The 965,942-nt window shown below is 42.2% G+C and overlaps 14 protein-coding genes, 3 long non-coding RNA genes, 2 other non-coding genes and 1 pseudogene across 49 annotated transcripts; 9 read left to right on the top strand and 11 right to left on the bottom strand.

Annotated features, from left to right (window-relative positions):
- Positions 1–12,025: 12,025 nt before the first annotated feature.
- Trnak-cuu (transfer RNA lysine (anticodon CUU)) lies at positions 12,026–12,098 on the bottom strand. Its single transcript has one exon. It is a non-coding gene; the product is annotated as a tRNA-Lys (tRNA).
- A 38,544-nt stretch (positions 12,099–50,642) lies between these two features.
- On the bottom strand, positions 50,643–178,165 carry Phtf2 (putative homeodomain transcription factor 2). 4 transcript variants are annotated; one of them, XM_060374030.1, is made up of 18 exons: positions 178,014–178,165; positions 143,828–143,907; positions 109,486–109,542; positions 97,612–97,681; positions 96,276–96,434; positions 93,121–93,286; positions 91,835–91,999; positions 85,025–85,211; positions 80,503–80,658; positions 73,781–73,999; positions 66,818–66,946; positions 65,125–65,397; positions 64,724–64,855; positions 62,240–62,326; positions 57,555–57,710; positions 55,926–56,021; positions 53,571–53,696; positions 50,643–52,976 (listed from the first exon to the last, which is right to left on the bottom strand). In XM_060374030.1, the coding sequence occupies exons 2-18, from the start codon at positions 143,870–143,872 to the stop codon at positions 52,956–52,958; spliced, it is 2,244 nt and encodes a 747-aa protein (XP_060230013.1). In that variant the 5' UTR covers positions 143,873–143,907; positions 178,014–178,165; the 3' UTR covers positions 50,643–52,955. The 4 variants fall into 4 exon arrangements, with proteins under 4 accessions (XP_060230013.1, XP_060230014.1, XP_060230015.1 ...); XM_060374031.1 differs by lacking the exon at positions 55,926–56,021 and having other exon boundaries at positions 178,014–178,159; XM_060374032.1 differs by lacking the exon at positions 73,781–73,999 and having other exon boundaries at positions 178,014–178,159.
- A 310-nt stretch (positions 178,166–178,475) lies between these two features.
- Positions 178,476–183,029, top strand: Tmem60 (transmembrane protein 60). Of its 3 annotated transcripts, none has more exons than XM_021650487.1 (2): positions 178,476–178,678; positions 182,341–183,029. In XM_021650487.1, exon 2 carries the CDS (start codon positions 182,391–182,393, stop codon positions 182,790–182,792), a length of 402 nt encoding a protein of 133 aa, XP_021506162.1. In that variant the 5' UTR covers positions 178,476–178,678; positions 182,341–182,390; the 3' UTR covers positions 182,793–183,029. The 3 variants fall into 3 exon arrangements, with proteins under 3 accessions (XP_021506162.1, XP_021506163.1, XP_021506164.1); XM_021650488.2 differs by having other exon boundaries at positions 178,477–178,564; XM_021650489.2 differs by lacking the exon at positions 178,476–178,678 and adding an exon at positions 178,697–179,114.
- Positions 183,030–189,662: 6,633 nt separating this feature from the next.
- Positions 189,663–242,754, bottom strand: Rsbn1l (round spermatid basic protein 1 like). Its single transcript, XM_021650494.2, has 8 exons — positions 242,167–242,754; positions 221,504–221,620; positions 211,913–212,553; positions 200,967–201,104; positions 198,561–198,703; positions 195,370–195,537; positions 193,483–193,591; positions 189,663–193,402 (listed from the first exon to the last, which is right to left on the bottom strand). The coding sequence occupies exons 1-8, from the start codon at positions 242,714–242,716 to the stop codon at positions 192,761–192,763; spliced, it is 2,508 nt and encodes an 835-aa protein (XP_021506169.1). The 5' UTR covers positions 242,717–242,754; the 3' UTR covers positions 189,663–192,760.
- Positions 242,755–274,414: 31,660 nt separating this feature from the next.
- Ptpn12 (protein tyrosine phosphatase non-receptor type 12) lies at positions 274,415–339,213 on the bottom strand. 3 transcript variants are annotated; one of them, XM_021650492.2, is made up of 19 exons: positions 339,018–339,134; positions 322,508–322,623; positions 315,861–315,969; positions 308,568–308,644; positions 306,546–306,641; positions 303,939–303,977; positions 302,147–302,218; positions 300,092–300,151; positions 298,029–298,171; positions 293,333–293,399; positions 291,440–291,517; positions 291,247–291,342; positions 290,256–290,341; positions 286,460–287,421; positions 283,318–283,386; positions 282,840–282,907; positions 281,305–281,335; positions 278,332–278,433; positions 274,415–275,273 (listed from the first exon to the last, which is right to left on the bottom strand). In XM_021650492.2, the coding sequence occupies exons 2-19, from the start codon at positions 322,532–322,534 to the stop codon at positions 275,212–275,214; spliced, it is 2,244 nt and encodes a 747-aa protein (XP_021506167.2). In that variant the 5' UTR covers positions 322,535–322,623; positions 339,018–339,134; the 3' UTR covers positions 274,415–275,211. The 3 variants fall into 3 exon arrangements, with proteins under 3 accessions (XP_021506167.2, XP_021506166.2, XP_060229938.1); XM_021650491.2 differs by lacking the exon at positions 322,508–322,623 and having other exon boundaries at positions 339,018–339,213; XM_060373955.1 differs by lacking the exons at positions 315,861–315,969; positions 322,508–322,623 and having other exon boundaries at positions 339,018–339,169.
- A 27,228-nt stretch (positions 339,214–366,441) lies between these two features.
- Positions 366,442–366,566, bottom strand: LOC132649824 (small nucleolar RNA SNORA40). Its single transcript, XR_009588330.1, has one exon. It is a non-coding gene; the product is annotated as a small nucleolar RNA SNORA40 (small nucleolar RNA).
- A 7,792-nt stretch (positions 366,567–374,358) lies between these two features.
- LOC110556630 (neuroepithelial cell-transforming gene 1 protein-like) lies at positions 374,359–377,582 on the top strand (annotated as a pseudogene).
- An 18,211-nt stretch (positions 377,583–395,793) lies between these two features.
- Positions 395,794–422,757, top strand: LOC132649718 (uncharacterized). Of its 12 annotated transcripts, none has more exons than XR_009588219.1 (8): positions 395,804–396,213; positions 397,234–397,404; positions 398,391–398,489; positions 398,997–399,188; positions 403,058–403,264; positions 414,163–414,353; positions 415,185–415,399; positions 422,569–422,757. It is a non-coding gene; the product is annotated as an uncharacterized LOC132649718 (long non-coding RNA). The 12 variants fall into 12 exon arrangements; XR_009588222.1 differs by having other exon boundaries at positions 398,994–399,188; XR_009588220.1 differs by lacking the exon at positions 398,391–398,489 and adding an exon at positions 398,243–398,312 and having other exon boundaries at positions 395,805–396,213.
- LOC132649719 (uncharacterized) lies at positions 421,249–426,683 on the bottom strand. Its single transcript, XR_009588225.1, has 2 exons — positions 426,601–426,683; positions 421,249–425,730 (listed from the first exon to the last, which is right to left on the bottom strand). It is a non-coding gene; the product is annotated as an uncharacterized LOC132649719 (long non-coding RNA).
- Positions 426,684–426,768: 85 nt separating this feature from the next.
- On the top strand, positions 426,769–509,364 carry Gsap (gamma-secretase activating protein). 7 transcript variants are annotated; one of them, XM_060373943.1, is made up of 31 exons: positions 426,769–426,969; positions 433,827–433,903; positions 434,859–434,915; positions 441,451–441,520; positions 442,001–442,054; positions 447,590–447,678; positions 451,309–451,375; positions 452,469–452,515; positions 456,434–456,538; positions 456,998–457,057; positions 458,203–458,246; positions 459,586–459,671; positions 466,349–466,426; positions 467,802–467,879; positions 472,686–472,778; positions 472,907–473,124; positions 475,673–475,742; positions 476,279–476,361; positions 480,800–480,853; positions 490,789–490,917; positions 491,674–491,732; positions 492,322–492,353; positions 494,257–494,318; positions 496,323–496,418; positions 500,967–501,037; positions 501,470–501,564; positions 505,443–505,562; positions 506,298–506,359; positions 507,553–507,678; positions 507,807–507,906; positions 508,250–509,364. In XM_060373943.1, the coding sequence occupies exons 1-31, from the start codon at positions 426,873–426,875 to the stop codon at positions 508,339–508,341; spliced, it is 2,571 nt and encodes an 856-aa protein (XP_060229926.1). In that variant the 5' UTR covers positions 426,769–426,872; the 3' UTR covers positions 508,342–509,364. The 7 variants fall into 7 exon arrangements, with proteins under 7 accessions (XP_060229926.1, XP_060229927.1, XP_060229928.1 ...); XM_060373944.1 differs by lacking the exon at positions 456,998–457,057; XM_060373945.1 differs by lacking the exon at positions 496,323–496,418.
- A 1,654-nt stretch (positions 509,365–511,018) lies between these two features.
- On the bottom strand, positions 511,019–624,105 carry Ccdc146 (coiled-coil domain containing 146). Its single transcript, XM_021650484.2, has 19 exons — positions 623,987–624,105; positions 607,849–608,030; positions 553,955–554,037; positions 551,430–551,639; positions 541,014–541,071; positions 538,388–538,564; positions 536,817–536,890; positions 535,325–535,552; positions 534,103–534,289; positions 524,872–524,967; positions 523,925–524,095; positions 520,845–520,933; positions 520,588–520,752; positions 518,417–518,641; positions 516,836–517,064; positions 514,882–515,010; positions 514,254–514,391; positions 511,975–512,223; positions 511,019–511,514 (listed from the first exon to the last, which is right to left on the bottom strand). Exons 2-19 carry the CDS (start codon positions 608,017–608,019, stop codon positions 511,311–511,313), a joined length of 2,883 nt encoding a protein of 960 aa, XP_021506159.1. The 5' UTR covers positions 608,020–608,030; positions 623,987–624,105; the 3' UTR covers positions 511,019–511,310.
- Fgl2 (fibrinogen like 2) lies at positions 582,916–588,031 on the top strand. Its single transcript, XM_021650486.2, has 2 exons — positions 582,916–583,557; positions 585,284–588,031. The coding sequence occupies exons 1-2, from the start codon at positions 582,975–582,977 to the stop codon at positions 585,988–585,990; spliced, it is 1,290 nt and encodes a 429-aa protein (XP_021506161.1). The 5' UTR covers positions 582,916–582,974; the 3' UTR covers positions 585,991–588,031.
- Positions 624,106–624,396: 291 nt separating the features above from the next.
- On the top strand, positions 624,397–663,682 carry Fam185a (family with sequence similarity 185 member A). Of its 2 annotated transcripts, XM_021650495.2 has the most exons (8): positions 624,398–624,942; positions 627,838–627,947; positions 630,459–630,551; positions 635,282–635,420; positions 645,852–645,893; positions 649,750–649,845; positions 653,259–653,393; positions 661,746–663,682. In XM_021650495.2, the coding sequence occupies exons 1-8, from the start codon at positions 624,543–624,545 to the stop codon at positions 661,856–661,858; spliced, it is 1,128 nt and encodes a 375-aa protein (XP_021506170.1). In that variant the 5' UTR covers positions 624,398–624,542; the 3' UTR covers positions 661,859–663,682. The 2 variants fall into 2 exon arrangements, with proteins under 2 accessions (XP_060229935.1, XP_021506170.1); XM_060373952.1 differs by lacking the exon at positions 630,459–630,551 and having other exon boundaries at positions 624,397–624,942.
- A 295-nt stretch (positions 663,683–663,977) lies between these two features.
- On the bottom strand, positions 663,978–859,500 carry Fbxl13 (F-box and leucine rich repeat protein 13). Its single transcript, XM_060373954.1, has 21 exons — positions 859,366–859,500; positions 847,550–847,653; positions 847,055–847,145; positions 830,182–830,249; positions 829,007–829,161; positions 824,972–825,081; positions 821,930–822,088; positions 796,276–796,371; positions 792,608–792,737; positions 760,336–760,388; positions 754,864–754,964; positions 743,649–743,778; positions 715,415–715,513; positions 714,793–714,910; positions 714,536–714,698; positions 713,641–713,760; positions 712,353–712,479; positions 687,764–687,847; positions 675,370–675,504; positions 669,866–670,029; positions 663,978–665,822 (listed from the first exon to the last, which is right to left on the bottom strand). The coding sequence occupies exons 1-21, from the start codon at positions 859,438–859,440 to the stop codon at positions 665,606–665,608; spliced, it is 2,499 nt and encodes an 832-aa protein (XP_060229937.1). The 5' UTR covers positions 859,441–859,500; the 3' UTR covers positions 663,978–665,605.
- Positions 743,570–777,387, top strand: Lrrc17 (leucine rich repeat containing 17). 2 transcript variants are annotated; one of them, XM_060373950.1, is made up of 4 exons: positions 743,570–743,708; positions 763,834–764,757; positions 772,763–772,918; positions 776,614–777,387. In XM_060373950.1, exons 2-4 carry the CDS (start codon positions 763,968–763,970, stop codon positions 777,009–777,011), a joined length of 1,344 nt encoding a protein of 447 aa, XP_060229933.1. In that variant the 5' UTR covers positions 743,570–743,708; positions 763,834–763,967; the 3' UTR covers positions 777,012–777,387. The 2 variants fall into 2 exon arrangements, with proteins under 2 accessions (XP_060229933.1, XP_021484102.2); XM_021628427.2 differs by lacking the exon at positions 743,570–743,708 and adding an exon at positions 751,017–751,100.
- Positions 859,501–859,731: 231 nt separating the features above from the next.
- Armc10 (armadillo repeat containing 10) lies at positions 859,732–873,890 on the top strand. Its single transcript, XM_060373953.1, has 6 exons — positions 859,732–860,019; positions 863,028–863,176; positions 864,380–864,514; positions 866,906–867,082; positions 871,825–871,896; positions 872,626–873,890. The coding sequence occupies exons 1-6, from the start codon at positions 859,887–859,889 to the stop codon at positions 872,878–872,880; spliced, it is 921 nt and encodes a 306-aa protein (XP_060229936.1). The 5' UTR covers positions 859,732–859,886; the 3' UTR covers positions 872,881–873,890.
- A 307-nt stretch (positions 873,891–874,197) lies between these two features.
- On the bottom strand, positions 874,198–908,287 carry Napepld (N-acyl phosphatidylethanolamine phospholipase D). 4 transcript variants are annotated; one of them, XM_021629048.2, is made up of 5 exons: positions 908,051–908,287; positions 892,484–892,793; positions 884,864–885,510; positions 882,220–882,334; positions 874,198–876,537 (listed from the first exon to the last, which is right to left on the bottom strand). In XM_021629048.2, the coding sequence occupies exons 2-5, from the start codon at positions 892,775–892,777 to the stop codon at positions 876,403–876,405; spliced, it is 1,191 nt and encodes a 396-aa protein (XP_021484723.1). In that variant the 5' UTR covers positions 892,778–892,793; positions 908,051–908,287; the 3' UTR covers positions 874,198–876,402. The 4 variants fall into 4 exon arrangements, with proteins under 4 accessions (XP_021484723.1, XP_021484724.1, XP_060229934.1 ...); XM_021629049.2 differs by having other exon boundaries at positions 908,100–908,240; XM_060373951.1 differs by lacking the exon at positions 908,051–908,287 and adding an exon at positions 907,868–907,982.
- Positions 908,288–919,440: 11,153 nt separating this feature from the next.
- LOC132649712 (uncharacterized) lies at positions 919,441–933,161 on the bottom strand. Its single transcript, XR_009588207.1, has 2 exons — positions 933,071–933,161; positions 919,441–919,590 (listed from the first exon to the last, which is right to left on the bottom strand). It is a non-coding gene; the product is annotated as an uncharacterized LOC132649712 (long non-coding RNA).
- Positions 932,495–945,224, top strand: Pmpcb (peptidase, mitochondrial processing subunit beta). The gene is made up of 13 exons (XM_060373935.1): positions 932,495–932,653; positions 933,825–933,965; positions 935,090–935,176; positions 935,490–935,619; positions 937,274–937,472; positions 937,889–937,968; positions 940,435–940,547; positions 941,754–941,897; positions 942,928–943,088; positions 944,492–944,577; positions 944,690–944,778; positions 944,905–944,980; positions 945,061–945,224. Exons 1-13 carry the CDS (start codon positions 932,555–932,557, stop codon positions 945,123–945,125), a joined length of 1,470 nt encoding a protein of 489 aa, XP_060229918.1. The 5' UTR covers positions 932,495–932,554; the 3' UTR covers positions 945,126–945,224.
- Positions 945,225–945,345: 121 nt separating this feature from the next.
- On the bottom strand, positions 945,346–965,606 carry Dnajc2 (DnaJ heat shock protein family (Hsp40) member C2). 2 transcript variants are annotated; one of them, XM_060373933.1, is made up of 17 exons: positions 965,342–965,606; positions 963,132–963,322; positions 961,845–961,920; positions 959,600–959,698; positions 957,840–957,981; positions 956,470–956,550; positions 955,215–955,280; positions 953,409–953,500; positions 953,010–953,131; positions 951,698–951,847; positions 949,578–949,666; positions 949,314–949,383; positions 947,582–947,766; positions 946,606–946,706; positions 946,387–946,494; positions 945,822–945,976; positions 945,346–945,479 (listed from the first exon to the last, which is right to left on the bottom strand). In XM_060373933.1, exons 1-17 carry the CDS (start codon positions 965,403–965,405, stop codon positions 945,405–945,407), a joined length of 1,866 nt encoding a protein of 621 aa, XP_060229916.1. In that variant the 5' UTR covers positions 965,406–965,606; the 3' UTR covers positions 945,346–945,404. The 2 variants fall into 2 exon arrangements, with proteins under 2 accessions (XP_060229916.1, XP_060229917.1); XM_060373934.1 differs by having other exon boundaries at positions 963,132–963,233; positions 965,342–965,605.
- Between the last annotated feature and the right edge of the window lie 336 nt (positions 965,607–965,942).

Below are 965,942 nucleotides of genomic sequence, written 5' to 3'. Positions count from 1 at the left end.
GGGCAGCCCTGGTGTGGGTGGAAAGAGAAAACGGTGCCGACCCGGGCACGGAAGCCCGCAGCTGACCTGGAAAGGCTGCTGGAGGCTTGGCTGAGCAGAAGGCTCTCTGCCAGCAGCCAGCCCACCGTTCCTGCAGGCGGGCAGGTTTGCTGAAATTCAGTTGCCTGAAGCTTGTGTTATTTGGAAGTTTATGTTCTTAGTAAATTCTCCCCAACTGCGTAAGCGCATGTCCCAACTTTATCTTTTCCACACTTGTTTTGTTTTGTTTTGTTGGGTTTTTGTTTGTTCATTTGTTGTTTGTTTGTTTGTTTGTTTGTGGCAAACTCAGCAAAATAACCAAATGGCATGCCTGTTGCAGGTCTAGGTTGAACAGTCTCCTTCAAGAAATGTAGCCCCAGACAGGGTGTTCATAAACCGCAAGAGTCCGCACCAAGTCTTAAAACGAGGGTGCTCTGTCCAACTATAGGTTCAGGGGCTCATCTGCTCCGTGCAGGGCCCTAATTAAATATGTCGTGATCATGATTATTATTCATAATAATAGCTGCGGCTGTAAACATTTGTGCATAAACAGTAGAGTAACACCCTAGAATTAGACAGAACTCTTGCTGGGCATTCTGGAACACGTTACCCAGGAGACGCCATCGTCAGGGACTCGGCAGAAGCTCAGTTCTGTGTCACCGCCGCTGAGGGTTAACGGTAAGTTGCAGGGAGAGCCGAACCGTTCTGAGGGACTCTGGGGGTTTGATGGAGTCTCTCCACCACCATCCACGCCTCCTCAGGGCTGGGGGCGGGGAGGGACGGGGGGAGAGTACTCTTAGAAAACGGCATCTCCAAACGACTTTGACCTCCCCCAAATGGAAATGCATCTCCTCAAACTGGGAAGATAGGATGGTTCCGTAGGAGGAAGTACCTCACAAGCTGGGCAGTCATGGAACGCGCGGTGAGACTCCGGAAGACTGTCTTCCACGTGTGTTCTCGTGGCACCAGTGCACCTGTGAGGCGGCACCTGCACTACCGAGGCACCCGAGCTCCTGTGTACCCGTGCGCCGTGGCACCCACACACCCAAATTCATATACATCCATCATATGCAATGATGATGATGATGATGATGAAGTTTAATGGATTCCTTAAAACCCTCACAAAATGTGTCCATCCATGTGGAAGACTGAAAGAGGCCTTTGTGATTTCATCCTATCTAAGAGGCCTTCACACTCCAGGAACACACACCCCGGGAAGGGCAAAGTTTGTAGGCAATGCCCAGGGCAGAAAGTACTCACAGTCCATTTCACCAAATTCAGCTCCACTCTCCCACATTTCCTGCTTCTGCTTGGTCTCTGGCAGGCTCCGAATCAATACCACTGTATCACTGCATGGTGTGAATACTTCTAGGGAGCTGCAAAGAGGTGGCTGAAGGACACAACCCTTACCGGGTAACACCAAACTGGCAAAGCCAAGCATAGCAGCAGGTGTGTCCCCCTCCTTCATCCAGGAGCCCATCCTTCAGGTTAAGAATTAGGAAGCACACTTACAGTGAATTCTAAAATCAAGCCAGGCTTTATTTTGTAAGTGTGACTTGGCCAAATCAGTCCTTTTCTGTGGAATAAATCATTTGGTTGATTAGCTCGATCACAAAGCCTGGCTTTAATGGACAATTAAACTGTGTGGGAGAACTTTTCCATAAAGGAAGGGTTTCAAATACGCGAGCAGGAATGTAAAATGAAAATGTATTTAAAGTGTCCATGCAAGAAGAAATACCACCTTTGTAACATTAGAACTTACATGATTAAGAAAACAGGAAGAGGGCTTTGGCTTTATAGCTTAATAATAGGTAAAGGCGTTGGCCACCAAGCCTGAGTTTAATTTCTGGAGGCTAAATAGTGCTGACTTTGGAACACAGGTTGTCTACTGGCCTCCCTAGCATGTTCCCCTCCGTACATTAAAAAAATTTTTAAGTAAATACACATATTAGCTTGGGATTGTAGCTCAGCTGCATGTAAAGTGGTCACCATGCATGCACAAAACTCATAAGCTACACGAAACCATCCCAAAAAAATTACAGGTGTTAAATTAAAAATGAAATCAGATCTAGAATTATTTCCAGACTACATGCTGACAAACATCGCTTATAGATAAACCTCCTTCATTTAGTCCATGTGGTGGTTGAAATAGGTATGGCCCACATAGACTCATGTTTGAATGCTTGGCCATAGAGAGTGGCAATTTTAGGATGTGTGGCCTCTTTGGAGTAGGTGTGGCCTTGTTGGAGGAAGTGCGTCACTGTGGGGGTGGGCTTGGAGGTCTCCTATGTTCAAGCTTTGCCCAGGGTGGAACGCAGTCTCCTCCTTGCTGCCTGAGGATCAAGAAGTAGAAATCCCAGCTCCTTTTCCAGCACCATGTCTGCCTGGATGCTTCCCATCATGATGATAGTGGACTGAAACTGTAAGCTAGTTCTGATTAAATGTTTTCTTTTATAAGAGTTTCCGTGGTCATGGTGTCTCTGAACAGCAACAAAACCCTCACTAAGACAGTACATAAAAAGAATTTTTTTTAAGTTGTTGAAAATGTTACAGGTAACAGAATCCAGACTGTATTCTCAATCTGTCTATGATCTGGGTGGGAGACCAAGGTATTGGAAACATGACAATCAGAATGCAGATTTCTTCTACTGGGTAATTGGAATTTTTGCTGAGTTTTAAGGAACAGTGGATTTTAAGAGGCAGGAAGGTATAAAAACAGCTTAAGCAAAGCCATGGAGTTAGGAAATTTAGAGGAATGTTGGGGAGATAAGAAGTAGATATTTTTGACTGGGAGAATATGGGAGTGAGCAAAAGTAGAGATTAAGTACATAACAATAAAACACCATGCTGAGCGTAAGCAGCAGAAAAGGCAAAATCAGCACGGGACCTGCAAATCAGTCCCAGCCATGTTATCCAGACATCCATTGGTGAAGATGACAAACTGGGTGAAAACGGCTTCACATCAGTCCAGATGAAGATAAAAAGACCTGAGCACGTGGAACAGATGGGGAGAGCCCTTTGGACTCTGAAGATGGAAGACAAGCAGACCTTGGATTTAATGATGCTCAGCAGTAGGGAGTTACTGTAGACTCAAATCTTGAGAACTGGTGGAAGATCTGTCTGAGCTATCACTGAGATTTTTGGCACACAGAGACCATCGGGTAAGGAAGCAGGAGTGTGGTGAGCGTGGGCCCTGTCAGTTCAGAGGGAAGGCGGGACAGAAACTAAAGGCTGTGATCAGTCAGTGCAGAAGCAGTGGTTTCCCTGCTTTCAGCTCAGAAGCTGACAGAAAGAAGGGGACAGACAGGAAATATGAATATAAGAAGCCTCAGGGCAAATGGAGGGAAGGAAAGAAGGAAGGAAGGAAGGGAGGAAGGAAGGAAGGAAGGAAGGAAGGAAGGAAGGAAGGAAGGAAGGAAGGAAGGAAGGAAGACAGGCTCCCACAGAGGTGCGGTGATGTGCAAGAAGGCATTTTTCTCCCAAGACAGTAAAACCTAACAGATTTGGAGAAACACTAGGACAAGGAGAGAAACAATTAGATTAAAGGAGTTCGTGTCAAATGCCTTCTATTTCATCACCTAGCAGAAATTTGCTTGTAGATTATAGTTGCGACACAAGAGATGAGAAAAGAATGAGAGGCGTTTCCTGGAAGTCTTAATCAAGAGAAAAAAACAAATACAAGCAAGAGAACAATACAAGAATGAGGGCCTTTCGGGAGCTTAGTTGTAGACAGAGCTACAAGTCAATCCCAGGTCTGCCTTAGGACAAAGCTTGGCATTTCCTAAATGCTCCATACACAGCTACCGAGTAAATGAATGTGCTTTGAAAACAGCTTCCTGCGAGCAGAAAGCAATTGAAAGCTGCCGTTTATCTGCAAGGTTTCAGGAGCAGAAGATGCCCTCCTTGGGACGCCTTGGTGCTGCTCTTCACCTGTGCAGAACTGGCCCCATCCCAGGGCCACGAGCCAGGTATGTGACAGGCAGCTTTGCCTGGCATTAGAATGACTGAGTTATTGTTCTGGATATTTATAGCAACTGAACCCTTCCAGCAGGACATGGTGAATATTTCCGTTTTGTCCTCACACTATGTAAAACAAGAACAGAAAATATTCTTCCAGACATGGAAAAGCTGTGTACCTCGAAATGAGCCAAGGCCACACAGCTACAGAAGAGCACAACACATATTTGGCCTCTGAATGTGAGGCCAAGGAGAAGAAGGGCTAATGGAGGAAGAAGCCTGAGCACTGGGCAGGAAGGGAGGGAAAGGAGGTGAAGATGAAACCCTCCAGGAATGGGTGAGGTTTGTGGGCAGGTTGTAGGGACCCACAGAAAAACTACTTAGAAGGGAACATAGCCAGAGAGATCCCAGCTGGTGTAGTTCCGAACATGAGGGCCTTCTAAAGTCACATGATAAAAGTGGCCCTTCACTGAAGAGTGAAATGAATTAATGAAAGCCCCCTGCGCCTAAAAGTATCTTCAAATGTCTGTCTTTAGGCAATGGCCACACAGAGCAAAGCGAATCTGCTGAGGTGCTGAGGGGTGGGGGGTGGGGGGGAGTTTTGCCCTAAGCACATTAAGACATAAGCCAGCAAAGCTCAGGGCTTTAAAAGGCAGGCACTACCAGAAAGAAAGAAAAAAAAAAAAAGTGAGCCAGGTCATTCTCCCAGTCCTTAACAAGATATCGGCATGGTGGCACGTGCCTTAAACAGAATAGAAAGATTTCCATCTAGAGAGAGAAGCAGCGCTTCAAGAGGCGCCACTGTACGCCACAGCTACCCATCGGCCGTTTTTAAAGAGGCAAAGAAAGGGCGTGTTTAGTCCCTACTTCTGGGTCACTTAAGAAAACTTCAGTTTTTGCTTTGGCAGCTGGGTTTCCAACCCCAAGGTGTCCCTAAAGCCCCTCAAAGCAACGTGGCAACCAGAGCTGCTGTAAGACAAGATGGAGGACACGCAGTTTCTCACATCTGTGCACACCAGACAGACCCACGTGGACAGACATGCAGATCAGTGTGCATACACCTAGGGACTCTGTTTTCAATGTTCATGACCAACTAGCAGACATCCTCACTTTTAAAGCAGGCATGCGTGTAGCCATCTTTCAGGCTGAGAACAACTGAGGGTACATTACTTGAACCTGATAGAGTAAATAGCTCACAGGTACATCTACCAGTACTTAGCATTAGGAGTGGAAAAGCACATAAACTCTGTCAGTAGCACCCGGAATGCCCACAGACTCTGTTGTGTTAGGTGTCTGTGGGGACTGGAACTCCAGACGTGAGCTACTCCAAGCAGGTTGCTGGTTTCACAGGTACCAAGAGGCAGAAATGAGCCGTATCAGGGAGGCCTCAGGTGAGGGAAGGGGCCACAGAGTGCTCCTAGGGATGGAACCTGGGCTTTGCTGAATGTGAGGGGTGCAAGGAACCCCCACAGCACCCCCCATAGTAAAGAGGCCCGCAGAGTCCAGGCCTGGTGAATCCAGACTAACCAAAGACTGTCCTGACTTGAGGCTGAACACTACAGTCTGGCAAACCTTTAACTCTGGATGACTTAGTCACCCAGAGGGAACAGACGGAACCTGCAAGGCATACTTGAGGGGACTTCAGCAGAAGCCAGTCACCCAGGGTGCCAGCAACCAGACATAGCGTGCTGGCATGAAGTTGGGAGCCATAGAGCACAGATTAACAGGCCTTGCCCAGGACTTGGGCCTCCAATCAGAAGGCATCAAGAGGCTGCTGCTGATGTTTTGTGGTGAGAGGGAAAGAGAAAAGGGGAGGGGGATAAAAGGACAATGGAGAACGTCATGCACAGTTTTTGTTTTGTTTGGGCGGGGAGGGGGGGATTGGGAGGGTTGGTTTGGTTTGGTTCCTTTTTCTAAGGCACAATCTCTCACTAGCCTGAAACTGGCCAGGAAGGCCAAGCTAGCAGGGCAGGGACCTGCCTATCCCTGATTTCTCAGCTCTGGGATCACAAGCAGACGCCACCACACCTAGTTTCACTGATGGCTTTTATTTAGGCAGAAGGATGGAATGCGATGCACATTTCTCGTAGAAAACATTTCAGCCACCAAATGGAGGCATCAAAGCAGACTCATGCCTCGCGGTGATGTCTCCTACTCCTTGCCTCTCCCCCTTCAGCTTCAATCCCTCCTCTGCTTCCTCTCCAGCCACTGCGCTCAGCTTCCCAGTTGAAGCACCCTCACAGTGACAGACCTGAGCTCAGCCATCTTGAGTTGTTTGTCTTAGAAGTTGCCAAGCCTCTCTGGGAAGGCTCAGCTAGATTCTCTATGCCCCATGTGGTAGCACAAACTCTTTAGCCAAGTGTTGAGTTAGCACACTGGCTTATTCTTACTTGATAGGTTATTGGCCCTTGGCCCTTTGCTCCAAGACCTGATGCATATATCTCTGGACTTAGCAATGCCTAGCTCAGTGAATATTTGCTAAAGACTGGTACTTTCTTTTTTTTTAATTGGTCTCCCCTCTAAATCCAATGCAGTCGCCCTTTGGTATGGATGACTTTCTTTATGTCAGTGGCCCTCTCTGGTGAGAGTGGCAGATTGTCTTTTTCTCTCCAGTTTGCAGCTGTGTCTACAAAAGTCTGGCACAGGAGCCCGGTGTTCTTTGAGCACCACTTGAGAGGAGAGCTAGTTTCTGGGGCCCATCCTGGTGCTTTTTCCAAAGCAAGCCCCACAGCTATTTCCCCTGGATTTTTCTTGCTTGTGTGCAGGCTCAGTCTCGTCCTTGGAGCCAGGAGGACCCTGAGAAGACTTGGCCTCAGCTCTGTTTCAGGAAGTCAAGACCAGGGCCAGAGTGATGGTGACAGGCCTTACTCTAGCCTTCCTTCCTCAAACCCCAGAGAGAGACTTTTGACTAATATCCTTGGCTACATTCTAGCACATTGGGTCCAGCTGCTTAGGATACTCAGATGTGCTTGGCCAGCAGACTGTAAATGTTTGCTGAAAGTGTGCAATAGTTTCCTGCCAGCTTAGAGCCTATTTTCCCTCTGCCTCTCTGTTGCAACAGCCTTTCCTCCAGAATGCACGCACACACACACACACACACACACACACACACACACCCCTCATTTGATTTCCTTCCCATGTTCCTGAGTTCCTGTAACTTATGGCAAAAGGCTCTGAGTGGAAACACTTTCGGGTAAGCCATTCTGGGCAGCTTCTGCCCTACAACCTATACCAAAACCTGATGCTCAGACCTTTGGCTGAGTCACTCAGGTCAAGACCCAAGAGCTTACAGTCCGTCCTCTCTCGACTCTTCCACCAGAAGGAACACATTACTCATGACACAGACATAAATTCACTATTTTTCATCTTTTTGCTACTGTTGTTAAGTAACTTTAAAAAAAAAGATTTGTACCTGGTGTGATCTCACACCTTAAATCCCAGAACTTAAGAGGCAAAGGCAGGTGGATATCTATCTGTAAGTTCAAGGGCGGCCTGGTCTGTAGAGTGAGTTTCAGGCCAGTCAAAGCTGCACCATGAGGTCCTATCTTAAAAAAAAAAAAAGTGAGTGTGTGCATCATGTCTGTGTATGAGTGCAAGTACTCACTCCTGTGCCAAGAGACCAAGAAAGGACACCAAGAGTCCTCCTCTATCACTCTTCACTCGTGCCTCCCTCAAGCCAGGGCTCATGTTCTCTCCGCTAGGCAGCAGGTGCTCCTTCAACGCTCAGACCTCAGGTTATAAGAGTGCAAGAAATGGCCTGCTTGTTATCTGCATGCCAGGGATCCAAACCCTGGCTTTTGTGGTGGCATGGCAAATACTCTGAACTGCTGAGCCATCCTCTCCCTGGTCTCTTGTTTTAATCTTGAGTCAACAAATACAAAATGAGACTGTTTGCCCCTACGCAGCATGGGGCAAGGGCTAGGTGAGTTTTAGGGTATAATTAGGTACAGGTCTTTTAAAACATAAAGCAGTGGCCTCAAGACTCAGGCGCACATGTTAAGGGGTGGAGGGATGATTCTGTCTTCAGTCACCTGGCCATGAGGCTTAAAAAATGATAGTGAGGTATCCAAATAATCATCTTATGACAAAAGAGTCACCTACCACCTGCCCCTAAAGCTTATTTCTCACCCAGGGGACAGGCCAAGAGCATTCCTCCACCTAGATGAAGTCTCGTGTTCCATTATTATTATTATTATTATTATTATTATTATTATTATTATTATAGAATATCTGAGCACCAGCAGCCCTGTTAACCACTAGGAACTTGTTAGGAGTGAGAAATTCCAGGTCCCGGTCATACCTGCTGGGTCAGAGCTGTGTCTGAGAGGCTCCCCAGGGCAGAGACTCGAATAGAAAAAGCCTTGCGAAGCAGGCCCCTAGAACTTCAGGGTCCATGCCTCCAGAAGAGCATAGAATTGGTACAGTGCCTTTCACATGCCACTGAAAAGTGGTCACATGACCCAGTGATTATGGGACCCTGAGAGAGCTTTGAAATGTCTGGCACAGTCTGGCAGCTACCACTCCAAAATATAGAATTGGAAGATAGGCTTTGACAGACAAATGCACATTTCTGACCCAACTGATAGACACAGAGATGTTTCTGACGTAAGAATATTCTATATTTTTTCATTACAAGAAAGAATATCTCATTTTCCCTAGAAACTGCCTCAGAGGGAGTTTTTTTCCAGTTTCCCTTGTAAAGCTGTTGCTAAATATCTTGACATTCTGACCTGGTGATGTTTTCCCATGATGCATCATATCCATTCAGTTTCTACTTCTCAGTCTCCCCGTTCCCCAATAACCTCATCTTCTGAACAAAACCAACGCATTTGACCACGCATCAACAAGCATTTTCTATAAAATGTTGGGAAAAAAATATGGCTTTTCAGGCCATGATGCCTCTGTCACTCATTCTACAGCCACAGGAGAAATACAGGTGAGTTCATATCACACAAATGTGGTATGAGAAAATGCAACTCTTTATTAAGCATTTACTAAGTACTTAATGTCTGACCCAGTGAAAACAGAAACTTCACAAGGACAGGAATCATTCATCTCTCTTTCCTTGCTCTGGTCTTTGAACATGATAGCATTAACTGACACGCTTGAAATGAAAGGATGTTACACGAACGTTGGGTAAGGGGAAAGGCTGCCAGAGATGTAACAGACTTCCTGAGGTCCATCCTGGCAGAAGATCCACAGTATCAGAGAAGCTGTGATCAGCCTAAGGCAAAAGAAAGTGATCCACAACACCATCAACCTTCATAATCTGGTCCAGGAAGAGCCATCACTAACAAGAAACTATGAGGGCCTGTCCCCAGTGGGCAGGTGACCCCATGGGACATACTTCCTCAAAAGCAGATTGGCAAGTCTACAGCAGGGAGAGGAAAAGTCTGTGTGTACAGAAAGGTATGAAAGCAGGGACCTATCATAGAGAACTGTCAAGGCCCAGCTCTAATTGTGGAGGCCCCTGAACGAGTGCCGAAGCTGAAAAGATTGCATAGAGGAGAAAGCTTGGTCACCACACGAAGCAGTTAGAAATAATGAAGACATTAGCATTTCACTGACACAAGCTGTGTGCACACAGCTATTATGTACACACACACACACACGCTGTCATGTTTCCTCCTCAAAGCAACCTGTGTTGTCATGACACTCTCTTTCCAGCTCTAAAACTGCCTTTGTGGAGTCAGACTTCCTCTTACACTCACTACAGAGGCAACAAGGAATTTCTTTGGGGTGAGGTAATTTGGGGGCGGGTATTTCCCTGTGCCTGCCAGCATGCCCAGAGACATTCCTGATCTCCAGCCACCAGTTACAACAAGCAAAACTGTCTCCAAACATGGTACAGAAGGAAGAGGCAAAGGAATGAAGGAAGAGGACAGAGAAATGACAAACATACAGACAATAATAGCACAGAACAGAGTCCAGAAATAACAATCACACATACACGGCCAACAACTTTCAGCAGACACAATGGCAATTCAGTGGAGGAAGTAAAGTCCTTCAACATTTGAGAACCATGTGTAAGAAAAAAAAATACATCTTCATTTACATCTTGTACTACACACACATTTAGCTTAAAATGGATCATGGGGTCATTTAGATTGGCTCTGCAGGGAAAGGCGTTTGTCATCAATCCTGACTACTGGAGTTGCGGCCCTGGGACACACACAGAGGAAGAGAACTGACTCAGACCTCTGATCTCCACATGTTGGCTGTGCCACCCACTTCTCTCTGTGTCTGTTTCCCTCCTTCCCTCCTCCCTCTTTCCCTCCCTTCCTTTTCTCCCTTTCCCTGCTCTGTCTTATAGGTGACTGTCATAGACTTACCCTATGAAACTGAAAGCCCCTCATAAACTCTTTCTTCTCTATGTTCCCTTGGTCATGGTACTTAGCACAGCAATGCGAAAACCACTGAGACCCCACACTCAAACCCATAAAATAAGTAAGATGTGATTTTTAAAAGATTTAATAAATTTTTGACCAAAATTTAAAACCTAAATATTTGGTAAGTTGAACGTAAAAATTTATATCTCTGATCTTCAAAAGACAACAAAAAGGAAAAAAATTAGGCAAAAAAAAAAAAAATACAAACATACGATAAAAGCCTGATACCTGAATGTTTGTTTAGTTGGTTAGTTTTTTTGGTTTTGGATTTCTCTGTGCAGTCTTGGCTCTCCTAGACTTGCTTTGCAGACCTCAAATTCACAGAGATCTGCCTGCCTCTGCCTCCTCAAGTGCTGGGATAACAGATGTGCACCATCACACCCAGACCAAATGTATTTTTTAAGTCTGAAATTTCAGTAAGAAAAATAACTCCATTTTTATGTGCAAAAGGATATTAATAATTAGGGAGAGCCAGATGAAGAAAGCTATTTTTTTTATCATCTAGAATGGCCCCACTTTTGAAATTGATATGAGTTACTGATCAAAATGCAGCATGGCATAACCAGCTAGGAAAATGGTTTGGCCATTTCTTACAAAGCTAAAATATGTTTACCTAGCAACCTCACTCTAAGGTACCAACTCAAGAGAAATTAATACATTTCATACATCCATATGGAAACCTGTACATGAAGGTTTTTACTGATTTGACCTCCATTTTCCAAGAACTGTAAATGATTCAAATATTCTTGTGAATTCACAGACAACTTTCAGAAAGTCTGTAAGACAGGATACTACTCACCAAAAAAAAGGAACACATTGATACTCAAGCGACATGATATCTTACATACTTCTCTATTCCTGTGAAAAGACAACACAGCCAAGGCCACTTATAAAAGAAAGCGTTTAATTACGGACTTGCTTACAGCTTCGAAGAGTGAGTCCATGGCCATCATGGTGGGCCACATGAGAACAGGCAAACAGGCCTGACAATGGAGCACTAGCTGAGGGCTTACATCTGGTCCATGAGCACAAGGCAGAGGTCTACCTGGAAATGGCATGGCCTCTTTCAGCCTTAAAGCTTGTCCCCAGGGACACATCTCTGCGATGGAAGTTTTGGTTTCTTTGCAAACTCAGTTATGTCACGTAAATATGTTCTTGTTTTAATCCCAAGTGTGGGATTTTAGTTGGGCTCTAGTTTGTCGACAGCTGGTAATTGTCACATGCCGGGTGTGATCTTTGCCAGCTGGGGACAGTGCTCCATGTGCAAATGTAAGAAAGCACTTAGACCAGTAAAAGGACAAGCAGGCCCTGTGCTACTACCTTCTGAGCATATAAATTGGGAGCCGAGAAAGAGATGGTGAGGTGTGTGGTGTTGGCCTGCGAGGCCGAAGAGGCAGACGATGTGGCGGTTTGGAGCAGACAGACAGAGAGAAATGCTTCAAGGAACAGACAGTGGTTTGAAAGAGACTGCTGGCTGAGTTTGCTGCTGACCGAGTGGAGCCCTAATAGGACCCATCGACTCTAAACAGCCAGGAGAAGTAAAGGGGCACTCTCTCCCCACTAAGTTTCTCTCTCCTATGTAGAGTTGGGAGGTTAGAAAGAAGGTTGAGGCCTAAACACCCCAAATAAAGTAAAGTTTTTAAAATGAGCTCCACAGGTGGTGCCCAACGTGGGGCTCGAACCCATAACCCCGAGATTAAGAGTCTCATGTTCTACCAACTGAGCTAGCCAGGCATTTTAACTTCTGAGATTTCTTGCTATGGCTTGTCCAGTGGTATTGGCATGATGCTCCTGAGAGGCAATACCAGTTGTCTCTCTTAGCCATTCAGCTATTGGGGCTGCTCGTGCTTTTAACGGTCTAAGTGTTCTCTCACATTCAGTCTTTGCAACGCCTGTCTGGTCTCAGGGTCTAGTATGGCTCTATTTAGAGCTGAACCCAATCTCTGTGAGAAATCAGAGAAGGCTTCTCAAGGACCTTGAATTACCTTAGTAAGTGAGGTGGTTGTTTTACCAAGCTCCTCAGCCATGTCCCAAGCTGTTCACGCTGCAACACGACATTGTTCGATTACCACATCATCAGAACAGACGTGTTCTCGTAAGTCAGCATAACGCTCTTCACCAAGCAACTGATCTTTAACAGCGTTTATCCTTCTTGTTATATTTCGTTGTCCTGTTTTTGTGGCTTCATTCCTCCACCACAATAACCGCTGTAACTGCTGACCAGCTCCTAGCGCAGCTGATACCAACCCTTTCCAGTCTTGGGGAATAAGTCTATTTTTCGTAGCCCAGTTACTTAACATTCGCTTAACAATTTTTTTATTATTCCATACTGTACAATAGCTTTTCTGAAATGCCTTAGAGCTAGCATGTCTAATGGACACCGTGTCGTCTCATTGAAAAGCCTCACCACCATCATTAGCAGGCATGTGTTATACAAAGACTAGGATTGCTGATGCTGCCTGCATAGCTACAGGCAATTTCTCTGGTGCAGCACTTGACTCCAGAGCCCTTTTTGGCCAGTGTGGCTTCCCATTCTTTCTGATGCCCTGCCCCACAAAGGTGCTCTAAACACCTGACGCACGGAGCAGTGTGGGGCAGCAAGAACGGGGAAAGACCTGTTTTTAGTTACTAGGTCTGAACACTTTTCTTCTCCCTTCATTTGCTTCCCAGGTGCTCCCATCTTTACCCCCAAACTCTCTTGTTGTACTAGTAACTCTGCAATGCTTTCCAAAACTATAGAATTGAGTGACACTTTGGTTTTTGTATCTTATCAGTCATTCTTCCAATCTTTTTTTAAAAATGGAATACAGGAAGATGACAAAGCAAAACCAGAAAATTCCTTCTGGGAGCACCTCGGGAGAGAACCCGGCAGCAGCCGCTGCTATAAACCTTTTACTGACATCTTGAAACAGCACATTGACTCCTTCAAAACTTGCCATCTCCTGTACAGCACCAGAAACCATGTTCCCCATTATTCCTAAGCCACATCTGGGTGTCACTTGTTGGCCCTTTTTATCCTACCAACCATGCTGGGCACCACCTGTAGTGCTCATTTTTGAAACTCTACTTATTTGGAGTTTTCAGGCCTCAACTTTCTTTCCAACCTCCCAACCCTACATAGGAGAGAGAAAGTGGGGAGAGAGGGTCCCTTTACTCTTAGTTGTTTAGGGTCAATGGGTTCTTTTAGGGCTCAACACCAATCTCAGTCAACAGCAAACTCAGCCAGCAGTCTCTTTCAAACCACTGTGCCTTGAAGCATTTCTCTCTGTCTGTCTGCTCCAAACTGCCACATTGTCTCTCTCTCTGGTCTCTCCAAACTGCTACACACCACACCTTCTCTTTTTCAGCTCTCAATTTATATCCTCAGAGTCCTAGACCACGCCCTTTTCTGTGCCACAGCAGCTGGCAAAGATCACTCCCCACAGGAGACAATTAACAACTGTTAACAAACTTTAGCACAACTAAAATCCCATACTTGGGATTAAAACAAAAGCATATTTACATAACATAACTAAGTTTACAAAGAAACCAAAACTTCCCTTTCATACCTCCTCTAAGAAGGCCACACCTCCTAATCCTTCCCAAACAGTTCCACCCACTGAGGATCAAGCATTCAAATACATAGGAGCCTAAGGGGGTTATTTTCATGGAAACCCCCACACATGGATTAATATCAACTCCGTTTACACTAAGTGAAAGATATCTGGATAAAAGCCACGTAATATAATTCTATTTATATGATACTCTATAGATATAATAGGGAAAACAAACTAAAGAGAAAGTTAAAAAATATTATTGATGGCTTAAGGCTGCAGGTAGGGAAAGATCACAAAGTAGACTGAGAGAGTTTCCTGGGCAGCAAAACTGGCTTCTACCTTGACTGTGACGGTGGCTTTGCGTTTGTCAAAACATATAGAGCTGTAAACTTATGAAGATGAATTATACTTCAAGCAACTATATAGAAAAAAAACTTCAAACAGAAAGAGATCATTTATGATTATAATTCTAAGCCTTCCATGTCATGCCTCCCTCCCATTCATTCTCTACATACACCGCTTATCTCTTTACACATACACACACACACACACACACACACCATACACACACATGCATGCACGCACACACCCCTGCCTAGTTTTCCCCTTGCCTTCATTACAGCCCAGCTATGTTCCTCTTCTAGGGGTAATTTCTTTTATCTTTGCATACATTACCCTCCTTTAGATGCCTGTCTGGCTTTCTCCTTTATTCTTGTTCTCCTGGCTTATGTTGCAGGATTATTTCCAGCAATAAACACAGTTTTATTGCAGAAGGAAATAAGCAAACCGATACATTAACCTGCCCTATTTTTCTCCAGAAGAAAATTGGGAAGGCGTTATGTATCTGTCAATGCAGATGTATCCACGGAAACGTTACAGATTCGTCTTCCTGCTCTTTGTGGCTCTGGGCCATCAAGTGTACTGATGGAGGGCACAGAGATAGTGGAAGTCACCGGAAAGATGGCAAACCTCCAGCTAAAGGGCAAAGGGAGACATCAACTATATCGTCAAAAATCCAGTCTACTCACCTGGGCCAACTTAAGGCCCTGTGCACCAAGGGAAAATTTCCTTCGCTAATGACTCTGTGCTTATGACTGGACCTAGGGAACTTAACAGACTCATTCATTCTGCTGGGGAAGGGATTGCATTTAACTTTTCCCTGGGATTTAAATCTCTTCCTCTCTGTAGAGTCCTATACTATGGGACATCATAAAATTTACATTCCTAATTCAAGTCAAATATGAACCTACATCTTATAAGATACCAAAACTACTTCTCATACGGGTCTCTTTTTCAAGCTACTCTTCAGGGGGAGGTGACGAAAGATAATAGCCACTGAGTTCATGTCCCTGTTCCTCTTAATTATGTAAATTGTGTGTGTGTGTGTGTGTGTGAGTGTGCTCGCGCACACATGAGTTTACATGCTCCCCGTGTGTGCAGAAGCCCTCGGAGGCCAGAAGAGGCTGGCAAAGCCACAGGAGTTACAGGTGGTTACGAGCACTAGAGGGGTGCTGGGGACTGAACCCGGGTCTTCTACATGATCAGTGAGTACTCTTCAACATGAAGCCTCCTCTCTACCCCTTGACTAGCATTTTCAAAACACATGTCACATGCCGGGAATGGTGGCACACGCCTTTAATCCCAGTACTCAGGGAGGCAGAGACAGTTCTCTGTGAGCTCAAGGCCAGCCTGGTCTGCAAATGGGGTCTGGAACAACCATGATACACAGAGAAGCCCTGTCCAGGGGGTTTGAGGAGGGAACATTTCACACCAGGTCTGAGTATATACAACGAATTGTTTCCCACAATAGTATCTATTCTCTCATAGATCCTAATCTATGAGATTATCTTTCATAGATCCCAGTCACATTTCAGTTTTGAAATTTGTCCAGGACCACTGTCCAAACCAAGAAAACACCCCCATGCAGATGGAAGCTCTTGGCTGGCAAGCTTCCCCCAGGGTCAGATGACTATGCACTTGACATCATTCTTCCTGGCGATCATGATGCCCCTCCTCTTCCGAGCTATGCGGAAAGCAGAACCACCTGCCTTAGCAGCTAGACAAGCTAGGGCAGTGAGTCAGCTTGAGGAGACAGTCACCCCACTCTTCTACTGTAGAGCACCACCAAGGCCCAAGGCCTTCCATCATTGCTGCGCATAAGTGCGTCTCTATTTCTTACAACTAATTTTTAATCATGGGCATGTCTCTAAGTCACCAGCATTTGGCTCTTGAATCTCTGATCACAAAGTGTTAAAAAAAAAAAAAAAAGACATTAGCCACCTTATGTGGCTCCAAATGACACAACTTGTGAAGCTAATGAAAAATTATGGGAAAGCACTTTCTCATATAGCACAAACTAATCAGGAAGTACAGACAAGCTGATGTTGATGAAGTGCCATTAACTTATGGCATAAAATGCCACCTGCGGGTAAATCTGGGTCTAATTGCCTCTGCAAGTAGTTTCCTATTTATCTGGATGTGCAATGAATCCTAAGAGTGGCAGAGACAAAGATGTTGTAGCTTCAAAACTGGCTCCATTCTAAAGTGCTTCTGCCCTTCTGTAAGCCGTAGCTCAGGAGCATTCAAATTCCCTTCTGAAATGTTAGCTCCATGCAGCCAGAGGGAGCAGTGGTCTGGCACCTTGCTCTTGTCTGCCAAGCCCAGCAGTAAAATGCCAGGGTGAGGAAGCAGGGATTCTGCAAGACAAAGAAGTCAGAAGTGTATGGAGGCTGTCACATTTCTTCTGCTTTGTGTTTTCCACCCCCTCTCCTTTCCTTTGTTCTTGTCTATTCTGACTCTCTTCCTCAGGTTTCTGTTTAAGCCTCCCCACCCTGTGTCAGCCTGGTAGGATGTCTGCATTCGGGCATTTCTCTGCTAAGGTAGCAACATCCAGGCATCCTGTGGGAGCAACAGAAAAGCTCCCATGTGGGAAACTACAGAACAACTGTCCTGGGATCAGGGGACTGTGTGTTAAAATGAGAGAGACACGGGACACTTTAACTCGATACAGTCTTACAACAGAAACTAAAGTCTAGTGAATCCCCCTTTGCACGGCATCCCACTGCGACCTTTATAAATGGTTTCTTTTCCTCATTTTAACTATCCAGATTGTGTGTGTGTGTGTGTGTGTGTGTGTGTGTGTGTGTGTGTGTGTGTATTGTTGTTGTTGTTGTTTCCGAAAGTAACTACAGTCAGAATGTGTCCTCTGGAATTCATGGATTAGAAACTTAATTCTGAATGCAACAAGGTTTGCAGGGCTGAAGGATACAGTTGAGTGGTACAGCACTTGCCTAGCATGCACAAAGACCCTGGGTTCAGTCTCTAGCACAAATGGGGAAGGAGAGAGATAGGAAGAGAGTGGTTTGGTTTGTTTTGTTTTTGTCACCCCTTCTGTCTTGGGAAAAAGCAGTCTGATGGCCTCTTGCCTCAGCCTTCTGCCCTATGGAGGCACATAAAGAACTGAAGCTGCAATCCCTGTCCAGAAAGGCAAAGAGGATGGACATCAGAAGAAGGAGAAAACAGGGAACCAGTCAGGAGCCTGACACAGAAGACCTCTGAAAGGCTCTACCCTGAAGACTATCAAAGCAGATGCTGAGACTTATAGCCAACCTTTGGGCAGAGTACAGGGAATCTTATGAAAGAAGTAGAAAACAGTAAGATCTGGAAAGGCTAGGAAGTCCACAAGGAGAGCAACAGAACCAAAAAAATCTGAGCATGGGGGTCTTTCCTGAGACTGATACTCCAACCAAGGACCATGCATGGAGATAACCTAGAACCCCTGCATAGATGTAGCCCATGGCAGTTCAGTGTCCAAGTGGGCTTCATAGTAATAGGAACAGGAACTGTCTCTGACATGAACTGATTGGCCTGCTCTTTAATCACCTCCCCCTGAGGGGTGAGCAGCATTACCAGGCTACAGAAGAAGACAATGCAGCTACTCCTGATGAGACCTAATTGACTAGGATCAGAAGGAAGGAAAAGAAGACCTTCCCTATCAGGTCTTCTTTGGGGAGGGGCATGCATGCAGAGGAGGGAGGAAGGGAGGTATTGGAACGGGAGGAGGGAGGGAACCACAGGGGTGATACAAAGTGAATAAAGTGTAATTAATAAAGAATTAAAAACAAAACAAAAAAAAAAAAAGAACTGAAGCTGTACTTTCTAGCCTCTAGGCCTGCACTTTATACATTACCCAGCATAGAAGTTCCAAACAGATTAGGAAATCTGCATCTTAAAGCATATCCTACAGTTCAAGTGATTTTTACTCATAAATGCCTCAAATGTGTGTTTTCTTATATGAACAACTCTGTCAAGACATTACTGAGAAACCCAAGAATTAAAAATTAGTTTTTTGGGTATTGGTTTAAAGTTTAAAGCATAAGCCTGAACAAAAATGGTGGAGACATGTCGAGTCATCTGTGGGGAAGAACCAGCCTTACTGCATTCCTTTACTGCCCACTAAAGATACAGTTGCTAGGAAACCGGCCCAGATTGCCCCTCTCCCCTAGGATAGCCAAACAAGGGAAGTAAGACCTTCAATGGTTTGGGGGCCTTCTTACAGCCAATCAGATCAAAATGCAACATCCCCTTTTGTGTTTCAACCAATTGAGCTTGCCAGGCAGGAATTTCCCTGCTTTGGGCGCCCTAGGAAGGACTAGAGTCTTTAAATCAACCACCTACCCTGAGTACAAGGTTTTCAGCTCTTAACCACTGTGGTGGTGAGGGTGTGAGCCCAAGCTATAGCTCGTAATAAAGAGATCCTCATGTGTTTTGCAATGGACCCAACTCATGGTAGTCCCTTGGGGGGGGTCTCACGATCTAGGCATAACAACTTCCAGCCTTGGAAAATAGGCCTTCCTGGGAATATTCCAAAGACTCTTCATGAGGACCTGCTCTGAAGACATTACCGAAGTTTATTAGAGCTAGAAATTAAAAAGAAAGCAGACAAAGCAATGAGCTAACCCAAGATTACCCTTCAGAAGAACAGTGCTAGGAGATGACACTTCAAAGGGGGAACAAGCCCCAGAGCCTGCAAGGACCTGCATTAGAAAAGACAGCCGCTGTATGAACACAGGCCTGAAGAGAATGACTTCAAACCCCCTGAACAAAGCCAACTTGTGATGCTTCCAAGTTTCCAGAGGGGTTAGCCAGAAGTTCCACAGCACATGATTTAGCCTGGCCTAGGCTAGTGAGGGGATGTGGAGCTAGGAACTGGGTAAAGCCATAAACTTACAAAGAGGAGGGGCTGGGTTTTTGGGAGGGTGTTGTTTTTGGTTTTTTGTTTGTTGTTTGTTTGTTTTGGGATTTGTCTGCTCTGTCAGTCTGGTTGGGGGAGTCTGTCCCTTCTTTGTAGTACGGGGATGTGACCTGATTTTTGGGAGAAAGAGAAAAGCAGCCAGAGGATCTGTGACTTAGCGATTACAGTACACAGTCCCTTTATACAAATCCACAATGAAAGTCCTTCACAATGTCACCACACACTGAAACCTGAATGCCTATTCAGTTTTTTCTTTGAATGGGATATGCCAGGTTCTTCATCGATTAATCTGCGGCAGCCCATCACTCTTGTCTAAGCTCAATGACATGAAGTTTGGATTAATGCCAGTTCTGATTCTAACATTCCACACCCTTTATTCCTTTTACTTTCTTGTCTTTTTTTTTAAATTTTGAGTTGTCATATTGCGTCTTTATATCTGTGGAGGCAGAAGTACACAAGTGAATGTTTTAGAACTAGTTCTCTGAAAAATTACACATGTACAAATTTATTGTAAATTTTGTAGCTATAAATGATGGTCTACAAATAATAGTGAAAAAAAAAATAGTAAGATATGCACTTTTTACCTTAAAATCCCATAATATTATCACAAAGGTGACCCCTGATCACTACAAACTTTATCAATAGGTTTTTTTCTTCTTTTTTTATTGCAAGTTCACAGACCAGGGCCTCCAAACAATTTGGATCAGCAGCAACTACACAACTATAATCCCAGTGCATAGGAGATGATGGTAGAAGGACAATGAATTTGAGGCCAACCTGTGCTGTGTAATTAGACCCTGACTTAAAATAAACAGAAAGCTTGGTAGACTCAAGAAGGCCTTTCTCACATGGAAACAGCCAACACATATGTGAGAACTTGCTCAATATCACAAATCATCAGAAAAAAACAAATCAAAGCCACTTTGCTACAGCTGAAATAATAGAAAGACTAAAGATTGTAGGTAGCACATACCTGTAATCGCAGCTGAGGCAGAAAATTGAGAATGTTATGACACCCTGCCCTGTGTATTAAGACCCCCCAATTCGGAAAGCTAAAATGATGACAACACAATAGGCTGGGACCTCCCACATCAACCCTTAATTAAAACAAACACACATCACAGACATGTCCACTGCTCACTGTGATGGAGCCAGTTCCTCCTCCTAAGTGACTCCAGTTTGTGTCAAGTTCACAAAAACTAACAAGTACAATTGACCCATTGTTAACCTGACACACAAACACATCACTATTAAACCATGATTTTTTCTTTCTTGCTTGTTTATCCTCAAGATTTCATGGCAACCTCACAATGTAAAACACAGTATAACTTTAAAATTCCCACAGCCTAAAAAACTCACTTTTCCAGTTCAAAGTCTTTCTATGCATTCCTGTAAACAAACAAACAAACAAACAAACAAAAATCAGAACCAAAAGCCGCCACTGTAAATAGCTCCATGACTGATGTCTGAGACTCACTTATTATCTTCTGAACTCCAAAGGATTTATGGAACCCTACCTCTTCAGCTCTGCCAAATGGCAGAGCATACGGCTTGTCTAGCAAGCTCAGGCTGGCCATTCGACTCCTACCACTACCCTTGGTGGGCACCCAACGGTCCTGGCATCTCTAATATACTATGGCCTCCACAGCACATTAGCCAACAACCTCTCATGGTGCCAAACCTCAGCTGCTCTCCACGATCCCTTCAATTCTTCAATGCCAGTGCCATGTGGGAGACTCTTACATATCACCAAGGCTGGCCTCCACCTTGAGATGAAGCTGTAGCACCCTCTGAACCATAGCTTCTAGGTGCTGACCCTGAAGAAATACTTCCCAGGAAACTAGTTCACCTCCATGATGTTGGTCTCTTCCTAATCCTAGCTGGGTTTTCAACCCAACTAGCCAGCATTTACTCTCCAGGGAAGGCAAAGATTTCATTTCAGTGGTGCTGGTCTCAGGCCCAGCTGCCCAGAAACCATAGATTCCTTATCTAAAGTATAATTCCAATGGTCACAATAATCTTCAAGAGACTCTTAAACTTCCCTCTGAAATGTTATAAGCCAGGCCTCCATTGTCTATCTGCATTGCTTGCAGCATTATATTTGGAGTTCCCATATCAGATCATTAGTCCCTTAGCACCCAGAGCACCCAAAATCCTCCACATCTTCTCACAAAACACCCCAAGCCATAAAAGCCACGTGGTCATGGCCACCATGACAAGATTCCATGGTAAACGTTTATGTTCTGGTTTGCTTTTCTGTTGCTATGATTAAACATTGCCCCAAAGAGGCTAACATTGGGCAGGAAACAGTCCTATATTGGGACAAGGTACAGGCCCATACTGAGGGAAGCCAGGACAAGAGTCAGGACAAAAGCCAGGACAGAAGCTCAATGCCAGAACCTGGAGGAAAAACAGAGGCAGAGACCTTGGAATTACTGGTGACTACTCGCTTTCTCTTCTCGGCTTGCTCAGCTCCCTTTCTTTTCCAGCCGGGACCCCCTGCCCAGGAGCTGTACCACCCAGAGTGAGCTGGGTCTTCCAATATTGATCACTAAGCAAGAAACCAGCCCCCCCCCCCCCCCGCCACATGTCCGCAGGCCAGTCTGATGGAGGCAGGTGGTCAACCAAGGTGCCTTCTTTCCCAGGGGACTCTGCTTTGTGTCAAGCTGAGAAAAACTAACCAGCACAAACCACATTGGCTGGCAAGATAGAGAAAATGTGGTATATTACAAAATGGGATATTATGCCATTATTAAAAGGTTGTAATGCTATCATATGTTGCAACAAGTGTGCAAGTGGAGAACACTACGTTAACTGAAATAAACCAAGAACCCAAAGACAAGTGCTTCATGATCTCACTTAAATGTGGAGAACACACACACACACACACACACACACACACACACACACACAGAGGCAGGCAGAGAAAAAGACAGACAGACAGACAGACAGAGACCCATAAAGAGACAGAGATAAATTAGCACTCATAGAAGAGAGCAGTAGAGTAGCGGCAGGGAGGAGAGCCGGGTGGTGAGCGGAGGCAACGTTATAGTTAGATGTGGAAAGGTTCTTGTCTGCTCCTGCACAGCTTTCTCTTCTTCAGGATCCTTCCTGAACAGGCTTGGAAGGATCCGGGATGCTCTCATGTTAATGTATTAGTGTTGAGGAGCCATGTGCGCTCACCCTGATTAAATATGACCCACGACATACCCATGGATGGAGACTTTACATGGCGCCCATTAAAAAGGCATGTTTTACATCAATAAGAATTAATTTGATAATCAGAAAAAACAAATTTAGTAATTTTATCAGTGAAATAATTTCATCTCTCAGAATAATTTTCATCTATCAGTAAAAAGCATATTTAAAAGAATATACAATAAATCTATTAGAAGATCAGAAAGGTGAAGGGTTGGGGAGGTGGATGGCTCAGCCAGTAACGTGCTTATTGCACTGAGTTTGCTTTCTAGCATGTGCCCGTAACCCTATCGCAGGGCAGAGAAAGGGTGGAGACAGGCAGCCCACACAACTGGTGAGCTCTGGGTTCAGGGAAATACCCTAGCTCAAAAATAGTGTGGTGGAAAGTAAAAAGCAAAAACACTTAAAGCTGACTTCTGGTCTCTGCATGAATGTGCCCACATGTGCCCACACATCTACACACACAGGGCGGGGTCAGGGGGAGAAAGGAGAAGGAGGTCACAAAGGTGAGATAAGAAGCCATAAGCTATGCGTTGGAAAAATAAAACAAGGCAAGTTTCCCAAGGGCAAGTTATTTGTTTGGGGTGGCTTTTTGTTGCTATAAACAAATACCAGAGTGAGAGGTTTATAAAGTTTATTTGATCTGTGGTCCGGGAAGTCACAGAGCTCGGCAGGATATCTAGCACTGGATGAGAGCTTTGCTGCTGAGTCACACAATGAGAGAGAACCTGTGGTTAGAAAACTAAGAATCTGTTAATTTCTCAAAGACTGTTGAGAGCTCGGCCAGTCCCAGGCTTCCTTCGAGGCCCCAGTGAAAGGACGAAAGAAAAACAGTTCTGTGTCCTTGCTCAAGAGCAGACTTGGCAAGGCCAGTCTGGTGCTGAGACTAGGGCCTTGAAGGAGTTAAGATTTGGTTCCTGGAAATTGACTTTTCCTCCAAAAGACACTGGAGTTATCAGCCCCAAGGCTCCCGTGTGCTTGGTATATGATCTTCATATACCTGGTGTTCGCTCTGTGCAACGTTGCTTGATTAGTTTCCTGGTGGCTTCATGCCATTGCAGGAGACTGATTGCCCTGTCCCATAGCTTCCCTGGAAATAGTACATAAGCAGCTGTGCTTAGTACTAAGCTTGCTTGGGGTAAGACATAGCTTCTCTCAGACCCTTCGACCGCAAACCTTATCGTCTCTGTCATGTTTTCTTATCTTTTGATCATCTTAGGACCCTGTCACTGAAGAAGGACCAGCTGGTCTGGGTCAGAAGACAAACTATTCCTTAATATTCTACCAATCCATTACAAATCCATCCACAGAGCCAGGTGCGGTAGCACATGCCTGTAATCCTAGCACTTGGGGAGGCAGAAGCAGGTGGATCTCCGTGAATTCAAGGCCAGCCTGATCTACAAAGCCATGGATACACAGAGAAACCTTGCTTTGAAAAACAAAAAACAAACAAACAGAAACAAGACAAAACAAAAACAAATCCATCCATAGCCCTCAAAACTTGTTACCCCTTAAAGGCCTCACCTAGCCCCTATCTTAATACCCACCTCTCAGTGAGAAAGAGATATAACACGTATTTTTAAAATTATATTTTTGAGATTATAAAATATCATTACCCCCTTCCCTTTCCTCCTTCCAACCTTTCCCATGTGCCCACCCTCGCTCTTTTTCAAATTCATGACTTTTTGTACCTTCTTTATTATTATTTTATTATCATTATTTTACATGCTGACCACAGTTTCCCTTCCCTCCTCTGCCCCTTATCCCTCCCCCTTCCGCTCCTCCTCCTTTCCCTTCAGAAGAGGGCGGGCTTGACAGACATGGCTCAAACACGTCATATCAAGTTGCAATAAAACTAGGCACGTCTGCTCGTATTAAGGCTGGACGAGGCAGCTCAGGAGGAGGAAAGGGGTTCCAAAAGCAGGCGAAAGCGTCAGGGATGGCCTCCACTCCCACTGTGAGGAGTCCCACAAGAACACCTAGCTACACAACCATAACATATGTGCAGAGGGCCTAGGGCAGCCCCATATGGGCTCCGTGGCATCAGTTCGGTCTCTATGGGCCCCTATGAGTCCTGGTTAGTTGATTCTGCGGGTTTTGTTGTGGTGTCCTTGACCCCTCAGGCTCTTACTATCCCAGTGCTCTCTCTCTCCATCCTTCCCCAACCTGATCGCTCCTGTTCCCATCCACACTCCACTGCCCACCCCAACCCCCATCCACCCACAGCGTTTTTTTTTTAATTGTTGCTACACGTGTGTAATCCTAAATATATAAATACAATCTCCTCAGACCATATGATCTTACTTGTATTATAATTTAAGGGCTGACCATTGGTATATTCTTCTTGGGGAAGATTGTTTCTCCTCCCTGCATTCCTTGACTGCCTGCAGTTCTTAGTTTAGGGTTGAGACCCTCATGAACATCCCCCCTTCCGTATCAGCACATTTATTGGTGTCATCTTTGTTCAGGTCATGCTTAGGCAGCCATGCCGCTGAGACTTCATGGTGTAGCTCCTCTGCTCTTTCTAGGACACATAATCTCACAACAAACTTCCTGTGGCTCTTACAAGTATGATGGTACTCTAAATTTAGCCAACTGCTCGGGGCTAGTATAGTCATGGATGCTGGAGAAAAACCTAAAACACCACCTAAATAAACCAGCATAATCCCTAACTGTATTCCAGATATTTGCCCTTGTATCCACAGATTAAGTGCAATCTTCACCCCTCATCAAGGAGACTTCTCTTTGCAACAGATGAAGACCATCACAGAAAAAGACAACCAATCAAAGTTCAAAGCTGTGAAGTTCATTCCCAACTGATTCATTTACAGCACAACTTCTTTATCTAAGGCTCGGGAAAGATTGTGAGAGCCAGAGGACCCGGGAGTTAACATGACTTTTGGTGGAGACGTTTGGGGTTATTCAAAGGAGGATCATCTATCTCCTCTTGGTTTCTATCTCCCCAGGCACCTGTAAACTGCCCCCAAGCTCAGTTAGATAGGCAGATAAATGCGCCAGCCACCAGCCCAAGTAAAGACCTCCTCCTAGTGAAGACAGAATATTCTGAGGGTTCCTAATCCATGGCCTGTCACAGACTCTCTCCTTCACCCCAAGGGCTTTGATTAGTTTGATTAGAACGATGAAGTCCACGCATGTGGACACTGAAGTTTCCTGCAGCAGCACACAGCTGTAAGAGGATGGGAGCAGGCAGAGAGAGGATAACAATGTGGCCCACCCTACAGGCTCCAGGAACTTGGGACACATCTCTGCGTTTATTGTCCCCATCTGTGCAAATCAGAAGGTTGAGCCAGATAATTTTCAAGGACCATTATAGCCCTTAATTATCCCTTGATTTGCTCTCCATTAAATATGCACCAGATGCATTTAATGCTATGTTATATTTTCCAGCCATACTCAACTCTTCTCTGTGTCCACAGCCTTATAACTTGCCACATACACAGTCTGTTCATTTACTCACAAAGCACGGTAGCAATATCCCCTCTCATGGCCTTATATTCCGGTAGTACCCTCCTAAGACCTCTCATATGACCAGATCTTGGAGGAAAAACAAAACAAAAAGCAACCCTTTGCATTTGTTCAGTCCTCTTTCTTGCCTCATCCAGTGAGTTCAGGTATTTCTTGCCTATGGGGCTGGCTCAGACTGTAGGACCTCCACTCCGGGGACCCAGTAGACCTTTATCTGCCTGGATTTGGAAGCCAACCCCTACTGACAGCACACTAATAAGAGCCCAAATGACCTTTTAGCAGCCAAATTAAATGGGCACTGTCACCACAACTCTACCTGATTTAAGGGATGTTTGGGATGTGATTCATCACAGCATGGCCCTTCCCTAACTGTCCACACTCAGCTTCCAAGAATCTGTGCTCCGGCAGCTGGTGGTATATTCTCGTTCACGCTGCCCTCTTGACAGGTTTAGTGCCCATCATTTTCATGCAGAAAGCACCCCAAAGCCTAATGCTCCCACTTATTCTCTTTTACTTTTTGCCTCTCACGCACAAAGTCAGCCACCAGTTTCGCTAGAATGGGAGTTGAGAAACAGCTGGCCTCCTGCTGCCTGGCTCGGGATTCCCTATCCAGTCCTCCACCATGTGGGGCACAGTGCTCAGGCAGATCCCTAGTAATCTTAACATCTGAAGTCCGGGGCCAGGATGCCTGCTGCCTATCCTACTGTCCTAAATGTCTTCTCTAGACCTGCCCCGCCCCTCTCTTCTTGAGCATGTTTGCAGAGTTCTCAACGACTGTTCTCTTTTGTAATCAACTTCAAAACCCTGAACCTCTGTACCCCAAACATCAGCATAACTGGAGCCATTGCAGTAACAGGGCCAAGAACTGCCCTCATGAGGCTTGATGTTCAGCTGGTTAGCTGATAAGTCCTAGTTATTTCCAATGGCCTAGAGGAAAGATCCTTTTTACTGTTCTAAATAAGGAGACAGGGCTCTGGGTTTTGTGGGAAGATGGCAGAGCACAAGACATCTATCTGCAGGTGCACAGCATGACAGAGGCAGGCTGTTCTGGAACCAGAGAGCTCCAGGAGCCTCCACTTAAGGTAGAGTCAGCAGCTCTTCCCAGCATCCCTCTTCTCCATGAAACCTGGAAGGTTATTTCTAGAAGCCTGGTTGATAGGGCATTTCTTCAAATTCTCCTGAGTTAATAAACTACTTCCCTTAAATGTTTCTGTGCATGAAGTAACTAGTATGAGTTCTGTCTTCTGTAACTAAGAAACCAGTCCTGAACCTACTCACAGCTGTCTGCCACATGTCAGAAGAAATCGGGGCCAGCATTAGAGTGCTGGCAAAATAATAATTAATAAAATAAAAGGTGGTAAGAAGTAGGAGTTGTTTAAGGATGTGACCCCTAGCAGAACAACCATGCCCCAGGAGACAGCCACATATAATATAAAGGTAGAACAAACTGGCCTCAGTGGGTTAAAAAAACGAAACAAGAGGAGATAAAGTTGGGATGGGGCAGAGATGAATTCAGAAAGAGTTGGAGCTGGAAGCGTGCATAAGATCAAAACACATTGTATGCAAATATGAGATTATCTAAAAATTCATAAAAATTTCATGTTTATATTTTTAAAAATAAAAGCAGGAGAGGAGGCAAGGTAAAGAGAAATTGAATAGGGCATACAAGAAACAGGCTGCGTCGATTCTACCAATAAACAGTAAGCAAAACAAAAACAATGGCAAAATATTCTGGAGTAATAGCCATGGAGTAATATATTACCTTTTAAGGTAACATTCTCTATTACACTGAGCATATTAACTATACAAAGCTGAAGCCTCCGTCCTTCTCAGGGAAAGCGTCCATTAACTTTATTCACATACTCCTCAGAAGGACAGTGTGTTTTTTTTTTCTTTTTGTTTTCATGTGTCTTCAAGTAACTGCAGGTGTTCTATGATCAGCACTAATGATGGAATCTACCACACTGCCACTCACAGACCAGTTAATCAACATTGTCACACAAACAGAGGACTCTTGTGGCTGTCTCCTCTATACACCCAAGGGCCCATCTGTCCAATAGAGTTACTATTGCTGCAGTGAAGAGCCACGACCAAAGCAACTTGGGGAGGAAAGGGTATATTCGGCTTACACTTCCACATCACTGTTCACTGAAGGAAGTCAGGCCAGGAAAACAAACAGGGCAGGAACCTGGAGGCAGGAGCTGATGCAGAGGCCATGCAGAGTGCTTCTTAATGGCTTGCTCCTCATAGCAGGCCCAGCCTGGTTTCTTACAGAACCCAGGACCACTAGCCCAGTGAGTTTCCACCTATAATTAATTGGCTGGGTCCTCTCCCAAGCAATAAATAAGAAATGGCTTGCCCAATTTACAGAGGCCAATCTGACAGAGGCAGTCTCCCTATTGAGGTTCTCTCCTCTCCCATGACCCCAGCTCGTGTCAACTTGACATAAAACTCGGCAGCACACCATCTTAACTTGCAAGTTCCTGTGCTTTCCCTGCAGATACAACGCACAGCCTCTGTTTCAGAGGCTCCAGTCACACTTCTCTGCCGGGATGGAATCTCAGATGAGGGCCTCACCCCCTCCCATCCCTGCTCTCCTGTGAGTGAATGTATAACAGGCCTGCTCCTGGGAGGGACGTCTGAGTGTTATTCACAGTTACTTGAATTTCAAGATGGCAACAACCATGTCATGCCTGGAGGGCACTATGCTACAACCACTGCCTAGGGAGACTGTCTCAAAGAAAAGAAATTCAAAGAATTGTCTAAATTTCATAACACGAAATCCTGACAGGAGAAGATTGGTTTCTTCCCCGGACCACTCTGCCTCCTCCACTACCTCCCTCGCCCCACATTCAGAAACAAAGCCATTTCGGCAGATTCAACTCTCGGGCATAAAGTAAAGAACAGGGTTCCCCAGCTTTTACCTTGGGTATGGCCATGTAACGGATCAGTTTTTTAATGTCAGTTTCCTGATTGGCTTAGCCCCTCACCCGTGGGCTAGTTCCTCAAGGTCATTGGTAAGGAAGGGCACTGGCGGCTGCAGGTGGGTTAACACAAGCGCTGCTGAAAGTTGCCTGCCCGTCACTTCTCCCGAGTCCTCTGTGTGGAATTACGATGAGAAAGCCTTTCAGCGGCGGTGGGAGTGTGCGCACTCAGAGCAAAGCAGCAGACTTCGGAGCGTTGGGAGTGTCCTGCGTCTGACCTTACCTGACCTACTCCAGCTAATGGAGCCCTTCAAATGTCACTCTGTCAGCGGTCCCCTGACGCCTACCGCCTTTAATCACACGGAGTACTAGGAGACTTGATGATCAAAGTCATGAACAAGGCGAGGGAGCTGAAACAGCAGGAGAATTATGGCCTCTAAAATGACTTGAGACTTTAAACCTGGCTATGGAAACAACTGCTCAATCTTTTAAAGATCAAGCAATCCAAAGAAAAAGAAAGGGTTGTGATTTCTCCCCCATTAGCAGGGCGAGCGCAGGAAACTGTAGCCTGCTGACCCGCAGGCATGTCAAGGGGGTCAGGGTTGACGTGTTTGGTGGGTGCTCCCTATCGGGATGACAAAGGCAGCGTTTCAAGCATCCCACAATGACATCTCAAAGATGAGTGAGTCCATCTTCTTCCCTCTATGGTCCAGTTGGGGTTATCATCACCCGTGGTCTGTGCTCCTTTCTGCATCCTAACATCTCTTCCATAGGTAATCTATATTAAAGGGCAACCAGGCAGATAGTGTCAGTGATCTACGGTCAAGGTCCTGGGTGCTCAGGCTCTCCAGTGGGGAGGGGCAGGGTTTCCATGATGAAAGTCACTAGAGAGGGTGTAGGAGGCACAGAGGGTGAACCTAACAGCAAACCCTCCCATTGCTGAAGCCAGGTCTATCTTCAGGAGCAGAGGAATACACTTATAGGAGTTCAAGGACACAAAAGAAACCAGGGTTTCCCTGCCTAGAACTTCTTATTAAAAAAACAAGCAAGGAAGCAAACAAACGGAAACCCAATTCTGTTCTCTACTCAAGGGCCTCCACTGTGTGGCCTTGACTGACTCATCTCATCCTATTCCAATAGTCAGTCTTCCTTCCTCCCATTCTCTCTCTCTCTCTCTCTTTCTCTCTCTCTCTCTCACCACTATAATCTCCCAAATATTTTTTTTCTTTCTAAATAGCATCCCCATGTTCGCTTTCACCCCATCACTCATGTGTTTTCTTCATGCCAACAGGAAGCAATATTTAGCTTTGAGACCCAGATCAAAAGGCTGAAGACCTTTCAAAAATCATTAAAAAAAAAAAAAAAAAGAAGAAGAAGAGCCATCATGAAGGTCCTCACCTGCTGAAGAAGCTGGTGAACTACTATCCCTCAGGCACAAAAAGTAACACCACTAACAGCCCCCTCCATTCCTAGCCCAGAGAAGTGAGAGATCATAACAAATGAGCAAAGGAACGAACGAAGAAAGGAAAGTGGGGAGTTCACATTCTGTCTTCTTAGCTCCGAAGACTATAAAGACTTACTCTTATGGGGTAAGGAGATGGCGTGGCAGGTAAAGGACCTTGCCTGCAGGCCTGATGGCCAGTATGGTGGCAGAGAGAACCAGCTCCTTAGAGTTACCTCCAGCGTCCATGGCACCCTCACACCTACACTGAGTGTGTACCATTAGACACACACACACAGTATATTTTAGAAAAAAACTATCTCTTTGTTTCATTGAGAAGGAGTCTCGCTACGTAGCCCAGAATGCCCTCAAATTCTTCCTCTCCTGCCTAAGCCTCCTGACATGCCTCACTCTACCTGGCTAGAGATAAGTTTTCACAATGACAACTGTAGCCTAGATGTGGCTCGGAATGATGCCGACAGACCAGAGGAAGACATAAAAATGTGAAGCGCATTTGTCCTCCACTCTAAACACAGCTAACTTCGTTACTGCTCTTCTTTCTCCCTTTCTTTCCAATGATGAAATAAACCCCAGTCCAGCAAATGGCAAATTTCTGTTTTAAAAATGTCCCTGGATTTTATTAATTCACTTTCTTATACATAATTCAAAGGGGGATTTTATTTCAGTGCTTTATTGTGCCTTTTAGTTATTATTCCTTCCAGAAATAGTCCTTTGTATATATTAGGTCTAAAGCTCCATTAAAGGTTTATGGTTTCTCTTTCTCTCCCTCCCTCCCTCCCTCCTCTCTCTCTCTCTCTCTCTCTCTCTCTCTCTCTCTCTCTGTGTGTGTGTGTGTGTGTGTGTGTGTGTGTGTTTGTGTAAGTAACTTCATTTTCTTAAGACTGCTCTGTAGGAATTAGTTTGAGGGATTACTCTGTAGTGTAGTCAATTTACAGGACAATGTGGATGCTATTACTGAGTCAGGGGTGGGATGAGGGAGGAAATGTAGACACCCCAGAAAGAAGCTCATCTTGGGAAAGATCTTGCTTCAGCCCAAAGTCCTGACAGCAGAGAAAATGGCCTGATTCTGAACCTATGGTGCTGGACTTGGGTGTCAGGACTAGAGTCCCAGTGCCAAATAAGCATAAATTTTTATTAATTAATTCAATTTACATCTCAGTCATAAGACCCTCCCTCATCTCCTCTCAGTCTTCCTCTCCTTCTTGCATCCCCTCTCCCCTATGTTTCAGAATAGGGGAGCCCTCCTATTGAGACACCCCAGTTCATCTGTTCACTTGAGGACTGAGTTCATCTTCCTCCCCTGTGGCCTTTGATCACTTCCCATCAATGGGAAGTGATAAAAAAGCAGGCAACATAGTCCATGTCAGAGATATCCCCCACTCTCCAAACTAGTGGGTCCACATGAAGCCTAAGATGCCCATTGAACTTATCTTCTTGGGGTCTATGCAATGATTTATCCTGTACTATATTACTAAAACCTGCTGATAAGAAAGCATATACTATATGTGTCTTTCTGGGTCTGTGTTACCTCATTTAGGATAGTCTTTTCTAGTTCCATCCATTTGTCTGCAAATTTTGTGATTTCCTTGTTTTTAATGGCTGAGTAGCATTCCATTGTGTAAATGTACCACAGTTTCTTTATCCATTCTTCTGTTGAGGCATGTCTAGTTTGTTTCAAGATTCTGGCTATTATGAATAAAGCTGCTATGAACATGGTTGAGCAAATGTCCTAGCTGTATGGTGGAGCATCTTTAAGGCATATGCCCAGGAGTAGTATAGCTAGGTCTTGAGGTAGCACTATTCCCAGTTTTCTAAGAAAGTGCCAGATTGGTTTCCAAAGTGGTTGTACAAGTTTAATTCTCACCAGCAATGGAGGAAGGCTCCCCTTTCTCCATATCCTCTCCAGCATTTACTGTCTCTTGAGTTTTTGATCTTAGCCATTCTGATTGGTGTAAGATGGAATCTCACTGATGACTAAAGACGTTGAGAATTTCTTTAAAAGAAGATCCATTCTACCCAAACCCTGTGATGTAGGACATTGTTAGTGCTGGGGCTTGTGGGAGTCTCACTGGCTTTTGAGATTCAGCACCAAAGCCCCTAACAGGGGAGGCCACCGAGAGAGAGGCCTTCACCTGTCTCTCAACTTCCTGGCTACCTCCTACCAAATTTGGATTAATAATTATTAATTAATAATTAATAATAGTGCAACTGGTAGCTCCCCACATTTCTGTGGAGCAGACATAACACACAGATAAGACTTGTTGTAAGGGGCTGGCGAGATGGCTCAGTGGTTAAGAGCACTGGCTGCTCTTCCAGAGGACCCGGGTTTAATTCCCGGCACCCACAGGGAAGATCACACCTATCTGTAGTTCCAGTTCCAGGGGATCCAACACCCCCATACAGACATACATGCGGGCAAAACACATAAAATGCACATAAAATTAAAAAAAATACTTGTTCTAAGAAGCATCTAATTGCAATGGGAGTGACTCACAGGCTATCAGAGAGCATGGCTCCTCCTAAGCCACCACTCCTATTCCACCCTAGGTGTCCCCACGGTCCACCTGATCCAACAGCACTGACAGTTCAAGCAACTCCAGCACCGCTCTGCAAAGCCTGGAGCTTGAGACTGGGCTCTAACGCCAGAAATCTTTGGCACCATAATGCGCTTACAATCTACTCTTCTTCCGCAGGCTACGCCCATTGCTCCTCTGTTACCTCTGGCTAGGCCACTGCTGCTGCCTCCTAGAATGAAGGAAGCAGGCTTCCTAAGAGCAAGCTACCCTGTGACACCTGACAAAAGGCGTCAAATCAGGCTCTTCTCAGAGGGATGCTGTAGCCTCAGGCTCCTCTTGCATGGTCACTGGCTGTGAATCCATCTGAACGTGGTGACATTAAAACATAATGGCGTTCCTATCCTTGAAACAGGAGCCCAGCTTTTCTCCCGACAGGTTTCCTCCGCCATCCTCCTTACCACAGGTCTCTCTTCACTTCGGCTAGGAAAAGTCTTTTGCTAAAACGGCTCTGCCTGTTCTACTCCGTATTCTATAACTGTCTGGGGTGAGCAGATCAGTACCAGCTTAAATGCAGAGCCCTTCTTCGACTAACTAAATAAAACATGCGATAAATCCGGCGTCCTCCCTCAGACTTGTCAAGAACAAGAGCTCAAAAAAGAAGGGATGGGGCAAAGTGGCACCTGATCTACCCATCCTTTGCCGGCTGTAAGACCAGGTGGGGCTACTTTCTAAGGCTTCACTCGATCTGCCTAATGGAGGAAGCTATTCTTAACTTCAAGAAGCTAGCTCTGCTTCGCTTCTGCTAAAGAAGAAAGTGCTGCAAAGATGAGAGGCTTCGGCGATGAATGGCTACGTTGGTGGAGCCTAAAGTGGAGCCTATTTTAACTGTGAGTGATGCACTCCAGCCTGTCAACTAACAGGTTTAAATATTCATGAGAAGGGGGAGACATGAGGACATTAGAGTGGGCTGGTCCAACTGAGGACATACCATCCTCCGCTGAAAACCACTCTCTGTCTCACACGTGCCGTCTCCCAGTCAACAGCAGTGTTCTTTCTCAGAACACTCAGCAGTGATGTGTTCTATAATGAGGGCGTCTCAGAGGCATTCAAAGACCAACTTGTAAGCTGAGTGATTTCTGACTGGAGGGTGGCCTAGGCTGCTCTCATTTCCTCATCTTGACTTTGCAGGGTATGACGAAGGGGCGGAACACTTGCCTGGTATGCTGGAGGCCCTGGGTCCAAACACCATATTCGGGAAAACAGGCAGATTAGCCATCGTGTCTATGATGTAATTTAAAGATCATGAGCTCTTCATTTTCTTTGACTCACTCCATGGTGGCCCGCTGTACGCTTAGCTACTGATAACCTTGGATGTACCAAGGCTTCTGTTTTCCTCAAACATGTGCTTTAGTAAAGACACAAAAAGATTAGATGAGTGTACCTTTCTCAAAGCTAGTCTTACTAGCTTTTACTGGACCAAAGAGAAGTAAAATGTAGCAGTCACACTCACGAGGGAAAAACTGCTGCTGGCTTGGTAGGCTCCATAGGGTTCCCTCTCCTCCCCTGGGAAGAGCACACAGAACACTTGAATGTCACAGCTCATTATGCTGATGTCTCACTTTGTTAGTACTTCCTATGACTAAGTGTGCTTCAGTCTCCCAAGGTGATGAAGTCATCAAGAGATGGTGCCAACTGGCTTTAGCTTACATGCTGTACCTCCAAGACAATGTTCTGGAGTGAACAATACCTACTCACAGGCCCAATGGGAACCCAACAAACAAGTTTTGAGTCTGATACACATATCTATGCTCTATTCCTTTGTACAGGTCATAAGCCACTTAATGATGGGGACACATTCTGAAACCATATCATCGGACTATTTTTTCCATTGTCAGATGTCCTAATGTGGGCTTACCCAAATTAAGGCAGCTAGGAGAGCTGGACATGGTTGCACATGTTTGCAATCCTAGCACTTAGAAGGCTTAGATGGGTGGCTGAGAGGTTTGATGCCAGCCTGGGCTACATGGTGATAGACCATATCTCAAAAGCAGAAAGTTAACTATGGTTTGAGGGAGGCAATGAAATCTTAAGGAGCTACATTGGTCATATTCACAGGTGGCTCATCAATGAAAGAACTGCCATTATGTGACATTTGATTATGTGGTTTATGACATAATTATAACAACCATCATTCATTAAGCAATTTCTACTGCTAACACCCCACCCACCCACATTTAATATCTTATAACTTTTCTAATAAGCTCTCCACTTTCATAATGAGAAAATGAACTCTTGGGGCAGAAAAGGGGCTTTCCTTAAGGGTTGGAGTACAGCCTTGGTGCTACATTGAAGGCCCACGCGTGTCCTGCTCCGGGGTCTGTGGCCAGCATGGGCAAGCAAAAGTTTTAACAGATTTCTACTATGACTATTCTAGCGGAAGAAGGCTGTAAGTCACACAGAGCAGTTCCCAGGACCTGAGTCAGAGGACTTAGCTTGTGCTGACAGCCCTCTTCTCACAAGCACCCGTCCACAGGGCCTTCCTCTTGCTGGACCCCCAGTCAAATCTGCCAGCTGGGCCTGCAACTGCCAGTAAACAAGTTCTGTTGGCCTTGGTGAGCAGGCAGGAGGGGGAAGATGACAGCTTGGTGATAAAGGGTTGACTTCCAAAGCAGGGGCACAGAAGACCAATGAGTTCGTGGCTCCCTCTGGCTCCCTCTCCCCGCTCACATGGCTCCCTCTCCCCCACCGCTCACTCCTCACTCCCAGATGGGAGTGGGTGAGAGACCTCATTTCTACTCATTCTAAACCCATGGAAATCAGAGACCTAAACTTAAAACTCTGGAATGCACCCTTGGGCTCCTCATCAGAGCCTCGGAGTGCTCATGCACAAATCACCCCCACAGGAACCTCTTCCTCTGAGTCAGAACACAGTCAGATTATCCAGAACCTGATTCAAGCCAAGGCGTTTTCGGGTGACTAGCCATCCCTGTTCAGTTGGTGTGACCTTCCTGAGCATAAATTGATACACGCCAAGAACTTTTACAAGTCGGTGTTCATGTGACATTTTAAAAATCTCTATCATGCTGTATCATCAGTTGACGGTTTCCCTGTGTAAACCACGCTAACCTCGGAATGGGGGTCGTCCTCCCTGTGCCACCTGAGAGCTAAGACTTCACGAGACACAACGTTCACATTAAACGTTATCTTTGTGGTGAAGGTGGGATGAGCTTAGTGCAGAAAACTGGAACAATAGGAAAGAGGGGAACAAAGGCAATTCAATGTGTGGGCTTTGGTCTCTGGAGCGAACTGCCAACTTTTGTTGTCTCTCTCTCTCTCTCTTGTGGCCCTCCCATTTATTGGCACATGATGAATGAACACGACAGTCTCTCCTTGTTGAACCATGACCTTGCTCTGGATCTATAGGTGGTGCAGAGGCACACAATTTAATTCTAAATGCAAATCTCTTGGCTTGAATCTTCTAGGACATAATAGCTACTTGGCTTTTCATTCTGGTAATGCCGACTTAAACCCAACACACAGGTGACAAGCTGCTGTCTGAAACAGTGACTGAAATGACAACAGACACTACTTCTCTGCATAAGCAGATTTCAGACTCCGCATTTGTATGCTGTACTTTTGGAAGAGACAAAAAGAAGAATGAGCCCCACGTGAATTAGCAGAGCGAGCATTTCAGGAGGTTGCTACTTACAAAAGAGCAGGACATGCCTTGCATGCTGGGTACTTCCAGCTCGGTGAGCAGAGCCTTCACTCTGTACTCCTAAGGAGGCTGGATGTGATTGCTTAACTGAAGATTAAACCCCCTAAAAATCCCACAGGAAACCACTCTCTTTGCGTTTTTAGCTGTCTGTAGTCTTTTCCTGTCAGCTCCGAAGCCACATCTCTGTTCTACCTCGGGGTTACAGGGAAGCCAGGCAGGAAAGATGGAGAACTGAAGAGAAGCTGGAGAGTGATGGCAGCAATTGGCAACCCTGGAGGGAGAGCGCTCGGTTCTGTTCTGTTTGTTCTTGCCATAGCAAAAGCTGGTGGGGACTGAGAATGAAAACGAGATTTTAGCCTTGCAGATGAAATATCTGAAAGGTAATAGAAAAAGATTAAACTGTTCCTAAGGAGCGATTTGGGAAACTCAGAAGGAAACATCAGACTGAACAATGCTGTACCAGCCTGGTGGTCCTAACTCCAAAATCTCAGGACGTCACAGGCGTTGTGCTCTGACTTCTTCCAGGTACAGGTCGCAGTCCTCATGGCATGTTACGCTTTTGCCCCTTTCCCTCCAGTTTTGAGGGACAGTAAATTCCACGTCCTCCTCTGCACACTCCCTACCGAAGGGCTAGACCTTGACACTGTCTAGCTCATCTTGGTGTTCCCTGACCATGGCTGAGACCATTGCTTCAGAGAATAAACACAAGCTCCCGTGCCTGGCTCCAGCCAGAGTCTCAAAAGGATTGGACTTGTGTATGCTGGAAAGAGTGTATGTTCCACCTCTGAGAACGGGAGCGCAAATGCCCACATGAGCTTGAGGCCTATTTTATTTGAGGGGAGAGGGACATGTTTTGCAGATGAATGGGGAAAACTTGGCTGAGAACAGAACAGAGCCCCTGAATGGAGTAGACAGAAGCTAGAAAAGGGAAGGGACACCAGCGTTCACACTCTGGTCCAGTTACAGCAGAGCCAGGGCCAGCCTGGACCAGCTTTCCAACACACGACTCAACATGCTCGCTTCTGGGTTCTGTGTTTACACTAATGAGGCCCAGATTCCTTTTATTTGGAAGCAAAGACCTGGGGTGTTTTTCCTGACTCCCATTTTAGAAAAGTGAAGAAACTAAATTCCAGAGGGGAGCTGGCCCAGATGAAATATTGAGGCAAGAGGAAGTCCAGGTTCTTCAAACTCTGGTGTTAAAGCAACCAGTAGAACGATAACAACCACAGGAAACACGGCTGGACGTCCCTTTGCTGAGCCACCCAGACCTGCAGCCTTAGAGCATCTTTCCCATCACATAAAGGGCCAGACTTTGATATGGCTTCTGGTTTCCAGACTCCTAAATTATCTTCCTCCAAACCTCACTGTGCCTTCATTTTTCATTTTGATTTCTTTTTTTTTCTTAAATAAAAATATTTTTAGTATTGATTACCTCAAAGATCCCAAAGGCAAAAAGTTATAACTATGGCTCATGAGTATCCATACAGCAGTGGGAACATTAGGATGTGGTGGTACTCTGTATATCCCGAGAGCCAATGACTGCTTAGCTTTTGCTATGTCTGTATGTCCTCCTCCTCTCTGACTATCTGTCTTGCTTTTTATATTTGTGAGTATTTCCAGTGCCAAGGTAACCCAGCCTTGCAGCTCACACAGCCAAACAGAGACCAGTTTTTCTTAAGAGTTTTGGTCTCCAGACACATTTTTCTACTCTAAAATAAATAAATTAATAATTAAATTTAATAAAAAAAAAACTGTGTGTGTGTGTGTGTGTGTATATGTGTGTGTATATGTGTGTGTATGTGTGTGTATGTGTGTGTGTACATAAAGGCCAGACAGGGATGTTATGTATCTTCTTTAATTATGCTTCTCTATTTTTTTATTTTTTCATTAATTACACTTCATTCACTTTGTATCCCCCCTGTAGCTCCCTCCTCCCTCCCCTCCCAATCCTTCCCTTCCTCCTCCTTCTCCATGCATGCCCCTCCCCAAGTCCACTGATAGGGAGGTCTTCTTTTCCTTCCTTCTGATCCTAGTCTATTAGGTCTCTCAGTGGCTGCATTGTCTTCCTTTGTGGCCTGGTAAGGCTGCTCCCCCCTCAGGGATTGGTGATCAAAGAGCAGGCCAATCAGTTCATGTCAGAGGCAGTCTTCGTTCCCATTACTATGGAACCCACCTGGAGACTAAACTGCCATGGGCTATATCTGTGCAGGGGTTCTAGGTTATCTCCATGCATGCTACTTGGTTGGAGTATCAGTCTCAGGGAAGACCCTTGTGCTCAGATTTTTTGGTTCTGTTGCTCTCCTTGTGGAGCTCCTGTCCTCTCCAGATCTTACTATTTCCCACTTCTTTCATAAGATTCCATGCACTCTGCCCAACAGTTGGCCATAAGTCTCAGCATCTGTTTTGATACCCTGCAAGGTAGAGCCTTTCAGAGGCCCTCTGTGGCAGGTTCCTAACTTGTTTCCTGTTTTCTCCTTCTTCTGATGTCCATCCTCTTTGCCTTTCAGGATGGGAATTGAGTATTTTAGCCAGTCCTCCCTCTTGATTAGTTTCTTTAGATGTACAGATTTTAGTAGTTTTATCCTATATTATATGTCTATATGAGTGAGTATATACTGTGTGTCTTTTTGCTTCTGGGATAGCTCACTCGGGATGATCTTTTCCAGTCCCCACCATTTACCTGCAAATTTCATGATTTCCTTGTTTTTTGTTTTGTTTTGTTTTGTTTTATTACTGAGTAGTATTCCATTGTGTAGATGTACCATAGTTTCTGTATCCATTCCTCAGTTGAGGGGCATCTGGGTTGTTTCCAGCTTCTGGCTATTACAAATAAAGCTGCTACAAACATGGTTGAGCAAATGTCCTTATTGTGTACTTAAGCCTCTTCTGGATATATGCCTAGGAGTGGTAGAGCTGGATCTTGAGGAAGTGCTATTCCTAGTTGTCTGAGAAAGCGCCAGATTGATTTCCAGAGTGGTTGTACAAGTTTACATTCCCACCAGCAGTGGAGGAGGGTTCCCCTTTTTCCACAACCTCTCCAGCATGTGTTGTCACTGAAGTTTTTTATCTTGGCCATTCTGATGGATGTAAGGTGAAATCTCAGGGTTGTTTTGATTTGCATTTCCCTGATGGCTAATGAGGTTGAGCATTTCTTTAAGTGTTCTCTGCCATTCAGTATTCCTCTGCAGAGAATTCTCTGTTTAGCTCTGTTCCCCATTTTTTCAATTGGATTATTTGATTTGTTGCTTTTCAACTTTAGTTCTTTATGTATACTGGATACTAGCCTTCTATCAGATAGAGGGTTGGTGAAGATTCTTTCCCAATCTGTAGGCATTCATTTTGTTTTGATGACAGTGTCCTTTGCTTTGCAGAAGCTTTTCAGTTTCATGAGGTCCCATTTATTCATTATTGCTCTTAGAGCTTCAAGTGTTTTGCTTTGGTGTTCTGTTCAGGAAGTTGTCTCCTGTGCCAATGAGTTCAAGGCTCTTCCCCATTTTTTCTTCTAACCGATTTAATGTGTCTGGTTTTATGTTGAGGTCTTTGATCCACTTGGACTTTAGTTTTGTGCAGGGTAATAAGTATGGATCTATTTGCATTTTTCTACATGTAGACATCCAGTTAGACCAGCACCATTGTTGAAGATGATGACTCACTTAGTTAGGGTTACACCAAGGTACTTTATGTCATTTGTGGCTATTGTGAAGGGTGTTGTTTCCCTAATTTCTTTCTCGGCCCTTTTGTCTTTTGTATACAGGAGGGCTACTGATTTTTTTTTTTTTAGTTAATTTTGTATCTATCCACGTTGCTGAAGGTGTTTATCAGCTGTAGGAGTTCCCTGGTAGAATTTTGGGGGTTACTCAGGTATACTATCATATCATCTGCAAACAGTGATAATTTGACTTCTTCCATTCCAATTTCTATCCCCTTAATTGCCTTCAATTGTCTTATTGCTCTAGCAAGGACTTCCAGAACTATGTTGAAGAGATATGGAGAGAGTGGGCAGCCTTGCCTTGTCCCTGATTTCAATGGGATTGCTTTAAGTTTCTCTCCATTCAGTTTGATGTTGGCTATAGGCTTGCTTTATATTGCCTTTTCTGTTTAGATATGTGCCTGATTATTCCTGATCTCTCCAATATTTTAAACATGAATGGTTGTTGGATTTTGTCAAATGCTTTTTCAGCATCTAGGGAGATTATCATGTGGTTTTTTTCTTTCAGTTTGTTTATATGGTGGATTACATTGATGGATTTCTGTATATTGAATCACCCCTGCATACCTGGGATGAAGCCTACTTGGTCATAGTAGATGATATCTTTGATGTGTTCTTGTATTCGGTTTGCAAGTATTTTGTTGAGTATTTTTGCATCAATGTTCATAAGGGAGATTGGCCTGAAATTCTTTTTGTTGGGTCTTTGTGAGGTTTAGGTACCAAGGTGACTGTAGCTTCATAGAATGAATTTGGTAGTGTTCCTTCTGTTTCTATTTTGTGGAATAGTTTGAAGAGAACTGGAGTTAGCTCTTCTTTGAAGGTCTGGTAGAATTCTGCGCTGTAACCATCTGGTCCTGGGCTTTTTTTGGATGGGAGACTTTTGATGACCGCTTCTATTTCCTTAGGGGATATAAGACTACTTAATTGATTTACCTGGTCTTGATTCAGCATTGGTAAGTGGAATCTATCAAGAAAATTGTCCATTTCATTTAGATGTTCAAATTTTGTGGCATATAGACTTTTGAAGTAAGTCCTAATGATTGTTTGGATTTCCTCAGTTTCTGTTGTTATGTCCCCCTTTTCGTTTCTGCTTTTGTTGATTTGGATAGTGTCTCTTTGCCTTTTAGTTAGTTTGGCTAAGGGTTTGTTGATCTTGTTGATTTTCTCAAAGAACCAATTCTTGGTTTCTTGATTCTTTGAATTGTTTTATTTGTTTATAATTTATTGATTTCAGCTCTGAGTTTGATTATTTCCAGCCATCTACTCCTCTTTGGTGTGTCTGCTTCTTTTTATTCTAGGGCTTTTATGTCTGCCATTAAGTTGCTTGCATGAGATGTTTCAAATTTTTTCTTGAAGGCACTTAGTGCTATGAACTTTCCTCTTAGCACTGCTTTCATCGTGTCCCATAAGTTTGGGTATGTTGTGTCTTCATTTTCATTGAATTCTAGGAATACTTTAATTTCTTTCTTTATTTCTTCCCTGACCCAACTGTCATTGAGTAGCAAGTTGTTCAGTTTCCATGTTTGTGTAGGCTTTTTGTTATTTCTGTTGCCGTTGAGATTCAGCTTTAGTCCATGGTGGTCAGATAGGCTACATGGAATTATTTCAATCTTCTTGTATCTGTTGATATTTGTTTTGTGACCATCTATACGGTCTATTTTGGAGAGGTTCCATGAGATGCTGAAAAGAAGGTAAATTCTTTTGTGTTAGGGTGAAAGGTTCTGTAGATGTCTGTTAAGTCCATTTGATTCATGACCTCTGTTAGAGTCATTGTTTCTTTGCTTAGTTTCTGTTTTGTTGACCTATCCTTTGTTGAGAGTGGTGTGTTGAAGTCTCCCACTATTAATGTGTGGGGATCTATGTGTGGTTTCAGTTTTATTATTGTTTCTTTTACAAATGTGGGTGCTCTTATATTTGGGGCATAAATGTTCAGAATTGTGGTGTCTTCTTGGTGGAGTTTTCCTTTGATGAGTATGAAATGACCTTCCCCATCTCTTTTGATTAATTTTGGTTGAAAATCTATTTTATTAGATATTAGAATAGCTACTCCTGCTTGCTTCTTGGGTCCATTTGCTTGGAAAACTGTCTTCCAGCCCTTTACTCTCAGGTAATGTCTTTGTGACTTAGGTGTGTTTCTTGTATGCAACAGATTGTTGGATCTTGTTTATGCATCCATTCTGTTAGTCTGTGTCTTTTTATTGGAGAGTTGAGTCCATTGATGTTAAGGAAGACTAATGAGCAGTGGCTGTTAGATGCTTTGATTTTGCTGTTGGCTATGGTAGTGTGTTTGTGTGCTTGGCTAATTTTAGTTTTGCTGTAGTGAGGTTATTTGTTTCCTGTGTTTTTCTGAATGTAGGTAGTTTTCCTGGGTTTTATTTTTCCTTCTAGTATCTTCTGTAATGCTGGATTTGTGGGTAGACATTTGAATTTGTTTTTGTCATTGAATATTTTGTTTTCTCCATCTATAATGACTGAGAGTTTTGCTGGATATATTAGCCTGGGCTGACATCTGTGTTCTCTTAGGGTCTGCATTATATCTGTCTAGGCCCTACTTGCTTTCATAGTCTCTGTTGAGAAGTCAGGTGTGATTCTGATGAGTTTGCCATTATATGTTACTTGGCCTTTTTCCCTCGAAGCTTTTAGTATTTTTGATTTGTTCTGTACACTTACTGTTATGTGGAGAGAGGATTTTCTTTTCTGGTCTAATTTATTAGGTGTTTTGTAGGCCTCTTGTATTCTTATAGGCCTCTCCTTTAAGTTGGGAAAATTTTCTTCTATGATTTTGTTGAAGATATTTTCTGGGCCTTGGAGGAGGGAATCTTCTTTTTCCTCTATTCCCATTATTCTTAGGTTTTGTCTTTTCATGTTGTCTTAGATTTCTTGGATGGTCTGAGTCAGGAATTTTTTGGATTTAACATTTCTTCCATTGTATCTTCTACACCTGAGATTCTTTCTTTCATCTCTTGTAGTCTGTTGGTTATGCTTACCTCTGTAGTTCCTGTTTTCTTCCCTAAATTCTTCCTCTCCATGACTTCCTCCATTTGTGTTTTCTTTACTTTTTCTAATTCTATCTTCAAATCTTGAGTTGTTTTGTTTATTTCCTTCACCTCTCTGATTGTATTTTCCTGTTTTTCTTTTAGTTCCTTCAACTGTTTGCTTGAACATTCCTCTGTTTCTTTTATTTCTTTCAGTGATTTAATTATTTCTTCTCTGAAGGCCACAAACCATTTGGCTGCATCTTCCAGTATTTCTTCACGGATGGCCATAATCTGCATGATTTTATCTTCCTCTAATTCTTTACATATTTTATTTGTTTCCTCTATTATCCTCTTCATCAGCGTAGATGTAAGGTCATCTTCTTGAATTTCAATTATGCTGGGGTGTCCAGGGCTGCTCGCCCCTGGATGGCTGGCTTCTGGAGATGCCATATTGCTCTACCTTTTGTTGGTTGAGCTTTTACGCTGACCTCTACCCACTGGGCTATTTTAGGTGTTGGCTGTTAGTTTCTGGTGCTTCCTGGAATCCTGGGGTAGGGACAATCCCCTTGGCGGGAAGATGACTTTTCCTGCAGGAGGCCTCCTCTGCTTTGGGTATGGTCACTGTATGGCCAGTGTTTCTCAGGAATTGCCACTGCTCACCTCAGGTGTATGGACCTGAGTGGTAGCTGTGGTCTTTGTTAGTCAAGGGGGGGCTCTCCTCTCACCCGTAAAAATCCTCGAGACAGCTGCCCCGCTGCTGGGTTTCTTGTTCTGAATTTAGTGAGCTGCTGCTGTTGTTACACTGTTTTCCAGGTACAGCCCTCTTGAAGAACCTGCTGATTCCCTAGCTGTGGGGTTTTCTCCCAACAGGGAAACTCAGTCTGGTACACTGGGGCACACAGTTCTGTCTGGGAAGGTGAGTCGAGCACCCAGCAAGTCTCTGGGCCAGAGTCTGAGTGTTCTGCTCTGGGCTGGAGACCATGCGCCCCAATCTGGGCTGGTAGCTGTGAGCCCCCTTCTGGGCCAGAGGCTGTGCACTCCTCTCTGGGCTGGCAACTGAGGTCTCCGCTCTGGTCCGGAGGTTGGGTGCCTCACTCTGGACAGGAGGCTGTGTGTCCAGGTCCGGGATAGTGGCTGGAGGTGCCTCGGGAGGCTGTGTGCTCTGATCTGGGTGGCTGTGTGTCTGCCGGTCCCCAGGACCTTTTCCAGGGATTGACTGGGTGACCTGAGGTCGGTCCCAATTGATTTCCACACCGTAGGATTTCCTCTCACCTGGCAATCACAAACGCTGGTGTTTTAGGTCCCAGAGTTCAGTCTCTTGGTCCCTGTGCCAACACTACTGTCCTGCTCCTCAGACACAGTGTCCTCCCAGTGCCGCCATCTTGTTTCTCCTATACTTCTCTATTTTAGGAGACAGAGTCACTCACTGATTGGCTAATTGGCTGGCTGAAAAGCTCCATCAATCTGTCTCTGTTACCTATTCATTTTACATCCTAGTCATAGCCCCCCCTCCCTGTTTCCCCTTTCCCTACCTCCTCTACTCTTCAGAGAAGGGGAGTCCCCACCCCACCCACCGCATATCAAGTTGCATCAGAACTGAGCACAGCTGAAACTACAAGCCTGGGCTAGTTCATTTGACTCTGGTGTCAGGGACCTGAACACAGGTCCTCACGCTTATGTGGCCAGTACTTTGAGAGCTGAGCCATCCCCACCCAGCCCACAAAAATTAACAAAGGAAATCAAGGAGCTTGTGTAGGCTATTTTTAATCAATATTTACCATGCTTAAAATTAATCCAAGAAAATATTTAAAGATTTAGTTATAGTGATGAGACCCCAGCTACCTGTTTATATAAATATTTTTATGAAAACAATGTTTTCCAAAACAAAAACAACCAAATGGCTTGAGTGGAATTATTTTAAATTTTTGCAAATTCGGTAAATATATTGCTTAGTAGAAGCAGGTGGGGATCTCTGCCTGTGGGTGAAGTCCTGAGTGGAAGACACAGCTACAGCAAGGAGCCTACAGCCTTGGCAGAGAGGTATGGCAAAGCCTTCCTCCAAAAGAGTGCCAATGTTGACAGTGTGTGCAGAAAGCGGCCACCATGGCTTTCCTCCCCCAGACACTTACCCCCTGAAGCCTGCTTCCTACAGAGATGGCCACCGCCTCCTTGATCCAGCTGTATACCATAAGCCCTGCTCCTTGCTGAGCTGCCAGTTAATAGCCCTGCCTCTCTGTTCAATTTTGGGCTGGGGTTCCTCCAGCCAGAGGGCCTGCTGATCCTAGAGATCCCTAATCCTTTCCTACCTGTACCCTCTAGTTCTTCCTAGAGGCTCAGAGGCCATGTACAAATTAGAGCAGAATTGCATACAACTGGTTGGGAGGGCCGGCTGGATAATCAGGAGAGGGTCTGTTACCCTCCCGGCTCCCCCATCCAAGGAGGGAGCATGGTTAGGCAGCTGTGATGGTCTTTGGGGAGTAGGCCCAACTGAACCTGAAGATGGTGGCGTGGGTTACCTTCTTCCACACAGTGGAGCTCCTAATCTAAGTCCCTAAGCACCACTATTCTCACCCAGCAATGAATAGAAAGCAGGAGACCGGATCACACAAAGTCTGCATTTCCAAGCAAAATGGAAGAAAATACAGCTAAAAATAGAATACTGAACTTAGATCTCAAGGAAAGCACAGACTGGCCACTGCGTTTGAAAATCAGTCTGCTTTACCAGAAAGTACTTTCCCTAGTGCCAAAGTTGGGAGAAATAAAAATTCCTTTACATACATAACTGATCAAAACTTGCAGGATTTGACTGAGATTAAAACACAACCGCCAGACTCTTGAAAATCTGTCAAGAATATTAATACACAACTGTAGACAGTCACTTAGTTGAGTGAGAGTTGGACTTAACATTGAAGACAAAAGAAAAGCAAGCCAAGCAGTTAGACGTTAGATCAGATGTTGGATGGCATCAAAAAGAAGGAAGGACAGTATCATCTGCTCTTTCTGCAGATGGCACAGGCAGCAACTACACTCACCGCCACAGGAGGGGAAGTACGCTGAGAGCTAATTAGAAAGGAAAAAGGCTTGGGGTCGAATAGCCATTAGCCGGAGGCCTTTTCAGATTAAATTCACTTGGCTTACTCTGGGTGGTAAGGGTGTGCTGAATGTGCCGATAAACGGACGTACCTGGCGTGGGACACAGGTCCAGGCTATAACAGTTTAAGACCACCTCCAAGGATGGACTAGCACAGCTTACCAACTTTCCATTCACCACTTTCTGGCGTTTCTCTCTTCTCCTCTCTCACCACCTCCTCCTTTCTGCTTTATGACTTAACTCACAGCTCCCCTCTATCTTTGCCTTCTCGGCCTCTGCCTGGTGATGCTGTGCTCTGCAGAAAGAGCACCCGCTTTGGCTGCAAGTCGCCACCAGGGCAACTGGGTAGTGTTCGCGCTGGCCTGTCCCATAGCACATCATATGCAAAGGCGGGCGGCGTTGAGACCAGGCACCAACCACCAGCCCACTCAGCTAAGACTGGGAGGAAACCGGCGCAGGCTGGCAAAGCTTGGGAACTACAGAAACAAGGTCCTTTGGGATAAGAGCAGAGGGTGGGCAAGCTCACGTCACCCACCCAACCCTCAGACGCAACCTCTCCACCCCACCCCTGACTCACCGGAAATCTAAATGGTTCATCAGCTTGGAAAAGAAGGCGGCTAACGGTGAGGCCAGGAGGAAGACGGGGTGGTCATGCAGAGGTGAGCATGGACAGCGTGGGCCCCATACAGCAGTGTCCCTCTCAGCAGCTGAAGCAGGAGGAGAATGACAGGATTACCTTCTGAAAGGTATTCCATTTTCCAGGAGAGTCGCAGGGGAAATGGCAACAGTTAAAGACGGACAGAGGAGATCTGAAGGCGGTTTAGGAGAGCTGGAAGGACCACCGCATGAACGTGAGACCAAAGGGCAGAAACAGCGTTGCCGAATATGAGACTAAGGTCCCGGGGATATCTTGATAAGCGCATGGGTGTAAAGTCAATCCCTGTGTGCCCCAGCGATGCAGGTTAGGCAGAATGAGCACCGCGAGGTGGAGGACTGAGAGCACCCAGGAGGCAAAGACAGTTCTCAACCTGTGGGTGTCGACCCCTTTGGGGTGCGTCACCTATCAGATATCCTGCATACTGGATATTTATAACAGTAGCAGTAGTTCTTAACAGTAGCAAAATCAATTACAAAGTAGCAATGGAATAATTTTCTGGTTGAGGGTCGCCACAACCTGAGGAACTGAACTAAAAGGCCACAGTGCTGGGAAGGTTGGCTGCTCTAGGGTGTTGTTATAATAGCCCCAGGGTCAGGGCTAAGAGAGTCTGGCCAAAGTGTTTGTGATTGGCTGTTATATGCAGACCTACTAGGATCCAGAGACGAAGCCTGTATCTTTTTATGCCCTTGCATTTCCTTAGTGTGATACACACACAAACACGCACAAACTTCAGAGGACAATTTGTAGAATCCCCCTTCCTTCCACGTGGGTCCCAGGAATTGGTCGCAAGAGCCTTAACCTTAATGAACCATCTCAGCAGCCCAGGGTAACTTTTCCCCCGCCCCTATTTTAAAAAATTAATTTTCGGCTGTCAAAGAAATGGGTTTTGTGTGATATTTTTGTGTGTATGCATATATTTAAAATGTGTTCTTACTCAGCTTCCTCTTGCTGGTCCCGTTCTCCCCAGTCTTCCCTCCTGCTCTCAGGAGCTATAACCACCCTGCCTTAGATTTCTTCCTACATTCTCACAATCCCCTTTTAACTTTCACGTCCTATAGTGCATATTAAATATACATATTTAAACCTAGATTTCACACAACAGGAAGCAGCAGCATTTGAGTTATTTTTGCTTAATTTCAAGTTTCAGCCTCAAAAAGAAAAGCATTTCAATGCTGGTTTCTTGTAAAAGACTCATCTCCATCATATAGATGGGGCACGGCTTTAATTGGCAGGGTCTTCTGATATCACAACACTAATGGATTATCTTGGTATTTTTGTTAATTGACCCCAGGACACTGCTTCCTTGTCTTGTTGCAAAGGGGGAAGAGTGTCTCTATGCCACCATCATTTTATCAACTCCTGTGCTAAGTATTCAGCTTGTGTTCTCGCAAACTCTTCTAAGAGGCCTCCAAAGTCAGGTATTCTCATCCATATCCGAGAGCTGAGAAAGCCAGAGCCCGGGGAATGTAGTGAAGGAAGGGATGAACTAGAGTATGCACATGTATGCACAAAGGTGTCATAATAAACCCACAATGAGAGGCTTGTTGCGGAAAATTAAAAAATGACTAATGTTTATTATTACATGCCTGTAATTACTGCAGTGGTTTTATTTAACCCACTATCAAACAAAAGACACGGGACACCTGACAGACTTTTAGATAAGCCTTATTTCACCTGGGGCTGGGCTACCTTGCTGCCACCCAGCCCAACATCTCGGGCTGTTCACCCAATCATTCCCATCTGGGCTCCTTCTCCTCCAGTATAAACCGCTGCACCTGCTTTCCACCTGGGCCGCTTCTCTCCACACTGCTCCTTCTCCTGGCCCACATGGCTCTTTACCTATTCGCTTCCTTCTCATGCCCTACCGCTCTCCTTCCCGTGATCCTTCTGTCCTCCTCGAAGTGCTCGAACCTTCACCACGCCTGCCTAACTTCTGCCCTGCCCAGGTGTGTAGGCAACTTATTTAGCCAATCGGATAATCCTGGAACATGCCTTACAAAACATGGTACAGAAGATGGCTCAGCATACTGTAACAATTACTGCCATGGCGGGGCGGTAGCCAGATTTCAGGGCACTGAATTCAGCACCTGAAAACATGGTGTGCGAGACCCTCCACCAACGGGGGCCCCGTGTTCTTGTCCGCAGCGTAGACAGTCAAATAGCACTGTGGCAAGGCCTGCTGACACTGGTTAGTTTACACACCAGGGATACAGGCAGGTAGTTTTTCAGTTGCTTTGTTTTTCCTAGAGTATCTTCCTATGATTAAGTGTTTTGATCAAGTCAAGGAGTGAGCAATGTTACACACCCCAACACAAATGACACCTGCAATGAGAACATGGAACCTGTGGGTTCTGTCATTACCCATGCAACCTTGAACAAGCTTAACCTATTTTTGTGGCCTGTTAATTTGTCTAATGAGGCTTTTGCATGAGGCAGTGTGTAAGGGCCTTTGACTCAAGTCATTCATCTACTCCTTACAGAAACCAAGCCACAATCACACATGAGCTTACAGCTTCCAATTCCACTTCATGTTCTACAGACATAAGTAGCCTGGAAGGGAACTGACGGACCTTAGAGATAATATATGCATGCATTCCATCATTTGATGGAGCTCCCGTAATGTTTGTAACTGCAGAATTCAGAGATTCCTGGGATCCCAGGGAAGTGGACGGTCCTGGAAGGCGGGTGTGTCCCACAAAAGGCCACTGCTCCTCCACCCTTGGCACCTCTCCATCGTCGTCACTCTTCCTAATATCCTTTTTGAAAAACTTCCCTGAATTCCAGGAAGTGCTTAAGCAAACGAAGTAAAACCAAAGAAAAGCAGTGCTGGAGTCTGTTTCTCAGAAGCAGATACCCTACTAAGAGCTTGGCTTGGCTCTGCAGTGGCAGGAATATCATATGGCCGTGCTTCCAACCTGTGGAATCGCACTATTCTGGGGATTGTGTCAGACGGAGTTGGTGACATTCTTGGTTGGTGGCTGACAGAGAACGTGAGGGACTGTTCGTTGACGGCTATGTGAAAGTAGAAGAAACTCTATGCTTTCTTTTTTTTTTTTTTCAATGCAGTTTATTCAGGAACCTTGAACAATCCTCGGACCCTGGGGAAAGCCAGCCCACAGCTTAAATAGCCTCTGGGTAGCTCTATCTTTCTTACGCCAAACAGCCTCCTAGATTCCCTAGAAAGCAAATATCACACTCCTATAGGCTAAGCACTTTTGGATTCTTTGTAGGATGGCAGGAGAAAGACTGGGAATTTAATAAAGTAATGAGAGGGGTACTGCTATTCCTGAAATCTCAAAGGAGATTCATTAAAAGAGCCAGTTCTGAGCGTAAGTTGGAACACACTTGGCTACTCCTGATTAACTTGAGCCCCATGGACACTTGTGTCAATTAAGTAACACATATTTGAATGCTTAACCAGCTTGTTGGTCATAATCTTTCAGCGTGATTCATGTGGCAAAACAGTGTGTTTAAAACTATCACTGTCCTGCTACTGAACTTCAGCATCCCAGGCCATGGTCAGTGTTCTCTGTTCCAGTACAGGGGCAAGCGTTACTCATGTATAAGAATCCTCGTGTATGTACTGTTACCCTATCACGTTACCAGGACTTGAACAAAATCCAGGGTGTGGAGAGACAGTTAAAACTTTATTTTCACTGCCCCTTGTCTAAAGGGTTTAACTGGGGCTCATGCTCCAGTAAACACAAACTCAACTCATACATATAACTGGAAACAACACACATACAAGTCAGTCATAGAATGTTTTATTTTAAACTTGCTGTTCAAACTTTCAAAAACAACACGCAGCAAAGAAACAGCACACAACATCTGCCATAATTCTACCGCTGGATTGCTTTTTCTCTATAATGTGGTATGTTACAATTTCAACTCTTACATTCATGGTGCTCTTCAAGGCAGGGATGTCGACTTACTACTTTGAAGTGGTTCTGTTAACATTAGGAAACGGCTTACAACATCTTTCTTTCAGTACTCTACTACTGCCCACGTTAAAGCACAGTCAACACGTCATGTTGACAGGTTTACTATACAATCATCTCCAAACTCTATGTCAAACAGAACTAACCTAATGCAAGCATTTTCCTAGGTCTGTATACTTCGCTACCTTTCTCAAAAATATTTCCATTCTGAAATAAGTTTTTGTAAGATACGATAATCTCATCTTTTTATTCCTAACAGAACTCATGCTGTACTTTTTTATTCTCAAAATATATTTGATATACTCTGTGCAAAATGTTAAGTTCTGTATAGGTATGTACCTTATTTTGAAAAAGTTTATAAAATATAGTGCCTAAAAACAACCTCAACATTAGACAACAGGAAGAAACACCAGACAAAGCCTAATTCTTCACATGAGAAACTAAGTATGTTCTTAAAGCTCCAGTAATACATTCCTTGAAAATACTCAGAATGCACTTTGGTCATTATTGGACATATTAGAACACAGGCAAACGGAACACAATGCTGTCTGCTGTTTCCTGTACAAAGAGCACTCTACAGTGAGGCTTAACTGAGGCTGGTCAGAGGAATGGGAAGAGCAGCACTGTACCACAAGGCTTTGTTCTCTGCACATTCCTGATTTTAAGAGTGATTTGGGAATTAAAACTGTACCAATCAAAGAAATTATTTACAATTAATTATTTTAAAGTCCCTAATATATTCTAAAAATATGAATATGACTTTGCACCAAGAAAATTCTAGATTGTTTCAAATAAATTCTTTGTTTGAGGAACCAAATGCTTAGCTTAAATAAAAATAACAACAAAAAAAAAAATCACAAAAACATTTTTAAAACACTACTGATTGTACGAATGTAACAACTTAGAATCAAGGCCAAATGCAGGAACTCTCATATCTGCCCTATTTACCAACAGGAAACATGGCAAGCTCCCACTGGACACTTGACAAGTTACTGAAGGAGAGAGAAGCTACGTTTCCATGTTAAAAGCATCTAAAAATAGCCCTTATGTAATGGAGCTAGGGGAGGGGGTGCACCAGATTAAATTTGGAGGCTAGAACTGGGAGGCGGAAGCTGTCTTTTTGGAAAATTTGGAAATTTTGTAACTAGCAATCAGAGAAATGTTTTGTTGGTTCTTAACTTTATTCTCGAGCTTACCTTGAGTGTGGTAGGAACAGCATACGCTATAGTGTACCATGGGAAATTCTCGTGAGTAAACGTTAACGCACTTTAGTAACAGCAGTAGGCACTTCACTTGTGAGAGGAGGCTAGACCTCCCTCAGAAGGATACCATATTATGCCCGAGTACACTGTAACATATCCCACATAAAGATATACATCAAGAGAAACCATTTTAAAAAGTGCACATTTTGAGCATGCACAGTTGGAGCTGTGCAAACAGCTCAGTGTTTTAAATAAATACATTTATTACTAATTAATTTTATCAAAATATTTTACAGTATGGTAACCATTTACAATTATTGCTCCATTAAGAGTTTTATAATCAAAGAGCACTTGTTGACCTGTTACATAATACCATGTAGTAATACTGAAGGGTGCTTCAACTGCAGCTTAATCAGGTTAGATCCCAGTACTGTTCTCTCAAGAGTGATCCTGAGCGGATCGTGGTTTACCAAAGAAAATGCTGTGTTTAGTTGAGTCCAATGCACTATTTCAGAGTTGAAGTTTTCCTCAAGTAAGGCAAGTTCACGGCATTGATGAAGAAACAGTGATTAGCAATGGCTTCTATTGTCACAATTTGTCTGTCAATTATTTGTGAACAATTACCAGGATCTCAGGTATCTGGATCAGTTTTGTCACCCTTTCAACAACTAAGAACTTCAATGCTTAAAACAGACTAAAACAAATGTTTAAAAAAAATAAAGAAAAGAAACACACACGTACAACAAAACAAAACAAAAAAACAGTGAACAAATAAAATAAATATAAGAATTGCACAATACAGTCTGATGTAAACACTTCATTCCCAGCAGGCTCCTGGAGCAGGGCCAGTGGCTGCTTCCGGACTGCTTCATCAGCTCTCATGTTCTGGCAAACAGGCTACATCTTCATTTCTCTCAACTGTCATGATTTAATCTTCCACAGCTAGAGACAACAATTACAAGTCATGATCATTATTAATACAGAAATTAAGTCCTACTACACAGTACCCTTCAGCTCCACTCACAGGCTCAGAATGACATGTTTTAGCTCCTTCATCCTTCTCTGCTTAAGAACCCATCTGAAGCACAGGGGTGAAAGGCAGATTTCTCTTGTTTGCTTTTATTGCGAAATGTCAATATGCATCTACTACCTGTTTAATATGCTCTTTCTACTCCTCACTAACATTTATTTGTACATGTATTGGAGGATGTATCCGCTGCTATATAAATAATACATTTCTGGCCAACAAAAGAATACGGCATTTGTTCTTGTTACTGAATCATTAGAATCAGTTTCAATTAATGAGGAAAAATAAATACTTCCTCTTAGCCTAGAGGAGTCCTATATATAATAAATTCTGCTCCAGATTAGAAGTTCTACTAATATGAGACTCCATGATATATAAAATCCCTGAAGTTAAATGGGAAGCCACTGGTACTAACCGTATACAAACTTGTCAAAATGAACCCATTATGCATGCGAAATCTCAAGAGTAACAGGGTTAAAGAAAACAAAAGAAAGCTTGCAAGCTTTAACCTTCAAGTTAAATCCAAGTAAGTCGCTGATGACCCCAGAAACAGCCGACAGGATGACAACCTGGGTGATGTTGTACAGCAGCGGGTTCATTGTGAGTCCATACAACCTAAAGGGACTGTCCAATTCCTAGCAGAGGAGAGAAAACATTAGCCTCAGATGCCAGAAGAATTTCCAGTCAAACTAAATCTTCAATGTGCAAGAAAGAGTTAAAAAATCACTATTCAAAAGTTATAAATTATGGATTCTTTTTAGAAAGGTTAAACATATCTAGACTTAAAATAAGTAAATTTTAATAGTAGTTTTAATTTTTTTTTCAAGAAAAATGACTTCCTTTAAAATAATTTTATAAATTTGTAGTTCTAATTCTTGTTACAAATAAACACCTAGTAAAGTCCTGGCCTACTAGCTGACAGAATATGTTTAGGAATAAGAGCTGGAATAGGAGCTAAAAGAGAACACTATTCAGGCTGGAGAGATGGCTCAGCCTTTAAAGGCCAGGCTCACAACCAAAAATATAAGAGGACACTACTCTTGTAGAATTATTAGTATTATTAGCCAAGTCTTCTGATAATATGTGCATGTGAATAAAAATTCTTATTTGAGTCAACTCATCTCTTCAAACATACAGTTAACTGGTAAACTGGATGATTCAAATGTTAAAAGGTCTGTTACATACCAGGCACTATGCTGGCTCTAGGAAGGTCAAGTTCAGCCCTAGAACTGGAAGGCTTACAGTTTAGCAAGCATGCAAATAATTTAAAAAATGAGGCCTCCACCAGAGACAAGCAGACATGGCTTACAAAGAGCAGGGCTTGAGGAAGGCATTCCTGAAAGCCAGAGCAGGAGAGGGCGCTATGGGCTGCTGAGCACTGTTAGAGCCCAAACACAAGTGAGTCACTGACCCAAAGAGCTGGCTTCTCCTTAGGCGGACCTGACCATAAACAGACACTAGAGGAACGTAAGCCAGGGCAGTAATGCATGAAAAGGGTCCCTGGGCTGACAATGTGGAAGATAGCGAGCAGTAAGCAAAAATGTTTTCAAGCTCTGTGCCAGATTCTCAAGTAAGAGACAGGAGTCTCACGGAAGCAGTACTGACAGGGGCTGGGCTAGAGCAACTTAGTTGAATCATGGCCTTGTGAATTACTGGCCATGGAAAGTGAGAGAAAAGGTACAATTCACATTAAGGCCCAAATTCTCAATTGTATCAAAACAGATCAATTATTGTGCCATGTGCTTTACTCTTATGACTGTCTCTACTTTACAGTATCTCAGCCTTATAGTCCCTGCTGCCTGCCACAGGGCCTGGTACCCTGAAGACACCCAATATAAAGAATAAACAGAAAACCATTAATTCATGGTATCTTTTTAGAAAAAAAAAAAAGTGTGTTGTTTGTACTCTCTTGCTTATTTAAACCTATCATCTTCCTCAAGACTCTTTTAAAGAAATTTTAAACAGAATGCAGTTAATAATTACCTATCTCCTTATCCCTCTACCTACCTCCTCTGAATCTTTTTGATGTTCAATTTCCTGTGAGGTACAGCCTACCCTCAACCAATACTTTTGTTGACAGAGGGCTAACCCTATCACTGAGTCGCAACTCACTTCACAGCATTCCCTGAAAACTTAAAATTCTTAGTAGTATGCTCAATTAGTTATAGAAATTGAGATTCTTAAATATGCTTTTATCTTGACAAAGAAAAGCAATACCATAAAGCAGTGGTGAAAATATCCTTTTGCACTGTCCCCAGAGAGCCAAGCATGTTGCCTGTAATCTCAGCACTCAGGAGACTGAGACAGGAAGTCTCCTTGGGCAACAGTTATATGAGCCAACCAGAGCTACATAGCAAGGCCCTGCTGCAACATTAATAAACTTTTTCCTAATTCTCAAGGACATTATAACATCAAACATGCTTCTACAGTCTTTGATTTATCACAAATGATTTTTAATTAAATATTTACTAACGATCTCTACATATAACAATGACAATGTATCACTGCTTTTTAAGCTGCCCTGGGGAAAGCAGAAGACTACTCTATGAAGTACAAAGTGAACAACTTCTGAGCTAATGTCTAATACTCTTTTGTAAAATGTTATCTAGTATTCTAGGTGAAACTGATTTTAAAAAACACATCTATAATAATCTCAATATTGGTAAATGTCTTAACACACCTTTAAAATAAGTTATATGGATTATTTGAGCAATGAAAAATGAAACAAAACTGCATAGATGTGCTCAGATGTAATTTGAAAGCAACTTAGGTAATGATGACGACTAGGTACAAAGCAGAATCTACAGAGACTAGATACAATTTCAGAACAGCACATTCCTCAACAATTTCAACTCTTTTCTTACCTTCAATAGTTTAGTAGCCAGTTTTAAAACATTATTCACAAGTGTCAGTTCCTCCTTTTTGTTAGGTTTCTTCTCCATTTTCAAGTAGAGGTTTATCTTTTATGTAAAAAAGCCGCGTAGGCAAAATCATTTAAAATGATAACATATATGCTTTTCTGTTATGGAGTTGGGGACTGAACCCAGGGCCTCATGCATTCTATACAGTCATTTGCCAATGAGTTATATCCCCAGCCCACAAATACACATTCTTAAAAAGATCTGAAAGACAGTCACCAAAATATTAATAGTGGTTCTTTGGGTGTTAATATTACAAATGATTTAAATATTTATGCGTTCTTATATATCCCAGATATTATAATAAACTTATTTTATAATAAGAAAACTTAAAAGGTTAAATACTATTATTCAGGGCCAGATCAACTTAGAAAATAAATTATAACAGAATAAACTCAACAAATTGGTTCATATTTTTAAAAAATTATGAGTTATTAAAATATTTACATAGCTTTATCATCAAGTCCCTTATAAGTACTTCTGGGATGCCCACCTGGGTCAGTCCCTTCTTTGAGAAGGCTCTACCTCCACACCACTATCACACTGCGCTCACCCACTTGTTCCCCTTCCCACTTTGCTCTGGAGCCACAACCCCAACCGGAACCCAGGAGTCAGCAGCCTGTGGACTGGACTAACTAACAATGTATCTAACAGAAGTTCTAGGTGCTATAAGATCAAGGGCAGAAGTCATTATGAAAGCAAACCCATAAACACACATGGTAGTGAGTCTACAGGGAGAACTGACGGGAGGTGCAGAAGGCCAAGAAGCCATCAGCCTCACAGTAAAGTTAAGGAAGTGGCTGACCTGTCCAATTCCATGAGCCCCAATGCCTGTTAGAGATGACTGTCTTTACTGGCAGCTCTCCTCTTCCATCTAATCAAGACTATTTAACTACTGGCTATTTAAAATATGAGCTCATCCTAACTAAAACATTCAGACAAGCTCATTAGCACACATTTCTTTTGTACAATTCTTAGGAAATAGCAAGAGAAAATATTTAGAAAATTCATATAAAATAAAATCAATTATCAAAATTCCTATGCTTTACTCTAGCTGTTGAATAAAAATTTAAACTCATTCTAATGTGGTTCTGTTACACTGTAAAGCTATCATATCCCAGTAATGATTTAAAATCTATCATTTTTTATAAATACTAGTTTTTTCCTGCCAAATGAAAATGGAACATAAAAACAGATTAGGTTTGAAATTTGAATCAAGGCAGAAACACTGAAAAAAAAAAAAGGTTTGTGTACTATCAAAATTTAAGTTTAGCTTCCCAGCACAAATAAAAATATAGTCCTGAAAAATATGAAATAAGCAAAAATGATTTAAGTTAGTATGTACATGGACTGTCAGATGGGAAAGGTGTTTTATGCCAAGACTGATGGTCTGAGTTGGATCCCTGAAATATATGTGATAGAACAGAGCTGAGTCTTATAGGTTGTCCTCCCTCTGTGTCCCTCTGTCTGTCTCCATCTCCCCTAACCCCCTTTCCATCACACCCGTCGCAGCACACGCACGCGCGCCCCTGGACCGCGCTCTACAGAGACTAACCTATGGCGTGAGAACCTCACCTGTTCCGTAAGTAGTATGGAGGTATTGCTGTACTTCTTGCTTGTCTCTGATCCGAGAGTCACAAACCTCAGGAGAAACAGTGTCAAGGAGATGCACCAGATCACCAGCTCCCAGTTGTAGTGACAGTCAAGGAAGATCTCATGCACGTGGAGCAGCTGGACAGGCGTGAGGAAAGAGAGGGAAGACGCAGTGTGAGGAGTTCATTCCAAAACAAATGCCACTTTATACGGATTGCTCATAAATGTAGCACTGTTTTAAAACCCTAGTTATCATGAAATGTTTATGCATATCAGGAGTATAGAGAACATAACCAATACCTACAGGTTCTATCAGTTTTATCGAATATTAATCTTATAGTATTTACTTCAGATTAAAGCTTCCAATTCAGTTAAAACTTCACATTTTCTTTGTTCCTTGTTTCTGAACCAACACTCCACTCTACTCCAAGGTAAATTTTGTGTTTACCTTTTCCAGGAAGGCCTTTACTAATTTAGAAAAACTATTCGTCCTATGGTTCCATTTCTCCTTTCCTAGGACTGGGGACACAACACACCCAGAGCTCTGTGCAGGCTAGGCGAGTGCTCTGCCGCTCTCTCACAAGGCCGCGTCACCAACCTTCAGCATTCATCTTTAAGCCAGTGTACCACATTATCCAATTTACGTTTCCTTGTATTTATTTGTTTGCTTGCTTATCTATTCTCCCCAAGGGAGGAGAGGAGACACACGCACATGCCACATTGCATACACTGTGATGACAGAACAACCTCAGGAATCAGTTATCTCCATCCACTGTGTTGCTTCTGGGAACTGAACCCAGATCACTAGGCTCGGAAGCGAGCACCCTTGCCCACTGGGCCATCTTGCCAGCTCCAGTTTGTTTCCAAGACTTAGCAGTGTTGAAGCTTTCAACTTTGAATTAGTTCATTTTAACTCCTATAATTATCTTGGTCTGCTCCAACAACTAGTTATTTATGTTACTGCCAATTTCTTCATCACCAACTTGTAGCAACTGTCTTGTATCTGTGACCTGGTCCACAAATGCAAGGCTTCCTGTAGGTCTTAATATGTAGGGGTAAAATACTAGCTTATGGGTAATCATATCTTCAACTTTGTAAGACGGTACACATTTATCTCCTAACAGTGGTACTGTTGTATACTCAGCCATGTATCAAATTCTGTCTGCCCTCATTTTTGTTTACACTCATCCTCGTGGGCATAAAATGTACTCTCATTACTTTAATCTTGGGCACAGTGGCACATGCCTATAATCCCAGCACTGGGGAGGCAGAGGCAGACGGATCTCTGTGGGTTCAACACCAGCCAGGTCTACAAGGTGAGACCAGGACAGTCAAAGCTACACAGAGAAACTCTGTCTTGGAAAAAGAAAAAGAAGAAGAAAAAAAAAAATAGATTTGTAGCATTCCTATTGAAGTCATGTTTGCCAGTGTTTCCCCATATTCTATTTGCAGCCCACACATTTGTGATTGAACTTAAAAACTTTTAGTTTATACTTCAATCTTTATTCTACCTAGAAGTTATTTTCAAGTACGAAATACTTTAAATTTACTGCAGTCTCATTTTCCTGCCTTATCAAGTAAGCCTTCTTGGATCGTCTATGATGCCACTGTATCACCTATGTAGGGTTGCAGAACTCATGCTTCATTTGCTGTTGCCCTCCGCTTCTCTATCAATGGCACAGTCTTCTTGTACCTTGGACATGATTCCATATCTCTATCTAGTCAGGCAACTTTGTCCCTCAAAGGTCTGTGCTGTTCTTGGCTTTGTGCTTCCTGATGAATTTTAGAAAGCTAACCAAAACTTAAAAAACAACAAAATAGTATTCTGTTTAACTGCATGTGAGTGCAATACCAACCATTCTCTGAGAACTGAAGATGGTCAATGGTCAGTGTACATATAGAAAGTATCACAGTAAAGCCCATTATTTTGTAAAATTAATAAATATAATAAAAAATAAAAATCCATATTTAGAAGAGTCTCTGCTAAAAAATTAGTTTGTTTTCTGCAACTATTGAGATAACTGCATGTTTTCTGTTTTACAAATGAAGTTTGCAAATTTAACAAACCATAGGCATGAAGTTACAGTAATGAACTTTCTGAAGTTGAAGATCCCTGAATTGAAGAGTTTGTCCTTTTCTTGTTCTCTCTGGTTCTGCTATCAAGGTTATACTACAACATGAGCTAAGAAGGTGCTGGGGAGATGGTAAAATGCTTGTCATGAAAGCATGAGGATTTCATTTCTCCTGGAATCCATATAAACATTTGGGAGCTGTGGTAACCCCTGTAATTGAGAATTCATATTTCCCAATTGTGCCACTAAAGTGGCTTAATACCACTTTACTGAAATGTAAGTTCTTTAAAGTTTTTTTTTTAAGGTATAAATTTCCTTGTTGCTGTCTGCTTGCCTTGAGAATATTGTAGCTAGGTATTGTGGTCTGTGTCATTTGTTATTAGCTGGGTATTAGTTTTTGGTTTTTTGAGACAGTCCTACTAGCCTCGAACTCTAAATCTTTTTGCCTCGCTTCCCAAGTGCAGGCCTGTACTAGCATACCCTGCCTAGCTGCTAACTATTTTGTGGCCCAGTGCACAGGAAAGTTTTACAAACTGTCCTTGTACATTAAAAGAATTTCATCAGTTCTGAAGGATTCAGTCTCAGTGTCTGCAAATACTGAGTTCTGTCCTTTCTTCCTAGAATTCCTGTCAGACATTTGATCAGTCACCACACATCTCAATATCCATTCTGTACTTCCTATCTCTATCTATCCTAGATTGTAGGCAATTCGTTCAGTATCCCAGTTCACTAAATGTAAGTTTTAATCCTTGTTTGTTTGTTTTTTCATTTCTCTGAGACACTATTGGTTCTTGTTAAAAACCTCTGTTCTTTTCTCACAGTGTTCTTTAATCATTTCAAGCAAACTTGGTTTCTATCTGCTTAGTCTATTATCTGACAGTTAGCAAACTAATCCTGCTGTTTCTGATCTGTTGACTCGTTAAATTTTTCTTCATGTTTTTGAGTCTGTGTAAATTCTGTCAGGTCTAAACTAAAGTCATCCCCTCGGGCAGTGTTGGTTTACTTCTGCTATGTATCCAAGGGCTAAGGACCACTTTGTATATTAAATTCTTGACATGGGAATTTTAAAATGAGATATGTAATGCCAAACTGAACCCTAACCCTGTGGTAAGGGCAGCCTTATAATTATATATTCTTAGGAGGGAAATTTTTCCTGTCTTTGTCATCCAGAGTAAGACATGGGTTTCTTGCTTCTGCCTGTTTGACAGCCACATGGTTTTACTTACCTACCTTTAATCAAGGCTGCAGGCTTGAGGGCTCCAACTTTATAGTATATTTACAGAGAGATGCTGCTCCTAAACAATTCCTAAACTCATGTGGTCATAAAGTTAGGAAAACTAGGACTGACAAGTCACCTCACTCTCTTACCCAAGATTATCACAGGATGGATGCATATACATAATTGCTCTAGTTTTTAAGCTTTCTCTTAATTTTTGATGCCTTATTGTCTTGTGAATTCATATATACTTATATATTAAGAATATTCACATATACATGTATGTACATAATATATACAAGCCAACCCCAACCATTAGCATTATTGGGGTTTCAAAGGAGAATTATTAAGTATATCTGAGGTGGATGTTTATAGTTTGTGATTGTTAAATACAGAACCACGGAGAATTCTTTTCAAAGATGTCGAGGTCAAATCACAGTAATGGTTCACAGTTAAGAATTTCATATCTCTAGGAGATAAGAACAAATACACAGATTCTAGACAGAAATTACTCACTGTAGATTAATTAAAAAGGCATTTGAGTATAAGCTTATATGTATGAAAGAGAAGAATAAAATGCAATTTCTTATCCTACATTAAAAAAAGTTACACAACATGTTTTCAAATCTGTCTGGGGGGCTCGGGTGGGAGTTCAGTGGTTAAGAGAGCTTACTGTTCTTGCAAAGGACAGAGGTTTAGTCCCCAATACCTATACGGTGACTCGCAAATGTGTAGAACTCTAGTTCCATGGCATACAATGCCTCTCTAATGTCCATGGCCAGCAAGAACCAACATAGCGCACATACCAACGTGCAGGCCAAACACTCATACACATAAAATAAAAATAAATAAATCTTAAAAAAACCTGTCTAAAATAATAAAAGTGTTACATACACACAATGGAATTTTATTTACCTGTGAAGAAAAATCATATCTGCAGGAAAATATATGGATTTTAAAATATATTAAACAAAGTGACTCAATCCTAAAAAAAGATATGCAGGTTCTCCCTCATACGTGGCTCAAAGCCTGTATTATACACATGTGTGTATGTGCGTGCAAATGTGGACAAAACCTAAAAAATAGAAAGAAGACCAAAATAGAATAGACAATAAGGAAGAATGAGAAGGGGGTACACAAAAGGACAAATGAGACGTGAAAGAATAAAAGAGACTAGAGTGGGCAGAGAGGGTTTAGGTGGGAAGTTCAGTAGTAAGCAGTAAGGAGCCAAGGAGGCAAAGAATCAAAACATACTTCGTTAAAAAGAAGAATGATATCTAATACCTTGTGGATTAATTGAAAATAATTGAAAACTATTTTTAGAAATTGTATATTTATCTAATGATGGTTGAATTTCTATATGTAACAAGTTAACTCACCTGAGCACAACAGATAAATACAACTGAGATTGTCAGTAAGAAAGCAGATGAAACAATGACATCAACCGATCTCTGAGGACCACGGCGCTAGGGGGAAAAACAGAGAACACTTTTAACTACATTTACTAAATAGTAGATCATTTTCATGCAGGTGTTACGGGTTAGACTCAAATTATAATGCTGAAAATATATCTAACTTGTCTGATGAATTGTAAAGTGTTAATATTTTCTTATAATTTTACAATACTATAAATGCAGTGCCTGCACAGCATAGATTCATTAGTGTAACTTTTTGTTCAACACTATAATCATTTATTCAACAATTGTTTCTTGAGTACCTGCTCAAAACTAAGCACTGTGCTAGGTTTTAGAAACACATCAGGAAACAAAACTTGTAAAACCTCTCCCTTCACAGGACCAGCAGGAGAGTGAAACATTAAACTCTTATGCACAGACATGTGTGATAAGCTGCACTGAGCACTATGAAGGGAAGGAATACACCAAGTGCTCTGAGATCAATGTCAGAGAGATTAATTTAGATTTGGGGATTAGCAGTGTGTGCCTAGGAAGAGCTTCCTAAGAAAGTGGTACTTACATGATCTATGGAACAAAAACAAGATGGCATATAGCACTGTTGTAGACAGAAAAAAGCATAAAGCAGGGAGGATTACAGTGCTTTTACAGAACTAACACAGTCCAAAGGCTGAGAGAGGAGAATGTTTTACACTGAGCAAGAGAGACAGGTAGAAGAGTAATGCCTAGATCATCAGCAGCCAGAACATATTAAGGTTTTGTAACAGAACTTCAGAAAGGTGTAAGAATCATATGATCAAATCTCAGTTTTTAAAAATCTCTCTCACAGCAGGCTGAAGACAGTAACAAAGGGAAGAATTGTTAATGGTGGAAACCCAGTTAAAAAGCAGCTTTAAAGCAGATGCTGAGATTCATAACCAAACCTTGGGCAGAGTGCAGAGAATTATATGAAAGAAGGGGGAGTTAGTAAGACTTGGAGAGGACAGGAGCTCCACAAGGACCAAATATATCTGGGCACAGGGGTCTTTTCTGAGACTGATTCTCCAACCAAGGATCACGTATGGATATAACCTAGAACCCCTGCTCGGATGGAGCCCATGGCAGCTCAGTATCCAAATGGGTACCCTAGTAAGGGGAGCAGGGACTGTCTCTGACATGAACTCAGTGACTGGCTCTTTGACCTCCCGACCCCTAAGGGAGGAACAGCCTTGATAGGCCACAGAGGAGGACATTGCAGCCAGTCCTGAAGAGACCTGATAAGCTAAGGTCAGATGGAAGGAGAGGAGGACCTCCCTTATCAGTGGACTTAGAGAGGGGCAGGGAGGAGATGAGGAAGGGAGGGTGGAATTAAGTAGGAATGAGGGAGTGGGCTACAGCTGGGATACAAAGTAAATAAACTGTAATTAATATAAAAAAAAACCAAAAACTGTTGATAAGAAAAAAAAAGCAGCTTTAGTAGGCCAATGTAGATGACTAATGGTTTCAATTTGGGTGGTGGACATGGAAATACAGAAACATGAACAGACTGAAGCTATATTCTGCAAGCAGAAAGGATGGTGATCAGTGAAAGAGTGAATGTCAGAAACTAAGAAGTTTGCAAGGATAATTCTAGTTCTAATTAAGAATGTATGGAACATGATTAACATTAAATAAATGTTTTCTGAATAAAATCAGCAATGTATAAAAAACATAATACCTACTTCGGGTTGGAAATACAAGAAGATTTTAAATGGTTATCATTAAACCAAGCAAAAAAGACCATACACATCAACCATAAAACATAAATATAACAGTGAGAAAAGAAATGTCAGTTTGTAGCATTTCCTAGTATACACTGAGTCAAACTTGAATTTAACAAGTCAAACTGATAAACAGAACAATAAAAAAAATCTTAAATGTTAAGAGAAAATAATCATTCTTTTCCTACTTTTTCATTGTTACTTCAAAATAAAAAAAGTACTAAAGAGCTAGGTCAGTGGGACAACTTTCAATATCATTTCAGTTTCCAGAAATATCCTTGAACTTGCCTGAATATTCCATATATAATAAAACCTACTGCTGTTTACAATAAAAACAAAATCCCCAGGATAAAAGGTATTATTAAAATTAATTCAAGTGTTTGCCTTCTCCTAGGGTCTAGAGTTTTCATACTTTACTTCCACAAACTGCAAGATTATTTAAAAGATCAAATGAAGGAGCAGCATGTGAAGACAGAACTATATAAAAAGTAGTAGGTCTCACTGGTTACAGATTCCTCAAGATTGGTTTTTAAGTAGTGGGCTCCCTCTGCTGGCTTGTGAAAACTATTCTAGGAAGAAACAAAATTCTTAATCCAGCCTTTGAATGAGAAATTGCTGACTATAATAACTCCCCACCCCACATATAGACAAGAAAATTGGAACTACTGGGAAAGACGGTATGTTAATAGAGCATTTATCAAAAGCATTCTACCTTAAGATAGGAGCGGAGAGACAGCCACATTTTTATATTCTGTACTTTCTTCAACCGGAAATGAGGAACCTCAGATTTCCGAGCTCTCCTTGCAGATGTCAAATGCCCAAAGAGTTTTGCAAAGAGTAATCGCTAAAAAAAGATTAAGATGAAGAATTTTGCATAAAAACAATCAGCAAAACATTAATTGTTATGACTTAGTACAAAAGAGAAGCAAAAATAATTACATCAAAGTGTTTAGTGAAATACTAAAATACTTAGAGAGTACTTTTTTAAAAATTCTTTATTCACTTTATTCACTTTGTATCCCCCCTGTGGTTCCCTCCCTCCTCCTGTCCCAATCCCTTATAGAATACTTTTGAGGGCTATGAAAAAGGTAAACTAATATTCTACACACTCACTTGTTTATATGTTCTTTCTGCTACACATAGCAAAAAAAAGAAGATCCATACAAGAGATACACGAACCACAAAACTTATTAGGACCATAGAAAGAACCATGAAATCTTCGTTAGAACCAAATGCAATCACATAAAGCTCTGAGGCAGAATGGGCTGTGAGCTGCTCCAAGTCTGTGGCTTGGGACAGTCGGAAAACAAAAGGAGTTAAGCCCAGGATAAGGGAGATGGCATTTCCAAATATCTGGTATCCTATGCCTGGTACATGGTTGTTTACCTGAGAAAGAGAGACAGAGGAGAGGAAAGGAAAGGAAAGTGTACATACATTAAATTTAAAGTAAAACACATTCCTGTGGAACTTTATATTTTATAATAGGATTTTAATTTTTTAATACTTTATAAAATGAGCCTATTACATTTTAACTATAAGGGTAAGATCACATGCTAAATTAAACCCAATTCGTTCAAGAAAAGATGCAGGAGCTATTGATGACTTAGCAGATAAAGATGCCCGCCATCAAAGCCTGAGAACCTGAGTATGACCCCCAGGACTCCCACAGTGGGGGAGAATTGCTTCTGAACTCCACAAGCACAATATGATACATGCATCCTGGTCCCCAAATAATTAAACAAAAATGTAATTTTAAAAAGTCATAACTACTTAATAAATCTTTAACTTGTAGTTTTCTTCTGAATTAAGTATGTAAATAAACGCCTCCCTAAAAACTGTAAATAAAATATAAAGGGAGAAATTAAATAGGAGGAGAAAAGGATATTAAAAAGTGAAAGATGGGAAAAACAAGTTTTTAATATGCTAGATTGGCAAAGCTGAATTATCACAGAGCTCACATTTAAACTCACACCCTAAGTAACTCTGATGAAGTTATCCTGCAGCTCTCAGATGGTTAAGCTACAGAGCACCACTCATTACAAGTCCCCAAGTTCCCTGGCTGATTGGCTTTAAATGTTCACAGTGAGAACTATGATATGAAGCCTGTCAATCTCTAGATGCAGCTATTTTAATTCCTGTCCTACACAAAATATGACAAAAGCTCTGGCTATCTAGAGAAATCAGGAAAAAAAAAAAAACCTTGAAAGTAGTAATAAACAAAAAAATTTCAATAAAAACTGAAACAAATACCAAATCCATAGTATTTGTATTAAACTTCAACCACTGAAGAGTTTGACCACTGAACACACTATTCATTATGTCTAAGCAAGTAAGCACAATACAAATGTCCTGCTTAAGTTTTTGATGCTAGTAAATTCACACACGCACACACACACACACACACACACAATCTACACTGTGGCATCTATTCCAAGTCAATAGAAATGTTCAGACTAGAGTGGAGTCCAAAGAGATAACTTATTGAAACACTTGCTACATAGGCCTGATGATCTAAGTTTGATCCTCAGAATGTGAAGGTGGAAGAACAGACACCACACAGCTGTCCTCTGTCCTCACAATTAAGTTGTGACACACACATACCTCACACCCTACTGTCTGTTCAAAGGATAAAGGGGCCTGTTGGCAAATCACCATTTAAGATGAAGCCAAAAAAAAAACAAAGGTAACAATTTCCAGAGTGAAAAAAGAGAAGTGAATAGATTATTAACATTTAGGTAAATCAGTTCATATACTGATAGCCACTAAACTTACCCTTTACCAGAAAGAGCAAAGTTTGAGAACTCACCCTGTTCATTATCATCCCACTGATTTCAAGTACAGACATGTCTGCTTTCTTACAATCATTGCCTTCCCATACTATAGCACTGATTTTTTCTAATCCTGGGTGGGAACTATGTAGCCAGGGCAAATGACTCTACAAAAAAAGAGAATTGAACACATTCATCACATTTCACAAATAAAAGTGTCTACAAAACTATGCATAGTTGTATGTGTATATATAGTTGTAACGATACTAAATAAAAATTGGTAAATATATACTTTATAAATGGAACAAATTTATCTGTACATTAGCCATTTCTACGTACATACAATTTTATCTACATTAAAACCTCAATTTAAAATTAGTTATCTATTAAACAGATGACATAAGAAATTATGCAGTTATAAAATGTAGAACTTAACAAATATCATTTAAATATACATCAAAATATGTTGGCAAAAGTACTTGTCAACTAGTCTATCTAAAGCTAAAATACTTGAATGCCATATTGTATTCTGATAACTGTCCAGCTCATGGTCATTCAATACAAAATATGATAGCTGAGATCTTAAGCTCTTTGAAAAACTACAGGATTCAGTCTCATCCTGGAAGAGATTTTCTCTCATTTGCCTTTATTAAAAGATATAGTTATTTTTATAGAATTTTAAAACAGCGTTTCTGGAGAGGATTAATTATGCCTTTTTTCCCAGGTACAGCAAACATTGTAAGAACTCACATAAAGAATTACAAGTATTCTCTCAAATAAATACATTATCCTTCTATGTTTTAAGAAATAATAAAAGTTAAAAAATTGAAAACTTTAGTATGAAGCATCAAATGTTTAAGTTTTGCTGTTTGTTTTGAATATATGATTAAATGAACAGAATTAGAAAACAGGACAGTTGGGCTTCAGGTAACAACAAAATCAATGAAACACTTTAACGGCAAAATATAATGATATGGAGAATAACCCTAAGACATTGGGGCTGGAAAAAAACTAAATTGTTTATATTACAGCATTTCTAACTCACATGAATTTCAAGGATTGATATATTTCCCACATTTATATAAAGGATATATTTGGCATTTATAGTAACCTGAGGAATATGATCAATACATTGTTGGTATTTAATATTAAAAAATGTTTCCATAAATTTAAGAAATGTAATTTTTCATATGGGGGGAATAAAGGTGCACCAATAAAGTTCAATTGAAGTTGTCTAACAAGTCAATAACATATAAAAAAGAAGAGAAAAACTTTTATCTTTTCTGAACATTTTTATCTTTTCTCAACATTTTCATGGTCTTGAGATACAGTTCACTAATTGAGGGGCTTGCAGGCTTTGAAATATTATTAACTGTCAACTTATTTCAAGTGATATTTCATAACTTCTTGACAAAAATGTATGCTAGAATAGAAAAAGTTTTGTATCAAAATATGTATCAAATGTTTTCTGAAAATTTGATAAATCTTGAAATATACTAGAATCAAAACATTCCTGCAAAGAGCAAGAGATGTTGCTTAGAGGCCTGTACCTGTCCAATGTGCAGTACACAAGGCCCCAAGTTTCAATCTTATTCTCTGAAGGCTGGGAATGCTCATGGGGGCCTAAAATGTATAAAGAGTAGAAAAGCTGAAACACAGGAGTGTCCTAGAGGCTTAGCTAGTGTCAGTAGTTTTTTTACAGATGTGTCTAGAGGTTTGTCTCCTAGGTGATTCCATAGCCTGTAGGGTGACAATTAACACTAGCCAGTACCATGTGCTAAGTCTAGGAGGCAACAAATTTTAACCAAGTAATAACAGAGTTCAAGTCTCACTGTGTAACAGAAATTACAGGTCTGCTCAATTACACAAAGAAAATGTTATACAATGGAGGCAAATCTAGAGACAGAATAAGAAATCAACTTCTTTGCTGTCCTCAAAGTACTTTTTTCATTACTTTTGCAAACATCTGACTTCATTTTCTTACAGACAAAAGGCAAGAGAGAAGATGGCTATTAGAACTGGTCAATTTAGAGATGGTCCAAAGAACCTTGTATCTCTTTATGTATATGTGTTTTTGTAAAATATATATGGGAAAGCAGTTTTGTTTAAACATATACAGCAAGTAGAGAGCAAAATCACAGAAACCTAAGAGCACGTGATCACAGTTTTAACTTCATCCTATGGCACTGCAGCATGACGCCCCTCAACAGCCGTGCTGATGTCATTCAGAGTATGGGTCATGTGTGGCCTGTTTAGGTTGGACACACTGAAGATCTTAGGTTTTCAAGCTGAAGTTTAAATATTGTTTTCATTATTATTATTATCTTCATCCATATCTATAGTGCTTTGCTTTTATCTTCATTCAAAATGGAAACATTAAATTATGTTTTAGCTCACATAAATCTGTTTACCACAGGTGTTTTCCACATATGAGAATGAGGTCATTAAAATCCTGCTGTACCTACTAGAAAATAGTATCACTTGAATATGTCTTTTTATTTTGTTATATACCTAGTCACAATTGGGAGAGAAAATCCTTTTCTATGAAATGTTTGTTACTATTTACAAATATAACAAAACTATGTATTTGGCAATATTCTGACAAGAACATGCCAATCCAAATGTTCAATGTTTTTTCCCAAGGAGAATTCTACATCTTGATGGTAAACAGAAAATAGTCTTGCAAAAACCTAACACAGACCTACAACCAGACAAGAAAACAACCTGGTAGTTTTTGTGCTAAAGGAAATTAGTTTCTACTTCCTGACAACTAGTAAGTCTGAAAAACTGAGCCTGGTGGAAGCCTGAAAATACGAAATTGTGTAAAAAAAAAGAACCTTTAATCACAAACCAATACTAATCAATATAAGTGTAGGATATCACAATTGGATATGCAGGGTAGAGTGCTAAGAGGTGTTTATCTCATAGAAAGACAGAAGGATGGCATTAAACACACAGGACCAAATTACTAGACAATTTCATAAATAACTTTCCTAAGAGGCATATTTTTAAATGTATTTTCTTCAGGTATTCACCAAGCTAGTATTTAGTAAGTAAATACTACGTACCAAGGAGCAAGTGAAACAAAAATACAACAAAAATCACACAGCCCATGCATCTATGCTGTTTATGGAATTACAGGGAAGACGGTTTGCAGGTATTTCTCGTTACTCCAATCCATTTATTAAACTCAGCGGCTGGGATGAGTATGTATGTGCCTCACCCAACATCGCAGTCTAACGGATTGCTCATTGCTGTTTTCATTTCCTCAGACGCAGGGACCCTTAGCTACTCCCATGGCCATACCCTGGATTACTTCAGCTCTGAAATGAGTCACTGTCAGCCACCTCCCATCTGATCAGGCCACTAAGACCATCAAACCTAAAGCACTGGTTCCCTTAAACATGATCACCCTTCGATTAATCAGCCTTCTTTGGGTGACCTGCCATGTGGATACCACAGAACCACTATTGCATGCATCGCTTTCTCTGGCTCTTGTCCCTGCTTAGAAGAGCAAGCCTCCCGGCCTCAGAACACAAGCCACTCCCTCCCCTCTGCTATCCCAGAGCTTCTCCCTGCCAGTAACTTCAGATTTTGTCCTTTATGAGTCTTTTCATTTCCCCCTACTAGCTTCCTCATATGTACATAAATGTGCTCAATATCGTATATATTTAAAATAAAGTTTTCAGCTCAATTTCTCATCTGATACTTCATCTTCTCCACACCTCTGTGCTGTGCTCCTTAAACATTACTCATTCATCCTCTTCAACACCTCACCTGGAGCTTTCTTTCTGCTGTCATTTTACACTGGGCCTGAAGCCAAAACCAATGGGTATATTTTAAAGTGAAACATTTCCTTCAGCTGCTCAGGAAGTTAGCTTTACCATATTTAGCTTTCTTCTCAATGTGTTGAAGCAAAACATGTCAGGTGAACTGAGAGATTATTTTGTTTACGTCTCTGATTAATCAGCAAGTTCTATAAATGTAAATTTCACGCTTGTTATTCCCTTGAATGTTTTTACAGCCCAACTGCATAAGCTTTTGTTCACAAATACACAACAGTTTTTTATGTTTTCATTTTTTCCGTGAATGGTACTAAACAGTTCTTCAAATTGCTTTTACTCAAAAAAACAAAGCAACTTATATTTCAACTTATAAATGAAATTTTATATTCATAAAACTTACCCAAGTTGACATGTGGGTAAATTTAATTTTACTGCCGTAAACTGCTTATTCAAGCTTTAACTTGTTAGTTTTAAGGCTATTGTGCTGGCCATCACTGTAACAAAATACCCGGGAGAAAGCAGCTCAAGAGAGGGCTTATTCTGGCTCACAGAACTTTAGTTGAGGTAGTGTATTCCGACAGGAAGAACACAATTACAGGGTGTCTTGGTCTGTGGCATCGATGAGGAAACAGAAAAGGGGAAATGCCAACCCTGAACTGGCTTTGGTTTTCCTTTTTATTCAGTCAGGGATCCTAGATCATGGGATGGTGCCACCTATATTTAGGGTAGTTCTTCCCTCTTCAGATTAATATGCACACAAACACACTCAAAGGTGTGTTTTCTAGGTGACTCTAAATCCTGTTAAGTTGACAATGAAGAATAATCATCACAGCTATGCTATCTTTATTTTTAAGACAGGGTTTCTCTGTGTAAACCAGTCTATCCTGATCGGGCTGGCCTAAAACTCAGCGAGATATGCCTGACTCTGACTCCTGAGTGCTGTGATTAAAGCCTTTCACCACCACCACCTGGCTTAACTTTTTATTATCATATACAGTGTGATGAACATTTATGTGTCCATCTTTGAAAATGTCACTGAAGTTGGATGAGAGGATACTATATTATGCATTCACATTTATCAGATAACGACAGGCTACTCCAAAGCAGTTGTACAAATTTATATCAACATATTGTTTAATGCTTTCCTTTTTCAAATTCTTGCCAATACTGATAATTTCTCAAAATGTTTATTTATTTGTTTATTTCTTTATTTGAATGTCCTGGAATTCACTCTGTCGACCAGGCTGGCCTGTAACTCAGAGATCCACCTGCTTCTGCCCTCTAAGTGCTGGGATTAAAGGCGTGCACCACCACACCTGGCCTTTTAAATGTTTTTGAAATCTGATTCTGTTCAGTGGTATCTCATTGCTCTGAACTGCATTTGGCTGACCACTGCAAAACTGGCCATATTAGTACACTACTTATCTCCACTCATATACCTGTCCCCATAAGTTACCTCTTCAGATCCTTGTATTTTTCTATTGAGTCCTCTCTCCCCCTTTCCTCTTTTGTTCTCTCTTTCCCTCCTCCACTCATTCTGTCCGGTCTTTCTGTAGGTATGTGGGGGGCAGGAGGGAGTGACCTATGTAGAGGTCAGAAGTCAACCTCCGGTGTCATTGCTCAGGTACTATCCACCTTATTTTAAGAGAACAGCTCTCTTACTTGCCTTGAGCTTGCCCATCAGGCTAGGCTGGCAGGCTAGCCAGTGCCAGGATCATTCTGTCTCTGCATACTCGTAGAAGAAAGGGTACCACCATAGCCTTTTGTTGATATACTGTTCTTGTGGAATGTGTACAGTTTACCCCTGTTCATTCAAATGCTGATTTCTCTATCTCACTATCTGGTTTCAATCTGGACATTGCATTGTGATGCTTATTCTAAACATCACCTGCCTCAAGTTTGTGTAAACATGCCATCATTTGTTCTCTGTAATTGTCAATAAAGCAACCAGCCAGTGCTGCAATGGAGAGAATAGGGCAGGACATCCTGGTCCAGAGGGGAGGAAAAGAAAGCAAGTGAGAGGAGGGGAGCAGAGTTGAGGACAGGACTTGGAATGAGGAGGAGAGATGAATTGGACCTAAGTTATGACTAAAAGCAAGTATAATATTGGAAAATCTGAGTGGGAGGAAACTATGCAGGCTTGAAGGCTTAGGATAGAATAACTATTGCCAGCATTGTGCTCTAGATTAATTAAGTAAATCCTAGTCTCTGTGTGACGGTTTGGGTATACAGCTGGTTTAGGAATAACCACTGTTTAACTAAAAGATAAATCGATAATAAATACTAATAATCAACAACACCCTTTCTTTTTTTAAATACAGGTTCTGAGAATTGAGCTTAGGTCCTTGTACTTATTCAGGAAGCACTACTTTGCCTGAGCTTTCCCTAGCCAGGGTAAAGATTTTTAAATGTCCATCAGGTGTCTGGACTGGTGAGTGCATAGATGGAGATGCCTTTCATCAATGCCATTCTCAGTATAGTGAGAGAAGGTTTATAAGATGAGAATTTTGTTAAAGTTAGGGCACTGAAGGATATTAAAAGGTTTCAATGCAGTATCTGACTCAACTGCACTTTTCGGCACCTTAAATGTGATTAATCTAAAATGGGATACCCATTAAGGGTTCAGACTAAAGTTTGTAGGCTTAATAGAAAAAATGCCGTCTATACCATTTCTATTTTCACATAAATTATATAATAAAGGAATAATACGTTGAACATATTTGGTTAAAAAATGGTATAGGTATTTCCACCTTTTAGAAGAGTTTTTATTGCAGCTAACGAAAAATATAAACTTACATTCATGACTTCATTACGTTTCTATTGGATAATGTGACTATGGGTGTCAATTAATACAAATTTGATACTAAGGAGACACAGATTTTGAATCATTATCTTAAATCCAGAATTTAGGCCATAGTGCACATGAATCTGAACAGGACAAAAAGACTTATGCATCTAAAACAAAAAACTGGCCCACGGAACTCCATCTGCTAACTCAGGGATATATGTGTGAAAGACGAGAGACACAACCACAACATAAACACCAAGACTTTATTGCCTAATGGAACCGGACCACAGGCCATCTTTAAAAAAAAAAAACAAACCTTATAAGTATTAAATAAATGAATGTAAACTCTTTTGTCACCTCTGTAACGTCTGTGTGTACATCACAGGAGCCTATCTAGAGCCCCACACCGCCCGACACTGTACACTGACCTGATGGAAAGGGTCGTCTCTATATTCTTTTTTCACACAGGGATTAATCTGAGGACTCCCCACGTCTGTCTCACTGGTACATGATGAACGGCATTCTGCACAGTGTAACAAGTCTTCCCACAGTACATCTTCAGTTTCAGATTCTGGCCTTGTACTCTCAGAATCCTGTCTGGAACTTGAACAGCGAGAGCTGCAACTAGTACCCGACTTAGGGGCATCCTGAAATCAAGATATTCTTTGACATTAATACAATTTATGTATTCTTTCCAACTCAAAGGATTTTTATCAGAACCATATATTGCTACTTTTCCTGAGACAACAAACATACTGCCACAGGACAGTGGAAGAGACAGCAAAACATTAAAAATACAAACCAACTTTTAAGGACTAACACAATGATGCCCCCTCATCATTTGATTTTATATTTTAGGTCAGATGTTACTTGGCATGCAAAAGGTATGGTCATTTCCTCTTAAAATTCATGTGAAGGTCAGAATTCAAGTAAGCAGTGCTCCACGTTCAGATAACATAGACCTTCGGTGTTTCCTGTTTAAACCAAGGGCCTCCAGCACTCTACCATGGACCAGTAGCCTCAACCCTGGGTTTGCTGAACTATTGTTTACCTATGTAGCTCAGGCTGCCTTTGGGTCTGCAATACAGCCCAGGTTAGCTTCAAAAATACAACTTACCTGCCTACATTTCATGAGTATTGAGATTAGAGATGTGTGCCAGCAGGCCCAACTTATTTCAATGAAGCTATTTTTACATATATATAGTAAATATAGTAAACACAGTATATATATATATATATATATATGTAAAAACAGGTTTCATCTACTTATTGCCTTTCTCAATGCTTAAACATGATGCTTAAAATCAAGAAGACAACTATTTTCTTGTGTTCTCAAGGCAATCTATGGTACACAGGTAGAACGCTAAATTGCACAGTAAAGGGACCTAAGAATACACTTCTCATGATTTTTTACAGTATTTTATACTACTGGTACTCTCAAGGCCTGACATCTGGTAGTCCCATAAATCTGGATCATCTTCAGATTTATTACATATCCAAGAAGTCAACCAAGTAACTTTTTGTGTGTTATTCTTTTCTTTTCTCTTCTTTCCCCCTTTTCCTCCTCTTTTTCTTCCTTCCTTTCTTTTCTCTATCCTTCCCTTCCTTCCTAAAATGAGTCAGGGTCTCACATAGCCCAGGCTGGCCTGGAACTCCTATGTCCCTACTGCCTCAGCCTCCCAAGTACTAGCATCAACATGCCCAGCAACAGGCAATTTCTAATCGACTGATTTTTATCCTCACTTTTAATTTATAAAATAAACATGATTAAAACTAATTTAATGTAAAAAATAGTTTACTGAATAAAGACAAGGCTGTCCTTATAACTAGGCTCAAATTTTGGATTTGTTATTTGTTGCCCTCTACCTCTAAGATCGAAAGATGGTTCAGTAGTTAAGTGCTCTTCCAGAGGACTTGGGTTCGATTTTCACCACCTTCATATTATGTCACAACAGTCTGAAGCTCCTGTTTCAGGGCATGTGTCACCCTTTTCTGGCCTCCACAAGCACACAAGTGGTACACATTCATACACTCAGGGAAAACACCCATACAGATCAAACAAAAATTAAAAATCAGACTTTATTATTCAGACCTTTGTAAAATGACACATACCTGAAAGTCCTCTCCTTCTTTACAGATTAACTTTTCTAAAGTAAAACTGTTCTTTTACTCCTCTAACCATAATCTTCCACCCTGGCTTCTAATATTCCTAGATAAAGTTCAAATTCCCTTAGCCAGCATAGTTTGTGACCACAGCTTTTTCTCTAATGGAACTGGATTGCTCCCCGACTCTTAAACACAGCTAGGTCTTTGGCACACTGCACTTTGATTACCGTTTTACAGCTTAGCATTAAGCTAGCCTTTCTTTAGAGAGATGTCGAAAATTAAGTGACTACTACAGTTTATGTACCTTAATGCTGTCTATTGAAAATAATCACTTACATTCATCAGACAACAGAATTTTTAGTTTGCCTTCCAAATCAATAATTCTCTCTTAGCTGTCTATGCAATAGTGTCACACTCTTGGACCACAAAAGACAGAAATCAACATTACTTTTTTGTTTGTTATCCTTACTACAGATAATAAAATACTTTGAGTTGTAACACACTATTTATGACCTATTAAATGTAGACCTACCATGAATCAATATTTAATATATTGATACCTATTTGTGGAAGGGAAGACGTGTAAGAGTTAATTTGTCTAAAGAAATGAACAGAAAAATGAGGTTAGCATAGCAGAAACTACCTGCTGGCTAGTTTTCAGAGTACCATAAAGTACTATGTAGTCTGCTACAGAAGCATCAAGGTCTTATCCAAGTGAGGAACCCTGCACGCTACAAGGCAAGATGGTCCGATAGTGGCGTAGCTCTTAGTGGAGTAAGTAACTGCTCTGAAGCCTCCACAAAGGGAGACCATGCTTGCTACTATGAAACTGGTCAAAAGCCCGTAGGCCCCGGGGGAAAATCTACTACTGTTGTTTTGCTAAATGCTCAGATTGTCAAAAGGCTTTCTAAATATTTATGTTCATACTCATAGATTAGAGTGGCTTTTAACCCTAGCCAAAGAAGTGTTTTATAACTGACAGTGAATACAGAGGCTCCTATTAGACAAAGTGCTGAGAATAAGTGACTGCTGACTGCCGTCCTAAATGGGATGTCTATGTCAACCCTAACCTCAAGGATAAGGGAATATCAGAGAAGAGAGGGGGAAAGAATGCAGAGGCTAAAAAATTAGGAAGAGGGCTGCGAGAAGCTGTCATCTAGACATGACCTGACTGTTGCACTCATGAACTCAAAAGCAGTTACGGCTCACCTTTACCATACCAAGCTGAGGGAACATTCTAGCATGGATGGGGGAAGCTCACAAGGCCCCAGCCCTAACTAAGGAACTCTATTAGTTCATGATGGCTGCTAGGGAGGGGCGTGGTGTGTCCTCTTCAAGCCTGTGCTTCAGTGAATGACCCATACAGGTATGGACAGGCATCATTAGATTCTGAGGATTTTATTGGTTTTGTATTTTAAGGGACATGCAGGTAAGAAAAAGACATGATTGATAAAGGGGTCTAGTTGAAGGTGGAAAAGGTAGGGTGGATATGATCGAGATAAATTACATACATACATACATACATACATACATACATAAAGTTGTCAAAGAATAAATTAAAAAATATTCTAAACAACAGAATATAAAATGCAGACAGCACGAAACCCAGTCTGTTTTAAAAAATATATTCCAAAAATATTTCAGATAAATGTCACTAAAAATACTCAGAGCCCAGTTTTCATAAGAGTTTTTTGTTTTTGTTTTTAATAAGAGGTATCCCTCCATCCGCCAGCTTTGGCTGTCCTAGAGCTGGCTTTATAGTCCAGGCTGGCCTCAAACTTAGAGGGATCTGCCTGCATCTGTCTCTTGAGTGCAGAGATTAAAGGTGTGCCTCCCCATGCTCCACTCTTGTGAAAGTTTCACTAAGTAGCAGGGCACAGAAATTATTTTCAGTAATTTAAAATGTTAAGTTGCTTCTTTACGGTTATCAAAAATTTATTTTATTTGTGTCAGTGTTTTGCCTGCATGCATGTCTATGTACCATGTGCATGCCTGTTGCGTGCAGATCAGAAGGATCAAATCCCCTGGAACTGGAGTTATAGATAGATGGTTGTGAGCCACCATGCGGGATATTAGGAATCAAACTTGGGTCCTCTGGAAGAACAGCCAATGTTCTAACTGCTGAGCCAACCCTCTGGCCCACATCAAATATTTAATAAAGGTAGTTTATTATCTAATATTAAGTTCTAACATAGATTTGCTAATCACATATTAAAATTAAATGACAAATTAAGAGGTATGATTTTTAATTAAAACTAATAGGTGGGTTTATGAGTAAAGAAGCATTTATAATTCTAACTGCAGACTGCCAAAAATATCTTACAATTATTACTTTACAAATATAAACTCCAAAATAACTGTCTACTGTCTTTACATTTAAAACTAAATTGTATCTAAAGACTGTTTAGTCTAAAAATAAAAATAAATAATATAGTAATTAGAAAAGAAATAGTTCAATCTAACCCTGGGTGTTGAAAAGAGTTTTGCCTCCCTAAAGGTACAGATGCATAAACTAGGCCTCAAAAAAATTAAAAAAAAAAAAGAAGTGCCCAAAGTTAAATAGTGGGATTCCAAACCCATAGTTTATTATGATTTCTCTCACATGCTTTCTTCATTTGATGACATGCTAATCTACTACAATAGATGGACAAATTAACAAAAAAAGAGAGAGAATGAAATAGACATATTGGAGGAAACAGGATATATTCTGTCTTCTAGTCAACCAAGTAAGTCTACCAGTCTCTTCCTCAACAGGAGAACCTGAAGAAGCCAGCACATACAGTGCACAGTGGAAAACAGCAAAGCACATGGCGTGCGAGTCAACACAAGGATGACAAGGCCCCCACATTATCTCAGGTGCCCCTAAACTATTTCCTCCAACCTTTACACACTTCTCTCAGTTAACAGTTAAGATTAGTTTATAAAGAGATAGTAAATTCGAACTGTTTTATATTGGACTTCTGGGTCATCTAAAACTACTCTCATATCTCTGATAGATTTGTCATTTGTGTATTTCCTACAACATAAACTGGAATCTAATCTTTTCTTCAAGTGTTGGTTGGTCTGTTTATATTATAAATAAAAGTGCAGACAATCCTGCACATCTGCCTTAACTGCTGCTTCTAAAGCAATGGTTCTTACCCTTCCTAATGCTGCGACCCTTTATAGCTTATGTTGTGGTGATCCCCAACCATAAAATTATTTCATTGCTACTGCAGAACTATAACTGTGCTACTGTCATGTCTTTATGATAATATGTGATATGCAACCCCCAAAGGGGTCACAACCCAGAGGTTGAGAACCACTCTTCTCAAGGTTCGCTCTTTTAGGACATGCCCTTTAAAGTTGGCTCTGTTTCTAGCGTCACATCTGGGGGAGCTGAATGCAACTGTTTAAACATCATTTGTTTTAAAGTCTTTGTGAAAGAAGATTTCATTTTTATGTAACACTCATTAATTATCAATGTTACATATAGGTTAAAATGTCTTTTTTAAGATGTATTTTTATTTCATGTGTATGAGTGTTTTCCCATGTATGTATAAATACACTGTGTGTACACAGCCCAAGGAGTTCAGAAGAAGTTGTGCAACCCCCTAGAACTGGGGTTAGGATGGTTGTGAACCACCATACATGGTGCTGTGATCTGAACCTGGGGTCTCCACAGGAGCAACAAACACTCAGCCATTGAGTCATTTCTCCAGCTCCAGTTAAAATGTTTCTTAAGCAATTATTTCTTTTAAAATCTATGTTTAGAAAGATAATGCTCTGCTTTTTAAAATCTCAATAGTTGAAGTACTATTTTGCAAAGAGCAAAGAACACATAAACAAAAATCCCTCCAAGGTCAAATATACTTATGTAAGAGAGGCATCAAAGAGCGCTCTACCTTCCTTCAGTGTCAATAAACTTCTCACTACATAAAGATCTTGATTTCCCAGGCTTGGTTATTTGCTTTAAAAACAGAATATGGGTGGCAAAGCAGTAAGCTGGTGTGTCATCGCAGTGTCGGTCTAATGCAGTCCTTGAAAGAAAGAGAGACAACTACAGCCCACCAGACAGGTAAGAGAGGCCTGTGTGACCCCTGGCAGCCTGAAGCTACCCAGTCTACCACAGCATAACGCTTGATTTTTTGCATAAGTTTAACACAAAATCATCCAGGAAAAAAAAAAAAAACCAAAAATCTGTACATTTGAAGACTACCGGGCAGGGTTAGCTAAAAAGTGACAAAGGGGTAGATTTTTGGAGCCAGACAATGAAATTTTTGTCCATAAAAAGTGAACATTAAATACAATCAAATTATTTTTCTATCTAAATAGTTTTAAGCTCTAGAGATGTCAGAGAGTTGGGGAAAGATCTGAGAAAGCCAATATACAAACAAACAGACAAACAAATTTATAAAAAAGAAAAAAATGGAATCAACAAGGAAAATTACTGAATGTTGTAGTATGGAGAGAAATTACTTGGAAAATACGTTCACTATAATGAAACTGAGTTCACTGCAACGACTGGCAGATTTTCTCAGTTGGTAAGGGCTCCTGACGGCAAGCCTGACAGTATCTGGACAGCTTGAGTTAGATCCCTGGAACTCACCTGGTGGAGAGATAAGCAACGCCCACAAGTTGTTCCCTGACTCCCCCCCACACGGCGGGGGACAGCCCCTCCAACCAGCAAACAAGTAAACAACACTACAGTAAAGAACCACCTAAGGGGAGGAATCTTCATAGACGCTGCAAGAAATGAATGTGCACGAATGGTAACTGATCAGTGCTACACCATCCATCCATCAGGACTGTAAAACAAAGCTGGGTGTGGTGGTGCACCTTGAATCCCAGCACTCAGGAGTCAGGGGCAGGTGAATCTGAGTTGGAGCTAACCTGGTCATTGAGTTCCAGGATAGTCAGCAGAAATACATAATGAGACCCTGTCTCAAAAATAGTAAAAATAAAAAGGATTGTAAAACAATAGATATTAGTAATGGTGGGAAATATTTCAATAAGAGCTGTTGCAGGTAATATATGTTCATGTAAGTAAGGCGAAACTGTGTACCTCATTTGCATAATGCTTTTTATAGTGATGGGGCTTTCTGTTTCGAAGACTGCTTTCGGAAGTTCTGTCCACATGACAGCGTAGTGAGTACCCCGTTTCAGGACCTTCCTCGCTGGATACTTCATCAGAGACATTTGTCATCTTTCTTTGGGTATCCTAGTTGGAAGCAGACAAAGACAACTGTAAGCAACTTCTGATTGAACTTAGAGCTTTAAGATGGCAATCTCTAACAATTATACAAATACACGTATACATATATACCTTCAAAATATCTTCAATTGTATAAAGAAACTGATCAGGACTACCTCATTTTCAGCAAAAATGTCTTAAAGTTACTGATTATACTCTTCAATATGCATTTTCTTTTTAAAAGATAATTCAAGTGATTTATAAAATATTATTCTGTAGTATTGTTCAGAAAAGGATCTGAAACACCTCAGAGAATTAAGAAATATGAATAAGACACAAATATAACAGAGGCCATTTGAAAGAAGCTGGAAGACATGAGGGAAAAAAGTGTAATATTTTATCAAGCTAAATGGTCATCTGTTACAGGAGCCTTCGCTGATTTAGTAATAGTAAGGGTAATAGTAATAGTAAAAGTTTAGTAATAGTAATAGTAAGGGACAGCAAGAAATGAATAGTTTTATGTGTGTGCATAGCTGATGCGTCACAGGTTGACTGTAAGAGACGCCCATGTTTTAGACATTCTGAAACTGACTCAAGAAATATAAGCTGTACTGACATGTTCTTTTCATATAACTCAGTAGGTAGTATGGACCTGAAAATGTATTCAGAAGATGTGTGAAAGATATGACACATATTTTGCTCATAGTATCAGACAGCTAATACTTGAGCATTAGATTACAGCCAGACTAAACTGTAGACTCATTATTCACAGCTGATATTACAAAATATAAGTACATTCACTATTTTAAAAAGTAAGGAAAATCTTTGCATCTCCTTCAATACAAAAATGCCCATGCTCATATTTCTAAATGCAACACTTGACCACATTTTTAAAAATTAGTAGGCAAATTAGTGTGTTTCCTTATGGCACTTCATACAAACTCACTTTTGGTGATGCCCCTCTCTCATCCTCCCGTCAGCTCTCTCCGCGCTCTCTCCTTGTACCCTTCCATGAACAACATACCTGTCCACTTTCACTTATCACTTATCTTTTTAAAGATGTATTTATTTTATACAGTGTTCTGCCTGCATCTCCACCAGCACACCAGAAGAGAACAGACCAGACCTCATCATAGATGGTTGTGAGCTGCCATGTGGTTGCTGGGAATTGAACTTAGAACCTCTGGGAGAGCAGCCAGTGCTCTTAACCTCTGAGCCATCTCGCCAGCCCCCCGCATTATATATCTTACACCCCTCCCATAAAGTTTTTTTCCCCTTTCATACAGCGCTTTCTACCCAGAGTCATGCCTTCATAAACATACAAATACAAAAAGTAGAAGCTAGGATTCACATAAAAGAAGACATATGCAGCATTTTGTCTTTTTGAACCTGGGTTACCTCATTTAAGTCATCTCCATTCAGTTCTACCAATTTTCCTGCGGATTTCATCTTTCTTCACAGCTGACTAAATTTCCACAGTATGTACCATCTTTCCATTATTCATTCATCTGTTCATGCACATCTGGGCTAAAGCCATTTCCTTGTTATCGTGCACAGAACAGCAATAAACATGGTTGAGTAAGTTATCTCTGTGGGATACACAGTCCTTTCCGCATGTGCTCGGGAGTTGAAGACCTGGGTTACATGCTAATTCTGATTTTAATTGATAAACTTCCACACTGACTTTCATAATGGCTGTCCCGGCTGCCCCGGCTGCCCCAGTTTATACTCTCACCTGAAGGGAATAAGGATTCTTCTTTCCTCATATCCTCATTAGCATCTGTTGTCATTTCTTTTCTTGATACCCATTGCTGCCAGGCAACAGGTAAGTTTTTAAAAGTATCCCTAATGACTACAGATATTGCATACTTTCAGAACTATTTCCTGCTCTTTGTATTCCTTCTTTTGAGACTTTCTATCCATTTCTTTGACCCATGGACTGAATGGTAGTTTGGGCTGGTTTTGTTCTTGGTGGGGGCCAGATTTTTGCAATTCTTTATATATTCCAGATTGTAACGTATTATCTAAAGAAGAGCTGGCAAAGTTTCCACCTCTTCTGTGGGCCCTTTGTTTACTGTTTTTACTGTGCAAAAGCTTTTTAACTATATGTGTTCTCATTTGTCAATTCTTACAGCTATTTCCTGAGCTTCTTGGGTTCTAATCAAAAAGTTCTTGCCTATACCTATATCCTGAAGTATTTTCCCCTGGTAGTTTCAGTTTTTAATATTAATTTAAACAGTCTAAACTGACTTTTGAATAGGGTGAAAGATACAAACCAAACTTCACTCTTAGGAAGGCAAATATCCACTTTTCCCATAAGTATTTGTTGACAAGACTGTTTTCCAATGCATGTTTCTGACAACTTTCTCAAAAATGAGGCAACCAGAGCTAGTGAAATGACCTGCAATTAAGAGCACTTGTTGCTCTTGCAGAAAAGCCAGGTTCATCTTCCAGGACCCTCAGGGTGGCTCACAGCATCTATAACTAATTCCAGGGGATCCGATACTTTTTCCTGACCTCTAAGGGCACCGGGCACATGTATTGTATATATACAATATATATATACAATATATATATATACAATACAGCACAAGCAAATAAGTTATACACACAAAATAAATTGTACACATAAAATAAACAAATCTTTTTTAAAAAGTTTAATGAGGTGTCTGTGTCTATACTTGTGAGGGTTCATTTGTAAGTCTTCTGTTAGGTTCCACATGTCCACTTTTGTGGAAGCAGCCTGCTGGATTTTTCACTACAGCTATATGATATAGTTTGAGATCAGTTAAGGCCGTGGTCTTCTGCTTAGGATTGCTTTGTCTATCCATGGTCTTTTGCATTCCCTATGAATTTTAGGACCTCCTCCATATATACCAAATTCTATGAAGCATTTCACTCGAGTTTTAATGAGTACTGCATTAAATACAGATTATTTTGGTAGTCTAGCCATTTCAATATTCAATGCTGTCGCTTCAGAAGCATGAAAAGCTCTTCCCATTGGCTCGTGTCTTCTTCAGCTTCTTTTTAGGCTACCTTAAGTTTTCACTGTAAAAACTATTGTGAGTGGGATATTCTTTCTAATATCTTTCTCAGCAAGATTGTCATTAGTGTATGTAAAAGTTACTGACTTCTGTATATTAATTTTGTATTCTGCAATTTAGTAAAAGTATTTATCAAATCTAAAAGTTTTCTGTTTGGAGTCCATGATTTTAAAAACAAACTCATGCAATCTAAAAGAAGGATAAGTGTAACTTTCCCTTTCCAACTTTAATCCTTCTTGTATCTTTTTCCTGTCTTACTCCTATAGCTCAGACTTAAAGCACTACACTGAGTAACAGTGGAGTGGGCACCCTTGTCTCATTACAATAATATGCTTCCACAAACTAGGAAAAAACACCTAAGATCTATAGGGAACCAAAAAGACCCTGAATAGCGATCCTGAACAAAACCAACAAAGACTTCACCGAAGTGCCAGTCACATACATGGAGTCTGCTGCAACCTTAACTAATTACTTACAGAGAAGTGGATTATTGTTCAGTCCATTAAAACAACAAAACTGTCATTTGAAGCAACAGACAGGCTGGGCAGAGGAAGAGACTGAAGTATTAGTTCCCATAGTCTCAGAAGAGAAGGAGGGGGTGAAGAGAGGGCAGCTGAGAAACACAGAGTACAAGTGGACAGCAGGAATAGCTTTATTTCTGTAATTGTGGTTCACAAATTATTGCACATTGCAAAGCAGAAAGTAAAAACGGTTTTTTAATATTCCCAACATGTAATAAACATTTGTAGCTAATAGGCCAATTACTTTGTCTGATCTCTCTACGTCTTAAGTACTTGTATACAAGTGCTAAAATATTACACTGTGCCCTATAAATAATATAACTACTATATCAATCAAAACTTTTTAATTTAAAGAACTATTTTTAGATCATATACAAACTAAAATTGTTTTCAGATCATATTGAAAACATTTGGTTTTCAGCTGTTAAAACCAAAAGTAATAAATGTAGAGAAAATAAGATATTTTCTTACAGAGTAAAAGTCAGTGCCTCATTCAGTTTAGAGTATAACTTAGGTACTTAGCTTAGTGCAAATTCTGATATGCACATGAAAGTTTAGAAGAAGAGATATGGTTTATAAACACCACCATAAATATAAGTTGCTTCAACATTCTGGAAAGAAATCAAACCATAGATCAATTCAGAATGTACCAAGTTACACTTGCCATCATGTTTAACCACATCTACCTGGTTTTTAGTGTCATCACTATTATTTATGAACGTCCACGGAATTAATTCTAGAACGCATTTAACTCGAGAGCAACTATTCTACCTAAATCTCTCCATGTTAGCACATATAAGGTCAAACAAACTCTAAAGCAACACTGACTTTGGCAAGAACATTCCTTGGAGTCCGAGTGGCCCATGCTGTGTCTTCTGGTCGAATAGTTTCACACGGAGGGTCGTGGCCTTGTACTCCATCCTCACTGCTTTTTACAGTCTTTTTCCCATCAAGGGATACATAGCCATTGTCAGTCTCAGTTGACTTATCAAGTGAATTCTTTGCTTTCTTTGACCTAAAAACAAGAATGTATAAAAATATTTTATGTGGACTTAGCTCATTCTGTACAGGTTGATAGAAATTTAAATCTGGTATTGACAACATAAAGCAGTATTTTTCACATTTAAATGGCTACCTTTATATTTTACAGTATATGAGAAACAGTATGACCATTCAAATAAAATGCTACTTCAACTTATAGTACGTTTTGAGGTACTATGAATACCAATTCACAAAGAGAATTTACTAATTTACTCAGTAACTCTTAGCACAAATCACCTGACCTGTGGAAAATGTCCAGAAGAAAAAAATTTGCTCAATTTTTTAGGGCTAACATATTTTAAGCTTTTATTTTTAAAATATTATCTTTGTAGTCTCATCAGATAAGTTATAAGCAGGGACTTAATACTATCCTAGATATTTTACCTTTAGTATACATAAGTTCTTTGATAAGTTTCTTTTAATATACAACAGAAACATAAAACACTTTATAGCACAAAAATACATGGAAACAGGAAAACTTAATCAATAAGGTTATAAATCTGACAAAAGTAAAATTGGAGGACATACAATTAAGAAGTAACTTCTTCCTCAAGATCCAGCTATACCACTCCAAGGCATATATCCAAAATATGCTCAAGTACACAACAAGGACATTTGCTCAACCATGTTCATCACAGCTTTATTCATAAGAGCCAGAACTTGGAAACAACCCAGATGTTCTTCAATTGAGGAAAGAATACAGAAATTGTGGTATATTTACACAATGGCATACTACTCAGCAATTAAAAACAAGAAAATCATAAAATTTGCAGGTAAATGATGGGAACTAGATAAGATTATCCTGAGTGAGGTATCCCAGAAACAGAAAGACAAACATGGTACATACTCACTTATAAATGGATAGTAGACATATTATAGGATAATCATACTAAAATCTGTACACCTAAAGAAGCTAAGCAAGAAGGAGGACCCTGGGGAAGATGCTCAATCTTCATTCAGAAAGGCAAACAGGATAGACTTCGGAAGAGGGAAAGGGCAGGGAACAGGACAGGAGCCATAATTTTTTCACCCATTCCTCAACTGAGGGACATCTGGGTTGTTTCCAGCTTCTGGCTATTACGAATAAAGCTGCTACTATGGTTGAGCAAATGTCCTTGTTGTATACTTGAGCATCTTTTGGATCTATGCCTAGGAGTGGTATAGCTGGATCTTGAGGTAGCATTATTCCTAACTGTCTGATAAAGTACTAAATTGATTTCCAAAGTGGTTGTACAAGTTTACATTCCCACCAGCAATGGAAGAGGGTTTCCCTTCCTCCACATCCTCTCCAGCATGTGTTGTCACTTGAGTTTTTTATCTTAGCCATTCTGATGCATGTAAGGTGAAATCTCAGGGTCGTTTTGATTTACATTTCTCTGATGACTAAGGACTTTGAACATTTCTTTAAGTGTTTCTTTGCTGTTTAATATTCCTCTACTGAGAATTCTCTGTTTAGGTCTGCACCCCATTTTTTAAATTGGATTACTTGATTTGTTGCTGTTTAGCTTCTTTAGTTCTTTATATTTTCTAGATATTAGCCCTCTGTCAGATATAGGATTGGTGAAGATCCTTTCCCAATCTGTAGGCTGTCAATTTGTTCTGATGACAGCGTCCTTTGCAGGTTTTCAGTTTCATGAGTTCCCATTTATTGATTGTTGCTCTTAGAGCCTGTGCTGTTGGTATTCTGTTCAGGAAGTTGTCTCCTGTGCCAATGAGTTCAAGGCTCTTTCCCACTTTGTCTTCTAACAGGTTTAGTGTATCTGGTTTTATGTTGAGGTCTTTCATCATACAATGGAAAGAAGATAGCATGTTCAACAAATGGTGCTGGTCTAACTGGGTGTCTACATGTAGAAAAATACAAACAGATCCATACTTATTACTCTGCACAAAACTAAAGTTCAAGTGGATCAAAGACCTCAACGTAGACAGTGTTTTCAGTAAATTCTCTTCTAAACTTTAGTGATTCAGTTCTATGGGAATCTGCTTAAGAACTAAGCAGAAGGTGGTCAAAAAGACACATAGGATCTAATGAAAAAAAAAGAGACTGAGTGGGACAGGCTACAAAAGGAAATGGACAGAGCAGGTGGGTGGCAGCAATGGGCAGGATAAAGAATCTACTCAGACACTGGGTGTTCAAAATAGCCATAATACCTGTATGGGAATTCAATTTTAAAAATTAATTTAATTAAAATTAAATTTCAAAATTAATTTGAAAATTTAACAATTAAATGGAGACTTAAGACTCACCTATTCTAAATGCTGACTTTGGAATCAAGAAATAACCTAAAGAGGTTACAGGTGAAATACCACAGCCAGTTTGAAGACAATCCCAACACAAAATAGTCCCTAAATGAGAGACAATTTATGTTCTTCACAGGACTTTTAACTGCCCCTCTTTTTAGAATCTGTCTATTATGATTTCTTGTACAATTTTGTCAAAACACAGAAAGTTTTTGTCTTATACAAAGAGGCCTGTCTTTTTCCTGTCTGTTCTTCTCCCACAGAACTAACAGAAACAAGCAGACCACATTCCCATATACCCTATACAGTTCAAATACTTTATACTCAGAACACATTTCCAAAGAGTTGCAAGACTTGGGAGTCCAATCTCCTAATGTTTTCCTTCTGAGTGATTCCAGTGACATGAAAAATCCTAGAGAAATGAGCCTCTGATTAAAGATAACCAAAGAGTAGCAAGAAAATAAGTTATGGTAGATAGGGGGAATGGGAAAAACATAAAAAAAAAAATCAAGGAAGAGCGCAAAGGTACCTTGTTACCTTCTTTGCCTAGAAAAAAAAATATAATCAACAATTCCCTTTACTTCTCTTTAACACCATGTAATATGCAGATGTAGAGTTTTGAAAAGTGAAGTACCTTGAAATCCAAATAAACTCACAGTATGTTGGAGAGGTATTCATGAAAGGCTCATGGAAATTTGACTGGATCAAGAAGGGAAAGAGAAGATAATAAAGTAAAAGACAACTGGAAAGTAGGTACATGAATCAGAGAGAAAAGCAAGGTAAGTGTATGAGAAGACAGAAAACTCTAAGAGCAGCAAGCAAATAAGATCACAGGTCTGGAGCCCAGTATGCAAGGAGACACAGTGGCTAAAAGCAAGCAGAGTGGAACGGAACTCCACTGGAGCCTAGTGATGATCTTCCAGTCAAAATGGTTTTTCTAAGATGGAGTGGGTAAAGATTATATGAAAACAGGGATAGTGATTACCAACAGAGCTCACTCCATAAAATACCTTCCTCCCTCTATGCTACCACCTCATCTCTGACTTGCTTATGCTCAGATTTCTGGGAAGCCGTAGAAGAGAGGGAACAGGACTGGAGCCTACCACAGATGTCCTCTAAGACTCCATCTAGCAGGGGATCAAAGCAGATGAAGAGACTCACAGCCAGAGTTTGGGCAGAGCACTTGGCACTTTGTTGAGTTTGAGATGTTCTTTTTTTTTTTTTCTAAGTTTATTATTTTATTCGTTTATGTATTTATTACAATATATTCACTTTGTATCCTGGCTATAGCTCTCTCCATCTTGCTCCCAGTCCCACTCTACTTCCCTCTTCTCTCCGTGTCCCTTCCCTATTCCACTGATAGGGGAGGACCTCCTCCCCTTCTATCTGACTCTATCAAGTCTCATCAGGGCTGGCTTCCTCTTCCTCTGTGGCCAGGAAAGGCTGCACCGCCCCCCCCCCCCAGGGAGAGGTGATCAAAGAGCCGGTCACTGAGTTCATGTCAGAGATAGCCCCTTTCACCCTTACTAGGGAACCCACTTGGAAACTGAATAGGAAGTCTAGGTCCTCTCCGTGCATGGTCCTTAGTTGGAGTATTGGTCTCTGCAGGGCTCCCTGGGCCCAGGGTTTTTGTTTGTTTTCCTTTTTTTTTGCTCTGTTGGTCTCCTTGTGCAATTCCTGTCCCTTCCAGGTCTTTCTATCTCCCTCTTCTTTCACAAGGTTTCCTGCACTCTGCCCAAAGTTTGGCTGAGTCTCAGTATCCCCGCCCATACCCTAATGGGTAGATCTTTCAGAGGCTCCCTGTGAAAGGATCCTGTCCTGTTCCTTGTCTTCTCCTACTTTCATTGTCTATATCAAGAATATATAAAGAACTCAAGAAGTTAAACACAAACAAACCAAGTAATCCAATTAAAAAATGGGGTACAGAGCTTAACAGAGAATTCTCAACAGAGGAATTCAAATGGCAGAGAAACACTTAAAGAAATGTTCAATGTCCTTAGTCTTAAGGGAAATGCAAATCAAAACGACCTACCTCACACCCATCAGAATGGCTAAGATAAAAAACTCAAGGGATGATGCATGCTGGAGAGGATGTGGAGAAAGGGGAACCCTCCTCCATTGCTGGTGGGGATGTAAACTTGTACAACCACTTTGGAAATCAAACTGGAGCCTTCTCAGAAAATTAGGAATAGTGCTACCTCAAGATCCTGCCATACCACTCCTGGGCATATATCCGAAAAACGCTAAACCATACAACAAGGACATTTGCTCAACTATGTTCATAGCAGCATTATTCATAATAGCCAAAATCTGAAAACAACCTAGATGTCCCTCAACTGAAGAATGGATGCAGAAATTGTGGTACATTTACACAATGAAATAGTACTCAGCAATAAAAAAACAAGGAAATCATACAATTTGCAGGCAAATAGTGGGAACTAGAAAAGATTATCCTGAGTGAGGTAACCCAGAAGCAGAAAGACACACATGGTATATACTCACTTATAAGTGAATCTTAGCCATTTAATATAGGATAAACATACTAAAATCTATAGCCCTAAAGAAGCTAACCAACAAAGAAGACCCCAGGGAAACCTCACTCAGATGAGCTGTTCTATTTTAAGAATGAAATGTATTTAGACATATGACTAAAATAACCTTTTATTCTAACCTCTAGAAAACCATGCTACCACTCACAGAAGTTATCCACTGTGCTTTTATGTACTCTTCCATCAGCTACATAACTCAGATACCTAAGTAGTAAGAGCCAAGCTTTTTTCCACTTATCACCAGAAGAACTGTAAGTCTCAGTTGCTATTTCAGTACTAAGCATGTAGTCACTTATCAAAGCTTCAAAGAACAGGGCACTAAGACTTCAGAATTCAGCACTGAACTTCTAAAATTAGTACTTCTCTGAGGATCTGTTTGTACCTAATATTTAAAATAGTTTCATTCATAAGCTGGCCAGCCAAACCATAAATCAGACAGCTGAAAATGGTTCATGTTTTAAGCTACTTATAATGTTACAGTTGTCATAATTACAGAGTCAGTCCTAAGGGAGTTGGACACTACAGTATCAATGCCTGGCAGTTGTAGCCATTTTCAGGCTATGGACCAGCAGAAGGAAAACTGAAGTCTGGGTCTCATTTGAGTGGACAAAAACACTAAATGCTGTCCATAATATAACAATATCAACCAAACAACTAAATGATTCCCTGAAAGCTAAATATTTGTTATTTATAACTGCTCATCTGAAAGTCTTCGGAAACACTTAAACTGACTTTTCAGTAATTAAACTTCTACATCTTCTGAAGGAAAACTCTTTTAAAATAACAAAGCAAGCAAACAACAAAAACAAGAGCTTTTTTAGACGAGATAGAATTCAGTCCACGTTAAAAACAGAAATAAAAACAAATCATTTTAAGGGAAAAACATACAATTGGATTAAATGCCATGTTACTGCTGATTATCAAAATCAGAAGTTAATTATAAAATCATTTCTAAAAAATTATAAACAGTAAAAATAAACGGAGTATACATTTGCTTAATACATGGTAAACTTTATCATAATAGCTCATAAATACAAATGGATGAAAATTTTAGAAAGTAGTTAGCAAAAGCTAGTTCAGTTGTTAGCAAAATGATAGAAAAGTTATTTTTTAAAAAATACAGTATGTCTTTTCTTGATTTATTAACTCCCTCAAATATATCCAATATTAATCGATAGTTTTTTTAACTAGTTTTCTAGTTTATGCTATGCCTTATATAAACCAATACCATTAACTCTTAACTGTTTGAGCTAAGTATTCAAAGTATTAATAACATAATACTTTGAACTAGGTTTAATTTACTTTTGAAGTCAGCTATAAATATTTTCTCCTACTTGGTTAATATTCATTGATGATACAAACTATACAAAAACACAATGAACAAATGAAGAACTTTAGACTGTAGTACATAGTTTATTCACTTAACTCACAGTGCTTATTTCAAGTTAAAGTAGATGTAAAAGAAAAAAGCAGAAATAGTCACATGCTGTATTAATTCTGACGTACAATACTAATAAATGCAATGAACTAATTAATAGAGTAAAATAATACTAGAAAAAAATTTTAGAACATCAAGAAATCTTCACCATACTTTGCTAGGGTATACTCATTTCCACACAGATAAACCTATTTAGATATAATCCCACATAAACTTCATACTCCTTCTCCTTAAACTGTAACCCTCTATCAAAATAAAATATGTAATCAGACTGTAATATCGAAAGTCATTAATATTCATTTTCTAGACAAATATCAGAAAAGGAATAGAGCATCTTTATGCCATATGAAGCCTTGAAAAAATACAAACCCTGATAAAAAGAAAGCAGCATGCCAGAAATCTCTGAAGACAGCGCCAACACTGTAAGAGGGGCCCGCACTGTGGCTCTGCACAGCCCCCTCCTGTGTGTTATCTGTGGTGCTAGAGCCATCTCCTTCCCTGTGTACTTCCAAATGGGCTGCTTTTCTTAATTTCCTTAAGGAGAAAAGATTAACAGTGGGAAGTACTTTAAAATCACATTCAAAAATTCACAGAACACAGAAGCTTATTGACATACAATAAAATTCAAATGTACTAGACAGAAGTTGAACCATGTATTACACCGCATATTCAATTTCAATAAATAGAAGGATATTGCTCCTTGCTCATACTCACACTAGTCGTCAATGCACATACTATTATATGGGTCATACTGGAAAGATACTTACAAAGCATTCCTTCCCTATGTAATTGTTACTTCTCTGTAGATGAAGAAAACTTTACATTGGAGAGAATTATAAACTAATTAATAAGCAGAGTTATTTACCTAATGTAAATATTATCTTCCAAAAATGAAATGGACTTGGAATCTCAATACTCCTAACTACAAATATCACAATGTCTTAGCAATAATATTCAAAAGAAATACTGTTCCATAGCATTTTAAAATGGAACCGCTCGTGCTCGGGGCCAGGGAGGAGACTTGCTATGTTAGCCCAGCAGCAGGACTATTTAACAGCTTCGAATGACATTTACTAAACAGCTTTTTATTTTCTCAGCTCTATTTTAAAGAATCTTAGAAACCGAGATCTTTCTAAGTAGCAGAACTTAATTTATTTCATGTAACATCTACTTCCTATTTTGGTACTGCTAGCTGGAAGTGAACTTCAAGAAAAACAAACAAACAAACTTCTACAGCAAGAACAAACCCCACAGACATGTGGCACCCAAGTGGCCCATAAACAGCTACAGAAAACTCATCACCTGGTGACTGGTTTTGGAGTTTCGGGTTTAATCAGAAAGAGCAACTGTGCACAATAACACTATCCTCTAGGAAGCTAAGAGCAATTAAGAACAATTCCAAGGACTGCAGAGATGGTTTGGTGGTTAAAAGCACTTGGTGCTCTTGAAAAGGACAGAGGCTCAGTTCCCAGAACCACATAATACCGCAGCTCACAACCACCTGCAACTTCACTTCCAGGGCATCTAACACACTTCTGGTCTCTGTGGGCACTCGCATATATGGGCAGATGCACGCATGCACACACACACACAAGTAAACATCCATACTGAAATAATGAATATCTACAAAAAGATCACTTTTTGACAAGCAGTACCTCCTTCTTTTCCCTCCCGTGCTTAGAGGAGGTTTGGGTGTTCTTGTTGAAACAATCTGGCAATGCACAGTTCCCAAAAGCAACATCAGCCATATTGGCCCAATCACTTCAGTTAGAGGTATGCTATGTGGGCTAGGAGCAGAACAGAATAATACTATTGCAGCAACTACAAATGGAGAGAAAAAATATATATATTTAGTTATAGATCTATAGTCACTTTTTCAAAACTTTAAAAATTGTTCTTATAATACTTCTTACTAAACTCTTTTCCAAAATTTAAAATGTTACTCCATGTTGCCAGGTGTGGCCATACACACCTTTGATCCCAGCACTTAGTGGCCAGAAGCAGCTTGATCAGGACAGGCTGTTCTACACAGTAAGCTCCAGGTCAGCCAGGGAAACAGAGAGCTACTATCTCACATCCACTACCACCACCACCACCACCACTCCATATAAGCTCTTCAGACTCTCATTATTTGCTGTTGCCTAACCATGATATTTAGTAATATATCCTTGGAACAAGAGGAGACACGACTAACATACACTCACTCAGCTTTGTAATGAAGATTGTATGGATTCAAACCCAAGGTAACTTCTTGTTAGATCACAATAAAATAATTCACAGTAATTTCAAGTACATTTATTCTGTTACATATAGTAAGGAAGTCTTTTAGTAAGTGTTTAATAAGGCTACAAAAGGCTTGTTAGTTCAAGTTTTGGGCCCCTGGGATGGGAGCTTGTGTATCTCAGTCCAGCCAGAACCTAAGCAGACAAAGATGGCCTTGGAGTCTCTCTCCTTCTAAGTCTCCTGCCTCTGCTTCCCGAGTGCTGGAATACAAGAGTGGACCACTGTAGCCAGTTTTATGTGGTACTGGGAGCTAGCCCAGAACTCGACAGATGCTGACTTCTATTCTCAATGCTAAGTCTCCAGACCCGTTACTTACGATTTTGAAAACAAATATACTTTTACATATTTCCCAGCAAAGTCACTAACCACTCATCAATGCTAGTCAGTACAAGGTACAGAAGACAGCTTGTTTTCACTCCCTCCATTTCTTAGACTGTCTACACATAAAACCTTTACAGACTGATGTCCTGAAACACGTTTATTTCTTCTACTTTAGGTACAGATGTAACCATAGTTTGACATAATACTAGTAGCTCTAGGCAGAAGCTGTTTTTTTTTTCCTGTTTTGTTTTGTTTAAAGATATTTTCATGAGTTTAAACAAAAGTCAAAATTAGCCCTTCTTCCTTTGTTATTGAGACCAAGTCTCATTAAGTAGCCCGGGCTATCCTGGAACTCATGGCAATCCTCGCCCTTCCTAGCATGAGAACTGCACTAAAAAACCACCACATATGCTTTAATCAAAATTTCCTTTAGAAATTAAATCTGGCACTTGGAAAAAGAAACATTCTCTTCCTTAGGTCATAAATACAAAGGATTATGGAAGCATAAAGTAAGAAGAAATCATGGAGGGTTCCTCCCAGCTTCTTCACAGAAAGACCTAACAAGAAAGAGTGGGAGTAACAAGGAAAGCCGGGTTCACAACAATAGTCAAGACACTGCTTGGACGTCCAGATCCAACCAAGCTTAATCTTTGAACTAAGAGTATTTAGCTCTGTTTTCAAGATAATAATAATAGGTCTTTGTTCATTTTTTGATCATAGTAATATGATTATGTAATGTGAATATTCTGAAAAAAGCCTTTACATGCATTCACGGGCAAATGTCACGATGGGCATAATTTAACAAAATAAAGTGAATATTTATTTTAACAAACATATTTTCCTTAGTCAGAATTGTATGGCATAGGGCTAGAGATATGGTTCAGTTAACAGATAAAGGTGTATCTGTATGTCATGGGTACAAAGGCTTTTATCTAATTCCGCCTCCCCTCCCCTTTCCTGCTCCTATTCCCCTATTCCTTATACAGAGTGTATGTGGGGTCAGAGACAACTTTGGGTTGTTGGTTTGCTCCCTCTGCCACAGTACCATACAGGTCCTAAGGATCAACCAGAGCCCCGTGATCTACTGGGCCATTTCACCAGACCTCAAACATTTACTATCAAAGTACCTCATTTGTAACAGCAGCAGTAACCTGCTGCTCCATTCAGGAGAACAGGCTGGGTTCCCAGCACCCACATGGACACCCACAACCATCTCAATCTCCAGGTCTAGGGGTCTAACACCCTCATCTGGCTTCTGTGGCATCAAGTATGCATTTGGTGCACATCCATGCAAGCAAAACAATCATACACATAAATCATTTTAGAAAATCGAAAGACCTACATAATACTTGCTGAAACTATAGAAATGTCATACAATGCACTTTAACAGAAAGACTGTAATAGAATGCTGGGAGGCAACACAATAGATTTGTGGCTATGGAGTCAGAATGCTTAGACTTGACTGATGGTGACTTCATGTTATGTGACACTATTCTATAGGAGAAGTGAGATCTGAGAGCCTCAGGATTTTCAAGTGCCATGTCCAGATAGCAAAACATAATACTTTTCTATTCTCCTGGGTGACTGTAGACATTAAACAGGAATCCGAGAAGGCACTTAAAGGAGTGTGTGGTATAAATATTAGTTCTAATACAACATAAGGATAGATCAGATCACAGCAGTAAAGACAGAAAATACTTTATACAGAAAAAAACTAAATTGCAGAAGTGGTACTAAAAATAATAAACAAATAAAAGCAAGTGCCAGGCAGGATGCCCTCCAGCAATAAGCTTAACCCAGAAAGCCAAAACTGCATTCCAAGGTCAGCATGTGCTACAGAAAGAAGATAAGGGTGTATCTGTGTGTCATGGGTACAAAGGCTTTTATCTAATTCCGCCTCCCCTCCCCTTTCCTGCTCCTATTCCCCTATTCCTTATACAGAGTGTATGTGGGGTCAGAGACAACTTTGGGTTGTTGGTTTGCTCCCTCTGCCACAGTACCATACAGGTCCTAAGGATCAACCAGAGCCCCGTGATCTACTGGGCCATTTCACCAGACCTCAAACACTTACTATCAAAGTACCTCATTTGTAACAGCAGCAGTTACTTCAGCACAGTATCAGTACATGTTTAGAACAAAGTCTTGATCATAAAAATAGAGCATTCTGGGAGTTAAAAGCATATACATTTCCATTACTTAGTTTTACCTTGAAGAAGATAGAGGACAAGAAGCCAGGAAAAGATGACCTTCGATGTTACTTGTAACCACCACCGGAAGAAAAAGGGGAAAAATACAACTCGAACAATCCCTTTTCTAGTCAGAGAAGTCCAGGGACTTTCAGGCTTTGCCTTAGCAAATGCAGACCCTGAGGAAAAAAGTTAAACATAATGACAGACTTACCTTTTCTTTAACTCCCTACAAAAATCAATTCAATGTTTGGAAAACAACAAGTGGCATATAATTTTATTACGTGCTATGACTGTGAAATAATTAACATGGAATAGCAGTCATTTTCAAAAGCAATCTTATTCACTCAGATATCACACTCAACATACACCTTAAAAGAGATTTTTTCAGCTGAAATAATAGGATTTCTCCCACATATTTCATAAAAACAGGACTTATTTTTAGCTCATTAGGAATTTATTCAGTAAGTCAGGGAGATGGCTCACTGTGTAAAGCTGAGAACTGGAGTTCTGATCCTGGCATCCACACAAAAGCCTGGCAATGAGGGGCCAAGCTTATAATCCCAGCACTCTGAAACTGAACACACACATGGGATATTTGGGGGCAAATGAGCCAAATCAGCAAGTTCTAGGCCAGTGTTTCTCAACCTGTGGACTGTGACCCCTTTGGACTCACAAAATTACACAGTAGCTATATACAAGAGCAAAATGACAGTTATGGCATAGCAACGAATATAATAGTATGGTCAACACAACATGAGGAACTGTATAGTCACAGCATTAGGAAGGTTGAGAACCACTGTTCTAGGCTAACAAACTGAAAAACAGTCCAGGAAGACACCAGAGGTTAACCTCCAGCCTCTAAATGCACACATCTCCAGCACTCAAGAGGCAGAGGTGGGTGACTCTTGTTGAATTTAAGGCCAGCATGATCTGCACAGTTGGGCTCTATACCAGACAGGACTAATAAGTGTGACCTTGGTTTTTTATGCTTTGTATTCATTCATTCATTCATTCATTCATTCATTCACTCACCTATTTGTTTTAAGTGCTAGGATCATAGCCATCTGCCACAACACCCAGCTATAATTTAAATTTAATATTAGGTTTAATATTAAATTTAATATTAAATATTAATATTACAGTTTGCTGTGCAAACAAGAACTGTTATTCTTCTATACTATTCCTTGAAATTGTATTTCAATGAAGAAGAACAAGTTGGTGTTTCTACTGTCTCTCATGTATGCTATTCCTGTCTTCGTGTGTTTCTATGAAGGTTCATATCTGAACTATTTTGAATTGTTTCTTCAGAATCAGTGTTTATTGGCATTACACATTTACCTTTCCAGGACTCACCTCTCACAAGATCAACATCTATGAGGTCTGGTTTCACATGTGCTGTTTTCTTTGGTTTATTCCTTAACCCCTGTAATATATTAAAAGCAGTATTGGAATTCTATATATATTTTTGTTTAAATCCAAAACAGAAAAAAAAAAGAAAAAAAGGAACAAACTTGTAAGGGTTTCAATTTAAAACAAAATCTTGAAGTAACATATTAAGAACAAAAATATATTAAAGATTTGTTACAAATGGAATATAATTACAGCATTCTAATGATCTTTATTATTTTTCCATGAGGAATGTTTAGGGAATATATATAACATGCAAAGCCTGTTTATTACAGACAGTTAACTTCCAAATCAAAGGCTGTCATACATCAAGCAACATCAGCGTACAGCCTATGTCCTGCGTGATCTAGAAGACCGTTGGTCTTAGACTGCCATTACTGCTCCTGAGTGAGGAGTAGTGGACCCAAAGGCTTTCAAGACGTGATGCTGGTTGTTGCTGAGAATAAGACAGGGATACCTTTTTCTCAGCACATACTCAGCATGTAGGGTGATACCAGCAGAGCCCTTGAGAGGAAGATGAATGTATCTCTAGACTGCCTACCACTGACCCTAATGTCACCTCATCACCTCAGAACTTAAATATGATCACCAACAGGGCTCATGGAAAACAGCTGCATAAACTGCATTAATTTAAAACTGAAATTACTAGATTTTAATTAACACCAACTTTCTGTTATCACTGCAGAGTGCAAGTTAAAAATTAGTGTGGAGAACAAAAGTATGGGAAAAATAAATTCCACTGAATTAAGAACAGTACAAGCTTAGACAAAAGTCCTCAGGAACAAAGAGCTGAGAGATGACACAAGAGTGTAAAGGACTGTTAAATTGTTTGTTCAGTTATGCAAGCAATTGTGCAGTGGTCCCACCAGGTGACAATGGCCCCTGTATTAAGAACTGTTTGCATATAAAACAAGCAAGAGAACAGCACAAGTCTGCATTAACTAACATGTCTAAACCAAAGTACACCCTGAGTTAAGATACAGTCACCCTTTGAACCCTTCATATGCTCTGTCCACTGCAGGTTGTGAACTACCCCAAAATACAAAAAGAAACAAAGAAGGCTCTGTGTCAACTATATAGTAGCAGTATTTTTTATACAGTTGACCCTTATGTTTTCAAATTCTGTAATTACAAATTCATTCACTACTATTTATACTCTACACATATTTTCTGTCTGCTTTTATCCTCATGCACCTTTGCACCTTTGACATGTGCAAAGTGGCAATAACAAGAAGCAAAAACAAAAACCCACAAGTTTCTTAAATGGCCTAACACATATTCCCAAGTCAGGCTCTACAAAGCAGCACTCCGCCTTCCGGGCTCAGCACTCACTGATATAAACAACCATCCTTCTTACAGACTATGTAGTGTTGCTTTCCACATTTTTGTGCTTTTGTTGATCCCACTGTATAAAGTGATCGAAGCACAAGGTTCAGTGTCAATCTGAAGCATCATTTACTGTTGTAAATCTACGTTTTTTTTTCAGTATCATTTTAAGAACTAAAAGTCCTTATTAGAAAAACAGTAAGTTGTCTTTTTTTTCCCCACATGGGCATTCTCATATAAGTGGATGATTCGTCTCCTAGTTTGTATCTTATGATTTGATTTTGAACTCTTGTAGCTCCACACAACTGCCAGTTTCGATTTAAAAAATCCACCTTGAGCCTATGTGGTTGCCAAGTGTCTGCAGGCTGGAATGTCCCGGAGGGAATGTGTCAGGTAATGTATGCTTAGGCATGAGCTACAGGTGTTCACATTAAATAAAGTATGTTTGTTCGTAGACAGGTTCTCATGTACCTAAGCTGGCCTTAATTTGCTACATAATCAAGGCTGATCTTTATTGATCCTCCTGTCCTTAGCAACTCCAGTGCTAGAATGGCATAAGTAGTGTCTTTAAGAGAAAGATATATAACAGTATGCAATAGTTATTACATACTAATTAATAGTGTTGTGACCAAAGGCCCATAAGACCCACTAGCAGCAATGGTTCAGTGTTCACACATTCAGTCTTCATGATGACTACCTAGACAGTATGATGATGATGATGATGATGATGATAATGATGATGATGAACCGTATCTATACTTCATTTTCATTTTAATGTTACTATAGAGCAGTCGGAGATTATACATATTCTCAACATTTTCCAAACTGCAACAGTAATTCTAAAACTGCACGTATGAATAAAATTTAATAACAAAGCACCAGTTTAATTTGTACAAAGTTTACAAAGGGATTTTTATCTTTATTAGTATAAAAATTTGACATTACACATTTTCACTAACTTCTTTCAGAACTATTTCTTTACCAGTTTGATAACAATCTTATGTCAAACTGAAGCATCATTTACTGTTATAAATCTACAATTTTTTCAGTATCATTTTAAGAACTAAAAGTCCTTATTAGAAAAACAATAAGTTGTCTTTTTTCCCCACATGGTTATTCTTATTTTTACAGGTGGATGATTCATCTCCTGGTTTATATCCTACGATTTGATTTTGAACTCTACTGTAGAACCACACAACAACTACCAATTTCGATAAAAAAAATCCACCTTGCGCCTATGTGGTGGCACACTTTTAATCTCAACAGTTAGAAGTGAGGCGAGTGATTTTTTAGATTCTTAGTCTATAAGAATATGTAAAGGGTTTTCTTAATTAAAAACTTTCACCAAAGAATCAATAATTTTAGTCACAGAAATGAAAGATACTATCACCAAGGCATGAGTATTCCTAAAATGATTCTAATTAAGTGGACATTATAAAATGGAAAGTTTAAATTGACTTGGATTAAACTGCATTTATATAAACTAACATGGCTTTGCATACTAACTGGAACTGTGGACCTTCAAACACAAATTGTAGCAAGTGAAAGCTGAGGGATGCTCAGTGTTAGGAACGCCTGCCTGGCGTGTGAGAGGCCTGAGTGAGGAGAGCAGTGGCGTGTGAGAGGCCTGAGTGAGGAGAGCAGGCAGAAAACCATGCTTTAAGAAAGCAGAATGAGGTGAATCCCAGAGGGCAGCAACCAGCACACACCCTTTCTGAGAGGCCAAGGATTTGAAACTCTGAAACTGCTGAGTGGAGGGGCAACTGAAGCCAGAAAATCAACGTTTTGGCTTCCTGAAAGAGAGGGGACATCATAGGAACGGAAGAACATTTAGATTCAGGTCTCTGGGAACGGAGAGGGGTACTTCCCTTGTTTGGGCCTTCCTCCTGGGGGGGGGGAGACACACAGCGCCAGTGACGACACTGAGCACAGAACTCACTGCCTGGGGACCCTGACAGCAGAGGCAGGGCTCCTACCTCCTCAGCCAGGGCTGCCAGCTGTACCCGCCCACCGAGTACCCACCTGCTGAGTCCCAGATCCACGGTACAATCCTTCCCGGGTCCCACGCCTGCCAGCAACAAGTACAGGCTCCCCAAGGCCTTCCAGCTAGTGACTGCATGGGTCACCCAATCCCTCAGTGGCAGCTAGCCAGCTGTATGGCCACCAAAGTCCAGCAGACTTGCCAAACCACCCAGGTATACCAGGCACCAGGCCACCGAGATCTGTGGACCACTTTTGTGGCTCCCCAGGACTTCCCAGCAGGCACCTGGACACTCTAGTTCTGCAGCCGCAGCTGGACTCCCTAGTTCAACAGCTGCAGCACCACTGAGCTGACTGAGCTCAACCCGCCACATTTGACAAAGCAGGTCCAAACCGGCCAGTAGAGAACAGGAGGAACCCCTGTGCTTTCCCATTTGACCTGCTAGAGAGTGATACACCCTCAAATGCCTACAGAGCCTCAGATCCAAGGTGCTTCTAAGCAACCAGCCAGACATCAGATCCCTCCCCCCACGCATCCACTGTGGGAAACAGAAGCCCCTGCTCTTTGGATCTACCAGTGGAGTTTAGGTAAATAACTCCTGGAGCTCAGTTAAGAGATGATTACCAGTAGCCTGTAGGCCACTGATGTACTCAGGGAATTTGTGCCCTCCACCATCACACAAGCGCTTGTGATACCTTTAACGCCTGTGACCCGTTCAGTGCCTGTAAGGCACCCCTCACTCACACTGAAGGCCTCTACATTCTCTAGCACCCTGTCCCTCAGGGCACACTTCCACACACATGCGCACGCTTGCTCACATTTGTCCTTCTGCGCCCGCGGACTTTCTTCCCACAGGTACAGCTGAAACACCAACACACATGCTGAAACCACTGGACCTCATTCTCCAGACACCAGAGAAAGACAGTACCAATCTGATCTGCAGAATCCAGGAACAAACAGTGAAGGTTACAGATAAGCAAATGGACAGAGGTTGGCATAAGAACACATCCAATAAAAATCAGGACATCATGGCTTCACCAGCAATCCCCAAATTAATGAATACTCCAATTCATCAGAAACACAGGAAAATGACTTTAAAGCCATGCTTATCCAGTTATTAGAGGCACATAAAGAGGAAACAGACAAATCTCTCAAAGAAATAGCCATACAGACAGTTAAAGAGGAAACAAACAAATCTCCCAAATAATTGGCCACCCAGTGGAGGCAAACAAAGAGACAATGAACAAAGTTCTCAAGAAACACGGGCAAATTTAGGCAAACAAATGGAGGCGCAGATAGAGGCACAATTAGTGGCATATAGGGAGGAAACAAACAACAACAACAACAACAACAAATAGAGACCATCATAGAGAGATAGGAATCCTCTTTCAAACAGATGAAGGAAATGATGCAAGTCATGAAAACAGAATTAGAATCAGTAAAGAAAACACAAACTGAGAAAACCCTGGAGCTGGAAAAGAGCAATAACCACAAAGTTAAGCATCACCAATGGAATACAAGAGATGGAAGAGAGAATCTGTGGTGCTGAAGATACCTCGCAGAAATTGATACTACTCTCAAAGACAAAGTAAAATCGGAAAAGTCCTAAACACAAAACATCCAAGAAATCAAGGATGCCATGAAAAGGCAAAAATCTATGAATAATAGGAATTGATGAAAAAGAAGATTCCAGGCTCCAAGGTCCAGAAAATATTTTCAAGATAGAAGAAAAATTTCCCAACCTAAAGAAAGTGATGTCCATAAATATACAGGAGGCCTACAGAACACCAAATAGGCTAGACCAGAAAAGAAACTCCTCAATTCACATCATAGTCAAAGCACTAAATCTACAGAACAAAGAAAAGATATTAAAAGCAGCAAGGGAAAAAGGCCAAGTAACATATAAAGGTAGACCTATAAGAACCACACCAGACTTCTCATCAGAAACTATGAAAACCAGAAGGGCCTGGGCAGATGTCATGCAGACTTTAAGGGACCACAGATGGCAACCCAGACTACTATACCCTGCAAAGCTTTCAATCAACATAGATGGAGAAAACAAAATATTCCATGACAGAACTAAATTTAAGCAACATCTACACAGCAAACCAGCCCTACAGAAGATACTAGAAGGAAAATGCCAATCCAACGAAAACAACTATACCTAAGAAAACATAGGACACAGATAATTTCCCAACAAAAATTAAAAGAAAAAAAGCAATAAATTACAGTAAGACCACCAACTCCACTCCTTAGATGCCGAAAAAGCATTTGACAAAATTTAACACCCATTCATGTTTAAAGTCTTAGAGAGATCAGGGATACAAGGCACATACGTAAACATAATAAAGGCAATATACAGCAAGCCAATAGCCAACATCAAACTCAATGGAGAGAAACTTAAATCAATCCCACTGAAATCAGGGACAAGGCAAGGCTGCCCACTCTCTCCATATCTCTTTAACACAGTTCTTGAAGTCCTAGCTAGAGCAATAAGATGAGTAAGAGAGATCAAGGGGATACAAATCAGAAAGGAAGAAGTCAAAGTTTCACTATTCGCAGATGATATGACAGTATACCTGAGTGACCCCAAAAATTCAACCAGAGGACTCCTTCAGCTGATAAACACCTTCAGCAAAGTGGCTAGATACAAAAATCAACTCAAAAAAAAAAATCAGAAGCCCTCCTGTATACCCAAGAAAACTGGACTGAGAAAGAAATCAGGGAAACAACATCCTTCACAATAGCCACTAATAACATAAAGTACGTTGGGGTAATTCTAACCAAGCATGTGAAAGACCTATTCGAAAAAAATTTAAAGTCTCTGAAGAAAGAAATTGAAGAAGATATCAAAAGATGGAAAGATCTCCCGTGCTCGGAGATCGGTAGGATTAACACAGTGAAAATGGCCATGCTGCCGAAAACAATCTACAGATTCAATGCAATTCCCATCAAAATACCAACACAATTCTTCACAGACCTTGAAAGAAAAGTTCTCAACTTCATATGGAGAAACAAAAAAACCCAGAATTATCAAAACGATCCTGTAAAACAACAGATCATCTGGAGGTATCTCCATCCCTGATCTCAAGCTGTACTACAGAGCTATAGTAACAAAAACTGCATGGTTATGGCATAGAAACAGAAAGATGGATCAATGGAACTGAATAGAAGACCCAGAAATAAACCCACATGCCTATGAGTACTTGAATTTTTACAAAGAAGCCAAACCATTCAATGGAAAAAAGACAGCATCTTCAACAAATGGTGCTGGTCCAACTGGATGTCTATATGCAGAAAAAAAATGAAAATAGATCCATATTGATCACCCTGCACAAAACTAAATTCCAATTGGTTCAAAGACCTGAACATAAAACCAGATACACTAAATCGGTTAGAAGAAAAAGTGGGGAAGTGCCTTGAACTCACTGGCACAGGAGACAACTTCCTGAACAGAACACTAACACCAACAATCAATAAATGGGACCTCATGAAACTGTAAAGCTTCTGTAAAGCAAAGGACACTGTCATCAGAACAAAACAATAGCCTACAGCCTGGGAAAGGATCTTCACCAACCCTCTATCTGACAGAGGGCTGATATCCAGAATATACAAAGAAATAAAGAAGTTAAAAGGCAATAATTCAAGAAATCCAATTTAAAAATTAGGTACAGAGCTAAACAGAGAATTCACTGTAGAAGAATATAGAATAGCAAAGAAACACTTAAAGAGATGCTCAACATCCTTAGCCATCAGAGAGATGCAAATCAAAATGACCCTTAGATTTTACCTTACACCCATCAGAATGGCTAAGATCAAAAACTCAAGTGATAACACATGCTGGAGAGGTTGTGGAGAAAAGGGAACCCTCCTCCATTGCTGGTGGGAATGTAAACTTGTACAACCACTTTGGAAATCAATCTGGCGCTTTCTCAGACAATCAGGAATATTGCTTCCTTAAGATCCAGCTATATACCACTTCTAGGCATATATCCAAAAGAGGCTCAAATACACAGTAAGGACATCTGTTCAACCATGTTTGTAGCAGCTTTATTTGTAATTGCCAGAACCTGGAAACAACCCAGATGTCCATCAACTGAGGAACAGATACAGAAATTGTGGTACTTTTACACAATGGAATACTACTCAGCAATCAAAAACAAGGAAATCATGAATTTTGCAGGAAAATGGTGGGATCTAGAAAAGATCATCTTGAGTGAGGTATCCTAGGAGCAGAAAGACACGCACAGTATATACTCACTTATAAGTGGGTACTAGACCTATAAGATAGGATAAACATACCAAAATCTATACATCTAAAGAAGATAAACAAGAAAGAGGACCCAGGGTAAGATGATCGATCCTCACTTACAAAGACAAACAGGATAGACATTGCAAGTAGGAGCAAACAAGTAATAGGACAGAAGCCTGCCGCAGAGGGCCTCTGAAAGATTCTACCTAGCAGTGTACCAAAGCAGATGCTGAGACTCACAAGCAAACCTTTGGCAGAGTGCAGAGAATGATATGAAAGAAGGGGGAGTTAGTATGACCTGGAGAGAACAGAAGCTCCATAAGGACCAAATATATCTGGGCCCAGGGGTCTTGTCTGAGACTGATTCTCCAAGGACCACGTATGGATATAACCTAGAACCCCTACTCAGATGTAGCCCATGGTAGCTCAGCATCCAAGTGGGTATCCTAGTAAGGGGAACAGGGACTATTTCTGACATGAACTCAATGGCTGGCTCTTTGACTCCCTCCCCCTCTCCCCCGATGGAGGAGCAGCCTTGCTAGGCCACAGAGGACATTGCAGCCAGTCCTGAAGATACCTGATAAGCTAGGGTCAGATGGAAAGGGAGGAGGACCTCCCCTAACAGTGGACTTGGAAAGGAGCAAGAAGGAGATGAGGGAGGGAGGGTAGGATTGGGAGGAAATGAGGGAGGGGGCTACAGCTGGAATACAAAGTAAATAACCTGTGATTAATATAAAAAAATTAAATATTATTTTAAAAAAAGCAGAATGAAGTACTCACTCATGAACAAAATAAAAAGTACGGAGAGGGAGAACATTTGTAACTTTTTGTTTCTTTGTTTTGGTTTTTTTGAAACAGGGTTTCTCTGTGTAGCCCTAGCAGTCCTGGACTTGCTTTGTAGACCCAGGCAGCCTTGAACTCACAGAGACCCGCCTGTCTCTGCTTCCCAAGTGCTTGGATTAAAGGTGTGCACCATCACACCCGACTCTACACTTATAACTTAATACTCAATAATCAAAGGCATGCTTTAGTATGAAACTGACAATAAGTTCCTATAATGCAACAACTCTGGTAGCAGAAAGTTTTGTAAGCTCCAAATTTTTTGAGCTCGAAGTACATAGATAATGACATAAAAACTGAACAGGGCCATTTTAAATTACAATGTTCTTCTGTTCAGTGATCTCGACTTGTGTATAAAAATGCTATCAGATTTACGTTCTATCAAGGACACTAATACCGTTTCACTTCCAAAGCCTATGCTCCTCTGTAAATGACTTCATAAACATTTTGGTGCGGCTCTAGAAGTCTGCTAGGTACTAAGAGAGAGAAAAAAGTCATACATTAACTTTTGTTGGAATGGTTTCTTTTGTGTTACACAAAAACTGTACATAGTTATGAGGCACTATGGGATATCTTGATGTGTATACTGTATAATGTTTAAATCATGGTAAACAGACTTGTCATTTATTTATTATTAGAATATTCAAATCCTTTCATCTAGATTTTAAAAATATACTGTCCGTTGCTGTTATTTATAGTCAAGATTATGTGCAGTAATGTACCTGAATGTTAATTTATTTTCCTTATCACTCCCGGCCCAGTCTGTAAAATCCTTTCAACTATACTTTCAACCTCCAAGTAATCAACAATTTAGGTTCACTGTGATGAACCTGAGCAGTTCTTGTCTTTTTGTAGAGGCTCACATATTTTCATGTATAGTTCCCTCATTAGTGGAACTGTTTGGGAAGGATTAGATGTGACTAATACGGCCTTGTTAGAGGAGGTGTGTCACTACAGTAGGCTTTAAAGTTTCAAACACCCAAGTTAGACACAGTCTCCCCCACTCACCCTCCCTCTCTCTGCCTGCTGCCATCAGATGAGGATATAAACTCTTAGCTACAGCACCATGCCTACCTGCCTGCCTGCCTGCGACCATGCTCCCTGCCATGATTATCATGGACTAACCCTCTGAAACTATAAAAGTTTCCAATTAAGTGATTCCTTTTATAAGTTGCCTTGGTCATGGTGTTTCATCACAGCCATAGAACACTAATTGTTGGAGACTGAGATTTCCATTTCCTAGCTATTATGAATAGTCCAGTAATAAGAATGTAGACGTGGATATTTCCTTGACTTTATTTCCTCTGGATTTGTAACCCTGAATAGAACAGCTAGATAATTTGATAACTTCATTTTTAATTTGCTGTAATTAATTTTTAATTTGCCATACTAATTTACATTGCTAATGGTGTGTGACAGGGTTCTATTTTCTCCACAGCCTTCTCTGAACTTTTGTTTTTAACATTCGTATATTCCCAAATTGAGAAACTGTAGTTCTGTAGTTCCTTATTCATTTGCCCATTCCAGCTCTTCTCTTCTTCCTCTTCTTCTCTGTTTTGTTTTCAATATTGATTTTAATGTTGTACGTATGGGTGTTTCTCCTGCAGTGTGAGTCTGTGGAGCATGTACTTAAAAGGCCCGTGAAAGGCAGAAGAGCTCCACTCCCTGCACTCCCTGGAACTGGAGTGTGCGGGGATCAAACCTGAGCCCTCTGGGCAGCCAGATCTCGTAAACGCTCAGTCATCTCTCAGGTCCCTCTACTTTCAGCTCTTCTTGACCCATCACCAGAGTGTCTGCTGATGAAATTCCTATCTTCTCTTCTTTCCTCTCGTACTCATTAAATACTAGCATTTCTCAATGTCTGTTCTGGGTCTTTTTTTTTTTTTTCATAATTCAAGAGAAGTCTATTTACTTACAGATTGTCTCTATATAATATGTAAAAATTTGTGTACATGTAATACTATATACAGCAACATACACATATCTATACACACACAAATGTTACTCACTAAGGACTCAAAAGATATTTCTTAAGCAACTTTAAATCTCTTCCAATATTTACTATTATACTTATCATTGCCTTAAGGGATTTATAAAAATGTAATTTTAATTTTCTGCTTAAAATCCTTCAATGTCTTCTCAACTGGTTATGGCTAAAACCTGGGGTTTGTATTTTTCTTTCTAGCTTTACTGCTAATCATCATTATCATCTTCCTCAATCGAATTGCCAAATCAAATTCTCAAGGTTTCCTCACTCAGTTTCCTCTCCCTCCCTTCCTTCCTATGTATTTTCATATGCCCTTCATCTGTCTGGTATGTCTTCCCTATGTTACTGTCCTGCATGTGTCTTTCACAAGCTGTTTTGTCTGCATAATCTTTCTTAACTTCCTTGCACAGCTTCTTTCTATATTACCCTAGGGGACTGAGCATGTGCCTATCTTTCCATTGCTTTTTATATCACTTATAATAACACACCTGACTTTAAAACTATAGTTTATCTTTCTGTCCTCATGACCTTTAATCTTATTTTTAAATATGTCAGAACTTGCAAAATGATTTATTAATTCATAAAAACTTTAAAAAGTAAAATTATTAAATATCAAAGAATTATATCCTTTTTCACACGTGATACAGTCTAAACAGTAGCAAATCTTTTAAGCAGATCTTTAAGTAAATATAGATTATTTTAACCTAACATAGGTATGTCCATACTAAAGAGAAGATGGCAAGTGGTCACAACACTCTGTTGGCCCAGGTTAAATCTAGCTCGTGCAAGAACGTACTGATTAGTATCTAAGCAACTGAAAAGAAATAAGATTATTACCAAAGAGTGCTGAGAAACAACACATCTAGTTTTAAAACTGTTTTTCATGCTGGCAAGATAGCCTCTGAGAATACCCTATCAGAATAGGACAAGTACCCACAGGCTCAAGAGGAAGGTGTCCACTACAAAAGCACTTGAACTGATATTCTACTCTCCTAGATCGCTTTAAAATCCAACAGCTCTCTTTGCACCCAAGTCACTCTGTTAGTAGCACCAAAAAGCAGATTTCTATTAGCAAAGCAGCATTTGCACAGAATCACTCAGTTGAATCATCCTGAAACACTTACCAGCTTAATAAACTGTACAGAGCAATGACAGCATCAAAGGGGAGGAAAAGCAAACTAGAAGTATAAGGTGACAAGTGAAAGGGAGAAAGCTGGCAAGAAAATAATCATTAGAAATAAAATGTAGAAAGAACGGAAGGTGCTACAAAATAAAACAGAAGATTGAAAGGTAAGACTATGAAATGATAGATTTATCTCTTAGAAGATCAAATAAAATAATATTGACTAATGTATTAAGAATAAATGGAATGGCAAAGTGACTGATAATTTATAGAACTGTTTCAGAATAAATAAAATAAAACAAAGTTGTTACCTTGATTTCTCGTTGTTCAACAGACTTTTCCCATATTTGTTGATCATAGGCTCCAATCTATGAAGAAAGACAATACTGTGTTAAATGAACACGATAGCATCAGCTCTCCAAAGCTACTCAGTGTTTGCTGAATAGATTTGGTTCTCCCAACAGATGTCAGAGATCAATGTTGTGTGGCTGTGGTTCTCAACAAATTGCTTACAGAATGACTAGTATTAGCATTATCTTTGCAACTTGTTAGAGAATGAAAACTTGCAGGTTCACAGTAGGATTACTGGATCAGAAATATGGGAGTGAAGTTCAAAACCCTAAGATAATAGTGAACTTTGAAAACCATGCCCTAGAGGATCCTTCAGTTTAAATAAATGAAATTAACACAGTGCTAGTGTAGTCAAAGAGAAATCCTCCCAAATGACAAATGCACAACATGCAGATCACAAAGTTGTGTCTTGAGACAGGCCTCACTCTGTGGCCTAACTGGCCTCAAATTCACTGCAACCCTAACTCGGCACCCTGAGTTGTGAGAGTACAGATGTGAGCCTCCACACCGTAAAGTTTAAATGGGTAAATAATCTGGTGAAATAGGTGAAAATACGGAGAAAGAAACAAGAAGCAAAGTACAGCTCATTGTCTTTTACTGTTAGACGGAAAGTTCTTTGAACCCCACTTGGAGCAAGGAATAGTAATTACACCTTTCTTTGGTGTTCTTATTCAGGTTATTTGCTTAGCTCTTACTGTCTTTAGTTTCCACTTAATTCCTTGCATCCAAAACATGCAGGCAAAACATCCATACTCATAAAATAAAACAATGTAACCATTCCAAGACATGAAATATTTTGGTGAAACAATAACCTAAACTACTATAGAGCTGCATAGTAATATGTTTAAAGGATTGTTTTCATATGTAAAAAAATGCCTAAGATCTCTTTTAGGGAACCTTGTTTTATTTCAAGGTGACTCAAGTACAGACATGGAAATACCTTTTCAACAACGCTAAAATTAAAGAAAATAAGACCAGTGCCTACGCAAATGTGTTCACTACTCTGCCATAAGTTAACATCACCAATAGCCCCAGAACATGTACTTGAGAACATGTAAGAAGCCCTGTAAAGTGCAGTGTCTAAAAGTAGGTGCTTTCTGAAGACTTGGATATTCTGTAAAAGCAACATGAAACCCTAAGAAAACCATTGGTGGGAGATTACTTCTATACAAACTCAGGATAAAATGGATTGTTTACTGGAGAAACTTTTATTCAAAGACTGATGGGAGAGTAATGGCAGTTTCCACTATAATACAATGCCTTATGGAGTCTTAGGACCATGGATCAGGAACAACTTGCAGAGCTCAGCAGCTAACCTAAAAACAACTCAACAGGCTTCTTGGCTTCTACATTACCACTGACATAGAAAAACCTGGGAGGTTTGCTAAGTCAAACTCGACAACTATTTCTTTTTATATTTCTGCTATAAAAAATTAAATGGCATGGTCAAGTTCAACTACAGTTCTCCATCAAAAATCAGGGCGATATGAACTATATCACTGTTTCAATGTCATACAAAACCTAAAGACAACTCAACTGCAATGCTCACCCGAGTAGACAAGAAATCTTATTTAGAAAGCATATCTTCAACTAGAAAAAACTTGGTACTTCTGACTGTAATCTCATCTACTTCTTCACTGGTCCTCTTTGCTTCCACTCAATGCCTACAATAAGTGGAATTTGGAGCAGACAAATATAAAAACGAAATGAGTCTTTGTTTCTCAAGTATCGGTAAAGGGCTGTTAAGCTGTTCTAGAGACGGCGACCACGCTGTTATAAGCCATGATGTTTCAAGAAGGAAATGAATTATTTTCTTTTTTATTTTAATTTTTTATATTAATTATAGTTTACTCACTTTGTATCCCAGCACCCCCTTCCTCATTTCCTGCCACTCTCACCCAAGCTCCCATACCCCTTTCAAGTCCCCTGATAGGGGAGGTCCTCCTCCCCTTCCATCTGATCCTAGCCTATCAGGTCTCATCAGGACTGGCTGCATTGTTTTCCTATGTGGCCTGGTAAGGCTGCCTCCCCCATCAGGGAGAGGTGATGAAAGAACCAGCCACTGAGTTCATGTCAGAGACAGTCCCTGTTTCCCTTACTAGGGCACACTCTTGGAGACTGAGCTGCCATGGGCTACATCTATGCAGGCATTCTAGGTTATCTCCATGCATGGTCTTGGTTGGAATATCAGTCTCAGAAAAGAACCCTGTGCCCAGATTTTTTGGTTCCGTTGCTCTTCTTGTAGAGCTCCCGTCCCATATAATATAGGATAAATATCCTAAAATTTGTACACCTTAAAGAAGCTAAGCAAGAAGGAAGACACTGGGTAAGATGATAAATCCTCTACCCCAGAAAGGTATCAAAGGAGATGCTGAGACTAATAGCCAAACTTTGGGCAGAGTGCAGGGAATCTTATGAAACAAGGGGGAGAAGGAAATGCATTATCTTCACATTATGAAATCTTCTGAAATGCAAATTCACACTTGTAGCCAATATTTTTTTCTAGTGTCTATTACTGTAAGTCTTTTCACTCCCGGTGCCCACAAAAGCATTTTGCCCTCTGCAACTTTATCCTTCATCTAACACTTGATACCTTCAACAACAGGTCTAGCAATCCTCTCCTTTGCAATACTCGTCACAGTGAAAGCAAAGGTCGCTCTATATCCTTGTCCTACAAGTCTCCACTCCTATTCCCTGTGAACACCACCACTCCCAGAAATGCACACAGACACTCACTACCTCGAACAAGACTGAACCCATGAAATACAAAACTTCCTCTTTGGGGTTCTCTATCTCTAGCGTATTCTCACCTGACTTATTTTCCCTTTCCTCTTATTTTTTATGAACAAATGTTGAGTTACTCAGGTGAAAATTAAGAAAAACAAGGGTACAGCATCATCCTTAAATCAATACAAAAATAAAAAGAAACTGAGACAAAGAATTTATAATAACAAAAAGACTAAGATTTAAGTGATTATTCTTGAGACACTTCCTGACCTACCAAATCTTGCAGCTAACATACTAACATATAAACTCACTGTAAGTATATGCGCAGATACAAAGGAAACAGGAACTATTAACAGTTACCATCCCTAACACCCACAAAAAGAATAGCACTTTTCCTTGCTGTTTTATACCAACACTGTATTTACTCCAAACACTGCATATAGTTCAGTTCTCAAACCCAAATCCAGTAGAATTCAAAGTAATATGAACCAATCATCTAAAAAAATGAAATGTGTTTCACATCTATCACTGAATAATAACAAGAATCGATTCCCTTTTAGTGTGATTCTCAAGCTTAGTATTTTTCATACACAATATAAACAAACTACAGAAGAGGGATATGAAAAAGACAGAGAGGGAGAGGAGGAAAGACTGGGAATTCAAGATATAAAAAAGAGAAGACCAACAGATAGAAAGACTGGCTATCAGCTCTGGCTCCTACAGAACAATTTAAAATAAATGATGGTATCAGACACACAAGTGTTAAAATGATTAGATGATGAAATAGAAAACAGGCACCACTCTAGGAAATTCTAGGAAAGTGTCCCTGAAAAACAAACTGAAAAGCTACTTGTAGGAGCGGAAGTTCAGAAGATCAGCAGCTCGGACATCAAAAGGCTAAAGAGACAGCACTGAGCTTATAAAAGGTAGCTGTCCACTGTGTAACTACACTGGATACTTAGATAAAAGACTAAACGTTCATAAATGTACTTAAGAAAGGTAAAAGGCCCAGATGTACAACTTTTAACCACCTAACTCCTTTAATGAACAGACTAAAGTACCACACACTAAAAACCTTTTTTCCCTAATACTACTATGCTCTTATTTTTCTGAATCTCATTTAAGAAATTTTGAAAATCAAAGTTTTCACTCTCATAAATACCAAATGTTATTACAAATAATAATAATAATAATAATAATAATAATAATAGAGCTCAAATTCCTTCCTGGATTGTACTCCTTGACAAATATCAAACAATTATGTGCCTTTATTTGCAAGAATGTTTCCACCAAATGCTTGACAAGAACATCTCAAAGACAAGTGAAATATTCAACAGTGTCTTGAGGGACTGGAGAGATGGCTTCCTGAACTCAGAACTTGAGTTCAACTCCTGGGTCCCTAAAATGCAGCATGTACTGCCATAATGATGTTTATGTAACTTTAATAAAACAAAAAAGGAGTTTTTTTTACAACACGAAGTTAAAACACAAAACAATGGATGTCAGAAGAAAATATTAAAACAACAAGCTGAGACCCATAGCCAAACTTTGGGCAGAGTGCAGGGAATCTTAGGAAAGAAGCAGGAGATGAAAGACCTGGAGGGGACAGGAGTTCCACAAGGAGAGCAACAGAGCCAAAAAATATGGGCACAAGGGTATTTTCTGAGACTGATACTCCAACCAAGGACCATATGAAGGTAACCTAGAACCCCTGCACAGATACAGCCCATGGCAGCTCAGTCTCCAAGTAGGTTTCCTAGTAAGGGGAACAAGGACTATCTCTGACTGGTGGCTGGCTCTTTGATCACCTCCCCTGAGGGGGAAACAGCCTTACCAGGTCATAGAGGAGACAATACAGCCAGTCCTGATGAGACCTGATAGGCTAGGATAAGATGGAAGGGGAGGAGCACCTCCCCTATCAGTGGACTGGGGGAGGGGCATGGGAGGCAAAGAGGGAGGAAGAGTAGGATTGGGAGGGGATAAGGGAGATACAAAATGAATAAATTATAATTCAATATAACAGCTGGGATACAAAATGAATAAATTATAATTAATTTTAAAAAATAGAAAAATTTAAAAAATAAAATTATAAAAACAACAACAAAAGAAATCAATGAAGAAAAGCTGTAATGCCACAAATTGTGTTGTCCATATAGACATCCTAAAATTGCTACAACTACTTCTATTCCTATTTGTAAAGCACACAGAGGAAATATTTAGTGGACGCTTACAGTCACTGGAATTGAGGACCTTCAGATAAATCTCTACTCAGAATAAAAAGAATCTAGTTATTCTGGCTTTTAAAAAATGTTTTGCTCCAAAGTAAAAGTTTCCAAAACTCTGAAGATCAAATAGGTTTTCACAATGTTTTATTTATAACTATTGCCTCTCAGACAAATCTAAGAATATCAGAGTTATGCTTCCATTTGCAAAGGAATCAATGTCGGACATTCAGGTGACTTCAGTGATGAATACTAAAGGAAAAGGTTTAACCATGTGGCATGATTCATTGTGAATGATAATGATGTCAGACCAAAAGGTGTGGCCTCAGGAAACCACACCTTTGCAGCTTCTAACTTGTCAATGAGTAGTAATTACAATGTTTGTTTTTAGCCAAATCTCTAATTCTTAATTCAATATTTAAAATTAAAAAAAAAAAACAGAATCATAAGTTTTCAACAGGATTATTAGAAATATTTCCCTAGGTTTAGTATGTAAAAGTACTTCCTGCCAAGCTTGATGACCTGGATTCTATCCCTGAAACCCACATGCTGGAGAGAACTGACTCCCACAAATTGTTCTCTAACCCACACAAACATATGGTAGTTCATATACACTCCCAATGTAAATAAACAAATAAATTGTAATTTTTGAGTATATAAATGTACCACAATTCCTGTATCCATTCCTCCGTTGAGGGGCATCTGGGTCGTTTGCAGCTTCTGGCTATTATGAATAAAGCTACTACAAACATGGTTGAGCAAATGTCCTTGTTGTATACTTGAGCATCCTTTGAATATACGTCTAGAAGTGGTATAGCTAGATCTTGAGGAAGCACTATTTCTAATTTTCTGAGAAAGCGCCAGAATGATTTCCAAAGTGGTTATACAAGTTTACATTCCCACCAGCAATGGAGGAGGGTTCCTTTTTCTCCACATTTTTCCCAGCATGTTTTGTCACTTTAGTTTTTCATCTTTGCCATTCTGATGTGTGCAAGGTGAAATCTCAGGGTCATTTTGATTTGCATTTCCCTGATGACTAAGGAAATTGAGCATTTTATTTTACTTTATTTATTTTATTAATTACAATGTATTCGCTTTGTAGCCCCCTCGTTTGGCCCCGCCCAATCCTACCCACCCTCCCTTTTCTTCTCCCATGCCCCTCCCCCGGTCTACTGATAGGGGAGGTCCTCCTCCCCTTCCATCTCACCCTAGCCTATAAGGTCTCATCAGCACTGTCTTCCTCTGTAGCCTGGTAAGGCAGCTTCCCCCTCAGGGGGAGGTGATCAAAGAGCCAGCACTGAGTTCATGTCAGAGAAGCCTTTGTTCCCTTTATTAGGGAACATTGGAATCTGAGCTGCCATGGGCTGTATCTGTGCAGGGGTTCTAGGTTCTGAGTATCCATCTCAGAAAAGATTCTTGTGCCCAGAGTTTTTGGCTCTGTTGCTCTCCTTGTGGAACTCCTGTCCTCTCCAGGGCTTTCACCTCCCCCTTCTTTATTAAGATTCCTGCACTCTGCCCAAAGTTTGGCTATGAGCCTCAGCATCTGCATTGATACACTGCTGGATAGAGTCTTTCAGAGGCCCTTTGTGGTAGAGCATTTCTTTAAGTGTTTCTCTGCCATTCTCTATTGTTTAGCTCTGTTCCCCATTTTTTAATTGAATAACTTGATTTGTTGCTTTTTAATTTCTTGATTTCTTTATATATTCTAGATATTATCCCTCTGTCAGATATATGATTGGTGAAGATCCTTTCCCAATATGTAGGCTGTCCTTTTGTTCTGATGACAGTGTGCTGTACAGAAGCTTTTCAGTTTCATCAGGTCCCATTTATTGTTTGTTGCTCTTAGAGCCTGTGCTCTTGGTGTTCTGTTCAGGAAGTTGTCTCCTGTACCAATGACTTCGCGGCTCTTCCCCACTTTTTCTTCTAACTGATTTAGTGTATCTGGTTTTATGTTCAGGTCTTTGATCCACTTGGACTTTAGTTTAGTGCAGGGTGATAAGTATGGATCTATTTGCATTTTTCTACATGTAGACATCCAGTTAGACCAGCACCATTTGTTGAAGATGCTGTCTTTTTTCCATGGTATGGTTTTGGCATCTTTGTCAAAACTCAGGTGTCCATAATTGTGTGGGTTTATTTCTGGGTCTTCTATTTGATTCCATTGATCTACCGTCAGTTTCTATGCTAATATCTGCAGTTTTTATTACTGTTGCTCTATAGTATAGGTTGAGATCAGGGATGGAGATACCTCCAGATCTTTTATTGTACATGACTATTTTAGCTATTCTGGGTTTCTTGTTATTCCATATGAAGTTGAGAATTTTTCTTTCCACATCTGTAAAGAATTGTATTGGTAATTTGATGGGAATTGCATTGAATCTGTAGATTGCTTTTGGAAGGATGGCCATTTTTACGTTAATCCTGCCAAGCCATGAGTATGGGAGATCTTTCCATCTTCTGATTTCTACTTTTTTTCTTTCTACAGAAGAGACTTGAAGGTTTTTTTCATACAAGTCTTTCACTTGCTTGGTTAGAATTACAGCAAGGTACTTTATGATTTTTGTGGCTATTGTGATGGGTGTTGTTTCCCTAATTTCTTTTTCAGCCCATTTGTCTTTTGTATACAGGAGGGGTACTTTTTTTTTTTTTTGAGTTAATTTTGTAACCAGTCACTTTGCTGAAGGTGTTTATCAGCTGCAAGAGTTTTGTGGTAGAATTTTTGGGTCACTCATGTACACTATCATATCATCTGCAAAAAGCAATACTCTGACTTCTTCCTTTCCAATGTGAATCCCTTTGATCTCCTTTAATTGTCTTATTGCTCTAGCAAGGACTTCAAGAACAATGTTGAAGAAATATGGAGAGAGTGGGCAGTCGGGATTGATTTAAGTTTCTCTCCATTTAGTTTGATGTTGGCTATAGGCTTGCTGTATATTGTCTTTACTATGTTCAGGTATGTGCCTTGTATCCCTGATCTCTCTAGGACTTTAAACATGAACAAGTGTTGGATTATATCAACTGCTTTTCCAGCATCTACGGAGATGAACATGTTTTTTTTTTTTTTTTCTTTTTTCTTTCAGTCTGTTTATATGGTGGGTTACATTGATGGATATTCTCAAGAACCACGCAGTGTCACACTGGGACTAAACAAAGTGGTTTTGAATATGATCTCAACTAAAGTACTGAGAATAGAAGAAACCAGGCAGTAGAGAAAGCAACTACAAATGATCAGTTTAATAAAGCCTCTGCTGGAAAACACGTTAGGGTTTTGGGTTTTGGCTTTTTTTGTAACATACATAGGAAAGACCTTTAAGAAATTTCACAAAACTGTCAAAAATTTAAATTTTGTACAGATGTGTAGTGTGGGACTGGGAGAGTACTATGTGTTCAGGAAGCCAAAGAAAACCTTCCTAACCCTGTAACAAACATGGTTACCACCTCAGAGGGAAAAGTAGCCATGAATGTCCTTCCCTGTAGTCCACTCAAGGTAGTTAAAGGACACATAGATATATACACATTTAAAAAAATAGAGAAGGTGAAATACTAAAACATGTCATTTGCTCAAGAAAACACCATTATTCCAGGTAAGATTCCTGTGCAAAAAAGATTCAACTGGCTCACATGGGAACAGGAGGGAACAGAGGGAAGGCAGCCTGACAGCCTGATGGATCAGGTGTGCACTGTGGGACAGGGAGAGCATTACGTGCTGAGGAAGCCAAAGAAAACCTTTTAACTCTGTAATAAAAACGGTTTCCACCTGAGAGGGAAAAGTAGCCATGAATGTCCTTCCCTGCTGTTCACTCAAGGTAGTGACACAAGCCGTGTCATTTCAAGTGCCACGTTAATGAAAAGCCACCAACTTTAATATGTAAGGACTTGAGTCTTAAATTTAAAGCTTAAAAATGTGTACCTAGTTGATTCCGTGTTATCTCTTTTACACCTAGGGAAAATCAGGTCACTAAGCATAAAGGACTTAAGTCCTTCTATATTCTGAAAGTGACTCCCACATACCAGGTCCATGTTATTTGATCCTGGATCCTCCCCTTGCCCACAAAGACCAAGGCAAGACACCTAACTCCAGGTGAGCCAAGCAGGTTGAATCTCCCTGACAAACGTTAAAGAAAAGTATGACTAACAGAAAGAAACACAATGTTACAAGCTCTCAAGAAATGTTTGTGTACACTCTGCTGTAACCAGGGTAATCTAGGCTCAGTTAGCCTTTCCTCCTAGAGTCTAGGCTGTCAGTGGTTGGCAGTTCCCATGTGTTGTGAAAAGTAGAAGCAAAGTACAGCAGTGTTTTTTCCTGGCCCAACTTTCAAGAGAGCATTGGTGTTAATGGAAACCAGCACCACCCTGCATAATTTACAAGCACTGTTTACTTTCCAGCTTGCTGGTGCACGGAGGATGTTCTCAGTGGCTTATTAATTAAAGTACTGTCCAATTAATAACCTTGCCTAAGAAGTCAACCAAGCAAAGATAATTTAACTTCCACTTTTCTACTTAAAACAACTTTGGATCATAAATTGTGAAGACCTGACTAGTTAGTAAGAAAGGATTTAGTATTCTATTAACAATAAGAAAGAAGTTCAAAAATATCTTGATCAAACAGAAGGTCAAAATATAACATAAAATCTAACAATCCTACCACATTAATTCTTGTAATGAAGTTTTTAAAGCCAAATTAACACTACTCAATTGCTGACCATTTAGATTTTTGAGAAATGATCAAATGTTATTTCAAATCCATAGAGTATAAATTGTTTAAATTATTAAAAATGGCCTTTAACCACAGAGGAGGATTTTGCAGCCAGTCCTGAAGATACCTGATAAAACAGGGTCAGATGAAAGGGTAGGAGGTCCTCTCCAATCAGTGTACTTGGAAAGGGGCAGGGAGGAGATGAGGGAGGGAGGAAGGGGTTGGGAGGGAATGAGAGAACAGGATACAGCCGGGATACAGAGTTAATAAAATGTAACAAATAATAATAAAAATAAAAATAAAAACAAAAAATGGCCTTTAAAAGCTATATAATATTTAAAAAATAAAGTTTGGTGTTAAAAACTAAAAAATGACTTTCCTGAGCTCTAAATAAGTGAACTAGAGTAAAAGAGCAAACTTTCCTTCATTTTTATTTTATCACTGAATACTGTTGTGCATATTTTTATAACAAATATATTGGTGAGGGGGAGCTCCAAAACACATGAATCTTATCACCCTACACGGTATAAGAAAAAGCATTCATGAACACTAGTGAAACTCTCTAAGCTTTGTACATAGTTAACAACATTAACCCAAATAACCCATCTGTAATTAACACTTCTAACACATTCAATAAAACAGCGATGCAACGCTGACATCTGGTCAGTATGACCACTTATGTCACGTATGAGCCATAAGGTGCTGATGGCACCAAACATCCCTGTTGCCTGGTGACCTTAGAGCCGCCACAGAGCAGCACACTCATCTCTCCCGTTTCTGGTGAAACCTTGTGAAAGAATAGCACGTGGACAGACAGCACTTTCTGCCTGATGAGTCACAGCGTTACTGCGCTCACTAAGATTTGTTTCGAGGGTACTGCAGGACAGTGCATCAGGTTGCCCAGCTACACAGGGAGGCCACTGGGTGATCTCTGCCATCTGTTTCGTATAGGTACGCTCTGACACTGACAAAAAGACACATTTCTGAGAAAGCATCCCTGCTACTAAGCAAAAAGGACAGGCTGTTTCACTTGAAATCACTGCTGGGCTGGGAGATATCCTTCTAAGCCTACCACAGTCAGGTCTGGGGATGGAATTCAGGTTGTTAGGCTTAGAAGGATATCTAAAAGTCAAAACATCTTGGAAACTATTCTTGTTTCCCTAGGATACACTTCTCCTTATTCTCTAGAATAAGAAGCCATCTGTATGCAGACATTTCATTAAGTACTTGTCATATAATTTTATTTAAAGAAATTTATTTGAAATATGACTACTTTTTACGAAGATGTTTAAATGAAAAAACAACTTACATGTTGTGGTTTGGACGTGTAGCTAAGAGCTTCCTGGGCTGGAAGCTTAGTCCCGGGTGTGGCAACCAAGTCTTGTTGAGAACCTCTGGGAACTAGGGCCCGGCAGGCGACACGCTCACTAGAGGCAAGGCCTCCCAAAGGGACGAGCCTATTTCTCACTAGACTGCAGACAGAGGAACACTGCAATAGCAAGACTGCCTCCTGAATCTGTGGCTTCTTGTCTTAGCACACTGCTCCTTCATACCAGCCATCCCACCGTGAGACCAGCAGTCAGGCTGCAACTGAGCCAGACAGCCTTACTCGAAATGAGTGGACGCAGGTGTCCTGCTCTTGCAGTTCTAGAACTGTGCACTGAATAAGCTTCTTTTAGCTACGTCACTCAGTCTTAGGTATTTTTGTGAAGAAATTAAACAACTGAACTAAGATAGATGCCCTAAAGCATATTCATTCATTCATTCATTCATTCATTCATTCATTCATAGTACACAATTCAACAGTTCTTACTAAGTGTATAGTTGTACAACCATTTCTGCATTCTAATTCAGAACAGTTTCATTACCATAAAAAGAAAGCTCATACTTACTTATAATCATTTCTACTCATTTCTATCTCTGGCAGAGACCACAAATTACTTCTTGTCTATAAATTTATATATTTGCCCCTCATTTGCATTTCATATTAGATATAAAATTACACAGCATAGGGTCTTAGTATTATGTTTTGAGAGTCATTCATGTAACATGTTGAGTACTTCGTTCTTCTGTATTGCCATTACAAAATTCTACTCTCCTAGAAGGTGCCACCTCTGAAACAAATAACAGTAATTTATAGCAAAAAAATTCAAACTATTTGTTTAGATAAAAAATTAATTAAATACAGCATCTACTTGAGAAATATTCACTTTAAGTGCTGAGATATTTTTAACCATATGCCCACTATTATTTTGTATTCACAATTACAAATTCATATCCAATTTTATTACTTTTGCATAGAAAAGATCATATGCCTTCCTGGAAGGTATTTCATGTATGGTAGAAAATAAAAAAGCCTCTCCAAATATCCAAAAGAGGCTCAAGTATATAATAAGGACATTTGCTCAACCATGTTTATAGCAGCTTTATTTGTAATAGCCAGAAGCTGGAAAAAAACCAGATGCCCCTCAACTGAAGAATGGATACAGAAATTGTGGTACATCTACACAATGGAATATTACTCAGCAATGAAAAACAAGGAAATCATGAAATTTGCAGGTAAATGGTGGGATCTGGAAAAGATCATCCTGAGTGAGCTATCCCAGAAGCAGAAAGACACACAGGATATATACTCACTCATATAGACATATAATATAGGATAAACCTACTAAAATCTGTACACCTAAAGAAACTAATCAAGAGGGAGGACTCTGGCTAAAATGCTCAATCCCCACTCCGAAAGACAAATAGGATGGACACCAGAAGAAGGAGAAAATAGGAAAAAAGTTAGGAACCTGCTACAGAGGGCTGCTGAAAGGCTCTGCCCTGCAGACTATCAAAGCAGATGCTGAGACTTATGGCCAAACTTTGGGCAGAATGCAGGGAATCTTATGAAAGAAGTAGGAAATAATAGTAAGATATGGAGAGGACAGGAGCTCCACAAGGAGAGCAACAGAACCAAAAAATTTGAGCACAGGGGTCTTTCCTGAGACTCATACTCCAACCATGCACCATCCATGGAGATAACCTAGAACCCCTGCACAGATGTAGCCCATGGCAGTTCAGTGTCCAAGTGGGTTACATAGTAATGGGAAGAGGGACTGCCTCTGACATAATCTGATTGGCCTCCTCTTTGATCCCCTCCCCCTGGGGAGGAACAGCCTTACCAGGCCACAGTAGAGGACAATGCAGCCACTTTTGATGAGAACTGATAGACTAAGATCAGAAAGGAGAGGAGAACCTCCCCTATCAGTGGACTTGGGGAGTGGCATGCATGCAGAAAGGGGGGGGAGGGTGGGATCGGGAGGGGAGGAGGGAGGGGCTTATGGGGGGATACAAAATGAATAAAGTGTAATTAATAAAAAATTAAAAATAAAATAAATAAATAAGCAAGCTTCTCCTAACATAACTGTGTATATTAATATTCTCTTAATTCACAGGACTTGCTCCCCAGCTTAACTGGCTTTAGAATCTGCTAACCCTGTACACTCCTTCAGCAGGAATTAATAAATTTAGTAAAATTAAAAGAGCACATGCACACAGGAACTGCACAGATGTTTTTACTGATTCAAGGTGTGAATTAAATATTTGCTTCATTATACCTTCTACCACCCAACACAGGTAGTATGAGGACATTTTTTAAAAAATGGAAACCTCATATATTTTTGCCAATTGATATCGATCAGATTTTTACTGTGACTTAGCAAAAAAAAAAAAAAAAGTTATAAGATCTCCCTTCACCCACAGCCTGATCCCATTGCTTCCATTTTTTATTTTACCTGAAAAGAATTACAGTTCAGATTTTACCTCACAGGACAGACTCAGAATCTTCAAGAAGCTACTACATAAGCCATACAGGTTAAGAGTCTCATCAGAACGTGTAAAGCCACAGGCATTTCAAACTAATATCCAAGGTAATTCATCAAAAGCAATACCTACATAAATTAGGTGAAAAAGATACCATTTTATTGATTCTGAATGGCTATGACAGAAAAAAAATAGACAACAACAAACGTAGTTGAAGATGTGGAGAGAAGGAGAGAAAAGGAAAGAAGAGAAAAGGAAAGAAAAGGGAAAATGTGTAGAGAATGAGAGTCCATGTATACATAAAATGAAGCAACAACTCTGAAAAAGTTTACCATTATGAAGCAGTAATTTCACTTCTAGTAATCTGCTCAAGAGAAATGAAATTTTATGACCACACAAAGGTATCTGCAAAGGTTAGTATATATCAACCTCATTCATAACTGTCAAAGAGACAATCTAAATGGCTAATTGTAAATGCTTAAGTAAAATGTACATTTAAACATGTAGACTATTTTGATGTTGTATGATTTAAAACTTTAACACACGCTACAGTTTATTGATACAATATTTGTTTTACTCTGTCTCCAATACACTCTGAGGAATTCTCTCTACTTAGAAATAAAAGCAATTAAAAAAAAAAACCTAGACTTACTATGTGTTCAATTTAAGATAATAGCTTAAGGAGATAAATCAGAAAGCCCATATTTATTTTTTAATGTTATATATATATATATATATATATTATATATTTTTAAAGCAAAGAAACTAAGCACCAATAAAGTGAGAGGACTTCAAATTCCTATCAGTGGACTAGGGGAGGGGCATAGGGAGAGAAGAGGGATGGAGAGTGGGCTTGGGAGGAGACAAGGGAGGGGGCCACAGCTGAGATACAAATTGAATAAATTGTAATAAATGATAATAATAATAGTGATAATAAAAGAAAAAAAGACCCAATCACACATCTATTACTTTCAACTCTGGGTTTTTTCATTCATTTAATACAGCTTTTTGAAGAAATTTCCCCCTTTAGAAGTTCTTTCAGCCAGGTGCAATGGTGCACACCTGAGATCCCAGCACTCAGGAAGACAGAGGCAGGTAGATCACTGTGAGTTTGAGCCAGTCCAGTCTACAAAGCAAGCCCAGGACGGCCAGAAGTCCACAGAAACCCTGTCTCTAAAAAACCCAAAGAGTTCTCTCCACTAATCTTTCTACTTAGAAATCATATAATAACAATGTCTGTATCAAGAGTTGTTTGAGAAATAATTTGTACAAATCCTGAGTTAAAGTGTTAATATTAACTAAGTTATTTAAACAAACATAACTTCCAAGGTACCCAAGGTGGGATTACAAGATTTCTAACTCTCAACTAACTACTGCAACCTGGACCAACTAAGACCTGCAGGAAAATATCAAAGCTTTGTTATTGGATACTAGGAACTCTGACTTGTAATTCTTCGCTAGCTAAAACAGCTAATGTTAGTAAGACATACTGAACATACTAACCCAGCCTTCACAACACTATGAAGTAGATAATAAGTTGTTATTTTTATACTGACGAAAACAGATTATCGAAAGTAGAAAATGGTAGAATATAGAAGCTCAAATACAGACAGGCTGACTGCAGTTGAACCCTCATCAGTATCCCTGACATCCTCAAACACACATACAACCACTCACTGTTCTTTTTCTTTGGCTCTGATCACCGACCTGTATGGGAAGGGTGGCATTAAATGCCTACTCATTTTCTGATACTTCTGCCTCTACTGATCCTCCATGGGCTTCCTTGCCAACAGGAAAATTAGATCTCGTAAAGCCAGTAAAAATATACAAAACCCTTCAAAAATTGATCTTAGCCCTAAAAAATGTGAAATAGTTTACATAATCTGAGGATAATCATAAAGATTAAATGTACTAATACATAGTTAGCATTAGTAACAAATACTTAAAAGCTCAATAGATGTTAAATATTATGTCATCCCAATGACTTATTGTTTCCTTTTCCTTTACATTGCAGAATAAGCAATGAATATAAATGCCTATTTGGATGCTTTTAATATTAGTCACATATTATTATTCCAGAATGAGACCTTGAATAAATTATGTGTGTAATTACAAAAACTAAAGCAACTCCCTTGCGTAAAGTTTTTTTAAGTTTACTAGAAGTAGCAAGGAAAGCTATTTCAGATTTTAAATGCCAAGGCTATTAACATATCTTGGTTATTTAAATAGTTTTATATATTTTAAAGAATACCTAACATATTATTGCTACTCACTCATCAGCAACTTTTTAAGAAATGAAGCCATGAAAAACATCTGAATTAACCAAAATTGTTTGGCTTCCTTCTAATTATTAACATTGGGTAAAATTAAACTAATGGAAAGTCTGCAGGATGCTTTAGTTCAGACCATCCCAAATTAGGAGTCTTAGTAGCCTAGATCACTTTTTGCATTGGTCAAGAAACAGTCTGCTGTGGCACTACAGTTTCTACCAAGGATTACTACAGGTAGGTCTACCACATTAAGACCTATTGCTACTGTAGGAGTAGAGAAACAGGGCAGAGGAGGTGAACTATTCATTAAAGTTCCTGTTTGATTTATAATGAGCCATTTACCTAGATAAAACTGTGCCTAAAGAACTAATCTTTATCCAGTATAATCAGGTGGCAAAAAATGAAGTCAAGATAAACTAAGAATTATTGCCTCTATCTGCCTCTTGGACACATTATTTGCACTGTTAAATCCTATATTCACTTACTTACCCTGTCTCACTCCATAGTTCACAAACTAGTTTGGCCTCAAATTCCTTTTCTTATAATGCTTTCTAAGTCAGACAGAGCACACTTGAGAAAATGTTACAACAGGTTGAAGTATTATGTTTGATACATTAAGTACCAATATTAAGAGAGATCGATTATACTGAAGTGGTAAGTGCTCTGATAAACCAAATGTCACCGTAACACAGAAGTAGAAGAGCAATTGATATTGTAAAAGGTATTCTCATCTAACTGTGAAATGAAGAAAGCTATGAACATCTCAAGATGATTATACTCAGAATGGTAAAAAGAAATCAGAATAAAGATCTCTCTGAAGATGTATGAAAGAAAGATATTTCTCATTTCAAATAGTTTCATCAAGAAATATAGTTTGATGTTACCAGGACCAAACAAAGGTGACTCAGAAGCCAACTCAAATAAGTTCCTATGGCAGGATGCAACAACCGTCAAGGACAATAATGCCAACAGAATGAAACAGCACACTGATTCAAAGGCCAAGAGTTCACAGTCATTAAGACAAATCAACACACTGTTTTTGTAAGCATGCTAGGTAATCGTTATGGCTAAAGAAGCTTCATTTCGTGCTATTTTAGGCATTCATCTTGGTACCCAACAGTTCTGACTCCAGCCTCTGGAAGGTAAGTTCCCAGTACCAGGACTCAGGGACCCCCACCCAGAACTGTACACAGTAACTATCTACTGACTGTGACACGACTAACTGCTTTTGTTGCTCACACAGATACCCAAGAGTTGATTTGAGTTGCCTTAACTACTTAACTTGGCACAACACAACAGTCTTTGCTTGCTTGCATAGATATTGAAGGTCTTCGTGTGGTTTCCCCTTTAAAAATCTTTCCCCATACCCTTCCTTCACAGTAATCTCAAATTTAGCTCAGTGACAGTTCATCTAGCTAGCAATTAATCAATAGATCGTAAATTGGACTGAGCCTATGGTCTTTTCCAGGGATCAACTCTGTAGCAGTAACAACTACTTTATAAAGTCTTTCTTTAAAAAAAAAGTCATGAGATTAAAAGCACTCCACTGCCCTGAGAAGTACACACACCCACACTTCTTTCTAGAGGCCTAGGAGTAGACACCTAGTGGCCAGGAGATTAGGAAAGACACCTTTTAGGGAAAGATAGGCTTCGCATTTTAAAGACCAAGTTGAATTAGTTATTTAAAAAAAAATAAAAAACAGAATGGGCAGCTTCAACACCAAATTGAAAACCCACACGGGCAGACTTCAATTAGGTATATTGACAGATGGCACTAAAATGCAAGAAAAGTTGAAGGCTTCGGCCATTCTATGTAATGAGACTATAACTAATCTAGATGAGCTTATCCCCCATAGCTGAGATGGTGAGCTACAATTGTCATAAAAATCCTTTCAGGAAGGGCCATCCCACAGGAGGCTGGGATATTAGAGAAAATGTAAAGGCTGAGACCCAGGATAAAGAAGGAACTGCTCCTGATGAGCAGATACTGATATTCACCAGTAAGCAATTACAGGTAATGTTTGTCTAAGGACTCAACGTATGACCCTTCTTTGAGACTTCTTGGTAGTGCTAAGAAGTTTTATACCACTCCCAAGAAGAGTATGCTTAAAAGAAAAGAGGTTAGTGCCCCCTCAATTACTGCAAAATAGAGAAAATGACAAAATGGTTCCCTTTTTTCCCCCGAGTACCCAAATGATCCAGGTGATGCTGGACTGTTGACAGGCAGTCACTTCACCAGAGTTCACTGTGAGAAGTGCTGTCTTACTCCAACAAACCAAGAAACAAGTATTTTGAGTGAATAAAAGACACTCATACATACACATATATGAATATATGTAAATCTACGTAGAATTACATCAGAAAAAGATTCCAAAAGCTTTTGGAAGAAATTTGGTTTTTACATCATATGTATGTTGAGGAACATTAAGCAGGTGAGGGACCAGGCCAAGTTTTTGCAAAAAAGCATCCTGGAGCAGGGCTGAAGAGAAACAACCAGGGCAGATGCGAGGAACATTCAGCAATTAAAGGGATGACAGAACAGTGACACATTTCGAGTAGACCTGTATGCCTTCCAGTGTAGTGCTTACCACAAAGAATAATAAATTTGTATCTGATGCCTCCATGCTTCAGAGCATACTGGAAAAAAAAAAAAAAAAAAAAGACTGTGCCTGACACATACATGCCTGTCATAAATGACATTTTAATAAAGATTAATATAAATACTACAGGGGTATTATTACTGTGAAGTTGTGTCTTGGTAATTAAATACTAAAAATTAAAGTCTACTGATAAAATAAAATACTGTATTTTAGCTACGTGGTAGCTAAAATTAAGGTAGCTTAATGACGCTACCTGGTAATTTCTCCCCTAGTTTTTCTACCAGTAAATAAAAACAAGACATACAAAAAGGTCAAAGCAGACAGAAACAAATGGTAATTAAAATGATACTTGCTACCTATTAATTTGAAAATTGGAAAAAAAAAGACATGTATTCTGGCTGTTCATAATTCTAAAAATAAAAGTAGTTTTAAAAGATCACCTCACAGTTTCTCTTCATATACCATCAAAATATAATTTTACTTTTGTGTGCTTTATCTTTTTTTCCATTTTTATGAATTATTATTACTTATTACAATTTATTCACTTTGTATCACAGCTGTGGCCCCCTCCCTCATCTCCTCCCAATCCCACCCTCCCTCCATCTTCTCCCCCAATGCCCCTCCCCTAGTCCAGTAACAGGGGAGGACCTCCTCCCCTTCTATCTGACCCTAGCCTGTCAGGTCTCACCATTTTGTTTTTTTAATTTGAAATAGTTAGCACAAAATTTATTAATTTAATCATGTTGTTTAAACACATGTGCCATTATAGTTTTCCATTTTTGTTCCCTTCTCCAATACACTACCCTCCTGTACCCAGCTCCTTTTCTTCTCCAGTTAGTCCCAACCGTGTTTTCTTATTACATGTATTCCCTCCCTTTCTAGTCCCCCAGCTCTCCTGAGATGGTTTCCTCTACTTTCTATTAATAGCTTTATAACCTATATACAAATATATAAATACATATTCACATAAAGACATAAAATGTATACATACATATGCACGTTTTAAAATCAAGGTTCTGATAATGTGGTATTGGTCTAAGTTTAACTGATTTCATTTAACATGATTTGCATACATTAATTTTCCTGCAAATGTCATGACTTTATTTTTCTTTCTGGCTGAATAAAAATCCAATTTGCATACATGCCATATTCTCTTTATTCATTTATCTGATCTCTATCTCTCTATTTTTCTCCCCTCCCTGCTCCTCTTCTTCCCCCATCCCCCGACAGTGTTTTTCTGTGTTGCTCTGGCTGTTCCAGAACTCATTCTGTAGAACAGGCCGGCCTCCGTTTCTCTGGGATTAAACGTGTGTACCACCATACCTGGCATATATCTGTTGTCTTTATCTATAATTCTGTCTCATCACAGAAGAAAAGATAACAAAACACAAGAAAGTAAACTTAAGAGAGATATTTCACTTCACTGGCAGGATAAAATATGCATTCTGTGTAAAGGTTCAAATAGGAAACTTTTAGCGTTAACTGTAAGTGTTTTATTCTGTTATTCGATCCTCAGTAGTGCATGAACTTATTTTATTTGAATAAATATCATGAATGAGTCCAGAAGCAATTTAGCATCTAAGTTACTCTGTTAAATAGCATTTATAGGTGTCATTTTTTTTTTAGGACTATAAAAATGGAGCAGTTTAACAACAGTGGTTTAATCTCTTTCTAGCCCTTTCAAAGTTGGCACACTGGCCTAATTTTAGGCTGTCAGCTGGTACTTTACCAAATTACTTCATCGTTATGTCTGTTAATATGGTGAAAGGTAACTGACTGCAGAACATTTGGAATTTAGATGGCAAATTCTCCAACCTTGAATAAAATGTTTTTTTTTTTCTGTTTATAAATGTTTTACATTTTTTTTATTAATTACCTTATTTACTTTGTATCCCCCCTCTAGTTCCCTCCTTCCTCCCCTCCCAATCCCTCTCTTCCTCCTCCTTCTCCACGCATGCCCCCCCCCAAGTCCACTGGTAGGGGAGGTCCTCCTCTCCTTCCTTCTGATCCTAGTCTGTTAGGTCTCATCAGGAGTGGCTGCATTGTCTTCCTCTGTGGCCTGGTAAGGTTGCTCCCCCCCCCCCAGGGGGAGGCGATCAAAGAGCAGGCCAATCAGTTCATGTCAGGGACAGTCCCTGATCCCATTACTATGGAACCCACTAGGAGACTGAACTGTCATGGGCTACATCTGTGCAGGGGTCCTGGGTTATCTCCATGCATACTATTTGGCTGGACTATCAGTCTCGGGGAAGACCCATGTGCCCAGATATTTTGGATCTGTTGCTCTCCTTGTAGAGATCCTGTCCCCTCCGGGTCTTACTAACTCCCACTTCTTTCATAAGATTCCCTGCAATCTCCTCAAAGTTTGGCCTCAAAGTTCTGGAGATGCCAAATTGCTCTGTCTTCTGTTAGGTGAGCTTTTACACTGACCTCTACCCATTGGGCTATTTTATGTGTTGGCTGTTAGTTTCTGGTGCTTCCTGGAATCCTGTTTTAATTCACTCATCAGAGAATTTGAAAAGTTCAAGAGTAGTTTTCTAGTATGTCACAGAAAATTTTTTTCCCAAAAACATACAACTACAAGCTTTACTTCACTGAGTAAGTTCAACTAATTCAATTCATACCATTTCTTGGCTCTTCTCTTTGTTTGGGTCTATATTCATTGAGTAAGTCCAATTCTATTTTCTTTGAGTCTGTATTTATTAAGTAGCTATAACTGTATTACAGTCAAACCATTTCTTGGGTCTTCTCATACCCATGAAAATAGCTATTTTGTTAGGCAACTCATGTAGTCAAATGGGTACTTCTTTTTAATAAAGTAACTATCGCCTAAAAAATCATGAGCAAATGATCGCTGCATGTCAAACAGTTATATACTACAGAGGTAGAAATTTCTCATTCTCAGATACTAAGATATTACAAAACAAAAACCTTAAAATACTAAATATTTAATTCCTTAAAAGTATAAGATTAAATAGTAAACTAGGGCTTATTGCAAAGTCACACCTGTTATCCTAGCACCGAGGAAACAAATGCAGAAAGACTGCAAGTTTGAGGCCATCCTGGACTATCATGTAAGTTCTAGACTGGGATGACCCTGTCTCAAAAACAAAACAAAACAATACCACCTTAAGCCTTTAATACTTCACATACTGTTGAATCCGAATATGATACCTCAAAGACTTTAAAAATAAAAATTTAAATCTATTAATATTTTCTGCTAACTCAGGAGCTTTAGGCTCTGGGCTAAAGCATATGACTGTCTGATTCTGGAAATGCTGCTGGATGGCAGCTCAGAAGGCTACTGTGGGGAACAGCTCAGGGTTTTATTTTTCCACTTTCTTTACCCATGAGAGTTGCTTTGTGCATCAAAGTACAGAAAAAAAAAATTCTGTAATTCATGATATAGCTGACAAAAAACTTCTGCAGTAGGCTTCTTAAAAGGCAAAAGGGCAAACTCCCTAATGTCTCTCTTTCTCTTTTTGTCTGTACAGGAATAACTTTTTGTTGTTGTTTGGATTTTGAGGTTTGTTTGCTTTATTTTGCTGTTGTTGATGATGATCTTTTAAGGGCAATGTGTCATTAGGCAGCCCAGGCTGGCCTTGAACTTTGTAGCCTAGAATGGCCTGGAACTCAAGGTATCCTCCTGTTTCAATACGCAGAGTGTTGAGATTATAGGCATATGCTACCACAACCAATACACATGTCCACTCTGAGTTAGTTCTTTAGTAAAAATACTCTAGCATAAGGTACCCTCAAATAGGAATATGACAGCCTCAGGCAAGACAGCAAGAGGAAAGAAAGGAAGACCATGGAAGGACCTGTCAGTAGAACCAATCCATGAAGCCCAGTTCCTTCAACCGGGGGTCAAGTAACTGAGTGTGAGCTACAGAACACTGGCAACAGCAAAAGGTTTCTGACTACACAACGACCAAAACTTAATTCAAAGTCAAACACATAATGAATCTAAGGCACTCCCTGCAGCACTCACACACAACTGCACGGCAGCCTCGGTTCCAAACACCTTCATGCAGTTTCCACTCTGTATGCTGTCCTGCCACCCCTAACTATTTGTGCTACGAACTGCAATGCTTTTACTGTACAAATCATTTTCTGGTCTTTCTGGAAACATGATATTATACTTTCTAAAAACAAAGTCTTTTGATATTTTTCTACCAACATCTCTCAGCATGTATCAAATTAGTTTACCTCTTGATTGTACTAGGTTAGAATGTTTGATTTTAAAAATGATCGTTTGAGTTGCTGACTAGAGTTCTATTTAAAAAGGAAAGTTAAGTGGTGTCTGGGAAAACAGTTCATTAAAGTACTTGCCTTGAAAGCACTGAGGCCCTGCACTGCATCCTCAGAATCCACATCTAACAGTTAGGCACAGCAGCACGTTAAAATCCCTGAAGCCGCCTAGTCAGCCAGTCTAGGCTACTTGGCAAGTTCCAAGGCAGTGAGGTAGACTGTCTCAAAAACAAACAAACAAACAAACAAAAACAAAAAACAACATTGGTGGACATACACACAAACACAAATTGCTAAATGAATTTCAACTTGAAATTAGTACAAAATAATACAACCACAGTAAAGGTCCAATACAAGAAAACTTATTAAGCTACACTATAGAAGTAAGATGAATAATCAGTACTTTACTGAGATAACATACTTTTCCTTCTCAGAATTCCCACCCACTAGCACAGCCTCTACAAGCAGCCTTGAGATTCAGCTTATTATAAGTATTATTTTATGTATATTTATTATGATAATAAATATACAAAGACAAGTTCTTGGGAGAAAATATTCTATGAAAGTATGGTTGGTTACTTCATCATCACTACTACCATCATCAGTACTGTTGTCAATGTCAATGTATATACGCACATACTTCAAACCAGACCTTAAAAAACAGCAACAACAACAACAACAAATGTGGGGACCTCCCAAAGACCCTCACATTAGAAGTCACCCTTTAAAACCTTTATAATTAAATGTGTGAATTACATAAGTCTTTTCAGAAGCCAACAGGATGGCCCAAAAGGTGCTTGCTGCTAAGACTGATGACCTGAATTTCATCTCCATGGAAGGAGAACCCTGACTCCTACAAAATGTCCCCTCTCCTCCACACCCATACCATGGCATATATCTCACCCCATGAAAATATAAATTAAAAAATGGGCTTTAAAAAAAATGCTCTCCAGAATGAGGTGGCAAATCTGACTTAGGTTTGTCCCCATGTTGTGACTGGGATTAGGCTCTCAACCTAGACCTGGAAGTGTACTGGTAGCCAGATACCTCAACGGCAAACTCCTGACCCTTATCTCTTGTTTTCCTTGTAAACTAATAAAGCTGAAACCCAAAGGCTAGAGATACCTAAATTGGTGAATGTGGATAAAAAAAATCAAAAATTTTGACAAAAATAGAGGGAAAAATACTAAGTGAAAGGCAAATATTATAACAACTACATTAACTAAACTATTTCTGCTAAGACAAATCTTATTTTTAAACAGTCATGACCAGTAACTGAAACAGACAATTTAGGTTTTAAAATGACACTTAATCATGACTTTGCCGTGTAAGCTGGAAAACGAACATCAACTCAATGTCCTAACTCTGGGTATTACAAGTCTGATACTTCAGAGCTCTCATTCACAAGTAAGGATCATTTTTAGCTTCATGATAGTCTTAATCCGTCTAAAAGGACTCCAGCAATTCTGGGACAGCAATTCCTCTGACATATTTAGCCAATAGGAAGTAGTCGTGACAACAGCGGAGGCCACCTTTACAGAAGGTGTAGCATACTTGGCACTACACTACCGGTTTATATATACTATCAATTAATCTATAAATACAAAAGATGATATCGCCACGCCTTTATATCCAGAAAGAGCAAAATTCAGAAAAGTTAGGCAACTTAGCCAAAACCATGCAAACATTCAAGGAAAGCTGTTATTGGTGCTCATTAAAATGTTTTTATTTAACTGGGTGGTCATGGCGCCAGCCTAACACTCAGGGAGGCAGAGGCAGGTAGATCTCCGTGAGTTCGAAGCCAGCGTGGTCTACAGAGTAAGCTCCAGGACAGCCAAGGCTACATAAGGAAACTATGTCTTGAAAAACAATAAAATAAATAAATAAATGTTTTATTGTAGTTATTATTATTTCAATATGCTTGCTTATATCCTAAAGAGAGAGAAAGAGAGGGTATAGAGTTGGGTGAGTTGTGAAGTGGGGAGGATCCAGGAGGAATTAGAGGAAAAACAAACATTTCAGAACATATTGCATTAAAAAAATGTATTTTGGGCCTGGAGAGATGGCTCAGTGGTTAAGAGCATCAGCTACTCTTCCAGAGGACCAGGGTTCAATTCCTAGGACCCCTATAGCAGCTACAACTGTCTGTAACTCCTGTTCCTGGGATGTGACACCCTCACACAGACACACATTCAGGCAAAACACCAATGTACATTAAACAAACAAAAAAAAATATCATTTTACCCATATGATGGCACACCTAGGCCAAAGAAGCAGATAGATTCCTGAGTTTGAGGCCAGGTCTGTAAGTCCCAGGACAGCCAGGGCTATACAGAGAAGCTGTCGAAATAAAACAAAACCAAACAATCTATTTTCAGTTAAAATAATATATCTGGGGGGAAAAGGGATATTCTGTCTTAACAGGTATCATCTTCAACAGTTGTGACTAAAAGGGACTAACAGCCAATAGTTTGGGGCTTTTTAAATCCTGAGTCATATTTTAAACAATCACCAAACTGGTATCTTCGGTGTAACTTTCTGAATGTTAGATTCCTTAAAAAATAACACATATAAACATATACAGCGTGTCAATGTGCGGTCAGCATTCTTTCTTGTACAAGTTAAAAATGTAATCTACACCAACTTCAACAAAAGACAAGCCTTCAGAGCACCTGTGTGGCTCAGCAGGCACAAGCACTTGTCTGGGAAGAAGGATAACCTGAGCTGGATATTGAAAACTCAGTAATAGTGGAAAGGGAGAACCAACTCCTGACGTTGTCCTCTGACCTCCACATATGCTCTGGAATGTGTACACAGGCACACACGCACACACATGCACACACACACACAATCCTCTTTTCTAAAAGGAGATTAGCTATCCTGATTAAATTGCTCAAAGGTCAAGGTGAGAAAATACCCGCGCATGGAGCATCATGTTGGCATGTGGTTTCTTCTTTCCTATTTTCTTGTTATATCCTATCAGAAGTTGACTGATAGTAGTTTTAATACTTATAAGCAGATATTAGCCATAGAATCTAGGAAAGCCATCTATAGACCTAAAATGCTAAACACTAAGGAGGACCCCAGGGAGGATGCTTAAATCTCATTCAGAACGGCAAACAGGATAGACACCAGAAGCAGAGGAAGAGAGGAAACAGGATGGGCGTCTACTATATAGGGTCCCCTCAAAGGCTCCACCCAACAGGGGATTGAAGCAGATGCTGAGACTCAGGGCCAAACTTTGGGCAGAGTACAGGGAGTCTTATGAAAGCAGAGAGGGTGGAATAGAGGGACTTGGAAGGGATAGGAGCCCCACAAGTAGACCAACAAAGCTAAACGATCTGAGCCCAGGGGTTCCTGCACAGACTGATGCACCAACGGAGGACCATGCGTGAGTAGGACCAAGACCCCTCCTCAGATGTGGCTGATTGGCAGCTCAGTCTCCATGTGAATCTCTGAGTGAGGGAATCAGGGGCTGCCTCTATCATGAACTCAGTTGACTGCTCTTCGGTCACTTGCCCCTGATGATGTCGCCTAACCAGGCCATAGAGGAAGAGGATCCAGGAAGTCCTGATGAGACTTAACAAGCTATGGGCAGATGACAATAGTGGAGAATTCCCCCTTTTTCAGTGAACTAGAGATTAGGGGATTGGGGGCAAGAGGGGGGATAGGTGGGACTGGGAAGAGTTTAGGGAGGGGGGCTTCAATCAGGATATATAATGAATAAATTGTGAAAAAAATTAAATTTAAATTTTAAAAAATGGGAAAATATCTAAATAGAAACACTTCATCAGCCCAATGCCAAAAATGGTTATTAGCAAGAAGTGGGATGGATGGAAAACAAAACAAACAAAAAAAAAACAAAAAAAAAAAACAACAACAACAACAGTGTTTGAGGACAGAAGATAGCCCAGAGGGTAAAGACCACTCCTGTTCAATCCCTGGCAACCACATGGTAAAAGGAAAGAACTGCTCCTCCTACAAGCGGCCCTCTGAGGCACGCAAAGGAAGTGTGCATGCACACACACTCGATCTCTCTCCCCATCTTTTCATATATAGTATGTATGTATACTGCTCACTCAACCACAGCATACTATAAAGCTATTTGTTTTTAATTAAAATAACATTTTTAAGATTGCTTTTATTTAAATTTTATGTGCTGAGTGTTTTGCCTGTGTGTGTGAGTATGTATGTATGTATGTATGTATGTATCTATCTATCTATCTATCTATCTATCTGTCTACCAACCACATGCCAGTGTAGTACCCACTGATGCCAGAAAACAGTGCTGGATCCCTGGCGCTGGAGTTAGCTGGTTGTGAGCTGGCATGTGGTTGCTGGGAATCACACCTGGCTGCTGCTCTGCAGAAGCAGAAAGTGCTCTTAGCCACTCAGCCATCTCTTCAGCCCCCTAGTTACGTTGAAAATTCAATGTATATTAAGAATATGGGCCAGGCGTAGGGGTGCACACCTGTAATCCCAGCACTCAGGGAGGCAGTGACAGGCAGGTCTCTCTGAGTTTGAGGTCAGCCTGGTCTACAATGTGAGTCCAGGACAGCCAAGGCCACACGGAGAAACCCTGTCTCAAAAGAAAAAAGAAATAAAGAAAACAAACAAACAAACAAGAACACAGAATGCTCACTTTTCTGTGGCTTAGTGGCTTTGGGCTTCTTCTGGAGAAAGCCAAACTCCATTTGAGTGAGTATGTGCATATCAAGATACACTTTCAGCTGCAAGGAACTAAACTATCCAACAGTGTGATTAGTAATTTTCAAAAATAACAATAAGGCAGCCGGAAGTGGCACCTCACGCCTTTAATCCCAGCACTTGGTAACACAGGAAGGCAGATATAAGTCAGTCTGATAGACACAGCAAGTTCCAGGCCTGTCAGGGCTGGAAGGTATCTCAATAAACAATAATAACAATATAAAATAAAAGGTAACTTGTCTTACAAAGAGAAGATCAAAAGTAGGATACTTTTAAGTCTGTAGCCTAAAAAGTACTGAAAAACCCACTTTCTCATCATCATTCAAATCAGCTATTCTTAATAGCAAATTCCTATGGAAACAAGGTCACCATAAAAAGTTATGACAACACAATTTTACTTAATGGAAATCAAAAGATATGAGACATCCTCCATTTCATTCACTTAGCTAGGCAAATCATTTTAAAGTACCTGGTACACAGAAAACATTTTGTGTGCTTTAATATTGCTGCTGTTGGTTTTCTTTTTAAGAAATGGAAACCTTTTCTTAGACTTCCTTCAGGTTCTATTAGACAAAATCGGGATACTTGCTCTGATCTAAACAGTCACTGGCAGGGAAATAGAATGCATCATCAGTTTGAAGTAACTGAGGTTTCCTCCCTGACTTTACCTATTCCTCCTCTTGTTTGTCTTGGGAATTTTTTTTTATACTTCTTTTATTTATTTTTGGACAGTTTCATTATATAGCCTTGGCTGGCCTGGAAGATCTGCCTTCTGCCTCTCAAGTGCTGGGATTAGACATATCTCACTATGCCCAGCAAAGTGATTTATTTTCAAAAGAGGATATAGGACTGGAGAGAAGGCTCAGTGGTTTCTTATTTTGTTGCTTTTGAAGAAGACCTAAATTCGGTTCTACCCACATGGTTCACAACTGCCTGTAACTTTAGTTCCAGGGGGACTGACACCCTCTTCTGACCTCTATGGGTACCAAGCACACACACAATACATATACATACATGTAGGCAAACATACACATAAAGTTAAAAATATATATTAAAAAGGAAAGAGAAGATAATGTTCGTTATAAATGTAAAGAGCTACCAAATCTGGCAGCTTATTAAGGGAGTGCATTGTGGTCTTAACACCCACTTTTTAAATACTATCAGAAAAGGTATTTTCTTTTATTTTATTTTTATTATTAGTTACATTTTATTAACTCTGTATCCCAGCTTTATCAGCTCCCTCATTCCCTCCCAAACCTCCCCTCCCTCCCTCCCTCATCTCCTCCCTGCCCCTTTCCAAGTCTACTGATTGGGGAGGACATCCTCTGTGTTGGGAAATTTTAAAAGCCAAGTTGAAGCTCTTACAACAGGGAGAAAAGTCTTGGATTGAAAGCCCAATGTATCCCAGCCCTCCATATGTCCTTTCTTCTCAGAGAAAAAGAAGAGTCTAGAAATGCGTCCAGCTTGGTCCCATAATATATATCGAATCTTCTGTGGTAAAAAGAACTGGTAGCTCTAGAGAAGCTGAAGAGAACGCAGCAGACACACACGGTGGCCTCTGGAGCTGGGTCCAGTCACTCCTCAGGAGCACTTCACTCCTCTGCATGTGTAAGCTGTGAAGACAATACACTAACCCCTCTTAAAAGATTTTGTGTTGGGTTCATCTTATGAAAATCCTGACACAAGAAAGATCCCACCCTCCAAAGGTGATCTCTTTGCAACAGCATCTCTTCAAGTAGAGCTGGGGGAAAGAACTGTTTGCTTATTTATTTTTTCTTATCCAACTCAGTATTACAGAATCAAGTTAGCTTTTGGGCACAAAATATGATAATATAAGGTTTATGTAAAAGATAAATCATAGCAATAATTTTGGGAACTGACAACAAACTTAATACTTCTTAATCATCTACATGACGTTATACAAATTAACCAATATGAAATGCCTTGTACCTGTACTTATATATACTCATGAAGACACTGATGCCTGTGCACATGTGCACATAGATGGCACATCTGCACACATCATGACTTAACTAAGGAAGCAGAGAATTTAAAGTTCCCAGATATTTATAATCAACATCAGTTCTCAATCAATCATGTTACTCAGGATAGTTCATTTAAGCTAATGAATGAATCCCACTCCTTGCTAACAATAAAAAGCCACAAAGCATTCATCTGGGGGATTGGAAAGATTGCTTAGCAGTTAAAAGTGTATACTGAGCTGCAGAAGAGCCAAGCTGGGTTACCAACACACACATCAAGTAACTCAAAACCACATAAAGGGGGTCCAATGAGCTTTTTTCAAGGCCTTCATAGTTACCACACGAGGAATACAGACAAGGACAAGAGCATGCACACACGAAAACACAGAGACACATACACACATAAAAATAAATATTCAAAACAACCACAAAATTTCAAGTATGCTTTATTGTTGGTCACTGTTCTTCCTAAAGTTTTTAATTCTCATAGATTAGCACTGTTTTCCTTCGCTATTACTTTAGGGGGTATTCATACATCAATCTTGTTTTATACATTTATCTCCTAAAGTGAACTTTATTTTCTCTAATTTCATCTGTATATTCATAGAACCTTATTATCAATAGATTTTTTAAGTAATATTTATTCTGTCTATTATCGTCAGGTTGATATTTAGGATTCATTCAGAAAAATAAATAAGTCTCCCACTTCAGACATAAGAAAGACAAATATGAAAGAATAGCTTTGTCTTAACAAACATTCAACCGTCCATTATTAACCTGCAACTGTCTGGTTTCTCTCCAATTATTATCTGTGTTGCATAAGCTGTTCCTTCAAGATAACCAAAAACTATTTTTAACAATTGGAACTTGCAAATTGTTCATGACTATGATGACTATAGAACATTAAATAAAGTTTAAAAAGCAGTCTGTAAAGAACTTTAAAAATACCAAAGTAGAGACAGGCCTGGTGGTACACGCCTTTAATCCCAGCACTTAGGAGGCAGAGGCAGGTAGATCTCTGTGAGTTCGAGGGCAGCCCTGTCTACAAAGCGAGTTCCAGAGCAGCCAGGGCTACACAGAAAAACCCTGTTTCAAAAAAGAAAAAAATAAAGTAAAAAGTATATTTAAAAAAATACCAAAGCAAACCATACATAGATAAGGATCCCTCACATATAATTTTATTCGTTTATCTGTAAACATTGATTATAGTTTAAAATGTTTTGTTTCATTTCCTTCTGGAAATTTCACATGTGATATTAGAGTAAAAGTTCAAAAGAGCTAAAGAGCTGAGTAATGGCCTTTGGAGCTAATCCATCTCTAGTACTTAAAAACATGAAAATGGCATCATTTTCCATGAGACAAGAGTAACTCTAAGGTAGTGGAACAAACAACCCTCCAAGGAAATGAGGAGGTTACTTGGAGTAGCAACAGGGTAAACTGAATCCTACTTAACAAGTCAGGAAAGCAAACTGTTGAAAAATTAATATGTTTAAGTTATATAATCTAGGACATATCCAGCACTGCAAAAGAAATGTGATATTTCATATGTAAAAATGTTATATACATTTTTCCCAAAAATTACATTCTTAGCTTTTGTCACTATTTCAGAGGAACTCATGATTGAAAATATGCTGAGAACCATAATCTGGTCAATCTTTTAAAAATTGGTAATTGGAGCTTAAAGGTAATTATTTACCTGTGCTCAAACAATCAGCAAGTATCAAGTTCTGAAGGTTTCTGAAGTATTATAAGCACTTCTAAAAGACTCTTTCAAAACCAAATCTGTCTGAAGGAAGACCTGTGAGGGGAACTTTGAAGCTATGTATTACAGCATGCAGCAGCACATGCAATTCTAAAAAAAAAAAAAAATCATTCCTAAAGAAGAAAAATAAAGAATGTGAATGACTGCAACACAAAAAAATTTCATTAGAGGCTTCAAAGAAGATTTTGAAAAATCAAGTCAAAAAACAAGTCATAACACTGGAAATATGACAAAAATATTATAGGGCCTTACCTTTAATCCCAGTACTTAGGAGGCAGAGGCAGGCAGATCTCTCTGAATTTCAGGATGGCACGGGCTACAAAGTGAGTTCCAGAACAGCCGGGGCTACACAGAGAAACTCTGTCTCGAAAAACAAAAAGAAACAAAAAATAAACCATATTATAGGGCACTGCTATAAATCTCTCTCTCTTATACACACACACACCTTTAAAACACAGCCATGTAAGTAATGAATACATTTAATCAGAACTTTCAGTCACTGATCAATAGTATAACACTTAGGGAGAGCTTATTAAAACACAAAACAAAAAGAAACCATTTATCATAATCATAAATCAACAAGTAACATTGCAATACAATGACCAAGGAAAGACAAGTAGACAATGTTACTTAAACAGTACTATTGCACTGTGTGATGTAAGACTCTATGTATTCAAGCACTGATTAGCAACTAAGGTGTCAACAATAGTGTTTTTTTATTTTTATTTTTTTAATATTAGTTACAGTTTATTACCTTTGTATCCCAGCTGTATACCTCTCTCTCATTCCCTCCTAATCCCACCCTCCCTCCCTCATCTCCTCTTTGCCCCTTTCCAAGTCCACTGATAGGGAAGGACATTCTCACCTTTCATCTGACCCTGGTCTATCAGATATCTTCAAGACTGGCTGCAAAGCCCACCTCTGTGGCCTAGCAGGGCTGCTCCTCCCTCCGTGTGTGTGTGCGTGTGTGCGTGTGTGTGTGTGTGTGTGTGTGTGTGTGTGTGTGTGTGTGTGTTTGTGTGTGTGTGTGTGTGTGAAAGAGCCAGCCATTGAGTTCATGTCAGAAATAGTCCCTGTTCCCCTTACTAGGGTACCCACTTGGATACTGAGCTACCATGGGCTACATCCGAGCAGGGGTTCTAGGTTATATCCATACATAGTCCTTGGTTGGAGAAACAGTCCCATAAAAGACCCCTGTGCCCAGATATATTTGGTCCTTGTGAAGTTCCTGTCCTCTCCAAGTAATACTAACTTCCCCTTCTTTCATATGATTTCCTGCACTCTGCCAAAGGTCTGGTTATGAGTCTCAGTATCTGCTTTGGTACACTGCTAGGTAGAGTCTTTCAGAGGCCCTAATTGTTCTGTTACTTGTTTTCTCCTACATCCAATACCCATCTCATTTGTCTTTCCAAGTGAGGATTGATCATCTTACCCCAGGTCCTCTTTCTTGTTTATCTTCTTTAAGTGTACAGATTTCAGTATATTTACAATATCTTATAGGTCTATATAAGTGAGTATATACCATGTGTGTCTTTCTCCTTCTGGGATACCTCACTCAAAATGATCTTTTCTAGGTCCCACCATCTGCCTGCAAATTTCATGCTTCCTTGTTTTTTTTTTAAGAAAAGTTTTATGAGAAGGCAAGCACAGCCACACAGATCCACAACATTGTCTCACAACTGCTTTTATACAACAATGGTAGAGCTGAGTAGCTGTAACAACAACTTTACAAACTTCAGAAACTAAAATACTTATTATCTAGTCCTTTATAGAAAAGGTTTGCCAATCTTAATTTAGAATACTGTACGACATTGCTTATCTAGATCCTATCCACGAAGGGCAGTATCTTCCAAAAGTAATGATGAAAACTAGTATCTCACACCTGGCATTTGCAATCCCTTTCCTGAAACTCCTATGAAAATGAAGACATAAAGGACTTTATTTTGAGAGCCAGTGAGCTATAAAGAATTAAAAATAGCTGTCTCTGGGGAACAGAAACTGAAGGATATAGGTATAGACAGAAAAAGGTACTATAGTGTTGGGGCTTTAATAATAAGCCTTAAAGCAGTAATTTCTGAAGGTATTCATGTAACTGAATATCAAAATGAGAGGGTGTCTCATTATATAGCTATGGCTGTCCTGGAACTCACTCTATAAACCAGGCTGGCAGAGAACTCACAGAGGTCTGCCTACCTCTGTTTCCCAAGTGCTGGGCTCAAAAGAGTGTACCAACACACCTGACTAAAAATATTTTTAGAAGGCAAATTTAGAAGGCAAGTACCTGTATCATGTGTGTGTGTGTTTGTGTTACTATGCATATACGGATTTATCATCTAGTTTTTTTATTTCCAGTTTCTTGGAGAATTTTATGTTTAAGCTGATTAGAACTTTAACAGGTAGCACTAATACAAAACCAGAGAAGATTGAATCAATTACATATCAATATCAATACTTCCAATTAAGAACTTCATGTAGAAAACATACTATATATCTGTGGGATATTTTACCAAGAATCAAATAACATATCCCCAAACAGACTATATTCTCAGATTTGGCCCATTTTTAAAACGTTTCAATTATCATATTACCAATTCAAAAAATTAAAACTTGCCTGGTTTCCTTTACACTGAAAAAGCTTAAATATGTAATTGTATTTTTAACAAAAGACTGAGGACTGAAACTGTGTTTTTAATAAAAAAGTGTTTTTAATGACTGAATATGTGGCTCAATGGTTGAATATTTGCCTCTTAAGCACAAAGCCATGTGCTCAATAATGGGTATTCACAGGTGTTAAAAGAAATGTCTTAATGTGTAACAACAACTATATTTTACCACAAACACGAAAAACAAAAATAAAAATTAAAAAAACTAAGGCTGTTAGACTTTTGACAAAAGCTAAGTTCTGATAATCTAGTAGTTTAAAAAAAGAAAGAAAAGAAAGCAACAAAACTTGGAATATTTTTGTAAATTCTACTGATATAAATAACCCTGGAGACTTGCCATAAATTATAACTGACAGTGATTAATCTAGCTACTTTAATATATTAGCGTAAAAATTAGAAGACAATGTTTTAGGCACCATTTTTCTAATTTGCTTAAAGATAATATAAGAACAAAGAAAATCACAATAATATAATCTTCCTCTTCCACTTAAAATCCCCAAAAATCTATCGAGTCTTTACTTTAGGCAATATCTGGCTTAAATTGATAGCAAAAAATATGCAGCAATTTATGCAATTCAAACGCTTTAAAAAAATGAACTTTGACAATCAACTCACCTTCTTTTGATACCAGACTATAGCATCTGTGACTTTGGACGCCATTTATTCCATTGAAATTACACATTCGTCATTTTAAGCTGTACAGAGAGAAAAACAGGTAAATGACTTCATTTCCACCATCTAGAAGGAGTCTAACAACATGCATACACAGCACTCTGCATATTTGCACAGTAAGTGGTGTATGACTATACTTAGATTACACCCTTCCTCATTCCAGTTTTAGCAGCAGGTTCTGTTAAGTAAACAAAAATCAGTTGTCATAATACAGAAGTTGTTTTTAGATGAATACAATATTTAATTATTCTTAGAAGTTAAAATTATCTAAGACAACTAAATTTTGTAAGTAAGTTTCAGGATTTTTCAGTTTTGGAAATTTCATCTTTATAATTAACATATAATAGAAACTAACTCATTCACAAAGTAACAAGTCAGTTTTTTTCTAGTTTCTATCAAGGAGCTATTGTCAATTACTGTTGCTAACAAATGGCTGAAAAAAATGACAATTTTAAACCATTTATTTTTATAAGATCAAATTAACGTCAAGACAAGCTCATTAAATGTTAAGCCAACATTAGGATTAATTACACAGAAATAATACTTATTAAAACATGTCAGATGTCACAGCTTCTAGGTATTGCAAAATCTACATCATTCTTATATTCAAATTCAATGTAAGACAGACAGTTCTTCAGCCCCACAAAGACTTCAGACTGACAACAGCTAACAGCAAGATACTTTTCTGGTCATAGAACAACACTGCTATAGACAGCATTTCTGATTCTGTTTTAAACAGCTTCTGGGCAGAGCATTCATTACAAATCAGCACCCTCAAAAACCACCCAGGAGCTCCAGGAAATCAAGGGGAGAAAAGCAACCACAATACATATCTGCAACTAAACATCACAACTGTTACATGCCATTCTTGGGAGCACGCAGCTTCTTGAACATGCCAGAATTCAAATATCATACAATTATTATCAAATTCAAGTGTGAGGTAAGAGCCTCTAGGATTTAAAGCAGAATTCACATAATGCCTGTATTCTTGATAGCCGCAGAAAAAAATTATTTTATTACCTTTACTAATGCATCAATGACTACCTTTTAACTGGCCAAATCCAGGCAAAGTACATTTCAAAATTACTGTAAAATCACCAAACACACAGAAAAGAGCACACTCACAAAAACCAGAGATCTGGATTCAAACCCTGGCTCCAACAGCCACTATCTTCTACTGGAGAAGACTCAAAAGCTCTTTTAAACTTTGGCTGCCTTCACTTATAAAGGCAGGAAGAATGCATGTGTCCACTCAGCCACTACAGTTTTTGTGACCAACAAATAATACTATAGAAGACAACAGATAGTACATGTCAATTACAATTAACCTTCCTATTTAAAAATTCAATCCAGTGAGAAAATAGTTATAGATTCTTTTAATGTGGGAAACAACTGAATACAGTAATACAATTAGTTAGGTTTTGCTGAAAACAAAAATAAAAAAATAGCTACCTGATTATCATAAGATTCCATTGTCAATTCTCAACTTCATATGTATTCAGAGATGTAGTTACCTCCTCTGAAGTCAGGTATAATTCTCTCTCACCACTGTGTTTGTTTTGTTTTTGTTACTGTTGTGACTGACTGACTGACTGATTGACTGACTGATTGACTGACTGACTGACTGACTGACTGACTGACTGATTGATTTAATGGAAGCCCCTTACTGACTTAAAATCTCCTGTTTGGGTTGTCTTGGAGGTCTGTGGGGTGATCAGTTCACTTTAAGCATATCTTTACTCAAGATTTTCCCAAATGATTCTGCTAAAGGTCTGTTTACAACATTACATCCCCAAGATGTCCGTTTTGTCAAGACAAATGTATACACTTTGCAAACTAATTATAACATCCCATCATATAAAGTACAATAAATGGTACAAAAATTAGAAAGCAAATTTACCCTCCTTCTTATTCTACCCAGCCTCTTATTTTAAAAAAACTCCAGATTATCAGTCCAAATAAGTATATATAAAAATGCGAACAGATTATAATGACCCAAACCATTAGGGAGTACTTATATGGTCACATGTAAATAATAATCCTGAGGGTCAGCAAGAGCCTCAGCCCCAAAGCATGACCAACTTTCGGTTCAAACCCTAGGACCCACATGATAGAAGGAAGAGAATGGAGTCTAGCAAGTTGTCCATTGATGCTTATGTGCACCACAGCATACACGCGGACGCCTGCGCATGCGCTCGCGCACACACACACGCGCGCACACACACACACACACACACACACACACACACGGCATACTGAATGAATGAATGAATGAATGAGAAGAATGGTATCTAAAAGACAAAAAGAAAATCTTGATAAAAATAACACTGTCTTCCTCAGAAGATGATCTGAAAGTTTTGTTCTTGTTTTAAGCTCTTTTGCATTTTAATTCACTCTTATTGCATGTGCACATGCGCACATGTATGTGCGGCAGGCTTCTCCTAACTTCTCTTGTGTTGTGGAGTAGAACTCAGGTCGCCAGACTTGCAAGGCAAGTACCTTCTTCACCTGCTTTGCCACCTCAGCAGCCCCAACACCGAAACTGACTTAGTGAGCAACACGTAGAAATAAATGTCAAATAGCCAGCAACTATTAGCTAAGTAATTATTCTGTAAATCTTAGATATATAGATCTACAAAATGAAACCTTAATTTCTGTTTAAAAAATCTCCTTTGGTAAGGCATATATGTTCTCTACAAACCCACTTTATAGTTTTCCACTGTCAATAACCTTTTGTGGGGCTCATTCCTGTTTTTAAAACAGGTTTTACAACATGCTGAGACAGATTTCTGAATCAGACACCTGACAAAGCACACTCACAAAAAATGAATTTCAAACAAGTAAAATTTAGCAAAAACAAAAAGACAACAAATTTCAAGTTACTAAATAAAATTAACATACAACAAATGATCCTGTAGGTAACTAAAGCTTCTCCAACTTTTATCCTGTAATAGTCCAAGCTTACAGACTTAAATCTCTATTGTAACTCAGGTTGAATAACCTGGTTAATAATAAATTATACGCTAGAGAAAGTACATGGGGGTAAAGGGAGATGAACAGACAGGGAGCATTAAGACTTACCGGGTTCCCTGAATAGAGAACCTGAACTTTTCTGTGTGGATGAGTCATACGTAAATGTTTGCGCCCATGTGTTCACATGCATGCCAGAGGCGAACACCACCTACCCTCCTTGATCTTTTCTCCCCTGTATTTTTCTTATTTATTGATTTTTTCTCTTTAAACCCTGATTCCAGGGCCCTCCCTCCTTCCATTCCAGTCCCAGCCTCACAGTCCTTTCCCCCATGCCACCCTCTTCTTTTTCTCAGAGAGGGGACAACTCCAACAGTATCAAACCAGCCTGGCACAAGTCACAGCAGGACTAAGCACATCCTCTCACACTGAAGCCTACAAAGAAACCCAGCCAGGGGAGAGGGATCCAGGGGCAGGCAACAGAGTCAGAGACAGCCCTCACTCCCATTGTTAGGGGACTCACATGTTGACCAAGCTGTTTACATGTTGGATTATGTTGATGGATTTTTCTATATTAAACCATCCCTGCATACCTCAGATGAAGCCTACTTGAACATGGTAGATGATGTTTTTGATCTGTTCTTGAATTCAGTTTGTGACTATGTAATTCAGTATTTTTGCATCAATGTTCATAAGGGAAACTACTCTGAAATTCTTTCTTTGTTGGGTCTTTTCGTGGTTCACCTATCAGTGTGACTGTGGCCTAATAGAATGACTTTAGTAATGTTCCTTATGTTTCTATCTTGTGGGAATAGTTCGCAGAGTATTGATATTAGCTCTTCTTTGAAGGTCTGGTAGAATTCTGCACTGAAACATAATGAAACTTTTAATGACTGCCTCGATATCCTTAGGGATTATAGGACTATTCAAATAGCTTACTTAATCTTGATTTAACTTCGGTAAGTGGTATCTATCAAGAAAGTTGTCCATTTCATTTACATTTCCAATTCTGTGAAGGACAGGTTTTTGAGTAAGACCAAATTATTCTCTGGATTTCCTCAGTGTCTATTATTATGTCTCCCTTTTTATTTCTGATTTTGTTAATTTGAATAATGTCTCTTTTGCCTTTTGGTTAGTTTGGCTAAAGGTTTTTCTACCTTGTTGATTTTCTCAAAGAACTAGCTCTTGCTTTTGTTGATTCTTTGTATTGTTCTCTTTGTTTCTACTTTATTGATTTTAGCCCTGAGTTTGATTGGGTATGTTTGCTTCTTTTTGTTCTAGAGCTTTCAGGTGACTTGACAGTATAAGCTCTTCTTTATTCTTAAAATTGCATGTCCTTCATTTTCATTGAATTTTCAGAACTCTTTAATTTACTTCCTCCCTGACACAGTAATTGAATTGTCCAGTTTCCACCAATTTTTGTAGGCTTTCTGTTGCTCCTGTTGCTGAAATCCAGCTTTAATCCATGGTGGTCTGATAGAATACAAGCAGTTATTTCAATTTTCTTGTATCTGTTGTGACCAACTTTGGAGAAGGTCCCATGAGGTGCCAAGAAGATATTTTCTATTGTGTTTGGGTAGAATGTTCTATAGATGTCTGTTAAATCCGTATGATTCATAACATCGGTTAGTTTCATTTTTTGTTTAGTTTTTGTCTCGATGACCTGTCCATTGGTGAGAGTAGGGTGTTGAAGTCTCCTACTATTAATGTGTGGTGTTTGACGTGTGACTTAGCATTAGTAACATTTCTTTTACAAATATGGGTGCACTTGCATTTGCAGCATAGTTTTTCAGAATTGAGGCATCATCTTGGTGGATTTTTCCTTTGATAAGTATAAAATGTCCTTCCCTGTCTCTTTTGATTAATTTTGGTTGAAGGTCTATTAAATATTAGAATAGCTACTGCAGCTTGCTTCTTGGGTCAGTTTGCTTGGAAAACCTTTGTCCATCCTTTTACTCTGAGGTAACGTTTATATATGTTGCTGTGTGTTTCTTGTATGCAGCAGGATGATGGCTCCTGATTTTGCATTTACTCTGTTAGCCTGTATCTTTTTATTGGGGAACTGAGTACATTGATGTTAAGAGATATAAATAGCCAATGACTGTTAGTTCCTGTTATTTTGATGTTGATAGTGATAATGTTTGTGTGTGCTTTCCTTTTGTTTTGCTGGTGTGCAATTATTTCTTTCCTGCGTTTTCTTGGATATAGTTAACCTCCTCGGGTTGGAGTTTTCCTTCCAGTATTTTCTGTACGGCTGGATCTGTGGATAGATAGTGTTTAAATTTGGATTTGTTTTAAAATATCTTGTTTTCTCCATCTATGGTAGTTCGGAGTTTTGCTGGGTACAGTAGTCTAGGTTGGCACCTGTGGTCTCTTTGAGGCTGCAAGACACCTATCTGTCTAGGCCCCTCTAGCTTTTAGAGTCTCTGTTGAGAAGCTGGGTGTAGTTCTGATAGGTATGCCTTTGTAAGTTACTCGGTCTTTTTTCCCCTTACAGCTTTTAATATTCTTTCTTTGTTCCATGGAATTAGTGTTTTGATTATCATATGGTGGGAGGACTTTCTCTTCTTGTCCAATCTATTTGGTGTTCTTGTATGTTTATAGGCATCTCTTTTTTAGATTAGGAAAATTTGCCTCTATGATTTAGTTGAAAATATTTTCTGGTCCTTAAAGCTAGTCATCTTCACCTTCTTCTATTCCTATTATTCTTAGGTTAGGTCTTCACAGTATCCCAGATTTCCTAGATGTTTTATGTCAGAAATTTTTTAGATTTAACATTTTCTTTGACTGTTGTATCAATTTCCTCTACCGTATCTTCTACAACTGAGATTCTCTCTTCCATCCCTTATATTCTCTGTTGGTGATGCTTGTGTCTGTTGTTCTTGTTCTCTAAGAAAGGATTTTCGTCTCTAGGATTCCCTTAGTTTGTGGGCCAAATGTTCCTGAGGAAGGACTCCTCAGGGAGTTAGACAGAGCCTTGGGCTGACAATGAAGCTCAGGGAAGAGCCTGCTGCTCACCTCTGGTAGCTATGCCTCGGGTGGACCTGAATGTCCCTGAGGGCCTGCAGGCCTCTCTGCCGGCTGTGCCCAGGTGGATCAGGCAAGTAGGGACTAGGCAGAGAGGGCTCCACCCTGAATGTTGCGAGGGGGAGGGGCACCCACTGCATTTCTTTTTAATACTGATTTAGCTTCATTTGAGTGCATGAGTGTTACCTGCACGTATATAGCATGAGTGCCTGATGTCCACTGAGGCCAGAAGAGGGTGTCAGATTATACAGAACTGCACTTTTTTTTTATATTAAAATAGAAACAGAAGGAATACTACCAAACTCATTCTATGAAGCCACAGTCATTTTGGTACCTAAACCTCACAAAGACCCAACAAAGAAAGAGAATTTCAGGCCAATTTCCCTTATGAACATTGATACAAAAATACTCAACAAAATACTTGCAAACCAAATACAAGAACACATCAAAGATCTCATCCACTATGACCAAGTAGGCTTCATCCCAGATATGCAGGGGTGGTTCAATACACAGAAATCCATCAATGTGATCCACCATATTAACAAACTAAAAGAAAAAAAAAACCCACATGATAATCTCCTTAGATGCTGAAAAAGCATTTGACAAAATCCAACATCCACTCATGTTTAAAGCATTGAAGAGATCAAGGATACAAGGCACATATCTAAACATAGAAAAGGCAATATACAGCAAGCCTATAGTCAACATCAAACTAAACGGAAAGAAACTTAAATCAATCCCACTGAAATCAGGGACAAGGCAAGGCTGCCCACTCTCTCCATATCTCTTCAACATAGTTCTGGAAGTCCTTGCTAGAGCAATAAGACAATTGAAGGAGGTCAAGGGGATACAAATCAGAAAGGAAGAAGTCAAAGTTTCACTATTTGCATATGATATGATAGTATACCTGAGTGACCCCAAAAATTCTACCAGGGAACTCCTACAGCTGATAAACACCTTCGGCAACGTGGATGGATACAAAATTAACTCAAAATACTCATTAGACCTCCTGTATACAAAAGACAAAAGGGCTGAGAAAGAAATTAGGGAAACAACACCCTTCACAATAGCCACAAATGACATAAAGTACCTTGGTGTGACCATAACCAAGCAAGTCAAAGACTTGTATGAAAAAAATTTCAAGTCTCTGAAGAAAGAATTAGAAGAAGATATCAGAAGATGGAAAGATCTCCCATGCTCATGGCTTGGCAGGATTAACATAGTAAAAATGGCCATCTTACCAAAAGCAACCTACAGATTCAATGTAATTCCCATCAAATTACCAACAAAATCCTTTACAGACCTGGAAAGAAAAATTCTCAACTTCATATGGAATAACAAGAAACCCAGAATTGCTAAAACAATCCTCTACAATAAAATATCTTCAGGAGGTATCTCCATCCCTGATCTCAAGTTGTACTATAGAGCAACAGTAATAAAAACTGCATGGTACTGGCATAGAAACAGAATGGTGGATCAATGAAACTGAATAGAAGACCCAGAAATAAACCCACACATTATGGACACCTGATTTTTGACAAAGATGCCAAAACCATACAATAGAAAAAAGATAGCATCTTCAACAAATGGTACTGGTCTAACTGGACGTCTACATGTAGAAAAATGCAAATAGATCCATACTTATCACCCTGCACAAAACTAAAGTCCAAGTGGATCAAAGACCTCAACATAAAACCAGACACATAAAGAAAAAGTGGGGAAGAGCCTTGAACTCATTGATACAGGAGACAACTTCCTGAACAGATCACCAACAGCACAGGCTCTAAGATAAGCAATCAATAAATGGGACCTCATGAAACTGAAAAGCTTCTGTAAAGCAAAGGACACTGTCATCAAAACAAAACGAATGCCTACAAACTGGGAAAGAATCTTCACCAACCCTCTATCTGACAGAGGGCTAGTATCCAGTATATATTAAGAACTAAAGAAGTTGAAAATCAAGTAATCCAATTAAAAAATGGGGAACAGAGCTAAACAGAGAATTCTCGATAGAGGAATATTTAATGGCAGAGAAACACTTAAAGAAATGCTCAACCTCATTAGCCATCAGGGAAATGCAAATCAAAAAGACCATGAGATTTCAACTTACACCCATCAGAATGGCCAAGATCAAAAACTTAAGTGACAACACATGCTGGAGAGGTTGTGGAGAAAGGGGAACCCTCCTCCACTGCAGGTGGGAATGTAAACTTGTACAACCACTCTGGAAATCAATCTGGTGCTTTCTCAGACAATTAGGAATGGCGCTTCCTCAAAATCCAGCTATACCACTTCTAGGCATATATCCAAAAGAGGCTCAAGTACACAATAAGGACATTTGCTCAACCATGTTTGTAGCAGCTTTATTTGTAATAGCCAGAAGCTGAAAACAAACCAGATGCCCCTCAACTGAAAAATGGATACAGAAATTGTGGTACATCTACACAATGGAATATTACTCAGCAATCAAAAACAAGGAAATCATGAAATTTGCAGGTAAATGGTGGGAACTGGAAAAGATCATCCTGAGTGAGGTATCCCAGAGACAGAAAGACACACACGGTATATACTCACTCATATAGACATATAATATAGGATAAAACTACTAAAATCTGTACACCTAAAGAAACTAATCAAGAAGGAGGACTCTGGCTAAAATACTCAATCCCCATCCCGAAAGGCAAAGAGGACATCAGAAGAAGAAGAAAACAGGAAACAAGTTAGGAGCCTGCCACAGAGGGCCTCTGAAAGGTTCTGCCCTGCAAGTTATCAAAGCAGATGCTGAGACTTATGGCCAACTGTTGGGCAGAGTGCATGGAATCTTATGAAAGAAGGGGGAAATAGTAAGATGTGGAGAGGACAGGGACTCCACAAGCAGAGGAACAGAACCAAAAAATCTGAGCACAGGGGTCTTTCCTGAGACTCATACTCCAACCAAGGACCATGCATGAAGATAACCTAGAACCCCTGCAGAGATGTAACCCATGGCAGTTCAGTGTCCAAGTGGGTTCCATAGTAATGGGAACAGGGACTGCCTCTGACATGAACTGATTGGCCTCCTCTTTGATCACTTCACCCTGATGGGGAAGCAGCCTTACCAGGCCACAGAGGAAGACAATGCAGCCACTCCTGATGAGATCTGATATACTGGGATCAGAAGGAAGGAGAGAAAGACCTCCTCTATCTGTGGACTTGGGGAGAGGCATGCGTGGAGAAGGGGGAGAGAAGGTAGGATTGGCAGGGGAGGAGGGAAGGGTGTATTGGGAAATACAAAGTGCATAAAGTGTAATTAATAAAATTTAAAATAAAAAATTATTTAAAAAAAAGAAAAGAAAGAAAACATCTCTATAGCCCCAGCTCTCCTAGACTATGTAGAACAGGCTGATTTCAAACTCACAGAGATCCACCTGCCTCTGTTTCCTGAGTGCTAAGATTAAAGGTGTGTGCCACAATACCCACGGAATTGCTAATCAGAGACATTTGTAAGCTGCCATATTGGTGCTGAGAACCAAACCTGGAACAAGTGCTCAGAAAGCAATCTCTTCAACCTCTCCACTTTTATTTTTGAGGCAGTGTCTCTCACTGAACCTGGCGCTCACCAACTGTCAAGGCTAACTGGCCAACCAGCTCCAAGAGTCCTGTCTCTGTTCCTCCAAACACTTGGGTTACAGGAATATTTCTCCACACGAGCATTAACGTGGGTGTTGCGGATCTGTTCTCTGCACCTCATGTTTGTGTGGCAAGTACATTACCATTTGAGCCATTTTTCTAGCCTGCTAAATCTTTTTTAAAGCAATCATCTACAAAAATGGATATTACAGTAAGAATAAAATATGATTTTATCTGTAGGTATGACATTTCAACTTTGCTATAGACAGTCTGAGTTAAATCTCTTTGTGACATAGGCTTAATCACCGTATGTATCAAAATACCTGAAAATCTTTTATTAATTAAATTTCCAGACTTACAGTGTCAAAGGTTAGCTTGCAGAAAGAAGGTGACTATGGAAGGGATAGTGAGTAAAGGGTGCCTTCATTCTCAATGTAATAATGACCATGTGGAATATTCTTAGTACAAATCTGTATGTTTTAAAAAGCCAGATTTTCAACTACTCCCTACACTTCAAATTACTTAATGAAATGGTATATATTACAATATATTTCCCTCATTATTCCTAAACCAGTTAATGTTCCAGCATGCCTCTCATTATGCTCAAAAATCAAATTATTCCCACCTGACCCTTTGCTTGTGCCTTTTATTCCGTTCAGTGTATTTCTCCATTCTCCAACTTCCCTTACTCCAAAACAAAGCCTTTTTAGGGAATGCTCACTTGAAACTAAAACATTGGAGTTGAACGTCTCTTTGTCCATACTAATGAGGAAGCATGACATTTAAATTGCAAACAACATAGCCATACAGGTCACTTGATTTAATGCAAACACTTGAGGAAAAAAAGAGGCCACATTCTTCCTTTGCATCTCACTGGGCATCTACTGATGCCACTACAGCAGAAGAAGTAGAGCTGGGGGGGGGGGAGCCAATGACTAAGCACTGGGAGGATTCTAGTTCAAACTACACTCAAACCAGTTTTTGAGTTCTCTCAACCTAAACTTTGCACCAGATCTAGCCCTATGTTCCACAAAACAAACGACTAAACAAAACAGGTCCAATTATGTATGAGTTTCTCAGAATTATTTTATTAACACAGCTAAAAATATTAGATTAATCTATTTTATATATGTGGAATTTAACATGGTACAAACTATTAGGTAAAATGTGTTTAGAGATAGTTTCTCCTCAGGCCCTGTGATTTCATTACTAGCTTTCTAACAACTGCTTATCACTCCTGTCTGGTTACAGAATACGACTCCTAACCAGGTAGGAGTGCATTTCAGCGTTTCCAACTCAGCTCTAACCCATTAAGCAGCCTTGCTGCACACAGTCCTCTCATCTGCTCTGAAGCTTCAACCATGCCATGCCTTCTACACATCTCTACCTCTGTGCCAAAATCACTATTTCCTCTTTCCAAAAACAGAACTTTATAAGGGGGCCTCCTAATTTCTCCATTCTCCTCACATTTCCTCCTCATCCTTCCTTCTAAAGCTTTGTTCTGTGTTTCTATTACACATATACTGTTTTGTATGTATTTAGCTGTACTTGTCTGCATATGACCCCATCCCCAGTTCTAAATCTGTTGAGGAAAGTCCAATGGGAACCATCCTAAAAAGCTCAGTGGTTCTCAACCTTTCCTTATGTTGTGACCCTTTAATACAGTTCCTCATGTTGTGGTGACCCCCAACCGTAAAATTATTTTGTTGCTACTTCATAACTGTAATTTTGTTATGAATCGTAATGTTAGTATCTGATATGCAGAATATTTATATGACTGCTGTGAAAGAGACCCCATACGGGTCACAACCCACAGTTTGAGAACCACAGTTACAGCTTTTTTTTTTTTTACTATATTAAACACTAAAGTTTATAAAGTAATCTAGAAGTTACCAAGCAAAGCACCATCACAAATGACTTTTAGGGCAAGAATCGAAACTCACTAACTCCTATGCCTCCCAATGTACACATAAACACACAGGCACACCTTTTCTTAACATTGAAAACAAGCAAAAATATAACAATCATGACTGATTCACTGACCTATCACTCAACCAACCAATAAAAATGACTTAAACCTCCTAAATCTAATCTAACTCCACTCCTAAATGCTAGATTTAAGTTACCTCTTCTTAAGAGGGTAACAAATGCTAAGGGTCAAATGAATTTCTTCATATTGATACTGAAACTAGGGAAAATAAATGAAATATACTCTGACAGAAGGAGCATGGTGTGAATAGAAGAAATCCATTAGTGTGGTCTATAAACTGTTACAATTTTATGAAAGTTTTTATGTTTTCATCTGGAGTGAAGATTTTTACATAGAAATGTTGAGAATAAGTACTACAGTCTAAGCTAAAAATTGCTTCAATTTTAGAATAGAAAATGAAATGGGGGAAAAAGTGATTTAAAAAACAACTATGCAGTCTCTATTTTGACAGTTCATAAAAGGATGCTTAATTTTTAAATTCCTGAATAGAACCAATGCACACAGTCAGAGTGCTTTCAAAGTGGAGAATAATCCCTAACCTTTCTTTTTCCTTTTTGTTTTCTCCTGGAACTTGCTTTGTAGACCAACCGGCCTTGAATTCACAGAGATCCACCTGCCTCTGCCTATGCTGGGATTAAAAGTGTTTGATCCCATTCCCCTGTTGTCGCTAAGATTTCTTAATAGCACAAAGTGTTTTTGCTACTGCAAGCTCATACTTGCCTACAAGTATGGTTTACACAGCAAGTTCCAGGACAAAAACAAAAAGAAAAAAAAGAAAAAGAAATCTAAGAACACACTCAAAAGCTGCAATCTGTTTTGAAAATGTGCGTATTAGTTATTTAGTGCGTGTGTACGTTGTGCGCATGTGCACCACCGGCACGCAGTTGTGCGCATGTGCACCACCGGCACGCAGTGCCAGAAGACCGCGCTGGAATCCCTGGAACTGTAGCTACGCACACCTGAGCCACCATGCGGTGCTGCGAGAAACTGCACCTCTCTAGTCCTCTCTCTAGCCCAAGAGTTGCAACCTTATTACTATTTAAAACTTCCCGATGGGCACAAGAAACCACTTTGTCCTTCAAAGTAACTTTTTATATTTCAAGGTTTCTTAATTTTGGCATGTTCTCAAAAAAAAAAAAACAACAAACAAACAACCCTACTAATCTCTTAGTGTCCTTTGCTGCATTTTGTTTTAAAATTCTAAGAAGTCCTACAAATACCAAATTATAGTGCATGCGATTAAGCATTTTGTGTTTTGATTGATGTGGTGTTTGAAAAACTCAATTATGAAATATGATCTACTTAAATGTTAACGAGCTTATTTACCCACAGGAAAGTTTTCTCCTCAACCAACCACACTTGATCCAAATACACATAAGATCTTATTGCCATGAACAGAAACATTAACTAAATAAACATTCCATGTGACTTATCCATACAGTCAACAGAACTTCAACTTTTCATTTAAATTTGATTTCATTTAGAGATTAGTATTTAATAATTATTATTAAGAATTACCACACATTATCATCAAAATGCCTCAATAAACAATCATGAGTAGTACATAGTATACTCAGATTTTCGTTAAGAAGATTAAAAGTGAGAGGGGTGTATGGTGTATCTAAGTGGATACAGTAGCTAGGAAGGGAAAGGTTCAGTCCTGTTAGGGTGACCGGACTTTAGAGACTGTTAAAGCTATGGTGTAACTAGGAAGTAAAACAAGGAGAGGAGAAGGATTGGGGCAGAAGCAGGAGTAAGAGAAGATGTGTACAAGATGTGGCTGTACAGTAAAGAATGTAAACAACAGTCTTGCAGACCTGAGAATATACAACACCAAACCCATCATGATACATCCATGCAAGAATAGAAATTAACAAGGGAGGAAGGAAAGAAGGTCTGAAGAAAGGAAGGGAAATGGATGATACGTACCTATGGAGGGAATTGCTTGTACAACTGTGCTGAACTGAAAAGTGGAACTCTCAGATTCCTGTGGCTCTAGCCTGCTCTGTGCGATGCTGTGTGGACAGAGGCACATGAGAGCCATCAGTCTCTGCAGTCCACTGCTCCTGGACTTCTGAATTACTTTATAGATACCTTGAACTTCTCTAAAATATAATTTTGCAATGTAGTCTCCTAAAGCTGGACTCCTGATCCTCAACCACCAGCCTCCTAACACTCCAGGCATAATTCATAGACTTAGCCCTTACCCCAGTCAGTACTATGTCTCTCCCACCCCTAATTTTATTGACTAATGTCTGAGGATGCTCCATGTTTATCCTCCAGCAGTTATTGAAGTCAAATGAAATCTCTATCATCAACTGTCTCGTGATAACCTCAGACAGCTATAGTCACTTTTACAATTAATACCCTACAAAGAGAATTCAGGTTATATCATATACCCTCCGCTCCTGAGCTGTATTTTCTCAATTATACACTCAACTTTACCATATCCCAGTGTCACATGAACATTACAAATACTTCAACTGAAAGAATGTAGATGATGTGGCGAGAAAAAAAAAAAAGGCCAAGCAAAGAAAACAGTGAATATGTAATTCTAACACAAACATGCAAAACCAAGATAACCTGATTCCTTCCAAAATTATTAATTCTATAGTAATGACGTCTAGTGAGGCTGAGTTACATATAATATCAGGCAGGAAACTCAAAATAATGATGTTAAGTACATTCAAAAAGTCCAAGAACAAAATGCACCTTGGTTGAGTCTCTTGCACATCTTACAAACAGCTGTATAAAATATAAAAAGATATGAAAGAAGAATTTACCAAAGAGGCATAAATACTGAAAAAAAAATCTGAAATGCTGTTAATGAAAAAGACAATAAAGAAAAAAACCTGGAAAGTCTAACAGAACATATCAAAGAAAGGATCAATATCTAAGTTTGAAGACAAGGTAGAACCAGATAAAGATAAAATTTTAAGGTACCAGTCCAAGACCTATGTGACACTCTGAAAAGAGCAAATCTATGTGTAAACATGGGAAAATCCACTTCTGAGGACATAAAAAGCATTTAAAAATAATTATAACAATAAACCTCTCATACTTAGTGAAAAAGATGCCAACCCACATAAAGGAAGCATTTAGTATACCAACAGAAAAGCCCAGAAAAGAATCTCCCTCACAATTTTATTGCAAACACACTAAGTATACAAAGCAAAAAGTATACTGAAGGCAGCAGGAGAGAAGCACCGTGTGACAACAGAAAATAATGCCAGCATGGAGCACTACTCCCAAAAAAAGCTGTGTGTCATAACGAAAGGAAAAATAAAACTTTCCACGACAAAAATAGACTAAGGGAATTTATGACCACTAAGCCAGCTCTACAGAACATACTTGAAGGAATCCTTCACACTGAGAAGGAAACCAAAACCATCCATGAAACCACAGGAAAGAATAAACCACACTAGATTAATAGTTAAGCAAGACGGGAAGAAGGAGAAAATATTACAAAATCAACAAAATGGCAGGAACCAATACATAACTTTCAATAATAACTCTAAACACTAGTGGTCTCAATTTCCCAATCAAAAGACATAGACTAGAGAACTGGATTAAAAAGCAGAAACCATCTATTTGCTGCCTCCAAAAAACACTCCTCATCACAAAAGAACAAACACTACCTTAGGATGAAAAAATGTAATACAAGCAAATAAACCTAAGAAACAGGTATTGCTGTGTAGTATCAGTAACAAAACAAGGGTGTCCAGTTTCTCCACTCTTATTCAGTGTAGTACTGGAAGTCACAGCTAGAACAAAAAAACCAATTATGCAAATAAAGGGATACAAACAGGAAAATAAGCAAAGGCATTTCTATTTGTAGACGACATGTTTCTACACAAAAAAGACCCTAACGACTCCACCAGAAAACTCTTAGAACTGATAAATTTCTCCAACATGGCAAGATACAAATTTAACACACATTCACACACGCACACGTGTGTACACACACACACACACACACACAAAACCTCAGACAACTGAAAAACTAAGGATGTATGAAAATCCACTACTTTGTAAGCTAATTTTAAAATAGTTTTTTAAAGGGGTTTGAACACAAGTACCCTGCACTGGTAGACAATGCTTTCCCCTAGAAGACATGAGTTATTACATTAAAATTTCAATGCCAGGCACGGGATACCTTCCTATGAATTAGTAATAGTAATAGTAATTAGGAAGTCCCACAGCCCTCTCACCCCAAACAACAAAAGCTACCGTCTATTTATTCTTAGTTGCTCACTAGATGATTCAATTGTTGAAGACACACGCTCTGGTTGTAAGATGGAGAAAAACTTCACAGCAGCATATATGTAGAGTTGCCTCACCACTCTTTAAAATGTTTCCAATGGAGGGTGCTCTCCTGAGAGGTAGTCATTCTGATAATCAAGAGGTTCTCAAAAACAACACTTACCTATGCCTAGACCATGTTTGTTTCTGTGCACGGATATGTATACCACAAACTTCATTATGGACTTTAAAATACTTTTCTATAATCCAAACACACATTAAAAATACAGAGAGAGGTAAAGTTTAAGTATAGCAATTCCTAAGGGTCACTGAATCCTGTACCCGGAGCCAGTCAGAAGGCTAGCCTGGCATTCCCCGTTTGGCTTCTACCCTTTATTTAGAATGTTGTTAAATATAGCACTGCTCTCTGACTTGCTGAAGTACAGTATTTCTATGCAGGGTCATCTCAAGAACTTCCCCTGACTATTCTGCTGCCTCTTTGCCTCTGAGAATCCTTACTGTTCCTTTTTGACTTCACATTTCTTTAGGCTCGTGGGACTGGAGCCTTTCCATACCCTGCACTTTTTGCTCATTACTTTTTGAACTGTTTAGCATAGAGTTGCAGATAGAGTCTTTGTCTGCTATTTCACTCCAGCGCTCTCCACCCAACCTTAATCTTTCTCAACCCCACACCATCTTCCCACATGCATTTGTTTTTTCCTTTTTCATTTGGTTTTACTGAAGGAAAATTCTGTGATCTTATCTAACATTTACCTAGAAAATCTTACATTTACGTTTGGGTTATTTTTTTCTTTCATTTTTGTTTTTGAGATAGGATCTGTGTACCAGGCTGTTCTCAAATTTACTATGCTTGTGAAGATGACCTTGAGTTTCTGATCTGCCTCCTGTTCCAGATGCCAGGATTACATGTGTGCACCACCACAACCAGTTGTGTGAGGTGAAGGGTCTTCCTAGAGCTGAGAGGTACCTTTCCAGCCCATCTGTGTTTACTTTTTATTTTTATTTTATTCGTGGGTGGAGGGTGGCAAAGGGGTGCGGTTCGAGACAGGATTTCTCTGTATAACAGAGCCCTGGCTGTCCTTGGACTCACAGAGAACCTACTGCCTCTGCCTTGCCAGTGCACCACACCAACTGGCTGGTATTCAATTTTTGGCATTTTCCCCCAATAAGTAAATTCAATCATTTCTGCTACTGACACAACTTAAAAAGTAAAGTATAAAAATTCTAAGACAGAATTATAGCTTAGCAGCAGCTGTACTTTTACTTCCGCTATTTCTTCCAGAAGGAAGTAAGTAAAAGACACATGGTTTCCACTCTTGCTTAAGTTCAAGAAACTCAACAGTAACTACAGGGCTGTAAATTAAGCTCGTGTGAAAATATTATATAACATTTCCGAAACCTCCAGGTATTTTTATTCTCCTCATTCCTGAGTACTCAATTTCTAAACAAGAAAACGCAGAGGATTTCCTATACCCTCTTTTCTGACTTCCAGCCTCTACCAGCTCTGTTTGACACCTGGGAACCAACCAGCAAACCTGAGTACCATCGCCTCCTCCTCATCCAACATTCACATGCCTTCCTGGCCTCCCTACCGCAGGACTAGCACACACATTTTCAATTCCAGGAATACTCAGCCTAGTTTCTTATTATTTCACCATTTTCAGCATAAAACAAACAAACAAACAACCCCTGATTTCATGTCTTTAAAATATCTAGTGAGTTCCCAGTGTCTAAAAGAGGAAGAAAAACGTTTGTGTGGCTACAAACATAAGGCTACAAACTGACCATTTACTGTAAAATCAGCACATCCCCCGACCTCCTCAGCTTCTGGCTCAAATGCATACCCTACACACATACACCGCGCACTTTCAGGCTTGCCTTCCAACACTAAGAGTTCATCTAATAGCTTTTTCCTCCCTCTCATGAAGTAATTGACAAATTACTTCAGAGTCTCCCCGGTGCAGATTACCCACTATAGGAAATTAACCTGTGAACACATGATCAATAATGTTCAAGAAACTGTATTATAATAAGAGTAATTTGTGTGAAAATATACGCATGTGTATGTGACAGTTTGATATGTTTATGTTGTGTCTGAGCACACACATGTGGGTATGCATGCCTGTGCATGTATGTAAAGAGGCCAGAGGACACAGGCTGTCCTGCTCTGTCATTCCCTGCGTTACTCCTGGAGAAAGGGTCTCTCACTGGACCCCAGGCTAGGCAGAGGCGAGGAAACCCCAGGGCTGGGTGGAGCTATAGGAGGAAACAGTGCAGCAGTCACACCAGCTTTGGTTGGTTTTCAATGCACTGGGATTTGGACCCGGGGCCCTCACTCTTACCCACCGAGATGGCTGAGATGGTTCAGAGGACAGAGTGCTTGCTGTGGGGTAAGCTGGGCTGGGGCTCATCTTTCCGCATAACTACCACCTGCGCTCATCAGATCTAACTGTTCAGTTACTAGTCAGAGTTCATTTTGCTCATCTTCTCTGTCCTTGTGTGTTTAGGATTCTGCTTTGATTTCTGCCAAGTTTTGTAAGGGAGTAAAGCCAAAAGGCCATGTTTAGTCTGCAATTTTTAATTCCTGAATGTTTGAAATATATAATCTTAAAATTACTCTTAAAACTTAGTCTATTCAATTCAAGAATAGTGAAGCTCTTTTTTTTTTTTTTTCCTTTTTTCTTTGTTTAGCCCCAGAACGGAAAAATGAACCCAGGGCTCAGGGAACTGAACTCCAGCCTTCCTTACTTTCCTGTAACAGGATCCAATAAACCTCAAAGTTGGAATGCACCAGAGTAGGTCTTCCAAATGGCTGGTAATGTAAATACATATTACCACACTCAGCTTCACAATTTCTTTTAAGAACAACATAATAATGAGGTTATGTAGCCAAGACTATACTCTCAATCTCTCTATATATATTCATATTCTACATTCATCTATCTCTCTCTCTCTCTCTCTCTCTCTCTCTCTCTCTCTCTCTCCCTCCCCATCCTTCCCTTCCCATCTCCCTCTCCCTCTCTATCTGTCTTTGCTTTTGTTTGTCTTCTGGTTTTTTGAGACAGTGTTTTTCTGTGTAGCCCTGGATGTCCTGGAACTCACTCTATTGAACAGGCCTTGAACTCACACAGATCTGCCTGCATCTGCCTCTGGAGTGCTGGGATTAAAAGTGTACACAGGCTAGAGAGATGGCTCACTGGGTAAAAGTGCTATCTGCTTTTCCAGAGGTCCTAAGTTCAATTCCCAGCAACCACATAATGGCTCACAACCATCTATACTGGGGTCTGATGGCCTCTTCCAGCTTGCACGTGTACATGAGGTCAGAGCACTTGTACATATAAAATAAATAAAATATATCTTTTTTAAGATAAATAAAATAAATCTGTTTGTAATAGCCGTGACAATAGTTAACTCAACATCCCTTTCTGAAAAATAAATGTATACTACACATAGCCCTCTACATACAGTTAACATTCACATTTAAGTATGTCCACAGGATGGACCTAGAAGTAATAATTCCTTAGTAGCAATAATATCTGTAGCACGCAAATATCTAAATCCATTTCGCATTCCTTAGAGAAATACTTGATTCCAGGCCCGGAACAGCCAGTACAAAGTGATTCAAGAATATCTTGCTGACTCAGAAAATAAGAAAATGTTCAAAGACTCATGGGAACACTGGTACATAAATTATCTATCAATGAGTCCATACTAATACTGAGTGAACAAATGGTTGAGTATCAAAGAGAAATTTTACTTTATTACAAGGTATCAGGTATAGGCAAGTTGTATCTGTAGTTAAAGAGGCTTGCCACCAAGCCTGGTAACTTGAGTTTGATCCCTGGGACTCACACAGTGAAAGAAAAGAATCAACTTCTCTGGGTTGTCCTCTGACCTCCACATGTACAGCACTTTACATTTTTAAGCTATTATGAAATGTTAATAAACATAAATCAGAGAATTAGAAAAAAATACCATTTGACAGGTTTTAAAAATAGTATGTTCATTACAAGAATAACTATTACTAAAATGAGTGGAGTAATAAAGTAATTATACAATCTCAAAATAATTCTAGAAAAGACACTGGTTGTAAAGAATAAAAGTAAAAAGAAAGGCTGTAAAGGTAGGAGAATGACATGCTGGAGGGGTGTCCAGTGAGAAGAGGAGAGAACTACCGGAGGTGGGTTTGACCAAGATACATGTATGAAACTGAAAGAATAAATAAAGGACAATAAAAAAAAAAAAAAACCCAAGAAGAAGAACAACAACAAGAACTAGTACTGGCTGTGGGAGACACACACCTGGAGTCTCTGTACTCTGCAGGCTAAGCTGGGGAATTTCCAGTTAGAGCACAGCTTGGGTTACTTAGTCAATCAGGCCACCGTGGGTACATAGTAGTAAGACCCTGTCTCCAAAAAATAACATAAAATACATAGTCAAACAAATATAAATAAATAAAAGTGACACTATACTGGAGAAGCCTGGAGAATTTCCTTAGCTAAATCAAAATTATCATTACAGCATTTGATTCCTCATATACTAAGAAAACAGTATCACGTCCGAGGTATTCCTGCCACAAGTAAGAAACCTGATTATAAACATGAAGAAAAATCAGCCAAACTAATATAAAAATTATTCTACAAAATCATTGGACTCAGTGTTTTAAAAATGTCAGTCATGAGACACAAACACAAGCCCAAGAGCCCACTCTGCTGTTTAAAGAAGACAGAGACAACTAAATGTGACATGATCCTGGACCTTCTTCTGCTCCACAGCACAGACTATGCTAATTAGTGAAATGTGAACATTTGCACATTAAATAACAGTAGTATAAAAATGTTAGTTTACAGATTTCGATCAACTTACGCATGTCATCTCTATAGAAGATCTTGGATGTCAGACTAACTAGAAAGACACACTTAGAATGCTCTAAAATAGTATGCACAGTACATAAATCAAGACCATAACTATATTAACATGCTAAAGTAATATAGAAAGATGCAAAATAGGATACCAAAAAATCAAAATGAGGGAAGAAATAAAATAAAAATGGTTTTCATATTAGTGTACTTTCTTGTTCTTTAGTTCATTTCTATTCTTTATGACCGTGCTAAGGTGCTATCATTTTAAAAACAGCTGGTTCTAATACAAAAATTGTTTTTATAAGCCTCAGCAAACACCAAAAAAAAAAAATTTTTAGCAGAAAAAAAAACAAAATAAGCAAGAACTCAAAACACTGTAGTAGGCTAAATCTCACAGCCATAAAGAAAGACAGGAAGACAGGAAGAGAAGCAAAGAAGGTGCTATAATAAAACTAGAAAAATCAGAGTGGTCTGGCTTTACCTATTAATTATGGGTGAAAATGGATTGAATCCTCCATGCATAAATACACAGAGTAACTAAATGATTAAAAAAAAAAAAAAGACCCAACTATATGCCTCCTCAAGGACCTCACCTCGCCTGCAAAGGGACAGACACTAAAGTGAAAGGCTGTAATAAGAGAGTCCATGCAAATGGAATCCTTAAAAAGTAGTAGAAGCCAGATGGGTTTTTTTATCCTGCTGAAATAGGTTTAAATGACTAGTAAAGGGAAGCTAAAGAGAGTAATGACAGAAGGGTCAATTCAGCAAGAAGCAACTCTGGTTCTAAGTATATAAAGCAAACAGCGATTGAATAGTAACTGACTGAAAGGGAGAAACAGACTTCAAAACAACAGGACCATAACAAGTGCTCACCAGCGGACAGGTAACATAGACAGAAGGTCAGTAAGGAAATAGCAAACTTAAATTAAGAACTAGACCCATGCATCTAAGAAACACCTGCCATCCAACAGCTGCCCATCCATATTCTCATTAGCAAATCAATATTCTCCGTAACAAATCAAATGTAGACCATAAAAGCCATTACATCAATTTTTTGAAAATTGGAATCAAAGGTAGCAAGACAGCTCAGAGTTAAGGCACTTGTGGCCAAGCATGAGAATTTGAGTTCAAACCCAGGAACCCATATACAGAGAACTGACTCTTGCAAGTTTTCTGACTGCATGTGCTCAACATGCCTGTATGCACATGCACACACACATAGAAACACACACAATTTTTAAGAAAGATATGAGTAAATGAGGATGTCATTGAAGAAGAAGGAAAATATATGTATCTGTCTATGTATAGACAGCACTTAGACAGAAAGTGAAATAGGGTCAAAGAAATGTACTAAGCTGAAATTAGAGTTCAGTGGTAGAGTAACCCAGCAGACACCATGCCCTGGGTTTAAAACACAGCACCTCAGGGAGCAAATTGTACTGTGGCTGGAGAGTGGCTTGGCAGGTAATAACATGTACCACATTTGCTGAGGACCAAGTTCAACTCTCAGCTTCCACATACAGCAGCTCACCATCATCTGTAACTCTAGCTCCAGAGGAACCTGTCCACACAGAGATATAGCAGATTAAAATAAAATCCTTTAAAAATCATATGAGAAGCCAGGTGGTGGTGATGGTGGCAGCACATACCTTTAATCCTAGTATTCATGAGGCAGAGGCAGGTGGAGCTCAAGTTCAAGGCCAGCATGATCTACAGAGTGAGTTCCAGGACAGCCAAAGCTACTCAGACAAACCCTCTCTCAAAAACAAACAAAAAGGGTACTGAATCTCTCCAAAGGAAGCTGATTCTTTAACTGTGTACTGTTTGTTTTTTCGTTTTGCAAGACAGGGTTTCTCTGTGATAACAACTCTGGCTGTCCTGGAGCTTGCTCTATAGACCAGGCTGGCCTTGAACTCATAGGCGATCTGCCTGACTCTGCCTCTGCCTCCTGGGTGCTGGAATTAAAGGCACGCAACAAACACATACACATACACACACACACACACACACCTCTCTCTGGCCAATATCAAGTTTTTTTCAAATGGGGTTTTTCTGTGTAACAGCCTTGGTTGTCCTGGTACTCAGAGATCTGCCTGCCTCTACCTACCAAGTGCCGGAATTAAAGGCAGGGGAGTGACACCACCCCCAGTGAACATATCCACTTTGAAAGAGAACTAGAGTGTGACGTTACATAACATGAAACATTTTTTTACTGAAACACTATACGTTATACACTAGCCAATATAAATAACCAGTGACAACGACAATAGCCAATCCATAAGGCAAAAAAGAACAAGTAAAACAAACAGCAAGATATTAGATTTAGGTCAAGTGTGGTGGCACATGCGTTTAGTCCCAGAGTTCTGGAAGCAAAGGCAAGAGCATCTCTGTGAGTTTCAGGTCAGCCAGGGCTACACAGTGAGACCCTGTCTCAATTAAAACAAAAACAACAAAAGGATGATAGACTTAAAACCAGTGATATTAACAATCACATTAAATGTAAATGGCCCAAATTAATTAGGAGATAATAAAGTGGATTTTAAAATGTAAGCCTGCCAGGCAAGGTTGCAGATGCACAAGGTTGTAATCCCAGCATTTGGGGAGGCAGAGACAGGCAGATTTCTGTGTATTTGAGGCTAGCCTAGCCCACAAAGTGAGGCCAGGACAGCCAAGGCTACACAGAGAAACCGTATCTCAGAAAAAAATTAAATAAATAAATAAATAAATATGTGCAAGCCATAGTTAAATGCTAATATCTGGAACTTTCTTAAACACATAGGTCTCTGGTGTGCTGGTGGGCTCAAAAGAAGCTGTGTCTCAAAAAAAAAAAAAAAAGGAGGTGGAAAGTTACTGAGAAAAACACCTGACAATGACCTCCACACACGTATACACAAAACACATACACATGTACCTATACATATATATATACGAATTAATTAAGTAAATCCTAAAAGTATAAACAATATACTATGCTAACAGTAATCAAAAGAAGCTCAAAGATAGATTAGATTTCAGAGCAAAGTATATCATCAGAAATAAGGAGGCAATTTTATTATATCTAATGAAGGACTCCAATTCACTGAGAGATCATAAAATCCCAAATATGAATGCATGCAGTAGCAGAACTTCTAAATGTATTAAGCAAAAACTGAATGAACTACTAGAAAATGCTATCAGTCCAGTGAGTAAAAGAATAAGCAGAGAGAAAAAAAAATCAAAGATATTAGAGGAAAAGAACAAGCAGAGAGAAAAAAAATCAAAGGAATTAAAGAGTTAATGCCATCAACCAACTTAACTTCACTGGCATTTACACAACACTCCACCCAGGATTCTGTCAAGAACATGTGAATCATTTAAGACAGAACCATGCCACTATGGTGGCGCACACTTTTTATCTCAGCGCTTGGGAAGAAGGTCAGGAGGGATACCACAAGTTCCTGACCAATCAGAGCTACAAAATGAGGTCATCTCAAAAAAAAAAAAAAAAAAAAAAACAAAATTAACCTACTTAAGTAGACAAACAGACCATACTGACGGCAATAAAAATAAGTCTTACTAAATTTAAAACGGGGCCAGCAAGATGATGAATCCACCAGAAACATGCTTGCCACCAAGCCTGACAACCCGAGTTTGATCCCAGGAAGTCATATGGTAGAAGGAGAAAACCAACCTACAAGTTGTCCTCTGACTTGAACACATAAGTCATAGCATGTGCTCAGTGCCCGTGTGACCATGCGGGCAGCCCACATGCATGCACATGCAAGCACAAACACAGACAACACACACAAAATAAACGAATATTAAAATGTTTAATAAAAAAGAAAACAAAGACATAAGTAACAAAATCTGTGGAGTCAAATCATCAAAACAGTATTTAGAGGGGCTAATGAAATGACAATTCTTAAAAAATGAAATAAATGGTCAATAAACATGAAGAAAGGCTCTATTTCACTAGCCACAAATCAACATTACAAATGCAAATCAAAACCACACTGACAGTCTACCCTGTTCCAATCTGAATGTCAGACAAGAAAACAAGTAACAACAAATGCTGGAAAGGCTGCAGACAAAAGGGACCCCCTGTCCAAGGCAGTGGGAATGTAAACTACTCTAGCCACTGTGAAGGTCAGGGCAGAGGCTTCATGAAAAAAATCAACAACAGATTTTCTAAGAGAGTCAGCTGTATCCCTCTCCTGGGTGTACTCCACAACAGGGCTCCAAGTCAATACGTCACACAGATCCTCGCACACCAACGTTTACTGCAGCGTCACTCACAACAGCTAATGGAGTCACCTTCGGTGTCCAGTAAAACGGATTCTACTAGAAAATGTGGCACATGTACATCACAGAACAAAGCTATGTCATCAGCTGGACACAGTCACACTAACACGTTAAGCCAACCAGAAAAACAAATGTTTTTTTTTTTTCTTATTGTGAGGTCAAGATCACACACACACACACCATGAAAGTAGAACTACTAGGGAGACAAAGGTACTAGCAGGAGGAGGGAGGGTAGCAGGAGGAGGAAGGGGAGAGAACAGGAAGATAGCAGAGCATGAGGTGAAAATATGCCCAGTATACAACATATACACACACGAATGTTCTAAAAGTAATTTTTATTTATTTTATTTTAGTTTTTAGTTTTTCATGTCAGGGTTTCTCTGTGTAATAGCCCTGGCCTCTCCCTCTTGAGTGCTGGGATTAAAGGTGTGTGACACCACACCCAATTTATAAAAGTAAATTTGCAAAAGCACCATTTAAGAGAGAATTTTATAGAACTAAACTTTTCTTTTTCAGGAGAATAAAGATTTCAAATGAGCGAAGTTTCCCCCTCAGGTAAATAAGCTGCTGATGGGAAACAATAACAACCCATAAATAATCAACAAGAAAATCAAAGGCTGGTCACTGACATTGTCAATAAAACAGATGAACCCTTGGCCAGATCTCACTGGGGGTTGGGGTGGGGAAGAAAAGGTCCCAGACTCAGGAATAAGAACAGGAACACCATGCCTGGCATGGGGCGCACACCCTTAACCCAGCACTCAGAAGGCAGAGGTAGGCGGATCTCTGTGAGTTCAAGGCTAGCCTGGCTACAAAGTGACACAGCAGGACAGCGGGCTAAACAGAGAAACCCAGGGAAGGGGGCAGGAGCATGACTCCATAATTTTGGTTTTGGGTTTTTTGTTTGTTTGTTTGTTTTTTGAGACAATCTTTCACTATGTAGTCCTGGCTGGCCTGAAACTCACTACATAAATGAAGCTGGCCATGAACTCACAGAAATAAGATATCAATGCTCAGTGAAGAAGAAATAAATATAATCAGCCTTTTGTCTACTAAAAAAAAAAAAATTTAACTTGTAGTTATAATTCTCTCTTGAAAGAAACCACCAGACCCAGATACATAATCACTCAAAATTGTTGAAACTTAAAGTACATGGAGAGATCCAGTATTTCTGTAACTTGTGAACACACATTTATATCATGTAATTATGACATAATAATGTTAGTAGTTTAAAAACAATGATGTGGAAGGCGATATTTGAAAAATTGATTACTATGAGGCTACATGAAAGATAAAGAAATGAACAAATGAACATGGAAGATGATGCAGGACTGAACCAAGTCAAGCAAGGGGGTTGGTTTGGCTCTTTTTTTCTCAATTGTGGGGACGGGGACAAGGCATGGTTGAAAGATAATCATTAGAGAGCATGACCAAATGTAGTTAATAATTAGACATGGAAGACATGGGAAGAAAAGTAAAGATACTCCACAATTCCTGGCTGGCACAACGAAAGAACCAGCAGGACAGGGAATACAAGAGGAAGACAGATTTGGAAAACAAGATAAATTTACCACAAATTTTACATCTGTATGTTCAGCACCCTAAAGAGTAGGCAAAGGATGTATGGCATAAACAGGAAATGCATACAGTTTAATTAGCCTTCTCTATTACCGGGATTCTTTGCAATTCAAGCCTTCTACAACTATATTACTAATGGCTTGCCACCAAGATTTGGAAGTAATGAATCTGTGTCCTATTCCCCAAGAAGAATCAGCATCCTGTATTGTGAACACGGTCCAAAGCCCATGGCTAGGTAGGTAACAGGCCCTAGGGGGTTCTGCTAAACGTTTATGTTGTCAAACTGCCTTCTAAATATTTTGTTTGTACACACAGAATAGTCCTCACTCTACTCTTCAACTGAGGGCATGAAGCTTCTCTCTGTGGTGGTCAGCACTTAAAGTTCTGGCCAAAGTATAGAGGAAAGTGACTGTTCAGTGTCCAGCCCTTAAGGGGACACCTATCTCAAACTCCGGAAATGTGGTACAAGAGGGGTCAGAAAACCTAAGTGTCAAGGATTGAGAAGAGCTCTGTCTTCTGGACACGGCATCACTATTACACTCACCTATTACACTCACAAACTCACCACAGCTCTGGTTACTGCATAGTATCAAGCGAACAATATGGGTCAACATTCCAGCAGGCACCACTAACTAGACTGGGCGGGCTAACAACAACAATGGGATATGATGGGGCACACAGCACAGGGGTGCTTGGAAGGAGGCAGTTGGGGTCGTACCAAGTTGTTAAAGAATAGAGTATCCTATCAAAAAAGATAAGAGTGGGGCTGGAGGGATGGCTCAGCACTGGCTGCTCTGCTAGATGCCCTAAGTTCAATTCCCAGCAACCACATGGTGGCTCACAACCATCACTTCCCTCTTCTGGTGTATAGGTGTACAGACAGGCAGAACACTGTATACATAATACATAAATCTTAAAAAAAAAAAAAAAGATAAGCGCTGCTGTGCTCTGAATAAGAACTTTCCCCATAGCTTTGTGTTTGGAACCCAGCTGACGGACGGTTTGGAAAGATTAGGAAGTATGGCTTCGCTGGAGGGGATGTCACTGGGGATGGGTTTGAGCTTTCAATAGCCCACGCCATTCCCAGGTAATTCTCTCTCTGCCTGGAACTGGAGGATGAGACGTAAGCTCTCAGGCCCAGCTTCAGCACCGTGCCTGCCTGCCTCCATGCTTCACACCAGGATGATCATGGACTAATCCTCTTGAAACTGTAGGGCCCCAATAAACGGTAGTTTACCCTGACTATGGGAACTTTTGGAAATGGACCAAGCACATTGTGCATTTTGATATGGCTAAAAGAGCATGGGAGCCAGGGAGTGGAATGTGGCGTTTTGAACGAGAATGGCCCCTGTAGGCTCATATGTTAAAATGCCCGGTCCCACGTCTGCGGTTTCAAAAGCCCAGACCATTTCCAGTCTCGTGTGCTCTTTCCCTCACTTTCCCTCCCTCCCCCATCCCCCACCCTCTGCCTCATGAGTAGCTCTCAACTACTGCTCCAGCTGCTGCCGCCCGTGCTCCCTGCCATGCTTGTCATGTACTGGCTCTCTGTAATTGTAAGCCCCAATAATCTCTTCCGTAAGTTGCCCTGGTCATGGTCCTTCATCACAGCAGTGGAAAAGTAACTAAGACAGCTCAGTGGGCAAAGCACTTGCCACACAAGCCTGACTTTCTAAGTTTGAGCCCTGGAACCCACGTAGGAGAGAACCAACTGCATGAAGTTGCCCTCTGGCCTGCACACACACTGTGACACAACCACACTCACATATCACATGCAGACATAGTAATGACATTTTAAAATTTTTAAATGAAATCATGAATGATTTGTCTCTAGTAAAGATTTTAAGAATAAGGGTCTAGGACATGGCTCAACTGGCACTTTTCCTGAAAGCATGGGGACTTGAGATCCCTCCCTGAAAGCCCAAGTAATGAAGCTCAGTGCGGTACACCTGTAATCCCCGCAGATCACTTGGGTGGTAAAGACGGGGGGCGGGGGCGGGGGGAACCAGCCAGGATAGCCAGAGCAGTAAGCCCCAAGGGCAGTGAAGATGGCGTGATTGAGGAAAACACCAATGCCAGCTTCAGGCCTAACTACACACAAGAACATGTGCATGTGCGCACACGTCCCACCACAAATGCGTGGAAACATACGGAATGGAAGTTTTGGTTTCCTTACAAACTCAGTTATGCTACATAAACATGCTTTTGTCTTAATCCCAGGTGTGGGATAGGGAGCTGCTTTAGACTGTCCCCAGCAGTGGGCTATTGCCTCCTGCAGGCTCTGAGGAGGGCGTGATCTTTGCCAGGGGCAGACAGTTTAATTCTGAGGACTCTGCACTGGGAATAAATGCCAGGGCCAGGAAAGAGATTGGGGAGCACTCCCCCAGGCTGCTCCTGGTTGCTGTTGTTGCAGTTTGAGGAGAAGAAGCTGGAAATATCCTGAAACAAAGACTGGGCTTCCCAAGGAACCCAAGGACCCTAACCAGCATGAAGCCGCTGAAGAGAATTAACCCCCTCTCCCCAGTAACCTCCCCCTCCTACCTGATGTTGGGAGATCAGAAGGGACTGGGTGGAGCATGGAGGTTCAGATGTAAGAAACCTGAATAAATAGATGAAAAAGTACACACCAACAGACACATCACACACAAACGGAAAAAATATTTTAGGAATAAGATGGAGATTTAAGGGAAAACAAATCCCTTTATCTATACCCTTTATTCACATTGCTGGGACTCAATTTCAGAGATTTTATGTTTTTGACATTAAGAATAGGAAAAATCCTATCAATTCTATACTAAAATGAGTCTGAACTCATTCTGTGTCCAGGGAAACAACTGAAAATATGAAATTTGCTCTCTATGTACGGACTGCGCCTGCAGTAGGGCTTTACTGACCTCTGCCCGTGAATGACTTAGAGCGCTGCTTCTTGAGTTGTTTCCCTGTCTGCCATGTTTTGATTTTTGTTACCTTTATCTGGGGCTTTCTATTTGCTTTTTGTTTTTACTTTGTTTCGTTTAGTTTTTGAGTCAGGATCGCCTCACTATGTAGCCCTGGCTGGCCCGGAACTCACTCCATAAACCAAGCTGGCCCCAAGCTCACGGAGATCTGCCAGCTTCTGTCTCCCGAGTGCTGGGATTAGAACTGTGTGCCACCGCATCCAGATGTTTCTTAGAGTTCAATATGGTAAAAAAAAAAAAAAAAAAAAAAAAAGCCAGCAATCAGCTACTGAGTAAGTCCTATACGCCAGCACTGTGTCAGGGCATCTAACACCTCACCTAAAATTTTTAGAGTTAAACAAGACAGGCATCTCTATTTTATGACTATACCAAACTTCAAAGAGGTTCAGTGGCCCAAAGTTGTCAAATCGGTGAATGGCAGAATTCACACCTAAAATTTAAGTCTGTGGAAGACTGAAAGTCTCGTGTGCATAACTTTCAAATATCTTCCATAAATTTCTGCTATCCTATTGTTTCAGATCCTATATTTAATGTTTTATTAATATTTTACTTGAGGTTTTATTAAGAGTTATCAACTCTTCAAATTTTCTGCAAATAAACTCCTAACAGTCCTTCTACTGTTTCTACGTCCAGAAAGCTGCATTCTTTTACTTCCTCTCATTAAATGTCAAATTTAATCATGTTATGATTATTATCAGGTAGCTCTCCAGCCACAGCCATTTCCTGCCCCAGTTCATGTTCACTACTCAGAAGTCAATCCAGCGTATTTACTTTCTTGTCAAGTGCTCATAAAAACTACCTGCTCTAGGAAGTAGTCAGCATTTTCATTTGCAAACTAAGCCCTATAATTTTTTTCTAGCCATTTGTATGGCACTAACAACCTGAACTGAAAATGCAGCTGTCCTAAATGTCATATTTTCATCTTAGTCATAGACCTCTGGTGACCAAGTGATGATTCAGTTTTATAAACCCAATGTATTTATAGTTCCATGCTACCCAGAGAAATAAAAGCATGGGACCTTTCTCTCAGTTTCAAGCGCAGTCACAATTTAAAACCTATATCAAGCTAGTTTTAGAAGAGTAGGCTGGCTGTGCTGGCACACACATTTAATCCCAGGAAAAGGAAGCAGAATCTGAGTTCAAAGCCAGTGGTCTATATAGAGAGTTCCAACCAGCCAAGGCTACATAATGAGAACCACTTAGAAAAAAAAAAAAAAGAAAAAGAAAAAAAGATAGAAAACCAATAAAGGAGTTTCTAACTAGGTAAAGAGATTAGGGACAACAAAAGCCACTTTAAGATTCCTATATAAAGATTGCCAAAATACAGTCCATAAAGTAAGTGCAAACACCTCTAGCAGGGTTTTGTTGGTCATCATTTATAGCTTAGAATGGAAAATCTCCATGAAAGGATGGAATGCCTGACTAACCAGACATGTTTAAAAATACCCTGAATAGGCACTTGGAAAATAAGTGCTGAAGGCTAAATGTTAGGTAACACTGTAACAACAGACAGACTGTATGTGGTATATTTGAATGTTTGGCCCCCTAGTGAGACACTGTTTCAGAAAAATTAGGGGGTGTGGCCTTGTTGGAGGAGTTGTGTCACTGGAGGGGTGAAAGCCCATTCATTTCCATTTTCTCTGTCTCTGTCCCTCTCTTCCTGCTTCACACTCAAGACGGAAGTTCTCAGCTACTATTTCATGGCCCTGCCTGGCTGCCTGATGCCAGGCTCCCCACCCACTGATGGTCATAGACTCTTAACCTACAGAACCATGAGCCCCAAATTAAGTGCTTTCTTTTATACGTTGCTTTGTTCATAGTGTTTTATCACAGCAACAAAAAAGTAACTACGATGGTTTAGTATCTAAGTTTGCAATTTCCAACCTTCAAAAGTATATATAAGCACACTGACCGGATACATCCCATGCAAATCAGCATTTATTGTTGGTATTCACAAGCAATTATACATAAAGCTACAATTCCCATTCTCTCCATCCACACTCCTGTTCTAAGATTGCATTCTCCTGTATGCAATATTTATGGAAACTACTTTTAAGCCACCAACGCTCTGAGGCAGCTCCTCCCTGGACCTCATTCTCTGAAAAAAATAAAATAAAAAGTATGTGCTCTTCTTTGTTCAGCGCTTATCATATGTTGATGCTTATGTGTTTTATTTAGTATCCACTTAGTTTCATCTATCCACTTAGAAGTCCTATCTTCTCTGCTAAACAAATAAAAAAACCGATGCTGGCATCACCTTCACAGTAGAAAAGAACAGGTATTCAACCTCCGCTGACAATAGTTTGTTTTTATGTGCACTGGTGTTTTGCCGGCATGCATGTCTGTGTGAGGGTGTCAGATCTAGACAGGTGTGAGGGGCCATCTGAGCACTGGGAATTGAATCTGGGGCCTCTGGAAGAGCAGCTAGTGCTCTTAACCCCTGAGCCATCTGCCTCTCCAGCTCCTTTGGGTTGCTTTTTATGGTTGCTGAGAAAAAGTCTCGCCATGTGTAAAACTTGGCTGTCCTACAAGTCAGATACACCACCACCCCCACCCCCCACCCACCTCTCCTCTCAAATGCTAGACAGAATTAAAGGTGTGCCCTACCACACCTGGTTCTGGGGTCCATTCTTTCAACTCTTCATCAAGTCAGCCAGATTCCACATATTCTGCCACAATGTTATAAGGTACTGTCCTCTGTTTAAATCTCTCTCCTCTTAAAGGGCTGACTGCTAAGAACAGTGAAAGTGACGGACTCCATCCCTATGTTTTCAGCTACACTCAACACTGCCTATTACACAGTGACCTGCAAGTGTTACAACAATGAGAACTTGGAATCGGCTTATCATTTCGCAACACTGCTCTCTATTATTCGCCTCTTTCCACCAAGTCTAAGCCGGCTGCACTGCAGTGGCAAAGCAGAACGCCTGGAAATGTAGTCCTTGTAATCAAATTGGTTATAAGTGAATCCACCAACTGTCTGCCACTGAAATCTTGAACCGTTGGTTAACTAAATCTTAGTTGTCAACTAGAAAATAATAATTACTCACTGGATTAAATGAGATAATACAAAAACAGTCCAACTAATTTCTGATCATCATTTTTTTCAACATATTAACATATTTTCTCAGTGAAGCCATATGCATTACAAATGCATATTATACATACAATTATAGGTAAAATGGACTGGCCAAAAAAGTTCCCACTTAAAACTTGTTCAGGGTCATCTTTGTTTTTAGGATCAACTTGTTCCGTGCCAACTTGGCCTTTAAAATATTTACTGAGTGCCCACACTGTTGACTGCCCTTGAAATGAATACATTTTCATGCTCTACTACAGTATCGGGTAAGAAAAAAATCAGAAGCCTCCCCACCTAACAGCTACACTGGCACTGTCTAACGCGTTCAATAGCGTCCCTGTGCCAGAGGCAGGCTATTTCCAAACTTCCGAAGGGGGAAAAATAAAAATAAAAAAATTCCTGGAACCACCTTGTCGTTTTCTGGTCCCAGACACGGCTCCATCTACCCAGACCTCGAGATTTCTTTCCTATGGCGTCTTGAGTCTGAGCCATAACTCACAGGAATGCCCGTTCCTTTCTCTTTTAATCTATAGCCTGCACACCCAGCTCAAGTTAAGACTTGAGCTAAAGTGCATGTAGAGGTCCAGTTTTGGAAAAAGGATTTACAAAAGCACCCAGCAAAGTCAAACCTAAGTTTATAATCAAACACCCAGAGGAAAAAAACGGCAAGAAACGCTTAGAAAGGTTTGATGAAAGCAATAAAAAAAAAAAATTACACACATAAAGTAACAACAAAGTAAGCAACATCTGCCTCCGACAAAACCACTGCATACCTGGTTTCATCAGTACCCAAGCATGTCAAGCCCTCACGGCGATCAATACATTGTTCCATATTGTACTCTCCCGGTCGCACACGCTCCCGCAGTGTGTGCCCCCCCCCCCCGCCGGTCATGTCAGGATAAAAATAAAACGGATAACAAAATCAGCCCTGAACTTTCGCACGGCGGCAGGGGGTTAGAAAGCACAATCGCCGAACAATACCGGAACGCTGGCTGTCAACACGAGGCAGCAACAAGGTGAAGAAGCATGCCCAAGGAGCGCGGCATTGTTTGCAGACCTGCCACAGCCCGCCAGGCCCGCGCGCCCAGGACTCGGGCAGCCGCCCCTCCGCGGGCGCCGTAGGATCGGCCGAGCCCGGGGCGCCGGGGCTGCGGGCGCCGCGCCACCGACCGCTAGCGGACCCCGCGCGGGCCCGGCCCGGGCCACCCGCCACCCCCGCGCGCCCTCCGCGGAGCGCGCGACCCCACGCCCGCGGAGCGCACAGCCCTGCGGCGGGAGGCCGGGCGCCGACGCCGCGCCGAGCGCCGGGCCGCAGCCGCCGCGCCCCGGCGACGGAGGGGGCCGCGGCCGAGCGGGGCCCGCGGGTGCCCGTGCCGAGGGGCGCCGCGGCGACCCCGCAGCCCGCGCCCCCACCCCGCCCGCCGCTCCGCCCGCCCGGTCTCCGCGCAGCCCCGGGACCGTGTCAGGGCGCGGCGACCTCCGCACGGCCCGCCGAGCGTGGAGCCGCGGCGCTTACCGTAGCCGCGCCGCTCGGAAGCGGCCAGGGGACGCGCAGACACTCGAAGGGGTAGCGCCGCCGCCGGAGCCCGAAGAGCTACAGCCCCGCCGCCGGCGGCGCGCTGCCTCCACCCTCGCGCCGCCGGCACCGCGCTCCGCCTCCCGGCCCGCCCCGCCCCTCGCTCCGCCTCCGCTCTGCACGGAGTCTGCGCCGCGGCCGGCAAGGCTCGGAGGCGGGGCGAGCGGGGCGAGAGGGGCGGGGTCGACGCCGGCGAGAGACGAAAACTGACTTGTCTGCCGACCTATAGGACTAAGGGGCGGGCCCCGTGGGCGTGTTTATTGCCACTCTCTTGTCGAACCAGAAAGGAGGACGGTCGGTTACTGGCGGCCAGATGGACCAATGACCAAGGAGAAGGGGGCCTATGACCGCCAATCGGCGTCCGCTTCGCTCTCCCGGATAGGCCGAGGAAGGCGGGAACAGCCCCGGATGTAGGCGGAGCCCTGAGGTGCGGAGGACCTCCGCTGCGACGGTTTGGAGAGGCGGAACTGATTCTTCTCCTTAGTTATCATGTGAGGAACTAAGAATTTAATGGGGGGAAAAGCGTGGGAGAGGGCTAGGATCCAAACTGGCGCATTTCCCGACCTCCGCCGCCGTCTCGGCTCTCCCGCCGGCCGCGGTACCAGGTGAGTCCGGAGCTCGGCCCTTGCACTCCCGGTGCCGCGGGCAGCCGGGTGCCTGGGTGACCCTCACTCCATCACGCTGCGGCCCCGCGAGGGCGCATCTTGCGAAACCCGCGTTAAGGTCCGCCGTGGGTGCGGAAGGTCAGGAGAGCGCGGCGAGGGCTCCGTGGGCCTTTGCCCACGAAGGTAGTCTAGCAGCATCCTGACGTTCCGGGGCACAGGAGCCCTCGAGGCAGCCAGGGCAGGCATCGAGGCCACTTAAGTTTAGACGAAATTGCGAGCTCGTTAAGCAGAGCTGTCTCTGGGTAAGGAGAGTTCCTTTACGAGAGTGTTGACGGTAGCAGAAGAAGAGAAACGGAATGGCCCGGGAAGGACCTTGGACGAGTTTGTCACCCAGGCCGCTAGATGCTGACGGTAGGAGAGGCCTGCAGATTTCCAGGTGGGAAGCAACCCTGACGGTTTCAACAAAGGATCCGGAACCGTACTGACCAAAAAAAAAAAAAAAAAAAAAACTACGTTCCGTGTACGAGAAATAGCCACCTAGAGTGGGAAATGTCTGTTGAGCAAATCTTATCCTTAGAGAGAAAGTGGTGGAAAAAAAAAAAAGCCAAAATTCTGTTAAAGCAATGAAGATGTTTTTGTAAAATTGGAATCTCACATCACCACTGTAGTTAAGTGTATGCAATCATTTAAACGTCAGTTAACTATCAGTGAGGTCGTCTTCTCCCTTGTTGAAAATATTTCCCTACAATTGAGTTTTGTTGCCACCCACAATTAGAAACGTGTAACCACAATAAGCTTAGGTCGTAAGCATTCTTTCACCTCTTGTCCTAAAATGTCTGTGGTCGTTGCAGACAATGCAGTGGTACTTGGTACTTTGTCACCGAAGGAAGAAAATAAAAGTGAAGTTTGTATTATCCTGTAGCATATAGGAAAGTTATGTTATAAGGGACTAAATGTTCACAAAACTTAGTAAAGTTTCTTTAAGTTGACCAAATCAGAGGTTGGAACTGAGCAAACAATTCACAGGATTAAAAACATAGTTAATTATGCACACTTCTCTACCTCTGTTTCCAAATTTAAACTCATTCCACTATATAAGGCTTCCAGCAAGGAAGGACCTGTAAAGAAAATTGCCTTCCGGGACTTAGCCCGATGAGAGCAGTTCTAATAATCATATATCCCCACCACACCCCCACCGGCCTGCCCACCTGCCTGCCTGTAGTCTTAGCAGAGTGGGTCAGCTAGCTTTTTTTAGTTCAAGGCCAGTCTGGTCTATATAGGCAAAGTTCTAGGCAAGCCGGAGCTACGTAGTGAGACTCTGTCTCCAAAGGAAAGAAAGCCTTCCTAAAAGCCAAAATCCTGCAATCCAAAGATTTGCAAACTAAACAAAATGCAAATAGATAGTCTAAGAAGAAAGGCCCTAGGACATCCAACTCTAACTACTGAACTCCAACAAAGTGTACTTTTTCCAAGATGGCCATCCTAGAGATGTGCAGAGTATATCAAGTACAGTTGAGCACACTGGCCTAGGGCAGTTGGTCTCTCTGTCCAGGTCTTCAGCTTTTCCTGTTTCTTCTTGCATCCCTTATCTTTTGTCTACCTCTACAGTTTCTGATCTTTCCCTTCCCCACTAGTGTGTGCTCATCTTCAATCTGTTGTTTGCCTGTGGCTTACTTTCCCCTGGGCTTTATCTTGGAGTCTACTTTCCTAAATATTTGTTCTTGGGATGGTAAGACGGTTCAGCAGGCAAATGCACTTTCACCAAGGCCGATGTACCTGAGTTCAGGACCTATATAGTGGATGGAGAGAACTAAATGTTCTACTTATTCCTCTCATAATCTTTTTTTTTTTTTAATAATTATGACCACTTTACTTGATTTTTTGGGTTTTTTTTTTTTTTTCCTCTTATAATCTTATTCCTATATTTCACTTTCACATGGCTCAAAGGACTAAAATGTTACTCGGCTATTTCCATTTCCTTACCTTCTTTTAACTACTTACTCAGCTGTGTGTTTCTGATTTCTGTTCGGCTTCTGATTTCTCAGGATAGCTAATGGTCAGAAGTATATCTTAGTTTCAATTAAAAAAAATCTTGGGGACTGGAGAGATGGCTCAGAAGTTAGGGAGCACTGGCTGCTCTTCCTAGAGGTCCTAAGTTCAATTCCCAGCAACCACATGGTGGCTCACAACCATCTCTTGATCTGGTGCCGTCTTCTGGTGTTTGGGTTTGCAGAACATTGTGAACATAATAAATAAATAAATCTTTAAAAAAAATCTTGAATTGTAAATCCATATGTGAAGATTAGATATAATACATATTTATACCTTAAGCTAAGATGTAAGTTAATGTGTTCTCAATTGAAAGGGGAAGTTTTTAAGAATTATCTTGCTGATGTTAGCATTGAAAAAAATTTGAGAAATTGAAAATATTCTGACAGGGGGTAAAGATAACCTAGAGTAACAGGCAAAAGTGAGGATCAGGTAAAGGAGAGGAGGCTCAGTGCTTTAAAAAGCTTGCTGTTCTTTCAGAGGACCTGAGTTCAGTTCTCACTACCTGTAATTCTAGCAGCAAGGACAGCAGGCAGGGATGCCAGATCATGTTCACATTCAGAATCTTAGCATTTGACATTTTCCTCTGGGCTCCATGGACAGTTGTACATATGGCACATACATGCAGGCATACATACGCATAAAAATAAAAAATGAATCTATTTTAAAATAGACGAGAAAACAATGATACAAATGTTACCTGCTAGTCATAGGATAATTAAACAGTAAGTGATGACAAAATGCTTAGTTTTTTAAGTGGTGTGCTTTAGCAAGAAAATACTTAAAAGAAACAAGGATTATATGAATGTGTAATTACCAATTGTTTCTCTGTTATTTAGCCCAGGAACACCTTTGCAGTCCTGATGTTCTAAGTTTATATTAGCCACTCCATCTTTACAAACCTCATGATGCTCCAGGCCTTGGCGGCTCACGCCTTTCCTTTAAGCCTATCATTCAGGAGGCAGAGGCAGGTGGATCTCTTTGAGTTTGAGGCCAGCCTGGTCTAAAGAGTGAGTTCCAGGACAGCCAGAGCTACACAGAGAAACCATGTCTCAAAAAACCAGTTTCCACTGCTTTGCCCTCAAGTGCTTTATTTTAGCAGCTCCTGAAATTAAATGAAGAACTCCAGGTTTGCAAGTATGCATAGAGCTTGAGAACATGCCTAGGTGGGATAAACCCATGCCCTGGATAGCACTCAGAAGGAACCAACTGCTCTTGAAGGAAGTTCCTGCTCGGTCTGCACTAAACATCTGAGAGCATTGTAGTCATGGACTACAAGAAATGGTGGCAGTGCTGCCTGCAAAGATTACTTCGCAGTTAAGAGCACCAGTCTGCTGCTGCCAAGGAATGGAGGGCAGTTCCCAGCACCCACTCTTGGGAGGCTCAGAACTGCTGGGAACTGTGCATCTGAGGACACCTGCTCTTGTGCCCACATGCATAAACACAATTCAGATGCATGCAGACATACAGAAATGGTGGTTGGCGATTGCTTCAAGAGGTTTTAAATGCTAGACTGTTTTCCAAATTAGGAAGTCTGAGAAGTGGGAGGCAGCCAACTTTACTAGGAATCAGTGATTTCTGCTATCAAATCCTGACCTTTTTTTCTTTTCTAGGGTGTATCTCCCTTACTTCATCCCTGAAACTGCCTCTCTAAACTGTTTAAATGAGAATGTCCTTGGCTCAGAGAGTACTCCTTACCTGGCTTTTCACATTACTCTTCCTGATCATGTTGGTGTTGAAACTGGATGAGAAGGCCCCTTGGAACTGGTTCCTCATATTTATTCCCGTCTGGATATTTGACACTATCCTTCTCGTCATGCTGATTGTGAAAATGGCTGGACGGTGTAAGTCTGGCTTTGACCCCCGGCATGGATCGCATAATATTAAAAAGAAAGCCTGGTACCTCATTGCAATGTTACTCAAGTTAGCCTTCTGCCTCGCACTGTGTGCTAAACTGGAACAGTTTACTACCATGAATCTTTCCTACGTCTTCATTCCTTTATGGGCCTTATTGGCTGGCGCTTTGACAGAACTTGGATATAATGTCTTTTTTGTGAGAGACTGACTTCCGAGTACATTGTCTCATTTCTGTTGCTGTTCAACAAGCTATTCAGCATTCTGATTCATTGGAAGTTTCAAGAATCACAGAGAACTGAGGGAAAATACCAGTGTAGTCTCAAAATACTATAAAACAGGATTGGTGAGGCATGAACTTGTAGCCAACCCAAAGCTCAATTATTCAGTATTTGAGTTATTGGTGTCTTTATTTTCCCTGTATAAATAAAGCTTGTTTCTGACCTTATTTTTCCACATGCCTCTTAACTTGTATGTGGTCAGGACTTGATGTAAATACAAAGCCTTTCGTTACATAACTGTGTGTGAGTTTACTGGACTGTAGTTCTGTATAACAAATATTTATGCTTGTAAATTATGGAAGAAAAAACTTGTATGGAAATGTTTTAAAGGATGCCACCTCAGTTCCCACTCAGAGTCTTAGTTTGGCATTTTTACATAGGATAGACTTACTTTAGACTATTCCTACTGCTTAGGATCAGAGAGCTGCCTATTACTGAAGTTAGGGGAACTTTTCCATTCTGTCAGGAACAGTTGTGCCCATTTGTCCTGGGAGTCTCTGACGTAGTGCCTCGTTCACTCTGAAGGTGTTCAGATTTTTATGTGGCTACCACAACAGGGTACTTCAGCAATACCAGTAAGATCCAGGTAGCAATACTTCGGAAAAATTTGGATCTGAAGCATTTCAAAACGTAAAAATAAAGAATTCTTTTGTTTTCCTTTTGTGTGTACTTGCATGAGTTCACGTGCACTTTGTGTGCGGCAGCTCATGGAGACCAGACGAGAGCCCAAGAGCCCCAGAGCCCCCAGAACTAGGGTGGGGAGGCTGACACTACCTGAGTACTAGAGTCAAACCTGGGCCTCTCTGTAAGAGCGGCAAGTGCTCAGAACTGCTCAACCTACAAGTACTTTAAATTTTCTCAGATTTTTTTTTTAATTGTGTGTGTGCACGAGTGGGCATGTACAGGAAAATGCAGGTGCTTGCAGAGCCAGAGATGTCAGATTTCCTGGAGCTGCAGTGTATAGATGCTTGCTTCAGGTCCTCTGAAGGAGCATTATCAGCTCTGACCCATTCAGCTCACTCTAGTCCTTATGAGATTTTGTCCTTTGTAGCTCTGACAGCAAACTCAAATGGCCATTTTGCTGTTTTAAAGGCTCTAAAATGGACAGAGAGTGTGCTGATGCATCCTCAGAGAGAGGTGCAGAATTTTGAGCTTGAGGTCAGCCTGCCTACAGAGACCCTATCTTAAGTCTCAACACAGATGATTGTTTTCTCACTACTGATAGAGAACCCTGTGTGTCGTGGATGCTGGTGTGTGCAGGTGTTTATGCATGTTTATTGGAGCCAGAGGTCAACACCTGTATTCCTAAGTTGCTGCCCATAGGTTGTTTCTGTTTTTTACAGGGTTTCTTTGTGTGGCCTTTGGCTGTCCTAGAACTAGCTTTGTAGACCAGGCTTGCCTCATAGAGATCCACCTGCCTCTGCCTCCCAAGTGCTGTAATCAAAAACTGTCGCCAGTTTTTGAGACATGATCTCTTAACAAACCGGGAGTATGCCAGTTGGAGAAACTGGTTGGCCAGCAAGTCCCCTGCAGCCAATACCTACTGTGTCCACCACACAAATGTCTAGCTTTTCCGTAGATGTTGGGTATCCAAACTTGGGTAATAACTCAGCAGCAAGCATGAATCCATTGAGTCATCTTCCAAGGCTCCCAGAAAATTATGTTAATAAATTTCTTCCTTTTAAATATAGATAACAAAAACAACCACACACCACAAAACAGCTTAAGTTATATTAGACTTTTGACACTGAAGAGTTGACCAAATAAAATCTAGTTACAAGCATCTCCCTGTCATGTAACTGGCCATGTAGTATTTGAGTATCTAAAAATAGCAGTCATAAAGATATTATTTGGATTCCAGGCCTGATGAGATAACTCCAAGTTTAATTGAGAGATCCAAACTCATCTCTGGAATATATGATTAAGTAAATGCAAATAAAGTTCTTGTAATAAGCCAGAGAATCATTTAGTTCAGATAAAATTGTTTAAGCAATGTCCTAACTATAAACTCTTCAAGAGGAAAAAAAAGGTAGTAAGTCCTTTCCCAGAACTATTTGAACAAGAAAGGGAAAGAAAGCTAAGAAATGTATGCAAAGGCAACACAATAACCCACCTGCTTACACATGAGGATAAAACAATTTTAGTGGCCTTCGAATGGTTCTCAGTGTAGAATTTTTCTCTTGCATGACATACTTAAGACAGCACAATAAATTAACATATGCCTCAATAAGAATTTCAATATTAAGTCATGAAAACCATTAAAAAGAAATAATGCTTACAGGTGGGAAGAAATAATATTACACGAAAAATGCCTTTCTGTGTTCCTTTTTATAGCGACTTCCTTTATAATACAGAAATATTTACTAATAAAATAGAGGTAACAAACATTAGAGCCATATTACTGAGGCCATATTTCTCAAGTTATGATAGACATGATAGATCTATAACTTATGGTTAGCACTTTAGTCTGAGCAAAATTTTTGTTATTTCTAAGAGCAATCACTAAGCAAACAACTTCATGAAGTGTTAGCAAGTTGTAATCTGTGAACATCTCTTTCCCCTCGCTAGCTCTATGAAACAAGAACAGCCCCTAATGGAGGGTTCTCAAGTGCCAAGGAGAGGTATGAGCTTGGAATAGGCGTGAGCATCTTTAACTCAGGTCACACAGTGTCCCAGGGTAGCTATGAACACATTCTAACACGTTTGTCAGTGACAGGGGCAGATTACAGTGTCAAAAGGTTGGACTGCTTACTGTTAAGTTTACCAGCCTTAAAAATTTGGCCTATTTTCCACTTCACTCTTTTACAGTTCAGCAAATAAGTAGAATTAATGTTAATAAACAGAGCTAATAGGGAAAGAAAAGTACATTTTCGTCCATAAGAGGGCAGGCACATCCCTAAGAAAAACAGGCATTTCTCTTTATTGAATGAAATGGTCAATCCCTTTAGCACCAACAAACTACCAAAGGAATTTAATATTGGTTTGTTATTCACAGAATAAGCACAAAATTGCAGTGTCTGTGGTGGGCAGGACAGAGAGGAATGCCAACTCATAATGGAAAAACTACACCCAAGGCAAATGAATAAAGTCATGGTTTCTGATGTACAGAAGAGTGGGACACTGGTGACAGAAGGGTAAAGTTTAAAAGAAAATGTACTTCATCAAACACTAGCTTTGTAACATTTTTTTCCTGAGCTCTTACACTAGTTATTTTGTTTGTTTGTCCTGTATTTGTTAGTCATATTGTATGTTACGGCAGTTTTCTACCACTACCTATCATCTATGTAATCACATCCACTGTCATTAGGCAGTCTGTGGCATGACTTTTGAAATGTCCATGCACTGCCAAACCTTCACCTCGACCTACCTTTCTTCTTCCATATGCCCATCCCTTGCCCCAAACTGGAGCCAAACATAAAGGAAATTGAAAGGCATTAGTGTGACCCAGTTTGTCTGTAAGCCAAGCAATGTGCTAAAACATCTGTCATGTTCTCTCATTTAACTTTCAACAATCAACAAAGTGGTATTGCCTTCTAAGTGCAGAGGTGAGAAATAGTGAGGCCAGTTTCTCAGGGTTGTAAAAGGCCATTTCCTTTAACATACTTGTTTTAAGCCGCAGCTATAGTTCTTCAAATGTGTACCCAATATCTCAGTGAAGTGGCTTTACAGGATTGACGAAAACTTTCACTTTCATGTGCATGCCCAACTCCTGAGACAGAATGGGTACTGGCAAAAAAGAAAAAAGTGCGCAGTTGTCATAATTAAGACTTAAAACTAGTTTAATTTTCCCGCAGATTACATTAAGGTGCTGCTTATATGATGCTATTTTAATCATTAGATGCAGTTAAAAATCTAATCCCCACCAGGCAGTGACAGTGCACCCATTTTAATCGCAGCACTCTGGAGGCAGAGGCAAGTGGATCTCTGAATTTAAGGTCTGCTAGACTATATACTGAGTTCCAGGACAGGCAGTGCTACGCAGAGAGACCCTGTGGTTGGAGGCGGACGGGATGGGTGGGTGGAGGACGTCTGAGGTTCATGCCAGCCTAGTCACATAGCAAAGCAATTACGTATGCCACGGCTACCTAATGAGACCCTGTCTCAAAAGGACGAGGGGAGGAGCCTTAATCTGTAATGATTTTCAGTATTCTCAGAGGAACTAGCTGCAAAGGTTGGGGGGGCAATGACTGTCTCACAAGCTTAACACATGAGCTCCTTTCTTCAAAACAGGGTCCTACATTTCAGTTCCTGCTTTAAATGTTCTACAGAGCACAAACTTGGGTTTCTCTGCAGGGCTTATGCAATTTCCTCAACTTTTCCATGGAAATCCTGGAATTATATACAGGAATTAAGTTTTTAAATTACAAAAACCTGCATCACTTGTTCCTCTGTTTCCTCAAACATTTATTGAATACAAAGTATACTATGTGAGATGTTGTGAGAGAGAAAAACAAGACTTTTTGTTTGTGGTTTAACAAGAGCCCAACATACATTACTAATACGTATGCCAAATCTGTGCTCTGAAGGCACAAGTAAGATTGCTCTGCACAAGCTTAGAGAGGCAACGTCAGTACAGAGGTGGCATTCTAAAGGAGTGCATTTCACTGTGCTGTGCTCCAGATAGTTCCTCAGCAAAGTACATGAAGGGCATGGCAAGAATAGTCAGCTCTCCATGGCCACAGGAGTTCCCTACCCACAGATCCAACCAAGTCTAGACTGAAAAGAAACGGGAAAACTGCACGCATCTGCTCTGAACATAGACTTACTATCCCTGAAAAGAAATTTTACATGGTGTTTACATTAACTATTATAAATAGCCTAGACGTGGTCTAAGGTATGTACAGAGGTTAGAGACAAATATTTATGTAGATTATCTACATAACATCTGAAGATCTAGGTACACAAAACAGGTCTCAGAACTAGTCCTCCAGGAATACCTTGAAATGCCTCTACACTATATATTTGGTGAGGCTGGAAACTGACATCAGATGGAAAATATTGTAATATTTGAGGCTGGGTAGAAGGAATATATCATAAAAGCTCTTCACTGCCATACTCAACTGTATGGCTGTTACCTTTAGAAGAAGAACCACCATGGAATATCTCTAAAGAGAAAAATTAAAATCCTCTTTAAAAATGGTTTATCTGGGTAAAAACAGAATAGCCTGGGATTGTGAAGGCAGAGGACTAGGGCGCCCCAGAAATTTTCAGGCTGCTGAAAGCGTCCACGTGGGACGTCCACCCGCTATGGCTACCACGCTATATGAACTAAAAACACTCCTGCAGTCATCTCATTAGGTAGGTGGGAAAACAAAAGTTGGTGTCCTGAGAGATGACAATGTAGGTGGAGGTGCCCCTAGAAAAGGGAGAAAAGGAGCAGCTGATGCCTGCGGTAAGAAGGGGGCACACAAACTAGATCTAGCCACCTGATGATTAAAATTTAAGTAAAAACCTGGCCACCTGAAAGTCCTGCAGCCAGAGATAACCTGAGGAATGGAGCTTGAAGACTAAAACAAAGCCTACCCAAACACTGGAAGCCCACCACCACTGCCACACAGAACAGATCTAGAGCCGTAAGAACAAAATGCTCAGTGCTGCAGGGTTAAACGAAAGCACCAAGTGTCACGATTGAACCGGCAGTAAATGGCAAAACCTTTGGGAATACCATCTCTGCTGAGGGATTAAGAGTGAGACATTATAGGCTGGAGTTAATACAGAAGAAGCAGGGCTCCCCCTTTCTGAGGACTAGGGGAGGGAGATAAGGGGGAAGAAGGGAGGGGCCTATGATGGGGATGTAAAGTGAATAAATTAAAAAATAAAATAGTGAGGATTAAAGAAAATGTACAGTGAAATGAGGAAAGATAAGGAAATTTAGGCATACATTTTCAAGAATTTATAAAAGTCCAACTCAAGAAAAAGGATGTTTCTAAAGACAACAGATGAGATGTTTCACATAATAATTTGTCTCAAGTTAAACATAATTTCAACATTCTGTGAGGACAGGGACAAAACTGTCCAAGTTAATTTTGGGATCACAGCTCTTATATTTTCACAATAATTGGAGGCAGATCATAGTGAAGAAACACACAAGTGACTGGAGAAATGGCTCCATGGCGAAGAGCAACTGTTGCTTTTCCAGAGGATTTAATTTGCTGCACCTACATAGCAGCTCACAACTGACTATAATTCTAGTCCTAGTGGGTCACACCAACAACCTTTAGGGGATAAAATGACTCTTTCATGGGGGTCTCCCAAAACCATCAGAAAATATGTTTACATTTTGACCCCTAACAATAGCAAAATTAGTCATGAAGTAGCAACAGAAGATATTATAGTTAGGGTCACCACAACATGAGGTGACCAACTATATTAAAGGGTTAGTTGCAGCATTACGGTTGAGAACCTCTGTCCTAGGGGATCCAAAGCCCTTTTCTGACTTCTCTGATCATTGTACACAAGAGATAGACAGAGATACAAGAGATGCACAGGTACACTGCAGGCAAAAGCCCATGTACATAAAGTAAAGCGTTCTTAAAAGAAACTAATACATTTTGCTTACAATATCTAGTTAACATAAATTTTACTTGCCTATGTATTTCTCTCAGCTTCGTCATATTCTTTAATTGGGTGTAAAGTCCTAGACAAGCTAGAAAGACAAGCTAAAATATATGACTACGCCCACCTGCACCTTGGTCCTTGCTGTTTCAAAAGACAGTGGATACAGACAGAAATAGGAACTTTCAAGGAGTCTGAGACTAAAATATGTCAAATTCAAGAAAATAATTACAAAACAGGTAAGATTGTGGTTATCAATCTTAGTATTTATTGAAAGGTGGAAGACAAGGAAAATAGCCTCTCAAATGCCAAAAACAAATCTGTACCTTGGCTAAATATAAATAATCGCTTTACATATCAATAAACTGTCCCTCCCTACCACCCCCACCAAAAAAAGCTGAAAGCAAGTTTACCAAACAATGCTAATTTATTATTTACAAAAAAAAAAAAACCCTTTACCTGCCATAGAACTGAATCTAGAAAAAAGTTCTTGAGTGCATTAATTAAATTCCTTAAACATTTAACCTAAAAATCTTTCCTATCCTCAATTTGCTATCCCTCCCATTTCGGAGACAAACATATTTCAAACACACCTATACAGAAATGCACACATACATACAATACACAGTGTTGTGCTAAACCAACCTGATCATTAAGGTCAACAGTTTCTCATAAGGAAGATAATCAATATATGGCTTTAAGTAAATTTGCAACTAAATATCAAAGTGTTTAATTCTTTTGATAGCTAACCTGAGTATGGGATATATACTACTTAGACAGCTAAGAGGATATAAATAAAATTTGAAAAAAAGAGGGAAAGAAGGCATATATATATATGTATATATATATATATATTTCAAATACCACTGAGGTATCTAAGTTTTTATGTAAAGGTCTATATATCACTTCATAACTTATATGACATTAACTTTATATAGCATATGACCTTATTAAAACTATATCTTGAGTGTTTTATTGTTCTGGTCCAAGATACTGGAAATAAAAACAAAACTGTTATATTCACATGGAGAGGAATGGGAGTGTACTAACTAGAAAATCATTACTATGTAATATTAAAATAGGAATTTGTGTAACAAAGGTAGTCAACAAGTTTCCAGATGGCATCTGAAGAGGATTTTTAAAAATAACCCGTAAGACCAGGGGCATAAGCATGATTCAAGTCTGTAAGGCTTTATCTTGGAATCTGAGCCTGGTGGTTCACACATACCTCACCTTCACAGAGATGTGTGCATCTGACAGAGCAACTACATCTTTATGGAGAGCTGTGCAACTATGGGTTACATAAAACTATACCTAAAAACAATAGCTATGCTGTTTCAGATATGCCTTCCTTTAAGTTAAAACTTAAGGCTCATATACTTTGGAGACACCCTAACAGCATTTTCTTACAGTATGACCTCAGTGTGTCTACATATATGTGACTGGAAGTCAAACATACTGTGATAAATGTATCACCGTCAATTTAAAAACTAAACTCTAACAATATCCCTTCCTATTTTTCAATACTTGTTTGTCAAGAATTTTTTGTTTCTCATCTTAATATGGTGAAGAACCCTAAATTTAGCTTAAAGCAGATAAAGTTAAGTACAGTGAACAACAGCTTGTTACATAGAAAACAAAACCTCTATTTACACTGTCATGATTTTTAACTTCTCTGTTTCCATGAAACTTCTGCCAGAGCAAAACGCCTGAGTTCCTCCTGGAAGCCACCAAGATTTCCTATTTTATTTGCCTATCTTCTAAATCAGGAGACAAGACCCTCACTGTTGCTGATGTTTATTTTTATCAGTTCTGGTAAAACATATTTTCCTAAGTAGTTTCTCACCAACTTAGAAGCATGAGCTTTGATAGCTCACCAAAACTGAGGTGAAAATGGAACCCACTGAAATGGAAATAGTGTTCTCCCAAAAGGCAAGGCAGGGAGAGACAACTGCAAGTCATCATCAAGGCAGGGCCCAGGATAAGACAACGAACAAAACGTGCACGATGATGAGAGCTCCTTCCGTCCACACACATCAGATACTTTAACTTTTAATGATGGAAGTGAAGCAGGCTGCAACTGTGCTGAAGTCCACAGGTGCACATTTCTTTACTCACCTTGCAGACACTGGCCAGCCTGTTCCCTACACAGTGAACTTCCTAGAGCGTCCTTACAGGAGGACGTACACCTTACATTTGCCTTGCAGACTGGGGAAGGGTCCTGAGAAAGATAAGCTGACAGTGTCTTGTTAGTTACATCTGTGCGGCAGCCAAGTCACTGTCATTGCCCTTATTTTAAAATTGTTTGTGATATGGAAAAATGTAGAAGAATACTTTTCGTTACTCATAATTAAATTTTCTGTATATCAGTTTTTTACTCAGCTATTATTAAACATACTGGTGCTTATTAGAAAATGTTCTAATCTTTTTACTTACATAACAAGGAAAATTCCACTAGGACGAAGGAATCTGGCCACATTAACTTCATTAATTACAAGGGTAAAAACCATCGACATAGTTTCTCCCAACTTTGAAAACTATTAATTATTTCCTTATTATTGAACATAAATACTTTAGAATGTATTCCAGGAAGTAGTACTAAGAATTTTTATATATTCACCAATTTAAGAAATTGTGCAAAACAATATACATATATACAATCCCAAGCACACGTGTGTATATACACACAAACACACACACAAAATATATGTATATGCTTTCAACTGAATCCTGGTTTTTTGAATGCTTGTACAGTATGGAAAATTTAAATATTTACGAGATTTGAACATGTACATTTTCCCTCCATTACCTCCCACATGTATATATTAATTAACAATTAAACTGAACTGTCAGTGTTTTCGCAAACTCAACAGAAAGCATTTATTATTATGAACCTTTATTAAATGGCTCACATTTCAATATAAATCACACTAAAAAGATTTTTTAAGCTATTTACACTACAGTGCTGACACATAATGGAAAAAAAAGTTGGTATAAATAAGCTCTATGGAAAAACCTTAAATTGTCAAAAAAAAGAATTCTGGCTCATATTACAAAAAATATATATTTATGTGATTTTTGTCAGCTCTATTCTAAAACCTAAAACTCCCAACTCAAATGACTTTCTGGAGACTCCTTTGTGTTTAAACCTGCAATGTTTACAGTGCATCTGGCCCTGGGTGCTGGATCCTTCACAGTTACGGACAGGCACTGAGGAATGGTACAAAGCTACATAAACTATATTTGTAACAGACTTGAGAGCAGTTCCTACACTTGCTTTCAGATTTCGCGAATCATTATTACGAATTATTTTTAAAAGGAATTTTAAATGCAATGTACAAATTTAGCACAAATTGTCATCACTCTTATCTTGATTTGAATATACAGAACTACGTTGGCTTGTATCAACAATATTAGTGACACTTCCAGGACACACTTCTTCCTTTATGTCTTTGTTGGTGTTTTCAAATTTAGAATCCGTATCAATCTGAAAATCCGAAAACTGAACATGATCCAACTTTGCCTTAACATTCTTGCCTTCTGTATTATTTGGTGTCCTAGTCTTTTCAGATATATTAACTTTCACAGGTTCTTCCTTGATTCTTATAGATGCAATAGGTTCATGTTTAATTTGTGGTAATTCATTTTTAGAATGAAGTTTGTCTGGAAACACAGAGTCTGATGAGGTTTGGTTCACAGCACAAATCACGTTCTCAGTGTGAGCTCCAAAAACTGATGACATGGGACCTGATGATATTATGTCTTTTTCGTGAGTAACTGTACTGTGACAAGTATCCTCCTCTTCGTGATATAATTTAAGTCGAACATGCCATGCCAGACTGCACACAGCGGAAACTGTCTTGAACTGATGGACAACATTCCTTGGAATAAAATAAATGTCATTATCATATAGCTGAATCCTGGCATAGCGAATGCCTTCTCTCCTCAGCTGATTAAGTTTTGCATCATCAACCCACTGGACACACTAAAAAACAGAAACAAGAATGCAGGTAAGTCTCTTGCACAACAAAATCGAATGAAAAATGGTAATTATTTAAGTTTTACCTGTGACAGTGGAGGCTCATGTAAATCTAGTTGCATTCGTTGAACTACTTCTAAGAAATCTTCTGCATGAAAACAAATTACATCTTTGGTTATTCGGGGTTGATCAGGCCTGTAAAGAAGGAGGGCAATAATAAAATCTTCCATTAATGTTTCATTCTCTAAGTCCATAATAAAGTCAAATAAAACTCTGCTATGCTTGCAGACAGGACGCCTAGCATAACTGTTTTGAGAGGCTTTATCCTATAGCTGATGAAAACAGATGCAGAGACCCACAGCTAGAAAATAGGACAACTTGGGGAGTTCTGTGGAAGAGTAGGCAGAAGGATTGAGGGAGCTGGAGCGGTCAGGGACAACACAAGAAGACCTACACAGTAAACTAACCTGGGCCAATAGGGGCTCAGAGACTGAAGAACCAACCACAGAGCATGGACTGGTCTACCCCTCCACACATGTATAGCAGATGGTGCAGCTGGGTCACCATGTGGTCCCCTAACAACAGGAGTAGGGCTGTCTCTGACTCTGTTGCCTGACTCTGGATCCCTTTCCCCTAGCTGGGCTGCCTTCTCAGGCCTCAGTGGGAGCGGATGCACTTAGTCCTGCTGGGACTAGGGTGCTAGGGTGGGTTGATACCCCTTGGGGGCCTCCCTTCTTTAAGAAGGAGGGAGAGAAAATGGGGAAGAGGGCATGCGGGTGGGACTGGGATCAGGCTGTGAAGTGATTAAATTAATAAATAAATGAAAAAAAAAATGGAACATAAAGCAGAGGGGGAAAAGAAGCTTCCTTAGTGTCGCTTAGTATCAGAAAACAGTGATGAAACATGGCTAAAAGCAATAGGTCTGCTGCACTATGAACTGCAAAATGAGCCTAACAGACTCTTACCCCATATAACTAGCATGGGAACTCTATACACACAGGAAGTAACTGGCACAGGGTTCTTACAATCACTCTTCTCCCTTCTTTAGTATGAAGAGATTAAAGAGCAGCAGTGGGCTTAAAGTAGCCAGCCTGCTCCGAGCACTCGGGCTAATTGCTGCGAGGCAGTTCTCGGCTGAGCAGACGCAGTGACAAACGCACTGTACTCTACTTGGTGTTACTGTATAAAGCAGGGCTACAATTTCTCTTCAATGAACAGTCAGCCTGCATTAGTCGTCCTTAAAAAGAACATTTCCTCATCTAGAAATTTCAAGTTATACTTTTCACAAATCCTTAAAAAACTACAATTGCATTTATTTATTTTACATATGAGTGCTTTCTATGAGGGGTACCGTGTACGCCAGAAGAGAGCATCAGACTCCAGGGTAGGTGGTTGTGAGCCACCATATGGTTGCTGGGAATTGAACTCAGAACCTTTGGAAGGACAGACAATGCTCTTAACCACTGAGCCATCTCTCCAGCTCTAAGCTACAATTTTTAAAAGCAATTTAAGAAACCAGGCATGGTGGTGTACACATTTAATCCCAGCACTCAGGAGGCAGAGGGAGGCAGATCTCTGTGAATTGGAGGGTACCCTGATCTACATAGTGAGGTCCAGGCCAGCCATACATAGTAATATCCTCAAAAATAATTACATTTAATTCAATTTTTAAAAAAGCAAAGAAAAAATAATAAATGACAGTGTGTGCAGAAACCTGGGTTCAAGCCCTAGTACAACCATCACCAACAAAAAAGCAATAGTGGGACCTGGAGCCACAGCTCAGCAGTTAAGAGCACTGGCTGGTCAATCCCCAGCACCCACATTTGACAGCTCACAACTGTCTGCTGCCCAGCTCCAGAGCATCAGATGCCTTCTAGCCTCAGCGGGAACTGCGCACATGTGGTATTCAGGTGAGATATTCATGCACATGAAATAATAACTAAATCTTTTTAAACATCAGGAGTTCTACATACCACTGTCCACAGTGCACAGCCTTCAGCACGCCAACAGCTGCTGTAGTCTGTCGCTCAAAGCCTTGTCCTATGTGATCTGCATGGGCTCTCGTCCTGTCTTCAAACAGCATCTCCCGGGGCTCACTGGTTCGAGGTAGATACTGAAGGTTTTTTATTTCATTGGTAGTTCTGTTTTAAGAAGTAATATGCATTTAAATACTGAGGCTTGCTTACTTATCAGACACTTCATAATCATAATTTCAGACAAAAGGAGAGGTTTGATTTTTAAAATGAATAAAGGCAAAGAAAAAATACACATATCAGTTCCCTATTCTGGGAAATACCTTTCACACAAGTGGCAGGTCCTTTGAACAGGACTGTGCACTTATTTAATGTAATACATACTTAAACATAACTTTTAATGTAATACATACTTAAACATAACTTTTAAATGAATTGTGACACGTTTTAGGCCAGTATATAGATATTGAGACTAGTAAAGAAGACTACAGTGACACAGATGAGGCTGCTTACTCTTAAGATTTCAAAGAAAGAGAAAATAAATTAGCAAGAAAAGGACCAAAACAAGGTGAGTAGGGGAGTTAACAACAACAAAAACATAGTCAGTGACTCTACAAAAGTTAGGCAGAAAGGCAGCCTGTAACTTTGCAAGACAGCCATCATGCACTGGCTCTCTTGTCCACTCGGCACCTTCTAGAATTTATAAACAGAGCCTGCTACCCACTATCCTCACACACTGCAGAGGTATCTCCAGTTAGTCTACAGAATAGGGAAGAAGGGAAACCAAGTCCGGCCAGAAGCGATCATTTTCCTCCTCTGTTGTTTGTTGTTGCTACTCCAGATTCCCCTCACAACTTGCCCCTCTCCTTATTGATCCTCCTGTGAGTCATTCACCAGCTCTAACTCTCCCCTCTCCTGCCTGCTGCTCTTTGTGCATCCCTGTACTCAGCTTACCAGGCTGTACATTCTTTTTTGCTCTGTGATTAATATTCTACCTGTGTCAGAAAGTTAGATCATGCTGTTGCGTCCTACAGAAGGCTAACAGACTCTGAGCTGACACCACATTCAAATCCCTCAATACACATACAGCATGCAGAACAGTTATTAGTTGGACAGAACATGCCATGAAAGCATCATGAAGTACATAGGAATTCCTCTAGGAACTAGTGGACCCTTGTAAATTTACATCTAAAAGTTTTGTGTCTACATTATTCTGGCAGTGGACTTTCTGATTAAACTTGTTTATGATCCCAAAACAAGCAGGGAGTAGTGCTGCATGCTCTGTCCTACACAGGCCCGTGCATATATCCACACACAGACATGTACCCAAACATAAACACATAATTTAAAATTTCTAAAGTAGCCAGGCAGTGGTGGTGCACGCCTTTGATCCCAGCACTTGGGAGGCAGAGGCAGATGGATCTCGGAATTCAAGACCAACTTGGATCTACAAAGCGAGTTCCAGGATAGCCAAGGCTACACACAGAGAAATCCTATTTTGAAAAACAAACAGAAACTTTTGTCTTAAAAAAAAAAAAAATAGAAAGAAAAGAAAAGAAAAGAAAAGAAAAGAAAAGAAAAGAAAAGAAAAGAAAAGAAAAGAAAAGAAAAGAAAAGAAAAAAAACTCTGGAAAACACAATGTTACAGTTGTTACCAAGTTAGAAATTTACTCATTGAAGCCATTATTTATCAAGCAATAGACGTTACGTAACAAGCCCAACAGAGTCCCTGCAGTCAAGAAACCTACCATTTACTCAGTGACATCTTGTCCTGTCTTGTTTGTTTTGGTTTAGATTTATTCACTTTATTTGCACAAACGTTTTGCCTGCATATAGATATATAGTACATCACATGTGTGTCTGGTGCCTTCAGAGTCAGAAGGGGATGTAGGGTCCCCTGGCACTAGATGGCTGTGAGCGCCATGTTGTTGCTGGGAATAGAAACTGGGTCTTCTACAAAGGTAATGAGTGACTGATCTTAGCTGCTGAGCCATCTCTCTAGACCCTGTTCTATTGTTTACAATAATCCATGTAACCATTAAGATCATTTTATTTATCTACAGAAAAAAGCCCAATCTTCCCTAGCACCACCAATTCTGTGACCACAAGTTAACTTGGTGTACATTTTCTAACTCTTTCTCCATGCACACACAGTCTTAAAAATATTTCTTAAGTAACTCTGAGAATGTCACACACATATAAAATGTATTTTGATCATATTCATCTCCTACTCCTTCCAGATCTACCCCCATGTTCCCGCCTCTTCCCAACTTTATGTCTTCATTTTTAATAACAAAATCCACTTTGTGCTGCCAGGAACCACAACCTTAAAAAAACAAAACAAAACAAAACTGGACTCTCCCCCCCGCAGAAGCCATCGGCTGTCAACAGTTCTTCAGTTAGAAGTCAAGGCTGATGACTCCCTGCCCCTCCACACTAGAATATTAACTGGTTTGATCTTGTGCTGGTCGTCGATGGGCAACCACAGTTGTTCTGGGTCATGAATGCAGCACTCTTGTATTTCCAGAAGCCACTCCTTCCTCGGGCTCCTCTCTGATCTCTGGTTCTTACAATGCTTCCTCCCCATCTTCCAACTCCTTGTAAAGGGGTGTTATTACTGTCCCATTTAAAGCCGAGCACTCCACTGACCCTTAGTCACTACACTCTGGCCAGTCATGAGTTTCTGTGTTAAGCACTGTCTAATATACAAAGAACACGTTGCTTTTTGAGCCAGTGTTTCTTTTGTAATGTTAAACTTACTATAGAAACTTCAAATTCATTCTCTACAGTGTTAGGAGTACAAGTCCAATTGAAATAAAAGCCCATCAAAAGGACTATCATTCTTCTCCAATCTGGAACACAGTGGAATTTCTGTTTCTCTTTGTGTTATTTCATGTCCTCCCACAGAGTGGGTTAGTTCTTAGTACAAGTTCTGAACACTTGTTAAATTTATTCCAAAACAATTTATTTCTCTGTCTGACATCTTTCCACACCTATCTGTAATTTACTCTCATATGCTTATTTCTCATGTCCCATTTACTGTGATATTTCATAATCAAGTATATTAGCATGTGGCCTATGTGGGGAATTTTGTTCCACTTATCCTGTAATTTTTTTTCTTCTACAATAGACACACACATACATACATACATACCAAGCCATCCTCACTAATAAAAATGTGTACAACAAACCTTTTCCTTTTGAAGGGTGACTTTGGCATATCAGCCACAGGGATCATTTGTTCTCCTGGACGCACCCACATGATGGGACCATCATCACTATCTTTCCGACTCTCTAATTTTAGACTAGATAGTGTTCCCCATGGCAATGTACACTAGAAACAAATAATTACATAAATTAATTACTTTCAAAATATATCTTCAAATACATACTGAAAATACTGCAAGGAGGTATATGTGGGTGAGGGTGGGAAAGAGAAGGGGGAAATAATGTAATTATATTATAATCTCTAAAGAAAAGATTAAAAGTTGACTTGTAAGCCAACAGATGGAACAGGTTGATAATTTTAAAAAAAAAATGTTCTCTTATTCTCCCTGTAAGAATCTTTACAATGTACTAATAAATTAAAAGCTACAATGAGACTAGGGGAAGAAAAAAAAGTCTCCCTCTTAAGCATTTGAAATGCATACTATATTAACATCTACCTATTTGTTCATATATTTAGCTTCAAAATGTTCTGCTTCAAACAGCAGAAAAACAATTATGCTCAGACTGTTCACCGACCCACCCTGCTAGAGCTGTGAGTCAATGTATTCATCATTTGTCATCTTTCTTTCTAACCACAATGGTAACATAATCTTGTTAAGTTGTCAAAATAATTAAGTGGGCTCTACAACAAACTTGAAAACAAAAAAAGAAAGAAACTACTAAGTAATATTTTTAATTTTTTGATGTTGTTAGTATTTGATTTCTGTACCATCAAAGAACTGAGTACAGACCGGACTTTGGTATTGTTATGTTGTTATTCTTTTTGGTTTTTCAGGACAGGGTTTCTTTGTATAGCCGTGACTGTCCTGGAATTCACTCTGTAGACCAAGCTTGTTTCAAACTCAGAGATCTGCCTGCCTGCCTCTGCCTCTGCCTCTGCCTCCTGAGTGCTAGGATTAAAAGCATGCACCACCACCATCCAGCAGCAGTTTCTTGAAAAGTATGCTTTGTGTTAAAGCGTAAACTAAAATAAACTTTAAAAAGTGAGGGAAAAAAATGGATGAAAGATGACAAGATAACTATGATGGATTGATGATGTTTTTAAGCAACCATAGGTAAAGTAACTAATTTCTCTATGAAAAATGCTTAAAATAAATTTCAATAATATGCTATAAAATATCACTTAATGATGATTATAATAAAAGTACTTGATATGACTAACTGAAAGAAAAAGAAAGTTTAAAAGTTATAAAGGAGGAGTACAAAGGAAAACAGAATACAGTGAAAGAACAAGCAAGCTCTATAAACATGTAGATGGAAAACCTGCCATGCAGAAGTGAGAACAAAGAAAGTCTATACGGTGAGTATTAGCCTCACATCCGCTGTGTACCATGGCCCTACAGTTCAGGGGAGGTTCACACTGATCTTTGAGTTACTGGTTATCTAATAATTACCTACCCCATTCAAAGACTTCTCTCAATGGGGTACCCCAGGTAACCCAAAGTAAGAATGCAGCAGCTTTTTCAAAACTAAAAGGGAGGGCCGTGGAGACAGCTCAGCAGGTAAGAGCTTGACACACAAAACTAGAGAGCTGAGTTTGATCCCCACAACTCATGCACACATGAGAGAAAAGACAAGACTCTAGATGGAAAAGCGGGGGGATTCCACAAAGTTGTCTTCTGACTGCCACACATACCTCATGGCACATACATTCCCTCCATCCCCCATGTACTAATAATAATAAGTAATTTTTAACTATATTAATGGAATTTTATTATAATTTTTATAGACTATCATGGGGTGTGAGTTCAATGTTTTATTCAACTATCCAATCCCTCAGGCCAGTTTTCCACAATGTCAAGGTACCACTCTTAAGGTATGTTAACAGGCCTTCTTCCTACACTTCTTAAATCCTCTGTGCTTAGCCCACAAAAACAAACAGGTGGCAGTAACAAGAAAGGCTGTGTTCTCCTTCACCTTTTAACTCTGTCATTACAAGGAATACATAACACAAAACTACTGTTTTCTTCCTTTCCCTCCTGATTTAAATAAATTTTAAAAAGAAAAATGAAGTCTGCTGGGCAGCGTGGCAAGGCACACCTGTAATCCCAGCACTCTCAGGAGGCAGAGGCAGGCGGATCTCTGTGAGGCTGAGGCCAGCCTGGTCTATAGAACAAATTCCAGCACACTCAGGGCTACAGAGAAACCCTGTCTCAAAAAATAATGGGAGGATGGGGGAAATGACAGACAGGGAATGAGAAGGGATAGGGCTACAACCAGGACTTAAAGTGTATAAAAAAAAAAAGAAAATATTTATATAAGGCAAAAAACCTAATAATAATAATAATAATTCTAAACAGTCATTCATCTGTATCAACTACAACCTGACAGTGATGCCCACAATTTAGAATGCCAAGATTTTCTCTTACTTTTAAAAATGGTGACTCCTCCAACATGTCAAGGAACTCAGGGAAGTAATCTCCCACTTCTTCATCCACTGCTCCCACCAAGCTTATCTGTCGCATGGGGCCAGCTCTGTAAGTACCATGAGAATATGTTCTTTTTACCTGAGCGACATGAATTAATTAAAAGTTAGACATGAAGTGTTTGTTACTGATGCTAACAATGAATTACATCATTTCAGACTACTAGAACATAATACAAGGCAAGAAAAAAAAAAAAAACAAAGGAAGCTTGTAAGAATATAAGAAATTTTAAAATAAGAAGAAAACTAATCAAGCCAGCTAATTTCCGTTTCTATTTCTGCACACTGCTCATTAAAAAGTCCAAAGAAAACACTGTATAGACATCTGGCGGCACCATGTCCTCATAGCAGAAGAGTTCATTATTTGATACATACTGTCACAATATTCAAGATGACACACCTTCATTTTTCTATCTTTTATTACAACTATCAAATTACCCAATTACGAGTGATTTCTATGTCAAAAGATCATTAACTAGGGGCTCACATTTCTATCATGAATTCTGATGAAATGGTTGAAATATAAAGTTGAAAATCCAATGCCACAAATTCACCTCTGCTATCAACCAGCTAGTTTCAGAGATCACATAAACTCCCTCCACTCTCATCTCATAACCCCAGACTGCAGAAAAGATGCATAATGCTCATTTATGTAAAGCACCTGTTAAACTGCGAGCCACCGTGTGACATCCAAACCTTCAAAACAAAGCAGCCTAAACCTTCTGGTTTACTTATACATGGATTTTCAAAGACATATTAAGTTTAATCCTCAGAGAACTAGGCTTTATTAATGTATGAACACTAGAAAAAGGTAGGTATTATTTTAAACTTCTTTTCAGAAGCAAACTTTAAACAAAATCCCAATGATCATTTTCTATTCTGAAGTAAGACTTTGTGGCCACCATATAGAGACGATGAACTGATCAGGTTGCCCAGGACCTACTTTAAAAGTAAGTCGTACAATGCAGGCAGGCAAGCCTAGATGGACAATTGTTTTGTCTCATTATAAACTCTACACAACGGCAGTGGCATAGTATCAACAAATGCAAAGTATCTAACTCCAACCCACATATTTTAGGGAACACAATAATAAATATTCTATTATACTAGAATAACTCTAAGACATCAGAATTTTATTTTTATCATAATCAATAAGCATGGATTCTTTAATTTTTTTATTAGAGTCAACATTAAGTTTGTTTACAAGTACTGCAAATTTAACTTTCTATTACCCATTAAAAATTCACTTCTCAGACTCATAAACCAAGTCCCAAGTCACAAAATACACAGATTATACCTCATTTTATAGTCAGGGTCTCGTCTTTTTCTGTCTCCTAAAAGGTCTTATTGTTCCTAAATCAGCAATTCTCAACTTGTGAGTCATAACCCTCTTCAGGGTCACATATCATATATCCTGCATATTGGATATATTATAATTCATAACAGTAGCAAAATAACAGTTATAGAGTAGCAACAAAATAATTTTATGGTTGGAGGTCACCATAACATGAGACCCCAACACTAGGAAGGTTGAGAACCACTGCCCTGTATGAACAAAACTAAAAGTTTAAACTTGACTTTCCAGCGCTCTCATTTAAATGCACTATCAGCACCACAGTAGGAAATGTGGTCAGGAGTGCGGTTCAGTCAGGCACGTTAACAAAGCTCAGGTTACCAACTGAACTCTAGAATACTACATCAGAATACTACACGAAACTCTGTTAAATGATTCTGCATCCCTGTCCTCGGTATGAGTCTGCACACGACAGCATTAGCTCAGAGACTATAATGAGGAATGGAGGGTACAGATCTGTGGAAGGGCCCTTGCTCGTTTCTAAAGTCCTGGTACTGACCCCCAAAAGAGGTGGAGAGGGGGGAGGGGAAGGAAGATAAAATAAAAAGTAAAAATCAATTTATATTTTAAGATATAAATTTTGCAAGGTTTTTGAAATATAACAAAGGGTATTTAGGGAGATAATAGTTCTATGTCATACAGGCAGATAAATCTCCTGTGCATACATTAATTTAAATCAGATATTTAAATTTCACCGAAGTCACTAATCAGTTCCAAACACCAATAAATCCTTGGTACCCATGTATAAACAAAATGACAAAAAAATACCAAAACATTATTAAGTTATGGAAAATGAGATGAATACATGTCTACTTTACTACCTAAGAATTAACAATGACCCATTAATGAAATATACATGGTTTATCATGAGAGGGAGAAAGTGGCCTTTGAGAAAGACTCTTCACTGAGGGAATTCTTCTGAAATAGTAAGCACAACTTGATATGAGCACTCATGAAGACATGTGTATGTCTAATACACTTTTAAAGCAAAATCAAATGAACTTTTTATGCTATATGCAGGAATTAAATACACACGCTAAGAAAACTGCCTAAAGTAAATTTAAGAGCTATTTAGGAGACAGGGGAAATGTAAGACTGAATTTATCAGTCAATGTAGCTAATATGTAAAAGAAGACACACTGTATTTGAAATAATTTCTCTAAAGTAAGAAGCTGCCTTTTACACCAGTATCATGTAACTGTTTTATATTCAAGTCAACTATTCTCATCCCCCTCCCCCATCAAAGAAAAAGAAAAAAAGGAGAAGGCGGGTCTGGTAGAACACATCTTTAATTCCAGCACTCAGGAGGCAGAAGCAGGCAGATCTCTAAGCATTTGATTATGGCTTGTTCTATATAGCAAGTTCCAGGACTATGTATCATTAATTGAGGGGAAAAAAAATCTCTTATCTGGAAAACCTCAAATCCTGACAACAGCTGTAACATATTTATTAAACTGTCAACCTATTACTTTTCTGATACATTAAAAATGTAACTATCTACTTCTAAGAAGTAAACATAGTGAATTATAAAGACTATCCATATAGTTCCTCTAGATTTGGGCAGGAGGTAATTAGCTAGATCTAAATATATATATTACACACACACACATAATAAAGACAAGCATGATACATATAGTCATATACTTTTTGCAAAAATCTGTATCTACAATGCTATCTACAAGACAAGTTAACAGAAGTACATGAAAAAATTTTCAACATCATTACTCATTCAAAAATACAAGTGAAATACAGGCTGTAGCTCAGCATGCAAATATGCAAACCTCCCTGGGTTGGCCCACACCCCCACACTGCATGAAACCAAGTACACTTACTTAATCTAAATTTTCCCTATAGTCTCTCCTCTCTTAAAAAACAAGACTATCATGGCTGCACTTTTACTGTTATCCTTTTATAGTCTCTATAATGTTTTTTAAAAAGAATGACAAACTATGAGAAATTCTGGTTAAGTAAAAAGATATTACTTACTCTTGAACTACAATTCTATTCACCACTCCTCATATAATCCTTAGATAGAAGAGCCATCCTTACAATACCCATATGACACAAAAATAAAACTGCAGCCATTCTAAAAGGAAATCACAAGCAAAAACAAACTCCTAAGACTTTATACTAGTTTGTGTTACATAGAAAGACTGCTCCAACAGGGCAAGCAAAGTGATAATGAGCGTTTTTAGAACATGAGAAAAATGACTTACATGAAACAACTTGTTATTTCCCAAAATATGTTCCTTGAAACTAGGTTTCTATAGTCAAATAAGTTTGAAAATTCCTTCTGCATTAGAGGTTCGTATGTATGCTAAATTTTTAACAAGGCTCAAAGCAAATAAACGTAACATATTTGGTCTAGAAATGCTCACGGTATTATTATTTCAAGACCTGTTTATCTTGTAATTTTATGCACCTAACAACATACCAAGACATTAAAAGCTCTTCTGAATAGCAACCCATAAAATACTTAAGAGACACACATTTAAATTTATGCATCAATTCAATTTGGAAGAAACAGAAATATAGGTTAAATGTCGGAGCTTAACGATGACAGAGTAAGGCAGAAGATATTTCTATCCTATAATTGCTCCTTTCAGATAAGAGTCTTTCATTTTTACCAAGTAGGTTATTCAACACATTATTTTTTACATCTACTTTTTTGTTTGTTTGTTTGTTTGTTTATTTATTTGGTTTGTGTACGTATGTTCATGAGAAGGAAAGACAGGATTTGGGGTAGGGATTAAAATGTGTGCAGATATGCCAAGGCACATAAAAATGTGCAGTGTGGAGGTCACAGGAACACTCCCAGGAGTTGATTCTCTCCTTCCAATATGTAAATTCCAGGGATTAAAATAAGCTCAGGTTATGCTTGGTGGCAAATGCTCCCTACCAAGCTATCTCCTAGGCCCCTGCTCATCACAGGCCCCTGCTCATCACAGGCCTCTGCTCATCACAGGCCCCTGCTCATCACAGGCCCCTGCTCATCACAGGCCTCTGCTCATCACAGGCCCCTGCTCATCACAGGCCCCTGCTCAACACAGACCTCTGCTTATCACATTCTTACTGATGCAATCTAACTACCACGTGACATAAAAGACATGCCATAAGAGGGAGCCACTTCTATGCCACACACGGCACATACTTTCAAACAGAACTATAAAGGATAGCATTTAAAGTGGGGGAGGGGAAGCCAGAGGTGGAATCAGTTGCCTCGCTCAATCATTCTTCACCTTAATTTCTGAGACATGGTCTGTCACAGAACCAGGGATTTGAAGTTTTGGCTAGACTGGCTTGCTGACAGACCTCAAGGATCCTGCTGTCCCTGCTTCCCCAGCATTGGGATTACAAAAGTAAGTGCTCTGCCACCTAGGTTTGAGGGTGCTAGAGACATCATCAAGTCCCATGCTTATACCAGCAGGCACTTTACAGAATGAGCTATCTCCTCAGCCCCCTTATTCATATCATTCTTAAAATACCCATAACTTCAATATAAATGTTATCACTATTCATTTTTAAATTAATAAGACAGAATAATATACTTTCCCAAATACAGCCTCTGGTACCTGCCTCTAACAGATTGGAGAGTTGTCTGTAGACACCTTATTGTACAACAGCATGCAAGCACTTCTTAACCCCCGCCCACTGTAATGTGGTTTTCTCACTGCCTGACCCTTACCCATCCTTCTTCCTCCAGTGTTCTTAGCCGCTAGTAACTACCATTCATTCTGTGCTCAGCCAAGACATCCAACTTTTCTAGGTTTCATGCATGTGCCTTGTGGGGTTGATCTGCCTGGCTTATTTCACCTAATGTAATGCTTTAATAAATGAGACTTTACTTTTTAATTACAGAATAGTAGTTCTGTATATACTACTGTATATACATAAAATAATATATCATGTATAATATTTCTTTATCCTCTCACTGGATGGTAAGACTGTTTCCATTTGATGGCTCTGTAAAACCTGCTATAATAAAGATCAGTATAGATGTCTCCTAGACTTGCTAATCTCATTTCCTTCAGGTATGCAACCAGCACTAGGACTGCTAGACCACAAGGTAGCTTTACTCTGACATACTTAAGGAATTGCCATCCCACATTCTATAATGGTTCCACTACTGTTTTCACCAATTGTACGCAGGCTTTTCTTTACTCTGTCTTCACTAGTACTTGTTGCCTTTTGTCTTTTCTATAATAGCTGTTCTATTTAAAAAAAAAAAAAAAAACCTTTAAATTAATTTACTTATTTATTTGAAGTGGAGGAGGAATGTGGCCCACAGCACACATATGTTGTGGAAATTCTTTCCTTCCCTTCGGGCAGCGATCAGGGGATCAATCCAAGTCATGTTGTCAGACTCTGTGACAGCAGTCTTTACTCACTAAGCCATCTCTCAGGCCCTGATCCACTCTAAATGGAATGAAATGGATCCACTGTGCCTTTGATATGTGTTTCCCTGGTGACTAGTAATAAAAAGAGGAATAGAACAGCAAAGCCCAGGAAGTGAGCCCACGTGCTGATCGGCTGACTTGCACACCAGGTAAAACTGCAGTGCTGGGGAGTGGGCATCTCTTCACCTCATGCTAAAGCTCCTGGATGCTTGCTGTTTTTTAAAACTATCAACCCTGCTTGAGTTTTGATTTCTTTTTAAGGACAGGGTTTCACTATACAGCACCTGCTAATCTCAACACCCATGATCTTCCTGCCTCAGCCTCCTGAGGGTCAGATCTCAAGCATGCTCCACCACACCTGTGTGAACCCCAATCTTTATCTCCTGCTATACAACCAATCTGAGATGAACCTTAGATACAAACATGCAAGAAAAAACAAGTTTCTAGAAGAAAACTCCAAAGAATATGTCATCATATTTGGGGCAGGCAAAGATTTTTAAACTAGGACACAAAATACATTAATTATAGTTGAGAAAAAGTTATACATTAGATTAAACTTAACTTTTAGTCATCAGAAACTATTATGAATGATAAATCAAGACACTGAGTGAGAAGTATTATTTGGCTGATCAAAAGGTCTGATCTGTAATACATATTTCTTGAAGTTACTAGTTAGGAAAAAAGCAAGTAAAATAATAATAAAGAGTAGAAAAGAAACTCTATGAAAGACGGTATTTAACTATACAATCATATATAATCATATGTAAAGAAGCCTGACACACTTAGTCATCAGAAAAATAAACAACAAAGAGATACTACTGCTGAGTCCCCACAGTGGTTAAATGAAAAAAAGAATACTAAGTATGACCACAAGTATAGTCTACATCGATACAAACTGGAACAAGAGTTTTGAAGAACCAGTCATTCATCTTTCAAAAGCCAAGTATCTGTGCTCCTTTTTATCCTGATAGTCAAATGGTAGGTATACTTTAACACAAACATGTGCACAGTAAGCACATGAACAAAAGTATTCACAGAGCCCCTGCTGTAATGACACCAAAGTAAAAACAACTCAAATGTCCACTTAGAGTAATCAGGACAAGTACGATACATACCAAGAATGGAATAATACCCAACAAGAAGAAAATGAGCATTGCTATCTACAAGATGCGTGTCACAAACATAATACTGTAAGAGAAGATGAAACAACTTACATGTACCATTAAACATGAGTTCAAAATGTGTAAAAAATTGTTTGAGTTTAGTATAATGGTTACCTGGGTGTTTGTGGGCTGGGGCTGGAGAAATGGCTTGATGGTTAAGAGCAATAATTGTTCTTCCAGAGGACCAGGGTTCAGTTCCCAGAACCCACGCGGCAGCTCATAGCCATGGCATGCAACTGCAGCTCCAGGGATCCAAAGCCCCTTCTGACTTCCTCTGGCTCTTCCACACATAGTACACATTCACACACTCTAGCATGCACATATACATAAGATAAGTATAAGTCTTATACTTAAGTTTTACATGAGTCTCGTAAAACTGTACATATTTATGTGCTGGGGTTCAGGGAGGTTGGCAGAGCAGTGCCAAAGAATGTTTTGAGAAAGACCTCTGGCTACTTGCAGCTTTGAACCTAATGGGTCTGTTCACTTTCTAAATATTCATCTCTAGTGTGTATGCTTTTCTGAGTACACAGGTGTAACTCCAGCAGTTAGGAGGTAGGGCAAGATCAGGAATTCAACTCCACCTTAGCTATAGGAGACTATGTGGGCCACCTTGGGCTTCATGAGTTCCTATTTCAAAAACAAACCACCACCAACAAAAACAGAACAGCTCTTACTGGGAGAACAAGAGACTAGAAATAGACCTGATCTCAGTATGTGTGCTCACTTTTTTTCTACAGTGTTATCTTTCAGAGTCCAGTTTCATTAACCTAGTGTGTAAGGACAAGCCCAAAGCTACCCTGAAGACAAGTCTCAAACATCTAGGCTTTTTTGTTTGATATAATTTCTTTGTTTTGATTTTTCCTAGGCTTTCCATAAAATGAAATAAATAAAAGAATCCAGTGTGTGGAAAATACCAATGAGCAATTTATTATATAATTTACTCCACACTAAACAAGTAAGAGGATCTTATAATAAAGGAGTACGGATTTGGCGAAGGCAGTTTCCTGAAAATCAAAAGTAGTCCTTGTAGAGGACAAGCTTGAACCAACAGATCGGAGCCACAGATGGCCATAGAGAAAAAGCGTGTGCCTAGAGTTTCCCTATGATGCGCCTGAAGAAGCCTGAAAAAACAGTGGGAACCAAGTTAAGCAGCTCCGTGAGGACCTGGGATGGACACTGACCCACTGACAACCCCAGTATCACATTTTACTTAATGGCTAAAGCAATGCTTTCATTTTGTAAATATACAAAAAAAGAAAACTTTATTTCTCAGCACACTTTATTTATTAATCGGGAGACACATGCTATGGGGCACGTTGGCTCTCTCCTTCCACCTAGGAGTCCCGAGTTCAGGCAGCCGGGCTTGGTAGTAAGTACTTTACCCACTGAGCAATCTCCTCAGCCACCACAAAATGCAATGTCTTACTGCTAACTGCAATTCCTAAATTCATTTTTAAAGTTAACGTTAAAATGCCATTATTACATATGGATGTTTATCACATTAAAAATTACTGAAACATGCTTGCATAGTATGACAACAAAACTATCTGTGATGCTGTGCAAATAACTTGAAGTCTAAGCATAGTATAAAACTTGTGATATAGCATGGTGACAGCAAGTCGCTTACAAATAATGACGACAGAAAAATCTAGCACTTCAAGGCTTTCTCCTCATGCTTCCATCATTGTTTCACTTCTCAGTATTTCTTCAAAGTCCCTTAAGTTTGGAGTACTCACATGTAATTTATCTTATTGCTAAAAATGCACTCAAGTATGCCGATATTTAACTACTCCAAAGTGTGAATAAAAGCATACTATAGTATGCTCACTGCATGCTCACTACATACAAACTGCTTAGCACAGAACCTGGGCCAGTCCTGACTCGGCCACTAAACTCAACACTCTCCCACAGTACCTGTGGTTCTATAAAGTGAGTTGGCTGGTGGTGGGTGTTCTACTGCTGCCTTAGCATTCTGAAAATATTTAAATTCCAGTTCTCAAACATGCTACATTAGGAATAATCCTCACACATATACACTAAATTTAAATTTGGTTGATCAAAAGGTCTGACCTGTAATATATATTTCTTGAAATTCCTAGTTAGGAAAAAAGCAAGCAAGTAAAGTAAAAACAGGTGAAAGAATGGAAAAGAAACTCCATAAAAGACAGTGTTTAACGATACAATCATATATAATCATATTCTCCAGGATACTGTACCCTGCAGAATACATACCAAACCTGCTATTGAGAATTGGGGTAGAAAATATATGTGGAACACATATTTAAGGCAGAGAACATATCTTGAATATCAACTGAAAGAATACACTAGGGCAAGGGGAAAAGCCCGGGATGAGGATTAGATTTTGTTCTATTCCTAGGAGTGCTGACAACCCTAAAATAAAACCATTTCTCTTTAGGCTATTAGCTAATCTTTCAGTAGGGAAAGACTGGGAGAGATATTCACTAAGATCTCCGCGAGACTTTCCCGTATCCTCCCCATAAACTTAAATGTTTTATCAGTTATTACTTCCTTCCAGAAAAAAATTTTAAAAACTTAAGAGTCGGGGGCTGGAGCGATGGCTCAGTGGTTAGGAGCACTGTCTGCTCTTCCAGAGGACATGGAATCAATTCACAGGACCCATACGTCTGTGACTCTAGTTCCAGGGTATCTGACACCCTCACTTGGCACTGCCTTTTAGATAGGCCCAACATTAACTTTTTAAAAGCCACAAACTCAAATTTGTCTCTGACCTCTAAAATAATGTTTTATTAAAAAAAAAAGAGTAGGAAACGGAAATCAGCTTAAAATGTTGTGGTAGTTTAAATGAGAACGGCTCCCTCTGTAGGCTCTAATCTGAATGTTTCCCAGTTAGTAGGCTGCTTAGGAAGAATTGAGAGGCATGAGCTTGCTGGAGAAGGTGTGTCCCTGGGAGGTTTCCAAAGCTCAGGCCAAGCCCTGTCTCTCTGTCTCCTGCTTGTGGAGACGATGTAAACTCTCAGCTGCTGCTCTCGCCCCATGCCTGCCTGCCCTTCACTACACTCATCTTGATGATCATGGGCGAACCCTCTAAAACTGTGCGCTTTTTAGATGTTGCCTTGGTGACGGTGACTCGTCACAGCAACACATGCACTAATGTTTTCACATAATGACATACTAAGTGGTGATTACTTTATACTATATTTCTACCAGCCAGCATGTGTTCAGCACCTACTTATTTGATGGACCCAGTGCTAAGCATTTACAGGGCAATTCAAAGACAATTATAAGCGATTTAGAGATTTAGGGCTTGAGGGGTTTTGTTTGTTTGTTTGTTCGTTTTGTTGAGAAAAGGTCTCTCTACATAGCCCTCGCTGTCCTGTAGACTAGGCTGATCTCAAACTCACAGCAATCCACCTGCCTCCGCCTCCCAGGTGCAAGAAACAAAAGCATGGGCTACCCAACCTTGTTGATTTACAGGTTTAAAAGCAACTATTTTTAAAACTGGAAACTGGTTAAATTAATTTCCCTTGGTTCAAGTGAAATCCTTGTCAGAAAAAAAGGAAAAGGGGCAGAATCAGTCAATCTTTATTAACTGATTTTAAATATAATAAAAAAGCAGAAATTGGGGGCTCAAGAGATGGCTCAGCGGCTAAGGACACTAGCTGCCCTTCCAGAGGACCTGGGTTCAATTCCCAGGACCCAGGTGGCAGCTCACTGCTGTCTGTAACTGCAGCTCCAGTTCCAATGCCTTCACACAGATACACACACAGGCAAAACGCCAATGTACATTAAAATAAGTAACTAAATACCTTTAAAGGAAAAAATTGAAATTTAAACTTGTAAATTCACATCAAGAAGTCCCTCCCAAATACTTTCACTGACGCTTACCATTTTACCTCAGACCTCCAGGGAAATTAAGATGAAAAACACAAGTCTATCTAAAATGTACAATTAAAGGCTATTTTAAAACAAAACAAAACTAAAAACCTCTTACCTGAGCATGAAAATTGGACATAGTCGTTGTCTCTATATCTTTCTTTCCCAATATCTCCATTTTCACTGGTGAATTGGGAAAATTATATGAAAAGTAGTCTAAAAAGTCAGGTAAATAAGTAGCTGCCCCGTGAACAATACCCATTACATAGAAAGCTGCAGAGCTTTCGTTTTCACTGAACACTAAGCCCACAAATTCTTCTGCAAATCTCTGCATCTCCACAGGAGACAGGCAGGAGAGCTCGCTACTGTAGGCATGGATGACTGACGCACCTCCATTAGGCTGTTGCTCAACGTGAATGAGCTGCTTGAACTCCAGAGCGTCCAACCGTTTAAGGTTATTCTGAACTCGTGGCTCCTTCAATGACACAAATGGAAAGTCACTGTTATTAGGAATTTTCGAATCACAGTTCTTGGTATCCAAATTTTTTCCAATGTAATCCTTTATGTTATCACTTAAGATGCCTTTGGTTTCTTGATCTTCAGCATCAGACAGAAATCCTGAACAGATGGTTTGAATAGATTTGCTATACATTTTTGGGCGCTTCCGTTTTTCATTCTCTTTGTGTTTCTTTTTCTTTTTCTTCTTTACTTTTTTAATTTGTAAGTCTTCTAGATTTGTTTTTGGTTTCTCCTTCCCACCTGTTGGGAAAAATTTTTTTTGAAACTCCATATTTTAATTACTTTAAAAAACACATGCTTTTAGGAACTGTTTTATCATAAGTTTACTTCTGACACTTCTGAAAATTCAGAGAATTTGTTTTCAATTCCAATTTTACTATGCCTTTCATTCTCTCTCATCCATTCTCTGCCTTTACATACAAACAGAGAGACAGTAGGCTCGGGACTGCTAAGCAGACAGCACACGCTGAGTGCTCACTCAATTAATGAGTGAGTCAAAGTTTCAGAAAGTGTAATCTTCAAACTGTAAAAAGCAGAAACTAAGAAAGAAGTACAAGCAATACCCTTCAGGTAGTTGTCATGGATATATCGTAAAGTTTATTTTATCTGAGGTTTTAAACAATCATGCCCAGATGCCAAGGAGACTGAAAATCACGAGGTCAGAAGTGTGTGTTCTGACACTGTGTTCGCATAAGCGTCAAAAGTGCAGAGCACATCAGTACCTCAGCGCCTCCTCCCTCCCTAGTAACTATCATATCACAGCCCAGAGTTCTGAGTCAGGAGCCAGCAGGGCGCCTACGAGGTGACAAAACTAGAACCCTCTCTCAAACACTAAGCTCCCATCATGCCCAGGTTGGAGGTAAAGAGAGAAAAGAGAAACATGAGAGGGAGACATTATAAGGTTATATCCTAAACCATTTCTGTGACCAAAGGCAACAGACCCTGGATCAAAAACCCAGAAATTCCAGGAATTAAAGACTATCTACCAGCCTGGTCTACAGAGTGAGTTCCAGGACATCCAGAGCTATACAAAAACCCTGTCTGGGAGATGGGGGAGACATGACAATGACTACTCTAATCTAATCTACATAGATTATTTAACTAGAGGACCTCTTTGTACACATAAGCACACACATCATTTACATACACACACAATAATTGTATTTTTCTGTTTTCTTAATATAGAAATAAGCAGACTATGAAAATATTATGTTTATTAGAAGAAAATACTAAATATTAAAAAGACAATAAAGCAACAGTTCAGAAAAAAAACATTGCTCTGTTCCATCCTTTTTGTTCTTGTTGTGTTGAATACTGGTGTTTTACCTGCATGTATGTCTATACCACATGCATGCCTGGTACCCTGGAAGGCCAGAATCAGATCCCCTAGAACTGGAGTCACAGGTGGTTGTGAGCCTCCATATGAGGTGCTGGGAATGAGATCCAGGTCCTCTGAAAGAGCGACCAGTGCTGTTAACCATGCCTCCAGGCCCCTTGAGGAGTTTTGTTGTTTTGATGGTCAACGCAAGATAACCTTGAACTCAAGCTGGTCCTCCTGACTCCGCCTCCAGGAACTGCAGTGCTGAGGTTACAGGCCTGAGCCATGACACTCACCACAAAGTGAGGAACTGTATGTATTAAAGAGTCACAGCATTAGAAGGTTGAGAACCACGGCTTTAAGTAATTCAACAAATTCTATCTAGATATGTACTTTCAAAACATCAGCTCAGGTAAGCTAAGCATCTTAAAAAACAACACTAGGAACTAAGCATGTTGCTCAGCTGGTACAAGTACCTGCCTCCAATACAAGAAGCACCTGGATCAGTTCCCAGCACTACATAAAAGCAGGCACGGTAGCACCTGACCTCAGAAGGTACAGAAGGATCTGTAAAGTCAAAGTCATCCTTGACTACATATTAAGTTCTAACCAACCTGGGATACATGAGTTATTGTCTCAAAATTAATAAATTACTCAAAAAAAGACAAAAATTAAAGAGCAAAACAGTAGAGTAACCAAACGAAAGACCAAAAAGTTTTAAGCAAAATCATATCAAATAAGAGAAAAAATATCAATAAGATTAAAACTATAACTTAAAGGGCATAGGGAATTTTTTATTTGTTTCTTGGCTTTTCCTTTTTTGGTTTTTCAAGACAGGGTTTCTCTGTATAGTCTTGACTGTCCTGGAACTTCCTTCTGTAGCCCAGGATGACCTGGAACTCAAGAGACCCACTTGCCTCTGCCTCTTGAGTGCTAGGATTGAAATTGTGTGTCACCACAGCTACCCTCCCCACACTCCAACAGGGCTGGAGCATTAAGTATCAATTGCAATCTCAAACTCCATAATGGAAACTGCATGTATATTACACAAATTAAATCATTTCAAAATAAACAAAACCACACTGTAGTAAAAATGTTTAGAATCCAAAGACTCACTCTATCAGAGTGCGCCAACCCCTGACACTATTTAGGATGCACTGCTAAGCTTTGCAGACAGAAGACTGTCAGAATTGTCCTCAGAGACGCTCTACCCAGCAGCGCTTCAAAACAGATGCTGAGACTCAAACATTGGTTGATGGCAGGAAGTCTCAGGGAACAGTGTGAGGAAAGAAAAAAAGACCCTGAAGGGATAGGAGCTCCACAAGAAAAAACAACAGCGCCAACTAACCAAGGCCCAGAGTAGCTTGCTGAGACTGAAGCATCAGCCAATGACCATGCACGAACTGGACCCACGCTCCCCACAAAGATGTAGCAGATGGGCAGCATAGGCTTCAAGAGGGTTCTCTAGTAAGAAAAGTGGGGACTGCATTAGACATGGACTCACTTGCCAGCTTTTAGATCACTTTCCCCTGGCAGACCTGCCTTGCCAGGCCACAGGGGAAGAGGACACATTCAGTCCTGATGCAACTTGATGACCTGGGGTAGATGGGAAAAGGAGCTTTTGAAGGGGTAGGGAGAGAGGGTATGACTGGGAGAGAAGGGGGGAGGGGCTACAAAGATGTAAAGTGAATAAAATAAATAAATGAGGGAGATTGGATGGCTCCTGAGCCTTAATCTGAGAGTCCAGGGTTCAGTTCCCTGCTGCCTTTAGAGGCAGCCCCTGAAGTTTAAGAGTGGCTCAGACTGTGGCTCAGAAGTCAAACAAAAGAGCATTAAAAAAAAAAAAAATGAATAAGAAAAAAGGTTTAGAATCTAATTATTTTGCATTTAAAATATAAAATATCCTGTAACCAAACCACGTTACTTTGAAGTAAAATACACAAGATTTAGTCTATTCCCTAGTGTTCAGGATGAACCAATAAAGTATTACCACAGCCAGCAATTTAAAAATACAAACTAATAAAGCAATGACAGACTGGTATGCTGGGCATCAAGGAGCTAAAAAATTAACTATTACAGTGAGTGCAGTGTGCAGAGGAGACGATGTACTGAGCTGCCTTAGGCTAGCCCTGGCCTGGCATTTGGAAACTTGAATGTTAAAGGCTCCTACAAACAATATGGCATTTGAGCACCTGTTTTCCTTCCTTCTGGAGGTCTAGAATTTGGTGCACAGTAGGCAGATGGTGTCGATGTACCTACCTTCAATAAAACCCTAAGTCACTCATGAGCTTCTCTGGTTCACAATCCTCTACAAATGCTGTCACAACTTACCGCTGCGCTAAGCACACCCTGTGTAACCCTGCTTAGAGAGGACTTTTAGAAACTTACATTTCATGCCCCACAGATTTTATTTTCCTTTGTATTCCTGCATAATGATAAATCACAACATAAGAACAGCCGCTATGCTGGGCCCTGCAAGTCTTCCCACCTCTTCACAGAACCTGAGTGTAGGCCTGGAAACCCCTGAAGAACAGAGGCAAAATGTGCTTTTACATTAAAGCAAACTGTGGAACTAACTAGTTTGCACTAGAAAGATTTTAAGAACATTATGTAATTGCCCATTCATTCTGTTTCTGCATATGCAATTCACTAGCTGTCTACATAGAAAATTCTAAAGAACCTTAAGCAAACATCATTTTCAATACCAATACTCTTGTCTTACAGTAAGAAATATTGAAGGTTCACATGAGTCTAAACCTATTATTCGTCTAACAAAACCCAATAATTCTAATATAATAAAAGCCCTTGAGACATACTCAGAACAGAAAACACAACTGCTGTCTAAGGAACAGACACCTCTCATTTATGTACAACTCAAAGAAAAAGGAGGCTGGAATGCAGACGAACAGGCAAGGGGACACACACACACTCCCACTCAGCTAAAGATTGAAGGAAGGCGGCAAACTGAAAGCAAAAGCAGCAGTAAGAACAGGGAAACACCAATACACATTCATCAAGAGAGAAAGAGATACAGACAAAAACGAAAACATGGAAACACAGAACAAGTACACAGGACAGTATGTATAGCAGGCATGGTGGTGGACACTAGTGATCCTGGTAACTCGGAACACTTAAAGCAAAAGGATCAACAGTTTGGGCCAGCAAGGGTTATAACAAACTCCAGGAAAGCCAGACAAGAAGAACTACCTAAAAGACAAATGAGGTGGGAGAGAAAAAAAGAAAGGAAGGAGACTGGGAGAGGTGAGGATGAAGGACAGAGTGAGGAAAAGAACAGTTAGGAGAGGGGATGGGGAAGGGGACCAGAGCATTGTTTGGGTGGCGAATCTTGACAAACTTGCTTTAAAGTTCACTGATACTAATTTCTACCACTACCCTCAGTATATCTTTCACACTAACGAGGTGAAAAATAATTTTACCCAAGAAAACTGAATCTTACTTCATACCTGATGTAAAAAAATAATAGATTCGACTCTACAACCACACAAAGAAACAGAAGCATCAACAGCTTCCTGCTTTCAATCAGCAATCTCTAGGAGGTAACTTTAGGTTCTGCATGGGTTAGGGTGGTGCAAGCATGAGTGGAGGCCAGAGGACAACCCTGAGTGCCACCCTCAGAACAATGTCCTCTAAGAAAAGGTCTCTTTAGAAGGGGAGGAGGATCTCCCCTATCAGTGGACTAGGGAGGAGCACAGGGGGAGAAGGAGGGAGGGTGGGATTAGGAGGAGATGAGGGAGGGGCCACAGATAGGATACAAAGTGAATAAATTGTAAATAATAATAATAATGACCTTAAAGTGCAAAGGAAGGGAAAAAAAGAAAAGAAAAAGAAAAGGTCTCTTATTAACCAGGAACTCACAAATGAGGCTAGACTGGCCAGAAAGGCCCAGGATTCCTCCTGTCTTGGCTTCCATAGCAATGGGATAGCAAGAGGGGATCAGAATGCCAATTTACTTTTACATGGGTTCTGGTAATCAAACTCAGGTCCTCATGCTTGGGGAGAGCACTTTACAACAGAACTATATCTTGTCCCCAGCAACTCTGATTTTTAGCAATGCAATGCTATCATCTTCCTGCCATGGTTTAATCTACCTGTGAGCTTTGGTATCTACCAATAACTTAGGACACCACTTTTAACCTATTATGCCTGCTCATGAGGAAAAGATCCTCAACATAATGATAAATTTTAAAGACACTAAACTTAAAACAGCATTTTCCTTATAGCTTAATTTTAATGAATTTTAATTTTACATCTTAAGTGTATAAGATGGCTTTGGTAGAAAAGAATAAGACCCACTAAGTTTATGTAATGCATTTGTTCCTTTAAACTACTAAAAGCAAATAATGCCATTCTGGAAAATAACAAGACTTTTTCTATTAAAATCTTTTCAGATGTATATAATTATGTATACTGCACACACACTTGTGTGTAGTCATATAAAACTTCATACGTTTTTTTACATTTTTCCTTTCTTTTTTTAAATGAGGGCTTTGCTATGTAGCCCAGGATAGCCTAGAACTCACTATCTTGTCCAAGCTGGCCCGGAACTTTTGATCCTCCTGCTTCAGTCTCCTGACTGGTAGGATTACAGTTACGAGCCACCATGCTCAGGTTCAACATGCACACACTCACTAATGAATCTAATCTGTTAAGACTTATTAACTTTATATATATGACTGCTTTGCCTGGGTTTATGTCTGTGCACACATGCATGCCTGGTGCCCAAGGAGGTCAGAACGTACTGGATCCCCGAGAACTACAATTACAGATAGCTGTGAGCTACCATGGTGGAACTGAACTCGGATCCTCTGAAAGAGCAGCACCCTGGTTAGTTAGGAAAAAAACCCACTTCAGTGACAATTTTAAGGAAAACTCAAAAGAAATGGGATTCAGGTAGAGTTAGGAACTTTTATGTTTTCAAGTCTCTGTATGTTATAGCTTCTAACATTATAGAAGAAACCTATACAGAGAAAATAAAGGATGTCAAAAAGAAAAATCCCAAAGCTACACAGAGAAACTGCCTAAAAAAAAAAAGAAAGAAAGAAAGAAAAGAAAAGAAAAGAAAAAGAAAAAAAGAGTATGTTGGCCCTCAGCAGGCTGACCATTGTGATTCTATCCCTGACCGTGCCCACACATGCTCAGCAGGTTGGTTCTCCTGGATAATGAAAACCAACACATGGTACTTGCAAAGGCAGGGGCACTTCCAATGACTCAGGCATTACTTGTGTGATTACCATAGTCTACGTCCTGAAGAAGGAGGATGGTTTTGACTTTGTTATTTTTTAATCCCCAAATTATTCTTTCAACCATGTTTGTAAGATTCATATCTGATTAAGTGAATGATACTCCATTTTTACCTCTATAATCTTCCGAGCAATATAAATTATTATTTACCTCCACTGCACAGTAATCATTTTCTTAAAAGTTCATAGTCATACTAAAGGTTACAAATTAATTTCTGGGCCTACTTTATTCTGTTTGTTTCATCATTAGTTTCACCTTTACTCAATTCAAAATGTGGACTAAATTTTCCATCTACTTCAAAGTCAAGATTAGTATTGTGTTTTTCTAGAAAATTCTCAATTCAGTAGAATATTTTTATGTATACAGTCTCTAGGAATCTAGTCATCAGTGCAGAACATATGAGCTTGAATATTCGGTGGCCAGGGACTGTTTCTCTAATGAGATCAATGTATATCACTGCACATTTAAATAGAGAACAAAACAACTATCTGACTATACAAGGGGGTGCAGCTGAGCAGACACGGGAGCATCAGTCACTAGCTGCTTCCCAGAACAACTGCAGCCACTCAAGTCCCACCTCAAAGGCGTGCGGTCTAACTCCCCTGCACAGTGAAAACAGAGAGGCAGCGATGGGGCTATATTCAGCTGATAGAATGCTTGCCTGCTTCAATCCCTGGTACCGTATACACGTGGCACGGCAGTGTACATCTGTCATCAGAGCACTTGGGAGATGAAGGCAAGCAGGTCAGAAGTTCAAGGTCATTTATACATATCCAGCTTGAGGCCCTGTCTTAAAAATACAACAACAGGGGACTGGGGAAATGGCTCAGTGATTAACAGCACTGGCTGCTCTTGCAGAACTCAGGACCTGAATTCAGTTCCCAGCATCCACATGGTGGTTCACAGCCTCCTGTAACTCCAGTTTCAGAGGATCACACACTTTATTGTGATCTCCACCAGCAGCAGGCACAGAAATGGTACACATTCATATACATGCAGGCAAAACATTCATATACACAAAAGAAAGTTTTTTAAAAATTTTTTGGAATAAAAAAAAAAGATTAAAAAAAAAAACAGCCATGCAAGGAGGCACACACATTTACTCCCAGCACTCCAGAGGCATAGTAAGGGCAGATCTATGACTTTTAGGCCTGTGGTCTAAAAGAGCTCCAGGCCAGCCATGGCTACATAATAACAGCCTGACTCAATTTAAAATATATATATATATATTTTAATAATTAATCAATTGCATTGAAAATAAATAAATGGATGGATGGATAGACAGATAGGATAGCTAGATAGACAGACAGATAGATAGACAGACAGAGCAGTTGCAAAATCACAGGGCAGAAGACACCGAACAAAAAGATTAAGAACATTAACTAAGAAGTTATCACCTAATTGGTGACCTATTTCCTTTAGGTGTAAAGAACATTATAGAAAAGAAAATTCTGGGGTTGGAGCACTGGCTCAGTGGTTAAGAACATTTGCTACTCTTCCAAAGAACCTGAGCTCAGTTCCCAGGACCCACACTGAACAGCTCACAACCACATGTAATTCCAGTTCCAGGAGACCTGATACCCTCTTCTGATCACTGAACATACTGCAGGCACAAGGTGAACACATGTACACTCGGGCATATACACATAAAATCAATAAATCTCTGAATATAAAGTCCTGACTTGTTGAAAAGTTTATTATATAAAGAAGCAAAGAATGCGTACAAATATGACAAAGAATGAAATGAAAATGGAGTCCAAGTTTACCATAAGTAATATAAATGATTGTATTTCATATCCGATATTGCAGGGTTTTCCCCCTTGTGAGTATGTTTATCCACACCCAAATTAATCTGAAATTAATCCAAGTCAAAAGGTTCTGCTCAGCAGCTGTCCAATTTAACAAAATGGCCAATGCCTTCAGCAGTCTAAACAGAACATCACTGACTCAGACCTTACTCGCTAAGTGAATTTGATATTGCTCTTATTTCTACTGTAACATAAATTCTGATTTTTTTGTAGGATTTTATGTTCCTGCCCAACATGCTACCCCAAAATTTTTCTCCCTACCCTTCTCCATGTACAAACAGTAACTGAACACAGTTTAACAGAGAAACAAGAAACAAAGAGGATATTTCGGGGTTCTCTTTTTAAATGGAAAAGGATACTTGTGAGCAGCAAGCGAACAACAGAATGAACAGCGCCCTTCTGGTTTAGCTCTGACTAGAGCACTCCCTCTCAGCCCTGCTCTAGCATCTGCAGGAAGAGCACCACACCACCATGCCAAAAGTTGCTTTAGCCTCTTATGTCAAATTATGTAAGTCTGCTTACACACTAATAACACAGACACCAAATTATTCCGTTTATCTAAAAACAATTTCTGTTTAGTGAAGCTTAACCACGAGAGCTTTAATAATTCATTAAATACATACTCCAGAGATGTTACAAGCAGATTAAAATGCCGTAGCACAAGATTTACTCTAGACTTTTACAACGCTCTTATTCTTAGCAAAAAGTCAGTGTCAGGTAACATTTCTTATCTTAATAGTTTGGCTAATAAATATACCAAACAGTATAAAATACATAAGAAGCTCACTGAATATAAACTTACTTTTCAGTAAAATCTTTACATCTCCATTTTCTTTCTTGATCTCACTCATTACTTTATGCTTCTTTTTCTCTCTCTCTTTTTCCTTTTCTTTCTCTTTAATTTTGTCTTTGATTTTATCTGAAAGACAAAGAATATTTTAAAATGTTAAAATATTTTTTTCTCCATGAACTTCAACTCAATTTCTAGAGGTGTAAGACATTAGAAAGCTGAGTGTGGGTACACACGCCTTTGACTCCAGCACCAAGGGAGGCAGAGGCAGGCAGAGGCAGGCAGATTCTGTGAGCTGGAGGCCCACCCAGTCTACAAAGCAAGTTCCAGGGTAGCCAAGGGCAGCATGGTGACACCTGGTCTCAAAAAATAAATAAACAAATAATAAACATAATAAATACAAAAATCATGTTGATTAGAAAAAAATGCCTTTTTCCCTGCAGCTTTATTTAAATTTCTTCTTTCAATGAACATGCACTATATACCAAAATGTGTATTTTTCACTCATTTCATGTCAACCAAAATATAGGACTAATTTCAAATCACATAAAATAATTGGCTATGTACAAACAGTACAGAATAAGTATTCTGGAAGTTATGAATCTGAAATTGAGCACATTCATACTGTTAACAAACTTCCAAACCTGAGAAACTGTGCTGGATACCATCCTCACAAGATTCTCATAGGAAGTAAACGAAGATATAAAATGACTACACAGAACTTAGAATACATTAAGACTAGATACTAGCTCCCTTATCCTATGTTTTAAGAACAAGATAACAAGGCTAGCTAGTGTAACTGTGGTAATAAATTATAGGGCATAACTCATTGACAGAGCTGGTCAGTGGTGACGCAAGCCTTTAATCTCAGCGTTCAGGAGGCAGATTCTCTGGGTTTGAGGTCAGCGCGGTCTACAGGTAAGTTCTAGCATAGCCAGGGCTACACAAAGAAACCCTGTCTTAAAAACAAACAAACAAACAAACAAACAAACAAACAAAAACCCTCATTGATCTATGTCCTAAAAATCCAAATGATTTATAAAGTGCATACTATCTTATTAATACTTGTTTTTTCAGTCAATGTCCTATGAATCCAGTCAAAGTTAAATATATGCAGAATAAAAACAAAGTAATATTGCCTTTGCTTTCAAGAGCTTATTACTATAACAGAGCTATACTGGAAACACACAACCTTGTACAACAGATTTTACATTGCATATGAACAGTGCAGATTTCCTTAAAAACTCCTTACTCTCTTTTCCTAAGCATTACCCTAATTCAGGCTATAATCAAGGTAGCTAGATGATGGTTTCAATCAGAACTTACTAGCAGAAATATAATGCCATTTGCAAAATTGCATTTTTCTGCAGCCACATTAAAAACATAATAAGCAACAGGTGAAATTATCTTAATAACATTTTCTTTAACCCAATAATACATATAAAACATTTCAACATGAAACTGATGTTTATAAATTACTGAAATACTTTACATTCACACCCCTCCCTATGTCTGTTTCCATGTGTAGTGAGTGTCTCTGTGTGTGTCTATGAGACTGTGGGAGGGGGTGGTGGTATATACCACAGGGTGATTGTGAAGGTCAGAAGACAGAAGTTCAAGGTTAGGCACTGCAAGCTTGATAACTAACAAGCTTTCAAAACCATAGTCTCAATTTTAACTTTTACATGTTGTCATTTCTCCAGCTCTTCATCAGGAAGGAATAATGATGGCAAGAAAACAGGGCCTTGGCATTGTTGATTTAACAGTGTTCCTGAAAAAACTAGCTCTTCACCAGTTTCAATTTATTTATTTTCATGACCAAGAATTTAGCCAATTGTAGTGGTGCATACCTTTAATCCCAGTACTCCGAAGGCAGCCAGACCTCTGAGTCTGAGACCACCCTGATCTAAATAGTGAATTCCAGATCAGCCAGCACTAGAGTGAGACCATGACACCATGATGCAAAAAAAAAAAACAACCAAAAAAAACCACTTTTATCCTTTACAGCGTAACCTAAAGCTTAGAATAAACTGTCAGACAGTTTATCTCATCGTAACTCTTAGAATAACATTAAGAATTATTCTACTGTAAGAACAACACACTGTTTGAAAAGTCAAACTTATCACAAGCACAATTTTATTTAAAAAGTGTTAAAAGGTATCAAGACAGTTACTGGCAAAAGAAAGCATCAGAAGAACAAAACTGGGTTCAGAAACAAACCAACCTTACAAGCAGTTGATTTTTGACAATGGAGCAAAAGTAATGGGGAAAGAACCTTTTCAACAAACAGCACAAGGGCTGGATAGTCACATTCAAAACAAAGGAGAAACCACTGAAACTGGTGGAAGACAGTACAGAAGATCTGCATGATATGGAGGTTGGTGATGCTGCACTAAGCTACAATGTGTCATAGAAATAAACTGATAAACTAGATTCATCAGTATTCTTCAAAAGACACTGTCAACAAAAAAGCCAGAATTTAAAATGGGTCAAAGGCTTCACAATAAAAAATGTACAAAAGACAAGTAAGCATGCAGGCAAAGTATGCTTCACGCCATGTGGCACTAGGACTACAAATGACAAGGTGTCACTATATAACTACTAAACTGGCCAAAACCCAGAACCCTGGCAGCATCACTAAGTGCTAGTAAGCATGGGGAACAGGAATTCTCACTCATTGCTAGCGGGAATGTAAAACACTACTCTGGAAGACAGAGGTGTTTTCTTATGATACCACACACACTTTTATAAGAATCGGTAAATTTCACTGCTTAGTTTTTAATCCAAAAGAGCTAAAATTCAGGTCCACACAACAACACATACTTGAATAGTTACACCAGGTTCATAACTACCCAAAATGGAAGGAAGCACCCAAGATATCCGTCAGTGGATGAATGTAAGGTCTGGCACATACACACAGTGGCATAGTCTTCAGCACTACAAGCAGAAGGCAGCTATCATGCCATGCAAAGACAGAGGAAAACTTACATGAGTATTACTAACTGTAATAAAACATTTAAAATACCACACTACATGACTCCAACAACACAATATTCCAGAAAAGCCTAGAGCTTGACAGCCAGCCATTCTAGCACACTCAGCAAGCCTTACAATCAGTGAGAAAACCTGTCTCCACAAAATGTTTAAAAAGTGAGAGCCACCCAGATGACTTAACTGCAAAGCACCTAACCACATGGAACCTACATAAGGGCAAAAAGTGAGAACAAAGCACCAAAGCTGTCCCCTTACACAGGCACTAGGGTGCACATGCACACACATTAACAAAATAATAGTGCTATAGTAGTGGTTACTGAGGGGACACCCAGGGCGACTTCTGGCCTCCACAAAAAACAAACAACAACACATGTTTTAAACAGAGGTAGAAACCAGGCAAAATCTTCCTGATATAGTATATGAAAACAGAGAGGCTAGCGTGTGTGTATGTGTGTGTGTGTGTGCGCGCGCGTGTATAAACACACGTCTGCATATATAAACATGCATACATCTACAGAGTCAGGTTTTAAAACAAAGGAAACTGTTTAAAATGTTATATATAATTATACATATTATATATAATAATATACACATAAATATATTTTTAAAAGAGTTGATTTCCAAGAGTCCTTTGCCAAACAGCAGCCTGATAATTTCAGTCACCCAAGAACGCAAAGAATGAACTCTGCTCAAGTAAATAAAAGAGTAAAAACAAAGGTAAAGTGAGGGGTGGAGGGGAGTGGTGATTTATGCCTTTAATCCCAGCACTCTGGAGGCTGAGGCAAACAGATCTCTGTGAGTTTAAAGCCAGCCTGGCCTACAAAGCGAGTAAAGCAGTTCCAGGATGGCTAGGGCTACAGGAGAAGCACTGTCTTGAGAAACAACAACAAAAGCAAAGTAAATAGAAGTAAAGGACATGCACACATGGCTTAGAAGATAGCCAGTTCATGTGCAGTACAAACAGGGTGACAGCACATCAAGACTTCCAAGAACAGGGTAGAAATAAAATAACAGGCAACTTAAGACATCATCAGTAAAGCCCTATAGAAGGAGCTGTCTAATCTGGATTAAATTGTATTTGTGAAATCATTATAAGCATTGTTTGTTTTTTTTTAACTAAGATATGGGAAACGATTAGAAGTAAGCCCAGCTAGGATGGTAAAGTGCTTCCTAGAATGCACAAAGCCCTGTATTCACATCCCAGCGTGGATAAACCACATGTGATGGCTCATGTCTGTAATCCCAGCACAGAGGTGGAGACAGGAGGATCACAGCTCCAAGATCACCCTATCCCATACCCTGACTCATTACCCACACATTTTAGTAAAAGGGAGTTCTTCTACAAGGTTCCCTAGTGGCTGCTAAGGTGGCTCAACATTAAGAGCATACTGCTCTTGCAGAGGACTAAAGTTCAAATCCCCAGCACCCACATGGTAGCTCACAGAAATCTGTAACCCCAGTTCCAGAGACTCCAACAGGTATGCATATGGTACATATAAATGCATACAGGGATAACATTCATACCCATACAGTAAATAAATAGATGTAAAAGAAAAAAACTAAAAGGCTCATTAGAATTTACTTAAGCAAAAGCATCATAAATTCAAATTGGAAGTCCTTATGAAATATTGAAAGAAAAAAAACTCCATTCTAAATCTTTCAGCTACTATACATTTTTGAAGCAAAATCTCAAATAAGCTTCATATTATCAGTTTTATCTATCCTGAATATAAGCCTGAAGTCAAACCATCATAATGCAGGTCACGAAATCAGCTGATCTGAGCAACCACACTGGTATATCCTTGTCCCTCCCATATCCAGCCAAGGATAATAAATTGCTGGAAATAGATCAGAGTGAGCAGGAAACAGAAGGAAAAGAAAATGGAGAAGCAGAAGGGACAGCAGATGTATGAAATGACAAGAAGATTTTTAAAAAGAAGTTAAAGGAGATGGAGGCAACTGTAAAAAGAACAGAACTCTGTAAGCGGTGATGGGGCAAAGAGAACGTCTCACAACCTCTCCTTAGCAAAGCTAAGCAAAGCTACTACCCCAACAAGTCACCACTTCTTCTGAGGACCTCTACAAAACACTGGCCTCTGCAACACTTCTCGCTGTGTTTCAGTGATACTGTAATATATAACCTAATACAATCCTACTGTGACATAAAGAAGCTGGAAACTTTACTTTCCTGGTCCTTTTAGAGTGAATTATAGAACATCACAGTTTCTTGTATGACTCAGTTTAACCAAATACTTGAAGTTTAAAAAGTTAGCAAAGATAAAGAGGCTAGACAAATATCTTTAAGTCAGTTACTGTTAACCTGGGCACACTTTAGGAATTTGTAAACTTTATTAAACAGACCTTATTCAAACATTATGTTGTTCCTTATTTAAATTTTCTAGAAGCCTGGTGTTGAACAGAGTTGGCAAAGTCACTGGTAGTCAGATGTCAATCTCTAAATCAGCTTCTGTTGATCTGAGTAGACCTTTAGGGCCTTAGGTCTCAAACCTGGGACAAACAGCTAACTAAGTGTTAGGTCTCAAACCTGGGACAAACAGCTAACTAAGCTGCTTATTAACATGTCAGAGCAGATGCTGGCTGACACATTCTCCCAACATCCCCCAGTCCCTACCTGTTATGGGTCCTCCTGGCTGGCATACCCTGCCCCTACCCTAAACTTCTCCAGCCCAGACACTGGGCAGGGCTGCCCTTCCCCTGCAGCTCTTCTTCCCTATGTAATTCAGCCATTTTGGTAGACAGCCCTTTTTACCATTTTCACTCTTGGCTCCTGGTCTCCTGTCTCTCCCTTAGATCTCCCTCTCCTCATATGGTCTGTTTCAGGGCCCCTTCCACTCTGGACTCTCACAGATGCCGCTGTCTGCCTCTGGCTATGCTCTCCCTCATATCTACAAATAATCTGCTGTTGTCTCTTTAGTCTAAAAGGAGATAAAATCATAAACAGAGGGCTCAGCAAGACGAAGACAGTTTATGGGTACTGCCTTGGTAGATTTATACCATGTGGTCATGTTAACTAAGATAGTGGCGCAGTCACTTGGCATGTACCCTTTAACCTTAGAACAGACGGCTGCTAATCATGTGGCTGTTATTTAAAAACCTAAAATTTTTTTGGCAGATTTATTTTTTAAACTAGAGTTGTATCCAAGTTACATATACAGTATATTTTAAACAAAAGGTAAATCACATAGTCAGTTCCAGTAACTTAATATTACCTGTGTATAAATTTTTAACTATAAGCTTTTTGTTATGTTTTAAGCCAAATTTTTGTTACAGATTATGGACTTTTATCCACACCAAATAAACTTAGATATTCTGAAATAGTTTACAGCATAGTTTTAAGAGATTTTCTTTTTTTTTTTTTTGAGACCCGAACACAGAAAAATCACAGAGAAAAAAATATTTTAAAAGTGGAAGTAGAAGACTCTTAGAGATGAGAGACTTTTGGAAGTATAGAGCAGAGCAAGTTTAGATAGAAGAGGTTTAGGGATCATTTGTTTGTGTAGCAGCAAAATTTGTTACCATATGAGAGATTCTGAAAATCAAAAGTGCCGATCTTTGGCCATTGAGTTATACTGAGGCCAAGCAGTTTGTAGTCCAAGGAGGAGGAGAAAAGGCTGTAAAACAAAACTGCTTCAGGAAAATCCCAAAAGTTCCAAGAGGGAGCAGAGACACAGAGCACAGTGCTGCAGGCAGTTGCAGACAGCTCCAAGGGAAAGGCTAGAGAAAGCAGTTTTGGGGAAGAGGCGGTAAATGTCCCACATGGGCATAGAGAGATAGCCAGATGGGTACTGCAGGCTAGAGCCAAGAAAGCAACACAAATGCCCAGGCAGGTACCTTAAGAGGGCACAGAAGGCTCTAAGAGCCAGAGACACACTTGTGGACAAGCAGTAGCAAGTGGAGGAAGAATCTTAAGACTCGGACTCTAGAATTTGGAATCAAATTTTGTGGGAGGCAAAAACCCAGCAGAAACAAATGATCCGTACATACCTTAGGAGAGTCAGATCAGCAGCTTGGTTCAGGGTGAACAAGTCCCTGGGAAGGAACTTCGTTTACACCACTCCCGGGGATATCCATACCAGATGAAAGAAAAAAGAAATAAGAGGACATGGCACTCCTAGGTATGGTGGAGATTTACTGTAGATATGAGGGAGAATACAGCAGAGACAGAGACATCTGGAGAGTACAGATGAATATGAGCAGAAGGCTGTGCTGAGCCATGTGAGAGAGGAGAGGAGAGAGGAAGAGCCGGGAACCAAGAAGCCAAAAGGTAAAAAGGAACAGCATAGCCCAAATGGCAGGATTCTATAGGAATCAAGAGTAGTTTAGGTAGGGAGTGGTGTATGCTGACCAGGATGACCGTGAACAGGTAAGAACTGAGGGATGCTGGGAGACCTGGCAACCAGTGTCCGTTCCGAAATGTTAACAGGCTTTCTGTCCCAGGTTTGAAGCCTAACAGTGTCTCTAATTGTTAAGATTTCTAAGCTCCTGTGCAGTTGCCTTTTCTTATTCATCTTTGTTATCTTTGTCTATAGTAATGTTATATACTTTTGCTAATTCACTCTCCAATTAATTTACAAAGTTTTCCACTTTGCATTCCCCTCTCCCTGTACCAAGCTCAGAGCAGGCAATACATCTGCACTTGTTTAATTCTTGAAAGATGTAAGCAAGACAAAATAGAGAAATATAACAGTATGTTTTTAAGATTCAGACTTAACCAGGCATGTGGTGCACACCTTTAATCCCAGCACTAACAAGGCAGAGGCAGGTGCATCTCTGTGAGTTTGAAGCCAACCTGGTAATATAGGGAGTTACAGGATGGTCGGGGTTACATAGTGAGGCCCTCTCTAAAACAAAGGTGGGAGAAAAGGGTAGGGAGTTCACATGTACAAGAAAATCTTTCCCCATGAAGAGATGGTTGTGACCTGATAGACACAGGGCAGACAGTATCTGAAATACCTGACTCTGACCCCCTCTTCTAGATGAGTTTGTTCACCCAAGCAGACACAATTTTCTAAAAGGGTAAAGGTTCCTTAAATAAGTAAAAACTGGTACATATTAAGACTGCTGAGCTGGGCTGTTATGGTGCACACACCTTTAATCCCAGCACTCAGGAGGCAGAGGCAGGTGGATCTCTGAGTTTGAGGCCAGCCTGTTGTACAGAGTGAGTTCCAGGACAGCCAGAGCTACACAGAGAAAGGGGGAGGGGGTGCAGGGGGGGGGTAGGAGAATGCTGAGACTGAAACATCTCGATCCATTCAAGTAAGCAAATAAGAACTTGTAAACTGCTGAACTGAGAGCCTCATGGAGCTTCTGTTACTTGCACTTACGAAATCCCAGGCTACACTGACCTCTGAAGATTCTTTCATTTCTATTATTCCATGATTCTTTTTCTTGATAAATGAGAAAAGTAACACCATTACTCTTACAGCACAACAACCGATACTGTGAACAGTCTCTTTGTTGCCTAGTATTCAAGAACAGGAGAGCTGGTGCTGGAGGGATCACTCAGAGGTTAGGACCACTTACTGCTCTTGCAGTGGGCCAAGGTCTAGTTCCCAGGACCCACAGGACAGCCCATGGCCCAGACCATTTCTAACTGCCGGTCCAGGGGATCCAATACCAGCTAGGAAATCCACAAACTCCAAGCATCCTTACCATACACGCCCATACCTGCAAACAAACACTCACCCACTACTTGGTTTATGTTAGCCTGACATAAATCTACACTATCTGGTAAGAGGGTATCTGAATTGAGGTAATGTCTCCATAAGACTGTCCTGTTGGCCACCTCTGGGACATTTTCTTAAATAAGAGAATGATGGGGCTGGAGAGCTGGCTCAGCATTTAAGAGCCTTGGCTATTCTTCCAAAGGTCCTGAGTTCAATTCCCAGGAACCACATGGTGGCTCAGAACCATCTATAGTGAGATCTGGTGCCCTCTTCTGGTATAAAGGCACACATGCAGCCAGAATGTATAAATAATAATTGAATAAAATTTTTAAAAAATGATGTGAGAGGGCCCAGCCACTGTAGGTAATGTGGCGCCTGGGCTGGTGGTCCCTGCCTGAGAAAACCATAAAAAATATGCAAGTAAGCAGCACTCTCCTCCTCCATGGCTTCTGTCTTGAGGTCCCGCCCTAGTTTCCTTCAATGATAGACTATACAGTGAACTATCAGCTAAAACAAACCATTTCCTTCCCTACGTTACTTCAGGTCAGGGTGTTCTACCACTACAGAAATAATGTTTTCTTCAAAACAGAAACCCTAAGACAAACACGTAAGATTTTATACATACATATATGATAGATAGATATGATAGATACAATAAAAACAAAGAAAAGGACAAAGCAAAACAGCAGCAGGGGCCTAGCTCAGTGGTTAAGAGCACTGGCTCCTTTTCCAGAAATCCTGAGTTCAATTCCCAGCACCCACATGGTGGGTCAAAACCATCTGTAATAGACACTGAGTCCTACTTCTGGTTCATGAAACAGAGAACTCACATATGTAAAATAAATAAATCAATCTTTTTTTTTTTTAAAGTACAACAGCAGGGGGGGAAGCAAACTTTTGAAAACAGGCCAGGTTGTTCAGATGCTAGGACTGTGAAACCTTAATGTACTGTCACATAGTGGAAGAAGCCCAGGCTCTACAGTTACACATATTCAACTTCAAATTGCAGCTCTAACAACCGATCCACAGACACAAACAAGTTATTTAACTGTTGTGCCTCATTATTCTCATCTGTAAGAGATAACGGCAATTGGCTTTTTAATTTTCATGAGGATTAAAGACAGCAAATGCTTTACTACCAACACTATACTTGATAACTACTTAAAAGTAATCAACAAATTCAGCTATTGTCACTAAGTTCTGACAGTACAATTGTTTGTTTGTTTTTAAGACAGGGTTTCTCCATGTAGCCCTGGCTGTTCTGGAGCTCACTCCATAAACCAGGCTGGCCTTGAACTGACAGATGGATGCACCTGTCTCTCCCTCCCCAGCGCTGGAATTAAGGCATGCACCACCACTCCCTGGCCAGACAGAATCTTACTAGGACAGTACCCCCATAACACAGCATAGCAACAATAATCACAGGAACAAAGAAAGTTTATTTTATTTTATTTTAGGTTTTCAGCCCAGATGAGGGAGTTGGATCCCCTAGAACCAGAGTTACCAACCACTGTGAACTGCCACACAGGTTCTGGGAATTGAACCTGTGCCCTTTGCAAGAGCAGTCAGTGCTTTTAACTAATGACCTATATCTCTAGTGCTCCAAAGTTTGTCTCTAAACAAGAGGTAAGAATACTTTTTCTGTTTTCAATACTCTAAAATACTAAGACATGAGACAGTAAGACACTGTATGTGATGTGCGGATTACAGAACCACTCTGATCACTGAGTCTTAAACATATGAAGAGGCTGTATATTCAATGTTATGTCCAGGTAATTACTGTGGCTAAGTTATACTTTACAAGGCAAACAACACAGTTCTTTCTGATTAATGATGACAACATAAATGAAAGAACCAAACTCTTGCTCTACAGTTTTTCAGACAAAACGTTTTGAGCCAGTGAAGATGTCTCATCAGCACATTAATATGCTTGTCCCCAAGCCTGACGACCTGAGCTCAGCTCAGTCTCTAAGTGCTACATGGTGGAGGAAGAGAAGACTCCTCTGCCCTACTCACATACAACGAAATAAATTGTAATGATTTTTTAAGCTGGGTGTGGTGGCACACATCTGTAATCCCAGCACTCAAAGGCAGAGGCAGGCAGATCTCTGTGAGTTCAAGACCAGCCTGGCATACATGCAGTTCTAGGCCAGTCAGGGTTATATAGTGAGACTTCATCTTTAAAAAAAAAAAAAAAAAAAAAAAAAAAAAGGCCAAACATTAGAAAATAGTAAGACTATTTTTTTCTATATACAGTATTTCGCCCAAACAAACAAGCAGGCTACATCCCACTCAGAACAGTCCAACAAAGAGATGGGGATCTGGTGTAGGCGAGGACTATCTTCAAGGACTTCCTAAAGCTCCTTCTAGCTGGGAGTGACATCAAGACCACTTCCTCACCATGCAGCCCATCGCGGCACCCGTGAAGAAGGAAGGAGCGCCACAGCCCGTGAGAGGGCAGCCCGACGCCTGCGGCAGCCCGAAGCCTGTGGGCAGCCCTGCTCTCAGCCCACTCAGCTGCTGTCTCACTGGACTTCTCAGATCCTTCTCTTAGAGCAAAAACACAGGTTAATGGGAACAGAGAGACAGGCAGACAGACAGTGAGCAAGCCCCAAAGGAAGACCCCGAAGGTAAACTATCCGTAATTACCTTCTCTTGGTAAAATGGCTCAACTGCACAAGCCTAACAATCTGATTTGTTTATCCTGAACCTCCATTGTTTGCCAGTAACACTTGCTGTCCCCCATGCATGTGCCCTCGAGCTGTTCCTCTTCCCCCCTTACATACACACACACACACACACACACACACACACACACACACGCACATGTGCACAGTAAGCTTTTTTTTTAATTGCATGCCTGCCTTCCCTTTCTTCCCTTCCTTTTGACAGATTTGCCTTGAACTCCTGATCATCTTGCCTCAGCTTCCCAAGTACCTGCAGGGATGTGCTACTGTAACTAGCTCAGAACTGCTTTTTAGTTACACAACTCCTCGGTTTCCCTCTACACTATCCAAAGAGCCCAGTCTCACTTGGTAGGCAGACAACAGGACCCAGGAACATGAGGGAGGTGCAGGGTACTTGGAACTGAGTCTCTTCCCTGCTGCTAGGAGGCAGCCTAGAGGGCCTAGAGTCTGTGGTGAATTATGCGTGTTCCTGTAGTGGGCATTGTCCTTGGTAACGGAAAGCTGGAGAGAGAAGCTTCCCCTTCCTTAAACATCTGAACAGGGAGTTTCCCGAAAGGCTATATCTGCCATCAGGCTGTAGAAAACGAATCTCAGCAGTCTCCTGGAATAGGGCCTACTACTGTGGGTCCACTCCTTTTGCAGGGCCCTCCTTCCCATCAACAAGTCAAAGCTTCTCAAGGATCAAGATGAAGGTGCTGGGCGTCTTGACCCAGTCCAGGAAGCTAATACCCGAGCTTACCTTCTTTAGCAGGACTATTTTCACAGGCACTTGGATACCACTGGGCAGCTCTTCCTGGCTGGAAATCCAATCCTTACCCACATGTTTGACAGCCACTGGCAAACTGCCCAATGCCTACATAGAGAAGAGCCAAAGCCACAGCTTGCAAACAGCTGGCAAAGCTGGTACTGTGACTTCAGTGACTTCCTCATTGCTGCACCTCTGTTAGGGGTGTGCAGGTCACCAAAAGGCAAGTCCGGGTTCTCGGCATAAGGACAGTGTAGAGACAGGCAGCACTAGGCCCAAGATGGTGCCAGCAGCTGTCGTTCAGGCTGTGGACAGAGGTGGGGCCAGCAGAGCCAGGCTGTGTTTAAAGCAGTCAGGTGAGCTCCTTAGGGAGCCCTTGAGGGCAGCGCTCAAGCGCCAGGCTCTTGTGGCTGTGGGGTGGCACCTACTAATGGAGCAGGTCTGCAAGACTGCCAGTACCTCTCTCCTGCATGACACACTTCACCAGGCCCTTTCCCTGAACTAGCAGTCTGAACATAGTATCACCTACAAAAACACAAAACAAAAGCCTGCCTTGTTAACACCCACAAAACGGAGTGTAGACTCCTTACACCGGAGAGACTGTAAGACTTTCAACTACCATGCATCTTACCTCCCAACCGAATACAAAAGCGCCAATCTCAGGGCTGGCGAGGTGGTTCGGCACATGTAGTCTGAATAAGAGCCAGCCTCCGTTAGCCTGGGTATTTGCAAACTTGGCCCCAGTTCCTGACACTGTTTGGGGAGGTGGTGCAACACCGCTGGAGGAATCCATCCCTGGGGGTGAGCTCTGAGTTCACAGCCTTGCTCTACTTCAGCTGGCTCTCTGTTTTGTGCTTATGGTTGAAGATGTGACTGCTCAGCGTCCCCCTCTTGCTGCCAGGCCGGCTGCCTGCTACCATGCTTCCTTGCCATGTTGGATTCTTATCCCTAGAGAACCATACACCAAAATAAACTCTTTCTTCCATAAGTTGTTTCTGGTCATGGTGTCTGATCACAGCAACAGAAACGTAACTGCCAGATGGTTAAGGTACTTGCTCCCAAGCCTAACAACCTTAGTTGTTCCGTCCCCCAGAACCACACGGTTGAAGGAGAAAACTGACTACAGACAGTTGTCTGTTGATCTCCAGGGGTACACCCTGGCACAGGCCCTCCACTTACAAAATAAATAATAAAAACTTATAAAGCATCTACCTCATCCAAATGTCGCTTGCTACTCACAGACCATTAAATATTCCACACACGTTCACTTTCCTCTCATATTTTTTTTAAAGTTTGTTTGGTTTTTTTGTTTTTGTTTTTGTTTTTTTTTTTTTTGCATGTGTGCATGTGTGACTGTTGGGGGGACAGGAGTTCCAGAAAGGGACACTGGATCCCCTGGAACTGGAGTCACAGCAATTTTAAGCTGCAATTTTGAGTACTGGGAATTGAACTTAGGTCTTCTTCAACAGTAGCAAGTGCTCTTAACCACTGAGCCATCTCTCAGCCTCCCTCACCCTCCTTTATATCATTTCCCCATGCCCATCCCCAAAAAGTCTTTCTCCATCATCTTCATTTACCTAAACCCAAACGGTCTTCCAAAGCCCAATTTCCTGATTGGCATTAAATCTCACAACATCATCTCTGGGTCTGTTTGAAGACCTAACAAAAAATTAATACAACTTACTTAGTAGTTTAGAAAAGAGTACCAGATCACATTATAGATGGTTGTGATCCACTATGTGGTTGCCAGGAATTGAACTCAAGACCTCTGGAAGAGCAGATAGTTTTTTAAGCACTGAGCCATCTCTCCAAGGAAGAACTTTTTATTTTTCAATATCCTATTTTAAAGACTTCCTCTATAAAGGCTTAATTGAAAGGCTTAATTCACCAAGGAAGGTAGAAAGTTGAGATTTATTACAATCAACTTAAAACCTCTAAAATACTTCTTTCAAAAATAAATAAAAAGCTAGCATAGGGCTGAAAGGTGACTCAGTAGGTAAAGGCGCTTTCTACCAAGCCCAACCACAAAGCTCAACCCCTGGGGCCTACATGGTGTGGGCCGGTTCCTTCCTGAAAGTTGTCTTCTGTCCTGCACACACGTGTTGTGGCACATGCACACATCTCCCTGTCATACACAAAAATGAGTAAATACTTTGTAAATAGTTTAAACAAAAGCTAGAACATGGTAATGGTTTACACTAATGCGTACATGCGTTCCAGACACCAGGAAGTCATTCATTGGTATATCACTGCTATGGAAACCAGGAAGTCACAGCTATCAGTGCGTTCAGTGAAGCTAAAAGGCTTCAACATATTAGATAGAAAAGGTTGGGATTTCTCATTTCTTAACAATATCTACAATCAGGGCTGGAGAGATGGCTCAGCAGTTAAGCTCCAGAGGAACCGGGGTTCAAATCCCAGCACCCACATGGCAGTTCACAACTGTGTAACTCCAAGATCTGACAATCTCACAATATATACATGCACACAAAACACCAATGTACATAAAAGTGAAAATAAATATTTTTTTTAAATAATACCTACAATGAAACCAAACAACAAACAAAAAAGAATGGAGCTAGAAAGATGGCTCAGTGGTTAAGAGCACTGGCTGCTTTTTCAGAGGACTCAGATTCAATTACCAGCACCCACATGGTGGCTCTTGGCTGTCTGTTAATTCCAGTTCCAGAGATCTACACCCTCTTCTGGCCTCTAGGAGCACCAGACACACACATGGTTCACAGACACACAAAAACACCTACACATATTAAATAAATAAACTTTGAGTGCATTAAGCCCCTACATTTTCATAAACAATGTCTACAAAATGTCAGGCCCAATCATTCCAGTAGCCACCTGTGGAAAAGGCAGCACCCCCACATAACAAATACATATGTGCTCTCAGCCATAGAGAAGACTCACGTCATCTACAGGAAAATGAAAACGTTACGTCAGTCTTAACAAGACAAATAAGATACACATGTGGTTCCTGGGTTTTAGGCATACACATGAAACTACAAGTGTAGGTATGACGCGAAAGTAAAAATAGAACTGAGAAGACTAGCTGAGAAATGGGAGGCTACAGAGCATAAGAGTGGCGTGTCCAACACACAACACACTTCTACAGAATCTCACAAGACTGTTTAAATACACGTGTGTATACACTCAAAAGATAAATACTTAACCAATGGCACACAAGAAAGGGACAAATCAGAGCAAAGCCGAAATTCAGTATCTCTTCTAGAAACAGACAATAAAAAGAGAAAGGAGTAACATAAAGACCACCTTTGGTGCAGTTAGGGACTACTGTAACTATAACCTGGAATATAAAGTATAAAACAGACAAAGGTAAAATGGTAACTGCTTTGCTATAACAGAACAGAGAAATGATGACAACCTTGTTTTCAGTACGAGGTTTGAACCTAGGGCCTTTTGTGCATGCCAGGGAAGCACTCGACCACGAAGGCATACCCCAGCTTGCTAAGGACAACCTTACATACTGTAAGAAAACCTACAAATGAAGGCAGCAGGAAAAGAGGACAGAGTACCCACACACTGGTAAGGAAAATGGAGGTGCAAATTCTCTAGCAAAATTTCAGTAAGACTGCTCCAGGCTCAGGCCTTCCCACAGAGACACGGGTGGGTTGAGAGGAAAACAGGGAAACTGGGTGAATTCCGGAAGCAAGGCCTGTGGCTTTCTTCCCTCAGCAAGCATTAGAACCCTGCCACCGACACTCAGCTTTGTGGGGCATTACCTCCAGCTGACTGCAGCGAGAGCCGGGGCTTCTAGGAGTGAGGAGTAGCAAGTCACAAATAGAGGAGTCAATCAGGTGAGACTAGGGCCTTCCATGAAGAAGCCCAGGTCTCCCTGCCTGCCCCCAAAAGAACGTGCGCCTAAGAAAGGCCTTGTGAAGTGCACTGTTGAGGAGGCAGACATCTGCAGAACTGCAGCATGTCGGGACACTGACCTCGGGCTTCCAGGATGTGAAGACATTAACTTCTGCACGCTAGGCCACCCAGGCTAGGATGCTTTGCTATGACAACCGCAGTGAGTAAGACACCATCCTGTCTAGACTCCGATCCAAATGAGACAAAAATGACGTTCAGTTTGAAGAGGCTTAGAGTGCCTAACCCAAAAAACACAGACCAGAGCGAGCCATGAGCTCAGTCAGTAAGGCCTGCCCTGCATGCTCAGGAGCTTTCAGTGAATCTTGGTAACTTTCTCTTAAGTATGAGAGAACTGCTAAAAATAACAGATTTGAGGACAGCCTCCAAATAAATGAGACCAAAACAAACAGGAAAAAAAGTTAGAGGAACCAAAAAGCAAGGCAGGAAACAGAACATTTCAAAGAAACTATAATTAGCATCCTTGAAGAAACAACAGAGATGCTGACCCCATTTTAAAATATATATATATCTTACAATACAGGAACAAAAACACAAGAGCTTATACTTTCTTTTTCACTTCAAAGCTGGAAATTTAAAAACCAGTGAAAGGGCTGAAATACCTCAAAATAGAATAGACAACTTTTTAGAGACCAATTTCTCTGAATATCAGCATCAGAAGGCAGACAATAACAGAACACCCTCTTCAAACTTTCCAGGGCAAACAGCTTGAGAAAAACCTCTCAACAGATAAACAGGCAAGTGTCGGGGTAAAAATAAAATCCAAAGAAGTACAGTTTCTACATAATCATTGCTAGTAGAAAAATGGAAAAGGAGAGTAAATAAAGACGTGGGGTCCAGAAAAAAGGAACACAACAGCAATGAAAGGACTTCCAGGATGTGAGTGAGCCCAGGGCCCATGCGGATGGCTTTATGCAGCAGGCCTTTAAGACCAAGCATCCGGACTAAATCAGGAAGACGTACAGAGGAGACTGTCATTTATCTGGAAGATTTACCAACACGGGAAATTTTACTAATTGCTGCTGGAGGGTAAAGGAAGGCTTTACGGGGCGGCACAAAATACAAATGATTATCCCAAAACACAATCTTTGTGAACTATTATCTCTCAGCAGTGCCAATCATGATGAAAACCAACCTCTAACACGGGGCTCACAGTGGGCACGACAGCTTGCTGCTCGGCCGTTCGGACTTGGGTTCAAATGCCCAGCACCTACGTGAAAAGCCAGGCAGGGCTGACTGTGACCCTTGCCCCAGCTTTGGGGGATAGATGGGTGGATCCCTAGAGTGCTAAGGCCCGACAGCTTAGCCAGAGACCTGTTTTCTGGTTCTGTGAGCCGTCCTATCACGATGCAGTAATGTAGAGAGCAATAAAGACGGAAGTCCTGCTCTGGCTCTGCATGGGCAATGCACCACACACGCACTACATGCAGACACAGAAAATTCACTCTTGAAGCATATGAAAGCACATGATACCTTCAGTCTATCTTTTCACCTTCCACTTTTTTTTTTTTTTTTAAGCAAAGAGTCTCACTAGGTAGCTCAGACTGGCCTAGGCCCCCAAATCCCCTGGCTCCCTAGCAAACGCTCAGATTACAGGCATGCATCATCATTGCCTAGCTCTATACTTTTCAAGTCACAATTTATTTTATGTTATGGAAAAACTTATTAGCTCATCTGGTTATTTTGTACCTTTAAAAATTCAGTCAGAAGGGGGGGGGACACGACACGCCTTTAGGCAAATGCAGGCACATCTCTGAGTTTGAGGCCAGCCTGGTCTAAAGAGTGAGTTCTAGCACAGAGAAACCCTGTCTAGATTGGGGGGGAAATCTATTCAGATATGGTGGCCCTTGTCTGCAATCTCAGCACTAAGCACTAAGCACTCCCTCCTAAGAGGAGGGAGATCACAGCTGGTTCAAGGCCAGCCTGAACTACACAACACTCTTTAATTTAAGCCCTCAAGAGTCCATATAACACCCACAACTATCAGCAGGCAGCCTTGGAGATTATAGGTGCCAACCACATCAGCTCTGTACTCAAGGCGCCTAGACTAGGAACTTTTCTGATCTGCTCACTTATCCCTAGCTGTGAAGGTGGGTTAGGACTGACCTACCTCTAACTTAACTGTGAGGTTAAGAAAATGAGTAACCATGCTTCAGACTCAACGTTCACTAAATGTTGTCTCAAAAACACATCTAGTTTATCTGAATGTTTTCCATTAGGTTGAGTGCCAGCGTAAAAGGGCTCTAGCCAAATGTGGCGCACACCTGTAATCCCAGCACTGAAAAGGCTGAGGCACAAGGAACACACGTGGAGGCCAGATTGTTCTACATGGTGAGTTAGCCAGAGCACAAAGGGACACCCTTTCTCAAAACAACATAACAAAAACAAACAACAAAAAAGCACTTCTAAGGATTTTTAAAATCCCTATGTAAATACAGGAGCAAATGTTTAGTAGAGATGCAGAACTGTGATTTATTTTTTTTTGGGGGGGGTAGCCATGGCTGTCCTGGAACTCGCTCTGTAAACTACCCTGGCCTTGAACTCAGAGATCCACCTGGTTCCATCTCCTAAATGCTGGATTAAAGGCCTGTGCCACCGCCACCAAGACTGCGGTGTTTTTCTGAAATGTCGTTCTGCCTGGTTTCTAGTACTAAGCCTGTTCAATCGATGCACTATGGGTAATCGAGGGTTAGTGAGCTAACACACCCAACTCAGAGGGTCACTTAAAAAGTATATACTTCAAACACTTGGTCACTCATTCACTAAGATTTGTTAAAAAAAAAAAAAAAGACAGAAAATAAACACTGTACTATAAACAGTACCTGTATACTTGCAACTGTACTAACAAAACAATGTATCTAAAATCTTGTTACTTTGCTATCACTTTTTTTTTTTTTCAGTTAAAGCAAAACCCAATTTCAGTTAAATTCAAAACTTTGGAGTCCACCAAAATACTGAACAGCTATCTTTTGCCTTGATTTTAATTTTTTATCAATAAAATAAGTGTTTCTGTCCAAAAAATGAAAATATTTAAAGTTGACAGTGACTACCTAGCCAGGTGTGGTGGCCCATGCCTCTAATCCCAGCACTCAGGGGGCAGGCAGATCCCTTGAGGCCAGCCTGGTCTACAGAGTGAGTTCCAGGACAGCCTGGGCTACACAGAGAAACCCTGTGTCTTAAAAACAAACAAACAAAAGGTCAACAATCTAATCATCCCACATAGGTCATGGGAAATATCTTTGCCACATCATAGCGTGTATCATTGCTTTTATTAAAAGTAAGCCATAGCCCTCAAAAGAAGGGGTTTAGGTTTGGGGATTACTACATTAATTTGGGGGGTACACTGATGTCACAGAGGGCCTTTGGCAATCAGCGGGCACCCTGTGGGGAACTGGTTCTCTCCATCTGTGGGTCCTGGGGATAGAACTCACGTGGTCATGCTACACAGCAAGTGCCTGAGCCACCTCAAATTCCCCAAAAGAAGAATTTTAAATGTCATTTAAGACTCTAAAAACTTAACTTAAACACCCATCTTACTACAATAGTCATATTCATACCACATGCCAGTACTATTTCTTAAAATACTTACTTCTTTTCACCGTTCACATCCTCTAACAATGTAATACCTACATTCACTTCTGCAGGGAATTCGTGAAAAGCAAATGAGCAGCCTACCCAAGTAAGAATGATTCCAAACTGCATAGGGACAGGCTCAGAGGCATTTTGTAACTTAAATTTTGTGTTTAATCACTGCTACACAGAGATTCACTAACCACCTATAACTCGGCGCAGAAGGAAAATGTAATTCATCTTCAAAATATTCCTAAGGCAACACTCTAAAAACCCTAGGACAGCGTTAGACTAGAGTAGGACCAGACCACTAACTTGGCTTAAATGTAGAAATCACACAGTTTCGTGTATTAGCACTCTTTTTTTAAATTGTGAAAAATAACCCCTCCTATTCAGATAATTTTTCAAGCTCTAAGATACCATTGGATCAGCAAGGCTGAAAGTGCTTGGCATTTCACCAGCATTCCAAAACAAAACAGAATACTTCACAACAATGTGTGACAGTGACAATGTATGTTTATATAACCTCGTGATCACAGAAAAATCTACTTTCCTACCCCTCCTCTCCGCACGTCCGAGCTCAACGTATCCACAGATTATTTAGAACGACCCCTTATCTTCAAGAAATACCGAAACCTATACTAGCTTGCATTACAGAAGAAAACTAGAATAGGACATTTAGGAATTTTTCCCTTTTTTTCTATGCGGAAGCACTTTGCAGCCCCTTGATCTGGACAAAAACAAAAAAACAAAAAATAAAAAACCGTCAAAACATCTGATTTTATCATTTGCTGCATGGGGTTGGGGGGAGATGGCTGCATGCTCCTGAAGGGTAGTATCTGAAACAGGACCACTCGGGAAACACTTCACGAATTCGGAAGGTGGGCACCTTAGGCGCCGCACACTCGGTGCCCCGCACGCGACCTCACCTCCCTCGTAGCTTCCAGCTTAAGCCAAAACACTCCGGCCACCCACATGGGGGGGGGGGGGTGGCGGGATTCTCCCCGCGCGCCCCGGGGCCGCCGCCTCCCGCTCGCTCCCCGCGGGCTGGCCCGCGCGGCCGCTCCCCTCCCCCGCGGCACCCACCTCGCGGCGGCGGCGGCGGCGGCTTCGCCTCCCCGTTCTCGTCGCGGGCGGCGGCGCCGCCGAGGCCGTGCCTCCGCTTCTCCTTGTCGCGCTTCTCCTTGGGTCTGCGCGGCTTGGCGGCGGCCGGCGGGAGCGGGACGCGGGGAGGCTGCGCGTGCAGCAGCGACGGGGCGACCAGCGGCTTGCGCGGCGGTGCCTGAGCCGGGCACGCGGGGGCCGACGAGGCGGCCGGGCTCGCGGGGAACGAGAAGCAGCTCCGGGGAGGGGCCGCGGCGGAGGCGGCGGCCAGAGCAGCGAAGCTCCAAGCCGCCGGGCTGCCGTAGCCCTGCGGCGACGGTGCGGCGGGCGGCTGCGGCGGCTGCTGCCGGCCGTTCCCGCCGCTGCCCCCTTCCCCGTTCACTCTCCGCGGCGCCTTCTTCTCCTCGGTCCGGACCTTCTTGGCGGACACGGGGCCCGGAGGCTCCCGCGAGGAAGGCTGCAGTTTGCCGAACGCCTCCTTCTCCGAGAGGACGGCCACGGGGCCGCGAGCTGGGTTCGGCGGCTCCGCCATTTTGCGCTCCTGTTGTATTTACTCTCCGACGCTCCCCGGCGCGGGGCACGGGGCGGGGCCCCCAGGTCTCGGCCGAGCCTCCATTGGACGAGCTAAGCTGAGGGATCCTTGAACTCACCAATCAGAGGCACGGGCCTAAGTCGGCGAGGTGGGATTACCAAGCGGGCCTCCGGAGAGGTCAGAGGTCTTTCGGCGCGGCGGATGGCAGGGTTGCGGTGAAGGGAGGGTCTTCCGACGGCCGCAGGAGCGCCCCGAAGTCAGGACCGAGGTAGCGCTGCCGTCCGCCCCAGGGACGTGGCCCTAGGTGTGCCGCTCTCTCTTTTTACCGTGGGGTGCCTGGGGTTCCTCTGCACGCTCTAAAAACCGGGTTCTGTCGTTGCCCATCCCGGAGAAAATTTGTGGAGGATCCGATTGATTGCAAGGGGTAAACTTGTGAAAAGGTGCCTTAATTTGAACCCAGGTCGTAAATGTTAGTGCTTTAACAGTTTCCTGCAGAGCTGGACCTTGGATCACTCCCGAGCGTGCAGATAACCTCCCCCCCCCCCGACGCGCGCGCGCACACACACACACTGTTTGAGCTTGAGTGCTAAAGGTTTTAATTCTCATTATGCCTTAAACTCGCCAGGAAAATTCCGTTAGCGGTGTTTACAAATGTTTTTAGATCCAGTTAGGTTTCTGTATGTGAGAGTTAGCGCTCTGAGAGTTGGCCAAGCATATGCTCTGACTTTTATCTGAAAAGAGAAGGAATTTGGAGGGGGAGGGGACGGGTTACAACATAGTTGAAGACTTAGACAAGAGCATGCCTCTAACTCTTAGATCTTGTTTAACATCAGAATGTCAGAGGGCTGGATGTAAAGATAACAGGTTGTCAAATTCATTCGCCCAAGAAATTATATGATTCCTAAGAGGAACGTTTCTGCAAACAGTTTAACAGTTAGCTTTCAGGAATATTCTACTGACCTCAGGAAATTGGAATAATTTGTTATCCATTTTTTTACTCCCATCCCACTTCCTTAGGACTTGATCAGAGGGACACATCAAATATTAATGTTGTTACAACTACATTTTTTAGTTTGGTTGGTTGGTGTGGCTTTTTGAGTCAGAGTCTCTTGGCTGTCCTGTAGACCAGGCTGGCCTCGAACTCACAAATACCTACCTGCCTCTGCCTTCACCTCCTCCCCCAGTGCTGGGATTAAAGGTACACACCACAGCACCCAACCTCAGTTTTTGGTTTTTAGAACAACTTGTTAATAAAAAGAATATCTCCTAAAGCCAGACCCAGAAAGAGAGATTTTGCGTGTTTTCTCTAATGTGTATAAAAGTAGAAGGGGAGATGGGAATAAGAAAGGTGATGAGGGGAAGAAAGTTATCTCATGTCCCCTCTCACCTGGGGAATGGCTATATATGGCATGAAAGCAGACAGGGACTATTTGGAGAAAGGAGAGGGGCCATCAACAGGAAGGGAATGAGAGAGGAGTGGAATGAATATGAGCAAACATGAATGTATACATGTATGAAAATGTCATAATGAAACTATAAATGATAAATAAAATAAAATGAAAAGTGTTTCTTTTACTTCTGTAGATTATCACAACAACCTTTAAGTTCTATGAACAGCATCAGTTGGCCTAATGATCTTTTTAAAATTCTTCTTTTTTGTTTGTTTGTTTGTTTTCTCTCTTTTGGAAAGCATTTGCTTGTGAAAAGGGAGAATGTGTCTAGGAAGGAATGACTACTTGATCTACTAAACAAATACACAACTCTATTTGTATGCATCTAAGCGTCAAAATACTCTTAGTTCCTAGCAGTGAGAGAGCAACAGCTGAAATGAGCTGGCAGTAGGAGAGAATAGGTTTACCTACTCAGCAGCCTGGTGATTCCAGGCCTCTCTCGAGAAACATCTCTGCTGCCTTAGGTGTTAAATGAGTGAAGCTTGACTGCATGGTTACTGTATCCCTTATCTGTCACTTTGAAGTTTTGCAAAACCACATTGAAACCATTGTAACTAAAATTTCTCACAGTCAGGCATAGTAGTGTCAAAGGCCTCAGCACTCGGGGAGGCAGAAGCAGGTGTATCGCTGTGAGTTCTAGGCCAGCCTGGTCTACAGAGTGAGTCTAGGACATCCAAAGCTACACAGAGAAACCGTCTCGAGAAACAACAACAACAATAATGGTACTAATAATTCCTCATCAGACATGGTGCTATATTGTGATCCCAGCATATGAAAGGTAAAGGCAGGAGGATCAGAAGTTCAGGGTGATCCTCAACCAACTACATAATGAGTTCAGGCCAACTGGGAGGCTACCTGTCTAAAAAAACTGAAGTAAAATAAGCTTTTAAATATTGTATTTTTATTGTATGTGTACCATTGTTTGCCTGCATGTATATGTGTACACCACATACATGTCTAGAGCCTATGCAAGCCAAAGGAAAGCATTGGATTCCCTGGAATTGGAGTTCAAATAACTTTTGTAACCTTTTTTTTTTTTTAACCAACTAATGTCCTGCCAGGAAATTTGTTCCACTCATCTCCTACATGAAACTTAGAAAATCTGATGGTAAGACTAAAGAGTACTGTCATGTGAGAAGTTATTATTTCTTGCCCCATACACTACTAACAGGCCTGTGCCTAAACTTTATGAATCTGAGCAAGAATATGGTGGTGGAGGCCCATGTACCCTTATAAATCAAAATAACACATGTAAAAGACTGGTGGTTTAAATAAGAATGTCGCCCACAGGCGTGTGTGTTTGAGAGCTTGGTCCTCAAACTATTTGGTAGTTAGAACTATTTGGGTAGGATTATAGGGCATGGCCTTGTTAGGTGTGTCATTGGGAGTGGGCTTTTCGGTTTCAAAAGCCCATGCCAGGCCCAGTCTCTCTTTACCTGCTGCCCTTAGGATCAGAAAGTAAAGCTCTCAGCTACTGCTCCAGCACCATGCTTGTCTGCTTCCTGTCACTATAATAGTGGACTAACCCTCAGAAACTGTAAGCAAGCCCCTAATTAAATACTTTCCTTTAAAAGGGTTGTCTTGGCCATGATACTCTTCACAGCCATAGAATAGCAACTAAGACAAATGGGCAAATCCACTTTCATACTGATCTGAAAGGCCAAGTTTAAATATAGGATTTTCACAGTCCTGAAAATGATTCTATGCATATACGTGATATGTTTAAAGTAAATTTGTAAGTTCATATACTGTGTTCCTGGAAATAGTAACATAATCAACACCTCAGAGTGTCCTAGAATCTGGGCAGGGTGGAAGATATGCAGGCTATGAGTAGACTTCTGACCTTCTGGTCTCCTTGCCCTCTGCAATATAGGAAAATGGCTGAGTAGACAGAGACATTTTAGCTGGAACTAAGAACAGCACTGTGCTTCATTATAACTGGTTCCAAGGATAATAGCCAGAAGAAGTCTGTCTCTGTATAACCAGCCATTTTTCTTCCAACTGTTTCATAACTAATACTCCTCTTGGCATAATCTTTTTTTTTTTTTTTTTTTTTTTTTTTGAGACAGGGTTTCTCTGTGTTGCTTTTGCTGTCCTGGACACTTTGTACAGTGGGCTGACCTCAAACTCAACAGCAGTCTGCTTGCCTCTGCCTCCCAGAGTGCTGGAATTACCACCACACCCAACAAAGATTTATTTATACAGCATTCTGTCTGTGCACCAGAAGACGGCAGCAGATCTCACTATAGATGGTTGTGAGCCACCATGTGGTTGCTGGGAATTGAACTCAGGACCTTTGGACGAGCAGCCAGTGTTCTTAACCTCTGAGCCATCTCCTCAGCCCAGCATAACATTTTTTTGTATGTATCTACATGTGCACAATACAGACGCCAGAGAACAACCTCAGCTGTTGGTCTTCGGGTGCCATCCACCTTTTTTTTTTTTTTAACTACTTGCCAAATAGGCTTTTTAAAAAACAATCAGCCAAGCCGTGAAGGCCTGCACCTTTAATTTCAGCACACAGGAGACAGAGGCAGGTGGATCTCTATGATTTTTTGATGACAGCCTGGTCTACAGTGAGTTCCAGGAGAGCCAAGGCTACACAGAGAAACCCTGTCTTTAAAAACCTAAAAAAAAAAAAAAAAAAACTTGGGCTCTGAGGAATTGAACTCAAGTCTGACTTCTTATAAGGTAAGTGTGCTACCAACTGAGCCATCCTCCAGACCTTGACATAATCTCTGTTCAAGGACTTAATCCACTCACCTCTGTCAGTGTCCACTAGGTACTTCATACCCATATGACATTTTTCTGATTTCCTGTATTCTAGTTCTGTTTTCCACTCTACAGAAAGAATATTCTTCAAAACTTAAGTCTGATCATGTCTCTCCCTTTCCTCAGACTTGTGAGTAGCTCCCATTGCTCTTAGGATAAGCAACAAAATGTACTGCTTACACAAGGCCAGGTGCTCCCAAGCTTCTGAGCGTCTCTGGTCTCCACCTCCACCCCCAGTAGGAGTGCAGAACCCACAGGTGTGCACTGCTGCAGCCAGCTTTGGGTGCCAGGCCTCCACACAGCAAATGCTCTCGCCACTGATCCGCCTCCCCAGCCTCCCGCTCTTGATATGACCCAGTGTTTCTGTTTCTGCCATGTCACTTTTGTAGCTTTGAACTATGTCTGTTTTATTTTCCTACAGTATCCAAGCAAAGGTCTACTTATCCTTTGGCCTTGGAGGAAACATCTCCCTAACACTATGTCCTGATCTGGCAGAGCAAGGTTGATCAACCCTTTGCACCATCAAGATTCCCCTTGGGATCATTTAGTATACTGCTCTTCTAGGTTTTGACCACATCAAGTATAGAAATGTGTTATTTATGTTTGTATGCATAGAATCTGGGGTAGTTACTGTGCTCTCTGTGACCAAATACCTGGCCAGAAGTAGCCTACAGGAGGAAGAATTTCTCTAGGTTCATGGTTTGACAAGATAGGGGACAGTGGGGGGTGTTGTAAGTCTACCATGGTGAGGAAATTATGGCCCTGGGAACATGAGGCCATTTGCTAATATCTGAAGAGACCAGGAAGGAGGGAATCTAAAACCAGAAATAAGGCTGGGCTACAACCTTCATGATCCACCCCCAGAGACCGCTTCCTCCAGAAGGTTTCACAACCTCCCAGAGCAGCACCGTCAGCTAGGGTCCATTTATTCAAACACGTGAGCATGAAAGGGACATTTTTCATCCGTACCATAGTATCCTTGTCAGCATCCTAATTCATTCTGTGCTACTACAACAAAGTTGCTGAGACTAACTAATTTTTATAGAATAGATTCATTCTCTTACAGTATGGGAGAGAACAAGGCAATGGCTGGGCTTTGGTTGTCTAGAAACTCTGTCTCTTTCATGAGACAAACATGTTGTTCATGTACAGTGGGACATGAACTGCTGTGTGAAACCTCTTTTATAAGGGCCTGAATTCCATTTACAAAGGGAGAGCCTCTGTGACCTCACTTCATATATATTGTATTAACCATTTTATCATCTGAATTTGGACAGCTGCACACAGATTGTAATAGTAGGTTTTTAATAGATAATAGAAAATAGTAAAAACTGTTAAACTGGGAGTACTTAGGAAGGCTACAACCCTGATGGACTCATCATAAGTTGAAAATACCGTTTGTAAGAAGTACATTCACTAGCATAGTAGCCATCATAACTCAGCAGCACAGCACAGTACACAGAGTATGGTTTCTCTCGTGGCTAACAGAACTGCTCACAGCCGCTGAGTGGTGTCACCAGTATAACACCGTGCTGGGTAGTTCTATGTCAACCTGACACAAGCTATAGTTCTCTGAGAGGGAAGAGCATCACTTAAGAAAATGCTTCTGTAAAATCAGGTTATAGGCAAGCCTGTACGGCATTTTCTTAATTAGTGATTGCTGGGGGAGGACCCAGGCCTTTGAGGGTGGTGCCAAACCTGGGCTGGTGGTCCTGGGTTCTGTGAGAAAGCAGGCTGAGCAAGCCAGTAAGCAGCACCCCTACAAGGTCTCTGCATAAACTCCAGCATCCAGGTTCCTGCCCTGTTTGAGTTCCTGTCTTTACTTCCTTCAGTGGTGAACTGTGATGTAAACCATTTCCTCCCCAACTAGTTTTTTAGTCATGGTGTTTCACTGCAGCAATAGAAATTCTAACAGCCAGGCATGGTGGTGCACACCACCAATCCCAGCACTCAGAAGGCAGAGGCAGGCAGATCACTGTGATTTTGAGGCCAGCCTGGTCTGCAAAGCAAGTCCAGGATAGTCAAGGCTACACAGAGAAATCCTGTCTCAAGGAAAAAGAGAGAAAGAAAGAAAGGAAGGGAGGGAAAAAAAGAGAAGGAAGGGAAGGAAAAGAAATCCTAAGGCCTACCAGGAAGATCAAAATTGAAATTTGAAGTATGGCTCTATTGAATGCATATTTCTTTGACACCGTAAAAATAATAAGTTGCAATAGCATAAACAGGAACCACCTGGACCTGTGTTATTTGCAGATTAATTTGCTTCTTGACTTTAGCTGATTGTTGTATGGAAAGAAAATGGTCCTGCTTGCTAGATATGAACTTCTTTAGTGTGAAATTTCCTAAGAAACTACCCAAGCCAAACAAAACATTAGAGTCGGATAAAATTCAGTCTACCAAGCTGACTTCTGATCTATAAGAGTGCCTTGGCCCTTAAGGTAGCTTGTGAGAGCTATGCTAATGTTTGAATTATTAGCCCTATTCTTGCTGATTGCTAAAATATACACCAAGCAAAGATAGCCAAACCTGCAGTCACTGTAAAGGTGCATGAGTGTGCTTAGGCCTGTACTCTGTACACTATCATCTGGTTTCTTTATATGTAATATACTTATTTTGTGAGGGGAGGGACCTCGGAATTAGAATAACAAGAGCCTGCCGAGAGCTGTCAGGTTGGCACTGCCACCAAGCCCAGTGACCCGCTGCTCCCTCCAACCTTCATAGTGGAAAGAGAAGACTGATCCCTGCATCTCCCCAACCTCCACACATATACCATGCCTGCACATGTGTGCGCACGTACGCGCACACACACACACATGTAATTATAAAACTAATTTAAAAACATGTTGGGCATATAAATGCGCCACCTTGAGAGCCATTGCACCAGGAGAAAGACACTTCTCACAGTTCTGTAACTTGTGCATAGAGCTGAATCGACATGCGTATTTACTGACGTTATTATATCTTTTATACCAGCTGTAACAGAGCTGTGGGCACAATGGAGACAGATTGAGACACAGTATTAGCAAACTGTTTGTGTGTGTGTGTATGTGTGTGGTATTTTTTTCTCTCTAAGGGGAATTTTTTTCTCTCTCTGGGCTCATTGGTTTTGTCCACATTCCTGACCCCCTTGGATGAAGAAAGTAATACTTTTCTCTAGACTCATTGAGTTCTGTGAAATCATATACTAACTCTAGGGACATTTTTTTCTTACACTTCCAACATGGACTTCCCAAAGACCTAACCCCCACGTTTTTAAAAAAAAAAAAAAAAAAATTATGCCAGGCATGAGGTACAACCCAAGAGGCCAAGCCAGTTGCATCTCTAGAAGTTCAAGATCAGCCTGATCTACACAGTGAGCTCTTCCAGGTCAGTCAGGCCTCTCCATATGGGGAAATGGGTGCCTTCATATCATGCACACATGGGAAATCAGAGGTCAGCTTGGAGGAGTCACGTCTCCCCACATGTATGTGGGCCTGGAAACTGAACTTGGGGCATTGGGCTTGTCTGCAGGTGCCTTTACCACTGAGCCACCTCACCAGGCCAGTGAGTTTTTATTTATGCAGGCACCCATGGAGGCCAGAAGAGGGCAACAGATCCCCTGAAACTGGATCTACATGAGGTTCTGAGCCATCCAGTGTGGTGCTGGGATCTCAACTCAGGTCCTCTGCAAGTACAGAAAGTGCTCTCGCCCACAGAGCCATTTCCCTGGCCCTGTGTGACTATTTTTAAAACATTTGCTAAGACAACGGAGGCAAATTTAGAAATAGCCATATAACCTTTGCTTCACCTTATAGTATCCAAAAGTAATGTTTTAAATAAATGAAGAGTAAGTGACACTGGGGGTCGATTATCTGTTGGTCTGTAGCTGCTGGTTTACTTGAGTATGTAATAGTATTTTACAGACTGCTGAAACAGTAAATGACAGAGGCCTTCTTGTCTACACAAGGCCTTTCTTCACCTCACATTATTCTTTTCCCTGGCCAATCCTGAAAATGCCTATAATGTCAACAAGCTGCTAACAACTCCCCAGTTTAATCTCTCAAAACCTGCTAGTCCCCTGTTTGTATCTTCACTTCCCAGCATCTAGCATAAATGTGTCTGTGGCAAAGTGCTGGTTTCCTGCTGAGTACCTGTGTCCTTAGTCTTTTCAACTTCCTGACTCCTTTCTATGGGTTGTATAATCCTCACTGAGGACAAAAAGAGTGCCCCCAACCTCCATTACTCCCAGGCCTGTGATGAACATCAAGGAACTCTTCCTATAAAGCTTTCAGGGAAGCTGCTGGGACCTAGGGGACCGGCCTTTGGGCTCCTCTCGCTTCCTGAAACTTAAGAGAAACTTAGGATTAGAAACTTATGGACCATAGTTTTCTTAATGTTTCAGATAATTCAGGTAACCTGAACTCTCATTTCTTCACCACTAATATTCTACAGTAAAGACAGCATAACCAGAATCAAATCTTAACCACAAACTTTCTTCCAGTTTGAATATGTACTTAAGCTTGGGAAGGAGAAAACAAGAGGAAAATAAAGGTGAGAAGTGTAGGTGAAGGATTAGCCACTGTCAAAAAGCTTCCATGGTGTGCCAGTAGCAACCACAAAGCAGGAAGCAGAAGGCACAGTCAGCCAAGCTGAGTGAGTGGGAACCACTCTGAAGTGTCTCTTTGGGGTTAAGTTTGCTACCAGGGTTTTTATATGAAAGGACATAATATCATTTTACCTATTTTAAGAAAAGGACCAGAAGCTGTTAAATTTGTGACAAAAGCCTCGGTCACTGAAAATCCCTGAAAAGAAAGTAAGCCATGTTTTCTAGTCAGTACTATAGGAAGAGGAATCTTAGTTTAGCAAAGATATGGTGCACAGAGGACAATATAGTACGACCTCAAAACCTACATGTAGCAAAGTATAAAGAAAAATCCTAGATTCAACAGAACAACTAGATTTAAGACCCAGCCCTGTGCTGGACAGTGGTGGTGAATGCCTTTAATCCCAGCACTTGGGAAGCAGAGGCAGGCTGATCTCTGTGAGTTCCAGGACAGCCTGGTCTACAGAGCGAGTTCCAAGACAGCTGAGACTACACAGAGAAACCCTGTTTCAAAAAAAAAAGACTCAGCCCGGTTCCCAGTTTGTGAATTTGCATCCCTGCATAGCCTTTACCTTGTCTTTGAGCAGAAAAACCCTGCCTCCAGGATCATCACTATAATGTCAACCACCCGCTGATCTCACTGTGGGAGGAGCGCTGCCTGCTGGGTGCCACATACCTGTGTCATCCGGGGCATTCTGCTTCATCTTAGTTTCAAAAGGTTTCCCAAGGCTGTTTGCTTGCTTGTTTTGAGATAGAGCAACACTAGTAGACCAGATTAACCTCAAAGATCACAGAGATCCTTCTGCTTATTCGAGATACTAGTTTTAGAGTGCATCTGTTGAAAAAAAAATTTTTTTTAATTCATCTGTTTTGAGTTTTTTAAACTATTTTCAAATTCTATCTTTTATTCAGTGTATGTGTGGGGAGATTTGTGCACATGTATACAGGTGCTTGATGAGGTGAGAAGACAGCATTGGATCCTCTGGACTGGAGTTACAAGCCTTTGTGACCCACCCAATTTGGATGCTGGGACTCAAACATGCACATGCTCTTGACTGCTGATCCGCCTCTCCAGTCCAAACCTTTGTTTCTATCTATCCTGAAATTTCTGTATTTTATGAAAACAGTATATTCATTATGTAACTTGTTAGCAGAATGAAAAGAATTGATGGGTTGGATAATGAAGATGTTCCTGCCCTTTGTCATAGAGCTTGGAGCTGCTTTCTAATAGTGGGATTGATTTACAAGGATCCACCCCCAACCTCTCTGATTCAGTTCCCTTTATGGTCACCACAGCAATCTGACCTACAGCCACGTGGTCCAGAATATAATGTCTCTGGCTTCACCAATGATGTTTCTCAGGAAGGGACTTCTCCTTTGCTGACATGACCAAGCTCACTCATTAAACTAAACACTACCTGTGCCACCTTTGGACTCTAATAGGTGCAAAACTTGTTTGTCCAGTTTAGCGCGTGTTTGGTTTTTCTCTCTTATCCATGACTTTTATTACTCTTAAGCTGATAAATATTTGGAGCTATGTGTGGCTTTATTTTGTTGTGTTTGTTTTGCTTCTTGAGACAGGGTCCTTTCCAGCTTTCCTGGAATTCCCTATATAGCTTAACTAAAGTTAAAGAAAGCACAAACAAACAGGACCCTATCTTGGAGTTGTCTGGTACCTGTCCTCTGAGTGCTCCAGTCTTGGTAGACCTGTTACTCCATTGCCCCAAGAAAGTCCAGGACCAGCCATACTCTGCCTCTGAAAACTTCAGACCATATTGACCCCTGCCCCCTCTCTTTTTCAGAAAGTCATTCTCTACCTGTTTTCCTTCCTCCAGAAATGTAATCTCAGTTGCAGACAGCCTCTGGGTTGTTCTTTTCAAGCTGATTTCATGTTGTTGTTGTTGTTGGTTGAGATAAGAATTGGATCCCAGGGGCTGGAGAGATAGCTCAGAGGTTAAGAACACTGGCTGTTCTTCCAGAGGTCATGAGTTCAATTCCCAGCACCCACATGGTAGCGCACAAACATCTAAAAAGTGAAATCTGGTGCCCTCCTCTGGAGCGCAAATGTACATGCAAACACACATTGTATACATAATAAGTAAATAAATCTTAAAAAAAGTCCCCGTACTATTAAGACTGTTTTGACCTAGACTGGCTGTCCAGTGGACTGGCGTGCAACACTGCACCCACTCAGGGTTTCTCTGCATAGCAGCCCTGGCTGTCCTGCAGCTCACCCTGTGGGCAAGGCTGGCCTCAGACTCCCAGAGATCTGCCTGCCTCGGCCCCCCTGCCCCCAGGGCCCCCGCCCCCAGTGCGGGATTAAGTGCGGGCACCACCATGCCCAGCCCTTACCGTTCTATGTGGTGCTGGCAGTGGCACCCAGACCACTGTGCACACCATGTAAGCGTTCTAACTGAGCTATACCCCTAGGCACCTTCTGTATTAAAGCGTGTTAATAGCATTCTATTACAGTCAAAACTGAGCCAGACACATAAACATATCAGCACATTTGGAAGTTAGAGGAAAGAAGCATCTTTGTTAAAAACCTTTAGTTATCCCACATGAAGACAAGTCCATTTGTCAATGTGTACTTTGATGCATGCGTTCAAAATATTCCTTGTGTGTTAAATGTGTCAATACAAAAACTACAGCTCTCATCTTAAGAAGAATAAGAGATAGTTTATTCTGGATCCATTTTGAGTGCCCATGTCCTGGGAACACAGATTTAGGTTACCCCAAATTCCATGTCCCATTGTAGAAGCAGTTTTATAGTTTTACAGAATAGAAAAAGCCATAAATCAAGATAAGTCTAAAATACACTGGTGACTACACCAGAGAGAAAGGTAGAGCTGTATGGGGGAAGCTTTTCTATAGGTTCAAGATGGTACTTGATGACATTCTTAGCATTTGTATTTGTGAAATCAAGAAGTCTGATAAGTTAATAGATTTTTTTAAAGTATTAGTCACAGGGTGTTAGTTCTGACTCAGAACTGGTAGGCTGTTCCAGTGGGCTAGAATTAGCGTAAAGATAAGGTAAGTCTGCTCTGGAGCTGCAACATTCCAATCTCCACAACACTGAAATTCTGATCACCCAATCAGTTTCCGCAGACACAATTTCTTTTCAGGAGTTTTCATTCCGAAATGTCTGTGAGGGTCTTAGCACCATGCTTTTTAGAAACTAAAGTTGAATAGGAAAGTTGCAGCTGGGTAAAAATAAATTTTAGTATATTTTCATTGAGTTCAATTGAAGCAGAGTTATGTACACATGTGTATGTATGTATGTATGTGTTATGGCAGAATGGGAGTGACAGAGAGGCGAAGTTGTTTAGCCTATATTCTTGCTCATTATGAGTAAAGTTCTGTTACTTTTAACCTGGGCCTGGAGCAGACCCATTCTACAGTTCTTGGACATGGCTCCGGTCTTTGTTCATTCACAGAATCTGCATTGCTATGCTGTGTTCCATCTTGCACTTAAGTCATGAGTGGGGCAGAGACTCAGCAGTGTCCCGCAGGCATCGATCAAGGCACCGGCAGTTTATTCACAGCAAACTGGAGGCTGGGGCAACATGGCCTCCAGTCTGGAATGGAGTCAATGGTCAAGCTCCATAGCTGATGGCAGGGATCAGAGTCAGAGCCTCAAAGGAGAAAGAAGCAAGGCATGTTTTCTCCTCACTTAAGTCAGTTCTTCTTCCTCCACCTTCTGGACCTCTCTGTTTTTGTCTTATCTCCTCCCAGGATCCTGATTTCCACCAGACTGCTCAGAAAGACCGGAAGCCTCATCTAGTCTATCTTCCTTGTATCTTACACATTTCGCTGCAGGGCACCCTTTGGAGGCCTGCAGCTCTTATCTCACATTTGTTTTCTGCTCTTTGGAGATGGAATCACCTTTTAGCTGTAACTTAGTCACCATCATTGGTCTTTTCTGAATTCACAGAGGTGTGTGGCCAATACTGTGGTCTAAATTTTAGAACATTTTCCCCTTCTATCTTAGTTACTGTTCCATTTCTGTGAAGAGACACATGACCAAGGCAACTCTTATAAAAGCAGTTAATTGGGGGCTTGCTTACAGTTTTAAAGGATTAGTCCATGATCATCCTAGAGGGAAGCAGACAAGCATGGCACTGGAGTGGTTGCTGATAGCTTTACATCCTGATTCACAGCCAGGGAGAGAAACTGGGCCTGCATGGGCTTCTGAACCCTCAAAGCCCACCCACAGTGACACAGCTTCTCCAGCAAAGGCCAACACCTAATCCTTCCCAAACAACTTCCACTCCCTGATGACTAAACATTCAAATATGAGCCTGTAGGGGCCATTCTCATTCAAACCCCATCATCCCCAAAGGAAATCATAATGCATGAGCCTTCACTCCCTGCTTCCTCCATGCCCCTGCCAGCCTCAGTGTGGACAATCACGTGATGCACTTTTTCTCTCTTTCCTGCTGGTATTGGGCAAGGGGAAAGACAAGTTTTGCCTGGGGGCTTCCGCCTCTGATGTTTGTGTGCTAGCCTCAAAATAGAAACTGAAACTCATTGCCCTTCTGAAGATTAAATAATCTTTCAGATTCCCATCTGATCTTCAAATGGTAGTATATTGTAATCATATGTAATATCTATGAATATATTCATACCTAAATTAGATCTTATTTGACTTTAATCTTATTTCTTATGAAGTAAGAACCCAGCACACATATACATATAAATACATATATACATATACATTTCTGCCTTACCGTGAACATTTCAAAGCTATCTTAATGATGACAACAGTAGTACATGCCTGTAATTTCGGCAGGTGGAAGGAGTTCAAGGCTAACCTAAGCCAAATAGCAGACTTGAACTCAACCAGTAAGAACAACAGAAACACAAGCAAAGCTGTTGTTTGAATTGACAGCGAATAATGTTACGCTCAAATCTTTTCTCCAATTTCTAGCTTTTTCAAATAACGTTCTCATACTTATATCTTGCTCATTTTACACAAATTATCAGAAATATTAGATATCTGAAAAAAAGATATAAATGAATAAAGGATAGAACAAATCAAGAATAATGACTTGGACAAACCCCTGTCCACAGAGAAAGCCACAGATAATGAGGATATGATTCTTGGACTCCAACAGGAACTCATGCAAGCCCTGAATACTCATAAACCAGGAGCAAAGCCCAGGACATAGCTCTGTGGTGGAGTACTTGCCTAGCATGTGTGAAAACCTGACTTTGATCCCCAATACTAAAAGCAAAACCAAATGAACAAACCAGGAGCCACAGCACCAAACAGTGAAAAATTCCCTCACACCTGCCATGGCCAACTGATGCACCCAGGTTTTCTTCTTCCTTCCTGTTGTGTCCTCTATACCATTCCTGGGTGTCCTACCTGACAAAGCCTCTTCTTCCCTTTCCCACCCAGTCCCCAATACTTCCCTCAAACCAGTGCTCTTCTGGACTTACTCATTGCTGTACCTGGTACTAAAGGCACAGAAAATGAGATCACTTCAAACAAACTTCTAAAAATCTGTTAAGGCTTAACTACTTCAAGAAGACAGAAGAAAGAAGAAACTGAGCCAAGAGCATCCAGGTCAAGCCCAAAGAATAACACGGAACTACTGTATTGTTTTTGTGCTGCTAAGAAGGAAACCCAGGCTTTTGCACAGAATGAGCACATAGAGTTCTCCCGGAGGTCCCATTCTAAACATGAGTGAGGTCAGTAGGACACAGGTGCCGGTGCAGACTTAAATGTGTTAGAAAAGGAGAAAGCCCAGCTGGCCCCAGGGTGCTGTGATAGCCTGAGGCAGATGAGTTGCTCTAGTCACTTGGGAGCCCTTTAGGTGAGACGCTGGTACACTCCAGGGTAGGAAAGAGATTCTGTGTGTGTGTGTTTTATGCTTGTGCATTCTATTTGTTTGGTATTTTTTGTTTTAATGGCTTTTGTTTGTTTTGACCCTTTTTGTTTTTTAAGAGAGAGACAGAACATGAAGTTGTGTGGGTTGGGAAGTGAGGAGTATCTTGGGGGGGGGGGAAGAATATAATAAAAATATTGTATGAAAAAATTATTTTCAAAAAAGATAAAAATAATACATAGAAAAAGAAATGGGGCTGGAGAAATGGCTCATCAGTTACAAGCACTGGCTGTTCTTTCAGAGGACCCAGGTTCAGTTCCCAGCACCCACATGGGAGCTCACACCTGTCTGTAACTCTAGTTCCAGAGATGCTGATACCTTCAGACAGACAAACATGGAGGCAAATTTCTTGTCCACAGTGTAAAGCTTGTCTTTGTACTACTCAGATGTTGATTTCTGTACCATCAGTGAGCTGAGTACTGACCCAGCTTTGTTTTTGGGGTTGTTTGTTTGCTTGTTTGTTTGTTTGATTTTTTAACAATTTATTCATTGTATATCCAAATTGTTAGCCCCCTCCTTCAACTCCTCCCAGTCCTACCTTCCCTCTCTTTTCCCCCATATCCCCTTCCCCTAGTCCACTGCCAACTGCCCTTAGTTTATCAAGTCTCATCGGGACTGCATGGATCTTCTTCCTCTGTGTACTAGCAAGGCACATCGCCAGGGAGCCAAGTGAGCAAAGAAGAGGCAACTGAGTTCATGACAGAGGCACCCCCTGGTCCCCTTACTCCAGAACCCACATGGAGACTGAGCTGCTTATTGGCTCCATCTGAGCAGGGGGTCTAGGTCCTCTCCATGCATAGTCTTTGGTTGATGTGTCCGTCTTGGAATAGAGGGAACAGGATGGGAGCCTACTATAGAGGGTCCTCTGAAAGGCTCCACCCAACAGAGGATCAAAGCAGATGCTGAGATTCACAGCCAAACTTTGGGCAGAGCGCAAGGAAGTCTTATAGAAGAAGAGGGATAGAAGGACCTAGAGGGGACAGGAGCTCCACAAGGAGACAACAAAGCTAAAATCCGAGCCCGGGGGTCCTGCAGACTTTGGTATTGTTACTCTTTTTTGTTGTTGTTTTGTTTGTTTTCAGTTTTTGGTTTTTTTGAGACAGAGTTTCTCTGTGTAGTGTTGCAGACCTGGAGGGCCTCAAACTCACAGAGAACCACCTGATTCTGCCTCCCTGAGTCTTGGATTACAGATATGCACTACTGAACCTGGCCTGGTATTGTTATTCTGGCTTATCATATTTTGTAAGAACACCCTCCAACACCTTCTGATTAGTTTAATAAAGAGCTGAATGGCCAATAGCTGAGGCAGGAGAGGAAAGGCAGGACTTCTAGGCAGATATAGGAACTCTGAGAAAGAATCAGGCATGGGGGATTTGCCAACCAGACTCAGAGGAAGAAGCAAGTAATTGTATACAGAAGAGGAAATGGGCCACATAGCAGAATATAGATTAGAATCAATGGATTAATTTAAGTTATAAGAACTAGTTGGGAACAAGCCTAAGCTAAGGCCAAGCTTTCATATTAATAAAAGTTTCATATCATTATTGGAAACTGGCAGTCTGAAAAAAGTCCTGTTACAGCAAAACACCAGTGGATATAAAATAAAAATCAATTAAAAGGAAAAAAATCAATCAATTTACATGACAGCCACACTTGCAGTGGCCCCGAAAACCAGTGTCCAGTGGGGAGTTGGAGAAGGGGGTGAATACAGGTAAAACACATTGTATGAAATTCTTTTTTAAGTAAGAAACTGAAGACTTCATTGGCTCCTTCCTCTAATGACCTTGTCAGAACATGTCTTGTTAAAGGGGAAAAAAGTCAAAACTAGAATCTGACAAAGCACGAAGCCCAGCTACCAGGAGAGGACCAACATGCGACCAGAGGCTTCACCAAAAATTCACCTCTCACCTGATTTTAATTTACAGTTGGTCTGAGGACTTATCAGAAGCATCTTCATTTTCTAAATTATTTCTGTCTCCTCAAATGTAAAATGAATGCAATTGTTTTGATAACACCCTGTGCAGACTTTCACATTATAACTGTAAGTTTCCAAAGTGCTTTTTCATTTAGGTTTCTGCCCTAACAGTCTGGGCTTCCCATTGCTGAATGTCATGGGTTTTCTATTTCCTCCTTAATCCCATAGTTTAACTTTGTATTTACCTTGAGCCTTAGACTTGGGAGGATTTTTTTTCACATACAGTTAAGGCATCTATTGTGCCGGAGTTTCTTGCATTTGACTGTACATGCCCAGTTCCTTGAGCAGTTCCTCAGAGCTCTAATTCCACAAGCCTTTAATCAGTGGCTGTTCTCTGAACCCTCTCCAAGTCTTCTTTTCTCTTTATGTAGTGTGGCATGTGAACTGAAAAATGCGGTTTGTTCCAACTGAAGCCTGCCCAATGCCAAATAAAGCAACAACAAGCACCTCCCTCCCCTTTCATACTCAGCCCAGCCCTGTGAGGCCTTCTGTCGCTGCAGCGATCTTCCAACCTAAGGCTGTTGGGTTTCTCGGATTGCTGTCTTAGCTGATGCTTTTACTTACTTGTTCAGGCAGTCCAGTATGTTGTTATCACTTCATTGTTCACTTCACAGAAACGACTTCTCATGCACGCCCATTCTTTAAGATTGCTCCATGACCTGTGCAAGCTGAGGGCCGTCTGATGAAAGCAAGCTGTATTTAGAAGCACATAAGGAACTGGCCAGACAATTGCCTCCCCCTAAGTCGGGGCTTCAGAGAGCAGCCCCTCACTGGTTTTGGAGGACCCTTTTATGGGGGAGGCTTATGTTTGCTAGAGAACAGGTGTTGAGATAATTGGCCGTTAGCACATGGACAGAAGGGTGGGGGGCCTCGGGTTCAAGGCTGCCAGCGGGGTAGAGAAGTGCAGGGGTACATCCCATGGAAGGGGAGCATCACAGATGTTAGGAGTTTGGCGGGACGATGGGATGGGCACATGTCATGGGGTACAGGTTGAGCACAGGTCAGAAAACAAGGTTTGCAGGGCCCATTAGGCTTGGGACAACACCTTGCCCCTGTAAGGTATGGAGACTTTTTAAAAATATTTTGTTTATTTATTGTATGTATATGAGTGTTCCATTTGCATGTGAAGAGGGCAGTAGAGGATACAAATGGTTGTGAGTGACCATGTGGTTTATGGGAATTGAGCCCAGGACCTCTGAAAAAGCAGACAGTGCTCTTAACCACTGAGCTATCTCTCCAGCCCTGGTATGGAGACTTAATAACAAGAGTATAACATCTGGCTTCTTTATCAGCTGTTTGGTTTCACAACTCCATGGACAACATTCAATATGAACTTAGTGCTGGAGTCTTGAGAACAGAGACTTAGGTGACCTGCAGTGCTACCATGTAGACACTGAGACAGGTTGGTTCAGATGCAAAGATTGCCAAAGGCTGCAGCCAACCAGGCTGTCTGAAGTATTTGTTTAGCAGTATCATTCCCAAAGGGCTGAGAGAGAAGCCAAGAAGGAAGAAAGACCCCCCCCAGCAGGTACTCAGGCATCTTCCTCAAACCACGGCTCAAATTCCTGCTTTCTGCAGGGTTCTTGGTGTTTGCCAATTTCTGGGTATCAGCCTCATTCTCCAGCCACCTGGAATTCCACTGACGCTGTTTCACTAATTCTTCACCAGCTGGGTTGGCTTAAACTAGGTTCCACAGCCTAGAAACTTAGGCTTAGGCGAAAGTTATTTTCTCACATAATTCCCATCTCAGAACAGTTCTCTAAGCCCTTCTTTGTTTTCTCTCTTCTGGGCCTGGGGATTGAGCCCAGGGCCTCGTGTGACCAGGGTATGCATTCTACTACTGAGCTATACTGGGGACCTAAATATCTACTTCAAGAATAAAATCAAAGATGATTTTACAGTTAATAATCTCTCTCTCCTCTCTTGTCGGCTGGTAGCAAGTGGTGGTTGCTTTTTGCCAGGTTGACACAAACATAAACATGTTTGGGAAGAAAAGCTTTTTTTTTTGAGACAAAGTTTCTCTGGGTTGCCCTGACTATCCTGAACTTGTAATCCAGGTTCACGGGACCCTCAGAGACCACCAGGAGACGACTCAATGCAAGAGCAAGAGAGCTTTATTACGAGAGCGATCGAACTCGGGACCCAAGGCTCACTGATGGAGCAGTAGAGAAGTGGGATCCTGAGCTCTGAGTGAACAGAATTTTTAAAGGGAAAGTCTGTGAGCAGGGGGTTTCCATGGCAGCAAGCAGGGGGGCACAAGCCTTGGTGTTACAGAATTGGGTGAAGTTTAGCAGGGCAGGGTGACTTTTTCTGAGGCACACAGTCACAATGGCTATTTTTCTAAACCATATCTGAAACATTGGGGAGAATTTTCCTACCCAATTCTCAACCGATTCCCATTGATTATTGCCAGTGAGATTGTCTCTATTTTCTATGAAGCGTTTATTCTGTATTATTTTGCTAAGAGAGTTAACTTTGTTCACTGTCAGGTGTACATTCTGTGATATTTCCTGGTACCTGAATTCAGTTCCCAGTCGAGATCTTTATTTCAAAATGGAGCTATAGTCAGGCTAACTTAAGCTCTTCAAACTCACTTTGTAAACCAGGCTGGTACTCACAGAGATCCACCTGCCTCTGTCTTCAGAGCACTCTGGGCACTCCTGAGTGCTGGGAGTAAAGGCTTGTGCCACCATGCCTGGTGGGAAGAAGGAATCTTAATTGGGAAAGTGCCTTCATACTTGGCCAGTAGACAAGTCTGTAGGATATTGTCTTGATTAATATTTGAGGGAGGCGGGGCCAGTCCCCTGTGAGTGGTGCCACCCCTACCTGAGCGGGTGGTCCTTTGTGGGGTAAAAGAAGCAAACTGAGCAAGCTAGAAGGCGCAAGCCAGTAAGCAGCCCTTCCATGGCCTGAGCTCCTGCCTTGGTTTCTGCCCTGACTTCCCTCAGTGATGGACTGTGTTGTGGAAAAGCAAGCCGAAATAAACACTTTTCTCCCTAAATTGCTTTTCTCCCTAAATTGTTTATCATAGCAATAAAAACCCTAATTCAGATATGGCACTAGTTTTTATTCGTGGTCAGCAAGGGCAGCAGTGGGGTAGAGGCAGGCAGATCACCTTGTGTTTGAGGGCAGCCTGGACCATACGAAGTTCCAAGCCAGCCAGGGCGACATAGTGAGATCCTGTCTCAACAACAAGCAAACAATTTCTCTACTCTGTTTCAGGAGTTCCACCTGCACAGGCTGTCGTGATATGATGCAATAGGAGAACAAGTAAATCTGAAATTAGTCTTTTTATTTTTTTACACTCTTACTACTTTATTTGAGAAGAATCTCCTGAATATTTCAGCACATCAATGGCATCAAGATTATATTATCTATATTCTACAGCAACTATCCTGTAACACACTTCATTTAATTGACACCATTGCAAGATAAGATGTTTTAAATAAATGAGAAACTGGTTTATCTATTAGACTGAGTCTTGCCATTGTTTTGTTTAAACTTTCATTTGAAACTTTCAAAATACACTGAAGAATTCTCTGCCTCTTAAACAGAGGTTACTGGTCACAGAAATTAGTCTTTCTTGCTATACACAGTAGAACAATACGAAAACTAACTTCTCATTCTCCTCTGGAGATGGAAAAAAAAAAGCCTACAAAAAACTCCTAATGGAAAACAAAAACAAAAACAAAAAAAACTCCTAATGGAGCTGAAGGAGTGGCTCAGTGGTTAATGGTACTTACAACTCTTGGTTTCGGGGTGGTCTCAGCACCCACATAGTGGCTCACAAATGTCTGTAACTTCAATCCCAGGAGATCTGACACAGTTCTAAAAAGCTTCCTTGGCTGACCCCAGAGGAGACCCAGGGCCTCTTCTCCGCTTTCCAGCCGCACACATAGGGATCGGGATGGTCCTTCCACGCAGCCCCACGTCCAGTGAGATCTTTTTGCTCTTGCTCTTATTGTACAGTTAAGGCTTTTCCCCCCTTTAGTACTGGGGTCTGAACCTAGAGAATCATACATGCAAAAAGTAAACGCTTTATCACTGCGCTAAAGCCCTAGCTAAGCCCCAGCCAAGTTATTTTGAGAAAATAAAAAGAGAGAGAGGGTGGGAGATGAGGACAATAAACAGAAAAGAAAACTTCCTACTAGAACGCTGAAGATGTCTTCTTGAGTTTGGAGAAAGGAGGTAACATTTTATACTCCATTTCCTTTTCGAATTTGATGCTACCTATCATGTTATGTAGCTGTCTCCAGCCCTACACGGCTCAGAACAGCTTAGTAGTCTGACTGGCGGCGACACTCAATGTGCCATCATTCTATTCTCATCCACTCATTGCTTTGGTAAGTGTGTGCTGAGCGCCGAGGTGTGCTGGACGGTCTTCTGTAAATGCTGGGGACAGTGATAAGCAGCTCCCCACGTTCACAGAGAGCAGCAGTCAGCCGTTAGCACTCGCTGGCGCTCTACACACCGATGAGGGTGGAGCTTTGCATATGGGGCGGTAGCCCAGGTCTGGGAAAACACTGCCCCCAAACCTCATCTTACAAGCCCCAACATTCAATGCATGTTATCAGCTCATTTCCACACATATAACACCCTGAGTTAGTTAGGCTTTCTGACCCAAATAATTAGATTGGGATTTGTGATGGCAAGAATCATTTGCTGCCAGTGATGTGGGTTCTCTTCTAGAATTAAACAGCTGTTTTAAAGAAGTGAGGGTGTCAATGTGAAAAACAGCTCTCACCCACCTCCCCCCCCCCCGAGAGGAGAGTTTATTCTGAAGCAAAATGTGAATGACCATGGTCCAGGATGACAAATTTAGGTTACCTCAAATCCCATGTTTAAAAAAAAAAAAACCTTTTGAGTGTGTGTGCACCTAAGTGTATACATGTGTGTCACATGCATGCAGTGTCTGAGCAGGTGAAAAGAGGCCTCAGATACCCTGGAACTGAAGTGAGGGATGGTGGTGAGTGACCACGTGAGCGCTGGGCGCTGAACCCAGGTCCTCTCCAAGAGCAGCCACCACTCTTAACCAGGATCATCCCGCCAAACCCACAAATTTCATGTTTTAATGAAGTAACGATTTTATAGTTTTTTTTTTTATAATAACAACCAAAGAAGTCAGATATCAAAAGATTTTCAAATATATTGATGGGAACAATATATTGTCTGAGCTGCTCCTCAGAGACACTCTCCGATGACTTTCGTAGCTTCAGGCTCAGCGGAAGTTACAAGCAGGCAAGGTCATACACAAGGGTAGACAATAAGTAAGTGGCTATTTAGAGGCGGAAGCCACCTGAGATTTTTTTTGTTTTTGTTTTTGGATTTTGGTTTTTGGTTCTTCGAGATAAAGTTTCTCTGTCTGGGTAGCATTGGCTGTCCTGGATTCACTGTAGAACAGGCCAGCCTTGAACTCACAGCCTTGTCTCTGCCTCCCCAAGTGCTGGGATCACAGGCCACTATGCCAGCCTCGCCTGAAGTTCTTGACTAGATCTGTAACATTCCAACCCCTCCTCAATCGTGAACGTGCTGAGCCGCTAGTCAGCCTTGTAGAATGTCCAGTGTCTCTTCGGGAACCTCAGTCCCAGGTGTGCTGATAAAAAGCTGCTTGTCTTGATGAAGCTCTGACCTGCTCTGACAGGCCAGACAACTGATTCTCTGGAGCGTTCTCGCCGCCAGGGACTTCCTAATACAGTTTATGGCCTTTTGACGCCCTCCAGTGGCCAAATGCTATTCCTGAAATTCTTTTCCTTATACTGTTCTAGTTGAGCCTTGTACAACACCTGGGTTAGAAGATGAAAAGGAGTGCAAAAGTGGTCAGACACGTGACAAAGTAAATACAACAGCTGCTAATGGTATAATTCAAAAAACTGATATATGGGTTGCTATGTGACTCAACTTTTATATTTTTGAACGACTGTATATTAAATGCTGAGCAAAAAGACCTCTGCTTTGGTAACACGAGCACAGCCTTGAGACCCAGCACCTGGGAAGCAGAGGCAGGCAGATCCCTGATTTGGGGGCCCGCCTGGTCTGCAGAGTGAGTACCAGGACAGCCAGGGCCATGCAGAGAAACCGCAAGCAAACAAACAAAAAACTAAAAAGATAAAAACAAAACAAAGATTAGTGAGACTGAAGAATTATGTCTCATATTCCATTATTAAAACTTTTCTTAAGACAGTATTTATCACATGATAAAATTGTCTTAATAAACATAAAATTATTTCTAAATGTTTGAAAAAGAGAAACATTTCTATGTTTTTTGGTTTTTTTGTTTTGTTTTGTTTTGTTTTTTTGAGACAGGGTTTCTTTGTGTAGCCCTGGCTATCCTGAAGCTCATTCAGTAGACCAGGCTGGCCTCCAACTCACAGATCCACTTCTATGCTTCTTTCTTTTTTTAATTTTTTTTTTTTTATGTGCACAGGTGTGAGGGTGTCAGACCACCTGGAACTGGAGTTACAGACAATTGTGAGCTGCCATGTGGGTGCTGGGTGTTGAACCCGGGTCCATTGGAAGAGCAGACAGTGCACTTAGCCACTGAGCCATCTCTCCAGCCCCCATGTTCTTTCTTGTAGGTTCAGATAATGAGAATCGCTCTGGTTGGGCTGTGCCCTGGAGTAGGGCATACCATATTGTGTAAAACTGCTATTTCGGATGTGCCTCGTCGCCTTTAAACTGCGTAGTGAGGATAGAGTATGACTCCACACCGGGCTGGATAAGTGAGTGAGTGGAGCCATCTGTCTGGCAGCACCCAGGTGCGACAGACACTCCTAGGAGTGGGAAGGGTCTCCATAGACATCGTCAGAATGAATTGAGACTGTAGGGATACACGAGTGCATGGAAGTCTTTCAGATAAGCCAGATCCACGAACTCCTCAGGCCCAGCAGACCAAGGAGGATGGCCTGAGATGACACAGGGGCTGAAGGCGCTTGCTGCCATGCCTCAAGAGCGGAGTTTGAACATTGGAGCTTACTTGCTGGAAGAAGAGGATTGATCCTCTCAAGTTGTCCTTCGATCTCTATATGTACTCCTTGGTGCATGTGTGAGAGAGCACAGATCACACACACAATGTGTGTATCCGGGACCAATAGCCTGAGAACGTCCAACTGCTCCTAGAGCTTCAACTTGACCTTCTCTCTGCCCTGATACGGTCTTCTGATACATTTGCAGTCTGGGCCTGATGACCATCTTTCCACCCATCCACCCACCCAGGCACCCACCTTCTCCAGGATCCTGTCCTTTTGCCTCTGCAAGCTGGACTCAGTGCTATACCTGCACTCTCTGAGCTGTGATCCGAAGCAGCGTGACCCAAAGCTGCAGTTTCCTTCCTAAAGCTTGGTTCTGGTTCTGCTTCATTATCTGTCAACACAGAGACTTTTGAGTCCCTGTGAGTTTTTCTGCTTTGCTTTCCCAGGCCTCTTTGAAACCCGATGCATCGCTATAGACACTTTATAACCTACATATTTAGATACGGATGTAAGTGTAGGTATTGTTACTGATCTACAAGTGGGTTAATGTTGGAGCAAAGGAACCTGTGTCGGGGCCAGGGAGATAGCTCAGTGGGTGGAAGATGCTTGCAACCAAGCCTGATCATCTGGGGGACCCATGTGGAAGAAGATAACTGACTCCCTCCCTTTCTCAAAAATATATGAGAAAGAAAGAAAAAGAGAGAGAGAAAGAAAGAGAGAGAGAGAGAGAAAGGAAGGAAGAAAAGAAGGAAGGAAAGAAGGAAGGAAGGAAGGAAGGAAGGAAAAGAAAGAAAGAAAGGAAGGAAGAAAAGAAAGAAAGAAAAAAGAAAGAAGGAAGGAAAGAAAGGAAACATGTTTACTTCAATCAAGGTTTCTGAGGAAACTCGAGGAGCTGGCATATTGCTACCATCAAAACCACTGCACCTTGTGAACTTCTTGTTATCCGGTAATCTCTGACATTGCGGAAGGCACAGCCGTGTCTGTGTATGCTTCCGACACATGACGGGAATGTAAAAGAATGTCTGAGTTCTCTTTTTGGACTGCCATCATGAAATTTGGTGGTTGTCATTTGTGCAAAGATTTTTATTTTTACTATGTTTTTAAATGTATATATTTTATTTGTAGGAGTGTTTTGCCTGCATTCATTTATGCGCACCATGCGCATGAAGTCAGAAAGAGGGCATCAGATCCCCTGGAACTGGAGTCACAGTTGCTTGTGAACTGCCGTGTGGGTGCCGGAACAGAACTCCATAAGAGCGAGCAAGCAAGCACTCTTAACCACTCAGCTGTCTCTCCAGCACCTATTTTTACTATTTTCAAGTGTGTTTGTGTGTGTGAGACACACACTGTATGTGTGTCTCTGGGTGTGTGTGAGTGTGTGCTTATGAATGAAGTACAGATGAATCCAGAAGTATTGTGTCTCCCTGGAGCTGTACTTACAAAGGGTTGTAAGCTGCCTGACATGGGAGTTGGGAACCAAACTTTTGTCTTCTACAAGAGGAGTACAAGGTCTGAGCCACCTTTCCAGCTCTGTCATTTTGGGGGGTTTTGTTTGTTTGTTTGTTTAAGCAGAGTCTTGCTATACAACCTAGGCTAGCCTTGAACTCCACCTCTCAAGAACTGAGATTACAGATGTGCACTCCAGCAAGTATATTCCCAGCATAAAAATAGTCCTAGAATATTTTATGAGCTTAGGAAAGCAGTAATTGCATTTATTTGCTTACTCATCCATCTCTATTAGGTAATTGTTAGAGAATTGTTCCCAGTACTTCTTAGAAGACACGCACTGGTAAGGGTTTGATCTAACAGTTTAAAACAAAAGGGAGTCGTTGTTAGGTTTACAGAAGATTGACAGGTAAAGACTCAGGCCTTAAGATGAGCTTGAGGAATAACTCAGATCCACGCGCTGTCCTACGAAATGCCTGCCTTCTATCCTGCGGTCAGGGAGCCGCTTGCTGAGTTGGGAAGCTCCTGGCATATCCCACTGCTTCCAGAGACACATCACCTTCGTAACATACTGCATCACGGAGACCCGTAACCTCCATTTGCCCCGCTCTGGGGCCAAAAGTGTAAGGAACAGCATAGGAACTTAGGACTCCAGTAGGCTTAGGCTTTGCACACCCTTCATGGAACAATGCGCCTAGCAACCTATGGTGACCTGGGATTCCTCAACTACGCTGAGCTGCAGGCACACTGCACTCTGAGCAATGGGCTAAGTTTCTTCTCTTGACAACCATCAAACTGAGATTTTACTTCAACTGTAGACAGAAATGTATTTAATCACACCCTGTATATATCTGAGTATGGATAATAGGAAACTCAGCCAGCCTTAACTGGTTTTGGATATTTGCATCATAAAGCAAAACTATATCCTCAAGAGCACTTCTAAGGGAGTTTCTATTTACCATCTTCTGTATATGTGGTGTGGCCATGATTAAAATCAGATGCATTACAGGAAGGGACACATGCAATAGGAAAAGCAGGCAGTGCCTTTAACCACTGAGCCATCTCTCCAGCTTAGGCTTTGCTTTTAAATAAAGCTTCCCACTACTTTGCAATCCGTGTGGACTTTCCTTTAATTTTGAATAAGTCAAGACCCTGGAAATATCTGGTCTAGATCCCAACCACTGTTCTGAATTCTTTTTTTTAATATTTATATAATTTTTAGTTTATAAGCATGGGTGTTTATGCCTGCCTGTATATTTGTGTGAGGATGTCAGGTCCCCTGGATTGAGAGTTACAGGCAGCTGTGAGCTGCCATGTGGGTGCTGGGAATTGTATCCAGGTCCTCTGTAAGAACAGCCAGCGCTCTTAACTTCTGAGCCATCTCTCTAGTCCCAGTCTTTTTGTTTGGTTTTATTGAGACAATTTCTTTGTGAGTCCTGGCTGTCCTAGAGCTCTGTAGACCAGGCTGGCCTTGAACTCACAGAGATCTGCCTGTCTCTGCCTCCTAAATGCTGGGATTAAAGGTGTGTGCCACCAATGCCTGGCTTCTGTTCTGAATTCTTTGCTCCAGTGCCCTTCGTTCGGTAAAGGAGTTTAAATACATTCATGGTCGTTTGGTGTATGTGAAATCAAGTTCCAACTCTCAGGGGGAAATCACATTTGCAACTCTAAGCTTCCAGAGAGTCTGAAAAACAACTGCAGTTTTCTGAAAGCCCAGGAAGAAGCCAAGAGGAAGATGACATAAAGGTTGTCCGTAGCTTTCTAATGAGAAGACCACAGTGATAAACCTTGACGTACACAGTCAGTGAGTCACACTGTAATCTCAGCACTTAAGAGGTGGAGGTAGGAAGATTATAAAAGTAACTTTTTTTCACTAGAACTAATTGTTATCTTGGAGGCTTACTGTGAATAACCTCACCCTTTCTAGTTCTTTCTGAATTTTTGATAATTTAAAATACAAACTAGGCCAGCTAGACGTGGTGGCACTTGCCTTTGATACCAGCACTCAGAAGGTAGAGGCAGGCGGATATCTGTGAGTTTGAGGCCAGCCTGGTCTACAGAGTGAGTTCCAGGACCACCAGGCCACAAAGAAACTTTGTCTCAAACAAACAAACAAACAAACAAACAAACAAAAACAAAACCCTAAAAAAAAATTGCAAGCCAGGCCACACCTGTGATCCCAGCACTCAGGGAGACAGAGGCAGGTGGATCTCTGAGAGTGCCAGGCCAGCCTGGTCTACAAAACAAGGCCAGGATAGCCAAGGCTACATAGAGAAACCCTATCTCAAAAAAAAAAAAAAAAAAGAAAGAAAAAGAAAAAGTTAAGAGGTATTTGTCAATTAGGCAAGGTCTATCAAGACAAGAGGACAATAGTGACAGGAAAAGCAGAGGCTTGGTTACCTGCATTTTGGACAGAATGTTCCTTTCTGCATGTAAAGATTGCCAGGGTTCTAACAGGAAGCCCGTAGACCTGGACCTGGAAGGGAGCTTTCGGGAAGGGCGCTTGCCTGGCAGGAGGCCCTGGGCCCAAACAACAACCAGTCACAGCAGCAGCAGGGAAAAACAAAACATGAAACAAGATAAAAGTCAACACGCAAATGTCATTACTTTTCTGTACTGCAATATGAACATGCTGAGATAGAAATCACAAGAATCCCACTCACAGTAGCCCAAAACCACACAGAGAAACATGGCACACACAGACACAGACATACACACACAACACCTCCCTCAAAAAAACAAAACAAAACAAAACAAAAAAACCCAGCCAACCTGCAGAGGCCCCAGGTTGGGTTCTCAGCACCCATGGTGGCTTGCAACCATCAGTAACACCAATTCCAGGAGATCTTATGTCTACTTCACTGTGTAAGCAGCAGGCATGCCTTCGCATGGAATACGGACATACGTGCTGGCAAAACACTCAAACATAAAGTAATATAAATGAATCTTTTGAAGGTAGTTATTAAAACCAGTACAGTGAGCTAACTTAATTTAATCTTATATTTAGCATTAAACCAAATTAACTTCAGAGGCCACGGGCCAGATGTGTATTTGAACAAAGTGTAATTGGGCCACATCTTGTCAAGTCTAAGTTAGCTGCTGTTTTACAGGGAAACCCTCTAAAGGTGTTGGTTGCTCTGAGTGTGCTGGGGGGGCCCTGCTGTCCCTGGAGGCTGAGAGCCTGACGCCTGACGCCGCATCTCCAGAAAACCAGCTTCAGATATCTTCTGATTACACGATGCATTGATTCCTGTTATTGTTTGCCATTGTAGTAAGCACATAACCTGTCCTATCAAGCTATGAAAAAACTCTGTTTCTTTTGAAACAGGGTCCTACTTGGTACAGCCCAGTCTGCCTTCGAAGCTTTGCAGCAACTCTCCCCCTCCCCAAGGGCTGAGATTACAAGTACGGGTTATTCAGTTAAAACAGTCTCATTTTTGGTGTGTGTGTGTGTGGGTTTTGTTGTTTTTCAAAACAGGGAACCCATTTGGAGACTGAGCTGCCATGGGCTACATCTGTGCAGGGGTTCTAGGTTATCTCCATGCATGGTCCTTGGTTGTAGTATCAGTCTCAGAAAAGACCCCTGTGCCCAGAATTTTTGGTTCTGTTGCTCTCCTTGTGAAGCTCCTGTCCTCTCCAGGTCTTTCTTTCTCCCTCTTCTTTCATAAGATTCCCTGCACGATGCCCAGTTTGGCTATGAGTCTCAGCATCTGCTTCAATACTCTGATGGGTAGTCTTTCAGCGGCCCTCTGTGGTAGGTTCCTGTCCTGCTCCATTTTCTCCCTCTTCTGATGTCTACCTGGTTTGACAGGACTACTCTTAAACACAGAGCCGTCTCCCCCTGCCTCCCACAGTGCCGAGATTACAGGCCTGCACTGCCAGGAGCGACAGTATACCATTATGTCTTCAACCTGAAATGCCTCTCACGTGGTGGTCTGCCGAATGAGAATGCCCCGGCTCCAGGTTCAGAAGGGTAAGGAGGTGGTCTTTGTTGGAGGGACTGTGTCACCACAGGTGGGCTTGAGGGGTTCAAAGGCCCATACCAGGCCCGAGGTCTCTTTCTGCTTGCTGCCTGTGGATCAGGATGTAAAGCTCCCAGTGACCACTCCAGAGCCGTGTGTGTCTGCTTCCCTCCTTAACGGACAAACTCTCCAAAAAACTGCAAGCAAGCCCTCAAGTAAATGCTTTCTTTTATAAGAGTTGCCTTCACAGTGGCAGAACAATAACGTAGACATACTCTAAACTCTGAAGTTTCCACTCTACAATTTATCTCCAACACACACACATACATACTGCAAGATACACCGAAAAGGGTTCAACACTATAGTCTGAACCATTTCCAAACACCGAATGACCACAAGGGCACCATGGTGGAATTTGTAGTCATAAAACTTGATCACAATGAAAAGAAAAAAATCTTATATATACAAAATAAGAAAATTTCATTAAGCCCAAGGATAGTTCTCCGTGAGCTGGGCAGTAGAACCCAGGTAGGCATGTATGTGTATTTACAATGCTTAATATAACTATTATGCCTATATGAATACATGCTGTGTTCCAATGATGGCATTTCGAGAAACCGCTAACCCACCATCTTTATAAAAGACTTTAATAGCAGGTTCCTACAAGTCATCATCTGTGAGAGGCTAAAGGTATTTTTGTGTGATGCGTTCCCCTGTGTCCAGGTACGCGCGTACATGAGGCCAACCGGGTCAACAATGGAGTCTTCTCAACTGCTCTCCACATGAGTTTTTGTGCAAGCGTGTGTGGCCACAGCACATGCGGAGGTCAGGACAGTCACTCTGTGGCACCACTGGACAGAGCAAGCTAGCTTGCCCGAGTACTTCGGGGAAATGAGCCTGTCACTTCCTGTTAGGTGTGCTGGGATTAGATACTCAATGCTACCGTGTCTAGCATGTGCAGACTGAGGTCATGGGCTTGCGTGACACAACCTTTAGCCACTGGGCCAGCTTGCCAGCCCTCTCCCCTGTTCCACACGCTTTAAGTTTTATGTGTTTGCATGTATGTACCATGGGCGTGCCCGGTTCTGAGGCAAGCAGTGGGTGTCATCCCTTGGAACTGGATTTCCGGATGGTTCTGAGCTACCATGCGGGTGCTGGGATCTGAAAGCAGATCCTCCATGAGATTAGCTAGTGCTCTTAACTGCTAAGTCATCTCTCCTGTCTCCCACTCACTGTATTTTTGGGACAGTTTCTCATCAAACCTGAAATCGGTTCACTGATTCAGCAAGAACGGCAAGCGAGAAAGTCTCAGGAGTTCTCCTGTTTCCACCTCCCTAACACCAGATGAGACGTGAATATCTGGTCGTCTTGATTCTTGCTCCGTAGACCAGGCTGGCTGCAAACTCAGAGATCCCCCTGCCTCTGCCTCCCAAGTGCTAAGAATAAATGTGTGCACCACCAGGTCCGGCCCACACCTGTCTGTTTTTTTGAGCGATGGAGATCCGTACTCAGGTCCTTGTGTTCGTAACAGGCACTCTGTTGACTCAACTATCTCTTTGCCCCTAAAACTTTTTCAGTCCAGATCAGTTTAAGCTTTATTAGGAAGTAATTTGCCAGCATGGGCTGTAGCACTGACACAGCCTAAAATACCTGTATCTTGAAACAGTCAAGTATCTCCTGGACTACCATTTTCTAATGCCTAAAACACACAAAAACTCCTATTCTAACCAATCACCATGAAAACCATTTGTTTTAAAATGCTAACACAAAGCTGGGAGTGAATCTCATAATCATTTGGGAGGTTGAGGCAGGAGGATCAGCAGCAAACCAAGGCCCACTGTGGCTATATAATAGCACTCACCCCGGTCTGGAATACATGAGATCCTGGTGCAAAAATTAAAACCAACTTAACAGAAATCACAAACGAATAACTAAAGCAGAAACAACAAACACGCAAGATTACAGCATGGAAACAACCCTATGAATTAATTACTCTCTCTTCAGGCTCATGGTTTCCGGTTTTTTTAACTGCACAGGGCAAGCATAGTGTGCACTCCAATCCCTGAGACTGAAATTTAGTCTGAGTATGAGCTTCCATCCTGGGAGGGGAAGACATGCAGGGCCCTCCCTTGTTGCGTGTTCTTCTGGGATCGTAGAAGAGAATGACAGGATGCTTGGTACTGACCAAGGACAGTGCTGAGAATGGTTTTTCTCAGAAGGCACTTTCTAGTCTCACTTTCAAATCTCGTTATGTTGCACAGACTAGTCTTAAAACTTGTAAGTCCAAGCGATCAAATGACCCTCCTATCCTACAAGTCTTCCATGTCGCCATCTCCAGACATAAAGCAGGATTTCTAGGCTGTCCCATTCCATAATTAAATGATTACATCCACCCACAAGATATGACTTAACAGGTAGGAGTGAAGGGCTGGTGAGACGGTGCAACAGTGACGCGTGCACACTGCTCTTCCAGGACCCAAGGTCAGTTTTCAGAAGTCGACAGTGTCCTGTGATCCCAGCTCCAGGAGGACTGCATGCCTCTGGTCTCTGTGGACCAGCACTCACACGTACATAACTCCACACATGTACACAAAGACACGATTTAAAAAAGTAAATCTTTTTCTTCAGAATAAAAAAAGCAATACAAGATGTAGCAGTGTAAAACTGTTTGTTTTTAATGGCAGGTCAAATATCCTGAAACATACATGTACTCTGATAGTCTTCTAATCCCAGTTGAATTCAAATTTTAAAGTAACACACACGAGCTAAGAGAATTCAATATTGTTCCAAGGCACTTACTGAATCTCCATGACTAGATGAAAACAAGAACCATTAGGATGGACAATTAGACAGTATATAATATAAAAATAACTTTTTGCTTACAATTTACAAAATGTATTATTATTACAATCTTTGATCTCTGATAACCTGCAATGCTGGCTGCATGATTCCAGCAATTTTAAAATTCAGAAACTGTTTTCTAAAACTTCAGGGCAAATAATTTACAAGTAAGGTACACAAAGACTTAGACCATGCAGAAATTCTTACATCTTCTGTTAATAATATTTTATGACTTCAACTTTATCAAATTATATACCTACTTGCCCTGTACATATACAAAATAATGCATACATGATAAAACAGGTAAAAGAGTAGTCCTTTAACTCAATTTATCATAAAAGTATTACTATATTAACAGGTCTACAAGCAGCTTGTAACAGGGTTAAGAGACATTAAGGCAGTAATACTTGAAGTTACAAAACAAACAATAGGTAATACTTTTTCCTAAGTGTACTATAAGGCAGGTAGATGGTCCCAGCAGAAAATATTAAGGTAACAATCTACACTGCTCTTAGTCCCACATTTTAAAGATGGACGACTATAAATCTGGCTTTCGGTGGCACTTGAATTTTCCAGTATAATTTAAAGTGTCTTTTAGCTCCCTGAATCATGTCCATTCTGAAGGTGGGTCTCTTGGTCCTTTAGGTTTTCCACAGCGATTACCAAAACCTGTAGTCAAAAACAACAAAAAAACATAGTACCAGATTAACACTCAAAAATAGTTTAAAGACATTAAGAATGAAGCCATAGCTCTGTTCTCCAACCCCAATTATCAGGGTCCCCCTAGCACTGCAACAGAACACCAGCTGCAGCTTCCCTTCACGCTGTCCATGCCTCTGGTAGATGTCACAGATCATTCCCCCTGGCCTGTCCTTCCCCCAGGCTCCAATGCCAGCAACCATTCCCCATAAACAGAGCAGAGCAGGCCAACAAAACAACACACAACCATCACTCTGAAAAATCTAGAGAGGAAACCAAATCAAGGACCCAAACACCCACCCAACAAAGACAAACCCAGAAATCAGCCCCTAGACCTACAACAACCCCGAAGCACAGATGCCTAGACTCCAGCACAGGACCACAATCACCAACAGCTGGGGTGCTACGTCTCCACCAGGGGCAGAATCCTACCACACCAGCCCTGAATACTGCAACATAGCTGACGCGCAAGAAAAAGACCTCAAAACCGACTATATGAAGGTGATAGAGGTCCCTAAGGAGGAAATTTATTAATAAACACCTCAGAGAAAACATGGGAAACACACACAAAAATTGGACAAAATGAACAAATCCCTTTAAGAAAGCCAAGAAAACACAAACAGATGAAGAAAACTGTTTTCTTTCTTCCCTCTTCTTTTCTCTCTCTCTCACAATTTATTCACTAAGTATCCCAGCTGTTGCCCCCTCCTTATCTCCTCCCAGTCCCACCCTCCCTCTTCTCCCTCTATGCCCTTTCCCCAGTTCACTGATAACGAGGTCCTCCTCCCCTTCTATCTGATCCTAGTTTCATCAGGGCTGGCTACATCATCTTAGAAGGAAACTGTTTAAGACTGGAAAAAGAAAATAGAAACAATAAAGAAAACACAAACTGAAAGAATTAGGTGTATAACAGGAATTACAGAGGCAAGTTTCAGCAGAATACAAGGGATGGAAGAGAGAATCTCAGACACTGAAGATACAATAGAAGAAATAGAGACATTAGTCAAAGAAAATCTCAAATTAAAAAAATTTCTGGGGATTGGGGAGATGGCTCAGCGGTTAAGAGCACTGGCTGCTCTTCCAGAGGACCTGAGTTCAATTCCCAGCAACCACATGGCAGCTCACAACTGTCTTTAACTCCTGTTCCGACAGATCCAATACCCTCACACAGACATACATGTAGGTAAAACACCAACGTGCATAAAAAATAAAAAAATTATTAAAAAAAAATTTCTGACCCAAAATATCCAGGAAATCTGGGATACTATGAAAAAACAAAACAAAATCTAAGAATAATAGGAATAGAGAGGAGGGAGAATATTCCCAGCTCAAAGACACAGAAAATATTTTCAGCAAAATCATAGAAGAAAACTTTCCTAACCTAAAGAAGGACATGTCTGCTGGGCACGGTGGTGCACACCTATGATCCCAGCACTCAGGAGGCAGTCAGGCGGATCTCTATGAGTTCAAGGCCAGCCTGGTCTACAAAGCCAGTCCAGGACAGCCAAGGCAACACAGAGAAACCCTGTCTCAAAAACAGGACAAACAAAACCCAAACAAACAATAACAAAAAGAATCAACAACCCCCCCCCCCCAATTCCCCAAAAAGGACATGCCTATAAGGGTACAAGAAGCTTACAGAACACCAAAGTAGACTGGGGCCAGAAAAGCAAGTCCTCTTGCCACATAATAAACAAAACACTAAACATACAAAACAAGTAAGATTAATAAAAGCTGCAAGGGAAGCTAGGTGGTGGTGGCACACTTGGGAAGCAGAGGCAGGCAGATCTCTGAGTCTGGTCTACAGAGTGAGTTCTAGAACAGCCAGGGCTACACACAGAAACCCTGTCTTGGTGTGGGAGGGAATCTTCAGGGGAAAAAGAGCAAGTAATATATAAAGGCAGACCTATTAGAATTACATCCAACTTTTCAATGGAGACTCTATAAAAGCCTGAACAGCTGTCTTGCACACTCTAAGAGACCCTAGATTCCAGCCAGACTATTATACCCAGCAAAACTTTCAATCACCATAGAAGAAAATGAGACATTCATCAATCAAGTCAAATTTAAACAATATTCATCTACAAATTCAGCCCTATAGAAGGTGCTAGAGGGAAACCTGAACCCAAGGAGGTTAACCACACCCATGAAAACACAGACAATAAATAACCTCAGACTAGCAAACCATAATGGACCCTCCCCCCACAACAGCAGCACTATCACCAAAATATTAGAAATTAACAATCACTGATCACTGGTATCTACATATCAAAGGTCTTAATACCTCAATAAAAAGACAAAGACTAAGAGAATGAAGGTGAAAACAGGATCCATTCTTCTGCTACACAGAGAGGAAGAAGGGGAAGTGCCTATTGAGTGCTGGAAGACAGAAGGGTAGGCAACTGGAGGACAGGCACTACTGAAATGAAAATTTCTGTCGAATTGGAAAATGTCTGGCCCTGGAATGGAAGCCTGGGCCAGAAACCACTTCAGCACACTCTACCCTAAGGGAAGCGCTCATGCCACTCATGACTAGCTAGCCCAGTGAGAAAACAGAAGAGTTCCCTTTGGTCATACGCTCTAAGAAACCCCCAAAGACAACTGCATAACCAGTTACCTTGTTTTTTTTTGGTCTTTTTGTTATTTTGTCTTTTTTTTTTTTTTTTTTTTTCCAGAGCTGAGGACCGAACCCAGGGCCTTGCGCTTGCTAGGCAAGCGCTCTACCACTGAGCTAAATCCCCAACCCCGACAACTGCATAACCAAATATTTCTATTATTTAATGTCTACTACTAGCTGGGGCTGCTCAGCACTTCCAGGGCACAGGGAGTTGTCCAGACCTTACCTCAGAGTAAAGGGTTGGAAAAAGATACTCCAAGCAAATGGACCTAAGAAGCAATCTGATGTAGCCATTCTAATATCTAAGAAAATACTTCTAACCAGAATTAATCAAAAGAGATGGGGAAGGACAGATGCAAGCATTAAAAGAGTGCCAATATGCCTGGCTTTTAAAATTATGAAGTAAATTACCAATATCTGTAGCTTCTGTTAGACTTTCTGTTATTTGATCTTTCTTGTCACTGAAAGTAGGCAGACATTCTGTACAAGCCTCTGTGTGGATACCTCCTGCATCTAAAATAAAAACAGTCCTTATTAATTACCATCCTTTAAGGCAGCATCACATTCACAATACTTTGTTAGAGGAAGGGTACAGAATAAAAGAACCCATGACTGTCATTTCTAGAGACTCGGAGAGAGGTGACCAAGAATTTTTAGGTACTTATTCATGTGGGTTTTTTGTTTTGTTTTGTTTTGTTTTTTGGTGGTATTTTCAGATGGTCTCACTACATAGCTCAGATTGCTCTGAAGCTTCAGGTCTCCTGCTTCGGCCTCCTGAGTGCTAGAATCACAAGCATGTACTACAGACCAGCTCCGTGCTAGGCAGCATACTGTACAAGGCTGTAAAGGGAAGGTTCTTGTACACTCTCCTCATTTCATCAGTCTGGAGCATGGTATGCTGTAGTTTCTTAAGATATTTATATAGTCAAACAGTTTCCAATCAATGGACAGTTTACCACTCTCCATGCCAATAGTAATTCTTTAAGTCTTCTTGTTTAAATTAGTTAATTTATTCATTTAAAGATTGATGGAATGACTGTTTTTTTAAAAAAGTAATTAACATTAATTTTTCTACAACTTTCTCCCTCTCTCCCTCCTTCTTTCCTGCAAGAGGGATCTTGGTAAGCAGACCAGGCTGGCATCAGATTCTGCCTCCACGCAGCTTAAATCGGAGGCATGTACCTCGATCAGCCTCCTTCAACCTCTGGGAAGAACCTTTCTGGAAACCCAGGGTAAGTCTAAAGGTGATCCCTGTCCGTAAGATGCTTGTAGCCTAGAGAAAAGTCAACAGTCCTAAGGTTTGTTATATTATTGTTTGCCCAACCTAACCCCTCCTTTTTAGTTTTCTTTCCATTTTGCTGAAACAGAGTCTTGCTATACAGCCCAGGATGGCCTCTAACTCCTCATCCTCCTGCCTGCTTCCTAAGCGCTAGAATTTCAGGCACGCATCATCATGCCCTACTTGGGTTTCTTTTACGTTCATTATTTATGAGAATTCAAATGCCACAGCATGTGTGTGAAAGCCAGAGGACAATTTTCAGGAGTTGGCCTCTCCTTCTGTCATGTGTGTCCTAGAAATTAAACATACGCTGTCAGGCTCAGCAGCAAGTGAGCCACCTTATTTTCTAAAACAAACAAAAGTTCAGCTCAAGGCTACACCAAGTCCTGCCAAGAGCAGACAGGACCCGGGGGTTACAGCCTTCCAGCTGCTGGCCTGTAAGAGACCTGCATAAATCATCTCGTAGTATGGTAAACTTCATAATGAGGTCACACAGAGATACAATGAAGACAAGAGACAGAAATGAAACGAGTGCTGGTGAGGTCCTAAGGGCCATCTTTAAGACTTCAATTTCTTAGCCAAGTCAAGGTCATCTAGGAGAAGGACTCAGGGTTAGAAGCCACATTCAGAAAGCCAGGGAGGGGGCTGGAGAGATGGCTCAGTGGTTAAGAGCACTGTCTGCTCTTTCAAAGGACTCGGGTTCGATTCCCAGCACTCACATGGCAGCTCACAACTGTCTGTAACCCCAATTCCAAGGGATCTAACACCTTCACACTAATGCACATACAATAAAATTAAATAAATTATTAAAAAAAAAAAGCCAGGGAATACAGGAGATGGCGCTAACTGAAGCAGACAAAAGAAGCAGGTAGCACCAAGAGCCCAACTACAGGTGTTTCAGAAGGGAATTGACTTAAGGAAAATAGATTTAAGGAAGTCCAGGGAATGAGCAGGGTGACAGTAACAGCAATGTCACCATTTGATGATTACCATGTGTCAGGAATGCTTGCTATCTACTGTTCTAAGACAGGTAACTATTATTATTATTATTATGGCTTTTTTTCTGAGACAGTTTCTCTGTATACCCTTGGCTGTGCTGGACTTTGTAGACTAGGCTGGCTTCGAACTCAGGGATAAACCTGCCTCTGCTTCCCAGAGTGCTAGGATTAAAGGCTTGTGCCACTGCATCCAGCTAATACATTTTTTTTTTTTTTGGTGTTTTTTTGAGACAGGGTTTTTCTGTGTAAATAGCTGTGCCTGTCATGGAACTTGCTTTTAGACTGGGCTGGCTCTAACTCAGAGAATCCGTCTACCTAGCCTCCCAAGCGCTGGGATAAAAGGTGTGCACCACCACCACCTAGCCTATCATTTCCAACATAAAAATTAATAACATCGATTTGATGACGGCAGAAGTCCTTCAATGGTCCCTCCCATTGGAGACAAAGTTTTGTGTGGTACAGGCTGGCCTTCACTCTCTGACCCTCCTGCTTCTATCTCCCAAATCCTGGGATTGCAGGTGTGCATGACCATACCTGATTTGGGGGGCTGCAGAGTTAGGACTCCATACATTCCAGGCACACGCTGACTTACCCTCAATCAAATGGAAAACTTCTAACTTGATAGTATAATTACTGGTTTATTTTCAAATAAATGGAAATACCTTCAACAGAAGGTTTCTAAGACTTTTTTTAGGGACACACCTTGTAGGTTAGCCAGCAGCATTTACTCAAAACGTAAACTTCTAAGTAATTGTTAATTTTGGTGCAAGAGAGTGAACCTAGACCTTAGATCTATTAACAATATGATCATTCAGAACTATACCCATAGCTTCTAGATATTTTAATAAATAAAAATAAAACAAATATCCAAAAAGCAACCTATAACTCATAACTTCTGATAATAACTTTCAAATGATGACTTTCAAATTCAGATCAGTAATATCTGTGTGTGAAATAGTTTGGAAGAATTATATCACAGAACTGTACTTTCTCAAGAAGTTATCCTAGAGGCCTCCATATATAGAACTGACCAAAGAGCATGAGGTATGATATGTGCTACTTTAGACAAATCAAGTCTACAGTAGAAAAGAAAAATTAATAACTTACCATGTTTTTCAGTTCCAGAAGTTATCAAGCCCTGCAAAGACATTTAATAGCTATTACAATAAGCTCATCTTATATGCAATAAATAGAGCACTTAATCTATTATAGGAATATACCCAAGAAAATAGGGTGTATAAAAAAAATCCCCTCCTTATTAGTTTATTTAAGTAATAATTTTACTAATTTTTAAATAAACTTTTGAAAGAGAATCTCACTTAGGCCAGGGTAGCTTCAAAGTCACTATGTAGCCAAGTGTCCTCAAACTACTGGTCTTCCTTCCTCCACCCTAAAGTGCTGATACTACAGGCATGCACCAACATGCTTGGTTTGTATCGGGATTTTTTTTCCCCCCTTGAGACAGGGCTTCTCTGGGTAGCCTCGGCTGTCCTGGCCTTGCTCTGTAGACCAGGAGGGCCTCAGAGAACTCACAGAGCTGCCTCTGCCTCCCCAAGGGCTGGGATTACAGCTGTGTGCCACAGCACCTGGCTTCTATCTGTATTTTTTAATATCAAAGACAAAGAAAGCAATGGTGTTTCCTTATGCTTGAGATTTTGTTATGCTTTATTTAAAAGTTCCCATCGGGGTGCTGCTGTGTGTGCACAGAGCTGTGGCTGACCTCGGGACCCTGCTCTGTCCTCCTTCTTTGTCTGGGGCGGAGTCTCACTGAGTCTGGACGCAGGCCAGAAGTCAGGAGGCATCAGTGCTGTCTACCCCACACGGTGCTAGGGCCCACCTGGATTGCTACAAGGGTCCTGGGATTGGAACTCCGATCCCCATGCGTCAGCAGCAACTGCTGCCCCACTGCCGTCTCCACAGCCCCTGTTACACTGGCACATGCTGTAAAGGGAAGTTTCCGCATAACAACAAACCCCCCACCTAACAACTAGCGCACGGAGGAGCACGCGGCTGCCATCTACTCTACTAACACCTATGTACTTTATCAAACTGTGCTAACCCTTAGTACAAGTTACCACAACAGAGCGTTTCAGGGATACGGAATAAATCTAGCGTGGTTGTATACGATAGGGGCACAAAATGTAGGATAGGAGCTTATTCCCCCAAATAATCAAAATGACTTAAAACATGGTCTAATTTATGAATTTTTCAAAAGCAGTTTGCCCAAACAATAGTTGGAAGAGATGGTCATATGAAGGCCAGAGAATTCTTTTTAAAATATATCATGTCTTTTTAAAAAGGCTGTATCTTACACAGACTTTTGATCGGGAAGAGGGTCAACAGTTCAAGGGCAACCTTGGGCACAAGGTGAGTCTGGGGACAGTCTGACTACAGGAGACCCTATCTTAAAAAAGGAATAAACAGCAAGGTGGGGGTGAGGAGCACCTGTGATCCCAGCGCTCAGGGAGGCGGAGGCAGGGTGAGCTCTCTGAGTTCGAGGCCAGCCCGGTGTACAAGTCAAGTCTAGGACAGCCAGGGCTATGGAGAGAAACCTGTCTCGAAAAAGCATACAGCAATGGTGGCAACTGGTAAGTTAGGGTAATAAGCTAACGGTAGAGCTACTGCAGGCCCAAGCAACTCACTTCAGATTCCCTTTGTTCAGACCATTCCTCATCTGGAGGTTCATGCCATTCAGATCTCACAGGTATATCTGAGAAAAATGAAATCTCAATATTAAAATTTTGTCTTTAACCCTTGAAATTTCTTTGTATTAAAGTCAATACAAAACCACACCATACAAGTTTTAGAAACTGTCTTCATAAAGATGCCCATCCACAACCCACCTTGAATTTTAACTTATACACTAGAAAGTGAAGTTGTATATGCTGTCTTTAGTGAATGAAACACCCACTACACTGCAAATATATTTGAAATTGCATTTGACTTAATTCTAGTAGTTACAATGACTGTTACAAATGCAATCATTTGTAAAAACTACTACGTAAAGAACTACGTAAAGCTGTCAGCATCAAGTAGGACTTAACATTTTGGTTTTAATTACTCAGCATATTGGCTGCAAGGTTAACATCAGCAAGGTAGAGAAAGCCTCATCATGCTCACCTGCTAACACGAACGACTCAGGTGTTCGCTCGGGCAAGGGGGGAGGCGACTCCTCCCCTGCATCAGCGTCTGCATTAAACACAAGTTCAGACAGTTAAAAGTCAGCAAGGGCCACCTAAACAATACAACTTTGATACCTTAAAAAAAATTCTGTCACAGACCAAAAAAATTAGTTTTCGAACACTGTTACCACTAAACTCATGATCAAGAAGAACTGAGACTCTCCCCCAACCTCCAAGACGGGGTTTCTGTGTGTACCCCTGGCTGTCCTAGACTAGCTCTTTAGACCAGGCTGGCCTCAAACTCCCAGAATGCTGGGATTACAGGTGTGCGGCACCGTGCCCGGCAAGAGTTAAGAATGTTACTGAGCAAAGACGAAACAAACTCCATTACTCCTAAAAGCAAATGCCCCCTACAAGTCTGCTGGAACTCTAAAGACATCCCTCTGATTGTACTGAGGGTGAAAGCCTTCAGTAAGGAAACCACTGGCTTGCTGAGTTTCCTGACAATGTTTTGTGTACAAAGAAAGCTGGGCACTTGGGGAAAGCCAGTGTTTCCTAAACAACTCAATTGCTTAACTCTCATGAATTCTGGCATGCACCACCTGTCCAAGTCACCTCGTAACCTTCATTTATTTGAAAATTATGTACTCAAGTCACATTTCAAGCAGCTAAAGGAACATTTGAAGCACAAGTTATCTTTCTAATAGCTCTACTAATGTTTTAGTAACTACTAATTTAGTACCAAGTACTGTGAACAGTATCATCTGACTCTATGTCAAGGATACAAACTAACGTAATTTTAAAGGTTTTTACAGCAGCAAAAACCAAATTAGCCCCTAGAAAAGGTAAAACTGAATAAAATTTCAGGCCTAAGGTAATGCATGTATAGGCCCTGGGTACACAGAAAGAAAAGGAAAAAAAAGAAAAAGAAAAAGAACTAATGAAAGAATTCACATTGAGAAATTTTATCAGGCAGTAACTTATACAAAATACTACTTTTTGTTATCAATACAAAATTATTGGGTTAATTCACTACAAATTCTAATCAAAATTTTTGTGTCCACTATTTTTCAAAGTAAGTAATAAATCAAGTATGAAATAAACAACACATGATATAATCTACAAGGTAAGTAATTAGAAACGATTAGAAACAATTAAACTCTACTAAAAAAAAAAACTTATTTTGGGGGTGGGAGAGATGGCTCAGAGGTTAAGAGCATTAGCTGCTCTTCCAGAGGTCCTGAGTTCAATTCCCAGCAGCCACATGGTGGCTCACAGCCATCTAGAATGAGAGCTGGTGCCCTCTTCTGGCCTGCAGGCATACATGCAGGCAGAACACAATAAATAAGCAAATAAATCTTTAAAAAAAACCTTATTTCTGTTTTATTCACATTGGCGTTTTGCCTATAAGTATGTCTGTGTGAGGGTGTCTGATCCCCTCGAACTAGTGTAATAGACAGTTGTGAGCTGCCACATGGGTGCTGGGAATTGAACCCCAGGCCTCTGGAAGAGCAGCCAGTGCTCTTGATAACTGAGCTATCTTCTCTGGCCCTAAAAATAACTCTACTTGTGACAGTTACGGTTGTAAATTCCTGGATATCTCAGAGCACAGAGGATTGAGACAGAAATGAAATTCTAGGCCCTTGTCTCAAAAACAAAGCAAGAGGGAAGGCACCATAAAAATTTTAATGCTAGATAGCAGGCATGGTGAATCAGACTTGACTCCCAGTGCAAGGGAGGTAGAGTCTGGAGGACCTGTGTTCCAGGCCAGCCTGAACCACATAAAGAAACCCTGCTGAAAAATTATACATCTCATAGAGTACATACATCACCTTGACATAGCAAACTGCCTAACAGTGATATACACACCCTGCTTAGTTCTGAATGAATTAAACTGCCTCCAGTCAGCTGAGTAACTTATGGGTTAACTTACCAGTAGAAAGTACTTTATTTGTAAGCATTTGTTAAGAGAGTTCCTTAAAAAGTTATCTTGTAGTCAGGAAAAAATGATTACCAAGTATTTACAGGAAGCACAGGTGAAATGAAATGATTAAGCAAGTATTCTATAGTATTTCTATCACTTATTCTTCAAATTATTTTACCCTAATTTCTAATTAGTCAGAGAAATCTGACTTACACAAAGCACTACGTGATACAAAACAAGAACAAAGCAATCTTCTAGTTACAATGATCCTGTGAAAAACAAAGTCCACCTATAATGATCAAAGTATGGTAGCAATAAATATAAATGTTAAAAAGTAAGGACAGCAGGCTGCTGTCCCTGACTCTTTTGCCTACTTGTGGGACCCTTTTCCTCCTAATGGGCCGCCTTGTCCGGCCTGATGTGACAGTACGAGCTTGGTCTTACTGTACCTTGTTATACCATGTTTAGTTGATATCCCTTAGATATAAACTTTTTCATATATGTAGGTGGTTGAATCTGGGGGAGGGGAAAGGTGGGGGAAAGGAGAAGAAGGATAAACTGTGGTTGAGCTATAATATATGAGCAAAGGAAAACAAAATACTAGGGGCTGGAGAGATGGTTCAGCAGTTAAGAGCACTGGCTGCTCTTCCAGAGGTCCTGAGTTCAAGTCCTAGCGACCACATGGTGGATCATAATCACTTGTAATGGGATTTGATGCCCTCTTCTGGCATGAAGCCATACATGTAAACAGAGCACTCATATATACAAAATAAATATTTAAAAATACTAATTTAAATGTGGAGATATAAATGAAGTTGTACATATTTAGAAAAAAAAACCTGCTAATTATAGACATTTAGACTAGTTGGAGAGAAGAAAATAACATGACTTTGAATCTGAATCTTAAAAAAAAAAATGTCATCTGCTGGACAGTCATTATCCCAGCACTCGTGAGGCAGAGGGAGGTGGGATCTCTGAATTCGAGGCCAGCCTGGTCTACAAGAGTGAGTTCCAAGACAGCCACTGCTACACAGAGAAACCCTGTCTCAAAAAAACAAAACAAAACAAAACAAAAAAACCAAAGTTATTTAAAACTAGATTTTGCTGCAGGTTCAAAAATGGTGTGGAGTAAGTCATAATAAACTTACAGAGCTAAACTGCTCAGAACAGAGACAGGCAGATAATAAGGGGAACCAGAAGTCCGATACCATATTACCTTTTTCAGCACCTGAATGCAGCATTCCTGCCACCTCCTGTCTGGCAATGGACATTGGCAACACTTTCCTAGTGGAAGCACTTTCAGTGCTACTGGCAGCAGAAACTGTGGCACTTGCTGTTGAAATGCTAGTTTTGTTCTTGGTCACAGCACCATCAGAGTTCCTTTCATCGGAGTCTGAGTCATCAGAGTGAAGGGGATTGGTAAAGCTGAGCGGCGCTCTCAGAGGGGAGCCGTTGTGGTGATCCACAAGATCGTGGGTCTCCTCTTCTGTTGCAGAGTTGGGTGTTGAGCTCACAGTTTTTATAGTTTGAGAATGGTTATCTGGGGATTTGCCTTCAGACGAGTCGGATACAGGCGTGGCGTTCTCAGGTCTGTGAAATGACCATGTGACATGTCCTTTCTTATCAAGAGGCAAGCGGTCTGGCCGTGGTGGTGTGTGTGAGTTCTGGGATTCTTCAGAAGAATCAGGAGCACTGTCTGAATGTGCCGCACTGCAGTCTGCACAAGAATCCTGAGAAACATCATCAACTTTTACATCATCTGAACTTAACTCCTGTGGCTTAGAGGTTTTGTCAACTACAGAAGAGGCAGATTTAATTTTAATCGCATGTCCCCTATTTAAGAGTGTGTTCCCATCAAAACTTTTGGGTCCTTCTTGGAGAGGGACTTTCTTGATCTCAAAACTTAAATTTCGTTCTAATTTTTTATCCATGTGTTCAACAGCTGATTCATTTTTCCCGGTGAGGTCTGATTTACTGTAATTCCTGTTGAGGTCTGCTGAATGCTGCTCTGATGAAACCATGTGCAACACTGGCTTTGGGTGGTATCTGTCATTGTCTTGCCACACAGTAGTAACAGTTGGAAAGGCTGACGGGGGAGAAGGTGTCAAGATGGGTGGCACCGGGTGAGGTTCTGGTGGCTGTAGTATTTCCTCCTTGGCATCCCCTTCTACAAGGCAACTGAAAAGCAACAAGCCAGATTCTAAGAATGTTTAACATTTACAAGTAAGTTGACTGATTGCAATATGGTTATAACATTCTATTTGTGAGATTAAGAAAATTCAATATTTACCAAGGTAAAACAGATGTAGTATTTTAAAGTCATGTGATGTTAATGAAAACCAGCAGTTCCCCCCTCCCCTTCTATAGTAACTGAAACTTTTTCACAAGTGTGTGAAGACATACATATTATTCCCACCACTTGGAAGGCAGAGGCAGATGGGTAACTGTGACTGTGAGGCCAGTGTGGTCTACAAAACTAGCTCCAGGACAACCAGGACTACATATTGGAAAAAAAAGAACAAGACAAATTTTACAGCTACTTCTAAATATATATCTCATTATTTTAAAATGCTGACACTGGTATTGTTTCTTGATCCTTTTGTTTTAAACACAATACTTCCTACTTTGGAATCATCTCCTATTCTAGCTTTCCAGTACTCTTACACTTCTGTTTAGCTCAATCTATGACCATCAGTATTATTCACACTTACTCTCTCCTTCACACCATTTTCTCTTTCATTCTCTAACGTCTTGTTTTCACGCTAGTCTTTGAGTTTCTCTGTGTAGTCCTGGCTGCCCCTAGTCAATAGACTAGGATGGCCTTGAAATCCAAGACCCACCTGTCTCTGCCTCCCAAGTGTAGGGTTTAAAGGCACACACTACCAAGCCCCGCCAAATTCTTAACTGCATCTACTCATCAGTGGTCTACCCAAACCCATGACTTGGTAATATGTACATATGAGGGTGTATGGGTGCAGCTACTTATTTAGGCTTCCATGAAGGTCAGAGGTCAAGTTCAGGTATTTTCTATCATGCTTTCCCTTCTTTTTGGGGACTGGCTTTCTCAATGAAGCTGGAACTTGCCTTTTTGGTTGGACACTGAGCTCCTGGGATCTGCCTATTTCATCTCTCCCTCCTTCTAATGGTGGGGTTAAGGCAGGTGCCACCAAGCCAAACTTTTGCCCTAAGTGCAGGGGAGCCAAATTCAGGTTCTCACGCTTGCATAGCAAGCACTTTAATCACTGAGCCACACCCCACCCAGCCCTGATATTTTTCTTTTTTTAACTAGTGGAAACAAAATATTTATCTTATTAAATACAGTCTTGTGAAGACCAGGCTGTAGTTGAGAATGGACCTGAACAATATTTTGTTCACTATTAGTGTGTTTGATGTGAATGTGTGGGTAAGTGTGTACCACAGTGGCCGTCAGAGACAGCTTTCAGGAACTGATTCTCTTTCCACTGGAAATTGGAATTCAGGTCTTCTGGCTCCCCTGTCACTGACTCATACACTGAACCATCTGACAGGCCTGACCTTGAACTTCTCATCTTTCTGCCTTTCCCTTCCAAGGACTGGTCTGAAACACACTATAATTTTTAAATGGTTAGTCCTCTCATCATTTTCCTCCATTTTTCTTTGATATTTCTAGCTTTTAATGAATCCACATGCACTTTCACATACAATCAATTTTAGAAACAAATATTTTGGCGTTTTAAATTTTCAAAAAGTACCTTAAATATTGTTTAAAAGCTAAATGATATACATAATTTTCCAACCATGAAACCTTATTTTTTTATTAACCAAAATAATAAATCTCTATTTAAAATTCTAGTTTTAACTGTTTACTAATCAAGAAATAAATCTCTTTAAGACAACTTATTTGAATTGAATACAACTGTCTTTTAAAAAGTTAAAAACTTGAGGCTGGTGAGATGGCTAAGTGTTTAAAAACACTGTTGCTTTTTCAGAGGCCCAGAGTTTGATTCCCAGCACCCACAACTGCTTACAAACACCTGTACTCCAGTTCTCGAGGATCTGCTGCCACCTGTTTACACACATAGAGATTTACATGCACACACATACAATCAAACAAGTAAGTCTTAAAAAATAAAATAAAACATAAAAACCTGCCATGCAGCCCAGGCTACCCTTTGCAGCTATCCTCAAATCTGCCTCAGTTTCTTCAATGTAGATTTTTAATTTCAACATCATCCAATTTTCTACTTGCTATTTTCTCAAGTTCCTAAGTGAATGCGTTCCAATACATTCTCTGCTGTCTGTGGGCTTCCCAAACTAGATGGCTCTAAATGCTTTGACATGAACAAACCACAACCCCTGTTTGAATCTCACAAATGCTCTTCACTTTACACACAGGTTTGAAAGTCTAGTTCATTCTCCCAGGCAGCACTCTGCTGGGAGCTGACATTCATGCTATTTTTTGCCATACAAAATATTCCCTCCGGGGCTGGGTATGTGGCCTAGTGGTAGAATGCTTGTCTCACATGCAGAAAGCACTCTGTGTTCCTTTTCCAGCACTGTCAAACCAAATTAAGACAAAACAAATAAAATCCTTTCTCCTTTATGGTCTCGACATCACTGTTTTCCAGTCTTTCTTTTTTGCCTTTGTGTTATACCCAGAATTTCAGAGATCTTATGCTCAACCTGCTACATCAGTAATATAATGAACCTGCAGTAAACCTGGGCCAAGACAGCTCGCTTCTTGAAACATGGACTGTTCTCTGACTTCCTGGTTCCAGAGAGGTCTCCTACCCTAAGAGAAACTACTTTAAAAAACGCTAAGGAAACGCCTCTTATTCTAACACCAAGGTATGAACTCTGCTACAGTGCACTACTGACATACGAAATCCAAACAAAAACCTGAGCATCAATAACATCGGCAACCAATAACTGGCAAATGTTCCGCATCTTAAAGAAATACCAGTTTTAAAACTAAGATAATCACAATCTGTCACTTTAGTTAGGTAGGTCAGAAAAGTTAAAAACACTCGTACCTTCGAGTCCTTGGTGGCTTTGGAGGAGGAGAATCTTGTTTCTCACTATCCACAGAGCTGACCAGATTTCCAGTGGTAATATCATTCTGCCAGGGGGAAAATTACAGGAAAAACAATTTTCCTTGATTGACACACGAACCCATAAAGTTGTCTATGACCTTCATACACACACTCTGGTATGTATCCCTACCCCTACAGCATGATTTGTACATGCAAACACACATATAACCCCTAATAAAAAATAAAAAAAAAAACCCAAAAAAACAAAACCCTGAAGATTCAGGAAGATCATTTAAGGCTAAAATAAAGGGACTTACTGATAAAAGCACATATCATACATTGAGCATGGTGATGTATGTCTACATATATGTTAAGAGGCTGAGGCAAGAGAACCTCAAACAGCTTAGGCTACATAGCATGATTGTCCCACAACACATCAAAGCATGGAGGGTATGAAAATAACTACAAAATGTTGTACTATCATGCCAAAAGAAAATTCAAGCAGACTCCCAAGGCTACACAGGGAAATCCTGCCTCAAAAACAAAAACGGTAGTTTATATTCGAAACAATAATGAATAGTTGCTGACATAAGATCTTTTAAAAATTTTACTTAGATTATTCAGTTTGTTTTGAGTTACTAAATCTCTATTATAACAGAGTAAAAGTTAGGTGAATTTAATAAAACCTACGTCAGATAAAAGTATTCCTATTAGTCAGGCGTGGTGGTACACACCTTTAATCCCAGCACTCCAAATGCAGAAGCAGGCAGATATCTCTGTGAGCTCCAGGCCAGCCTGGTCTACAGAGTTAAGTTCCAGGACAACCAAGGCTACAGAAAAACCCTATCTCAAAAACCCAGAACAACAACAACAACAACAAAAAACCCCTAAACTCCTGTTGCAGACATTCTTACACAGCTCTAAACAAGATTACACATGCTAAATCTTGGTAAAGTAAGCTTGCCAAAGCTATTGAGCAAAGAATCCTTACACCATCAGTGATTTTCTGTGCTCCATGACTTTCATACAGTTGTAGCTGTTTTTCAAACAGTTGGGCAATGGCTCTATGAACAAGCTCATATTGCTCCTATTAGAAAGAGAAATGATAAACAGGAGACAATGAAAAACACCAAAGGAAACATTTATGAAAATATAATTTATAAAGAGAAAAAAATCAACAATACCTTTGTTTGTACTGCAGAGTGCCTTTGCGTTCTCATTTCTTGTATTAAATTAAACACGTTAAATTCCTCTGGAATTTTCTAAAACAAAAAAAAAAAAAATCAACATATGTAACAATGTCAGAAAACAGTAAAATACTCCCCGAGTTTTTACACAGAGCTCACACACGTGCTGCATAACTGCACGTATTTACTGCGCCCTGCGTGTCAGTCGGGGATGGCACCCGGAGAGTGCTCACCAATCCTCTGTGGTCACACTGCAGAGCACGACCAGGGCATACAGGAAATAGAGACTAGGACAAACTATGATGGCTGGAGGAGCAATGGGACAGTCACAAAGGGGCTGAGGAGATGGCACAGTCAGGAAAGTGCTCATGGATGTAGGAGTACCTGGCGCGGCTCCTCAACCCACAGAAACGCCAGGAACGCGCTAGTGCTAGGGAGCGCTACCTAACTCAGGAGTTTCCAGTTTGCTGAGAAACAGCAACTTGAAAAATCTGATGGCCAATGCGCCAGGAAGATAGTCAAAGCCCACCTCTAGCCGCCCGGGCGAGTGCACATACGCCTGTGCGCAAGTGAACACACACATATACCGTACACACGTGCACATGAACACACATAGCTGGGGAAAAGTTTACTCTGAGAGCATGAAGGAGACTGATTACTGAAGAAGTAAGAAGTTGAAGATAGATGAAGCCTAAGAGAAGGTCACCTGAACTCACACTATACGCATTAATAAGGAATTTGACTCTACTCTCTAAGGCCACTGTGGTCTTAAGACATGGCCATGCAAGAAACAACCGAAAGAACTAAAAGAGAGATCCCTAAGTTTCTCTCCAGGCGGTGGCTGTAAAACCACCTGGACAACCCCTTGTACATTTCAAACCGAGACTACCATTTTGAGATACATTTGTACTCCGCCAACTTCTACTTCAGGAAACATGGCAGTCTGAACAGGAAAGAAGTGATTAGAATTTGGTGCCTAATAAAAAACATCTTAGAGCCATGAGAAAGACCAATGACTGAAGAATGATTTTCAGGTTTAGAGCTTCAGAGTCTACAGACATTAAAGGATGTATATACCCAGTTCCAGCTAAGGCCTACGTTGTAGTTACTTTAAGGTAAATTCTTCCCCCCCTGGCCCCCAAGACAGGGTTTCTCTGTCCTCTGTCCTTGGCTGTCCTGGACTTGCTTTATAGACCAGGCTGGCCTCGAACTTACAGAGATCTGCCCACCTCTGCCTCCCCTCCTGGGATCACAGATGTGCGCCACGACACCAGGCAATGTTAAGACAAATTCAATTAAGTGGGGACTACAACTGAAATATACAACTTTACTGATGCTTCAAGAAGTAGTTAAATATTTTGATTTTTTTTTCCAAATTTTGTTTGCTGGAATTTATTTAATTATCTCTTCCCTTTCAAGTTTTAATTTTGGAGTTTAAAAATATTTATTAATGCCAGGCAGTGGTGGCACACGTCCTTAATCCCAGCACTCGGGAGGCTGAAGCAGGCGGATCTCTGTGAGTTCAAGATCAGCCCAGGGTACACAGAGAAACCCTGTTTCAAAAAAAAGCGATATAGGTAATAGATGGCAGGACAAAGAAGAGAGGAAGGAGGCATGCATGCACTGACTTGTGAGAATCTCTATCTGACTAGTCCACAGAGAGCCATATCCCTGATGTAAGTGGTTTTCAATGGAAAACAAACTCCTACCCTGGTGTCCAGTTCAGAACCTCAAGGCAGTTCCAAACATTTACACTCATTCACTACCTTCATTTGCACGGTAAAACTCATCTGGAATATATCTAAGAAAACACACTATAATTTTAACAGTTAATATTAATGTGACGCTGATAATAAAGCAACCATAAAGCTATATAAAAAGCACACTCACCCCGGCCTTTAGTAAGTTCCACGTGTAATCTATGGCACAGATAGCTCCCGTTCTTCCACAGCCTGCACTAAGGGTACAAAGTTTGAGAAAGAAGTCAGTTAATTTTTAAAAAAAAAACAACTGTTACCATTCAGAAGCAAAAAAAAAAAAAAAAAAAAAAAATCATTTAAGATATTAGATGAAATTCTAATTGGTAAACAAATTAAAATACAAATACAGCACCACTCTTAACATTAATATTTGAATATTTACATTTGTAATTCAAGGAATTTCTAAGAATTCGTGACTCACAGAAAAACCTGTAGACCTTTAAGTCTAATTCTGGCCAGTAATAGCCCCTAGAAATAAAATCATTCTCACTAGTTAAAAGCATAATATAATACTCAGATGGTTTTATGTTTTGGCAAAGAGGGACTTGTAAATTGTAACAGGTATGGGAAAAAGAAAGCTACGAGCCCTGGGAGCCAGTTTTAGAACCAGCAGTGATTTGAGCAGCTCCTACCCCATAAACAAAGACAGCTGATTACCACCATCCCCAGAAGAACAGTTGGAGTTAGACTGTAGAGGTGGTGTGTGTAGAGGTGGTGTGCTAACTAAATGGGGACAGTCTTGTAAATGGCCCTAGAGCTGGGTGTGCTGACAGAGGCTTCCTCAGGGCATTCCAGGTCCTAGCTAGCTTGGGATAGGTTTTAACATCTTGTCTTCAAAGAAGCACACTTCATCTCGAATGGACATACCTGCTTTCCTTTTGTAGATGTGCTTTTTAAGTTACTTCAGGTAACACCTTGTTTTTGTTGTTTAAAAGATTTAAAAAATCATGTTTTTGTTTTGTTTTGTTTTTTTCTTCCCCAAGACAGGGTTTCTCTGTGTAGCTCTGGCTGTCCCTGAACTCAGGGATCCACAGCACTTCCAAGTGCTAGTATTAAAGGTGTGTGCTACCACTGCCCTGCAAATAATTTTTAAAACTAGAGAAACACTATTGAAATAGACTTATGAATTATAGTTACTGACTGAATACCATAACAGAACAGGAAAGAATTTCAAATAACTTGTAAAAAAAAAAGTCAAAACAATTTCTTTATCTTTCAATTCCAGAACGAAAGTTTTCCTTTTTAATCACCAATGAATTAACTTTAATTCACGAATTTTAGTTTGCTTTAATTCATGAATTCGTTAGATGTTTCCTATATGGTTTCTATACCAGCAAACCACTTCTTCTGGAGGCAAAAAGCAGCCCTTTTCAGTAACCACAAGACACCAGTTGGCTAAGAAAATCTCAAAATAAATAAGTCTTTAAAAAAATTAATCAGCGCTGGCTGTGGTGCACATGGCTTTAATCCCAGCCTGTGGGAGGCAGAGGCAGGTTGACCTCTTTGAGAGGCCAGCCTGATCTACAGAACCAGTCTGGGACAGCCAAGGCTACATAGAGACACCCTTGTCTCAAAAACAGAAACAAACAAACAAACAAAAAAACCAAAAACCAAAAAAACAAAAAAGTAGTTAACCAATAATCTCTTATGTCTGAAAAATTTCATTTACTTAAAAAAACCCTATTTTATGTGCATGAGTGTTTTGTCTCTATGTATGTCTGTGAACCACATGCACGGACACTTGGTGCCCAGGGAAACCAGAAGAGGGTATCTAGTCCAATGGAACTGGAATTGTGAGCTGCCATGTGGGTGCCTGGAATTGAACCTGGTTCCTCTGGAAAGGCAGTGAGTGCTTTTACCTGCTGACTTTTCTTTCTCTCTCCTTTTCCCTCTTTCTGAGACAGGGCCTAGGGAGCTCAGGCTGGTCTCTTACTCAATAATCCTCCTGCTTCAGTGTCCAGAATGCTGGAATTACTGGCATGCAAGACCATACTAAGTTTCCTTTATTCACTTCTTATAATAAATCCAGTTACAAATAACTTAGCAGGACAAAACCACTTAGTGTGATTTTGAAACACAATGAATCTATAGTCTTTTGAAAGATTAAGACAGAAAAAAACTTGTCTCAGGAGTCAAATAAGTTTTATACTATTTGAAAATATATAAATTTATCTCATGGAAGTCTAAGATTTGGTTTTGAAATACTCTACACATTCCTGAACAATATAATCATGGCTATACTGCAAAACTACGGCAAACATTGTATTTTTTTCATGATTGATTCAACATTCTGTTTAGAGTTGTAGTCTCCCTAGCATTTTTATAGACACTATATATGTCGAACTTGAAGACTCATCTACTTGAACACTTGATCCCCAGTTGGTGGCACTTCAGAGGGTTGGTGTAATATGGAACCTTTAGGAAATGGACCCTTCTGGAGGAAGGATATTACTGGCGAAGGGTGTGAGGGTTTACAGTCTTGCCTTCCTTCCTAATACTGCTGTCATGTCTTCTTCCTCAACATTATGTACACTATACTATCCCTCTGAAACTGTAAGCTAAAACAAACCCTTTCTTCCTTATATTGTTTTGGGTTATGGAAGTTTATGACAGCAACAGAAAAAAAAAAACTAACAATACAGGTGCTAACTATTTTTTTCTTTGTTCAATACACTGCTTAGTATTTTCTTCTGCTGTATCCCTGTTTTTTTGTCAGTTTGCTTGTTTAGGGGTTTTGTTGCTGCTCTTCTTCTCCCCCACCCTCCTCCTTATTTTGAGACACAGTCTCACTCTACAGCCAAGGCTGGCCTTTTATCTCATACAGTTCTCCATACCATCTCTTTAAGTAGTAGTGAGATTATAGGCATGGGCCACTTTAACAAGTCCTTGTTCACTTTTAAATTAAAACCTAGTTGGGTATGGTGGTTCATCCTTGCTCAGCATTCCAGCACGGGGGGGGGGGGGGGCGAATGGGAAGGGAGGTAAAAATTCAAGGCTCACCTAGACTGCTGAGACTCTAACTTTAAAAAACAAACAACAACAACAAAAAAGGGTTAGTCATCCACAGGAGCCACACATTTAAAAAAACCTTTTTAAAAAGGGTTGCAGCAAAGAGTTCTATTATAAATAATCTGGAGTCAACTGGAATAGAAAGACTGTCAGGTAAGACAGGGAACAAAAGAGTAACTATATTTAGAGATATAAAAATCATATAAATGCTTAGGCACACATTTTTAGTTTTCTAGACAAGGACAAATTAAGGCCATTTTTCTCACAACTGGAATGTTTGTTTCTCGTTTTAAAAATTTCACGGCTTATAAGTAGAAGAAAAATCAGACAATAAAAATAGCTCAATGTGTCAAGTAAAAACAGCCAGTTACCTAATTTAACATAATTAACCTCTAACCCACACTTGGAACACAAAATTGGTTACCCCTTCAGGAATAACCAAATGTCACAGTCACTGCCCCAGAAGTCAAAGGCTGGGTTTATGTGGTTTCTTACATGTCAAAATGACTAACTTTGCCAAGAGTAACTGACATTTAAGTATTTCCTGAAAAGAGTGAAAACATTTCTATGGAGCAGTTTAATACCAATATAGCTGAACTTAAGGCTGCCAAGGGGGTAGGCCATTATTTAGTTTTACGTAGTCTTTACAGCACAATTTAATAAGGCTGTCCAGGAACACGGACCAACGTTTATAGTTAATTTACTACAAAAATGCTAGGCCAGGTATCATGGGACACACCTGTAATCCAAGCAGGGCACCGGAGGCGAGGAGGAAAGCCTTGGCTATATAACAAGTCTGATGCCAACTTGGCCTACAGAAGACATACTTTTAATCCTAAAAAAACTTGGGGAATTAGCGTATTTAGCAATAAGTAAACACCACCTTCATAATTCCACAAAACAAACAAACAAACAAACAAGAATGTAAGTTTCCTGTCTGCTTAAGATTTCAGCAGTTGGGCTGGAGAGGTGGCTCAGCAGTTAGGAGCACTCGTTACTCTTCCAAAGAGGTAGGGTTCAATTCCCAGCACCTACATGGCAGTTCACAACTGTCTGTCATTCCAGTTCTAGGGGATTACACAGGCACACATGCAGGCAGAACACCAATGTACATAAAATTTAAAAAATAGTTCAGCAGTTTAAACTATAATTTCATGTACGACAGGCAGCGGTACAGATATGGAAGCTTGTTCCTCAGGGAGAAGCACTGAATTCTTGCCACTTGGGAAACACCTTACAAACTACAATGGATGAGCTCTGATATTGAGGTATCTCTTACAAATGACATCTTTGCTGTGTAATTGGCAATGGATTTTGCTTTCAAATGTTCAACGTCTAATATGTGGAAGATGATGATGTTTCCCCTTTCTCTCCTGCCTTCCTGTTTGTTCATTTTGAGATAGTCTTGCTAGCCCTGACTGGCCTTACTCTCTGAGCTCCTGTTTCAGCCTCCTTGGTTCTGAGATTACAGGCATTGTTCACCACACCCAGCACCTGTCTGGAGACCAATGGTGTCTCAGATCAATAAGACCATTTATATCTATTAACATTTTTTTTTAAAGTCTGAGATTTTATCATTCATGAAAATTTGCCTGACAATGATCATATCAGGGAATATGATGATATTTCACTGTAACATCTAGATAGTCTATTAACCAGATTAGTGTATATAAATTCACAGGGTCTCATTCTCAAATATACTGTAACAGGGCTAGGAAATGCTCAAAATATAATATATCACATTAATGAAGAAATAAAACTATTTCACTGCAAACTTGAGCACTGTACTTCTCTACATTTAGAAAGTTATTTTGTACCTGCAGTGAATACAAATAGGCACATCTTCGTGCTCTTGGTATTTCCTCATTAAGCTTATCATGTCCAGAATAGAATCAAATGACGAAGGAACATCATGGTCTGGCCAGTTCACATAATGAAACTGATAGAGCCGACGGGATTCCTTAAAAAAAAAAAAAACAAAACAGAAATTCAGTAATTAGAATAATGTATTTGCAAACTTTCAAGCTATGCATTTCATTTAATCATTTCTACGATACCTTAAAAAAAAAAATCAAACAATAGCCTTTATTTATTGACTTAACATATACCCAGTACTGAATTTCACAGCTTCCACAAGGAAGGTGACATTCACACCATCATTATTTCATATGAGGAAATTTAGCCATATTAACTTGCCTAAGGTTTTATAGGACATAACAAATGCAAAATCTAACCCAAGCATGTTAATATAGACAACATGCTCTGTAACCATTATATCACATAACATGGCAACGGAGATAGAAATGGGGGAGGTTTGTTCTCAGAATAATGCTAAGATTTTCCTTTTCCTCTTTTTTTCCTCCTGGAGACAGGGTTTCTCTGTGTAGCCTTGGCTGTCCTGGACTCACTTTGTAGACCAGGCTGGCCTCAAACTCACAGAGGTGTCTGCCTCTGCCTCCCAGGGTACCAGGATTACAGGCATGTACCACTGTGCCCAGCTCACTTTCCTTTACTTTAACCAGCTACTGTAATATATGATTATGTATTCCATGCTTTTAAACTTTTTCCAAAATTTAATTTTATAGTAAACACTGAAAGTGAAGATCCAAAGAAGCCTCAGTTACTCTAAAAATATTTTCATTTACGAGTATGAGTGCATGTACGTATTTGTATTGTGTATGTGCCTCATGCCCATGACGGTCAAGAGGGCTTTGGATCTTCTGAAAGTGGAATTAGAGTTGTTAGCCACTGGAGCCGTATGAAAACTAACCTGGGTCCTCTGCAAGAGCAGCAAAGGCTCTTAACGGATGAACAGCACCCCCCCCACACACACTTTTAAGACTGATTATTCTAGATAGAAATAGTCAATAGAAAGAACAGAACTTAGGAGTCAGCCCCAATGTTCGAGCTGTCACTTAGGCAAGTTACTGAACTTCTCAAACCCCCTTTATCTATGTTTATGTGTAACACACTTTTTTTTTTTGGACCCAGGGGTATGGGGGAAGGGATGCTTCTCTGTAGCCCTGGCTATCTTGGACTTGCTTTGTACATCAGGCTGGCCTCTGCTCCGAGTGCTGGGATTAAAGGTATGTGCCACCACTTTCATGGTTAGGATCACTGAGCTATCTAACATACTTATAGACATTACGGTACTAACTAGAGATAAAACACGCAACCTAGGTATAATAAATGACTCAACTTAAGGAGTATGATTAGTACAGTTAGGAAGAAGAGTAAACATAGGTTGTCAAAAGGAAGTAGGAAGGCTTACACGTGAATTGGGAAGAATGACATATTTCATGACTAAGTTGTACTAATAAAAACAGATGAGAAAAAAGTCGACAAGTATTTTCCAGTGCCCTTTTATACATGTCTTTGGTTTCTTCCCTGAAAACGTATCATTTTGTTTGGCTCTGAAACATTTAAGTCAACAGCTTGAAGTAAACATAATTTAAATCTAAATGAAAATTGACTTTTGTATTTCTTAGTGCTGGGGACTGAATCTTTGTGGCTGCTAAACAAATGGCCCTACCACTGAGCTACATCACAGCCTCTAAATGAAAACTTAGTTTTGTATTTAAAAAATTGAATACAAGTGAGTAATAAATAATTAATGCTATACTCAGCCTATTGTTAACAGAAAAAAAAAACTATATGCAACGAAGAAATTCCACAAACAGAAAATTTAAGTTGTTCTAAGTAAACTAAGATTTATGCTGTTTTACAATGCATTTTGATAAGCATAAAGCTTAAGATACCAACTAAATAAAATAAATAATAGCAAAGAATAGCAAGAATGGGAAGCAGGAAGAGAGGGACATGGAGAAGAAGGATACAAATGGAGACAGGTGCTCTTTCATCTATGATGGGAATTACTTACATCTTGAAATTCAAGTAAAAGTGTTCGAATAAAGTAGTCTGTTCTTGCTTGTTCATTTTCCTAAAAAGATAAAAACTTGTAAATCAGTAAAAATATTAAAATGAAAAAGCACACACAGGGACACACACTTATTTATTAGAACAAAATACTTAAAAGTCCACAATCTAAAGTTAACATTTAGATTTTGGACTTAAGAAACACTCACCTCTCAGTTTACACGAGCAGCAATGAGGGAAGGAGGGAAGAGCCCTTAGTTGTTACTCTTACCACGGTTGTAGGAGACATGCACAGCTTTAAGTCTGATGCTCTCTCTTAGCCAGATTATTAGAAAGAAGCCTGACATTTGTGTGCTGCTGGGTTCTTTTTGCCTTGTTAGTTGTAAGCACAGACAGTTTAGGTCAGTCATTAAGAACACTATGTGCTATTCATTAAAAACAGACGTCCACTATTATTCTAGCATGGGAAATCACTTTATTTATTTATCAATTATTTCATTTATGTACTATTTGGTTTTTCGAGATGAATTTCTCTGTGTAGTCCTTGCTGTCCTGAAATTCCTTTTGGAGACCAGGCTGGCTTTGAACTCAGAAATCTGCCTGTGTGTCTCTGCTGCTTCCCTCCTTCCCCTGCATTCAAGGCATGCACCAGTATGCCCAACCACTTTTTCATTTCTTGTTAAGAGGAAAGTTTATTTTACTTTCACTAAAAGTCAAGAAACCAGCATGGTAACTTATGCCTATTACCCCAACACGTGGAAGGCTGGTGTGAGAAGACCGCTGTCAGTTTGAGGCAGACTTGGCTATAAATACAACAAAGTTATTTGCAAATAGCTTAGTGGGCTACAGCTTACAAATGGGTAGTGCGCTGGCACCCAGGCTAAGCAGCTTGCTGGGGCCGCACATAGGATTGAACTCCCGCTAGCCAGTCTTCCTGTCTGATCACCAGGGCACTCTTCTTCATCCCAACACCCCAGAAAAGACTCACTTCTCTGTCTCAAAGATTGTGATTGCCAAGGAATCAAGTTACACACTGTAGTTATTTTCATCAGCATGCTTTCAGTTTGTAAATTTAGTTTTTATTTGTAGTTAAATGGTTGTCAAGTTTACACGGAATTGAGTCCTAGGCTTGCAACAGCCTGAGTATGTAGCATACTACAGTTTAATTGTTCATCAGTCTATAATGCAATTTTCTGACTAAATAGTGTATATTAAAAAATAGGTACTGTGGGGGCTGGAGAGATGGCTCAACGGTTAAGAACACTGGCTGTTCCAGAGGGGTCTGAGTTCAATTCCCTCTTCTGCTGTGCATGAAAACAGTGTTCATACCCACAAAATAAATAAATCTTAAAAAAAAAAAATAGGTGCTGTGGAGGCTTCCTCCTTACTTTCTACCTTTTATTACGCAGGAAGATGACAGCAGATTGGGGGGGCAAGTCTTACGCAGCTATGAACTCTGTGAGCTACAATAACTGACCTGGCAGTGTATGCTTATTAGTGGCATGAATGTTGTAGGATCCCTTTTCACTGAATCAAAGGTCTGTGCTCCGTAAGACGGAACTCATGCATGACACTGTCAACTGGACCTGTGTCATATGCCCTGGGAGAAACCACTTCTATTATTTTGCTAAACGGACACACTGCCTTCCAAATACTTATTGTTCTATAAACTTATCAGTGTAGCTCTCAACCCTCAACAAAGAAGCTTCTTTTTTTGCCGTTGATGGAGGTGACTACAGAGACTCGAGTGATTAATATAGAGTCCTACTCCAAGGACGGGGGTTATTGGCGACTTCTGGTTGCTGGGCAAGGGACAGTCTGTTTTCTTTAGAAATGTGACCTCTGGTAGTTTGCCTATGCTCCAGCAGAAAGCCCTTACACCAATTGGACTCAGGATTAAAAGGTCATGAAGTTGGGAGGAAGACATAGCTGGTGAGTCTGAAGAGCTGTAAAAATGGGGCAGGGATAGATCTGATCAATATATATAGTATTTGTGTACAATATTCCCAAAGAACAAATTTTTAAAAATATTTTAAAATAAATAAAAATAGGTACTTACACAAGAAATTTTAAATGGTGCAAATGTTATAGGATCTTCTCCATACAAAGGCCAGTAGCGCTCACACTTTTTCTGTTGTCCAAAAAACATAAACATAAAAAGTTCAGTAACTGTATACAAATATTTTGAGTCTTAAAGTTAAGAAGGAAGAACACTGCTTGGTATAAGAAGCATGGGGGGGGCTGGAGAGATGGCTCAGAGGTTAAGAGACTGGCTGCTCTTCCAGAGGAGCCTGGTTCAATTCCCAGCACCCACGTGGCAGCTCACAACCGTAACTCCAGTTTCAGGGACTCTGACACCCTCACACAGACACACATGCAAGCAAAAACACAAATGCACATAAAAAAATAAAAAATAAAAAGCAGTCATTAAAAAAGGGGAGCATTTTGTTAGTGCTAATTTTATTTTTTCTGTTGGACTGTGCTAAGGTAAGAGTGATTTTTACCACTTATACAATGAGCTCATTGATGAAATGAAAACAGAGATCCGATACTTTAATAGTACTTAAGAAAAACACAAGATGAACCAAGTTGTGGTGCACACGCCTTTAATCCCAGCACTAGGAAGGCAGAGGCAGGTGGATCTCTCAGTTCAAGGACAGCCTGGTCTACAGAGTGAGCTCCAGGAGAGCTACCCAAGGAAACCCTGTCTTAAAACAAACAGGGCTGGAGAGATGGCTCAGTGGTTAAGAGCACTGTCTGCTCTTCCAAAGGACCTGGGTTCAATTCCCAGCACCCACATGGCAGCTCACAACTGTCTGTAAGGCCAATTCCAAGAGATCTGACACCTTTACACTAATGCACATAAAATAAAATCAATTAAAAAAAAACAAACAGAAAAGAGAGAAAATAGTATAAGCATCTAAAATAGACAGTGGTGATGGGATTGGAGATGGTTCAGTGGATACAGTGTTTATTAATGCAATCAGGAGAACTTGAGTTTGAACCTTCAGCACCCGTGTAAAAGTCAAGTGTGGTGGTACCCATCTTTAACTTTAACCCCAGCAATATGAGGAAGAGATAAGATTCTGATGCTCAACCAGTCTTGCAGATATGGTAAGCTCCAAGTTTAGTGAGAAACCCTATCTCAAGCAAGAAGAAGAAGGAGGGAAGCAAGGGAAGAGACAAATACAAGCTGGATTCGAACCTCTGCTTTTTCACACTCACACGCACCTGCAGACGCACACACACAGGTATGCAAATATGTACACATACAGAGAAAGAGAGGGAAGGGAGGCACTGGTTTTTGCAAAGAGTCTAATCATGATATTTAAAATTCTTTTATTTTTATTTAGTTATTTATTTTTGAGACAAGGTCTCATACAGATTTGGCTGGCCTGGAACTCATTATGTAAACCAACTTGGCCTTAAATTTGTGACATGCTTCTTGCCTCTGCCTCCCAAGTGTTGGCATTACAAATGTATGACACCATATGCAGCTTAAATTGTTGATCATCAGATTTACTATAATATGCTTATTTAATTTTGTTACTATTTTAAAATTACTTTCTAGACAATAAACTGTATTTGACTTGAAAATACCATGAAATATCTGAAAACTATATATAAAAATACACTATTATTTTTAGTATATTATAAAATGTACTTCTGAAATACAGAAAAAAGTTTGTACTTTAGAGGGCATTTTGTTCCAGGTATCATATAAAATAGAGCACAAAACCAAAGTGTGTACCCTTTAAGTACTTGGGATCAGATAATTGAAGTAATAAATGACCAGGAATTTCTATCCCCCCCCCATCCCTCAAATACAATGTGTTAACCAGTATACATACCCTTCCCATTTCAAATTCTCGACAGGCCATTACGATGATCTAAAAAGGAATTGGGGTGGGAGAAAAAATATATAAGCTAAAAATAAGTTTTATTTTAAACTAAATACAAATATCAGTGATTTGTTTTACTCTAAACAAAAGTTTACTTTATTTATATTTTTAAAAATTAGCTTTAATGTTCAAAGCATAGGATAGGGGCTGGATTGTTCAGTTGTTAAGAGAACTAGCTGCTTATCCGTAGGACCTGGTTTCAGTTCCCAGCACCCACATGGTGGTTAGAACTATCTGTAACTCCAGTTCTAGATAATCTGTTGCCCTTTTCCAACCTCTGCAGGCACTGCACACATGTAACACACAAACACACATGCAGACAAAACATACATAAAAATAAAATCTCAAGAATAAGTACAGGATAAAAAACTATCAAAACTACACCTTCTAAATAAGAAGTAACTTTACAGCAAAAAATAAAAGTGACTTCATTTAAAATGCCTTATTTGGTTTGGATTAAACTGTGAATCTAACTTATTGATTTCTTGCTTTTGAGTTATACTAAAGGACTGCTAGGTTATTTACCTAATTTAGTTATTATTCTTAACTAAATATTAAAGTATATTTAAATATACCTTTCTAAAGGGTGAACATATCAAATTAACAGCCTCTAAATGTAAGTTACATTATCTACTTCCTCATTTTATATTTAAAATATAAAAGTTGAAAGTTTCTAGTAAAAATGGAATGTACATAATCATTAAACTTCTACTGTAACTATTACTGTACTTATCCTTCTACGATCTTACTTGTAAATGTATTTCAATGCTTTAGTATGCAGTAGATATCAGTATAATCTCCCCTAGATACCTCAGCAATCATATTATCTAGACCTCAGTAATATTTAATACAGTATTTTCTCTTGAAAACATGTAACAAAGAAATACACAAATCTTAAGTGACTATTCTCCAAATTTGACAAATGCATACTTCTGTCAAATCCAAACTCCTATCCAAACATAATGATTCCATTCTCCAGAAAATGTACTCCTGCTTTAAATCTCATTTTAAAATGAAACTGATGGCAAACACTAAGTAGTTATCCCATTCCCCTTTTATTAATCTCTCACAGGAGAATGGAGGATGCCAACACACTAGAAGCATTGCAATGCCACAGAAAACGCCTATTGTAACATTCATGAGAGCTCCTTGTCACTGTGTTTCCACATCCACACAACAATGTTGATTTCCATGATGATGCACAGTACAACAGATGGGCTGTTCACGGTATCCTCCAAGCCACATATTTTCTTGCTTTCAAACCTAAAGGCACACTATTTTCCTTTATTCCCAAAAGCTAAAAGGAACTAAAATGCCAATAGTTTAGACATGTTTCCAATGAATGAAGTGGGGTGGGGAGATAGGTTCCTTAAATTCTCTTTATAGTTTATGTTCTTACATCTATTTTCCTACGAAGAACCACCCAAAAGATTCCACTTCTAGAAAAAGGTTAAAAGATATGGTTGTCATGACAGAGGAGAGGCACAGTGAGTCCCCACTTCTAGCTGAGGAGATGCTGACAACTGATGACTGTTTCACAGACTTTTCTTTTTATTTCACATATATGAACGGGTCTTTTGCCTGCATGTGTGTCTCTGTGCTACATGCATGCCCAGTGCCCACAGATGTCACAAGGCGGCACCAGGCTTCAGCTCCATGTTGATGTGTACACGAGCAGCACTAACGGGGCATGAAACTGCAAGGTGAGGCACAGGATGGACATACAAGAGAGCTGGATAAGGGGAGTGGAGGGTGAATATGACAGAAAAGCACAGGATAGGCATGAACTTCTCAAAGAATAAATTAAAAACATGATACTTATGATTTTCTTCAAAAGGAACATGCCTATCAATCATTTTGTTGCTCTATGCGAGCATTAATCTTTTTTTAATGATTCTAAAGTTATTTAGTAGCTATATCACTGGTTATTGACTCACACAAGATTTAAATTACAGTCACACTATTTCAACTAGTTTGTGAAAATTTAATGAACCATCTTCAAAATTAGTTTTTCTTTCCCAGAAAAGTCATTACACGTGAACCACTGTACCTAAAAAGTTGTCTTAAAGGGGCTGGAGAGATGGCTCAGAGGTTAAGGGCACTGACTGCTTTTCTAGAAGACATGGGTTCAATTCCCAGCACCCATATGGCAGCTCACAGGTGTCTACTCCAGTTCCAGGAGACCCTACAACCTCACAGACGTATATGCAAACAAAACACCAATGCACATAAAATAAAAATAAATAAACACATTAAAAACAAAACAAAACAAACAAAGACAATTCTTTGGGGCTGGAGAGATGGCTCGGCGGTTAAGAGCACTGACTGCTCTTCCAGAAGAGCGGATTTCAACGCCCTGCACCTATATGGAAACTCACAATTGTAACTTCAGTTCCAGGGATCTGACACCCTCACACAGGAATACATACAGACGAAACTCCAATGAACATAAAATAAAAATAATTATTTTTTAAAAAGTTGCCTTACTTCCTGGTAAAACATCTAATGTCATTACATATTACAGATCTCAGAATCTATGACAAGTAAGTTGCTTACCACAACATTGTACTCCCATATCATCCTCCAGAAGTCTATGACAGTATTCGCTAGAGGTCCTTGGGTTGCCACATACGCCTTTGGCCCATAGACGCCCTAAAAGGTGAAAGTTAAACTTCACATTCACTATAATTATCAAGAATATTTCATAACTCAGTTCATTAAGATTTTAAATTTTATTAGTAATGTTTTCATCTAAAGCCATTTTCTTTCATAGAACATGGCAAAAATATGCCCAATCCATTTCAGCTTTTTGCTAATCAACAGGACTTTTGTATTTACTGGATATAGTGTACAAATTTGGTAATTAAAACTCACATTGTACTAAGAATTAAAAACAAACTGCCAGGCACAATGGTACACGCCTTTAATTCCAGCACTCAGGAGGCAGGGGCAAGCTGATCTCTGTGATCTTTTGAATTTGAGGCCAGTCTGGTCTACACAGTTACAGGACAGCCAGGACTATGGAACAGGGACTGTCTCAGAAAATAACAAAAACTAAACTTCAATATCTATCCCCACCCCCCAAAAATAACCCTAGCAGAAATACAAAAGCACAGTTTGAAGCCAGGAATAATCCTGAAACTAGTTAGCAGTTTTTCCATGGCCACCTTAAGAATCTACTCAAAATGAGAACATATGCAGAACCTACTACACAGGTTTGAAATTAGTAAGCTAAGAATAGATAAAACAAGGTATCTGATTAAAATAAATGAACTGGTATATAAATGAATCAGTGCCCTAAGTAGAGTAAAAAATTAGAACCCTGCATTGATCCCAGCGCTCAGGAGGCAGAGGCAGGCAGAGTTCCAGGTCAGCCAGAGCTACACAGAGAAACTCTGTCTTGAAAAACAAACAAAACAAAATAAAACAAAACAAATCTAGAACTCAATACACAAATAAAAAAGTATACATTGAAGTATTTGAAATACAATACCTATTTTTTTGTTTAATCCATAAATTTCGTTTTAGTGTAATAACTAAGTTTATTTTTTAAAAGATTCTTTAACTGAAACCATGTGTCCAACACTACATAGACAATATTAACTTTTCCACTCTTACTAACGTTTATAATCAATAAATGCCTATTAAAATATATACGACTGCCAATATAAAAATCATTGAAAAGCTGTAATGGCTGTACAACTAGACTCAAAAACATAAAACAGTGCATACAACAAATTTAAGCCTTTATTTATACTCAGTCACACAGAAGGTTACATCTCTTTCCTGACAACAGCATTAAAAACATGACAGGTTGGTCATAGTGGGGCAAGCCTATGCTTTCACTACCAGGGAAGCTAAGGCTGGAGAATCTCAAGTTCTAAGCCAGCCTGGGCTACATAGAGGAATCTCAACTCAAACAACTACCACCCAGCTACCACTTCAACACTCTTTATTCAAGGCTAACTAAAGTTATCTAAGAAGATAACTATCACTTCATTTTTAATTTTTATGTATATATTTACTTATCTATGTATTCATCACATTCTTTAGCTCAGACTGGCTCTGAATGTATAGCAGTCCTCTGCCCTCAGCCTCCTGAATTTTGGCATTACATTCAGGTATATGCCACCATATGTAGCTCTAGGTTGTAACAATTACCAAAAGTTTTGAAAATTTCAGTTATATCTTACAAATTTAAATCAGTATGGCCTAGTAGTTTCAGCACTATTAATTTACCCTAAGAAACTGTTCAAAATAACAGTGTTCACTGTAATTTCATTACCAAGAAAAATTGGAAATTACCATATGGTTCAACAAAATATATAGGTATAACTAAACTCAAAAAGCCAATTTTAAAAAAATGACCAAGAGGTAGTGTTTATGAGCCTTTTACATAAAAGCAGCACACAGAAAACTACCTTTGCTATTATGTATAGACACGGTTTGATCTACATGGCTTAGGCAGCCAGAAGAAAAAAGCAAATGAGATATGCAAGAAAAGGGTTTTATTTTTACTTATTCTCCTATTAGTACCATGCTGGACAGTTAATACCTTCCCGTCATTTTAATACATACCTTAATAAAATTTGCATTGATATAGTCTGAATCTTGAGACGGAGTCTTCAAAGTCAACTTAACTCGGCTATGATCAACTAGAAGAGAAAAAAGATTTTCATAACTATGTACAGGTGGCATTCAGGTATTTCCTGTTTGTGGCAGAGCCCCACAACATAGCTCACAAAGGCACTGAACTGCTCTCAGCCACCAGGTGCTGGGGTTACAAATGTATCATCACATTTACTTTAAAAAACAGAAAGCAAACTTTAGGTAGCAGGAGGGAGATTTTTAACATTATTTTAACAGACAACAAGCCTTCGAGAAAAGCAACAAAAACGTAAACGAAGTATATTAAAGTTGCAAGCAAAATGATCTCTGGAACTTTAGAAGTATAAAACAGTAGGCAGTAACCCAAATTAACTACAGTGGTGTCTATGGAGTAAACCTCAGCATTTTTTTTTTTTTAATTTAAATTTTGTCTTTAATCCCAGCATTTAGCAAGGAGGATATTTGCAAGTTCCAGGCCTCCTGGCCTACATAGACATGTTCTTAAACAAGACAAAACTTCATGTGTATGGGTGTCTTGCCTGCATGTGTGTCTGTGTTCCAGGTGTGTGCCGTGCCCACACAAGTTAGAAGACACCTTTAGGTCTGAAGGCCATGAACTGCATGTGATATGGGTGTTGGAGAACTGGACCCGGTCCTCTGGAGGAGCAGCCAGTGCTCCTAATTACTGAGCCATCCATCTCCCAGTGCAAACCTCACAAATCTTTAGTTATTTTTACTCAAGAGTTTCTTTGCCAAAGTTCTTATTAAGAAACCTACCTTTCATATCTCACAAGGAATTATAAAAACTAAGTAGTCATAACTAATGAATTAAGATACTAAATTATAACAGGACTGGAAAAAAATTACACATGTAAGGAAAACAATTACCTTCCAGTCTCAGGACTATTTTATTTGATTTGCATTCACTGAATTATATAAATCCTTACTCATTTTCTATATTCTTTTTATATGGGTAGAGGACCCTGATGAACATGTATGTCACATGGAAGTTATCATAGGACAAACTGTAGCAGTTGGCTCTCTCCACATGGATTCTAGAAACTAAACTCAGGTCACCAGACTTGGCAGCAAGTACCTTGACTCATGGAGCCACCTTGTCAGCCTTTATGTTGACTTAAAAACCATTTACGTGTGGCATAATGGCACATGCCTTTAATCCCAGCACTTGGGGAGGCAGAGGCAGGAGTTTGACTCTATTTCAAAACAAAAACCTCACAAACCCAGAAAACTACAATAAACATTTAGAAATGACTTTAGATTTAGACAAAAACTGCAAAAATAATCTAGAGTTATAGCTACTTGCTACTAAGATTCCTCATAGTAACTTTCTGGAGGGTAGGAATATTTGAACCAGGATTTTGCCATATATATAGTCCATAATGGCTTTGAACTCATCATTCTTTGTACTTAGTCTCCTAAGTGTTGGCACTATAGGAACATAAACTAAGCCTGGCTTAATCCTAGTGCCCTATATAACCACACCATAATTATCAAAACCCAAACATTTGGTTGTAAAACTACTAAATAACATTTTAAAACCATTTTCTGGTGTTTTTTTTTTTTTAAGTTTTTAAGATTACACAGACTTATTTCTTCTTTGTCTCTTCCAATTACAAGTTTCCCTATTTTTTTTTTTAAATTTATAATCAGGAGGGAATTATGTATTTTTGTGACTACCACAGGACTGAAGTAGTTAGAGGCAGCAGCTGCTTTTCAAAGGATCTTAGTGTGAGTCCCAATGCCCCTATCAGATGGCTCACAACCACCTCTTACTCCAGCTTCAGGGGATCTGATGAACTCTGCCCTTTCCAGAGGACCTGCACGCATGTGGTACACATAATTTCACCGAGGCACAAACATGTTTACACGCTCACATACATAAACAAAGAAAAAAAGAATATCACGGTACTATGTTTGTTCTTCATGTACAACATCATGTTTGAGGGTAGGGTGGCTCATGACATACATACATCTTATCACTTGTAATTTAAAGGAACCTTACACACCTGCTTGATAAGGTATTAGAGCTGCCTAATACTTATTACCTTTGGATTAGAAAGGATCATAACACATATACTGTAACTGTGACTATCCATGGATAATGAATATAAAAGGCAATTAATATATGAAAAGATAAACTGGACATGGCAACACCTATGAATAAATTTAGTATTACTAGGACAACTGTAATAAATTATTTTTCATTGGTTCAAATATTATGTAAAGTACTAAAGTTCTTTGTAAAGGTTTTAAAGTTTTTGGGGATGGGTCTTTTATTTTGGAAATTTGTAATAAGAGATAAGAAAGACATTCTAGTTCCTATGAAAATTATTTATCTATAATACATTTCCAAGGGACTAGATTGTTTGCATGTTCGCTAGTGCTCTGCCATCTATTTCATTCACTTTTTTTGGCCTCCTTTTTTAAAATGCCATTTTGGAAAGAAAACGGATGTACCAAAAATGCTGCTTCTGATGCATGAGGCTAGAATACACAGTTTGGATTATAACTAAGTGTATAAAGCTTCCTCTTACTATGCTCACCAGCAGAAAGGGTCCCAGTTAGTAACTCTGACCCCTATGGCATACCACTCTCTAGTCAAAGCAGCTCACATTGAGTACAACTGGCTCCAAAGCAAGTTAGGACCATTAGCCTGTCTACATGGCAGGCTGGGAACTGCTCTCTCTTAAAATCTTTCTTAGATGAAAAAGTTCATCCATACACAAAGTGGAATAATATAATCTTCCTATTTAACAACAAAATAGGTAGAATATCCCCAATTCACCAAACCCAAAGGCTCTCTCATCAGTTAAAACTGTTAGCAGGAATGTGGGAAACTGGTCTGTATGGACTAACCACTGTTGGGGGTATAAAACAGGATAGTGACTTTGGAATACATTTATCTTAATTTCTAAAAAGTTCAACAGATGCTGGGTGTTGTATGGGACAGGCCTATAACTCCATTATTACAAACAAGAAAACACAGGCAAATAACCTTTTATCTAACAGAACATAAAAACTTCAATTCTGGGAATGGTTTCTAGTATCCAGGAACTATTAAGAACTCTTGCTGGACATTGTGGCCCACACCTGTAATCCCAACACTTGGGAGGCTACAGCAAGATGATAAAGAACTTGGGCCAACCTGGACCAAAAAGTATGAGACCTCTATCTCAAACTCAAGTGGCAGCAATAACAAGAATTCTTATAGCATAATAAAATCAAAATAAAGTTTTGTTTAAATAATTTAAATACTTTTCACCAAAGAAGATATACAAAAAAATTAAGTAACAGCACATGAAAAGCTACAAATTAAAAACACACCAAGAACCACTAGAAAAACTTTAATCAAAAAGTTTGGGCCTGGGAAGATGGTCTGGTGGTTAGAGCAGCTGAGTGCCTGCTAACTAAGTTTATATCCTCAGAACCCACACAAATGCCAGGGGAGTGTGGTGGCCCACGGTAATCCCAGCCTCAGAGAAGGCAGAGACAGGGCCCCTGAGCAAGTGAGACTAGCTTTATCAGTGAGCTCTGCATTTCATTAAGACCTTGCCTCAAGCTAAAGAGCATCACCTACATTCACCTCAGGCCTCCACAAGCACACGCGAACAGGTGTACACACTCATGTAACACACCCAAAAACATGGAAAGAAAAACATCCTGCAACTTGGTGCCACGGCTCATACCTGTAACAGCGGCTGCTCAGGTCACTGCAGAGACAGAAAGACTGCTTGAAGCTAGTAGCTTAAAGCCAAACTGACAGTCTCAAGCAAATATCGACCAGTTTCAAGTGTTGGCAGGAATGTGGGAAACTGGTCCTAATAAAACTAACCACTGTTGAGAATAGACAGCAGGATAGTGACTTTGGAATATATTTATCTCAACTTCTTAAAAAGTTAAACTAGGGCTACTCCAGTATTATAAGGCTAAGGCAGGAGGATGAAGAATTCAGAGGTCAGCCTGGGCTACACAGCAACTTGCTGCCTCACAAGACCGAAAAGGTAAAAACATAGGCACCTAAGAATAAAATTGTATTTATAAAAAAGCCTTGTTTGCCAGATGGTGGCGGTGTGCGCGTGTAACCCAGTACTGGGGAGTCAGAGGCAGGGGCAGAGCCAAATCCTCTGTGTTAGTTCGAAGCCATCTACAGAGCTAGTTATAGAACAGCCAGGGCTACATAAGGAAACCCGGTCTCATCACCACCCCACAAAAAAAAAAAAAAAAAGCTTTACTCAGAAATATTTACAGTGATTACAGTGACAGTACTTACAATATACACCAATTGGAGACTAGATAAGCAAAATATAATCCTGTCACAGAAATAAATATTCCTTAATACTAAAAAGAAATTAAATACTAAAATACTACAATAACACAAATATAACTAACAAATGTGCTGAGTTAATGAAGTCGGGCATAACAGAGCACATATTATAGGATGTTTATGTTAAATTTCTAGAAAAACAAAATCTAGAATCAGAAAGCATATTAGCAGTTGTCTGGGACTAAAGAATACAGAACTTCTGGAAGTAATGAAATGTCCTAAATGTGGATTGGGCTAATCACTGCACGACATAAGTTTACTCTGAAAATTAATTGTTTACTTAAAATGGTAACTTTCATGCTATAGAAATTTTAGCGTAAAGCTGTTTTTTAAAAGTGTGTTTTTGCAAATGGACATATTAAACAGTCAAAGGAAATTGACATTATTTTCTAACAAATATTTGAGTACAATTACTTTCAGTATAACATTTAAAGAAAAAGAGGTCCTCCTGTCCTGACTCTACCACAGAGGTCAAGAACTGGCACTCTGAAGGTTTCATACCTCCCGCATAGACAAGTCTCTGATTCGGAACAAGCCACAGGCCGGGCCCTGCAGGCTGGGCAGCAGAACCCCCATCCCACCCCGGTGTCTGCTTACTGGCGGCAGCAAACACCTCCTACACCGCCAAACATCCTGGGGAGCCACAACCGCCCTGCGTGAACAGAGGCTTCGGATACAAACCACCTTTTTTATGTGAGCATTGTGACAAATTACTCAGCTCCTCTAGCCTCAGTTTCCCACCTGCAACTGGTATATTATCGACCTTCGTAGTTTTGTTGTGTTTATGAGGTGGGATCTATCACAGAAATCGGCAACCAATGTAAATGAGGGCTGTTATTTTTCAGAAGGCTGGTTTAGCTTCGCCTCCACTCTGTCCGAAACTGTGAAGCTTTCCCTTGTATTCCTAACTTTCAAATGGTCCTCACCCTTTCTACATTACCCTTGCCAGCACTAATGACCACAAGACAGAGCGCATGTAAATGTATGAAGTACAAAAGGTGGGACTTTTGCATGTTCATGTTCTTCTGTAGCATCAGCATATGATATATGCTCACAATGTTTTGTAAAATGAATGTAAACTGGAACCAGTTAAGACTGATCCCTCTACATGACAAAATAAATAAATAAATAAATGAAATCAGTAGACAGCATGGAGAGACTGTGTGAAGATTATGCTTAATAAAGTACTTGGAAATCCATGTCAACTCCTATTCTGAGGTGGATTAATACTATGGTCTAGCTTTGTACTCCTATCAAATTCATATGCTGAAACCTAATTCCCAATATAATAATATCAAGGAGAGGAACCTCTAGGAGGTGAGGAGAGCATATTCTGTCACTATAAAAGAGGCCCAAGGAAACTGGCTTGTTCCTTGTTCTACATGAGGATTCAGTGAGAAGGCAGCAACTGTGAATCAGGGACTGTGAGCCTTCATCACATACCACAGCTTTGGGACCCTGAGCTTGGGCTTCTCTCACTGTACTTCTGTTGTTTATAAGTTACAGCAGCCTCAACAGACTAAACCAACTGATTAGGGGGTGTATTTAAGCAAACGCCTTGAGTGTGTGAGGTTGGTAAAAGATGTCTGAACTCAAAGCAGTCCTGAGATATATTATCACTACTAACTTCAATTTATAAATGAGAAAGCTAGACACAGTGAAGGCCAGACCTGCCTCTTTTAGCTACAAACTGTCCAGATTTGAATGTCCAAGGTGGTAACTCACCACTGATATTCTGTCATTCTTTGTTAATTTTATTAATACTGTCTAATCACATGGTCCAAGATGAGAATAATATACAACAGTTAACAAAACTAGGAGGATTAAATTTAGGCAAAGAAACCAGTGAGGAGGGCCAGTGAGATAGCTCCATCAGTAAAGTGCTTGCTGTACAAGCCTGAGGACCTGAGTTCAATTCCCACCATCCACAAAAAAAAGCCAGGCATGTGTGGTAATTGTAATCCCAGCACTAGGGAAATGGACACAGGTAGATAGATCTCTGAGGTTTGCTGGCCAGGTAATCTAGCCTAATTGGAAAGCCCCCAGCCACAGTGATACACCAAACCTCAAAGAAACAAAAACAGAAGTGGCTCCTAAAGCACTATACCCAGGGCTGACTTCTCACCAGCCTCTAATACACACAGATACGCATGCACACAAAAAATCAGAGGACAGAGGGAAGACAAGAGCAGGAAGACACAATCTGAAAGAGGGTTATCATGGAAGAAGAAATACTCAGAAAAGGAACTGGCCAGTGGCATAAAAACACTTCATAGGAAAGAAAAAAATATTGAAGAAAAGGACCACTGGATCTAGGGAGGTTATGTACCAGGTCACTGAGAAAATGAGGATATCTTTGAGAGAGGCTTTAATAATGACAGGTAAGGAAACAGTGTTATAGAATGTAGATACTTGAAGGAAAACACTATAGCAGCTTTAAGAAGAAGCAAGACCTAGGCAAAATACTTTTTAAAAAATGTAAATTCTCATGTAAGCACGTGTTTAAAGTTACTTAGCTAGAAAACAATATTAGGAGACTATGTTTTCAACTTTAGACATGCTTAGAGACTTAGACTGCTGAGGACAGTAGACACACAGGTTTCTGTGGCATCTGATGGTCAATTTTTAAAAAATCAATAGTTAATCAATTAAGGCTCCTCTGTGATCAGGTAGCAGATAAATCAATGGTTTAGCATCTTAAGAAACTATCCCAGTTGTCTACATTCCTTTTTTTTTTGTAAAATACTGCTATAAGAAGGAAGGTCTTCTAAGAAGCACAGTTACAAATGATTGTGTAATGCACTTTGGGAAGGATTGATACTACCTTCTTAGCTATCCAACTCAAGAACAAAGCTAGTGGGGTTACAAAGGGCTAGAGAGCATTTCTATTTAGTCTATCAAGGGCATTTCAAACTTACATGGCAGTATGTCCTTATATCTGTTCTTTTTAACATTTTCTTCTTTTTCTCCAGTGGCTGTGGGATAAATCTTTTCTGTTCTATATTTGGTAGACAATCTTCTTAATCGCTTAAAATACAAGAAAATAAAATTCAAGTTTAGAGAAACATTGATATTTTCAAAATGTTAATGATTTACAAAGAACTCTTCAACGAATTCTGTTGACCCAATTCCTCACAACTAATTCTCCTATTCCTCTAAGCTGTTAGTTTCCCTATCCCTTAAAAAATTAACTCTAAGAATAATTGTTTTTTTAGAGTAAGTGCAACCAAAAGATTAATGTTTATTCCAGATCAACAGCAAGGGGAGCAACTAGAAGTAATTTTATTAAGCTGACAATTTCTGTGTTTAATAAAGGGTCTCACTAAGCGGGTTTTAAATCATCCTCAAAGATTATTATGCATAGCTTTCTTCTCTCAGTAACGTTGGGGCACCCGTGATGTACCAGGCTCTCCAGGGCACACGCTAATAATTACTCGTAAAACACTGCAAAACAAAGTTCTTTCAGAGTGGACTGGAAATGTCCAACAAAGACTAATTCTGCTTATTCACTGCATTGCAGAAGTGGTTTGTGGGTTAATGACAAATTCTTACCACATATGGCAGTAGGGATGTTCTTTGGGCTGGAATATTTCTGCTTGTCAGTAATACACTTCCTGCTTTCAGAAGTACTCAAAGTTGGCATTGTGAATTGTTTAGGTTCTACTCAACTATACTTCTAAAAGCGAATTTCAAAGAAGTTTACTTTCTTGAAGGATTAAAGCATTTTGATTTTCGGATTTAAATTATTAAATACAAATGAAATAAGTCTGGTAGGAATTCAATATTTTCACCAGTTTATTTTTGTAGCCCATGATGCTTTCCTCAAGTCATTAAGAATTTCATGACTGTATTTTTTAGAAAGCACAAGTATCTTATCTTATTCTTGTTATATTTTTCTTTAAAAAAAATCATGCTGAATACTGGCACAATGCTGAAGTAAAATTTTACATGCTTATGGCGACTTTTCCTGTAGTACTAAAAGTCTCAAAATACAAAGATGTGTAAACCACCCACGTTTCCTTATGCCTGCAACCCCAGCACTCATGGGACTGCGACACTGGGCTATACCAGAGTAATCAGGCTTCAGTTCAACGTGGGTGCAAAAGGAACATTACCAAACAAGGAGGGTGAGTTGGTAGTTTATATATCCACCGATTTTAAATTTCTACACATGTGCCCTCTAGATAAAACTGGCACACATATGAACCCAAGCACAAAGCTCTGTTGGACTATGTCTGTAATGGCAAAAGTCTGCAAACAATAAAAATACCCTATTAATAAACTGGATAAATTTGTTTCATACACTCAAACATGATATGGCTGTAAAGCACGTAAGGAAGCTGTCTTAAATACAAGAATATGGATCTGTATCAAAAATTCTCATTAAATATAAAAGAAAACACAACAGCATTCTAGTATTAGCATTAGAGGAATTTAAAACATGTCTGCCTGTACATATGTATAAAATATCCCTCCAAGAAACCTCGTACCAAAGGATGTAGTTGTGGGGATGGGAAATGGGAACTCTGGGAGATGGACAGTAAAGAGATTAGTATGTCTTTTTATACTTTCAAATTTTATAAATATATGTCTATTAAAAAATTAAATGTAAATAAAGCAATGGAAAAGACAAAAAAAATGTTTCCAGACTTCATTATTCCCTGTTAATAATATTTTCCATATCTATTTTCTTTGCTCAAAGATTTGATATCTGAAGAGATATATTTTATGTTATTTTCAATGCCTTAATATAAAGTATTATGTGAAACTCTAACTTAAAGAAGGATGTCAATTTAAGCAGCCAAAGAAGCACTGGCAGAAAACAAATGGACTTTACATCACTACTGCTGAAAAAAGAAGTAACTACAAGGAAAGGAACTGGCTGTGTGCTTCTAGAACACCACTGACTGCATCATATCAAGATCTTCATCTGTGTGACAACTACTGAGAAATATACTTCACAAAATTTTTATGTGAGAGCTGATAACTATCAGAGAATGTCTTTGTATCCTAAATAAATATTTAAGTTTGGATTTTTCCTGGATTTTACCCAATGTTCTTAAAGCCTGACATATCATGTAATGCCTTATTTATGCCACTTTAAAATGAAGAATGTTTTATGAAATTAAAACAAAAAAACTAATTTCCCTAAAGAGATTACTCAGCCTGACCTGGTCATTGTATACTTTCTGTGTGTATGGACATGGACACACACATACACACATACATACATACACACACACGTATGTGTTAAAATGTCACACTGTATCAGATGTATGTGCAATTATTACATGTAAATTAAGTCACATATAGAAGTTGAATATATTATTTTAAAAATCATTCACATTAAAGATCAACATTAAACAGAATAAAACTTTGCACTTTGAAAAAGGTCAACATCAAGAAAACTCTAGTGATTTGTATTAAAAAGACATTTAAGTAGAGACTTTATCAAAGAGTCAACCTTACAATTAGCTGCATTAATTAAGATATACTTTTTCTTTTGTTTTTTTTTAAGATGGGATTTGTCTGTGTAACAGCCCTGGGTGTCCTGGAACTCTCTCTGTAGTCCATGCAGGCTCCAAACTCAGAGATCCACCTGCCTCTGCCTCCTAAGTGCTGGGATTAAAGACGTCCAGCTGACCATCAACATGTTTAATCCAGTATTATAACCTTTATAAAACTGATAAGCCCTCCAGACTCAGCAGTTTGACACATAAAATGGCTCAATAATCATTATTTACTATTAGCCAGTTAAAAATTCTTTAAGTTACTTTAGATTTGTTTGCAATCTTTCCTAGACTGAATAGCAACAAGAACTACATTCTGGGCCAGTCTGTCTGCGTGGAACTGTTGTACACTGTAAAGCAGGGTGTTTATCAGGGAGGTCGGACTGCTGAGGTCCCCAGACTTTCAAAAGGTCTGGGGTAAATCAGCAGACCACTTTCGTTCTTAGTCAGTTCCCAGGTGCGGCTGCTGCCTGTCTGCCCAAGCCTTTGAAGGAGTACTAACAGCTTTGTAGAACAGAAGCTGATTTTTCAACTGTTAGCTTCCTTTGTATTTTACACACAGGTTTGCAGTATCAAATAATTCTAAGAAAGATGCTTAGAGACTTTTTATAGGAAACTGGGGAAGGATTTAGTAAGGAAGGAAAAAATGTAGTTAAAAAGTCTGGGGGTGGAAGAAAGAATAGCATAGCTGAGTAACACACCAAAGAAAAAGCACAGGCTACAACAAACAAGAGGGCATAAACAGAAGGATCAAAATGGTCTGCGAACGACAGGAAAACCACTTCTTAAAACTCTAGGATCATGTGACTGTGGTAAACGGGAAAAATCTAGTAGTACAGGGTTTCTGAAGGCACAACAACCAAAAATTATCCCAAAATCAAACACAGCCAATCTGAGGTCTGGCCGTGCTCCCCTGGGGTGCTGCATCAGGTGACTTTACGGCAGCTTCTTTCTTGACAATATGCACACTCCGTGCATGCCCTCGAGCTATGCAACACAACCACTGCCTGAAACACCTCAACTCAGATGTCAGACTACTGTATGGAATGAACCGTAGCTTTCATTCTTTTAGCTGTACATGCAAATGTTTAGCTCTTTTAAAAACCAAATGGTTTAATTACAGAGAACAGACTTTAACATCCCCAGAACCCATGTGAACAGAGCTGGGCTCAGCAGGCCATGTCTGTAATCCCAGCACTAAGGAACCGCAGCTGGACAGGACGATCCCCGGGGCTTTCAGGCTGGCGGTCTAGATGAATCAGGAGGCTCCATGTGCAAACCGCCTGTCTCAAAAGGCAAAGTGTGGAGTCGTAGAAGGAAGACAGCCGACATCCACTTCTGACCTAAACACACCTGTGCCTGCACATGTATATTCCCCCCACAACTGCTGTTTGAGTTTTGAGTTATCTTGAAACAGAAAAAAAAAAATCACTTAATAAATTTTGGCTTGGGATCAAGAGAGGATTTAGAACAATTTCTGAGATGGCCCCAAGTATTATACTGCTATCATTTGTACTAATTATATACGTGAGATATTTTCAGCATAAACAATTATAAAATCAAATTTGATCAACCCTGAAAAATAACCGAGGTGCTCTAAGACTACACTAGCAAACATTTCAGCCAGGATTTCTTTATATATAAAAAGATGTAAGCATAGGCAGATGAGACAGCTCAGAAGCTAAGGGTTTTTGCTACCACACGTGATGAAGACCAGTTTGATCTCCAGACCCTACATGGTAGAGAACCAACTCCCACACAAATAATCCTATCTTCATAGGCATGCTATAAACCAGCACACACACACACACACACACACACACACACACACACTTGTTGCCATGATAAACAACCACAACCAAAAGCAACTCAGAGAAGAACGGCTTATTTCATTGTACAGGTACAACCTATATCCGGGAAAGCCAGAGAAGGAGCGCAAACAAAAACTGAAGCAGAAACACAGAGATTTCTGACTTGTGCTCAGCTAGCATTCTTACAGAGCCTAGACCCAAATGCCTAGGGATGGCATCATCCAGTGAGCTGGGCCCTCTCACATCAATTTCATAAACATGGTCACAGACAGGCCAATCTGGGCAATTTATCAATTGAGGTTTCCTCTTCTCAGGCTATGTCAAGAAGACAATAAAAAACTAATCAGCCCACACACACTGCAAACTTTTAAAAAAATATACACTGTACATTTTTTTTTTAAAGTGTACCTACCTTGTTAGCATACACATCTCCCTAATCTTAAACCCTCAGGTAATATGGATTTCAATACCAGGCATTCGACTTCTAATCTATATTCTTAGCCCTACTCTCATCTTTAATAAAAGAGTAAATTCATATGCATGCAAAATAAAAGTTACTAAGAATTATGACTTATTATCAGTAAAGGTTTGATCTGTACATCTAGTTCATGCCTTATATACCTGGGTTTCCAAGTGAAAACAGTTTAAGACTGTTATAAAATACCAACTTTATCCAATCCTGTATAAACATGGCAAAATTTTACATCAGCAGATGAAACTGGCACAAACCACCATGGTTTGTTTTTGTTTTTTCATTTAAAACTGTAAGTCAGGACTGATTAATAAAGGATGTAACTGAGATAAGTAGAGGAGAATCTTTGGGTATCTCAGGCAAAAAAACTGTTCTGTGCTTTACTCCAGCTGACTTCTCTGCTTCATTTATTCCATCTGTCTTTGCCTTTCAGTACACCAGAATAGAAATCACCTTGAAACATTTTCCTAAGACTGTAACACACTCCACCATCCACTTCCTCCCAAACTGCTTCCTCGTCTCTACCTCAGCTCTTTATATGCGCCTCTAATGGATGGTACACCATCCTGGGTAGAGCTACAACTCCCTGAACATGTAGGCCAGAGCTTCACATTTTATTAACAGCAGCTCTCCCACCAAAATCCACGACAGACATCCTTTGGCCTCCACTCTGAAGTGCTGGTGCCTGCTATGCATTACCAATCCTAGCTAGAAACACAAACTTGTTTAATTTTATTTTTGAATGCATTGGTCTGTATGAGAGTGTCAGATCCCCTGGAACTGAAGTTATAGACAGTTGTGAGCTGCCACATGGGTGCTGGGTTATTGAACCTGGGTCCTCTGGAAAAGCAGTCAGTGCTCTTAACCATTTCACCAGTCCCTAGAAATATAAACTTTTAATCTAAGTTTATCCTTTACTTACCATGGAGGTATTTTATGGAAGTAAAAGTAGAATATCACTTAAATCAGAAGGACAATAAAATAATAAATCCCACCAAGGTAAATACCACCAAGTCTGAGCTGAGGCTGACCCCAGGACCCACGTAGTGGAAAAAGTGACTCCTGAAAGTTGCCTGCTGAACATGTGAACAGTGTGGTGCACTCTCATGCACGCACGCACACACACGCACACACACGTATTAGTTTTATCAAACAGTTAGCTACAAAGGAAAAAAAATATTTTACAAAGTAAACTGGACAGGATTTTTGTCCAGTTTGTGTTTGTTCCAATTCACAGAGCAGGGTCACTTCTATTACCAGCACCTTCCTTTTGTCTGTCTGTTTTTTTTAATCTAATGCTTATCCATATATTAAGCTGATGTAACCAGTGTCTACTGATTCTCTTAAGTACATTCAAGCTCTAAGATTTTTTTTCTCCCTGTCCTCAGTGAATGTCTCAGAAATTCCAGACTTGAAGCAGTAAAACTCTGACTCCTAATCTGGTGTAGCGGTGCATAACTAGACTACCCCACTGCCCGGGAAACTGAGGATTAAACATTTAACGAAAGTTGTACCACGTGCTTTTAATCCCAGCACCTAGAGGATGCAGAAAAGGACAGATCTCTGTGAGTTCTGGGAAGGCCAGGACTACACAGTGAGACCCTGTCTCAAAATAACAACAACAATAACAGTAATAGTCAATAATAAAGAATTCAAGGCAAGCCTTGAATACACATGAGTCTGAGGTCACACTGGGGTACTGGTCTCCAACGACAACACAGAAAGGTGACTCCTTACAGTATCTTCCTTCAGATGATGATGAAGTAGCTTACCTTCAAGAAACAGCCACCAATTTTCATAGGGTACTAAAGCAATCCACCATTAATAAAATTAAGAACATCAAGACCCACTGTTAGCTGACAATAACGTCAATTTTCTTTACGTCCAACTAAAAAGACAAACCAAAGACAAGACCTAAATTAATAGAACAGACATTTCTCATTGCCAAAACAAACATAGCACAGGCCAATTATCATACCTGCGGTTTCAACAGTTCAATATATATTCACCACTATATGGAAATAGTTATTTTTGCAAGACCAGAGTACCACAAAACTGTGGTCAATAGACCAAAAGTTTTAAAGAGAACAACTACATTTCCTGGTAAACCATGAACCTGGAAAAAACAATTCTTTTTTTCCTGTTACAACTCTACTGAAATTACTTTCAGGAAGTTGTCAATGATCTCAAGGGTCATAAAAGTTCAATACTAAGCTAAAAAAATGTATAATAAAAGATTAGGATTCAGGTGCAATCATCACCTTCACAATGACTGATTTTCAGGTCATTTTTTTCCTGTTTTAGGACTATTTACCATCCTGGCTTTTAATCCTGTCACTGATGCCAATGATTATAATTTGGTGTCTGACAGATACTTTTTCCTTATTTATATCGTATTATATAATATTTATATTATCTTTTAATCCCCACAATGCCATAGTGTCTTCCATACATTCAGCAAAGCAGTGTCATCTTTCAGACATCATGGGTGTTGATAATCACATTCAGAACACCACAGCTAATGAACTGGCACCCTTCTAATCATATCTGTAACACACTCGGATGAGATTACATAGCCTATACAACTGTAGAAAATAAAATGCTATTCAAAATTTGATCTTTGTTGTTTAAGGATACTGCTTCAAAACCACTTTAAAAAAAAAAAAAGGCAGAGTAGTTACCGTAAGTAATGATCAACTTGTCCTTCTATCCAAGTACTAACCTGACCTGAGCCTTCTCAACTTCTAAGGCCTAATTCGATAAAGTGCATTCAAGGTGGTATGGCCACAGTCATCTTGTCTTAAATAAGGCAAAGTTGTCTCACCAGGCAAAGTTCCCATGTTAAGTTCAGCTTCTTACAAAACGCTGTTGTTGTTGCCTGAGAGCAAGGTGGGGAGTGGGCCGACACACACCTCCACACCAGCATCAACGCCTACCTTCTAGCTGGGGATGCAGATCAGTGGCAGAGCACTTGTCAGGAGGCCCAAGGCTCAATTCCCAGAGCGTGCAAATAAAAACTTATCCTGTTTCCTCGGGTTTGCTAAGGAGCCTCATTCCTCTCCTAACCTTTCCACCTGGTGCGCCAGCCCTACTAGTCTTGTTTCTCAAATACGCTCATCTGTTCTCTTTTGAAGAATAGTTCTTCCCCACTTTGTCAAGGCCTAGCTGTCCATCAAACTCTGCTCTTTTCAAGATGGTTGCACTACAGTCGTGTGCCAAAGGGGGTCAGAGAGTACAGTACCTACAGATAAAAAAACGTGCCAAAGACCTCAGGGTGATCCAAAATATAATCACACAAAGAGCCATGGCTAAAGGATAAAAGCAGCAAAAAGAAACGGTGTGTGAAGTAAAGCCCGGAAGCACAAGTTCCCACAGCTCTCTTCCAATGAAGTCAAAGGACCCACAAACTCCTGAAGCAATTAGTTAGGACAGCCCGTGTAAAGCTGGCTACCAAAGAAACTAAGAGATCACCACCCACTTTATAACAGTAATCTTTCTCCTGTTAGAAATCATAATAGAAATATCTGATATGTAGGATATTGGATATGTGACCCCTATGAAAAGGTCATTTGACACCCCCCCCAAAGGAATTGTGACCCACAGGTTGAGAACCACTGTACTAGTGTTTTGGTTTTGGGGGTGGTCAGACATCTAACCACTGGAACCAGAGTTCAACAAAGCAAGTTTTTCCTTAAATCATTCTTGCTCATGGTATTTTATCATGGCATGGGGGGCTGAGGGGGTTGGAAGTTGGTCACAAAACAACAAAAACCAAACAAACTAATACAAGTATTAACCTACCTAAAAAAAAAAAAATTGTTAAATTTGAGTTGTATTAGCTGAAAATGTACATTACAACTTCCAGAGCAATCACATTAAAAGGTTAAAAAATAAGTACAAAAAAGATAAAAAAGAGAAAATATTATTAATGTAACAGGCTCAGTGAGAAGCTGCAAGGCAGAAAAAGCAAGCAATAAAGAGAATAACAAAAATAAAAAAGATAACAAATGTAGCAGATACTGAATGTCAATAGCATAAATGTATCAGTTAAAAGACAGATTATGAGAGTAGATAAGAAACAAGACTATATATTGACTACAGAAATTAATTAGAAGGCATACGTAGATTAAAAGCAAATGGATGTTGGGACTATGTATGTCCATAATGTCAGCACTCAGGAGACTGGGGCACAAGTAAGAATTCCAGACTAGTCTGGGCTGTATAGAGACCCTAAATCCAAAACAAAACAAAACAAAAAACCTGCATTCTAAGATGAGTCAAGAATTGGCTGTACTAATTTTAGAATGGACTGCATAGCAAGTTAAATGATAGAGACTAAAGGGATTATCACAAAAACTAACGGAGTCAATTCCCCAAGAAGACATAACATACTATGTATATATTTAACATTGATTCATCACAACACATAAGGCAAAATTGACAGAAATGGAAGGATTCAGACTCTATCTCCCTCCGTCTCTTGAATTCACCACCACAAGGTTAACAGCTTTCAATGGTAAAGCACTTTCCACTGAGGTAGTTACTACACGTGAAGGGAATGATTTTATCAGCTTATAAAGTTGCAATCATATGCAATATTACAGAATATTTCTATGAGTTGGTAGATGATTCTCAAGATTCCATTTAGTCAGAATATAAAAGTTTGGTAGTAACTACTAGTGTACAATTAGAGATCAATGGGGGAAAAGGTTTGGAGAAAATAAACTAACAATAAAGGCAAGTTGTTGCTATGTAATAGGCAGCAGATAAAAGTCATAGATTGGAATGAACACACTGTTACTTTAAATAGAATGGCATCTGCTTTTTCTGTTCTTTCTGAGACAGGGTCCCATCATGTAGCCTTATCTGGCCTACTTGCTATGTAGACCAGGTTAGCCTCAAATTCATAGCGATCTGCCAAGTCCTGGGATCAAAGGCATGCGCCACCACACTCAACTCTCTTTAACACAATATGAAGAATACATACTGCACACTACATTGAACTCCTGGGAAATGCTGGGAATTTTAAGAGGTGGAGATTTGTAGGTGGTCATTGAGTTACTGGGGAAATGCAATCAAGTGGGACTGTGGGATAACACCATTTCTCCCATGTCCTGGCCATGAAGACTACAGTCTGTTCTCAAACAGTTTCTGCCATGATGTACTGCTTTGTTATATACCCAAAAGCAATGTGACCAACCATAATGAACTGGGGCCTCTGAAAGTGTACGCCAAACACGACTTTTTGCCAAGCCTGACAGTACAGGCCTTTAATCCAAGATCATATTCAAGTTGAAGTGCAGCAGAGGCAGTTTAGCAGGACTGTATAAAAAAACCAAAAGTATGCCGGAGAGAAGGCTCAGCAGTCAGAACCTGCCGCTCTGGCAGAGGATATAGGTTCGTTTCCCAGCACCCACATGGCAGGTCACAATCTGAGGGCTCTCTAGGCATACACATGGTACACATACATAAATGTAAGCAAACACTCATATACATAGAATGAAAAGTTTTAAAGGGCTGGGAAAATAGTAACAGCTCAGAAACAGAGCAGCAACTTAACATGTACTGCAAACACAGCAATACAAAAACAAAATATCACTTTTCTCTTTTAAGAGGTGGCTATCTGAAGTATTTGTTCCAGTAACAGAAAGCTGACTAAAGAGGGATGGAGCCTTCATCCATTCTCGAGATACACTTCTTTGGAAAACATGCCTCCCTCTCTCTTCAGAAGTTTCTCTCACACACACATGAATAAGTTCTCATGTTGGACAACTTCACACACTTTCTACAGTAGAAATCTCACCTCAATGTCAAGTTTATTCTCAGTAACTTGAATGTGAGATATAATGAATCTAGTCATTCTGAGCTCTTCCCTTAAGCTCCAACCAGATTAGTTACTGTCTTTACTCAGCAGAAATGGGCAAAACAGAAGAGTCTGAGACAAGCAAAGCCAAGTAAAAAGCAGCCTGGATATGTCAGATAGACACAGGATAAAGACAGAAGGACCAAAATGCAAAGAGTCATCTAGGTAATATTTTCCCCCTTATAATCTTAACCTAGTTTGGACACGGGCTATTGACATCAAATAAAGGTTCTGGAAAATTTTCAAGACATTTATGCTCCACTTAGGAAGGCTTTATGAATGTTTTGTAACTAATAAGAGCGAATGTTAGCCTATGCAGCACAATGTCAGAGGAAAGCATCTGTTTTCAGTTCATATCTCTGGTTAAACCAGTCTGTCACCTTTCAAGATCCATTAACAAGTATCTTAATTTCTAGTTTCAGCACACCATTAACATGAGCGTCTATGACTCCAGAAGCAAAACCATCCTATATAAAGGTAGGGGAGAAAAGATCTAGAAAAGCTCTTCACATTTTTGTAGCACAGGATCTGTAACTCTTTTCCTGTCTCACTTTATCAGTACAAATGCAATCTTAAAACCTAACAACATTTTTAAATGTATTTTTTTCTTTTTTTTGCATGTGAGTATGCCTGTGGATGCCCCAGTTCAATATTCAGTATATTCCTCAGTCGTTTTCTACTTATGTTTTGACAGAGGGGGCCTCTCACGGAATCTGAAGCTCACAGATTGGCTAGAATGGCTGGTGTTAAGCTCCTGGGATCTTTTTGCCTCCACCTCTGCACCACTAGGAATACAGGGTTAGATAGATCACTGTATGTCTGGATTTTTCGTAGGTGCCAGAGACCTAAACTTGGGTCTTTCTACTTAGGTGCCAGGCACTTTATTGACTGTGTCATCTTCCCAGCCTTTCTCTGTGTAGCCCTGGCTGTCCTAGAACTCACTCTGTAGACCAGGCTGGCCTTGAACTCAGAGATCGACTGGCCTTTGCCTCCCAAGCGATGGGATTAAAGGCGTGCACTACCACGGGCAAGTTCCATGCATTTTTAAACAGATACTTGTTTTTAGTAGTGTGTACGGGTGTGCCTGTGTGGATGCCTACAGAGGGCAGAAGAAAACGCTGAATCTCTGGGAACCGGGATCACAGCAACTGTGAGCCACCCGATGAGGGCGCCAGGAACTGAACTCAGACCCTCTGCAAATAGTGTTTTTAACCACTGAGCTATCTCTCTGGTCCCTCAAATGTAATTTTATGATGGGCTATTTTTAACAGATCTGACAGAACCAATGAAAAAATACTAAGCTGGTAGTATGGTTAGTTCTTATGTTAACTTGACACAGACTAGAATCATTTTGGAAGAGTTAACCTAAATTTTAAAAATGCCCCAACCAGACTGGCCTGTGTTTGTAATGCATTTTCTTAATTAGTGATTGATGTGGGAGGTCTCAGCCCATTAGGGGTAGAGCTGTCCCTGGCCTGGTGGTCCTGGGTGCTATTATAAACAAACAAACAACCAAACAAACAACAAACAAACAAAAATACTTAGCAAGCCACAGGACTAAGCCAATAAGCAGCACTCCTCTTTGACTTCTGCATCATTTCCTGCCTTCAGGCTCCTGCCCTGCCTGAGTTCCGGACCTGACTTCCTTGGATGACAGACAAGGTGTAAAATGAAATGAATCCTTTCCTCCTCAAGTTCTTTTGTTTGTCATGGTGCTTCATCACAGCACCAGAAACTCTAACTAAAATAGGTGTATAACTTAACAGTAGATCACAGATTTATCTTGCAAGGTCCTGGGATGAATCCCTACTACCAAAAAGAAAAAAAACAAAACAAGAAGCAAAGCAAAAAACATGTGTTTTGTTTTCTTAATAGTGCTGGGAGGGATCCAACCTAGGGCCTTACATATGCTACCAAAGTACTCTACTATTCAGCTAATTTACCAACCCTGCAAATAATAAAACATTAGTCTAACTAAAAACTGGGCAAAGAAAGAAGATGAACCATATATCAGAAATAATGTAAAATTATCAGCTTCAAGAACACTATCAAACTGAAGTAATAATACATGTCTGTAATCCCAGTACTCACAATGCCAAGGCAAGATAAAGCAAGTTCCAGGCCAGCCTGTGCTACATAGTGAGACCCTGTCTCAAAAAATATTAAAAGCAACACTGACCATATGGCCAGAACTCAATTTTAAAAGGTCCCATTATAAGATTACACAACCTTGTCATAATAATGGGATATAAAAAAAACATTCCTTCCCAAAACATTAAAAAAGAGATTAAATTTCAACTAAAGTTGTCTCTCTTTGGAAATACCATCTATTACTTAGATATCTGTTTATAATATATACACTATAACCTTGTTCCTCCACATCTTTGAGGGGTTGTTAGTTGACTGAGAAGCTCTTTCTTCCAGAGTCAGCTTAGAGTTGGCAAAATGGCTCAGTGGGTAAAGGAGTTTACTGCTAAACCTGAGTTCAATCCTTGGGACACACAAGACAGAAGGGAACAAACTCTGATAGCCTGTCCCCTGACCAACACAGGCGTGCCCTCCCCCTAATAAAAGAAGAGTCAGATTGACTATGGCATCTTTACTGAATGTGCTGGTACATTTATGCTTTTTCTACTTCTCTTATTTAAATTTAAATACACTTTTATTGGCACAACACAGTATCTTCAATCACCACTGACAACATTCTAAGGGCTATTTAGATACTCTGCATACATAAACGTCTGTCCTCCCAGTCAGGTCTCACAGTCTTAGCTTCTTAGGATAACTTGCTCAAAATGACTGCTGAGTGGAGAGAAATTAATGCCTGCAGTGTTTATCTTTTTATGAGTCTAGATGTTCTAAGATCGTGGAGAACCAAATCCTTGAGTATCTAAGGTCTGTAATACTTCTTTCTCCTAAAAGAGGCTTAGGCAAAATCGTTACTATAAATCAAGAGTTCAGAGTTCTCTGAAGAACAGTACTGCTCCTAGGAAAACACACGACCGCTTCTGAGTCTTCTCAGAACTTCCTAGCTGCCAGACCTTCAGCTGCCAATTCTAAGCACAGTGCCTGTAACACGGGAGGCACACAGAAACCTTCATAAGCGTTTTTCTTGTCTAAGTGGATGCTAGAGACCATAGTGAAAAGGACAAATCTTTGACTATAGTCACAGGCAAAAAAATTTTTTAAATGTGTCTGAAAAGAAGTTGTTACAGGAAATGTAGAGTAACATACAGCTCCAAAGCCCAAGGTAACAGGATCTCCACCTCACATTTCCCAGAAAAAAACTTCTGAAAGCCACTACTGCTTGTTTCTTGTATCTATGACAAGCCAGCAACATACACTGTACTATTAAACACATGGAAACGAGATTTTTGTGTGATTTCAGAAGAGATAACTGTGAGTAATTATATAAATTGAAAAAAAAATATTAACCAGTTTATAGTGGTTAACTACTTTATATGAAAAATGTTGAAGGAGTTCAGTTTTGTGGAAGAATGGTGGTTCAAACAATTGTGTATCACTTTGATCACCTTAGCATGTCTTCAATTCAAATCTAATCGAAGGCCCCTTTTCGATATAGTATCACAAATCCAATTTTACAGAGAACAAGCACCACTAGATCAACTACGTGAATACACGTATTCCAGAAAGTGGGGATCAAGTACATGTTCACCTCCACACAGCAGGCAAACACTAAAATCATTCTGAATTTTTAATTGTCCGGACGTGGTGGTGAAAGTTTGTAATTCCAGCACTGACAAGGCTGGAAGACTTGTAACAGGACTATTACAAGTCTGAGGCCAGTTTAGGCTACAAGCAAAGGAAAGTTTTTGTTTGTTTGTTTAATTTTGAGACATGGTCTCTTTATGTAACACTGGCTGTCTGAAGCATCTGTTTAGACTAGGGTGGCCTCAGACCCACAAGATCTTCAGACTTCCGCCTCCCAAGTGCTGGGATTTAAGGCATGTGTCACCACATCCAGCCTCAACATTTTTAAGTTTTTGATCTTTAGAGTTTCAGCCTATAAAAGGCAAAGCTATGATCTCTAGGAAAATAAAAAGTACACTCAACAGTACACCACAGATATACACAATTTCATTTATTTGATAAATTCACTCAAAGATGAGAAAGAATTTATTTTAGAAGAATGAAAAAAAAAAGCACATACCACCAAGAATATGAGTTTTACACTGCAAAGGCAATATGAGACTGAGGAAGGCTTTGGAATGTCAAGTAATACAGGCTTCTTTATATAGGCCTTTAAACTGAGATAAAGCTCAGTAGTATAGTAAGATTATTTAACTTGAAAAGGCCTTGCTTCAATTCCATGAGGGAGGAGAAAGAGAGGACAGCAGAGAGAGGAGAGGAAGAGAAGAAAGGAAAGGAGGAGAGGGGAAGGAATGAAAAGGTAAGGGTGGAGAGAGATAATAAAAAACTGGGTGGTGGTGGTACACACCTCTGAGCCCAGCACGAGAGGAAGTAGGAGCAGGTAGATCTCTGTGAGTTCAAGGCCAGCCTAGTCTGCAGAGTGAGGTCCAGGGCAATTAGAGCTACAAAGAGAAACTGTCTTGAAAAACAAAAAAAGCAAGCATGTTTCCAATGTGTTTTATATAAATGTATTAAAAGAAACCATAAACTAAGGAGAAAGAGATTAAATGCATGTCTCCGTATTTTACTAGTACGGTTCCCTTTAGCCTAAAGATACCAACACTTCCAAGTATTTTAGGAAAGTGAGTTTGATATGTGTAATGGACTGAATGAGACACCAGGAGACAGCAAGTGTTGCTTTGTAATTACTTGCCAGACATCCACCAGTTCACACGAAACCACAGTTGCGTACTTTTCTAGATTTTATTTATTAAATAAAAAATCAGAAGCTTAAACTGGGTATTTTATTAACATTAACTATTCTTACAACACCCTTAAAAGCACATGGTATTTACGGCATTCCCCACCTAGAGGAACCCTCAAGTTCACCGCATAGTAAGCAGCACTCACAGAAATCACATTTATGCAGAAGAAACTGTAAAAAACAAAATCATATTTCAGAGGCGTTACTTCCGTTTTGTTGTTGTTGTTGTTATTTTTTGAGACAGGGTTTCTCTGTGTAGCCCTGATTGTCCTGGACTCAATCCACCTGCCTCTACCTCCCAGAGTGCTAGGATTACAGCTGTGCATCCCCGCATCTGGCTTTTAGCTTTCTTTAAACTAAAAAATGTTTTACTTATCTATTTATATGTATGTCAAGCGGTGGGTACACGTGGGAATACGTGCCCATGGAGTCCAGAGGAGGACCTGGAGTCCCTTTGGAAGTGGAGTTATTATAGGCAGATGTGAGCCATCAGATGTGGGTGCTGGGAACTGAACTTGGGTCATCGGCAAGCGCAGCATGAACTACCTCTCCACAAACGTACATGTGTATGTGCATGCCACAGGGCTCAAGCAGAGATCAGAGGATAGTTTGGGGGGGGGGGGTCAGTTCTCTCCTTTCCTTGTGTGGAAGGGTTTGAACTCAGGTCCTGAGGCTAGCAGCAAAGTGCCTTAACTTATGAAGCCATCTCACTGACCGTTCTAATTAATTATCGTTTATTTTCTTTTCCAGTAATTACATTTGTGTAACACACATGTATATAGGAAAAGGGAAAAACAGTTCTCATAGTAGTTTAAGACTACTATGGACTTTGGGGACCTTTTGAAGAATTCACCTGATGAATATATATCTCTGTCTTAATAGCAGTAAACCTGCCTACAATTCCTACTCATGAGATGGACAACAGCACTTTCCTATATTCAAGGTGTAGAAACAGACCAAGAATTAAGTGCCTGCCTGGAGTCTTAAGATATTTTCAGATAAGGAAAGCTAGAAATGTAAATGCTTATGAGATTAATGAAATGACTGATACAGAAACATGAACATGTTTAGTGTAGAGAAAATTAAATTAAATTCATCATAACATTAATGTCTTTCTGTTTCATCCTTTCAAAACTTTTTTTTTTTAACAGGGTTTCTCTGTATAGCCCAGCTGACCTGGAACTCACAGAGATCCACTTGTCTCTGCCTCCCAAGTGCTGGGATTAAAAGGTGTGATCCATTGCCACCTGGCCCTCAAAACTTTTTCTAATTAAATGTCAAATACTGAAAAAACAAAACAAGATCCAACAAGATTCTAAAAAGAAAAAATGGAGTAAATTACTCTAGGAAATCAACACATTTAGCAAATTGCTAGTGCACTGTCTCAAAGATCTATTTGGAAAATTAAATGGTTCTCTGCTACTTGTAAAATTTAAAATTTAAGTATGTCTGTCTGAAAACAGAAGATAGGCAAGAAAGCAATAACTAAATTAGTGACTTTATGCATGAAGATCAGATAAACTTTAAGGACTGAAAAATATTTTCTATAATGGCTTTCAAAAAGTGGTTATATATACACAATCCTGCAAGCTAATCCAAGCAATTATTTCACACCTGCAAGAATAACAATAATAATAACTGTTAAGTGTACAGTTTTGGAAGAAACTCAAACCAGCTAAACAATTCCAGTAATTCTGTTTTCAGTCTAAAGAACTGAAACCACAGATCCCCACACAAAGTCCCCGTAACATTACTATTCATAGTGGCCAAAGGAGGGAAACAAGTCAAATCCCCCCAACAGACTACTGAGTGAATAAAAATGTACTCTCCACATAATAACATATATTTCAGCCATAAAAAGAATAAAGTACTACTGAACCACACTGCAACAAGAAGGAATCTTCAAAACATGTCAGCGGAGACAGTGGCACTGGCCTGCAAACCCAGCACTGGGAAGACTGAAGCAAGAGGACTGCCATGCGCCTGAACAGCAAGGACTACACAACAATATCCTAACTCAAAGAAACCAAAGCAAACAAAAATGGGGCTGGGGAAAGAGAACAAATGAAATAAAACATTACGAAAAGACATTCACAAAAACAATATTTCAATTCCATTCACACAGACTGTCCAGCAGAACAGGCAAATCTCCAAAGGCAAAGGTGGATTACTGATGGCTGCAGAAGGGGAGTGACCACAGACATGCATGGGGTTTCTTTTGGGGTGCTAAAAATGTTCTGCAATTGATTGCGGTGGGGTGGTGACTGTACAACTCTGGCTATACTAAAACCTAGTAGACTGTACGTTTTGAATGAATTTAATGGTAGGCAATTATATCTCTATAAAGCTATTACTAACTTTAAAAAACCCTATAGGCCACAGTATTGTATAAACAAACATCTTATACTTATCCAGTCTCTGAAGCATAAGATCTTTGTAGACTTTAGTCATCCTTTTTGTTTTCTAAAATCTCCAATACAAGCACCAAATCTGAAGATTTCAGGGTTTTACTTAGTTGTACTTAAAAGAAAAAAAAAAAACCACATTGATAATAAATAGAAAAAAACACTTTCAAAACTTGGGTCTTCAGGGTAAGATGATCAATCCTCACTTAGAAAGACAAATGGGATGGACATTGGAAGGAGAAAACAAGAACCAGGACAGGAGCCTACGGCAAAGGGCCCCTGAAAGACTCTACCTAGCAGTGTTATCAAAGCAGATGCTGAGACTCATAACCAAACCTTCGACAGAGTGCAGGGAATCATGAAAGAAGGGGGAGTTAGAAAGAGCTGGAGAAGACAGGAGCTCCACAAGGACCAAATATATCTGGGCACAGGGGTCTTTTCTGAGACTGATTCTCTAACCAAGGACCATGATTGATATAACCTAGAACCCCTGCTGGGATGCAGCCCATGGTAGCTCAGTATCCAAGTGGGTCCCTAATAAGGGGAACAGGGACTGTCTCTGACATGAACTCAGTGGCTGGCTCTTTGACACACACCCCACCCCTCCCCCACGCAGGGAGGAGCAGCCTTGCCAGGCCACAGAGGAGGACATTGCAGCCAGTCCTGATGAGACCTGATAAGTTAAGGTCAGATGGAAGGGGAAGAGGCCCTCCCCTATCAGTGGACTTAGAGAGGGGCAGGAGGAGATGAAGGAGGGAGGGTGAGATTGGGAGGGAATGAGGGAGGGGTGTAGAGCTGGGATACAGAGTTAATAAACTGTAATTAATATAAAAAAATAAAAATGTAATTAAAAAAACCTAGGTCATTGTTCAGATTCTAGCATCTAGTTTCAAAATGTTAAGTGGAAGAGAACTCTATCTATACTGCATCTATTTTTTTCTTCAAACGATCGTAATCTGGCTTTTCTCCATACTCTAACCCCAATCTGCTTTTTCTAGATATCAAACTCCCATCTGGGTGCACTCTCAGTCTCACCCACCAGTCCTTCTAGCACTACTATTTAACTCTAGTAACAATTCCTTCCTCAAATCCTTCCCAGGTTTTTTCTGCCATCTCTGGTTCCTGCCCCTCCACTCTAATCACACCATCCTGCGAGCACCACACCTTTTCCCTCTCAGCTGCTTCTCAAGATCTATCCTATTCAAGCTAAAGCTGCTCATTCTACATGCTTGTCTGAATCAGCTTTTCACTCGAGATGCTCAACTACCTCCTACAACTACCCAGCACCTACATCAGCTCCATATTTGTACTGGACACTTCACAGGCCTTTAACATGTCCCCTCTCCATCTACATTTAACATCTGCCCCTCTACAATCTGGTCTGATCAGCCCTACTTGTTTCTTTTCTTACTCCTTTATCCCCTGTCCTAAAGGGTACCTACTAGCTTGAGTGATAGATGTCTCTCTTTTTCTTTCCTCCCCCAATTCTAGTTATTTAGCCACAGCCTAGCTTCGAACTCGGGATCCTCAGCCTTCTGAGTGCTGGGACCACAAGTGAGCACCACCACACTGGACTTGAGGTTTGTTAATCCTCATCATACCTGTTATTTTCCGTGACTTAATTCAGATAAAGCCCTTTCTGCCAAACAATCAGCTTTCGTAAGGCATTCCACGGCCCTCCAGAGACCCAAGAGAGTATCTTTCAGCTTCTCTACCTGAACATATCCAGGTAAGATGGGGCTTAAAGTAATCTTAAAAAGCAGGCTGGGAAGGTGAGGTATGGGGAAAGAGAGGGGAAGGGAAGACCACAGGAATGTTAAACTAGCAACATTTGTTGCTCTCAATAACCTCACTTTCCCCTATGACCCTAAAAGGTATTTCCAACCTGCAGCCTTCCACACACACCCCAGGGTAGGGTAAAACGTGTCCCAACACCAAACTGTAAACTCATTTAAAACATAGTGAGACTTTTTTTTCCTAGAGCTTTGTTCTGTTTTGTTAACTCAACTGCATGGTTTCCAATGTGAATTTATAAAGGACAAATTGCTGTTGCAATGTCAAAAGGTTGGACACGCCTGCTAGAGATGCAGGGGGGATCAGTATACAGTTACTGTGATGGCCCTACAGAAAATTTTAATATTAAATATATTAAGATCCTTCATGAAGTAGAGAAGGAAAATAAGGAGAACCCACCATGACCTCCTTCTCACAGTTCAAACCCTACCTGTTTAGGCATCACCTTTTGTCGGCATTATATATTGGTCCTATGGTCCTCAATACGGCTTAAGGATGCCTCTCTGCCAGTCAACTTCAGAGAACCATGTATGGAGTAAAACCTGCCCTCAGCTGTAGAGCTGTCTCCAACTCCATTACGGGCACTGGCTATTTTAGAGGACCCGGGGTTCCATCCCCAGTGCCCATACAAAAACTCACAATTGTCTGTAACTCCAGACCCAGAGTAACACCTGCTCCTGGACATCAGGCATGCATATGGTACACTGACATACATATAGGCAAAATATCCATGCACATAAAGAAAAAACAAAAAAACCAAACCCCAATTCTGTCAAATACCAATGAATACCATCATTTAAGTCTAAAAGTTGAGAGCAAAAATCACGGTGCAGACCTGTCACAAATTAGTTATTTGTTTTATTAGCAAAGTTAGCATGTTAAGAATAATGTCCCTCGCCAGGTTTGGTGGTGCACACCTTTGATCCCAGCACTCAGGGAGGCAGGGGCAGGCAGATCTTTCTTTGTTCGTCTGAGGCCAGCCTGGTCTACAAAGTGAGTTAAGAATAGCCAGGGCTACATAGAAATCCTGTCTCAAAAAACAAACCAAAATAAACAAATAAATAAAATGAATTTTTAATCCACTTCAGAATTTAAAAATTTATCGGCTCATCTTTGATTCTCTTTCCATGACAGAGGGCAGTTCCTTTCTAGCCTTCTAGTCAAGGGGAAAAAAGCAGAGCCACTGCCAACAGTCTTAATTATAACTATTGCTTATCAAGTCAGGAAATTAAAAAAAGCAAGCACTATAGAAGAATAGCTTTAGTCATCAAATCTCTAATGTAAAACTACCTAGCTATAGGTATCACGGAAGAATGGGAACAGATTTGGTCCTTGTGAAATGACATCTCCAACAGGAATCCCTGACTCATCTCCAAAGCATGAACCCCAAGGCTACATCCCCTGTCCAAAAGTTCAGGGACTGGGCACCTGTCTGGATGGCCTGCATTACCAAACAACGCTGCCTGCAGACTGTGTCCAGGAACAGCAAGATGACCGGCATAGAAACAACAAACAGCCAGGGACCACACAGCCCCTTCCATAACCAAGAAAGACCGAAAGCCATCAGTTTGAAACATCCTAAATAAACAATTTTCTTCGGCTCTCACTACGGAGTAGTAAAAAGAAGACTATCCAAATTTGCAAATGATATCATTCAAAAGCTACTAAAATAAAAATTCTCGATGAGAAGGAGAAAATGTACTTTACCCTTTATAGATTAAAAAGCACCTTTTCCAAAACATCTAAATAACAGGAAATGTTTAAAATAACGGATAATTATTTGATCTACATTTTTCAGTCTTCACCATATATTAAACAAAACCTCGCTCCTACTTCCTATTTTTATAAATGTGAGGTGGAAATCACAAAGCCACACAATACTATTAATACTGTGCAAGGCCAATGGTCTATTTTTCAAGCTATTAGCAATTTTAACACTCGAGTTTTACGAGACAGAAATCTCTTTAAACTGTGAAGGCCTACTTCATTGCTGAAAGTCACTTCGTCTGCACTTTCAAATAAAAACTGGCCAACATCTCGTGCGTAGCCACTCATTTTTTAAAGACCTCAACTGTGTATGGCTTTTCATAGCCAAATTTCAGATTTAACTGATAATTCTCAGAAGAGCACCTTGTCCGGAGCAAAATTTTCCCTAGCTCTTTCGCTAGTCCCAACCCCCGCTGAAGAGCAGCGAAGGACTTCCCAAAGTCCCATTTCCTTTTCCATTCCCCAGACCTCCAGGGTTTACAACGCCCCAGTCTTGCGCAACATCCGTAGGAGCAGCGGCCGCAACCACCACCTCCTAAGTCGGGAAACAACCCTGGAGGGAACATTGTCCAGCAGGAAAATAAAAGAAGCGGGGAGGGGGCTAACGTAGGAAGTCAGCTCCGGGCCCCACGCCCTCGGAATTGACACTCCCCCCCGCCCCCCATCACACACCTAGAGCAATTTCACGGACTAGACTTTTAACCCTCGTCTCCACTCAAGCCTGCCTACACAGGCAGAGGGCGGAAAGGGGGGGGGGTGGCGGAAAAGGGGGGACGGGAAGGTTATCTCCCAGTTCAGGGCTTCAGACCACACGGTCGCCTCCACCCCACCAGGACCATTGTTCCCAAGCTCCCACCCCCACCCCGGATAGGAAGTGATAGTCACATCCCCTCCGGCATCGGCAATCTCCCCGGAGAGTCCAGAGAGAGCTTCCTTCGGGATAACCCCATCCACCCTGAGCAAGCCCCCTCCATCCCCCACTAAAGTCACACCGGCCTCGAGACCACCCCAAACATGGGTCTCCGCAAGGGAAGGAACCGGGCTGGATAAATGGAGATCAGGTAAACCGTGAGATTCCTTGGGCACGACCCTTTGGGCAGGCGGTGAGCTAAGAACCGCGAACTCTGAGCCGGCGCGCTCCCAGCGCCCACTCCGACCCAGGGCGGCATCGGGAAAGGGGAGCCGGCGGGTGGACGCCGACACCACCCTCGCTCCCCAGCAGCCTCCAGCCGGACCGCTCGCCGTCGACCCTCCCCGGAGGGGCAGGCGGGGCAGGCGGGCGTGGGAAGGCGAGCCCGCACCCCGGCCGCCGCCGCCCGGCCGGCCCGGGAGACAATAGGGAGTCGCGGGCGGCGGGCGGCGGGCGGCGGGGCCGGAGCGGGCTGGGCCCGGCGGCCGCTCCCTGCGCTCCCGGGCCGCGCAGCCCCGCGGAAGAAAGGAGGCTGAGGGGCGGGGGGGACCTCGCCTCCCGCGGGCTCGCCGACGGCGCGCGCCCCGCACACAAAGCGCTGGCAGCCCCGGGCGGCCGGGGGAGGCGAGGGCAGCCGGCTCGGGGCGGGGGCCGGCGGCACGAGGCGGCGGCGAGGGCGGACACTCACCATGAAGTCCCGGGCGAAGTTGTCTTCCCCATTGTGGTCCGGACTCTTCATGGCCTGGACCCTCTGGATGAACCTCCGCAGGATCTCCACTTGCTCCATCCTCCCGCGTCCCCCCCGCCGCCCGCCCGCGCGCCGCAGCGCCCGCTCCGTCTTCCCCAGCTCGCTCCGGCCCGCCCTCCCTCTCTCTCGCGCCCTCCCTCCCTCCCTCCCCGCCGCGCGAGGCGGCTGCGGCTGCGGCTGCGGCGGCACCGGCCCGGCTCCCCCGTGCAACTTGCAGAGCAGCTCCGCTTCCCTCCCTCCGAGGCGAGCCGCGGGCTAACGCCGGGCCCTGCCCCCAGCTTGCCCCATCCTCCTTCCCCGCCCTCCTCTGTCCCAGACGCCGCCGCCGCCGCCGCCGCCTCAGGAACACCGCTCTCCGTCCGCCCTGCCCCCTTCCCGGTTCTTCCTCCCCCCCACCCCCCTCCAGCAGCCGCAGCCGCCTCTCCCCACGGGCGCGCCCCCGCCGCCACCCAGACGCGCGGGCCCGAGCGGCGGCCCCGCCCCGAGGACGCGCCGCCCCCGCCTGCCGGCCCGGGCCCGCCCCCGCCCGCTGAGTGGCTGGAGGCCGCTTCCGGGGCGGGGCCCTCCCGGGGCGGGGCGGGGCCTCCCTGGGCGCTTGCCCCTCTCTGCGGGAAGGTCGGGCTCCGGTGGCGGTGTGCATCGGGCAGCGGGGCCGAGCCTCGTGGGGCAGAGCGTAAGCTTGAGATGCGCCCCGCGGCCTCCCAGTCTGGCGGGGAGGAAAAGCGGATGGCCGCGGGCTGGGGCTACGAGACCCCGCCCGGAGGAGCGCCCGGAGCGGGGTGGGACCGAGGTATGCTGGGAACTGTAGTAGAGTCACCGCCGCCTTCGCTGCCCGGAGGCGCTCTCCTTGACTAATGGCTCGGCGAAGGGCACCTCTGGCTTCGGCGCTTTGGCTAGGAGAAGCCAGTGGTTCCTTGCAAGTCCGTTTTAGCCCCGGTAAGAAGGTTGTCGTTCAGAGCGCGTCCTTCACTGCACACGCACGGTAGGAACCGTTTGCAAGTGGAGGACAGTATAGCTTCCTGTCTTTACATTCTCACGGTTTCAGAACCGAATGGGAAGCATTCCTTCGCAGGATAGAATCTGTGGCTCTTACCAGAGAACACGCTGACACAACCTGTCCTCTCACAGAGTGACTCGCCCGAAGTCCAGCCCTCCCCCACCCCACCCCCGCCCCGGGGCGTTTTCCTGTAGAATCAGAAGTAGAACGCGAGTTCTTTGACTCCAGCCACTCGCTGCCTCTCAAACGGACAAGAGTCTGGGTGGTAATATTGTGCAACTAAAAGATTTGATCCGCGGACTGACTTTGCTCTCCTGCACCCACAAACAACAAACGTGTTCAGAGAGCAGGTTGCCAGGAAAGAGAGGAAATACCAATGAGGGATACATTTCCTAAACTAATGTTTGGCTGTACCGTGAGATTTAATGTAAAAAAAATTTTTTTTCGAAGACAACAAATCTGAGTAGCAATATGCAATTACATTTTAAAATAAAATGCAGAAAAGAATGCACCTAATATATTACTAACCCGTTTCTCTCAGAAATGGGTCCTTGCAGATGCGTCCTTCCAAATCTTTCCCTACATTTCTATAAATACGTGTACCTGTAAAGACTTTTAAAACAGTCTCAGTACATAACCCAAACTGCCCTGGCCCTCTCCGGCCTGCTGACTCAGCCTTTCAAGTGCTGGGAGTTCGGGTGACTGCCACAGTGTCGGTCAAGAGATACAGTTTTGCCCTATAGTTAAACATTCTGGTTCCGGAAATGGTAAGGCAGGCTTACAGTATCCCCAGTCGGGAGGTTAAAATAGGAAGACACTGAGTCGGAGGCTGGCAGAGGCTACCTAATAAAACCTTTTTCTAAAAACGGAATCACTTCGAGGAATACTTTTCATTTCTAAAGTCAACTTTTGAAAGGGGTGTCTGTAGAAATTTAACCCACCATAAAGGCTAAATTTCAATGAATGTAAGCAAAAGGATTTAAATAGGTAGGTGGTCAAGGAATGCCTTCACTTTCATTTATGTGTCTTTATATTTTGGTTTCTCCGAGACTGTGTAACCTGGGCTGGCCATGAATTCATGCTGTCTTCTTGCCTCATCTTCACTGGTGCTGAGAGGACAGGCTTGGGCCACTGTGACTGCCTGCACTTTTGAGCTGTCCAAAGAATGTGAAAACCAGGTAGCCATTAGTAAGTGCTGTGTGGACGTGGTAAGACCTGTTGGTAGTCTGATGGGGAGCAGGCTGAGTCTTATTTGGCCCAATGTTTAGTAGGGTTTCCTTTCTCCATATGAGAAAACTCGAATGCTTGAAGGTTTCTTGAGTTCCCAGCAGCTACTTTTGGCACTGTATATGGGTTAGTGAAAATTAAAGTATCCCTGAAGAGCCCGTCTATTTTGGAAAGGCTTAGCTTTCCTTGATGATTTATATGACTAATTTTCTCTTTAACTTTTCTTACAGTTAGAAATTGTACAAAATAATGAATTTTGCTATGATATCTTCACACATGCATGTCATATTCTTTGCTTATTTCCTCGTCCTATCACCCTTTCTCGGCCTCCCTCCTTGTGTCCTTCCTTCTCCCAGACTTCCCTCTTCTAAATATATTTTGGAGGCCAACAAATGACTCAGGGTATAAAGGTACTTTTAACCAAGGCTGATGACCTGTTTGTTCCCCGGAAGAAGAGAACTTTCTGCAAGATGACCTCCATGGACCCACCCCTCCCGCATACAAATAAAAAAATCTAGAATGTCATAAATGTACTTGGGTCTTGTTTCAATCTACATGTCTTTTGAGCCACTCAAAATATGAAAGGCTATATGGTGTGTGTGTGTGTGTGTGTGTGTGAAAATGTTTCAAGAGAACTCCTTTACCTAAGAAGTATATATCTTCAGAAGACAGAAAAAAATAAATTTGTAAATGCTAAATGAGAGGTTTAAAACAAGTGATTTAAGAGTGGTGAGAAAAACATTACAGAGGAAGCTGTGAGAGAATGAGTTGATGAGTTGTGTCAGGATAGGTGAGTTTGAACAGAAAGGAGAAGACCCAGGCGAGAGAACTTGAAACAGAGGTTGGAAGGAGCAGAGCAGAAGTTTAGAATGGATGTCATGTAAATGCGACAGCTCCACAGCAGACTGCTGTCTGGAAAAGGATGAGCACTTAGTTAAGAATTCACAATTGACACCGGGGACACTGGGAGCCACCAAAGATGTCTGCTGTTAGAAATGAAATTGGGAAAAATATTAACCTGACACACACACAAGAAAGTTGTGAATTAATAAAGAGAAAATGAAATGAAAGCTACCAGGACACAAAGCACCAGAAGTCAAAACTGAAGTGCAAAGACAGGTGGAGAGGAGAGACTACAGAACCCAGAGATAGGCAACTGACATGGGATAAAGAGGGAGAGTGGATAGAAAATGGCAAAAGTTAGGGCTGGGGACATAGCTCAGTGGCAGACATTTGCATACCATCCATGAAACCATGTGTTCTACCTTAGCTTTACACAAGAATCATGACTTTCTATGAAGCTAATTAAAAAAAAACAAAACAACACTTTATATATTTTGACATGGAATGGTCCCAAATATCTATTTGTTGCCAGAAAAACATGGAACACTTTGGATATACTATTTATGCATTTGTTTACAATTTAAATGTGTGTAAAATGTATACTCAAATCATTTTTCCCCTGAAGAGTACTTTAAAAACTATTAGCTGGAAAAAAAAAAAAAAAGCTATTGGCTGTGGCTGCCTCTAGAGAGCCTTGGGAATATAAGATGATTTCCTTCTATTTTTAAAAAATATTGTGCGGGTGTGTTTGGCAGAGATATGTACAGGTGTCCGTAGAGGTCAGAACAGAGTGTCAGATTCCCTGGAGTGGGAGTTACAGATGATTGTCGGTTGCCTGCTGTGAGTACCACAACCTGAACTCAGGTCCCCTGGAAGAGCTGCGAATGTTCTTAACTAGTTTCTGAGACAATGTCTCAATCTGTAGCCAAAGCTGGCCACAAGCTTGCTATGTAGGCAGACCGGCCTCCAATGCATTGTCCTACTGCCTCAGCCTCCCAAATGCTGGCATTCTAATAAGTGTGTAACACTATGCCCAGGGCTGTATATCCTTTCATGTTGTGAATATTTTGCTATTCAAATGTATTGATTTTCCCAACAAATTAAATGCTATTCCAAGTGGTACGAAGAATGCCAGTGTCTCTTATGAAACAGGTAAGTAATGAGTATAGAAGGCAGGCCTTGTTCTGGGGAAGTTGGGTTTTTTGAGGTAAGGTCTCATGTAGCCCATCAAGCCTTAAACTTGCTATGCAGACAAATACAGTCATGAATTCCGGATCCTCTTGCCTCCACCTCCCAAGTTCCGGGATTACAGCGTGTGGTCCCATTTTCTGCTGGATTTGTTTGTCTGTTTGATGACAGACGGGAAGCTATGGGTACTATCATAGTTTTCAGGGAACTTTAGGGTCTTCATCCTCAGCTACACCTGAATGTTTGGGCACTTACGTTATTACCCAGTTTATCAAACTGACCAGTGTGAGTTAGGGCTTGGTATAAGAAGGTCTTTTGAGCCAGTTGCTTCTCACAGGGATCTGAACTTAGAAACCAAGTCAGAAGTTGTTATCGTAATGAGGGCAGGAGTGGTAGGTTTTGGTGGGGGTGGGGGTGGGATGACAAAGAACTTGACAAAGGACGAGAAGCAGGCACATGGCAGTGAGTGGAGATGTTAGGATGTTGCCCATGTGGGCTGTTCCAGCAGAGTCCTGTTCCAGGCAGATTCCTTGGAACAGCCTGACTTCTGAAACTTTGGGGGATGGGTTTGGTTGATTGTGTACATAAATAAAGCCAGCTTTTCTTGAAACTGAATAGCCAAAGATACAGAATATGGGCCCTCAAGTCAGAGAGCTTGCTCTACCACTTTCATGGGGCCTGTCAGTTAACCTCTGTGAGTCTCTTCTAGGAAGGCCACCTGAGCGCATCTCAACATTACCATACACTATGCTTGCACGTAGAAAGAAAGAAAAAAAAAAAACAAGTTTAATATGGTGATTTCTGCAGTTTAAAATTATTGCCTCCTGCCTTGCCTCTTGTAGCTGTTTTCCTACTTATTAGCCAACCACACTGTAGGGAAATATATGAGAAATTAGAAGGGAGTCAGAGAGCATTTTAGAAAGTGATGGTACTTTTGTGGTTTCGGCAAGAAGTTTTGAAAAGTTAATAACCTGAAGGAGGTTTCAAGAGTATCTATTTGTTCATGCTCATGCTATCCTTTTTCATAGTTCATTTTCAGAAAATTTAACTTGTGTCTATATCCACTCTTGTAAAAGCTATGGATATTACAGCTTCTAGAGCATTTAGGGCTGTTTGTGAGTTCTGTTTTCTTTCTTTTTTTTCAAAACAGTCTTGGGAAGTAATTCGGTACCACTAAGCCTCATTAATGGAAGAAAAACTAAAGGAAACATGGGGAGTGAACATGATGCGCTCACGTGAAGAACCAACCATGAGACTCGTGAACATAACCCACAGGTCCTGAGTTCCCAGCTTGTTACACAAACCACTGAGCCACAACACTTATGCCTCACATAATTTATGTGAAACTAAAGGTGAAGATTCAAACCATTCCTGAGATTCTAATGCTGACCTCCCATCTCATCCTGTTCCTAAGCCGTATCCCAAGTGACTTGCTAGCTGGGAAGTTATGGGGGAGTGAACAGCACAGGAGGGACATTCTTCTCTAGTTTATTCTTGGTGTCCCTTTACCCTTGCATTCCTCAGTCTAGTCCCAGCCCAAACAGTTGTTGACCAGTCTCTTAATGTGTGAGTTTTTTTGTTGTTGGAATTGTTTAATCCATTATAAAGGAAACTGGGCTGAGGGCACACTTTTTAATACCCTGGGGTAACAATATTTTCCAAAGAAAGGCTAATAAAAAACAAAGAGAAGCTTGGAAAGGGTAAAATTTAGTAATCTGTATTCCTCAGGCCTAATATTTTACAGCTTCTAAACATATTAGTCTTATTTGGGTTAGGTATTGTTATCTCGATCTTTAAGTGTGAATTAGAACACTAGTGGGAGAGATGAGTGCTAAGTGTCTTTTGCCAAAGACAACATGCAGTTCAGAAACAGGCCCAGGGATGCCTGCGCTTTAACTGACCTGAACGAACGTCCCCTCCCTGAGAACTAGCTTTCATGGTACCAAAAGACATCATGCAAACTTCCAAAGGAGGGAGGCAACCCACCCATCTATGCATGCTCATGAACCACATCAGTGACCAGCATGGCACAGTAACCCTAAGGGTGGAGGAGTAGCATGAGTACCTTGACTGTAACCAACAGTACTCTAATTGGACTTAAGACCCGTTCAACAAGAGGGAAACCATGCCTGGTATTGGGAACCTAGCTAACTACTCAGCACTAGCAACATTGTGGTTGTTGGAGGAGAATCCAGAACCGTTTTACTAAACCAGCATAATCCCTAACAACAACCTGTAAACATCTCTTCTCTCTCACAAAGATAAGTGTAGTCAACACTCCTCATCAAGGGAATTTCCATTTGCAACAGATGGATACTACTACAGAAAACCAAATCAATCAAAATGTAGAGCCCAGTCCCAATGGGTACATAACACTCCTCCACCTAAGGCTTGGGGAACATTGCAGAAAATTGGGCCTAGAGATGGTGAGATCCAAAGGGTCAGGGAATTTACTGTGAGAGCCTACTAATGTCAGAAGCTACATTCATAAAGTCTCACCAACATGACTACCCAAACATGAACGGAACAAGGGTGATAGCAATGAACACGCCAAACTGGATGGGGCAAAGGCCTCAACCCTAAAGAAAGCTGGGAATGGAAAATTTGGTTTTCCCCAGGGAGGAGCACACCAATTGGTTGTACAGTGCCAAATGGTCAGCTCTGAAAATATACATACAAGTGCCGTGGAGACTGAGCAGGCTATTTTTAGGAATATATATATATGCATATACATACATTCACATAAACAAGAAGAGACCGTGGATTTGGAGGAGAGTGGGAAGGATTTAGAGGGAGAGGAATTTAATTATCATCTCTAAAATAAAAAGAAAAGTAGGAGAGGCAAAAGAGATGGCTCATTAGTTACAAATACTGACTGCTCTTCCACAGGACCCGAGTTTGATTCCCGGCACCCACATGGCAGCCAGCTACTGTCTGTAATTCCAGCTCCAGGAGATCTGACATCCCCTGAGGGCACTAAGCACAAAAGTGGCTCATGACCATATGCAGGCAAAGCATCCATACACACTAAAACGCTAACAAGGGACTTCAGGGACCGAAACCACACTTCACTCAAGGAAACGACAGCCTGTCAATGTAGGCTACATACATACAGTAGCACGTACTCCAGGGGAACACAGTAGTAAGACCCACACTCTCTAATTTTTCCTATCTCGCGCTTCCCGCGCCATTTAGCATTCAAAGAGAAATGAAAATTTTACAAGTAACTTCAAAGTAAATGTCCTATGCGAACATGTGATTAGTGATTCTTTAACGTGATGATGCTTAGTTTCTGTCCTCTGGAAGGATTAATAACAAGGACTGTGTGCGAGGTTGTTGCGCCATATAAGATACATCTACCACGTTGATTTGGCTTGAGCCAAACTGTCAACAGATATTCCCCCCAAACAAGCAAAACTTGTTCTATCTATTGACTAAACACTTCCTATTAGAAATAAATTGTGATTTCACTTATATAAGGTATTTAATGTAGGCACAGTGTCAGAAATGGAACAATGGTGGCTACTAGTGGCTAGGAGAAGAGGAGTGTGATTTAATGGGTTTTAGATCTGCAAGATGGAATCCTGCAGAACTGGACATTTAAAAATGGCTATGAGGATAAATTTTATTTTAAATATTTTTCACCACAGCACAGATAGGGTATATTGTTTGGGATGATGAAAACGTGTTAGAGATGAGTACTCTAACACGTCTCAAAGTATGGTGGTTCCATTCTTAAGTGAATATCTTTAATGTCACTGAAATACACACTTAAAATTATCACAAAAGAAGATAAATTTTATGTTGAGTATGCTTTACCACAATTAAAAAAAATATGTCTGAAGTTCCAATGTGTGATTACATTCTTACCACATCTACTGTTCTGCTGATCTTTTCAGTTTTTTTCAGCCTAAAGTTAAACATAAATAATTGGTGTTATCAGAGAACTACACAAGTCAAAATAAAATCTAATTAGGTAGCCCTGGTTGTCCTGGAACTTGTTCTGTAGAGCAGGCTGGCCTCAAACCCACAGAGTTCTGTCTGCGGCTGCTGGAATTACAGGAATGTATCACCACTGCCCAACCTGCAAAGATTTTTTTAATGCTCATGGAATTCCATAAGACAGCTTAGATTCAGGAAAGGAGTGCAAGTTAACAGTAATTAGAAGGTTGCTCCCGAGTCTGTATAATCAGTATCAGCTGCTAGGGAGAGTGGGCTACCCAGCCCAAGGAGCTGCAAGCAAGTTCTACAGGAGCACAGGGTTGGAGCTTTGTGAACTGTGACGCTAGGTGTGCACATATGTATGGTTAGAATCTCAAGATGGTAAGAATACAAAATACTTGCTATAGAAAGGGACAGTGAGCTGTTCACTGGAGAAGGACTGACCCGGCTTCTTTTCTCCCCTGGACTACTGCTCTGCTTGAATACAGTCAAGTGCTTCTTCCGTTACCATTCTCTGTGTGCACTTCCCCGGGCCACGCTGGCCCTTGACCTCCTGCTTTTCTATGAAATTCTTGCACTTGCCAGCATCTGATTTCTATCTATATTGGCTAAATATTCCTTCGCCAGTGCGCTTCTCTACCAGGTATCCACACAGTCCATTCCCTGAATTAGTACTTTCAAAATTCTCGTGTGTGTGTGTATGAATTTAATTTTTGACTCATTACTGTGGCAATACAAAGTATAGTACCTGGAATAGTTCCATTTACTCTCCTTTATGCCGTAAAAATTGATTGACTCATAACTGGCTCTTTAAAGGTCCTTTTGTATTCCTTTCCTCATTAAGAGGATTGGCAGCTATAAGCTAGCATTATTTATAAGCCATACCCGTCAGCCATACTGATGAGTGTCCTATTTATGGTATAATTAGCTGACTCATAAATTACTTATCAATCATTTGCCTCTAGGTGTTAGAGGTAATATATGGTGTCATTCCTAAGACTGAAGATGGGGAAACACTGCTAATACACATTGATTTGAGATTTGGCTGTTTCAAAATTTTAATATGTTTATCCTGGCATACCCCCAAAACAAAGATAGATCATTTTAGGGAGTGGATCAGCCTGTAATCCCAGCACTCAGGAAGGCAGAGGCAGGTGGATCTTTGTGAGTTCGAGGCCAGCCTGGTCTACAAATCAAGTCCAGGACAGCCAAGGCTACACAGAGAAAACAAACAAAAAACAAAACAGAAAAAGAAAAAAGTAACCTACCTGCAAGTAATCATTTATTCATCTAGTTAATATTTATTAAGCATCTGTAAGCATCAAGCACAGGCCAATTACTATAAGGACATACAAGGCATAACTTGTACCTTTAAGGAATTTATAACCTAATAGAAACACATCAACTAAACAACTAAGTACAACAAAATGTGATCATCTCCAAGTAGACAGTCTAGGGAGCTAGAGAGAATAGAGATGAGAAGATGAAAGTCGTATACACCTGTGGGAATGAGAATGAAGAAAAAAAAGGCCTATAAAAAGGTTAACATGAGATAAGTTGGGGAAATAGCTCAGTCCATAAACTGAGTTTGATCTTCAGAACCCATGCCTAGGTTTTTTGTTTGTTTGTTTGTTTGTTTTCTTTTCTTTCTAAAGCTGGACATGGAGATGCGTATTTCTAATCCCTGCCCTAGGAAGGCAGAGGCAGGCGAATCCTTGGAGCTCTTTCTGATCATCCTCACTGACCACTGAGTAGGTGAACTCTAAGCGAATGAGGGATCCTGTCTCCAAACCCAAGATGGACAATGCCTTCTGAGGATACCCGAGATTGTTCTATGGCCACTATACACACATGAACATATGTTTGTGTATACATACTCTTTTACACACATACACAAAGGGTAACACTTGAAATGAACCTCTGATGTTACAAATGTGGCTTTGTGGGCCAGGTAAAATGAGAACATTCAAGGCATGAAGACCCAGAAGTTTCAAGTAATCTGCCCGGTTAGCAGAACTGTTTGGCAGGATTAAAGCATCTTGGAGTAATAGGACCATATGGGTGTATAGGAGTCAGTGAATGGCTATCTTGGCACTCTGTAGTTGTGCTGGCTAGTTATTGTCAACTGAATAGGAAGAGGTGGTCTCAGCTGAGGAATCTTCATCAGATTGGCCTGTGGGCATGTCTGTGCGGCATTCTCTTGATTAATGATTGATATGGGAAGACTCAGCTCACCGTGGGTGCTCCCCTGGGCTGTGTTAGACAGGTAAGCCAGTAGGCAATGTTCTTGTGTAGAATCTGCTTCAGCCTCTATCTCCAGGTTCTTCCCTTGAATTTCTTCCTTGGCTTTCTTTGATGGTGGCCTGTGATAGTTGATATTGATGGTCAGTGTGTGGGATACAGAATCATCTACACACAAACCCCTGGGTATGTCTGTAACGGAGTCCCTTGGTTGGCTTAATTGGGGTATGAAGTCTCATACTAACTGTAGGCAGCAGCATGCCACGGGCTGCCAGACTGAATGAGAAATGAGCTGAGCGCCGGAACTCATTTCTCTGTTCCGGAATGTGGATGCAACGTGACCAGCTCCTGCTATCAGGACTGTACCCTCAGTCTCTCAGCCAAAATAAATAATCTGTTTTTTAAGTTGCTTTTGCCAAGTGTTTAGTCACAGCAATGAGAAAGGTAACTAATTCAGCCAATGGAGAACTTTAGATAAGATAGTGCCATGAAGGCAAGGTGTGCCAGAGCACACCTTAATTCCAGCATTCCAGAGACTGAGGCAGGTGGATCTCTGTAAATTCAAATTCGGTACCGGCCTGGTTTACTTAGTGAGTTCCAAGATAGCCAGGCCTATAAAGTTCCACAGTTTACTTGACCAATGGTGAGTTAAAAAGATGGGACCAGAACTCCACTCCATGATCCTTATCGGCAATGCTGAGACTGAACTAAAAACAGGGCAATTAAGAGGAGAAACAGCTGAGAAACGTTAACATCAGTAGGACTTGCTGCCCCCTTGTTGGTGGAGGTGTGGGGAGAGGAAGCAGTTGGGACACCAGTCACAGTCTTAGGTGCCCGCAAGAACGAATAAGAGGCGTCTGCACAGAACCACACAAACTCGGGGATGCTTTCTGCTCGTTCTTACCCAGTTCTATGCAGGCGAAGCTTCTTGCAGTCTTACCTTCTGATTTTTATTTTTACAACTTAATATATTGTTCAGTTTTTAAAATTCCTTCTTCTCTCATCAATTACATCCCCACAGCGGTTTCCACCCCATTCCTCTCCTCCAGTCCCTCCTTCCCCCTCTGCTCACCTTGCATTTTCCTTCAGAAAAGGGCAGGTCTCCGAGGGACATCAACCAAACACGGCATATCAAGCTGCAATACCACTTTAAAACACTTTCTGTTTTAAAGACAACTCTAAATGTGTATTTTATATGAAATCTCTCAAATCTTAAGTGATGTCCTAAAGATTCTAAAGTACTGGCTGGAAGTCGGTAGGAAGTAGGCAGTAGTAAGGTAGGTAATGGTCAATAATAATAACAGGCACCAGCAAACATGACAGCCTGCTCTGGGCTGATTCTTCTTTTCTACAGTTGTTTATCAGAAGCATGATGCTCAACCAAAGAATATATCTTATGTGTGTGTGTGTGTGTGTCCCAAGACATATCATGTCTTAAATGTACACATCTTATCAATTATACCTCAATAAAGCCGAGTAAAAAGCGAAAAAAAACCATGTGGTTAAAGTAAGGAAGGGTTGCGACTAGAGAGCACCACTCAAGGGCACCAGCCCATCTTCCAGAGAATGGGATTTGAGTCTCAGCACCCACGTGGTGGCTCACAACTGGGTGTAACCCCAGTTCCAGGGGATCTGATGTCCCCCTCTGGCCTCCTCCAGCACTGTACACACATGGCACACAGACACACATTCAGGCAAAATGCCCGTATACATAAAGAAGCAAAATTGTTAAGAAATAAGGGAGTGGGGACGAGTCGATACTGGAGAAACAGAGGATGACAAGCTGCCTGGAAGGTGCTTTGGAAAGAACTGGCAGATTTTGAACGTGTCGAGTTAACAGGAGGCTACAGAAATGAAGCTCTGGAATGTAGGCTATTCTGGACTGGAAAATAAGGATTTGGAAGAGTACTAAGTAATAGATGTGACTGCTCAAGTAAATTCATTTCCGTCCTGGAAAACAGCGCAGAGATGAAAACAGAGGTAGGAAGAGAGTGTTGGGGAACGCCCTTTAAAAGGCAGGCAGAGAGAGGAGTTAGCAAACTGCAGTGTTGTCGGATTAGAAAAAAAATTAGATGCAGTATGTCTTGCAATTTCAGGGAAATGTTTGTTTTCTGAGACAGGCTCTCACTATGCATCTCCGGCTGACTTGGAACTCTCTGTGTTGGCTCCCAGATCATAAGAGAGTAGAGAAAACGGGTTGAGAACCAAGAGAGCAAGCAAACAAGAAACTATGCTTATTTGCTATGCTCTTGACCCTGGTCAAGATCATCTAAGTTCCTGCCTTGACTTCCCTGCAATAGTAACTGAAGTCTGGAACTGTAAAGCCAAATAAAGCTTCTCCCTTGCTGCTGCCCTGTGCCCTGCTGCTTTGCATCAGGCTGTTTGATCACAGCAGAAATGAAACTAGAATCCTGGGTATTAAACTTTTTAGTTTTTATTTTGCTATAAAAATGTAATAAATGTTACTTTATACACAGTGAGGGAAGACTGAAGCAAAGGACAGGAGCAATCTGAGCTGTAGCCAAGAGCGGTACTAAGAATGGCCCATAGGTTTGTCTTTAGAACTTTTAGCCATCAGGTAAATGAGAAAAGAAAAAAAAAAAAAAAAAAAAGACAAAGCGCAGTATTTCCAAAGAAAATACAAACACGCTGCTTCCGACAAGCATAGCTGGTGTTCTTAACAAAGCCGAAGGGAAAATGTCTTCTGCAGGCCTTTGTTGAGGATTCTGGTCTGTAAGGCACATGCCACTGCGGGCTAAGGATATAGCTCAGCAATAGAGCCCTTGCCTACATGTGCAAGATGCTGAATGTAACTCCCCAGCCTCCTCACCCCCTGAAAAGAGCCTATTATCAGCTAGGCATGGTGGCTCACGCCTATGATCACTGCAGGTTGACTCAGGAGGATCATGAGTTCTTTGGGGCCAGCCCAAGCTACATGTGATGACCTGGTCTCCAAAGTGGGGGGGGGGGGAGACGCCAAGCAAAGATAACATGCCACAGTCTGTAGCTGAAAATACAGGTGGAAAGGCTGTTTTAGAGCATCCTCATAGACGGTCGTGAGAGCCACGGCAGCAAAGGCAGGAAAGGCGGCTGCATGGCGAAGACCCAGCTGTCAGCTCTCCGATGTCTGACCACTATTAAAATATCTGTAGGCCTTACAAAGGCAGATGACTGCAAGGGTCAGCTGTGAGATGATGGTGTGTGTGTGTGTGTGTGTGTGTCTGTGTCTGTGTGTGTGTGACCCCGTAGCCTCCATCCATGATCAAATGGAGCAACAGGAATTTCTCAACTCCACTAGACATTTTCATGTCTGTTATAGTGTGGTCCCACCTTCCAGATTTGAACTCTCAAGTTTTCTTTTTCTATTTTTTTTGAGACAAGGTCTCAAATTGCCTAGGCTACCCTCAAACTATAATCAAAACTCTGTCTTGAACTCAGGTAACCTACCTCGTGTACACCTGTCTCAGCATACATACTTATTTAAATTATTTCCTGGGTTGGGGTTAAGGTTGCTTAAAAATAGAATTATTTTTCAGACTGGGAGATGGCTTAGTTGGCAAAAATATTTGCCTTGCAGCCATGAAGGCCTCTAAGTTTGACTTCCAGCATCTACCTAAAAAGCTGGTGTGGTGGCTAAAGCTTGTAATCTGTGCTGGGGAGGGTATAGACAGTAGATCCTTGGAACTTGCCAACCAGCCAGCCAGCCAGCCAGCCTTGCTGTATTGGGAAGCACCAGGTCTTAGTGAGAGAAATTGTCTCAAGGACAAGGTGGACATCATCCCTGAAAATCCACACTGACAGTTGTTCTTTGGCCCCGCACGCACATGCACACGTCTGTGCCTGCATGCACCCGTGAATATGTGCCCACCTGCACAGATTATTAATTTTAAAATCGGGGCAGGTAAGGTGGTGCACACCTGTAGTCCCAGCACTCAGGGAGGCCGAGGCAGGTGGATCTCTGTGAGTTCGAGGCCAGCTTGGTCTACAAAGCAAGTCCAGGACGGCCAAGGCTACACAGAGAAACCTTGTCTCGAAAAATAGAACAAGCAAACAATTTAAAGTTGGCTTTCTTCCACAGCATACTTACAACTGATCTACAAGAGGATTAGCTTACTTCATAGAGGCAGCATTCACAGGATACCGCCTATAATAATAATAATAATAATTATTATTACTATTATTATTCTCACCATTTACATTAGTGTTTGACTTTCTTTTCCTAAGTAATCAATTTGAAGTTTAAAGACAACAGACCTCATAAAAGGGCTTGACCACTGACTTTATTAGAAACAGAGAATATGGCTGAAAAGTCTAAACAGGATGCATGCGAATCCTGGCTCTCCTGCATAACGGAAGTTTTGGCTTCTTTGCAAACTCAGTTACGTTACGTGAATATGTTTTTGTCTTAATCTCAAATGTGGGGTTTTAGTTGGGCCTTAGTTTGCCCACAGCTGTTAATTGTCTCGTGCGGGACATGGCTTTTGCCAGCTGGTAATGGCCTGCCAAGTGCTGCATGGAGAGGGGAGTGGTCTAGGGCTCTGAGACTATAAATATGAGAGCCCAGAAAGAGAAGGTGTGGGGTGTGGTGTTGGCGTGTGGCAGGTAACAGTGTGGAGAGGCCAGACAGATGGACAGTGTGGCGATCGGGGGGACAGACAGATGAAGAGGCCCGGTGGCTTGGAGGAGACTGCTTGCTGTGCCTGCGGTTGATGGAGGTTGGTACATCCCCCAAAGACCCATTGACCCTAAACAGCCAGAAGTAAAGGACTCTGCGCCCCCTCTCCCCACGAACCTTCTCTCTCCTCCCTAGGACTGGGAAAAGATGGAAAGGAGGTAGAGGTGTGAATATGCCAAATAAAATAGAATTTAAAAATGAGCACTCACTCCTGGTGAGCACCAGCTGAGCCCTTCTGATGACACATACAGGAAAGGCCAAGTCCAGGCCAGTGAGCGCATCCCAGCAGCGCTTTAATTGGAGTCTTCTCAAGGACAAGTGTACTCCGGTTCTGACTGACAAGGATCCTATCTTAAGATGCCTTCAAGTAGCCAGTTACAATCAAACATGGCCAGATAGAAACATCAGAGACCACAGCAAAAAATATCATATATATTTTTTTTACATCTGTACTACAAATCCAAGAAACAAATTTTGAAATTAAAATGATTTGTAGTATTAATTAAAGAACTATCCTAGAGCGTTTGCTATGTAGGGTATTATACTAACATTGTACAGATTTCTGCCTGAGCCTTTTACTTGTTTGGAGGCCACAGTCATAGCTGCTGCCAATATGGCAAAGCAGGAACAGCCAACTAAACCAACATCTTAGCATTTACCTCTTGTGAGTGTAAATTGCCCAATGTTTTCTTCTTCACTAAGCTTTAGTATTAGGAGGCCACACACACTTGCTTTAATTCTAATGTGGCTAATTAAGAAAAATAATAGTTTGGCAATGTGTAATTACTTATCTATGTTTTTTTTTTTCTAAAATTTTTGGTAGTCTATAATAAAGGTGTGACTTGTAAAATCCTGCAGTTTATAAATAGAGCAGTGGGAGCAGAAGGCATAAGAATCATGAGCAATGAAAATGGAAACCTAAGCATTATATTGGGTGTTGAAACAAAGCAAAAAAAAAAAAAAAAAAAAAAAGCTATCGACTTATTGAGAACAGAAAATGTAAATTATGTAGTTTTTATTTTTAAAAATGATGTGTTTTTATGGGTGTGCGCATTCCTGAGCATGAGTTCATGCACCACGCGCACATATATGCAAGAGCCTGGAGAGGTCAGAAGAAAGCACCAGGTCCCCTGCAGCAGCGAGACACCGTGTGGTTCGGGGACTTGAACCCAGGTCTTCCGCAGGCGCAGTAAACACTTTTATGCGGAGCCCTCTCTCTAACCCCTCATTGTTCTTACTGGCTATTAAAATGAAGCCTACTATTTGATCAAAGTAAATATTAATTGCCTTGCAGTGAAGTCTAGGAGAATTTGTACCCCACAGATCTCGTTCTAAGAGTAAGAATCGGTCTGATCCCGTTGCAGCATTGCAGCGTCACCAAAGATGTCCGAATGTTTCTCACGTGGTCAACATACGCTTTTGACGTGACTGCAAGAATGCAATGGTAGGTGGCTTTCTGGGAGGGGTCGAGGCATGTCGATGGTGATGTGAACTCGGGGTTGGTTTCTCCTCCGAGGGTCCTACTTGGTAAACAGTGACAGGAGTGTTGAACACTTTTAAAGCTCACAGACCTGAGATCCTGTTTTCATTCACGTGGCTGGTATTTGTTGGTTTAATGACGTGAACACTCGTTTCGTATGTATCCTAGAAGTTTCATGAATATTTCAATCCTGGATAGATAGTGATAACAGATAATATGCATGTCTACTTGACCTGGTCAAATTCTAAACTAAAAAAAAAACACAAAAAAACATTTCTCACTTTTTTCTTTTCATGGAATTTGTGTGCGACATTATTTTGGAGTAGGTGAGGAGCCTTTCCAAAGGCAGGAGAAAGGATGAGGTCTCCTCCATAGAGGTTCCCTAGAAAAGAGACCATAAAGCATTAAGATGGTCAGAAAGCAAGAACATGAGGAGGTTGCTCCAGAGGGAGTTGGGCAACTTCCTCAAACTCCTCAAGATCTAACTCCATAGTCTATATGCAACCTTGTCAGTGTGGCAGGCGCCGAAGTGCATTCTTCGGAGCTCTAAGAGATGTCACGGACTAGCATAGCTGTCCTCTGAGAGGCTCCACCCATTAGTGGATGGAAACAGATGCTGAGGCTCACAGCCAAATATTGGGCAAAACATAGGAAGTCTTGTAGACAAGTGGGGGGGGGGGGGGACTGATAGGACCTGGAGGGGACAGGAACTCTGCAAGAAGACTAAGAGAGTCAACTAACCAGGGCCCAGAGGGGCTTGTGGAGACTGAAGCACCCAAATAAGGACCATGCATGGACTGGACCTAGGCCCCCTCCACAGATGTAGCCAATGGGCACTAAGGCTTCATGTGGGTGCTCTAGTAAGGGGAGCAGGGTCTGTCTCTGCTATGGACTCTTTTTTTGTTTGTTTGTTTTCGAGGCCTGCTTTTTGATCATGTCCGCCTGGTGGGGCTACCTCACCAGGCCACAGAGGAAGAGGATGCGCTCAGTCCTTACGTGACTTGATGAGCTGGGTGGGTGGTAGGGTAGCCCCTGTTTTCTGAGGAATAAGGAAGGAGGGTGGCGGAAGAGGGAAGAAGAATGGGACCGGTAGGAGAGGAGGGAGGGAGGGGGCTGTGATCGGGATGCAAAGTGAATATTAATTAATAAGTTAGTTAAGTAATTTAGAGAGAGACATCACAGAACTTGCACAGAACAAGCCACCTCAGACAGCGTCTCAGTTTCCCATGGAAGTGACTGAGATACGGTAGTGCTAATGTGCTTTCAGATGATAATAAGGCCGAAACTGCTGGGGTGATTTAATCTTCACTAAGTATATTACAGGCTTTCATATTTTTACAAAAGAGCAACAGGATGCTATTGCTCTTACTAGTGATTTGTGGTGAGAAGGATGTTGCTGGCAGGGAAATAGTCAATGTGTTTTTCTGAGCTTCTTATGTTTCATCCAATGCCACCATCTCCGTGTGTGTGTGTCTCTGTGTGTGTGAAAGGAAGCCAGAGGCTGATGTTTTATTTAATCACTGGCCGCCTTGTATTTTGAAGCAGGCTCTCTCACTAGACCTGAGCCTGGAGCTCACTTTTTAGGAAGTCTGCCTAGCCGGTGAGATCCATGATGTGTTTCCATCTCCCCAGTGCTGGAGCTGGAGCTTCCATGAAATTGTGCCTGGATTTCTATGAGAGTGCTCTCCAAAATTAAGGCCACATGCTCTCGAAGCAAGCTCCGTACCACCTGAGCCCTCTCCCCACCTCTTGCCCTAATTCCCTCTCACAAGTTAATCAACTTGTTGGGAAGCATTAGAGGTCTATATTAGGAGTATATAGTTCCTCCCAAGTTACCTGCCTTCTACCCAGTCATGGTTGGACAGACTTCTGTTTTCTAAAGCAGTGATAGCGATGGCCCAATTATAAGAAGTCAGAAGATCTGAAACTCGGAACTTCGCGGTTCTCCAGGTTTTACTAACTCTCTTGCAGAAAAAAAAAAAAAATCCTCAGGAATGTGGTACTGTCCACTTCTGTTTTGGACAGAAATGAACACGTAACTCAGTATTTGGTTCTCACAAGGACATTTTCTCTGCCTCTCGTGCAAAGCCTCTTCCCCTGTCACCAGTCCTATCTGGTCAGAGGTACTTTGTATCATACAGCATTTCCTTATGAGAGATGTCTTTTACCAGGATGGAAATCTTACAGTCTCCTTCTTTACTGTCGGGCCCGGTGTTTAGGCATCTTCAAGCTGGGGAGCTCTCTTTTGTTTTACATGTTCGATTCCTACTCGGTTCCCTGTGGTTCTTCTACTACGCAGTGGGCAGAAACTGGCTCAGATGGCAGCTCCCAAGCTCTCCAGCAGATAATGTGGGGTGGAGTGGCAGTAGCCACAGAACGTGCCAGAACATAATGCAATAATGCATAGGGGACTCCGTGGACAAAGTGATTGTCATGTCAACATACAGGCCAGAGCTCAGATCCCTCGTGAGACCCAGGCACACACAGCAGCTGCCTGTAATCCCAGCCCCGGGGAGGCAGAGATGGAATCCACAGGGCAAACTAACTAGCTGGATTAGCTGGAATCGGCTCTGGGTTCACTGAGAGACGGTTCATAAATAAAGTGAAGGGAGGTTGAGGAGGACACCAGTATCAACTTTGGACCTTACACAGAATAACTCACACATGTATACTTATACCTGCACAATACACACATAACACACACATGGTGCAAAAGGGCTTCTGTTATGCATTGTAAGGGATCATAGTCCCATTTTAATGTCAGCTTAAACTGGCTATCCATGAAACCTCAGTCCATTCAAATTATTCTCTCTCCTCCATCAGCATGAGTATTTATTGTGTGTAAGGGATGGAACAAATATTTGCAGTTTGTGGTTGACTTTTCCTGGGCAGACATGAATAAATGTCTAAATAGAGAGTACCAGTGACAAACCAAAAGAAGGATTTCACCCGTGTCCACCTTGGTGAACCACGCATGTATTGTTATTACTTATAAGAGCCTGGATAAGGGGTTGGTTACTTATAAGAGCATAGGCTAGCTTCAGACAGCTCACATTTCCAAAACACTCCACATAGCGTGCCTGCCGACTTCCTCTTAGCTACAGAAATAGAAGCCCCCTCAGCTAACATTCTAGCCTGTCTACACTAGCACTTCCTGAGACCAGGAACAGTAGGGTAGAATTACATACCTCTGGGAGAACGGTTCAGGAATGAGTGCCTGGAGTCTCAGATAAAGGTCCAATGATCCTCCCCATCCCTCCCATGGAGAAACATTGACAGGACTGATCTTGGGAGGCATTCATGTAGGTAGTCAGTTGCTCTGAGGCAGGTGACATAGCCATGCAATCTCAGAGGACAACATTTCACAGCACATTTGATTTGAGTGCTGGAAATAACTCTTGGTTATCCTATGGTAGGCATTGAGGAATAAAATGCTTACTATTGAAAGACATTAGCACTAAGGGTTAATATTACTTTCTTTCAGGCTGGTATAAAATTTAGAAATAGTAATAAAATGATTAGCAAGTTGCATTGGTGTTGATAAGTTGCTACACATTAATGTCTATTATTATTAGATCTTAACATGCAAGTAATCTTTGATTCCATAATTCAGATTTCTATGGTTTTATATGAAAGATTTTTAGTCCATTTTTGATAGTTCTGAAAGGCAGAGTAGATTCATAAGCTCAGTTTCTTAAGTTTGTTCTTGTAGATATGATTGTATGTTCTTCAAAGGTCTTGGTTACTTTTGCCTGGGATTTCTAATTACTTTGTAATATATCCACAAACAGGTATCTTCCAGAATTCTCTGAAATGAATTCACTCTTAATCTGAAAAGGCAACATAGGAACATTGCTGTAACTAAGATCTAACCAATGGCGAAACAAAGGATGGTGTGTCTCATGGTAAATTTTACATTGCTAATATATAACAAAATTATACTTTTCCCAAATGTGCTACTTTGTATGCATATTTAGGATGGGAATTTATCTAGTCCTACATTTTTTCTATTTATTCTTGATATACTGTATATTGTATAAAGTACACCTTTGTATTTCTTCCCTAAAGTAATTCCACTAACATATATATTATATATATTATATAATTATATATTATTACATATACATATACTATTACATATACATGTGTATATGTAATATATATAACATATATTATATATATAATGGACTGTATCACTGAGTTATTTTGCCTTAGTTTCCTTTTGTGCAAAGTGGGGCTAATATTAAAATATTTCAGGCATGTAAAAATCTGGAAGTATGCAAATATATATGTACATACACAAACATATATGTATACACATATTATATGTATCTTATGTAATATCAACACTGACAATGTATACCCATTTCACTGCCTATTTTAAAATACACTTTTTGTCATGCATGGTTGCACATGTCTATAATGGCAACACTCTGGAGGCTGAAGTAGAAGCATTGCAAGTTCCAAGTCAGCCAGACGACATGGAATTCCAGATCAGCCTTGGCTACTTGGAAATATACTATCCAAAAATATACAGTTTACCCCTGGAACTTTATAGTAATTAGTAACATATACTTAGTTGTGGAATACCCATAGAGACAGTTTTTTTTTAATTTAATTGCACATGATATTTTAAAGCAAGCAGGTTTGAAACACAGGTAAATCTATGTTCACTTATAACCTATGAAACGTGGAGTGAGTCATAGAGCCATTTTGCTTTAGTTTCCTTTTGTACAAAATGGGGATAACATTAAAATATTTTGGGTATGTGAAAGTTTTTGGAAGTATGCAAAATGATCACAGAGTATACGTAAAATAAACCAAAGGTTTTGTTTTGGTTTTGGTTTTTTGAGACAGGGTTTCTCTGTGTACCCCTCACTGTCCTGGAACTCACTCTGTAGACCTGGCTGGCCTCAAACTCAGAGATCAGTTATTTTTATTAGATCATGTAGTTCAACTAGTCATAAGTAAACAATGTTTCTCTTATGGACCCTTGGCGTTTAATATCAAGGAGTGTGCATTTTCTTGCTTGCTTGTTCTATATTTTGTCATTAAGTACGAAAATGTAATATTCAGGCCACTAACAAAAATAACTATGAAATTTAATCTAATTACTTCTTTTTTCTTTGCCACCGGCAATTTATTTTGTTTTCCTACTAGGCATCACCTCAGTGATCAGGCTCACAGTACTGATGAGAAAGCTCTTAGCATAAGCTCCCAGCATGGTGTGCCAAGGACACATCATCACTTAGTAAGTATTCTTGCCCAAAACACATACTTTGATCTAATAACGAGCAAGCACAAAGAAAGCCAGATTTGATGATAGTGCATGAAAACAAATGGACCCCATTCTAAAATGTTAATGTTGAGACAGTCTGAGCAACGTCAAGATTAAAACAGACTCAGAGGTAGAGTAACTAAATGCAGTGAATGATTCTGGGTTATTGTGTTTATTCTAACATGACTCCTTCACTTAGTGTGTGTATGTATGCATGTGTGTGCAGAGGCTCATGCATTTAAGAGTGCATGGAGAACACTTGTGGGTGTCAGAGGGCAGCTTTTGGGAGTTGGTTCTCTCTTTCACTGTGTCATCTGGCTGGGTGTCAGCACCTTTACCTGCCCAAATGTGAAAAAGAATCTCTCTATATAGCTACACACATATATGTAAAGCTAGGTGATAATATTATTATGTTACATATTATATATATATATATACATATATATATATATACAATATTATAATGTTGCAGGTAATAAGAGTGGATCTCGAGACAGACAAAGCAAGTACTGAGGCAACTGTGTCAAACATATTGGGATACTATGAAGTTAATTTCACCATGTAGTATGGTGATTGAACTCAGTTGTAACAGGTGATGTTCTTAGTGGCCTCAGCCCCACTTCTTGCTCTTTTACAGACACATCTAAAGGGACGAGAGTCAAAGTAAGCCACAGTTTTTCACTAGGATGTGACAGGAAAAACCAGTTATTGAAGGTTGCAAACTCTATTGTAAGGAGGACCATTTCTGAAAGCAGAATTTTAATAGGTCATTTTTTTTTGTCCCATCTTCATACTCCTTGCCTGTGTGTGTGCATGTGTGTGGCCATGTGTCTGTGTGTGTGTGTGTGTGTGTTGTGTATATGTTTAGTACAGGTTCATGAGTTCATATGTATGTTCAAAAGCACTTGGAAGTATTTGCTACTGTGTGAGTAGGACAGAGGTGAGCGTCAGTGTCTTCCCTGTCACTATTTTCTGACACACAGGGTTTCTCCTAGACCCTGGAGCTTGTCTAGTACATTAGACTGTGTGCACAGGGAGCATGACTGATCTGTTTCCATCTCCACAGAGCTGAGACTGTAGGAATACCAAACGGCTTCGGTAGGATCTAACACAGTGCCTGAGGATCTGAACTCAAGTCATGTTTGACAAACATTTTGGCTGGGGGAATCCCTCCTTTGACATTAGACAGGGGTTGGCGTTAGGAGTAGGCTTCACGGCTGGATTCTCATCTCAGCACCTTTCCCATGAGCCTAGTCTAGTCCACAGAGCAGATGGTTCGTTGATCCTAAGTAGTCTATCCGCCACTGACACTCTTTTCCACAAGCAGGAACAACTGGCATCAGAGTGGCACTTTTGTGCTGTGGAGTCTGTAGGGCTCACGAGAACCTGAAACGTAAATGCACCACATGTGCCTGCTGCCTGTGGAGGTCAGAAGAGGGCCTCGGAGCCCCTGGAAATGGAGTTACAGATGGCTGTAAGCCACCGTAAGGGTACTGGAAGAGCAGCGGTGCTTCTAACTGCTGAAACTCTCCAGTCACTTTCTCCAGGATTGAAGCTTTGCTTTATTTTCAGTTGACAAAGCTGTACATACAAATGCTGAATAATGACCAAATCTTCATAATTAGCACGCTCTGCACTTCAAACCTTGATCTTTCCTTTTTTGATGATAAAAATTCAAAATCTTATTTTCTGGGCTTTCTTGAAATGAACAATATATTATTGTTGGCTGTAGTTATTCTTCTGTGTACTAAAGTTCCAGAATTAATTCTTTTTATCTGACTGTGACTTTGAACCTGTTAGACAGCTTCTCACCTGCACCTCACTGTACTCCCCAGCCACTGAGAACCAACAGCTTTCCACTCCTGTGAGACCCACGTTTTCAGTTCTATGCGCACTTGAGAGCATATGGTACTGATTTTTGCAGTGTCTGGCTTGCTTTCCTAAATATAATTTCTTCCAGGTTCATTCATTTTCCTGCAAATTTTAGGATCTCCCTTTTTTAGAATGGCTGGTCGGTCCCCTGTTGTGTATTTACACATTGTCTTTATTTGCTCCAACTGTGAGCGCTTGCATTGTTTCTCGTGAATGCTGTGGTAAGCTGGGGGGGAGGACAGCTGTGTCTTCAGGAAGCTGATCTCATTCTCCGCGGATGGATGTCTAGTAATCGGTGTGACAGAATCCCCCTTCGTCTGCATCCTCAGCAACATTTGTTACTTTTGCTAGTAATCGCCCATCTAGCTGGGACAGGTGATACTTGCTGTTTGGATTTGCATTTCCTTACCAGTGAGTGATGCTCATGCAGAACATTTCTCAGGCACTTGCCTTGCTAGTTAGGCAGCTTCATTTGAGAAGTGTGTATTCTGGTGTAATGCCCACTTTTCTTGTTGTTGTATCAGACATAGAGTTCGCAAATGTTTTCTTTCTTTGGGTTTTTCTTCACACTGTTAATTATTTTCTTTGCTTTAAGTACAAAAGACTTAAATTTGATGTAATTTTTCCCCCCAATTCTGGGCCTTGTTGTCTGTGCTTTTGAAGTCTTATTTAAAAATACTGGCCAGGGAGATGGACCACTGGGCGAAGATGCTCCCAAGCCTGTGGCCTGAGCTTGGTACCGTGGCCTACATGATGGGAGGAGAGAACCAGCTCTAACAACACGTCCTCTGACGGGCACACATTCTCTGAGGTATTTGAACGCACACACCCTTTCTCTTAATGTAATAAAAACTTTAAAAACCTTTGCACAGTTAATTTCGTGAAGCATTTCCTCTATTTTCTTCAGCTGGTCTCAGGTTTTAGTCTCATATTAATCCATTTTAAGTTGATTTTTTTATGTGTGATGAAAGACATGGAGGTAATTGGATTCTTTTTGCATATAGATATCCTGTTTTTCTAGTAGCAGTTATAGAAGAAATTGTCATTTCCTGCATATGTGCTCTTGGTGTCTTTGTGAAAATCATTTGGCTGTAAACGTGTGCCTTTATCTCTGTGTTCTCCGTTGTGTTTTTGTTTTTTATATGTTTATATGCCAGCATTACTCACGTTTTTAAAGTCAGTGGGGGTAATATCGCCACACTTACTCCTTTACTTGTTAGTTTTGGCTATTGGAGGTCTCTTGTGGTTCTCCTGTATGATTTTTGGAAGAAACATTTTTATATTTCTGTAAAGAATATTGGCACTTTGGTAGACTGCTTTGGGTACTGCGGGAACTTTAACAATAATGATTTTCATGGTCTGTAAAAACGGAGCACTTCCTATTGACTGCATTCATCTCAGTCTCTCTTCAGCATTTAATAGCTTGAATTGTAAAGAGTTTTATGTCTTGGTTGAAATTATTTTTAGAAAGCTTACTGTTTTGCTGTTTATTTATTTTGTAGCTATCACAATAGAGTTATTTTCCTGTCAGAAAATAGTTTACTGTTAATGTACAGAAACACTGCAGATTTCTGGATGCTGATTCTTTTTATCACGCAATTTTACCTAATTTATAAGTTATGAATTTTTTTGTAGAATATTTATGAGGTCTTTTTAAAAAAGATCTCATATTATTTGCAAATAAGGAAATTTGCCTTCTTCCTACTTTGGATGTCCTTTGTTAAAATGTGATGTTTTTAGCGCAGTATAAAAATAGTACTAGTGTTTGTGTTTTTATCTTTTCTATTTTTTCTTTTGTGTACCTGAATTGTTTTTAGTACATCATTTCAGATTTTACTTAACAATAATAAATTTACTTTATAAACCTAGCAAGAAATGTGTTAGTTTTTTCTGTATGGCTCCTGATTGAGAAATGGTCATAGGACTCAGGTCCATGTGTAGCTAGGTCAGAGGAATGGTTCCTATGGTGTGGAGGCTGGAGTGCTTTTGTAAGTCCTTGGGTGGTCTAGCTGGATTTCCAAGTTATAACAATCTTCTCTGTCATGGGATGCCTTGCCCAGCTTGTGCAATGCAGCCATTAAAACCAAGCAAACCTGTTGCTCAGCCACTTCAGTCCTGTTTCCTCTTTATCCAAATCAAGTTGCTTCCATGCAAACGTGACTCAATAGATTTAAAAAAAAAAAAAGAAAAAAAAACACTTAATGAGAAGGATTGTAAAAATTTCTGTAGACTTGTTGATTATAAGGAAGAAAGACTACATTGAAAACACACTATGAGCCGTTTGGGGCTCAGAAGTCTCTATTATCTTGATAAAATTCAGGTTCGATCGAGAGCTGGTGACATCAGATGCAGATGGCTCTCTCTTTTCTACCCACATAGCTTCCCACAGACTCCTTTACCAGTCAGTCATCCTAGGACTGTGCCACAGGTGGTAGGTGTGGCACAGTCACTAGCACAATGCTGGAAGAGATGCTTCGGCTTCCTACCAACTTAAAGGCTAGGTGGGTCGTTCTACTAGGAGCCAACAATTCTTTGCTGTCGTTTGTCTAGTTTTTGTTTTTGCTGGGGACAGAAGGCCGGAAAGAAAGCAAAGTCTATGAACCATTCCAACAAGAGATCCTTTTAAGCACTAGTCTGGATTGTTTCAATTTTCTATAGTTTTAAAACAACGAACTCGACAGTCAGCCATCTATTTTCCTTGAAGTAGGTATTCTGAAAAAGAGGATTTATTTTTAGAAGAATGTGGACACAGCTAACTTGGAAATCCGTTCCAATATGCACTTACTGCATTAAACTTGTCAAGAGTTAGCTCTGCAAAGAAAAATAGAACAACTACGAAAGCCCAAACGTGGATTTTAAAATGTTATTTTTTAATGAGAAGAAAAGAAATCGTTCCCATTACCTTGGGCAAAATCTGTTTTTATAACATTTCAAAGATCTGAAACTTCCAGGGACTGCAGTCACAAGAGCTGCTTTGCTGTCAAGTTTTTGCATTTGGTTCACTCTGTGTCGAGAGCCCACGGCTACTTCACGACATTGTGAGGACATTTTAGGGTCCAAACCGTATGAAGTTTACTGATCTTACCCATGTCACATGGAATCACTCCGTGGCAAAAGCTAAGGGCACTGGTCCAGCTCCCCTACACTGTCACCAGGGACCCGGTTTGTCTCTGAGTTCTACTGTGTCTTGCTCCATGTGTGGGCTGCCTCCCGGGGGTATCTTGTGGTTACACGTGTTTCAGCCTTCCATGCGCACCTCAGGAGTGAAGAGGACCCCACAGACTACCGCCAAGCCAAAAGCCTTCTCAGAAAGCTCTAGAACACAAATGTAGTGGTCCAGCCTCAACCGGAAAAACAAAAAAACAATAGGTGACAGGTATGGAGCCTGCTGTGTGTGCTGTGGGTCAGCCAGGCTAATATTAGGATTTATTATGTTCTCTTTTATTTTGTTTTATTTAAGACGAGGGTCTCACGTAGCCAAGGATTACCTTGAGCTTTTGATCATCCTGCCTCAAGCTGAGGCTGCAGGTAGGCACAACACTGAATGGTACTGAGGTGCTTGAAGCCAGGGCCTTGAGCATAGGAGGCAGACACTCCACGAATTGAGCTATACCCCCAGCCTAGATCACTTTTTATTTGTATCAAAACACATTAAACAGTGAGTTCTCAGATACAAAAGAGGACTTGGTTTTTGCACCCACTTTTAGTCTTTGTCCACAAGCTAAGCAAACACACACCCAAGTACATTAAACACATGGATGCTGAAGGCCCACTGTGTGCAAGCGTGGAAGTCATCATATGTATGTGCACACATCTATGCGTAATATAAAACCACCTCGGAGATTAAAACAGATACCTACAAAGTGGCTCTACTTCATTCTCTAATCCCCAGAGAACATAGTTTGCAAAAGCACGAAGGCCTGAAATGCAAACTAAATCCCTGGAGTGTCCAGGAATCACTGGAATTTACGGCAGAGATTAAGCATAACTTCCGTGCTGCCGTTGGCCGGCCATCTCAGCTGCTTCTTGCATTCCCGTCTTAGTTCCGTTTCTGCCTCAGCTGCCAGGCCACAGAGCTCGTTAGTGCCTGGCCACTGAGGAGGTGATTTCTCACCTGCTTGAAGACCAGGACCCTGTTCCTGAAAGGAATACAGCTGGTGTCCTATGTGTCTATTACTCCTCAAACAAACCCATAGGGCCCAGTCCCATCACTCCCTCCATTCATCAAGGTTTATACCTGAAGTATTTGTGGCTGTTTTCAAATTGAATCTATCCTTGGAGAGTGAGGGTGGGCATGGTCTAGGGTGCTCAAAGTCCTGAAAGGCATCCTGAGCTAGATTTTGAGAAAAGCCAATTGACAAATTTTTAAGATGACTCTCGGAGGGATGGAGAGATGGCTTAGTAAGTTCAAAGTGTTTGTTGCTCTGCAGAGGACTCAGGTCTGGTTCCTAGCACCCACATGGTGGCTCACAAACCACCTCTAACTCCAGTTCCAGGGGATCTGGAACTCTTCTGACTTCCTTGGGTACCAGGCACACGATGCATTTGCATACATGGAGACAAACACTTATATGCATGAAGTGAAATACATCTTTAAAATTAATAAAAAAATTCATTGAAGATGAATTTTCAGATGCACAAATTCTGGTGTACTTAAAAATAACCTACATGCAGGTCACATGTCCGTGGTTGCGTATGCCTGGGAGGCAGAGTTAGGAGGATCACTTGAACCCAGGTGTTTGATGCTGTGATTCACTACACTCACTGAATGTCAGGACAGAGTGCTCATTAGTGGGAGCACACCTGTGAACAGCCCCGTGCTGGAACCTGGGCTACACAAAGAGACCCTGTCTTTAAAAACAAATTCACACTGTTAGCCTTTTAGGTGTGATAATGACATTTTGGTTATGGTTTTTAAAAAGCCATTCTTTGAAGAGCTATGTATTATAATAATACGAATAAAATCACGTGGATTTTTTTTAAAGTCACCAGTGAGAAGAGAGAGTAGTCTGGGGAGTATGGGTGAAACATTACTTACATGTTTATAATTACATGGGGTTCATTATACCCGGCTATTTTTTCATATGTTTGAGACATTCAACAATAAAAGTGAAACAAGTTTGCATTATAGTTACACCTCAATTTTGTACTTGATTCTGGGAAGAAGATAATTGTTTTTGTGAATATAAAGATACAGACTACATTTTAAAAGATCACTTTCATTTTTGAGATTATATTATAATAACATCATTTCCCCCTTTTATTTTCTCTCTCAATATTCTCCTATATACCCCTTCTTGCTCTCTTTCAAATTCATGACTTCTTTTTTTATTAATTGTTGTTACACTATTTCAGATGTGTCTTTATTGTTTTACAGCCTCTGTATAAACACTTTACAGATGAATATTACCAAATGTATATAAATGTACTATGTGTTTTCTTTTCAACTACAGTGTGTTAGAGGTAGATTTCTTATTACACTTGTTTTATACCTTGCCCCTTACAAGGGCCCAGGACATGGCTCAGTGGTACAGCAATTGCCTCTCCACCACAAGAGAAAACAAACTAACCCCAAGCCTTCTTGGACCATAAAGTACTCATCAAAGATGTTTTTCTATCATTCAAGTTGTTGGGCTCAGCAGGAAGGGGTGGTGCATGCCAGTGATCCCAGTACTTGGGAGAGGGATGCAGAAGGATCAGGCATACAGGATCATCCTGTACTACAGGGCAAGTTCAAGGCCAACCTGGGCTGTGTGAGATCCTGTCTTAAAAAGCTGAACAAAAAAAAAAAAAAAAAAAGAGTTTAGCCTGTAAAGAACTCATACGAAGGTCAGCTGGAGGCCTCCAGGCTTTTCAAGCACTCTGTTTCCAGAAGAGTAAGGTGACTCAAAGAGCTCTAGAGAGAGGAGCACAGGGTGCAGGGTGGGCTCAGGGGTCTGAGCTCCTCAGGACCTCAGACATTCCTCGGGACTGAATCTACAGACATTTGGATGGTCCTTCGGTTCAAATCAATGTAGAACTCACAATATGTACACTCTAATCGTGGGTTTTCCTTGCTCCAGAACCAGTTAATTAAATACCCCTAGCTCTTTACTTTTTGCTTTATAAAAATCACCTCTACTAATATCAACTTGTATTTTCAAGATGGTTTCCCTTCTGGTAAACATTTCAAGAACATGACCTAAGGCTGCTTATATCTGAATTGCTCAAGGTGCTTGTTAAACATGCAGATTCCTGTCCCGTACAGTAGCGTCTTGGATCAGAAGCCCTGGAGAAGAAACCTTGGTTCTTGGGCATGTTTTGTACTGAGAGCCTTTGGAGAAGTTTGGCCGTGAGTGGCATGGCCAAGAATGCTAGGTCACCACTCTCCTTACCAGTCTTCTTTAAAACTGTCTTTGTTGAGGTAACTGCTGATGCCACAACAGCTCCTTGTGCTAAAAGAAATCTTACATTTTGAGGCGAAAAGTTTAGAAACAGTAAATATCGAAATATCAATTCTAGGACAAAGGAAACTGGCAATATACAGAATGATGCCGTGTGCCAGGGCACTTCTGTGATGGCGTACATTTGGAATCTATCACATTTGTAAGCCTAGCACTTGAAAGGCCGAGGCAGGTAGATCCTGGGCAGCAAGCCTGGACTTTATACTGAGGCCCTGACTCAAAACAAGACCCGCAGTGAAATAGTGAGATCCTTTAAACACAGGCCGGCTCTACGAGGTTTCAGTTAGTCACTCGCGTCCTCTCAGCAGTTCGCTTTTTCCTCGTAGCACTGGAGAAATCCGTTTTGACAAGTCATCCAGCATTAGGGCAGCGCTCCAGACTGCTACTGTAGATGAAAAGATATAGAGGCCAAAAGTGGGTTTTCTTTGTTTGGTTGTTTTGGTTTTTCTCGACATGGTTTCTCTTTGTAGCCTTAGGTGGCCTGGAACTCACTCTGTAGACCAAGCTAGCCTCGAACCCTCCTACCTCTGCCTGCCGAGTGCTGGGATTAAAGGCCTTTGTCACCACTGCCTGGCTAAGAGGTGCTTTAAGGGCATGGAATTCTGGATATTCAATTTCACTCTGCAGTAGTTTCTTTCAGCTCCCCTCCCACCCCTCCCCACCCCACCCCCCTACTTCCCCATAGGCCCTTTCTAATTCTAATTTGACTACGGTAGATTCTGAGCAGAAAGATTTATGGAGTCCACTGGGATAGTGAGACACATAGTACAGTGACTGGAAATCATACTGTGCAAGTAATAAATGAGCAACATGACCTCTTGTGAACAGATGGATTCCTAGTTTGCTCTTATGAAGTTGCAGGAAATTCTAAAGTGGACTGTAAACTAAAGCACTACATTTTGTTTGTTTGTTTGTTTAAGAGAAGGTCTCCTTTAGGATGTTTGACCTTGAGTTCAATATCTAGTCAAGGATAACCTTGAACTCTTACCCCTCCTACCTCGACCTCCAGAGAGCTGCCTGGGTTAACTGATGGGTCATTAGAAAAAAAAAAAAATCGCACTGTCTGTCTCAGGATTGTTGGCATCATTCTGACAGGACAAATAAATTGAGGGCAGCTTCTATTTCTTCCTACTTATGTAGCAGGTTTTTTACTCACCCGCCCCCCCCCCACCACCCAGTATTCACTTAAATAATTAAGCAGAAAAAGATAGAGGTCTAAAACTGAGGTTGAATCGTGTCTCAATTTAGGGAAAAAAAAATACCTACAGATACTTGGCCTAATTTTGCCAACCACAAGTTCCCATCTAGGTCATTTATGGAGATAATTAATAACATTTATAGAGATATTTAATAACTCCTTACCAAAATGAAAATGTATCCATGTTGCCTTTTTATCAATGGCATACCAATAATAATATAAGTAACTCAATCTAGAAGTGTGTGTGTGTGTGTGTGTGTTTGTGTGTGTGTTTGTGTGTGTGTGTTACTGACTCTGGGACACTCTGACTAGGCGGCAGGCCAGTGAGAGGACCCTGTGGTCCTCCTGTCTTCACCTCTCAGAGCTGGGATTACAGGTGTGCAGTGCCACTTAGTAGCTACATGCATTCTGTGGATCTAAACTCAAATTCTCACACTTGTGCCTCAAGCACTTTACTCTCTGAGCCATCTCCTGAGCCCCTAGAATAATCTGTGTGTGTGTGTGTGTGTGTATGTGTATGTGTGTGTGTGTGTGTGTGTGTGTGTGTGTGTGTTGAGACTGGGTCTCTTTACATAGCCTTGGCTGTCCTGCACTCCATTTGTAGACCAGGCTGGCTCAGAGACCCGCCTAACTCTGTCTTCCTGAGTTCTGGGATTAAAGGCATGTGCCATTGTGCCCAGCTTTGTAGAATACATTTATACATAACCCTGTGGTCACAGAGATTAAACATTATATAATTTCAATTCATAAACTTTTATGATGATAATTAAGATAATACAAAGAGTGTCAGGAATTAAAATATAGAACAGAGTCAAATTCTTTGATGGAAGTAGAACAGAACAGAAATAACTTGAAGGAGAGAAAGGAAAGAAAAATCTCCGATTAGAGAAGCTTGTTAATGCATTAAAAATAGATGATTGGATGTTAGATCCCATTATAAGTATTTTGTTTTTTGAGACAGGATTTTTCTGTGTAGTCCTTGCTGTCCTAGAATTGTTTGTAGACAAGGCTGTCCTCAAATGCAGAGATCAGCCTACCTCTGCCTCCTGAGTGCTGGGATTAAAGGCATGTGCAACCAACCATGCCTGGCCCATTAGATAGATTTTAAAAGTACCTTAATATTTTATTTATTTTTTAATTTTGGGTTTGTTTTGTTTTGTTGTTGTTTTTAAGACAAGGTTTCTCTGTGTAGGCCTGGCTGTCATGGAACTTGCTTTGTAAAACAGTCTGGCCTTGAACCCACAGAGATACATCTGCCTCTGCCGCCTGCATGCTGGGATTAAAGGTGTGTGCCACCGCACTAGCTTAATATTTTATTTTAAAATGAAGATATTTATAATGTAAATTATTCTAATTTTGACTGAAAAAATGTAAATGTCAGGGTAGTAATGTACAGTTGGATTCAAAGGTTTACAAAACAAAGTTCTTTGGGAAGTGAGTGCAATAAGAAGTTTGAAGGCCACTGTTTTAGGAAAGCTGGTCCCAGGGATCAGTGTGTAGAAGACTAGAACAGGGAAGAAAGGGCAGGATGGCAGGCAAAAGACTTTTGAAGTTTTCCAGACCTGAAGAATGTGAAGCATATTTGTTCACAGGCATGGAAATGAAAAGGAACAGGAACAGCCCCAATCAGAACTACTAGGAAATAAGAATCAGTTCTGCCCAGTTCCTTTCTCTAAGGCTTTAAGTGCTATCAAAACTGAGTTTCCTGGTGTTTTCTGCCAGTAGACTCTGGCCTGCCCTGGTTCTGAACATTTCTTTCCTTCCTTTCCTTACTATTCACCTGGCATTCTGCTAAATGCTGACTTACGATATGGTAAGGCTGGATACCTGGCCTCTGAGTGTGTCTAGTCTAGTAGAGCACTAACAGCTGATGATGCTAAGAGAAACTGTATTCCTCTTCCATGTGTTCTTCAGCCTCTGTTTCCTAGACATGTGAACAGACAACCTTCAGAGAATCTTGTATGTCTGTATGGAAGCATCCCTGTCAATAAAAGTCTGATGGCCTAAAGCTGAGGCAGGAAATAGGAGGTGGGATATCTGGCAGGCAGAAAGGATTCTGGGATGGAGCCAGAAGTGAGATTCAGCCAGCAAGATGTGAAGAAGATAGACACATGGTACTTGAGCCCAGGTAACCAGCCATGTGGCAGAATGTAGATTAATATAAATGGGTTATTGAGTTTTGAGCTAGTCAGAGAAGAGCCTACCTATATGGCCTAGGTATTTGTAAAATTATTTTGAATCTCATGAGTCTTTATTCCAGGAGTTTGGGGACAGGAGGGAAACCCACCTACTACCCATTTCAGTTAGTTATTTCCTTAGGCCCCAGTGTTCCTATTCCTATTTTCTAACCACAGCACAGGCCATACTTAACTTAGTAAGTACTCATGGTGATCATTTGTAGAATTTTGGATTTTATTTTATTTTCATTTTTTATTTTTTTTTTTTTGCCTTTTGTAAGCATGTAATTGTACAAACACCCCTTGACTTATCCTTAGGTTTCATCCCAATAAACCAATACTAGGCTGAAAATTCTATCATGACAATAGTGCATTAAATACACCTAACACACTGAATGCCGCAGTCACACACAACGGCTCTGAGCACCTGTTTTGTATCTTTGTGATCACATGGTTGACAGAGGGCTGTAGTTTTCTTCTAGCACAACATGGAGAGGGAGCATCACGGCTCTCTCCACATATTGCTTTAGCCAAGGGAAGATAAAAATCTCCAATCTGAAGTGATATTCCATGACTACTGATGCTTTTACGTAATTGTAAAGTTGAGGAAAAAGACAATACCCTTAAGCCATCCCAAGCTGAAAGATCACCAAGTTTGTATGAAATCTCTGAGTTCACATTAGCTAGAATGGCTTCTTTCACTGGCAAGAGCATTCTAACTTACACTCATTCATCCCTCTGAACTCCTCGCCAGCCAACTGTATTGTCCCTTTGTTTTTTTCTAATCTAATGGTGTTGGGAGCCAACAAACTATGGTAGCCCTGGAAGGCCAAGCTGTGACTTGAGTGGCTACCTCTCTTTCAGAGCTAGATCCTCACAGGACCTTCTTTTCTCTTTTCTTTGTTTGTTTGTTTAGTTTTTATTTTGGGGGAAAAAGTCTTTCCTGGCCTTCCTGGCAAAAGCATGGATCCAAGTGTGCTTTCAGCATAGGGAACCTTTCCATGTTGTCTATGCTATTTTCTGCCTCTGTGTTTAACTCACCAGTGTAGGACACCATTGCTTTTCTGCCAGTCTCTATGTGCTCTTCAGGACCGGGAGCCTTACTCACCCATTCCTTCATAGTGGGATTGTCTAACTGAGTAATTTCCTTAGAGCACCAATAATCTTTAGGTAGTTTGAAAAGCCCTTGGAGATCTAATTTAAAATGCTGATTCTATCCAGGCATGGTGGCACAGGCCTTTAATCCCAGCACTCAGGAAACAGAGGAAGTTGTGTCTCTATGAGTTCTAGGCCAGCCTGGTCTACAGAGTTAATTCCAGGATAGCCAGAACTACACAGAGAACAAACTCCCCCACCCCCCATAAAAATACCCAAATAAAATGCTATTTCCTCAACCAAGCCTTGATTTAGTAGGCCGAGGTTTGGAAGTCTGCATCTTAAACAATCACCAAGAGGCTTCTGACTCCCTGTCGGAAACTTACCTCTGTTAGATCTCTACTCCTTCTCTCATCCCTGTAGCGTGGGGATGGGAAAAGAGAGAGTGGTTGGAGTTGATCTGTAGGTTGAAAGCTTGGATGACTACGATTATTATTGTAGCTCTGGCTCACCCAGAGAAACAAGAAGGGAAGCCAGTTTGTGGAGGAAGATAATGAGCACCATCTGAGGCCTGCTGGGTTTGACATCAAGTGAAGATGTGTTGGCAGCTCGTAAAGTGGACTCGATGAGTCAGGTCTGGAGGTTGGTGAGTGGGGTAGATTCTCTGTGACGACTTCAGAGAGTCATTGCTGTACCTAATTCTTTCATGTGGTTCGCCCATGGTTGCCTTGAAGATGAACTAAGCCTCGTGTCGTTCTCAGCCTGGTATGGAATCAAGTGCATTTTGTGTTTGTACTGGGTCGTCCCAGAGGAAAAGCGAGGAGGCTTGTCCTGGGAAAATCCTCATTATGGATTGCCTAAGAGATACTGAAGGCTCTGCTCTTTTCCTTAGACTTTACTGTTTCTTTCCCACAATCCTTCTTTCCCTTTCCTCTAGTCCTCAGAGAAGTGCATGATAGTTATATAAGCTGAGGAAGAAGAAAATGATGTAGAATAAGGGTAAGGGGGAATAAAGGCAAAAAAATAGAACTATTTGTTTTCATTATTTGTTTCAGCTGCTCACAAACCAGGCTAGGTTAAAAAATAATGTGTTTTCATCCTCAGCAAACTTAATCTCACCTGTAAGAAATGGAGCAGTCAAGTGCTTCTTTGGTCAAACACGGTCATTTTTTTTACCCTTCGTAGTGACCACATACCCCAGCCTCTGCCCAGGAGTCATTCATCAGGTCCACAGTCTCTACACTCACCAAGAGAAGAAGCAGTATGCTATGGTCAGAAATGCTAGACATCAGTATGAAGGAGACCTTGACAACCAAGATGCCAACCAGGAGAAAGCAACATATGAATTGTCCCAAGGCAAACAGGGCTTAATGGAGGATCCCAAGCTTGCCAGAAAGGCCTACCATGGCCCCATGTTAACGTTGTCCGAATCTCAGAAGAAGAATCTACACATGTGTTTGGTTATCTGGATGCTTACATACCTCTGCCTAGCATGAAGGTCTGTTAGCAAGAATGGAAGCAACCCAATCTGACGGGCCGTGGGTCCGATCTGTCCTATTCTCCTGAACTGGTTACCAGGGCCCGAATGACTGGTCTATAAAGGTGGCCAAGATGCTTCTGGATCAGAAGAAACAGGACCCAAGAAGCCAGGACTTCCTCCAGCACTGTCTGGAGGCTTCCTTCATTAGAAAACTAGAGTTTTGGAATTTCCTAGATATCCCTCAAAGTTGCCTGGTCAAGTACCCTCTCCTGATAAAAGCAATCCTGAGACACCTCGAAAAGACCACCTTGACGTCCGGTTTCTCGAGGAAGCAGTATCGACACAGAACTGATGGAAGGTGAATCCAAGCATCAGTATTACAATGAGAAGCCGGAGAGTCTGGACAAGAAGCAGGACCCTGGCATCAGGATGAGCCAAGTTCTGCTGTGCCTTAGAGAGTGGAAGAATAAAATGGCCATAAATTGTACATTTTCCTGTTTCAAGACATCTTGGTTTTAACTCAGACACTGAGTGAGTGTCTCTCCTCCCGGCTTTGCCTGCAGGCCCTTCCACTTGGGGAGCTCGATCTGGGAGACCAGCAGCCTGCGGTTGTGCTATGGGCGGCTCCTTCAGAGGGGTCATTGGCAACTCAGACAGAGCGAAAAATATCTTAAGAGCTCATTTCCAAAGCCCTTCCCCAGTCCAGTCCCACACACTGCAAGCCAGTGACGTGTTCCACAAGCAGCAATGCTCCTTGTATCCGTGCAGCCATGCCCCTTGCTGCAGGCCGCCAGCTAGAGCTTCACGGCTTGTCCTGAAGGGTGTGGAAGAGTGAGTGAAGGAAGAGCTTGGAGAGAGCAGTCCCTCTGCTGGGGACCTCAGACCCCTGTGGAGAGCAGCCGCACTCTCCAGGGTTAAGCAGCAGATGGTGAAAGTGCAGTGGAATGTGGCATCAGCGTCCGGACAGCAGAAGACACCAGGAGCGTGCAGGCGCTACGGGTACAGCCTGGCTCACGAAGAGCAGGAGCAGAGCCCGGTGAGGTGGCAACAGGAAAGAGCCTCCGGTATAGATGTGTGTCAGCTGGTGCAGGGACTGATTATTTATGTGTCTGCGCATTTTTTTTTGTCAGGATGGGACTATCCTAGGGCTACTCCTCATCAGCTGCGTTCATTTGGGTTTCTCTCCTTCTCTGCCCCTCTTCCGTTGATGCTGTACTAGTTGTAAATGGCAGCTAAAGATATTCAGGTTACTGTTCAAGGGCAGACGTTAAAAAGGTTCTCTAATGTATTATTGGAACATGCCAGCAGGGTATTTTCAATCAAATGACATATGTATGAAATGGGTAGTCTCACTCTGGATTCACCACGGCTCTCCAATACCTGCCAAACTTAGCGTTTTGCTAATGCTGAAATTCTGCCAGTGTTATTTAAAGTTTGAAATATTTCAGTATTTACAATGAAGCAAGCTTCCTTGGAAAACAACGATAAAACTTGATTTCCCCCCCCCTGCTTTTATCAAGTAGAATACCTTATATCAGCTTTCATTGCACATTGCTCGTTTTTTCATTCACTGATCTTGCCAACCATTTAATTTTCTTCTTGCTGTAAGGTAGTTTTTAGTATTTGCCTGTATTTTTTTAAGTCCATGCCTTTTAAATTGGCATGTCCTTAAAGTTTTTTTTTTCTCCAGCTTGAAAGTGTGTGTTCATGTACATGTGCGCATGTGTGAGTGTTTTAATTGTATTAATTTTACCAAGTGAAACCAAACCATACCGATTTGAGCCAATGAAGAAAACTGCGGTTTTTACTGTGTATCATGCCAGTGTGGCAAAGCCACACGAAATGACTTAGTATATTCTAGACCACTGAAAGAAACCATGTGCAGGGTTTTGCTGAAAGTTTTCGTGTTGTCCGAAAAGCAAGAGAAAAGTCAGGAGAGTGGAATAGTGATAGGAACGGGAGGGAAAGCGTAGCTTATTTAAAGGGCGTCCGTGTGCTCCTGCGGAGGAGATAGGGAAAGACTGGCCTGAGGGTGTGCAGGAAGCAGCAGAAGGTCAGAGGAGGTATGAACTGTACTGGCTGTACTTTCTCATACCTGCAAGTACTGAATTTGAAAAGAAACAGTGAAATGTGTTGGAAATGTTACCATGTTAGTTCAACTCTGGTTAGATTTCTTCAGTAGGTAGAAGAAAGCTGGCGAGTCTTCGCTGCAAAACGTTTCTGTTGGAAATAGGGCCATGCTCTTTAAAGGGGGAAGGAGGACGGAGGCCCCGGGCCAGCCCAGATTTACACTGGTCATCAGTTCAAGTCCTTGTCAACGATATGTGAAGTGTATCTGCAGTGGAGATGGAAATGGGAAAAGGATATAAACACATTGATCAAATGACTTCTTTGTATAAATGAATTATACAACTTCCAAAAAGCACACATATAAAAATTTGCCTGAATTTGTCACTCAGGATTTTGCCCAAATAGTCAAGATAATCTTCCAAATTTATTGTAAAAATCTTGTTTTTTTTTTTTCTCCCTCCAAAAATCAAACAACTTTTGGGGTTTTTTTTTTTCTCCAGTGAAATCTTATCACAAATAGGAAATAGGATTTTGTTAATGTAGATATAGTTGACTGAATCACACACACACACACACACACACACACACCTATTGCCTGAGGGTGGTTTTTTTTTTTTTTTTTTTTTAATGAATTGTTATTTTGATAGAGTAAAAAATGTAAACTAACAGGCTGGGAGGGGAGCTCCAAGGCACAGTGTTGGCTTGAGGCCCTGAGTTCAGGCTTCAGCATTAGGATGGTGGAGTGATCTTGGAAGGAAGGGCAGGCAGAGGAGGTGGGGGGAGAGGAGAAGGAATTTAAGGTAGGGTATTCAGATAATGGTTATGTGTAATCAAGCACACTCATTTCCAAATCTGTGGTGACATCCTGACACATTCAGAAAAGTAGTTGCAAGTGGACTAAGTGATTGGTTTTTCTTTTTTAAAAAATTTTATGTACATCCGTGTTTTGCCTGCATGTGTGTCTGTGTGAGGGTGTCAGATCCCCTGGAATGGTAGTTACAGATGGCTGTGAGCTGCTATGTGGATTCTGGGAACTGAATCTGGGTCCTCTGGAAAAGCAGCCAGTGTTCTTAACCACTGAGCCATCTTTCCAACACCTGGAGTAAGTTTTTTTTTTTAATTTTAAAAATTAATTTATTTTTAAAATAAATTACCGTTTATTCACTTTGTATCTCAGCTGTAGCCCCCTTCCTCATCCCCTCCCAATCCCACCCACTGTCCCTCTTCTCCCATGCCTCTTCCCCAGTCCACTGGTAGGGGAGGTCATCCTCCCCTTGGAGTAAGTTTTTAAATTAAAAAAAAAAAAATCCATATCTTGCTGGGCGCGGTGGCATACGCCTATAATCCCAGCGTCTGAGGAGGCTGCAGCAAGTCAATCTGAGTTCGAGGCCAGCCTAGTTCACAAAGCGAGTCCAGGACAGCCAAGCTACACAGAGAAGCCCCGTCTCAAAAAAACCAAACCAAACCAAGACAACAACAAAAAACTCCACATTTGTTATCTTGGGATGCTGAATAGAAACAGATACAGTATTCACAAAGTCTCAGAAGTATGCATGTCTAAACATGAGGTGAACAAGGATGACACCAATACGCATGCCAAAGCGGACAGGGGAAAGAACATGAAGCTTCAACTCCATACAAAGAGCTACAGGCAGCACAGAATCACTGAGTGTGGGAGAAATGGCCCTCCCCGGGGGGAAAGGACACCAGCTGGTTATCCAGCACCAAGTGGGCAGCCCGGAAGACACGCATGCAAGCAGTAATGCTCAGGCCGAGCAAGTTTATGTACAAATATACATGTTTATACATACACACGTGTAACAATTAATGTAAAAAAAGGTCATGAATTTGAAAAAAGAGCAAGGAAGTGCATATGGGAGGCTTTTGAGGGAGGAAAGGAGAGGGAGAAATGATATAAACAATCTCGAAATATAAGAAAAATACCACAAAATAAGTACAACATGAAAATCTAAATTCTGAAGCCTATGCAATAAAAGATTTAATGACTCAGAGCTATCTATAGATAGCATCAGTCATAGACAGTCACTGAACCCTTAGCATGTTCTATATACTGTCATAACATTAGAGAACAAACCAGGCACATAAAAGGAAAGCAAATAAGTATTTTGTAAATGTTAGTAAACAAAGGAAGCATAGACAGGTAGACACTAAGTAGATGATGGTAAATGATTATGAATGTATAAATTATAAGTTAGAAGAACTTTTGAGTATGTTGTAAGGGTACAACAGGAGACCTCCTCATATAAAAGTAATAAAATTATTTTTCCTAATGTTTCTATTGAGACATTAAAGGTGAGCACACACCGGGAAGAAGAAAGGAATATTCCAGGCAGATAGGCAGGCAGGTGGTCCCAAAGGTGGGAGGGAGCATGTTGTATTCAAGAAGCCAAGAGAGCATGGTTTTCCCTTCATAACATGGAGGGAGTGGAGAGCTCAAACAGTACAGAGGTCAAACAGTACAGGACACTCTCACTAATGCATGAAGGGCAGCTGGTGAAGTATTAATTGATGTGCTTTTAATCCCAGAAGTACATTAACCTTCAACCCTCCACTACTCTGGCTGTCTGCCAAGAGCAATTTCCCCAAGGGACAGACAGGGTGCCACGAAGAAAGCCAAGAAGAGAAACTTCAGATACAGGACTTCTAAGTGTAAACAGTAAGCAGAAAAACTTGGAAATTATACTTGTCAGTACACTCGGAGTGCTGAAGGTTTGGGCCTAAGCTGTGCAAAGCAGCTCTATATCTCCCAACCGGGCCAAAAAGTGACCCAAGGGCAGGCTAGCAAGGAGGGTGTTGGGAGGGTATAAATGCTTAGGGCAGCAAGCAGTTAGAGAAGGAGAAGCCACGGGTCAGTCATGGAGTGGTGCTGGGAATTGCCAGCTGATATTATATATGTATTGATTTACATATTGTTATAGATATGTATTAAATTTCACCTTGACACATCTGTGTTAAGTCTTTGTGTGCTGTTGAAAAAGAATAGAAAGTGATTTAAAGATTGAAATAGAAAACTGACTCACTAATATTCTTCCACTTGGATGTGAATAATTATTTTAAGGAGATGAGACTGATCTTTAGAACGTAATTCTAATAGGTCAGACATGGTGGTATCACCAGCCTGTAATACCGTAATCCCAGTATTTAGGAGGCAGAGGGATCAGAATTGCCAGTTTAGGGTCAACCTGGGCTACATAGGGAGGCTTCATCTCAAAGTGGGGAGATAGAGAGGAATGGAGGGGAGGAAGGTGGAAGAGAGGATTTGAGAAGCAAAAAGAAAAAGAGGAAAGTAATTGTAGGGGCAGCATTCTGGACAAGGCTGGCCGTGGTGGAGGTGAGTGGCAATAAGGCAATGTCTGCCTTGGTATTTGTGCACTACCATAACAAAATGCTGTAGACAGTGGCTTCAACAACACTATTTTATGTAGCCTGAAAGTACTAGACCAAAGTCTGGCAGGGAGCTCCTTTCTTGCCTTTCAGATAGCCGTCACCTTGCTGCGTCAGAGAGGCAGAGGGAGAAAGACGGGGGAGGGGGCGGGGTGATGAGAGAGGAGAGAGTTCTGAAGACCCTAGATACAGTGGCAGGGCTCAGATCTTCAACTCAGGAGTTTCAGTGTATATAATTTGGCCCATAGCTGTATATCTTTAGAAGACAGAGCTGGATTGACCGAGTGGACAACGTGGAAGCGACGGGAAGATTCAAAGATAATACCCAGGTTTCTTGCTTAAATAGAAACGGTAGCACCATTTGTGGAGTTGGAATCTCTGGAGGTAAGGAAGTCTTTGCTGTTGCTACTTACATTTTGAGACAGGATCTTCTGTAATCCAGGCTGGCCTCCAGCTAATTATGTACCCGAGAATGACCCTAAGCTTTTGCTCCTCCTGTCTCCATCACCAAAGCTGCCACCATATCTAGTTTAAGAAGATTTTTTTTTTTTTAGTGAAAAAGTGACTCTAATATTAAATATATTTATTTTCAAGTATCTGTAAGATATCAAAATGGAAATAACGAGTGAGTGGTTGGTTGTATACACTTGGAATACAGAAAATTCATCTAGGGTTGGTTTAGAATTCATTGGCCTAGGGATAGTGTCTTAGCAGTCCCTGAACGATGCTATAACAGAACACCCATACACTGGTCAGCTTAGAATAAAAGGATTTGTACCCCATGGTTCTGGAGGCTGGAAGTCCAAGATGAGGGCACCGGCAGATGTCTGCTGAAAGCCCAGATTCCAGTTAATCCTCTCACTGTAACCCAACATAGAAGGCAAAGGCTCTCTGTCCTTTTATAAAGACAGTATGGTGAATGCTCAGCCCGTGACCCAATCACCTTCTGAAGGCTCCCATCTCAAATGCCATTACATTAGGAGTTGATTTTTAGCATGCAGATCTGGAGACACAGAAACATTCAAACTATTGCAGGGCAGAGCTTCTTTAGGGCACAGCTCTCCAGCTGACACTGCAGAATCGCTTGGATGGTCTGTGAAACAAATTGGGCCTCACCCTTTGAACTCCTGATTCTGCTATACTTTCAGAGACAGTCTGAAACAACAACAACAATAAAAAAATAAAAAAAATAAAAATACTATTTGTATGTTCTTTGAGTTTCTGGTTAAAAACTCTTAATTTCTGAATGTGAATTGAGCATCTTCCCTAGGGTCTTCCTTGTTGTTTTGTTTAGCTTCTTTAGGAGTAGAGATTTTAGTATGTTTATCCTATATTATATGTCTAATAACCGCTTATGAGTGAGTATATATACATCATGTGTGTCTTTTTGCTTCTGGGTTACCTCACACAGATGATCTTTTCTAGTTCCCACCATTTGCCTGCAAATTTCATGATTTCCTTGTTTTTAATAGCTGAGTAGTATTCCTTTTTGTAAATGTACCACAATTTCTGTATCCATTCCTTCACTGAGGGACAACTAGGTTGTTTCCAGATCCTGGCTATTAGGAATAAAACTGCTATGAACATGGTTGAGCAAATGTCCTTGTTAAATAGTTGAGCATATTTCAGATATATGCCTAGGAGTGGTATAGCTGGATCTTGAGGAAGCACTACACCTAATTTTCTGAGAAAGTGCCAGGTTGATTTCCAAAGTGGTTGTACAAGTTTACATTCCCATCAGCAATGGAAGAGGGTTTCCCTTTCTTCACATCCTTTCCAGCATGTGTTTTCACTTGATTCAGAAGGGAAAATGTGATAGACATCAGAAGAAGGAGAAGACAGGGAAAAGGACAAGTGCCTACAACAGACAGCCTCTGAAAGAATCTGCAGATCAAGGTATCGAAGCAGAGGCTGAGACTCATAGCCAAACTTTGGACCCAGTGCATGGATTTTTACGAAAGAAGGGGGAGATAGAAAGACCAGAAGGGGACAGTGGCTCCAAAAGGAGACCAGCAGAGCCAAAAACTGGGCTGTAGGGGCCCGGCAGAGACTAATACCCCAACCAAGGACCATTCATGGAGAGGACCTAAAACCCTGCTCAGATGTGCCCATAGACTCTGTCTCCAAGTGGGTTCCTTAGTTAGGGGAGCAGGGGTTGTTTCTGGCATGAACTCAGTGGCAGGCTCTCTGATCACCTCCCCCTGAGGCGGGAGCAGCCTTGCCAGGCCACAGAGGAAGACAATGAGGCCAGTCCAGATGAGACCTAATAGGCTAGGGTCAGATAGAAGGGGAGGAGGACGTCCCCTATTAGTGATCTAGGGGAGGGACATAGGAAGAGAAAAAAGAAGGAGGGTTTGGGAGGAGATGAAGGAGGGGGCTACAGCTGGGATACAAAGTGAATAAATTGTAATAAATAATAATTTTTTAAAAACCTCTTAATTTTTTAAATATACCTATATTTTAACACATATTTTTAAAGCCCTTTAATATATCATTGCATTTCATGATAGGCAAATTTGGGAAACAATTCACACAGTTATAATTACCCTAATGCATGTGAATATCTGTGATTGTGGTAATGATACTCTCCCACTGATACTATTTCAAGTCGAGTTACATGTCTGTAGGGGAAGTGAAACCAAAATACTGTCCTACTAGTTGACTCTAGGCTGTTCTGTGGCCTTTCAGGGAGCAGGGCCCCAGAAATAATTCTTCTAAATGTAGAACATACTTGACTGGTATTGGCAAACTGGACATGACCTAATGTTCGCAATGATTCCCAAATGCTTAGCCAGAGAGCAGCGAAGCTGCTGATGACAAAACCAGATCCTGCTGGGAGCTCAGATGTCTTGTCCTTTTCAATGGAAACTGAGCTACTTCCCTGACAGCCTTTTTCACTCACAGATGCCTTGACATTGTACTCCAACACGTCCTTCAGACACTCTCTGGCTCTTTCCTAAACTGAAGCCTCCTTGGGTAATTTACCAGCTTGGGCTCCTGTCACCACTCCCTGTGACATCTGACAGCTTCAATGCCACGAAGCTGAGGTGACATCTGCTATGATGCGTGGTTTACAGTTCTTAAACACTGAGCTCTGAGGGAGTTCGTCAGAGTTAGAGACTCGGTCTAGCTCTCTGAAGTAAAGGCTACCCAGAAGATTTTCCCAGTGAAACGCATAAAGACATAATATGCCCCTGTAGAAAGACCCAATCTTTCCATGGCCAAAGGACATGGGGATTACAGTGTCTTTTCATTTCAGATGTGATTTCAGGGTCTTCTAGCTGCTTGTAGTTGGAGAAAGAGCAGAGCGTGACACCCTGAGCCTGGGATGACCTGAAGCCATGTTCTTCTCAGAGCTGGTGCCTTCATTTTGAACCAGCTTTGGGGCAATGTGTGGGTATGACTGAGTTTTTGTGTGTGAGAGAACGAGAAACCATGATGTACGTAGTTCAGGGGCTCCCTTCCACTGACCAGCAGCAGCCACTTAATGAAAGATGTTTCTCTGAAGGGCCAGGACTTGCAGGGCAAGCTCTTCATTAATAAATAGCCTGCAGGGGTTTAGACACAAGGGTACGGGTAATTGTTTTCGCCTTTGGACTTTCTTGGCATGGCCCCATCCAGCATATATGAAAATAAACAGCTCTGAACAGCCAAACGTTCTTCCCTTATAAACGCTCTCAAGACACATTTTTTAAAAAAAGGTATTAGTGTTCAAGAATCAAGGAATTATATTTGAATGTTACACACGTGAAGACAGAGCATCCTGATTAGTTCAATGTCTTTTGTATGTTGGTCTTCGCATGGTGACATCATTTCTTTCTACATTCTATGAGGAAAGAAGATGATGAGGGTGAAAGATGGGGGGATGCCCCTACTTGAGGCTCCCTTGAAAGCCTCTGGTGGCTTTCAACTAGTTCTCCACCTTCCATTTCCTGGAGATTTTTTTTTTCACAATGACTATAACACCATAATCAGATCTTCCGCAAGTTACAAATTAAATCGAGTATGGCTGGTTTAGACGCCTGATGCCGGGTGAGATTCAGAAACTCCACCTAGTCATTATCCATATCCAGTTGCTAAAATAAGATCCTTAATGTCTTTGGAGGAGACAGGTCAGCTTAGTCTCATTGCTTTTTACTCCAAAAGAAAACATTATTATAATTTATTTTTAATTTCATTCTTTGGTCATTTCAGATTATGATGTACACAACCTCCAAATCTTTACAGTTCAAATTTGACATATGTGTTACCTGAATATATTTTCCTTTGAGAATACTGGATAAGAGTATGAATAAGAGACTGTATAAAATATGGTGTAAGTTAGAGGCTAGTTAGTAACTTTATAAAGAAGAATTCCTCCTCTAATAAAACTTCGTTGATTTAATGGAGTTGATGATAAGGTCATGGAACACAGGCTGAGAGCTCTGGCCTAGGTTAAAAGACTATTACCAACCAGTTTTGTCACCTGTTTACATCTAATAATTCTTTAGTCTTTAGTTTTTTTCATATTGGGCAGTTAAGCAAAATAATGTCCATGGTTTCTTCTCTAAATTCAATTTATTGGGATTCATCTATTGTATAAAACATGGCCTGAATTTCTGTCTTGGAAATTCTGACTCTCATGTGGAATTTTTAGTAGGGTCAGGAATTTTCCAAAATGAATTTCCATCCTCCGTTTCTTCTACGTTCGTTGCTAGTAGACTTTCAAAGTTTCATTATAAAGCATTAATCTGTCATGAAATTCAAGAACATATGTTGGGAAAGAAAGGTCCAAGCTTAAAACATTCCTTGGACATCTCATAGGATAACCGCCTTAGGCAATAAGCTTACAAGTCTTGAACTAATCTCCCGTTGTTCTTTATAACACATCTCTACAAAGCTTAAGCAATGGTTATCCCATTTGACTTGAACTTGCCCGGCTTGATATTAGTGAATGCACTTCAGTTTACCCCATCACAGCACATAAGTACTGACTTTAAATTTACACTGTGTTTCCTACACGTTCCTTGCTGCTTCTGGCACGTTTAATAAGGTTACTATTAGTAGACTACTTTTTTGAACATTTAGGATAACTCTTAACTATTTAAGAAAACCAAAACCAAAACAAAACCAGCCGGACGTGTTGGCACACCCCTTTAATCCCAGCACTCAGCGAGGCAGAGGTGGGCAGATCTCTGTGAGTTCGAGGCCAGCCTGGTCTACCAAGCAAGTCCCAGGACTAGTAAGTCCCAGGGTAGCAAGATTATCAGTGAACTGCATAATTTTGTTTCATTTTATTAATTTCCAAGCTTTCCTGTGTTGCACACATGTTGTTTTTAGCACATCATCGACTGCCTCTGTAATTTCCTGCCGTGAGGATGGTGTTACTGAGGCAGTAGGGGCTGTGTGCAGTCAGGTCAAGGGTGAAGACCACGTGAGGCAGACGGCTCCATGGTGCCAGAGAGGAACCCCTGAGATGAAGGGTGTGACGCAGGCAGTCTAGTGAAAGAAGAAGGTGGTACACTGGGTCTTCAGGGGCAAGCCCGACTCATTGCCAGCTGACTGTTGAAATGTCAGATTTTCACTGGAAACAGGATATCAAATTGTTATTTGAAAATTGTAATGTTATAAATGAATTATTATTTTTTTTTCAATCATCAACACTGTTTCTGCCTAGTTGAAAATGTCTGCAGGCCACATGTAGCTCCAGGAAGTGCATTTAGATGTTTTGGGTTACAGTTTCATAAGCTGGCTTACTGTGTTTCTGTGTTAATACTGGGATACATAAAAATACAGTAACATTTGTGCACCACACAGAGAGAAGCTTCTCCTTACCTAGCAGCATGCAAACTCTAGCCTTTTTTTGTTTGTTTTTTGAGACAGGGTTTATCTGTCTAACCTTGGCTTGGCTATCTTGAACTTGCTTTGTAGAGCAGGCTGGCTTCAAATTCAGAGATCTGTCTGCCTCTGCCTCCCCAAGTGCTAGGATTAAAGGTGTGTGTCACCACCCCTGGGCTCTAAGTCTGGTCTTCTAATGCCTAGGCTGTATCCTGTGTCCCAAAAAGAGCTAAAGGGCCAAAAACTTAACTCTCTTAGATACCCCTGTAAGCCCATATTCAATTCTGCATTAGAAAGCAGAGGATAACCAGGCAAAATGGCAAATGACTATAATCCCAGCCCTGAGGGAGGCAGAGGCAGAGGAAGGCAGATCTCTGTGATTTCAAGGCCAGCCTGGTCTACAAACTGAGTCCAGGACAGCCATGCCTACACAGAGAAACACTGTCTCGAAAAAACAAAAACGAAAAACCAACCAAACAGAAAGGGGCAGGGGAGGAAGCAGAGGATAGGTAAGGATGTGGCTGCTGCTAGCCACTTGCCTAGCACCGTGAAACACCCTCTCCATTGCCTACTACCTTAAGAGACTGCTGGTGGAACAGGGAACAGAATGTGTGAAGTCCAAAGAGGAAAACAGGGAGATGGCTGGCTGGGCTCAAGGACCCAAGGCCTTTGCTGATGTAAGTTCTTTAAAGACTGTGAGTGTAAAGGTCTTTGTATCCTTGAGGTTTGGCACAGGCATTTAGAAAAATGCCAAGAAATGTTTGTTGGGTGTTTAAAATGCAATCCAGAGCTCTGATTCAGGAGGGAGGGATCTGGCCTCAAGTTTCTACCGCTTTTTGAGAATGGAGAAGGGTTTCCCTTTCCTATTCATCCTACTCCTTCCTCCTTCCACTTTGTTCCACTGCAGGCACTGAAAAATGTCCTAACTGGGGAGGGTCGGCTGCACTGTTTTCTTCCCATAACCTTCAACACTTCTGCCCTCCCATCCTCCTGCTTTCGCCTCCTCCTACCCGCTCCCTCGTTCCTTTCTTTCTCGTTTTGGAAATGCTTATTAGTTTAAAGCAGCTGAGAGTGTGCCAAGATTTCCAAGGAGCATGAAAGCCTGAAAAGAGATTTGCTAGAATCCTGGATGTCCACATTCCTTTAAAATCTTATCTGTCTTAGACTCTTGTAGTGTCTTGCTTTCTCCATTCTTACCCTCCCTTGCACAATGCCCTCCCCACAACCAGTGTTAGGAAACTCTTAACACTTAGCAGTTAGGAAACTCAGAGCATGCAGCCATACGCTGCCCTGAGGTGGAAGAGATCTTAACAAACAGGCAATTCATACTACTAGTGTGGACAGTGAGAAAGCAAGTTATTATAATAACTGGGTAACAAGTTGTTTAACAGCAACATTAAAGGAGGAACTTTGAGTGGTCAGTGGTGACTCATTAAAATACAAGTTTTGGTGATACATTACTATGTGATTTTAGACATATCACTCTAGAGGTGTTCAAATAATTGTGGACCATTGCTACAAGAAAACTCCTTGTTCAACCCACTAATTTACATGGATAAGTTCTCTTTGGAACTTAAGCATTTAAGAAGGGAATAATAAAATGGACGTCTAATTATAACAATAGTTAATAGTAACTTACTGATACATACATAAATTAATCAAAAAGTAGACCTCACTATCTGGCTACATAATGCATTTACAATGTATTGTTTAGTTTTAAAAATATCTAAATATGCCATTCATACTTATTTATCAATATTTTTAAATGTGCTATTTATTTATTTATTTATTGTTTTTCAAGACAGGTTCTCTGTGTAGCCCTGGCTGACCTAGAATGTGCCCTGTAGGCCAGGTTGGCCTGGAACTCAAGAGATCCTCCTGTTTCTACCTCTTGAGTGCTGGACTAAAGGCGTGTACCACTACCACATGATTAAATGTGTTATTTATGCTGGTTAATCAAATTTATTTATATAATAACTATGTACATTAGTTATTACTAATGATAGTAACTACCTGCAAAGAAAAAATGAGAGCAATTATAGAGCCAGAGAATGTTTCAATTTGTATGCATATTATATTGTAAAATACTGTGATAGAATTTTCAATAATATACTTCCAGCATCAAAACGTGGCACAATAAGGTATAATTTTGTTGAGAAATTGGAATATAAATATGAATTAAAGGAGAAAAGGTAATGATGTGAAACTTGTAGCAGTAAAAAAGAAATTGGGGGCTGGGATGACAGCTCAGTGAGTAAGAATTGCTTATCACGCCACCAGGATTTGAACATAAATCCCCATCGCCCATCTAGAAGCTGGGCGTGGCTGTGTGTGCTCTAATCCCAGCACTGGAGGGTGGAGACAAGCAGATCCCAGGCGCCTGCAGTCCAGCCTGCCTCGCCAAAATGGTGAGCTTTCGGGTTTGGGAGAGACTCTTGTCTCAAGGGAACTCTGTGCAGAGTGACAGCCTCCGATGGCTTCTGCATGAATACGCACGCATTTGTGTACCTGCACAATCATGTGTATGCCTCACACAGCACATGCACCCGCAGAGAGAGAGAGAGAGAGAGAGAGAGAGAGAGAGAGAGAGGGGGAGGGAGAAGTGACACACAATCTGCTACCCACGTGCTGAAGTTAGAGGACAACTTGTGGGAATCTGTCCTCCTCTTCTGTGACGTCGGTCCCTGGAGTCAAACTCAGGTTGTCAGACGTGGTAGCAAGTACCTTTGCCTGAGGAGCCACCTCGCTGGCTGGACTTCATATATTTTTAAGAATATGTGATGGTAAGTGTAAGACCCGCAGGGCATTTGCAATCTTTCGGTTATGCATGAGTGATCTGATAGTTTAGCTTTAAACATGTCAGTCGGTATCATGCAGCCCAAATCGCATTCCTTGCCATTAATTAAGTTTATGGAAAGGCCTGGAGAAATGACTGAGAGGTTAGGCATGGGTACTGCTCCTTCAGAGGATGAGAGTTCAAGTCCCAGTCTACACATAATGGCCTGTAACTCCTGCTCCAGGAGATCGGATGCACCTAGCTTTCTAGAGCAGCAAATGAACTCTGCACGTGTCCATACAGAGACACTCATGCGCGCGCGCGCGCGCGCGCGCGCGCACACACACACACACACACACACACACACACACACGAAAATAAAATAAACCTTTAAAAAGCAGGTGAAAATCTGAAACCCTGTGAGAGAATGTAAGTTTTCCAAATCGATTTTAGGAGTTATGCCAGCAAAACCTGAAGATATCTGTCCTAGCAGTCATGCCTTAGACCTGCGGACCAAGTGGAACCCTGTTTGTCTTTTCTACCAGAAGATGACCTCCATCTTGGGCTGGTCCGCATCTGTTTTATCGGTTTCCTCTTCAGTAAGCAGATCCTAAGGAATGTTATGTGGGAATCTCCATCTTCAGCCACTACTCCGTAACAAAGAAAGAAGCATCTGAAATATTTAGCTTTAAATAACTTCCAAGTGCAGATGAGTCATAAGCCTAGGACGCTAGCCCAGGCCTCCTCTGAGCTTCAGATTTCTATTCCAAGCACACGTGACAGGTCCACCTGGATGTGCCTTGACTCTGCCCACATCAGGCCCACATTGCAGTTCTGGCACAGCTGCCTTTCCAGGCCCCCAACTAGGCTTCCTTCTCAGAAACCGCTTTGTCTCAGTGACCTGTGACCCTCAGTCCCTGCCCCTGTGCAGAATGCGCCTGCTTCGGACTCCTGGGTTACCTCAAGAGGGGCCAGCAGACCACAGAAAAGGAAAAGGAGCATGATCTCTGTGGTTGGTTTCAAACAGGGAATTCTTCTCCCCTGGCACTCCATTTAGAAGATTTCACATGGAGCTCTTCATCTTCGCCCTATTCTTGCTTCAGGTTTCAGATGGCCTCAAGCACCAACTGGCAAGAGCAGAGGAAAAAGAAAATGGGAAACTCCCTCCTCACTCCACACGATTTCAATTCTGCTCTTCTTTTTTTATACACTCCTTGTCATTTCATTTGTATTTTGTTTGTTTGTTTGTTTATCTTTATGCATCTGAGTGCTTTGCCTGCATGGATGTCTGCTCATTGCATGAGTGAGGTCAGAAGAGGTGTCAGAGCCTCTGGAACAGGATCTATAGATGGTTATGAACCACCATGTGCATCTGGGAATTGAGCCTGTGTTCTCTCCAAGTGCCAAACCATTTTTCTAGTTGCTTATTTTAATTTTTTAAAAATATTATTATTTTGGTTCTAGGGACTGAATGTGTGTGTGTGTGTGTGTGTGTGTGTGTGTGTGTGTGTGTTTGAAGCAATGTCTTACTGTATAGATCTGACTGACTTGGTGTATACTTTGTGGCCCAGGATACCTCTACACTTGCAGTAACCCTCCTGCCTCAACCTTCCAAGAGCTGGAAGCATGCCCTACCACGCCTCATATTAGGACTAATCTCTATATGGTCAGATTCCTCTTCAGAAAGATGGCAGTGATTTATATTTCAAAACTATATCAAAACACCTGTCTCATCATACCCTTGCCAGTCATTCTTGCTTTTAATATTAACTTGATAGATGAGAGATGTCGCTTTTTTGTTTTGAACATGCATTTCTTATCAAAACCACAAGTGACAGCTCATGATGATGAGGATGTGGAGCAAGGGGAATCCTCCTCCATTGCTGGTGGGAGTGCAAACTTGTACAACCATCTTGGAAACAAATCTGGCACTTCCCCCCCCCCCCAAAAAAAAATGAGACTAGCTCTACCTCAAGACCCAGCTATACCACTCCTGGGCATATACCCAGAAGATGCTCTACCATACCTAAGGATTTTTGTTCAACTATGTTCATAGTAGCTTTTATTTGTAATAGCCAGAATCTGGAAACAACCTAGATGTCCCTCAACCAGAGAATGGATATAGAAAATGTGGTACATTTACACAATGGAGTATTACTTAGCTGTTAAGAAAAAAATCATGCAATTTGTAGGCAAATGAATGGAACTAGAAAATATCATCATGAGTGAGGTAACCCAGACCCAGAAAGACAAACATGGTATGTACTCACTTATAAGTGGTTATTAACTGTAAAACATAGGAAAATCATGCTACAGACCCAGAGAGGCTCAAGGTATCAAGAGGTATCAAGGAGGGTTCAATAGAGGATAAATGAATCTCACTGTGAAGGGGAAATAGAACAGACATTGAGAATGGAGAGGGAGGAGGAGTCTGGATGGGGGCGGCAGGGATGGGAAAAGGAGGGATCAGGTGGGGGAAGATGGAAAGTGTACCGGAAGAGACAACTGGAATGGGGGGGGGGTGCATCTCTAGGATGAGCCAGGAATCTAGGGCAGTGGAAACTCCCAGGAATCTATGAGGGTGACCTGTCTAAGACTCCTAGCAATGGGGAATACAGAGCCTGAAATGGCCATCTCCTGTAGCCAGGCAAGGCTTTCAGTGGAGGAACAGACACAAAATCTTTGACTTAAACTTGTCCTTTCTATAAGATGTGCTGGGGTAAAGGTGATGCAGGAATTGTGGAAGTGGCTAACCATTGACTGGTTAGCTTGAGACCCATGCCAGGAGAGAAAGCCCATGACTGACACTGCCTGGATGGCCAGAGACCCGAGGCTGGATGGCACAGAAACCTAGCATAGAACCAAACATGAAAGGTAAAAAAAAATAGTCAATGAAATGATTTCTCATGATATGCTGCTATATTTATAGATTAGTACCTGGCACAATCACCATCAGAGACTTTTCACCCAGCAACTGATGGAAACAGATGCAGAGACCCACAGCCAAACAATAGGTATAGCTCCGAAGAGGGGGAGGAAGGATTGTAGGAGCCAGAGGGGTCAAGGACACCACAAGGACACCCATGGAATCAACTAACCTGGGCTCATAGAGACTGAAACACCAGCCAGGCAGCCTGCATGGGGCTGGCCTAGGCCCTCTGAGCATATGATACAGTTGTGTAGCTTGGTCTCCTTATGGGACTCTTAACATGGGGGGGGGGCTGTCTTTGCCTTGGTTGTCTGCCTTCAGGACTCTTTCTTCCTAGTGGATTTCCTAGTCTAGCACTGATAGGAAAGGAGGTGCCTAGTCTTACTGCAACCTTACATGCCATGAGCTGGTTGATATCCATGGAGCCTGGCCCTTTTCTTGAGAGAAATGGAGGAGGAGTGGACGGAGGGGGTTGGGAGAAAAGGGGGGAGGCGGAAGGGAGGAACTTGAAGGAGAGAGGGGAGGGAAAACGGCAGTGGGAATGTTAAAAAAAAAAGGAAACTTTAAAATTAAAAAAAGTAACAAGAAACAAAAACCATGCATTTCTTTAATTGCTAATAAAGTGGAATATTTTCCTCGGTCCCTGGCAGCTATATTTCTGTGGATTGTGTACTCTTATTCATTGCCCATCTATTTTCCTTTACGTCTTCTGTACGTGTTCCTCTGAAAACATTTAACATTTCATGTCAATAGGAAAATCAGCCATGGAAATTAATGGAGGTATAACAAAACTCTATTTTCCAGTTCTGAGATGATATCACTGTATTCATTATTCTAGGTTTACCTACAGGAGTTTTGATAGAAGTTGCATTAATAACTAAAATGTAGAAAGACACTGAAGCCTAAATTAAGATAAGGACCCAAGTTTTCTTCCAACTTTAAAAAAAAATTTTTTTAAATGTGCATTTATTTTATTTTGTGTTTATGTATATGTGCCTGACTACATGTATCATGTATGTACAGGACCCTGAGGAGGTCAGAGGTGTCTGTTCCCTGGAACTGGGGTTACAGACGGTTGTGAGCTGCCATGTGGGTGCTGGGAACGGAGCTCGGGCCTCTGCGATAGCAGAGAGCTCCTTAAGCCCCTGAACCCACTCTAGCCTCTTCCAACTCTTAGCTAAGCATCTGAAGCGCTTTTCTTCCTGCCCTGCCTGCCCTCTGGTGGATCTGCAGGCCGGCAGATCCCACAAGCTCTGAAGGGGAACAGAGGAGACGGAAGTTAGCAGGGATGGCAACACCCCTGGATAAATAAAACCAGCCACTGGCTGACTCAGAACAGACTTGTTTCTTATTTTTTCCAGAATTAAGAGGGAGCAGCAGTACTTCTCCTAAGACTCTCCCCAGGCTGGTAGTTTTCCACGGGTGTTTTTTCTATTGGTGGTCTTGCTGACCCGGGGAATTCCCGGTTTCCTCTGAATTCCAGCTGGAATGGTATGAAAAGCAGCCGACTGGGAAGGGCAGGCTCTGCTTGCAGCTCTGGCGAGAGTGAGGGCCCCTCTGTAAGCTTGCTCATCTGTGTGTGGAGAGTCAGGACTGAAAGGATCTGGAGTGAGGCAGATCAGTGAGACAGTTAGAGAAAGTGCTTTGTAAACAGTGAAGCACCCGGTTGCTGACAGCTCTGTTCTGAATCAACATTTTACTCTGTCTGTGTGTTTTAAGATGAAAAACTATCAGCTTATCCTTTTAATCTTTAGCAAATAATGGGAGCCTTTGGTCTCAGATCCGAAAGAAAAGCAAATTGTACGTCCTGATTTGACTCTCTAGATCACTTTTATTTTTGTTTTAACCATGGCACAGACAGAGGGGAAAGTTTAAAATTATACCTTTCAGGACCAGTCATTATTTATGTCTCTGCATTTAAAAAATATTGCTCATGTCTTTAAATTACCATGTTCTATTATTATTATTATTATAGAAATATAATATATATAAACTTATTAACAAAGTGGTGATAACTGGCTTTTGGAGTTTTATTTTTAAACATTTTCACGAAGCTGTAATAATTTAGAAGGTTTAAGTATGCAAATGTATTAAAGGTTCAAGTTGCTTATTCCTTTAATTCTGTATGTCTAAAGACATGTAAAAATACATAGGACTATAAAACCAGAGGTACAAGTTTTGTACTTGTTTTTCTCCTACACAGACAATCTTTCATCCCTCCCTCCGCTCCACTGTAGTGGGATATACTAAAAGAAACAAGAATCGTCTTTACCCTTTACCAGGCAGCTGCAATAGCCTCCTGTCAGGTTTGCCTCCTTAGTGTATTCTTCACCCCCGAGGCCCCTCTTTTTTTTCTTTGAAGCTGGGTCTCACCGTGTAGTCCTGGCTGTGTATGCCAGGCTGGCCTCAAACTCAGAAATCTGCCCACCTCTGCCACCTGAGTGTTTGGATTAAAGGCTTACACCGCGCCACACGGAATCTTGGAATGCTCTTAACAACAGCACTCACAATATTAAAATCCAAGTTGGAAAATGCCACTTAAATACTGAAAACCCTCAGGCGGCCTTTCTGTCTCAGCTCTCTTTCTCCCGACCCCACGCCCTTAGTAGCCACACTGGCCTCCTTGAGCACAGCAGGCCCCCAAGTCGCGTCTCATGGGGTGTTCTCTCCTCTTCTGTCTGCAGGAGCGGCTTCCTCTCTTTGGATCTGATCATCTCAGTGAAGCCTTCCTGCTCCGACTTTCAAAACTTACCCATCCTTCCGTCTTCTTTAATGTTCCTCTACACCATCCAACATACAGCGAACTTACTTATCATCTGCCTCCCCCAGCCCCGCCCCGCCCCGAGAAGGCAACACGTAATTCCCACCAGGGCAAGAGCTTTTGACTTTTCCATCCTCAATACCCAAGAAAGTGCTTGTCTCATAGGAAGTCCTAACTAATTAAATCTTTGTCGACTGAATGACTAAAACAAAGATAAGCTGTGCCCTGTTTGATTTGCAACACTGCCCAAACAGCAAAGTTTTCATCAAAACTTTCCTGAAAAAGGTCAGAAACTTTTGAATTGTCTGATGACGAGGACTGTTATTTTAACATAAAATGGATGTCCTCCTTTTCAGTTCTCCTTCCTCAAGTGTTTGCTCTGCTGCTGGCTTCTCTTTCTCCACTACCTCCACACAGGCATCACCAGACATCCTGCTTCGGTTTCTCGTGTTGGTTCATATGTTTCTCGTGTTGGTTCATATGTTCTCTGCAAAGGATCCCGTCGATTTTTTAAGCCTCCCATTATCTCCTGGCCTTGGATTTCTCTCCGACTTATAAGTCCAGCATTGACATTTATTGTTGGTCTAAGCTCTGTTTCCTGAACTGAGGGCACCTTTCGAGTTTAAAAACAGATTTCTCTCCCCCTCCCTCAAAGCTGGGTCCCGTTCCAGCAATCTATTTCTGCTAATGATCTTGCCCTCTTCTAAATCTGGAAACATGTCAAGGCTTCAACGCTTACATAATGTGTCTTCCCACTGTCTGTTGCTTATCCCTCTACTGAAGCCCTCCTTCCCTTCCTTTTTCCGAGACCCTGTGTTTCTGCACACCGTGAGTCAGCTGGTGGCACTGGCCCACTGGGCCTGCTCCGGATGAACAGTGCTCACCCAAATAAGCCTGGTCTCAGCTCCCTGTTTCTGTCTTTTGTTGTTGTTGTTGCCCAGCGTGTATGTAAATTTGCTGTCTGAGTCTGCTGGACTTCCATATCTTGTTCACTGTGTGATGGTGTTTTGAAATGGCTGCTCTTACGAGGGGGAGCGAGGACTTGGCGCAGCAGAGCGGATGCGTCCTCTCTGGACTTTGCTTCCGGAGATGTTGACTCAGAGCGGCAGGGATGACGCAGTGCACTGTGGCCGGAGCAGCAGCCATAGCAGCTGCATCCGGTTTCCAGTGGAGCGAGAGACAGCTGTTCTGAGGCAGTATGCAATGTCCCACATCTGAGGACTTGGCAGCGTGAGCCTTGGGGTCAGTCCTTGGCAGCTGGGGCGGTGACTTCATGGGAGCAGCCCTGTGGAATGCTTGGGTGTGGCTCTTGCCTGGATGATTCTCCTTCCCACCTTTGCTTCTTCAATTAGCTGAAAAGTCAAGTTAATTTATTGGCAACAAAACCTACGCTGTCAACAGCAGCTAGCTCTTAGAATAGCGCTTTCTTTGCGGCGCACGCTTGTCTGAATGCTTCGTGGATATTAACTTGTCGTTTTTACAACCCTATGAAAGAGAGACTCGTACTAGACCCATTTTATGGATGATGAAACTGATCTACGGGAAGACTAGGTTACTCAATGAAGGCTACACAGTTGTGAGTGGTGGCCCAAAAGCCCAAGCGCCATCACTCTGGCCTAGTTCTTAGGAGCCTTGATTGTTTCACACACTGTTTTATAACTTTTTTTTTCATGTAACAAAATTTAATGAGCATTTCTGTGTTGTTATATATTCAGTTAGGTGTTCAAAGGATGATTCATGATTTATTTAACCAACTCCCTATTGTTAAACATTAAGGATAACCCAGTGGTTATACTTTTAATTTTAATTTTTAGGTTACCATACAAAGTCATGAAGACTTTCATCATGTCATTTTCACATGTGTGTCATTATGCTTTGTTCTCATTTGTTCTCTTTTCTTCTATGTCTTAACGCCCATGATTTACTTCCTTGCAAATAAAGGCCCAGAGGTGGAATGTTTGGTCAAAAGGAAATTTAATTACCTTCTAGAAAGATAATTCTGATTTATTTTTATACACAGTACTATGTACGAGCATCCTGTTTCCCTGAGTTATTGGCATTGAACAGTCAAGTGGGGTGTGTGTGTGTGTGTGATAAAAAAATGATAGATCTTTTTCTCTTAAATTTGAAATTCTTTAACCCATTTAAAAATACAGTTTTAGGGGCTGGGAGATAGCTTCCTTGGTGAAGGGATGGAGACAGGAGTCTGCTCCCTAGAACCAGCGTAAAAGCTGGTTTTGTTGGCTTGTGTTTATCGTCCAGGCACCGGGGAGATGGGGAGAGGCCCCTGGAGCGTGCTGGCCTGCCTGTTCAGCCTAGCTGGCAAGTCCCAGGACTCACCGACAGACTCTGCTCCAAGACAGTGAGTGACTGCTGAAGAATGACGCCTGAGCTGACTCCTGGCTTCCACAGAGAGGCACATCTGTAACATGTGTAAGCATGCTCACTTGAACATACAAGTGCGTTCTCTGTCATGGACACACGCACATGTGTTGGCCATTTGTTCAGTCCTTCTGTAAATTGTTTTCTTTATCATCTATACGATAAAGTTGAGACTACTTCAAGGCTTTTTTTTTTTTTTTCAGTTTTTCTGAGACAGGGTTTCTCTGTGTAGCCCTGGCTGTCCTGGAACTCACTCTATAGACCAGGCTGGCATTGAACTCACAGATATCTGCCTGCCTCTGCCTCCTGAGTGCTGGGATTAAAGGAACGCGCCACCACCTCCCTTAAATCTAATGACTCTTAATGGTGAAGCTGCCATCTAGCCAAAGCCCTTTGTGGGTTGCTGACAGTAAATGTGAAAAAAAAAAAAAAATATATATATATATATATATACAGGGAAAGTAGGTTACTTCTGCCTCATTCCATTTATACTGGTTGGATACAGGCAAGACTTTCTGGGCCAACACTCAATGGCTCAACAAGCAAAAGCTCCAGCTCTGTAGACTGACAAAATCTGTAACGAAGGTACTCACTAGCTAGTGATTTCTACCATTCTCAAAGTGTTGGCTTCATCACCACAACCTAAAGACAAAATCTCCACCACATCACATACCAGTCTGGGAGGACGGGGGTGGGGGGGAGAGCAGAGGCTGTGGGAAGGCCAGCGTGGTTATTTAAAAGAGGAGTAAGAAGCCTAACCAGGTCTGGTGTCCAATCTGGTTGAGAATCATTAGATTTCAGCAATCTATGGGCAATGCGAGATCGTTCTAGGAAAAAAAAACATGATCAGTGTCTGAGACAGCCCCAGACACTTGCTTCTTTCTTTAAGGACTGGGAGGAAGATATGGTCTTGTCCCCACTGATGTGGTGTGAGCTGGAGAAATTTGGCTGCTCACCAGGTCAGATGTAGTAAATTCTTAATTATTATTTTCTTTTTGTTTTTTTGTTTTGTTTGTTTGTTTGTTTGTTTAAGACAGGGTTTCTCTGTGTAGTCTTGACTGTCCTAGAACTTGCTCTGTAGACCAGGCTGGCCTCGAGATTTGCCTGCCTCTCCCTCCTGAGAACTGGAGTTAAAGGTGAGTGCCATCACCAGCCTCTCAGATGTAGAAAATTCTTAACGTCAGTGCAGAAAAAAATCAAGGGCAAGGGGTTCTTTTGCCCTTTGTGTGTGTAGGCAATGTGTGTGTGTGTGTGTGTTTGTGTGTTTGTTTTTTTCAGGACAGGGTTTCCCCGTGTAACCTTGGCTTCCTGGACTTGATTTGTAGAACAGGCCTTGAACTTGCAGAGATCTGCCTGCCTCTGCCTCCCTGAGTGCTGGGATTACAGGCCTGTGCCACTGTGCCTAGCTAAAGCGTAGGCAGTATTCATCACCTGTGAGCTTTGGAGAAATCGAGTTATGGGGGTGGAAATCAGCAACTGTTTTCACAAGTTCTTTTTGTGATATGAGGACAAGTGAAATCCTGACGATGTGGATGCAATACTGCTTACTGACAGCGAGCTGGACTATCGTTTGAGTCTCCTATCCTTGTCCTCTCTCCTGCCTCCCCTCTCTTCTTCACACTTCCTTTCTTCCCTGGCAGCAGAATGGGACAAGCAATCCTTACTTGTCCTCGGGTAACACCCTACTTCCATAAACCGCAAACGCTTATATCAACACTACATGAACTATGCAAGCAGATGCCATCGAGCCCCGTGGATTCAACTGCTGAAGAGAAAAAATAAAGCATTTGAAAAATAATCTCATTTCCTGCACCATTCTATTTTGAATGCCAGAGGTTAAGTATTACTTTCATCTTTGTATCCTCCTTAGACTATGCTAATTTACAGCCTCCTTCACTGAAACGAATACCTGTGCCAAGGGTCCCTTTTTCAGGGAAATAAGAGAAGAACACATTGTTTTCAGAGTCTTGCATTGCCCAGTGACACCAACGATTATCCCTTGGTATTTGTAGGAAAGTGGCTCCAGGAGCACAGGCTACCTAAATCCGCAATGCTCGAGTTTTAAAAATAAAACTGTAAACAGCCTAAGAACAAAATTGTAACACAATGACTTCGCATCCTTTAAATCCTCTCTGGATTACTTCTACTGCCTAAAACAACCGAATGCTGTGCAATTGTTAATTGTCGTTTCACTATTTCACTGTACTGTTTAGGAAACGGTGACAAGAGAAGTCTACAGATGTTTGGTACCTGTGATAGTTTTAATTGACAATTGTCTAGAATCAGCTGGTTGACTGATGCGGGAAGGCCTTGCCTACTCTTGGCCGAACTATTCTCTACTGTAAGAGTAGGGAACGTACTGGAAAGCCACCTGCAACAGTTTTTTCTTTTTTTAAACTCTACTTCATTTGGGGTGTTTAGGCCTCTACCTCTCTTTCACACCCTCCCCCCACCTTAAGTAAGAAAGAGCAAAGGTTAGTGGGTAGAGGGGGCCCAGACTCCTTTACTTCTCCCAGCTAGTTAGGGTCAAGGGGTTCTTTTAGGGCTCTACCCCAATCTCCATCAACCACAGATGCAGTTAGCGGTCTCCTCCACGCCCCTGTGCCCCGAAGCATCTCTCTCCATCTGTCTGCTCTAAACAGCCACACCGTCTCTGGTCTCTGGTCTCTCCAAACTGCTACATGCCACACGCCAACACTGAACACCACACAGAAATTCTCACATCTCTTTCTCGGCTCTCATATTTATACTCTCAGGGTCCTAGTTCATGCCCCTCTCCGTGAGGCACATGGAAGGCCATTATCAGCTGGCAAAGATCACATCCCAATTAACAGATTTGGACCGACAATAGCAAAGTCACAGTTCTGAAGTAGCGATGAAAAAAATGTATGGTTTGGGGACAGAACTGTGTTAAAGGGTCGCAGCGTTAGGGAGGCTGAGAACTAGTTTTATCTTAGCGGCCTTTGCAACACAGAGTCACTGCTCACATTTCCATGATCAAACTTTCTTCTGCTGGAGTCAGAGCCACTTGAACATCTTCTTGGAATCTTTTTGCCTGGAACTTTCCAGCAGCTTCTTGGCCTTATTACGGGGCTTAGTAGGTTGAGAAGCACTACACCCGTGGACCACTGTGGCCAAGCCAAGGCTCACAGCTCCCTTGGTACTTCCTGCCACCAGATCCTTCACGCTTTAGCATTCTTCATTCAGCCATCTTCTTTCCCAAGACCTTCATGAGGTTGATGGTTGCTTAGCCTTTATTTCTTATTTCTTAGCTAGACGGCTCTTCCCATGGAGAGCCTACCGTAACTTTAGAATTCCATCTCTGACCCTTTCCTTCATGTTGCCCGTTACAAGTTGTATTACTTGGGTACTTGGTGTTTCGGCCTACACCGGAAGTCCTAAAATGCCAGAGATCCCATCCATTTTGTTCACTCCGTGTACCTATCGATTGTCAACACACCTGACACAGAACAGGTGCTCAATACAGGTTTGATGATTGGCTTGCCAAATAGCTTACCGTGCGTAGTGAGGGCACTGTGGTTCTAAAAGGTAAGTGACTAAGTCTCTACAGTTTGAATGTCGTGATAGTTTTGCTGTGTTTGATTGTTTGTAAATGGGCTATATTTCAAAATTTTCAAGCTGGTACCCGGAGAGTCAGAATATCTTGCTGCACAGAAAACGAGTGTCAGTAGGTCTCAATTTCCAAACAGGATGGCTAGTGCCCGGCTTCCATATTATTAAGATGATTACTTAGTCCTTTTTCTCAGATGCCTTTCCAAGCTGCGTTTTCCATGAGGAGAGAGAACACAGTCATAACGTTATGCTCAGCACAAGGAGAGGCCTTAAGCATCCAAGAAAGGAATGCAGCACACAGTGGTGACTTTGGGAGTAGAACTATGTTTACGTGTATGTGGGCTGAGGCAGGGTTGGGTGAGAGCATGCTTGGGGGTGGGGGACAATTCCGAGACTCCCATCATCTACTTGCGTGTCCCCTGTTTAGTCACAGCGGCAGCTGCACAGCTCTGATCACTGTTGGAATGCTGGCTTCGGAAGCCTGGTGAACAGGCAGAGCATGGCCACCCATGGTTGCAGATGTAGCCTTTAAGCAGCCCAGAGCTAGCTGGGCAACGTAAGATCTGTCATTGGCTGCAGCACTCTTTGCCTGAGGTCAGTTCAAACCAATTCCGGTTTGCTTGCAAGCACCTTTCCCGGATGTAGAAAAGCACAGTAGGTAGTCAAAAGTGCCCCGGCCGGAACTGAATTTCCTCTATACCCAGTGTTCTCCAGCCTTTCTTTGCTCACCTCTGACTAGGACACTTCTTCTTCAACAGGTCTCACTGGTACACAGTTCACTTCACACTGCAGTGAAATCTGCTTTCTGTCTCCCCACCCCCTTTTGCCCTGCTCTTTAAAGCTACAAAGAATATGGTCACTGATTCAAAATGACATTTCTTCAAACAGATGAAGGCACATGTCATATCTCCACCTGAACGTTTCTCCTACTATTGAGCTTTTTATGAACAGTGCATTTAAACAGAAACTGTGAGAAACATCTCTAGGCACCTCAGGCCTCCATGAGTTGTTTCCTCAGTGTCTTCTTCTATTTATTCCAATGAGTGAATAATTTTTCACACAGTTTTAATTTACACATTATTTATATTATATGTAAATACGATTATTTACATAATTATCACCACAGTGATAAATGTTGCAAAACAGAGGCACAGAGTTCACCAGGTACACGCTCTTGGGAAGGATTTGTCCCAGGCAGGGACTCAAGCCTGTCTTTGGTGTCAGTGACCTGAGAGGTGAGGGAAGGAAGTAGATGTGAGAGATGTGAAGGAAAGGATGTGCATTCCAGGGAGAAAGAACAATGCGCGCAGCGGCCAGAGGGACACGTGATCACTTATCCGCTTGCACGTTTACTTTCTGCTTTTGAGAAGGATTAAATCCACCATCTCTCTTACTAAAAATACCGCATGAACATACACACACGCTGAGTTCTATAACTGTTCATACTAGCACACATCTGTGAACCCTGGCAGGATTGCCCCCTTTGTGTTGTTTATTTTGCCTCACTGAGTATCTGGCAGAAACAATCCAAGGGATGTCTCTATGTATCATCTATCTATCTGTCTGTCTGTCTATTATCAATCTACCCACCTGCCTACCTAATGCTTTCTTTATGTGTGTCTGTGTGTGAATGTGTTTGTATATGTGAGTGTGTGTGTGTGTGTGTGTGTGTGTGTGCCAGAGGAGGTCAGAATAGGTGTCAGGTCCCCTGGAGCTAGAGTTATCTGACTGGTCTGACGTGAGTGTTGGAAACTGAACTTGGATCTCTGAAGGAGCAGCAACTGCTCTTAACCTCTAAGCCTTTTATCTCTCCATCCCTGGAGGATTTCTTTTGTTCGTGGTTGCAGAGGGTTTTAGTTTTTCACTGCAGGCAAGGTAAACTTGAGCATCTCAGCTCACAGAAGTGGAAGTGTGCGGCAGAGACTGTTCACCGGAAGTGGCTAGGGATGATAGGCATCCCGGGACCCTCTCCTCTGAGATCAACTTCCTCCAGTTACACCCTAACTCCCAAAGGTCCCCCAAATAGTATCCATACTATGAATGAGCCTGTGGGAGATTTTTGGATTTAAACCATAACACCGTATTGTTTTCCAGAAAATTTCTTCCATCTCTTTTTTCTTTCTCATCTTAGATGGGGTGTTCTGAAAGAAAGCTTCTTAGCACTTGGACGCCACTGAAGAGCTAGCCAGCTTTGATTGACGGCTGGCAGCCATTGCTAGGTGAACCTAACCTTAAAAATCACAGCCAACATTTTGTGGAAAGTTGCTACGTAAAATTGAAGTTTGATCACACTGTATCTTTGGAGCTGGTTCATGAAGCCAGGAGCTCCCTGATTCGGGTACGTTTTTACTGAGGCAGCTCCACACCATTTTAGCTGGGTGTGACAGGAATGAGTCTACTGTGCGCAATGGATTCCATAAATAAGTGCAGCAGAGGACTCCCTAATGGTTCTTACCTCACTCTGCTGCTCCCCACGGACCCTCCCCACCTCCCGGAAGGGCAAAAGTACATTCATTCAAGTCTGTTTTCAGTGACAAGTAAAAATCACTTTTCAGAATGTCTAAGATACTTGTAAAGATTATTTTGCAGAACCTTCCTTGGTAAAGGCCTATTGAAAAATTTAAATAATATAAACAAAATTAATTTAGAAATAAAGACATTTACGTTCAGAACCAGGAGTGGTGGCTCACACTTTTAATCCCAGCACTAGGAGATAGAGGCAGGCAGATCTTCTTCTGAGTTCAAGGCCAGCCTGGTCCACAGAGTTCCAGAATCAGCAGAGCCACACAATGAGACCTTGTCTTTCTTTCTTTCTTTCTTTCTTTCTTTCTTTCTTTCTTTCTTTCTTTCTCTCTCTCTCTCTCTCTCTCTCTCTCTCTCTCTTTAATTTTAGTGTATTAAAGGGCGGAAATTCTAGCCCTTTAAAAGATTTCACCTGAAGGAGTCAAGACTTCAGTTGAGTGCAGTTCCCAGGTATTGAATTTCCACCTTGCAAAAGAGAAGGGATGGGTAGGATTGCTGAGGGCCTTGGAGCTAAGATTCTATGCGCTGATAGAGCACAGACAACCACAGTTTGATAGGACCAGTCATTTTCTTTTTCTGTAGCATTTAAGAACCTGCAGAATAGGAATGAGACCAATACTGTGCTTGATGCCTAAAAATAACCCCTGACAGTGCTGTCCATATGGGTTTCCCTCTCACACACATCCCCCGCCCTTTCAGGAGCCGTGAAAGACATAACACTTGCCTGCCTCTGTAACTAATAAGAATAGTTTAAGCTGTCCTTTAGCAGGTGAGTAGAAGTTAGCTTTTAGGTCTGGGACTATCTAGTGAAATCAGGCTACTGTTTGATATCCTAAGGGACATAGCCTAGGTCACGGGTTAGGGCTCAAAGAAAGTCTGTTGAGAAAATGTCTGAGAAAAATACTTGCTTATGAATAGTTTTGAAGCCTCCTAATCTTGTTCCTGAGGCATCTGCTTTCTTGTGAGATATAACACTTTGCCTGCTGACCTCCGTGCTGTCGGTTGAATTTCTCCTGCCTGGTTCCCTTTGTTTTTGAAATGTGGCCTCAGTCATATTTACCTTGTTTACTGTTTTCTCAGATAGTGAAGCCAGAACCAGTAAGCTTTTCTGAGCATTGCATCTGCGCTGATTAGCAACATTCTCTTGGTGTGGTGGCCCACAGCTTTATTCCCAGTGCTCTTGAAGCAGTGGCAGGTGGATCTATGAGCTTGAGGACAGCCCGTTCTACAGAGCAAATTCCAGACCAGCCAGGGGAACACAGTGAGGCAAATAAGACATAAAATCTCACCAGCACACTTAGTCAGATTTTTTTCTTTTTTTTTTTAATGTAAAAAGCATATAACATGAGAGTTTTTTAAATTAATTTTTTATTAATTACAGTTTATTCACTTTGTAGCCCCCTCCCTCATCCTCTCCCAATCCCACCCTCCTTCCCTTATCTCCTCACAAACCCCTCCCCAAGTTCACTGATAGGGGAGGTCCTCCTCCCCTTCCCTCTGACTCTAGCCTTTCAGGTCTCATCAGGACTGGCTGCTTTGTCCTCCATGACCTGGCAAGGCTGCTCCCCTCTCAGGGGAGGTGACCAAAGAGCCAGCCACTGAGTTCATGTCAGAGACAGCCCTTGCTGCCATCACCAGGGAACCCACTTGGAGACTGAGCTGCCATAGGCCACATCTGAGCAGGGGTTCTAGGTTATCTCCATGCATGGTCCTTGATTGAAGTATCATCCTCAGAAAAGACCCCTTTGCCCAGATTCTTTGGTTCTATTGCTCTCCTTGTGGAGCTCCTGTCCCCTCCAGGTCCTTCATCTCTCCCTTTTTTCACAAGATTCCCTGCACTCTGCCCAAAGTTTGGCTATGATTCTCAGCCTCTGCTTTGATACCCTGCAGGGTAGAGTCTTTCAGAAGCCTCCTGTGGTAGGCTCCTGTCCTGTTCCCTGCCATTTCCCTCTTCTGATATCTATCCTGTTTGCCTTTCTGAGTGAGGATTGAGCATCTTACCCAGGGTCCTCCTTCTTGCTTAGCTTCTTTAGGTGTACAGATTTTAGTGTGTTTATCCTATATTTGTCTAATATCTACTTATATAAGTATAAGTATATAAGTTAGTATATACTGTGTGTGTCTTTCTGTTTCTGGGATAGCTCACTTAGGATGATCTTCTCTAGTTCCCACCATTTGCCTGCAAATTTCATGATTTCCTTGTTTTTAATTGCTGAGTTGTATTCAATTGTGTAAATGTACCACAATTTCTGTATCCATTTCTCAGTTGAGGGTCATGTAGGTAGTTTCCAGATTCTGGCTATTATGACTAAAGCTGCTTCGAACATGGTTGAAAAAATGTCCTTATATATTTGAGCATATTTTGGATATATGCCTAGGAGTGCTATAGCTGGATCTATTCCTAATTGTCTGAGAAAACGCCAGATTGATTTCCAAAGTGGTTGTACAAGTTTACATTCCCACCAGCAATGGAGGAGGGTTCCCCTTTCTCCACATCCTCTCCAGCTTGTATTGTCACTAAGACAAAAAACTCAAGCCACAATGCATGCCGGCATGAGAGTTCAAGATGCTGATGCTGAAGTCAGACATGGTGGGGCAGGCCTTTAATCCCAGTACTTGGGAGGTAGAGGGAACTCTGAAACCAGCCTGGTTTACAGAGAGAGAGCAACACAGTTGGGGCAACACAGAGAAAACCACAAAACAACAACAACAACAACAGCAACAAAAACCCAGCTGATGGTAATGGCCATCTTGCTTTCTTCTGAGTGGCCACAATGAAAATGCGTATTTTGTTCTGTTCATTGTTCTTCTGTTCTCTTTATTCAGCATCCCTGTCCCTGCGTTCCCTTTTGTAGTTTTCTCCACTTGTAAACTCATTTTCTTCCGACCGTCCTCCTGAAGGATGGAGGTCAAGTCTGCGTTCTTAGCACCTTTGTCTTTCACAAGGAGCCAGGAATACCGTAGAGAGCCAGTGCTATGATGAACGTGAGCTGGCTTTACTCTTTGGCTACACCCACCTTCCCCTCGCTACTCTTGTATTTATTATTTTTATAGAGACAGAGACAGGCCGAGAACCCTCAGGAGTAGGTTCTCTCCTGCCACCTTGTGGGATCAGTGATCAAATCAGGGGGTGCCCACATGTAAGAGCCTCTGCCTGGTGAGCCACCTGGCTATGCTCTGGCCACTTACGTTTGGAAACATATACATTTATTTATTGTGTGTATGTGCATGCATGTGTGTAAAGCATACTTGCTTTACCACCTTCTGCATGGATCAGAGGATAACTTCCGGTGTTGGCTTTCTCCTTCTAACACGTGGGCTGGTTCCAGGGTCAAATGAACATGAGCTAGCTTTACCTTTGGCTAAATCCACTTTTCCCTCACGGAAAATCAGGCTTGGTGCCAAGTGCCTTTACAGACTGAGCAATGTGTACTTACAGTGATCTGTGGGAATAGTACCATTCACTGGGCTTTTGTAACTGTCTACATCTGTCACCCAAACTTTCCGCAATGCATGAATCATTATCACCCTAGAAAGTTTCTTTATGCTCCTCTTCCAAGCTCTCACTCCTCATCTCTGGCAATCAGTGTTTGCTTTGTTTTCTACTGTGGATGGCTTTCCCTAGAGCAAATGGAAGCACACAGTAGGAACTTTTGTAGCTAAGATGTCTATCATTTAGCAGAGTGTTTTTTGAGATTATGTTATCATGCATATCAATAGTTTCTTTGTATTGTTGGCTTGTGTTCTGCCAAATCACTACATTACAGTTGTTTTCCATCCTCCCATCCATGAGTATGGGTCTTCTCTGTATTGTGTCTCTGATGAGTAAAGCTACTATGAGAATTTTAGGGTACATATTGACATATGATAGAGAGGAATTTCTGAATCATAAATATTTGTATGCTTAAGATTATAAGATACAACTAAGCATATTTCCCAAAATGATTATAGACTTTACACTATAGTAGCAATGAGTAAGAGTTATGGTTGTTCTACATTCTCTAATGTTCAGCAATCCTGGTCTTTTGAATTTTCTTTTTCTTTTGGTGCATAATAATATTACTGCGGTTGTCTTAGTCAGTGTTCTCTTGTTGTGAAAAGACACAACGACCATGGTAACTCCTATCAAAGCAACTCTTTTAAACTCAGAGGCTGTTCTTATTCGAACTACTACATTTCACTCCCTGGCCCCCATAGGCTTGTATCTGTATCATAATGCAGAAATGCATTCATTACAACTTCAAAAGTCTTCATAGTCTACAACAGTCTCGACCCTGTTTAAAAGTCAAAGTGAAATTCACGCAATCTCTTAACACTAACTTCCATGAAATCAAAACCAAAATGCAGATTACACACTTCTTACATATAATGGCACAGGACATATGTTACTGTTCCAAAAGGGAGTGGGGAGGAGAGCAGAGTGAGGAAATACTGGACCAAAGCATGACCAAAACCAGCTGGGCAAACTCCAAAGGCTGTAACTCCAAGCGCTCTTCAGCTCTCCAACTCCATTCAGCTTTGTTGACCTTAACACACTTCTCTCTCAGGCTGTTTCCACAACCTGTTAGCAGCAACTCTCAGCAGGTGCCCCAGGCTCTGGCATCTCCAAAACTCTGGGGTCTCTAAGGCAATCCAGGCTTCACTTTCACAGCTTCACACAATGGCCTCTCTCGGCCTCCATGAAGGGACACCCCTGACACATACCTGGCCTCAGAGGCTTTTCTTAGTCACAGAGAGAGATTCCATAAGCCCTTTCTTGTGTCCTTGGCTCTAAAGCCAGAACCGTGCGGCTAAAGCTGTCAAATTTCTGAGGCTTGCTGGGGCCGGAACATGGCCTCCTTGTTCAATTACATTGTCACGATCTTTCTGTTTTCAGTGGTTTCCTTCACTGTCCAAGCTTGGCTGTCCTGGAACTTGATCTGTAAACCAGGCTGGCCTTAAAGTCAGAGATCTACCTGCCACTACCTTCCGAGTTCTGGGATTAGAGGCGTAGGCTACCATCGACAGGCTTTAAATTTTTCCTTAATTCCTTTTCACAGGCTGGAAGCTTACGTGGGTGGGGTCTTCCCCTTTATTCCATTTAGCATTTGGGTTTCTTTAAACCTTTTGTCTCCTTGAGCACTGGACTGGACTCTACTTATTACATTTTCTGGTGTCCCTTTTGTCCTCAAACTATACATTTCGTATTTTCCTTCCTCAGTTCTTTTTCATTATAGATCTTCCTAAGTTTGGCTACTAATAACCAAGGAATACCGTCAATTCTAGGCCCCTAAAATGCCCCCAATTCCATTGTTTCTCCCATATCCACCCCTCACATACCTCTATTCCTAACCCCACGCACCCCTTGTCTACCTGTGAAGTCTGTTCTGTTTCCTTTTCCCAGGAAGAACCTTGCATCCTTAAACCTTCCTTGTTACTTAGCCTTTCTGGGTCTGTGGATTGGAGCATGCTTTATTTATTTTTTTTATTACCTTACAGCTAATATCCACTTATAAGTGAATACGTACCATATTTTTCTTTCTCTGTGTGGGTTACTTCACTTGAAATTATTTTTGTCCTGTTGAATCCATTCGCTTGCAAATTTCACGATGTCACTTTGTTTTTTTTTTTTTAAAGATTTACTTCTTTATTATGAGCCACCATGTGGTTGCTGGGAATTGAACTCAGGACATTTAGAAGAACAGCCAGTGCTCTTAACCTCTGAGCCATCTCTCCAGCCCCTGTTTGTTTGTTTTTTATTGGCTGAGTAGTACTCCATTGTATAAATGCACCACATTTTTTTTTAACTGTTAGTTGAGGGGTATCTAGTTGTTTCCAGTTCTGGTTATTATCAATAAAGCCACAGTAAACATAGTTGAGCAAATGTCTTTGTAGTTTGATGGGCTGTCTTTGGGTATGTGCCCAAGACTGGTATAGCTGGGTCCTGAGGTAAATAAATGTCCAGTTTTCTGAGGATCTGCTATAGTGGCTGTACACATTTGTACTCCCACTAGCAATAGAGGAGTGTTCCTGTTGCTTCACATCCTTGCCAGCATGAGTGTTCCTTGTTTTTGATCTGAGCTATTCTAACAGGTGTAAGATGGAATCTCAAAGTGGTTTTGATTTGCATTTCTCTGATGGCTAAGGATGTTGAACTTTTCTTGAAGTGTTTCTCAACCTTTTGAGATTCCTCTATTGAGAATTCTCTATTTAGATCTATTCCCCATTTTAAAATTGGATTATTTGGTTTTTTGATATCTAGTTTCTTTAATTCTTTAGGTGTCTTGAATATTAAGCCTCTATTGGATTTGGAGTTAGTAAAAATCTTTCTCATTCTCTAGGCTGCTGTCTGCTTGTCTAATTGATGGTGTCCTTTGCCTTACAGAAGCTTTTCTTCAGTTTGTCTTTCCAATATAATATTTTTATGGATTATTTAGGAATTTTATACAATGTACCTTTTTCCTCTTTCATTCCTTCCAGGTCCACCCTCCCATCCTTGCATCCTCCCCCCACCAAAAAAAAAATGAAGAAAAAAATTACCCCAAGTCCAACTCACTGGAACAGGGTCAAACTCCCCATGGCCAGATCCTTAAAGATAACTTAGCAGCTCCCACAGCATCTTTATCACAATTTTTAAAAATTTATTTTTATCTTATGTGCATCATTATGTTTTGCCTGCATGTACATCTTCATGAGGGTGTCCCCTGAAACTGGAGTTATAGACAATTTTTAAAGACTCTTTTTAATGGCATTTTTTTTCAGTTTCATTTTTTTTAGGGGGGGGGAGGAAGGTTGTCTTAGAGGCCTTCAATGTCAATACCAGGCGGTTTTTATTACTATAGCTCTGTAGTACAACTTGAAATCAGGGATGGTGGGATCTCCAGCACTTTTATTGTTTAGTGTTGTTTTAGCTATCCTGCCCCCCCTCCCCCCCGGCATATGAAGTTGAGAATTGTCCTTTCAAGGTCTTTAATGAATTATATTGGAATTTTGATGCGGATTGTGTTGAATCTCTAGATTGCTTTTGGTAGTATGGTCATTTTTACTATATTAATCCTGCTGGTCCACAAATATGGGAGATCCTTGCACCTTCTGATATCTTTTCTTTTCTTTAAAGACTTGATTTTATTTTTAAATCATACAAGTCTTTCACTTGCTTGGCTAGAGTAACCCGAAGATATATAACATTATTTGAGGGTATTGCGAAGGCTGTTGTTTCCCTGATTTTTGTTTTCTTTTTCTTTACATGGTTCATTTGACCAGTGTGCACAGTTAAGATCAGATCTGAGAGGCATATTGGCACAAACTAGGAGAGAGCCAAGAAATTTGGGGGTAAGAGAAGTTTGTTTTAGCAGTGTCTCTATACCCATCCTACATAGATAATCATATCCCAGCATCTTCAGACAGTAACTCAAGGACCCCACAGACATTGACTTTGATGATTCTCCTCTGGTTTATGAATGGGCACACATTTTCCCTTAAATGATTCATAATACTCAATATGACACAAATGCTCTGTTCCTGATGATCTATGTCGTTTAGGGTATTTTGACAGAGTCAATACATGTTGATTGGTGTCTTTTTTTTTTTTTTCTTTCTATTTCTTTTTGGGTGTTAGAGTCTCACTATTGAAGCCCTGGGTGGCCTGAAACTAGATGTAGACCAGGCTGACCCTGACTCCATAGAGATCTACTCATTTCTCCCTCCCAACTGCTCTGACTATAGGCATAGACCACCACAGTTGGATTTTGTTTGTTTTGCTTCTGGGTGGTTAATTTATTTATTTTCTTGTCAGTGTCTTATTATGTGGCCCTGGCTGGCCCCAAAATCTTTATGTACATGCTTGGAACAGATGCAGTTTAAAAACATTTTAAATATAAAGCTGGTTGAATTTGTGGAGTCTAGAATCTACTGATATGAAGAGTCAAGAATGTATGACATTATGAAAGATGGAGACTATTGATGGACAGACCATTAACGTAGATGATGTCAAAGATTTCAAATAAAATAACAACAGCAACCATAACCAAAGACCTTAAAGACACTCAAAGCATAGGCAGGCAGTGGTGGCATACACCTTTAATGCCAGCACTTGGGGAAGCAGAGGCAGGTGGATCTCTGTGAGTTTGAGGCTAGCCTGGTTTACAGAGTGAATTCCAGGACAGCCAGGACTACCCAGAGAAACCCTGTCTTGAAAAAGAAACAAACAAGATCCCAAAGCATTACTGGAGAATCTAGTCACCGAGTAACTTAAGTTGCAAGCTGGATGCTGGATTTGAACAGAAGAATCTTTCCTTTTTTTTTTTTTTTTTTTTAGGTACCAATTTATTTATTATTTTTAAAAATATTTTAAAATGTTTATTTTATGTGAATGGGTCCTTTGCTTGCATGTGTTTCCTGCATTGTGTGCATATTTTGTGTCTGTGGAGGCCAGAAGAAAGCATCGGGTCCCCTGGACCTGGAGATACAGATGGTTGTAAGCCATCATGTATGTGCTGGGAATCAAACACCAATCATTTGCAAGAGCAGCCATTGTTGTCTATGGTTGAGCCATCTCTCCAGCTCCTCCTCAGAGCATCAGGAGGAGTGCCACGCTCATGAGACTCCTTTGATCTTCGAGTTTTGAACTCCACACCCTGCAGAACAGCCGTTTTTCCATCCTATCATCTGACTTGTTTTTTGTTTTTGTTGTTTTTTTTTTTTTTGAGAATTTTATTCATTTCTGTCCCATCTTTGAACTGAATTCCACATTCTAAAATGTCCTCTACTTGGCAAAGAATAACACTTACAGAAAAGCAAAATCCCGAATCTTGAGAGCTAGAGGCCCCCAGCTGCCTTTTAGTTCCTGCAGTCTCGAGGTCTTTGGCAAGGGAGACATCTGGAAAGATTTGTATTACGGAGCCAGTGTAGGTGAGAGGCACAAAGAAAGAGGTATGTTCTGCGGTGGGCCATGCATGGGGAGCATGCTGGGCCTGTGGAAGCTGCAGGTCTGAAAAAGGCCAAGTCTAACTTTGACCCTGATTTGGTGTCCATGGCTTGAAGGTGAGGGTGTTAAAATTAATTAAAAATGTGTGTTTTTATGTGTGTGTGGTATGCATGTGCATATACATGTGCATCTGTGTGCTCATGAGTGCACGTGTGTACATGTGTGTGCATGCATGTTGTGTGTATGTGTGTGCTCACCAGTGCTTTACATGTGTGTTTACGTGTGTGTATGCATATATTGGTGTGTCTGTGTGTCTGTGTGTGCATGTGTGTCTGTGTGTGGGAGGGAGGCTTAAGCCAAAGTCAGGTATTTCCCTCTCTCTACAACTTTATATAACAAGGCAAAGTCTCACACTGACCCCAGAGGGCTGGTCATTTCAGCTAGTCTGGCTAGCCAGCTTGCTGCTGGGATCCTCTGAGTGCCTCTCACACGGAGCTGCCACACAGACCCACTGCCACTTGGGTGCTGAGGATCTGATCTCTGGTCCTCACACTTGTCCATCAGCTGCTTCATCCACTGAGCCATTTCCCCAGCCCTGAAGTTATTAAAATCAAGAATTCCTAAAGAGCCTAGTTTTTTTCCAGTATGAACCTCTTCTAAAACCAAGGCACTGTAGCAAAGAGGGTTAACAGTTCGGGCTCTGGGCTGTTTCTCTTCTTCTTGGGGTCTGTGGCTTTGTTCTTTACTGTCAGTAGTATGGCGTCTGGCCAGTAGCAGCACGCCTTCGAAGCCTGTTACCCTGAAAACTACTATAATTTGGAAAATTTCCCAGTTGTATAGGCTTCCCAAAACATTGAATGCTTTCAGAGGTTTGCAGCCATGCGTGTCTATTAGTTTAGAATCACCGTCTTCTTCCTGCTTCTCTAGCAAATACGTGGATGGGCTCATCAGAGGCTGGTAGAACTTAGCGTTGAAGAGCCCTGATCGCATTATCCATAGAAATGCGATTCGGTTTCCACAGACTTGGCCTGCCCCCACCCGTATTCTTCAGCCTTATCATTCCTTGCTTCAGATGTCCTCAAGGAGTTTTGTTTTCCACTTTAGCAAAAAATGACAGAACAACGCCTTCCAAGGTTCCCATAGCACAAATAAAACAGGCTGATGGGGGAGGCGGGTCACATTGGGACCATTTGGGCCTTCTGCTTCATTTCCTTGTGTGTTTCAGTCCATTCCTTTGTGTTCGCCTGCCCATGTGTGAAGAGGACATAATTACACCTGCTCCTCATTTGCCTCAGAGGAATGTTACAGAAATACATTTCAAGAGCCCATGAAGTCCCCAGAGGATGGAGAAGTCTAATTACAAGAAAACACATTGTTGCCAGAACAGTTCTGCAAATTCTGTCAGTACGTTAATGAAGATGCATTACCATAGTGTTACTACATCCAGTTTTATGGAATAACTTTGTGATCTGTGATTTTGGTAACTTACTGCATATGTCTAAGAGGAGAGTTTGGAGGAAGGATATTCAGAAATGCAGGATTGAAATGGCCCATCTCCTTTAAACTCCTTTGTGTTGAGGCTTCAAGTGGAAAGGGATGAACTACAGAAGGAATGCACCAGGAGCAGCAACCCTAACCTGCACCTTCACCAGGCACATGCTCACATTTTCCTGACTCATGAGGCAAAATGGTCGCCTAAGTCAGGAAGCAATTCCTCAGGCCAGAAATGTGTTCGTTTGACTGCTTGGTTTGCTCACAGGGTCACATCTATCATGAACTATCATGTTTTTCTTTTTTAAACAATCCAGGATGGCACCACCCACAGTGGGCTGAGCCCTTGGACATCACTTAGTAATCAAGACAATCCCCTGAAGACATGCCTTCAGGCCAATCTGATCCATTGAGGCCTTCCTGTCACATGGCTACCGGCTGTGTCAACTTGTTAAAGCAAAACAGGGTAGGAACCCTGATGAGGATCCCTAAAAGTAGAAGAAGGCAGGTAATTGGGGGTAGTGAGGGAGGCAATCAGTGGCTCTGAGGAGACAAGACAGGGTAACAGAAAGGAAGGCGTGTGTGAAAAGGTCACTGTGCTGGTTGGTTTTGTCGACTTGATACAAGCTGGCGCCACCTGGGAAGAGGAGACCTCAAATGAGAAAATGCCTTCATCAGATTACCCTGTACGACATTGTATGGGGGCATTTTCTTGATTAATGGTTGCTGTGGGAGAGCTCAGCCCACTGTGGGCAGATGCTCCTGGGTTGTATAAGAAAGCAAGCTGAGCAGGCCAGGGGAGAATGCTGATAAGCTGCCGTCCTCCATGCTTCCGGCCTCTGCTCCTGTTAGACAGAGCTCCTGCCCTGACCCCTCTCAGTGACGTACTGTGATGGGGTGTGTAATTGAAAGATCCCCAAGTTTCTTCTGGTCATGCTGTTTATCATAACAGAAGAGTAACCGATACAGTCGAGGTGAAGTCAATCGTTATGTATAATTAACATATGCTAATAAAAGCATTTTCTAAAAGATTTAGGCCAGGCATGGCCTTTAATCCCAGCACTCGGGAGACAGAGGCAGGTGGATCTCTTATGAGTACAGCCTGATCTACAAATTGAGTTCCAGCACAGCCAGAAACCCTGTCTTGAAAAACAAACAAACAAACAAACAAACAAAAACAACTTCCCCCCCAAACCAAAAAGATTTAGAAGAAAGGTCAAATTATACAATTCTTATAGTCAGTTATATAAACAGCAAGACTAAAAGAGACACATAAGAGTGTATCAGTTTCCTCCAAGCTATCACTTTAACTATTATTAAACTTTCATTGTTTTCCCAGAAGGACAGAAACGTCCGTTTCCTGAAAATTGCTAAAATAGCATCAGCAGCGTGGAACAGCAAGGGAAAGCACAGTGACCATGTGCAAACCGGAAGTGCGTCGTGGGGTGGTTTCTGCTTCCTGTAGCACTCCAGAACCACAGGTGTCTGTGCGCTGTCTTCCCCAGACCAGCCTTCACCCACCTGGGAACCTAGTAGAAATGCAAAGCAGAAACGGTAGGGATGGAACCCAGCAACCAGTGTTTTCACAGTTTCTCCACACTTACAAAAAGGGGCCTCTTGGGATTAGAATCCTGCAGGTGAGGAAGTGGCCGGTCTATGAGTCGGAGGGGAGTGGGCTTGGTCACAGACAAACCTCATGTCCAGACTCGTTAGCAAGCGCTCCTCTTTCTGGTCCCACTAGAATTTGGGGGACAGTAATGATTCTTCTCTCAGATTCACATCTCATTCCACATCAAATGCTCAGCTGGGAGCTATTCCAACTTGTGATTAATACTGCGTGCCATGAAAACAAAGCTTCTCTCTGCGGCTTCCTAACACCCAGTGAGAGATCTTGGGAGTGGGCCCTGGAGGGCCTGGGAAGGATCAGACCGCTCATGTCTCCGGTTCTCTTCTCTCCCACTGCTCCTGATTCACGGTGCCCACTCCGGTCTCCGTGAGAAGGAGAGCCAGGAAAGCCGGTGATTTTGTGATTTTGATTCCGAGGGGGAGCTGCACCTTGGCTCTTCATAGCTTTTTGGTATCTCACTCCCAGCTCTTTCTCCTTAGACAAAGAGCAATCCCTTAAACAGAATCCGTCTTTCACTTAAATGGTATGTAGCTGTGATGTATGTTCCAACTTCAGCTATTGGTAACCTGGCTCTGCCTAGCAGTCCCATCACTCCAGTCCTTGGTGGAAGGTGCCCGGCAGTGAAGTCGGCCTCCGGGAGTTTACAGCTACCTGTGGGACCCACAGAGCACCGTGCTCAAACAGAACAACATAGGACAGACTTTAGCTTTTCGCTCATGCCTTAAAAGGAATTTGCAAACACCGGGAGGAGAACCAGGAAAGAGTGGACTCATCCACCTGAGGCATCAGGTCTTTGTTCTGATATTAATTTGTTTATGAGATTAGCTGAATATGGGAAAGAGACTTGTGAAAGAGGGCAGGAGGGTTGCTTTACCTCAGATGCGTGTATTGGCACATAAAGCCCCAGAAAGAAACGTTTACCAAGGCTTTATTCTTTATTATTTATTTATTTATGAAGTTTTTGATACACGGTCTCCTGTATCCCGGGATGGCCTTGAACACACCAGATGATAGAGGATAACCTTTGAACGTCTACTTCTCCTGCTTCTACCACCCACGTGCTGGGGTTACAGGTGTGTGTCATCACACCTACCTCTTATGTTACAAACACAAAACCAAGTCCAGAAGAGTTAGGTGACTTTCCCAATACCACAGAACTGGCGGAGGCAGATCCCTGGCAAGATTCAGGTCTTAGTTCTCAGGCGATTGCTGGCTCCCTTCCCTGCCGACAGTCAGCACCTGACATTCACTCTCTCCTGAGACTCAGGGGAGCATCTGGCCTGCCGGGTGTCAATATCAGGCTTTTTATTACAGGACAAGGCTTTGATACTATCAGGCAGCACCCGGACACAGAACTGTTCCGATTGCTCCCTAGAGTGGACACAGATTAGATGGACATTAGAGGCCAAGAAGGGAGAGTGACGGAGTAGAGGCTTCAGGCTGCCATCGTCCCGAGCCTGGTGGGGGTGTTTTCATATCCTGCAGGAGATGGGGAAATCTTTTTCTTGTCACCTCTCATTTGTCACCTGGTCGCTCTTCCAGCAGACTGAAATGACAGAGACAGGGTTACCTTGCGAATGTGTCTGTACTGGTGCCTGTGGGTCTGGAAGCTGGCAGCCTGTGTCAGATGTCTTCTTCAGTCCCTCTCCACCTTTTTTTTTTCTTTTTATTGATTCTTTGTGAGTTTCATATCACATACCTGAGTCCCACTCATCTCCCCATCACCTTGTATCTGCCCGACTTCTGCCCTTGCAACCTCCCCTTTCCCCACCAAATAACACACACACACAAACACACAAACAAAACAAAGCATGGAACACCTCCAGTCATGTAGTGTGTCACAGTGGGTCCCACAGTATATTCCTCTGTCTACACATCTTCGCTTGTAAATGTTCATTGTAATGAGTCATTGGTCTGGTTCAAGGTCTCTGGCTTCTGTGACACCATCAATATTTTGGATCCTCACGGTGACTCCTCCTGGATATCCTGTTGTTGGCCTGTGTTGGCCTCCAGCCTCGTTAGTTGGCAAGACTGGCCCTTTCATGCACTCTAGCAGCTCATAGAGAAAGTAGATTTTGGGATGGGCCAAGTCAAAGCCGTGGTTCTGGACCTGGGTGGTAGCTGAGCTGGACAGCATGCCGGCTCTCCCTTATCTGTACCACCAGGGCCAGCTCTCCAGCACTGCTCCGGCTAGGCCACCCTGGGCTGCCACAGGCTGCAGGCAGGGTCAGCGCTCCAGTTGTCATGCCAGCTGAGGTGAAGGCCTGCTCTCCCGAGTGCCACACTGCTAGTGAGGACCAGCTCACCTGCTCTCATGACCCAGGCCAGGGCCAGCTCCCCTGACTGCTGCAGGGGCAGGTGGTGAGGGGCAAAGTGGGAGTCCACTGCATTCTACTTTTTATTTATTTATTTATTTTCCTGAGACAGTGTTTCTCTGGGTAGCCATGTCTGTCCTGGACTCCATTTGTGGACCAGGCTGGCCTCGAACTCTCAGAGCTCCACTTATCTCTGCCTCCCCCGAGTGCTGTGATTACAGGCGCGCACCACCATGCCCGGCTCCACTTTATTTTTTGAGGTAGCGCTCCCTCTCTGCAGGGACCCTCTGGCCCCTGGGTTACAGACTTGTGGTCTGAATGAAACAAAGAAACAAAAAGGAAGCACAGGACTGCACCTACGAGTGTTGGAGGAGAAAGGTTCTTGTAGAGAAAAGGGAGAGCATAATCAAAGGCAGAGACATCGGGGAGAGTCCCGGGTGAACACAGCCCGACTGAGCCAGGCTAGGTGAGGAGAGGAGAGAGGGAAAAGGGGAGAGCCAGCTCAGGAGGCCAGGAGGGTAAAGGGTTGATCAAAAGGGCCCAGGGTGGGGGTTGGGACAGGGCAGCCCAGCCCCTGGGCTTGAGGAGTTTAGGCATTGAGGGATACAGGGAGAACCTGCAGACCAGGTTGTCAGTATAACCTTCTTATGGAATGTACACAATTTACCCTTGTTCATTCAAATGCTGATTTCTCTACCCCAGTATCTGATTTCAATCCAGACATTGCATTGTGATGTTTATTCTAAGCATCATCTGTCTCAAGTTTATATAAACATGCCAGTGAACATGCCACCATTTGTTCTCTGTATTGTCAATAAAACCTCCAGCCAGTGCTGAGCAATGGAGAGAATAGGGTGGGACATCCTGGTCCGGAGGGGAGGAGAAGGAAGGGAGTGGGAGGAGTCGGGAGAGGAGTCGGCAAGAGAGGACTTGGAACCACCTGGAGAGATGAACTGGCCCTAAGATATGACTAAAAGCAAGTATAATGTGGGAAATCTGAATGGGAGGAAACTATGCAGGCTTGGAGGTTTAAGATGGAGGAACTATGGCCCAGCAATGTGCTCTAGGTTAATTAAATAAATCCTAGTCTCTGTGTGGTGATTGGCCATACAGCTGGTTTAGGAATAACCATTGCCTAACTAAAGATAATTCAATAATAAATATTAATAGCCCACAATACCAGGTCCTCTTTGATGTGTTAAATAGGCACTTCAGCCATTAGTCCTGGGCTTCAGACCTAACATGAATGATCACACCACATTTTTTTTTTAAACATGGTTGCTGGGTCGTCTGCACCCAGAGCATCATGTTTGTGTAGAAAGCATTTTAACAACTGAACCATCACCCTGAACCCACATATTATATTTTTAAGGCAAAACTATGTGACAGAGGAGGAAATAGGTTCAAAGTTTGGAATGTTACATATTTTTGAGCATGAAGCAGCTTTAAACACACACACACACACATATGTCTGTATATTAATCAAACATATGGGGCTGGAGAGATGGTTCAGTGGTTAAGAGACTGGCTATTCTTCCAGAGGATCCAGGTTCAATTCCCAGCACCTACATGGCAGCTTACAGCTGTCTGTAACTCTTGTTCCAGGGGATCTGACTCCCTCACACATACAACAGTGTACATAAAATAAAAATAAATTATTAAAAATCAAACATAACAGGGAACATTATTAAGAATGTAATAAAAACTTTTAATGATCACTTGCAAATCTCAAAACTTTCACAAATTATTTTCAGCAGTTTTTGTTTTGTTTTGTTTTTTTGAAGAGAACTGAATATAGCAGGCTTTTAAGCAAACCAGTATGGGACATTTTGGTGACTAACTCCCCGGGTCCTCTCTTATATTAGGATGTACATAGAGAAGGCCCCAAAGACTCACTTTCCTGGCACAGCAAAATCTTTAAAAGAATTTTCTACGATACGGTTATTTAAAAAAAAAAAAAAAATATATATATATATATATATACCTTAGGGTCAGATCATATTCTTTGTGCACAATGATTCATGAGAAATGAAAAAATAAACCACACTGGAATTTTAAGAGAAGTTGGTTAAGGAAGACTGATCTTTAGCCAGTGAGTCATTGTGTACTCACAGAACTTTGATCAATGCTTGCAGGGACTATTTTGTGCTGAGAACAAAGACACCAAAGAGATAGGCAGGCTCGAGGAAAAATAAGGGAGGCTCTGTGGAGAAGTGGAATCAGAAAACGTCTCCCCACCCTAATCAGCAAAGCCAGGTGGAGGACACAAACTCAGAACTACACACATGTGAAAACGTAGTGCTCTTTGCGAAGAGATATGTCTTTCCTTTAAATCGTAACCACTGACTTCTAGTTTCAAGCCTTCCCGATAGAAGAGTCGGGTGTGATTCAGTGGTGGCAGGCAGCCTGTCATTACCATTCCCCCACCCCACCCCCAGCTACACTGGGTACCCAACACCAGTCTCCCCCCAACCCCCTGACGTGGAGCATTGCATGGTGCAATTTAATTCCAATCAAATGTCTTTTCCTAGGGTATTTGGAAGGGCGCACAAGCCCTCCCCCTTGGAGATGGGGATTGCATTTACTCAGTTTTTTTTTTTTTTTTTTCTTTTTCATTCTAGGCCTTGGAAGCTAACTGGGTTCCTCCAGAAATTGCCCCTGCAGAGTCAGGGGCGACAATAGGTCTTCTGTGGGACTCACTGGGAGAGTTCAGCTCCAGCAAAGGCAGCTTTCAGGGCAAGCTGGAGCTGGGGTTGGCTGCCAAGACTTCAATGAATTACTTTGGATATCTCTTGGGTGTTCAGAAATTTGAAAAAAAAAAAAAAAAATCTATGTAAAGAGCACATGGCAGCTCGACAGTAAAAATGTGCCTCACACACTCAGATGTCTGTTACACATTTCTTTTTAAACAGCTAAGTGCTGTTTATGGAACACACAAAGGATTTTTATGAAGCCAACATATACTTCTGAATGAAAATATCTCCCTGTAATTGATATGTATTCTTTGCCATCAATTTCTCTAGGAAATAAAATGTTATGATTGATGGCTTTGGAAAAGACAAGTTTAGTGTTAAGTTTGTTTTTTTTTTTTCCCTTGAAGCTAGTTAATGGAAGTTTCCTGTTCGTGAGGAAAGATAGTTTAAAAAAAGAGCTTAAATTTTCCATTATGCTTCTTTCTGTTTTTTGACTACAGGATATTTTTAGCCAGTTTTGGAGAATGACTTTCATCCAGCATAAGGTTAATAAGAATGCAACTTTTTTTTTAGTGGTTTGCAGTAGGGAGATGCAATACAGTTTCAAACCCTTGTGTCTACTAATAACTCGATGTTTTGATTCACACCACCCATGCCACTATTTAAAATCTGCAAGAGAAAACAGTGCAACTGAAGATGATAATCTATCATAAGAAAAAAAAGGAGACCTTTATAAGCCTTCTGAAACAACAAATATTTGGTTACAAATTTTGTTTTAAGAATGCCTTTATTTTGAAATAATCATAAGGTTCTAGAAATTTTTTTTACTCTGAAAAATGAGATTAACTGATGGTCTAACGTCCTCTTTTTGGAACAGCTTGTCTGTCTTTTTTGATGTTCGCAGCCTTTCTACTGCTTCAGTTATTATGTGGCATGTCTTCATTTGGGTTTGTGTGATGTTTCCTAATGCTTAGATTATTTCTTTTTTGAGTCGATGCTAGCCTGTAATGACCGTCTGTTCCACACTGATAGCATTAACTTGACGATATTCCAGACTTAATTAAGTATGTTGGACGGGAGCCATCCTTTTCCTCATCAAACTTTCAATTAATCTGGTTGGTGTGTCCATATACTTTCGGCTGTTGCTTTCTTGTTTTAACAAGCCGTAGCCACTTACTATTGTCCTTAGAGCATTTACTCAACAGATTCATTCCCAGGTAGGCAGCCCACCTTCCAGGTTAGCTGCCCCATCTTCTCCAAGTGCCTTGAACCCTGACCTCCTGGCCTGGACTCCTCCCTCTCTTACCCTCCATACCCTCTTCAGACAGCCTCTGACATGGCATCTTATAGCTTGCCCTGGATTCCCTCTGAACTGTTTTAACTCTGACACCCAGATGTTGACCAACACATGCTCTCAATTCTACCTGCACAATTTTCTTTGCCTGACATGATAGTTTTATGGGGGGACTCATTCAGAAAGAGAAGGGGAAGGAATAAAGGGTGAAAAGAGAAAGAGAAGGATGAATATTTATGTAAGTCACAAGTAAGTAAATTAAGTTTCTGTTGGAAAATGATACATTTTTCATAATAATAACCACATCAGCCACTTAAAAGGGGAATAATAGAATATAATACCTTTCTTTTCTATTGAAGAGATTTTTTTTTATACATTATATTCTAATTATATAACAGATCCTCCTCACTCAAATCTACACCCTCTTTTCTTCTCCCTCATTGGAAAACAAGCAGTCATCTAAAACATAAAAAATAAATAAATAAGATAAAAACCAAACAAGAATAGGACAAAACAAATGGGGGAAGAGGGAAAGCTAAAGAAAAAGCACAAAAAACACATGTATGCAGAGATACAAAACAGACATACATACATACATACAGACACACACACACACACACACACACACACACACACGACTCCATAAAAACACAAAACAAGAAATTATGTTATATAAGCAAAAGACCTGTGAAGTTGAAAAAAAAAAAGTGTAGAACTTTTGGGAGGTATTTTTCGAAGAGAATCACCACCTTCTTTTTAACCTGTATCTTCCTTTTTTTTTTTTTTATTTCTAGAATGCATGCAATGATGGCTGGATTGCCACAATCACCTTGGACCATGACAACAAGTGATTTAGTTCAGATCTGATGGAACAAAAAGCTACAATGAGCTTAGGTCCCTGGTGACTGCAGGAACCTGCACTCTGAGCTTTGGACTACCCACCCCCCAATGGGTGACAGAATAAAACCCGGGTGTTTAATTTATGGTTAGTTTTGGTTTTTATTAACTTCTTGGGAACACAGCTCCAAGTCCCATTCTTACATCAGCCACTGGCAAGAGGAACTGATACCTCCCGACCGGTGCCAGTGGGTTAAGGGGAAATCACAGTGACTACTATAGTAAACATTATCTATTAAACATCTTTTTTTTTAATTTTTGATAAAAGTCAATTGCAGCTGGGCATGGTGGTACAGGCCTGTAAGCTCAGCACGTAGGAGGCAGAAGCAGGCAGATCTTTATGAGCTCAAGACCAGTCTGAGACAGCCAGGCTACACACACACACACACACACACACACACACACACACAAACAAAACAAGACCCTGTTTTGTAAAACAAACAAATCAACAAAAAACATAAACTGCATTCTTAATATCTATATAAGAAGCTACCTTATTGTAAAGGACTACTACATCTTTGGTATGGACCTTAATTAATTCCCAATTAATAATTATTAATAATTTTCTCATGTACTATTTAGAATCTAATGTTTTAAAATGACTTCTATGAATTTCAACAAGAAAGTTCTGGACCATCCTTTCAAAGGTACAACTCTCCGAATGCAAATTTTGTTTTGTAGCTTATTCAAGATTATTTAATTCAATACATATGATTTTATTAGTAAAAATGTTCTTTAAGACCTACCAGGGCCTACACCCTTAAAGAAAACTGACTCTCTCTTCCCCAGAAGCCATCAACTGTCAGGAGCTCATGCTCCTCTCCCACTTCTATGCTGAGAATGTTGCGTGGGTGACCTCGTAGAGGTCTTGTGCAACTGACCACAGCTACTGTGAGTTCACGAGTACAACAGTCATGTCCTGTCCAGAAGACACTGTTTCGGTCCAGTCCTCCTGACCTCTGGCTTGTACAATCTTTCCACCTCCTCTTCCTCAATGGTCCTCAAGCCTTGGGGAGAAAGGGTGTGATGTCTTATCTATAGCCATGCATGCCACACACCGTTATTCTCTATCCTTTGCGAGTTGTGAGTTTCTGTGTTGCAGAAAATAAATGGGCTATTAATTTTATCACTAAGAGTCTATAATCATTATGGTGGTTATTATTAACCCACTGTCATAATCAGGAAAAGACACAGACACCCGTTGTGTTTAAACAATACTTGTTTCAATATGATGGGTGTTCCCTCCCTCCCCTGTCTGCCTTATTATGTCTCAGCCCCACATCCCATGCAGTTTGCTTTAACCATTCCTATCTGGGCTACTTCCCATCCAGTATTCCCATAAATTCTTGCACAAGCTTTCCATCTTTTCACGTGGCTCCTCAGAGCTCCTCCTCCTGGCCCTTGTGGTACTTTACATTCCCCTTGGTGACTCCAATTCCTTCTTCCTCCGTTATCTGTCCCCTCCTTCCTGTGATCCTTCTGACCTCAAAGCCCGAGAACGTTAGCTCTGCTTTACGCTTCTGCCCTGCCCAGGTCTGTAGGCCTTTTATTTAGCTAATCAGGATAATTTTGGAGGCAAGGTTACACAGCAACATTTAGGGTCTGTGATAGTCTGCTCAGAAGAGACAGCAAGCAGACCTCGGGAACAAAATAATTAACAATCAAATACAAAACACCAGAACATGCTGTTACATTTCTGCATTAATCATTATCTATCTGATGTACAAAGAAACTTCTCTGATGAGGTCAGAGGGTATGGGTACAGAGACCTCCTGACTTTAGAAAGCAGTTTGCTACGATGTCCATTTAGTAAAATAACAGTAGGTTCATTCCTAGGGCCCATGAGTTTCTCAACTATGGATTCTTGGTTAGACTTAATGTAGCAGACATGCGTTTCCTGTTATAGAGCCAGAAAGCTACTGGCTCCCCCTCCCCCCATAACATTGGGGCCACAATTGCACCCATGACCAGTGCCTGAAGTATAGAATTTTTGCGCTGCCAATTCTATGTTACTCTCTGCTTTTAAAGCCATCATGATTTATCTTGAGCTTCTTAAGGGGCATCCAGGCACGGCAGTGTGGGCAGCTTTGTGGTGCTTGGCTGCACCTTTCTGCTTTCTTGGTCATTATTTCTCAGCCTCTTTACTTTTCTTAAACTTACAGGTATTCTCAGGAATTGTTTTTATGCGAGCAAGAGAATCGTAATTTAAGAATTCTTTCTTGGTCAGTATAATAGAGTGGAATATTTAAATCGAATGTAACTGTTAAATAAGCTACCTTCCACATGTAACTGACCCATCTTACTTGACCTAAAATGGAAACTGCAAACCTAAAGACAGTAAGTTTTAAAACTAGGCAAATGAGGGCGTATGTGGCTAAGAAAGCTAACGGGCCCCACTTGTTATACAATCCTACGGCCCCTCTCACTTGAGTGCCCCCCCCCCCCCCGCCTTCCCAGCCAACATTAGGGTTAGATTTCTCTTAAAGCTCCGTGCAAATTTTATGCAAATTCAGTAGTGAGTTCTAGAATCTCACCCCAAATCCACTGCCGCCTCTGAGAGACACTCTTGAGAGGAGACTTCTACACTCACCAAGTAGCTCTCAAACCCCAGCAACGCTCAGGTTTCCAAGGCTCAGGGAAGAACATTTCTAAGCCTTGTCCACTTCCAAGCCAGTCCTGGACTGGACTGTAAGGCAGTTGCTCGGTTAACTCTGGTACCCATAGTTGTGAAAGCCCAACTCTGAGGCTCGAGTGAAAAGGGCGTTCTTTAGCTTATTAAGACAAGCATTCATTCTTCCAGGGTGCCCTGTTCAGCGGGGCGGCGGAGCTATCTCAAGACTCAAAGTTGAATTTTAATATCTCAAAAAAAGGGTAGACGTTTTCAGGTGCAATGAAGCCACTCTAGGGTCAGGAAGGTCACTGTGGGCTTGCAGTGTGAGGAGGAGGCTGTGTGGAGCCAGAACTGGGAGGACCTTCAGATGGTTCTAGGCTTGTGATTCTCAACCTGCGGGTCGCGAACCCTTCGGGAGGAGTTTGAAAGACCCTTTCACAGGGGTCACCTAAGACCAGCGGAAAGCACATATTTACATTATGAGTCATAACAATAGCAAATTTACAGTCACGAAGTAGCAATAATATTATGGATGGGGAAGTCACCACATGAAGAACTGTATTAAAGGGACACAGCATTACCAAGGTTAAGACCCACTGTTCTAGGCAGGAGGCTGGGAACAGGCAGAAGGAACAGTCAGGAGTTCAAGATCTAGGTAGAGAGGGATCCAGGGTTGGGGAAAGGTTAGGCAGTGTTTTCTAGCGCAGTAAGTTGTTGGTCTTCTGCCTTGAGACACTGGGCTAGCGAGGTATTTGTTTCTGAGGCCAGGTCTCACTCTCTCTAGCCCAGGCTGGCCATGACGAGCGAGCTAATCTCCTGCCTCAGCCCTCAGCCTCCCAAGCGCGAGGATTACGTGCAGGCTAAGGCTATTTCAGTTTCAGCAACTGCCATAACCCGCTGTTGCTGTGCAGGATGGATGGCATCCCACAGTGCCAAGCTTACTTGAGCCCAGTCAGCCGGGAGTGCTCGCTTATGAAAACACTGGGGTGGCTTGTGGAGGAATAGTTGGGGGTTGGGAAGGAATCCCGGGAAGTTTGACAGTGTCTACAGGCAAACAGCAACCCGGCAGAGACAAGGCAAGTCCCTCTACCTCCCCCCACCCCCCGACATCCAGACTGTGGTAAGTTAACTTTCCTCAGTGTCTCTTAGCACCAGGTAGTTCACACGCTCTCTGCTGCCGATTACCTAAGCACTACAGCTAAGCAAGCCACCACAGCCGAGCTCGGTAACCTTGAGTCCCCTCAGGTGACCCAGCCCTAACCAAGTAGCCCCTTGGTGGAAGGACCTGGGGCTAAAGAAGGAAGCCTGGGGTCCTCACCGAGGCCTGGACTGGAAGCCACCGGCCAAGCCACCCCTCGGGGCCCTGGGGCTGCTCCCCGCCAGCAGCAGGGCGAGGCCGGGTCCCCGCGCTGCCGGGTGCAGGCTGCGGCCTGGAAGGGGCGGGGCTCAGGATCCTCGGCGGGGGGTGGGGGGCTGGACCGTCCAGAACCGAAAGCGGCAGCGGGGAGGCGGGGAGGAAGGAGAGGCGGCCGCGGGGCTGGGAGGTGTGAGCCAGGCCCGGAATGTCCACCCCGCCGCTGCTCGCGGGCCATGGCTCTGCAGCTGCTGGCCCGCTTCGACTTGCGGGAGGACGTGCTCCCGAGCCTGCCGGCCCAGCCGGAGACAGCGGCCGGAGGAGGCGGCGCAGGTGCCGAGGGGGCGGACGGGGGGCCGGGCTCCGGGCATCCCGCCGCAGCTCTGGGTCCCGGGTGGAGAGGGAGCCGTCCCCACGCGCACATCCCCGGGGCTGCCCACCTGGCCGAGACTAGTGGTACCCGACGCGTTGCCACCGGGATGGGGAGGCGGGAAGCGGGAGGCGGCGGGACGGTTCGCCCTCTCCTGCCTCCAGGGCTCAGCAGCCTAGGACCAGGAACACCTCCAAGTGTTAAGTTAACCCGAACGGAGATGAATTGTGATGGTCAAGAAAACAATCACATAGTTTGTCCCAGCGAGGATGCTGAGTGTTCTAGGCATCAGTCAGCTTTTAAGGAGGGGAATTCAGTGGATTAAGCCAACCCCCCCATCCCAAAAAAGATGTTTAAAAAGGATATAGACTCTGTTCCCCAGATTCTATGGTTTCTGTATTGAGAACGGTGATGATGTCTTAGGAGACCTGTCACTTCAGGGGTGATGTAAAGAGGGAAGGTGAATGCAGTGAACTGGGGTTCTGTAGGCTCTAAAAGCACAGCAGCTAGCTCAAGAGCCACCAAGCATCTTCACCCCAACCCCGCCCTACCCTGCTCGGCCCCACCCTTGAGCGACAAGCAGCAGGGAGGCAAGAATGCTCAGCTTACGCCCTAGCTTCCCAGGTCAATTGGAGCTCATTTCTGAGGCTATAATGGTGAGGGAGTGGAAAATGACTTCTGTGCGTTCCCAGAATTGATATACTTAAAAGAAGAGAGTCTGTTTTTCTTTTCTTTTCTTTTCTTTTCTTTTTTTTTTTTTTAAGGCCGTAAATAAGGAATCATCTTCAGGGCTTAAACTGACTCCAGGATAATAGCACCTCTGGGTCTCACCTTGTACATAGGAGCTGTGTGTGCCCATGTGCTTGCCTGTCTCCGAGATCTTTGGTTTGCCTTAAACCCTGTAGACTGCGCTTGGATGAGGGGCTGGGGGAGGGGTGGAGCGCATCACAATTTCGTTCCTCTGAACCCTTCCAGAAGTTGTGTCTACACCACTGCTGCGCTTTAGCACAGGGGCATTCGTAGATGCCCTTGCCTCTGCATAGTGACCGTTAATCACAAGCAAACAACTTTGTAACTTTATAAGAGCGTGTGTAGCTTCTGCCTCTCTTGCTTTCTTAAAGTTTCAGAAGGCTTAACTTTCTGAAGGGTTACAGGCTACTAACTCCAAGTTCATTTCCCAGCTCCCCCTTTGTTTTGCTAAACGGCAGGTGACTGGTGAGATATAAAAATGCTAGTCTCGTGTATGCGGGCTGTAGTTGAGAAGCTGTGTGTGACCCAGTTGGATTTTGGCTTCCTTGCATCTTTCATTCACCTGTGAAGAATTATAAACCCGTGTATTGGTGTTTCAGTAACAGTGGGTACCTCTCAGAAGGCCAACTCACTTACTAGAAGTATTTGCTTTTTTTTGGCACTATATTTTGCTGTGTTTCAGAGCACCGTGGTAAGATATAAGTTCAGTGGGTGGTAGCTTAAAACAAACAAAACCAGGGGCTGGGGACAAATTCCAGAGCTGGTAAGCCAGAGAGACCTGGAACCTGGGGCTGGCTGGCCAGCCAGTCTAGCTGAATTCCTGAAATCTGCATTCAGTGATTGAGCAGGATACCTGACACCAACTTCCGGACTACACAGGCACCTGCTCCTGTGTGTGACCACGAGTGTGCCTGCATGGGGCAGCGCGCATGTGGAGAACAACTTTCCATCTCCTCAGGCCTGGACATCACACTCAGCTTGTCAGGCGCTTTTGCCTACTGAGCATCTCACTGGCCCTGATAGTATTTTCACATTGAAAACGTTTTAGTGACACTAAGTACTTCTTGTGAAACATGACTTTCTTGTCAAAATAGCCCATGAGCGGAGCTATACTAGCCAGGGAACTTCAGTGGTTGGAGAACAGAAAGGTAGTCAACAAGGGCTGGAGGGGAGGAGGCCAGATTTGATTATTGTGCCTACTCTTGGTTCCATATTGAACTTTGGGAATATGGTCTCCCCTGAAACAAAATGAGAACATATTCACAAAAGTCAAAACATAGTGGTTTAAAAAATGTACCTACTATCCTGATATTGAACAATGTCAGGACCTTTGAAGGCTGTGTACATGCAGCCTTGGGATTCTTCACCTTAACCCCTCAGAGGTAACTATCTAAATATTTATATTTTAATATTCTTTTTTATTTCATGAATAGCTTTATACCCGTCTTTATCTGAATTTTAAGTAAATGAGAGTATACTATGCTCTCTTTTTCCTTTAACATCCTCTCAGTATTGTAAGATTTATTCAGGTTCACTGGCTACCCTGGAGCCATTACTTTTCACATGTACACTGTTTTATAGTGTGGACAGTCCTTTCAAGGAGGAGCCTTCCCTCAGTGTTATGAGCGTGGTCAGCTCCTTCAGGGAGTGTCCCTCAGCGTAGTTTCCTTCAAGTGCCTGCATCCAGTGAGACATCGCAGCAGGGTATAAAAGGCCTGACTGTTTTGACTTGACATGGGACTACTCCAGCAACCAGGCTGAGTTCTGGAGCTCCAACCCCGTCCCCTTGCCCAGGCTTCAGGGTCATCTGAAAGTATTGGGCCTGCTGGGAAGCTTGGCCTCTCCTACTGGGACCTTCTTCCTTCTCCTGTGTTTTACAGGTGGAATCCCATAGGGCTCAGCATTTCTTGAGAAACTGCTTTTCACAAGGAACCCAGATTTACTTTCTCTGGGGAGACAGGGGGTCCCTGGGCTTGTCATTTCAGCCAGCGTCTTTACTAAATGTCTTGTGTTGCTTTGGCAGCACTTTAAAGAAAGTGTAAGATGAAACGTTGTCAGGAATCATTTGTGTGATTCTAGAAACAACGTGAGATTTCTTTCCTGCGCTTTTCCCTGCTTTGAATAGTCTTGGATTTGTGACACACCAGATCGATTTTAAATCTCATACTCTTTGCATGGGGAGTGATATAGCTTTCCGAGCAACTATTTATTTCCTCTTACTTCCTGCAGGCTGGCCCTGGGATGGGAGGGCGGACTTAGTCATGTTTTCTGTTTCATCATTCTCTTGCCACTGTCCTTCCTATTTATTCTCCTTCCCCTGTGTCCCCAGTCTTCTTTCCTAACTCTTGGTTCTCTTTTTAGCAATTCCCAACCAATAACCCCTTGCTTGCTCCTTCTCATTTCATTCAGAGTGTGAAACGTGTTACATCACAGGAGTCCTGATTTAGGGATTACAAACCTGGTTGCCAGAGCCAGGGGGCCTAGGTTGAGTGTGTACAGACTAAGAACAATCCACTTTTTGATCTGAGGGTTGGGCTTGGGCTTACATTGTTTTTTTTTTTTTTTTTTTTTTTTTTTTTTTTTTTTTTTAAGACTGTATGACTCCCCTCTCCAAATACTGTCCTCAGGAAGGCACAACTGTTTCAGTTTTTGCCTCACAGCAGTTCAGACTAAAGTTTATTCATTTGGCAAACGTCTTCATGTAATGTGAAAGCACTCTCCTTTAGCAGAGAATGGATTGAAACGAACAAGATGGTCTGGGAAGCTACCTTCTGTTTCACCTTATCTCAGACACCACAGTACCTCATGTGTTTCAAACTCTCTTTAGCAGGTTTACTTATGCAAGTAACTTCCTTATTCAAATGTGATATTGTGATCCCAGAGTATACTGAACTGTGAAATTAAGCCACATTTCCTCATTTGAAATTGCTAAACTTCCTCCTCTGGACTTACCAGAGATACAGTACTGGGGGAAGAGTCAGAATGAATAAATAAGCAAAGACGTTATGTGTCCAAGCATGAGCTAATCCAGAGGGTAAGGGGCAAAGAGGTTGAGTATGCATGAGACATCAGTCTAAATTTCCAGGATTTCCAAATGCATCCATTTCACACACCCTTGAAATGAAAGCCACAAGTCTAACCAGGCTAGCACTAGCTAATGTACCCACGAAGACATTTTTATTTCTTTCAACTCTGTGTGCTTGGACCACATTTTGGTCCAAGTTCTAGCTTTAGTAGATAATAGATGTTGTACAATGGGAATGTCTGGGGAACTTGACACTAGAGTGGTTTCCACACTCGTCTCTTAAAAATCAGAATATCTTGAGTTGGTGAGATGGCCCAGTAGGAAAAAGCACTTGCCTCCAACCCTGATGCTCTGAGTCCCACATGGTGCAAAGAGAGAACCAGTTCCTACAAGATAGCCTGTGACTTCCACGTGTGTCTTGCTGTCATCCTCACTCCCTCCCCCATCACTCTCACACACTAAATAAATAATAAAGTGTAATATGTATTTTTAAAATGAGAATATCGTGGCTCTAGTGTGGAGCATCAGTATTCCTTAAAAGGCTCCTCTCCCATTTCTAGTGCAGACAGCTGAGTGTCCTGGTCTCTAATATGTATAATGTATTAATGCATGCATGCATGTGTGTATGTATGTATGTATGTATGTAGACACATACACATGATAATTGTAGCCTGTATTTGGTGGAGAATTTTTAGTGTTTTAAGAATAGATGTTTTGCCAAGAATTTTTTTTTCAGGACCTCTTGTAAAGGAATTTCTTATCTTAGCTGAAACCTTTTAAGTATACTTTTGTGGAGGTCTGTCCTTCACAGCGTCCTTATACTCCTTGAACGAAAAAAAAATTCTCAAAATATTGACACATTGCATTCTAGAAGCATTGCGCCATTGCAGGATGGGGACAGATTCTCTGAACGGCTCTTCAGCTGTGGTAGAGTCTCCTGAAAGGGTGACTATCATCTTCCCATCACGCCTGATACAGGGCACCGGCTCTCTGTTCTCGCTGTCATTTGAGATGAGTCTGCGCCATGCGCTCACTGTGTGGTACTGGCCCCGGGGTCCTTCCCGCCACTGCCCTCAATTGTCCTTTAAGTACAACGGGCGCGTAATGATGTGCTGGAGGTGGACATGAGAACACCTTGTGAAGTGCTGTTAGCTGACTGAATCTTGTTCCGCCGTAAGGTCAGGGGATTAGTCATGTATCTTAAAGCCAGAGTGAAGTGATTCTGACAGCTTGATTGGAATATGTACCTGCATATCGAAACCACTTCTGCATCCTTACCACAGAACCCTTCCACGGGGGGTGTGTGTGTGTGTGTGTGTGTGTCACGTGACAGGCAGGAAGCGTGACTTCGAGACCTTGACCAAGCCTCGGTGAAACCTGTGCTTCCTCTGAAGGGTCCCATACCAGCCGCAGCTCTGGGGTCCAGTTCCCCTGCTAACCTTGCTTTTATTCTGCTTTTATTGCTTTTATTCTCTTTTGAATTACAAACACGAACTGAGAAAGGATTAGGAAAAGAGCAGGAGAATGTTCACGCCATTGCGTAAGCACCGAGGGAGGATTTAAAGAGAAGAGAGAACAAAGTTTTCGACGAATAAAGTCTAATTCCTGTGGGAAAACTCAGGTGTGCCTCACCCTGGAACAGGTTCAGTTAGTTACAGGGCTTCACTTGGAAGGCCTCCCAGAAGGCCCTCTCTGAGCTGAGGCACTGTAGCCCCTGTGGGGACTCGCCATCAGGCCTCGATGTCCCGGGTGACCATTCTCACACCCAGCTGCATGTGGTCATCCCTTCCTGTGGAGGTGGGCTCCTAATGGAGACCTCCCTGAAGCCCCCTGCCCCTCCTAACTCTATTTTCCTCCTCTCTTTCTCCAGTTGGGCCTTACTACACAGAAGCCTTCATGGGGGATGAGGGTGGGGTTGTTCTTGGTGGTAAGAGAAAAATCATTTTCTGAACATTAACATCTGTGCTAACTCACAGCATCATTTACCAAAGGCAGTGCCCTGTGGAAAAAGGGCACAGGGACATCTGTACTTTTCTCTGGTTTAGCCTGTTGCTTCTGACGTCATAGGTTTGCCTGTGTCCTGGTATGTACAGGAGTGGAGTGTATGTGTGCACACGCATGTGGGTAAGGGCTAGCAGATGATGCTGGGTGTCCTCCGTGTGTCCGTCTTCTTTTGTTGAATCACCGTCTCTCACTGAACTGGCACTCGCTGACTGGCTGCGCTGGCTGGCCAGCAAGCTAGAGGCTTCATCTGAATGCACTCCTCCAGCATGAGGGTTACGGATGTCTGTTGCCATGTCTGACTTTTTACGTAGGAGCTGGTGATCCTAGTGCAAATCTGTATGCTTGTGTGGCTGGCTTTGCCAACTGAACCATCTCCTCAGTGCTCTGCTTTCAAAAGTCTTATTTTAATTTACTAGTCCAATACCTGGAATTCAGCTGAATGCCTGCCAGGGGTAAATCTAGCAGGAAACTGCAATAACTCTTGGATGGTATGCTCTGAATGATGTAGCCTCAGAATGCATAATGAGAAGCTAGTATGCAGTTAAAATTATCGATATAGAACATTCTACATTGTATGCCTTCTATATGCATACATTTATGAGGTCAAGAGTGCATAGCTCGCTCTCTCTCTCTCTCTCTCTCTGACTTTTTCTCCCGGGGTGTTCCATCCATCCCTCCTTTCTCTTCTCCTACCATTTCCCACTGTCTCTAATAAGCATCTTTGTATCAGGAAAAGAAAAGAGTGTGTAGCTCAGTGACTATCTCTGCAAGCTTACCGCTGTCCTCAGGGTGGTCCACCTTCCCAGAACCTTAGAAGTCCTCTTTGGACATCCTCTCCTACTCGACCTATCCTGTTCCTTAAAGGTCATGAGTGTTTGGACCTCTAATGGGACAGATTTTAAAAGTTTGCCTGCTTGTAAACTCTCTCTAGCAGAATCATTAGCATGTAGCTTTGAGCTTGATTTCTTTCACGAATACTGTATTTGTTAGATATGTTAGAACCGTTTTTTTTGAGCATTAACTTGCCATTATATATTCCAGATGTTTTAGAAACAACTTCTGAGAGCTTACGTGTACTAAACATCGAAAGAAATGGGAACATTATTTATACCTATAAGGTAAGTCCATGCATGTTGTCTCCTTATTGCAGTAACTATATACAACATATAGCTTACTTATAGTTTTATTACGTATAGCTTTTTATAGTTTTAATAGTTTACATAAGTTTTTTTTTGAGATTATGCAGCCATGGCTAGCCTAGAATTCACCATGGAGACTAGCCTGGTCTCAAACTCACAGAAATCTGTCTGCCTCTACCTACCTTCAACCTTTTTTTAAAAAATTTCTCTGTGTAGCTTTGACGGTCCTGGATTCATTTTGTAGAGCAGGCTGGCCTCAAACTCACAAAGATCCACCTGCCTCTACCCCCTGAGTGCTGAAATTACAGGTGTGTGCCACCGTGGCTGGCTGGATAATTTCATTTTCTAGAGGAATGAAAAAAAAAAGGCAATATATTTAAACCTAACTAGTATGTCAACTTTTTGTCCTTGAGAAAGTGCTTAGTATGGTTACTTTGTGTTCAGATGTAAATATAACCACAGTTAACACTGGGTATTTAGCAGTGTTTTCGGATATTGGATGTCCTAAGGAAAAGTTAATTTTGCCGATGGCTCCGATAATAGGGACACGTCAAGGAGCAGTTCCAGCACTTAGTTCTATACATTTGTGGCATTATACTTCGTTTCCCTATTGATCAAAAAAAATTCTTAAGTTGTATTTAGGGATGATGCAGTTTAAAGATTCAATTTTACTTATAGAAAATGCCATGTTTATCCTCTCGAGGACACAATGGGAGGCTCATGCCCATGCCTTCTAGCCAGTCCTCAGATCTCCCAGGCTGCTCAGTGATGACCTGTCTCCCTCTCCAGGCTTCCGTGACCGGCTGAACTAGGTCTGCCCCTTCTAGAGGCATACAGCAGGCGTCCATTGAGTGCCTGTTTCTCAAGTGGCTAGAGTTACTGCGGGATTAATTTCCTAAACAATGATACTAATAAACGTCTGGTTAATTTTTAGGATAATAAGGGAAATGCTGTCTTTGGATTATATGACTGCCAAGCCAGGCAGAATGAGGTAATTATAGATTTCTCAGTTGACTGTTTTTTCTCCCCTGCCTCCTCTGTTTTCTAAATATAAGCCTCAATTTAGTTTTCTAAAATTTATATCTTTATATTTCTCCCCTTCCCTTTCTATTTCTTTAGTTTTTTTATCCTTGTTGCCTTAAAAAAAAAAAAAGTACGATTCTTGAATCAAAATGACCCATGCAGTCTTAGTTCTTTGAAAGTTAACTAAAGTTGGCTCAGACTAATTTTTACAATATTATGGGGAAAAAATAAAAGTAGGAAGTCCACTGCCTCCCCCAAGAATTGTGTGTGCTCCTAGGTCATGTTAATAATGACCCTTGGTCCTGATTCCGGCTAACTTTCATGTGATTGTTCTTGTTCCTTTTCGATAACAATCCATGTTTGGAGTTATGCCTGCTTTCCCTCGCCTTCTCCAAAGCCACTCCCTTTAGTTTCTGGTCAGGGTGGACAAGTTGCATCTAATTGGGATGTGAAATGGGAGGGCATTTTGTGGTTATGAACAAGTGGAGAACTGGATCTTAATGGCCCTGGAACTGAAATATTTTTTGTCTACTCTCAGTTTCCCACAAGTCACCTTTCCTCCTGTGGCTTCCGATGTGGTTAACTCTCTTTCTCCATCATCCACCCATTCTACCACAGCCATTCATTCATCCAGTCACCTGTTTATCCTTGGATTCAACAAACACACAAGTTACCATTCCCCCTGTGAGGATCCAGAGTCTCAGGGATGACCAAGGCCAATCCTGTTGAAACACAGTCTGGGGAAAGAGCAAATAAAGCTTTGGGTACTCGCACAGTCCTTCCCTTGCCTTCTGTATGCTCTGAGTTTTGAAAGGATGGGTTCAGAAGCAGCATTATGTGGAATTTCAGTCTGGCCGGGTTGGGGTGTGTATGTGGGAGGGGCAGCAGCTGCCTTCTGTGTGTGAGTTCATCTTCCCTGGGGCTGAAGGCAAGGAGTGGGGGACATTTTGTATTCTGTTTGTTTGTTTTTTTTTCCCCCACTGCTTCTTCGGATTTTACTTTTTACTTATTTATTTTTTGGAGACAGGGTTTCTCTGTGTAGTCCTGGCTGTCCTGGACTCACATTGTAGACCACGCTGGCCTTGAACTCACAGCGATCCTCCTGCCTCTGCCTTCCACATGCTGAGATTAAAGGCATACGCCACCACCGCTCAGCTTTCTTTGGATTTTAAAATATGGAGATTACTCAGGAAATAAATGCGTGAAGGCCTAAATTAGTGGGGCTATCACCAGCTTTGATGTAATAAATCAGCATCTCTTTCTTTAAACAAAGTTGCCACCTTAGCCTGCTTGCTGCTGCTGTGGTCCCGCTATAACCCGAGTATCTTTGATTTGGTAATTTGTAAAGAACAAATATTTAGTTCTTACAATTCCAGATGTTGGAAAGTTCAAGGTCAAGGGGTCTTACATCTGGTAAGGGCTTTCTCTCTCTGTCGTCAAATGGCATACAGTAGAAGGGTGGAAACAGGAGACTGAGAGGGGCCTAGACTCACTTTTATGATAGTACTCTCCCAGTAATGAGCCCAGTGGATGGGAAGAGCAGTAGTGTACAATGAAGGCAGCTCTCCTGTGACCTAACCGCCCTTCACCGAATCTTCCCTTCCCAGCACTGTTGTACTGGGGATTCTATCTCCAGCCTATGACCCTGGGAGACATAGTCAAACCACAGCAGTTGCTAAGTCCCCTTTCTCTTCAGAAAAATCTTACAACCCACATATATTCTCCTCCCTGGCTCTTTGGCTTTGTTGAAATGGATCTGCATGTCACTATCTGGTCTTTATGTTTTCTTTCAAGTTCTGTGTTTTTGCTTTGGAACTGTGCCATCAAGAGAAAGACAATGCTTTATTTTAGTGACAGAGCTCCAGCATGGGATAAGGCTGCATGAATCCTGACGATTCCCTGCCTTCCTAAGTGTTTCTGTTCTTAAATGGACGAAACTGCCAATTTCCATGTACCCTTAACCCAGTTCCCTCCAGTTGTCAAACCTTGTGTAACTACGGCGTGTCAGTATAAACAAGAAGGTGACACTGGGAGAATGTGGCTATTATAGTTCTGTGCCATTTCATCATACAGGCGAGATTCTATAGTCTCCACTGCAGTCAACACACACTGTTCTGCTCTCCTCCCACAGATCTGCTGGTGACCGTTTACCAGTTTTAGTGAAACTCAGGGCTTACTCTTGAAAGTCACTTACTTTCCTAAAATTTACAGTTGTCTCCAACATTTTCTCTCTCTTTTAAAAAGACATTTATCTATCTATCTATCTATCTATCTATCTATCTATCTATCTATCTAATGTATATGTATGTGACTGTATGAGCTTTTGTGTATGCAGAGGCCCATGGAAGCCAGAAGAGGGTAATGGATCCCCTGGAACTGAAGTTGTGGGTCACCATGTAGGTGCTGGGAACTGAACCTGTGTCCTCTGCAAGAGCACTATGCACTCTTAACTGCTGTGCCACCTCCAGCCACCTCTCCCCCTTTAAAAAGGAGACTTTTATTTTTGTGTTTGTTTTAGTTTGTCGTGTGGACCTTGGGATTGAACCTCTAGCCGTAGGTGCATGGTAGGCAGGTGCTGAACCACTGAGCTTTTTGGCATTTTTCAAGGTTCACGTTTGAGGACATACCTTTGTCTTTGCGGGCAAATGTAATTTAGGAAACACGAAATAAGGAAAATCCATTATGTTCTACCCATGGTTTTGCTCTTTTTATTGTGTCATCTTACTTCCTGATGTCCTGTCCGGATTCCTCCACCCCTTCCCCTTTTTAAAAATAATTTTCTTGGTCTTAAGACGTTGTTTTAGTCACAGTATTTTACAGTTGGTTTGCAGGTTACACATTCTCAATTTTCTTTACCTGCACTTTTTAAAGAATGATTTTGCTGAACCTAGAATTCAAGGCTAGAATTCAGCTTTTGGTTTGTGAAAATATATGTCTTCCTTACTTCCTCCCTTCTTCCTCCCCTCTCTTCTTCTCTCCCTCCCTTCTCTCCTTGTTCCCTCCCTTCCTTTCTCCCTTCATGGCTTCTCATGGGAAACCTGTCTTTTAAAATGCTTTTCTCCTGTAGTTAAGGTATCATTTCTCCCAGTTACTTTTGAAAAGTTAATTTTTTCCCCCTCTGTTCTTTCTTGTCTGAAAATTTACTTGAGTATGTCTCTATGGATTTGTTTGGGTTTTCATTTAGCTTCTTAAATCTTTTGCCCAATTTGAGACAATTCACTCATTATATTTTAAACACTTAAAAATATTCCATTCTTCTCTTTTTCTGGGCACTAATTACATCAGATACATTAATCAGATGTTTGAGATAGTCCAGGGTCCAGAAGGTTCGGCTCCTTTTTCTCAATCCCAGCTTATTTACTTGGTGTTGTTAAGATTAGGTATTTTTTTTCCTTCCAAGTTCATGTGTTTCTATTGTTGTTGTTTTTGTTTTTAACCATGTTGCTATCATTTGAGATTTAAGTAGCTGATTATTATAAATCTTAGGTGCAAATTTTCTATGCATTTTCCTTATACCCTTCTGTGTTAAGATTTCCATTTATTTTTCATTCAATCACATTTCAAAGTTATTGAAGTTTTTTTGTTTTTAAACCATAGCTGCTTTAAAATCTTTGCTACAGCGTCTAGTATTTGCCACCCTAGTGCTTAATGTCTGTTTTTTCTCACTCAGGCTGAAGTTTTCCTGGTTCCTGGCATGACTCAAAGTTTGAGTATCTTCCAAGAGACTCTAGATCATATTTAGTTTTCTCTTGAAAACTGATCCTGAACTTGTTGAGGAATAAATGGCGCCACCTCGCTCCTTCTGCGGGAGAGGGGGGAGAGCGGGCGCAAGGCTTCCTTTGATGACCTTCCTGTTAGCCCTAGGTGGAGATGGCGCAGCTTCCTGCTAGGCTTCCACCCACCTCAGCGGAAGGAATCAGGGTGTTGGGAAAGGTCATAGCTGGCTTCCAAGTCAACCCTTTCTAACAGTGTTTCACCAAGGAAGAGACGGGTCCCCTCGGTGCTGGGCATGCGTGAATGTCCACGGTTCCTCCACGGCTTTCTGCGTGCTGGGAGAAGGGAGATTTCTGTCAGGTGGCATGAAAGCATTGTATTCTACTTGGGCTTTTCTCATTCCGTTCTGGCTGGGGTGGACAGAGTGCCTGGAGCATCGGGATGGGGTGGGAACTCTACTCTCCCTACTCAGAAGTGGGGCGGAGTTTCCCCAGCCTTTTGGGCTAGAATAGGCTAGACATCATCTAGCAGTCAGCTAACTTGCTGGATTTCTTGTTTTTTGTTTGTTTGTTTGTTTTTGGCTCTGAGGATGGTGTGTGTGTGTTTCTGTTTATTTCTGTTATGGTCTCTTTTTTAGTTTCAAGTCTAGAATATGTTTTGCAAAAAAGTCATCACTGCTTCACGTTTCAGAACTTGGAGTCCCCGGATCGGCTGCATCCCTCACTCCCTGGAGGGCTGCAGATCAACCCCACGGCTTTGTGCCTCGGGTAGAACCATACAGCCAACCCCTGAAGGTTACACATCTATAAACTGTTAGCTGGGTCGTTTCAATACCTGATACTGGGAGCTAATTTAAATTAATTCCCACCAGTAGGTTTTTTGGGAGTAAACACAACTGCTGAGGCATTGAGAAAGTCTGCACATTGGGCTATATGTATTAGAAGGCTAACCTGCCTTAAAGTGGTTTCTGGACAAGTATGGAGACCTGAGTTCACATCCCCAGCACCCATGTGAAAACAGCATGGTGGTGTGTATCCGCCCCCCGTCCCCCAGCACTGACAGTGGGACAGGTGGGCTCCAGGATCCCTGGGCTTGATGGCTTAGCCAAAATGGTGGAGCATGATAGAGCACACACTTGACCCTGACCCCTGGCCTTCGCAGGCCAGGCATAGGTACGTGTGCCTGCATTATATATGCAGATAAAACACACACACACACACATACATACACACACACACACACACACACCTATGGCTCTCCAAAACGTTTTGCTACATGAAGAAAATCATTTGATAGGATGATACACTCCAATCTGTATCGATCTGTACACAGTATATACACTGTATATAAATGTTTATACACAGTAACTTTAGAAAATCTGGAAGGCTACTGTGTAAGTTACAAAACTGCTCCTTGAAAAGAAGTTGACATTACGTAGAGGTTGGAAGGTTTGATGTTATATTTGATAGCATTTGCATCTTCTAGGCATCAAGACTATTCACGCATTATTTCAGAGCTCAAAGTATAAAATATTAAAAATGTAGTGTATCAGTCTGATTCTTCTTATAAATAAGAGTCAGTCAGAGCCAAGAGTTAAAGAAAAACAAAACTTTGACAGGAATTTTGTACCTTCTTTTAAAGACTTTATTATTAACTGTGTGTGTGTGTGTGTGTGTGTGTGTGTTCCTGAATGCCCAAGTACGTGTTGGCTCCCCCTCGGCTGGATTTACATTCAGTTATGAGCTGCCTGATGTGGGTGCCAGGAACTGAATGTGGGTCCTCTGCAAGAGTTGCTCATACAGCTGAGCCATCTCTCTAGCCCCAAATTTAGTGCCTCCACAGTAACTCACAGTTCCCCTTTCGTAGCTGTTTCCTGTGGTGATGGAGCCATAGTGTCCTCAGTCCTTAGCCTCCATGTTGCATCTTCCATCTACACGACTGCTTTCATTTTTTTTTTTTTTTAGCGTTGTTGAAATGGAATCTTCTCACCCGCCCCCACCCCACTGTTGTTTAAGACAGGATCCCACTGTCTAGCCCAGGAGAGCCTCCAACTTGTGTGTGATCCTTCGGCCTCAGTCTCTGGGGCATTTGGGTTACTGGTGTGTGTACCATGATTGGCTTCTCTTGATATTTTGAACATTTCAAACATTCATAAGAAAGAAGAGATTAAGTAAAGGCAGAGGATTTCTTAGACACTTGTCCAAATGTGAGATGCACTTGTGACCCAGCGATGGTGTCAGAGTCAAGTGTGTACTCTGATGAAGCCTTTCTCATTTCAGTATTTATAACGCTAACATTTGCTTGCTCCTGATGACAGTGCCCACTGTACTCAGTGCTTTGTGGGTATCGTCTCTCTTGATCCTCATATAATGACCCCGTGAGATACTTTCACTTACTCTGGCCATACCACCGGAGGATTCTCCATCCTCATAATAACACAAGATACACCTACAGTCCTGGGTTAATTCTGATGGAATAAGGAAGTTGAATAATTTGTCAAAAGTCATACAACTGGAAAATAACAATCAGGGTCTGACCATAGGTCTAACTTTACTTTCAAAGTTCTCGTTCTTAACCACGCTGTTGTCTCATAGCTAAGTTTTAGTGTCAAAAGTGGCATAAAATATCAAATGCTTTCCTTGAAAAATAATCTAGAATAGCTCAGCATAGGCTGAGGGTTCTTTCAGAAATGTTTTGCTAAACGATATTTGGTATAAAGTTTAGTGAGAATTTATCTTCATACAATTATTATTTACTGTGACTTCCTCCCTTTTTGGTTGTTTTACTAGCATCTGTACACCTTTGAGAAGGACATGCAGGCCGTCAGCTGCTCTGTCAACAGTGCGAGAACTGTCCTTGGTGAGTTGAGCTCTCATGGCCGTACGTTAAGGACGACATCTTTTAAGCTTAAGCATTTTGGATTTTGCAATATTTGATTATAGCAACAATTTTCTGGAAAATTCATGTTCTAAGTAAATTGAGTTTGAGTTTGAGAATGTGGCCGGGCATGGTGGCACACGCCTGTAATCCCTGCACTCAGGAGGGAGGCAGAGGCAGGGATCTCTGTGAGTTCGAGGCCAGCCTGGTCTACAAAGTGAGTCCAGGAGAATCAAGGCTACACAGAGAAATCCTGTCTCGAAAAAATAAAAAAAAAGAAAAGAAGAGAAAGAAACTGAGAATGTGTAGAATACACCTATTGGAAAGAATGTTTTGCACTCACCTACAGTGTTGCTCTGATGGATCCTTAGAACTCTCAGTTATTCCAAGCATAAAATGATAAACCTGAGCAAGCTGCCACGTGGATCAGTTGCTAATTGATTTTTTTTTCTTTCCCTTTAGCTGCAAGTTTCATTCAGTACACTAAGGAAGGAGTAAGGAATGAGCTTCACCCAGGTAATGGGATCATCTTCCTTTGTTGGTATTGATAGATAAACATCTGTTGGAGTAAGCCGAATCTCAAGCTTCTGTAGAAATGTCTTTGTCTTAGAATAAAAGGGCAGGGGCTAGTTAAGCACAAGCGACATTTCAATTTCTGTCTCTCAAGTGGGCAAGAAGGTGTGAAAAATAATATAATGGCAATTGTAGAAGTGATTAGTGTCTGAAGACTGAGTGTTGAAAATACACTCGACTTCCATGGCCAGAAGCTGATGCAAAAGTAGGGAAATTTACGGTACTGCTTAAATGCATCAGAGATCTGATGCATTGTGTAAAAACAGCCAGGTACGACTGTATACACCTGTAATCGCCATGCTGTAGAGGTGGAGATAAGCCATACTTGGGGTTCATAGGCCAGGTAGCTCAGCCTACTTGGCCATATCAGGACCAACAAGAAACCCAGGCTCAAAGAAACAAGAGGTTTCTCGTTTCTCGTGGGTGGTGCCTGAGAAATGACATGTACATTTGACCTCTGGCCTTCACATGTACATGCTAACATGTGTGCTTGTGTAGATACACACCCACATAAAAAAATGAGACGTTTTCATTGTTTCCACCGTGAAATAGTTCTGTTATATTTTGTTTCTTTATTTTGCCTTTACGCCTGTATGTCTGTGAGCACACAAGTTCTATGATATGTGTGTGGCGGTCAGAGGACAACTTGCGATAGTTGGTTCTCTCCTTACACCGATCCCAGGGATTGATTCTATAGTGTCAGGCTTGGCGCAGGTGTCCTTGCCTGGTGCACCATCTCACCAGCCTTATTTTTCCCAGAGAAATATTTCTCTTGCTTAATGAAAAGGTGTCAGCAGCTATAAGGAGTAGTGATGGGGTACAAGGTCTTGACCCCTGGGAAATGTCAAAGGAGGAACCACTGCTTGGCTTTATATTTTTGCTGCTTGTAAAGGGCAGCTGAGTCCCCTGGGGCCAGTTTTGCAATTTGTTGAGAACTCTGGGCGTTTATGTAAAAATCTACCTTATAGAAGTTGGCTCAATTAGCTTTTAAGACTCTGCTCCAGCAATGCTAACCACCCGTGGGCTGGAGCTAGCGTGGAGACTACCATCTTTCAGACACTGGCCCAGAGGATCTGATTTCAGCCTTGGTGCCTTTGCCTCTGCTCTATTTATTTGGCGCTGTGATTCCCTCTTTTGTTAGCACAGTTCCTACTTGGATGTATGCTGGGGTTGCATGTGATGGAAAAACCCTTTGCACATACTTTCCACATGAGGGTCACGGGGCTGTCCTGGGCCTCTGAGGACACACATCTCCCCACATCCTCCAGGGGCCAGAGGACGGGAGCCACGCCAGGAAAGAGCTTCTGTGAGATAGTGGTGGGCTGGAGGTTTTCTCTGAAATCTCCTAGCTCAGTTGCTCTTACTTTCTTTTCACTTGCAGTGATATGCTGAGACCCACCATCACCCCTTCCCTCTCCATGCTGGCCTCCTCTTCCCCTTAGCACTGTCACTCTTTAAACTGGATGCAATGCTCACCTCAAGGAGCAGAATTGGACTGGATTATGTACGACGTGATCTAGAACATCAGTATGCTGACCCCTAGACATCTTATTTTGAACTAAGAGAGATGTAGGGCTGGTCTGATGCACTCCTTTGTCCGGGGAAGGCAAGGTGACTGCTGTGGCTGCCGAGCTGGTGAGGCGAATCCACACGCCTCGGATTTGTGCTGTGTGTAGTCCGGTTCTTACTGTTCCTTGTTACCTTGAGCCGGAGAGATATTCTTTTATGCTGGTAAACACAGAGCAACTGTCATTTTTACTTGATATTTATCACTTATGCCTGCCTGTCATGCTTAGCCATAGTCAATTCTGGATGTATTATGAAGTGCAGCTCCAGATCAAATTTAAAAAGTTTTACTTTAAATTAAGTAAAATTAAATCCCATTCAGATATGCTTGCTCTGTCTTGGATTTGGGTACCTGTAGTGACACAAGTGGTGATACCTGTGCTACTTGTATCTTTAAAAACATTAGCCTCAATATTACTAGTTCTCATACTACTCAGCAAGTATCGCCTACCTAACTCACCTTTTATATCTACCACTAAGGTGACAACCAGTTTTGTCCAGGTGTAACTCCAGAATGTTCCCCCTCAGCTTCTCTGCCAACGTCTTGCTTTTGGCTCAGGCTCGTTGGGAGTGTCTGTTTCTACATATACACTCTGGGAGTATGCATGGAAATGAGTACACTAGGGCAGCCCATCGTCAGTGGGGGTCAGGAAGCTGAGGGAAAATTGTCCCCCACTTTCAGTCTGGACAGGGATGATCCTGAGGTGCCCTCAAGCAGGTTAAGATTCCAGGTGGCCACCAATGTGTTAACGTTCCCTGTCTAGTGTGCTTCTGGCCTTTGGTAGACTGTTCCCACACCCTCAGGTAAATTTCTCAAGGCTAGAGTGGACCTGTCCCCTCAGGTTGCTTCTGGCCTTAGTCTGAGTTTCATTGGAAGCAGCATCTGAGGCAGAGAGAAATCGGGTGTTAAAACACTACTGGGGCATGGTTTAAACCGGTACCAGGAAGAAAGGAAGGGAAGTCCTATTTCTGACGGAGCAACTGCCAGCTCCAAAGTTCCGAGCCTCCAAGGCTAGACTAGGTTTTGTAGATTCACAGTTTTAAGAGAGGGATGAGGACAGTGCGTTGAGGTGGAGCAGAGGAACTGGGAGTTAAAGGAAAATGAAGGTGAGGTACAGCGTGATCGTCTTGACAGCAAGGGACCACCGTAATGGCCCGACCTTCACCTGGGGGAGTTAGTGTTGCATCTAGGCATCCTTAGAAAGTAGATTTGTCAAGAGTAGCTTCTGGGTTTGACAGGCATGTGAGAAAAAAGACCAAGTCAAGAATGACTCAGCCTGTGTGTGCACATTTATGTGTGGTATGTGGGGGTGGGGGGAGAAGTGGAGGAGATAGAGAGAGAGAGAGAGAGAGAGAGAGAGAGAGAGAGGAACTATGAATACTCATGAAACAATGACTTTTCATTCTGTGGCTTAATACTTGTGATTCCACATAATAGCTCACCTGCTGTCTTGCCTTTTCAAGCGATTTGTGTGTTCAGGAGTAGGTGTATGTGTGTGTGGAGTGTGAATGTGTGTGTGTGGAGGACAGAGTTTAACATTCAGTGCCTGAAGCTCTGTTGTCCTCTGTTTTGTTCTATGCCAGACAGGGTTCATCTCCAGTCTGGAGCTGTGTGAGGGCACTGCCATGCCTGGCCGTTATGTGATGCCAACAATCTGAACTCAGTTCTTCATGCTTGCATAGCAAGCCTTTTCCCCACTGAACCATCTCCCTAAATCCCTCAAGGCCTTTTTCTTAGTTTCTGCTAATAATTTTTCAATCAATCTGCCATTGACAGAAATGAATACCCAACAGGTCTCTAACAAGCAATTTGAAAAAGCATTAATAGGTAACAAAACAACAAGCCTGCTGAGATCTGGGCAAGGTAATGCATGAAACTGCCTCAAAGGAATAAAAAAAAAAAGGGGGGGTCCCAAAACAAACAAACAAAAATTAAAGATACTAAATAAAATTATGTTAAAAGGAAAAAAAAATCTCACAGAGACCACCCTGTCCCCCCCACCCCCCAAAAAAATCTCACAGCACTGGGCGGGTAGCCCAGTACTCTAGAAGCTGAGGCAGAAAACTCCCTCCAAATTCCAGGGCAGAATCAAAACACATCCTTCCAAATAAAACCAACCCAACCCCCTGTGACCCCAGCACTTCCGAGGGACAAGCAGAGAGGGATTAACATGTTTGAGGCCATCTTCAGCTGCGCAGAGTTGAAGATCAGCCTGAGCTGCTTCAGACCTCTCAGAATAGAGAAAAGGCCAAGCACAACCACCCCCTTGCAGGGTCTCAGGGTGCGGTGCCAATAGACTGGCTGCCTCACCCTCTCCGGTGTATAACCGGAAGCCCAGGGTACACAGAGTCTCGGCCAGGCTTCCAGAGTGCGGGGGAGGCTGGTGGTGAGGGGCCCACAGGAAGGGCCACGGCCGCAGGACTTGCACCTTGCCTGGCCCTGCAGGGCTGCAGTAAAAGCAGCTGTGCTCTCTGACCTGCAAGGACCAGGCTGCTGGGGAGTCCCTGGCTCTCCAGCCTTGCCTCTGGGTGGAGGTGGAGGGTGAGGAGTGTGGTCACGTGACAGCTGGGCCCTGGAGTCGCCCTTCAGGCCCTTGGTCACAGGTGCGAGCTAGCTGCTCAGCTTGCCCCTCCTCCAAGCTGAGGCCAGTTGGAGGCCAGGACCTTGCAAGCCTCCCGGCGGCTTTTAAGCTCCAGGACAGCTTGCAGCTGGCCTCGTAGTGACCAGAACACCGGAGTGCAGGGAATCCGACCATCTCCCATCTCGACTACCACTCAGGAGTTTACCCTCAGGTGATCCGTAAAGACTTTTTTTTTTTTTTTTAATATAGAAATACCCAGGACTCGTAGTATGTTAGACCATATCCCGGAAATTAGCTCATACGTGATACCCTTTTCCTGAACCAGTGTGTCAGGTTATTTTTTTTTAAGGACTGAAGACTGGTATTGATTCCAGACTGCTGTGTGAGCCTCAAGTTGTACATGAATATTCAAAATATTAATAACGGAAAGAGAACCACGTAATTTTAAAGTCGTAGGCGCTGGAGCGTACTCCTGGGAGAGAGGAGCCTTTGACCTAAATTTGGACATCTGTGGTAAATCCCTTCCAGCCCCTGGCCATGGACTTACCCCTAATTATTTTTATGACATTTGCTCGGCTCTGACATTGAGGACCCAAGCCAGCTGTTGGCGGCGCTGCTGAGAGGCGGCATAAAACATGTGCATTAGAATTTCTTCCTATTTCCACACACGGACTGCCACAGTGCTGTGGAACTGGAGAGATAATGGGTAGCGCGGTGTTGATAGGGTCTGTAAAGCTGTGCACATTGACTTCTGCTTCATTGTGGTTTCTTTGTCTATTTTGACTTTTTTTTTCCTTTCCTTTTTTGGTAATGAAACTAAGCCCTCCCGCGCGCTCGCCAATTGCCCTACCACCGAGTTCCATACCCATAGCCCCGATTTTTGAGTCTGAGAAACGTCAAAGTAAACCTTACAAAAATTAAGAAATAAGCTGATGCAATAGGAAACTCGCACTTTCAAAGTCCAGCTGCGCCTATTTGCAAACGATGCTCTCCAGGGGAAAGGGCGCCCATTGGAGGTCAGCTTGTCGGCGCTCTGCTCTCTTGGGGTGCGCAGCAATTGCATGTCCTTTCAGAAACCATTTGTGTTTTGGATACACCGTTTCCTTTCCCGCTGTGGCTTCCCTGGGCCACCACTAGACCCCAAAGAAAGGAAATGGGGGATAGAATTGCAGTGTAATGCCACCTCAAGAGACATGGCGATGATGGTAGAATTGCTGTTAGCTCACAGTTGGTGGAAGCTGATACATCCTTCTTCATGGTTGCTTGAGAAAAGAAAAGAGAATGTGTGCTGTCTCAGTCTCTGTGGCTGACACCCTTCTTTTCTCCGTAGGATCAAAGTGCCTGACTTTGCTGGTTGAAATCCACCCTGTCAACAATGTGAAGGTTCTGAAAGCGGTGGATAGCTGCATTTGGGTACAGGTAAATAAGCTTGTCATCTATCACTCCTCTCAGTAATCAGGAGGCACGACACCTGGGAGAAAGGTGTTTGTTTACAAAGCCCCGTCGCCCACATCATCACATTTAATCTAAGCAATATTCCAGCTGTGAAGGCTAGAACATCAGTGCTGCCCTTGTAAACGTGGAGAGAAGAACTCCGACCTGGCTGCCCTGACTCTGCTATACCCCATAGGAGGGCAATGTTTTCCCCGCGATAAAATATCAAATACTTAAATAACTTGGTGGTAAGCTTTAAAATTGTTTACTTCACCTATTCGCTTGGCTGGCCGACAGGCTAATTATTAATGACAGCCAATTCCTGACTTTTGCAACACTGTGGATTGCTACAGAAGTACTCCGTGGATAATGTGGGTGGACCAGTCATTTTTAATTTGAAGATTCTACGCTTGTGCATTCTTGTGCTTATAGAAGACTTATTTGCAATTCAAAAATTACACTTGTGGTGCTTTGCCAGGCACTGGCCGACTGTCATTTGCTTGCGCGCCCCCAACCGAGACTGAACAGGTGATGCTCTGCCTATTTCGGTGCTTATACTGTAGATAAGTGATAGTCACTGCCTAGTGCCATGGGTTTTCATTTTCTCAGCTTTTCATTGTGATGGCTCTCCTCTCCTCCCCTCCCCCTCCCCTCTCCCTCCTCTCCTCCCCTTTTCTTCCCTTTCCCCTCCTCTTCTCCCCTCACCTCTCACCTTCTCTGCTCCCCTTCCCTTCCCCTCCCCTCCCCTCTCCTCCCTTCCCCTTCCCTTCCCTCCTTTCCAACTGTCCACCACTTCCTCCCCTCCCCTTCTCTCCCCTCCCCTCCTATCTCCTTCCCTTCTCTCCTACCCTATCCCCTCCTCTTCCCTTCCCTCTTCTACCACTGTCCACCAGTTCTTCTGACTCTGTGTTTTCCTGCCATTCCCATTGCTTGCAAACAGGCCCCAGCCTGGAGCTCAGAAGCGGCCTCTCTTCCTTTGGGAGCCAACATTATCTACATTGCTGTCAGTGCAGGGAGGACTATGAGATAGAGCACACTTTCCCTTTCTGGCTTGGTTTTGGATTTCCTTAGCATCCAACATGGCTATACAAGGTTGTGAATAGATTAAAAGCTGCTGGAAATAACAAAAAGTGGTTAAAATGGTGAATTTCATGTTATATGAATGTTTTCTCAGCTAAAATTAATTAAAAAATACACAATATATAACCATAGTTATGGACCAAAGACAACTGTTTCCACCAAAATGAAATAAACCCCAGGCTCATCCTGTGGGCCCTGTCTTGCTTCCTGTTTCTCATACCTTCACCTCTAGAGATGAGAAGCTCAAGCCTCCATCCATGGCACATATTTACCTGTGTCCTGTCCCTCTCCCTGGCAGAGATGTGCCCCTCCACAGCCCAGCGAATCTGGTTTGCACTGAGCTCTGTCTACTGAGCTCTCTCTCTCTCTCTTTCTTTTGCTTACCCAGAATGTCCAGTAGTGTATTTTCATGTCTGCACTGGGAGTCATGGTCACCACAGTCAGAGGAGCTCTAGCAGGATGGCTGTGCTTGGGTCCTCACCTGTTTCCCTTTGAGAGTTCCCTAGTGTCTGAGGTACAGCTTCTGGAGAGCCACCTTCCACACACTTAGACCACCCATCCCCAATGGCAGATATTCCCACAGTCTCCCTGCATTTGTGATGCTGTTTTTCTGAATACGCGCAACAATCGCATAGATTCTTACTTTTAATTGATATAGAATGCAAGAACCATCTTGAATGCTTTTGGAGAGGCTGTACTTGAAGACTATGTTTTAATTTTCAGTCCTCGCTCTAGGGCAACCTCATAACCTCCTCGATGCTTACCATGTAAAAACTAGGCAGAGGCTTAGGGACGGGCACATGAGTACCTCACATTCCTAAGAAGGCATGCTACTTCTGCAAACATTATGAAGCTTCCTCCTCTTTCTCGCTCTCTCTTTTTGTTTTTCTGTTTTAAGTTCTAGGATAATTTTATTAGCGTTCCAAAGAAAAACATCAGGGTAGGTAAACTGTAAATCCTAGTGGCTATCCAGAGGAGAATGGATAAGAGAATAGAAAAAAAAAAAAGCCACATTGCTTGAGTTAAACCATCATGGAGGCCAGCCACATGGCAGCAGACAACCACATGATGGGGAGTGACATTCAGAGTGTTAGAAAGCCCAACATGTTGGGGCAAGCATGGCTTGAAAAGAGACAGAAGAAAAGGAAAACCAAGGAAGCTACGTGTCTGTGGCTCTGTAAGAGACTGTGCTTGGGGCCAGGAATTCTGGGAAAGTAAAGTACACTATCTCATTCAAGGGATGATTATTCCACCCATCTCTTTAGCATGGCTCAAAGTGAGCCTGCTCTTCAAGGCAGTCCGTGGCCAGGTCATGGACCTATCCAAGTGGATTAACTCTTAAGGGAGGAGACAATGACGCATTCCACCTGAACATGCTATCTGAAGGGATAGCTCCTTGTTTTGAAGCACTGGGCTCTATTATTACATAAGTGGTGCTAGTCACCCCAGACCTTCCACAGCCCCAGTGTGCAGGGCATCTCATCTGTGCACACTCTCATGAGTCATTAATAATTTAGCTCTGCATTATCTTTGTAGCCAAATTCTATATTGCTATCTATTATGTAATTTTAATTTATTGCACTGCTAAGAAGAATGCCATAGAGTTTATGGTTTGCTTTTCAATGCTAGAAGGGAGTTCTAACCATGACTACTTGAAGAAATTGATCTGTTCTACTGGTCTATTAAGCAAAATAAAGACAACAATAATAGAGAGGTCAGTGTCTGCTGATTGAGCCGTAAATGGTTATGTCCTTTTATAGTGTTTTAAAAGTTTTTTGGGTGCCAGGGAACAAAATTCACTGGTAACTCTTTCTGCTCAGTTGCCTTTCATGCCATAAGGTGAAAAGGCTGTCTTACTGTCTGTCACTATTTTTGATGATGAAAGCTGTGAGGCATTGGCACCATCTCATGCCAGCTTTCCTTCCCTATCCCAGCTGATCCTGTGGGCAGATACACGCACACAGTAAAGATCATACTGGGGGCGGCTAGCCTAACTTTGAGCCTTGTAAACCTTTAGCCACTTGCCACATCGTGATTCCCTGTTCTTTCTTGGAAAGTCCCTGGTCACTTTGTTCTTTGTCTCTCAGATGTGGGAGTCTGGAAATTGCAGCAGGGAGTGTTGTTCCTTGGTTCTCAGTTATATACTAGGGTTAGTTTCGCAATAAACATACTGGCCACACGTTTTCTCTGTGTGAAATAATACATATAAATGTATAAATGTTGTTTGCGTTGTTTCTGATTGGCTTCAGAATCAAATACTCCAAGCAGGAAACACCATCCCTGGAAGCAGCTTCCCTCTTTGTCTTCCGCTCAAAAGAGTGGTGATAATGTTGTACCCGGTACCAACCTCCCCTTAGAAAACTGAGATCCTGAAAGCTTCCTCCTTGACATGCCATACATGTGATTCCCCTGAAATATTTTGTGGTTCTCAGTTCCTTGCATCGGATGTAGTAGTAACTGTGATAAAACACAGCTACTGAAGTATGAGAACAAGCAAAATAGTTGCTTATGGCTTTTATAATTCCCTTTCTACAGTTCCTCTACCCACACGCTGAGAGTCATCATCTTCAGAACCACCTGCTACTGATTTCAGAAGAGAAGTGTAAGTGCATCTTTAGGTAATGTACAGGGTGTGTGCACACCGCCTCCGAGAAAAGTGCGGAGCCTGATTGGATCTGCTGGCCACGGCTTTGCTTACCTGATCATGTCCGCTTGACACCCAGAATTCCCGTGAGAGCTTGTCCTTCAATCTCGGCTCAGCTTCCTTGTCTTGAGAGAGAAATATGTATAGATAGATGTTCAGTTTGTCAGCTCGTAGAACAATTATACTTTTGTTTTTGTTTTTGTATTTGGTTTCATTTAAGATGTCTGTCAGAGTGGCTGACTGTGGACCAAATGCTGGGGGCTTGGATGGGAAGGAGGTAGAAGGCACTAGAAGAATTCCAGGGCCAATCTAAAGGCACACAGTAGCATGACCAAATTCGAGTACGAGCGACACAAGAGGTTATGGCCTTTCTCAGATTTGGGAAGGGGCACAGACAAAATCCATTAGAACTTACCCACAAGCAGCCTTTCATGTTATGAGACAAAACTGTGGGTTGACTAATGGTTTTAAGGACGGGCTGCGTTATATTTGTGTTTGCTCCCTAGGTTTTGGCTCAATTTTTGGTACCACACTTTGTCCTGTAATTGGACCCAGCAGTTTGACTGAACCTAAATTGTTAGTTACTACAAGCTGAATTAAAGTGTTAGTTTTTGCTCATGTGGTGTTGCTCCGAAAAATGCCATACACATACATACATGTATATATTGTTTTTACCAAATAGAATCATATATATATATATATGAGTTTCTACCTGCATTAATGCATACATGTGTTGAGAAATTAGAGGTAAACCCTGCTAAGGAAGCTCTTGTTAATCTTAGCTAACACTGACAATACACTTGTGGAGGGATACAAGGAAACAGAGGGTCAGGTGCCTCATATATTATAATTTTCCGGAGAAAAGGAAGAAAAAAGTAAAAAGCACGGGGAGAATGGTGGGTTCGGAAGTGTTTGATGAGATTCCTGTGTATGATAGGTACTTTTCTAGGCAGTTGCTTTGTAAAAATTTATTCACAGCTTTTAGGAAACCGGGACTAATGTTTTTCCTGAATGTTAAAATATCTTTTTTTTTTGGTTTATTTTTTTAAAGATATTGAGCGTTTTCATATCCAGATGACCAGAGAAGATGGAAACAGAGTAGGTAAAGATTTGACACACTTTTTGCTTCAGATCTCTCTTCTCATCTTTAGAAGATGGATGAACTATATTGACACGAAACGTTTTCTTCTGTGCCTCCTCAATAATAGCCTTACTGTTATAACATCTGAAGCAAAACAAAGCAAAACAAGTGGAGGAATCAGTGACCCCCTCCTCCATACCACACACTCAGTGGGCTCTGAATGTGGGAGGGAGTCTCTCTACAGTTTTGCTTGCTTGTGCAAAACTGTCCAATGTTAGATACACACATGGGAAAAATAAATTGTTCTTACCAAATAGAATCATAGTATAAACATTTGATCTTTGTCTTTGTGATTGCAATTTTACTTACTGCATCAAGAATATGTAGACTAGAAACTAGACAAATGACCTATTAATTGTATTTCTCTAAGTTTTGTGCGTATGCACGTAGCAAATAGGCCCACGGCTTCTATGTTCTGTCACTTTCCTTTCACATTTTTCTCCGTGTTTATTCACTGTTTAATATACATTCATTGTCACTTCTGAAAAGCGTGTGTGTAATTATCTAGAAGTCAGCTAGAGTAGCTTCAGTTGGTTTTCTGAGGAAGGGGCGTGGTAGTTCCTGGCCCAGTGTCTGTGATGCCTCAGTCCCTCTACTGTGGGAGGACATTCATTCAGTTGCCAGCTTTTTGTTTTTGTAGCACAAATCACCTTGGACTTACCTTTTGTGTTTCCACCTTTACATGTTGGTACCTTCACTTCTTTCGTGTAAATCCTCAGATTTGGATGGTTAAGTTGAGGGCATATGCATTTAATAAGTTTTAGGAGAGTTTGCTACTTGCTTTCCAAAAAAACTGGTTTTACAAGCAGAGTATTAGAGTATCAGGTGAATTTACCTTTAATGTTGTCCAATTTTATGGGTGTAAGCTGATAACTTATTGTTATCCTAGTCTGTATTTCTTTTACTGTCGATTGAGTTTGGGCACCTTCTCTGTTTCCTGGCTATTTAAATCTACTTTTTGGAAAATTTATTGACTATATTCTTGTCTGTCTTTCTGCTTGGTTTCCTTCTTGACAATTTTATATGAGCTCTAAATATAATATAGATATTAAAATTTTATTTAATGTTTAGCCTATATAAGAGAACCTTTAGTTTTTTTGCACTGATTTATTTATTGTGGTTTGTGGTGTGTGTGTGTGTGTGTGTGTGTGTGTGTGTGTGCACCATGGAATGAGTAGAGAGACCTTCTACCCCAGGGATTAAGCTCGGGTTGTAAGCCTTGGTGCTAGGTACCTTTACCTGCCAGCCTTCAAAATAATCTTTCTCTGAGAATGCTGATGTTTTTGAAGACTTTAAATTAGATGAACAAAACCGAAACGGGAAGTGATTTTTATAATCATGTAGTTACTGTTGAGAGCCTCAGATCCGGAGAGCCGGCTGGGAAGGGAACAGGGCTGTGTGAGTGGGGCTGTGGCTGCTGGTGATCCCGGTGGAGGGTAGTGTTCAGATCCCCAGAACTTGGAGGAGAGTGTTAGGCATGGGATGGGAGTGAGCAGAGCAGTGACTTGGAAGAGTGTTTGGGAGCCAGATGATGCAGTGGGGAGAGAGGGTGCCGGGAGCAACCGCCAGCTGCCCAGACAGGATCCTGCTGAGCGAGGTGGTCCAGCTTTGCTGTTTTCCATCCTCTGGTACGATTCCTAGGCACCGCTTCTGCCCACATTCTGGAAGTAGCAGCTTCCTATAAGGGCACGTAATTCTGCCTGTTCATCACGACATCCTTAAATAACAGGTGGTCCTGCAGCTCCACCTTCAAACAGAGAAAACAAGCAAGATCCATATAAGTGAGGTCACCCCAAAGGGACACAACGTTGTCACAATCTGATACTCATCTCATGGTCATGTGGCTTGGGCTAAAAACATTCCCAAGCCTGTCCCCAAGCCCCAGAAGGTATGTACATAGACACGGGGTGGGCTTAGAGAATGCAGACAGGTGAGTGGGATCTTACCATCCTCCCCCCACCCCCCAGCCTAATGGTGATGGACCCCGGAGAGCAAGAAACAGAGCCTGTGCATTGTACTTACCTCAAGTTGCAGCTACCACTGGAGAAGACAGTCCTTTCAGGTCAGAGAGGGTTCAGGCACGAGTCTGGTCCATCCTGAGGCCCCTTTCCTGGTCCAGCTCAGGATCATGGGTTTTTGTTTTATGGTTTGGTGTTTGCTTGGCAGGCATCTTGAGAATGACTGGGACCTGGAATCTCACGTGTTAAGTGGGTACTCTGCCTTTTGAGCCATACCCATTGCCCTTAGAAAGTACACTTTTTTGGGGGGATGGGGAGGGTCTTATTTTGTATCTCAGTGTAGCTTGGAACCTGCGATCCCGCTGCCTCAGCATCTCGCATGCTGGTAGTACAGATGTGAACCACTGTGCCCAGCTTGGAAAAGTAAATTCCTTGCGAGTGCATGTGTATCTACGTGGGCATTTTGTGTGTGTGTATGTGTTCATGCATGTGTATGCTGATGTGTTAGTATGTGTATCTGTGTTCATGCTGGTGTGTGTATGTATAGTATGTTTGTGTATGTGTGCTTGTGTAGGCATGTGTGCATGTGTGTGTGTGTATGTTGGTGTGTGTGCATGTGTGTGTGTGTATGTTGGTGTGTGTGCATGGGTGTATGATTACCTATGAGTCTCAGGGAGCATCCTGTCTTTGACTCCCCAGTCCTAGAATTACAAGTGCAGGCCACTGTGCCTGGCTTTTTTATGTGGGTTTCAAGGACCTTATGCTTACAAGCCAATACTTCTCCAAGTGAGCCATCTCTCATTCCCCTGGAAAGTGAAGTTATTATAAAATCTGCTAACATGAAAACAGAAGAATAAAACACCAGCAAAGTGCCAGGTGTTACGATTCTAGGTTTTGCTGAAGTAACGTCACAGCCTATTCTAACCTCTCTGGGTCTCAACGTTCCCTTCGGTTCACCATGTAGTCAAGAATTGACCTTAAACTTTGGATCCTCCCAAGTGCTGGGAACACAGTCTTGCACCTCAGCACCCGGCTCACAGGGAACTGGAGATAAGGGCTCTCTGCATGTTAGGCACAAACTCTACTAACTGAGCTATATCCCCAGGCCCTAATTCTTTGATTTTAAATTTCTATTGTTCTTTGAGTTTAAACACATTTTACATTTAAAACATTCTTAATATACTTCCTTCCTTTTTCCCCTTCCTTCATTTCTGGAAGAAGTCCCTGAATACTATTAAATTCTGGAACTTCTGAGGACAAGAGTCGGCAGAGGCTCCTTAGCAGAACCCAGGCTCACCTTGAGGGTTATAGTGCTAACAAGATGTAATTAACAGAGTCATGCAGTATCCCCGTGGGAACAGAGCCAAGGAACTTGCTTTTGGGTGGGAATTCTGAGGTGAGGCTTCGTCAAAAAGGCAAAATCTGAGTCAGATCTTGAAGGACGAGAGTCAAGTATTGATGACGGATGGGCAATGCCATCACTCTTGTGGAACACATAAAGGAAAGACCGTGACCAAAGCCAAGCTGGTGCGGAGCCCAGTCAGGCTGTTACAATGCTTTCCATTTTAGGCCTGAGCTTCCTCTGCACTGCTAGCCTTTGTATTCGGAGGTTAAAGGCTTTTGTCTGACCAAAGGGTATGATTACAGCAGGAACTTACACATGTTCTCCTAATACAGACATTGTTTGTGGAAGGTGTGGTCCCTGCCAGTCCTCCCGTTAAGCTAAAAAGAACAGAGCACAGGGCATTAGGAAAGAGGCGACGATGTCTTAAAAATGTTATGGAAAAAGTGTATTATTTGCATGTGTGGGAGGTGCTATCGATAAAGTATTTACATGTATCATGGTGATAAGATGTAAAAATAATGACTTAAGATACATTTTTAATATACTTGCTTATACAATCATTTTGTCCTTAGGTGATTAGAAATTCTAGCCATCTCCCAAGAGACAGAATAGTTGAAGATTTTGTTTGGGCTCAGTGGGATATGTCGGAGCAGAGATTATACTACATTGAACTAAAGGTAAAACTAGTCAGTGGATACCTATTTCTATAGAAACAATATAACTTTGATATCATTGCTGTGCCTTGAAAAAAAAAAGTCAATATTTCTTTACTTTTGTTTTATGCATATGGATGTTTCGCCTGAATGTGTGTCTGTGTACTGTGTACGTACAGTGCTTGTGGAGTCTAGGAGAGGGTGTTGGATCCCCTGGGACTGGAGTTACAGATGGTTGTGAGCCATGTGTTTGCCAGGAAGATAGCGCAGATCCTCTGGAAGAACAGCCAGTGCTCTTACCTACTGAGGTGTCTCCCTAGCTCCTGCCATAGCTTCTTAATAACCACATTCATTAATGGGAACAGCCAATGAAGGCTTATGAAAGATAACGAACAGGTTTTCATTATTGTTTTTTTTTTTCTCTTCAGCTTTTTTTTTGGGGGGGGAGGGGGAGATAACATGTCACGCATTTTCCTTCTCTAGAAATCAGAGAGCGTCTTGAAGTGCATCCAGTTTTGGGCAGATGAAAGCTTTAACTTAATGGTAAGTACAGAGAATGACCGGTCCCAGGAAATTTTACTAGTGTTGATATCATAAGCAAAATTTTTGACATTTTGATATTGTGCCAGTTACTTGCATGATCAAATAACTTAGTCTGTGCTGTCTCAAGGCATTAGCTCTCTAACAAATGCACTGTCGGTATATGTGAATAGAGATCATGCTCAGGAGAGAGTGTTTTTAAAGCAACAACCCAAGAGGGGATTAGAGGAAGGTAATAGGTGTGATCTAGCGTAAATTGCCCTAAGTGGTTGAAGTTATTTAACCCGAAAGGCATCAAGAATAGAATGGATCTGAGGATGAGGAAGGAAGTCAGGGTGTATAGTTTAGAAGCACCTAGCTCCACCCTTGGAAAAGCTGTTGGAGGGTTAGTTTGTCTATGGTAAGATGCTGCTTATGTCTTTATCTGGAATGGACAGTATTTCCTTTCCAGGGACCAGTATCAGTGTCAAGCACATACTGGTTGCACACTATTACAAGACTTTCTTATCGTTTCCTGCCCCGTTTTTAGCTCACCCACTGCAAAAGACATCCCAGGCTTCCTTCCTCACATGACCATCTGTGTCTTGGGAAAGGTTGTGGCTGTCAGTTGTCCAACATTATAGCATACGGTCTGTTTGTGATATTCAAGTTTAAGGCAGAGTTATTCCTGGAGGAAAGGAGCATGCACTGAATGTGTCTGTAAACTCCAGGGGACTTCCTGCACTGTGGGGTTTGGGTTTAGCCTCTGGAGACAATAGTTAAATGGACTCTTTACCACCAGGCGAGGCTAGCACTAGCGGTTTGCTCTGCATTCACAACTGTTATCATCTAATGCCATTTTTAAACTTGTTTTTTTGAGATTTTAATATAGTTACAAAATTTCTCCCTTTGCTCTTATCCCTCTAAACCTTCCCCTCCTTGTTTTCCTTCAAATTCATGGGCTTTTCTTTCATTAATTTTTTTGTATGCAAAAATGAATATGTATATGCATCTATTCTTATTCAGTCTGTATAATGCTACTCATTTGCATCTTTTCAAGGCTGACCGTTCGTTCCTGGACAGCCAACTGATGTGCTCTTCCCGGCAGAAGACCTGTAATGTCATTTTTAATGTAGATCTCTTTTTTGTTTTTGTTTTTTTCTTCACAGTTTGAAATGCCCTTGGACATATCATTAAGTGGCTTAGGATTTAAGTAAGTTATCCATAGAATGTTAAATTTCATAGACATTTATCAGGTAGCAAAATGATGACATCGTTTCTTAATTGTGGTAGATAGATTGGGGTAATACTATATTTTGTGCATCTGTTTTAAGATTTATTTATTTTTATTTTATGTGCATGGATGTTTAGCCTGTGTGTTATGTCTGTGCATCATACAGTGTTTGCAGAGTCCAAAAGAAGGTGTTGGGTCCCCCGGAACTGGAGTTACGGATGGTTGTGAGCTGCCATGTGGATGCTGGGTATTGAACCTGGGTCCTCCAGAAGAGCGGCCGGTTCTCGATTGCTGAGCTGCGCCTTGCGCCTTTTGGATCAATTTTTAATATTCCTGTTCTTTACAGAATATAAACTGATTTATCAAGCACGGACACAGGAGTACATGTATAAAGTCAGCTGTGTTGATTTTCTTAGCCATGTATTTCTGTAGGGCACCTGCATTTATTTTGAAGGGTGGACGTGCCTGTCTCCCTGTGATTAAACAAAGAGGTTCTATGAGTCAGCGTGAACACAGTTAGGTCAAACATCAAAATGCTTTCTTATTGCCAAAAAGAGGTCACAGGTCAAGCCGCTTGTAACTCAGCCCGGTTTCTTGTTTTATTTATTTATTTATTTTTCTGTTTTTCTCTTTACATAAAAGGCAATTTTTTTTTACAGAGTATTTAATGTATAATATAAAGATACAGCATTAAAAAAGAAAAACAGCAGGTGGTGGTGGCACTTGCCTTTAATCCCAGCATTTGGGAGGCAGAGGCAGGCAGATCTCTGTGAGTTTGAGGCCAACCAGGTCTACAGAGTGAGTTCCAGGACAGCCATGGCTACACAGAGAATTTCTGTCTCAAAAACCAGAAATAAATAAATAAATCTAAATAAAAAACAAACAAACAAAAAATATAGGACATCAAAGTCTAGAAGAAAAAAAAGGCTTCCAAAATTAGAATAATGGCAGTCCTAAACTGTTCACTATTTCACTAGCTTTGTTTAAACATATATGCTCACTTAATTGCACATATTTTGAAATGTAGTATTAGATTTTTTTTTGTAGTATTAGATTTTTGATAATATTTATTATAAATCACAAAACTTATGACAACATATGTTGTAAGTAATATGTCTCTGTTGATCGCCAGGCCCACACCCCTTATGTACCATTTATATTCTAATCACTGTTTTACATTATTTAGCAAAAATTGTCTGCTGAAATATGTGAGGCATTTCTCTGCCTCTGTGGGTGTGTTGTAGTGCTTATAGCATGGATGGTGGGGGGAGTATGCTTTTAAATGCATTCAACAATTTCTTTCCCTTCATAATCTTAGGCTGGTCAACTTTGGATATGATTATCGTCAAGACCAAGAGAAGTTTCCCAGTCAGCCTTCTCTGTGCATTTTCACCAACCATACAGGTAGAAGCAGGATCGTCCTTATCAGTTTTTATTAACTTGAGTTTTATACAAAAATGCAGTTGTTGTTCAACTGTGTGAGGCTGGAAAATGAAAAACAACAGCCACATTATTACAGAAACCATCAAGTGGATACTGTATGTATATCCATTTGCCGAATTATCTTCTCCACTGTAATTGTAACCTCCTTCTGTCACTGAGCAGGGAACTTAGTGCTAACACATAATTGCATAAGGTGAGTGAGACTTTACCCTTCCACTCTAGTTTTATACATATGTTACATTTGTGAAAGAAGCCACCACCAGCAGGTTATTGTTCTAATAGATTTTACTGGTGTTGTATTATTATAGAGTGGGTGGATTCATATTTACTCAATGCACATTTTCCCACAGGGATGGAAATGTCAGCCTTACTGATGTGCTGGATTCTAATTATTGGTTTATTTCTTAGATCTTTTTCTTGCACGTGGTGTATGTTTTCCGTGGGCACACATATGCCATTGCATGCATGCATACATATGGAGGTCAGAGGACAAATTCTGGGAGGGGATTATTTCACCACTTGGGCTGCAAGATCAAGTTCACGTCATCAGGCCTGGTGGCAAGTGCTTTTACCCATGGGGCTGTCTCACTGGCCTATGTTTGCGGTCCAAACGCATGGACTTGGATTTAAATGCTGCGTCATGAGCTGCTGTCTAGATGTCAGAGCTTGATATATACCTGTTTATATAGAGAACATGGCGGGGGGAGGATATTTAAAAATGAAAGATGACAAGTGTGATTCTATGTAATAAATGTGAGAAAGCAGATCATCAGGTTCAATAAATACCTGCGTAACAAAGCTTAGCAGCCGTTTGTAATATCTTAACCTGAGCAGATAGTCACTTCTTGAGTTGAGTAGCATTCGAAGTCATAGTCTCCTTATAAATATGCATAGTCATTTAAAGTAAAAATATGTGCTAGTCACACATTAATCTAACATTTATTGAATATTACCGTGTGATAAGGTTTTAAAAATATTTTAAATTGTGTGTGTATGTGTGTGTGTGCGTGTGTGTGTGTGTCTGTCTGTCTGTGGGTTTGTGCACACAGGTGCTTGTGGAGGCCAGAAGAGGGCGTTGGATCCCTTGGAACTGGAGTTCCAGGAGGTTGTATAGCATCCACTGAGGATGCCGAGAGCTAAACTTCGGTCCTCTGCAAGAGCAGTTAACAGCTCTCCAGCACTCTTAACTGCTGAGCTCTCTCTCCAGCCCCTTATACTAAGTTTTTGACAATAGTGATGAGCAAACCTGACCTGAACTTTAGTAGAGGTTCCGGTTGAAGATTTTAGACCTTTCATAAGTGCGTACATAATATGCAAATAGAATCACGATAAATATTATAACAATTACAGAAAACTGAGAGAGCGTATGGTGGGTATTTAATAGATGATGGGAGAATTTTCCAACATGTTATAGCTTACAGGTCCATCTCTGTTTCTCCCTGTCTCCCAGTCATTCCATTCCATTCTCCGTCAGTCCTGAGAAGTACGTTTCCCCCCCCCCAACATTCCTTCATAACACACCTCATTGATTATCCTATCAGTCAACCCCAGGTCTCCCTCAGTCAACCATCCCCAGGGAAGTCAAAGCATGTGCTAGTTCAGTTGGAAACTGTTTATGAACACTTTCCACTGTGTATGATGTCAGTGGTGGTGGGTGGGGTGGAGTCGGGGAGAGGGGGGTGAAGATGTAGGCAGGGCATTAAGTAGGGTCTTGCAGACCACGCAAGCTTTTAGATTTTATTCTAAGATTTATGAAAAGTTATAGGTGATCTTTTCTTACCGCAATTATTTTCATAATGCTCAAGCATATAAAATAATGAAAAATATAATGAATACCTATGTGTCTTTTGCTTAACCATATAATTTTCAGTCTTTTCTTTATCATTTCCATATAGAAGGAAACCGTTTAAGAGCAAAATTGTAGGTGGTGTGGTGGCACACACGTGTTATCTCAGCACTCAGGCAATTGGGGAAGATGGAGTGGGAGTTCAGTGTCAGCTTGGGCTCAATAGTGAGACCCTGTCTCCAAACAAACATACAAAAACAAGAGGTAAATTTTAAACACCACAACATTGACTACTAAATAATTTAGTGTGGATCTCATTAGATATTCTTTCAAATAATCCCTCTTCTATTATCTTTAAGAGCAAAAGTTACATCAATCCACAAATTTTACCTGTGGTATGTTTTAACAAACAATTTCCTTTATACCTCTGTCTCAACTCCTTTTTTTTACAAATTGGACATATTGAGGAGCTATTTTGCCTTAAAAAGTATCTCACATTCTGGATCTAACTCCTTGTTTCCAGGTGGAAGCCTGAAAATTTCCCCACTCTTCTCTGTGTTTCCTAGAAATCAGAAGTTAGGCCCAGCGGCATAGTTAGACAGGTTAAGATTTTTTTTGTGAGAATACTTCATAGTGATGCTATGAACTTCCTTTGCATCAGAGCAGGCATATAATGTCTGGATGTCTCAGAACTGTTTATATAGAAACTACATTTTGTCATTTGGTTAAGTAGTAACCATTGTGTTCATGCCACACAAAGGTGTATTTTAACCTTGGAATGAGTTAAGTTCGGAATATTAATTTGGAACCGCATGACTATTTTCTGACAACCTTTCACCCAATAGTTTTAGGATCCATTGACACTTATTCACTAAAGTGTTTTCAGTAGGCAGTGACACAATTAGATATGCATTCTTAAGAGGTATTCACAGTAGCCAAGCTTTGCAATCAGCCTCCACGTTTGTCAACAGATTAGGACTGGTTCAATGTGCTGTATATGTATAATGGATTTTTGTTCAGTCAAAGTAGAAATTGATGGGACTGAGGTCATTATGCTAAGTGAAATAAGCTAGATATAAAAAAATATGTAAGGCTTTCTCTTATGTGTGGAGGCTAGAACCAAGGAAAATAAAGATGGCCTGAAATTAGCAGAAGGACCCCTAGGGAAAGGTAAAGGGACTAGGGAAGCATGGGAGAGGGTGTTTGGGATGGTCCATGTGAGCAAACTATACTATGTGCCTGTATAGAAAAAAGTCACGGTGAGGCCTGCTACTGTGTGTTCTTAATATGCAGTGATGGTTATAGTAAGATGCAGTCACTGTGGCTGGTGGGTGAAGAGAGGTTGGAGGAGGCAAGGGGAGATCAAGTTCAGATGAGATCTGTCACATTTGAGGCAGGGACTTGAATTACAATGGGCAAGAGAGTATAGAGGAGTAGATGGGTGTGAGGTGCATTCTGGAGATGAAGCAGAGGAGCCTCCCTACACCTAGGTGGAGAAGAAAGAGCCTCGGTTCCTGGCTTCAGTGGTGGCATTTGCTTTGGTGGGTCTCATGTAGGAAGACCATGAGCTTTCTTATGAACATGTTAACTGAGAGGCCTGGAACAGAGAAGAAGGGTCAGGGGTAATTGTGAATAAACGTGGGAGTCTTCAGAATGTGGAGGAGTATCGGGTGAGAAGGGAGGTGTTTAGGAATAACACCTGGCAGCTTAAATGTTAGGAGGAGCATCTAATTGAAAAGAACAAAGGGAGAAGAAGAAAAAAGAAAGAGGAGAAAAGGACATCTTGTGAGAGAGGAGGCCTGATCAAGTATGATAGTACAGGAACCAAAGACAGGGTGAGGTGTCCCCCAGGAGAAGGGCCAACAGTGCGGTGAGGGTGGAGTTCCCGGGGCTGGCCCCCTGAGCCGCCTGTGCTGGGTGACTGGAGGGACAGCCCAGTTCTGCTTGAGCTGAGCATCACAAGGAGGTAGAGGAAAGTGAGAGAAGCAGCAACAAGCAGAATGGGATTTAGGGAACTTTTTTTTTAACTCCAGTTGTTTAAATGCTTACAGAACATATTTAGTGGGGAAGGAAAATGGGACATGGCCCAGCAGACAGCACTAATTGACTGAGTGAATTTGTTTTTGAAGCTGGGATGAAATGAGATCGGGGCGCACAGGGATGAACTGGGTAGGCTCTGCCTTGCCTCTTCCACTGTTGGATACAAGCAGCCATTTGGTGCTTTAGTTCTCTGTGGGTTTCCCATTTTAAAATTTATTTGTTCAGAGGAAGTCGTTAGGAACCATAGCAACCATAACGTATAAAAGGGCTACTACCATTTATTTAATAACACATTGGGTTCATCTGGTAGGAGATGTGGAAGCATCTCTTCTTTCCCTTTCTTGGCAATGTCTAAAAGGGTAGAAAATGGGCCTTGTTCTTCATAGTCAGCTTTGCAGTAGAAAAACTATTTCAAATGAACACCCAGGTTTAAGATAAAAACAAAACCAAACCAAACTGGAGAAGCATTTTGTTGTTGTTGCTGTTGTTGTTGTTTCTAGGTACTAAGTTGCCAGGTCTCATATTTTTCCAACTAGATTTAAACATGATTTCTTAGGGTTAAAATAAACAAGACTGTGGAGTAGCTAGGCAGGTTGCTGAAAGAATCCTCCCCGTAGACCAGAGTAAACACAAAACAGGCTTAGCATACTACAAAAAGAGCAGTGGGTGGGACAGTAATGGAAAATTGTGTGCGGATGGTGGTGGGCTGCAGGAACTCCATTTTGGAGTGGTCTGGTGTCGCAGACACTTTTGTTTGGTTGGGCCACCCTGATGTTTGCTGTTTGGGCAGAATGGAGCTATGGTTTTTCTGTTTGGGGGAGATCTCTGGGCCAAGCTTTCCTTTCTGGTTTCCCCATCATGACCTTTCCTCCACTGAGATCTACTCCAGCAAAGTAAGATCAGAGAAACGTCCGAACTTGCCTAGGCCAAACATAGCTCCTCTGGGATAGTGTGGGTCTGGACCGGGAAACCAGGACATTTGGGCTTGAGAAAGGAAGGCAGGTAGAGGGAGGCCCGGCACACCCGTTTACTTCTCCCTCCCTGTTAGTGATGGTGACGAGAGGGTGCTTCACAGCCATTCCTCATACGTAGGGCAGTGCAGCTGCCGGCTCCCCAGCACTGCCTTTCACACGCTCAAGAGCTTCTTTGTCCTGGAGTTTCCTGCTCTAGGAAGTGACACTGGGTGCCATCTGTCCATGGAATGAAAGACTAAAATCCAAAGATGGGCGTGCTCCTGAGAGCTGATGGAGGACAAAGTTCTGGTGCTAGTGTCAGAACCCTTAGGATTCACTTCAGGGTCACTTAAGATTATCATTTTATACAGACATTTCTAGGAAGGTAAATAAATCAGACCTTATCACTGAGAAGAAAGGATTTTCTTTGCCTTTGTAGCTGATGGTCAGCCGTGACTATGGTTTAGGGGCTGTGGTTAGATTACCATGGAAGCTCTAAGTTAGCTGCCTTCCTTTCTGGGCGGGCAGTGAGGGGAGCACAGAACCCCTCTTTCCTGTTCACATGATGGCAAGTTCTCAGAATTAGGCCAGTGTTAGAGCATTTTGTGGGTCCTTTTAATAATTGTTCCAATGAGATAATTTCCTGTGGATAAGTTGTCTGTAATAGTTTTCATTGTCTAAATGGTTCCCAAAGGCTAGCCAGTGTAGAGCTGTTATCTTCATCATTCATGAATATTTACTAAAAGGTCTCTGGATATTACATTAAGAGTGTATTTTGTTTCTTTAAACTGTGACTTCTTTCAACTTATACATAGAAGCCAAATTATTCTGGAATGATAAAGCCACTAACATCTAGAGCCAGATAGGAGTATTTTTGTCAAAGATTTATATAGATTATTTGATTCTTATATAAGAATTTTATAAAGTAGTTTCTATATTTTTAAATGCACAGATGAGGAAACTGAGGCTTACAGAACTAACAGCAAAGGCAATGTGCTTTATAAACCAAGAGCTTGGGAGACAGAGGGACAGAGACTGTGGCAAAGCCAGCCTGTTGTGCATAGTGAAGTCCAGACCAGCCAGGGCTGCACTGCAAAACTAACAAAGCAAAGGAAAACTGGGACCAGGGATGCTCAGCCAAGAAGGCTTATTTCAGAATCTGAAAGAATCTAAGATGTGAAATGTTTGTGCTTCAGCCGTTTTTGATGAGGGATAGCCAACCTAGATCAGTTTAAGAACTATGTCTTCATTTGCAGGTAACTGGCACTAGCCACAGCGGCTAGAGGTGGCATAGAGTTTTACATATTGAAAAGGAAAGGGAGGCTAGTGAAGGTGGGAAAGGCCATGCTAGGTGCACACCTTTGACATGGGCCAAAGCTGTCAGAGACCCAGCATGGATGAACGCGGGCTCACATGCTGTATTTACGCTCATTGCCTGTAGGAAAGGTCCATAGTTCACATTTCAGTGTGCTTATAAACCACCGGATGCCTTCCTTAAAGAGAACACAGTTTGGATAGCTGGGGTCCAGAGGTGTGAGAGATGACTGGGAGGGGACAGTCAGGTATGATGACAGGGGACGCACTCACTGGAGCCTCATGAAGGTGGGCCCCTTTCTAAACTACTTCATCTTCTCATGTGTCTATTCATTTCCTGCCACACTGCACTGCCTGTAACTGTTGATGCTAAATGCTGATTTGAAATCTCATAGCAACTTGCCAATACCACTTTGTAAATTTAGACATTAATCTATGAAGATGAGGAAGGACATCTAGAGGAACAGAAGTGGGTGAATAATGGCTCAGGAAATTCACGATGCAGATTATTTAAATGCTGTTAAATACCTCCTTTTTTCTCCTAGGGAGTCTGTGTGTGTGTTACAGCCCAAAGATTGAGTCTGGAAAAGAAATCACTTATTCAGTGTTTTACCTTCATAAAGGTACATTTCAGTTTATTCTCTTTTACTTTTACATTTTCCAAAAGTAACAAACTAAGTTGTAAACAGCTTAACATTGAGCAAACAATTCATTAATGGTAAATAGTAGGATAGGTAACTGTATCACGTGTGCTCTTAAACCAGCCTGTGGCTTGTTCTAGACTATAGACCACTTCTAATGGGTTTATTCGCCAAAGTGTGTTGTGTTGGTTTGTCATTTAGTTGTTACTAATTGGAATGTTGTCTATAGCTTTGATTCACTTTAGTTACACAGAGATTTAGTTAAAAATCTTTGCTCACAGATGTAAACAGGCTGTCATTCCAGGACACGGCTATGTCGGCAGACTAAGATATTTATTTCATGTCACATGTCTATGGCCTGTGAGGCTGACAGGCAACGTTCCGGAGACTGGGAGGAGATGGCAGCCCCTGCCACTTCCGTATAGCATGCCCTGCAATGATTTTAGTCTGAGGCATGCTAAGGAGGATTTTTTGGTATGTTTACTTAATTCCTCAAAATTTGTAGTGGTGCCAGACACACCTTGATTTCAGCATTCAGGAGATAGAGCAGGCAGTTCTCTGTGAGTCTCAGGCCAACCTAGTCTATAGAGCAAGTTTCAAGCCAGCCAAGACTGCATAAAGAGAGACCCTATCTCAAAAAGAAAGCACTCATCTATCTATCTATCTATCTATCTATCTATCTATCTATCTATCCATCTATCTATTTTACTTTTTATGCCCATACATACAAAAGTTTAGAATCCCACAGCAGTGCCTTATTTAATACTGGGGTATTAAATAAAGTCATAAAACTTTAAGTTTGTTAATGCAACAACTAAAATAATTTCAGAACTAGCTGTAGACATATTCTTAAGTACTGTAAGCGTGTGCAAGCCATTTTTATGTGTTCTCAGTAATTATCGCAATGATTCCAGTCAGCACGTAGATAGAATTAGAGGAATAGAGAAGGCTGACGCAGTTTCATAGGCAGCTTGCTCCCCTCTCTAGCTAAAGGTGAGACCGTGAGCTGGAGACATCTTAGAGGGTTGGCCAAAACTGTACCATGTAGGAATGAGCCCTGTGATTCCCCTCTATCTTAGATGGTAGAGTAGACCCTACCATTGGACCCTCCGCTCTTTACACAATCCACTCCTCATGGCCTGGCTTTCTGCCTGAGCTGGGTATCTGCTCCACAATGACTGTTTTTGGATGGTCTACCTTAGTGGCTTTTGGAGAACGAGGGCACTGTGAATTCTAGAAGGCAGCAGGTGCTTGCCTGTCTGTTACTGAAGGTTGACACGGTTACGCAGCGTGAGGTCAATACTAGTCTTTTGTTTCTGAACTTATCTTTCTCTGGTTTCACGTTCTTCATTTGCAGGATACAGAAAGACCTTCACTGCTGCTGCTGGGAGTGCTGACTCACACGTGACAGAGGGCATTACTTTTCTCAATCTTGGTGGGTAGTCTGGTTTGCTTTTCTGTTGCCGTGGCAAACACATGACCAAAAGCAATTTGGGGGGGGGAAGCTTTATTTCGGCTTACACTTCCACGTAGCAGTCCATCATCACTTAGGTTAGTCGGGACAGGAAGTGACATCACCAAAGAAGGAAGTCAGGCAGGAAGTAACATAGGAGCTGAAGCAGAAACCACAGAGGAATGCTCCTTGCTTACTGGCTCTCTCTCACTCTTGATCTCTGCCTCAGCTTGCTTTCTTATACTTCGTCGGCCTACTTTCTCAGGGTATGCATCTTCCACACAGGGCTGTGCCCTCCCACATCAATTATCAATCAAGAAAATGTCCCCACAGACTTTCCTGCAGGCCAGTCTGATCGAGGCAATTTTTTAGTTGAGGTTTCCCCTTCCCAAGTGACTAGTTTGCGTCTAGTTGACAATAAAACTAATCAGCACAGTGGTTATGGCGATGGACCTCTCTCTACTCTGCTCTCCCAACACGTTCTCTGTTCAGCAATCACTCTCTGCTCCAGCGTTCACTCATTTTCCTTTCTGCAACTCCATTTTCTCATACCTCTAAGACATGGCTTACGGTAACAATCACTGACCCTTTTAAACCTGAGGAAAGAAAGTTTTCTCTGGCCTGTACCCTTCTCAGCTTAGCAGCTCTTGGGATGGAAATGTGCCTTCCTTTTTTTAGGCTGTGAGCTTTCCTATGACTTTGGAAGCAGGCCTCTTGTTAGTATGCAAATGAGCACGTATGACTAAGATGTTCCCTAAGAGCCTGTGAGAAATCATACATCAGGTTGACCCTGGACTGTAGAAGGAAAAAGGCCTGTGGTCAGTTGTCTTGTTCTCTCCCGCCAATTGTAAAAGGCTTGCAAAAGCCTCCATTAATGACTTATGGATCAGCTTAAGCGAATTGTTTTCTCTAAGTAAATATGGTGAAAGGCACCTTATCATTAGGTATGAGTGTATTATGGGATTCTATATGGTGAAGGCAGTGTAGAAAGGGTTTACTGCATCTCTGTACTGAAGCAGCTTTCCCAGCTGTGTGGAAGGGGCACACAAAGCATAAAACGTGAGTAGTGATAGCTCGGGGGTCTGCTCACACACGGGAAGGACTCAGTTTTAAAGAAGGCAAGCTTTGGGTTCACAGAACATGATTCTTTCTTATATTTTGCTACCCCTGCTTGCCAGTCCATCTGCTTCTATGACAAAGGTTTGGCAAACTGTAGTGTGCAGAAACTAGGAGACGGGAGAACTAAAAATAAGCCCCTAATTTTCAATTTTAATTACTCAATTAATTTTAAATTTTTTAATTTATTTTTTATTATTACAATTTATTCATTTTGTATCCCAGCTGTAGCCCCCTCCCTCATACCCCCCTAATCTCATCTTCCCTCCCTTTTCTCCTCTCATGCACCTCCCTCAGTCCACTGATAGGGGACTGAGATAACCTAGAACCCCAGCACAGATGTAGCCCATGGCAGCTCAGTACTCAAGTGAGTTCCCTAGTAAGGGGAACAGGGACTGTCTCTGACATGAATTCAGTGTCTGGCTCTTTGATCACCTCCCCCTGAGGAGGGAGCAGCCTTACCAGGCCACATAGGAGGACATTGCAGCCACTACTGATGAGACCTGATAGGTTGGAGTCAGATGGAAAGGGAAGAGGACCTCCCCTATCAGTGAACTTGGAGAGGGGTGTAGGAGGAGATGAGGGAGGGAGGCTGGGATTGGGAGGGAATGAGGGAGGGGGCTACAGCTGTGATACAAAGTGGATAAACTGTAATTAATATAAAAAATAAAAATTAAAAAAAGAAATGCTCAACTTCCTTAGTCATCAGGGAAATGCAAATCAAAATGACCATGAGATTTCACCTTTCACCCATCAGAATGGCTAAGATAAAAAACAAGTGACAAAACATTCTGGAGAAGATGTGGAGAAAGGGGAACCCTCCTCCATTGCTGGTGGGAATGTGAACTTGTAAAACCACTTTGGAAATCAATCTGGAGCTTTCTCAGACAATTAGGAATAGTACTACCTCAAGATCCAGCTATACCAGTCCTAGGCATATATCCAGTTTTCTATTTTAAATGATACTTTTCGTGTCTTTTGCTAAGTGGGCCAGTGAATGGCACATTTTGACATGGTCTTGGACCCTTGAGAAATGGCTTTGAGGGTGTGGTTCTATTGCTTCCTGTGATGAGGGAGATAGAATGGGCTCCTGAGTCTGGGCCGTGGTTCCTATCAGCAAAGCTCTATCAGTGCATGTCTCAACAGTGACAGGAGCCTATCCTATAGCTTTCCAGGGCAAAGGTCTCTTCCTTTTCTCTTGCTGGAAATAGAAAGGCCAGCATGATTCAGTCTGTGGTCTTTCACAGGACAGAAATACCAGAGATTGTGAAAAGTCTGTCTCACACAGTTGTCTTTCCTCCTTAAGCATCATGTATTAAGAGCTGTAAAGTTGTATCCAAGATTAAAACTGTTCTTGAGGGCATTTTCCTAAGAGTTACTTTTTTGAGTAGTATGTTTTGCTATCCATTGCTTTTAATTTCTGTTTATTATTATCCCACTGAAAAGCATTGATTGAAATATAGACTTAAATTTAGCAGTACTTTTCCTGGGAAAAACACACAGAAATCCCTATTCACTCCAGATAGGGCAAGAACAGACCAAATAAATTATTCCACCCAAGTCCATCTTGGTAAACCAGTGTGTTTATTGGGATCACCTATAGGAACATGGATGAGCCTTCCCTCCATGAGGAGTGTAGAGGAAATAGGCACACAACAGCATCTGTAGAAGCCAGGCATCTTATAAATAAAAGCCACCACTTAAGAAATAACGCAGGTCAAATATGTTTACATAATCTTGATCCTTATGACAGTTGTGCCTGGAATGATATTCCCATTTCCCAGCCAATGAAGCTGAGGTTGAGAAAGGGATAGATTTGTGCTGGAGACACTCGATCGATTTCTGTCTCTGTATAACAGATGACCACTGAGGTAGAGTTCACAGCAGCACAGGCATTCTGTTTCCAGGCTGGAGCTCAGAAACCGGAAGGGTGTGCTGAGAAATTAAAATCAAGTGTGAGCAGCCCTCTTTCCTTCTGCGGTGTCCGAGGAAAAACTTACTTCCTGCCTTATCAGACACTAGAGGCTAGGTTTCATCACTCGAGTTGCTTTGTCACTCTGTGGTCACCTTCTGCAGGCAAGTTCCCCTCTCCCTTCCTCTTAGTAATACTTTGATCACACTGAGTCTGCCGGGATAATTCAGCATTCTGTCCACATCTCCAGGTCCTAGTCTTCATTCCTGTCTTCTGAAAGAATGCTTTAATTGATTAGAGTTTTATATCCTCCCTCCTTCCCTTTCCACAGATGCACCAGTTTCTGTTCATCCAAAGTTAATCTAGGGCAGGCAAGCTGGCTCCGTGGGGGAGGGCTCTTAATCCCAAGCCTGACCCAAGTTCAACCCCAGGATGGATCGAATCAATAGTCAGACAAGTCATTCTCAGCATGTACCCCTACATAAATAAATAAATGTACTAAAGCATTTTCTAAGTAGACACGGCCACAAGCCCTGCAGATCGGTGCACAAGTGAGGGCCAACACTGACTCGGCCACACTGACATTTTAGATGAAGTGCTAGGGTTTTGTTTGTTTGTTTGCTTGTTTGTTTGTGGCCAGGCTGCCTTGCACGCTGTGGTATGGAAAACCTCTAGAGTTCTCTAAACAAATGTTAGTGGGAATCTGCCACCAACAATTGTGCCATCCCTCGGTCCCTTACTGTATTTGCAAATGTCCTCTTGCCTGGGACATAGCATTGCCACACACACTGGCTAAATAGTCGTGCTAGAAGTTAACACAGATCATTGGATACCCATACCTTTGCTGTTAGGTCCCTCGAGAAATTTCTTTCATTTGCTCCAGTAGTATGGCCACAACCATAAGTTTTGCAGTTCCTTGCATTATACTCTTTAATGATACTTCATTCCTGTCTTCTGAAAGAATGCTTTAATTGATTAGAGTTTTATATCCTCCCTCCTTCCCTTTCCACAGATGCCTTCCACAGAAATGACTAGTGTGTGCCTCTTAGAGAAAGGAGCCCAGCTAGCTGACCGATAAAGGAAGTTTCTTTTGTGAATTTCACTGCTCTGTTTTTCTGAGACCCTAGGAGCATGTTTTTACACCATGTCTCAATTTGGGTACATGTGTTAAGAGTATGCAAATGTCTGTGGTGTAGGAACTGTGAAGGTGCCAAGTCTAGGTGCTAGGCACACAAGAAAACCAATGACTACTGCGCAGAATGTCATGGCTTCTGGAGACATGCTCTTAATAAGTGTCAGTCTTCAGATTTCCTGAACAAAATGATGATGATGAATGGGCCAGTATAGGAAACTGCATTTCATAGCTTCCTCATACCATGGAAAATATCAAGAAAATTCCCATTACAATGCTATTCCCAGCATATCACATTAAGGAGTCATTTTCTTTTTACTTGATATTTTAATTTCTAATTTAATTCTAAATTCACATAAAGCTGCACTTGACTCAGAAACAAAACTAAGGAAATAAAACAGCCATAACTTAAGTGTACAGAGGATGAGCCATACACAAAGCCAGTTAGATCTGGCTTCTAAGGTGAACATACTTTCAATAATCTGATCACTTGTTACTGGTAAAAATAAATAAACGAGGAAATAATGCTGTTTTGCTACATTCAAAGACAAACATGCTGTTCGGGGGTTTATGTGCACTCGGATGGATTGTATCCCATGTGGATGACTCCAGTCTCTCTTCCCTACAGGCTACTTTGTGGCAGTTTACTTACCTGGTCATTTCCTTCATTTACTTAACACTCATCACCCAGACTTGATCTGCCACAGTCTGTTTCTGACAGGTACGGTTGTAGCTTATCTCAGTCTCCTTAAGCTCATACTGACTTTAATAATGTCTGGGTGAGAAGAGGTTCTTTTATTTGACAATCTGTCCTTTTATTTTATTTATTTTATTCTTTGTGTTTGCTAGGAAGCAACAAAATGGCGGCTGTGCTACCTCTGAGTCCTTTACAGTCCCTGCCAGGGTCCCTGATACTGGACTGGCATTCTGGCAAGGTCTATAGAGCAACCCTTGACCAGTCATACTTGATGTCCTTCCTGTGGAATGCCCGCCTAGACTGTGAGAAGATGGCTGTATTGCACTGTGTGCTCTCCTGTGGTCGAGACCCAGGTTTCCCGGAAGGCCAGGTGAGAAGATAGCTTGTGCTTAGACACCAGCAACAGACCGCACCAAACATACTCACCTCGTGCTTCCAGAGGAGCAGAAGTCAGTTTTCTTGGTAACAGCGTCTTGGTTGGCTCCCTGCCAGACCTCAGGGTGCGGAGGTGCATCTGTCTGTCCTTTGAGAACAGTTGTTCCCTTCGTCTGCCATTTCACTTTCCGAGACTTCGGTTAGCTTAGATCAGCTCTGGCCTAACACTGTTAAGTGGAGAAGCCCCACAAAGAGACAATTCGGAAGTTTTGAGTGGCATGCTCCTTTTAGTGCAATGAAATCGTGTGCTGCCCTGCTCCACCTGGGCTAAGATCATGAACTGTCAGCTTGTCCAGGGTATCCATGCTGTATTTGCTACCTGCCCATTCATCAGGTGCTAGTTGTCTTGCTACCAGATCGCTATCATAGTATTACAGTACTTGGCTTCATACACTCACATTTTACCTAATAATGGCTGTGATATTTAGATATAAAATGTTTCCGTCAAATGAGAAGCTGAAAGTTCTTGACTTACTGAGTAAAGAAATGAGCGTCGGTGTTGCTAAGGTTTGCTGTTATCTGTGATTTCAGCATTCACGGGGGCTTTGACATGTGTCTCCTAAAGATAAAGGGCAGCTGCTTACTCTAGTCTCTTTCTTGCCCTCTGTTTTTCTGAGATGAGGTTTTGTTCTGTAGCCCAGGTGGTCTGTCCTTTGTGACTCAAGCTGGCCTCACATTTGAAGCAGTTCTCGTCAGTCCCCCAAGTGCTGGGATTTCAGGTGTGAGCTCCCAAATGCAGCACGCTACTGAATTTCTGTTTACGTAATGTAAACAAGTGCTCCAGAGACACTGTCAGCACATAATGAGTTTCCCGATTACCTGTTTTTCTGTCCTTGTTTGGTATAACACATTACTAAAGGGCCAAACAAGCTGGTAAGCTGTACCTTACCCCTACAGTCCCAAAGGTTGAGACAGGAGTAGTTCTGTGAGTTCATGGCCAGCCTAGGCTACCTAGTAAGTTTGATGCTATCTTGGACTATAGAATTAATTCCTGTCACAACCTTCTCAGAAGAAACAAACAAACACCGAAGGTCTAAGATCTTGTGGCAAATATTACATTTTGAATAAGATATCATAATTTGTATCATATAGTGCCATTTATGAAGCACTGTTTATTTTGTCACTTACTTTTTTGAAAGTATTCTTTAAAGTTGGGAAAACCCCCATCAATCAGTGATGACTGGGGTTAGTGGTTGGCTAGTTAGTTGAAAAAAAAAAAGTCCACTTAAAAAAACATAAAACATAAAAATATACGTTTATTTGCGTACCTTTGGTGTAGACTAAATCCCGCTCTTTGTGAATCAGCTAACTAAATTTCAGTCATTTTTCTTCCATCAAACCAATGCTAATGTGTTATCTCTGGCTTCCTTCCTTCTTAAAAGGAAGGAAGGTTTGTGTATGTGGGTACAGGTTCTTGTGTGTCTTCATGTGCATACACACATCCATGTGCCTACATGCGGAAGGTCAGAAGTAAGGTTGGGTGTCTTCTTGGGGTTACAAACACGTGCCGCACCCTCACTTTTATGTGGGTTTCAGGGATCAGGTACTCAGGCTTGTGTGGCCATCACTTTACCCACTGAGCCATATCCTCAGCCCTTAAAATATTTCTTCCTAAGGAGATCAGTAATTTAGAGAACCATGTAGACATGATTTCACCCAATTTTTTTTATAGTTGTTTCCTCTGCATCTGGTGATTTAGGGTTTTAGAATCTACATCTCGTCTTGTCATGTTTTAGAAACATGATTTTGAGGCTTTCCACAAAAAAATCAACTTTTATTGATGCAACAATGCTCTTTTTGCATCTGCATGGCACTTGTCTATAGAAATTTTTATTAAATTGCCTGTGTAAAGATAAGCACAACTGGCACAATCCATTTAGAACAAAGCATCCTGTTGAGAGTGAGCTATGTCTGGGCAGGCCTTTCCTACCCTCAGTTATCAAGCTGTTGAACATCGGGAGAGAAATTGTGTGAGAGATACAGCACAGGTTATTTCTGTCAGTTGAAAGGGGCATACAGAGGCACTCCTTTTGGCTAAGCGGTGTGACAACATCCACAGTAATGGCTGCATTGGCTCTTAAAAGCAGGTTCTTGTCTCTAAGCCCAGTGGTTTTGTTGTGCATTGCTCTGGTGTGCAGTAGATCTCTTGGTGAGTACGTAGTGTGACATCATCCATTCTTGCAAAAAAAAAAAAAAAGCATATTGGGTTGAAGAAGGTTTCTCTGGATCCTACCCAAAAGCTCCTGTTAAAAGGCTATATAAAAAGCGCCTTATTTACAATATTGTCATACCTATCCAGGACTACATTTGTTTTTAAGCTGGAAGTAGGTATATTTTCAGGTCATTTCTGAAATAGTTGTAGAATTTTAAAAAGTCATTCATTTATGTATTATCTATCATTTATTTTTGTGCTGCTTTGTTGGGACAGAATACAGAGTCCAGGTTTAGAAGCCAATAGAGTTCTATGGCCTTTCTTTTTAAAGATTCTTCAGTGGATTTCTGAGCAAGCCTCTACCTGCCATTCGTTTGACCTCATTCAGGAATTTCTAACTGGTAAGTGTTGCCAAGGCTGCACTTTAAGCTGTATGTTCAACCCCTTTGCTTGAGGGAAGTCAGCAAGCCGATAGTGAATGCCTCTATCAAAATGCAGTTTAAGAGTGTTTTGTTTTTCTTCTTTTTAACTTCATTGCAATCAGTGGCTAATTCAATTCCATTCTCTTGCGGTTTTTGCAAGAAGCCGTCGTTTTCAGAGACCAAGGAGATAAAGATCAGATTTTGATTCTGTAACCTTATTAACAAAAATTTCAGCAAAATGCATTTTTCTTAGCCTGGTTTTTATATTGATTGTCTCTGTGTAAGTGGTATAATGTCATCTGTGCAGAAACAGTGCCGAATGAAAACATTTTTAAATACTGTTCTCATCGTAAAAAGGAGAATCTGAACATCGAAGCTGTAGATAAAAATCATAATGGTTAACCTCCAGTGACATGAATGAGGTGATGAAAACGTATTGGTTTACTTGATTTGCTTAGATGACAGTGCTTGCTTCTCTTCTTACTATGTCATTTCTCTCTGAAAAACCTGCTCAGCTTCTTCCTATTGGAGCGTGTATCCAGAGCTGGCTGATGTGGACATGCTGTTACCCTACTCCTCCGTGCTGACTTGGGACGCAGTAAGTTCACAAAGTCATGGTGGATTCGCCACCTTGGGTCCAGGGTAGACCTCTCCCTAACATTATGGAAACCAGTGTTATAATTTTACTTCTGTTTTGACTGACAAGGAACTGAGCTGAAAGTTCTGGTCAGAAGGCATAAACAACCCTAATCAGAAAATCCAAAGTCTAAATGCTACAAAATCTTGAACATTTTGAAAGTCAGCATGATGCCACATACGAAAAATCTTACCACATAGGATATGCGTATTTGCATAAATATATCCCATATACACACATGCACACACACACACATACATGTGCATGCACATTCTGAAATGCAGATGCAAAAGACTGTTGTTGGGACAATAAAAGTTGGATTCTTTGGGAAGACTCAAAGGCATGTTTCTGTGTGATGTGTTCTGAAAGAGAAATAATTTTCATGTTTAGATTTCCGTTCTATCACTGAAAGACCTCATGTATATGAAGAACTTCAAAATCTAAAATGTTTAAGAAGCCCAAATCTGAAACACTTCTGCTGCTGAGCATCTTGGCTCAGGGATTCTCAGCCCGAAGGAGTCTCTGCCATTGGCTAGAAGCATTTACATTAAACAATAGATTTGATGGAGCACACACAGGGCGATCGTCACCCTGTCTACTCGCATGCAGAACAAGACCTCAGTGATGGTATTTTATCACAGGACATTTTTATTCCTGCGTTGACCGTTCTCAATTTTTTTAGTAGGTTTTTATGAATAAGAAGTGGCTTGACCACGGTGGTAGATTTTGACTTTAATGACACCTTTTCCTATTTTTATAAAGATTTATAAGGGAAATTAGGCAGCTCAAAAGCATCAGGACAGATCAAAGTCACCGTTCCTGTCAGTCTGGACTCCTTCCTGTACAGTAGTTAGTGGGACACTTGGCCGCTGTTCAGTGTGCTTTGATCCCAGGCTGTGCTCTTACCTGGGTGTTCTGTGAGGCCACCGTCCTGGTGGACAGCAACCATTTGCTCACCCCTCAAGGCTCTCTGGGGCACAGGCGACCTTGTGAACACAGACACGGTGACACCAATGTCTGCCCTTTCTCCTTTCTTAGACAGTGGAGCAGCATGTTTGGTCTTGAAGCAGGAGTCATATTAAAAAGGTATTTAGAGCAAGGGACTTAATTTAGGTGACAGGCATTGTGAACTATGTACTTGGTAAGTTATGACACTTTTCATTTTGTATTTTGTCTATTTCTTAGCACAGTCAGTGGAGGCACATAAAGAGCCCATGTATAGTGCAAGCCTGTAATTCTACACTCAGGAGAGGCCTAGGCAGGAAGATCTTCAGTTGGAGTTAGCAGTGAGACCCAGTCTAAAGAAAAAGGAGAAATATTCAAATGTGTTTGATTTATTCAATTTTTTTCTGTTTTTCTTTCTTTCTTTCTTTCTTTCTTTCTTTCCTTCCTTCCTTCCTTCCTTCCTTCCTTCCTTCCTTCCTTCCTTCTTTCTTTCTTTCTTTCTTTCTTTCTTTCTTTCTTTTTTTCCTGAGATGTGGGCTGATGTAACCAGATCTTAAATCCCCGATCCTTCCGTCTGTTCCTCCCACGTGCTGGGATTACAGGCACGCGCCACCATAGCAAATATGTCTGTTTAATTTCTAAGTTTTTGTGTTTTCCCGGAGTTTTCTCTGCTTGTCTTAAGATTTCTTTGCTTCATTGTAAAGTTGCAAGAGGAAAGACCCGGGCTTCTCCTTTTTCTAGGCGTCCAGGCTGTTGTTTTTCTTTAAATGACTTATGACGAACATATAGGCGGACTCTGCGGTCGTAGGGCAGGAAGTCTGCTGGCTACACCATCGGGTCAGGAAGTGCTCAGCAGCTCCCTCTGAACGTACCCGTTGCTTTTCTGTCCTGTGTGTGGAGTGTGCAGAGGCAGTGTCAGGACCCCGGGCTGTGCTCTTACCTGGGTGTTATGTGAGGCCACCGTCCTGGTGGGCAGCAATTCATTTGCTCACCCCTCAAGACTCTCTGGGGCACAGGCGACCTTGTGGACACAGACACGGTGACACCAGGAAGTCCCACAAGAAAAATGTAGAGAAACCCACAGCTGTAACCTCTATACACTAGACTTTTTCTTGGGGTTTACCGAGTTTCTTTAAAACTTCTTGTGGTTTGAATTAGTTACCTTTAAAGGCCTTCTCTAATCCCAAAGCTCTGTGCATTTATTGTCATCCTCAGCAAGGACCTGTTCCCTTCCCTTGTCTACAGTCATCCCCACTGCTACAACCTTAAAAACTTACCACAGCAGAGAATAACAAGCTCGCGAATCTGACTGGAAAGATTGACTTAGATTTCTCTTTTCTTTTCTTTTCTTTTCTTTTCTTTTCTTTTCTTTTCTTTTCTTTTCTCTTCTCTTCTCTTCTCTTCTCTTCTCTTCTCTTCTCTTTTCTTTTCTTTTCTTTTCTTTTCTAATTTGAGACAAAGAATTCACTATGTAGCTCAGGCTAGCCTAGGAGCCTCTCAGTGAGACCCCAGGTATACAGCACCACACCTACCAGCAACTGGATGTTTAAAATAAATACTATATTTTAAAAAAGCCTCAAAAAACAAAACAAAGGCCCCAAACCATACATTGACTGTAAGCAGACCCAAAGTCTATACATTCCAATGGACTTCTATACAGTTAAGCAAAAATACTAGAAATTTAGAGTGTTCTTGCCTGTAGCTAATTCTAAGCTGTGCACTGTAATTATAGTTATTTTGAGATGTCGTGCCTTTTGAAGTGCCATTTTGAACTCATGTAAATGACTTTTCTTGTCACTGTAACAAAATAATACTACAAGAAAGAGTTTAAGAAAGGATGGGGATTGCCTACAGTTGTAGGGGATACAGTCCTTCACGGTGGAGAGAGCGTGGCCATGGACAGCTGGTCATCCTGTGCCACACTCAGGAGTTAGGGAGCAAGAAAGGCTCCTGTCCCGCTGGGTTTATTCTCTCTGGTGATGCCTGTATGTAAGACACCTCAGTTCACCTAATTTAGATAACGGCTCACAGGCATGTCCAGAGGCCTGTCCCTGTGGCCACTCTACAGGCTGCCGAGTTGAGAATCTGTTAACCGTCAGAGAACCTTGAGTTGCAGCGCTGCTTTGAGGCGCCTGCTGCTGAGCGGTGATGAGTGACACACACCTAGATCCTTAATGCGGGCGTTCTGTGTTCCTGTGGGGACTCAAGAGCTCGGATGCTCTGAGAGTTAACTCCTGCCTCACGGGAGGCTCTCCTCTCACGGGAACACTGTGCCTGTAATGTCCAGCCATTCAAGTGCCAATCAAACATTTGTACAGAGCCCTCCTAGATTGTTTTCTAGTGACTTCTACATTTTGAAGGAAACCTGAATTGACTGGCAGAAAGGCAAGCTACAGAGATAACACACAGATATTTTTTTCATAGTATCCAACAGACTAGGGGAATTTGGGAAGTTTATCCTTTTGTATTTGGTCCCTGAACCCTTTTTTAACAGGGACAGGGTTTCATACAGCCAGAGCTGCGCTCAGACTTACTGTGATGCTGAGGATGGCCTTGAACTCCTGATCCTCCTGCCTCTACCTCCCTTGCCTGGGAGTAGACATTCAACACTCTTGGCTTACCAGGCTTGCTCTAAGTGTCACGAATTAGCAGAATTGTGTGGGTGGGTGGCACTTCCTGGCATGAACTGTGCATGTTTTAGCTTGGCCATTGGACTGTGCAGAAACTTTTTATGAAGTGCTCTTGTCTCTGCAATCATGGTGGACCCCAGTGTGTGAGAATCCCATTGGCTTTGGTTCCTTCTAGAAAGGAAAGGACCAGCTAGTTCTACAGATAAGTGAAAGAAGGCAGAAAGGGTAGGTGGACAGATAATGAATTCGAATGACTTTAGTGGTTCAGATATAATTTGCCTTTTTATTCTTAAGTAGAAATGTCTAAAAATATAGTATTTGATCTGTATTTTCTCACAATAATTATTCCTCTCTCCTTAGAGTACCTGTAAGCTTTTATTTAAAGAATAATTCAAACAAAAGAGAAAAGAAAAAAAAGGAGAGAAGGAAAAAGTCAGGTGCTGTGGCACAGAGCATGCTTTTAATCCAGCACTCAGGCGGCAGAGGCAGGCGTAGCTCTGAGTTCATAGCCAGCCTGGTTTACAGAGTGAGTTCCAGGAGGGCCAGGACTACACAGAGAAACCCTGTCTTGAAAACCAAAACAACAATAACAACAACAACAACAACAAAACAAAACCCCCCAAAAAGAATAAAAACAAACAAATACAAAGACTATTTCCTTGTCCAAGGCAAGAGAAACACCGTGTCCTGTTACCGTTTTACACTAAGAAGTTATTTAAAGTAGAGGTCATCCCACAGGAAGCTAGCATGCAGAGACACTTCCCGAAGGCCTGGGCATGGGGTGGTTAACGTGTTGCCTGCATGTCCCCCCATCCCCTTCCTAGGAAATTCCTGGAATAACGCTTGTGAAAGAAGAGCTTCCGCTGCCTCTCCTGAAGGTGAGTCCCTTTCGAAGAAGGCGAAGCCTGAGGGGACGTGCTGCCCCGGTTTCAGGAGGTAGGGCAGCCTGGCAGAGAAGGCTGGGGCCTGGAGCAGGGTTGGCTGAGGAGTCCTTCCGCAAGGACTGAGTGACCAATCGCTGACGCGGTGTTGCATCAATCCTTAGGACTGCTGTTTGAGGACAGGAGAGGATTACAGAGCCCAACCGTGGACCACGTGCCACAAGGCCTCTCACTGAAGGAGTCTTTAGAGAGGCTGGAATCTGTTGCTCCATTTGTAGTCTCTCCTTCAAACACAGGCATACAGACACACATGCACACACGCACGCCCATATACGCCCCCCGACCCCCATTTCCATTTCCTTACGGCTCAGAGCGGCCTCTCCATCCCTCCGAAGTGAGGCAGTGGCCCGCTGTAGGGCCTCCCTCAAGCCCTTCCCTGTCGTGATGGGGCTCCGTGTCTGTCTGCATTCTGCTGGTGTCAGGGTACAAAGGGAGGGCGGGGGCGGGGTGAGGTGTAGTTAAAAGCTGGGGGTCCTTAGCACGGTTCCCCGGCAGCTCCTTTGTTGTTTTTGGCGTTGCTTCTAGCCATTACAGCCCGGCCGAGCCTGGGAAGTCTGTTTCTGGCAGCAGCGGCTGCTCCTTGTGCGAGGCCTTTTATTTAACGTTCGAGTCTTTTGGATCCTTGGAGACGTGTAGTGTTTAAGGTCCTGGTAATGTAACAAAGCAACAGCGGGCAGATGGAGGCTGGCTTGGTGGATCCAGCTTGGGCCATTTAATTACCTCCAGACACCATACACATGTTTTTTCTGGGGAAAACTTGGTGTAAGGTGGTTGTGTCACACATGTGAGATCTGGGGTTTAATTCCCAGTACCACGTTTTTTGCTTTTTTTTTTTTTTCCTTTATCCAGTTAAAGATAATATTTTCATTTTATATCTTCTTGTGCATGCAGTTTTTCTTTTGGTTTATTCCCCTAAGGTTAAAGGTTGATATGTCTTACGGTAAAACACTGTGGCTCTTTTTTATAGCTTTGACTTCTTCTTGCTAAACTATAATATTCAACAAAAGTTGTGGTAATTTACACAGTCCAAAGGATTTAGGGGCTGAAAGAATGACTTGGCGATTGAGAGCAATGTTGCTCTTCCAAAGGACCCAAGTGTGGTTCCCGGGCCCCATGTAAAGTGAATCACAGTGGCCTTTGATTCTGGTTCCAGGGGACCCAGCATCCTCTTCTGGCCTCTGTTAGCACACACATACATGTGGCACACACACAGAGATGCACATACATGTACATAAATTCAAGACCAAAAGCTTTTAGGAGTTTGTTAGTCTTAGCACAACCTTATCAACTTCGTGTGTTTTCATTTTAAAAGTATAAGGGAACAATGAGAAAGTCCTTTTTGTCTTTTTTTTTTTCTTCTCGTTGGCTTACTATAAGCCAATTGATTCTTGGCTCACAATAGTTTTATCGAGTAGCATTAAGTGTCCTGTGAGTACACTCCCTCCCTCCTCGTCGAGTCTGGGAAGAGAGGGCAAAGTGAGGTGAGTGACGCCCTCCTGCTGTGTACACGTGTTTCATCTAGTGCGTTTGTCCGGTTGTGTCCCTGGTGTGATGGCTTTAGGAGGTGACAACTATGGCCTTATGTTTTTGGATTGATCATCATCATTATTTTTTTTTTTAAAGATCCATGAGACCCAACTCAATTCTTCCTACCTCATAATGTCACCAGGAAGATGTGGGCCCCCGATAGACACTGATTCAGCCACCCCTGTGGGTGTCCCAGTTTCAGGAACTGGAGGAATACATGTCTGTCCCTTATAAGCCATGAGCTGATGGCGTCTCATTATAGGAGCTGATTGCACCATGACTTGGGGACCTGTTAGGGCAGGTACACCTGTTATTTTACAGGAAAATTGTCACTTGAAAAGACAAAAGGCATTCTAAATGGCTTACCAAAGAATTTTTAAAAACTTATAAAGACATGTTACGGGCAAGGAGCTGGAGAGATGGCTCAGCGGTTAAGAGCATTGCTGCTTTTGCAGAGGACCAGGGTTCAGTTCCTACACCTCCATGGCATTTACAACTGTCTGTGTCTCTCGTTCTAAGGGTCTAGCATCTCCTGGTCTCTATAGGCAGTAGGCATGCCCATGGCACACATATACCTATATACCTGCAGGCAAACATTCATATACATTTATATTTTTCATATACATTTATAAAAATCTTAAAAAGCAGTTTCGGCTTTTTCTTTAAGTCATCATCTGGGAACAAGGCCCATGGTTAAACAAATATTGTCAAGAGTGACCTTCCTATGGGTGGCTTTGATCCTTGGTAAACTATGGCTTGTTCTGGGGAAGCAACAACGTGTAAAAGGTTAAGAATTGCACCTGATTTTATAGTGAGAACAGAAATCATTAAAACTATTTCACCACAGGAAACCAAAGAGGAAAACTGTAGCTTACTCAAATGTATGGGTAAAGAAGTGATCATGTTTTCAAGTGGTCCCGGGAACTGGGTATTTTTACCAAAGTAGTTTGTAAATTCAGCCCTCTTCCTTCCTTCCTTCCTTCCTTCCTTCCTTCCTTCCTTCCTTCCTTCCTTCCTTCCTTCTCCCTCTATCTCTGTCTCTCTGTTTTTCTTCCCTTCCTCCTTCCCTCCCCCTCCTCCATTTCTATTTCTGATTGTCGGCCTTTCAGGCAGCCTCCTGTTGTGTAACCTGTCCTCACCTTGATCTGGTGATTGTCCTTCCCTAGGCTTCCCAAGGGCCGAGATTCCAAGTGTGCGCCACATGCCTGGCTCAAAACCAGACATCCTTCGTGTACTTCATCACTTATTCAGAGATTACCGAGTACCTGACCCAGAGACTGGGAAGGCCAGAGGACTTGAAGCACCCCTGCTTACAAGCCTCTGCTGCAGTCTGTCAGGGTGCAGGGCTCCTGAGCATCTGGAAGAGGGCGGTGCTTGCTGCCCGCACTCTTCACCCAGACATTGCTTACATGCTTCTTCATTCAGAGTGTTTTCAATGGACAGTGCAAGAATATACACTGCTTGGTGGGACACAGAAGGCGCTGGTTCTCCTGGGAGCCCCAGAGTAGATAGACAGAGGCCATCGTTTGGGTAAAAGATTTGCTAGCAATCTGAAATGTCGGCACAACCACCGTTTTGAGTCTTTAGAATGCTTGCTTTGGCAAAAACGAAGCTTTGTTCCAAATGTCAGCTGGTTCTGGGGGAAATGGTGATTTTTTCCCAAGTTTCGCTTGCATATGTGTCCTGGGAGAGTGGATCTCAGCCAGTTCGGTTAATACTGGGAACGTGATCTTATGATACCGTGCAAAGCAGCATTATTTATTTATTATTCACAGAGCCTCAGGCTAATGAACTAATTCTTGCCATTTCTGTAGAGATTGGATAGCCAGACTACCTACCTCCTAGCTTTAAAACTGAGATGTGGACCCAGCCAGAAATTTGTTATTTCTGTTCCTTTCTTATCAGCCACTCTGGGCTGGGCTTCTCTTATTTGTTCTTCTGGTACTCATCCCCTGAGTGGCTGGAAAAGAACAATGAGCAGTTCGAGGTGAGCACAGGTTACATAACAAGAGTCTGACTGAAACAGAAAGACAGACCACCAGAAAGAGAAAGAGATTTAAACATTCAGTTTCTAAGGTTGCAAGGCAGGAAACATCTTACTCGACACTGGCTTTCTCTGGCCTATACTCCAAGAAAGCTAAGTGTGAGAGAGATGGCCATAATTATCGAGTACACTTAAAATAGTCCAGCTCATTAAAAACAAAACAGAATGACCGATAAAACTCCCCAGTTGGGTCAAGGAAGTGGAAATTTTGCCAGACCCTGGAGCAGGAGGAAGCTTATTTATATTCATGATACGTGTGTAAGATATCTGTGTGTTTGCAGCTCTCTTAGCGGTCGGCCTCAGGAACCCTAGCCATGTGTCAAGTGGAGGGATGCCCCTGCAAGAGGGCTTAGTTTAGGATGGTGCCTTTCAAGCCTCTGTCTCAAAGACATTTTTCTGTCGCACTTTATCTGTGCTGCATGGAATGCACACACTGCTGGATTTCTCTGGGGTGTAAGTAGACGTTGGCACTGAGATGAGGCCCACGGAAGACCTATGCGTTCGCTCTGCTCGGAGTCCTGGGCCCCAGAGCAAAGGCCTCTCTCAGGATGGGCCTCCTCCCCTAAGAAGACGCCGATTAACCAGCGGAAGTAGGAGCAAAGCCAGAGGGTCTTCGGGAAATGAGAGGCAGATGTTCCCTGCTGACAGCGCCTGGCGGATGAGCCAGTATCACAGGCTCTTTTTGTTCTGTTTTTGGATCAATTGGCGAGCCAAATCGTAAGTGGGAAGTGGTCCCTTCACGAAGCCGGCCCTTTCGTTCAATTGAAAGTTGTGGTCGGTCACGTGTGGTGATTGCTTTAAGCACCCTTAGAGACAAAGGGAGATTACTTTTGAGGAAGAAAAAAGTGAAAAATTAAAACTCCTTTTTGTGCAGAAAAAAAAAAAGCTTTTTGGCCAGCTTCTTAGACCAGACTCCAGGGACTAGCTAAGCTCTTAGACACTTTGTGCGTAAAACGCTTTTTGTATATTTTTAGAGGTGTATTTATTGTTATTTCTGTGGCTGTGTGTGTGCCTGCATGTTTGTATGTGCATTACATGTGTGCAGGTGCCTGTGGAGGCCCACTGGATCCCTTGGACCTGGAGTTACAGACAGCTTTGAACTGTGGGTGCTGGAGACTGAACCCAACTATTCTGTATGAGCCTCCAGTACTCTTAGCAGCCGAGACGTCTCTCTAGGTCTCATTTTTGCATCTTTAAAAGAACACTGGGAACTAGCCACGGTGGTGGCGGCACAGGTCTTTAATCCCAGCACTCAGGAGGCAGAACTGAGTGAGTTTCAGGCCAGCCTGGTCAACAGAGTGAGTTTCAGGCCAGCCAAGGCTACATGGCGAGACACTGTCTCAAAACAAACAAACAAAAGACTCCAGTGAATTCTTTTCAAGGAGCTGATATGTGTATCTTAAGACTTGTGGTTTTCGCTTTGCCTTGTCATTCTTTATGGGGGCAGTTTTTGGAGACTTCCCGTCTCCCTTTTAGTCAAGTGCCAGTTGAGAGTGAAGGTGGGGCTGAGAGGGACAGACCCAGGGACAGTATGAGGTGCTGAGCTGAGCTGATGGTGTGGGATGCACACGTTCTTTCTGTTTGCTTTTTTTTTTTTTTTTCCTTTCTCCTTCAAGGCACAACATCTAACTTTTTTTTTTTTTTTAAGTAGAGTAAAAATAAAATAGAAGCCACTTTTATTCTCTGGGCAAATGAACATGTTGGCATTAAATTAGAATCTGGGGTTCCTTGAAGGTTGGCCTTAACATTCTCTAACCCATCTCCTGTTTCTACCTAATTACAAGTCTTCACACGGCTGTCTTTATCTGCCCTCAGCCGTGTGGGCTGAGTGCCGTGCACAGGGCAGGAGGCTGTCTGAATTACGGGGACATGCTCAAACCATGTTTTCAACCATGAGTGATGATCCCTAAGGATCATCCAAGGAACCTGAAAACCTCGTGAGGCTTCAGACTACTCCCCCAAACAGTTAAATGGAAGCAGATGGCAGTGTTTCTTCTAATGGGCAGGCGGCGGAGGCCGGAAATGGCAAGCTAGAGGCTGCTGTCAACCCCAGACAGTGAAGGGCTATTTTTATCTTTTCTCAGCTTTCCAATGCCTTGCTGCTGCCCTGTTGAACATACCATCTTCATCCTTCATTTTCTCAAATCGATTTCTCCGGACCTTGTTTTTCTCAGTCTCCCAAATAGGCCTTTCAATTCATAGTCATCTCTGAATGATGCAGGTGAAACATTGCCTCACTGATCAAATGCTGATGTGAATACCAACAGTAAGAGAACCTGGAGATTATGAGGCCAGCAGTCCCAGAATTCAGGGAGGCAGAGGCAGGCGGATCTCTGTGAGTTTGAGGCCAGCCTGGTCTACAAAGCGAGTCCAGGACAGCCAATGCTACACAGAGAAACCCTGTCTCAAAAACCAAGCAAACAACCAGCCAAACAAATAGGCCAAGGCTCTCTCTGAAAGGCCTCTAAGTTCATACGGGACTATTTAGGGGACCTTGGACTAACTCTGTAAGTTTTAACTTTTGTTTAAGATACAGATCTTTTGTCTTCTGTTGTGTGACTTTTCCTGGGCAGACGTGGACAAACGTCTACTCTTTTAGATAGGGCACCAAGAACAGACTAAAGAAATGATCCCACTCATGTATAGGCTGGTGGAATGAGTTTGCTGGGGTCACCTATAGGATCGTGGGTGAGGAGTTGTTTACAGGTGCTTGGGTGATCCCGGGGCAGCTGCTTCAGTGGTGCTCCCTGCCTAATTGTATGCTGCTCCACAGACTCACCATCTCTTCCAAAGTAACCGCTTAGTGATATGCAGCCCGGGAACGAGTTTCTCAAGTCTTGTGAGTTTTGCTAGCTTCCCTAGGCTTTGAGCCTTCATCCTCCCTCTAGGAGGAAATGTTTCAATTTACAAGAACAGAGACACAACACCTTTTTATTCAGCGGCTTTGACTATTTTAAGACACGAACACTTTTAAAAGTCTAGGGCAAGGTATAAAGACCCCCCCCCCCCCAGGAAAATCCTCGTGTAAGCACACACTCATCTTACTGCCTTTAGCACCTTGGAAGGGTGTCAGTGGACCGGCTCACAATTTTGTTGTTATTCTCGATTGACTCAAGGCTATCGGAAAAAGAAACTTTAAAAATATATTTATATTTGTGTGTGGGTTTGTTTGTGTGGTCGTGCTGATTAGGAGGGCTTGTGGGTTGTGGTTCTTTCCTTCCACCCTGTGGGGCTCAGGGATAGAACTCAGGTCATCAGGCTTACACACTGAGCCGTCTTACTGGCCCCCAAAGTTTTTTTTTTTTTAATGAAGAGAAGGATTAAAAAAAAAAAAAGAAGAAGCCATAGTGTGAGTGAGGTCTTCTGTCAGGGGTCCTGGGCCTAAAGGGAGGAGGCTGAACAACAGGTGGAACCCCAGTTTTCTCCTGGAATAGAAGAGGGTAAAACCATTCCAAGGTGGACTGTGGGGCCTATTGCCAAAATGACCACTAGATGGCACCACATCACCAACTAATTTTCTCATTTTGGTGCATGTATTCCATGGCCAGATGTAGGAAAACAAAAGGGCTGCAGGATTGGTCCGATGATGATGATGATAATGATGATTGATGAAGAATTGTTATTGTTTTTGACTATTATAAAAATACAAACTAGAGAGAAAGGATAGCTAAGACGGGTTTGCTCTAAAAGGAACGGTCAGGAGTCACCTGAAGAAAAGACAAGGAGTTGGATGTGACCCAGCATTCCCATCTACACTGTAAATACATCTCAGTTTTAAACATTCTGAGATTTTTCTCTCTCTAGGAGAAATGGCATTTCAGGTTTCTAAAGAAAAGCATAAAATACCATGTAACTCACTTTACTGAGACCCCCAAATCTATGTGAAACTAGGGTTGTCCTTTCAATAAGAGCACATTAGCTACATAGTTATTTAATATTTTTAAAAGATTTATCTGTTTTATTATTTATACAGTATTCTGCCTGCATGCCAGAAGAGGGCACCAGATCTCATTATAGATGACTGAGCCACTGTAGTTGCTGGGAATTGAACCCAGGACCTTTGGAATAACAGCCAGGGCTCTTAACCTCTGAGGCATCTCTTCAGCCCCATATTTAATATGTGTGTGTGTGTGTGTGTGTGCGCGCGCGCGTGTGAAATAGATTTGATTCAAGTTCTCATTTATTTTTAAGTTTTTTTTTTCCTTTTAAAATTTACTGTTCAAAGAACTTCATACATGTATGTGTTAGCTAAGTTTTTATTCTGATACACACTATAGCTCGAGAGCAACCAGGGAGGGAAGGGTTTGTTTTGGTGCATGGCTATGGTCCACCATGAAAGGAGGTCGCGGTAAGACTTCTGAGCGGGAACCTGGAGTCAGCCCTGAAAGAGGCCTGCTCTCCCTGGTCCTGTCACTTTACTTTCTTAGAGGCCCCAAGACTACCTGCCCACTCACAGGGGGGCTGGCCCTCCCACGCCAGTCAGCAAGCGAGAATATGCCCCACCGGCTTGCCCACAGGCCAGTCTATTTTCAGCAAGTGTTTTCACCTGAGGTTCCTACTTCTTAGATGGCTCTCGCTGGTGTCAGCTTGACAAAACCCAACCAACCAGACAAACGAAAACCAAACCAAACCAGCCAGTCCAAGCGTATAGTTTGACCAAAGCCACCCCCTCGTCTGCATCTCCATGTCCTCTCCTCTCCTCCCACCACTTCCCTCCCAGCTTTCTGTGGTTCTTTAAAACCCGACTCCTGCGCCCTGCAGATAATGCTCATCTCCTGAGCCATCCACAGGAGCCCAGCCGCGATGGATTGCTGATAGCTCTTTAGGTAGGGGTGGCGGCCACCCGGGATTCTGGCAGGCTTGTCCCGGTGCAGGCTTTGTGGGTGCATTCGCTGCTGTTGTGTGGTCGTGTGTACCGCCGCTGTCCTGTCCGGGAAAACACTGTTCTACAGTAGTCCCCTAGTCCCTCTGGCTCTTACAGCCCCTCTTTCCCCCCGCTTTGGGGATGATCCCCGAGTGTCGAGGGGTGTGTGTGCTGTAGACGGCTGAGTTCACAGCTTCGTGAGTACTTTCATCCTCCATCAAGGTGCGTAAGCCTTCGCCACTAGGAAAGCTAGCCAGGACATGCATATAATTGGATCAGCCAGGAGGGAGGAAGTTTCCAGGTCTGCACCAGCGTGGTTTCTCCATGTCCTGCAGTTTGATTACGTGGTGTAGGCTCTTAGCGTCAAGCTCTGCCAATAACAATGGAAGTAGCTTATGTGGTGAGGGGCTCTTCGGGACCCCATTGACCACAGTAATGGGTCTTATTTTCTCGTGTTTCTCATTCTGTTAAGGCTGCCACCCAGGAAGCAACATCTGTTAGGTCACGCATGCTGTATCTAGCCCTGGTCAAATATTTATAAATAAATAAACACACACACACACACACACACACACACACAGACACACACACTTGTATTATGTAAGGCAACTGATGCCAGTAGACAGGAGAGCACCCCAGACAGCGAAGCCCGGAAGGTTTTGCTGCCCACCCTCACCCAGGTCGACATATGACAGAGCATACCTGAGCAAGCCCACGCCATGTGAACGACCTCACAGACTGGGGTACAAACTCCCAGCGCTGGGTATAGTGTTTGCCACTGAGTTTCCAACTCCTCTCCCAGCCCCGCCCTGATGTGCGGTTTCTCTTAGTATACACTGTTTCTGCTTCTGCTGCAATCCGTGTGTCCGGAGCAATTATTGTCCTGGAGCACAGGGACCTGGAAATCCCAGCGGGCGCTCACCACGCTCCCGTATCTACAGCTACCGTTAACTATGTTCTGCGACATGAAATATCCATTAGCATCGTGTCTTGTCATTAAAAGGTGAATACAATGGTTCTGTTCAAAGATTTAAAAGTGAACCAATTCTGTCTGGGAGAATTTAGCAACTATTGTGAAATCGGTGTACGTCGTTGTTTTGATTCTAAGGTCTTGGAAGTGAATAAGCCTAGAAGGGAAGTGAGCCCATTCCCGTTGCTATGAGTTACAAGCACATTTCTGATGGGACATGGTGACACCACCCACGCCAGAGGAATCGCTCTCTGGGGAGGAAATGCCTTGAGTACAGACCACCTGTGTGGGCCAACCCAACGAGGAAGTCCTCAGCTTTGGGAAGTGAGCTAGGCTCCCGAGTCTCACAGGTGGGGCTGTGCTGTGAAAGATGTCGGCCCAGAACTGCCAACACCTGAGAGGGATGGAGGCGAGGCGAGTGCATGGTTTGAACCTGCTTTTCAGATCGCTGCTCTTTTTGTCTGCAGGTCTACAACCTAAAGGGGTACTGGGCAAAGCTGAGCTCCAAGCTGGAGTACATCAAGTATACGAAGCCTCACCTACACTACCACAACAGTGTTGTGAGGAGAGAGTGGCACAACTTGCTCTCTGAGGAGGTGAGCACGCAGCTAGCAGTAGAGACTGAGGGAGGCCGAAGGCAGGCGGGCTTGCGCTGGCTGTGCTCTTCTCCCCCGTCACCAGCTGCATTGCCTCGGTGACAGCCCAGTGGGCGGGCAGGACTGACTGCTCCTGCTGTCTGTTCTTGGAGGAGGAAACTGGAGTAAGGGAAGTGAAGGGGCACGTGGCTCTCTCGTAATAGAAGAGCAATGAACAGCGCAACTCGGGTGCTGTCAGGTGACTTGAGTGGCTCAGGCTTTATTCAGAAAGACGTAGGTGTTCCCCAGCTCGTGTTTGCTGAAACGATGGGGGAGAGGGGTCAGTGAGACAGCCTGTCAAGGGGTTGGTCATACAGGGAGCACTTTGTGGAAATGGAATAGTTCTGTATTTTGATCTTGGTGGCTCATGGCAGTACACTCGGTAAGATGGCATAGAGCTGGACACATACCATACAATATCCATTTCCTGCTTTTTATACTGCAGTATAGTTACGTTAGATAAGAACATTAATGGAAACAGGGTGGCGGGTACCTGGGACCCCTGCACCAGACTTCCTATAATTATGCTGTTTGGTAATAAAGTTAATTAAATTAAAAACAGATTAATTAAATTAATTAAAAACAGATGCTCTTGTTACACGGGAAACGATATTATTTTTGAAACTTTAACGACATCGCTGTTCGTTCTTGCTATTAAAACAAAAGCTATCTGCGAAATTTTCACCTTCTGTATTCTTGGCATGTTCTCACCCCTAGAAAACGGGGAAAAGAAGGACCACAATGTACGTGAGGAACATTCTTGACAGCGCAGTGAAGTAAGTACGAGCTTGGCTGCGCTTGTGGTATCTTCTCAGTGAACAGCTGTCCTTGGCTTCCCGAGACCACTGGGGGCTGGATTTTCTAGTGGGAAAGGCTTCTAGGTAAATCCTCCTTAGGCCCTGGAAAAGATGACTTATGATGGACAGGCGGTGAAGAAGGCTTTTATTAACGAGTACTTCTGAGCATGGAAGTAGATTGTAGGTTGATTTTTTTTTAAGTTGTTGGTGGAGCCTGCTCTTGTTTTGAAAGCATATTTTCTGGGTAGATGAGTCATCTCTGAGAGCTAAAAGTGTAGGACTCATTCCAACTTCTGTTCTATTTTCTGCCTTCATTATTTCCAATAATGGAGAACTGTAGTTTTTCTAAATAATTGCTGTTGTTGGCACTAATGGGCTTTGAGATTTGTAACTGCTTGATGCACCTTTTAGTACGGTGATTAAATTTTCTGAGTTTTCAGGCAGCCAGAAAGCCGTTTCTGCAGTGGGTTTTGTGGGGCTTCAAAGTGGGGCCATCTCTGTGGAGTTTTGTGGCTCTAAGTTTTTCAAATGATGTTTCCCTTGTCAATAACACACAGTTTCTTTGCAGGGTGATTTCCAACATGGAAAAAAGGATACTGGGTAAGAAAAGACCTGTCTTAAAGTCCATGTTTTGTTTGCAACATTGTTCTTTCGAACCAAGGGTTGACAGGAAAACCACTTCCAGTGGTATAATGAGGGTTTAATGGATAGTAACAGCTCTTAACATCAGCTTGTCAGAGTAACCACAAAGCCAGTTCCATGTCCAGTTCCACCAGGACCTCCAGGGTCAGCTGCTGAGTGTGTTTTGCTGAAGGAGCGCCTGGGTTTTCTGGTTTTCCCCTCTGGTCCTCACAGAGCTGATCTAATTAGCACGACCTCTGGCTGTACCCGCAGGGCGTGCTTGGCAGTTCCCCCGCATGAGCTGCTTTCTCTGCAGCTGTGTGACTTGTACGTGCCTTTCCTTTGGCTCACATCGGGTCATGGCCTGGGCCTGCTCCTAGGGGAGCAAAAACGGGCCTTTGGGTAAGCAGTATGGTTCTGTGGGGTGGGTACCAGCTGAGATGGTAGGGCTAGATATGCCAACGACGAGTGCCTGCACATTGTCCTCAGGGCTAGTAGGAGGGGAAAGTGAGGACAGAGGGTTCTTGTAGAGAGCAGCTAGTCACTGCCTAGTGGAAGGGACAAGGGGCATGGGCCAAGGGGGCTTGATGGAGGAGAGAGAGCGAGCCTGAGGGAGACTTTCCAAGGCAGGTCTTGAGTGGTGGTGCATGTCTTTAATTCCAGCACTCAGAAAGGCAGATTGCTCTGAGTTCGAGTCCAGGACAGCTAACGCTACACAGAGAAACCTTGAACAAAACAAAACAAAAACATAAACAATCAACCAACCAACCAAACAAAATAAAATAAAAAATTAAGTCTTGACAGGCAAGGAGGGTTTGTTCTGTGGTAACTGAAGGAGGAGAATAGTGAATCTGTGCAGACCCAGGCCTTTTGGTGCTGCTCATGCTTCATGACGGCTAGCCTTCATTAAAGAAACTGTTTTTTATCTACTCCTGTTTTATGGGCTTGGATGTTTTTCAAATGTGTGGGGACCCTGATGAAAATTAATTTGGGAAATGTGTAACAGCGTACTCAACAGCTGTATACACAGCCCAGAGGTGACCTGTCACCACAGGAAACCAGCCTGAGCCCCCAAGGGGGAAACCAAACCATCCTTGCCTGTAGCCAGGGACTATGCTCTACCAGACAGGGCATAAGTATGTGAGATCCAAGGTCTTCTTCCTGCTGGGGGTAAAAGTTGTAGAGTGTGGGCACTTCATTGCTGCCTAGGGGAGGTTTGGAGGCTCTGCCTGGTGGCAGGCTGGCTAGCATCTTGCTGGGCAGTGTCTCGAAACGTGCTTTGATTTTTTTTTTTTCTTCCTGTCTCCTGCGTTGTTTCCCACGAAGAATGCCATCACTGCCTGAAACTGAACACTGCTCATATTGTGGTGCTTTCGTCAAAGTCCAGAGGGTTAAGCAGGCTGGAGAAAACATTTATCCTGAGGGGCCATAGCGTACCCGTGCCTGTTCAGAAGGAAGCACCAGCCTGTGGGTTCTGCCCTCTTACCTGTTCTGGGGCCCTAGAGCTTCTGGGGAAAGAACCCCATGGGGGAGTTGTTAGGAGAGCCTGAGGGAGCCCAGCCTGCTAGCCTGCCCCTCCTGTCTGGTTAGCGCCGGGTCAGTCAGAGCGGGGAAAGGGACATTCGGTTTAACTGTCTCACTGTTGTGCCTGTCAGCACTGTCTACTCCAGTTATTCACTGTCTCATCAGCTCAGTAATTTTCAAGGCCACTGAACTATGGTCAGGAGGTTGAAGGGAGCCACGCAGTCCTTCCGGTGAGGCCTGCCATCCTCCGGGGTTAGGTAGGCCTCTCGAGGGTAAAGAGTTGAGAACCGGCCGGTTTGGCTGTAGCCCTCTTCCTGAACACTGCCCTCCTGATGAGCGCTCCTCTGTTCAATTTCAGAGCCAAGGTTACTGCCCCTCTTACAAGAGGAAGACAGGCACCAGAGGCTGCTCATGGGCCTGGTAAGTAGTCTGTGGGCTTCTGACGTGCCGAGAAACAGCAGGCAAGGACAGAGAGCTGCTCATTCTGAGGGCGTCTTCCGTGAAGTATTCAACAAGTAGGAGCTGCCAGCACCTGGGCCTGGGTATCCAGTGGCAAGCAGAGCATGTCTGATTTCTGCCCTCTTGGGATACTCAGGCTAGTGGAGGAGATGGGTTAGTCACACGAGTAAGTGTGTAATTGTAAGTGGTGATGGAGGTAAATATCTGCCCGCATTCTGCGATTCCAGACCCATGTCCCTTCCTCTAGCCTTTACGTGGGTTCTTGGGATCTCAGCTCTGGTCTTCAGGTTTGTATCACCATCGCTTTTACCCTTTGATCCATATCCATGGCCTGTTTTTGTTTTTTGAGTATCAAATCCACAAAGTAGTCTGTGATTGATTTATGATATTAACAAAGTTCAGGATCCAGGGACTTCTCTGTCCTCATGCCACACACTGAAAATTAGTAGAAACTATTTTGGTGGTATCTTGTTAATAAAGTATGAAACCCAGCCAATCCCACTTCTAGGAATCTGACTGAAAAGTCATGGCTATAGCAGCCTCCCTACCCCCACATTACAATGAAACTCCCCAATGAGAGGGCACTATTTCTTTGGCTAACATTCATGCAAGCTTTTCTGTCAGGTGTGTGTGTGTGTGTGTGTGTGTGTGTGTGTGTGTGTAGTGTTACCAACAGTAGTGAAAAAAAACGTGTAAAAAGGAAATAAATCCATTTTAGTACTTTTCACAAAAGTAAACATATCCAGCCATTAAAGCTAGTGTAAAAATTTTAATGACACAGGGAAACTTACATAGAAAGAAACATTAGAACAGGTATACACCTGAGAAAGGGGCCTGGGCTGAGATGTTCATGCAGGCACAGAGCTATGAGCTACTTTAATTCTGTATTTTATTTTGTCTATTTGTTTGAGACATGTCTTTCGTAGCTCACTGGCCTTGAGCTCACTGTGTACCTAAGAGGGACCGAACCTTGGATTCCTGATCCTCTCTCCTTAGCCTCCCTTGCGTTAGGATTGTTTGAGTGTCTTGCCAGACATTAATTTTCATTAATCTATAGTCATTTCAGAAAAGTTAAATAGCATAAAAGCATATAGCATATCTTAGAAGGAAACTGTTGAAAAAGCCAAAATGAGCTAACTCACACAAGAGGCTGAATTGAAATATGGTGACATTATGTCTTGTTGCTGAGGTCACAGAGAATCCACTAAGATGGCAGATTTATGCATATCTGATGCTCTTGTCCAGTTCTCACAAGCTGCCACCACACAAAGGTCTCTTTGACTTAAAATCAAAACAAAAAACATCTTCATGAACAGGGTATTTAGGCCAAAAGGAGTACAGGAGTGGGAGGAAGAGGAAGGAAAGAAAAAGGCAAGAAGCTGGAGGGCTCAGGAAAAGCAACCGCCGATGGGAGGCTAGGGCTCAGAGCAAAACGCAAAGCCTGGAGACCCAGAGTGAAAATTCATTGCCTTTGCCTGTGAGCCGGCGCTGCTGTGCAGAGGGTGGTGCCCACGTCTGGCAGTGTCTGTCCTTCCAGAGGTCCCTGCTGCCCACTCCTGAGCACGCTCTCTGTGGAGACAGTGGAGCACTAGCTCTTGATGGAGCACGTTCTCTCCATGGAGCTCTGTCTCTGTGGAGCCCAGTCTCTCCGTGGATCCCAAAGCCTGTAACCCCGAGGCTGGAGCCTTCCGCAGGCTTCCTTGGAGGATTCTCATCAGGGCTGAATGACTCCCAGCCGCCCCTGAGCTTCGGTTAAGAAGTTCCTCCTGAGAGAAATGTTGAGGCCATCCATCGATTTATCTCAGCCAAGGGCAGTTAAGAGTTGTGTACCTTTGGGTGGAAGGCTTTCCTCAGATCAAGGCTTTTCATGTTCGTAAGAAATAGTATTAAGAATGTCCTGAATTACAATCCGTCTCAGGTGTGAACGGGCCTTCTGAGACCCACCCGTGTCTGTCCTGTTTTCAGATGGTGTCTGAACTCAGAGACCACCTGCTGAGACACCTACAGGGTGTGGAAAAGAAGAGAATTGAGCAGCTGGTTCTAGACTACATTTCAAAACTGGTTGGTGTTACTTTTTTTTTCCAATCTCAACTATACCATTAGCCCAGTGTATAGTTTTCAAGGTGAAGGTCTCTGAACCCAATGGTTGTTGTTGTTTAATGTGTGTGTGTGTGTACGTGTATGTACGGAAATGTGTGCATGAGGGGGTAGAGTGCCCATGGGCGTGTGGAGGCCAAAGGTTGACTGTGTCTTCCTTTATCACTTTTTAAAAATTATTTTTTTATTAATTACAATTTATTCATTTTGTATGCCAGCTGTAGTCCCCTCCCTCATTCCTTCCCAATCCTACCCTCCCTCCCTCTTCTCCTCCCATGCCCCTCCCCCAGTCCACTGCTAGGGGAGGTCCTCCTCCCCTTCCAACTGACCCTAGCCTATCAGGTCTCATCAGGACTGGCTGTATTGTCTTTCTCTGTGGCCTGGTAAGGCTCCCCCATCAGGGAAAAGTGATCAAAGAGCCAGCCACTGAGTTCATGTCAGAGACAGCCTGTTCCCCTTACTAGGGTACCCACTTGGATACTGAGCTGCCGTGGGCTACATCTGTGCAGGAGTTCCAGGTTATCTTCATGAATGGTCCTTGGTTGGAGTATCATTCTCAGAAAAGACCCCTGTGCCCAGATCTTTTTGTTCTGCTGCTTTCCTTGTGGAGCTCCTGTCACCTCCAGGTTTTTTATCTCCCCCTTCTTTCATAAGATTCCCTGCACTCTGCCCAAAGTTTGGCATCTGCTTTGATACCCTGCTGGGTTGAGTCTCTCAGAGGCCCTCTGTGGTAGGCTCCTGTCCTGTTCCCTGTTTTCTCCCTCTTCCAATGTCTATCCCATTTGCCTTTCTGAATAGGATTGATCATCTTACCCAGGGTCCTCCTTCTTGCTTAGCTTCTTTAGCATGTTTATCCTGTATTGTATGTCAAATATCCACTTTCCATTTTAGTTTTTTGAGACAGGGTCTCTCCCTGAAGCTGGATCTCTACTGTGTTGCTAGGCTGGCTGGCCAAGGGATTCCAGGAGTTCCCTGGCCTCCGCCTATCCCCTTCCTAACCCCGAGGTTACAAACCCGAGGTGCACTGTCTGAGTTTTCACATGGTGTTTGCAGCTTTTTGAGTGAGACAGTGCCCCAACATGCTTGTCCCCACTTTGTTTTCCAGGTTAGGTCCTAAATATTTCCATCTTCAAACTGGTATATTTGGTGCTATAGGTTGAGAGATGGGAAGAAAGAACTGCAGAGAGAATTTGATGTTGAATGTGGTTTTCTGTCCTATCGTCAACTAGTTGTGGTACGCTCAGTGAGGCTAACATAGCTGCCAAGTGGTTGTACCTCATCTTGGTAACTTCCAACTAACTCTTTATTAAACAATAAGTGTTGATTTCTGTACAGGAAGGTTTGTGGACACAAGAGAGCTTGTGCTTTAATTCGTAATTAGCTCTGAAAGCCAAAATAGGCCGGCTTCCAGTCCAGCTCTCACTCATCTATCGATGAGATGGTAGCTCATTACCTGTTAGCCATGAATTAGACAATATTATACAAATCATGTAAATAAAAATGGTGTGGTGATGTTCTATTTCAGCCATCTGTGCACGTTCACAAATCACGTGACGCCAAGGTCTGCTTTGGTAGAACCTAGAAATAATATGCTTGACAAATCAAAATACTCAACTACAAAGAGCAAAGAGAAAGGATGCTCCATTGTTTCTCCAAGTTTGGGTGAGATTTGTATGCGAATGAGACAGTTTTGTGACTCTGTGTGTGTGTGTGTGTGTGTGTGTGTTTACAGAGACTTTTGGAATATTAAGTTTCTTGGCAAAGATCAAGGAATCTCTTCACTTAATTGTAAAGTTTTCTCCTCTTACTGTCATCATGAGTGACTGTTTTCATATTTGAAAATCTACTGAAAGGCTTGAATTTTGTAATTTTAAAAACTATTTCTTTATTATGCATGTGGATGTCTTGTATGCACGAATGTCTGTGCACCACGTGCATTGCCTGGTGCCCACAGAGGCCAAAAGAGGGTGTTAGGTCCCCTGGAACTGGATATACAGATGGTTGTGAGCTGCCATGTGGGTGCTGGACACGGAACCAGCATCCTCTGGAAGAGCAATCAGTTGAGCTGTCTCTCCAGACCCAGTGAATTCTATACTTTTAATACACTAGGAAAGGTCGGGCACTGTCATATGATGACATTCATAATCGGGGCATCAGAGCTTCTCTGCCTCCCTCTCGATAGGACTGCGGTGAGGCGTGCTTTCAGAATCTGGTACTGGCCCTACCCACATTGAGAGAAGTGTTCCTAGCCACGCGTCTCTCTCTTCAAAGTCATAAGTACTCTCTCTATCTTTTGGCTAACATTATTTTTTAAAACAAGACCATTTTTAAAGCAATCTGGTAGTGGCTCTGAGAGTGGAGATAGGCAAGGCTGCTTGGCAGAGTTCTGGAACTTCACTGTAATGGTGGCCTTCCCGAGTCTGTAGTCTTCAGCAACGATCAGGTGCCCCTTGCATGAAACCATCTCAAACCGGCAAGACCCCATTAACAAACTTACCACTTTTAGTGTTGCTGGGAACCCAGGCATATCTCCTTCTCCAAGTAACCTTGCCTCCTTATGCCCCAAGGTCCACTTTGCGCATGCCCACCTCAATAGCCATCCCTTTGGCGACTATACACAGTGTTGTACATAGCAGGCATGAGGGATTTTTTTTTCCACACCAGCTATTGGCAGGCAATGGGCAGCTTCAGCTCGGGATGTGAGACCTGTCACACCTCAGCGGCTTTCTCTCGAAGCCATCGCCAACAAGGCTGACGTTACTGCCCACCTCTCCATGCCTCTGTTTCTCTTTTCATGTGTCTCAGTGACTTTGTCATTTGTGTCTTCTTAGTGAGGAACTGTTTGTGGTAGAGCTTAACGTTACATCCCCGAGCCCCTCCCTACCTTCTTTCTTTTTTTTTTTTTTTTCTGGTGGTAAATGCCATGGGTGACGTCCATGGCATTTTTTTATAAATTCCGTTTGTTCGTTTTTGTGGGGTAGGGACTGGTGCAGAGCCATTGGCAACAGCTTTCAGAGCACGAAGCTCTCAGTTTGTGTCTGAGAGACTGCTGAGCTGACTGCCCACATCCTGAAGGAGTCTCGTTCTGTTGACTTTAAGTCTCACCTTCTAAAGTGCTGTGAATTTCAAAAAAAATAAAAAAAAAATACACACACACACACACACACACACACACAAGTTTATTTATTTTACATCCTGAGGATGCCCCCTCCTTTCCCTTCTCCCAGGCCCCCACTTTCCCTCCTTCCCCTCTCCCTTTTCCCCCAGAAAAGGGAAGCCCTCCCCTCCCCCCACATTGACCTTTACCAACACATCAAATCACATCAGGACTGAGCATATCTTCATCCCCTGAGGCCAGGCAAGGTGGCGAGGCCAGGGGGAGGTGATCCAAAAAGCAGGTGACAGAATCCATGTTAGAAACAGCCCGTCGCCCGTCAGCTACACGTGTGCAGTCCAGACCATGCATGCTCCTTAGTTGATGTCACAGTCTCTGAAAGCCGCCATGGGACTGGGAGAGTTGTCTCTGTCGGTCTTCTTGTGAGGCTTCTGTCCCCTCCATGTCCTTCCATCTTTCTCCCAACACCTCCATTCTAGCATTCTCTTTCACCATATCTAATCACGCACAAGTTTTCACACTAGAGCCAAGAGGCCCAGAAATGGTGCCTGTGTTGACCCCGAAACACCATGCCCCTGACTTTCCCAGCATGCTACCAGCCATGCTTTTTATGACTCTCCGAAGACTTTGGGTAGGCCGTCTTTCTGGAAACATGTTCAAGGGAGTTGTAGAGCTTGGTGATAGTGTCCACATGTAGCTTGCTTTCGGCCAGAGAATCCCGTGTCACCGAGGGTAGGGACTGGCAGTGCATGGAGCGCCTTTCTGCCTTGCCTCCCAGCTCTTCCGTTCCTGGTGGAGTCTGCCCTACTGATAAAATTAGAATAGGTTTCCAGATAAAGCCTAAGGCCAAGAAGGCACCTGATGTTACGGTACTGGTTTGTTGAGCACTGATTCCAGTGAGTGACTTAACTAACTCATTTCTACAACAGCCCCATGAGAGCACTCCCCTCATCTCATGGATAAGGACACTGAGGTTTGGAGAGGACGGGTGACTTGCTCCACAGAAACTGGCCCTGATGCCGTCTTTTCCCATGGCTCATGCACACGAGCCCATGTTACTCTGTCATCTTCCTTCTTCACCTAGCCCTCAGCCTTGCGGTGTGGCAGGCTGACGGCTAAGCCTTTGGCCTTTCACTGGTGGGTGAGAGTCTGTACGCGTGGATGGCGGAGCCAGTTAGCTGCTCAGTGGAGCGTTGCCAGCACAGACAGAGGGTACTCTGCTACAGCGGCGGCACGTTTGCAGGATTTCAGTGCCTCAGAACTGATTTCAGAAAGGCTAGCTGCAGAGTGTGCCTGGCCACAGCCCCAATGCCAACTGTCTTGGATGTATAGGACAGGTAGGAGGGCCTCAAAGGAAAGGGCCTGAGCTGTGGTTCATGGATGCTCTTTCCCTCTAGCTGGATCTCGTTTGGTGCATGCTGGAGACCGCTTGGAGGAAACACAGTGTGCATCCTTGGCTTTTCCACCTGTACGCAAGTATTTTTCTTTTCCTCCTTTATCATGGTGTGCAAAGAGCTAGGACCTCTGATGACTGCCTATTCTAGAAAAGCCCCTTTGAAACATTAGTCCAAAGCAGTTCTCACCAGTCCCAGCACCTTAGTCTTATATTCAGAATTCAAGATGACTTCAGCTGTCCTCTTTGGCGTAGGGTTGATGAGGAGGGAGACACGCATAAGCCCTCCACTTCCAAGTATGGAAATTTCAACAAATGTAATTTATAATTTACGAGTCTACTGAGTATGACGTGAGATTCTATGCTTTCGGCTGTTGGCCAGTCTCCCATTTCCGAGGCTCTCCCCAGGAGATGGCATTGTATAGGAAGCTCTGTATGCGGTTCTCAGAGCCACGGCTCGGGACCAGCACGGTACTCAGCTGACACGCTACTTTGCTGTTCTCACAGTAACGACCGTGGCAGCGCCGCAGATTTTGAAGTCTTTCATCTTATGACCAGGATTTTGGATGCTACTAACAGCCTGTGCTTCCCTCTGCCTCCCGGTGAGTCTTGGCTCTCCTGTCATCCGGTGTAATAAATTTGTTTCCCACATGGTCTCTGGGCAGCACCTCAACTTCAAGATGGCAGCTGTGTGTCAGCGGCTGGTTCGGATAGAGAGTCAGCCTTGAGGTCGGTCACTGTTGGCCGGACCTCCCCCGACTGCCGAGCTCCACCGTGGCATGTTCTCACCTGCATCTCTAGCTGAACTTGCACCAACGGTGCGGCTCCTGGGAGCTTTCCCTGGCAGCTTCATACTCTATTGACTGGAGAGGCCTGAGGTAAACACACAGGAGGAATCAAGTATTAGGCTGTAGTATTTGTCTCCTCCCTGACTGACTTTTGAAGCAGCAGAGCGCCCTCTAGGTCCATCCGTCCGTCAGGGAGGACAGGGTATCTTTCTTTTTAAAGCTGAGTAACATTACACGTTGGTTATTTACGTTTTCTTTTCCTGTTTATCAGTGGGCATTTCTATCTTGGCTATTGTGAAGAGCAGTTTTAGTGAGCATTAGTGCGCACATCTCTTAAACATCTTGACTTTAATTCTTTTGGGTATGTTCCAGAGCTGCCATTTCTCCATGTTCTTTACATTTGCCTCTTTTGTTTGTTTGTTTTTGGACCCTGAGAGGTCGGAGGCAATAGTTCACTGTGGTTTTGGTTTGTATTTTGCTGATTAGTGATACTGACTATCTTTCCATGTAACTCTTGGCTAGTCGTATGTCTTCTTTGGGAGAAAAAAAGCTCTGTGCAGGCATGCTTAATAAGATTGTCTGTTGTTTTGCTGTTGACTCGTTTTATTATTTTTATGTTCGGGATACTAACCCCTTATCAGACTTCTGGTTTACGCACTTTTCCTTCCTCATTTTGTAGCTGCCTTTTCAGTTTGTTACCTTCCTTGCTTTCCTTCACCCTCTGAGCCCCTCAGCACCATTTCCCCCTCCCCCATTGGAGGGTCAGGTGGCTCAGGGTGGCTTTAAACTTTCGTAGCCAACACCGGCCTTGAACTTCTGAGCCTCTGACAAGCACTCCAAGTGCTGGGATCACAGGTGCATGTCACTCATCACACCTGGATTCTTCTTCTCTATCAAATGCTTATTTTTTTTTTCTTGTGACAAGAGAAAGGAGGGTGAAGTGACTCTGGAGTGTGTGTGTGTGTGTGTGTGTGTGTGTGTGTGTGTATACAAGGGAAAGGGAGTTAATAAATGCATGTGTAAAAGGGTGCTTGCTTTTCAGGCCTATGAGACTAGTGAAAGTTGTTTAAGTTTCAGTGGTCAGACACTTAAATAAAAGAAGGGAGCGAGAAAGTGGTAAGCAGAGTTTTGGTTCTGTTTGTTTTATTTTTGTTCCTTTGTATGTTTGTCTTAATGTTTCTTTCCCTGGCTACAGCAAGGCCAGCAGCAGTGGAGGATGAGGATTGGTGGGATGAAATGATGGTTAGTGATAGCCCCATGCTCTGCTAGGAGCTGACATAGAGCTGAGGCCATCAGCAGGCCGCTGCACTTGGTACTGTGCATAGGGGCAGGTGAAGGGCCACTGGGATGTTCAGCACGCACACAGGACTGGGGAAGAAATTTTGTCCGGGAATAGGACTCATGATATAGTATGAGTGCTTTTTCAGGAAAATGATTTTTTACTTTATTAGTCTCAGAAAGAAGTTCTGAGTCCATGTGAAACATTTGTGCCAATTTGTCAGTAATACCATAATTTGTGCTGCATTGGGAGAACCCAGTGAACTCAGTCTGTTTTTAGCCCATTCAAATCTCCTTGAGGACAACATCTGCACGTCATGTGACCCTTGATGCTGCCAGGAATTAGGAATGACCCACTGCTCATGACTCATATGTTCAGAGAGAAAATGCCATGACTTCTCAGAACCCAAAACTCCAGTTCACTGAACATCATTTGTTTTGCCGTGTACATCCCTGAGAGCAGGCTATGCTTCTGTCGTTCCTGCATCTGATCAGTTTGTAAAGCGGGTACATATTGCCATGAGACAATTCCCTCCTCCTGTGCTGGCAAGTTTTATGTCAACTTGACATAAGCTGGAGTCACCTGAGAGGAGGGAACCGCAACTGAGAAACTGCTTCCCTAAGATTGGGGTGTGGGCAAGCCTGTAGGGCATTTTCTTACTTAGTGATGAACGTGTGTGGCTCCAGCCCATTTTGGGTGGTGCCTTCCCTGGACTGCTGGTCCTGGGTTTCATGAGAAAGCAGGCTGAGCAAGAAATGAGGAGCAAGCCAGTAAGCAGCACCCCTCCGTGGCCTCTGCATCAGCTCCTGCCTCCAGGTTCCTGCCCTGTTTGAGTTCCTGTCCCTGGGGCCTGTGATGATAGACTTTGACGTGGAAGTGTTAGTGAACTCTTTCTTCCCCAAGCTCCTTTGGTTAGGGTGTTTTGTCGCAGAAATAGAAACCCTAGCTAGGACACGGCCCTTTCTCTCCATTCCCCCTTGGTGACCCCAGTCCCTCTCGTACGTGTCCAGGCCACAGCGTTCCTATGAGTCTAACCCGTTCTTTGTCTGTTCGCATGTTAATATTCCAAAAGTAAAATTCAGTTCTTCCCTTTGTCATTCTCAAAAGCTTCCTGTGCCTCTTCAGAGTTTTCTGGATCGATAAAATCCCTGGTAGCATCCAGCGTTGGGTCCATGATACATGTACACATAGCACAGAACTGGTCACGCGCGAAGATGTTTATTTTCATGATGAGCTAACTGCCACCTCTGCAGCACAGCAAGGTGATCAGGAGTGGTAATGGTCACTATTTTGTCCACTGTCCTGCCACACCCCTGTCCGGTGTGTGGGGGTGTGCGGAGTAAAGTTTGTCCAAACTTACCTGTCAATCATGAGATCTCAGCTCAAGCGATCACTCCATGTTTCCCAATTCACCCATGCTTTCTCACCTTAGGTCTTGGGTTAGAAACGAGGCTACAACCCCACAGCCCATGTTCAGGCTACCTTAACCTACTGCTTACTATTTATAGGATACAGGGAAGTTCCTCTGCTCCTGTAAGTCTCAGTTTTCCCGTCTATGAAGTGGGAATCTAGTTGCTGTGTCTGATAATGTTGGATGTTGAACAAGTGAGCTAGTGCTTGCTTAGAGAGTGCCCGGTGTTAATTGCACTGTACCGTGAGCAGGGCTCCAGAAGGAAGGATATGGGTGGTTCCACCATAGGAATCAAGGAAAGAAGTTCAGAAAGGCCGGTTATGTAGAGCTGGTGAGTTAGACAGCAGCAGGATCCTAACCCAGGTCTGCTCTGCTGCCTCTGGCATTTCAGCACACTAAGTGTAGATCTCTTCCAAGGTCCCCCAGATGCTGACATTCCAAACAGGGGTCTTCTTCTTTTCACCTGCTCTGTTATCTGCTTCCATGTGTCTTGTTCCTTGTCACTGATAGTGTGCATAGGGAGAGAGAGCATAGAGAGAGGAGAGAGAGAGAGACCACAAGCCTTCATTTCTACTGAGTTCTTACAGGGTTCTGATAGGGCCAATGTCATCTATGTTTCTTTCTTTCTCTACTTTAGTCCACAGTCTTTCTCCATGAGATGCTAGAGATGGGGCATACAAGCTGTTGTCCTCTGATTCCAGCTTCTTTTTACCTTTCAGCAAAATGGTCCCCATCCCAGCAACCTCTTAGCTTGGGCGGATGGAGTTTGAAAATCTGTTTATTGAGGACAGTGAAATAATACTGACCAGGAACTGAGTGTGTAGCCATTATGATACTTAATTGTAATCACAGAAGAAGGGAACTTGGACCTTGTCTTAAAGGGACCAGTTGCCCCAGGCCCTAAGCGCTGTGCTCAGTGCCTAGTTGGCATGATTAGTCCCTTCCTTCTGTCACCTGGAGATGCAGGCTTAATCATGGCTGCTCTTGCTCCACTCACCCTAGGTTTCCACTCTCTGCACACCATCCTTGGGGTCCACTGTCTCCCTTTGTACAACCTGCTACACTACATTGATAATGGGGTGCTGCTGCTCACGGAGACCGCAGTCACAAGGCTCATGAAAGGTAAGCAAAGCCAAGTTAACCAGAGGACGAGGCTCAGCCTGGGCACCCTCAGGGCTGACTTCTGGGTAGGAGACACACAGGCCCAGCTACGTTCAGATAGGTCCCACGCTTAATTGAATGATCCACCGTGTATATTGAAGTTATTATTTAAACATGCATCGCTTTATTTTATTTTCACCTTGCATTGGGCCCTACGAATTCTTAATACAGCCTATGTCCTGGAATCATCCCTTCAGCCCAGCTGAGAGTCCTTTAGTGCTTCAGGAGGCCAAAGAACTCCTGAATCCACACACTGCAGTTAGATCTGTTTTCTGTATATAAGGGTAAAAAAGAGGCTAGGAGTCTGTGGGTGTTTTTCCAAGAAAGTGTTATGAATTGGCTCACTTTCAGCTCGTTAATTTGGTCATCTCAAAGTTAGACTTGAAATGCAAGAAAAATTGATACAGTGCTTGTGTGAGCCTGCTTTGTAAGCTTTCTCCTGTAGTCATTCACATGCGTGCCGCTCTTCAGAGTACCATATGCCTAAGTTAGTAGAGAAAACTGCTTGGTGCTGGCAGCCTGTTACAAAATAAAAGCCCCCTTCATTCTATGTCACCAACTAAAACTTTGAAAGTATCACTAGCCTGTGAGTGCAGGGTTGGGGCAGCTCAGGAGGAAACACTCAGGGTTTAAATCACGCTGAGGGATTTGAACGGATATGTCTGTCTTATTTGTTAATCTCCAACTTTGTTGTAGATCTGGACAATTCAGAGAAAAATGAAAAACTGAAATTCAGCATCATTGTGAGGCTCCCTCCGGTAATCCTGAAGTTCATTTGCTCTTAAGCCTCCTCTCTCCACCCTCCTTCGTTTGTCTCTTGTAAGAAGAGAGCTTCCTCGCCCTGGCTGAAGTCTGTCCAGTTGTTTAACTTGTCAGCCCTTCCATGAAATCCCATCCACCTCCACCCTTCTGCTGGCTGCTCCCGAAGGCCTGCACAGTGTGCTTCTCTGGCGTTGTGCTGCGGCCCAGTGTATGCGGATAACTAACCCGGTCCTTCTCCGGGGAAACCATTGTGATATTTACATGTAGGAGGGAGAGGGGAAGTGTGTGCCTTTGACATTTAGACTGATAAGGAATTCAAATACAGGTGAGGTCAGAAGGTTCTAGAGCTGCATTCCCTCCTCCCATTGCATTTCTGAGCACAGGAAAACATTACCAGGTCAAAACTGGAACGAAAAACATGGCAGGAAAATGTTACAAAGGCACTCCTTGCTTTTTTTTTTTGTGGGGGATGTGAGCTCTTGTAATGAGAAACATCATGAAAGTACGAAATTCCCCAGCAAGGCCTTTCGCACCTCTGACTTTGCAAACTTCCTGACCCTAGAGCCTGGCCAGCCCCGTGTGCTGTTTATATACCGTGAGCACCGGGACCTTTGGCACTGGCCACCCTCCCCAAAAGGATGTCCCTTCTGGACCTGGTGGTCGTGCCTTGTAGTTGTCCAGTCACGGGAACAAAGTTCCCACCATTCCCAAGCTCTGTCTCCTAGAACAGTGTCGACATTTAATTTAGACTCCAAGTTTGATTTTTTTTTTATGCCCTGTATTATTAGGGTATTTAAAGTTTCTAGGCCAGACAATAGAAGAGAAATCAGCATAAATATGCCTTTAGTTTCCAGTTAAAGTGTTACTTTGGGTTGGCATGCTCATCTCCAGCTTTGAAGGATCTCAGATTCAATATCATTCCAGAAAGAAAGAAAAAAAAAAGAATTTGGCAGCATTGATATAAAAGTTGCTTTCCTTTCCAAGGTAGCCGTTGAGGGAGTGTTTATTAAAACTTCAGAAGCATATTTCATGGGCGTGGCCTCTCTCCAGCAGTCAGGAGTCACGTGTTTTGCATTTCAGGGTTGCTAGCCATGAGGGGATAACAGTCTGAGGTTAAGAGTAGGCGTGTGATCTGTTCAGTGCACCGTGACCTATACTCTCCTCTTTGTGATTTTTCAACTGCGTGTAGCTTATTGGCCAGAAGGTCTTTCGGCTTTGGGACCATCCCATGAGTTCCAACATCATCTCACGGAACCATGTGGCACACCTGCTGAGCGGCTATAAGAAGGAGGTGAATCTGTGTGAAGCCCAGACAGTGAGTGTTCCTCAGATCCGACCTGCCATACCATGGCAGACGCGATTATGATTTTCTTTTTATCACTTGATTTAAAGTTGGGTACATCTTGGAAGCAATTAACACACAGGGAGTGTTTTCCCTTTTAGCCTCGGAACTGTATGATTGACAAGTCATCGTTTCCAGTAGAATTTCTGCCTCTGAACTACTTCATCGAAATTCTGACGGGTCTGGAGTCCTCCAACCAAGGTGATCCACTCCTCTGTCCCTAGGAGTTTCCCTTGACATGTCAATCATTCCCTATTCACATTTTGTATTGTTTCTTCCTTAAACATCCCTTACAAGTATGTCCTCAGGAAAGTCGATCTTTGTTAGACAGAAAACTGACCTACCTAGATTACCAAAGGAATATTTACTCACCTTTGAAGAAAGAAAGGTGCTTGAGGTGTGTAAGCCAGAGTTTAATGACATTTAACCATGTATTCTCAGAACACATTTCACTAAAATATAAAATGATGTTTCCAGTGAGCTATGGGAACAAAGTTATAGAGAGCTGTGGCCTCACAGTAACACACACTCTCTCCCTCCCCAGCCCTGTCTGATTTGGAAGGACGGGACAACGTGGACGCAGAATTTGTAGAGGAGGCGGCTCTGAAACATACCACAGTGCTTCTGGGCTTATGAAGTGAATTGCAGATGACCTGTTTTCAACGTTTTCATATTGCTTTCACCTCCCTTTCCTGGGAATTCTTCAGCTGTCTTCTAAGATTGCAAACGGGTCAGGATATACCACAGAGCTGTTTGGCTTCGGTTCAGTACTTGTTCAGACGGAGCCAGCTGCTAATCTGTCAGTTTGAGCAGAAAAGAATGACAAGCAGTTCAGGGCTGTGTGCTATGGCGGAAACGGTGCTCTTCTTGGTGGCTCAGCAGGAGGGCCAATGGGCAGAGTGGCAAGGGCTAGGCAGATCTCCGGAAGTATCACAAAACAAGCAGAAAAAGTAAAGTTGTGAAGAGGATCTACGAAGAACCTGACTTGGGACTGAAGAAGATCTGCCATTTTCCATATGGAATAACTGTGATGAATCCTAATTTGTACACACAGGACTTAAAGCAGCCTCTGTGGTGCCTCAGACAGAGCTGTATTTAATTTTATATTGATGGTTTGATTTGGCACTAGCTTCTCATTAAAGACAGCCTCAAATGCCGAGACGTTTGGTCTGCCTCTCCTGATTTTTGACTGTAGCCTTTTTCTTTGTGTAAAGGCATCAGTCGGATTTGCATAAGCCCATCAGTGTGTTGCTGCAGAGGCCATGACACCTGTCTCGGTAGGTGCCATCCTTCCTCATCCATCTCCTACAGTGATGTCACCCTGACCCATAAGGCTCAGCTTTCCAGATTCAGTTCTGCTTCTCTCTCTTCTTACTGTTTCTCTCTCGCACGGTGAGAGTTTAATGATTCTAAATGTCACCAATTCATATGCTAATTCACTGTATTTTCTTCAGTCTTTGTTGTGTTCCGGAAACTGTCCTAGCCTATAGAATTTCCCTTTTTGTTTCAAATGGTGAGCCCGGCTTGGAACCCTGGCACCAAGTCAGCACGTGGCAGTACTGTAGGTTCACATTACTTATTTTACAAATTGCTCTGTACTGGAGACGGCAGATTTTATTTAGTTCAGATTAAATAAAAAAATCTTCCTTGCAAGTAAAATTCTCACAGAACATTTAATTTGTGCTGTCAGTGGTTCATCTACTTTTGCTGTTCTAAGTACATTTACCTAGATCGTTAGAGTAAATGGACTTTCCTTCTAGTCTTTGCTTTCATTTGTTTCTGTTCACACCTGTGTTGTTCCTGTGATTTTCCCAAAGCTGAAGTTATTGGACACATATTTGAGGTAAACATCGGTTTGGCTTTGACAGTCGTCACATAATTATTCAGTAACTTGCTATTCACTGAAGAGTAACATGCTACCTCCTTGGCAATTCACAAATTCTGACCCAGTAAAATATGAATTCTTTTGCAGCCAAGCCAATTCCCTAGGCCTTGGAGCATAAGTTTGGCTTTCTTATTTCAAAGGTTGGATCAGCTTCTTTCCTCCACTTGGAATCCCTCTCTACATCAAAAAAATATGAATTTTTTTCATGCTCTAGGGCTAAACACACACACACACACACACACACACACACACACACGACTGTAATCCAAGAATTTTCATTACATGGTGGCACCTGTTTTTCCTCAGCCATTGGCATATATTGTAATATTTAAGTGTCCAGCTTTCTATGAGTAAAAACAAAAAAACAAACAAAAAAAAACCTTGGGCCACCATGGAAGAGGATGTGCTCCTTCTTGATGCAACTTGATGTGCTGGGGTGGGTTAGTAGGGGACTCTCCTTTCCTGAGGGGTAGGGAAGGAGAGATAAGGGAAGGAGGGAGGCAGAGTGGGAGCGGGATGAGAGAAGAAAGGGGGCTATGATTGGGATATAAAGTGAATAGATAAATAAATTTAAAAAAAACATTTCCATTCTTACAGTGTTTAAACTTTCTGGTTTTGTTTTGTTTTTTTGTTTTCATTTTTATTTTTAATCCCCAAAGAGGTTACTAAATCCTATGACACAGGGACTGTTTAAGTATTTGGTGTTTTCTTATTAAATGTCTGGTACTTACTGAAGCCTTTCACAAGCTGTTTGCTTTGGGATGATCTCGCAAAGCAATGAGACCAAATTAAGGACTCACAGAATGAGAGTAAACTAATTTCCGTTCAGTGTGGCTTGGAACAGGGTGTTGGATTTATCAAAATAAAAGTATGGTATTTCTCAGTCAGTGTCCCAGAGCTGGACGTGAGATCCCTAACTGCTACCAGCACAAGAGAAATAGCTTCAGCATGTTAGTAATATAAATGTGCCGGTCTCACACGTACGAGCGAACTGTCACAGCTGATAAAAACACCGGAGCTGGGAAGATGTATGGGCGAAATGAAAATTTAAGCAGGTAAGTAGAATTGTTCTCATAGAAGCACAGAATTTTGGTAGACATCTAGAAAAATCTAGGATCAGAGCTTAAAATGATCATGGATTTGTTTTCAGATAATGTGAAAAAAAATGCATTCTTAAGGAATAAATTAGGACCTAAATCTTTTTGCAGCAAAGGGATCCTTGTAAAATTGTGAAAATTTTTCACAGTGTTACTTGAGTGAGAGGCTTCACCGCTGCTCTTTACACGAGCCAAGGGCTGCTGCAGCAAAGAGGGCTTGTGTCATGGTGTCACAGGGCTGTTTCCCCTCCCAGGTAACCAGACTGCGCACACAGAAGTGATTTACCTGCTTTTCCTCCGGGAGAGAAAATGACCACTCCAATTTCTGTGCTTCCCTGAAAAGCTATTTATTTTGTACGTTTACAGCATCTTGTCTGTTATATACCCCTGAAATGTAGTCAGTACGAACACGTGAGCAATTGGGATTCACTTTGACGCTGTAGCTCCTGCTCCATTCAGCGTCTTGTAACACGTCACGGTCGGTGGATGTAAGAAACCACGCCCCACTCTGTTGACTGCCCCTAGCTGATCAGCAGTGTTGATGCTCGGATGCTCACTGCCCGTTGACGGTGCGGAGGCTGGCTCAAGTCCTCGCTTTGGGAAGCCTGGACTGGTCCACACGTTTAGATTTCAATAGGCTTGACAACAGGCTTCCTTATGTGCCTCATGTTGGATCCAGGTTCGGTGGGCTTAAATGGAGCCATGGCGCCATATGGTTTGGGCAGAGGAAGCGAGGTTTCTGCATCAGGCATGTAGGCGTTTGGACGCTGCTCTGCAGTGGTGAAGACCCCGTTGGGCAGCTGCCGATAATCTGTTTCCATGTACTCCTGCAAAGGAAGAGGCTTTCATTTCAGTTTTCTCAAAGTTGCCAGGCTTATCCTAGGGTCCTGCAGGAGCGGCTTGGCTGTTCAGACTACGTGTGTTAGAGTGGGAAAAATCCCACATACAGGTTGAGCCTGCCTAATCCCAAACGCTCCAAATGTTTTGAGGATCGATAAGCTATCACAAGTAGATAACTCCATCCATGAATGGCATGTTATGATTGTAGTCAAAATACAAATATAATAAAATATGGTATAAAAATCAACTTCAGCCTTCCTGTATGAGGTGTATATGAGACCAGAGAAGGTAGTGTTTAGACCTGGGCTCCGTCCCCCAAATATCTCATGAAAAAAATCATAGGAAAGTTCCAAACCCCTCTCTTCCCAAGCCTTTCAGATAAGGGGCCAGCCACCACCTCAGGTCTGGTTCTGAAGGCGGCATGCTGGCACGGGAGTTAACGCTTACCCGGGACTTCTCAGCGGTGGCACAGGCGTACATTTCTTCATCTCGAAGGACCTTCATCCAGACCTTTTCAATCTCTCTTTTGAGTGGCAGACCCCTTTCTATCCTGGAATTGCAGGAGTAGATGAATTCCTCCTTCTCCCTCACCTCCTTCTGGAGTTCAATGGTCAGGGCTTGTTTCATGGACAGCTCGGCAACAAGAGCCATCATTTTCTCAGTAGCATTTTTGATCCTTCTCTGGTAGCCATTCATCTAGAAACAGAGAGCCCACGGTTCAGTTGGTAGAGCTATCCGTGAGGACGTGGAGGAAACAGAAGACTTGGCCACCTGTGTGGGCAGTCTTTCCTGGAAGGATGAGGGATTAACTGAATTTCCTAGGAAATCCCTGACAGAGGCTTCAGGGATTGAACCTGTCCTGCTAACTTTTTTTTTTGTTGCTGTGATAAAACAATGACCAAAGGAAACTTGTGGAGGAAAGGGCCTTTTGGCATTCATTTCCATTATTGAGCAAAGTCAGGGCAAGAATTCAAGCAAAAGCCACAGAGCAACACCGCCTACTGGCTGATTCTCTGACTCGCTTATTGGGTCATGCTCAGTCAGCTTGCTTTCTTATATGTCCTAGACCTGACTGTCTAGGGATGGCACTGCCTTGCAGCGGGCTCCGCCCCCAACATCAATCATCAGCCAAGACATTCTTTCATTGGGAATGGCCAAGGCCAATCTGATCTAGGCAGTAGAACCCAACAGGTTTGGTTATGAAAATAAGAAAAGATGAGGAAAGAATTCAAAAGAAAGGTTTATCTAGCTGATAGCTTCCAGGGTAGAGAGCCTTGAGGGACTAGCTTAGTGTTGGTTTGTAAGAGGTGAGGAGAGAGGTGTGCCCATGATGCCTAAGTTCTGGCCCACTTGTAAGTTCTGGCTCAAACAATAATATGGGTTTATCAGGTTGAGCCTTTCCAGCTGTTTGGGGGCCTTCCTGGCCACACTGTGCTTCCCTAGTATTACAGATAATTTCCAGAGACTCTGCCATCAGTTTTGAAAAATCATCTCTCAATGGAAAAACGACTTTCTCTCAACTCAGGGGAATTCATTTTGCAAAGGGAATAAAGGAGACTTTTACAGAAACATGGGGAAGAATGTTATTCAGACAAAGCTCATTGGCTTAGATAAATCCCATCATTTCTATGTTTATGAGGCCAAACAAATTATACACTTCTGCCATCAGACTTGCCAGAGTAGAATTGCAAAGGCTACGTGAAAATGGAGATTTTACCATTTTTTTTCAGGCGAATATTCATAGTCACGTTCAACATAGCTTTGCAAAACTATTTCCAGAACAGGATTGGCTGTTTATTTACTCACAATCATTTTTCTAGAGTCTGTTACATGCGAGACACGGAGAAACCCAGAGAGGAACTGTCCCTACCCTCTGGAGCCTAGTCTGGGGTGTAGGAATCCTCCACTCTTATCAGACAGGGCAGGAGAGCTGGCTGTGTGTAGATCCAGTCACCCCCAGCTATTTCCTTCTTCCTCACTCTGCTAGACAGTGTGAGCGCGCCCCTTCCTCTTTGTCTGGCTCACGTGTGGTGGGGCAGTGCATGGCATGAATTGAGTAGCTGTTGCTGGGTGGTTAGAAGCCCTCTAAGGATGCTCGAAGGTCCCACAGAAGTCTTCCTCCACTATGCATGGTGTGATCCTGCCGCCTTTCAGTCACCAGCTCCCTCCTGCCAGCTGTTGCTTTTGGTAATGCCACCCCTAGCAGCTTTGAATCTCCAGCCCTCATGCCTCCAGTGTGTTCACTTGGAAGGTGCCCTGTGACTAGTCAGCCTGGGAACTGTATGACTGCTGTTCTCTTCAATGGCTCCTTTCCATCTGTGGGTTCTGGCTGAGTTCTGTATTGGAGTAATTCCGGGTCAAACCACTGGATAAGTAAAGTTGTTTTTTTTTTTTTTTTCCTGCTCGAAAAGAAATAGAGAGGGTTTACTTTATACACCAACTACAAAGATAATGAATGGTTTACTTGAGAAGTTGCCTCGCTAACTAAAACTTAAATGCTGTCCCTGAAAAGCTTACACGTCCTTCCTGTGAAGTGGATTCACTCAGGGAGCGGACCAATTCTCACTTTGGATTAATAGTGACACATTGCTGTGCTTCTAGACCCATAAGATTTCACCTCTCTAGTGCATCTCAGCAAACTGAGAAGAGGGGCACAGGAAAGGTGACAGCAGGAGCTGGGGCAGGGAGGGGCTGGGAGGGGACGCCGTCCCGCAGGCCAGGCGGACCTTCTTGGCTAAGAGCAGTGTGTCCTCCTTGCACTTCCGGGTCTTGCCTTTGAGCTTGTTTGTGAGCTGGGACACCTGCTCGTAGATGAAATCCTTCTCCAGTAACTTCTCCTCCTTCTTGGCCAGCTGAAGTTCCAGCTACAGTTGGAGACAATTTCAGTAGGAGATTAAGAAAATGACTTAGGTAAGGCATGGTCTTCAGTCCCAGTCTGTCCTCCACCCCACAACAGAGACATATAACTGTCTCTGTTGTTAAGATACCCCTGAAAAGTCTCTGAGCTGGGCCACATCAGGGGACACTCTGGAGGCTTTTCTGCCCAGGGTGGACTATGGCCTCTGGCTCTATTTGGTGCCCACACAATGCCATTCTTTCCAGGGGTTCCCGCCAGGAAGACAAATTAAGGTATTCATTCAAGCAGTCAAAATTAGTTATTGAGCTAGTGAAGAAGGGCGCCGTTGAATCTTGAAACTACTGGATCTTTACTTCCTTGGGTCAACATCTGAGGATTTAGGACCACACAACAATGAGGGGCCACCTAGGGGCTAGAAGCATGAAGGATGGGTCTGCCAGCGTGAGGGGGAACAGCACTGTGAGCAAACAGACACAAGTTTAAGTAAGAGCATTTACCATATCTAATTTCTTGAGCATTTCTTCTTCAGTCAGATCTTTCCCCTTAATGTAGCGGGTCCTCTTCTTATCAGCAGGGTCTATGAAGCGTTTCTCCAGGTCTTTTATTCTATCTGAACACTGTGCAAACTATTGAACAAGAAGCAGACATTAGCTTTAAAGTTAACTCTATCTTGGGGAAACCTTCAAATTATGTAGCCAAGGCTCTTTAGCTCATTTGTGGAACTATGCGGACCCTTCGTGGGAAGGCAATGTCTGTCGGTCTGTCTCACTGGAGAGAAGGCTTAGTTCCTACAAGCCCTTTTGTTGCTCCCAGTTGTGTGTGACACTCACGGGATGGTGTGTGGTTAAGGGCTCAAAATAGTCTTTGGCTTCACTGCAGGTGTTTCAGAGACAGGGGCCGCTGGCTTGTGACAGGCTGGATTCCTTGGCAGTGGCCTTGGGGGAAGGAAGTTCATTATGAGGCTAACCCGGCATGTGCTCTGTGAGAAACTGTCCCAGCCACTCGTGTATGCTTTGCTAAGGAGCCTTTGAAGAGGTTGCGGCTGCTGAATGAGGCGTGGAGGTGGGTAGTGATAACAGACACAATGGCTGCACTTCCATTTTAAGAGGGGAGAGGTAGAGCACAGTGCTAAGCCAGCGTTCTTGCCTCCAGCTTTCCTCTGGCTTCGCTGTTGACACATAGCAAGATGAGGCTTTGAAACAACATACTTCAGCGCAGCGGGCCTCAACTTATGGGTCGTGACCATCGGAAAATATGCATTTCTGATGGTCTTAGGAACCACCACTCAGTGGGCAAAATTACAGGTAGGAAGCAGCAATGGAAATATGGCTACCAATCAGGCACGTATTGCGACAAATGACCCTGATGTAGTTGCACGACCTGGAAGATGCTGCTGTCTGTCTTATCTGTCCCAATGCACTGAAGTATGGACGCAGACCCTACATCCAGCTCCACAAATCCTTTGCATGAAGTTAAGTGGAGAACGGAAAGTAAATGTCAGCACTGACAAACAGTTACTCGTATGCTGAGAGAGGAGGTTTGCCCTCAGATTTCTGATGATTTTAATACTTATTCTTGGGGATAGAATTTCTTTTCCTTTAACATTTTGTTCTTTTTCTTTTTCAATTAACTGAACACACCTTAATTTCATAATAAAAAAAAAGACTAAAAGCAAGGATGGTGGTTTAGAATACAGGGCAGCATTGTTCCCACAGCCATGAATCAGTGGGAAGAAGCATGGGCCACACATACGTTGGCTCAATTTTTTTTATGCTTTCAGAAAAATATCACTACATGTGAAGGAAGCAGGCTTCTGTTCATGTTTTAGTCTTTGCTGTGGGGAACCACAGGTTAATAAAGAGTGTTGTGGGTGACTACAGACTGGGAAGCCTTTCATTCCTTCCGAGGGTGAAAACACAGCCCAGCAGGCTGGCTGTGATAGCATAGCTTGTCATCCCAGCACTCGGCAGGCTGAGGCAGGAAGGCTGCAATGAGTCCAGCTAGCCTGGGCTATGCAGGGGTTTCAGACTAAGCGTGGTTATAACAGCCTACTTCCACAAGCCCAAAAGCCACCCACAGTTACCTGTAGGAGGCCAGAAATGTCGATGACATAAACGAACTACAAGTAGTGTGAGCCTAGAGTTCTCCCGACAGAGCTACAGAAATGATGAACGAGGGCCAAATCCTAGCATGACCCGGGTTCCAAGAAACACAGATAATGCTTCATGAGAAAAGCAAAGCAAAGCAAGAACCTGAAAAATGGTGTAGCTCCAAAACTGCACCTTGGAGAAGGGTTCAACGTCATCTTCAAACGTCACCTGTCTCGTGGGAGCTAGCAACGGTGGTGTGTGGCTTGGCTATCTGTTCCAGAACCCATTGCATTTGCATACGAACAACGGGAAAGATGACAAGCCAATGGCCTGGGAAAGTGTCCCCTGGCTGCTCACCCACCTGGATCTGGAGCACAGCCAGGTCGGCATCCAGGGCCGCCTTGGTCGGCAATAATTTCTGTGTCACACAAATCTGCCGTTGCTTCTCGGAGATCTTCAGTTTTAGGAATCGGATTTTTTCTTCCAGTACATGGATTTCAATGTCCCCATGAAGTTGCATCTTCTCTTGGATATTTATTTTTTCGTAAAAGATGCACACCTCTTCTTCCCGCTCTATCAGCTGAACACCACTGTGGCCAAATTCAGAGCAGGGGTCTAAGTGGGTGTCAAGGCCACCGTCTCTTAGTTACCCCAGGGTAGGGGAGGTCACCTCCAACACGTGAACCAAGCAAAACTCAAGCCCCTTTTTCTGCAGGTCTTTTCTTGGGCCAGACTTGCCAAGCAAGGCCAGAAGCCACGGGCAAGGGGCCTGGGAGTATGATTCTGGACTGAGTCGCCAGGCCCCTGAGGCTCTGTGAAGAGAGGCTGGTTCCCCAGTACCCTGCCGTTTGTAACCATGCTCACAGGCACAGTGGAAAGACCTCTTCTTGAGAGGAAGCTGCTGGTTAGAAACAAAGTGAGAATTTTTTTCCTCCAGCACCTTTGGTCTAACCAGGGCCTGGGAATGCTCACAAACTTTTGCTTGTGCCAGGAGCCAAACATGATTGTTTATGTTTGTTTCGTTTTGTTTTCTTTTTTAACAAGGACCTTAAAGATCTTCCCACACCATCTGTATATCCACTACTGCAACTGCTCCCTGTAATTTTTCTGAATCTTTCTTTCCCCTCCACTAGCAAACACGCACGTGCACCTGGAGAACCTTACCCCTCCACTTAGCTTCTTCTCTTTGTTTTCCCTCTGTCAAAGTTTCTTCCTATCAAATTCCCGTGATGACAAAAGCCAGCAGCAATCCTTTGCCCTCAGGGCCTAGCCCTCCAACGCTTTACATGAAATAGCACACAACGTCTGTGAAGTTTGAATTATTTCAGGGCTCTGTCATCTCACCGATTTCTCAACACAAGTTATGGGGGTAGGTGGTGGCTGGTAAAAGAATACTACTATTAATGACAGGCCTGCAGCCTAGAACTATGCCACTCCTGGAAGGCTTAGTTACTTATGAGGAAAATGAACTAGGAGAATGGGTTGATAGAGCCAAATGCTGCCTCACTGGATCAACGTTACAAAGACAGATCCACAGCAGCTGATGCAGGAGGAGTTCAGTGTTTATCCTTGAGCAGTGGTTCTCAGTCTGAGGGTCGAGGCTGCCACAGGGTCAAGATCAGCTATTCTGCATATTAGATGTTTACATTATGATTCATAACAGTTGCAAGCTTGCAGTTATGAAGTAGCAATGAAATAATTTTATGGTGTGGGGGGGTCACTGCAAACATGAGGGACTGTACTAAAGGGTCACAGCACTGGGAAGTTGAGAATCACTCTCCTAAAGTCTCAAGAAAAGACTTTGATCTTTCAATGTCCGAAACCCTCCTCTTCATTCCCCTCCCACAGACAGCCTGTGTTGTTTCCATGCAAAGCACATAGCTCCCTCCAAAGGCTACAGGGCAGGAGGCTCCCTGGGCACTCAGCCAGCCGCCCTTGATACCTTTCATTTCGCCGTTGGATGGCCTTCTCATACTTCTTGCGCAGCTGCACCATCTCCTCCTCAATGATGGTGATCATGCTGGCCAGCCTGTCCATGCTGTTCAGCTGTGCTTCCTTCTTCTCCTTCATTTCCTGGAGTTTCGAAGTGATCTTGCACACTTCGTTTTGCATGCTCTCCCTGATGGTCACATTGTTGGAGTGCTTCAGCATGGAGTTTTGCAGCTTTCTTTTAAAATAATGGCACAGTGGGGAAGATCATTATTGTCTTCGAAAATACAGAAGACTGCTGAAAAGGCTGCAAAACAATGTTTCCCTGGGACTTCATGTCAAGGGCCCTGTCCTGGGTCCTCCCTCTAGCTAGATGTGGATACTGGCATTGGGTCAACCACTGTGCCACACTCTTTTGTGAAAGGGGCCTTTGCTGCTCTGTCATCTCAGGAGACTGAGTTCTGAGGCTAGAGGTGCTTCTACTGACAATGACAACTGGACCTGCTGGACTCAATTTGGGAACATCGGTTAGGCTGGATGAAATCACAGCCTGTAAACGGCATTCTAATCTCCTCTTGGATAAGAATATGACTAGAAAAATTTTCTTTTTACTCAGTGTATTTGATATCTTTATCAAAGTCAACTGGGCAATAGTGGTCAACAGAAAAACCCAGTTACATGGTCTCAGGAGATCAGGAGCTAAACTAGGTGAAAGAGTCCAGTAGATCCTATGACGTGGTAAACAATATATTCCTAAGACTACAATTTTTCAGATGTATTGTTAGAGATGAACTCATTTGTTACTATCGTGTAGGAACAAAAAGTTCTGCACAATAATGATGAGGGTTATATATAAGAAAAGAGTCCAGAGAAGGAGCTTGCCCGAGGTCCCACAGATTGTAACTGGCAGAGCTCTGGGTGGAGTCTAGAAAGCATTGCTTTAGCCTCCCACATGTACATCACATGCTTTAAATCTACATAAAACCAGGGATGCTCTCAAAGAAGTAATCTGTCTCCTAACTTCACATGCAGATTGTCAAGTTTATACTTCTTTTTTTAATTGAGCAGATTAAAGTCATCAGATCATTGTAGTAAAAACAGGACCTAGAGCCTAGAGCCCCTGCTTAGATGTAGCCCAGGGGCAGCTCAATTTTCATGTGGGTTCCCTAGTAAGGATAGCAGGGACCATCTCTGGCATGAACTTGGTTGCCTGCTCTTTGATCACCTCCCTTTGGTGAGGTGGCCTTACTAGGCCACAGAGAAAGAGGATCCAGACAGTCCTGATGAGATCTTACAGGCTAGGCTTAGATAGTAGGGGAGGAGGACCTCCCCTATCAGTGGACTAGGGGAGGGACGTGGTGGGGGGAGAAAGGGAGAGTGGAGCCAGGAAGAGATGAGGGAGGGGGCTACAGCCAGAAAAGAAAGTGAATAAATAATAACAACAACAACAACAACAATAATACTAGAAAAATAAAAAGTTTTATATTAAAGTTTTGCATTCTTAAAAAAAATAATGTATGTGACTCCTAGATGGAAAACTAGAATTATGCTCCAGTGCAGTGTTGTTATCTGGGAATCAAGGAATTTGAACTGGTTGTCCCCATCTCTGAAAGCCTTGCCCTCTTTCATGGCCAACAGGGTATTCTAGAATGCCAAAAACACAGAAGGCAAGGCTCTGGAAGGACACCGGCTGCAGGGAACCATGAGCCGACCCGACCTAGCTGCCTTGAGAGGCGCGCATTATAGGTTTCTCAGGTTAGAGTCCATGGTTCCTGGAGCACTGTGTATCTTCCAGTTACTGAGAGAGTGTGCACTCCCTCAGGCAGCAAAAGGTCCAGGCTGCTTTACGTCTCCCTGTATGTCCCTTTGGAGGTCAAGGAAGCATGGAGGCTTGGCAGGACAGCTGGTCGTAGGCATTAGGATTGTGAACGTTGCAAAGTTTGCAAATATCACTGTGTCCTAGCAACTACAGTTGTATCGATCTTGGAAATTGCCGCTCTATTCTGCTTCTGACAAAGGTATAAAACGTCTCATTGTTCTCAGTAATACTGTCAAAGCCTCAGTCTTGCTGTGCCCCCCCCCCCCCCAACCAGCCTGATTTAATTCCCTGTGGCCAGATCAGGCAGGTCACCCTGGTCTGGTAAGTGTGCAAGGGAGCTGACAACCAGCTGTCATAACTCTTACCTTTCTTGAGAGACAGTACTGTTTCTTAAAATTTCCAGTTCATTTAATGACATTTTGTGCCTTTCTCTTATCTCGTTGACTTTCTGATGAGCTTTGTGAAGTAGGTTAACAAACTTATTTCTTTCATTTCTAATTGTGTCATACAATTTGGCAAATTCTTTGAGTCTGTGAAAACATGAGATAGTTTTTGAAAATTGAACAATAAATAACACTTCTCCCCCAAATCGAAAAGTTAAGGCATGACCAAATTCTTTTACCTCCGATGAACTTCACGTTTTCTCTTCTTGTATAGCTTGATTTCAAGATCCCTTGACCTGATTTCCTTAAGGACAGCGGAATATTTATTCTGAAATGTAAAATTTATGTGTGAAGTAAAGAAAAACAACCAGAGAGCTCGGTGTGACGGCTCATGTCTGTAATTCCAACATCTGGGAAACTGAGGCAGTAGGCTTGCAATGAATTCAGGATCAGCCTGTGACATACAGTAAGACCCTATCTCAACAACAACAACAACAACAAAAAACACGAGATAAGAGTACCCCCACTGAACATCACTCCATTCCTGTCTGCCAGTTCTCCCTAACCTGCTAGATTGTACAGATGAGGAGAACAAGAGAGCTGAGAGCTGCCTGGCCAGCTCAAGTGATTCCCATTGACGAGGACAGAGGAAAGAAGTAGAGAGGGTAAAAGAGCCTCCACAGACAGGGTGGGCAGACTTGGGGATGACTACTGAGGACAGAGTAACTCCAGCCCACCCTGCTTGGCCAGGCGAGCATGGTGCCCACAGGGGTCAATGAGGATTTACAGGAAGTTTTGACAAATGTCCCGAGAGACTGAAGCAATCGTTTGAAGGTGCAGTTGTCCTTTTGTTTGGTGGGTGCATTTTCCTTTGAAGCAGGCACCATGCTGAGACCAGGTATGAAGCTGTATGTAAATACATTAAGAAGAAAGTAGCTATACCTTCATAAATCATATATACATATGTATATATATGCTATAGGTATGTATGCATATATGTACACACACATATATGAAGTGTTGAATGTACTAGTGATGTAAGGATCTTTGGCGGATCCTTACTCTGGGATAGGAAGCATTCGGAGATAGAGTATCTGCTGGTAAGATTCCGGGAGAGGGGGTGCAGTTTCAATCACCCCATCAGAGGTAGCCAGGGCAAAGTCATATGACCTAGCAATGCCAAGGCAGTATGGATAGCCCGTGATTTTATTCTGTGTAACTTTCAGTGAAAACGGGGGTCAACAAGCTAACGCTCGGGTGACTGTACATGCAGAGAATAAAACAGGGGCAGGATGAAGCATCACCTGGACTGTCTTGGATTTAGGCTGTCTTGAGTGTGACAGCAGTCAACATGAAGCCCACCGCAGCCACCTTATATCTTTTTTTTCATGTTTTTGTTTGTTTGTTTTTTGAGAAAGGGTTTCTCTGTGTAATGAGCTCTAACTGCCCTGGACTCGCTTTGTAGGCCAGGCTGGCCTCGAACTCACAGAGCTCTACCTGCCTCTGCCTCCCAAGTGCTGGGATTAAAGGCGTGCACCGCCACACTGGCTAGTTTATATATATATTTTAAAAGATATAGATATGACATAAAATAATAAGATTAAATGCCTTCTTGTGAAAATACTATAACTATAACTATAACTATAACTATAACTATAACTAATGATGCAAAGAGTAATTCCCAAAACTGGAACACTCAAGGGACAAACTATTTTTCCCTTATAATTTCCCTATCTTAAAAGGAAGAAATGCCTTATGCTTTATTATGAATTAGCCCCTGTAGTAATGAAGCTCGGTTTATGCAGACTGGCCACGCATAGATAGCGTAAGTATCCCATACTGGGATCTATCAGAATTCGCCTATTTTGTAAGACAGACCAGTTCTTTTATGGCAGATGTAAAATTCCTGGAGAGAGAAGCAGGGGAGATTTAAACTAGGACTTCTCCTGGGAGTGGACTCTTCCAAGACAACAGGTGCTTCTGAAAACGCTCTTCTGGGCTTGCCCCACCTGGACCCCGACTTTGGTAGCAACGACCTCACACCTCAGCTGCTCATCTTAGTCATCCTCTCTTCTTCAGCTTCATTTCTTTCCTGTTCTTCAGAGGCTACAATCGATTTCATCTGTTTTCTGTGAGCCCAATTATCCCATGGTTTCGGTGGGCTTTTGCAATGGAAATCAGACTGTTTACGGTGGATTGAATGACCCTCACCATCTGCCCTTGTCTGCTACTGCTTCATTTGACATCCCTTCCCTTCTCCCTCTGCCAATTATGCTAGTTTCTCATTTTTCAGGTGTGAATGTGTCTAATTAATCAGCGAAAAAAGTGTCTGAAGAGCGGCCTAATTGCTGGGGGTCTGTGTGGCTAAAGCTTTCTCCTCCCTTCTTTGCTATAGAATCTGTGTCATCTCAATGCCCATCAATGCTGTGTAATGTGGGGAATGAGAAAATAAATCCCATCTCCATGTAAGCACTGAGAACAAGAACAAAGTTTACACTTATGAACAGCCATTGCCTAGGTCACATGACCTTCTACTTTATTCATAGTTCACATCATATTTTTTTAAAGTTATTATTATTATTGAAACACAATCTCACTATGTCTTTCAGGCTAAACTTTAACTTCTTGTCTTTCCATGCCTACTGCCTCTTGATTGCACATCATACGTGCATACTTTTGTTGGTTGTTTGGCAAGAGATCAAAGCCCGCCCAGGCAAGCAATCTAGCACTGAACTGTATCATGGCCTTTATCTACTTTTAACAAAGAACCTCTAGACACAATCCTTCTGTGGAATAACTGATGCCAGTGTTAAAATGTTGGCTACTACTCCAGGGGGTTTTGTTTTGCGATGTTGCTTGTGGTGTTTTCTAGGAGTCTGGGGAAATCATAGGATGAAGCCGTAGCTGAAAGCATCCTGTACTGGTCCGTATGATGCTCTTGAATTGTCCCAGGACCAGTCACAGTGGGATCTGTGGCTCTGTGAGTTTCCGATCCTCTCTGTGGCCTATGTACCTTGGCAACCTTGTCACTGGTGACACTTAACTTCATTCTTATAGAATTTGCCATCTGTTTAGACCCTCTGATCATTGGGACTGAATTTTTAATTTTAACTTCTAAACTGATAACTACTGATAACTAAATACTGGCTTTGCTGTTATGGTTGTTCTTGGTGTATGATTGAGTGTCCTTTAGGAAAATTTTATAGGCACAGAATTTGAAGGAAATTTGGCATTACCACTTTCTAACTAATGGTGCATTAAAGTGAGGCCCCTTTGAGCCCGTGTGTTAGTTAACAAACGGTTATAACAAAGCAGTTACCTGGGCTTTCAGGAAATCCTTAGACTTTTGTTCCTTTTCCTCAAGTTTGATTTGAGTCATTCGTGCAAGGCTGAGTACCACATCTCGCAAATGGTCTTGCTCCTTCAAGAGCTTGTTTTCCTCAGCAATCTGCTGCTCTACCAGCTTCGTCTCTGCCTCTGATATGGATCTCTTTTGAGAAGAACAGGATTAATACTCGCTTGCCGAAGGAGCACAGCAAAGTCAGCACATAGAACTGTCTTTTCCTTTCATGTTCATTAACAGACAGAGCAAAGTCACCAAATCTCTGTTCCAGAGATTTTCTTTTATGAAGGATGTGAACTAGTGGGTGAGCAGAGCAATCTTTTCCTTAGTGTGTTTTTAAATGACTAGAAGACGTTTGGAAATATGTTTTAAAATACTTCAGTAGTAGCTTGAATGACAAAAGTTTGCAAACTTGAAATAGATATTGATGAAACAAGGTTGACCTTTAATGAGACCAACAGCCCTTTTATTTGGGAAATCTTAATAGCCTGTAAAAGGTTTGTCATTTCAAGCACTTTTTCCCCCCTAGGAAAAACTTTCAGATGAGGATGGTGTGTGCATGTACTCAGTGGTAGACCACTTAGCTAGCATGGCTGAGGCCCTGCATTTCATCTTCAGTAAACCTCCCGCATAAAAAGAAATGGGCCCACTGCAAGCAAGACGATACTTTAACAATGCATGTTTACTTTATAAATTAATGCATATTATATGTACAATTATTACGAAGATGAATGGGTTCCACTGTGGCATTTCCACGTACACACACATCATTATTTGGTAGGATCCACCTTCCCAGATGCACCCCCTCCCCAGCCCTTCCCATCTGCTAGCATTCTCTTTTGGATGTGGCTTTGGAGAGCATTTTTGAAACACAACCTTGCATTCACTCTGGGATAAAAGTATAAATGAGTGCCCATACTAACCTGCTGCATCAGATTCCTCTTCGCTAGCTCAACTTCCTTTTGGAGTTCTCTCCTTCGCTCGGGTAATAAAAGGAGGTCTTTAGGGATAGCTTCAATCTGGAAATCAAAACAGGTGCTATTATGAAAACAATGTCCGTGATCATGGCGTCAACTGCATCACGTACGTTTTGAAAATGACAGACAAATCGTGATTTCTGATCTTACAGTGATTTCTATTCTGATTATTCTTTTTTAAAAAAAGATATCTTTATTATTTATATAGTTTTCTGCCAGCATGTGCCTGTGACCCAGAAGAGGGCACCAGATATCACTATAGATCGTTATGAACCACCATGTGGTTGCTGGGAATTGAACTCAGGACCTTTGGAAGAGCAGCTAGTGTTCTTAACCTCTGAGCCATCTCTCTAGTCCCTGGTTATTCTTTATAAAGTCAGTGCAAAGTAAAATATGAAGATCTACCAAAAGCACGTGATTCATTAACTACAATTGTTTTACCTTTTCTAAGTAAATCTTAATATCTAGCATTTACTGAGCATTGCTTAAATGCACTGCAGTGGTCTGAGGGCTTAGATGCATGATCTTATTCACTCCTCACAAATGCCATGAGGCATTCAGCTGTTCAGAAGTTGAGAGTGACATATGGACTTCCTCAGTGGTTCGTGCAGGCATGAACACAGGCAGCCAGCCAGAGAGCCCATGCATGATCTCTCCCTTACACCCTGCTGCCTCTTGAATTCATGATTTAGGAACTGAGGACCCTGCATATGCTTGGCTAATTCATGTGAGGGTGATCATAATTATCAAGTCTATGTTCCTTGATGAAAACACATAGGCCAAAGAAAACTGGTTATTTGTTAACCGTGAGTATAACTTGCTACTTAAATGTGATAGTTTGATGAGCAAATGGAATATTCTTTAAAGATAAAGCTCCTTAATCTTTTTGGTGAAACCGACATTTTTGCCATTATACTTACTTTGCTGCATTAATTATACTTTTTGTCTTGTATTAAAGTATTTTGGGGCAAGTATTTAATAAGGAATCACATAGTAGCTAATGAGGTAAGAGGCAGGTCCAACACTGTGAGGCTTCACCTTGGGATGATAATAGCCTACCCAACTTTGGACCTCATTATGGAAGGCGAATGAGTCCAACCTGATGTGGCTCTTTTCCACCAGTGACAACATACTTTGGGTCACCAAGCTTGTACGCTAGCCAGTGCGCACAGCAGGAAGGGAAGGCCATCTTGTTCCGTGGCTTAAAGGTCACCTGGTGGGATCTTTCTGATGCTCAAGATTCTCTTATGAAGTAGCTCAAGGGTATTTTTGGGCACCCTGTCCATCATCTGCACCCTCAGGTGCCCGATGCTTCTCGGTTCTCACCTACAATCAATGGACAGCTAACTGTCAAGAGGCACAGACACGGTCTTGTGAAATTCATACAATAATATGAATATGCACATTCATGCTGCTGATGAACGGGTGAGCACTATGACATATCAAGGCAAAGTGGAAGCTCGTGAAGCCTTGAGTGGGCACGGCGAGACATCCAGGAGGAAGAGCGCCATCTCTCTGGCGTGGGATAGAGAGGTAAGCCAGCATGCCTGAAACCAGCATCACCTGCTGCAGGTGGGCCCAGAACGGGTTCTTCTCCATGCTCTACTCCCAGGGCTGGACAGCTCGGCTCTGAGGCCACCTGGGACTAAGAAAGCTTGTGAACAAAAGCAACAGAAAAACCACAAATGCTTACTGAATTGGTCAACTAAAAGCTCTCAGCTCTTTTTCTTGGTTTGAAGTCTTAGACGCTTTCATTCTTTCCACTGTTTTGGAGTATACACATTATCATGAACTGTACTTCATTTTGATTTTTGGCTTGTGCTCTTCCAACACAATATACATGTGTGTGTGTGTATGTTTATTTTCTTCACTGACCATTTCATACATGTATGTGGCATTCTGGTTAAATCCTCTATAAAGCTTGGTTCTCTAGTTTCTGCAGACTTGCATATACATGGCTTGTGAAAAGGGTTAATAAGATGAGCAGTTGGTAGCAGAGTCTCATCTAGCAGAAGCTAGGGGTTATCAGCTTTGACCCTATTAGCTGGACTTCATTGTTGTTCCAAGTTGCACGTTGTCTAGGAGTCCTCAGACTTCGTTGCCACAGGGTGAGGGTGACTGTGTGAGCCAGGGAAATGGGAAGACTCCTGAATAGGGCTCCCGGGAAAGTAAACTACTTACGTGTCAAAAGACTGAGCATGGCAAACCAAACCTAGAGAAGTCAAATGCCACATGTTCGCGCTCATCTGTAGCTTCTCTCATCTAGCTCATCATCTTTAGACATGGGTGTGTAACTTGGAGCAAGCACAGTTATCAGGAAAGTAAAAAAAAAAAAAAAAAAGGCCAAGGTGCCAGGAGTCTAGAGGGGGCAATAGTAGGACACACTTGCTGTGAAGGGGGAAATGGGAAAAACTGGTGGAAACCACTGACTTGGGAATGGAGCAACACAGAAAGGGAAGGATACATGGCACTAATTATGTCTGAAAAGCCATAAGGAATAATAGTATTTTATAATATTACATATCATATATAAGTGTGTGTGTTTATTGAAGTTATAGCACTTGGGGGTGATAATGTTCCATCTCAAAAAACTATCTAGAAAAACCCCAGTGTCAAGCATGACAGTCAGAGGAGTCCAAGAGATTCCCCCCAAAACAATGTAGGCCAACACTGTTGCCCTCGGTTGCCTTTCAGGAAAAGAAGGTGACACCCTGTTGTTGAGGACCACACACACTCTGGACACAGGACTTGGAGAAATCAAGCTGGACATGACCTGGAGCCCTCCCTTTTGAGGATGAGCTCTCATAGCAACAAAGGGAGCTGTAAAAGCTGCCAAAGAAGAAAAGCAATTAATAGTCTTATGTAGCTGTAATGCCTGTGAACCACGACAATGACCAGAATGTCAGGATATTCTGAAAGATATGATGGTGGTACTCGCCTCCAAGAGTGGTCACAGCCACCTGGCTGGACCTAAAACCCCCAATAGGAGGGAATTCATGCCTGGTGTTATAAACAGACGATTACTTGTGACTGATGAGTTACCAAATCTAGAGGAAACCTACTGCCACCCCTTTCCTAAGTCAGGAACTTTTTTTTTTTTTAAATTCTATTTTATTAATTTTTTTTACAATTTATTTATTACATATCCCAATTGAAGCCCCCTCCCTCAACTCCTCCCAGTCCCACCCACCCTCCCTCTTCTCCCTTATTCCCTTCCCTAGTCCACTGAAAGGGGGAGTTCTCTGCCATCTGCCCATAGCTTATCAAATCTCATCAGGATTGCCTGGATCTTCTTTCTCTGTGGCCTGGTAAGGTCACATCACCAGGGGTGAGTGATCAAAGAGCAGGCAACTGAGTTCATAACAGAGGTAGCCCCTGCTCCCTTTACTCGGGAACCCACATGGAGACTGAGCTGCCAATCAGCTACATCTGAGCAGAGGTTCTAGGTCCTTTCCACGCATGGTTCTTGGTTGGTGCATCAGGACCCTCTGAGCTTAGGTTTTTTAGCTTTGTTGGTCTCCTTGTGGGGCTCCTGTTCCCTCTGTGTCCATCTATCCCCACCCTCTTCTTTCATAAGACTCACTGCGCTCTGCCCAAAATTTGGTTATGAGTCTCAGCATCTGTTGTGATCCCTGGTTGGGTGAATCCTTTCAGAGGACCCTCTATACTAGGCTCCTGTCCTTTTCTCTCTCTTCTACCACTTCAGGTGTCTATCTAAGACAGGTACATCTAAAAAGATTTTTTTTTTTAAAGAGGCTACAAAGAAGAGGGAAGAGGGAAGAGAAAGGAAGGCCGGGGGAGTTAAAAGAGAGTGTGGGAATGAATACGGCTAAAATACATTGCAAATTCTTGAAGAAGTAATAAAAATATTATATTTATAAAAAAGACACAGCCATCCAAGCTGGTTATCATCTTGTGGAATGATCATCTTGTGACCATCAAGAAGAAATATAGCAAAGATGGTCAAGAGAGAGCTACAAGAATTCTGGACTTCTTGTGATGTGAAATTTCTTGATGTACCCATGTCTGGACTTTTTAATTATGTGAATAAAATGTTCCCTTGTCTAGTAAAGCTACACCAACTTTCTGTTACTCATTGAAACCAAGTTGCAAACCTAACTGATGTCTTTTGGAAGGAAATCTTCCAACAGTCATCTGCAAAACATGCTAGAGTTGTGCTGAAATCGCCACTGTGGTGGCAGAAAAATGTCTATCAAAGTTCTAATTATGGGATCAAAGGTGACTTAAAGGTGACTTTCGATTAATTTTGAGTCCTAAATTGCATATGTCATCGAGTTTTATACGATTGTGTATGTTTAGTCCTTAGATTTGGTTTTTATTTCATGGTTTTAAAATGCACTCATTGTAGCCATACAGTAGACATACGTAAAATAATTAAAGAAAATGATCCTTCCTGCTCCAGCCTCACTACCAGCACTGCCCCCTAGAAGGTAATGTTATTGACTGGGCAATGTTCTTCCAGATATTTTCACTGCATGAGAAGCCGGCCATAATCACTGTAAAAGTTCGGGCGTTAGACACTATTCTCTTGCAGTAAACATCCTAGTTGAGATCAATGAACTTCAGCATAAAGTGTAATAGTTGCATATTTACCTGAAATCTTTGCAACGTTTTTGAGACTCTGTCTGGAATTTGTGGGAGGGTCTTGCTGTAAATCAGAGACCACGGGGAATCAGATGACTAAATAAAGGCTAAAGACTAGCCTGAGCTTCATGCTTACCTTTTACACCTTCTCTTCTCCTTTTTGGTTTGAATGAAATGTCCAGTGGGAAGGACTGGCCTGACAGTCCCTACTTCCAAGTACTGCCAGAAAATAAATGTTACTGACACTGTAGTAATAGGGCTTGAAGCCAGTGAGAGATGAATATTCTGATGCATTTAAATTGCTTTGAGTCTTACATCCTATGGGTGCCATAGGTTGTAACAAATAGCTTTTTATTTTTAAGAACCCAACAAGTTGAGTATTCCACTGCAAACCCCACTAATGAAGAGCCTTTCCTCATGTTTTGTGCATAATCACATCAATGTTATGAAAAGTCTTACCACTAGAAGACAGTTCCCAGTTAGCTTTACAGTACCATGCTTTGAGATATGAGCAGAGAGCCTAGCATCATCATACATTGGAGGGTGGTTTCAGTGAGAATGAGACAAAACAAACAAAATGAGAGAAAAAAAAAACCACAAACAACAAAATCCAGGAAAAGGTAATTTGAAGAAAATACAGTACATTTAGGAAGAAGGAGTTATCATTAATATCTTTGGTGAGCTAATAGAAGAAAGGAAATGTGAGTAGTAATGCTACAGAAAATGAGCTAGAGCTGGTCATGGTGGTTCTTGCTGGCAATCCCAGAACTTGGGAGGCTGACCCAGCAAGGTCACTAGTTTAAGACCAGGTCTGACCACACACTGAAACTCTGTCTCAGAAAAGAAAAGAAGAGAAGAGAAAAGAAAAGAATAATCCTATAGAAAAGAAACCTCCAGGGCTAGCTTTTAGTTCAACATATAAAATGCTTGTCTAGCATGTGTGAAGCCCTAAGTTCAATACCAAGTGCTGAAAACAACAACAAAGGAGTCACTCAGGGAACAAAAAGAGTTCATGAGAAGATTTGTTATGATAGCAGGATGAAAGAGAAGAGCCAGAGAGAAAAGTTGAGGCAATCTACCTTGTAGCAAATCAAAATGACAAACATTTTGAGGATGCAAGAGAAGTGGAAAGAAACTAGACTAGAACTCTTTCAAAAGGTCTAACGTTTACAAAAGAAAGTCCCCAGGAATGATAGAGCAGAGAAAATGGAGGGGATAAAATCAAAGATATCGTTGAAGATGATTGAACTGAATCTACTGAGCCTCTAAGAATAAAGATAATAGATTTACTTGTGAGATTATCATTGCAAAGTGTAAAAATTCTCGAGGAAAAGAAAAGAACCCATATGCTTCCAACACGAAAAAGAAAAAGGTGTAAAACAAAGGACTGAGAATCGTGACATCAAACTCTCTTCAATAGTGACTCAACAAGTCAGAAGACAATGGATCAATGCCTTGGTATGAAGGCAATTACTTCTGACCTAAGAGTCCACATTCAGTTAAATATTAATTGTGTATGCTACTGGTGAAGGCAAAACATCTTTCCACTATACATTCTCTGACACACAAGTTATTTCCCACCCTCCTTTTCTTAAGAAACTATTAGAAATCATGCTTTCCCCACACATAGGGAGTGATCCAAGAGAGACAGAGCAATGCATGGAATAAGAGATCCAAGACAGAGGAGAGGACAGGGACATCGCAGAGGTGATGCAGTAAGGCTTCCAACATGACTGCGGGACAGGCAGTACTGAAAGAAAGCAGACCAGTCTGTAAAGACTAGAGGCTGCAGCAGAGAGGCGGCCATCTCTACACCAGAGCGGCCTACCACTCACGGCTGGGCCTTAGTGCTCTGTTCAACGTCTACAATTTCACAGAACATCGACTTCAGACAAAGCCACTCTGTGATTTTGATGGAACAAGATGAAAGCAAGACCACTCTATAATTGTATTTTAATACAAACCAAAAAAAAAAAAAAGAAAGAAAGAAAGAAAATTGCCCAAGCCACAAAAAATGCTATATATTCTCCACTTACAACCATCTCAGCCAATTACTGCCTTCCTCCATCTAGTCTTTTCTTTTTCAATTACTAACTATCACTTGTTAGGACAACCAGTCAGAATTACTCTCATTTCCTGGCAACAGGCAAAATCATGACAGAGTCTGCTTCCCCAACATATACCACAAGGCCAGATGCTCTAAGTCCTTTCCAGTGCCTTCTGCTGAGACTTCCAGAGCTCCTTCTCCTTTGTGGAATTGTAAAATAAACACAACTTTATTCAACTGTTGGGGTGTTTCTTTGGTTGCTGGTTAGAGGTCATTGGCAAGGATTAAAAGCAATTTCTTCAAGATATTAAATGAATAGACTTTCAAACGTGTTTCAGTTATTGAGGATGTGAGCAGCTGAGGAGAGTTTCAAGTTAAACTAGTGAGAACATGGAAAGCACACAAATGCAAATCAGGATGTTCATAAAGCCCCAGAAATGTACAATGTGTAGATGAGTTAATGGTGCACTCAGTATCTGACCCAGGTTTATGGAGCGTCAACCTGTTCATAGCAGTGTAACCACCAAATTCTGAAGTATCTGAAATTACACGAGAATATTTGGTGCATAGAGGGGCAAAAATATGTGTGGTATGAATAGGTACCTAAAGAACATCATCAAATCCTTGTCTTTTACAGTAAAAAATGATCAGATCAGTTGCCAAAACTGATTCTGTATCCAATTAAACTTTATTTATCTATGCTTCTCATGAGGAGACAATATTTTCTGGCACACATTTTCTGACACACAAGTTGTTTTTCACTCTCATTTTCTCAGGGACCTACTAGAAGGCCTGCTTTCCCCCAATCTGGCAGCTGGACTATAAGCATGTTGCATGAAGAGATGGTGAAAGATTCAGCTGAAGCAAGAGCACTGGATTAAGAAGATGACTTGCTTAGGGACAGGGGCTTCTTTCCTTCTGAGTGTGGGTACTCAGCGTTCCAACCTAACGTTCAGATGTGCTGTGTTCTAGGCTAAGGAGTATCTTGTATTTAGCCAACCTTTCAGTAAGAACAACTTGCAAAGTGACATAAAAGCACGTCTGAAGGAATTAGATTTACAAAGGTAAAGGCAGTGAAGGCCTTCAAAGGCTCTAGCTCCATCTGGGAACAATCAAGAGTGTTAGTTCTCACTGGGCCCAGGTAGGACAGTGATGACTGTTCTACTCTTCACGGTAAACATCAGAAGGAGAAGAACAGTGCAAACCCAGTACTGAGTGACCACAGTGTGAAACCAGAACAGTGAACACTGCTAAATCAAAAAGAAGAGATAAAGGAGAGAAAATAGAACATAAGCAAATCGGACAAAGAAACCGCTATTGTATGACCATACTTCAAAAGTCCACCCACAATTGTATTACATGTTAATATTTGAGCGAAACACAAAAATGAAAAGGTGTTATCTTCTCTGGACAGGTTTTAAAAGTATCTGTTGTGGATGAGACACACATAAATACGGACACAGACTGAAAGGAAATGGATTCCCAGAACTGGAGCTGTGGGTGGTTGTGGACCACCATGTGGGTAGTGGGAATCAACCCCTTCTCCCCTTACCCTGTGGAAGAACAGCAGTGTTCTTAACCACTGAGCCATCATTCCTTGAGCGCAGCGATGAGACTTCTGTGGTTCAGCATTCTGTGGTTGCTGCCACCTTACAGCACTCCCATGTCATAACATCTGTCCACAATTACCACAGGTGGGGGAAAGAGACAAAAGGCCTCCTGCTGGCAACGGAATATCTTGTCACTTCGTCCCACAATCCACTGGCCTTCACTAGTTACGTGACTTCTTATATGCAAAGGACAAGCAATGTAAACTTTCTATGAACCCAGGAGAAGAGAGCTAGATGGAGGCGAGACTCAGGCATGTCTACAAGTGTTAGAAATACTTGCTTACTTCTGAGGTCGTGAGCGGCCCCAAGGTTCTGGAACATGACAATCATGAAGAGAATGGCTCTGTGTAAACCAGCTGTCTCATCTCAGAAACCTCATCCTGTTTTCACCAAAGAATGCATCGACAGAGTCTTCAGCATTGGGCGGAAGCCCTCGGAAGGACCTGCTGCCTTTCCACGAACAGGGGCTCATTCAGTACAGCGCATGCTGTCTGAGAGAAGCGAGACCCACAGACAGCCGGGGCCAACCCCTGGGAACAGAGCTCGTCAGATGATACACTATTATTTCAAGCATTCTCTGACCAGTCTTCCCATTTCACCGGCTCACACGTTTCCCTGGCTATACAGTCACCCTCATCCTGTGGCAAAGAAGTCTGAGGACTCCTAGATCCTTGCAACCTGGAAAAACAATGAAGTCCAGCAGATGAGGTCAAAGTCTAGCCTCTGCTAGATGACACTCTGCTGCCAAATGCTCGTCTTATTAACCTTTTCAAAAAGCCACGTGTGAACTATTCTGCATTTACAGAATGCAGTGTAAATTGCAATGCATTCACACACACAATATACGCATATACTCATGTACATACATATACATATGGACGTATAAAAGCTGAGATGGCACATTTCCACACCCACCTCCAGGAGAAGCCTTTGATTCATCGCTTGTGTCTGAGTGAGTGCCTCCAAGGACACTTTCAGGAGCTGCTCCGTCTTTTTCAGATTCCGGATATCTCGCTCTTTCTCTCTCTGCTTACGAGAAAGTTCATCATGGTAGTTCTGCTTGTCAAGGAGGCAGTTCCGTAGATTGATATCCAAGATTCCTCTGTTCAGGTCAAGGGCAAACACGAATGTGACTTGTCTTACACAGTTTTCTAAGCTTACCAAGGACAGAATGCTCAAGTATGCACACAGAACTTTTCTCAGATCATGACTACAAATTGTAAGTAATGTCCAGAGTGGCCAGTTTCATTTAAAAGTATCATCTTGTGAACTCCCCAAACATAATGATTGGGTCTCAAGTTTCCTTGATATTTTACTTAAAGGTAAAAAGTTGGGCTGAGAGTAAAAGTCGGTGGTCGAGCAATCGCCTACCCGGGAAAAGCCCCGGGTTCAACCTCTAGCACTTAAAAAAGGTCAGGGGCTAGGAGATTCTATAGTTGGTAAAGTGCTTGCCACACAAGCACAGGGTTTGAGCTGCCCCTGTACCCATGTAGCGAGCAGTGAGTGGCAGAACCCACGTGTAATCCTAGCACTAAGGGGGCTAACACAGCCAGCTCTCTGGAGCTTGCTGGCCAGTCAAGCCTAATCAGTGAGTCTAAGGTTCTAATGAGAGGCTGTCTCAAAAGATAAGGTAGGTGACACAGAGGTTGACCTCTGGTCTCTACAGACTGGGGAATACACATACATACGCCCATATACTCCACCACACACATACACACACACACACACACACACACACACACACTCACACTCAGAAGTAAAATGCTCCAGTATGGGATCACACCATGAAATCTCCCTCATCCAGAAAAAGTTGGGACCATGTCAGAAACATCACTCATTGATCAGCAAATCTCTGAATTACATAGCACATGTCAGTGATATATAATTGTCCATAAACTTACAGCAAACAATGGATTTTATTCTTAAATTTCAAACCACAGAATTGGGAAAAGTTACAATGAATGAACAGGAGAAGTACTTTGAAATGGTTTGTTGGTACATTTAATTAACGAAAAAATTGATTTAAAATTCTACAAGTTGCTACTGAACCAGCATACGATCAATTGACGATGTTTTCAATCTGCGAGACTTCACTGATTAAAATTTTGATGTCAGAACATGCAGAAATAAAGGTAACCTTTCAGCTAGCGAGGAAGCTTCGCTCTCTTTGGTTAATTCCAGCAGCTTAAGCAGTTGGCTATATTCCCGTTCTCTGACTTCGAGTAAGGCTCGCTTGCCCTCCACTTCCTTCATTAGGTCATCCTTCTCTTCCACGACAGCATTGGCTTTGTTTTCAATCTTCTTTAAAGATTCATTTAGCTCTTTGACTTCCTGTTCCAAGGTGCTGTTTTTCTTTTCCATCTCTCTGAAAGGAATACGCACACAACAGAGAGGTAAGAGGCTTATTTTGAGTCATGTGCTATCTGTACCTATTATTGGGCAAAACCACACTAAGTCAGAATTTCACTGATCTTAGAAGCTCGTGAAGGTCACAGGTAAAAGAGACTTGGATGTGTGATGATTAGCTTCCTTCATCAACTTGAATCATCTGGGAAGAGAGCTTCAGCGAGGAGACTGTCTACACTGAGTTGGGCCTCGGTGTGGAAGATTGTCTTAGGAAACAAAATTGATGTGGAAAGAGACAGCCCAATGTGCATGGCACCATTCTTTAGGCAGGCCAGCCGTAAATTGTGTAAGAGGGAAGAAGTGAAGCTGAGTACATGCTTTCGTTTCTGCTCTCGACAGTGGATACGTCATGATTAGCTGTCGGGAATTTTGGCCTTGATTTCCACATGATGATGGACTGTGGAATTGTAAAATGAGATAAACTGCTTTCTTCTCAGAGTTCTTTTCTGTCAGGGTATTTTATCACATTAAAAAAAAAATGAAGGGAAGCAGAGGCAGGTGGCTCTCTGTGAGTTCAAGGCTAGCCTGGTTTACAAGGTGAGTCGAGGACAGCCAGGGCTACACAGAGAAACCCTGTCTCGAAAAAAAAAATGCCAGAATGCCCCCGGGCATTTGCCCAGTCTCTTTTCTTCTCAGACCCTAACCGGTCACCTGTAGTTGCTGCTCCTGTCCTGGCTAGCTTCCTGGACCAGACATGACTTTCTTAACTTTGCTTCTGGTGATCTTGGGTTTCAGAATCATAACTGCTCCATTTTCCTACGTTCTTGTAAGAGCACTTACTAGATTAATCATATTGTTTTTCTAGAATATTTTTATATGCACTACTCTTGACTTTTGTCTTGATCATTGAAACCCTGAGAGTTTCTCAGTGACCACCACGTTCAGATCTACTCTGAATGAGGGTAAAATAAGTGCAAAGTGAGGAGCTGGTATCATTTGGGCTGCTGGCTGCCTGAACATCTTTCAGGGTCATGAGAGTTCAAACGGTTAATCACCAGCTCTGACCAAGTTGCTGCAGGTCTCTATGGAAATATGATGTATAAGTTGGAACAGAATTAATGATTCTCATTTGCTATGTTGTTAACTACCCAATGCGTAAAGCCCATATGGGACCAGGATCAGTTATTTCTAAGATTATAATTTCTAGATATTATAACATGTGGGCACATCATTTGGGAGATGGTGGCCTACGAGGGAGTCAGAATGAAAGTATTAGATCATACATTTTTTTGCGTGTCATTTTTTCTATCTCCTTTGCAATCTGCACAGGAACAGTTTGATGCTGGACCACCTCGTCCTAGTAAAGAAATACAGTCATGTTAAGTTATGTCATGAATTAAGCAAACTAAATGAGAGAAAATTAAGTTTTGTAGAATTCTTAACATGTATACTTTATTTCCTCTAGTGTTCACACTGGCCTCAGAAGGTCATTATAGTTGTTACTATCTCAAAAAGGAGGTGAAACCCATAGTTGTCCCACTAAGGTCCCCCCTTTTCCCTGGGATGGAAGAGGTGAAAGGAAGTATAGGGGAGACTGTGACCAGCAGCTAGCTGATGTAATGACATAGTACTCCATGCTCCTTGGCTTAGAAGAATAGCCCCTGGGATTCAATTCAAGATCTAGGGTTCTGTCTGGGGCCAGGCTGAGAGTGGAGTTGTGCAGCAGAAATGTCACCTAGCTCACAGTCTTCCCTATCTCTATCCTGCTTCCCCGGGAGCCATCTAAGGCATCTCTTTCATTAAGGACCTTAGATGCTGCTTCTAGGGAGCCCTGTCGACTGTGACAGGAGACATGAAAATGTTGCCAACAGTCGCCCGGCTCATAAGTGCAGGGCCAAGGTCAGAAGCTAAACCTGTAGGACCTCACGTTCCACCCACTACACATGTGAATGGAAGGTTCAGCTTTGGGATGGCATTAGGGGTGAGGAGAGAGACCCCTCTTATCTGAGGTGCTCAGTGAATGTTGAGACGTGGAAGCAAGCGTGAGGGTGGGAGTTAAACACAGCATTGACAGGGGGATGTGCTCCTCTGCAGGCTCTTGCTCAATCCTGGAGCAGAGCCATGCTTCACCAGGCTAAAGCTTAGCAAGTTCAGTAAAAAAGTTACAAGTGCTAGCTTCGGTATAAGCCCTTGGAAGAGATTCATGCATGTGATGGGCTCAAGGCTGAAGCTCCGTGAAGTTCTTGGCAAAAGAATCTCTTCTTAGTTCCTATCTCCCAGAGTAAGATGAGCATGGGGTGAGCTCTAAAATCTTAGGGTATCATAAGTATTTTCTAAGCCAATGAATTTGGGGAGATGTTCCCTAAATAACTCTAGGTACTTTAAATTTGTTTTGAGAATTATCATTTTTTTTCAAAATTCAGTTTAATTCAATTCATTATTTCCTAAAACGTTAATATGGGTTCAGTGTCACCTTTACAGCAAAAGGAAGAACAGAATCAAGCATACAAGGTTAAGGCAATGCAAACGGATACAAGAGGATTGAAGATTTGGTTCCTTTCAAGGAACCATGCGTGTTTGTGACACTCACTTCAAACGCTGGAGGCCAGCTTGCCAGGGCCAGGCCTTCCAATTAGGACAGGCCTGTCAAGCTTTCACAAGTCTTTCACAAACACCCTTGCACCCTTTAAGTTCCCAGAAGTTAGGTCGAATTTGACAGTCCTTCATGATGCTCAACCTTTCCTCTTGGGTGAGAGCGCTTTGGGTCACATGCAAGCGGCTAACCCCCTTCCCCCGCGCTCTTGTAGCCGCACAGACACGGTGCGAAAACATTCACGGGTTGTCCACAGCATACCTTTAGGCCAACCTGGTATTCCATCATATCGTCTAGCTCCTTCTGCTCCTTCAGCAATTGCTTCTGCTTAGCCGCCACGTCTTCGCGTAGGCTTTTGATTTCTAGTCTCTTCTGCATCACTTCCTTGCGTAGGTCTTCAGTGCTCTCTCGCAGCAGCTTCATCTTCTTCTCCATTTCCTTTAAGGGTCATGAAAGTTACCAGTGAGATAGTCCAGAGGTGAGCCAGGCTTGGGGGCACACACCTGTAAGACCCACACTCGGGAGGCAGAGGCAGGTGGAACTCTGAGAGTTCAAGGCCAGCCTGGACTACAAAGTGAGTCCAGGACAGCCAAGGCTACAACAGAGTAACACTGTCTGGAGAAAAAAAAAAAAAGAAAAAAAAGATAGTCCAGGTGAATGATTGTCAACTTAAAAACTAGACTAAAACGAATTACATTCACCACATTTGTTGCACAGGTTTGAAGACTCGTAAGTGATTCCCAGGAAGTTAAGGGGAACTTATATGTCTGAATCCTTTGGCCACAGCATGGCAATTATACCACATTAACCAACCACGTGACGGCTTTGAAGTATTTTTTTTTTTAAATCAAGTGATTCATATTTTATTCATTCATTTTCTGTGTTAGTTCTCAGTTCAGGCTAAAAAGCACTGTGAAAATGTGCATACTGTTTTCTTGTAGCTTTTAGATTTGACGAAGTCAAGGGCAAACAGTCTTTGAATGTCTGTCTTGTGGTTTACCCGAGTCAAACGCGGCTGCTAAGCGGAGGAGGCTCACGCATGCGCACAGTAGCACCCACGTTTGCTGACGTTCCCTCTGGGCGTCTCTTCCCCAGTGTCCTCTCTCAGGCTCACAGCGGATTGTGCTTCCTCTGCCCTTCTTATCTGCAGTGGGTTTGACTTCCAGATAAAGGCTTTCTTTATACTCAGAAAGGCTATCTGCTGATAAGGACCCAGTGCCTAGATTTATTAGTCTACTCTGAGTTTTCTTTGAGATTCCCATCTGCCAGAAACCTAAGTCTGTAACTAAAATTCAAATTGTAACTTCCCCACTGTGCTGTGTGTGTGTGTGTGTGTGTGTGTGTGTGTGTGTGTGTGTGAGCGTGCGCACGCTTGACCTTGTATATTGCAAATGGTGGTTAGACACTATCTGAGTTGCTTGTTTCGTTGAAATACTGTAACCAAAGAAATTAGGGAAGGCAGGGGTTATTTTGGTATAGTTGGCTGTGATAGGGAGGTCCTGGCAGCAGGAACCTGAGGTGCTTGCTCCTCCCCAGACAGGAAGTACAGAACAATGAATGCCAGAGCTTGGCTGGCATCCTCCTTTACGTTCAGTGCAGGACCTCAGCCCACGAATTGATGGCGCCCACAGTTAAGGATCGTGCCCCCGAGACTAAGCTCATCTAGATAATCACCCAAAAGGCTGCCGAGGCTAGCCTCCGAGGCAGGGCTAGGTCTTGTCAGGTTTACAATCACAGACGTGCTCATACAGAATTAACATCATCTTATAAATGCTCAACACGCTTATGAGCTGGCCATGGAATTACGCCGCTGACAACACATTGTGAAAATGCCATCCTGAAAGTGGAGGCACTGATTTCTGCTGTAGGTCTCAAAACGTGCCTGTCTGCAATGTGTCTTTGTCATTCTTTCCAGGCAGAGGGCAAGTCTACCTTCTACAGACATGGCCCTGTCCACTGATTTGACCAACTGAATATTACCAAAGATTACTCACACAGAAGCTTTGACTGTTCTTTCCAATTGTGATTTGCATGCCTTCAGGCTGGAAACCCTTCCGCTATCACGAGACCAGCTAGTGACATAGGACCTTACCCCAGCTAACGCGCCTGCTGTAGCTCACTCTACCCCAGGTAGACCAGCTCAGACCAAAGGAATGCAGAACTATAGTAGAAATTATTGATGTTTTAAGACACCAACTTTGAGATGACTTGTCATTTTGTCATTTTGAGTAAGGATGGCCCCTGTAGGCTCGTAGATTTGAATTCTTGGTCCCTAATTAGTGGGAGTCTTTGGGAAGGATTGGGAGGAGGTGTGTCACTGGGGGTGGGCTTTGAGGTTTTAAAAGCCCGTGCTGTTCCCAGGTAGCACACGCACGCTCTCTGTCTCTCCCTGCATTGCGTTTTGGGATCCATGTAAACTCTCAGCTCCACACATGTGGTGCTCCAGTGCCACACCCGTCTGCCTTCTGCCACCAGAGCCTCCACTCCCTGTGTAGCCATGAGCTCAAAATGAAATGCTTTCTTTTCTGTGTTGCCTCAGTCACCGTGTGACAGTGATGTTATCTTCCTTCTGACCAAAACTCTGAGGAGCTTGGAAAGCTCTGAGGGTAGCAACTACAGAGGAGATGTTTTTAAGTGACAAACACAGAAGTTTTTTTTATTTTCTTCTAGAAACGAAGCAGGCACTGTCTGACTAAACACAGCCTAGCATAGATGCCACCAAAGGAAGCCTACAGCCTGCCTCACTTGTACTCACGAGTATGCAGATCTCCCTTTGTGCGTCTGCAATGATTGTGGGTTTTTGGTGTTCCAAATGCTTCTCTGGGTGTGGTGTTATTTTTAAAGGGATGTTTGAATACAGCTGCATTGAATAAACGTTAATACTTACCCCTGGCTTGGGTATCTTCTCAAATTCCCTTAATATGAGAGCCTTTTCTTCCCATAGGCTGCCAAAAGAAAACATCACGTTTGACAAAAAGTACAAACGCGCCAGCTCTTTCTGTACCAGTGCCTTTCTGATTTCTCTCTCAGCACCATTCCCAGGCTTGTCTGCTCCTATCCTCGTGTCCTCTCTTGAGGATGGCTCTGACTCTCACGGGCTCACTTAAGTGTTCCCTCCCGCCTCGCGCTCCAGCAGCAGTGTGTGTACATGCCCAACACAGCGGCTCTGTCCTGGAGCAAGGGCATCCCTGTGGACTGAGGCTCTTTCCAGCCAGGCTCTGGGCCGTTCCCTCTCCACAGGGGTCTGCCCTAAATTACTCCCGGGGCCTTCGGAAGGATCTGCTTGCCTGCCTCCACCCTTGCCCCTGATAGTCAGCCTTCCTGTGTAACCTCCCTGCGATGGTTTTTAGCAAAGTAAAGACAATCCCAACCACTTTCCTGCTTCACAACATCTAGTTAAACCTGGACCAAGTTGAAACTCTGTGTCATCTGCTTGTCCAGGCTCACTGCTTGCCACCTTTGGTTCTGGCCAACTTGGTCTTCTTCCTAAATCAGTTCCAACCTCAGGCTCTCTGGCCTGCCTGATGCCTCTACCTGGCTTACTCTGGGTCACAGTACCAACTTTCCCCATCAGTCTTGTTTTACTCTTCTGTAGAATGCTCCTCCCTGCCTGGTATTTTGCTGTGTGTCATCTCCACAATGACAGAGACTCTGCTCTGTTTACACTGCACCTCCATTGCTCGAACAGGCTTGGCACTCAACAGTAGCAGGATTACACTGGATCACTCAGGTTGGTCTAGTTCTTCCTTTCATTATTTGAAATACATAATTTATATACTAAATGAGGGTAAGGAAGTACATATAGAAATATAGCTGCCCTTAGAATGACTGATTGCTTCACATTATTTATGGAAATCATGAAGGGGAGACCCTACAGATGTTCACAGCTGAGAAGAAGGTCATCCAAGAGCTCCCGAGTTTCACGTGACATTTGCATTCTTTGGGGATGGTATTACAGAGTGAGTCATAGGACACTGCAGAGAGAGTCATAGGTCATTGGAGCAGAAGAAACTTAGCAGAGATCCCTGGAACACGGACAGTCAAGGAAGGAAATAAGTGTTTCAGGTGAAAGATAAGCTTAGACCAGTGTTGGCTTTTCTCTGACACTGGCCTCAAGATCCGGTTATTCCCGGATACCCCATCCTTGTTTTGTCAACCTGCCTAGGACATTATACCTGGTTGGTTGATTAAAGGCCTATACCTGGGCAGAGCAGAATAAGGTAGGAGGGGCTAAGGTTCCCAGGCCTCAGAGGACAGAAGTATCATGGGAAAGAGGCAGATGGGAAGAGAGGAGGAAGGAGGACATCAGGATGCAGAGAAGTAATCATATGGGCGGAGAGGAAGGACTCCCATAATGACATGAAAAGGCTCAGATAGAGAATACAAGCAAGTATCTTGAGCTTATGGATGGAAGGTAGCCCAGATGAGGATGATTAATTTGGATGGCATTGGATGGGGGCTGGGAGGCAAATGCTGAGGTTACTGAGACAGCATGGGTAGAAATATCTGCCCAGACAAAGGCAATAATGCAATTATAAAATCAAACAGGTGTCTGTGTCTTATTTGTGATAGAGGGTTAAATAATGCCACTGCAATAATTATAAGGCTAATAATAAATGTTGTTTTTTTTTTAATTTACTACAAGAGACCAGGCACCAGGTTTGAATGAATGTTACATGGAGGTACTTGAGAACAATACTTTTCAACATTGTTATTATTCCAAATTATTAAAAACTATACAGGAAATCATGAGAACAGTAGGCATTCTTGTCTGTACTTCTGCCTCAGGGTTATTCAGCCAAAGGCAGACTCTGCCTTTAGCCCCTGCGACAAACACATTCTGTATCTGTCCTATCCTTTCTCCTTCCTGAATACAGACGAAGACTACATTTTATAGCTTCCCTTGCATTCGGACTGGGGACAATGAAAGGTGAATAGCACGTGTCTTCCCAGCCACTCTGAATGAAAGCCCATAGTTCGGGGGCTCTGTGACTTTCATTGAACTACGTCAGGACACAGACACATACTCTTATTTTATTTTTTTAAAGGTAGAGTTTCTCTATGTAACCCTGGCTGTCCTGGAACTTGCCACAGAAGCCAGGCTGACCTTGAACTCACAGAGCTCTTCCTCATGAGTGCTGGGATTGAAGCTATGTGCCAGCACACCAGGACAGAAACAGAAACACTCATGTCACTCAATGGCCATAGTAATAAGACTTACTCACTATTGCTGCATGGCATCACTAGAGACTGACTTTTTCTTTCTTTCTTCTTTCTTTCTTTCTTTCTTTCTTTCTTTCTTTCTTTCTTTCTCTCTCTTTATCTCTCTCTCTCTTTCTTTCTTTTTCCCCTTTCTGTTTCCACATTTCCAGTGATAAGCAACAACTTCCAAGTCAGTATCTCCAGCCTGGAATTTCTTTGGAATGCCACGTTTTCACATTTCAATTCTTGTTAAACAAAGCCAAGCTTTTCCAGTAAAAGCCCATTTGCTTTCCTCCAAAGCCTCCCATGTTCTGCTCCTTCTCTTTTCCAAGGGCACGGGCTTGGGAGTTACTCTTGAACCATCTCCACTTCTTGCCTCTTTCACAGGGTCGGTGCTGTTGCTATTGTCCCGTGGGATTCTAAGGCTCTGTTCGTTTTCATCTTTTCTCTCTGTTTTTTTCAGACAGGGTATTTTCTAGCTATCTTTTAGTCACTGACTTTTTCCCCCAGTCTTCTATTCATCTGTTGGTTGTTAAATTTTTTTAGTTACTGTATCTTTTTCAATTTTAAAATTCACACACAGACACCTGAGAGGTGTTCTAGTTGGCTGCCTCTAAGAATACGTATTTTGCGAATGGCTTTTGTAGTGAAGATTTGAATCAGCTCGAAACACTGAAACATCATTTGCAGATGTTCCGAGACTTCTGTTGTTTTCCATTAGTCTCGGTGTTTGTAGCTGTTTGTTGGCACACGCATGTAAAAGCTACTAGAAGATCTTTGTCACATAGTTCAAGAGCCTCCACCACGCAGTGTTGATATCTGTAGTCTCTTCTCAGGCAAGCTGAGGTTTGCCTGGTTCTTCGTGCATGAAAACTGTTGCGTTGCCATGTGATGGGACAAAGGGTGTTACTTGGGGTCCATGAAAACAGTTGATATGTGTGACTATAGTAGGCATGGTTCAGTTCAGGTCAGAAAAGCCAGCCAATCTGCCAACCGCTACAGTTTTAAGATTCATTTAATTTTCAGCACCTTTGCATTATGATTCGGAGCTTTCCTGTGACCACTTGGCTGGTTGCAAAGCTTTTGGCAAGCTGCGTGGGATCAGCTCTACAAATGTGCAGCTTGAGGGTGAGGCAGGAAGTTCAGGAGCAACTTGGTGGGTTTACGCTAACAAGCTCTTTCCCTGAACCCTCCTCAGAACTTTAGGAATACTCGCATTTCTCCATGTTGATCTTCAGAGTAATCTTGCAGGGGTTTTATCAGAGTCTGACCAACCTGGGAGAAATAAAACAGCCAACTCCAGTTGGCTCTGACTTTCTGTGTGAAAGCCGGAAAAATAAAATCCCAACTAGAATTGCCTAAGAGGGGATGGAGAGGAGGGAAAGGCAGCTGCAAAGCTCACAGTCTGGGCCCATCAGACTCAAACACTGAAGCCTGATCACAGGACTAGATGATGCTTCCCTTTCTCTAAATTTTACTATTGCCTTGCTGCAGCCCCATGATTGTCACTCCTTCCCCACGGTTTAGCATGTCTGGTCAGCAAGAAAACACACTTACAGCACCCAGAATGGACTATGGCAAAAGGATGCATGGATTACCAAGATCAATCGATGTTTAGAACAACTTTAATTACTAGATTAGGAATTCTACTTGATAAATAACACATAATGCAAGACTAGATGGATAATACAAGCAGAGAAGTGGAGAGTCAAGGGGAAAAAATGCTGGTGATCAAGAGCACTGTAACAAAAACAAAGAATGCCTGTTATGAGAGATTGGCAGAATGGACATGGCTAAGTAGGAACCACAGAGGTTGAGGATATCTCAATAGAAACCTCTAGGAGTCAAGAGAAAAGAGAAAAAGGATTGAAAAAACCTAATCCCAGAATATCAAAAGACTTTGGGGCAACTACAGAAGGCTTGATATATATATAATACCAGAAAGAAAGAAAGAAAAAAACCCAAGAAATATTCCAAGCCATAATGACTGAAGATTTCCTTATGTTAAATAGTCACCAAATTACAGACCCAGGAAGCTTGAAGACCCCACCAGGTAACATAAACGCTCCCCCAAAACTATCAAACATAAATTACAAAAAAAGATTATTAAAGATAAGACAAAAATAATATTCTATAAAATTGGAGGAAAAGCTCGTGGAATCTGCAGAGAGGAAAGGGCCAGAACAATAGCTAACACCTCTTAAAGATCATCTAAGCAGTCACACCTCTCAGGAACAGTGTCACAGGCACTGGTGTGTTTCCTAGATGATTCCGAATCCAGTCAAGTTAACAAGGAAGATTAGTCATTACAAATGCTAATCAGTCATATCAATAATCACCTCTCATGACAATGAAAACACAGATCATGAAAATGAATAAAAAATTAGATCTTGCTATAGGTTGTCTATAAGAAACTCACTTTAAGTAGTCATTTTTAAGTTGGGCTTAAGATTTTTTCCAAATTTGCTCAGCCCAAACATCAAAACCCAGAAGACTTAACTGTACGATAAGGTTTGAGTGAATGGAGCATTATTCACAATGGAGTCTCAGCAGATCCCACTAGTCAGTAGATCCAGGAACAAGGGTCCAAAAGTCTACACCTGCACATCAGGTTTTATTTCTAGGAGTTTTCCCTTGTAATGACGTAGATTTGGGATAGTTTCGTAGGGGGTGTCACACAGAACCTAATACAGATTAGTTGTTCTGAGCACACACTCAAGCTGAATCTTGCGGTTTTGTAGTTTTGGGTGTTTATGACTCAGCTCTTCGAAATTTCCCCCTGCATTGCTGGCACACGGGCATGCTGCCACCAGGGGGTGGTCACGTGCTGCTAGCCACTGCTGATAAGGCAACAGTGGTGACAAGAAGCCAAGATTGTAGTCTTCTCTTTAAGTAAATGTAAAATGGCATTTTCTTTAAACAGACACAGAATCGTTAGTTTACCAGGTAAGATACAATGTTAAAACTAATTGTATTTCTATTATGGAATTCTCCTTTTAAGAAACACGGGCTTTTATTTCCTTTAAGAGGTCTACGTTCTCAAAGATCATAAGCTTAATGTCCTGTACCATGGATGGTCATTTCATTCTTCCATATATCCTTAGTAAAATTATATTAATTATGTATGCATGATTAAGTTTATTTTTATCTAAATTACTATAATGTTTTCCTAGTTGCTAAACAGATCCTGCAATTAGAAACTGAATAGCTATTTTCAAGGCTTTCTGTTGGGAGTAGCTACTACAATTAAATAATTTTAAATCTTATTTATCACATACCAGGCATACTATGTGCAGGGATCTTTACACACATTTCTACACTCCACAGTCTTGCTATGTTGTTCAAGTGAAAACACAGATAAGTCCTTTTCCCCAACTACAGTCACGGCTGTGACGTCACAGGGACTGTCGAGTTTTTGGTGCCAGGCACCTCTGGAATGCGATCTGCTGAAAGACTCAACCAGTTTTACAAGTTCAGATGACTTTCAATTTTTCACATTTATAAATGATGTCACAATGTTGAAAAAATTACATTTCATCTGTTTTTCTCTTCTCAGATTTTCGTTTTTTCATGGCCTTATTGGGACAAGACTTTTTTGTTATGCTAATGTATGCCATATATTATGGTATGTATGAACTCTTAACCTTTTACACTCATATTCAAATTTCAATCTGATTTTTTTTTCCCCTTAGCTTCCCCACTGAAGGAGACTTGACTATCAAATCTCCTTACCTTCCATTCTGTGTCAAAACAGTCCTAATAGATACCATGTCCTGGAGGTTTATGGTTTAAGGGGTACAGGACCAGAGACAAAGCAGGGTGCCCCACACTGCAATCGGTGAGTGAGGGGCATCTCCCACTGAAGGTTCTGGCTAGAAACCATGAGAAGGCAGGTTTCTGAACTGATCCCCAGAGCCATCTCCCTGGATGAACTTTGCAGAGAGGGAGTGGGTCGCTGTGGGAGGCCAAGCTTCCCTGTCCTTGGGATGTTCGAATGACTGACTGATCTTGAGGGAGCCCTTGAGGGAGTCTAGCTCACAGCCAGGGCTAAGCCTAAGCTTGAGACCAACTGAATCAAAACCACTTAGGGTGCTTGAAAAGCATTCACATAGCAGGGCTTGGGGCCTTGGAGGTGGGGGCTAGAATCAGAGCCCTTGGTTCTGGGACTCCTCTGTCTTTTGGATGAGAATCTCAGGTGCTTCTCTTCCTGTACTTGGGGATCCATCTGAGAAACGTTTTTAGAAATTGCTCCAGAAGATGGGTTATTTTCGAGCTGTAAGTTTTTCTTGATGAGTAAGGACCTGACTGCCTGCTCTTTCATTTCTTCCCTCTCAGGGACTCTTGCTGTTGTAAAAAATCACCCCTGTAAGGGCAAGGGACATGGGAGCCATGGCTAAGGCAAATGATACATTTGTATGAAAACGCTATAAGCAAACACATTACCTTGTGTATCAAATTAAATTAAACTGCTTCTAATCCCTTCGGATGAGACAGGAGATGGATCGGTCACATATGACAGGGACCCCAAGGCAGCACTTCAGAGAACGTCTTTGCTGAGGCCAAGAATGCTGAAGGGAAATCTGGCTCCTCTCTTTCTTCCTCTCCTAAGTGAGCAAGCCTGCCTAAAGGTGACAGTGACTAGTCCCTGGAGCTGAGAGAAGCACCTGGACGCCAGGTTGGGACAACTGAACTGACCAGTTCATCTTCCTCCTGTACCTCAGCCCAGTTCTGCACAAATCCTTTAAGAAGCTGCCACACGGGTAGCTGGGTGGTTTCTGTTCGTGGGAGCTTCACGCTACACAGGAGTTCTGCTCTGTTCCTCTTGAGTTCCCACCCTCAAATCTATGCATTTCATCCTGTGAATCTGAGACAAGAACCCAAAGGCCGCTGGCTCATTAAAAGTTTGCTGTGGTTGTGAACTGCTGGTTTACAACTTCTGCACCAAAAGAGGCCCTGCCACTCTGGAAAGACATCCCAATATTCCTGTATCACTTTCTTGCGGATGGGTATGTTCCCTGGTTTCTATTTTGATGTCTTTATTGGACCAAGGACAGAAAATATGTGAAGAGGCTAAGGGATTAGAAGAACCAATACCGAGAGTCACCCAGGATAGCCTGTGCACATGCCCAGCTCTAGCGTCACCACTCTCCTTGTCCGTACCATGACAGAGGACACTGACCACGGTCTTGCTTCCCCAGCTGACCAAGGCTTGTCAGAATCTGTCAGAGCTAGCCCAAGAGACACAATGTACTTGCTAACCAAATTTTAGTGATTACTGGAAAACAGGCAATCCCAAAAGGGTCACAGGAAAAGTAAATGTTTGAAAATATTGAAAGGGAATGTTTGAAAATATTGAAAGCCTTTGTCAGAGAAAGTGTTCAGAAGAATAATGACTTCCTAGGTTGCAAAGTAAGTCCCCTGCAGTATGTATTTAACTACTTATTTATCTATATGCACTTAGCTCACTTAAATATGTTGCACATTTTCTTCCTGAAGTGTAAATTGATCAAGAGATCACCAGTGAGTAGGATCCCTAAACTAAAACTGTAACACAGGTTTAATTATTATATAACTAAACAATTTTACTGATCATTAGCATTTATTAAAAAGCTTATTCTGTGTGAAAACAGAAGTTGCTGGGCCTGCTGGCACATGCCTTTAATTCCAGCACCTGGGAGGCAGAGGCAGAGGCAGAGGCAGAGGCAGAGGCAGAGGCAGAGGCAGAGGCAGAGGCAGAGGCAGAGGCAGAGGCAGAGGCAGAGGCAGAGAGGCAGAGGAGGCAGAGGCAGAGAGGCAGAGGAGGCAGAGGCAGAGAGGCAGAGAGGCAGAGAGGCAGAGAGGCAGAGAGGCAGAGAGGCAGAGAGGCAGAGAGGCAGAGAGGCAGAGAGGCAGAGAGGCAGAGAGGCAGAGAGGCAGAGAGGCAGAGAGGCAGAGAGGCAGAGAGGCAGAGGCAGAGGCAAGCAGATCTCTGTGACTTTGAGGCCAGCCTGGTCTACATAGTGAGATAAGTATAATACAGAAGAGAAAAGAAACAGAGAAAGAAGAAGAAAAGGAGGAGGAGGGGGAGGAGAAGAAAGAAGAGGAGGAGAAGGAAAAGGAGAAGGAGAAAGAGAAGGAAAAGGAATCGGAGGAGGAAGAGAAGGAGAAAAGAGGAGGAGAAGTAGGAAGAGGAGGAAGAGAAGGAAGGAGAGGAGGAGAAGGAGGAGGAAGAGGAGGAGGAGGAGAGGACGAGGAGCCAGCAGTGGTGGAGGCAGGGGCAGTGGCAGCAGCAAACAGGAGAAGACCAGCCAGATTGACAGTAACTCGGGGTTGCCCTCGCCAGTCACCAGTGATTCAGAAGTTCCTGAAGATGCTGGGGAGGAGGATGTTGGCGACTTGGGCTTCTATTATTTAGGCCCTGAATACAACGAGAGTTCGCTGTGCTGAACTGACAAACATCATCTGTATATTTGGATGAATAGCTTGCTCTCATAGGCTTCGTTTATTTTTATCTGTGGATAGAAACGCCTACTTCCCCCCCCCCCCCGGGGAGTGCTGAGTGGATTTATTTCTGTACCATGTAATAGCAAGCGTGTGAAGGCAATGAAACGCAAAGCCCATTATTCTTCCCTGGAATTCCTTTTGGTGGCAAAATTGTTTTGTATGGAAATGAGCTTATCAGTTCCGGAGCTGATGATATTTGAGGATACAGGGGGATCTGCTCGGGGTGTAGTGCCACAGCCTTGTCCTCATCCGGCGAAAGTTGCCACACACCATCCCTTCCCTACCCTAAGGAGCTGGGTGAACAATTCCACTGTCTATACCTAAAAGGCAAGAGGTCCTCCCCACCCCGCCCTGTTCTTTTTTTCTTGGCAGAAATACTTGGAAATTTTAAACAATTTAAAAAACCAGCTGACTTCTGTGCTTCATACCCTTTCACAAAATGTCACGAATTCCTATTTGCAACACTAATGAACAACCACCAATTGTCTTAATTTCATTATTTCCTTCAGCTGAAAGAGTTCACAGAAATAGCTGACTTTCTTTTTATAGTTCTATCTGGAGAGTCTGAACAAGTTTAGACTGAAAGACACACAGAAAAAAAAAAAAAGCCTGAGTTGTTTTTTTTCCCCCCTTCTGAATAGAATGCTGTTCATTAAACTATCTTCTTTATCTTCTCAGTTGAAAAATTAAGCTACAAGGAGAGATTTTAAGACCCAGGGTTCTCACGGTTTTCCAGAGGCTGCTCGGGCATTTGTTGTCTCTCCGAGCAGGGATGAATTGTGTTTTCGCTGTCTGAAGTCTACATACTGTTAAAAATAGCCAAAGCTCTACCACCTTAAATGGTAACGGATTCTAGCAGGGCAGGTTTGGCCTTTCTTTCCTAGTACCCAGGCACAGCACACCACAACACAGAGCACACACCACAGCACACGGCACAGCACAACTCAACATTACAGTCACCGTGAAGCGAGGCAGGCTGAACTTCCATGGGAACCAGGGAGGTCTGGGGAGCGGGTCCTTGCCAGCACCTGCTTTGGTTCACTAAATGACCCCCTCTAGGTCTGAATAAGCGAATGGATCTCCCATGAGGGCGCTACTTTTTCTTTAGTAAGAGGGGACAAAGGGTAGACACAGGGTCCTGTGAACACAGGGTCCTGTGGCTACTGCGCTGTAGCCATAGCACAGTGAAGAAGATGGGCTGTGGGTGCCCAGGAAATGACATGTTGCAGTCAGGAGCCTCAGGTAGAGAGGAGACACGGAGGAGATAAAGAGACAAGGGCAAAGGCAGGGCAGGGGAGGGGAGGAGGCCACCAAGTCCTTGTTCTGCGCAGTGTGCTTCTTGGTAACAGCTTCTAAGCTCTGGAGTTCCTGACACACAGAAAACACAGCAGGGATTTCTGCCACCAGACTTATTTTCCCAGCGCTGGTGTGATCTTTTAGTACAGGGAATCGAGGGGAAAACTAACTTGGCTGGTAGTTACTAGTTCATACTCCTTATAGATAAAAATGCCTTCCCGACTTAACTGGTCAGTTAAAAGAGCCATCTCCAGCAAGCAGGGAGCTCACCCGGTCAGCCCGTGCAGACAGTGGGACCGTTTCCGGGGCGCTGGGGACTCACCTGTTCAATCTGTACTGAGTGTGGTACTCCCTTTCTTGCACCGCGTTGTATTCGTTTTGGTACTTGAGCAGCTGCTCCCGCAGCTTGGAGACCTCGGTGGAGACCACGTCGGGGAAGTCGTCAGCTTCCTGCAGGCGGACCAGCTGCTCCTGGATCTGCTCCGTGTAGTGCTTGGCATTCTCCAGCAGCTGCAGCTCGGACTCCTGTGTGCTGGGTTACAGGGAACGACACTGCCCGTGAGAAGGCGCACCCCTCCAGGACGCGCCCCCTTACTCCTGAGACGACCTGGGAGCCCGACACAGCTCTTCCCATGCCTGGGTACAGTTCACTTCAGTCATGCGTGGGGCTAAGGCTCAGCACAGGCAGGAACGTGGCTGGGCTACTGAGTCAGCCTCAGTGCCTGGCAGTAAGTTCCTCCAGAGGTCCTGAGATCCAGAGAGTGGGGACAAGGAGAAAGGGTGTCATTCTGAAGCAACAGGATATTCCCTCTGAATCTGAAGAAAGACCAGGACCTCCAAGGAAGGGGTAAACAGAGAGAGGAAAGAGAGACACTAAAGTACTGGAGCAACCCATCTTTCTTGGTGCCTTTAACTTCTCCAGACACGAATGCACCCGAATCCTTTCTCCTTACTGAACTATGATATGACATCAAGCACTCTTCTAAGGGCCATCACTGGGAAACTGGGGAAGTTCTATAACATTCTGGACAGTAATTAATCAGCTTTTAATCTTACCCTAGGCCTGGCCAGAACTAGACTTGAACACCACAGAAAAGAGGGTTCCTACAACCCTGGTTGTATTCTATGGCCTTGTCCCTGTTCAGAGAAGTGTCTGCTACAGACAAATTGTCCTTGACCCATCCCTGAGAATATTCTAGAACTCCTGCATGTGATGAGCTAGTGCTGCTCCAGACTCCTAGTAGACGTGACCTATCTGGACCAGGTGCCTTGACATCAGTGAGCCCCACCTGGACTCACAGGCAGGCCTTTGTTGTTTTCTGTTTTGAAGCCAGCACTCTCTATGTGCGGAGCCCATTACATTTCCTTACACGAGAAAAACCTCTGGGTTTCGGCTCCTTTGCAGAGATGCCCGATATCCTGATCAGGTCTGTCTCAGCTGAGATGGCTGGCTTCCACGATGTCCCCACGCTTTACTGGGTCATGTGTTCAGTGGCATCCAGCCAAACATTTATTGGAACATCATGTGTTCCAGGAACTGTGGTAGGCGCCAGAGAGCAAGCGGAGCCATGCTGATGAAAACGCCTCCAGTTTACAGGAATGGAAGCGGGGGCTATTCTCTTATGCTTCGGTACTCTTGTACATGAACATGGTGTTCATCTGGCCTGACCTGGGCTCCTTATGCTGACAGCTCTCCAACGCTGAACTGTCACTGTTGGATCAGGCCATAGCGCTCTTCCCACAGAGAGGAGGGGAGCATGGGGGTGGGCTTCCAGTCAGAACACAGGGGGCCGTTTACACATATGCTTGTGACGTGCAAGTGTCAGTGGAGGAGAATTTTACTTCTGATGTAGTCTTGTGGAAATCCCAGTCAGTGTGGGCCCAGTACTTCCAACCTGTATGCAGGCCTAAGCAGCAAAAGCATAGCGTTTGCTTCTCCATGCTTTCTTTTCCTATGGGCTTGAGACAGAGTGGTGGGTTTTGTAAGGGGCAGAGAAGGAAGTGAGGGGTCAAGAGGAGGTAAAATGTGAGTAGCAGAGGGCTAGGAGCTGTTTCACAGCACAGGCTGGAAGCAGAGGATATCACTGCATAGTTCTGTGTCCTGCACTGATAATTCGCCACTGAAGAGAAATAGCTTCAATTCCCAGTGGTAAATAGTAGGCTCTGGGCAAAGCTGCTAGTATTTTGAGGGCGCCTAGTATTCTGATCTGCTGCCGATGTGGACCTAGCTAAAGAGAGGTAGGAGGGAGTGGTGAGCAGAGGTCCACATTTAGATGTCAGTCTGAGCCATCATAGAATCTATACTATGAATGACCGCTAGGGAGGTTTCCTGCAGGACCGCACATGGCTTCAGTGTCCCACAAAAATCCTCTTGTGGAAAGTGTTGCCAACAGTCACCATACATAAGGATACTCATTAGCACCCACGTCCCCCTGCCCAAGAGCTGCTCCTGGACCTTAGACACATGCTTATCACCTCAGAGGTCAAGAGCTAATTTCTCCAGGAGCAGCTCTTGATGAGGGATAGAAGCAAGCGAACAAATACCTCGGCTTTCTTGGTGGCAGCGCCGATATGATTCCATACACTCAAGTCAGGAAGTCCATGAGATTGGGCCTTGGCTGCCCACAGCATGAACCACAGATGGGCCCACCCCACCTGGATTCCTCCCTCAGCCTCCCTTCCCCACTCACTCACAATGCCTTTTCCAATAATTTCTCAAACTGCTTGGGACTCTGATCCTTGCCCCAGACTCCACATTTGGAGGGAACATAAATGAAGACAAGTCTTATTCAGAAACAGGAAATACAGAGATGATACAAGATGGCTCCTTGTTGGCAAATCGCATACCTCACCACTGTGTCGTGTAGCAAGGTGTACTTGGCTTTCAGCTCTGCCATTCTGGTTCCAGGAAGTTTCCCCAGGGAATACAACTAGCAAAGAGAACATAAGTTACTGTTAGCCACTGCTGCCCTCGTGCCTATTGAGATAAAAAGGACTTACATGTGTCTTCTAAAATCTTTCAGCTAAGCCTTAGAGAGGTTACATGTGCAGTAATTATGGCACTTTGAATTCACACAAAGGAGTCCCAGCCCATCTCTTGTAAGATTCTTATTCTTGAACAAGTCTTTAACGTCCTCAAGGCTATGATTTCTTCACCTAGAAGCTCAAAGAATTAAATATCTTCTTGTTCTAAAAATATAGTTCTATGCTAAGCAAACATTTTGAAGAGTGGGGACTACGTGGACAGCTGCTTGTGCGCTGAGAGGAGGGAATCACTGAGCAAGCACTGTGCATCAGTGACTTTGTTCTCTGAAATGCCCTGGTACCCAGGGCTTATTTTTCCCATCTGAAACCAAAGCAAAAGGACCTCCCTAAGGTTTTAGTTAAAACCACCAGGACTTAAACTTGAGTAGTCCAGCTTAAAAACACAATCCAAGCCCACGTCCCTTGCCTGATATCTCTGAAGGCAAAGTTTACTGTCTGTATATGTATTATTTGTTCCTTTTTCATTTCTGCTAAAATGTATCTGGTTTAGTCGCTGAGAAGAGGAATATTTAGCTAAGAAATATCAGCCACTACAGTTTCACCCTATTAAAAGTCATAATGCAATGAGAAATTCTATGGTTGAATTATGGATAATTTGGTAGCATATAATAATTTGGTGCCATAAAGTAGAACTTAGAGTCATGTTGTTCAGCCCACCCACTTTCCTTATTCCACTAGGCCCAGTCACACCATCTCCCAGCTAGATGCCTGCAAGACCTTTCACCTGCCTCCTTTTCCTCTTGCTCTCCTGCTCTTGGTCCCACTCAATGATCCTACCTGGTTATCTTTCACAGTGATTCTTTTCAGACACTAGACAAAGTCCAAGTTATAGGAGGTGCTCAAACCCTTCAAATAACATGTCTGAGCTGGTTTTCTATTGCTATGATAAAACACCATGATCAAAAGCACCTTGGGGGAGGGACAGGCATATTTGAGCTTACACTTCCATATCACCATCCATCACTGAGGCAGCTCAGGACAGGAACTCAAGCAGGGCAAGAACCTGGCGGCAGAGGCTGATGCAGAAGCCATGGGAGGTTGTTGCTTACTGGCTTGCTTCCTATGTCTTGCTCAGCCTGCTTTTGAATAAAATCCACTACCACCAGCTCCGGGGATGATAGCTTCCCCCATGGGCCGGACCCTCCCCCATCAATCACTAAGAAAATGGCCTACAGGCTTGCCTGTAGGAAGCATTTTCTTACTTGGACTTTTTAGATACTCTAGTTTGTGTCAGGTTGTCTCCATAGGAATTCTCAGATGACTCTAGTTTGTACTAAGTTGACAAGAAACTAACCAGCACACAAAATAAAATTGAAGACCCATGGGGTTCTAGACCTTGAGGTCCTACATGACCCTGACCATCTCTTAGCATCTTTTTGAGCTCCCAGATTTCTGCCACACTGGCTGCCTTTTGTTACCATAGTCTCTGTCTTAGTCATTGTTCTATTGCTGCGCAGACACCATGTCCAAGGCAACTTTTATAAAGGAAAGCATTTGATTGGGGCTTACTGACAGTTTCAGAGGATTAGTCCACTATTATTATCCTGGTGGGGAACAGACAGGCGTGGTGCTGTAGCAGTAACTGAGAAGTTTATGTTCTGATCCACAGGCAGGGGAGAAAGAGGAAGAGAAAGAGAGAGAGAGACGGAGATAAAGACAGAGTCAGACAGACAGAGACAGAGGGATAGAGAGACAGAGACAGACTAGGTCTGGCCTGGGCCTTGGAAACCTCAAAGCCCACTTATAGTGACACACCTTCTCCAACAAAGCCACACCTCCTAATCCTTTCCAAATTGTTCATCAACTGGTGACTAATCATGTAAGTATATGAGCCTATGAGAGCCATTTTTACTCAAACCACCACTGACTCACAGATCTCTTTCCTTCTCCATGGTCTCTCTTTGGCCATTCTTTACTCCCTTTCTTCACCCCAACCCTTCTTCCCAATCCTCCTGCTTCCAGAACTCAGTACTTGATAAAAATACAATACATTATGATCTGTTTATGGGACTGATTTTTGTCTTTCCTAACTAGTGTATAAGTCCCACAAGGAAGGGGCCTGGGTGGCCTTGTTCTTCACTGCATTCCTCGCCAAAGATTTCCAGGCATGTCGATGGGATGGAATAAATGTATATGCTTATCAGCAAGTGAATGGAATCACGGGCAAAACACAAGAGTCTGAGTCCACACAGACAGGCTTCATGGTCTTTCAAATTCAAGTCATAATAGGAAATGTTAAACGAGTCATGAACCAGTTACTTGTGAAATGGTCAGAGGTCTTTCATAAGCCCACAGCCCTTGTTTTCTGAACCAGTAGGTGAAATGTGGTCAACAGGCTTTTTAAAAAAAAAAAAAAAAAAAGACCTCTTTTTTTCCTCACTACACTAACTACCTTAGGATATATTCAAGTGTCACCTTAAATGGAGTATAGCTTTGATTTTACACAGCCTTTCCCAGAGCAGTGTCAGCAACGATAGAGACCACAAGAGCTCCAGGAGCAGGCTGAGAGCTCTGTGACATCAGTGGAGGCAGACCAGCAAAAGAATGATAGAAACCCCAAGGCAAGAGGGAGGAAAATGGCCCTACAAGAGGTCGACACTGATACTCATGTCCAGAGGTATCACAAGTCGAAGATGAAGGGGGACGTCTTGAAAGCAACAAGAAAAGCAACCTAAATTTAAATGTGGCTCATTATTAACAAGGGGATCAGGTGACAAGTGACTTCTCACTAGAGCAATAGAAAGCCAGCCATCAGTAGAGATGACATATCCAGGGTGATTAAAAACCAAACCAAACCAAAACCAAAGCTCTCCGTCCAAAAGCAGCTTTCAAAAGTGAAGGGAACACAAAGACATTCCAAGATAAACCAAAACGGAGAGAAGAGCTGTGGGCAGATCTGGCTTATATGAAATACTAAAGCATGTTCTCCAGGCTGAAAGGACGTGCTCTCAGTCAGTAACGCAAACACACACGGAAGAGCGGAAGAGGACCCAAGCAAACGGAAAAACAGGCTCATGTAGACGCCTGAACACAAATGTTCACAACAGCATCCTTTACAGCAGTTTCAGAAGAAACATTTAGGGGCTGGGGAGCTGTCTCAGTGGGTAAGAACACTTGTTTCTCTTGCAAGAGGACTCAGGTTTGGTTCCCAGCACCCACACCACTACACACAGTAACCTGTAACTCCAGTTCCTGGAAACCCGACATCTTTTTCTGGCCTCTGTGGACACTGCAAACACATGGCCCACACAAAATTTAAAAAGATCTTTGAAAAAAGAAACATTTGATATGCCCATCAATTGACAAATGATTGGAAAAACAAGCAGTGCAGTATTATTCTACAGTTTTAAAGAGTAAAGGAGTCCTGATACTGCAAGGCAGAGCTTGCACTCATTAAGACCATGAGAAGCAGCCCAGACACAAAAGGCCACATTCCATATTTGTCTTGCACAGGCAAATCTTCTCAAACGAAACAGATTTAGTGGTTAGGTAGATATGGCAGCCAAGAGGAGTAGCAGCATGTAAAGAATGTGACACAACATTTATTTTTGGTATAATAGAAATATTCTAGAATTAGAACATTCTGATAGTACACTCTGCATACATGCTAAAATTCGCTGGAGTATATTTTAATAAGCTATGTGCATTTAAACTCAATAAAATAAAAACAGAAGTATAAATTCAAGATGCTAATATGAAAAAAAGATGTGCAACTGGAAAATTCCAAGAAATTAGTACAGCTGAATTAAAAAGTCAAGCATATGCCAGGTGATGGCTGCAGTGCACACCTTTAGTCCCAGCACTTGGGAGGTCAAGGTAGGCAGATCTCTGTGAATTTGAGTCCAGCCTGGTCTACAGAATAAGTTCCAGGAAAGCTAGGGCTACACAGAGAAACCCTGTCTTAAAAAATCAATAATAATAATAACAATAATAAAATAAAATGATAAATAAATAACAAGTATAAAGTCATTACTATCATTCTTAAAATCCTATCTTTGTACATTAACAAGGTCGAGTAACAATGCCATATTAGCAACAAACACTTCATATCATCCACAGTACATCCACAGTGTACTCTTTATTGTCATTTTTCCACCGAAAGAAGCCAACAAATGTCAAGAAAATGGCCGGTTGCAGATGTGGCGCAGGGGGAGACGCAATGTGAAGCTGAGCCGTCTTGAGCCGGAAAGTAAGGTCTTCACGTAGAACAGGCACAACCGGATTTCACCTTTGAGTGTGGGAATAGATAGCCAGAAGATCCAACCTGAAACATTCCCCAGGCTCTAAGTATGAACCCAGTTTCCTATCTCTCTCTTTCTGCTCCTCACTCCCTTCCTTCCTTTTTTCCTTTGTCCTTCCTTTCCTGGATTGCACAGGTACTGTTTTTAATAATTAAAGGCTCTTAAAGTACACTAGATGTGATTGCTGTAACAGTGGAGAATCAGAGCGGGGTTTGAAGCTGAAGCCTGGTGGGTCAGATCTGAGAGGCAGACAGCCAGACTGAAGCTCTGACAGAGCTTGTGTCTCCTCTGAATTCAGTGCCGTCCCTAACAGCAAACTGCTTGAGCTCTAGCAGCAGGTGGGCCGAGGACATGTGTTAGCAGGTTTTATGGCCACAGATAAAGCAGGAAGTCTAGAGAGGTTTGCCTCTTGGCTGTCTTTATCATTCCACTGGCCCTTGGCACCCTAAAGAACTCATAGAATCTCAGTGGACAAAACACTTCATTTGCCTTTGTAGGTTCTATATAAATCAAGTCAACTCACAGATGTTCAGGAAGAAATAACCTTCTTCTTTTCATCTCTCTTACTGAAAGCAAATCTTTTATGAAGAAAACAATCAAACTATTTAAAATTTATTTGCGTCCCTGAAATTAAAATGTCAGGGCTGAGGAGGTGGCTCCCTCAGTAAAGTATGAAGACTTTTTTGAGTCTGGGTGAGTTTCTGTGTAAAAAAGCCAGTTGGCAGCACGTACCTGTAATTCCAGCACTTCGGAGGCTGAAATGTGCAGAACCTCGGAGCTCCCTGGCTATCTGGTATAGCTGGACCAGCAAACTCTGGGTTCAGGGAGAGCCCCTGGCTCACAAAATAGAGGAGAGTGATGGAGGAAGACAGTTGATGTCAATCTGTGGTTTCCACACGCCACAGGTGTACACACACACACACAAATAAGAATAAATAAGTCATAATTTGGATGCTCACACTCAGCAAAAGGTTCCTTTTCCATGAAGCTATGGATTGTTTGAGGCTGTCCTTCCAGGGTGGGAACTTTGGACTCATTTCTAGTGGATAAAATGTTTTATTCATCCACAGTATCACATGTGGAAAAAATGGTTGTATTTTCACACTGCACAATGCAAGTGGGTACAGAAACCAAGTGTGTCATATTTGAAAAATGCAGAATCAAAGAAATAAAGCATGAAGGACAGTGTTAGAGAGTATACACATGAAAGGTTAAATATAATGTCAGAAGTTCACAAATACGATTTCACAATAGGGGCTTGTGTTACTGAACTGCCCCTTTGGTAATTGTGACTTGAAGGAAACATTTACTCTGCAGCTAAAGGTTTAACAAGAGTTCACGATTTGTGGAGGGCACACAGTAGTATGAAAGCTATTTCAAAAATTGAAATTTTAGGACATTCCAAGGAAAGTAACAGCTCACTAAGATCTTGTACCAAATGACCTTATCTGAAAGGGGTCAGCATGAGAAAATCATTAGTGTTTGTGTGGGTGTGCACAGGGACCCTGGGTATGTCCAAGGTGTTCTGGCCTTTTGGGCAGCATCTGCTGGTCTGGCTTCCTTTAGGAAATGCCTAGCATGCTTCTGGATGTCACATGAGCTTGAAAGTATACATCTTTCCACTCCTGTACATCTCTTGTGCACCTCTCTGTTTCACAGAAAATCACCAGCACAACCATTTGAAGTGATTTCCAAAAGCATTCATGCTCTCAGCTACACTGCTTCATCCTTCCTTTGTTTGACATTTCTAACTGGACAGTAATTATGTCAGCCCTATGTTTTCCCACCTGCCTGGACTCATCTTCCACGTCAACAGGTTCATTTATCATCGGTGCCTCTCCTCACTGATTCCTCCTAGATATTAAAAGGGAAGCGTTTGTTTGTTTCTTCTTGATCAAGTCCAATCCATCTCCCTGTGCTATGACATACTTTGCCAGGTCTTCCTAGGCATGACGTCATCAGTTAGGGTATCATCTCTCCTTAATAATCTCTGCGTTCCCTTCACGTTGGCTCAGCATCACATACATAACGCACACACTTTAGCTTGAATTCCAGCTCTAGCGACTTTCAAGCTATATAATGTGGAATAATATTTAATCAGTCTATGACTCAGTTTACTCAGCTGCAAAAGACAGGAAAAAAACGGTCCTCGTGTCTCTGTCAACTTGACAGAAATCTAGAGTCACCTGGGAAGAAGAACCGCAGCTTGAGGATTTTTCAGGATTGGCCTGGCTTACACTAGTTGATATAAGAGGGCCTGCCCAGCAGTGGGTGGTGCAAATCTCTGCAGGTGGCTCTGCATTGCGTAAGAAAGATAGCTGAACAAGCCGGCAGCCAGGTCTCTCTGGATTCTGCGTCTTCTCCTGCCTCCAGGTTCCCATCTTCAATTCTTTCCCTGCCTTCCCTTTACGGTGGACTGCAACCTGGAAGGTGAAATAAACCCTCCCGTCCCCCAAGGTGATTCTGGTCCTGATGTTTATCATAGCACCAGAAAGCGAGCTAGGACAGTCCCTATCTTATACGACAGGGTAAGACAGACTGAATCAAGATACCTCATACTATTAGCATTTCAGTTCACAAACCAAGGTTTAGTGGATGGCAGCCATTTTGTCGTCATTATCCTCAACCCACAAATCTGTCCAGTGTTCTCACATAAAAGCAAACAAGGAAGTCCAGTGCAGATGTTACACTCCTGTGTGATGACCCCTTCTTTTCTTGCATTTTCATCTCTTCTGCTCCCTCTCTTTATTCTCTTGCCTTCACTGACACACTGACTGACTGCCAGCACGGTGATGCTGACTGGAACTCCTCATTCTTCTTGTTGTTAAAAGATGGTTCTCTTCATCTCTGTCAGGGGTTGGGCTGGGACAGTACTTATTGTTATTTGTGGCTCACTCATCTCTTTCTCCATGTCACATTTGCTAATTCTGTTTGGCGACTTCTTCATTTGGAGACTTAAGTATTGTCTTTACAAGTCTGATTTGGGACTTTTGCAAACTGTTGCTTCCCCTGGTATACTTGCCTTTTATCTTTTTTTGAGAGAGAGAGATTTTTTCTTTTTCTTCTTAATTTTTTATTAATTACACTTTATTCACTTTGTATCCCTCCTGTAGCGCCCTCCCTCCTCTCCTCTCAAGCCCTCTCTCCTCCTTCTCCACACATGCCCCTCCCCAAGTCCACTGATGGGATGGGGCATCTTCTTTTCCTTCCTTCTGATCTTAGTCTATCAGATCTCATCAGGAGTGGCTGCATTGTCTTCCTCTGTGGCCTGGTAAGACTGCTCCCCCCTCAGGGGGAGGTGATCAAAGAGCAGGCCAATCAGTTCATGTCAGAGGCAGTCCCTGTTCCCATTACTGTGGAACCCACTTGGACACTGAACTGCCATGGGCTACATCTGTGGAGGGGTTCTAGGTTATCTCCATGCATGGTACTTGGTTGGAGAATCCATCTCAGGAAAGACCCCTGTGCACAGAATTTTTGGTTCTGTTGCTCTCCTTGTGGAGTTCCTGTCCTTTCCAGATCTTACTATTTCCCACTTCTTTCATAAGATTCCCTGCACTCTGCCCAACAGTTGGCCATAAGTCTCAGCATCTGCTTTGATACTTTTCAGGGCAGAGCCTTTCAGAGGCCCTCTGTGGCAGGCTCCTAACTTGTTCCCTGTTTTCTCCTTCTTCTGATGTCCATCCTCTTTGCCTTTCTGGATGGGGATTGAGCATTTTAGCAAAAGTCCTCCCTCTTGATTAGTTTCTTTAGGTGTACAGATTTTGGTAGGTTTATCATTTATTATATGTCTATATGAGCAAGTATATACTGTGTGTGTGTCTTTCTGCTTCTGGGATAGCTCACTCAGAATGATCTTTTCCAGTTCCCACCATTTATCTGCAAATTTCATGATTTCCTATTTTTTTTTTATTGCTGAGTAATATTCCATTGTGTAGATGTACCACAATTTCTGTATCCATTCTTCAGTTGAGGGGCATCTGGATTGTTTCCAGCTTCTGACTATTACAAATAAAGCTGCTACAAACATGGTTGAGCAAATGTCCTTATTGTGTACTTGAGCCTCTTTTGGATATATGCCTAGGAGTGGTATAGCTGGATCTTGAGGAAGCGCTGTTCCTAATTGTCTGAGAAAGCGCCAGATTTTTTTTCAGAGTGGTTGTACAAGTTTACATTCCCACCAGCAGTGGAGGAGGGTTCCTCTTTCTCCACAACCTCTCTAGCATGTGTTGTCACTTGAGTTTTTGATCTTGGCCATTCTGATGGATGTAAGGTGAAATCTCAGGGTTGTTTTGATTTGCATTTCCCTGATGGCTAATGGGGTTGAGCATTTCTTTAAGTGTTTCTCTGCCATTCGATATTCCTCTATCGAGAATTCTGTTTAGTTCTGTTTCCCATTTTTTAATTGGATTACTTGATTTGTTGCTTTTCAACTTCTGTATTCTTTTTGCCAATATACAAAATATTCATAATAACTGCTCTAATGTCCCTATCTACCAGTTCTACTTCTGTGTTTCTCCCATTGGGTATTTTTTTTCTTGTAACAGGTGAAATTTTCTTGCTTTTTTTTTTTTCTTTTGCATGACTGGCAATTTTGGGGGTGAGGAGCATAGACTTTTCATGTTTCATTTTATTTTGAGAATTCTGTATATGAGCATAATGCATTTTTACCACATCTGCCCCTCCCTGCCCCACCAACTCCTCTTAAGTCTCCCCACATCTTTTTCTAAAATTCATATCCTCTTTATATGCAATCTACTGAGTTCGGTTAGAGTTGCCCATATGTACATGGTTTTGGGCAGGTCACTGAGGTATGGTCAACTGATCAGGGGCTTGATGCTCCCTTCCTCACAGCCATTGACTGCCTGTAGCTCTTTGACTAGGAATGGGGCCTCGTGAGCCTTTCCCCAGTCTGTGCTGGCATGTGACGGTGTGGTCTTGTGCCGGCAGCCATTTTGTTGAGAGCTCACGGGGGCAGAGTTCCTGTCATGCCCAGAAGACACTATCTCACTGCAGTCCTCCCGATCCTCTGGCTCATACAGTCTTATCACTGCCTCATCCTGGATGCTCCCTAATCCTTTGGAACAGGGGTTGTGTTACTCTTGTTTCCTTCGGTGACCCTCCACTTAAAAGTTGGTATTCCTCAGGATTTGGCCCTCGCCCTCTAGAGAACTATGGCGTCTGGAATGATGGGTATTTCTTCCATAAATCCTGTTGAATTGTATTCTTCTGGATAATTCTAGATAAGCTACAAAGTGCCATGTACAAATCCTCATTACTTCCCATTGAGATGTTGGCAATAACTAGCTTTCCTGGCTACCTTGAGTTTGTCCTATAAGCTCCCAGATGACACAATGCTCACCTTGATTGAAAACTGGCTTCAGGATTCAGCTATGTTCCATTACATAGCATACAAAGCCTTCATTAATCCAACAATTGTCACCCCTCTAAATCTCTTTTCTCTGACTTTGATGTCACTGGCCATTTCAGCACCATAAAATAGTTCTTGTTTTTGAGATTAATGATGCCATCAAGATAGCTGGCTGGTGCTGGCCCACGTCTTTAATCCCAGTAACTCAAGGAGGTAGAGGCAGATGGATATCTGTCAGTTCAAGGCCAGCCTCATCTACAAAAATAAGTCCAGGACAACCAAGTCTACACAGAGAAACTGTCTCGAAGAAAAACAACAATACAAAACAAAAACAAAATATTAAAAAAAAATCCCACCTACATGTTAATGTCTTAACTCCTGGAACATGTGTGTTACTTTCCAGGGCAAAGAGAATTCTGCCGATAGAGTAAGAATGCTGACCTTGAGGTAAAGGGAGTCCTGTGGATTTCCAGGTGAGCCTGATCTAATCTCCAGAGTCTTCAGAAACAGAGACTCCTTTCTGGGTAGGTTAGAATGATGAACCAGAGAGAGGGAGAGCAGTCTGGAAAGTAGGTAGGTCTTTATCCCATTGCCGCAGGCTTTGAACATGGAGGAAGGTTGGTCATGAGCCAAACAGTAAAAGTGGCCAGATGTTCTCCCTTAAAGAACATAGCCTGAGAAACAACCTGATTTTGGCCAACTATGACCCAAGTTGGACTTATGACCTTCAGAGCTATAAGATGGTAAAATTATGTTTAAGCCACTAAATTTGTGGTAATTTTTTATGATAGTAATAGAAAACCAGTAGAGTTCCCAAGCTGTTGGACTCTCTCATTTGTGATTTCTTCACTCTTTTCTACTCTCAGCACTACTCTTAAAATATCCTGGGAGTCAACCCAGGCACATGCCTATAATCCCAGCACTTGGAAAGTAGAGACAGAAAGATCAGGAGTTCAAGGCCAGCCTCATCTACATGAGACCTTGTCCCAGGAAAACAGTAGCTAAAAAAGTAAATAAATCAATGTGGTCACCATCTGTGGCTCCTTTCAGGTAAAACTTTCAGGCAAAATTACTTCTTTCTCTCCACTGCTTCTACATGCTCAGGCACCCTGCTCAGTGTACACGTGTGTCACTGTTACTGACACACTTGCAGGCATGTCTCAGACTGTGCACTCCTTGGTGGTGAAAGGGTCCTCACTGTTCTCTGGCACTGACTTCTAGCACAGCTTGGCATCTTGCAAGATCTCATTAATTTTGACTAAACTGTTGTTGCCTTGAGTTTTCTTACAGCAATATACTTGGGAGACCTTGGGTTCGCCTACTCCTTTCCACTCCAACTCCTCTGTCACAGAAGGCAAATGGGAGGGGAGTAGAGACAAGTGTTTTGACCTAACGTGGGATCAGGAAAGCAGCGATGTGCTGGACAGAACTGGCCGGCTTGCCCAAGCTTCTGTCTTCTGTTGTGGCTGGCAAGGCTCAAGGAGACGAGGAGCCTGGACTGTGTCCTCCAGCTGTCTGGTTTCTCCTTTGGTGGCCAGCCACAGGAATGTGAGGGGGAGAGCAGAAGGAACAAACAGGACCTCCCAGGCACTAAGGTGCTGAATGCAACGGACATCGAATAATTCAGGTGTCTCCCTATATGCGAGGTCTCACAGTTAAATGAAAATTGTTCAAAGATCAATACACGGCAAAGTAAAATCGAATGCATGCCTGAGCATACACATGCCAGTAAGTGCCACATCCTTTAAAACATTTGCAACTGTCCTGGTGAAATGGTAATTTTTTGGAATTCTAACAATCCCATTTGGATTGGACTGGAAAAGCCTTTTATTTTTTGTTACATTTATTTCCAGGTTGTTATATTCTTTTTTGAATCTATTGTGAATGGAATTTTCTTCTTAATTTAATTTGTGGATGGCTCATTGACAGTGTATAGAAGCTGTTTAAAGACCCACACCGTCTCCCAGGATCCTTGGGAGGCATGGCGGTGGGGACAGTGGCAGAGAGAGGCAGGAAGTGAGACAGACAACCCAGATGCTTCTTCATAAACGACATAGCATGAGCCAATGATTATCAGCAAAGAGCTCAGAAGGTCTCACATCATGAAAACCAGCCACATCAGGTCAGAACATAAGTTGGGAAAACAGAGTTAGAGTAAAAAAAAAAAAAAAAAAAAAGTCACAGGAGAGCAGGGTAGAAGCAGACTACAACAGGAGCCCCGGGGAGGGGGAGGAATTCTGGTTTGGTGACTTCTGGCCAATCAGCTTTGAGTCCTTCATGAATTGAGGCTTCCACTCCTCTGCACCTGCGAAAGGCCTTGAGTGATGTGGGCAGCAAAACCTTGCAAGAAGGCCAGTGCTCTCTTGGTCGACAAGAGCGTTGCTCAAACAGAGAACATGCATGTATGAAAAAGCTATGCCCAGATGGTTGTTTGGCTTACTGTACTGTTCTCAGACGAAGGCCCAGACTGTGCACAGGGGCTGTCCTGTCAACATGGATGAACCCAGATAAAAAGTCTGTATCTTTAGCTGTGGTTGCTTTCTGAGCTGTGGAGTAGGCGGGGTACCTGGCTCTCAGAAGCCCGGTGGTGTGCCAAGATTTCCAGCTCTCTCAGCTGTCTGTCAATCAGCTCTAGGCTGGGCCGGCTCAGGTGAAGGGCAGAGGGGCTCCACACAACAAAAGAAGGCTGGGTCTTCTGCTGGTCCCCTCCCTTCTTATTTGAAAGATGTTTTTTGCCAGAGTTCATCGCAACAGTAAGTTTGAACTGGAAGGCAACTTGGAGTACCCCCCCACTTCCCTCCCAGCAGGCAGATTAGGGTGGACAATGATGCCTTTCTCTGCTGATCACAGGCTCACTCGTTAAAAAGAACAAAAACCTCAAAGTTGCAGCTTCAACTTCTGCTTTAATCCCATGAGATGAGACATGGGAGTGGAGGTGTGAACGTGTGAGCTCCGTTCTTGTGAGTTCACTGGTAAGGGGCTTTACATCCCGGCATCATTTGGACAAATCATTTGTTTTAATTAATTTGTCCTCAGGTATCGTGTTCATTTTGAATCTACTGTAAATAGAATTTTCTTCTTAATATCAGTGTTTGTTAACTGTATAGAGGCTGTTCGATTTTGTTCACTGTATTATTGTCACATAAGCACAGGCCTGAACTCACAACCCCAGCATGAGGCTTTCCATGGGTTCTACAGATCTTTGAGTCAGAATGTATTTAGAACTTTTGCTTACTTGATATTATGCTGAGTTTTAGGATATAGCCTAACACCAAAGTTCTGAATGTTTAAGGGATGAGGCCTCCAAATCACATACGTTCTCAGGGAGAGCTCTAATCCCGTCATGCTGAATCCCTCAGTGCACGCTTCAGCACATGCCTGCAGTCTGTTGGAATGCTTCAGAGTGGTGGGGTGGCTTGAGGGGTCAAGCGTACCGTTGAAGGAAGTCACAATGTGTGGCTTTCTCTTTCCACATACACAGGTGAACCGGGCCAAAATGACCATTGGGACGTCACTGAAAGAGTCTAAGCATTCACTCAAAGATGCACCATGAGCAGTCCAGAAAGAGAGAGAGAGAGAGAATGCGCAAAGTAAAACAACAACAACAATAACAACAAAAACCTATCAACGCAATATTGATTATGAATTGGTTGATTGTATGTAGACTGTATATACATAGCTCAGAATGGAAGAGCCTTTGAATAAAAACTTGGCAAGTATTTTGTCCTGAGGGCTTGCCACCCAGGGAAAGTCCTCAGGTCAGCATGATCTACCTCCAGCTAGAAGCTACTTAAACAACTTTGGTAGAAGAGTGGAACAAACCAGTAAGTCACAGAATGCAATAGTTGAACGTTTGTATTCTACCAAACTCTCTTGGGGTAAGGGGAAAGAAAAATAAATAAATCTTTATTAATTCAATGGATATTATAAAGTATTACGTTTAAGAAGTTAAAAACTTTTATACTCTGCTAATATGAACAACTTAGCTGCTTTAAACAGGTCAGTTAACTTGTGACCAAAAATAGCTATAACTTTGGCAATTACATAGCAGATTACCCTGAGATGTCCCCAGTAAAGGGTGGATTAATAGTTTTCCAGTAAATTTAGTTTTTATGATAGAGCTATTTCTTTATCTTGTCTTAGATTTTGACAAAGCAGAGAGAAAGCCATATCATGGCACCATGAGATAACCATAGCTTTTCTTATTTAATATCAACCTTGGTAAACAAAATAATAAAAATTAAAAAATTTAAATGGATTCCAGCAAACCCTTCTTCAAAAACATCTGTTTCTAGTTCACAAAATTGACTCTGACAAAAAAAAAATTGATGTGTTTTCTGGCAAACATAAATAGCCACGCTTTAAGGAAGTGACACATTTCCAGTTACTATGACTTGGTTGTAACAGTTTAAGGATAAATTAATTATTTATATAAATTCCCGTATCTGAAAAAGAAAGTAAAGCAAGCACCTATAGCTTTCAAAATATGTAAGGTAGACTTAAATCCATGTCATAATGGTATGATTTGTGCCAGAGACTGCAAACTAGCAGCCAACAGTATAGACACATTAGAGGGTGTGTGTGTGTGTGTGTGTGTGTGTCGGTTTGTGTCTGTGTAGATGAGAGGTTGACATTTATGTCCTCCGCAATTGCTCTCCAACTTAGTTTTGAGACAGAGTCTCTCGCTGACTCTGAGCTCACCAATTCTCCTAGACTGGCTAGCCTGTGTGCCCCAGGGATCTTCTTGTCTCCCTCTCTCCAGTGCTGGGATTATAGGTGCACTCCAAGCCGTACCCAACTTACAAAGAGTGCTAGGTGTTAGGGATCCAAATTCCGGTCCTCATGCTGTGTCCCAAGGGCTTTCCTGGCTAAGCCGTCTCCTCGGACACTGCATTGTATTTTCAGCGTGCATAGTGTTTTTGAAAAATGAGAAAATTGTCAACATTAAAAATAATTTCTAGACCTTGCCATCAAAACCCGAGTTTTCAGCTCTAAGTGAAATTTTTATTAAATTTGATGACACTGGGTCCTCATTCCAATGTCAAAGAAGCAATTGCTATTTAAAAGAGACTTGACTTTTTCAAGTAGCAGATGGCGCTGCCCTTTTAGAAGAACTGCCTGCCCCTTTTGTTCAACGTACGTGCCACATACTAAGTTTCAGGTCGTTTCTATCATTTGCACTGTTTTTATGGGCTGTGTCCACAGTTCATATCGGAACCATCCATCCACCTTCTCATCTACCTTTAAAATACCATTCAACTGACTGGGAAAAAAAATGGCTCAAAGCCTAAAACTGGTGGGCGAACTTTGGCAAGGTTATTCCACTGGACTGTTCCTGTCTCTCTTACTCACTGGTATACCTACTACCTGAGGATAAGTCTATATGACCCCAGATCCCCAGGTTTCAGATCTGATACTTTATACTTTCAGAGATTTTTCTTGTTGCTTTTCTATAGTTTTGTGAAAAGACCGCATAAACCTAAATCTGATGCTTTGTTGATGAATTAAAATGGTATAAAATTATTTCTCTTTAAGATATTAATAATATGAGATATTATTTAAGATATTAATAATACCATCTTCATATTTAAGATAGTAATAATACCTTAATAAGGTAGATTTTACTGTTTAGTTTCAGTGAAATAAAACATACAGCATGGAAGAATGAAAACAGCTAAAAAGGCTATAAAGACGTTGGGAGCAGATGTGTTAGCTAAATTTTTGTTGAGGCTGAAAAACAGGAAACATTCAGTTGACGACATAAAGAAATTTTCCTTGTAAATGTTATTCTTGCAGCTAATGATCCATTGGGTACTACAGTTTATGGAATTTAAAACCAAGTTGTACTTTGTAAGGGAAGTACAGAGGAGTTCTAGCAGTTTTCATTCTAGCAGAGAGTAAAGGAGGAACTGAGCATCCAGTAATGTAGCGAAATGAGATAATTCTTTTCAGGCATGTCAAGCTGGTGCTTGCAAACTGGGGACTCCAGAAGGGACTTTCCAGAGCACAAATGCTTACTTAGACATGGCTTTTGGTAAGATAGAAGGCTGAAAACCCTGTTAAGGTTGGGACCATATCCATCTTTCTACCACTGTATCACTAAGGCCTAGCCCATGTGGACTCAAATTCTTCCTCAATAACTATAAACAAGAGTATACGTTTAGGAAATAATATTCAATAAATATTCACCAATCAGATGTGATAAAATTGATTTAATAAATATCTACCAAATGAATACCCACATCAAATTATGAATTAATAATCACCTCTTACAGTTTGTTTAAAGTGGTCGACATTTTATTTACTAAATTATTCCTGCATAGCACACATTATGTTATATGCTATCCACATATTTCATTCAACGCTTGTAAGATATCATTATGAAATTGACATTATAACCCAAAATTGATATAAAGAAAAGAAAACTCAAGTGATGGTTAAAAAGCCTGAGTGGGGTCGCAGAGTCAGTGAGACACTTTCTAGGGACTTAACAATTCCATTCCGTGGGAGACAGAAACTCGGAAGTGAATAACCTTGCAATGGCATGGGGACGGTACAAGACAAAGAGACTAGTGGTGTCCAGGTGGAGAGGTATGAAGACCCCTCAAGGATGCACAATGTCTGCAGAAGGAGATGCCACCTGATTTATTCCAGTTATTAAGGAAATGTGGAAGAGGATACATTAATCAATTTCATTTTAGTTTAAAGTTCAGAGACAAGGATATTAAATGATACTATAAATAAAAATTATCATTATAGAAAAACTATTTAAATTCAGAAGCTACCTTATGCACGAGAAGAGGCATTTATAAATATAAAGGGAAGAAAAATCTTAAAATAGAAGTATGATGGGAGATGAAAGAAACAGGATGGATGAGCTATAGGCAGAAGCTTAAATTCTTACAGCACTTTCTGTTTTGTAGATATAATGCAGAATAACATAACTATAAAATTTAGAAGCAATCACTGAAATAAAAATATTAAACGTAACTGTTTTGAGTTGGTGCAGAGACCATTGCAGTTTGAAAAGAAACCACGACTAGGTTGTTCCCTAAGAAAAAAGACCCACATCTGTTTTCTCTAGTCACATTGTTGGTAGTTATTCTGAAACAATTATGTTCCTTTATGGGGTGGTGAATGAGTAATTATAGCAAGATAACCGTAAAATAGGGTTTTGATGTATAAAAAAGACAATTCTATAAGATGAAGAGGTTATGTACATGTGCTGTTACTCACTTAGAATTGATAGTAACATGCTGTATTTTTATCCTAAAATACTCATCTTTTCCAGATCTTTCTACTTAAAAGCATAGAAACAAAGTCTTTCCAGCAGCAACAAATGTCCCTGGGCTACAGATTCCTGTTGACAAATAGCACTTCCCATTAAAAGAAGCAAGCAGGTCACTGTAAAATAGGGGTCTGATGTGTAAAAAGACTCATTTATGAGATTGAAGAGTGAATTTGTTGTGTTGCTGTGGAGGTTTAGGTGCTAACCAGTATCTATTTCCCATGTGAATTTCAGCACATAGCCAGCACCTCCTAAATTAAGAAAATCTGAGAAGATTCCCATAAATACCAGAATATGAAAGGCCTCACCTGGCAAAGTATGCTCTCTGGACATAATGAATTCAGAATATATTTACAAAGTACTTAAACAAGAAAAAGAAAAAAATAAAATCTAGGGGGGAAAAAAAGGACCATTAGCCATACCTAGACAAAGAGCTTCCATGAAAAATAAAAAAAATATATATTTTTTTATAGTTTGATAACCACTACCAGATCCATGTACACAAGAGAGCTTCCTTTTTAAAACATTTTAAAAATGATTTATTTGTTCCTATTTTATGTGCATTGGTATTTCTTTTGCATGTATGTCTGTGTGAGGGTGGAGGGTGTCAGATCCTCTGGAACTGGAGTTACAGACAGTTGTGAGCTGCCATGTGGGTGCTGGGAATTGAATCTGGAAGAGCCACCAATGTTCTTAACCACTGAGCCATCTCTCCAGCCCCCACCAGAGAACTTTCTAGTTACTAAAAACAGCAGCATGTAAGATAATAAAATCTAAAAGTCAACAGAACAAGAAACATGAGAATTTCTTACCAAAAAATCCACAAAGATATATGAGAAAATATAAGGATTTGTATTAATGGCTGAGGACAATAAAATATATCACAAAGAAGGAAATTCTCAGATTAATCACTGAGATTTTTTAAAAATATTTATTTATGTATATGAATACTCTGACTGCATGTACACCTGCATGCCAGAAGAGGGCATCAGATCACCATATGAGCCACTATATGGTTCCTGAAAATTGAACTCAGGACCTCTGGAAGAGCAGACAGTGCTTGTAACTACTGAGCCATCTCTCCAGCTGGAGATTTTTCAAAATATAAAATTTAGAAGCAGTTCAAATAATGAATTACTGAGAATTGAAAAAACAATGACCCATGTAAACTTCCCCTTTTAGATTTAAGTTATGTTAGAAATACATATATATGAAATATATATGTGAAATATATATATAAATGTATAATATATATATGAAATATATATATACTATATGATGATGAGAACAGTATCAGTGTATAAACTAGCAGGGTCATGAATACATCTTGAGCATGTGTAATTCAACAAACAATAAAGTGTGATATTTGAAGCTAAAGCAGAAAATATTTAGCTCGTCAATACACTATACTGAAACACCACATTAACCATCTGACAAGAGAGTAAAGTTGGGTTTTATCCACACACATAATGTCAATTCTAGAGCATTATAAGCCTATACAAGAAATAAAATGAAAAAAGTAAGAGGAAGAATCCATCCAATCCACTTACTGGGCACATTTGCAAAGGGAATGAAATTGCATGCTGAAGGGGAAGCTACCCACAATAGCCAAGATCAGAAATCAACTTACGTGTCCCATCGATAGGTGGGTGGATCAAGAAGATGAGTTATAAGTTCACAAATACTACTCAGACTTTAAGAAAATGGCCATCCCATCATGCAACAACAAATAGAACTTTAACTGGAGTAAGCCAGGAACGTAGGATGTTGACAAATGATACTTCATGATTTCATTCATATGTGGATGCCAAGATGGTTGATGTCATAGACACAGCCAGAGCTGGAGTAATTACCAGGTGGGTAAAAACTGAGGAGATGTTGCCTAAAGGTACAACATTTCAGATAGATGGGAGGGTAAGTTCAGGGTATCTACTGTATGCTAATGGCCACAGCTAAAACACCTTGAGAATCATCCCGGAACTATGTGTGGTAATCCATGTTGACTGGCTGTAGTAGGACACTCCACAGCTCAGAACAACAGTCTGTACACGACAAACACAATTACCATTCTAGGTGTCCAGGTGACAGTAAATACTAACCATCACAGACATATGCCAGGGAGGTGGAATGGTAGCCTGAGCCTATTTTAGTTTTGAGGCTCGTCTGGGCTTTTAGGCACAGCAGATACACTCCTTGATATTACAAGAACATATAATAGTTAATCTTCTCTGAATCCTCTCTGACATTTGCTGTGTTTGGGTTTTTCCTGACAGTCATTTGAGCCGGTGCTTACAGTTTGCATTTCCCTGATGTCTAATGCTACTGAGCACTTTTTTTTATATATTCCTTTTTTGAGAAGTATATATTCAAATCACTTGCTCATTTTGACTGGATCATGTGTTTTTGCTGCTCCTTTAGTTTCTTCTATATTCTTGATATTATGTGTCAACAAATATATATATATATTTAAATCTAAGCATGTAAAATTGAAATACACAATGTAGCATTCATAATTCAGCCTCCATGAAATAAAATAAAACTCAGACAAAGCAACAACATGGATAAAACATGAAGACAATGTATTAACTAAGTAAGCCAGACGGAAAAGAATAATTATTATACATTCCCATTATGAAAGAGTCATGGTTATTTGATGCTTGGGGAGAGTGACAAGCAGGAAGTCATTTAGATAAGGAGTTTCAGTTGGGATGATGGAGAGTCCTGGAGATGAACTGTGTCCTGAACAGTATGGAAATACTTAATGGCTCAAGGGTTACACACTCACAGTCATTAAAATGGTTGTTTGTATTCTGTATATTTTACCAGAACAAAGAAAGTAGTATGATTTTGGTTGTCACATACATTTCTCCCCATCCCCTCTTCCTCTACATCCTTTTTTCCTCCTTTCTTTTTGCAGTACTGAGAACTGACCTACGGCCTCATACCTGCTATCACCATGATTGACCTAGGAACCCGTGTGGTGGAAGGAGCCCTTTTTTTTTTTTTTTTTTTTTTGATTCAAGGTTTACTCTATGAGATAGAACCCATATCTGGCCCTGCTAAAGTGGTCAAAAATGTCAGACTGTGCATGCCATGGACACTAGGGAAAATTCTACTATTCTTCCACTAGATAAAGATAGTAATAAAATGACTTCTAATGATGTGTCCCTATACCCCTGGATCGGTGCTTTGCTTGGCCCTCGTCAGTTAATGTAATGAGCACAGAGACTCACACAGGGCAATATGAAGAGAATGAGAGACTTTGGCACACTCAGCTCTAAATGGGATATTCTATCAAATCTTGCTCCCCAGGCTCAGGGATCTGTACATACAGGAAGTGGAAAGATCATAAAGCCAAAGGTGGTAGATGACTCACAGGAAACAGTGTCTTCCAGACATAATAGGTACACATACAAACTCACAGAGACTGTGGCAGTACACATGGGACAAACACATGTTCTAACAAGACAAAATCCAAGCTCTGAGAGGGGGAAGTGGACACAAAGTACCAGCCTTAACCAAGAAGCTATTTGCAGCTGATACCTGCTGGGAAAGGAGAAATAGTTCTTTTCAATAGATTGTTACTGAGCATTAAACATGAGGGCAGTTCCCTTGCCCAGGAGTCATTGGCCAACACAAAATAGACTCCGTGTTTTTTGTGTGTTTTCTGTATTGGGTTTTGTTATGACTTATACTTACTATGGTTTTTGTTGTTGTTTGTTGCTTTTGTTTTTTTCTTTTTCTTTTTGGGAGAGGAAGTCGGTTGAGGAGAGATGGGGAGGATCTCGGAGAAGTTGGGGCGGGGGAGAATATGATCAAAATATATTGTAAAAACTGTTTTAATAAAAAAAGACAATGAAAAATATCTTAGACATATGCATTGGTGAAACTGAGCTTCGTACCCAGTGGGGTTTGCGACTAGTACATTTAGGAACTCTCAATTATTCTTTGAAAGGCCTGAAGAAACTGCGATACACACTTTATTTAGGTATGGAGGAATACTAATTTTGTAGTCGTTTCTTTGACTTTTTCTAACATTAAAGGCACAATCTGGATGAGACTGTATTAAAAATTAGGCCACACTTGCAGCCCCAGTCAGGCTGGTACTTTCCTCTGCTGTGAAGGAAGATGCTGGGATGCAGCATCTGAAGGAAGATGCAGCAGGCCTGGAGGTTGTAAAGCCCTAGAAAAAGGCAGCTCCAAACAACCACGTAATAGTTCAAGTTGCTGAATAAACTTGACAGGCTGCTTGTCCTGTTTTATGTTAATTCTACTCCTACCAGACAACGCTAGTTTTGCAGTTTTCTACACTAGTAGCACTTTAAAGCACAGAAAGCTCAAGAAATTCTAAGGTATTGCCCTGATAGCAGACAGTTTCACAGCAGTTTTCCTCTCAGCGTTTGAGAATTGTGTCTTTTGGCTAAAAATGTGCAGTTTGCAAAGCTGAGCTATTTGGCACTTGGCTATCCTAAGCGTTTATTTAACTTTGTCTGTGGACGTTATCACACAAGCCAAAGCAGCTATTACCAAGACTGGCCACCATCAAAACGAAGGGGAAATTTATGTTTGATGCTCCAAGGCCCTGATTCCAATCATGTTTCCTAACTTTGTTCCCTCCTAACCTGTTCTGGGGGAAAAAAATGACTTTACATGTGGACTTAATACCTTCATTAAACAAAAGAGCATAATAAAGCTCCCCTCCTCATTCAGTTTCTCTTTCACTTCCCCGTGCTTCTGCTTCCCAGCCACCTTTATCCCATTTCTTCAGCTCTTTGGGATCAACTTCTTTTTGTTCCACTATATTTCTGTCCACTGTGTTTGGGTGGCAACGGGAGGAAAAATCAGAGAAGATGGACCCCACGATGATCATCAGATTCTGGGTATTTGTGGAGCAGCAAGGGGCAACCTAAATGGACAAAAGGAGAGCTCCCCACAAACAGCACCCGCAAAAAGCAACTGCTTCTCTTTACTTTTCACCTAATGCAGAAGCAAAGACCTAAAGGTGAGAAGAACAAGAGAAGCAGGCAGAAAGAGAAAACATAACCCACGCTAAGAAGCCCAGTGTCCATTAAACTGTATTTAGTTTGTCTTAATTTTCTTTGGGCTTTTTTTGTTGTTGTTGTTTTGTTTGTTTGTTTGTTTGCTTGCTTGCTTGCTTGTTCGTTTTGAGGCAGAGTCTCACTACGTATGTAGCTCAGGCTGTCATGGAACTTACTATATAGACCAGGCAGGCCTCAAACTCACAGCCCCCCCAAGTACTGGGACTAAAGGTGTGTGCTGCTATGCCCAGCTAAAGCTGTACCTTGCGTCTTGTGTATTCTGCAGCATCTTTCATGTATGCACTTAATCGACCCTGCACTAATTAAATTTTAGACCTGTGAAAGTTAATATGCTATTTGTATGGGGGAATGGCTCTCTTTTAAGAACCCTTTCATTCTAAGGAAAAGCTTCATTCTAAACACTTCCTGTCTCACTTTCCTTCTGCTTTGTGGAATGAGGGGTTCTGGGTGGCTGGTAGCTGGGGAGGTGGACTGAGAGGAAAGGGTGAAGCAAGTGAAGGAGTGAGCAGGACACTCTTTCCTGCTCAGCCAACACAAACCTGGCACAGTGGTGTCTATATAGACCTGGTGCCAACCTTTTCCATTTCAAGGAAAGCTGCATGCACGCACACACACACACACACACACACACACACACACACACACACAAAGCCAGCCTTTAATCCCAGCCCTCAGGAGGCCAAGGCAGATAGATCGCTGTGTGTTCAAGACTAGTCTGCTCTACACAGAAAGATCCGGTCACAAACAAAACAAAAGAAAACACAAAACCAAGGAAACAATGACGACAGAAATAACCGAGCTGGCACAATGAGCTGGCACTGTGGTTAAGAGCATACACTGCTCTTGCGGAGGACCTGAGTTCAGTTCCTAGCACCCACATCGCGGGCTCACAAACCTGTAGCTCCATCTCCAGAGGATCTAAGAGTGTCTCCTGGATTCCATAGACACCTACCTGCATTCACATGTGCACATACCCATTCTCTCTCTCTCTCTCTCTCTCTCTCTCTCTCTCTCTCTCTCTCACACACACACACACACACATTCAGAGTTAAAAACAAAATAATTCTTTAAATCGTGGGGACAGTGCTGTGACACAGTGGATGGGGTCAGGGCATTCAGCAACGCTGTGCTCAGTGAACCTCATTTACAGGCTTTTCCCCAAGGCTTGAACACCATTGCTCTCAACTTCATGCCACCCCCACCCCTCCACCACAAAGTCAACAGCGTATCGGTTTTTGTTTGTTTTCTCTCATTTTTTAAAGTCCTTATTATCTCCATGAATCAAAGTGGAGGGAGCGGCCAGCTGAAAGCACACAGGCCCTTCATCATTTCGGTTGCAGTCAGCGACTGGGCCAACATTTAGAACCTTAAAAGCTGCACCTGTAAGGGACACCACAGATCTCTAACGTGACCATCTCACGTGTCACATGACAGTACTGAGCTGAGCTGCGCCGTTTGGGGCATGGGAGTCAGCAGAAGGCTGACCACTAAGGTTCACTGGCTACAGTGCCGGAGCTCTTCTCTTTTTCACATCCTGGTATCTTTTGAGATGATCATAGTCACAGGAGGAATATTTACTTTAAATTTATATGTGACTGGTAAAGCTTGTGTCTATCTTTTTGTATGCAGCAGCCATCACTGCAATTGATCTGTCTCAACAATCAAAAATTACACCCTTTTCATACACGCAAACGTGATCGGAACAAGTCTGTGTTGAATACAGGAGCAGAGGGAGTGGTGGCAGGCCACAGCAACCAGGTTAGGGGGAGACAAGCTTGGGGTTGTCCCGGAGCGTCTGATAACAATCGCCAGTGATTTCTCCCGCCACCCTGGGTAACAGGAAGTAGTACCACTTACAGATAACATCAAAGCAGAAGCAGAGTCAGTTAATGCTTCACCTCAGAATGTTACATTAGAAAAACATTTAGAAACGGTCTCCCTTGAAGGACTTAGGAGGGGCACCATCAGCGCGGTTTCAACACTGGGTATTAAAAATACAATGTTTCCTTCAGTTTCCTTAGTTTTCAGCAACGGCGGACACCACCTTTTCGAGTTAATAAAGCTTCACACGCTGATGTATATTTCAAAGAGTTTGGAGTTTTTTAAAGGTCAATTTCTAGGAGTATAAGGTCAGGCATGAATGTTGCATAAATTATTCCCTAGCACAGAATTAGTCTGATATTTTTATTTTTCCATAACTAGGCAATGGACTAAAATACTGTTTGGTTTTTTTCTTTTTTTGGGGGGGGGATTGAGACAAGGGTTTCTCTGTATAGTCTTGGCTGTCCTGGACTCAATTTGTAGACCAGACTGGCCTCAAACTCTCAGAGATCCGGCCACTTCTGCATCTCTGAGTGCAGGAATTACAGGCACTCACCACCATGCCTGGCTCTGAAGTAATGTTTTAAGCTAAATTCTGCAATCTAACTTACATAAACTATATAACAAACACATTGCATATTATATATAACATACAGTGTGCCTATATGTTATATATTATATAAATTCATATGAATATAGTATTCAAAATGCCAAATGTAAACAAAACAAAGCTCTAAAGAATGCAAGTGATAAAACAGGTAAAAATCAATTTAATTGTCTTTAAAATGTAAAGAACGTTTCAAGAATTGAAAGCCATGTGTTTTATAAAAATGTATAGTCCTCAGTTATTCATGGATTCCATCGTCAAAAGTTTGTCCATGCACCAAAATTTATTTGTGGGGCTGATAGAGATGGTTCGGTGGTTAAGAACACTGGCTGCTCTTCAGAGGACCTGGGTTTGGTTCCCAGCACTCACATGAAGGCTCACATCCAACCATAACTCCAGCTCCAGGGGGACTGATGTCTTCTTCTGGCCTCCCAGGGTACCAGGTGTGCAGACGCAGGCAAAACACCCACATACATAAAAGCAAGTAAGTAAAATTTATTATCAATCTGTGTGTTAGTGTTCCATATGAGATAACCAACCTGTCATCCGGGGGTCTCAGGCCCTTCACTGATGGAGCAGAGAGTGGTGAAAACTATCCCCCTCTTGGCTGGAAGTGAAAGAGGAGAGAAAAGCTTGGGGGTCCCATGGTCCCCGACAACAGCAGGCTCCCAGTCCCCTGAAAATCAACATTTGTCCAGGGCCACCTCAAAGCTTCCTGAGCATCCCGGTGTTGCCAACCTGATGACCATGCACACAGCAGCGGGCACTTCAGAGCTGTATTACAACTCTACAATCTACGGATCACTTAGGGGCACATAGAGAGTTGGCTGACACAGTATTCCTAGTCTGCCTTCACTTGGCCGGGTGCCATGATTTTAACACTCGCGTGGGCTTTGTGGTAGCAGGGTGCTGAAGGACTGTCTGGAAGCCTAAGGAGGCTGTGGTGCGCCGCATGAAGAGCAGAAGGATCACCAGCCCAGCTTCCGCCAGGCACTTATTATACAGTCTCTTAGCTGTGAGTCCCACATCAACAAGATACGCTTAATAAGATATCTTTAAAGAGAAGCACACACACACACACACACACACACACACACACACACACGGCTATATTTTGATTGGTTGAAAAAAAAATTAATGGGACCAGATTTCCAGAAACCTAACGCTCAGGGTATCTGATTCATCACAACATTTGCTGACTCCGCACTTGTGGTGCCTATAGGGATGTATCTACCACAACTATCAGGGCATGAAGAGAAGGGGCCAAAAGCCACACCTTGTTTTTCTTAGTTTATATTTTGTTTGTCTTGTTTCAAGAATACAAAAAAAGAAATTAATATTAATCTCCAATATAAGACAAAAATATGTCCAGTTGCCTCACTATTGGTTATATCAATTTCTCTAAGTCTCTGGAAATTTAGCTAGACGACAATAAATGAGACAAAATGGTGCCCGAACCTCCTGGGTCCTCCAGGTACTTTGGTGTAGGGTTTACAACAAGGCATTGCGCGGGCTAGTGGACATCCCAAGGCTCCTGTGAAATATTCCGCTTCCACTGACATCTAAACTGAGCTCCAGATTATATGAAAAAGCAGATGGCTGTATATGTACTATAAGCTATTTAACAGTAAATCTTTGGTTGTTAGATGGCTGTATTCATACTGTAGGCTGTTTAAGAGCAAATCTTTGGCTTTTTTTCTGCTCTATACTCTTTCGCATCATAAGCTTTACTGATCCTATAGGGAGAGGGATTTACATCTTTGTTTAAAAACTTCCCCTGGTTCCCAACTGCTCTAAGCGCTGATACCCTGATACCAGCACTTGGCCACCCTCATCAAGGACCCAGTGATGTGTCTCTGTGTGGCAGAAAGGACACAGACTTTGGAGTCAGGCTCGGGACCGACTTCCTACTCTGCCTTCTCAGAACCATAAAACCACCCACTCATTGCTGACTGCGGGAGTCCCTTCACTGCTTAACTGCGTGGACAGGTGGTTACAGTGGAGATAGCGTCCTGCCCAGCCATTGGCACAGCACTCTACCCCAGGGGTTTACTGGCTCCAGGGGTGGACTGAGCCTCATTCCTGTAGCTCCTTAGTGTCTGCCTTGTCATCTGAGACTAACGGTTAGTTGCATTTTGAGATAGAATCTTACTGTGTAGCTCTCTCCTTGAATTGGGGATCTTCCTAGGTAAATGTCACCACACCTAGTTGGCGGCAATGTTTTTTTGTTTTTGTTTTTGTTTGTTTTGTTTAAGTTGAGAATCTCTGAAGATCACATATCAATGCCAAGGAAACTGGTAAACAAAGCAGCTTTCTACTTTCACTTTGAGAATTTTAAGTGCCCCCCCCCCTGGTCAGACAGCAGCCTGTTTTCAAAGGCACGCAAGCTTTTTAGGTAGAGCTATGACACTAGCCCATAATTAGATGGTGTGTTGAGAACTGAAGAGTCAGCTGCAACCCCCAGAGAGCAAATCCCTCATTCGAACAGATGAACAATGAGCCCATGTCAAGAGTCAGAAAGCTGTGCTTTTGTCACATTGAGAAAATTCTAAGATTGTTTAGGACTTCATTGGAAGGCCCTAAGTCCACCCTGGCAGATGTCATGAGGAAAATATGAGCCCTTCAGTATCTTTAAGAAAGGAAAGGCATTTTGTTGTTGCTGTCCTTATTTAGATTTGCTTGTTAGTGTAGCTTAAGTCCTCAGGAGTAGGGCTGTGTATTCAGAAAGAATCCTTAGAGTATGATGAGCAAATGGGTGGATGAATGAGGTGCTGGTAAGCGTGTCGCATACATGCTCTAGCGTGGTGTCCACTACACAGTAATTAGAATAAGTTCTGGACTGGTAGACTCAGATGCGGGCTTTAGCTTGTTAGCAATGTGCAAGAATCCACTCCTATTTAGGTCCACTTCACAGGGTAATTTTTAATCTGTTATTCTTTTTCTCTTTAAAATTACCCATTTGTTTAATTCTCCCTTGCAACTAGGGAATATCATATCATGATCTGAAAGTGGATGAGGGGGGTGAAGTGAAATGAGATATTTTAAAGTGGAGTTACACTTTTGGTCTAAAGCTGGTTTGAATATACTGCATGGACTGAAGAGAGACAAAATGATAGAAGAGAGCGAGGCAGAAGGTGCAGCTGACAAACCTTTTATGCATCACATTTCCCCCAACACTAGAAAGTCTGTGTAGGCTGTTTCTGTATGAGGGAGAAATGTCTAAACTCCCGCGCTGTAACAGGAATGAGGGCTCAGCCAAGCTAACGCCCGTTATGGCCAGTTGGAGGTGGCGTGAGCACTAGCACCCCCGGCTTCTGAGCACTCAGGAGGAAACACAACCTCAAACACTGAGAGTGAACCTGACATATTTTGAGAACTTGAATAGGGAAGTGTAGACAGAATTAAGAGGCGGGAGAGAATAATCTTAGGAAATCTGTTTAGAGAAGTAAGTATGAGCTGGATGCAATGGTAATCCCAGCAATTAGGAGGAACAGGCAGGAAGATAGAGTTCAAGGCCAGCCTGAGCTATTTGAGACCCAGTCTAAATAAATAGACGGATTACAGAATGCCTTAACTGGTACAAATAAATAATTTGGAATTATCTGTGTCAGTAATGTTGAAATAATTTTTAAGCAATAACGTCCTTTTTGGAAAGAAAGCTTAGGAGAGGCCAGCATGCACAATAAATTTCAAGGAGGCAGATTCCCTGCCCCAGCTCCTGAGCTCAGCAATGAGGAAGGACAGCCAAGGCTGTGGATAGAGTAATGAGCTTCCAAGTGTTTGGGGCGCTGACAATTATAGATCCTACGCTGTCAGAGGAGAAAATGCAACATTATTTTCCTCTTCTAGTTTTCTTCCCTTGCACACAGAGATAGACAGCAAGACACACAGACATACACACACACACACATCATTTAATGAGCTGATTAAAAGCGACTGTAAGTACTTAAGAATTTGCGGAAAGTCTAGCCTTCAAAGAAACAGGTCTTTGATGCCCCAAACTAGTAAGGAAACAGAATCGTTTCCATTTCAGTTACATGTAGCGGGAAGAAGCTCACAGACAAATTTAGACTTTCAAATTCTTTCCCAGCTAGTGGAATTAAGTGGTCTACTTCGAGCATTTGTATTACAATTGTTTTTTAAGCAAGACTTTCCTTGTGCTTCATTAAAAACCAAGACGGTGAATCTTGAACACAATGCGTGCCACCCACGGCAGGCATTCTATTGTGCGTGGTTTTGACTGACAAGGGATGACAGCGTTTGGCCAGAGGCACTTGCTGAGGACCCTCTCCTCCTCCTCTTCCTGGGCCGCCACCGCTTCTGAGACTGTGATGCAAATGCGCCCGCCCTTTTCTGGGAACACAGAAAGCCTGAGTCAGGCGGCCGCGGCTCTATTAAAGCGCGGCGTCGGGCTGGGCGGCACGCACTGCCAGGATGAGGCTCCCGGGCTGGTTCTGGCTGAGCTCCGCCATCCTCGCTGCCTGCCGAGCGGCCGAAGCGCTCAACCTGACCGAGCGGCTGGAGGATGCGAGCGCCCAGGCAGCCTGCCCCGTGCGGCTGGAGGGCAGCGGCAAGTGCGAGGGGAGCCAGTGCCCCTTCCAGCTCACCCTGCCCACGCTCACCCTCCAGCTCCCGCGCCAGTTCGGCAGCCTGGAGGAGGTGCTCAAGGAAGTGCAGACCCTCAAGGAAGCCGTGGACAGTCTGAAGAAGTCCTGCCAGGACTGCAAGCTGCTGGCTGACGACCACGGAGAGGCTGGCTGGCATGGAGAAACGACGGAGAAGGACAACCGGGTGGAGGAGCTGGAGAGTCAGGTGAACAAGCTGTCCTTGGAGCTGAAGAACGCCAAGGAAGAGGTCCAGGAAATGCACAGGCACCTGGAGATGCTCCACGTCATGAATAAGAACAACATCGAGAACTACGTGGATGACAAAGTGGCAAATCTAACCTTTGTAGTCAACAGTCTGGACGGCAAGTGCTCCAAGTGCTCCAGCCAAGAACAGTTCCAGTCACAGCCAGGTAGGTGGAAGGAGGCTCTCTCCGTTTGTTCGTGAACGCTGTATAGCCAGATAGTGGCCATAAACATTAACCCGAGAGAGCAGGTTAATAAGCCTTTCGTCTGTCAGGTTATGGCAGGGGAAAAAAAGCAACAAAAAACCCACCTGTTTTCTCAAATGAGACAACAGCTGAGGTAAATGGCCTCATTACAGAAATCCTAGTGTACTTAGTTAGAGCCCACTTGCTGTCTCTGGACCCTCCTTGCCAGCTGACATACACACAAGTGGAAGCTGATTCCTCCCTGGCTATTGCGCTTAGCCTGTCTCAATGTTTGTTTGAACACAGGATAGATATGGCAAGGCTCCCGGCTGTGTTTACTTAGGTCCGTGGAAATCAGGTCTTGGGTGGCTGCTGACCCCTTCTCAGAGCAGCTCATGGTCTTTGTAAGGCTTTCACAAACAATCTGCTGTGCTCCGTTCCCAAACATCTACTGAGAATGGAAAATTGGGGGGTTTGAGACTTACATCCATTCTCAGCATCCCAATTAATTAAGGTTAATACAATTTAAGACCACAATCCCTACAGCCTCCTGTGTCCATATTGGCCACAGTTTCTGGATTCCTAGGACATCTGTGGATGGGGTTGCCACACGCTAGGAGGTCACCTCTCTGTTAGGATCTGTGGATCTGTTCATCCTGACTGTGAGGTTCCTGAGACATAGTAGAGATCACTTTCATTTGGGATCTCCTGGAGATGGTAGGCCACTGTGTCAAGGGCTACTGTCACTAACAATCCAGGTAGATTCATGTTTTAAGTGACACCATAAGGCGTATATTAAATATGACACTGCACAGTAACTTGTAACGATACAAAAAAATATCCTATTATTTATTCTTCTCCTAAAAGTTTTAGGAAATGAACATTCTGAGTTCTAAAGACACACAAATAGATTTTTGTGCCTCACAAATATCTTACATTATTAAACTTTCTTTACCTGACTCAGATTTTTATTAAAGTCAACTGGGAACAAACAGCTGATCCCTGACCTCCACAAAACCATTAACTGATTACACTGGGTATAGTTACCCTGTTGCTTCTTCAAAAACCAAACTATGAAATATTGGCCGACTGTATCTTCCTCAATAATAAATTCAGGGTAACATTGCTTTTTTTATTGGGGGAAGACTTAAAATAAAACAACCAACTTGAACCTCTTTTTATAGTTCTCAGGGGAAATGAGAGTGAGTTTCTAAGCAATGCTGTGCACTGAAGGTTGACGCTTCGTTTGAAACATATCCTATACTTGCTGACCGTGTCTAGAATTTGTTCATAGGCGACTTGGGCAGAGAAATGCAATGGTTACGAGAGCAGGCAGACTTGACTTTATGTCCTAGCTCTGCCACTTAACACTTACTTGACGTGGGAAAAGTCCTTGATCTTCTTTGAGAAAAAAAAATAACTTTACAAGCAAGCTGGTGGTAATCCCGGCATCATAAGGTTGATGTGTGGGTTCTGTGTGAAAATGTGACGGTGTTTCTGCAGGCAGAGTTTCTGGAGGTGGTTGGTCTCCTTAAACCTTGCTTACGTTCTGAGGCCTTAGTTAGCATCCGCTAACCAGGTTGAGGTGAGTACATCAGAGCTAGGTTCTATTATCACCGTCAACTAAACTGCCAAGTAAAGTCTAGAAATTCTTCAGATGTCTGGCTTTGATTAACAAACCCGTGCTTTTCTTTCTTTCCTCCTTCAGTTCAACATCTAATATACAAAGATTGTTCTGAGTACTATGCAATAGGAAAAAGAAACAGTGGGACCTACAGAGTTACACCTGATTCCAGAAACAGTAGCTTTGACGTATACTGTGACATGGAGACCGCGGGGGGAGGCTGGACTGTGCTGCAGGCTCGCCTTGATGGAAGCACCGATTTCACCAGAGAATGGAAGGACTACAAAGCAGGCTTTGGAAACCTTGAGCGAGAATTTTGGCTGGGAAATGATAAAATTCACCTTTTGTCCAAGAGTAAAGAAATGGCTTTGAGAATAGATCTTGAAGACTTTAACGGTCTCACACTGTATGCCTTGTATGATCATTTTTACGTGGCTAATGAGTTTCTCAAATACCGATTGCATATCGGTCAATATAATGGCACAGCAGGGGACGCCCTGCGTTTCAGTAGACATTATAACCATGACCTGAAGTTTTTCACCACTCCAGACAGAGACAATGACCGGTATCCCTCTGGGAACTGTGGGCTCTATTACAGCTCAGGCTGGTGGTTCGATGCATGTCTCTCTGCAAACTTAAATGGCAAATATTATCACCAGAAATACAGAGGTGTCCGTAATGGGATTTTTTGGGGCACCTGGCCTGGTATAAGCCAGTCACAGCCTGGTGGGTACAAGTCCTCTTTCAAGCAGGCCAAGATGATGATTAGACCCAAGAATTTCAAGTCATAACTTGTTAGTGCTCAGCTCTGCAAGCACCCACTATGTAAGAGAACGAGTTCCTGAAGCCCTTTACCATATGCCTGAGTTTATATTCCTTTCCTATGGCTAAACATGTCCTTTTAAGCTTTACAGCTTTTTAAAATAAAGCTGAAAACATCTTAAAAAAAAAAAAAGGACTCCCTTGTTGCTGTTATACAGGGAATGCTTGGAAGCCCTGGAAATATTGACAATTAGACATTATATTAGAAAATGCTTTATTTTCGTAGTGGAAAAGTTTCCTGCTATTTTTATTAAATTTTACAATTAAAAAACTAAATTATTCAGCAAGCTGAATTCTAATGTAAGCAACTTTTATTCTCACTAGGGCTAAACATACATATTTGAAAATCCATCAGTCTTTTCAGGCAACAGTTATTTGTGTATCGAGAGCCAACAACTGTGGTGTTTTCTTTGGGCCAGGAAGCACTTAAAGCATTTTCACTCTCAAAAAAAAAAGAGGGGGACAATGTGTATAGCTAAACTGACTCACGCAGTGTAGAATACGGCCTTAAAATACCTTCCAGTGTGGTAGCATAGTGGGTCTCTTTCCCCTCCAAACTGGAAAGTAATGTAACCCCAAAGACTCTGGTTTAGTGGCGATGAATTCATTCACTGTTTATTGCCTGTTAGACCCCTGATGTGAAACCTGCTTTATCATCTCCCTCTGCTCTAATATGCAAAATACTTTTTAACGTAAGGTGCTAGACTACTGTAAAGCCTCCTTGGGAAAAGGCATGGTGGGGAAAAAGCATTTATTTATATTTTGAAAGCCAATCCTATAGCCAGAGCAATACTATTGTTGAGGAGCCAACTTCCTAGGAGGTTGACTTTTCCAGAATAAATTTATTTATTAAGATGGATTTTGAAATAATAGTTCAAATATTATACATTTTAATTCTAAATTGTCATTGCTTATATTTCATCCTCAGAAGTTCAAAGAAAAAAAATATATAAAAATTTTTCCAGACTTGTCTACTTATATGTTCAAATATGTACCCATTGTAAAAAATTATTTAAAAGGAGTAAGATAGTATTTTAAAAATATGAAACATGATATTTTTGTTTTCAGGTAAATACAATGACCATTAAGCTATTATTAATATAATTAAATTACCAGAGTAAGCTAAACACATGCTGAATTAAATGACCAAAGTGTAAAATGTAGATTTCAAAGGTTGTTTACCTACTTATAGGATATTGAATGTAAGTGGCATAATTAATTTTATTTCTTTTATGATTTTTAAAAAAGACTAAGAAGGTTTTGATATTATACAATAAATGTGTTTTAAATCTAGTTTACTGTATGTAACCTATAAGTCTAAGAACATTTCAGTCATAAAAATGGACTTATAGCAAACAAAAAAAAAACCTGTCACTCATGTTTAGTGTGTCTTTTTCAGAACAAACTGATGAAAAACAATGAATCCATGTGAATACTCTTATCTTTGCACATTTAATGAATCAAAATATTTTTTATTATATTCGTATGATGTTTTTCTAATGAACTCTTTAACACAGAAATTTATTTTTGAAATCATTTTCTGTCACTCACTTTAAAATATATTTTAGACTTTGATAAACTTTAACCTGTTTATTGAAATAGTTCTTTGCCTTAACTGTTCACTAATATACACCAATGCCCACAAATGTACACTATTTTCAAATATATATTTTTAGAGTCTTGATTTCATTTGGGTGGTTAACATTGATCTTAATTATTACTCTACTGCTGAACATTATCCTTTAAAAACATTGAGGAAACTGATTTCTTAAGAATTTAGTTAATTGAACTATCACTAAATGAGAAAATGATTTTGCTGAAAAGTAGTAATGTGTCAAATGTATCCATTTATCTGATAAATTGAGCTTGTATATGCAAAGGATAAGAAGCATTTGAATCACAGTACTGTCTGGTCCTTGATTTTCAATGGTTTCCCCTCACCCCTCAAAATGTTTTAAAGATAGAATAGATATATGTAATTGCAATAAACTCTTGCTTTAAAATGTAGAATTAAGATTATGTTTTATGTCTTGTAAAGTAAAAGATTTAATCTTCATATCTATCCTTCAACAAATAGTGCTTGTAAAATGGTGTTTATCTATCTGTTGTAGCTGAAAAGCTGAACTGTATTTGCCTAATCTGGATACTATCCCCGAGTCTTTAAAAACATCGAGTGTTATTTCTTTCAAAGGAAGTGAGGCAAATGGAGGAACATCATTATCTATTTCCTTTTATGTGCTGTTGGCACATTCTCAATACAGACTTTTCAGTTTCCCTTTGTGGCTTTTAACTTTCTCTCTTCTTTCCTGTCATTAATGTTACTGGTTGGGTTTAGCACTCATTTCTTCCCGAGCACAAGGAAAAGACTTCCTAATGGTAGCCTGGACCTTCATGTTCTCTCTATTTCACATCCATTTTTCCTAGCAGGGCCAGAGGGGTTATTCAGAAACACAATCCTGACTATTTTTCTGTACTGCTTTAAACCTTCAACATCCTCTCCTTTCCTCTAGGATGAAACCCTACAGCAAACAGGGCCCACACTTAGTGTGTCATTTTCTGCCATAACTTTCGAGTGTTGACCTGGATGCCTGTTCGTGAACACGCTGTTTTATGCTCCTCCCTCAGTGTAGCTAGAATACCAACCTCAGCCTTGAGGCCTTTTGTCTTACCACTCATGATTAAGAGCGAGGGTTCAGGAACCAGACTTCCCGGCTTGGAATTGCAGCTACACCATCTGCAGTATGTATGAGGATGGACAAAAAGACTTACTGTCATCTGGTTCTTTGAAACAGGAACTCAATGCACCTGAAACCTTTGTCAGGAGGATGAAGTGAGGTACCACACACAAAGCATCTAGGACCTGCATATGATCGTTTATTGTCACTGTCATCCTAAACAATCCTATCTTTGGGGCAGGCTTCCCTTCAGATTAGATGGGGCTTTTCCCTTTCCTCTTTGACCCTGTAGCATCCTTCATCTTAGTATATATTATCCAATCATTGTCTGGTTCTATACTGAAATCAATTTGTTTGGACAGGCATAAAGGAGATGTGAAACAGAAATGTTGTTACTTAGAGCCATTTAAAATTATGTGGCCAATTTCTCAGAAGCCAGAGTTACAATTAAGGAAGGAGTTAGTCAGGTTGAATCTTAGTATTTGAGAGTTGGGGACATAACAGTGCCAAGCTTTTTCTAAAAGCTCCTAGGGATATGCCTCTGTACTCATGTCTCATACAGGAATGTGAATTACCGGGTTGAGCAATGATTGTCTCAAAAAATGATTTCCTTCAGAAAAAGCAATGTTTTTCATACTACTTACACTAAATTACAATTTCAAATGGATTTCAGTCATGTGAACATTCATGGATGTTTAAAACTATTTTTACACTAATGACCCCTTTGCAAAACACTTCAATTCTGGTCTCCTCCCTCTCCTCCATTTCAGTCAGAGCTTTGCTTAGCTCAGACCTTACCAAGCTCAGCTGAGACCTTACCTACTGAGACCCTTACCAAGGTCTTTGTTACTGACAAAGAAGACTCTATGAAGAGTCAGACATGAGAAAACAGGTCCATTTGGAGAACCCAGAATATCTGATTCCCCAAACATGACTGTGTCTCACTTACAGCTTGAGGTTTGATGAAGCTCTTTTTGTCTGCCGGGATGACCCTGCTGCTGTCTTTGCTAAAGGAATTATTTAAATCCTCCAGCCTCCTCCATCCCATATCAGAACCTACAAATCTTTAACAAGGCCTACTCTGATAGCAAGCATAAAATCACACTGCTGAGGAGGTCTTTGCACATCCTTGCCAATTTTATTCAGCAGAATGCTAAGGAAGAATTAAACAGACAGAGTTTAAGGCGGCTTAACAAGGAAGAGTAAAGTTTAGAAGTGACGGAGTTTGTTGGCATATGTACATTCACCAAAAATGATCCATTCAAAGGCAAGTCAATTAACATAAACCTATATTTTTTCTCTTCTTTTTGTTTTTGTTTGTTTGTTGTTTTTTTGAGACAGGGTTTCTCTGTGTAGCCTTGGCTGTCCTGGACTCATTTTGTAGACCAGGCTGGCCTCAAACTCACAGCAATCCACCTGCCTCTGCCTCCCTGAGTGCTGGGATTACAGGTGTGCGCCATCCTGTCCAGCACATGTAAACCTATATTTAAGAGCAGCTTACGTTAATAAAGATGAGAAGCCAGACATTTCTTAAAACTCAAAAACTTATGGAGATAAGAAGTGTGCATAGAGTTTGCCTTAATTCATTTAACAGACGTTCGTACTGTGTTCCAGAAAGTCTTCTTGGTGAACAGAGATGTAGCATTGACTAACCCAGCCTAGTCTGCTGGGGCCAAGATGAAAGTTTACAAGTCTGCAGGTGAGCAGAGAGCAGGGCCACAGGGCTAGGCCTCCTAGGCCTTGTACACAGTGGCAAGGATGCCTCTCATGAGGAGACAGGGGCTTGGCAGCTTTGAACAGAGGAGGGACATCATCTTCTCCAGTTGGGAGAGGATGTTGTCTTGCTGTGGATACAGGGTTTTCCCAGTTTAACGCTGCTTACGGCAGCCCAGAGAGGATGAGAGCAGACTTCAGCGTTGACAGTAAAGTCCATCTGTTTTGAGGTAGAGCCGACATTTGATCTCAAAGTCAGTTGTGAATAGTTAAAAAAAAAAAAATAGAGGTATCACAACAAACCAGTGTTTCATCTTTCAGTGAGTAACTCTGAAAGATGGGGCTGCCATTAAGTGGACTGAGGGAATCTGCCTGGTAAGTGTGTAGGAAGTGGAGCAGAGTGAGGGCTGGAATCAGAAGCTTAGCGCATGTGAACTTCAAATGCCCCCAAGTGGAGACTGGCATTGGGCTTTAGCCTGGAGTTCAGGGAGGACACCCAGAGTTTAGAGATGCAGTTGGGGATTCCTCAGCCACAGATGTAATGAGCCCCTGGGACCAAAAAAATGCCTTGGCAAATAAGTGGACAGAAACACAGACTCTTCTGTGGAACCTGGACCAATGCACCTCGCAGAGAGGTTGGAGGTAAAAGGAGTAACAGGATCCCACCTTCTTAGAATTACACCAGAGAAGTCTCAGGAGTGGGTCTCCATCAGAGGGCAGACTTTTGCTCCCACGGGATTGACTGCATATGTGTTCTAGATCATTTTAGTTTTGGATTTGCTTTGTTGCCAGCAATAAGTGCTTTCTTATTGAGTCTTGTATGTCTTAGATCTCATATGGTATTAGCAATGCCCTTTTGTTGAATTAATTGTTGTCTTTAAACAAGTATGGTGTTTCACAATGGAATTCTGCAAAATACTAATTTTGACTTAGGAAATCATGTATCCTGAAAGATGGAGGCAATGAGCCATCATAGCCTCAGAGTCTTCCCTTTCTGGTACACATCTTGTCAGAAGGGAGTGTTGCCATGCTGAATGGTGTGTGTGTGCGTGTGTGCGTGTGTGTGTGTGTGTGTGCGTGCGCGTGCGTGTGCGCGCGCGTTTGTCTGGAGCAATGGCTGAGCAGTTAAGCACACCGGCTGAAATATGGAGGTTGAAACGTGAAGGCAGAATATCTAGGTTGGCAAATCGTTTAATATCTTTAGGGTACAACTCTGCTACGATTGTGAATAGTTAAACAGACACTGGTTTTATTCTCTTTCTCTTTCTTAGAGATATTAATGATACTGAACTGTTTCTTTCACAGTATTTTATAAAAGTTACCCAAGTTAGAGGTGACCTAAACTCAAATTCCTAGCCACTTTCACAGAATTAACACTGCAGTGAGGATGACAACAAATGAGTGTGACTGGCCATTTTCACAAACCCTGTCCCGGACACTCTCCCCTGAGGAACTTCCAGTGTTTTCTCTTTGTTGTGGTGAATGCTGCACAAGGAGGCAATACCCCCCCAACACACACACACATGCACAATCTACCACCTGTCAGTCATTTGTGGGCCATCATCCATTTCAGCTTTCCCAGCCTTCTTAGTGGCTAATCTAAGAAGTGGCTAATTTTCCATGGAAAAGGTCACACAGTAACTCTCAGTATCATTTATCCTCTGACTTTCTTTTAAATCTTAGAAAATGGAAAATAACTCCAAATGAGATTTTGTTTGAGCTGAAATTATTTATAGCTTATCAAAACATATAACTTTTTTGGACAGGAGATACTTTTAAATCAGTGTATTTTCAAGGGCGTTAATGCCCCTACTTAACTGAGTGTTTAAAGAGGCTAAGTCAGATTTATAACAGTTCTGACAGAAAAGACAAACAAGGCCTCCCGCTGCCCAAACATTGCTTGCTCCATGGTTACGTGGCAGGATTCACAGGGAGACACATTCTGCTCAAACACAAAGCACTTTGCAAATTATCTGAAAGCGGAAAGAATTCTCATGCAAACGGCCAAGTTCTTATTTTTGTCTGTTAAAGAAAACAATTTGTACAAAGTATATCTCTTAAAAATAGATGGTATTAGTGAGGTTTCATTTATTTGTATTTTATGTGTATGAGTGTTTGCCTGAATCTGTGTGTGTGTGTGTGTGTGTGTGTGTGTGTGTGTGTGTATGCACTGCTCTTGGAGTCCAGAAGAGGGCATTGGATCTCCTGGGACTGGTGTTACAGAGAGCTGAGAGCCTACACATGGGTGAAGGGAACTAAACCCAGTTTCTCTGGAAGATCAGCTGGTGCTCTTAACTGGCTAGCCATTGCTCCAAGACATTCGGACAACTTTTAAAACCCTATTAATTCAACTATTAGAAACCCACCCAGAGGTACCCAGACAGTGTGGGGGAAATGTGGAGGTTGAACAAGACAGACTACTGCATTCTGAATACAGGGCTGGTGTTTAACATGCTGAACTTGGGTAGATTCTCAACCTGTTTGCAGTGGCCCCACAGTGCTGCAGACACATCAGGTTGTCAAAAAAAGCAGGGTTAGGGAAGCTGAGAAGAACTGTAGCCTGTTCCAACCGGAATAGCTCTGCTTTTTAATCTTGGGGTATTTAATTTCACTGAAAGAAAGGTAGTTGACAAGCACTCCTTCTCTATCGCACAATGAGATAGGATAGTTGCATGATGGTTTTAATTGAAAATATTTAAATCACTGAGAACTTTGTTGACTTCATAGGCAAAATGCATTTAGAGATGGAAGAAGTCTCTCCTTTTTATATCTGCATTTTAAAACGATGGTTATGTGTATTTACTCTTCTGAAAACCTGTCTCAGTTATACACAAAACAGAGAGCTGGTAGAGTTTGCAAGGAACATCACTTTCTGCTCTGTTTCCTAAAGCCACTTTAACAGCATGAGAGAAAGGAAGTGACAGCGGGCAAGCACAGCACAGCAGGGCCAGGTGACAGAAGGAGGTGTGGCCAAGCTCTGTTTGGAAGTGAGATACTTTGGGAAAAATATGGGACCCCAGCTGGCCTTGAAAAATGGCTAGAATCTGAAGCACTGTACACTCCCCTACTTTGTGCAAGACGAAACGAACAAAAAGGAAAAACTAGAGCTTGTAGGAAAACAGGGATGAATTTAGCTGAAGCAAGTGTGTTCTGGTAAACAGGAGCAAAAGGAATGGTAGATCAGACTGCTGCAACATTTGACTGTCCAGGACAAGGAGGTGGCAATCGCGCGGGCAAGCAAGAGAAACTTCAAGTATTTACAACCTTCTCCTGCTGCCTGTCAGCCTTTAACTTCTGTGCCTGGACCTCAAGAGGGCTGCGGGATGCTGGGTGAAAAGCATCTTCAAAAAACTCTGAGACCGGCCTGGGATATCAAGGAGAGGATGGGAGGAGATACAAAGGAAAGCCCAGCCTGAGGGCGGGAAGGCAGGCATCTGGAGCTCTTTAAATGGGTCGGAGAGGGATATGGAGAGTCGCTTGTGCGGAGGAGCAATTTTAGGGAGTTTTGCACAGGATGAACCACGGCACGCATGACTTCCTTTTCCTGAGGAGACAGCATAGCAGAGCCACGTGGCTTCTCAGGGCTTTCTGCAGGTGAATCTGCATTTCCTCCAGATTGTGCTGGGTGAGGGTCAAGGCCCGTGAGAGAAAACGTTGAGTTTGATTCAGTTCACACATACAAGGTTTTCTCCAGTGGTCCCTCTGGAGTGTGGAAGGCAGGGGGCTGATGGTGCTAGAATACAGGGAGTGCCTGTGTATGGATCCTAGCGGGGAGGAGAGATAAGACCAGAACAATCCTGAAATGGTAAGAGGCAGTAAGCAGTGAGGAAGCTGTGAAGAAGGACTGTGAGCTAAACCAATGTACCAGAAATCTAGATCAAGGCTCGGAGAACCTCTGAGACTCCCCAGCAGCTAGCACACACAGCTGGAACTAAGAACTAAATTTGTCCAGTCATTCCTTTCATCACCTACTGTGATCTTTTCTCATCCAGTTATTAAGATTTAAGCTATCCAAAGCTTGTCCATGTTTAGCTGTACCTGGTACAGGTAGCCAAACTATCTTCTAATTCTGGGGGTTAATACCAGCTAAGTCTTGTGCCCTCCCATTCATATTTCTGACTCTACCCAGGCATCCCTGTTTTACCTCCGTTTGGTTCATGTGGGCGAGAACATGAAAAGTGCTTTTGTACGGAAGACAATGGACTTGTCTTTGGGTCCTAAGCTGACGTTGCTGGCATCACCTTCCCATTTTCCTTCACACTAACTCCATCAGATGGACCAAAGGTTAAAGTGTGACTCAGTTCTTCACGGCGCCATAAGAAAACAGGAAGCAAATGTATAGCCCCGGGGTAATAAAAGTCTTTCAAAGCATAACAAAATCCCAAAGCTGGAAAGAAATGACTGATTGATTCAAGCATTCAAGCACATTTAAAGATGAATTGCCACAGGAGGAATAAACCACCAGGAGCAAACTTAACAAAAAAAAAAAAAAAAAAAACTAGTCAATAAACCAAAAGAATGCACACTACACAAAAGCCTTTATGACGTGTAAATATAAAGAATTCCTATGAATTTGTAAGAAAAACTCCTAGCCAACCAGTGGAAAGCAGAACGTTAAGAACAGACAGCCAGAGAGAAGCAAGCACAGATGTGCCTCTACACGGACCACATTGTCTAGCGTCTACCAAGCTGATGCATTAAACCCGCCCTGCATTCATGAGCTAGTTACACCTTGTTCTCTACGACCTGATAACTGATATGCCTGAGTCATTTAGCCTTCGGCTTCCTGCCTTTCTCATTTCACCTTTCCTTTGATCCCCCCACTCCCAGTCTCCTTCCCAGCCACAGTTTTCAAACGCAAGCCGACTAATCCAGAGTATCCACACTTCTGCCCCACGCACCTCAGAGTCAGGTCATAGACTACCTGGACATAACACCCCAGAACCCATCGGGTTATTAACTAGCTGTTCCTAAAAGTCTGCTCACCCTCTCACCTGCTCCTTAAGTTCATTTGCCACAGTAAACTTTCTTTCCTAGTCCTTCCTTTCTGTCTGCCTCTTGATCTACTCTGATACTCTGCCCCTGGCCCCTACTCAGCTTATGACATGGCATCCATCCTCTTAGGAACTGTGAGTAATAGAGTATTTCTGTGTTGACCATCTCAGGATTTGTTGGCATTTCCATAGTTCAAATAATCTATTACTACGTTATTTGTGTGTGTGTGTGTGTGTGTGTGTGAGAGAGAGAGAGAGAGAGAGGAGAGAGAGGAGAGAGAGGAGAGACGAAGGGAGGGAGGTAGGGAGGGGTCGGTCTTATGTAGCCCAGGTTGGCCTCAAGTTTTCTATGTAGCAGAGGATGACCTTAAACCCCTTATCCTCCTGACTTCACTTCCCAAGTGCTGGGATTAGACAGCTATGTGTTATGTGCTAGGTTTTCCCAGTCCTGGGAACCCTGAACCCAGGGCTTTGGGCCTGCTGGGTAACCACTCTGCCAACTGAGCTATATTTCTAGCCTGAAATGCTATCTTTTAGAATAGTCTGAAAAATAAACAGAAGCTCCATTCCACTCACTTCAAGGTAAATATAAGGGTTATGATAATAGCACACACACATACCACATAACAATGAAAGGAGAGGCCATGAATTGGAAAGATAGCAAGGAGGGGTGTATGGGAGGGCTTGGAGGGAAAGAAGTGAAGGGAGAAATAATGTAATGGTATTATAATGTCAAAAATAAAAAAATAATTAAAAACCATTACATGGCATGCAGTACTGGTTGGAATAAAAGGACACCCATCTAGGGAAGCCATCTTGACAATGAAGACACATTTTTAAATATACAGTCTATGACCCAGCAATCCCATTTCTGGATATATATTACATAATGTTTTAAAAACGGGATCTTGAAGAGATATTTGTAAATCATATTCAGAGAAGTTAAGGAGTGGGCCCAGCTGAAGTGTTCACTGGTAATCACATGAGGCATTGTTAGTCATAGGGTGAATTTTGACACATGCTCCAGCATGGGCGAACCTTGATGACATTATGCTAAGAGAAATAAGCTAGAGGCAAAAAGAGAAACGATCAGTGATTCCTCTTACAGGAGCAGCCAAACAGAGAGAGACAGACAGCAGAGAGGTCGTTGCCAGGGACTCCAGGAAGAGGAAGTGGGCACTTTTTAATGAATACACAGTTTCAGTTTTGCTGGTGGAAATGGTCCAGAGGATGCCTCGTGAAGCATAGGATCCTCAGCACCACTCTACACTTAAAAGCTAGCACGTTTTATCATAAGGAAACCCACTATTGGGAACTTGTCCTTTTAACCTGATAATGCCAGTGTGAAATGGTGTGTATAAGGTTATTCAATCTATCATTGTTTGTAACTGAAACAAGGTTGAAAATGACTGAATCTCTCAGGACAGAGGGTTGCTTACAAGTTCTGGTGAAATACTGTGTGAACCATAAACTAATATAAAAATAAACTTGTATGTGTGAATGCAAGTATGTGTGGTACAACATCACTTCCTTGTTTGTGCACAGACTTTCTGTTATTGCTACCTGAAAGATGGGTCATAGGGGTGCTCCTCAGGTCAGGTCGTGGGATGGGGTAGGGGCTGCCCGACTTTCATTGTATACGGTTCTGGGCTTTTTTCAGTTTTCTGCTATGTGTATTCTTTTACAAATTGAGGATTACTTTTAATTTTAAAAGGTTAAGCTCACAACTGAAGCACATTTTGTTGTGAGGCTTGTGATATCTGCCCTCTAACTCCCCAGCCTGGGTGCATCTCACTGCTCAGCCACTGAAAACCTGATTGTTGTCTGAGAGTGACAGATAGCTTTGTCCTCACTTTCCTTCCTGCTGTTGGCTCATTTAACTAGTGTCATCTGTAAATCTGGTTACCAGAGGGCCAATTTCCCAATCCTATTCTTTTCTGTTTATTGCCTCAGGCTCTGCCCGAGGGCGTCAATGCTTTCTCATTGACCAGCACGTTCATATATTTTTATTCAAAGGGGTTTTCTTGATTTCAGTACTTAAGCACCCATCTCCCCTATATGAGCGGTTCTAACTGTGCACAGATGTACATTCTCAGGGAGCCACAGCTTTCCAAAGCCAACCTCTCCCCTCCCCTGCCCCACCCCTCAGGAATTTTCTTTCTTTAATTAAAGGGGAAAATAATAGCATGGATTCTTTCTTATTCCTTATTTTAAAAAGCAACATCTGTTCACAATAACTCCAAAAACTAGAACAGCCAACCCCCCAGAATCTAAGTTCACAGTTCTTTCCCCCAACCCTGAGGATGGAGCCCAGGGCTCCACGCAGTTTTGCATCCTAACACGGAGCTACACTTCCAGCCTTTTTAGAATGCTGTCAGATAAGATCTCCATAAGTTGGCCAGGGTGGCCTTGAACACCATCCTCCTGTCTCTACCTCCCTCAGAGCTGGATTAGAGTGCTATACCACCACATGTTTAATCAAGTTCTAATAACAAATAAAATATCAATGAAAAACAGAGGTAAAAAAAAACTACTTAACTTAAAAACATGCATGCCAGTGTATACACACACACACACACACACACACACACACACACACACCATTGGGGGCCCACATGATGTCAGGAAACCTCAAGACACAGATAAAGCAGAAGAGAAGGAAATAACCCATGCAGGTGAAGGCCTCATGGTGACTACCACATTTTCCTGTCTTAGCCTTGGGCCTGATGTCTTGAAGATGCTCAGGAAGATGTTCAGCATCAGGAAGTGCTATAGTACTTGAAGTAGGAAGGAGAGGGGATGCTAAGGCTAGCCTACCCTGATTTTTGCTGCTCTTTTGACTCTCACTCACTCCTTTTTAATCATTTTTTTTCTATATTGTTTTCCTGACAACAGCCCCTAGATTGCGGGCCAAAACCATGTCATCAAGCCATCATTATGAAGGTGCCAAGAGTGAGGCCACCTCACGAGGGACCTTCTTTTCTCTGGCCCTGTTCTGCAGTGTGCGCGTCACTGACTGGCTTCAGCAGTAGAAGTCTGCATTCTAAGGAACAATAGGCCGTGTAATGCTAATAATATCTAAATCTTGAAATGTACTCCTGGTTCATCCCGAATTCTTCTTCTGTAATGAAAATAATTAAAAACCTTCATTTAAAATCCAGAGCTGGAGAGATGGCTCAGTGGTTAAGAGCACTGGCTGCTCTTCCAGAGGACCTGGATTCAGTTCCCAGCACCCATATCAGGTGTCTGACAACTGTCTGTAGCTCCAGTTCCAAGCCATTGATGCCCTCTTTTGGGCTGGAGAGATGGCTCAGAGATTAAGAACATTGGCTGTTCTTCCAAAGGTCCTAGGTTCAAATCCCAGCAACCACATGGGGGCTCAAAACCATCTATAGCTAGATCTGGTGCCTCTTCCGGTGTGCAGGCACAGAGGCAGGCAGAATGCTATATAAATATTAAATGCATAAATCTTAAAAAAAATAATCCCACTAAAATCTACATATCCTATTGCTACAATAAAACAACAGCAGTAGCAACAACAACAACAAAAACCCAAAAAACCCACCTCTGCCGGAGCAGTGAGACCATCAAGTAGTGTTTGGTAAACTGTGAGTCTGTTTAAAGTTTCTTAACAGCCACATCACATCTTACTTTTGTAAGGCTGCCTGGATGTTTGATGGAAAGTGAAACATGCCAGCAGTATCAAGATTCATATACAGATTTAAAAAAGAATGTACACTTAAAAAATCCACATCCTCCAAGTACAGCTATTAATGAGGTGTAAAAACTAAAAAAGAAAAAGGAATTATAAATATATGACAAAGCATTACATATTTATCTTTTTTGTTTCTATATAGTATTTATTTTAAGAAGCCAATCTGTAAATCCTAAAATCGTAGTGTTTAAACTTGAGAATCATGAATAATGGCAGGTCCAACAAGTGCTAACGGTAAAACATGGAACACAGACTTCTCTCCTCGTTCTGTGCACGCATACAGCCCAGGGCAAGCCAGTAGGATGAAAGTAATGGCATATCAGAATCCCTTCCCCTGCCAGAATCCACAGGAACAGAATCATACATTTAAAATTCCTTTGATGATAAGCTCATTGTGGCCAGGAATCACATCTTCACCTGTTTTCAACTAGTTAATGTATTAGTTAAGGCACAAAACAAGTAAAAGACATTTTGGTCATCTGAAAATGAGCTTGCATTTTATTAGGGACTGTCTCAAGAATCTCACCAGGAAAGCTTCAGAACATGGAACCCACAGAGCAAGCGAAGCACCTGAGAACCCCAGTATATAATCAGAAATCAATGAAAACTCCCAAAGGTATCTATCTGGATCCACCCTTACGAGGACAGAATGTATAAAAACCATCTTTTGAATGTGTGAATGTGTAAGAGAAATAGTTTGTAAAGCACAGAACCAACTCCACAACAGCAATATCCTTCTGCACCTTCCTACAGGGCTGGCGGGGTGTTAGACACACCCAAACAGCAGGCTGTGGTCCTTTTACAAAGCCATCTGAAAGTGCTCGAGACCCAGCTACCCCTGCTCCTCCAGCTGGGGTCTTCTTTTGCAAGCTTCAGTGCACACACTAGGCGTTCCTCTTAGATCTGCTGCTCCTTTCTTAACTCTGACACTTCTGGTGCAGCAATTTAGCCAGTTTCCTAACTCAGAATTCTAAACGTCAAGGCAGGTTCCTTCTCTCACCCCCATCTAGGCAGACAAGTCCAGAATTTTACCTTTCTAATGTCTCTCCTAAGTATGCTCACTCCTTTTTCCTATTATGCCTGCCTCGGTGTGGACTCTTTACGTCTCTTCTCAGTGAGAATAAAGACAAAGTCAGGAGGCATGTACAGGAGAACCGAGTGACAGAACACACTTGGAAGAAGAAGGTGTTCTGAGAGGTTTGCTTTGACCTTGGACCCTTGAAGATATGCCAAGTACATGTGTGATCAGTGAGGGCAAAGTTCAAAGATGCGTCTGGACGATATAGCTCCTCTTGTCCTACGCTTACTAACTCTTCTGGCCTATAATATACACACATAGGTGTGGCATATTATACACAGACATGCATGTATACACATAAATAAATTTTAAAATCCTTAAAAAGGAGGAACTGAAGAAATATATTTGATTTCTGTAGCTTTAGTAACAGTAATAAGCTGAGCGTGGTGGTGCATGACTTTAGTTCCTGAACTTAGAGAGGCAGAGGCAGGTGGATTGCTGTGAGTTCAAGGCCAGCCTGGTCTACAAAGCTAGTTCAGGATATGCAAGGCTACACAGAGAAACCCTGTCTTGAAAAACCAATAATAATAATAATAACAACAGTAATAGACATTCTCTAGCATCGTGCTGACATACAGTGAGCACTGTATCGATATCTCTGAAGTAGATTAAGATAATTATTTTGTTATCTCAATTCTTATCCAATGTATCACTCAACTAAAACTTATAAGACTGCAAAGCTTCTGTAAGGCAAAAGACACTATCATTCAGATAAACTGTTCACCTAAAGAATGGGGAAAGATTTTTACCAACTGCAAAATATGTAAAGAACTCAAGAAACTTAATATCAAGAAATTAAATAACCTAATTATAAAATTAGGTTCAGATCTAAACAGAGAATTCGCAATAGAGGAAGTGAGTTTCAAATGGCTGAGATACGCTTAAATGTCCAACATCCTTAGCCATCACTGGAATGCAAATCAAAACTATTTTGACATTTCATCTTACACCAAACATAATGGCCAAGATAAAGAAAATAAAAGATAGCTCATGCTGGCGAAGATGTGGAGTAAGGGGAACACTCCTCCATTGATGGTGGGAGTGCAAACTTGTTCAGCCACTATGGAAATCAATGTGGTGGTTCCTCAGAAAACTAGGAATCTGTCTACTTCAAGATCTAGCTATAGAAAGACACACATGGTATATACTCACTTATATAGACCTATAAGATAGGATAAATATACTGAAATCTATACACCTAAAGAAGATAAACAAGAAAGAGAACTCGGGGTAAGATGATCAATCCTCTCTTAGAAAGACAAATGGGATGGACATTGGATGTAGAAGAAAACAAGTAACAGGACAGGAGCCTACCACTGAGGGCCTCTGAAAGACTCTACCTAGCAGTGTATCAAAGCAGATATTAAGACGCATAACCAAACCTTGGGCAGAGTGCAGGGAATCATATGAAAGAAGAGGGAGTTAGTAAGACCTGGAGAGGACAGGAGCTCCACAGGACCAAATACATCAGGGCACAGGGGTCTTTCATGAGACTGTTTCTCCAACCAAAGACCATGAATGGATATAACCTAGAACCCCTGCTCGGATATAGTTCATGGTAGCTCAGTATCCAAGTGGGTTTTCTAGTAAGGGGAACAGGGACTATTTCTGACATGAACTCAATGGCTGGCTCTTCAACCTTCCCCGCCCCCCGAGGGAGGAACAGCCATGCTAGGCCCCAGAAGAGGACATTGCAGCCAGTCCTGAAGAGACTTGATAAGCTAGGGTCAGATGGAAGGTGAGGAGGTCCTCCCCTATCAGTGGACTTGAAAGGGGCAGGGAGGAGATGAGGGAGGGAGAGTGGAATTGGGAGGGAAGGAGGGAGGGGGCTACGGCTGGGATACAAAGTAAATAACCTGTGATTAATATAAAAAATAAAAATAAATAAGTAAAATTAAGAAAAAAAGATCCAGCTATATCACTCTTGGGCACACATTCAAAGGACACTTCATCCTACCACAGGGACACTTGCTCAGCCATGTTACTGCTGCTCTATTCATAACAGACAGAAACTGGAAACAACCTAGATGTCACTCAACAAGAGCATGGATAAAGAAAATGTGGTACATTTACACAACGCAGTATTTACTAGGCTCTTTAGAAAAAAAAATGAGATCATGAAATTTTGCAGGCAAACTGATAAATTAGAAAAAGATCATCCTGAGTGAGCTAAACCACATCTAGAAAGACAAATATGGTATGCATTCATTTATATCTGGATATTAACTGTTAAATAAGTGATAACCAAGCCATGATCCACAGACCTGGAGAAGTTATGCATATAGGAAGGGACTGGGTGGCCCTGGAAGGGGGAAATAGAATAGATTTTATGGGTGAAATGCAGCTGAGGGTCAAGGGGTGATTAGAATGGCAGGATCCGGTGGGAAGGGAAGGTGGAGAGAAGATAGGATTGAGGGAGAGAATGAGGTAAGACACAGCTTGAACAGGTCATTTGAGTGCCAACCTAGAGAGTTGGAAATGTCCTTTAATACATGAAGGTGATCCTAGTGAAGTCTCCACATAATGAGGGAGAGGGAGATGTCCATCTCTTGTCACAAAACCAAGCTTCAATTTCCAGGACTGGGTGTCATCCAGTTGAGTTGTTGGGTAAAAAGGTCCCATGGAAGTGCCCAAACAGTCTAGGCTGTTGCCAAGTCAGTAGGTTGCTCTCCGCAAACTGACAGCAAGGCTCCATTGCTGAAGGCAATACCCTCACAACTCACTGAACGTGGAGAGGTTGAGCTGCTATCTATATAGAACCTTCTCCCCCATTTCTAGCATCTTTGACATAGAAAGGTCCTCTGCAGGCCATCAAAAGAGAAACCCAAACACCAACCCACTCACAAAACCTTTGATCTACCTGCTCTACCTCAGAATATGATAGGGCAACTGTGGCGCAAACCTTGTGTGAATAACCAACCGATGTCCAATTTGACTTAAGGCCCACTCCATGAGATGGATCCCATACCTGACATTGCTCAGGTGACCAAGAACTAGAGTCTAGAATTCCCAGAGACCTAAGATAAAACCAAATACTGTTTTGGTCTAAAATAAGTAACAAGAAAATGACTCCTAATGCTATTTTGCTATACTCACAGATCGGTGCCTTATTCAGCCATTATCAGAGAGGCTTTCTCCTGTAGCAGATGGAAACAAAAGACACACAGAGCCAGAAATTATGTAGAGTGAGGCAGGCCTTGGAACACATAGCTCTAAATAAGATGTTTCCATCAAATCCCTCCCCTTAGAGCTCCGGGAACGCTGCAGAAGAGGAGGCAGAAGGACTGGGGTAGACAGAGAGGATGGAGGACACTGAGAACAATGCTGTCTAAATCGACTAAGTAAAGCTCATATGAACTCACAGAGACTCAAGCAGCAGCCACAGGATCTGCATGGGTCTGCACCAGGTCCGCTGCATATATGCTATAGCTTTCAGTTTAATATCTTTCCGGGACTCCTGAATGTGTAAATGAGTGGGTAGCTGATTCTTGTGCCTTCTCTTGGGGCTCTTTTATTTTTCTGGTGGCTTGGCTTGTCCAACTTTGAGATGATGGTTTTTGTTTTGCCTTATTATATTTTATTTTATTTTAAAAAGAAGGGCAACAGTAAAGCAAGGTTTAGAAGAAGCTGGAGGAAAGACAGCTTACACATTCAGTGACAACACTGTAGCAGCAGATTTCTTGTCGGAAAGAGCCTAGTCCTGAAGCAACTGTGGAAACCATTTTTTTTCCCACTGTGATAAGTATCGAGTTTAAAGAGAGAGATATTTTTAAAAGTTGTTATAAATACTTTATATATTATATGTTTTGTAAGAAGTTAAGTGATGGATAGCTTAATGCAAAAACATGCTCTAGTGAGGGTCATTTTATTGACAAACGAAAACCTTTTATCTACTTACCCACAATGAAGATCACTAACGCACACTCCCGTTACAGATTCTGTCTGCTAGCCTGACTCACACATGTCCTTAGTATTTGGCTTCAGTAAATGCATTCTCCCTGTGCCTCCCAAACAGGCTAGTACTTCCTGTTCTCTAGCACTTGGCTCAGCTGTGTCAAAAACTTAATTGTTGGCATAGGAATTATTTGAAGGAAATGAGGAGGAAGGAGCTGACTGGTGTCTGATAACAGAAAACGAGTCAAGAAACTAGGCAAGATGGCAAAATCAAACAATGCTCTTATTTGTGCTCATGGTATTAGGACGAAGTGATTTGTAGCTTCTGGATTTTGGCAGAGTATAACACCTGAGGCAAACTGACACCCGATGGCAGCAGTCACACTTATAATTAGTGTCACCGCACGCAGACAGGAGCAGAATTAACCACTCATGTATTTCAGCCCCTAACACGGAGCCCATCATGGTGGAGAACTCAGCTAAGCCTGTTTATAAACCTCCGTTACACCACAGCAGCCCCACTCTTAGGCACATACCCAAGGGAAACAAATTCCTAAGTAGAATCCTGTGGAGGCAAAAAGTGAGATGCTACGCATCAGTGGAACCAAAGAATCACACTGTGTTTGGACAAAGCGTCATTAATGAACAGATGCAATGAGGAATAGAGGAAGTATGAATGAAAACACGCCGCGTGAGTCCATGGACACAATGTTTAACAAGCTCTGACTTAAACAACTGAAGGGAAACTGGATACAAAAACTTCAAAATCCTCACAAATGTTAGAAAAATATAAAAGAACTGGAAAATAAGACTATCTATAAAAATATCCAGAGATTTTTTTTTAAATTGTTAAAATTGTTATGTTGAAGATAAATATGTAAAAGCTGTCCCAATTTTATTTTATATGAAACAACTCTTTTGTGTTTCATCTTTGGATTGAAAGAAGATCCCCTGAGTACTTTAGTGCTGGCATCATATAGCTATTGTCTTACGGTTTTTGTTGTCTTAGTCAGGGTTTCTAGTGCTACGATGAACACTATGACCAAAAGCAAGTTGGGGAGGAAAGGGTTTATTTGGCTGCTACTTCCACATCATTGTCCATCACTGAAGGAAGCCAGGACAAAAACTCAAACAGAGCCAGAACCTGAAGGCAGGAGCTGATGCAAGGGCTGTGGAGGAGCACCACTTACTGGCATGATCTTTGTGGGTTGCTCAGACTGCTTTCTTATAGAACCCAGGACCACCATTCCAGGGTTAGCACAACTCATAATGGGCTGGGCCCTCCCCCATCAGTCACTAATGAAGAAAATGCCTTACAATTGGACCTTACAGAGGACTTTTCTCAACTGAGGGTCTCTCCTTTCAGAGAATTCCAGCTTGTGTCAAGCTAACATAGTACTGTTCTGTACTGTGTAAATTCAAGTTGTGATGTGATAGCCTCTAGCCCGATCTCGAGCTCTCTCAGTGACTATAAGCCAGGTGAAATGCTGTGTAAGATACACCTGACCTGGAGTCAAGGTGGGCTAGGGGTGTCAGGCAGGTGTGTAGCTACAAGAGATGAAATAATCATGAAAAAGTCAAGAAACGGAAGAAATGCTTCACTTAAATATCCCAGAGGGTTGGAGGTACCAATGGAATGTGTCCAAAAGTCTCAATGTAGGTAGGACATCGAACAATGTGTAGGAGGAAGAAAGAGAAGACCCATTTGTGCTTTATTAAGGCCCACGTACATTTACACAATGGAATACTACTCAGCAATTAAAAACAAGGAAATCATGAAATTTGCAGGCAAATGGTGGGATCTAGAAAAGATCATCCTCAGTGAGGTATCCCAGAAACAGAAAGACACACATGATATATACTCACTTATAAGTGGATAGTAGACAAATATAGGATAAACATACTAAAATCTGTACACCTAAGGAAGCTAAACAAGAAGGAGGACCCTGGGTAAGATGATCAATTCTCACTCAGAAAGAAAAACAGGATGGACATTGGAAGAGGGAGATAAATGGGAACAGGACAGGAGCCTTCCACAGAGGGCCTCTGAAAGACTCTACCCAGCAGTGTATCAAAGCAGATGCTGAGACTCATAACCAAACTTTGGGCAGAGTGCAGGGAATCTTATGAAAGAAGGGGGAGATAGTAAGACCTAGAGGGGACAGGAGCTCCACAGGAGAGCAACAGAACCAAAAAATCTGTGCCTAGAGGTCTTTCCTGAAACTGATACTCCAGTCAAGGACCATTCATGGATATAACTTAGAACCCCTGCTCAGATGTAGCCCATGGCAGCTCAGTATCCAAGTGGGTACCCTAGTAAGGGGAACAGGGACTGTCTCTGACATGAACTCAGTGGCGGGCTCTTTGACCCCCCCCCCCACACACACCGTGGGGAGAGCTGTCTTTCCTGGCCACAGAGAAGGACAATGCAGCCAGTCCTGACGAGACCTGATTAGCTAGGGTCAGATGGAAGGGGAGGAAGACTTCCCCTATCAGTGGACTCGGAGAGGGGCATGGGAGGAAATGAGGGAGGATGGGATTGGGAGGGAATGAGAGAGGGGGTTACATCTGGGATACAAAGTGAATAAACTGTAATTAATATAAAAATGAAAATTTAATTTAAAAAGTTATAGAAAAATTTAGATGCTACAGAGAGAGAGAAAGACAGAGAGTACTGTCACTGATTATTTTTGACATTGATTCTGTTGCCTGGCTTTGAATATCATCAGGCCAAGAATCTGTGGCCAGGCAGATCACAGGTCCTTAGAAGACAACCTACTAAATCTGCTAAATGGGCATAGCATTAAGCCAGTTCCTATTGGTCTATATTTATACCCCATAGTTCATCAGAGAAGCTTTTGTTTAGCTTCCTGAGGTCCCATTCATTAACTGTCAAAATTAATGCCTATTCTATTGATGTCCTACTCAGAAAGTCCTTTTTTGTACCAATGAGTTCAAACCTATTTCCTATTTTCTCTCTCATATTCAAGTGTGTGGTCTTACACTGAGGGGCAGTGCTGGAGAGCTTGCCCCAGTGGTGCAGGTGCAGGAGAGCTGGCAGGCTGACCAACGCAGCTGCCACCCAGGTCCAGACCCATGGCTTTGTGGTGACCCATCCCAACACCTACCCATCTATGAACTGCTGGAGCACATGACTGGGCCGATCCTGAAGAAGTAAAGCTATAGGATCTCCGTGACACAGGGCAACAACAGGATATGAGGAGAGGAGTCCTGGAAAGGATCCCATATTGATGGTGTAGCAGAGGCTGGAGGCCCTGAACCAGACCAATGACTTATTGCAATGAACAATTGCACAAGTAAAGACATACTGTGGGAACAGCATGACACATTACAACTTCCATGACAAGATGGGTTTTGTTTGTTTATTTTTTGTTGTTGTTTTCTGTTTTCTTTGAGGGGCAGTTGCAAGAGTGGAGGGGAAATACAAAGGGATGGGGAGGTGAGTAGGACCGGGGTGCATGATGTAATAGTCACAAAGAATCAATAAAAAGTTAAAGATAGATAGATAGACAGACAGACAGATAGATAAATAGATAGATAAAGGAGCCTACGCTCTGCATCAGTCAAGAAGGAAAAGCAGGGTCCATTTCATTTTTAATACTTTCATCCTGTTCATATGGTTAAGGCTGATATACAGGAGACATGTAACACAGGATTTCAACAATGATGTGGACTTTGAACTTTTAAGTGGGTGAAGATTAGGTTTCCACTCTAGTAATAACATACAACAAACATACCTCATTCAGACAGATGAAAGCTGGCGTTTCAGCTAAATCCACAAGCCGCTCCTCCCGAATGTTAATTGTGGGCACTATGACAGAAGAGATGTCTTCCTCCTCTGTTTCTACTTTCTTTTCATCATCATCTTCTGTGTTTTCTTCTTCTGTGTCTGTGTAATCGTCTTCCATTTTTCACAATTCTAAAATAAAATCATTCCATATGCAACTATTCAAACATGTCTTTACTTACAAAGTAACAGAAGTAGTACAACGTAAGCAAAATTCAACTAAAATAAGTCTCTGTCTGTCTGTCTGTCTGTCTGTCTCTTTCTGGAACAAAATCCAGGCCTTGCCCATGTTATATGTCTTTAGGCCCAAATGTTCTCTATGATAAGTCTAATGAAAAAGTTTACTGAAAAAAAAATTGAATGAAAAGTCTAATGAAAATGATAAGTTCCCAGGGGACAGACTAAGTTTCTGAGTAAGGTAGGCACTGAAGTGGTAGTTATTGAATGAATAAATACAGCCTTTTCAATTAAAATGTACCGTACAGTTAGGAGCTGGGGAAATGGCTAAATCGCTCACTTCGAGCAGAGGGAAAGTGTGCCAGGGCAGGGTGGGTGTGGCTGCATGTTTGTAATTCCATCCCAGCAAGGCAGAGACAGGAAATCCCCAAGCACGCCTGCTCTGGGAAAGGAGCCAAACAGGGAGCTTGGGTTTGATTAAGAGACCTTGCCCCAAAGAATAAGGTGAGAGATCAATCAAAGAAGACTCTGGACGTCAGCCTGAGCTCCCACAGGTGCAATTCCACAGGTATGTGAGCCCACATACATGCAAACCACGTGTACACATATGTCCGAAAATTATTAGCAGTGACTTTGGAAAATACAAACCGTCTCCAGGGTGAGATCTATGCATGGGAGAGTGAGGGGAGACAGAAACGGGCTCTTGAGAAGCCAAGAGGAGGAGCAGGCAGCAGCCTTCTCAGCAGGGTTGAGGCGTGTCCAGTGGCCAGCTGCAGACCCTTTCCCACATTTAATTGCAAGGAAAGGAAAGGCTGACAATAAGAACATGGTCACATATGACCGCAGAAAAATGTGGGCAGGACCCCTCTAGCTAGCTCCTAGCTTAAGCTCTGCTTTGATTTCTGGTTATTTCTAGAGCATGTACCTTGTCCACACTTCCATAGCCACACTTAAAACACTGTATTATAATTTATTGTTTTCCCATTGTCTCCTGAATTGTACTCCTTAAAAAGGAAACTTTGTTTGCCTACCTATCTTCAACATGGGCAAGCCACACAGAGAGCAGAATGTGTACAAAGAATGTTTACCAACAGAGAAAAGAATTTCAGCTTCCCTTCTCATTTTATGACTGCAAATAATTTGCTTGGATTTTTCAGATGTAAAATGCTAATACTAAACCAATGAAGTAACAATCATTTATTCAACATATTAGATCATTAATTTGTCCAAGCTCCAAAGTAGCAACACTGCAGTTTCTCTCTGATTTCTGTCACCACCTTGGAAAAGCCTCCCCCCACCCCCCCCCATCACACCAGGAGGCTTTCCTGCATAGCTGCCTAATCCAGTACAGAAAAGAGAAAGAGATTTGTGTGTGTGTGTGTGTGTGTGTGTGTGTGTGTAGGGGGCTTGTTTAAAAAGCAAGAAAATTTTACTATAAAAATGCCAAAATATGAAATTTATCCTTTAAACTGTTATTGCTCATGAAATATAATAAATTTAATTGTGACACATGAAAACAAAATAAATAGAAACAATATAAATCATAAAAAATTTTAAAATAATTTTATAGAATAAAATAAATAATAGTGCAGTGACATCTTGCCTGGTCATAAGATTTTTCTGACTCATTTTTTTTTTCTGAAAAAATAATTTATTAGGTTATCAAATTTTATACTTTCGCAATTTCACTTTTAATTGACATAATTGAAAATGATGTCAGCTGCTCTTGGGAAATATAAAATTGCAAATAATTTTTGGCAACGTTTAATTGTGAGAAAAGTATATCAGAGTAAATTTCTAAAAAAAAAAAAATCATTTCAAAATATAACATCTAGAGCCAATGAGCCTCTTTTGTAGAACACTGTCCTTTAAGCAGAATGCGTTCTTTAAAAAATTTTTAAAAAATTCTATGTGCATGGTGTTTTGCATGCATGTTGATGTCTGTGCATCCAGTGCCTTCAGAGGCCAGAGGAGAGTGTCAGATTCTCTAGAACTAGAGTTACAGGTAGTTGTTAGCCACCATATGGGTGCTAGGAATTGAACCAGGGTCCTATGGAAGAATAGTCAGTGCTCTTTTGAGCCATCTCTCTAGCTCTAATATTACACTCTTAATATTAGAGCAGCTGTGATTGATTACCCACAAGAGCCCTACAAGAAGATCCTGCTGGCATTCCCTTAATGGGGAGGTAGGAGGGAGGGGCTCTTTAGGATCTATTTGAGGTCCTGCTACCCATCCCCCCCCCCCACACCACCTTTCCAGCTGCTTCTAATTATGCCCCAGCTGAGGTGGTCTCCTTAGGCACTGGAGGGGTTGGGGATGCTCTGTCTGTGTGGCTGTGGGTCTGTTTTCACCCCTGCTACGATGGGACCTTTTGGAAAGGGAACTGTTTTGGAGTCAGCCATGCTGCTGTCATCAGCTCAATAAACTCACTGGTTCACCAAGCTAGACTTGATGCAATCATGACTTTTTGTCTGTTGTTGGTGCTCTAGCTGGGGGAAGCAGTATTGACTGAGGTCTCCCCTGGAACAGTTAATGCAACAGTCTCATTAAACGTTTTTTTTTTTTTTTTTTTTCCTAAAGAGACTCATCTCTATACAAGTCAGTTTCATGCATAGATTTAATTTCAAAGTACAAACTCGTTTAGTATTTATTTTAATGTTTCCTTGGGACATTTGTGCAGCTTGTGGACACTGCCAGCCTCAGAACAAGGCTTTTAAGCTTTGCGTCGACACAAAAATACTTGCTTATGCAGCCAGTTCCTACATGTTAATTGTCTTAGAGGTACCACAGCTGTGATGAAACACCATGACCAAAGCGACTTAGGGAGAAAAGCATTTATTTGGTTTACACTTCCACAGCACTGTTCACTGTCAGCCTGCTTTCTTATAGAACCCAGAACCACAGCCCAGGGATGGCCCCACCCACAGTGGGCTGGGTCCTCCCTTTTCCCATCAATCACTAATAAAAATGCCTTAGAAGCTTGCCTACAAACCAGTCATTTTCTTAACTGAGGTTCCTTCCTCTCAGATAACTTTAGCTTGTGTCTTAATTGACATGAAACTGCCCAGACATCCATTTACAAGGAAAAACACAATGCAAAATGTTCTTCCTTGTTAATTTTTACGTGGGCAGAAACTTCATATGAAAAATATTCTTTTCTGTCAAATGCAATAATATTTATATTTAATTGGTTCAAGACCAAGTAAGAGTGTAGTAATTTTCAAAACTGGAGCTATTGAAACCCTGAGGAATTCTAACTCTAATACTGTTTCTTGCAACCTTTGTGTTTGCTTCAATTTTGTAATAATTTACTAAAATGTTTTCAAACTAAAAAGTTGTCTGCACGCATGTCAGCGGTTCTGCCCTTACTGACACCAATATGTCCTGGCCTAACTGCCTTAGGACTGCGAAGTGCCCCAAACCACACTCACGCAGGCAGCTGAGACCAAGCCACCAGGTCAACGGCTCAGCAGCCACACTGCCTGCCATGGGCGCAGGCTCCTTTCTGTCCTTGTGCCCACTGCTGCATGGCCTCCTTCTCTCATTCAAGGGCATGCCTGATTGTCCCAACAAACGACAAGCTAAAAAATTTAATTATTAGCCATTTCAAGATGGTGACACGTGGCTTTAAGCCAGGTATCTTCCGTTATACAACATCCACGACTACCCGGATCACATGACTATGAAGCCAGGTGTACATATCAGCCACTGATTTGTTCTAAGTAAAGACCAGAACAGTTTTTAGGAGGACTTCTATCAGGTGCCATTGGTCCTGTTTGGATGGCCTCTGCCCTTCTGTATAGAGTGTGGAGAAGGTACCTCACTTGAATGAAGGAATGAAGGTCTCGTCATCTGTTCTTTTGATCTCAAAATTACATGAATCTGCTCTTGGTCAGTCAAAGAAACAGTTTACTCAATACTCCTTTTGGAAAAGATACTTCCACTGTCTTCCCTTTAAGTTCTGGCCTTTGCTGTAATCTGTGCCATCTCATGTGGTCTGTTTTATGGTAGCTGCTGTTCCCTGATGACACTGTGCCTTGTCCTTTCACATGGAGCACATGCTGTTATGTGAACCAGAGATATTGGTAGGTTCTGCTTCTTAAATTTATTGGTCAAGTGGCCACAGACACATCATTATCCATGGAATTTTTTCTTCTCTCAGATGGAATACCAGTGGCTACATCATATATTTCAGTAAGCCATAGCTTGTAGCTTCTGCCCTGACCTTTCTACTTCTCTCCTGTCATAAATTATACATGTGTTCATTTCCTTTCTCTGGCTACTAAAAATTTCTTCATAGTTGATGACATATGCTTTCATCAGGAACACCAGACATCAAAATATCTGCTCTTATTTGCTCATTTATTTGGTTTTGTTATTGTTTTATTTGAGTTTGGTTTTTTTGGTTTTGTGAGACAGGGTCCCTCTGTGTAGCCTTGGACTCGCTTTGTAGACCAGGCTGACCCAAACTTGCAGAGATCCAACTGCCTCTGCCTCCGGAGTGTTGGGATTAAAGGTGTGTGCCACCACACCTGGCCCCAGATTATCCATTTTTATGTGACATCAGCAGCTCCTGATATCATTTAGACTCCCCCCTCTTTTAAGCACACATTATACAGTTCATTGTTTACAGCGTCATGAATCATGCCTTTACCTATGCCTAGCTGCACCACGGGGTATTTGACTTGTGGAAAGTTTCCAGGTTTCTGCCATTACAAAGGCACTATAAAGTACAGCACAGCTTCTTATTTTTAAAGCCCCTAAGTATAATGGCACTAACTTTGAAAACTAAGGTTGAGGCAACCTCCCCAAAGCATGGCATCCTTCATGTGGTACAGCTTATGTAGGCAGCAGATTAGTGGCAGGGGCTGGCCAGATCGCCCAGTGGTTAAGAGCACTTTCTGCTCTTGCAGAGGACCTGGTTTTGATTCCCAGCACCCACATGATGGCTAACAACTGCCTGTAATTCCAGTTCCAGGGGATCCTACACTAGGCATGTGTGGTGGTGCATATACACACATATAAAGACTCACATGAACAATTTTTTAATTAAAATATTTTAAAAATGAATGCTATGCTACATTTGGACAAATTCCCCCACTTACTGAGATGGAGATTTTTATTCTCTTAAACACTGTGAATATTTGAAAAAGCAAAGCATTTCACATCATATAGTGGCACTATAACAAAGCTCAAGGAGACATTATCAGGCAGACTTGTGCATACAAATTTCCCACAGGGATGCAAAAAGGTGTTCAACATTTCAAATCATCAGGAAGATGAGAATCAAAAGAGCAGTCAGACAGCAACACACACGTTAGGAGGCCTACAGTAACACCATAGCAAAATCTGAAAGGAGTTGAAAAGGATACAGATTAAATCTTTGTACACTGTTAGCAGTGATCTAGACTGGTAAAATGATTATGCTAAACAGTATGGAGTTTGCCAATTAAAAAAAATGGCCATAAATTCAATGCTGTTGCTTCTTGAGTGAAATCGTGATCTTAAAAATTTACCAGCACCTTCACATTCGTTGCCAGTCCGGTGCCACTTACAAGACCTGACTTATAGAATCAATGGAGTGCCACAGTAGATGATAAAGGAAACAGAATCTGTTTACACAATGGGCATCAATCAACCTTCAAAAGAAAGGGGATTCTGATATTTGCGATTGTTCCAGGGTTTCCTGTTGTGAAGAGACACCCTAACTACGGCCACACTTGTAGAGGAAAACATTAAATTGGTGCTGGCTTACAGTTCAGAGGCTTAGTCCGTTATTGTCATGGTGGGAAGCATGGTTCTGTGCCGGCAGACATGGTGCTGGAGAGTTCTACATCCGGATCAGCAGGCAGCAGGAAGAGAGAGACACTGGGCCTGGCTTGAGCATCTAAAACCTTAAAGCCAATCACATACTTTCTCCAATGAGGCCACACCTATTCCAACAAGGCCACACCTCCTAATAGTGCCACTCCCTATGGGCCTATGGGAGCCATTTTCATTCAAACCACCACAGTGATGTTATAGATAGATCCAGGGTTCATTACTCTTAAGTGAAATAAACTGGATAGCAAGATTGGACTACTGTACTGTAATATACTCATAGAAACAGAGAAGAATGATGGTTCTGGGGGATTGTGGGAAATCTGGAGTAGTGACTAAAGTTATAATGTTGAAATTATTCCAGAAAAATAAATTCTGGACATGTATAACACGGTGCTCACAACTAATAATAATCTCGATCTACTTAAATCTACTTAAAGTTAACCAGGTCAATCTTAGGTAAGTGTTTGTTTGTTTGTTTGTTTGTTTGTTTGTTTGAGACAGTGTCTCTCGTGTATCCTTGGCTGACGTGAAACTCAGAGATCTGCCTGTCTCTGCCTCCCAGGTGCTGGGATTAAAGGCATGTAACACCAAACTAAGTTGGTTAAGTATTCTTAGAACTCAACAACAACAACAACAACATGATAGTAAAAAACGGAAGAAAGTGAGTTTGGAAGTAATAGATATTGCTATGGCTTTGATGGTGATGATAGTCTCACAGGCATATGAAAGTTAAGGGCTAATATCCAGAATATATAAAGAAATGAAGAAGTTAAATGCCAACAAACCAAATAATCCAATTAAAAAAATGGGGTACACAGAGCTAAACAGAATTCTCAACAGAGGAATATTGAAAGGCAGAGAAACACTCAACATCCTTAGTCATTCAGGAAATGCAAATCAAAATGACTCTGAGATTTCACCTCACACCCATCAGAATGGCTAAGATAAAAAACTCAAAGGATGATGCATGCTGGAGAGTTTGCAGAGAAAGGGGAACCTTCCTCCATGCTGGTGGGAATGTAACCATGTACAACCACTTTGGAAATCAATCTGGTGCTTTCTCAGAAAATTAGGAATAGTGCTTCCTCAAGATCCAGCTATATTACTCCTAGGCATATACCCAAAAGATGCCCCACCATTCAATAAGGACATTTGCTAAACTATGGTAATTGCAGCTTTATTTGTAATGATCAGAATCTGGAAACAACCTAGATATCCCTCAATGGAGGAATGGATACAGAAATTGTGGAACATTTACACAATGGAATACTACTCAGCAATTAAAAACAAGGAAATCATGAAATTTGCAGGCAAATGGTGGGATCTAGAAAAGATCATCCTGACTGAGTAACCCATAAGCAGAAAGACATATATGGTATATATTCACTTATAAGTAGATATTAGCCATAAAATATAGGATAAACATACTAAAATCTATAGTCCTAACGAAGCTAAACAACAAGGAGGATACTAGGGAAGAGGCTGAAACCTTATTCAGAAGGGCAAGTAGGATAGACATCAGAAGTAGGAGAAGACAGGGAACAGGACAGAAGCTTCCCACAGGGGACCATTAAAAGACTCTACCCACCAGGTTATCAAAGGAGATACTGAGACTCATAGCCAAACTCTGGGCAGAATGCAGGAGCCCTTATGGAAGAAGAGGGAGATAGAAAGACCTGGAGGGGACAGGAACTGCACAAGGAGACCAACAGAGTAAAAAAAAAAAAAAAAAAAAAAAAAAAACTGGGCCCAGGGGACCCTGCAGAGACTGATACTCCAACCAAGGACCATGCTTGGAGAGGACCTAGAACCCCTGCTCAGACGAAGCCCATAGGCTGCTCAGTGTCCAAGTGGGTTCCCTAGTAAGAGGAGCAGTTCTGTTTCTGACATGAACTTAGTGGCTGGCTCTCTGATCACCTCCCCCTGTGGATGCGGCCTTGCCAGGCCACAGAGAAGGATGATGCAGCCAGCCTTGATGAGACCTGATAGGCTAGGGTCAGATAGAAGGGGAGGAGGACCTTCCCTATCTGGGGACTAGGGAAAGGGCAGAGGGGTAGAAGAGGGAGGGTGGTTGGGACTGGGAGGAGATGAGGGAGGGGCCTACATCAAGGCTACAAAGTGAATAAATTGTAATAAATAAATAATAAAAAGAAAAAATAGAAAGTTAAATGTTATCTTTCATAAGTTATCATGGTGTTTTATCATGACAACAGAAAAGTATCTGTGACAAGCGCTCTTCTAAAAAGGTAGATAAGATTGCACAAGCCCTGAATCTTGACTCTCATCTACAGACACTGGAGAGCTGCTCCACTCACAGCTACCGGGTGCTCTGGAGGGATGGCTTGGAGAGTATGTGAGTTTGATAACACAGAGGCACCACAGTGTCATGGGCAGAAACCAGACGCCATGGTGAGCAAAATGAGGTAGGGCAACAGCTTGATTTCAGGTGGCTCATAAGTGGCCGGAAAGGCTAATTAGCCAAAGAATCACAAGCATACGTTTTTTCAATCACTGTCCCAGAAAAAGGCCCCACAAAGGCTTAAACTGCAGCAGCAGGGTGGCAAGTGCTACACACTCCCAGGAGCACCATTGGCCCAGCAAGCTCTCCAGGACAGATGTCCCCTCTGGAGAGCTGGAGGGTTAGAGCCTCAGCCGTGGTGCGCTCGCTGTTAACAGAGTCTGAAGAGGAACAATGTAGTCTTGCCATAGCCTACATGAGCACCACACAAGCTTATGATTCACAGAGAAGCGAAGGCTGCTGAGGAAGAAATGAAGTAAAGTGGAAACGCCTCAGTCCTATCTCAGAAGAACATCTCTGTTTTTCTCACTTCATGTTAGGGGCAGTTAAGATCAAACCCAAAACAGGAAGCTTCACAAAGAAGAAGAAGAAGAAGAAGAAGAAGAAGAAGAAGAAGAAAAAAAAAAAAAGTGAAGCAATGAATACCAGGGTCTACCCCATTTTGTAAGACATACCACCACTTCCCCTTCTTAAACTTGACATAGGCGCTCAGCATTTTGTTTCGATTCTGATCTCTTAAAGAAAATTTTCTCAACTTTCAAGGAGCATGTGTAAAATTTAAATAATCCTCATTCCAGAGACGGGAGCAAGGCTGCATAAGATGGCAATGCTCCGAGAAAGATATGGTAAGGAGCCGTATCTCCCAATGTTAACAGCTACAGGACACACAAGTTTGTCACTTTAAAAATAGCATGTTATGACATGAAAGTCACACATGTCATATTTCCCTCCTGGGCCCACACACTCGCTGATCATTCTGTGTTATGTAACTTGGTTCTTCTGATTGGCAGAGAAGCATGACCATGTGTTTCTTTCCCCCAGAAGTCCAGTGCTACAGGCTAGCAGGTGTCTGTTTCCACAGTAACTCGGAGCCAAACATCTTGGAGGAAGAAGGAACTCTGAGAAACTTCCATTTATTTAGTTTTGTTTCGGTTTCTATATTAAAAAAAAAAAAAAAGTTGGGGAAATTTTCTTCTATGATTTTGTTGAAAATATTTTCTGGGCCTTGGAGACAGGAATCTTCTTTTTCCTCTATTCCTATTATTTGTCTTTTCATGTTATCTTGGATTTCTTGGATGGTCTGTGTCAGGAATTTTTTAGATTTAACATTTTCTTTGATGGATATACCCATTTCTTCCATTGTATCTTCCACACCTGAGATTTTTTTTCCGTCTCTTGTAGTCTGTTGGTTATGCTTATCTTTGTAGCTCCTGTTTTCTTCCCTAAGTTCTTCCTCTCCATGATTCCTCCGTTTGTGTTTTCTTTAATTTTTCCAATTCTATCTTCAGATCTTGAATTGTTTTGTTGATTTCCTTTACCTGTCTGACTGTATTTTCCTGTTTTTCCTCCAGTTACTTCACCTGTTTGTTTGAACATTTCTCTGTTTCTTTTATTTCTTTCAGTGATGTAATTATTTCCTCTCTGAAGGCCACAAGCTGTTTGGCTGCATCTTCCAGTATTTCTTTATGGATGTCCATACTCTGTTTGGCTTTATCTTCCTCCATTTCTTTACAGAGGGTCATAATCTGTTTGACTTTATCTTCCTCTGATTCTTTACACATTTTATTTTATTTGTTTCCTCCATTATCCTCTTCGTAAGCATAGATATAAGGTCATCTTCTTGGATTTTAATTATGATAGGGTGTCCAGGGCTGCTTGCCCCTGGATAACTGGGTTCTGGAGATGCCATATTGCTTTGGCTTTTGTTGGTTGAATTTTTATGCTAGCCTCTACCCATCTGGCTGTCTCAGGTGTTAGCTGTTAGTTTCTGGTACCTCCTGGAATCCTGGGGTGGGGAGAATCCCCCTGGCAGGAAGATGGTTGTTCCCGAAGGAAGCCTGAGCTTTTGGGGTATGGTCACTGAATGTCCAGTGCTTCTCAGGAATCGCCACAGCTCACCTCCGGCATGTGGACCTGTGTGGTAACTATGGTTGTTGGTCGTCAGGGAGACTCTCCTCTCACCGGAAGTCCTGGAGACAGCTGCTCTGCTGCTGGGTTTCTTGTTCTGAGCTTAGTGGGCTGCCCATGCTGCTCTTACACTGTGTTTGCTGGGCACAGCCCTCCAGAAGAAGCAGGGGGCCCTGTGGTTTGGTCAGTTTAGCTAGCAGGGTATTAAAATGGATGCTGAAACTCATAGCTAAACTTTGGGCAGAGTGCAGGGACTCTTATGAAAGAAGGGGGAGACAGAAAGACCTGGAAGGGTCTGGAGCTCCACAAGGAGAACAACAGAACCAAAAAATCTGGGCCCAGGTGTCTTTTCTGAGACTGATACTCCAACCAAGGACCATTCATGGAGATAACCTGGATCCCCTGCACAGATGTAGCCCATGGTAGCTCAGTCTCCAAATGGACTCCTTAATAAGGGGAACAGGGACTGTCTCTAACATGAACTCAGTGGCTGGCTCTTTGATCACTTCCCCCTGAGGTGGGGGACAGCCTTACCAGGCCACAGAGGAAGACTATGAAAGACAGTCCTGATAACACCTGATAGGCTATGGTTAGATGGAAGGGGAGGAGGGCTTCCCCCATCAGTGGGCTGGGGAAGGGGAATGGGTGATATGAGAGGGAGGGAGGGCAGGACTGGGAGGGGATGTGGGTGGGGGCTATACCTGGGATACAAAGTAAATAAATGGTAATAAATAAAAATTACATTAAAAATTAAAACAAAAAAACCAAACCAAAACCAAAACAAAATTAAATCACAGAAGTGTCAAATGGCTGGTAAGAAAACACTGGTAAATAATTGTAGAAAAGTGTCTGTCAATCCTGACGTAACAGCTCTGTGATCTTATGCATATTTCTCTTGAAGAGCACATCAAGTGTTTCACTGAAAGTTCATCTTAAGAAGACGAACCCTGGGCAGCCTGCTTAACTAGGAACACTCAGATCCACTCAATGGACAACAGCAGTATCAGACATTACGAACTTGGCAATCCTAAATGCAGCAGGTAAAGCAACTGCTTTTCCATGCAGAGATCTTTTCTTCTCCGTACAAATAGCCAAAATGCATCATTGCTGTTGAATAACTGAATTAGACTTGAAACATTTTCCTAAAGCTATAAAGGAGATTTAAAGAAGACAGGGTAAAAAGCTTTGTCATCCAAAGTCCTAGAAAAGCAAGCCACGACTTCTTTCTGTTCCCAAAAACAACATAAAAAAAAAGAAAGAAAGAAAAATACCCTGTCAAAAAAAGTGTGGGTGGAAGCCTATTTTGGTGTGCGCGCTTCTGCAAGCACACACACACACAGAAAGAGAGAGAGAGTCAGAAAGACAGAGACAGAGACAAAGGAAGGAAGTGAAGAAGAGAGAGAGTGAAGGAGGATGGTTGTTTCTGAGAGGATCGTCCAACTGTACCTGTGACTGTTAAAATTTCACACACATTACGCAGTTGAATCTTAAACTCTGCGCATGTGATCTAACAATGACCCTGCTGCTTGCCCAGGTTATGAAGGACCCAGGCTGTGTTCCAGAAAAAGCCCCGCTATGTGGGGTGGAAGGATGGATGGAATTGTTAAGAGCTCTTCCCTCACTGCACTTCTCTCTCTCCTCCCTCTTCTCCACATCCAAGGTGTTCCAAGCGCAGATCCAAGACAGGTGCCTTGCTTTCCCTTCAAAGCCTCTTGGATATTTTCTTCTTTCTTGGAGTTCACGACAGAATGGTCGCAGAAACAGACATAATTTTTGTCTCCAACATAGATGCCTGGTTGCCCTTGTTAGCATAAAGGCACTCTTGCCCAGTGGCCATTAACTGTGTATTAAATAACAGCATTTAAACACCCTTTGAAAAGAGATAATTTAGATACAGCTTCTCTTTATTACTTCCCCTAATTCTAGCAGCAACGATAAAGCACACAAATCATCTCCATTTTGTAGAGAAGGAATTTGAAATTCAAAGAGGGTAGAAGATGTACCCAAGATCAGCACGAATAACAGGACTTACTAAAACTATCTCCAAGCTCACAGCCCATATCCATTCATATTGTATCTCATTTAAGACTTTTTCCATGGATCTGGAGAGATGGCTCAGCAGTTAAAAGCTCACTACTATTGCAGAAGACCCAGGTTTGGTCATCAAGCAGCTTCCAACTTCCTGTAACTCCAGTTCCAAGAAATACATCACTTTCTTCTGACCTCTATAGGCACTTGCATGCATTTGTGCCCATAAACTCACATAAGCACACACTCATACATATAATTTTGAGAAAGAAAGGGGAGAATGGGGGGTGGGTGTGGGAGGGGGGACTGGGAGGAGAGGAAGGGGGCTGCAATCAGGATGTAAAGTGAATAAATTAAAAAAAAATAAATCTTTAAAGATTTTCCCTATGGTCTTGGCAAGTCCCTTTCTTCTTGGGCTCTTGCAATAGATGACTGTTCTTTCCTTCCTCCTCCTCCTCCTCCTCCTCCTCCTCCTCCTCCTCCTCCTCCTCCTCCTCCTCCTCCTCCTTCTCCTCCTCCTCCTCCTCCTCTTGCTCTTCCTCCTTACTTTACACAGCCTGGGATTCACCACTTTAGTCTCCCAGGATGAAAACTGTTTAGACATCAATCTAAATTATCTGACCTCGAGCTGTTCCATAAGTTGCAAATGGTTTGATGGTACTGTGACGGCAAAATGGACCGATGCCTGTGAAGTCTCAGCCCAAAGCACAGTAGATACCCCCCCACAAACATTAGTGTCCATCCACCACTGTCTGAGCCTTTCGTCTTTTGTATACAATGCCCCTTTAATTATTCTGACAGCTGGACCAAATGTCCAGCAGTTAGGAGACTTGCTGCTTTTTCAGAGGTCCTGGGTTGGATTCCCAGCACCCATCTAACAGCTCACAACATCTTTAACTCTAGTTTCAGAGGATCTGAGCTCTTCAGGCACCAGACACTCTTATGGTGCGTGTCCATGCACTCAAGCAACACGTTCATACACAAAAATAAAATAAATAAATCTAATTAAAAAATAAGATAACTCTATGGGGACATGAAATACAAGATTAGCAAAGATTAGGAAAGAATTAGCAGATTTGAACAAAGATTTGAGCACATCATCCAGAATAATGTACAAAGAATGAAAACCATGTACAGCATGTAAATATAGCTAAGGTGCATAAATGAAAGAATGAAAAATCCACTTATATGTGAATAAGAGTGGCTCAATCTAGAAAAAAATAAGGAAAGACTATCTGTAAATTGAAGACTTCACATAAAGAAAGCACATTTATTTTTTAGTAAAACAAATAAAACTAAACCACAATACCAATTAACTGTACAATTATCTCAAAAAAAAAAAGATGGAACACTTCCTAATTCACCCTGATACCTAAAAAAAAGAAAGCGTGTCCAAGAAAATGTCAGACTAATAACTCATATAAACATAAAATGAGAAAATCCCTTATAAACCATTGGTTGGATCTGCCAACTTATACAGAGACAATAACAACATGATCAAACAAAGTTCATCTAGGGAATGAAGATATTTAATTATTGTGAGATAGCACAGCAATACATTTCAAAAAGACTGCATATATCTTACATGCAGAAAATCATTTAAAATACAGTATCACTCAGATAAAAAGTAAACGAGGAATTCAACATCAGGGGCTTCTGAAGAATCTGCAGCTAACTTCGAGGTTGCCTGTGACATGCCAAATGCTTCCCCTATGGTGTCACATTAGACGGTGAGCTCATTGTCACCACTCAGTGCAGTCTAACAGGGGTGTTAAGCCAGCACAGTAGCACATGAAAAAAAAAAATCACAAGGGAGCATCAAAGTGCCTGAACTTGTAGTTTCACATGGAGATTTCAAATAGGTCTACCTACCATATCCCTAAAAGCTTCTCAGAAGTGATAGTTATTAGTTTTTTGAGTATAGTAATATCTCAAAAGAATAACAGAAAGCACAGGAGATATTTGTTTTCAAATAATTCGTAACTCAGAAAGTGAGTGCAGTCCCAAGGCTTCCCTTCCTTTAACTGAATTACTTAATCCTCTGTCTGATTACATTTTCTTCTGAAAGCTCTTATGCCCCCTGCTGTCCATGAACGTTGAAGTAGCTTTGAATCAAGCTTAAGACCTAAACATAGGTGGCCTTAGTTCTTTCTCAGTTACAAACCAGAAATTTTTCAGGAATCTCACCAGAAACCCTATTTATAGTAAAGGATACGCCTTAAGCCCCTTCTGTAATTCTTTGGATGCATGGTTTTATTTTAGAACTGTAATCCAACCTGAGACACCTCTAAGGCCATCCTATAATCTCACTGAAAAAAGAGAGAAAAGGTTTTAAACACGTTTCTTGGAAATCCTTTGAGGTGTAACTTGACGGTCGTCAAAAGCGGATCTGTAGGGCCAGTCTAAGACATTTGGGGCATATTCTCCTTTCAGAAGTCTACGCCTGTCCCTGAGCGATCAGCCAGCTCTATCAAACCCCGTGCTGCTTGAATCTGTGTTTAGAATCTTGTTTTAATCAACCCCCTTTCACCCTACCTCATCCCACCACTTTTTGAAGCAGAGTCAAGGATAGGCTTTAACTCAGTGGCAGTCCCTAAGGGTTAACGGGACTTCTCAGGATGCTTGACAGCAAGTCTGGGCTGCTGCATTGCCAATGCCACTATGATAGTCTTCACTAAAAGAATAATATGGAGACTGGTGAGACCTTTATCCCAGTCTACCTGTCCCTCTATTACTTCAGGTTCCAAGAATTGGGGTCATCATGTTTGGCTAAGGGCTTCAATCTTTAAAGGTACTATTTTATTTTATTTTGAGACAGAGTTCTCACTGTGCAGCCTGGGTGGACCTCGGATTTGGGACCCTCTGCTTCAGCTTCCCAAATGCTGGATGAGTTCTATTGAACATCACCACATAGGACTTACATTCAATCAAATCTACCAATCTGTACATAAGGAATTTAGGGAGTGATTTGCAGATGGTAGAGAAAGGAGACAAGTAAAGCTGAAATAGTGCCCACGCCCCCACAATTTCCATTATTTTTACTTCCTACTTAAAAACAGAAAGGAAAGAAGCCTTATAGAGTTATTTAGTACCATCTATATTTATATCAAGACTGAAGAAACAACCCCTTACAAAGTGTTATGAGAGTGAGAGAGAGAGAGATTTTATCATTATGACCAAGGATCATTTGCAAGAGAAGAGATTTAGACTTTTTTTCTAAACAGGTTCAAATGTCTCAAAATCTCTTGGCAACTTAGAAACAATGTCATTCATAAAATAGTATTTTAATTGTTTGTGGACTGTACATGGCTTTGCTGTTTGTTGTTCAAAGCAAGGGAAGGAAGATACTGTCATTTTACAAGCAAATAGTGAAATCCAAAGGCACCCAACGACTGGCCTAAGGTTGCTTACAGTTGGGAAACAGCCAGGATTCTAACTTTTTTAATATAGTATTTTCTACCTAATAAAAAAGGAGAAGGAAAGAAGCAACAGAATGGGTCTGTTACTTTGCCCAAGGGATTTTCTGTTTCCAGCGGACCCAGCATTAGTTTGGTGAAGTTTGGTTCCAGCTACCTAAAGAAGGTATTCCTAACTTTGTATCTAATTCCCATCTCTACACATGATGTTTCTTACCCTTTTTGTTCGGTCCTGATCCTTATTTAGACTCTTATTTTTCTCAGTGGGTTTTGGTCTCCGTGGTCTCACTCCAAAACTCCACCCTCTCCTAACGAGCCGCGTCCTTGGTGTCCAAGGTAACCACACTACTGTTGAGCCTGCACCTTCCACTCTTTCCATTGGTCAGTTGGATTAAGTTTTTTTTTTTCTCTGCGCTTCCTTGCCCAATGGAATTGAGGCAACAAGGACGCTCCTCAACCAATCGGCTCTTGTCACCGAATCTATTCATCGCACCGCCTCACGGGATATGTAGTTTCAACGTCAGTATGGCACCTTGATGTTTGGCTTCTTTAGAACTACATATCCCGACGGCCTCCGCAAAAGGGGGCGGAAATACGGGGGAGGAGTCCGGGTCAAGGTTTCAACGGGGCACTTTGAAGTTCTCATTTTTTACCGGGTTTGTTTTGCTGCTGAGAAGTAAGTCGTGCGGAACTGTGCTGGGTCCTGGCTGGCTCTCCCTGAGTGGAGCCGCGCAGGCGTTGATTGTCTCCGTGACTGACCCGAGGCCGAGGGCATGTTCGGCCGCCTCCCGCCTCGCGGGTACCGAGTGCTGCCGGGCTCCCGGTTGGCAGCTCTGGGAGCCCGGACGTGCGGCCACCGCGGGGCCGGGCTGCGGGGACCCGTGCCCGACGACCGCGGGGCCGGCCTGGCGCGCGGGGCCCGGCGGCAGTGGAGCCTGCAGGTGAGCCCGTTCGGGCGGCTGCGGGCACGGCTCCCGTGTCACCTGGCCGTGAGGCCCCTGGATCCCCTCGCGTTTCCCGATGCCGACCGCGTGCAGGTGGCGGTGTGCGGTGTTGCGAGCGGCCTGGACAGCTTGCAGGTCGTGTACGACGCCGCTCGACAGGAGATGGTCATCCTGTCAGACCACATCGACCCCCAGGCGTCCGTGGAGGTGAACGCACCCGTCAAGTTTGGCAAGTGAAGTGAAAACGCGTTTTGGACTGGGTTTCTTTCCGCCCTACTTTGCCGGCTAATTGGCCCTTTCCGGACCTCTCCTTTCTAAAGCAACGCTCCTGGGTTCCTGAATGGAATTTAAGCGTTAGGTTCCTAGTTAAGGAGAAAAATTAAAACCGAGTGGAAAGATGAGTTGGAATAATCTAAATCCGACTACATCGTGGAGCTCCCGTGTTCTTTTTTGTCACAGCTATGAGTAAAATGGTTCATTGTTCAGGGTTGAGGTTTCCTGATAACCCATTTAGTGGTTTGGTAGTCCACATTATTCACGTCTCGGGATTCTGTCCCTAATCAGCTCTGCGTGTCCCTCATCCCTAACCTAGAAAAAAAAAAATACTAGCTTTCCGACAGGCGCCCAGGCTAGTGGGTGTCCATTCCTTTTGGCATAAGTAAATTCACTGGGTGTAGCCAGCTCTGAAGCAAGACACTTAGTTAAGACTGCCTGGAAAAATTAATAATAGTACCTGCAAAACATATTTCTTAAATATTTGGGTGCCATTATTTCCAGATGCAAACCACTGTGCACACATAACTTTTCTAGAAAGGGTACTCTAGGCTCTTTCATTCTTCCTGGAACTGAAGGATGCTGTTGATGACGATCATAATAACATTATATACTTCTTATAAGACTATTTTTGGCTGCTTCTGTCATGAACTCGATTGCCTGCTCTTTGATCACTTGCCCCTGGCAATGCAGTCTTGCCAGGCCGCAGAGAAAGATGATCCAGACAGTCCTGATGAGACTTGATAGGCTAGGGTCAGGTAGTAGGGGAGGAGAACTCCCCCTTTCATTGGACTAGGGGAAGGGGGAGGGAGGGTGCTTCAATCGGGATATATAATGAATAAATTGTGAAAAAATATTAAAATTAAAAAAGAAATTTTTTACTTTTGTTTTATTACAGAAAGATCATTTTTATTAACCTTACAGTTGCTCTGTAGAGTAGATGCTCTTGTCAGCATTCTGATGAGGGAATTGAGATGAAGGAAGCATGGTAAATAGCGGAAGTGGACAGTGTAATGATAACCTGAAGGTGCTGTGGGGCGTTATCACAGTATAGCATAAGATGGGCAGCAAAGGGGAGCTCAGCCAAACTTCCAGCAGCACCTCTGAGGATGGCTACTACCTCACCTGGCGATCCCAGATCCCATCCATTGCTTCTTTTTGGAGGCAGCAGCCGGTTTCCGGTGTGCTGCCTCCATGCCTCTGTCCCGTAGGCCCCTCGGATCTACATAGTCAATTTTATTGATAGTTGTTTCTCCAACTTGTGAAACAAGCTCAGTGGACATAGCATTTACTGCTGCTGTTTCTGCATAATATTAATTCCTCTTCCTGCTTCCCAGATAGCAGAGCGTGTTTAGAATCCCATTCCTTGCTGTGTAGCTTTCTGGTTGGCCTTATCTCTTGCTATACGACAAGATTCACTTGGGCAGTTTTGTTTGTATCAGAGTTTGACTTTTTATGTATTCTCCTTTTCTCTCAGTGTGTTGTTGCTATTTTAAACCATCGCCATTGCAACTGAGGAAATTCATACTGTGACTGTTAAAATTGTTGGAGGAACATAATTGTGCTGGTTGGTTTTTTTGTCAGCTTGCTACAAGCTAGAGAGCTTCGGTTGAGAAAATGCCTTTGTCACACTGGCCTATAGGCAGGTCTGAGAAAGATATCTTGATAATGATTGATGTGGAAGGACCCAAGCCAGTGTGACTGGCCCTGGGTTGTAAAAAAGCAAGCAGAGAGAATCGTGGAGAGCAAGGCAGTTTTCCTCTCTGATCTCTGCTTCAGTTCCTGCCCTGACTTCCCTTCCTGATGGACTAGAAGCTATGAGATAAACCCTTTATGTCAAAAAATGGCCTTGGTCAGTGTTTCATTACAACAGCAGTAATAGGACAATGGTACTTATTTCTGAACTCTGGCTTACAGGAAATCATTAATATTAATGCAATTGCATATTCTTTGTCACTGTTTTTAATTCTTGTTTTGCTTGTTTGAGACAGGATTTCTCTACAGAGCCCTGGCTGCCCTAGGACTCACTGTAGACCAAGCTGGCTTTGGACTCAGAGATCTACCTGCCTCTGCCTCCTACATGCTAGGATTAAAGGCCTGTACCGTAGTGCCCAGCAATTATTTTGTTTTCATAAGGAGATATCTCAGGTAACACTTTAAATTACGGCTGAGAATACCACCTGTCATTCCCTAGTTTTCAAATTTTCTTTAAACACACTCTTACTTATCCACAATAATTTAGCTTTAGTTCTTCTCATCACTATGTGTTTTTTTTTTTGTTTTTTTGTTTTTTTTTTTACATGATTCTGGTTAATAAAAGTTACTTCAAGTATGTTGTGATATATGTAAATGGTAATATTCCCACATTGGTTTCATGAAAGGCTAGAGTAGAATTTGAAAACCTAGGTCATGATCATGTACACTGATCCATGCTGTTGTAATAAGTTTTTATTTAGGGGATCAGTGTTTCAAATCTTCTGGAATATGAGACAAGGCTAAGTGATTTAACTGACATTTGATGACTTGTTAATTCACTGTTGTATCCTTAGTCATTTGTGTGTATTCTTTCGGCAGGACAGGGGTGTCTAAGATAGTCCACACGAGACAGTGAATACACACCTATAAGAATGGCCATGCCAGCTGCGGTAGTTTCGCTCTTTAGATGATAGAAGCCATGAGATAATTTACAAAACTGCCAGAAAGGCCCCGCAGTTGATCCTGCCGCCTTGGTAAAGCTCTCTCTCCAACTCAGTACTACCGTGAGTCCCTGAGGACCTGGGTATCCAGGAGATCTAAAACTGCTCTGAGGCCTCGGCACTGACATTTTCCTCCTCTCTGCTTTTGCTTCTAGATTTGAATATCGAGTCATCAGGATCTGGCTCTGTAAAAGTGCAGAACATCGAATGTAACAGCTGTAAAATTGGCACCGAGCGGGGGAGCAGCACATTGCAGTCTGTGACGGTAGGAGTGTGTCTCTAACTTTGTTCCAGCTGCAGAAACACCTTACTAGACAGTACAGTATCAAACTGCAAGGCTTGGTTTGTTATTCATATTATTATCATTTAGAGAGCCTTTGAGAAAATTTTGCCTTAAAAGCATAAGTGTTGTAGCAACTTTGAAAGTCTTGCATAACAATAACGACATATTGTTATAATAATAATAGACTTCATTTCAAAGTGTAGTGAAACTCCAAAGTATATTTTTAGGATTTTGAGATACTATAAAACTAAAAAAAGAAAAAAAGAAAAAGAAAACTTAGTTTTTGCAACATTTTCTTCTACTTATTAAAGAACAAAGAACTCTAACTGTACCATATATGTACTGTAACAGTTATATACTATAATTATATTTAAAATATATGGCAATTTCAATATACCAGAAGCTCTTTACTGGAGGACTAGGCAGCCAGTTTTTCAGAGCAACAGATGATTCATCTTATTTTATGATTTACATTTTTATATTCCATTTTCTTAAATTGAAATTAGCCTCAGCCACAGATGTTTTAAAGCATACTCTGTAAGGGAGGTTGCTCTTATTTCTGATTGTGATGGCATTTGCAGGTCGAAACACAGTGCTCTGACACATTTGTTGAACTTGGTCATCTTTGTGTTGTAATTTCAGTGCTTTGAATCATTAATTAGAATGACTGACACATTCTGTTTTTACCTCATTTATTTGTCTATCTTTGTCTGCATGTCTTCTTTTCCTACCTGTCTACAGATGAAGAGGCTTAAAAGAATTTAGTTGTACAAACACCATAAAAGATTAAGAATACCCCAGGTAGCCATTTTATCATATAATTTAGTTTAGGTTCTTATTAAAATATTACATAATAAAATCTTCATCTTAAATAACTAACTGGCTAAGAATACTGTAATTTATTTTCTTCCTTAGTAATATTTATGTGCTCAATGATGCTTTGGTTTTGGTGAATTAATTTCAGTAATTTCAAGAAAGAGTTTAATTCTATTTTTAAAGTATTTTGTATTTGTTTTGTGGAAGACTTGTTAAGAGAAAATAAAGCTTTGAACTAGTAGTCTTTATAAATAAAGAATTAGAAGAATTAGAATTAGAATAATAGTTCTTCTGGTTAGTATATGGCAACTTGACACAAATTAAAGCCCTCTGTGAAGAGGGCGCCTTAATCGAGGAATTGACTATCAGACTGACCTTTAGGCAGGTCTTTGGGGCATTTTCTTGATTAAGGATTGATGTGGGAGGCCCAGCCCACTGTGGGCAGTGCCCCCCCCCAAGGCACATAGTCCTAGGCTACATAAGAAAGCAAGCTGAACAAACCAGTAAGTAGCCCTCCTCCATGCCCTGCTCAAGTTCCTGCTGTAGGTTCTTGCCTCAGCTTACCTCGATGGGCTGTAATCTATAATCCAAGTAAACTCTTTCCTCTCCAATATTTGGTCAGAGTTTTATCATAGCAGCAGAGAAACAAAGTTAAGACAGTCTTGTACTAAGAGAATTATTCTTGTAGTGTTGGCCTGACCTAATTTACATAAATGCAGACAGTTCGGTAAGATATCTGGCTTAGATTTTTAAAACGTGGTAAATATTATCTTGAATTAGTGATCATCTGTTAATGTCTATCTTTCACTTATTTAACATCAGACATAAGGGGTTACACATGTGTAAAATAGTGTTTTAATGACAGTAATTACTGTTAATGAATTGTAAGTTAGTACTGAGAATCTGAGCTAAGCCTTGTTAAGCCTTCGAGCATCCTACATTTATCAAGAATGGAAACTAAAAGACACCAAAAGACCAAGGAACTCACTTTAGGTCAAGAGCTAAAGTAAATGAGCTGGGTTTTGACCTTGAGTTTGTTGTTTCCAAACATAAAGTCTTCCTAGCTCTCTTTATTCACTTAAGACAAATATTAATGCTGCATTTATCCAGCATCCTAAGAAATAAAGTAACTGAATGTCACACATTTGTATTCTTAAAAAATGTGGCATGATACTTTCCCCCATAATTTCTGATTTATTTTCACATTTTAAAATTTTCCATATGTGGGAATTAGGTGAGCTTCAGATTACAACAGTAGCTCATTGTCTATATTATGCCTTAGGCTTCTTTGAAAAAAAAAATCTCATGTTTTTTTTTCTCATAAGAAAATAACACATGAACATGTGTGTGAAGGTTTGCCTACAACTTCATAATTTCAGAGATACCCCAGAAATTCACTTAAGTTCAGCCAAGAGATTTAGGTCTGAAAACAGTTATTTGCAAATAGGTCTTTCTAGAAATTCATTAATAACTTGGTTTTTAGATTCATGTCTGTGATCATGATGAAGTTAATTACACTGGAAGGCAAATCCTTTTGAGAACAGTTTGTTTTGCTGTTTTCAAGACTTTCCTTAAAACTGATTCCTGGATTATTTTATGGACAGGCACAGAAGAAAATGTTTCCTTAATATCATGCAAGCTGACTCTCCCTAACCTCTGTGTTTTTTTGTTTTTCAGGGTCACAATTTACATGTTCAAACAAAAGGAGGCCATGTGATCTGTCTCGGAACAGTTTATGGAAATATAGATATCCATGCATCCAACAAAAGTGTAAGATTGAAACTCTTTCAGTAACTTCAGCTTTGCTTTTGATTCCCCACAAACAGTAGCTTCTACAGAAATTTGTGGTGTAATATTTTCTTTTTAGTGCATTTAGCTATTTAATAAGTTAATATTTGGAAATGAATTTTAGTGTGATAAAATGCTTTTGATAGTTCTTTAGTTTGTTAGAATCAGTAAACACTATTTAATTCTGACTCGCAAAGAGAGGCTTTTATTTTCATGGCTATGACTTAAAATACCTCATTAAGTAATACTACCAGTAAAGGGATTGGATTTTTCTTAGGTTCTGGGTTTACTTGAATACTGTGTTCTCCTAGACCTGCTGCTTTATGGCTAAGTGAAAGGTAAATTCTGAAATGTCCCTGCATTTGTGGACAGCACTGATTTGACTCATGGATTTTGAAAAGAGGGCATGATGTTGGAAGAGGAAACAAGGCAGCAGGGGGCCCCTGGGCTGAAGTAGGGGTGGGATGAGCAGTTGGGATGCTCAAAATACACTATATACTCGGCGAATATAAAAATTTAAAACCATTTCGAAAGTTCTCTTCATCAGCATTTCCACAAGGTGGCACTGTGAGATAAAGGTACTGTCCTCCAAATCTGCACACACCCCCTCAGATTGTTGCCATAGAGATTTGTTGTTACAGAAAGATGGTTTGTATTTTTTAAATTGGGACTATGAATTTTTAGTTGCTACTGTGATGAATAGTGTTTTAAATCTTATAAGAAAAAAAAATCTAAATCGGATGGTAAAGGTTATGAACCTCGTGATGAAATTGAGGCTGCCAAGCTTGGCAGCAGCTGCCTTTCCCAGGGAGCCATCCACTGGCACTTTGCTGGCACAGTTAAGCGAGGTGGATGTTTCTGCTGTGCTTACCCTCCCATCACTTTTTTCTTAGAATCTGTGGGAAGCCGTTTAGACCTAATATTTAAATACATAATACACCTTTTAAATTAAACTAGGAAAGGTTCTTTCTCAATTGCTTTCCAACTTGATTTTTTGTTTGTTTTCTCGGTTGGTTGGTCGCTTTTGGAGGCAGGACTTCTGGGTAGCCCTGGCTGTCCTGGAACTGAGTCTGTAGACCAAGCCTCGAGCTCAGAGGTCCACCTGTCTTTGCTGGGATTAACGGTGTGTACCACCATTCCTAGTGACCTTGTTAGTTGAGACAGTGCTTCTGTGGATTTTGGCTAGGCTGGCCAGCCAGTGAGCAGCAAGGGATCAGTCTGTCTCCACCTTCCCAGCACAGGAATTCTAAACTTGTGGCACTAGGTTTTCCCATGGGTCCTGGGGATCCCGTGCTTGACTGGCAAATACTGAACTGATGGAACCATAGTTCTAGCCCCAGTATTACAGGGGTCTCAGAAGTTTAAATTGTGCTATTTTGAGTAATCTGACGACATCAGTTTATTGATTGTTCTAGCTGTTATGGGTAATTGAATATTCCTTTACTCCTACTTCCTGTTAAACTGTTGTGTTTCTTGCCTGAGTGGGGTAATATACAAAAGACTTAGTATAAATACTTTTCTGTTTTCCTCACATAGTGTTAACTTTTAAAACGTATTTGAAAGTTTGTTTAAAAACATAAAATACTTACTGGTTAAGAGCCACATTGAAAATTAAACTTCTGACCCAACCATTTTTTTAAACAAGTTCTGTAACTTTAGACAAGTTACTGAACCTTTGTGTGTCTCTGTTTTCTGGAAAATGGGGTAATAGCAATGGACTTATCTCAGAACATTTTTGTGAGGATGACAGTGCCAGTATGAGGTCTTGCTGTGGCTGACTGACACAGGACTTGCTGATAGGGAGGAGAACGGGAGACAAACCGCAGGAGAGCTAGCCAGGGCCTCACTTCCCTGAACTGCTTCTCACTGCTGGAGAAATGGATAGGAATGTTGCCCTGCTCACTCAGCAAACAAGATAATGACAGTTTAATGGATTGTTTTCAATGATACTAATTTCAGAGTCAATCTCTACAACTTCTCGGAATATAGACATCCATTTCGTGTGACTGTAGGTTGAACTGGTGACACAGATGCCACTTTTTCGTTCTTTCTATGTGTACTAAAGAGTCAAGTACTTCCTGAAGACTTGATTTTTGTTACTTGTAAGAACTGTATATTATATATATAATAACTAAGTGTAGGGAAAAAAACGCTCCTTATGTAAAAATTAATTTTAGCAACACCTCTCAGGAAGGTATTTGGTTTTTGAACCACTTTTTGTTCTCTCTTTAAATAACTTCTATTAAAAATCAGAGTATACAAACAATCTAGATGTCTACATGTGACATCTGTCCACTAATATTATGGCTATCAATAGATTTATCAACATTCTGCTGTCAGCTGTGCTAACCGAGAATTAATTGCTTGAGCTAGTATCTGATAGGTTTCAGGATATCTGGCCCTTGAGAGTTTAGAATTCCTTGGAAATTGTATGAATGATTGACAGCTATATTCTGCTGGTGTGTGCTGGCGTTGCATTGCTTTGGTAGTACAGCATGTTTTCTGGCTTCCTAGGGATTTATTTAGTTGTTAATGAACAGCACAGATTGGCTCTTTCTAACTGCTCATAAAGAATGCCTTGAAATCCAGCTTTATTTAATGTGTTGGTGGGCAGAATCTGAGAAGTGCTCCTTAGCTAATTTGCCATGTTTCAAATTTTTTTTTTTAATATTCATCTTTTGGTGTGCCATAAAATACCTCCATTCCCTATTAAAAGGCCAAAATGAGCCATTTTGTTGACTTTTTTATGGAAATTCTTGGAGAGTGTGAAACCATGAATATAAAACAAGTTTTCATGAGGAGACTTTGTAGGTATATATATATATATATATATATTTTTTTTTTTTTGGGGTCAGGAGTTTTATGCCTTTACTGTAAGCCTGTGGAAGATAAAACATTTATATTCTGGCAAAGCCATTTATAATGAAAGTGCTTTTTGATTTTGACAGATTTGTTGAAACTAAGCTTAAAGTAAAATTCCCTCTCAGTCTTTAATTAACTAAAGATTAACAAGTAGTTAAAAGCAATAATACGTATTTTGTAAAAAAAAAAAAAAAAAATACAGAAAATTAGAAAGTTGCATACTGTGACCCAGACAGGAAAGTAGTTTTACTTAATGCCTCATAAGACCTTGTGAGCCCTCTTCTTTATCATTTTGTACTGGTGTCTTTATTGCTTTGTTCCTGAAACTCTGATCTTGTTTGATAACATTTGTTACATTCTTAACAGTTTTTGGGAAATGTGTGAGAAGGGACAATGCTGATGTCGGTGTGTTCAACAACGGTGATACTGTTTGTTTAAATACCCCAGTGCACTACTTGAAATTGTCTCTGGGCAGAATTGTGGCAAGCCGTCCTAGTTCATTGGCTGTCAATTGCCAGCCCTTTCATGTTAGCACATACTTGTTTATAACACAGTAGAGATGACGTGGAACTCATAGCTATCTTCGTTTTACAAAGTGGACAGTATTTGAAACATAAACACATACTGAATTTTGTTAGGGAAATTTAAGGATAAATATAAAATTCCATTCATTATATTTACTGGAAAACTACCACCTTATTAAATGGAAAGTGGAAAAGTTTTAGAAGTTTATAGTTAACACATTAACGTGTGAGATAAATTGTGTAGCTCAGCAGAATCAAAGTATGTGAAACTCAAAATACACTCATGAATTTATATGGAGATACCAGTACATTTGATTATTTAGTCAGATAAAAGATATCAAACATCATCTGCAGTGAGCATCAGGCTCCCTGCTGAGCTGCTGTCTACTTTCCCTTTGAGAAAAACAGTCAGACAAAGGATCTAGTTGCTGCTGTTCACTGTTGAATTGGAACGTGGAGCCAAATGTAATAAAGAGAATGAAAAGAAGCACAGAGAATATAATTAATATAAGGAAAATAATATCAACATAAGAGGAAATTGAGTGATCATTTGGAGACAATTATGCATGTGGAATGTTTCCTAATACAAATAAATTATTGGAATTACTGAGTATATTGTGCTTGCTGGACAAAGGTCAAATATAAAAGTCAAGATAGCATGAACTTTTAAGAGATACTGTGTAATAGCACTTTAAAAATATCTAACAGGGCTGGACCTGGTGTTGCATGTCTGTAATCCCAGCATTTTGGGAGGCAGAGGCAGGCAGATCTCTGAGTTTGAGGACAGCCAGAGTTACACAGAGAAATCCTGTCTTGAAAAATAAAACAACAACAACAAAAAAGCATAAAAAAACCTGACAGGAATCAACTAATAAGATAGATTCTACATAGAAAACAAAAAACATTGTTCAGAGAAACTAAAGCAGGCATAAATGCATGGAGAAAATGGATATCAGCTCTATATCCCTTTCTACAGAGAATGCGTGCTGCTCGTAGCTTGCAGCTAGAGCTAGGGAGCCAGCTGTCAAGGCCATTGTGTACTACTCACTCTAGATCAATGGTCCTCAACTTTCCGATGCTGTGACCCTTTAATATAGTCCCTCATGTTGTGGTGACCCCCAACCATAAAATTATTTCATTGCTACTTCATAACTGTAATTTTGCTATGTTACGAATTATAATGTAAATATCTAATGTGCAGGGTATGTAATATGCAACTCTGTGAGGGTCGTAACTCACAGGTTGAGAACCACCATTCTAGATGAACCATTTTGGTTGTTTTCAGTGTGCTTTATAATGAACTGATTGTGCTCTCTCTTTTAATAGACCGTGACCATAGATAAACTTCAGGGAAGTTGTGTTAATATATCAACGGAGGATGGTTTGCTTCAAGCCAAGTATCTTTATTCAGACTCTTCCTTTCTGTCTTCTGCTGCTGGGGATATTGCACTAGGAAATGTCCATGGTAAGCTGACAAAGGCTGGATTTATCTCAGACTGCACACATAGCATACAATTTAAGAGGTGACTGTATAGTTCAAGAAGGATCAGGGAACTGCTCTTCTATATAACTGCAGACTAGCCTTTTAAAACAATCTTAAGAAAAATAAAATGACACACAAGCTAATTTAATTTTATTTTGACAAGAACTTGAAAACTATACTATTATATATGAAGGTAATATTACTTATGATTTATTTTTTAAAAATTTATTATATATGTGTGTGTGTTTGTGTGTGTGTGTGTTTGTGTGTGTGTGTGTGTGCTCTCTCCAGCCCCAGCTGATATTTAAACATTTTTATAAGAAGAGACACTAGTTAGAGGATGGCCTCTTCAGTCTTCATGACTGCTGTTACCTAGGAGTCTCAGCTAGAGTCACCCTCATATCCTCCCTGGAGCCTACCCTGTCTTAGGGCTCAGCTTGTCACAGAGAGAAATCCCTGTTTAAGGAGGGGAACACCAATCCACCCACAAAAACTTCGACCCAAAATTTATTCTGCCTACAAGAAGGGCAGGGGCAAAAATAAAACAGAGATTGAGGGAATGTCCAATCAATGACTCACCCAGCCTGAGATTCACCCCATAGGAGACAGCCAACCCCACCAATACTCTGCTATGCTTACAGGTGGGAGCTTAGCATAACTGTCCTCTGAGAAGCTCCACCCAGCACCTGATGGAAACAGATGCAGAGACCCACAAGCAGACATTGGGTGGAGCGCAGGGAGTCTTGTGGAAGAGTGGAGGGAAGGGTAGGAGGACCCAGAGAAGACCAACATAGCCAACTAACCAGGGCAGGGCGGGGCTGTGGAGGCTGAAAAACCAACCAAGGGCTGATTGTGCAAGAACTGGACCTAACCCTCCTCCCCCACAGATGTAGCTGATGACAACTTGGTTCTCATATGGGATCCCTAGTAAGGGGAATAGGGAATGACTCTGACATGGACTCTGTTGCCTGCTTTTGATCACTTTCTCCTGGCAGGACTGCCTCCTTAGGCCACAGGGGAAGAGGATGCACTCAGTCTTGATGCAACTTAATACACTGGGGTGGGTGGGTAAAGGGGAACTCCTCTTCTCTGAGGAGTAGGGGAGGAGGGATAGGGGAAAAAGGGAGGGAGGGTGGAACCAGGAGGACAGGAGGGAGGGGGCTATGACTGGGATATAAAGTGAATTAAAATTAAAGTTATAAAAAAGAGAAAGACCCTATCCAAGAGATGAAATCAAGATGGGATTTGTAATGGTTGTTCTCCATGATAGGAGAGGTAACATTAAATGAATTAAACCTTTGGGTAGATCAAGTAATAGAAACTCTGATGCTAATTTTGGGTACAATACATTCATGTATGTTTCTACTGGCACAGGTCCTCTTCGCAGTGTGCTATTTCAATTATCTTTAAGTGTTCTCTTGTGATTTCCAAAACATATACCCACAGAGAGCAGCATTACTCAGTTAATGTTTGTATTGTGGAAAGAAAAAGAGAGTATATAATGGTGAGATAATATGGCCAAAGGCCTGCTGGTGCTCAGTGTTGTTCTGCCTTTTTCATTTCCACAGAGCAGAAGATTCCAATCCAGGTGTGTTTTCTGAAATGCATCTGCGTAATATTAAAACCCACTTAATCCCTGAAAGTAGCACAGTATGTGCACATGTGCAAAGTGTCTGCTGGGCCATCGTCCAGCAAGTGTGGACTTGAGTGTTTTTCTGTATGTGGTCCACTCATTTCACTTCTTAGTAAGGCTTAATATTGCTGTCTGTACATTTTGGCAGCACTCCCACACTTTAGTAGCGAGCACAAATTATTAAGTTGTGTTAGAATGTGCTTAGTGCTGGTCATGCTAGCACTTAAATCAGTGAGTAGTCTTCTGTTTAAAAAAAAAAGAGTACCAGGTAATTAGAATAACTTTTGTACCTCAACCTAATGACTGAGCCTCAACAGCCCTTATGTTGATGACATTACTTGAACCTAAAATTGGGTGGAGCTATATTAGTTTCAAGTAGTAGTAATGTAGTAGTGAAATAGTAATAATTTGTAATTTCATATTTTAAATAATAAGCATTACATTTCTATGGCAGTCATAATTAAGGCATCATATTTAATATACCAAGTAGGTCTCAGACACTACAGGAAAAACAGCTGTTTTCTGTTCTGCTTTATACCGTGTTTATACTCAGTGCATTCATGGTTAATTAATATTTTATTTCCTTAATCTGAAGATAGGCAGAATGGAAGTTGGGGAAGCTTGCCACTAATTGAGCACTTTTCTAGATCTAGATGGCTAAAGTCACTGAAGTAGATATTGCTGGGCACAGGAGTTAGGTCTTTCGTTTTTATAAGGCCTTTGTGTATTTATTGATTGTAATATGAAATCAAGTACACCTCCTTACATGGTTAAAATATAGGTCTCTTTTGCACTGTAGTCTGTAGTGGGGTTCCCCTGAAAGGGGACTGCTGAGATGGAAATGAGAATGCAATGTGTTTACTGAAGACACTTCTTGGGCCCGTTGCATGTCAGAGAATGAAGCCCAGTCTCCATGGATGGGCTGGACCTTGACAGACTTCAGCAGTCCCAAGTGCAGCTCTCAAGCTGGCGTGTTTCCTCAGAGTTGCCTCAAGCTGGATGAGGGAAACTGGACCTTTATATTCCAGGTCATTAGATCCCAGCTGCCACAGGAAGGAGTGTGATCTTGGGCCAAGATGGCTGTCTTCAGTTGAAGCAGTTTCCAAAGAGGGCTGTCTGCCAGCAGTTCTCTCAGCATCTAAGAAAATAAGCCCTTCAGGTATGAAGAGGCCTCTGCTAGATAAATCATGATGAATCATAGCCTCTGCTAGATAAATTCATTCATTCAACACATTTATTGACTGGCTACTGTGTGTCAGGAGTGCGGAGTTGGGCAAGAAATGGTGTGTATCTTTAAAGAACACACAATTGAGTGAAAGGACTTCATTTCACTTCCTCAGCCTCCCTCCCACCTATCTCCAGTTGCTGTCCTTTGTCACCCTGTGTCAAAGCAGCTTTCTCACAACTCCTTTTGTAACTCTGGTGCATTAGGAAGCAGGAGTACAGGAGGGCAACTTTCATTCAGTTGCTTCCTCATGATTCAGCAATTTTCCCCCTTTATTCTTTGGTCGTTATTCTGCTTTGGTTTCTTTAATACAGGCAAGAGAGAGGTTAGAAAAGAACCCTTCCTCATTCCCTACACCCAGTGCCTTGACTATTTTAAGTCACATAGGTAAGCCGGGATTTCTTGCTCCATCTGCCATGTTTACCTAGCCTCCATCCTTGTCCCCAGAGCTTATAGGAGTGTGCTGTTGAAGCTGGGAGTGTGCAGGTAGGATGGAGGTGGAGGGGCAGGTAAAGGTCCACATGCAAGTAAGACCCTGAACATTTACTTCAGTGATTCTTTGTTCTAGTCTTGACTGCAGATGGTTGTATAACACAAAGTATATTTATATCCCGGCTATATTTAAACAAGCTAGCTTAGGATCCTAAAACTTATTTGTTTTTCCCCCAACATAATATTTTTATTGATTCTTTGTGGTTTTTTACATCATATACCTCTATTACATTCACTTCCCAGTCCTTCCGTGACCCCCCCTTCACTTCCCAGTTCTTTTGTGACCCCCCTTCACTTGTGACCTACCCCCCAGCAAGAAAAAAAAAAAGTCCAATTTGTGTTTTCTCTCTACTCACATTGACATGGTCAAACCCTCAGTGGCTTTCCCCCTGAATAGAGTTGAGTCCTTTCCCTTCTGCATCTGCTGTGTAAGGTAACACCTAGCGTTCTATCTCAGTTTTAAAGAGTTCTCTCTGATGGTTTCCTGTCTAGGCTGTTAACTGCTTTGAGGGTAGTAGTAGGGGTGTCTCGGAAGTCTTCCATGTCCTGCTTTCTTAACTGTTCATCTGCAGTCTTTGAGATCACTGCAAAAGTAGCTCATTTGCTCTTTATGGACCAGGGGAGCGTGGATTATGGGCTTCCACATGGCGTCAGCACAGCTACAAACAGTGCTCCTAGTTGCATAGGGCAATGAACCCAGATAAGGTCCTTACCAATGGACATCCATATGGCATCAGGCTGCACCATGGACCTTGGACACCTTTATGGCCTTCCGTGGTATCATAGGTCGTGGATATCAACACAGACCTAGCTGCAATAAGACCATAGACCCAGATATGGCCCTTTGTGGCAAGACAGACTGAAATATGACCTTGGCCTTCAGTGGTAACCCAGGCCACGGATATCAACTCAGACCCTGGCTACAGTAGGACCTTGGATCAGGCCATGACACAGACCATGAACAGCTGCGTGTCAGGTGATAACATGGTCTTTGGACATCAGTGCAGACCCCAGCCACATCAGGACCACTGACCAACACATAGCCCTCAGCAGCAGCATGGGACACAGTGGTCCTTCAGGGAAGTCTAGTCTAGAAAGTGGACCATTCCTCATATTGCCCAGAGCTAGGGTGATCCCCTAGCAGTTTGTTGAGGGCAGGATTGACCTCAGCCCTTTCCACAGCACACTCACTGCTCTGTTCCTCCATCATTCCCATCAATCTGTCACCATTCTCTTACAGTGGTGCCCGACCTGGCTGCCTTCCTCCCCTAAAATTTGTTTTTATGAGAAAATAGATTGCTATTTCTTTAAAAATAGATAGTAAACGTTGAGACTATACTATATCGAAGACCTGCCTGTTGGGGATTTATTTAGTTTGGCTTTTTTTTTTTCTTTTTTTTTTTAGATTTAAACTGATTTTTCCTGTAAGTTAGAGCTGAAAAAACCCAACTTATACACCTTGAAAGAAAAATTCTCAACTTTATATGGGATAACAAGAAACCCAAAATTGCCAAAACAGTCCTCTACAATAAAAGATCATCTGGAGTGATCTCCATCCCTGATCTCAAGCTGTACTATAGAGCAACAGTAATAAAAAACTGCATGGTACTAGCATAGAAACAGGCTGGTGGATCAGTGGAATCAAATAGAAGACCCAGAAATAAACCCACACACTTATGGACACCTGATCTTTGACAAAGATGCCCAAAACCATACAGTGGAAAAAAGATAGCATCTTCAACAAATGGTGCTGATCTAACTGGATGTCTACATGTAGAAAAATGCAAATAGATCCATACTTATCAACCTGCACAAAACTAAAAACCTTGATATAAAACCAGACACACTAAACCTGTTAGAAGAAAAAGTAGGGAAGAGCCTTGAGTTCATTGGCACAGGAGACAACTTTCTGAACAGAACATGAACAGCACAAGCTCTAAGATCGACAACCAATAAATGGGACCTCATGAAATTTAAAAGCTTCTGTAAAACAAAGCATGTGGTCATCAGAACAAAAGGACAGCCTACGGGTTTGAAAGGATCTTCACTAACCGTATATCTGACACAGGGCTAATATTCAGAATATATAAAGAACTCAAGAAGTTAAATAGTAACAAATCAAGTAATCCAATTAAAAAATGGGGTACAGAGCTAAACAGAGAATTCTCAATAGAGGAATATTTGAATGGCAGAGAAACACTTAAAGAAATGCTCAATATCCTCAGCTATCAGGGAAATGTAAATTAAATCAACCCTGAGATTTTACCTTAGGCCCATCAAAATGGCCAAGATCAAAAACTCAAGCCACAATACATGCTGGAGAGGTTGTGGAGAAAGGGGAACCTTCCTCCATTGCTGGTGGGAATGTAAACTTATACAAACACTTTGGAAATCAATTTGGTGCTTTCTCAGACAAGTAGGAACAGTGCTACCTCAACATCTAGCTATACTTGTAGACATATATCCAAAAGATGCTCAGGTATACAAGGACATTTGCTCAACCATGTTTGTAGCAGCTTTATTCGTAATAGCCAGAATCTGGAAACAACCCAGATGTCCCTTAATTGAGGAAGGGATACAGAAATTGTGGTACATTTACACAATGGAATACTACTCAGCAATTAAAAACAAGGAAATCATGAAATTTGCAGGCAAATAATGGGAACTAGAAAAGATCATCCTGAATAAGGTATCCCAGAAGTAGAAAGCCACACATGATACATACTCACTTATAAGTTGATATTAGACATATAATATAGGATAATCATACTGAAATCTGTACACCTAAAGAAGCTAAGCAAGAAGGAGGACCCTGGGTAAGATGTTCAATCTTCATTCAGTAAGGCAAATGGGACAGACATTTAAAAAAGGTGAAAATAAGGAACAAGAAAGGAGCCTACCACAGAGGGCCTCTGAAAGACTCTACCCAGCAGGGTATTAAATCAGATGCTGAGACTCATAGCCAAACTTTGGGCAGAGTGCAGGGAATCTTATGAAAGAAGGGGGAGATAGAAAGACCTGGAAGTGTCTGGAGCTCTACAAGGAGAACAACAGAACCAAAAAATCTGGGCCTAGGGGTCTTTTCTGAGTCTGATACCAAGGACCATGCATGGAGATAACCTGAACCACTTGCACAGAGGTAGCCTGTGGCAGCCCAGTCTCCAAATAGGCTCCCTAATAAGTGGAACATTGGCTGTCTCTGACAGGAACTCAATTGCTGGCTCTTTGGTCACCTCCCCCTGAGGAGGGAGCAGCCTGACCGGGCTGCGGAGGAAGACTATGAAAGACAGTCTTGATGAGACCTGACAGGCTAGGGTCAGATGGAAGGGGAAGAAGTCCTCCCTTATCAATGGACTGGGGAAGGGGCATGGGAGGACATGAGGGAGGGAGGAAGGGATTGGGAGGGAACAAAGGTAGGGCTAAAGCTGAGATACAAAGTGAATAAACTGTAATAAATAAAAAAAAATATATTAAAACATTTAAACCGAATTTTCTTTTAAGCTAGAGCTGGAAAAAAAAATCCAGCATATAGTTCTGCCAAAAAGCCTTTCTACACAGCTCTGATTAAAAACTGCCTTTTTGGTAAATTGGACTAAGTATGTGTACATTACTTCTTCCTATATGCCCCTTGACAGAATGTTTACAGATGTTGTGTAATTGCAGAGGTGGCACAGATGGCATCCTCTATGGAGAGAGAAGAGAAGCACACAGATACCAGTGGACACTGGCAGTCTGTCGTGTCTTCTAATGGCTCTTTCAGAAGCATCTAGGCTCGCTTTTTCTCTCTCTTTAACACTGGTATTCCCTGGGATTATGGATATCTCTGTCCTGCTGGGAATGCTGTATATTTTCAAGTCTGAACTACTCCTGTGTCTTGACCTCCAATGTGTACATCTCACCACCTAATTACATAGCCACTGGACTTTGACGGGCATCTCAAATTTGGCATTTCTATCATCTTCCCCTTCCCCCTGCCTCCTGACTTCATCCATAATATCTGCCCTTTATTTACACTTGTAAGTTTTGATATTACCATGTACCTCACTCACTCCCCATGCTATAAATCTGTAACTTTTGCACCCTGCTCAGTCACTAAATTTAAGTTTTATAAATCACCTGTTTCTTTAGTCTACGCCATCTTTTCCTTCTGATTTCTAGTTTTCTCCAGACTCTATCACTTCTTTTTTCTTTTTTAAATTTGTTTTACAGTTGATTCATTTTATATCCCAATTGTATTTCCTTCCCTTAATTCCTCCCAGTCTTGCCTTCTCCTCCCCCCATTCCCTTCCCCTAGTCACTGAAAGGGGGAGTTCTTTCTCCCCTGCCCTCTGCCCCTAGCTTATTCTGTTATGAACTTGGTTGCCTGCTCTATCTCTTCTTATTGGAGCAGTAGTTCTGCCTCTAGCCTTGCCTTCTAGCCCGTCACCCTCATGTAGCAATGGTGGCTCATTGGAAACACACATTGCACATACCATTCTTCTGAGACCTTCTAACTTTCCTTTTGGGACTCTGTGTTCTCTTCCAGAATTATCGGAATTTTCAACTTTTTCTATTTCATGTTTCTAAACCATTTTTATACCTCTGAGACGTATCAGAACTTTTGATCATAATGACCATGCGCTTTATAGTCTATGTAAAATGTTTTTCCCAGTTTTTTTTTTTTTTTTTGTATGTTTCAATACTTGGCTAAAATATTCTCCACTTATCTCTGGCATTCCATTATCTATAAATTGTTGCTTAGTTATAAATCCCTCAAGAGAAATGATTATGTTTTGTCTCCAAATTCATAGTATTTAGCCTTATGGTTTACAGATAGGAGGAGCCTTCCTTCCAATCTTTCCCATGTTCCACCTCCTCAAAACTATCCAAAGGGCTTTACCTCTGAGAACATTTGAAAGGCTTTGTCAAGATCATGTACATGTATGTCTTGTTTAACCGTCAGATTCTTTTGCTGAAGAAAATAGTGGTTTTACCTTTGGGAGACTTAGGAATATTTCTGTTTAAGATAGGATTTTCTAAGTTTTTTGGTGTGAATTGAAATTACATGTTGTGTCTTTTAATATATTTTAACTAATACACAATTATATCACTTTCCCTTGGCTTTCCTTCCCTTAAATCTCTCTCATTTGCCTCCCCAAATTGATGGCCTCTTTGTTTATTGTTGTATATATATATATATGCACATTTTTGTTGTTTAGTCATTATTGAAAGTATTTTTGAAATATTCTCTACAACCATTCCTTAGATTCACAGCTTTTTGTTCCACTATAATTTTTACTATAGAGTAGAATAATATTCAAGAAGAATGTTATTACATATATATAATGAAAAGTAGTCTTCATTCTATATGTATCTTAAACTTTTATTTTGTAGCCATAAGAATCATTTTCTCAAGACATATTACAACCACTCGTGACTAGTTTGAGAGGATCATGTTTTCATTTGAAAGTAATATTTTGTTACATTAATTTAAGACTATTTCAAGTGTATGGGCTCAGTTTTTGTGTGTACAAGTGGCTGGACCCAATGGCTAAGTGGCTGTAAAACTGTGTCTTAGTTCTAGAGAGGCCTCGCTGGGTCTTTGACTCAAGGTCTCTCCTAGGATTATAATCATGATTTCATCCTGGGCTGTGAGCTCTTGTCAGTGTTCAGTAACGGTGACTATGGCTCCATGCCTGCTCATAGCTGTTGTCAGAGTCCAGCTCTTCCTGTTAGCCAGAGGCCTCCTGACTTCCTTGTCAAATGGCGTATTTTAAAGTGCAATTGATAACGGGACATCTAGCTTCTACGAAATCATAATCTTTTTATAACCAATCATGGAAATGACAGCCCACCACCTTTCTCCTTCTCTTTGTTAAAAGCAAGTCACTAAGGTCTGGCCTACGCGTGATGGAAGATTGTACAAAGTGTTTGGCTGCTAGGAAGGAGGAATAGTGGAAGGCATTTTAGAAGCTGTATGCTTTTGGCCGCTGTTTGCATGCAATAGTGAGGCTATTCTTACTGAGTTTTAAAATTGGCGCATACCGATGAAGAAATATTTACTCAACACATTTAACAAGATATTCAATGCCTCATAACGTCCCAAGACATAAAAATAATTTTATGGGCTTCTCCATTAAAAGCATGTTCTTACCCCTACACAAATGTACCCCTTGTTCTTGTACTAGTGTGAAATGTGATGGAATGTTAGATCTTTACAAGGATTTTTGCCATCATTCATGACTATTGGACCAATTGTCTTTTTGCTTTCCCAAAAAATTGACATACTATTATTTACAAAATATATAAAAATAAAATTACTCTAGATTAATCTTGAGTTCAAGTTATTCTTTGTATAGTTTTGGATTATATTAGAATAGATGAAGTTATTGCATGCACTTTTGGTGAAGAAGCTTTGAATTTCTGAATCTAGGAGTACTGGTACCCACAAACATGCACGTGAAGAACGGCCCTGCTTTTAAGCTAAGTGAGCCGAGGAGAACTGTTGCAGTACCTATCATTGTTCTGGAAGCCTCATTTCACTGCATAGTGGGAAACTTTGAAGCTTTTTCCTTTGTTAGTCATACATCTGTGCACTCATTATTCTTATCCTAAACCACTTTAACTTTTGGCTCAGAAACTATAATTCAACAGATGTGGTGACTGGCCTGAAAAAAAAAAAAGTTGTTTCCATGAAATATTTGTGTTTCTTGGTTAAAACTTGGCTTTGTCTGGTCTGATTAATGAGCTGATGTTTACGTTGAAAATATGTAGGGAGTCTATTGTGAGTAATTTTCTTGACAGGCTTTTCAGGTGCCATTATCTTTCTTGTATGTGTAAGAATGATTGTTTTGTAGTTATGCTGTAAAACCTCCAGCTCTGGGGAGGGAGGCGAAAGTTCTATGCCTAAAGTCATTTGTTTCAAAACTGCAACCAGATCTCTGACTGGATTTCTGATATTGATAAAAATGACCCTAACAGTACTAGCAGTGTTAAATGACATTGTAGATAAACAGCTTTGCATTAGGATTCTCTATAATACACTTCCTTGTAATTTGAAATTCTTGTTTTCTCTCTTTTGCAGGAAACATCATACTACAAAGCAAGATGGGTAACATTACAGTGGGTATGTGTCAAGATGCTGTACAACAGCTATAGATGTGATGCCTTATTAAAGTCCGTAGTTTATCTCACAAACCTCACCTGATATGTTGTAGACCATGTGTAAACAGACCGGGATGAATATGTACACTTAGATAAAATATCCTGACCTAGTGTTAAGAAAGAACAAAAATCTTACAAATCTTTTGAATTCTTTAAATATCTACATTAACTCTTTCAAAGAAATATATACTCTCTCTTTTTCTCCATATATATGTGCATATGTATATGCATATGTGTATATAAATTATTTCCAAAACTGTTGTCATTTGAAATTAGCTATTAGTACGCCAATACCTTTTAATCTGTATTTATAGTGTCTGTTTTATGTCAGGAATTCTCTTAGTACTACTAAGGAGTATACTGGCCAACAAGACTGCCCATTTTATCTAGGAGCTGTCACCTCTGAGTGCCAGGAAGAAAAAAGAATAGACGTCTTAGAAAAAAAAAAAAGGTGATTTCAGATCACTGGAAGTGCAATAAAGAAATAAGAGGGTAATGTGATAGATAGAGATTGTCTAACTGAAGTAACTGTTTTTCCATAGGCAATCAGGAAAGAAGAGGGAACATTTTAACTGAGGTTACCAAAATAACGACTAAAAGGCTTACATAATTATGCATACAGAGCTCCCATACAGAGGGAGGGAAAGAACAAGCCTTAAAAATAGAATGGGTTGTGGTATAACTATCTTTTACATTACAGCTAATATCCACTTATAATCGAGCAGATACCATGTGTGTCTTTCTGCACCTGGGTTACCTCACTCAGAATGATTTTTTTTCCTAGTTTCATCATTTGCTTGTGAATTTCAGAGTGTCATTATTTTTACAAGCTGAGTAATCTCTATTGTGTAAATGTACCACATTTTCTTAATCCATTCTTCAGTTGAGGGACATCTAGGTTGTTTCCAGATTCTGGCTAATATGAATAAAACTGCTTATGAACATAGTTGAGCGAGTGTCTTTGTGGTAGGATGGAGCATCCTTTGGGTATATGCCTAGGAGTGCTATAGCTGGGTCTTGAGGTAGATCAATTCCCAATTTTTCTGAGAAACTGTCATATTGATTCCCGAGGTGGCTGTAAAGTTGACACTCCCACCAGCAGTGGAGGAAGGTTCTCCTTGCTCCACATTCTCAACAGCATGTGCTGTCACTGGTGTTTTGATCTTAGCCATTCTGACAGGTATGAGATGGAATCTCAGAGTCATTTTGATATGCGTTTCCCTGATGGCTAAGGGTGTTGAATATTTCTTTTTAAGTATTTCAGCTATTTGAGAGTCCTCTCTTGAGAATTCTCTGTTTAGATCTGTACCCCATTTTTTAATTGAATTATTTGGTTTGTTGATGTCTATTTTCTTGAGGTTTTTTGTTTGTTTGTTTGTTTTTAGATATTAGCCCTTTGTCACATGTGGGCTTGGTGAAAATCTTTTCCCATTCTATGGACTGCTGTTTTTTCCTATTGACGATGTCCTTTGCCTTACAGAAGCTTTTCATTTCCATGAGGTCCCATTTACTAATTGTTGATCTTAGTGCCTGCACTATTGGTGTTCTGTTTATGAAGTTTTCTCTTGTATCAATTAATTCAAGGATCTTCCCCACTTTCTCTTCTGTCAGGTTCAGTGTATCTGGTTTTATGTTGAGGTCTTTGATCCACTTCGACTTGAGTTTTGTGCAGGGAGATAGATTTGGATCTATTTGCACTCTTCTACATCCAAACATCCAGTTAGACCAGCACCATTTGTTGAAGATGCTTTTTTTTCCCCATTGTATATTTCTGGCTTGTTTATCAAAGAGGTGTGTAGATTTATGTCTGGCACTTCAGTTAGATTCCACTGATTAACATGTCTGTTTTTATTGTGTGTGTGTGTGTTTTGTTTTTTTTTTTTTTATTACTACAGTTCTGTAGTAGGGCTTGTGATCAGGGATGGTGAAAGTTCTTTTATTGTACAGGATTGTTTTAGCTATCCTGGTTTTTTTGTTTTTCCATATGAAGTATTGTTCTTCCGTGATCAATACATTGAGTATTGTTCTTCCATGATCTGTGAAGAATTGTGTTGGAATTTTGTTGGGGATTGCAATGAATCTGTAGATTGCTTTTGGTAGGATGGCCCTTTTTACTGTGTTAATCCTACCAGTCTATGAACATGGGAGATCTATCTTCTGATATCTTCTTTAAAGACTTGAAGTTTTTATTATACATGTCTTTTGGGCTACAATCCAAAGACCCCAGGAGGCTAAATAACAAGGTGGGCTTAAGAGGGGACACAAGGATCTCCCTAGGAAGAAGAAATAGATTTTTGGGTAGACTGGGGGTAGGTGGGGTTGGGGACAGGAAGAATCAGGTGGGTGATCAGGAGAAAACACTGGGAGAAAAGACTGGAATTGGGGGAAAGGTAAAACATATTGCAAGAGAAACTCCATGGAATCTGTGAGAGTACATGGAGCCTGAACCAGCCATCTTCTGTAACCAGGCAAGGCCTCAAGTGGGGGGATTGGGACATCAACCCAGCCACTAAACCTTTAACCTACAGTTTGTCCTGCCTGCAGAGTATTCTGGGACCAGTGCCTAGCATAATTGTCATCAGGAAGACCAGAGAGACTTCACCTAATGGAGTAGCTGCAGTCCCGTAGCCAAACATCAGGCTAAGCTCAGGGAGTCTTGTGGACGAGGGGAAGGAAGGATTATAGGAACCAGAGAGGGGTCAAGTACACCACAGTAAAACCACCCACAGAATCGGTTTACTGGGAATTACGGAGGGGTCACAGAGATGAGGGAGTCTGAAGGGGTCTGGCCTAGGTCCTCTGCAGATATGTTATGGCTGAGTAGCTTGGTGTTCTTGTGGGACTCCTAACAGTGGGAGTGGGAACTGTCTTTGACTCTTGCCTACTTGGGGTACTCTTTTCCTCCTACTGGGTTGCCTTGTCCATATCTTTACTGCCCCTCTAAGAAATGTAGTAAAACCATATGCAGATAACCGGTTCCTCTTACTGCAGCAGGTTTGCTGAAAGAGAAAATAAGAAATTCTTTGATTTCTCACTAACTTTGCTGCTACTTATATAGACTGAACACAAGGTAACCAACTTTGGTAAATACTGGAAGTTTACTGAACTTGTCACTAGGAGAATAGATGAAATAAATCCTTCAATGATGCTCTCTAGTCTTAGCACTGGCTGCCAATTAATTGTTACATACCACCCTTCCTACAGTCAGCTTTTAAAAGGCGAACTATGAGACTGGAGAGATGGCTTCGTGGTTGAGAGCACTGGCTGCTCTTCCAGAGGACCTGGGTTTGATTCCCAGCACCCATGTGGTAGTTCCCAACTATCTGTAACTCCAGCTCAGGGGACCGCATGTCTTCTTTTGGCTTCTGTGGGTACCAGGCATGCAAGTCATGTGTAGACATACATGCTGGTAAACAACCATACACTTAAGAAAATTAAATTAGACATTTAAAAACATGCGTAGTCAGAGTTCTATAGATTATAGAGTATTATTAGTTGTCTAGGTATAGTTCCTAAATTTATTGGTTTTTTGGGTTTTTTAAGACAGGATTTCTCTGTGTAGCCTTGTCTGTCCTGGGCTAGGCTTGCCTCGAACTCACAGAGATCCACTTGCCTCTGCCTCCCCGAATGCTGGAACTATAGGTGTGTCCCACTGCACCTGCTCAATAATCATGACATTGTTATGAGGAAATACAAAGCCTTTCAAGGTTTGTAGGTTTTTACCCAAAAATCATATCAACACAGGGCCTTTTATTTCAAGGTTTTAGTTCCATTTACTCTACTAGGAACAGTCATGGTTACAGTTTTCTCTCTCTCAGATTCGTCCTCTGGATGTCTAAAAGCTTCAAGTCATCTTGGTGCCATAGATGTTTACGTCAGCCAGCTGGGGGAAGTGGCGCTGACGTCACAGGAAGGTGAGCCAACGGGAGTGTCACAGTGTGATGTGTGGCGTGAGGGAAGAATGATGGAGTATTTGGGAAATGGGTGGTCGGATTGTCTACAGTGACAATTTTCTCCTGTTAGATCCTGGTTTAAACACTGGCTATTGAGCTTTCCAAGCCAGTCAGTCATCGTTGTTTAGGACAGGTGGCCATGAAGACAGACTTTCTTTTTTCAGGTCAAACAGAAATGGTGCTATGTTCTGACTGCTCCTGTAGAATTTTTAATGTTCCTGTATGGATCTTTCAGTTCTGTCATGTAGGAAATAGAGTGTTCTTTGTAGGGAATACAAAGCCTGTAGAGAACCTCCCCTGCTGTGACTGTAGAACAGTAGCCTTCAAAGTGTGACCCCAAAGTGTCTCCACAAAGGTTCTCCGAAGCAGACTTTCCATGTGTCTGCCTATATAATTTCTCACATAGGGAACTTATTCTGAGTTCACATATGTTATTGAAAATTGCATATCTTTTTTTTTTCCACTGGAAAGCTGAATATGAGTTGTATGTATCTAAATAGTTATCTTAAATACACTTTTATTCCTCTGAAAACTATATATGTAGGCATATATGTATGAATCAGTGACTGTAGCTTAGCTCTATGGATGGAAGTGGCTGAGGTACAGAAAAATAGAACCTGTACTTCTGTATAAAAGACTTAGAAAGATTAAGAACAATTTATAGGATCTTTTGCACATTGGCTAAGATGGGACTGTGTATTACAAGGATAGTATTTCCTCTGAGAAACTAGTTCCTGCCATTGTTAATTTGGTTGCCACAAAAGTCTTCTGTCCATTCAGGCTGCTTTATCAGAGCCAAAGGAGAGCTATTGAGCTCAGGGTAGACCTGAAACCGGTGCTGACACATAGGAGGATTTCTCATGATCCTGGCTTGTTTGCTTTAAAATGGGATATGATCTTGTTCTCACGAAACTTCTAACTTTGTCTTAGTTATTTTCCTATTGCTGTGATAAGATACCATGAACAAGGCAGCTTATTAGAGAAACCATTTATTTGGGGCTCACAGTGTCGAAGGGTTAGAGCCCATGAGCATGGTGGGAGCTTGGTAACACGCAGGCAGGTGTGGCATGGAGCAGCAGCTGGGAGTCCACATCTTATCACAAGCAGAGAGGGGTAACTGGGAGTGGTGGGGGCTTTTGAAACCTCAGAGCCCGCCTCCAGTGACACACCTTCTTCAGCAAGGTCACACCTCCTAACCCTTCCCACAGTTCCACTAACTGAGGACCCAGCATCCAGACAGAGGAGCCTGTGGGGGCCATTCTCATTTAAAGTCTTAGCCATATAATTTTACTCTCTTAGGAAGAGCCACGAGGATAACTATTAACCATAAATAACTAGTAACAGAGTGAAAGAAAAATGTTTTGAATAAACAGCTCTTCTGTATAAACTATTTCTTACATTGTGCAGTACATAAAAAATTTTAAAAAATGCATTTTTAAAACTTTGAAGTTTATCACTCTTCATCCACTTAAATTATTTTTGAGTATTAGTTATAGCATCATTCCAACAACATATTGAAATAGTATATGATACTACACTCAGGATTATAATTTTGTTTTTTTTCCTACTGCAAACCATGTTCCTGTCAGCTTAGAGATAACCAGAAACAAAGATCTCTACCTTCTTATTCAGGATTCTTTTGCTTAGTGGTTAGTTGAGGCTCTTGGTGATCTGTTCCAGCTTTGCCAGTGTCTGGCTTTGGAGTTCAGAGCCAGCTACTTGAGTCTCTTTGGTCTTCACCATTTAGCTCTAGAGCTGAGGAGCTTATTTTTTCTGTCCTGTGAAAGTGAACGTGATGGATAGCCTTATTTATTCATTCAGAACGTCTGTGCTTGAGTCAGCTTTACCTGAGAGTGCTGACATTTCCGCTGACCTGTCTTAGGGCAGATGCATAGTCCTCACATAGTCACATAGTATGCCTTCAGTTTGTGGCATTACTGGTATTAATTCACTCTCGAACTTTCGAGAGAATGGTATCGGCTAGTGACCATACAGAATTTACCTTCCTGGTTCCTTCTCTCTGTGTATGAATGAGAGTTCCTAAGTCATGTGTGGTGTTTGTGCACATGGTTGTGAATGGAGGCCAGGGGAGGATGTTTGGTGTCCTACGCTATTGCTCTCCACCCTAACCCTCTGACACATGGTCTCTCTGTGAACCGAAAACTAAGAAGCCAGCAAGAACCTCAGAGGTCCTCCTGCCTCCTCCCCTTTCCCCCCAGGAGTAAGCTATAGCACACATGGGCATTTCCTGCTTCTTAAATGAGTTCTGAGATTTCAACTCAGGTCCTCGTGCTTGTGCAGAGAGGACTCTTACCCACTGAGCCATCTCTTCAGCCCCAGGAGTCCATCTTAACTCAGACTTCCTGCTGCCATTAGGAAGACTAAGAAGACTTAAGATTGAGGCAGTCAGCTGATGGTAAGCAGACTAGGAGAGCATGACCCATATATGAGTGAATTCTAAGGAAGGGTCACAGTGTACGCCACCCTGACTCTCTGCCCCACAGATGAGCTGCTACTTATGGCAGAAGGCTCTAAAAGCTGATGAGAAGCAGAATGAAGCTGATGACATAGGAGTGTCCTGGTAAATTTGCACTAAGACTTACATGGTTGCTTTGACAGGAGATTTCATAGCTAATGGAGTACTTTTTCTGATTCGTTCCTTTAGAATCTTCCTTTAGAATAACCACCAGCCTCTACTGAAAATAAAGCTGAGTGTTTTGCTGTTAGTACTGAAAAGCCTATAACTGACTCTAAAGGAACATTAGTCTTTTGGAATCCAAATAATCTTGTTATTTTTTTTCCTTACACTCCAAGCACAACTAGACATACAGGACCCTGTGGCTCATGTGGCATAGTGATCAGTGAGGTCATGAGTTGTTCAGGTATGAGGGAGCAGTGTATGAAACACAGAGTAACAGCTGAAAGCACAGGCTTTGTAGGCATTGTGCTAAACTTACAGCTGTTGTGGGAACTTGAACAAATCCTCAACTGTAAAGTTGAAGTGATGATGGTACTTCAAGAAGTTGAAATGGTGATTGTCTGGCTCTTTACAAATGCTCACTGATAGCATATCCTATCTGTGCCACGTATATGGTCAATTACTACTCCTTTTTTTTTTTTTTTTTGTTATGGTTGAGCTAAGCAGGGATGTTAAATGAGATCTAGTAGTTTCTAATGCTTTGATGCCCATACTCTTGACAGAAGTCACAGTGAATGCCTTGAGAGGATACTTTGATTGCTCAGGAGAAAGAAAATCCAGTGCTGTTTAAATCAATATGCAGAGGAGAGAAAAACAATAAAGCAGTAGAGCAGTATTTCAATTAAATGTATAAGTTTACTTACTTGTGTTGGTTTTACTCTTAAATTTGCCACAGGTTTGATTACTGTCAAGGCCCCATCTTCTCTCCAAGCTTATTTAAAGTTATCGGGGAAAGAGGTAGTTGTGGACTCCGAAGCTCGTATTCAGGAAATGGCCAAAGATCATAAAAGTGATGGTGTGACAGTGACAGGTAAGGAGACTGCACGCTGCCCTGCTTGCCCCCGCGGGAGTGGTCACTGCCCCCGCGGGAGTGGTAACGGTGTGTTAATTGCAGTTTAACTCTTCACCATTCTTGTACTCTAGTGTTTGACACTGTTCCTCAGTGATGGTCAGTAACATAACGCAGACCTGACAGACCTCCTTCAGTCCTTCAGGAGCACTCAGAACTTCTGTCCTTAGATAAAATGAATTTAAATCTTTTTCCTGGGGCGGGGGGAAGTCCAGTTCTTGAACTTGAAAATTAACATTTATTATTACACAAGCCTTAAATTGACTGCACCATTAGACAGGAATCTTGTTAGCTATGCACACTGTAAAGCTGCTCTTTTGGTGTAGCAAATTCTCAGTTCCACAAATTAAATAATTCTTGCACATTTTTCATTACATCTAGCTGTACTACTTTTAAATATTTATTTTAATGGCTACCAAAATTAATGCTGACACTTCGCTTAAAATCCTAACACAGTATCATCAGGAAGGACACTGAAATAAACTGCACACATACGTAAGCTACAGGCTTACCCATGAGATAATGGCTAAAGGAAGACTATGAGGAGGTATTTGTCATAAGAGCAAGTTTTTACTGTTTTTTCAGATAGCTTATTGTGCTATGTTTTATTTTTATTTAGTTGCAGGAATATTTTTCTTTAATTACTTTGGCTCATTCATCATTCAGCAATGTGTTGTTTAATCTCCCTGAGTTTGTGTAATTATTAGAAAATTGTTTACTGTTGATTTTAAACTTTGTTCCACTGTGGCCAGATAAAGTAAATGGAATTATTTCAGTTATTCTGATTTTAGTAAGATTTGGGTTCTGTCCCAGGACATCTTACGCTTTCATGGGCTGCTGTATAGAATGCATATACTTTGGCATTTGAGTGGAATTTTCTGTAGGTCTGTTAGGTCTACTTGGTGTCTAATGTCAATCATTTCTGACATTATTCTGTTTTTTTTTTTTTTTTTGTCTGTATAAGCTATTTATTGGTTAAAGTGGGGTATTGAAATCACCTACTGAGTTTAAGTACATCTGTGCCTTTAATTCTGGTACTCTTCTTATGAAATTGGGTACACCACAGTTTGGTGCATATATATTTAAGATTGCAATGGCTTCTTGGTTAACTGTTCTCTTGATTAAATGAAATGTTGTTCTTTATCTCTTTTGATTAGCTTTGGTTTGAAGGCTTTTGTCAGACTTAGGATTGGGGTACTTGTTTCCTGATCCCATTTGTTTATAACAGCCCATACTTTTGTTTGTTTTTTGTTTTTAATCTTTCAACATTTTATTGTTTTTAAATTAAATTTTTATTTTTTTATATTAATCACAGGTTATTTATTTTGTATCCAAGCTGTAGGCCCCTTCCTCATTCCCTCCCAATCCCACCCTCCCTCTCTCATCTCCTCCCTGTCCCTCTAAGTCACTTATAGGGGAGGTCCTCCTCCCCTTCATCTCACCCTAGCTTATCAGGTTTCACCAGGACTGGCTGCAATGTCCTCCTCTGTGGTCTAGCAGGGCTGCTCCTCCCTCAGGGGTTGGGGAGGTCAAAGAGCCAGCCACTGAGTTTATGTTAGAGACAGTCCCTGTTCCCCTTACTAGGCAACACACTTGGACACTGAACTGCCATGGGCTATGTCTTAGCAGGGGTTCTAGGTTATATCCATGCATGGTCCTTGGTTGGAGAATCAGTCTCAGAAAAGACTCCTGTGCCCAGATATATTTGGACCTTGTGGAGCTCCTGTCCTCTCCAGGTCTTACTAACTTTCTCTTCTTTCATATGATTCCCTGCACTCTGCCCAAGCTTTGGTTATGAGTCTTAATATCTGCTTTGATATACTGCTAGATAGAGTCTTCCAGAGGCCCTCTATGGTAGGCTCCTGTCCTGCTTCTTGTTTTCTCCTACTTTCAATGTCCATCACATTTGTCTTTCTAAGTAAGGATTGATCATCTTACCTGAGTCCTCCTTCTTGTTTACCTTCTTTAGGTGTACAGATTTTAGTATATTTATCCTATCTTATAGGTCTGGTACCCACTTATGAGTATATACCATGTGTGTCATTCTAAAGTATTTATCTTTAAAGCTGAGTTTCTTGTAGACAACAGAAAGATGGATTTTATTTCTTACAGCCAACCTGTGTCTTTTGTTTGGGAGAACTAAGTTATTATTGAAAAATATGTGTTGATTGTAGTCATTTTAATATTTTGTTTTCTGTTTGTGTTCTTAGCCCTACTTTTTCTTCCAGGAATCATAGGTTCATTTGTTTTCTTACTGTAGACTCTTGACTAAACCTACTTCTCTCTTTAGTATAAAATAATACTGGTTCCAGTATTCTTGAAGTAGGGCTGGTCTGGTGGACTTGAAGTTTTTCTTTCTCCTTGACTATGGCAGAGAATGTTCCTGGGCATAGTCATGTAGATTGATAACCATGGACTTTTAGAATTTGGAATATGTTCTAGATTCTTCTGACTTTTAAAGTTTTTATTGAGAAATCAGCTTCTGGTAGGTTTTGCTTTGTGTGTGACTTGTGTTCTCTTTGCAGCTTTTACCCTTTGCTAAGAGTTTTTACTATGCTATGCTGTGAGAAGTTTCTTTTCTGGTCCTGTTTATTTATTTGATGTGCTGTATGCTGCTTGTATCTGTTTGGGGCTGGCTTTTCCTTGATTTGGGAAAATTCCCTTCTGTGATCTTATTGAAGATCTGTGACACTGACTGAAGCGTCTTCTCTTTCATCTCTGTCTATAATTCAAAGATTTGGTCTTTTCATGTTGTTCCATAGACCCGTTGTATGTTTTTATTTTTATTTTTCATATGCCTGCTTCTATGGTGTAATTCCTCTACTTTGTCTTCAAGTCCTGATATTCTTTGTTCTATTTGATCATTCTACTTGTAAGGCTTTTCTCTGAGTTTTCTACTTGGGTTCATATGAACTTTACTATGTTGATTTAGGACTTTTTTCCTTGGAGTCCTCTATCCCCTCTAGCTCTTACACTCTTTCTGCCTCATCTTCCATGGGTCCCCTGAGCCCTGAGGAGAGGGATTTGATGGAGACATGCAATATAGTGCTGAGTGTTCCAGAATCTTTCATTCTCTGCATGTCTGGCTGTCAGTCTCTGTATTTTTTCCCATCTGCTGCAGGAAGAAACTTCTCTGATGATGGCTGAGCAAAGCACTGATCTATGAGTATAGCAGAATGATATTGGGAGTCCTTTTATTGATGCTTTTTTTTTTAACCATAGTATTTGGTTTTCCCCACATCGCTGAGCTGTCTCGTTTCAGGTTCTTGGTTACTCAGGCAGTATCCTGTGTGGGTTCCATTTCATGGAGTAGGCCATAAGTCCAGTCTGGCATTGGTTTTACTCCCACGAGCATGGTACTGCCATTCCCCAAGCATATCCTGCAGGCAGAACAGCACTGTAGACTAAAGGGTTTGTAGCTGGGTTGCTGTTTACATTTCTCCTTTGGTAGCATGCAGAGTACCTTCCTGTGCCACTGTAGAACAGAGGTGAAGGCTCTCTATGTGGGCAGAAGCTTGACCTTCTCCATGTTCATTGAGTTACGTAAGTGTTGTCTTCAGCAATGAGGTCTTGCTGTCTCCCACTATCAGTGTGTGAAAGTCAATATGTGACAAGCTGTAGTAGTGTCTTTGTTTGTTTTATGAACATGGATGTGCTTGTGTTTGCACCTACTTGCAAAGATGTTAAACTGCAATGTCCTCTTAGTGGATTTTCCTTTAAGTATGTATTATCCTTCCCTATCTCTTCTGATTAGTTTTTGTTTGAAATCTTTTTTTTTCAGGCATTAAAATGGCTATACCAGCTTGCTTCTTAGGTCCACTTGCTTGGAAATGTCTTTTTCCATCCTTTTACCCTGAGGTGATGTCTATCCTTGATGTTGAGGTGTGTTTGTTGGATTTAGCAGAAATTAGATCCTGTCTTCGCATCCATTCTGTTACTCTGTTACTGTCTTTTAATTGGGGAATTGAGACCATCTATGTTGAGAGATACCACTGAGCGATGTTTTGTTGATTCCTGTTATTTTGTTGTGGTGTGTGAGCACACATGTGCATGTGTGCTCCTCTTCCCCTCTTTTGATTTGGGATTATTTTGTGTTTTCGTGTGTGTGTGTGTGTGTGTGTGTGTGTGTGTGTGTTTCTTCTTGCTCTTTGCCTATATTGCAATTCTCAGGGCCTGCGGTGGTAGGATTGCTGAGCTCTACTAAGACACTCTATCAGACACTGTCATGTCTGTTACTATGTTTTTATGCTGGAGTCTAGGCACCTAGGATTGGAAATATTGTAATTCTAGTTGCTGATCCCTGGGTCTCATCTTTTTGGGGGGGTGGGTGTTTTGTTCCTTGGCTTCTGTTGCTCTCACTGGTTCTTAAACGTGTGTGGTGGCTATGTTGCCTGGGAGGAAACTTCTTCTAGGATTCTAATAAGTATGGCCACTGGAGGTTCCAGGTAAAATGTGTTTCTAGGTCTTGGGAGCTGACGCTCAGGCCTGGGGGTGAGCTAGGAAGTGTGGAGCTTTGAGAGTCCACAGGAGGGAGTAAAGCAGGGTGCTCACCAGGACCTGCTGGGAGTAAAGCAGAGTGAGGAGAGACCACAGCAGGTGGTCTGCTGCAGAGCTGAGGGTAAGACTTAAGTTTTGGAGGCCCTGAGGGAGAGGTGAAGATCTGCAGTTAATCTGTTTGCTTATCTTTATTTGTGGGCATGTGGATTTCTTTCTTTGGTTGCATGTTGATGTGAGATGATTCTAGGCTTCCTCAGGCTAGGAAGGACTATAAGTTGTGCAGCTGAGGCAAGGACTAAGGATTGGAGATGGCTTGAGCAGATGAGGTTACAGGGACTCACCAGGCTATATAATGAAGATGAGCTGGAGTCCTGGGGAGTCACCACAGTGGATTGTCCATAAGCGGTGTGATCAGTACCAAGGCTTGGAGTTGGGAATAGCACAGGTGGGGCTGATCAGAATAGGCTGACGCACCCTGGAGAAGGGTGCAGATGTCCTAGGGTTCAGGGAACATACCAGACTGGACACAGGATGTAGGAAACCAGCAGTATCTGCAGGGTGTGATAGGCAGCTGGAGTTGGGGAGAAGAGGAGAGACCATAGGGAGCTTACGTGGGTCTGTATTACAATGGTGGCTGTGGGGTTCCTAGTAGCAAATGGGATTAGGTGAGCCCCAAAGGAAGGACAGAGAGGAAGAGGCTATCCATAGCCAGCAACCACTAGACTAGGGCTACCAGAATGGAAAATAGAGGGGGAGAGTACAGGCAGCCTTCCTGGGCCCAAGCCATGTGTGCTGGCTCCAAGATCCCTGGTAGCAAGCAAGACTAGGATCAGGTGAGACCCAAAGGAAGGAGACAGGCTGAGGGGAGGGCCAGGGATACCAGACACTGGAGGAGGAGATGGAAGAGCACTGGTACTGTGAGTATGTTGAGTACAAGGTCCCTGGTAGCAAGCAGGGCGAGGATCAGATGAGACTCAAAGAGGAGGTGCTTTCCCTGGCAAATAGCCGCTGGACCAGGGCAAACACAGTGGGATGTAGGAGGCAGGGAGGGAGAGTGCAGGTGGCTGCCCGCTGGTCTGATAGTAATGCCTATCTTACCCACCTGACTGGAAAGGAAAATTGTAACAGGAAGCTCTAGGTGAATGAAGAACTTAGTAGTGGGCAGCAAATAGGTCTTAGGCTGACCACTGCTTTATACCTGCCTAACAGCAAAAAGGCAGAGATCAGAGACATAAACTGTCCTAAGCAGTCTTACTACATCCTTAAACAAAGCTGTTGAGTTGCAGAAATAAGCACTCAGCACTTGACAGAGTAGCAGCCATAGATGTCTCTATCTGCTCAGAGATTCTCAGACATTCATTGAGGAAAGAAAGCATGATGCATGGTGTCTCTGCTATAATCCCAGCATGAGGAGGGTGGCAGAGACAAGAGGGGAAACATGGCCTGTAAGGAAATAAATGAGCCACTGCGGAATCAACACAGATAATAGAATTAGCAGAAAAGGGAAACAAAACCGTGGCTGCATTCCTCATCCTTAAAAGGTTGAGACCTGTGATGTATAAAAAAGACCCGAATTAATGTTTTCAGATAGGGACGCTACAACGTCTGAGATGAAAATACAGTAGACAGCATCAGACATTGCAGAGGAAGAGTCACCGTAAGATTAGTTCTCGCTCTCTGTCTAGACTACTAACTTTGTTACTCCAAGAAACTGGAGGGAAATTTAATGAATGGAGTACCATAAAATACCCCAAGAGATATTTTATGTTGCAATGACTTCTTGTTAAATTATTTTATTTTTATTTCCTTGTTTTTACTTGCTGAGTAGTGTTCCATTTTGTAAATATACCACAATTTCTGTATCCATTCTTCAGTTGAGGGACATCTAGGTTGTTTCCAGATTCCGGCTATTATGAATAAAGCTGCTGTTAACGTAGTTGAGCAAATGTCCTGTTGTATGCACTTTTATTGAGAGAAGATTAAAATACTTCTGACAGAACTACAATATTTGTACTTTGGAGTAGAATGTTTGTGCTGTTAAGTTTTGTGTATGAAATGTTTCTGTTCAAAGTGATAAAAGGTTGGAATAATGATTTGCACCTTGCCTCATAGGTGTGACATTTTATTTCCCAGATAGCCAGTAAATGAGGAAGGTGATTTATCATTTTGCATCTCTGAACATCCCTATTATACTCTGTGTATCTGCCAACGTGTGCTCTTGGCACTCCTATTATTGAAGCAGAGGCCTCTGGGCGAGTGCACCGCAGCTTCGCCTGCTGTAGAAGGAAGAAGAGGAGGTGCTGCCTGGTACAAACGTAGACAAACAAGGTTGCTCTTTGTCTGTTAGCCTGTGCTGGTTAAAGAAGGTATGCTGCGAGTTAACTAGAGAGAACTTGGAAATTATGAATTTGGAGAAAGCTGGAGTAGGAGTCTAGAGAGTAAATGGCGGAGTTAAGCACATTGTAGAAAACCGTTCTTTCCACTTATTGGAAGGCATACTACCTAAAAATAGGGTGTTCATTTTCCCATTTCCTAGCCACAGGGAAATTGTCTCCTTTTTCAGGCAAACAGACATATAAGGAAAGAGGATTTGAAATCCCAGATATCCGAAAGTTGCTCAACCATTCAACAAGGACATTTGCTCAACTATGTTCATAGCAGCTTTCTTTGTAATAGCCAGAATCTGGAAACAACCTAGACATCTGTCACCTGAAGAATGGATACAGAAATTGTGGTACATTTACACAGTGGAACACTACTGAACAATTACAAATGGTGGGAACTAGAAAAGATCATCCTGAGTGAGGTAACCCAGAAACAGAAAGACACACATGGTATATACTCACATATAAGTTGATATTAGCCATATAATATAGGATAAACATACTAAAATCTATAGTCCTAAAGAAGGTTAAAAAACAAGGAGGACCCTAGGAAAAAGGATAAAACCTCATTCAGAAGGGCAAACAGGATAGACATTGGAAGTAGGAGAAGACAGGGAACAGGACAGGAGGCTTCCACAGAAGACCTCTGAAAGACTCTATCCATTAGGGTATCAAAGGAAATGCTGAGACTCATAGCCAAACTTTGGGCAGAGTGCAGGGAACCTTAAGGAAGAAGGGAGAGATAGGAAGACCTGGAGGGGACAGGAGCTCCACAAGGAGAGCAACAGAGCCAAAATACCTGGGCCCAGTGGGCCCTGCAGAGACTGATACTCTAACCAAGACCATGCATGGAGAGGACCTACACCCCCTGCTGAGATGAAGTCCACAGGCTGCTCAGTTTACCTTTACCTTTGGGCTTCTACTAAGGTAGCACAGCTGCTCACCTCACGGCTGCAAAGTGAGAAGAGGATGCAGAGGGCCTGGAACCTCATTGGCCCCTCAAGGGCACACTCCCACTGACCAAAAGGCCTTCCACTGGACCCAATGCAGAAAGTTTCTACCCTTCCCATAGTGCAGCAGATAAAAGAGCCCTTACCACTTAGGCCTCTGGGGGACGGGACAAATGAAAGGTCACGGTGCGTGAGGATGTGTGAGAATGCTTGATGTGCTCACTGTCTTCACTGGGGGCTTGACTCTCCAGACTTCTGCACTGACTGTTGTATATTTCAGATACATGGAGCCTAATTAAGCACCAGCAGAATTCTCTTTTTACTACATTCAAAACAATACAAATAAAACTACAAAACCTTTTTGCAGTTTTCACCAAGATACTCTTAGGCATTCTGGCTTTTTAAGCTGCACTAGTAAGATCCGTAGGGTTAAATATTGTTCTTGGCGAGTAGACTGAACTTGGTGCAATTTTGTATTTCAGGACTCATGAATCAAGCAAGCAAACATGAAAGGTGGATAAATGCCATTGCCCCCAAAGGCACTGTAACTTTTAAACATCAGAGCTGGTTTCAGTCCCTGAAACTGAAGGACTAAGAATAGTTTCAGTTGTGTTTATGATTTTTATCATGTACTTCCAGACTGTGAGTATAAAAATGCAGACACCAGTATTCAAAGAAACGTCGAAAACAACAGCATTGGCAGCGAATATTGGTGGAAGGTTTCAGGGGGACTATTGCCAAATGTGTACTTACCTATGGGATTCCTTTTCTGTTGTTCTGTTCCACATTACAGAAGTCCCCAAGATATGACCTAAAGTGATGCCTGAAATCACAGACAGCATCAACATCTGTACACTGTGTTCTTTTTTGTTGTTTGTTTGTTTTGTTTTTTAATAAACAAATATGCCAGCCAAATGCCTTTATCTGACTAAACGCATACCATTTTAGTTCCAGTAGCAAAACTGGATGCCTTTCTTTTTCCTTCTTTACAATTTCATGAACAGTACATCCACCCAGACTGTAGGGCCTAGCAGCCTCAGCAAATGATTTTTATGGCTTAGTAAGTGGAGATCTTTGACCTGTTTCCTTAAAGCGTTTTGTGGCTTCTCTTTATCAGACCCAACTGCAAATATCACTGTCATTACACTTTAGAGCCATTACCAAGATAAGTGCTTCTTGAACACTGGGACCCTAATGCTACTGTGACAGTGGGATGGCCAGGGGGACTACTGAGTGACAGCAGGCAGACAGTGTACACAAACAGCATGCATAAGCTGGGCAAAGGAATGGAAGAGCATAAGGTTTCCTCACGCTGCTTCACGTGACACACAGTTTAAAACTGTGTTACTTACTTCTGGAACTTATCAACTGCGGGTCACTGAAGAAATAAAAAGCAAAACCTTGAATGGTGGCAAGAGAACACTTCTACCATAGATGTAATGACCTCAGAAAACACTCACTCACCAGTTGGTGATGCTGGCTTTTTGTTCAGTGTAGCACATAGCTAGAATAAACATGTTAGCCAGGCTTGGTGCGGGGGGATGCGTGGAGAGAAGTCTTCCAAGAGCATTCACGTTACAGGGAAAATCAAACCTCTTCCGCCTGTATGAGACCATTTTCTTGCTGGCTTCAGCTAACAATCACTCTTGTCTTCTAATGGCCCATCTCCTTCCTCGTGTGGCCCCTCTTCAAGCAAAACATACCGAGTCCTTCCCATGCTCTGAATGTCGGACTTTCCTGAAAGCTGGTGAAATCCCTGCCTGCTTGGCCAGGATATTAACATAATTATGGGACTATCGCATCACATTCACAACGCCCACTCAAGAGATGGTTATGGAAGGATACCAGTCTTTGGAGGCACCTTAGAATTCTTATAACTCCCATGGGACACGCTTTCTTCTTAGTACCTCCTATGGCATCATTGTCTTCAAGCTGTGAATAAAACACTTCTGGTAGTGAAGTAGGTACTTCAAAATCAGTAGCTACTGATTTTGAGTGTATCTTGTATAGGTTAGGATGTCCTCACCATGGGAAAGAACTGTTACTCTACCACATGACATATGAGTTCATAGAGTATCCTTCATAGAGTTACTTTATGAGTTCCATTTCTTTAGAAATGTCTGCTATAAAAACTACACTGTATTGGTTTTAGTATGTAGTATATATAGTATATAGTACAGTTTTTACACTATATATTACATAAATTGTAAAAACTATACTAGATATTAAAAACTATGCTATATTGAGCAAATCAGTTGGATTGTGTATTTTAATTTGGATAAATCAGTGATTAAACACTAATTTTAAATAATAAACTTTTCTAAATATTATTGATAATATTTTCCTTTTTATAAACATCCCATTTCTGTATACTCTTTGTAATTTCTTATTTTTGAAATAAAGTCAGCTTTGTTTGGTTTGTCAGTGCCTCCTTAGAATTCACTCTTAATGAAATCAGAGTTTATATAAGGTTGAATGTCTCACATGCTGGCATATTTTATGTGGTGTTTGTGTGTTAAGCAAAGGAAACAGTAAGGTAATAAGGCACTTTTAATGTTTTTTTCACTCAGGCAATTAGAAAAATATTTTCATGACTAAAAATAAAGTTGATAAAAGTAGCTAAAATAGCCCAAAAGGTCATAAAGTAGAATTCAGCTAAGAATGCTTAAAATTATTAGTGGAATTGTACATAAGATCCTCTTTGCATAGCTGGCTTTTCTGATTCTAACCATCCCCCCCTCCCTCAACACACACACACACACACACACACACACACACACACACTTCCATTTCTGTAGCTCTGGAGTTTTATCTTCTCAGGGTGAATGAACGGGTTTCTCATTCTTGGTTTTCAAAAAGCAGGCTTTGACCATCAAACCACCTGCTGAGTTTCAGTATAGCAGGGTATGTTTTTCCTTGGCCTTTTCTTTCCCTGCAGATGTCACCCCTTCGGAAGCCAGCTGCCCCTTTTATGTCTCCCTAGCTGTGTACATGAAACACTCTGGGGTCAGACTTCTGAAGCTGACTGTCATGCAGCTGCCACAAATCTCCACGTTTAGCTAGAAATCTGCCTGTCACCGTGGTCATCTGAGGTCTTTGGCCCAGGTCTTAGAATGTGCGGTTTAACAGACCCCCTTGCTGTCCACTTGGTGTCCTGGAAGCCTTTCTACCGCCGATTTCAAAAACATTCAGAGAGGAGGAGGAAAATGATTTTAAAACATTTAACTGATACATTTAACACCCAATAACATGGTGTAGAGGCCACTTTTTAAAATACTTTTAAATATCCTTTAAATTCTTTATTTCAAATTTGTAAGCAAAGAAGTTAACCTCATTTAAGAGGTAAGTGGCCAAGGAAATGGACAAAAGACTGATCTACTGTCACTGACACAGTGTGTGTGTGGCTGTCAGAAAACAGCTGTATTCCCTTTTAACATCTGTCAGCATCAGATACCGGTAAAGAGAATTGATCAAAGAGTGGTAAAACATATGAGAAAAGCATATTAAATTAGTCTTTAAACATGAAATTAAAGGCCAGTTCTTCATAGGAGAAAATTGGAAGGTATTTTGTTTTTGTCCCTTCGGTATTTTATAGTTTAAATTCCTGTGTAGTCCAAACTTGATAGAAGCCTGAGGTGTCACAGGCATGCCCTCTGGTCATATTGTTCTTGTATCTCTTTACATGGCTGCTGTTGAGTCTAGAGCTGTCCTTGTCAAATGTCTAGAAATAACAAGAAAGCTGCCTTTTGTCTTTGAAAATGTATGCCTCTGTTATTTAAAATAAAGCTTTACAGATCCTCAGAGCTAGTGCCTTGGCTCAAAATTGGGCTGATTTCTACGGCTATCATCTCTGCTTTCTTTTCCTGTCTGGAGAGCAGTTTCTGCTTTTCAAAAAACCAAAAGCTGTGGAGCTGCTTTCTACATTGTGACCTTGGATCGGATCGTCTTATCTAAACTATTAGTTTGTTTGGAGCTGGAGAGGTGACTTACTGGTTAGAAGTCCTTATTGGCCTTGAAGATTCAGGCTGTGGTCCCAGGACCTACAAAGCAATTCACAGTCATGTCTAACACCCGTTCCAGAGCATCCGATACCCTCTTCTTTTGTGGGTTTCTGTGGGCTCCTGCTCATGCACTAGTACACACGTGCACGCACACACACAAACACGCACGCGTATATTGAATAAATAGATCTTTAAAGGTAACTTGAGTAAGTTACCTTTGCTATCTTGATTAAAGTGGCGTTTGTAGTTGAATAAGAAACAGACGTGCACTGCTGTTTTGCATTGTTTTTGAGAACCAGCAACTAACAGTATTTACATCAAATGAAGGATAGCTGTCAGTTCTAGCTGTTCCCTTTCTCCTGTTTCAGTCTGGAGTCTAGACTTTCCTCGTCACTGCTGAATGTGTCTTTGAGTAGCAGATCTGAGGGATGTTTAAGTTGTTTGCTTGGAGTAGATGGAAGAGGATTGCCTTGAGAGTCATAGCCAAACCAACTTGGAGGGTCGTCAGAGTTGTATTCCTGCTGCTGGACCTCAGAGGCCATTTTCTTAGCTGCCATCCTGCAATCACAGTTCTCAGCATTAGTGAGGTGCACAAGTAATCCCTACAGTTTCCAAACTGGGCTCAGGTCAGAACTGAAGATGTAACTATCACTGGTCATACTCAATTCAGAGCTTCTCTTGCTCTGGGGGAATGTTTGGGAATTGTGCTGATAATCAGCAACCCCCCTCCCCCAGGCACAGGTCTGTGTAGGTCAGCCAACTCAGGGCTTACCAGGCAATGAGTGGGTGAGGAAACCGCATACTCAAGGATCAGGAACTCGGGAGTCATCTTCAGTGCTTTTGAGTAAATGTTCAGCCTGGTGTGTTTCCAGTTTCTTTGATGAAGGAATAACCTGACCTACCCACCTTGTGAAGGCTGACATGTCAGAAAGGAGCTCTCCACCAGAGTTCACAGACCCCTGTGACGTATGAGTGGACTCTAGGGAGTCCATGAACTTCTTAAAAATCTGTGTACCTTTGTCTCTAGTATACATTTTTCTTGGAAGGTTGTGACTCAAGGAGGTCCATAACCAAATGATTGAAAATATTTTTAGTCTTCCTTAGGAAGAAATAAAGAACCAAAGAGCACACACACACACGCACCCACATGTGCATAAAACATACACACATATTTTCTCTTCTTTGATACAAAGATACAAAATTCTCAACAGAATACTTATAAGATTGTATGTACTATGATCAAGTTTGGTGTCATTGCAGGAACAGGAAGATGGTATAACATGTAAACCAATAAATGTGATACAGGGTATAAAGAGACTCAGAAATGATATGATTGTTTACTAAAATAATACATGCAGAAATGGCCTTTGACAACATCAGATATCCATGTATGATAAAGACAAAAAAAAAAAACAACTAAGGATAGAAAGAGCATATCAACATTGTAAGGACGATATCTGACAACGTATAACAAACACACTAACTGGGGGGAAGATATTTCCTCTAAAATCAGAGATGAGAGAAGAGTGTTCGCTCTCCTCACTTTTATTCAATATCATGCTTATATTCTTAGCCAAAGCAATAAGGCAAGAAAAAGATGAAATACAAAGAGAAAAGGAGAATTCAGATTATCTATAGACAGTGTGATCATGCATTAAAAGACACTAAAGACTCTTTGTGAAAACTCTTAAATCTGTTAAACACTTTCAGTAAAGTATTCAGTTACAAAAAAAAATCAACATCCAAAACCCAGTAGGTTTTTTTTATATACCAATAACATAGTAAGAAAGAAGGGTCATTGGCACAGGAGACAACTTCCTGAACAGAACACTAAGAGTACAGTCTCTAAGAGCAACAATCAACAAATGGGACCTCATGAAACTGAAAAGCTTCTGTAAAGCAAAGGACATTGTCATCAAAACAAAACAACAGCCTACATATTGGGAAAGGATCTTCACCAACCCTGTATCTGACAGAGAGCTAATATCCAGAATATATAAAGAACTCAAGAAGTTAAACAGCAACAAATCAAGTAATCCAATTTAAAAATGAGGCACAGAGCTAAACAGAATTCTCAATAGAGGGTGGCAGAGAAACACTTAAAGAACTGTTCAGTGTCCTTAGTCATCAGGGAAATGCAAATCAAAACGACCCTGAGATTTCACCTTACACCCATCAGAATGGCTAAGATGAATAACTCAAGTGACAATACATGCTGGAGTGGTGGTGGAGGAAGGGGAACCCTCCTCCACTGCTGGTGGGAATGTAAACTTATACAGCCACTTTGGAAATCAATCTGGCACTATCTCAGACAATTAGGAATAGTGCTTCCTCAAGATCCAGCTATACCACTCCTAGGCATATATCCAAAAGACACTGAAGTATACAACAAGGTCATCTGCTCAACCATATTTGTAGCAGCTTTATTTGCAATAGCCAGAAGCTGGAAACAACCTAGATGCACCTCAGTTGAGGAATGGATACAGAAATTGTGGTACATCTACATAATGGAATATTACTCAGCGATAAGAAAAGAAAAAAAAAACAAAACAAAACAAGGAAATCATGAAATTTGCAGGTAAATGGTGGGAACTGGAAAAGATCATCTTGAGTGAGGTATCCCAGAAGCAGAAAGACACACAGGGTATATACTCACTCATAAGTGGATATTAGACCTATAATACAGGATAAATATACCAAAATCTGCACACCTAAGGAAGATTATCAGAAAGGAGGACTCTGACTAAGATGCTCAATCCCCATTTAGAAAGGCAAAGAGGAAGGACATCAGAGGAGGGAGAAAACAGGGAACAGGACAGGAGCCTACCACAGAGGGCCTCTGAAAGGCTCTACCCTGCAGGTTTTGAAGCAGATGCTGAGACTCGTAGCCAAACTTTGGGCAGAGTGCAGGGAATCTTATGAAAGAAGTGGGAGATAGTAAGAGCTGCAGAGGACAGGAGCCCCACAAAGACAGCAACAGATCCAAAAAGTCTGGGCACAGGAGTCTTTTCTAAAACTGATACTCCAACCAAGGACCACTCATGGAGATGGCCTGGAACCCCTGCATGGAGGTAGCCTATGGCAGTTCAGTGTCCAGGTGGACTCCGTAGTAATGGGGACAGGGACTGTCTCTGACATGAACTGATTGGCCTGCTCTTTGATCACCTCCCCCTGAGGGGAGGAGCAGCCTTACCAGGCCACAGAGGAAGACAATGCAGCCACTCCTGATGAGACCTAACAGACTAGGATCAGAGGGAAAGGGAGGAGGACCTCCCTGAGAGCGACAGGGGTGGGGAAGAGGGAGGGTATGATTGGCAGGGGAGGAAGGAGGGAAGTACAGGGGGGATACAAAGTGAATAAACTGTAATTAATTAAAAAAAAAGAAAGTAGGGAATAATCTCATTCATGATAACTGAAAAAAAAACATGTATATGCACATGCGCACACACACACAGCCTGCTACCTACTTCACTATGTAGTAAAAAATGTCTAAAACAAAAACTAAACTAGTAAACAAACAAACAAACAATCAAAAAACCTAAACTAGTGAAGAAGTGCCAAAACCGCTGGCATTGGCTTTGATAGGACATTACAGTTAGAGACAGAAGTGAAAGGAAAAGCATGTTGAGGGAGCAAACAGCTCAAAAGCTGACCAAATTCTATGTTACCTGTGGTTTCTGAAAAGCATTGGTTTTAGAGAATTGTGGATGAGGCCGAATACTCACTGCTAAGTTTGGAAGTGTGGAAATACTGGGCTGTGCAGTACAGTTCTTCAGTCAGCCACAAACCAGGCTAAATTTCATGTTCATTAATATATATATTTTTTAGGTTTTAGATTCTATAAAAGTTGTGATGAATGCATTAGGCAATGTATTTTTTATTCATCTTGTCACGTGGCATGAGGGTCTGTAAAAACTGTGGTATCAAAAAATTAACAGATAGTAGGGGACCCAGAGAGGTCATGAGGAGGAAGCCGCTGCTGACTCAGTTCGGAGAAGGGAAATGGGCTTGTGGGATGCAGTGTCACGGGAGAGAGTGATAGTAAGCCAAGCATTTATCCAGGGCCACGGGGAGTGTACAGCAGGACAGGAATTTCTGTGTTTGCTCTGTTTTGTTTGTTTGTTTGTTTGTTTGTTTTTGTTTTTTTTCTTCCAGCCCCCTCATCCCAGCTCTTTCACCATTTTATCCACAGGCAACTTCAGTGAAAATACACATTAGTGGGTCCGTGGCACGAGTAGCAAGCAGTGAGGCTTCAAGACTGGAAGGCCCACTACTCCTGGAGCCGAAAGTCTTTCCAGTCTGGGGTGAGGGATCTCTTTACTCAGTGTTTTCTGAAGCCTCAGGGATGTGAACCAAGTACAGGACATTTCAGCAGTGGGGCTAAGTGGTAGGGGCAGAATTAACTTTGCACAGAGAGGAAGGTGCTAAAAGTGAAAGGCTTCTGCGAAAGGAATATAAGACCAAGAAGTTAATTTTAGAAGGGAATCAACTTGGTTCGACTCAGAATGGTTGGTTTCATTCGTCAAAATATAAATTACTGTGTATTATGAATGGTACAGCTGCGTGCCAAGCTATCCTGGCATTTCCAGCTGCCTACTTACAAGGAGATGGACCTGCAGAATTTCATCTTGAGGATCCGGAGTTGTTTGCAGCCCATCTGAAGGTCCTGAAGGACCTGGTCTGTAAGCAGGATACAGCCAGAGATGTCCAAAATGTGCAGATAATGGCACTTGGCAGCTAGTATCTCCAGCCCTGCATCAGTAATCTGAACACACAGCCAAAACAAGGAGCAGTTACTGAACAGCTCTCTCCCACAGGGGGCAGTATCTTAACTTAGGGTGCTGTAGTAAAATATGATAGAGTAGGTGGCTCAAACATCAAGTACTTCTTTCTTCCAGTTCTGAAGCCTAGGCAATCCAAGACCAAGATCAAGATGGCTGCACATAGGGTGAGGCACAGGCTTGCAGATATCTGCCTCGTGTCCCAGTCTTAATGGCAGAGAGAACGCCAGGCTCTGCAGCTGCTTCTTAAGACACAACCTTTTAATAGCACCTTCCCTTCCATGACCTCTTCTAAACTTACCTCCCAAAGGCCCCACTTCATGACACTGTTACATGACAGAGTTTAAGCATAGGTGGCCAGTGGCAGGGCAAGAGGCAAGTATTTTGGGCAAACAAATCAAGGGCCTGGTAGAGTTTCTTTCGTTGAGTTTGTTCACTGATAAGCCAAGTTTGTGGTTCAGACTTCCAAATAAGATCAAGAGAGTAAAATACCTGCCTCAAGTGACACCAAGAGGATCTATGGGGTTTGTTTTGTTTTCATTCTTTACTTAAGCATCTTCTGGTGTAGATGACGAATTTTCTTTAGTAATTAATAGCCGTTGCGTCACCATGAGGAACTCAGGGGAAGCTACAGCAGTGTGGCTGTTGATGTTTGACATGCTCTGTGAAGCTTGACCAGTTCGGAGAAGTATGTTTAAAAATGTTATATGTTACAGGACTACAAATGTATGTCCCCTGAAGTTATCTCCATTCTGGAGCAGGTTACCACAAGAAAGGTCTGGGCATCTGCAATGGGTCATCTTACAAGAAATGGGTGACCCATTTCTGGCAGGAGAACAGGAGGTGTGAGGCAGGAGCGAGCAGAAGCCCCAGACTGTGCAAGTCCCATCCAGACAAGTCCTGGCCAGTGTTCCACCATCCAAATCTGTCCAGCCGTCCTGCAGAGTTCATTCAACTGCATTTCTAGTTTATTTCACCGGCCTGGGGTCTAGCTTTTGATTTACGGCTGAACTGAAACTCACAGCAGAGTGAGGCAGATTACTCTCCCCGAAGGAATGTTTCCAACTGGATTTAATTTCCTATTTTATATATATGTGAACATTAAAAAAACATACACTGGGAGGCTTAGCTCATTGTTTTTAACATAAAGTTAAGAGAATTATGCAGCAAAGCCCTTTAGTTTGAAATGTATACTTTTTGGGTAGGGGAAAATAGGTGCTGTCATGGTCTAGGCATTCCCTGTCTCCAGAACATGCTTGGACAAGTCTCAGTATTGTGACTGGTTCTCACGAAACCTCCTCAGACATCCCTACCATGCTCTATGAAAATCTGAGGATCCGGTGTCACTGAGAAAGGAATCCTTCGGCCTTATAGAAGGACAATGAGGTGATGGAACCCTTCAGACAGGTGGAGCTGGGAATGGGCAGGTTTGACACAGACCTGAGAAGGAGCCCTCATCTGTAGCTTTAGTTTGGATGCTCCATGTGTTCAAGAGGGAGGTGATATCTGGGGGGAGTGGGGAGAGGTATGACTCAGGGGCTAGAAAGCCTGTCCCCATCTTCCATCTGCCTTGTGCTCTAGCCAGAGTAGTTCCAGTGAGCTGTGTAAGTGAGAGGCTCTGTGAGCTTTCTTGGTGAACATACAGAGTCAGGTGTCCACTGCAGCTGACATGTGAGCTTCTGGACATAGCTCACTTCTTGAACCACATGTCATGGACCAGAAAAAAACACCCAGTTTCCTTTGTTATAACCAAATACATTATTAAAAGAAAGCTTGTAGCTAGCCATGGTAATATACACTCATAACCCAGCACTTGGAAAGTAGGAGAATGGCATCTCGTTCAGGGCCAGCCTGGTCTACTAATAAGTTCCAGGCTAGCCTGGATTAAGTATAAGACCCTTCTCAAAAAAAAAAAAAAAAGAAAGAAAGAAAGAAAGAAAGGTTTTTTTTCTGTAAATTTTCTGGCTTTAGTTTGTTCTGGCTTACCACATCTTTTTCCCTCCTGCCTCCTCCTATTTATCTGATATATTAGTGTGGAAGATTCAGGAGATTCCAGAATCACTCTCAGCCCACTCAAGCCAACAGTAAAGCAGCTGAATTCATAGCCTAGCAAGGGTGCAGAGCCCTGAAAACTGGGATGACACTGTCCAAATAAAAGCCCAGTGGGTGTGCGTAGAAGAACAAAGCTTGCAATTCCTGATCATGTTTGAAGGTTTATGTTTTCTTCCTTCTGCATATTTTGCCAGCTCCAAGTTCTCCCTGATAAAATGTTTGGATTTCTAATCTTCTGTTCAAAGACTTCCTTGCTGATCTGGTAATGCTTGCCTGATCATTCCTGGTTATCAGCAGAGGACTAGACTCTGAGCAGAAGCCAAATGTGGGCCTCTCTACCTTTTGAGTGAAGGGTGATCTAGGAGGGTGTGTTGGGAATGCTCTCCTGTCAGAAGTTTTCAATCTTACATGCTGGGCTGACAAGGTCTCTAGATAAGAGGTCACTACTCTCTTGCCTAAAGGAGAGTTCTGGCAGCCACATTCTGCATGCTGAGTGAGAAAAAAAAGTGCTAATATCCAGAATATATAAAGAATCCAAGAAGTTAAACAGCAACAAACCAAGTAATCCAATTTAAAAAATGGAGTACAGAGCTCAACAGAGAATTCTCAATAGAGAAATAGTGAATGGCAGAGAAATGTTCAACATCCTTAGTTATCAGGGAGATGCAAATCAAAATGTCTCTGAGATTTCACCTTATACCCATCAGAATGGCTAAGATCAAAAACTCAAGTGACAACACATGCTGGAGAGGTTGTGGAGAAAGGGGAACCCTCCTCCACTGCTTGTGGGAATGTAAACTTGTACAACCACTTTGGAAATCAATCTGGCGCTTTCTCAGACAAGTAGGAATAGTGCTTCCTCAAGATCCAGCTATACCACTCATAGCCATATATCCAAAAGATGCTCAAGTATACAAGGACATTTGCTCAACCATGTTTGTAGCAGCTTTATTTGTAATAGCCAGAATCTAGAAACAACCCAGGTGTCCCTCAACTGAGGAGTGGATACAGTAATTGTGGTACATTTACACAATGGCATACTACTCAGCAATTAAAAACAAGGAAATCATGAAATTTGCAGGCAAGTGGTGGGAACTAGAAAAGATCATGAGCTATCCCAGAAGCAGAAAGACACACATGGTACACACTCACTTATAAGTGGATACTACACATATACTATAGAATAAACATACTAAAATCTGTACACCTAAAGAAGCTAAGCAAGGAGGACCCAATCCTTCTTCACCAATCCTCATTCAGAAAGGACATGGGAAGAGGGAGAAAGCAGGAAACAGGACAGGAGCCTACCACAGAGGGCCTCTGAAAGACTCTACCCAGCAGGGTAGCATCAAAGCAGGTGCTGAGACGCATAGCCAAACTTTGGGCAGAGTGCAGAGAATCTTATGAAAGAAGAGGGAGATAGACCTGGAGCTCCACAAGGAGACGAAAATAACTAAAAAAATCTGGGCACAGGGTTTTTTTCTGAGACTGATACTTCAACCAAGAACCGTTCATGGAAATAACCTAGAATCCCTGCTCAGATGTAGCCCATGGTAGCTCAGTGTCCAAGTGGGTACCCTAGTAAGTTGAACAGGGGCTGTCTCTGACCTGAACTCAGTGGCTGGCTCTTTGATTACCTCCCCTCCTAATGGCTGAGCAGCCTTAACAGGCCACAGAGGAAGACAATGCAGCCAGTCCTAACCTGATAGGTTAAAGTCAGAGGGAAGGGGAGGAGGACCTCCCCTATCAGTGGGCTGGGGGAGGGGCATGGGAGGAGATGAGGGAGGAGAAGGGCATGGTTTTCAAGATGGGAAATGCTGAATTCTGAGGGACCCAGTGCCTAGAGGGCGAGGTTGTTGATAGATATACCATGGTGACATGATGACACTCCCTCCTCACTGCAAAGGCTGCCCTGTCTGGAACTCCAGAGCTGTCAGGGTTGAGAAGGCTGGATTGAGAACGCAGATGTCCAGGCTTCTGCTTTTGGGGGGAGCTGCCCAGAGGCATGGAGCCGAGATCTGTGGTCCCTCTGATCCTCTGGAGTGCTTAACTAGGACTTTAGTCCCCTCCTGACAGTTCCACCAGTGCACGGATCAGGTGTTCTCAGCTCCCAGAGCTGGCTTGGGCATCTAAATTTGTTCACCTTTTTCCAGGTTCCCACAATTTCACTGCTCATGTTTCCTTTCCTGTTTTTCTTATCCAAATTGGGCCCTCATTGTTGAGCTGCTGCTGTGACAGAGTTTCAAGAGGAATTGTATATATAAATATTTGATCTGCCATATTAACCCAGACTCGGGGTTTCTATAAGTCAAAAGAAAGTAGGTTATAATGTACTTTGAAAATATTGTTCCATCCTTTAAAACTACAACATACAAAGCTACTCCATTTCTGACCTTTGTGTACGCAGAGAAAACATTCTGTTAAATGCCAGCAATTTGTAAGGTGATGCTGTTTCAGTGGCTGTCTTACTTTTCCCTGTAAGCATTTATATAGTCAAGGTTTACTATGAGCATTCTTTCTTTTATGCCTAAGTGTCAGGAAAGTTGTCAAACACTCAAAATGAAGACCAAAGATGAATGAATGACCTTTCAATGGGACATTGTCTAACTGCTCCCCTGAGGAAATGCCTAGAGAGTTAAACCTTCACTTCACAAGTTGTTTATTATTTATTAAGGCCCAACGTCAGTGAGTCAGTGAAGTTGTATGTTAACAGTTAGCTTTTTTTTTTGTCCAGGAAATATGCAAACTATTCCTGTCTGGTAGAAACTCTAACCCAACTGCCCTCTAGGATTTCAACCAATTTTAGATCTAACCTGAGACCCATAATCCAATATTCTTCCCTCTGTTCCTACCCAGTTCTTTCTAATGCTCTATGCCATGGCTTTATTGTTTTGCTGGTTCTCTCATTTTGAATTAGATGAATTATTTCTGGCACATACTTACACTTGCATAAAATGCTGGGCGTGGTGGTGCTCACCTTTAATCCCAGCGCAGCAGGCAGAGGCAGGAGGGCCTCTGAGCTTGAGGCCATTCTGGTACTCAGGGTGAGTTTCAGATAGCCAGGGCTACAAAGAGAAACACTGTCTTGAAAAACAAAAACCGAAAACCTTACATTTGCATGATGACAGTATTTTGATGGGTATAAATTCTACTTTGGCACAAACAAAATGGCAGACACAAAGGCAGTTCTGGGCCACACAGAGCCCCTGACTGCTGCCCTGCCTGGATCCCATCAGCACTACCCTTTGACTTGCTCCAGCTGCCAGGCATACCTTTGGGCATCCTGCGACGTTGAGAGACGTGATTCGAGTACAGAAAATGGCTATTGTTCTTATGGTCTCATCTGTCAGTTGGGTGCAGAAGGAGACATCCAAGTGTTCCAAGGACATCGAGATTTTGCAGTATGTCTGGAAGAGATTCCAAGGGCAAAGGTTTGTGGGTTTTTTGGGGGGGATTGTTTTCCCCTTTAAAGGTTTTGTTGTTGTTTGTTCATTTTGTTCATTTGTCTGTTTTCCCTTAGTCTTTATCCAATACTGTTTTCATCTGAAACCACCTTTCCTAGAGCAGTTTATTTAGTGTGCATTTGGGTCCCTTAAATACAGAATTCCCCCCCATAAACAAAACAAACACCAACAAAACATTGCATCCAAAATAAGCATAGCAAAAGATACACGTCAAATTAACAGTTTATTAATACTCAAACTCCTGCTGGCAAACTCCAGTTTTTCTGAAGTCACCGTGGATGAAATTTGATTGGCATATTTTAATAGGGTTATATTCATCCAAATAAGTGGATGTGAGATGGCAAACATGTCAAAGGTGACAGAGGAAAGAACACTTCCCTTGAGTTTTATTCTCTTTCCATCGTGTACAACCTCTGAAATTTCAACACATAATTTAGCTTTTTGGAGCCTCAGTTTCCTCTTCTAATTAGGGCAAATAATACCAACATTGTAGAATTATGTGGAAATGCTAGAGTGATAATTTGTCACAGAGATATTTGTACACATATCCATTTACTGTTTTCCTGGTCACACTAGCAAGGCAATGGGACCAGCCTAGATGGTCATCACCAGATAGACGGATAATGAAAGCATGGTACATAGACACAGTGGAATTTTGTCGCATTATGAAGAAAACTGACATCAGGAAAATAGATGAAGCTGGGAGGTATTACCCTGAGCAGGATAGCCCAGAGTTCAAAGAACAAAACCCACACATGTATTATCTATGGACACTATCTTATAATGTCTGTCTATATATAAATAAGTAGAAGTCACATGAAAGGAGAAAGAAGGTTATAGAGTGGAGTAGGGGGTAGAAGGACACAAGGAGGAGGAGGGGGAAGAGAATCAACACAAATTGTCCTTAAAAGTCCTGTACTGAAACCTGATAGTGTATATGCTAATATACTACTTTAGAAAGACTTTATAGCTCAGTGGATACTTTATAAGAACAAAATTGGGGGTGGGGCAGGGCTGGAGAGACGGCTCAGCAGTTAACTGCACAAGGCTAGAGTTTGGTTCCCAGGACCCAGGTCAAGCTCCAGGGAATCTAATGCACCCAAACACACACACACACACACACACACACACACACACTGGATGGGTGGAACAAAAATTTTTTAAAAGTAGTAAGTCATGTCAAGTAGAAATCCATTGTCTTGACTAATTCAAAGCAATACAAGAGAAGTCCCCTCCACACCACTGGGACCTTGGCAACCATCAGTCACTCCCATTAATTTTGAGTATTCTATCTGGGGACTCTCCTGGGTTCCTGGTCATATGGCTCTTACTTATATAAAAACAGACTCTCACTGGGCTACATGCCAATTGGAAGGACTTGAGTGTCAGGCCAGTTCGGGGCCACCAGGCTGACTCTAACATGAGTGTGCCTCTCTCCCTCTGCTTCCGCCATTTGCTTTTGCGTTAATGATGAGAAAGAAATACTACAGTGTGGACAAGAGGAGATTTACAGGAGATACAGTCTAATAAGGCACCCAGGGCCAGGACTCAGGGGGCCAGAAGCCTCGCTCTGCTGTTGCACGGATCTGTGTGTGGGGTGGTTGGTGACAGGTCCCATCTTAAAAGATGGTTACACAGATTATATGAACATATGTGTATGTACATATGATAGGATGCTTCTTAAAACTGATTACCTATAAAGTTTCATACTGCATTCAGTATTACCTGAGAGATACCACACGAGAATTGCTAGTGTGTGGCACAGAGCAAGTACCTCAGTGCTTGCTTTGGTCACACCTGTACTAAAAGCGGAAGCACACAGACAAGAACAGCTTGATCTAGAGGCAAGGGTGGCCTGCAAAGGGTTTTTAAAATTTTTACTTAGGAGGAAACAAGGTCAGCTGATGATCACTAGAGTTAATGTTAATGTCACTGTATTAGTTTGCTTTTTTCCTTCCTGGATTAAACACTGAACAAAGCCAACTGGGGAGGGGGAGGGGGAGGGTTTGTGTCTCCTTACAACTTCCAAATCATAGTCCATCCCTAGAGAAAGGCTGCTTACCGGCTTGCTCTCCACGGCTTCTTCAGCCTGCTTTCTTCCGTGGCCCAGGACCAGCTGCCCAGGGGTGGGATGGACCTTCCCACACCCATCGTTCACTGAGAGAACGCTCCACAGACTTAGCCCATAAGCCAAGCTGATGAAGACGTTTTCAGCTGAAGTTCCCTCTCCCCAAATGATCCAAGCTCATGTGACGCTGACAAAAAACTAGCCCTCACAGTCTTGCACCTGAAAATAACACGTAGCTTTGAAAACTTCTCGCCACAAGATTAAGTATGTGAGAGGCTGTACACGAATGAGCTTGATGTACACGCATCCATGTACTGCGATGAACTGCGGTTTTTGACAGTTGAAACTTCTTAAAGCTGTTGAAGATGACTAAATGCTGGCTGATGATAGTGTATGTGTGTGTGTGTGTGACACCAACGCTCGCTCACAGAGAGAAAGCAGTCTTGGCAGTGATCTTTTTTTCTGACCACAGCAGACAACAGGGATTGCTCTGAGCTCATGCAGAACTTGGATTTTCCACAGGGTCCAGCGTTTACTGTCCTTGACTCACCCTGTGACTAACTTTACATGGAGATCTGTCATGTCTGGAGCTAAGTGATGCCAGAAATTGGAAGGGGACACCGTCCAGGGATTGGGGGGAGGGTCACTGTCATTGGAGATGAATCAGCACAGGGACATACCCAGGGTGGTACAGAGGGAACCCAGCTTTAACTGGAACCAGTGGCTTTGTTTCTGCTCACTTGCCAGTGAGAACGCAGTGAGTCTCCTGGGGTCCTCTCTGGAACTGTGCTAGTTTTTATCAGCCTTCCTAAGCTATCACATTTGGAACAACACAGTCTCATTAAATCCTGGGATGTGAAATGGTCCTATGTGAGTTGTCTTCCAGAAAATCAAGTCTGTTTTAGTGATACAAGAATTTGGATGTTGCATGGTGTGGGGTAGTACTGTCCCTCTTAAGAGAATGAGAGAGGAAGAACCAGAGACAGATCATAGCAAGAACAATATTGAAACTGTGAGGGGCCAATGGGATGATCCGGTGGTTGTTGTGCAGGCCTGATTACCAGTGTTCAACACCCAGAACCACAGTGGAAAGACAGAACAGATCCTGAAAATTGTCCTCTGACCTCCACACACATGCCGTGCACACCCACATACAAAAACACACAGGGAGTAATAATAATTAATATGAAAATTAGAACTATGAGAATAATTCCTTGAGATCTGCCTAGCTTTAAAGGGAGCCACAACGCATCTCTTCAGCCCCAAACGCCAGCATCTTTGGACTCCTTGAATCAGTTCCCTATTTTGCCTTTATCTTTCGAAGGCTCCTCTAGTCTTTGAAAGTGAAATTTCTGCAGGTTTTAAAATTCAGTAACTTTAAAAGCGATTTAGAAGTCTCTGCTACATCCACAGCCACATTTGCAGACATGGAAAACCCGAGGCAAAGAGATTGGGGCAAGATTTATGCTAAAATGGTCGCACAGTTCATCCTTTCCTTCAGAGCCGTGTAAGTTGCCCTGCGGCCATAAGTCTGCGGGCTCGCTTGTCGAAACACAGACAAGAAATCCCCTCTTCTTCTCCAGAGACCACTGCCGTGTGCTCTGCTGGCTCCTGTGCTGACAGTCACCCACATGTCAATCCTACTGGTTCCTTTTTCTTGGAAAACGCTACACGGAGCTTCTTCCAAGCCTGTCTCTCACAGTTAAAATGGAAAGAAAAGGAAGATAACGATCAAGTTTGGCTCCTTTCCAGCTTATCGTCCCATCCCTCTGTAAATTAACATTTTTTACAGAAAATCTCCACGTCGCTTCACTAAAGGGTCCCATGTGCCTTCTGCGCTGAGTCACAGTGTGTGTGTGTGTTGGGGGGGGTTTAATGGCCACATTCCTAAACTGGGTATGTGGCCGAAACGGAGGTTCACTCATTTGTTGGTTGTTAAACTAGTTCATTTGCCCAAATCCTGATTAATCCACCTTAACAGGTGGCAGCTCCGTGTCCAAACAATCCTCCCTTTGTTGTCCAGGGTCCACTGTCTTTTGACAGTGAGCCTCATTAAGGCCCCATTAGTTGCACTACAAAGTTGGAATTTTTTTGTTCTGTTTTATTTATTTATTTATTTATTTATTTATTTATTTATTCATTCATTCTGTTGATAATTCTGGAAAAACACTGTGCACTCAGAAACTAACTTCTATAATGAAGACTAGTTGGGCTGGATCAAAGTAAAGGGTATAGTCCCCACAATTAGAAGTGATGAACACGGAACTTCCGTTGCTTGGGCCTCATATAGTCATGAGACGTGGAGGTACATTTCCTCAAAGGTGGCCACCTTCCTGTCAGTCCTCAGAGCAGATGGGGGTGGTCCTGGCTAGGTCACTCACTCTGCAGAGCCTGGAGCCCTGTCCTTGTGAGGATGGTCCTGCTTTCCCACTCTTCTGGGAAGCCAGGCCTAGTTAGGTAAGGCCAGGCTCAGAAGAGCATCCTGCTTTTCAACATGAAAAGGACCTATGGAAGGGAAGGGGCAAAGCCAGGCTTAAAGCAAGTATTCCCAAAGAGAGTTCCATGTTTCATGTTGCAGTTTCTTTCTTTCTTTTTCTTTTTTTTTCCTCTCAGCTTCAAGCTCCTGGAATAAAGACTCATTAACTCAAAATATGTTTACAAATACCTGGGTTATATAGCTAGGATCTTCTCTGAGTAGCTCCTAACTTAAAAATAACCCATTTATACTAATCTACCTTCTGCCATATGGCTACTTACCTCTGCTCAGGTACTATGTGTCTGTCATCCTCACATCTTGCTAGGTGATCCTCCTGAGGCTGGCTCTATCCTAGAATCCTTTCTGCCTACCAGATGTCCCAGCTCCTATTTCCTGCCTCAGCTATAAGCCATTAGCTTTTTATTGGCAGGTGATGCTTCCATACAGACACAAGAGATTCCTTCTACAGTTTTGAACCTGTATGACACTCTGGGAGAGTTTTGGCTTCAACCTGCTTGATGGTGGTCTACAAAGCCCACTAATCCCTCCAGGAAGCAGAAATGACTCCAAATTCTTACTGCTTTTCTCTTTCTTGTGTTCTCTGGGTATCATAGCTCTTTGTGTGATTGCCTTATCTGCTTCATTGCCCATAGCAGAATTCAGAATTTTGAATCCACGTTCATTTTATCCTTGTGGCCCCAGTCCTGAGCCTACAGTCTAGTTTAATGAGGAAGAGAGCACCAGGAATGGCGACTCTTCTTAATACAAGGGAGGAAAATGAGCTCCTATGAGTGGAGGCAGCCCTGGTCTCTATGTCCTTCCTGAGCAAGGTCAAGGGACCTTTTTGGCCTGAGTGCAGCTTATGCCACTGGAAGTAATTTAACCTGCATCTCAGGTTAAATTACTCAACTCCTCCAGGCTTTAATGTTCTCGTCTGCAGCATGGCAATAACAGGGCACTTTAACATTGGTACTACATGATTGGTTGAAAGATTACGTGGGTTAATATGAGCAAAAGTGATTGCACAATTCCTGTTTACATAGCTGACAGTTGGCAAGTTGTAGCCAGTACCATTATTATTACTAGGTTCTCTCTGGCACTGCCAAATTTTTTAAACTGTGAAAAATAATAGTAAAAATATTTTGATCATACACTCTCAATAAATGTACATTAATACACTTTATAAATTATATAGCTATATAATTGATTAATCATGTTATAAATCTATGTAAGTATATAAATATTATCAATAAAAATTTTAAATAAAAGTCTTTTAAACCTAGTAATTCCCTTCTAACCCCAAGCTGTCTTGTTCATTTTCTAAGAAACACTTTCTCAACAGCATGCCTCTAGTTATCAGAAAAGCTGAATAGCTTATTGCTGTCACAGACCCATTTACATATTTGGATTAAAAGAGGGGAATAATTTTCAAAATATCTAGTGTGGCAGGTGTCTAAAAAGAAATCAACAGGTGGAGAACAGGGGAACAGAAAAAAAAAAAACAAAAAACAATAGGCCAAAGAGCGTGAACTGGAAAAACAAAGGAAGCAGAAAATGATCATAACAAAGTATCTTCTATACCTTCTTCTATATCTTCTTATCAAATTATATTTGGTAAGCAGAATTTGTTTTAAAAAAATCATAATAGTTTCTGGCTTTAGATTTTTATCTACAAAATAAAAATGAACCAGGCTGAACAAAGGACAGCTATGATGTCCACACTTCTCATTCTCTAAGGTAATCGGTCTAATTGCCTTGCCTTCCTGGGGTCCCTGATGACAAGAAGGGCGGGGGAAATAATTAATTCTTAGGAAAAACTGCTGGGTTTTTGTGCAGTCACCCTCTCTACTTCTTGTCCTTTTTCTTCTCCAGAAAAGGGCAACTGAGACCAATGGCCAACTAAGTATGGCCTCTTGCATCTCAGGATCTCTGCTAAACCAAGTTCAGGAACCATTGGTGCTGCTTCAGCCCTTCACCGTAGGATGCAGTAGAATCAAAGATGTCAAGTCAAGGAGGGCTTCCAACCTTGCAGAAAAGCTTAGAGCGGGAATCTGTCAGGTCTGGGTGACCATAACACATTCTTAATCTTAACTTCCCTCATCTGAAAGCAGAAGATAAAAATATCTATACATATCTCATGAGCTTTGGGAAGACAGAAAGAACGTGTGCTCTCCAGAAGCTCTTGGCAGAAGCAGCACCCATCGCTATTGCTGTCTTCTGTCTCTCAGCAGTAGACTCAGGAGTCATGGGCCAAAGCTGTCTGCCTGGGACACCACCTTTAACCTGTAATGTCATGAGGGCTTTAAAAAGGAAAGTCTAAATGGGCCCTACAGAGCCATTAGAAATCAGAACCCTTCTGAGCCATGCTGCGGGCACCCTGCTGACATTGGTAATGACACATGGGCAGATCCCATGGGTGTGTCACAGAGGCCATCAATGCACATGATCATAGAAAAGTGGAGACCCGACATTTGCTTGCCATGCCTTTTTGCTTTTGCCAGCAGGCAAGCTGACAGGTTTTTGTCTAACTAGAGGCAAGTTTCATCTAATATACGGCAGAAACGGCCTCCTAAGGATTATCTTGCTTTTAACACATTCTGTAGTTCTCGGTGGACACTTGACATGAAAATAACAGATGTGTGGGTCATTTAGGAAGTGCAGCAAAACTTCAGCTGCCCACTGGTTCTCACAGTGGGCGTGGGCAGGAAGCCAGGACTGGTGTGGGGGTTACTCAGCTTCACCTGATTCTTTGCCAAGAAAACATGGTACCCAGCACTCCAGAATCCCTTGGAACCTTATAAGCATGGGACTCTGAGAAGCTGTTGGATCCCACATCCTTTAAAGTCTGGCAAGTTTCAAATCCTGTTGGCCTGCTCATAATTGGAAACACATTAGCGTTCAGAGCAACAGAATGCTGAGCTCATTGCTTTCACTCACAGCCAATGAAGAAACAGCACAGCCCTGCTACCTGTGTCCCCAGGTCGATTCTACATCCCTGGAGTCTCCTGGCATCTGGTGTTTTGTTGTAAAGCTCAGGAGACTGTACTTAGCATGGATGATCAGTGCAGCAGGGATTTCCAAAATGAAGCTATTAATTGTCCCCAGTTGGATGGCTGTTGCTCTTTCTTCCTTCTTTCTTTCTTTCTTCTTTCTTTCTTTCTTCTTTCTTTCTTTCTTTCTTTCTTTCTTTCTTTCTTTCTTTCTTTCTTTCTTTCTTTCTTCTCTCTCTTTCTTTCTTCCTTTCTTTCTTTTTATACAAGCACCAGATGACCACCCCTTTAAGTCTACTGAGAAATTGCTTAGTTCCTCTCCTAAGATCAATAAAATAGTCTACAGCCCGGGATTGTCTGGGAGCTTCTTCATCAAATGTTAACTCTTTGGTTAACATTTCCCAGTACTAATCTGGAGTGAGACAAAGGCTTCCCTGAACGCAAGAGGCAGGTGCTAAGAGAGCCAACATGTCTGCCTGCTAGACCTCCTGCTGGAGGGCAGCCCAGAGCCTCTGCTGCACCAGAGGTCCGTGATTAAGGCCAGCTTGACCAGGAACCTTGATTGTTGTTTCCTTCTCAACCCAGGAGCACGATTTTATCCCTGGAGAATAGGTGTAGTTATCGAAATCTCCTAGTTTGATAATTATTGCATGACTTAATCCTGGAAACTCTGTGTTGATTTTTTTTTTAAAAATTGTTGCTAAGGGGAGCTGACTCATATGGCCCATCTTTGGCATTGTAAGTCAGATGTATCAAAGGCTACCAGAATCAATTTCGGTTTAGCACTGGAGGGTGGAGTTATCAATGGATACACATTAAATTATGAAAGTCTTGCATAAACAACATTTTGAAACTACTTAAGAGTTAGTGAATCAAAGCATTTAAAAGAAGGGAAGAGTCACAGGAGAGTGATAACAATTTTGCTGTTAGGGTTCGTGACTAAACCCCTCTTAAACTCCAAACAGGCATGTCTACAATAGGCTAGCCAGAGGTCAATCTGGGAGGACAGATGTTGAACAAGGTGGATGCTTGGACTATTCAAAAGCCAACACACACACACACACACACACACACACACACACACACACACGACAGAGAGGAGAAAAAAAGAGAGAGATGATGAGGAAGCAAATCTTTCCTGAATTTCTAGAACATCTGATCTTGCATGACTAATGATGAAATAATTCTGTATTCCATGCTTCTTTTAAAAAGATATCTCTAGATCACTGAAAATAAAGAGCATTTTTTGAAAGGCTAAGCTTTCAAAAATGTAAAAGGCATGGCAGCATTTCACTGTATGGTCATATGATTGGCACGTGAGCACCTATAGACAGTGTAAGTTCAGGCATTCTAGAAGTGTGGGGCAGATGCCTCGAGCCCAGAGGATCAAAAGCAAATGGCGGAAAGGGATGTTTTCTTGATTCTAAGCCTTGGCCTCATCCCAGGAAGCATTTTTTTTAAAGTGATGTGTACTTAGAGGCTAACATCACAACAGCACATTAGACTACTTCTGAAAGATTCAGTCACTGGTCAAACACAACTGCCCCCTCTCTAAGGAATGTAACTCAGTATTAGAAATGTCAATATTTTTTATTTTTCTTCTTGGTCTTTATTCATTCAATAAGTATTTATTTAACATTTTATAATTACCCACAAATGAACTCCTGCTGATGCAGTTGCTGCTGCTACTAGTGCTACTAGTTCAAATAAACAGTGTTTCTCTCAAGCAAACTAGAGTCATGTCACTGAGTATGGCTTCCCAGCTGGGCTCTGCCAGGCACTATATGATACAAATCTTACTCCTGGCCATGGATAAATGGACAAATGAGTGATGGAGTAGTTAAGTAGATGTCTTCACACTATACATAAACATTATTAAAATATGGCACTATATTTCTCATATATTTCTATATATATATTTCTATATATCTCATAAATACATGCAAAAATTATTGTTAACAGATGTGTGTGTGTATGTGTGTGGAACTAAGACTTGTCAAAAACAATGTAAGACATCATTCATAATGGTAAAATGTTGCATTAATACTGGATCATCTTAGTGACACACTTATTTTCAATGATACTTGGCTGTTTTGTTTTAAAAATCTTTGATCTGTCACCTTTTCAGGTTTTTTTTTTTTTTTTTGAAAGTCTGACTGTATCATGCCAATGGTTAAGGCTTTGTGTAATACACGTTTAACCTTTCAGTTAAGCCACAATTGACAATTACAGGAATACTTTTTTTCACAACAGGTTACATGTACCTAAGCATTTGTAATTCCTTGTATTATAGAGTTATAATCTTGTCCCATGGAAGTTTTCAATTCTTTCTGGGCTCTTGAAGCAGTATTCAGTTTTCTGAATAACTTGGCTCTACTAGGCAGAGTTGGCACCAAGGACTAAACTTAGAAGACATTGACCTTGCTTCATACCACAGCTTTTAAAGAAGAGTCGTAATGGTGTTACACTTTCCTCTTACACTATAGCATTGTCGAGACACAGGATAAAACAAAGCAGAACTAAACAGAACAGTGGGGACTAAGCCTTGTTACCAATCAACCGTTTGGAAGAGTAATTCCCCATTTCTACCCTTCATTTTCATAAGACTGAGCTTAAGCTGCTTTCCTGACAAGATATGAGACCTCAATCAGTTGTAACCCCTCAGCCTTTAGTATTCTAATCTTTAAAACCAGAAAATTGGTTTAGCTGTTTCTGAGCTTCCTTTGGCTCCAAACATACGTAATTCTATGCTAGGGTCTAAGCATGGGCTGTCCTGCAGGCCTTCATAGCACTTCAGTCTGCATGTGATTCCAACACTGCTCAATTAGTCTTTTAAAACTTCTTGATAAGTCATCTTCAGAGTTGCTGTGCTCAGGAACATTTCTGTGTTCTGCAGACTTCTCAGCTATCACTTGTATTACCCACTCACTTGTGGAATTAACTTTTTATCCCTGTAAGGTAGTGTCCCTCCTTCCTTCCCTTCCACGCTTTCCGTTCTTCCTACTTAGTCTAATGTTTTCCTACGTTTTGGGGGTTTTAAACTCCCAACACACTTTAATGTTACGCTTTCAATGAGTTAACAGTTTCCACATGTGGACTTTTCATTTCTTCCTTATCTCTTCCTCTCTTGCTTGCTCATTTAGATGCTTAAGGTACTTAAAAAAAAAAATCCATTGTGGCTTATATGCCCTGTGCAACCTTACGGTCTCCTTTGTGTTACTCATGCCATGCCTACAGGCCCTTATCCTTCTGAAGGATTAACGTATGAATAGAGCTCATAACAACTCATCTTACTCCATCACTTAGCCCATGCTGTCCATCCCACTGAAGTATACTGCAAACCGTGTTCGCATAACTTAAACTCCAAACTGTTAGATAATCTGATAGAAAGTCTAAACTCCCGCAGATAAGGTTATATAGTATTCTAATTTTTTCTATTTTATATACTATGTTCTCTATAGGCGAGGATTTTGGGCCACACAGACATTTATGACTCCCCAAGTAAATGCCCCTGTGCATCCTATGAGTCTGACACGAAGGTGGGAGAGAGGATGGAGAAGAATGAGAACACAAGGCCTCCTTGGCACCTCAGGCCATAGAGACCTGGCTACGAGCCAGTGTAGTATGTTAGCTTCTGTCTTAGGGCTTCACCGCTGTGACGAGGCACCTTGACCAAGGCTGGTCAAGTTGGGGCTGCCTTACAGTTTCAGGGGCTTACTCCATTATCATTATGACAGGAATCATGGCAGAGTGCGGTCGAACATGGTGCTGGCAGAGGATCTGGGAGTTCTACAGCTTGATCTGAGGGCAGCCGGGAGGAAACTGGATGTGTTTTCACACTGGGCGTAGTTTCACCGTGTGAGATATCTAAGCCCCACCTCCATAGTGACACACTTCCTCTAAGAAGGCCACACCTCCTCCGATAAAGCCACACCTCCTAACAGTGCCACTCCCTATGGCCAAGCATTCAAACATATGAATCTATCGGGGCCGTTCCTGTTCAAACCACCACAGTTTTCCTTTGTGTTACAGTGAACCAAAAATACCCGAGAAAAGCTGTTTAAGGGAGGAAGGCAGGAAGTGCTGGCTCACGGTTTCAGAGAAACGCCAGTCCACGGTGAGGACAGCATTCATTGTGACCCAGCATGGCGGAGACTGCATTCTTCACACGGAGTGGAGCCAGGCTAGACCTAGAGCTAGGTCTAAACTTCAAGAGCTGCAGAAGTGGCCTACTCCACCAGCCAGGCTGCACCTCCTAAAGAGACTCCAAGGCCTTCAAAACAGCACTCCAAGCCAAGGACCAATGTTCAATGCGCAAACAGCAGCCTGTGAGCAGCATTTTAACTTCAAATCATGGCACCCAGAGTTGACTGTGGCCTAGTCCCAGTCCCATATGTGAGTTGGCTCCTGTTACTTTTTTCTATTGTAACTTACAAAGATTATTCAATTGGAGTTTTTTTGTTTTGTTTTGTTTTTTGCTTTGTTTCTCTATATAACAGAGCCCTGGCTGACCTGGACTCACTTTATAGACCAGGCTGGTCTCAAATTCACAGAGATCCCCCTGCCTCTGCTTCCAGAATGCTGGAATTAAAGGTGTGCGCCACCACACCCAGCCCGGAGCTTAATTTTTACTCTTAACCATTTTGCAGAAAACCCTAACCATCTTACCCGAATTCCAGTGTCAGTGATGTTGAAACACTCGGACAGAGAAAGTTCCTTCAGTCTTCTGTGTTTGGTAAGAATACTCATGCCCTAACAATAGAAAGATCATGTTGTGATTACAATTTAATGTGGGATGTATCCAAGAGCTATTTGTACAAACTAATAGCATAGAAGAGCGATCATTTATACAGGCTAAATAAAACTATCTGCTGGGTCACACCTCTTCATATCTAACAAAGCATGGGCTTACTTTGGTAAGAAAATTACTAGTATTAGTCACTATTAAATCATTTTTAAAAACCCATTTCAGTTGTCTCAATATTTTGGAAAAAAAAAAAAAAGCTACAGAGCCCCAGAGCTAGAAAACTCCTTAAGAAATCACCGGGGGGGGGGGGGGGGCTGGAGAGATGGCATCGGAAAAGGGAGAAAATAGGCAACAGGACAGGAGCCTACCACAGAGGGCCTCTGAAAGACTCTACCCTGCAGGGTATCAAAGCAGATGCTGAGACTCATAGCCACACTTTGGGCAGAGTACAGGGAATCTTATGAAAGAAGAGCAAGATAGAAAGACCTGGAGGGGACAGGAGCTCCACAAGGAGAAAAACAGAACCAAAAAATCTGGGCCCAGGGGGTCTTTTCTGAGACTGATACTCCAACCAAAGACCATGCATGGAGATATCCTAGAACCCCTGCACAAATGTAGCCCGTGGCAGCTCAGTGTCCAAGAAGGTGCCCTAGTAATGGGAACAGGAGCTGTCTCTGACATGAACTCAGTGGCTGGCTCTTTAATCACCTCCCCCTGAGTGGGGAATAGCCTTACCAGGCCACAGAGGAGACAATGCAGCCAGTCCTGATGAGACCTAATAGGCTAGGGTCAGAAGGAAAGGGAGAAGAACCTCCCCTATCAGTGGACTGGGGAAGGGGCATAGGAGAAGGAAGAGGGAGGGTGGGATTGGGAGGGGGTGGAGGAGGGGGCTACAGCTGGGATACAAAGTGAATAAGCTGTAATTAATAAAAATAAATAAATAAATTTTAAAAATAAATCACCTGTTTCTACTCTAGCTGTGTTCAGATGCTATCTGAACCAAGTGCTCTGACTTACCTGAAAACACTTGATGCAGCTAATAAATCTGCCAGTTGGTTCTTGCTTATTTCTACCCTAAAAGCCTAAATTTAGTTCATTTCAAAAGTCTAGTGTTTGAAAGAGAAATGGAACAGATCTTGATTAAAAGATCTAGAGACACAAGCAACCACCAATCACCCACTTTTTTTTTTCAAGTTTAAGATCAAAGAAAATAGCAGATTGCATCTCCTAGCCCTTCCGCTATTTAAAGTGTATGTGGTTCTCAGCAGTTTCCCCAAGAAATGATGGACACAACCCTCTGATAAGCACCGATGGGCTCGTGAGCTAACAGGCTTGCAGGTGCTAGCCTGCTGAGTGTGTGTGTGCTTGTGTGGTGATGCTGAGGATGAAGGCAGGCCCCCAGGCTTGCCCAGCACTCTCCTGAGACACAGCCTCAGCCTCTGTGCTCTTGTTTTGTATTAAAGATCCTGTTGGGATTCCATAAGATATGCTTCCTATCAGGTTGACAGGAGCTGGATTTAATTCCTATTCCATGACTACAAGGCCCACTATCGGAGAAGTGTCAGAAAGAGCTGGAGCTCTGTCCTTTTGTATTTATGTGCAGGACTAGTTTTATATTTTTGTTGATCTTAAGTGCAATGTTTCAGCCGTAATGGAAAATGACTTATGTGGATGTTAGATCTTGTTTTCCCCCCTTAAATAACTTATTTCAAGAAAAGATTTTATTTTTAGATCCAGATCAAAGGAGAAAGCTCTCACCACAGCCACTGTTCTACCGTGATGTCTCCATTTGTTTAATGATCCTGAGCACTATCCCCAAATGAAAAAACCCTCCTCTTCATGTTCTTGCGACTGTGAAGCCTTTTGCTAGGACATGTTGTTTTTCCTGCTTCCTCCTTTCAGGGCAAGGACTCTGCCCCGTGGAGCCGTCACACACACACAGCCTGCACTCCAGATGCGAGTGCTCTTTTATTCATGCTAGAAGAACTGGAGGAGGTCAGCAATTTCCCCACAGAGACCAAGTTCTTTGAACAAAAACACCAAGAGATGTGGAGTTCATTTCTGTGTCCTACACTTGAAAATAGAAAGTATATATCATCTTTGGGATCTCTTCTAGGAAGTGATCTCCGAAAGAGTTTGCTTCTGTACCCAAGCTAGGATTTTCAAATCTTAGCTACAAAAGGTCACTTGCTAATAAGACACTCTTCAGTCTGTATGCTCCTTATCATTTCACACATACACACACCATTAAAAGTTCAGATACAGGGGCTGGAAACATGGTCCCACAGATAAAAGTGCTCAGCATGCAAGCTTGATGGCCAGAGCCCAATCCTTAGAACACACATAGCGGGAGAAGGAAAAATAACCTCCACAAAGCTGTCCTCCACGCATGAACTTTGGCACATATATACCCAATAATAATAATAATAATAATAATAATAATAATAATAATAATGAATTTATAATAATACAATTATATAGTAATTATTATTTTGAAATGAAAATGCTATGTCTAATATGATAATTACTAAAATGCATGTACTCAACAGTGAATTAATATCATTAGCTGTTGCTTAAGTATATAATGAGATATTACTAAGATGTTTATCATCAGGAAGAGAGACAAGAAGTGTGAGTGAGGATATGGGAAAACGGACCTCACATAATGCTGGAGGGAAAACAACGTGGCTCAGCCACTCTGGAAAACAGTCTGACTGGCTCTCGGAAAGTCAAGCACAGAGTTAGCATAGGGGCCCAGCAATTACACTTCTCTAAGGGTTTATAACTAAGAATAAAACCTATCTCCACACAAAAACTCGTGCACAAGTGTTCTGAGCAACGGTATTCAGAAACAAGACAAATATTTACCAAAAGGTGGAAGTGTGAATAAGATGCATTTTTATCCCTACAGCAGAATGCTTGTGGGTAAGAAAAAGAAGTGTTGGTGCGTGCCATTGTACGGATAAGCCTTTAAAACGTGATCCCAAGCGAAGGAAGCCAGACCCCAAACGCCACACACGATCCCAGTGACATAAAGTTCAGGACAGGCAAATATACAGAAAAAGAAAAGCAGGTCAGTGCTTGCCTGAAGCCAGCTGGAGGGTGGGACAAACATTGGAGAGGGGCCTGGTTTGGGAGTGATGAAAATGTTCTGAGACTGGATTGTGGTGCTGGTTACAGGACTCCATGAATAACCCATTAAAATTAAACCCATCTGCGGCCTGTCATCTTGATAAAGACTTTTTTAATTGACCAACAATTGCACGATGAAAATCATGAACTATCCCTGGCATCCTTGCTCCCAGGATGGATGCACACGCCAGGGGCCTGTGTGTCACATGTGTGTCACTCACACCTTCATGATCGACTGTTAACAGTATGAGTGATGTCACCGTGCCCTGCTGACGCATTACCACTCAGCCTCGCTGCTGAACAAACAGCAAACAGAGGAGTAGTAAGCGGAAACCAGGAGACCAGGAAGGTGCCACCTGCTACCAGCAGTGGGGCTAGCCAGGGGGATGTGCCGTTCCAGCCACCGAGGCGCGTTCTTCATCATTTTCGTGTTTCAACTTAGAGCCTCTCAGATAACTGACCTGATGAACACCTGTGCCATCTAGGTAACTGTTCTCTTCAGCTCTTTGAGATTCAGACATGTGCCAAGTTAGGAGGAATTTCTCTGAAACAGCTGACAGTTAGCTAATGCATGTTTTCTTTAAAGAACAAACAAACAAACAAACAAGCCCATACTCTCAAGTCTGGGGTTTACAATTACTCGATTTGTGGAGGATTCATTTAGCAAGCATGACGCTGATGAAACTCTAATATAGAAACTGGAAGCCTAGACATCAAGGAGATGCGGGGCTTACTCCCCAGAAGCCCACAACCTGGGCGGGGAGACATATGGGGTACCACAGCTCATCCTAACCAAGAAAGGGAAAGCGCTGTGGTGAGGCCTGCCACTGGGAGCCTGAGGCAGGCCAGCACAGGGAATAGGTCCCCAACCTGGGACTCCACTAGGTTCTGCCTATGCGAACACCACGCTTCTCACAACGCGCTTGACAGCCTGAGCCTCTCCCCTTCCTGCACAAGGAACATGCAAAGCTTTACACAGCGATACGCTAGCAATAGGATTGGCCACCTAGGGCCCCACCACATCCAGCTTCAGGTTCACACAGCTCCCCCTAATGACCACCAAACTCAGAGAGTGTCTACAAATATGTCCCCAAGTATATCCAGGTACAAAGAAAGGATGGCTGGTCTGGCCTTAACTGGTTGGGGAGCATGTGTAATAAGGCAAACTCTGCCCTCTAAGTGCACTTTTAGGGAGAATCCTCTATCTGCCATCTTGCACTTATTCAGAATTGGGTGTGTGTTTGTGTGTGTGTATATATATATGTTTGCCTTGTAGAAAAGGGCAAACACATCAAACAAAGGCTTTTGGTGATACAAACTTGAATCTCAACAAAGGACAGCCCTAACTGCATGTCTGGTAAGCACACTCTTATTTTGAACGCCATGAAATTAAGCCCCCAAACAACAACGGGGACCTTCACCCATGTGGCCTGCTGTCCCTCTTGACAGCGTATCCGACCTGGCCCATTGCTTTGCATAAACGTTCCTTGTGACTTTTGAAAACCTGTGTGAGCCTTCATTTCAGTTTTGGAGTAAGAAGCCAAGAGCCTGGGAGTCCCCGGCCTGCCTCCTGACAGGTGAGGGCACTGCCCGGCTGTCTTAGGGAGAGAGGGAGAGCCCTCTGGGAGCCTGAAGAACAGTCATGCATGCGGAACAGAAAGAACAGTGTAGCCTAAGACATTTGTGGCCGTGAATTTTCCTGGGGAGACTCGAGTGTTGGTTCACTCAGACAGGACATCAATGACGATGGACCAAGGTAACCCAAGTCAGTTTGATGAACCCACAAGTTGACTTAGCTGGCTCCCGGGAGCATGAGTGAAGGTTCCTTGGTAACCCCCCAAACAGCCCTATCACCAAAAAGCCCATCCCACCATAGATGACAGCTTCTCCGTAGCTGCATGACAGAACCCCATGCTCCAACCCTCGATACTCTCTTCCCTAAGCCCTTCCCCCTCCGACTTCCTCAGCATCTCCTAAGACCATCTCAGGTAGAGGCCTAATGACCGGCCCACCTCCCACGATAAAGGAATGTCAATATGCCTGCTCCTGTGGGTCTCCCGTGCAGCCGCTCTGATTAACGTGGCAGTGGCTGCCGTATTCAGGGGACAGCATTCCACAACAGCGTGAAACAGAACGCCAAGGTGTAGAACTGGGCGGCACACTGAGAGGATTTAAGATGGGCGTTCAAAAGATTTTCTCAACCACTGTTCATCAGATTGCTCCAGAGGAGGGAACTGCTGGGCCCACTGGTGCTACTGCTTGGTTCGGTTTACTATCATGGAATAAAAGTGCTGGGGAGATTGGCTGGGGAGGGGTGGGGGAGGGGTAAAGAGGAAGGGGAAGAGGAGCCAGTAAGATGGGGTTGCTGGGCCCTCAGTCAGCAAAAGCAGGGGGAGCCTCCTTGCAGCAAAGTCCTAGAGTTTCACTATGAAAGTCTTTCTTGTTCTCCCAAAGTCAGCCAAATGCATGCATTTTTTTGTTTTTGTAATTTTTTTTTTTTTTTTTTTTTACAGGACAGAGGCCAGGGGTTTGTTTTCCTAAATTATAAAAAGAAGCTAAATTCATCATCAGCTTCCTCCTACAGCAGATGGGAACAAATACAGAGACCCACAGCCAAAAACTATGCAGGGCAAGAGACCTTGGAACACTCAGCCCTAAATGGGATGTCTCCCTCAAGTTCCTCCCCTCAGGGCTCAGGGAACCCATGGAAAAGGAGGCAAAAAGAGTGTAAGAGCCGGAAGGAAGGGAGGACTCTGGGGAAACAAGGGCCTCTAAATCATCATGATCAAAGCTCATATGAACTCACAGACCGAGGCAGCGTGCACAGGGCCCGCAAGGGGCTGGTGTGCACGTTAAGGCTTCCAGTTTAATGTTTTTATGGGATGCCTGAGTGTGCGAATGAGTGGGTCTCTGATTCTTGTGCCTTCTCTTGGGCTCTTTTTCTTTTGTTTGTCCTATGCAATTCCGATGTGATGGTTTTGGTCTTATTATGTTTTGTCATATTTTATTAATATCCCTTAGAAGACTGTGTTCTTCTAATGAGAGAGGGGGGAGGTGGCTCTGGGTGGCAAGGGGAGGTGGGGAGAAACTGGGAGAAGTAGAGAGAGGGGAAGCCATAACCAGGATATAGTATGGGGAAAACAGAATCCATTTTCAATAAAAGGAAAACAATTTAAGAGGCTAAACTTCGTGAGCAGGTGGAAAACAGCTGGTGTGATAGTCTGGTGAGCCATCAGCAAAACTGAGGGCGCTGGGAGAGTTCAAGGTTCCAGGTTGCCAGCAAGTTGGGCAAGTGTTTTTGCATCTCCACGTCGCCTGTCACATTGTCGGACATGGATCCAGCCTGCCCAGGAATCCATTGCTAAAAGGGGCTTATACTATGGATTGGTTCACTGAGGGATGTGGCCTCAAGCCACAGGGTTCGGGAGAAAGCAGGCATGGAGTCCTAAGTCCCCGCACGGCATCCTAGGAACTCTGTCTCTTACCCACTGTGACCGAGATGATAGAGCTTCCCTGATGTGGGAACACACTGTTACACGGTGACCAGGATGCGAGAGAATGGTTTGTGTTTTAAGAGAAGTATTAGGAGCACGCAGTAGGTGTGACTGCTTCCAATTGTAGGGGGAAAAAAAAAAAGCAGAACTTTCAAAGGGGAAGAAAACAAAGATTGTGATTCTTGACAAGCAATAAATACAGTGAGGACAGCCTTCCAGGCCAAGGAGATGGTACAAGCAGAGACTTCATCTGGAAAGTGTGAGCTGCTTTGGAAGTAGTTCAGTGTGGGGTCACCGGGATTAGTGGGAGGGGACACAGAACACTGCCAGGAACAGATCCGTGCACACAAGACCTTTGAGAGCTGAAGGTTTCTTGAACATTTTCCCTGGTTTTACATCTGGATCTGTTTAGCTAATGTAGACAGACATCAGCAATGAACTGGTTACTGACTGTTGGGATTGGGGGTGCCTGCTTTGGCTGAGTCATCCTACCCCTGGCTTGGAACACCACCAAAATAAACGTAAAACATCTTCCAACTCTGCACTGAAAACACTCAAATTTACAGAAGGTTCAAAGAATATTAGACAGAATATCTTTATATTCCTGACCTAAATTATTCAGTTTTGTGTGTGTGTGGCCACGTGTGTATGTAGGCCACAGGACATCCTAGGATGTCATCTTCCTCAGGTGCCATTCACTTTGTTTTAGTTGTCGGTGTCTGTTTGTTTGTTTTGGGGAGCTCTCTGTTCAGGCTCGACTGCGGCCTGTAAGCCTTGGGGATCTGCCCAGCTCTACCTCCCCAGGGCTGGGATTTTACAAGTTCACGACTCCACACCTGGCTTTCCACATGGCGTTCTGAGGATTAAACTTGGGTCCTCGTGTTTACAGGCTCACCTGGCTCCCCAACCCAGAACTCTTTTGGAAGAGCACCTGACAGGCATTAGGTAGAATGTCTCATAATCTGTATTTGTCTGCCTATGCCTCAGCTTGATTTTTTGTTGTTGTTGTTCTTGTTGTTCTTGTTTTTCTTTTTGTTTTTAATATTAGCTGAATGCTGCCACATCCCTGGGGAGTCTTAACGTCAGGCTGCTCTACCCAGTGAGGATGACACTGGGTCACCCAACTTAGGGCTCACTAGTGTACTGCTTCATTAGAAACACATTTTCCTTCATTTAATAAATCTTTCAGAGTGTCAGGACACAGTGTGACAACAACCTTCTGATCTTGGTGATCCTCGCCTAAATAAGTTCTTAAATGTGGCTTTTTAAATTCTATCCTTCCTTCTAGATGTATTAGCTCCTATTTATTTAAAACCTTTGCTTTCTTACTGAACTTCTCCTTTAATTTTGCTAAAAATTTGGGAGAGGGACTTTGAATTAATTAAGGCTCTTCTACAGCCAGTGCTAACTGTCCTTTCTGGTATTTCTTAGTAACTGTGTTATATACTGGGGATTGAACACCGGGCTTCACGCAGTCTGAGAACACAGTGTCACCACTGAGTTATGCACTCAGCCACCAATAAACACGTTTTTAACTTGTCCAATTTCTTGTTAGAAGCATTTTCGACATGAAATCACCATCTTCACTGGTAGAACTGTTGGTAGAAGAGGGCACCTGAGGGAAACATTCAGGTTCTGCTGACCTCTCCGGAGAGGATGTGACTGTGGTTTCCTAGGCGCACCACATCTTACGTGGAAAAGTGAGGTGGGTGGAAACTAGTGAAACATTTGAACGTGATGAGGACGGGGTTCTTCTTTTCACAGCTCACATGGCTGGCCTTTCCTCCGAGGTACTTAATTTTTATAAAAAGCCTGGAAAGATAGCCAAGGCACTATAGGATCTGAACGTTAGAGCTAATACAGTGTTATAACTTACCTGGCAGCCACCACGCTGAAAGGCATCCTCATTGGTGGTGTGTTTCAGCTTAGAAACACACTTTTATTTTTAGATTTATTTATTTGTTTGTTGTTTATTTTAAGGCAAGTTTTCACTATGTAGCCCAGGCTGCCTCAAGCCCCTGGCCCTCCTGTTCAGCCTCCTGCGTGCTGGGTTACAGTGCCTGGCACCATGCCCATCTTGACGACACACTTTAATACAGGCATTCCAGCATAGTGAGTATGGACAGTGTCATAAACCTGCCCTGCACACGACTTTAAAAAAAAAAAACACTACAGAATTACGTAAGGCTTTATGGTTTGCCCAGCTTTTAATTCATTTGTCAGCGGTCTCCGCCGCGGGTAAGGAAGCCTGCGGGCTTTAAGATAAACATGCTAAAACAAAGATCTTGTCCATAGCTGCAAATCAAGAGAAGAGAAGGACTTCATATGGAAGGACATTTATTTACCTCAGGAGTCTGGTAGCTGGATGGTCCACCCTGGAACACTCTCCATGGCTGGGCCACAGCACACTGAGCAGAAAAGGAAACGCTTGCACACAGAAAGAGTCAAGAGCTGCGGAGGCCCTGCTCCATGGCAGCCCGCTCTCTCCCGACACGGTGCTAGTCTGTCCGTGAGGGTGGGGCCAGCTGCTTCCTACTAGGCGCCATGGTTACAGGTTATATGTCACCTCAGTACTGCTGCCACGCTGTGTGGCTCCCAACGCCTGACCTTTCCCCCGCCGCTTCGAACCATAGCGTACTCACTGGAAAGCAGCTGACCAGAACACGACAAAATGTTTTGCTCAACGGGAGGGGAAACTGGGGGGGGGAGTGAAACTCTGACTTCACTTTCACACTCAAGCCCAGAAGACCTTAACTGTAGCAGGAACCAGAGAAGGGTGAGAAAATATTGAAGTAATGAGCACAGTTCTCAAGAAGACAAGAGCCGAGGCTATGGTGTGTTTGAAATATTCTGCCAACACAGAAGTGACTACTGAAAAAATAATACCGCACAGGACCCCTCGTTTAAATAGCAGGATATAAGGTTGTGTCTGTGTACATGTACATGAAGTATGTACATAAACAGTACAATCAGAGAAGACAGGAGGGGACAAACCATTCAAATGCATTTTTCTGTAACCCACATTTTTTTGTTGTTGGTGTTGGTGCTGTTAGAATGTTCCTGAAAAATAATTTAGAATAATTTGTGAGGAAAATCCAAAACAAAAATCATCGGTAAATTTTTTAACTAACAAAGAATTTTTTGAAGCATTAACTCTAGGCTCCATTTCTTCACAGAGTCACACAGTTCCGGTTCTAAACTATACCATACAAATGTGTCGATATTCAAGAGGAGTATCAAACTAGGAATTGAAATCTATCATTTCCAAAAAAACAAAAAACAGAATAAAACAAAAAAACAAAAACAAAATAATTAGAGAAGATGAGCACTTCTCTAATGTCAAATTACTTGGTCCATTTTAAAGTGTGACCCTGTTGTCCAGCCCTCTCTGTCTAAAGCACCATGTCCCTTGCAGCCCTGATATCATCTGACACCCCCCCCACCTTTAGACAGTCTTAAAATTTCCTCAGTGGATTCATCTTTCAAATTGATCTACAAAAATCATTGTTCTGAAGAAGTCTGCACTGCCTCCTCTCTTCTCTAATCCAGGCTTCCTCAGCCACCTGAGCCATCTGAGCCACCTCAACCACCTCAACCACCTTAGCCACCTCAGCTACCTCAGCCACCTCAGCCACCTCAGCTACCTCAGACACCTCAGCTCTTGTTTTCTTGTTCTCTAACTGCTAACTCAGCCCATTGTGCCCTAAGTACCTCAAAAGATAGTAGATTGCTTTCGGAAGTCTAGTAGGCAAATGGAAAGCTGGGGACTTGATTGAGTTCTTTGTCCTGTTCTTCTGGCTGGTTGGGAGTCTGCTTAAAGAACTTTGCTCCTCCTATACCAATGAGGTCAAGGCTCTTCCCCACTTTTTCTTCTAACAGGTTTAGTGTGTCTGGTTTTATGCTGAGGTCTTTGATCCACTTGGACTTTAGTTTTGTGCAGGATGATAAGTATGGATCTATTTGCATTTTTGTAGATATCCAGTTAGACCAGCACCATTTGTTGAAGATGCTATCCTTTTTTCCATTTTATGGTTTTTGGCATCTTTGTCAAAGATCAGGTGTCCATAAGTGTGTGGGTTTATTTCTGGGTCTTCTAGTCAATTCCATTGATCCACCAGCCTGTTTCTATGCCAATACCATGCAGTTTTTATTAATGTTGCTCTATAGTACAGCTTGAGATCAGGGATGGAGATACCTCCTGAAGATCTTTTATTGTAGAGGATTGTTTTAGCAATTCTGGGTTTCTTGTTATCCCATATAAAGTTGAGAATTTTTCTTTTAAGTTCTGTAAAGAATTGTGTTGGTAACTTGATGGGAATTGCATTGAATCTGTAGATTGCTTTTGGCAAGATGGCCATTTTTACTGTTAATCCTGCCAAGCCATGTGCATGGCAGATCTTCCCATCTTCTGAGTACACCAACAGCACAGGCTCTAAGATCAACAATCAGTAAATGGGACCTCATGAAACTGAAAAGCTTCTGTAAAGCAAAGGACACTGTCCTCAGAACAAAATGACAGCCTACAGATTGGGAAAGGATCTTCACGAACCCTATATCTGAAAGAGGGCTAATATCCAGAATATATAAAGAACTCAAGAAGTTAAAAAGCAACAAATCAAGTAATCCAATTTAAAAATGGGGTACAGAGCTAAACAGAGAATTCTCAATAGAGGAATATTGAATGGCAGAGAAACACTTAAAGAAATGCTCAACATTCTTACTCATCAGGAAAATGCAAATCAAAATGACCCTGAGATTTCACCTGACACCCATCAGAATGGCTAAGATCAAGAACTCAAGTGACAACACATGCTGGAGAGGATGTGAAGAAAGAGGAACCCTCCTGTATTGCTGGTGGAAATGTAACCATGTACGACCATTTCAGAAATCAATCTGGTGCTTTCTCAGACAATTAGAAATAGTGCTTCCTCAAGATCCAGCTATAGCATTCCTAGGCATATATACAAAAGATGCTCAAGTACACAACAAGGACATTTGCTCAACCATGTTCATAGCATCTTTATTCGTAATAGCTAGAATCTGGAAACAACCCAGATGTCCCTTAATTGAGAAATGGATACAGAAACTGTGGTACATTTACACAATGGAATACTACTCAGCAATTAAAAACAAGGAAATCATGAAATTTGCAGGCAAATGGTGGGAACTAGAAAAGATCATCCTAAGTGAGGTATCTCGGAAGCAGAAAGACACACATGGTGTATACTCACTTATACATGGATATTAGACTTATAATATAGGATAAACATACCAAAATCTGTACACCTAAAGAAGCTAAACAAGAAGGAGGACCCTGGGTAAGATGACCAATCTTCATTAGAAAGACAAATGGGATGGACATTGGAAGAAGGTGAAAATAAGGAACAAGACAGGAGCCTACCACAGAGGGCCTCTGAAAGACTCTATCCAGCAGGGTATCAAAGCAGATGTTGAGGCTCATAGCCAAACTTTGGGCAGAGTGCAGGAAATCTTATGAAAGAAAGGGGAGATAGAAAGACCTGGAAAGGTCTGGAGCTCCACAAGGACAGCGATAAAAATCTGGGCCTGATATTCCAGCCAAGGACCATGCATGGAGATAACCTGGACCCCGTGCACAGAGGTAGCCCATGGCAGCTCAGTCTCCAAGTGAGTTCCCTAGTAATGGGAACAGGGACTATCTCTGACATGAACTCAGTAGCTGGCTCTTTGATCACTTCCCCCTGAGGGGGGAGCAGCCTGACAAGGCCACATAGGAAAACTATGAAAGACAGTCCTGATGAGACCTGATAGGCTAGGGTCAGATGGAAGGGGAGGAGATCTTCTACTATCAGTGGACTGGGGAAGGGGCATGGGAGGAGATGAGGGAGGGAGGAAGGGATTGGGAGGGATCAAGGGTAGGGCTACAGCTGGGATACAAAGTGAATATGTTGTAATAAATAGAAAATTATGTTAAATAAAAGAACTTTGCTCCTTCTTGGTAGTTGTACCTTTGTGACATTGCTTATAAGGCAATTTCCCTGCAGATGAAATCTCTATAACCCAAGATGTTGGCTAGTCACATATAAGATACTGGAAAGTGAACTCTATGAAACAAGATGTACTGGAGTAGTGAGGAGTTTAGCATGACTGAGAAGAGCCTCTAGTCGGGGTATAGACATGGGGTGTGAAAGAATCCCGAAGCAAAAAACGCAGGAAGCCTCCTGCATTTCCATGATCCATGTTCCACTTATTCATGCTGAGGATAAAGAAACATGGGTGAGTCTCCTGTGTTTTGGTGTTCTGAGTATTTTAGTATTCAAGAATTTAAATGTGCCCAATTCCTATAACTCCAGACAACCTAAAGAAAACAGCAAAGCCAAACAAAGCAACAGTGAAGATCCCCAAATCACGTGGGTGTCTATCTCCTATCTGTTCTTTGTCACCTGGCACCAAAGGAGCGCATGGTACTGGTATCACATATGTCCAAAATAGAATTCAGCATCTTGCCTCCAAGTCTCAACTTCTCTCCTGGGTTCTCTTCCTGAGCTATCGTGCCTACACCTGACCGAATACAAATCCTGGGTGCTGCTTGGGACAGCTGTCACCACGCTCTCCCAACCATTTCCCAGTCTCCAGTTCCAGCCATCCATCAAGCGCGGCGCCTCCACTAAGTCCACATCAGCTCTCTGCCATTTCTACCTGTGGCTCCTGCCGCTTACACTCTCCCTCGGTTGGTCCCCAGAACCCTGTGAGGCAGGCAGCATCGCGATCATTGTTTGAAAAAGAAGAAAGTGGGGGCACAGGGCTGTTAACTCGCCCAAGCTCTCACAGTGTGGTGGCACCACCAAGGACACGCTAAACCCATGCTTTTCATAACTTTCAATCACATGGTGTTATTTCCTTCTTGTTCTTGACACTGAACTGTACCTTGACCCAGGCCTGGACCTTTCAGGTTAGTACTTCAGAACACAGCTGATAGAGAATAAATACTTGTTGAATAAACTAGGAGCTGATAAAATAGTGTGTGTGTGTGTGTCTGTGTGTGTATGTGTCTTTGTGTGTTGGGCTGGCTAGCCAGCAAGACCCAGAGGTTGTCCTATCTCTGGCTCCCCAGAGCTGGGATTACTGGCATGTTCCACCTTGCCTTTTACAGGGGTTCTGAGGTTCCTAACTTGGGTCTTCATGCTTTCAAAGCAGAGGCTTTGTCAATGGAGCCATCTCCCCAGCCCTGATTATCTGTGCTGTGGTCTATGTTGATTTGCTCTTATCTTCTGGCACAATAAAATTCTTGGCTGGAAGGCACTTTTTTTTTAAATTATCTGAATTGAAAAGGATTTGTTCAGCTTGTTGCTACTTGCAGTCTGTTAGCCATAATGAGTCAAACTTATTCTTAGGAATACGTATTATCTCTGCCAATCTCATTTTTTAAAAAAATGTATTTTTTATATTAATTACATTTTATTCACTTTGGGTCCCAGCTGTAGCTCCCTCTCCCATCCCTTCCCAACCCTACCCTCCCTTCCTCATCTCTTCCCATGCCCCTCTCCAAGTCCACTGATAGGGATGTCCTCCTCCCCTTCCACTGACCTTAGCCTATCAGGTCTCATCAAGACTAGCTGCATTGTGTTCCTCTGTGGCCTGGTAAGGCTGCACCCCTATCAGGGGGAGGTGATCAAAGAGCCAGCCACTGAGTTTATGTCAGAGATAATCCGTGTTCCCCTTACTAGGGAGCTCACTTGGACACTGAGCTGCCATTGGCTATATTTGTGCAGGGGTTCTAGGTTATCTCCATGCACGGTCCTTGGTTGGAGTATCAGTCTCAGAAAAGACCTCTGGGCTCAGATTTCTTGATTCTGTTGCTCTCCTTATGGGGCTCTTGTCCCCTCCAGGTCTATCTATCTCCCCTTTCTTTCATAAGATTCCCTGAACTCTGCCCAAAGTTTAGCTTTGAGCCTCAGCATCTACTTTGATACCCTGCTGGATAGAGTCTTTCAGAGGCCCTCTATAGTAGGATCCTGTCCTGTTCCATGTTTTCTACCTCTTTCAATGTCCATCCCATTTGCCTTTCTGAGTGAGGATTGATCATCTTATCCAGGGTCCTCCTTCTTGTTTAGCTTCTTTAGGTGTATAGATTTTAGTATGTTTATCCTCCTCTATTATATGTCTAATATCCATGTATAAGTGAGTATATACCATGTGTGTCTTCTGTGAACCTCATTTAAAACCACAGATAATGCTTTCCCACCCAGTATTCTTGAAAATTTATCATTGGCTTCCAAACTACCTTCCTTTTTATAGTCTAATTAATTAGTAGCTATGATTTCATAAAGGTTATATCCTTACTCAATTATTTTATTCAGTTTCTCGTTTTATTGTTAGTATAAATCCTGTGATCACATCTACTTTTTTCCAACATATTTTTATCGATTATTTGGGAATTTTACATAATGTACCCAATCACACTCATTTTCCAGTCCTCCCTGCACGCCCCCCCCCCCCACATCTTGTGACATCCCCTTCCAAAAAAAGAAGAAGGGAAAAAAAATGAAAAAACAAACAAAAAACCATCTCCAGTTTGTGTTAGCCATACACTCATTGGAGCATGGTCACACTTCCGGTGGGCAGCCCCTTAAAGAAAACTGAGTTCTTCCCCACCCCCACCCCTGCCAGAGCCGACAGGGTTTCTCTCTGTAGCCTTGGCTGTTCTAGCACTCACTCTGTAGACCAGGCTGGCTTTGAACTCACAGAGATCCACCTACCTCTGCCCCCTGGGTTCTGGGATTAAAGCTCTTTCTCAACTGTGAGTAGCCAGCCATCAGCGCCACTGCAAAAGTAACTTCCTTGCCCCTTATAGCCAGCAGGAGCAGATCATGGACGTCCGCATGGTTTCTGGTGACAGCGTGGGCCATGGACAGCTATCTACATGGCCTCCTGTGTCTTGCCGTGACCTAAGCGTGGTCTCTAGCAGCAGTACAGATCACAGACATCAGGATATCCCTATGCCACAGCACAGGCCATGGTACCACCATGGCCCCCAGGGGCAGCACAGTCCACGGACATCAACGTGGCTTCAGGTGACAGCATCCACTTGGCCTTCAGTGGTAACTTTTTTTTCTTTCTGAGATTTAACATTGTACCTCCAGATTTCCTGGAACTCACTATGTAACATAGGCTGGCCTCAAACTCATGGCAATCCTCCTGCCTCAGTCTCCTTAAGTGCTAAAACTAAAGCTTGAACTGCTACAAGTCAGCTCTAATGGCAATTTGTTTTAAAAAAGCCTTTCTGACTTAATTGACTACCATACAGGCCTGGAATCCAGGAATCCAGGCTTTTCGCAACACTTAGAGAAATGTACAGAGCGGGTAGTCCAGGTGGGAGCAAGTCCAAGACCCTCACCTGGGGGCAGGGCCCCTGGCAGGGACAAGCCTGAGACAACCACCAGTCCAGGACCTCACGGGCCCAGGGAAGGCAGACCATGCCTGAGACGATCCCTACCCAGTACCACACTGTGTGGGCAGAGATCACTCCTGAAGTGACCGCAGACACTCAGAGACCCCAGGTGCCACTAAGAGGAGCAAGCTAGTGGTGAAGAAATGGAAGAGAAAGGATGTGGGTGCAATGAAGAGAGGCAGAACTGGAGACTCGAGGATGGTGAGGAACAGCCTGATGGGAGTAGCTGGTGATGCCACCCAAGCCTATGGTGAGGTCCTGGCCTGGGCTGCCATCCACAGCCATGTTTTGTCTGAGGGCTGTACAGAACTGTGAGAACTGTGCAGATACCCTGCTTGGTATCATGGGAGAGCTGTCCCTGAGGGCATGAGAGCAGGAGAGCTGGCCCTTCCCCTCACCTGCTGCAGCACTTCGGAGAGTGGGCCCTGCACCTCACCAGGGCAGCACAACAGAGTTGGCCCTGATTTGGGGGCAGGCGGATGTTGTAGGTGAGCTAGCCCAGAGGGCATGAGAGAGTGGAGCTGGCTCTGCCACTTTCTGGCTTCACCAGGGTGAGCTAGCTGGGGCCGGGGCATGGTTGGAGGGCTCATCCCAAGGGGTGTTGGTGCAAGAGAGCTGGCGGGCTGACCAGCTCAGATACCCCTCAGGCCCAGGTCCAGGGCTTTGAGTTGGCCCACCCAACATCTACCCCCATCTATGAACTGCTGTAATGCATGATGGGGGCAGATCCAAAACTACAGGATCTCCATGACACAGGTCAACGATGGGATATCCTCGAGGAGTCCCAGTGAGGTTTCATAATTGACAGTGTAGCAGAAGCCAGAGGCCTCAAACCAGACCAATGACTCACTGCAGTGAATATCTGCAAGTAAAGAAGGGGGACAAAGCTGGGCAGTGGTGATTCACACCTTTAATCCCAGCATTTGGGAGGCAAAGGCAGGCAGATCTCTATAAGCTCAAGGCCAGCCTGGTCCACAGATCGAGTTCTAGGACAGCCAGAGCTGTATAGAAAAACCCTGTCTCAGGGAAAAAACAAACAAACAAAAACCACTGTGGACAAAAGGGTATACTGTAGGACACACTGCAACACGTTACAGCTTCCACAAGGAGATTTTTTTTTTTTTAATCTTTTGTTGGGAGAGGTTGCAAAGGTGGAGGGAAGGTACAAAGGGATGAGGAGTTAAGTGGGATTGAGGTACATGATGTGAAATTCACAAAGAACCAATTAAAACGTTAAAGAAAAGGAAAGGAGACAGAGAGAGAGAGAGAGAGAGAGAGAGAGAGAGAGAGAAAGAAAGAAAGAAAGAAAGAAAGAAAGAAAGAAAGAAAGAAAGAAAGAAGAAAGAAAGAAAGGAGAGAAAGGGAAGAAGGCAGGGAGAAAAGAAAAAAGAAAAGAAGAGAAAAGAAAGGCACAGAGTAGGGAGAGATGTGCATCTGTGCAGGCTGGGCTGGGGCCAGCTCCCTCTCTGAGGGTATGACAGACACCCGACTTTGCTTCTCTGTACAGTTTCCTTCAGCGCTTTGCTGAACACTGGAGACGAGGCACTGTGACCTCTGTGAGAGAAGCCACCGTTGCTGGCAATGGGATCTGCAAATTCACATACAATCCTGGCTAGAGGGAAGGACGGGAGGCCCATCTCCCTGTGGAGAACCACAGCTGGCTTTTGTTCTGTTTTTGAAAATGCAAGGCAAACTCATTTGTCTCTGAGTTCTCCTGCTTCCTTTTAACGCTCATCATTTCCTATATTCTGAATCCCAACTGAGTTCCTGGGTTTCCTGTTTTGGAGATTGTGTATCCCTGGACCTCAGGCTTTATTTGTGTGTGTTCCATGCAGATGGGTGGTCTCTGGCAGGCGTGTCATAAGATTAAGACATGCAGCTGTAAGCACTCCCACTCTCACTCAGAGCACAGCTGAGAAAAAGTGGAATTTAAAGAAGACTTAAGTGCTTGGTTGAGAGAAAGAAAATGGTGCCAGATCCATCCATTTACTCACTCGCTGATAAATGAAATGTACTTCCTATGAAATTAGCCACTAACACCCGGCAGCCTAAAGGTGAGCTGACCCAGCCCCTACCTTTACAGAGCCTAGAGCGCATGGGAAAGGCAGGGTAGAATGAATATTAAAAAACATGGGCTGATTGGTTTTGATTGAATTATATATACCATGCAATGGAAATGTGGAGAAGGTCCTAAGCCTCCACCCTTCTTGGTCAGGGAGGAAGATGTCCTAAAGAGACAGATGTGCCCCTCCCTTTGATCATCAGACCATTGATACAGTGCACCCTATGAAACAGGGATTTCCCCAGGAAAAGGCTGGGACCCTGGTGCCTACTGGTGTAGAAGCGTCCCAGACACATGTGTACAGATCCTGAGGCAGGAAATGCTTTGCTTGACTAGCTGTTGGCTGTGGGGCTGGAGTGAAGGGGAAGGGCAGAGCGGGAACAGGAGATGGTAACAGACGGGAAGGCAGGGTCTCATTATAGGCCACGTCCTCTCACAGTCTCACCTTCCCTGAGGAACAGCTGAGTTACCAGACACTGACAGAGCTACTCTCCAGCTACAGTACACTCGCTGTGTTCTCTTCCCGTCTTTTTTTTTTTAACCTTCTTTCTCTAACCCCCTTCACAGATGTTCTTCTTTGTGTTTCTCCTGACTGTTCACTTTTCCTCCCTCTCAAAGTCTCCTGGGAGCTTTGCCACAGCCACAGCCCATGGTAATGACAACCCTCCATCTCCCTCCTAACCCTTTTACACAAATATTCCACACTCTCTTGGGAAACTGCAATCTTTCCCTCAAAATCTGTTACACTTCTTACATTACCAAATTTTTTTAAAAAATAGAACCCCAAGCTGGGAACCCCAAGCTGGGTATGCTGGTGTACATCTTTAATCCCAATACTCAGGAGGCAGAGGCAGACAGATCTCTGAATTTGAGGCCAGCCTGGTTTACAGACCAAGTTCCAGGACAGCCAGGACTATACAGAGAAACCCTGTCTCAAAAAATAAAATAAAATAAAATAAAATAAAATAAAATATCCAATAAACAAATAAATAAACAAATAAATAAAAGTATGGTGTCTCAGTCAATGTTTTATGGATATGAGGAGACGCCATGACCACAGCAACTCTTAGGAGGAAAACATTTAATTACGGCTGGCTTACAGTTTCAGAGGTTTAGTCCACTGTCATGGCGGGAAGCATGGCAGGGTACAGGCGGACCTGGTGCTGTAGAGGTAGCCGAGAGTGAAAAGAGACACATTGGGCCTGGCTTGAGCATCTGAGGTCTCAGAGCCCACCCCCAGGGATGTGCTTCCTGCAGCTAGGCTACACCTCCTAGCGACTCCCTCTGATGACTAAGTATTCAATATGAGGGCCCATGGGGGGGCATTCTTATTCAAATTTTAAAAATTGTTTTATGTGTTTGAGTGTTTTGGCTGCACATATGTCTGTGTGTCATGTGTGTGCCTGGTGCCTGTATAGGTCAGAAGAGGCTGTTGGCTCCCCCGGAACCATTCAGGCACTAGGAATTGAACCTGGGGCCTCTGGAAGAGCGGCAGTGTTCTTAACCACTCACCTGTCTCCTCAGCCCCAACAGCTAGACTTGAAATACTGTTCATACGTCCCCATCCCACCCTCAGATCTTCATTTCCTGTAACTGGTCAATCACCAACATCTTTCAGTCTTACCTACTGAACACTGTTCGGAGTTCTGGCGCAAAGGCTCCTCTTCCTTTCATTCCTAAAACACTTACTGGTTCCTTTCCCCACAGTCCTCCTAATCACCCACTGTGATGGTTTGGATGAGAATGGCTCCCACAGGCTCATATGTGTGAATGCTTGGTGACCAGGGAGTGTTTGAAGGGACTAAGAGGTGTGGCATTGTTACAGGAGGGGTGTCGCTGGAGGTGGGCTTTGAGGAGCCAGAGCCTATGCTGCCCCTTCCTGCTCCTGCCCCCCACCAGCCTTCCCCCCCTCCCTGCCATCCTCACCTACAGATTAAAATCTTGCTCTCAGCTACCATGCCCCTGCCATAGTGATAATGGACTAAACCTTGAAACTGTCTCTTCTCTGGTGTCTCTTCACAGCTACAGAACGGTCACTAAGGCAACCTCTTTCCAGCCTGCCAAGGAGCCACTTAACATGGGGGACTGCGCTGCTCCAAGTTCCACTCTGTCATTGGTTCAATTCGATACTTCTCAGCCCAGCATTACCGTTCCTTCAACCTCCCTTCCACACTGCATTCCAGCAAGACTCGGCTGCATGGAGTTCCTTGACCGAGCATGCACTTCTTTGTGTCTGTGCTGACAAGGCCAAATTGGGAACTCATCGCGCCCATTGGACACACTTAAAATAACCTGCACCTTCTCTTTCAACCAAAGCTGCAGAGAACAGGTCACGTTCTTGTTAGAAACCACATGGCCAAATGCTTGCTCCTTTGTTCAGTGTGTAAATATCAAGTGACCACTCTTCCCTAGAGTTCTAGGAAACAGCAATAAATGGAAGCAACTCTCAGACCTTGGGGATTCTTCAGTCTAGTGAGGGGACTCCGACAGACTGCCTGCGTAAAAACCACTCACAATCTTGGACTCCATGAAAATTCTTTTAAGTTTGTGCAAATGAAAGGGTCTTTATAAACCACTGCCTGAGCACTCTGCCTGGAACACTGTTCTGACTCACATTTCCTTTAAACAACAAATATGGCAGTGACGAAGGCAGCTGGAGCAATGGCTTGAATTGCCCCCAATTATGGAGCCCGTGGTGTTCAGTAAATCATAGCTCTTATAACTAATAGAAAGTCTTTTTATACACATGGAGATGTAGTCATATCCAAGGAACCCAAGTTAAACTAACAGCATTACTTGGTTAGATGTTTAAGAAGTTATAGAAGATGAAAGATTCTAGCCCCCGTCTGCCCCTTGCCCAGAATCCCTCAGTCCTCTCCTTAGGACCAAGCCATTGTCACATGTGCAGGTGTCCTGATGCAACCCTCAGTGGGCTTGTACCAGCTGTCTCTGATTATTTACATGGCCTCGCTCCTCTGCTTAGAAGGTAAGGTGCTCCCAAACCCCCCGAGCCACAGGAGGCTCTTCTTCCCTGGTCTCCCACACCCTTTGAGCCTGACAACATGGCACTATGAGATGTAAGTGCTAAGAGGAAGCCTGAGGACCAGCTGGCTTGTTTATCCTGGTGTTCTGTCACCGAACACGAAAGTCATTACAAATACTGTTAACCGAGCGGCATGAAATTCTAACAGAAAACCTACTCGGAAGACTTTAAAATGAGCACGTTACTAGAAAACGAGCTCTACCCGAAGGCACAACTGCTCACATTTCATCTCTGGTAACTAGCTGTAACATTCCAGCCCTTAAATTCTGAGTGTCATGTCTGCCATCAAATTTACACTTCCTGTGGCCTGCAGTCCAGGCGGGTGTTCAGCGGCTGGGGGCAGGGTTAACTCACTTTAGATGGACTGAGGTTAGCTCCCACAGGTGTGGCACCGCTGTCCTTGTCAATCACTTGGAGCGTGACACAGAGGAAGGGAAAAACCTTCAGAAGATTTTCATCCATTTAGTGGTATGCTTAGTCTGGCTCATGGACACCCTCCATCTCCCTCCTAACCCTTTTACACAAATATTCCACACTCTATTGGGAACCTGCAATCTTTCCCTCAAAATCTGTTACAATTCTTACATTACCAAATTTTTTAAAAAATAGAACCCCAAGCTGGGAACCCCAAGCTGGGTGCGCTGGTGTACAGCTCTCAAAAGACAGGCTTCCTTCAGAAAATTAAAATCAAGAGGCCAGCACTTGAGAGCATATTCTTGAGTTTTGCACTTGCTCTCTGGACATCAGTCCCACGGTTCTGTCTTCAATCGGCTTGGCTGGTGACAAGCTCTGTGACAGAACTAAAGGGTCGCTGTTTTATTATGTGTTTGACCCTCTTCTCCTTGTTACCCTGTGATCCAGCAAACAACATCTGGGCACTCTACTCATGTGCCCAGAGAAGGTTTAAGACAAAAGAAAATGGGCTAGATTCTCAGATTTTACGTTTAAAAGCCTGGGTTCTAAAAGATTTAGGGTATAACATTTGTTAAAATTATGGGATTTTTTTTTATCCTTAAATTAGAGAACTAAGATGAGAAAAAAGAGAGGAAGATAGAAAAAGTAGAGAGGGAAGATAAGTAAATGGAGGAGATAGGAGAGGACAAGAGAAGACAGGAGAGGAGAGAAGACAGGACAGGAGAGAATAGGACAGGAGACAGGAGAGAACAAGACAGGACAGGGCAGGACAGGAGAGAACAGAACAGGACACAGGAGAGAACAGGACAGGAAAGAATTGGACAGGACAGGAGAGACTAGAACAGGACAGGAGAGACTAGAACAGAACAGGAGAGAATAGAACAGGACAGGAGAGGAGAGGACAGGAGAGAACAGGACAGGAGAGAACAGGACAGGACAGGACAGGAGCCAAAAGAGAGCCTAGGAACGTGGAGCTGGGGGATCCCGAGTCACGTGTGGGCTTGTCCAGACCATCTCATCTCTGATTTTCCGCAGAGGAAGACAGGCAGGCTTAGGGGACTTAACCATTCCACCTGCCTTGTAAAGTGGATAAAAGCACATCAGAGTTTTTCTGTATGCACTGCTTAATCTGTTTGGATCCAAAGGGGGGCGGGGAAACAAAACAAACAAACAAAAACAACAACAAACTACAAAGTATTCAAAACTAAAGAAACTGGCGCCGGAGAGATGGCATTATGGGTAAGAGCTCTCATTCGTAGGACGCAGGTTCAATTTCCACATGGCAGCTCGCAAACAGTCCTAGGGGATCCAGTGCCCTTTGTGGGTACCGGGCATCCACGTAGCGCACAGACATATATGCAAGGGAAACATCTCTATATAAAAATAAACTTTTGGGGAAAAAAAAAACCTGGGGAAAGTGAATGTCAACCAAGAACTGGATGCTCAGAGAAAACGAGGAGCTCAGTGCGCAGATGCAATCAGACTTTAGCCAGCAATAGAAGCCAAGGTAGGGTTCACTGCCCCTATGCAGGGACAAGGGGAAGAAACGAAGTTATCAGAGCTCAGGGGTCAAGGTAATCCAGGGAGTTGAAACCGTAGCAGGGCTGTTCAGGAATCAGAGCAGACAGGAAGTCAGGTGAAGACAATGCAAAGGAGGGAGAGGAAACCCTGGCCCTCTCCTCACGGGCCGCTAATCACTCCCAAGTGCCTTACCAAAAGTGCCAAGCTCACAGCCACTCTGCAGCAAAGCAAGAGGAGGCTGGAAGCATGGGACTGTGGGCAAACACAGGCATGATGGGAGATTATCTGTGGCCCTGAGAGAGCCTCACAGGGTCATCATACTCTAGCAGGATTCAGAGGAGCCCCGAGAAGTGGCCTTAGAGCTGGAATGAAAGAGACGCATTAGAGACGCATTAAGACATCAATTCCTGTGTACATGGAAGACATCACGGAGAGAACCAAATACTAACTGCCCCACGAGGAACTGACAACATATAACTGCTCCACACCCCCACTTCCTTATGACACTCTGAAGGGGAGAGGCAACCATCTAACAGAATGAAGGCTGGGTGTATACAAGGAAACAAAGAAAAGACCTAGACCAGTGAATAGGCACATCCTTCATCCTTCATCCTCCATCCTTCATCCTTCATCTAGCTGAATGAATGTTGGGGAAGGATGCCTGTGGGGAGCGGATGGTGTTCATGGATGCACCTGGGCTACAGACTGTGTAGCCCGTTCCAGGGCTTGATTCCAAACGCGGGGCTTCTCAGAAAAGGTCTCAGACAGGTGACAGCTGGTTTTGGTCTTTAAATAGGGATGTAGCAAGCAGCTGGCAGAGGAGACCCTCCTCTGCTGTCTTTCTCTCCTGAGGCACCAACTGTTGAAAGGGGCCTGCACAGTTCTTGCTTACATGTACAGGTAAGGTCTTTCAGAAACACCTGTCAGTCAGCACCTTCCCCCGTGGGGTGAGGAAATGAGGTAGTGCTGGGGCTGCTGGACAGCCTTGATCTTGGCGGAGTGGCAATCAAAGCACTCACATAGTTCATAGAGTGTGAAAATCACAGGAAAAATACACTCTGCTGCCTAAATTCTATCATTGCCACACAGATCAAATGAATGTTACAGCAAATTTCAGACCATCATGTAGTACTTTGGTCTGTCATGCCTTTCCCCCAAATACTGGATTCTTTTTTTTTTTTTTTTTGCTATTTTTTTTCAAACAAAGAAACATGATAATTTACAAGTAACATCATTTATCACTATTATGAGAACATTATTTTTAAAATTTCCATTTGTAATATAAAAATGTTGTAAAAATAGTGTTCTCTACGCTTTCTTGAAAACCAGAAAATGATATTGCAAAAAAATTAAGCCGTTGGACTATTAAATATATATACATAGGTTTACAGGTATATTTACATTTTTTCTTTACCTCATTTGAGATGGATGTTCCAGAAAGATCTACTGATATCAAGGATAACATGCCTGCAATATGTTCAACTGCCACGTCGGTCAAATGTTCACAGTTTCGTAAATTCAAGTAGTGTAAATTAAGGCAGCTGAAAGAAGAGGCCATGACATTACCATCAGGGCTCTTAAACACATCAACAATACCAATTTCTTCATTAAAAATTCTGGGGACAACAAATGGTGTGGGGGGAAAAAAAAGGATTTGACTTTTCTTAACATAAATGCAAACTGACAGGGCTGGAGAGGTGGCTCAGAGGTTAAGAGCACTGGCTGCTCTTCCAAAGGTCCTGAGTTCAGTTCCCAGCAACCACATGGTGGCTCACAACCACCTACAGTGAGATCCGGTGCCCTCTTCTGGTGTAAAGGCACACATGCAAGCAGAGTATAAATGAATAAGTATTTTTTAAAAAAGATTTAAAAAACCCAAAAACTCTGTACTCTATTCAGTAAAAACAGAATTCTGGCAGGTGGGCAAGATAAATGGAAACAGACAAGTAGGAAACAAGCTGTCTGTTTGTCTTGCTGATACAGGGTTTTTATTCTATCCCTTAAACAGGCCTGGAACCCATTATGTAGTTCTAGGCTGGCCTTGAACTCATGGCAGTTGTCTTGCCTCAGCCTGAAAGTGCTGGATTATAGTGTAGGCCACCACATCTGGCTAATATTCCGGCATTATAAAGCTGGACGGAAGGAAGATGAACATGGGAGGCTGTCTTTGATTTAGTGTCACGCTGTGATTTCTAACAATGCAAGCAAAGCACTCATCACAGTTTAGCACATCTAGCACAGCATGAGACACCACCATGGAAACAGCCTCAAGGATAGCCACCAGAGGTGCAAGGCCAAGCCCTTCTCCCCAGGAGCTGACTCCAACCCTCAGTGAACAGAAGGCCCTGGCCAAGCAAGGAGCGTCAGGATTAAACCAGTCAGCCAGAACAGCACTCGGGGAACCCTGGAGTAAGGCCTACACTAGGGACAGTATCCTTGAAAAGTGCAGAGAAGTCACACACATCTACATATCCTTCTCTCCATTTCAGGATTCAACCTAGGGGACCACAAGAGGAAGCAACTCAGAGCCGTAGGAGGTTAGTTCAGCCTGAGGATATCAACAGGTCGGGCTACTCCAGCTTCTCTGCATGCCTAAGGCTGAAAGGGAGCGGCCTCTTTGCTTTGAGGCCTGTCTCTGATCACTCCTATGAGCAACTCTTAACAGCTCGTGTTCTAGCATAGGCATCGTCGCTTCGTCCTACCGCTCTGACATTCTTATGATGGAAGAATCGCTCAGGAGAAAGCAGTTCGTCATATTGAGCTCTCTTAGCCTCATACTCGCAGGACCATCGAGAAATTGCTTCATGCCAAAATCACTAATCCTGTAGAGAACAGGGAGAGATCTCATATACAAACATGCAGACTGGTGGTCACATCGGTTTCTACACCAAATACATTCCAAAGGAGGAAGTATCTACATACTGGTATTTTGTCAAATGTTTAGATTTGCATAGCTCTTAATGAAATAGCATATGGATAAATGATAATAATAGGAGAGATATTCACAAAATGGTATTAGTGTTCATTTGTTCAGTTAGGTGGGATAATTATTAACAACACAGATTTTAGAGCAGGGAGAAGCAAGACTCAAGGTCCTGGATGGATTTCCATTGTATCCAAGGTCTCCCTGGAGTCCCACCCACACTGAGCACCTTGAACACCTCTCTCTGAGAAATAGTATAGGTTGTTCCTCCCCCTAAGAATAATCCAATGTAGACAGTGTCCACACAAATATATTTCCAATGTATACACTCTGAAAATAGGCTGAGCCCACTGAACTGGTTTTGGGAGAGTGTGTAATAAGGCAGAATTGTGTTCTCAAGTGAACTTTTAGGGAACGTCCTGTTTAGTATCTTGTGCCTGTGCATAACTGGGCATGCATATGACTAAAAACAAATGCATTATGGTAAAGGTGCAGTAGAAAAGTAATGGCATGACTTAGTCCATCAATCAAAACAGATACCTTACCTACACAGTAACACCTGGACCCCTGACAGTCATGATCCCCTCTTTCACTTTGTGGAGAGAGACAGGCTCATCCTAGATGATCAACACTTCCTGACTCCTGAGTTGATAACACACCGGATGACTTCTTACCGTATACAGTTCGTCAAGTTCAACACCGTCAGTTGCTTCAGACCTGAAAGCGACTTGAGGCTGCTGTCTGTTAGCGCCTTGCAGTCCACCATGTAAATGTGATTCATACTTGGGTAATGCTTGTCTACGTATTTAAAGCATGCATCAGTAATCCTTTTGTTTCCTGTTGAGAAGAAGGAAAACAAGTACTATGTTGAAATGCCCAGGGAATAAAATTTAAAAATAAGGATAAATCACATTTTTTCAGTATCACAGACCTTCAAATCGGATCTTTTTGAGGTTGCAGGCAGCAAGAGCTTTGAAAGCACAGTCAGAGATGTGTGGCGAGCCGATGAAAACCACGGACGAAATATGGGAACACTTCTCCACCAAAACCTTCGGGAGAGGGACAAAGGGAGACAGACAACTGCTGCAGAGCACAAACAATGAGGGGGTGACGTCATTTCCTGCCAATATCTTCAGAAACAGACAGATAGGATTGTTTTCATATTTGAAGAAACCAATATGCTCACAGAGAAGTGAAAATCAAATCACATTACTGGAGGATGGGGAAAAATATGAGGAAATGAAATGCCGAAAATCGTTCACTCAGTCAATCAGCAGTTTGACATGGGGCATTGGATTTACGCCAAGCAGGGCTGGGCCCAGGTTGTGGTTATCTGGGAGAATCAAAATTGTGCTTTGGTTATAACCTCAGGAAGTACTTAAGCATTCAAATGTTTTTTAAGGTGCCCATGTGTGTATGTGTAGATATTTGAGTGGTTTCCTAGCTATCAATCAATTGAAGTAAAAAGTCAGCTCACATTTTTTCAATAGTCTAGGCTATTAAAATGTGGACTCCTACAAAGGACAGGGAAAAGGTGCTTTCTCTCCACCTACTTTTACACAGTTGTCTGTCAGAGTTGGCATGTCGTTGATGGTCAGATGCTTGATTCCGGAGCAGCTGTTGGCAATGTTCCTGAAGCCTTGGACCGAGATCTGAATCACAGAGGAGAAAATCATGGGGAAATTAATTAGCAGGTCCTCTCATGAAATGCCAGTACCGTGATCACCAAAGGTTTGTGCATGTTTTAAAACTAAAATGATAGGCTGGTGAGATGGCTCAGTGAGAGAATCCGCTTGCTATCAAGCTAAACCACCCAGGTTCAAAACCCAGAGCTCCCATGACAAAAGCTAGAACCGACTCCAGCAAGTTGTAGTCTGAACTCAGCAAGCTCCAGGAGGCCCACCCACTGAAGCATAAGCACGCGCACACACCAAATAAACAAATACATGTAATTTTCAAATAAATAAAATTAAAACCATAAAATAGGTCTGACATGATGGGAAGAATCCAGTCCTTATTTTTTTTTTGTCATTAGTTCATGTCTCAATGAAGTAAAACATAATATAAGCATTAACCATTTAAATAACCATCCAGTGTTTTATAGTCACCCCCTGTATCTAGTTCCAAAACACCTTCATAAGTCATATATATATATATGAATATCTAATCCCATATATATATATGCCTCAGAAGATCCAGCTCTAGGATGATTCTTCCCACTTTAAATGATTTAATTAAGAAAAAGCCCTCACAGATGTACCCAGCCTTAGGTTTCAGTTCATTCCAGTCAAGTTGACTGCCGCTAAGAATGGCCATTACACCCGCCTTGGGGGGGGACAGGTACTTTTCCATGGCTTAGCTCCTTTACGTAATGCCTTGCTTGCAGATACGCTGCTTTTCGTTTATTTATTTGTCTTGTTTCCACCCTTCCCACAGTTTGAATGGTGCTGCTGCGTCTGTTCACCTGAGCATAGGTTTTGCAATTCTTTGGAGTATGTACAGGACATTGGAATTGCTAGATGATACTGTAACTATGAGTTTAACTTTTAAAGAAAATGCAAATTTGTTTGGTTCTTGTTTTTACAGTAGCATACACTTTACATTCTCATCAGTGTCTATTTTCTACAGTTCTACTAAGAAGGCTCCAGTTTCTCCCCATCTCTGCCAACATGCTCTTTCACTGTCTTTTCAAGTTTCCAAGTACTGGGTAGAGAGATGGGTAAGTGTCTGAAATCACGGGCTGCCCTGATAGGGGGCCTGGGTTTAATTCTCAGCACCCACATGCTGGTTCACAACTGTCTGTAACCCTAGTTCCGGGGGATCCAATGCCCTGTTCTGACCTCCAAAGACACCAGGCCCACGAGTGCTGCACAGACATACACGGAGGCAAAGCGCTCACTCATAAACAAACAAACAAATACAAATACATTTTAGGCGAAGCCCAAGTAGGCCTGAAGGGCTGCTCCGCCTGGGTGGTTTTAACTGCACATCCTCGGGGACCTGCAGCACGGAGTAGCATTTCCTGTGCTAAGAAGCCACTTCTCTGTCTTCTGTGGGGACGCAAATCTTTACATCTTGCCCACCTTTATACTGGGCTGGCTCTTGTTCTTGTTGGATTATGAAACAAACAAACAAATAAATCCTAGATCCTACACTCTTAATACATAACCGGAGTTATTTTTCCCAGTCTGACAGTCATCTCTACATTAAAAAAACAAAAACAAAAACATCTTTTTATTATTCAGGTTTTGGTGTCCTATCTCAGAATTCATTACTAAATCCAAAATCAAAAAGATTGCCCTGAGCAGCCTGCCATGTTTTATTGTCTTAGTGCCTATATTTAGGTCATTTGGGGATTGGTATGAAGTAGGGGTTCAACATTTCTGGTGTGTAGGCACAGTTCATGGCAGCACCAGTAGTCGAAAGGACCTTATTCCATCAAGTGGTCCTGGCACCCCTGTCAAAACTCAGTTGGCCAGGGTCAGGAGAATGGTTCAGCAGTTACGAGCACTTGTTCTCTTCTGGAGGACATGAGTTCAGTTCCCAGCACCCATGTTGGGCTGCTCACAACCACCTGTAGCTCCAGCTCCGGGGGATCTGCTGGCTTAGCCTCACCTCTGTGGGTACCCATACACACAAGGCATATACTCACACAGACACACGCACACCCCCTCACACACACATAACACAAATGTAAAACAAAACAGCCACACACAAACACACACACACACACACACACTTAAAACAAAATACACCTTTAAAACCTCAATTGGCCATAAATATACGGACTTCAGGATCCTCAGTTTTATTGGCCTACATCTATTTTTATGCTAATACCACACTCTTGTGTCCTGTAGATTTCTAGTATGGTTTTCTTCTCAACTGTCAAAAATCTATATTAGTGCAAGCAACAGTGGTGGAGGGTATCCAAGAGAATGACTCTATGATAAATCACCTTAAAACAATAAGTTCTTTAGGGTGGGGAGCACCTGGTGTTCAGCTTTATCATTGGGAAACTGCAGCCACCAAGGAGCAGATGGGCTGAGCTGTCATTTCCACGGCAGCATGCTGCAGAAAATGGAAGTCACAACTACAGTAGACTTCCGCGGAGACCTTCAGAGACTTTACACAGGGGACTTCAGGGTTCTGTCACCGGAGCCTCGCCTGCTGGTAGAGGACTAGCCAACAGCTACAGAACTGAAAGCCACATCCTCAAAGCAACCAGAGCTCATCTCAGATGTCACTTCTTCAGGAAGAGCCCCTGACCCTTAGACTAACCCAGGCTCCTCTTATACACCTACAACAGCATGTGATATCCTAAGCTAAGTTATGGTTAGCTATTGAACTAATTCTACTCAATTTCTGGCAGGCCACTTATGGTATTAGGTGACTAGCTAATCAAACAGTACTATTATATGAGCAGACATGAAAATATGTATAAATAAATTCGGTGAATCCTTTTCGGGAGATGCACCTAAGCAACAAATTTTTATGACGTCAAAAACCTGTGGAGACCTGTGGAGTCCAGGGGCTGAATGCACAGAACTGAGTTGCTGCAGAAGCCATGTGTCAGTATATTGTGGTCTTGGACTTACTTGGCAGCTGATGCTTTTGAACTTCTGGTCTTTAATACCCTTACCATGCTAGTTTATGCACTGCTGGGGACCGAGCCTAGAGCTTTGTGCATACTAGCTTAAGTGCTCTACCAACCGAGCTATATCCTCAGCTGAGAAACAGAATAATGGTCTGAATAATGGAGGTGCCTTGGGTCAAGAATTCTTCTTGAACAAAACTATCCTAAGGAGATAGAGTTGCATGAAATAGAGATTTCTGTACATACAAGGATACAGTTATATGTAACAGATACATTCTGAGAAATGTCTTTAAGTTACCCTGCCATTGTGTGAACATCAGAGAATGTTTTTACACAAACTGAGATAGCTACAACCTTACAAGGCAATATAACCTTGCAGGATCACTGACTCCGATGCAGTCTCCTGCTGACCGAAGCATGTGGCTGTATTTATCACAGGCTAAATTACAGTGAAGTACTCGCACCAAAGTGAGTTATTAGCAATTAAAATGGGTTAACTGAGATGGTACCTCGTGGAAGGAATATAATAAAATTAATACAAATAATACGTTAGAAAAACAACTGAGATTACGAAAGAGCTCAAAATGTTGGCTGCATAAAGCTTTCCTTTTGAAAACATTGCCCACAGGTATGGTGGTTTGAATAGATATGGCCCCCATAGACTCATGGGCTTGAGTGCTTGGCTCATAGGGACTTGCACTGTTAGGAGGTGTGGCCTTCTTGGAGTGGGCGTGGCCTTGTTTGAGGAAGTGTGTCACTGTGGGGGCAGACTTTGAGAATATATATGCTCAAGCTATGCCCAGTGCCACAGTCTCCTCCTTGCTGCCTGCTGATCAAGATGTACAACTCTCAGCTCCTTCTCCAGCACCAGGTCTGCCTGCACGATGCCATGCTTTTTGCCATGATGATGATGGACTAAAGCTCTGAAACTGTAAGCCAGCCACAGTGAAATGTTCTCCTTTATAAGAGTTGTGGTCATGATGTCTCTTCACAGCAATAAAAGGCAAACTAAGACAACAGAGAAGTAGGATGAGAGTGCTACCTGGGAGCATGCCAGAAATATAGATCCACTTAGAACCTGAGGCTGAACAAACTCCAAAATCTACAGGTCATTCCCAAGCGCATTATTGTTAGAGACATGCCCAGGATGAAGATATATTGGTGTGCTTCAGAGAAATGATAAAGAACATCTATCTATCCAAATCTATCTCTAAAAAGAGATTGCTTTTAAGAAATCAGATCATGCCTGGCCTGATGGCACACAACTTTAACCCAAGAACTCAAGGGATAGAGGTAGGTGGCTCTCTGTGAGTTCAAGGCCAGCATCGTCCACAGTCCACATATAGAGTCCACATACAGCCCGAGGCTGTATGTATAAAGTGACGTACTGTTTTGTTTTGTTTTTTTCAAAAAGAAAAATAAATCAGATCACATGAGTCAAAGGGCTGGCTAGTCTGAAATCTATAAACTAAAGCCAAGAAGCTGAAATTCCAGGAAGAGTGGGTATTGTGATATTAAATCAAAACCAAGAGAAGTCTCCATGTTGTAGTCTTCAGGAAGAATTCCATTTGCTGGGACAAAGCTTTGTCTTCCTCCTGAGGCAGAATTTACCACCTGTGTCCTGAGGCTCAGCTGTGTCATGGAAGGTAGCCCATGAGTAAAGCAAAGCAGTGTAGATGCTGCCGTGGGGGGATTTCCCTTACACATGGCAGGAAGCAGTAGAGGTTGGGAGAGCTGGCCCCAGCTCCTGTGGCAAGAACAAGCTTAGTAGATAAACAGGGAGAAAGAGCCATAGAGAGGGAAAAAATGCTCTTTTGTATTGTTGCCGTGGATTCATGAGGGAATTTTCTGTGACTGAGTTCTTCCAGAAAAAACAACAACAACAACAACAACAAAAAAAAAAAAACAACCAGAGAAATGAATGAGCATGTAAACCCAGAGGACAGAGGGGGACAAGAATAATTGGATAATTCTGGGCTTGGGGTCAGCAAAGCCTGGCTCTACGTGCCCCTCACACAGTAGTAGCTATAGAAGTGTTGGTATACACAGTTCCTGGCTATGGCCCATCGGACACCCTATTCCTATACTTCTGGACACAGAGTTATTCCCACAGAAGGCAGAGGATTCAAGAGCTAGAGGTAGAAGAGCCTTAAGACTCCACACAGTGGATTCCTCACCCAGCAAATTAAAAAAAAAAAAAAAAAAAAAAAAAAGACGTGGTAGCCATGTTCAGAGGGGGGATTCCTTACCAGTTCCTCACAGCTGTCCCCAGCTCTGAGCAGTGTCTGGTACTCAGTGAGCTGGAGGAGTAAACAAAAGCAAGTTTTTCAGGCCACGATCAATGCCTGGTCTGGAGGCCACCTCCTTCGTATAACCCCACAGGCGACAACTGTTGTGTTTAACAGTTCTGACTTCATTCCCTTTATCTCAGATCCTGGCACTGTTCTCTCAAGTAATGGCTTCCACAGAGCAAATAAACAACCTTTCCCCTTCTTGTCTTGAAAACACATTCACGACAGGATTTCCTGAAAAGGGACGGAAGGTGATAGGGCAGTCAGCAGCCCATATGTGTGATTCCCTGCAATATAGCCAAAAGCTTGGAGCTTTCGACCCAAGGATTAGCCTCTAGAGAAAGGGATGGGGGAGGAACCTCTGAGGAGAAGGCCTCAGCTTTGTCCTGGCACCAGGCACTTAGTTCTCCACAAAGTTTATATTACAATATCCAAAAAGATGTTTGGCTAATGTTTTATGGCTCAAATATTTCTGCCAGAAGCTTTCAGGCCAAGCAATTATTAGTTGCTTTCTCTTTGCTGAAATAATGAAGTAGAAATCTGAAAATGGAATTTTCTCTTTAAAATAAGGAGAAAATAGAAACTATTTTACCATGTTCAAACCTGAGGTTTCCTCACGGCTGATAGCTGTGTTTTCTGTGTAGGCTTCGGGGATCTGATCTCTGCTTAGCTGGGTGGCCCCCCTTTGCCTCCATCCCTTTGCTGGTTAAGAAGTTGGGGAAATGGGCCTCAGCAGTGTGCTCCAAGCTAGAGTCCCAGCAGACAGTTATGGCTGCTGACAGGGAGGAGAGTCTTCCCAGCTGCTAACGGAGCAGCGCATGTACACGGCAGGACAGGGCTGTGTGTGGAGAAGGAGGGGCCTGTGAGCCAAATGAATGAAGGCTGAAGGGCAGAGGACCATGGAGCAAATGACAGCTTCTTCCCACTCCAAGATGGAGGAGACGGGGCATGCTTGGGTAGAGGCAGGGCTAAACACACTGATGATAACCCTTACCAGGGTTTCACTTTCCATTCCTTGTCTATAGCTGCATCTCTGGATTAGCCTGTTGAGCAACACAAAAGAGACCAATGTGCGGGGCCGGACCTATCAAGCCCGCTCCTGTACCACTTCTAGCGGCTTCCCTAGCAGCACTGTGGCCAATGACTAATAAGTAATGTAATGCCTTTGGTCAGACCCATATATCCTTCACAGCCTCCAAGTGACCTCAAAGGAGCATTGCTTAGCTGGAATAAATTATTGGAGAAGGAAGCAGAGATTTCCCCCCCCACACCCAAACATCATGGAACATTCTCCTCAGCTGAAGAGCCTCAGCTCTCATTCTACCTCGTGTGGCACTTGCTCGTACACATTTACAACCCTTTCCAAGAGACACGGACAAGGTCTCAGCCATCGGTGTGTCCTGTACAATACAACACAAGCCTGATACAGAGTATGACCCAACAAAAGCGTTTTTAAAGCCAATTAGAGATGGCCATATTTATCAAAACTTTTGGATAGCCAATCATTTTTTTTTAAATAGCTTTATTTTTCCAATGTGAGTGAAGAGCTAGAATAAAGGGAGGCCTGAAGATTCCAGGAAGGCAAGCATGCTGGCCAGTTCTGCATTTGCTATGCGATGACTCACAGCCTTGGTCAGCCAGAAGCAGGCTGGCCCATCTTGAACTTGTGTCATTGTTGTTGAGCACACAGTTTCTTGTTCTACTCCTCATCCAGCGGTCAAGTTAAGCGCAGCTCCCCCTGGGTTATGGTGGAAGACCTTCCCCTTGGTGGTTTCGAGACTCAGAACACGGTACTTCCTTCATACAGGGACACTGTGAGCTTTTTGGCTCATCAACACTTACCAAGCTAGAGAATGGCTTCTAGCTATGTGCTTTATTTTTGTCCGAAGATTAAAAAAAGAGTTTCTGAATAGCTTGTGAAACTCTGTGTGTGAGTCACTTCCCATGATAAGGAATGAGAAGAAACATCACTTACGTGGGGTTTCCAAAATGTGGGAAAGCACTTCAAGCTTTATATATATATATATATATTTTTTTCACGAATGGAAAGCATGATTTGTTATTTATCATCTGATTGAAGAATTGTTGCCAGATGTTTCATTTTGACTACCTAATCTAATTTAAAGACCTTTATACATTTTGCCTGAAAGAACCTTATATGAAGCAGTAGACGTTAAAGAGTCTGTATTTCTCATCTTTCCTTTTTCATTACGGCCAGGATGGTTACATGAAACCAACAATTGTATGACCACCATTCAAATGTTACATGTCGGATTTAGAAGATAAATAAAAATGTTTTTAGAATCCTGTATTTTCTTCGATGCAATGGAGCTACAGTCCTGGAAGGACTAAGTTAAATTAGTTCTTCTGAGAGCTGAGCCATGGCAGGCAATGGCATTATGGTTTTTTTTTTACCTTATGGTTCTTCCAGAAGCCACTCCCACCAAATGATACTGCAGACTATGTGCTTTGGTTGTTTTGTTTTTTTCCAAATCCAAAATGCAACTTTAAAAAAAATAGATAATCCAATCATCACTTTGAGTTTTGTACGTGATGGATCGGTGTTTAAGAACCTGGTCTTCAGTACACGTGGACTAAGGTTGTCTTCTGTCTAGACAAGTCTGTGTGGTCTCAGCATTAGTCTCGGTGCTGTGTGAAGGTGGAGTTCACCACTTACGAAAACAAGGTAAACTGATTGTTTTTTAAAAGACGGTTGCTAAGGCTTACATTTTCAGGAATTGTACAAGCTGACTGTTAAACTCAGGTATTTAAAGTATATTAAATACAAGGAAACCCCACAAGAGACCAACAGAGACAACTAACCGAGACCCACGGGGACTTACAGAGACTGAGACATCAACTAAAGAGCAGGCATGGTCTGGACCTAGGCCCCTGCACATAGGTGGCCAATGGGCAGCTTGGTCTTCATGTGGGTTGCCTGGTGAGTGTAAAGGGAAGACTGTTTCAAACATGGACTCTATTGCCTGCTTTTGGATCACTTCCCCCTGTCAGGGCTGCCTTGCCTGGTTCGTTCCTTATGTGACTTGATGTGTTGAAGAGGGTTGATATGGGTCTGTCCTTGGGATGTAAAGTAAATAAACTTAAAAAAATAAAGTATATTAAATGCAAAGGTGTTATGTAGCCAAACTCATCACACCTTTATTATTTTTGCTTCACATTGCTGTTACCGTGCTTATAAGGATATTTACGTCTGTTGTCTTTCACAACAACCAATTCATGTGATGATGGGCTGCTGCATCTTCCTTCCCAGCTTCTTTCCCGCCACTCTCCCATTGGCAATGGAAGATAGGCCACTGTGAGATTATTTACACCCCAGAATTCAGCAAGCATGAGCAAGCACAGTGTTCCCTGTCTGTGATGATTTGAATGAGAACGGTCCCATAGGCTCATTTGTGTGAATACTTGGTCCTCAGTTGGCAGAACTATTTGGGAAGGACTGGGAGGTGTGGCTTTGTCCAACAATAGGTGTGTCACTGGGAATGAGCTTTGAGATTTCCAAACACTTGTGCTGTTTCCAGTGTTCCTCTCTTTGCCTCCTGCTCCTGGACCAAGACATGAGGCCTCAGCTGCTCCTGTAACCATGCCTTTGCTCTGCCATCGGGGATTCTAACCCTCTGAAATCATAACCCCAGTGAAACATTTTCTTTTATAAATTGCCTTGGTCATGGTGTTTTATCACAGCAATACGGAAGTAACTAATATAAAACTTGGTACCAAGGAATGGGATATTGCTGTAACAGACCTGACCATGTGGGCTTTTTGGAGGAATGTGGAGGACTCTGTAATAGAAAAACACTTGAATGCTGTACAAAGAGCTTAATGGGCCAGCCTACCAGGCTCCTGGAAGACAGCTGTGCTGAGGACAATGTGGACTATGGAGGCCCAGCTCAAAAGGTTTCAGAGGAAACAATACTAACCTCAGGGCTAGAGAGCATACATACGATACTTTGCCAAATACTGTGGCTATTTTCTGCCCTCGTCCTAAGAATTTTGCCTGAAACAAAATGGGCTAATTTCTTCGGTGAAAGAAATTTCAAGCTTAATATTAACTCTGCAGTGTCATTATAAATAATTGCTCTTTATGCAGGTCTACAATGAACAGGAGTAAGTAGAACAAAAAGAAATACAAAATATACAATTTGAAGAGAAAAATAGCACCAGGAAGCATAATGTTGGAGCCAAGGCTTGTGCTGAAAGAGATGAGGAGACCAAGGTGAAGCCTGATTCAAACTGGAATGAAGGGAGGGTTGCCCTCAGAACAAGACCCCACCCCAGGGAGCTTCCAACTAATGAAAACGCCTGAGGAATTTTCTGCTCCTAAAAAGCAGCAACAGACGAAAGCTGTTGCAAATAAGATTCGAAGGTGCCAGATTTCCCCTTGAGCAGGCAGTGCTGTCCATGTGTCTCTGGCTTTAGAATCATGAAAGATATACAAGTAAAGCGGTCGTGTACTTGGTTAAGAAAAGCTTCTAATGCCAGGTATATGGCAGAGATGTCCCTGCACAGAATCCCTGAGCATTGCATGAAGCTGAGAAAATAAAGTCTCGATTGCATTGGAGACTCCATAATCTTAGAGGTGCCAAAGCTGTTGGATACCTACCAACAAGAGCTATAGAACCAGCCTTATAGAAAGAAGTATATTGCATGCAGCAAAGCTGGGAGGGTAGAGGCATCCAAGCCCCTTCATATCAGGCATGGGTTTTGGTCTTGCTTTGGTCCAGTATTTCCTCACTATACCCCTTTCTTCTGTCTTAGAATGATAACATATGTTCTGTGCCATCATATGTTGGAAGTATGTATTTTGCTTTTTTAATTTAGAGGAGCTTACAGTTAAAGAGGTTGCCCTGAGTTTCAGAAGACACTTGGACTGTGGGATTTTTAAACACTGTTGAGACTGTTGTAGACAATGAGGACATTTGAAGCTAGACTAAATGCATTTTGCATATGATATGGCCACAAGCCTGTGAGGGCTGGAGGTAGAACGTAGTGATCTGAGTGAGAATGTCCTTCATATGCTTATATGTTTAGATACTTGGTCTCCAATTGACAGACTTACTTGGGAAGGATTAGGAGGTGTGGCCTTGTTGGAGGAGGTGTGTCATTAGGGGTGTGCTTTGAGGTTTGAAAAGATCCGTGGCATTCCCAGTCTCCCCTCCCACCGCTTTTCTGTTTCTCTCTGTGTCTGTCCCTCTCTCCCTCCTTTCCTCCCTCCTTCCAGATCAAGATGTAAACTCTCAGCTGTTCTTGCTACCATAAGTTTGCTCTGTCAACATGGATTCTAACCCTCTGAAACCATAAATCCAATTAAATACTTTCTTTTATAAGTCACCTTGGTCATGTTGTTTGACCACAGCAACAGAAAAGTATCTAATACACCATCTTTTGTTATTCTGTAGAATATAAAATGATAGACTCCATCAAATGCATTACGAGCCTGAACTGAACTCTTAACCAGAATATTGTGAGATACAATCTGCTCATTCGCTATCAGTTAGTTGGACACAAAACTCATACCCCAATTAATTCTTACTGCTAAATTCAAATCTATTCCCCTATTTCCAGCTCTAGTCCAAGATCAGCCTTGCTTTTTCAAGTAAGTCTTGTCATTTATATCCAGATATATCATGAGTGTGTCAAATTCAGTCTTTCTAAAAAACAAGATCCATTATTACTTTCCCCCAGGCTTGTTCCTTCTCTGGTTACTTTGATTAAGCACCCAGAGGTGATATAACTCAACCTACCTAAACTAGAGATGAGGGAACTGAGGCAGAAAGAAACACAACGTGAGCAAACGCCCAGAGCTACATGGTTGGTGGTGTAGTAAAAATGACCAGGTTTTCAAGTCTCCAGACTCAAGAGCTATTTCACCATCTCACTGCTTTCTGGTGCACAGAAAGGAGAACAGGGAGATAGAGTAGGAAGAGGAAGGAGAGAGGAAAAGAGCAAAAGAGAGGGGATGCGAAGGAGACAGAGACAAGACAAAAGGAAATTCATCCCCGGTCTTGCTTTGTTTATGCATCACCCATTACACGTGGTTAGTGTATCTACCCCTGAACATGCCTATGAGGCATACTCTCCCATCTGCCACAAACCTCAGGAGTAGGGAAACCCTTTCATGATGTCTACCTTTGTGAGAGGCTGCAGTTGCTGAGAACAGAATTGACCATGGAGTCTTCCAGTTCGTGGTGTGTTTCTTTAGCTTTCACTGGCCCAACAAAGACTTCGCAGTATGAGAACGATTGACAAACCATTACTTGGCCTCGTTTGAACACTTCTGGGATGTCGTCTCTCTTTATTTCTGTTGACTTGTGTGATGTAATTGAAATATGGTTTTAAAGATGTTTTCATTACAGTGTTCAATCATTTCCTAAGCTTCCTCTGACTATGAACTCGTTGACATGTCAGACTTAGCCCTGATTTTTAAAATAATGACCTTTTTTGGCAAACTGAATTCTCAGCCAGCTTCCAGGCCTCCTAAGCTTCACCTGAAGTACCTGGCTAGCCACACCTGGAAGTTGTCTGCAGTTTTGATCACTGATTCATCAGATACTGTTTAAAAATTTAGTGTCATGAGGTGTATCATATACTTAGAATGTGGGTATGCAGCCAATTATGGTAAAACCCAAACCATCAGGGGGCTCCCAGAGGTGAGGGTAGCAGGAGAATAAGCATGGCATTGAATGAATAGAGAATGCATGAGGCTGTTGAACACAACGAAAATGCAGAGCGAAGAGGCAATGGCAGAAATACGCATGGAGAGGCTGTAGACCGTGTGTGGTGTGGATGGAAGGTCAGCCAGGCTTTCTAGAGAAGACTCTGGTTGAAGAGAATCTTGAATTCAGTCTCCACTTATGAAGGTGTTTAGGCAGAGGATGAAAGAGAAGGCTAGTGCAGCAACCAAGGCTAGAAATAAGGAATGGGGAGGCACAGGGCACATCTCTTTTATGGATCATTTACTGATCCAAATCTCTATATGTAACCATGAATTTCAGTCCAGACTCCCCACTCCTCATCCAACCCCTCTCCACTATTTCAGAGCAGATGGGTTTCAGCTGAGTTGGCAGCCTCAGGCCTCCTTCCCAGCATGCCTCTGGTTGTTCTGTGTCTGGCTTCCTACACAGTACCATAACCTCTGTGGGGCACAACTGGAGATATACAAATCTGTAGGGCAAGTGGCCACCTCAGAATACTGCTGACAGGGGAAATCCTTGCAGAAATACTGTTTAGATAAAGGATAAAGGGAATGAAGAGCCAGGAATCATCAACCACCCACTGGTGCTTTTCTATGCCCCAAAGGACAAATTTGGACTTCTAATCTATACATACTTTCCATTTGAAATTCTGACAGAACCGAGAACATATCTGTGAGAGCTCCGAAATGAACTGGGGACTAAAGGGGATCCCCTTGAAGCGTGTTACTGGTGCTTTTAAAATCCATTTTATTCACTTATTAGTCATTTATGGGAATATCTGAGAAAGACTTAGAGGACATTAGCCTTATGGATATCTGCAGAAACAGCAGTCTAGGCGGGGAGAGCAGCCAGCGCAAAACCCCAGAGGGCCAGAGCTCATTTTTAAGGAATGACAAGGAATCCAGTGCAGTGTGGTTAGGGCAGAATTGGCAAGATAGAGAGGCAGAGAGATGATGTCAGAGAGGCGGCTGGGGGACAAAGTGATTACACGGGGCCTTCAGATCCTCCCAGGACTTTGTTTTACTGAGTTGGGAAGAGGCCTCAAGTAGAGGAAGGGCACTGGCTTGGGTTGTAAAAAGGTGACTCTAGACACTGCGTTGAGAACAACCACATAGAAGGCAGGAGTGAAAACAGACACAGGGAAGAAATGGGACAGGCCCTTGCAAACGTGGTGGAGGCAGTTAGAGGCTGGGTTCAATCTATGGGGTTAGTCAATTGGCCTTCACAGCTGTCACAGGGAGCAGGGCCAATGATGTCATCTTAGGTCTACTGTAACTAAATAGCACAGCATGGGTTAAACAACAGAACACATCCTTTCACAGTTCTAGAGGCTGAAGTATCTGCGGGGTTCAGTCCTTCTGAGGCCACGAGCAGAGAGTCCATTCCAGGCTCCTTCTCTTTGGCCTACTGGTAGCACTCTTCATCTTCCTAGTGTGTTTCCTGTCTGTACCAACCTTTTCATTTCTTGTGAGGACACCTGTCGTACTGAGTCAGGGCCCACCCTAACAACTTCATCCTAGTTATATTTGTAATGAAACTACTCCAAGATAAGGCATTTTCTGGGGTATGTGTGGTTGTGTCTTCGATATATGAAATTTGCTGGTCACCTAATTCAAACTGTAATAAAAGACACCAACATTCTCAGCCTGAGTAACTATAAAGGGCTGTCACTGACTAAGTTAAAAGAGGCTAAGGAACAGTGAGGTATTACTTTTAGAGCAGAAATATTTTCCTTAAGATACAAGAATCCAAGCCAGGAGTGTTAGCTCTTGCCTATAATCCTGACAATTTTTGAAGCTGAGGCAGAAGGATTACCATGGGTTCAAGGATAGCCTGAGCTACAGAATAAGACTCTGTCTCAAAACCAAAACTAACTAGATAGATAGATAGATAGATAGATAGATAGATAGATAGATTACTAATATAAAATTGGGAGGAAACTGGCTCTGAAACATTTCATATACAAAATATACATATAGTTTATAGATACAAAAACATACTCATATATATATGTCATATGTATGTGTGTAGGATGTGTATAGTGAAGTCAGAAAGCCCACAGGAGAGTCCCGAGAAGGAATGCGGAGCCAGAGCTGGACTCTTAGCCCCTCAGTGACTGTGATGTCAGAGGTGGGAAATATTGTCAGAGCAAGGTCAACAGCATAACATCGTTTATGAGCATTAAGATGAACATGCACGGAACCACACCATAAGAATACACGAATACTCGGAGAATTAAGGAACCAGACAATGTTGGCAGGTTGCTTGGAGGGAGGATGGCGGTGGAAGAAGGGCATAAATCAAATGAGAGGGCCATGCACAGCCAGATGAGGAAAGTTGCCAGGAACTGAGGAATGGGATTAAATGAACTGAGTATCTGAGTTCCAAAATAAGCAAAATAAAGGAAAATAAATCTCATCTGAAATAAAAATAGAAATCCCTGGTTATGTTTCTTCCCTTGGGTTTTTTTTTTTCTTCACTGCACAAAGCTACAGAGGAAACAACAACTTAAAACTTCTTTTCTTGGTTCCTTTCAATGAGAGTCATCACAAAAATTGCATGACACTTTATTGCCATGGATGGAAGTAAAGGGCTGAAATATTTACTGTCCAATTCAATAACAAAGGACAACTTAACAAAGAAACCTACTCCCCTCCCAGCCTCTGTGTTGCTATCATTAATGATATGGGTAGGCATAGAGAGTACTAGGAGGTGCCCCTAGCCTCACCTTCACTGAAAAAACCACATCTCAGGCTTTTCTAGGGGGGGAAATGTCACCAGGATTGGCCCAATCAATTCAGTATCAACTAAAGCTAATCATATGCTTAACCGATGAGCCAGCCTATCTCTTTTTCTTCTATCCTTCTTTCTTTCCTGTCTAGTGATGGGGGTGAAGCCAGGGGGATAAATGGTAGAAAAAAAGAACAATCCACGAAGTAGCAAACACCATCTACAAGGAGTGCCTCAATCTTGGACTCAAATGTTAGAGATAGACATGGGAAACTTGGTATCAAATGCTGTAGAGGAAATAGCAAAGGACAAAGGAATGTATGCTATTGTCAAGGAACCAGCAAAAAGTTTGCTGTGGCTGCTACTGCTGGGATACCTTCCACTTTGCTCCCAGAAGGGATTGTCTCTGTTTGTTTGTTTTGCTTTGTTTTGTTTTGTTTCTTTTCTTCACCATATATTTTGTTTCAAAAATATCTGAAAGACCGGCTGAGGAGTTGAAAAAATTACAAGTGGAAATGAAGAGGCCTGAGAAACAAAAAAATGGATAAAATGGGAAAACAGGGGTCACTATCCTCTCTCTTTTCTGAAAGAATTGCAGAATGGTTTGTGCAAGTGGAGAGGTTGCCGGTGGAGGCAGAAGCACTTGGGAAGGGAATAGCACTGGAAAAGACAACAGGGAGGCTCAGTCCCAGTGATGAGTAAGAGAGTGGGTGTTCCTGCAGGAGGAAAGAGGGAAGGAACTTCACCAGATGGTGGTCAAGTCAGGAGAACAGTCTAATGAAATGGCCTGTTTCAGAGAAAGGGTTAATCTTTAACCAACCATGGCCCCAGCAAGGAAAGAAGAGCAGCCTTACGAGATCACCACCATCATCTTCCCCAGTAGTCATACAGCACATGCCTGCTAGTGGGGTGGAACAAGTTCAGGATAAGATAGGATGGCATCCTATAGAAATGATAGCGTTAGAGTGTTTTAAAGAGGTCATGATTTCATATGGGATGCACTTGCCTTATGTGAAACAAATTCTAAATAGCTGGGTCACTCAAAATAAAATCATTCCCCAAGACTGGAGGGAAGTGGTGACAGCTGTCCTAGAGGCCAGTCTGCAGTTACAATGATGGAAGAAAGAAGCCATGAATATTGAACAGTGAAGTAGAGCAAGGGGAATAAATAAAAGAAAAGATCAGTTACTGGGTGAAGGGTGGTACTCTGATATATAAGAACAGATTAAATTTGATGGTGCTATTATAAAACAATGTCACTTAGTGGCTTTAAGAGCTTGGGACAAAGTTGAGGAGCCAAGGAAAAGATTATACAAGACTCTGGAGACAACTTCTCTGATTTTTTTTTTTTTTACAAATTATTCTCAGCAATGAACAAAGCCATATCAGACCCTGATGCAAGACAGGTGTTGATAGAGACCTTGGCATATGAAAATGCAAATACCAAATGTAAAAAGTTATTAGACCATTAAAAGTACAAGTAGTGCCTATGGATTAATGGATAAGGGATATGACTGATATTGGTTCTAACATGTACCATGCTAATATCATAAGTAATACTATAGCTAGAGGTCTCCAATGTCAAAATGCCTAGTGCTTTAATTGTAGAAAATATGGTCATTTGCAATGAAATTGTAAGCAAGGCATCTCTAAGGGCAATGGTTTTTCTAAATACAAACCAGAAAGAACACCTAGGCTTCCCAGGGTGTATATGCGATGAAGCAAAGGATGCCACTGGGTTCAAGAATGCAGATATAAAAGAGGTATTCAAGGTAATTTTTTACCACCAGGAATGGCCTTTTCTGAATGTTAATGAAAAAGGAACAACAGTAGTCAAGAGACACTGGGTTATAGGAAACAAAGTAAAACATGGAATTAACAGTATAAGGGTGTGTTAACATCAGAATAGAAACCCGTGAAAGTTTTGATTGAGGACACATATTTGCTTATATTTCCACAGGAAATGAAAAGCTGTGGATAATAGCAAAACTTATAAAGAGTAGAAAGAGCAGGAGAAGTCTCCTGAAAACCTTGGCCAGTGACCCAAAAAGCAATAATCTACTATACCCAGTACAATTAACTTAAAACAGAGAAGGGAAAATGTAGCTAGAGTTCTAGAATTTTGGTTTCTTTAAAAAAAAAAAAAACAAAAACAAAAAAAACCCACAGAAATAGCTGGGCAGTAGTGGCACACACCCTTAATCCCAGCATTCAGGAGGCAGAGGCAGGTGTATCTCTGTGTGAGGCTAGCTTGGTCTACAAAGTGAGTTCCAGGACAGCCAGAGCTGACTGCAAAAAACAAACAACAAACGTATAAACAAACAATCCACAGAAACATTATAAGAATATGTTTTTGTTTAATCCCAGGTGTGGAGATACGTGTTTCTTTGCAGCAGCTGACTCTGATTTGCCTCATGTTCTAACAGAGGCATAGTTTTGCCAGCTGCAAATAGTGTCTATGATTGTGTGGCATTTGGAATTCTTGGAATTCCTCAGAGGGTATATAAATACTAGAGCCTCAATAGGCGGGGTTGTTCATTCAGGGGGGGTGTTTGCAATTTGTTAGTAGTTATGCTCAAAGAAGAAACAAGAAAAATTAGATTCAGATCTCTCCCTCTCTCACCTCTATCCTTCTTTCTCTCCTATCTGGGAGTAAAACTGGGAGGAGCGGGGGAATAAAGGATAGGAAAAAAAAAAAAAGAACACATAAAGTAGCAAAACCCAGCTGCAAGTAAAGAAGAAAGAAATTAAATTCAAGCATCTCTCTCCCTTCTAGCCTTCCTTCTTTCCTAGCTAGTGATGCGGGGTGAAACCAGGAGGATAAAGGGTGGGAAATAGAAGAACCCACAAAAGTTGCAAAGGCTGGCAACGATGCAATATGCTTAAGAGCACATAAATGGCTGTTCGAGGTGATCTGTATACTTTTCTGCAAGCATGTTTTGTCTTGAAAAGAACTTAGCGCGCACATGCACACACATTCACAGGCACACACACAGACAAACAACCGTTAGAGAAGTTCCTCTGTCTAGCCACTCCCAGCCTCAGCACCAGCAAGGCTGGGAGCAGATTCAGCTCAGCTTCTTGCGTGTTAAGGATGGCTTTGTTGTCTGTCGTGTCAGTAGCTCCTCTTCTTGGGATCTGTGACCACGAATCTAACAAGAAACAACCTGGCAGAGAAAAGGTTCCTTTGGGCTTATATTCTGAGGACATCTAGTCCATCCTGGTGGGGAAGGTGGGGTGGAAGGCCACTCGGTGGCACCAGAGTATGTGACACAGTTCAGTGAAGCAAATATGGGACAAACATATGGACTATATAAGAACCTCAAGGCCCACCTGACTTCGTCCTTGGAGACCCACTTCCTCCACCAAGGTCCTGTCTCCTAAAGATCCCACAACCTTCCAGAACAGTGGCCACCAGCTGCGAACTATGCATTCAAGCACATGAGCCTGAGGGGGACATTTTTCAACCAAACAACAATAGCCACAAATGCAGTCGAAGCAAATTTAAGCAGGTGGTAGAATATGAGCATGTTCAGAGCTACATAAAAGCTTTCTCTCTTCAGCTTTGGAAACCTTTTCTTTTTTGTTAAATAGATATTTTTTTTTCTTTTACCAAGAGAAAACCCTGCATTCAGGCTCAAAGTAAAACAAATTTGGTGACTGCTTTGATAAGCGCAGCTTAAAACAGAGGCAGTGCCATTCAACAAATACTTAGGTGCGCAGAGTGGCACTGTACAGCATTGTGAGAGCGAAGAAGCGGTGCCTGACATGGAGACGCTGGAGTGTAGCAGGTCCAGAGCTCGATTACAAGCTCTCTTGGGCTGTCTTTACCTTCCTAAAGAGCCATCCCTTGCCAATTTCTTTGTCAGATCTAACATCCTGATAAGCAGATAAAAAAAATTCATGAATGTATTAACTTACCAAAGTCCTATTCTCCACTCACCAACGGGCTAAGAAGGCTATCAGACAGCCTCTGAAGCCTAGGCCTGAGAGCTCTCCACGGTGCCATCACTGACTTCTGGATCCCACCAGTGCGTCTGAGAAGTGGCCTGATGCTGTATAAAATGTCAGGAGATTGCTTCCACACCGGAACACTGAATCGGAGGTAACCCTACACTGTGCTTTTGGACCATAATCGCTATTAATTGGCTCTAGAATAAATTATCTCTTTGTCCCTTTGAGGTAAGAGCTGCGTATTTGGGGGTAGACACAACTAACCTTCCAAGTGGTAAAGAAAAGTCAAGTTAAAAATACAAAGTGCCTTGTTTAATTCCAAGCTGACAAAAAAGGGGGGGGGGTATATTTAGAACAATAACAGGCACATGTTGATAGTTAAGTATGAGCTGACGACCTTTGTAGAATGTGGATGGTCTTAAAAATAGCTGCATTCTTTCACCAACTGTTACATTTCTAAGAGTTATGACACATGCAGAGATAAGGCCATAGCGATTTCACCACAGGCGTTAGGGTTGTAAGTCCTGACAGGCTAGAGTGGTTAAGTAAACAAATAGAAACTGTTACAGAGCACTCAGCTACTAACGTTACCACCAAATGTTTAACCAAGGGAAAGTTGTATGCGCTATAGGATACTGAATGAAAGGTGCGCACTCTATACCATACACTTTCATTTAAAGGAATGTGGTTGTGTGTAGTAGAGAGAATACCAGAAATACCAGAACACCAGAAAGCTATCCACCTACCCCTTAAATCTCACAACATGCGCACGCACGCGCGTACGCGCGCGCACACACACACACACACACACACACACACAATTTAAAATGATTAGAAGTAAAACACTTTTTATGGCTTAAAAATGATAATTTAAATGGCAAAGCAAGGCTAGAGCTTTGCCTGGGTCTTCCCTTGATCGTGATTTGGCACTGATTGTCAGGGGAATCTTTTTAGTAAGGAAGCTGCGTGGACCCAGCCTCTCGGTCACACCAAAGGAGACAGGAGGCAGGTGATGGACAAGTCCTGGTGTTCGTTAGAACAGCAGTCACCTCATTAAACGCACCTAGCCTGTTCACCCAGTCCACGAAGAACAAGGGATATTTCTGAGACATACGGACCTGATTTTTATTCTGCACTGAAGCGCTCCATTATATATTTATTTTTTCTAACTTCTATGGCTGAAATTCTTTCTCAGTCCCTTTTTGGAGCAGCAGTGGGCACATTTAAGCTTCCTCCTTGGCATGCTTGATGTTAATCTTAGGTTCCTGAGAGAAAAGCATGCTACTCTGCCATACTCTATGCCTGCCATGCAGCAGACACTTGGCAAAGACCAGTGAAAAACCGCTCAGGTGTAAGATCCTGTTGGAGGCCTTTTTGACTTATTAGAATATTTCCTCTTGGTATATGTTCACATATAACTTCCTAGGGCAAAATCCCAAACACAGCAAACATACTTTAGCTGCCTGGGCTGTCCTGGTTGGCATTGGTATTAACTTGGGCACAAGCTGGAGTTATCTGAGAAAAGAGAACCACAACTGAGAAAATGCTTCCATAGGCTCAGGCTGTGTGGGTGCTTTCTTAATTTAGTGGTTGATGAGGGAGGGCCTGGGTCCTGGGTTCCTCAAATAAGCAGACTGAGCAAGCCATGAGGAGGAGCCCAATAAGCAGCACCCCCTCCCCCCGGCCTTTGCATCTGCTCCTGCCTCCAGGTTCCTGCCCTGGCTTCCCTCAGTGATGTAAGTTCTGTAGATCTGTAAGTAAATTTAAACCCCTCCTTCGCAAAGTTTCTTTTGGTCATGGCGTTTTATCACAGCCATAGAAACACTAACACAAAGACAGAAGCTCTTTGTGACAGGGGAAAACATTAAGACAGTGGGTTACCAGATTCCTTATTTGAAATTAAGCTGAGGAGGCAGTGTCTTAGTTAGGGTCATACTGCTGTGAAGAGACGCCATGACCACAGCAACTCTTTTTTTTTAATTTAATTTTATTTTATTAATTACACTTTATTCACTTTATATCCCCCCATAAGCCCTTCCCTCCTCTCCTCCCTCTTCTTCATGCATGCCCCTCCCCAAGTCCACTGATAGGGAAGTCCTCCTCTCCTTCCTTCTGATCTTAGTCTATCAGATCACATCAGGAGTGACTGCATTGTCATCTTCTGTGGCCTGGTAAGGCTGCTCCCCCATCAGGGGGAGGTGGTCAAAGAGCAGGCCAATCAGATTATGTCCCATTACTATGGAACCCACTTGGATATTAAACTGCCATGGGCTACATCTGTGCAGGGGTTTTAGGTTATCTCCATGCCTGGTACGTGTTGGAGTATGAGTCTCTGGGAAGACTCCTGTGTTCAAATTTTCTGGTTCTGTTGTTCTCCTTGTGGAGCTCCTATCCTCTCCAGGTCTTACTATTTCCCACTTCTTTCATAAGATTCCATGCACTCTGCCCAACAGTTGGCCATAAGTCTCAGCGTCTGCTTTGATAGTCTGCAGGGCAGAGCCTTTCAGGGCCTTCTGTGGCAGGTTCCTAGGTTGTTTCCTGTTTTCTTCTTCTTCTGATGTCCATCTCTTTGCCTTTTGGAATGGGGATTGAACATTTTAGTCAGGGTCCTCTCTCTTGATTAGTTTCTTTAGATATACAAATTTTAGTAGGTTTATCCTATGTTATATGTCTATATGAGTGACTATATACCGTGTGTGTCTTTCTGCTTCTAGGATAGCTCACTCAGGATGATCCCTTCCAGGTCCCACCATTTACCTGCAAATTTCATGATTTCCTTATTTTTCATTGCTGAGTAATACTCCATTGTGTAGATGTACCACAATTTCTGCATCCATTCTTCAGTTGATGGGCATCTGGGCTGTTTCCAGCTTCTGGCTATTACAAATAAAGCTGCTACAAATATAGTTGAGCAAATGTCCTTATTGTGTACTTGAGCCTCTTTTGGATATATGCCTAAGAGTGGTATGGCTGGATCTTGAGGAAGTGCTATTCCTAGTTGTCTGAGAAAGTTCCAGATTGATTTCCAGAGTGGTTGTACAAGTTTACATTCCCATCAGCAGTGGAGGAGGGTTACCCTTTCTCCACAATCTTTCCAGCATGTGTTGTCACTTGAGTTTTTCATCTTGGCCATTCTGATGGGTGTAAGGTGAAATCTCAGGGTCGTTTTGATTTGCATTTCCCTAATGGCTAATGACATTGAGCATTTCTTTAATTGTTTCTCTGCCATTCGATATTCCTCTACAGAGAGTTCTCTGTTTAGCTCTATTCCCCATTTTTTAATTGGATTACTTGGTTTGCTGCTTTTCAGCTTCTTTAGTTCTTCATATATACTGGATATTAACCCCTCTATCAGAAATAGGGTTGGTGAAGATCCTTTCCCAATCTGTTGGGTGTCATTTTGTTTTGATGGTGGTGTCCTTTGCTTTACAGAAGCTTTTCAATTTCATGAGGTCCCATTTATTGATTGTTTCTCTTAGAGCCTGTGCTGTTGGTGTTCTGTTCAGGAAGTTGTCTCCTGTACCAATGAGTTCTAGGGTTTTCCCCACTCTTTCTTCTAACCAATTTAATGTGTCTGGTTTTATGTTGAGGTCTTTGAAACACCTTAGTCACAAAGATAAACATTACCTGAGGTTAAAGGGTTGAAAGATGGCTTTCCAAGCAAATGGACCCAAGAAGCAAGCAGGAGTAGCATTCTAATATCTGATAAAATAGACTTTCAACCAAAATTAATAAAAGAGATGGGGAAGGACACTTCATACTCATCAAGGGAAAATTCCACCAGGAAGACATCACAATCCTGAACATCTATGCCCCAAATACAAGGGCACCCACATTTGTAAAAGAAATGTTGATAAAACTTTAATAAAATTTAAACTACACATAGATCCCCACACATTAATAGTGGGAGACTTCAACATCCAACTCTCAACAAAGGACAGGTCAACAAAACAGAAATTAAACTAAGAAACAATGTCTCTAACAGAGGCCATGAATCAAATGGTCCCAACAGACATTTACAGAACCTTACACCCAAACACAAAAGAATTTACCTTCTTCTCAGCACCTCATGGAACCTTCTCCAAAATAGACCATATAGTTGGTGACAAAGTGAGCCTCAACAGATACAAGAAGTTTGAAATAATCCCTTGTATCCTGTCTGATCACCATGGAATAAAGCTGGACCTCAACAACAACAGAAATAGCAAAAAGCCTACACACACATGGAAACTGAACAACTTGCTACTAAATGACAGCTGGGTCAGAAAAAAAAATAAAGAAAGAAATTAAAGTCTTCCTAGAAGTCAATAAAAATGAAGACACAACATACCCAAACTTGTGGGACACAATGAAAGCAGTGCTAAGAGGAAAGTTCATAACACTAAGTGCCTTCAAGAAGAAATTCGAGACAGCTCATTCAAGCAACTTAATGGCTCACCTAAAAATCCTAGAAAAAGAAGAAGCAGACACACCAAAAAGGAGTAGACGGCTGGAAATAATCAAACTCAGAGCTGAAATCAATCAATTAAAAACAAATAAAACAATTCAAAGAATCAATGAAACCAAGAGCTGGTTCTTTGAGAAAATCAACAAGATAGACAAACCCTTAGCCAAACTAACTAAAAGGCAGAGAGAAACTATCCAAATCAACAAAAGCAGAAATGAAAAGGAGGACATAACTACAGACACTGAGGAAATCCAAACAATCATTAGGACTTACTTCAAAAGTCTATATGCCACAAAATTTGAAAATCTAAATGAATGGACAATTTTCTTGATCGATTCAACTTACCAAAGCTGAATCAGAACCAGGTAAATCAACTAAATCGCCCTATATCCCCCAAGGAAATAGAAGCAGTCATCGAAAGTCTCCCATCCATAAAAAGCCCAGGACCAGATGGTTTCAGCACAGAATTCTACCAGACCTTCAAAGAAGAGCTAACTCCAGTTCTCTTCATATTATTCCATAAAATAGAAACAGAAGGAACATTACCAAACTCATTCTATGAAGCCACAATCACCTTGGTACCTAAACCTCACAAAGACTCAACAAAGAAAGAGAATTTCAGGCCAATCTTCCTTATGAACATTGATGCAAAAATACTCAACAAAATACTTGCAAACTGAATACAAGAACACATCAAAGATATCATCCACTATGACCAAGTAGGCTTCATCCCAGGTATGCAGGGGTGGTTCAATATAAGGAAATCCATCAATGTGATCCACCATATTAACAAAATGAAAGGAAAAATACATGATAATCTCCCTAGATGCTGAAAAAGCATTTGACAAAATCCAACATCATTCATGTTTAAAGTATTGGAGAGATCAGGGATACAAGGCACATATTTAAACATAGTAAAGGTGATATACAGCAAGCCTATAGCCAACATCAAACTGAACTGAGAGAAACTTAAAGCAATCCCACTGAAATCAGGGACAAGACAAGGCTGCCCACTCTCCATATCTCTTCAACATAGTTCTGGAAGTCCTTGCTAGAGCAATAAGACGGTTGAAGGAGATCAAGGGGATACAAATTGGAAAGGAAGAAGTCAAATTATCACTACTTGCAGATGTTATGATAGTATACGTGAGTGACCCCAAAAACTCTACCAGCGAACTCCTACAGCTGATAAACACCTCAGCAAAGTGGCCGGATACAAAATTAACTCAAAAAAATCATTAGGCCTCCTGTATACAAAAGACAAAAGGGCTGAGAAAGAAATTAGGGAAACAACACCCTTCACAATAGCCACAAATGACATAAAGTACCTTGGAGTAATCCTAATCAAGCAAGTCAAAGACTTGTATGGAAAAAATTTCAAGTCTCTGAAGAAAGAATTAGAAGAAGATATCAGACGATGGAAAGATCTCCTGTGCTCATGGCTTGGCAGGATTAACATTAGCAAAAATGGCCATCTTACCAAAAGCAATCTACAGATTAAATGCAATTCCCATATAACTACCAACACAATTCTTTACAGACCTGGAAAGAAAAAATTCTCAACTTCATATGGAATAACAAGAAACTCAGAATTGCTAGAAACAATCATCTACAATAAAAGATCTTCTGGAGGTATCTCCATCCCTGATCTTAAGATGTACTATAGAACAACAGTAATAAAAACTGCATGTTACTGGCATAGAAACAGAATGGTGGATCAATGGAACCGAACAGAAGACCCAGAAATAAACCCACACACTTATGGACACCTGATCTTTGACAAAGATGCCAAAACCATACAATGGAAAATAGATTGCATCTTCAACAAATGGTGCTGGTCTTACTGGATGTCTACATGTAGAAAAATGCAAATAGATCCATACTTATCATGGCAACTCTTATTAAGAAAACATGTCATTGAGGCTGGCTCACAGTTCAGAGGTTTAGTCCATTAACACTGTGGTGAGAAGCATGGCAGTGTGCAGGCAGACATGGTGCTGGAGAAGGAGCTGAGAGTTCTTCATCTTGATGAGCAGGCAGCAGGAGGAGACTGTGTGCTACACCGGGCATAGTTTGAGCACAGGAGACCTCAAAGCCTGCGCCCACAGTGACACACTTCCTCCAACAAGGCTACACTTCCTCCAACAAGGCCACACCTACCCCAACAAGGCCACACCTCCTATAGTGCCACCCCCCATGAGCCAACCATCCAAACACATGAGTCTATGGGGCCGAACCTATCAAACCAACACAGGCCGACCTACCCCTGAGAGTTGAAGCAGCTGCTCAGAGGCACAGACATGAAGCTTCCGTGGTTCTTTGCAAAGCTGCATTGCTCCTCCCCCTGAGATCTGTACTTAGAGATTCGCCCCTTTCTGACCCCTGAGGGGTGTCATGGGGCTCAGGTTCGATGGTTCAGTTCCCAGTGTCCTACATCAATACATCTCTTGGATTCTCAAGCAGATAGAAGTGAGAAAAAGGGCAAATAAATGAAACAAACACTTGTGCCTTGAGATTTACAAAATAAAGAAAATTAGGAAGAACATTTCATTCTTGGGTATATTTGCATTAGGGTGTACATTTGTGCTCATGCTGTGAACATGTGTGCCTGTGACTATGTGCCTGTGCGCATGTATGTGAATGTGTACATTTGTATCGATGCCATGCCTGTGTGTGTCCATGCTGTGCATATATGTGTGCATGTGTATGTGTGCGCACATTTCTGTTCATGCCACATACATGTGTGTGGGCACTTGTGTTCGTGTGTGCATATGCGTGCGTGTTCACGTGTGTGTATGCATGTGCACATGTGTGCATTGGTCAACATTGAGTATTGTTCTTCAACAGCTGTCTGCTGTGTTAAGACTTACTGGCCTGACATTCACCATGTGGATGGGTTACTTGTCACATTTGTCGTCACTTGGTGACTAGGCTAGCTAGGCTGGCTGCCCAGTAAGCCCTATGGATCCTGTCTCCCTGCCTCCCCGTGGGCCACACAGGCAATGAATTAGATGGTGCTGCTGTCTGTACAAATGCACACACACAAGGACATTATCAAACAGGAGCAGTGGCTGAGACTGTGCCCCACCTCTAAGGGAGAAGGCTGACTCAGCTCCAGCTTACCCCTACCACACGGGAGGTGCACCCCTACTCTGCAGAGAGCTCCAGCCTTTGATTACGCTAACTTATTTTTAAGTCCAGATTTTTATGTGTGTGTGTGGAAACCTCACAATTTTAAACATTGGCTCAATTTTCAACGACAGACCAGGTATGTTTGGCAGTAGAACACAGATGTAAGCTTCTTGCTTAGACTCGACTGTATCTGGAAATTACTGCCCATAGAATGCTTGTGTGTGTATGTGTGAGTGTGTGTGTGTGTGTGTGTGTGTGTGTGTGTGTGTGCATGAGTGTGTGCATGAGTGAGGAGTGTCATATGTTGTGGCTACAATAAACACACACGGAAACTAAGAATGAGGACGTGAGGCTCACTGTGATGGTTTTTAAGATCCAAAGTGAGCAGTTAGAAAAGCATCAGAGGACTTGCAGTTAGGGGAGTTTGGCTGGTGAAATTCGTTGAGCACATGAAGTTATGTCTGTATTTAGCAATACTTTTCTCTGTGACAGGAGTGTCTGTGTTTCCTAATCAGTGCTCATATATGTTAGTGTTCTCCTCTCTCTAGAAACTGGGAGACGAGACATGCGCTCTTTGTTGTGTCACAGGGACAGCTCCCAGGTCCAGGGGGAAGACATTCCTAGGTTGTAAAACCATAGCAGAGCTTTTTAAAAGAGCTTTTCATCTCCAAGGAGGAAGAAAAGGAATGTACAATTCCTATGGTTCCAGGCTTTCTGACTAAGTGCTCCAAGAAAAGAGACACCAGATAGCCAAGGTCAAGAAGCCATCATGAGTTAAGCCAAGTTGAGGAAAGCAAGGGTCCTGCATCTTTAGTCCTGGCCACCACCAACACACATCCTCAGGCCAGTCTCAAGGTAGTATCATCTACACATTTTCAATCATTGCCAATGTCTTTCTCTCTCTCTCCTTCTCATGCCTAGAACACTAGGAAACCACATTAGGGTAGCAGTGTGTTTGTGTAAGGATTCCATCCACTTGGGCTCCCTGTGGCCTCCACTTCCAGGTGCTTATAACTTGACCTATGCCATAGGCTTCTGTCAGATGTACAATAATGGCCAGTTTATCCCACACAACACCCTCATGAGCAACTGTATGAGGAGTAAGCCTCAGCTAACACAAAACAACTCAATAAATGGCAACTAAAGCCAGTTGTGGTTGGCCATTTATTTTAGCTAGTTCTCACCTGGGTTGTATTATAAAGAGCATAGTAGGGCATCAGTATCTGAACATACGCAGAGATGTGGAAGAAAATCAGTTACACGAGGTATAGCTTGAATCTATATCAAAACTATGGATAGCAGAAGAAACTGTGGGTGTGCACCTACCTGAAAGCCTGTGCCCCGTCCTTCAAGGCTTCACGTGGCTTCCTGCCCAACTTCCCTAACCCTGGTCCCTTCATCTTAAAGCATTTTCCCACGCAGACCTCACATCGTCATGGTATTTAGCATATGAGTGTAATGCAGTTTTAAACGTTTACAGTCCTTTACAGTGGGCGTTTTCTTTCTCACATTTATTGCTTGTGGCCTTTTACCCACAGGAAAACCCACGGTGGAACCTAACTGACTCGTCAGGGATCCCGGGTACCCCCAGCCCATTTGTTTGTATCTCTGTAGCTCTATAAAGTTTTGGAGATTTGGACTCTGCCCTCTAACTGTGCTCAGAAGTGGTCTGTTTCGCCATCCAATGAGCTCTGCCTGTTTGTTGGTGTGACACGCCTGTGGACGGAGGCCAGGCGCCTATAGCAGCAATCCTGGAGCGAAGCAAAGCAGCTGTGGCCGTGTAATTTAAAACCTCAGCAGACGGTGCTGTGCACGACGCACAGCATGAGCGTGCACAGCACAGCCATGAGGGCTGGAGGCAGCTGGCTCTCCAGAGGAGGACCTCGTCCGCTGCCGGGCAGAGAACACTGAGACCGGGAGGCAAACCTGGGTGCAGCCGGAAAGGTCCAGATAGATGAGCTTGTGGCATCCATTCCCCAAGTTCAGGTACTGTAAACCTTTGTCGGTGAACTTTCGGCAGTAAGCCAGACTCAGGTTCTGTAGGTTGTGGAAGTTCCTGGAGCGACGGGGCAGAGAAGGGAGGAAGCAAAGTCAAACACTTGAGCTTTCCTCATGCCGTTCTTGAATTGCTATGACAAAAGTAGGGAAGGAAAGCTGGATTCATCCTGCCCTCTCCTTACAGATGTACAGCCATTTAACAATGTGTCTCCCTCCTTGTTAAGTGAAGGAGGTTTTAGTGATAAAGCATTTCAAAGGAAAAGAAAGATTATCTGGCTAGGTTTTTGAGAAACTTGATTAAGATAAGGCTTTTTTTTTTTTTTTTTTTTTTTTTTTTTTTTTTTTGGCTGGAGTAGGAGGAGCCTTGCATGCATTTATTTGAAAGTTTGTTGCTGGAACCCAAGTTAAGAGTTTACTTTCTAGTTTTTAGCTCTTACCTTTGCCAAACTATGAGAAATGTTAAGAAAGATAAACATTTAGTGGAAATTAACTGTTCCACCATGGTGAGGATTTGGGACAGAAAGAAGACAAAGCCTATGGTGGCAGGCTCTTAAAATGGGTCTGATAAGAAAAATGATTTAAAAACCAGAGATTTCCATATGCGTGGTTTTGTGAGTAACGGTTTTCTTATGGTAACTGAAAATAATGGTTCAGACTGATACGCATTCGGGATTTAAACATGGGTTAAGACTGGTGAGTAACTAAGTGGGAAACACTTAAAAGAATAAAAATTACACAGGAGGCTGTCAATCTCACTGGATGGAAGCAGGGACTATGCCATTCCCACAATGACCAAAATGAGAGCTTCCAGAAGAAAAGAAGGGAGTTAGGATTGAGACTGTTCTACCACGTAAGGGCTGGCATTATCTGGGCACTGTGGACGAGCTTCTAAGACCTCCTCAGCATGGCATTCTTTTAAAAATGTAAGGGTTCTTGCTGCCTGCTCGTGCAAAAATTAGCAATATGCTCTCAGTTTGGAATCTGCAACAGCTTAGCAGCAAATGCGTAAACTAGAAGAATCAGGGAGAAAATGCCTCTCTGCCTCTTCAAAAGCTTGCAAATCAAGTTTATCTTCACATAAACGGGGAGCAAGATATGCAAGCATTGTCCATAGATTAGATTTAGCCCTGTACTTGAAAACCAACTCTATATGATCTAATGGTTCTATTCCACGGCAAAATCCTGATTGAGAACACACGTTCCCTTCTGGGACTGGCTGTGTGCATGAGATTCCACAGAAGAGCCAAGGAAGCCTTTGGACCACAGTGGCAGTGGGCTGGACCTGGAGAGACAAGCCCCTCTCCCCAGCCCCCCAGCGGACTGAGAAATGATTTCTCTTCCCCTCTCTTGAGCAGAGCCTGGGGTGTCAGTTCTAGTTACAGCACTCTAGTGTGGCGCAGGACAGCACTGTGGAAAATACACAAGAATTTGGACTCTGGCCAAACTGAACTAGAGTCATAGCCTTGATGCGTCCTGCCACTTCCCTACGCTGTCCCAGACTGCTTTGCTGGCTGCTGAGTGCAGACGATACTGTCTCCTGCCTAGGAGTCCCCCTTCGGAGGCCCCTTAGCAAACTATGGGGCGTAGAGCTTTCCTGACCCTCAGTTTTCTAATCTGCTACGTCGATTTGACCCCATCTGCTCTTGCCTTGGAGAAGGATGAAAAAATAAACGAGAATTGAGATCTAATAGTATTATCAGGAGGATGATTCTTGATCATTGAAAACAGCAGACTTTAAGAGTTTCTGTCTTGCCATTATCACTGCCACTACCACCTCCAAAATAACAGCATCCTGCTCTTTTACCTTACTTCGTAAGTGTGAGCACGCATGCACATTTGGGTGGGAGAACGTTCAAGCTCTAGGGCATGCACATGTGCATGTGTGTGCATGCATACACTGTCTGTATGTCAGTTGCTGTGTGCTTCCGTGTGTATGTGTGTGCATGCATAGCTGTGTGCATGTCAGTGTGTGCTTCTGTGTATGCATGTCTGTGTGTATGTCAGTATGTGCTTCTGCATGTGTGTGTGTATGTCAGTGTATGTGTGTACACATGCATATCTCTCTGTATGTGCATGCATGTCTTTGCATGTCAGTGTGTGTGTGTATAGTCACTCACACACGTGCCTGCACCCACACATGCCAGAGGACAACCTCCACTGCTATTCCTGCGATGATGCCCACCTTGTTTTTTTGAGACAGGGTGTCTTGTGGCCGAGCATGCCAGCCAACTGGGCAGCAAGCCCAGAGAATCCGTCTCTGTCTGCCTCCCTAGGATTACAAACCCAAGGACCACAACTGGCTTTTTTCTTTTTTACGTGGTTTCTGGTGGATCAAACTCAGGTCTCAGGCTTGCAAAGTAAGCACTTTATCAACGAAGCTATTACCCCAGGCCAACGTCTGCCTTGTTTTTACAGAGTGTGAACTGTTTTCATTTAACGGAGTAGATGCTCATCTGACAAGAGTTTGAAGGACATCACATGAGGTCTATACCTTACCCAAACCTAGCATTGACTCCTTAAGTCAATAGGCTCAGTTAGTAAATGTGAAAAATGAGAATTAAGTGAGGGGTTTATTGACTATTTTTATAATACAGATACTGTTGGTAACCTGTAAGGTCCATAGATCCTTTTAGCTTAATAATTTGTGTGTGTGTGTGTGTGAGTGTAGGTCAGAGGACAACTTTCAGGAGCTGGTTCTTTCTTCCTACCATGTGCTTCCCAGGGGTTGAACTCAGGTGCCTTGGAGGGCACTGAGCCATCTCTCATGTTCCCTGTATTTCAGGTAAAGCTTAGTTGAAACAGAGAGGATTTTTCACACCATCAAAACCTATCAACAGGGGCTGGAGAGATGGCTCAGTGGTTAAGAGCATTGTCTGCTCTTTCAAAGGATCCAGGCTCAATTCCCAGCACCCACATGGCAGCTCACAACTGCCATGGCAATTCCATGGGATCTGTAATGGCAATTCCAAGGGATCTGACACCTTCACACTAATGCACATAAAATAAAATTAAATAAATTATAAAAAAAAAAAAACAAAAAACAAAAAACAAAACAACCCATCAACAGGAGCTGGGGAGATGGTCAACAGCTGCTGTTCTTCCGGAGGACTGCAGTTCAGTTCCCAGCACCTCTGTCAGGTGGCTGCAGAGAACCAGACGCCTCTGAGGGCACCTGCATTCGCATGCTTATACCCGTGTGTGTGTGTGTGCACGAGCACACACGCACACACGCGAGAGAGATAATTTTTTTTTTTTTAAAGACACCCACATTCTTTCCCTTTGAAGGCAGGGGCCACTGGCTACAGGCAAAGAGCCTCGGCGGCAGATAAGGTGTTTGTTAGGCTAAAGGGTTCTATGGCTCCCAAGCTGAAAGCTGCTGGCCAGCTTCCCTTCAAAGTGAGAATTCAGGGGACTCATCCTCAGTGCAAAATGAATGGATAAGAATCTTAGCAGCTTGGGGGTGGGGGAGACTCTTTCTAGTGATTTCCAGCACTACAGACAGAAAGCTGCTAGAATACAGTGACAGGCTGATTAAGAGTAAAACGCTTGTGGAGAAGTTGTACAGAACTGATACATGATTTAAAACTGGGCAAAGAAAGCTGTGTGGTGGTGGCACACACCTTTAAACCCAGGGCTTGGAAGGCAGAGGCAGGCAGATTTTCATGAGTTCGAGGCCAGCCTGGTCTACAGATCAAGTTCCAGGATAGCCAGGATTACACAGAGAAACCCTGTCGTGAAAAACAAAACCAAAAACAAACAACAACAACAAGAAAGAACCAAGCAAGATGGCACACTCCTGTAATCCCAGCACTCAGGAAACAGAGGCAGAAGGAGCTCTGAGTTCCAGACCAGCCTGGTCTACAAAGAGAGTCCAGGACAGCCAAGGCTACACAGAGAAACCCTGTTTTGCGGGGGAAAAATGTTTCTCCTTCTAAGTAACAGCAGGTTCACCACCTTCCCAGTACAGGGCCACTGATGATTCCATTTCTGATTTAGAAAGGGTGTTTATAGTGTGTTTTGTCTTTTCCTAATTATTTGATAACTTTTTTGTTGGGGGCATGGGTTTCTTTTTTAATTTATTTTTTTTTTTTTTGCTACTAGTGTGATCTTTAAGAAATCACCAAATATTATACTCTTTAAGAAAGATTTTAGTGTAATCTTAAAGAAAACACAGAAATTATTTTTGTTCTTTCTTTTCTTTCTTTCTTTTTTTTTTTTTTTTTTTTTTTTTTTTTTTTTTACTTCATTTCCACTGAAGAACTGGAGTGTTTTAGGTTAACACCAAAGGGAGTGTGCTAGAAAGTGTATTTAAATGGAAATTTCTATCAAAACCACCAGGACAAGGCCTAGTCTAGAAAGAAGGGAATTTGCAAGTGGATTCATTGAGTTTGGGACTCTCTGGTTCCAACAGGGAGTTTCAAACCACAGAATTAATGAGGGTGAATTTGGGGTTGTCCGTTGAGCATGACAGCTCACCACGGCTGGCTGTTCCTCTTTGAGGAAAATTAGTGAGGCTATATAACAGATAATGCTCTATTTAATAGAATAAGAAAATGTAAAACCAAGTGAACAATTGAGCACACACACCCCTTCAAAAAAAAAAAAAAAAACCATACTAGTTTTACTCCCGCCTGCATGCCCAGAAGGCTTGATCATCACAGGATGAATAAGTGAGTGCTTCCCTTGGAATGTAAGAAGAGGAGAAATCACTGGTCTTCAGGGATGCCACGGCTTAATGAGGCTGGGGCTTAGGCAAGAAAAGAAGGGCTTCCCCACCACAGGGAAGACAAGCACGAAGAATGAAATGACCAGAGGTCAGGGCTTCTCTTGGGCAACTCACACAGGTGTGTTTAGCTAGATACTGTCAGGGACAGTAAGGGAAGAGTCTAGACAAGACATGGCTGTACCGGGATGACTCTTCCTGTGGCATGAGTCAGAGAAAACTGGAGGGAGGGAGACTTAGACACAGAATAAGCAGGATGCTGGGCAAAAGACCCCAAGAGTACTGCCAAGGCTATGGTGTCAGAATAACTGGAAAGGATTAAAAAGAGCAGAAAACAGCAGGAGGCAAAGATGTGAGATGGTTCAGCAGGTAAAGCGGTTTTCCACCAGCAAAGCCTGATGACCCAAGTGGCATATTGGTATTGCCAAGGAGGGAAACCATCATTTTTTTTTTTCCATTTTGACAACTGATTTCTTTGAAAAGAAGTATTAAAGGCAATGAAGAGGAGTGACAGGCAGCTACAAGCCAGCACTTCTCTGGTTAGTTACAGCTTAAAGAAGAATTCTGTAAACCCAACCAATAGAAAAATACAACAAAATTAAACAGTTACTATGAAGCATATTTTTATCATAAATAAGTTACTACATGATTTTTTCATATGACAAGAACCATCAGCATCAAGTAAAATTTATTATAAACGTTCATTGAATGGAAAGAACTAGAAATTACAACCAGAACAAAATTCTCATGTGGAATTCAACTTTTCTATCTTTCCCACTAAATTATATATTCATTTATAAAATAAATATGCCTAAAGTATTATTCGTCCATAGCCACACTAATATGTTAAATTACCTAAGGGGAAAGGAGCATGTTAACATATTATCGGCAAGAATGTTTTAAGTTTAAAAGGCAGAGGAGAGAGTCAACCATGGTCCCTAACATTTGTATATGGAAGGTTGAGCTAGGAAGACTACCGCAGGTTCAAACCAGCCTGAGCTACACAGTGAGTTCTAAGACAGCCTGGACTATAGCGTGTGACCCATTTCAAAACAAAACAAAACAAAACAAAAAAAAAAAAAAAAAAAAAAAAAAAAAAAAACAGAAAGAAAAGAAAAAACAAGTTATACAGTAATAAAAATTACTTTCAAATCATTTACTTTGTAAATTCAGGTCTTAGCAGGTCCCTTTTTAACCTTCCTCTTTAATAGGCACAAACACTTAGCATTTTTAAAAATGGAAGCTTGTAGCCATTGAAGCGGTGCATCCCTTTGATCCCAGTATTTGGAAGGCAGAGTGGCAAATGGATCTGAGTCTCCACAATGTGAGCTGTGGGGGCTGGAGAGCTGGCTCAGTGGTTAAGAGCACTGTCTGCTTTTCCAAAGACCTGGGTTCAATTCCCAGCACCTACCCAGCAGCTCACAGCTGCCTGCAATGCCAATCTCAAGGGCTCTGACACCTGCATACTAATGAACATAAAGTAAAATTAAATAAATTATTTTTAAAAAATGTGAGTTGTAAGACAGCCAGGGTGTCGTAATTGGGGTTTTATGGTTGTGGAGAGACACAGAGATTTAGTCCATTATCATGGCGGGAAGCATGGCATCATGCAGGCAGACATGGTGCTAGATAAGGAGCTGAGAATTCTACATCTTGATCCACAGGCAGCAGAAGGAGACTGTGTGTCACACTGGGCTTAGCTTGAGCATAGGAGACCTTAAAGCCCACCCCCACAGTGACACACTTCCTCCAACAAGGCCACACTTCCTAATACTGCCACTCCCTATGGGCCTATGGGGTCCATTTTTATTCAAACTGCCACATTCCCCTCCCTGACCTCCACAGGCTTATAGCTGTATCACAATTCAAAATGCATTTAGTCCAACTTCAACAGTCCCATAGTCCATAACAGTCTCAACCCTGCGAAAGTCCAAAGTCCAAAATCTCTTCTAAGGCTCATAGAAATCTCTTAATTGTTATTCCCTATAAAATCAAAATAAAAAAGCAGATCACACACTTCCAATATATCGTGATACAGGATATACATTACTATTCCAAAAGGGAGGAAAGGGAGCATAGCGAGGAAATACTGGACCAAAGTAAGACTAAAAACCAGTTGGGCCAACTCCAAACTCTGCATCTCCATGTCTGATGTCAAAGCGCTCTTCAGATCTCCCACTGCTTTCAGCTTTGCTGTCTCTCTCTCTCTCTCTGTATCTCTGTGTCTCTCTCTGGCTGGCTCCACTCCATGTTAGCAGCTCTCCTTGGCAGGTATTCCAAGGCTCTGGCATCTCCACATCTTGGGGTCTCCAAGGCAATCCAGGCTTCACCCTCACAGCTTCACACAATGGCCTCTTCACGCCTCCACTCAGGGACATCCCGCCACGTGCCTGGCCTCAGAGGTGTTCCTTGGTTGAGATTCCATAACCCTTTCCTGTGTCCTTGACTCTAAAGCCAGAACCAGGGGGCTGAAGCTGCCAAGTTTTGCTGCTCCCTGGGCTGGAGCGTGGCTCCCTTGTTCAATCACATCGTCACCAGCTTTCTGTTTTTGATGTTTTCTTTCACTGCCAAAGCGAGGCTGTCCTGAAACTCTGAAGACCAGGCTGGCCTTGAACTCAGAGATCCATCTGGTTTTCCTGAATGCTGGGATTAAACAGGTATGGCTAAACTGTCCTTTAATTTCATTACACAAATTGGAAGCTTAAGCTGGGTGGGGTCGTGCCCTGACGTCACCACTCCCTTTATTCCATTTAATATCAGCCTTTCTTTAATCCACTTGAACACAGGAATTAGCTCCATTCCACTTCCTGGTACCCTGTTCTCCAAAAATTGCACATTCTGTTACTTCCCTTGCTCAGCTGCTCCTTTTCATTATAGATCTGCCTAAAAGTGAACACTAGTAACTACACAACAGCGTCAACATGAGGCTGTTTTGAAATTTCCTCTGCCAATTCAACTAATCCAAAACTCCTCAGCTTAGCCTCAGACAGACTTTTCAGAAAAGGGTAAAAAATTTTCAAAAGAACAATCCTCTAAAATTCTTCTTCTCCGAAATCTCTTGAGCCAGATCCCCACAATTCAAATCACCCTCAGTACCACAGTCTTCCATCCTCCTACATAAAGCCCCACTTAAAAGATTCAACTGTTTTTCTGATACAAAGTCCCAAAGTCCATATTTCTCCAAACAAAAGCATGGTCAGGCCTACCAAAGCAATACCGCAGTTCCTGTTACCAATTTCTTCAACAGTATCTGCTCTGATACCCTGCTGGGTAGAGTCTTTTAGAGGCCCTCTGTGGTAGGCCCCTGTCTTGTTCCTTCTTTTCAACTTCTTCCAATGTCTATCCCATTTGCCTTTCTGAATGAAGATTGAGCATCTACCTAGGGTCCTCCTTGCTTAGCTTCTTTAGGTGTACAGATTTTAGTATGATTATTCTATATTATATGTCTAATATCCACTTATAAGTGAGTATACATCATGTGTGTCTTTCTGCTTCTGGGATACCTCACTCAGGATGATCTTTTCTAGTTCCCACCATTTGCCTAGCAGGAGATTTTTAAACATTCAAGGTCAGTATGATGCTGTGTGCCTGTAATCACAGCATTAAGAAGGCTGAGGCAAGAGGATTGTAAGTTTGAGGGCAGCCTAAGCCAGCCAGTGAGAGCCTGTCTCAGGAAACAACACAAATCACTAAGAAACCTTAACCAGAAAAAAAGAAAACCATAAGATGTGGGGGAAATGGTGTAATCTATGATAAAGCATGATACTATATGTATAAGATAAAAATAAACTATAATCTTGATTACAGTGACCAGCACATCATGATATTACACCATGTTAAGAAGATCTTGTGTACAAACGAACATTTACACACAAAAGTTTGTTCTCTTAAACATATTCTCTTCACTTTAAACATCCACGAGTATGCTGAAACTAATTACAAACCAGTCCTTGAAGAAATCTGAATTCCAAAAAGCAGAAATAATTCAGTCCATATTTCTTCTATAATTAAAGACAGAAGTTTAATCATCGAAGCACCAACCACTTTAAACAAAGAATTCCTCTCTAAGTTTTGGGTCAAAAAGAAAATAAAATATAGACTACTTGTTTGGAAAATGGAAATAGAATTTAACAAGTCTGATGTGCTTTTTCCCAAATTGTTAATTAGAAATAATTACTTGGCTCTGTTTGTGTCGTTTTTTAAGAGAAAAGTTTAAAAAGATACTTGCAGCTCATATTCCAACCCAAAAAGGGCCATTTAGTAAATAAAGTTAAAAGGTTGCTACTAATGATGACAACTGAAAACGCATCTATGAATAACTCAAAACTTTTTTCTGACCAAGATAAAAATTTGTTAAGAGATCTATAAACTTTGAAAGATGTAAAAGTACTCTGTTCCTAACAGGATGCTGACATATAAATCAATATTTTATCCTTAATTATTAATATATTGATAAATATGGAACTAGCTTTCCAAAACTGTATATAAATAAGTTTACTATAAAATTTTATATCTTACTGTCTCACAGATATGAAGGTTAGGTAACATGATTTACAAATACTAATAAACTATACAATATTCGTTATAGTCAATTCTTTGTAGACAGCTGGTTCTCACACAATACTTTCATTGACTTTTGCCAAATTCTTACAGAGGCAGCCCACCAACGGATCACTGCAGTTGAGGCACAAGTGTAGTTCCATGAATTACGTTCTACTCTCTGCGTTCAAATATTACACCCACTTACATTATAGAAAGAATTGGGCAAACTGAGACACGTGGCCAGACTGTGTTCACCCGTCATTAACATAAGTGCTTTCATTGCCAAATGAGACCATTTTTAAGGGATTGAAAGAAAAAAAAATATTGCCTCAATTTCTGTGCTATTTATAATATACTGGCTACAGGCATGACAAACTTTTAAATTTAGTCTGCTTTATAAATTGCCCTTTCCATCAGTTTAAGTTTAAACAATGGTCAAAACAATAATTCAAGTCTGTTTTGTCACATTAGCCAATTTTCATGGTGTGGAACACTCCCTACCAGCCGCTTCCAAGCTAATGGGGACAGGTTGCTTGAAGGAAGAGCATGGCAGGATACCAGGGCCATGAAAACACCAAAGATAATAGGAATAGATGCATTTTAAGTACTTACTGCCTGTCTAAACTTTTTAATTATACAAGGAAGAACCACACAGAACTACAGTCAATAAATCATGTTGGATTATCAGCTATCACGGATGGAGAACGTAAAACTGCAGCTGATGGACCACACAAAAACAAACGTTGGACCACATGGGTCACAGTTTGCTGACCTCCACTTTGAATCATTGCTTCTTTCATCATTAAAATAAATTCTAAATGGATTATATGCCTGAGTTTAAAAAAAAAATACAGGAAGGAAAAGCAAATTTCTAATTGCCTGATGAGGTGAGGATCCTCCATGTTTTAAAATGTCTAGAGGAGTTTTAAAAGGAAGGTTTTGCAGAACTGATTAAACAGGAAGTGCCATGCCACTTTTCTGAAGTTTGCCCATTTGTAGAAGATTATTAGAGTCAGCCATAAAGAAACTGCCACCCAGAATTTTTTCTGTTTTTAAGCTTTTCCAAATGTCTTATTGTTAGTTTTCAAAGGATCTCAAAAAGTTATAGTTTCAAAAAAGTTCAGTCTTTCACACGGGTTTGAGACATATTTTCCCAAAGTCAAATCTCCCTGGGATCAGATACAGTGCCCGGGCTAGTCTTTCCACAGTAAAAATAGAGAATAACTGAATCAGACAAAGCTGTGTAAAGTTGAAGATTCTGCCAGATTTTGTGCTTTTTCTCTCCGTTCTCCAGAGAAGGGTTGGCTAAGGAATAGCAGCTGCCACATTCTGGGGACACCAAAGCGACAGTCAGAACTCAGCAGTGTCTTCTCAATGGGACACAGGGACACCTGGAACCTGGACAGCTGTGTGCACAGCCCAGGGAGGGACCATGTTGGAGTTCTGTTAGGGAAAGGTCCTAGACACCAGAAAGAAAGTCGGGGTGAGGGTCAGGCTCAAATGCCCAGGAAGGGGAACAGAAAGAGATGGGAAGGGCCATCTCAAGGGACTTGGGTACACTGCTACAAGAGTGACAAAAACACTGGCCAGGATAGAAGACCGGTGGCCAGCCGTACCTGTCAGGGAAGGAGAGCGCAGACACCAACCAGCTCAGGGACCAGAAAGCAGTTGTCCCCTTATCATGCTGCCGTGGTTGGGAACTGATGATGGGGAATTGTCTTTGAGGTCAACTAGAACAAGCCAAAAACCTAGAGTAGCATAATATTTTCAGTGTGGTACAGAGAGTGAAAGCAGCCCCAGCCAAAGGACAGACGAGCATGAGTTCAAGGCCAGCCTGGAGGACATGAGACCCTGTTTCAATCGAATAAACAGCATTACCTGGGCAGGAGTCGCATAGTCCTATTGGTGATAGTTGTGTTGGATAAATTGAGATAAAGGACACCAGGACAGCCCTCAGAAATGTGTCTCATCGCATCGTCCTGCGTAACAAAAGAAGAAAAGAAATCATATCAAACTCTCACAGGCCTCGCCATTGCTCCACTGTCTCTCATCTCCCTTCTTGTCCCAGAAAAACATTCATATCCAACTTGGCCCTTCAGATACATTTGATACTACTTCATATAAAAAGTAGAAAATAGTCGTTTTTGTTGGAAGCTTCATTGCTCCCTCCTTTCCTCTTTCTTTAGAAATAAAATTCATTATACCATAATGACATGTTTCATTAAAAGGCGAACCCTTGCAAGTTCTAGTATGTGACATGAATACCACAGCGTGACATTTGACCGTCCAGATATAGAAATGTGGTCACAAACTGGCCTGTTTAAAAATTTGTCTAAAGATTGGAATAGTAAATGTTCTCGACAACCGGACTTCGTTAAACTTTAGCTTAGGCATGTCTGTCTGTCTGTGTGACTTAAATTTCTGTGGTTCTGATAATGATACATTTAAAAAGCTGAACCAGTTTTCATGGAATTTATGATAACTCTGAGATGGTCTCTCTCTCTCTTTACAGGGTTTCTCTGTACGAGATGGTCTCAATAGCTATATTTGAAAAGTAAAGCATAGACAACAGACAAGGTGTACAGAGGGCGAAGATCCAGTGTTGGGATTGGGGTTGGGGAGAGAGGAGGCTGAAGCTAAAGTGAGTGAAGGCTATGGCTGTCATGACTTGAGAGGCAATGCTGTCAAGTCTTGAGCTAAAGTTGAAAAAGACCAGATGAGTGTCAAGCTTTGACTGCAATGAGCTACTGGGCAGAAAGTGTAGAAAATCAAGTGATGTCAGGCGTAATGGTGCATGCCTATAATCCCAGCACTGGGAAGGCTGAGTTAAATGCCAACCTGGGCTACATAATGAATTTCAGTACAGCTTGGGCTACAGAGTGAAACTCTGTCAAAACAGAAGAAAAGAAAGAGAAAGAGGGGAGGAGAAACAGTTAACAATGATTTTTCATCTATCCAGCGATGACTGATGATCTCCAGGGAACTGACCTCCAGGTATCAGAGAGAGTTAAGGACACTCTATCCTGAAAGGGATAGCCCACCACAGGTACCTGACTGAAGTGGGTGAATCACCACATGCCTGGAGATGTCACTGGGAGAATTCAGAACAGCCGAGATACCTCTAGGGATGGCAAAATTGATTTTGGGGGGCCATCAAGGTCTGTCCGACCTCACATTCCTCACTTTTTCCAGGATGCATGGGTATTTGCCATAACAAAGTCCTGGGCTATGGTGATAGGTAGATGGTCACCCAAAGAGTGTTCTTCTGGGGAGCAAATCCTATCTTAACCAAGACTCAGGGGCTCCCCATAGGAAAGTCTCTTCCTGCTGGTGCTCCATGGAGAGAGGTGGGGCCATTGAAAACTCTGTGCTCTTAGCACTGCACTCAAGCTGTTGGCAATTTCCATAATCATTCAATCATTAAGTACAAGACTCAGGTATGTGCAGACAGATATGGCAAATATAGCCCAAGTTTCCTTCAAAAATCAAAGACCTACCAAGGAGGGCATACCTTGGGAGGTGCAAAACTTGTCTATGAAAATGTTAAGTGTGCCAGTCAGGGCTCACAGAGACCAGGCACTTGTGAAAAGATTTTGGCGAGGATGGAAGTGAGGTGGGACAAGGCCGGTGTGAGGGCTGGCTTAATCGCCTGACAAGGAGAGGTGAGAGAGGTGGTTGAGCCCCCTTCAGAGGGGGCTCAGGAGAGATGGGGCTAAGGGGAGCATGGCTGTGCTTTCTATGCAGTAGAGGAATGTGACTCCCTTGGGCTGGGTCCACAAACCCCTCTTTCTCTGCCTTTGCCTTTCTGGAGGCACTTGGTCACTCAGACAAGTTCACATCACTCCCATTCTCAGTACTTAAGAGAAGGCGAGACTCAGTATTGAAATGTTTGAACCTAGTGCAAAACGGATTGCATGTGCACAACGGATTGGCTCACGCAGGTGTCCATAGGACTTAAATATTTCAGTGTGATTTATTTCACACGGCAAGATTAGAGAGATCCAAGCTCTTTGAGTGGCTGTTACCCACATCTTTAAATGAAGCTAGATGGAATTGCTAGCCCTTTATAGATCCCAAACTTGGACAAGTCTTTGATGCTCACAAGCTTCTGGATGACTTTCCTGTTAGAAGGCCAAAGTCAAAGAATGCAGTTTTGTATTGGTATGTAGAACTAACGCTCCCTGGGGCAAGAACTGAAGCTTAACGCACATTAAAATTCCTTCTAACACCTAATGGGATAGCCTTAACACAGTGGGTGCTAAAATACCCATAGAAAGAATGAATCGCTTCACAACTCCCTGTTTTAAGCCTCATCAGATACCTGAAGAATATGATAGCAAAGATTGCCATCTGTCTTGATGAAGGCATTTTGCTGGAGAAAGTGCCCAGCTGGAGAGAAAGCAGAATATCTCTCTTGTGTGCTCTTGGCCCTGTCTGCCTGTCCCTCGACTTCTTGGGGACACTCTCGACCATAAAGTGGCAGCTTATTTGTGCTAAGGCATGAACTAGTGAGAGGAAAATTGACTGGCCGAGCCGAGAGCAGTGGCCTGCTGGGTGGGAACCAGACAATTTAAAGGCTTTGTATCAGGAGAAAAGAGTTGAAGTGTCCTAAGGGTCTTCGTGCTTTCATGTTTATGTTTTATTTACTCATAAAGATGTCTTCCATCCTTGGGGGGGAAACAAATGTTCTTTCTGCTCTGAAATGGGAGGATAAGCTTCATGGAAAAAACATGGAAAGAGAATTCTCAAGGTATTCCTTGTTCTAAGAAAAGGAACAACAATGTAAACATAGATGAAGAGAGTGTCAGTGCTGAGGGACTGAGATCACAGTGCCAACTCAGAAGAGAAGCAAATTGATCCTGTCAGAAAAAAAAAAAATGGAATTACAAGGTGCTAAAAAGTTGGGTGAAAATGAGAGGTGATTTAATGGATATGATTTCTCTTAAGGATGAAGAAAATGTTCCAAAATTACTTGTGGCGATGGCGGCAGAATTCTATGTGCATTCCACAAATTATTGAAGTGTTTACTTTGAGCAAACACGGTCACATCAATTTGTTTTTATTACTAACAGCGCTACTTTCTAAAAGTCAGTTCTTCAAAAATGTATGGAAAACCCCAGTGGAGATGAAAGATATTTTAAAGGAAGAACAATTATAGCCAAGCTGGGGTTAAGGGGATAGGAGAGCTAAGCATCATTCAGGCAGACAGAAAAATGGGTTCAAGGACACAAAGAAATGTGGGGACTCTGGGTGATTTAATGTTAAAATGGGGCACACATCTGAGCAGGAATAACTGTGATATGGGGCATGTGGATGGGTAAAACTCTGGGAGGGAGCACCGAGGACCCAGGTAAGGTGTCCTGTCACCTGTGCCAAGGGCCTTGGCCTCTAGCTGGTGTGGGCGTGTGCTGAGCCTCATGGCTCACCAGGCTCTCCTTCTGTTCTCTCTCTCCTCAGAGACTTGTCCCATTGGCTGGGTAGACTGAGTCTCTACCCACTTCTATAAACCTGTCTACATTTTCCAGGCCCTGTTCCTCCTACCCCCTCAGCCATTTTTCTGGAAACATTCATTTATAGCTCATGCTTATTTTCTTGCATCATGTCCTTTTCATAGCTCACCACAACTATATCTCACATACCACTGGAATGGCTTCAGCAGAAATTAGTGGCCCTAATTCTCACGTCCGGCCTGTTGAGTTTCGGTGCTTTCCCTACCTCTGCCACTGGGTCACTTCTTTCCTAACGTCTTCCCATCCCATATACTTACATTCACTATTTGAACCTACTCCCTTCTCTACCTTCTTCGAATCTTCAACCTGCTCCTTACGGTCAGTGAGGTACAACCCTGAGTCCCCTCCTCGGCTCATCCTTTCTCCCTAGACTAACCTCACTCATTCTTGTAACGTTAGTTATATCCCATATACAGAGCAACGCAAGCCGGCGGTCTCAAGTTCTTTGCTCTTCACTGCCTACTCTGAACTCTCATATAGTGGCATTAACTCTTACACATTGTTGAAACACTTTTTATTAAGCTAAGGCTAGTACCAAGGTCTTCTCTGGCACTGACTGACATCACCAGACTTTATTGCTTTTGTTTTGTTTTGTTTTGTTTTGTTTTGTTTTGTTTTTTATATTGTTTGTCTGTTTTTTGAGACAGGGTTTCTCTGCTTAGCTTTGGCTGTCCTGGAACTCACTCTGTAGACCAGGCTTGTCTTGAACTCAGAGATCCACCTGCCTCTGCCTCCCAAGTGCTGGGACTAAAGGCGTGTGCTACCACCACCTGGCACCCTCTTTTGATGTTGAAACAGCTCTCAATAAGTTACTCTCAATAAGTTACTTTAAGTTACCTTAAAGTACTCATCGCTCAGGCAGGCTTTGAACTTGCAAACTTACTGCCTCAACTCCTGAGTAGCTGAGATTACAAACTAGTACCACTAGGCCACTAGGCCCATCAAAGGCTCATTATGTATCAAAGTCTGACTGTCACAAAAAATAAGACAAATCCCTGCCTTTACTGTCTCTTAAGTTCATGGAGGAGGCAGAAACACTACAGTAAGTAACTACATCTGATAGGAATACAGAGGAGCAGCTGTGAAGGCAGCCCTGAGAGACAATGATGGCTTAGAGGATGCTAAGCCTTACCGAACTACAAAGCCCCATTTGAGGATGAGGACAAAGGCAAGAAAAGAGCAAAGCCAGGCATGGTGGTACACACCTTTCACCCCACTGAAACTTATTGTGGACACAGGAACAAGATGAGGTTGTGAAGGGAGGCAGAAGACCACAGTGTCTCCAGGTGCACCAAATTTTTTTTCTAGTAGTGTCTGGATGATGGAAGATGGAGCAAGGTAAGAGCTTCCCATAGAAAGGGTATTGTATGCTCCCAATATCAAAGACAGATTTGGGAGCGAGAAAACGACAGGGGCCAGGGCCAGGGCCAGGGCCAGGGCCAGGGAGGAGGAATCTGCGGCTATGTATTCATTTCCATCTTCTTTGGCATACTTACTAAAAGCCATGAAACCCACCAACGTAAGCCTAACATAGTCTTTGCTGGGACCCAGTATTTTTTGACTCGTATACATATGCATGAAACATAAACGCGACCCATTTTTATGTAACCATTAAAAAGTTTCCATTTGCCAGAAGCTCCATCCCTGAGCACAGATCCACAAGATTAATGATAGCATTGTGCCGAGAGGGTAAATGTCCTTGCCAATGTTTAATGTAGTTTGCTTCCTCCACATCCCACCCCAAATGCATACAAAGTATGCCTGTGCTCTGCCCCCTGGCTCTCCAGTGTGAGCTGTCTGGACCTACATAAACAACAGGAGAATAAACTCTCATACTCACTGTGAGAGACGAGCAGTCGGAGACGTTCAGCTCTTGTAAGTTTTTACAGTGGCCTAAATCAAACAAGGCAGACATCACTAAACAGCACACTGCAAACGTTTGGTTTTTCCATTCTACGTTCAATGCAACGTTTTCATTAAAAAGTAAATAGTAACCTTGGCAAGACATGTATTCTAAGTTCTAAGTTATGTGGGTTCCTCTGCTCAGGCAAATGATTTCTTTGGCTTAGAAATCCACATATGCACGTGTTTATTATTGTTTGCAGAGGATAGGAAGAAGATGGAAATTAAAAAAAAAACTATTTTGAGCTTTAAAAATACTATATCCATAGGGGTTTTAGCTTGAAAGTACTAGAAGAGAACAAATTTGTTTTGTTTGTTTGGTTTTGGTTTTTGTTTTGTTTTTTTGGTTTTGGTTTTTTATTTACTTTTTTTGGCCTTTTTTTTTTGGTACAAAGCTTTTTAATTCCTGTGCATGTGTGCTTAATGTACATGAATACGGATGTATACAGACATGCATGTGAATGACAAAGGTTGATAGCCCGTGTCTTCTGACATTATTTTTTGGGTCTCTCACTGAACTTGGAGATCACTGATTCAGCAAGACTAGGTATCCAGGGGCCCCAAGGCTCTTCCCTTCTCTGCCTCCCCCAGACTGGAATTACAGACACATATCACCATACTCAGTTCCTTATGTTTGTGTGGTAAGCAGTCCACTGACTCACTGACCAAGCCATCTCCCTAGACCCATGTTTTAGTTTTAGTTTTAAAATATTTTATTATATCTATTTTCACATATAAAGAATTGAGAGAATTATAGCATGAATACCTACATCTCTGCCAGCTAGATCATAATCTGTATTTTATCCTGGTTTTATAATATGCCTACTGACTCACCTCTCAACTGTCCCTACACTCTGCATTATTTTTGATGCATTTCTAAACGTGTTGCAGATACCAACACAGTTCTCCTCCAATAGTTAACAAGCCTCCTAATATGTGAAATAAACTGTCTGTTATGACCTTTTTGTTTTGTTTTGTTTTTGACACAGGGTTTTTCAGCATAGCCCTGGCTGCCCTGTAACTCGCTCTGTAGACCAGGCCGGCCTTGAACTCAGAAATCCACCTGCTTTTGCCTCCCGAGGGCTGGAATTTCATACAAACGACAATAAATTACAGAAATGTGGAGATTAAGAAAGGCCACATACCTTAATAGCTCTCAGAATACAGGCCACTGCATGGCTCAGGGAAGAGGAGAGAGAGGCACACAGAGAGATGCTTAGGCTTGGGGGAGGGCCATGCCACTGGTGCCTGTGAAGACTGCTTGAGGGGAGCAATAGGAAGGCATTCTAGCTGGGGGGAGGGGCATGAAACAGGAAAGCTGCAAGGAAGGATGACCCTGGCACTCAAACTAGGATGAATCCCATCTTCGTAAGCACATCTGCCACTCATGGCCATACAACCAACACTAACACCAGGCACATTCGCCCCTTTTAAATCTACTTTGGATATTTCTTCCTTTGCCAGGAGTGGCCTCAGTCCTAACTGATACATACAGATAGGAAATATTTCTGGAATATCTTTACAAAAGGAAAAACTGCAATCCTCATTCAGAAAGTCAAACGGTATAGACATCAGAAGAGGGAGGAAACAGGGAACAAGTCAAGAGCCTACCACAGAGGGCCTCTGAAAGACTCTACCCAGCAGGGTATCAAAGCAGATGCTGAGACTCATAGCCAAACTTTGGGCGGAGTGCAGGGAATCTTATGAAAGAAGGGGGAGATAAAAAGACCCGGAAGGGACAGGAACTCTACAAGGAGACCAACTGAATAAAAAAATATGGGCACAGGGGTCTTTGCACAGACTGAAACCAAGGACCATTCATGGAGATAACCTAGAACCCCTACACAGATGTAGCCCATGGCAGTTCAGTGTCCAAGTGGGTTCCATAGTAATGGGAACAGGGACTGTCTCTGACATGAACTCAGTGGCTGAATCTTTGATCACCTCCCCCTGAGGGGGGTGCAGCCTTACCAGGCCACAGAGGAAGACAATGCAGCCACTCCTGATGAGACCTAATAGGCTAGGTCAGATGGAAGGGGAGGAGGACCTCCTCTATTGGTGGACTGGGGGAGGGGCATGGGAGGAGAAAAGGAAGGGTGGGATTGGGAGGGGATGAGGAACGGGGCGACAGCTGGGGTACAATGTGAATAAACTGTAATAAATTTTTTTTAAAAATTAAAAAAAGAAGGAAAAACCAAAAGAAAAGTTCCCAGCATCATGTTTAGTGAGCAGGGTGGCACATGCCTGCACCTCAGCACTCTGGGGGTGGTGGAAGAAGGGGCAGATGTGCAGGTTATCCTTGGCTACATGGTCATCCTTGGCTACATGGGTTATCCTGTCTCAAAAGGAAAAAAAAAGTGCATGTCGCAGTAATCACCAGCAGAGTCTGAAAATAATATTAGTTTATTGTGGTAAATCTTTAGGATAGGACAGCAACATGAGAGTAAGTGTTATATTTAAAATACATCTATTTGTCATGGGAACACAGGAGCAGTAAAATAGACAAAAATCCTTGGGGAATCTGATTTCTAGTTAAGGAAACTGGACGGAACAGTACACGAATGAAGGAAAATGCTTGCTTAGACAGAGGCTCATGGACACTGTGGGGGTGGGGTGGTATGAGATAAGAAAGGCAGATTGAAGTGCTTGGGATGGTGGTCACAGAGAGGCCCTCACTCTCATGGTGACGTTTGAAGCCAGACCTGTGAAGGGGCGGCTGAGACAATGGCTTGCGTTCTGAGCATTTCTGGGTCCACATTCAGCATGAGCCATTGAATGAAAAACGGGGACACGGCCACCGCTAGGTACAGATGAGGAGAAGGGCTTCCTTATAGACAGGAAAGAGAGAGTACAACCGGAGACATGGCCTGCAGAATAGACCAAGCCATGAGAGGATGGGGGCTGAGGTGAGATCGAGAACTGAGGATCTAGAGAGAAGCCAGGAGGCCAAAGAGAGCCAAGAGAGCTTGTTGTCAAAATGGCCTAGCTTATACCGATAACAGACGGGGAGGGAAGGGCGGCGAAGCTCGGGAGCCCCCGGAGGTTCAGGGCAGGAGCCTGGGATGAGAAGTGTTGACAAGAGCCAGGACTCTGTAGCAGGTGCTTGTCAGGCTGAGGCAGCCTGACAGCCAGAGGCCAGCATGATCTGTTAACGGGCATCTCTGTTAGTCATCTGCCCAGGGTTTCTTTGGGACCTGACAGTGGTGACTAGAAGAGAGTGAAAGAAAGAAAAAACATACGTCCGGGAAGATCACGTCTGCACAGTTGTGCATCTCAGGGCCGGCAGGAGTTTCCTTGAAATTCTTAAATCCACAGGATGCGGAATGTTCTGCCCATCTAAACTAGAAGGCTCAGTCAACATGAAATACGTGTGCTGTTTCTGTCATGCATTGCTCAAGGTGGCTTTGTTTTGCTTCCTTCCTCCTGTCCCACCCAGGGCTCCGTACACTCCAGCTGGGCCTGACTCCTCCTGACCCGTGTTGGGGAAGGCTACCCACACTTGGCTTTCGAAGGAATCCTTCCCCCCACCCCACCCCCGTTCGGCCCGCCGTGGGCCAGCTGCACGCCAGAATGCGCATCGTGGCCGTCCTGCTGCTATTCTGCTTCTGCGGAGCCGCCGAGCCGGGCAAAGGCAGCCCGGGCGCTCTGAGAGGCCAAGCCATTCCCGGCCGCAGCCGCAGCCGCAGCCGGGCAGGCGGAGGCAGGAGGGGCTCCGGCCCGGTCAAACGCTACGCCCCGGGCCTGCCCTGTGACGTGTACACGTATCTCCACGAGAAATACCTCGACTGCCAAGAAAGGAAACTCGTCTACGTGCTACCCGACTGGCCTCACGATCTGCTGCACATGCTGCTGGCCAGAAACAAAATCCGCGTGTTGAAGGGCAACGCGTTTTCTAAGTTCAAGAGGCTGAAGAGCCTGGACCTGCAACAGAACGAGATCTCCAAAATCGAGAGCGAGGCGTTCTTCGGTTTGAACAAGCTGACCACCCTCCTGCTGCAGCACAACCAGCTCAAGGTGCTGACGGAGGAGGTGTTCATTTACACGCCTCTCCTGAGCTACCTGCGCCTCTACGACAACCCCTGGCTCTGCACCTGCGAGTTGGAAACGCTCGTGTCCATGCTGCAGATCCCACGGAACCGGAATCTGGGCAACTACGCCAAGTGCGCGAGCCCACCCGCGCTGAGAAATAAGAAATTGCTGCAGCTGAAGCCGGACGAGCTGTGTGATGAAGGGGAAGTGGAGCAACTGGACCCCAGACCTCAGGTCTCAGGGAGACCTCCCGTCATCAGGCCGGAAGCTGACTCCACTCTGTGCCACAATTACGTGTTTCCCATACAAACGCTGGACTGCAAGAGGAAAGGTGTGTGAGTTTCTCCCTTTTTGGTTTCCGTGGGCTGTTAGGAAAGGTCCCTGGTTTTATGCCCCTCCCTACATCCCATGGTTGTCTGGAGAAGTCTGTCATGCAGCATTCTCCAACAGCCGTGGAATCTGTGGGGTCCAGTTCAAGGCAGTTGGTAAGTAGGGAGCTGTAGAAGAGGACACATTGTAGCTAAGTTGGTAAAGTGCCTGGCCAGCGTGTGCCAAGCCCTGGGTTCAATCCCTACGCCCACATGAACTGGGCAGACCGGCACACCCCTATAAACCCAGCGTTGGAGACCTAGAGATAAGGGGATCTGAAGGTCAAGATCCTCCTTGAGCACATACATGTAGCCTGGGCTACATGCGCACCGCTTCAAAACACACACACGCTCCTTAAATATTCACACACGAAAATAAAACAAGGCATAAGCAAATGAAAACAAGGTCAAGGCCATCCTCAGTTACCTGGGAGGCTGGAGACCAGCTGGGGCTTCAGCACACCCTGTTCCAAAGTCAGGGGTCCGTGCCGGAGAGATGGGTGAAGAGCATGGACCGCTTTTCAGGGGGGCCCCACATCCAGTTCCCAGCACCCACATCACGTGGCTCACAACCACCCATAACTGTGACTCCAAGGGAATCCACGTGGGTCATACACGTACATGGTGAAGAATTAAAAATTTCCATAAAGAGAAAACAGCAGGGGCAGCCATGGGAGCTGATTCATTTGTTCAGGGAAAGCGAGAGCCGTGAGGCATTCCTTTAATCTGAATCTAATTGATCTTGGATACAAGCGCGGGGGCCCTCTGTACAATCTGACTCACACCAACTAAGAAAAGCACACGCATCTGTGCGGAGACACTCTCCAGAGCAAAACAGGTGTAGCCCAGCCAGGGAGCGAGCACTGAGGTGGAGACCCAGCGCTGTGCGGATGAAGTCTGTCGTGAGGTTTTTGAGGTCACTGACAGAACCAGACATCTTATTTCTTCCCAAGCTATCCAGAGTGCACAAAACCCGAGTCATCTTAAAGTATTTAAGCGAAGACTCGGGAAGTCTTTCTAGACTGCCACCTCCTGTCCGTAAGTCAGGGGTAGGCTCTGCCTCCTCCACCGTCTTTTGCAAAGTGCTAGGCAAGATCTGCATGTTAGATAAGGCCAAGAGCTAAGAACACATATGGGAGGGCTTCAGGAAGGCTTATGATGTGCTAGCCAAGACTGACACTGTCCAGGAGACATCCAAGAGCTGCTCCTGTCTTCATGACAACAAGCCATGGGACAGTGGTGACGTGTTTCACTTTCGGCATGCTTTAATAATAATTTATTTGTAGTACTAAGTTATAGCCAGGTGTCACTGCATTGGAGTCAGTTGGAGCATGCAGAGACGGGTTTCCATCCATCTTAGAAGTTTTTTGTTTGTTTGTTGGTCTTTTGTTCCTGTTTGTTGGGGGGAGGGGCCGACAAAAGATCAAAGACGGCTGACGGGACCCCAGCAGATCCTTTCCAGAGGGCTAAAAGCAGGAATGTGTCAATTACACAGCTGGACCCAAGAGCAAGCTCTTTCACTTTCGGCCAATGCCACCTGCTCCTTGACTCTGAGGTGGCGTGTGGTCAGACCACTCTGAGCCAGTAGCTGGCGTGGAGAGGTTTGCTCACAGGTGGCACAGTACAGCGGCGATGGTAACCGGGACTGGCCAGGCAAGGCAGTGCTCACTAGTTGAAAACCGACCAAGTGCCAGGTACCCTCCTAGATGCTCAAGCTGTCAATTTCCAGGCAGTGGTGCCCCCATCTAAAGAGTGAGAAAGACGAAGTTCAGGAAGTCCCGTCAGTCTTCTGGGTCCTCCCGGTTAAACAAAAGAGCAGAGATGGGAGCCTTGATCAACCCAAGCCGGTGCTTGCAATCTTCCAGAATTAAGGTGCCCGTAAGCTAATACCACACAAGAAAGAACTGCAGAATTCTAGAAGACTCAGCAGGTGCGGTTTTGCCTCAGCAAGGTTCGATGGAATGTCCTTGATAGCTTTACAATGCATACTTAGGACCTGTGCTGCAAAGGATCTTTTCTAAGCTTTCTAGTACATTGCTTAGATTACAGATTGGACCTCGGGCTAGAATACTTCCTGTCACTGAGGTTCTGTCCTCAAGCTCAGTCGAATCTGCATTTGCTGCACTGGGTGTCAAAGAGTCAAGCAAGTAGGGTTGAGCTCACCAGTGAGCTGAGAGAAATCCCATCCACATTGAAAAAATGTAAGACTTCTACAGCAAGGCTACATGGGACTCTAAGAGGTGAGAGTTGGGCTGGGTGTGGCGGTACACACTTTGATCCCAGCATTCTGTAGGGAGAGGCAGGTGGTTTGAGGCCATCCTGGTCCACATAGGAGGTTCCAAGACAGACAGCTAGATAGAGACACACTGTCTCAGAGAAAGAGAGGAGAGGTAAAGACAACATGCTCTCCCTTTTTCACTTGCTTCTTCCTCTTGGGTCACCCCATCTACCACCCACACCCATGAACACAGTTCTTATTTTGTCCTTTTTCCCATAAAACATTTCTCTTTTTCTCTTGGCAAACACTGACTATAAACCATATTTTCCTGCTTTCCCTTTGTAACTTATTGCTGCCTAAATATAATCTAAAAATACCCCCAAAACTAATCCTTTCTGCTGCAAAACCAATATGAACAAAGTTTCATGATATAAATTTAGCATATATGACACTGAGTCATACATTATAGGATAACTCAGGTCCCTCTAATTGCTAGTGACTATGTTCAGAGCCTATATTTTCAATAGTAGTAACTATCTAACACAGTAGCTTATCAATTAAAATATCACTACTGTGATATTCATGAATATGATATTTAGTGACCAGATCAGAGTAACTGATCTCATCACCATAGACACATATCATCTGTGTTGAAAACATTCACTATTCTCTTTGCTGGCTACTTGAGACATATAATTGTTGTCAAACATACTTATGCTACCATGATCTAGCACATTAGAGCAATTCTTCATCCCTGTATTTGCTGATTATTCTCTCTCCATCCCCAACCCCAGGCACAGTCTCTAACTCTAGACTATAAAATAAAGGCTAATTAGGTCTTTTCATAATTAAGTGTAAATGTCCTTCACTATAGTTTATATAAATCTATCAATTCTATTCATTGTTTATTTTTTACTTTTGTCTTATTATAAATTCCTATTTCAAGTCACATTCCTATAAGGAAAAGTCTACTAAGCCTATTATTAAACTCTTTTTGTGTGTGTGTGTGTGTGTTCAGCATTGGGCACTGGGTGGTAATACTTAAGCTGCCTTTCTTTGCTCCTTCAAAGCAGTAACTTAAGTGATTTTTAACAACAGAAATACATAGTAGCTGAAAATCATGGCTAGAACTCAAATGACAACCTTAATTCTAATTTCTTTATTTTGTTCTATAAATGGCTAACAAATCTCAAATACTAAAATAACAAATGCTCAGTAATGTTCATCTCTAGGTCTCAATGACTGTACTATAGATGTTACACAAAACATGGAATCTCCAGAAACGCAGAGCATGCCATCAAGGGGGTAACTAGCAGTGACATCAGTGATCAGGAGTCACTGTCTACCTGCCTATGGTCATTCCTTACAGGCCGAAAGTAGTGCTGGCATTACTGTCAGGATGAATGTCATGGCACAAATGACAATGGTGGCCGTGGAGAAGCTGTCCTTAGGAGTCACATGGACAGTAACAATTCACTGTTCAAGGCTCAGGCCACCATGCAATGCTAGGTCTTCCTTCAACAATGGCCATATCTACTATACCAGATTTTACTCGTGCCTTCCATGCAATTTTGAGTCCTCCCCCTGAGCTCTGTACAAGAATACCACAGAGCGAATGCAAGCAGGGAACCTGCAGTATGGATTCTTCCGATGAGGGAACTCAGCCTTTCCCAAGAGACCAGCAATGACTCAGATGGTGTGTGCAGGGAACTGACTTGTGCCAGTTCAACCACATAGACCTCAAAGATCACTATTTTTGCCTTAAACATCTGACAGCAAGAAAAGAAGAATAGCTTTATTCATGGAGCAACCGGCACTTTGCCAACGACACTCAGCCTTTCAAAGGGAATAAGTGTGGGATTAGTTGAAAGGCACATTTATGCCATATTGAGGTGACTGGATTTGCCAAGAACACATGAAATCATGAGTTCTAAAGCTACTTTTAGCTTCACATTTACCAGAAGAATTTACCAAATTTTACTTTGAAGGCTGGGGGAAAAAATTATATAGGTAAATTGGCTCCAGCTGCTTTTGAAGTTAGGGCCACAAAATTGCCCCTGACTTCAGTAATAATTCAGAAATTTTAATTTCTTTAATTTCTAATAAACAACCTTATGTATGTCTCTTTAACTACTACCAAGTCCTCAAATTAGTTCTGAGGTCTCTGACAACCAAGAGCCTACTAAGTGGGGAAGATGCTGTAGAGAAAATGTCTCAATTTCCTCTTCATAGGAGGTTCAGTTGGAGAAGGAGCAGAGCTCGTAAGAGCTGGCAGTAGATACAGCATCTATTGAGGGGTTTGTCAAGAATGTGGCCCACGACTGCAAACCCAGCACTCAGAGGTGGAAGCAGGGGCATCAGTGGTCCAAGGCCTTCCTTGTTCAGGTGACACAGCAAGTTCAAAGCCAGACCCTATCTCAAGCCTTCTCCCTCCCCCCACCGCAAAAGTTTTTTGGTTAGTGCTAAGTGTGAATATGAATGCCATATGGCACCTGGTCTAGACATGAGGACATTGATGAAGGCTCACTTTGACTTGAGCACATGGGGACGGGTCCAGTCTCCAGCAGAGGCACACTGTTTGCATCAAATTTGTAATTCTCGTTCAGGCTCAAGGCAAAAGAAAGAACTGCTTTTCCTCATCACTACAACCAATGAGATTTTCCTGTTTGTTTCTAGGTCATGCTAGGAAAACTCTTGGTTTGAGTTTCCTGCTACTAGTGGGTGCTATTTTTATCCAGGAGTTTGCTGACAACTCCAGAGCTGATTCCACAATGCATATTCTCTTTCTAACACCCCCAAGCCCATTGCCTAAGCTAGGATTTGAGGTATCCTTATAAACATCTCTTGTACCCATTGATTTGTGGCTAACCCACTTTCTGCTCATTTTACAGTGGTTCTGCTGTCATCTAGCCTCAAGTCCGGCACAGGAGATATGGGCTCAGTAGGCAAGTTTTGGTCAACAGGCTTTCTAGAACTGAGTAGGTGCTGGCTCTGGTGACGAGGACACTGGCTTTGGTTTACTGTCTCCACCTCATTATCTCTTTCTCACCCACAGATGTGTGTTATAAGTGGGGGTTCTAGGCAGGTGGACAGCACATGGAACACAGGCTAACACAGAGAGACAACACAGCAATAGGCGCTAGGTTAGCCTGTTTAAATTCCACTTAAATTGTGACCGTGTAACTATGGGCAAATGATCTAACTTCTGTAAAATGAGGGTAATAATGGGACTTACACAGCGCTCCTCATTTAATTTTATTAGAGTACTTAGATCAGGAACATACAGATAGTGAGAGCCAAACAAGAAGGGGAAAGGAATGCAAGGAAGTTAGAGTTGAGGGGGTGTGCTATGATTCTAGGGATGAACTGCCAGTACCATCCCATTAACGAGCAGGACTGGGACACGGTTAGGAAAGTGCCTGCCATGAAAGCATGAGGTCCTGAGTTCAGTCCTCAGAAGCCACAGAAGAAGTTGGCACATGCCTATAATCCCCGTTCTAGGGAAGCAGAAACAGCAGACCCCAGGGGCTCACTGTCCAGGCAGCCAGACTCATCAGGGAGCCCAGGTCCTAGTCATAGACCCTGTCTCAAAACAAAAGCTATGGACACCTCCTGAGGAAGAGCAGCTGAGGTTGACTTCCGGCCTTCCCAGGCATGCATGTGTACATCCAGAAGATTTGATTTACTGATTCCACCCTTCAAAGGCTTTTCTTCCCCGACCAGAGGAATGTACACATACATACGCACACATACACACATGCACAAACACACATATGCACACACATACATACATGCACACAAAAGATGTGCACTCTGGGCCATTAAGAGAAAAGCAAAAACTAAGCCCAAGTCACTATGATCCTGGGGCTAAGAAATCAGAAATGCCAGAGTTGTTTTTAATACTTCAATGGAATCGTTCACAATTCAACTATTCTGTACCAAAAAAAATGGCAGTGTGGGTAAGTGAAAACCTCCTTTAATAAACGTGTTTTATAGTTCCTGGGTCTAAGAATGTCTGCTTCCTCAGAAAGCCTGTGGGCCACCCTCCTCTGCAGCTGTCAGTCAGTCTGGCCATCTTATTGTTGCTTCTGAGAAGTCTGCTTTCCTCCACAGGCTACAGTTGCCCTCTGAAACTAATCCAGGCCTCTTTGGTCTCGCTACAGACTAAAGGGCAGGTCTCACGGTAAAACATAATGTAGGTGTGAGTAACAGTGTTTAAAAAGCGTGAATTAAAGATAGTAAATAGACAGTAGAAGCTAGAATGAGGTGAGCCTTGGTTTCTGATTGCCTCTGAGGAAATAACCCCGGCTCCTCTCGTCATGCTGCTGTTCCTAGCTCAGCTCTTTCCAGGAGTGTGGTTACTGTGGGGGCAGGAAGGCTTGGGAGTGGCAGAGTAAACCCCATCAGAAGAAGGTGGGAATGAAGTGGGTGAAAAGGAAGTCGGGTTAGCAAGTCGAGCACGAAGTTTAGCACCTCAGGAGAGCAGAAATAAGATGCAGTGTCCCCCTTTATCTGAATTATTCCCCCACCCCAGTTTTGTTTTTACTTTACTTATGGTCATCCAGGAACCGGACATATTAAGTAGAAATTTCTGGAAATAAACCACTTGTAAGGATTTAGCGGCTTATTAAAGCAAACTTGCAATTGTTCTATTTTCCTGTGTGATAGCCCTCACTGCACCTACTTCACAAGGAAAACGTTGCCTCAGGCACATGTGTACAAGGCTTGGTGCTGTCTGTGGTTGCAGGCGTGCACTGGGGGCCTTGGAGTGTGTCTCCTGAGGACAGCAGGGAAATCAGGAAGGTCAGGTGTGTGGTGTTTATGAGAGTGGAGCCTGGGATCGTTTGTTGGCTGAGGAAGCCTTAAAATGACGGACAATGTGACGCTGTAACCGAAAGGTAACTGACAGTGGAGACAGTGACAGCTCCTTGGGAGAGAAAGAACAAGAGGGAGACGGCAGCTTAGCCGATAGCCGCCCCCACCCCCCACCCCCCACCCCCACCAAAAGCAAGGAGAGAGTTTATTTTAGCCCGCGCCTCCAGATGGTAGTCCCTAACCAAGGGAAACCAATCTGGGGTAGCAGCGGAGGCGCAGACCACGGAGGAATGCTGCTTATTGGCTCGCTTTCTGTGGCTTGCTCAGTTTGCTTCCTCGAGCAACCCCGCCGACCCACCTGCCCAGGAGTGGCACCACCCAGTGTGTTGGGCCCTTCCGCATCAGCCATCAGTCAAGAAAAAGCACCTCCGGCGTGCATACAGAGCACTCCGATGGGAGCAATTCCTCTCCTAAGGTCCCCTCTTCCCAGGTGGCTCTCGTGCGTTCAGTTAGCTTCACTGGTAATGAACCCCTGCACACTCCTCCTCCACCTAGTCTTACTCCGTAGCCCTCTGCTGCCCTGGAGCTTGCCGTGTCTCCTACATGGCCCTCAAGCTCGCAGCAATCTTCCTGCCCTTACCCCTCACATGCGCTACCAGGCCCAGCCTTTGGAAAGGTTTCCTGATGGGCCCTTTGAGTCGTGGCCAAGATGGAGTCCCTTTGCTTCCCAAGTGACCTGCAGGGTCCACCTCTTCAGCTCCAGGCACTGCTGCGGCTGGGGAGTTTCTCTGGCCCCTCCCTCTAGGCATTACCATAGTCCTCGCCCCATCCTCCCCCAACACCCCCTCCCCATACTAAGCTGTTCTGCAGCCTCACAGGTCTAATGGGAAAAGGGAGCCAGAAAACTGTAACCTAAACGCTATTCATTTTTCCAGAGCTGAAGAAAGTCCCAAGCAACATCCCTCCAGACATTGTTAAGCTTGACTTGTCCTACAACAAAATCAGCCAGCTCCGACCCAAGGAGTTTGAAGATGTTCATGAACTAAAGAAGCTAAACCTGAGTAGCAATGGCATTCAGTTCATAGACCCCGGTAAGTGGCAGTGCAGGGTCCTTCTGGCGGGCAGGCAGCAGCTGTGCTGTGAGCACCTACAGTAATCACCGCCTAAAGGGGGAGGTCCGAGAGATGGCTCAGAGCTTAAGAGCACTGGCTGCTCTTCCAGAGGTCCTGAGTTCGATTCCCAGCAACTGCATGGTAGCTCACAACCATCTAGAATATGAACTGATGCCCTCTTCTGGTGTGGAGGTGTACCTGCAGATAGAGCACTCATATACATAAAATAAGTGAAAAAAGGACCACATAATTTAAAAAAAAACAACTAAGTTCAAAGAGTATGAATTTTAATTAAGCACGATGGTTAAAGGAGGGCTTGTTTAGCACCCAGAAATGGGTGCCAGGGTGCAGTCCTATCCAGTCATCCCTTGGAGTTAGGGTGTCTGTTCCAGGAACCCTCTCAGGCACCAAAGTCCCTCTGTAAGATGACATACATTCCCTCTTTATACCTCAATGAGTATATTATTGAGAACACTTAACATAACAAAAAGGCCATCTAAACTGTTGCTCTACTCCACTGTGTAAGGAATAACAGGAAAAGGCAGTCTAGTGGAGTCCACTACGCATTCACAACAGTGAATGGCTAGTTGAATTCACGGATATAAAATATGACAGATGCAGGACACTGACTGCAGGTACTTGAGTCGGCCCAGATAACGAGGGCATCTGTGGGCTAGAAATGTACACATGGTGGGAAAGGATGGGCCTCTGACAGTTAGCCGAGGCTGGTCCTCACCTTCTTACTCTCCTGCCCTGGCTTCTCCAGGGCTGTGTCACAGGGGCACACTATCGAAGGAGAACTGCAGAGTTTTAAAAGGAGAAACGTGGCCGAGGAGATGGCTGCTTTGGAAGAGTGGCCGCTGTGTGAGCACAAGGACCCCCGAGTCCAGCTCCCCAGCATCACAGAAAAGCCGGCAGCAGCGGCACACATGGACCCCGGGGCTGAGGAGAGGAGGACAGAGCTCATTTGCCAACAACCTTTATTAGCCAAATAACTGTGTCTCAGGTTCAGTGAGAAACTGTTTCAAAAAAATAAGATAGAGACTGAGGGAGACATCTGGTGTTGGCCTTTACCTCCGGACACGTGCGCACACACGTGCACATGCCCACGTGAGAATGTGCGTGCATCATTCACACACATGGAAAGGTAAAAAGACAAAGACAGGAATATGTGGCAAGGGATCTAATACACTGAACGTGTCAGGGTCTTAAAATGGAAATTCAGTTTTGACCATGGGGCACGGGGGAGGGGGGCATTCATTCAGCCTCAACTTGTTCAGTATAAATTAACTAACTGCAAAAGGCCAGGCTCCTCCATTCAGATGAGGCATGCTCAGATCAGGGAGAGACATGCTAGCTATGCTCCTGGATCAAGACTGGTGCTCATCTCTGCCCTTTGAGCCTCTGGTTTTTTTTTTGTTTTTTTTTTTTTAAGTGACTATACAAAATTAAAGCAAACACTAGATCCTAAAAGAACTAGGCTGCTGATGTACTGACGAGGTTAACACACACGTGTACCTCTGTAGTGGCACTTGCCGTCTGAAAAGCACGGCTGTAAAACAATCACTTATAAATATAATATGTATTATTATATAATAATGCACCATAGTGCTAGAAACATTTGAGCACAATTGCTTCTCCTATGTAAAATGCCAATTATAATTGTACAGCCTCAGTTAAAGGTGTTACAGCAGTGGACAGCCATGCTGTAACAATGGCGCAATCCCAGTAGAACTACGGGGTACAAAGAGCACTCCCTCTCTCCCTCCCTGTTCCCTTTCTTCCCTCCCTCTTTCCTGCCTTTCCTTTGTTTAATACAACACACGAGAAGCATTTTCATTAACAAGTATCTATTGAACCAAGTGCCAAGGACTTTTATTGGCTAAGCCCTTTAGAACAAAAGAAAATGGATCTTAGATCTTAAATAAGACAAAATTAGCTAAACCAGGTTTTAAAGGAAAAGACCTACTATGTTTCAGAATCCCTGAGATGAAGCACTAACCAATGGCTTCCTTAAGAATGTAGGCTGCCTTAGTGGGTAAACGTGGGTAAATGCCAGACTGGAAAAGGCACGGGTGACCACCTCCCGACACACAGGGCATCCGTGGGGAAAGGGAAAGACGCCACTGTATCAGGGGTTTCACTTTCTTCAGGAAACAAAACCAGCTCTCCCAGGGGCCCTAAATATACTTTAGTAGCTATAGTTCTTAGTAGGACTATTTATTTACACATGCTTTCTATCTGACTTGTTGTAAGAAAAGCAAATTTGTGACAGCCCAGTTTTAGAATTTTAGCAGATGATCCACAAACTGCCAGGGTTTCAGAACTCTCATCACAAGGGTTGATCTGTCTCTGAACCCCCACTTGTCAACCCTTGCTTTGGCCCCAAATAGAAGGGTAGTCTGTTTGGGGTTTTGTCCGAGAAAAGATAACATGAAAACAATTAATAGTATTTGGAATATGTTGTCAATCTTTATGTGTAGATTTCTTTGTCCTTGGAACATTGTCTTATTTTTGTTAAGTGTTATTTTGCTCTAATTACTCAGCATCCAACTAAATCAAACGCATATGAATTCAATGCTGATAACTACCATCACTTTCTAACCTCAACCAGATGTTTTTTTAAAAATGTCGGTAGAAATTATTTGGTTTGGGGACTGTACAAAAATAGACTCACCACCAGTGCCACAAAACTGGGGAAGGTTATTTTTTTGGGGCATTTTTGGAATTCACCAATACCTATGAAGATGCCACATGTTTTCACGCTTTCCTGCCCTAAGGTCTTACATTTGGCACACTTCCCTGGCTTATTTATGTGCAACCCTCGCTCTACGCAACATCTTCCCAATGAGAAAATGCGTTTTTATTGGGACATTCAGAGCACTGGGTAAAAATCAAGTATATCAACACTCCCTGCAGGCCTTCCCCAAGCTCCAGAAAAATGATTTTTAAAGACTAACTTAAAACCGATTTTTTCAAACAAAATATCACACACTAGTCTTGTCTAATCAAGAAAAAGCTTTGTTTGAATAAAAGCATATTTCACAAGTTTTGCATTTCTTCAGAGGTTCGGTAGGGAGACACACTAAGAGAAAGACAAAACCTCCCGAGCCGGAAATCCTCTCCGCAGAGGGAGTGAGGAAGAATGCGCTGTCCTTAGTGAATCAATGTCATGCCACAGTATGATACAAATCACAGGCAAGGACTGACACATGCCAAGTCAGGAAGCCACTCTGCTCCCTTGGAAGGACTCAGGTAGGTCCTCCCTGTCATACACACGTGTTCTCAATAAATCTACAGCTCGGCCTCAAGGAAGAAGGCCTCAGGATGCCTTTTCTATCACGTAATTTACCTGGTAGTGGGGTGCCTCTCTGGTTTAGCTTGGTGTCTTTTTGCGGACACTGCCACGTTTCTTCACAGGAAGTGGTTTGCAGCTAGAAGCAAGGCCCTAGCAAAGTTAGCTTTCTTTCCACACGTCACGACTGAGGTGTAGGGCGCTAGCTCTCGCCCTGGGTGGGCTCTGTCCAGTCTCGGGGAGTCGCACATGCGCTGAAGAGAATGCTGTGACAGGGAGAACGGAGCCTCACACTGAAATCCGCGCTTTGGCCTTGTGGGCCACCCTGCCCGGTTCCGGCTCCCTTGCTCGCTGGCTAACAAGCATCCTCTGTTCCTAGCTGCCTTTCTAGGGCTCACACATCTGGAGGAGCTCGATCTATCCAACAACAGCCTGCAGAACTTCGACTACGGCGTGCTGGAGGACTTGTATTTCCTGAAGCTGCTGTGGCTCAGGGAGAACCCCTGGAGGTGCGACTACAGCATCCACTACCTCTACTACTGGCTGAAGCATCACTACAATGTGCACTACAGCGGGCTGGAGTGCAAAACGCCCGAAGAATACAAAGGCTGGTCCGTGGGCAAGTACGTGCGGAGCTACTACGAGGAATGCCCCAAAGACAAGTTGCCGGCCTACCCCGAGACCTTTGACCAGGACGCAGAAGATGATGACTGGGAGAAGATACACAGAGATCACACAGCCAAGAAGCAGAGAGTAAGAATCACCATCGTGGGATAGGTAACGGTCTGGGGAGCCGGCCTAGCCACAGCTAGCCCCACAGCGCCATCCTGGTGTGGGAAAAAACAGACGGTTACATTTGGGGTCATGGCGATGCCTATTTATACGGAGTTAGCGAAGCTTCCTTTGATTAGTCTGTAACTGTTATTAGGTTGTGGCAACTTCAGTAATCTAGGGAAAGCTCTCGCCCGGCTTGTCCGCCCGCCTGTGGAGCAGACTCTGATGACGGGATTCCACAGTGGACTGGGCTGAGGCAGGAGGATCACGGTGCCAACCTGGGCTACATAGCCAGAAACAGTCTCAAAAGCACTACCCTGTTCCACCCTGGTGACCTGGGGGAGCTGGCTCTTACTGACGGCATTAGAATTTCATAGTGTCTTGCATATGTTTTAATGGCTTTTTGAAATAAAACTTTTTTTAAAAAAAGAACAAGGTTCATTATTACCTGTCTTTCTGTTAACTCCCTGTACATTCTGAAAAATGATCAGAACGGAAAGTCATAAAGAACTGTCATCCCTTTCTCCTGTCAGCCCTCTGCTGTTACGGATTGCTTAGGTCAACTTCAGCATTAAGTAGGTTTGCCTTTTAGATTCCTGTCTGTTCCAGAGTAAGGCTCTGGTAACCTAATTCTCAGTCACGCCTCACTGGTGAAACAACCACACACCCTGTCACAATAAGCAGGTAGAGACTGTGAGACGTAGTGTGAGCAGCCAGTCAGAAAGGCTGAGAAACCTGGGTACCTGATGCGAATCATGAGCCTGAAGCCCTGTAACCACCACTGACTACGGAAGCCACTTGTCAAGGGTAAGGGGGCCCAAGTCCTTCTTCCAAAAGTAATAGGGCAAGGACCGTAAACCAAATCATAAAATTAGGGTTCAGGGTCAGAAGCTGGGGCGAAAAGGCAGAAAACAGGAGAGAACATCAGACAATTGAGGGCAGGATGTGCATTCAGGGTGATTCCTGCAATCTCGGGTTTTGATTGAGATTACATCGCCTAGAAAATAAATAGCCAGCAAAAGATGGAAGGGGAGGAGAACCGCCCCTATCAGTGGACTTGGGGAGGAGCATGGGAGGAGAAGAGGGAGAGAGGGTGGGATTGGGAGGGGATGTGGGAGGGGGCTACAGCGGGGATACAAAGTGAATAAACTGTAATAAATAAAAAATAAATTACAAACAGGTTGTGCACAGAGAATATAATTCTGACTTAATGAGCTTACATGCAGGGATACTCCACACACAGGGCAAACCACATGGAAAGAAACATGTATCCTTGTGAAACACTGCTTTCAGCATATTTCGTCCTACACACAACACTTTTTCACTTCTCTAGCAAGACATTTGGTATAAAGTATAGCAACTGGCCTTCCTTAATTCTTGCAAAAAGCTGCCCAAGCTTGAAAGATGATATATGATAAATAGCACTGAGTACTTTATAAAGTGTCTTGATACTGAGCACTGTACTAAAAGTTTCTCATATTCTACTTGTAATTACGAGATCCCTCTGATGACCATAATGTTATCTACCTTTCAAAGATGAGGAACCCACAGCTCGGGGATTGGGTAACTTGGACAAAGCCACACAGCTGGCAGGTGATAACGCCAGGACCCAGAGCCATGCAAACCTCTTCTGTTGTACAGGGAAACATGGTCCTTGCCTTTGACTCCCTAGATCAGAATACCCAAACCCAGATCCTCAAAATTTGACAGATGTGAGGGGCATTATAAGCCTTTGCCCTCAGGATCACTAATGAGACTAGCCGACAGGGAAGACATTTTAATATATATTAATATGTATAGGAAACCAAGATAATAGAAGCGAGAAGAATTGCCAGTAGTGCTGGTTTGGTTTAGGGCATTTGTGTGGACTGTGAGGGTCTGAACTCCTCACTGAATTCACGAGAGGTTTAGGTATAGGAAATGCAAATCCCACATTACACACCAAGACAGCTGTTAGCTTTATATTGCTGCTCGAGAGAACTGATGGACTCCCTTATCATTGTCCACCGGTCCCCAGGTAGGGTAGTAAGGACGAGAACCTGAAGTGGCCAAGACTTGGGGTTAGAATCCAGATGTGACCTCAGTGGCAGGCAGGAGGATTATCCCTGGCTGCAAAGGATTTAGGAGGGAAGCAAATTCAGAGATTCAGAGAAAGGGTCCAAATTATTTCCTGCTTCGATTTCTTAGCAGCTAGCTAAGATTTTTAGATCCAGCATCTTCCCCTGGGATGTATTTGGAAATAGGCTCTGGAATACATTACAATAGAAATTAGTCTCTGCCATCCAAAAGCTAAGTGAGTTGGAATGCTGAGACTGCTCAGAGCCTTAGCTGAAGTTATGTTATTGAAAGTGCAAGCTTTATTCATCTCCAAGTGAGAGCTGCTTCTTGAAGGAAGCACAGACGATTTCTCTGTTACCACGTCCTTACTTGACAGTTACTCCATAGCCTGACTTTGGACATTTCTGTATGTTCAGTAGACAGCACAGTTCAGAATCTATATAACACAAAACTAGTATATATACTATTATATTACAAATTATATATTATAAATATTATATATTATATGCCATACATATACTAAACTAGTAAAAATATGATAATAATTCTGAGATGCACGTATTTGAAAAAGCATGCACATCATTTGGATAGAGTTGTGTTTTAAAAGTCTTTCTTCTAGACTGAAGAAACTTTAGTTTTCTAAAGTTAAATTTTTACTCCTAGTTGAAGCCTCCTAAGTACCAAGCCTGTAACTGCTGGCCTAATGCCCAGTTACTTGGGAAAATAGTTAATATTTTATAAATCCTTTATTTCATTCGCTAACAATGCCTTCCTCTGGAGTGTAGTCACTCTGGAAATTCATGTTTTATTTCAGAAAGCTGAGATATTCTTCTGCTCTGACAAACAGATGTAGTTCAGTAATGAGTCTACTTGTCTGAATTCCATAAAAGCGTCCCAAGAGTCTTAAGACACTACTTTACTGTGCATGTTCCTTGAGCTTCCATTTCTATGAAGACTACACTGCTGTGCCAGGCGGTCAAGTGACCCAAAAGTTCCACCAAATTTATCTTCAACCTAAAATCAGAAAACCAGACCTCTGGCCAGAAATATGCATAATTCTATACACACCAGTAGAAGACTGGAGAGGAAGAAGAAATACTTTTGTCTTTTAATGCATTCAAGGTTGCAAAAATTAAAATTGGTTTTACTAAATCATTGATGATAAATTAAAAATATTACAATAATTGAGACACATATTAAATTTTGCTTCTTTAAAAAATCAGGGTTTGGTCAGATTTGCCTACTTAATTATTGCTATGATAAAGATATTTTTACTAAGAATTACTGTACTTCAAAAATAAACAGGAAAATATAAGAAACTTAAATTTAAAAAAATATTTAGGCTATCTTTGGGCTATGCTATCAAAACAAGCATAAAGTTTCATATATTCTAGTCATCATAATTTGGCATAATTTGATATAAGGAACGTACAGTCAATTTACCCACTGCATAGAAGAGAATTTGGCCCACAAATTTCCATTATCTGAGCATCTTTAGCCTCTACACAATCAGAACAATGTGGCTTATTTTCTTTCTATCCCAAATTGCTCAATGGTTCTGTCTTAACCACCAAAAAGCCTTTGTATGGAATGTTTAGATAGAAGACAAATAGATTTATAGACATTTATCGCTGAGCCCGCACAGTTTCTGAGTTGCAGGACCCTGGTGATTGCAGGCAGAGCCGAGTGAAGAGACCGTGCTGTGGACTCCGAAACACCAGTGTCTCTGTTTTCCAGGTGAGAGAAGAACCCACAGGTGTTGGGAACAAGTGGTTCCAGCCTCTATCCAACTGGCTAGGCTATTCCCACTGTCCTGAAGAAAGCTCCCAGGTTCCAAGGGCACACGATTGCAGCCTCTGACTATCCAACTCCTGGAAGCATGGAAACAGTCTCAGCTTTGGGTCCATGGCTCTACCTATCTACCTGAGGAGACTGACCCAGACCTTAGGAGTGTACAGGATCTCACTTCAAGGTAGTGGCACCCAGCCCACACAGTTTCAGGGCAGCTTGAGCTCAGAAATCACAGAGCGAGCAAGTGAGTGGCAGGGCTGCTGGCTCCAGGAGTTCCCTGGTGAGACGAGAGTTCCTGGGTTCCTAAGGAGACCTGCTTCTCCTCTAGTGCATAAAGGCTAGACACCCCCACTGCCGCTGCCTGTGTGTCTAATTGGGACACAGCCACCTGAGGAGAACTTCAGGCTATTTCCTAAGATCCAGCCGCTAGTCCACAACTACCTCCACAATCCCGAGAAGGGTTGTTCCAGGAACATCCAGCCTCCTCCGGGCTCTTCCTGCACCCTTTAGAAATCCAGAAGGGAACAGCCAGCCAACACCACAGACAAACAGAAGGCCAAAGGCCAACATAAGAACACAATCAACAAAATCCAGGGTAATAACTAGAACTCAGTTATCCCACTGCAAGCAGCCCTGGATACCCTAACACAACCGAAACACAAGAAAATGACCTTAATTATATTTTTTGAAGATGACTGAGGCATTTAAAGAGGAAATGAATAAATCCTTTAAAGAAATACAGGAAAATAAAAGCAAACAGGTAGAGGGCTTTAAAGAGGAAATGAATAAATCACTTAAAGAAACACAGGAAAATACAAACAGGTGAAGAAAATGAATAAAACGATTTAAGACCTAAAAATGAAAATAGAAACAATAAAGAAAACACAAACTGAGGATATCCTAGAGATGGGAAATTTAGGGAAGAAAACAGGAACTACAGAGCATTACCAACAGAATACAAGAGATGGAGATAAGAATCACAGGTGTGAAAGATACAATTGAAGAAATTCATATATTTATCAAAGAAAATGTTAGATCTAAAAACAAACCAAACAAACAAACAAAAAACTCCTGACAAAAAACATCCAAGAAATCAAGGGTACTACAAAAAGATGAAATCTAAGAATAATAGGAATAGAAGAAAGATAAGAGACCAAGCTCCAAAGCCCAGAAAATATTTTCAACAAAATCATAAAAGAAAATTTCTCCAACCTAAAGAAAGAGATGCCTATAAACATACAAGAAGCCTACAGAACACCAAATAGATTAGACTAGAAAAGAAAATCCTCATGTCACATAATAAGCAAAACACTAAATGTACAGAGCAAAGAAAAAATATTAAAAGCTGCAAGGGAAAAAGACCAAGTAACATATAAAGGAAAACCTTTCAGAACCACACCTGACTTCTCAACAGAAACTATGAAAGCCAGATGGGCCTGGCAGATTTCATGCAAACACTAAGAGAACACAGATGTCAGTCCAGACTACTATTCCCAACAAAACTTTCAATCACCATAGATGGAGAAAACAAGATATTCCAGGACAAAATCAGATTTAAACAATTCCTACACATAAATCCTGCCCTATAGAAGATACTAGAAGGAAAACTGCAACCAAAGGAAGTAAACTAAAACAAACAAAAACAACAACAACAAAAACCAGGAAATAAATAATGCCACTGCAGCAAAACCAAAAGAAGAGAAACACATACACTACAACCACTAACATTAAAATAACAGGAGCTAGCTATCATTGATCACTAATATCTGTCAAAATCAGCAGACTTAATTCCCCAATAAAAAGACACAGGCTAACAGAATGGATTCATAAAAAGGACCCACCATTCTGCTGCATACAAGGAACATACCTTAGCAACAAAGATAGACATTTCCTCAGAGTAAAGGGCTGAAAAAAGGTTTTCCATGCAAATGGGCCCAAGAAGCAAGCTGGAGTGGCCATTCTAGTATCTAATAAAATAGACTTTCAACCAAAATTAATCAAAAGAGATGAGGAAGGACACTTAATGCTCATTAAAAGAAAAATACACCAAGATGACATCTCACTTCTGAACATCCATGCCCCAAATACAAGAGCACCCACATTTATAAAATAAGCATTACTAAAGCTTAAATCACACATCAATCCCCACACATTAATAATGGAAGACTTGAACAACCTACTCACACCAAAGGAAAGGTCATCGAGACAAAAACTAAACACAGAAATAATTAAACTAACAAATGCCATGAATGAAATGGACCTAACAGATGTCTACAGAACATTTTCCCCAAACACAAAGGAATATGCACTCTTCTCAGCACCTCATGGAACCTTCTCCAAAATGGACCATATACTTGGTTACAAAGTATCTTATGTTGTAACACATACAAGAAAATGGAAATAACCCCTTGAAACTTGATAGATCACCGTGGACTAAAGCTAGATTTCAACAACAATGGAAATAAGAGAAAACCTACAACTGAACAACTCTCTACTCAATGACCACTGGATCAGAGAAGATATAAAGATAGAAATTAAAGTTTTTCTAGAATTCAATTAAAATGAAGGGACAACATATCCAAACTTACGGGATACAATGAAAGCAATGCTGAGGAGAATGTTCATAGCACTAAGCGCCTTCATTGGGAAATTGGAGAGTTCTCATACTAGAAATTTAAAAGCACACCTAAAAGCTCTAGATCAAAAAGAAGCAAACACACCCCAGAGGAATAGACAGCAGGAAATTATCAAACTCTGGGCTAAAATCAATAACTAACCTAGACCCATGTGGGCTTACAGAGACGGAAGCCTCAACCAAAGAGCATACACGGACTAGGCCTAGACCCCAAATACATATGTGACTGATGGGCAGTTTGCTCTTCATGTGGGTTTCCTAGTAAGTTGAGCGGGTGCAACCTACATCATGGACTCCGTTGCCTGCATTCGATCACTTTGCCCTATCCAGGCTGCCTTGCCTTGATGAGGAGGAACTCAGTCCTGATGTGACTTGATATGCTGGGGAGGTCAATTTAAAAAAGTTTGGTTTCCAGCCCGTGGGACTGTTAGGAGGCAGTAGAACCTACAGACTAACACCAGACACTGTAAGTGAAAAATAAGCATTTCTGGGGCTGGGGAGACGGCTCAGAGGTTAAGGGCACTGTCTGCTCTTCCAGAGGTCCTGAGTTCAATTCCCAGCAGCCACATGGTGGCTCACAAGCATCTTTCATGAGATCTGGTGCCCTCTTCATGCAGGTGTACATGAAGACAGAACAATGTATATGAAAGAAAGAAAGAGGAAGGAAGAAGGAAAGAAAGAAAGAAAATAAGCATTTTTTTTCTTTTAAGTTATTCATCTCAGAAATTTTGTCCTGGCAACACAAAACTAGCACAATTTATGTCCACAACAATAACTAAGCAGCTGCCACGCATGTGTTCAGTTGTATTGTGGGCTGAAGGTTGAAGACATTACCCTAAATGAGCTAGTCATTCTACTCACATGGAGAACTGAGTCAGCTCATATGTGGAGACAGAAAGCAGAATGGCAGCCAGAAGGAGCCAGGCAAAAAGGAAGAAGGAAGTCAGGGACTTAAGGAGTGATGAGATGTAGCTGTCTGTGAGGCAGATAGTCATGGCTGCACAATGCAAAGATATTTAATTCCACAGAACTGACACAGATAAGGATTAAAATGTTAATTTATGTTAATGTGTATCTTTAAAAAGGCCCAAAAAGTTGGTTACTTGAAACAATTAACAAAATTAACAACACATAAGCTAGTCTGACCAAGAAAAAACACAAACAAGAAACTAGTCTACTAAAAGTGAGACTTTAAAAAAAGCCTGTTAATGCAAACTTTACAGAAATAAAAATGATTATAAGATAATAATCTGAACAGTTATACCCCAACTACAGGAAGTACTATCAATAGTTATACCCCAAATATAGGAAGTGATAACAACAGTGATACCCCAAATACAAGACGTTGACAAGGTTCCAGACATTCAAACTGTCAAAACTGACCCAAGAAATAAAATCTAAACAGGTGTATAATAAAGAAAGATGGAAATAAACATGGGGAGTCTCCAACAAAGAAGAGCCCAGGACCAGATGGCCTCTTTGGCGGATTCTGTCAGACATTTAAAAGATAAGTAATACGAACACTTCTCACACTCTAACAAAAACAAAACAGGAGACAATTCCTCCAATTCCTCCTGAACTCATTCTATAAGGCCAATATTATCCAAATAAGGATGCCAAGAAGATATCACAAGAAAGAAAACATTTATTTCTTTATAATATACATGTAAACACCCTTAAGAAAACATATTGTTTAAAGGGTTATACATGGTAAATGACTAAGATTGGTCAGAGGAGCACACCAGCTCAGAAAAGGAAAGGGATCATTGGGCGTGAGGTGATGGGAGGCAAAGATGATTGAAATATATTGTGTACCTGTATTAACTGTTGTCATGAAATTATGCACAATTAGCATGTGCTGATAAAAACAACAAAAATCAAAACCTACAGCAGAGATGTCCCACCTTGTTGTGACCAGCCGCCCTGATTTCCCCATGAAATATGCTTAAACCACTTCCAGGGAACAAATTATTCAGGGCAGCCAGTCTGTGCTCCTGGGCCATAGCCACTCTTATTTGATCCAAAATAAGCTAGCTGTTATTTCTTTCTTTGGAGGTGGGGGAAAAAAGAAAATCATAGTTCAATACACAAATACCACTCTATGTGACTTACAGTATATTAATAGAGTGGAAGGTGGAAAGCAACTGATGAAGGCAACACATTTAACAAAAACCAACAGACTTATAAGGAGAAAAAACTGCAGTGTAGAATACAATGGAATTCACTCAATCTAATCAAGAACATTAGAGGGTGGGGGAGACTGACAGATAATATCTTACTTATTATGAAAGTCTGAAACTTTCCTCTGAGACCAGAACAAAACAAGGATGTCTGTTTTGTTCACCACCTGTAATCAACAGTTAAGTTCTGACCTATGCAATTAGGTAAGCAAAAGAAATAACAGGCACAGTGGTGTAGAGCTGCTTTGTAGAATGTTTAAAAGGAGCCAGAATTAGTTACAGCATCATAAATACAATAAAACCACCGAATGGTACTCAATGGTTTAATGAGCAAAGTCTATATGAGATTCATTTTATATCAATAAACTACACTTTGGGACTTTTGGAGACACATTCTAACATTCCCCAGAAACTCACTCCAGTATTCAGTATTGCTGTGATCAGTCGTAAGTCAGACTGAAACTTTAAATACTACTTCTTGAGTTCACTTTCTTTACTTAAGAATTGTAGTACACAACAAACTTTCGATATATAGTTCTTATATGTGTGTGGAGAGAGATATAAAGAGACAAACAGAGATGGAGAGAGTAAGGCTTATAATTATTTTATCTACCTTTAAGACTACAAAAATCAACCAGTTCAACTGGTGGAAAAAAGAGATGTTCAATTTCTCTCTCCAGCCTAAATTCCAAAATAATGATGGTTTTTCAAAACTATGTAATATGAGCCAGTTTTGATAGTACATGCCTTTAATCCCAGCAACCGAGAGGCAGAGACGGGTGTATCTCTTTGAGTTTGAGGCAACTCTGGTCTACATTGAAAGTTCCAGGAAAGCTAGAGCTATGTAGAGAGAACAAGAAACAAAATCTCTAATACACATAGAAAACACATCCAAAATGTTCTCAGTGCATCAGAAATTTGTGGTTCCTTAAGAGAGAGACTGATGTGACCAGACTAAAGGAGAAACAGACATGTAAACAGACATGTCTTCTGTGAAGGCAAGAATAGCATATTCTTACGTGGGAGTAGAGGAATTTCAATCCAGCAAAATGGCTGTTCTAGGAAGGGATCATATCCAAAGACATTCTAGGTCTATGTGACCCAGGTGGGATGCAGTTGCACTCTGGATTATGGTATGATTTTGCCGGAATATAGACACATCCTTAGAACACACCTTTAATCCCAGACGATTAAGTTGATGTTAGTTTATAGATGGAAGCAGCCATGCTTGAAAGTGAAGTCCAAACTGAAGGGCAAAGTGATACCTTAGAGAAATACTTGATAGAATAACTGAGAGATAGGATATGCCCAACTCTCACGAGAACAAGACAGGAAAAAGAGGCTACTTAAGTGCAGCAGAGGGAGAGAGAGGAAGGGTTTTTACTGAGAGTTTCTTCCTGCGACAGGTTTACAGAGAGAGGCTGCAGACAGAACAGTCTAGACATTGGTGAAGACAGAAGGAGCCAGAGAATGAGAAAAAGCTAGAATAAAACACATTGCTAAAATTAGTTTGAGACCAGGCAGACAATTCAGTCAGAAGCCAAAAGAAACCAGTTTGAATCAGTCAGCCTGGAGAAGAGTTTGGGCCAGAACAGCTGAGTTGAACCAGCCAGTGAGAGTTCAGAAAGAGCCAGAAAGACCTGGGAAAGGCTCTCATCTCATCTCCTCACCTGAGGAAAAACAAAAGAAAACATAATAAAACATATCTGGTGCCCAACGTGGTTAAAAGGAAAACGCAGTGTGGCTGGAGATGGAGAAAGCCCACCAACATTGCCGAAAGCAGAGGACATCTGACAGAAATGTCACAAAGGACAGAGGACATTGGACATAAAGCCACAGGAAGAAATTTGGCTGTGATTGTCTCTAAAGGAAGCATCAGTTCTTTGAGTTCAGCTGGAAGCTCAAAAAGACTCAAAAGTATCTGGAGCTACAAGAGATTCTGAGACAGCAAATCACTGTAACCCTCCCCCAAAAGATCATTTATATAAACGGACTTTTCTTACATTAAAAAAACAAAACAAAACAATGTGAAACTCTGTTCCAGATCCTTTAAGAGCAAGGGTAGAACTTGAGGGGATTGAAGCGTTCCTTGAAAAAGACTCTGCAGCATTTATAGCAACTTTGCAGCATTTATAGCACCAAAGTAAACACTTCCATACTTTAAATTATAATCTTTATATACTTCCTCTCAAAAAATAACTGTACAACAAGAAAAAATAATTGTACAGCAAGAAAAATTAGCTATGATAGCACAAAAGAGAAGAGAAAGTACTTTATGATGAACCTATGGTACCTGATGAAACTGCAGCTCAAAATAGACAGCCCATGGAACCTACAGTGCCACCTCTTAATGAAATTGAGGAAAGCCAACCATGCCCGTCAGCTTTCCCAGTTACCTGAGAACAAATGCCAGAAAATGGGGAAAATTCACAAAATGAACAACCAGCCTGGAATCCTGTTAAAATACAAGACCTCAAACATTTTAAAGAATCAATAGTAACTTCTGAAATGCATTCACCCTACGTGAGACAGATGTTAAATACCTGGGCTCCCCGCCATACTGAAATGATTTAGCAGCACCTGTACTGGAAGCTGGTTCTCAATTGCAATGGCTGACATGGTGGCATGAAGAAGCTGCTATTATGAAAAATCATAATAGGTCTAAAGGTGTTAATATCATGAAAGATCAATTGTTAGGTGATGGTCAATATGCTTACCTAGAAAAGCAGATGCAATTTGATGACTCTATCATTATACAATGTACTTTAATAGCTTTAAGAGCCTGGAATAAGACAGAGGAACAAGGAATAAGGTCTATGTAATCCATAAAGATTATGCCAAGCCCCAAAGATACTTTTACTGATTTTTTACATAGATTAACATCCACTATAAATAGGCGAGTAGAAGATCCAGATGTGAGACAGGCATTAATTGAAACTTCAGCTTTTGAAAATGCAAATGCAGAGTGTATAAAAGATGTTCTACCTTTAAAAGCTTGATCAGCACCCATGGCTGAACAGATTGGAACTACTACTGCTGATAATGACCCTAATGACTGTGTAATTGAACAAGCAATAGCCAATAACCCTAGATATCAAAATGTCCATTGTTCCAACTGTGGGAGACCAAGTCATTTGAAAAGGGATTGTAGACAAGGTGTTCCTAGAGACTTCTCTAAAGACCTCAGCCTTCTAGGATTTGTAGAAGATGAGTAAAGGTAGGCACTGGACTAATGAATGCAGATCAGCAAGAGATATTTGTGGTAATCCCTTGCTGATAAAAAGCACCGTAAGAGATAATCCTTTAAATATGGGAAATTCCCTGAGGGGAAATGGTAACCTGCCAACATACAACAGGGGCCAGGTATTTCCTGTCAGTAATCCACATAGCAACTAGAGAAAACTAAACTAGGCATTGGAGATGTAATGCATCCTACAGAAGGAAGCACTGTCCTAGGCTTAGCTGTAAGTAAAAATCTCACACTATCGCCCAAATTCAATGCTATAAAATACCCACTGAAGTTCATTGACCTCTACCCCCAAAGACAGTAGGAATGGTTTTAGGATGAAGTAGCCAGACATCACAAGGATTCAATGTGCATCCAAGAATTATAGATGAAGACTTCAAAGTAGTAGAGATTTATACTGTGGCTTGTGTAAAGAAAAGTGTGCAGTTTAAAGTGGGATATAAAATCGCTCAGCTTTTACTGTTTCCATATGTCAAAGGCAAAATAGTTCCAATTGATAGAACAGGAGGATTTGGAAGTACTGAAAGACAGGATTTTTTGGCAAACTGTTGTCAATGACCAAAGACCAAAAATAAAATTAAATGGTATTGAAACTGAAGGTCTGGTGGATATAAGATCTTATATAGCTATAATCTCATGAGATCTTGGAATCCACGTTGGTTCTTTCAGAAGGTATCTAAACATTTTGTAGGGATTCGAACATTATACCAAGAAAACAAAGTGTAAAACTAATTAAATGTGTGGGGCCAGAATGTCAACCAGGAAGATTAAAGCCTTATGTGTCAGATATAACCACAAACCTATGGAGAAGAGATATATCACAATAATGGGGAGCTCAGATTAATATTCCTTCAATCTCAGACAATGGATACCCATTAACTGACACTGTATATTGACATTATATACAATATGGCTTGATTGTTTCTGTGCTTAAATTGGTAAGAACCCCAGCTCACTGGCATGGAGCCAGGCATGGAATGCAAATGCCTAAGGGTCTACTTTAAAAGTTAAGAAATGCTTGCTTGTTTGTGATATGTGTAGATTCATAAATATTTAACTGTAACTTGATAAACAGAAAGGGAGGATAAGATTGGCTGAAAGACACTGGGTTGTATAAAAAAATTACTGTGTTAGATCAACCTGTATATTTTAAAGATGTTTAAACATCAAGATGAAAGTCGGTAAGAGATTTTGCCTCTATTTCCAGAGGTGATGAAAGACTATTGGTTCCATCAAATTGATAGCAATCTGATCTGAATAAGAGAAGCTTCTACATCTCAGGTGAGAGTCAAAGAAAGAGGAGACGCAGAAAGATAGCAAAGCAGATGACCCAGAAAACTGATGCCCCCTGCATGGAACAACTCAACAAACTGGCTCAAAAAAGAGCAGATCATTCATCAGGTTGGCAGAATGGAAAACCTTTATGCTGAAATGGGCATTTGCTGAAGGACAGATGATCAGGACTGTAGTTATGAAGGATGATTGAATCAACAGATCTTCGTAAGGACATTCAGACTGTTGGTGTGATTACTAATTGTTTCTGTTGAAATAGTTAGACTGTGTACAATTTTTAACTTAAACAGAAAGGTGAAAGAAGTAGAGGAATTTAAATCCAGCATCATGGATGCTCTGGCAACAGATCACATTCAAAGATGTTCTAGGTCTATGTGATCCGGCTAGAATGCAGGCATGCTATGGATTGCTATATGATCTGGCTAGAATACAGACACACTCTTAGTACACACCTTTAATCCCAAACAGTGGAGGTAAGGTAGTTTATAGAAGGAAGCAGCCATGTTTGAAAGTGAAGTCTAAATGAGGGCCAGACAAAGTGATGAATCAGAGAAAGATTTGACAGAATGAGTCAGAGACAGGATATGCCCAACTCTTACAAGAACAGGACAGGAAGGGGTACAGGAAGAGAGAGGGAGAAATTTTTTTTTTTTTTTTTACTGAGACTTTCTTACCAGGATAGTTTTACAGAGACAGGTTGTAAAGGGAAGAAGCTAGATACCAGTGAAGACAGAACAAACTAGAGAATGAGAAGGAGGCAGAAGATTAAAACATATTGCCAGAATAGTTTGAGAAATTCAGTCAGAAGCCAAGAGAAACCAGCTTGAATCTTTCAGCTTAAAGAGGAGGTTAGGACAGAGCAACTGAGTTGAACCAGCCAGTGAGAGTTTAGAAAGAGCTAGAAAAGCCTGAGAATGGCTCTCATCTCATCCACTCATCTGAAAAAAATAAAAACAACGTTTATACATGAGGCATATCTGGGAAATTAAGGAGTGTAATAATATTAATACTATTCTCATTGAAAGGATAAAAAAGGGATCCAAGCATAATGCCACATAATTATACATATCTGTGCTCCTTCTCATCACTCCAAAGGAGGGCCTAAGCAACAAAAGGAAAATAAGGAAAAAGATACAAGAGAAGGAATGCACAGACATTAATCTGCTCATAATAACAAATACGATTAAGAATGGAATGTCAAACTGTGCAAACCAGGAAGTGTAACATGTGTTCCAGTACAATATAATTCATGGAGCTCTAAGTTTCTTCCGTACCAGCAGCAACCAATCTAAATGAGTCCCTTTCCCACAATGTCTTTACATTAGTAGAAGAAAAATGTAAAGATACATTTGAACTCTTTCCTCCCTGTTTCACCAAACTCATTCCAGGCCCCTGTCATTGATTTGAAGTGTTCTATTCTCATGCATGTCTTTTACGTCACTACATGTACATATGTCCTTAAACCATATCCACATCGTTGCAATTGTTTCAAGATAAGAATTAAGGTATATGTATAGCATTTTCACATTGAAATTCTTCATATGAATTGAGGTTTTATAGAGGGTATTAGTGTCTATGTCTGTAATTTGACTTTCCCTTTACAATTGTTAGACTTATCCAAAAGTAAGATATTAAGTACAAACATGAAATTCTCTCTCATTATCTGGAATCAGTTGGCTAAATAATTTTTGAAACCCGTTGTTTTCTCTGGGAATATATGTGGTGAGTAAAAAAGTGAACCTCAGAGAACACATAGGTTAAAGACAAACAGCACACTGGAAGCACAATGCAGCCTTGGAAAATGGGAAATAACTTCGATAATCCTCAACAATAAAGCAAAAAAATACATTCTTGTACGTCTATTATACAGAGATTATTTTATAGTCATTGAAAAGAGCTTAGTAAATCTATATGCTGTGATATGGAAAGATTTCCAAGATACAAGAAAATGCAACCAACATGTTCATCACTATGCTGTAAGACAAAACTGTACTTAAAACCTTCAGGATTAAAGTGGGGAGAAAGTGGGAGCCAGAAGAGCATAATGCCAATGCCATTCATTTTAAAAATCATATATACGTCAACATAATTTCAGAAAAACTGACAAAGTAGGAACCTTTCCATAAGCAAATGAATGTTTGAGATGGGATGAGAAGGAATGCTGTTACTACCTATTGTAAGGTTTCATTAAAATAAGAATATATTCTTATATCTTTAGCAGAAAAACTGATGATACATACATGAATTCTAGACAAAGGGGAAAAAAAAGTGATCAAGAAGTACAGTCAAAGGACCGATTCCTGGAGCTTACAATCTCATGACACTGAAGTCTCCTTAGCATTTTTCTCCTATGGCTGGAGACAGGAGATGGGGCAGGAGGGCCAAGCGTACTCACTGACTGATCTCAGAGTCTTTGTTCGCAGGACACAGCCTCGGAAGTTCAAGCGCAGCACCGTTAGACGCCACTTTTGTAGAGTCTTCACCACACATTTGTCTCCGATGTTTTTGGCTGTGGAAAAATCGATCTACAAGGGATAAGTAAAAAGCATTAAGAAATGTGAGAGGGCTATTTTGCACAACATTTTTAAACATTCTTAAAGCATCAAATATACCAGAAGCTCTCCGTAGAGTTGTTCCAGACAGAAAAAAAGATACTAAAACGTCCGAGTGCTCTGGTGTGCAAATTCCCAAAAATAAAGACTATCTTTGCACACACACTTCCAAAGGTATTAGATTCGGCCAGAGATAAAGTACACCAGGATAAAAGTTTGTAGCGCTTTTTCTGAAGTTGGGGATCAAATCCCCATACAGGCTAGGCAAGCAAGTACTCCACCACTGAACTATATTCTCCGTGTACATTCACATCCAATCTTTTGTGAGTTCAGACATACAAAGTAGAAAAACAGTGCGATCTCCTCTATCAAAAAGCTGGGAGAACTCAGAGAATTTGTAACAGCTTGTATTCTTGAATTGCATATGCTTTTGTGATTATCAGTCAATCTGAAACTAACCCTGACCTCTAAGAATTTCCAATCATGTGCATGTATAAAAGAACAAGAAGCAAGATTTTAATAGCAAAAGATGGAGTCAGCCTAATGTCTTCCAATGAAACTGATTAAATACATGCAACATACAACATAAGGCTGGACAGGAGATGAACTTGGGGCAAAAGAACATAATACAGTAAAAGAATACATGAACCAACGTGGCCCAGCTATTCTACATACTCTAGTTCAGTCCAGGGACAACATAATTTTATCTATGAATTTAAGGACAAACTGTTTTCATGAATGCTACTTGATGCCATTCTTTTGCTAAGCGTTGCTTTTCAGAACTCAGGATTCTATTTTGGAAGAACCTGGAGAGCAGAGGTCTTGCGCTGCTCTTTAGGAGAAGAGCAAGTGGCAGGTGAGGGGTTTCCTCATTACCGTCTAATAATTAAGTGCACACTTTGTGGACAGTCAGATTACAGCTTGAATTCTAACCCAGGCACTTACTGACATGTCCTATTAGTCCTATGATGTAACTAACTTGTTTTTCTCACATGTGAAATGAGGAACACGGCAGTGCCTCTCTATGGAGGTAGCACCGATTAACTGCCTAGAATAATGCCCAGTGAATGGCCTGAGCTTAAATTGCAATTACTGGTTACTAATCCAAAACCCATGACCCAGCCTCACAAAAGGGGAAATAAAAAACCTTTCAAACTGTGTAAGGTATAGACATAAGTCTGTTTGATACTGTTAACACTGCACACAAGACACTCCTGTTACTACCTGGCATTTTCTTACATCAACATCTAGGCTAATGGGTCTTTTTTAATATTATCATCCTGGTATTATTTCTACACTCTTTTTATAAGCTGGAAATGACTCTGCATCTCATTCCAAAGACACCCATACAAGTCTCATGGCCAACTATAAAAATGAGGCATACAACATGCCTTGGTGACTTCTTATGTCCCTTGCATGATGCTATAACCTCAGTAGGATCTCTTGTGGCATCCGCCAAGGTCCAGTGGCCATTGTTTCACCTGTTTTCTCCAGCTGGTTCATAGGTGACTTCACCACTTTCCCTCGTTGATAATAACTGGAGGACTGATGAGGCCATGTACTGACCTGTGTCCAGGGGTCCAGACACTAGATACAAAATCTTTACGCTTTTTCGCAGAAACTGAGTGGAGTGGGCAGTGTACCAGAAAACTACAACTCCGTGACTGTGCATCCATTCAGGACTCCATCTAGTTCCGACTTTACTGTTCAGGTCTCAGTCTGTGCAATACCGCCAATGAGCTGACAAGTTAGATTGCCTGCCTTGTGTTTTAGTTTAGCAAAGTGATTCTAAAACCAGAGCCTGCAACTATTCTGCTGACTGGAAGGATTGTAAAGACAGGCTGCTGCGATGGCTACTCTGCGCTCCCAGCTCTGAGTGGGGTGAGCCTAGGAATGTGCATCTCAGACAAGCTCTTCTGTGATGCTGATGCTATTGGCTCAGGACCACACTCAGAGAACAAATGGCTTAAAAGTAACTAATCTCTTATTTATGTGATGGCTGTTTGGGGGTATTCCTAGAAAACTCATAAAGAAAGAAAACTTAAATATAAGTGTTCTAGAGGAAAAAAAAAAATAACACCTACACAATATCAAATAGACTGATCCTGCAGAAGCCTGGCAGGAAATAGAAAAAGTCAACGGAGACCCATTGGATACAGGGGTAGAAAAACAAGCCCATGGCAGGGAAGAACAAAGCCGGAATCGAGAGTGTCCTTGGGTTCTCTTTCCTCTTAGCTCTGCCTTTCCCCGGGACCGTTTAAAAATGGCACAGCAATATGCAGGCAATGAGAAACTGAGATAAGAAACTGGATGTTCAAACCTTGGGCGCTTCAAACAATACAGCTAAAAATATCACCATTATTTATACATTAATTTTCTTGTTTATCAATCAGCCCTTTCTACTCAAAGTCCATGTTAACAGCTGCTCTCATCAGTTCTACGCGTCAACAGCCAAGTTCAGTAAGGACATGCCTCTTTCTCAGAACTAACCTTATAGTTATGGGCTATGAGATGGTCATTACCAATCCTATGCTCTAAGTTGTTTTTCCCCCTTGGGGCTGGGCAGATGGCTCAGATGGCACTGGTTGCTCTCCTCAAGGAGCCAGGTTCCATTCCCAGAAGCCGTGTGCTACACAATGGCTTTGGTAACTCCAGTCCCAAAAAATACAATGCCCTCTTCTGGCCTTGCAGGTGCCAGGCATGCACATGGTCTTAGACGTACATGTGGGCAAAAGACCCGTATGCAAAAAGTAATTATAAAAAATAATATCATGAAATTTTTTTTCTTCTTTTATTTTTTGGGGGAGGGGTTAAGACAAGGTCTCACTATATATCCTTGGCTGATCTGAACTTACTATTTAGACCAGGCTGGCCTTGAACTCACAGAGATCTGCCTGCCTCTGCCTCCTGAGTGCTGGGATTAAAGAGACGCACTATCATGCCTAGCTCAAACAGTTTTATTTTGTTTTTTTTTTCTTTGAAAAGTTTCTTTCTTAGAGTCAAGAGCTCATCACAGACTGAGCCTGGGCTCATCAGCAGGAATAAGAACACAAATAAGGAAACAAGGATGGGGCATAGCTCATCCAACAAAAATGGGGCTCTGCTTCAATATGAAAATAATATCCAATACATTATTTAAAAAATAAAAGTAATATCCAGCTTACATATCCCACCATTTATAATTTAAAATCCAAATACGAAAGAAAGAAAGAAAGAAAGAAAGAAAGAAAGAAAGAAAGAAAGAAAGAAAGGAAGGAAGGAAGGAAGGAAGGAAGGAAGGAAGGAAGGAAGAAAATCCTGATATAGCTCTTAAGATAATGTTATTCTCTCTTTTTTACCTCTTCCTTCAGGTTTGTGCTGACCAAAACCAACCAACAGACAAACCAAAAACACAGAGAGTGCTTTCTGGTGGTGGCCACAGAGAAGGGAGGGCGGAGCAGGGAAGAAGGCAGTTCTGCTGTAGGGCTGTGCGTAAGCCCATTCCCACCGCCCTTCCTGCACCCATACTCACGGCATTCCACAAGGAGCGTCTCTGTACCATCGACATCCAGGAGCGGTTCACTTGGCCACACACAAGCAATTCTTTCAACGTGAGGTACAGGAAAATCTAAACGCAGAGGAAAGAGAAATACTTTAGGATGATATATGACTTTTGGTTGTAGTTCTTTCGTGTGTGTTAGTAACAGCAATGTCTTCTGCATATTAGAGAAGAAGACATTTAAGGGCTAGAGGTAGCTCTCAAGGGAGGGATTTATCTGAAGTCTAAGACTTTATCAGCTGCTGCCTTTTATCACACGGTGGAATGTCATCCTTTTCTAAAGATGTGCTCTATACTACATAATTTTTTTTTTGTTATTTGTTTGTTTTGTTTTAGTTTGTTTGATTTGAGACAGAATCTCACTGTGCATCTCTGGCTGACCTGCAACTTGATACACAAACTAGGCTAGCCTTGAATTTGCAAATATCTTCCTGTCTCTGCCTTCCTAAATTGGGATTAAAGGTTAACAAAAAAAAAAAAAAAAAAAATGTGGAACATGAAGGGGAAAAAAATCCAACAAGAATGAACAGAGATGAAAACAACAGCATCTTAGACTGTGATTACAAAACCTTTATGGCTTAAGATAATAAATTCAGGGAAGGTGACAATCTTAAAAAAGATACTTTCAAAAACATAAAAGCCTAAAAACTAAATTGGAACAGGAGAGATGGCCCCAGTGGTTCAGAGCCTGTGCTGCTCTTTCAGAAGACCTCAGTTCCATTCCCAGCACCCACATCAGTTCACAGCTGCTGTGACTCCAGATCTTGGAGGATCCCATGCCCTCTGGACTCTGAGCATGTCCACGTGTGCTTGGATGCACATGCGCACACACACACACACACACACACACACACACACAGAAATCTTTAAAACTAAAATTCCTGTGAAATGTAAAACTCAATAGATGAGTTAAAACAGTAGAAAGTAAGCAACTATGAAAAAAATTTAGAAAAATAAAGCACAAACAGATTAGAAAATATAAAAGACAAAGGAGTCAAGAAGACATGTTACATAGCATGAAAAAGTCTAATATACATCTTCACAGAATAACCACAAATTAAAATGTTCTAGAAAAAAAAATCTGATGGGATAATGAAATTGCAAACAGCCAAAAGCAACAACAACAAAATTGTAATGTAACCAGAGATAAATTGCTTACAAAGGAATTGTACTTGGATGGTGTCTGAGTTCTTTTCCTGCTGATAAAAGACCCTGGCAAAAGCAATTTAAAGAAGAAAGCGTATGTTGGCTCATGGTTATCAGGATACAGTCCCTCAGGGCAGGAAGTTGTGACTGTGGGAGCCAGGATGTAATCTACTCTGGCAGGAAGATGATACAAGAGCCCGAGACAGCTGGTCAACGTCACACCCACAGTCAGTGAGGAGTGGGAAGTGAATGCGCGTGCTCAGCCAGCTTTTCTCTTTTCCATGCAGTCCAGGAACCACAGAGCTGGAAGCTCACCTCCCGCTTGTGGGATGGTTCTTCCCTGCCCCTGCTAACCTCATTAACATAATCCCTCACAGGTACTCGAGCCGCAAAATAATCCCTCGCTGGTGTGTCTGGAGATGAGCCTTTGAGATGATCCCAGATCCTGTCAGGCTGACAGTTAGCAGTAATCATCACAGGGCGAATAATATATATACATAGGGCAGGAATCAGAAGATAAGCAGCGATCTCAGGAGCCACGTTCCGTAATGTACAACTCAGGAATGACCACAAAGAAAATTTCCGAAGACTATTGAAATTCCCAAAAGGGCGGGGGGAGGGAGGGATACAAAGAGCTTAGGATGAGCAAAGAATCTAACACGTGTATATAACTAAAGACAATAACCTTGTAAAGCAGTAGTATAACTAAAACATTAGATTGGGGGCTGAAGAGATGGCTCAGCAGTTAAGAATGGTCCGAGTAGCTTGCAACTGCCTGTGACTTCCGTTCCAGGGGATACACTGCCCTCTCCTGGCCCCTTCAGCACCTGCACACTCTCCCCCACCCCTCAAATTTTAAAGAAATTAAACACTAGAGGATAATAGCCTAAGAGCGGAAAGACAGTAATCGGGACTAAAATATTCTAAATCCGGTTTTTGTTCGGGAAGAAAATATGTCCATTCATATTGGTCTTATTAGAAAGTGTGCCTCAAGGGCCATGCTTCAGTTTAAACACTACGAAGAAGCCCTTGAGTCTGAGGATGAAATGAAAACTCAGGAAGCGCTCCACACTCTTCAAACTGCCTTCTCAACATTCCTGTTTATACTCATACATAAATCCTACTCTTGGCCTTAATCAGAGAATCCTCTCTTTCTGGTGAACACTGGGGAAAGCAGAGATTCATAGTAATAAGTGATGGCCGAGGGCCCATCCCTAATCAATATATTGATACCGTGTTCTCGGAGAATACTGCAGAAGAGGGGCAGGAAGCGTGTAAGAACGGCAGGATAGGGGCAGGACTGGGAATAACTCCATCTGGGCAGGACACAGACTCACAGCAGCTGCAGATGTCTGTGCTGGGTCTGAACAACAACAACAACAAAAAAAAAAAAACGGGCCTGTCAACCCTTGGCATGGATGGAGCAGTTCGTGTCTCTGCAGAACTGTCTGCTACTGATTTCCTCAGTGAGAGGGGAGCCATCTTCTTCAGTTGTGTGTCCACTAGTGACCCCACCAGGCTGCAGTGGGCAGTTCCAACCTTAGTGCTCACACAGATGTCTCCGATTAAATGAAACGAGTCACAAAACAAAGGCCAGAGTCCTGAGTCTGGAGAAGGGGCTTGGTAGAGATGCTAGTGCAGGGTTCATAGGGATGGAAGGGAGTTAGGACAGACTGAACACAGCGGGAGAGAGTGCCAGGACACGGTACACAGACACATGAAATTTCAAAGAACACGATCATGTTTTATAAAAAGAAGTTCATGTTTTGAAAATAAGAGTCATCAGTGAAATAGGAAAATTGTATATCTTCTACAAATGAAAGCAGGAAAATGTTAAAAGCCCTTTTTTGTTTGTTTGGTTTTGTTTCTCTGTGTAGCCTTGGCTTTCCTGGACTTGCTTTGTAGACCAGGCTGGCCTCAAACTCACAGAGATTAAAACTCAATTTTAAAAGAGGCAGGAAGTAAAACGGTCTATAAAATTACGACTACATGTAAAATGAAATAAGAACACAAGTATGTCAATAGTCACACACTTCTGTCTGTTATGCTTTACTGACTAAATCAGCTGGGGAGCCCATTGCTGTTCCTTAGATTTCTTTGCATGTCTAAAACAGCTTATGATCTCACTTTTGAATAAAAGACATAGGAACAATTTCAACTAAGGAGGTAAAAAAAAAAGTAGTATCCACACTGAAAATGATGAAGCGCACTTGACAGGTATGGAACATGATGAAATAAAGTGAGCCAGAGTCCGTGTCTGTGAATTGGAAGACACAATAAGAACACAAGAGGAACTAAACCAGGATTTATAACTGTTGGTGAGATCTGTACAACTGAGACCTATACAAGAGAATCCCACCAATTATCCAAAGAACAGACAATACAAACAATAAAAATACCAAGATGTTAAGTCTATCTGAAGTCTACAGATTCAATCAAGTCTGTCAAATTTCCAAAGGCTCTTTTTTGTAAAACTGAAGCCAAAATCCTCAGATTTGCATGGAATTGTAAGAAGTCTCAAACAGTCAAAACAGCTTTAAATAACAACAGTCAGAGAGGCCACATTTCCCGACTTCAGGCTTACTAAAAGCTGCAACAACCAAAACACTAAGTCACAGAACAGACATACAGACCATGGGACGGAAGGGAGAGTCGAGAAACAGACACGTACATCTATGGCTAATTAATGTTCAGCAAGGAAACCGAACAATTCAGTGGTGGAAGAACAGTTGCTCAATAAAGTGGGCACCCAAATATAAAGGCATGGACATCAGACACACTTCTATACCTCTTTCCATATAAAAACAAATTTACTCCATGAACCAAAACTATAAAATTTTTAGGGGAAAACATAAAGGTAAGTTTTGTGATCTCAGAAGCACAAGCAACACAGGGAAAGATAAATCCCATTTCATCAAAGTGTAAAACTTTCATAGACTGAAATATGGAAAAGAAGGGAAACCCTTCCCTTTTGGTTTATGTACTGCCATTGCCACTGTGTCATGGGGGAGTATACTTATACATACACACTGTGTGTGTGTGTGTGTGTGTCTGTGCATCAACATGTAGCGCTAAAAGGTTGACATTAGGATGTCTTCCTTGCCCGCTTACTTCTTTCTTTATGACAGTCTTTCAGTGAGCTTAGAGGCCAGACTTTGGCTAGCCTGCCTGGCCAGTGATTCTCCAGGGCCTGCTTGTCTTCCTTCCCAAGCCTGGGGATACGGATGCATAGTATTCATTCAGCTTGTCAGGTGGGTGCTGAGGATCTGAACTCCGGCCTTCATGCTTTCGAGCCCTTCAGCCACTGAGACTCCTCTCCGGCCTCGTTACTAGATGGTTTTTATTGGCAAATTTAGTTTATTTTACCCACCTTTAGGATCAAGTCTTTCTCAACTCTAAGTTCTGATGGGCTATTAATTATAACAACAAAAGCACCCATATCTAAGTGGCTCCTGCCCATTATTCAGATGTTAAATTCTTGCACAAATGGATTTGGTTTTTCACCTAAAAGCTATACCCTGCATTGTTGCTTACCTAGTAAAGAAGACTCCACAATGCCTTTCCCAATGTGTGCATTTGACACTTTTCCCAATGTGCAGGGCATTAGTCATTTAGTTATTACCTCATTTAACATTTACCTGTTAGATGCCTATTTTACAACGTCATACCTCATTAATTCTATATGAAGTGTCCCAGAGATATTTGAAAAAAAAAAAAAAAAAAAAAAAGTTCCATATTTCAGTGTGGAATAAGCTATTCCAGGCCTACACTTTACCACAAACCTCTACTTTCTCCTAAGGAATGGGGCCATCATTACATAATATACAAAGAATTTTCAAATGTTCATATGCAAAAACCCTTGGAAATACTAGAAATTAATTCCACATGCAACACTGGTTGTTGCCAATATAACTCCAGGGAAGAATATCGGCGCGGAGAACTAGACTTTCCATCTTAATCCCACAGATAATCCCCAGCTGAGTTACTTTGTGTAAGCCAGAAAAGTGACAAGATGCGGCACAGAGAAAAAGAGGAGTTTTAAGGAAAGTGCACACCACAGACGTCCGTGCTTAGGGAGCTATCGCTCTGTTAAAGCCTCAGCACCTGCTCTGTGCCTCGGGTCTCAGGAGACAAAAGAGCATCTAGAAAGGAATGGAAGGATGTCACAAGAAAACAGAAGATGAGAGAGAGAAAAAAAAAAACTCCTGAGTAAGGGGAGAACAACAGTGGCAAAAAAAGAACCTCTGGGTACAAGGAAGCCAGCACCCCCAGGAAACTGAAGTGGATTGGGGCACCACGTGACCCAAGTGAAGGTTACAGAGGCGGCAGCAGGAGTCAACCAGGGGTCTGAGAGTTTTCAAGCCTACAGCCATCTTCCTCCCTCCTGACTCATGTGAATGAGAGGGGAGCTCCCAGAAGATAATGAGGATTCTCTCATGACAGGCAGTCTGTAGGATGTTGGCTATCCACAGAAGCACATCAGACAGTTGATCCTCAATGACAAAAAATGTAAAGAAAGACCTTGGGCACCTTCTGGACCAGAAGCTCTGAGTTTAAGATTCCATGATTCTCTGCTAAAAAATGCAATACTTTCCATGCAGGGGGGGAAAAAAGTGTGATGTTCATAAGAACTAACTTTCTTCTCCCATCTTCTGGAATGAGCTTGGTAGCAGGGTGTCGGCACGAGTGTCGCACATGGGGCCAGCAAGAACTGGGGAGAAGCCAAGCAGAGTTACCATACGCTGGACTGTAGAAGCTAGCTCACAAGAGGAGGGCTTCCTGACAGATCTCTTGGCAGTACCAGAGACACCCCTCCCCTTTTATTTGTTAGACTGTATAGTTACTAATGGATAGCATGTGAGGAATTCTTGCTTGTAAACACAATAGAAAACAAACAAACAAAAAAATCCAGACGCAACTCCCATTGTAGAGGAGGAAAACTTACAGTGTAAATCTTCAAATTAGGCATAACTTATGCATCTCTGAAGTACCTGTAGTACTGAATAACTATCATAGTTTGTTTTCCATTGCTATCATACAATGAACAAAGAACCTTTGGGAGAGTTTATTTGACTTATATGTCCTGTCACAGACCATCCGTGAGGGAAGCCAAGGCAGCAACTGAAACAGAGACCACGGAGAAACACTGCTGACTGGCCTGCTCCCCGTGGTTTACTCAGCTTGCTTTCTTTTACCAGGAGAATGGCCTGACTAGGGATGACCTCACCCATAGTGGGCTGGGCCTTCCTCCAACTGTTATTAATCAAGAAAATGCTCCACAGACTCACATAGGTACGATCCTTCAATAATGAGTCCTTCACCCCCGATGGATCTAGCTTGTGCAAGATGACAAACAGCCAGAGTATACAAATGTTCTCTACCAACCAAGTCCTTCTCTGAGAACCAGACATTCAGGTTACTCAGTGAAACTGCTGAAGGGGTTCTCATCAGCTTCTTAAGACTTGTAAAATACAAACAGTAAGAGATGAAAAGAGGGGAGGTAAAAACAAAACAAAACAAAAAACGTCCCTTGATTTCCTTTAGGCCACCAGAATTTCTCTCTGACAGTTGGATCCAGCAGTCAAGTAGGCCTATGACTCACTTCTGTCACCAAGAGCCTCAAGGGTGAAGACACAGAAAAGCTCCTTTATCTTGATGGGAAGGAAGCCAAATGTAACAAAACATTGAAGTGTTATGGCTGTCATGGGACAGAAGGCCACTTTCTCCTTGGTAGCCATTGCAGCACAGTAGCCCCTTCTTTGTCTAGCGATTCAGAGATGTGGCAGCGTGGTAGGCAGTCCAGTCTCCTCGTGGGAGCATTCCTTGCCCTGGGCCTTCTGTCCCATGACAGCCGTAAGGAGAAGAATGTCAGGAATATAAGACACCCTGTGGCCGCCTCCAGCCTAACCATGTCCTACGAGGATAACGCGATGGAAAACTACAAGGACCCAATCCCAGAACTCCAAATGACCCAGGAGTGACAACCACCTGAGGTGCTCACTGAGGACAAAGAGAACGCAGGCTAAGTAGCGGGGCAAAGGTGCTGAAAATGCCAGCTACAACTTCATGGTCAGTTAGTTACTCTTTGCTATGTCTGCTAGTCAGCCTTTTCATCACTGAGACAAACACCTGGGAAAAGCCATTTCCGGGAGAAAGCTTGATGTTGGCTCTTGACTTTAGTCTATGACCAGCTCACTCCACCCACACGGCTTGTGGTGAGACAACCATGACAACAAGGGTAAGGTCCTCACCTCACGATAGCCGGAAAGCAGAGACAGGGAGCTGAGGACAATGTGTAGCCCTAGTCCTACCTATGAAACTTTCATCATCTCCTAACAACAACATCAAATTACAAATCTACCAGGGAATTAACACACTGATTATGTCAGCCATCAGGTTGCAATCATGACTACATTAATGGCAGGGGGAAGACCGGGAAAAACATCATATCTAAATCCTAACATTATGAATATGCATTAAGTTGTCTACATCTGTATCATTTCTGCATATCTCTAATATCTTTTTTCTCTCTTTCCCCTTATAATGTAATGTTTGACAAACTTACTTTGTCATTTTTTAACATTTTTAATTTTGCCTGTTAAAGAGAAAGGTAAGCAATAGTTTACCTACTGTTCTGGAATTATAATAGTAGTCAATTCTAAATGTCTCATTAAGGTTAATCCATTGGTAGTTACAGCCATCTTGATACAGTTGCCTCTCTAAAAATGGCACTGAGGTCCAAGCCTCCAATAAACAAGTCTTTGAGAGGCATCTCCTATCCAAGCCACAACATTCTTTCTGGGAACAACCCAGATTAACATAGGATCAAATATACAGAATGAACAAATATGAAGAAGAAGCCACAAGGGCCTGGGAAGAGTAACGTAGCATCTGAAAGCTGGGAACACATTTTTTAAGGAAAAAAAAGCGGGGGAGAGAGGGGTTTTGGAAAAAAAAAAGGAGGGGGTCCTAGAGTACATGCAGTTAATGTCTTTCTGGGTAATAAAAGTATTAAAGAAAAAGTCTTTGAATGTAATTTGAAAAAAAAAAGCAATAATAGTATTTACTAAGTATAACTAGTATGTACTAATTAATATTGATTTTTGATTTTTGTCCTTAATCTTGGATTTCTCAGCCCTTAGAACTGTGAGAAATAAATTTCTGTTGTTTCTAAGCCTCCCACCCTGAGTCTCTGAGCAAAATGAACTAAGCATTTCCCTGAGAATAAACTTAAATTAGGAAGGAAAAGGACCAACACAGTCTGGAAGCTTAGGCATTAATCCATCCATCAGTTTTTCTTTCTGAGGGCACAAACATGAGAAGAAATGCATGTTCATTATTTTCCCTGTTAGGGCTACTATTGCTGTGAGGAAACACCACGACCAGAACATCTTGGGGAGGGGAGAGTTTATTAGGCTTACACTTCCACATCACAGTTCATTATCAAAAGAAGTCAGGACAGGAACTCGATCAAGCAGGGCCAGCACCTGGAGACAAGAACTGATGCAGAGGCCGTAAATGAGTGCTAACTACTGGCTTACTTGCCCTGGCTTGCTCAATACAGGACCACCAGACCAGGGATGTCATCACCCACAATGCACTGGGCCCTGCCTCATCAATCACTAATGAAGAAAATGTCGTGCACCTGGACCTATGAAGGCATTTTTCTTCACTGAAGTTCCCTCCATTTCAGTGACTCTAGCTTGTGTCAAGTTGACATAAAATTAGCTAGCACAGTTACATTATCTTATTTTTAAAGTAGGGTCTCACCATGTATCCCTGGCTGGCATAAAAACTTACTTTCATTCTTAGAATGTTATTTCTGCAGCAGAAATGGAGCATTAAAAATAACCTCTATAGAATATCCTAGTTTGGGCAAGCAGAACAAGATAATGGCTAAGAACAGTGCAGCTGCTATATCAATATTTAACACTTTAAAAGATTAAGCTTAAATAGAACACACAATTAATCCATGGGGGCAGATTGTTTAACTGTTAAGCATTTTATTCTTGGAAGTTTATCTCTTTGAGATGTTAAATTCCTCCCTTAAGTGTCTGGAAGTCAAGGTGTTGTTATATTTTTTTGACATTAGATATCGTGTAAGAAGAAATTGTTAGTTTCAACATCAAGCAAAAACTTTTGACCTTCTACTGGTCCATTTTAATTTTTAATGAAAAGGGGGGAGGGTTTTATTAACCCACCGAGGTTTACTTTTTTGAGCAAAATTTTATTTCAAATAAATGAGTCTTTGTAGAACTTGGACACAAATGTCTCGTAGAAGAATTTTTTCTGTAGTGAATGCATAGTAGGATACCCTGAAGAGACGTGGGCAGGGGGTCACAAGTTCTAGCCCATCCTGGGCTACATCTCTGGGTCCAATGAGATGGCTCCGCAGATAGAGGCTCTTGCTGCCAAGCCTGAGCACCTGAGGTCCATCTCCAGGACCCAGGTGGTGGAAGGAGAGAAGCCACGCCTGCAAGCTCTCCTCTGGCCTCCACATCCTGTGGCACAAAGTGCCTCCCCAAAATCAATGTGACTTAAATTTTTAAGGAAGGAAACAAAGGGAAGAATCACCCAGGCTTCCTCTGTCCCTTATGAGGGTTCCTGGATACCACCGTAGGCAGAAAAGCAGCTCCTTGACCTAGATTTCCTTGCCCCCAATGCCATGAAACCAATGTTCGTTGTTCCAGCTTGGGAGGTCAGGCTCCGGTGCTTGTTAGAGCCGCCTGACCTGGTTAAGGTGCTATGTGGTTTGCAGTATGCACTTTTTTTTGTTTGTTTGGTTTGGTTTTGGTTTTGGTTTTTATGAGACAGGGTTTCTCTGTGTAGCCTTGGCTGCCCTGGACTTGCTTTGTAGACCAGGCTGGCCTCAAACTCACATTGATCTGCCTGCCTCTGCCTTCCCTGAGTCCTGGGATCAAAGGTGAATGCCACCATGCCCAGCTTCCAGTGTGCACGTTAATCTCCCTGCTGTCCAGGTTTCTGATCTTAAAATATAGATAAAGCTGATGTCAGGGACACCATGTTTAAGCAACCTAACAATACAAAATAATGTACTCAGTTACACTACCACTAGGCACCAGTGGCTAGGCAGTCAGGGGTAGGTGAATGTATAGTAGTGCCTGACACAATGCAGAGCTGTGAAGATGGTTAACGGAGACATGGTAAATCTGACAAGGCAAACATCTACTGAAATACTTATTTTTGCGTGCTTTTCGCCACTGCACAAATGCCAGAAAACGTGGAAATAGGGTAATAGAGATGCGCTAACATTTGAGTCCCTTAGTGGCATTTACATTCGGGACAAAGGCAGAAGCTGACAGTCACTGTAAAGGTCAAATGAGCCCTTCAAAAACAGCTGCCTTTTGAGAGAGGGATCAGATCTGTCATTGCAGATTTGAGGGCTCCTGAGACGCGGGGCAGGAATGCAGGCTATGGCAGACACCCAGGCTACATGACCATCACCATCTTAGGGCAGGTGGCCTCTGATGGTGCTGGCGGGCAGCGACAGCACAAGCTGAGCAACCTAGCTTGATCTTTGGAAAACATGCAAAAGAAGAAAGAAAGGAAGGAAGGAAGGAAGGAAGGAAGGAAGGAAGGAAGGAAGGAAGGAAGGAAGGAAGGAAAGAAGGAAAGAAAGAACCCACTATAACATTGCACTGTGGCCTCCACAGCCATGATGTGGCGTGTAAATTCCCCAGCCCGACCCCACCACACGCACACACACATCACGAACACACATAAAATACAAAATAATGAAAAAGACAAAAAACACTTTCTATATAAACATGTATGTAAATAGGAAGTCTAGGGTGACTTAATTTGAATAAGAACATATATATGCGTACGTACGTACATAATAAGTCTAGGGCGTTCGAACGTGAGTGGTAAGAGGCACACCATTTACCAAGGGAATTTGGGGTGTGGAGGAGTAGTTAACAGTGCAAGAGGGATGAATGAGTGACGCTTTCAAGTTGGACACGGTAGGTGGCAGGTGCTATGCCACACTGGGCATGGCTGAGAGATGCAGCTCAAGAGGAAGCTGTCCCTGGCGGTGACTTATGAGAGAGAGTCAGCAGTGAAGCAAGGTTTCATCATGTCACATCAAACCGTAGGAAGGTCAGTGGAGCTGCACAAGGGTCACTTGGTCACTGGGTCGATGCCGAGCCTGGGTCACAGATCCTCAGCTGTGGGAAAGCCCGTTCTGAGGATGAGACTGGTACCGGACGCCACGTGAGTCACATCACACTTGGAATGTTTTCTCTAGCTGTGGGCACTAGTGAGTGTGAAACGGTGCTTGGAAGAGGAAGGAAGCTTAGTGATGGAACTGGAAAATAAATTAGAAAAATCTTTAAAAAACGAAACAGGTCAGCAATATTGTAGGGAGAGAAGAAGGACAAAACAAAGTTGAAGAGGGCTGAGATGGAAAATGGTGTGTGTTTCATTCAGCCAGAGTGACAAGCAGTCCAAGAACACAGTGGCTCTCAGTGGGAATAAGATTCCACGGGCTTAAGAGTCTCGGCACAGTGTGCTTTTCACACGGCACTGCCTTGCCAAAGTGTTTCGTTTTGGAAACAGCATTAGGAGGCAACCCTCCTCCATAAGGCAAGCTAGAACTGCTGCTACAACCTAAGTGATCAAAGTATGTCCAACTGAGAGAGTGCTTCCTATGCAAGATGATTAATTCGAACCTTGATACCCAAGAGACACCCAAGGGTGCTGCTTTCTCCACTGAATCTGACCCTGTACGGTGTAACACTTAAACGACGTGGCTACTTGTAGTTTCCTCTCACAACAGGGCCAGGACAAGGGGAGAATCCACTGTCAGTGCAGAAGTCATCCAGGCAAGCTGTTGCCTAGAGATCATCTCCCCTGCCCTTCGGAACGTTTGGCCAGCTCGGACTTGAGGAGCAGGGAGGCATGGGTCAACCAACATTATGAGGAACAAACACCTTTCGAAATCCATGAAGGGACGAGACTAGAAACTATCACAGGACAAGTGAAAGAATGGGGAACTGGTAAGTGAGAGAGTCTAGAAAACAAGATGGTAACCATGCTCAAATTCCATGGATGCAGCAGAAGGAACCAGGGACAAACCTACTGAGGGGGCCCTTTACTTCTCTGATACAAACACATCTCACGTACAGCAATTTTTGATAAGTAAGCTATGTTGAGGAATAGAGGAATGTAACTTCGGAATCATTGAGTTTTTGTTTTGCTTTGTTTTGACAGGGTTTCTCTGGGGTAGCCTTGGCTGTCCTAGACTTGCTAGCTTGTAGACAAGGCTGGCCTCAGACTCCTAGAACTCTGTCTGCCTCTGCCTCCCAGAAGTGCGGGGATTCTACCACACCTGGTGAAATCATTGGTTTTAAATGGCAGCGAGGAATGAAGTTAGAAAGTCCTACAAGTAGATGAAAATTTGTTAGATCCCAGAATTCTGCATTAAGAACAACTTCAGCATGCTATGTCCAGCCGCTCTGCCAGGACACCATCTTTACAGATATTCTTTAAGTTTTAGAGAGCAGCAGAGATCCCTCTTCCTCAACTGCATTTGAAACCGAGGGTGAAGTAGAAAGCTGTAAAATGCTCAGACCCTGTTGAGAGGAAATGATTGTTTTAGGACCAGTGATCAAGACGGGACTTGATTCTTCTGTTCACAAGTCAGAAGTGTCAGCCTTCAGTCACTGCACAGGTGAATACGTGTCGACCCCCCCCCCCCCCGGGACAGACCAGACACATCCGTCCTGCGTTTGTTTCGGAGCAGCAGGGGGCAGGACCTGAGCTGGTGTCCCGGTTCTTTTCCCCAGACCTTCTATTCAGTAATGCTCCTTGTTGGGAGGAGTTAGGGGTAGAGAGAGAGAGATGCACAGCGTGACCGAACTGTTTGCAGATGGAGAAAGGAGGCCAGGGTATAAAATGTCTCCATTAAAAGCGATGTTTATGCAGCTCTGGTCTGTGGACTGAAAGACATTCTGTTCCATTTTGGGGAGGGCTAGATCATTAGGAAGTTGCCCTTGTATCAAACAAGTGCAGTGGGCTTCCTTTGATCTGTTCTCTGCGTGCTCCAGGGTCACAGAGGCAACCCTTGGTGCCTGCTATAATGATTTCTTTCCTGTCCCCACCCTCACTCTGACTGTTGGGCTTTAAGACAGAGCTTTAATTGCTTTGAGTGAATAATGGTTACATGTTCAGTGCCCATTCATTCATTCATTCATTCATTCATTCATGTTTATGCCCTTTTCTTGAAATGTTCTTTTTCTTCAATCCTTTCTGCCACATTCTAGGAAATTAAATTCTTAAAATTCCGAATGCTAGTGGAGTTAGAAATCAGTATCATTGTTACTGGTATTGAAAAAGCCTCAGTGTTGCTACTATGACTTACTGAGAGTATAGAGAAAAAGGCCACGGTCAACATCTGGGGACATAGGTAGGCAGCTCAAGTGAGGTGTGGTTGGGAGCAAGAAGCAAAACATCATGAATATAGATATCCAATTTCTAGAGAACAGAACTAGAGATTATCATGGCAGAAAGTCTCTGTGACTCTGGAGCATGCAGAGAACAGATCAAAGGAAGCCCACTGGAAGAAATCAAATCCAAGCTGAGACTGAGGAGGACAACACTTGGCAGGGACAAAGCAGAGGAGTCCTACACAGAGAAGTTATGGGGAGCAAAGCCAGAGATTATGTTTTGTGCTTAGATTGCAGAGTAACACAGCAACAAGACTAGAGCCAGGAGGTGTGTGGAGATCAGAGGGCAAGTCAAAGAAGTCAGTTCTCTCCTTCCATGTGGGCCCTCTGAGATCTAACTCAGGTAGTGAGGCTGGGAGGCAAGTGCCTCTATTCACTAAGCCATCTTGCTGGCCCTAGAAGACACCAGGAATGACAGGAAGACATATGGCATTTGAAGAACTCTGGTGGGCAAGTGAAAAATGGTAGATGTTGAGAGACCAGTTAAGGAGCCTCAATAACACCAGTGAGTAAGAGAGAAATGAAGAGAAAAAGAGAACGTGAGATTACCAGCCTGAAAAAGAAAATGCCGTGAGGAACAAAGATCATTTCCAAATACTTGGCTGAAGTGACTGAGTAAATGATGGTGCCCCTCACTACCAGCTGGATACACCAGGAAGAGAGCGCTGGACAGGATACGGAAGAAAAGAACTGATGCATTCTGTTTCGGGACTCGTGAGTTGCCTTGTGCCATCGGAACATCTCAGCAGAGGCTGCTCAGAGCACCCTTTGAGTGTGTCTGAGGGCAGGTGTGAGAGGGTGTCAAGAAGGCTGACAGCACATACAAGCCTGAGAATATTTTTTTTTTTTTTTTTTTTTTTTTTTTTTTTTTTTTTTTAGGAAAGGAGTCAATTGAACACATTTATAGATCTGAAGGAATAAATTCATAGGAAGAAATACAAACTCATGGGTCGGGGAAGGCATGGAAAGTAGTGATGGCAATTCTCTTGAGTTCAACTGCAGTGCAATCAAAGGATTATCTTCTGAGCGCAAAGCATGGACTTGAGAGTTAATTGGTAAATTGCTTCAGTGCAGGTCCCAAGGCCACTAAAACAGACGGTAAACAACTGCTAAAGCATGCTAGTCTGCATCAGCCATGTAAACGTAACACTGTATGGTTTTGTCTTAGTTAGGGTTTCTGTTGCTGCTGTGGTGAAAACACCATGACCGAAAAGCAAGCTGGGGTGGAAAGGGTTTATTTGGCCTACACTCATCGGAGGAAGTCAGGACAGGCGCTCAAACAGAGCAGGAACCTGGAAGCAGGAGCTGATGCGGAGGCCATAGAGGGAAGCTTTCCTTGGCTTCCTCAACCTGCTTTCTTATAGAACCCAGGACCACCAGCCCAGGGATAGCACCACCCTCCATGGGCTGGGCCCTCCCTCACTGATCACTAATTGAGAAAAATAATGCCTTACGGCTGAATTTCATGGAGACATTTTCTCAACCGAGGCTCCTTTCTCTCTAATGACTCTAGCTTATGTCAAGTTGACATATAAAACCAGCCAGTACAGGTATGGAAAGAAAATCATTAGGAAGGCTTCGGGAAGTGAGTCAGGAACTGGGGGCGAGTCATGCCTGGAAGAGCAATAGAGAAGCTGGTTCTGTTCCTGCCGCCTTTCTTCCTGGGCCGGCCATGCCTCCATTTGCTCCAGAGCTGCCCTCACTCAACCTTCCATTCCATCTGGTCTGGGATTCTCTCTACATTTTGTTTCCTACCCAGATCCTTTCCTTTTCATTCCCACTGCCACTGCCCTCACAGTGGTTCTTACAGAAATATCCTGCTTCAAGACTTTGCTTTTCCCTCTACAGAGCAGGTGAAACTGTCTAGGTACACTAGCCAAAATCTGTGAGTTCCAGGTTTAGCAAGAGACCCTGCCTCAATAAATAGTGATCCAAGGACATTGACCTAATGTCAACTTCAGGCCTACACACATTGGCACACATACAAATGCATACACAAAACAACACATATGGGCGTGTGAACAAGCACACACACATGCATACTCAACATACATACATACAAAAAATTAATTCACCATGTCATGCTTTCATGTGCTTGTTGATTTATTTGCATCTGATTCATCTCAAAATATAAGTGCATAAGAATGAAACTGTTATCTAACCTGCTTTTTTTTTTCTCAGCATCCAAAAAAGATCCCTGTGTACTGTGTGCATCCTTAACTACTGAGTAAATGATCAAATCTGCACTGATTATGACACAGTCTCTTGGGTACTAGTAGGAAAGAAGCAATAAATCATTAAAAAAATAATGCCAGAATTCAAAGAGTGTATGCTCTGTACCCCATTTTTAGATTGGATTACTTGATCTGTTGCAGTTTAACTTCTTGAGTTCTTTATATATTCTGGATATTAGCCCTCTGTGAAGATCCTTTCCCAGTCTGTAGGTAGTGTCCTTTGCTTTACAGAAGCTTCCAATTTCATGAGGTCCCATTTATTGATTGTTGATCTTAGAGCCTGTGCTGTTGATGTTCTATTCAGGAAGTTGTCTCCTGTGCCAATGAGTTCAAGGCTCTTCCCCACTTTTTCTTCTAATAGATTTAGTGTGTCTGGTTTTATATTGAGGTATTTGATCCACTTGGACTTTAGTTTTGCGCAGGGTGATAAGTATGGATCTATTTGCATTTTTCAACATCCAGTTAGACATCCAGTTAGACCAGCACCATTTGTTGAAGATGCTATCTTTTTTCCATTGTATGGCTTTGGCATCTTTGTCAAAGATCAGGTGTCCATAAATGTGTAGGTTTATTTCTGGGTCTTCTATTCTATTCCATTGATCCACCATTCTGTTTCTATGCTAGTACCATGCAGTTTTTATTGCTGTTTCTCCATAGTACAGCTTGAGATCAGGGATGGAGATACCTCCAGAAGATCTTTTATTGTAGAGGAGTGTTTTAGTGATTCTGGGTTTCTTGTTATTCCATATGAAGTTAAGCATTTTTCATTCAAGGTTTGTAAAGAATTGTGTTGGTAATTTGATGGGAATTGCATTGAACCTATAGATTGATTTTGGTAAGATGGCCATTTTACTATGTTAATCCTGCCAAGCCATGGGCATGGGAGATCTTTCCATCTTCTGATATCTTCTATTTCTTTCTTAAGAGACTGGAAGTTTTTTTCATACAAGTCTTTGACTTGCTTGGTTAGAGTCATACCAAGGTACTTTATGCCCTTTGTGGCTATTGTGAAGGGTGTTGTTTCTCTAATTTCTTTCTCAGCCCCTTTGTCTTTTGTATACAGGAGAGCTACTGATTTTTTTTTTTTTTTTAGTTAATTTTGTATCAAGCCACTTTGCTGAAGGTATTTATCAGCTGTAGGTGTTCCATGGTAGAATTTTTGGGGTCACTCATGTATATGCTTTGGTGGGAGGAACAGACAAGAATCAAGAATATTTAGAAGAATTGTTCATAAGTGAAAGGTCTCAAGCCTGGAACAAACAGCTAACGAAACTGCTTATTAACATATCAGAGCAGATGCTGGCTACCAGGTTCTCTCAGCATGCCTCTGTCCCTACCTGGCATGCCCCTCCCTTTACCCTAAACCTCTCCAGCCCAGAGACTGGGCTGCCCTTTCTTCAGCTGCTTTTCCCTATCTAATCCAGGCATTTTGGTGACAGGAGTCCTTTTGGCCCTTTTGCCTCTAGCCCTCTTAGCCAATCTCTTCGCCCAGGCTGCCTGTCTGGGTCAGTGGCTCGTCTCTTGCTTTCCCCACCGTCCACTGCTCTCCTCACATGCCCTGGCTTACTCAGTCTGGCCATGTTTACTCTGGATTCTTCCAGAAGTCTCTGCCTATGACTGTGCTCTCCCTCGCATGAACAATAAACCTTCTCCTCAGCCCCTAGGAGCAGTCATGTCCTCCTTTTCTTTCCTTGTGTGTGTGTGTGTGTTTTTTTTCCACACAGTAACTATTTCCATTCATGCCTCCATAGTATGAACGATTTCGGTGATCATGGTCAGGAGAAGCTTCTCTGATGGGATCACATAAGCTGACCCATGGGGAGGGCCCCAGCTAAGCAATGGGTGTGGTGGAAGAGCACCCAGGGATGGGCACACACATGAAGCCTCTTCTCTGTCTTTCTTCTGATTTTCCTCCCACCATTTCCTCCCACCATTCCTCCCTCTCATGCGTTTCACGTTTCCATCTCAGACTTGTTGACACATTCTGCTAGATGTGATCCCTGATACCATCCAGCCCGCACTCATTTTAAGGAGGGAACTACAAGCGTATACTCTTCGCTGGGAATTTTCACTCTTCAGACTGAGAAGTCAGTGAGCTGGGAGAAGCAGCCGTCTTTGCAATCCAGTCTTTCTGACTTCCCATCTAACTTCAGATCAGCGGTTAGTTCAACATGTTAGTAACAGCGAGTGACAACATTTACTGTATGTCAGGCATTGCTCCAACACTTCCTAAACACTAACTGCTCTTTACAAGAGTAAATGCATGAGAGTAATCAGCCTGCTCCTCACCCAACACCATCTTCATTTCACCCTCCTTTTTCCAAATGAAACAACCTACAAATAAAAAGAAAAGCAGCCTCGGGTCACACGGCCAGCGATACAGCCACCCAACTGCAGAACACAGCCTTCCAACTTCCACCCGGCCGCCTCCCTCTGTGCTGTACTTTGGCATCTCTCGAGTGATGCATCACTTTCCGCAAGCATGGTTCCTGATGAAATTAAAGGAGCCATGAAACTCACGAGAACCTTAGATTAAAATCAGGCGCAAACTCTCAACTTGGCTGGCATCACTGATTGAGGCTGAAGCAATGAAAGTGAGGTATGGGGTAAGGCAAGGCCTACCAAAATGAACTGTCCCTTAAAGCAACTCTGAAATGTTCTGTGTTGATGGCTTTTTCCTCCACTCCACAAATCAAGCCAGCTAACACAAAGTTCCTTCACAGAGCAACGTGGGTTGGCAACTAATCTGTTCATTCAGCACAGAGCCACAGGACTTGCCACCACCAACTTCTGCTTGGTTGGTTAAGGTCAGACTGACCCACGGGTTATCGAAACATAGATTTTTGAGAAATCCTTGAACATACTCTTTGATTTTACAGTTCCAAGTAATTTAACCCAGGAAGCCTGAACCATCTGGTTCTTCCACAGTCTGGCAAGGCTTTCATAGCTGTCCAGGTTTGAGGGGATTTCTTTCTTCCCAAGTGAGAAGATGAGTCAGCAGTGCTGTAAAATCTGAAGGCGACTTTATAACTGTTTTTGCACACAAAAGGTCACAGCTAAAGGGAAGGGTAGCCACAGGGCAAGGGTTACACTGTTAGCTAATCAGACAACTGCATTACTTAGCTATGTTATTCCAAGACTAAATTCACCAACACAGGGCTTTTCTCTGCTGTGTCCCAAACGCTTGCATTTTCATGGAAAGTGGGTGTAATGGTATATAAATGACAGTGATCCTAGCCAAACCCCACTCCCCAGCTTTGAGTTGTGCCAACAGTTTGATTGATAGGATATGAGTCCTACCATCTGTTAAGGAAGCAGCATTCCTTAATGAGAAAAAAAAAAAATTCTACTGTGAAGAAATGATTGAAGAACGAACCCCCCTGACTTGTTCTACCGGTTGATAGAACCAGACCTAAAAACTGCATATTTTCCAGATAAGTTCAAATTTTATTTTTCAAATCACTATTCTCAATTCTTTCTCCAAAATTTTAGGCAGTCTCTGTGCATAAGTCTGAATTCATTTTAAAACTAACACATTTCCCAAATCAAGCCTCAACTCAAATTATATTGTTATGTTCAAGTTCCCACAAACTAGTTAGCCAGAGATGTCATCGAGTTAAATTGTATTTTTTAACACTTTTTTTTATTATTAATTACACTTTATTCATTTTGTATCCCCCCATAAGCCCCTCCCTCCTCCCCTCCCGACCCCACCCTTCCTCCCCTTTCTGCATGCATGCCCCTCCCCAAGTCCACTGATAGGGGAGGTCCTCCTCTCCTTCTTTCTGATCTTAGACCATCAGTTCTCATCAAAAGTGGCTACATTGTCATCTTCTGTGGCCTGGTAAGGCTGCTCCCCCCTGGGGGGGGGGTAAATTCTATTTTTAACACATGACTTTAGTGGGTTTTTTTTTTGTTGTTGTTGTTGTTGTTGTTTAATTTTTGTTTTTGAGACAGAGTATTATGATGTAGCCCTGGCTGACGTGAAAATTCACTATGTAGAGTAGGCTGGCTTCAAACTCAGAGACATCTGCCTGCCTACAACTCCTGGGATCTAAAGTAGGTGGTACAGTGCCCAGCTAATAAATGCTCTAAAAAATAACTCTCCAATTGTAACTGAGGGCTTCCATTATAACATTCTCATACATATGTACCATTATACTTTTTTCTTTCTTAGTATTTTTTTCTTAACACTTTCACTTTTATTTTTATGCATGTGTGATGGGTTTGAATAGGAATGGCCACCATTGGCTCAATGTTTGAATGTTTGGTCATTAGGAAATGACATGACTAGGGAGAGTATCTTTGTTGCAGTAGGTGTGGCCTTGTTGGAGGAGGTGTGACCTTGTTGGAGGAGGTGTGGCCTTGTTGGAGGAGGTGTGGTCTTGTTGGAGGAGCATAGATTGACATGGGCTTTGGGGTTTCAAATGTTCAAGCCAGGCCCAGCGTCTCTCTCTCTCTCTTCCTGCTGCCTGACAATCTGGATGTAGAACTCTCAGCTACCTCTCTAGTACCATGTCTGCCTGTAAGCTGACAGGCTCCCTGCCATGCTGATAATGGAGTAAGCCTGTAAGCCAGCACCACTTAGGAGTTGCCGTGGTCACGGTGCCTCTTCACAGCAACAGAACACTGACTAAGACAGTATGTGCATGTGTGTATGTTTATGTATGCATGAGCATATTCAGGTGCTCAAGGACGACTATAACTCCACCTGGGGAAAGAGGAGGCATTGACATTGACACACACACACACACACACACACACACACACACCTGATGCCCTCTTCTGGCCTTCATGTGTACCTGCATACACATGGAATACACTCACGGGGAAATATATACACATATACAACAATTCTGAAAAGAGGAACAATGCATTGCAAAGAAAACAATTAACAGTAAAGCATTAATCTAAAGAATGAGAAAAATATTTGGCAAATACGCACCTGATGGAAGGTTAGCATGTGAACTATAAAAGGACACCCCAACAAAATTAACAAAATACAAGTAATCTAATTTTAAATGGGAAAATGATCTGAATAAGTACATCTCAAGAGAAGAAATACTAACAGATACAACCATATGAAAAGTGTTCAGTTACCGTCAGTCATCAGAAAAGTACAAGTAAGAACTACGGTGAGACGGTGCCGTTCCAGCCTACGGTCGGCAGGCATATATTCACAATCCTTTGGTGAGGATGTAGAGAAAAGGATCTCTTAAACACTGCTGGAAGGTACGTGGGTCAGGACAGTCCCAGTGAGGACAGTACGGCAGTTACCCATGCAAACAGAGCTACCAGACCTGGAGAGATTGCTCAGTGGTTAGGAGCACCTACTGCTCTTACAGAGACTTGAGGTTCGATTCCTACGACCAACATGGTGACTCACATCCATCTGTAACTCCAGCTTCAGGGGATTCAATGCCCTCTTCCGAACTCCGCGGGCACCAGGCACGTACATTGCATACACACATATATGCAGGCTAACCATTAATACTCATAGCATTTAATTAAATAAATAAATCTTAAAATTTTAAAAAAAATGTTTTAAATAGAGCTACCAGGTGGCCCCACTATTCCACTTCTGAGTAGACACCCAAAGGAAACAAAACAGCAGAAGAGATACTTGTATTCCTATGCTTATTGTGGTGCTAATCACATTAGTTAAGATATAGCGGTCAGCCTAGGTGACCATCTATATAAAATGTGGAAGTGGTATTGCTAAAATGAACCATGTGAACACAGTCTTTGTAACAAAAAATTTACCATTGACCTCAACATCAGACTAGATAATTCATAAAAATTACTGAACTTGAAAAAACAATAATAACGAACACCACTCAAAATGAAGAAGAAAAAGGAAAAGGCTAATAAGGGATGAAGAAAAACTCAAAAAACTTTAGGAATAAATATCAAGTTATCTAACATATACATAGTTGGAAGTTCCACAAAAGGAAGAGAAAAAAAAAAGCTTGAAGAAATAGTAAAAGAAAACTTCAGCTACTAACTTACTTCAAAGGATGTAAAGCAGAAGACACAGCAGCAAAAACTTATGCCCAGCACTAGGGAGGTTGAGGCAGGAGGAGTGTCAGTTGGAGGCCAACCTGGGCTACATAATAAGACCCTGCCTCATCAAACCAAAAGTAACAAACATTCAAACAATAAATAAAGCAATAGAAAGGAGCCAGCCCACAATTCTCTATTTAATGAAAATGTTTTTAAAATGAAAGCAAAATGGGCTTTTTATTTTAAGCTTAGAAATGAAAGCTTAGAACAGTCACCACCGGTAGACTTTAAGAAATGTTAGGAGTTTTTCCTGCTGAGGGAAAATAGTTAGATTAAAAGCTCAGACCTAAGCCAGAAAGCCCAAGGCTGTGATAGCTGACCTGCTATGGCTTTGGACTTGAAATCCAGTGGGAACTCCCATGAAGGTAAACACAAAGAGAGTGTATCAAAATGGCTCACCTTGTGGGAAAATACAGAGTACTTGTTCTGTTTTGTTTGAGAGAGAGTTTTGTGTACCTTGGACTGGGCTCAAACTTGCCATAATGTTAAACTTTAAACTTCAGACCTACCTGCCTTCTGAATGCTGAAGTTACAGGCATAAGCCACCCACCATGACATACAGGGTGCTGGAGATGGAACCCAGGGCTTTCTTTAGGATACCAGATGAGATACATCCCTCACCAGAAAATATCAAATATTTTTTCTGGAGTTTTAATTTCTTTAAAAAGCAACTGAATCCCTTCCCCTTAGCTTTTTTTTTTTTTTCCCCTCTCCATGCAGTTCAATTAAAAAACTATTAGGTCAGCTGAAGCAGACTGACGGATATCCAGAAGGAGGCACAGTGAGGACCCAATTGTTGATGGTGTCACAGAAGCCAGAGATCTTGAACCAGATCAATAAGCCATTGCAATGACTCATTGCAAGTAAAGATGTGTGGACAGAGAGATATACTGTGAAATTCTACAGCTTCCATCATGAGATGTTTTCTGTGCTGTTTTTTTGGTTGTTCGTTTGTTTGTGTGTGTGTGTGTGTGTGTGTGTGTGTGTGTGTGTGTGTCTGGGGGAGGGGTTACTTTGAAGGCATAGGTTGCAAGGGTGAAGAGTGGATATGTGGGGATGGGGAGACAAGCAGGACCGGGATGCATGCCTGATGTGAAATTCACAAAGAATCAATAAGAAGTTAAATCAATGAAAAAAGAGCCAGAAGCCAGGTTTAGGTATACATTCAAGTGTGGAAAGAGCAGGTATCTGCTCAGGCTAGCGGCCTACCACAAAGTTTTTGAGCCAGAGAATGGTAGGGAGGTGGTCCCCAAGAAGCACCCATGGTGGATCCGAGTAAGAAAAGAAAGGAGAACTGAGAAAGAGGGGTCTATTGTGGAGCCCAAGGCAGTTGGAGGCCAAGGAGAGCAGAGCTGCCGAAACCAAACCTTGCGCTGCGCAGAGGATGGAAAGGAAGCAACACAATATCACCACGTCTGTGTGTGCTAGTGCAGAAACAGAGCATGTGTTAACACGTGAGGACACATAAAACAAGCCAGGTTGAAGAGATGCTCTATAGTAAAACTTGTCTAATTTTCATTTCAAGGGCCCCAGAATTAAAGACCGTGGAATTGTTCTGGCCTGAAGGAGATCAAGGAGACATAGCAACACGCTTGCTAGAGCGTAACTGGGGCAACCAAGAAAGCAGAGCTAAGTCTGAGGACCTTGGCGGCTGACTGTAAGAGAATGTCCTAGCAACAACTCTTCAGGGAAAAACAATTCTTTTTTGTTGCTGCTGCTGTTGTTGTTGTTGCTGCTGTTGTTGTTATTGTTGTTGCTCACCACCTCATTTTTTATTTTTTTAACATTTTTTTTCTTTTTTTAATTCTTTATTAATTGCACTTTATTCACTTTGTATCCCCCCGTGGTTCCCTCCCTCCTCCCATCCCAGTCCCTCCCTTCCTCCACCCTCTGCATGCATGCCCCTCCCCAAGTCCACTGATAGGGGAGGTCTTCTTTTCCTTCCTTCTGATCCTAGTCTATCAGGTCTCATCAGGAGTGGCTGCATTGTCTTCTTATGTGGCCTGGTAATGCTGCTTCCCCCTCAGGGGGAGGTGATTAAAGAGCAGGCCAATCAGTTCACGTCAGAGACAGTCCCTGTTCCTATTACAATGGAATCCACTTGGATACTGAACTGCCATGGGCTACATCTGTGCAGGGGTTCTAGGTTATCTCCATGCATAGTCCTTGGTTGGAGTATCAGTCTCAGGAAAGACCCCTGTGCTCAGATTTTTTGGTTCTGTTGCTCTCCTTGTGGAGTTCCTGTCCTCTAATATAGAATAAACCTACTAAAATCTGTACATCTAAAGAAACTAATCAAGAGGGAGGACTCTTGCTAAAATGTTCAATCCCTATCCAGAAGGGCAAAGAGGATGGATATCAGAAGAAGGCAAAAAGAAGGAATAAGTCAGGAGCCTGATACAGAAGTCCTCTGAAAGGCTCTGCCCTGCAGACTATCAATGCAGATTCTGAGACTTATGGGCAACCTTTGGGCAGAGTGCAGGGAATCTTAGGAAAGAAGTGGGAAACAGTAAGAAACACAATTCTTTGTCTGTACCTGAAACTTTTCTATAAGACTTAGATTATCATAAACAAAAATGTTTTATAAGGTCACGACGTCTAAAGCAAACATGATTTTAAAATTGACTTCATAGAAACAGACCTATTTCAACAGTAACTAAAACCATAAAAGGGAGAACAAAAGCGTGCTGCCATAGGTTCTTACTGCATAGGCAAAGAGGCATGAAAGTATTTAAAGGTCATCTGTGGTATCTTAGAATGCATAACAGAAACTGTGAAGCAATCCCTGATAAACAAGGAAATATTAGCAAAGACCAAAATGTCACAGAAAAAAAAATTAGCTATATGTGTGTCAACGCTATATCACTCAGGAAAACCACTGAGGAGGATGATACTAATGTAGCATAAAGAGAAATTATTAGGGCAGAAGTGATAGGCTTCATTTAAATTTCCTGACATCAAAATACTCAAGAGGCAAAAGAAATCATGATAAGTATGAGGGAGGAAATACTCAGATATATTCTAGTGATGGTATAATGCTCTTGTGGAATGTCCACAATTTACCCTTGTTCATTCAAATGCTGGTTTCTCTACCTCACTATCTGGTTTCAATCTGAACATTGCATTGTGATGCTTATTCTGAGCATCACCTGTCTCAAGTTTGTGTAAACATGACACCATTTGTTCTCTGTATTGTCAAGAAAACAACCAGCCACAATGCTGGTCCGGAGGGGAGAAGAAAGTGAGTGGGGGGAGTCAGAGAGCAGAGATCAGCAAGAGAGGACTTGGAACCAGGAGGAGAGATGAACAGGACCTAAGAGATGACTAAAAACAAGTATAATGGTAAAATCTGAATGGTAGGAAACTATGCAGGCTTGGAGGTTTAGGATGAAGTAATCATTGCCCAATGTTGTGCTGTAGGTTAACTAAATACATCCTAGTCTCTGTTTGGTGATTTGGTTTAGGAATACATCTGGTTTAGGAATAACCGCTGTTTAACTAAAACATAAATCAATAATAAATATTAATAATCAACAACACTCTAGATAGAGGGTCAATGTTGCCAAAACATATAAAGAGCTATAACAAGCAAGTATGAATTACAATAAAAAGACAGGATATTGCAGGAAATTTATAAAGGAAGAAATTATAAGCAAACATTCTTACCCTAATTCCAAGCTACACATAAAATGCAAGATCTTACAGTATTCAACAAACCTGCAATATTGCTCGTTCGGGTAGTTGTGCAATGTCAAATTCCATAGTCAAAATGGCACTGTCAGATAAACTTCGTTCAGGGGTAACGGGTTTTTCCTCAGTTGATTTACCTCTTAACCTGAACCTCCATTTTCTCAACTGAATTTCATGTTTTGAAATCTGCAATGAAAATGATTTGTAAATTCCAAGAAATTGTCCAAAGGGTCAAATGCAGTGATCCTTAGAAGGTACAGTGTTTGACACATTGTTTATTGCCGTTATTCCCTAAATGATAATTTTAATACAAACACATAACAATCTCTGGGCCATCTCAGCTTTTATAGACTACTACCATTAGCTGTCATAAATATTGGCCCAGGCTGCCCCTGAGAGACCTGGCATTGTCCCCTCTCTTAGAGATAAGAGAACTATGGACCACAAAATGGAGGTTCCCACAGTGGAACCGCTAGTATTTAGGGACACGAAAGGAAAGTATTAGCAGGGAAATAACCAAATGGGAGAAGTTAAGGAAAAAAAAAATATTACAATTTGTTCATTTTGTATCTTAGCTCTAGCTCCCTCCCTTGTCTCCTTCCAATTCCACCCTCCCTCCCTCTTCTCCTCTCATGCCCCTTCCCCAGTCCACTGATAGGGGACTGATAGGGGAGGTCCTCCTCCCCTTCTATCTGACCCTAGTCTATCAGGTCTCATCAGGACTGGCTACAATGTCCTCTTCTGTGGCCTGGTAAGGCTGCTCCCCCCTTTGGGAGGGATGGTCAGCCAGCCACTGAGTTCATGTCAGAGAGTGCCCCTGCTCCTCTTACCAGAGAACCCACACGGACACTTAGCTGCCATGGGCTACAACTGCGCATGGGTTCTAGATTATCTCCATGGATGGTCCTTGGTTGGAGTACCAGTCTCAGAAAAGACCCCTGGACCCATATTTTTTTTATTCTGTTGGTCTCCTTGTGGAACTCCTGTCCCCTCTAGGTCTATCTCCCTCTTCTTTCATAAGATTCCCTGCACTCTGCCCAAAGTTTGGCTGGAAACTTTTTTAGAAACCTATTTGACTTACCATTATAGCAAGTCTCATTTTAGCATAATACATTTCCTGAAAATGATCTAACAGGAAAGCATTTCTGTTGATGAGTTGATGAATATTGATGGTTGATGAGTATTTTGCACACAGCTCCCCCAAACCCACATATGCAACAATTTTGGTATAAGGTATTTACAGCAGAATCTAAGGAAGGGCACATATTGGAAAGCCAGCACACACAGGTCTCACTTGCTTCTGAACCCAGCACACTACCTGTTCTCCCTCACTGACCACAGAGTGACTATTTGCCAACAAAGTGTACAGCTGGGTGGGGAGGGGAAATGAATTCCTAAACACTCAGTTTGCTACAATATAGAAAGGGTAGTAATATATTGATAATACACACACTATATATCAACCACAGCTTGCCAAACATCAGGCTTAAGAGAACCTCAATTTTTCTCAGGGACAATCAACATAAGTAAAAGAAGAATGGTGGGTGTGTGCAGTTGACTAGTTCACTGTAAGACCATCAATCATCTGGCAAAGGGCAGTGATTGATAGCAGCTTAGTACACAAAGTAGTTGCAAGCATGGCATGAGCAGATGCGCAGTGGTTACCCAAAGCAGAGATTTCCGACTGGCAGGGTTGAAATGATTGTCTACAATAGGAAAAGGATAGAGAATGCCTAACCTTTTCCTATTTGCACTCCTCATCACTCCCACGTCTCTCTCTTCAGTATCACAGACTATTTAACTCCTCAGGGTCATGCTGTAGAAAACACTGGGTCCTCCAGATTGTAATAATGCTCAGAGCACTGCCACCCAGCCCTTACGTCTGAACATTCACTACGCCTCGATCTTCTGTGTCTGCCTACCCACTAGGTGGGACTTGTGCCCTGGTGGGGTTTTTTGGTTTGTTTTGATGTTGTTTTCCAAAATTAAGAGTGGTAACTGGTGAAGAACCCCAGTCAATCCCCCTCACAGGGTTTACAGAGGCACAGCATGACAAACAAGCAGTTGAGATCCTACCCTTACTTCCAGGCCTAGGTCTAATTGTTGGCATGACCACTGGAGTGGCAGGGCTGACGGCTTCCCTAACTATTTACTATCAGTTTTCATCTAAGTTCAGCCAGGATCTCCAGTGGGGGACTCTGACCATTCTCACACTCCAGGGACAAATAGACTCACTTGCCACTGTATTGCTACAAAATCAGTAAGTATTAGATTTACAAACAGCAGAGGGAGGTGGTCTTTGTCTCTTTCTCAAGGAGGAATGTGGCTTCTATGTCAACCAGTCAGGTATATTAAAAGACGACAAAGCTCCAACAACTCCAGTCAGAACTTCAAAAACGCAAGAAACTGCTCTGTTCTTCTGGCCAGTGGGATATGCAATTGGATACTACCCTTCTTAATCCTCCTTTTCCCCCTTTTCTTAATTCTACTGGTCACACCCTGCCTTAAAAACTTCTGGTCAGGATTTCTTTAACAGATTCCTGACCAGACTTTTAATCAGTTGCTTTTACAGGCTTACTAGCCCCTAGCTATGGAGCCAGAGGTGATCAACTCCCAATTATACTCTGCCAGTGAAAGTCAGGTTTTCCCAAAGGACTTCAATGCCCCTATTCATCAGGAAGTAGTATAATCATAACATTGCCCTAAAGGGTGTGCCCAGGTCCTATCCTACTGAGTAAGAAGCCCAAAATCTGGACTTGAACTCTCACCAATCCCCACCCTGGAAATCTTCATTGCCACCCCTCACCAAGAAAGCCTGCATCCTCCACAGTTCTCTCAGTTGCTTCTTGACCAAGCAAAGCCAGCCACCCTCCTGGGGTTTTCCCTCCCAAGAAATCTCTTGTGTGAGGTTTGCAGTACAGTGAGACTTCATGGTATTCCTTGGCTTCCAAACGCCAGAATACCTTTCCCCTCAGAGGTGTAACACTTACCGTGTCTTTATCAGTATCTTTAAACAAAATATTAAAATGAGTTTTCCTTATTTAAAACAAATGACATTTAATATCATACCAAGTCTTCTTCTCTCTGTTTATTCTTTTGTTTGGCTTTCTCCCTCCATTTTGCTATGATAATTTTTTGCCTATGGACATAAAACATCTGTCGCAACCGAAGCAGTGAATCTGTAGGAAACATACTAGGTCATCACATGGAGTTAAAGCTGTTTCCAAAGCCACTACAAACTAACAGAACTGACCATTCGCGCTTCATTTTAATCACACGAAAGTGAATTACTTTTGATAGTGTTAGACAGTGCTCTACAGAGTTTTTTAAACCTGTAAAGATCCCCTTTGCCCTTAGAATTTAGAATTCACAGAAATATCTACATGTATTATTTCTTTAAAAAAATAATCTTTTACAAAACTTGTAGTTTGTTTCTAAGCCTCTCGTAAGAAATACAATCTGGTAGCATTCAGATCCAATGCCTATGAATTATGCATTCTAGAGTTATACAGATACCTGATACGTGTTAATCAGAGGTCCAGAACTCAAACACAGGGGCCAGGAAAAGCTCACATGAAGCAGGCAAGCTCCTCACCTGCACTCGCTGCACTGGCTGCACTGGCTGCACTGGCTGCACTGGTTATACCTGGCTGCACTGGTTATACCTGGCTGCGCTGGCTGCACTGGCTGCGCTGGCTGCGCTGGCTGCACTGGCTGCCCTGGCTGCGCTGGCTGCCCTGGCTGCGCTGGCTGCGCTGGCTGCGCTGGCTGCCCTGGCTGCCCTGGCTGCGCTGGCTGCCCTGGCTGCGCTGGCTGCCCTGGCTGCGCTGGCTGCGCTGGCTGTGCTGGCTTCCCTGGCTGCCCTGGCTGCGCTGGCTGTGCTGGCTTCCCTGGCTGCGCTGGCTGCATGCTCCCCTGTTATCTTTCAGAAGCTGTTTTTCTCTTTATCTTTGTTTTGGCTTTGACTTTGGGTTTTTGTTTTACTTTGCTTCTCAACTGAAAATGGGTGTCTGAATTGCATGTGAATACTTCTGACAGTTAAACTTTGACAACCTTGTTTTTCACTTGAATGTTGTGCAAACAGACCAAAACATGGCTGCTATAAGTCTCAGCATCACAGGTGAAATTTTAAGGCCTTTAGGGTTTTTTTGTTTGTTTGTTTGTTTGTTTGTTTTTGGTTTTTGTTCTACTGATAGGCTGGCACCTCACTGACATCACAGCTCTGACCTGAAGTCTAAGCTCTTTGAGAAGCCAGAACTCAACTCGTTCAGGTAACGACCACTCTTGCCCGGAGACTGTTGTGACAGCTAAGAAGTAAAAGCACAGTCACGATGCTTCATCTGCTGTGCTCTCACCAGCTCCCCTCCCTCCTGGTTCTTCTTCCTCTTAAGTAAGTCATCTGGGTTATCAGCAGGGCTCAGTGCCAGGGCTGAGTCCAACTCTCAGAGCAGCAAACAAATCCAGGTCTGCCCACATAAGGATGTCTTTTGAAAGACAAATTATCTTACAAACTTCAACATTTCCAGATGGATACACAAGACAGGGACTTAAAAACTAATGATTTCTGTAAGACAGTAATTTCTTCTATTCATTTTCAGTTAAATGCTTTTTACTTGAGTTGTTATCTACCAAAATTATGCTTTTATACATGCAAATCCTAACATTGATTTCAGTTTGTATCACTTAAATTCTAACAAGTATGAAGTTAAAACATCCTAAGAAGAATTAGCATATTATTTTTTCAAAACCTCATTTTATATCACTTAATAGTACTAGATTATATTTCTTCTAAACCAGCTTAGAATATTTCTTTAGAATATTTGAGACATTCCATAATACAATTATATAATAAAATATTTAAATACTGGAAATCTATGCTACTATTTCTTTATTTTAATGGTACTACTTTGAGAATCATAGTTTAGGCTTACTATTGGGAAGTTTTGACAATAATCAATCAAAATTTTAAGTTTTCATCATTGAGAGTTATGTGGAACAAATGTTTCCTGACTTCAGGGTAAAGAAAAGGGAACAGTCCTCATGAAGTGTCACCGTATAAATGGAACTTGGGTCTTTTTAAGAGATTACATAACTTGGGGGCTTTTGTTTTTATATATTAAATGTATGGGTGTTTTGCCTGCATGTATGTCTAAGCACCATGTGTATGCCTGGTACCCAAGGAAGTCACAAGAGGGCATCAGATCCCCTGGTCCTGAAGTTACAGACAGTTATGGGCTGCCGTGTGAGTGCTGGGAATTGATCCCCGATCCTCTGGAAGAGCAGCCCCGAAAGATGATGTAACGTTGGAGTGGCTTGATTTAGGTTACAAACGAGAATATAGATCATGTCAGCACAAATATAACATATACTTTATAAATATGTGATTGGTTGTTGTGAGTTAGGGAGGCCTAAGATGACACAGGGCATATATAAGGAGACGTGCTAGAAGGATGTGAACCACAGAAAAGAAACAGGAAAAAGGATGCAGCCATGGGAGACAAAGGCAAGAGGAGCAGGGTGTCGTGTGATTTCACCTGAATGAGAATGAGAGCTGCAGGAGAGAAAGGCAAAGTAGAGAAGAGAACCAAATGGAAAAGAATGGAACCAAAGAGAAGGGACGAGCAGAAGTAGGGAAAGGTCTGGGAAAAGAAAACTGACAAGAACGGGAGAGAGGTGCAAAGAGACAAGAAGAACCTCGAAGGGCAGAGGAGACAAGAAATTGGTATAGGACATCCTCACTCTCTCAGGAGCTGGCAGTTCATTCAGGACCCTGAAGAGTGTCATTTCCTACTATGACAACCCTGAGACATGCTGGCTAGCTAATCTAACCCTTAATTATGTTTCTGTTTAAACCGTCAGAGATACTTTGAAGCAGGGACAGACAGCAACGCTCTAAAGGAAATGATTTCCAGCTGGGTGTGGTGACTCACACCTGTAATCTCAGAACACCAGGGCTGAAACAGGAGGACTGTTTTGAGTTCAAGGCCATCTTAGGCTATACAGTAAGACCATTTGACAAGAGCAAGAGTGAGATCAACTGATATTTCCGGTTTGCCACCAGCTTTTCTGGTATAAGCATCCAGAAAGGCTGGGGTCTCTCTGGCCCTCCTAAGATCACACATGTGTTCTCCATGCGTCACAGTCAAGAAAACTGTTTTTATTTATGCTCCTTCACACGGACACCTAAAGAAAATATGTATACTTAAAAACTAACGATTTCTGTAAGACAGTAATTTCTTCTATTCATTTTCAGTTAAATGCTTTTTACTTGAGTTGTTATCTACCAAAATTATGCTTTTATACATGCAAATCCTAACACTGATTTCAGTTTGTATCACTTAAATTCTAACAAGTATGAAGTACAGAATACAGACTCTCTGTGTCAATTTTGGTTTCTAACAAGAATATACTATTAGCTCTGTATAATGCATAAGAGCTCAAAGTGGCTGGTCATGGTGGTACAAGCTTGTGATCTCAGCTACTGCGGGACCAGGGGAGAATGCAGGTTCAAGGCCCACCTGGGCAACTTAGCAAGACTCTGTCCCGAGTTAAAAAGGGAAAATAAAGCTGTAGATGTAGCTCTGCAGAAGAGTGCTTGCTTAGTATGTACAGGGCATTAGGCTCAGTACCACACCAAAGAGCTAACAGTAGATTGTGTGTGTGTGTGTGTGTGTGTGTGTGTGTGTATATATATATATATATGTACATATATATGTGTGTGTGTGTATGTGTGTATAATTTGATTTTAGCTGTGAATACTTTCCACCGCAATTAAATATTTTAAAATAAATCTAACAAAATCATTAGGTTTTGCTATCGTGTTTTGCTCTGTTTTGTTTCGTTTGTCTTTTCTTGTTTTGTTATGACCAGGTCTCATGCTGTAGCCCAGGCTGGACTTGAATTCACTGCTTCTGTCACAGTACTCTGAGTAGCGTTAGGCATGTGCCACCATGTCAAGCCTTTCACTAAGTACTCTTAATTGGTTCATTTAAAAACAGCTCTCTAAACATGAAAGTAACTCTCTCAGTATATGTTTAACTATTAGCTTGTTGATTCACTGCATAACTGAATACCAAAACTAATTGCTATGTTATGGACATTTACTTAAAATCTTTTCTCTATTGTCTTCCACGTAAGATAACCAGATGTTGAAAAAGAATCTTTCACATTTCAACTTGTGATGTACTATTGCTCTGTTCATTTTTTCGGCCATGATAGCCTCTTGATTTGCACGAGGCATTGTGACCTCTTTCCAACAACTGCAGGCAAAAGATACAGAAAAACATTATTTTCAAAATATGACTTTGAAGCTAGGGTGATATAGTAGTAAATAAATTAGGAAAAACAGGAAGTGAGATTCCTTTTTGTTAGGTCCCTATCTGCTTCAGCCCATGGCTGGTGTACCCTGCCCTCCACCTAGGGGCAGGGCTTCCCCTCTCCCAGAGTCCCTTCACCATATAATCCAGACATTTTGAATCCTCCCACCCTTTTGTCCCCTTGCCTCTTCTTCCTTCCTTCCCTCTGCGCACACTTCTCCCCTCTTTCTCTCTCCCTGCTCCTCCCTCTCCCACACTAGTCCTAATAAACCTACATTTAGATAATATAGCTTAACTTCACCATTAGCTCATTCCATTTTAATCAATCACTTTTATCCCCTCAAAATCACAGTACAAAAAGAAAAAAAAAAAAAACAAACGCAAACTGGGTTTATGTCTTGAAGAATTCCTGGTAGTTCCGGGGTTGGAGTAAGATGATATATGGCAGTTATATTTCTTTTTTAATAAAATAAACACATAGCGGGATAACATCACTACCATAACTTCAATTTATGCAGAGAAACACCTTTAATGATGAATCTAAAAATTTTTCAAAGGCCAGGCAGTGGTACAGGTCTTTAACCTAGTACTCAGGAGGCAGAGGCAGTCAGATCTCTGGGAGTTTGAGTTCACCCTGGTCTACACAATGAGCTTTAGGACAGCCAGGACTACATAGTGAAATCCTGTCTTGAAAAAATATACATACATACATATATACATAAACAAATAAATAAATAAGGAATTTAAGTTCCCAAACATATCCAACATATCCAGGGTTTTAGACAAGTTATATTTCTAGAGAAGAGGTATTTTAACTAAATATAAGCTCATCAAATATAAAAGAAGACAATTTTGCAAAGCCCTGGAAGCACAGATGTCCAACAGTGGCCTTTCCTCTGCATGGGTAATAGCAAGAATAATATAACAAAGAAAAACAAGTAAGACGGAAGGACATATTCTTACCTAAAATGGTTCTTTACTAAATTCCCAGTGTAAAATGTACATGCTTTCATCATCAGCTCTGGAGTTACCTAAAATAAATAAGCAATTGAACTCCACATTAGAAATAACTAGGACAAAGCTGCAGTGCTGGTACATACCGTTAGTCCCAGCACTGGGGAAGTAGAGGCGAGTGGATCTCTGTGAGTCTGAGGGCAGCCTGGACTTTGTAGAGAGTTCCAAGCCAGCCAGGCTACACTGGGAGAGGAAAAGAACTAGAATAGAGGCTGTCTCTGTAAGACTGACAAGAAAATGGGACAACAGCTACCTCTGGGGAAAGAAGGAGAGGAATTAACACTGTTGAGACCTGCTTTAGCCTTTAACATAACTACAGCCATTTTGTCTTTAGTCTCCATCTTGATCATGAGGTAAAATTAAATTCAAATTCTCAGACTCTGTCCACCAAATGTTATAAATAATGGTGACAACAAATAACCCTCTTTTTTTTTTAATTTTATCTTATGTGCATTATTGTGAAGATGCCAGATCCCTTGCAACTGGGGTTACAGACAGTTGTGAGCTGCTATGTGGGTGCTGGGAATTGAACTTGGGTCCTTTGAAAGAGCAGACAGTGCTCCTAACCACTGAGCCATCTCTCCAGCCCCCCCCCCATAACCCTTCTTCTAAAAGGTCAAATTAAGCTTATATTTTACATGACTTAGTGGTTTCATTATTCATGCCCTGTTATCTTTACCCTCTGAAAGGCACCTCCCACATCTATTTTACTGCATTTGGGACCCATCAGCTTAAAAGTCAGCTAATAACATTTTGTCTACTTAGCCAAAATGAACTTAAAATGTAATATGCTCTCTCCTTGCCTTCTGCACCTGGTTTTCCTATAAAAGGCCTACTTTACGAACAGGTTGGAAGTAGGAGAAAACAAGAATTAGGACATGAGCCTGCCATAGAGGACCTCTGAAAGACTCTACCGCAGTGTATCAAAGCAGATGCTGAGACTCATAACCAAACCTTGGACAGAGTGCAGGGAATCATATGAAAGAAGAGGGAGTTAGCAGGACCTGGAGAGGACAGGAGTGCCACAAGGACCAAATATATCTGGGCACAGGGGTCTTTTCTGAGACTGGCTCTCCAACCATGGACCATACATGGATATAACCTAGATCCCCTGCTCAGAGTAGCCCATAGCAGCTCAGTATCCAAGTGCGTTCCCTAATAAAGGAAACAGGAACTGTCTCTAACATGAACTCAGTGACTGGCTCTTTGACCTCTTCCTCCACCCCCAAGGGAGGAGCAGCCTTGCTAGGCCACAGAGGAGGACATTGCAGCCAGTCCTGATGAGACCTGATATACTAGAGTCAGATGGAAGGGGAGGAGGGCCCTCCTATCAGTGGACTTAGAGAGGGGCAAGAAGGAGATAAGGGAGGGAGGGAGGGAGGGTAGGATTCGGAGGAAATGAGGGAGGGGGCTACAGCTGGGATACAAAGTAAATAAACTATAATTAATATAAAATTTTTTAATTAAAAAATAATAATGGAAAAAAAAGAGCAGCTTTGCATCACAGTTTGGCTCCTAAGTCCACTCTGTGTCCCTGATCATGATCAATCTTTGGGTGTGCATTCAATAAACCATCCATATCTGACTGAGACTGGAGTCTGAGCAGTTTGTGAGGCTGTTCTTGAACTCTAACACCACCACCTCTATATTTAGAAATTGAATTACATATGTCTATCACCTATTTATATTTAAATCATATCTTTTTCATATATTTTTATAAATTATTTGAAAATTCCATATATACAGAACAATGCATTTTGATCACACCCACCCTCTATACCTACTAATTTCTCCCAGAATCACCTCCATAACTCCCTCCCAACTTCATGTATACCCCCTTTTATATACCACTGAATCCAACTTTGTGCTGCTCATATATGCATGGATGTAGAGCCAGCCACTAGACCATAGCCATTCTACCGGGAACCATATTGCTAAAAAAAAAAAAAAAACTAACTCCACCTCAGTGATGTAAAGTTGACTGGCTTGACCTTGCTCAGGTCTGATAACGGCAACCACAGCTACTGTGAGTTCATGAGTAGAGAAGACCTGTCTTGTCCAGGACCTACTGCTTCACCCTGGTCTTTCTCCACCTCTGGCTCTTCCAATCACCAGCACTCCTGCTGCTTCTCTGCAGTGTTCCCGGAGTAGAGTCACATCTTTGAATGATCTCATTACCTCCCACTAAGTTTTAAACATTTCAAGCTGAACAAGGATGGTATTGCTATTATCAGTTATGTTTATTTAATCACAAAATTGAGGATATGGTTCAGTTGTTAAGACTGCTGGATCAGCATGCACAAAGTCCTGGATTTTAACCCCAGTGATACATGCCTCAAACCCCTGATTCCCCTGGAAGCACATGCCTGTAATCCCAGCACTCAGGAAGTGAAGACAGAAGGATCAGAAATTGAAGATCATTCGTAGCTACATAGCGGGTTTAAAGCCATCCTAAGCTACCTGATACTTTGGCTCAAAAAGAAAAAAAAAAAAAAAGGAATTATACAGTTTGTTGGTCACTATCAGAACTGATTTTTGCTTGTCAGTGCTGCAAAATGTTATTCTCTCTTTACAAGAATCCTTCACCAAGCAGAACTAAGAAACTCACAAAAAAATAGAAATATAAACTATAGAATCTACTTAAAGAGATACACACTTAGCTGAGCACAGTAGTGTATGCCTGTGATCCCAGCATTTGGGAAGCCAGAGGCAGGTGGATCTCTGTGAGTTTGAGGCCAGCCTGGTCTACAAAGCATTTCCAGGACAGCCAAGTTTACACAGAGAAATCCTTTCTCAAAAAGCAACAACAACAAAAAGAAAAAAGAAAAACTTATCCCATGCAACTATTCACAATAAATGTGGGGACAGCGAGAGACAGCTTAGGCTGACTGTGCCCTCTGTATGTTCTTTGAGGAGTAAACATGTTAGTAACACATTTATTCTGTGCACATGGCTACCATTAAGGACCAAGAATGCCCCTTCTCCCTTTAGGCATGTGTATTTGAGTGTGGGGTGTGTGCTCAGTACCAATACAACGACTTTGTGCCAAAAAGTTCATGTGCATGTGACTTTAAATTTTGTAAACTTTGAACGAATGTAATATTTTTAAAAATCACAAAGGTCTTACATAATGGCAAATTTTGAAATAATGCAATGTCCCAGTAAAAAATTGTATTGAACAGCTTTTCTTTTCAGAACTGGGGAAAATGAATTGAAAGGGTTAGTTGAGTCCTTGCTACACACTGTTTCTACATTTACAGGTAAAGAAATGCCTCAGCATTCAAAGCCCAAACTTGACTTGCTAGAGGCCCACACGAGTGCCTCTGGTGAAAACTGTAATCACCTAGGACACCTTCAGCAAGTCAAGGAGCCCAGAGGATAAAGAGTCACATCAGCATCTTAAGGATTTGCAGATGTAGACACATGAAGCACCACCCAGGCCAGGTATCAGGCTCTCAGAAAGAGAACTGGGCTAGGACTCTCCATCAGAGGGCCTCTCAGGCTCATGACACACAGAAACAACAGCAAGGTGCAGCCACATCTTTGAAACAGAACACAAAGCTGAAAATCTAACCCTTTAATGTCATGGCAGGATTTGAAGGGTTGGATTTTTTTTTATCATCAGTCATTCATCTTCTACAACTTGCTAAAAGGCCCCTTTGTTGGTACAATGTTCTTGTACAATGTATACAACTTATGCTTGTTCATTAAAATGCTGATTTATCTACCTCACTATCTGGTTTCAATCTGGACATTGCATTGTGATGCTTATTCTAAACATCACCTGTCTCGAGTTTGTGTAAACATGCCACCATTTGTTCTCTGTATTGTCAATAAACCATCCAGCCAATGCTGAGCAATGGAGAGAATAGGGTGGGACACCCTACTCTGGAGGGAGGAGAGAGAAGAGTGGGAGGAAACACCAGGAAGAGAGATCTGAGGGGAGAGGAGCTGGAAACACCAGGAGAGATGAACCGGACATAAAATATGACTAAAAAGCAAGTGTAATGTGGGAAATCTGAGTGGGAGAAAGCTATGCGGGTTTGGAGGTTTAGGGTGGAGTAATTATTGCCCAGAATTGTGCTCTATGTTAATGAAATAAATCCTAGTCTCTTTGTGGTGATTTGGTTATACAGTTGGTTTAGGAATAACCACTGTTTAACTAAAAGTTAAATCAATAATAAATATTAAAAATCAACAACAACCCTTGATAACTGAAGGGCTCTGTGCATGAAAAAATGCTTATTGTTACTTGTTTTTTTTTAATGTTCTTCTTAATAAACACATTTAAAGAAATACAACTACAGAAAAATTTTTATAAACATGTAGGTGTTTACTAGTAACTTTATTAAGCAATGCCACTGAAACAATTTAGACTAATTATAAATATTATTTTTGAGGAAGAGCCTTGCTATATAGATCAGGCTGATGTGGTAGTCTGCCTCCAACTCATAAGTGCTGGTAAAGGTATGCTTTACATTCAGATGCCATAAATAACAGGAAATAGCACTCACAAGTACCGCATGATTGCTAATATCCTTCTATGTTACATTTAAATTTACTGAAAATAGCATTAATCTAATTCAAATCATTATTTTCATGCTTTGTTTCAGATTATAGAAACATGGGGGAGTGGAGTGTGTGGCGGGGTGTGGTCAGAATCTGTCAAAGTAATTCCAAGTTACAGGTGGAAAGTGCAAACACACCATGTATCTGTAACCTGAAAGGCAGGGGTGTGGTGAAATAGGACAGCACAAAAATCAGAAAGCAGACAAAGACTGGGATGAGAGCTTCTTATCAGGTAAATTGCTTTTACGTTACATACAAATTTTATTAAATAAAGCATACAGGATGTGAGAGACAATAAAACAGACTTCTTGGCTGACACTCTCTTCTATGGTTTTAAGATAGAAATAAAGGAAAAAATAGAAATTATGACTATGGTTACATTCATAATCCTCATTTTAACTTTAATAACTGGATTGGCCTTTTCTGTCTTCTCAAAGACAAAGGCTTAGAAAAGATACTGGAACAACACAAAGAACAACTAGAACAACATAAACAAACACAAAACAAAATAAAAATTGGAAGCAAGTTATAAAACAAGAGATCCAAAAACTTACAGAAGAGGCTTAACAGGGAGGTAGGACAGAGACATCAGGAAAGACACTGGAACAACTAAATATAAATAAAAAAGAAATTAAAGGTTGGAAACAAGGCATAAAACAAGAGATCCAAGAACTTAGTGAACAGAATAAACAACAGAGGGATAGGTATGAAATATGGGAACAGACCTTAAGAGAAGAGCTTAGAATATTAAGTAAAGAAAATACTCAGGCAGAGACAAAAGATAAAAATAAAGAAAGCCAACCAAAGGTTGTTGTACCTAGTTAGGATACAACAGAGACCAACAGACAACAATCATTCACAGGATTGTCTAGAAGTTGAATGGCAACTGGCGGAAGTGTTAGATTTGAGAAGATTCACGGAAAGTGTCACCAATTTTAGAATGCATTCACCATTTGTAAAACAAATGCTGACTTACCGGTCAATCAAAAGTACAGTAATCCCAAAAGACTGGGAGGATATGGCAACAGCAATATTAGAACCTGGGCCATATTTACAATGGATTTCATGGTGGAAAGAAGAGGCTAGGCAGATAGCACACAAAAATAGAGCCAGAGGTAAAGCTGTTTTTAAGGATGAGCTGCTAGGTGATGATCAATATACTGACATAGAGACGCGAGTTGTACATAGTGAAGAAACCTTAACATTATGTAGCATAGCAGCTTTAAATGCGTGGCACAAGGTTGAGGAAACAGAAAAACAAAACAAAAAACAACAACAACAAAAACTTGAGCCATTTTCTCATATAATGCACGGTCAAAAAGAAACATTTACTGACTTTTGTAAGTCAGTAAATTGACCTTAGCTGTGGATAGAAGTATATCAGATCCACTAGCTAGAAAGGCACTGATAGAATCTTTAGCTTTCGAAAATGCTAATGCTGAGTGCAAAGAGGCTATTAAAAGCAAGATAAGCATTGATAGATGAATATATTAGAGATATGGTTGACATCAGACCTCATTTGCCTAATATGGCCTTAGTAGGAGAAGCCACCACTAAAGACTTTGAGAAATGTTTTAATTGGATGGACAAGGTTGCTGCAAAAAGAACTACAAGAAAACCAAACTAATTACAAAAGGGAGCCTATGCCTTCTGGAATATGAAAAAAAAAAAATCAGACAATGGAGAAGTGTATGTAGAGCAAAAACAGATAAATGGTTAACCTGTTACTGAAAACACCCAGGGGCCCTCTCACAGACCCCCAATATAAAACAGGGAGAATACTCTTCCACAAGACAATTAAACACCATTGCTCTGAAGACAGACATTAAAAAAACAGATATCAAGGTCAGCGTGAGTTCTATAGATAAAGAAAAAAAAACAGTAGGAGCTAAAAAACAAATATTTTGGCAAATTTCTATAGATGATCAAAGGTTAAAATTAAAGATACTTATGAATAATACTGAATTTAAGGCATGGTAGATACTGGAGTTTAAGTCACAACTATCTCTCCTAAATCCTTACCTCCAGACTGGCCATTTCAAAAGGAAGATACCCAGTTTCAGAAAGTTGGAACTTTATCTCAGATAAAACAAAGTGTCAGATAGATGGCTTAAATGTACAGGGCCAGAGGTGAAATAGGAAAATTAAGGTCATACATGACTGATATAGCCATAAACTTATGGCGAAGAGATCTGTTGCAACAATGGAAAGCCCAGATTAAAATCCTGCCAATTTCAGAGACAAGCCAGGTGATACTTCTGGTTAAGAAATTAAAATTATTTTAAAATGTCATAAAAAACAGTCATAGACTGTACAAGTTGTCTATAAATAAGATACAACAGTGGCCAACTCTTCAACTTTTTGTCAGGAAACCACTGGTGATAAAGCACCTGCAGCCTTACCACTAAGGTGATTGACTGATCAAACTATTTGGATTAAATAATGATCTATGACTAAATAAAAATTACAGGCACTAGAACAGCTAGTCCAAAAACAGCTGGAGGCTCAACATAAAGAGGAGTCCAACAGCCCTTGGAATTCTCCTGTATCTGTCATCAAAAGGAAATCTGGCAAACAAAGAATGTTAGCAGATCTCAGAGCAATTAATAAAATTGTTCAGCCAATGGAATCTTTACAATTGGAATCCCATTGCCTTACTTGTTAAAGAATGGCCTATTATAGTGATTGATTTAAAGAATTTTTTTTCACAGAAAGACACTATCCAAATCAACAAAATCAGAAATAAAAGGGGAGATATAACAACAGACACTAAGGAAATCCAAACAATCATTACATCTTACTTCAAAAGCCTATCAGCCACAAAATTTGAAAATCTAAATGAAATGGACAATTTTCTTGATCGGTTCCACTTACCAAAGCTGAACAAACACCAGGTAAATCAATTAAATAGTCCTATATCCCCTAAGGAACTAGAAGCTGTCATCAAAAGTCTCCAATCCACAAACAAGCCCAGGGCCAGATGGTTTCAGTGGAGAATTCTACCACACCTTCAAAGCAGAGGGTGGAGGAAGGGAGGGATTGGGACAGGAGGAGGGAGGGATCCAGAGGGGGGATACAAAGTGAATAAAGTGTAATTAATAAAGATTTTTTTTAAAAAAAAAAGAAGAGCTAACAACAAAAGTTTTCAAACTATTCCACAAAACAGAAACAGAAGGAATATTATCAAACTCATTCTATAAAGCCACAGTCACCTTGGTACCTAAACCTTACAAAGACCCAAAAAAGAGAGAGAATTTCAGGCCAATCTCCCTTATGAACATTGAGGCAAAAATACTCAACAAAATAATATCAAACTGAATCCAAGAATACATCAAAAATATCATCCACTATGACCAAGTAGGCTTCATCCCAGGCATGCAGGGGTGGTTCAATATACATAAATCCATCAATGTAATCCACCATATAAACAAACTGAAAGAACAAAAACACATGATAATCTCCTTAGATGCTGCTGAAAAAGCATTTGACAAAATCCAACACAAATTTACATTTAAAGTCCTGGAGACATAAGGGAAACAAGGCACTTACCTAAACATAGGAAGGCAATATATAGCAAGCCTATAGTCAACATCAAACTAGATGAAGAGAAACTTAAAGCAATCCCACTGAAATCAGGGACAAGACAAGGCTGCCCATTCTCTACATATCTCTTCAGCATAGTTCTTGAAGTCCTTGCTAGAGCGATAAGACAATTAGAGGAGATCAAGGGGATTCAGTTTGGAAAGAAAGAAATCAAAGTATCACTATTTGCAGATGATATGATAGTATACATGACTGACCACCAAAATTCTACCAGGGAACTCCTACAGCTGATAAACACCGTCAGCAAAGTGGCCAGATACATATTAACTCAAAAAAAAAAAAAAATCGGTAGCCATCCTGTATACAAAAGACAAAGGGACTGAGAAAGAAATTAGAGAAACAACAACCTTCACAATAGCCACAAAGGACATAAAGTACTTTGGTGTGACTCTAACCAAGCAAGTCAAAGACTTGTATGAAAAAAAACTTCCAGTCTCTGAAGAAAGAAAGAAGAAGATATCAGAAGATGGAAAGATCACCTAAGCTCATGGCTTGGCAGGATTAATATAGTAAAAATGGCCATCTTATCAAAAGCAATCTAGAGATTCAATGCAATTCCCATCAAATTACCAACACAATTCTTTACAGACCTTGAATGAAAAATGTTCAAAGACATATGGAATAACAAGAAACCCAGAATTGCTAAAACAATCTTCTATAATAAAAGATCTTCTGGAGGTATCTCCATCCCTGATCTCAAGCTCTACTATAGAACAACAGTAATAAAAAAAAAAACTGCATGGTACTAGCATATAACCCAGCTGGTGGATCAATGGAGTTGAATAGCACACCCTGAAATAAACCCACACACTTATGGACACCTGATTTTTGACAAAGATGCCAAAACCATACAATGGAAAAAAAGATAGCATCTTCAACAAATGGTGCTGGTCTACTGGATGTCTACATGTAGAAAAATGCAAATAGATCCATACTTATCACCCTGCACAAAACTAAAGTCCAAGTGGATCAAATACCTCAATATAAAACCAGACACACTAAATCTGTTAGAAGAAAAAGTGGGGAAGAGCCTTGAACTCATTGGCACAAGGAAACAACTTCCTGAACAGAACACCAATAGCACAGGCTCTAAGATCAACAATTAATAAATGAGACCTCATGAAACTGAAAAGCTTAAGCAAAGGACACTGTCATAAGAACAAAATGACAGCCTATAGATTGGGAAAGGATCTTCACCAACCCTATGTCTGACATAGGGCTAATATCCAGAATATATAAAGAACTCAAGAAGTTAAACAGCAACAAATGTAGTAATCCAATTTAAAAATGGGGTACAGAGCTAAACAGAGAATTCTCAATAGAGGAATATCAAATGGCAGAGAAACACTTAAAGAAATGCTCAACATCCTTAGTCATCAGGAAAATGTAAATCAAAACAACCCTGAGATTTCACCTTACACCTATCAGAATGGCTAAGATCAAAAACTCAAGTGACAACACATATTGGAGTGGTGGTGGAGGAAGGGGAACGTAAATTCATACAACCATTTTGGAAATCTGCTGCTTTCTCAGACAATTAGAAATAGTGCTACCACGAGATCTAGCTGTACCCCTCCTAGGCATATATACAAAAGATGCTCAAGTACACAACAAGGACATTTGCTCAACCATGTTTGTAGCGGCTTTATTTATAATAACCAGAAGCTGGAAACTACCCAGATGTCCCTCAATTGAGGAACAGATACAGAAGTTGTAGTACATTTACACAATGGAATACTACTCAGCAATTAAAAACAAGGAAATTATGACAATTGCAGGAAAATGGTGGGACCTAGAAAAGATCATCCTGAGTGAGGTATCCCAGAAGCAGAAAGACATACATGGTATAAACTCACTTATAAATGGATATTAGACATATACTATAGGATAAACATACTAAAATCTGTACACCTAAAGAAGCTAAGCAAAAAGGAGGACCCTGGGTAAGATGATCAGTCCTCATTCAGAGAGGCAAACAGGATGGACATTGGAAGAGGGAGAAAACAGGTAACAGGACAGGAGCCTACCACAGAGGGCATCTGAAAGACTCTATCCAGCAGTGTATCAAAGCAGATGCTGAGACTCATAGCTAAACTTTGGGCAGAGTGCAGGGAATCTTATGAAAGAAGGGGGAGATAGAAAAAGACTCGGAGGGGATAGGATCTCTACAAGGAGACCAACAGAATCAAAAAATATGGGCCCAGGGTTTTGTTTTTTTTTTTTTTTTTTTTTTTTTCTGAGACTGATACTCCAACCAAGGAACATTCATGGAGATAACCTAGAACCGTATAGCCCATGGCAGTTCAGTGCCCAAGAGGGCTCCCTAGTGAGGGGAACAGGAACTGTCTCTAACATGAACTTAGTAGCTAGCTCTTTGATCACCTCCCCATGAGGGAGTAGCAGGCTTATCAGGCTACAGAGGAAGACAATGCAGCCAGTCTTGATGAGTCCTGATAGACTAGGGTCAGACAGAAGAAGAGGACCTCCCCTATCAGTGGACTGGAGAAGGGGCATGGGAGGAGAAGAGGGTAGGTGGGATTGGGAGTGGACGAAGGGGGCTACAGCAGGGATATAAAGTGAATACATTGTAATTAATAAAAAATGAATAAATTTTTAAAAATTTAAAAAAGAGCAAAAGAAAGAAAAAAATAATTACTTTTTCACAAGTCTTTTACGTGAACATGATAGGGAGAGGTTTGCTTTCTCAATACCTACCTTTAATAGAAGCTGCCCAATAAAGAGATTATCACTGGAAAATTTTACCACAAGGAATGTTAAACAGTTCTACCTTGAGCCAATATTTTGTGCAACAGCCATTGGAGACAATTCATAAGAAATTTCCTCAATCCATAATTTACCATTATATGAATGATATCTTATTGTCTGATTCAGATACAAGTACATTAGAAAGAAATCGATGAAATAAGTAGAACTTTGCCTTTTGAGGGAATTAGAGATTTCTTCCAAAAAAAATACAAAGTGGAGATTCTATTAATTATCTAAGGATACAAAACAGGTCTATGGAAAATCAGACCACAAAAGGTACAAATCAGGAGAAACCAATTAAGGACTCTTAATGATTTCCAAAAATTTCTGGGAGATATTAACTGGCTAAAGCCTACTATTGGTTTACTCAAGAGCTAAGTAACTTATTCCAAACCTTAAAAAAGGTGATAAGGACTTAAATATTCCAAGCAAATTATCAGCTGAATCCGAAAAGGAATTGGCTCTAGTAGAAAGGAAGTTACAAGATGTGTGTATAGACCGGCTTGACCCAAAATAGGTCTGTGTTTTGGTTATCTTGCCTTCTATTCATTCTCCCACAGGATTTCTTATGCAGAGGGAAGGTTATATCTTAGAATGGATATTTTTACCAAACAAACAAAGTAAAGAATGTAAAACCTACCTAGGAGACATTTCTGAATTGACTGTGAAGGGAAAAATGAGACTTCGCCGATTAGCTGAAATAGATCCAACTGAGACTAGTGCTGTTTGCTTCATTATGGGCAGACGGTGAACACTGGCAGAGAGCTTGCAGTGATTTTTTTTTTTGGGGGGGGGGAGAAATTAATACCAGATACCCAAAAGGCAAATGACTTCAGTTCATAAAAAGAAATAATTGGAATGTCCCTCATGTAGTAAAAAGGATTCCAATTTCTGGAGCTCCAATATTTTACACTGATGTAAATAAATCAGGAAGGGTAGGCTGTAAGTCAGAAAATGTATGTAAGGTGGCTGAGATTACTTATCATTCAGTTCAAAAATCAGAATTATATGAATTCTGATGATGTTATCAGATATTCAAAAATCTTTTAATATACTAACTGACTCTCAATATGCAGAGAGAGCTGTTTTGCACATAGAAACTGCTGATCTGATTCAGGATGATTCTGAACTAACCTCACTGTTTATTCAATTACAACAAATGATCAGAAATAGAAATTGTCTGTTGTATATAACCCATATAAGATACCATACGAGTCTTCCAGCCCCTCTATCACAAGGTAATGATGAAATCAATCAGATATTAATGGAAAGTGTGTTAGAGGCTTCAGAATTTCATTAAAAACATCATGTTAGCAGGAAAGGTTTAATGAAGGAATTTTCTATCACTTGACAACAAGCCAAGGGAACTGTGAGACCAATGTCCTACTTGTCCCTTATATAACCAAACTCCATGACCTATAGAAAATAACCCTAAAGGTAAAGAAATGAAATTTGGCAAATGGATGTGTTTAGTTTTACAGAGTTTGGTAAACTGAAATGTGAGCACCATACTGTAGACACGTATTCAAGATTTCAGTGGGCAACAAGCCTCAAGTTCTAAAAACATTGATTGTGTTATTACACATTTATTACAAGTTATGGCAATTATGGATATTCCTATACAAATTAAGGCTGACAATGCTCCAGCGCATGTCTCTAATAAAATGAAATCATTCTTTACATACTATGATATAAAACATATTGCAGGTCTACCACACAATCTTATGGGACAAGCAGTTGTTGAAAGATCTAATCATCCCTTAAAAGAGATGCTCAGCAAACGAAGATGGGTTTCAAGACTCCCAGAGGTAGGTTACGTAATGCTTCACTGACTTAAAATTTCTTCAGTGCTTGTTGGAGGTTGGTCTAATGCTAATTACTGGCCCTCAAGATCGGTTACTGCCAGCTGGATACACCCAAGCTTGTTTGTGTAGACCCGCCTAAAACGTTAGACCGGAGAGGTTAATTAGACAGCCTATACCTGGGCAGGCAGAATAGGGTAGGCATGGCTAAGGTTCCCGGGCTTGGGAAAATCCCACAAGAATCACGGGAAAGAGATGCATAGGAAGAGAGGAAGTAGGAGGACACCTCGATGGGTTAGCCTGGAGAAGAAACCATGAGGGGCCAGGAGGAAGGACTCCAATAATGGTATAAAAAGGCCCAGATGAAGAACACAAGCAAGTATTTATAAGATTATGGATGGAAGATAGGACGGTTAAGGAGGATGGCACTGGATGGGGGTTGGGAGGTGAAAGGTGATTTAGAACTGTCTGCCCCACCCAAGGTAAATAAGGTAATTATAAAATCTAACAGGTGTCTGTGTCTTATTATTTGTGATAACAGGTTAAATAATACTGCCATGATAATCTTAGGGCTAATAATAAACTATATATAGCCCAACACACTATTTTTTAATTTACAACAACAAATACTAATGAACAAAAAACAATGACTGCTGAGAGATATTGGACTATAGAAAAAAACTGCTGAATTAGATCAGCCTGTTTATTTCAAGAATATCCTAACCTAAAAATGGAGACCAGGAAATGTGTTAAACTGGGGTAGAGGTTTTGCATATATCTATACAGGAAAAGAGAAATTATGGGTTCCAGAAAAGCTGATCAAAATAAGATATGACTGAGGAAGACCCCCTGAAGATCTTGGACACCTACACAAGAGGACAGAAATCAAAAAGACCAAACAGAATAGGTAATACAAATTGTTGTTACCTCCACATGGAAAGAACTCTGAGAAATAGGGCTCCCATGAGGAGAGCTGGTGCCAAATAGCATTTTGGCCTAAACAGGATATTTGACCCAAAGTTAGGCAGGGAGGCAAGCATGCAGGCTGTGTGCCTCTCACAGCCAAAGGCTATTAAATGAGACGTCACGCTGCTCTGGGCAGTTGGCTTATCCCTATACATGTGAGGTGCTCTCAAGGGGAACAGGTGGCAATTCAGCCTGGTGCAGAGGGACACAGGGGACCTCCCAAAACACAAAGGCCTACCTAAGAAGGGTGAAGACAGCCACAACAAATACAAAGTGCCTAGGGTGTGCTTGAATACTAAAGATTAAAAAAAAAAAAGTTTAAATAAAGGTGATTGTAAAGGCCTCTTCTGTTGCTCTCGGCAACCAGCTTATCCCTTTACATGTGAGACACCCTTGAGGAGGACAGGTGGCAGTTTGGCCTGATGCAACAGGTGCCCAGGAGCCCAGAAGAGGATATTTGGATCTATACAGTCTTGTTTTAATTTTCAACATAAAAATAATTATATGTTCAATGGTAATGGTGATATTATACATCCTCTTTGCGAGAGGTTACAATGGAACAGACCTAGGTAAAAGAGAGACTGCTAAATTAAATCAGTCTCTACTTACATAATTCAAACTACAGAGCAAGCAGGTAACATAATTGCTGATCCCTCCACGTGGAAATAGCTCTAAGACATACTGAAACATAAAAATGTCTCCAGCCAGAACTTCAAGTATACACGGCCAATAAATCCTTGGCTGCAATATTCTTAAAGCGTATCATGCCATTCTTTTAAATGGCATAGATGTAACTGGTTTACAATCCAGACTGCCTTATAGAAAAAATGTCTCCTTTTCTGCTCATACAAAGAGAAAAAAAAATCTGTACTTGATCTTTGCATGCCGCACGCGTCATACATTTATAATCTCAGTATTGTATAATACTTGTGAGAAATGATATGAACAAAAGAACCAGAGACTGGTGATGCTGGATCAAACCTGACAAGATTCATCCTCCAGAACGCTGAGATGCTGACACATTTATTCCAACAGCCTATATGTTCCAGACACAGCTGCTTCAGGTGTTCTTCATTTAAGACCTGCTCCCAGGACAGCTTCAAAGAAAGCTGCTGATCTCAATCGGTCAAGCATTTCAGACTGCTCCAAAAAACCAATCAACAAATAAACAAACAAAACCCAAAACAAAGAAACAATAAAACTTCTATTAAGCCTGAAGTTTCTCAACATTTAGAGACTAGACCACAAATGTTATTGTTAGCTTGCTTACCTGTTTTTTATCTAGGTCCCCCAAAAGGGTATCCTATGCTCCAATGTCAGCAGAAAGCAACCTCGAGAAGAACAACATCCCATTTCCCTTAAGGTGGGGTGGGGCTAGAATTTGGGTTGTTTTCTTGGGTAATGAACGCTTGTCGTTACTAGTTAGGGGAATTGGTTACAAGTTATTAATGGTCTATTCAAAGAGAAAGCAAGGTTAGACTCAGGGATTTCTCTCTTTTCCTTTTCTTTTTTCTTTGTCTTTCTTCTTAGGTAAGGGGAAAGAGATTTAAAGGAAAGAAGGGGGAAATAAAAAATATCTAGAAATGATAGGACAACAGGTAGATTACTAAATCTACTCTTCAACTTAAAGCTTTGTTATTGTCAAATAAGTTTATTTTTAACTTGTTGATATCGAATTTTGTATACAAAAAAGTTCATGCTTGATACACTGGTACAGAATTCAAACTTAAGGTTATCTTTGATACACACACACACACACACACACATATATATACACATATATATAATGTTTTTACTCTGAAATGAGATATTGTATCTATACAACTCATTTGTAAATACAAGATTTACTTCCAGTACTTTTAAAACTGCAGCTGTAGGCTGTTTAGGATATTAGGTAATGCAAGTTAATTATTAGTTGATCAACTCATGGTAATGTCAGATACTAATCTAATTTATCACAGAAATATGCTTCCTAGGTATAATAGATAGAGAGATGTGATTCAATGGATGGATGGATAGATAGATAGATAGATAGATAGATAGATAAAAATAAAATAGAGGTCTTTGAAAACCTTAGAAACCTGCAGGATATGGCATTTAAAGATGTTTTTTTTTTTTATTATTTTAAGGATTCTTTGACAACAATACAGATCAACTCCTGGCAGCACCTAGCCTACCTCAAAGAAGGTAATGAGCATTGAAGAACCTCCACATGGAGATGGCTTCATATACAGCAAGCTAGCAATCAGGGCAAAAAATAAATGTCCTCATTTCTACCACAGACAGAATTCTGCCTAAAATGGGCAAGCTTAGATGCAGGCCAAGTTGACTGCTGAACACTGCCAAGACAGGCTTAGCAAGTCCTTCTATTTCCTGCTTCACGAATGTCTGTCAGATATACTGGGCCAGGAGGCTGAAGATGATGCATATTTTCTTCAAAGTTGCCAAATACCTTTTGACTAGAGATCATGTATGTAAGTCTTACCTATTGGTTCTTATGATTGTTCATAACTGTTCTTACTGTATATACTTTAAAAACAGTCTTTTTAATTAGACAGAAAGGGGGAGATGTTGGAGGAAGGCCCAACTGTGTTTTCAAATGCTAATTTTCGTGCCTTGAGATCTGGTCACCACCCTGCCATGGGCATTGCTATGAATGTTGAACTAGCTCCTGTAACCATGTGATGATAGGAAATGTTCCCCGATTATCCCAGATGGGCTCATAATAATAATAAAGATGCTGAAGCCTATGACTGGGTGGAAGAGAGGGAGGCAGAGTTTTAGGCACCCAGGCTTGGGGGTGAGAAGAAGTAGCCCAAGTTGACCTCAGTCTCTCCATCCTCCTGCCTCAGCCTAAGTGCTAGGATTGCAGGGTGTGCTAAATGCTATTTCTGTGCTTGAGAGGAAGAGGAGAAAAGCAATCAAAAACAGACAAAAATGCCTGACTGTTCTTTGGAAGTGTAGAGGTTTGGCTCTGTGTGCACTATTCTTTCACTCTCCTCTGTGGCCTCAATTCCAAAAGATTCTGACCTCACACCCCACCCCCCAATAAAACATAAACTCTGAGCATTTCCATCAGAAACGTAGGGTGTGTTTCAGAATGCTTGACTAGTTACCAGCTGCTCATCCAGTCCAAAAAGTTGTTCCAAGAAAGTTTCAGACAGTCTTCGAATTTTTGGTCTCAGGGATGGACTGATGAACATATCCCTTGAATAAAAATCACAAAGCAAGGTCAAGATTAATTCCATTTTGAAGTAATTCTATAGCTGACCCACTGATCCTCCCGGAGTGGCAGGGATTTCTTGAGGAGGCAGGTCAGAATCGCCTCTCTAAGAATTTGCTGAGTTCCCAAAGGTGCTGTGCTACCCTTTTCTCATCCTCACCTTGAAACTCTTTGTCTTAAGATTCCAAATAGTAGTTCACTGTGTTTCTCACGCTGAGAATCAGGGAGCACATTATTCACATTAAATCTCAGGGACCTACCACCCTATGGAAGGATTCCTTAACGAGCCCCAGATTTGAAACATTCATTGTCAAGACCGTATCAGGATACTATACAAAGTTCTTGACCTCCAAAATATTTCCCCATCGTTCATCAAAACAACACTCACCAAAGAAGGTTTTCCAGACCATTTCCAATGATAATTATAATCATTTGTTCTAAATATCTCAGTGGGTCCTCGGGACATGTCATAAGTAAACCACATAACAGCGCCTGTTAAAAAGAAAAGAATAAGAAAATGGAATCAGTGCTTCTGTGTCCACAAGCTTTTGGCTCTTTTTTTTTTTTTTTTTATTGACTGTGTAAACATGCTGCTACCGTCAAAGATAGTTATAATGCTTACATTTAGAATGAAGAGTCAGATGGTAGTGGTATACACCTTTAATCCCAGGGAGGCAGAGGCAGGCAAATCTCTGTGAGTTTAAAGCCAGCCTGGTCTACAGGAGTCCAGGGCAGCCAAGGCTACACAGAGAAAGCCTATCTCAAAAGCAAAACAAACAAGCAAACAAAAACCACAAAACAAAAGAATGGGGACCATTTTTTTTTTAATTAAAAAAATTCTCAAACCAAAACTTAAGTCAACCGATTAAATCCATAGTCAAAATCTACTATGGAGATAAATGTAGTCTTCACCTCTCACTGAAGAAACTTCTCTTTACAACAAATGTAGGCCACTACAGAAGACCCCAACCAACCAACGTGCAGAGCTGTGGAGCCCAGTCCCAATAGATACGTGCACAAAACACTTCTGCACCTAAGGCTCAGGGAACACTGCAGAAGAGGAGCAAAAAGACCATAAGAGCCAGAGGATGAGGACCTTCTCTGTGAGAGTGTGTCTCCTAGTAACGTCAGAAGCTATCCCCATGCAGCCTCATGACTGTCTAACACGAGCCGAACAAAGACCACACCAAGTAGACATGGAGGAAAATCTGTTCTGACCGAATCCTGTATAATGAAATGCCTCCTTAGAAATGCCTCCATCCTCTCTCAGTGTGCAGCCAGTTAGGAGCCTACGGGCCAGGATAAAGGCAAAGCGCCTCGGGCTTAGAGACTCCCTCTCTATATTTATTATCTAAATAAGATAATAAATAAAAAACTTCTTTGTTTTCACCCGTCACTTAATAAGATAATAAATATAAGTGACGGGTGAAAACAAAGAAGTTTTTAATGTACGATGCAGCAGAAAGGGCCAAAACTACCACCCAGTAGCACATTTTAAAATCCTCGGATTATCTTCTTTTCCTACAGCAGGATCATGCACCTTTCCCAAACTCTAGAAACAGAAGAAGGGCATGTAACTAAGTGGAGTTCTCAAGTGGAAAAAAACGCAGGGCTAGAGAGATGACTTAGCAGCTAAGGGCACCCTACTCTGTAAAGATCCATATTTGCTTTCCAGCACTTACATGGCAACCTAGGGCTGCTGGCATCTCCAGCTCCAGGGGATATAGCCTGCTTTTACAGCCTTGGTAAGGACCAGGCACATACATATGTTCAGGTAAAACACCCATATCCAGAAAAATAAATCTTTTTTTTTTTTTTTTTTTTTTTTTTTTAAGAAAATGGACCACAACATTTTAGACTCCTGATCTGGCCCCTCTCCAGCCTCTCTTAGAAGAAGCTCAGCTACATGAAGCCTAAATATGGCTGCACAAGACTCCCATGGTTCCCACCTCTGCTGAAAGCTAGATTTTAAAGGTGGCAATTACCTAAAAGACAGCAAGGGACCTGATAACAGGGCCAGATTCTTCCACTACATCCGCTTCCTGAATGGCTCTGCAAACTCATCTGTCTCTGTCACTTTGCCATGTGGGTCTACAGAGCCCAGAGGCTTCCATTTTCCCCACTCTACAGCCCATCCCCTCCTCCATATTCTGGTATCTAGTGGGCATTTACCTCAGAAGAATTTGGATGGCAACCTGCTTTCTCGGCCTTCTATATTCTTAGCAAGCTCCTTGAGAAATTTCCATGCACACAAAAGTCTGGGAGTTAGTGCCTTACTGGAGTTTAGTTTTATGGTTATTAGGAAAGTTAGGGGTCAGGTTAAGAAATATCAGAAACTGCATGCTGCTTTGTATTTCCGAGCTCTACAGATCAAAAAAGCTGCTTTCCCAAAAACTTACCCAGCAGAAGCCTAGTCAAGTTGAGAGCTATGTCACAGAAATGTCGATAAAGGCATAGGGAGCAAATGTCAATAAAGGCAGGGTTGGAAGGTTTACTTTTGGCAAAGGAATACCACGCTGCTCACGTGTTCCTAATGGACAAAATAACACAGCGTGCAGCTGGACACGTGGACCAGCGGGTGCTGCACAGCCGTATGCCAGCAAGGCAGTGCGAACAGTGAGTAAACAGCTTCCATTTGCTTGTTCTGACGTGCCAGGGATGGAACCTGGGGCCTCGGACACGCTAAGCAAGGAGCTCAGAGCTAACTCCTTAATAGTTACATTCTGCCCTATGAAAAGGGCTGCAGAGACAGCTCAGACAGCTCAGCAGACACGAGCACTTGCTGTACAAGAATGAGGGTTATCTCTGTCCGTGTTTCCTTAAGTGGAGTAATGAAGGTATGTATGTCACAGGACCCTCGTGAGGACTAAAGGCATCAAAATATGAAAGCCGACTTGAATTACATGTAGGGCAGAAAATAAGCACTCAGATAATACAGCAAGTGCTAACAGGCATCTTTACCTACCCCACTGCTGATCACTGCCTCCACTAACGGAAAAGGCCAAAGAGAGAAACTCAGAATATTCCCTTATACAGTTGAAAGTGCAGTGCGATAACAAGGAGAGATGCTGAAGGACTGACTGCATACCAAGCTAAACGGAAGTTAGAAGCCAAAAACATAGGTAGGGGGAAAATGGCAAGGAAAAAAGAATGTCCTTGAACAACAGTTCAGACAGAAACAGCAAAGTTCTTAAATGCCTAATATGGCTGTGGGGTGAGGTGGGCAGGGTAGGAGCAGAAACAGACTGGCTTATGGAAATAAATTACGTTTATTGTGTCGGACACCCTGTCAGCACGGTAAATATGTGAACTGTCTCAATAGTAATATAAAAACAACTGCTCTAAGAGCGCAGCAATCGAAGCAGTTTTTGAATGCTTACCTGGCCCATTAGTTAGAGAAGTTTCCAAGGGGCACGAAGAGAGAGGTAGGTACAGGTGGGAGAGCAGGAAGAGCCAAGCCCACAGCACAGGGTCACCTGCAGCTATGATGGAGGCAGGGAACAGTAGACAGCGTCACCCCGTGAAGACCAAGGAACTCTCCTCCAGACCCCCTCGATCACTGACTCGGTTCCTCTTCTGCTGCCCTCATAGACTAACACAGACTGGGTTACAAGGTCCTTACAGATTACGGTCTGAGGCCCGGAAGTCCTAGAGCACCGTGCCGGCTCTTAGCGAGGCCCTTTGCGCTGAGGTGCAACGTGGGCCAGAGAGGGCTGCGGAAGCTGAATCTAACAACCTGTGCTGTGATAACCCACCCACTCCTCCCTGTGAGGTCAGCAGCAGTCTGCCCGTCAGATGGCCCCCGGCCATAGCTGCTGTGAGAAGTCCCGCTACCTCTGCTCACTGCTACATTGGGAGTTTCTAACACATGAGCCTTGTGGGGACACACTCCAGCCTGAGTCACTTGTGCTGACCATGGCCTTGGGCTCCTTGCCCATACCATGTACTCACACAAAAGTGTGCACTGGGTGGCTTCTTACAGGATGGCAGATGGGAGGGCTCATGGAATCTATCTGAAAATGTCTTGGTCATATATAAACACTGAAACATGTCCTTTAAACAAACAATAGAACAAACAGTGTAGATGTCTACAGCCTTTGAAAAGGAAAAAGAATGAAAAAGAAAAAAAGGAGGTTGCTTTAAAAAGAAAAGGTGCCATGAGAGAACCACAGTTCTAGAAAGCCCTTTACTCTGGAACCATTTTGTTTTGTTTTTTTATTAAATCTAAACACTGTCCAAAGCTTCTTCCATCCTTTCCCCAAACCCCATGCAACAAGCCAAAGGGCGGTCTCCAGACACTGAGGTGGACATGGAGCTAGTTACAGCTTTGCCCCATCAGGAATTTCACTTAAAAAATTAATCACAGAGTTTTAGGTTATTTAATTTGCGAACAAATCCCTTCTACTTCTGACATTGATTCCACTGCAATTATCTTCAGTCATCTTGGCTCAAAATTAGACTAGACCAGAACCTCAAAGATGGCAAAGACATATTGGCTCATCTTTCCCTGCCAGCCTCGCCAAAGCCGAGCTAGATAACTTGAAGGGAAGAAACAGGACTGGCCTCGGAGTCTATCTCCACAGCCCCATGTATTCACGGGTTTTCAAAGGGGACTCTGTCAAAAACAGGAAACAAAGAAGTACCATCTGCCCAAAGGATCTCGACAGAATGAACCTTTTAAAAATGAAAAAGATGGTCCTGGCCCCCAGTGCTACCTCTGAACAGCTCACAGGCAATGGAGGTTGGCAGGACTGAAATAGCCTACAGGTAGAGCCGGGGCCAACCAAGAGAAGGTAGCACTTTTAAACTTTAGCAGCTTTATAAGTAGAAATGTCCTGAGATTATTAAAGGGAACCAACTGGTTTGGCCATGCAGAAGGAACCTTGGGACCAGCACTGGGGAGGGAGGTGTGTCTGTCTGCGCCAGAGTCTGACTATGTTATCCAGGCTGATCTGAATAACCAGATCTCAAGTAATCCTCCTGCCTGGGGTCTCCCAAGTTGCTGGGATTACAGGAATATGGCCACGCACAGCTCAGACTGGATGGCTTTACCTCACAGGCGAGGATAGAAGAGACAAACATTTGAACGTCTACCAGACCGCGCCACCAGTAGAGAAATAGATCATCATGTGTGCCTAATCCCTAAATAAAATAACCACTGGGGAAGTACTGAATTGGCAGCTATTTGTATCTTTAGTGTGGATTTCCCTTAGAACTAATCTGTGAACTAACTGGCTGGGGAACTCAGCAAAGATTTTGCTGTCCCCACACCCTGCTACCCCCACCCCCTCCCCACCCCCAACCTCCCAGCCACACACACACACACCCAAAAAGCTATAAACTGTTTACCTAAAGGACCAGCCAAATGTGTTAGCAAAGCAGCTACCCCCCTCCCAAATCTGCAAGCCGTCCCTTGCCACATACAACTTCCTGATTCTTGTATCTCTGAAAAGTGTTTATTCCAAGGCAGGGGTTTGCTATGTTCCCCTGGTTGGTCTCCTGGGCACAAGGAATTTCCTTTTCTTTTTTTAATTAATTTGTTCTCTCATATATTACAACCCAACTGCAGTTGTCCCTCCCCCTCCCCTCCCTCCCCATCCAGCCCTCTGCTTCCCTTCAGAAAAGGGTAGGTCTCCCAGGGTATCAGCCAAACAGGATATACAGTTGCATAGGAAATCCCACAGAATCAATGAACTTGGATTCGTAGGGGATCACTGAGACTGAACCGCCAATCAGGGAGCCTACATGGATCTAACCTAGGCCAAACCGATCTGCCTCTCTTCTGTGCCTCTGACAGGTATCTGCCTCTTAAACAAATAACAGAAAGAATATAAATATATTTTTAAATATTTATTAATATATAAATAAGAATATAAAGAATATAAATATATTGAAAGAAATATAAATCATAAAACGTTCATTTAAAAAAATAAGAAAAATTCAAGTGGCTTTACAGTCATGATTTGTAACTGAAGCTCGCCCTCTGCTGGTAAGAGCCAGTTTTGCATGCTTCTATTGTTTTCCTAGACATCAAATTTTTTTTTTTTTTTTCAATGCAGTTTATTCAGGAACCTTGAACAATCATCTGACCCTGGGGAAAGCCAGCCCACAGCTTAAATAGCCTCTGGGTAGCCAACCCCAGCGTGCCACGGGGGCAATGCAGATAGGTCCACATACATGGAAGCAAGCCAGATCCTCAGCCTTAGCCAAATGTGGAATTGTTCATGACAGAGAGCACTCACCATCGGGAAGGTGGAAGGCGGAAACCAGCTCCATCTTTAAGGCATAGCATTCCGCAGCTCTCTACAGTTCCCCCTTTTTGTTTTAGACGCATCAGGCAAGAGTAGAGGTCTGATCTCTGATATTAGAAATAAATTGGGACTTTGTACAGATGTTCATTTAGGTGTCATCCACCCAAAGAGCATCAGACCCGTCCGATACCTTTTTCTCAGAGGCGGGTCCTGGGGCATCAACCCGCATGCAATCAGACATGCTCTTCTCTGGGTCCAAAGCGGCTGACCCTGAGTGCAGTGCTTAGCCTCGCATCCTGAGCGTATCATTTTAGCTTTTTATGGTATCCAACCATGCTTGGGGAGAACATGGAGTTAGTCAATTGGCATGGAACACGTCTCGCCCCTGGGGGCAATGGTCTCCTGAACCTACTCAGACCTCGGACACCACCACTGCTAGTTCTAGAACTGACGCAGGATGTTCCAACGAGGGGTTAAGGCTTCTCATAATATTTCCTATAAGCCCACACCTGTTTGTCTATATCCCCCATTTTTATTCATTATTAGCCAGATAGAGCCAAGTAATTGTGGTAATGATACTTGCTTTTTTGCCCAATGCTGGAATGCTAGTAAATTTAGGTATGCCCTGGTTACTCGCATGCCTCACTGGGTGCCTGTGCCCATTGATGCCCCTCACGCTATGACTCTCTTCAGACAGAAAAGGGATCTTGGAACTACAGCCACCATTGTTACTACCATCTCATTGACGGCTGTTGGAGCTACCACCAGGGCATTAGCCATGAGTCATACTGGGCAGACTGCTCAGACCCTGAATAATCATTTAGCCAATGTAGCTCATGCCTTAGTTGTACATAAAGGAATTAATGCTCAACTAAAAGGAAGCTTGATGGTGTTCAATCAGAGGATTGACCTCGTGCAGGAGCAAATTGATACCGTATGGCAAATCGCTCAACCTGGCTGTCAATGAAAGTATGCTGGACTTTGTGTCACTAGCATACAACATGAGAATTTTTCCTGTGCTGCAAATCTGTCTAAACAATTGTCAAGCTATATTTTAGGTAATTGGACTGGAGAATTCGATACTACGATGGAGCAGCTGAGAGTGGCCATTGTCACAGTAAATTCTACCAGAGTGGACGCAGGACTAGCCACAGGATTATCAACATGGATTGCTGCAGCCATGAATCATCTGAAGGAATGGGCGGGCATGGGAGTGTTAGCAGACCTTCTGGTGTTGGTCTCCTTGGTTTGCCTGTGGTATATATGCAAGATTAGAGTCTCACAACAGTGTGATGCAGCCATGATCATTCAGGCCTTTACAGCCATTGAAGCAGGACATTCTCCCCAAGCATGGTTGGATACCATAAAAAGCTAAAATGATACGCTCAGGTAGACATCAAATTTAAATCCAACCTCACAATTTGAGGTGTAGTTTCTTACTCTCATTCAAAGCTAGGTTTGTGCATTTAATACTTTTGTAGACAGTGACTCCATAATACACAGCTCCTCTCTGGTCTCTCTCGAGCAGGTCTGTGAGTTGGTAGGTAACATACCTAGTTCTACCAAGTAGAAAGAGAAATACATAAAACCATCTAATTTTTTTAATGTGCCCAAATCCTACCAACAGAGCATCATTGCATGGGCTCCTTTTTTAATAATTTGTTTAAACATATAAGCCTTTCAGAAGTACCTCCAAAAGACAGATAGTAAGACACTCGGCCATTGTGCAGTGTCTGCCTTGTGAGAGAAAAGATGCCTACAGTGAATGAGAAGAAAACTCAAGTATTCGTGCTTCCTACAATTCCTTGTATGTGCAGCCCCTAGGTGTTGCCATTACACATTTTTTTTAAGTTTGGAGTTTCTAAAACTATATAGTTTCTGAACGATACAATGATTTATACAGAGTAAACTCTGTTGCCCACATTTCTAATTATCTGATTATTTGCTTCACTTACTTAAAACATACGACAAACACTTAAAAACTATCTAGCTCTGGTTTGAGGCGATAGCTCAGTGGGGTAAGCACTTGCCTCACAAGCTTGAGGGCCTGAGTTGGGATACCCAGGACCCACGGACAGCCAGGTTCAGCACACACCCGGAACACCAGCAGTCCTGGGACAGGGGCTGAAAACAGAGGAATCCTTGTCTTCAAACAAGATGGGAGGCAAGAGCTCACACCCAAGCTTGTCCCATATAACTCACGGGACATATGCCACCCTCACACACATCAGCACACACTGAGCATACTTTAAGATAGTTTCCATGGTCATTTTTAAAGGACATTTACTAAATTTTCATGTTCCTATCTTTGGGTAGACAACATTCTTTGATGGCAAGAGCATCTCGCAAGATTCTAAGGATGGGAGACACAAATATTTTCGTGCTTCCAATATTTATTTATTCATTGGTTTATTGATTTGTTTCCTTGCTGTGTGTGCCTGTGTGGAGGTCAGAGAAAAACCTCTGACCTTAGTAAGGCACCCAAAGTTCATCTCTTACCTACACAAGGCTGTATACATCCTAGTGCAAACACTGATAAGACACTAGAGAGTAGTGAAATTCCACAGGAGGAAGCATCTTCCGTGACCTGACAAAGCTCAGCCCTCTCTCCCAGCCGTGGCTCTAGAATGAACACTGGGCTGAGTCCAAGCAGAGGCTAGTCTACCGGGCATAGAAGGGGAACCCAGCCGGCTTTTGGTGGTTGCATGGGACTAAAAGAATAAGGAGGGCTCAAGTGTGGCCATTTGCTCAGTAATAAGTATGTCTGGGTCTAGGGTGTTCATGAAGAAGCTAGCTGGCACAACTGCCTCTGAGAGGATGCTCATGGGAACAAGGGAGGAAGCCTGTAGCTTAGCATCAACCCAGCTTCTTGGCCTGGACTGAGGTCAGCTTTTTCAGCACAGGAACCCACAGGAACGTGTTGTGTAGAATGCCTACTGCTCTTTTACCTGCCATCCAACAAATCACTCAGTATGCAGAGGGGGGGATACGGCACTCAACGGAAGAAGAGAAACAACAGACAACAGGCCCGAACATGACTCAGATATTGAAGGAACCCCTGCTTCTGTTCTGTTCTGTTCTATTTTGTTTTGTTTTGTTTTGTTTTGTTTTGTTTTGTTTTGTTTTAGACAGGCTCTCTTCATAAGTTTCTTGATATGTAGCTCAGGCTGCCCTAAAAGCAACCCTCCTGTCCTAGCTTCCTGAGTCCTAGGATTAAAGACATGTGCCAACAGCTTTCCAGATAATGATTTTATAAAACAATCCCTTAACATGTTAGAAAACAGGAAATGATAGCAAAATAGGTGAAAAGATATTTTCATAATTTTAAAAAGTGGAGTGCATTGAAAGGGATCAATGGGCCTTTTAGGACTGAAAAATATATTGTCTACAATTAAGATTTCATTTAATGTATTTGACAGATGGGATGAGACATAAAATAGAACAAAATTAGTGAAGTTAGCAATCGTTAAATTAATAAATGAAAAAGATACAAAATTGCACCCAGAAGAAAAGACAGTCAACAGGACAAAGTTAAAATTTTATAAAGAAAGAATTTCTTGTGTACTGTATGGAAGCATCACCTGTCAATAAAAATCCTACAACCTATTAGCTGAGGCAGAAAATAGGAGGTGGGAGTTCTGGCATAGATGAACTCTGGGATAGAGTCAGAGGGGAGAGATTCACCCCAGACTCGGAGGAAGATGGATACATGAAAGTGAGGAGAGGTAACCAGCCATTTGACACACATAGAATAGAATAAATGGGTAAAATAAGTTGTGAGCTAGTTATAGAATGAGTCTAAGATTATGGGCTAGGCATTTATTCACAAATGATAACGTCTCAGAGTCATTATTTTGGGAACCGGGGCATGGGTGGAAAACCCACGGTTATAATTTTATTATATTCATGATTGAATTCCTACAAGAGAAATGAATTGTATAAAAATAATAAGTGATTGGGCCCAAAAGTAATGAAAATAAATTATCAATCAGAAGGTTCAATAAGCCTAGTATACCAGGTAGTTTTGTTATTGGTTGGTTGGTTGGTTTTTGTTTTGTTTGTTTTGGGGTTTTGTTTGTTTGTTTGTTTGCTTTGACTACTACCATTACTAGGCCTGGGCTCAAGCGATCGTCAGCCTTAGTCTCCCTGTCAAGGGAAACCACATGTACCACTAGCATGAGTAGGCTTTTGGTTTGGGCTTTGTTTTTTCTTTCATCGGAACATACACAAGTTTGTGGGGGAAATTATGTTGTAGGTGAAAAACTAGGCTTTACTTAAAAACCACAGGGGAGGTTCAGAAGAGGTTGGTCATATATACATGGATGACTGCCGTAAAAGAGTATGTGCTACACAGACTTGCAGACGGCTTTTAGAAGAGTAAACGTTCTAGAGAACTGAATCGGGTAGCTACATAAACTCAGAGAGGACTGGCAGGATGGAATTCACCTTGATGGACTCTGAGGGAAAGTGAATGGGTGGGTCCCAAGATCTCTCTTGTACCTCCTGTGTGAGCAGAGGTGACTGAAGGGGGTGTTCTGAGGATAAAATCACAGGGTGTACCCCTATTTGACATATCGATAAATGCTTCCAAATTACCATCCTAAAAGAAAGAGCTGTACCAATTTGCCCTGGATGTTGAATGGTGCTCCTCTCTTTTCCCCTAGGGTTCTCTCATTTTCCCATGATGGCAGCTGCTTGGAACTCCTATTTCATCACCCCAGGACACACACTGACTACTTACAGACAAGTAGGAGGCATTAGCAGTCTCTCAGCTCCCTAACCCCAGGAGCATAAAGTCTGGTATTCAGTACCATGTTCGTCCTCTTGAGGCAAAGCAGAATGGGGATACTATGGTGACTGTGGGGGAGGCTTGGAGAAGGAAGCCCTGCTCCTGTAGAACTGGCGTAGTTTCACTGCTCAAGAAGGACCTGAGACACCATTGATAGGGACCTAAGGGACCACAGAGGGAATATGTTTTTCCCAAACGGTATCCTGATAAAGACAGTAAGTAAACTGTGCTCACGTAGGGCTAGATGAGGTATTCTCAGACATGGCAATCAAGAATGCCACAGCCAGTAATCAGGCTGCGCTTCTATAAGGCCAAAATGACAGACATAACCTTGATTCCTGTCTTCCCCACTCCCAGAACTAAATAAAGCCACTCCTAAATCCACCATGCAACTTAAGTTACCGAGAGAAAAAGAAATTTCAACTTTTAAACTAACCTTGTTACAATCTATACTCTTTGGGTAATGTCAGAAAAAAGGGGAGGGGGTTCTTAGCAACATTTAGAAATGTAACTTTGAAAGCCACAAGAAAAAAAATACACCCATATCCGCATTGTGAAGACAATTAAACTCGACTCTGCAGACGCTCCCTATTGTGCGATCAGATGTGTTTTACTCTCTCTACTGCAGCACCTTTGCTTCTGCTTTTAATAAATCCAGCTTTGCTGCATTCCGGTTGGCCCTGAAATCCATTTCTTTGTTGAAACCAAGACCCCAGGTTTTGCTTGGGTGGCGATCTCTAAAAAGGTGTAGTGCCCAGTGGCAGGTGGCTCTTCTTCCCTCCCCCTAAAAGGGAAGAGGCAGGTCTTATTCACAGAACCCCTGAAGCCTGTTTTCTTCAGGTGGCTCACTCTTCAGGAGAGCACACTCTTTTATTTTCCGTATGCCTGACACCTCCTTCCTCGTTTCCCCTCTCTAAACCTTAGAAGTTGACACTTGGGGATTCCAACCGGGTCCCGTCACCTTTCTCCCTCACCTTCTTCTCATCCCCACCCCTGCTTCAGCCAACATCATCCTTCGGTCTTCTCCGACTACCTCTCCCTCTCAAGTTACCCAAATTTGACTTCAACCTCTCCCATCCTGCTCCTTCCTAGCTCCAGCTCCGGGGAATCGTCCTGGCCTCTCCCCACACCCTCTGTGTGGGTGAGGCTGTGTGGCTCCGGTACCTCGCAGACTTGAGGGATATAGTTGTCCCTGAAGTAGTTCCTCAACCTGGGGCTGGCATTGCGGAGTGAAGCCATGGTCACAAGCAGGACTGAGAAACTGTCCCTGGGCTACTGGTGTCCACACTATGGAGGCGGGAGGCGTCGGGGCGTTGCCAGGCAACCCCGGAGGAGGAGCCGTACAGTCTCAGCCAGGGTGGAAATGGAAGGAAAGGCCTAGAGGAGGGGGCGGGGCAGAGTGGGAAGGGGGCGGGGCTGGGGCGGGGCTGGGGGCGGGACTCACGCGGGACAGTCCCCGTCCTGGTCCAGGAAAAAGCTTGCACTAGCGGCGGCGGCGCCTCCTGCAAGTCCCATCCCGGCCGCCCGGCGAGAGGCAGCGCGTCGGGTGGGAGGGCTTCCGACGTTAGCAGGGCGGCTTCCGGAAGGCGGAGCTCCAGCCCCATTTCCTTTCTCCGGGCTGGTTCGGGCCCCGCTGCACCTGCGTGCGGTCCTCGCTCGGCGGCTCCCCGCAGCTCGGTGGTGGCATGGGCGGCGCGCGGGACGTGGGCTGGTTGGCGGCGGGGCTGGTCCTCGGCGCCGGCGCCTGCTACTGCATCTACCGGCTGACCCGGGGCCCGCGGCGAGGCCGGCGCCGCCTGCGCCCTTCGCGGTCTGCAGGTGAGGCGATGGGCTGCTCGGCAGGTGGACAGGTTCGGGGCCACCCCAGGCCGGACTGAGCGGCTGGGCGTGGTGCAGGGCGAGGAGGAAGGCTGGAGGTAAACGAGTCTGGGAGCCCAGGTTGCCTGCGGTGGGTCCTGAGCCGCCTCCCTGCTCCCACTTCTTTGTTTGAAAATAAGGGCTGAAAACATAGCCGGGAGTTTCCTGTCGCTTCCTTTCAGGCTTCACAGCCTTGGGCTGAGGGTTCTCCAAGCCATGTAGGTACCCTCTCACTTTCAAGTTTGTCCTGGGCCTTGGTGTTGTTTCCAAAGAGATGTCCCTTGATGTGAGAAGGTTACTCTGGGGCCTCAAACCTAGGTTGAAACTTTGCACGTGGCTGTGTGAAGAGGGGTTCTCGGAGGTGCCCTTCGGCCTGCACTTCGCGAGACCTGTCCTGGGAAGGTACTTTTAATCACACGTAGCATCTTGGAACTTGAGTGTCTGTGTTGGAAATAGAAGCCTCAGCCTACAGAAGACACACCCTTCTGCCAAACAAGTCCAGTAGGTTCTGTCCTATGATGATTGGGACTTTGAGAGGTCTAACAGTTTGCTGCACATTCTATATAAAAGGATCGCTTAGGTCGTGGAAACTGTTAGGAAAACAATTTGAAATAAAACCTGCCGACCAAAAACGTGCCTTCCTCAAAGGTAGAGAAGTGTTGTTTTTTTGGTTTTTTTTGTTTTTTGTTTTTTGTTTTTTGTTTTGTTTTTTTAACTGAGTAATCATTAAAACATTTTACCAACACCAATGCATGTGATCTGCTGATGTCATTCCAAACCCAGAATTCTTACCTCTGTGTAGCTGTGCCAGTGCAAAATAAACAGTAGCTTGTGTTTAAAATAAGAGGACGTGACAATACAGTTTTCTACAACTAGATCGTCTCACAGTCACTGAGAGTTAGGCAGTTATTGGTTGGGAGCTAAGAGCCTTTACCTAGAGGGAAAGTAAGGCATTTTTAAAGGCAGGTAGAAAAAAAAAAAGTCTTTGGGTTGTACAACTGGCATTTACTTTCCAAATTTGTACCTCCTTGGAGGCACCAGGACCAACCATGAGTTTATATTGCAGCCTTCCATTTCCTCCAGGAAATGCTACAAGAAAAGGAGTGCGAAGTCCCTTTCCCTGTGGTCACAGAGGAAAATAGTTTTTGAAGATGAGCATTTGCCCTCACAAAGCCTGATTTGTTGTCTTTTCCTCTGCCACATATTTCTGTGCAATAACGTTTTGGTTTTTTTAAGGCAAAGGGTCTGATGTATTCCTGGCCTGGAACTTTCTGTGTAGCAGAAAAGGTCTTGTGATGGACTTTTCTCCACCTCCCTAGTCCTGGGCTTGACAGCATGTAACACCACACTTTGGTACTGGGAATGGAACCCAGGTCAGACAACTTTAAAAATAGGTTGCCCACAGCCACTTCCCAAAGTTCTACCTTTATATTTGAAGAGAAACCTTTTATTTGTTTTAAACTTTTGAGAAATGTATAATTCCTGTTGATATAAGACTTGATAAAAGAACCTGACAGATATAGCACAAATCTCAATCATGACTAGAGAAAATTTAGTGGATTGAGGAAATAATATACAGAGACCAGATGGACATATAAGGATAATTCATAGGTGTATATGTTATTTATTGCATTAATATATTTGTAAAACTACATAGTAATGTGTAAGTCATTAAAATAGTATTTCTGATAACTTGCAACATTTAGAAGGAAATGTTTTAAATTGATGGATAGCACGCATCAAAAACAAAAGGCAAAAGTACTTTAATTAAAGATGCTTAATGTTAAAACAGTTGCATCTTTATTAAGTTCAAGAATAAGAGAGTTGATATCACAACTATTTAGTAGTGTCCTGGCGTCCCAGGCATTTTGACAGGAAAAAAAAATCATAAAAATCAGTAAGTATTAAAAAGAAATGAAGAAAATTCCAGTTCATAAATGACCTATTTTGAGTCAGAAAAGTGCAAGAGAATTAACTGGACATTAGAAGTGGAAGAAAAAAACCAGGAAGCTGGAATACAACAGAAATACACTTAGAACCTTCTTATAACTAAGAAATGTGTGCAAGAATTCAATATAAATTTAATTGAAAATATTTCATAATAACTTTTAACACTCAGAACATATCCAGCAGGAAGCCTGTGTATAGATAAGCCACACAGTGACACTCTGGAAACATAATTGGGCTGTTTCCATAGGTTTCCTGACTGATAGACTCTTAAAAGGATAATGAGTTGCACCCCTTTAGTGCAAAAACCTATTCCATAATTAATCAGTGCTCTTTCATAATTAATCAGTCCAATCAGAGGTATACCTGATGTTTAAATTAAGAAACAAAGTACTGTTAGTATTAGGGGTACATGCCACTTACATGTAATGCCTTACAATGGATATCATATGACTCTTAGCTAATGTGATGGCTGTGAGCCTTTGCTTCTGACTTAAATTCAGAATAATAATTGTATCTTCCTTCTAGGAATGCCTGAGAATCAAATGATATAAAACATGTAAAGTGCTTTAAACAACGCCAGGCAGCCATCTGCAGAGCCTCTGACATCTGGCCTGCCTACTCAGAAGGGGCTTACCTTTTTCTTTTCCTTTTCATTATGCTTTCAGACTGGCTAAAAGCCTAAGCATGCTTTCCCACACGCTGCACCTTCTCTCTCCTCAGCAGCTCCCTTCCTGTCCCACTTGCCAGCCGCCATTGCTGAAACTGCCTTCGCCCTTAAAGCCATGACCTTCTCTCTCTTCTTTGCCATCTTCCTCTTCCCAGCAGATGCCCAGATGTGCAGCTTGCTTGCCCTGTTGTTCTCTCAAACATTACAAGAATTGTCCCTGAGCTTTAAAAACAAAACAAGTAACTGCCTAACATGACAGTTAGGCATGACATGTTTGAACTTTTCAGATATTAAAACAAAACGCCTCAGTGATGAATTTCAATGAACCTTAGCTTGCTTTCTTCTCATGCAGAAGACTTAACTGATGGTTCCTATGATGATGTGTTAACTGCTGAACAGCTTGAGAAACTTCTGTACCTGCTGGAGTCAACTGATGATCCTATAATTATTGAGAAAGCCTTGGTCACCCTGGGAAATAATGCGGCCTTTTCAGCCAACCAAGTAAGCCTCCTTCTTGCTCACACATGAGTAGTTGCGACCCGGTACTTACTGCTCAGAGCTTCCATATCCTCATTTGGCCACATACATTCAAAAATCACATCCAAAAAATGACACAGAAAGTGACCTGTGAGAAGCTAGACACTGGCATTGTATTCATAATAGTTCCTGTTCAACAGAAAAGAGAGGATGGCTGTGACTTAGAGCTGAGCAGTGCTTTCGTGAAACCATGAAAGCATCCAGCATTTAAGTGTATGCTTCGATTAGATGACCGATCTTGCCAAAGTGGGGCCTGATAGTGGTGGTAGTGACAACCACCAAATCAGTGTAAACGGCTAATACCAAAGAGATTAATTTGAACACTTCTTTCTCCATTCCCCCACAGAGAACAAGGGGTTTGTTTGTTGTTTGTTTGTTTGTTTCCCAAGACAGGGTTTCTCTGTAAAGCTCTGGCTGTCCTGGACTCTGTAGACCAGGCTATCCTCACAGAGATCCACCTGCCTCTGCATCCCAAATGCTGGGATTATAGGTGTGCACACCACAAATTGCTATCTTCAACAGTTTCAGAAGAGATGAAGTTACTGGCCCCAACTGACCCAGATAATAACATTTGTTTCTCAATCAACATCCATAAATCGTTCATTTCAGCTTCTGTATTTGCTGCTTTCAGCAAATGCACATGCATTGTTCTGGGTTAGCTGCAAGAAAGATTGTAACTTAAGATTGTAGCATTAGCTTATGTTGTAAAAGGTGATTGCCAAGGCAAGGGTGGTTGTTACATTGTTAAAACAGGTGAAAACAAACAATTTGAGTACACAGCAAGCTAGAAATCTTAAGTGACTCCCAGGTGTATTATTAACTTTGGGTATGAGGTCTAGCAAAAGTTCCAGTCTTAGAGTATAAGGGTTATTTCAGAATATTACATCTCTATACTTGGTTGAGTCCTGGCCAATGAAAGAGCCCTCTCAAAAGAAAAAAAAAAAGTGAATGGCATTTTGAGGAATGACAGCTGAGGTTGGCCTTTGCATACACATATATACACACAGATTTACATAAACCATTTTAAGTAAGGAAATTTTGTGACAGATTCGTATCTGAGAAGGGCATTTCTCTAAAGTGATTAATCATAGTTGCATTTCTAGAGGTGTGGAATTCAGGAAAAGGGCTGCATGTTGAAGTCACGGTCCATTTTCCCCTCTCTCTTAGGCCATTATTCGTGAGTTGGGTGGTATCCCAATCGTTGGAAGCAAAATCAACTCTCTGAACCTCAGTATTAAAGAGAAAGCCTTGAATGCACTAAATAACCTGAGTGTGAATGTTGAAAACCAAGTTAAGATAAAGGTAAGTGGTGAGAAATAAAAGTGCATCGGGTGTCTGTAACAGAAGAGAAGGGGATGACAGGGGATGCCACGGTAAGCCGTGAAGCTAGGAGCGTGTGCTCTGCAGCTCTCCCCTAGGCATTTGGAGATTTGGAGGTGGGTTTCAGTTTAACTCAGGGATTGCTGAAAGAGCAAAGCCAGAATCAGGGAACACACAGCAGCAGAAAGACTCAGTAAACCAAGAAACCAAGGGAGTGTTTTGAAACTGTGCTGGATAGAATATAGACGCCAGCAGAATGGCACCTTTGATGTAAGAAAGCTGAGGAAGTGTGAGCCCTTCTCAAGCCAACGAGGGAAGAAACAAATCCAAGAAAAGTGGGTAAAAGATGAAGAGGATAAGCAACTGATGTGAGCCAGTTGTCACATTCAAGTGTCCAGGACACCTATCGATAGATTCCACCCTCATCATCAACCAGGAAGGGACTTAATGCTGGTTTTTGAAGGATGGAGATACAATAAAATGGTAACCAAAGAGAAACACAGTTGGCTTGTAAGTGTAATTTAAAGCTTAAAAATTTGATCTCTGCTTCCTTATTGTTACCCTGCCTCATCTATGGTAGCATGGATACATTTGGAGTTTACCACAACGTTAATGATGTGGATTGGACAGTTAGTTGATCATTTCTTAGCACTTCTGATTAGGACCTTTTTTTTTTTTTTTGCACTTTATGATTTTTTAAAATTAATTTATTTTTTATTAAGTACAGTTTATTCACTTTGTATCCCAGCTGTAGCCCCCTCCCTCGTCCCCTCCCAATCCCACCTTCCTTCCCTCTTCTCCTGTGCTCCTCCCCCAGTCCACTGACAGGGGAGGTCCTCCTCCCCTTCCATCTGACCCTAGTCTATCAAGTCTCATCAGGACTGGCTGCATTGTCCTCCTCTGTGCACTGGTAAGTGTGCTACCCCCTCACGGGCTGGTGATCAAAGAGCCAGCCACTGAGTTCATGTCAGAGACAGTCCCTGTTCCCCTTACTAGGGTACCCACTTGAACACTGAGCTGACATGGGCTACCTCTGAACAGGAATTCTAGGTTATATCCATGCATGGTCCTTGGTTGGAGTATCAGTCACAGAAAGACTCCTGGGCCCAGATTTTTCGGTTCTTTTGCTCTCCTTGTGGAAGCTCCTGTCCCCTCCAGCTCTTTCTATCTCCCCCTTCTTTTATAAGATTCCCTGCACTCTGCCCAAAGTTTGTCTATGAGTCTCAGCATCTGCTTTGATATCCTGCTGGGTAGAGTCTTTCTGAGGCCCTCTGTGGTAGATTCCTGTCCTGTTTTTTCCCTCTTGTCTCTTTCCCTTTTGTCTCTCCCATTTGCCTTTCTGAAGGAGGATCCATCATCTTACCTAGGGTCCTCCTTGATTAGTTTCTGTAGGTGTACAGATTTTAGTATGTTTATCTTATATGTCTAATATCCACTTATAAGTGAGTATATACCATGTGTGTCTATCTGCTTCTGGGATACCTCACTCGGGATGATCTTCTCTATTTCCTACCATTTGATTTCCTTTCTTTTAATTACTGGGTAGTATTCCATTGTGTAAATGTACCACAGTTTCTGTATCCATTCCTCAACTGGGTTGTTTCCAGCTTCTGGCTATTACAAATAAAGCTGCTATGAACATGGTTGAGCAAATGTCCTTATTGTGTACTTGAGCCTCTTTTGGATATATGCCTAGGAGTGGAATAGATGGATCTTAAAGAAGTGCTATTCCTAATTGTCTGAGAAAGCACCAGATTGATTTCCAGAGTGGTTGTTCAAGTTTACATTCCCTCCAGCAATGGAGGAGGGTTCCCCATTCTCCACAGCCGCTCCAGCATGTGTTGTCACTTGAGTTTTTGATCTTAGCGTGTAAGGTGAAATCTCAGGGTTGTTTTCATTTGCATTTCCCTGATGACTAAGGACATTGAGCATTTCCTTAAGTGTTTCTCGACCATTCGATATTCCTCTATTGAGAATTCTCTGTTTAGCTCTGTTCCCCAGTTTTTAATTGGATTACTTGATTTGTTGCACTTTATGATTTTTGATGGCACCGAGCCTGGAAACTCGCTGCTTTCCACCCACAGAGATGGATAGTGTGGAGCCGCTCACAAGAGTGCACCCTTCCTTATGTAAGGAAACACAATCTTGAGCTAAATTTGATTTTGTTCCGCTTGCCTTTGGTTCTCAGCACAATGCCAGGTTATTAACAGAGGCGGCCTTAAATAAAATAGTCACCCAGGCGGGAGGGCCAGACACAAACACCCTCTTTTCTGAAGAACCCCTTCATCCTGAGCAGCCACACCACTCTACTGCAGAGAAAGGTAGAGGTTCTTGGAGAGCTGGGGTTGCTCAGTCCCTCTCTCTTGCCCTCAGGTTTACGTCCATCAAGTCTGTGAGGACGTCTTCGCCGATCCCCTGGACTCTGCCGTGCAGCTGGCTGGCTTGAGACTTTTAACAAACATGACCGTCACCAATGACTACCAGCACCTGCTCAGCAGCTACATCCCTGGCCTGTTCCACCTGCTACTTATTGGGAATGGAAGCACCAAGGTAGGAGCCACAGCCTTCAGTCTTGGAGGCTGAAGAGCCGCCGCATCAAGCTTAGTAAGATTGAGCTTCCAGTCCGAGGCGGGGGTGGGGAGGGTGGACACACCTTTAATCTCAACGCTGTAGGATTCAGAGGCGGCAGATTTCTGTGCGTTGGAGGTCTGCCTACTCTTCATAACACGTTCCAGTGCGGAAAAACAAAGAGAAGGAATGCCAGACCATCTGTTTCAGCCCTGTGATTGACAAAGATTAAAGAAAAAGATGGTGGTACCTTAATCCCAGCAGAGGCAGGTAGCTCTATGTGAGTTCACAGCCACCCCAATCTATGTAGCAAATCACAATAGGCAGGACTACGTAAAGAAACACTATCAAAAAGAAAAAGAGGTAGTCTGCTCATGAGTTTATAAGAAATGCTTGTAAGATCCTAAGAAAGAATGTCACTTCCATCCCTAATACCGAACTGCAGAATCCGTTTGTGCCGCTCACATGCCATGTCACTTGCTTCAAGAGAGTGGCCACTTGATCTTCGGAGAATCAGTAAAGTCATGTTTTCCTGGAACCCTTTAACCAGACATAGGAACATCGAGCAAAAGAAACAGTGACAGGAACTTGTAGCTTTTGTTTACCCCGGGATTGACCTGTCTTTAAAGTTAGCATTAGTAATGGGTTTCATTGTTTTCATTTTTATACATAATTTGTTTTTGTTTTATATATAGTTTGGTTTTTTTACTCCTCTCCCCAACTTCGTTCCAGTTAACCCTGCCTGCCACTCATCCTTCTCCATTTTTGTGTCACATGTAGTCTGTTGCCATCATCATCATCATCATCGTCGTCGTTGTTATAATTATGACACTTATTTATAGGAAGGGAGGCGCTCTTGTGCTTCAGTGCACAGGGCGAGGTCAGATGACAACTTGACAACTGCAGGAGTCAGTTCTCTCCTTCCAACATGTCCCCGTGACTGAACTTTGGTTGTTTGCTTGTCAGGCCTGGTGGCCCTCTGCCCACTGAGCCTCTCAGCAACCCTGGTTTGTTCAATTTTTTTAAGAAAGTTATAATAATAATTGTAATTATTATAACAGCATTGTTATTAGGGTGTGTGCGTGTGTGTGTGTGTGTGTGTGTTTGTGGTGGAGATGTGGCATGAAGCGTACGTGGAAGTTAGAGGGCAGCTTTGTGGAATCAGTTTTCTCTTTCTGCCTTTACGTGGTTTGCAGGGTTGAACTCAGGTTCCCAGGCTTGCACACTTGCCTTACCTCCTGAGCCTTTTCACTGGCCCTTATTTGTCTGTTTTTGACAGCAGGGTCTCCTGCGTCTTAGGCGGGCCTCAGTCTCACTCTAGCAGATGAGCTGGGATTACAGGCATCTTCATGTACATCTGCGTGACAGAAGAGGGCATCAGCTCCCATTATAGAAGGTTGGGAGCCACCACGTGGGTGCTGGGAATTGAACTCAGGACCTCTGGAAAAGCAGCTAGTATTCTTAACCCCTGAACCATCTCTCCAGCCCCCCAGAGAGCAGCATTGTAAGTCAGTTCTTTTCTTCTACCTTTACCTAGGTTTGGGGACTTGAACTCTGGTTTTACTACAAGGGCTTTTCCTGCTGAGCCTTGTAGCTGGGCCCAAGTTAGACTTTCTTTTTCTTTTCTTAAGTTTTTTGTTTTTTTTTCTTAAAACAGTTTCACTGTGTAACCCAGGCTTGTCTTGAACTCTCGACTCTCCTGTCTTAACCTCCCCAGTGCTAAGACATATAGGGAAGTGCCACTGTGCTTGGCTGCACTAGTATTTAGGAGGAACCACAGTGAAGATACACCCCAAGTATGGGACATCATTTCAGTGCTTCTGGGGTTTTCAGGGTGTAACTGTGTTAGTGCCTCATCGCCGTCCAGTGTTTCTGAGGTGCTTATGTGTGGGTTTCCACATTTTCTAGAGCCCAGCTTATTTAGGTCTAGTCTAAGACGTTCAGGCATTGAGACTTAAATATGAGAGCGAGCTGTCTTTTTCTGCGATACTGCTCCACCCCAGGCTATTTCCAGCTCTTTCTGCATCTCTCTCCAGTGGAAGATGACTTCAGCCTTTTAGGACCCAGGAAAATTGCCTTCACTCTGTGCTGTGATGTGAATACTCTAGGAAAACAAACATCTCCCTTGACTGTCTCTGCAGCTTCTTTACCCAGAACCCAGGAGGAACTCATAATTCAATTCAAAGCCAAGTGCATCTCTTTGGACCTATATATTTGTCTGAGATCTGGTTGATAAAATTTACAACTTTTTAAAAATGACTTGCATCATATTGCTGTATTTTTCCATTGCACTGCCCAGAATTTTTTTAGGATAGAAAATTTAGACTTTCGATGGGAACCCGGCCACCATTGTTCTGTCATTATTTCTCCATTTCTGGAAGCTAACTAACTTGCAAATGCATTTCTGCATAGTCATCCATTCGTGTGTGTCCATCACGGATATTTTCTTAGTAAGCATCCCCCAGAGTGACTTGTAAAGATCTTATTTAGTTTGTGGTGGTGATCTCGCTGCACTCTAATGATCTGTGGTTATACCACTGACTCACAACAAATACCGGAAGAAAGTGTTTGCTCTTTGCACTGACAGAGAGCCAACAACTTAAATATCCCGGGTCACCACAAGGTGGCGCCCGTATCAAGGAAGGAAAAAAAAAAAAAAAAACAATGTTTCAAACAGCAGAGTCACATTTCAGACACTAGCTAGCTATTGTTCTTACTGTTTCTGGTTGATAATGAGAGGGCCTTCACAGAGCTTCCCCAGGCTCATATCCAAGGTTCAGGCGGTCTACTACACAGCTTTTTTCCCCGTTTTCTGCTCCAAGCTTCATGGACATTCCAGCCAGGCGCCTTATTCCTTAGACCTGATGTGGTGTTGCTGACAGCATCATGCCAGCCGAGATGTCACAGTAGCTGGGGGAAGGGGGTGTGCACTGAAGGGTCAGAAGTCACTCTTGCTTTCTTGTCTTTAAGAGTTCGTAATTTCGCTAGAAGCGCCTACCTGAAAAACACGGTCCCGCATGAACAGGTCAGCAGTGAGTCCCACTTTGGGGGCAGGCCGGGCCTCTAGCAGAGTGGCTTTTGTTTCTCCCTTGTCCCCTTCTGCGCCCTTTGACACTTTAGCGTGACCGTGTGTTAATTTTATAAAACGTTAAAAGATGGTAGCAGTGAGACTCGGCAAAGCTTTCTCACCACCTCCAAATAATAAGTAGTTCACATGAGGCCCAGGAGTTGTAAGCACACAGTAGGACGCAGTGTTCTAGGGCGAAGGTAGAAGGTAGGATGGCGCTTGGCCAGCCCAGGGGACCAGAGGTTTGATCCCCATCACCCTATCCCCAAAGTTCTAAGGTCAGTATCCGTTGTCCGATTAACAAGTTATAAAAGTGTGCATTCATGTTCCTTCCTGGGTCTAGTGAAAACTGGAGTTGTTGTTTTTTTCCTGCTTTTAGAACTCTCTTTCTTTTCCTCCCTTTAATTTCAATTGTCTAGTGGAAAAGTGTAGGTTAGTGTTTTTCAAAGAGACATTCTAGGGCTAGAGAGGTGGCTCAGCATTTAAGAGCTTGTGTTGCTCCTGCAAAGGACCCAGGTTTGGTTCCAAGCACCCACATGGCCATTGGTAACTCCAGTTCTAGAGGCCCTAATGCCTTCTTCTGACCTCTGCACTCACGGCAAACACATGGTACATATACGTACATACAGGCAAAAAGGTTCATACACAGAAAATCATTCTAAATTTTTAACTTTATATTTTAATTCTTTTGGTTTTTGAGACAGGGTTTCTCTGTGTAGCCTTAGCTGTCCTGGACTTGCTTTGTAGACCGTGCTGGCCTAGAACTCACAGATACACCTGCCTCTGCCTCCTGAAGTGCTGGGATTACAGACATGCGCCACTGCGCCCAGCATAATTAACTATAAAATCACTTTAATATCAATTCCCAAATAAATGGTAAAACGTTTTTCACATTTAAAAAAAGATAACCCTCCTAGTAACCCAGTAACCTAGTAGAATAGAAGGATCCTAGGATTTAATTATGGTGACCAAACTGTTACATAAATGTGGTATGTTCATGAAAAACAAACTAAGCTTTGAGAGATTTCTGCCGTTTTGGGGACCAGATTCTCCTCCTCAGCACTCAGAATAAAGATGATTTAGGAGCTGGGGAGATGGTTCTATGTGTGAAGTGTTTGTTGTACAAACACGAGATCAGGAGTTTGGATCCCGGTACCCATGAAAATGCTGGGCAGTGGCCTGCCTGTAACCCCAGCACGGGGGCAGGAAATGGGGATCCCTAAAGCAAGCTGGCTAGACTAGCCAAATTGGTGAGTTCTGGGTTCAGCTGGGGGCCCTGCCTCAGTGAAGGGCAATCAAGGAAAACACTGACCTCCCAGCTTTGACCTCGTCATGTAAGTATACACACATGCACAAACAGGAGAAGGGAAAGCAGGTGATTTAACACATACCGTACCAGACTATCGCATTTGAAGACACTTGCTAAGTTCTTCCTCTCTCCTCAGTAGTTGAACCAGAGGTGAGGTTTAGATGGCAGCGGTACGAATGGTAGCTGCCCTGAGAGTGGGGCCGAGTGTTGGAGGAGCTGAGCAGAGTCTTCCTGGAGAGGACTGGCGCCAGGCCTGGAGGTGCAGACAGCTCACTGGGCTGAGAGGATGGCGTCAGCAGGAGCAGGGTCATGTCTGCTGATCCAGTAAACCCAGTGTTCCGTTGGCAGGTCCAGGTGTTGAAGCTGCTTTTGAACTTGTCTGAGAATCCAGCCATGACAGAAGGACTACTGAGTGCCCAAGTAAGTAGATTACCTACCTGCTTCATAAATGCACACATACATAGACCTTGACAAATAGATTAGAAAGTCACGGGGATCATCCCTGAAGGTCAGTATTAAGGTGTTAGCTTATTCCTCATGTATATGAATTCCTCGTGTTTACTAAAACATGAATATTTTGCTTTTAAAAACCATCTTTAGAACTCGTCTGTAGCAACAGTGAGTTTTCCATGCAGCTGCATTTTTAAATTTGCTTTGCCTTGTGTGCACGTGTACCTCAGCATCTGCTCAAACAGCAGTGTTGAGTATGTGCTCAAATGCCCACCTCAGCGACTTCACCGTGTTTGCTCTCACGGAACTTAGGAGACACAGGCATGTGGCAAACAAGCAAGGTGGTTGAAAAGGGACCCTGTGTTGTGAAGGAAGTCCAGGTGGTGTGGGGAGACTGGGCCATCTGCTCGCCAGCCCTGTTCCCTGTGCCGGCTGTGGGCAGTAATACTGGCTCAACTAGTGAGTGCTTACAAAAACTGGATGGACCCTAACGTGGTTGGTTTCCCAAATGTCTGCACTCTGGGGTTCCAGGAAGTCTTACTTTTTTGCTAACAACCAAACCTCCTTTTCCTTAAACATCACACACGTGCCATGTGAGCTAGGGGTTGGGGTTGCTTGCCTGTGGTCAGACTTTTTAAATGTAAACTAGAAGACGCTGTTTTAAAATACAAAAATGACACTCAGTGTTTCGTCTTTCAGGTGGATTCTTCATTTCTCTCCCTTTATGATGGCCACATAGCCAATGAGATTCTTCTTCGAGCACTTACACTGTTTCAAAATATAAACAACTGCCTCAGAGTGGAAGGCCGGTTAGCTCATCAGCTTCCCTTCGCTAAAGGGTCATTGTTTTTCCTCTTGTATGGGGAAGAGTGTGCCCAGAAGATGAGAGAGCTAGTTTGTCATAATGATGCAGAGGTGAAAGAGAAGGCTTTAGCCATAAAGCCAAAGTTCTGATTGGTTGCTCCTGGATTTTTCAAAGAGTAAATGTAGTCTTAAGTCAGCACACAGGAACTTATTTTCTACCTTCTTTTTAAAAAGGGATGTTTTAGCTGATAAAGTGAAACAACAACAGTCACATTGCAACTTTATCACAGTTCAGTGTGGGCAGCTCTAATCCAGCATGATATTCAAAATTCTGGATTTTGGAGTAGTTCAGATGTGGGCTTTGGGAATTAGGTATTTATTGTATGAAATACTCAAGAGGATGTGAATCACTTCTGGAGCAAACATTCAGTTAGGATTACGGACTGATTTGCCATGCTCTTCAGGTTGATTCTGAATGATTCTACTGGTACTGAATGACTATGAGGGATTGTGCTGAAGATACTTAATGTTTTCCACACATGAAATGAGTGGCCTTCTCTGTGCAATCCTAATTCCTGGAAGTGATTCGCAGTTCCTCATGGAGACATCGTTAGGTGCAGAGTTAAAGACTGTAACTGCCACAGCAAGGGCCTTGTGCCTCAGTGCAGTGATAGCCCAAGCTCAAGCCCACGGCCAGCCCCATTCTATACTGCTTTGCAAGTCTGTGTTCCTCATCAGAATCTGACCTCATCGTTTCTGATCAGTATAGGGAAAATGGTTTCTTATACTTAGCCCCTGTGTAAGATACTAAGTTGGAAAGCAGTCCAAGCTTCCACCCCCAGGAAGGCGGGCAGTCCAAGCAGCTCCTCTGTAAAAAGGACTGGCCTCATGAGTCCGGGTGGACGCATAGAGAAATACACCCATGAAATGGTTGTTTTTAAAAGCATGTCATAGAACAATGTATTAGTGTCTTTTTTTTTTTTTTTTTAACAATGATAAGTACATTTATACATGGACAGAGCGTTTCTAGAATGATACGTAAAACTTCTGGGCATGGGACATGGGAACGTGGATTTTCTTTGTGTACCCATTTCTACTGTTTGAATTTTTTACTGAGCATAACTTGTTAATTTTTTTAATAAAAAAGGGGAAAAGTCCAAGGTGTTCACAATTTATTCCCCATCGCTGACATCTTTTTACTAGTTTTTCATTCAGATTTTACTTGACGAAGATTACAATGTGTAAAAAATTTTAACTTTGTCAAACGCGTTTTATGTGTGCGAGTGTCTTCCCGCATGTGCGTATGGGCACAAGGTCAGAAGAGGGTGTTGAGGAGTAGTGCGTGATTGTGAGTCAGCACGTGGGTGCTGGGAACCAAACCCGAGTCCTCTGCAAGAGCAGCCAGTGCTTTTCGCCACTGAGCCAGTTCTCTGAGCCCCTATAAACACGTTCAGCTGCCCTCTCAAGTACTTTCATAATATTTTATTTAGAAGATCCATTAGACAGTATTTACAATGTATATCAGGCTAACGAAGGAAAATAGATTTTTCAAAATTTAATCTCACTTTACGCATACATCCTTTGAAATGTGGATTAGAAAAATAAAGTGAAGACCATCCAATAGGGTGGTTGTGTTCAGGAGATATCTGATGTACGTCATAACGAACAGAGCTTCTGTGTAAACCGAAACAAACAGAATTCATGAGGAAACCTAGAAAACGAGGCAGGCCCAGTTCAATCAACGGACGTGAACACAGAGCACCCAGAGAGCCTCAGTGGGGGGGCGGGGGGTACAAAAGCAACGTCAAGGCCATTCACGGAGAAATCCTTAAGCAAGGCACAGCGCTTGCTTCTTCAGTAGGGAATTCTCAGCGTGACGTGCAGTAACAAGGTGACTGCCAGGGTGCCGGGTGGAGCAGTGTGCCCCAAGGCTGGAACCGTGCCCCCCTGTGGGCAGTCACATCCGCATGCAGGGGGAAGCTGGTTTTACATCAGTGCCTCGAGTCCCGTTCACTGTGTACACAGTAGGACAACACACAGTTCCCCTAGACTGACAAGACCATTTTATATAAAAATACTAAGTTCTGACAATCGCTTACATTGGCTCTTTGCCTCTAAAGCCACATTAAGTGGGGTGAGGGGGTTACACCAGTATCTGCAACAGGAACATGGATGTTCAGTGTCTGCTGTGCCTGTCTGCGTCAGACAGTGACATCTTGGGGTTTTCTCCCTTAGGTTCCTAAAGTGCTTTTTTAAAAAATCTGTTATTCTTGGCCTTTGGAGGTAGGTTGACGTTGTCCTCTTGGACATGATGATAGTGGGTCCAAACACGAGTCACTTGTTTTGGGGTGATCATGACGGGATGAATGCAGGTCCGAGGAGAGGCCGAGGTGACATGCATGTACGCATGCAAATGCATAAAATTATTGAGTATTCCTATCTAATACTCAAGAGCTGTATACCTTAATATGTATGTATATGGGAAACCTACTGTGTTTTGTGCCGTTGGTCTATGATGGCGTCACTACCGCCCAGGCAGCCCGCTTCCTGAAGGCTCACGACAAACCCGTGAATGCAGAGGCATACTGGGACAAAGACTCTAGTCAGCAGACACACACAACCTTAAAAAAAAACCACTGGGATTTCACAGTGGCTTACTAAGGGGAACAGTTGTGCTTATAGGTCATTTAATATAAAAATATATGCCACATCCGAGTCATGTAAAACATTCTTATAAATCTTAGTGATACAGTTCAGGTTAGAGCTGAGAGAACGGGAAGAAAGTGTATAGAAAGTGGAAAGTAAAGAGAATAAAAGCTGCAAGTGTACTATGTCTTCACATTAAGGATCTACATTCTCTCCTTTGTGACAGGCCTCACTGTAGTTGAAGTTGTGCTTGCTTGGCAGGATGTCGGCCCTTGAAACGAAGAACCTCTCCTAAGTCTCACAGCCACACTCTACCCTTCTCTGCGCATCAGCTTTTAACTTGGAGAATGCGCTGTGGAGATGTAATTATGCAGTGTATATATGACAAAAGTTATTTTAAAAATGATAGTGTAGCCCAAACTCCTACATTCTTAAGCCTCACAAGACAGATCACTTAACATTTGGCACGTAAGCTCGTGTTTTCTCTTGAACCAGGCTCTCACTTGTAGCTCTGGTTGGCCTTGAACTTGTGGACTGTCTGACTTATCCTTTGGAGTGTTGAACTGTAGTCATGCATCACCATGACCAGCAGCTAATCTTGACAAAGAACTGATACATTTAATTAGCATGTGGAAGTCAAGTTTATCATTATATGAATGTAAGAAAGGTGTGTGTGTGTGTAAAATCTAGGTGGGGTAAGCTTGTCTCTTCTTTGTCAAAAGCTTTGAGTATCAAAAAAAAAGAAATGGAACTTTAATGTCATTTTTTCATAACATTGTACTACCACCACAATGTATTGCTTTGATAAAAAATAATATTTTGCAATGTTTAGATCATTGGTATGTTTTGTAAGTCTATATTGGACAGTTCCTTAAATAACCCACCCCTATACCCCCAGTTTATATAAGTGAGTCTTATCAGTTGGCAAGTTATAATATTAAGCAAAACACACACTTGCTGCAGTTGTGTCCATGTGAAAAATGTCATGACGAATTTCTTAAGTCTTTTCAGTGAAAATTCCTATTTTCATTTTTCTTCAGAAGCTTTCTCATCAGTATTCAAGTATCTTGATTCTCCGTGCTTCAGGACAAAGAAATCTTCACTTTTAAGTCCGTACCGCTCTAGAGCTTCATGCAGTTTCACCGGGGGCTCTAAGTAATGCTGGCGAGTGGCAGGAAGAAACACAAAAACTTACAACTCTAATACTTGAGGGCTATTCGGATAAGCATTCAAACTAAAGATCAGTTTAGGTCACCAAAAGTTGCCCACATAAAACAGTTCCTTTTCTTTTACATGAACCGTTAGCCAATCAGACAAACATGTCTTCCTATTCAACTTCAGTCATTAACTACAGAGTCAGTAAAACTGTCTACTACTGGACAGAAGAGAGTCCATCCAAATGCCTGCATGTGCACTGTGCCACCTTATGTCAGTGTCACCAGATCACACATGTCCTGACCTCACATGACACGAGTTCAGTGTAACTGGAGTCAATACCAAGAAATGATGGAGGACTGGATGCTAAGACTCCTGAGCACGTGGGACTCCGTTCATCTGTGTTTGTGTGGGCAAGCAAGCATTTCTGGCTGAAGAAGGCTGTTATCCACAAGCCTCCCGTGAGCAAAGCAGGTCAGAGGTGGACAGACACTGCAGGAACAGAGCAGGCTCCACAATGTTTCTGCACATTTGAATATTTTCTTAAGTTCAAAGTGGCTTGGCAAAATGCCTTAGGAGGCAAAGGTACTTCATGCCAAACCTGGAGCCCTACATCAGATCCCAGACCCACAGGGTATAAGGATAAAGCTGACCCTCTCTGACCTTTACATGCATGCTGTGGTACACATGCTACACACACACACACACACACACACACACACACACACAATGTAAATCGTTTTAAAAGTGCAGATCACTTGAATGTAGGATAAAATTGTTATTATAAAGAAATTTAAAGCATGAAGGTAAGTGATTTCATTAGTTTTAAAAATACAAGATTTGGGGCTGCTCACATGCCAAGCAGAAGACTGTATAAATAATAAATAAGTAAATTTAAAAAAAGACAAATGTGTAAGTATGGTGCCAGAGGCACAAATATACTAATAGTTAAATAAATGATATTTGTATTAATTCTTGGAGAATTTCGTACATATATACAATTTATTTTACTCATGTTCATTCCCTACTCCCTCCCTCAATTTCTCCCATACCCAACCCCTCCCTAGGCCTCATTCCAACATCATTTTTGTTGTTTTTTCAATTTTTATTTTTATTAAGTACAGTTTATTCACTTTATATTCCAGCTGTAGCCCCCTCTCTATCCCCTTCTAATCCCTCCCTCCCTCCCTCTTCTTCTTCTTCTCCTATGCCCCTCCCCTAGTCCACTGATAAGATAGGTCCTCCTCCCCTTCCATCTGATCCTAGTCTATCAGATCTCATCAGGACTGGCTTCTTTGTCTTTTCTGTGGACTGGTCAAGGCTACTCCCCCCTCAGGGGGAGGTAATCAAAGAGCCAGCCCATGAGTTCACCATCATCATTTTTTAACTTATTTCCCTTTGACCTAAATCTCTAGGGTATTTAATTCATTCAAAGCTTTTCATTTGTTTGTTTGGTTTGGTTTTGGTTTTTAGAGACAGGGTTTCTCTGTAGCCTTGGCTGTCCTTCACTCACTTGGTAGGGCAAGCTGGTCTTGAATGATCCACCTGCCTCTGCCTCCCAGAGTGCTGGGATTCTAGGTGTGTGCCACTGTACCCAGCTTTCAAAAGTTTTTTTTTTTCCTACCTAATTAGAAAGGCTTTAACATTTGGAAGTTAAAAAAAGAGTCAAAGCTTCTGAAGCATACTGCAGCGGAAGTCCGTCTCCCCTTCTGTGAGGATTGTCTTCCACATTACTGAACTAGACAGGCCTTTCCCTTTCCACCGCAGAGACACAAGGAAATACACATGGTAGCTAAGGGGTTAATGCACTCTGGGGAGGAGAGGGCTGGAAATGAGGTTCATGTTAAATAAAAGCATCTTGGAGAGCCTTCCAAAAGCACCCTATGAACACACACCCAGGGGTCTGGGCTCCTCAGGGCACTGTAGGTTACCATCAAGCTGGGGTTTTCACCCCAAACTCGCCACTCCCAAGTCACTCTGCGCAAAGGTCACTGGCTTCCAGTGCTGAGCAGAGTGTAAGGAGCAATGTGTACCGGTGAAGGCTGAGCTGTGTGTGGTGTGTGTTCAGAGGGAGGCAGTCTGGCTTGACAGAGGATGGCTTACATGTAAATGTGATGGGGGAGGATCTGAGCTAGAAACGTCAATGAAGCAAGACAGGAAGTGGGAAAATTGAGGAGACATGAAAAAGGGAAAGGGTTCTTTCACCCATACCCAGTTTCCGTTCCCCACTGGCTGAGTCAAGACTTTGGTCATGGCTAATAAATCCACGGTATAGACTACCTGCATAGCAATTACACCCTTTCCCGAGCAACTTCCCAGACAGGAATAAAACAGCTAACGAACCAAGGTCAAAGCCAAAAGTATGCTTTACAGCTTTACAGCCTTTAATACTTTATGTGCTGAGCCACCTGCTCGGCCCCAGGCACAGCTCTTTCTTCACGCCTGCACTGGAGATCTGCCCTTGGCGTTTATTGCTTGCTTTTTAATACTGAGTCGCCCGGAAATTCCGCCATTCTTCCCGCCATTCTTCCCTGTGGCTTGAGATCCCACTTAGGGATGAGTGGAGTTTTAGGAGCAGCTCCTTGGATTGCCCAGCCACGAGTGCTATACTGCACCTCCCGACTGGAGGAGGACTGGGGCGGGGCTGCTGCCCACAGCACGCAGTGCCACAGGAGGGAGACGGAGAGCTAGCAATAGGGAGAAGGACAACCAACGAAACACGAAAGCCAGGAAACATTTCTTGGGGCTTAAATGCACATGGTGGGTATTTCCCTCCTTGCTTATTTCCCATTTGAGGCTATGTTTAAAGGATTGCTGACAGCATTCACCTGACTGCTAAATAACTTAGATTTAACTAAGCCTCATTAATACTGTATCCTTAGAGATAACTACTTAGTAATGGAAGGCGGACAGCAGGAATCTACTGTTTATCTAATATATGTTATACACATATACGCTACTATATACTGTATAACACACCTATGCACAAAATAATTGTAATTCATTTTTTTTAATATTTCAGAATAATAAAAGTCTTCCCCACTGAAAACAGTTCCTTTTGTTAAGTTCTGGTCATCCATGTTTTATAAGTCTGGTCGGCGGTAATAGATGCACAGCCATCCGACACTGCTGACTTTTTTGCTAGCTCTAACGTGGTAGTGACGGGCATGATGTGCAAGGCCTTAGTACAGTTTTTATAATGCTGTAGCTCATAGGAGACCCTCTGTCTTTAATCTACCTACATTTTGCAACATCTGGGTTTTTCCATAGGTTAGCTCTTGGCTAGTCTAGCCATTTAGAGACTAGCCTTAGAATTAGGTAAGAAACGCTTCCGGGTGACGTAGATAGGATATCTCAGATTCTAAGCAACTTAATCCACAAAGGAGAAAAGAGAGCCCCACAGTCATGGAAGCAAGCACCTGTGGAAAAGCAAGTCGGGACATCCGAGAATAAAGGAGGAGGAAGGAGAAGAGCTCCCCGAATTCTGGAGCCACCACATGCCAGGCAGCCATTCCTAGACAACCACATTCCTAAAGGGTAACTGCTCAATAATCTGCTTCCAGGGGCTGGAGAGATGGCTCAGTAGTTAAGAGCACTGGCGGCTCCTCCGGAGGACCTAGGTTCAATTCCCAGCACCCACATGGCAGCTCATACCTGTCTATAACTCCAGTTCCGGGGCATCTGACACCCTCACACACATACACATGCAGACAAAACACCAATGCACATTAAAAAAATTAAAAACAAACAAACAAACAAAAAACAATCTGCTTCCAACAGAATCTAGTAAAGGTACAACCCAGGTCAGCCAACACACTAGTTTATGTAATTACATAATGCTTAAGAACAGTTGCCAGCAAAATGAGTGGCTTATCTATTAGTCCACATGTACCACACACATACAGCTTTAGAGTGCTGCCGATGGACATTTGTGTCCCACTTGTAGTACAATGAGCAGCTATTTCAAGTGTGTATACAAAACACAGCATTTAAAAGTATTTAGAAAGTATAGGCTAAACACATCCGGGAAATCCCATCGACTCTGTTTAGCTTATCATTCACACCTTTGTGCTGGTTGAGCAAACTGATAATTGAAAAAGGTTAAAGGGGAGGGGAGATGAGTCTTCATTAAGAGTCTCAGAGGGAACTAAAGATGGGGGCGCAGCATGAACAAATCTGCTGGCCTTTTTCTTTTCTTTGGTTGAGATTTTTGGTGCTGATGTAGCTACCATATTCAAATAGCCCAGGATGGCCTGCAGCTTGTTATATGGAGCGCTTGCAGGCTTCGATTCTTGAAGGCTAGATAGTGAAATGATTCTTGTCGTCTGAGGTTTGCAGCCTCTCCTGATTGCCCCATCTCAGCAAAGAGCATGAGTGACCGCCCAGTCCCTTGAGCTGAGTCGTCATTTCTTTCCAGAGGCTCATAAATACTACTGTCCTATCTAGGTCATTGCCAGAAGACACACACGGAGCACACACACACAGATGGTCTAAGAAACTGCCATCAGACAGCAGCGAGCACACACGACAGCCTCTTCCCAAACGCACACCTGTGCTTCAGATGGGCATGCCTTCCTCCTGGCCCGGTATGTTTTCATTTATTGCTCGGTTCCACCTCCAGCAGCATGGCTAGAGAGCTGCTGGAGTACGCGGGGTTATGTCACCATAAAACAGACACTTTAACTGGGGAATAGGGGAATGAGCAGGGGATATATTAGGTGATTCTGGAACAAGCTGATTAGGAAGAGACCAGGGCAGAAACAAAGCAGAGCGAGAGGGCTAAAAACAGTAAGAAAACACTGGGTCTCTGCAAAGAGGTCCTGGGAGATGAGGGATAGCGAGTGGGCGGGGCGGGAGCCAAGTGAAAGTTGCCTCTAACCCTTTCTAAACTTTGCCAGGTCTCGGATCCAGGAATGAAGAGACAGTGTCGTTAGACTTTGCTGGTCTGAGAACCCAGGCCAGCAGCAGGGCTCTGGGGGTCAATTCCCTAAGGGAACAATCAGCTCTTCTGATTGTGGTCTAGAATAAACCACACTTATCCCAGTGTCTGACAGACAGCAAGCACTGAATCAGTTCACTGAACGGCTAGGCTGTTTCTAGAAAGCTCCACATGCTCCCTTCTCCCACTGCCCTCCACACAACCCTCTCCAGAAGCACTAACTCCTCCGTCCCCAGTGTTTGGTGACCCCTTATGCTCTGTCCTTTCCTCCTCTAGGAGAATACCTTCCTCCTTGCCTGTGGCCTAGTTAAAATTTCCATCTTCCATGAAGCGATTCCAGATCCCTCCCCGTCTTTGAGACCAATTTATCTGCCCGACATGATAGCACTTCCGCCTACCAGAATATAAGCCACACACATGTCTTCTAGCTTCCACTAGAACATACGCCATCTGGAGGGTGGACGCGTGTTTCCTTTCCTACACCACACACAGGTTTGTGGAGAGGCACACACTTTGTTAACGGTGGAAACCAGCCCAGGCGCACCATGCACATCTTATTCCTTCTGTTTTCAGATATCGTTTTACTAGTTACTAGGCTTCTCCCCTCCAGTTCACGTGGTTATTGCAGTAACTGCGGAGTTTGATACCATGGTGTTGTCTCTGAAAGCTAGGGCAAGGCAATACCTAAATCCCACCAACAGCCAAACACAGTCAAAGCTGGGCTCTTTGTTTGCTTACATCAAACTTACCTCGTTAGCTAAGGCAAAAGTTCCCCAGTGAACTGCCACAGATCTCTTCGCTTGGACATCAATGTGAATCCTTACGGCATCTTCTGGGTCGGCATGCTGGTATTTCATAAACCACCTGGTGAAACAGAAAAATGTAAAGGCGAGTAAAGAATCAGAAGCCAAACTCCAGCTACCACAGAATAAGGATATCCTACAAACTGACCAGATGAAAAGCAAGCAAAGGGTTACCATATCAACCCAGGGACCGTGACACACAGCTATGACCCTGCCACTTCACAGGAGGGTCCTAAAGTCAGGCTGGATCACGTTATCAAGACTGTTTCTCAGAAGTAGCATACAGTGTAAAGCGTGCAAACTTTAAAGATAAGGGCAGAAGGCCCACTGCTAGCCAAGGAGTTTTACTTCAGGCATCCTAAAGCTAAATAGTGAGGGGATGGCTGGGCAAAAAGACTCATGAGTGACTACAGATTACGAAGTCCAGAAGGACGGGCTGATGCCTTGGAACCAGCCCAGGCTCCTGAGGCACAGAGCCTCCTGAGGCCCAACACTTGCGGTGGTTGGAAGGTCCGTGGAAAGTTCTCCCCAATTCCCTGAGCACCCATCTCCATGTCTATGGAGTCTCAGCCCTGATCCACCCTATAAAGGAACTGTATCGGCTGAGCTAGACAGTAAATTTATTTTTTTACTCTAGCAATTGAAATGAAAATGTTAGTGCTAAGGAGACAGGCCAGTGACAAATCATTTGGCCCAGCTTGTTCCAGGCTCTGAATTGAGCCCCAGCAACTCAAGCAGGGTTGGGAGCATGGGGTAAATGCTGACTCAGCTACGATGTGGCAGACGGGGGACACCCCAGAAGCAGGAATGAAATATTCAGAAGTTTTCATGAGGAATAAAATAATTTGAATGGATAAAGTAAAATTCAAATACTAACGCTGACAGAATAATTTTTGTTGGGGTCTGTGGTGGTGGTGGTGGCTTTTTGGAACAGATCTTCCTGCTTCAACTTCTAATTTGGGGGGTTAGAGGCACGTACCATCTCATATGGCAAATTATAGTAGTCTTAGTAATTACCAAGAACCCAAAACAGGTAAACCACCCACAATGAGGAAATAAGTACAACTAACTAAATAAATAAAAGAATATATGTTGGGCGCTGGAGAAATGGCTCAGCAGTTGAGAGCACGCTCTATTCTCCCAGAGGTCCTGAGTTCAATTCCCAGCAACCACATGGTGGTTCAAAACCACTTGCACTGAGATCTGCTGCCCTCTTCTGGCTCACAGGTATACATGCAGCTAGACCACTCATATACAAAAAAAATAAATAAATGATTAATTTTAAAAAGAAGAAGAAATGTAAATAAAAGAAAAAATGGTTTGCAGAGCTTAGAGTTAACAAATAAATTTGACAGGGCTGGGGCTAAAGCTCAGTGGTAAGAGTGCTTGCCTGGCATGCCTGGGGCCCTGGATTCAATGCCCAGTTACGGAAAAAGAAAACTGATGAATGGATAGATATCGGATGAGAACAAAAGTCTGGATTTACCCAAGCCATCACGTGTGCACAACTGCTGTGCGATTGAGTCTCAGCTCTGTTGACACTATAGATACACTGCTCGTATTAGAAATACAATGCTGGCAGGGTTGCCTGGACAGCACACGTGTCTGCACGCGGCAGGAAGCAAAGCAAAACATGGGCGGGGGTGGGGGGAAATGCACGCATGTGTATGAGGGCAGGTGCAGGCCAAAGGAAAAATGCAATGACACAGGCATGTGGACAAACGCAGGTGGAAGTCAGAAGAGAACTCACAGGCGTTGATCCTCTCATTCTGATCTTCAGGTCCTGGGGATCAAAAGGGTCCTTCCGGCTTTGCCAAAGTGCCTTTCTTTACCCGTTAATCCATTTCCCCAGCCCTCCACCTTGTTTTAAAGACACTTTCTCTTACTGACCCTGGATGTCACTGATAGGTTAGACTGGCTGGCCAGAGACTGCCTCCCAGCTCTGGAATGACAGGACCGTGCTGTCAGGCATGGCTTTTCACTGCCGGTCACGAGCTTGTGTCCCCAAGCTTGTGCCAGCACTCACTTTATTGCCAGGTAAGAAGCTTCCTGGACCACTTTCTTACCATCTGTTTTGCAGTGCTTTACTTGCACATCTGCTTGACCGAGTTCCCTGAACTCGTATCTCTTTTCCTTAAGGAGACAGTATTAAGGAAAGCAGACAGTTGACAGGTCTTCTGTGGCAGTATGGCTCTCAATTGCCTTCAAAATAAGTGATGAGTACTCGGGGCTGGGAGGGAGAGTAGTGAGGAGTGAGAGAAGATTCTCTGCACGCTGACTGAAATTAAGAACATGGAAAGGACTAGCACTATAGGCCAGCTCCTTGCTTTCTCGCTCTGTGAAGCAGAAGAGATGCAGGGCAGGGATTGGAAATTCCCCATCACAGAATAAAAGCTAATCATCTATAGAGAATCAGCCATGTGGAAAGGAAGAGCAAAAGTGAGTTCTGGTTCCTGGCTACGTAAGCCAGAAGGTATGTAGGCGCTGGCAAGATGTACATGAGACTGCATGTGAATCTGATTTCAGCCTCCACCAGTTATAACCGAGCCCACCACTAAAACCACAACGTGTAAAGTGCGCGTTTACAAACCTTGGTGCATAAGCTCCAATGGGAATCGCTGCAAGGTCAAAAGGACCAAACCTTTTTCCTATCTCTTCAAAAGCAGGGCAGTAGCCAGTATCCCCGGCAAAGAAGAACCGATTCCAAGGCCCTAACACAGACCAGCTGCCCCACAGAACCTTGTTGTCATCCATGAGGGTCCTTTTACACCAGTGCTGGGAAGGCGTTAAGACAAAGGTGACCTTGTCGTGGCCGGGGACGCAATTCTCCTCCCACCAGTCAAGCTCAATCACATTATCACAGCCGCATTTCTGCATCCAGTCGAGAAGGCCCAGAGGCACAAACCACCTCAGCTCACTGCCAAACCGCTCGTTCAAGGCGAGGACAGTGCTGTGGTCCAGGTGGTCATAGTGGTTGTGGCTGATCACGACGGCGTCTATTCGGGGGAGTTCGCCTATCGTACACGGCGGACGGCGGAACCGCTTTGGACCCATGTACTGCGAGGGCGAAGCTCGGGAGCTGAACATGGGATCTGTGAGGAAGATGAGCTCATCCATCTCCACCATCAGCGTTGCGTGTCCCAGCCACGTGACTCTCAAGCCAGCCTCTCTCACTCCAGCTTCTTCGGGGTGACTGACAAAGTACGGCTTCAGCACTGGGAGTTCTTTGTCAAGTTCCTGTACATAGATAGAAAAAAGGAAAAAGCAGCGTTCAGTGGGTGGAAAGCTATTACATCATCACAGAAAATCTTCTGACCTAAATTACAGTGAGAGGAGCTATTTGGGGACAACGGAAGTCATCCCATACACCTGCTGCTTCTGCTCTGCTCCTAAAGATGTGGACCTCGCCTCTTTCTAGATGGGAGCTAATGACAGCAGCTCAGGAATCCTGAATGCAAGAGCAGGAGAAAACATTAAATTTAGAACTCTGACTATTGCTAAGTTTTCTTTCTGACAGCTCTCTTCTGCAGCCCCAGCAGGAGGCTGGCCTAGATGCAGCTGTTTTGCTGCTGTCCCCTCACTGAGCTGATGTACTTGCTGCTGAGAAGCAGCCTCAGAAGCAGGCCAGCCCCTAACACTCACAAACTAAGCTGACTAGCAACTGACGTTTAACCCTTGGATTGCACACATCTTACTTTTGAACGCATAAAATTCAAAGCAAAACCATGTGATGATTCCTGGGGGTCTGGTGGGGGGATCACATCCATGAAGGCATTCCTTACCCTGACAAGGCAGGCTGACACAAGGGAAGGTAAAGGCAGGAGACAATTGTGGGGAGTGTCAAGGGAAGCCTTTTGGAGGCCCACAGGGAATGGCGAGCGAAGCATCCACGACTCCTATGGCTCCTGGAAAGGTCCTGATCCACCGCACACAGTGTCGATCCACCAGGGTCTCCTAGCACACTGGTGAGGTCTCAAAATGGATCCGAGGCTAGGACGGTGTCCGGTGACTGCTACCCCCTTCTTCACGGAAGTCTCCTAAGGTGACCTCGCCCCCAACATCCCCCACATTCTTTAAGTCGCACTAACCTGACCTATCAAAGTACTCATGACTAACTGACTGGCTGTCTCCGTGCCCACTCCATCCATACCCAAGAGCTGTATCAGTCCTCAACAGTACCAAGCCGGACATGATAAGCACCTGGGAAGCTGAGGAAGAAGGGTCAAGAGTTCACGGCTAGCCTTGGTTACTACAAAAAGATGTGCCTATAAAGAAATAATCCAAAAGAATAGTGTACCTACGGTTAAGAGAGAACTCACTCCCCACCGAGATGTCTTCACTGCTCTCTACCATCTGACAAGCCCCATCCCATCTCCCTGCCCAACAATTAGCTACCTGTGGGATGCTCAGCCCTCCCCGAGCGGTGACTCTCCACACACTCTCTATCCCACACACAGGGACACACTTCCTGTTCCTGGACTGAGTTTCAGAACGCTGCATGATTCTGACCTCGTTTCTCAGCTTGCTTTCACCCTGTCAGTCCTCTGAGACTGTAATTAAACTGTACATCCTCCGAGGGACCATCCGTAAGTCTCTGCAGATGGAGTCCCTTGCCCCTGGACGTGCACGCTTCTGTGAACACAAGTCTCCTCTAGGTATTCTGGCTTGAATGTAGACTATCTCTTGTCTTATACAGCTTGGAAACATTTGAAGTACCTAGCTCAGTGACTACAATACGGGATGTGATCAATACAATTTTTTGGATAAATTAATGAACAAATAAATGAATGTTATTTTTTTTCAGTTAATTCTCAAATTTTAAATGAGGGTTTAGAGAAAAATGTCACATTGTATCCTTGCCAAGAAGTAAGAAGGTAAAAAAGTTTAAAAGATGGAAGGGGCAAAAGGAAGAAAGGAAACTAGGGTGCTGGAGCACTGGCTCTGCAGTCGAGGGCCCTTGCTGGCTTTTCAGGGGACCTGGGTTCTGTTCCCAGCACCCACATTAGGGTGCTCACAGCTTCAGTTCCAGCGGCCCCACGGCCTCTTCTAGCCTCTTCCGCCACTGGCAAGCATGTGGTCCACACTCTCGGGTACACACAGTTACAGAAAATAAACAAGTAACTCTTGTAGAGAAAGGGAAGAAATTAATGTAAATTGAACACCTGCTATGTGTTAGGCATAATGCTAGCCACAAAACGATGATGACGATGATGGCATGCTATCTACCATATCAAGTGCTTTACTAAAATATTGCATAAAACAGCATCAGCAATAGCTACCATTCATAAGGATTTTACTGTTTAGACACTACATTAATTCATAAAAAAAAGACGTAGATTTAACACAGATCAAAACACTAGAGGTAAAAGCCACCTTAGCAAAGAATTACACAGAATTACCCTTACACAGGTCAGCCAAGGGTCTCTGTGCGTACCTTCTCCAATCAGCATAAGTACTCCAATTAATTGTGTGTGCACCTGTATGTGTGTGTGCGTGTGTGTGTGTGTGTGTGTGTTCACGAAGGCATGCACAGGAGTGTTTGTGCATGTGTGCATGTGTGTTGCTGCAGATTGAACTCATACATGCTAAGCATGTGGCTGACTACTAACCTACACCCCCCCCCCCAAGTCCACATTTACCCTTTTGAAAGCAAGAGCTTAGGGAATAAGTGTGCAGAATAAGAGGAGATAAGACCACAAAAACCCAAAGAACCCTGGGGATAGTGGGTGTGTCCGTCATCTTCATTGTGGTGATCTGCTCTGTATGCCCCAATGTTACAACTCATCAAATTCTACACTGTAAATACGTGGAACCGGTGTTCCACCTTAAAATGTTTAAGCAGAACGACATGAAACAGTGTGCTGAAATAGCTGGAAAGCGGTAATCCCTAGAAACTAACGCACTTTGGTTTTGCTCTAGTTTGAAGGGCACCTGAAGCTCGGCATTAGCGTTGTCTGAATGCTTCTGGGAGATGAGGCCCACATCGTTAGCGGTCTCAATCTAGTTGCCAAGGTTATTAAGACATCGGTGTGGACTTATTGTTTCCAGGGGACAGAGGAGAGCAAAAGAATCAGGTCGGAGGGTGATGACTAAAGGGCAAAGTACTATATTTGGAAATAACAGATGATTGTGTGTAGTTGCATATATTTGTGAACATAATAAGAACCACTAAATTGTATGTTTAATGGGGTTTTATACTATGTAAATTATTGCACAGTAAAGCTTTTTGTAAAAAAAAAAAAAATTAGTGAAATGAGTTCTGAACACTTTTCTCTGCTGTGGTGTCTGAATGAGGTGCCCTCCCATACACTGAAGACTTGGTTCCCAGCTGGTGACACTATTTGGGTAGCTTTAGGAGGTGTGGCCTTGCTGGAGCCGGTGTGTCACTGGGCGTGGGCTTTGAGGTTTCCAAGCTGGGAACCATCCCCAGCCCTCTCTGCTCCCCTCTCAGGTGGTCCTGCTGCTCTACCTGAATGCGGCCATGCTCTCTACCATGATGACGGAGCCTCTGGAGCCATAAGTCCAGATAACCCTTTCCTTTGATAAGATGCCGTGGCCCTGGCTTTATCATGACAACAGAACAGTAACCAATACATCTATGCATCTTCCTTCACACTCTGCTTCTCTCATGACAAAGTGCCAACTCATCTTTACAAATTTACTCCCTGGCAGCTTCCTCAGGAAACTCAAACAAATGTAACCTACAACTGAGCAACCAAAAAAAAAAAAATCAAAACCAAAACAGAAAAAAAAAATGTATTTTTTTTTCTGGTATTTCAGATGACTGAGTGGGTCAAATGCTTGTTACATGAACATGAAGATCTGAGTTCAGATTCCCACGAGATTCCCAAAATCCCCAAAAAGCTGGGCATGGCATGTCTGTGACCTCAGCACTCTATGGGAGAAAAATAGCATTCCCGAAGCTCACGGGCTGGCCAGCCTTGATAAATCAGTGAGCTCCAGGTTCAAGGACAGACTGCCTCAGAAACAAAGGTGGAGAATGACTAAGAGAGACACCCAAAGGCACTTTCCGGCCTCCACACACATATGTACATATAAACACACACACACATACATGGGTATGCACCCACATGTACATAACCAGAAAAGGAATGAATGATTTATAAACTTTTCATCCCAACAAAGAGTTTGGAAAAGCATGTTGAACAGGAGGTGGAAGGAAAGGGGTTTTTGATTTCTTGAAGAAAGTGAGGTTTGTTTGTTTGTTTGTTGTTTGTTTGGCTAGATCAAGATTTTCTTGGCTAATTTTCCTTCATGGGAGCTACAAAGGGGAAACCATAAGGCCCATAATTAAGAAGCAGATTAGTACGTTTTGCTTTTCTTGAGAAAAAGGAAAAATCCAAATGGTCACTGTGCCAGGTCATGTTCACCTTTAGCCAGATGCTAAGGACACCGCCTTTCCTATTGCCATGACAAAACACCACAACCACAACCACAACCAAGGCAACTTACAGAAGAAATAGTTTATCAGGCTTACAGTTCTAGGCAGTGAGTCTGTGACCATCATGGTGGAGAGCGTAGCTGCAGATACGCAAGCACAACACCGGAGCGGTAGCTGAGAACTTGAGCCATTCTCATTCAAAGCACCACATGCTCCACATGATTGAACACTGTGCCGGGTATGTCTGTCATCTTAGTGGTAAACAGACAAGGCAGGGAGGGGTCATTGAACTTACATTATATGTAGAGCTCATACAAGATAGGTGTTCTACCCAGGAGCAGCAGTCAGGTCTTCCTGGCTTAAATCACCTCTTCTCACTAAACCGTTTCCTTCAAGGAACAAATTATATTAAGTCACACTAAAGCTAAATAAAATGCCACACTGAGATGGTGCTTCTACCTTAAGACACCTGCTCCCCCATGCAGCTCACGTAAAAACTGCAACACAGTTGTTTTGAGGTATACAGACTTTGGTCCCAGGTAGTGGCAGTAAGCTGTGGGCTGTTTTCGCAGGGAATGCAAGTGACCCCGTGATTTGGTGATTTGGTGGTGAAAGTAAATACTTCTCTAGTCATCCAAATCTACCCTCTGCAGGGACAGACTTTCATGGGGAACGTTTTATGGTCCAAACGAACAACTATTTTAGATAATGTGCCATTTTAGACATCCAGGCCAAATCCTATTATAAGCAAGTCTTTAGTCTCTGGTTGTACTGGATTTTTTTCCTGTACCCACTGAATAAATACAAAGACTACCTAGTCATTCTGGAACAAAATGATGGATGGAATTTTCCAAAGAGTGAATAAGGAAAATTTCTACAACTGAAGAAAGTATAGAAAATGTATTTTCAGACTGAAAACACACCTACTGACTGGCTACAGGAATAAATAAAAAAACAAGATGCCATGGTGAAATTTTAGAAAACAAGTACCAAAGAGATGGCTGAGTTTGTTCAGTTTGGGAGGTTTCAGTCCATGATCAAGTGGCTCTATTGCTCTGGGCCTGTGAGGGGCAGCACCTCCCGGCAGGGATTTACAATGCAGTAAGGCCCTTACACCTCCCTAACCAGAAAAGAAAAGGAGGGGAAAGGGATGAGAATCCCCATATCACCCTCAAGGGCACACCCCCAGTGGCAAAAGCCCTCCCCACTCGCCCCTAACTCTGACTGTTTCCACTAATTCCCACTAGCATGAGGCTTAGGAATAAGCCTTTAACACGTGAGCTGTGGGGGTCAAGTAAGATTTAAATCACAGAAGAAGAGCTCATGGGCCTGGGATAGAAATAAAGTCACACAGTCAGTGAAGAGCATAAAACTGGTTCCCAAACTAGTTTTTGTATCCAGCTATGTTGTGGCAGCCTGTTCCCCAATTTTGACAGGCTCCTCCACCTAATGAAACTCAAGAAGTCTCTCTCTCCCTCCCTCTTTAAAATGCTGCCAAGTATTGTTTCTCCTCCCCTCTATTGGTGATTCTGAGTCACAGTAACACTCAGACAAGGTCACAGAGCCAACAACAGTGCAAAGCAACAACAGCCTCTGAACAACATGTGGCCTGTGAGCTGACACACTGTCCTAATGTTCCAGAAGAGACAGGTACCCAGAATGGCCCAGCAAAGAAACTCTTTCTCACCAGGCATCTAAATGTATCCTGCTTATGACCCACTTTATTTAGACCTATTGATTAATGTATATACACATTAATCATATGTTTCTTTTACAGCATTTTCAGCTATACAGGCAAACAAATACAATACACTATAGTATGATATAAATGGCATAATATATAATTATTCTTTGTAAATATTATTTTCCTTTCCAAGTAATGACCCCTTGAGTCTGTGATCTGCTCATTAAAGGTTAGCCTCCAAGAAAACGACCTCCAGAAATCTGATAAAATGAGTTGAGCACAGGTCTTGGTTCCTCACCTACTTCCCCTGGTTTTGTTTCTGTTTGCTGTTTGGGGATTTGGGGAACTCTAGCCACACTAGGGTAAAAGCTCATCCTTTCAGCAATTTTTAAAAATGTGTTTAAACACAAAGTTACAGTTATCCCTGAATTAAGGGAAGCCAGCATGCTTCCTTGATCTAATTCTAGGCTTTTACTGAAGACAAGGAGGAATTAAGGCAGGTAAACGAAATACAGTGAAATACATAAATGATAATACATAAATGAAATACATACTAGAACAGTGCAAAGACGTTTTTCTTCCAGATTATACTGAATTCATTTTAAGTGGTATATTCAAAGATATGAGTCCCCTTTGGGGTCTTTTTAATACCCTGCCTTTAAGAAGAAAAGCGTCACCTCATATTCCAAACTCTTATCAGGCTGTTGATTTCCTGGAATGCAACGTGCATGTTCTCATCTCCCTAATTTGGTTCACACAATCACTTACCTGGAAAACCGCTGCAAAACAGTCTTCTAGGACAGCACACATACTCTTGAAGCCATCTCCAACCCCAACCAGTCAGAACTGACCACTCCGCCCCTCTGTTTCTATAGCACTCCATGCCAACCTCCGGCTGTACACCGGAAGGATCGTTTACACATGTCCCGTGCCACTGAACAGGAACTTGAGGACATAGTCACAGCCTTCATTTGTCTCTTCAAAACTTACCATTATGTCTCATTATAGAGAAGCAGCTCAAATGCCAAACAGAGGGTTGTAACTCACACACACAAAAAACCTAAGTTACATACATGTATTTAAATTATTAACAAACCATTCAAAAACAGCTAAATGCTGCCTACCTCTTTGGAACCTGGAACACTGCTATGATTTTTCTCCATTATCACCCATCTAAGAATATTTGGGATAGAGATGTTTTTCCATGTTGGCCATGGGTTAACAAATCTCCCATCTTTTCCTTTCTTCGATTTAGTTACATCTTCCTCTAGTCTGTAATCCAGTTTGAAGCTTTTCCTGGAAAACCTAGAAGACATACTTCCTTCTGAATTCTGTACTGAATTTTGGCGCTTTCTTACTGTTTCTTTAGGATATTGGTAGCTTGTTGTTGGAGACTGGCTGTTTTCATTTTCATCCATGCCCTTGGGTGAGACGCTTTAAAAAGGAAAATAAAAAGGAAAAGGGAGATTACCAAGTTTAACAAAAAGCCATTAAAGTATATTAGATAGTATCATTCTCAGCCAGCAGTTCCTCAGCCTTATAAGAATATTACGTCTGTATTAATTCAAAATTTCTTGCTGCAAAACACACTTTTAAGATTCAGTATTACACATGAACTCCGTTGCCTGCTTTCCCATCACTTCCCTCAGTTCTGATGGGACTTGATGTGCCGGGGGGGGGGGACACAGATGAGGGGGGTGTGGTATCATAGGACTACCCTTTTCTGAGGAGTAGGGGAGGGGAGACAGGGGAAAAGAGAGGGAGGGTGGGACTAGGAGGAAAGGAGGGAGGGGGCTATGATTGGGATGAAAAGTGAATAAAATAATTTTTAAAAAGATCCAGTATTATTGCTTGCTAAAAAGAGAAAAGATGTCTGCCTTCCCTATAGGCATGCTAGCCAAGCCTTTCAAAAATCCCTTCACTGTTGTAAGCTAAAACATTATTTCCCTAGCCAGCATTTAGCCATAAAATTGTCTGTTTCAATGACTTTCTACAGAGTAAACAGAAGCTCTACTATTATCTGGATAAAAAGCACACATACCCCTCCCCAAAAAAGGCTCAAGCGTTAGAAGCTTGGTTCCCAGCTGAGCTGTGGTCAGGGGTGGAGCGTCTGTGAGGTGCCCAAATCGTGGGGTCTCTGCCTTCATCAACAAAGTGAGTAACAGATGGATCCAAAATCTCAATGGACCATGAGAGCTGCAGCAATTGGGAAAACTGGGGCCTGCTAGGTCGAGGTGTGTAATGGAAAGTTTTGGTGTCTTTAAAAACTCAGTTATGTTACTGTAAACATGCTTTTGTTTTAATCCCAGGCGTGGATATGCAGCCGCTGGAGACTGTCCACAGCAGCAAACTATTTGCCTCGTGCAGGCTCTGAGAGGGACTGGAGTAGAGAAGGGAGGTGGAGGCATAGGAAACATACATAAAATAGTTTTAAAAGATACGCCAACAGACGGGAGTGACAAGGGGTGTACGCTGGGAAGGAGACCATGTTCCTGCCTCTCCCTAGCCGCCTCTGCTCCACCATGCCCTTTTGCCATGCTCTCGGCCTCCCCACAGGCCCAGAAACATGGAACCCTCTACCCTGGACCAAAACCTCTGTGAACCACAACAGAGACTTGCTCTTTTAAAATTGCTTCCCTCAGGCCCACGTCACAGGAAAAAAAAAACAAAAGACCAACAGGAGCACCTTTCCGTATCCATATTTTTGTAACTACAAATGTTCTTAAGAGTAAAGAGCCTCTTAGTTTCCTAAAGATGTCTCAACAATTCAAGTGTCTCACATAGAGCCCTGCTAAGACTCATTTTATACTAATGAAAATCTGTCAGTTGAGCCATCTCTCCAGCCCTCAAAATGCATATTATGATGAAAAAAAAATGATCAGGTTTATAACTTATCACATATAATAACAGTATATAAGCCTTATGTGTTTGTGAGTCATTCAAGAAGAATGTATGACTTATATAACTACATGCAAGATAACAACTACCTGCTCTCAATAAAGATCAGTATTAATCATAAAGAAAAAAAAATCTGTTACCTATTCCCCTAGACACTGTGATGAGTTGACCTGCCAAGGGAGGAGGCAGCACATTAACTTAGTAACAACAAAAACTGTAAGTAATTCAGACTTAAAACTGCCAAGACACTGCAGTGTCCTAGCTTTGCGTAAATTTCCCACCTTTCCTTCCCTTTGATTTTCCTGTCTGTAAAATGGAGATAAAGGCATGTTTGGCTCCTCGGGTTACTGAGAAGCCAATGAAAGCGCATGGAGACTTAGGCTCACGCCAGCTCAGGGACATTGGCTGCTACCATTGCCCATACTCAAGGCCCTGACATGCTGGGTTGTGAATTATGCAGGCCTAGGGATATTTAGAAGTGGAAAATAATAACACATTAAAAGTATGAAGTCACTTTGAAGAACTTCATTGCCGTCCTATTGATTGTACTAAGCAAACAAACACTTGCTTTCTAATTGGTTTAGGATCAATGCATGCATAATTACACACCCTATAACTCTTTAAAAAAAAAAAAAGCACAGATAACAGAAAACCAAATGTTATTTTTCATGGCTGCAGGGATGATGAAATACAAAGATGTCTGAGGAAGAAAAGGAAATAGCACACTCCCCAGGAAAACGTACATAGCCCCAATTTTGTTTCTCTAATGTGAGGATAAATAGTCAACCATCTGGAGAGTAATCACTGATGAAAAGAAGCCGCAGCTAACAAATGCCCAAGCACCCAGTGCTGCTCAGCCACCTCTCTGCCACTGCTCTCCAGGAGCGCGCCTGGCAGCTGAGAGAGGGGCCCTGGGCTTCCTGCCTTAGGCAGACAGCCTTTCTAGCCCTTTTTCTCACCTGTAAAATACCTACGTACCCTTGGAGGTTTCAAAGGATTAGATGATATAACGTGCATTAAGTGTGTGGCAAACACAAACGCTAATTCTTTTTTGCTCTTAAGAGTGTTCTGGGCACACTGGCGACTCAGTTCTCACAGACTCACTTTTTATGTCTTCATATTTAGGTCTAGATTGAGGCTTTTACAAAAGCAAAGGCAGCTTCTAGCCGTTAAAATCCAGTTTGTTTATCAGACAAGGCATGTCGGTTTAGCTAGCTTACATCACTATACAGACAGATCACACATCTCGTAAGAAGAGCTTGCCTCATGCTACCTTTTGAACAGCTTCTGAGATATGCACTTGTTACATCTCTACTTACACCTCTCTATTTACACACCTCTTAATATAGATGTATATTGCAACTGTACTTAATAATTAAACGACATAGTTTTAAAAAAGAAAGCAATATAAAGCAGAAAAGAATGAGTGTTTTGCTTCAAAGACCAAAAAAACTACATCTAAGTTAGGTTTAGGGGACAATACTTAGCAGTCTCATGTAGCTAGGACATACAAGGCTAGAAAGGTTCGTTCAGAAATGGAGCCACCCTTCGCACCTGGACTGCCGCAGGAGGAAGGTTTGTCTACACTGTCGGCAACCATAGAACACTGACGATGCTTAAAGGGGGTTCTTCAGGAAAGACAGCTCTGCTAACAGGAAACTAGAACCAGGGGTCTGGGCGTGGCGGCACACACCTCTGATCCCAGCACTTAGGAGGCAGAGACAGGTGGATCTCTGTGAGTTCAAAGCCAGCCTGGTCTACATAACGAATTCCCGGACAAGGCTACATAAGAGAGAGACTCTGTCTCAAACAAAAATAAACAAACACCAACCCTGGAGCAAGAGGGGTGGATTACTGAGTAGAAAACTGAAACCTTAATATATACATATATATACATATATATATATATATATATATATATATATATATATAAACAAAAACAAAAACCTGAAACCTAGAACACCCAGTCACAGCACAGCGCCCGGCTACAAGTTCAGACATTTCATGTAAATTAAGTCTCTCGGGAAGCCCTCATGTTAGGTAGCATAAGCACCAGTTTTTTAATTGAAGTACTCACAAGCAGAAAGCCCAATCAACTAAAAAAAAAAAAAAAAAAAAAGCGATAACAGCAGTAAGAGGAAAAAAATCATTAGAATAAATCCAAGAGTCAAGAAGTTGAAGTCAGTAAGATGTGGGAGTACCTGGGTGGCCGGAGATTTTGTAAACTTTGGGGGTGAGATAGTAAAATAAAGCGGTCACACCTGGCTGCACCCATGCAAGGCGGACTTCTGATATGAAATAGGGGGTGACACCACGGGGAAGCAAGACTCCAAGTACAGAAGTCAGTGCACCTGATGGAAATGGATAATCATGGGATCCAAGCTGCTATGGGGGCCTCAGAGAGTGACAGTGAGCGGCACAGGAGAGTCAAATGAGAGGTGAAGATACACTGAGTGATGTTTGTCCCCGAGACAATTTGGTTTTCCCAGGTGTCTGCTCATTTTCCTACCCCTGATTCACTCAGGTTTTCACCCTAATCAATCTATAGAATAGGTCTCATACCAAAGTCCATCCTTGCTTTATACCTCCCATGACCCCACATACATAAAATCTTCATTGTTGGTTGGGTTTTTTGTTTTGTTTTGTTTTTAATAATGCAGACAAAACAAAAGAGGAAGGCCCTGAGGGTTTCTCCTGCAAAAGTCAGCAATCAGAAAGGCTGGCGTTTCTGGCCCTGCCCGTGCTCCCCTTGCCTCCACACACCAGTCCTTCCCCTGTTTCTCCCGATGTGTTGGCTCCTACCATTAGGCCACCAAATGCCTCTACAGGAATTTTACTTGCGATTTTCTAGCACCTGTGGGATGGGAGAGGGGTGCAGGAAAATTAGTAGTCACAGGATTATCTGCTGCTTCTGTGGTGTCACGAAACATTAATGCTCATGCTACACGCATGCAATCCTCTGCGAGAGCAGAGAGGCAAAAAGAACTGAAGCCTGGCGGTCTGGGATGACTCTTTTGGAGGCAAAGTCCTGAGAGGCCACTCAGTGAGAGCTGAGTCATACGAGGGGGCCTCGGGTCATTCTGGTAGTATCCACAGCAACACTCTCACAAAGGGCATCGTTGAACACTAGATGGAATGACACAGAACTAGAAATGAGCTGCGTGTTGCAAAGCTCCTTATTTAAGCATTTCAAACATAAACCTGTTGCCAAAGGGGTAACTACCCCACAGAGTAACCACCGAGTACTCTGAGCATTAACTGCCTCTTTAACAGCAGCAGGCCTCAGTCCCTACGTCTCTAAGCAAAGGGGGTTCTGAACCATCACATCTGGTGAGGACAAGCCAGCCAAGTGCAAATATTTTACTTCAGTAACTGCACACATGGGTAAAATGCTTTCTAAAAACAAGAGCTCTCTGTTTCAGAATTGTTTCATACATTTGACATTTAAGAGGTGCCAACTCCCTAGAACTGAATGTACTGCTTTATCATTTGAAAAGTTAAAGAAAAAAAAAAATCACATCAGTGCAATGTATGTTTGGAGCGTCAACATTAGCATAAATTATGAAGCAGCAGATTAGAATTCCTACAACAGACATTTTATAAATATCGAGTGGCTATTATACAATAATAATGCTAATGTTTCATCTGGAAAATATTCAGAATTATATTTTCAGATATCCTGCTGAATAAAGCTGCACTTGCAATTTTTTTATTTGTTCACCTTATCTTTATTTTACTACAATGCTAGATAACATAGGTTTAAAAAATAACAGCATCCCAGTTCTCTGAAATGTCTATAAAGAACTTGAACTCAAATGAACTCTACCCATCCCTGAAATTCACTAAGACTCCATGAGAAATCCCTACAGACACAGAGAAAGCTGAGGTGAGGGCAAATATATCCAAGCCTGGGAACTATGCTGTATACCAAGAGGACAGTGCTCTTGTTAGGCCCAGCAAGAGCCTAAATATAAGAAGGTATGAAGAGAACTCAGGAACTAATCATCCATTGATGCAAAAACGCAAGAGACTCTTCTTGACCACTGCACAATGGGTCACCCCTGCTGGTCAGCTAGGAGTGGCCCCGGGAGACAAAGACCTTGGGTTTTTAAAAGACACAAGGCGGGAATCTCCTGGGGTTGCCTTCTTGGCGATTTAGGATTGGATGAGGTGTTCAACTTTTAAAATAATTGGTTAGTTCTGGTCACCCTTAGGTCCAATCAGCCCTGTCGTAAATATCTGATCTTCAAGTCAGTTTGGAATTTCCTGCCATCCACAGTTAAATGTGGGAGGGTGATTAACTCATCCCATGTCTGTTCTGAGGAGTGGGGGTTGCAGGCTTTGGATCAAAGGTCAGGAGAAGGATTGGGGCCATTTGGCCCAGTTTCCAGACAAAGCCCATCTCACTGGCACCAGCCGGTGATTTTCTCTCCATTTAGTAGAGATCTCTGCTTGTTTTCATCCTTATCTCTGCCCTCACAGATGGCTAATGTCAGGAACTTTTACATTCCTCAGCTCTCTGGAGAAGCACTAAGAGGCTTTAATTAACATGGGCCTAAAACTTGCAAATATAAGTTATAAGGCAATTAAAAGAAACATAGGTTACAAAGTTAGTCTGACTCTTTCACTCTGTGTGAAGAACATTAATTAAGGAATTATATAATAGCCACAGCTATTTCATTTACATATATACATATAATACATATAAATATATATGCATCTATACATATGTCAAGTGGCATTGTAACAAAAGAGACAAGAACCCAGGCTTCTGGTTTTAAACATCAAGTACTCTTTGCAATACTCAAATGAACAGATGACACCACAGGCTAGTACTCTGAAGTGCCAAACACAAATTGTTATCTACACTATGATTTATATTCAGTAAAAGAGTGAAACAATGCAAGACATTTTTACCCAATTGAGATGCTTCCCAGATATAAGACAGTCTCAGAATGTAAGACAAATTTTAAAACCTGAAATTTTTCTATTTCTTTCTTGATAATTTTACGTTAACAAAAAACTATGACAATATTTGTTCCCTCCCACCTTATAAAAATCATAGTATTTGCTTATATTTTTTAAAAACCCTCAAATTTGTTTCATAAAATTCTAAGCTAATTATAGACAAAAAAAAAATTACTTGAACAAATAATTGACAAAAGAATACTTTAAAAAGTATGCAAGATTCAACAGTAAATTCTGAGAGGAATGAATGAAAATTATAATTTGAGTCTTTGTCCTAACTGAGCATTGCCAGAGGCTCTATATATTCTTAACTATAAGACTAATTCAGTATACTGAATTAAAAGCCACTTCACACGCTAGTAAAGACTCTAAGCCACTAAAATATATGAACACTCAGGTGACTCTTCTCCAAGGTTTTCCTTTTCTGAAAGTAAGAAAGTAAAGATCTGATGACATTTAGAAGCAGCAAAACAAAATAATCAGCTTAAGAGCAATGCCCCTGGGGAGGTAAGAGCACTTGTTGCTCTTACAGAGGACGCAAGTGTGGCTCCCAGCACCCAGATAGTGGTTCACAACCATCCTTAACTCTAGTTCCAGGGGCTCCCATACCCTCTTCTGATCTTGAAGATGAGGCATGTACATGATGCACAGACATGCATGCAGGCAAATACTTGTACACATTAAAAACATAAATCTTACCAAAAAAAAAAAAAAAAACTTGCCAAGCACCTCTTAACTGAACACAACTGGAAATTGCAGGATAATCATGTGATAACAAATTTTAAAAATGGTATAGTGTTTCTTGAAATGACACAATTATCCTTTTTTTTTAATACTTTAAATAATACCCACCACAAAATGCAGGTCTGTTCCTGGTAGTAATAATATTTAAATGCCATACAGAATTACATAGTTGAAGAAGTTGGTGGATGAAGGCAGGGAAGACTTGAAGCTGGTCTTAGTGGAACTTAAAACGAAGCTTAAAATACACTAGTGATCTGAAAGTTTCCTTTACTGTGCCTTAAACCAATGCTTTCACAAAACTATGGTTCCAAAATATGGGTATTCTTTTCCGCTGCTGACTCTGTCATAACTACACTAAAAGAAAATTTTCTGTGCAAATGCAACCAATGAAGAAAAGAAATGAAGAGCAGAAATCTTTGTAGCTCCTGGTAGAAGAAGGGAGCAGTGCACAGCTCAGCTTCCAGCTCTGATTAGTGCTCCAACTTTGACCCACTGAATTTGCAGCCATTAGAAAGTCACCTACCTTTGCTGAGGATGCACTGTCATTCAGCTATAAAATGAGAGAACTGGGCCATAGAGCCAAAGTCCCTTCCACTTCTGGAACTGTAACAATCTTTAGCCACATCAAGACTCAGCTCAGGTTATAAGCACCTGTCTCCTCTAACTGGGACTTGCCCTAGCCAGCCCCGCATTCCCTCCTTCCAAAGCCTGGAAAGAAGCTCTCTGTCCAACCACCTTCCCTAAGCTGACTAGAAAGAGCCTTACAAAGTATTTTTATCTGAGAACAGTTATTGGAAGTCACGGGTATAAAGATAGGCCAGTGGTCTTCCAGGGCATGAGACTACCAATCTCAGCAGAGATCGTGTGACAAATGTGACAGAGACACTAAGATCGATGTAGAGGGATGTTCTAAAATACCTCTCAAGTCATGTTTAGCAAACACTGTTTGAATGACCGCTCTAACCAAGCCCTAGTTTTTCGGGTAAAAGGAGAAGGAAGTGTGGGGTGGGGAAGCCCCAGTCCTAAGCAGCGATACCAATTTTGGCTGGCTACCTAACATGTTTACAGAAGGCCAGCTTTGACAGATGAAAATGGTAGTCTTTAGAGGAAAGCATTTCCAAAACCAGTGACCCAAGCTCACAGAACCATGAGGACTCCTCATAAGGCAAGTAGCTCACACTGATGGTCACCGACCCTGAAAAGACTCGTGACCTCATGAATGTATGGCCACCAAGGGACCTGATGTGTGTGTTGGACCCGGGAGCTGGGGAATAAAACATAAAAGTCACCACAGGTTGCTGGAGCCCTGAGTCTGCTTAGGAATAAACTGGCTGAATGGCAGACTTGTTTTTCTGCTCAACATGCCATGGGGTCACACCCTTTGAAAGGAAGGAGTAAAAGGACAAACAACAATCATCAACAGTAACGATTTTTACGAGGAAAACAGGCCCCGGCACTACTGAGGTCAGATCCTGCCTCTTCAACACAGCCCGAGCATCAGAGGGAAGCCTGGAGGTGGTTCAGTCAGCCAATAAAACCATGAGGTTCAAAGGGGTTTTGAGCCCCTGAAGTTGAATTCCTTATACTGTTAATGAACAGGAAGCATGTAGTAAGTTATAAAAGCATATTTTAAAACAGAACATAATTAAAATATACTTGACTGTCAGAAAAAAAAAAAATCACACACATTTAATAAATGCTTCCAAACTCTGCCGCTTACATCCCTTTTTATTCTTTAGTTTTATCATTCTTGCTCCAGTATCTGGCACACAGTAAATCTTCAGTAACTACAGACCACTGTTTTATTATACTCTAAAACACTGATAGATGTGGACTAAAGACAAGGGCAGAAATAAACTGAAATGGGATCAACTCTGGAATGCATCTTCACTTTTATATGGAATAAGGGAGGGCTTAGTGGCTTTGGAATTCATCCAAATCTTAAAAATAAGACCATTGTATCCGAGACTCTTACCAACTCCAGAGCTCCTCCTTCTGGATTCACGTGGAAGCCCCCATAAGCCTTGAGAGTCTCTTGGTTTTGAAAAATAATGATTTTCTCTATCCCAGACCTGTTTTCTCCCTTCACTGTCCCCTAGGAGCAAAGACTGCAAACTCAATGCTTCCCATAGCACCTGGAGCTCCAACTAAAATGTCCACAATGGGAACAGCACAACAGGCCAGCAAGGCCACCTCCCAACAATCCATGCTCCTACCGCTGTCGTGTCTTGCCTCCTCATCCACAGATCACTTATCTCAGTACCTCCCACCTCCTCTCAATGGTCAAACCGAGCTGTCACAAAGGATCTGCTCTCTAGCATGTGACTGATAAGCCTTCTTAGAACATTCCCTGTCTGGTTTGGAACAAAGCCTTACACTTCTGATTCTCACTGCTGACTACACAGGATTGACTGTGGCGATTTCACACTATGCCTGAGGCTACTGTGTAGAACCTCTGAGACCGGGGGGACCCATGGTTGGTCCTGTATGTCTAATCAAGGGTCAAGGGTGAGAACCACTTCTATGCTTTAAGTCATAAATCATCAGCACAAAGGGGTTCAGGCATTTGGGAAGTTTCCCAAGGGTCTCTCTGATATTCTACAAGTTAAGCTAGCTCGCACTATCTTTTCTTCAACCAGTCAGACACTCTGCCCTACATAAGTGTCATAATCCTGAGGTAGATTATTTGCAGTACTGGATTGGGAAGGCTACCTTGCCACCTATAAAGGTGATAAGTCACAGACTTATAGTCTATTCACCTGAGGCTCAGTAATAGAACAATATCCAGCAGTCAATAGGAAAGTGCTAAGTGTTCAATAAATACTTGTGAAATGAACAAATGAAGAACAGGGCTCAAACTTCTAATTGCTTTCCATGGAAGATAGTGGTTTTCTTGGGTTTTTTGTTTGTTTTGTTTTGTTTTAAGATCCCCTTCTGGACATAAAAAGAGAAGCAAAAGTAAACAACAGAGCGACTTACGTCAACAAAGCACACCCCCACTAACTGGAAGAGTCAGGGGGAACAGCTGGGAGCTTAGAGTCTACAGTTGTCTAAGTACAGTTGACTAAAATCCAGGCTCCCTTGCTCTGCTTAGAGTATAACACCAGCTGAGCAGCTACATCTCAAGCCTTCCAGCAAGGGATGACCACGTTGGTCAGACTCTGATCAAATGATGTAACATCAGTCACATACGGTGTTTCCGTAAGATTCCTCCTGCATCTTGCTGCATGAAGCCATCTGGAGCCCACGCCCTAGGAATGGTGCTCCCTACACTAAGTCAAAACAGTTCAGTTTCGTACTTCTTACACACATAGGAGAAACAGATTTAAGCAATCTTCCAAACTGACCCAATACTAACCCTGTCCAATACAGCTGCCAGAACTGAAAAGTTTAAAAGAGCTCCTAAACAGCAACAGCTAAAGGTAGGGGCTGCATAAAGTCAAGAAGTTAGTAAGAGCTGATCTCAGGAGCCAACCCACACTGGCCAAACCCCAAACAGGTAAGTACAACTGACAGTTCAAAATTACTAGCATTGACAAAGAGACAGAGTTAGTCTTTTTTATTATTACTATCATTATTATTATTATTATTATTATTACTACTACTGAGACAGTGTCTCTTTCTATAGGCTTTGCTGTCCAGGAACTCACTCTGTAAACCAGTCTGGCCTCAGACTCACAGAGATCAGCCTGCCTCTGTCTCTTCAGAGTGCTGGGATTAAAGGTGTGAGCCAAGACCACCCCACTTTATTTTGCTTTCAGCCAAATGTTTGTTTATTTGTTTGTTTTCTTTTCTAAGAAGCTATTAGGAGACATTCAATAAGCACTAGTTCCTTGAAAAAAAATTTACTCTTTTACATGGTTTTCAAATTGCACTACTTTAATTACTTAATGGTATAACTTGAAATTATCCAAAGGACCCATCAACGGATAATCAATAAGATTAATTAATAAATTAATAATAAAATTCTATGTTTCAGTCATATGAAACAAAAATATATGTGGTGCCTTGAGGATACTTTTCCTGCTTTGAAAAGGTGTTGTAAGTCCAGCCTGCATTTCATCCTTCTATAAAGAGTCATCTCCAAATAGAGGACCAACATAGTAGGAAGTTTGGGGGAACTTCCTACTATTTGAATCGACAGTCCAGCATCCTGAGAAGCCCTGGTCCTTCAAGTACCAATGCTTACTCCTCAGTAGCACAAAATGCATTCTTGTGGCCAACAAAATTTATAAAAGTGTGGCAGTTTACACTAAATTGAAGATAAAACAGGACTTAAAATATCTGAATGGCCCTGCAAAAAGAAATTACAATGCTGTGCATGACCATGCTTAGCCAAGAGAATGTTGCTGAGATCATGAAAAAAGTTTAATAGGTCAAATTCTTCACTGGAAGGATACTCAGCGTATGGGCATCAGCAGTAATCCCATTTTTTAAAAAAGGCTACGAACAGCTCACACACACATTTACATACAACAATGAACAAAAGCTTACACAGAACACCAAGCCAAAACTAAGGAAGCAACATTCCCTCAACAACATTACAAGGATATCACCTCTGTGAAATGGTGACAGCACAGTTTTGAGCGATTGTGATAAAGCTAAGCTTTTGTGAGAGGAGCAGATCTGCAAGCTGAAGAGGGTGAACCAAGCCCATCCCCTCCAGGGTCTCTTCCCACTTGAATGTCCCATGATAAAAGCCATCACAAGTGTGACCTCCTTACAGGCAAAGCAAGTCAGGCCACAGAGCTCTGCGATGTTCCCAGGCTCTGAATCTGGCCAGGGGAGTCTAGACTGTCTAATAGCCATGCTCTCTCTCCCCTTAATTATCCTTGAATAATTAAGATTAGATCTCAACTAAAAATCTTTAGAACAGCACTCAAAGAACATGCCCAGAACAGGGAAGAGAAACGAAACATTCCACCTCAAGGTCAGGACTTTGTTTAGTAAAAAAACAAAAAGTAATTTAAGTCCAGAAGCTCTTGAATCTTTAGTTCTATTAGCTACTTTAACTACAGAAGAAGAGAGGAAGCTTAGTTTTTTCATGAGCTTTCTAAGCAAACTAGAAAGCCACACACTTAAAAAAAAGGCAACAAATATCACTGCAGGTTGAGCAAGAGATTTCAAACACAGAAAATAACTTCCGAAACAAATGATTGTGGTCATCTAATCGCTGTAGGCCAAGGCTCTGACAGAAGAAACAAGTGACCAGTTTAAGGATTGCTAGTAGCAATGAGAACGCCTAGTTGTTTCTTTACGCTCATAATTTTATTCTGACACCTGAGGAGGATTACAAAATCACACAGACGTCATCAGACGTTTACTATCTGCTCTGTATGTTAGTGTCCAACTTCAAACACACAAAAACCTACTCTGTTTAAGGGGAAAGGGGTTGTTCAAAGTGCCAGGCAGAATTCATCCTTTTCCTCCCCTTTCTCTATCTCAGCCTCGCTAGGCATCTTCAGTTGGCCTGGAACGTTCTATGTAGTCCAGACTAGCCTCCTACTCACACTCCCTAGCCTGTCTCTTTCAACTACGTGCTAGGATTATAAACATGTGCTCCCACACCCAGCATTAGACCCGATAGGCAAGGGTCAGATGGAAGGGGAGGAGGACCTCCACTATCAGTGGACTAGAGAAGGGGCATGGGAAGAGAAGAGGGAAGGAGGGAGAGTGGGATTGAGAGAGGACAAGGGTGGGGCTACAGCTGGGGTACAAAGTGAATAAATTGTGTATAAATAAAAAATTATATTAAAAAAGAACAGTTTTTTCAATCCCACTTTTGAATTATGCTGATCCATCTAAATCCAGTCCTGTGCCTCCACAGCCAATGACAATGACCATTCCCAACTTTTTATTGATGTAGGAGTACAGTCTATATTATGTTGGCAACCTATGCTGTGCTTTCTTGACTTGTCTAACATGAATCAGTTGCTGGCCTAAAATCTCAAAGGATCTCAAATTCCTGCTTCTATCCATGGGACAGTGTTAATAAACTCATGTATTCTACATCTACAAGATCAACTAAAAAGAAACATTCAAAAATACCTTGGAAAATGATTAAGTTATAATACATTATTTAAGGTTAGTAGGAAGTAGGATGAGTATGACTGCTACAGTGTATACTCCTGGGGCTAGCCAAAAACAGATATAATCTGTTGTAAAAGTCAATTAATAAAATAAATATATAACAATGGTTACTAAATTCAAAAGACAAGCCAAGTAAAGCACAAAGTTATAGACATGTAGAATTCTTCAATACTGTGAGAGTTAGAATGAACGATTACCTGAGCCTTGTAGTGGAAATCACTGCAGTTGATGATTATCCCAATTTTATTTATACCTTCATAGGTTTTCAGGATGAAAATGTATACAGTTCATCTCCCAAACAGTACTTCACTTAAAACACTTTTTACTTGTATTTATTTCTATCTAAAATACTAAGATAAGCAAGGCACTCCATACAGCCACATTCTTAGTCATACAGAATGAAAAGGAATGGAAAAATCCAGTAGAGCTACAGCTATGCACCACTGAAAGAAACATACACACACACACATACACTGAGAGAGAGAGAGAGAGAGAGAGAGAGAGAGAGAAAACAAAATTAAAATCAAAATATTAACTAAATTTCCATAAAAATACTCTTGGCTTTCTAAATACTTAAAGGAAAATAAAACTTATTTCAAACAAATAGAGATGGCTCACCAACTAAAGTATAACCAAAAGCTTACAAAATAAAACAACCCAGAATGACAGAATGCTAATATTAAAACGTCTTCAAATAGTCATACTGAACACACTTTAAAAATCAGTTTTGGAATGTAAAATCTGTCCAATCCAATCTGAAATTGTGAGTGGAAATGGAAGAATGATAAATACACTAATGATTTTCGTCTGTTGGATACCTGCTATATAATTCATGAAGCCAGCAAATCTGCAAAAATGTTAATAAAATAAAACCTTTGGAAATTATGGCTGTATTTCCAGTTGACTTATACCTGTTTTAAACCCTCGATTCCCCTTAGATTCTGATTTTAAACACATATATTTGCCCTAAAATTCTTTAACAGAGCTAGTATTTCCTTACATCAAAAATCAAACTATTTAAAGAAAAATACAGACTGTTATAAGATACAAGTAACCAATCTTTTAAAGATTATGTAACTTACTTCTAAACCGTGTCATTACCACTAACTCCAGAAATGGTACTGTTATACTTCCTAGAATAAATAATAATGAAATAATAAGGATGAAAATTGTTTCTTAATTTCCAGGGAAGTGTGTTGCAAGAGTGCCTTTCTGACTTCATGCTAAACCAAAACCAACCATGCAAGCCACATATAAAGCAGCTCACAATGAGGGCAAAGGGAGAAGTCCCAGACTTTTTAGAGGTTGTTGACTTTTCTCGTTCCCTTAATGATGTCTGGGTCTGGGTGAGTGTTACACCTCATCCAGGTTCGCTTGGAGACCGTGAAAGCAAATTCACAACTAACAGGGCCATACCACGCTCCTTGGGAAGGAGTCCATCTACCCCCCCCCCCTTCAGTAATACCCGATCTAAGGAGCAAGCACCAGGACCAAAACAGATACATGATGGATAGATAGATAGATAGACAGACAGACGGACGGACGGACGGATGGATGGATAGATGGATAGATAGATGGATGGATGGATAGATAGAGAAGTCGTCTCTCGCCACTCTTCCCCATCCTGCCTCGTGGTTTTCCTCCTTCTGTGGTTAAGTAAGTTACACTTACTTTAAGAAAAAAAGGCAAGGCTACTTTGGGGATAGCTTTTTCAGAAGATAAATATTACAGCTAAAGCCGGAATAAGTTGCCCTGAGTAAGTTGCGGACCCCATTCATTTACATACAACCACAAGAAGATACACCCACTTGTATTCCTATCATGAAGCTGCAACCCGGGAGTCCGCAGAAATGGTGGAATCTTAAATCCCAAATACAGCTACCCTCCTCCAGACGCCTAAAAATACGGTCCGCCTTCCCCAAAGCGGATCCGGAGACGCAGGCTCCGCAACTCCAGAGGTGCGATAAATCCAAAAGAAGCCTGCCACTCACAAGTGCCGCAGCTCCAGGAGCAAGCAAGGCTTGCGGACTGGAAACCTACTCGAAACCCGCTGTACTTCACCGAGGTGTCCAGACAGCCCCAGAAAGGCTGCTCCACGCCGACACCGGGACGAAGGAGCAAACCCGAGAAGGAGAACCGCGGCCGCCAAACCGCCTCCCGCGAGGAACAAGGATAGCAGCAGGGAGGCTCCCAGACAAGCGCTAAGGTTCCCCGGGAGCCAAAGCGCTGCGCAGGGGGGCGGGGCCATGGCGGTGGGCGGGCGGGGCCGGGCGGGGAGGCGGGGTTAGGGGTGGGAACAAGGTTAGAGGGCGGGCTGGAGCGGAGGCGCGGGAGTGGAGCGAGAGCTGGGGGGGCGGAGCCAGCCCGCGGGGGCGGGGCGAGGGGCGGGCTCACCTTGCGCCGAGGGCGACCCGGGCCGCGCGGCGTCGCGCCTCCTCCCTGGAGGGCACGGACGCCGCGGGCCAGCTCGCTCCCGAGCCGCGGCAGGTGGCCCGACGCCCTGCGCCCGCGTCTCTTCGCCCTCGGCCCCGCCACCCCAGCTCCGCCGAGGGCGCTAGCAGCTGCAGGCAGCGCCTCATGGCGCGCCGCCTCGCCGCTTTCGGTGTCGGCCGTTGGCTCTGACCGTGCGGTCCCAGGCCGCGGCCGGGTCCTACCCGGCGCCGGCGCTGCCCGGCCTTTACCAAGATGGCTGCCCCGCGGGCGGAGGCCTCAAGGCCATCTTGGTAAAGTCAACGCGGCGCGTAGAACTGATGTGCAGACCCCTCGGACTACGGCCGGATTGGCTCCGGGCCTTCCAGGTCACGTGAACACATTCCTTGACACCAGAGACGGTTGTTAAAACTAGTACAGTCCGGTGGCCAATGGGCCTGTCGTGACCCACTACGTAGTAGTAGTAGCTCAGTCTTCGGTTCCAGGGACACTAATTACAGATTTCTAGATAAGTACTGAGTATCCATGGCTCCACTGCCCTGTGCGTTCAGTTACGTTTAAAATTAATGCCAGCCTTCTGGCGCATGGGATTCCAAGTGTGTGGTTTTCTGAAATCTCGGGGTAAGACCGAAACATAAGATTGCGATTCCGAATTTAGCTGGTTGAAGTTATTTCAAGAAGTAACTTAAAGGTCATAGCGAATTCAGCGATGAGTGTGGATGGAAGGGGAAAAAAACTGAAAGTCCTTCTGGGATATTGTCACAGGACAGAACCAAATATTTCTGTCTGTGATCGTGTGGGCAAAGATAAAAAAAAGAAAACCCAGGCGTTGCTACAGCTAATGCATTTAGAAAGTGAACACAACGCTGCAGAACATTGTGGAGCTATACACTCGTTCCTCTGGGTAGCTTGCGGTTGTAATTGGTTTTTTGTTTTGTTTTGTTGGTTTTAACTTTAGTATGCTTAACACCTCCTTTGCACTTGGGTGGGGCTGAATAATTCTTGGCGTGCATCAGCAAAATTTAAAAATGGGGGGGGGCAGTACTACAAACCCAAAGGAAAGGTTAAAATTACTGCTCCTATGCTCTTCTTACTGTTCTTTGCTAATGAACTTTAAACATGTCATTTCTTGCCCTTATTCCATCAGTCATTGTGAAAACATTTCATATACACAAAAAAAAGCACTTTTATGCCGTTTGAGTAAGTTTCAGACACAATAATGCATAAATAATTTAGCCGACTCTTCTAAGAAGAAAGATTCCGGCTTCATAACCACAATAGCATTTTCATACCTGTAAGAGGACAGTATTGGCTCAAGACAGCCAAGGTCAAGTTTTCAGCACAGAATTTATTTGCCCCAGAGGGACAAAGGGCAGGGAATAAGAGACAAGGACAGGAGATAGAGGATGACGGAGAAGGGTAAGGAAACAAGGGAGAGGGGCAAGGGGTATTTGTCCTAGAGGAGGGCAAAGCCCTGCCTCTGGACAGAGAGGAGAGGGACGTGGCCCATAGGAAAATGGTGGTTTACAAGGGTAAAATGGAAAACCCTGTGTTAGGATGAGGTGTTTAATTTTGATTGGGCATGTTAATTAAGTGAGCCAAAGGGGGCTTTTGATTGCTGGACTTCAATAAGTTGATAGCTGGACCTTGGTAGTTGGCCTCAGGAGGAGGAAATGGCCAAATAAGGGAATAGACCTTTGTGGATAGCTTCAGAAATGTAATCTAACGGTTTTTTAGCAAGGCAGAGGAATAAGGGAGAAGAGCCATATTCACCACCTTCACCACCCTCACACTGGCCAGAGTCCCTTCAGTACCTAAGAAAACAATGATTCCCTCCTGTTAGACTATACTCCAAGTTTCAGGATCAGACCAGAAAGTCTTGTAGCTGTTTGGGGGTGGGAGGGAGTGTCACTGATCGTTTATGCATTTGCTGTTTGCTTGTTTGTTTCTCTGAGCTTACTAATACCCTACCCAGCCTACATATTACATTGCTTATTTAAGTAAGAACCAACTAGAATATTTATCTGATATATATATATATATATATATCCAAAAAGGGCAAATGTGCTTTTAAGTTTACACACACACACACACACACACACACACACACACACACTAAAGTATTTATGTGAGGGTCTTAGAATCGTCATTCTAGAAATACAGACGGCAGGAAATCTACAATGTGTTCTATTTGCAAAGTCTTTGAAGGTCCTTTCAAGGACTAAAGGAGAAAGTTTCAGTGAATTAGAGGGGTCTGTCAAGCATTATGCTTGGAGGATTCTATCTATGGCTCATTAGTCCAGCACAGACTATACCAGTGTCCTAGAAAAGGGTTTAGTTTACACAACCCTAGCATGTTTTTAAAAAGTTTCTTTTGGCTTGTCACCAAGTTCATAGAGCAGTCACCTCAGCACAAGAGTCTATGGGTTAGAAAATGGAGTTAGCCTTAGTATACATCTATCATGAAGAGCTAAGTTCTCAGAGGATGTTTCCTCAGGAGCTGCTGTTTTAGATAAGCAAGTTCCATGTGTGTGTCAGGAAAGCCTAGGATGGATGAGCACTCCTAGCACACACTATTCGGTAAGGCTTATTTCCCAACCCATCAAATACTACAGAAGTTTTAGAATTTTGGAAGAATTAGTTGTTTTCCCTAACAAATAAAAAGAAGCAACTCGGTACAGCAAATTCTATCATGCAAGGGGAAACCTCTCTCGTGTGCTTTCCTTCACTTGGAACAAAATGAACATTGCACCCTAAGCATTTTACTCAGGGTTTATTTTTAGACTCTGACCCGCTGAACTGTGTAAGCTTTATTTGTCTTTCCTATTTATGTCACCCTTAGGAAGTGGAACCCTCAGAGCGTAATGGTAACTGTTTGTTTTCTAAGTTGCTGATTTTTAAATGTTACTGTCATAAAAGAGAGGAGTACATTAACACAAGTCCCTAAAAGTGGCTAATGGCCAATGTCATTTTTTTTTTCTGAAGAACAACACAAGAGAACTATTTCTAGAAAACTCTAACTTAGTCTGTATTTATGGAACTACCCACTCAAATTAAAGGCTTATTAACTATTTACAAATACAGGCAAGGGGCAAAGAGAAATCCCAGTTTAGTGAGAAGAAATGGGAAGGAATTGGAAAATGGGGGGAGTGAGTATATTCAAAATATGTTGTACAAAATCCTTAAAGAATTTATAAAAATGTTTAAAACACGTAAAACACATGCATACCGCCAAGTGACATCAGGGAGGCAGGTAGAAAGCTAAAATTCTAACCACTGCTTTTCAGTTACCTGTCTTTGACCTGAGAAAATATCCCCTCTGCCTCCTTGGCACTCTTTGTCCTAGTTCTCCTGTTGTAGTTGTAACGCTCTGTTAGTGTAAGAAATGGGAGGGGCTGATACATAAAGGCGGGTGCTGATAACAGTGTTTTGTACTGTTTTGGACCATTAGTCAGCAACTATTGCAAAAGCTCATATGACTTCTGTTTGTCTCAAGCTTTTTTAAAGAACAATTTCAACACCCATAGAAATGCTTTTTCTTTTTACTGTGGAAAAAAAAAGCACATGAAAATTCACTATCCTAATCACCTGAAATGCACAGCTCAGCAGTTCTGACAGTTAGCAAGAGGACTCAGCAGGCAAAGGTGCTTTCCATGCAAGCCTGCCAACCTAAATTCAATGCCTGGAACTCAAATAATGGTGGAAGGCAAGAACGAATGCTACAGAGTTCTCCTCTGTTCTTCACCATGGCACACCTGCCCCATCATGTGCACATACAATAATGATTTTTTTTTTTTAAGTATTGTTGAATGGCATTTACTGAGCATATGGAGACTAGGCTATAAGCTTTCTTCCCTGGCAAGATCAGAGTAGACAAACTTCTCAGGTTTATCTGATTCTCCATAAACAGCCATTTAGGAGCATTTCTTGTCTTGACTCCTCTCATCGACCTTGTGTTTCTATGTCTCCAGACACACATTGGTGCATATCTTCCCATGCTTCCAATTCAGAGACTAGGATATTATTCTGTGTAGTAAGCTGATTAATCCCCTCACAACCAGTAACCCAACAGACTTACTTCTTGACTTCTGGAATCTGTGAATGCAACCTTACATAGAAAAAAAAACTTACTCTGAGACAATATGACAGCACAGAGACTGGAGTGATACAGCCACAGCCACAGCAGCTTCTAGAAAGAACCAGTTCTCCTGACAACTTGACAAGAGATCTGAAAACCTGACTTCAGAGTATGGCCTCCAGGATGGTTGTGTGGTTGTATGTCATCAGGTTCATGATAACTTGTTTGAGCAGCATTCAAAACCCAGTGTATTCTCCGTTAAACAGTTTTTAAGTCTAACAATGGACTATAAAAAACACTGTCCAATGTATAGCTCCCCCTTGCTGCTCCTGGTTGCTGTAGTGAGACAAGAAGTTGAAGATCTCCTGAACCGAGGATTGGATTGGCTCCAAGGAACCTGATGACCCTAATCAGCAGGAAGCAGCTAAGAGAACCATGGCCCCTCTTCCACTAACCCTTTCTCTCTCCCACCTAGTGTTAGGGTGTTGGAAAGGATTGGGATGGAGTAGGCAGAAAAAGATGTAAGAAACAAAAGAGTTTGTAAGAAGTCCGCCAACACAATGTAAGGCTGGGGTAGTGTAGCTCAGTGGTACAGTACTTGCCTAGCATGTGCAAGGCCCGCACCACTGCAGCACACACAGGTATGACATGTACATAAATCTGTAATACAATATCAAGTTAACCTACAGGGTAGACTCGGGGCTGTAGATCTAAGCTCTCTAGTGACTCATGTATTGAGCTCAGTGAGGCCTAGTTTCTCGGCTTTGGGGACCAATTTTATAAGCAGATGTTAGGAGCCGTGGTTGGATTGGCGGCCACAGAGAAGGCAGCAGAAGAGTGACATTGAGATTACCTTTGCTTCTGTCCTGAACAAGTTAGCTGCCCCAGGTCTGTTTCTTTCTCCTGTGAAAGAATGAGATTAATTTACATGACTTCTAAAAGTCATGGAGTTCTAAAATACAAGTGTGTTGCAAAAATGTTTTACCTGGGATTTTACATCCACCTTTTATTGCTATTACAGTCCCCCTCCAGCTTCCCTACCCACAAAGCCATCTGTCAACTGCATACACATCTCTGCTTGTGCAAATGTCACTTCTATTTGGGACTTTCTTCCCATGCTTTACTCCTTGGACACTCAAATCAAGAATTGTTACCTTGGAGAGACTTCCACTTTCCCAAAGTAGAATGTCATCTCTGTCTCGGCCTATTCACAGTCCTTTTAAGGCAGCTATCAAATGATAATGTGACTATTTCCATTTCTGGTTCTCTGGCCACAACGTGAGATACTCATATGCAAATATTCTGATCCATATTTATCCCTCTAGCACCTACTTCTGTACTTGGCACAGACAGTTATGTCTCTGGACTGAATAAATAGATGAATGATTATTCTCTGAATTCAGAAGAGCCTATTTGGGGGTGGGAAGAGTGAAAAGTACCAAGGAATGAAGGTGAAGGACAAGGAAACAGGAAATGTGTGGTTCAACAAGACATCCAGAGTCCTGGAGAAGAAGAGGAAGCTGATTTGTGTGATGATTTAATTCAAAGCTATCCTCAGCTACTCATTGTATATGCAATTTAGCATCTTTCTTGACCTTGCTTCAAAGTCAGTTTCTAAGTGGAGTTAACAGTCTGAGCTACCTCTCAGAGCAGTCTGCTGATTAGAAGCTCTTCACTGGGATAGCTGGCAAGCGGCCATGTGTGATTTGTCAATGCTACCCCTGCACAGCTCTAGGCAAAGCCTTACAATTTGAGAATTTTATAGTAGCTAGTTAACAGTTCTCCCTTGTGGACCTTTCTGGGTACAACTCATAAAACTGTATGCATTCAGTTTCCTTTCTAAGGCATTAAAAATAGCCTCTGAACCCCTTGAGAAACTCAGACATGTTTTCCTTTTTCTTAAGACAAGCAACAGAAGAGAAGCCTATGCTGAAAATCTCCATCTAATAGAAACAAGGCTATAAAAACCTAGGTAAACTTTGAAACACAAACACACTTTTTTGTGATTGCTGTTTTGCTTGAGGCAAGATCTTGGCTGGCCTAGAATGAGCTGTAAGGGCAGAGAGACAGAAACAGGGGGATGGGAGGAGGGCCCAACAGAGAACCAAAGCAGAGAGAAAGGGAGAGAGAGAGGAGAGAAGCAGGGGCCCTTTTATCCCGGGCTCCTGGTGGCAGTGATCAATGATAACATCACAGGTGCTTAAGCAACCTGGGAATAGACTAGTGTTTCAAGATGTGTGACCTAACTGGACACAGAAGCTGAAAATAAACCCTTTCCTCCTTAGGTTATTTTTGGTCATGGTGTCTATCACAGCAACAAAAAGCAAACCAGAACATTGTTTTGTTTTGAACTCTAGTTAGAGGTGGTTTGCATGGTGTTACCCCTGAGTGAAAAGCTGGTTGGGATCTGTCATGCTTGATTACGGTAAGGAGCAAATGTGCTTATCGAGCAATAAACCAACCTTGAGTTTAGAGTTAGGTCAGCTGCCACTCTTTAATTCTGTGATTGTGGGCTATTATCTGCTCCGAGCCCTTCTTTTTCTCCCCACTTCCTCATTTATGAGATAGAATAATAATTCTTATTTTGCACGGGTCAAAGCGGTTAGTCAGCTTTTCAAGATATCTGAGAAAATCAGCCTAGAGGAGGAGAGTTTCTTTGGGCGGACGGTGTCAGGGGCTTCAGTTCCTGATCTCTTGTCCCCATTGCCATGGGTCGGTAGCACAAAATATCATGGTGATGTGGACCTGGAGCAACAAAGCTAGTCACCTCTTGGCAACCAGGAATCAAGAGAGAAAGACAGGAAGGAAGTAGAAACAGAATATAACCCTCAAGGACACGTTCCCAAGGACCTTCCAACTAGGGTCTCCTCCTAAATTTCTGTCACTTCTCACTAGTCCATCAGATTATGCAGCCTTCACCAAGTTAACCTCCTGGCCGAGTGATAAAACAGCTACTATTATTTTGTTAAATAGATGTGTCATGTTTGTCAAATTGTCTTTTGAACGTATTTGCATGAGCCCATAGAGTACTGCTGCCAGCAGCTACAATCTGCCACCCAAGGAAACGTCCTTTTGTAAATGATGGTATACTGCAGAGACTCACAGTCACCAGTGACCCCTGAGAACAAGTGACTGTTGTTTCGGCATGTTTATAATCCCAGCACCCAGATCCAGACAGGTGGATCACTTCAGAGGAGTTCAAGTGGTTAACAGTGAGTTCCAGGCTAGCAAGGGATAACAGTAAGACCATACCCCTCACCCACCCACCCACACACACACACACACACACACACACACACACACGCCCGGGAAGTAAATAACTCACAAGTTTCAGGAAGTCCCTGATTTACAAGGCCTCTTTTTCTTCAAGGTTATATAAGCACAGTAAAAAAAATAAAAATAAAAAAACTTCTGAGGACGGAAACTCCTCCACCTGTTGATCTGCCTGCAACAAAAAGCAAACCAGAACATTGTTTTGTTTTGAACTCTAGTTAGAGGTGGTTTGCATGGTGTTACCCCTGAGTGAAAAGCTGGTTGGAATCTGTCATGCTTGCTTAAGGTAAGGAGTAAATGTGCTCCTGAAAGTAACCTGGAAGTAACCCAAGCCCCAGGGCTCACTTTCATGACTCATTACCCACGATGAGGCGTTCTCTCAGTGATCCAGCTGTCTTTGAGTTAGCCACAGGTAACCCCAAGAAACTCCATTTAGCTAAGATGGGCCTTGGTGGCATGTTAGTCTGTCACTGGTTCCTTATCTGGGGTGACCTGATGTTTGTTGATGTCTCCCCAGGGATAGCATCATCACACAGCAGTAAGTGCTCTCTGTAAACGTAAGTATCTTATAAAGGGTTCGTGGCCATGCTTTGGGGGATGTTTTACCCCCTCAGCTCACTAGCCCACTCCTATTCTTCGGTGTGGTTTCTCTTTCTCGGTAAATTGTCTGTTTCCACAACCGTCTGGACATTTTCACTCTTTCTCTGAAGCCTCCCACCTTCCACCATGCAAGCTGCTTGCTGACCCCATTTCTGGACCTGCCTGTGCTTTTCCACCCTAAGAGAAGACACGCCTTTCTCTCTCCTCCCCCTCCTGGCAGCTGCTGAGATTTACAGGTTATAGGCTCTGTCATTGTTTTCTCTCTAAACTCTAACATAGTGGTCCTCAAGTTATTTTTGAGTCCACCTTAAAATCCTTTATTGACAAGATTAGGAACCCATGAAAGGGAACCCCAAGTTCCAAGTAGCAAACCCCCTGAACAGCTGGACTTCCTGTCCACTTGATTCTCCTTTGAGAACCAGACGTCTGCCGTGTTCCCACCGGCCTGAGTGTGTGTGCCTTGCCCAGCATCAAGCCTTTCTCTTTGTGATCCTCTTGTCACATCTCTCAGCCTCCACAGGAAACCAGGAAAACGAAGGACAACAGTCTTGCTCATGACACCAGTTCAGCAATGCGGCCCCCTCACTAGCTCATAGCCACCATCCCTTACCCCCGTCCACTGCCTAGATTTCAGGTAGTGCTCACTTTGCATTCCCAAACTGTATTCCTTAGCAACTGGCTTACTTCCAGGTTACTTTCAGTTAGAATTTCCTGCACTAGGCTTGACCAGTGTCCCACCTCCCTTACCTCCTGCTGGCACCTGTTCTCTGAACAGCTTCTAACCCAGCTGTGGAATCTAGCTCCTGAATGGTGCTTTTTCCTATCAGCAGAAGTATCTGGAGGGTCAAACTAACATAGGAAAGCCTTTAATTGACGGTCATGTTAAGGGATATAAAATCTGATTAATCTTGGACCTATCAATTCTGTAAATGATAATAAATGCTGCCAGTACAAATTAAAGTGCTTTGGATTGTAGGTCCCTCATTGCTTCATTGGAACTTTTAAATTAGCCTGGAATTTTCACATACTACAGAGCTCGGGAGTTCAGCCTACTCCTTGCAATTAACAGTTCACCGAAGGCATGGTGTTGCGATGCTGCCAATTTTCAGAGAACACAGCTGTCAGCCTCCTGTTGACTCTGTCTGTGGGCTAGTGAAGAGAAGCAGGCTTAGCTAGTGCTGCTTTGTCAACATCAACCTAGAAGTAACAACCCAACTCAAACCCAGCAACTCACTGGCTCCATCACCCTTCTTCCTGATGGTTCATCCCGGAAACTTTTAAGTACCGTGTTGTGGTTTGAGTATGAAATGGCCCTCACAGAGGCAAGAGCCATACCTACCTTTTTGAAATATTAGATTTACGCTCATTTATGAAATGGGGCTGATACATAATAGTATCCCCTAACGCTTCTCCTAAAGAGTATTAAGATAATTCAGTGATGAAAGTTGCAAGTATACAGTATACCTCCTAAAGGCCGATTAGGGGGCTGGAGAGGTCAGTGTTTAATTATGTTGACTTCATTACGCAGATACTTGGTCCCCAGATGGTGGCACTATTTTGAGAAGCTGTGGGAACTTTAGGAGTTTAGCTGAACAGGCAGACCCATTAAACATGTTCTTGGCAGCTACCCCTCTGCCTGAGCTCCCCCTCCTCTGTGCTTGCTGACAACGTTGGCAAACTCTGCCCTGCGCTTGGCCCTGCCTTCTCTGCCTTTCCAGCCATGACTGAAATCCCTGAAACGAGGAGCTGAACAGTTGCTTTCGGGCATTTTGGCCACACCGAGACAAAGGTTACCAATAGGCAGGTATTGTTTTTGTAATTCTCGTTCCTGATTGGTGGCAATAACTCAAACAGGGATGAAGACACTTGAAAGGAACATTATATATAATGAGATGATAGCCTTATTCTAGAAACTTCAAAAAATGCACCGAAGTATAACTTACCATGCCTCCCAACGTACGCTAGCCCCCTATGATGATTGCACTTGAGTTTGAAAATGACTTTGTAAGGCTAGTGAGGTAGTTCAGAGGTAGAATGTTCACCTAGCATGAGCAAGGGCCTGGCTTTAATCCCTAGTACTTTAAAAATTAAAAATAAAATTAATTTGCATGTAATTTATAAGAAAACAACATTGTAGGAGGAGATAATAGTAAAGATAATGAGCAACATTTATTGAACACTTATGGGCCAACCACTGGACGAAGAACTGGGAGTGCTGAGGCCATAACAACAGGTCTAGAAAAAAAAAAAAGCTGGTCTTCTGGGACTCCAACAGAATCAATAAAATTACTGTCAACTGCTGTCCTTAGATTCAGAGCTTATCAAGACAGAAGCTTATCAAGGAGGAAGGAAGCAAGAAAGAAAGCTTTGTGATGGCTGCCACAGACTAGGCAGCCGAGTGAGTAAATGAAAGATTCACTTACTTCTCTCCTAGACACTTCACTAACCTCTGTTTTCAAAGTCTGTTCTGATTCGTTTTACTGTGAAGGCACTAACAACAACAGTATGGAAAATAATCTGTGAAATAGTACTGAGCCGATTTTATATTCCAACAGAGAACAGAAAGCCGAGGGCTTTCAGCTCCAGGAAGGAGCCTCAGGGAAGGGAAGTGATATAGGGTTTTAAGGCCAAATCCATAAAACTTCCCAACATAATCCAGGTAGAATGTTGAGTCACAGACTGATCGTTTCATCAGATGCTTTTCTGCTGTTCTAAACATGGGTCTGAGAGAAGCAGCCCTGGTCCCTTCCCTGCAGTCTCTACTGCTTCTGTCTTGTCAGGGTTTTACAAATCCCCACTTGATTTGAAGGCTTCACTCATAAATCAAGACCTCATAAGACAAAAGGTCTACAGCTAGAAGTCTTTCAGATTCCAGAGTTTTGTGGAATGTGAATCTTTGCAGGAAAACTATGAGATACGTTGGAGAGGCCCCAAGCCTAACCACAGAAGTCATTTAGTATAAATGCTTCATTTATACTTTATGCATACCGCCTGATGAAATTATGTTCAAAGCTTTCACTTTTATTGGCACTGTGACAAATGTGTGATCCGTAACAGTTTAAAGGAGGAATTCCTTCCTTTGGATCACCAGCTCGGAGGTGTGGGTCCATAACGAGGAGGAGAGCACAGCAGGGTACAAGCCACAACATCCTGGCAGAGGGGAGAAGACAGGAAGAGGTTAGTTGCACTCTCAAGGACACGCCCCCAGTGACCCACTTCCTCCAACCAGGTCCCCTCCTTCCATCACCTCCTAATGACGCCAGCATATACGAATCCACCAAGGGATTTAACCCACTGATTAAACTAGAGCCATTAGGATCTAACGAGCTGTAGAAACACCCTTTTGGATGTACACAAAGATATGCTTCACTAATCTCCCAAGTCATTCTCCAAGTTGAGTTGGTAAGACTAATTCACCATCATGATGATTTTTTAGTAAGACCATGTTTTGACTATGACTTGTCACCTGATGTCAGATGTGGAGTTTTCAATTTGTGGTATCATGCTGATCCTTAAGAACTTCCAGACACTTTAGGACATTTGAGATTTAGGGCTTGGGCATTAGCAATACTCAGCTTTTATTAACCTCATTACTAGATGACTATATTGTAAGAACTGAAAGAAGAGCTGGAGAGATGGCTCAGTGGTTAAGAGCACTGTCTGCTCTTCCAGAGGTCCTGAGTTCCATTCCCAGCACCCACATGGTGGCTCGCCCATAGTAGGATCCTATATATAGTAGGAGTAAGCCATCCTATAGTAGGATCTGATGATCTCTTCTGGTGTGCAGGTGTACATGCAGACAGAGCATTCGTATGCATAAACTAATCAATCTTTAGGAAAAAAAATAAAAGAACTGAAAGAAAAAGGGATCATAGAAAACTGTAAATAACTCTATCCATTGTCTAATAACTATGGATTTGATATTTGTGTTTCTCCTAAAATTCACAAATTGAAAATCTGGTTTCCACTAAGATAACTGAAATGCTCTAGCTGGCTGGACCGTGGCAAATACAGGCCTAAGCATGGCAAACATGGCATGCTTTGACTGGTTTTGCCTTTTACCCTTTCCCCTTGATAAACTATTAGATCGCATTCCTAAAGCTAGCCGGCAAGGTTTATTCCCTTGTTTGGTCACTGACTCATTCCTGAGCCTGATCACTTAGGTCCAACTATCAAAACACCAAGGTCCGGTAATAAGTTTATTATTTGACTAACTTATTAAAACACCCAATCAGAACCAAACCAGTCCTAGGTCATTCTAGCACAGCCCCCGCTCCTTTCCCTCTAAAATGTAACACTTGCAAAGAATTTGCTGCTGTTTCTACCCGATTCAGATTCAGCCACCTTGTCTCTGCCTTGCTTAATAAAGGCTCTCTTTGCTTTTGGTTTGTGCTTGAAATTGATTTGGATGTGGTCTGTGCCTCATCCAGGGTCCCAGAGGGGAGGGATAACCCAGTAGTACATGGTCCCACTTCAACGGTAATTAGAGATGGAGTCTTTGGGAGGAGGGGGTCATTAGATTTAGATGAGGTCATGAGAATGGACCTTTATATGGGGACTAGTGTCCTTTAAAGAGCAGACGGGGGCGGGCAAGCCTGACAACCCAGAGCCTACATGGTGAAAAAAGAGAACTGATTCCCCCAAACTGTACTCCGGCCTCCGCACATGAGCTGTGTTGTGGTTTTGTGTGGGTACAAGAAGATAGCGGTCTCCAGTCCAGCATGAGAGTCCTTACCAGATCTGCTGCCGCCTTGGTCTTTGGCCTCTCACCCTCCAGCCCTAGGCCAGATTAGTGTTCACGAAGCCATTTCTAGCAGAGACTGCTTCACAGCAGACTTCCTGGCATTCCGGCACCTATGTCTAACGGCAATATCCACAGCCATGTTGCCATGGAAAGGGGTAAATGTTGTGGGCTCCACCCCTAGACAAATTGCTGCAGCCACTAATGACTACTGGTAGAAGAAAAACGAGCCTCACCCAGGGAGGGGCCACCTTCTGGGTCCGATAAGCTATGTTCTAAGAAGAGTGGTCAGCCTTGAAATCGTATACACACAAACAATAAAAACAGACGCCGCGAGTCATACTTATGTTTATTTTGCACACTGATGTAATTATATTTTAACTAAGAACGGACTTTTAAAAAGGAAATGGAGCCAGGTGTGTGGTGACACATGTCTTTAATCCCTGCACTTGTGAGACAGAGGCAGTTAGATCTGAGAGTTTGAGGCCAGCCTGGTTTATATAATGAGTTCCAGGACAGCCAGTAGAGAGATCCTGTCTAAAAAAAAGAAAAAAGAAAAGGAAGAGGAAGACAGAAACCTGCCAATGGCCATGCCTCCACTGGCTGGCTTGGGCAGGCCATAGACACACGGAGCCCCACAGAGCGTGACCTACCACCGCCTTGCAGGAGGCGGAGGTGTCTATAGATCTGCCCACTGCTGTGTCGCACGGGCAGGCTGCAAACACCTTGAGGCCCACTAGCTGCCACAGCCGCAGCATGGACAGGAGGTCGTCCAGAGACCCGCCAGGCACGTGGCCCGCTACAGCCTGGGAGTATGTGTGGTGGATGGGTGGGAGAGAAAAAGAAGCGGAACAGAGCAGTAGAAGAGAAGACTGGAGAAGCGAGGGTGGAGAGAGAGCATGTTGTGAGGTCCACCACCTGAGGCCCTGGTGAAGTCCCAACCAGAGCTGCCACTGAGGCCATCCCAAAATCTCCATCATCTGTGGACTGCTGGAGCACGTGAAAGGGTCAGTCCTGCTGGCCCAAAGCTGCAGGATCTCCATGACACAGGCCAACAACAGGATAACTAGAAGAGTCGCAATGAGGATCCGATATTGATGGTGTCACAGAGGCCTTGAACCAGACCAGTGAGTCACTGCAAGGAACATTTGCAAGTGAAGATGTATGGACAGAAGGGTTTAGCTGTGCGACACAGTCACACTCCCGTTTCCACAATGAGATGTTTTCTGCTTTGTTTTGTTTCTTCCGTGTGTGTGTGTGTGTTTCGTTTGGGGAGAAGGGAGAGGGCAGATATGAGGGGATAAGGAGAGGAGTGACTGAGGTGCATGATGTAAAACTCAAAAGAATCAATAAAGTTTTTTTTTTTTAAAGAAATGTTTATTGTTTAAACTACCCACTCTATGGTAATTTTACATAGTAGCAGGTTCTAAGACACATTTTTTCAGTTCATATAGAATAATAATATGGGTGTTATAGCAATGCAATCCCAAATGAATTTTTTTTTTTTTTTTTACTTTATTTGTATTGATGTTTTGCCTGCATGCATGTCTGTGCACCATCTGTGTGCCTGGTGCCCATGGTGACCAGAAGAGGGTGTTGGCTCTCCTGGAAATGCAGTTATAGATGGTTTTAAGTCAACATATGGATGCTGAGAATCAAACCTGGGTCCTCTGGAAGAGTAACCAATACTCTTAACCACTGAGCCATCTGTCCAGCCCCCAAATAAAATATTTTTAAGAAAAATAGATATACAAGAGTCAGACAAATCATCTAAAACAAACGATCTGTTCTTAAATCTAATCTAATATAAATAATTTTTGCTTACTGGCTGGTTGGTTTGCAGGTTTTGAGAGAGGGTCTTACTGTGCGCCTCCAGCTAACCTGGAACCCACTATGTGGATGAGGCTGCTCTTAATCCAAACGCTGGTGATCCTCCTGCCTTTTCCCAAGTGCTGGAATTATAGGCATGCACCACCACAGCTGCCATGAATATTGGTTTTAAAGAAAGCACTTGCATTCTCTATGTGTGCATGTGTATGTGTATATATTCCCAAAGGAAGTTCTATTTATGAGCTACAAATAAGCGAGTCATTTTGTTCAACATTCCTCCATCCCTCCATTTTTAATGTGTGGAAAGGATTTCATGAATCATTCAAGCCCTGTTTTTATGCCTGAGAAAGGTCTGCTTATCTTAGAAGTTGACTGATTTAAAACAGAGTGACAGGCCTATTTCTTGTGTCTTCTAATATTCTTGGTAGCTAATGTCTGAAAGCAGAAACTGTGTGGACCTTGCAGCATGGCCCTCCCTGGAGGAAAATCCTAAGCACGGGTTTCAAAAGCACGAGCTTTGCCAAATGAGCAGTGCAGCAATCTGCAGCCATTAGATTTCACTTTAAATCAGATTTTCTTACAATTCAAAATTACAAAAAAAAAAAAAAAAATACATCTCAACACCCTGAAGACTCTTCAGTCTAGTCTCAGTGATTAATCATGGAGCAAGAGAAAAAAACCACACAACTATTTTCAACTTAATTGGTTGGAAGGCAACCTACGGGATATATATATAAAAAAAAAATGCAATTTAAAGTCCACTAATGAACAGCTCTACAAAAGAAACACACACTGAAAACACTGTTTATATACATCATAAAGGATGTGGAAAGCAGAGTACTGCTTAATTCACACAGAACCTTTCCTGTCTTATTTGTTTGCTGTGTCTTTTCAGGTCCTATCTGCAGCTCCAGTGAGTGAAAGGCAGAGCCATTGAAGCACTCTTAAGCCCCACAGTGCATTTTTATTAAACCTTCCAGGCCAAATCCCAGACGCTGCTGCTAGCACAATAGCCAGAGCAGAGCAAGAGTGAGTAATGTTTAGGCAGTTTGTCTTTGCAGAGGCTTTTATTTGTCTTTACAGAGTTATAGGCTCTGGGGATCAGTTAGGGCCTGACTGCCTGTGTAGCTAGCTTTTGTTATTTTCTAAAATGCATTTGGGAAACTCTGTACTAAGATTGAGAGTGGTTCAGAAAGGACACTACAGGTGAGGGTGCCGGCAGGAGACTAAACTGTTTTGGTCAAGCTGGAATAACTGAGCCAACAGGAAATCTGGTAGTTTGATACAGACACAAAGGACAATCCCTTAATGACACTTCTTAATACTTTTAATTTTTTTTTTAAGCCACTAGGAGTCACTTACTATTGATTCATTCATCTTGACACTTTTGAGGAGAGAGTTTCTCAAAAACCACTTCCTCTCAGGGCATGGTGCCATACACCTGCAAGGCCAGAGCTCAGGAGGAAGCAGCAGAAGGGTTGCCACAAGTTTAAGGCCAGCCTGGTCCACATAGCAAGGCCCTATCTCAGTCAAAAACATAAGATTTTCTGTTAGCTTAGTTACTGAGCTAGGCAAGACGCTTCTGTTGGTCACAGGACAGAGGATGTGGTTAACCCAGCTCCTCTTCTCGAGCAGCATACTGTAAAGACTACAGATCCTGTCCAACCACCATCTGTGACTGCTAGAGAAGGCACCCTCAGAACAAACCTCCCACCCACTACATCACTGTTCCTCCTCTTATATAAAAAAGCATTAAAACATCACTGAATTTAGATAATTTCTTCATACTCTTGTTTTATACCCGTTATATGATGTGAGCAAGCACTTATTAACTATCTTACTCATATACAATGTATTGCAGGAAGAAATAGAAAGGAAGTCTATAAATGTGTTATAAGAACAAGGAAGAGCCAGGTAATAGTGATACACACCTGTAACCCCAGGACTGGGAAGGCAGAGGCAGATAGATTTGTGTGTTTGAGGACAGCCGGGTCTATAGAGAGCTCCAGGATAGCCAGGACTACACAGAGAAACCCTGTCTTGAAAAACCAAAAAAAAAAAAACACCCAACCCCCCCAAACAAAAACCAACTCTCTTCCCATGCCCCTCACCACCTGAGGCAGGCGGGAGAGCTGGAGAGCTGTCCCTGCCCCTCACCAGCTGCAGCACTCAGGAGAGCAGGTCCTGCATATTGCCTGGGCAGCACAGTAGAGCTGGCCCTGCTGGTGTGGGTGAAGGTGGGCTGGCCATGAGGGCACGAGAGCTGCCTCTGCCCCTTGCCAGCTTCAGCACTGGGTAAACTACCTGGCACATTGCTGGAGAGTTCACTCTAGTGCTGTGGGTATGGCAAAGCTGGCAAGCTAACCAGCTTAGCTACCAGGCCCAGATCCAGGACTTTGAATTGGCTCAACCCAACATCTATCTCATCTATGAATTTTTGGAGTGTGTGATGGGGCCGGTCCTGCAGAACTAAAACGACAGGATCTCCATGACACAGAACAACAGCAGGATATCCAAGAGGAGTCCTGATGAGGACCCATATTGATAGAGTAGCAGAAGCTGGAGGCCTTGAACCAGACCAATGAGTCACTTCAATGAACATTTGTAAGTAAAGATTTGTGGGACACAGTTACACAATACAGCTTCTACAACAAGATTTTATTTTTAATTTTCTTTTGGGGAGAGATTGAAAGGGTGGAGGGTGGGTAAGACATGAAAATAACAAAGAATCAATAAAAGTTAAAATATAAAAAGAAAGAGAAGCTTCAGGAATCTTCCAGCAAGGCAGTTCCCATCAGGCAAAGTGAGTGCTTTGAAGAATGGTCCACATGTCAGCAGGTAGTAGAAGCCGTGTCTGCAGTGCTTGGCTATTTAAAAAAAGCCTAGCAGAACGAGCCAGTATGCCAGTTGTATCTGAGTGCTACCACATACATCTTTTACATAGGTACACGGGATGTCCTCATGCCTGCACGGCAGGCACCTTATACACTGAACCATCTCCTCACCACCCCATTTTCTTTTTGAGGCAAGGTCTCATGGATATGAGGCTGGACAGAACTCAGTGTTCTACTAGGAAGAGCTATGAAGCAGGGGATGATCGTGATCTCTCCCTACCTCCATCTCCATACCCAGTTAATCTACTCCAGGGTTTCTTTCAGGCTCGGCAAGCTCTCTCCAGTTGAGTATACCCCTTTCTAGAAGATTCTTCCTCCTCCTCCTTCACTTTGTAGTTCCAGGTGGCCTGAAATTTTCTATAGAGACCAGACTGGACTTAAAGTTGCAGAGATGTACCTGCCTCTGCCTTCTGAGTGCTGGGATTAAAAGCCTGTGCTACCATGTCCCACTTTGCTATAAGAATCTTACTTTCAAAACAGGTATGTGCATGTGAGCGCAGGTGCCTGAGGAGCTCAGAAGCTGTTGGCTCCTTGTTGCTGGAGTTTCAGCAGTTGTGAACTGCCGGACATGGGTGTTAGGAACTGAATGCCGGTCCTCTACAAGAGCAGTATGTGCTTTTAACTGCCGAGCCATTTCTCCAGCATCTGTGCAAAAATCTTAATAACACCCCCTAAGAGTAGCTTCTTAGGAACAAAGTGACTTGGTTTTCTTGAAAACTTTACACTGTGATATTTGGGCATTTTCGTATGAGTTAAAATCTTAACTCTGTGAGCAAAGGCAGCTTTGCATCACTATCATAAAAACCCTCAAGTTTATTGTGACTCACAGTTCCAGAGACTGAAGTCCAAAGTTGGGTGTCCCTATGGTTTGAGTGTGTCTTGGTGGTGGCACATTATGGCAGGAGCATGTGGGAAGATGGGCCCCACGGTCTTCACTGAGGGCCCCTTCTCAAAGGCCCAAAGCACTGTGTCTAGATCCTAAATCCTAAATGTCCACAACCGAAGTCAACAGTAACCCCTCTGGTAACGGTCTTCAACATACAGACCTTCACAGTACATTACCCGAATTCACACTTCAGAACCCACTGCCCTGCATTTAATCAAGTTCCCTGCTGCTGGATTCCCAGGGGACATCTGCCTCAAGGGCCCGTTGATGTCTTCTACAGATAGACTCTCCCGGAGGGTGTGACGGGAAGGCAGAGGCAGATGCTCTTGGTACAGGACAGTCCAGTGAAAATCCTGAAACACCACTAGACAACAAAATGGGAGACAATTCAATTTGTGTACCCAAGAGAAACCACCGGGGACAGGAAGAGCCTTTTAATTTGGGGTCGTTTAAACCAGAGGGAAATGAAGACCCATGAAGACAGAAAATCACATTTACCAGGATTGCGCATACTGGGCTAAATTTCCCATGGAGGATGTTTGGTGGTGTGCCTGAGATAGAATTGGAGTTTTTCATATACAGATTTTCTCTTCTATTGTACTTGATTACAGTTGATTCCTAGATAACAGGCACAAAGAAGGAGCATGGAGAATGTGATGCTGTCTGTGTAAACTGTCATATGGTTTTCTTTTTCTGCTCTCAAGGACAAATCAGCACACACAGACCCGGGGAACACTGACACACTCAAGTGTAACCACTCAGAACACAGAAAAGTATGCAAGAGGCGTGGGGGGGCCTTGGGACACATTCCCAGGGATTGATGGTAGCCTCAGTTCCCATGGTGATTATACATTCAACTCATGGCGGCCTACTCAGAACAACCTCCATCGGGAGGCGAGAGACAAAAGGGAATGGAGCCGGAACATGTCGATGCGTCCAGACTGTACAAAGGCTGCCAGCGCCCCAGCTAGGCGAAGGGAGCTGCTCAGACTGTCACATTACACATCTCACAGCACTCCAACTGTTCCCTCATCAGCAGGGGGCCACTGAGGAATGGCTGGATCAGGAAGGCTTTATGAGACGCGCAAAAGATTTTTTGCTCCAATTCGTTTGCCATTCCCTTTATTACTTTATTAGTTACGGCCAGACGAACAACTCTCAATTTCTCTTCCTATTTCAATTTGCCTAAGAAGCTCTGGGGCCCGATGTCTGTGCGTGTACTTGCACACACACACACAGACACACTTGTACATTTGAACACTGACTGTCATGCATAATGACCAAGAGGGAGAAAGCAATATTCTTTCCTTCTTTTCTGTTTGATTAAACTTTGTGTGGCAATAATTACAGGTTCACCTGAGCTTGTACCAAGTCTTATGCATTTCTGAAATCTAGGCTGCCCCACGATAACATTGTGTAATACAGTTTCATAGCCAAGAAACTGACAATGACATAATGCACTGATGTTTTCATGTTTGACTAGTTTTCCATGACTCATTTGCATGCATTTAAAGAGCTTTTTCCCCCTCCAGGTTGTGTGTCTGTATGCATGTACATGTGTGCTCACATGCCTGCGGAGGTCAGAGGCTGACTCCGGGTATCTTCCGTTGCTCTCAGCACTGTGTTTTGAGACACAGTCTTTTACAGGACCTGGAGCTCATTGTTTTGGCTGGCTGGCTGGCTAGGGGGCCCTCGGGATCCGTCTCTGCACCCACAGTGCTGCGCTTACAAAGCCATGCATCACACCCAGCTTTTACATGACCGTCAGTCTCAAGCTTCTGCAGGAAGCAGTTCACCCGCTGAGCCATCCCCCGGCCACGTGGGATCATGTTACCTCAGTTACGCTGGAGAATGGTTTCATTCCTGCTTCTCCTCCTTTCTTATACGTACACCCTCCCTCCCATGGGAACTACCAATCTGTTCATAAACTTGTTATTTCAAAAATGTTCTCCATGTCGCATCACACCGTGCAGCTCCTGTTAAGACTGGCATAATTCCCCCGGAAATAAACCTGACACATTTATCAATGGTTCATTCCTTTTTCAGTGCTGAATATGACTTGATTAGTCCATTACAGGCGCGGAACCCATGTTGTTCAACTATATTCATACTCAAAGACATTTGAGTTGTTTGCAGCTTGGGCTTTCGTGAATCAAACTGCTATGAATATTCGATTAGCTATTCGTCCGGTTATCATAACTTTTCAGCTCCCTGAAACAAGGCCCAAGACTACAATTGCAGGGTTGCAGAGTAAGAATCTATACCACTCTGGAATTTCATGAGTCAGCTCTTCTCTTGGCATCCCTGCCAGCATATAGTGTTAATGCTGTTTTCATCTGGCCATTCTGCTATGTGCATATGGGCAGCACGTTTCTTTGATTTTTCACTTTTCTAACAGTCAATTGTATTAATCACTTTTATTTCTTTGACCAGAATAGTCAAGGGAGCAACTTACAGGTTAGGTTCTTTGCATGGTTGATCGGTTCCTCACACTTGGCAGAATAGCATGGCAGTAAGCACAGGTGGCAAAGAGCTTTACTTTGTGATAGACAGGAAGCAAGACAGGAAACACTAACAAAAGAAAGGAATTAGCAAATGTTTGCCTAGTATAGCCGTCAATGTAAATCTCTTGCCTGATAATCCAGGGGGCTGGAGAGATGGCACAGAGGTTAAGGGTACTGGCTTTTCTTCCAAAGGTCTTGAGTTCAATTCCCGGAAACCACATGGTGGCTCACAACCATCTATAATGGCACCTGGTGCCTCTTCTGGTGTGCAGGTGTACATGCAGACACAACACTATAAACATAATAAATAAAATCTTCAAAAAAAAAAAAAAAAGGAGAAAGAAAAATAAGATCCAGTTTTGGGAATGTAGGTCAGTCGGTAGCATGCTTATGAATCCATGAAGCCCTGGGTTTACTTCCCAGCATCCCAAAAACTGAACACGGAAACATACACCTGTAATCCCATCAAAAAGTCAAGGCCATCCTTGGATATATAGTAACTTCAAGACCAGCCGTAATACACTGAGACAAGCACTAATGGACATCAAAGATCAGGTAGGTTCTGAAACAATTACAGTGAATGTCTTCAATACTCCATTGCTCATTTTAAAATAAGGCATCCAAACTAAAAATGACAAAAAAAATTCTAAACTACTCTAGAAATCAAATATCTACAGACTATTCCACCCAAAAGACACAGAACATACATTTTCCTCAGAAGCCCACCATCGGTGCTAAAATAGATCCCATTTGGGCTGTGGGAGGTCAGTGGGTGAAGGCAACCAAACCTGGCAACCAAGTTCAAGTCCCAGGACCCACTTGGGGAAAGGAGAGAGGCAACTTTTGTGCGGGGCTCTCTGACTCTCATGTGGCACAGACACACTTGTGCCCATGCACACACACAGTGAGTAAACAATGTAACTAAACAGGAGGGCACAGTCTAGGTCCCAGGCGAAAGCCTAACAATGAAGTGGGGTCAAAAGAGCACTGGAAAGCTTGCTGGGCTGCAGCGGCATGAAAGCAGACCCCCACAGCAAGTTAAACCACTGGAGCCACAGAAACAGTGGAGACTGAACACAAAGCAAAAAACAAAACAAAACAACAAAAACAACAACAAAAAAACACACCTGGAGGGGAAATGGGGGAGGGGCAGCAAATTCCAAAGAAATCCATAGTTTGAAAATTTCTATATCAAAATTTTGGAAAACTAGAAATGGATAAATCCCTTGACGTGCGTGACCTGCCAACATTAAACGGAGAGGATCTAAAAAACCTGGGCAGCTCCACAGAAGTGACAGGCTCAGAGCAGTAACAGTCCTTTAGCGAAGAACAACCCTCACAGCACAGACTTCCTACCGACCTCTTAACGGAGGAGGGGTAACGTCAGTGTGCCTCAAACCAGTCCATACAACAGAGAAAGAGAAGGAGCACTGTCAGACTCCCAGTGTGAGCACTTAGCCAATGCTGAAACTGGCTAGGCATAAAACAACAGAAATTATAGAAAAAAAAAATCCTTAATAAACACAGATGCAAACTTTTCAAGAAAAAACTGGCAAACTGAACTCAGTAATGTTAAATCATACCCCATGACTATACTGGTCTCATCCCACAGATAGAAGGATGTTTCAAATCAATAAATGTAGCACTATATTAAGACAAAATGATAGAAATCATATAACCTGTATCCATAGATGCAGAAATCCCTTCACAATGAAATCCATGCAAAAACTAGGAATAGAAGAATACTTCAACATAATGAAGGCTATATACAATAAGCCTTTAGCTAACATTACACTGAATGGAGAAAAACTGAAAGCATTTCCCTTAAAAATCAGGAATGAGGGGCAGGGAGATGGCTCAGTGGTTAACATAGTTGAACAAGTGTGAGGACTAGAGTTCACATTCCTAGAACCCAAGTAAATGCTGGCAAGCTTGCTGCCTGTCTGTAATTCCAGCCTTGGAAGGCAGACAGGGAATCTTGAGAGCAAGCAATACCGAAATTGCAGAGGGCATACATCCATCATGATGGCGAAGGCATCATAGCTTAGAAGCAGGGAGATGAGGAAGTGAGACCAGGCTAGAAAACCTCAAGGCTGTCCCCAGTGACCACAAGGCTACTGCCTAAGAGCTCCCTTTTACAAAGCGCAGGCCGGATGGAGATGAGGTATTTAAACGTCAACCCCCACTCCAGTCAGAATGGCCACTATCAATAAAATATCAACAGGGCAAGGACTGAGGAGGACATGGAGTTTCTGGTTTGGATGTCAGGGTGTAGGGACATGTGACTGTTGGCTTAACATTACAGCTCTGGGGAGAGATTTAGGGTCAAGGCAGGAATTCCATTTTGTACAAACTGACATTGAGGCACCCACAGGATTTGCATGTCTAGTTCAGTAGTGGACAGTTCAGAGAAAAGCCTGGGTGGGTAGGGCAGGTCCTCGGGTGGCAAATGACACCTGGAAGATAAAGTAGGCATCAGGCAAGGAGGAACCAAGTTAGACAGAATTCCAACTTCTAGCATTACAGAGCATATGTTAGGATTAAACAGCCAATACCTTAGTTCCCATGTCTGGAAAAAGACCACAGTAACAGCTTTTGCCCCACAGAAAAAAAGCTCGCTCGCTCACTAGGGGCCTGCAAGAAGGCTCCGCAGGTAAATTCACTTGCAGGGCAAGCCCCCTCACCTGAGTTCCACCCCCATGAATGCATGTAAAGGGAGAAGGGACAACTGACTGCATCAAGTTGTCCTCTGACCTCCACATGCCTGTGGTGGCATACACCCACGCCCTCCCCATAATAATAAACTCAATTAAAACATCTAATTTAGAAAGGGCTTGCAATTTTTGTTAAGCTTCACACCTTGGGGCAAACGGCTGAGGCGTCTATTTAACAACTTTTAGTTTCATAAAGAGGTACCCAGGAACACGAAAAAGCAGTTTGTCCAGGCAGAGCTCTAAGACTTGGAGGCGAACAACATTAAATCTTGGTAACAGAGTGTAAGATTAGATTTGTAAAGCATCCAGCTTTCAGTAGCGCCCCCGCCAAAGGTATTCCTAATGGAACGGGTTAAGCATCGTTTCTCCGGACCTCCAGATTCGGATTATTTGGTGTAAACTGGAGAGGCAGTCAAGGGGAGAAGGGATTGGAGATAGAAAGCCCTGCTGTAATTCCCGTCGCCGCCACAGGATGGGGCCCGCCTCCTGTTCTGGGGCCGGGAGTCACGACCCGGAAGCACCTCCCCACTTCCTGCACAGCTGCGATGGCGGCGGCCGCTGTATCCCGGACGCTGTTGCCCGTGGCCCGACGGCGGCTGTGGGGATTTACCCGGAGGCTCCCTCTCCGCGGCGCCGCTGCTCAGGTGAGCCTCGCTCCGCCGCGCCGGCATGGATCCCGGTGCCTCCGGGCCGGGCTTCCGGATCCCTACCCGGGGGAGCAGGCGGCCAGGCCGCGAAGGGGGCGGGACGGGGCGGAGGGGGCGCGGCGGCAGCTCCCCTCCCCGTGGCTCGCCCGACTCAGGAAGGAGGGCGATTGCCCACCAAAATGCTTATTTGCAAGTTGGAGGCAACCAGTGAGGAATGTTACCTGTTTTTCCACCTCAGACAAGCTTCTTCCTCAGATGAACCACACGTTAGCTCTGCGTTCCCGTATATGAGAGCTGCCGTGCTCCCAAGGTTCTTTAAGTACCCGTCTTAGCTATGGTTTCTGTGGCTGTAATAAAACAGCACGACCACGGCAACTCTTAGAAATGAAAACCCATTGACTTGGGCTGACTTACAGTTCAGAGATTTAGTCCATGACCATCATGGTAGAAAGCATGTCAGCACAGAGGCAGACGCGGCGCTAGAGAAGGATCTGGGTCTGCAGGCAGCAGGAGGAGAGAGGGAGGCTCGGCCGGGCTTGAGCATTTAAAACCCCAAAGCCCACCCCCAGTGACACACTTCCTCCAACAAGGCCACACCTTCTAGTCGTGCCTCTCCCTGGTGACCGAGCGTTCAAACCTAGGAGCCTGTGGGGGCCAATCCTATTCAAACCAGCACCCCCCCCCCCCATGCCTGATGGTTAGGCCAGCCTCAGTTTTGGGGGTCAGAATTTAGAAAATATGTTTTCCTCATTTCAATGTGAAAAGAAAAAGCTGCGGAAAGATCTGTAGTTGGTCAAACCAGTTGGCCAGAGCATACTTGGAGTGTCTTCTCCCGGCTCTGTCTGCTTTCTGCCCACACACGATCTTTGGTGAGCAGTAGCATCTCGCATCATTTCTGTGTTGTCACTTTTACATTTTTATTTCGGTTTCCTGACATTTTTCCGTAGTGAATGTGAAACATCTGTAAGAGAGGTCCTTGAGTCAAGTCTGTCTCTGTCTGGGTAACGGTAGTAACTCCTCACGCTCCTGGAAAGAAAGGCATGTGGTCAGCAGTATTGCTTGTTTGAGAGAGCGGTTGGTTAAGGAACATTTCCTGATTGGCGTTGAGTAGCAGAACAGTAATACTTGTTCTGATCCACTCTCTTCCCTCCTCCTTCTCTGCCGTCAGCCGCCACCTTTCGGAGGATATAGATCAAGAAGCACACAGGCTGCTGCACAGGTTGTTCTGAATGTCCCTGAGACTCGAGTAACGTGTTTGGAAAACGGACTCAGAGTAGCTTCTGAGAACTCTGGGCTGTCAACGTGCACCGTAAGTCAGCCGTGGCTGGGCCCGCTGGGGAGGGAGTGCTGCCTTGTGGAGTGTTTTGCCTTGCCAGGTTTCTCTTGAGCCTTTCCTTCCAGTTAGACTTTGCTACCTACAGTGAGAGCATGAACCTCTCGCTGTTTACTTCTGTTTGATGACAGCAGCAGGTTTGTGGGCCTACTTAGCTTTCCCACATAGGGTTCTAAAACTCACCTCACCTTTTATCGACAAGTTCAGAGTCGTTCAAGGGTGTGTCTAGGGCTATGAAGCTGTGTGTTTGATCCGGACTTTCTGGCAGTCCCTGACGTTGTTTAAACCACAGTTACTACCTGGATGTACTAATGAGCTATGTTAAGAATTTGAGTCCAGATTTGTTTAGTTTGGTTGGTTGGTTTGGTTTTCCTAGACAGGGTTTCTCTGTGAATCCCTGGAGCAGACTGGACTCACACTCGGAGACCCATCTGTCTCTCTGCCTGCCAAGTCCTCAGATTAAAAGTGATGCAACTCTGCCGTCCAGCTGAGTTTGATATGTTTAACAGCCCGGTAAAAATTTCAAGTTTCAGGTCATACAAATGAACTGTCAATTCTTTGTGGACAAAGAAAATGTAAGTGGTGAGATTGGAAACGATTGCCAGAAAAAGGAATGAGGCTACCTTCTGTCCCCGAAGGCTGAATTTTATTTCACTGTTTTTAGTAACGTGTCTGTGCATGGGAGTATCTGTGAGTGCAGGTGCCCAAGTTGGCCAGAAGAGGCTCTCCCATTCTATGCAGCTGGGGTTGTAGGTTGTTGTGAACTGCCTCACATGGCTAGGAGCCAAACTCAGGTGTTTGTTTTTTTTTTTTTTTTGGGGGGGAGGCTTTTTGCTTATTGGTTTTTTTTTTTTGTGGGGGGGGAGGTCCAAGACAGGTTCTCTGTGTAGCCTTCGTTGTTCTGGACTTGCTTTGTAGACCAGGCTGGCCTCGAACTCACAGATATCTGTCTACCTCTGCCTCCCTGAGTGCTGGAATCACAGGTGTGCATCATCACACCCAGCTAAACAGGTCCTTTGCAAGGACACTCAGTGCTCTTAAGTGCTGAGCCGACTCTCCAGCTCCAGGGAATGTGCTTAATCATTGTTGATTTCATCAAGGTTGGGCTGTGGATTGACGCTGGAAGTCGATATGAAAATGAGAAGAATAATGGAACCGCTCACTTTCTGGAGCATATGGCTTTCAAGGCAAGTTGTGAAACTTTACTAAAATGCTTTCTCTATGAAAGGAAGTCAGCATAAAATACTGTATTTTAAGGACAAGAACTACCTCACTAACATGTCATGTGCTGTTTTTATTTTTCCAGTATTGTATTTGAAATAATTACTGATAATTGCTTGTTCTCTCTTGGGATATTTTTTTAAACCTAATGTGCTTTACAAACTTGTCCTTGCATGACAGACATTGACTTTTGTTCCGTTTATTTATTATCTGATGTGTTTAGAATAGATAAAGGATAAAAGGAAAGTATTATAATTGTGTTTTCTTCTTTCTTTCAAGGGCACCAAAAAGAGGTCCCAGTTAGACCTTGAACTTGAGATTGAAAATATGGGTGCTCATCTTAATGCCTACACCTCCAGAGAACAGACTGTGTACTATGCCAAAGCATTCTCTAAAGATTTGCCAAGAGGTATTGTTATCTGTACTGCCAAAATGTAATTTTTATGAGGGTGCAGACGTAATTTAGCACCGTGTTGTTGTTTTTGTTGTTGTTTTACGTCTGCTGTAAAACTCGTAGAGACGTGAAAAAGAGAACACAGAAGGGCATCTGTTCTTACTTTTACCTCCTTACACAGACTTGAAGACTGGTACAAAAAAGGGCTCTTACATCTGACTTGAACATAGTTATTCCAAAGTCTCACCTGTAAAGTACAGTATTTTTAACCACTTTTATTCCTTGTTTGATCTTGAGCAAATTAAACAAATGTTTACTCATACAGTGGTCATTAATGATTATTTCAGTAAAACAGAAAATTTTGTTTTATAAAATTTTATAAAATAGAAACAGTTATAAAATAATTGTTTTGACAAGATAGCAGAACACTTGGGAGGAGGCAGAGGCAGGCGGATCTCTGTGAGTTCAGGGCCAGCCTGGTCTACAAAGCGAGTCTGGGACAGCCAAAGTTATTACACAGAGAAATCCTGTCTCGAAAAAAAGAAACTTGGACAGCCTTAGTGAAGTATATTTACTGCTCTACCAGTTCACAGAATTAAATATACATTCAGAAGAAACATTTGTTTCAAACAAGTATGAGGAGATAGGGCCACTACCTACCTTAGAAAGGTCCAGTCTAGACTAGCAGAGTCCCACATAAAGGAGGGTCTTCCTGTGGAATCCACACCCCGCAGCTGTCTGCAGGCTCCTCCTCACTGGTTCTCGTGGGTTGTGTTTTTCCCATCTGGGTTTTATTGATAATTATAAAAAGGAAATATTTTCATTGGTTTCATCCCCTTTTTCATGATCATCTCAGAATGAACTTTCTCCAGTAGCCTGTTTTATCCTGTTCTTGGTATTTGAAGTTAATTGGCTCAGACTAGGCCCTATAAAGGGAACTGAAATAAGAAAGAGAAATGTACACTAGAACAAACCCTAGTGAAACCTAGGGTTATCAGTTTATTTTACTTTTAATGAAATTTATATTGTTATTGCTCTGAGGATAAATTAGCCTTCTTTTTCCCATAAAATTTATTTCACCTTTGGCTTCTTACCAAGATAAGGCTTGAGCAGACACAGTTCTTTGAGCAGCTCCTCAAGGCATATTTTGGGTTATAGTGATTTTTTTCTTTGTTAAATTGCAGCCTCATTGCTATGCAGATATGGGTAGAAGTATTTCTGTCCATGGGCCTGCGTGCTTTTTTCTTTTGGTCTTTCAAGACAAGGTTTTTCTGTGTAGCCCTGGCTGTTGTGGAACTCACTCTGTAGGCCAGGCTGGCTTTGAACTCAAGAGATCCACCTGCCTTTGCTTCCTGAGAACTGAGATTAAAGATGTGTGCCACCACCTCCCAGCTATTTTATACTTTTTGCCTCAAACCATCTGTATTAACAGCCAGATTTCTGTGGAGTATCTGACTTAGAATTAGTATAAAGTGATAACGTTTAGGATTTTCTCCAAGGTCTTTTGTACCACAGGATTCCTATTTTACATTTATTTTAGTGTGCTAATGAACTTAAAAAGTGTAATTAATTGTGCTCAGTATTGAATGATGGTTACTGTCATGGTTTCTGATGTTGGTTTAAGAAATTTTAATGCCTGTGTTTCTTCCGGTGTTTTAATTTCAATTAGCTGTAGAAATTCTTGCTGACATAATTCAGAACAGCACACTGGGAGAGGCAGAGATTGAACGTGAGCGTGGAGTAATCCTTCGGGAGATGCAGGAGGTTGAAACCAACCTGCAAGAAGTTGTTTTTGATTACCTTCATGCCACAGCTTATCAGAATACTGCGCTTGGACGGACAATTCTGGGACCAACTGAAAATATCAAGTAGGTATATTTCTCACATGAAAAGTTTGCACAAAAGTTTTGACATATACAAAGTATGTGTTTCAGAAAGTCATTTTCATCCTGATAATTTGAAATTGTGGCTGGCTGTGCTTAGAGACTTGGGAACTAAACGAGGACTGCTGGTACAAATGTCTTTCTGGACATAAAGGACAGGAAGTTTTCTACTTGTAGCCTCGATCTGTGACTGCTTTCAGCATGTAGGGTACCCTTAAGTTAAGTTCAGTGCGTGAAGATACCTTCTTCCTAGTTCCTTTATAGTTGCTTTACTTGTAGGTGTGGTGGCCTGTGAGACATGGAGATTACTGTGAGTTCTAGGTCAGCCTAGGCTACAGAATGAGACTCTGCCTATAAAATAAGATGCAATAAGTAAATTTTATTTCTAACTCTGTTTACAGATCTATAAATCGCAAGGACTTAGTGGATTACATAACCACACATTATAAGGGACCAAGAATCGTGCTGGCTGCTGCTGGAGGTTAGTCACACTTCTCCGAGTGGTTTAGAAATGGTTGTTGGATCCTGTACGGACATCCTGAAAGTGTGCTTATTGGCAGACTCAGAAGCACTGGAGCCAGACTCCCTAATAGGTTTCATTTACAGAAAAACTCAACCATCTAGTCAGTGCATTAAGTGGCCATGCACAGTGGAATTTACTTAGACAACTGGGAGATAGTTAACTTGGAAGACAGTGTTATATAATAAGAGAGTCTTGAGATTTTTAGTTGAGAAATAGCTTCATCCTTGGTCAAGCCTGGAATGGGTATATCCATTCTTGTGCTCAGTCACTCACTCAGTAATGCAAAGGGGAAAAAACCTAGGGAGCCACGAGAATATGTAATATGAATCAAAGCATGAAGGTGGCACTGAAGAGATGGCTCAGAGGTTAAGAGCACTGACTGCTCTTCCAGAGAACCTGTGTTCAATTCCCAGCCAATACATGGTGGCTCACAGCCATCTATAATAAGATGTGGTGCCCTTCTGGTGTGGAGGTGTACATGCAGACACAACATTGTATTCATAATAAATAAATAGTAGTAGTAGGAGGAGTAGTAGTAATAATAATAATAATAAATTTATTAATTATGATAAATTAATCTGGCATCAGATTACTTAGGGACATGTGAAGTCTGTGAATGTAAGAAAATTAGCTTGACTCTGCCAGGACCTGGCAGCCTGAGTTTAGGGTTACAGTCAACTTAATTGACTTCACTTTGTCTCTTTCAATATTAGAGTGCATTGGAGACAGATTGATTTTGTGGTTTGTGTGAATTTAACCTCTCTCTTTTTAGGAATATTACAAATTAAAATGGGAGTCACTCTAAAGTCACTTCTGGGCTTTCCGTGTGGGTGTGATGATAAAAATGAAGCTGGGTACCCACACGCAGCGTGGCACACTGTTTCTAAAATGGCGGGCATTACAGGGCTTAGACAGTCGGAACTGCCCTAGTTAGGGGGAGCCTCATTGTCATATTAACAGCATATGGATACAAAATTTGGTCCTAGGTTCATTTGGACATTACTGGAGTTGGTTAATGGTATGTCCTAGATTATTAGCATTTCGTCCTATTGGCTTATACATTTTTTGTTGTTTTGAAATCATCTTGCTATATAGCCCGGGCTAGCCTTGAACTTGAAGCCATCCTCGTGCCTCAGTCTTCTGAGTGCTGGTACAGCTGAAGCCACCATGCCTGATGATTTATAAATCATAGCTTGTAAATGTTGGTGTTTTAAATGCAATAGGCCAGTTTAAGCCTCTCCTGACCTTTCCTGATTTCGTGTCTCCACTCCCATTTAGTCCTTAGTCATCATGATGTGTAGCTGTAATACACCAAATACATGCTTTCATCTTCACTTCCTTTAAAGAATCTTAGGTCCCCCGTGTTTTAAATTGGGCTGTAAGAGGACAAGCTGTGCGTCTGCTTGTTTAACCAAGACAGTTACAGTTCTGACAGCTCTACAATGATGGAAGAAAGGGTCAGGTGTCAGGACTGTATTTCCTTGTCCTGCCATGATTTTGTGTTCTTATCCTCTGGATTGATACCCAAAGAGACTTTTCTACGTGGCAATTCAAAAACACTGTATTGTCTTAGATTGTCATACTTTTACATCACAGATTTTGTTTTTGAAAACAGGGGTTCTGTGTGTAGCATCTGGAACTTGCTCTGTAGACCAGGCTGGCCTCGAACTTGGGGATCTGCCTTCTTCTGTTTCCCAAGTACAGGGATTAAAGGCATATACCAACATTGCTGAGCTACATCATAGATCTACATCACAGATTTATTTGGAAACTCTTGATATAAACTATGCTTTTAATAAAGTTTTATTTAGAGAAATTTTTCATTTTTTAATGGTTTATTAATTTTTATTTTATGTGCATTGGTGTTTTGCCTGCATGCAAATCTTGGTGAGGTTGCCTGATCCCCAGGAACTGGAGTTACAGACAGTTGTGAACCGCCACATGGGTGCTGGGAATTGAACCCTGGTCCTCTGGAAGAGCAGCCAGCACTCCCAGCCACTGAGCCATTTCTCAAGATTTAGTTTTATGCATGGTTTGCTTGCATGTATGCAGGTGCACTACATATAATGCCTAGTGCCTGCAGAGGTCAGAAGGTGGCATTGGGAAATTATAAAGCCTAGACAGAGACCAATAAAACATTTCCAGCAGATTAAAACAAAGAAAATGGGTTTTCAAGCTTTCTTAACTTTATCTCTGAATGTCTCTATGTAGGTGAACATGCATACAGGGAAGGAAAGGTATGCAGCCTAGGCCTTACTAAACCAAGAATATCGGTCACTTTAAATGGTTTAGTGAATGCAAGTTCTTCATGTGTAATATACATCACATCATTCCTTGTCAAACTTAGGTAACAAATACGACCGGCAGTCGGTTGTGTTGACTGTATTGATGTTATACATAAGGAAATATTTTCCTTCAATTTAGGTGTTTGCCATGACGAACTGCTTGAGTTAGCAAAGTTTCATTTTGGTGACTCTTCGTTTGCACACAAAGGAGAAATACCAGCTCTGCCTCCCTGCAAATTCACTGGAAGCGAGGTAGGGCAAGCTCTTGGTTAGAATTTGGTCTTGGGAAGTCTTATGTTACACTGAAAACTGAGTCTGAAGGGCTAGGACATGGCTTACCAGTGTGACAGTGCTGGCTGCACTCAGGACCAGAACTGGGTTCCTACCACCCACCACTGGGCAGCTCACAGGTACCTGTATCTCCAGTTCCAGGAAGTCTGACATCCTCTTTTGGCAGAACAGGGAAGGAGAGGGAAGAGAGAGAGAGTAAAAAATTTAAAAACAAAAAACAAACCATGGAAATAAATGAGTGTACAAAATGTGTACAAAATGGGCTGGAGAGATAGTTCAGTGGGCAGAGGTGCTGGTCATCAGGATGGTAACCTAAATTTGGTCCTGAGTTCAGTCCTTGAGACTCCCATGTGGGAAGAGAGGACAGACTCCCATGGTCTGCCCGTGTCCACACATGGGAGGAGAAATTAAACATTTCCTTATGTGCATATTTCTAGTAGAAAAAGCATAAACTGAAACACAGAAAAGAATCGAGAGGATGGGCTCATTTGGTTATATTCCTTCCTATTTCACTTAATTGACTTGCTTTTCTTTTCTGAGGAAGCAGGGTATAAGAGCAATGTTCCCATTTGCTCACTTTGTGTTTTTCTTTTGCATAATGCAAAAAAAAAACCTTATGATTAAAAACTGAGTTTTTACTTTCGAATTGGGTGTGTTCTTGGCTTCATATCTGCCCTACAGGTGCAGTTCTGGGGATTGCTATTAGAGTCAAAACGTGCAGATAATCTACTTCTTAGCGTCAGTGTTCTGTATCAGGCCTAGTTTGCCACGTTATGATGCCCACAGTAGTATGTGGAAGGAGGTCTTATGTTGGCAGCTACACAGATTTATGCCATCAGTACTGATTTAAATCTGGATTAAAAAAAACATATTGGTAGATATAAGATATTAGTGCAATAAGGCAACTCCTTTTGACCAGGTGGTATTTCAGATGAGGTGCTCTGGGATGAAACTTACTCTGTAAGTCATGACCAGGTGGTATTTCAGATGAGGTGCTCTGGGATGAAACTTACTCTGTAAGTCATGGACATGTGAACCACAGTGTAACGCTGCCTGACGTTAGAATAGAGTCACGGTGAGCATTTCAACATAGTTCATAGCATGTGCACATTTCTCTTTCTTGGTAAGGGCCCATTCCTTACCTAGTTATTTGCTGCTCCTACCCAGATCCGAGTGAGGGATGACAAGATGCCTCTGGCACACCTTGCAGTAGCCGTGGAGGCAGTCGGTTGGGCTCATCCAGACACAATCTGTCTCATGGTTGCAAACACACTGATAGGCAACTGGGATCGCTCTTTCGGAGGAGGGATGGTAAGTGATTTTGAAGTAACTTTCATGGTAAATGGTGGGAAACTGTCAGGTTTTTCTAAATATAAATTCCTTGTACGACTCTACCAATTTTTGAAAGGGCTAAACAAGATTACCATGATTTTGGCCTAAAATATTAACTCATCTTGGATTGCACCTAAGCCAGGACCAAAAAAATAGTCTTTGTCATACTGTTTGGTAGCAGGATAGTTCACAAAATAAGGGCAGAATTCATTTTTACTGTGAGAATAATATTAATGTCCTAACTATCTGGGCATGTTAGCATGCGCAGAAAACCGCTTTTTCATTAGTACACACTGAAGAGTGTAGAGGCAAGAAGTCACAGCTACCTCCGAAACTGCTGAGGACAGATAAGGCATAGTTAAGTGGTGTATGCCTTACATGCCTGAGCCCTAGGTTCAACAAACAAGGAGCAGCATGTCTGAAGAGAAAGCAGACACGGTAAAAAGTTGTTAAAGAGGTCAAAGGGACCTCTTTGTAGTAATTTTACGTTTCTAAAGTTGAAATTTCACAATAGTGTGTAATTTCTCTGAAAGAGCCAAAATACATTTCCTGTGACTCTCTTGGGTTTCTGTGCATTGTCACTTCAGGATGCAGGCAGAGCCTCCATGGCCAGTATCAGCACTGCACTGTCTTAGTAAGTGTAGCTGCTAACCTAGCTGCCAGAACTCACTGCGTTTAGATTATATATGAGCCAGATGAATGCAGTTATTTTAATTCTAAAGTTATTATTGAGGTGTTGCTTGCTAAAACTGGGAACTTGAGCAGAGTTGGCTCACGGTGGTCCATGCCTTTAACTCCAGTACTCCAGAGGCAGAGGCATGCAGATCTCTGGAGTTTGAGGCCATCCTGATGTACAGTGTGTGTTCTAAGCCAGTCAGGGCTATGCAATGCGATCCTGGTTAGCCCAGTAGGGTTAGTGCTCAGTAATTGACACAGAGCTCACTTCTCTGTGGAGATTTGGATTCACATGTCCAGTTCACAAACCCAGTTGGATTGCTCTCCTTTACAGAACTTATCTAGCAAGCTGGCCCAGCTTACCTGCCATGGCAATCTCTGCCACAGCTTCCAGTCCTTCAACACTTCCTACACAGACACAGGATTATGGGGACTCTACATGGTGTGTGAACAAGCCACAGTTGCTGACATGCTGCATGCGGTACAAAAAGAATGGTGAGAAAAACCTTGAACTAGTTAAAGCCTTAACCTAAACCTGTTATTTTAGGCCAGTTTCCTAGTGGTGGTAACTTTAGCTTTTAAAGGAGTGGGTGCAGTGTTTTAACAAGTAATGTTTCTTTTAAACAACTGTGGGGGGCTGGAGAGCTGGCTCAGTGGTTAAGAGCACTGGCTGTTCTTCCAAAGGTCCTGAGTTCAATTCCCAGCAACCACTTTGTGCTTATAACCATCTATAGCGAGACCTGGTGCCCTCTTCTGGCATACAGGCAGAATGCTGTATAAATAATCTTTAAAAAACACAAAACATCATGCAAAGCTGTTAATACTCTAAAACATTTATAAGTCAACTAAAACTTCAAAAAATATCTCTAAAGGGTGAAGACATAGTTCAAAGGTAGACCGCTCACTACTATGCCCAGATCCCTGGTTTGAATCCCAGTACTAGTATCCCAAAGGGAAAAAAAAAAAGTAATTTAGCCTGAAAGATAGGTTAGGAAAGTGAATGTGAACTTACCATCACCAAAAGCAGTGGTTTTCAACCTTCCCAATGCTGCAATCCTTTAATACAGTTCCTTATGTTGAGGTGACCCTAAACCATAGAAGTATTTTGTTGCTACTTCATAACTAATTTTGCTGTTATGAATTGTAAATATCTGATATGTGACCCACAGGTTGCGAACTACCGACCAGTAGGCAGAAAAATGTGCAAATGCTTCCTAGAAATTTTGGTTTCCTTCGTTATTAATGGCCTTAAATCTCTAAGTTTAGTTAACTGAGATATATCTGATTATTAATTTAATGACTGGGCTGTTACACTCAGCTGATTCTCTTGAGAAACCAAGGGGTGACCCATTAACCCAACTCTCTTTTAGCATACAATGTCAACCTCATAGGGGGGTATTTGTGAAGGTTTAAGACTATTCTCACAATGTGGTTATTTATTTTTTTAAGATTTATTTACTTATTTTATGTGTATAAGTGCTCTATCTGCATGTGTATTTGCATGCCAGAAGAGGGTTTAAGATCCCATCATAGATGGTTGTGAGCCACCATGTGGTTGCTAGGAATTGAACTCAGGACCTCTGGAAGAGTAGACAGTGCTCTTAATGGCTGAGCCATCTCTTGAGCACCACAATGTGATTATTCTGTTTTTACATTGTATTACTGTCTCTGCTAATTAGCAATTCATCAAAGTTAGAATTTTTGAGATGTTAATGGTACTTGCAAAAGTAATTAGTACTTTAGCTTTAGGATTAGTAATTTCAGCTTTTTACTGAATTGAAATATAGTCATTTGTATGTTGTGTTACAACATAGGGTATACCATCTTGTTCTTTTAAGTCAGCAACTTAGATTTTATAACATTTGCCAGGTACTTATGGCCATTTCCAAATGTTTTAGGATGCGTCTTTGTACAAATGTTACGGAAAGTGAAGTGGCACGAGCAAAAAACCTTCTGAAAACAAACATGTTGCTGCAGCTTGACGGTAAGAGCTTTAGAGGATGGGCTGGGGGTGCTCGGAGGTCAGCCCTGCTCTGAAGCTTTGCTGTCGTCAGGGTTGATGTCTGTCTGGATACTACATTTCTTCCTCTGTACAGGTTCCACTCCAATTTGTGAAGACATCGGTAGGCAGATGCTGTGCTACAACAGGAGAATTCCCATCCCTGAGCTTGAAGCAAGAATTGACGTAAGTAATAGACTTTGGGTAAAGTCTATTGGGTAACCTCAGTTATAAGGCTGAGGTTCCCTAAGTCATGTATGTAGAGTCTGTCTTCACTACGAAGTCCTAATGATAGTTTTGTCCCTATTGCAGGCCGTGAATGCAGAGATGGTTCGAGAAGTGTGTACCAAGTACATTTATAACAAAAGCCCAGCTATTGCTGCTCTTGGTAAGCCTGGTTCCTCTCCTTGCACAGAGTTGGCTAAGGAGTTGGAGTCCTGTTCTAACTGTCTTCTTTTGAATCCACAGGTCCTATTGAGCGGTTACCAGATTTTACCCAGATTTGTAGTAACATGCGCTGGACTCGTGACTAATTTTTCTGATCAAATAGTCTGCACATACATATTTATAAAGCTAAGAAATCTGGAGTTTTGAAAAGCTGTTCAAATGAAAAAATAAATACTTATTTGGAACTTTTGTGTTAATCTGTCATCTGTACTTTTGAGGTTGACTACAACCCTGTGGTTTAGTGTAATGGTTGAACTTTGTGTTTGGAATAGCACAATTTTAAATGAGGACTATAATTCCGAGTGATAGTTTGTACAGTATTTTCAGTTTTATTATAAAAGTGCTCACAGCCAGGACTGCCTGCATCATTTCTTGGCTCTGCCTGCATTCAGTACTTGCTCCTGAGCAGCTTTCTTTGCTTTTACCATCTCGACGAGTTCCTAGGAAGAGACAGGTTGTTGAAATGAGGACTCTCACCTGAACACAGACAGTACTGTAACTGAGTGATGGAGGGGTGGAGGGACATGCCTCTTGTCAGTGCTCAGGAGACTGAGGCTGAGGCTGTCCAATGAGATCCTGTCCCCAGACCAACAAAAAGATAGTACTAGAGATGCCAAATTCACCAACTGCCAGGAATAAGGTTAGGCTTGTTTTCCTGTAATAATTTTGGCTCCCAAACTATTACGATATTAAAATCAGCACTGTTATCACTAACCATTAGTTGACAAATAAGAACGCCAACTAAACCATACATGAACTGATAAATCTGTTAATGCCACAACCTTGTATCGTCTCATGCAGTCCTTCTTCGTCCTGCCAGGGACTGCTTCAGCTATCTTTTCCCATCTTTCAGGAGTATTTACTGGGTACGTTTTCAAAGCCTGTTCTAAAAGCTTTTGTTCTTCTGTTGTCCAAGGGGTGAAATCTGTGCAGGGACCTGTTTAAGACAAAATTTGTTTGAAAATTCATCTTTGAACACCTTCCTAGATGAATCTTTTGGTACCTGTCTCCCCTATTATCAAGTTAAACGCCCCCTCTGACACAGCGTATGTAAAACACATTTCTAAGGTGATATATGTGTGTATGTATGCATGTATAATTCCCTCTCACTGGTTAGCAGCATCTGTTGAAAAGCCCATTCTTCCTCTAATGGACTCTGAAGAGCTGCTATTCCCATCTAATGGCTAGTTAAGTAAACTTGCTACTTAGTTGGATGCATTTTCTTTGTCCCTTTCAGACCGCTAAATGTCACCTTTCCCGTCATTCTAGAAACAGATCCCAAGCTTTACAGACTTTGGGGTGGCCTGGAACCCCAATCAGCCTCTCTACTACAGAAATATACTTTACCTTCAAATCGTTCTGATGGGGCTGCACTGTCAGCCTGAGGAGCCGCTCCATGTTCTTTTTTAAACTTATCAAAAGCCTTTTTATTAATGTCATCTTTTTGATGAGGGTCTGAGAAATAAAGAAAAACAAAACAAAAAAATTAAGAGAAACCAAATATTTGATTATTACTTTAAAAAAAATATGTTCAAGGTAGCAAGCTGACTTTTAAAAATAACTTACCAAGTTTTTGGAGGCTTTTAGCTTTGCTAATAACATCTTTCGCAGTTCTTTTAACGCCAGAAGAAGAATGTATGTTCATATAATTAGCAATGACTTCCCATCTAGAGAAACCAGTATAAAAGTTTAATACAGAAAAATAGAACAAAAAGCATTACATCTTTACTGCAGAGTTTAGTTCTATGAACTATAGCTCTTAAGATCTATAGAAAGAACTCTAAGTTAGTTTAATGATGTTATTAATTACCACTATTAGATTTTCTTTTTAAGGATTTATTTTATATGCACCTGTGTTTTGCCTGCATGTATATCTGTGTGAGGGTGTTGGATTTTCTGGAACTGGAGTTAGAGACAGCCATGTGGGCGCTAGGAATTGAACCCAGGTCCTCTGGAAGAACAGCCAGTGCTCTTACCCACTAAGCCATCTCTCCAGCTCCTAGATTTTCTTAATAGGTTCGAATCAACCATCTGTAGTCTTGTTTTTAAATAAAGCCCAGCAGAAATAACTTATCCGCACTGCTGGTTTAGCATATTCTTTAAAAGGACAGATGACTAAAAACTAAGAGCCTCAGTTTGCTCATATGCAGTGAGGGAGTCTGGATCTTTAAGACTGGAATTTGAATCCTAGACTTTGAAGCAAGATCTGGTTTGAGGCAAAAGCACATAAAGAAAAAACTGCCAAGGGGAAACTATATAACATGCACTCTAGCCCCTACTGTTAGCCGTGGCGTATGAGACCAATGAATGGGAACAGCCAAAGCCTGAGCTGCACCCTGTGATGCTCTACGTATGGAGAAGTGGTACATGCATGAGTGCAGCAAATTCAGAATGTACCGAGTTCTCACAGTTCCCAGAACTTAGTGAAAGGCAGTCTTTCTGCACTCAGGCTTCTCTCCACTTGTTTCTGTTAAGCTGCCTCTTGCCTCTCTAATATCTCTAGGCCCCACTGTGTACTGAAAATTTTCAAGAAAGCAAGTACCTTGAGTTTGTCCCAGCAGGGAAGAGGTTGACAGCTTTAATTAATAATTGCAGATCATCTTCTGACCAGTTCTTACTGCCACTCCCACTTCCACCAGTTGACTTCTCTGCATTCTTAGATGCTTGCCGCATCCGAGCGTCAGCTTCCTCCTTCTCTTTCCTCATCTGCTCATTTACTTCTTCTATCTACATGAATACTGCTAGGTCAGTCTTAAAATGCATGTCGTGTCCTCACCCCATTTCTGACTGCCATGTTGTATTCCTCAACCTAACACCCACCTCATTCCAACCCAAACTCCACTGGTGAGACTAGGCAAGCACCAGCTTTTCACCTGGCTTCTCACTGCGCCTTCCAAAGGCCACCACAGCCTGAACTGCCCTTGGACTCACTGGCAAGGTGACTGGTCTTGTGCTATTCACACACAAGCTACCTCAAATCTCTTAAGCTCATTTTCTCTACAAAAATGTAAGCATACAGGAGAGTGGTCTGCCTTATGTTGGGAGTTCTAGCCTTTACAATGTTCTCCCCGCTTACCTTTAAATATGCACAAACAAGGCTTGTGCATATTTAAAGGCTTATAAGGCTTGAAGCTCCTGTAGGCTGTTGCCTTGCGGTCACCCGTGCCTCATTCCTCTTTCAATCCCATAGAACCAGTTATCAAGACCCTAAAATTCTAACTCTGAAACATTCTCCTGATTCTTGTTCTTCTTACAGAAAAATTATAGTTACTTTCTATCTGTCTTATGCACCCTGCTCACCAACACCAGATAATTAGTGCAACACTGAACCATCTGCTAACTGAAGTAGCTTGTGGGAATGGAAACTGGTCATATTTAAAACTCAGTTTTGCTCAATTCTTGCTAATCAACTTATTTTCCTCTTCCTTTCCATAATTTTCTACTATCTCTAGTTTACATTCCTCTCCAAAGCTGGTTCAAACCCTTCACTCATCTTTTCCTCCACCATTCCCATACAGCCTCCAGCTTTGGCATTTATTGTATGCCCTCCATCCTTTGAGCCTCAGGCGCATTATTTTGATGTAACTGTTCTATGACAATGGTAGCATTACACATTCCCCAAAATACACCTAGACACACTGCAGCAGACACACAGCACTATGTAATAGGACTATCAGATTTAATATTTAGTATATATAGTAGGCACTGATACTTGTTGAAGTGAATTCAGTTTCTGGCCTTCCTAATTGCTTTTCTATAAAATAAAAGGTATGATTAGACATAACAAAGTTTTTTGTTTGTTTTGTTTATAAATGTTAGCCTATGAAATACTCTGGGAATGATCAAAACAATTTTTAAATCAATACTTAAGCAAACAAACAAACAAACAAACAAACCATAACTAATATGCTAAAGACTCCAAACTAAATACTACATGATTGAAAAATACATGTTAGCCAGGCAGTAGTGCTTCAAGTCTTTAATTCCAAAGCTTGGGAGGCAGAAGCAGGCGGATCTCCCAGTTTGAATCAGCCTGCTCTACAGAGTGAGTTTCTAGACAGCCAGGGCTACACAGGGCCTATCTTGAAAACCAAACCAAACCAAAAGTGTATTAAATGAATTTTAAATCAGCAAAAACTTAATATAAACAAAATATACTAGGAAATACACAGAAGAATCTGATCCTCTTTGCCTTTTGTAACCTAAACATCAGGTGAAGAAATAAGTAAAATAATTAAATGGCAAATATAAGCAGAAGTGATGTATGCTATTACCTGTTTTTCAAGTGCAGCTTTTCCTACTTCTCTTGTAGATGATGTCAGTATTTCATTCAAACACTGTAAGCTACAGAAAAGAGTGAAAGCTGGGAGTGTGGCTCCATAGCATAGCCTTTATTTAGCATGCACAAAACCTCAGGCTCCATTTTCAAGACACACACACACACACACACTGCAAAAAGAAAAACAATAGGGTGGGATAAGGGTGGTTTAAAATTATCTGGAACCTGTAAGAAGCTGTCAGAGGCATCTTAGATATACCTTGCTAGTTCAAGCCGGTCACAAAGTTTTTCCACTTCTTCCATCATTTTAACACGATCTGCCTCATTGTCTGAAAAGTGATTCCAGTTCTAGAAGTACAAATGCAAATGTTTCCATTTTCCATCTCCAACACTACAGACATGTAAGTACACCATCAGCCAAGCCGAAAGAAAGCATGAGCTTCCCAAGAGCTTGTGGATGTGATGATACACCAGCTGTATTCTCAGTGTTTTCACTGATCAGCAAACCAAATGTGAGTTGGGGTGCAAATGAGAAGAGAGTGCAGAATATACATGGATGCTGGAAACTCACAGCAATTGCTGATACTTAAGGATCAGGAAGTTGACAGCCCTCCTCACCCCCAGTTTTCTGCTGTCTGAATGTGCTGAATGGGAAAGTTTATTGGAAAACTTAAATATGAAAAGTTTTAAAGGGGTTGTAATATAGTATGCTAAGTAACAGAAGCTATTAACAAAAAATCTGATTAACTAAAGATTATACTCATAATGGAACAGATTTATGTACGTGAATGTACAAATAATTGGCAGCTGGAAAACGTTGCTGCCAACAGTCATGCCTTCCATTTCTCATTTTCTGCTGCTTTTAACCTGTGGGTTATGGTTCTCACTGAAGTCCCAATGCTGCTTTTCCTGTGGGCAGACACCCAGGCTTTTTAACTACCACTAAAGATTCTCCTATCTGTCAGGTCTCCTCAGGCTTCCATACTGCTATTTCCTAGGGGGTGTCCCCACCTCTACTCTCCTCATTCATGCCATCCCAGGGTGATGTCATCTACTTGCATGGTTTCTAGTGCTATCAAGATGTTGATGATCTGTAGTGATTCTACCCTTGCACATGTAAGAATCCACTGCAGTGTTCCCATAGGCTCACCATTGACACGCCAGACCTTTAGTTCTCCTGTCTTCTGTATCAATGTCATTCCTCCTGTATTCCATGCAAGGAACTAAGGCACTTGTAATGTTCACTCCTCTAACTGTACCATACAACCTGAGCCAACAGTAGCCTATTTTGCTCTAGAAACGGCTCTCTCTATACCCTTGGCTGTCCTGGACTCTAGCCCAGGCTAGCCTAGAACTCACAGAGACCCACCTGCCTCTGCCTCTGCCTCCCCCAATTGCTGAGATTATAGGCATATGCCATGGTGCCTGGCTAACTCCCCTCCATCCCCCAAGAAGGGGTTTCTGTATAGCCTTAGCTGTCCTCAAACTCCAACTGTAGACCAGCTATCCTTGAACTCAGAGATACACCTGCCTCTGCCTCCCAAGGGCTGGGATTAAAGGCGTGCTCCACCATTGCCCAGCTGACTGTTTACATCTTTTCATGGAGGGGTGGGAGGGACACAAGACTCACCGGAGCATCCATCCACTCCCTAACACCTGCTTAACATTAACTTCGTTAACTGCATGTAGCTTTAGGGAGGGGTGAGAGTAAAGAGGTGAGGAAAGACCTGGGGTGGGAGGTGTAACCGAGATACCACCACTCCTTTAAGTAACTCCTCACTTATAATCTGTAGGAAAGGCAATAGACACACTGGCTCCCCAGAGTGAGCTTGGTGGAATTGTCCCTCAGGTTGTTGTTGGGATATTAGGAGAGGCAGAAGGGTTTACATCTCTCCTACTGCAAGGAATCTGAGCAAAAACTTGTTGAGTGTGCCACACGCTGCTGACTGTCTTAGTTTCATGAGAAGTACAGGGGAAGAAATCATGGTATTGAGGTGATCTCCCTAGGGCCCCATAGCTACACACTTCAAAGCAGGCAAGGCTACATGAGACCCTCATTCAGGCTGGTGAAATAGCTCAGTGGTTAAAGAACCTGCCTCCCAGCATAACAACTAAGTGCAATCCCCAGGCCCCAAATGGTGTGAGGAGAAAACTTACTCTCCATACGTGGACCATTGCTTGTGTGCACCCATATACACACATAAACGTAGTAAAAATGAGACCTTACCTCAAAAAACAACCAAATAAAACACAGCAACTCCCTAAGCCTGCATTTGAAGATAAACTGTGTTCACATGTTTGTGCATGGTGAAAGAGGAAATACCTTCATGTTTCATCTTGGGTGCCCATGTGGGCAGCTGCCCCAGCAGTCTGGCATACCTTGCATGAATTCCGAAGTTTCTGCCTTTCCTTTTTAATGGCTTTTTTCTGGATATCCTTTTCCTTCTTGGCCAACAATGCTTGCTGTCTAACTTCTTCCTCCTCTTTTTCCTTAGCCAACCGAGCAGCTTCTAATTCAGCTTGTCTTTGCTTTAAAAAGATGAGCAAAAACATTTTAATAATGATACTAGTGTTTCTAAAAGCATTATGATCTTATGTAAAAGTTCAGTTTTTTATTGAATTAGAAATAAGATGATATCAACTTATGATTAATTAAAGTTACAGAGAGGGCTAGAGAGATGGCTCAGTGGTTAAGAGCACTGTCTGCTCTTCCAGAGGTTCTGAGTTCAATTCCCAGCAACCACATGGTGGCTCACAACCATCTATAATGGGATCTGATGTTCTCTTCTGTCATATAGGCATACATGCAAATAGAGTGTTCATATGTATAAATAAAAATCTAAAAACAGAAAAAAGTTAAGGACAACTGGCCAAACTCTATAAATTACAAAGTTTTACTTATTAGAAAATATTAAACAGACATTAAAAATAAACCAAGGCTCAGCAGTTAAGAGCACACCTGAAAGCCCAAGTCTGGTTCCTAGTACCCAACTGCCTTAATTCCATCTTCAGGGCATCCAGTGCCCCTTTCTCCTTCATCACGCATGAGTACACATGTGACATACACTAGAACAGACACTTACACACACACACACACACACACACACACATATATATATATATAACAAGCAAAAATAAAAATAAATCTTAAGGCCGGGTACAGTGGCACAACTTTAATCCAAGTGCTCTGGAGGCAGAGACCAGAGGCAGGCAGATCTCTGAGTTTAAGGCCAGCCTGGCCTATAGTAAGTTCCAGACCAGCCAAGGCTACATAGTTGAGGCCCTGCATCAAATAAAACAAAACAACTTAAAATAAGAAATATGAGAAATCTGAAGGATGTTTTCAGTGATGAATTTTGATTGTTTGTTTGTTCAGTAAGACTCTGTTGAAAGAGACCTAACCAGCTTGTTAAGAGTCACTCACAAGCTAGGCTCAAGCGGTGCATGCACAGCTGCGGAGTAGGAGAGGCCGTGTCTCAAAGTCACAAAGAGGATGGGTGTGGTGGCAGAGGCAGGCACATCTCCACAGGGTCAAGGCCAGACTGGTCTATAGTGAGCTCCAAGCCAGTTATGAGACCCTGCCCCAAAACAAAACCTTAAAGTCAAGTCACTCACATCGGTACCCAATACTGATTCTAATTATTCCACCTCCAGGGCCTGAAGCCCACAGCATCACATACCAATGTCTTACCTTTTCTTTGGCTTCTTGTTCTTTCCGTCTAGCTTCTGCTTTTGCTTTCTTTTCTGCTTCTTTCTTGGCCTTTTCTTCTTCCTTAAACTTTTTTATCCTTGGGTCACAACTGTAAGCATTATCTATACAAAAAAACAAGTTAATCTTCTCAATTAATCAAAATTAAAATAACTTAAAAAAAAAAGCATCTGGGGTTGGTGGTGCACACCTGCAATCCCAGCACTCAGGGAGGTAGATGCAGGTGGATCTCTGTGAGTTAGAGGACAGCCTGGTCTAAAAAGTGAGTCCAGGACAGCCAGTGGCTAGAGAGAGAAACCATGCCTCAAAACAAAACAAAATAAAACAAAAAACCAAAACCAAAAAAAAACCCCAAACCCCCAAAGCATTAATTATACTTACCAACTAATGTTCTTATTCTGTTCATTTCCTCCTTTTTTCTTTGGGCCCTTGTTGCTCTGTTCTGCTTTTCAATCCATCTCCTCTCATCACGACTGTAAGACACAAAACACCTCATTCTTGTTATTTAAAGATGGGCTGTGTTTAGTATTAATTTTGATTGTTTTTCCCGGTATTTATGTTCAAAAAATTTTCCTACACATTAACAATGGAAACAAAACAAAACAAAACAAAACACAACAACAAAAAAACTAAAACTAGCTTTAGCAATCAAGAGAAGTGTTTATGGAGCTGAGCTATTCTGACAGTATTTTTCCTTTACAATTTCTTAAGTGTATCCTAACCTATTTGGCCCCACCTAGCTCATGAGAAGGAATTTGAACATTATATATCAGGGCTGGAGAGGAGGCTCAGAGGTTGACAACACTTGCTGTTCTTCCAGAGGACCTGACTTTGGTGCTCAGCACTCACACTGGCAGATTACACCTGCCTGCAAGGGAATGCAACGTCCTCTTTTGGCCTCTTGCTGCACCAGGCATGTGCATAATGCACATACACACGTGGGCACTCACACATATACATAAAACAAACAAACCCAGCCTATTACCAAAATGTGCTTACTGGTGTAATAGTGGCCATGACTCAGTTATAGGGTGACCATCACTTTATGACTGGATTTAAGGTCCACTCCGAAAGACAGAATTCATGCCTGGTAATGTAAACCTGGTCAAAAGCTCATGGATGGAAAGATTATAGGCCATAGTGGGGAATCTACTATCACTGTTTTGCTAAATAGAAACATTGTCACATTGCCTTCTAAATATTTGTCTATATCATGTATCTTAACGTGTTACATATTACTATAATATACATGATATAAAATATATGCAAATACTGAATCTGCAGATTAGTGCAGCTTCCTCTTAATCAGAAAAGCTTCTTTACAGTGGGAAGTGGCTATCAAGCTGAGAATGACTGACTGTGCAGCGTGTATAGCATGGCCTGTGCTCAATGACCCCCCAGGCTTGGGAACATCGCAGAACAGGAAGAAGAAAGACTGTGGCAGATGCAGGATGGGGAGTGCTGAGACACGTCTCCTGGACATGGCGTGGGCACGGCAATCATGAACGCACAGAAGCCGTGGCTCCTGCACAAGGTTAAGCCTGTCAACATGCATCATAGATAGAGGAGGAACATATGAGGGGCCACCCCTCACGGAGGAGCTGCTGGCAGTTAACAGGGGAAGGGTAACTTTTCCTCCATGGTAGCAGCTCAGAACTACACACAGGCACAGGCAAAGAACCGTGGTTAAATTTAGTGGGTATTTAAACAACAGACAGGCAGGAAAGAAAGGAAGACCGTGTGTGGCAGGAAGGCTTCCAGGGCAGCGAGACAAGAGGGTAAATATGATCAAAGCACATTCCAGACGATAAATATTTTTTAAAAGTCTGGATATTGGCAAGATGGTGACCATGCTTGCCTTCAAGCCCAAGGATCTGATGAGTTTGACCCCTGGAATCAGGCGTACGAGAAGAGAACTAAGTCCAGGAAGTTATTCTCTGGTCTCCATACCCAGGGCATGACAAATCTGAATCTCCCACAATAAATAACAAATGATGAAGTGGCTGGGATACAGTTCAGTGGTAAAATACTTGCCTACCTTATGCAGCGTCTTAAGACTAATCTCTAGCACACACACACAGAATTTGTGTTAAAGAAAAGGCTGGATATATGGCTCAGTGACACTATGCTTTAGATTTGGTCCTCTGTACCACTGAGTGTTCCTTTAATAGTGACTAGCATACATACCACTCAGCTTTTTCTTTTTCTTCTTCATCTAAATAAGAAAATTCTCTCCAAGAGTCAAAATTATACCTAATACACACAAAAAAGAAATCAAGACAGTGTTGGAAAAATAAATCCTTTAAAAATTACATTAGCTACGTATTACTTTTAAAAGCAATGACAAGCAGATCAATTGTTTCAATGGACCCTTCCCTCCCTTTTGATATTAAAGTCAAAAGCTGCAGTCCCTGCTGTCTTTTCTCAGGGTTTTCACTTCCCTACAATGTTGTTTGAGATTTTTCCTTTCTTCATGTTAACTGTCAAGTCTTAAGATGACTCTATAGTTAATGGTTATTTTATTTCTGGTTTGTCATATTAATGTAAAAGCCACTCCAACTGACGAAACTGAAATCTTTTTTTTTAGAATAACTTTGTTTCTGTATTGATTAGCCAGATTGAAAAAATACACTATGAGGCTGGAGAGATGACTCAGTGGTTAAGAACACTGGCTGCTCTCCCAAAGGACAGCAGTTCAATTCCTAGCACCCACATGGTGACTCACAACCAATGAATGAATGCCCTCTTCTGGTCGCCACAGGCACCAGGTATGCAGATATAAATGCAGGTAAACACTCATACACATTTTTAAAAAAGCCATACTATAAACAAAATGCACTAAATAGAGTGATTACTGAAAATTAGAGGTAAAAGGTACTATCTACTTGAAGAACTCAACTCTTCCAAACCAAGACAGGGTCTCCCCATGTAGTCCTGTCTAGCCTCAAATTCAGGGAGATCTGCCTGCCTCTGTGTCTCAGAGATTAAAGCCATGAATCATTAAGCCTAGCCAGAGAACTCAAATGCTTTTAAGATGGCTTAATAAGGTAGGGTGGCAGATACGCCTTCAGTCACAGTTCTTGGGAAGCAGAGGAAGGTGGATATCTGTGAGTTTGAGGCCAGCCAAGGTTACATAGTGAGACCCTACTTAAAAAACCATGCCCCTCCAAAAGATGGCTCAATGAATGGGTTAATTCCCAATTTTTATTTTCTACTGCAATCAAGTCATTGATAGCTGAGCTCATTAACACATTAATAGAGAGCGGACTGAAAAAAACATAAAAGGAAAATACAGACGATACAAAGCATTACATGAAAATCTTTATTCATTTCACCTGTTCAGTAAAAGTTCTGCTATTCAAATATGAACTGATGAGCAATCAAGTACTTAATGAATATCTTTAAAAAAAAATTATGTCATCATGTAAGTGTATTCACTTACCAGAAAGAATAAAACGCATCTACATCTTCGAATGATGAGTTCATGTCACCAAGTTTGGGAACATTTTTTTTATTTGACCATCTGAAATATTAAAACAAAAATTTGACTCAAATGAAGATTTTGACCAGGAGCCTAACCTAAAACAAGTCCTTTAAAAATAACAGCTTTTACTAATTAATCCCTTCTAGCACTCTGCCCTTTAACCCCTACAACTAAAAGGTGTAGCTCTCAGAAGTGGTGCCCTAAGCGATGCAGGGGAGAGCAGGTCGATAATGGTGAAACACAATCCAACTATCTCCCACCCGTACGGTACAGTGTGGCAGCTGCCAGACATGCTGAGGGCTCTTCCCAAACTCACTCACTGCTGCCCCCTAAAAATGCAGCACAGGGGGCTGGAGAGGCGGCTCAGTGGTTAAGAGCATGGGCTGCTCTTCCAAAGGACCGGGGTTCAAATCCCAGCACCCACATGGCAGTTTACAACTGTCTGAAGCTTCAGTTACAGAAGATCTAACATCCTTCCACAGACATACATGGAGGCAAAACACAAATGTAAATAAAATAAACTAATTAAAAAAGAATGCAGCATAGAAGTAAGCTGTAGCTCTAGCAATGCAGATGGACTTCCACCCTTCACCCTTTATTTCTGAAAAGGACCAGGGGATGAGGTGGCCCCGCTATTCTATTCTACTAAACAACATACAGAACCCCATGTCGTCTACAGCTTCAGTGAGAGTGTCTGGGAACAGACCACACGGAATCGCACTCACTGGGAATACTGGGATATTAGAATAAAGCAGAGTACTCCAGGAAGCAGCACCTCAGGCACTGTTCATGGTCCCAGGTGACTCCATGTACAACTAAGATAGGCCAGAAAATGTGCCAAGAACGTAGAAAACCGCTAATACTGCCTACTACTTGAAGTCATTTAAATGCAATAAAGTATGCATTAATCTTAAGAATTTGATAATTTACCCTTCCTTAGAGAAGCTTTATGAAATAAAATTCTAATACAAGAATCCAGGGCTGCAGAAGCAGCACGTGTGGAGCCTGTGTGCAGCATGAACACCGCCCAGGGTTTCACCGCCAACATCAAGTAAGGGTTAACAGCTTTCCTCAACTGCTAATACCGACACGCAGGCAGTCACTGGTAAAAGGCAACGAGAGCGGGCCGTGCTGTCACTTAAACATCAGCACCACAGCCTACTTACTAAGGCAGACAGGCTGCTTTTATCAGGGCTCAGTATGCAGAGATGAAAGGAAGAGAGCTGGTGGTGCTATTTTACGAACAAGCCACTGATGGAGGACAGCAGAAGAACACACAGCCAGCCATGTGAGCACTGTGACTGAAGAGGGGCGGTGCTTTCACTCACCTGGAATTCCTTTCAAACACTGGAGAAAACACTTGAAAAAAATTGTCCTTTGCTTCACTTTTAGAAGGAACTGAGTTGTCAAAAGTAGGATCTACACTGTTAAATGCCCGTCTTTTTACCGGATCAGACAACATTTCATAAGCTGAGAAAAAAGTGACATGACACCACATGAAGATACCCGTTTTCTTCTATGAGAAGACAAATATTTGCCTGAGGATGTGGCTCTGTGGGGAGGGGCGAGGTCTGAGCACCAACATTATGGCAAAACAAGATGGGGGAAAGGAAATAAAGATCTTGACCTGCAAATTCACAGTTTTGAATTTTGGGTGGGAGAGGACTTAATTTAGGTGGTCAACGATCATGTGACATAAAATGATATAACTCTTCTAAGTAGACAAGTGTCAAAGCACTGCACAAGTTGGACAAATGCCAAAGCCACATCTTCAGGCCATCATAAAACAATTGTGAACACTAACTCTCAGCTGGGTACGATGCTGAGCAGGGTGGCTTACCTAGAATCCTACAACTTGGTGGCCTGAGGTAGGAAACTGCTTTGCATTTAAGGCCAGCCAGGACATAGTGAGTTCCAAGGAAGCCTGGGCTAGACTGAGTGAGACCCTGCCTCAAAATAAACACTACTCCAGAAGGCAGATGTATTGGGGGATAGTTATGAAAACATAACTGTTAACTTTTAAGGTTCTAAAGCCTGCTTGACCACTGAGTAAGAGCGGACCATAGAGAAGAAATCTGAGGAGTGCACCTATGTGCCATTGTTTGAAAAGTAGCATCACACCATATGGTGATGTAATCCTACAACCCCAGCATTGAGGAGGCAGGGACAAGAAGAGCTCAAGTTTGAGGTCAGTCTTGGGCTGCATAGAGAGACTATCTCAAAAACAAAAGCACTACCAAAATATAAAATCACATGTAAGCAAACACCGAAATGGTGGTTACCTGTACTGATTTACATAATAGGCTCATGGTAAACAGCTACCCTATAATCAACTTAATTATTTCTTTGCAGAGTTGGGGGCTTGTACACTTACACATGCCAGGCAAGTGTTCTGCCACTGAGAGTCACCTCTATCCCAATCCATTTAAAATTAGTAAAACCCCAGAGTAAGTTTAGTTCCCCAACAATCTAAAATGGCAAAAGCTTAGCACCCATACCACCAAACAGAGCACTCAGACCAGGCCTGACAGTGCAGGCCTGTAAATCCCAGCTGCCGGGAAGGAAGAGCTGAGAGTGGAAACTCAAAGCCCAGCCTGAACTAACTCCAAGGCTACCTGGGCAATTTGGTGAAACCCTAACTTCTCCAACATAAAAAATAAAAAAGGGGGTGGGGGTCAGGGGCTGTAATTCAGTGGTAGGGTGGTTGATGGCCAGCACTACACAAACACACCGGTATATGTTCATACATGCATATGCATATGTGCACACATATATGATCAAGTACAGATGAGATGGTAAGAATCACCTGGGACTTGGGCATATCTTAAAACAAAACAAAACCTGTCACCTGGGGATCCTGATAAAATGCAGATGCAGCAGGCAGGTCTAGGACAGGGCCTGAGAATCTGCATTTCCAACAGACTGTTATGTGTGCATGTTAAAAGTCAAGGCAGCCTCACTGTGTGAAGCTCCGTGGAAACCACTAGAAAGGTAGTTAAGTCAAGTACAGCACGCATGCACAGGAACCTCAGTGGCTGCAAACAACAGAAGAGCTCTAAGAAATCCTGAGTGTGAAGTGTTTTCTCACCTTTAGTTATGCAAGTGAAGTAGTCATTGTCTCCTTCTTTGATTGGTTCCCCAGCCGCTTTCCGTTTGTCTGGGTGATGCTTTAAGACCATTGCTTTATCTGTAGAACCAATGAGATATCACTGCTTTGAGGGGTAATTCTTTAGTAACTTGAAATTTTTCTTCTCTAATCTTAAGCCAATTTTATTGACATTTTCAAATCCATTGTACATCATGATTTCAGGTAAAAGAATAGCCTATAATTTTATCCTTAACTACTTTCCTCTTCATAAACCTCATTTTGGAGATATCATTTGTCTTGTCTATTTCCCTCCACCATTTAGTGATAACTCTTTCAAACAATAAAATGGAGTAGCTACCTTCACACATTATTTTTAAAACTATATACTACTTTAAGGCAATTAACTTGCTTAGGACACAACTCTATAGTTTTCAACCTTTTAAGCTTTGTAGTAATGATTCTACTTTCAAAAATGAGTCCATTAATATAATTTTCATCTCTGTCCAGGCCCAACTTATATATAATCTCCAATGTAATTGTTTCTTTGGATTGTTTATTTCATTCTACTGAGATAAAATTTTCAGCAGTACATTTTAATAATACTCAGATTTTAGGTATACAGTTCAGTGACTTGACAGGGGAATATGATGTAGCCCAAAAGACAGAGAGGCCATTTGCATTTCCTTCCCAGGATGCCTTTCCTAGGCAACTCCCCTCCCCTATTAAACTGGGCAAAGGCTTTCTAATCTATTATCCCATAGGCTGCTTTTGTGTGTTCTGGAACCTCACATAGATTTGTATCTGGCTTCTTTTACTCAATACTGTGGAGAATTGGTATTGATTCTTGTGCATTGATAAAAAAATTAAGTTTATATTTTTGGTTAAAATATACTATCTATCAATTCTTTTTAAGGTATTTTATCTATGTAATTCTTAAAAATACAATATTAAATTTTAGTTCTTTAGAAATCTACCATCACAAACTGTTTAGGATAGTTAAGAAATGCAAACTAATAGTCAATCAAACTTGTTTTGTAGGTACTAGTTTAGTTAATAACAGGTGTTTTCTAAGTTAATCAGTTTATAGCTAGAAACAAGCAATTTAGATATATTAGAGATAGTCTTCAAAAACCTCAGAGATCTATAGAATATGGCATTTAAAAATGCTTTATTAATTTAAGACATTTTTGACAATGAGACATGTCAGCTCCTGGCAGCACCCCCATTCCACTTCAAAGAGCACCAGAAAAATCTCCACATGGTGTTCGCTTCATACGTGGCAAAGTAGCCACTAAGCAAGAAAATGCCTCTGCTTCACCTGCAGACAGAGTGGACAAACTGGATGCATGAAGGTTGACTAGCTAAGCTTTGCAAGGACAAGGTAGGCAAGTCCTTCATAATACCTGCTTCACAGAAAAGTCTGTCAGATAGTCTGAGCCAAAAGGCTGAAGATGATGCTCCAACGTTATAGAGAAATTTGGGGATATTGTCCAGGCAACCAACTATGTCTGTCACTTCTACAGTTTTGGAAGCTGCTTGCTCTGTACCTCCTGTTTATTCAGATAATATTTTTCCTTGTCAGGTTTCTGATGAGGTTGAAGACTAGATAGTTATAGGCTTACAATTAAGTTTAGTTGTTTGGGATTTAAGATGATGTTTCAGGTCTAAAAAGATGTGTTTTGATTAGTAATGCAAGTCATTGGAAATTGAGTTAGGAAAAGAACTTTGAACACACCAAGATATGATAGATAGGACTTTCTTCAAGTTGCTATTACAGACTGAACATTGTGAATGTAATTTTTACCCAATAATATAGTTTATTGATATTAGATAAAAAGCCTTTTATTTAGACAAAAAGGGGGAAATGTTGCAGGATATTTGTTCTCATTGTGAACCCCAAGATTGTGAACTGTAAAAATCTGTTTATTTGGTGTGTCTCAGTCCTAACACACATCTTTAACGCAGGAACTAATACTCAAGCTCTCAGACTTGATGCCCAGCACCACCAAACCCCCAAATGAATTAAACAACAATAACAAACAAACAGAAAAAACCAGTTTCCCGATTATTGTTTGTGACCTGGTTTTTTTCCTGTAGAAAACTTCATCGTTTCATTCTTTCCACCTGAATTCTGAGAACACTCAAGGTTCCCCCACCATCTTTCTTTTCTAAGAGTCTCATGTGCTTGAGTTTGGGGTTACAGTTCCTATATTAAATAGTCAACTACTTCAAAACAAGTACTTACGAGCAGCTTTGATCTGTCTCTGTGTAGCTTTGTATCTGACGTGGCCAAGTCCAAGAACTGCATAGTGATCCTGATTCTGATAGACACACAAAAGGGAGGTTAGTCTGAACAGAGCACATCCAACCCTGTGTTCTGCTACCGCTAAAGACCACCTTCCAAAGGGAGGCTTCTGGGTTGCAGCCACAGAGCACCTGCTTAGCATGAAAGAGGCCCTGAGTTCAATATTCAGCATCCCAAACAAACAAAAGTGAAATACCCTTAGCAGAATCCAGTGAGGCTCTAGATAGCATGGGATATGCAGTCATCTAAGTTAGGGACATGTGGACGACTATATGGCCTTCCTGATGGTCTGTGCACACAACCCTGGTGAAGGCTCTGATATTTTCTGAGACTAGACCCAGCAGGCTGGGTCAGTGGACAATGACAGCATAGAAGCAGGAAACACAGGGCGTTAAGTAGGGTGGAATTTTTGAGACACAGACGGATGCAGCTTCTTTGGAGACATAGTACCTGTTTTCATTTCTGCTTTGGTTAACATCCTAGTGAATTTACACATTGAGGAAGCAATAGTAGTAAGGCCGCAATAACCCACACTGCCCATTTTGTCTTGGACAATGAACTAGCTATCACATGAAGAAAAGATGAGGGCATATAGTCTTGAAGAAAACAGTCAAGTAGCTCATTGGGGGTGGTCCTAAATGGTATAAGATATCAGGCTGAGCAAGCCAGTAAGCAGCATTCCTCCATGGCTTCAGCTTCATTTCCTGCCTCCAGATCCCTGCTTGAGTTCCTGTCCTGACCTCTTCTGTGATGGACTGTTACCTGGAAGTATAAGAGAAAATAAACCCTTTCTTCTCCCATGAGAAACTCTCCATACCATGTTCTTTTACCATTTCAACTATTTTCCAATTCTTTTTTTAAAGAGCAGCTGGATTGTGTTGTTTTCTTTTAAGATGCGGCCTCAGGTAACTCAGGCTGGCCTCTAACTGCTATGTAGTCAAGGATGACCTTGAATTTCTAACCTTCTTGTCTCTATTTCCCAAGTACTAGGATTCCAGGTGACTCTGACCACTCCCATGGAGACATTATTTTTGCTCTGGGGCCTTGCTGGACATCTACAGCTGAGGCAGTAGAGTGTGGTTGGTCTATGCCAACTCTGGGCTTAAAAGTGCTTACTTATGCCTCTCATGTTGAACCGCCTTCGAATACAGTGTCCTGATGGGAAAACTGGGAATGTAGCCCATGTGTAGGTGCTTCCAGGAAGTGAAAGCTCCGAACAGTAAATACCTTCCAATCTTTGGGATCAAGTGTTTTCAGCATGGGAAACTCTTCTAACTGTAACTCTTCATCTTCTGACTCCTCGGATAGCTCTTTCTTATCCTCCAGTTCCTGAAAAGAGGTAGAAGCATTTCTGTTTCTCCTCTTAACAAAAGCTTCAAACCATCTTCCCACAGGTTCAACTTGACAGAGTGCAGAGGCTGTGATGGAGAACAGTAAGACTTAATCTATTGAACACGGCTTTTTCAAGGTAGCACCACTTCTTAGGAAGAGCAAAACAATGATGTCAGAATATAATTTTGAAGCCATCAGCTATAAAAATAATTGCAGACACCCAGTTGCATCACAGATAGCAAATTACCATTGGTAACATTTATTATTCCAGCAACCTCTTCCGGTTAACATGCCATTAAGGCTGATGACCTAAGTTCAATGCCCAGAACTCACATAAAGACAGGAGGGAAATGACTCTATAAAGCTTTCCTTTGACCTCTGCATGCATGCTGTGGCACTCAAATACCTAGTATTTTTTTTTTTTTTTTTTTTAAGAAAAAGAAATTCAGCAGCTAATCAGTATTTTCCCGAGAAGGTTAGAAAGGAGAACAAGGAACCAATAATAGTAATAAAATAAATGATAAAAAGCCACCAAGAGCTAGCCTTGAGAAAACAATAACTATACCCAGTGACCTTAACTATTAGTAGTTTAATTATTAACATGGTTAATAATTCTAAGGATTCTCTGGCAACAATCTGTTCAAATAGACAATTTTCCAACCTAATGCTGGAGAATAATTACTGTGTCTATGTCCTGGGGACACAGGCTGGATATAAACCTTGAATCCCTGGTTTTGTTTTGCTTTTTCAAGACAGAGTTTCTCTGTGCAACGGAGGACGTGCTGGGTTAAAAGGCATGTACCACCACACCCAGCTGAATCCCTGGGTTTTCATCTAGGACCAAGCCAGGAGTGATGGAGCACTCCTTTAATCCCAGCACTCGGGAGGAAGAGGCAGGCAGATTGCTGTGAGTTCGAGGCCAGCTCTGGTCTACAGAGCGAGTTTCAGGACAGCCACAGCTATGCAGAGAAACCCTGTGTAGAAAAACAAAACAAAAAAACAAAGACAAAAGAAATATATATAAATAAATAAAATACATATAACACATATATTTCATCCAGTTACTAGAATATCTGAATGCAGTTTTAAAACCACAAACTGCTATAGATAAGGTATTATGGAATCAATCACTGTATATCTATATAAAAGAAATTCAAAAATGATAATCTGAGTCCGAAAAAAGTGGGATCAACATTTTAATTTCATTAAGTAACCAAAGTGCAATTTTTTTTGGTGCACGGTTTTGGGTTGACATTTTAAAAGAACGTTACTCACGTTTTAACTGGCTTATGATATTAAGCTTTCCTGCACCCAAGACGGAAAGGATTCAAATGCTAATATGAGCCGGCTGTGTGGCGGGGGCGTGGCTTTCAAGACAGTGCCTCAGGAGCCTTTTTCTCTAGTATAGGATTACATCGAGACTCACAGACGCAACACGTGCCATGGGAAACATTTAAAACTCACATTCAACAAGTGCCCACGGTAAGTGGCTACGGGAATTAATGCAGATCACTAAAATCGGGGAGCCGAACGCTTGCAATACTTTCGGCCGTGCCGGGTTATAAACCAAAACGCCTCCAGCAAGAGTCTAAACTGCACTTTCAACCGTTCCTCAGTGTACGCCAAGTTCTCCAAAAGCACCCGCAAGGGGCTTCCAATGGTACGAGGAAGTTCTGAGTTCTGACACTTCAAAATCGGAGCCAGGAGCAAAGGTAGAGGTGCTGAACAGCACGAACTCGGCTTTGTACAACTCCCGGCACGTGGGTGCACGCAGCCGGGTCTCTCTGCCGTTGGCAAGGGGGTGCTTTCGATCTTTCAGGGTGCTGGGGGGCTCGGTCCTGAAGTGCTCAGCCCGCTCCATGAGTCAGCAGCCCAAGGAGAAAGGAGGAACCACAGGTGCAGAAGGAAGACGCCCCCACCCTCCTTTCTAATAAACCAGGGACACTTTAAATTACAGCAAGGAGCAACGAGGGCTCGTCCCGGCCCCACAAGCCCCGGAGCAAATCGCTGCGGTCAAGGGTACCGACGCAGGGGTTGCTAGGGAGGGGGCTGAGGCAGGGGCGCCTGCCTGGGGCGGGACGGAAAATGGGTTGGTGGGCACGTACCGGAGGTCAGAGCGTGGGTGATGGCGGTGCCCTGGCCCTCCGCGGCGCTCGGCAGGAGCAGCATAGTGGCTGGAGCTAGTCCCGCGGACGCCGCGGCTCCCGTCCGGCAGGCAGGCCCTCTGCGTCCGCTCTACCTGCTAGTCCCAGCCTCGCGCCCAGGCTTTACGCCTAGGAACCGGCGCATGGAGACGACCAGTAAGCACTTCCGGGATGGGGCTTTCGCGGTGCGGACGCGAATCCCACCCCCACACACTCGCGCCAATGTGCGCGGCCGCCTACTTCCTCTGCCGACTCCAAACCGGCTGGAGACCACGGAGCCCAAAGGAACAGTTCCTAGACTCATCGGTTCCTGCGTGGAAAAGGAGTCTTTTTCCTTACATGAGGCCAAGACGTAGAAAATAGAGGAGCCTCACCCCCTTTGTCACCCAGGCCAGCCTCTAACTCGTGAAAACCCTGTCTCAATCTCCCAAGGGCTGAGGTTTCACTCATAAACCACTACCGATCCCTATGTACCTCGTGTAAGTGGAATCATGTAACCACATATTAATTACGTTACATTTCATTATATATTATATTATCATTGTCTCTATGTGAATGCTAT

This window comes from Meriones unguiculatus, chromosome 21 (genome assembly GCF_030254825.1).
Source record: "Meriones unguiculatus strain TT.TT164.6M chromosome 21, Bangor_MerUng_6.1, whole genome shotgun sequence".
Classification (NCBI taxonomy): Eukaryota; Metazoa; Chordata; class Mammalia; order Rodentia; family Muridae; genus Meriones; species Meriones unguiculatus.
This window is presented reverse-complemented; position numbering and strand designations above follow the sequence as displayed.

Bases quoted from the DNA above. Each gene is read 5' to 3' on its own strand.
- Phtf2 (XM_060374030.1), bottom strand. From the start codon at position 143,872: ATGGCGTCCAAAGTCACAGATGCTATAGTCTGGTATCAAAAGAAG. The intron at 96,435-97,611 runs GTGAGTCCTGGA...TTTTTTCCTCAG, and splicing joins AGATGTTGATCTTGTGAGAG to GGTCTGCATTTGCTAAGGCA. The intron at 92,000-93,120 runs GTACTGCTTGTC...TTTCTCCTTAAG, and splicing joins ACGGGAGGGAAAAGAAGGAG to GAAATTAAGAAAAGCAGCCC.
- Tmem60 (XM_021650487.1), top strand. From the start codon at position 182,391: ATGAGAATGTCCTTGGCTCAGAGAGTACTCCTTACCTGGCTTTTCACA.
- Rsbn1l (XM_021650494.2), bottom strand. From the start codon at position 242,716: ATGGCGGAGCCGCCGAACCCAGCTCGCGGCCCCGTGGCCGTCCTCTCG. The intron at 221,621-242,166 runs GTGGGTGCCGCG...TTTGTCTTTCAG, and splicing joins GCCGCCGCCGCCGCCGCGAG to ATAAAATCAAAGACAAAATT. The intron at 212,554-221,503 runs GTAAGTTTATAT...TTTTCCCAACAG, and splicing joins TGTAAAGATTTTACTGAAAA to GTGGGAAGGAGAAACCAAAA.
- Ptpn12 (XM_021650491.2), bottom strand. From the start codon at position 339,116: ATGGAGCAAGTGGAGATCCTGCGGAGGTTCATCCAGAGGGTCCAGGCC. The intron at 302,219-303,938 runs GTATGTATACTG...TTTGGACAACAG, and splicing joins GAGAATTTGAAATGGGAAGG to AAAAAGTGTGAGCGCTACTG. The intron at 291,518-293,332 runs GTGAGTGTGCTT...TTTTTGTTTTAG, and splicing joins GGAACTTACTAAAGGCCGGG to AAAATTCCAGAGGAATTTAA.
- Gsap (XM_060373943.1), top strand. From the start codon at position 426,873: ATGGCTCTGCAGCTGCTGGCCCGCTTCGACTTGCGGGAGGACGTGCTC. The intron at 491,733-492,321 runs GTAAGTACGAGC...GTTTCTTTGCAG, and splicing joins ATTCTTGACAGCGCAGTGAA to GGTGATTTCCAACATGGAAA. The intron at 507,907-508,249 runs GTGATCCACTCC...CTCCCTCCCCAG, and splicing joins TCTGGAGTCCTCCAACCAAG to CCCTGTCTGATTTGGAAGGA.
- Fgl2 (XM_021650486.2), top strand. From the start codon at position 582,975: ATGAGGCTCCCGGGCTGGTTCTGGCTGAGCTCCGCCATCCTCGCTGCC. The intron at 583,558-585,283 runs GTAGGTGGAAGG...TTCCTCCTTCAG, and splicing joins ACAGTTCCAGTCACAGCCAG to TTCAACATCTAATATACAAA.
- Ccdc146 (XM_021650484.2), bottom strand. From the start codon at position 608,019: ATGGAAGACGATTACACAGACACAGAAGAAGAAAACACAGAAGATGAT. The intron at 517,065-518,416 runs GTATCAAGGGCG...ATTTGGCCACAG, and splicing joins ATCCAACGGCGAAATGAAAG to TGGTGTTCAGCTGATAGAGC. The intron at 512,224-514,253 runs GTCCGCCTGGCC...CTCTGTTTCTAG, and splicing joins CACTGCTCTTAGCCAAGAAG to ATGAATGGCTACCAGAGAAG.
- Fam185a (XM_021650495.2), top strand. From the start codon at position 624,543: ATGTTCGGCCGCCTCCCGCCTCGCGGGTACCGAGTGCTGCCGGGCTCC. The intron at 649,846-653,258 runs GTGAGCCAACGG...AATTTGCCACAG, and splicing joins GGCGCTGACGTCACAGGAAG to GTTTGATTACTGTCAAGGCC. The intron at 653,394-661,745 runs GTAAGGAGACTG...TTTGTATTTCAG, and splicing joins TGATGGTGTGACAGTGACAG to GACTCATGAATCAAGCAAGC.
- Lrrc17 (XM_060373950.1), top strand. From the start codon at position 763,968: ATGCGCATCGTGGCCGTCCTGCTGCTATTCTGCTTCTGCGGAGCCGCC. The intron at 764,758-772,762 runs GTGTGTGAGTTT...TCATTTTTCCAG, and splicing joins GCTGGACTGCAAGAGGAAAG to AGCTGAAGAAAGTCCCAAGC. The intron at 772,919-776,613 runs GTAAGTGGCAGT...CTCTGTTCCTAG, and splicing joins CATTCAGTTCATAGACCCCG to CTGCCTTTCTAGGGCTCACA.
- Fbxl13 (XM_060373954.1), bottom strand. From the start codon at position 859,440: ATGGCTTCACTCCGCAATGCCAGCCCCAGGTTGAGGAACTACTTCAGG. The intron at 847,654-859,365 runs GTACCGGAGCCA...TCTTTTTAACAG, and splicing joins ATATCCCTCAAGTCTGCGAG to GCGCTGTTATGTGGTTTACT. The intron at 796,372-821,929 runs GTTTGTTGAATA...CTCTGCGTTTAG, and splicing joins CCGAACGAGCAATATTGCAG to ATTTTCCTGTACCTCACGTT.
- Armc10 (XM_060373953.1), top strand. From the start codon at position 859,887: ATGGGCGGCGCGCGGGACGTGGGCTGGTTGGCGGCGGGGCTGGTCCTC. The intron at 863,177-864,379 runs GTAAGCCTCCTT...CCTCTCTCTTAG, and splicing joins CGGCCTTTTCAGCCAACCAA to GCCATTATTCGTGAGTTGGG. The intron at 864,515-866,905 runs GTAAGTGGTGAG...TCTTGCCCTCAG, and splicing joins AAAACCAAGTTAAGATAAAG to GTTTACGTCCATCAAGTCTG.
- Napepld (XM_021629048.2), bottom strand. From the start codon at position 892,777: ATGGATGAAAATGAAAACAGCCAGTCTCCAACAACAAGCTACCAATAT. The intron at 882,335-884,863 runs GTTTGTAAACGC...CTGTTTCACCAG, and splicing joins ATTGGAGCTTATGCACCAAG to GTGGTTTATGAAATACCAGC. The intron at 876,538-882,219 runs GTAAGTTTGATG...GCCACTCGCCAG, and splicing joins CTTTTGCCTTAGCTAACGAG to CATTACTTAGAGCCCCCGGT.
- Pmpcb (XM_060373935.1), top strand. From the start codon at position 932,555: ATGGCGGCGGCCGCTGTATCCCGGACGCTGTTGCCCGTGGCCCGACGG. The intron at 937,473-937,888 runs GTAGGTATATTT...CTCTGTTTACAG, and splicing joins GGACCAACTGAAAATATCAA to ATCTATAAATCGCAAGGACT. The intron at 944,981-945,060 runs GTAAGCCTGGTT...TTGAATCCACAG, and splicing joins CCCAGCTATTGCTGCTCTTG to GTCCTATTGAGCGGTTACCA.
- Dnajc2 (XM_060373933.1), bottom strand. From the start codon at position 965,405: ATGCTGCTCCTGCCGAGCGCCGCGGAGGGCCAGGGCACCGCCATCACC. The intron at 959,699-961,844 runs GTAAGTACTTGT...TTGGTTCTACAG, and splicing joins GAGACAGATCAAAGCTGCTC to ATAAAGCAATGGTCTTAAAG. The intron at 957,982-959,599 runs GTGAGAAAACAC...CTTTTTTCTCAG, and splicing joins CTTCACTTGCATAACTAAAG to CTTATGAAATGTTGTCTGAT.